Consider the following 1,153,433-nt stretch of genomic DNA (forward strand, 5'->3'; position numbering starts at 1 on the left):
ATGGCTATGTTCTCTTACAGAAGTATATTATGTGGTTTTTCCTCTAGATCTCTAGCCTTTTTAGTCACTGGTTCTTGGATACCTGAGTAGTATCATAGAAAGGTTCCATATCATGGACTTGGCCCTAACTCCAATAAGATATTGGTTGGTTACTACCACAAGCTTTGTGCTACTATTTCAGTAGTATATCTGGCAGGCAGGCCATCATTTTAAATAGAAGACTCTGTAGCCTGGTTGGTGCTTACCTTTCTCCTTTTGTAGCATGCCTTCATGTATCACAAACACTAGTCCATCTGTGTTCAATAAGTTGTGAAGGTGTTATCTTCAGTAATAAGGCATTACCTCGAATTTCTGAAGAATGCCCACGAGACTTAGAAATAATCTGTGTTGTTTGGGGTTCTGATGGGTCCCCTTTGGCCAATGACTCAGTTAGATGTAACCCATTTTCATCTCTGGAAGCTTCATTTTGTGACAAGAGAGTCCAATTAGTTCTCCATCTCCCTTGTTGTTTTGAAATTTCATACAGACTGCTTTCATTCGTATGTATAGTTTTTAGAAAATTTCTACTGTACTAGTTTTCCATACAACCCCTCAAATGGCCATGGGTTTTAGATTCCTACCCCGCATTCTTTTGCTTGCACCTTTTTCTTCCCCCCTTCTTCCTTTCTGTGTGATCCTCCTGTTCCAATTACCCAACCAATCTATCCATAGTTATATATTCCACTTCCCCTTCCTAGGAAGATCCATCCCTCCCCCTATACCCTTACTCTTCTTTCCATTACCTCTGTGGTTATATGGATTGTAGCTTGTTTATCAAAAGTTTAACAGATAACATCAACATAAACATAAATACGTACCATATTGTAGAAATATATATTTAATGCAGACAAAATGAAGCCTATGGATCTGAATCCTGTCACTAGGAGATATTCAACTTAAGTATCTAACAATAACAATATATCAAGAAATATGTAATGTTTAATAAAGAAATATAAGATTTAGCAAAGGATTTAAATAATCTCTATATTCAAATATTTTATTTGAATAAAATACTAAAGTATATGGTAAAAATCACCATAACATAAAATTTGTTAAAATAAAATCTAAGATCAATATACAGATAGTAGTAATATATCGTTTTTTTTCTTTTATTGAAAATAAATTATTTTCTCACACAGTCTGTCCTGATTATTTCTTCTCCTTCTATTCCTCCCAATTCTTCCCTACCTCTCCTCCTATCTGGATTCACTCCTTTTCTGTCTCTCATTAGAAATGAACAGACTTCTAAGAAATAAAAAACAAACATTTACAAAATAAAATATAATAACATGAGGCAAAAACTTTCATATGAAAATTGTACACAACTCAACAGGAGGAAAAGAGTCCCAGGAGCAGGCAAAAGAGTCAGATACCCACTTGTTTTCACAGTCAGTAATAATACTAAGTTAATAGCTATGGTGTAGACCAGGGTAAGCCCTGTGCTTGCACTTCATTATTTGTGAGCTCATATGTATCTTTCAGAGTTGATTCAGAGAACCTTGTTTGGTTGGTGCCTTCCATTCACTCTGACTTTTACAGTCTTTCCCTCTCTTCTTCCAGGGGATTTCCTGAGCTCTGATAGGAGGAATTTGATGGAGACCATCAACAAGTTAGACTTTCTTTCTGCATAACATAAAGCCTGGGTGTAGGTTTCTACATGTATTGCCATTTGCTGCCAAAGGAAGTCTCTCTAATGAGTGAATAAGGCACTGATCTATGAGTATAGCAGAATATCATTAGAAATAATTTTTATTAATTTTTTTTCAGACTAATCATGTTGGAAGAAGGCTACTTTTTGGTTCCCAGCTGCCGGGCTAGCTTAGACCCAAATAATCACACAGAAACTGTATTATTTAAATCATTGCTTAGCTCATTAGCTCTAGCTTCTTATTGGCTAACTCTTACATATTAATTTAACCCATCTCCATTAATCTGTGTATCGCCACATGACAGTGGCTTACCATCAAGTTTCAGCATGTCTGACTTAGGCAGCACCATGGCATCTCTCTGACTCTTCCCTTTTTCTCCCAGCATTCAGTCCAGTCCTCCCTGCCTATCTACATTCTGCCCTATCAATAGGCCAAAGCAGTTTCTTTATTCATTAATGGTAATCACAGCACACAGAGGGGAATCCCATATCATAGTCATGTTTATTTTTACCCTTGTCTCTGGACTATTTAGTCTTTGGTTCTTTGTTAAATAAGCAGTGTCAGATTTGGGTTTCTTCTATGTAGTAGCCTCGAGTTAAATCAGACATGGGTTGGCTACTTGAGCAAGTTCTGTGCCACCATTGCTCTAGCTTACTTTGCAAGCAAGACAGATTGAAGGTCAAAAGTTTTGTGGCTAGGTTGCTGTCCACATTTGTCTTTTGGTAGCCTGTAGTGTACCTTTTCATACCAGAGACTAGAACATAGGGTTGAAGATTCCACGTACACACCAGCTCAACTTCTCCATATTCAATGAATTATGTGAATGTTGTCATCAGCAATAGGACAGTGTTGTCACTTTGCAAAGAGCAATCCTTTATTGCTGGTGGGAGTACAAACTTGTACAGCCATATGGAAATAAATACTCAAAAAATTTAGACTCAATTTACCTCAAGACCCAGCTATATACTACTTTTGGGAATTATCCAATGGACACTCCATGCTACCACAAGGGCACTTGCTCAACCACGTGTGTGAATGTGTGTGTGTGTGTGTGTGTGTGTGCATGTGTGCAGTGTGCATGTATATGTGTGTGTGCATGAATGTGTGTGTATATGCCATTTTTATGTGGTATGTCTGCTGTTTAACCCACAACTCATTGATTTGGCTATGCTGGCTAGCCAATGTGCTGTAGATATCTGCCTAATTCCATCCTGCTTCCAATCATAAGATTATAGATGTACACTGATGTTGGCTATCTTTTGTGCAGTAGTGAGGATCCAAACTTCTAAACTCAAGTTCTCACTTTTGTAAAAAAGATACTTTACTAATTGAGGCATCTATATAGGGCTTTAACCATGTATTAATCCCTGCAAATATTTCAGAACTTCATATCTCTGAATACAATAAATTTTACTTTAAATGAGAATAAAAATAAAAAGGCAATGACATTTACTCAAAATATCAAATATAATAGATATAACCATAGCATAGCTAAAATAGAGAATTCATGAATCATTCTGAACAGCTTAAAATACACCTTATATATTTTCCCAATAGCAAATATAATATTTGATAGACAAATGTTTTGTTACTGAGTATCAAGAGTTAATGAAACATTTTTGTCCTGTGTTCTTGCTGACTTTTTTTTTTAAGGGTCACTGAGGCTTTTATTCTGCAGGTAGAACCGCCGGGGCAGGGGTCTTTCCTGTGGCCACCCTAGAGATTACACTGGGCTCCAGACACTAGCTTGGAAGTGAGGTGACAATGATTCGGACCAGTCACATGATTACAGAGCTGGGGTTTCCAGCAGGGCTTCAGGCGGTCGGGTCGGGCGAACTGAAGACGTCTAAGGAAGCAGTGGCATGAGAGGGGCAAGCACTGGGCCGGCCTTGCGCCACCTTGATGACATCAGGGACAGGGTCTAAGCAGCTGGTGGCTCCAGGGATCTCCATCCACTTTACTTGGCCAGGGGGTTCCTGAAGGACCTGCCGGCAAACTTGGCCTTGCTGCCCAGCTCTTCCTCCATTTTAAGAATCTGGTTGTACTTGGCCAGGTGCTCAGATCTGCAAGGGGCACCAGTCTTGATCTGCCCAGTGCAGAGCCCCACTACCAGGTCAGCAATGAAAGTATCCTCGGTCTCCCCAGAGCGATGGGACACCATGACGCCCCAACCTTTGGACTGGGCCAGCTTACACGCCTGCAGAGACTCGGTCACGGAGCCGATCTGGTTCACTTTGAGCAGGAGGCAGTTGCAGGACTTCTCACTGACAGCCTTGGCAATCCTCTTAGGGTTGGTCACTGTGAGATCGTCCCCAACCACTTGGATGCCTGAGCTAGCTGTGAACTTCTGCCAGGCTTCCCAGTCATCCTGGTCAAAGGGGTCTTCGATGGACACCACTGGATACTCCCGGATGAAGGACTTGTACAGGTCAGCCAGCTGGTCGGGGGTGATGTACCTGCTGGCGTCATCAGGAGACTTGAAGTCCAGGTCATACTTCCCGGACCTGAAGAACTCAGAGGCGGCCACGTCCATGCCGATGACAACCTGGTCAGTGTAGCCAGCTTTTCCAATTGCGTTCTTCAGCAGCTCCAGAGCTTCTTTGTTCTCCAGGATGTTAGGCGCAAACCCGCCCTCGTCACCCACATTGGTGGCATCCTTCCCATATTTCTCCTTGATGACATTCTTCAGGTTGTGATAAACCTCTGCCCTAATGCGCATGGCTTCGCGGAAACTGGACGCCCCCACAGGGAGGATCATGAACTCCTGCATGGCCAGCTTGTTGCCCGCGTGAGACCCTCCGTTGATCACATTGAAAGCTGGGACTGGCAGGATGACTTCAGAGTTGCCAGCCAAGTCAGCGATGTGGCGGTAGAAAGGCACCCCCTTTTCTGCAGTGCCAGCTTTGCAGACAGCCAGGGACACTCCCAGGATGGCATTGGCACCAAATTTGGATTTATTCTCAGTGCCGTCCATCTCGATCATCAGCTTGTCGATCTTCTCCTGCTCCACCACATTCAGTTTCTTGCTAACCAGAGCAGGTGCGATAGTTTTATTGATGTGCTCAACAGCCTTTGAGACACCCTTCCCCATGTAGCGGGTCTTATCATTGTCACGGAGTTCCAGGGCCTCATAGATGCCAGTGGAGGCACCGCTGGGCACGGCAGCTCGGAAGAGACCTTTTGAGGTGTAGAGATCAACCTCAACAGTGGGATTCCCACTGGAGTCAAAGATCTCTCGGGCATGGACCTTGAGAATAGACATGGTGAGTTTCTTCTGGCAGTCGGCATGCCGCAGATGAAGAGCACAGAGGTTCCTGCACACACCCTGGAGAGCGTTCAGGAGAGACGAGCACGAGACCCGGTTGCCCTCTTGCTGACTTTTTAAATTTCTATAATTCTAATATTGGTACATAGGATAGATGGAAAGCAGCAGACAATTTTTGGTCTTCATGAAACCATTTAAAAGCTAAATCATGAAGATTTTATGGCAGTGGTTTGAAATATTACCCATCCTTATGAGGGTGTTTTTAAAAAGTTGTTCATAAAAGTCCTTTCACCAGGTAGCACCCTATCTCTTTGTTCATTTAAAGAAAACAAAAACCCATGATGATTTAAGACAAAATTAATTTCTAATTATTGTGTTTATGTTTGTTATCCTAAATAAGATTAGGGAAGAGAGAAGGAAAAATTAGTTGAGATAATTTTAATCTTAGGGCTTCTGTTTTTTGAAGTTATGGACTGGATCTGTGACTTTCCAAAATTCAAACCTTGAAGTCCTAACTCTTAGTGTGATAATATTTGGAGGTTAAGACCTTTAGAGGTAAATAGGTTCGTGAGGGCATAGGAGGTATTGCATTATGGAAATAGTGTTCTTTAAAGAACCAATCTCAGAATGATGCCCTCCCCTGCAAAGTGTTTATATACCAAGGGAGGTTGTATGAGTGAGTGCACAATAAGGTTACTAAGTCAAAAATGAAATTCTCAACAGAAGCAAAACTGTGAACTTTGATCTAAGACTTCCCAACCTCTAGACAGGGTGAAAATAAAATTCTTCTTAATCCACCCAGTCTGAGTAGGTTGTCAAAGTAGTTCAAGCAGACAACTGTTCCCTTGGTAGACAAAGCTGAATCTTCTAAAGACTCAGAAACAGATTTCTTCACAATCTTACAGACTTGCCAAATTCTAATGAATCAGCTGGATAAGTACCAGAAATAAAATTGAACAAGCACATACAATATAGACTTAAAATACTTTTTAATAAACAGAACAATTAATCCTTTAGTATATTAGTTACAGATTATCCTGCTTCAGGTTGAATGCCACCAAATTCTGACTTTGTTGTAGTTACCATAAACATTGCTCGTGTACTGTAGGTGAGAGATATGGTGGCCAAGGAGATAAGCATCCAGAAAGCTTAAAGCTTTGTAGTGATTAACATTTCTTTTAAAGGAATGGTGTGTGTGTGTGTGTGTGTGTGTGTGTGTGTGTGTATGTGTGTGTGTTTGTGTATTTTAAGTAAGTGTATGGTCTGTACTGTATGGCTTATCTTTAAGATCCACTTTGAAAAATTAATTGTAGAATAGCTATCTCACTGAATATTGCTTTCTTTGTGATATGTAAATACATGTGTGTACAAATGTGCATTCAAATATGTATGTAGTATATGTATAGGTAGGTGTACATGTGAAGGTCAGAGGACAACTTTGAGTGTCTTTATTCAAGTGGTGTCTACCTTGTTTTCTTTTGAAAACAGGGTTTCTCTGTGACCTATATATAATTTACTCAGTGAACAAGGCTGTCTGGCTTTTGAGTGCTCAGGAATCATGCTTTCTCTAACTTTTCATCCCTGGGATAACAAAAATACCACTATGCCCAACCTTTTAAAAGTATATATGTGGTGGTTTGAGTAGAAATGGATCCCATAGACTTCTGCTCTGAGAAGATGTGTGATGTCAAGAGAAATTCTTTTGTCCATCCAAATGACAGATGTCTTCTCTAAAGCTCAAACTATTTTTTGACATTTAAAATGAACAAAGGATTAAACCACTTATCTCTGTGTCTGACTTAAAGGGAATATTCAGGAAATTTAGTTATAGTCACCATCAGCATTAAATATAAAAGATCTAGTATACTTGTATGTTCTTTTAATTAGGTATTTAAATATATTTCTAAAATTTTAACCACCAATTTAATGTACCTAATATCTCTTGAAAATGATCCATCTTTCAGAGATACCTTCTCCATTAGAATGATTTTACTGAGCTGTTTTGATGAAACATGTCTTACTCTAGATATTTTTGGCATCATCACTTCTACCAATTTTTAATTTAAAATTTCTAGATATTTCTAGATATGAGTACCCATCAAAAGTTCCTAGAAAATGTAACCTAGTTATGAATCTCAGTCTTTCCTTAGGCTTTATTTGCTCTTTCTGATTCTTAAAATTGGTATCTCAAAGTTGACTTCTATGACAACTGTGGCATAGGAACAAAATCTATAGAGATTGGTTCATTGAAGTTCATCTTATGGTTCACTTTATCCTAATAGCATCAGAATTAAGAGCTAACTAGTGGCCTTATTACAACAAATTGGCCCTGCAATATCTAAATATATCTAAATCCACATAAAACCTGAGAGGGCTTGAAAAGGAATTCTAGACACTAAAAAACAATGTTTAGTCACATTTATTTTCCCAAATGGACTTTGCTTGCTGGCAGCATGCTGTGACTCCTTTAAGAGAGGTTTTCCCAATTCAGCAGTAGCAGAAAAAAAAGTTGCAGTTTGAAATGCTGGCTTTCTGGGCTGTGCTGCCAGTGTAAACTCTGACTCTTTCTGGAGGTCCGGCTATGGAACACTTAAATGGGGTTTGTGAACAAAGTGCTACAACTTGCTTAATGGCAACATAGACTGACTGTGTGCCTAAAAATGGGGCTGTGAGCATAGCTGTCAGAGGCAGGCAACAGCTCTGCCATGCTGGACCAGGTGGGGCAAGCAGGCAGTGCTGAATTTGACATAGCAATGATACAGCTTAAGTTTTTAAGAAGCAGTTAGAATTTTAAGAAGCATGCCTGGTCAGAAAATAATTATAAATGTACAATAAAGACAAATTCAGATGGAAAAGACCTCTAAATGTGTCATAATATTGGATAAATGTATGTAGGCTTGGGAGAAAAAGAAAAAGTGTATGATTTTAAAAAATAAAAACGTCTTTAAAGAGACAGAGTACAGACAGTCATAGATTAAAGGAGTAAAGATAATAAAATAAATATTAAAAAGTAATAGAGTAAAAAAATAAGCCACGTAAAGATGAAATATACATAGAGAGTCTGGGTTATGTATACTATTGTGTTTTCTTTGAATTTTTTGACTGCAGAGAGACATTTGATTCTGGGTGAGGACTGCTAAACTAAACTAACATATATGTTTTAAATGTTTCTTGACTTCAAAGTTTGAGTCTATAAATATGTTGCTTTGAAAAAGAGGTTCTTCTTTTGTTTCCATAGAGGATAAGAGCATATGGATTGTTTCCAGACTAATACGGTTTGATGGACCAAGATCTCCAGAAAGATCACCTTGAATACCCCACAAAGTATTACGTTATCCAATAAACAGCAGGGAGTCGTTTGGAGAGAACTACACCCAAATACCCAAATACTGTTTATAAATGTTTGTTCACACTTAAAGGGGGATATGCTATAGAGATTTGCATTGGTATGAATCTTGCTTTATAGATACAAATTTAAGGTCAACGTTGTTATATGTACATTTCTGTTCTTGATTAAGGTATTGTGTTTGTGAAGCTCATTTAAAAATATAATGTATAATTGGGAAATATAGGTTAATAGATAATCATCTATAATTGTCAAGCTTGCAGTCATGTTAGTTAGATTTTCTAGATGTACAGAGATGAACTTCAGATGGATAGGCATTCTTCAAACCTTTCAAAGACTACAGAATATGGGTTTTAAAATGTTTTAAGAACTTAGAACTTTTCATGACAGTGAGACACATCTGCTCCTGGCAACACCAATTACTTCAAGAGGATGATGGGCACTGAAGAAGCTCCTTATGATGTTGGTTAGAAATATTGTTACTATAATTCTTGCTTGATACCTGTTTTGTTATATGTAATTTTACTTTGTTAAAGTTGAAGCCTTCCTTTTTGTTTAAACAGAAAAGGGAAAATGGTGTGGGAGGTCTTTCTGTTTATGTGTTGCTTTTATTTGTTGATGAATAAAGAAACTGGCTTGACCTCTAGTAAGGTAGAACTTAGTTAGGTGGGGAAAACTAAACTGAATGCTGGGAGAAAGGAGGTAGAGTCATGGAGAAGCCATGTAGCCCTGCCAGAGTCAGACACTGGGAACTTTACCTGGTAAGCCATAGCCACATGGTAATACACAAATTATTAGAAATGGGTTAAATTAATATATAATTGTTAGCCAATAAAAATCTAGAGTTAATGGACCAAGAAGAGTTTTAAATAATATAGTTTGTGTGTGACTATTTTGGGTCTGAGCTGTTGGGTGGCTGGGAAACAACTTAATGGCCTTCTTACAACATTCCAGTACAGGATACTTAGCATTATTGTATGTTATAGTTTGTTTTGTGATGTTGTGATAAACACCATGACCAAAAACAACTTCAAGGATGAAAGTGGGTTTTTTTGTTGTTGTTTTATACTTCCAGGTCACAGTTCATCCTTGATGGAATCAAGGTAGGAACTCAGTAAATTGAAGAAGCCATGGAGGAGTGCTGCTTGCTGGCTCACTTTCAAGTTCATGCTTAGCTATCTTCCTTATATATCCCAGGAACACCTACCTAGATATGGTACTATCCATGACAAACTGAGCCTTTCTACATTAATTAACTATCAAGACAATTCCACAAACCAATCTAATCTGTAAAATCTCTCAATTGAAACTCTTTTCTCTAGGATGTGTTCAATCAACAATTAGAGAAAACTAGAATATTATGAACACCAAGACATAAACTGACTAAGTGGATTTAGTATTTTGAGACAGGATCTCAGGTAAGCTAGGCTGGATTCTAACTTTCAGAGTTAATCAAGATGACCTTGAATTTCTTGTCCCACACTTCTATATTTTGAATGCTGATCTGGCAACAGGATACCTGGTTAATAAGATGCTAGAAACCAAACCCAGGGTTTCATGCAGCTAAGTAGACACTCTACTTATTGAGTTATATACCTATTTCTACATGGAAGTTTTGCAAAGATTGTAAAACTTGCTTGATTTTTTGTTTCATTTTTATGAAGATATAACAAAATGAATGAAAGTGATCTACAATGATTATATGGTAGACTTATAATGTGTATGCACCTATGTGACTGGCACACAAAGCCAGAAATAGAGAATGAACATCATCCCAAAATACCCTCTCCCATCACTTTTTCAAAGTACATTGATTCCTAACACAGATTAGTTTGAATTTTTGACATTCATTTAAATGAAAGCATAAGCATAAACATTTGCTATTTGTAGTTATTTTTTATTCTTTTGAATGTTGTTATATCTGCAAACATCATTGAAATGGTTAAGTGAACTTAGTCACAGTTCTTCCTTGTTACTGTTATATACTATTCCAATGTGTATATATAGCAAAATACACCCATTATCTCCTAATAACAATTTGCTTAGCTTCTTATTTCATGCTGTTATATCTAGTACTATTGAGAATGTATTTGAATGTGTCTTCAGAGGAATAAATATAACTCCAAGGCATGTGTTTGAGTATGTGGTACCTGGCTCATGTATTTGCTATGTTCTAATTTAACTGGTATTGCAGAAGGTTCTAAAGTTGTTCCATGTTCTACTCCCAATAAATTTATAAATGTTTTGTAAACTGTATATTTTATAAAGTAAATACATATAAGATTCAGATAAGTTAGCATTTTAACTGAAATATATGAGAATAAAATTTATACTGAAATTTAAAGACAGTACAAAAAACTTTAAACTATTTTGTTAGTAATAATGATTAAATACAGTAATAGCTGGTATAAATTATATGCATTATTAAAACCAAATTCACATTTATAAATACCACTAATAGTGATTTAAAATTATATATGTGTCTTAACATATAATAGCTAATATTTTGGCAGTGCTGCTTGCTTACTGGCTGGAATTTTGTGGATATGGTATATTTTCCAAACTCTGAATTTTCTGCAGTTACAGAATAGCCTTCCATTTCATAGTATGATGTCTTCTATTAAATGCTCAGTAAACATTAACTGTTGCTAACTAACATTTTGATGAAGGCTTGATGATCAGGAAGTTTAAAATGAGGGTATTTACTAAGTATATCCAAACATTATTACTCATAAAGGTCATATACTGAGCATAGATTAATATGTACTCTCTCTGTCATAGATCATGACATAAGAGGTTAAAAATATCTCAAAATCATAGCCTGTTCTGATAATGAAAAGAATTTCTAAGAATGTATCTTTAAAATATTTTAACACCTCTTTGGGATACCTATTTAATTTCCTTAAAAACCATTTTTTTTAATTGAATAAAGTGTAGATGTAAATAAACCTAGACTATGCTATGTTTCCATAGGGAAGGAGACACACCGCTTCCCAGTTTTGTGCCTATTTTGTATTGTACTTTGTTTTTTTCTGAGTTACATGTAAAAATTACATATACATTGCACATATTTTTATCACAATTTTCACATTAATTTTGATATACTGACTTATAAATGATACATTTTAACTCCATGACAGGAGTTTTCAGTTTATAGGTCACATAATCATGTGAGTTCAATCTGACTTTGTAAGCCTCTTTTAATGGAAACATGAGAAATAACGACAACTCAGTAACTTCCATTCAATTCAGCAACAACCACTGTGAATCCCACATAAGCTGGCAGCTATGCTTATGATGAACCAGTATCACCTCCTCCTCCACACTCAAACCTCAGTCTCATCTACACACTACACACTCAGAGATTCTGGCTGGAGAGAGCTAACCTTTTGCCACACAGATAAGACATCCTGGGAAATCTTCTGAGCTTGTAACTGGTGGTGTTGAGCTGGTCACAGAAAGATCATCCTATAGGGAAGCAGTCTACTTCTTTGTAGGTACCTATACAGTAATGTTCTTATGCTCCAATTAAACCAATAAAAAACCAATAACTAGGCTAAATGCTATTCTTAATTTTAGAATATATACATCTTTTCACAAGCACCAACATATTTAGGTATCTGGGTTGGTAGCTCAGCTGATAAAAATCTTACAAGAATGAAGATCTGAGTTAGGATTCCGTGTTCCCAAGCACCCACATGAAAAGCTGGGCATGCCTATACTACCAGCACTACTGGGGAGATAGAGACTTGGAAGATCTCCAGGGCTCCTTAGATAGCTAGTCAAGCAAAAATGGCAAGTTATAATGAGAGACCCTGCCTCAAAAAAGAAAGTAAAGATTATCAAGAAAGAAACATGATATACACTCCTTGTCCCCCCAACAATGTGCACACACAACTACATACACATATAAGAAATTGTGAGTCAGTGGTGGTGGTGAATTCTTTTAATCCCAACATTTGGAAGGTAGAGGTAGGTAGATCTCTGTGAGTTCAAGGCCAGCCTGGTCTACTGAGAAAGCCCCAGGGCAACTCTTGCTCAGAAAACAAACAAACAAACAAAAAATAACCAACCAAACAAACAAAAAACCAAAGTCAAAACAAAAAAATGTAAAACTTCACTTCTCCTGTAAATTTAAAGTGCTGGATCTAAAGTTGTTTCATTAAATAATAACCACAGAAATTAAGGAATGTATTCCATGCATGGAATATGTCTCATAACATGGCAGAAGTATCTCAAGCACCATTGTTATATCCTGTAGTTTACTTCCTTCTGTAGATGGAGATGTTTCTTAATATCATTGTTGTGCAATCTATCTCTTCATGTAACACCTAGAATCCTCCTGAGATATGCTATTTCAAACAAATTCAGCTGCTGTTCTGAGGACTGTTTCATTGTCCAGGTTTTGGAGTTGTAAAGAAGGCAGCTCAGGACAAGTGTCTCATATGCTTGTAATTTTGTTGATACTTCAGCCACCTATAAGAATGAATGACAGAAGATACCCGAATATAGCACTGCTTGGAGGAGTGCATGGGATAAGGCAAAGAGGAAGGTCCGTAAAACACTGAACAGACAGCATAAAGGAAGACTGTGGAACCTTGGCTATGACAATAACACAAGCATCTAGGATTGTCCAGGGTAGAAACAACTGGAGAAATGCCATAAATGGGCTGTCATGAATACTTAAATATTTCTGGGGCATAAATGACGATAATGGAAAATATAGTCATTCAAATAAATATAGTCTATTTCAAATATAGTCCATTTCAAAATATAGTCTATTTCAAATCTAGAGAATGTTTTTCAGCAGGTGACATTCTGCCTTAGAATAAGATAAAAGTTAAGAGAAAATTGTGGGTTAATGGGGGAGATAATAGCATAGCTTGAAGTAGTCTATATAGTCTATAAAAAGTTACCAATGTTTTACTTGGTTCTTTGTCAATATATTTATATCATACTGAAATTTGCATAGAATTAAAGGTTTAATGTATTTTTTAATTTGAAGCATGGATTACAAACGTTTATGAACATTGATAAGATATGTATGTCTCTTAGGTCGGAAGATTGCTTAGTGCAGTCCTATTAGTGAGCAGTTATCTCCAATCTAACTCAGAGGAAAGATATTGTGGTCCTTGGGATTCTTGTTGGGTCAGATAGGGAATTCAGATATTTTTGAGGGGGGGAATGTTATATAAAAGAATGCAACATATCTTTGCATCATTTAACAATTGTCCCACAGCATAAACAAATGTAATACATATTCAACTAATATTCTACAACACTGTTGTCTTTAATTTACCAACTTATGATATTTTGTTGTAGCAATGCAAAGGGATCAATATAGGCTCCATCAAGTTGTAAGTTCCTCTTTAACAGTTCAGAGGCAGGCAAGTTGTCCAGGATGGGTGAGTGACTCTATCCAAGGTGCAAGATTGATCAACCTTTGTTGTTTTCAGTATGTGGTCCTACGCTTGTTGTCCCAGCTGCTCCTATCATGCCTTCTAGTTCATAGCAAGGATGGATCAGAGAAATGGGAGCTACACAGTTTATTTTGAAGACTGTGAGAAGGAAATTGTCCATATCAATTCTCACATATCATAGGTCAGAATTTTCTTGTATGATCATGAATAAAACTGTAATGGCTGTTAGGAATTATGCTCTTTCTCAGACTATTTCTGTGTATTTCCAAAACTGTGGAAGGCAGAACAGAAGAGCAACTATTGGAACAAACAGAAAAAGCCAAGAACAGCTAGCAGAGTTTTGGTGACTGATTTCATGAAAGTTCTGTCCTATCTTTAAATAGAATGTTAGATGTGTCCTGAAGTCCTTAATATTACACTTACTTTTATATTTGTTTACCATGACATATTAAAAGTTCAATATTAAAGTGAATTTGATGATGAATACCACATGATTTTACTGTAGCCTCATGAAAATACAGTATTATGATTTTTAAAGCAATTCATTGCAAACTTTACTGTCGATTTTGCAGTTTTAGAATCTCTTCTTTATTCACAAGCATTCAAGACCTGTATATCTTTTCGTATTAGTTTTCATTTTTGCCAAGTAATATTTGCTTGAGTTTAGTGCGACTGATCAAGCTTTTGACTAGCTTCTAAAATGAAACTTAAATAATTGTCTGGAACTCAAGTCAGCATTATACAAATTGTGGATGTTCCAGATATGAGATTCTAGACCACCTTTGGTCTTTCTTCTGTCACTGAAAATCTGGTTGCTTTTCCTAACTTAGTATCTAATATGGTACTCTCTATAATCACATTCAGAGTGAATACTCATACTCTCTATAATTAATTCAGAGTGACACTGGTTGCATGATTGATTACTATGGCCACAACCTATCAGAACTGTCTTCTTTCTCCTAGATAAAAGTGAGTTTTTGTTGATGTTTATTCAACAATATAACAGCTTATTTCAAATGAATAATGTATTAGTAGATATGGTGTATAAATATAAAATATCAGTTGTTAGATTTTCAAAAATATTTCTGTTTTTAAGCAAAACAGTGCCTAGTATAATAGATTCTTAGTAAGTGGGACAAATAAATACATTTTTCAACAATAGGCAAGAAAGGAGACCATAGGTGTCTGGCAATCATTTTTTATTTTAGTGTTAAAAGACATACTATGTGGAAATATTTCTATTTCATGATTCAGAGAAGACATTTCAATGTGTAATTTCAATAAATCTTGGTTTGAGAAATAGAATTTACACAGATATCATATATAAAAGTTTTAAATAATTCCCCAATTGTTATTCTATTTTTGAACTGGTAACTCAATAAACTTTTGCAGAACCTTACAGCCTGGTAGGTTTGCAGGACCTTCATAAGCTGTGTTTTTTACTCAATTGTCTTTCTTGATTTTGCACAGAACTTTATGGGAAATTCTAGAGCCCACTGATAGATACTAAAGAATATTACAGAAGCAGCATGAAATATCTTTCTCTTATTGATATAAAAAATTAATCTATTTGTTTGGCAGTAGTTATCTCATACGTTCTCTTTCAAAAATGATTCAATTCTTCATTTTTCCCAGAGTTCTTTGTAGTAAGTCATTTGGTAGTAGATGCATGTGCTTGCCCTTTCTCTATCTCCCAAACATTTTAGACTGTGTTTAATACTAGCAATTGATTTTAAGTTAGCAATTTAATAACATGTTTATTTTGATACATAAAATCATTGTCATTTGTTCCTTAATTCCTTATCTTTATTAGCATTTATGTATTTTAATTCTTCTATACCAATGTAAAATTTATCGATGTTTCCCCCAAACAAATATTTGTAACAAATTTTGTAACAAATTTTAGCATTTGGAAAAGCTTTTCAACTATGAGAATAGGCAGGAGTAGGGAAGATGCTTATTTTTTTTCTGGACAGATTATAACAGATTTATTTTACAAACGAGTCTCTTCAATCAGTCCTCAATTCCACAAAAGTTTATCGAATTACACACCTACTTAAAAGAAAGTTTGATGGTAAAGGTAGTAGTTTTGATGTTTTTTGAACAAATAACCGGGAATTTCTAAACAAACAGTTAAAGATTAGAATTGACTTTTTAATGTTTTCCCATTGAAATGGAATCAAACTGGCAATAATACTTAAAGAGAGCGAGTGAAGTTTCTCTGCTTCTAAATCCTCAGCTCACACATAGGAATTGGCACCAATTTTTATGAGTTTTGAGTTGTAGGAACACTGCAGTTTGTTATATTGTTCTTTGTAGCAGTCTGTACTGTTTTGTACATTGTATTCCTTACCCCACCCAGAAAAAAAAAAATCAACAGCTCTGCCCCAAATCCTTAGAGTTTCTGGGAAAATAGAAGGGTAGATTAGATTGTGCCCACTTTGCTGGGGTGATACTGCAGTCTGTGTGATAGGCATAGAGCATAGAGGATGAGTTTAGTGCTGGTTCGATTAGAAGGCAGAAATAAAGCACTGACTAGAGCATGGAGCTAGGATACTTTCTGTCCAGTAAAGTATTTCAAAGGAATGATCTGTCTGTCTAAAAAGTGCATAAATGTATTCTGCACATTTGACCCTCTCCACAAAAAAAATATGCTTTTCTATCTATATTTTGGTGTTTGTCCTTTTGTGTTGCTGTTTTGTTTTTGGGTTTTGGCTGGGTTTCTTTGTGTAGTTCTTGCTGTCCTGAAATTCAGCCTAGCCTCTAATTCTCAGACATCCTCCTGCCTCTGTCTCCTGAGTGCTGGCTGGGATGAAAGGCATGTGCCACCACTGCCAGGCTGGTGTTTGTCCTTTATAATAGGGTGTTTCTAGAAATGTGTTGCCCATCCACTTGATTTATATTTTTTCATGAACACAGGAAGTGGGAATCACTTCCCAAGAAAGAAAGGGATTTGAATTTTCCTTAATATCTAAGGTGCCTCAATGCTGCTTTTGAGGATGAAAAGTGGAGACGATTTTGGCTCTTTGCAATTCCATTAAACTCCTCCCCCGTGTATTTTCTAAGGTTTGCTCATTATAATTGTTAATTATACTTCTAAAATTCGTTTTTAACAGCAGGATGTGAGCCTGACTCTAAGAGCCAGCAGCAGGCCTATGAGCTGGGTGACCTGTCTGGAGTGGGTGGAGGGGAGCGCTCTGGAGGGGTGGCACACACTGCAGTGACAGTCCCTCCCAAGGCTGGTTGAGGCACCTCACTGGTGACGGGTCTGAAAGCACGTGGCTACGTCATGGAAAGCCAGTCTTTTCAATGCAAACTTCAACTCCTCCTCCCTCCAATGCCTGTAACTCACAGCCAAGGCTGGGCGAGAAATACGGAGGAGAGATTTTCCTCATGCTCACGGTGCCTGGAGACTGGAAGGAAGAGTGTAAGGAAGGAGGCAGGAAATTTGTGGCGCTTTTACCTACTACGAGACTGACAAGGGGAGGGGGCATCTACATTACATCTTCTCTTCGTGATTAAGAACTGCAGTTTCAGTCCAACCCCACGGAGCTCTGGTGACTGCTTACTAAAAAAAAAAAAAAAAAAAAAGAAAAAAGAAAAAAAAAAGAAAAAAAAAGAAAAAAATTGGCCGCGGGAGAGAGAAGGCTCAGTCTTTGGCTGCCAGATCCATTTAGGAGGTGGTATTGGTGTATGAGTGTGTGTGGTGGTGTTTTGTTTTTTCTTTCTTTCTTTCCTTTCTTCCTTTTTTTTTCTCCATCCCCCCACCTCCTTTTTTTCCTTCTCTCCTAGGGGCTACACAATGGCAGACTTCTCTCGCTAAGATGAATCCGGCTTGCCTTCTGCAGATCCGCCCATCCTCAGTTCCATTGAGTAAAAGGCAATGATTTTCTCTTTGGGGATCTTTTGTGCATTACTATTCTTCCTGATTAGTTCTGGTCTCGGTTGGGATTTCTTTGCTTTTTTTGGTTTGGCTTCATGTGAAAAAGGATTTTTTTCTCTCCAACCCTTTGGTCATGATCCTGTGGTGATCAAGAGGGGATAAATCATTCACCCTGGCCGAGAAAAAACAATCGCTGAGAAGTCTCAAAGAGATATACCACGTGAGGGGAAAAAACTGGGAGAAGATCCGGAATATTAACGTTTTTCCTATGGTAAAACCGGTGCCCCTCTTCAGGAGAACTGATTTCAAGTTATTATTATGCAACCACAAGGGCCTCTTCTTTCTCAGGGTGTCTAAGCTGCTGGGTTGCTTTTCGCCCAAATCAATGTGGTTTCTTTGGAACATTTTCAGCAAAGGAACGCATATGCTGCAGTGTCTTTGTGGCAAGAGTCTTAAGAAAAACAAGAACCCAACTGGTAAGCAAAGCATGCATCATATTCTGTTTTTCCTGGTAATACCCTGTCTGTTGCTCACCGAGCTAGGTCTGCAGTTTTGCTATGCAGGCCAGGGAACATGCAAGGAACCCGGACAGTGTTGCATACAGAGGTGTTGCATGAATAAACAAGTAGCCACCGCCGGATCTACGTCCTCCCGACCCGAAAACCCTGATCAACAGCTCTTAGCTGTGACACGATCCATCACTAGGAGGGAGGAGGAAACTTTTTTAGAATCCCCCCACTAAATGGATTTGGTCTCCCGTGTCTGGTGGAATATTGTAGGGCTTATGGCTTACGGCTGTGCCAGGAGAAAAGAGCGGAGAGCTTGCTTTACTTCTGTTCCTCCGGGGACGTAGCTTTATACTTTCTGATTAGCTTGCACAATATTCGCCACCCCATCACCTTTAGCAAAGTAAAAGCGCCCCCTCCCTCATGACCTGGCTCGTCCGTCAGCCCCCTCCTCCCTCCCCCGTCTAGCTCTGGGTGTTATTAACTCATTCCCTAGTCTGCCTCTGACACATCCAGCCTGCAAACAGTGAACACTGGAGCAGGGCTTGTGCCTGGGGGAACCAGAACCCAGAGTCAAGCCCATATACCTCTAGTATATGTCATTTAAGTCCCTTCCCCCTTTAAAATCCCGCGTGGAAACCCTGTGTGTGGGTCCCAGAATGACCAGCGGGTCCCTGACTTATGCCTCCTGGAGATCATGCGCCTAGATTTCAAAGGGCTCCAACCAGGGAAACTTGCAGTATATTACATAAGAAATGCAAATGCAGGTGATTTGGGGAGTCGGTCCCGGGGGTTTACTTCCCTGTGTCTAGTATGAGGCGTTTGGGACTAACGGAGTTGTGGGCGAGTAATCCTCAGGCAGCCAGGCTTGGAGGGCTGCCTGGTGGTGGCAGCTGTCTCAAAGGAGACTGGATGCAGTCTTTTCTCAAATCAGTCCTGCTGTCCACAAGGAGTGTGCGGCATCCCTGGCTGGCATTGTGTGGAAAGAGACCTGGAGCTCTTTTCTTTTCTTTTTTCTTTTTTCTGTTTGTAGTCGTGCTGGAGGGGCGGGGGATCATCTGTCCTGCGGCGGCAGCAGGGCGAGTAAGGCTGGCATTGCGGCGCACTAGATCATGCCTCTCCGAGGCCGCCCTGACACCTGGAGCTCAGAGCCAGCTACGCTGGCATCCAGACCTCCCACGGCCGGGCAGCAAGTGGCTGCTCGTTTCCAGCCTCTGAACCTAGCAAATGTAGTATCTCCTGGATGACTCGAGCGGAGGGGGCTGCGGTCCTGTGGTTGCGGGGAGAACAGAGGAGCGTGGGTGGGCGGGGTTGGAAGCAGTGGGTGTGGAGGTCTAGGACGCTTTGCAGCCACCACTTCTGCAGCAAAAGGCAAGGTGCATGACAGTTGTTAAAGAGTGTCCAAAAGGGCAGATGTTCCTATGCTCAGGCCAAGGGAAGTTGCTTCTAGCTGGGAAGCTTAGAGGACTGTGGAGGTTCTGAAAGGAAGCAGCTATTGGCTTCCAGGAAGGCTCCCTGCTGCAGTGGGGTTGTTGCCTCTGTCCTACAACCAGGGTCCCTAAGTTCTAGACCCACACCTTGTCTAACCAGCCTCCTTCGCCGTCTCCTGTCCTTTAGCCAACGTTTAGTGACTCTGGAATGGTGTTCTCATCTTGAGACTTGTCTAAAGGGACAGCAGTCTGGACACTTTACTTAGCAGAGCGTTGCTGATTCAGGCCCAGGGTGTACTCCTGGTTCTTCCCATCCAGTGTAACACTATAGATGCCTGGTTCAATTACCCACCTACATCTACAGCACTGGTCCATGCCCTGGACAGGAAAGTCCTGCCTGTAGGACTTCCCAAAGTGGGACAGGTCAAAGGCTCTAAACTTTCTTGTGTTTTTCTGTGAAAAGATTTAGCTCTCTTCTGAGAAAGGAACACAGTTTTTTTTTTAAAAAAAAATCTTTCTTTTTTTGAGACTTGGCTATTTGTCTAGGTACCTTGAAGTCAATCTTTCCATAATACTGCTTGGTGAGTGGGAAATAATTCAGCAGGAAAAAAACAAAAGTTTGTTCCGAGGTCTTTATGTTTTTATTGTTAATAACTTTTACCGGAAATGCCGATCCCCCACCACTCAGCTCAATATCTTTTTATTGCACTTCCCATCTCCACCCACTGCCATCTCTAGAGTAGTTTTCTCTCTCCAAAGTGTTTTGGAGGCACTAAACAAATGACTATTTTAAGAGCAACTTACTTTGAAGCTTATATTGCACTTGAGTGTGAAGTGATAGGTTAACCTATGGTAAGTCTGAGGACATCATCACATAGTCTATTAGGATAGTTAAGTCTTAGATTGCCAGAGATTTGAGTCCAAATTGGAAGTCAGGATTTAGGAGATTAAAGAAAAATAGAACATTGATGTGTCAAACTATGCAACTGTCATTTAAAAGGCCTTGATCCTTTTAGTTGTACTCAAACCCATGCCTGCCATTTCCTATGAATATTGTACTTGGTGAGGTCTATTTTACTGCTATTAACACAAAATCTATAATCATTTGCATCATTTTGATCCCAAGATAGCAATACAACTAAGAATTTAATTGGGTAATTAAAATAAAACAAGGACTAAACTCCTCTTAACTGTTAAAAGCAAAAAGAACAGATTGACTACTACCTATTATATTATCTTAAATCTAAAAGGAGGACAATTAACTGGTTTCAAATGAAAAATCTTGACAGAACGCTGCCAAGCACTAGGGAACTGGTGCAAAACATTCCTTATTATTTCAGAGACATATTTTAAGTTGGTTTTTCTTCTCTATTTTTGCAAGTTATAAAATAATTTACTGATTTTTTGGGGTCTTGAAATCATCAACATGTATGGGGAGTTGAACTAAAGGTTTTAGAGCAGGTTAGTGTAAAAATAAGCAGATAATAAAGGAAAGAATTTACTACTTTGTCCTGTAGTTGTGTTACATGATCTCTAATGAGGAAAGAAATGCAGCATATATTTGTGTTACATATTCTTTTAAAAAACTAAATCACAATAGTTTATATTTGAATGTAAAGTAAAATCTACTAATTTCACAAATGTATCTAGTGCTTCAAAGTACAGTGATTACAGAGAACACATTTGGACCCACACACATGCTCAAATGCCCTCTCTCTGCTATTCCTAGGTGAGCAACAGCTGTGCATTTAAAAATGTTACCTGCTGTAGCTTTTGCTGTGTGAGTCATGAAAGGTGACTGTATTTTAGGAAAATCATTAAATAGGAAGCATCATAAGTACAAGGTGCTCATTTTTTTCTGGAGAAGGTTTGGTATTATTTTTTTTTAACCAGTGAAATAGTTTAGAATGACCAGTAACAGGCTGGTTTAGAAAATAATCTAGGTCACTGCTCTTAAAGCAAAGAATTATAAGGTCATAATATGAGTGATAAGCATAACGTTGTGTAATTGCTGTCTCTTCAGATCCCTAAAACAAGCAAAGTAAGCCAGGGACTCTTTCACACGCTGTACTCAATAAACCACATAAAAGACCCCAAAGCCTCTTCACCATGCTAACACTTTGGAAAACTCAGGTTTTGAAATACTTTACAATGTTTGAGAATATTCTTGAATACACATGTTTGTGGTAGGAGGATATATAGAAGCAGATTACCTAGACATCGTTCTATATAATGTTCTGGGAACGTTCCACAGACTCATGGCTTTGGTGTTCCGTCAGAGCTTTTTGAAGTGAGAAAATAGGGAGCTAGGGAAGGAAGAAAGAATAAGCACCCTCTTTCCATCATTCTCACCCTGAAGTCTTATTTAAGAGTTCTGTAGAGCTGGGTGAGCCACAAACTGGCAAGACCTGCATTTCTAAACACCAAGTGTGCAGCAAATAAAGACATCAAATTCAGATAGCATAGATAGAACAGGTGAAAAGTTCTTGTAACCTTCTTAAACTGAGTGGGGTCTGGATTCCATCCAGAAAGTTTTAGTTACTGAGGTGGTAAAGTGAGCCATAATGAGCAGTGGCATTTTATGAACCAAAGGTGGCATTTTTTTCGCAAATTCTAAAGAATTTCTAAGAACCAAATTGCAGAAAGAATGGATTTCCTTTTCTTTTCTAGATGTTAACATCCAAGTTAACAAGTATAAAATCAACACCTAATAATGTGCACTCACCTTCAGTAATGAAGATGATGTTGTTCAAATGATGCATCACTTTTTGAATGTGTTAAAGCTAACTGTATACTGTGTTTAACTTTCCCAAATACCCATAATTTAACAAGACACACATAGGAAACTTCTGTGGTTTTATACAAATGGTAACAAGGACAACCACCAATGTTTTTGCTTCTTTGCTAATTTTGGCATCATGCCTCACTCACCCTGACTCATAAGTTTTCTATAAATGCTATGTATATGTATCAAAATGGAAGCATTTTTTCCCCAAATAGTTTCTTGTGCTTTGCAGGGAACTGTTGTGTTTCTTGAAGAGTGGGGCAATAACATTCTGCCTCTGAGTAGTTTAAAACAGTCATTGCATTGTACCTAGAGTTAAATAACAAAAACTTTGAGCCCAACTTAGCCCTACCCTCAAGTCAATGTGGGTCAGGGATAGATACGTTGTTCCTTAAGCCTTTGGTTTGTGTGCAGATCCAGATCTGAGTTGAACCTGGGCATTGACTTTTTGGGCATTTTCTGAGTAAGATGTCTCAATTTCTTAAATTTCCTGAGATGCAGTTCCAGAGTTTTGCTATTCTATTTTGGAAGAGTCACTAATCCTTATGTTCTCCCTGTGTGTTTCTCTAATTGCTACAAAATCATGCTTTTACTTTGGTCAAAGGTGGTTAGGGAAGTTAAAAAGAGGAACTTCTAGGATTTTTGAACATGGAGGTCAAAAAGAAGAACAAGGAACAGGCTTACAGAGAACCTGTCATATAGGGAGCACTGACAGTGGTTTTGGATATTACTGCACTTCCCGTTTCCTGACAAAGACTCTGCTTGTGCTATGCAGCACACTTGAAAATGCTAAGTAGGATGAACAGTGAAAAGTTGATAGTTCTAAAAGCTGAACCATGGAACTCTGTCACTGTCCGTATGATAGCTGGTCAAGTTTATTCAGTGTTCACTTCTTTTCTGAATGATGAGAACAAAACTAAACTGAACTAAAAGAACAAACATAAGTATGTAAGCAAAAATGCCAGCAACACATCAGTGGCTGGCTCTTTGTACACCCGAGTGATTTTACAGAAGTGTCCTGAATCCAAAAAACCTGAGGCCTGCAGGCCATTCCTCATACTTGACCCTTCTCTAAAAACCCAAGTCATGGGATTATTGTATGCTCTCTGTCAAACTTGGCCCTAAAAATCACAAATAAAGTTTAAAGCCCTTCCAGTACCCTACATGGCAAGGTCTGCTTCATTTTATTTTCTGGTCCTTTCTTCTTTCTTTTTCCTCAAAAGTTGAGTGTTTTGTTCTTCTTTTTCTCTTTGGAGCTCCTTTCTCTAAGGCAATACCTAGGACCCTTCTTTGTGGCATTTATTCATCATCTAGCTATCTTCCTATCTACTTATTATCTATTTATTTATCTACTTATCTATTTCCTGATTGTTGAGTTGGCAGCTGTCTCTAAAGCAGCCTTCTCACTTCTAGTATTTCTTTTGCAACTTAAAAAATGATGGTGATTTTCCAACTTTTTTGCTCCATCCACTATCAGCCACCAAACTAGTCTGCTTTTTATCCAGGAGCCACTTTAGTAAGGTGGAGGATGCTGGGACACCGTGCCCTTGGAATGAATGAGAGGCTTGGAGTATGTATCAGGCAGCGACTACAAAGCTTGGTAGAAGCTATGGCTTTGAGTGGAGGCCCCTGGTCTCCAGAGAACTGTTAACGTTATTTGTTCTGTTCAAAGCCTTAAACTCTGCCTCTGTTCACAAAGTGGAAACCCATTGGAGATCTGACTGCTGCGAGGGGCAGGCTTCCTTCTGGCCTGACCCAGTAGTCCCACCTCTCCTAGAGTTGCTGGACTGAGACTCGCAGGTTCCAGCCTCAGGGGCTCTGCTAAGCAGAGCAATGCGGAGGAAGCTGTTGCAGTAGCCGCCATCGTGCGGGAAGTTTCTGTTGCCACGGAGATGACCTCTGACCCCTAGAGCGTCTTGGTGGCCCCTCTGCGGGTGCTGTGGTTGCTATGGGAACGTCAGTAGCCAGGATCCTGGGACTAGAGCAACTAGTGAGCAAGGACAAGGCCTGTGGCAGCTGCTCTGCCCAATTCCTTCCTGGCGAGGAAGCATGGTTGCCCTGTGGACCAGAGGGGAGATGAGCTCCACCTGCTGAGGACAGCGCAAGCACTGAACCTTGGTCCCAGCCCACAGGTGGCCTCCTCTGCCAGTTCCTCTCCTAGGCTGTTTTAAAGAGAATGTGCTGCAGGAGACTTGCAGACATTCTGAAGTTTTCTGTGTTCCAGTCTGGGTGCAGTCTGAAAGGATTTGATTAAGAATATTTTAAAAGCAGGACCACCTCGCATAGTTTTGATTTCTGAATCCGTTACATTTAGTCTACTCCCGACCTCTGTCCCCTTCCCTGTGTCTTTCCTGGTCCATGTTGACTACATCTAAGCTGCGTTTTAAAATTAGTTCTTATCAGATGCGGGGCCACCTTCAAGCTCATGAACGGCTTGCTCCTCTTGCTAGTGTGTCAGCTCCTCACTGGGAATACTAGTGACTGCAAAGCTGGTTCATAACCATAGGCACAAACACAGACAGTGCCCCTCAGACCCGGAAGAAGAAACAACAAAGAGAGCTCCTCAAATGTTTCCTAGAGCTGTGAGTTTGCTGTTAAGATGGTGTTATCACTTGACCCATTCTGTCAAGATGCCTTTCCCTGGGGGAACTGCTAAGCATTTTGAAGGATGGGATGAATGCACTGCCCCACCTTCCTTCCTCTTTGGGTTTAAACATCTCAGTTATTAGTTTAAAAAGGAGAATTCTCAGGTACACTTCCAACTCTGAAATTTGTGAAGTTGTTCAGGACCACGGGTTTTTTGTTAAGCATACTATATCCATTCCCCTCTTCCTCTTTTGCTGTGTATTCCAGGCTAACATAGACTCACCATTCTCTTGCCTCAACAGAGTACTGGCATTAGAGGCAGGTAGCCAGCACACTGTTTTCTAAACTTAATAAACTTAAAACGTTCTCCTTTGCCTCGGGTGCTGCAGAAGAAGCAAGATGAAGTGTTCTAGCATGAAGAATTTTAGAGTAGATACACAGCTGGCTCAATAATAGCTCAGAGCTGTAGGCAGAGAAAGAAAAGCTAAGGATCAACAATGACAATATAGAAGGCTTGTTATAGTGAACAAAAATGAATTATGATGACTGGCTAGGAATTAGTCACTAGAGAAAGGCTCAAGATGGATTGGCATGAAAAAATAAGCATGGTTTAAGCTTTGAGCACATAAGTGAGAGTATCTACACTAAGAACTAAAGTGAGAGTAGGGCTGTGAATAGGGAGTGGGAAGTGGTGCAGTCAGAAGGGAAAGAAGGGCAGATCATGTGTCATTGTGGCAGCCCTTATGCCACAGTGTGGAAAACAGCTTTGAGACAGGCAAGACTGAAGAAAGGGCATAAAGAAAGCAAATAATATTCTAAGAGATGCTGTGGGTCCCAAGGAAGGCTCTGGAGAGGAAGTGGAGTCAGTCTGAGTGAAACAGTGAATTTGTAAAGAAAGTCAAAGGAGTCTAGAACTTTCTGTCTGTAGGCTTTAAGCCTTCAGCAGTTTGTCGGTAATACATTGCCTTTGCTTTGAAACCTGAAAAGCTGTCCAGACTGTCCTGTTAAGAATCCAAGAAACTTAGTAACAAGTCAGAAACTTTGACAGGTTTCTTTTTATTTTATTATGAATATTTATTTCATTTATTTTATATACTGACCATAGTTTCCGCTCCCTCCTAAACTCCTCTCCCCCCACCTCTAATCTATACCCTCTATCCACTCTTCCTTCATCTCTATTCAGAAAAGGGCAGGGCTCCTATGGGCATGACAGATCAGCTTGAGGCAGGACCAAGCTCCACTGCCTGCATCAAGGCTGGGTGAGGTATCCCAGCATGAGGAACAAGTTCCCAAAAGCCAACTAATTGTCAGGGACAGGTCCTGATCCCACTGCTAGGGGCCTTACAAACAGACCAAGTTACACAACTGTCACAACCATGCAGAGGGCCTAGGTTGGTTCCACGCAGGCTGCTTAAGTGCTGGTCCAGAGTACATCCTCCCTTTCTTCAGGAGGACTCCCAGAGCTTGCTCCAGCGCTTGGATGTGGATCTCTGCATCTGCTTCCATCAGTTACTGAATAAAACCTCTCTGATGACAATTGGGGTGGTCTGATTATAGTAGATGGTCAGTTCAGATACTCTCTCTACTATTGCCAGGAGTTTTACCTGGGTTCATCTTTGTGGATTCCCGAGGGTTTCTCTGGCACCAGGTTTCTCCCAAACCTCAAAATGGGTCCCCATCAAGACTTCTCTTTCATTACTCTCCCCTCCTTCCTGTCCCCAACCTGTACCCAGCCTGCCCAACTGACTCCCTCAAGTTCCCATCCCTCTACCCTCCCTCCACCTAAGAGATCTCCTCTATTTCCCCTTCCCTGGGACATCCATACCTCTTCTTTGGCACCCTCTTTGTTATCTAGTCTCTCTGGGGCTGTGGATTGTAGGTTGGCTCTCCTCTACTTTGCTCATAATACCTACTTATGGGTGAGTTGATACCATGTTTGTCTTTCTGGGTCTCGGTTACTTCACTCAGAATGATTTTTTTTTTTTAGTTCTATCTATTTGCCTGCAAAGTTCATGAGATCATTGTTTTTACAGGTGAGCAAGACTCCATTGTGTAAATGTACCATATTTTCCTTAGCTAGTCTTCAGTTGAGGGGCATCTAGGTTGTTTCCAGGTTCTGGCTATTATGAATAATACTGCTTTGAACGTAGTTGAGTAATTGTCCTTATAGTATGATTGAGAATTCTTTGGGTATAGTTGGGTCTTGAGGTAGACTGATTCTCAACTTTCTGGAAAACCACCATATTGATTTCTAAAATGCCTGTACAAGTTTATGCTCCGACCCGCAGTGCAGTAGTGTTTCCCTTACTCCATATCCTTTCCTACCTAAGCTGTCATCAGTGTTTTTGTTATTAGCCACACTGACAGGTGTAAGATGGAATCTCAGAGTCATTTTGATTTGCATTTCCCTGATGACTAAGGATGTTGAGCAATTCTTTAAGTGTATTTCAGCCATTTGAGATTTTTCTGTTAAGAATCCTCTGTTTAGATCTGTATCCCACTTTTAATTGGACTGTTTGGTATTTTGATGTCTAATTTCCTGAGTTCTTTATTTATTTTGGAGACCAGCCCTCTGTCAAATGTGGGGTTGGTGAAGATATTTTCCCATTCTGTAGGCTGCTGTTTTGTCATATTGAAAGTGCCCCTTGCCTTAGAGAAATTTTCAGTCTCAGGAGGTCCCATTTCTTAATTCTCAGTCTCAATGTTTGTGCTACTGGTGTTATATTCAGGAAGTAGTCACTTGTGCAAATGTATTCAAGGCTACCACTTTCTCTTCTGTTGGGTTCAATGTAACTGGATTTATGTGGATGTCTTTGATCTATTTGAACTTAAGTTTTGTGTGAGGTGTTAGATATGGATCTATTTGCATTCTTCTACATGCCGACATCCAGTTATGCCAGCACACTCCAGCACACTTTGTTGAAGATGACTTTTTTTATCCATTGTATATCTTTATCTTATTTGTCAAAAATCAGGTGTTCATAGGTGTGCAGATTTATGTCATAGTCTTCAAGTTGATTCCATTGATCTGCCTGACTGACAGGTTTCTAACTCAAAATTTAAATTACTGGGAACCTTTCTGTAGATAATGAGTTAATTTTTCTTGATTTTACTCTGAAAATCATAAGGATGGAAAATGTTTTATAATGAAGATAAGCCAAAGTGGTTTTTTTATGGTTATGTACAAGTCTGTGTCAATAGGAGGCACTTTTGTACATACATTGTTCAATTTGAGGAGCCAGGCAGTACAATTAAAAGCCAGGTTTTCAGATGATTGTTCCAGTCTGTCAGGAAAGGAGAAAGAAGCCCAAACCTTGCTGGATTTATATACGCAGTGTATTCTGGCTTCCCAGATGTAAATGAAGATGCTTGTAATTAAAATGTCTTTTCCCTTCTGTAGCATTTTGTTGTCTGAGCAATTATAGTGGATCACTGAAGTGAGCCATAGCCTCTCCTGCAAAACTGCCTCTTAGATAAAGTGTAGCTTGGAAGGATTCACATCTCTGTTCTTCCCACTTTCTGTATGTAGTACAGTATTGTAATGTACTTTTAAAAATACAAAATAATAGGACTGAAAACCAAAACAAAAATAATATTCTCTAATTGTGGGATTAAAATAAAAAGTCTGACCCTTGTCTTCTTTCATTGTGTTCCTCTTGAACATCAAGTATTATAAGTTTTAAACAAAGAAAGGCTGTGTTTACTGGGAGACCTTTTCTAAGTTTGCTAAGTAAACATTCAGTAGTCGTTATCATTTGGCATAACAGTTTTCTCTCAAGGTTAATTGAATGCAGAAATGAAATACGCCCAAGTTTTCCCTTTTTTGATCACTATGGCTCATTTCTTAGGCCTTTAGATTTTTTTCATTAACTTAAAGATATTTTCCCATTTACATGGCAACTGAATGAAGTAAAATTCCTTGCATTCTACATATATGACAATTGATATTAAATAGAAGACTAAAAAGTTAATTAAATAAAAATATAAAAATTATTAATTTTAGGTGATACTATGAAGTATAATTAATTTTTGATAGATGAATACACTGTGTGATAGTATAAGAGATGCTTTGAGTAAAATTAATGATGAATGTTAGAAACTGTTTAAGGGCACAGTAACCAATTTAATGTGGGGTGGACGCCTATCTTCATTCGCTATAGCTATATCAGACTTGTTGATTTGCTGAGAAGAAATTGTCAGTTGGCAGTTGTTTGAGGACGTACTATCATTCATTTATGTGTTAGAGTGTAGCCATTGATAGGCTTCCCATGCTCTAATGGATGGTCCTCTACCTTTGTGCATTTGGGCAGCACTAACTAGACTTAGTGGGCTATCAGAAAGAGGGAAAAAAAGAAATGAAGTTGAGGGAAGCATCTTGAAGGGAATATAAGAGTTTGAAGCAGGAGATAGAGGCTCAATACCGTATTTTATTGTATAAAGACATGATATTCTCAAAGAACAAAAAATACAATAAAAATTGTGTAGTCTAAGCATAAAGAGTTTAGGAGCCTCCAGACTGTTAAGTGATAAATCTGAGTAAACACTAAAGCAACCTAACTCTGGAACAAATACCCTTAAATTCCTACACTGCAGCTGCCTCTTTTACAAAGCTGTTAGGCATTATCTATGTAAAAGTCATCAATTTTTGTCTTTGTGGTTTTGTGAATCATTTTGACCTGAAGCTAATATGAACTGTTATAAATTCAACCTTTATAAACCTAGAAAATTTTAATGATTACTTTTTGGGATATGGTTTAAATTAATCTAAATACACATCATTCATAGCTTGATGAATTTTGACAGTTATGGGTTATAATGATAACCAATAATCCAATCAGGATTTAGAGCATTACTGATCACTCAAGGGAACAAATTCTCCTTTCTCTTTCATAAGCATTCTAATTTCTCCATCTAATTTAAGCTGTAGTTGAGTATTCCATCACTAAATCAAAAAACTCTCACATTTCATATTGTTTCTTTCAGTCAGCATAATGCTTTTGTTAAAATAAAACATTGCCCTTGATCAAAGTGATGTCTTCTTAGCTAAATATAAGTGAGAACAGGGATTCTGGTGACCTTGAATAACTTGTTCATCTGTGGAAAAGATTACACTAATTTTTGTAGTCACAACTTAAGAAAACAATGTTAGCACAGTTAGTAAATACTGGGTTAGTGGGAGATAGCAGGTTTTCAATGTTATAACATTTTTAGCTTTAGGGCTAGTGAAAACTAGTAGACTAGGTAGTGGCATTTCATTTGCATTTTAATAAATAAAGCTTGCCTGAAGATCAGAAAAATAATACAGCCATGCTTGTCAGCTTTACAGACCAGGCAGCAATAACACATGCCTTTAATCCCAGCAGCCTCATTAGCTTGACATAGAAACCAGGCGGTAGCGGTGTACACCCTTAATCCAAGAACTAGAGAAGATTATAAAATGGAAGGAGACAGATCTCAGTCTCAATCTCATTTTGAGGCTTCCTGGAGGCAGGATCACCATTTTCAGACTGAGGTGGTCAAGGTAACACAGTGGTTCACTGCTTTCCTTTTTTTTTTTTTTTTTTTTTTTTTTTGGTCTTCAGGTTGAACCGCAATATCTGAGTTTTTATTAAATGTGCTTCAGGATTGTTAAGAATACATTCTAAAAGTTTTACAAGTAACCACAAAGGTGTTAGGCCAGATGCAAAGGTTAAAAGTAAATGACTTTTATATAGGATTAAAAATAGGAAAAGACAATTTTGGTTCCATTTGAAATATTCTCAGTTGCCACAATGACCAATGATAAAAGTTCTAGAAGTTAATTATTCTGCAAGATCTTCAGCTAAGAGTACCTTCTTCAGAGAGTGGTGTCACTTCATGATTTTGAGGCCCATCTGTGTTGCTGCTTTTAGACTGGTAGGTTTTAATGGTAAAGTTTTGGGTTTTACTTTGTAAACTGGAACATTTTTATTGAATAAGTTGAAGCTAACAGGCATAAGTTGTTCAGTGTATGGAATTTCAAGCTTTTTCACAGGTTACAAAGATGCTAGTGTAAGACAGGGGACTACTGAAACATACACAAAGGACTTTATAGCTCCAGAATAGCAGGCAGGCTGGGCTTCATATCCTCAACATCTTCTTGTGTCCCATATGTTCCTCAGAAGCAATGTCCAGTGACCCAATCGACATCTGTACAAGGTGTATCTGTGTAGTGGCTAGGATATAAGTTTAGAAAACACTGAGGGGAGGAGATGGAAATTTTTAAATATAAAAAAATAAACCATGAAAAAAAAGAAAACACTAGACTTTTAAGAGGTTTCTAACAAAGGTGACTGTTTGAGCATAAGAACATTGTGTTTGTTATACTGGTTAGGAAACAAATATGTTCTCACATCATGGGGAGATACTGTCCATTGATTACAAGATGGTTTGCTTGCATATCCTTGCAATGATTGTCTGGTTCAGAAGCTGTTTCAAGGGTTGGAGTAATGGGGTAGATATTTGTCCTTAAATCTATTTTCACAAAAGAACTCTTTCCTATGATTCTCATGACCTCCATGGCATTCTCCATAATTTTGAAGCATACATTGAGGCTATATTACCATTAAAATCATAGATAATATGTGGACCTTGTAAAGTGGGGTCTGTAGCTTGTAAAGAAGGACTGAGTTCATGTCCTTCATAGTCATGAAGCTGAAAGGTACTTATGCACATTTTGACATAGTTTGGGACCATATCTCTAGATCTTATCACTTTCTAAATAAGGAGAGAATGAGTTTGAGTATTCACATTGTGGAATAAACAACTATGTACCTACTTTCTTCTCTGATAGCCACCAGCTATTTTGTAAAATGATGTTTTATGAAATATTCAACTGGGAAGGAATAAAAATATCAACAGATTATTTGTACACAAGAACTCTTTCACCAAATTGCACCATATTTGTATTATAGTGTTTTCTCCTTAGTGTGAGCAAATATCTGAAAAGAAGAAATTTAAGGGAGAAAATGTTTAATGTGGCTCATAATTTGAAGGTATAGTCATGATAGTGGGAGCATGAGTCTGTGGATCACGTTATATTGGCAGCCAGGAAGCAGAGGTTAATGAATACTATTGTTCCTCATTCTCTTATTTTTCCTTAACCTGGGACCCTAGCCCCTAGAAAAGTGCTGCTCATGTTCATGGTGGATCTTCCTTTCTCAATTAAACCTCTATGGAAACTGCCTTCCAAACACATTTAGAGATGCATATTTTAGGTTATTCAAAGGCCCACCAACCTGACAATATTAAGCATCATAGGCATCTTTTTTCTGCAGTAATTTAAAGTGTTATTCTGTTTTTAACAGTGTTGGCTATTGTTAGTAGAGATATGCATTAAGGAACAGTTTGCTACAGGAATATTTTTGGGAATAAATGTTTATTTTGTACTCTTTTGGTTACACAATTTGAATTATATATTAGGGGATCAGTCTCTTTGTCCTAGATGTTTTAATATTTGAAATGGTACAAAGTTTATAACATGAAATTTTAAAAATTATAACCTATTAAGTAGCAAATCTTAAAGTATCCAACCAATAAGGACTTAAAGTAGAGGTAGCAATTTCCTTGATTTAGAGCTAGGATCAGTGTTTTCTAAGACTGGTATATACACATGGCCACATACATACAGGATTGAGAATAGACTTTTTAGGTGGTGATGAGGGCAAATATAATGTTTTGGGAGACAACACCATTTAAATACAAATTCTGTGTTTGGTGGGTGAGTGAGTAATGATTGAATCAAGCTTTTTTTTCAAATTAGGGAGAGAGAGATAGACTAACTGCATAATGCCATAGGCATCAAGGAAAGGGTCTGGCTATTTTACCTTAGCATAATTCTAAATTAAAAAGTGCAGTGTGCACTCTGTTCAAGTAAAGTTGCCACATCAGGCTCATGGTGCACTGTGTGTCATTTCGGTATGTGCCTATCACTATGTCCGTTCCCTCATGTGCTTACTGACTTTTGGAAACCACACCAGGGTGTTTAAGGTCACTCCGTTAACTCTGCAACTTCTTTTCCATTCTTCCTATTTAAAGAGACAGAGGCAGTATTCATCTCTCTAAATATTAATATCAGTCTGACTGTAACTTTCATCTTAGTGTTAATATTTTAATGTAAGACAAATCTTTGTGCTTCTTCTCTTACATTCCTTAACACTGCTAAATGGTAGAAATACTTTTAAGTGCAATTGTGTATTTTGTTATGAATGATTTTTTTATTTATCTCTACTTTAGATTTATGAACATATTATGGGAAACAGTAGAAGTTGTTACTGTTGATAAATATAATGAAACAGGTTCAGTTACAGAAAAGCAATTTTCAGGTAATAATACAGTATTTTATTACTTAATTGTTATATAACATTATGGCAAAATGTTCATATTTACATAATGCATAGTGAAATGCTACTTTTACCATAGCACACCACAGGTTAAATTATGATTTGTACTCTTCTAAGTTTCAAGCAAACACTAAGCCTTTAAATGTGCTTATAGCTATGAATACGTAGTAGATAATTCACTTGGACATTTGTGTCCTCACCCCATCTGTTGGCTTTAACATTTTTTATACAAGAGAGTCACAAAGGCAGGGATCATATTATCAATAATTTAAAAGTAACAAGTTAAATCTCAGATGTAGGTTGCTACAAATGTTATTTTTCAGTTATTAAACTTATGATCATTAAAAATAGTTTAAAAATTATACTAGACAGTTTGGGACTTTTTATGGGGTTGAGGTTTGAAAGAAAACAGCCCCCGAAGGGAATGGCACTATTAACAGGTGTGGCTTTGGTGGAGGATAGCCATGTCTCACCATGGTGATAATGGACTGAAACTCTGAACTGTCAGTGATCCACCCCTATTAAATATTTTTCTTTTTAAGAATTGCTGTGGTCATGGAGTCTCTTCACAGCAATAGAAACCCTAACTAAGATGCATAGCTATTCCTGAATTTTGTTTTATTTTGTTTTTTTAAAGACATGAATTTAATTGTAGCCCAAATTGTTCTTGAACTTAAAAATCCTCTCTCCTCAGCTTCCTGGATGATGAAATTATGAGTATGTGCTACCAAGCCTGGCAACATTTTTTTTCCTTTTAGGTCGTCTATCTGTAGTTTGATATGGGACACACTTGGTAAAGTGTCCCAAGTCCTGTAAACTTACTTTTATAAGAATCTTGTTTTCAAGCAGCATATTCCAACATTTCGGTGAAAGGATAAATTGATTTTTTTCTTTCTCTTTTCTTCCCCACTCCCCTTTCCTCTTATCATTAATATTAATGTCATGAAATCCTATTCATTGAACTAAATTAGCAATGAATTTGGACTAAAGAGCTCATTGTTCTTAAAATCTGAGAATAAATTCCTGTGTTAGCTTTCTCCACTATAACAAATGTCAAGACAATCAACTTATAAAGAAAGGGTTTATTCTCAGCGTTATGGAGCTTTCAGATCATGGGTGATCAATCTCGTTGCTTTTAGGCCTGTAGTGAGGGAACAAATTTGGGCAGAACAACAGGGTGGAACATAAACACTCACTTCAGTGTCAGCACATGCACAAGAAAATAGGAAGGGGTTGGAATCCTGCTATTATCTTTTTTTTTTTGGTATGGCCCAGTGATACAGTGACTGTGGGTTAGAGGCCCCTCGTAAAGGTTCCACTTCCTTCAAACTATACCTTTCTGAAGACTAAGTTTTTACTACTTTGACCTTTGGAAAACACTAAGTTCCAAACCACAACAGCTGGGCACATTTGTATATGACCACAGATCATTAAATAGCTGGAAAACAAGTTGTGAGCAGAAATTGACTTACATTCTACAAAGCTGCTTGATGATATTTGTGAGGGCTGTTATTCATTGTAACTGGTTCTGAGGATGGATTCCAGGGCCTAATATAATAGGCAGGTGCTCTACCACTGAGCTACTTCTGCAACTTTTTGTTGTTTAAATTTGGTTGCCTAAAATGATACCATCTGAGGATTCTGTTTCCTCTACATCTTTGATGATATTTGTCATTGTCTTTTTTTTTTAATTCTAGTCTTTCTAGTGGATGTGAGCTTGTATGTTTCTGTGGTTTTTGGTTGTGTTTTCCTAATTACTCGTGATGCCAAGTGCCTTTCCATGTTCTTATTGGCCTCTTGTGTAGCGTCTTTGGAGAAATATCCACTTACATTCTTTAACACTTTGAATTGAGTCATTTGTACTTATAGTTTTTAATTGTAAGAGTTATATATTCTAGACACAAATAAAGCTTATTATTTACAAATATTTTCTTCCATTCTACTTATTTTACTCTTACATTCTTGATGGTGTCTTTTAAAGTATTTTTATTTGGTGTGGTCTAATTTAACAATTTTTCATAACTCATATATATGTACTATTTAACATATGCTATTTATATCTATGAAACAATTTCTAATTCCACTTTACAAAAATGTATCCCTAAATTTGTTTTGAAGAGATATAATCATTACATTTAGGTCTAGGATAAATTGTGAGTTAATTTTCGCACATTGTAAGAAATGTGTGTATTTTTATATGTTGGTATTCAATTGTCTAAGGAATGTTTGAAAATCTTATTCGGAGTTGTTATGAACAAAAGTAATATTTATTTATTTCTAAAAGAACTTTTAACTAATTTTATAAAAGAATTATCTAATAATGTCTCAGTATTTCAAACAAATAAATTATATATATATATATATATATATATATATATATATATATATATATATATAAAATAGACCTATAGTAGAGATACAGTGAACATTTTTTATGGGAGTGAATGTATGCCTTTACTATATCTTATTACAAAAGACCTCTTAACATCAGTAGCTTCCTACAATGTGCAAGCGTTTTCAAGAAAACAAATGACACATGCTTAAGACAATTCATGGCTCTAGAAGATCATACCTTAGTCTAGGTGTTTATAAAAAACAGAAATTTATTTCTCATAGCTTTACAGCTAGAGAAAACCAAGCTGTGTCAAACTGTGCAGGGACTCATAAAGGCTTGATCTCAAATTCAGAGATGGAACTTTTTCAGCTGTATCATCACATGATATAAGGAAAGGTAGAACATTCTTCCTTTTCACCGGACTGAGCTCCCAAGGTCCCGATGAGGAGCAAAAGGAGGGAGATCATGAGCAAGGAAGTCAGGACCGTGAGGAGTGCGTTTACCCATTGAGACGGTGGGACAGATCTAACGGGAGACCACCAAGTCCAGTTGGAATGGAACTGATGGAACAGGGGACCAAACCGGGCTCTCTGAATGTGGCTTTTTTTTTGAAATTAATAAATCACTTTTTTTAGTTTTTATTTATTGATTTATTAAAAATTTCCACCTCCTCCCCTTCTCCCATTTCCCTCCCACTCCCCCCACTCCCGCTCCCTCTCCCTCTCCAGTTCTAAGAGCAGTCAGTGTTCCCTGCCCTGTGGGAAGTCCAAGGTCCTCCCTCCTCCATCCAGGTCTAGGAAGGTGAGCATCCAAACCGACTAGGCTCCCACAAAGCCAATCCATGCAGTAGAATCAAAACCCAGTGCCATTGTCCTTGGCTTTTCAGTCAGCCCTCATTGTCAGCCACGTTCAGAGAGTCCAGTTTGATCACATGCTCCATCGGTCCCAGTCCATCTGGCCTTGGTGAGCTCCCATTAGATCAGTCCCACCGTCTCAGTGGGTGGACTCACCCCTTGCGGTCCTGACTTCCTTGCTCATGTTCTCCCTCCTTCTGCTCCTCATTTGGACCTTGGAGGCTCAATCCAGTACTCCAATATGGGTCTCTGTCACTCTCTCCATCCATCGCCAGATGAAGTTTCTATGGTGATATGCAAGATATTCATCAGTGTGGCTATAGGATAAGGCCAGTTCAGGCACCCTCTCCTCTGCTGCCCAAGGAACAAGCTGGGGACATCTCCTTGGGCAACTGGGAACCCCTCTAGAGTCAAGATCTCTGTCCTGGAAGCACATGACCTGATCATGGCCTAATCTTGTCCTACACGTCCCACCTTTTCCTACGACTACATTGAGGATTAAGATTCTGAGATAACAATAATGTAAAAAAGTGCTTAGACTACTTGTAGCAAGTAAACAGGATAAACAATTTTTGTAGCCACATTTTTTACTCAAATTGCTGTGACTGTTCTTAATGTTTATTTTGAAGGCACAGGCATTTCATTAGTATACTGACAATAAGAGACTATATTTACCCTTACTTTTTCTAGTTTTAAAGGTGAAGACATGAAGGTCAGATTTCAATGAGATGTAAATTATATTTTCTGTATTTAAATTTTTTCTAATTCATTTATTAAAAGTATCTCATGAAATACACACACACACACACACACACACACACACATATTCCTTGATATGAGTACCCTCTATGTTATAAGAGAACCACATCGGCTAGATTGTTGTGTCTTGTTGAAAAAATATTCTCTGCTATGCAGGAGATACAAGGTGTGTCATCATTGGGAAGCCTCTCCAGAAAGGAGGTGGACGACAGTCTCAAGCTTCATCAGTTGAATGATGCAGATGTGAACACGAATCCTAAAAGATGTGGCTAAAACAAAAAGAAAATGAACTTTCTGATTTTGCTGGTGTTTGGGCGTAACTACAATTGTTGGGCAGGCTAGGAACTGATTATGGGGGCATTCATGAATTGAACTTCAAAGTCCTTAAGTTTTGTCAGGTTACACAGTGCCATGTCATTACATGTTGATTTATTTTGTATTCTGTATAATATACTCAGTTGCCTTGGCTGTACTCTGAGGATTAAAAGGAAGTGACATTTACTATTATTTGAGCCAGAGTACTTAATTAAGAACCCTGATATTAGGGAGATATCCAAATGGGAAGATGATTCTTAGGAGATAAAACTATGAGAAGCTGACTTTGCAATGAAATTTTCGAGTATTTTAGTTTTCTTAAGGAGTATGCCACATGATCTCTCAAAAGTAGACTTTTTGTTTCATGTTGTCATTTTTTTTTTTCAATTACGTTACTGAATAAGAGGGTCATGGTGTTAAATAACTTTTACTCAATTGCTCTGATTTACTCCCCTCCCTGTTTTTCTTTTCTCTCTCTGGTAAGATCTCATTTTAGAGATGGTCTATCTTGGAAGGCACCATGTAATCTAGCCTCAAACTCATTTTTTTTTAATTTTAGCTTCCTAATTGATGCTTTTAGAAGTGGACAATTGACATCTCAGTTTACTTCATAGACAGGCAAGAAATGTAGCTCCCAAAATTTAGAATGGGATATATTAAATAACTATGTTAACATTTTGTGGTTGTCTTGTGTTAATCTATATGTGCATTTAGCATGAGGAAACATAGAGTGCACAATGTTGAACAATGAATTTGTGTGTGTGTGTGCGCGCACATGACAAAGAAATAAAGATATAGATAGGTAGATAGATAGATAGATAGATGATAGATAGATAGATGATAGATAGATGATAGATAGATGATAGATAGATAGATAACGTGCACTGATAGATCAGAGAAGCAAGCATGAAGATACCTTTCCTTTCGATTTTTCCTGTGATAAACTTCCTGACATTGAGTGAATTTGCTTAATTAATAAGGTAACTTTGATTTTCTTGAAATTAATGGTGATATTTTTTATTAACTTACATATCTCCAACATAAACTTAGGAGCAGAATTCAAGGTCCAAATAAGTGGTTTAATGATGGTTCTTGTTTGTGCTCATATAATACTGAAGAATAAGTTGCTTAAAACGCTGAACTTTGAGTTTACATTAACAAGAAATATACTGCAGAACAGATAAAAAAAAAAAACCACTTTCCTTATCCCATGCTACAGATAAATGTTTTGGAGCAACTCCTACCTAGATGCTTTCCACTCCACTGTCTTGTACTTGCCCAAGTGTCCACCAGCCTTCTTTATCTACATGGTTTAGTTTAATCAGAACCTCTTCAGATAGCTAAATGCATTTTTATTGACTTTCTTAGATAATTAACGCTGGGTCATATAAATTTGGAAAATAAATTTGTATTTCTCTTATTCTCGTTGATAAAAAAGCCTTTGAAGTTAGGCTTTCCAATCCTATTTGTGATTTGTCTGTGCTTCATGGTTCTTTTTGTTTGCTTTGCTTTTGGTAGGAGATAGAGTAAATTCTACTTTTACTCATTTGCAGGGATCAGAAGAGAATACATATACATAGAATAACTAATATAAAATCTATTATGCAGATCTTTATTTACTAGCTCTTTTTCCTGATTTCCTTGCCAGTAGCAATATTAGTTTATTTTTTGTATTCTCTGTTAAGATGGAGGCCTATGTTAAAATTAGTACTAAATTAATTTTGAAGATTTTTTCCACGCAGTTACTGCTATAGTAAGTCAGTTATGATAGTAAATACACTTTTTATGACTTGTTTTTGATTCAATGGATTTAACCAAAAGCTTTGTGTATCTTAGAAGATATACCACTCAGCTATAGACACAGCCCAGTAAATTCACTTTTAAAGACTATTTTAAGAAAAGCATTAATCTTACAGCAAAACTAAGAAGGACAGAGAATTTTTTTAACACTCTCTGTGCCAACACATGTGTGGCTCATTATTCACATCCTCCACTAGAGTAATCTATTTATTACAATCAATGATGGAAAATACCATCACTTAGAATCTAGTGCTTACATTTGAGTTCACTATGAGCATTGTGTGTTTTGTGAATTTGGACAAACGCATAAAGTAACCACCATTGTAATATATGTATTGTCTTTGTTGCTGCCTTAAAAAATCTTGTGCTTATAAAAATGTCTGAATAAAAGTTAATGATAGACACATTTAGAGACTTAAGAAAGACCATGTTCTCTCCCTGGTCCTCATTTTGTACTTTTTAGGCATAATTGGCTTTTACTTATAAAGACTTAGTGCTTAAAAAAAAAAATACTTTGTGTTTTGATGATCCCAGTGAAATTTGACTGCAAGCAGATATTTTTCTTTCATTGTTCCTGACTTTTTAAAGAACATAATAATATGTGTACTGGAATATTAGTACATCTTCTCTTTTCATATATACTTTCAAAAACTTATTGGTAATGTATACATGACAAAATGATGATTTATGAAGCTTTAAATAGGTATCTATACTCTCATATCTTTTCTATATTGCTGTCATCATTCATAATTTCATAATTACTTTGATCTAAAGAAAATTACCTCAAATACTTTGAGGTAAACTTTGTGGATACTTCACTTCCTCTGATGACTTTTTTTTTATTTTAATGATGCCTTTTTTTAAAAGTTATAAATGAACTAAGTGCTTTTAAAGAGCTCTTTCTTTTATTTTTGCCCTCTGAGAGATTCCTGTTTCCTTTCTTCTTTGGGTCAGAAAGAATCTCATCTGTGGCTTTGAGTTTTCTTTCATTTCCCTTCATGGTTCACGTTTATGCCTAACTCCTACTATTGGTGATTTTGTTTATACCAATGTTTATTTTTTCAATTAATCATGCAAGTTTTGGCCTTTTCCTTTGTACTTTCGGTTCCTCTATTTATTTATTTTCCTTGGAGGGGTACTCTATCTAGGTATGTGAAGTATAGCTTACATTTGCCTGCTTCACAGCCTGTGCAGAAAAACTCTGCTCCATAAATTAGTATCCCACCATGAGAGGGGACAGGCTGAACGTTGTACGTGTAGTTCTCATTTCAACTTCAGACAACTGAGAATGTTTCTATGGGCTCATGATGGGTGCTAATTGCTTAGGGATGACAATAGATGATAGTAAACAAATATATAACAATGTGCTTCTATTATTAGATATGTCACTGGAAGATTTCCAATTAGTTAACCATTGTTAATAAATATGATTTATAAATATGTAGTCAGTAAAGTAATGGCTTTGTGAACACGAGAACCTGAATTTCATCATAGTCGACATTAAAAAAAGATAGGTATTGTGTGTATACTTGTAATCCCAAAATGACAAGGTGGGTACAGGTGAATCCTGGGATTCTCTGCCAGCTAGCCTGGACTATTTGGTGAGATCCAGTTCGGATAGTAACCCTGTCTCAAAAATCAAATAGGATGGTATAGGAGAAATGACTCTTCTGGTTTACTTTTGAACTTTACACACAGATGCACACGTTTATGTGTACCCCCACCCCCAAGAATATATGGTTTAGATGTTACATGCCAGGATAGTGTGATTCAAGATGTTAATCAGTGGATTAAGTAATTGAGTTAGGATTCAATCTTATAAATGCTTTTGGATTCTATTGGTACAGTCTGAAAATAATAATCTATGGGTCTGAATTGGGTTTATTTTCTCTGCTAGTAACAGAATTAAAAGACAGAAAAATTTGAAGGTAATAGCCACAGAGAAATCTCAAGCACACAGACAGAATCGTTAGTTAAGAAAGACTTTTATTGGGGTTGAGGGAATACAGACATGCAGAGACATACTGAGAAAAAGACCTTCCATAAAGCAGAGGTGTGACTGAGGAAGTCAAACAATCCAGTCTCTTCTCTAGAGCTGTGGGTTTTAGAGCCTTTGAAAGTTTTCCTCCCCTAATTTAAGGTAGGCCAGTTTGAAGACAACTAAGATAGTTGATTTGTCCAGAATTGCAGTGGGACAAGTCCTGATCACTCGACAATTTGTTGAATGGGTATACTAGATGATGGAAACAAAGCTGCCAGGCAGTTGTCTGTTTCCTCTGAGCTAATAGTCTTGGAAATTTGTCACCTTTATTACAAAGCCATGGTTCCTATCTCTATCTGTTTGCCTACTAGGGAATCTATATAATTCTGGTCTCTGTTTAGTTCCACTCAAAGATACTTGTTACTTTCTTGACTGTTGAACTGTTTTACTTAATAGAATTCCCTAGTATTTTTTTTTCCTGGAAATTCTATAATGAGGAGATAAATCCTAAGAGAGTGTTAGACTATGTAGTTGTATGCCCAACTCAGAAAAGAGTTTGTACTGCATAAAATAGGACAGAACTAGCAGAGAGAGTTTTTAGAAAGACTGAGAGCACAGAAAGGACAGCTACAAAGGGAAAGGGCTCACAAGAGAGTCCTAGAAACAGATAATTTTATCCACAAAAGAACTAGCTGACTTATTTCTAACTAGTGGAAGAAGGTTTTGGTGGGTCTTTGAAAGGTAGATCTGCTTCTGGTTCTGGGCTGAACTCTCTATTTCCTGGTCAATCACCATATGAATCAATCTTTCCACATGCTCCAGTCACCATGAATTGTGCTGCTTTCTCTGTAATGATGGGACTGATTGATGTCCTTTGTAAACTGGGAGTCAAAACATATATGTTCTGTGTTATTAGGATATGGTGGAAACTTTGTGATGTGGGTTCCAGTCGGAAATTGTTGGGGCCATGTGCTTAAAATAGAATGTAAGATATTGGCCCCTCTTTTTCCTCTCTTGATAATTGGCCATGAGGCTATAGTTTGCTGACTCATCAGAGACCCCAAACCAGCAAGACCAGTGGATGAAGCACTCAAACTTCAAATATATGAGGCAAACAAACATTTTAAAGTTGATTACTCTGGTGTTTGTTATAGTAGCAGAAATATCACTAACAAGTTTAATGATGGATGGTAGTACCAATCCTTTTTGGATTGCTTAGTGTGTGATTTTTCCTCTAGACTCTACTACTTTATGACAATGCATTTTCAAATCAGTAGAATTACAAAGTAGTATATTCAGTAATGACTACTATACAACATAAATATTTTTTTGAACTGCAATTGGGTTTATAAATGCTCCAACAAATGCTTTACAAATTGAATATATCCTAAATTTAAAAAATCTAATATACTTAACCTACAAAACTTAGCTCTACCTTCAGACATACTCAGAACACTCACAGTAACTTATAGTTTGCCAAAATAAACTAGTAACAAATCCATTTTCTAACAAAGTATTGCATATGCCAATTTATTAAACAGTATACTGAAAGTATAAACACACTGTTTTCCATCCCATCTTAAAGTAATCAGATCCTACATTCAGCTGCCCCCAACAGAGGTTACCAGAAGTATATTAGGAAATTTTAGTCAACTTTGTCTTACCATCTCCTTTAGCAGTTGTAGACCAGTTCAACATGATGGTCTATATTAAAATATTTTAACGTCTGCTACTTTTGATGAGAGGAATTTGAAAAATTATTTTCCAACAAACACAAATCTTTCTGCTTATAGATATGGCCTGTTTGAGATTATTTCATATTTTAAATTACATTGTAATGTTGTTAGTATGAATAAGCATAAGGGCATTTTTGGTAATAGTTTATTGTCAGCAGAAAGACATAATAGTGTCTGCTTGTTTCTTGGTATGCAGGAATGTTTTCAGTGCTTATCTCTGAGGCAGGAGGATGGACTCTATGAAAAGCAGAATTCTGCAACAGAGAACAACAGCCTGTGATGAATCAAGTGTTCACCTCTTCCACTCTTGCATCATAGATTTCTTAATAGCAATATGCTTCAGGATTGTTGTGTGCTATTTTTATTGTTAACACAAAACTATTATATTTACTAAGTATTATATTTTCTGAAGTATTATAACTTCCCAAACACTGGTAGGATCTTTATTACATTTTTAAATTTTTAGATTTTTAAATCGCTCATGCTTTATTCTTAAACATGGTATCATCTTTTAGACATTAATGCTGGTTTAGGGCTTCTTGCTTCTAGGGTAGCAGTGAAAAGAAGCAGGCTTGAGCCAGCTGTGGTCAGAGTCAATTGTGTGTGTAAATGACAATGGAATAGGGGATTATTTCTGTCCCATGTAACATTGGCTTACTATCTGTTGCAAGATGTTTCTTGTAATAGGCAGCACAACATTTTCTTAAGAAGAGTCTCTCATCTCATGTGTTTTGTTTACCCTTTAGTAAACACTCTCTGTGTGGTATATGTTCCTGATCTTCCATCATGGCTTAATTTTGTTGGTAGAACAAATGGCAGAGAGAACATCATTTGCATTAAACAAATATTATTTGTAGAAACATAATCAGCTCATAGAAAAACAGCCAACTCAGGATAATGATGAAATTTACATCACATTCAAATATATACATTTTATATATTTATATATACAAAACGAAAACACTATAAATTTACATTCATGCACTGAAAGTTTATAATATACCAGAGGTAGTGAACCCTCTACTGAGGCTCAAACCTAAGGAATTTATCAAGGTGGGTATGGCAGTGCGACTTGGCTGTCTGCATAAAAGGAACATTACCAGATTTTAGAAAACTAAGAAATATAGACTCAAGGAAAATATCAAGGTTTCTCTCTCTGTCTCTCTCTGTCTCTCTCTGTCTCTCTCTGTCTCTCTCTCTCTCTCTCTCTCTGTGTGTGTGTATCTAGAACTACATATACATCTATCTATCATCTATCTATCTATCTATCTATCATCTATCATCTATCTATCTATCTATATCTATCTATCTATCTATCTATCTATCATTATCTATCTATCTATCTATCTATCTATCTATCTATCTATCATCTATCTATCAATCATCTATATCTATCTATCTATTATCTATCTATCTATCTATCATCTATCTATCTATCATCTATCTATCATCTATCTATCTATCTATCTATCTATCTATCTATCTATCTATCATCTATATATCATCTATATATCATCTATCTATCTATAATCTATCTATCTATCATCTATCATCTATCTATCTATCTATCTATCTATCTATCTATCTATCTATATCTATCATCTATCTATTTATCATCTATCTATCTATCTATCTATCTATCTATCTATCTATCTATCTATCTATCTATTATCTATCTATCCATCCATCCATCCATCAAGAGATTGCTACAGCAGGATTATGAACACCCTTTAAAATTATATTTTTGAGATTATAACATAATTATATCATCTCTACCTTCCCTTTCTTCCCTGTAAACTGTCAATATACCCTTCTTTGCTTCTGTTCAAGTTCATGGCCTCTTTTTTCATCAGTTGTGACTATATTCGTATATGTCTGTGAATATGCACATATATTTCTATATGTAAATATAACTTTCTCAGTCTGTATGTTGCTCATGTGCATGTTTTCAGGGCTGAGGCTTTGGTATTGGATAGCCAACTGGTGTGATATTCCCTTAAAAAGACTGTTTCTCCTTCTTTTAGCATTTCTTAATTGCTTGTAGTTCTTTATGTTGGAGTTCAGGCCTCATGAGCTTTCTGTCTTTCATATTAGCTATCTATTGGTGCTGTCTCTGTTTATGGTAATGTCTTGTTCAGGAAGTCATGTTGGTGAGACTTTATGGGTGTATCTTCTAATATTCCTAGAACACAGAGCAAACTCTGTGTTCTTCTTGTTTTCACAGTCTTTTTGCTCCCTGTTCCCTAAGCCTCAGGTTCAGGAGTTGTATTGTAGACGTATCAACTAGGATTATTCTCCACAACTCTGTGTTTTGTTTACCTATGCTTTTCTACAGTGTTCTCTGTCTAATTGCAAAGAGAAGTTTCCTTGCTGGTGGATAAATGTCATTTTTAAATGATAATTTTAATTGATTTGCTGAAAGTTACATCATTCATAAAGTACAAGACAGACAGAATCTGGAGGTTCTGATTTCAGATATAATTAGGGATTTTCCAAGTTTTGGAGATTCTTTAATTGTTGGGTTCATACATTGGCCATACAGGATCTATATAATGCTGCCATTAACACAAGTGCTCATATGTGATCTGAATAGAGGATCCATATGTTTGTTCTCAAATGGCTCAGGATTAACAGAGACTAAGGGCACTTTTCTTGTTGATGTCTGCCAGACTCTTGTGACTTAAAAGATGAGGATGTAGAAGGGAAAAGCCTACTTAATACTCAGATAACAGAAAAATGCACCCACTGGGGTGAGGAATACTGAATGTGAAACCAAAAGAAAAAAGCAAGAGTGTATAACTGAGGTAACCTTAGAAGGATTTGGGATAGCTTTTTATCTTAATCCTAGTTAAGAAGGAGGCTAGATTTTGAGCCTTGGCCACAGAGATGTTACAAATAAGAAAAAAACATTGGACCACATAAATAGAAACTCTGGTTTATTCGAAAAATTCTGGACATAGGAGAAAGGAGAGTCTATGGTTTCTGAACAATAGATATGTAACTGTTGTGGGTCTTGAGATGGACTGGTGGCTTTTGATGCAAGCTTGCTTTGTTATCAAGAGACTATCTCTGATGTTACATAATTAGAAGCCAGAGAGAACCATTTTTTATTTTTTAAGTCATATATTATGTTTAACAGGAGCTATGTAGAAACATTAGTTGAGGAACTCTTCAATTGCCATGATTTTCTTTCTTTCCATTTGAATAAGTAGGACCCTTCTTTACGCATGATGTAATGAAGAATAAAATTAGAGCTGGACTTTGAAACTTACTGCAGAACTCTAACTCTGTTGGACTTACAGTGAATATTATGAATTTTGTCCAATGTAAAGTTCAGTTCTGCTGACAAAGTTTTGAAGCTGTGATATAAAGAATGTAAATTTTAAAGTGGTATAATATACATCTCTGGTGACCCTTGACATCAAGCACAATGCTCCAATACCTGCTTCACAGCATGACTGACTTTGGTTATCTGAATGTTTACCAGGGAATACAAGACTATCATCCAGTTACAGATAGGCACATTTGTGCCATTGACAATTAATTTAATGAGTTGAGAGCAAAACCCAGTGGTATTTAACAACTTCTCTTTTAGAACAGAGTAGCAATAAAATATTTGTCATTTACTGGACTGCCCAAATGGTCTAAAATTGCTTTCTTAGGTCTGTCTCCAGCTGTATTGGGAACAAAAAGATATGTGTGTTTTTGGTTTGAGATAGTACCATGCAAACAAATTATAGTCAAGACCTTTCTTTAGGAAAATATTCACTGAGAGGCTGCTGTCGGGATCCTGCTGCAGGGTGTTGAGCTCCTCTCCCCCCACAAAATGTGTAACTGGCTGCTTAACACTAAATACCTGGATAAGGTGATGAATAGAGATGAAATCCATCAAACTGTTCAAAGTAGAAAGGAGACAAATAAAGTACCCTGACAGCTGTCATAAATAGTTGAAAGAGAGACATTATGCTGAAAAATAAAAGTATAATGTGTTTCTAAAGCTCAAGAAAATGCCTTTTGCTTTTACTTTTGGTATAGTGACAAACACCAATCTTAATGGCGGTTCACACTATGGAAAAAGATATTATTGGTAGCATGACATGGTAGGAATGTATTTGAAGATGAAACATTCTGATCAAGCAGGCACACTACCTATATTTTTTACAGTTCTTTACAATTTACAAAACTCTGAATTCTTGTTATCTCATTCAAATAGGCTGGACTCCAACAATTTCCCAATTGATCATGCAAGATACAGAACAATGCCAAACACTTCCATAGGCACCTTCTTCCATAAACACTTCCACAGTTTATTTTCTTGCCAGTAGGTAAACTAGTGCTAGCCAAAAGGAGTGAGAACATTTAATACACAAAGAAATTACCAACCATAATAACTGAAGGCCACAACCAATTGATCTAAATATAAACCCAATTAGCCATTTAATATGAAATTTGGAGTGAGTTAATTAATGTTGCTTGTCATTATGACAGCTTGGTGTACACTACACTGAAAATTCTCTAAATATTTATTTTCACATGTACATCTCTTAAAATAGCTATTTATTGTATTTAATGTTCTAACAGGGTATATTATTAATGTCAAAGTGAACCATACTACATTTTATATACTGTTTGCTTGTTTTTTGGTTGTTATTTTGGGTATGTTTGTTTGCACATGTGTATATGTGCTCCTATGTGTATATATTTATCTATGCGTATAAGTGCAGATTTTGTAAAAGGTACTTTAGATCCAATGTGGTAGGTAAATGTCTATCAATCATGAGTCACTACTTGCTAAATATGAAGTAAGAATTTGATTGCAAAGAGAATAGACTTTATATTGTCAGACAGAATTTTGGGCCATGGTAAACAGAGACAAAAATGTGAAGTATTACCTTGGAACTTGGTTTGAACAAGCAATTGATTTAAAAAAATTTAGGGGCAAGCAAATGAAATCAAAATATAGAAGAAACATTAGATAATGCCAAGAAATATTTTATTTCTAGGTATGTTAAAGTTAATTTGAGATATGGGAAAAATAATTATAAAGTTCATATTGAGTCATCCAGATGTGGAATAGTTTGGTATCTGTAATTTATTTTATAATGATTCAACATACAAAAATAAAAAGATTAGAATATGAGAAAACTCTCACTCAGATCTTTAAGTCAACATTGAGAATTAACCAGCTGCTCATTATTTATAGCTATTCCCTAGTGATCTGGGTTCTATTCTGTACTGTTCCTCTATCACTGTGCAACTTAATTCCTATAAAGAGTTCATGTGGCGCAAAAACATCTTGCCAGCTGGTTGACTTAAAGTTCCTTGTAATTCCATACACATGTCGAGCTTCTTAGAGTTTTTTTTTTCCCCAAAGAGATATATACAGCACAAAAGGAATCACAACTCCAGCCTGTCTAGTTCTATATTATTTTTATTTAATTATAACAGGAAAAGAGGGACTGGGGCTTAATTTGGGAATGTTAATATATTTCAAGTCCCAAAAAAGGGCTAAAACTCAAATTACGGTGCATCTGACTCCACTGGCTTTTCCAGAAGAGCCTTTGTATTTAGTTGAAGAGTGAGTTGGAGTGGAAGACCATCGTTTTCCAGTTGCTCTTTTTCTTCATGGCTTCTGATGCTGGGTTTGATGAAGGATCTCATTGTCCTGACAGCCCTCTCAGCCTTACCTTCTATCACCCAGTAGAACCCAAAGCCCAGTGTATTAGAAATGGCTGTCACAACATCCAATGATTCAGCCATTCCCACAGTTTGTTTCTACTCGGCTTTCTCCTTGTTTTAGTTGGTCTTTAGAACAAGGACTTCATCTTGGTCCCCATTCTCTAGTTATTTCACATTCTTTGTTGAATGTCTTGTTATGAATCCCACCTATCCTATTCTTAACTAATATAAAACTCAGATCTTTTTAGCTTCCCTTTACTGTAGTCTTGGCTACACATTCCTATTACATGTGCCTGTAGGTGTTCTAGTACAGGAAATTCACAAATAGTATTCATCTCTGCTTCAGAATGAGACTTGCAATCTCCATGACTAGGCTGCATATTCTGGCCCCATTTCTTAGCTCACTTGAAATTTCTATGCTTTGAACATTTCGATATCTTTCTTAAAACTAAATCAGTTTCCTATCTTCTCCATGCTGCCTTTCCTAACTCTGTTTTAAAAGGTTTGACAGAAGACAAGATTGAGACCTTTTCCATCGAGTATTATACACAGCTTACCTTATTTGAGTGAATGCTAAGATGCACTGTCAAGTATTATTAATGATTACCCAGAAAAGAAAACAATTGGTAACCAATCAATATTTGTATGTGCTATGGATGCTTCTGGTAACTTGTAGTTCTTTTAATTTTGCTTTAGTTAGGTTTAAAAGATACCATAATATTTTTGGTGTATGATATTTTTTACCCCAAATATAGTTTACTCATCCTGTGTGTTTTCCATATATTACAACATTCTCTCCCTTATACTTAAGTCCAAAGAAAAACAGTAAATATAGAAAGTAAATTGTTCTCCCTGAGGATGCCTTGTGTTTCTCAACATAAAGCTAATTTTGGTTTATTTTGCTTCTAAATTACTTAGTAGTTTCCAATAGATTTATGTTTAGGCTTTAAGAAATTTAACAAACAGAGACAGTGAGTTTTCTTCCTCCTTGCCTACCTAATTTAGGCACTTCATTCCATAGGAGGATTTCACAGTACTGACATGCAGTACTGAGGATAATGCTTTTATATGAAAAGGTAGTGTGTAACTTTAAGCTATTTTTTTCCAGCTGTATTTTAGCCTTTTCAGCCTAAAGGAAATTGAATGTCAACACTGCCAGGTTTTATCTAGTAATAGAGGAAAATGAAAAATTGAAAACTAGAGATGGTTATACAAATGCATTTCCATGGTTTACAGATGAAATAAAAATATAGAAACTGTATCTTACTGCCATGTGAACACAGAGATGAAGGTTCAGGTCAAGCAATAGGTTATTTTTGTTTTGTTTGTTTGTTTTTGTTTTTATTCAAAGTACTTTTCATGCTGTCTGGCCTGTATCAGGTGAAACAAATCTTATCCAAATCTGACTAATCTTAGTCAGTGTTAAATTGCTGTGAAGAGACATGGCCACAGTAAACTCTTATAAAGGAAAGCATTTAATTAGAGCTTGCTTATAGATTCAGAGGGTTAGTTCATTGTCATCATGGCAGTAAGCATGGCAACATGCAAGCAGACATAGTGCTGGCAGAGGCAGTTGAGAGGTCTACATTGCAATGACAGGGAACAGGAAGAAAGAGAGAGACACTAGTTTTGGCTTGAGTGTTTTAAACCCCCCAAATCCAATCTCCAGTGACACACTTTTCCCAACAAGACCATACCTTCCAGGAGTACCATTCCCTGATGACCAAGCATTCAAATCTATGAGGAAATAAGTGCCATTCTTTTTCAAACCACTACATTTCCTTCCCTGGCTCCCATAGTTTGGTAACCATATCATAATGCAAAAATGCACTTAGTCTAATTTCAAAAGTTCCCATAGTCTATACCAGTCTCAACACTGTTAAAAGGTCAAATGTTAAAAATGTCTTCTGAGAATTATGGCAATCTCTTAACTGTAACCTCCTGTAAAATCTAAATCACAATGCAGATCATGTACTTCCAGCATACAATGGCACAGATATGGAGCATAGTGGTGAAATACTGGACCAAAGCAAGATCAAAATCTATTTTCATATCTGATGACAAAACATTCTTTAGATTTTAAACTTCCTTCAGTTCTAAGCCAGTTCAGGCTTTATATTTACAGCTTCACAAATGACCTTTTTGGGCCTCCATACAGGGACACCCCTGCACATGTCTGGTCTCAGCAGCTTTTCTTAGCATAGAGTGGACTCTATAACCACCTTTTTCTATCTGTAACTCTAAAGCCATAACTACATGGCTGATGCTGCCAAGATCTTCTGTTTGCAGTGGCTGAAACATGTCCCCCTCATTCAAATACATTTTCACTAACTTCCGATTTTTGATGGTTTTCTTCACCGTCTAAACTTGGCTGTCCTGGAGTTCACTCTGTATACCAGACTGGCCCCTAATTTAAAGAACCACCTGCCTCTTATTCTCACATGCTGGGATTAAAGATACGTGCCACCACACCCAGCCCAAAACTTTTCTATAGTTACTTTTACAAGTTGGAAGCTTACTTAGGTAGGGACTTGCCCTAAGGCCACCACTCCCTTTATTCCTTTAGGATCAGGCTTTATTTAAACTTTTAATCTCCTTGAACACTGGACTTAGATTTTTTATACTTTCTGGTGCTTCTTTTCTCCTCAAATTGCACATTTTGTACTTTTCCTTTCTCAGGTTGCTCCTTTTCATTATAGAGCTACATAAGAGTCACCACTAATAACAGCAGAACAGAGTCAATATTATGTTTCCCTAAACTCTCTTTTGGTAGTGCTGTTAATCAAAAATGATTCAATTTAGCTTTTAAGTAGATTTTTTTTCTTTGTACAAGGGCAGAAAACTACCACATTCTGCACCAAAACATCATATGAATTATCTCTAGGCCATTTACTGTTGCCAGGAGGACCAGCCTCCAGTAGCACAGGGCTCGATGGGGATCCACAGAATCAGTAAACAGACTTTCTTATCTGACAGAGTAAAAGACACACACACACACACACACACACACACTCTTGATGGTTTCTTTAACTTTTTCTTTATTCTCCTGTTCATCTTATTTTTTCTCTACACTTTTCCTGATATTTCATTCTCTCAGCCTTGATGCTTTTCTTCTAACTCACTTTATTTTTTGCTTTACAGCTTACATATCCCAGTAGAATCTCTCAAGTAATATAAAAATTACAATGTGGCTGCATCCTATTTTTCAAGTGAATAATTACAATGAATGAAAGTAAAAACTGCATGTTTTTCATATCTTTTACATTATTAAAAGTTTTATATATTATAGGTGAAAAACATGTTGTTCCAAAAACCCACATACATTCATGTCCAAGTAACTTGTTATAAATTAATAGGGAGTAAGCAACCAGAGTGCTTTCCTCAACCAGTTCTTTGACTGGCAGGATGGATTTTGCAGTTATAAAGAAAGGACCAATTATTTTACTATTTATATCAAAAGGTAATCTTTAAAAAAATCTTAGAAGAATCACAAATGTAAACTTTTATATATGAAAAACAACCAGTCAGCTTTCCTTTAAATATTTAGGGTACAAATCCACTCATCAACAGTTTTTTTTTATATATCAGAAAGTTAAGGGCAGAAATAGATATAAAAAATTAATCATCATCTTTGATCACCAACAAATCCTAACAAGGAAGGTATGTCAGCTAATAATAATTGGTGTGCTTTGTTTTTGATCTCTAATCTTAATGAATACATAACTCAGCTATATCCCTTTCTAAAACTTCAGATCATCTTCTTGGGGTGTTCACCTCAAAGGTATTTGAAAAAACATCTTTAGTCTAAATTTATTTTCAAAGCTTTTTTTCAGCTATTATGAACTCTAAAACCTGTGAACATTATCTTCCAATATTAAGATTAAAAGAATTTAAGCTAGCTAGACTTCTGGGACTTGGTTTTTTTCTTAATTATTAACCTAAGCTATGGTCTACACAGTTCCTCAATAGAAACCCAAGTGTTCTAGCTGTCCAACATTTTCTTGTTTTATTTTTTATCCTCTGCAGCTTCTGCTTTATCAGAGGCAGGGGCAACATTTTATCCTACCTCTACCTATGTTATTTTTTCCACTAAACTAACCTCTATGTGCTTTCTTTTAACTAAAAAAAAAATAATAATTCCTTACTATATTTTTTAAAAGCCCTCAATCATCAGAAATTCAATATGAACTAACACTATTATTGTACAAAAATCATTGCTTCAGTTAAACAGTATAACTTAGGAGAAAATTGTCTTCATAATAATCCCTAGGCTAAAATTCCAGGTAGAACTGGAAATTTCCAAGAGATGATCTTACTGCATAAGGGTAATTGGGACCTTCCCATGCTCATTCACCCCACGCCGGGTACCAGAGAAAAATGGCAGTGGCAAACATGCAAAGACACAGGAGTTGCAAAAGATATTTTGGGGCTGAGGCTCTTGTGGCCTTGCCTAGCCAAGACTCACTCATCAGGGTTTTGTTTCCTCATGGGCCAATCCCATGAAGTCAATTGCTACCTGCTGTTCCTCTGACCTTGCCACTGGCAACCACTTACTAATATTTTTGTCCTCTGAAACTTCTTGAGCAAGGCAATTATAATCTATATTATTGTCAGAACTCCTCCTTGCCTCTATTAATATGGTCCATTAAGACCCACTCAAGTTGCCCAATTACTTTTCTAGTCCAGTGTCCCCAGATGTTCTGTATTCCTTCAAACCAAAGCATGTTCAGGCCTCTCATATCAATATCCCACTCTTGGTACCAATTTCTGTCTTAGTCAATGTTCTACTGCTATGAAGACACACCATGACCGTGACAACTCTTATTAAAAGAAATAATTTGATTGGGGTTTGCTTGCAGGTTCGAAAGTTTAATGTATTGTCTTCATGGTGGGAAATGTGGTGGCTTTTAGGTAGACATTGTGCTACAAAGGTATTGGGGTATTCTACATCTACAATGGCAGGAAGAGAGAGACAATGGGCCCAGCTTGAGCATTTGAAACCCCCAAATCCACTCCTTGGGAACTCACTTCCTCACTTCATGTTACCAATGAGTTCAAAGTGATTGCTACCCTCTGTTCACTTGATCCAATCAGATAATACCATCAGTATAGCACATCAATGTGGTATTTAGTGGAAGAGACAGACAATCAAGATGCCTTCAAAGTTAAGACAAAGGGCAGGAGAGTCCATATATTCCTGAGGTAAAGCTATAAAGGCATACTGCTGACCTTGCCTACTGAAAACAAATTGCCTCTGGTTGTCCTTATGGAGAGGTACTGAGGAAAAAGCTTTTGCTTAATCAATAACTGCATACCATGTGCCAAGAGATGTGTTAATTTGCTCAAGTAACGATATGGCATTCTGGTATAGCAGCTATAATTGGAGTTACTACCTGGTTGGGTTTTCGATAGCCACCTGTCATTTTCCATGATCCATCTGTATTCTCCACTGGACAGATAAAAGAATTAAAACATGGTTGATGGAAACCCCTGCATCTTTCAAGTCCTTAATGTTGGTACTAATTTCTATAATTCCTCCAAAGATGTGATACTGACTTTGATTCACTATTTTCTTTAGCAGAGGCAACTTTAAAGGTTTCCACTTAGCCTTTCCAATCACAATATCCCTAACTCCACCAGTCAGGGAAAGAGTGTGAGAATTCTGCCAACTTCTAAGTACATCTATCCCAATTATACATTTTGAAATGTGGAAATAACCACAGAATGAGTCCACAACTACTGGACCTACTGGAGCTACTGTGAGTAAGACCAGTCAAACCTCAGTAAATAAACTGGCCTACATAAACCCCTAATTTAGCTGGAAGGTTGTAATGATTCTTGGAATCTCCAAATATGGTGGAGAGGAGAACATGAGTGATTAGGAAGGTCAAGTTGTGGAAAGGACAGAGGGAGAGCAAAGAAAGACATATCTTGATAGAGGGAACCATTGTAGAATTAGCAAGAAACCTGACACTAGAAAAATTCCCAAGAATATACAAAGATGACCCCAGATAAAACTCCAATAGTAGAGAGGGGGATTAAACTGGCTTTCCCCTATAATCAGATTGATGACTACTGTAATTTTCAAACCTTCATCCAGTAACTAATAGAAACATGCACAACTAACCACTAGGCCAAGTAACCAGAGTCCCATCAAAGAGAGGGAAGAACAATAATATGAGCAAAGGGGTCAAGACCATGATGGAGAAACATACAGAAACAATTGACTCAAACTAGTGAGGGTTCACTGACTCTGGACTGACAGCTGTGGAACCTGCCTAGGACCAAATTAGACCCCCTGAATGCAGGGGACAGTGGGTAGATTGGGCAGTTTATGAGGCCACTGGCAGTGGGCCCAGGATCTATCCCTAGAACATGAACTGGAGCTCATTTATTATTATGAGATACCTTGCTCATCCTAGACACAGCAGGGAGGGCTTTGGTCAGGTCTCAGTGAAGTGGTGTGCTTTGTTGACTCCCCATACAAAGCCACACCCTCTCTGAGAATTAGATGTGGGGTTGGATGAGGCAAAAGTAGAAGTAGCAGAATAAGGGAAGGGAAGGAGAACTGGGATTAATATGTAAAATTAAAAATTATATTAAAAAGAAATTGAATAAAAAGAGTGGTGACCTGAGGGCAAGAGTCTACCCACCTAAATTTCCAGCTTGTGAGAAGAAATTAAAGAAAAGCTTAGAGCCAGGTGTGGTAGTGCACACCTTAATTCCATCACTTGGAAGGCAAAGGCTGGTGAATCTCTGAGTTCAAGGCTGGCCTGGTCTAGAGATATAGTTCCAGGACAGTCAATTTAGGCAGTAAAAGACAGAAAACTACTGAAGGTATACTGAACAAGGAGGCCATGTTTTAGACCCAGTAAGCAATAGAACTTGGCAGCCTTTATCACCATGGTTCTGGAGTTAAGGATAGTAGAAAAGGGCTATGGAATTTTCCCAGAGACTAATGAAAGTCAATGAAACTAGGCATGTAGCAGGGGTGTCCTTGAATGAAGGCTTAGAGAGGCCATTATGTGAAGCTGTGAAACTTAAGCTTGGATTGATTTGGAAACCCCAAGATATTAGAGATAACAGAGTTGTGCTGAGGAAAGATGCTTACAGGGAATGGAAACAGCCCAAGAGAAAGAAGTCAACAAAGTCAACAATGCTGAAAGGGGTTGAAGATCTGAAGAACAATTTGCCATCAGATATGGAGATGCAAAGTTTGGAGTTTGCCTAGTTGGGTTTTGGTCTCGCTTTGGTCCATTATTTCCTCATTATCCTCCCTTCTTTACATTTTGGAATGGCAATGTATATCCTGTGTTATATGTTGGATATATGTGGTCTATTTTTTTATTTTGGTTTCATAGGTGATTACAGTTAAGAGATTGCATTAAGGGACTTTGAACTTTGAACATTAAACATTGTTGATAATGTGATAGACTATGGGTACTTTTGAAGTTGGACTAAACACATTTTGCATTATGGTATTGTTACAAACTTCCGGGGGCCATAGAGTGGAATGTAGTTGAATGAAATTGGCCCTGCAAGTTTATAGGGAGTGGCACTATTAAGAGGTGTGGCTTTGTTGGAGTGGCTTTCTTGTTCAAAGAAGTATGTTACTAGTGGCAGAAGTTAATGTTTCCAATGCTCAAGATACCGCCCAGTGTCCAAGTCTGCTTGCTGTTGCCTGCAAGATGTAAGAAACTCAGCTATTTTTTCAGCATCCTGTCTGCCTACATGTCACCATGTCCCACCATGTTCCACCATGATGATAATGTACTGAACTTCTGAACTGTAAGCAAGCCACACATTAGATATTTTTCCTTTATGGGATTTACCATGGTCATGGTCACTCTTCAGTGCAATAAAAGCCCTCACTAAAAAAAAAAAAAATAACAACTGGAACCAGCATCAATTCAGAGCCAGGATCCAATAGACCTTGGAATTTCTGTTTGTTTCCTTTCTTACAGTGTAAAGTTACCCTTGTAAGAGGCTGTAGGTCCCTCTGGAGAAGAACTGGAGAAGGAATAACACAACAACTTTTAGCTGTATTATCAAAGTAATACATTCCTTTATTATTCCTTTGGGGTAACCTAGCTTATAGCTGGTGGGGCAAGATTTGACTTTAGGCAGTTTGACAACCAAAATGCTATTTTTAACTACTCTCCTGAGTTTCTTTTTTATTTAATTTTTTTATTATTATTAAAAATTGGGCATCTCTTGGGTAGATTCCCAATAGTGGAATTGCTGGGTCCTGGGGTAGGTTGATCCCGAATTTCCTGAGAAACCGCCACATTGCTTTCCAAAGTGGTTGCACAAGTTTGCATTCCCACCAGGAATGGATGAGTGTACCCCTTACCCCACAACCTCTCCAGCAAAGGTTATTATTGGTGTTTTGGATTTTAGCCAATCTGACAGGTGTAAGATGATATCTCAAAGTTGTTTTGATTTGCATTTCCCTGATAGCTAGGGAGGAAAATTTCCACCTCCTCCCCTCCTCCTATTTCCCTTCCCCTCCCCCACCCCCTCTCCCCCTCCCTCTCCAGTTCAAAGAGCAGTAAGGGTTCCCTGCCCTGTGGGAAGTCCAAGGTCCTTCCCCCTCCATCCAGGTCTAGGAAGGTGAGCATCCAAACAGACTAGGCTCCCACAAAGCCAGTACATACAGTAGGATCAAAACCCAGTGCCATTGTCCTTGGCTTCTCAGTCAGCCCTTATTGTCTGCAACTTTCAGAGAGTCTGGTTTGATCACATGCTGAGTTTCTTTAATTGAAGAAATAATCAGAATCTTTGAATCTTTCATGTAGTTGTTTCAGTCCCTCAGTGGACCCTGATAAGAGGATCACTCAGAGCAGATCTCTGGGCTTCAGTGCAGAATAATCTATCCTGGTGTGCATACCTGTCTATTTATGGTGGAAGTCTCACATGGCAACAGTGGTACATGGCTCTGGAAGCATACACCTGACAGCCTTGCTTGTAAGTAAGGAGCTTTCTGTGATTAGGGGTTGGGTACATTATTTTTTAAAAAGTCATTGTGTTTTTTTTTTTTTAATCTATTTATCACCAAACAGCCCAGGTTTTGTTATTTAAATGTATGTATGTCCTTGTTCCTCTATGGAAGTTTCTACAGGAAACTTCATATTTAATAGTGGTAAATAGAACTTATTAGATATTCACAATCTATATAGATGGATCCCCCCCTTTCTCTCTCCAAATGTCCATGCTTGTGGACACACACATAGATGTTATAGGCTAAAGTCACATTTTACATGTTATATGTTCTGGAATTTTTAGCAATTATCTTTGCATTTCAGAAGTCCTTGTTGGTACATTGAGAAGTATCTGATTTTAGGAAGCAGTCACTGAGTAATCCACACAGAAATCTTTGAAATAGTAACAATAAATTCCATTTAAAGTAATAAATGGTTTTAATATATCTCCTCCAATTAGATAGTGTGTTTTCTCCTACTAGTGTGACTCACTAGGACAGTGGGCAATATCTACCTGGAATGCTCAGGTGAAGGAAACATGTCCTTGTCTGTATGTGCTTGGACTTTATTTCTCTTGCCTCATGGCATACTAGACAATTATCATTGCAGCAAATTCTTCAGGTTTACCTCAATAATAAGAGATTTTTTGGCAATATAAAAGCTTTAGATGACTCAGCTTAATAAACATTATGTGGTTGATTGATTTAATATCCCACTATATATTTGTCAGTTAAGAGGTGGGAATCAGCTTTCTTAATTCTGTGATTTTAAAGACCTGCAAATGCAAAAGTTATAAATTTGTGTGTACTTGCTTTAGAATTATTCTCACGTTTGAAGGAACTCTTCCACCTTGATAAGGATTGTTTGGTTAGATCTTAAAAGGTTTCACTTTAGTAGAGCAAAGAGATATGCTGAGGGAAACACAGTGGGTTTTTTTTTTTTTTGTATCTGCATTTTCTTTCAGCATAAATGGCAATCTATAGCTTTTCAGCAAGGACTGATTAATAGCTCTTTCTTTGACTTGGTTGATATAGTCATCACCTTTTTCTCTCCATTTCGCTACTTAAACATTTGTTATGACCTATGGACTAGTAGTGAAATTATTTTGTAAAAAGTTATAAAATTAATAATCCTGAGAAAGTGACTTCTAGTTGACATTATAATTGATGTGTTGAACATATGGAGGTCTATAGTAACTGTAACTGTAAAGCATCATGAAACGCTAGGAATATAATTTGAGGAGGCACAAAAATCTTAGGACTGAATTAGTCTCAGCATATTTTTTAATAAAAATCTGAATAACTAGTACAAATGTAGTCACATACATTCCATGTTTTTTTACAAGACTTTCATATTATGAAAACATAAATTATAATTTGTTATAAAATATATATATGTGTCAATAGAGTAGACAATGTACAGCTCTTTTCTTTCTATAGAATAACTCACATGATATGGCTTAGAGAGTCACAAAGACAAGGAAAAGGAAAAGCACTGCACTGGTATGGAACAATGAGGCAGGAGGATACCCAGGTAGACAGGGTAAACTGAAAGGTTTTATAGATGGGGTAACTCTTGAGCTATGTCCTAAAGAATAAATATATTTTATAGACAAGTGAGAAGAAAATTTTTTTCCCTAAAAAACACACACAGGGGTATGTTCTACTCAGTATGTTGTATCATGGAAATGGCAAATTATTCTTTGTATGCCAATGGTGCATTGTGTATATAACATAACTGGAATGCTGCCCTATGGACAGGAATATTTTTGGAGGGAATAAAGTAAAATGACATCAAAGTACAATAAAATGCAAGGAGCCTTCATGCAGTGATGAAAGTGAATTTAGGCTCTGCTTGTTGGTAGAAGTAGGAGCTTAAGGGTTTAAAATAGATAGCTTGCAGTTAGGAAAAACATTCTGACTGTAAGGTGAGGAAAGGAACTGAGGTGCCAATGTAAGAAAAGAACAGTTAATTAAGAGTCTGTAACAATTAATATACCAAGTGGGGGATGACATGGTCCAGAAAACGAAGATTTACTTTGCAAGATGAAAGCATAGTGGTATATAGGTGACAGACTCAATACAGGAACAATGAAGGTGAGAAGGGAAGACTGAACTTGATGTAACTGTACCCAAAGGTACCTGAAGAGGAATCGGGGAGGGGCAGCACTTTCTGTCTAGGACATTTTAAATTTGAAGGACCTCTGGGGATTTAAGATGAGGGTTTTCTATTGGATAACCAGAGTTCAGAAGGGAAGTCTGGCCTGGGGCCCAGCACTGGAGTGATCACAATTGAAAAGATTACTCTAGATAACATTTCACAGTAGAATAGGAGCAGACACAGAACCCTTTTCATATCAATAGTGAAGAGTTGCCTGGTGAAAGGAAGCCAGCAAAGACATCAAGAAAAGCTGCAGGGATGATGGCAGAAGCAATGTGTTAGTGTCCTAACGTCCTAACTTCCCACACTTTTCTGCCTTTCTGTTTTCACGGATTGTACCACACACACACACACACACACACACACACACACACACACACACACACACACACACACACGGATAAAATACACTTTTTTCTAGACATGAAGATTTTATTTTCTTACTATTATTATTGTTATTGTTGCTGTTTTGAGACAGTATATTGCTATATAGCCTTGGCTAGTCAGTTACTTTCTATGTTTCTGACTGTCCTTGAACTCACAGAATGCTTTTCCATGGCTAATAACTACTGAATTTTTGATGACATCTTTCAGTGCCTTGTGGTCTATGCCTAAAATCCAATTATTTCAGATAAGATTCTTTAAAATGTGGTCTCTGTACTTTCATATGGCATCTGCATAGGAAAAAAGAAATGAATCAAGATCCTGTCCTTTCTTCCAGGAAAACAGAGACTTATATAGGGAGTGGAAAGGAGAAGTGGGCTTTACAGTGATCTATTATGAGAGGCTATTTTGAAAGAAAAATTTTAACTCCTAAAGATTCATTGTTCTTTCCCTGTATCTTAAAAGAAGCCTTATGGGGAGTGATGACTGTTGGCTGCTGGTGAGTTTATCTTAGGCAAGAGTTGCAAGCCATTAAAATAACTTGTGTTCTTAGTTGCTAAAATTTCTCCCCTGTTTTTATCAATGAATCATCTGATTATGCTACTTTCCTTATAACCCTGTAGTTATTCTATTCAAAGTGTGAGAGTGTGAATTTATGTTCATGTATATGTACACAGGTATGTACATTGATAGATTATGTAAAATTATGTAAAAATCCTTAAATGTGTGGCTTTTAATAAATGTTGAAGTTGTAATAACATGCAGAGTATTGGCCATATTTATATAATATTCCCTTATAGGAAAAAAATGTATTTTGAACATTCACTTGTAGGTAGATCATAGAACTGTTTTCCCCCTATGGAAATAACATAGCTAGAAATTACATTGCTTCTTACTGTAATTTGGAATATTTCTTTGACATTCTTTGGTACATCCATGCTTCAAATGGTGAAGCATATCCTCTCCCCCCCCCCCCATTCACTGGTAACTGAATGTAACATCTCACAAACAGAAACAGTGGAAGTGACTGAGTAGCATTGAGAGAAAAGATTATAAATGCCCCCACCCTTGCTCTTTTCTCTTTCTTTTCCTGAATCACTGGCACAAAAGACACCAACTGCCCTGCTCTGTCTGAAGTCATAAAGGTAATATGGGGAAGGGTTCACAAGGAAAGGATATGAAGCTTCCTTCCAGAACTCTTGTAAATGAACTACTGAAAGTCTCGGATGTCTGTCCCCGTGTGTGTGTGTGTGTGTGTGTGTGTGTGTGTGTGTGTGTGTTTGTGTGTGTGTGTGCAAAAATGATGTTGAGAGCAGAAGCGGTTATAGAGCGTTATCCTTTTTGTCTTTCTACCTCATTTTTTGAGACAGATTTTCTCACTCAATTTGGAGTTCACTGATTCAGCTAAGCTTGCTGACCACTGAGCTTCCAGGACCTCTGCCTCTGTCTCTCAGGGATAAAATCATAGGTAAGAGGCATTTGCCTACTAAGAATAGGAACTTAGGTCTCATTGCATATGTAATAAGCACTTTACCTAGTAAATCATCTTCCCAGCCCTGTAAAAATAATTTAAAACTTTTTAAATAATGTACTTTGTCATCCACAAATATTCCGTGTTAATTTATATATGGAAAGACTTACCTATGAACCATCTTCTCATGTGTGTATGTGTATGCATATACAATGCATATATGTGTATCCTGAGTTGTTGATTTCTTTCTATATGTGGCTCTGCACAGTGTCTTATGATGTCACACTTTGTTAATAAACATAATTCTAGTCTTCTTTGGGACTCAGTGAAACAGTGTTTGGGAGTTCAGGACTTGGGTTCAGATGTACTTTGTCACCATATTACAATACTGAGTAGTTGTTTTGTCAAATATATTGCTTACCAAGTAAAACTATAATTATACAGTTATTTACAGCTAAATAACTACTTCATGAATAGTTATACAACATTTAAATGGCTGTATAGCATCCCATTTTATGGATAAGCCTATTTACAGAATCTTTAAATTAGTTTTTCTCCGTCATATAATTTAATTTTTTGAAGTTTAAAAGCTGATTTGATGTTTTTATGATTGTTAAAAAAATTTTGCAATTTAAATTTGATTATTCAGGGTTTGAATAAATTTGAACCATGTTTCAATCTCTGTCTCTTGGGTCTGTGTGATATATCAATCTGATAAGTAGAATTTATTTTGTATGAGAGATCAGAGATTGTTTTAGATACCTCTACAGCTTGTCATCATCACCACTAGAATACTCCTTCCTAACTGTCTCTATATTAACAATATGCTACTAACCAATACATTTGTTGAGTTAATAATTATAGAATCTACAGAACTGATTGTTATACTCTTGATAAGAAGCCTTGCTGGTTCCAATAAAGAATAAAAATCACACAAAATCTGGATGAAATGACAGTAACTTTGTAGTAACATAATTTCCACAATATTTATCTCTAGTGGGTTTTGTAATGGTAACTAAGCCTGAGGCAGCAAGATGCCTCAGTGGGCATCATACTTGCCACAGAGTCTCATGACCCTAGTTTAATTCCTGGGACCCACCTAGCAGGAGAGAACCAACACAGGAAAGACGTCATCTGACCTTTAAATGTACACTGTGACACTTCTCTGCATACTTCCTATTAACACCTGATGTACGTGGGTCTTCTTTCTATGTGTTGCTTTCATTGGTTAATTAATAAAGAAACTGCTTGGCCCGATAAGTCAGAACATAGGTGGGTGGAGTAGACAGAACAGAATGCTGGGAAGAAGGCAATGAGGCAGACTCCATAGCTCTCCTCTCCAAGATGGATGCAGTTTAAAATCTTCCCGGTAAGCCACCATCTCGTGATGCTATACATATTAATAGAAATGGGTTAATCAAAATATGAAAGTTAGCCAAGAAGAGGCTAGATATAATGGGCCAAGCAGTGTTTAAATGAATACATTTGTGTGTTGTTATTTCAGGGCATAAGCTAGCCAGGTGGCCAGGAGCCAGGTGGGAACGCAGCCCGCCACTCCTTCTACAAACACCCACAATAAATAAGTAAATGTAATAATTAAAAAGTAATCTTGAGATGGTATGATGAGTTTTAAGTAAACTCACACTGGCTCTTTGAGGTTTTCATGAATCAGACCCTTATATTTTCTTTCAGCAAACCTCTTTTGGTCCTCATATGTAGGTTGCTTAGTGCTTAATCTTGAAAAGCATTTAATACTGTACTTGATGTGGCATTGTAATTTTTAAAAGCATGTGTCTCAATTAATTTATTCTTAATGCTTTATATACCCAGATTCCAAAGTTTAGTAAGTGCTACAATATGCAACTGGGTTATAGTGACAAGTCATTTCAAAGAGGATTTGTGAGAAAACCTGAATCAATAAATAGACAAAAACTCTTTGGCAGAATCTCATTGAGAAGGAAATTATTTGTGTTTTCATCCATTTAATTATTATTTTTTATTTTTTAAATTCTGTTTTTGAGACACAATCATCTATGTAGCCCTGACTTGACTGTAACCATCTATGTAGACCAAGACTACTCTGAACTCGTAGAGCTTCATTTGCCATTTGCTCCCTAGCACTGAGAAATGGGTTTGACACAGCATGCATGGCCAAATTATGAACGTTTTTCATAAATGAGGTGTGTTATATTCTTAATGACTATTGGGTTTAGTAAGGCTCTTTAAGTAATTGATTCTATTTAAATTCAAATCCAGGGGGCAAGGTTGTATCTCCCTTGGTAGAGTGCTTGCCCAACATACATGAAGCCCTGTGTTCAATCCCCAGCACTGCATAAACAAGGCATAGTTTCAGCACTCAGGAGGCAAAGCAGGGGGAACAGAAGTTTAAGGTCATCTATAGCTACTTTGTGAGTTAAATTACCCTGGGATACAAAAGACCCTATCACATGAAGGAAAAAATAAAGATTAAAAAATTCTTTCATATATAAAGTCAGGACCGTGAGGAGTGCGTTTACCCATTGAGACGGTGGGACAGATCTAACGGGAGACCACCAAGTCCAGTTGGAATGGAACTGATGGAACAGGGGACCAAACCGGGCTCTCTGAATGTGGCTGACGGTGGAGGAGGACTGAGAAACCAAGGACAACGGCAATGAATGTGAACTTTACAGCATGGACGGGCTCACTGTGAGCCTTAACCTTCACTTGGCGATGGATGGAGATAGAGACAGAGCCCCACATTGGAGCACCGGACTGAGCTCCCAAAGTTCTGATGAGGAGCAGAAGGAGAGAGATCATGAGAAAGAAAGTCAGAACCATGAGGGATGCGTTCACCCACTGAGACGGCAGGACAGAACTAATGGGAGACCACCAAGTCCACTTGGAATGGGACTGATGGAACATGCGACCAAATCGGACTTTCTGAAAGTGGCTGATGGTGGAGGCTGACCGAGGAGCCAAGGACAATGGCGATGGGCTTGGTCTCTACGACATGGACGGGCTCTGTGTGAGCCTTGTCAGTTTGGTTGCTCACCTTCCTGGACCTGGAGGGAGTTGGGAGGACCTTGGACTCAACATAGTGTAGAGAACCCTGATGGCTCTTTGGCCTGGAGAGGGAGGGAGTGGGGGTATGGGTGGAGGGGAGGGGAGGGAAGGGGGAGGAGGAGGGGAGGAGATGGCAATTTTTAATAAAAAATATATAAACTGGAAACAAAAAAAATTCTTTCAGGGATGGAGCAATCTACCTACTTTTTGCTCTCCATTCTACTACTAAGTTACTAGATTGATTTAGTTTTTAACAGCTATGAATCAGTTTATAAAATTATACCACAAGTTAATTTTTTGTGGAGAATCATTTATTACGTTATAGATTTTATTCCTTTCTATTTTTGCTGCATATACACATAGGAAAAGTTATGTGGTTACTGTTGTTAGATTAATAATTTTACTGATAAGTAAGAACAGAATGGATCTTCCTGTGAGTTATATAACTAACTTCAAATAGCATTGCATAGCCTTTTTGTGTCAGAGTATGGAAAAGGCAGAGAATGTATTACTTGATACAAGTTTAATGGCAAAAGTTTAATGGCATTGTATTTCATAATATAGTTAAAGATTTCATTAGAATAATCAAAACAGCCATTCAAGAAATCTAACTTCATACTAGTTTTGAGTTCCCTTTTTTTCTCCTAATAAGAAAATCTAATAGAAAATTTTTTTAAAAAGTTAACCTTAAAGCTATGTTTGGATTCCTTCTATTCTACTTCTAAAGAAGCAATATGCCCATGAGAGCTATGTTTAGTAGAAAGTTTGACCCATAGAATTTGCAGAAAGAGGTCATTTAAATTTAGTTTGAAAGGCAAAAGTCCCATATGACATTTTTGAATACCATATCCCTTAATCCATTCTCCACACAGCTGGTGCAATTACCATTCTAAAACAAGTCTAATTATGCGATTGATCTGTTTAAAGCTCTGTAGTGATAGAATGCAGATGTCTTACTTTGGTGGACTAGGTCATCCCTCAGCAGGATCTGCATCTTGTTTCCTAGAAGTCCATGTTGGAGCTCTAACACACCTCAACTGTGATGAGGAGATCGCTTGTCAGCCTCTTTATAACACTCAACCATTTGCTACTTATGATTATTTCCCAACCTGCTCTCCTGCATATGATGTCTGGTCTCTTTCATCACAGAGCAGCTGAACACTCCTTTCTTTGTACTCCCAATCTATGTCAACATCACTGGCATGTTAAGCAACTTTCAAAAGTTTACATGTTATTAGTCTTCCCTTTCACACTCCAAGCTTTTATTATCTCTGTGTGGTCCTATTCTAATGAGATGTTCTGAGAGACACTTAGTTGGGTCTATTCCTATATGAGTCCAGAGTATGGGTGAGACTGTTGAATGCTTCTATTCTCAAAAACAGTATTCTCCATCAAAGTTTTACCAGCAATTAAAAAATGTTTTCATTTTTAATATTCTTGATCTTTCCTGCTATATTTATTGATTTTATAACATTGAAAACACTTAATAAAAAAGTAGCTATGGCTTATACTTTTTAACTCATACTCAAATTTATTCAGAAAATAAGGCTAGGGAGTAAACATTACAAATTTAATCTTAATATTTTAGTTCATGGAAATGTGCCTTCCCAAACATACCTTTTGGTCACTGATATTGTTAGATGGGATTGGGATTTTATGTAGAGGAAAGACATCAACATTTTTAGCTGTATTATTATTTTTAATAAGGTTTTTAAATATAATTTTTTCTCATTTTACATAGCTATTCCTGTTCCTACTCCCTCTCCTCCTCCCACCTTACCCCACCCCCATTCACTTCTCAGGAAGGGTAAGGCTTCCCATGGGGAGTCAACAAAGTTTGACACTTAACTTTGAGGCAAGACCAAGGCCCTCCCTCCATATCTAGGCTGAACAAGATATCCTTCCAGAGAGAATGTGCTCCTGGATGCCAGTTCAAGCACTAGGGTTAAATCCTGGTTACAGTGACATTGGTCCTGCAGACTGTTCAAGCCTCACAACTGTCCACCACATTCAGTGGGCCTAGTTCGGCCTTATGCAAGTTCCCCTACTATCAGTCCAGAGTCAGTGAGCTCTCACTAGCTTAGCTCAGTTGTTTCTGTGGGCATCACCATCAAAGTCTTGCCTCCTTTCTTCATATTATCTGTCCTCTCCCTCTTTTGGACTGGTCTCTGATAGCTCCCCTCCCCCCAGTGCTTCACTATAGATCTCTTATATCTGCTTCCATCAGTTGCTGGATGAAGGTTCTATGATGACAATTAAGGTAGTCATCAGTCTGATTACAATGGAAGGTCAGTTTATGTGTCCTCTCCACTGTTGGTTAGAGTCTTAGCTGAGATTGTCCTGGTGGATACCTGGGAATTTCCCTAGTGGCATGTTTCTCACTAGCCTTTTAATGGTTCCTTCAATCAAGATATCTCTTTTCTTTCTATCCCTCACTGTCTTTCCCCTTGTAGGTAGAACTGCTTATTTATTTCCCAGATGCCCAGACCCAAATAATTACACAGAAGCTATTTTGATTACAGCACTGTTAGGGCAATAGCTTTGGTGTACTTTTAACTAGCTCTTAAATCTTGAATTAACCCATTTTTATTAGTGTATCACCACGAGGTTGTGGTTAACCTGGTATGCTTCTGGCTGCATCTTTCTCCTTTGGCAGCTACATGGTGTAGACTTGGCTCTGCCTACTCTTCCTAGATATTTCTTCCAGCATGGCTATATTCTGTCCTGCCATAGGCCAAAGCAAATTTATTCATCAACCAATAAGAGTTACATATATACAAAAGGACATCCAACAACACTCCCTTCTTGAGCATCCCATTTTCTCATGTTCTCCTCCCTTCCTTTCTCCCCTTCCTCTCCTCTTATACCCTCCCTCCTACCCCCTCCCAAACTTCTCAGGAGGTTTTGTCTGTTTCACCTTCCTAGGGGTGTAATAAGAGGTTGCTTGTTTGTTTCCTGGCTGCCTGGCAGCTCAGACCCAAAATAACCATACAGAAACTGTATTAATTAAATCACTGCTTGGCCCATTAGCTCTAGATTCTTATTGGCTAGCTTTTACATATTAATTTAACCCATTTCTAGTAATCTGTGTATTGCCATGTAGCTGTGGCTTACCAGGTAAAGTTTCGGCATCTGTCTCCGGCAGAGCTCCATGGCTTCTCTCTACTCTGCCTTCTTTCTCCCAGCATTTAGTTTAGTCTTCTCTGCCTAGCTCTGTTCTACTCTATCACAGGTCCAAAACAGCTTATTTATTAACCAATGGTATTCACAGCATACAGAGGGGAATCTTGCATCACCTCTTCTTTTCTGTTTAAATAAAAAGGAAGATTTTAACTTTAACATAGTAAAATTACATATAACAAAACAGGTATCAAACAAGAATTACAGTTACAATATTTATATTTACTTTTTTATCATAACTAAGGAAAACTATAACTATCTATTCTTCAATTCCATCAAAGACTCCAAAAGGATACAATATTAACCAAATAGGAAGTGCATTGTAAGCAACTTCTAGAACTCAAGAATTGACAGAGACAACTTGCTGCCTGGATGGTCATCCAAAGTTTTCTGTATCGTTGTAAGTGCCTATTTTCAGTCTACAGGCCCATAGTGTTGGCAGACTTTTCCATGAAGCAAGAAATTTCAAAGACAGTTCAGCATATATTGACAGCTTGTTAGTCACTTTTTTTTCCTGTGTCCTTCAATGTCTAGCAGACTCTTTCACGAAGCAGAAACCCTTAAATATCATCTCACGTTTAGGCAAGTTCAACAGTCTTTTCTCTGTGGGTCTTGCATGTCTAGTTCATACAGCATAGTGTCAAGCAGCTCAGGCAAGAATAGTTTCTTACTGAAATGGCTAATAAACTCTATAAGGAGTCTTTTTGATGCCTATCATCCTCTTGAAATAATTGGTGCTGCCGGGAGCAGATGTGTCTCACTGTCATGAAAAGTGCTAAGTTCTTAAAACATTTTAAATGCTATATTCTGTAGTCTTTGAAAGGTTTGAAGAATGCCTACCCATCCAAAATACATCTCTTTACATTTAGAAAATCTATCTAGCATGGGTACGAGCTTGACTATTATAGATGATTATCTATTAACCTATATTTCTTAATTATACATTACATTTTAAATGAGCTTCACTAATATAATACCTAAATCAAGAGCAGAAATACACATATAACAAAATTGATCTTAAATTTGTATCAATAAAGGAAGATCTATAACAATTCAAATTATTCATATCTATATCATATACCCAGTTAAACATAAACAAACATTTGTAAATAATCATTTAGGAAATTTGGGCATAGTTCTTTCCATTCTGTTTCCTGCTTTTTGTTATTTTGGGGGGTGTTCATGATGACCTTTCAGGGGGTCTTGGTCCATCAAGCCACATTAGTCTGGAATTAATCCACAAGTTTTCATCTTCTGTGGAAACAAAAGCAGAATCTCTTTTCCAAAGCAACATATCCTTAGACTTAAATTTTGAAAACAAGATACCTTTAAAGTATATATGTTGGTTACTTAGCTTCTTCTTAGTCAAAAAATTCAAAGAAAACACAATCATATAGATATTTCAGACTCTCTGTGTATAGTCCATCTTTATGTGGTTTATTTGTTTTTACTCTATTACTTTTAAATATTTATTTTATTATCTTTACTTTTTAAATCTATGAATGTCTGTACTCTGTCTCTTTAAAGACTTTGTTTTTTATAAACCATTTACTGCCTTTTATAACTTTTTATACTCTTTTTCCTCTCTCCAATGTTTACATATGTTTACCCAACACTGTGATCCATTTAGAGATCCTTTCCATCTGAATTTGTCTTTATTGTGTATCTGTAATCCTTTTCTGACCAGGACAGCTTCTTAAAATGCTAACCACTTCTTTAAAACCTAACTTATAGCATTGATAGGCCAAAGACAGCCCTGCCTGCTTGCTCCGCCCAGTACAAAATGGCAGAAGTCCAGAAATCCAGTTATTTCTTAGACTGCCAGGTAGGAGCTGTCTTCACCACTTCAACTCTGATAACCAGTTGGCCCATGTTGCCACCAAGTAACTTGCAAACCCCATTTAAATGCTCCATAGCCAGACTTCCAGAAAGAGCCAGAGTTAGTGCTGGCAGCATGGCCTAGGAAGCTGCCATTTCAAAACAGTATTTTTTTCTCCTACTGCTGAATCAGGAAGACCTCTTTTAAAGGAACTGCAGCATGCCATCAGCAAGCAAAGCTCATCCAGAAAAAAATGTGGCTAAACTTTGTTTTTTGGTGTCTAGAATTCCTTTCCAAGCCCTCTCAGGTTTTATGTGGATATTATTCAACCACATTGGGTACCAATTTGTAGTAAGAGGTCACTTGTTTGTTTCCTGGCTACCTGGCAGCTCAGACCCAAAATAACTACACAGAAACAGTATTATCACTTATTGGCCTATTAACTCTAGCTTCTTATTGGCTATCTCTTACATATTAGTTTAACCCATTTCTACTAATCTGTGTATTGCCACATGGCTGTGGCTTACTGGGTAAGGTTCCAGCATCTGTCTCTGGCATGGCTGTATGGCTTCTTCCTACTCTGCCTTTTTTCTCCCAGCATTCAGTTTAATTTTCCCTGCCTCGTTCTTTGCCCTATCACAGGTCCAAAACAGCTTCTTTATTAACCAATAGTATTCACATACAGAAGGGAATCCCACATCATAGGGGAATCCATGCATGTCTCTCTTATGGTTCTCCTTGTTACTTAGATTCTCTGGAATTATGTGAAGTACAATGAATTAAAACTCAGAAGATCTGAAAAGCAAAACAGCCAGCCACTGGCTCTTACCTCGACCTCAGAGCAAAATGGCGATCCTGTCTATAGGAATCTTAGAATAAGACTGTGTCTGAGAGCTGTCTCCCCCATTTTATAATCCTCATTAGGGCTGGTATTAAAGGAGTGTACCACTGGGATTAAAGGCATGCACCACCTGAATTCTTTGGCAACTAGTATGACTACTAGGATTAAAGGTGTGTGCCATTGTTGTTACTGGGATTAAAGGTGTTTGTTACTATAGTATGGTCTGTAAGGCTGAGCAGTGGGACTGTTTTAGTCTCAGATATTCATGAAATCTTTATTTATTAAAATATGATTGAAATGCTACAATCATAGACTATAGGCTAGATGTAAAAAATATAACTTGCTGTATTATTTATAGCTAGGATTGTTCAGTGTCTATAGCAGTATTTCTCAACCTGTGGGTTGTGACCACTTTGGGGTTTAACATCTCTTTCACAGGGATTGCCTAAGACCATCAGAAAACACAGATATTTACATTATGGTTCATGACAGTAATAAATTCCAGTTATGAAGTTGCAATGAAAATAATTTTATGATTAGAGGCCATTAAAGCATAAAGAACTGAATTAAAGGGTTACAGCATTAGGAAGGTTAAGAACCACTAATCTATAAGATTAAGAGTAACAACTTTACTGATGCTGTCGTTGGGATATACACAGTATTGGAAAGTTAACTCTGTGCACCTTTCTCCTCTTTCTTTTTAATGAAGAAAGCCAAATCCCATAAACTTAAATTGCATATAGGATTTCATATTGTTTTCAAAGAGAAGTGAGAGGCACCATGCAAAAACCATTTTCAAAATATTTCCTTTGCTTTGTGTATTTGGTTTCATTCTGGTGTGCTTTATATAGGGACTCTGCAGGGCTCATCAGGCTTATAGCTTTGTGAATTATAGTGTATCTTACTTCCACTATATTTTATAAGTTCCTTGCAGCAGAGTGCTGTATGAATTGTTAGTCTTCAGGGGGATAAAAAAATGAGATGCACAACTACCTCACAAGTTATGGGTAGACCATTAAAATATCAGAAACACCAAGCTTCTGCTTGATATAACAAAGGCTTTGACCACATGAGGGAAGATTCAATTATAATTACTTCTATTAACAAGTAGAACTGATGTCTTTCTTCAAATTCGTGGATTTCCATTTAGAGGAAGATCAGTTATAATTATAACATGGGATCATAGATAAGGTAACAACTTAGGAAAGAGAGAGAAAATTACTCAAAGGAAAATGCGAACAATCTTGGGTCTCTCTCCTAAATATATTCACACACCAGTCTACATAGCACCTGTCTGATATTCTTTCTCAGTAGGTCAAATATTCTTTTTTTTTTTTTTTGAGACAGGGTTTCTCTGTGGCTTTGGAGCCTGGCCTGGTACTAGCTCTTGTAGACCAGGCTGGTCTCGAACTCACAGAGATCCGCCTGCCTCTGCCTCCCGAGTGCTGGGATTAAAGGCGTGCGCCACCACCGCCCGGCTAGGTCAAATATTCTTGCTGGATAATTTTACTTACTTTGCAATTAAGGTAAAAACCAACAAAAATACTAATACTCCTGTATTTATTGTTTTTCCATCACTGTGATCACAACTGAATTAAGAAAACAAAGTTTTCTGGCTTATGAGTTCTTTACTCCAGCAGAGAAAACATTGTTGGTCAGCTCATTCATGAAAGTATTTCTCCAGAATATTAGAGACATCATTGTCTTCAGGTTTCTGATGTTGACAATGAGGATGATATGTATTTCTATCCAGGTTCTTTCTGGGACAACTCCTAAAATCTGCACCATGAAATGTTTTAAGCCTCTGTTATGGTTTGTTATTGATTTGACAAACATTTTCAGCAATTTTTCAGTTTGAGTATTTTTCTTGATGTTAGGAAAGCTGTATCATAGTTGGTCAGGAATTAGAAATAGTTAGGCATTGGGGACTGAGGGTAAACTTTATAGGTCTGTCTCTACGAACTTACTTCTTCAGCTAGACCCCAGCTTCTAAATGATCCATAACTATGAAATCTGAGCCTGTTCAAACCATAACACCCAAATCCATGTGTCATCTTTTCTTTTATTTATAATAAGAAAGAAATAAAAAGGGCCTTATGAATGCTGTGTTGGAAACCTTGTGGAACACTGCGATCACTATTTCAAACAGCAACTTTGTCAGCTTTCTTTCTTGGATCTCATCATGTGGAGAGTGGGAAGGTGGGAAAGGGGGAAGAACAACCTTAAATTACATACAAGCAGCAGTTTCAAGGAGAAACCATATGTATTTGTGTCCTTCAAAGCCCATTATCATCTTAAATACACAATCTATATATGAAGTGCTTGTCAAATGTGTAGGTGATGTACATCTGCTAAGTGTCTCTATGAATTGACATAGGACCTTGAAAATAAATTCATATCCTTACAAAAAGTTTGCCCTTTCTTTCATTTCTATTTCTAGAAATTAAATCATTATTTTATTCTTTAGTTTCACAAGAACCATTTGCTCTTCCCTTTGCTATGGATTACATTCTATTTTATTTATTTGTGATTCTTATTCACCTCTTTTTCATTGTACTGGGCCCCCACGAGGGCTTCTACTCTGCCATGCTTTTCTTTTCCTTGGATGCTCTGCTCCTTCAAGGTATGGAGGCTGCCTGGTACTTTATTTCTTTCTTTCATTCTTAACCCTTTGTGGCTTAACTTAAATCTTTGAGGATGATCACTTGCTTGTGTAGAATGGAAAAATTTCCACATCAAAATATCTTTTAGTAGTTTCTTATGAGCTGATATAATTGATGAGCATTTTCTTCAGATATGGCTATTTTTCAGACAATTATCAGAAACAAAGGTTTTATTTCTTTCAAAGTTTGAGGAATCTTTCTTTGTCATTTTTGCTTTTTAAATATTTGCATCAAAGGTACAAGTAAAAGACTGTTACCACTGGTCATTTACCTTACCTGTTTCTAATCATGCAAATTAATTTTATTACTGTAATTATAGGAAACAATGCAACAGCACCTAACTGAGTACCTAGAAATTCACTCATTAATTACTAATAATCAATTGCTCACCAACTATTATATGATTCCTGATTGACATAATTACTATATGCATATGAGGGCAAATGTTCTGGTGAGTCTGTCTGATTCCCATTTTACTTGACTCCAAATGCCCACAGACCTACAATCATAACATTAATTTAATTTATTACCTTCTCTTTTTAAGGAAACTTCAGTTTTGGTAACAAGAAAGGATTTACATCTTTATATTGCTTTCCTGACCTTTGTATTGATGTTAAGGTTTGTTTGTGTTATGCCTTATTCCTATTCACACAATTTTTCAAATAGACAAATGTGATAATAGTGTAATATTAGTTTAAAATTCCAAGATATTTTGGTAATATATTGCAAGATTCCAGTATAAAGAACTTGCACATTTTGGGAAACTTCTGGGATGAGATGATGAACCTCTTTTTTGATGTGTGTGTGTGTGTGTGTGTGTGTGTGTGTGTGTGTGTAAGAGAGAGAGAGAGAGTCAGAGACAGAGAGAAAGAGATGGAACACTTATTCAGTGAGGACAAAGGTTAGATAACAATCCTAGGTGCAGTCAAAAGGAAAAGTAGGTAATATATATTAATATCTGCATTATGTTTCCCTTTCTCAAAGAAAATCTTTGATATGGAACATGATTTTGTCCAATTCTAAACCTTATGTTTCTTCACTAATAGACCTGTCAGTGGTGCAGAGGAAGTGGACCTGGATCAGTTTGCATTAAAACCAATACAATTGACAAGAAACACCCTTCCCCTACTGGATACGATTGCAAATTAACTCAGCTCCATGGAATCTCTCTAAGAGGAGAACATGCTAGGAATTTGAAGACAGAGTTGTTTTAGATTTTCTCCCCCTTTTGGTGAATCAAACAGATCCAGCTGCTTTCCAATTTCTATTAAAACTTTTAGGTAACCCTACTTTTCATTTCAATGTATTATTAGCTTTTATTTTATTCCCAGACTCCCTGCTCCCAACTAACAAGAATGGAAAAGGACTTGAGGTAGATGTTCAATCAACTTTTTAGGTAGTGTCCTTTTCTTGTTCCTGCTTACCATGAATCATGTAGTCCATTCTGGAAATTCTTTCATGTCTTGCTTCATGTTATCTCTTACTATGGTAATTTCTGGAGAAACTGAGGGGTAACTGAAGCAGAACATGTCCCATAATATGTCCTGGTAATAGCATAGAATGCCTCTAACACTGGAGCGGCAGGTTGCACTCCGGCTGCCTGGCTAGCTTATGCCCAGAAATAACAACACACAAATTGTATTCATTTAAACACTGCCTGACCCATTAGTTTCAGCCTCTTATTGGCTAATTCTCATATCTTGCTTTAACCCATATTTAGTAATCTGTGTAGCACCACGAGGTGGTGGCTTACCAGGAAGGATCTTAGCCTGCATCCATCTTGGAGAGGAGAGCTATGGCATCTGCCTGAGGCATCTGCCTGACTCTGCTTTCTTTCTCCCACAATTCTGTTCTGTCTACTCCACCTACCTAATTTTCTGTCCTATTAAAGGGCCAAGGCAGTTTCTTTATTAACCAATGAAAGTAACACATAGACAGATGACCCTCCTCCATCATAGCACCACATGTATAATCAGTAAATATGTTATACTAGTGGAAGAGACATCAGAGAATAAATGTTTCTTAATGATACTCTCAAATTATGCAGCTATTTTCATTTTTTAACCCCATAATGCTTTCATTTCACTTTATACCTGATGCTTCCAACTTCTGAGCTTTTGGGGTTCTTAATATTGGGCAGTATCTTACTGGTACTTTTTATGCCTAATTAGCTACTTTTCCAAGCTATTACTAAAATTATAAATATTATACTAGTTTTTAATTTTGTGTGTATGAGTATTTTTCTTGTATGTGTTTATGTGTACCATGTGTGTAGATTGCCCATAGAGGCCAGAAGAGGGAATCAGATGCCCTGAAATTGGAGTTACAGATTCTTGTGTGCTACCATATGGGTTCTAGAAATCCAACAAGGTCTCTGGAAGAGCAGCCAATGTTCTTAACAATCAGCTCATCTCTCTAGTCCCCAATTCAAAAGTTTTTATTTCATTTCTGGGATCAAAATTGGGCCCTTGAACATAAGAATGCTGTTTCACAGCTTCAACTGTGTAGCAAGCTTCAGGTTACATCTGCTAGAACTATGTATTCTTCAAAGACTTTTTATTGAGAAATCTGTGGTTGTTTATGGATAGGTCATTGGATAGACACAGGTTTGCAGATAATGCCATAGAAAAAAATTATGAGATCCAAATCTAACAGGATTTTCAGCAGTAAAAATCAAACTATAGTTTAAGGAAATTATTAAAAACAATGAAATTAAAGTTAAGATGGTACATTAATGCATTTATGATGGAGCGGCTTTTCTTTTTCTAATAGCCTTAGTGGTTGAGTCAAATAGAGCAAGGAACCTAACAGTCCAGACAGATGTATGAATTGAGAGGTATTATTAAATTCCCATAAATTAGCTTATATGTTCAGAGGTTCAGAAAGGACCCAGAAGAAATGGACATGGGCACTCACTGATGGGGAAGCAGTTATACATCAGGAAGGATGTAGAGATGGAAGAAAGCAGACATGATGATGGCATTACACTATGGCTTCTAATTAGAGAGGATATTACCTGGTCTCTTTTGGTTTTAGTGTAGATTGGAAACAGGCACTTCCTTGGGAATGGGAGGGTATAACATCAACACATTTGCCCAAGTGACCCTAGTTTCTTGATGTACTTTTGTTATGATATGTATTACTGTAAGGAAAACCTCTAAGCTATCCTTTACATGATAATTTCAAAGCTAATTATGAAAGGAAGACACATTTCAGGCACTAAAATTCAAACTTTGGAATATTGTATAAAGCTAAATAACTTCCATAGAGTTTATAAACAGGTGCTGTGCATATAACAAGAAGTTAGAATTCTGTTCACAGAAGTCTTATAGGAATGTGTGCTGCAATTCCAACATTATGTGCCTTGACTGACAATTCTCTGCAATGGAACTAAATCTTAGTACAACAAGGTGATGTTCAGGCAAAGTAAAACAGCACATTTGGTTTTATTTCACAGAGTAGAGACACATGGTGATGTTGTTTCTGAAGGGTGTTGTCATTGGCATATACTGCTGCAGACAGCTAATTTTGAAGGGACACAAGCATTTTATTATAGAGGCACTGAGAATGATGTCAGGGCAACGTTTGTTTTGCAATGTGCATTTGCATTGATTCACTCATGGCTCTGTCTATCTCCATGACTATCAGAGGACAACGCTAACAGGCTCAAATCAACTTAAGCTTTCCCTAGGAAAATCAGCCTTAAATCAACTGTACCAGCATCAGTTCATGACTTCATTAGCCCTGGCTGTTAAAAGAGCAGCTGATATGCAAGACATTCATCAGAATGGCTATAGTATAGGGGCAGTTCAGGCACCCTCTCCTCAGCTGCTCAAGGAACAAGCTGGGGACATCTCCTTGGACACCTGGGGACCCCTCTAAAGTCCAGTCTCTTGCCAATCCTCAAATGGCTCCCTTAATTAAGATATATACTTCCCTGCTCCCATATCCACTCCTCCTCCATCCCAACTGTCCCATTACCCCAAGTTCTCCCCATCTTCCCCTTCTCACTTCTCTCTCCCCATCTCCCTTTACCCCCATTCCATCCCCACCCCCAAGCTCTCCATTTTTGCCTGGAAATCTTGTCTACTTACAATATTCAGGAGGATAACTACATGTTTTTTTGGGGGGAGGGGTTCATCTGGCGATGGATGGAGATAGAGACAGAGACCCACATTGGAGCACTGGACTGAGCTCTCAAAGTCCAAATGAGGAGCTAAAGGAGGGAGAACATGAGCAAGGAAGTCAGGACAGCGAGGGGTGCGCCCACCCACTGTGACGGTGGGGCCCGATCTAATGGGAATTCACCAAGGCCAGCTGAACTGGGTCTGATAGAGCATGTGATCAAACCGGACTCTCTGAACGTGGCTTACATGGAGTGCTGACTGAGAAGCCAAGGACAATGGCACTGGGTTTTTATTCTATTCCATGTACTGGCTTTGTGGGAACCTAGTCTGTTTGGATGCTCACCTTCCTAGACCTGGATGGACGGAGGGAGGACCTTGAACTTCCCACAGGGCAGGGAACCCTGACTGCTCTTAGGACTGGAGAGGAAAGGATAGGGAGGGGAAAGGGGAATGGGGGGAGGGGGAGGGAGTGGGAGGAGGGGAGGAGGTGAAAATTTGTAATAATAATAATAATAATAATAATAATAATAATAATAGAAAAGAAAAAAAGAGCAGCTGAGTGGGTGGATTGCTCTGCTGGGTCTTATGGTTCACCTCTTTCCCAGGATTGGAGCACTTTCCCTTGACATCATCTTTCTGTGTGTGTTTGGAGAACATAGGACATGAACAGATGGCCTCAATGTGGACTCCCATGACTACCAGGCATGCCAAGCAGGCAGATGAGTGATCTGACTTGTTCTTTCTCTTTTGAATTGCTGTCAGCCAGGGGAAAATGGCAAAAATAATTCAACGGCTGCCTTCTTTAGACCCAGCATGTACCTTTCAGTTATCAAAAAAAAGCAACATTCTGAGGCAGCTTTTTGGTGTTTTCTCTGGTAGGAAGAGCCCTTAATACCCTGGAGAGTCATGTAACAAATGACCAACTTATGCCTCAGAAAAGCCTCAGAGTGTGATGTGTTGGCACTGAATGGACAACAGCAGGCTTAGAGGAAGTGTTGTTTATTCACTCCCAGACATTCTGTGTCTTTTATCATTGGGTTAAGTATTTTTGGTAACTGGCTGGTGACTGTTTTCATCTCCCATCATGAGAACACAGGAAATCATAAACAGAAACCTTGCTGAACATCCCTGGCATTGCTTTTGCATTCCAGCTGTATGTAAATCTCAGGATCCTCTACTTGGTTGATATTCAGAGCTTGGATTCTTACAAAACAAAACTAGGGTTAAGTTTAAAAGGTTAAAAGGATAACATGAGTTTAAATACACATTTAATTTTCTAATGAGGAATTGAGACAAGACTGAACTGTTTCATGGACAGCTTCTTTATGTTTGAAAATAAAGTTTCCCTTCCTACCTTGCTTAGCAACCTATAACTCATTCTCACAGACACAAACTGACTTTCCAGTTATAATTCAGGGACATCTGACATGTTTTCAAACAATAAATATGCAACATATGTGAGAGCCATGTCAGGTTAAGATGAAAGGGAAATTTCATTATATATACACATATATAATATTGATTATATATACACACACACACACACACACACGTGTGTGTGTGTGTGTGTGTGTGTGTGTGTGAGTGTGTCTGAATATTCTTCAATTTTGGAAGCCTCATATGGCCTGTGGGTGGCATTTGGATATCCCAAGATTTACTTAGCGCAGTATGGTAATCTAGCTTCCAAATTTTTACATAGTTCAACACATAGAATTTGTAATGTTTCTAGAAATATCATGGGTAGAAATATCTTCTATGTTTTGGTCTGTCTTCAGTTGTCTTTCTTTATTTAGCTAGAATCATCATAAAACAGTTAGGTGGAGGAATGGACAGCCAGACATCGGGTCTCATTTGTGGTTTGGTCATGACTGAATCTTTTCTTTGAGAGATATCATTTATCACAGCTCTTTACTGATTATTTAAAATATCTATGCAGCATCAAGCAATCTAACTTACAAATATTTGGAGGAGTTTCTTTTATAAATGTTAGTAAACATACAAGTACAACTAGTTATTATTGACTGACACACATAGACTCATCAAGAAAGAAAGCAATGTTTTAACAAGCTCTGCAGAGAAGAGAGGTCTGCTGTGAGTTGTTCATTTTTTTTGTGGATGGTATATTTGGGAATATGATACAAAGACATTGAATTTATAAATTGTTGGAAAAGTTCCTTTTAGAGGAATCATAGATTATAGCTTTATATGCTGGGAACATGTCATAGCCAGAACCTGGAAACAACCTAAATGCCCCTCAACCAAAGAATGGATAAGAAAAAATGTGGTACATTACACAATGGAGTACCACACAGCAGAGAAAAAAGTGATGACATTTCAAAATTTGCGGGCAAATAGCTGGATCTATAAAACGTCATACTGAGTGAGGTAACCCAGACTCAGAAAGACAAATATCATATATACTCACACATAAGTGGCTTTTAGACATAAAGCAAAGAAAAGCCAGCCTGCAATTCACAATCCCAGAGAACCTAGACAACAATGAGGACCCTATGAGAGATATACATGGATGGGAAGTAGAAAAAGACAAGATCTATTAAGTAAATTGGGAGCATAGAGACCATGGGAGAGGGTAGAAGGGGAGGGGAAAGGAAGGAAGGGGAGTAGATAAAAATATATATAGCTCAATAAAAACAAAAAACAAATAAAAATTATAATCAGCTGCTTGAGATGGCTCAGATTGATGGATTCTACTGAGGCTGGCAAGAAGTACAAAACTGAGGAAAATAAGACCAAAGATGTAAAGTAACTAAGCATAGTTGGGGCTGAACCACAAATGGCGTTCAGGTCACTCTAGCACTGATTTAGTTCTTGCAACACATATGCTCTTCTGTGTCCTATATTGAGGGTTACCTTGTGTCTTTTCTATGCTGGCAAGCTGTCTATTTCCCTGTGGGAGTTTTACTTTCAGGTAAGTACTTTCCTTCCTTGGGAAACACTTTGCTAATGCCTAGTCTTTTCTTATAAGCTCACTGTACTACCCAAATTTCATAATTTTGGGGACAAAATTTCCAGATGACAAATTTAAGTTTAGATGAGTCTGTCACCCTTTAATCAAGTAGGCTTGAAAAATGAACCCTGAATATGTTTCACTCTGTAATTCATGTAGCTCATGTTTACCAAGTTGTGTTTCATTTATTCGTTTAGTTACTTTATTGGCTTACATTCATTATACTTTATATTGGATGTTATAAGGATATTTTCATACTAGCCTATAGAGTATTTTAACCATATCTCCTCTCTAGTTTCCTTTCTTTTCCCTCTTCTCTTCTGTTAGTGCTCTTTCTTTCTCTAAAAAGTTTAACTATTACTGTGATGTCTTATATAAATACATTTTATGTACTTATGTAAAATTTAAAATCCACCTTAAGAGAAAAGTCCTGGTATCTGTTTTTCTGAATCAGACTTATTTTCACATTATACAATAATCTCCATTTACATTCATTTGCTTCAAATTACATAATTTTAATCTTGTTTGTGGTTGTGGTTGAATAAAAGTCCATTGTGTGCATATACATTTTCTTAACCATCCCTCTAAAGACTGATACTGAGATGGATCCCAAGTTTATTTATTTCCACATTATCACCGTATTTCTTAAAGATGTTATGAAAAATAGCTCTATAAAAGCTCTTCGTTGGTACAGGGCTCAAAAGAAAGGTTTTGTTATTTTAATCCAATAAATACCTTTGGCTTTTGGATCTTTGTTTTAAGCTTATGAGTCAGCATGTATCAGCGATGCTGTCTAATTTATAAGTGCATGTATATTTATCAGCATAGCAACACTGTGAACTACTGTCCTTAGAACCTAGAACAATGACTAGGCTTAACCAGGCTAACAATGCATATATGATGGAGATAAAAAACCATTTTCAGTAAGTCAATGGTAATGAGATTATACCAATATCTGTGTCTGTAGTTGGAATTTTCTTTGGGCTATCTCCCAAATAGACATGGAGACCTAATAAGTATGAATGCTTGGGAATAGCTTAGATGTGTTCGACTAGTTCTTTTAGCTTAAGTTAACCTACTTACTCTCCCTACCCAGAAGTCCTGCCTATACATCCTCCCTCACTATTGGCCATTGAGGTTTTTAATACATCAGTCAGGTGCTTTAGGCAGGCAAGGTAAACAGCAACAATCTTTACATAATTAAACAAATATTCTTTTTTTTAGAGAATTAGGTAAACTTCATATTACAAAACCAAAGTAAGTATAATTTTGAAGAATAAGAATATCTTCAAAAAACCAGTTACAGTTTAACTGAAGTAGATGTGAACACAGGGTTGGTGTCTACTGAGGAAGGTCATGTTCCTCTAATATATGAAAAGATAACGAGATACACTTTCTCAGTCATCGAGGAAGAAATTTTCTTTCTTGACAAGCTGGTACTATTTCTTTTTTGTAGCTCTTTTCCCTTCTCCTTTCTTTGGTTTCACCTTTCCACGGAGCTTCTTTAGACGTCTTTGCTCATCCTTAAAATCCTGATGCTCATCTCTGTAGAGACCAAGGAAACGGAGTGTGCCCATGAGTGCAAAATACATGTTGTGATTTGGATACCAGTCGTAAGTCTGTTTCTTTTTGGCCAAGGGCTGCTCCCTGAACATATTCACCACTTTCATGGACTTTGAATCGGTAGGCCTGGCCACTTCACCAAAGATCCGGGCACTTAGACGAGACATACGCAGTGCATATTCTGAAAGCGAAGCCATTTCTTAAGCCGTGAGGTACAAGATTCTCTGCGTCTGACCTTGCTCGCGCGCCTCCCGGAAAGCCCCTTAAACAAATATTCTGTAACATAAACAAATGCATGACATCTTTGCATAGTTAAACAAATATTGTGTAACATGTGTCAGATTGTGAAAGCTAGAACCGTGTATTTTGGGGCCTTCAGGATATTAATATATTAGAAAATTGAGACGTTTAGGTTGTACTTCTTAAAACTGCTTAGTATTTTTTGACCTAGAATAATACAATTGTTATTTTCTTTGTTGGCAGTATTTGCTGTGCTTCAAGGAAATTGCTGTCAAACACATATAATTTTACAGAATTATTTTAATAATTTTATGTTATACTCATTATTCATATTAAACAACTAAGTTGCAGAGAGGTCATTTGATCTACCCCAGCATGAATAGCTGTTCCTTACCTGGAGGACTGTTTCATTTAAAAGCCCCAGTGCTCTGGGTTTTGATCCTACTGCATGTACTGGCTTTGGAGGGGCCTAGCCTGTTTTGATGCTCACCTTCCTAGACCTGGATGGAGTGGGGAGGACCGTGGATTTCCCACAGGGCAGGGAACCCTTACTGCTCTTTGGACTGGAGAGGAAGGGGGAGGGGAGTGGGGGGAAAGGGAGGGAAATGGGAGGCGGGGAGGAGGAGGTGGTAGAAATTTTTAATAAAAAAAAAAAATAAATAGTGATAAAAAACCCCAGTGCTCACAAATTGTTATGAACCAATTGTTCCTTTCATATATATATATGTATATATATATATATTCTCCATACATTTACATGTATATTTGCATATTTACATTTTATATTTCAGGAAAATAACAGAATAAAAATAGATAACCTCATCTCATAAAGCTGCTGTGCTTATAGGAGTGAGAAAATTTCATGGAATGCCATTATGGTGGGATCTTTAAAGAACAATAAGGCAGAGAAGGTAGGATGGGAGTTACAATTCTGTGTAGAGCAGTCATAAAGCCTGCTCAAGAAGGCCACCTTGTGCCACATTGGTGTCTGAGGGCTGTGTTGCCATTGGGGCCAAGTCAATTTGAGTAGCCAGGGATAAAACCTGGGGCCATGGTATACTCCATACCAGGGCTACTGCCAAGTCTGGGTCTGTGGCTCTGCTGCAGTCAGGGTCTGTGCTGATGTCCAGTGCTGTTTAGACCTTTGAAGTCTGAACCAGTGCAGGATATCTGTGCAACCACCTAGGGCCATTTTAGTATCTGAGGGCCTTGTTGCCTTATGGGTCATGCCAACCAGAGTGGCCTACACTACCACCTGGGACCACAGTGACATCCAGGCACCGACTGCTACCTAAGACCATACCTGTATCTGTGGTTTTACAGCAGCCAGGGTCTGATCAGCCACCTGAGAACAGGTCAGTATCCAAGGACCATGCTACTTATGAGGCCAAACTGATCTGAGTGGCGTGTGCTGCCATCTGGGACCATGGAGATATCTGGGCCTGAGCCACTGCCTAGAGCCATGTCTGGGTCCATTATCCAACTGTGACTGGGGTTGATGATGATGTCTACCACCCATGTTAGCACAGAAAATCATTGGAATTATATCATGCTGAACTAGCACTGCCCTTCACTGGCCCTGAGAAAGCTGGTCCTGCCCCTCTCTGCATACCCTCCCCCGACCTATACACTCAGGAAAGATGACTCTACCCTTCACCACAAACATGTATCTCACCTGGGCAGCACACTAGAGATGACCATGATGTAGGTGAGCCAGGGTGTGAGAGTAACAGAGCTGCCCCCTTTGTCTGCCACACAGTGCTATGGGTGAAGGAAAGAAGCTCTCCCCATCCCTGTCTGCCCATTGATACCTGCATCAGGCAAGAGAGCTGACCCCATAGTCATGTGAGTGAGAGAAATAACCCTGGCCTTCACCAGCTGCAGCACATAGGAGAACAGGCCTTTAACCCTGCCTGGGTAGTACACTAGAGCTGGCCCTGTTTGGGGGGTATAGGTGAGACAGCACTGAAGGTGTGAGAGCAGGAAAGCTGACCCTGTCCCCTCCCTTTTATGTCCCCTACAGCAATTGGGAGAGAGGACCTTAAACCTCCCATGGGCAAAAAATAGAGCTAGCTCTGGTGGTGTAAGGTTGAGTGACCCAGATCTGAGGACCTGAGAATAGGAGAAGTAGTCCTGCTCCTTGCTGAAGACTGCTTGGGTAAGCTACCCAAGACAGCGCTTGAGAATTTGCCTGGGTAGTGATGATGAGGGAAAGCTGGCAGGCTGACTAAGCCAGCTACCACCCAGACCCACCAGGACTATGTTTTGGCCTACCCCAACATCCACCACATTTATGAAATGTTGGAGCATGTAGAGGGAATGAATCTGCACAGCCAGAAAAGGATATCCATGACACAGGACAACAACAGGATATCCAAGAGAAGTCCCAGTGGGAGTCCATTGTCAGTGGTAGTGGTGTAGCCGAAGTCAGAGGCTTTAAGCCAGACCAAGGATTTGTGGCGATGAACACTTGCAATTAAAGATGAGTGGAGTAAAGAGAGATTGTGTGACTCAGCAGACCGTGCTCCCACTTCCATGAAGAGAATCTTTTCCTCTTTTTTCCCCCAATTTGCTTGTTTTATTTTCTTTTAAATTTGGTTTTGTTTTTGGAGGTCACTGCAAGGGCAGAGGTCAGATGTCAGGGGATAGGAGATAAGTGTGATCAGAATGCATGATGTGAAATCCATAAAGAATAAGGCTTTTTTTGTTTTGTTTTGTTATTTTGTTTTTGCCACATTGGAGCAAAGTCACAGGAAGAGGTAGGAATTCAGCAGAATTGAAGCCCTCTTGGAAATGACTAAACATTTAAAAGGGAATGTGCAGGTGCCAGTACTTACTTATTAAGCCAGGATTATCTCATCTATCAGGCATGGGTCAGAGGGATCACAGAAAAACTAAGGCTCTGACAAGTTTATTGCAATAAAGCAATCAGACTTTTTATACCCTTATCAAAATCAAACTACAATAGTGGTTGCCAGGATACAATGACATTTGCAACTTATACAGGAAATATAAGATCAATGTTTAAGAATAATTGTCCTGTAAGACTTCTATAGGGTTTGCTGATTTCTAGGAAAGGCAGAAATATACAGGTGATTGGAATACTTTGAGGGACTGTCTCAGTTTCTCGGGAACTAAAAGGTATACAATGTCCCAGGAGCCATGGCCTCCAATCTGAGAAACCTATGATCCATGCCTCTCAAGGCAGCTAGATTAGGACAACTCTATTATTCCATGCAGGAAGGACTTGGAGAATTAGGTATCAAAATGTGATTCTATGTTAGGGAAGTGTGGAATTCTTTAATTTATTGAGTTTTGACACTTTGAGGTATTGAAGCATGGTTAATTGGTAAACAGTCATTGTGTGTTAGTGAAGAAAATGATGAAAGAGACGGAAGGAGGAGGAAGAAGAAGAAGAGAGGATAGGAGGTATGTGTAATATTTTGATTGTGTTCTGACAAATAAAACTTGCTTGGAATCAGAGGGCAAAGCTAGTCACTAGCTGATCATGGAGGTTTGGAGGACTATAGACAGGGAGGAGACAGGAAGTACTGAGAGAGGATCTAGGGTCCTTTTGGACAGAGGAACAATAGAAGTAGGAAGCAACTCGTGGCTGCTCCCTGCTTCTCTGATCTTTCAAGTTCTTATCCTGATATTTGGCTCCTGATTTTTTTTATTTTTAAAGATTAATTAGATTAATGCTTCAAGGAGCAGGAAAGGGGAAAGGATGGGAAGGAAAGGGAAGGGAAGGGAAGAGAAGGGAAGGGAAGAGAAGGGAAGGGAAGAGAAGGGAAGGGAAGAGAAGGGAAGGGATGTGGGAAGTGTGCATCAGATCCCCTGTAACAGGAGTTAAATATGATTGTGCTATGCTATGTGGGTGCTTGGAATTAAACTGAGCCCTCTGTAAGAGCAGCCTGGGCTCTTAACTGCTAAGCCATTCTTCCAACTACTTTACTGCTTATCACTTCCCCCTTTTTTCTTTTTTTTATTTATTAGATTTTTTTTTAAAAAATACCAATCCAAGTTCCCACTCCCTTCCCTCCTCCCATTCCCTTCACACACACACACACACACACACACACACACACACACACACACACACACACACACGACCGTTATCCAATCCTCAGAGAGGGTAAGGCACATTGCTTTGTGGAAGGTCCAAGGCCCTCTATACTGTATCTAGGTTGAACAAGGCATATATCCAAAGAGAATAGGTTCCCAAAATGCAGTACATGCAGTAGTGATAAATCCTGGTGCCACTGCCAGTGGCCCCTAAGTCTGCCCTAGCCATGCAACTGTCAAACACATTCAGAGGGACTCGTTTGGTCCTATGCTTGTTTCTTCCCAGTCTGGCTGGAGTTGTTGAGCTCCCGTTAGCTCAGGTAGACTGTTTCAGTGAGTGAATCTATCATTTTCTTGCCCTCTTTGCTCATATTCTCATTCTCATCTCTCTTCAACTGGACTTTGGCAAATTAGTCCAGTGCTCCAATGAGGGTCTCTGCCTCTGTTTCCATCAATTGCTGGATGAAGGTTCTATGGTGATATTTAAGATATTCATCAGTCTGACTACAGGGCAAGTCAAAATCAGACCCTCTCTCTTCTAATACTTAGGGTCTTAGCTGGGGTCATCCTTGCAGATTCCTGGGAATTTCTCTAGAGCCAGGTTTCTTCTAACCCTATAATGGCTCCCTCAATCAAATTATCTCTTTCCTTGCATCATCTCTGTCCTTCTTCCATGTTGACTATCCCATTCCCTCAGGTTCTAACACAAACAAGAGAATTCTGGTTATCACCCTTCTAAAGAGAGCTTTTCACAGTGGTGTTTCATGTACCATGGGCTAAATTCAAACTTACAATATAGCCAAAGATATCCTTGATTTCCTGATCCTCAACCTTTACATCCTGTAGGGGGCGAGGTCCTATGTGCTATGGTTATAGATACGTACCACTGTGCTTGGTTTATGAAGTACTAGTAATTGAACACAGGGGTTCATGTATGCAAGCACTCTACAAATCTCCAATCCTTGACTATTTCTAGGCCAAGAAATTTTGACAAAGCTGAGTGTGATGATGGGAGAGGGGTTAAGGAGTTTGTCAAGCATAGAGAAATTTAAGGATATTTCTTTCTGTTGATGGTGTGACTTTCACTAGGAATACAAAGATATCTAGAAAGCTCATTTAATTCCTTAAATATGAGCAATATTGTCTTAAATTATATAAAATAGTTATACTTAGAACCTCACTTTTTATTTAGGGGTGCTCAGTTATGGAAATAGACTTTCTTTTCCCTTTTACCAGTTTGCAATTGCTGTTTTTTAGTGTATCATTCCATACAGTCCTAGTTTAAGATTCATAATGCACCAGGCAGTGCATGAGATCTTTAAGTGAAGGGATGGGTGAGACCTCCATAGATGGATGGAATCATTTGTTAGAGGAGTTTATAGGTTAAAGGGGGAAGAAAATATCCTAGCAGATAACTATAGCAGGGACAGACACCTGTGATTGGAACAATATAGTAAAGAACATGCTTATTATTCAAAAGGAATGAGAATGACCTATACACAAAGAATACTGATATGTTTTTATATTTCACAAAGATAGGGGGTAAGAAGAGGGGTAGAGAAAATGGTAATGAGAAGGTAGGTTCAATTTCCCTAGAAGTACAGAAGATAGAATGTTTTATCTGGTAAACAAATTTTTTTTAAATCTCATTTTTCATTTATATTTTTAAAAACAACTTTATGGTAGCATAATTGATACAGAAAGGCTAGCACGTATTTACTATGTATACCACGTAATGAATTTAACCATACATAAGCTTTGACAATACCATCACCACAGTCACCATCTCCTAAAGATTCTTTGCACTTGTTTATCTGACTTATTGTTTTAAAAAAAATTTTGTTAATTCTTTGAGAATCTCACACAAAATTTTAAACATATTTACCCCAAATCCTCTGATTAGCTCTTACAAAATCCATACTCACCTCCTACCCTTTACTTTTATGTTCTTAAAAAAATTGTTAATAACCTATAAACTCCATTATGTACTGTTCAAATACTTCTGTCTGTGGAGTTATTTATGCAGAGTTGTTTATCTGCTTGGAACCACACTCATAAATTAACCTAAAACTCCCTCCTACAGAAACCATGAACTGTCCATAGATCCTCAGTTAGAGTGTTGGTTTATGAATCCCTTCCCACTCTATGCTCCAATGTTTACGGGTTTGATCTTGTGCAGATCATATGCAGTATCACAGCTGTCTTGAGTTAAGTACAGCATTTTTATCAAATGGTATGGAGAATCACATCAAAGTTTTGAAAAATTCACTTACATATTTCTAAATCACCAATACAAATGACAGATGACCATGGATGATTAGCATTGCACAGTGAGTAGAACGCTGTCTCTGAGCACAGTGCTCAGTGGGTTAGGCTTTCAACAATTATTCTGTAATGAATGAACATCAATACCAGGTCTTTAGATGAATTCATTAAGGCTTGGTGAGATTACATGCATAACCCAAGAGGATGCACAGTACACGATGAATCAGATCTGAGGCCAAGATGCAGAGCTCAGAGTTAAGCTCTTGTTTTGTTATAAAATATGCAGAATACAAAATTTAACATTTTAGAAATCTTTGGTATATATTTATCATATGTCATGATGAGTTTCAGAGAGACAGTTAATTTTATGTATGTTATAGTGTAACGATATTCACCCATCTCTTTCCTTCCTTGCTAACCTCCTTTATAGTTTTTCCTTCTGCTATCAAGTCATATACATGACATGTAACACACACAGACGTATGTGTGTGTGCACATTATGCACACTATCTAGGATCTACAAATCACAAAATATATGAAATATTTGTCTTTATAAATCTGGTTTATTTTGCTTAATAGGATCTCCTGTTGTGTTCATTTTCTTATTAGTGGCTGAATAAAGCACATTGTGTATTAGGGCTTGGAAACATGGCTTAGTGGTTTAGGGAATCAGCTGTTCTTCCAGAGGACTGGGGCTCAATTCCCAGTACCCACATGGCAGCTCACAACTGTAATTCAAGTTCCAGTGGATATGACAATTTTCATATAGATATAGATGCAAGCAAAACACCAATGTAAATAAATAAAAAAATTTTAAAAAGCCCATCCACGATTCACAACATAAGCAGATCCTTGCTAGCATATTGTAGGGCACAAGACGTTTCCTGCCTCCTTTCCTTAGGTTCACAGCTTCTCCTTAAACACTTTTTTCCCCAAAGTATCAAGTGATGTGCTGTGTATTCCTTAGTTAGAATTATTGTCTTTAGCTGTAAAAGCACAGTCATGCCTTGTTCTTCCTCCATAAAATCAGACAAGGAAATACATGTCAATGATTAATATGTGAGCATGTACTCAGAAACACACAGATAACAACATGTGTGAATGTAAATATATATATGCATGCAAACCACTTGTATCCTGATTCATCTGATGTATCTTTCTTAATATCCTGTTAAATATTAATTTAAAGTTGAGGTAAATATTTAACGATTACACAAAATTAATAACAAGTGAGGAAAGAACATAGTGATTTCAAAATCTGGAATTCAAACCCCTCCAGTGTATGACAATGTTTTGTCAATCTTTTTTGGTTGGAAAATGTTGGTTATCATAGATTGTGAAACTTTTTAATGCTCAAAGTTAAAAATAACAGGAATATTGACTGTTGAGACCTTCTATTTACAGTCACAAAGAAACCAATATATTTTTTAAAAGGCAAATGTTTTTGTAAATCAATTTAGATTTCTACATGAAAAATGAAATAACAATAGTATTGTAGGTATTTAATCTTTATCAATATTATGTCCATCAGTGTCTTTTGAATGGATAACCAGCCTCTTATCATATTTTTCAGGTGACTTACCTGGCAGGTTTGAAACTGGCTTTTCAATGGTATTCACTTATGCCCTTCATCACTAACAAAGGCAAGACAGTAGAAAAAATGGGTTTCATAAACTGTAATATATATTCTTAAAAGTCTTTGTACCTACATACATATAATCATGATTTAGCTTGTCAGAATTCATATGTTCTTAGTTATGTCTGTGGCCAATGTATCTCTAAACATCTCATGCTGACATGTATTTTTTAAAAAATATTTTAATATATTGTGATATGTAATGTGCTGACACTCTATAAACAACAATTTAAAAACTGGCATTTCAATGATTTTTATTATATTACACTTTGGCAAAAGCAGAGAAAAGAAATAAAGTAAAAAAGAAAAGAAAAGTAAAAAAAGCCCTGGGTCAATATTAATCAAGTTTATGCTGTACTCAGAACTGCTGGGCTTTGAGTTTGCTCTTATTCTTTTAGTCAATGTAAGCAATGGATCAGTCAAAATGATCAGTTTTTGAGAAAGCAAAACTAAAGAGTATAATGCACAACACTTCCCCAACTTCTTTTTTTTGTTCTTTGTATAACAAGGTGGTATTTACTTTCAAATATGATTTAATAGAAGGCGGTAGAGGTTAGTCAAGATGAAAAAGGAGAAGGTAAGTCTGTATCGTTAAAGGGCAGAGTGTGTCTCAGGAATTATTTATTTACTCTTCAATGTGAAATCAAATGTACTAAATCTTCTCAAGTTATCAGTGTTCCAATGTTCTATGTTTGGCATTACTTTTGCAAAGTCAATGATAATAATTTTACCAAGAGAAAGTTATTCAGAGGGCAGGAAGCAAGGTAAAATAAACAACTATTTATAAATATGAAAAGGACTTCATATTCTAGATAAAGTTTTAGATAACAGTTTTGTAAGATTCTGAACATCTTAACAGTTAAATCAGGAGTCACAAAACAGGTCTGTTTTCATAAATGCTGATCATTCACACCAGCCACAAAAATGATAATTATGAGATTCCCCAAAGTCACATGAATAAATTATATATTGGTATTGTGATGTACAGCCTGTTTGTGTTTTCCATCTGTGGGTTAAATGTATTATTTATTCCCTATAGTACCATGTAAATTTCAGTCCTGTGGGAGAGGCTGTCTCAGGTTATTGCAGCAGAGTTCTGCTAAGCCAAGTATTAAGCCATTGAGTTAACTGCTCAAGTACTTCAAGCTAATACTATGCACATCACAGTGTGACACTGAGAAGGCCAAATGTAGGTGTGTTTAGTGAAGTACCACTTCATCTCTACCCAGAAGGCAGCTCCAACAGATTAGGTTTTCATTTCATTCAGTGCTGGAAGAAAAGTGCTTGGCAAGTTTCTCTATTTGTGTTCTAGTGTTTGAATGCTTCTCTCAGATCTAATTCTGTCTCCCAGGATCAATACATGCCTGTCTCCTGTCTAAGTTAGACCAGGTTGGGTTGGATCCACCTGATGAAATTTGGTTTGTTCTTCATATAGTTTAGGGGTAAAAGGATCATTTGAAGATGTACAGTTGAAGGGAGTGTGTGTGTGTGTGTGTGTGTGAGAGAGAGAGAGAGAGGGGGGGGGGGGGGGGGAGGGAGGGAGAGAGAGAGATTTGTTATGACTTATCAGCATGAACCATGGTTCTTTACTAGCTACATAAGCACAAGGTCGTGAAAACCTGGAGATAATTACAAATTTTATGCCTCTGTTTGTAAACCAGACATGGAATTTACCTGTTGTATTTCGGTGCCCAGCCTAAATTTAGAAAATATATTAATACTTAATTAAAATTATTGAGATGTAAGCACATTTTGTCAGTTGCCCTATGATCAGTTGTCATTAGCCATAATCAACTGTGCATGTCCAAGTATACACTCAATGCATAAAAACAGTCAGATCAGAAGAATTCATCAGAGAGTCTCACTAAATAAGACTTTAGAAATCATCAGTTAATGAAAATTTTAGTTTATAATGAAGTTTAGAGGTATTCAAGTTCATTAAAATTTTATATTTGGTATGGTTACATTGCTAAGTACTTTTGCATTCGTTCTTTGAAATTGAAAATTAAATATAATTTCATATGTGAATCTACCTGATAACATCAAAACAAACAGAAAAAGACTTGATAGTGTCTATCTTATCTACTTTTGTGGAGATTAAAATAGCATGGAAAACTTGAATCATAAATTTAACCTTTCTTTCATTGCGTCTTCTCTCTCTCTATCTATGCATTTAAATATACACACACATGTTTATATAGTTATCAATCAACATCAGTCTGATTAACCAGCTAATAGTCAGAATCAAGAAATTAGGAATAATAAATAAATAATAAATCTTATTAAGAATAATATTTCAGTTCAATATTTTACTGAAGAAGCACCTTGAACCATCACAATCAAGGGTCAAAGCAGTGACTGTACTTTTGCCTTCTGACTTGAAATTTGGTGTCCTTAGCTTTGCATCTGTCTTACAAAAATCAGACATTCCAAAAGTTTTGAGTTGTGTACATTTCTCTCTTTTTGAGTTATACCAAATACCCAGGTTATAATGACTCCTTTATTTAATTTTTATTAATTAATCAATTAATTAATTTTCCCAGACTGATCACAGCTTTCTCTTCTCTTAATCATTTCCTCTAATCTCCCTACTTCCCCACCCCATCCACTCCTTTTTCATTCCCTTCAGAAAAGTGCAGGCTTTCTATGTATATCAGCTGGCCATGGGACATCAAGATGCAGCAAAACTAGACACTTGCAACTCAGCAAGAGAAAAGGTCCTGATTAGTCTCATGCAAGTTCTCTGGTTGGTGGTTTAGTCTCTGTCAACCCTCAGGAGCCCACAACAGTTGACTCTTAGTATTTCCCATGGTGTTCTTGTTCCCTCTGGCTCCCATAATCCTTCCTTCCCCTCTTCCACGGGATTTCCTAATGTCCACCTAATATTTGAATGTGGGTCTTTCATCTATTTCTATCACTTGCTTGATGAAGCTTTCCTGATGTCAATTGGGCTAGGAAAAGATCTGTGAATATAGCAGAATATTACTAGAAATCATCACTTCTATTTTTGATTAATTGTAGGAATGGAACTTAAATTAAGGACTTCTAGTTAATTCATAAAGCACTATACTCTATGGTCTCTGTAGCTGCTTTGAAAGCACTCACATGAACACATGTGCTCATACACACACACACCACAAACACACATAAACACAAACATATGCATGCATTTTAAAAGTGAAAGCCATATAGATATATGTCTGCACATACACTTTGTTATGTACTCTCAAAAGCAATCTCAATAAAATGTTTCATGATCTTGGAAGTTATTTTTCAATGACAATTGGAGCTATCATTAAAATGGTTTCATTTAATCTATACATGCAGACTCACAGATGTATGTGTTTACATAACATTTAGTTCATCTAAATTTACGTTTACATCTCTATGTGTGCCTATATATATATAATAAACAGACAAAATCATACAAAACACACAGACATATATATGTATATATAATGATTTACATTCTATTCACTATTCTCCACTAGTGCGAGTGCCTCCAGAAAATGGACCATGATTCTGAAGCATAAGCTTATAGAAGGATTGATTTAGAACTGAAGGAAGAGCAGCATCACACTTTCAGTGCATATCTAGAACTTTCCTGCCTTGCTTACATTTAAGAAGTAATGAAAGTTCATCACAACCTTGTTTGACTTGTGGAAGTGATGGTAAAATTGTTATATCTCCTCATTTCATATTCCACTTGATGTCAATGTCCTTCACTCTGGTTTTGCTCACCTCATAGATTTCCTATTGTTTCATGTCTTTGTGCGAGGGAGGCTGAGTGGCATACCAAGCTCCGAAGCTGAAGAGCTTTGTGTGTGCAGGATCCTGTTCTCTACCTTACATTCCCAGATCCTGTGTGAGACTCCTGATGGTGTCTGAACACCTGAACCAGGCAGAAGATGTGCTTCGCAGTCTAAGGGTATAGTTTTCAACCTTTACCAACTGTCATTAGACATGCAATTGTGTAGCTAAATTTAGTCTGTCATTTGAATATGCATTTAATTATAATATAGTTAGTTTCCTATAGTCTTCCTTTTCTATAAATCAAATTACTCAGGAACTCTTATATGACACTAAAATCTTTTTCTAAAGTGACATTTTGAAGAATAAGACTAAGCACTATTTGTAGCACTCCAATGCCAAAATCAAAGCCTCCTGTTATGATCAGATAGCAAAGAGGGCCCCAGTCTTGCAAGAAACATCCTCAAGGTAGTGTCTGCTGCATCAGCTAATCTTCCCAATAGTTTCAAGAAAATCACATATCACCTCACACAAACTACTTCTTCAGAAAAATTACTCATCAATGTATTCATTTATTTGAGGTATATATTGAATACCAGCTACTCTGTGACAGGCCTTCTCAGCTGATTCTCAGATATGTGTAGATTCATTCCTAGTTTTGCGGGATCAGTCACGTCCTTTCAAAATTCATATATTGAAATCAGAAGGCCCAATTATTCACAAGATGACTTTATGTGGAAATAGAGTTGCTGTAGATGCAATTATTTGAGATGAGGTCATGCTGGAGCAGGATAGAACGTTAATTTCCAGTATGACTATGTCCTTTACACAGAGACAGTATTTGGAGCTATATACAGAAGGAAAATACTGCATAGATATGAAAGCATAGAGATAGTGTTACTTATATGAGCCAAGGAGTATCATATGTTAGTAACATTAATTAGAAGGCAGGAAAGACATTGATCAAACCCTCTCTTCTAACCTTCAGAAAGAATCTTGTTGACACCTTAATCTTGAGCATCCAGCTACATAACTGTGAGTCGATGTTTCTGTTTTTCAGACACCATTTCATGATCCTCTATTACAGAAGCTCTACCAAAAATATCTTATCTGGGTACTCAGTGTGGATAGGGCAAGCAACCCTAAGACTAAGGTTTAGGATTAGGATTTTCTTTTTTCTCACAGTTTACAGGGCATCCAAGAAATTCTTGGTGCTTACAGCTCAAGCTTAATTTTGACTCCTCCCAATTGTCTAATAGTTCTCTAGTTCTGAGTCCCAAATGCTCAAAAGATAACTGAAGTGTTAATTTTATACACCCTTCAAGCTATCTAAGAAACCTCAGAATAACACAACTTTATTGGCCTCCATTTACTGAAAATGCCAACTTCTATTAACAATTTCTGTGTAAGACAGATGGTAAAGTAAGAGAGAAATATTTGAGAAACCAGAAGTCAAGAGTGATTGGGTTAAATTTTGATTTCCAAGCACCTAAAGTGAAGGCCAAGGCTCATTACAGCATTAGACCTTTGTGAGGACATGTAATTCAGTTCTGTAAGTGTTGCAGGGGGTTAGATTGTGGTGAAGGGGGATTTACGTGAGTTGAGAAAGGATACTATAAATAGGGAAGTTTATTGATAGGAACCAAGAAAGGGCTCCACTGGATCAAACTGGGATTTGGAGACTGGCTGCTTTCCAGAAAATATGAAAGTGAAGCAGGAAATCAAGCACCAGGCAGAAGGACAAACAGGCCAGTGGTCTATCATGTTTGATAGAAGACTGGTCTACTCCCAAGGATGAACAGGAGTACAGATCCTTAATAGGAGGGAAACTGTGCACAAGCTTCCTGTGGTGGCTCAATTCTCAAGAGTACATGAAGGGTGTGTTCCTATGGAAGCATCTAGAAAAAATTCAAAGGAAGCTTAGAATGTCTCAAAGCTATGGAAGAAAGGATATTCCCTTATATCAACATGAAATAAAAAGGGAAAATGTGTAGATAACTAGGGAAAAGGAAACATTCCAAAGTCCTCCTTAGGTGTGTATAAATGAATTAGGAATGTGTTAATTGGCTAATAATACATGTATATATAATTAATAATATAATTAGTCAATTAGTCTCTTAATTTTGATGTTTTATAATAATTATTCTCAAATTATTAAACACTATTAGAAAGAAAAATAAAACAACTGAATGTTACTTGCTGAGTGAATGCTGCAAAGGTATATTCAAGTATTTTACTTATAGGAAAATCTTAAGAATCATACTTAGACCTACTATTTTAGTCACAAAGTGATGAACTGCTTTGTGAAATTCTATGGCTTCTTGAAGTTTGGTTATAGTGGGGATTAGTGTAAGGTAAGCCATCAGAAAGCAGTTTTCTCCAACACATACTTCAAAAGTTAAATAATTGCAAAGCATGTGTTTATGAATGGAAAAGGATTAAACATGATGCAAATCAACCACAAAATGGGAAGATGCATGATGCATCCAGTCCTCACATACAGGAGCTATTATTCATCATCTCCATCATCTTGGAAAATGCTATGTAATCACAATAATTACTCTGAGGAAGGTTTCATTAGTTTTACTATAATCTTTTAAGTGATTCAGAATATGTATATATATATATATACATATATATATATATATATATATATATATAGTTGGATTTAAAACATGTAGTTTAAGGGACTGAAGAAATATCTCAGCAGTTAAGAGCACTTGCTGCTCTTGTAGAGACACATGCTTTGTTCCCAGCACCTACATAGTGGCTCACACCATCCATAACTCCATATCTAGGGAATCTGACTCTTACTGATCTCCATAGACACCAGAAACACTTATGGTTCGATACATACACATAGAAAAAAACTCATATACATAATGTAAAACAAAAAATCTAAAAAAATAAAACCCTCAAAGTAATTTAAGGACTTGAAGAGATGACCAGTGGTAAAGAGTACGCACTGCACTTGCAAGGAGTGTGGTTTCCAATACCCACATTGGGTGGCTTACAACTACTTGTAACTCTAGCTCCAGAAGATCTAATGCACTTTTCTGGCCTCCTAGCACCCACAAGCATGTTCATGCACATGTACATGTACATGCACATGCCCTCTCTCTCTCTCTCTCTCTCTCTCTCTCTCTCTCTCTCTCTCTCTCTCTCTCTCTCACACACACACACACACACACACACACACACACACACACACATACACTAATTAAACAAATAGTTAAAAAATAATTTGAAATAAGACAGTTCTTGGTCTGAAAATATAGCTCAGTGGTAGATGCTCACCTAGAATGAATGAGGCTCTGGATTCTTCCTCCTGCACTTCAAACATAAAATAAATTAAACAGAAAAAGTCTGTTTCTCCCATTTATCTCCAGAAAAAGTTTTGTTCCAAACATTTGAATAGCATGGGGGCAAGAAATATAACACCATAGTTGAAAACTCACAAGCTAATATTTTATTTATTTATTTATTTATTTATTTTTGGTTTTTCGAGACAGGGTTTCTCTGCAGCTTTAAAGCCTGCCCTGGAGCTAGCTCTTGTAGACCAGGCTGGTCTCGAACTCTTGCTAATATTTTATATACACAAATAGTTTATATACTCAAATAGTTCAAGGAGATTTAAGGTAACTTTTAAGTGTATTTTCATCTGCCATAAGTGATTCTCTCTTTCTCTGCATATATATATATATAATTTATAATTAGTAATATATTATATTGCATAATAGATATATATATATATAATATAAAGTTTTATTTGAAGCAGTACCTCATCTATTATAGCTTGTAACTCACAATATAGATTAAGCTTACCTTGAACTTGAGGTTTTTCTCCTACCTCTGCCTCTTGAGTGTTAACATTACAGGTTTCCACCTCCATACTTGGCATTCAATGTTTTAATGTGTTTAATTAATAAATAATTGGAGTGGTTCTCTATTTCAGTTAGAGCTTCTATTGCTGTGCAGAGACATCAAGATCATAACAACTATTATAAAGGAAAACGTTTCATTAGGAGGACTTTCAGTTTCAGAAGTTTAATTTATTATCATCATGGTAGGACAGACATGGTGCTAGAGGAGCTGAGTCCAATATCTTGATCCACAGTCAGTTTAAAAAGTCTGTTTCCATGCTGGAAGTAGCTTGAGTATAGGAGACTCCAAAGCCCACCCTCACATGACACACTTTCTCCAACAAGGTCATTCTTCCTAATAGTATCACTCCCTTTGAATTTATGGGGGCCAATTATATTCAAACTACCACACACTTGGTCTTTTTATATAAAAGACATCTCTTTTCAGATGTTTGGTTGGCCCTTGCTATTCTTTCTGCCATGCTAAAAACCTGTTGTGAAGCCTTTGGTAGCAGTAGGGTTAGCAGCTAATATTGCAGTTGGTTTAACATGTTGAAAACATATTATCTGCAAATTTTTAAGTTTTGGCATATTTAGTAGCATTGCTTTCGACAAGTTCTACAACTGTCAATTACTCCTAGCAGAGTATCATGAAAATAATGATTGAATGTGGCTAAAGTATTAGGAGTTTCAGATTCAAAACTAAGAGCTATAGTAAAAAGTATTTTTTTCAGCAGTAAAAAGTATTTGTTCCTCCTTCAGAAGAACCCCTATGATGGCTCAGAATTGTTAGTGACTTTAGTTCTTATGCTCTTTTCTTGCCTCTGTGCATACTGCACATATGTGGTGCATACACATTCATGCAGGCACACACTCATACACATAAAATAAACATGAATCTTGAAAAATATTCAAGAGATTCATTTTTCCTATAGACACAAAAGGTATACATCTGCTGATTTTTGATACACAGTAACCTGTGAATTTAAATGGGACTGTGGGAGATCTTTTGTGCTAACTCCTTCCCTCTCAGCAGGGCTACTTCCCCTGACTAGACAACTAGACACACTAGAAAAAAAAGCTTGTTTTTGTCTCTGGAAAGTACAGTTATGGAATGAATGATAGTTAAAATGTATCTAAGTAGTTATGCCCTAGTTTCTGCTTTTCACATTGTTGGTGTATTCATGAAGGAGTTTAGTGTAATACACAATAGGGATTTTCTATAGTATACTGGGATATTGTAGATGGGAATACTTTGCTTGAAAATTAAGAAGAGGAATCTAAAAATTCAATAAATCTGTGTTAGACTCTCTGCCTTGCTGCATTTGAGATTTTACCTAGTTTAATTCAGGCCTGGGATTCTCCCTAAGGGACACAACTCAAGCTACTGTACTTTGGAGAGGTGGTATTTGGGGCAGGCATTTCCAACTGTAGTTTTTGTGATAAGCTGGATTTTCCTCAACTATATCAAGAGGAATCACAAAGTGCTTAAAGAAAACCACACATTTTCAGTTACGTTATTAAGCTAGTACACCAACTGAGACTTCTTTTTTGCTGTGAAGGCACTTCAACCAGACTTGCTAAGTCTCATATTTAGGGACAAAGGGTTCACAGATAGCAAAGTCAAACAGATCAGAAAAACACCCAAACATTACAGGCTCTGCTTACAATGAGGGTCTGATGATGTACTGCTTCTTGACTCTAAGAACTAAAGAATGATTTTAGCCATTTCTGCTCAATTTGGACCAGGACAGGAAGTGGTCTCTTGTGTATGTAAATGATTGACTCATAGCAATCTGTGCTTTTGTTGGAGACAATTTGTCAAAGAAGGAATAACAGGTCTTTTACTATTTTCTCTTAGTTTTTTATTAGGACAGGAACATATGCATATGTATGCGTGTGTGAGACATATAGTATTCACACAATACAAGCATATGTAATATATATAAAAGCATATAAACACATAAAATCTATATATGTGTATATATGCATGTTTGTACATATTTATATATGTGTATTGTAAAATGTGTTACATATTTTGTTGCTATATTTCTTTAGCAAAAAGATATTTGTTGACATATACTAATACAGTATATGATGCATAAGCACATTACAATTTACATATATGTGGTATATTTTTACATATATAATTTTAAAACTAAAGGTAATAGTAGTGAGATTAGTGGAAACTACATTTACTCAAATGTCCAAAATGTCCACTTAAACTTTCTGATAGATTTCATCAACTACATGTTTTCAGAGCCTCTCATAAGAAATTCCTTAGTCAACATATACAAGGCAATTCTTTTCTAATACTAAAACCCACTTTCTGTAAAAGCATCATCTTGAGACATAATACCATGTATGTTAAATGAAGACAAATAAAAGACCCAAATGTTTATTTCAAGACACAAACACATGCATATATTTTAATTTACTTTCCTGCCATAGACTCTAAATTTTAGATGTACATAACCATGAAGCATCTTAATGTTACCTGTTCATTGTCAATGTAGGAACCTGTGAGTAGTTCCTTTGATTTAATAAATTAACTCACTAAAATAAAAAAAAAAACTGGAGTAAAAGCAGTGCATAAACATTAAGAAAAAGAGTGCTATACATTTATTGATTTGTATATTCATCATCTATTTACTCACTAAGTATTTCTGAGTGTTTTCATGACTTATTGCCTTGCAAATTACAGTGGTAAATCTAAATCCAGATTGCTAGTTATTTGAGAATAGGGATAGTTTCCTATAAACTGGCAGATCCAAGCATAACGACTATACAAAGTAGATGCTCATCTATTCTCGGTTTGGCAAACTGCTTTGTGCTATAAGGTTATGAAAATGGTACCTTTAGTTAAGGAGATTGTGTAACACAATTAAGGAAATCTTCTACAGGTAAGAGGTTAATACAGGTACCTGCTGCTTGATTGGTGTATACAAAACACAGGAGAAATATTGTTCTTTCAGTAAAGTACCCATATATTCCCTTAATGGCCTCAGTTGTAAATGACCTTAATTCAGTATAGATTCTCTATTGATGTACAAGTTATAGAAAAAATCCTTTCTAATATTTTTTCCAAATGACCTTTCAGAAAAATGTCATTTCTTCTTATCAGATGATATTTCATGAAGATGGCTTGCATGGCCCCAGAAGCTTTCATATGTTTCTTTGAGTGGAATAAAGATCTTGGTAGTCTGTATGTCACCTGTATCTTCTGGTCTCATGCAACTAGGTTGGTGAGATAATTGTTATACTTTCTATTCGAGTGATGGAAAACAGGTTTGGCAATTTAAGAAATTATATTCATTTGTGAGCCATTTGGGAATGGTTAGGTGACATTTGGAAGGCTGGTGAAGAATAATTTTTTTGGCGGGGGAACTTGAAGTGTGTAGACTGAGGCTACTTGTTCATTTCCCAGATGCTCAGACCCAAATAATCACACAGAAACTATGTTGATTACAACACTATTCAGCCTGTTAGCTCAGGCTTTATATTAACTAACTTATACATCTTGAATTGACCTATTTCTATTAATCTGAGTATCACCACGAGGCTGTGGCTTATCAGTAAGGTCCCAGTGCTTCTGTCTCCTTCAGCAGCTACATGGTGTCTCTTTGACTCCACCTACTCTCTCTATATATCACTCTTCATATTTCCTGCCTGGCTTTACTCTGCTAAGCCATCAGCCGAAACAGCTTCTTTATTAACCAAAGGTAATAAAACATATTCACAACATACAGAGGAGAGTCCACATCAGAAGTGTTTTAGTGAATACCTGTCCACCACCACTCCTGGTCAGTTGATAAATTTTTTGAGAAAACTTAGAAGCTGTTTATTTGGGTCTTTATTTTTAGTTTCTACACTGACTTTCTTGTTGTCTCTAAGCCCTCTCATGAGTGATGACACATATTTATTGAGCTTTCCATGATTATAGAGTCTTTCCAATAGTTCAAAAAAATATATGTTCTCAAATGCACTCTTTACCATTTGAGGTGAAATGGAAATAGTACCTTCTAAGATACAGGCAGTTTCTCTGGTTCTGTAGTCATTTATGAAGAGCCTCAGTCCACAACTGAAATGTTGTATCTCTATCTCCCCATCTATGAGTTATTCCAGTCATAGGATTGTGTTTTACATTCTGCAGTACTGTTGAGGTTTGTGGCTCTGTTCAGAGCTGGGTGTTATATGGAATAAAATGGACCCGAAACTTGCTTGGTTTTTTTCTTCATACAGAACTATAAGTCTCTCAGGGCCCTGAAAATGCTCTGATGTTATTAGACTAGATTTCTTCTTATGACTGTAACTCAGGAAGGGTGGGCTAGCCTATAAGCTTATTACCTAAGGAGGTGGACTTCCTTGCCTTTGTCCACTCTGCTTTTTCTTCTTTATCCTGTTTAGTTTCTTTTTTTTTAATTTTTATTAAAAATTTCTGCCTCCTCCCCACCTCCCATTTACCCCCATCTCCCCTCCTGTCAAGAGAGCAGTAAGGGTTCCCTGCCCTGTGGGAAGTACAAGTTCCTCCCCCCTCCATCCAGGTCTAGGAAGGTGAGCATCCAAACAGGCCAGCCCCCCCCCCAAAAAGCCCCAAAGCCAGTATATATAGTAGGATCCAAATCCAGTGCCATTGTCCTTGGCTTCTCAGCAGCCCTCATTGTCCGCCATGTTCAGGGAGTCTGGTTTTATCCCATGCTTTTTCAGTCCCAGTCCAGCTGGGCTTGGTAAGCTCCGAATAGATCAGCCCCACCATCTCAGTGGATGGGAGCACTCCTCACAGTCCAGACTTCCTTCCTCATGTTTTCCCTCCTTCTGCTCCTCATTTGGACCTTGGGAGCTCAGTCCGGTGCACCAATGTGTGGCTCTGTCTCTATCTCCATCCATCGCCAGATGAAGGTTCCCTCAAGGTCCTGAGTTTCTTATAGAGCCCTGAGTCAACACCAGGAGATCTCTGCACTAAAAAGACATGGAGATGTGTAGTCAGACCGAATTGGTCTAGGGTGTAAAGACTTAGCTTCTTGGTGTTCTGCATATTCTTAGGACATAACTGATGGCACAAAATTATCAATAGGAGCCTCTAGTTTAGTAAGTTTCCAAACATACGCCTCACAAAGAACAGTGCAATTATTGTGTTGTGTTTTCCCAGGGCTTGCATTGAGTGTTTTTATCCATTTACATAAGCCAGGAGGTGTTTGTTAATAGCGAGGTTGAGAGTACATGTTGCCATTAGTAGATTTTCATGGAAAATACAATTTCTGGTATGTTTGATTAATATTATAACTTGGAAAATTTAATGTTTTGTTGTTGTTGTTGTTTGATTTTGTACAGAGTAATTGAACTTAGGGCCTAAAGCTTGCTAGGCAAACAATCCACCACTTAGCTCTTCCTCTAGCAGAATATAGACATTTTGAATCATTTATTTGAGTGCCAATCCAATTTATCCTCTTTTTTTCTTTTTGAGACATATTTTGGATGACTTTGAATAACCACTGTATTAACCCTTTGATAAAACACTAATGAATATGAGATCCTGACACCTATTGTTAGGGTAGTAAATGATGCAGACAAAACACTTTGAAAATAAGCCCTGGGTATTGGCCACACTGAGTGTTCAGATACAAGTTCTTTCCAACTTGAGAAACACTTTTTTCTTTTCCATTCAAATGAACAAACAACTTTACATGTCTCTGTCTGGGTTGTGCACATTGATTTTGATATGGTGAGAACTCTGGACTAGAAAAGATGGGACAGTAATGGTTTCATAAGTTATTATAGGCCATCTCAAAGAGAATAGGATTCTTTATTTAGTGGATGGGAAGTAAAAATCAGAGTATACAACTTATCAAAGTCTAAATGTCCTTCGCAGTCTAGCCAAGCTAAAACTCAGCTTGATTACTACATTCAAACTTCACTGACCTGCAAAAATTAAATAGTGTATCATATGAACTAAGTCCCATAGACAGTGGGACACATGAGGCCCTGCTATTATCCAAACACTCATTTCTGTAGGATTTAACTCAATTTTTGCAAGAGATTTTTAGTTGACATAAACCTTTCTACATACTGTTATTTTTATTTGGCAAACATGGCTTGCCTTTTTTATTTATAAGAAACACTCAGGTAAAAAGATTCCTTGTTTTGCTCTCATCTTTGATTACAGGGATTTGAGATTAGAATGGCTATGGTTGAGGGTTGCACCATCTTTGCTCATTAAAAAAAAAAACTTGTCTTTTATTGTATACTGCCATATACTTAAGTCTTTGTTAACTTTTCTTGACATTTCTTTATTTTTTATTCATTAACAACTATCTTTTCTCATTTTACATACCCAATCCAGTTCCCACTCCCTTCCCTCCTCCTAAGAATTCTCAACAGAAGAATTTTACATGGCTGAAAGATACCTAAGGAAATGTTCAACATCCTTAGCCATCAGGCAAATCAAAATGACTCTGGTAACCTGGTAAACCTGTCAGAATGGCCAAGATTAAAAACACCAATGATAGCTTATCTTGGAGATGATGTGGAGTAAGGAGAACCCTACCCTATTACTGGTGGGAACGGAAATTTGTATAACCACTCTGAAAATCAATATGGTGGTTTCTTAGAAAATTAGGAATCAATCTACTTTTTATTTCCTATCTCCCCCGACTCCACTCCTTTGTATAGTTCTGTTATTGGCTATTGGTAGTGTGAAAGCACTTCTGGGATGATTGTATCTTTCCCAAGCTTGTTTGGAAACTTTTGTTTCTTTTGTTTAGCTTTGTTTTGCTATAAGTTGAGGTTGGTCTTGAACTTACAGAAGTAAGTCTGAGAACTGTGAATGCTAAAATTACAGACAGGATCTCTAATACCTAGCTGTATTGCAGTGTTTTTCCACAGCTTCAACCTTTGATAACTTTAAATTTTGCCAGACTCAGCTTTGGAGATGAGTAACTGAGAAATTGTTGCTCATGCTAAGGCACAATTACACAATTCCTTCTTCTGAGCATTATTGGAAAAGCCTAGTTTTGCTTTGAAGAGCTTACATAGAAAAATTGTTTTCTCTAACACTCTTCAGATAAGTGCACATTGTAGATCATACAGCTCAATTCTCCAGAGCCAAGAAACCAGGACACAAGAAACTCCTAATGCAATGTAATCCGTTCATGACCTTCTTAGAAAAGAACATCTCACACTCCCTGAAGATCACGAATCCAGACACTTCCTGTCTCCCACCCTGAAAAAATGTTGTCTCCTCTTGGGCTATATAGAATCTAGTGAATAAATTAATGAATCAGAGTACAGAGAAACAGCCTAGCTAACTAGCCAGTCGCCTCTCTTTAAAGCATACATGTATGTATATGTTTGTGTGTGTGTGTGTGTGTGTGTGTGTGTGTAAAACCCGTGTGTATAAATATAAACAGAAGTCAACCATATGAGACACAGCTAGTAATATCAAAAGAGGTAATGTTGGCATCATGGGGGATACAGGCTAGAATTAGGTCAAGATCTGTGTGCAGCTCCACTCCTAAAGATGAGGCCCTGGCAGTCTCTTTCTGCCCCCAAGGGGGAACAATCTGGCCTAGGATTTGACTCCAAATTATCAATTCATTCCTGAGATCATGGATACTAGATCTCTTAGAGATCAGGCTCTCTTTGAAGCTTATTACCTCAGGTTTATAACCTTATATTGAAAAGGGGCATTTTTCTGGTAGCTATACCTTCTGAGAAGGGAAGCTTTATATATTGTTTCTCTAATTTCCTAACTCAGAAGGATGTTTTTCAGCCCTTTATGCCAACATTCTTCAAGAGGAAATAATGTTTTAATTCAAAAGGACAACCTTTTTCTCCTTTAATATTCGTCCTCTCTATTCTGCCTGCTGTTGAAGGTTACTTTCGCTTTGCACAGTTAAAGATTCTATCATAATCTTTGACTTTAAATAGTTGAAATTTAAATACAGAAAAAGACAGAAAAATATTGTGTTTGTGGTCTTCAAGTTAACTAATATCAAGCAGGGTAAGAATGAATCCTCACTTCCCTTCTTTTCATACTCTGAGCCCCTCTTAGAAATAAAGTCCTCCATAAGTTTTTCCCAGTTTAAAAGCCATACCATTGTAAAGTAAACTGATGGCAGAATCCCAGGAGTGACAGGAAACAAGCTTCCATCTTACAGGGTAAGAAAAAAGTACTAATTGTTAAAGTGACAGAATTGAGTCATAGATCCTGAGGTAGGTTGATTCCCAATTTTCTGAGAAACCACCATACTGATTTCCAAAATGGTTGTACAAGTTTGCATTAACACCAGCAGTGGATGAGCTTTCACCTTACTCAACATCCTCACCAGCATAAGCTATCATTGTTGTTTTTGGATCTTAGCTATTCTGACAGGTGTAAGATGGTATCTCAGAGTTGTTTTGATTTGCATTTCCTTGATGGCTAAGTATGTCGAACATTTCCTTAAGTATCTTTTGGCCATTTGAGATTCTTCTGTTGAGAATTCTCTGTTTAGTTCTGTACTCCCATTTTTTAATTGGGTTATTTAGAATTTTAATGTCTAATTTCTTCAGTTCTTTATGTATTTTGGAGATCAGTCTTTTGTCTAATGTGGGGTTGGCGAAGATCTTTTCCCATTCAGTAGGCTGCCTTTTTGTGCTATTGACTGTGTCCTTTGCTTTACAGAAGCTTCTCAGTTTCAGGAGGTTCCATTTATTAATTGTTGTTCCCAGTGTCTGTGCTACTATGGTTATATTTAGAAAGTGGTCTCCTGTATTGAAGACTACTTCCCACTTTCTCTCAACACAAGAAAAGATATGTTCAGGTCACTCAGGATAAGCAAGTATTACAAACTGGATCTGCCCACTTTTGATATAAAAGCTTTTTTGGTGTTATTATATTGAATTTCTTGAGAACATCATGACAGATTGATTGACTATTTTAATTATACTCCCTTTAAATTTCTCAGATTTCTTAAAGTATGACTGATTTTTATCAAATAGATCATTGAAACTGTTTTATTTCCTCTTGAAAGTTACATTCAATATTCCTACAATTATAGCTGTCTTGATGTTTGTGAGTATTCAGTATATTGATCTGCACGTGGTAGATATTTAATGAATGCTTAACTAGTTTTGTAATCAGGATTGTATTTGAAAAATAGTAGGTGATTGTGGGCTGATTGAACACACACTCTGAGTTTCTAGTTATCATATGCAGTTGGAGAACAGGATCTCCAAAATTCTTAGGGAGACATGTGGCTTGATCCAGTGAACTAAAATATGCTTCTAAGGATTAAGACACAAATCTGTGAATTTATGAACTCTAGCCTTCCCGGTCTTCTCTGAAACACACTAGATAGTTATAAATACCTGTTATGAAGTCAGTTCTAATTTTAACTGTACTGTGTGATCATTGTGAGATTCTGAGCAAATCACTAATATCTCTAGTATCATCTTCATGATGAAGTGCTACTGGGCATTGGTGTGCTAGTGGGTCCAAAGCACTTAGTACAGTCCCTGTAATGCTGCATGCTACCCATAAATTCCTGTTTCTATGAGTCAACTGTTACTTCTAACAGTTAAGTAATTTCTACCGGTGAGACCTTCGCATACCTCATCTGAGTTTCAGTTTCATTGCCTTAAGAAATAGAGATAATAATAGATGTCGCCTTATAAGGTATTGTGATGATCAAATGACTCCTATACAAAATTAGGAAGTGCCTTTCAGATGCTACCATAATTTACATATGCTTGAAATGGGAATTATTATTGTTATTTGGAGTATTTGGTATAACTCCTCAAAAAAGAACATCTCTTATGACTGCTTTTATCCTTGTTCCTTTATGAAACTTATCCACAAATTAGTGATGTGATTATAGCAGCATTTCTATATGTTATACAGAATTTAGATTTTTTGTTGTTGTTGAGTTTCAGTATTCTTTTATGTAAACAGAGACTGCACATTTATTTTCCGGCCACCCAGACCCAAATAATCACACAAAACTGTATTAATCACAACACTATTTTACCAACAGCTCAGGCATATTTCTACCTAACTCTTACATATTAAATTAACCTATTTTATTATTTTATATTTTACAAGGCTTGTGGTTTGTTACCTCATATCTTGCTTCTTGGGCAACTGCATGGCATCTGCCTGTCTCTGCTTTTTTTCTTCCTATATTCAGTTTAGTTTTCCCACTTAGCTGTATTCTTCCCTACCATAGACAAAAGAAGATTCCTATTAACCAATAGCAGTAAAAAATATTCTCAACATACAGAGGAGAACCCTACATCACTTTTATAAATAAACTTTTTAGTATATAAGTACACAAAAATCTCCTGCAATAAAAGTTTGGTTGAACAGCAAGGACTGCTGAAAATGAAACTCTCTATGAATGGGCAGAACAAATTCTCTGGGACTAGATGTGAGTCTACTTGAGGGTAATAGGCTATGCTCTGGTTTGCACTACACATATAAAAAGTAAGACAGTTTCGGGTCATCTAAGCAAATGATTAGACTCTGGTCCTGACCTCAGTCCTTGCTACCCAGGTAGATAGAAGCTCCTTGCAGCTCAATGAATTTAAAGTCACAATCAAGTCCATGCGATAGGAGGTTCTCTTTTCCACCAAAATTTGCTGAAGTCTTATTCTGTTCTAAACCTGCTACAATCCAACCTCCTGGCTCTGTTCAGCCCCTATTTGGGGAGGGGAATGTGAGACTCACTGGAAAGTCTAACTGTAAACAGAGAATGGTCCTTCATTTTCTGGCCATGCAGACCTAAATAATCACATAAAAGCTATATTAATTATAACACTCTTTGCCTAATGGCTCAGATATATTCTTAGCAAGCTCTTATTTCTTAAATTAACCTATTTCTATTAATCTTTGCATCCCCACAAGGCTGTAGTTTACTATTAAGGTTCTAGTGTCTTTCTCCTTTTGGCAGCTACATGGTGCGTACCTGACTCTGCCTTCTTTCTCTCTGCATTCAGTTTAGTTTTCCCATCATATTCTTTTCTCTCATAGGCTAAAGTTGCTTCTTTATTAACCAATGGTAGTAAAACATATTTATAGCATACAGAGAGGAATTCCACATCATCCGACAACAGTGAAGCTCTTGCTGATGACTGGACTGAAGTCACTGTGATTGTGGGGGTGAGCCTGCTTGCTCCAGGAAGCAAAAATGTCTACTCACTGAATTCTTCTATAAGGACTTTGAGACTAAAGGGTTTGGAGTTGGTGTCTGCAGAACAGCAATAGGTCTTTCTGGTTGGTAGTGCAGCCCAGGAAGTGATAGGATACATTTTATATGGTACCTTTCTGCCCAATTAAAAGACATTTATGTTGGGATTCAAACTCAGTTCCGCTTGAGGAATAGCAAGTGCTCTTAACCACTAAGTCAAATCTGCAGTCCCTGTACTTAGTGTTTATGTTCAAGTTTTCTCTGTTCAGTTCCAGTCTCATGGACCCTTGGAGACACGTTTACTATTGATTATTACCTTGGCAGTGTTTCTGGTGCACAGTCTCATCTCATAGAAAATACAGGTTTACAATATCAGGTTCTTTCTTACCTTGTCTTTCAGATGACCATTTATTTAGTGACCAAAATGAAAGGCAATTATTTTTCATGACAGCTTTTCAGATAAAATCCTATTCAGTCAGTCTGTAACTTACTTCTGAGTATTCAGCTATTCTCTGTCATCTCTCAGTCATGATAGCTTTCTACATCCCACTACAGTCTTGTGCACAAGCTCCTCTATAGTCAGAGCTGTTGATTAACATTGTACATCTTTGGAGCCTGACACATCGATTTATTAAAGATGAATCTGGAAGGATAATGGTTGTCTTTTAGTGTATAGGGCAGAAAATGACTATTTTTCTCATCATCGAATCTGCCATTTAACAGTTATCTATCAGCCAAATACAAGGAAAAGAATCTTATGGCCAGAGGCAGAGCTATAAATAGACACAGTTACTCCCCTGGGGGGTTACAGCCTAATTTCTAGGGAAGCATCAAAGTGATAGATCCTGACAAAATGAGTGTGCATCCCTCAGGAGGAGATGAATGCTAAGAACTTTATCTGAGGGCAGGAAAGGCTATTGAAATTATTTAACTTTTACCTTATAAATCTTTCCCCTGAGCTTCCAAAGAGAAACCAAATACAATTCCAGTTCTTCTGCCTCCCACTTTGGGTTTATAAGCTTGTTTCCTATAATGTGTAATGCATCAAGAGCAAAGCAAGTGCTGATGACACTTAGGCACCTTTCTGTGTTGGACACACAACATTTCACTTCTTCTCTTGGAGATTTGAATACTGATTGAGATTTGCACTTGGGGCTATCTGGCCCATAGCACTTTTCTTTTTCTTTTTAAAAATTTAGTGTATTGTGTACATGTATATAAATGGGTGTATATGTATATAAATGTGTACATGTATATAAATTTGAGTGTGTTACATATACAAATGTGAGTGGAGTTCAGAGACCAACCTTTGGTGTCATCCTCAGGAACACCTTCCACCTTCTTTGAGTCAAGATCTTGCCCTGGCTTGGAACTCATTAACTGAACTGACTGACCTGAAATCTCCAGAGATTCTGACGTCTCTTCTCCCTAGCTATGTAACTGCAAGCTGCTGCTATCACATCCAGCATTTCAATTGAGTATGGAAATCAACCACAGGTCCTGAAGCTATGCTTGCCAGTAGGCACTATACTGACTAAACTGTCATCTCTGCCCTTGAGTTTATTTGTTTGAAACTACTTCTGAGGGAATGCTACTAGCTAGGAAAGAAAAGGATTAGCCGAGGGTAGTGTACTCTCTCTGTAGAAGGACTACTTAAGTTTCTCATATTTCTTAAAGTTTCTTAGAGTTCAGAAATCTAAACCTAGAGAATCCTTTTGTACCCCCATAGCTTGCCTATTTCACAAATTTATTGAAATTCAACATCTTTTAGGTCTTTATTGAAGGACAGAATGAGTCAAATAACTGCCTAAGAGGAAACTCTCATAAACATTATAGGCTTAATTTAAAAAACAGTTCTTATTGATCTATTTTATATAGCAAATCAATTTTCAGTGCTATGTTGATTTTTTTTAATATTTATCTCCCAACTAACTTTAACTGTCAAGTTCACACAGTTCAAGTTATCTAAGGAAAATTCAGTGGTAATTGACTGGATCAGACTGCCTTGTGGGCCTATTTGTAGGGCATTTTCTTGATTGCTTTTTGATGTACTAGGGTCCAGCCTACTAAAGAGAATACAATTCATAGGCAGGTGGGTCTAGGCTATGCTATAATGTTAGTTGAACACGAGTCTAGGACAATCCAGTAAGCAGCTTTTGTTTATTCTTCCTACTTCTGGTGCTACTTGAATTCTACACTTACATCCTCAGTGATAGATAAACCAGAGGTATAAGCTGAAAGAAACCCTTTCCTCTCCAAGTTGCTTTTGGTCATAATATTTATTACATTAATGAAAGTAAACTAGAACAAGTTATTTTATTTAGTTGAGTGTGCACACGCGTATGTATGTGGGTATGCACATGTATGCCATGGCATATGGGTAGAGTTCAGAAGAACTTGAAGAAGTTAGCTCTCTCCTTCCACCAAAATAAGTACTAGGGTTTGAATTCAGGTTGCCAGGGTTGACAAGAAGGGCCTTTACTTGTGAGATATCTTGCTGGCTTTGGGTTGAATTTTTTTTACATGTTTTTTCTTGCTTTAAGGCTCATAATATTTTAGATTTTCTTCCTTTCAAATGAATTTTGTACTTGCCTTGCTTTATCTCTTTTGATGCCTCGAGTCATTTCCATAAAAGTAACTGGCATTACAAAAGAATAAATTCTTAGAATTTCAAGCAGTTTCTGTGGGTCAAAAATAATGAGTGTCTCAGGCTGGCAGTCTGGTTCTTGATCATTCCTGAGTTTGGAGTTCAAGGGCAAGCTGAAGGTATAGTCCACTGTAGATTGCCTACATGGAGACTCCACTTCAAGAGCAGCACCTGCCCCTGGGGATCAGGTCAGTACTGGATGTTGGCAGGAGGTTTTAATTTATTTAGTTATGGTTTTTTAATCTTATGACATGGGTGAGTGAAAGAACATAAGACAGCTACTGCAGTGTGCTATCTAGTTTTACTACAACTTCAAGGCCTATTTTGTTTAATAGAGTAAGAAACTACAAAATAATATGAATATCTGGAGGTAAAAATTCCTGGAGTTTCTCTGGAAGGTGGGTGATCACCATCTAGTACTTTTCTTCTTATGTCTAGTCTGTATAATTCTAATTTTGTATGCTTTGAAAATACTTTGAAAATTTTAAGTTTTATTTAGGCTTGATGAGAGAGTCATTAGGTAAGATTAAGAGATAGAAACACACAGGGTTAACAATGCTGGAAATTGTTCTGGATTTAGAATGAGAGCAGCAGCAGGAATCTGGGTCAGGAAGACAGGCCCAGAAAAGAGCAGGTACTAAACCACACAGCACGTCTAGCAGTTCCATCCTTTTAGCAAGGGTTTGCTAGATTTGAGAAAAAAAAAAACATAAGAGTAGTTTGTTTTTGTTTTTGTTTTTTTCTTCAGAGATGCTATGTAATTCTTTTTTTTCTGGTTTATGTGGTTGGTAATGGTGAACTAGACATGATAGTGCATTGGCAAATAGATTTTAGCAACTTCAACATTAACCTCAACATATGCCTATTACTTCTGTAGAGCTAAGACAGTGCCCATTCCACTAACAAGAGAGGTATCATTCACTTCTCAAACAACAAAGGAGAATCAGTAAAAATCTATGTTGGTAAATGTTGTGCCTAATAATCTCTAAGGGCTTTGCATTTGAGCTTTTTTCAGCTTTTACCTATTGTGTGAATTTTGATTTTTAATAATGACTGCAAATGCTTATTAAGTATTTAAAGTACATTAAGGTCTAGATAATGATCTTATGCTTTTTTTTAGTGTCTTATGCTTTTGATCTGTTTTAACAGTCTATTGCAAGTTTTATTTTCTTGCAAAACAAGAAATCAATAACTGTCAATTGGTTTTGCCATTGTATTCTCTCAAGCCATTCTATATTAGTAACTACTTTTTAAAAAGTCAGCACCACATAAATACAAGGAACAACTCTGTTCCAAAATGCTACTTTTGATTATACATGTGTCCACAGAGTTGAGGTAAATTAAAATTTTAACAATGTGGCCAGTTATTTTTCAATTAAGTAAATGGATGGAACAAAAAATTCAGAAGAGAATTTGGTTTGAACTATTTCATTTGAATGTTTTCAATTATGTCTAATGGAATTGGTGCTTGCCAGTTTCCCATTTTATTCTGAGGAAAGCTCAAATGATGAAGTAAAGGACAATCACTTTTTTGTTCATTTAAAATAATCTCTGTATGCTGACTATCACTTTAAACTTTAATGTAAATGAGGTATATGGCTGTGGGGAGCCATTACTAGGGTCAGGAATGGAACATAAACTGTAATGAAAAGTCAAGTCATGAATCATTGATTTACAAAAGCTCTCTAAAATATCTTCTTCTGTGATTATAGCAAATATGACATCCTTAAATGAATTAATTATCTTGAGATATGGTAATAAATAAACAAAATCTGTAATCATATTGTGTATCTCATTGTGACTAGTTTTGCAGGTAGTGGATGAAAGAGAATAGACACACAAATAAGCAAACTAAAGATTCTTGATATTGTGGGGTGGAGTCTCTGATAGCTCTGTGTGGTAGAATCTGAACAGGCAGATGTTAGTAACTGAATAGACACACAGTTGAAGAGGAAAGATTATAAGGATCTCAGGGAGTTAAGGAGATGATTCAGTTGGTAAAAGCACTAGCTGAGCAAGCATTAGGACCTTAGTTTAAAGCCTTCGTCCCCATGTAAAGGCTAGGTGTAGCTGTGCAAGTCTGAATTTCCCTTCTCAGGGGACTCTAGCCTATGTCAAGTTGACAGTTAAAACTAATTGGGGAAGAAGCAGAAATTCCAGGTGAAAGTAAGGTAAGGTAAGATTTGAAGAAACAACAAGAAGATTGGTCAAAGACAGTAGTTATAATTCAGGTTCTAAAGATAAAATGCTGGCTGTTGCTCATTAATGGAAGAATTATAGTTCTTATTTTTGTCTGTAGTTGGTTGCAATATTTAAGCATGAACATTGAAAGTTTTTAATTCACACATAGATTTGAAATTATAAAACTGCAGCAATAAATAGTACATGCTAACATTTCAGTTTCAGTGACTAACTCATAAATTTAAAATATTCATTGATAAAACTTAGCTTTCAGCTTATGAACGTTGAATACATTTACACTTACTTGTGGGTTTAGAGTATATATCTTCTTTGTGCTCCTAAAATATGGCCAGAGGCTGCTCACCTTCAGTGTCTCTTCCTCCCTTCTTAGAGAATTTCCACATGCTCCCATGTCATCTTGTTTGCCTCTTCCTACTGCTGAAATTCCAGCCTCACGGAGCCTTCATGAGGAAGTAAAGCAGAGGAAGGAAGAAAGTCTTGGGGTTTTACCTTTGACCTGTCATGACCCTTCTTCCCATTTCACAGTTATCCTCACCTATGCTGTGAGAGATGGGAAATGCTAGATGAGAGGAATAATACAGGTAATTCCCATGCTTTCTACCTCACTTGATTTTCAACTGCTCTGTTGTGTACTTACCAACATGCAGTCCTGGTCATAGGCTGTTTCTATGGAAAAATAAACAGCCAAGCCAAACTATGCACACAACAAACACTCTCATTGCTTAATCATAAAGCAGAATGATTTTTCACTGTCTGCATTGCTCGATAGTCCCAAACAGAAAGTTAGCTTTCATTTCCTCTTCCTTGGAGTTATTTTTCAAGCATAATTTTTAAAATGTCCTATATTACAGACTGAAGTGTACTACTTTATATGAGCATGTCTCCTCTTCGGGTATTTGTAAGTAACCAGTTAAATCCACCCACTGTATTGCTAGAGAATCTTGCTGTTATTTTGATTAGAAAAATTTAACCACTTAGTACTATTCAACTGAATAGGGCAAGTTTCTTGCAAGTGAGACATGTATATATGTAAGATTAGTGTCAGGTATTGTTTAGAGTAGAATTCTATCACTAGTGGTCATGCAGGTATCTTAGCCACTGGTGTGGGTGACTTTGCCACCATCATTTAGAAAGATGGATTCTGTGAGGAAAGATAAAGTGTGAGGAAGCATTTGCTTTTACTATAAAATAAGAAACACATTCACATCTAGGATAACAGAATTTATTACTGATAAAAAATACATCACATGTATTTAGTTTTCATCTAGACTCTTTCTTAGAGTGTTTTAAAAATAGTGTACTTAAATTTAAGGAAGTAATGTTTTTTTCTTTGACACTAAATTTAAAAATACATTTGAGCTCCTTTATTCCTTGGGTGTTTTCCATTTAGTGAAGCATGATTAATAAAAACTCAGGGTCAGAAATTGGGGTTCAACCTGAAGATCCAAAAGCAAAACAACCAGCCACTGGCTCTTACCTCAACCTCAGTCTAAAATGGCGATCCTGCCTCCCAGAATCTCAGACTGAGACTGCGTGTTTGAGAATTGTTTCCTCCCATTTTATAATCCTCTCTCGGGCTGGGATTAAAGGCATATACCACAGTCATTAAGGACATGAATCGCCCAGTTTCTATACTAACTAATGTGGTTACTGGGGTTAAAGGTGTGTGTCATTATGGCTACTGAGATTAAAGGTGCATGTTACCATAATCTGGTCTGAAAGGCGGACCAATGGGACTGCTTTAGTATCAGATCTTCAGGCAGTCTTTATTTATTAAAATACAATTGAAATGCATGCCACTACAACCTAGCACACTACATAGTTCTCTGTGAAGCCACTTTACAGAGTTCACTTCTTCCAAGCAGGACAGTACAATTAGACAATCACCCTTGTGTCTGGATTAGATGGTGACAGATTGGGTTTATTATAAAACAGTGCAAAACAAATTCTGAATTTGGTAATTGAAAGGAAGCTTCAAAAAGAAAGTCTATATAGAACTTTGATGCATGAGAGACAAAACTAAAAGTCACCTCCAATGGAGTGTCTTGTTTTGTCCACTGGGATTACTAGTAATATCTAAATTGAAAAGTTAAGAAAATAAAAGAAAAGAGGGTAATTATTAAAAGTAATACAAATATACCATAAACATTTTATTTCATATTAAAATTGTAAATGCATATGTACTTTGAGGTAGCTCCATGGTGAATTCATTGATACAATTCAATTGATTTGAGTTCCTGAAGAAATCACAACTTTGGATGATTAATTATGATTCTAGTAAGTCTTTAAGTGAAATATACCTTAAATGTAGAAGAGAAGCCTAGTACAAATCCTTCTTGATTTTCAAGGCATTCACTCTTATCATTTATGGAACAAGGACACATATGCAAATAGATGGTTTTAGTCATTTTCCTTTAACAAAATTTTCTAAGTCATTTATCTACTTTCAGTAAAAATAACAATTCCCCTTAGCAAATATATTAATCATTTTAAAAATAATTCAATTGCATAATTTTAAATTATAAGTGAGACATGTATAAATAAGACCAGATTCATATATTGTTTAGAGTAGAATTCTATCACATGAATGGTCATACAGGTATCTTAGCCCTCGTTGTGGCTTATTATGAATACTTCCACACTGTTATATAAAGCAGAAGTAGGAGAATAATTTGAATGGTTGAGTGATTCAGGCACATCAGTAATTACAGTAATTATATAAATAAGCAATATAGACAGAATTATTTCTCACTTTAAATTGATTTCTAACCTCAGAATACCTTTAAGCTTAGACAAATATTGCAAAGAGTAGTGGAGTGAGCTATAATTAGATCCCATTTGAATTTTACACAACAATGTGTAAGATGCATGGTTTCTACAGTGTGATGGCTTCCTTCACTGAACAAGGTACCAATTAATGAGCCAACAATAAATATATCATTGTGGATTCACCTACACTTCCTTAGAATTCTCTTAGCTTTTATTCAATATTCCCTTTTTCTTCAGTAGCTCATATAAGATACTGTACTGCCTTTGTTCAGATAAAATGCTATTTTCCACATGTTAATCATGCCTACAGTTGTACCAGCAGGTCTCATGATATGGATGTTGTCCTTTGTCATCTGGCTGAAATATTCCTCATGCAAATGTGCCCTGATAATAGATGCATTTCACTAGATGATTGTGGTGAGTACACCATATGGTGTACAATGTCTTTACGTGGCTTCTATAGAGTGATGGTTTTTTTCACTGAACATATGACATCTTCCATCCATAGTTTTTTCATGATGGAAACCATGGTTTGGTTCTTATAAGGATGTTATGCAAAACTAAAAAGTTCTTTTTATCATCTTATTAAATTCCACTTTTTTCTGTTCCGCTCCTGATTTTTGAGCTTTAACATCCAACAGAAGAAAGCACATGTTCCAACACTGTCTAAGTTCAAAGGAACCAGAGCATGGTAGTTGTACCATGTTTGGTTGTGTTTTTCAGGATTCAAGTTAAAGACTACAGCATTCCTTGATTCAATTTTATTTTAGCCTATTTTTAGTCCTTTAGTGTCATTTTTTTTCTTATTTTTCAAAGATAATTGGCAAAATTCATTGGATAATTCTCTTACAGAATATCATCATGTGACTAAGGCCAATCCTGTATCTACAAATTCATTGCTTTGCTAGGTAGATCATCTCTTAGTTGGAATGTAACTCCTACATCATATAAACAAGGGATTTGTTTACCAAATTGAATAAATGACAGTTCATAATCCTGTAATTTATGGAAGAAGCTGTACAGATCTTAAAATCATTTTAATAAACAGCCAACTCCTACACTATATCTGTTTATCTGAAAACATTTTAATATAGAACAAAGAGATCTCTCTCAGAGACAATCTACTGACTTTGTGAGCCTGAGAAATAAAGATGACACAAAAGGTTCCTTGTACCCAAATATCTGTGAAGAAAGAGATAAAAAGACAAAGCAGTTACCTTCCTTTTAAGTGCTAGTGATTTTTATAATTTCCACAAATAGGCTTCTGAAGGTTTGAACTGATACTACTACATAATTGATACAAAAGAGGGGAGAACAAACTTTTTGGTTTTCATTTCTGTGTTCTGAATGTATTTATTTATTTTCTACTCTACTTTGGGTGAATATGGATTTTGTCCATCTATCTCCTCAGTTATCTATCATGAAAGGAGTCTCAGTGTGTATTTAACATGTACTTCCTGAATGGGGTAAATAACTTGTATCTGCTATGTATTATATACCGTTTTCTTTGCAGATGTCTTTGGTTCTGTGTCCATTGACACTGTTGTGTAAAGCAAAATTCACTAGGGAAGAACTGTTATGACACCTTGGAGAAGAATCCTAGGACCTGTGCTCTCTCTCTCTAGCACCTAATACTTTGCAACTTCAGAAGAGGAAGAGGCCCTTGCCTCCAGTCCTCATTCTCTCCCATGAGGATGATGGGACAGCTGTGACTACCTTGCCTATTCTCGGAAGTTAGTCTTAGAATCCTGTTTGCGGCATGTAGGCTGATTTTTCTTTGTTTTAGGTCTAAAAGTCACTTATGAGTGAATACATATTAAATTTGTTTTCCTGGGTCTGAGTTACCTTGCTCAATATGGTTGCAGGCAAATGGATAGATTTAGAAAAAAGTATATTGAGTAACGTAACCCAGACCCAGAAAGATGCATATAATATGTATTCATTCATAGTGGCTTTTAGACATAAAGCAAAGAAAAACCAGCCTGCAGGCCACAACCCCAGAGAAACTAGACAACAAAGGGGACCCTAATAGAGACATATATGGGTCTACATAGGAAAGTGAACAAGACAGAACCTTTGAGTGTGGGTGTCACAGGAGAAAATAGAAAGAGAGAGGGGAGGAAAAGAGGGAGTGGAAAAATATATAGCTCCATAAAACAATAAAATTTGGTTAGAAATTTAAAAATAACATTAAAAAGGAATTCTGTTTGTAACACTGTATGAATTCTAAACCAACTGGTACTGTATAAGTCACAGGATGGCTTTGAGGCTGACAGAGGTTATGAAAATCTACAGCATAAGGATTCCTTTTGCAGTCACAAGAACTGTTAGCATAGGGTAGGTTGATAATCTATACCATTCAGTACCGTGGGTTAGAGGGACAGAAAAGAGAGTGAATGTCCAGAGCATCATATTCCAAAGCTCAGAAGAGGTATTATCCGCAAGAAATGTGATCATCCACAAAATGTCCAATGATGATTGCTGCAGTGATGGAGAATGTGGTACAGACATGTCCTTGTAAGGTTTGATCTCTACGGTTCTTTCTTCTTTGAAGGTAACTTCAAATAAATCAGTATTTAAGCTAAAGGTATCTATAGATGAATGAAGACCAAAGCTATGGAAATAGGCATTAAAGACATTTTAATGGTTTTGTTTTCACTTTAGCTTTCAGGATGAAAACACAAAAAGAGTTTTAACCCAGTCACTGTTCTATGTGCTGTGACACATTTAATGCTCCCATGATTCGGAGCAGACAGGTGAGGAAGCTGAGACGCAGAAAGAAGACATCATCTGATAGAGGTTGTGCAAGTAGTCGTGAGGATGCCGTAAAATGGAAAAAAGATCAGTGCAGTATTCAATATTAGAGAACAATTAATTGAAAAAGCTGCTACCAATAGTAAAGGAGAAAAATAAAAGAACTAGTTTGTCAACTGTAAGAAAATGAGAAAAGATTTTTTCATTAATTTTTATTGAGCTCTACATTTTTCTCTGCTCTCCTCCCTGCCTCTCCCCTACCCCCTTTAACCCTCCCCCAAGGTCCTCATGCTCCCAGTTTACTCAGGAGAGAAAAGATATTAAGGAACAACACAGAGCCTGTTGTGGGACTTGAGACTAGTCTTTACAATTCTGTCTCTTAAATAGAGTATAAGATAATTCACCGCTAAGATGGAAATATTTTAGTTAAGTAAGTTTTATTATTATTATCCAGAAGATAAAACTTAAAATATTATAAATATTAAATATTGTAGAGAAAGTCTTATAGAAAGCAAAATAAATTAATTAATTAAACAGGGGCAAAGGGGATTATTGTTCGAAGAAAACTAATTACTGAAAATGAGTATGAAGGATAGTTGATAGCATCTGAGTGTATGCTTTTTACTGATTTGAGTATTTAATTTGGGTCAAAATCCTTAATAGATTTTTTGACTAAAGCAGGCATATTTGTAATGGTTATGTAAACATTGATTTGTTCCCGTTCTTTTTTTTAATCTCATGATGTTTGTGGATGTTAAGGTTTTACCTTTTCATAGTTTAGTTGCCAACATATATATTTTTACTTCCAAGTACTCATAAAAAATTATTTTACCTATGACAGGTTACATGATCCACCTCTCCCCAGTGCACTCAATTTGTGCATTATTATATCTTGTGATATTTTTAATCAAGTGTTGCTGGTTCCAAGCTGCTATCAGCAGTGGATTCTAAAAATATTCATTATAACACTGCTCAGCATGCAAGTGAAAGCACTTCAAATCACAGGGGCAGAATTACAGCCACTGTCTGTTCTCTTTTGCATATTATGTAGTCACAAAAGAATGTAGGACAGAGAAGCATTTACTAGAAAATAACATGAAGGGCGGTGGGGTAAACACAGTATTTTGTGACAGTGTTGAATAGTTGGATTGAGTTGAAGTTATCTTCTCAGAAACTTTTGTTCTCTGTGCCTGAAAGTTTTTAATCAGTAGTTTTAAAAAGTATTCAACAAAGAGCAATAAAGAGAAAGGTAGAAGCATAGGGTACCTTATATTCAGTCCTTCTGTATTGCTATTCCCAGAAGCATAAATGTAGTACTCATGGTGGCTAGGAGAACAAAAGTTTTATTTTTTAACATATTAAGCAAGGGTTGTCATCTTTTAACATGGGAGAGTGTTGAGCCCGAAAGTATTTGCCACTTTCATATAAATTAATTGATTTACAATATAAGCTTAGACTTGGAGGTCAGCTGACAAGATGCCAGGGAAAATATCACCTAAAGAGCCATCGGTGGCAATTTTGGACATTAAATTTTTAACTGTCAACAGTTTTGTCTGGAGGAAAAAAATAACTTTTTTTTTTCTGGGATATGGAATAGTATGGATACACAGTGCTGTGGCCTTTGTTAAATATGTCAGTCAAAAGCATGATCCCAGATATCCAGCTCTCTGCTTGCTGTCTTTGACCTCTTCTACCTGTTCTTGACTTGTGGTTTGGCCTCATCATTTTCAACAGTGTATATATAGAGATGTATTTATCCTGCTGGGTGTTAAGACCACAATGGTTGGTGAAGTGGCTCCTTGATTTGTAGATAAAGTGTTTCAGACTTTGCCTTAGACATCACAAAACCTTACCAAAACCTGAAGGAAAACTAAAAGTTCATGTTTATTAGGCACTTAGTAGGTAGCCTTCAGTAACTACTTTCTGAATGAGAAATCAGAACAAGGCAAAATACATATTTAAACAAATTTCATAATCTTATCTTTATAAATTTATATGATTCAGACTTTAGTTTCCAACTGCATTTGAAATTCTAAAAGATAGTGTTCTGAAAGATAAATATCACATTAAATTCTGTTGCTTTGAGAAATGCTCAGAAATTTCCCTATTTATTTATTTTGTTCTAAAGTGTCAGTCAATTTGTTTTAGCATATTAGCAGAGGTGTGCCATGTATACTGTGACTTCATTCTGAAGTCTATAGAGTTTCTACCATGGATGTTAGTGAGACATTTTCAAAACTCCAAGGATGTCTGAAATGACATAAGAAGAGAGGAACATTCTGTTGATCATTGAGTATGTGAAGTAATTAAGAGCAAAGCAGAAGAATAGAGTTGTGCTGGTTCTGGTCAGCTGGTTAGCTTTTCTACAGAGGCCTGGGTTGACCAGATTGCAGACAAATCCAGCCCAAAGTCAGGCAACAGGGGAACCAGCATTAACATGCTGGCTCACTACAGCAACTCTCAAGCATTTCTCTATCTTTTAAATACTTTCAAATTCCTTTGTTTGTTGTTTTTTGTTTTCTTTACTTATTAAGAATTTTTAATATATTTTTTTCTCATTTTACACAACTATGCCTCTTTCTACTCTCTCCCCTCCTCCAGCATCCCCAAACTTTTCCCCACCCTACCTCCCCATCCACTCCCCAGAAAGGGTAAGGTTTCCCATGGGGAGTCAACAAAGTCTGACATTTCACCTCTATGTAAGACCAAGGCCCTCCCCCCTCTATCTAGACTGAGCAAGGTATCCCTCCAAAAAGAATGTGCTCCTGGATGTCAGTTCAAGCACTAGGGCTAAATCCTCATTCCACTGCCAGTGGCCCCACAGACTGTCCAAGATTCACAACTGTCCTCCACATTGGGCAGTGGAGCCTAATTTAGTCCTAATTTGGTCTGCCTGCTATCAGAACAGAGTCAGTGAGCTCCTGCTAGGTTGGGTCAGCTGTTTCTGTGGGTATCACCATCATGCTCTTGACCCCTTTGTTCATATGATCACTCCTCCCTCTCTTGGGCTGGTCTCAGGTACCTCAGCCCAGTGCTTCTCTGGATTTCTGTATCTGCTTCCATCAGTTTCTGGATAGGTTCTATGATGACAATTAAGGCAGCCATCAGTCTAATTACAGGGGAAGGTCAATTTAGGCATCCTCTTCACTGTTACTTAGAATCATATCTGGGGTCATCATTGAGGAGTTCTGGGAATTTCCCTAGTGCTTCCTCAATCGAGACATGTCTTTCCTTTCTCTCCTTCACTGCCCTTCCCCCTTCTTGAACATTCTGTTCCTTCAGGTTCTCCTCCTCTCTCACCTTCTCTCCTCCTCATTTCCTTTCACCCACCCTTCTCCCCGCCCCCGCTCCCAATATTCTTAGGAGATCTTATCTATTTCTTATCTTCCCAGGAGGATCCAAGTATGTCTCTCTTAAATTTTTATTTGTTATCTATCTTCTCTGGGGTCATGGATATAGGCTGGTTATCCTTTGCTTTACATCTATGAGTCATCCTCTTATGAATGAGTACATACCTATCTAGGTCTGAGTTACCTCACTCAGGACAGTTTTTTTTTCTAGTTCCATCCGTTTGCAAATTTCAAGATGTCATTTTTTTAAATCACTGACAACTGCCTAAATATAACACTAGTAGCATAGACACTGAAAACAATAATTAATAGATGGGACCTCCTGAAATTAGAAGCTTTTGTAAGGTAAAGGACATAGTCACTATAACAAAACAGCAGCCTACTGAATGGGAAAAGATCTTCACTAACTCCACATTGGACAGAGGATTGATCTCCAAAATATATAAAGAATTTAAAAAACTAGACATCAAATTACTAAAGAATCCATTCAAAAAATGGGGTACATGTTGATTAGCTGCATGTTCATTCCCAGCCACCTGGCTAGCTTAGACCCAAAATAATCACACAGAAACTGTATTAATTAAATTATTGCTTGGCCCATTGGATCTAGCTTCTTATGGGCTAACTCTTACATTATTTTAACCCATTTCTATTAATCTGCATATAGCCATGTGGCTGTGGCTTACTGAGTATAGTTCCAGTGTATGTCTCTGATGGGGCTCCATGGTATCTCCTAACTCTGCCTTCTTCCTCTCATGCTGTAGGCCAAGCCAGTTTTCTTTATTCATTAACCAATAAAATCAACACATAGACAGAAGGACCTCCCACACCAGGTACAGCACTAAACAGAGAATTCTAAAAAGAAAAAATGCAAATGGCCAAAAGACACCCTTAGCCATCAGGGAAATGCAAATCAAAAGGACTCTGGGATGCCATTTTACATCTATCAGAATGGCTAAGATAAAAAACAACTTATGCTGAAGAGGATGTAGAGTAAGGGGAATACTTCTCTATTGCTGGTAGGAGTTCAAATTTGTACAGCCACTTTGGAAATCAGTATAGCAGTATCTCAGAAAACCGGTAATGAGTCTAGCTCAGGACACAACAGTACCACTCTTGGGTATATACTGAAAGTATACACACTCATAGCATAAGGACATTTGCTCAACAGTGTTCATAGCAGCATTACCCAAAATAACAGGAACCTGGAAATAACCTAGATGCCCCTCAAATAAAGAATCGATAAAGAAAATGTGGTACATTTATACAATGGAGTACTGCTTTAAATTTTATATGCAGATATACAGAGATAGCAGAGGGAGCATTATACAGATAGGCAAGAGGGCAGTACAACCAGAGTTCCATTTCTGAGGTCAAACCTGGACCATCACCTTCCAGGAACCTGTTTCTGCTGTCATGGGACTGACAACTGCCTGTGTCTGAGCTATGACATCCTTCTCCCCGAGCCTCATTCGTAGCATCCCATTTTATTGATTTTTAAATCTTTACAAACCATTGCTTCCATGGACAGCATTGGGTCATGTAACACATTTCAGTTTAGTGGATGATCCTTTTTTCAGTTTTGAAATATTTTATATATCAATCCACCTATTTTAATTTATATGAATTTATTTAATGTTGCTGGATGATGAACCCATATGTAACATGGGGGAATATATAAGTTTCTTTGAGTTTTTCACATCATAACCATGCAAATTTGAACACTTTTTCCCTTCCAAACCTTTGACCAGTATGAACAAGTTACACTTTGCATTTTTCTGGGTACCTGAAATACAATTTCCTTGCTCTAAAAGCAGATCAGACTCCAGACAAGATGGAGTGATGTTACTAAAGACAGTTTATAAAGAATAACAATTTTAGCTTTATTTTGTGGATGATGTTTTACTTGGAACATGGATAATTTAGTTGTTATTTTTAGCTAGTTAGTAAACAATTTTTGTAGCTGAAAGAAAATCTGTATCAATTGTGCTTTGTAGCAAAGTATTTTTGCACTACTTTTAGAGGCTTGCACACACACACAAAAAAACCTTACATAGCCCACTACTAACAAAATGACCATTACTCAATTTCAATGCTTTCTTTAATTCTGATTTCTTGACATGAAAATGGTAAGTGGAAAAAAATAAATTTTAAATGCTGTTAGTTTGTTCTGGGAAGATGACGCGGTGGGCAAAGTGTTTCCTGCACAAACATATGAATCTGAATTCAGATGCACAGAACTTATGTGAAGCCTAGCTCAGTAGGGTATGCCTCTGATTCCAGTGGTTTTGTGCTTGTGAGATGGGAAACAGAGAAGACAATCTCCAGGAACTTGAACAAAAGACTCTAGTTGAAAAACAGGTAAACAATGAGGATCAGCACCTGAGATTGTCTTCTGACCTCCATTCATGCACCATGTAATGCTTGTGCCTGTACTTACACACACACACACACACACACACACACACACACACACACACAAACGGGGAGGATTTAAAAATGCTCTGGATTTTCTAGGTTCTACAAAATGTACAATATTTTATATCCCTCTAAAGTCAGGCTATAGGTTTACACAGGTTCATAATGTCATGTTCACAAAAGGAGGGGAAGTCTCTGTTACAATCAAATATGTCAATTTGAAGGTGCAGTAGATGTATCAATGCATAGTGATAATCACACAGGTTGAAAATGAGTATGTGATTTAAAGGAATGGTTGTGGAGGTACAAGACAAAACATTCCTTGAAAAGGGTGACCATGACCTTAGATGTATACTCAAGGTTATAGCCTGTTGTTCAGTCCAGACTTCAGTTGAAGTCTTCAGTCAACTCTTACCAGTATAGAGGCACACAACAGTTCATGGAGATCTGGCTTCAGGCACTAGTTGCTACCAGAACAAAGTAGCTCAGACTACAGTCCCCCCAAAATGATCTGCTTCTCTCTACCACAGAAGCTGATTACTATTGTAATCAAAGTCTGTGGTGGCCAGAGAGTGAGATTAATTTTAACAATGTATTCTGGGGCATCTTTCCATTTGTTTTAGTCTGCTGGAGCTACAATCAAAATATCATAAATTGAATATTTTATAAAAAGAAAAAAATCACTTTTTATATTTTTGAATACCAAGACATAAAAGATCATTCAGGTAGCGAGCAGCCTGAAGGCAAGGCTCCCTTGCAGCTCATAGAAGATACCTTATTTTGTGTTCTCATGTAGCCAAAGGAACTGCTAATGGATAGTTACCTGGAATTTCTTTTATATAAGACTAATTTTATTTATGAGTCCCAATTCTTATGTCCTAATCACCTTCTACAAGTTTTACCTTTTGATACCACCTCTTTGTTGGTTTGGATTTTAACATAATTAGAGGTGTACAAACATTCCTCCCATGAATCATTTAACTTATTTCTCCTGGCTTTTCTTTGACAACTAAGTTATTTTCTGAATATCCTGAAGTTAATAAAAATAACCGATGTTCTTTATTACTGACATGCTTTTGATTTTACTAATTTTACTATCAATTGGGAGATAGATAGAAACATTAACAAACTGGCTCAAACATAAGTAAGTTATCTTTGATATTAAAAAAAAACATAAAGAGCAGTGTTTCATCTAGTAATTATGTTCTGGTACCTACAATGTATATTGTCATGGAAGGCCTGAGCCTCTGTTTCAGCAAAAGATGAAAATGAATCAGCTCTATTGTGTCTCAGGTGGGTTACTGCAGTTATTAGCAAGTTTTCCCACCTGATTCTCTACAGCCCACAAGTGAAGCATGAAAAATTTGACTAATATATTTTTTTTTTTTTTTGGTTTTTCGAGACAGGGTTTCTCTGCAGCTTTTTTAGAGCCTGTCCTGGAACTAGCTCTTGTAGACCAGGTTGGCCTCGAACTCACAGAGATCCGCCTGCCTCTGCCTCCCGAGTGCTGGGATTAAAGGCGTGCGCCACCACCGCCCGGCTTTGACTAATATTTTTGGTAGATAACCAATTATATAAATTTACCTTAGATATATAGATACGGAGGTTAAAATTTTCAGTAGATTTCAACCATAGTTCATTTATGTGTATTGTCTGTGAGAATTCCATGCAATGGTGGTCAACTTAATTTCCACTATAGAACTATTGTCATACAAAGAATATCATATTTAATATCAGCTGGTTTTCCTCAAAGAATTTGCAATAGACTTTTTATTGGGCTAGAAAGCTATAAACAGATTGTTACACTTGGTAACTTGGTGTGGGCTAAGTGCTGGGAAAGAAAGATGAACAAAATGTGAATATATAGAACAGGACCGAGAAATGCTGTGTTTGGAAAGACACGGCAGCATCATGGCCATTAGCACCTTACTTATTTCTTATGACTTCAAAAATACAATACTTAAACAGTGGAGAACAAAATGCTGTGCATGTATATCCTGTTGCTGAGGAGTTCCTTGCTGACTCCAACTGCTTTGTTGCCAAAGATCATGATGTTTCATCACAGCAATAGAAACATTAACCAAGAAAATAGCTATCATTATTAAAACTCAGACGTCATGGATAAAAGAAAGGAGAACTGATGAGGCTGAAAGGTATTCAAAGGAAGAACATGCTTGTCTTCTCTCTGAGGAATTTTAGGGATTATGCCCAAACTTAGATATTGTACCTATGTAGATATTTAAGAGGAAAGGAAGATTTGGGGGGGAAAAGGAATGAAATACCTTATCGGTTCCCATGTGATTGGAAAGTTTTAAGTGGCAGGGAGTCTTTCCTAAGAGAGGGCAGAGGTGGGAAGTGTGATGCTGATGTGTAAGTGTGAGGACGGGGTGAGTACTCGCCTGGTGGAAATATGCAGCAGCTTATTAGCAAGACTAGTCTCCTCAAATAAGAATTATCTGTAGATGAGATTGCATCTCCTGAGATATGGGACCTATTTTTGCTTTCATTCAGAGCATAATTTTGGAATCTTACATCAATAACTAAAAGACATAGGATAGGCTCAAGTTAGTTTTCATCCTTTTGATACTCTTTTGTCATAGGTCCCTGTTCCATAAGGGTACTCTCTACTCTCCTGTTGTCAATAGACCCTTCTAAATTGTACTATTGTTCTGCAACTATACCACCTTTATTCTGAAGGGTCTGCCTTGGCTTCATGCCTTTCATTACTGGATGATGTGATTGAGTGATAGCTGTCTCTGCATTCATTATATATTTTCAGATTTGAAGAAAACAGTGTCCATCTCTTTTGGAGTTGTGTTTAGGGCATTTATAACAGTGACAGATACTATTTAAGTGCTAAGAAATATTTAAAAATGACTAAAGAAATGACCAAGTGATTATGTTGCATGCCTTTAATCCCAGCACTCAGGGAGGCGGAGGTAGGCAGATCTCTGTGAGTTCAAGGCCAGGCTGGTCTACAGAATGTGTTACAGGACAGCCAGAGAGACACAGAGAAATCCTGTCCCAAAAATTAAAATAAATAAATAAATAGACTAAAATAATATTTTGCCTCATTTGCAAACATTTGACTTCTTTATAAACTGACTCAGCAAGCTTAAAAGAATACAATTTGTAGAGAAAAATCATGAAAGACCAAGATAGTGTTCTCTCAAATAGTTTAATGTCAACTTAGAAAATAAGGATTGAGTGGTCTTTACTGTATATCCTTCCAGGGTAGTGAAGAAGCAGGCTTAATGTTACAGTGATAAAGGGCTAGTTGGCATTCATTCTACCCACTTTAGGTTCATTCTGATTTCTTAAGTCCACAAATGAAAATCATTTCAATAAATTTATATGCTACAATTTTTATTTTCTCTATAAACACAGCTACCTGTAATACATTTGATTCCACACAGAAACACTATGAACTCTGTTCTTTTTTTTATTTTTCCATTCAAAAAATTTACACTTCCTCCCCTCCTCCCATTCACCTCCAGCTCCCCCACTCACCCTCCTCCTTCCCCCTCCCTCCTTAAGAGAGAGCAGGGAACCCTGTCCTGTGCGAAGTCCAAGCCAGCTCCCATCCAGTCCTAGGAAGCTTTGCATCCAAATAGACAAATAGACTAGGGTCCCCAAAAGCCAGTGCATGCAGTAGAAACAAGTCCCAGTGCCTTATCAATGGCTTCTCAGTCAGCCCCCATTGTCAGCCACATTCAGCGAGTCCGGTTTGATTGCATGCTCATTTAGTCCTGGTCCAGCTGGATTTGGTGAACTCCCATTAGAACAGGCACACTGTCTCAGTGGGTGGACCAACCCCTCACAGTCCAGACTTCCTTGCTCATCTTCTCCCTCCTTCTGCTCTTCAACTGAACCTTGGGGCTCAGTCCTTTGCTCTGATGAGGGACTTTTTCTCTATCTCCATCCTTCACCGGATTTAAGACTATATGGTGATATTCGAGATAATCAGTGATAAACTCTGTTCTTAATTAAGTAGTGAAAGCCTCCTTGACAGAGCACACGTAGAACCAATGTGTGTTCTTTTTTTCTTTTTCTTTTTCTTTTTTTGGTTTTTCGAGACAGGGTTTCTCTGCAGCTTTTTTAGAGCCTGTCCTGGAACTAGCTCTTGTAGACCAGACTGGCCTCGAACTCACAGAGATCCGCCTGCCTCTGCCTCCCCAATGTGTGTTCTAAGAACATTCATCAAATTACTATAGAGCTAAGAATGCCTCCATGGCTCTAAAAATATCCTTTGGTATTAGGATGGCATAACAAGATTGGTTCTTGTAACAATTTCTAAATGATTAAACACATTTCCAGTATATGAGATCTATTTTTTCCATTCATTTTTATATACTTTTGGCAACTCACTTTCCCTTCATTTTTATAAAATATTTAATAATATATTAGACTCAAGCAATATGAGAGATAAAGGAGTTTGAGAGAGTCACAAGATGCAGACTCAAATGTTGATTTCTGTGCCTTCAGAAACAATGACTGTTTTAGGGCTGAATTCACTAATAAGTTGGTGAGAAATCAGTTATCTTATGTGGCTCCATTTGCATTAAAACTATCAATAAGTGTTTAATATTCCAACTGCAATTATTCGGTTTGATGTTATTATTCTACAGATGACCAACTTAAATGTGATTCTTTACTTGTACTCAATGGATGGTGTATTTAATCTAAGAAAATGTTCATACGGAAATCAATAACAAAGCTCAATTTCTTAAAATTTGAAAGCAAAACATCTCACAAAGAATATAGTTCAGAGTTCATTGTTTCTCAGAAAACTAGAGCTAGATGTCATTGCTTGATCTTCCTTTTCATCTGCAAAGGTCATATTTATACCAAAACATAGCTCATGGCTTTCTCTTTTAAGTCTGGTTGCATTTACAACCTCACTAGTTTCTGTCCTGTTAGTAATTTTCTAGCCATGTGTAATCAATCTCTTAGCCAGCACATGAATTCAGGACTGAGTTTGTAGACTTCTTCATGAAGAGATCACAGACTCAAATGGTCCTAAGGGATTATATAATTATTCTTTCTGTATATTTTATTCTATTTTTAGTTCTCATCCTAAGCAAGGACTTCATTGATAAATTTTAATCCTCCTCTCTTTCTCTCTGTCTCTCTTTCTCTCTCTCTCTCTCTCTCTCTCTCTCTCTCTCTCTCTCTCTCTCTCACACATACACACACACTCATACACACACACACACACACACACACACACACACACACACACACAAATTATTCCTTGCTTTTACTCACCTCCCCCACTGTTCTGTCCTATTCCCTTTCTCCATCTCTTGGTGCTCTTGCTGCTCCCATTCCCCTCCATATCCTCTGTTCTTCTGATATAATGTCAGACATATTCTATTACCACCTCTTATTCCTCTTTCCCCTCCCTTTAGACCTCTCCCTTTTCTTGGTTCCCATTCTACTTTAATGTTGAATATTTACATATACATATAAATGTATGTACATATAAACTTAAATCAATATTCTGCAAATGAGAAAAAACATAATATTTTTACTCATTAATCTTGTTTTTTCTTTACATTATGAATATAACAATTTTATTATTTTTTAACAAATGGATTACTTTAATCTTTCTTTACAATCCATTCATTATAATTTCTATATAATTCATTCTTTCAACAAATAAAATTTCATTGTGTAGCTGTATCACATTTTCTTTATGCATTCATTAGGCCTACTCTGCATCATGTGTATTGCATGCTGTGATACACCTGTAATCCCTGCACTGGGAAGGTTGAGGTAGGATGATGGATGAAAGTTTGAGGCCATCCTAAGCTACATGGTGAGTTCTGAGCCAGCCTAGGCTACAAAAGTGAGACTCTGTGTTTTAAAATAAAAAAATGATGCAGATGACTACTTTTTATTACTGATGTGAGATGTGGAGAGCCTCTGTGTAATTGTACATCTGGGTTTGCATATGCAAGACCTGTTTCCTTGGCTTTTAGAAACAGCCAGAGTATAAGATTATCCTAGAAACTTCTATGGAAACAGAAAAGCTACCCACTTACAACACTTCTCAATACTCTAGTGGCAGTCCTGTGTCTACAAAACACACCCTTTACCATATTTTCATCAAAAGTAGACACTGGTGAAAGTCAGCTAATGTAATACTACCTTTATGTAAATAAAAATAAGGGATAGCTGTGGATATACACATATTGCATATTGACATTGTGTTTACTTGTGGAAATCCCACAACACTACTGCAAGGGAAACCTGAAAAGACTAGATAATGTTATACTTCTGGTGAACAGAAGATCTGAGTTTACCATTAAGCTATGAAATTAATAATTGAACATCATTAAGATCTTCCTTTTGAGGATATATATTAGTGAAAAAAATTATAGATTCATTTTCTCACTGTAGGGTGATCGAAGTGGTTTGGGGAACATATTGAGTTCAAAGAAATTATTTAATGTCAGGCCTTGAAAATCTATATTTTAAAATAAAAATTTAAAAATGTTTAGATGATTGGAATTCATGCTTCTCTGAAAGATGAAGAAATAGAGGAAATGGACAAGACTTAACAAGGCTTTGCTTTTTCAGTGTTAGTCTTGAGAGAAGCTTAATAAGGCTTGGTGAGACACTTCCAGTTCACTTAATGTGAATCCTTCATAGTCTTATTCCCATTTATGAGCTTAAATAGGTATTGTATATTATAGAGAAATAAGACGTTCTTCTCATTTAACATTCACTTCTTTTATATTAACAGAGGACTTACACTTAGAATGGGGCCATATTCTTATATATTTGCATTTCCCAATGTTTCTTGGATTTAATCTTGTGTAACCAAGTCACAGAAAATAGAATCTATCTGCAAATAGTACAAACAATGTACAGTACATTTGCTTCAAGCAGAAGATAGACTGTTCTTTTCCAATTACGTGAAATGTGAATATAATGGCAGAAATTAGGGCAGTCATCGTTAGACAATGAGTACAAATTATCTTGAAGACCTTAGAGTCAAAGGATCTAGTCCTCAGGATGCAATCATGTTCTGGCATTCCAAGGTTTACATGTGTTAAGAGAAAGCAAACACCATTCTATCACTGTTTAATGTAGACAAACTCTAATCTCACCCTTCATATTTATTAAAATATACAACTTAATAAAAGGTATCTGTGAATAAGACTATTTGACAATCATCAAGATAATCAAAGCTGGCTAGTTTATAGTATCTTGTTTTAATTTCAAGGCTTCTCAGAATGTTTACTTCAAGAGGAGGTATGCAGAGTGTCTAGTATTTGATTATAAACATTGATTTATAAATGGGGTGCTTCTGGGCTTGATTTGTTAGCATAAATTTTGAGAACATTCTATTCAAAAAGCACAGCCTTAAGAACCTCTTCTGAGATGAGCTTCAGATCAATGTTGAGTGAGGGTTGGGTATAGACCTCAGGGATGTGATCTAGGAAACCCATGCAATATAGGATTATGAAGTACAAGTATCGTACTTTAGATGGAAATATGAATTTGATACAGGTACTCAGTTAGCTGTGAAGTATTTGAAACAAAAGTGGGTTAGGTTGCTTATATCATATCTTATAATAAGATAGGAGGAGGGGCAAGGATAACCTTGAAAACTTCTCAACTTACATTAAGGTAGGCTTTGGCCATTTTTCACCTAGAAGGAGGTACTTTATTTTCTGAACAAACATGGTTTGGTATGGTTGTGAGTGCTACCTGGTGGAGACAGGATAAATCTTAACAAAGTTGACCCCTGTGGCCACTATTTGGAAACATGAGTTCTTTTATATTTGGTGACATGACCAGGTGAGTGTGATATTACAATTTGGGAAATAGGGATTTAGAGTCAGGAGAAATACTAAAGGGTATACTCAAAGACAGCATAAACATAAACCATGTGTGGAATAAACAGAAATCACAAAGTATAGGTCCCCCAAAACACAAATGTCATACAAATTAAATTGGTAAATTGTAATGAGGTGTTAGAACTTGTTGAGACTTGATTCTGAGAACAAGAGAAGAGCCTCCTTGCCTCAAACTGAAACAAATTGACTTCAGCTGATGTGGATCAGGCTGAGCACCTAACTTTGTAAAAGGTTACAGATATGTACCCAGTTAAGGTCTTCATGTCCTTGCCAACTAAAGGGTTGATTTTTGTTTGTTTGTATTCTCTGTGTGTAGCCACTCACTATGTACTGAATCATTCCTCTCCTCTCTTGGAAACTTCTCTAAGCCTCTGGACTTCATGTGTACCCCATAGGCAGTCAAGCTGTTTCTGGATTTTCCAGTTTTCACAGGACATATCCCCTTGAGTCACATTTCTTTCATTGAAACAGTCTACCCAGGTATTTTCTTTAAAGAACACAATTTTTCCTCCTCAGGGAAACTCTGCTACCAGCTGTGAAAGTGGTATTTTCTCCAACCTGCCTTTCTTTAAAGATAAATGTTATTTATTCTTCAGTGACTGACATTTATGCAGAAATAATTGCCCATTTTTCCTACTACATGTGGTCTAAGTTGGGATTATTATTTGAATGGAGCGAGGAAAGGAAATAAAATGATTACTTAATATATTAAAGGACTGCATATATGCTGTACTTCACCATACTTGTAAATACCATTTACCATCTACAAAAAGCAATCTCTTGACATAGTAAATCACACAGTCTATAGTGCCAAGACTGCTCCTAGAACCAAAGCAGCATCATAGGCCCATAGTGAAAGATAGATCAATATTCTGAATTTCAGATTATAACTGTAGCAGTGAGAAAAGTAAGCATGCACTATTCTGGAGTCGCATCTACAATGAGTAACAGTTGCATTCACTCTGATTCCAGCATATCATAATTCTCCATTATTCCTTTCTTGAATATCTGACTGTGTTCTGTACCATTTCCTTGAAAAATATGACCAGAACTCTTTGAAGTTTCTTAAGAAGAGTAAGACAGTTGTTTCCTGGAGAGAGAGCTAGTGAAGCTGATTCAGTGAAGGTTGAGTCAGAATGATTATTTTCCTCTGTGGGGCATTTTCCAACTGTGTCACTATTCCCATCCTAACATGCAGTTCAGAATATGGGGATTGTATTTATATATCATAATTAATAAACAAGGGAACATGTCTTTGGAGAAATGATAATGTTTCAGTGATTCAGATCAAGGCTCAGGCAGTCACATGTCAGGTTTTGATGCTCTGAACTAGTCACCCTAAGAACATTGCAGTGAGTTTAATTTTCACTTCTTTTTTGAACATGATAAAGGACAGCAATAGTGCTCTACAATGAAATTACTGTGAAAGTTGAAATATGTACTTTGTAAATGGTTAGAATAAAATTTATTATATAGAAATATAGGAAATAAAATTGACTATAGTATTATGGATGTATAGGATACAACAGATATCAAATGAAAACTCAAGATTGGAACATTTAGACAAAAAACTTGGCAACTAAACTGATGCAGTATAAAATAAACATTTTGCAAATTAGTTTTGCTAATTGTAGTGTTATTTTAACAGCCAAAAAGGAAATTGGTCTAAACTTCTGACAACATATGAATAACTAAATAGATGGACTCATATATGGTGGCATCTCTCAAACATGATGCTTTGCCTAGTATGTTTTTATCTAAATATAGCACATGGAAAGGATGGAAACATTTCATTAGCCCATCTAAAGACAGTATCTGTCTATCTGCCTGTCTGTTCATCCATCCATCCATCCACCCACTCACACATATATATAGGACCAGAAATAAATACTACCAAAAATCATAATATTTTGCAGGAATTTAAACATTTAAATATTATTCAGAATTTAAATTTGTTATTGTCCAATTTATTTCACTTAGTTTAAGTACATTTGAATCATAAAATATTGAAATAAAACAAATGAAATTAATTTAATTAATATATCATGAAATAATGACAAATATTGTGTCTTCTTTATGCAAAACCAATGTGACAGGGATTTCAGATTCCCTCTTTCATCTTTGTATCTGTCTGCTTATGTAAGATATTGCTTAATTTCATCCCCCAAAAAACAGATAAAATATTAAGATGTGTAAAATATACACATTTCTGCAGTGTTCTAGAAGAAGATTATTTATACTATGACAGTTATGTGGTTTTTAAGCAGCGCAAAAAATACACCAAATGCTTTAAAACTCTTCTTAAAAGAAAAAAAAAAAACTCTTTGAACTGGCAGTGAATAAACAATGTTTTTCAGAGCTATGGAAATTTTGTTTGATAGCCTGTGTCAATAAGCTGTAAGGTGCCAGTGCCTTGGATAAGATTCAGGGAGATACTTGTTAATATGCTTTTGGTTTTAGCAATGATGAACTGATGGCCTGTCCATTAACCTTTAAACTAGGTGACAGAAATTTCCAGAATGTCCCAGATAATAGTTTTTCAGTAGTTAAGAGAGATCACAGCTCTGCAAATGGTACTAATTTATTTTAGTAATCATTCTCTAAACAATTTTTTTGTCTCATTATTGATTATGGGAACATCAGAGTGAACAGATTATTTACATGCATGCAGGGAATTGGACTCTTAAATTGGTAGTCATTTCCTCTCCTTTGGCAATTCAAAATGTATATGAAACTTTATGTATGGTAAAAAGATAGTAGCTTAAAATATACAGCAAAAGTTCTTTGTTACATTTTTCTGTCTATTGTTAATAGATTGAGTTTAAGATTGTTACAAATGATCAATGAATTTCTCATTATGCCTTTTTCCTCTATTGTTCAAGTAATTCTCCTGTCTGCTACTCTTGGAAAAATTTTGGGAATAATTAGATGGGAACCAGAGTAGTTTATTAGACCTAGAAACTAGAGAAGGATGTTTTCTTTGAGGATTTAGAATCCTGTAGACTCATCATGATAGATATAAAAACAAGAATTACTGATACACTGAAGTCTGCAAGTTCATGAGAAACACAAGTCTGAGGTAAAGATTCTTTCTTAAATGTATTACATTTTAGTAAGTATGTATATACGTATACATGTGGGAATATGCATGTATGAGAGCAAGTGACCGTGGAATCCCAAAAAGGCATTGGAACTCCTAAAGCTGGAGTTAAAGGAAGTTGTGGGTACCTATCTCCACTTATCTACAAAAGCAGCAAGCACTCTTAATGGCTGAGCCATCTCTCAGTCTCTCTAGTTCTTGAGGACTTGAAATGGTTTGGGTTTGGGGACAAGTTATTTCTGAAATTTATTTCACCTCTTTTACTCTTTAAAGGTGTTTTAATTTACTTTTAAATTTCATTTTACACTTCATCCACAGTTCTTCCTCCCCTACCCTTCCTTCTGCCACCCTCCCCCCAGCCCATCCCCCATCCATTCTTCCAAACAGATAAGGGCTCCCATGGAAAGTCAAAATAGTCTGGACCATGAAGTTGAGGAGTTAATTTTAATGTAAAATTTCATAGACAAATCCCTTTAGGTTCAAATGCAAAATTTCAAAGGTTGTGTAAATAAATGCCACCTGCTATAGACATCTTGGTTTAAGTTTTTATTAGTATTTTTGTATATTTAAAATATACTGAAGATGAATTCTAAAATTCTAGTGTTAAGAAAGGAAACTATTGTCTCAAGGAGCAGGTGATGACTTTGCGCAGGGCATTATGGGAAGTATTATTCATCGGTCAATAAGAAAGAAATCAGTTAACCTCTAGTATAATTTTATATACTGAGGAGGAAATGATTTAAATTTGTAGAGGAATTTTTAATAGACAATATGTAATCTTAATATGTTTATGTAAGATTGAAAGACCTGGATAAAACCAGGTCTCCCCAAAGAGAGCCCTGGATAAATCCAGGTTTCCGCCACCCACCCACCAGCAGGAAGAAAATAGCCAAAAATCTAGGCAGGGAGAGAAAAATCAGAAATCTAGGATTAGCTGATTCAGTGATTGTGTTTCAGAAACTAGCTGAAGATAAAGTTAAATTGTAATCTTGAGAATAATCTTGAGAAAGGAACTAGGAGATTATGACTTTGGAAATGGTCTTGAGAGGCATGGAGTTGCCCCCTTGTGATTATCACTGGTATTCTCGGAATTTTCTACACCCTCCCTGCCCCTTTCGGATCACTGGGCAATGGTTTCTTCCCTTAAAAGCCCCTTCTCCCAGTCACTCAGGGTCGAACTCTTCCCCTGCGTGGGTTATGAGTCTCGGCCCCAGTGCACTGGTTCCTGTCTCATCTCGTCATTAAACCTCATGTGATTGCAGCAAGGACGGTCTCTTGTGAGTTACAGGGGGGGTCGTGTTATCCCGAGACTTGAGTTAGAGTCTCCCCACACTGGGGGTCTTTCAAGATCAATATACCTTAATTATTGTGGATTTTATGAGTAACTTGAATGGTATTGTTGTTTGAATAATCTATTAAATACTTATGAGCAAAACAAAATCTCCACATTTGGCTCAAGGTAAAATGGCGTAATTTTTTAAGTTTGTGGCTAAGAATTAAAGATAGAGCATGCCATGTGTGATATAGCCAGTATGTAGGCTAAATATCAGTAGTCTTAACATTTCTCCAGTGAAGCACCATACATCCTCTGTGTGTGTCCCTCCATCTGTCTGTCTGTCGTGTCTATGTGTGTCTGTATATCCTTGGTCAGACAAACATTGTCTTCTTAGTGAGATTCACTGTATGAAAGTATCAATTATACAAATCATTAAATGATAGTAGAAACATCCAAGTAGCATCATAAAATTCATTTTAGTCTTTTACTTAATCTTCTACCCAATCTTGATAGATGCATTCCTCAAAAATTGAAAATCCATGAGCCTTGAGAAGAAGGTATTAATATAGGCATTTCACTTATGGCTGAGTTCACAGTCCCTCAATCTCTGCATTGTGCAGTTGTAGGTCTCTGCATTAGTTCCTATCTGCTGTAAGAAATTTCTCTGATGAGAGCTGAGCAGGGCACTGATCTTTACATATAGCATTATGTCTCTAGAAATCATTTTATTGTTATATTCCTTAAACAGAAAAATAATAGTCAGCTTTCCCTCAGGCCCATGACCTATCTAGATTCAGATGAACCTTATGCTTTTTTGTTTGTAAGATTTCTACAGCACAGCCCTAGAAAATCGTCCACATTGTGTATTTTTGTTGTTGTTTTTAACCACTTTATAGGATAAAACGAAGGCCATGAATGAGGTCATTCACAGAGGGTCACATAGATAGAAAGGGCTTTCAGTAGATTTGGATTCAAGTCAAGATGTCCAGTGAGTAGATCAATATTGTTAGTAACTAAAATAGTCATAAACAAACTAAACCAAAAAATGACTAAACCAAAAAAATAGAGAAATATTAAAGAAAGGAACTCTTATATAAGAGATGCATTAAAATGGACTTATTAAAAAAGAATTGAAAGCTTTAAAGAGGAGAAAAGCATTTACTATAGAAAGCAGATTGGTTATGAAGCAGTATAAGAAAGAACACTATTTTCTGCTTATTAAATTTCAGGTGTTCTAAGTTAGTAAACACAAAATGTTTGTTGCTAAAACCGAGTTAGAGAATGTATTAGAGAATGTAACTATTTTACCACTTCATTCTCAAGATCACAAAATTTACTTTGCTTTACTCCAGTTCTTTCTTTCTTTTTATAGCATGTGACACACACAAATGCCACTGTCATTCTGGCTGTGGACCATCCTAAATCAACCAGAAACCAAACCTCTGAACAGGTGGCGAATTTTCAGGTTTCCTCTTAAAGAGGCTGTGCACAGGAAAGGAAATTGTAGATTAATTCTCTCCCATGCTGCTATTTCTTATTCTTACGATTTCTATTTCCTATAAACACCATTAGCTGATGGATCAGTAGCTGGCTATATTTAACTGGGTTGTGTGTATTTGTCAGTGGCTCTGTCCAAAAGTCGCTCAGCATGGCTTGAACCATGCCATATGTCCAGTGTTGGTACATTTTGGTCAAACGATGCAGTGCTGCAAGGTTCTGCATGTTGCTTCCTGAACAGAGGAATGAAAGTCTGTTTGTTTAATAAAAAAGATCTCTCAATGTTTTTCTATTTGTGTTATAAATGTTCCTAAAATACGTTGTCCACAATAGCAACTTACACAGTTCTATTTATAAATACCTTCTCAGTATGAATTATTGTGTTAAATAAATGTACATTTACTCTAAGTTTTAAAATCTTACTAGCTAGGTATTCTTGAAGATGGTAAATTGAGGCTAGTTTAAGTTTAAGTAAGCTCAGAAATACTATTTACCAGGGTATTGGTATGGGGCTCAGAAAAGTTTGTAAAGAATACAAAGACAATGCATAAAAGTAATAAAACTGAAACATAGGGTAGTATCAGGAGAGAGTTCCAGTAAATACTGAAAATTCCATACATTTAAATTTTTTAAATTTAATTTAACTTTCCATACACTTTTATACCCCAATACAAAAGGAGAAAGAAGGCAGCAAAAAGACTTCTTTAACATGATACAAAGGACAGCTCAACAGTCAATTGCTTCATCACTTTGGTACATCAAGTCATTAGCATTCTGTTGTTTACGAAGTGAACTTAACCCTAGACACAGTATCCTGAAGGCAGCCACTCCCCAGGTAACATCCTATTACAAAAGAAGGAGCAGACGTATGCTTGCATATCCTGACCATCTGTCAGAATGCAGTGGATTTACCAGTATGGGCCATCTTAATGTCAAAAGAACCAAGTAACCACCTCCTGGGTCAGGATGTGTAGTCTTGCTTGTTGTTTACAGTTTTCAGCTACCTCAAACTCTCTGACCATCAGACAAGGTAGAAATAAACTCACATTTTTTGGGCCTCCACAGCCTGACCATCTATAGAGCCCTGGTTCTACATGGATGGATTCTATTCACGTTTTGAACATTGGTTGATAAACTAAATTTGCTGAAGAAACACATTATCTTCTCCCCTGGTTTATAGTATAAGCCCTAAATATTGTCTTCACAAGAGATGAAAAATGTTGATTCCATTGTTTGTATAATAATCCACCAAATTCATAAAGTATGTTTGCATTCTCTGGTCTTCTCGGGATAATCATTCACACTGTTCATGCTTAGAGGTGCTATTGAAGCTAGCAAAAAGGCTTTTGTTTTACAAGCTGTAGATCACTGCTGATCATGAAGTTTCTGAGATATTTATGGGCATTTTTCCCTTTGGCATCCACATATATCCAGTTGCTCACCTCCTAGAATTTTTAAAATGTTGTTTTTCATTTTTATGCACATTGGTACTTAACAAATCTCTTACGACCTGTCCGTAGCTGTATTTTCTTGTATTAACATAATATTAGTATTACGTTTTTCTTATTTTAGTGTTGTTAAATGAACACATAACAAGAATGTTTGAGTGCCCCAGATTGCTAATAATTAGGTGACACATTTCAAAATTCAAACACTTACCGTAGCTATATGAATGGCCTTTCTCTTCTCAATTGCACCATTTTCCTGACATAGAAAATGAAATGGGTTGCCATGGAGAATTTTTCATTAAGCATAGCGTGAGATGAGTCAGACTTTTGATGTAAATATTTTCCTTAATTTGTATATATTTTAATAATGTAGCATGCATTTTCCTATACACTTCAGAAATATAAGTTAAAGGTTAATGGTTGTAAATTTCCAGATGAAATGTGTAGGCTTTGTTTATTTTCAATTTAATGTATGTAAATTATAAACTTAACATACTACAAAAGGTAAAACCTAACAACCAGGTTAAAAATGAGACATAAAATTTGACTTTTTTGATTATTTTGCATTTTATTCATTAAAATCGTTACTGACCTTTCTGGTTTAATTGTGTACCTATAGCAGAATATACACATTTATATGTATGCATTTTTAATATTATGTGACTTTCATATGGCATAAATATTTTGTTTCTATGCAGTGATATCATAGACTATTATTTTCCTGTGTTTCTATTTAATAAAATATCATGCAGGACATTTTACTTCAGGCAGTTTTGGATTTTCCTTATCATTTTTACAACTGTATATTATTCCTTTGAATGAGTTACTGTGAAATATTTCTAAAGCTTACAAAGAGTGAGCTTGCAAATTCCTGCAACACAATATACAGAAGGCAGAGCGTGGACCCATCTTCAGAGCATTCACACTTCTATGACACTTGTGTATCAACCTACAGGATGATATTCAGTTCTTCACTATTACAGTGCTTCTTTCTATTAGCAGTTGATTTTATAATATACACATATTATAACTTCAGAAATATGTTATTCATATTTTAATGTTATTGATGGATAGAACAATTCAAGATATTTTTATTTTCTTTTAATCTATTTTTGTCTAAATTGAGTATGTTGTTTTGCACTTTTTGAGACACAAAAACTATCATCTGAAATAACCAGCTTTTTGTGTGTGTGTATTTTTTCAGCAGATTTTTTATTACTTTATAAATAATACCAATCAAAATTTCCACTTCTTCCCCTCCTCCCACTTCCCTTCTGCTCCCCCACTCAACCTCCCCTCCACCCTCCAGTCCTAGGAGAGGGCAGGTTAGCCTGCCTGTAGGAAGTCCAAAGCCCTCCCCTCTCCATCCAGGCTTAGGAACATATGCATCCAAATAGACTAGGATCCCAAAAAAGCCAGTACATAGTTTTCTCAATATCTTGAGATAATACATCCAAGAACCCTTCTTACAATTTCTGATTTGTTTGAAAATATGTTATGTTTTGACTTGATTATTTTTATAGTATTTGGTATTGTAATGCTTGCATTCTGACTTGGATTATAATTCTCATGCCTTTTTTATCTAATTTTTATTTATGATGATTCAACACTAGTGTTTTACCTTGATTTGGTACACATTATTTGATTTAACATTTGTTTTATTTGTTTATGTATATGAACCAAACACACACATGTACCATATATACAGACACAACATATATATGTATTATAGAATAATCAGTATATTCTATATGTTCATAAATCTGTATAGATTTAAGACTCATGCTTTTCTAATAGAATTTAGCAAGCGTTTCTGTAATGCATTGGGCAGTATTAATCCAGTTAATCCAGGGATTAAATTTAGGGAGTCACATGTCTAAGGTTTAACACTACATGTTAAAGGTTTAAATGTGTTTTTCCTACCCCCACATGGTGTGAGGAAGAGTGCTAGGAACTAAAGTGCAGAAAGGATGAAGTTTAGGTCTCTTCACTGAGAAGTCATCTAGAAGGCATCTACACTCCATTCTAATCATTAGCTTACTGCTTGTTATCTCAGTGGGAAATCATGGCGTGGTCCTTGTATGCCTTTTACCTTTATTTCTCACTCTTCTAGGAGGTAAGAATCATTTACCTGCTTCATCTCAAGTCAAGGTTCACAAATCAAAATGTTGAGTCCCTGTTCTATTGCTGTGAAGAGACATCATGATTAAGGCAACTCTTATAAATAAAGTATTTATGAATGTGGCTGACCTGGAGGGCCGATTGAGAAGCCAAGGACAAAGGCACTGGGTTATGATTCTACTCCATATACTGGCTTTATGGGAACCTAATCTGGATCCTCAACTTCCTAGACCTGGATGGAGTGGGGAGGACCTTGGACTTCCCACAGGGCAGGGAACCCTGACTGCTCTTTGGACTGGAGAGAGAGAGGAGGAGGGGGAGTGGGGGGAGGGGAGGGAAATGGGAGGAGGGGAGGAGGAGAAAATCTGAAGTAATAATAATAATAATAATGAAAAATAAATAAATAAAGTATTTAATTGGAGGTTTGCTTACAGTTTCAGAGGGTTAGTCCATTTCTACTATAGCAAGAAGTGTGGTTGCAGCAGTAGATAATAATTACATCCTAAATTAAAAGCAGCAGAAGAATGGTACTAAGCCTGGTGTGGGTTTTTGAAGCCCCAAACCCACCCCTCTGGTACATACCACCTCCAACAAGGCCACACCTCCTAGACTTCCTGTGACATCCAGTAAAACTGGGTAATAAACATGCAAATATATGAGCCTATGGGGTCATTTCCATTCAAAACATGACAGGTGGTCTGTTAACTTACCTGCAATGAAAAAAAGGCACAATTAAAAAAATTTAGTTGTTATGGTATGTCAGAAACATGTGGATGCCACAGCACACATGTGAATGTCAGAAGAAAAATTCCAGGACCATTCTGAGCCATTTTACTAAACTTGTATCTTGGTCAATGTTAAAGAGGTAAATTGTCCACATTGCCTTCTTTTTTCTGTACCAAGTGCCCTGTATATTCTTAGTCTTACTAGTGACATTTCTATAGCTTCATAAAGCAGTTTTATCTTATTTCAAATTATATTCATTAGTTTTTAAAAATTGCAACATAGGAAATAAGCAAATATTTTTCCAAGATCTCCATTATGGACTTCAAAATAGAACAATCATAGTATTTGTACTGATTTTAAAAATAGTTGTATTAATCAAAACATAAATTTTTAACATTTTTACTTAGCTCTTAAGTAAAAATGTTTTCAATCCATAGGGATAAATACATTTATGTCAAAAATACTCTGGATTCTAATTTTACTTCTCCACTCACCAGCTGTGATTCTTATGTTTAGCCATTTGATTTTTCTCAGTCTTAGGGAACAAAAAAATCTTACTTACTTAACAGGCTGTATTATGAAACTCAAACACAATAACTCATAAAGTTTGGAGTGCTATCAGCTTCAGTGCCTGTGTCATAGAAAATCAATATTTACATTTATAATCCAACCCAAGTCATGGCTCATAAGTGGACTTAATTTATAGATTTTAAATTGTGATTTAAAATAAATTGGACTTTTTTTCATGCTTTTAAAAGACATAGGGATTAATTAGAACTATTCTTAATTTTTTGGGGTTGCCTTTCATTGCAGTATTAAACGACATCAGCCTATGTGAGGTGGTTTCTGTTTTCCCCTTCTGTGTGTCATGACCTTGGAAGCTGACCTTGACATTGACCATTGCATCAACAGAGAAAAGAAAGCTGGGGACATAGTCTTTTTCTGATTGACCATTATTGCACTTTGTAGTTCTACAAGGGACTTTCTCTGATTCCAGGTTTGGGAAAATGTTCCCTCTCATGCCATTTTGAACTCAGCATTGCTGTGCCTCATGTAACTGTTATATTGTCTCCACAGTGCTATTTATGTGCAGCCACTGAAGGCTTGTTAATGATTTTATTTTTTTTTTAAGAATTCGCCTCCCAGTTTATCCATGTGAAATGTGTTGTTTTTGCTAGAGCCAAAGATGTTACAGGACTCAATATTTTCTTTCCATTTACTCAGTTAACAAAAGTATCTTAACAATGTCTGGTATTCCCACAGAGAATATAGATTGCTTACTCATCAGATAGTTAAATTAGCTAGAAAGAACAACACATTTATTTAGAGTCAGTGTTTGTAAACACATGGACACTACCTTATAACAGATTCAAGGTTAATTGTAGATACAAATTTTAGTGCAATAACATTTAGTGTTATTAACCGTGTGTAACACTTCATGACTGATACAATAGTGGTAACAAGGTTATATTTTCCCTCATTTTAAGATGAGTGCCATGGTTATTTGTTCAATGAACACATGAACTTCTACCTGATTCTGGTATTCTTATTATTTTCAGCAGAAACATGTATTAAAGAGTAAACTACTTTCCTGAGAGTGTTTATCATGATTTTTTTTCTAGGCCATTTTTAAAAGAAGATTATGAATTTTAGCAATTGTGTATAAATCAAAGACAAGTACAACTGAGTACTAAAAACCTTTTCCACCCCATAAAGATATGTAGAGACTATATTGCCAGTACTGATGAAGTAAAAGTTGTTAGAGTGTTTTAAAATCTTTCTAAATTTTGTGCACAACAGATAGCATCTTTACTGTGGGTTGTTTAAGGTTTTGTGGTTAAAGTATATATTTTTTCTTTGTTTGACAGTTTTCTTTTTTCATTTTTAATTTTTTTCCATTAAAAAATTTACACTTCCTCCCCTCCTCCCATTCCCCTTCTGCTCCCCCACTTACCCTCTTCCCTCCCCCTTCCTCCTTAAGAGAGGGCAGGGAACCCTGCCCTATGGGAAGTCCAAGCCCACCCCCCCACACACATCCAGGCCTAGGAAGTTTTGCATCCAAATAGACTAGGGTCCCAAAAAGCCAGTACATGCAGTAGAAACAAGTCCCAGTGCCTTTATCAATGGCTTCTCAGTCAGCCCCCATTGTCAGCCACATTCAGAGTCCCATTAGAACAGGCACACTGTCTCAGTGGGTGGACCAACCCCTCGCAGTCCAGACTTCCTTGCTCATCTTCTCCCTCCTTCTGCTCTTCAACTGGACCTTGGGGGCTCAGTCCTTTGCTCTGATGAGGGACTTTTTCTCTATCTCCATCCTTCACCGGATTTAAGACTCTATGGTGATATTCGAGATAATCATCAGTGTGATTGTGGGACAAGGCCAGTTCAGACACTCTCTACTCTTCTGCCCAAGGACTTAGCTGGGCACCGTGGACACCTGGGATCTCCTCTAGAGCCAAGTCTCTTGCCAACCCTAAAATGGCTCCCTTAATGTAGATATCTTCTTCCCTGCTCCTATATCTGTTCTTCCTCCATCTCCACCCTCCCACTCCACCAAGCACTCTCCAGTCTTTCCCTTTTCCCTTCTCTCTCCCCTTCCCCTAACCCCACCCCCACTCCCATGCTCCCAACTTTTGCCTGGCTTCCAATTTCCAGGAGGATTTATATACATTTTTTTTGGGGTTCACCTTGTTATTTGGCTTTTCTAGGCTTTCGAACTATAGGCTTAATGACCTTTGTTTATAGCTAGAGTCTACTAATGAGTGAGTACATACAATATGCATCTTTTTGGGTCTGGGTTATCTCACTCAGGATAGTGTTTTCTATTTCCATCCATTTGTATGCAAAATTCAAAATGTCATTATTTTTTTTACTGCTGAGTAGTACTCTAATGTGAATATATTCCATACTTTCTTTATCCATTCTTCCATTGAGGGACATCTAGGTTGTTTCCAGGTTCTGGCCATTACAAATAGTGCTGCTATGAACATAGTTGAACAAATGCTTTTGTAGTACGATTGGGCATCTCTTGGGTATATTCCCAAGAGTGGTATTGCTGGATCCTGAGGTAGGTTGATTCTGAATTTCCTGAGAAACCGCCACACTGATTTCCAAAGTGGTTGCACAAGTTTGCATTCCGACCAGCAATGGATGAGTGTTCCCCTTACTCCACATCCTCTCCAGCATAGGCTATCATTGGTGTTTTTGATTTTAGCCATTCTGATAGGTGTAAGATGGTATCTCAAAGTTGTTTTGATTTGCATTTCCCTGATCTTTAAGGAGGTTGAACATGACCTTAGGTGTCTTTTGGCCATTTGAACTTCATCTGATGAGAATTCTCTTTTCAGTTCAGTACCCCATTTTTAATTGGGTTAATTAGAATTTTCATGTCCAGTTTCTTGAGTTCTTTATATATTTTGGAGATCAGACCTTTGTCTGATGTGGGGTTGGTGAAGATCTTCTCCCATTCAGTAGAATGCCTATTTGTCTTAATGACAATGTCCTTTGCTTTATAGAAGCTTCTAAGTTTCAGGAGGTCCCATTTATTTACTGTTGTTCTTGTTGTTTGTGCTACTGGGGTTTACATAGGAGGTGGTCTCCTGTGGTCATGTGTTGCAGTCTACTTCCAGTTTCTCTTCTATGAGGTTCAGTGTGGTTGGATTTATAGTGATGTCTTTAATCCACTTGGACTTGAGATTTGTGCATGGTGATAGATATGGATCTATTTCCATTCTTCTACAGGTTGACATTCAGTTATACCAGCACCATTTTTTGAAGATGCTTTCTTTCTTCCATTGTATACCTTTAGCTTCCTTGTTGAAAATAAGTTGTTCATAGGTTTCTGGGTTAATATCCGGGTCTTTGATTCAATTCCATCAACATCTCTGTTTTTATGCCAATACCAAGCTGTTTTCATTACTGTAGCTCTACAATAGAGTTTGAAGTCAGGGATGGTAATGCCTCCAGAAGTTCCTTTATTGTAAAAGACCTGGATAAATCCAGACCCCCCCAGCAGGAAGAAAATAGCCAAAAATCTAAGCAGGAAGAGAAGAATCAGAAATCTAGGATTAGCCTGTTCAGTGACTGGGTTTCAAGAACTAGCTGACAGGAACTAGGATGGCATACTTCATATATCTCCTCTTAGGACTGGTGTGGACATGAAATAAAAAGTAAATCATGTATATCCTAACTCTGGCAAAAAAAAAAAAAAAAAAAAAAAAACACACAACACTGGAACACTGAATTTGGGAAAGGCAGAGTCCAGAAAGAGTAGACAGAAAAATAATGTCTTACAATTTTTCCTTCCTTAAAGTGTTTAAGTTTTTCTTCTTAAACATCTGCAATAAAGGATAAAGACACTGAAAGCCTTATCTTCCACATTTAAATATTAGGACATATGCAAGTATTTCTAGTAGGCACCATGAAAAAAATGATATTTGTACTATGTGATACTGAAGTTTGCCCTCTGTTTTAGAAAGGCCATGTCTATTTTTCCACTGGTCTCTTCCTCGGCCTCTGGTCACAGATGGCTGAATGAGCCTGATGATTGATTATAGGGTGGATCATGTACCCAATCACCAAGGGCCTGAAATGGTCTTCAACCTTTCCATTCTTGACACTTTAGCTAATGAAACTATTTGGTTCATCTCCGAATCATTTTGGAGTGTCACACCAAAGAGGCAGTGAGTGAAAGAGTCCTACATACCTGCATCTCCATAAAGCCACGAGTTGTTCTCTATTTTTAGGGTGGTAATCTCTTCGTTATTTAAAATTCAGTAGATAAACCATTCTACCTCTTCAGCACTACAAAACTGAAGATAGAAGGTAGCTAAACTGAATTCTAGGAATATGCAAAGCTAATAGCCTCTCTATGCTAGGAATGAGCTTGCTTTCATGTAGTGAGGTGCTGCGGGCGGTTTCCCACCGCCCTGCTCTCGGCCACCGGCTAGCTTAAAACCCGAAATAACAACACACAAATTGTATTCTTTTAAACACTGCCTGGCCCATTATTTTCAGCCTCTTTCTCACATCTTGACTAACCCATATCTAATAATCTGTATAGCACCACAAAGTGGTGTCTTACCAGGAAAGATTCAGCATGTCTGAACGGCTGGCTCCATCGCATCTCTCTCCCTGAGCAGAGGCATGGCAGTCTGTCTAACTTAGGAGAGGTGTAGCATCTGACTGAGCCATCTACCTCACTTCCTTCTTCCTGTTCTGTCTACTCCGCCCACCTAAGGGCTGGCCAATCAAATGGGCCAGGCATTTTCTTTATTAGCCAATGAGAGTCCTCCATCATTTTCATCTTTGAGATCTGTTGTCATCATTCCTTCTTTAGTATGAGAAAACGAGGAAAGTATAGCATGTTATTTTTGAACATGCAAGACATGCTGATGAGTTATAATTACATAGCAGAATCTTGGAAGCTACTATTTGGATAGTGCTTCCCAGCTGATTTATAATCCTATAAAGATACTCTATTCACGTAGTGTTGCATTTACTCTTACCTTCCCCCCATTTCTTTAAAGCTTGGAACACTGCTGTTGGTTTAAAAAACTCAAAGGTTTTTTCCTACAAGATGCTACCAACTGAATTACTTCTTGAAAGGCCCAGAAACTAAAGGTGAATATCTCTAGACATATCCCAAACCAAGCTGATTGTCTCCTCTAAACACTTTGTTTTGGTGCTTGGCTGGGTCCTACTCTGAGACAGTCAGGATGGATCTTGCCATAGCTCTTGATGGAGGAGGGCTTGCATCATTTTCCAAGATATCACTCAAAAGGAGATCACAAAATTTGTTTAGATAAAAGAGCTTGAATTCATTTCTCAGTCTGAGTTTTGTCTGCCAATTGAAAACTGAGTTTGATAGGAGGAAACAAGGTAAGAACAGTTAGCCAAGTAAGTGCCATGGAGCAGTTGGGGAGAGGGAATCTTACTCATTCAGAAAGTGTTCTCTAGGAAGGTAACTTCTCTGCTGAAGCACATAGTGGAATGATACCTGCCTAAAAAAGAAACGAACTAAGGGAGCCATGTTTCTAATAAGGAGTGAGACCTATGAAGCATAAAGTTCCCAAGGGCCAATTCAATCTATATCCAGAAGCTCTTAAATCATAGGCCATTATCTTCCTATCAATACAAGGGTTTATTTTGCTTTCCACTTCTTTTTTTGTTTTCCTTAAGACAGGGACCTGCTATGAATCCCATGCAGGCTTAAAACTTAGGGTCTGCTCCTTTCTTCTCTCTCTCCAGTATAGAATTATAGGCCTATATCACAACATATGGTCACATTTTGGCACATTTTAATACAATGAACAGAAGTCAATATGATAGAGGGGATACTTTGTGTTTGTGATTTCCCTATTAGTATGTTGTGGTGAACTGGAGAAGAGAAGCAGTTGACTGTTTGTACATAAAATCAAATTGATACTTCCTTTTAAATCATCTGAAGATTCAGTCCAGAGTCTCAGGGGATGATGGCTGGTGGCTTCCCAGGTTTCCCCTTCCATCTGGGTTTGCTCAGTCTTCCCCTGATGCAGAAACTGACTGTTTCCCAAAAAATAAAGTCAGAGTTCTAAGATCCATAAAGTGCTTATATATTTTTTGTTTTTGTTTTTTTTTGTAAGCTTGAGATAAATAGTTTAAGTTTTAATTTGAGCTATATCAGTAATTGAGATTGTCTTCAACTGTACTTAAAAATTTACATAAAATTATTTTCTTCTTGTTCTTCCTCTTCCTTCCCCTTCTTCTCTTTCCAAGGCACACTCTCTGGCACCTCACATACTCTGTTACATATTCACTCTTAACTGGTATACAAATTATGGATTTTATGAAAACAGACAGAAAGTAATCCCTGAGAATGTGGGGGAACTGAATCTTCCACCAGTGAGGTTCACAGACGTAATATTTATACTCATTTTTTAAAAGACACAAAGCAAAATTTAAAAAAAGAGAGAACAGAAAGGAACAAAGCTGTTTTTTTTTGCTGATATTTCAGGAAAGCTGTAAAGAAATGAGCACAGGGTGAAGATTAATAATACCAGCAGAGGCAGGAGTCCATGTCTATCTCTGTCCTCACTAGCTCTATGGCATCCTACCTGTACTAGTGTGTCAATAGGACCATAGTAGCTATTTAGTTCTCTCCATTATGGGCTCTTCAATGAGACTCTGCCTCATACATGTTTCACAGCCTTCTGAAACAGCATCACAAATTAGAGACTAATGTTCAAACACATGAGCCTATGGGGGACATTACATGGCCAAAACACAACTGGGTTCTGAAGAAGGTGAAGTTAGAAGTTTTACTTTTTTGGAAGAGCTCAAGGATGGCAAGGCTCTTACAAAAAAAGTAATATATTCAGAGAGAGCAAACATGAAACAACAGTGGGGAGATATAGACAAATATACACTTGTAGCTGTCAAGACAAAGTATCACCTAACAAAGACTGGGCCATAGAGACTATATAGAGGGACATTTTTACAAGGGAAGAGCTATTAGAGGGTCACACAGTGCATTAAAGTTACTTAGGTGAAGATAAGAAGAAATATTTCAAAAGTGAAGTATAGCATTACTAATAAAAACCCAGAGGCAGATATTGGGGTTTAAGCTGAAAAATTAGAGAAGTAAAGCAGCCAACCACTATAGAGCTCTTACTTCTACAAAATCTTCAGACCGAAAAAGAGAGCAAGTTCCTGTCTCATCCCACATTATATTTCTCTCTAGTGCTGGTATTAAAAGTGTGCACCACCACTACCACCTGGCTTACATGGCTAACTAGTATGGCTGCTGAGATTAAAGGTATGTGGCACCACTGCCTGGCATGTAAGGCTGACTAGTATGGCTAGCTTTGCCCTCTGATCTTTAGGCAAGCTTTGTTTGTTAGAACATAAAAAATATCACTATACGGAAGCATGAGCCATTCAGAAACTATGAATAAATCAGCCACCCGTACAGGGAATACTTGTCAATCCATGGTGAACATGGCACTGGAGTTAGCTGATGTCAGATCTTTCACTTCATCCTGTCTACTGTACTTTGACTCTTGCCTGGAGCTGACAGGAGCCACTGAAGTCTTTCCTGTGGAAGATGAGATAGCTAAACTTACATTTTGTGACTACCTCTTAGTGCTTTAGCTGTCCTATGTTGAAAATAAATAGAAGATGGTCTCTAAATTTTAGATTAGGCTTTCTTTAAAATTTTTTACATGTGAGTGAAATTACATGTAGAACTTGAAGGATTGTAAAAGCCTTCAACACCCATCCACGAATCACAGCTTAGTAACTTCCCAAGCATAGCTCTCTATTTTCAGTCTTTTCTTAAGTTCAGATCAAGGATGCTTGTTGGACTAATCCTGAGTTTCACATAATCATATGCTCATCCATTTAGATAATACATTTGAGATCTCATCATTTAGCAGTCCTTGTGTAGATGTTCTGGCATCACCCACAGCACAAAATTAACAGAATAAATAATTCATTGAGACAGCTGTCACTCTAGGGACTTCTATTCAGGATATATGGGGTATCATCCGTCTGCTGCCACCTGCTACTATATTCTTCCCATATGGTTAAAGTCCTCATGAAGTAGGGATGGGGGAAGAGATGACCACTTTAAAAAAAACAGCTTGTCAAGACATATCTAACTAGGCTGTGTCCAAAGCACTCCTAAGAGGAGATTAAGACAGGGTATCTGAGCTGACAGGGATGTAAAGAAGGGAAGAGTCAAGGCAAGAATTGTTCATGGCTACCAGGCCTTCTAACTACTGCAGAAAGGGCCCCTTAGAGTGACAGAACTTGTAGAATGAATCTCTCAAAATACATAAAAGGGATTTATTAGAATGATTTCCAGGCTGTTGTTCAGCTAATCCAACAATGGATGGCTGTGAATGGAAAGACAAAGATTCCAGTAGTGTCTTAGTCTATGAGGCTAGATATCTCCCCTTAGTAATCAGTGTACACTGGAATCCAAAAGAAGTAGGCTCTAATGGCAGTGAAGGAAGGACTTGGTTGCAAGGTGAGGGCAAGTAGGCAGAGAGCAAAAGCTTCCTTCTTCTGTTTCTTCATATAGACTCAAGTAGAAGGTGTGTTGTTGTAGGTGGAGGATACTAGTTTGTTTCCGGCTGCTCAGCCCCAAAATAATCACACAGAAACAATCTGCAATGCTGTTTGGCCAATAGCTTAAGCATATTTTTAGCTTGTTTTTTATATCTTAAACTAACCCATCTCCATTAATTTGTGCATCACCATGAGATTGTGGTATATTGGCAACATTTTGCCAGACTCCAGCTGAGGCTCCTGTCCCCAGCGGGAGCTACATGGCTTTTCAGTGACTCTGCCTTCTTTTTCCCAGCATTTAGTTTAGTTTTTTTCCACCTAGCTCTACTTTATTAAGCCACTGGCAGGAACAGATTTATTCATTAACCAATAATAGCAACACATAGATAGAAGTATTTCCCATACCAGTGCATCTTCCTGCTTCAAAATCCAGAATAAAAGTAGATCTTTTTACTTCAAATTAAGCAAAATTCCCTCCCAGGCTTATCCTCCATTTTGGGATTTAAGTTAATTCCATATGTAGTCAATTGACAAAGAAGGGCCATCATAGGCAAGAAAAAATGAATGAGCCACTCTTAGCATGGGCTGGTGTTGCTGTTGCTCTCTCAGCTGTAAGTATTTCTGGCTAAGGAATGATGACAGTGAAGGACACTTGAAGACAGAGGCTGCTTGTTTGTTTCCCAGCTGCCCAGACCCAAAATAATCACACAGAAACTATATTAATTAAAACACTGCTTGGCCAGTCACTTAAGCATATTTCTAGCTAGCTCTTATATCTTAAATTAACCCATTTCCATTATTTGTATTTTATCACAAGGCTGGGTATTTACTGAGAGGGTTCCTGGGTGTCTGTCTACTTCAGCAGCTACATGGCATCTCTCTGACTCCACCTAGTCTCCCTATATCTCTTTTACAGCCTGGCTATATTCTGTTAAGCCATTGGCTGAAATCAGCTTTTTTATCAACCAATGGTAATAAAACATATTAACAACATACAGAGAAAAATCCCACACCAGAGACTTGTTATTTCAGCTTGAAGGACTTTGGGGGAGAATAGACAGGAAAGGACTCATTAATTTGAAATGAAAACAAATCTCCAGAAAGGCTGAAGAACATGTAGCCTTGTAAAGCTCTTCAGTTCTTACAGGACATTTGCTTATTCTGTCATTTGGTGGAAGCAATAGGTAAAATAGATGTATTGATGAACAAAAGACATAGGATTTTACTAAATAGAAACATACTTATATACAAGTAGGTGAATAAAACACATGACAGTGAGACTATAAGGCTAAGAGAGGGCTAGAGATGTAGATCTCTGGTAGAGTACTTGCTTGGCATACTTAAGACTCTGAGTTTAATCTTCAGAATTGTCTCCTCTCCCTCAAAAGATTAAAAGCCTATTTCCAGGGAAGTGAAGAGGCATCACAGTGATTAAGAGCACCGCTGTTCTTACAGTGGACCTAACTTAAGGTTCTTAGTACCAACTTAGGACAGTTCACAATTCTCAATAATTCCACATCCCAAAGATTCAAAGCCCTCTTCCTGCCTTTGTGGGCAGGTACACTCATTTGGCATATACTTATGTAGATCCATATGAACATATCAAAAATTCTAGTTTTAGAAAATGTTAGCTATAGTGATATTTCACTTGTATTTTAATAAATAAAACTTGCCTGAGAATCAGAAAAGTAAAACAGTCACATTGGCCAGCTTTATAATAACACACACTTTTAATCCCAGTAATGACACTAGCTTGACATAAAAATCAGGAGGTAGTAGTGTATGCCTTTAATCCCAGAACTAGAGAGGATTATAAAATGGGAGGAGACAACTCACAGGTTCAATCTCATTCTGAGATTCCTGGAAGCAGGATTGCCATTTTGGAATGGGGTCAAGGTAAGAACCATTGGCTGGCTGCTTTGCTTTTCAGATCTTCAGGTTGAACTCCAGCTTCTCTCTTTGAGTTTTTATTAATTGTGCTTCAGTTAGTCTAAAGACTTATTCTATGAGGTAGTTAATTTTGGGGATCTTATATATATTTTTTTTCCTGAAATACAAATTGTATAGATCCACCATGGCTTAGTCTGTACACCATTATAAGAATAATAATAATTTTGAGCCAGCTGACATTTTGTTTTACAGCTGTCTTATTACTTGTGTTAATCTAAGTACTTAAAACAGTCCTCTGTTTCTGATATATCGAGCAGTTTTAAAATAAATTGACATATGCAAATATATTTATTATCTTCATTTGAAAATTGAAGGTAAAATGGGAATTATTTTGTTTATAATAATGTTTACAACAAATTAAATTATATATATTTATTTCTTATTTTGTGACTCTCCTATAGCTTATTACCAGTTGTCTCCTACTTAGTACTAATCTGGAGCTTTGGTACCCTTTTCCTTAGGGTGACTTGTCTTCCTCCAGAATCTCAAAACAATTCTAGAATGGTTGAAGTCCTGGAATTTGATGAGTCTTAATTGTATTCACCTACCATGATACTAAGGAAACTATTAGCTAAAATGTAATAGTGGCTATCCAATATATACATACACACACACACACACACACACACACACACACACACACACACACACACATTTTTTGCAATTTGGAGTCATTAATAGAGTCAACACTTTCTTACTAAGGATGCAAAGCTGTGTCCCTGATTGTTCTATTATCTACCTTCCTTTGACCTGTACTGTGCCAACATCACATGATGTGAGAAAGAAAATCTGCATTTTAGCAGGGTGTGGAGAGGTAGTAGCAGGGTAGAGAACTATGTCATTGTTATGGGCATTTTACTATTCCAGGTCATTCTAATGACAAGGACTCCAGGTTTAAGCTTAATGTTTATTCATATAACATACAAAGATTTTTACCTCCACCATTTGAAATAATCATTACTTTGTGAAACATGTCTCATTATTATCACCCTATTTCAATGATGAGGAAACTGAGCTCAGTGAAGCTCTCCAAACCTAATAGCAACATCAGAAATAACAAACTCTTTTCACCAAAATGAGTCTCAAACTCAAGTTCTTAATGTGACCTGGCAGTTCTGTAACCTGCTTTAGTTCTCAATATAACCTAGGTTTTCTAAGTGCCTTATCTGGTCTATCAGATTGAAAAAATGTATAAAAGGTCTTTCTAAGTCTCTATTTTCTTATCATGGTCCAGACAGATTGAATTAACTCCCCAAATTTGCAGGTGTCTGGGGTCAGTAAATGACTGCAACTGGCCTGGTAGAACATTATTTTGACTTAATTATTTTTATTAATTTGTGGCACATAGCCTTTGCAAGCTGAGAGATAGAGGAAGAAATAAAATGCATTTTGTGCACTGGTAAATTTAATTTCAAACTTACCAATGACAGTTAAAATATGAGGCAATTTTGCCAATACAGGAAGTATCATTTGGGGATTAAGTGAGTCTTAGTTGAAGGGTAGATTAATAATAGTATTTGGGAAAAAATTCCAAAGAGTCACATAAAAAATGGCATCTGATTTTCATTGAGGTACCATGACTACTGGGTTATCACCAGTCCTGATAGAATTATTGAGAGGATTTAGACACAAAATCTCTTCTAGATATTAAGCAAGTCTTTCAAAATATATTTTGGAGGGTGGAGACTCAGTAACATGTCAAATGTCTGGAATGTTGTTTTTTCAGGCTTGTTCAGTAAAATATTAGATTAGTAGCATGCTGGTATTCTCTGAAAAAATATATCTGATAAATATTTGAGAACTAGCAGTATTGCAAAAGTAAGCAGATGTCCTTGTGGCAGGACTTCATTGGGAAGTTTACGTGTTTTCTTGAATGAAAGCTCCCTATAGAGGAATACCATATGAAATGTCTGCCACAGTTATATGCAAATTTACAATTGACATTTTATCATACCTACATAGCTGTTGGAGGGGGACTACTTATTCATCCCATCCACCCAGAACCAAAATAAGTACACAGAAACTATATTATTTAAAACACTGCTTGACCCATTAGTTCTAGCCTCTTATTGGCTAATTTTTACATATTAACTTAACCCATTTCTATTAATCTGTGTATCTCCACATGGCTGTGGCTTACTGTGTAAAGTTCCCAGCATCTGTCTCCAGTGGCTCCACGACTTCTCTTTGACTCCACCCTTCTTCCTCCCAGAATTCAGTTCCATCTTCCCCACCTACATAAGTTCTGCCCTGCTACAGATTCAAAGTAGTTTCTTTATTCATTAATGGTAATCACAGCATACAGAGGGAAATCCCACATCACATGGCCCTTTTACACATTAGATGATGTGTTTTCTTTTTCCCTGTTTAGAGACTTGAATAGGGAAATGTTTTTGATAACTCTGAGATGGCTACACTTCTCTTGGAATAAAAAAAAAGCTCAAATTCAGAAATTGGATACAACATATTACATAGTAGTAAAAATTCTAAACAAACACATTAATTAAATACTGAATTTCTCCCAGAAAAGATGTGACTCAGTTTAGAAACCTTTGTTCTAGGGGAGGCTGAGTATCCTTTTGTTGCTTGATTTTTCTTTATGGTAGCTGCCACTGAAATCACAGCATGAAATATAGGTGGGATAATGGGCGAGACAATTGACCCCACTTTGTTGTTCTTGGTCATCTTAACCAGTGTCAAAGCCTCCCCTCTGTGCATCTTAACCATTGCTAAAGCCTTTCCTTCCCTCCTAGTGCTTTCGGAGGCTTCCTCCTCTGAATCATTGACAGGGAACATAGACCTCTTTATCCCCAACCATGCTCTCTCCTTATCCAGCAAAATATATATCCTTATATATTTAATTTTCATGGACAGAACCAAATATCCTTTCAGGAAAGTCTCAAAGAGGCTCTAGGGAGAAGTCGTAGGCCTCCCTGTCCTTGGAGTTTACAAGTTCCAGTTGGTATGGGTGTCCTACGAGAAAGAATTGTCATTCTCAAATCTGTAGGTAATTCTGTTCTGATATTCCTGTTTCCCCCCTGTCCTCCATTTACAGTCTATACAAGAACGCAATCATGATTTCTAAGTGTCTTCTATGCTTTCATACTGAACATGCTACAGTATACTGAATATTAAATCCACACCAATATTCTTATTGGAATATTTGCTTTCTTAAAAAAGGACTATGCCCTCTAAACTTTTGTGAAATATTAATAATTCTGTGTGCTGAAAAATGGACAATATTCTCTCTCTCATGTATTACATGATGCTGAATATGTACCTGGCAAATACATTCTATTGTTCTTATTTTGACTGACTAAAACATGAGAGACCTGGCCATAAATTATCTAGCAATTTTTGATATAATTCTTCAAACAAAAGACACAGATGTTGAAACTAAGAGGCATCTGAATCAGGAGACTCTGAAGATTGGTCCATATTAGCATTATCCTAGGATCTCATGCTAAGGAATAAACACAGTTTCTGTGAATACTTAAAGATGTAGAGAAAAAACAAACAAATAAACAAAATGAGATTTCATGTGTATGAACCAAAGAGTGATATAACTTCACAACAATAATTTTTTGATAATGGAGCATAAAAACTAATTTGTTCTGATTATATAAATTATGGAAACTACCTGTTTCCTCTGACCAGTTGTCTCCATTTAAGGAATGGTAGCAAAGATATGTGGGGAGTTGAGAGAGAAGAGTAAAGTTCATGGGCAAAATGTTAAGGCACAAATGCTATGGCCTGGTCATGGAAGTAGCATTATTATAGTTACATTTACTGGTAGTGATTTAGGCACATGGCTATGCCTAACTGCAAAGAAGCTTGAGGAATATATTATTCCACAGCGAACTAAGTGCCTGGTGCAAAATTTAGGTTGCTAAAATAACAGTCGATCATGCATTACATAAGAAAGTTGTTCTGAAAAGTTAGGGTTCAAATTACCAAGAAAAAAAACTAAGTATGTGAAGTGAATGTATTTAGAAGAGGCAATATCATGCATTGTGGTTGAGTGTTTGTCATGGAAAGCATGTATTAGAAACACAATCTTCAACAGAGCAATATGGAGTTGTGGAGCCTGTTGTGAGAAGTACTTGCACCAAGAGGTTTCTGTATTTATATTGTTATTATCAGGGAAGCAGCTGTATTAGTGCATAAATGGGTTCCTTTTCTCCCTCATTTCCTCTCTTATTTTTCTTTCATAAGATAATGCGACAAGAAAATCCTTGCCAGATTCTGGCCCTAACTATTGACTCTTAGCCTCCAGAAACGGGAGTGTTATGCATCTGTCTAATGTAAATGATGCAGAATATTTTGTTAAAGCACTACAAAGAAATTCAGGCACATTTTACTTCACGGTCTATCCATGATATAGACTTTTCTGTATATCAGATTCCTTTTGTCATAATTATAAACATAACTACAATTTAAATGAAACATTTTCTTAAATGCCTGGGGAATACTAGAGAAAGGAAACAAAGGTAGGATCAGTCAGACCTCTTGGAGTTAATATCTCACCATACAATTTAAAAATCTTTGACATGTGTTTGTTTCATCTTATCCTCACTGAGTAGGTTATTGTGACCATACTCATTATACAATTGCATTGTTTTTTAAATTCAGGTGGATGAAGGGGAAAAGGAGGGTTATTAGTTTTCTATAATGAAAGGTTATACCTTTCCCCATGCTGACATTGAGTTCTTAAAGCTCGAAGAGGGCATTTAGTTTATTTCCAATACTAGGTTGCCAAGGGCAAAGATCCTTAAAATATTAAATATAGAGCAATGAGGACTTGCATGGATTGTATAAAATTATTTTCTAACTAAAATAAGACTTCCTGGCAGGGATTATTTGCTGGATCAGAGGTTTTTGGTTTTTCACTGGCAAGTGTTGTCTCCAGTGGTTTGTCTCTCCTTATTATGCTCTAAACAAATTCTTTCTTCATTAAGTGGATGTTTCTGTAGGTAACACAATGATATGTTGGCCACTACTCATAGGAAAGTTTTTGTTTTTTTTTTTTAATAGTGGAAAAATAGATGATCTTGATGCCAAAGTTCTTGAGCTCAAATGAGCAAGGCAGGTGAAACGATCATGATTCTCTGAAGTGTAACTCCAGGGGGGATTCTGAGCTGTTTTTGGTGCTTGTCCTAGTTTCTTTTCACTGAGACTCATCAAAGAAATGTGCGTCTTTTAACTTCATTGTTGTTTCTTCTAAAAGGCAATTTTATAGTGAGGAGGAAACATCAGCTACTTATTTGTCTGTGCAGGTTGTATAGGACACAATTCCAGGGCACCCTGAGAAGGAGACGGCATCAAACTGTCCTCTAGGATATATTTATTTTAATAGGACAAAGGAATATGTGACTTGTGCATAATGCCTCATTTTGTTTTCTTCCTTTTTTATTTTATTTTTACAATATATGATTGGTGTTCATCCTTCTATGAAACACACACACACACATACATACACTGTGATTTTGACATAGACTCTTGGATTCAGGATATATGGGTCTTCCTCTTTCTCAGCAGCCATCAAACCACCCAGCTTTATCATCAAGCTGATAAGAAATATACGTACCAATTATTTAAAATTGTATTGTCCTAATCTTACAAGCAAAACTGGATCTTTTCTGTCTATTAGACCTGCCTTTTTTCTTCACTATTTCTTTATTAGATTCCTGCTAATTGTTATGTTGGGAGTTTGGCTTTTGTTTGTTTGTTTTGCTGGTTTGTTTTTTGATTTTTCAAAACAAGGTTTCCTGGACCTGCTATGCGTACCAGGCTGACCTTGAACTCAAAGATTTGTCTATTTCCACCTCCAGAGTGCTAATATAGGAGTGTCATTACCTGGCAGGTATTTCTCTTTTCACTTAATGACTTGGAGAAGCACTGTGTGAGTTATAGGTCTAGCTTCCATCCTATCTACTTTGATATTTTCCCAAATAAACAGATAAAAATGAGTCTTCTATAATGCCTCTCCTAATTTTATTTTCCCCATTATTGCTTACAGTTTTGAATTTATAGATGTTATTCTGAAGAGCATTTAGCCTTCACTCCCTGCTACTATTATCCCTAGCAACATTTACTCAACTGCAACAGTGGTTTTGGAAAGTGTGAAATATATATATATATATATTTGCATATATATATTTGCAATATATATATATATTTGATGCTGCTCTGTACAACAAGATGACTGAAATTCATATACAGTGGAGAGCATAAATCTGCTCACAATCTTTTAAAGACATAACTATCATCTCTCCAAAGTATTGGAAAAGTTAGTTATAGTTAGGTGCTGTTAAAGGAGCATATGATGAAAAACATCCTCTGTAAAGGGAAGAGCATGCAATTTTATTATATAAAATGTGAGCTGAAGAATAACATCATTTTATGGAGCAGAGAGTAGCAGAATTAACACACACACACACATACACACACACACACACACACACACACACACACACACAAACACAACACATTTAGCCAGCCACTGGTGTTCTATGTTGCCTTGAATTAAGATTGATATAAATATTTCTTTGTAGTATGTAAAATATTTAATCATGTGAGGGAGACGAAAAACATGTTTTTTTCTGTATTCATTATAATCATTCAATTGAAAAGTAGAATGCAACCACATTGTAATTCCTAAATTGTTTGAAAAACTTTGTTGGAATATATAAGCTGTAGAAAAATAGTAGAAAGAACATAGAAGAATAGAGAATAAAGAAGGAAATCATCAAAAATAGATATAAATAGATATATTTTATAAGACTCTTTTAAGCCTTGGTTCATAATCTTGCTGAGGGTTAAGTATATGGTCTCTAAGAAAGTATTTCTTCCTAGCATGTTGATTCTGGTAGTATCATTGATGTAGGCTGTGTCGGGAAGTAGAAAAAGTTCTATATGTTAAACTTTCCCTCATAAAATAGCATATTTGCAGAGACATCCTTTAAAAGAACTGGTCCTATAATCAGAATAAAATACTGTTATATCTTGAATTCACTCCATGGAACTAAACTCTGGATTTGTTATACTAATGACTTCCATTTTTGTTCTTGACATGTATTAAAGGTCTGACTTCTTCATAAGCTTTGCGTTGAAGGGAAAGGCTTCCTTGTCTTTGTGGAAGGTGGTGTATTTTGTGCAGGTGATTAATATATCACTAAAAATTGTTGAAAGGATTACAGGAGGAAAGCTAGAAGTTAAATTATCAAATCTGGAGAAACGATGCTTCGTTTCCTTGGTGACTTGGTGCCTTTACCCACTTGCAGTAGTCCCAGAAGCCAAAGAGACTTTCTTCTTCTTTTTTATGTTTTTATTTTTTGAGATAGGGTTACTCTATTTAGTTCTGGATGTCCTGGAACTTGCTATGTAGACCAGGCTAGTCTGATATCCAAAGAGATCTGCCTACATCTGCTTCCTGAGTATTGGTATTAAACATGGGTTCCACAATGCCCAACAATTGAAGGGACACTTTAGTCAGAAACTTTAATGTTAAAAACAAAACAAAATCTACTTCATCACTGCCTTGGCAGTTGAGAAGCCGAGGCTATTAATGCATAGATTCCGCTTAGCAATTTATCCAACTCAATCCTAAAATAGAAAATAGGTTTCATCCTCCTACTTACAGTTCAAATGCAGCACAGGCTGAGTACTTGCAAGGCATGCCCCAACCTGAGTGAGAATCTGTGTTCTTTGATGGATTCATATTGATGACCATTGTTCTGTGCTGCTAAAGCAGGTAACAGACTTGGACCTTCATTCTTATTAATTGTCTGCTCAAGTGATAAATCGTTATTAGTTATTTTTTTTAAACAGAACTAAACTAGCAAAAACCAAACAATACTCCTGGAAGCACAAAAAGGCAACTCTGAAATTCAATGGACAAAATATAAAGAAAAAGAGAAATCTAGATAGTAACCAAACAAGAGAAACTCTACAGTGGAATTGGTGGTTTAGGACTTTAGGATTGGCAGATTTGGACAGAAAGCTTGGGTAATTCATGAGCTGATTTAGTTACCAGCAGGTTATTTGTCTTCTACCACAGTTGAAAGTAGGAATTTTGATTCCCAGACTCACAGCCTTTGATTTCACTGCACATTTGCTACACCGAATTTATCAGTAACATAGTTTGTTGATGTGGAAACGGATGGTCAGTCCTGCTCTTATTATCAGTAGTTTCTACCTAGTTCTGTATGAACTGCTTTTTGAAGGGCAGGTATATAAATCAGACACATAACAAAATAACTGAACTAGAGGTAAAGAAAATTGAAGCAACATTTAAAAGCCCTATTAGGTTATTTTAACAATTATTATGAAAACATCTCCAACTAATGGGTTGTAAAGATGAATCATTAACTTTGGCTTCACGTCATCTGTACTTTCTGTCTGACCTCTGGGTTATAGCAATATAGGTACATTGCTGCTGATGATATGATGTTCTGACAAAAAGACAAAATTTAGATGTGTGTAAATTCTAGTTGACAACCATAGATATATTTCAAAATGTGCAAAGAAATGTAGTCTCTCTCTGAAATGCCATATGTAGGAGATGTAGGATACATGTATATGACTTTTAATTCAAAAAGTTATAATGATACATGTTGGTGATATATATATATATATTCTAATATGGAATACTCCTAAATTGCACCTCCCTAAAAATCTAGCTGTGTTAAAGGTTCAGACAGAAACACAGTGATAGGACAGAGGGTAGAAACATGTTTTATTTGTCTGTCAGTATGTGTGTGTACTGCAAATTTTTTTTTTTGCATAACAAGCTCACAGTGACTACAAAGGCCAGAAAATGGCATAAAAGTCCCTGGAGCTGGAGTTACAGGTAATTGTTAACACCATTTAGATGTGTGGAACTGAGCCTGATGTATACTGCCATATTAATACTTGATTTTAGTGCCTGAACTATCTCTCTAGCCCCATAGTTCACACATTTTAAATAATCTTTGGAGAAGTGTGTACAGAATGTTTTATCTTTAATTAAGGTTTTTTAATCATTACATTATCCTTCATTGTATTCTCCTAAAGATGGTACTCTATTATTTTTTTGTAAGTAAATCAATAGATTTCAGCACAGTTTAACACAGTGCATCTTATAATTCACGGACCCCAAGAAAGTCTGACACTCTACCTCCTATCTGTAGCAGTCATTGTCTGTCCTCTGTACCTTCGCCAACTTCTGACTCATATTCTAGAATTTCTTGCTTACTGAGTGAAAAGGCACAGTGCTGGTGACAGGTGCCTTATTTTGCTAATGCCCTGAGGCCACCAAGTTGAGGCTGGTTGAGCACCAGGGCAAAATTCTTCTTGCAATATCCTGAAGTTCTCAGACTGTGGCCTGTTCCCAAGGAGATGCATTTAACCATATATTGCCCCTGCTTCTCATACTTCTAACAGGGCTAGGCACTTTGTGGAGTTACTATAAAGATGGAAACGAATGACTGCCTATAAGGCACTTTGACTCCATACAGACTGGATTATCAAGTACTGTTATTATTCACTGAAGAATGAAGATATTCCTTCTGGAGATGCCTGTCATTTTAATTCACTTTAGTTGTTGTTACTAATCTCTTCTCTGAAAATTTATGTAACTAATAGAGGTCTTACATCTAGTTCTAAAGAGAAGAAAGCATCTTTTATCATCTAAGCTGTAGGGACCAAAACACCAGACAGATAAGTCAATGTTCTATCATGATCTAATCCTGCTTGGTCATCAATTTGGAAAATGTTCATTGCATATTTTTGCATATCCACTTCTTCACAGTTCTTCTCAAACCTTAATGTGCACACAAGTTTTCAAGGATTATGCTAATGAAATCTTTGAGATTTTGTATCTAACAGTTCCCAGCTGACCCTAGTCAGCTGGCCCGTAAAGCAAGCTTTGAGTAGTAAAGACCAAAAGCAAGAAATTTCAGTGAATAACTTCACTTGATTATTTTGATAGCTGAGTAGAGATTATATATATAAATTATTCATGATTTCTAATTTATTCATTTGTAAAACTTTAATGACATGCTGTAATTTTAATATTACCCTCTATGACTAATGATTCAATTATTTGGTGATTAAGCAGTAGAGAAAAATAGTCATAAATCCCAACACATAATTTCTAAAGTAATAAATGCCTCCAACAACTCTAGTGTTTGTTTTGGTATTGGAAGTTCACTGAGAGTATGCGTAATTGTATTGGGGAATATATTAAACTTATAAAGAACATATTCCTCTACTAGTAAAAAATGCTTTATTTCAAAACATTTAAAGTTTTATCAATTCCTACAGCTTATATATATATATATACTATTTCTCCATTTTCAGAATGTGAATGAGATTCTAAGTTCCAATCTGACAAAATTTCCATTTATCATTGTGAGGTATACAAAATGTTTAGTTTTTATGAGCTCACATGTAATTCATTAATAATGCACTTTTAATAGCTGATACAGATATACATGTATCAATAAAATGGGCATATAACTTAAGGAAATAATTCTAAACTCAGTAAAGATAATGCTACAATGCCTTGATATTTAAAGAAAATTGTTAATAACCATGATTTTAAAATTGTGTCAATTGTTCTCATATTGGCTTGAACATAAATATAATATGTAAAATTTGTGGCTCGATAGCAGCAGTTCTCAGCCTGTGTGTCATAACCCCATTGGGAATAGCATATCAAATATAATGCATATCAGATATTTACATTATGATTCATAACAGTAGCAAAATTACAGTTATGAAGTAGCAGCGAAATGATTTTATAGTTTAGCTTCACCACCACATGAAGAACTATATTAAGGACCACAGCATTAGGAAGGTTGAGAACCATTGCTCTAATATTGGTGAAATAGATCAGTGGGCAAAGACATTTTCCACCAAGGTTGGTGACCTAAATTTAATTCTCAGATCCCACATGGTAGGAAAGAAAAAACCCAACTACACAAGCTCTCTTCTGACTTTCACACATGTGCTATGATATACATGTATACAAACACTAAATAAATGCAAAATTAAACTATGCAGTTTAAGATATGTATTTATTTAAAGATATTTGAGCTAGTATCATTTTGAAATAATTATGACACTTTATACAAGAACAAAGGTGGCTTATAAATAAATGCCTCATTTAGTCCAAATTGCTCCCAGCCTCTCAATCTTAGAGAATTCAGGAGATTTCAGGAAACAACCACTAGTCATCTATAAACTTCTAATGAAGGTCTAGTACAAAGCCCATTTAATTTCAGTTTGCAGTTATTTACTTACCCAATTATACTGTTAACTTTTTAAAGGTCAGAATATATGCCATTTATCTTGCTACATCAATAATTAGCACTAGTTGGATAACTGAATCTTTCTCCTATAATAATTACTTCCATAGCACATTTCAACAAATTTTGCCTCAAGTTCATCTGTGATGTGTACACTGTTAAAGTTCAAAGCACATCTGAAATTTAAGCTCTTCATTTTTATTATAAATAATTAACCATGTTACTGGGGAACCACTTGTATATCTTTTGGAATGGCAAAGCTATTTTCCTCCCTTCCATCCTTCCTTCCTTCCTTCCTTCCTTCCTTCCTTCCTTCCTTCCTTCCTTCCTTTCTTTTTCCTTCCTTCCTTCCTTCCTTCCTTCCTTCCTTCCTTCCTTCCTTCCTTCCTTCCTTCCTCTGTCCTTATATCTCTCTCTCCTTCCTTCCTTCTTTCTCTCTATTTTTATTTTTATTTATTTATTTATTTATTTATTTATTTTACAGACAGAATACAGTTTCCCCTCTTCTCCTCCAATTTCCTTGCCCCACTTCACTCCCCACTCCTTCTTTGTTTCTGTTTATAAAGGGGCAAACCTCCCATGGCTATCAACAAAGCATTGTATATTAAGTTGCAGTAATTCTAGAGCCTTTTCTCTTATACCATGACTAGGTATCAAGAAACTCTAAGTATGGATTGAAAAAAAAGAAAATCCAGCAAAGAAGGTTGGTAGAGAGAATGGCTGCCTAGGAGAGTATCATATCCTAAGCCAAGAGAACAAGGTGTCCTAGGCTCATAGTCAACCAGTAAATCCAGATAAATTAAACATTAAGAATCTCTCCTGGCTGCCACCACCAGGTTGTAGCAAGACAACACATAAAGAAGGAGCAACAGACTCTTAGCAAGGGGTTCCTATACCCAGTCCATTGCCTTTTACTCACTTTAATGAAACATCATCAATCCTAAACTGGGGGCTTGTTGAAGGATGACATTGAGAAAAATCACATGGACTTTCCTGTGTAGAGAACGGCTCATTAAAGTGCTAAGTGAACACCAGTTATCAATTCTGTTGTTGGCTGTGTCATCCCCACAAAGTTAAGAAAGCAGAACATAATATCACTGTCTAAATTTCTTGTCTCTAGCAAAAAAAGAACATCCATAAAACCCACAAAGCCTCCTGTGACTGAGAACTCCCACTCAGTGCTGACTTCTTCCTGTCTTCTAAAGATGGACTCTGACATCTCCTGGGGGGAAGAGCAGTCAAGAGAGCACTATTTTTTTCCTCCTCAAAATGGAAGGGATTTAAGGTAGGAAAGAGAAGAAAGAGGAATAAAATCAATAGAGCATCAAAAATTTCAATCAATTCTTGAGAAATTTGGATTTAAATCAACCCAAAATGTATTTGAGACTGTTATAAAAAGTACTTTTAATTATAGGGAAAGATTATACTTTAATGTTCATCCTAGAGAGAGCAGAGGATATGGTCTAAAGGCAGTTTAACTAAGCTTCCAAGAACATGTATCTCCAATCAGAAAAAAAAAAAAACTGAATCAAATTCCAACACTAGCATTTACATGCTGTGCAACAATAGGTTTCTTAATTTATCCATAAATTGTTTCTCTTATCTGTAAAATGAGAATTATTGTAGCTAACTCTCTGAGTTTACCATGGATGATGTTAATGAAGAATTTACCAGAAGACCAATCTGTAGCAAATGTATAAAAACGTTGATGTTATTGTGACAATTTTATAGATGGATACATATAAAGGCAGGTGGAGAGAGATGTACCCATCATTGTTAGCCTTAAAGAAATATTTGTGAGGTATGGATTAAGTGATTCTGATTTTAAAAATCAGTACCTGCTTGAGTTGAAGGGACAAAGGCCATCTTCAGTGTCAGAGAGGAAGGAAGCTATAACTAACAATATTCTATTAGTTTTGTGTTTGATGTTTTCTCAAAGGGAGTAGATGAGGGACAATAAATATCAACACAGAGTGAACAAGGATTCTTTGGTTCCTGGCTTGAATTATGAAATTTAAAATAAGTGCCCTGTGCTAAGAGAGGAAAACCATAATGAGAAGCAGTGAAGGTGTGGAGGAGGAAAAGATATGTTGTTAAAATGATAAATTTACAACTGGCTAAGACTCATGACTTACTTCCTGAAGCCTGTACAGCATCTCCTACTGCTATAAAAGTTAGCCAATGGGAGTCAGCTTCCAAGTCAGTACCATATTATTAAGAAATAATATTCTGCGTCCAAAATATGTGATATTGTCGATGTGTGAAACTTATGTAAATGTTAGGTTATCATAGAGCTTTCCTCAAACATCTTTAGTGTTAGTTATCACTCTCTACCCTCTCTCCCACTGACTCTCCCATTCCTCAACTATTGATTCTTAGATTTGTAATACTGGGCATGTGTTACTTTCATAACAGCAATTCCACTATTGCCCCCACAGGCCTATCTTGCTTTAACTGTCATTATAACACAGATGATATTAACGACAAATGGGGAATACTTGAAATGGGTAGATTTTGTGAGGAGAAGAATTTGTGTAGTTCTTAACCACACATGGGACATGTATATCCCTCCTTCGGTGGCTCAGGGACCACCATGAAAGAGATCTCAGAATGATTGTAAAATCCAGAGGTCATGGAAGATTAAAATAAATATTGTCTTCTGATCATTACAGATCCACTTTACTAATAAACCCATAGCAATTGTGTTTGCCTATATAAGAATTGAACAAAATTAATCCAGTAAATTCCAGTAATAATGTGGAAAGGGTATATGAGCCACAACCCCTAGCTTAGCATCTACTAATAATTGATAATTTTAGAGCAGGGTATGAACTCTGTTATGTCGATAACACTCCAATGTTGTCCCATAAATATATGTACACTACAAATTGAACTTATTTAGATACTGAAAAAAGGAAATGGATACAAAGTTGAGAGTAGGTTGAGGTGGGGATGGAGGAGCTATAGGAAAGAATAGTATTTGAATATGATCAAAATATATTTTATACATATTGAATTGTCAAAATATAATGAAATATTATATCTAAAAAGGATGATTTCATACTGGTGGCTATTAGTGAAGGTACCAAAAGTTATCAGAAATAAACTTGGAGGAAGCATTGTTGCTGGAGTAATAAAACTGAAATGTTAAAGAATATTTCAAAATATTATACTCCAAAACATTATTGTTGTCATAAAACCTGAATAGGATAAAAGATGAGATAATATTGAAGTAGACAATATCAGACAGTGATAAGACTAGCTTAAAATGGTAAGTTGAATGAGCTTAAGAGGAAAGTAGTTAGCTACTTTTTGAGCCTTTTCTATGTCATAATTTTGTTCTTCAGAATTTCATACACATATATAAAAATAGAATCATATGCAGTTCCATTTGCCCCTCCAACCACAACTATATCCCTATACAGATGTCTCCCGTCTCTGTTGCTTTGGAGCCTGTCTTTGAATCAGCTCTTGCAGACCAGACTGGCCTTGAACTCACAGAGATCTGCCTGCCTCTGCCTCCTGAGTGCTGGGATTAAAGGCCTGCACCACCACCACCTGGTACTACTTCATGTATTCTTTAAGAAACATTTTTTTTTAATTTTGGATAACCTACTTAGTCTAATAACTGTTGCACACATGTGTGTAGGGGTAGGGTCATCTACTTACACATGGAAAAATCACCAGTGGCCACATCCGGAGGCTCATCTTTGTGCTTCATATATTCATTTCAATTCCCAAAATTCCCCAGTTATTAGGGAAGACAAAGGTACAGAGAAGTCAAACAGCTCCTTTAAGAACATATAGCTAGAAGGTTTGCTTAGCATGCATGAGGGCCTAGATTGCATTCATAATACCACAACAGAACCCATATACCTGAAAAATGAAATGACACAGAGTGCAATTCTTTAAACACACAGAGACCAATTCCTTAACCACCTACTGTAGTGACTTTGGATAAGTTAAGAATGTTATTAGAAAGTGTGCTTCAATGAGAAGGCAGCTGGTTTTCCCATGGACCCAAAAGTAATCTTGTATAATAGACACGGTAGCAGTTGGATTGAATCTATAGCCTGTGCAGTAACTTCAAGTGGCTCTATCATAACATGTCTAGCTGGGTGTAGTGATTCATACCTGTGGTGATTCATAACACTCAGGAATCTGATGCAGAAGATTGCTGAGCCAGGGGCTGACTTTGGCTACAGAGTGTGTTCTAGGCTAGCTTAGGTGTAAAACCAAACAGTAATAAATCAAAGCAAAACAGAAGACTTTAAGCCAGGCTTTTATAAATAGAAAAAACAATTAAGAGGACATAGCCTTAAATCAGGGATTGTCTTAATGACAATTACTACAGTAATTAAATATAATTATAATTTCTATAAAGTAAAAACAAGGCAGAACATCTTCTTTATTAACAGAATAAAGTAATGTTCTTTATTAACAGAATATTCATTTCTTTGCGCTACCTTCAAGCAACAGTATAGCTTACAAAATAAGAGAAAACAAAAACAAATATGGGTTGAAAAAATCAAGACATTTTCTATAAATATTTTGATCTACAGATTAATCAGGTGAGTTGGAATTTCTGAAATTGAAAGAACGCATTTTAATCTTATGCTCTCATATGTAAGCATGTAAGAATAGTGAAGGTGTTTGGTAGAAATTTTTCCTTAAACTTACCATAACTAATAAGAAAATGTAGATCAATACAATTTCTCATCATAATAATGGTGTTAATCATTCTCAACACAATAATGGTGTTAATCTATCAGTCACAAAAAAGGAACCTACAAAGATATTCTAATGTGATATATAGTCAGCAATGGAATTTTGGCCCAATAAATAGCACCAGGTATGAATAGACCGTAATCTTGATTAGAAAGAAATTTACTTCTTTAGTAGCCATGTCATATCTTATCCAATGGCATATCTTATCCAATGGGCATATTTCATCATCCAAGTCATTATTGCACCTTGAAGGGTTCACAGCAAGGTATGATTGTTCATGACATTATCTACTAGCAGAATGTATAAAACCTTCCATAACTATAAAAGTTTGGTAAGAAGGATAAAACTTCCAGGTTGGTATTAGCATGATTTCTCCATATCTTATGACTCAAGTATGTGATGTCTTCAGCAATAGGCTCATAACATCAAGTTCTGGAGGGTAATCAAGAGAGTAGTGGCAATATCTTATAATGTTTTGGGGGGAGCTTGGGACCCTACTAACTAAAATTATGTCATCTATTCTGTGACTACACATACAAGACTTGTACAAGAACAAGCTTCTGTTAACATGGATGGTGTAGAGATTATGAAATCCCACCCTAGCTGAGTAACTATTGGCCATTGATGGTTGTAGAGGAGAAGGAGTCAGTTTTCTTTAAGAATGTGACCCCTGGGAGAATACCCATTGTCTTAATTTGCTTTCTATTGCTATGAAAAGACTCATGACCAGCAACTTCTAGAAGGAAAAAAAATATTTGGGGTAACTTGCTTACTGGTCAGAGGTTCAGTCCATTATCATCATAATGGGGAGCATGGCAGAATGCAGCCAGCTGTAGTGCTGAAACTGAGAGTCCTACATCTTGCAGGCAATAGTCAACTGACTGTCCCATTGAGGCAAGCTTGAGCAAAGAAGACCTCCATGTCTGCCTCTACAGTGACACACTGATAACTTTTAAATACTTAAAACAACGTGAAACTTGTTTGAAAGTGATATTTTACAAGAGACGACTATCACAGTACAGAGGGGAAAAGCGAAGTAAAATTGTTATTTCAAATTTAGGTAAGAGAAAATCTAACAGATTTAAGTCCTTTGTAAATTCTGAGGCCATAAACTGACAGGACTTTTGCTGGAAAAGCTGGTACAATACTACAAACTGAATTAATTTTTAAAATATAAACCCATAAACACTTTTAGTCCCCCCAATAGTTCTCTAGTAGCTGTGGTAATTTCTCCCCTTGTATTAATAAGCTCCATGGTCCTAGACAAATGTGTCCCCATGTCTGGTCACTTACATGATTTCTAAATACTCTTCTAAAATATGGTTTCAATAAGCAATAGTTTTGGGAAATATTTAGAGACCAATTTCTAATAAGTTTTTTCTGTCATCTGTAGGGTACTATCTGGGTCAGATAAACTCTCATTTTGTTTAAAACCTCATTTTCTGCAGTTCCAAATATAGGTTTCAAATTATCTAGAGGAAAATCACCCTAGAAAATTGCTAAAACCAAATGTCTATAACCTCACCAAAATTCAGAATTAATGGGGAAAGAATACATTTCTGTTTTTCTAAAAATATGTCTGAGGACTCAAAAAACAGTAGCAGTGACCAGACTGGGAATATAAGTTTGTCTGGGACCATGGAACAATGCATATACTATACAACAACCATAAAGGGGAAAGATTCTATGTATGTCTGCATGTGAGCATTTGAGAATGTAGGTGTGCAGAGGCTGGAGCAGGATGTTCAGTCTTCCCTGTATTGCTGTATACCTTATTTCCTTGGTGAAGGTCTCTCACTGAATCTCAGCAATCCTTGTTTCTATTATTCAACTCCACTCTGTCTTATGGAATTATAGGCATGTTCAATTATGCCCAGTTTTTCTTGTGGGCTTTGGGGATCTGAATTCAGAAACTTGTGCTTGCACAACAGACACTTTACCCACTGAGCTATCTCCAAACCCATAAAGGTAAGCATTCTTTAAGAAAGCATGCAGAAGTATCAAATATTTTTTAAGAAATGTAGTAACAGATCCTAAAATTAATAAAAATTTGTACATAAGCACAATATAATTTTACATTTTCCCCAAACTTTGTATCTAATCCACTATCCCACCACTTTGAAGATTATCTCAGTGCAAAAATCTTATAGTCACATTGTCTTTAACCATGCATATCCCCACTTTCCTGTGAGATCTCATGTCTATTGGTTCTTTCTCAGATCTGTATTCTAAAGGCTGAAGTAGTTGTTTATGTATCTATCATGAGAAGGTTCCTTCCTACTCTATTGTACTTTTTCTGTCTCGAGAAATGCTTAGCTATTTGAGTATGTGTGTTCTAGATGATTTCTTTTGTATCCTTTTTGATAAAAAAGAGTTAGACAGCAGGTTTAAAGTATCAGCTTATCACATTAACTTGTTACTTTTCTCTGTTCCAAATTAATTTGGTACCTTTATCACAAAGAAAATGCAGACACACAATGATGGAATTTTCTGGTATGTATATTTCTTTCTTTCAAGATGAGCATATTGATTCATGATTTTACTCCCAGCTGAGATAGAAGCATTTCTGTGATGTAGCCAGCCTAGGCTACATAGTGAATTCCAACACACACACACACACACACACACACACACACACACGCATGCACGCACGCACACACGCACACACACACACGCACACACACACACACACACTCACACACACATTACATTTGCAGAAGGTTTGTACTCTGTAATATTCTATTAAAAATTCTACTATTCTACTTAATCCAGTTATAACTTCATAATTAAGGCTAATTTTATAATCTATACTTCTAGCTTCACACACCCAGATGTACTCTGCAGGTTATCTGTTAGCTGGCAGGATGGAGCATTGGGGGTGGGGGTTGGGGTGTTCCTTCTTTTGTAAAACTACACTCCACATTTTTGTAAAGTTTAGTGAAATACAGGAGAGAGAAATCTGTTGTTGTTGTTGGTTTCCATTCAAACAGAACTCTGGTTTGGAAAAAGGATGGGGATGTGATGAAAGGTCTTACTTCGAGGTGAGATTGATTTCCTCTAGGGACCAATACTGCATCTGCAGAGCTTGGAAAACTGAGCTGCTGAGCCTCCAAAAGCAGATTGTGTGAGTGAAAAGTGGATCATTTGAATGCCAGGCAGTACTCTCTAGAGACAGGGTCAAGACTTTGTTGCTTAGGAGAATTTTAAAGGTGTTTAAAATGCTATTTCTTTAGTGTTTTGTGTTGCCTTTTGTGTGATTTTGTACATATACAGAAGCTTTTTCTACACAACAGTAGATGTTCTGGGTTGGACCTAAACTTGACTCTTCTTTGAGTTTCTCATAGCTAAGTAAGAACCAGTCCCTTCAGTACTGGATAGCCTCACTGAACTGCATTGCCAGAAGGTCTCCTTGAGGAAGGTTATATGCTGGATTTTTTTTCTGTGGCACTGTAAAAAGAGGGAAGGGATGACATACTTATGAACTGCCTTTTGTTTTTTTGAGGCATTCATTACATTCATTCTGTGGTTCTTGTTCACTATTTTCCAGGGTGCTGGCATGCTAAGTTTAAACTGATAGAGCAGGCTTTTATTTGGTGGTCCTCATCAGTAAGATAAAACAATTCCTTGGCTACTAAACTGTCTAATCATCTCATTTTGAGCAGGTGATTTTATAACATAAATGTTATTTCTAGTTATAAGACAAAGTTTTGCCATGGAAGTTTCCAGAATACAATGATTTTTAGAACTGGAGATTTCTGCTGTGAAGGTTTTTTTATATGAATATTTTTTATTTAATTTTTTAATATTATTAAAAATTTCCATCTCCTCCCCTCCTTCCCCTTCCCTCCCCTCCCCTCCACCCATACCCCCACTCCCGCTCTCTCCAGGCCAAAGAGCCATCAGGGTTCCCTACACTATGGGAAGTCCAAGGCCCTCCCAACTTCCCCCCCCCCCCAGGTCCAGGAAGGTGAGCATCCAAACTGACAAGGACAGATGACATAGAGCCCGTCCATGCCATAGAATCAAAGCCCATCACCATTGTCCTTGGCTTCTCAGTCAGCCTCCACCGTCAGCCACATTGAGAGTCCAGTTAGATCGCATGTTCCATCAGTCCCATTCCAACTGGTCTTGGTGGTCTCCCGTTAGTTCTGTCCCACCTTCTCAGTGAGTGAACACACCCTTCATGGTCCTGCCTTTCTTGCTCATGTTCTCCCTCCTTCTGTTCCTCATCTGGCGATGGATGGAGATTGCTGTGAAGGTTTTAAGAATGCCTTTTCTCCTAATCAGTAGATAACAATACAACTAATCCTCTTTCTCCTCTTCTCCCTCTTCCATCCTTCCTTCTTCAGTTTTCCCCCATGATTTAATTTTTTTCATGGTCTATTTTTTTATATTTAAAAATTTCCATCTCCTCCCCTCCTCTTCCCTCCCCCCATGATTTAATTTTTAAAGTTTCTGAGAATTTTTTACTCTAAAGTGTTCATAAGAGAATATTTTCATTCCAGGTAATTAGTACATAGTTCACAAAGTTTTAGATTCCTTTGCAGTAAATAAAATATGCTCAGGGTTCAATCTTGTTACAATGCTTTGTCTCAGCTATTTAGAACATGTACATTGCTAGTGAACCTAATGCTTAGAACAGGTACCGCAGTTCAATCAAGAATTGATGAGTGTCATCACTTCAAAGATGAGTTAGGAAATGCAGTCAGAGGAAAACCAAGTGACTTGTTAAGATTATGTGGTCAGTTCTTAAAGAGGCCAATTGTATTCTGTCTGGGTCAACGGTACAGATTTCCAGAGATCTATCATTACCTTCTTAGAGCTCTGAGATTTTGGATGATGCACTTACCAGAACTGGGCTATGTGTGCACAGAGTGACATAGAACCTGGCTATATCTCCTAGCAACATGAACCCCCTTTCTTTTTTTGCTAGGCTTCTGCAGGCTTTATGACTATTCTTCCTCCCACCACTTAACTTTAACTTTATGCTCCATTTAGTATCCTGGCTTATTTCTATATATAATCTCTTATTTCTCTTGTTACTTCATTTAACATTTTTGGTCTATGTGGACTTCCATCTCTGACTTTTCTTTCTCTCACTCCATCTGTTCCAAGCACTTAAAAATTATAATGTCAAGTTCAAGTCAACATTGAACAAGAACAGGAAGAAAGGAACAAGGAGGCATGTACAAAATAACACTCAGAATATTGCTATCCTACTTCCACTCAGAGACAATAGTCATCAACCAAACATAGAGGAATATTGTATATATCCCCCATACCTGCAAAAGCAAAATTTAAAATGACTCCCAAATGCACAGTCTGCTCTTGAATAGCATATCCTATCAAGACCAATATACTATTCTATTTTTATCAGCACCTTATTTGGAAATAGAGAAGCATGAGTGGTGAATACACTGCTGGGCAGAGTGAAGGGACCTGAGGATGAGGCACTAGTTCATTGGATCATTCTGACTTTGGGAATACACGCACATTTAGAAAGACTTGAGGCGGGTACAAAGACTAGATGTGATCTGTATTTGGGAGTATTGGCTGTCTAGAAGAGTTCTTACCTTTTCTGAGTTCTGTGCCAATTTCTTTGAAGCATACATTGCACTTATATTTTATTTTAGGGGGTATTGAAGGGGAAAGAAGTAAAAAAAAAAAACCAACTTCTGCTCAGGAGCCTATTTCTAAAGCTGGAATCAGATCAGTGAACCTCATGTACATGTGTTATGCTGTCAGTCACTGTACCTTTGCCCCACACTTAGGAGATAATGAAGCACCATTCAGTGGTAGGAATAGGCTGACCTCAAAGACTCTTCCCTCTTAACTAAAGGTAATGTGTTACATGGTATCTCCTCATTAGAACAACATAAATTGTGACTATCCATAGAGGTCTCTGGTACTTTGGTATGAAAAGTTGTACTATAAATAAGACTACTCTTTCATTTCCTGGCTTCCCAGTTATGAATAATCAGACAGAAACTATAGTAATTACAGCACTGCTTGGTCAATGACTCCAGAATATTTCTAGCTAGCTCTCACATTTTGAATTAACCCATTTCTATTAATCTCTGTATCAGCCTGATGCTGTGGCTTACTGGTTAGAATTTGGCATCTATCTTCTTTGGCAGCTACATGGCATTTTCCTGATTCCACTTACTCTCTCTATATATATCCTCTACTCTGGCTATAATCTTCCCTGCCATGGACCAAAGAGGCTTTATTCATTAACCAATAAAAGCTGATGGAGGACTCTTATTGGTTAATAAAGAAACTGCTTTGGTGTTTTGATAGGGCAGGATTTAGATAGGTGGAGTTGACAGAACAGAATGCTGGTAAAGAGGGAAGTTAGTCAGATGCCTCAAGCAGTCGCCATGACTCTCCTCTCCGAGATGGATGCAGGCTTCAATCTTCCTGGTAAGCCACCACTCGTAGTGCTACACAGATTACTAAAACTGGGTTAATCAAGATGTGAGAATTAGACAATAAGAGGCTGGAACTAATGGGCCAGGCAGTGTTTAAATGAATATAGTTTGTGTGTTGTTATTTCGGGGCATAAGCTAGCCAGGCGGCCGGGAGCTGGGCGGCAGGAGCACAGCCCACTACTCCTCACTACAAAAAGCAAAACATATAGAAGGACATCTCACATCATCTCCCTTTTTCTGTCTAAATAAAAAGAAAGGTTTTAACTTTAACATAGTAAAATTACATATAACAAAATAGGTATCATGCAAGAATAGTAATTACAATAGTCTATTTACATTTGGCAAATTAAGGAAAATACTTTATCATCTATCCCATATTTGTAAGTCTAAAGTTTTATATCTATTTATCTTTTATCATAACTAAGAAGGATTATAACTACCTGTCTTCAACTCTTCAAAGACTCCAGAAGACTGTAATATTACCTAAGTAAACAGGAAGTACCTTGTAAGCAACTTCCAAAGTTCTAGATTGACAAAGACATCACTCTGGCTGGACAGTCACCCAAAGTTATTCTGTAACATTGGGGCATCCATCTTCAACCTACAGGCCCATAATATCCAACAGATTTTTCCATGAAACAGAAAGTTTGAAGATCTGTTTTGTCTTGTACTGGCAAAGTTCATTAGTTGCTTTCTCCTGTGTCCTGAGGAATGTCAGTCAGTTTCTCCTGTAATGAAGAAACCCTGAAAGACCATCCTGTCCTTTGGAAAGTTTAGCATTCACTTTTCTCTGGACTCTACATGTCTAGTTCATATAGTATACCATCACTCAGTCCAGACAAGAGCAGTTTCTTGCCCAAATGGCTAACAAACACCATAAAGAGCTTCCTCAGTGCCCACCATCCTCTTGAAGTAGATTGGTGCTGCCAGGAGCAGGTGTGTTTCACTGTTAAGAAAAGTCTAATTCCTTAAAGCATTTTAATTGGCATATTCCATAGGTCTTTGAAGTGTTGAAAATTATCTACCCAGCTGAAATATCTCTGAATAGTTAGAAAACCTAATTAACATGACTACAAGTTTGACTATTTTAAGTGACTATTAATCTTTAATTTTAAATTATATATTACATTTTTAAGTGAGCTGTATAAATATCATACCTTAAACAAGGGTAGAAATATATATATATATATATATATATATATATATATATATATATATAACAAAACTGACTTAAAATCTGTATCACTAAACCAAGGTCAATACCACTATAAAGTATTCATTTCTATATCATATCCCCTTTTAAATAAAAGCAAACATTCATAAATAATCATTTTGGGATTTTGGACATAATTTTCTCCAAACTGCTTCATGTCGTTTGCTGGGCAAAGTATTTTTAGGGTTCATGGAGAAGTTTTGTGGGGCCTTGTTCCATCAAACCACATTAACCTATAAGCAATTCACATGTTCTCATCTTCTGTGGAAATAAGCAGAACCTCTTTTCTGTAGTAGTATATTCTTAGACTCAAATTTTGAAGTCATGATACCTTTAATAAAACATATATATATATATATATATATATATATATATATATATATGTTGATTTACGTTAGCAGCCTGTACAATAAAATGTCTCTCTGTACTTAGCTCTTTCACAGTCAAAAAATTAAAAGAAAACACAATATATACATAATCTAGATTCTTTGTATATTTTCCATCTTTGCATGACTTTTTAAAAAATTTCACTTTTTAATATTTATTTTATTATCCTTACTCCTTTAATCTATGACTGTCTATACTCTTTTTTCTCTCCCTCTTAAGTCCACATACATTTATTCAATATTGTGACCCATTTAGAGTTTTTTTTTTTGTCTGAATCTATCTTGTATATCCACAATCATTTTCTAATCAGGAGTACCTTTACCTTTTTTAAAAAATTGCTAATTGGGCATGGCTAGGGTCAACTCCATGGTCATGCCTGTTTGCTACCCTGAGTCAAACATGGTGGAAGCATGTTTACCACCTCTGAGAGTCATGCTCACTGCCCCAGCTCCAGGGAGGCAAGAGGTCTATGTCACCATTAAACAGTTTGTAACACACTGCTCATAGAGCTCACTTAAGTGCTCCATAGCAGTACCTCATCAATGAGCCAGAGCAAACCAGGAAGACTTCTCTTAAAGAAGCAGCATCTCTGCTTGTGGCCAGCAAACAGAGCCTGTCTGAAAAAAATGTAGCTACCAATGTGTGCTTAATTCTGTTATTTTGTGTCTAGAATTCCTTTTTAAGCTCTCTCAGTTTTTATGTGGATATAGTTGTCCCACACTGGCACCATTTGTAAACAGACTGCTTGTTCATTTCCTGGCCACCTTGACTCAAATAATCACACAGAAACTATATTAATTACAACACTGCTTGCCTTATAAGCTCAGGCTTCTTAGTAGCTAACTCTTACATCTTAAATTAGACCATTTCTATTAATCTGTGTATTGACACTAGACTGTGGCTTACTGGTAAGAATTTGGCATCTGTCCCCTTTGGCAGCTACATGGTGTCTCTTTGACTCCAGTTACTCTCTCTATATATCTCTGTTCATATTTTCTGCCTGGCTTTATTTTGTGCTTCCATAGACTGAAGCTACTTTTTATTAATGATTGGGTGACTATCCAGGTGTCTCATCAGTTCTAGAGTTTTAGAAGTTGCTTACAATGTACTTCCTGTTTACTTAGGTAACATTACAGCCTTCTGGGGGTTTTGAAGAGTTGAAGACAGATAGTTATAGTTTTTCTTAGTTATGATAAAGATAAATTGGATATAAAACTTTAAACTTGCTAAGACAGGATAGATGATAAAGTATTTTCCTTAATTTGCCAAATGCAAATGAACTAAATATTGTAAGTATGATTCTTGCTTGATAACTGTTTTGTTTAACTATGTTTATGTTAAAACCTTCCTTTTTTATTTAGACAGAAAGGGAGATTCTGTGTGATTACCCTCTGTATGCTGTAAATATGTTTTATTGCCATTGGTTAATAAAGAAGTTGTTTCACCCAACAGTTTAGAAGAGTGAAGCCAGGTGGGAAATCTGAACAGAGTTATAGAGAAAGAGTAGAAGGACTAAAGGAGAAGCCTTGTAGCTGCTGAAGAAGAAAGATGCCCAGAACTTTTACCAGTAGGCCACAACCTCATGGTGATATACAGATTAATAGAAATAGGTTAATTCAATAAGAGCTAGCTAGAAATATGCCTGAGTCATTGGCCAACCAATGATATAATTAATATAGTTTCTTTGTGATTATTCAGTTCTGGGTGTCTGAGAAATGAATGAACAGTCTTCATTTACATGATACTATCTATCTTGGCTTGGTGATTGGCAGGAGGAGACATTAGTAATCTTCTTGTCAAGGAAAGAGGATAAAAAGTGATTCCATTTAGGTCATTGAGCCTGTTTCCTCACACTCATCAGTGTCAGGTTTCTGATTTATTGTTTTTCTCATTAACATAGACAACAACAATAATTATCTAAATAAGTACAATATTTCAAGATTTCCAGAAACTTTCTCTCTGGACCTTTATTTACTGGCAGATTTTTTTTTTTTACATTTTTTCTTTTTTTTAAAGATTTATTTATTTATTATGTATACAACATTCCTTCCATGTGTGCCTGCAGGCCAAAAGAGGGCACCAGATCTCATTATAGATGGCTGTGAGCCACCATGTGGTTGCTGGGAATTGAACTCAGGACCGACCTCTGGAAGAGCAGCCAGTGCTTTTAACCGCTGAGCCATCTCTCCAGCCCCTACTGGCAGATTTTTAACTTTAAAGTCAGATGATGAGTCCATTGCCATTCTCCTGAAAACTGGCTAGAATCTGATTCTCAAGAATAACTCTTTCAACATTTAAATTAGTCTTTGATCTTCTTTCAGTCTGGCCAAAACCTCATAATGCAGGGCTTGGACTATCACAAGTGAAAAGAATATTCTAGAAAGGTTGATATTGTTTCCAAGTGCAAGTTTCTAAATTATTTTTATTTGTATTTCCCCCAGTGTGACTTATTATATTAATATAATATGATGTTATATTAATATGATATAATTAATATGATGTTCCTTAATGGAAATGAAACAAAGGTCTATTTCTGTATATGAAGATGAGGGCAGAAATCTTCAGGCAGTTCACCTCATGTAGTGTAGTCTCATCTTCAAATTTCAAAAACAGGTCGGGTCATACTGACTGCAAACAGAAATTTCTGACTTGTGAGGCTGCTTCATAGTCTGCTTCTAAGAATCTCCATGTCTGCCATTGACTCTTTCAAGGTGTTGAATAATTTTAAATAATGTTGCAAAGTATGGTGGTTTTTTTTTTTGTTTTTTGTTTTTTTTTTTTTTTAATAAAGCGCTGACAGCTAGCTACATTCTACAGGTTTTTCTGTTTCTGTCCTAGAAAGATTTGCACTGTGGTGAATAGAGCAATGTTTTTCATTTGGACATAGGATTGTAGGGGCTTCTCTAGAAAAGAGGCTTGTCAGTTCTGGTGGAGAGCCCTCTTTCCTCTGCTACTTTGCTCTGTGTTGAGAGACCTGCACTTATCAGGGATGTCCACTGTTTAGAAAGGTAAGAAAGTTTCCTTTTCCCTGTGATCCATATTCTAACTATTTTTATTAATATCAGGGTCACAGTTTCCTCTTTTTTCTTCCTATATTTTACTTACTTTATCCTCCTCTTCCCTGTCCTCTCTCTTTGTCTTCCTCTTTTCTGATTAGGAGGGTCTTTGCAACAAATAGGTACTCTTCAAATCTTTGACTATCCTACTGCCAACTCCCAAAGAAAGCTTGAAACTCCATGTATTACCTTGTATATTAAAATCATTTCAATTTAATTGATCATTATATATTATGTATATACGTATGCGAGGGTTTTCCCTGAATATATGTTGCATACTACATGTATAATACCTATGGAGACCACAACATGACGTTAGCTCTTTTGAACTGAAGTTACAGAAGGTTGTGAGCTGCCATGTGGGTGCTCAGAATTGAACACTTTTCCTCTGGAAGAGCACCTAGTGCTCTTAATTGCTGAGCAATCTTTCCAGACACTCTGCTTACCAAAGAATGGATATGGAAAATGTACATTTACACAATGGAGTATTACTCAGCTGTAAAAAACAATGACCTTACAAAATTTGTAGGCAAATGAATGGAACTAGAAAAAAATAATTCTCAGTGAGGTAACTCAGACATAGAAAGACAAACATGGTATGTATTTACTCATAAATGGATACTAGGAGTAAAATACAGAATAACCAACATATAATTCAGAACCCCAGAAAAGCTAGATAACAAAGACAGCCCAAAGAGGGATCCATGGACTTACCCCGGGACAGGGAAATAGAAGAGATCTCATGGGTAAACTGGGGAGGGGTGAGGGAATGGGGGGAGGGGAACTTGAGACAGCAAGTTGTAGGAGGCATGTTGGGGTTGGGACTTGAAGGGGAGAGTAAGAAAAGAGACATCTTTATTTGGATGGCCATTTCAGAGTTAAGCAGAAACCTGGTGCCAGGGAAATTTCCAGGAATCCATGAGGATGATCCCAGATAAGACTCCTAGCAATAGTTGAGAGGGTGACTGAATGGCCATCAATCACCCTCTGTAATCAGATTGGTGAGTACCCTAATTGTCATCAGAGAGCCTTTACTGAGTAACTGATGTAAGCAGATGCAGAAATCTACAGCCAAAACTGAGCAACATCCCAGGAGTCCTTCTGAAAAAGGGAGGAGGGATTGTACAAGTTAGAAGGGTCAAGGTCATGATGGGGGAACCGCCAGAGACAGCTGACCTGAGCTTTTAGGAGCACATGGACTCTGGACCAGCAGTTAGGGAGCCTGCATGGAAGTGACCTCAGTTCTCTACATGTGTGTGACAGATGTGTATCTTAGTCTGTTTGTAAGGCTCCTAGCAGTGAGATCAGGACCTGTCCATGCCACTTACCTGAATTTTGGGAACCTGTTCCCCATGCTGGATTACCTCACCTATCCTTGATGCAGGCAGTGGAGCTTGGTCCTGCTTCAACTTGATGTGTCATGCTTTATTTAAGTCAATAGGAGGCCTGTTCCTTTCTGAATGAAGTCTGAGGAGGAATGGATGGGAAGGGGAAAGATGGAAGTCAGGGGTTGGAGGAAGCCAGAAGAGAGGAGGGAGGGAAAACTACGGTAGGTATGTAAAATAAATGAAAAAAAAAGTTAATTCAATAAAATTTTATAAAATGAAGCTTAAATGTGTATCACACATTTAAGTACAAAGTTCCAAAGTATATAGTTTTTAATGAAACTGTTCCCAAATTAAACAAAATGTGCTATACTTTGAGACTGAAGAGCTGAGAATTTGTTGAAAATTTCTCTTTTGACTGTATTGAAGGTCCAGACTTCCTGTTGCTAATTCTTACAGGTGTCTTCCAAAGCAGTTCCCATCTCTCTTTCCATTACAGTCTCTTCCCAAGAAATCTCATATAAAACATCCATTAATAGATGTTGAAACTTGACTCAGCAGAGCAATCACTGAAGGCCATGGTTAGTGTGAGATTTTGCTAAGGAAAGTTACAGAAAGCACTTCATTCTGGGTAGATATGGTAAGTAGCTCTTTTTCACTTTCTGTGGTTACTTTAGGTGCCCTCCCCCACTTTGTTTATTGATAGCATGATCCAACCTCAGTAAAGGCCCATTTTGAATTTTTCCCAATAAGACTATTCCATTTTAGTTATACCTTGGACAATTCATCCCTAGTTCAGGTGGGAAGCAGGTTAAAATTAAATATGCAGTACTTTCAAAGTTTAATGTAATACTCCTAGACCTAAAACACCAATAGAAATGATGCTGCAGTTGAAAAGTTGGTGTCTAACTAGGAACATAGACACAAACACATACACAGTCTTTACTGTCATGGCGTTGAGGGAATAGTAAACTACAGCTCATGCATGATGAAGCAACTCCTATGCCATCCCTATTTGTTGTATATGTGATATTTTCTAAAGCTTTAACTACTGTGTTTTAGGGGAATAATGGTACTATATACTTTCAGTCCAGAAATATGAGAATTAGAAAATAAAATAGCAACACACACAACACCATCACTTCTCAAACACCAGACTTTTTAGTCTTAAATGGGTGATAGTTGACATGTATCTTTCCCTAGTCCAGGGCTTCAAAGTCCTGGTCACATAGGTTTTGGCCACCTTGCATATGACAAAAGAGAATGACAGTGTCATTATTGTCTGCCTCCCCCCATGACTACACCACCTCTGCTTCTCTGTGATTGTGTGTTGACATACCTAAATGATGGGGGAATTACTCATATTGTATTTTTCAAATACTATATTAACCTTGGAAATTCAAATTTTAATCAAGTGCTAATCCCAAAGGGAAAAAACTGAACTGCCTACTCTGCTTCTCAATAAACTAAAAAGGCATGACCCTAACAAAAGAAATTTGCCTATGATTTATTGATATTTCTGAATTGATGTGGTAGAGAGTTGTACACATGACTGCTTCTACCACAACGTGGAAAAAAAGTCACCAGTTTAAAGTTGATGTTGTAAGTAGGTCATTTCACTTCTTATAAACAGAGGAATAAAAGTTTGGGTAGATGAAAATGGTGGATTGAATAAGAATGGCCCTCATTGCTTGGCCCATGGGAAATGACATCATTAAGAGGTATACAGCCTTGTTGGAGCAGGTGTGGCCTTGTTGGAGGAAGTATGTCGCTGTGGAGGCAGACTTTGAGGTCTTATATGCTCAAGCTAAACACAGTATGGTTCACAGTCTCTTTCTGCTGCCTGTGAATCACGGTGTAGAACTCTTAACTCCATCTAAATGTCTTTCGACATGCATCCATACTTCTTTCCATATGGATACTGGACTAAATCTCTGAAGGTGTTAGCCAGCCCCAATTAAATGCTTTCCTTTATAAGAGTTGTTGTGGTCATGGTGTCTCTTCACAGCAATGGAAACCCTAACTATAGCAGAAGTTTGTACCAAGCATTAGGGTATTGTTGTGATAAGTCTGACCATGCTTTTGTTCAGAAGGATGTGGGCTTTGGGAGTTTGCATTAGAAAAGCAGTTGAATACTTTAAATGGACTTAATGGGCCATAATAGCATGAGCATGGAAGGCAGTGGTGCTGAGGATGATTTGAGCTGTGTGAGCCTGGCTCAAGAGGTTGCAGAGGAGAATAATTTTAGCTAGAGATTGCTTTTCTGATATTTCGGTGGAGAATGTATCTGCTTTTTGTCCTTGCACTAAAAACCTGTCTGAGGCTAAAGAGAAGAGATATGAGTTAATTTCATTGGCAAAGGAAATCTCAAAACAGCTTAGTATAGACACTGTCATGTGGTTGCTAGTGTTCACTCTTATAGATATTTATAATGATAAGTAGTAAGATGAGCAGGGAAAAATTCAAAATGTACAGATAGAGGAGAAAAGGATTACCAGGAAGTGGAATGCTAAGTCTTATTTTCAAGGAGATAAAGAGATTATAAGAGAGTAGGATGTTAAATTCAATAAAGGGAGTGGTGGTGACCTCTGGGTAAGATCCCACCAGCTAAATTTCTAATTTGTGAAAAGGAATTAAAGAAAAGCTTAGATCTGAGTGTGGTGGTGTGCACCTTCAATCCCAGCACTCAGAAGGTAGAGACTGGCAAATTTCTAAATTTAAGGCCAGTCTGGTCTACAGAGTGAGTTCCAGGACAGAGAAGTTTAGGCAGGGAAAGAAACCATTGAAAACAGAAATCTTAATGAAGACGTGATTGAATGAGTGGGGCCATGTTCCAACTCCAGAAAGTAGCAGAACTTGGCATCTTTGGTTCTGGCCTTAGAGTCAAAAACAGAAGAAATGGGTTAGGGGATCTACCTCAGCAACTAAGGAAAGCTGCTGAATCCAGTTATGTGTCAAGGGTGTCTCTATATGGAAGTCTAGTGAGACTATTGTGTCAACATATAAAGGCGAAGCCTGGATTATCTTGGAGAGCCTAAAATTGGAGATGCTAAAGCCATGGGACATCTTCTAAGGAAAGTTGCTAACAAGTAGTGTAACCAGCCCAAAAGCAAGAAGTATATTGTAGTCAACAAAGTTGAACAAAATTGGAGACCTGAAGAGCATTTTGACATCAGACATGGAGATGCAGAGTTTGGAGTTTGTCCAGCTGATTTTCATTCTTACACTGATTCAGCATTTCTTTACTATGCTCCTTTCCTCCATTCGGAAGAATAATATATATATCTGTGATATGTATTCTGCATTTTTTATTTTGATTTTACAGAGGATTACAGTTAAGAGGTTGTATGAGTCTCAGAGGAGACTTTGAACTTTGGACTTTTAAACAAATTTGAGACTGTTATAGACTATGGAGACATTTAAAATTGGACTTGATTCATTTCTGCATTATGATATGGCTACATGCCTATGCAGACCAGGGAGTGGAACCTGATGGTTTGAATAGGAATGACCTCCATAGACTCATGTGTTTAAATGCTTGGGCCATAGACAGTGACACTTTTAGGAGATGTAGGCTTGTGGAATAGATGTTGCATTGTTGGAGGAAGTATGCCACTGTAAAGGAGGACTATAAGTTCTGATATACCTGTCTCCTCCTGCTGTCTGGAGAACAAGATTTAAAACTCTCAGCCCTTTCTTCAGCCTCATGTCTGTTTGCATGCTGTCATATTTCTCACCATTGATGATAATGGACTAAACCTCAGGAGTCAGAGTCAGAGAAATCTCTGTGAGTTCGAGGACAGCCTGGTCCACAAAAGCTAGTTTTGGGACAGGCTCCAAAGCTACAGCAAAACTCTGTCTCAAAAACAAAACAAAACAAAAAATAATAATCTGGGCTTTTTATGGCAAAAATAAATCTGTCTGTTTTCTGTCCTAATTTTTATTTTCCCACAATAAAAGTAGTAGAAAATGTATAAGCTGTTGGTGTGTTGGCATGCCCCGTTCCATCCAGAACCCTATGCCTCCACGATCAGTTACCAAGGTGTCTAGGAATGTGTTAGACAAGTGGCAGACGAGTTCTCAGTGTGATGGTCTGTCCTGTCTCTTTAAGAGACTAGCCATGGCCCCCCCCCCCCCAATCCACTGAGGCAAGCAGATTGGACAGAACAGATCATTACACTCAGTCCACTCAGTACAAGTTTCAATTGACCTATTAGAGATGGACTTGGGGGAAGAGTGAGGAGTGTTCATACTTAGAAGATGGTGTCTGTGGATCAGACATTTCTGGAAATCTGCTACACTGTAAAGAATCAGAAATGATTGATTGAAGTTGTCAAGAGAAGAGACACTCTCCTAATTTTACACTGGTGATATCACATTTGACTAAATTTAAAAGCTAGATCAAATAACACTTTTAGATATTGTTGTCATGGATAAATTTACAGTATCTGAATGAAAATAGTTTCCTCTTAATTATAGTACATAGATTTAATTTCATTTCTTTAACAATTAATCGATGGCAATTATTACATTGCAATTTTTCTTTTTTATTGATCAGAAATTCCTAACTGCTTCATAATAGTATATCAGTTTTGTGGGATTAAATGAGGTTTAAATCTTAGAGTGTCTCATACATATACCACCTGTCTCAGTAGACTAACGACATGAGAAAAGGGTGTTACTATGTTACATTTCATCAGGAGGATGTAGTGAGTGGAAACAGTCTAGTTATAAATCAAGAATCTCAAATTGATAGTGATTTCAAAGTACCATTCTCTAAAAGAAATTATATTTATTATTTCTGTTTTCCCAGAATCCTTTCAACTTTCAAATTCTTTCCTTTTTTGTTACAAAACACATATGTGTAGCTTGGTTGTTGTTGACTCTTCAAGGGCCATGAAAGTGAGAAAGTGTCCTAGGAAATTCATCTAATTCCACACTAACCTACCACATTGATTAATGAAGAAATTTTCCACAGTCCTTATGGTACCAGAGCTCACACAGGACTGCTTGCAGTCAAAGCAGGCTAAAACAAGCTGCTACTATTTTTTATCATTGGAATAGTACCTTCCCTCCCCAGAAAAAGGCATGTGAAACAGACATAAGAAGAGACACACATGTTCTCACACTCAGGAATCACATAAAAACACTAAACTAGAAACCATAATATGTATGTAAAGGACATGTGGGATATTTAAGAAGCCCTTACAAGACATTAGGAGACAAGATATCTTCAATTATGCCCTGAGTTCATTTTCTGTTTACTATCTTTTGCTGGGAATGCAGCCTACCCTTAAGAATAGTTTGGTTCTCCTGCGAGACTCCCTAGGAGCAATCTAAACTTTCATTTGCATGTGATTATCAATTGAATATAGCTTCTGATTAAGGATGAATGAATGTGTCCACTTCTTTCAGCTCTAAGACCCCATCTGGTGCAGACCCAGATCTGTGCAGGTCCTGTGCATTCAGCTTCAGTTTCTGTGAGTTTATAAGTACATTGATACTGTTTATTTAGAGGGCTTTATTATTTTAGTATCATCCATACCCTCTGGCTCTAACAATCATTCCGTCTACTCCTCTGGAGTTCTCTGAGTCCAGAGGGGAAGGGGAAGGATTTGATGGAGGCATCCCCTGGAGGGGTGACTGTTCCAAGGTCTCTCACTCTCTGAATATTGTACGGCTGTGGGTCTCTGTATTTGTTCACAGTTTTCACAGAAGGAAGCTTTTCTGATGATGGCTGAACAAGGCACTGATTTATGAGTATAGCAGAATATCATTAGGAGTCATCTCATTGCTATATTTGTTTTTTCTAGAATAGTAGTATTTGGGATTGCCCTAGGACCCTAGGCCATCTAGTTTCAGATTATTGATCACCCAAGCAATGTCAGGTGTGCGCTCCATTTTGTGAGTGGGCCTTCAGTCAAAGACATTAGTTGGTTGCTTCCGCCATTGTAGTGGCATATTTTTCAAGCAAGACACCGTTGTAGATCAAAGTGTGACTTGGGGGATGTGTATGTTTCTCCTTTGGTAGCATGCACAGAATCTTCCTGTACCAAAGATGCTAGCAATAAGGCTCTGGTTGTTGTCAAAAACTTTTAGCAACCTTCAAACTCTCTGACCATCAGATAATGTGGAAATAGGCTCACATTTTGGGGCCTCCACTGTAGTTTTTAAAAGTATTTAAAAGTACTTTTTGTACAAAAACACATGATGTTGAACTACCTTTTAAGTACAAATTCAGTGAAATTTACTTTTGTTATTGTCTCAAATGTTATAAACATTATATTGTTCTGTTATTGTTAAACAGAAACCACTAACATAGGAAATATCATTCCAAGAAAAAGTATGTCCTGTTCAGTTTTAGTGTAAATTTCCTGCCTGAAATCAGAGTTTAGTCACCCATAACATTTTATAGGCAGTGTCTGAAACAGGTGACTTCAATTATAATATGATTTTGGTGGAAGTAGAAAATCTCCACTCTTGTATTCTTTCCCAGTAGTTAGTGATCCCCAACAGCTGATGACAAACAAAATTAGCACCATTTGTTTGCCATTGGCCTGGCTTGGAGTTGTGAGATTGGAACTTCCCTCAGGTTCCAGGAAGGTAGGAGAGCATAACTTTCTGTTCCAGTTGGGATGGTCAACCCCATAGCCTCAGATGACTGTTCAATTCTGTTTATTCTGGCTCAGCAGTATCTTTGTTTCTGGCTGAGCACAGCCTCATTGTTAAATCCTGCAACAACTCCCCTCAAGCAGGAGGGATGCAAAACACATTACTAGAAAGATGTTTAATACCTTTGTAGGCCTGGGTGGACGGGAGGAGGAAAAAGCTGGAAAAGGAAGGCATTGATTCCCAAGAAGAAAAATGTGATTCACACACCATCTGAGGCCATGTCTGCTAATCAGGGCATTTCTGCACTGGAGAGCTTCCTATAACGCAGCAATGAGCCACTAGACACATGAATCTTTTTGATGTATTTTTTTCTGCTAAAATAATTTTATACTGACCTAAAATTGGATAGGCTGTTTGAAGACATATGTAAAATAATTTTATTATAATAAATTTTACCTATGTAGATGTGTTTACAGATGTATGCAATGGTGGCTAATAATTACATGTAAATAATATTTGTATTTTATGTGTAAATTGTATAAATTTATTGTGTACGTTTTTATTGTTTTGTTATATGTACATTCCTATTTATATTTAAATACATTACACTATTTTTAGAGCAGTGGTTCTCAACATTTGCATAGCGACCATTTGTGAGTCACATAGTTAGATATACAATTCATAACAGCGAAATCGCAGCAATGAAATTGCAATGAAATAATTCAGTGGCTGAGATTTCTATTTTTTACAGATAGGAATGACTTGGCTAACTTCTCACGAAAAGGTAAAATCCCACCTGAAGCTCATGTGCTTTCCTGTCCAGGACACCTTCCCAGGGCAGGCCCGTGCCTCTCAAAGGGTGCCAACATAGGAGGAGGCTTCGAAGAGAAGTTTCAGCCTATAACTGTGAGCTGTCTTACTCCTTACTTCCCCTGTGTGTGACCTATCTCAGATAAGGAAGGATCAGAAAGGGAAACCCGAGGCAAATGCTTTAGAGGATGACAAGCATCAATAGAAAAGCTAAAAGATATTAACTTGCTTCAAGGCAGATGGACACCTGTTTTTCCTGTGGAATAAAGAACTTTCCAGAATGCCAGAGTCCAGCTCCAGCAGCCAGAGGAAGTGAAGAGGAGATGTGGAGCTGGTGCTACACAAGCACACAGGAGGCTTACTTGAGGGAGAGAAACTTAATTCCCTTCTCGGCTTTACTTTTCTCATAACCCATTTATATCACTTTACACAAAAATCTATACACAAGCAGGAAACCACCTCAAAACTCTAAGTTTCATATTTTCTAAAACCGAATTAAAATCTTTACACAGGAATAAATCGTATTAGGATTACAAGTTACATGTTTTTCTTAGAATATCACATGTAGCTAAACATTTTTTGTATTAATTTTCACACCGTAACATTTTCACTCCTGAGCAATGGTTCATTTATTATTGATTAATGAAGTTTAAAGCAAGAAAAGTATATTTCAGGCAGTTTCTTCTTACTGGAAGGCAGTTGTTTGCAGTTTCAGTGTAGCAGATTCTTATTTCTACTCTACAAAACCTTACTCAAGTGGTCTAGCTAACCATCTAGTCTTCTTTTTTCTTTACAAATAATAGGTCATTTAATTTTCTTATACAACTTTGTTTTATCAAGGTGAACTCTGAAACCTGTGATTAATTCTGTAAGCTACATAACCAAGGAAATCAGACTTAACCTAGGGTGTAGGGACATAATTGCTTTATTTGATCTTCAGCCTGTTTTTTCACAGGCTGAATTCATGTGTCTATAATGAATGAAAATTTCTTGTTTTTATTTTCTATCCTCCAAAAATTTCACATCTCTAAAGCATAATTGCTCTATAAAAATCATCTGCATTATGATCTGCAAGTAAATTGCTCCTTGGGGAGTGGGATTTACCCATGAAACAATGACACTATAATAGTTAACAGTGGGATTCTTTCACATAGTAATCACACTGCGCCAAATACGGTAAAAACACTACAGCAGCAAGCAAGAGAAGGCACAGCAGAAGCAAAAGGCATTGTGGAGACAAACCCCTGGGATGAATTCATTGTAGTGTGACAGCTGTGTTGTCCTCGTAAGTTCCATTGTTGTCTGCAGCTCCTCCAACATGGCCACTGCCACCAGAAACCTTCCTACTGGGTACCACTTGTAGAAATGTGTCTTCCCTTCCATTTTTCTGCTCATCATGAGACTATGGGCTCCACTCTTGATCTATGCTGCAGATGCAAAAGAGATCTCACCTCAAAAGGCATAGAGAGTCTATTCAGCTGAGTATGAGTGCCCATGGCATCAAAACACAGATTCAGTTGCCCCGTGTAGCATGTTCCCATGTGTAAACAACCTTCTGAAGTTTTGCCTGGGTACAGAGTAAAAGAAAGCACAATCCAGGCAATTTTTAAAATGCGTTAGAAGATACACCAAGAAGAGTGGCTGTGGCAAGGAAGGGAATCTATTATATGCTTAAGATGCTAGTAGAAACACTCTTAACTTTTGGGTTAGTGGAAGATACTGGTCAATTTATTAAAATATATAAATACCTAGTAGTCCCAAGGATGTAATATTTGACACAGGAATTAGCAAGCATATCTTTTAAAGGGACAAAAGATAGCAGGAGATAATTTAGTTCTGAAACTGCAGCATTCTCATTTTTCTCTATCAGAAAGTTCCAATTAGTCTTATAGAACATTTAACATGGGTATAGTTTTGCTTTGTCCTTAATTCAGATTAAAAAAGTTTACACTGTAAACACAAGAGAAATAAAGTTTGCGTTCAGCAGTGTCTTTGCAAGATAACCCCAAGTAACCATTATTTTTCCCACTACCCAAGTAGCTAGGTGTGGAGGGATGTGGAGGGGTGCTGATCAAATGGTACAGATTTCAGGTAGACAAGATAAGGAATATCTTTATCGCTGAACACTGAAGGATGCTAACTATAGTAAGTAGCAACATATTGTGCACTTTAAAAATGCTAAAGGAATTTTAAAAAATGTTTTCACCACAAATAATGTTAAGGACAAATTTGTTATTATTTAGATTTAATTATTTTATGCTGTATGTCTTAGAAAGTGAAATTGAATCCCTATGTGCCATTTCCTTAACCAAAGGCTGTTTTTCAGATGTGTGACCCAGGCAGACTGACCAAGAACTTTTCAGAGCTCATTGTTCAGGAGGCAGGGCTTTATGCATTGAGTCCCTTCACTTTAGTACAAATTTCTTTGCAGTTGACACACTCATTGCTCTTATCTCTGCCCCTTCTCTCTCCATCCGCTGCCCTGGAGGACATGGTAGAGTTTAGATTTTCAGCAAGTGCCAGCAGGCATATAGGCCAGGATACTTAACTCAGTGTTAAGTATCAGCTTTGTTTCCAGCTGAAATCAGAAATGGTGTCTTAATTCTCTTTTCTAGACAATCGGCATGCTGTAAATTCTCATCATAATGGCTCACACTAATTTCTAATGGCCTTTCTGAAACACAGCTTTCCAATCCTACAAAGTTTTGAACATGGTGTTTTAGTTTACCCTTATTAATCTATTAGAGATGAAATACTTATCTTGATTCCTCCTTTCAAAGTGACATTTATAGATTCAATTTCTTGCTGGTTGATGATGCTGGCTGTAATATCACTAGTGATTTAATTGTCTTCTGTCTGTCTGCAATGAATTTAATCAGAAGAACCATTAAACAAATTTGATGTTCTTTTCCATGACAGAAGCTCTAAATTCAATAGACTTTTTTTGTTGTTTGTTTTGGTTTTTTTGAGACAGGGTTTCTCTGTAGCTTTGGAACCTATCCTGGAACTAGCTCTTGTAGACCAGGTTGGCCTTGAACTCACAAAGATCCGACTGCCTCTCCCTCCCAAGTGCTGAGATTAAAGGCATGTGCCACCACCACCTGGCACTACAATAGACTTCTAATATGATCTTACTCGAATAGCAACTACTTATACCTATTTGCGAAGTATAGGGTATCTAGGCACTATCATTGAACCAAGCCATGAAGCAAGTTGACCTCAGAATGTGGTCAACTAGTTTAAAACTAGTTCCAGTTATAAACTCGTTAAGACCTAGTCTGCATAGCCCAGCTTCTGCAGGGATCCAGGCTGAGGAAACAGAAACAAGTAGGCTTAAGACAACATGGAGCATGGGAGCACAAGCAGATACATGAAAAGATTGAGAAAAATATCCAACACTTCAACCCTGGCAACCAGCCTGGTCTATTTACAGGAAGGCTTAATCAAGGTTTTCTCTGCTCCCTCTCTATGATCATATCTTCCTTCACCAGCTTCCTTCGTCTGCGTGTTTTTCTGCCAGCAAATGTATCGGACTCTGGACACTGTGAAAAGGAGCTAACAGACTTGGGTGCGTTTTACTTTTCTGTTTAATTGTCCTAGTTAATGTTCGCATATGTCTTTACATCCTTAGTCTTGTTTTTTATTCTCTCAAAACTGGGGTAAAGAATAGTGTCTCCTTCCCAAGCTTCTATGAAGGTCAGCTGATCTCAGTTACCACCAGCTGTCATGCTCATTGTCATACTTCCTGTGGCAAGCGTATAGCACCTCTTTTGAGCCTAATTAGTGCTAGCTATGTATGTTTGAGTGTGAGGCTACCCACTGGAGCACGGGCATCTTATCAATGACTCCACCCCAAAGAATAACGATTCTCCATCCCACAACAGCTGTCAAGTGTCAGTAGCTCCTCTGTTCGGGGTGAGACCTATTGAGCTCTTCCCTGATCCAGACTGAAATTTGGTTCTTCTGATCAAGTTGTATGGGTTTTGAGAAGGTAAATATTGTGGCTTCCAGTTTATTGTTTTTATGGGATTCCTTAGTGTACGAAAAAGTGGGTCTTTGTTTCTTGTCCTTTCTCTTGGGCTCCTTTCTTTTTGTTTGGCCAATTCCAGCATGTTTTCGTTTTAATAACATTTTATGTTATATATTATTATATTATTATCATACCTTAGAAGACTGATTTTTAATGAGAAAGAATCTGAATGAGAGGGGATATAGTGAGGAACTGGGAGTGGAAACCATAATCAGGATATATTATGTGAGTAAAAAATTCATTTTCAATAACAGGAAAAAATTGTAGGGCTTCATTATAAAAATTGCAATAACAGTATCTATTCAAAATATTTTAAGAATAAGAAATACATTCAAGTACATCAGTAATATAATAATCAGCATAATTAGTGTTTGAACACATTTAATACAGGAGTAATATAAATGCTATATTATTTATAATGTATTTACTACATACAAAACCAAAGATTAAAAAAATTATACTATATGAGAGTACTTGTTTTTTATATTTATCATTTTTATGTTACTAACTTTCCTCTTCATGCTAAACTACTGTGAAGTAGCCCGACCTATGGATGCATTCTAGCTTACTTAAGTACATGCCTAGGCTATATGAGACCTTGTCTCAAACAAAAGAAAAACGAAACCTAGAATGAAACCCATTTTAGTGTTTGTCTTAGTCATTGTTCTATTGCTGTGAAGAAACGCTATGACCAAGGAGACTCTTTTAAGAGAAAGTATTTAATTAGGGGCTTGCTAATAGTGTCAGAGATTTAGTCCACCCAGTGTTAGTACAATAGGGAGCATGGAAGCATGTAGGCAGTTGCTGTAACAGTAGCTAAGAGTTACTGCCTGATATGTAGGTATAGAGAGAAAAAATATGGGACCTAGTGTTTTTGAAATCTTCAAGCACATCCCCAGTGACATACTTCCTCCAACAAGGTAACACCTACGCAAACAAGGTCATCTTCCCTAATCCTTCTCAAATAGTGCCATTCCTTGGTGACTAAGTACCAATATGTATGATTCCATGGGGACCATTCTTATTCAAACCACCTCAGCGTTACTGCTCTTCTCAGTTTACATAGCTGTGTCCGTAAGACTCACAAGGAATTCAACTCTTAAATTTGTTTCATGTTTGTCTGATGTTCCATCCTCCCTGTTCACCTGCATTTTCTCATTGTACGTAGAAATGTGTCTAGGAGTATATTATGGGCAATATGACTGAAATTCTTGCAAGATAGAAACCTAGCTAGTCAACTAGAGACCTATACTGAGTATTTATGCATGCATTGCTTTTGCATTAGCCTGAGCTCCTCAAAGACATGCATGGTTAAAATTTTCCGGGAAACTTGTGTTTTAACTTGTGTTAAGCTGACATGTTATACTTTTTCTTAGTCTTATGACAACACCAGGAAAAGATGTTATGGTATATAGTTTATATCTGAGATCTAAGAAGCTGTGCCCCACGTGTGCTAGACTTTTTCTTTCATTATATGAAGCTAAGAAAGGCAGTGAGTTTCATGTCAGTGTGTCTATCTCTGAAGGCTATGTTCAGCATCTATCTATGCTTGTTTGCTTGTCTTGCCATATGTATAGGCATAACATCTTATGTCTATTCTAGAGTGTGTCATAAATGGATTCATGGGAGTTAGGGCAGTGGAGTGGGTAGATGATAAATGTATCTTCTATTCTGACTGCAAGTGTCTGAGTTTTCTAGGGACCAGTCTGGCTTTCCAGTTCCCAGCACCTGATATGTATGGAGTCTTTTCTTGACTACCAACTCTTCTCACAGAAAAGTAACTTGCACTCCTCTGTATCACCAGAGCTTGCTGGTGATGCTTATATCCCCATTTACTGCTTAATTTCCTCTTTAGTTTTCTATTCTTCAGAAGGAAGAATATAAACTCTCAGTAGAGCAATTAAGTTGAAAGTTGGAATCTATTCAATTCACAATTAAAAATAGCAATTTGTTCAGTTTGTTCAAATTGTTCAACCTGGTCTTATTGGATATCTGGTCAGACTTTCTAAATGCTAAAGAATTCTTTGAGAAATGGATTCTGAACTCATAAAAATATCTCTTTATAGAATAGAAAAATATTTATTTTCTCTTTAAAAAAAACATTTCTACTAACATCCTGTGTCCTAGTTAGGGTTAGGATTGCTGTGAAAAGATACCAAGATCTCAGCGTCTCTTATGAAGTAAAACATTTATATGAGAGCTTTCCTACAGTTTCAGAGGCTCAGTTCATTATCATCATGGCAGGGATCATGGTGCCATTCAGGCAGACATAGCTGAGAGTCCTACATATTGAAGGCAACAGAAAGTTAACTAACACTGTTAGTAGCTTGTGCAAAGCAGACCTCAAAGCCCACTCACACAGTGACTCATTTCCTCCAACAAGGTCACACCTACTTCAATAAGTCTACACCTCTTAGTAGTGTCACTCCCTGTGAGATTGTGTGGACCAGTTACATTTAAACTACCACACCCTGGTTTTGATATAATGATGAAGATACATACCCATGTTAAGAAGCTATGGGTAGCTGGGTGGTGGTAGCTCACGCCTTTGATCCCAGCACTCGGGAGGCAGAGGCAGGCAGAGCTCTGTGAGTTCGAGACCTGCCTGGTCTACAAGGCTAGCTCTAGGACAGGCACCAAAGCTACATAGAAATCCTATCTCAAAGAACCAAAAGTAAAATAATTAATTAATTTATCTTGGTTATATAATATTTCATTCCAATTGTGCTATATGCATGTATGCATGTGTTTATTGTTCTGGCTGTTTTATAATAGTCTACACAAACTAAAAAAATGAAGTTGGGAGATTAGAGATTAATAAGTACAGTAACTATCAAGATGGTTACATTTTAAAATTCTTTTTAAGAGCTCTACTACAAACTTTAAAATTGGCATGTCATAGTAAGCATACCATTTTTATACAAAATACTCAGAAATCATTTTTAAAATTTTCTTTCAACCAAATTAAATTTTTCCAGCGTTTATAACGAGATGTCAAAGCACTTTGAATCAGACAGCAAATATTTTAGGTTTTATGGGTAAAGATACAAAATTGAGAACATTATTTCAAGGGAGGAATGACAACAACTAAGTCACGTTTTTTGTAACGCAAGTGTATTACATTAATTTTATATTCTGTCTACAACAAATTCACAAACAAAATATAAAATACAAATGTGTTGTCTTATTATAGAATTCTAGGAGTTAGAAGTTCAAAAGATTTCTCACTGGACTGAGGTCAAATACTGGCATGGCTATGCAGGGATTGTTCCTAGAGGAAGTTGGGAGAATAATCTGTTCTCCTCTTATCTCATGTAGACTCCAGAGAGAGCCTGCATTGTGTAGTTCTTTGCTTCTTCCTTTTTACTCAAGTACAGCAAATTCTGACTCCATTGCCATATGTCTTTTTCTACTGTAGTCTGGAAGGACTCTCTGATTGATTTTTTTTTTTTTGCTTGATGTGATTGATTGTCCAAGATTCACTTAGAGCATTCAGGGTTATCTTCATAACTGAGTTCCAAGACTATAAAAATGAAGAACCACCAATCTGATATTGAGACAGTAATAATTAATTTTATCATGTTGTTGTTGTCTCAATAGCTAAATTCAAAATCCCCAACTAAGATTCTAGATAGATTCTTCCCTTTTTCTGTAGTTTTTGGTGGAACTCTTGGTCTCTGTAGGTCTGTGCTTCCCTGCATTGCTTCAGTCTTTACTTCTGTCTCTAAATAGCCTCCTTCTATCATGTTTCTATCACTTCTGCACTGTGAACAACTGCCACGCCCAGTAAGGGCTCCTTGAAGGTCTCGTCCTAATGGCATTACATCTGCAAGAAATGTTATCACAAAATGAAGTGTCAGCGATTCAGGTTTTGTCATATATATTTACAGAGACTATAATCCAACTCCTTATGGTTTATAGCCTTGGTCACCTCTGTCAAATACTATTTTCCATGTGTCATTTCCAAAGGTTTAGTAAGTTTGGGCTTACTCATCATTTGGCAATTACTTTGGCTAAAATTCCTAGAAAGAAAAAATTGTTTAATTTCATTCTTTTTTTTTTGAGATAACATTCTATGAAACTTGGATTCAGAGTAACATTCTCTATCATCCAATTGCTTCTAACCCTGAAAAGTCACTTTCAGTTTTAGATCACACCAAAACAGGTTGTATCCAGATTGTAGGTTGTAGTTTGCTCAGTTTTCCTGTGAAGAAACCTCAGGGCAAAATCTAGGAATGGGTTGATAGAAATATTATTTAGTATGCTATAAACATGATTTAAAAATATATTAAATAACTATCAGTTGGACTGGAATACCTATGTGGGAGTCAATCACATGATGAACAGGACTTGTTGGGTAATAAGAATAAAGTTTTCTAGATATAAGGATCAATATTTACTACTAATTTATTTAAATAACTACTAGTGTCCTATTATATGTGTGTGTTTCTTCAGGCTCATGAACATCACAACTATGAAACATCATGAACGACATACATTTGTTCCAGATGATTCTCAACAAGAAGGGAAATGTTTCTAGTCTTCACACTTTGTAAAATACTATTTGTTGACAGTTTGTACCTTTAATATAAAGTTGCTCATTGTATTTGGTATTAACAACTGTCAATGTTTGCACAGAAGTATAGTGTAGAATTGGTAGCAAATAATCCTAATTATTAATGTTTCTACTCTCAAGAGGAAAACACCACCAATTTTAAATAGCACATCCTTCAAAGAAGGAAATAATATCTGTTGACATTTAACTGGTCAGACCAGGGTCTTGTCTCAGAAATCAATATTAACCTTTCTCTTGATTGATTTTCACAGAGATTCTCATTACTTCAAAACAAACAAACAAACAAACCCAGTGGGAGAGTGTGAAGTTATAGAGGTCTAGTCAAGGTAGAAAGTGCCCTGAGAGTCATGACTGGAGGTAAAGAGAATCATTATATCTTCATTTATTTTCACTATAAGTGGTTATAGCTAAATTACATAGAAGAGAACATCATTTATATTTCATATTTATATTTTAGTTTACTGGGTTGCAAGCACTTTAAAATGCAATATATATGTATATAGATAGATAGATTGGATATGGATATCATTAAAAATCAGGAGACACTGAAATAGCAAACAGATTACTTTCTCTTTTGGGAAGACTTACAGAAGATATTTAAGGATAAGCATGTAATGTGCATGCAGTTTGAGGATGATTGAAGGTGACTTGAGTCTTGTTGAAGTCAAGACTTGAATATGGGTGAGGCTTATTCTTAGGAACATGTCTCTCAGCTCTAAATGACAACCAATTATGGACTTTTCATAAGACTTTGTTGGCTTAAATAACTTAGCTGTATTAACCATGCTTAGTAATTAAAAACCATAGTTTCTTTTCAGGGGAGAAAATCAACTCTTAAGTTACAGTCATAGAACCAAACTGAGAAAGAACTTTTTTAAATGAATTTTTATTTTATTTTTTGTGCATCAGTGTTTTCTTGCATGTCTGTATGTTCATCACCAGCCTACCTTGTGCCTATGAAGGTCAGAAGAGGGCATAAAATTTTCTAAAAATGAATATACAAAGGGTGATGCTGGGAATATAAACCTGGCACTTTGCAAAAGAAACAGTGCTATAGAACACTAAGCCATCTTTCCAGCCTTGGACACAGATCTTAAAGTGTGGGTGAAATGGGTAGAGATAGTAAGGAGTTGGTATCTTTGTCTGGCTCTGATGTGCATATCCCTTTACTCTTCAGGAACTGTCACAGGACAGCAGTGTCTGTTATCTTGGAATCAAACAACATAAATCTTCATACTTAATGGACATTAGTGGAGAGGGTTCTGATTTGTTGTCCTCTGTTTGTTTCATATGTTTCTTCTTGTCTATGTGAAAAAAAATCAGAAATGTATGGTTCAAATTTTTGAATCTGTAATGTTATTGAATGTGGTTCAATGACTTTATGTCCTCAAGCCATGGTAAAAAGAAAGGAAATTCAAAATTATATGTATGTGTAAATGTCTGGTTCTTTTTCTTTCTTTATTGTTTCAATCCATTCCCTCAGTGGTGATTATAAATGACCTTGGGCTTGTGATGTGGGAGTCTCTGCATGCTGTAAATATGTTTTATTACCATTGGTTAACAAAGAAGCTGCTTTAGCCTATGGCAGGGCAGAATAAAGTCAGGTGAGAAATTCAAACAGAGATATAGTAGAAAGAGTAGGCAGAGTCCCAGATGCTATATAGCTGCTGAAGGAGACAGATGCCAAAACTTTACTGGTAGACCATAGTCTCATGGCGATACATAGATAAATAGACACGCATTAATTTACGATATAAGAACTAACTAGGAATACACCTAAGCTATTGGTGTATTCAATTAACATTGGTCAAGTAATGTTGTAATTAATATAGTTTCTGTGTGATTATTTGGGTCTGGGCAGTTGGGAGTGAAAGAGCAGTCTCTGCTTACAGGCTTGGTCCTGCTTCAACTTGATATGCCAGGTTTTGGTGATTTCCCATGGGAAGCCTTATTCTCTGTGAGAAGTGAATAGGGGTTGAAGGTAGAGGAGGGGAGGGATGGAAAATTGTGGTTGATGTGTAAAATGATTAAAAAATTTAAAAAAACTTGTAAGTTGAATCTTCCGTAAGTATATTGGGGAATCTTTCAAACCATGTTTTTAAATGTCTAATATTTCCGTTACTACTACCTTAGAAAGACCTCTAATAAAGTTTTTAAAGCACAAGACTTTAAGGAACTAAAATTCCAAGTGTAGACAATTGCTGACTTAATGGGTTTAGTGAAACTTACTTGTCAGACTCCAGATTTACTATTTAGATAGAGAAAGGAGGTGAAACAATAATTCACATAGAATTATTCATGTGGAGACACAGATATTAGAACTTTAGTGCTAAGTATTTAAACTAAAATTATTATTTTATTTTTTGATATGTGTGTTTTATCTTTATATATGTCTGTGCATCATATATGTGCACATGGTGCCCACAGAGAACAGAATAATGCATTGGATACCTGAGAATTGGAGTTATGGGTGTTGTGAACCACCATATGGTACTGGGAACTGAACCCAACTCGTCTGGAAGAGTAGCCAGTGTACTTAATTGTTGTGCCATCTCTCCAGTCACAAGGATATTTATTTAACCCGTTGTAAATATATTACTTGAAAATTTCTGAGATAGATGATGCATAGAAAGTAGCTCAAGGATGTGAAGTATAGTTATACATATTATATTCACTATGACTCTGAGAAAATCTTATGTGATAATCAAAGAGAGGCTACTTTGGACTTTGATCATGTTTTGACAGGTGCAGATGGTAGCAGACATTAATCTGTTTCATCTTTTTCCACCACTGTTTGCCTCACTTCCATTAGCTGCTCTCTGCAGTGTCACTAGAGCACAGCGAACTCTATGTTTATGGTGTTTGTATCCTCTTAAGTCACCCACAGGAGTTAGCAAATGCTTAGGGAGATACAGAGTTGGGCTCCTGTACAGTCTTGGTCACATTTTCCCTAAATAATTGGGTCTGCTTAATACAAAGTTTGACTCTGTTAATATTAACGTCGCGGTCAGTAGCTCTATGACTCATGCCTCATAAAATCAGTCTTCGGCATGAGGAGTATCATAGACTTCTTGTACTTAGGCAAACCAGATAACAGTTTGGGCCATTTTAAACAGCAAGGCTACCAATAAGAAACAAGGTGAAACAAATCAGGCCTCCTGAATATGTGAAATTATATAGATTCCCCAAGACCCATGACTATAGTGTGAGAGCTACATAAAAGAATAAGAGCACATTTCTCAGTCTCAGATGTGAACAATCTAAACTGTGTGCATGTCTATTAGTGAATGAGAAAATGCAAGTCTTAATTTGAGGGTACAAATAAATTTTAGTGATCAGGAATATTTATAAACATAAAATCCATAAAACACAGGAATAATCTACATTTGCTAGGAGGTGGTGATGCACACCTTTAATTGCAACACTTGGAAGGCAGAAACAGAAGGATCTCTGTGAGTTCGAGGCCAGCCTGATCTGCAGAGCAAGTTCAAGGACAAGCACCAAAGCTACACAAAGAAACCCTGTCTCGAAAAACCAAAAAAAAAGAGAGAAAAAAAGAAAGAATAATCTATATTCATAAGATACAGAGAAATTAGAACTTCTATGATAAGTATTTAAATATAAAACATTTTATTGCTTTATTTTGTGAGTATGACGATTTTGTCTACATGTAGATGTATGTATACCACACACATGACTGGTGTCATGGAAGACAGAAGAGGGTGCTGGATCCCCTGGAAACAAAGTAATAGATGGTTGTTGAACCACTACCTAGTTATGGAACTGAACCAACCTCCTAAAAATTGCCGGTGTTCTTAACTGTTGTTAAGAACACCTCTTCAGCTCCTTTTCTATGTTTGCTATGGCCGTTCTGAATTGGCCCCATTCATTTCCGTGCGGATACAAACATTCCTGATGGTTCTTTTCTAGCCTTATCCTCACCATGTTGTGTTGATTTTCCCTTCTTGTTATCACTATTGTGCTCATACTAACACTATCCAGTATAGCTTCTTGCAATGTTGGGAATGTTATCTGTTTGCCTATTAGATCTATTGATTTCTGAGTACTTAGATCAGGATGTTCTGATGGGGGAACTGCTACAGCTCTCTGACTTTTGATGAAATAGGCACTACTTACCTAATACTACTCTACTCATCCTGTCCCCCCAAAATATACAGAATTTTCTCCTTTATTAACTTAATGTTTGGTGATAAATAATAATAATAATAATAATAATAATAATAATAATAATAATAATAATAATAAAATAACTGTCTCTCTGTGTGATCCTTCCAGTGGCTACATCATAAAATGTGAGTGATTGTATTTACCCAAGTAACTATCAACTGCAACTAGCTACTCAGTAAGAGGTGGGGTCTAGATCTCATCAGTCCCATCTATTTAGAAATTTTGGATGGTTTGATATTGTACAGGTAATCACAGCTATTATTGAGTTCATGAATGTGATGACCATATCATGTCTAAGAGAGAGCATTTTTTAAAATTTCTCCCTATCATCTGGCTTCTACATTTTTTCTGCTTCTTCTTCTGTGATATTCCCTGAGGCTTGGTAGTAGGGGAGCCATAATTGGGAATGAGCATACAACCTTTTATCCTCAGTAATTTGACTGGTTAAATATCTGTATACTGACTATTGTTAAATACAGGAAGAACTGGTTCTATCAAAGACTGATAATATCTCAAGTCTATGTTTGTAAATATAAATATTTAAAAAGCACTTTGACAACATTGGTACTTGGCAAAATACGAATGGCAGGTTCCACCTTTGGGATTACAGTGTTTCCAGTGATGGAATTTTGACTAAGCACTAGTCATGAATTTCATCCTGTTTAGTAATACTCAAATTAAATAAAAAATTTGTTAGTTACTCATAATGGTCTTGCCTCAATAGCACTATTAGGTACATTTTGCCTGGCAGATTGAGATGTAGCATGCAGAGTATAGCATTGGAAAAGACCATTGATGTGTTTTCTCCTTTAGCAGCCTGTATAATACCTTCCAACACTATGAAAACTAGCCAGCAGGAAGAAAGATTCCTGACTAGTGTAAAATTCTCTGTGTAATGAAACCAAAGTGTGTTCTGTCTTCTGCTGCAGCAGAATCTTATAAGAAAATTATATCATGTAGGATTGCCTTCTGTATGCTGTGAATATGTTTTATTACCATTGGTTAATAAAGAAGCTGCCTTGGCCTATGACAGAGAAGAATAGTGTTAGGTGGGCAAACTAACTTAATGCAAGGAGAAAGAAGGTGGAGGCAGGGCGATGTCATGTAGTTGCCAAAAGAGAAAGGCGCCGGAAATTTACCAGTAGGCCACAGCCTCGTGGCAATGCATAGGTTAATAGGAATGAGTTAATTTAAGATGTAGGAGCTAGTTAGAAATATGCCTGAGCCATTGGCCAAACAGTGTTGTAATTAATATAGTTTTGTGTGATTATTCAGGTCTTGGCAGCTGTTTCCTTTTACAATTGTCATCAGCCAACAAGGTCAATGACAATGGTCTGTGTTGTTTATGGGACCTCTGGGGATTACCTGACCAATAATATAGAGAGGTGGGTCAAGATAATGGTCTGTGTTGTTTGGGAGACCTCTGGGATTATCTGGCCAGTAGTTCATAGAGAGATGTTCCACACCTAGCAATGATTTTCATTTAATAACTCCTATGTTGTGGGAATGACAAGGATTTTTGATCACATCATATTTGCATGGTTCTACAGCTGTTCTCCTGCTTGCTAGATACTTGTGAATTATAGATCCTTAATACCTCTTTGCCAATATTGACAACCTTGAAACATGGCATCATACTTATGATATTGGTGTTTCCTGGATCTTTCCTCTATACTGGATAAAGACCAAGACTCACCAAGGAATGAAAATTTCACATTTGGTGTGTAATACCTCTTTGCCCCAAAACAGCATATATAATAAAGGTAGAGATGAGACTATAATACCCATAAGCTTTCTAGAAATCTCTTATTACCACAAAAAGATTATTCTCATGTAGCATTATTGAGTTAAGCAGAAAGTGTTTAGAATTATTTATATTTACAGAGTATTTGACTCTAGTTTTGCACCATACTTTAAAAAATCCCAGCACTCAGGAGGCAGAGGCAGGCAGACCTTTGTGAGTTCGAGGCCAGCCTGGACTATAAGAGCTAGTTACAGGGCAGGCTCCAAAGCTACAGAGAAACTCTGTCGCAAAAAAAACAAAAAGAAATTTCAGATATTAGAAAAAATTTTAAAACTTATTCTGCATAAAATCTAAGGGTGTATTTTTGTACCTTTAAAAAAAATTTAGAGTCATGGCCTTAATCACTAGGCCACAAATATAAACTTTAGAGGAATACTGGAAATACTATTCTTCTTTTTAATTGTCTTTTAAATTAGTCCTTGGGTAGTACAAACTACTGCTATTGACTAGGGGAAGATTACCAAGATTTTCAATACCTACATCCCCTTAAGTAGCTACTAAGCATACAATTTGAAAATTTTGAAACTCCTTACACAGAAAGACACAAAACAGAAGTTTCAATGAATTTCCCTTCTACGCAGTGAACTCTTCTTTTGGCTTCTTGGATTAATCTCCTATCTCAATTATTTCAACATTAAGTCACAGTTTACAGTCCCCTTTCTTTTGACTTAAGGCCCCATGAACGCAAAACAATTGTTCTACCAGTAAACTCCAATCTGAGGCCTGCAGCTTACTCTCAGTTAGCATACAATGGACTGCTTGGTCTGAAGATTGGAGCATCTGTCCAGAAAAATGTAACGCAATATTAATATCAACTTGGTATTTGTGGTTCCTTGATTCACTGCTTTGTGAATGATTTTAATGCTGCAAACTATTCATCTGTATTCCTGGAAACTGGTTTGCATTACCTTATATCTCATCAAACATTTTTTTTTGAAAAAACAGTGTTCGCTTATATTAATTGTTTTAGAAATGTTCTCTGTGAGCTTCAAAATAGCAAAGTCAAGAATAGCTTTGGTAATTTTTGCCAAAAAATGGCTTTTGAAGAGTTTTCTCTCCAAAATGCTTTCCAGTAAATGTACTCCCATAATCCATTCTTATAATTTATTACAGAATGCTGGAAACAGCAGCCTTCCTTTGTTCAGCTTTGACAAAGAGAACCTAGGCTTGCTGAAACTTCAGTTTTTTGCTTTGTTGGTTAGAAGCTTCACTCCTGGCTTTGGCAATGAAATCTGTAATGGATTCTGTTACCATATCCTGGGTGTTTCTTAAAAATCCAAGCTAGCTTACCTCCATGAGCTTTTAAAGTGATCAGATGTCTCCCAGCCTTCCAGTTGGGCTGTTCTCTGTTTAGTGTCCTTTACAGGTTAATATCAGAATATCATGAATGCTCATTCAGACCTTCTTAAACCACAGATCGTGACCCGAGGATGCATGATAGAAGGCAATAAAGGGTATACATTTTTTATAAGACTGTTGAAAGTATCCATAGAAATCACTATCATTCATTCATTCATTGACTTATTCTCTGTGCTTTTATGTAATGTCTTCTGGGTACAATGTGGTGAAAATGCAGTGATAAAATCACACACTGCTATTATCTGCTTTGTTTCTCTTTGGATAGCAAGACTAGTGGGAAATTGGCTGCACAAAGAAAAATTTACACATACAATGAAAATATTATTTTATAAAGGGTTCAAGAAAATGTTCTTTCTGATTGTTTCCCTTCAGTAATATGAATAACCTTACCTTGATCATAACTATTGCCTGCCATTTGCTATTTTGGTGTGTCTGATGTTTCCTCTATCTTTCAGACATGGTGGACAGAGGGTGGCAACATAGTCACAACCAAATCAGGGGTGATTGAATAAACAGGATCAATTTTCTTTTAATAATGTTGAAAATTCTTGCTTATGGTGAGGAAAATTTTCATAAAACATAAATACAGAGTTCTGAAGTCATTTTCTCTTTCTGTTTCTTCCTCTTCCTTAATGTATTTTATTTCTATTTTTGTTATTATTGTAGCTTGACTCCTTTAAGTTATTTGATTGCAGTGGCCAAACAGCATAGCTTAAGAGGATGATGTAGTATAATCAATTTAGGATTGTTGAAATGAAAACTGTGTCTGTGGTACATCCCATTAAAATAATATTAATAAATGGTAACAAATGCTATTTTTCTTGATATATTTCAGCTATAACTTTTAATTATAAGATTTCTTCCAGAAAAAGTTTGAAAGAAGAAATAAAGCCTTAATAGAAATCTAGCTACCAGTTACTATATGCTGTAATTTGTAACTTAATCAAATGTATACAGTATTCTAATAAAGCTCTTACACAGAGTGTTTCATGTTCACAAATGAATCAGACAGTTTTCTTTAAGTACAGAGCACACAACACTATATCAGTCTGGTAAGTGATGTCAGAGAAGAGAATGATGAGATGTGTTCTAAGTTTGTTGTGACATGTCTTCTGAAAGTCTAAACTTCTATGGTAAGCATACTCATTCACAATACGATTTAAATTAGAATTTAGATCTATCCTATCTACTGAGCCCAGTACTGTTCTCTTTTGTGCTTATTTTGAGAAAATGTAATCATCCTTGAAGACTCACCCATAAAAATCTCTCTGGACTGTTAGGTAAAATTAATGCATTTTGGTTATTATATCATTTTGTTCATATCATTAATTACTTCCCTTTCCACAATTTGTGAATTTTTTCATTGAAAAGATATAGTTAGACTCCTTGAAGTATGTTAGCAAGGGTAAATAACACAGTTTTGATTGTTAATGAACAATTTATAGTAGTTTCCCAATACACTTCCACAAATGAAAAGGTATATATTGATTTGTAAACCTCCAAATCAAAAATTTGGAATCACTAAATTGGTGATTCAAAAGTTCAAAGTTAGCCTAACTTTGGGGTTGGGCTGATTGTTAAAATCCTGGCCTATTTGTTCATTGTTTTAGACTGAATGAACATGGAAGAGAATCTCAAAGAAGGTGAGAAATTTGCTCAAGGCCATGCAAGAAACACATGGTAAGACTTGAAGATATAATCAAGACTTTGTGAGTTAAGACTCAGGGTCTTTCCTTCCTTCCTTCCTTCCTTCCTTCCTTCCTTCCTTCCTTTCTTCCTTCTTCCTTTTTTCTTCCTTCCTCCCTTCTTTCTTTCTTTCTTTCTTTCTTTCTTCCTTTTTTCTTCCTTCCTCCCTTCTTTCTTTTTTCTTCCTTCCTCCATTCTTTCTTTCCTTCTTTCTTTCTTTCTTCCTTCCTTTCTTTCTTTACTTCCTTCCTTCCTTCTTTCCTTTCATAGGCATTTGCTGGTACATGTATATGTGTGCATGCACGTAGAGGGCAGAAGTAGAAATCAGATGCTTTCCTCTTTTACTCACTTCCTTGAATATATTGTGTCAGTATGTCTCACTGCACACAAAACTTGCTGATTTGGCTATTTTAACTAGCCAGCTTGCTCCAGGGATCCCCTATCTCCTTCTATCCACATTTTATGTTACAGTTAGGGTTTCATTACTGCTTAAAATTTATGTGAGTTATCAGGATCCCAAATCTAGCCCTTATGCTTACATGGAAATTGTTTTTAATCATTGAGCCATCTCCTGAGCCTCAAGTTTTCTATTTATAACAATTTTTAATAGATCAGTACCATCAGTATCTTTTCAGAGAAAAATAAACATGATTTTGGGGGATATATGCATGTAAAATTCTAGTTTCTTCTTGTTCTCCATCAGTAATACAGCAGCTAACCTTGTAGATTAGTTCTCTTATCTGTGATGTTATTTATCTCTCTTATAGGCTATTCCCAACTTCAGAAAGTGTTAGGCACATCTAGAAAAGCTTTGTCTTGTTTGAGATGACTCTAAATCAGTTAATTATTTCATTTTATAAGACAATCTCAAGCTAATATACTAGTAATGAAAAAGAACTGGGACCTTTCAGTTGCACTAAAACTGCGCATTGCCTGATGTGAGCAGAGACCTGGGCCTGCCACCATGTGGGAGGAGAATGAAGTCACATAGAAAGTCAAAAAGTAGCTTCCCAAGCAGCCAAAAACAGACCTCTGGCTCAGCCCCCTCACATTTTTAAAATTAAATGTTCAGCAGAACTTGAAACATTAGTAGATTAACATGTCAATACATTTTTCACATCACTGCACAAAGGTAAGCTCCAAGAATAAAATGTACTGTTTTAGCATTTTTAAAAGAGATATAAAATTATAGGTAAAAGCAGAGGATGTCATAACTCTAAAATGAGCTATTTTGGAGCTGAGGTTTAGGTACTCACAGACTCCATTTCTCAGCTCTAGCAAATTCCTTGACATCAGTATTACATATCAGAGTGGACTCTCCTCAAATTCATGATTGAACTTGTAAACTTTAGAATTCTAAACTGTAATTATATTTATAGCTGAGAGCTGAAATTGAGTTAAGTAAGTTCTCAGAATGGGCTTTCCCTCAGTGTAACTACTGGTCTTATAAGAACATGACTGATTCAGGAAGAGGGATAGTGGAGGAGATACAGAGACAAGATGATTAACTCAAAGCAGGAGAGGGTGCTCACTCAGAAGAATCCAGTATTGATCTTGGGCTCTAACCTTTCAACTCTGAGAAAGTGAACATTTGAGCTAATTACCATGTAGCATTGGGTTGTGGCTGGCTAGTGCAATCATTAAAGCCCTGCTGAGTTTGTTGACATTTGAATTTATTCCTCTCTGTAACTGGATCCCCAATTGGAGTGATATTCGAAAGTTCTAACTGCTAGATCTTAGATAAGAATCTACAAGTAAAACCCAAAGTCCCCAAAAAGAGGGTCTTTGTAAAATCATACTATGAAACTTTTATGTTGTTAAGAGTGTGTCATCCAGTGGAGTGATGACATGCTGTCACTGGCAACATGAAACTAGACTTGATAAATAAAACCACCATTTTCATTTTCAGAAGCAGCGAACTGGCATGTCCATTCATGCATATGCAGAAGGATGGGCTACAGTCGGGTGGTGTGAATATGGCCACTGAGACGTCACAAATGATTAGAACACTAAGAATCCTAGAAAATTATACTTCATGTGTGATGTTTAACTAGTATAACAGTTAGTGATGTATTAGGAGATCATACTGTAGTTTTGATTCCCGCCCTGGTCTGCCACTGATGGAGGAGTGTCTATGTGTTACTTTCATTGATTAATAAAAAAAACTGCCTTGGCCCTTTAAGAGGACAGAAAATTAGGTAGGCAGAGTAGACTGATCAGAATTGTGGGAGAGAGGAGGAAGAGTTGGGGAGACTCTTCAGGCAGTCACCATATGCAGTCGCCATGCCTCTCCTCTCCGAGATGGACGCAGGTTAAGATCTCTCGTGGTAAGCGACCACCTCTTGGTGCTACACGGATTACTAAATATGGGTTAATTAGCCAATAAGAGGCTGAAACTAATGGGCCAGGCAGTATTTAAAAGAATACAGTTTCCGTGTAATTATTTTGGGTAAAGCTAGCCGGGTGGTGGGACACAGCCCGCCGCTCCATCTACATGCCACTCCATTTCAAAATGAGTTTTAAAGTAAAGTAAGTTCATTGAAAATCCTTTTAAGGTACAGAAAAGCCTAAATAAGTTTATTTTGCTTTGTTTTGCTTTATGAAATATAGCACTCAGAATCTTACTCCTGACTGCTAATGTGTCTTTTCTTTATATTTCTCAGAATATCTTTGCCAAATTGTAAATGCCTGCCAACCAAGTCAGAGTTTTGGCAATCTCAGCACCAATATTAGTTTGTAGCTGGTTAATTACTTGTAGGGTGTCCCTATGCTTTCCGGAGGCTTTGAAAAGGAGCCCTTAGTCTCTACCCATAATACACCTGTGCATCCCCCTCTCCTAAGTTGTAACCACCCAAAAATATTTCATATTGCTACATTTTCTTTAATGACAAATTCACACATAGTTTGACAATCACAGACCTAAGTTAATGGGAATATGCTTTGAAGACACCTGAGGAAGAAAAATGTGTGAATAAGACACACAGCTTGCCATCAGGATGAGAAAAAAAAATCCTTGTATTCACACTCAGTTGCTACCATCCTATTTCCTTACTCCTTGAGTTGTCATGTTTGAAAAAGCAGCAACAGAATTAAGAACTGAATAAATATACCCATACAGCATGGAGAGTGCGCTGTGCCATAAAAACTGTGAGAATGGTGAACACATGGGAAACCCAGAGCCAAAGTTGCCATGCTTAGAGAAGAAATGGAGCCGTTTACATCCATCTTAGTTCCATACATTAACTCCTCAGATCAATTTTAATACTTCATGTCACAACATTTTCTGTAGTTTTTGGAAGAAAACAAAATATAAACAGGAGCCAGTCTAGAAAACCCAGACTGTGAGGGCTTTTTATTTGCTTCCTTTTGCATCGAGACAAAACACTACACTAGAACGGACTCACCTTCTTGCCCATCTCACTGTGATGGGGAGAGCAGAAGAATCTGTATCATGGTGGGCCAGGAAAGAGAGAGGGGGCTATAAAGTAGCCAAGAAGAATATATCAGTAAACCCAATTTCCACTGAATTACTTCCTCCTACTAGACTACACCTCCAGAATTACTAGAACCTTCCAAAATAGTATTAACTAGCTAAAGATCAAATATTCAATATGCGACCCACAGTGGACTTTTCAGATTTAATTTACTCCATTGACTTTAACCACCTAGCCACCTCTCTAAAGCTCTGTAAGATGCAGAGATACTGTGGGGCTTATGTTTACAGATAGGTTGAGAAAAATATTCTTGATTCTCTGGTCAATGTTCTTTACTCTATTTTGTACTATAGAAACTACAGTAGTATTTTATATATGTGTATGTTAAAAATTCTAATATATATATCTAAAAATTCTGATATATAGATATTGTAAAATTTATAAATCTGAATCGTGTATATGATCCATCTTAGAACATACAGATTTTCTTTCTGAGATTGTATGGCCTTTATTTTTAACATATCTTTATATTGTATACATATTTTAAAAGAATAACATTGGCTTACATTATAACATGAGGAAAAAAAGGGTCTTGGTCATGCCTCAAAGCAATATACTAGACTTTGTTGATTCTCTATGAGAAGCATTACCCTCTCTGGGGGGGGGGTAGATGTGGGGTGGGATGGTATGGGAAGGTAGAGGAAGTATGAGGATGGGAGGGAGTGGGAATTGGAATAGGTATGTAAAATGAAAAAAGATAGTTTTGTTTTAAAAAAATAAATTAATTAGAAAATAAACTATAGGGAAAAGAAGATGAAAAGCACGTGGAAGGTACAATATAATTTGGACTGAAAAATTTTTATAATGAGTATTCTAAGAAAATTTTATAGATTTTTTTGCACAAAGTAATTAACCAAATTCTAAGTATAAATGTTAAAAATTATCTCTCCTCTAAGTTTTGTTGAACTTAAAAAAATCCTTATATTAACTGAAGAGAGGACAAATGAGCATTCTAAGTGATGCAATGACTTTTGATATTATCAGTTATCAACTATAGTCTTTATGGCTCTAAATCTGGAAAAATACTTTAAATCATACTAGTATGCAAAGGATTTTCAGAAATCTCACATGATTTCCAGGTATGAGGATTTTGCTTCATTTTGGGTTTTAACCAAATTTTGGAGAGAAATTATTCTTTATATTGTGCATACTTACAAAAAATTATCTCTGTGACCTAACATACAGAACAGACCATATGCATTTTTGCCTATTAAAATTATATGAGTGCTAGTTTCCCAAGGGGGGAAAACACCAGACCACTTCCTCAAAGATAAATTAGTGAACTCTGGCTTCCCCACCCTTTTTATCCTGGCCTCCTGTTAACAAATTCCCATTCCAGGGCTACTCTAGAGCTGCTATGTTCATGCCTAAGACTCAGGATCCTGTGCTACATTATTTGAATTTCCAAAATCTAAATAAGTAATACAAAAAAAGTGAGAGACTTTTTTTGTACTTCATCGTGGTGTGTTTTGAAGTGTAGAATCATGGGAGTTTAAGGATTCCAAACAGTTCTGATACTGTTACTAACGTTTCAACCCATGGCTTCAACTCACCAGGGAATAACATCTTTCAGCATGGTCTTTATTCTTATTCTATAATAAGTCATAGACGCAGTCTCTAAAGCATTTGGTGAATGAACAAGGGAATTATTTTACAGCATTATTTATGCTCTTTTGAATGTGCCATTGATGAAACATAAAAGGCCCATGTAATTGCTGTCATCATAAGGGTGGATTTGATGATCATGTTGTATGAAGACCTGTCTTAGAAATACGTGGTTTGGGACTTAATATCATACAATGTTTTTCCTCATTAGCCTTCATCATATAGTTGCTTAGAACAGAGCAGGTTGGTTACTAAGAACAACTGGAACTCAGAGCAATTGGAACTAAGGCGACTTGTCCTGTACACAAACTACAGGTATGCCAGCAGATCTTGTTTGTTAACTTGACATGCCTGTGAAGAAGGAACCCCAGTTGAGGAATTACTTCTATCTCGTTGGCCTGTGGCCAGGTTTTCTTAACATACAGTTCCTTTTACAGTTCTGTTTACAATGTAAACCAAGCAGTACTGAAAAACAAACAGGAACCATTACAATATTGGTTCCTGACTTGTTTCTTTTATAGTAAAGAAATTAAATTTATCTTATATTAAAAGACAATAATATTTATATTCATCCCCACACACTTTCTCCCTTTAAGAAGAATTTCATGTTCTGAGTATGTTTTGGATAATAAAATACATTAGTTAATATATTAATGTTCATCAGTGTCCTAAGATGGCATTTGAATCTAATGTAGCTCTTTGAAGGAAGTGTTGTTCATCTTCATCATTGCTTATTTATATATAGCAAGGACTCTACAGAGATTATTTATTATATAAAAACTGTTATTAACTGGTTCCATTGAATAAAAGTACATATTTACCATAAAGAATAGTTATATAATTTACCATGATTGTATTATGAAAAATTCCACAAAACTGAACAATTTTTTTTTTAAATATAAGTAAGTAGTCTGGAGGTAAGCTAATTCTAGAGTTGGTTTACCTAGCAACTCAGTAATATTCAATTATTTATACTTTCTCTATATTACTTTTCTACCAATATTGGTGGATTGACTTCTGACCTCACAGTTATAAGACAGCTGCAGCTGATTTGCTTGTCAATCACCAATGTTCAAGCACTTTTGGATACTCTACTAGCCTGGCTTCGGTTACAGGCACTACTAAATCATTTGTTAGCAAGGAAAAACATTAACTATAACTTTCAGGATTTAATTAGGAGTCACATAGTAGTGATAAAGTGTTCACCTTACTCAAAGTAGCACAATTCATACTGCCACTGACAGTATTTCTAACAAAATTTATGTTCTGTTAGAGTTGAAGAAAGGAGCTAATAACTGTTAGAAAACAAGGCTATCTATCATGAAAATCAAATAGGAATGTTTGTTTTAGAATGTATGTATCCACCATCACCAGGTAATTACTTGGTAGAACTTCATCATTCAATTTGGTTAAAATTTGTAAATCAGCAGATGCGAGAGGGGCAATAAAAAATCATTATTGAAATTATTGGACATAATGTTTAGATATTTATAGATGCCTTATTACTTTTCTCTCTTTTCTGTGTATGTGTGCTATTCCTTCAGAGGAAGCTTACTGGAAGAACATTAGGATATGTTTACAGCATATGCTTATCAAGAGGAATAGCCACTTATTCCATAGAACATTTTACAAAAGTTAGAAAGAACTAGAAAGATATGAATGCTTCATTCATGAAAACATGTGACACAAAAATATGGGAGTAGAAACTGGCCTCACTCCTGTTGAGTGATTACTCTATGATCATAAAAAGCAAAATTTATTATATCACCCAGATATTGTCCAAATTATGACTCAAGAAGTAACAAAAACTTGAAAGGCTACTTTAAGGATTCTGCAAACACATTATTAGGAATTAGTATATCATAGTATTTTTTGACAATTACATAACACATAAACGGTATGTATATTTATTTTAGTCCCTCCACTATTCTATTCCAATGCTCTTGACAGCCCCAGCATCTCTCTCTCTCTCAATCTCTCTCTCTCTCTCTTTCTCTCCTCTCTTAACTTCATGTTTTCATTTTAATTTTTGTTAGTATTATTATTATTGAGTCTAATTGATGCTGTCCATATAGGCATGGGTTTGGGGTCATCCATCTGTGTTATGGGAAACTTATATCAGTGTACAGATTTCCAAAGAATGGTAATTTTCCTTCTCTCCATCAGTAGCCATCAACTGCCAATAGCCACATCACTAGGGGTGGGGACACTGGTGATTCCTGTCCCATTCATACTGGCTTGACATTGAAGAGATGTACAGATTACCACTGTTGCTGTGAGCTCATATGTGCAACACTCATGTCGTGTATAAAAGACATGGTTATTTTAAAGTGTGTCTTAAAATCTATTGTTGACTATCATGAATACCATGTAGTAATAAATAACAAACATAGCTTTATTAGATTGTAGATCATAAACTTGTGCTGCCAATTATTATTCAGAGGAAAACATCTCGAGAAACATTTCCATACAGAGCTATACAAGTTTAATTAGTAATCTCTGATGAATTGCAGAAGTTGTGATTTTATGCTGGGTTCACTCTTCTTACTTTAGGTTTGCACATGTTCGTGACTACAAAACTGTGCAAATGATTTTGTAACGTGCAGATGCCTCCTCTCTATGCTTAATTCCAGACAAAGGAACTTTGCAGTATAGCATAGACTATGCACGCATCATGACAATGCTGCAATTTAAATGAGTATGGATTTATTTAAGAGTTTAGGTAGTAACTGTTCAGAGAATAGTGAATACATATCTGTGGAGTGGTTAGCAACAAGTGGGCTATGTATATCACATTCCCTATACAATGCTCAGGGAATATTGCCAAAGAGGGGACCAGCATATTGTAAGAGCCAGAGGTCGGGGACTGGAATGAAACAGTGTTTTCTAGACATGATAGGATCAACACACTCACAAACGCATAACAGCTATCACTGTCGCTACAAGACCGGCACAGGATAAAGCTGGTCAAGCTTGTAGCATTGAGGGAGAGGGGCTCAAAGCCTCCACCACTAACTGAGGAACTATTGATAGTGGATAGATTCTCAGGGAAAGAATTCAGTTTTCTTTGAAGGTGTGGCTCCTGTGAGGTCAACCATACTCCATACCCCATAGTTCATGTCTTCTTTCTTTAAATTGACTACAATTTGTGTTGTTCTTATGCTTTTGGGTATAGGGCAACCACTGGAGTAGAAATGGGTCTGAAAGAAGACAGAGGGAGGAGTTGAGAGTAAACATGATCAAAATACATTGTATGAAATATGCAAAAAATTAACAAAAATATTAATTATACTATCTAGGTGGATTAAGCAGTAGAAAGTTATTCTAAACAATTCTGCAATTCAAGGTCAAGGTGACCACTTTGTAAAGGACTGCTTTATTTTCATGTTCTTACACGTGAGGGGGAGATAAATTCTCAATCATACAGGTGAATCCATTTCCAGATACTATCCTGGTGGTTCTGTATAGCCCTAATTGCCTCACAATGGCTTGCCTCAAAATACAGCCTCTATGTTTCCTGGTAAGGGCTTCAACATGTGTTTAGTGGGAACTCAAACCTACAGTCTGTAGTAGATAGTAAAAGAAAGGTTTGGTTAGAAAACGAATACTATTATGGTTGAATTTTTATCCAAAAAATAAACCACTATCAGTTTTCTTTAACACTCCTGAGTCAGGGTAATTGAAGACTTTCATGCTTGTGTGGAAAACTATTAAAAAGCAGTTTAAAAGAAGCACAACTTCTTACTTCAATAATTTTGAATTTCTCACGTTCTATATAGTTGAGGTATAATATGAAAATTAACTGGAGTACTGGGGAATGATATATTACTTTCACTCCTCATTGACTTACTTTGTAATTTTCATATATAATAGATTTATGTTAATAAAACATGACTTTAATAATTCATATACTCTTAATTTATTAACTTTTGAATAAATGGTTCTGTGTGAAATTATGGATCTCATTAAATGTTTTAGGAGTTCAAGTATGGAAAAAGACATCTATAGCAGAACAATTCATGGAACAGGTGATAGTGTGCAACTGGCTTATATTATTTCATTCCTTAAGCACATTTTTGTTGTGTGATATTTTAGTTTTTAAGACTGAGAGCATTTCTCATGAAGACATTATTTACATTGAGTTTTAGGATATTGTATAACAAGAATTACCATGGCAACAGATAAACCTTTTGGAATCTGTTGACTCATATTCTCCATGTGTGACTGCTGAAATATCATGAGGAACTGCAAGTATCTGTCAGGTCAGATAGTAATGGTCTGGGACAGACAATGTTGCTCTCTTACAAGTCACACTTTACAGGGACCCTCTGGCCCTTTCTTCTCCTTCCCTGTGATTTGACAGCAAAATTGGGCACTAATCCCTTTCATTCCTGTTTTTCTCTAAAGTATCGACCTCCATATGAGAGCCACACTGCCCTAAGACCATTTTATTTTTTGCCTTTGATTTTTTTGTTTAATTCTAAAACATGTGTCTTTGGTGCTAAAATATAAATTTAAAATCAATTCAACTATATTAAGTCTGTGGAATCATAGATTGAAGTTTGAACATTTAAAACTGAGTCTCAAATCTAGGAACTTCTGGGCAGATATAAATACCCCCTTATTTCCAATCAATGCTTTGATTTTTGTATAATATTAACATGTAAGATGAAAAGCAGGTGTTTCCTTTTTCTTGGAAGAGAGTAAGTTAGTAGTATTTTATAGTTTATATCTGTGATTAGATTCGTAATTTTTATCCTACCTATCACAGTTTCACTTGTGAAGTTTTTTGATAAAACAATTTACTGGGACTAAAACTAATATAGACCTTAAAACACATATATCATATGACATACATATGTAAGTCAAAAGTGGAGAAAGGGTAAGATTGCTGCTGTTCATGAAAACAGTTTCCTTCGCCCCCATGAAAGCCATCAATATTACAATATCTATAGGAGATGGTGCTTGACAACATCTGAATGGAAAAAAGAGTTAAACTTTGGCTCAGGTCTCTGGAAGTATGTATTTCTTTAAAACAATGCCCACTATAAGTGAATGCCCATGAATGGATCAATGACTATCAGCATCCTAACTGCCACACCCTTTGTAGTTTATAGATGTCAGTGAACTCTGGTGGCATTTCAAGATATTAAAAGCTGCATCAGGAAAGAAAATACATTCTAAGTAAAAAGACTTTTGCAGGGTCAGATTTGTTGCCATGGAAACTATACGGGCTTTAATAAATCATCTGTTTGCTTTTTTTTTTTTTTTTTTTCGAGACAAGGTTTCCTTGGAGCTTTGGTGCCTGTCTTTGAACTCTTGAACTAGCTCTCCTGCCTCTGCCTCCTGAGTGCTGGGATTAAAGGCGTGAGCCACCACAGCCTGACTTTAATCAATCATCTGTAAAGGAATTACAAAACATATATTTTAAGGGAGGGAGAAATGGCCCAGTGTTTAAATGCACATACTGTTTTTGTATAAGACCTAATTTAGTTTCTAGCACTCACTTTGCATGGCTCGCAAGGGTTAGTAACTTCAGCCCCAGGAAATTCAGTACCTCTGGGCTCCATAGGCACTCCACTCATGTATGCATACCACCACACTAGTGAACACAAAGACACATCATTTAAAATAATAAAAATAAAGTTCTAACAATTTTAAAAGTGCTTTAAAAATATATTGAAATGGACTACATTTATCGATAAAAAAATCTTCAGTTTCTAGTTTATAATCTTCAAGGTCTGAATTTTAGAGAAGTCTCAAAAAAACAGGAGTCAATTACTATTTTGTTACATTCTTGACAATACCATTCACTTCCCAGTAGCATTTTGTTGTTGTTGTTCTGTTTGTTTTCATTTTTATAGACACCCAAGTCAAATTACATCACATGGCTAGATATCCTTTCTCTGTCTTTAAGGGCATCTCAGTACTGTGTACTTTGTTTTGGTTTTATTTTTGGTACAATTATTGTCTCCACATAGGGTTTTATAAAATAGTTATAAACAAATCAAGGCAGTTATCAAATTTAATTGCAATTATGAGAACTTGCCAGACACCCAGGCTGACAAGACTGAGAACCATTTGCTTATTAGGAAGAAGCTACGCACTGCACACCCCCTCTGTCCTTTCCCTTTTAAAAGCTATAAGAGTTGTTGAAGATTAAGATACTCTCCAAGTGTAACTCTGGTGCATCACTCTGTGAAGACAGTAACCCAATTATATCTTTTTTAAATCCACTGTGCTTCATCTGAAAAGGAATAGACGAGATATATATGCTTGCTATCTACAAGATAATCAGTTTTATGAAATAAAACCAAAAATGTTTCATGGTTTTTAGGATATGATTTCACTGCGGACCATAAAAATAGCAATACTTTTGCCAGGGAACTGTAATTGGGTCAGTATCTTATATGTTTCTTTTCTCTAATAATCATTAAATTTAAATCATTTATATATTCTACATTCTTATGAGTAATTGTTTCTTTTGAACTTGCATACTTTTTGTGAGAGTGAAGCAGAGGAAAGAATCAATGATACATACTTAGCTATGAATATTTGGTTTTTCTTTCTGACTTAAAGAAAACACACATGTTTAAGTATCCAAACTCAGTCTCCTAAAAAGGAATTTTGCCATTTTCAAAGCCTGTTTTTCCCCAAACCAGCCTTATTTGTGCCCTCTAGTGGCAGAAGCATGAATATATGCAGTAAGACAGAAAAACCTGACCCCCCCCCCCCACCACTTTGGTATATAAAGGTTCAATATCCATTTACTTAAATAATAATGCCAGCCATACATATACATAGACAAAAAGCATATATATTTTTGCTCAGGATATTTTCAAAATGCATTGGAATTTCTTTTGAAAATTAAGTTTCACTTCTGCACAGTTGAAGTTCTTAGATAGCAGTTCTTTTCTTAATTTTATGATTTTAATAGTCCCCCATTCTAGAAACTTTCTAATAATCTTTGAAAAAATATTCCTATTTTCTACAAGTGTTTTTTTTCCTTAAATCAATCTTTTGGTAACATAAATTGCTGCCATCAATAAATCTTTCATTTTGATTTTAGGAGTCTCATTACAAAGCTACATGGAACTGAGAGACTATCTTCCTCAATGCACCAAGAATTAGTTCTAATCGAAAATGTCCCAGGATTAGTGGACACACTAGATAGCTTCTAGCTTGATACCCCCCATTTTTCTCCCTCCTAAAGCAACCACTGTGTACAGTGGGCACGTGTATTTTCTTTTATGACCAAAGTTAACTGGTCCAAGACTACTTATCTAAAACAAAGCCAACTAGAATGTTCTTTTGACTTTTGAAACTGAAACTGAGAAGAAAGTAATCTTTTGTTAATATAGCAGTCCTTAATAGCTATGTTTAGTCTCTGTTTCCCTTAGCTCTATCTCCTTTTCTTTCTTTTTCTACCCATGACTTCAGCTATTGGTGACCATGTTTACTGCCAGCAGCACTGAGTAACATTTGTGAAATCAAATAATAGAATAAAATTTTGGTCACCTTTGTCAATCTGCAATGCCTGTATCCTGACATTGTTTAAGTCGTTTATGGATTTGGAGAATCAATACATTCTGACATTATTTAGGTTAATGTGAGTTTGAACTTTTTAAAAATCATCTTTTAACAAAACTATCACAAAAATATTTTTGTCCTATATTATCCAATATTGTCATTTTTTTCACAATCGAATTTATAGATGGAGCATTATCAGAAAAACAGTAGGGTACTTGATAACATTGTAGGAAGTTCATGTGACTTCTTTCATCTCCTTTCTGAAGGGTTCTTAAGTTTAATTTCTGCTATTTCATCCTTTTACTTATATACCTTGCTTTGTTCTGTTTCCTTACTCTTTTTCTATGGGAACCAGGTAAAGAAACCAGAACACACTCTAAGCATGTGTTTATACTTTTCAAGCAATTTTAACCCCTTATGACTAAAATTGCGAAAAGATAAAATGTGTCTTCTTTTGCAGTGAATTTGAAATGAAGGTAGGAGAGATGGATAGGGAACAATGGCAAGCGTGGCACATACTTCCTTTCTCTGAAATGATACAACATTGGAAATTAGGCACAGAAGTCACTTAGTGTTGATGAAATGTAACAGTGCACAGGGATGAGGCAACAACTTATAAGTTAGGAACACTTTCTGCTCTTTCAGGACATCAGAGTTAGGCTCCCAGCATTTATGTGGTAGCCAGCAACTGTCTTGTAACTCAAGTTCCAGGGAATCCAATGCTTTCTTTTGACTTCTGCAAGCATCAGGCATGTATACAATGCATACATGTGCATTCAAGTAAAACACTTGTAGGCATAAAAAGTTATTATTTATCATCTGGCGTATGCCAGATTGGGTAGTCATTTAACTCCTAGCAAATTTTCATATATACAACTTTTAAAGACATGTATTATTGTCTCTAATATAAATGAACAAAGTTTAAGCACTTACCAAAGACCACAAAACTATTAAGAAGTTGTGCTGTCTCTAAATACTTCCGTTTTTCCATTTTCTTTCAAAGAGTCAAACATAGATACGTAATAAGTTTGGGAGGTCTCAAGAACTTTGACGAAAAGTCCTTTGCCTCCATGAACTATGTGATGCTTCAAGATCTGTACATAATGAACTTTGATGTAAAACTTTCCCTCCACCACATTCAGTAAAACAGAAATGAATCAGAACAAAAATGTGTAGTTTGTTAAATACTGTTGGGAGACATGATATGCTTTTATGTTTTTGTTTGTATCAGTATGGAGGTGCCAAACTTAATAAATGAATCAATAAATGAATGAATGAGTTTTCATAGATAATATTTCCATTCTGATCACCAAATGTTTAAAATACTTTGGAACAAAATCTTGTAGTCTTTTCTGTTTTCTGGTAGAGCTCACTATGTCTGATGTCCTACTTTCTGCCCTACTCCCCCTGACTCTACAATGAAGAACCTTTTCTAGGCCCTTCTCCTTATACTATCTCTTTTCTTCTCTTTGGAAGTAATAAAATTTTCACCCATGGGGTATCACCTTGGTGACATACAAGACAATGAAATGGCTAACTTCTATGAATTTTTAATAATATTATCAACTAATTGATATTTTACTCAACATTTTGCATATTTTATTGTTATCTTTAAAGTGCACCTTAGTGGTTTTGTGCTATTTTCCACTTCACAGATACAGAAACTGATAGTCAATGGAATTAGAATTATTCAAACTCCTCCCAACTCCAGTGTGGAAGAACTAAGACTTTCATTAGGACCACTAAACATTGGTATTATCTTGAAATTTTGTTTTAAAAAAGACCACAAGAACACCCAGCCATATTTCATAGATATAGCACACAGATTAAATTTCAAAGGAACTCTTTATATTGAGCCAATAAGAAGTATGGCTTTCTTTTTACTGTGTGTATAGCCATCAAAATTTTAGAAACAAATGGCATTCAGGAAAATTGTATGCTCTATATTTGGTCACAGATTCCATAACATCTACATAATGAGATTGAATAAAGGGAACAGTTATTTTATTGTGTAGAAGACAATAGCAATAACCCATTTGTAAAGCCACTAACCACTTAGGAATAACTTCAATGTTGTACAAATGTTTAGCTAGTGTAATAATAAATTCTTAGATTCATGATCAGTTTAGCACCCTTTTACATATCACTAGCTACTTCTCTTTATAAACAAGCAAAACCCCATTCCTTTGTCTTGATCAGTGTTCTGAAGGCCTGCCTTAGATTTGTGCCATGATAGAGTTCTTCTTACAAACCTGACCCTCTCTAAAGACCACTACCACTGCTGTCACTCTAGATTTTGAGAGAGGGCATTAAACTCTGCACTGTGCTTTCTATGTAAAAAGGTTTGTGTAATCATACATAAACGGCATGTCCAAAATCAGATCCTTATCATCATATCATAATAGCCAATGAGAAATTACAGAGGACTCATTATGTTCTCAGGACTATAGTGGGGTATAGTACTACAGAAAAGATAACATGTAGTTTTACTTGATGTTTCCCCTCATTTTACACATTAACTTTATCTGTTACACTCCATTTTGCTCTGAAAATTTCAGTTCATCAGAGTTCAGTTCGATCTAGAATTACAAGGCTAGGACACTTTTTTTCTCTCTTGTCATCTTAGACTAAGGCTACTCCCCCAGGGTACTATTTCCTATCTTAGGAGCCATATTTTTCATTGTTTGCAGTGGAACAATCAAAACATTCTCCATTTGAAGGGTGTGACTTGTCTAGTGACCCTTACAAGACAATGACACAATCGTGTGCCTCATATGTATCCATAAGGTTTATGTAATCATACATAAATGGCTTGACCAAAATCAGGTCCATAATTTCTCATGGTTAGTTATGATATAGGAATTGCAATGAATCCATTCTTGTATGGACAGCACAATGCAGACTTGGTTATCTGTTGCCCAACGTAAGAGACACAGCAGTAAGGATGAGTGGTTCTCAGGAAGGACTGTGTATGTGGGTGCACACTTCCTGAAAAGCAGGATAAATGATTAGTGTACATTGATTTATTAAGCCAAGACATTCAGAGAATGAATTGAGGAGCTAAAATTAACTGTTCTGAAACAGTAAACAAAAACTGTGACATTTGTTTCACTATATTAACATAGTGGGATGTTAATATTGCACACATAGACTGGGTTGCAACAAGCTTAGTTTCATTATTTTCCATTAATGCATCATCTAGGTTTAAAATATTGGTGTCTCATTATTTGCACACACAGGAAAGATGTAATTAAATGCCTTGGTGCATCTTATTTGCGTATCATGAAAAAAATCTAGCTTTGGTGTGTATAGGCAGTATAGGCAGATTGTCCCCAGGTACTCCTTTTGTTCAAAAATCTTCACTTGTCCAGAATATGTCTCCAGGGGATAGTTGTAGGCAGACTCTGCTCATTAGTTTCCTGGCTACTCAGAGCCAGATAATCACAAAGAAACTATATTAATTAAAACACTGTTTTGTCAATGGCTCAAGTGTATTTCTAGTTAGCTTTTATATTTTAAATTAATCCATTTCTATTCATTTGTGTATCACCACGAGGCTGTGGCTTACTGGGTAAGGTTCAGATAGTTAATTTTGTGGAAACAGTAAACAGAGTTTACATATAGATTTTGGCATTTAACCTTTATCAATTATCCCAATGCAATTGCTGGAGATGGCTCAAGAGGGCTGACTGCAGTATAAATTCACTGTGACCATTGAAGAAAAATGAAAACAAACTTCATAAAAAATGTCTGGTAAACAGCAGGTGCTGAAGAATCATGTGAGTGTGTTACCCAGTAGTACTGAGAGCACCAAGGCCACACTAGCACCCCAAAGTTGGCATAGTTTAGAAGTGACCTCATTGCTGTTTCTAAAATATAATGGGCAGGGTGGCCTAGTTTCAGATTCTTGTCATTGTTTCAAATATTTTTAAGTGTTGACTACATTAATGTAATATTCCAGCTTTCTTCCTTTCTTTGTTTAAAAGTGCATTTCTGATCCCCTAGGCAAATATGGTAGACAGAAAGAAAAAGACTGGGCTGAGAGAGAGAGAGAGAGAGAGAGAGAGAGAGAGAGAGAGAGAGAGAGAGAGAGCAACTACATGTGTGAGCTAGTTGAGATCATAGGTAAGAGGCTAGATGGTTACAGATTTTGTAGTCTAGAAGCAGTAAAAATTCATGCTAGCATGAATTATATTTGCTTTGGATTATTTCATGTATTCAAGCCTGCAGAATCACTTTATCAGTCTCCGAGGATTTGAAATTATAATTTATTTATTTCATCTGTGGACTGTTTCATGGCCAAGCATGCTGCCTATGTTGATCCTAGGAAAACTAATTTTCTACAACGACCATTCTGGTTGCTATAGTGCTTTTTGCAATTAACCCATTTTGAATAAAGAACACATTTTAAAAACAATAATGTGGGTGGGTGTGTAGGCACTTATTTTTTTTTAATAGATTGTTTTTGCTGTTGCTAATATGGGGGTAGAAAAGTACAGCAGTTGTGAGCTTAAACTTGTAAGAACAACACTTCAGGTTGTCTTAACCTGTCTGTGACTCACTTTCCTCATCTATACAATAAAAATTATGATGATCATAACCACATAAAGTGACTATGAGGACTCTGTGATTTAAAATTTATCTAATGTATAAACCAGAACTTAATATACATTAAATATATGAAAAATGTTATCTATCAGTTTCTGCATTCCAGATATGAATAATGTTATTATTGCTAGGTATAGAAGGACATAAACAGGTAAGAAGTCTCATTGGATAAGGTAGCCACTATGCCTGAGGTTTGAGCTCTATCTTCAGGAGCCACATGGTGGAAGGAGAGCTGTTCTCTGACCTTCATTTGTGTGCACCTCTCTCTGTCTCTCTCCCTTCCTCTTTCTCTAAATAAATGACGGCTCATTGAATTAAGAAGCTAGAGCTAATGGGCCAACAAGTAATTTAAATAATATATTTTCTGTGTGGTTATTTCAGGGCTGAGCAACCAGGACAAACAAGCAGCATCCTCACTACAAATTGGTGCCCAATAGTTTCTCTAGTTCATTTCATGCCATTAGATGCCATTTCATCTGCCATAAATGAATATTCGGCCCCAACAACCAGGTAGATAAATGTCACCATGAGGAAACCTGTTTGTCAGTTTTCTCTGTGGAATTTTTTTTAATTTCCATGTCAAGACAATAAGGATCATTAAGTTTACTGTGTAAAGAGATCAAGGCCTAATATACTAAAAACCATATTTGTTACCCATACTTGTTTTTTTACCAGTAACATTCACGTGTTTTACATGTTTGCTTATGTGAGTGAGGCTGGTTGTCAATCATAACCCTGAGTTTCCATAACTAATTTCTTCTAATTCAAGCTTAGGAGAGCAGAAGTATGCCTTAAACCCACTGAGGAAGAGCTTACAGATCTTGTCAGGAAATGCTGTTTCGGTGTGTGAACATTAAGACGGTGATATGCTCAACTTGTGGTTTATATTGCATATGAACTTAAAAAGTTCTAAGAAGGCATAAAAACCGTTATTTCTAGGAATTGTGACTTTTTTGCATGTACAGCACCTGCATTTTTGGTGTTTTTGATGTTTAGTGCTCAGTTCTTCAGTCTATTGTCTTGTCCCAGGCATACATGTGGTATATATCTTTTAATGTACTACATCTTGTATATGAGGAAGAAAGATGACAAAATAAATGAAAACTCTTTTAGCTTATTAACTTTGATGAATTTGTGTGGTTTTATAAAAAAATGTCTAAGAAGAGAAGTTTAACAATTTTTGCCAGAATAAACCCCAAGGAGCCATGAGAACACTACTCTCTCCAAGCACACTGACTAGGCTTCTTTTTTTTTTTTTTTTTTTTTTTTACCAATACTAGGTTTTATTTCCAATTTTTTTTTTTGTTTTTTTTATTTTTTGATTCTTCCCCTTTCTCTCCCCTCCTTCTCCCCCTTCCCTCCCCTCCCCTCCACCCATACCTCCCCTCCCTCCCTCTCAAGGCCAAGGAGCCATCCGGGTTCCCCACTCTATGACTAGGCTTCTAATGTGGCATTGTTCTCTACTGAACAGATACCAGGGAGTTTAGAGCCAGGCAGCCTATGAACAATTTTGTTGTGTAACAAATAGAAGCTGAAAGCATGCTTTTAAGACATCCCAATGAAACTGCTCACTAAGCAATAAACGCCCCTTCTCAAGTCAGTTATAAGTCAAGGACTAACTGATCAAAAATGCTAGGACTGAATGAACTTATTTTTCATCTGAATGTGTTATGATAGACTGCAATGAGTGGTTATTACATTCTTAGGAAATGATACTTTCTCAATCTCTATGTGTAAATGACTCTTGCTTCATGAATTATTTCTTGTAAAAGATATTTTATTTTATATATTCTCTTGTAAAATACATATAATGGTTTTTCTAGGTCTGTATATCATATTTTTGCCATATAGATATATATACAGACAGACAAACAGGCACATATTATAAAGAACTGAAATGACATCTGAACCATAGCCCATTACATTGAGACTTTTGAAAGGCTAATTTTCCTTTCTTTCCTACAACATAAGCAACCATTATACCTAGCTTTTATGTGTCTTCTTATTTAAATAAGAAAACAATTCTAATTAGGTCATATCACACTATATTTACGTAAAGTATGATCCAAAAATTTATTTGAAACAGCTTTCTAGATGATAAGCATCAGAGACACAAAATCACAATAGTAAAAATGATTATTCTAGAATAACTTTTTCAGTAAAATATCATGGTTCTGTGTTGGTGGGAATGTGCCAAGGGTAGAGAATAATGGCCAGAAATCCATTCCAATTATAATTGTTGGAGCTAGAGAGGAAAGATTTGGTTTTGATGAATTTGGGAGCAGGTATTTCAAAGCTCTCTGCTGTTTGTGTTTACAGGGATGAAGGTAGTTGTTGAGATGGAAATATATTCAGGTCACCAAAAACACATGAAGATCATTTTTAACAATTCTACCAAATGTTACTGGCCCATTTTAGATTTAAATGAAGGACAAGTAATATCTTATAAAATAAAATGAAACAAAACAAGGCTAAACTAAAAACAAAAAAAACAGCTTTTAAGAAATAAAATTTGCTTATAATTTTCCCTCTTATTTTATTAATTAAAATTATTTGGCATGTATTAATCATTCATAATTAAAGGGTACTGTGTGATTTTTTTCAGTGCATCTAATGTGTAATCATAAAGTAGGGGTATTTAAATAAAGATGCTCTCAGCATCTGTGTATCCTCATCTGTTTTCCATCTGTTTCCTTAGTTTAGATCTCCAATTGAGTTAATCATACTTCCAGTTAAATAGCAGAAGCAATCATTTTAAAGTTGAAGTCTTAGTATGTTTCTCTGTCTTATGTTTATTTTTCCTATATACTCCAAATGTCCTAAGATGTACCAATATGTAGTATTTTGTATATGTCCCCAAATGATTAAAGTTCTATATTTTATAAAGGTTTGTTGTTCTCTTTTCTTTGGTATTGTATATGTGTTGTCTCCCTCTGTTGTTTTTCTCTGTTGCATGCTCTCCTGCAGTTTATTCTCAGTATAATACGATCTCCTCCCCATGCCCATAAGTTCTGGGTTGTATCCAAGTAGGTGGGAAAGATTGCCTTGACAAATACTTGTGATATGTCCTGGTGGATCTCTGATATATTCCTGTGGTGACTATCTATCAGCTTTGCAGTTCAATGAGTCAGCTGTTCATTTTAAATGAGTATTTAGGCTTTAAGATTTTTAATGCCAGCTGCTATGAGCACCAATTTAGAGAGAGACAATGAGAGTCATAATTATGTGAGAAAACCAGAATCACATTAGCTGGAGAATTTTGCCCTCAATTTTAATAAATTTTGAATTTCTATGTGTTTGTTCATTTAGCAGAAGCTCTGTCTAAGCAAGCAGAAAAGAAGTCATACATAATCCATTACCATGAGGTTATGTTTATCCTTCCCATTGATCTTTAGAGAAAACCCTTTGAAACATTTGTTCTGTAATTGTAGCATGTTAATACAGTGTGTTTCACCTCGATGGCTAATACATACCTTCATTTCATTGTAGAAGCAAAGATATTCAATATTCCCAGCTTTTTTCTTTCTTCATCATTTCTATACTTAGATCAAGGTAAATACACATGATATTTAAAGGTGACATTTTAGAGCACATGATTTCTTTATCTGTTTCTTGTTTCTTGCATTTGCTGTATATAATAATGGCCCATCAAAATTTATGAGCACAGGAGAGATTTTATTTTACCCACAGAATTAAAGTTGCTGATCTGTTGGAATGAAATAGGTAGTGTTTCCTGCAGCAATTCAGACCCACCCAATGTAATCATCAGAATGTTGGAATATGAAGAAAGAGGCAGAATAGGTCAGAGTGGCATCAAAGTTAAAGGTTACATTCCCACAACATTTTGGAAAAGATTGAGAAAAGAGACATAAGCTCCAAAATGAGGTAGTCTCAGGAAGCTGGGAGAGGCAAGGGAACCCAGAAGATACTATGATGTTATCCCACTTAAACCCATTTTGTACTCCTATCATGCCAAATGGTAAAACCATGAATCTTAAATTATAAATCACTATGATATGACTTTTATAGAAATTAGAGGAAATCAGTACACATACTTACACAAAATACTTGATTGTTTTGGGAGGGGGCAAAGCATGTTTAATAATCCAATAAAACAATGAAAAATATGAACCTTTAATTTACAAGGCTATTGTTTAATTCTTCCATACAATTTATTTTTGGGAGAGTGGTAGGTAGGACTCGAGATTAAATCTAGGGCTTCATACATGCTTAACCAGCATTGAATCATGGAACAATATTTTCAGTTCTTCAATTCAGTTTAAGTATTGAGATATTTCCCAGGGTAGAATTTCACCTGCAGCCCTCTCACTTCTGCTTCTGGACTAGCTGGGACAATAGGTCCTTGCCAGTCATTCTGGCTGTCATCCTTTTTATACCCATTGCATTACCCTGCTATTTCCTCTAGGTGGAGATGGCTAGTTCATTTCCTGGCCACTCAGACCAAAATAATCACATAGAAACTATATTAATTACAACACTGTTTGGCCTATTAGCTCAGGCTTTTTATTAACTAACATTTACATCTTATACTAACCCATTTTTCTATTAATCTGTGTATTGCCACAAGATTATGGCCTACCAGTAAGTTTCTGGAGGTGGTCTCCTTCTCTTTTGGCAGCTACTTGCTTTCTCCCTGATTCTGCCTACTTTCCCCCTATATCTCTGTTCAGATTTCCCGCATGGCTTTATTTTGCCCTGCCACAGGCCAAAGTAGCTTTATTCATCAACCAATAAAGCAGCACATACACAGAAAGACATCCCACATCAATTCCCCTAACAAATTTACATGTATAACAATGAAATAGTTATAAAAGATTGAGGGATCAACAAAGTCATACAATATACATTTACTTTTATGTCAGAGATCAAAATCTATTTACATAGCAAATTTTTAATATCGATACTCTTTTCAGATTCCTGTAAGAGGATATAATTTATTTCAGGATCAGTGCTCTGCTACTCTATGGTATTTTTCAAGGAGCTATAGAACCATATCATAAGGCAATTAATGAACCTTACTGCTTCAACATTAATCAGTGTTACCAGAAACAAATCTAATATGGAATGAATGAATTCTTTAAACTGGAGCTACAATTTCAAAATATAAGAGAACAGCATTTTTAAACAGTCTGTTTCCGACCAAAAAACAGTCTGTTTGCACTTGGAAAATGAGCTGCTGTCTTTTCAGCTCACACTTTAGGAACTCTGGGACCATCTTCTAGCTTCCTGTAAATTCCTCTCCTGTCTAGTGCTATGATTCATAGAGTTAACAAGTACTTATGGAAAAGGGGCAATTGGGTTTCACAAATCTGTACTTATTGGGGTGAGTTACATGGGTCCTCTCTCTCTCTCTCTCTCTCTCTCTCTCTCTCTCTCTCTCTCTCTCTCTCTCTCTCTCTGCCTAGTTTGACCTGATATACCTATGTTCAGCTTCTGTTAGTAGAATTTTGGTGATGGTACAGATAGTCATGTGAGGATTTAGAAACCAACTCTGGCCTTGTTACAATCAACGTTGCTAGGAATAGGAGTGTCTTATATTTCTGTGTGGCCAATCCTTCTGAAAATAGTCACATTTTCCCTGGTCCTTACATAATCTAGGGCTTCTGAACATATTACCATATTTCTGAGATAGTAGTGATGGTAATGATGATACTTGCTAACAACCACTGAGCTCTGAATACTTATCACTCTCTAGAGATCTCTTCGCTTAGCACTTAGGAGTTAAGTGACCCTGTTAGGAAATGGTGGGATCAGGATGCTGAACTCTCTCCACTGGGAGAGCCTGAGGCTACCTAGGTTTACAAAGTCCTTTCTCTCCTGGTGAGAAGACAAATGTTTCTACCTCACCAAAAGTGCAGTGGAGGAATAAGCACCAGAATGTGAACAAGTGAGTGGTGGTTGCCTGTATTCATAGGCACTCACTTAAAAGCTGTCAATTAAGAAACCATGATGGTTTTGTGGGAGCCTAGTCTGTTTGGATGCTCACCTTCCTGGACCTGGGGGGAGCGGGGAGGACCTTGGACTTCCCATAGGGTAGGAAAGCCTGACTGCTCTTTGGACTGGAGAGGGAGGGGGAGAAAGGGGGAGGGGAGGGAAGTAGCAGGAGGGAAGGAGGTGGAAATTTTTAATAAAAAAATATGCTTCCGAATTAAAAAAAAACAAACAAACAAAAAAAGAAAAAGAAACCATGTAGCAGAATAGAAAAATCATTCTCATTTATGGCATTATTAATTATTGTAAATACCATTCATTATATTATCTTCCATTCAAGTCATTGACACTGTTACCAACATGTCCTATATTTTATACTTACAACAAGGAAACAATAGAACTTTTGGAGAAGTTAAATGTTTTTTAAGGAATTGTGATTTCTTTTTTCTTACATTAGATTTATTTATTTTATTATTTTCTGTGTATGAGTGTTTTGTTTGCTTATATGTATGTGCTCTTAGAGGCCAGAAGAAGCCATAAGATCTTCTAAGAATGGTATTACAAAAATTATTAGTTGGGTGTCTTTGTGAGAAAAGGAATTTGCTTTATAACTCAATAGTTGTGTGACCTAGGATAAAGTTATATGATCTTGCTAAGACTAGGTTTTTACTTCATCTTGGAAATTAAGAATGATGAAAATAGTTATATCTAGATTTATTGATGTTGTAGAATAGTATTTTAAGAGATATTACTTTTGTTTATGTTGTGGAACAATTGTTTAATGATACAAAGATGTGTTGCTTTTATTTACGCTGCATTTGTTTAACTGTGAAACTGTTATTCTTTGACTCTCTAAAACGCCTAATGGTCTAATAAAGAGCTTAATGGCCAATAGCAAGGCAGGAAAAAGGATCGAAAGAATAGGCAGGACCCGCAGGCAGAGAGAATAAGTAGAAGGAAGATCTGTGTGGAAATGAGGACAATAGGGGTTAGCCAGCCAGACAGCAAAGGGGTAAGAGAGAGAGCTACAGAAAAAAGTGGTAAAATCCCAAAGGCAAAAGGTAGATGAAAAATGGTGGGCTATAAACAAGTCAGCTGAAGGCGAGTCATTCATAAACAGTAATAAGCCTCCGTGATTAATTTTGGAGCTGGGTGACAGGGGCCCCCTAAAGAGCAAAGAGCCAAAAAAGTAGAAAACAACATCAACACATTGAGAAGTCAAATATAATCATTGGTCTGTTGCTTAGTACAAGAGTATTATTTCATACATAAGTCACCTAGCATTATTTTATTTGTTGTTTTATTTTAATTTATTTTGTCATAAAAACAATGTGAGTCTTAGCTCAATCAATTACCTTTAAAGGTATTGGTAGCATAGGCTATCTCTAAAACACAACTTCTTTACATTATAGGGCAATGTGAAGAAAGAAAAATAATAATAATGCTGAAAAACAGAAGGGCTAGAACTAGGGTGTCCAAAAGCTGCAGATTCCTAAATTTGAATAACTGAGCCAGCTCTTGACCACATTTGGTTTGTAAAATGGGTATTAGCAAATCTTTGCCTATTCTTCTAATATTCTGAACATTAGTGTTTCTCAAGGAAAATATATTTTAAGCTAATCTTTCTCTCTGGACTAAGTTCTTATAACAATAGCATTATATGCATCTTAATGAAATGCTTTAATGCTTCTTATCTTCTAACTTAATTTTATTATTAATTAACCTTGAATTCTTTCCTACAATCTTTGTAAATTTTACTTAGAAAGATACTTATAAAATGTAGCTTTTTCTCAATATAGTAGGAAGCATGTCTGACTGTATGTGACCTTGTTTTTAGAAATTACTTGTTCATTCCTGGCTGCTCAGACCCAAAGTAATCACACAGAAACTATATTATTTAAATCACTTCTTAGCAAATGACTTAAGTGTATTACTAGCTAGCTCTTTTATCTTTGGTTAACTTCCAAAACTCTAAAATTGACAGAGATGTCTCTTTGCCTGGACAGATGCCCAAAGTTATCTTGTATCATTAGGGAATACATCTTCAATCTACAGGTCCATAGTATCCAGCATATTTTTCACAAAGCAAGAAATTTCAAAGACAGTTACGCCAATATTGGCCATTTGTACGTCACTTTTTTATTTGTCTTGCAGAATGCCTGCAGATTCTTTTACAAAACAGGAAGCCCAAAGAATGGTTTCACCTTTAGGCAAGTTCAGCAGTCATTTCTCTGTGGATCCTTCATGTCCAGTTCATATAGTATGACATCAAGCAGTCTAGAAAAGAACAGTTTCTTGCCCAAATGGCTAACAAACTTCATGAGGAGCCTGTTTGATGCCCATCATCCTCTTGAAGTAGTTTTGGTGCTGCCTGGAGTAGATGTGTCTCACTGTCATGAAAAAGCTAATTTCTTGGACTTAACATAGTGAAGGGAACCCTGATGGCTCTTTGGCTTGGAGAGGGAGGGAGTGGGGGTATGGGTGGAAGGGAGGGGAGAGAAGGGGGGGGGAGGAGGGGAGGAGATGGAAATTTTTAATAAAAAAATGAGAAAAAAAAATAAAAAATTAAAAAAAATCAAACACACACACAAAAAGCTAATTTCTTAAAACATTTTAAATGCCATATTCTACTTTGAAAAATCTGAAGAATACCTATCTAATTGAAATATATCCCTATATTTCTAGAAAACCTAAGTAATATAACTACAAATTTGACTATTATAGTTGAGTATCTATTAACCTATATTTCTTAATTATACATTACATATTTAAATGAGCTGCACAAACACATACCTTAATCAAAAGCAAAAATATGTATATAAAAAATTGACTTAAAAGTTGTATCAATTGACCAAGATCCATACCAATGCAAAGTATCTATCTCTATAGCATATTACCCTTTAAATGTAAACAGACATTTATAAACAATATTTGGGAATTTGGGCGTAGTTCTCTTCAAACTCATTCCTGTTTTTTGAGGAGGCAAAGTATTTTGGAGGGTTTTCACAGTGACCTTTTTGGTAGGTCTTGGTTCTTCAAGTCATATTAGTCTAGAATTAATTCACAGGTTCTCATTTTTGATGGAAACAAAAGCAGAACCTCTTTTCCAAAGCAACAAATCCTTAGATCCAAATTTTGGAATCAAGATATCTTTAAAATATATATGTTGGTTTAGATTAGCAGCCCATACAAGGAAATGTCCCTCTGTACTTAATTCCTTCACAGTTAAAAAAATTAAAAGAAAACACAATACTATACATAATCAAGACTCTCTGCATATAATACATTTTTACCCATGGCTTATTTTTCTTACTATTACTTTTCTACAAGTTTAACATTTATTTTATTATTTTTACTCCTTTAATCTATGACTGTCTTTACTCTTTTATATTACATTTAATGTCTCTTTACTCTTTTTATTCTCTTTCCCACGTCTATGTACATTTTTTAAACCCACTGTGTCTTGTTTAGAGGTCATTTTTGTCTGAATCTGTCCTATTGTGTATTTGAAATCCTTTTCTGTCCAGTAACACATCTTAAAAAGTTAAGTGGCAGTGTGACTAGGACTAAGGCCCCTTTGCCTTTTGGCTCTGCTCAGTCTAACATGGTGGAAGCATGATTACTGCCTCTTCAAGGTGCTCACATAGCCCCAGTTCCAAGTATGTTGAAAGATTAAGTGGTTTGTAACACACTGCTCACAAATCCCACTTAAATGCTGGGCCTCCTGAAAGAGTCAGCAAGCTGCTGTTTTGAAACTGCACATTTTTTTTTTGTGGTTTGTTTGTTGTTGTTGTGTGGGGTTTTTTTGCTACTGCTGAATCAGGAAGACCTTTCACAAAGGACCTGAAGTACACTGATAACCAAAAACAACAACAACAACAACAATAAAAAATACCAAAACAAAAAAAACCCTTCAGCTAAACTTTGTTTTTTGTGTGTGTCTAGAATTTCTTTCCAAGCTTTCCCAGGGTTTATATAGATGTAGTCAGCCCCACACTGGGCACCAATTTGTAATAAGAAGGCCATTCGTTTGTTTCCCAGTTGCTCAGACCCAAAGTAATCATACAGAAACTATATTATTTAAATCACTGTCATTGCTTGGCCAATCAATTAAGCATATTGCTAGCTAGTTTTTATATCTTTGGTTAACCCATTTCTATTATTTTATATTTTACCACAAGGCTTGTGGCTTACTAGCAAGGTTCTGGCTATCAGCTCATGTCTTTATCCTCTGGAAGCTCCATGGCTTTTCTCTGACTCCACCTTCTTTCTCCCAGCATTCAGTTTAGTTTTCTCTGCCTACCTCTGTTCTGCTCTATGCAGGCCCAAGACAACTTCTTCATTAACCAATGCTATTCACAGCATACAGAGGAGAATCTCATACTATGACCTAGATATTCTGTTGGAGATTTAACTTCATGACCTTTACTAAGCTCTCTTTGCTTTGGCTTTGATATGACCACTCACACTCTACATAGTATGGATCATCTCCTTCAGTATATCAATCACCATCTATCATCTATCTCTCACTATCATCTATTGTCTATCTATTCATCATACTATCACCTCTTTACGTAAATTATTCACAAATTCTCCTTAACTTGGTCATAAATCCCAACTGACCCTTTGATTAAATAATGAGGTGTCTGACAAGGTGAATTTTATGGATGACTCGGTATCCTTTGAACACAGAGTGGGCTCTGGAACCAGACAATCTGAGTTCAAATACTTGTCGCTTTATCAGGCTTGAAAATTTTGTTAAAATTTCTCTTTAGAGTCTATGAATAGAGAAGTCATGAGTATCTGTATCATATTTTTTCTAACTTCAAATACTTTAATAATCATGAATCATATAAAATAGGTCTTGGAGCAACTAAGTCCTTAATCAGTAATTGGAACTATTTGTTTTAGAGATGACTCAGAGGTTGCAAGCATTTCCTGCTCTTTGAAGGGACCTTGGTTTAGTCCACAGCTTCCACATCAGTGATCACAGACCATTTCTAATGCAAACTGCATACATATGGTACACATACATACACATAAACAAAATATGCACATTAAGTATGTATAAATAGGTCTGTCTTCATCTATAAAAAATCTGTGGTTTCATTATCAGTAATGTAAAGTGCTGTCCATAATCAAACAGGTAAAAACTCAAAAATGTCCAGTGTCTTTATGAAGAAGTGTTTTAGAAAGCTGCCCCTTCAGTGAAAGTTATTTTCCCAGGGAACACTTAAAATTGTCAATATTCATTTTCTCTGCCAAAACTTCTATAAAAGGAGAAATGACAGATGTAGTGAGTGTGGTCTAGCAGCTTGCCTGAAGGGAACCATGAAATATAATTTGAAGATGCCAAGGAAAGTGAAATAGCAGAATGACTGCAAGGCTCTAGGATAGTGAAGTTTGAACAAGCTTACATAGTAGAAGAGAGCTACAGGGAGGGCCAGGGAACCAGGTAGACACATGTGGATAGCCTTTTGGTATGACAATACTAGCCTGATAGACTACTGAGGAATTAGCAAACTTTTGCATAAATGGAAGTCCTAGTATATTAGAAACATTTTCCTTGGGTGTCTTTGTGAGAGAAATAATTTGCTTTTTAATTGGGCAAGAAAAAAACCCTGAAGAATAAAACCCATGCTTCTAAAATATCCTGTGACTTGCTTGCAATTATAAGCACAAATAGCTTCTTATTTTGTCTTGGTCAATTTACATTTTTTCTCCTAAATTGAAATGATACCTTTGAATTCTAAAATCCCTTAGCAGAAACAGGTTTTCTTAGGCTATATTAATATTTTAATGTTGTTTCTCATGTTTAATTATACTTATGCCAAATTGAGTAAACCTCTGATTATAAACCTGGTAATGGTGACACTCCATTAACTGTTCCAAACACAAATGTGCTTTGACATTTTTACCCCAATTCAAAGAAATAATGCTAAACCTTAAGAATTATTTGCACATTCATAATTTATATTCTACTGTCTTACTTAGGGTTTCTACTGCTTTGATTAAACACCATAACTAAAAATAAATTGAGAAGGAAAAGGTTTATTTGACTTACACTTCCACATCATAGTCTATTGATAAAGTAAGTAATGACAGGAACTCAAGCAGAACTGGAACCCTGAAGCAGGACGTGATACAGAGGCCTCAGTCCGTACTGCTTACTAGCTTGCTAATCATGGCTTGCTCAGCTTGCTTTCTTGTAGAACCAGGAACTACCAGTCCAGACAGAAGGCACTATTCATAATGGGATGGGCACTTTCCCATCAATAAATAAGAAAAATGCTGTGTAGGCATGCCTATGGTCTGATTTTATTAAGATACTTTGTTAATTGAGGTTTTCTCCTCTCGGATGACTTCACTAGCACCCAACGTGGGGCTTTTTGGAGCCCTTTAAGGCTCTAGATACCCACACCAAATCCCCCCCCCCCCCCGCGCAGCTTTCTCCTGTGGCCACGGGGAGGGGGTCTGCTTCATTGCAGACAGTGGGAGGCCTCCTCTCTGGGCTGTGCGTGGTGCTCACTGGACCCCGGTCGTGTGAGTTTCCTGTTTCCAATTATTAAATTATATTTGTTGTTTTTGAGCTAGTCTGCTTAATTCTAGCTTACCAGTCGACTATGCCCATTACTCCCTCTAGAATAAACCTTTAGTTATGGGTGGGGGATCATGACGCTCTTTCCCATGCTGGAATGTTGGCCGGCTTGATATTTTGCAGTAAACCCCAGTTGCTATGAGTTCATGAAGGCAGACATCCTGTCACGTTTAGAAGACAATGTTTGACTCCAGTCATTTTCCACACTCTGACTGTTAAAATGTTTGGGCTCTTTCTTCTGTGATGTTTCCTGGCCCTTAATTATTAACTCTAGAAATTAGATTTTTCAGATGTTTGTCATTTACTGAGTGAGATAGATGGATAAGTAAAGAATTCCAAAAACACTATAACTTCTGTGTTACAGGAGAATTTTGTCTAAACTAAACATCTTCAGTTTTTCCATGACAAGTTCTCACATGTAAGCATCGTTCATACTATGATACATGATTAGCATTGGGTGTTCCCCTCCATTGTAATAGGGGAGAAACTCATTGGGGAGTAACAATGGCAAAGGGCTCAGAAAGAACATAAGGCCTCATCTGTGAGGCTAATTCTAGAAAATCTGTGTTGAAAAGACTTTACCATGAGGCTGAGTACTCCAAATCTGACCTCTTGAACCATTCTGGGTGCCTTGGAAAGGTGTTCATTTGTACTCTGGACTATGTTTTCTAGTTGAAAGGCCTCTCTTGTAGAAGGCAGGTGAGGTAAGCCATTCTCATGCTGTTTCCACACTTCCCTTCTCTCCTAGTATTTTATTCATTGTTCCACTGAATTCCAGTTTGGGATCCCTCAGACTTTGTATTTTAGGTATCTGTTGGAATTCTAGTAACACGAGTCACCTTGCCTCTTTGTAATTCTCCCTGGGTCTTGTTACTCAGTTGACTACTGTTTCACTTATTGCTTCAGATTACCGTTTTTGCTGGCTTATTACTTTTCATGTTTGTGCCTGGCAATTTCATATGATACTGCTTTTCTTGAAGAATGTCTTACTGATAGGATTTTCTCCATAGGTATATTAAGAAACACATTGTGGTAAAGAAATGGGTCTCCCATGAGAACATGAAGATTTAAATCATGGAGGGCCAATAATGCTTAGGTTACCATAATTTAATGATGTTGGCTGTCTGGTGACAGTGTGTGAAAAGAAAGAGTATGTACCACTCTGGATATTTGTCAGTAGTACCTAGTGATTCATTAAGAGTACTAGTGCCCAAACCTCAGCCTGGTTAACTGAAAGATTTGTTGGTGGATCTGTGAATGTTTTTGGCTTTTATAATAAAAATATTAAACATTTAGAAATGAACTAAATCAATAAGCTACTTTATGCATTACCCAGTTTCAACAGTTACAACCTTTAATTATAGTTGGCATATATGCACCCAGACATGGAAGCACACTTATATATACATGTCTTAAAACGCATAAGTGTGCTAATTTTAGTTTGTGCATTGGTCACATGTCTTGTTCATCTTCAAATCTAAATCAGTGTCTCTGATTTTCCCACCCCTTCAAATATTGATAGACCCAGCAACTTGTCTCAAAGAGTACCTACTTTCAATAATTAACCAAGTACAAGTATTAATTAGATTCCCTGTCCTATACAATGTCCAAAACAAGTATATTAAGACTTCAGCTTAAATCTTCTCAAGAAAGACCACACACTATGCTGTGGATTGCATATTAACAGAGCAGAAACCCATAATGTCATGGTTATTCATAATGAAAACAATGATGATAAGATTTCTTTGGTTCAAGAATTTCACATCTAATCACAATAATTGCCTGGATACACTGTTATTGATTTCATTAGGGGTTGCAGAAGTTGATTTTTAACTATAATTATATGCCTTCATTAACCTGCCACAGACAGTATTCATTCCGTGAACTATGGGCACAGTTGTAATTGTCTTCTTTGGTTACCAGTTTTTAAGGCAAGGGGTAGAGTCCAGCCACTTTCAATGCCCCAAGTGAGTGGATTTTATTTCTTTTGGGATGGTATAAACAATAAATATATATGCTTAATTTCCATTTAGACTAGCTTCAAAACATTTTACTAATTTTTTTCAAAGTTGTAGGGAAGTAGATTTTGGGTACACACTCACAGTTCTTCTGAAAATCTCTGGCAATGTTTATTAAGGGAGCAAGTGTTTTTTTTCTCTGGAAAAATGTGTCTTCAGCTCTTCTAGAATTTTTGTCAGTGTGATGGAATGCCATTTGTTCAAGACTCCTAAAAACCTAATAGGGTATAATATTATCTGTTAATTTTCTGGTGAGTATTACTGATTCTAAATCCTTGTAATTATTAACATATGCAACATTTGTTTTTAAACTAGAGTTTAATAGTTACCATATGATGAAATTTTAAGTCATTTGCTTCTCTTCCTGACATTATTATTTTAATTCCAAGTAATAACACCTTTAAAGAAAACAACTCCAGTATTAACACTAAAAGTAAGGCTACTGGTAGGATGATATGTTAGGTTTTCTTTTGTTTTGAACACATATACAGTCCTGTGTTAAAATTTACTTGAAGTAATTATTTTGCATTATGATTACATACAAATTCAGCATCATTTTAAGTCATTCATTATGTTTCATGTTTCTAATGTATAAAACATCTCTGTCACAAAGTCAAAACTATATTAAAAAACCCACACTGAGAATTATTTCCTTATTTTCTTAATCCTACCCAAACTTCTCTAAAACTATTTATTTGAAAAGTCTTTTTTTCATACTCTATATTCTGAGAGACAGAAAGAACTTAATAGTATTTAGTTTTACTGTCTCTGTTTCTTACAAACACAAAGCACACATTTTCAACATTTTCTGTTTTAGACTATAAAAGGAATTGTATCTATTATCTATCTATATATCATCTATATGCATACATTTGACTTGAGTCACTCATTTTAGTATCATTCTTCATATCTGTGTCTGTCTGTAGAGTACAACAGATGTATTAACCCAGTAGAGCAAGGATGATTATTTGGGCTATTCGTGAAACTTTTTGTTATTTTTTTTCTTTATATTGCACATAACCAACCATCTTAAGTATACTATTCTGCAATTTTGGACATAGGTCCTTATCTGTAAATTTTTACTTGAGCATAATAAGTTTGAAAAAAACTCACTAAGTGGTTTCTAATATGAAACTGTGTTAGGATTCCAGCAATAATGTGGTGAATTGGGTAACATAAAGACTAGTACTTAGAACTAGAGAGAAGTCTGTGTTCCATGTATCAGAAACACAGAGCATAGTGTAAACCAGAAAGAGCAGGGATGTTCAAGGTAAAAAGCGAAGGACAGCTGAAGGATAGATGCTAAGTACATACACAAGGAAATACAAAACTGCCTTATCAAAATCTGAAGACTTCCCACTGTGCCAATGAGGTACAGATTCAGGTTGGGGTAGAAGGGAGAGAAGAATGCAGAGAGGAGAGTCTAAACAGTTGACCACTGGCCTTTGGAGCCAAGGTCAAATTTTGATTCTACTAGGAAGTTCTTTACATTAAGGAAAGGCTTTTCACTCTGGTTAGTAATGGATCTCAGACAAGATCAGTGACAGTGTGTCCTTTGCTTCCTGCTTTGCAAAACAAGGTGGTGGGTGAATGAGGACACACAGCACCTCGTCTTTTATTTTCTTTGGAGTCATGATTTGAAATACAGTTTCACAGCAGTAACCTCTACATGCCTTTTACAAATACAGGAAGAGATTCTGTGTCTAAGGATAGATTTGGCAAAGTACTTAAAAAAATTCTCACTTAAACTTTGGTAGATTCACTGTAGAATAGTGATCTTTTCACCATCTAATTATAATCAAGACACCATGCTAACTGTGGTCATTGACAGTAATTCCCAGAGGTCACTGTGGTTTTAGGAAGTTTTTCACATCATAGTCTGACCCTCCTGAGATTTCTGAAAATTGATCAGTGTTCCATTCCTGAAAGATGTACCCCTACTAAAAAGGGGCAGGTCAGCAGACAGGCAAAGCAAACAATAAAGAGAAGACATGACTCAGGTTCTCAGTGTTCAGTTCACAGTATCTAAGCCAAGTGTGTTGTGTGATATTTCATTGTGTTCTGGAGGCAGAGGGCAGAGCTAGCCACTAGCTGACCATAGAGGCTAAAGGACTATAGACAGAGAGGAGACAGGAAGTAGTAAGGAGGGCTGAGAGAGGATTTTCAGCCCTTTTGGACAGAGGAACAGTAGAGGTAGGAAGCAACTGGTGGCTGTTCCTTGCTTCTCTGATCTTTCATGTTCTTACCCCAATATCTGACTCCTGATTTTCATTGACAAAGATTAATTAGATTAATGCTTCACAAGTGGATCATGGCTCTTTACTCAATCTCATTCTTCCCTTTCCATTATCATACTAAACAATCCAGTACAAATGATGAACAGCCAAGGTGTCATTAGAGAATCATGGCTTGTATGTATATTTAGATTCCTGCTGGAAGTAAATGTCAAAATACTTGACTTTTCTTTTCTTCATATGGCTAATTGAATAAGCAAATTCTTGTAATTACTGTTCTACTATCTATTTCTATAATGTTACATCTAATCCTGATTTTAACTTTAGTTATCATTGAGGTCGAATACATTTATTTGGGGTTATTTATTTTAGACAGCTTTGAATACTCTGATATTTCTGAGGCTACCATCCTCCTTAGAAAAATACACATGTGTAACCTTAAATGTAGGTTTAAAGATTATTAATTTTTAAATTACGTCTACATGTCTTTATGTGTGTGTATGTGTGAGGGTATGTATGCATGAGTGTGAGTATCTGCAGATGTCAGAAGAAGGTACTGGATGTCCTGGAACTGGAGTTACTGGCATTTGTGAGTTACCCACTACATGTATTGGGAATTGAACTCTGTGACTCTGAAAGCACAGCAAGAGATCTTAATGAAACAGCTCTCACATGCATATTATTTTTAATTGTGTGTGTTCGTGTGTGTGTGTGGGGGGGGTGGGTGGGTATTTGCACATGAATTCAGATTTCTTTGAAGGCCTGAGGCATTGGCTGCTACTGGAATCACAGGTAGTTGCGAGCTTCCTGATGTAGGTGCTGGAAACCAAACTTGGGTCCTCCAGAAGAGGACTATTTGCTCTTAACTGCATTTCTCTCTAGCATCTTGTATATTTTGAAATTAATTAATTGATTTTATAATTTTAAGATTATAATATAATTATAACATTTTTCTATTCCATCCAAACATTCCCATATACTGCTTTTCATTCTTCTTCAAATTCTTAGCCTCTTTTTCCACTAATTATTATTGCACATATATATGTATATACATATATAAGCCTAAATATAACATGTTCAGGCCATATAAAATTACTGGTATATATTTTCAGAGCTGATCATTTTCATTGGACAAAAAGTTGGTGTCTTTTCCCTGGAAAAAACCACCTTTCCTCCTTTCAACTTGGGTTGAAGCCTCATAGGCTATTCCATGTGTGTTTTGGCAAGTTCATTGGTGTGATTCTTTTTCAGATCATGTTTGCGCAGTCAAGTTGGTAAGACTTTATGAGTGTAACTTCTGCTATTACTACGAGATACAGTCTCACAGCAAACTCTGATCCTCTGGCTTTTAAAGTCTATCTTTTTGCACCTTCTTCCACAATATCCCCTGAGACTTAAGTGTAGAATTGTTTTGTAAATATATCCATTGAGACTGAACTCCACAACTCAGAATTGTGATTGTTAGTGGGTTTTGTGCTGGTCTCAATCTGTTGCAATGGGAACTATGTTTTGTTATGTACATATGTAAGCATAATTTCATAGATTTTACAACTACCCAAAATTCTACTCAAGAATTGTTTTGCATTTTGCCTTTCTGAATTATCTAAATGTTGAGTTGCATGAAGATACCTTTGGCATTGTATATATCAAAGAAAGCAGGCTTAATGTAAAACAATGTTGTGTTAGACTGAGATACCTTACTGTCTTCTTATTCATATAAACTTTTAAAATACCAAATGAGACTCTCTTTGAAATCCTTTTGCCTTATGTTTATATTACTAGGCAAGTCAGAGTAAAAAGTAAATCATGTGTTTAAAAATGGAACATTTTCACATCTATGAACAAGAATTATTCAATCAAATGTTTACAATTACATCTTTCTCCCTGGACATACTCATATACATATGTATCTATGCATGTCCTTTGTATAGATTTAAATATACACATAACCATCAGAGATATTGAGATTCATAACTATTTTCAAGAGCTAATAATCTTTGCGCAGAGCTGTTGTAATGTTTCAGCCTGGTTCAGAGAAATTTAGTCTGATTCTAGATTTGACACCTGGAACAGAATCTTTCCTTTGTAAGCATTTCTAACCCACTGTTTGCCTGATCTGGTACTCTGTCTTTCAGATAGAGTATTAAAGATGCAAATTCTCTTGTGTCAGATCACTGAGAGAATATAGACCATGCTAATTAGGAAGGCTTGTGCTATTCATAAAGAGTATAAATGAGCAACACATAGTTAATAGTGTGCATAGAAAATAAAGACAATTGTACTGATTTGTCACCAAATATAGCATAGTTAATTTAAGTCATGATCAAAGACAAAATGGACATAAGCAATTTAATCTATATTTAATGACTGTGTTTAATCGATTTTACTTAATGTAATTTAATTTTATGTCATTATTGGGCTTTAAAATGCTAGAAAGTGTAATCACACAATCCATTAAAATTATTGGGAATATTTTGTACATAAATTAATTTCAAAATTATATTAATTTGTTATCATACTCCTACAAAACGAAGCTATTTCTGCAAGTAAAGGAAAATTCTCTCCTTTCCTAGTTGCTCAGTGTCACTTAAATCCATGACCTATTCTGTCATTTTTGTTGCTTATGACTTTGACAGATAGTTCCACCCACCTGGAGTTCTTTCCTGTCTTTAGAACCTTCTGATTTTAGGGGAGTCCAACTGCCAGCTACTCCTGAAGACTTCTTGTATTCACAGTCTGCAACAGCCCACCCTTGAAAAGATAAGTATCTTCCAGGGGTTCGGTGAAATTTTTAGATTGACCCCAGTCACTGTGTGGCCCACCTACTTTCTAAATCGCTTGAAAAAAAATTTAAGGCAAGATGAAAGAAGTTTGACAACAGTTAGCATCAAGAGTGTCCTTCCCCTGTTTTCTCTGGAAAGCACACAAATACATTTTCCCTTAAGTCATTTTCATCAAAGTCATCTGAAGCTTATAAAGATAGTCAGAGATGCTTGCCTTTGACTTGTGCTTTCTGATTGTGTTCTCGGTAGCTAATGTTTTTGCAGTTGTTAAGTTATCTGCTGTGAGATCCTTTATATTCTTAGCAGAAAAACATTTAAATTCTTTTTGATATTTTGGTATCAACTATTCAGCACTTTATTGACTTACTGAAGATAAAAATATTCAAGCTAAATGCTATTTTATAAAAAGAAATAAGCTTATCTTAGAAAAACAAAATTTGAAGTTTAACCATATTTTAAGTTCCTTTTGTGGACAGTCATAAAATCTGTTGATTAATTTGGCTCTACACTACTTAATTTTTTCTTTAGTTGTATATGTATATGTCTGTATGTATTCCACATCAGTGCATGTTTCCACAGAGGCCAAAAGAAGTCATCAGATCCTCTGGAACTGGAGGTAACAATTGTTAGGAGCTGGATTGATGCATTGATGTGTGAATATTGACTATGAAAAATTATTTTTCATGGCATTGATTAGCTAGGATAAAATGCTTTATTCTTTAACTTCATCATTCAAAGGTTCTGGGTGCCTATTTGTGGTGTTCACAAAGCATTCTGAAAATTAAGTTCACAGAGTATCAGGTGACCTACAGTGTTGCCGCTTCTGAATCACTAATGCACTGTGAAAACAGTGTGTCCGCAATGCTCTTCCCAAAAATAATAGAAAAAATGAGGGGGCTTTTTGTCCCACTTAGCTCTATTAAACACTGCACTAGCTCATGCCTTTGGGGACCCCCCTTATCAACACAAAACCTCAGATGGAAACAACGACGCATAATAAAGATGCCAGTGGTTCCTTAGAATTTCCAGCAATGGGGAAAGCATAAACACATATGACCAAATCAAAGTGTTTGCATCATCTTGTTGTATATTGGAAAAGGTACGAAAATTGAATAGAACAAGTCAGTGGTTTCTCATAAAAATCTAATTGTCTCTAATAGAGGTCAATCTTGGTCAATAAAATGATCAGGGGGAACTACCTAACTATGACTCTATCCCTACCTAATCCTGGCATCAATTTTCTCTTTTCATCTCCAAAATATGAAGACATTGACAGGAACAATTATAAAATACATTTTAAGTCAAAAAGTAAAACTCTAACTGACCCTAGAAGATCATACACTGCCATCATAACAAGTATTTGTTTCTGGCATTAAGAAGCAACTAAGTAGCCTCAGTTTTTGTTTGTTTGTTTGCTTGTTTTATTTTGTTTTTTGTTTTATTTTGTTTTGTTTTAACCAAGTTACCTAGCAAACTCCTCTCAGTTAAACCAGCAAGCAGGCAAGTAACACTCAGTGTACTCGTACAGAACCACCTTGTATTAGGAAATTGATATTTTCTTGGCATACACCTTATCTTGTCACATATCCTGGATTGGTTTTGGGCACAGTCTTTGTGAGCCAGCTAAGTCTGGAAGGGAATAGGAAGATGACTTTATTTATAACCCGAGGAACCTTGTACCTTTAGAAAGCAAGAACATGGATGTAGTTACTAGCCAGAAAAATCCCACTGATGTGCTTGCAGAAGGCAGAGTACCAGCATTCTACTTCCCTTCAGCCCCACAAAAATCCCTGGCCACAATGCTTTGAGTACAACCTGATACCAGGTGACTATTTACATAACTGGCTAAGAATGGTGAGCTTTCTATACTTCTAGAACTTTCACCATCTCCCTGAGTAGAGATATTTTCAGCAGATCTAGAGCTGTGCATCCACAATTTGCAGCTGATATTCATGCACAGCTTAGGTGTTTCATAGAGAATTTGACTGGATCCTTTTATGTACTCTTTCTGTCTTTACCACCTATTCATGCCCGCTTCTTCTCAGCAAACATCACAGTTTTCAGGATGGTAAGCTGTCTGACCTTCAAGGCCATCTCTGAAAAGTGAGCTTTCTGGAACAATAATGTTTTGTCACACATATTCACAGCAGTTCCCTTTTGAAATAGGTCTCTCTCATCATTTATGCCTTTTCTTTTATTTCCAGTTTTTTCTTTTCTTTTCTTTGGCCATGTGTTGAAAATATAGATTGCAGTCGTACAGTATGCCCTAAGTATCCCTAAAATGGTGAGAAGAAAACATGATACCCAAAGGGAAGTGTCATTGGAGGAACAGTTGATAAGGATCCAGAGCCAATAAGACCAGTATATGAAATGTTCCTTTGCTATTGTGTGACTCTCTACACCAGTCATCTCAATAACAAAATGATGTATGAAAACCTGTTACATTTGTGTAACTTATAGAAGAATGCTATATTAAGCTAATTATGAACATTCTTCACCAGCATGAAGACCAATTTGGTTTGTGTGGTGGATCTGTCAATCACTGACTTGCTGACTTGGATATTTAATGGTGGGGTTAGGGATTCATAAGGTGTTGAGTGACCTTTAAGGCTGATGAAATTGTTGGTAAAATACTAGATATCACTTTTCAAGATTTCTCCTGTTGAGGGAGACAGGCAATAACCCTTACTCCTAACTTTGATAATTAGAATAACAAAATTTATGCTTTCTCACTTTTGATATCAAAGTGAAATTCAGTTATCTAAAAATTCACTTTCTTTATCTGATTTCCATGACCTTGTGTTAAATATCAAATAAGTACTTTTCTAGAATGATGAAGAATAATCATCTAACATGTCTTGATTACCTTTGGGCAGGAAAATACCACTTGTTTTTGTTTTCAAAAAGGCTGCTAAGGGATACACTTTTCTTTGGGGAAGTGGCCACTGGTAGGTTTTTAGAACCCCAGTGAATGACTTCATGACTATATGTCTGTGGGAAGCATTAATTAGACTTAATGGGTTAAACCAAATTAACTAACTATAAAGTAATATATGAAATTAGAAAGATATAATTAAGTATCCTGGGGACAATTGCAGGTGGGGAGTGAGAAATGGATGTGATCATTATACAATGCCTACTTATATAAAATTTTCAAATAAATAAATAAAAATTAAAATAGACAAACCTTAATACCTGATGATACTTGAGATTGGTAGAGAATAAGTATGTGAACAATAATAAGCTTGAAATATATCCCTTTTTCTCGAATATGCCATATTTATCTTTGAGTTTCCACAGTCAGAGGAAATTCTTTTTACTATGCTGAACAAAATAGTTAAAGAGGAAGGTTAGTCATAGTCACATTCAGTGAAACATTTTGTGGTGTTCAACACATCTATGTGCACACACACACACACACACACACACACACACACACACACCCCACACTGCTGTCCATCTTCTACCTGGATATACCAGTTTACTTTACTTTTAGCCCTAGATCCCAAGTCAGGTCCGTAATGCTTCATTCTTTTATAAATTCTATTCCATAAGATGAATAAAATCTTGTTTTTAACCTTCTATTCTAGACATTGTCACAGTTCATCAGGATTGTTTATATTTATCTATATTTTGATTTAAGATCTGAATCAGTCTAGTTTTCCAGAAGACTTTAGAATCTATGTTAAACCTATGAATAAATATTCTAGAGAGAGAAGTTGCTTGGAAGTAGCTCTCTATTTGCTTACATTGGATGGGACCAACCCAGGCATCCAACAACAGAGGTATGGCTAAAGAAAATGTGGGGTCTATTCATAATAAGATGCTTTTAGTCTTAAGAAAGAAGTTATGCTGTTTATTGGAAAACTGGTACAACTGGAGAGAGAGTGTGTCATATTAAGAGAATCAAGTCAGTCTCAGAAAAACAAATATTGTATATTTTGTCTCATATTAGGTTCCTAGATTTTATAAGCATACATAAATCATATATATATATATATATATGAAAAACTCACATTACTAGGATCTTGTGAAAGATAATAGCTATGTGTTATCATTATTTTATTAATGACTTTATGAAAGGTATTTTCAAGAGTTTTATCTCCAAATGCAATTTTAATAAAGACATTATTGAGCTAATACATTGCTTGATAAGAATAGGACATTTTATTTAAAATATAAAGTTGTACTTTTGAGGTATTTTTAAAGAATAGGAAGGAATGTGAGCGAACAGCTTGGGAAAGCTGGGTTTAAATTAATGCTCCCACTTTGTCAGATTATGATATCATTTTTCAACTGGGAGAAATGGTGATAGTGAGAATGTTGTAAGAATATAAGGTATAATTATATAACATTCCTTGCAAGGTTCCTATTTTATAACAATTAGTGAGTTGCCCTCATCTTTTTCATGACAACCTAGTTCTAACCAATCACACGTAATTAAGAGGCAAGAGACTGAGGACAAGAGAGTAGGCTAGAAAGAGACATTAAGGAAACAGTGGCTAGCCATGTATTTGCACTGTTTCTTTATGCATAAACACTGTATTTTCTAGCATTCAGCTATTTCTGCCCTCTTTCTGTTAACTCCGGTCCCTGTGAAATATGTAGTCCTTTTCCCCTTTTATTCTCCCCACAAAAATGAGGTTGAAGACTGTGTAAATATGATGTACAACTAGAAAACCTTTATCTGAAACTGAAATTAGGGAGAAATGACTCTACTTATGATGGATGGTCACCTCCAGAAATGTACTTTCTGTGTTCCATTTTCTTTGGGTGGACAATCACTGTCAACCTGATTTAGCTTGTGGTCACCTATGGTTCCTGTCTTACTTCTAAGAAACAAAGAAAATCAGTTTCTGTCTTTTCAATCTTAATTTGTACTCAAGGCTTTATGCTTCTCCATCTTAAAGTATTTATATTGGGGAGTCTGAGTTTAATTTGATGGAAAGGGTTCTGTGCTTGCTGAGCTCATTTTAGACAATAGGTGAATTGAAGGGAACTTTGGCAGCAGGGTAGCTTTTACTGTCCTCAAAGCACACTAAAGAATGTCTCTGGCAGGTGTCCTCCAAAATAAGGACTGGCACACACCAAGAGCACAGACACCATGATTTAAATCACTCACGGTTTCTGACCTCTACTACTTTCTGAACTAATTTTTGCTTTTTTCTTGCCTTGATATGTAAACCTAAAGAAATCAATTATGGGGCAAACAAGTATATCTCTGTAAATATTTCAGAAGAATGAAGCAAGAGTAAATTATTAATTGCTTTCTGTGCCAATATTTTTATCCTGTTAATAGCATATACTTTTGCATAAAAACAAGATGAAATCTGCATATAAAATCATTAAAACAAATGCACATAATCCTGAGAGTTGGCTTGGGAAAAATGAATATTCAGAGATTAGGAGATTATCTACTGTGATGGTTTGAAAGAAAATAGCTCCCAAAGGGAATGGCACTAAAAGGAAGTATGCCTTTGCTAGAGGAAGTGTGTCACTCTGGAAGCAGACTTTAAGGTCTTATATATGCTCAAGCCACATCCTATTGCCTTTGAATCAAAATGTAAGAACTCAGCTCTAGCACCAGGTCTGCCTGCATGCTGCCTTGCTTCCTGTCATGACAATAATGGACTGAAACATGGAACAGTAAGCAAGTTACCTCCAACTAAATGTGCTTTATAAGAGTTGCCATGGTCATGGTATTTCTTCACAGCAATAGAAACCCTAACTAAGATAGAAACTGGTAGCAGGGACTGTGATATTGTTGTAATAGGCCTGAACATGCTTTAGTTTGAGGGCATATGGATCTTGGGGCTATGAATTAGAAAACCTGTGAGGACTCTAAGTGCTTTTAATGGATCATACCAGTCGGATTATGGACATAGGCAGTGTTGCTGAGTGATTTGAATTGTGGGGGGCAGGCTCAAGAAGTTTCAGAGGAGAAGGATTTTAGAATGTTGCCTAGAAATCATTCTTATGATATTTTGGGGGAAGAATGTGGATGTGTTTTGCTCTTGTTCAAAAAGTTTGCCACAGGCTAAAGAGTTTTGGGTTAATTCCCTTGGCAGAGGACATCCTTAAAGAGGCTACTATAGACTCTGTTTTGTAGTTACTAGTGTTAACTCTAATAAAGATATATAATGAAAAGGAGCAGGTCAAGCAAGGAAACATATTGAAGAATGAAGGAGCACCTGAGTCAAGTCTTGTATTCAAGGAGATAAACAGATTAAGAGATAGAATAAAGGGAGTGGTGACCTCAAGGGCAAGATCACACCCAGCAAAGTCTCTGACTTGTGAATAGAAATTAAAGCAAAGGTTAGAGCTCAGCGTGGTGGTGCATGCCTTTAATCCTAGAACTCAGAATGCAGAGGCTGATCTCTGAGTTTGAGGCCAGCCTGATCTACAAATTTTGTTTGGGGACAGCCAAGCTTAGGTAGAAAATAGAAAACTAGTGAAGATGTAACTGAGAGAGGAAACCATGTTCGAGTTCCAAAAGGCAGCAGAACTTGGCAGCTTTGGTCTTAAGTTTCTGGCTTTAGAGTTAAGGATGGAAGAAAGGGCTATGGAATTTCCCCCAAGACTAAGGAAAGCTGAGGAGGACAGGCACATGTGTGAATGGAGGCTTACAGAGGCCATTGTGTGAAGCTGTAAACGTGAAGCCTTGATTGCCTTGGAGACCCCAAGATGTTTGAGATGGGATACCTGCTGAGGAAAGCTACTAACAGGGAGTGGAAGCAGCCCAAGAGAAAGAAGTGTGCTATAATCAACAAAGCTGGAAGGAATTGGAGATCTGAAGAGTGTTTCAACATCAGGCATGGAGATGCAGAGTTTGAAGTTTGCCTAGCTGGTTTTCAGTCTTGCTTTGATCCAGTATTTACTTGCTAAGCTTCCTTCCCTATATTTTGGAATAGTAGTGTTTATTCTGTGCCATCGTATAAGTATGTGATCTGAATTTTTGTTTTCATTTTATAGGGGATTTCACTTAGGAGATTCTATGATTCTCAGAAGAAACTTTGAACTTTAAACTTTTAAGTAATTTGCGATTATGAAATAAGCCTACAGGGACTTTTGAAGTTACACTGAATGCATTTTTTTTTTTACATTATGAAATGGCTACAAGTCTTTGGGGGCCAGGGAGTGCAATGTAATGATTTGAAAGAAAATGGCCCTCAAAGGGAGTGGTACTATTAGGATGTGTGACTTTGCTGGAGTAGGTATAGCTTTGTTGGAGGAAGTGTGTCACTATGGAGGTGTGCTTTGTGGTTGCATATATGCTCAAGCCATACCCAGTGTCTCAGACTACTTCCTGTTGCCTGTGCAAGATGTGGAACTCTCAGCTACCTCTCCAACACCATGTATGTCTGCATGCTGCTTTGTTCCCGTCATGATGATAATGAACTAAACCTCTGAAACTATAAGCCACTCGAATTAAATGTTTTTCTTTATAAGAGTTGTTATGGTCATGGTGTTTCTTCACAATAATAGATACCCTAACCAAAATATCTGCACATTACATATGCCAGAAATATTCCTCATAGGGATAATTCTAAGTGTACAAATCCAGGAAAAACATTATCTAGAACTGGAGTACTAAATATAAAAGCAAATTCCAATAGATTATAGAGTCAGGGATTGTGATGAAGGAAGGATATTTTTGTTTATTGATAATAGTGATATACAGAGCTAGATGGTGGGATTTCTAGATAGACTCAGCAAATGTGCACAATAAGACACATCTGATCATAGTAATCTAAGTAACAATGGAAATGGAAACTAGCCAATTGCAGAGGAGAGCAACATGTTATTCTAAAGATGTATTTAGGTTGTGCTATGAATTGGTGATTCTAATAGGCCATCATGTGCTGTGGGATAATGGTCTTTTATCCTGTCACTTGTATTATTTTTAATAAAATGATGATTGGCCAGTAGCCAGGCAGGAAGTAGTGGTGTGGCACAGAGAATTATGAGAAAAGGAAAGTTTCAGTCTGCAGTCATCACCCAGACTAAGAAAAAACCACACACAGAGCAAGCAAAATGTGACTGCCATGCTAAAGAAGGTACCAAGCCACGTGACTAACACAGACAAGAATTATGGGCTAATATAAGTTTTTAAGAATTATTAAGAAGCCTGAGATACTAGACCAATCAATTTATAATTAATGTAGACCTCTGTGTGATTTCTTTGGAACTGAATGACTGAGAGACAAGGCAGGACAGAAACCTCAGTCAAAAGCCATGTCTCAGGCCAGGCTAATACTAGTTTTCCTTCATTGAATACTCATTATGACACATGGCAACAGAACTCTAGCCCATAGTCTATGTGCCAGTGCTCTGCAGTGCTCAGAAAAAGCATAATACATTCTTGACAATTGTTTTCTGATCACCCTAGCTCTGTTCATGGAGAAAGGTGTCAAGCACTCCTCAGAGTATTGTTTAACAGATATGCATTAGGACAAAAGCAAGTTCCCTATAAAGAAGGCTGGACTGCTTACTTGGAAATAAATAAATAAAGAACAACAAAGGCTTTCAATCATGTTGCATACCTAGTGACTCTTTGATTTTTGCTGGGATTTTGATGGGCATTGCATTAAATCTATAGATTGCTTTTGGCAAGATTGATATTTTTACTATACTAATTCTACATACCCAAGAACATGGGAGATATTTTTATTTTCTGGTGTCTTCTTCTTAGACATAAAGCAAAGGAAAACCCCAGAGAACCTAGACAACAAAGACACCCCTAAGAGAGACATACATGGATCTAATCTACATGGGAAGTAGGAAAATAGAAGATCTCCTGAGTAAATTGGAAGAGGGTAGAAGGGTAGGGGGGAAGAATGGAAGGGAGTGGAGAAAAATATATAGCTCAATGAAAAGAAATTAAAAAGGGGGTGACTATGATTTATTTTGTTCATTCAACCTCTTGTTAAAAACTATTCACTGTTTCTGAAAATAGCTCTTTTGAGACACCAATGACAATACTAGTGGTGGCTTGCTATGTCATCAATGTGCCATCCGTTATGAGTTATCACTTACAATGATTTTATGTGCTTTAAACACTCACTTCTTTATTTCTTTTCTTCACATATTCAGATTAAAAACAATGTTAACACTATTTATGGTAATGTGAGACACAGGGTTTTGGACACAAAAGCTATGAAAATGAGACCCAACTATGTGTTACTAACATAGTCAAAGCATTGAATGAGGTGGGCAGGGCTATAAATAGCAATTCCTTGCCCCCAGACAAAGAAAGAGAAAGTCTTTATATTGGTTACTGTGGTGAGGTATGTTCTGGAAATTTCCAGCTGGTAATAAGCATGCCACTTTTAAAGAATTTTTGTTTGGGTCAGGTATGAGTGTTATTTGGTCAGTGAAGACATTGTGGTCCCAACCCAGTTATTACATTGTATTATATTGTAGCTGGCTTATCTGGTTTGTGAGATAAGAGTTTGAGGATTCAGAAAGATACATCACAGATACTGTTGCAAGGATGGGTAAGAAGGCAGGGGAGAACTGGCTTTATCTATTCTTTGTCTTTACAGTGTTCTTACACTAGCAAAGGAACAGAAATGATAGTGATCATTTGAAATATATTTTAAATATTATAAGTCATTTAAAAATTATAAATTATTTAAAAAGTACCCAGTTAGTAAATTTGTAATTTGACTAGATGTAGCCGCACCTCTGAGCTGCCAAGGAATAGAACACATTGTCTTGACTTGTAAAGAGATCATAGTGAAGTATCTTTACCATGAAACTCTAAAGTACACATTTGTGACCTAAATTATTCCATAGCTTGCAGAATGAAAGAATACTGACTTTATTAAATTCTTATATCCACAGTGTTGCATTTTAACAGTAACATTTTTGAGAATGTTGTTTTTAATATGTACCATGATGTTTCTAATATTTCTAATACCAAGTATTCACTCTGCTCATGAATTTCTCATGTGAATTATGTCTTGCATCTTGACAGCATCATGACCTTTATCAAATAAGACTATTCTAAAACTGTATGAAATATCAAGAGCAACTTAGGTAACAGCTGAGCACCCATGTGCTTACTGAATGATATCCTAGAAAAGTGAGTCCATCCAAGGGTTAAAATAAAAATAAGATTTTGTTACAAAACAACCTTTCTGTGATACGTGAAATGCCTGTTTCAAATTCATGGTAATTGTAACTTTTAAGTAAGAAAATTAATGTAAAGTTAAATGCTCATGGTAAATCATAAGCCAATGACTGATTTATAACAGAACTTATGTTAAGAGTTATAATTGCTAGAGCCTGGAGGTATGGGATTGTTTTGCAAGTACAAGGATCTGAGTTCAAACCCAGAATTCCTGTGAAAAATCCAGGTGAGATGGCATGCACTTGTAATCCCAGCAATGCAGAGGCAGAACAGGCGATTTCAGAGGCTGTTTTCTGACCTGCAAACGGACACATGTGTATACCCATTGACATAAAAATGTATACCCTAACATACACCTGTATAGTACAGAAATACATACACACAAATGCTTAAAACCTGAGTTACACTCTCTACTTCAGTATTTGTATTCAAAGTAGATAAAAGACAGGTTTTCTTAGGCCATGCTTCCTGGAAAACTTTAACTAGCATTGGTCAGGACTTTCCTTTCCTTTTTGATGCTTCAGTTACTTTACTCAGGGCTGCATGCTACATTGTGTTAAACAGACCCTCTATCTTCTCAGCCATCATAGTATATAACTTCCTGTATTATCCAATGACCTGTCATAACTCAAGTCCCACTAGTTTGCATTATTAGTTCCGAGTCCTATTTCCTGAGACAACTTATCCAGTTGACAAATGATACACTTGTGTCATAAAGATGATTTCTTCTGTCTCCCTATTAAGCACTCAGAAGTAACTTCAGGTTTCACAGAAGGTTGGCAAAGGAGTCTTTGGGGATGCTTTTATTCGCCTTTTACCTATCTTCTACCAAATTACCTTGATTTTGCCCTACACAATGATCAGGTCTTTTTTTTTTTAAACTTGTTGTTCAGGAAAATATGTGTAAACCCATCTGCAGTGGTAGATGAAATTTTGCCCTTTGAATTTCAATTTCTAAATTGGGTAGATTCTTTATTTCCTGGAATACAGAATAAGAAGAAAGAAAATAAGTAATTATGAATGCACCTCATTCCTACCATGCAATCTTCCAAGTCTGAGATTTAACAAAAAGCTTTATTTTTTATCAGTAGGTGTTATTTCTCTCTCTCTCTCTCTCTCTCTCTCTCTCTCTCTCTCTCTCTCTCTCTCTCTCTCTCTCTCTCTCTCTCTCTCTGTCTCTCTCTCTCTCTCTGTGTGTGTGTGTATCTCTCTCTCTCTCTCTCTCTCTGTGTGTGTGTGTATCTGTTAATGTATACGACACATGGAGGATAGAGGAGACAATGACAATCTTCTATTTCTTTCCAACTTCTCCTTTGATAGAAGGTCACACTAAACCTAAAGTTCACCATTTTGACTAGGTTGACTGTCCAGTGTGCTCTCAGAATGCACTGTATATACCTTCCCACCAATGCTGGCAATATAAACATGTACAAGCAAGCTTGGCTTTTACATGAAGATTTGGATGCTGTTCTTAATTATTATTTTTTCTTAGATTTTTCTTTTATTGAATATTTTTATTACTTTATAAATAATACCAATCAAAATTCCCACTTCCTCCCCTCCTCCCACTTCTCTCCTGCTCCCCTCACACCCTCGCCCCCAACCCCTCCAGTCCTAAGAGAGGACAAGGCACCCTGCCCTGTGGGAAGTCCAAGGCCCTCCCTCCTACATCCAGGCTTAGGAAAGTGTGCATCCAAAGAGAATAGGATCCCAAAAAGCCAGTACATGCAGTAGAGACAAATCCCAGTGCCATTATCATTGGCCCCTTCATCTGCCCCAACTGTCAATCACTTTCAGAGGGTTCGGTTTGATCCCATGCTCATTCATTCCCAGTTCAGCTGTAGTTGGTGAGCTCTCATTAGCTCAGGCACACTGTCTCAGTGGGTGAACCAACACTTAGGCACTCACCAAAATATAAAAGCAAATAAAAATTTAAATAATTTAGATTTTAAAAAGTACTTCAAATATTCTACCAAATTCCTCTATTTTGAGACAGTTGTCTTTGGGAAAAAAATCTTTTATGGCTGGATGGTGACTCAAACCATTTGTCAAATCTATAAAGTGGGATTTGATAAAATATGTCTGTGATATTTCTTTGAGTTTATGTTTATTTGGATTGAAATTAATTAGCAAGTAATATTTGAGATAACCTACAGACTATAAAAAACGGTTTAAGAAAAAGCATCAGTAGTGGCTTCAACACTGAGGAATGTGACTCCGCCTCCCCCTGTAACTTTTAATTGCCTGTGGTTCCTCCAAGAGGGTGGAACATTTATGATCCCCTTAGCTATCCATAATGGAATACTGACAGCCCAGTCTTATGCAGTTCTTTTGAAGATAGATGAGCGGCTGTGAATTAATGAGTACAACCTCAGGTCATTTCAGAAGACACATACTTAATAGAATGGATTTTAATTAGAGAAGTGCACAGAGATTATATGATACGACGTGGGCTGGGTGGGGGCAGTTAGAAAAAGTTAAGGGCAGCACTGCTCTCATTAACTCCCTTTAACTTTGCTCTGCCGTACATTTGGTCAGTGGTTGCTTCTATGCGAATTATAATCAGGTGATAATTGTCAAGAGTTGTACAGGACGGGTGGTGGTGGCGCACGCCTTTAATCCCAGCACTCGGGAGGCAGAGGCAGGCGGATCTCTGTGAGTTCGAGGCCAGCCTGGTCTACAAGAGCTAGTTCCAGGACAGGCTCTAAAAACTACAGGGAAACCCTATCTCGAAAAAAAAAAAAAAAAAGAGTTGTACAGGAAATTTCAATAAAGAACAACAATATAAAACAGAAGCTTTATTTCTAAGAGGTATAGGAAATCAGTATTAAACAGTATTTGGGGAAGCTATTTCTGACTATTAAGCAAGCTGCCATAACTATATTGCCTTTAAAAAGTAATTAGACACTCCGAGGAGAGTACACAGTACGCCTGAACAAGAACTCATTTCTCATGCAGATTAGAGCAGGAAGATACCTAGGGAATCCTCTGCAAAGAATTTGTCAGTGATTGCTTTCTCTCATGTACTTGTTTCAATAGTTTCCTACTTTTTCTGACAATATATAACTCATACTACCAATACAGTGATAGTGGGAAAGTTAGTTGTTTCTCAAGTTATTGATAAGTTTTCAACAAACATTTACAACCAAATAGTTTTGGTGCAAGGAAGAAATCCATGAATCCAAACAGAGCAAAGCACATTAACAACATAAATTTTATATTCTAGTTAGGCAAAAAATGAACAAATAATACCAGTACAGAGTGTATTAAAAATAATGGGTATGAAGGTAAATGTAGATAGAGGTAGGTTGTTGAGAAGGGTGGAGGTAGTTACAATTTTAATTAGCTTGTTTGAGAAAACGATACCTAAGTAAATACTTTGGGCTTAAGGGGGTCATCTCATGAATGTGAGAAAATAATATTCTGGGATGTGAGGCTGTCTTAGGAGTGTGTGGGAATATGAGTCATGTGGAACAACAGCCAGTTACTAGAGTAGAGAGAGGATAGAAGTGGGGGATAAACTCTGAGAGATGAATCGTGGAAGACGGCTAAGGCAACAACCAGGACTTTGATACTTGTGCTGAATATAATGAGACATGATTTAATTTACGACATGACTGTGAACAGGAGTTGAGAATCTGCCTTAACTTGTAAAGGGTTTTAGAACAAGGTGACAGGGTAAGTCAGTGTAAGTTTACTTTCTGGGTATACTCCATTGTTCTTGTTTTCCCTCCTACCTTGGACAAAAACAAAAATAAAAGATGAAGAAATCATAGTCACAATGATGTCATGTGACTAATTGAAATAAAGATGAGGAACGTGTGGAAGTGAGGCAAGGGCGGTACTGATGTGAGGCGCCGATGTGTTTGAAGACAGCTGGTCACATTTCTTGACGACTTTGTGGTAGTATTGAGAGAGTGGAAAAGGAGCAAAGATTAGACACAATTTCTTGTAAATGGACACTGTGCATTGGTTTCCTGGCCATCCAGACCTGAATAATCACACAGAAACTATATTAATTACAACTCTGTTTGGCTGATAGTTCAGGCATATTTCTAGCTAGCTCTTATATTTCATTTATATTAATCTATATATCACCACAAAACTGTGTCATACTCCTTCAGCAACTAGATAGCATTTGCCTGACTCTGCCTTCTTTCTCCCAGAATTCAGTTTAGTTTTTCTGCCTAGCTCTATTCTGCCCTGCCATAGGCCAAAGCAACTTCTTTATTAACCAATGATAATAAAATATATTCACAGCATACAGAGAAGAATCTCACATCAATTTATTGATTAAGGGGATGAATACTTATGAAAGTGGGTAAAGAAACTGAAATTTGTATTCAAATTATTGTGTAAGAAATTACTTGAGTTTTAAAATAAGATTTCAGAGGTAACCTTCAAGATATATCCCATTGTTTTAAGTTTTGAATATTCTGCTTATAATTCAACACACAAATATTTGTCCATCTACTTGTTGAATGATAATATTGTTTTATATATTTCTCTTTTTGAAAGTGCTCAGGGTTTAAAATCCACTGTGGAGATAGCATCTTATTTAATTTGTTGTTGCTGCTGCTATTTTTTGGGCTGTCTTAATTTTAGTTCTGATTTCTGTGGTTAATTTGGTAACACCTAGTTTGGGGGAAGGTGAAAGAAAATCATTTTACAAAGGCTTAGTCTGTGTTAGTTTTTGTCACAGCATTCTTGTCAACAATGAACATTCAATAATGAGGAGATATGGCTTCAGTTCTTTGTTCTAATATCAAGATTTAAAAGGTCTTGCTGCATTCCAACTAAGGTAACTTATATTATAGATGTTTCTTTTAGCTCCTTCTCTAAGATAATGGGATTTCACAACGATTTCACACTTATTTGTATCACAAGTTCTTTAGAAAGTGTGGCTGAAAAGGTGTTCCACTCCTAACTTGTTCATATTTCATTTTCAACTTTCATCGTGAAGTTTGGGGTGATAATTATATATGTAGTTTTATGCTAATAATACAATATAATATGTATAAATTTGAAACACCCTGGAATTTGAGACCTGCTGTTGTTTTAGTTGTTTAAATAATTACAGCTATTTTTCTTAATTCTGAATCTTTTAAGTAAAGAAGTACTGTCACTATGAAGATTTCAGTTAAACAAAATTGGTTTATTATTAATTCTTTTATAGAAATTAAATTTGAAACATTAGAATGATATATTTGGAAACTCCTTCAACTTCTGCAATTTTATCACTCATTTCCTGAATTAATATGTAGATCTGAGAACTTTAGTTAGTGAAATTCAACAATCAGATATTATTCCTATGTATGAAAAGTTTATAGTTTTATATAGAAGACAAAGACACATATTCACTGTAATGTAATGAATAAAAATATAGGTGGTCTATTTGGATATTTTCTGCCTCTGTTTTCTGCTCAGAGACAAATTCCAATGGTTTTTAATTGACTGGTATAATATGATAAATGTAGAAAATGTGTTCTTTGAAAATACAGGTAAATTAGATTTTTATCCATAGAACATAATGAATTCTTCTAGAGCCAAGCTGATTCTTCATCCTTGTCTGTACATTGAGAATTTGTTCTGGAAAGAGAAGAGAGGCAATGCAGACATTTATCATTTGGGCTTATAGCTATCTAGAATAATTTTTAAAGTAGATTAGACTTCCTACTGGTAAGCTCTGATGCGGGTCCTAAATACTGAATCTGCAAGAGGAGCAATTGATCTTAACCACCGATCAGTCTCTCTAACCGCAGATAATAATGTTTATAATGTTGTGTTCAATTCAGTTTTCTAGCATTTTATTGAATGGTTTACATCTTACATTTGTTAGGGAAGTAAATAAATGGTTGGTACTTTTTTAGATTGTTGTAGTCAGGTTTCTGTCATCTGAATTGAGTGTGAAAGTGCCTTCTTTTTCATTTTTTAAATTGCAGAATAAATTTGGTTTATTGATCTGTTTTTTAATACTTACTGCAGTTCTTACTTTACACTAGACTGTTAAATTTTGTTGAATAAATGGTTGCATTTCTCTAGATGCCTGTATTTGGCAGTCGGAATCTAGAATATTCCCCAACTGAGGCATTGGAAAAAAAATGACTTTTTCTTTTATCAGATGGAAACAAATATGTTGAACAGAGACTTGAGAACCAACATTTCCAATGGCAAAACTTTTTCTTAGACTTCATTGGATTGAAAGACAGATTAAATGCAAGAATGAGACAAATAATTAGTCTATCTTAGAAAATAACTTTCATCAAGAAGATTCCTTAGCTCTTGGAACACTCGCATTGCCTTTGATCAGGGTCTCTATCAGAATAGGGCTCTGAGCAGCAAAAAGCCATTCATTCAACACTGACTGTGAACCTGTGAGGAACAGCCTATTGAATAAACAGGAGACATCACAGCTGAACCAAAGTTGGGAGTTTCGCTTGTGTCTGAAAGGGGCGGACTGAAAACTGGTGACATAGGGAGAGTTACCGTATGTAAGGAATGACCATAGAAGAAATACCTCACTGTCTTTTCCAGCCTGGCTAAATTCCGCTAAGCCATTGGCCGAAAGGAGATTCTTTATTAACCAATGGCAATAAAACATATTAACAACACACAAAGGGAAATCCCACATCAGTAATTTTTTTCTGGTCAGTGAGACCATAGTCCTTAGAGAACCTGCTACCAGGTGTAATTTATCTTTGTAATATTATTATTCATGACGACAGGGTGTGACTTCATGCTTAAGAGATATGCCATGCTAATGTACATATTTTTCTAGCCTAGCTCTTCTCCATTGTCAAAATATTTCTGTTATAATTTAAACAGTTTTATTCTCTGTGAAATTACTTAATTTGGAGCAAAAGGAACAGATAGAAACTTCACTGGGTGGTGAAAGTATCCTCTTGCATCTTTTTATCATTAACAGTGTTTTGTTATCATCAACATAGTTTAAAATTATTGAAAATATGTTTATTTGTTGATATCCTGCTGATTGATCATGTGCAAACTCTTTAATTGACATTCCCTGTGACTGACTAGCTATATCAACAGAAACGAACTAGGCCATTTTCACATTTTATTTTTAGATAATGCTGTAACTTATAATAAATGTAGATCTCACATTCACAATGCTTGTTTGTTCAATCTTCAGTTGGGAAAGAATTAACAGGAAAATTGTTTGTCTTTAAGCAAGTAAGTGTACTTTGAGTTTGTGTTTGCGGTTTTGGGAAGAGAGATTAGATGGAGCATTTGTTGGTCAGCAATCAGCATGCGGTCAGAGTGCAGCTTGTGTCATGTGAAAGCTTTGAAGGCAGACTCTAAATTTTTCCTGTAAGTCATAGAGAACCTCAGAGGAGGCACATTCCATCAACCTGGTGATAAGCTAAAGGTGATGTAGAAGGACTGAAGACATAGATCTAGGATTTCCTACACATGGAAATTATATAAAAAAAGAACAAAAAGATGAAGCAGAGGTGTGGTTTGTGTTAAGGAGAGATTTAAAAATGTATTTATTCTTTATAATTTTACATGTTCGTATAAACACACAGATATAAACATATGCAATATTTTTTTGTTCAAAATGCCTCTATTTTTTCACACATTTTCTTTTTCTCCCCACCAAATTCCTTTTTTTCAAGCCCAAATCTCCCCTCATGTCTTCATATATTTTTTTTTCTTTTGTGAAACACTGCATTTAGTTAGGGTTAATTATTTACTTGAACAGGGTCAATGTACCAGTAGATATGCCTCAGAGTAATTTGAATTCCACTTCCTGCAGCCTTTGTCTGTCTGTAGTTCCTCTGGGAGGCAGGTAGGGCCTTGTGAACTCCTCATTGTCTGCGATGGAGGACAAGTTCCAATAAGACCCATTCCTTAGTTAGAGAAAAACACGAGAACCTTCCTAAGCATATTTCCTAGTAGAAGTTTTGGAAACATTGAGTTCACAATTCAAAAATTCAGAAGTATATTGGAGAGAATATACCATAAAATATTTTACCACCATGATGTACTAGAAAAGAGTTTTGTAAATATTAATTTATAAAAATAACCCATATTTGGCAGTGAAATGCTCATGTATGTCAGAATTGTTTTTGTTGTGTCTTTAATAAAATAGAGTCCTTACTGATGAGGTGATTTAATTGGATCTCCTGTTTTTGAGGACCTAATTTGTTTCTAACTGAAAATTAAGAGCCTGATGCAGAGTAGATGTCAGAAAAATAATAGGTTTTTAAGTTGTTCTTAAATCACACATTGGTAAGAGTGATAAAAACTCTCAGCACTTATTAGATATCAAACAGAGATTTGTTTCTCAAAGTTATCATTATGAATTATCTATCTATTTAAAGTCAGAACATTCTACCAAGGTAATTACGGACTTACAGCATATTAACAACTCCTTCTTTAAAATTAGGGTATATTTTAAGTTATATGGTATTATTAATTTGTTGTGTGTATTTTTATGTGCTGAGGCACTTAACTTGTACATGAAACACAATTAAAATAGAACTGGGAGCTACATTATATTTAAGTATATATCTTGAAAATTACTCTTTTATATGTTGGAGGTAGAATTGCCTAAATAGTGTTATTAATATCCATAGTTAATGATTAAAATTCTCAATGTATATTATTTCAGGCCTCACTGCTTAAGAGGCTCATTCTTGGGGAAGACTAATTCTCCTTCTCTCAGTGGTCATTAGTTGTTAATAGTTATTAGTCTAGGGGTGGGGCTCCCTGCAATTTCCTCTTTCAGTGTATTTACTGATGTTGTCCTTGTTCAGGTCTTAGTGAGGCATTCATATTGTTGAGGTATCATGAGTGGAAAGGGAAAAAGGAAATAGTATAATTTTATTTTAGTTTTGGAAAACAAAAATAAACAAAACTACATCAATCCATTAAGGGTTTGATATATGTATACGTGCATGCGTGTGTATATCTCAAGTATGTGTCATTTCTTCTCTCAGTTGTCTTCCTGCCTCCCTTTTGTGAGAGCTCTAGGAATGCACCGAAATACCAAAGTACTGTCTGTATATTTGAAAAGAAACTGTTCTCTTAGATCTTTGAAACTGATTTCCATGGTTGTAGAGAGACCAATGTATAATGGTGTTAAGCTGGATAGTGCCCATAGATTATCATTGTTGAGTAGAGTAAGTGATGGCTACAAGATCCGGTTCTGAGATCCATTGACCTCAGCTCTTGGAACAGAGTTCAAGGGATGCTGCCTGAGTAGTCTGACTCTAGACTTAAGTTATACACATGAACTTTCAGAATCATGATGCACAGCTCTTTGTGGAAAGGGATATTTCTATGCTGGAAACTTCTAAAAGTCCTGCCTCCCTCTCCCTTCATGGGAACCAGGGCTAAGAGTTGATATTGAACCTCTTGGCTTGAGCACAACCTGTTAATCATTTCATTCATGCATTACTGAGAACAAAGACTAGTACTTGAACTTTTAGAATTGTATTTCATGGAAAAGTTTTACTTTAAAGGAGAACAACATAATGTCTTCAGACACATGACAGGGATTGGAATTCCATTTTCATCTTCCATATAACATAAGCAGACTCAATTATACACTTTTGAATTGTATGATTTATAAAATTAAGGCAAGCTTTTTATAAATATATACTTATACTTATTTACCTTTTTACAATTTGCTTTCTGAGGTAACATGTTTTCTTCTTTTGAATTTTTTTGAAAGATATGTTGAAGTACCTCTATTTATTTGCATGTGATGTAAGAAAATGCAACTTAGATATGACTGACATTTTGATAATGATGTGGGATTCCCATATGTATGCTATGAATATTTTTGTTTAATAAAGGAACTGTTTTGGACTTATAGCAGAGCTATAGGGGGACAGAGCTAGGTGGGGATAAATAAACTGAATGCTGTGAGAAAGGAGGTGGAATCAGAGAAGCCACGTAGCTACCACCAGGGACAGATATGCAGAAACTTTGCTAGTAGGCCACAACCTCATGGTGATGCACTGATTCATAGAAATGGGTTAAATTAAGATATGAGTTAGCAAATAAGAAGATAGATCTAATGGGTACAGCAGTGATTTAATAATAGTTTCTGAGTGGTTATTTTGTGGCTCTGAGCAGCCAGGGACCCACAAGCAACCCCTCCTACTACAATGTTATTTTGTTACTTTCTAATTTTTTAGGGGTTGAGGGGAAGGCACAATACCTAAAAATACTTTTCTTTTATGCATTGATAGTTATATGTTTTCCATTTCATTTAAATTTGTTATGCTTGTCTTGATGTTTTTCTTTCCTTATTAATTTACTGCATGCTCTATTACGTTTTATTGTATTATTTTTGACATTTTGTACTAATATTTTGGGTAATTTTTGGATAGCTGATTAAATAGATTTCTTATTATAAACCAAAATAAAATCATCACACTTTAAAACTTGTGTTGGGCTGGGTGGTGGCACAAACCTTTAACCTCAGTACTCAGGAGGCAGAGGCAAATGGCTCTCTGTGAGTTTGAGGCCAGCATGGTCTACAGGAGCTAGTTCTAGGACAGCTAGGGTTGCTACCCAGAGAAGAAATTCTGTCTCAAAAAACAAAGAAACAAACAAAACAAAGCAAAACAAAAATTGCGTTGAAACTTATTTCTCTCTTTCAATTGTTTTCCATCCTAATAACTTGATTTATTTCTTCCACTGAGTTTCCTTCATCTTTCGTCAGGCACGGGAAGTCTTGCCTAGGTCATACATATTTTTTTAAGTCTTTGCATGTTTTAATGTTTGCTGTTGTTTTCTATACTTCTTTAAACTAACATGTCTCTTCATGAAATCTTTGAGTTTCAGAGCTTCACTTTAGGGGCACTTGCCCTTCACTTTAATTGGTGTGAACATTGTATCAGAAGTGTAACTGATGTACTATGCATAAAGACTCTAGGGTGTGGAATTAAAGGATGACATAGTGTGTTATCATTTTCCAGAATACTTTCCCTATGTCTAACTCCTGTAGGGGATGGGACCATAGATACTTCCATTTACATTGTAGACAATCTAGATTTTTAGAGGACATTGCCTCTCTTTTGTTTTTATTCATTTTACATACCAACCAATTTCATCTCCCTTGTCTCTTCCTGCTCTCCTGCTACCTCCCCGTCAACCCATCCCTGATCTATGGCCTCATACAGGGAGCAAACAAAGCCTGGCACATTAAGTTGAGTCAGCACCATGCCTCCCCCTCATCAAGATTGAGTAAGGCATCCACTACAGGGAATGGGCTTTCAAAAGCCAGCTCATGCACAAGGGAAAGATCTTGGTCTCCCTGCCAGGAGTCCCACACAAAAAAAAACAAGCTACACAACTGTTACCCACATGCAGAGGGCCTAGTTTGGTCCCATGCAGGCTCTGCAGCTATTGATCTAGAGTCCCTGATCTCCCACAAACTTGGATCAACTGTCTCTGTGGGTTTTCACATCATGATCTTGACCCCACCTTGCTCATATAATCCCCTCTCTGTGACTGGACTCCGGGAGTTCAGCCTGGTGCTTGGCTGTGGGTCTCTGCATCTGCTTCTATCAGTTACTGGATGAAGGTTCAATAATGACAGTTAGGGTATTCATCAATCTGAATACAGGGAAAGGCTGGTTTAGGCACCTTCTCCACTATTGCTATGATTCTTACCTGGAATCATCTTTGTGGATTCTTGGGAATTTCTGTAGAAACAGAATGGCTTCTTCTATCAAGATATCTCTTTTGTTGCTCTCCTACTCTGTCCCTCCCCATCCTGTTCCCTCACACATGGGTTGCACTGGGAGAAGAGGAAATAGATGAGATCTCATGGGTAAGGGGGGGGCAGTTGAGGGAGGGAATGGAGGGGTGAAAACATGGGGACATTGCCTCTATTTAATCCCATCCATGCTTCCCTGGTCCTGACGTGTGAAGCAACATCACCTTTACTGTTAGTTCTTAATCAGGAGAAAAGAAATTCTTGGCCTCCTAAGCAATTTGGTTTCATAAAGAAATGTAATTAAAAGTATTGCTAAGGCACAACAGTATATAATCCTTCATTGTCTCCCGGGTAAGGTAAATCAGCAGCAATAGAAATACTGAGCAAATTAGGGCCATGTGTTAGATAACCCAAGAATTCATTGAAATAAAATTACGGTCCTTCTTAACTGAAAAACTTAAAAATCAATGCAGTATGTTCTCTTGTTTTAAAGAAATGCATATATATATAATGTATACATGAATATATATGTAATATATGCATATATCTTGAGAGTGATAGTGTGAGAGACAATGGTGAGATCTCAGAATGCAAAGACTATGATTTGTTTTCTGCTCTTTCCATATATTTCTATCTTTCTACAATGTGCATATGTTACCTTTTAAAAATGCTAAGTGCAAGTTTATGATTGTTTGTTTGTCTTTGAGATTCCAGGAATGGCCATTCTAGGCAAACTATGTCATCAGCTTCGATCTTAGTTTTTAATGGGTAAATATAATATTATTAACTTCTTCATGGAAATCACCTAAAAGCCTTTGATGTTAGTCTGTGTGTCTGTCTTTGTTGAAGAAAATTGGTTGTATAAGTAACTTTTGTCACTACATAATGAACACGTGCGTTTAGGTTGCTAAGGGAATTTTTACAGGTATTTTTGAGTGAGTACTACATTTCCACTTCATGCCATGTTGCTTTCAATTTTTCCCATGAGACTCTAAGGAAACTAAGGAATTGTTAATTAAGCTTTTGTTTTCTGCTTTGTTTGACTAAAATCTTTGCTTGTGTTACTCATGTAGTAAAGGAACTTATTGCTAAGACTGAGTACCTTACATACCTAGAACCCACATGTTGCAAGGAGAAACCCAACTTTCCGGTTTTCCTCTGACCCCCACATGTATATTCACATATGCACATATACACATAGGCATAAAACACACAGAGAGATATAAATGAATAAATAAATAAAACAAAAGTACTATTAGTACTTTTTTAAACAAAGAAGTATAATTTCTGCTTATTTTAAGTAGAAATAATACTTGATCACACAGTAATATTTATGTGTGATAACTGGTGGTATCAGAGGGCCTTGGATTCTCAGTACTAGTGCTTGATTATTATGTACTTCAATAAAACATGTTACCTATTATTAGCAAAGTATGCCACATTTCATGTTCTGCTTTGAACATGCTCTTGGCAAAGGTAATATTCCAAATTAATGGCTGAGACACAGCAGTGGTGAGGGGTAGTGTCATGCAGGATGCCACAAAAATAATTCACAAATCTATTTAGTAGTAAAGACACAGTAACTCAAGATTCAGAATAAAAAGAATCAGGCATTAAAATAATTAAACCAAGGTCTAAATTCAAGCTAAAATCAAATCTAAAATTCTCATTAAGTGAATTTAAAACGGTCTCTATGCATTAGACGTTGTTTAATCATTTACCTGGTTAAACATTTAATCATTCAAGAAATACTTTTTAACAAATATTTAGTTAAACCAGAAACACTTAGTATTGATCAAGAGGAATCCAAGGCAACAGATAATTATGATACATATTTTAAGTATCTGCTCAACAAATAAGTTATCACTGAACATGTTTTTGTTTTCTATTTGTCTTAGTTGCTTTTCTATTGCTGTGATAAGATACACAACCAAGGTATCTCTTAAAAATGAGTATTGGGATTATAATTTCAGAGAGTTAGAATCCGTGATAGTAGAGCAAAGGTATGCTGGCAGAAATATCCGAAAGCTCGCACCTTGATCTACGGATGGGAGACAGAGAGGACACTGAGAATGGCAGGAGTCTTCTGAAACTTCAAAGCCCATGCCCAACCTCCTCCATCCCTTCTAACCCTTCCCAAACAGTTCTACTAACTGGGGACCAGGCATTCAAATATATGAGCCTTTGGCGGACCTTATTATTCAAAATATATTTTCCATATACTTTACTGTTCACTGATAATGGAGCTTAAGAAATATATTTTCAACAATTCTAGTTGTGGGAGTCAGTTAACAAAATTATAAGAGAACAGTACCATTATGAATAAGAAAATAAGTTCTTCCAATTGTGGACCTAACATGACCATAAATTGAGAGCTACATAGAATATATCTAAAGAGCTAAAGTAATCAAACTCATAAAATATTGAATGAAACAAGTTCTCCTACCTTAACAAATCTACATTTACAATGAGGACATTTTAAAATATATATACAACTATGAGACTGTCTAATTGATTCAGCAGAATAGTAAAAGTGATCATATTAGTTATTGCTCCTTATATTCCTATGTTCTATTAGTGATCCAGTAGTCTCATATTGATAATAATTAAAATATTACATTTTGTAAAGAATTATAACATTACTCTTTAATAATTTATTCTTTCTTATTTTATTTCATCAAAATCACTAAATGAATGAAGAAATCCACAGAATTTATTTTGCTGGTATCAATGATCTAAAGATTTAGAAACAGCAATGTAATTGTTTCCAATTTACAGGTTATCCAAGTATGTCTTTTTAAGTCTGAATTTAAAAGAAAGCTTGAAAAATTATATTTCTTTGAAATTGCCTAAGCAATTTCTGTTCTAAAATATCTAATTTAAATTATCTATAATGTTAAAAGGGAAATTCAAAATTATAGTATAAATGTAGGCATTATTTATACATATAAAATACATGAATACTTTATAAAATATACACTTTAATTTTATGTCTAGATTTTATTTTTTTATATAGATATATAGCTATTTATTGCTGAATATTTATGAAGGTCAAGAACTAAAACCACATTTCAGGTGTTACATCTTGACCTACTGATACATAAATTTGAGACTAAAATAAATGTGTTAGCTTACGAATGTTTCTTAGCAACCGTTTACATATACTATGCCTAATGTTCTCAATAGTATTTGAGCAACATGAGCATATGCAAAAAAGTAAGCAAAGAAACACTAAGCACTTGTGAGGATTGCAGTAGTTTAGCAGCTAGCGTTATATTGAAGTTTGGCAATGCCAAGTAATTTTGTTCTCAGGTCTGTAATATTTCTAAGGACTAAAAAACTTTGTCACTTGCCTATTTCATAAAGATATTTTTCCACAGAAGGGAACTGAAAGCAAAATTACTTGGCCTCATCAAACTTTAATATAACTCTAGCTCCTAAACTACTGCAATTGTCTAGACCCAAAGGAAAATTGTCAAAATTTCCTTCTTTCATGCTGAAAATAAGCTTTTAGTCTGAATAGTACATCTACATGAGTTATGGAAATTTTTCAGAATCCTGGGAAGATCAGGTGTTTTACATATAAAAATATGACAAAGTAATTTCCATGTTAAAGTCCTTCTCTCAGAGTATGAATGCAGTAAAAACAGGTATAATAAAATTACACTCCTCATAAGTGTTTAGTGTTTATTTTAGTATTTAAACTTAGAACAGTTTAAAAAATGGATATCATACTGGAAGGGTGGAAAATAAGTTTAATCCTTCTGAATGAAGGCAGTACATGTTTAAGAGGGCAGATTGTATTTGATCTGGATCATGGAAAATGAATTGCATTTGGCCAGGCATTGAGTCAAGGAGATGTATTTCAGACATGGGGGATGATATGTACAGAACTACAGATGCAAAAAGGACCAGCATATGTTGAAGATGATTTTAAAAACTCAAATTGAATAAATGTGTGTGAGATCAGCGAATGGAGATAAGACTTAGAGACTTTGATTCTTCAGCAAAGAGGGTACCGAAATACAAGGAACAGTCATGAGCTGGCAAAGTATTGACTGGTAGAAGGGAGCAATAGAAGGAACTGACCCTGGTTTCACTGTCATCCCAAAGAATAGTGATGTGATTGAAACAAGGAAGTGCAGTATTAGGAAGGGAAGAGGGAGCTGGTCTGAGATGATACTGTCACATAACTCTGATGGGAGCTGCTGATCGGTTTCACTTTTATGTCAAGACTCAGGTTACAGGACGGATAATCCCAATGACTACTACAGAAAATAGAAAAAAAAAGAGCATTTTGTTGGAGGATAAAGTGGAGAAATGTAATGACTATGGGGCATCTAGGGCCAGTGTCTAGTAAGATGTGGGAAAAAAGATAGAGAGCAATAAAGCAATAAAGGTTTATTCTTTAATTCATTTAAAACAAAAGTTAGTACTATACTCCAAGTACTGTGCTGAGACCTAGAACACGATGTGAATAGTGAAAGTGGTCTTTTCTCACGAGGCCTAAGCTCCAGTAAAATCTAAAGAAACAAAAGCAAATATAATTTTGAAGTATTTTTTACCTTCTTTAAAAAAGATATTCACTTCTGAATATTGATTGTATATTTCAAGTAATCTAGGCGTTTTATGTGTTGAATTAACTTCCAGTTTTCTTGTGGGATGTGAATAGCATATCTACTCTGGGTGCAAGCATCTGACTCTTGGGAGGAATGTGCTCAAACTGTTCTCCCCTTTTAATTACAGTCTATATGAAAACATGCAGTGTTTGTTTTCTGGATGGTTTATTGGCTACTATCAAGATATTCAAAATGACAACAAATACATTGAAGATGTGCGAAGAGAAAATTTTATTAATTACTTATGAGAAGATAAACATGTACTTGTGATGGGAATTAGTGTGGTGGTTTCTCCATACAATTTAACTAGCCTGCTCAGCCGATAGAGCTGTAGAGCAAGAAAGAGACTCTTAATCTCAGGGTCATAAATCCAAGTCCCACATTGGGCACCATTTGTAACAAGGGACAGCTCCTTCATTTCCTGACTTCTCAGACTCAAATAATCACCCAGAAACTATATTAATTACAACACTTTTCAGTCAATGACTCAGGCATATTTCTAGCTAGCTTTAGTACATCTTGAATTAAAGCATTTCTATTAAATAATGTATTGCCATGAGGCTGTGGCTTACCGGAAACGTTCCAGGTCCTTCTCCTTTGGCAGCTACATGGCATCTCCTTGACTCTACCTACACTCTTTATACATCTCTGGCTATATTCTGCCCTGCCATAGGCCAAAGCAGCTTTATTCATTAGCCAATAAAAGCAACATATGCACAGAAGGACATCCCACATCAGCCATAGCCACAGAACTCTGAGTTAACACACCACAGAGATCTATGCACATCCATATATATTGATGTACTACTATTCATAATAGTCAAGAAATGGAGCTAGCCTGGATATCCATGAGGAGGTGAACAGATAAAGCAAATGTGTTGCATACACACAGTGAAATTTTATACAGCTGTAAAGTGAAACTCTGACATCTGAAGGAAATAGAACTGGAAGTCAGTACACAGGTGAAATAAGACATAACTTTAGAGTCACAATATTTTTAATTGGCAAATGTTTGTTTTTGGGCCCTTTGAGTAGGTCAGTCCATGCTCTCTGGTACTGTAAACCTTCAGGTGAGAAATTCATTGCCCCTTCATTAGCAGTCCCTTAGGCGTGCTTTCTGTTTGTTTGCTTGGTTGGTTTTTATCCTGCTGTTGTCAGTATCTTTTCTATGACTTTGAATTTTGACAGTTTAATTACAATGTTCTTTGGCATAATGTTGTTAAATGGAATATGTTGGAAACCTCAACATTCCTGTACATGGGTATTTATGTCTTTCCATAGAATTAGACAGGTTTTTTTTGCTATTATTCATTTAAATGAAAATTTCAGTGCTTTATCACTGTCTGAATTCCTATGACTTAAAGTTTTTAACTCTTGGAAGCTGTCATGCAAATCAGGTGAACATTTTGTTTCCCATCTTACCCCATCCCTCAATTGCATGTTTTCCAAACACCTTTTTTTTTTAAGATTACAAATTCCTCCTGTTCTTTGATCATGCATACTATGGATTTATTCTACTGATTTTTTAATTTCGCTCATAGTATTTTGCAGCTCCAGATTTATGTTTGATGTTTTCTCCCCCTCTTTCTTGCTTTCTTGCTTTCTTGCTTTATTTCTAATTTCTTTATTTTGTGTCCAAATTTATTCTAGTATTTTTTAAAATAAATTTATTTATTTATTTACTTTACACTGGCCATAGTTTACCCTCCCTTCTCTCTTCACAGTCCCTCTTCAACCTCCCTCTCTTCTCACACCCCAATCTACTTCTGCTCCTTTTCTGTTTAGAAAAAGAAAGGTCTCCCATGAGTATCCACAAAACGTTGCATATCGAATTAATGTAATATTAATCACTTCCCCATGTATTATGGAGGGGCAAATAGACCCAATATGAAGAATAAGGTCCCAAAAGCCAGTAAAAGAGTGAGAGACAGCCCCTCTTTCCACTGTTAGGAGTCCCACAATAGGACCAAGCTACACAACTGTAACATATGCAGAGTGCCTAGGAAGTCCCATGCAGGCTTCCTTGTTAGCTATTCACTCTCTGTGAGCTCATGTGAGACCAGTTTAGTTGATTTTGTGAATTTTCTTGTGGTGTTCTTGACCTATCTGGTTCCCACAATCCTTTCTCTGCCCCCCTTTAAATAGTCTCTTTCAGTACACTCCCCTGCCAACCTGAATGCTCATATTTCCATCCCCACACACCCTCAGTCCTCTCAGAAAATCTTTTCTATTTCCCATTCCCAGGGAAATCTAGTCTTCCCCCATGAGTCCCCTTTGTTACCTAGTCTCTTTGGATCTGTGGATTGTAACATAGTTGTCCTTTATTTTACAGCTAATATCCACTTATGAGTAGTACATACCAGAATCTTTCTTGGTTTGGGTTACCTCACTCAGAAATATTGTCTTTTTTTTTTTGTTCTATCCATTCATCTTAAAAATTTCCTGGTGTTCTTTTTTTTTAACAGTTGAGTAATTGTCCATAATGTAAATGTACCATGTTTTTTTATCCATTCCTTGTTTGAGGGGCATCCAGAGAATTTCAGTTTTTCTTAGAATTCTGGGTTACTCAATATTTTATAGGTTTCATCATTTTTAAAAATCTTCTTGATGTTTGCTTCAGATCCTAAAAATACTGATTTTGAAAATTTGTCAGATATTTCATATAGTTCCATTTCTTTGAAGTCAGCTTCTTGGCAATTCTGGTTTTCTCTATGGAGTCAATTTGTCTTCTTGTGTTTTTATATCTGCTGCTTTTCATTGATTCCTGTACATCTGATAACTTGGTTATCTCTCCCAGACTCTATGAACAATTTTTCATTATGAACAGAAATTGTCTAAGGATACTTGTATATAGGAGGACAGGATTCTTACTGTGCAGTTCTGGCACAACATAAGAAACATGGTCAGTGGTGTTGGCTTTGTGCAATTGAAATCAATGTTGAGCTTCCTAAGTATCCTTAGCAGCCAGCATTAGATGTCCAAAAAAACTATCTGATTTTGATGTCTCGGGAGTAGTGACTCATAATGTCTTCTTGGTTCCTTTTATTTAGAGTGGAGAAGTAGTAACTGAGAGAATATTTTCTTAACGACGAATATAGCTTGCAAGTTCCCTTCAGTGGCCAAACTACTGATATTTAATGAGGGTTATAGATAGAACTGGGGGTTCCTGGTTCAGCTGAGCATAAATGTACATGAATGGAAAGACAATGGCTCTGGAATCTATGACAGTAAAGATACTAGTACCTGGATTCAACTCACATTGGTATCCAAATTTGAGATAGGAATATTTAAGGAGTTGCCAGAAAATTCAGTAGTAGGAATGGAGATGCACATAGAGGCAAACGTTGGGACTAGGTCTAGCTTCACGATGGGAAGTTAGTACTTAGAGCATTGGAATAAGAAATTCACTTTTTAATAACTGATATGTAAAAAATGCTTGGACCCAATATAGTCATGTGGATTATGTCTGGAGTGCAGTAGTTGCTTACTGTCTTATCTATCATTTGGGCATGCAAGACTTTAGCAAAGGTGGCAAATCTTTTCCTGAAGTGATTTAACAGAAGCTGTTTCTTAGGTTGAGGTAGGGTGTGAGCTAAAACTGCATTATTATGTCTGGAGTTCCCTAGTGGAATGGCTGTTGGTTACCTCAGTAGCTAAAGAAGCCACGATCCAATTCAGAGCAGGATTCCAGGGAAAATGATGGTTCCTGGTGTGTAGTTTTTGGTGATATCTTCAATGATCCTTTATTCCTAGTTGCTTTCTAGTCTCTGACATACCTAACAACTAGGCATTTCATTTATTTCTGTTTTAGTGTGCTGTTTCAGGTTTTGCATGCGTGCGTGTGTGTGTGTGTGTGTGTGTGTAAAAGATGAAATATCCTATTCTTGCAACTTGGTTGATTCCACAAATCTGCAGTGATTTTTCACAATAAGAACTAAGTGGAATTCTCAATTAATTTTATTTCTGAGTCTTCCTGATCAGCTATCATCTTGATGTTTTTAAGATGACTAATATTTTTAATGCCTAAGTCTAGTTTCTGTTTATTTAAGTTCTATGATAATATGCAAACATCAAAGGTTATAGTGATAGAGGCTATAATAACCACAAAATAATGAATCCAGAAAATCCATTGTTTTGTTCTTTCAAGACCAAGGAGGCATGTGTTCAAGATCCAAAGGGCCTTTAAAACTTGAGTTTCAATTGATTTCCTCAAATTAAAAGCCAGAGAAGATGATGTCCACGTGCATTTTTTTTCCTTTTTCTCATGGTTTATTTTTTTTATATTTAAAAATTTCCATCTCCTTCCCTCCTCCTCCCCCCTCCCTCCCCTCCTTCTCCCCCTTCTCTCCCCTCCTTCTCCCCCTTCCCTCTCCTCCCCTCCACCCATACCTCCCCTCCCTCCCTCTCAAGGCCAAGGAGCCATCAGGGTTCCCCACTCTATGCTAAGACCAAGGTCCTCCCAACTCAGCTTGGTCGATCACGTGCATTTTTAAAGGAGTGGAATTCTTACTTTCATTTGCCTTTCAAGGAGATTCATCTCTCAAGGACAGTATCTGTGCTAGGATGTACTAATAGCAAAACGTTTATGGGCTTCTGAACTTTTCTACATTTGTTTTCATAGAAATAACAAGACAGTTTTTGTGTTATCAATTAGAAGAAGATGGCAAAAGAGTTTTAGTTGGATAGTCTCTTAGATATTAGATAACTAGCAATTAGGTCAGCAGGGTCTGAGGGAGGAGGCCTCTTAGGAAGTGGAAAATCCATTAAAAGGCACCTTACATGCAGTTCTCTGCAGGGCTTCAAGGTTATCAGGTGCCCATCAACTAGCTATCCTGAATACAGTTTGTGTGAGGATCACAGGGAACCACCACTGCTGAAATGTTCCCCTAGCAAAAGAAGGCTTCAAAATCATTCAACGCAATTAGCAGGAGTTTGCCTTGGAATTTGGCTTTTACTTGAGAGAGTGCCATGTCTGTGAAGTTCACACCAAATGTACTGGGTAGTTTTGTGTGTCAAGTTGATGCAAGCTGCTGAGGAAATGCCTCTTTGAGATCCTACTGTAAGTCAGTTTCTCTTTTAGTGATCAGTTGATGAGGGCCCAGCTAATGGTGGTTGGTGCCATCCCTGGGCTGTTGGTCCTGGGTTCTATAAGAAGGTGAGCTGAACAAGCCAGGGCAGCAAACCAGAAAACAGTTCTCCTCCATGGCCTCTGCATCAGCTCCTGCCTCTGAGATCCTGCCCTGTTTGAGTTCCTACTCTGACTTCCTTCAATGATGAAGGGCAATGCTGAAGTGTAAGCCTAATAAACCCCTTCCTCTCCAACTTGCTTTTCGGTTATGGTGTTTCATCGCAGTAATAGAAACCCTAATGAATACACCTAGTATCCTAGATTCAAGTTTAGCAGCTCATAAGCATCGAAACCTCAGAAATTCGTCTGCCTGCTATGTTCTATCTAAAGGAACAGTCTAGCAGTGAGATAAAACGCGGCAGTTGTTCTGACATTGTACACTGCTCATTTGTTTATCCATTCATTCCAGGCTTTAAAATGTTTACTCTTTATACTTGGGATACATCGTTAATAAAATGTGAAAGAAAAATCCTTGTCCTGCTGGACTTCCTATTCTATCGGCTGATGGCATTTACTGTAAGGTGGACCACTTAGATGTATGTATAAGGATAGACAAGATCAGAAAGGAACAAGAATTATGACCTTCACAATTAGACTACGCTAGATTATGGTGACTGCAAGTGAGAAAGAAATGAAGAATCTCAGGAATCGTTTGAAAAATGAGATGGGTTGGCACACATTTCACATCTGAGCATGACATAGAAACCCTACTCCACTAAGTGATTCCATGTCAGCTGCCGCACAGCTGCAAACTACCTACCATTGTGCTATCATGTAATCGGTGATCAGAAATTTGTTCAGTCTTTGAGAAAAATATTCTATCTGAAAGTACCTGTTTTCGAAAGAGATCCTTCCTTTTCTTTGGCTACATTTATTTATTACTATTTATTATGATATGTGGGTCATGAGTTCCTGGTGCAGTGTTTGTGTTATGAAGTAAAAGAAGAAATGAGAAAATCAAAATTTTGTTGCAGATACTGATGAAGGTGAGGAAGTCATGCAGAGATTGAGAGTTTTTACTTAAGTGCATGGCTCCTTCTGTAGATCTAAGCTCCCTGGAGGAGGTTTGGGCCTTTGTAGAGGAAAACAGAAGTGTTTTGTGCTTTGTCTGGTACAAACAGTCCATTAAGCAAATAGATAACTTTTAAAACTGGAGCTCTACACAGTGATGACTAATTCACTCATCTTCCAACTTTCAAATTCCTGTCAAATTTCAATGAAAAAAAACCTTGTTAAAAACAATATAATCAAACTTGTGTTTCTCAGACGGACACACAATTTTTTGTACTATCCAATGTAAACCAAAAATTTTAAAGAACATTCCTCTAGTATAAATCAGAAGGTAATGTGTTTGTGGAGCAGTTTGCCAGGGTCTCACTTTGAAAACTCTTATGCAAATAGCAACTGGACCAGAATTTACATTTTCAACATTAATGTGTAATTGTCATTGTCACACAGATTCTCTGAATAGTTTATATGCATGTAATTCCACTCTCCTGTTCTTGTTATGACATTACTGCTAACACTTTAGGGAATACAGCTTAAGAGGATAGTTTTTCCTCTAGCACAGTTTATATACAGAGATATAATTACTTCCATTTTAAGTATTTACACTTTCCCTGAATCTTTGTATTAAACTAAAAGCATCATGTTGATGTATTTTTAAATGTGAAGGAAAGTGATTTTAGGTAAGTAAATAAAAACAAAATTTAGTATTTAATTTTGAAAGAAGGTACTAACTTGAACAAGAACTACATGTTAAGTGAATGTGGTTCAAGCCAAGCTAGCATTGATTCAGTACCTGTTGGGGGAGGCCGCTCATTTGTTCCAGACTGCCCACACCTGAAATAATCACTCAGAAACTATATTATTTTCAAAACTGTTTGGTCAATAGCTTAAGCATATTTCTAGCTAGCTCTTACTTCTTAAATTAACCCATTTTTAATATATTTATATTGTACCTCAAGGCTTGTGGTCTGCCAGCAAAGTTCCAGCAGCAGTTCATGTGTTCTCCTCTGGTTGCTCCATGGCTTCTCCCTGGCTCTGCCTACTCTCTCTATATTTCTTTGTCACCCTGGCTGTAGTCTGTTAAGCCATTGACCGAAAGCAGCTTCTTTATTCATTAATCAATAAAAACAACACATATACAAAAGGACTTACCAAATCAAGCACCTGCTGCATTTAATAATAAGGTTCAGTAAATATTATGTTTTCCTCAATGGTTACACCCATCTATCTTCAGAGACATAGGTTTATTACCATGGATAGGCAGCATGCTAGCCAGTCTTAACGGGGGAATGAGATTATCTGTCCTTTAGGAAACAAGTCAGAGTGTAATTTATAAAAATGAAGGACCTTTGAACTCTATAGAAACAGTAAATGTGAATTATATTTGTTAAGTCTACATGGATTGATTGCTTAGAAAAATCAAATATCCAGTAAACACAGTAAGGCTTTTCATTCGTATACTTTAACAAAGATTCTAGAATTTGCAGAGTTTCAACAAACAAAAGCAGTCAGGAAATGAATACAATAGTAGCCAACACATATTTAATAAAAGTTTGGCATGAGTAACAAACAAATCTGGTAAGAGGTCTCCCTGTGTCTCTTGTATCTTTATGCTGTTTGTGTGAAGTAGTTTGATTATCTACATTTTACAAATTTAGATGTGTGATTATGACTCAACAGTAAAAACAGCACTAACATCTTTGTTACTTTTTTCTATATCAGCTATCACTGTGAAAGTAAAGTTTCCTGAAATCCTTGGCAGAACATCTGCCAATCTGTGAAACCCTTAATTATTAGTCTTTACAAGAAAGGTATTGTATAACTCTCCAAGAAATGTATTGCATTATAGATGTATCAAAGAGTTCCAGAATAGCCAGGAATGGAATATAACAAAGGTTTACTTATTTGGGGATAAACTCACAGTAAGGGTAGCAATCTGCAGTCCTCTGCATGCACTGAGAACTGGAACTAAATCCAGCAGGAAAGGGACTGTGCCTGCTTTTCATCTGCACTTATAGTACATGACACCACGCCCCATGTGGGAGAGTATTTTAAGGGTTATTGGCTGAAGGAGTCACCCCAAAATTGTATAGCTGTAAATGGGGCAGACCAAAGCTATTGTGTTCACAAGCAGTAAAATAAGAGATAATGATATAGAAAAGGTTGATCATAGAAATTATAGAACAGAAAACAATCTGCCAAGGAGCCAAAAAGAAGACAGTTTTTAGGCTCACATAGAAGATAAAAGATGAAAAGATATCAGGCAGTTGTCACTGTGTTGATTTCTCAGGTTTCTCAAGCCTTGGGGTGGGGAATCAGCTTCCTCTGCTATTAAGCATGCATGAAGAACCATAATACTGTAAAGATAATTCTAGTACATGAAGTAACAGCTTTTTTTCAAAATCCCTCTCATGTTAATATCTTATCCCAAATTCTCAATTTGGAATAAGGGAATTTAGGAAGCTTTCAGTAACAGTACTACTAGGGCAAAACAATTCATATTTCTCTTTTGAATTAATATATGATCACTTGTTTCAATACAAACAGCTCTAAACTTGGTTATTATAGCAATTCTTATGAAAACATTAACATCTTCCTCTGACTTCCAAAATAGAGCTATCTGTCTTCTCAGTTAACCATCTGTCTCAATTGTATTTATCCACATCTCACTTTTCCTTATCCTGACACAAAACATCAGTATTGTTAATGTTTCTGACATCCTAATTGTCTCTTATTCTTATCCCATTTGCATGTTTACACTGGAGTCAGAACCCAGAGATACCAAATGTATATAGAAAGGAAATACACTCTTTGTATGGAGCCAGGTGAGTTGTTGAAGAACATGATGTGCATTGGACATTGAGGACATGAATGCCCAGTAGTGTGTAGGTGTATGACATCCAATAAATTTTCTTTAAAATGTTGTTTAGCAATTTTAAAACAAGATATCATTCTCTTTAATAAATACAGATTATGACACATATTAAGCATTCAAATATTCATTCAGCAGCAGTGATTCTGATTTTCTCATTGTTCTCATTCATTTTGTTTATTTGTTTGTTGTTTGTGTATAAATAGTCTTTATGTTTATTTATGGATAATTTTTTTCAGGGTTATGCAGCTTGTGACATTTTTTAAGTATTTTACGTGTGTTGAAAATAGTGTTTTGTTAAATATGCCACATGTTATTCAAAAAGTAAAAGCTCTACATGTTGGTAAGTGAATGATGTGTCTACTGACAAAAGTATCCACGTCATGATCATGGAAACCTGTGATCCTGCTTAGGTTATCTTACAAAACAAAGGGCTTTTTACAGATGCGTGATTGTGTTAAGGATCTTTACACAGAGATCAAGTATATTCTGGATCTTAGGTGTAGGTCCTTGAAAAGGATAACCTGGAGGAAATGTTCAAGAACAAGCAATTTTGCTGGATTTGTAGATGGATGATAGAGGCCAGGAACCAAAAAATTCAGACAGCCTCAATACTGAGGTGATGGGAATGAAACAGATTCTCTTGGTGACTATGAAAGGTACATAGCCCTGCTGATACCATCAGCTTATCTTGTAGAGAGTTTTTGAACTTTGGGCATCTAAAATTAATTGTGAAATAGTAATATTGAATAAAAACTAGTTAAAAGTAACATCCTTTGTTTTGATCAATAATAGTAACTAATAACAATTGAATTCTATTAACCTAAGATAGATTCTTTCCAAATACTGCTTGCTCAACATATCTGAGTATAAATAGCCTAAGTTATCAGCTCCCTCAGAAAATACACTTCCTTTGTGTTTAGCTGTGGTCACTTTCAGTTTTAGAGATTGGGAAGAAGGAAGGCTATAAATGTTGCATCCCCAAGATCCTTTCTGAAACCATTAAAGCACAAGAATAAACATTAGTGAGCTCAGGATATAACTCTGTGGTACAGTGATTTCATAACATGCACAAAGTTATGGAATCAATGTCTAATATGTCAGAATAAACACTGCCTATCTTTTTCTTTACCCAAATTCATATTGTCAGTTGATCTCATATATGTTTATGACACAGAAGTCTGCATTTCTCAGGAGCCAAATATAGATGGGCATAGCTTTGGCCTGGGGGCCATGTATCGATACTTCTTGTCAAAGTAGAACCATAAAAGTGTTTTTGTAGCAAGCACTAATTCCTTCAACTCTCAGGAAATTTGGTTGCATTCGGTAAGCTATAACATAATATGCATACATGGTTTCCACAATTGCCTTTCCTCACCACAGTCAGTCTATGCTGAGCTCAGTTATCTCACTTTCTGCCACTTTGAAAGCACTTGCAGCAGTCAGAAGTCAACTTTATGCCTCCTTTTGCCCAGCAAAATACAATCCTGGGGCAAATAGTTCTACATCATATACTTAACACGTTCGTAGGGACACAGGAATTTATGCAAATGTCACTGTCACATCCCCATTTCCCAAATACTATGCTCCTACCTATTCATAGGGCTCTTTGACTCCCATTCTAGTCATTTTGTTGATGAGATAAATAATTTAGAAGAAACATCTTTTATGAGAAGCATGGATACTACACTTTTAGTTTTGTAGCTCACAGGCTTGAGAAAGGATTGAAATCACCTGAAGGATTTGTTAAAATGAATTTCTCATGTATGTCTCATGAGAGTTCATCTCAGCTGTGTTTTTAGGGAACCTTCCTAGACATTCAGATGGAGGGCTAGGACTATCAGAGAAGATGATAGTATTATACACAAAAACATCAATTTCAGTCTAACTTGGAACCCAGGTAGACAAGAGAGTAATGTAGAGTCAGGTGGAAGATACTAGAGTAAACATAGTTTTAACAAAATGCTAAGATGTTATTACAACTACATACTTTTCTTTTTGTGGGAATAATCAAATATGTTAAGACTAGCCACAGCGGTAATATGAAAGTTAACAGTACAGACGGAAACGTGAGTGAAAGTCTTGGGCAGACATTGTGAGGTGACTGTTCTGGGTCAATCAGAGGGAGCAATGGTCCCAAAGGACTGGTGGTAAAATCAGCAGACACTTGGTTAGTAGTGGTCATATTTATTTTAGGGTCACAGATATGTCTTCAGCTATGTGAATATGGAAGATTTAGAGATTAAGTCCATAGAAAACTTGATCAGAATTGCTGATCTGCATTGGGAAATCTTTGAAGCTATTGCAGCCACTCTAGCAGTCATACAAATGAAGAATATCATTGGCCTAGAGCATCTAGGGTACTTTATGATGTTGAGAACCTCTTCCTGGCAGGTTCATGTATTAATAAAGCTACCTGGTGGACCAATCTTCATAGAAATCTGTGGCTTCAATTAAATAAGTAAACAATATGAAAATAGGACATTGCATTCACATCTGCCTCTTCTTTCTTCAGATGCCTGTTTGAGTGTCGTCAGAACCTTGATTTTGATGTAGGTTTCACTCTCAGGCTCAAATTTTGGAACACAAAGTTTAACAAAAAATGAGCAACAATTGGTTTTTTAAATCATCAGTTTAATCATTGGAGACAGAGAAGTATAACTTCTCTGTCATATTTCAGCTCCAGCATCACACTGAGGGTTCATTACAAGTTCCATGATTAGGAGATGGAATCAGATGCCTGGATCTCAACTCTCACTAAAGTACTCAGTTTAGGAAAACTTTACTTGTTACAAAATGAAAAAAATAATGCCTGCCTCAAAAGTTTCTGAAAATCAAACAAAGCAGTGTTCAAAGATTCTGGCCACCCTTAAGCTCTTTTCTTTCTTTGGGTCAGTGGTACTCTGTTTATAAAGCTTCACAACTTTGAGGTAATGCTCCACCAGCCCTCTGAGGACCAGGGAGAGGCCTAGAAAAGTCTGGTGAGGTGAATGGCTGTGGTATGAGTACAGGATTATTTCTAACTTAAACATGAGAAATTTTGGATTGAGCCTTATGACACAGAACTATAACCTTAGCTATTTGGGAAACTGAGGCAAGGACATCAAAAGCCCAAACCAGTTTATGAATCAGTGCAATTCTGATTCATAACAAAAACATTCAAAAGTACTGGGAGATTGCTCATTGGTAGGACACTTACCTAGCATGTGAAAAATCCTGAGTTCTAGCCCAAGTGTTACAAACACAGACAGATATATATACACATAGAAAAGGAGATGGGTGAGTATATATATGGATGGGATGGATGGAGGGACAGAGATTTTGTTCATAACTATTTTGGAATTTAATAGTTATTGTTACATATACTGTGTTGGAATTCATCTATTAGATTTTTCAAAAACTATACTAAGCCTTCCCTGTAGGACTGATGAGGGAGGAGCTAGAAAAAAGGTTTTCCTTATTTCACAGATAGAAAGTTATAGATGAGAACAGGCAGCTTTCTGATGTGAAGTCAGATGTGCTACCATTGTGTTGTGAGGAGGAAGAGCAAGGAAAGAGATATTTTGACTGAGAGAACAATTATAGGGTTATTATGATGGATTCCAGGGCCTCTTTATAATTGGGGGCAATCCCAATTGAATTGTAATTGAATTATAGCCTCTACATTAACATTACACAGTCTTCTCCCTCCCACTGTTAGAATAGTGCATATCTCCCACGGGGGGAAAAAAGGAGATACAGCTGTTGATGTCACGGCAAAAACAATGCTTCCATTTTCCTCCGATATGTGGGCCTCATGTTCCTAGATTCATTCTCCTGAGAAATAACATTTTGCTATGAATGTCTGTTCAGGCAGATGGCATGCTGGCACTATGCATTCTACACAGCCCACCTTGCCACACTTCACATCTTTATACTGGTGAACAGAGCTAATGGGAAGAGTTAGTGTTGACTGCAATTCAGTGAAGTTATTTTAATGTCTATGATTTGATGAATCTACATGACATCTAGAAAAATACTAAAGATTGATATAAATACTTTAGAATCATATCAGTATGTTGTTCTGAACAGACAATGTATATTTTTAGTATAGCTAAATGCTAGATTCTGCTCTCCTTTCTGAGAAGGTATTTCAACATGTATTTCTCAGATCTTATCTTAAGAGGAGTGTTACAAATCAGAAGAAATGGATGCATAGCTGATAAGCCTGAGTGTAGCCTTTAAGTTCCTCTGAACTTTATGGTGGAATTGTGTATATTCATGTGCATGTGTGTGCCTGTGCATGAGAACACATGCACACATGTGCATGCATGTTTATACATATGCATAGGTAAGATTAAATATTGATTTACATTAATATGCTAAACTTAATGTTTTATTAAAACAGAATGCTTTGTTTCCATTTGAATGGTCTGAATCTAAACTCTTTCACAGAAAGAGTCCGTTAGTCTTTTACTTCTCGTGATGATCCTATTACAGACTTCTTCATTTTATTTGTAGCCTGTGATAACACTTGCTAATTACAGCCAGATGTGATTTTAAATGTTCTCTAAATTACCATATACTTGAAATGCCATTTGAAAGTAATGCTGATAGCAGAAACACTATAAATACTAGCATATGTATTCATGAGATTTGATTCATGATTCTGACTTTTAAAATCTATACATATAGCATTCAAATATTTTTTGTAAAACATTTTGTTAGTGTATGGAGAAATCAGAAAGTAGTTACATATTTAGAATCCTCTGGTGATGATGATGTTGCATTTTTTTGTAAGAGTTTTGAGACCCAATTTGGTCTCTATCAGCTCATGATTATAACTTATTCCTTCCTGCATAAATTTCATAGAAAGCACTCCCGTGGACTGAACAATCTGGTGGGTACTGTAAGATAATAAGTGACTGGTATATGAGGTGTCTTCTTTTCGGGCTTTTCCTCTAGGTGGCTGTGGCATGATACCTTCCTGATTTGCCTATCATAGTGCAACTGCAAGTGACAGCATTTTTCTTGTGGAGAGATAGATAATTTATGACAATCTTTTTCATGTATGGATCCTCATGCAACTGTGTGACACTTTATACATCTTAAATATATATGCATATATACACATATACAATAATTATTATGTACACATATGTGTGTATATATGTATAAACAGGCAAGCATACACACACATACACACACATGCATGACCTGTATATCTCATCCCTAAAGCATTAAGGATCAAGTATGCAATGTAACCACCTAACCAAATATTTCAAAATAACTCATGATCCATATAGAACCTCTTATTTTCATGAAAAGAAAATATGGAATTTCCCAAAGTATCTCGCAGTCTTATCAGTTATCACTCCCACACCCCACCTTCCCACACTGAGTTTTCTGTCTCATTTTGTGTCTAAATTATTGATAATTTTCTCCTGTAAATCTCCTTCAGCTCTGTCTCTTGCCTCTCCTGTTTTTTTTTTCTTTTTTTTCCATACTTCTTTCTAAATTTCAATCACAGGACCGAGGCAGATCCAGGAGGCTCTCCTTAGAGAGAAGGAAAGGGAAAGGATGAGGCAATCAAATAGAAGTCCCATGCAGTTGGCTGTAGGAAGACTGAAGAGAGCTGAGTTTCTAGATGGTTTGTTTTGTTGTTGCCTTAGGCTCCCAAACAAGTGGGACCACAGCTGTTCTCGCTTGATGTGGAGGAGGCTGTCGAACTACAGGGTTTTAGGGCTTAGAGATTACTAACTTCACTAAGAATTACAAGAGCATTTTTATGACTTTCATGATATAGTAGAAATTCAAGCTCTATCTTCATCATTTTATGATTCTTTCCCTAGAAAAACAAATAATGAAGTAGATGTGTAATTTTAGAAACATTAATTATATTGTTCCTCTTTAAAAATCAGTGGACAAGTGAATTTAAGTCTCATACCCTAGATCTTTAAACTGAAGTTTCACTCCTTTATAAACTGTTTCATCAAACACCACATGAACAGTTTTTTTTCCATAGAATTTTTTTGTCATGGGCTGTGTATAGTCTTTTGTCTTATAAAAATTTCTAAAGTTGCTATGAGAGCCTTTCATGACTTAAAATTTTGAAAATTTTAAGTCCAAACAGACTGTTCTGATGTTTTATGGGATTTCAGCCATAACTAAATCAAATAAGAAAACACATTTTCATTTCTTAACCTGGAGAAATATTTATAATTCTGATTTCATAGTGAAATTTGTAAACTGCTATTAAATTGACAACAAAAGGAAAAACTTTGAGTCAGATGAGCATGGGCATCCCAGCATCTGAGACCTGTGCACGAGCTATCAATTATAGATGATTGACTTACCTTTTCTTAACTTCAAGTATGCTAAGTGCATAGGAATACTTACCTCAGTTGCAAAATAAATTACCTATAATATACTACCCACTGTAACTCACATCCACCTCCTTCTAATATACTATGATTTATTTCTCATTTCACTCTAAAAGGCATTTTGTACTGGGATATTTTTCATTTCCCAAGACTCCAGTTATAAATTTACACAAAATGAAGATGTTGATGGGGAGGAAAATTAACCAGTTACAGCTTCCTTGGGGGGGGGGTTGTTACATAATATTTCAATTAACAAAGAATGTGGTAAAGCCTAAATGTAAAACCTGAACACGAATGCTCCTTAGGATCTTTATGTGACTATTTAAGAGACTTATAAACCAGTTTTATTTTGACTCATGGTATAAAGTTGTTGCCAGACACCTTATGTTTAAGTCAGAGTTTACCTAGAGATAGTAATTACTGGCACATTTCTGTGGAGTGTGAGGATCTCTCATAAGATATAAGATTAGAATTACAATATGATACTAGCCAGTTCATACAAGGGCATGTTTTTTTGTTGAGAATTGCCTCAGGATCCTGTGAGATTGTTTTAAGACTGAAATTTAAAGAGTCATTCAGGAGGAAAGGAAGTGGTCAAAGATGTTCATAGATGAGTTTTACCTGCTTCTGTCGTGATCTTCTTTTCTCCGGGCTTCTCCATATTCCTGGAGCTGGTCTCAGGATAGCTTGTGATTAAAGCTAGAAGCCTGAATGCTCTTTGAAATGATTCTTTCTAGTTTATGTCATTATCTGTAATATTTATGTTCATCTTCCCCTGAATACTTTAATATGAGCCTACTCTAAGCCTGATGACCATCCATGTTAACTTCTCTCCACTATATTTGTCAGCCCTTTCTTTTACAGACAGGTAGGTTCTTGTTTATGACTAAACCAAAAAAATATTGTATGCCAGATCACACCATTATTAAAGAAAAAGTGGCTGGTATTAAATATAGCAATAGTGAGTTAAAGATATCAGCTCTTTTGAGATATAAACATTCAAGTACAGCTGCATGTGATTTCTGAAATAAGATACCCACATACAAGCAACACAAAAAATCCTACTTTGCTCCCCCCACTTTACTGTGTATGTTAGTTGACATTTGGATTACTTTCTAAACCACTGAGATTACCACATGTGCTGTGACACACCATTGCTTATATATAAATCATGCATATTTCTTTTTTATGCTGCCAAACTGTACATTTCTACTGTGAATAGAGATTACATAACACTGAGCCTTTTATTAAGCTGAGCCCCCCCCCCCTTGCCCTGTGGAAAAAGAAGATCGATACCTGCCTTTATGATACTCAGTCTAACAAAGCACTGTGCTAACAAAATCTGGAAGACCCAGTTGCTATATACAAGATTAACCATCAAATTTTTAAGCAAAATTATTACATGAATTTTATTTACAGGTCCTAGTTTCTCCTTATCCAGTAATTGTTCATTCTGAAAAAAAAAGGTGTGTGGTATTTAAAGCTTAAAATATTTTTATTGTGAATACCAATGTCCAAAGCAATGACATACTTTTGCATTATCTTGCCAGATGTTATAGATGGTTTGTAATTATTAGATAAAGCTTGAAATAATTTGATTAGTGAGCTTTTGAAAAATGTTTCAGTTAGTTCAGATTACTATGAAAACTGTCATGTACTAGATAATTTATAAACATCATAAATTTGTTTTTTATAATTCCATATGTACAAAAATTCAGTACCATATTATCAGTAGGTTTTCTGTATGATTAAGACTTACTTTATTATTCCAAGTTTATGCCTTCTCCTTAGGTCCTCACATGGTGCAAGGATAATAAACTTCTCTGGGCCTCTATCATAAAGACAATCAAAGTCCTCAAGCCTAATCACCATTCTCCAGTCCCACCTCGAAGTCATATTTGTGATTTTAATGTTTAGTTTATATGTGCATAGACTGCATACATGTTCAGATCTTAGCAGCCAGGATAGAAAGAATAGAGAAAAAGAACTTATGCTACCATCCTTTATTTCCTTCCTTCTTCCTTGGAGTGATTTAATAGGGACAGATGGCAGAATTAGACTGTACTATAGAGATCAGGTGGAGGAAATTTGAAGTTTGCTTAAAGACATGAATAATTGGGACCAAAATCAAAAACGAAAGTGGGAAGACTTTAAGAGTCAGAGGTAGGCATCTACTGTAGATACTAAGTAGTATTTGCTGGACATGGTAGTACAGTGGCATGAATAAGACATGCATAAGATCAAGTCAGTCCAAATGCCAGCCAGGTAGGGGAAGATGTAATGAAATTCTACAACTACCCAAGGATCTATTGGAAAGTAGAGGTTGTTGGAAAAGAGATGGTTCTATGCTTATGCACACTTAGTGGACTCAGTGAGTTTTACAAAGAGCGCACATGAAGTTGGGAAGGAATAATAGTAGGAAGAATGAGGAGAGGTTAAGGTGAGGAAAGGTAGATTTTATCAAAATGAATTATATGCATCTATGAAACTCTTAAACAATATGGAACTGGTCTTTCTCTTTGCCAAATAAGGTACTATGAATTATCATACTTTATCAACTTCTTTATTTTCTCAACTGATAGTAAAACCATCTATAAGAATTATTTCCTGTTTAGTAGAATTGCCCTAAAAACTGCTATGGAAAGTTGTGTAGCCTAGCCTAGAAAGAACAATTCGGACTTGAGGTAGAGAATCCACTAGCATAGGTCAGGTGAAAACACACAGTAGAACTTGCTTTCCAGGTTACCCTATTGTTTTCTCTAAAAGACTTTAGGGAGCAAAGTCATAGTGAAGCCAAGCAAAAGATGGAGAGTTAAAGATGTGAGGTTACTCAAAAGCCAAACATTGCAGAATGTCTGGCACAGTTTTGACATTTTTCACATATCTATGAAAATATAATTACCATTTTGACTTTTAAGTATGTGTGGGATGAAGAAACTTAGAGGTTTAAAATAGTTGCAACCTGTGGAAGCAGATGTCATCAGTGGTAATCTGTTGTGTATTTTATGTGGGTGATGTTGCTTGTATATTTGAAAACATCTCAGTGTTTAAGTGGAAATTTGAAACCAGGGTGTAAAACAAAAAGAAAGCCTTCACTAGTTTCCTGCCCCACCTTTTTTGGCTAGGGAGCCTAGCACAGAGCTTTACAAAGAATAACTGCTCTGATTTTTTTAACAGATGGAAGCATTTACATCCAGTATCATGGAAGTGTGCATTGTGACATATAAAAGTATTGATTTTAAACCCAAATCATGTAGCGGCTTATACAGTGACTTTCTCTTTTTTGTAACTTAAATTGGAACTTTCTATATATTTTATTTCATAATAACTTGCCCATGTAACTCTTAGCACTTTCAGTAAATGACTTTTTTGCTGTTCATTTCATTAGTAAACTGAGAAAAATCTTCAATATAAAGCCAAGATTGGATATCTATTGATCTTCTCTGAGTTTCTGCCTATACATTCACAGCTCTTCAGCAGACTTTGTGAAGTTGAGGACGGAGATATTTGGCTCCATTGGACAGATTCAGTGTGGGAAAAATTAAATGTCAACAAAAATGAGAAGCTGATATTAGCATCCCTTTAAGAGAGACTCAATTGCCATGTTGATTGGCTGTGATTCCTTGCTCTTATGATCTGAAATCAAACCCAGGAAGGCAAATACCACATTTTCTATTACTCGTGGATCCTACATGTTATATAGATGATAAAATTGTGTATGCATCTATGGCATAAGAGTAGAAATGAAACTATCTAGAGGAATGAAGGTCTAAAAGGAGGCAAAGGAGGGAAGAGAAAAAGGGTGGGAATGGAGTGAGACTGAAGATCTGGTCAAAATACAAAAGACACTTGTATCAAAATGTTTTCTATGAACCCATCCGTGCACAACGAAGGCACACCAATGAAAATCTTCCAGCTGCCCTTACTTTAGTTTCTTTCCTCTCACTTTGATTTAAATCAGAAATGCATCCAGGCACCAAGAAAGGGCCATGTCTGTTTGCCATGCTTTAGAGTATCGGCAGAGGCAACCTGTTATGTAATCTAAAGAACAGACCTTTTAGGCCCATGAGATAAGCTGCTTGCCCCTGAGCCTGGAAAGCTGAGTTTTGAGCCTTGGGAACTCCCATGGTGAAAGAAAAGGAACCAAATCCTGCAAGTTGCCCTCTGTGGAACATGTTTACCCTCTCTCTCTCTCACACACACACACAACATAAATAAATGCAAAAACAAAATTTTTTAAAATAGTAGAATTCTCCCTTCTACCCCAAAAGTTTCCTTGTTGGAAACGACTAATTCTAGAAGGCTGTTTATGGATCTACTTTCCCTTCAGACTGCTTGATTGTCTTTCTTCTTCCTGGGACCACAACTAAAGCCAGCTTAGAGCACAGTAATTTCTCAACATTAATTTCCTCATTTTCTCCTCATGTGCCATTCCAGTGGTTCTCACTGTTGGTACCCTAAGGCTAGCCTGACTTTGGGTACTCATTGTGTTCCTGCACTCAGGTGACTAAGTGTCATTATCAAAAGTCACAAACATTCAGGAAACTTGAACTCATTCTACCTGAACTGTTCTCTTGGCCCTACCAAAAGCCCTGTGCCCAGTTATTTTTCTATTTAAGTACCTGATCTGTACCCTACATCCTTTATACTATCTTCCTTCTGAGAGATTTTCTTTCACTTTCTCACATTCTGCTACAAAACCCACAGTATAAGACATCTGAGGCCGGTCACACATTACCTCTGTAGCAATCCCATTCCTTCATACTCTCTCCAAACTTTATCTTTTGTTTATTAAATGCTAGCATGCCCTCACCATGATCACCAAATGACTGCTTTATAAAACCCAATGAGAATATTATGTGTCACCATTTTAGAGGTAGTGGAACCCACAAGAATGGAGCCGATAGATGAAGTGGACTAAAGTCTCCTGCAATAAACAACTTCATTCAGAGCCCCATACAATTTACACTCTGAGTGTTAAGAAAGACCACATGAGTAGAGTTGGCATGAGCTCAGGCTGTATGCAATCACAAGGAAAAACTGCTTGTGGCAAAACTTTTCTCCACAAAGGCATCTAAATGATAGTTTACACATTTAATTGAATAACAAAAGTAAGCAATAATGAGTAATCTGAAGTAAATTCACTCCCATCTGCTACACACAAAAATATAGTTTTAGAAGAACAACTCTGTGATTAGACAAAATTGAGGTCACAAGATTCTTTTCTTGTTTTCTTGGAATATTTTCACAAGCCATCAGAATTCTTCTCACATTACTCCAATCCTTTACTATGTTCCAACAATTGTGTCTTCCTTAAATATTTTTATATAATATATTCTTTGAAAAGTAACATACCGAACAATAACATTTTTTTTCATTCTGAGCTAAATATCATCTCCAACAAAAGGTATATAGACTCTTCCACCTGCACTGAATGAAATGACCCTCTACTGAACAGGAATGCAAGGTCAGTTCTCCATTAATAGCAAAGGGACAATTCTGCCTTTTGTAACTCTGGGATTTGAAGTGTGCATGTCTTATACAAGCTAAAAGGCATGCCTGCAGTGCAAGTACAACATAGGCAGCTTGAGTATTCACTCTTGTATTTGCTACTTAATGAACCTGAACTTGTTCTAACTTCCTTAAGAAAGAGACAGGGCCATAAACCCCAGTGGAGGCTGTCCAGGTGAAGATACAGTGCTTAGCAAGTATGGGAAATGGAAAACAGGCATCATTCCCTGGATTTGGAAACCAAGAATTTAGGAAGGCTTGATTAGCAGAGGAAGGAGGATGGACAGGCATATGGATATCATGTCCCTGTCTGGAGGAAGAGGGAGCAGAATCAGATTTACCATAATCACAGACCATCAGAAATCATAAACTGTGTTCATTTATAAGGTAAGATGCTGTGGCACAGTGGTCTTTTATCCCATCACTTGTGTTAATTTTAATAAAATGCTGAATGGCCAGTATCCAAACAGGAAGTATAGGTGGGGCAATGGCAACTAGGCAGGAAGTAGAGGCATGGCAACAAGAATTATGGGGAGAGGAAACTTTCAGTTTGCAAATGTCACCCAGACAGAGAGGAAGCCAGACACAGAGCAGACAAGATGTGACTGCCTCACTGAAAAAGGTACCAAGCCATGTGGCTAACATAGACAAATATTATGGACTAATATAAACTATTAGAGTTAAGAAGAAGTCTAGGCCAATCAGTTCATACTTAATGTAGACCTCTGTGTTATTTCTTTGGGACTGAATGACTGTAGGACCGGGTGGGATAAAAAACTGCCAACAGTAAGAGAAACTCATTGACCTTCTGATGAATGTTGAAATGGACTCTAGTTCACTAGAAGTTTGAATGGGTTAGATGAGCTTGAATGGGTTAGAATGCAAGAACAACTGTTAGCAACTAACTGTAAACTCAAAATTGTCCTTCCTGTGTTAGATTGGCTCATTACATAGCTAAGCATATAATCATGATGGCTTGAATTTTTTTTAATGAGTCACAGACTAGAGTTGGTCTCTTGTCATCCTGTATGCGCAGAAGATGGATGCATAAGCAGGCATTTCAATATCGTAAATTATGCTGAGGCATTGCCTCCACTTAAGTTAAGCATGAGTTTCACTAAAGACATTTCAAAAATGTTCATATTTGAGCCATACTCTTGGAGAATATGTTTCAGTAGATTTAGAATATTCTCTGGGAGTTTATAGCTTCTGTAAGCTCCACAACACTTGAGATATCCTACAGTTACAATGTTCTGACATATTTGATGCTGTGACTGCTGCCTGGGTGAAAAGCAATTTGATATAGTTCATACTAGACTTAGTATATGGGTTTTTGTAAGTCCAGTCACAACAAAAACTCTCAGCAAGATCATCAGCGACAACATACACACCTCAGTTCCTCTATATTACTGTTTGTTTCTACTATGTGGTCTTATCTTGTTTCTTAACATGCTAAATACATGCTTTGTATTGTGGTTTGAATTCCATACAAGTTTTAAAATGATCCTGATAGAGGGTTAGTTAAGAAATTCTAAATACATGTAGTTAAGCATATTATACCATGTTAAGAGAATTATCTGATTTTCTCAACATCTCTAAACCTTCATTTTCTCATATGTAAAAGAGACTTACATAGATAAAACTGAAGGACTTTCTAGGATCATTTTGATTATTGAATTTTTAAACATATTTTAAATGCCTAATTAAGACACTGAAGAATTAGTGTTAATCATGGGAAAAATGAATTTCATTTTTTAACTGAATAAAAGATATTGTTTATGCCAAAACTCATATAACTGTCTTGCTTGGGAACTTGGGAACTGGAACTTAAAGGTTCATACCCTTCATTTTTGATTTAAAAGAATATGTCTGCATTTTTGGGAGATAATTTTAAATACTTCTTGTTACAGACTAGATAATGGGCAAGTTTTGGCTTTGAATCAACGATACCTTTTTGACACCTTAAAAATTAAAATTAGTGAATGAGACTGGATCATATTTTGAGTTGCTTCAAGTTAAGTGGAGGCAATGCCTCAGCATAATTTACGATATTGAAATGCCTGCTTATGCATCAATCTTCTGTGTATGTTTTACTGTCCTGAAACTCACTCTGTAGACCAAGCTGTTCTTGAACTCACAGAGATCCACCTGCCTCTGCCTCCCAACTGTTGGGATTAAAGGTGTGTGCCACCACACCAAACTGCTATCTTTATTTCACTTTTTAAAGGACTTTATCCTTTTTCTTTTCTCTTCCAAGCCTATGTATGTTTTTAAACATATGTAAACTGTTTAGAGGTGGTTTTTTTCATCTTAATCTATTTTTACTGTATATCACTCTTTTTCTGACTACACGAGTCTTTAATTTGCTAAGCAATACAGCTAGGATTAAAGCTGTGGTTTTGACAGCAGGATCGACCCATTCCTTAGCTTTTTGAGAATCTTTCTTCATGGCAGAGGTACTGGTGGGAACCATGTTTATTGCCAGAACTCTATGGAGTTTCAAGATCTGTGCCACCATCAAGAAGCATGAAGTCAGCTATTCATAAACACCACTTAAGTGTTTGCTAGTGGGTCCTCTTGAAACAGCGGTAAGGGTTTTTTTTTTCTTTTTTTGCAGCTAAAGCTGAGTCAGGAAGCCTCTCTTAAATGAGACATGCTTGCCTCTAGCAAAAGAGCCCACCTGAGAAAATGCTGCTACCAAGAAGTCATGCTTAACTTTGTTCTTTTATGTCTGGATTTACTTCCTAATCTCGGGTTTTAAGTAGATTTAGCTGCCCATGTTGGTGCCATTAGTTGGCAGAGGTTTCTGTCCCACCCATCCTGCAGTCATTCAGTCCCAAAGAAAGACAGATGTCTACATTAATTATAAACTGATTGGCCTATTACATATCAAATTAACCCATAATTCTTGTCTGTGTTAGCCACGTGGCTTAGTACCTTTTTTTTTAAATCAGTGAAGTGTTCTCATCTTGCTTCCTCCGTGATGATTGCAGACTGAGTCTTTCCTGTTCCCAGAATTCTCCTGATCTTGTCACCCTGCCTATACTTCCTGCCCAGCTACTGGCCAAACAACGTTTTATTAAAGCAATGCAACTGACAAATCTTTATAGGTTACAAGATCATTGTTCCACAACATTAACGCATAGCTTTTTAACAAAACTGAGCTATGATCAATTCCCCAAAATTTATTTACTATAGAAAGAAAGAAATACCATACCTAAAGGAAAGTTAGACTGCTGCTTATTTTGTAAATAAACATATTTATTTGCCTTTTTATACATCTTTTATTTTTGAATTCCATCATCCCCTTTCTTTTTCTCTCTTAAATCTTTCCACATATCCCTTTTTTCTCTTATAAATTTATGACCTCTTTTTTCATTAATTCTTGTTACATGCATATATGTCTATGTCTTTTTTAAATGAAATATTAAACCAAAGAACAGTAAGCAAATTTGGGGTTTGGTTGCTAGTCTTAGTTATGGTACCTAACAGGCACATCTCTGCACTCTAAAAGGGGGACAGGCTGCTTCCCCATCTCTGGAATATCCCCTGCTTCTCTTTCACTAGCACCATATGCTGTCATTTTAATGCCTTGTCTTAATGACTTTACATCAGCTTTATTTTCTCTTTCACACAAGTTGCATAACACAAACCCACTAAGAGAATGTTCTGTTTCTAAAGTAGAATGAAGATTTATGCTATTTCAACCATGTACTTAGTAAAAAGAGAATGGTTCCTTTAAAGTGTGAAAGTAACTAAAAAGAGCCCAGGGATAGCAGCAGATTCCTCTCCTTTTTTCTACTCGAAGAGTTTTTCCTTTATTTCTATTATTTTTTCTTTTCCCAGAAAAACTTTGAGAATTTTGGAATCATGAAATGTGGTCAATTTTAGCAGGGCTTCTTTAACAAAAGGGAGATAATTGGTGAGCTTTGCCTCAACTCTGATTGGCTCTAGAAAGTTTAGGAAGGATGCTCTAATACATTTGTTGGAAAAATAATAGAACGGTATGCTACTTGATTTTGCTCAGAAACCTGGAATTTCAAACAAGATAAAAATTTGTGTCCAAATATAATAGTCCATAACTGTGAAGATATGCAAAAAAAAAATCTTATAGTCTGGTGATCGGTGTTTGATTTAGTACACAACTACTGAAGGAAAATTTGAAAATCTCTGTAAAATGTTCATGAAAGTATGCACTTCTACTCAAACTTTGTTTTCCACAAGTCATATCCTAATAAATAAATAAATAAATAACATGTGTACAGGTAAGGTACTACGTTAGTTATAATTCAGAATATGACCACAAATTCTTATATACCAAACTTAAAAATAATTCCAGGCACGTCACAAAAAGAGACTGATTAGAAAATTTAACAGAAAAATTACTGTGTAGCTAACTGACATATTATAACTACTATTCATCTCTATTAAATGCTTACAATGTATTATTTGATAAGGGTTATTACAGATGTAATTTAACCATTAACTTATGAACATATAGTAATAACATATATGCTCATAATAAAGTCTGAGATAACATTCAAAGTATTAAAATGGCAAAACAATATATATTTTGTATATTTTCAAAAGCATGTACATTATATTAAGGGATTATTTTTGTCCCCTATCCTCACAAACAAAAAATATATACAATTTAGCCTAAATTTTTAATTTTCTGTGAATTATGATGGTTATATTTAATACTCACTAATGTAGCCTTATAAGTGGTTGAATTAGTCCAAGAAGAGAAGTATCTATGTAGTGACAAATAACTGTTTCTCAGTCTTTTCTGTCTAATAATATTTGAGTCTGGGGGAGAGTTTGAATTGGGTGTCGATTTTACTGGTAATAAAGCATATCCACTAAGAATGTGTTTGATTGATCTTAAGTAGATGGACTCAGATTAAAAATCATTGACATTTATATCATGTTATTATTGTCTCTGCTCAAAAGAACACTCAAAACTTTACTTTAAATCATGGAGACAAAGATCCAGCATGTTGCTATTTAAGGTATTAACTTACATGAATGTCTGATTCAAAGAGAACAGGCAGACACCTAAGTAAACAGAAGTATCATCATGTTTTCTGGGTACAGAAAGTCACGTCTTTCTACAACCTGTCATGAAACACACATTTTAATGGCAATGACTCATGTAATTCCAAAACATTAAAATGTCTTAGTACGTGAAGAACAGCATTGCTTTCTCTGAAGTTCCCACATCCAGTGGATGTCTGTGTAAGCCACTTTAATAATGATAGAATGATTTGGAGATATCATATACACTTGGAAAGGGCAAATCCAACAAATATGGTTAGTACAGCATGACTTAAAGTATGGCAGGCAGATAAAAGACCATCCCAAGATTTTTATTCATGTAAGGTTTATCACTTTCAGCAAGGGGTACAAACATGATAATTATCCAACAATGAGGTGGCAATTGCTCATCTAGTGTTTTTCACCCCTTGTCTTTTTATGTAAAGAAAATTGTCTAAGAAAGTAGAACTAGAAAATATCTAAGTACTCATAAAAAGAAAAGACCTGGTCAGCCATCCTCATCAACACCTTGTAACCTAATATAGCCAAGTTTACAGAACTGTCATATATGGGCTGCCCATGCATGCTTTAGAATCGCCAGGGCATAAATTTCAAAAAAAAAAAAAAATTAAGTGTCTTATAGAAGACAGTGATTTGACTAGTTTTCATAATCCACAGCTTTTCAGAAAGTACCAAACTGTGTTGTTTGATTCTGTCAACTTAACTCGATTAAGAAATATCTGGGAGATAATGGTGTGAGAAGTCCTTCTGTATGTGTATTGCTTTTATTGGTTAAAGAATATGGAAGCTGCTTAGCCCTAAGACAGGGCAGAATAGATCAAGGTGGGAATTCCAAGCAGATATAGAGAAGAATAAAAAGCAGAGTCAGGGAGATGGCATGTAGCTACCAAAGGAGTAAGATGCCTGCTGGACCTTTACCAGTAAGCCACAGCCTCATGCCAATACACAGATTAATAGAAATGGGTTAATTTAAGATGTAAGAGTTAGCTCAAAATATGCCTAAACCAATGGTCAAACAGCATTGTAACTAATATAGTTTCTGTGTGGTTATTTGGGTCTGAGTGGCTGGAAAATTAATGAGCAGTCTCTTCTTACAAAATGACACAAAATGGGGCTCATATCATGACCTGAGATTAAGAGTCTCATGCTCTGAAGTTAAAACCTTCCTTTTTAATTGGACAGAAAAGGGGAGATAGTGTGGGATACCCTTCTGTATATGTGTTGTTTTTATTGGCTAATGAATAAAGCTGTTTTAGCCAATGGCTTAGAAGAATATAGCCAGGTGGGGAATCTGAATAGAGATATACAGAGAGAGTAGGCAGAGTCAGAGGGATGCCATGTAGTTGTCAAAGGAGAAAGACACCAGAGAACCTTAGTGGTAAACCATCAGCCTTGTGGCAATACATAGATTAATAGAAATGGGTTAATTCAAGATTTAAGAGTTAGTTAGAAATATTCATGAGCTATTTGGCCAACCAGTGTTGTAATTAGTATAGTTTCTATGTTATTATTTGGGTCTGAGTGGCCAGGAACAAATGAGTAGATTCCACCTACAGGATAAGTAAGGAATAACCCTGGGTATGTCTGTGATAGCATCTCAACAGTGTATTAGATCATAAGACATCTGAAATGATAAACAAATTAATAACTTCATGGATTCATAATGTAATAGGACTTTTGGAATGTGATGGAGACTAGATGTGATATCCAGTTGAAGATTGTGGACATGCCCTTTGAAGGGTAACTTACTCTGGATATTTTATTGTTTTTTCTGACTGTCATAACATAAACTCTCTGTTCTACTATACATTCCATGCCATGGTACACTAATACTTCTAAAATTGTGAGCTAAAATAAACACATTTCCCTTAACCTGTTTCTGTCAGGTATTTTGGTCACAGCTATGCAAAAGTTACTAATTTACAGGACAAGACACAGCAGGTATAAGGGGGGAGGGGCATGAAAAGGGATTCACATAGTACAGAGAAAAGAAGTCATAATTTATAAAAGTGACAGGTTTTAATTTCAACAGTGCTAGAGACCTGCAATAAGACAACCCAGGAAGGAGCTGACTGCTATCTTCTGCTAGCAATTAAGATTTTCTCTTTACAACATGAATCTGCACTGGAATCTCCATTAGCCAATCACTGACTCATGTGAATGTTTCAAATTTCCCTCAAGCCTGTATTAGCCAAGATTCCCTAGAGGAGCATGGTATATTTTACTCCTTTATTCCTACTGAGGCAAGTTAGACAATAGACAAGATTATATGTATACATGTTGTACCAAGACCAGTGCTGTAGAGTTGGGTAAAATATTGTAAGTTGGTTAGGGAACACCACTGGTTCTGGTTGTAGAGGCCTCACTGATCAAAGTTCACAGAAATGAATTTAAAGGTAGTCTTTGGAGATAACCAGGTGTCCTCAGCAAAGGGAACTGAAAGTGGAAAGGTGATGATTCAAGAAAACACTAAATACTGAAAAGTACTCTTACTGTGCTTACGTTGTATTTCAGATGCTGGCAGACTATTAGTTTGAGTGGTTTTCTCTCCCCATGTCTGAGAGTGGTAAATCCAATTCAACAAAAGATTTATAAATCAGTCTTTTTGTGGTCACTCATTAATTTGGAAAGTAAATGGCAGTGCAAGTTTGCAAGAAGTATCAGAAGTGGTTTTCTGTTACAGACATCCAGATTCTAATTCACTTGAGAACTAGGCTCACGTGTTAGACACAAGATCCTACAAGCCTCATCTCACATCCATTTGACACTATGTTGGAACCAAGAGTAAGATTTCTGTACTGCCAGAAACTTAAACTATCTCTGTCTTGTGCTTTCTTCAACTGCTCCCACTTACCTAAGTTGGTTTTTTTTTTTGGCGGGGGGGGGAGGGGGAGGAAAATATTTATTTGGCTTACGTTTCCATATTTCTTTTCATCAATGAAGGAACTCAAGCAGGCCAGGAACACGGAGGCAGGAGCTGATACAGAAGTCATGGAGGGGTGCTTCCTACTGGCTTTCTTCCCATGACTTACTTAGCCTGCTTTCTTAGAGAATGCAGGACTACCAGCCCAGTAATGGCACCACCCACCATGGGCTGGACCATTCCATTAATCACTAATTAAGAAAATACTCCACAAGTTTGCCAGTAGCCAAATCATAAAGAGATATTTCCTCAGCTGAGGCTCCTTCCTTGTGTCAAATTGACATAAAACTAACCAGAACATTGAGAATCTAGACAGCGGAGTCAGGTTAGGCTGCCTGTGGTACCATTTTGAAAAAGCATCTGAATGCTAATGGTTTGAGGATGGAAAGCCCATTTGTCTCTGCCCCATCACAACATCCATCCACCACGGCCATAATTCAAGAAGACACCTATGACTCTAGATAGCATGTAAAGTATTAAAATATGTCACAGATATGCTGGTGGCCTGAGTCATCTTCTAACATATGTTAGCTCTACTGTGTCCAGACTCTACGTGAACCCAGAACGCAGCCTCCAGGAGGACCTAGGGCAGAAGTAGATCTTATTAAAGACATCTGGAGATGAGTGAGCTGTGAGCTGTCTCATGGAACACTGTACCAGGGAATCTATATCAGTTCCCTGAGATTACAACCTCCTACCCAGGTACCTGAAGCTGTATGCATTCACTGGCACGCGCTGTTGTAAGGATTTTCCCACTAAGCTTCTCGGGTATCATGGGTGTCCTACTTGGCCATACTGCTCCCGAGAGTTAGCAACTGTGCTGGTGCCTAAGTTGTTTTATAAATTATATGCCTTAGAAATTCTTATGACTATGGCCTTGCTTTTTCCCTTTTTCAATTTCTTTTCATTTTTTCTAGATAGAGTTTCTCTGTAGCCTTTGGAGCCTGTCCTGGAACTCACTCTGTAGACCAGGGTGGCCTCAAACTCATAGAAATCTGCTTGCATTTTTGCCTCCCAAGTACTGGGATTAAAAGTGTGTGCTACCACAGCCTCACTCAATTTCTGTCTTAAGAATTCTAAAAGCTGCCGGGCGGTGGTGGCGCACGCCTTTAATCCCAGCACTCGGGAGGCAGAGGCAGGCGGATTTCTGTGAGTTCGAGGCCAGCCTGGTCTACAAGAGCTAGTTCCAGGACAGGCTCTAAAAAAGCTGCAGAGAAACCCTGTCTCGAAAAACCAAAAAAAAAAAAAAAAAAAAAAAAGAATTCTAATAGCTTCTTAACCATGGCCATTATTTCCATGTTAGAAGCCACCTCTAGCAAGAAAAACTCAGTGATTTTATGATGAAAGAGGATGGTTATTCTCTGTTGTATTGTGGGAAATTAATTCTAGACAGAATTCAATCTTGCATCTAGATGATGACTAGGCTAATGACCCCTGCCATTAGATATAGTTTATTTTTAAACAAATTAGAAGCAATTGAATCCTAATGACTTCTAGGAATCAGTTTATCATGTTTGTATCAATATAACTCTTAAAACAGTGTGCCAAAAAACCCAACAGAAAACAAAACAAAACAAAATTTACTTATTAAATTGAATTTAATTAAGTGCCAGGTATTGCCCTAGTTTGTGTTATAAATACATGAAATACCTCTTATGCAGAGTATGACTCATTGACACACCTCTGTTACCATAAAGCTGAAAAGAATTGTTCAAAACCAAATTCATTTTCTATTTCTGAACTCCTAAAAACTAGTAAAACTTGTCCTTCCTCTAAGATACAATACTTTTAGAATTATGGCCATGCTGCTTAGAGAAATTCACATATATGCATATTATATTGAGAAACATCATACTCTCTCTCTGTCTTTTTCTCTCTCTCAGACACACACATACAAACCCGTACACATACAGATATAATTCTTTCAAATTATACTACAAAATCAAAAATTTAAATGTTGTTTTAGAAAATTGCTGCCCTTCAGATATTTTTTGACCACTTATGACAGTTGGTTGAAATTATGTTTTTCACTTTAACTAGCAGATGTTCTGTTTGAATTGCTGTAATTATTTTTATCTTGTGATTGCTATGCCAGTACAAAGCATATAAGTAAGGAAGATGGCCTTGTGGTTTGATTAGCCATAATAATGTCTAATTGTGTTACAGAACACAATTCGTGGTATGCCATACAGTTCATTTAACTATCTATAGAATAAATTGTAGGAGGCTACTGTATTCCATGTAACCAAGAGATTAACTCCAGAGTCCCAGTTTTCCAATAAGTTATAGAATTAGATGTTTGTAAATTTAGTAGAATGTGTTTATTAATTCATTTTTAATTTCACATCCTACTAATATTGGTTTTCTATAAACAAAACTGTATTGGTTCTCTAGAAGTCTGTTGTTACATGTTTATAGTGATGGAAATTTACTTTCAAACAGCATCATGAAATGTGATCCATGAGCAGTTAATTTAGAGACCTCCTACTCCTCCCCTTCTCTTCCTGTTATACTCCCATCATTCATGTCACCAAATCAAGAGCTGTAAACTCCTGATTGCGGTTGAGTGGATTTTGGAAATTCTATTCTCTTCTTGACTTACTGCTTCTAACTTGTTTAATTTTTTCTTGTGATAAAGATGGGAGTAACAATGTCCAAATTCTTTATAAATCAGACTGGAAATTGGAAGTACATAGATTTTCTATTTTTAATCTAGGAACAAAAAAGCAAAACAAAACAAAACAAAAAACCCAAAGCTAGTTTGTTTTGCTTTCAGTATTTTTTTTTCTTTTTCTCTCTTCTTTTCTGTAGATCGAGTTTTCTGATTGCATTATTTTTCTTCTGTCTTGAGAGATATTGGTAGTTGCTGATGTTTTGACAACATAGGTCGAAGAAAGGCTCACAGTCAGGGAATTCTATTACAGTTGTCTGTTAGTCTCTTTAGTCCTCACTGATGAAGGATAATTTAACAAGATTCTGAAATCTACTTGGTAGTTGTTTGGTTTTTGCCAATGGAAACATTTCATTCTATTATTTTCTTGCTTGTGTGGTGTCTAAGGAAAATTCTGATAAATTTGAGTGTTTGCTGCTCTACACAGTGTGTATGCATGTGACTTCACTGTTACTTCTTTCAATATTTTATCTTTATCTGATTTTCTGTTATGTAAATATGACATTAAAGGGATACATATTTTTATATATTTATATTCACCCTGCCTTCTGGTATTTTATAAGATTAATTTTTGTAAATTTCTCACATATTCTTATGTCTCTGGAGAAACAAATGTCTCAAAGATGCCATTTCACTAATGGGTCTTCTAACTTGTTTAATTTTTTCTTGTGATAAAGATGGGAGTGACAATGTCCAAACTCTTTATAAATCAGACTGGAAATTGGAAGTACATAGATTTTCTATTTTTAATCTAGGAACAAAACAAGAGTTATATAAATTTCTGTGGTCATTATACCCCTATGGTCTCCTGCACCTTAAAGAATCCAACAGAACTAAATTTTTTTCAAATTATCATTTCTATTTAAATGGAGAATTTTTATCATTATGATTATGCCAAACTATTTTTGTATGAAGGTAAACTCTGATAAACTGTAAATATGTCACTAAATAGGAGATGGGGAAATTACTCAGGTAATGATGCATGTTACACAAACATTGTTACATAATCATTAGTCGAGGACCTATGTTAACATCCTTATCATATGCATAAAAAGTCAATCATGGCATCATGCTCCTGAAATTCCAGTAGTGTTTGGGATAAAGACAGAGATAGTGGGATCACTAGAGCTTTCTGGGTGCTTTCCTAACTTCATGCTCTTTGTCAGAAAAGGATTTCAGATATGCCATTAAACAAATTCAGATGAAAAAGACCAGTGAATGGGTCACAGTGTTGAATACATGTATGCAGTCTTGAATGAGAAAAGAAAGAGTATAGAAAAAAAAAACCAAAATCTTTAAAGAGACAGAGTACAGTCATAGATTAAAGAAGTAAAAAAATAATAATAAGCCACATAAAGCTGGAATATACACAGAGAGTTTGGATTATGTATATTATTGGTTTTCTTTGAATATTTTGACTGTGACTGAGCTAAGTTTTCTTTGCTTTATGTTTAAAAACCACCTATGAGTGAGTACATGTGACAATTGTCTTTCTGTGTTTGGGTTACCTCACTCAAAATGTTTTCTCGCTCCAACCATTTCCCTGCAAAATTCAAGCTGTCATTATTTTTTTCTGCTGTGTAGTACTCGATTGTGTAAATGTACCACATTTTTCTTATCCATTCTTCGACCAAGGGGCATTTAGGTTGTTTCCAGGTTCTGGCTATGACAAACAAAGCTGCTATGAACATAGTTGAGCACATGTCCTTGTGACACGATTGAGCATCCCTTGGGTATATATCCAAAAGTGGTATTGCTGGGTCTTGAGGAAGGTGGTTTACTAATTTTCTAAAAAATCACCACACTGACATTCAAAGGCATTGTACCAGCTTGCATTCCAGGCAGCAATGCAGAAGTGTTCTCTTTACCCCACAACCTCTCCAGCATAAGTTGTCATCAGTGTTTTTGATCTTGGCCATTCTTACAGATGTAAGATGACATCTCAGAGTTGTTTTAATTTGCATTTCTCTGATGACCAGGGATGTTGAACATTTCCTTAAGTGTCCTTCAGCCACTTTGCCGACAGTTCTCTGTTTAGGTCTGTACTCTATTTTTTTTCTCATTTTTTTTTATTAAAAATTTCCATCTCCTCCCCTCTTCCTCCCCCTTCCCTCCCCTCCCTTCCACCCATACCCCCACTCCGCCCCTCTCCAAGCCAAAGAGCCATCAGGGTTCCCTTCACTATGTTAAGTCCAAGGTCCTCCCAGCTCCCCCTAAGTCCAGGAAGGTGAGCAACCAAGCTGACAAGGCTCACAGTGAGCCCGTCCATGCTGTAGAGTTCATGCTCATTGCTGTTGTCCTTGGTTTCTCAGTCCTCCTCCACCGTCAGCCACATTCAGAGAGCCCGGTTTGGTCCCCTGTTCCATCAGTCCCATTCCAACTGGACTTGGTGGTCTCCCGTTAGATCTGTCCCACCGTCTCAATGGGTAAACGCACTCCTCATGGTCCTGACTTCCTTGCTCATGATCTCCCTCCTTACGCTCCTCATCAGGAACTTGGGAGCTCAATCCGGTGCTTCTATGTGGGAATCTGTCATTTTCTCCATCCAATGCCAGGTGAAAGTTCTATGGTGATATGCAAGATATTCATGAGTATGGCAATAGGATCTGGACATTTCTGGCACCCTCTCCTCAGCTGCCCAAGGACCTAGCTGGGGGTGTCTTCCTGGACACCTGGGAACCCCTCTAGAGTCAAGTCTCTGCCAACCCTAGAATGGCTCCCTTAACTAAGATATATAATTCCTTGTTCCCATATTCACCCTTCCTATATCCCAACCATCCTATTCCCCCAAGCTCTTCCCATCCTCCACTTCACACTTTTCTCTCCCCATCCTCCCCTTCCCCCATCCCACCCCACCCCCAAATTCCCATTTTTTGTCCCGCAATCTTGTCTACTTCCAATATCCAGGAGGATAACTATATGTTTTTCTTTGGATTCACCTTCTTATATATCTTCTCTAGGATTTTTTTTTATGAATTATAGGCTCGATGTCCTTTATTTATGGCTAGAAACCAATTATGAGTGAGTACATCCCATGTTCATCTTTTTGGGCCTGGGTTACCTCACTCAGGATGGTGTTTTCTATTTCCATCCATTTGCATGCAAAATTCAAGATGTCATTGTTTTTTTTACCGCCGAGTAGTTCTCTAATATGTATATATTCCACACTTTCTTCATCCATTTTTCCACTGAAGGGCATCTAGGTTGTTTCCAGGTTCTGGCTATTACAAATAATGCTGCTATAAACATAGTTGAACAAATGCTTTTGTTCTTTTGATGACCAATTTCTTGACTTCTTTGCATATTTTGGAGATCAGACCTCTGTTTGATGTGAGGTTAGTGAAGCTCTTTTCCCATTCTGTAGGCTGTCATTTTGTCTTGTTGACTGTATCCTTTGCATTACAGAAGCTTTTCAGTTTCAGGAGGTTTCATTTATTAATTGTTTCTTTCAGTGTCTGTGCTGCTGGGGTTATACTTAAAAATCTTAAAAGAAATTGACAACTTTCTGGAGAAATGTAACTTACCAAAATTAAATCAAGACCAGATAAGAAAATTAAACAGACCTATAACTGCTGAAGAAATAGAAACAGTCATCAAGAGTCTCACAAAAAAAAAAAAAAAAAAAACGACAAAAAAAACCCCACCCAGGACCAGATGGTTTCAGCTCAGAGTTCTACAAGACTTTCAAAGAAGAACTAACATCAATACTTCTCAAATTATTCCACATAATAGAAACAGAAGGAACAATGCCAAACACTTTTTATGAGACTACAATTACCCTGATACTCAAACTGTATCTTAAATGTTTTTAAAAATAATAAAATGAGTAAAAAGACATCTTTAATTTCTGCTCAACTCCCTCTCCTATCTGAGGCAGAATACTTTTTTCCTTTGTGGAGTCATTAACATTTTACGAAATACTATCATCATGTGTAATACAATTATGAATATGTGTTCAAAATATTTATGAAAATGGTAACAGCTCCAGTTCTGGACTGTTGTGCACTCAGGAAACAAGGAATTATTTGTTTTTATTACCTCATAGTTCTTAAGTAGGTGTTAGTAAGACATAGGAGAGATCAGCAGAAAGATCAGTAAGAATCTTTCAATTTTTCATAGGAAAAATCCATTGAAATATTACTGAGAAAATATATTACTTGCCTAAAGAAAAATGCCTCATGAAAAGCAAGAGAATAGAAAGATATCTACCACTGACTATGCTCTCTCGATGTAATCATGGTTAATTACCCAGATGATAATCTAATGATAGTCAACATAAAGTATAGTGTTTCTCTCCAGGCAAAATTAATATTATTCTCTTAAAATGGGTATTTCTTGATTTCATCTGCCATTCACACAAATCAACCACTAAGTTTGAGACAAAAAACCAAAACATCCTATGCATATGAAGGACTTATGAAGAGCATAGAATGAAACTGGCACATTCTACTAGGCACCTTCTTTGAGAACAAATGAAAAAGAAAGAGAACTTACAATTTTATTTTTCTTCTACCTTGAAATATCTAAGGTACATCAAAGTCACTGCACTTATTCAGAGTATATTTTTAGTAGGTTTTATTATCAACTGACTATTAGGGACTGTAAAAATCCCTAATACGTAACATACAACGTGTCATTTGGAGCTTCCAAAAACAGTGAGAAATAAAGACAAAAGCATTATATTTTCAGGTTTCTTCATCTGAACCACAACTTTCTTTTATTAAACAGAGAATAGCAATTCTACTGGTAGATTTTCACTCCATGAAGGACAGTACTAATGCATTAGGAATATGTCAACTATGATTAATGCTGATGACTCAGTAACACACAGCAAGACACTGAAATAATGAGATTTCTCTGATTAGGGATGTCATCATTTTAACACATGCTCCATAGGATACTTTGCTGCATGTTAATTTACTTTAAAATTTTAAAAATATTTTAACATGATAACATAAAAGATATCAGACACATATATGTGTAATTAATTTTTTAATGTGGGCTCTGGGGGTCAAATTCAGATCATTAGACTGAGGCATCTCAAAAGAGCCATCTCAGTGATCTGTAAAAATATTTTTAGAAACATCTATATTAAACATATGCTGACCTTTTTCTAATTCTTCTCGAAAAAAATACTATATCATCAACTTATAACGTATTTATTGGTATTAGTCATTTTAATATTAGTGTTATTTAGTATTAGTAGTAATTTTAGTATTAGGCATTACAAGTGAGAGTCTGTTATAGTGGCCCATGCCTGTAATACTAGCACTCAGGAGTGAGAGGCACATGGGTTGCTGCAAGTTTTAGGCCAGTATGATTAATATAGCAACATCCAGGCCATTCAGAGCTACACTGCAAGGCCCTACATCAGAAAGGAAAGAAAGAAAGAGAGAGAGAGAGAGAGAGAGAGAGAGAGAGAGAGAGAGAGAGAGAGAGAGAGAGAGAGAGAGAACAGGCTGCATGTAGGTTATCTGAAAGAGTCTAGACATCAGGAGTGCTGTCTCTTGGTACCCTCCCGCAGGGCACCTATTGATGACGTGGGACATTAAGACATTCTTTCCTGTTTTCCCATATGTTTCCTGGAAGCTTGACTTATGAGAAATAATTCAAGTAATTTAGAGCATATTTGTGCAAGGTAAACTTAGCCCACCTGACACTAAAGGATTACTTTTTTCCAGTATGTCTTTGAGTTCTCAGAAACAGATAAGGAAACGATAATGAAAGGATATTCCAAAAACATGAGTAAATGATTCTGCATCTCTATAATACAGCTCTTTAGGTTTTCCCCTGCCACCCAATGTGAACAGCTTCCAAACAAGTTTAAAATGCAAATTTTCACTTTAAGATAATTTATGAGTTGTTGTGATGTATTTTCAAAGCATATTCTGCAAACCAGGCAAGCATACAAAAGCTGTTGCAATTTAATTCATCACTTTGCAGAATAGCCAAGTGTGTACTGCTTTATTCCAGAATATTGAGGCTTTCAGATCCCTGCTGGTGGTGTGGTCCTTTTTCACAATGCTGTTCTATACCGTGGCACACTTTTATCAAACTTCACAGTGCCATGTAGCAAGATCCTAATTAGTCTTATAAATAAAATCCTGGAGTTAGATATTGGGGGTGGGGGAGAAGTTGAAAGATCAGGAAGCAGAGCAGCCAGCCACTAGTTCTTACCTCTAAGAAATCCTCAGAACCAAGGGGGCAAGATCCTATCTCTATAAATCCTCAAACTGAATGTTCTGAGATCCTATCTCCTCCTGCCTTATATTCCTCTCTCCACCTTCTTAGTGCTGGGATTAAAGTCATGAGCCTTCACTGCCTGGCTGTTTCCCTTTTAGACTGATTCAATCTCAAGTAGCCCAGGGTGGCTTTGAACTCTTGATATTTCTGTTTTGTCCTCCCAAGAGCTGGGATTAAAGGTGTGTGCCAATACTGCCTGACCTCTATGGTTAACTAGTGACTGCTGCACCCTCTGATGTCAAGGCAAGCTTTTTTCTGTAAGAACAAACAAAATATCACCACAGTGTCATATAATTTAAAATATTCCACAGTGCCTGAATACTTAGAGAATGAACTGAATTCTGAAAGCCTTTTAATCTGAATTCTGCTGTACAGGGAGGGATTATAAAGATAAGGGGCAATATATCACCACAGAAAATGTTCGTTACACTTTTTTTGTTTAGTGGAGTATGTAATGTTTAACTATTGTCTGTAAGTAGCGGCTGCGTGTTTTTTTCTTGGCTGGCCAAACCTAAATATTACATAGGAACTAAATCGATTGCAACACTGTCAGTGACTCTAGCATATTCCTAGCTAGCTCTTATATCTTAAAATAACCCATTTTTATTAATTTGTGTACTGCCATATGATTGTAGCCTACCAGTAACTTTCTGTTCAGTGTCTGGCTTCTATCTCCTGTAGTGGCTACATAGCTTTCCCCTGATTCTGCCTTCTTCCCTCCTCTATCTGCCTTGTTCTATTCTGCTAAGCCATTGGCTGAAACAGTTTTATTCATTAACCAATAAAGGCAACACATATACAGAAGGACTTCCCACACCATTTCCCCTTTTCTGTCTAAAAAACTTTATAGATATGAGCTAACTTTTCATGTCTGTATCTCCCAAATAGATGTAACTATTGTACTCATTTGACAACACTCAAGAGAATCTGAAGAGTTAAATGTTATGGTAAAGCCTATACAGCTGGCCTTTGTCCTCCAGATTGTATTTCATTAATCAAGAGGTCAGGCTACTGTGTCATACTACTGACCCCAGACTGACAATGAAAAACTTGTGGTTTAAGGAGACACAGGTTTTGTTTGGGGACTGGAAATTTCCCCGGCTTTTATTTCTCTCTGAGACTTCCTGTTGGCTCTTGCTGCCTTTTCTAGAATTATACCCCAAGCTGGCTGTTATACCAAGGAAGTGTCCATAATTTTTTGAAGAATGGTATGATCCAAAATGAGAGTAGGCCCATCAAACCTGGGAAAACGGATTGATCACTTTACAGGAGGGCTGGCTCATTCAGTAGAGGAACTGCCCTGCTTCTGTATGGTGGCCTAACAAAAGATAATTTGCATACGTTTATAGACTTAACATAAAAATGCATCTGGAATTTATTAGAATTATCATTGTTCTCCATGAATACATGGTACATTCAAATGATGCTATTGGTATAGGCCTAGGAGACCCACTTCTGTTTAGTTTTAGACTTATTTAAATACATAGAGTCCCCACTTGACATTTAATTTGAAAACTATTTTTTAAAAAACTATGTATGCAAATTGCCTAACTTTTTCTTGTTTGCTTTGGTCTTTTAAAAGTATAAGCACAAATATCTTTGATAACAGTGCTTTCTGGATACTGTTTAGTGTTGCTTCTGGCTGCATGGTGTTCTAATTAAAATCAGAAACTGAGATAAAGAGGCAATTCTCCTATGCAGATGAAGAAGAGACAGTTAGAGAGTGTGATTATGGGAGAGTAGAAATGTCATGAAAATGTCACATCAAATATCCCACTCTACACAGATTAAAAGTAAGTGTAAAACTTCATTAGCAAGACAGAACCATCAAGGAAAACCTACTTTGCAATGCAACTCTATTAAAATTTCAGTTATAAAAATATTCAGTTATAGTGGATAGTGTGCCCTGAACAGAATAATTGGAAATTTGAGCTCATTGCCATTTTTGTTCACACTGGGAAAACTATCCTAAACCCTTTACATCAGGAAATCAGTTGTTTTACATTCCTGAAGTTCCCACTTAGACAATGTTTAGCAGATATTAGTATTTAATACCTATGTAGGTTGAGAAAAATACAAACGTAAGTTGACTGTGTGTGAAAGTGTTGTATTGGCAGCATAAATGTAAAATCTGTGACTGGGTTTTGGATCACAGGTAGAAATCGGGTTCACTTGTTCTCTTTCCTAGCAGGTGTTTTCTCTGATGTCAGCTGTGTTCAAGGCAGCTTCCTGCCTGCAATTATTAGGCTCTCTCGTTCAGCTAAATGAAACATTTTCAGATCTCTCTGACTCGGGTGCCTTGGGTCATCCTGGTGTCCCCATCACGGAAAAATACAAAGTATCAGATTAAAGCTCAGGCTGGAAGTTCATCTCTGAACATTTAGACCAATCAGAGGTGAAGGTTCCTACCATGCTACTTCATGATGGGAAAGGTGGGAAAGCAATCAGGAAACAGCCTTTTCATTTCCTGAAACTAATTATAAAAGAACTACATTTTTAAAAAGCACTGTCTGTTATAAAACAGACAAACATCATCTGTAGTTTCATAAGTCGGGATTAAGGTTAATTCTAGACACGGCAGGGGTGTGGGATTGCTGACTGGACATGGCATGTGGGGTTCTCATGGGGTAAGATAAACTTTTCTGCCAACATGTGGTTGGTACATCATGGGTATTTTCACTTTCTTAGAATTAATTCAGCTATATATTACTGATATAAATGCCCTCCTCTATTAATTATACTTCCATTAACAAAGTAAAATTAACCTGAGGATACAAAAGTGCCAAGTTGTCTGTGCACACTAACTTACATGAATGAAGTGTGATGGATACACTCAATACTCCATACTGAGCAGTGAGACAACCTGGAGAGCCTCAGCAAACACACATTGAAGCGAGGACATATCATCAGATGTTGTAGGATGCAGGAATATGAAGCATCTGCTGATCACTATAGTTTTATGCACACTGTAACTGGGACAGCTCATAATTCTCATATGACCTCATGCTGTGTGATTTTGAGTCTTACATTTGAAAACCTGGTTTTATATTTCTGCAAATGCTCTAATAAAAACTGAATGGAAGGTGTAGATGGTACATTTATCATGGCTCTAAGGTTAAAGGAATTGTGCAGGACCCACCAAAAACTAAAATCTTCTGAATTATGCCTATTGAGGAGGAAGTAAATAATGCTATTGGATTGATATTGCTAGTGGGCTGCTAAGTTGGACATTAATCAGTTGCTTGGACATAATTATTTTTACATGCAAATGCCATGTATTCATTTGCTTTAGATGTAATGAAAGAGTTAGTGTGATACTGATTGTTATGAGCTAACAGAATTTGGAAATAACTACATGATACTATTTTCTAATTAATCAGTTAATGTACTATTGTTTATTCAGGCCAGAAGTTAAGACTAAAAGAAATCAATGATGTACTCTGAAATCGTCTTTTACAAGAATATGTTTAATGGATGAAATTTTTGTCATTATTCAGTTTCATAGTTCTGAGCAGAGATGCTCAGTTTCAGTGCTTCACTGAAAAACTCACTGTACTCGGCAGACCATAGTGCCCATTTGTGGCTTTATGGTGCAGCTGTCGTATATATGTTTTGGAGTCATGTTATCAGGTTTCCATTGTGTTCATCTAGCTTTTCTTTTCTTCTGTCAGAAAACAGGAAATAAAGGCCACTAGCTGTAAAAACCTTGTACTACTAGGATTCTGGTCTCCAGAATGACTTTTATATTTTAGGATGTTGACTGACTTTCTTAACATCCTTAAGGCTAAAAAGACAGGTTTCAATGGGCATTGTTTGACAGAAAGCTTAGCCCTCCATGAGCATTTAAATTAACTATTTACAATGTGGTTGCTATTGTGGAACTCTTTTGTATGCCAATATGTGGCTACATTGTGCCCCCTCTCTGCCCAAGGATGCAAAACCACAAGATGAATTTTGTTTTCTATAAGAAGCCGCAGAAAGTATAACATGAATTGGGCCACAGCTCAGTAACAGAGGCAGCTGGAAGGTGTTGAAGATTTGAAATGCAATGGGAATAGAAAGAAATGAAGGTTAAATTCTTAAGGAAATGACTAGATAATACTTCGGTAGAAGTAGCATTCCCATTGGGACTTTATCCATGAGTAGTTGCACTAAGCAAAGGTGGAGTAGAACACACTTGAGAGACAGGGTGCCAGTGACATCTTCTAACTGAACATGGGCTGCTTTGGGTGTCAGGCAAGCTATTATGTTGATGCTGAGGGATGAAGGGCAGTCACAACAGAGGGAAGAAAAGAAAAGAGTCTGGAATTAAGTTTGAGTGGAATGGGGCTGATATTCATCATTATTTCCTGGAAGCTTATGTATTATTTTCTGGAAATTGAGCTAGATTCTGTAATTGAAGATTTTTAGCAGAGTCAGGGAAGGGTTCATTAGCCATGAAACATGAGCAACCAAAAATGGTATTGAGGGCACATTTAAAAGTGTCCTCCATCATCCCTGTAAATTTTTATTTTTCTTAAATAATTTTTAATTTTAATTGTTTTCATTGAGCTATATATTTTTCTCCACTCCCATCCCTTCCTCTCCCTCCCATTCTACCCTCTCCCATGAACCTCATGCTCCCAATTTACTCAGAAGATCTTGTCTTTTTCTACTTCCCATGTAGATTAGATTCATGTATGTCTCTATTAGGCTCGTCTTTGTTGTCTAGTTTATCTAGGATTGTGAATTACATGTAAGCTGTTTTTTCTTTGTTTTATGTCTAAAAGTCACTTATAAGTGAGGACATATTATTTTTGTCTTTCTGGGTCTGGGTTACCTCACTATTATGATGTTTTCGAGATCCATCCATTTGTCAGTAAATTTCAAGATGTTATATTTTTCCCCGCTGTGTAGTATCCCAATGAGTAAATGTACTACATTTTTCCTTATCCATTCTTTGTTCAAGGGGAATTTATGTTGTCTCCAGATTCTGTCTATGACAAATAATGCTGCTATGAACATAGGTGAGCACATGACCTTATGGTATGATTAAGTATCCTTTGGGTATATTCCAAAAAGTGGTATTTCTGGGCCTCAAGAAATTAGGTTATTTCTTAATTTTCTGAGAAATCACCATACTGATATCCAAAGTGGTTGTACCAGTTTGCACTCCCACCAGCAATGGAGGAATGTTCCCTTTACCCCAATTGTTTTCCAGCATAAGTTGTCATTCCTGTCTTTTTACTCTGCCAGGTTGTTAATGTATTCTTCTGCTACTCCTGAGTTATAGGCTTGCCACTCTGACACAAAGATTTCTCAGCTTTGACCTCAGGAAGTTGTGGTTCTTTATACAGCCTAGTCAACAAGAAACCTTTTATTTCTGGATGCACATTCTATAGGAACTTAATATGAAGTTGTGTAGCTATGAATTGGTCTTTATTCAAAGATAATTTGTAAAGTTACTGTATATTGCTCCCCATTATATTTTCACTGACAATAGGAATACTTATCTGGTGAATCAGGGAGACTTAATTCCTAAGACCTTTCTGGATGGTGGAGCAAGGTCAAGAATAGCACTCTAAAAAGAACTATTTCTACAGAATCTGGTAGAAAACTTGCCTCTGGAGTGATTCAATGAGGTGGCCCTACTTCAAATAGCATGCATATATAGTATTAGGCTAATTTATATTCAAAAATCATTATGAGACATTGAAATTTCACATAAGGTTTCTTTACAATTTTCAGAATTTGTTTATTTCTGTTATCTGTGTCTAATTTTAGACACCATTTGCCTGAGTAGGAAATACTACATCAAAATAAAACTTATAGCACCCATCATTTCTTAGTTAAGCTTTGAATTTATCAATAATGTATCATTCCATAACAGCAGTGGATAAATCAGAGGCTGATCTTTTATCCTAGCATGGAAAAATTAAAATCCAGACTTTTAAGAAAAATGTACAAGGAAGGAAGTAAAACCATAGCCAGCAAGTGCTTTGAATAATCTCCACTGCTTAATGGGAATTTCTTTATCAAATCCTACAAGAGAGTGAAATAATTACCATACCTAATATGACATGGAATAATATTTTCAAGCTAATTTGCATTATTTCATAAGATATTTATCTTTGTACACAGTGCTGTGCTGGCAAAATGAATATATTTTATTTAAAGGCACCAGAAGCTTTCCATGGCTATGGCCCCTGTAGGAAGGAGCTAACTTTTAAAAAGCACTCCTGTGTACTATTCCGTCTACTCTATATACCAGACCAGCTAGTTAACTGATTTCCCAAGAAATTTAAACCCACAGACATAAAGAAAGTAAAATGAAACATACCCACTAATATCTCTATTCTCAGTCAAAATCCCATTCATTTTTTTGTTTTGTTTTTTTCTTTTTTCTATTTTTAATTTTTTCTCATTTTTTATTAAAAATTTCCATCTCCTCCCCTCCTCCTTCCCCTTCCCTCCTCTCCCCTCCACCCATACCCCCACTCCCTCCCTCTCCAGGCCAAAGAGCCATCAGGGTTCCCTTCACTATGTTAAGTCCAAGGTCCTCCCAAATCCCCCCAGGTCCAGGAAGGTGAGCAACCAAACTGACAAGGTTCACACAGAGCCCGTCCTTATCATAGAGTCCAAGCCCATCGCCATTGTCCTTGGCTTCTCAGTCAGCCTCCACCGTCAGCCACATTCAGAGAGTCCGGTTTGGTCGCATGTTCCATCAGTCCCATTCCAACTGGACTTGGTGATCTCCCATTAGATCTGTCCCACCGTCTCAGTGGGTAAACACACCCCTCACTTTATTCTGAAACTAAAAGTGCAATGTAATTTAAAAGAAAATTAAACTGAATTAAAACAATTTTCCATGGAGGATTTCTAAATTCTCCATTAGACAGTTATAGACATAGTCAATTAGTCAATAAACTCTGAATGATCAAGACTGTGCTATTTTCTCATCTAGACTCCTAGAAATAACAAATTCAATTAATCTAAAATTTCACTCAAAGGATCTTACAGATAAAGCAAACTATATGTTACGAACATTTTTGGACAAGTGACAAAATATATTATTTTTAATCCTGGAATATAGATCAGCAATAGATCAGACATGGCCCCTGGTTTTGATCTCCCAATTTACAGATAAAATATGCACAGAGGGTTACCTATATTGATAAAAATAAGCTGAAGATATATTTTCTGATTATGCCTGAGATAAGGATAGGATTGGAGTTAAGTCTCCATCTCCCAGATAGATATCCACAAGTATGTAGCTTCTGTGGACCTCAGATCCTCATCTCCAAAACATGATACTACAGTGATCTCTTACAGGATCCAGTCAGCAGAGAAAATTAATAAACATCATCATTATTTATTTTGATCTCATTATGTAAGATTCAATAAATAACTCTTATTTCTTTCCCATTTCTTCACTAAATTGAAAAAATATTTACAAGTTTCTAGGCACTTTCAAAGGCAGCAGTGGTTTGGATTTATATATATATCCATTCAAATGAGAATACTTAGAAACACTGTGCTAGCTCATCTCTATCCCTTAATAGAGTTAAAAGACTCAATGAAATTGTGTGTTTATTAATGTATATCAGTGTTTTGTATGAACTAATATCGAAGAAAAGGAAGACGTACACAGTTCCTCACCATACATCAGTACACACAGGACTAGAAGCTCACTGGTCATGTTTCTCCCATGGTCCTGTCCTTGTGTAGTCACATCACTTTCTGACAGGCTAGTTCTCTTGCTAACTTTTGATTCTAAAGACGTCCTTCCTTTCTGTCCAGACCAAGAGACCTTTAAAGTGAATCTGTGGATGGAAAGAAACCTTCCTATAGACTCCTATCTTCCACATTCGTTCCTCAATACTAGAAAAAAACAAGAGTTTTTAAAAATGCCCTATTTACTTCCAATCTACAAGGTATTTCTAACACAAACAATGCAAATAACAAAAGTCTGCTGATGGAGTAGACAAGTGACATGAAAAAAGAATAAAAAGCCTGTAGTGAAAATTATAATATGTGGGCTCTAACTTTTTGGCCATTGTGGTAATCTTAAACACAAAATACTAGAACTCCGAAAATATATGATAAAATAAAAATTGTTCAGTAACTGTTAACGGCAGAAAGAAATTTTATGTAACTAATAGCTTACATATTTTATTGCTGTTTGATGAGCTGTAAAAACAAAGACATTTTTCAGGCTTTTAGTTATGATGACATGCCTAATAAATCAGACATCACCATTACATCACAATTTCACCTTTTTTATTTACATTAATTAATCTTCATCTAAGAGACAATATTTATCTTTTTATTGCTGCCTTTTCACTTGAACAAACATTGGTTGTAGACTACAATCCATTATAGTTTCGCTTCCAAGTCATCAATCTAACTAAAAAGATGAAGACAATTAATTTAAATAATTAAATTAGTGACTAAGCTGCCGTACAGTTGAAGGTAAGTTTCTAACTCAGAAAAAAGAAAATTATGTCTCCTGTTGTGCCTAAACTATCACCTCTTTTATCTTGAATAGAGTATGCACACAACAGACTTTCCTCCTTTTAATGAGGCAATAAGAATTTATCAGGCTCCTAACATGTCTAAGGAAGTGAAATGTGTGGAGGGTTTAAAGAGACACAAGAATGCAAGAGAAAAACCATGTTCTCCAGCTGGCAATGATAGCTCCATGAGTAAAAGATGCTGACAAACCTGAGCTCTGTCCCCAGAACCTACATAGTGTAAGAAAACAATCAACTCCTGATAGTGGTCTTCTGGCTTCCACATGCATGCACATACTGACGCACCCATACACACACACACACACACCCATACACACACACACACACACACACACACACATACACATACACACATACACACACACACACACACACAACACATACCTAAATAAAATAGATAGGCATGCATACAGGAAGATGATATAAATAATATTTTCAAAGAACGTTCAGTGTCATAGGGGGTAAAGTTCCTAAACATAAAAGATTCAATGTGTGAGGTTTCAATTTAGGAAAATACTGATAATAAAACCTTTAAGGACTAAAATTTCCTACTCAAGACCTGCAGTATTTTTGATGTTTTTCTTGAAATTTATATTTGTTACTCATGAAAAGGAATAAGTGTTCCCTCCCACACAATGTAAATGTTCTCACCTATAACTTCAAAATAACCACACATTACCTATTCTAAAGAAGAAATTGATACTGACACACACACAATTAAACACATTTAGAAAGGAAAACATTATGCATAAGTCAAGTAAACATAAAAATGTTTCTAATGTTTAATGTATGCAAAGATTATCTGAGATTGGTTAAAAGTAATTTTATATATTTGGATTCAGTTTTCTAATCTTGTCAGTTTTAGGCCTGGAAAGCTGGAGTTTAACATTCATTCTAGTTGATTCAGACTCAGGAAGCCTTGGGTCATACACTGAGGTACTGTGCTCATTCTAGTTGATTCAGACTCAGGAAGCCTTGGGTCATACACTGAGCTACTGTGCTTGAGAGGAATCGGTTGATCAGAAGATATACACTAAGATTCTGTTAGGTAGTCTTGCTAGGAACACAATTATATTTTATATGTATTTGTGAAACACACATTTTTAAGTAGAAGCAACATGGTTTTGGCCAAATAAGACATTCAGCTTTTAAATGCTTATGGAGAATCAAAGCAGTCCCTAAAGATGAAAGTTCATTGAGTCAGCACAGTTTGTCCAAGAAGAGGAAACCATAACTTAATATTTCAAACTAATTAAATAAAATACTTCTTTCCTGATTATCAATTATCACTTAGAAGTTTGTGAATCAGTTATTGACTGTTTATCTTTGCATACATTAAACATTAGAAAACATTATGCTGTTTATCTTATTGATGAAATTGTGGATTTTAAAACAGATAAGTATTTTTGATAAACTCACTTGTAATTTTTCAATTTAAAGTAAGTCACATTTACTCAGTCATAATATGCCTGAAACATTGTCATTATACCCTGTTCTTGCTTTATACAAATTGTGCCAACTCGTCTTGACCAAAACTCTTCATTATCCTATTATATAATAGAATTTATAATAATTTCACTTTACGTTATGTAAAATGTCCCATATAATTGCAGATAGTATTTTTGAAATTGGAATTTCTCTGCATCCTGCTACTAAAACAGTGTATGGAATATAGTAAATAAAAATTAAATACTGCAATGCTACAAACGCAAAAATGGCTGACAGCAAATTCATTCACACTACACAGTGATTGAAGATGATGACCTAATCATGTTGTGGGCACCTGTGAATACCATTTTTGTGAGCTCACACATTTTGTTGTAAAAATAAATTTTAAAATTTTTTTCATTGTATCTTACATGAAATTTCAAGGAATTGTGGTAACTCTTGTGGAAGCATACATTTATAACACAGATGAGAATATAGGGAGTTACTAATAATAAAAAGAAAGACCTGAGCTTGTGGGGGTGATGGGGTGGAGGAGTTAGTGAGAAGTAATGGAAAATGAGAGCCGTTTCCTCTGGTTATGTAATCCTCTCTAGGGCTGTGCTTAAGGACACTTAGCACTGGGATTAAAGGCATGCACAGTGCGGCTTCCATGGCAAACTAGTTGTGACTACTAGGGTTAAAAATGTGTGTTACCACTGTCTGGTCTGAAAGCTGACCAGTAGGACTGTTTTACTCTCTGATCTTCAGGCAAGTTTTATTTATTAAAATACAAATTAAATGACAGCACACAATCAAATGTTTATTAAGTAGCCAGTTTAAAGAATTTTGAATTAAATAATAAAAGGATATGTTGAGGTGAAGTAAGTGAAATTGAATTGTGTCAACACCCTGGCATTTCAAGGCCAGTGAAGTTCCACTTCATTCCTATAACACAGATTTAAAAGTTTTAACTGGGGCTGCCAAGAGGAGACATGATCCATTGTCATAAAAAAGAAAAATCTAGGTTATTAAAAACATCTTAAATGCTATATTTTGTAGATCTCTGAATTATTTGACAAATCAGAGAAGATACGGAAATTGAAGAAACTACACATGAAGTTTTCTTTCTTTGTGGCAAAAGGAAACAACTGAGCAAGAAAATAAGTTTGCCCCACTGTTGACAGCATGCTGTCCTAGCTGAACATTGCCCCACTGTTGACAGCATGCTGTCCTAGCTGAACAAGGATGACACAAAAGGAAGTGACTGCCAAACATTGTCAAAATAAGGAAGGACAGTGCTTCAGAAGATTCTGCCCAACAGAAAAAAAAAGTCTGTCAGATATGTTAGACCTATAGGCTGAAGATGGACACTCCAATGTTGCAGAGTATCTTTGAGCGAGTGTCCAGGCAGCCAGCTGTTTTTGTCATTTCTCACATTTTTGGAAGTTGTTTGCATGCCCTTCCTGCCTACTGAATCAATATTATTTCCTTCTTGGTACTCTGAATGAGTTGAAAACTAGATAGTTATAGTTTTCCTTGTTTATTTGATGTAGAAGGCAAGTTATGAAAAAAGTAAATTAAGTACAAGAATTTGACTCACCATGATAGGATATATAAGGAATATTTTCTCTGAATTTGTCAAATGCAAAGGGCTAGATATTGTTAATATATTATATATATGTATATATATAAATGTAGTACATAACCATTAAACTTACTGTATATAATTTTCTTTAAAAAAAAGTTTTAACTGAGGAAGGCTTGGGAGAGGCAGGGATGTGATTACCAAAGACAACCCTGCACCAGGAGCTGGGGAAGGGGGGCTGTGCTCTCTTCCAGAGCAGGTTGCCCCAGGGTCTCACACACTCACCAGTCCAGATGGAACTCCACCACACCGGATCAGGGATTCCTGAAAAAAAAAAATAAAAGTTTTAACTGGTTCATCTAAGATTAATAAGTAAATTTATTTCTCAGAATTTTCAGTTTAAAAACAGAAATTTGAAACTGAAATTCCAAATATAATGCAACCAAAAATCAATTAAAATTTCATCACCTGTAGCAGTTAGCTACACAAATACTATAGAAAAGAGTGAAATTGCTATAGAAAAGAGTGATAAATAAAGCAACTGAAATTATCAATGAGCTCCCCACTTGATGAAGTGGAACTGCAATGAAAGATAAAATAAATGTTGAAAATTATGTCTAAGCAAATGACTAAGGAGATAGTGGTAGGTTCTTAGTATACAAATATATGAAACTCGCCAGGGGCATTTAACCTTGACTTTAAAATATAAGTGGGAAGTTGAAGGAAAATGAGGGAAGTTAACCCCTACATTACCAAAAGAAGAAAAAAATCTCCAGTCCCTTGAAAGAACTGTTGGTCTTTAACGAGGTGACAGAGAGACTGAAATTGCAGCCTTGTGTCAAGGAAAGTATTCAGCTCTGCAAAGAAAATGTCATTGTCTTTTAGCCGCTGATCTCCAGCATAATTAAGCATTAAGTGCCTCTCAGCAGTGCACAGTGCCGTGAGCGAGAACATAGAACCTGGGCTGGGAACCGATGCTATATCCATGAATGGGTACTAGAAGGGACCTGGTAATAGGATTTGAATTTGGTCCCGCGATACGGACAAGGGTCTAAACTGGAATGTGACCAACAGCAGGTGCTATCAGATATTCCTTTTCAAGTTTATTTTTTCTCTTCTCTGTGTTTTGTTTGACATATAAAGTTTCTCTTCATTCTTTTCTTCTTTTCTCACTTGGCCTTCTTTTTCCCCAAAATAATAATCTTAATAAATTCAAAAACTTCTATCCTTCATTTTTATAAACTATATCTAAATTTTGACATGAGGCCCTAAAAGTGAAGCATTCAATAATATATTTGTATACATTCTATGGATAATCTTGAATATTTTGATTACATTTATTTGTGGTCTCATTATTTTTCTAATTAGTTGTCTTATCATAGCCAGGATTCAATTTTCTACATTTAAAACGCAATAATGAAAGGACAGACTCAGGAGGATATTTTTTTATAGTCATGTAGGCTGATAGTGAAAGTATTTCTCTCCTTTTATTTCTTTATTTTTTTCTAGTACACTAAATAATAGATGAAGTTCACTCAGGATCTTCCCATTTAAATACTGCCAAACAGTTTGACTCCTTTTTCAAAGAAAATAATGGTTATAGAAGTAATCTTTATTATGTTTCACCATTTAAATGGCCAAGGGAGCTTTTATCTTTGCTTCCTCACCTCTACAGAAATATAGGTTGGGTCTCTTTGTTATATGCACATTGTTGAGAAATGGAACTTGGAACTCATAGAAGGCCATTCTGTGACTATATAGATGAGAACAGAAAGTGATCATAACACTGACAGAGAATGGAATAGTGAGTTCCTTTTAGAAAGTCTGGAAAACTATAGGCTTTCCTCTATTTGCTTCTAAAGCAAATTATATTAGAAAGTAATAAATTAAAATTTGAAAGGTGTTAGATAATAATATAAAAATTTACACATATATAAATGTTACATCCAAAATTTCATATTAGCAAGACAATTTATGACATGAGTTTGTGAACCAAAGGGTCATTTGGCTGACCTGGGTAGATATTTTTGTTTTATGAATATTTCTTTTCTATTTCAGTAGTTTGTAAAGTTGACTTGCTTCCTGAAGGAGTTGAAGGGACTAAACAAATGAAAAATGAAGTATTAGGAGATGATGAAGCTACAATTCTTTCTTGCTCTTTTAAAAATATTAATTTATTTATTTCTTTTTTTCGAGACAAGGTTTGTCTGAGTAGCCCTGATGGTTCTGGAACTCACTGTATACCAGGCTGGTTTTGAATTCATAAATATCCATCTGCTGCCTCCCAAATGCTGGGATTAAAGATGTGGACCACTACCACCTAGCTAATAAAATGACAGTTTTATTACAAACTACTTCATTTGGTCCTACCTTCCTTTAAGTCTTCATCAGGAAGTTTATTTGGCAAACACTTGAATGAAAAGCACGGAAGAAAATCTGAGACATGTTCATTGACCTACTACCTTGTCTGGGTCGTATAAAACAAAAATGTAGCTGGATTAAATGGTAATCTGAGGTTGGTTTGCATCTAATATTTAGTTTAATCTAGGCTTAGTTTTGTATTTAAATTGAGTTAATGCTATTTCTGTGGTTCCTATGCAACTGTTTCTTAAACCTCCAACTTTCCTGTCACATTGGACCTGATTCTGCAGCAATAATTTTAGAAACGTATGTTATTAAAATCAACCATAAATACTACTTTTGAAGGAGTTGTCTACATATTTCTTCTCAGTCTTACACACTCAGGTCTCATCCTTCCCTGAGAAGTCTTGAACTTGAAGATAACAATGCATTATACAACACTGTCCATGAACATAAAACACATAAGAACCCACCTAAATAAAAACACATTTTATAATATGTTAAGCCATTTTATAAATGACTGAAATGAAATAGAGTGGATTGCTTTGAATGCTGATTTTCTCTGATTTTGTGTAGTGCTTTTTTTTTTTTGAGACAGGGTTTCTCCATAGCTTTGGAGCCTGTGTAGTGATAGTGATACTTTATTTTTATTTTAATAAATAAAACATTTTTGAAGATCAGAGTAAAACAGCCACACTGGCTAGCCATACAGATCAGTTAGTTAGTGGTGGTACTTACAGAGTAAGTTGAGGTCAAGCTTGGTTGGACTTTCCTATGGCGCAGCTAGATTAGGTCTGAAATCACCAGCTTTCTAGCTAGTTAGATGGTGCATTTAATGGAAAGGCCCTTCACAGCCAATACTGACCTAATCTAGTCTTGGCTTCACTTACTTCTTTAATGTGTTGGAAGAATCCTGTTGTGAAATAAGGGCTACTGACTGATGTAGGAAACCTCAGTGTTTGGCCTCCACAGCAGATTTCACATGTGACAGGGATGATATATTTACCTGCACTTAGGCATGGGTTTCTTTAGAACCATTATTTATCAGTCATTAAAATAGAAGCTAAAACTAATCACTTGTTTTGAAAGACATGTACTAATGTTGAAAGTATTCATGTTTTGAAATTATGATTTTATATAACCAAATTTTAATACAATATTATAAAATGCGTAAAACTTTAAGATGTTGGTTGATTCTAAACCAATATCCACCAAATAATCCATGATTTCAGTGTTTCCCCTGTGTGGAACTATGATGTCTTCTCCAGTAGAAGATTATCTTTGACTTCACCCTTTTAGTCTCTGGACTGACTTTCTCATAAGGCCATATTCACTGCTGTCTGTTTCAAAAAACCTGAATATTCTTTGAAATGTCAGGGAAAAATAAGATAATTATAGCTGCATATAGCCACATTCTTCACATGTCCCCCAAAATGTTTCTTCTTACAGTTTCATCATTCTGCCATGCAGATTTATTATTCCTCTGCAGTTTTCTGATCTACTTGTAAAAAAAAAATAGCTTTGGTTTAATACAGCTTCCTTTCTGATGCTGGTGACAGAAAGTAAAATAGATTAGCAAAAGAGACAAAAGCAGAGTCATGAAGATAGCAGAAGTTATGTAAAGAAAGGCTCTAGATCAAAATGGAGATCATAAGTGCTTGTGGGTATCTCGCCCTTAGTGATATATCTACAATGCAACTCCAACAGAAAAGACTCAGGGAACATCACTGATGAGAGGGAGGAAGAATATAAAAGTCAAAGAACCAGAACTCATGATGCTTGAGAGGCATGAAAGGGAAGCCGTACCTATGAAATCTCAGTAAATACAGTTGCCTAAACAAGACCTACATAGCAATAACACCAGTTGACATGCCAATGTTGGACAAGGAAATGTCACAATGTTCCACTACTACATGAAATGCTATAGGCAGTCAATGTCTACTAGGAGCTGGAGAATGGTTTTCTTCGGGTTGACACCCCAATAAGTTTTTCAATCTGACATATTAAGTCAACATATCTATGCATGTATATATATGCAAAAAATTAAGTCAGCATATCTATGAATGTATGCATATATATGCAAACATATTAAGTCAGCATATCTATGCTTGTATATATGCAAATACATTAAGTCAGAATATATATACACATGAATATCTATATAATGCAAACACATATGTGTATGTGCGCCAATAATAATTAAAGAAGAGGATATCCTTAATTTGAAAGGAAATAGTGTACATGGAAGGAATTGAATATGGGAAAAGAATGATAAAAAATTCTCAAAAAGGAAAAACCTCTTGAGAGTCCTTTACTTTAAAAATCTAAGTACACTGTGTAACAAAAGAGAACATCTGATAATTGCAGAGTAGGCAATCAAGCCACAATGAACTTATAATAGGGACATGGAAGCCTAACTCTGCTGTGAAAAGTTGTATTTCAGAACCTCAGGAGAGAAATGGAGCTGTCTAGGAATGTTTGATAACTATATGAATTTTAAAAACTTCACTAATGCAAATGCAATGCATCAAACTCTTGTTTTTGTTTGCACCTTAAAATGGAACATAGTTCTCACTTTTATTCTTGTCATTAGTGAGGCTTGTGCATTGGGAACCTATTTAACAACATTGTTAATGAGCTTATTCTAATATCTTCATTTGTGACAGCTGCATTAGGTAGACCTCTAAGCCTGCTTGTTATAGCAAAAGTGTTGTGCAACAATTGCACATATAAGTTTCTCACTTGCTGTGGGAGAATGCTCTTGTACATTGTAAAGATATTTTACTCATATTAGCTTAATAAAATGCTGATTGACAAGTAGCCAGGCAGGAAGTATAGGAAGGTCAAACAGACAGTAGAATTCTGGAAAGAAGAAAGGACAGATAGTCACCAGCCAGAAGAAGAGGAAGCAAGATGAGAATTCCTCACTGATAAAAGGTTTGAAACCACATGATTAAAAATAGATAAGAATCATCAGCTAATTTAAGTTGTACAAGTTAGTTAATAATAATCCTGAGCTAATAGGCCAAACAGTTTATAATTAATATCTGTTCCATGTGTTTCTTTGGAACTGAACGGCTGCAGGGCCATGTGGGACAGAAACTACCATTTATATTTTTTAACTCTTCCTCTCCTCGCTATCCCTTTATCTATGTTTCTCTCCTCTTTTTCTATCATTTCAGCAGATCTCATAGAACTGTTGAATAGTTAACACACTATCTTCTGAGTGATAAAAACTAATACTTTTTCAATATACTTCCATTGAAGTTTAACAACTAATAAAGCATAAACTCCTGTGATAACATATATGGTGTGCTTTGCAAAGACATGACTACATGCCTTTGCTTCATCTTCACTTTTACTGTGTGTCTTTGCTAAATATTTTTGCATATGTGAAACAAACTCTTAGACAACTCTAAAAGCTAATAAATGACAAAATGTTAGTAAAAATGCCTAAAGTTTTTGTTTGGAAATCATTTTTTTCATCAAAAATATTTTCTTTTTTTTCAAGAATGAACTTAATAATAATGCATTTGGATTAATTTTTTAATTGCCTTTAAGGGAATTTTCTGCTTAAATTTTTCTATCACTAATTTACTTCTTATATATTATTATTGCTATTGTTTTTCCATACTATCTTAAATTTTAAAGGCAATTCATTTTAAAGAAGGAATAATTTCTAGGATTGTTGTATCTCAGGATTCAGTATTTAGTGATTCAACACTCTGGCACCAGAGAATTTTTTCCCAGATATAATATAAATACTTCAGTTATTGTAATAAAGAAAATATTTTTAAAGTTAATCTCCACACAATTTAACAGCATGTGAACAACCATAGATGATGATATCTGCTACTAGTTGATATGGTCTGTCCAGGGAATTTCATGGTTGTGCAGCCATATTGCCTCAATCTGCATTGATTCCCATTCTCTAGCAGTGTAACAGCTTACATCTTTGAGGAAATAAATGGAATTCAAAGTAGAACAAGCACTCATGACTTTCTTAAGAACATACGAGTCTCATGCACCAGGGATAGATCCTGGTCCTACTGACAGGTGCCTCAGAGATAGTCCAAGCTTCACCCCTGACTCCCACATGTGGAGGGCCTAGTTTGGATCCATGGAGTCTTCACAGCTGAGTTTCTAAGAGCTTGATTCAGCTCTCTCTGTAGATTTCTCCCTCGTGATCTTGACCTCCTTTACTCACATCTTCTCTCCTCCCTTTCTTCAGTTGGATTCCCAAAGCTTGGCCTGGTGCTTGGTTGTGGATCTCTGCATCTGGTTCTCAGTTGCTGAATGAAGACTGTATGATGATGAGTTGGGGATATTCACTAATCTGATTACAGGAGAAAACCAGCTCGGGCTCCCTCTCCACTATTATTAGGAGTCTTGGCTGGGGTGACTGTTATAGATTCTTGGGAATCTCCCTAGGACCAGGTCTCTCCCTAATCCCATAGCGGCTTTTTGGTGGTGGCGCTCGCATTTAATCCCAGCACTCAGGAGGCAGAGGCAGTGCGATCTCTTTGAGTTCGCGGCCCACGTGGTCTACAAGAGCTAGTCCAGGAAAGGCTCCAAAGCTACAGAGAAACCCTGTCTCAAAAAACTCTTTCATTGCTCTCCCACTCAGTTCCTTTCCCTCTCGACCATCCCGTTGCCTCCTGTCCCCTCATGTTCTCATCTCATCTTCCATCCCCTCCCCCTTACCCCGACATCCCTGCCCTCAGTTTACTCAGGAGACCTTATCTAATTCCCCTTCCCTAAACAATCCACATGTTTCTCTTAGGATCTTCCTTGTGACCTAGCTCATTGGAGCCCGTTTCCTATGGTGGGATGCCATGCTCAGCCTTAATGCAGGGGAGGGGCTTGGTCCTGGCCCTGGTTGATGTGCCAGACTTTGCTGACTTCCCATGGCAGTGCTTACCCATTTGAAGGAGTGGATGGGGCCTAGGCATGAGGTGGGTCAGGAAAAGGGGAGAGAAACTGTGGCTGGAATGTAAAATGAAATTTTTAAAATTAATTTAAAAAAGAACATACAATTCTCTTCAATAATAGGGTATCTGGTTAACAACAATATATTGCATCACTGAAGAATATTGTGAGGTTAGCTATCAAATGTCTTCATTGAAATAGTAATGACTATATGAGACAATATATATGTTAATTTCCTACATTAGTCATTTTGCGATGTTCATATTCTTCAATGTATCTTTTCCTATATTATAAGTACAACTAATTTCATCTGTTAAAATGTTTTGCTCAAAGAATGAAAACAATTTAAAACTATAAAAATGTGAAGCACAGAAATTAAAGTATAATATAAAAATATATTGTCCAGTGATATCTGAAGATTGATTTCAAATAACTATATTGAATTGGGAGATTCTAAAAATGGCAAAACCGATTTGGACTTGTCAATCATTCCATGCAGCTTCCATTTGGCAGCCAGACTCAGTCACCTCTAGCAATCATTCAAAAAGCCAAAATAGTCCAAAGGATATATAAGAAACAAGCAAACATAAATCAAACAAACCCAAACCTTTCTAGCAGCTGCTATGATATGATAAAGAGACGACCATAATTCCTACATCTTTTAAGTAAACATCAATTTGATTCCAGATGATCAACTTGAGTGTTAAGAAAAGTCCTGGGGAGTTGGGGAAAGCTCATGTACTGAAGGGGTGACAAGAAATGGGGCAGGGCTGGTATTAGTAATGGTTAAAAGATTGTTCCAAAGATCACTGACATGACTTTGCACCCTGAAAACTACTAATGTTCATAGAGTTTAATGGTGAACTATAATTTAGAGAATTTATTCTCTTATCTTGTAGCTGGAGAAATAAAAGTAAGAAGGGTGTGTGAACACCAAGAACCAAAGGAGGCCAATTAAAAGATTTGCCCATTAAATACCACACACTGGAATTCAGAAAAATACTTGTCTTAGAAGGCAGAGAATCAATACTCCAAGCTCTTTAGTCTATGAGATATAAAGCTTTACAAGTAAATGGTCAAGGCTATGATCTAATAAAACTTTATACTAAGAACAGTTTAAACCGAAAATCACAGTTTTCTAAACCATGACTTAGACTTTTAAATATCTACTGGGAATTTTAACTCAAACACCACATGGAAAGTTGCTGTTGACAACCATTTTTACTGTTGCATTATTCACAACAGCTGAAAGATAAAAGCAATCTATAATTGTGCAGTCTTGAGTAGCAACTCTGACAGGGAGCATCCATGTCCCTTGGACCAACTTAAAGTTTCTCTGAAATTTGCTATATGACTCTTTTGGAAGGGGAGGGCTCCTAATGCCCTACTGTTCTACATACATCTTTCTTCATTGTAATGTTCTGAATATATACCATGAAAGAGTTCAAAGTCTGCTGGGTGAGAGCAGACATATATGGTCAAGTTCAGAGCAAGAGTCATCTAGTCCACAGGAACCCTGAAGAGATAACAGAATGTGATTTTAGGAGGGTTGACTTTCTTCTAAAACAGCATTGTCAATCTGTGGGTTGTGACTACTTTGAGTCACATGACCCTTTCATAGGGGTCGCATATCAGATATTCTACATATCAGATATTTATATTAGAATTCATAACAGTAACAAAATTACAGTTATGAAGTAATAGTGAAATAATTTTTTGCTTGGGGTCACCACAACAGGAGGTACTATATTTAAGGGTCATAGCTTTAGGAAGGGTGAGAACCATTTCTCTAAAATGTCTAGATTCAAGATTCCAGTGCAACATTTGCAAGTTGCCATTAATTGGTCTAATATTACTGTCCTATGCCTCAGTTTTACTTTCTATAAAATGAGAATAATAGCACTCACTGGCCACACAGTAAATGCCCTAACCAGGAAAGCTGGTCTTCCTGGTGGAGAAGATAACACTGGGGAGGGAATAGCATTCTATTTTGAGCTTACTCCCTGATTTTAATTAGCTTTGCAGAATGCCTTCCTTAATATTTGCCTTGAGGGTTGGAGCTTATGTTCTGGGCCTCATTAAGTATGGAAGAGCTGTTCTATGTGGTTGTTTCCTAGATAATATTTAAACAAATAATACCTTACCTGGCTATACAAGGGTAACCTAAGCTTCTGGTTTTTTGTCTGTTCTGGGAAGGTCCTAGAGGCATATATTCACTTCGGAAGGAGGCCTTGGAACTGACTAGCATATGCACTATCCTTACAAAGAAGGCTGAGATCAGGGATAAGGATGATCTGCCTAGACCCACATCAAAGGAAGCCAGGGCAGAGGTTTTCAGTCATTCATCCTCAACTTAGAATGTTTCTGAAGTGGAATGTCAGCCTTTACCTGGGGAGACAATTTTCTAATAAGTATGAGATACTTGTGAGTGTTTGGGTAACTGGATATTTGATCGTTTATCCACTGTTTTCTATATAATAGAAATAATTTAAAAAGCAATGCTTCTTAAGTTATAAATATAATCTGTTAATAATCTTTGGCATTTTAAACGTCTTAGTGACATTTTTCTAAAGTTTGCTTCTCCAGGATAGTCATGTATATTACTGTTGTCTGCTATATTTAAAGTAATAAAGAACAGCCTTTCTTGAAATTTGAAGCAGACTTTCCCTTTTTCCTTTTTCATTGTAATAACTAGAGTAACAGTGGCCACTACTGTCAAGTCATATAATTACACCACACTGCTCTCTTCCCTGCTTTGTGTGATGGGAACCTTTACCTGAAAGCATTTTCTGGGAACTTTAAGACATGCCATCTGGACGAATATTATTATTAATTAAATAAATACTCTTTTTCTATTAGCCATGGATCTAGATGGTATTTATGAATAACCAATACTCCTCTAGAAACTAAGAATATAACGTAATAATTGTTCCTATTATTAAACAATTGAGTCTTAAAATATGAAAAGCATAGAAAATATAGTTTCATACAAAGAAGTTTATAATTAGTAATACCATATAACAGTTAATGATCAACATAGAGTTATATAACCTGGTAGGATTTTTTAAATCATTTCAAATATGAATCTGCCAAAATTTCCCTCAATTCATTATTCTAAAAATGTTCATCCTAGATTTGAAAGAGGGAGAATAGGCTACTAGAATAGGGTTAGGATTTTTGCCCTAGATTTATTCAAAATATTTGAGAGAATTTTAATTTATTATACTGTAGAAACACATTTCTGTTATCTAAGAATTTATTAATGTAAATGTAAAAGTCTACCTAGAAATGGCTTCTCCAGAATTTCTTATACCTTAGAAAAGCCTGCTCTTTTCAGTGCCAAAAGCAGGCAGTAGAGAGCCCTGCCAATTTAACTGTCCAGAGACTTTCTAAAACTGAGAACAGGTTTTTTTTTTTTTTAAAAAAAAAAAACATTCTGTGACCTCTCCTTGGAGTCTGTCCTTTGAAGGAAAAATGTTAGAGTTTCTCTGAAATCGAAAAGAAAGAAGGAAGGATACATGCATGGATTGTCTTATTATGTTGGCATAATTTTGGAAAATACAAATGTAGTGATTGATTCTATTTATAGATATGTAGCTAGAAAAGTCAAGAGCCTGTGTGGCATTCCAGGGTTGATTAGCTTTGAAACTGGGTAATTACAGCTTCAGCCATGAGCATCCACCATATGTCAAGTCTATGCATATTGATGAAGGCTATAAGTATATGGAAATGCCTTGGTAGACTGATCAGTTTGCTCTTGCCATCTGATGAATGTTATTTATTTACTCATGTATGTATGTATGTATGTATGTATGTATGTATGTGTGTATGTATGTATTTTGGGATCTGGAGCTGTAGGGACCCAAGGACTTTATCTTTCTTAACATTTTCTTCTTCCAATCTCTGTTTCCCAGCTCTCCCTACATGCATATTTCATTTGCATGATTTCTTGTGTACTCACTTTTTCTTTTAATAAATGTTTATTGAGTTTTACTGGATGCCAAGTGCTCTGTCCTCTACTTTAATGAAGTTTGCTTTCTAATATGGAGAGGTAAATCATTAGATATGTAAAGACAAGAATCAAGAAGGAATGCCATGTGTAAACAAAATGTATCTGAATTGTTTAAGGCAATTACTTTAGATTGCCTCTCTGAAGATATGGGATTGGAGGATAAACCTGAATGACAGAAAACAGTCAGCCCCGTGAGTATTACAATAGTTAAAAGTAAATTTGTTCTAAATTGTTTCAAGATTGCACAGGCATTTTATGTCTAAAGAGTGGAAAGTAGGCCATCCTGTCTCCCTATGCTGTTTCCATTTCACCTTGAAAAGGAGAGGTTAGCTGGGGATGTTTTCCTCCTGTCTCCTCTTGGAAAATCATGACTACACTGAGTATCTCTACCCACCTTCTTCTTTCCTTTACCACTGCCTTTGAGGCGTTTCCAGAGGAAGAGGTGACCTTGTTTGGAAGACTGGCCAATTGCCCTTTAAGAATCTTCCCTTACAGTTTACCCTAAGTATGAAAGCCTGTCTATTTAGAAACCACATGCATTAGTTTCTCACTAGGTACCTATGGCATAAGCGTGCCTCCCATTTACTTCTTTGAAGCACTTCCATGAAGGTGACTCAAATTGTCTGCTTTGCAGGTCCTCTGACTGGCCAAGGTTTATTTGCTAAGTTGAAGAATAAGAAGAAAAAACATAGACACATCCTGGAGTTATGTGAATGACCTTGTTCTAATTCCTCTGTAAAGTTCCATTTTACCTCCAAGACAATTCCCTCACCTTCTTCCTTGAATCATTTGGTTCTTTTACTCTCCTACACTTCAGTTCACCTCACTTCTTTCTGGAGTATGCCCTTTTCATAAGAGGAGAATTTTTATAGCCTTGACTCCCCATTTTTGTTTCTAAAGAGTTAGACTAAGCACAAATAATGAAGCTAGATGCATTATATCATCTGCATAGCAGGACTGTTTTCCATAGGTAATGCTGTTATGCAAAGCAGATTAGCATTTGCATTCTGTGAACAGAGGAAAGAAAGAAGAGGGAAGGCTATATGATTTCAGAATTTCAAGGCTGAATATTCAAGATAGAAAGCTAACCGTGATCAAGGGTACATCTCAGAGCTTTGACTTAAACAGATCCTCTCTGGGACCTTTCTTTCTAATTACAACTTCATTTCTCAAGTTAACTCAGGATGAAGGTTGTGTTTATCTTCAGGGATAAAGGGTCTGCTATACCTGCTAGGAACAAGGATATTTGGGCAAAAATTAAGTAAGGAATAAAAATGTTACAACTAAACAAAGCCATTTATAATCATCACATAGATGATTGCATGTAATGGTTCTGTTGGTATATTTAAGTCAATTTCCAGGAGGTCTAGTAAACAGGGAGAAAGAGATTTAATACAGATGACATACACAACTTACAGAGGTAGACCATGAGAAGAGTTAGAGAGTGACAGAAACCTGAAACTTAGCAGGTTTTATTCATTCATCACATTGTTTTCCCAACTGCAGCATCAAGTCCTCTTGATCCCAGTGTGCTTGCTCCTAGGTAGGTAGGGTCTATCTAACTTCTTTCTCTGTTTTGAGTTTGATATTTATTTTTTGAAGAATGGCCTGTGCTTTGCAATGTATAACTTTTAGTGATATCTCACGTCTCTCTTCTTTAAATGCCAATACCTACCCTTGTCTCCCATTTATGATAATTGATTAAGTCTCCTTGCATTCCCAAAGGTTCTTGTGGGATGCAAATTACCCACTGGAGAAATCCTGCTTCTGCTGAGAGTATTTTTTTTCCTTAAGAATTAGAATATATGTGTCTTATCAGTTCCATTGAAGGATTCACAGAAGATTCAGGGGAACAAAGATGCTGTTTGATATGCTTATTAGGTTACATTAAAAAAGCAATAGAAACACCAGATGGGCTAAGGGTAGTAACTGCATCTAAAAAGATACTTTTGTCACTCCAAGGGGATCAGTTTTAAAAGAAAATAAATTACCTATTTTTATTAACTGAGAGATGCTTAAATGATACTATATTTATTTGTTTCTGTGTTTAAGGGAGAAAAACCAAGGCTTTGTGCAAGTTAGGCAAGCTCTACAACTAAACTGCATGTCTAGACCTGATTATCAGTTTTACAGGACTAAAATTTTCTCTTTGACCTGGATTTTTATCAGGACAAATGTGGCACCATGGTATTTTAAGAGCAATTTTCATTAGGAATAAAATTAATATTCTTCCCATATTCATTTCTACTCAGAACCCAAGAGATAAAAGCAGGTAGAATAATTATAAATTCTAATTTCACAAAGATGCTTTTGTCAGATATTCATCTTAATTACATTTACCAGTATGAAGAAAAGAGAAGCTGTATAAATTATGCAAAGCTTTTCTCTTTGTGTCAGTGAAATTTTTCCTTGTATCATGAACAAATGGTACTCTCTGTTTGCAAAAGGTTTCTACTTCTTATTTACAAGTGGATTCAATCACTAAAACCAACTTCTACAGAAGTTGCCAGTAGAAGCTTAAAGATTAGACTCTGGTTTATCCACCAGTATTCACATAGTACACTGTGGGGAGAATCCTTCAGGGAATCTGGCCTCAGTGGCAATTTTTACGAGATTCTATAGGAAGAAATGGCATAACTAAACAGTGTTCCAAGCATGAAGTCAGGATTTTTATAAATGACATTGTTTCAGCACAAAGGCAAACTAGTTTTCAAATAATGCATTAGCTTATTTAGCTTGCTTTGATAAAATATAAAACACTAACTTAAATAATAGAAATAAAATTTCTCAAATGTTTAGTGTCTAGAAGGCCAAGATCATGATATTATCAGGGCTGTTTTTTTTTCTTCAAAGACTCATTTCCTTTTCTTATGGGTGGCTGTTGCCATTCTTTCTTTTCATGTGGTCTCCTTTGTATGGAAACATTACTAATATCTCTCTTGTGTCTGGATTTCCCCTGATCTAGATATCAGTCAGATTAGGTTAAGGTCATCAAAATAGCCTCATTTTAACTTACCCTGTCTCCAACTAGAACATATTCTGAGGTAATAGAGGTAGGAGGTCAACACAGAAATTTAAAAGATGTGAATGAGAATATAATTCAGCATGTAATATTCAATAAATAGACAATAAATAAATATTGCCAATGACAATACCAGAGGAACTCTACTAACATTCATTGCTTCAAGTAGGCTTCAATAATCCAAATCAGACCATGGATGTAGACAGGGAATGTTATCCATATTAATAGTGGATTTGACTAGTTCTTAAATGACTTTCATGGCTGAGGAGTAGGCATTTTTGTGCTGTGACAGAATTAAAGTGCAATCCATTTATCTACATTGCAACAAGTTTGAGGATCCCCAAAATTTAACTATTTTCATGAAGTATCTAAAAGATATGTTGTGAAATTCTTCTCATTCCTTTAGCACATTGATTTCTAGAGCCTTAAGGGTTTGAACACTAAGGAACATTTCAATCAGGCCTCAGGTAGTCTCAAATATCATAAGCCTATAGTTGCTCATTCCTGTTATCTTGTAAGTAGAAGGAAAAATTTTTTTTTTACTTGAAGTGTGGTCTCAAAAATTAAATAGATGTTACACTCTGGAAACCTAGTTCTGTGACATGCGCTCAGTAGATAGTAGATTGTATAATTGATTTGCAACAGGACCATTGATAATCCCTCTTTTAAGATTCATACTATGTTTACAAATATCTTGCTAAAATTTTATAGATATCTTAGTTAGGAAGGAAAACTTATAACACATTAAACATATCTTTAGACTGGCCATAGCAGCCACACAACTATTTAGAATAGCAGTTCTCAACTTGTGAGTTGTGACCAATTTGGCAAACTTCTATATCCAAACCTATTTACATTACAGTCCATAACAGAAGCAAAATTACAGTTATGAAATAGTAATGAAAATAATTTTATGGTTGGGGGAATCACTGCAACATGAGGCACACTATTTAAGGGTTGCAGCATTAAAAGGGTTAGAACCAATGACATTGGAGCTTTGTGGAGAAAGGATGCAGTTTTCTGGGTTAATAGGATGTGCCTGCATATTTTCTCTGTTGTGTATGTGCATTCTGGAGTTGAGTGTGGGCTCAGTTGAAGAATTAGGACAAAGAGGTACCCACATCAACTGTTGGTAGAATAGAAGCCTTGGTTGGCTGGTGAGTTTTGCACAGTGTGTGACGAGGAGCCAAGACCTTCTGTTTCAAATGTGTCCCTCAAGGATGGAAATGAAGGTGCTCCTCCTCAGCTCTCCATGGCAGATTTTCTCAGATTCTATCTGCTAACAGAGTGGCTTTTTTGCAGATAATTGTGGATCTTAGAGTTGACATCATAACTTCCAGATCATTTTCTTGTGCTGAAGCTGTGCACAAGATGAGTCAACACTTTTGACATGGTGTTTATTGCATTTTAATTTAACATATCTAACACCACAAATTACAATTATATTGAAAAGAAAGATTAGATAGAAATTTTCTTAGATAGATAGATAGATAGATAGATAGATAGATAGATAGATGATAGTATAGTATTATTGATATTGCTGAAAGTAACAAGGTCGCTTCTATATGTGATTAGTAGGGAGAGATGGAGGTTGGAAATGTGTAACTAAGAACATTTCTAAATAAAATGACGTTAGACAACAGAGAGAAAAGAAGTTTCTTATGGTACTATCGTATCTATCTTCTCCTCACCAAACTGGAGGTTAATTATCCAGCCAAGGTTTTCTCTTCTCTATTGTTATAAACCTATGTTAAATGCTGAGCTCAAAAACACGCACACACACACACACACACACACACACACACACAAAAACACACACACGCTTACACATATATACACACATACACATACACACACTAGATAGTCATGGCCTAGGATTTTAGAACTCGCTTCTTACACCTGGAATTCTTCAAACTAAATATTTTAATTTTTAAAAGTTAAGTTTTAATGGTTATAAAGGGAAGGTGGGCAAATATGGGAAGGAACAAATAACTATTTCACTTCAAAATACTTGCTTCCAGCATTTTGCATGTGGCCTTAGAGCCATAAGTTCAATCTTATTTTATGTTCTTGTGACGTCCTTTTAAGACACAAATGAAAAAGGGCTGCACAGCTCTTTCCCATTGGGCTCATAGTAAGGGTGGGTGACAGTGGCATGGCTGGGGCAGACTGCGGGGTCACTCACAGTGGCACCAGGATTTATCCCTACTTCTTGTACTGGCTTTTGGGAAACCCATTCTCTTTGGATGGATACCTTGCACAGCATAGTTAGAGTCAGGAGGGCCTTGGAGCTTCCCCAAAGCAATGTGACTTACTCTCTCTGAGGAGTGGATGGGGGTTGGTGGGAGGAGGTGGAGGGAATGAAAGGAGGGGAGGGAGTGGGAACTGGGATTAGTATGTAAAATAAAAAGTTTGTTTTCTTTAAAAATAAAATAAAAATTTTAATTCTTGTTAAATATAAATAAATCAGCCGGACCAAAAAAAATTAGGCTATTGAGCCAGATCATCCCCAAAGTGAGTTCCTGTCCTCATTTTTAAATGGGGAAGGATACTGTAATGCAACAGATTAAGATTTCGATTCAGTGCCTTAAATTACTAAAATTTAAAAACAAAATGGAATTAAGATACATGGTGATTTTTCTGTTTGTTAAAAGCATAAAATATATAAAAACACATGCACACTAACACAAGAACACACAAGTTTAGGATATTTTGGTTTTTATATTATTTGCAACTTTTATTAGCTCTCAGTAATTTTAGTTGTAAAAAGTCTCTCAATGATTATTTTTGTGATTTTGTAATGAGATTTGATTTTACATTCAGTCTTATTATTATCAATGAAGCAGAAAGCTCATTTTGCGTGACATTACCCACCTTTTATCCATTGTGTGTCACTCATTTTATTAAAATATTATGGAATCCATTGGGAAAGTGACATCTCTACTTTCTCTTACACTTAAGGTGCCCTAGCTTATGGCTAAAATTCTCCCCAAGCTGCTGTCTTTTGGGTTTCTCTTAGTAACTGGACATATGATCACATTATCTAAGAGAAGATTTATTATCAAATATCTATCTCCTAAAGGCCTATTGCTTTGTCGGGCTTTTGAAAATGAATTCTTTTCCTTGAGATAAGAAAAGACAATGGGATTAAGAGCCTGTAGGTTTTACTTGCAGGTGGAGACTCATAGGAATCTAAGTCCAACACTTCAGCTTAGCATTATTTTCTTCCTTCCAGTGGTGGCAAAAAATGAACTATGCACAAGGTGTCCCAGGCCCAGGAAAGCAGAGGCACTACAGTGGGGAGCTCTGAGCAGGAGAGGCTGGGAGCAGTTGGGACCAGAAAAATACCCTCAGAGGCAGAAGAGCTGAGCACTCATTGGTGGGCCTGAGTGTAGTGACAAAGGGTAAGAACAACTTCTGGAATGTTTAAAAAGACAAAAGATAGTCATGAAAGCTAGGCCTCCAGGGCTGTGAAAGTAAGACCCTCATTTCTGAGTTCTTCCCTGACTACTAGCTAAATATAACTAAGTTCCAAACTTTGCTGTGGAAAGGATGTTATGCTGCAGTTTCCTGTTTATAGTAACATATTCCTGACATGAATAAGTCTGAAACTGGTCCTGCCAGAACTAAATGTCTTGAGAGCATCACTAAGCCCATTTCATGAAGAAGAGAACACAAGTGGGGTGCAGTCAAGTTGAACCGAATCCATGAGACATCTTGAAGAAATGCTCTATTTGAACATTTTATCCCTGTTGGCTGGTAGAGATCCATTGACTAACATGCCTATGATTTCAAATATTTTATGCATGCATGAAATGTATATATGAATGAAAACCAGAAAAAAAAAGTGACTGCTATTTCCAACTCACAAAGGCCTCTTTGCAGCATTTGTTACTGATATCTATGGAAGCCAAGTTCAGATATCTGTGGTTCTCAAAAGAAGGAACAAAGAATACCACACCAAGGACCAGAGATGTAGGTACAGGTGAGCAAGATAAATGTTAAAGCTGGACTTCTTTGAGGAATCTGTTTTAGATAGGGGTTCTATTACTGTGAAGGGGCACCATGACCATGGCAACTCTTATAAGTTTGACTGGAGTGGCTTATAGTTTCAGAGGTTTAATCCATTATCATCATGGCAGGACAGGAAGACATGTAGCTAGGCATAGTGGTGGAGAAGAATCTGAGAGGCTTGCCTCTTGATCCACAGGCAGCAGCAAATGTGTCTACCACACTGAGTATCTTGAGCATAGGAGACCTCGGAGCCCATCCCCACAGTAACACATTTCCTCCTCCTAAGCCACAACTACTCAAACCAAGTTACACCTCCTGATAGTGCCACTCTCTTTTGAACCATTTTCTTTCAAACCTTTCAAACAGAACCTGTTGCTTTTGTTTTATTTTATTTAGGGCCTCCTGTGGTGTTCTCCATATAAAATTACAAGGTTTCTACAGCTTATCTCCCATTCTGATTATACACACACACACACACACACACACACACACACACACACACACACTTGGATACATTCATGTGAATAAATACACACACATTCATATGCACATACACACACACAGGTATGCAAACAGGCTTGCACAATCTAGGAAATAACTCTTGTTCCTTTATTATTCTCTCAAATGGTAAGTTTCATTTGTCTTCAAGTATAACTAGTTACAGCAAATTCTAACCTAAGATACAATCTAAATTTCTGAGGAAGAAGGCTAATTGTCTACTACCATTCCTAAAGCTACATTAAAAAGAAATGAAAATGAAAAAGGGGAAAAGAATGTTCAGAATCGATATCTTTTATTTGATGATAGCTTTAGGCCCCAAATCTCATTTTGTAGAGCACTGCATTTACCTTTAGTTTTATTTAGCTCAATTCTATAGCCCTAAATCTCACGAAAATCCCGTTATAAATTCAAGAAATTAAATTCTCCGTGGATTGATTTCTGTGGAGCTCAGAAAAGTATGTTCTCATGATCCACAGGAGAGCATGATGCTTCTGTTTCCACAACAGTGGAGAGTTGCTGTGTCCTGCTCCCTTTGTCTTTTTCTTCTGAAAGGTTTAATAATTAAAATCCAAAAATGTTCCAGTAAGTAGATATTACCAAAGAGGTTACAGCAAATGATCACAAGACATTCTGGGCAGGGAGTAGATGACTCAGAAAGATAAGGGAAGGCAGTAGTTAGAGATTCAATCAAATGAATAGCTGTTGAATAAACAAATAATTAAGTATATAAAAAAAACCCAAACTTCATTTTAAAAGTTACTGGGGACAGAGGTACTCTGGAACTGTTCATGGTAGTGAATTGGGTCAGTGACTGTATAGTGCTTGGGCAAGTTATATGTTCCCATATGAGATGTAGAGGTAGCTGTGATAGGCTGAATAACAGCCTCTCAAATTTGTACACACACTTTTCCCTGAAACCTATGGTCATGATAACTGTATGAATTTTGTAAATATGACTGTGTTGAACGTCTTAAGATAGGGATTTTGTTTGAGTGGACAAGCCATGAATGTTCTTATAATGAAAGAGGCAATAGGATCAAGTCAACTGTACGGGGATGTATCAGTTCAAGAAGTTGGATTGATAAAAGGAATGGTCCATGAGACACAGAATAATTATGTTCTTAAGGGAATTTTTTTTCAGAAAGCAAGAACACATCAGTTCTCCTTAGGATATTCAAAAATCATGGCCAATATCTTGATTTAGCCAGTAAAACTGAATTGATACTCTGACTTCCCAGGACAGTAAAAAAAATAATTGCATTATTGTATAAGCTACTAAGACTGTGGGGCTCCTTTTACAGATTATATGGGAAAGTTACACTGTAGGTTACTAAAAAAGAGAGACAATTCCATGGTTAAAAGCACATGTTGCTCTTTGATTCTCATCAACTATGATAAATAGCTCACAATCTCTTGGAAATCCAGCTCCAGGAGATCAGGTCCCCTCTTCTGGTCCCCATGGGCAACTGCACTCATATGCTTATGCTCTCAAGCAGACACACACACACACACACACACACACACACACACCCCAGAAATTCTAGTCTGTATAATGCACTAGTCCTCCACAGACTCCGAGATCCTGTCCTTAAGGGTATGATCTTACACTCTGTGTTTTTTTTTTTTTTTTTTTACCTCAACTCTAAATTCTTAGTTGTTAAATTGTGTCAAAAATCAGATTATAAAACGGTTGCGATAAATATTAGAAATACTAGAGAAATTCTCGTAAAAAGTTTATATTGCTGAGATTAGGGGATCTTGAATTTATCATTAAATTATGTATTTTCTCTCAATGAGTATGTTTCACTTTCAGAGTGAGAAAGCATAGCATTAGATGCCATGTGTTCACTTTTCTTAATCCCCTCCCCTTAGGAATTAAGGGTTCTTATTTTTGATAAATAAAATCTGTAAATCCAATACTATGAAAATACACATGAGCATTTTCACATAGAATTCAGAAAGTATCACATATTCATAATGCCATTAACAAGGATGCCAGGAGTACTAAGTTTTTAGATATAAGTCCCTATTCTGTACTTGATTCTATCGCAGATGGTTTGATTTCAAATAGCTGACTTCTGGATGACAGATTCTATAGGAGAGAAAACAAATGCTTCTGCTCTGTGATTTTCCAACAGAGCAGATTTGATAATCATTTAATGTCACTGAATTCTCCCTACTGTGAAGCTGGATCATGACATATTCTTCACAAACTACAGCACTATTTAGATGTCTTATAAATCTAGAGACAAAGTCTCAGTTAAAATTAAAAGAATTAGAGCTTGTACACATCTTCTAATTTATTACTAATTTTCACTTAAGCATTAGCTTCAAAAATGTTCTTTTTGTTGTCAGACTATTTATACATGTGGGGCACAATGATAATACACTATATGTAGACAGTGTTCAACGTTCTGGTGAGCATAATCAGTATCCCTGCCTCCTTTTTGCACTTGCAATTTGTCTGTGTTTGGAGCTCTTGACCTCTCTTCTGCTACATCTTATAATTACTCTACTATGCTGTGGAGCTCTTCCTTCTTTGCAGTTGAGGATTTTAGCTTTCATAGATGTTTGAGAGCATACATTATTTCTTTCAGTGCTTGACTTATTTCTCTTAACACATTGTCTTCAGGTTCCATTCATTGTGTCACAAATGACAAAATTTTATTTTAGATGACATTGATATCCTATATTGTACACACACGTGTATGTGTGTGTGTGTGTGTGTGAGAAAGAGAGAGAGAGAGACAGAGACAGAGACAGAGACAGAGAGAAAGAGAGAGAGACTTATCTATTCTTCCTCAGATAAATGTGGATATGGCATTTTTTAGTGTAAGTTTTCCACAGTTTAGTGATTAGTATGAATAATACCCAATGAACAGCGAAGTGCAGTTATGTTTTTGATGTGTTATTTAATTTCCTTTTTGTATAAACAAAACATTTGGGTAGTTGAATGGCATGATATCTCACTTTTAGAAGCTTTTATGCTGTTTTCTAAATGGCTGCACTGGTGTTGTGTACATCCCAGTTCTATTTTCCAACACTATTACCAGTATTGGTTATTGATGTTTTGATAGAGGTGATCCAGTCTGTGCTAAGATCATATATTATATAAATATCATGTATTTCCCTCGTGAGCATTGATTCATACTTATTGTGTATTTCTTCTGAGAAATATCTATTCATATAATATATTCATCTTAAAACAAATTATTTGGAGTTTCCCTACTGTACTTTTTGAGTTTCTTATATATTTCAGTTTTAAAAATAATACCTCATTCTTGAATTGGTAACAGAAACATACTCATTAGTATGGAACAGAAAGCTTTAAGATCGTTGTTTTCCAGCAGTCACTAATGCTTCATAATTATCTTGAAAGTATTAGAAATTTACTTGTATGCTTTAATGTGCAGATATGTATGCCTATGAAGATGTTTGGGTATATTTCACCAAAATATGATAAATGCAAATGACACAATGTCTGTTTAGAACACTGAATTGCTATGAATGTGGCTATTGTACTATTAATGAATATAAGCTAGTTATAATAGTGAATATAAAGAAAAGTATGTCTTATGAACATATTATTTATATTTAAGGATATATATATACATTTATATTTTGTGAAAGTAACTATTTTTCTATTGAGATGTTAACTAATTTTTGAAATCCAATAATCTATCATTTAAAATTAGTGACATTAGTATCTGTACAGTGATTCAGAAGGAGAAGAGAGCCAGCAATTTAATTTCTGAGATGAATGCTATGCACATTTTGAAGTCACTTTAATATAAAAAAATGGGTGCTACTGTGGATGATTTTTCAAACTTATTAATGAATTTTTGAAAACACACTAGAATCATAAAATTAACCATCTGTTATTATCAATATGGTGTTCCTTCCATAGGGAAAATGTTCACAGGTTTTGAGCATCAATAGTTTTCCTTTTTCTTTATTTAATCAAAATATTAAGCAACAACAAATCTTCCTTACAAATTTTTTAATAGAGGGAAATCTCTTACCTACGTGCAATAAATGTATTGAGCAACTTTAGTTGATACAGCTGTTATATTAATAATGTTACAAATTATTTCTTAAAAACTAAAATTCTTTGACAGGTTTTACATTTTATTCTTTGAATCTAAAATAAGAAACAAAAATTCTGTCACAGAAATTAAACAAAATGTGATTTTGTACTTTGTCACAAAGAGATTAGCATCCATTTTTAATTAATAGTTGAAAACTAAAACCAAGTACATATTAATACTACTTCTTGATGCGTTATCTAATATGTAGAAACATAAATCTATAGTTTCTACCTTTCCAGAGAAATCTCTCAAACTTTTCATGTCAAACTTATTAATCAGGAATATAAAATCAAATTCCAATATATCATTTATAACCCTGGTCCCCCTTACCCAGAATTAGTTGACATTGATTTGATCATGAAAAAGAAATGCTGTATACTATTTTGCTCACAATTTAAGAAATGCTTAGGAATTTGGAAAGTAAAGAATACAAAGTCAGTCGTGTCATAGATGGAGTGAGTCGTTCACAGTATGATGTTGGTCAAATACGTTCTTGGGAAATATTTGCAGAATATTTACTTATTTATACTCTATGAGTCCCTCAATTCTGAACCATAAGAAATAAATTAAAACAATCACAAAAAGATAAAAGACTGGAAGTATTTTTTTTAGTGAAAACTATTCAAAATCAACCCAAAATACACAGGATCAAAGGATTAACAAGGTTATGAGCGGCCTTTATGGCTTCTCTGATGTCACTTTCCCATGTTAAATTAGCACATGTATTAAAATCTATAGGATAACACATGCTTACTCCTCTTTTTTTGTATACAGTATAATGATGAATTTATCCATTCATTGTTTTAGACCTCATAAATTAGTGGTAATGATAAAATGAAAAATGAATGTTAGACATTTTGTTCCTCTGTTGGTGGAGGCTTGCTTGTTTGTTCACAGCTGCTCAGACCTGAAATAACCACACAGAAACTGTATTAATTAAAACATTGCTTGGCCTATTAGCTTATGCATATTTCTATCTAACTCTTATATCTTAAATTAACTCATTTCTATTAATCTGTGTATTGCCACGTGGTTGTGGCATATCGGTAAGGTTCTATCTGGAATCCGGCATCTGTCTCCTGTGGCAGCTACATAGTTTCTCCCTGACTCCGCCTGTTGTCTTACTATATCTCTTCCAGTCTGACTATATTCTGTCCTGTCGTTGGCCCAAGAAGCTTCTTTATTCACTAATGGCAATAAAAACATATTCACAGCATACAGAGGGAATCCTACATCATTTCTCCTATAAGTGAAAAAAAATTCATATAGACATTGTGGTGTTTTGAAAAAAAAAATGGCCTACAATGTGAGTGGCACTATTAATAGGTGTGGCCTTGTTAGAGGAAGTGTGTCACTTTGGGGAAAGTCTTTAAGGTCTCCATGCTCCTACTTGTATGGCCCTTGAAGCAGTATTTTAAATATTTAACTCTTTAATCCAAACTCCCAAAGTCCAATTACTCCAAACAAAAACACGGTCAGTTCTAATACAGCAATAGCTCAGTCCCTGGTACCAACTTCTATCTTATTTAGGGTTTTTGTTGCTGTGAGGAAACACCATGACCAAGGCTACTCTTACAAAGAAGACATTTAATTGGGGTGGCTCACTTACAGTTTCAAGGGTTCTGTCCTTTATCATCATGATAAAGGGCGTGGCGGCTTGCATGCAGACATGTTGCTGGAACAGCTGAGAATGAACGCTTCATCTTGCAGGCAACAGGGAGTCAACTGAGACACTGGGCAGTATCTTAAGCATAGGAAACCTCAAAGCCCACCCCACAGTGACACCTTTCCTCCAACAAAGCCCATACCTCCTAATAGTGCCACTCTCTTTGATATTATGTGGGCGTTATGTGGGCCAGTTGCTTTCAAATCACCACACTGTCCATCTTACTTGGTACCAACTGTCGATATGCATGTCCAATTTCTTTCTTTAAAATATTATTACTTGTTCAGCGCTGAGTGGGTATGTATGGGACAATAAGTAGAAATGCAGGATCTGCATTCTTACAGGCTTATAAAAGGGGAGAAATGGACCAAATAAACAAAGGACTTTTTAAATGGTGTATACTCTATGGATCCATAAAACAAGGAGGGTTGTTTGAGTTTAAGGACTGTGATCATCGGCAGTATTGTAAACAGACATGTAAATCTGTGGAGGTGAGCATCAGAATGAGTGCAGAGTATAAAAGTTGGGCCATGAGCACAAATGATGATCAAGGAAGAATAAGCTATCTGGAAACAAATTAAGGCAGAGGTGAAGCAGAAGCTAGGATTTTGAACAAGGTTGTGATATCACCTAAATTTTACCTCCAGTGTTTTGGTTACAGTGTTGAGGTATGCAACACTGAGCTGCATACAGTGAGTCCTAAGGAAACCATTAGGTTACTTCTTCAGTGGTCCACATGGTGGAATGATGAGCGAATGGAAGTGACAATGAAGACTGTGAACATATTGTGTGTGTTTTTTGAAGATAAGTTGAGTAGTTCCACCACCAGTATATGTGGGGTTTACAGAAAGAATGAGCCTAGTATAATTCTAGAGATTTGGGCCAGAAGAACAAGAAAAGAGTTGCTTCTCTAGTAATGGGAAAGATTAAACAAAGACCAGGTTTAAGAAGAAAAAGATAGCCGGGCGGTGGTGGCGCACGCCTTTAATCCCAGCACTCGGGAGGCAGAGGCAGGCGGATCTCTGTGAGTTCAAGACCAGCCTGGTCTACAAGAGCTAGCTCCAGGACAGGGTCTAAAGCTGCAGAGAAACCCTGTCATGAAAAACAAACAAAACAAACCAAAAAAAAAAAAAAAAAAAAAAAGAAGAAAAAGATATTAGTTTGGTGCTGGCCACACCAATTGTAAATCTTTGTAGATATAGTAATCTACCTTGCTCTTTTGTTAACAGAAGTTACATGTTATGTCAACATTGGGGAAGTATTTACAAAGGCGTGCATTTGTACATTAATTGGAGATCATGGTAGGGTAAATAGGGAAGAAATTTGGGGTTGTTTTCTGTTGTGTTTTCAGAAAATAGATCTATGCCGAGACCTATGCCAGACTGTAAGGTTTTGAGTGCAGCACCCAAGTCTCCCTTTGTTTCCCTTTATCATTTAAAACTTTGTTGACTCTCAATCAGGGCTGAATAAAAATTTGTTGACTCTCAATCAGGACTGAATAAATTAAATAAGTGAATAACTAATAGTGACAAGTTAAATCACTATAAATAGTTATTATTTATTGAATTCCAGATGTGTGATAGACACTACTTTAAATGTTTAATATATAGGTCATCATTGAATTCCTATAATATCCTTATTGTTAATGACTATTGTGGGGACAAAATCATGCTGAGTATAAACAAAATGCTTAAGGATTCAGCAGTCAATTTGCCTCACTCAGGTTGTGATTTTAGCCAATACTTTACATTGCAGGGATGAGTAAAGATTTACCCAGCAGTTAAGATTTTCTAGGCAGAGAAAACAATAAATGTAGATTGATAAGCCAATGGGAATCAGACATCTTCTAGAAACCTTAAAGGACAGCAAATGATGGAACAATTCATTGCCTTCCAGAAACTCGTGTTTCTGTGGTATTTTACATGCTAGGAGTATTTACTACTCATAGACTCTGTAACATCTAAGAGACAGGATAACATTTTGAACAGCAGTTTGGAGGCATGGATATACAGAGGAAAGTTCACAAGTCCACTCAATATTTACTAATGGAAAGTGAAGAAATGTACCTGAAAATATATGCTGTGGTATAAAAACTATGAAATTGCAAAGGAATGCACAGACTATGAGTTCATGATCTAGGAGATTGTATTAAATAGCTGACATTTTTTTGTGTGTGTACATTAAGATAGCCAGGAATTATGATAGAGTGTGCTCCTTGGCCAGAATTGAACAGACTTGGCTATCTCTGTTTAAAAGATGCAAAACTGAATGCAAAACTGAAATGACGTTGGAGGTCACCATACACTTAAGAAGCTGCAGACAAAATAAAGAAGCAAGAGCACCTGAAATTGGAATTCACCCTCCTAAAAGTTTAGTCAGAAAATCTCCTTTCTAAATTACCTTTCACCTCTCCCATCCCTCTCTTTCTCTCTACTCTCTTTGCTTCCCCTCCTCTTGCTTGTATTGTCCTCTCCTTTCTTCTTTTCCCTTACTGCTTCCTCCCTTCCATTTTTCTCTTTGCTTTATATAAAGCCAAAAGTGAAATTAGTAGCTCTGAAGTGTCTCTGAGACCCTAAGAAGCCTTGTCTCTATGGTCCTTAGGTTTGCTTTCCTGTGCACCTGTCCTAAATCAAGTTTCTCTCCAGCTCTGCACTGCCTTTTATCACAGCTTAAGACAGCAGATGGCTCTCTTGCGTTTTCTTTCACTTATCTCTCTGTGTAAACAGCCAAGCAGCCTTTGGGAGAGAGAAGAGGCAAATACCAGGATTGAGCTAAAAAAGACCCTGATTATCCATTACTGCTTCAAGCTCTTTTAAAAATATAAAGGCACATCGAAAAGAAAGAACTGCTGGAGTTTCGATAGATTTTACTGTCTGAATACACTCTGCAACTCAAATCTCTGCTCCAGGCACATTGCCAGGGGTTGGGGTTGAAAAATCGCAAGCAAGCAAGCAGGGTGGTTCTCCGGTATCAAACAGCTGGAAGCTTCGGTTTCGAGGTGTGCTATTACTGTCAGCGGAAGCTGTGATGATTAATTTCCTTTCTATCTGAAAAAAAGGAAGGAAGAGAGAAAAGAAGAAAGGATGGAGGAAGGGGGAGAGTGGGAGATGAGAAAGAGGGAGAGAAGGGGCAGGAAAGAGAGAGGGAGAGGGCGAGAGGAGAAAGAGAGAGGGGGGTTGCTTTTAAGGGAGGAGCTTTACAGAGACTTTTATACTCTGTGTTTCTCAAGCACTGCTTTTTCAAGAAGGGGTGGCAGCCGGCCAGGGTTCCTGTCTGCGGTACTGAACCTCAAACTCCCTGGAGCTTGTGGAAAGAATGAGAGAGGGTGACTTAGGAAGCCCCAAATCCGATATCCTTGAGAAAGCCCCCACTCAGAGTTTTGGGAGAAATCACTGCAATCTTAGAAAGAAAGCAATAAACACAGCTGCTTAACCCATTCAAGTTAATAAAGAAAAAACGATGGTTTGTGGGGTTGTAGTCAATTTTAAAGGTCATTACATATCACATCTCATCTCACTCTCTGAAAACGATGCCACTACAAGAATCTTTATGTAAATATGTTTGTTTTAATCATGAAGTCATTCAGAAATTCCAAACTAAAACTTTTCAAATGTCCAACTGGCCTCTTTGCAGTAATGGCTCTCAGCAGTGTCCCCCCACCCATCCTTGACACCACGATTAAACCAAAGAAAAGCCAATACTTCTATTCACATTTTATCAGGATTGTTCATCAATCTGTAGACCACCTTCTTTCTTTATGAGTCATGACATTGTTTCACAGATATATACACAAAATAAATTGGTATTCTCCCCTTTCCCCGGTTCCCCATTTAAACTCGTGGATGATGAAACAATGTAAACTTCTTACAAAGCATCTCTAAAATATTTTCTTAATAATTATGGTGTTTATAGATATAACATCAAAGTGATGGAAATAAGTTTTCAACATGCCTCTTAATATTAAAAAAATAAGCCTGATATTACCTTTAGTGGATCCAAATCTACATATTTCTATTACAGCAAATAAATGTTCCTCCCCACAGCAGCTGAGGGAAGGATATGTGTGAGTTGTGGAAAGTCCAAGTCCAGCTTCCCTGGAATACATCCTAGGCTGCACTTCCCTCATTTGCCTGTTGGTGAGTCTTTGCAGTACTCTCTGACAACTTCCCAAAGAAAAGGTAGAATTTTATTCAAAACTGCTCCAGACACTGCCTGTGTTCTGTAGCCTTTCTTTCCAGTCGAGTAGTCCCTAGAGACTTGTATAAACCTGCAATGACTGTTGAAACATTTTCCCCCTGTGTACACACTGGATGGTTAGAAGTTGGGCTTTTGCATTTCTTTTTCCTTATGTTTCTGGGATAATAGGCAAGACAAAGGGTGCATGCATGGAGGGGGGAGGATCCAGCTCTAGTACTTGGATCTGTCACTGGAATTCATCCTAAAAACTACAACCACAAACTGTCCAATGCATGAAGAGCTTCTCCCCAGCTGCCCCTCCTTTCTTGGTCCCTTCCTATGTTTAATCATCTAAAGCAGAACACTGTCAGGTCACAGGCAGGACAACGAAGAAAGAAGATATCAAGTATTATATTTGAATTTCAGATCCAGCTCAAGTGGCTTTGCTCTCTGCCAGTGCTGTTCCATGCAGGCAAACCAAAGGAAGGCAGCCCCTCAGTCTGGCTGCTTTTTGTTATCCCAAGTGCTGCTGCAGACACCATTTCTCGACCCCATGCTAATCTTTGTGCCAAGACTTCTTCAGTATTCTACCAGGCAGTTATCCTAATCCAGTCACTATGTAAAACCTCTGCGGCAGCTGGCAGCGCCTCTTCCACCCGATGGGGAGCAGAATTGGAAGCTGTTTCCTCCATTCTACATCAGAACAGATTATCTGTCTCCTCTCCTCTGGTCCTTTTTCCTCATTGCTGCCGATTCAAAATGATAAACTTACCCTTCACAGCAGCAAAAGGGAGATTATGACAAGTTTGGGTGACTAGGTGAAAAGTGGAGGTGCCTCCCTCCCCAGGGCTCACTCTCCTTTCGGCTCCTCCGAGGGGTGGGGATGCTTTGGTGCTGGAGGGATTAATCAGAGCAGAAACCGTCTCACCCTTCAACTGCTGCTGAGAGTTTTCTGTGGACTCTAGAAGCCCTAGCTAAGCTGTGGCAGCCTCGGAAACATGCGAGTTTCATCTGAGTCAAAGCGCACCGATATTCCTTCAATTCCACCTCTTCAGGCTCAACGTCTTGTCATCCCACCCGGTGCAATTCATTTTTCCTTTCTCTTTTTATTATTATTTTAAATCATTACTGCGTATAGTTTTTATTTTCTTTCTGAAGACACATCGTAGGGGGACCACATAGTTGGGAGGGGATTAGTGGGGTAAGAATGTAGCGCTTTGATTAGAGAGCACAGGGGAGAAGATTGCTCTCTCCAGATGCTGATTTCTAAAGCACTTGACAATCACAGGCAGAAGGCGAGAGCAGACGGTTGTGGCCGCACCTGCCCGAGGGTAGCTCGAGCTGGGCACTGAGACCTGCCTATCGCGCCCGGAGACCCACAAATGCGCTGAGGCTCTGCCGCGACCTGTCCTCCGCCCCTCCATTCTGTGGCCAGGAAGGAAGCCCTCCGATCTGCCAACATCTCACCAGGGAGGCGGGCAGGGCAAAAAAGCTGAGCTAGTGGTGGTGGCGACCCCGAGAGGGCTCCAGCGACACGAGGTGACCTACAGCCACAGCCCTCTGGATTCCGAAGCAGCCGAGATCTCCAGTTTCCCGGGCTGGCCCTGCTGTGTCCAGGGCGCATCTAAGCGCCTAGTCCAAGCTCAGCAGACTGGGTGATGGGTCCGAGTGGGCACTGAGCACCCTCACCTCTGTCCCCAGCCCCTCCAGACCGCCCCTCCCTCCGCTTCCCTTAGGGCGAGCAGCTGTCTGCACCGCCCCTTTCCTCTCCAGTGCCCCAGGCTCCCCTTGCTTCTGTCCCTCCCTCCCCAGGACCCATTCCCTGGGCCACCATGGCCGCGGCCATCGCCAGCGGCTTGATCCGCCAGAAGCGGCAGGCGCGGGAGCAGCACTGGGACCGGCCCTCTGCCAGCAGGAGGCGGAGCAGCCCCAGCAAGAACCGCGGGCTTTGCAATGGCAACCTGGTGGATATCTTCTCCAAAGTGCGCATCTTCGGCCTCAAGAAGCGCAGGTTACGGCGCCAAGGTCTGTGTGGGTTACTGTGGGGAGGCGCGCCTCGTTTGGGATGGCATTTCACTGCCCGGATAAAACGCTTAGGGTTCCTTTGCTCCTTCCTTTTTTCATGTTTCTGTCAACCCTTCTCTAACCCTCTGATCTCCCTCCAGCGCACCAGCGCGCCTTCCCTGGGTAGCTGTGAATCTACCCATAGATTGCTCTAAGGCAACCTGTAGCCAGTCACTGGGAACTCAGCCCGTCCAGAGCCCTCAAATTGGCTATCTCCTAGCTGGCTCTTGCTTTCTGATTCTCCTGCAAGCTGGACTGCAAAAATTTTGTTTCCACTCTTCCTCCAGACGTTGAGGCTTCCCAGAGCACAGTTTTCTTTCTAGAATGCAGGAATCTGCTCTTTCATAGTGCCTCCGGTCAGGAGCATTGTCCCCACCTGTCAGACAGGAGATGTCAGGAATTGGTGTGCCTCTGGCTTCACATGATCTCTTTAGTTTCCTGCAAAGCGCTTGGTTCACATCCCTTGGTGAAAGGCCCCCTCAGCTGGGACTAATGTAGAAGGAGTGAACAACTGGGATGGGGGACACGTGAACTGAGGGTTGGGTCAGTACAGACCTAACAGAAAGCTGGTTAGCAAGGGGTGCTGAGCCACCCCCAGACCTGCAGTTAAATTTTGGATCAGAACAGGGTCACCCTCAGAATGAATCTTACTGGGCCTGTTGGGGAAGTAAGTATTCCTGTTTTGTCTGCTTTAACTGTTAAGTTAGCAAATTGTATGAAGTACAGTTACTACACAAAGAAGGCCATAATAGAGCCCTTACTATGTGTGATATTAATTACTATTATATTTTGAGAAACTGCTCGTGCCCCTCATTACCTTCTACAGCCTGGACCATGTCACTCAGGAGATGGAGTCTGGGCATCTTCCCCTTTCCACACTGAGTTACAAAGGATGACTGTTTTAGGAGCATGTGGGATGTTATGAGGGCAGCATGGGGATTGCTTACTCTACCTAACCAGGTGGGCAGGAAACAGAACATATGTACATTAATGATTGTCCGTGTTTGCCCAGCACAATACATTCTCCCAGCCCAGCTGTGTTTGCTTTTAGTGTCCTGTTGTTCCAAAGACAAGGAAGAGAAGCATTTGAAAAGTCTGGGTTTCTGTGTGGATTTGTGTATATCTATACCTTTACCAATTCATGATCAAAAGTTTTTTATGATTTTTTAGGGTAATGATAAATATGAAAAGGGCAATAGTTGATTGTGGCAATAATAAATTGTAGAAAGCTTGCTGTTTGTTGCCAGCAAGCTGAAAAGAACACATGTAAGATACACCTCATGCACATTCTAAGAGAAATGCAGCTGCATACATGTAACAGAAGAGACTTCCAGATGGAGAAAATGGGACAAGGAGTTTTCAGAGCAGAGTGGCAGCCATGGAGAACAACTAGTTATTTTTAATTTACACAGGAAACTAATCCAGGATACCTTAAAGTCCAGTTCTGTTCACTGTCCACAACCATGGTGTCCTTTATTGCCAGTTTCTGTTTCTCGCTTTATCAGGCAGATTATCCATTGGAACAGAGCTTTCAGAACAGAGAGCTCTGAATTTGCCATCTAGTTAAATTTCAGTGGATATATTCTCTCCTAAGTAAGATTATTGTAGTACGAACACTGTTGAAAGGATCTAAAAAGTTGCAATGTACGTTCTTGAAATATGTAACCATTAGATTATTTTATAAATACAGTCAGTATGTCTTTTGTATTGCATTGAGTGATGAGAGAGGGGTTACTTGACATGTGATGAATTTCAAGATAAAATCTATTTTTTCTAGTTTAGAAAGTTACGTGGGCTCTCTAACAATTTCTCTGTTTTCAGTGTTGACTGTTTCTTTAATAGTCATAATTCTGCACACACACACACACACACTTCAGTGGTCCACAGGTAAGTACATTCGGGGCCATCTTGTCACCTTGGTTTTGTTGAGTGTAAGAAAAAATAAGATTGATTTAGACAATATTTTCTTTTGTTCCTGTTTCATTACCTAAGAAATATGTTCTTTAGTGGCAAAAACCATAGATACAATTATTAAATATCAGACAAATAAATTTACAATTATTATTTTAAACAAAAGAAACATCAAATTGTATGTATATTTGTATATATTTAATGACTGTGATTGAATGCAGTACATATCATTAATTTAAAGCATAAATACTATTGGGGGAAATATATGCATAGTCCATAGAGAAAAACCAAAGATGTATAGAATCTTGAAGCACTCCCTCAAGTAGAATATGCATTGACTCTTTTTAAACAAGGTAAAAATGGCTCTACATTTTGTGTTTGGTAGAATGGCAATAAACATTTCTTAAGCGTAGGAATTTAATTTTTCCCTTTAGGCTGGTTGTGATAACACATACCTCTAATGGCAAAACTTGGGAGGTAGAAGCAGGAAGATCAGGTGTTCAAGGCCAACCTTAACTAAATAAAATCTTCTCTCAAAAACAAAAAGCAAAAGCCAATCCTTTGTTAAGAAGTAATTTCTGTATTGTCAAATGTATTGGCCAGCTCCCGAGCCCTCATTGTATGCTTTGATTAGCTTCTGAATGATCTGCAGAACGGCTGTAGAATGATCGGAGCTATGAGTGTCCCACTTTCCAGCTTCCCCCATCTCCTTCACCTCCCGTGTGACTTTAACAGAGGTTATAATCCTGCAAGTTAGCCACTTGTATATGTTTCTTGTATATGTGTATGTATGTATTTCTGTATTCATGTTTGGGGGGGGCACTTTCCTCTCTGCCTGTATCTTCTCTCTACTTCTAAATTTACATGATAAAATTAATCTTTTTCCTGAAAGCTCAGAGGACATGCCTTCTGAGAAAACTTTACTCACTACATCCTATTAAAATAACTCTCAGTGGCATTTTATAATTGTTAATTGTTGTGTCTACCTGATATTAATTACTTAGCACACAGCTTCAGTTAATGTGCTTAAGAAGAAAAGTCCATTTTTTGTGGCTCTCAAATCTTGATAGAATGTTATCTGGCCCTGGGTGCTCATCTCTGCCATTTAACTTGCGGAAAAATGTGGAATACCAAGAGATCCAAACTAGAGAAATGTTTCTGAACCTTAATGTTCTAACTAGATTGTATTAAATCAAAGCCTCTTTCAAATATTCTTGTTTTTCTACTTTCCGTTAAATGCATGAATAATCTGTTCCTTGAAATAAGCTTTTAGTGAATTATTCACAAGAAATCAATAGTAAGCTAACTTTATAAAAAAAGAAAGAAGAATACACAGGAAACAACAGTTGACAAATAGTTTTAACCTTTTAGAATCTTTACAGAAAAAGTAAAGCAGAAAATAAAAATGATTTTTTTTTTACTTTTAAGTATTAAAATAGAAAGAATTTGTCTTTTGTAGAAAAATAGCCTTTAAAAATCGTTGTGAGGTCTGTGTAATTTCTTTTTTTCTTTCAGGTTACTTTTTTTTTTAATTCGCACTTTTACCTAGGATCACAAAAGCCATTGAAGTATGTATTGTTTGTGTTTAGTCAGTGGGTGTGGGTTTGCTAACAACACAACTTGCCAAAAACAAATTTCAGGATAGCCTAAAAATTTAGAAATGAAAAGCATGCTGCTTAAATTATGTTTATGTGTTTAAGTTAATCTGTGATCTAAAAGTCAGAAAGAGAAAACTACTATCTTCCAGTGTGATGGTGAAAACCCTCAGTCTCTTATGAGATGAGAAGAGGCCTTCTCCCCTGCAAGTACCATGTTAAAAAAAATAGTATCTGCTCAGGAAATGATCAACAGCAGACAATAACAGGACCTCATGCTGTATGCTACTATCTCAGAACAGCCATCGTGTGCTGTAGGACACAGGCACAGGGCACAGGCTTATGAAGCTGCTCGTGGAAACTAAAGTCAGATAACCTGTCCTTCTGAAGTATTATTTCTTTCCTTTTGGAAATGTTTTAAGAATGTTTGTTGTTATTGTTGCTGTCTATTCTCTTGTTTTCTGAACCATAGGAATCTTCCTACACATATGTTGATAAGACTTGTTACTGTTTTGAAAACTGGAGCACTTCGTTCTTGTTAGTTGTATTATGGTTACAAAAATCATGCTGCTTCTTAATTTAAATACTGAGTTTCATTATTTAAAAGGATATTTCAAGACATTGAACTATGCTTCCCCAGTGACTTTGTTATTGTTTTAACAATTCGTGTTTATTGTAGGTTTCTAAGAGTAATCATTGTTTCAGTGGTACAATAAATTACAATGTTGTCTAAGGAAATAAAATTAGTACTAGATTAAGATAGATATAATCAACAAAATACAGTTTGTTCTGGGATGAGTTACACCGATAGAGTTGAACTTTATATACTTAAACAATTAGTTTGTCATGGTTATATTTTTTGAATTTTTTAAAACATAAAGCCCACCCAAAAAGTACCAGAACTTCTCTGCCTACACTTCTAGGGGTATCATGGTCAATTACAGATTTCTTATTATATTTCAAAATATTGGAATTTTCAGGATGATGTTTCATGTAGCTGCAGAATTTTATGGGGTTTTGTTGTTAATAATTCTACTTTCATACTTATATTTATTTTTCAAAATATTTTATTTGTATAACTGATAGGCAAAATAAAAATTTCAAATTAATAGGAAAACATATTTTTCTTGGAGGCAATGTAGTACTGGGTGCTAAAACCAGGAGCATTCCGGGCAAGAAATCTATGCCAAACTACATCTCTATTGCAGCATGTGTGTTATCGATTTGAAAGAAGCTCTCCCTAAGTTGTTTAGGTTGTCTTTGAACTCACTCTTTAGCTCTGGATGATTCTGAACTTCAATTTTCTATCTCAACTGACCAAGTACTAGGATTATAGGTTGGTGAGACCATGTCTAGCCCATTTCATATTTCCATACATATAAAACATTGCATAGTTGTTTAAGTTATATTAAAAATATTAAACTCCTCAAACATATATTCTTCTTTATGGTGAAAATATTAAAAACCCTTTCCGCTAACTTTGAACTTTCAGTATTTTATCATATAATATACAGTCATTACTGTGCAATAGTTCACCTGAGTTCTTACTCTTGTCCAATTGCAGCTTGGTACTCAGTGATCAGCCTATCTTTATTCCCATATTTATCTTATCTTCTCAGACTTTAGGTAGTAAATTTTTCATATTGTTTATATGCTAAGGTGCTATGAGTAATGGCACCTCACACACACACACCCATGTGTGCATGTTAAATTCACTAACCATCTATATCCATGATTATCCTAATTACTTTAGCATAGTAATTTCCATTTATAAGATGTTACAAATAAGAAAGCATGCTTTATTTTTAGGAATGAATAGGTTTCCATTTAGTATACATAAATTTACATTTTATTTATCAGCATCAGGTGATTGACATGGGTGGTTTCAGATTCTGGGTTTTGTGGATAGAGTAACAACACATATGGGAATGTAGATATCTTCCATTCTTCCTAATCTCACGTTGAATATTGTTTTTCCACACCAATCATAAACCTGGTATGGAAAGTCCTTCTGTATATGTGTTGCTTTTATTGGTTGATGAATAAAGAAGTTGCGTGTGTCTATGACAAATAAAATAGAGCAAGGCAGGAATTCCAAACAGAGATAGAGGGGAAAAGAAGGTGGAATCAAGGAGACACCATGCAGTTGCTGAAGGAGAAAGATACCAGTCGGAACCTTGCCAGTAGGCCATGACCTGATGGTAAAATATAAAATAATAAAATGGGTTAATTCAAGATTTAAGAGTTAGTAAATAAAAAAGTCCGAGCTAACAGGCCAAACTGTGTCTTAATTAATATTGTTTCTGTGTGATTATTTCGGGTCTGGGCAGCTGGGAAACGAAAGCAGTATCTGCCTACAAAACATGGGGCAGAGAGATGCAACCAGTGGTGGCATGAACAGTCCTGCTTGTTCTGCGTTGGCGCCTGCTTAAATACTAACAAATGTGCTTGACCTATTAAGAGCAATTAAATCTTTTCTGGACACTGGGAGAGTTTTTTGTTGGCCAGAATATTAAGGAACCCAGAGCTCATGAGCCAGAAGCACAAATGCCAAAGATATAGCTCAGCTGTAGAGGATTTTCAAGCCACGCAGGTAGGACTACCTGTTCTACCCCACATGGTTCACGCTTCTCCCTGCTCTACGGACATGTTGGGCATCATATGTAGGCAATTACAATAAAGTAGTCCCACACTAGCTCAGAATGGAGTATATAATAAAGACTTCTTTATTTAGGGGTAGACTCACGGATCGACAGTCCTCCTTATGAGTGGGGAACAGGAACTGAATCAAGCAGACAAGAGGCTGCTCACGTTCCTGCATCTGTTTATATAGTACATGTGACCACGCCCATAGTGTGCCAGTATCTTAAAGACTATTGGCTGATGGAGTTCCCACAGCATAAACCTTCCCCTTCTCCATACAAAATAACAATTCTATGCGTCAATATTACCAACTGCTTCAGCTCTTCCACCATGACTTCTCCATCATGGTGATTATACCCTTAGACTGGGAGCCCAAATAAACCTTTCCTTCCTTATGTTGTCCTGTATTTTGTTGCAGCAACAAGACAAGTAACTGAAAGAGGTGAGATATCCTTAATAAACTGAAGATTTTCCATTAACATGTAATGAATTATATGTTAAATGTTTTATTACCTATTATAAAAATTATATTTAATATCTCATCTTCATTAAGATATGTTATTGATTATATTCTTCACTGGTCTTATTTTGTGTGGAAAAATGAAATTAAGTCTTTTAGGTTAGAAGATCACAAATTAATCATGAAAATTGCAGATGGTTAGAAATCTATGTTTTGCTGATTTTTAATCAGCTCCTTGACTCATAGTCCTTTTCAAACAAGTTCTGTATTTTATTCTTAATGTTTATTTTAGAAAATATGATGTAGCCAACTTACTTGGAAATTGTATTATATGCTTTATTGACATTGCAAATAAGTTAATGTTTAAACCTGCAACTGCTTGTGAATTCAATTACATATTTGTTTGAAATATTCTCTGCCTCTTTTTGTTACCTTCCTGACATGGTAAAATTAATCGCTTAATCCAATGGTCAGTCCTTTTTATGCTTGCATTGACATGACTGATTTAGGCTGGAGAAAAAAAATCTACAGACACATAAATTGGTTCTACTCCAAGTTAGTGGTCAATAACCGCAAGCAAGCCCTTGTTAGTTATTTAAAAATTCTGTTCCTATTTATCTAAATAATATTTATCTTGTTTCTCTTTAAATGTCTTCCAATTACTCCCTTTCTTTACCCTCAATAATATCTTAGCTTCTTTTTCTCTGAAAAAAAAATAGCAATAATAATAAGTTTTTACAGAGTCCCATGGCTTTGGGGAGCCAGTCTATGAAAACAGTCATTTGATATCTTCTTTTATACCTAACTGGGGATGAGCCTTAGTGTTCCAACCTTGTATGAAGACCTTACGTTGAATCACATATCTCCTTCCTATATAGGCTTATTATTGGAATTTTTTCTATCTCTTTTCTGAAGCACAGTGTATCTATCAACACATAATCTCATTGGCATGTAAGTATGTGATAATATGCCCAATCTGAAAATGAATCCACTTTCAGCCATGTGTTTGTATGCATTTGTCCTTATTGAAAACTGGTCAAAGAGAAACCTCTTAGTCCTCTCCTCAGATTAATTTTTAGACATTCTAATAGATTTTATATTAGTTCCCTTCACTGTGAAGTTGCTTTTGTCAGCGTTATTGATGAGCTATAAAGATGCTCTGAGGGTCTGTTTTCTGATGTTATCCCAACTGCACAACCCTGAACATTTAGATTTTCACAATAAATTTATATTTTTTAGTATAAAGTATCTAACATTAACACCAAAATAGAATGTATCACTCAGACTGTCTTAAACTTTCATGGTTGTCTTTTAATAGTTGTAAGTGGGTTTTTAAAGATTTTTATTATTTAACTTTAGTTCCCCATCCCTCCTCTTCCCCAACTCCTCCTCTCTCCAATCCCCCAATCCATTACTACCTGAAAGAGGGCAAGGCATCCTTTGGGGAGTCAACAAAGTCTAGTATACCAAGTTGGAGAAGGACCAAACCCTTTCCCCCTGTATCAAGGCTTAGCAAGGTATCCCACCATAGGGAATGGGTTCCAAAAAACCACTTCGTGCACCCAGGATAAGTCCTGGTCCCATTGCTAGGGGTCCGCCAACATACCAGAACACAAACCACATTCAAATGGCCCAGTTGGTCCCATGTAGGTAATCCAGCAGTCAGTCTAGTGTCTGTGAGCTCCCACTAGCTCAGGTCAGCTGTTTCTGTGGTTTTCTCCATTATAATCGTAACCTAACCTTGTTCATGGAACCCTCCAGGAGCTAACTAAACTCCAGGAGCTCAGCCCAGTGCTTGACCATGGGTCACTGCATCTGCTTCTGTCAGTTACGGTATGTAGGTTCTATGATGACTGTTAGGGTAGTCACTAATCTGATTATAGGGGAAGGCCAATTTAGGTACCATCTCCACTATTGCTAGGAGTCTTAGTCATCCTTGTGGATTTCTGTGAAATTCCATAGTACCAGGTTTCTTCCTAACCCATAATGGCTCCCTCTAGCAAGAAAACACTTTCATTGCTCTCCCTCTTCATTCCCCCACCAACTAGGCCATCTTGATCCCTCATGTTCCCATCCCTCCCTTCTACCCCCTCCCAGTTTACCTAGGAGATCTTAACTATTTCCCTTTTCTAGGCCCTCCATGTGTGTCCCTCGTAGGGCTCTCCTTTTTACCTAGATATAAGTGGGATTTTTTAGAGCAATGTCTTGCTACTTAGCTTTGGCTACATAGTACTCTGTGTGGATCCCAGGCTGGTCTCAAACTCACGGACACCCTCCTACCTCAACCTCTGGTGTACTGGAATTATAGGTATTCAGCATCAAGCATGACTATAGGTGGCTTTATGTTGTGTTAATGACTTAGCTTTTGCCAGGGTGTGGCTGGATTTATGTCAAACACTATTGCTATTTCACTGGTGCCATTAACTGACAAAGATATATTTTGTATAACACATTTATGTTCATTGAATGACTTGTATCCATAACACAGAGAAAATTCTGAATGTTTTTTCAAGAATTAGCCCAATTTTTGTTTTTATTTTTAAATATAAAAGATTTTTCAATAGCAGCAATTATTTTTGAAACTTCTTAATTGCTTTAAAGAAAATAACTTGCAAATTTAAATGCTGTTTTATTTGTTTAATAAACTCAGATTCAAGTTTCATGTAGAAATGGGAGCTGAGGAAAGGTAACCTTTCTGTAGAATGTTCTCAAGGATGCATTGTTCCCTTTTGTATCCAGAGATTTCAAGTGCATACAGTATCTTCTGAACACAAGGATTACATTCAGCTCTATAATTGTGAGCTCGGCTGAGAAAGTTATGGTAATAGGTTTGCTTGTGATTTCCATTTTTGCTTTACTTCCTGTCAGAATGACAAAGGGCTCTTCAGGTATGAGAGATGACACAAAGCTGCAGCTGGAGTATAGGAATGAATCTGCTGGCAGTTCTGTTATGTGCTCTTGTTAGACCCTTGTAGCGTGATGAGGGACCACTATGCTCCATTGCTACTAGACAAATATAACATCTTTTTTCTGAGTACTCCAAACGTTGGGTAAGCAGTTGTTTACTCATTTAATTTCCCCAGAACCCAACAATCCTCTCTACTTGAAAGTTCTTTAAAACAGATTCCCATTGCTTAACATCTTTTTATTCCACCACATGCCCATTTCATCTCTCTAGATTTATGTAAATAATTCCTGCTCATCCTTGAATACATCTTGCCCTTTAAATATTTGTTCATGGTTTTTTTTTAATCTTTCTTACCGTTTGGTCAAGTTACAACTGTTTAACTCTTCTTATCTTTCTGCATAAGTAAATGCCAACAGCACCTTAATCATTTCTGTGGCTCAGCGCATTCAATAATTACCTCATCTTTATTCTAGCAAATGAGATGACTGCTGTTTTCATGAGCAGAATTTCATGTAGAGGCCTGACTTGGTGGAGGAAGTATGAAGGCAGCTGTTCTCCCCTTTCTTTTTAAGGTGGGGCTGACTCCAACAGAAGGAAAAGGAAATTAGGCACATTAGCGCAAGGCAGAAGTGCTTGATGTGGCTGTGCACCTGACAAATTTAAAGAAAATGTAGGGAAAGTAACCAAAACATCTTTGCTACATCTGTCAGGTTTAGAGATGCTGGATGCTACCATGTCTCCCACTTCAGAAAGTAGGTGATGTTATTTTCATTTTCCTGGATGAGGGGAAGTAGAGTGCTTTTTTTTCCCAGAGACTCACTTGTCAGAGATAGTACTGGAAAGTAGCTCTGCCTCACAGAGGATGCAGCTTGAAAATTAGTTTGTGGATGTTAGATGTTACCAGTGGCCAGCAAATTATTCTATGTCCTTAGAGATTCACCCTTGGTTTGGGCTCAAATAGCAATCAAAATGCTATCTGTTTATCATTACAGGTTCACTATGATAAAATGTGGGTGCTAGTGTGGAAGCTGTGTCCAGTGAAGTAACACTGTGCAGAATAGTAATGTCTGCAACTCTCTAGTCAGGTTAAAACATAAACAGGACAGCAGAGCCTCAACACAGCGGTTCTGTGTTTTTATGAGTACACACCATCAGGGGTCGTGTGGGCAATATTGGGGTTTGCCTGAAAGGTGCACAGCATTTCATATTCATTCAACTTTTAAAATTTCTACTAAGTCCTTTGCATTTTTGGAAAATTACAGAAATTGTAAAAAGCTGCTGAATTTCAATAATACATCACTAATGGGCAAAGGTTTCTTGTTATCTCACTGATGCTGCTGAGCTGGTATAATTCCATCATTAGAGATTTCCCTAGTGTCCAAACATTTTCATATAAGTTAGACTTATTATTTTATGAGTGGTGAAATATTATTACTTTGTAGCATAAATGTTTATGATTGTTTACTTTAAACATCATAATTTTAAAATATTAAGAGAAGTATCACTGTCATGAGTCTGTAATAATGAGTAGATGACATTGCAGTTATTATTTTAGCCCAAATCAGTTGTGAATCTACAAGGACCAGGAATATGTTATTGATCATGATTATTGTCTAGGACCTAGGAAGTTAGTTCATAAACTGCATTTTCCAGACTATTCACTGCTGCTCCTTTAGATTTTTTTAGGGATTTCTTACTGTCACCAACCTATGCAGGCTTATTGATTTTCTCCTTAAAAAGAGAATGTTCAACTCTTCTCTGATTCTTCTTGCTCATGGTTTTCTATCACATTACTGTTCTCTTTGACAAGCAAGCAATCTACAGGGCTGATAACTCTTCACAGTATTGTGTGTCCTAGTTAGAGTTCTAGTTACAAACTTGAGAGATTCTGGACCTCACACATCTGTGAGCTGACTGAAAGTTTACTAATGTGCAAAGTGTAGTCAGTAGGTAGGCTAAATAAGATGCTGTTGTGTCCTTCTTTAGAAGTTTTTATAAATTCAGCCCTAGAAAGTTGACATAGAACTGTTTATTTGCCACAAACAAGACACTTAACATTAAAAGGCTGTTCACAGGGTAGAAGTTCCCTCATCAGTACTTTGTGTCTGACAAGTCCATACCTGTTCACATTTTCATATTGCCCATAATGTGGATTAGGTAGGACTGTATTTCCTGTTGGCTGCTCCACAAATACAGTCTGGATGTCAATTATGAGAGAGAGAGAGAGAGAGAGAGAGAGAGAGAGAGAGAGAGAGAGAGAGAGAGAGAGAGAGAGAGAAAGAGAAGAGTGTGTTAAATTTACATTGTAGTTTTCAGGTTTTATAATCCAAGCACTTAGGATCTCATATACGACAATCTATCAATTGACACATTTATAGTTAATGCTTTACTTATCAGCATTAATGTTGTGTATGTGAATGAAAAATTACAGTGAAATATGCTATGTGATGAAGATAAGATATGAGACATAAAAACCAACCAAGTCCTAAACTATCCAGCTCCTTATATTTATACTTGAGTTTGTTGCACCAAAGTTGGCCTTCTCCCCTTTAGCTCCCATGTGATCTTTCTATCTACAAAAGCAACAAATTTGCCTCTATGCACAGATAACAATGCCTAAAGTAAGAAGTATAGAAATGCTTACTCATCTACCTCCCAAAAGACAAGTTAATATCTCCCATTATTCATTATGCTTGATTCTTCCATGTACTTTATTTTTTAAAACTTATCAAACTTTGTTTTGTTTTATTAAGGTTATAATCTACAAATGACTTTTTAAAATGAAAATTATGAGTTGTATACATAAGATCCAGTCACACAAGATGACAAACTCATAGACGGGAAATAAACTCATATATATGAAAACAATGACAAGCTTGGAGATAGAATAATCACACAGTATTAATTGCACTTTTTGTTGGTATGGTAAAATAACCCAACAAAAGTCACTAAAAGGCTCACAGTTTGAGGGTAAGGAAGTAGCTAGCTTCTGTTGGAAGACAGAAAGGATCAGTATATGATGGTAGAAAAATTACAGCAGCTCCCTGGATGGAATCCAAAGTTATCTCCCTAAGAGAACTAGAACCTAGTTGAATTTATAGGTTTTTGAATGTATCTACTTCTCTATTCCTGAAATACAAGGTCTGGCTATAAGCCATACCTGTTGACTATAACCTTGAGAAAGAAGAACTCTCTTATCTAAACCTAGGTGAAAACTTTGTTTGAGGTAGAAACATAACCTTGAAGTAATAGAGGTAAGTTCCAACTCTGATACCTTTGTTCAAGGTGGAAACAGGCTCCTATTTTCAGGTCTCCATAAAAGATAGTCCTTCCACCTAATTTAACCTAATCTGGATAATCCTATACAGACATATCCAGAGGCTTGTCAATTAGGTAAATCCATATCCTATCAAGTTGAAAATCAATATTAACCACTACCACAGATCTGCACAGTCCTTTCTCTTCACACACACACACACACACACACACACACACACACACAACTCCTAAAACTATAATCTGTTACTTCAATAAATCCAAGTTGTCTCCTAAGAACTTAATTTTCAGTTTTTGTTCTTGTTAAGTATATTGAATGCATTCCTCGAGAGCGGCATGGGAAATTCCCAAATAGCTATTAGAATGATTTTGAAGGGGAATGTTAGAGAAAATGGATGATGTAGAAAACTGGCAATATTAGGCAGCAGTAGATGACCCTGAAAGCCAAGATCACTGGATGATACCCAGTTGGACCACTAACTTCTGCTGGAAGAGAGGGAAATCAGAATGTGAGTTTCTCAATTTAATAAGACAAATTGGTCAAACAGAGGATTACAGCTATGGGTTTTTTTTTTTTTTTTTTTTTTTTTTTTTTTTTTTTTTTTTTTTTTTTTTTTTTTTTTTTTTTATTAGAAGTGGTGTTTCAGAAACCATGGCAGGTTTGGAAAACATCCATTGATAAAAGTCTCAGGAAATGGCAACTTTGCTAGTGAAGAAAATAATTATAAGTCAAGAGGAGTCTTTCTTGGCTCTGGAGAATTTTTCTGTATTGGTACTTATATCCAAGGTGATTTCACTCGGAATGCATTACCTATCCATGTTTGTTAAAGCTCCCATATTGGCTGCAAAGAAATAGCTCATCTTCTGTTGTTCTCTCACTCGGCTGTGCTGTGGATCAAAGAAGATGGTGACTCCATTTAATACTACTTCATATTATTTTAAAAATCTCTGCTTAAAATTGCATATGATTGAAGTATAATGCCCATTCACCAGAGTAGAACTAACCGCATAAGACTTAATGAACGCTGTCTTAGTGAGAGTTTCTATTACTGAAAAAAAAAAAAACAAAAATAAAAAACCCCATGACCAAAAAGCAAGTTGGGGAGAAAAGGGTTTATTTGCCTGGCTTTCTTACTATTTGGTATATTAGCAGATTCATTCATGTTATCTCTGATTATACTTTATAAGATTTGAATTGAAACCCCTGTTCTTCCTCATATTGATATTTTCAGCTTTTTTTATTACACAATTTTGTGGAGATGTATTAAATTTTATTAGTCTTTTCCAAAACAAAAACAAACTACTTTCAGTTTAGCTGATTTATTTTCTCTTGGGCTTTTGTGCTGTGTAAGTTTTCTTTAATTTTATTATTCCCTACTAGTTCCTTTAGAGAAACTCTGCCTTCTAAGTCTTTCAGACTATAAAGTGATGTTCACTGGCTTAAGATATGAAGGAATTTAAGTGTGTATGCAGTTCAGCTATAGTTATTTCTTTGGTCAAATTGCATAGCATTTCTGGGTTATAGTTTAATCAGCTAGATAAATTATCTTCTATTCCCCATGTGATTTCTTCTTTTAACCATGATTATTTAGAAGTGTTTGTTTATTTTAAATGTATCAAGGAACTTTATAGTTATCTTTTCATAACAGTAAGTTACTAAATTTCAAGGTGAAGTCTAATATAATCAGTGAACAAATGAAATATAAGAATGAAGCAAAATGTTTACTTTTCTGTGACTGGAAAAGGTTTTCTTTCTTATTTGCATCAATTTTGTTAATTATGTTGACTATATTTTCCATTTTTAGAACTTATTTTCTTGCATGTGTGTGTTTGTGTGTGTGTGTGTTCGCGTGCGCGCGCATGCATTTGGAGGCTAAAGTGGGACCTAAAGTGACCTCCTCTATTGTTATCCTTTTTACAGGGTTTCTCAGAAAGGCTAGTCACTTCACCTAAGCTGCCTGGTTTGTTAGTTCTCAAGTTAAACAGCACCAGGGTTGTGGGCACCTGCAGACATGCCTGGATTTTTACCTAAGTGATGGGATTTCTAACTCAGGTCCTCATGGTTGCAGAACAAAGAATTCTTACATAACAAACCATCTCCAAAGACCTAAGTTATTTTCTTTTCTCCAATTTTGTCAGTTCTGTAAAAATAAGAAATTCAGTGACTTATTTTTATACAAGTATGACTAGAAAATTCTTAAGTATATCTTAATTATGTGGAGATTTAGAAATAATGATGGATTAAAGAAGAAATGTCAATGAGATTAGGATATTTTTGTGTCTCATTTAACTCTCATAGTTTTTGCTTTCATATTTTCTAAATTTGTGTAATATCATTGAGTTACCAGTAGGAAGAACCTTGTTTTAATGAAATTGCTTTTTGTTTTAAGGTACACATTGCTATTAGTACAACACTAGTTTCCTTTGGTTTGGTGGCTTTATGAGTTGATTTTTCAAATTTTCAGCTTTCTATATTTTCATATATAAAATAAACTCTGAAAAATCTAATTAAGACAGCCTAATTAGCACTTCACCAATTTGGTAATGCATTTGCCATCTCAATAATTCATTTTCTCTGTCTTGAGCTCTGATCCATTTGCTTTCCTATATTTTTATTTATAAAGAATATTGTTTTATCTTTCCTTTTTCTGCTATTACTAGCATGTGAGTAAGGAGTACAAACTATTCTCAAAATTCTTATCTGTCACCATATTGGATACTCACGTGGAGTCTACCTAAATGTGAATATATTCCACTTTTGATACACTTGCAACTTAATATAGTTAGTTACTTAATCTCTTTCATTTTTTATTTCTTAATATCATGCTTTTATTTCTATTTTGAAACCTTAGAAATATTGTTTATTGTTTAATGTATTTATGTTTAGTTATTTCAGTAAGGTCCACTTGTTTTAAACTCTATCAGTTGTGAATGGTATGTGGTGTGAATGTGGTTGTGTCCCCACCACCGGGTTAGCTTAGACCCGAAATATTCACACAAAAACTGTATTAATTAAATCACTGCTTAAGCCATTAGCTCTAGTTTCTTATTGGCTAAATTTTACCTCTTAATTTAAGCCATCTCTATTAATCTGTGCATCACCACGAGCAAAGTTACCAGCAAAGTTTCAGCACATCTATCTCCAGCAGTGGCTCTATGGAGTCTCTCTGCTTCTGCCTCCTTTCTCCCAGCATTCACTTTGGTGTTCCCCGCCTAGCTCTGTATTGTCCTATCACAGGCCAAAACAGTTTCTTTATTCATTAACAATTAAAGCAACACATAGACGGAAGGTCCTCCCACACCAGAAAGCCTCTGTTTTTCATTTCTTTTTGAGGACCTTGTACTGGGCTCGTGTCTCCAGGCTAGAAGTTGTTTTTTCTCAGCAATTCAATAATGTCATTTTGCTGTTTTCTCACTTCCATTATTTTGTCTTGAGATTTCAGCTGAAATCTCAGTGTTGCTTCTTTGAAGTTGATATGTTTCTTGATCCTCTAGTTATTTTTTATATTTGTTTTTATCCTTATTTCAGGCATTTTATTCTATGTGCTAAGGTTTTGTTTTAATTTGTTTTGCACACAACACTCAGCATCTGATAAAGGTCAGGTAACAGTTGAAACTCTATTTCATCATCTCTCACCTCTCTCCATTTATATGTGAGTCATAAGTACATTGTTCAGAGTTTCATATGTTCTTGGACCTTTTCTAACTTTTGTTCCTAGAAAAGCTTCTTCTTCTTCTTCTTCTTCTTCTTCTTCTTCTTCTTCTTCTTCTTCTTCTTCTTCTTCTTCTTCTTCTTCTTCTTCTTCTTCTTCTTCTTCTTCTCCTCTTTCTCCTCCTCCTCCTCCTCTTCCTCCTCTTCCTCCTCTTCTTCCTTTTTCTCCTTCTTCCTCTTCCTTTTCTTCTGCTACTTTGTTTTGGTTATTTTCAATTGAGTTAGTTTACGTTTATTTGTTACTTTCTCTTGCTGTTGAATTTAACAAATGGAATTGTTCTTCCATGGGCAAGTTTCTTGTTAAGTTTTAGACCATCTTTGTAAATAATTTTGTTCTTTGTTTAGATCTCCAATATCTTAATTTTATAAAATATGTTCATTTTATCTGTGCATCTAACTTTTTTTTCTTCTCTATATATCCATTTATAGATTTTTTGGTAAATTTCTTAATTTTTGTTGAGCGTTGGTAATTTTGGAAACAAAAATAAGAGACACTCTAAGATTTTATCTTATATATATAATATAAATGAGAATATGTACTCATTAATATATATTATATATGTGTATATAAAACTAAAATATAATAAGGACATAAAACTCTAATTTTATCTAGTATGAAATATACTTGAAGTTGGTTTTTATTTGTGTGAATGATTGATTCTCTCTCTCCCTCTCTCTTTCTTCCCCTCCCATCTCTCTGTTCATTAGCTTCTTTATAGACTTATAAACATTCAGAAAAAGAGCCTTAGAGTTTGTCATTATTAGTTTAAACTCCAATTTTGGTCTCTTTAGTATTATCTAGTATTCAATGCTTTGATCTATATCTTTCACTTTCTTACACCTTTGACATAGGGCATTCTAGAAGGACTGGTGGAATCACTGGGGCTTCCTCTCAATCGGCCTGTTTTCCTCTCTTGAGTATTGGTCCTTCAATTCTATTGTCTACTCACCCCCCTTAGGAGATCTGTTCCCTTTTGTGCCTGATTTTCTGGATCCAGAAAGAAAATCAATATCTTGGCAAAAATGGAAAATCTTACATTATGTCAGTTATGATCAAAATTCATATCAAATTTTCAGAGCATTTGAAGTTTTAGGAAGAAAGATGTTGACCAGGTTTGGGATATACTCAATCTTTGCTAATACACCTATTGAATCTACATTCGGTTGTAATTTAGGATGAAATCTGGGGCAACGAGGGATATTTTTGTCAACAATTGTTTCTGGGTGTATGTCTTTTGTATGTTGTGTGTTTCATGCTGTTTGCTGCTGATGGTTGCCAGCTGAGAACATTTTAATCCTATTGTGTTCTGTTGCCAAAATTAGGTTATACTTTAGATTTTCAAATTTATTTCCTGGCAGTTGCTAAGAGCAACAATCTGTAGATTATCAAACCACTTTCCAGAACTTTGAAAGTCTGTAGGTTCAACTGAAAAATTCAATGTAAAGAGATGTGTGTGATCTAATTTTGTTTCAGCTCTTAAAGGTTACAAGAAAGAGGGAATAACATATCTGCTATTCATCAGGGCAACACTGTTTTCTAAGTCCAAGCACTTATGAGGAACTGCAATACTCCTAATAAGAAACCCAAACATTTTCACTTGAATTTTTGCAATACATTTTTATGTGTATTCTGGTTTCAGCTCCACCCCAGTAACCTGCATATTGCAGAGTGTTTTCCTATTAGGGTTTTTGTTACCTTGCACATACAACTCCTTATTTTCCAATTTGTTTAATTTACATATCTGTATTATGCCTATCCCTGAAAAAAGTAGAATTCAAATTGAATAAAACATATAAGTGGGTTTTATAAATCATCAGATTCCATGCTCTTGTCAAGGGAGGAGCAGCTACTGCATGAGACAAAAATGTATACTGTATTCAACAACCAATTACACAAACCACAATACAAACTCTTCACAGCAAATTTCCTCACTTCATTTCCACAGATACTAATATAATTCATTTGGAAAATGTTGGCTGAAAGAAAAAGGTAAATATTGTTAGATATTTACCTTTAAATTTTTAAATTTTATTTGAACTATAATATAATTTATTTTATCCTCCCTTGCCAACTTTTAAAAATTATCTATTATCAATTTATTTTATACATGCCTTAATCCCAAAATATAGATTTGACTATAAAAATGTTGACTTCCTGTTATACACTCCTAATTGGTAATTGACAATCTAGGCAAGAAAGAATTCTAGTTTCTTTTAACGACTTGACTTACAGGAATGTAGTATGGCAGATAACATTTCAGACAACACACACAGAGATATTCCAGTGTGTCAACCCTAATACATTCCTAGACACATAAGCATACAAGAATAAAGACAGCTTTCCTAGGGCTGCTGACAAACAGCGTTTTTCATCTCAAAAGTAAATGAACACATTTCTTTTCCTTTGAGATCTTCCTTTGACTCCGTTGGGTGAGCACACTTTTCTACAGTGTAGAATATAATTCATGGATCTCTCAAAGAATGGTATAGCAGCTAAGGAGTCATACTATTTGAGCTAGAGTTTGGGTAAATACAGTTTTAAAACAGATGAGACCTAAGTATAAGTTTGATAGTTATAAAATTTGTACTGAGAGGTTGTTCTAACTTTCTTTCTATTGCTGTGATAAAACACTCTGAACCAAAAAGCAACTTAGGGGAGGAAAAGATATATTCCACTTATACTTCCAGATAACAATATATCACCAAAGGAAGCCATGTCAGAACTTATACAGTGTTGTACTACAGATATTCCCTAGGTATAGTCAACACACACACACACACACACACATACACGTACACGTACACATTTCACTGTAGAAAGGTAGCCCAAGAAAGATGAAAATAATGATTGCATCAACATTCAACTTGTTGAACCAATGAGATTTTAAATGGGTTCTCAGCAGGAGTATGAGTGAAGGGTTTCTTAGAAGTAACAGGGATACTACGAAAGCAGCTACATTACTAGAAAGCCCACACCAGCATAAGTGATAACATAAAAACTGCAACCCAGAAGACCCCAATACAGTTCATAAGGCAGATCCATATTTCTAATGTCTTTCCTCCTGCACTTTGCCTGGTCAATCTCCACTTTTAGCAACTGTTTACTCCATTTCACTGTGTTGGAAGGGGCTTTTGAGAACCTTGCAAGAGTTTGTAATTCAGACTGTGAGCTTTTACTAGTTTCCTGTTTACACACTGAGCCTAGGGACCATATCCTTTCTTCTTGGAGTAAATGTTTCAGTCAAAAAAGAATGTTACAAATCAGAGGAACATGTCTTTCAGCAGACAAAACCTGAAGCAGAAACCATGGGGAAACACTGCTTACTGACTCATTCTCTGTGTCCTATTCACCTGACTTTCTTTAAAAACCAGGAACCACCTGACTAGGGATGGTGCTACTCACTGTGGGTTCAGCCTTTCCGCATCAATGCATTTCTGTCCTGTATATTTAAATTTGCTGGTTGTTTATCTTGGAGAGCTGCATGTGTACTTCACTGTTAAGCAAATGGCAGCCATTATTTTTCATCTGCTTTTAAAATATTTTTGTCATTTTGAACAAGTCTTTGGAAACTTGAGAAAACATGATTTGTATAGGAAAAAGAAATGACTTTCTTTCTATACAAAATTAACTTCAGACAAATGACCTATAGACCCTGGTTTCAGTATGAACTGTTTAAAGTGTAGAAGGTTATCTGAGGAGTAACCATGCATGCATTCATTTGTTTTCCTCACCCTGTGTTCATAAGTATGTATACATATACAAAGTTTATGTGTGCTTATACGAATGTGGGCACACTTGTGCGTGTATATGCATGCATACAAGTGGAGGCCCAAGATTGTTTAGAATCATCTCCCATCATTTTGTCATGTTATTCAATACACTAAGGTCTCTCAATCAAACCCAGAACCCTTGTCTTGTCCTTCTGCTTGCTCTGAGAGAATCACTTATGTCTGCCTTATGAGGCTGGAATTACAGCTGATCACAACATTCACCCATTATTTATTTGGATTTTGCATATCTGAACTTGTAAGGCAAGTACTTTAACCACTGATCTACCTCCCTAGCCCTTCTCTCTGCTCTTGACTGTAAATACTGTAAATGTGATATTCTTGATACCTTGATTTCCCTAATATAAAATAAACTGTAACTTGGAATTGCGAGCTAAAATAAACACTTTCACTGAAGTTACTTTTTGTAGGGTACTTTATCACAGCAACAGAAATGAAACTAGTGTACTCTGTTTCACCTTCTTTCAAATATCCTGTAATTATCCTTGTGGAGACTCAATAACCCATGATAATTTCACTAGCCTGTTCCCCCAATTTATCTGGTAAGGTTCCTCGGTCTTGTAATGCCACCTATTTACTGATATTGGGAATTAGGATATGGGATATATTTTTAGAGGACCGTTATTTTGACCACTTTAACAAGACAATCACGGGGAGAGATAATCACAAGTCACTGAAAGGAGGCAAGCTGGCTTCATGCAGCTCCAGATGCAAGGGGACAGGAAAACTCCATGACAAGGAATACAGAGATGATGGAAGTGTGAAGAGGGAGGAAATGACCCTTTGTGCCCATGGGGTAGCTAGTGCAGTCAGCCAGCCTCTGTACAACTCCACCCTTCCTTCACGGCTCAGAACTATGTGTTTGTTACTGTCCCACTGTCCCCACTTCAGAGAGAGGCTGTGCTATCTGCAACATGGTAACATATCTTATTCACATCCATAATATCCAGCAGCTGGAACATCAACATAATAAACCAATTGCATAGGATTCTGACTCTTGCCTTTTTTAATTTACTGCCCTACTATGCTCTTAGCATATAATTAGACTCTGTTCTAGTAGAACAAACAAGATTTCCCAATGTTTGGATACTTACCCACTGTTTTTAATCTCATTCCTGAACAACGCTCCTCATTCCTATCAAGTCTTGGGTGAGATTTCCATAGCATTCTGTGATGTTGGTTGACAGGTATTTTATGTCCACTTTATAGAGGACTCTTGGAATCTATGATTTACTTATAACCACACAGCTAATGAGTGATTCAATGGAAGTGTTACTCCCACTCTATTACGGGGAGGCAGCCCACAACCAAATGTTAGGTTTTGTTCCTGGAGATTGCAGGATGGATCTGGGGAAAGACTGCCTCCTAGTTTTCTGCAAATTCATTTTTCCTTAAGCCAGTTAACACTGGAGTGTATGGTCTTCTGAGGCATGGTAGTGAGTTATAAGAAGTCTAACTCCTTGTTCTTCACATGTTCAATGGCCCATGTAATTATACAGTACAGAGATTTCCTCTCTGCTAGTAAGAGAATTGCCATGTTAAGAGTGCCTTTATCTTAATTAAGCTTTACTAGGTTTTTCTAACAGCCAAATGTTACTAAACAGTAAACAAAGGGGGAAAGAAGATTTTCTTTTGCTTCTAAAATAATCTAAAGAACTTACAAAGATACCTTCATGTTAAGTCTCTTGCTGTAGTATATGACACTTTTTCTTAGGGGAAAATTAAGAGCTTACAGGAAGGACACATTTTTTTAAGACCAAGATTGTGTGCATAAAATAAAGGTACTTCTTTTTAAGTTTGGCTTTGAGTTGTCTTTGAGTTCATCATTGTTTTATTGTTATTCAAGCTCCATATGTCTCCAACTATAGTCATTGATCCTCTTATTTATAATTCTCTCAAATAATTGGGAGTTTTTAAAAACTATGCCCTAGTCTCCTTACTTTTGACACACAGTACACTGACTTTACACATTAATTTCCCATCCCTCACCTCATTCCTGTCTCTGATTTTTTTGTTTAACACATGCATTAGAAGACTCTTTTGGAATTGCTAGAATAAAACAAAACTGTATTTGCTATTATATTAAAGAAGCCTTGAAAATTGAGACTAAAGACTGTACCAAGGAGGCTGCTAGTTAGTTCCTTGCCACTTAGCCCCAAAATAATCACACAGAAACTGTATTAATTAAAACATTGCTTGGCCCATTACCTTTAGCTTCTTATTGGCTAACTCTTATATTAATTTAACCCGTTTCTATTAATCTGTATATCACCATGTGGCTGTGGCTTACTGGGTAAAATTCCCAGCATCTATCTCGGGCAGCTCAATGGCTTCTTTCTGACTTCTTTCTCCCAGCATTCAGCTTAGTATTACCCTCCTAGCTCTGTTCCCCTATAGCTCTGCTATAGGCACAAAGCAGTTTTTTTTATTTATCAATGGTAATCACAGCACACAGACGGAAATCCCACATCAAAAGATGAGTTCCTAATGGTATTAACACTGTTAATTTCCTTATTGGTTTAAGTTTCAGTCTGTATCTACATATGAATAAAATTAGATTACTAAAACTTGATTTGTATGGTGTTTGAAAGATGTCAAATTATGTCTACAAAATTCTTTGTAGGCTGCTCACCATAAAGTGAGTCACAGTTGAATAATGGCCACCATTGCAATCATAGAGCAGCGTGACAATTGAGTAGGACCATGTTGAGCAGTGCATGATGGTTGTAGAGAGGAGAATGTATGCTTGTATGATTCTGCTATTAGAGTGCTTTCTGGAAGAAGGAAGCTATGAATTATTGTCCTATTGTTTTCCTATCTGAACAACAGGGCACAGGGGAACCTATTCTGAATGGGCATCTTGAATAAAGCCAGGCAAGTGCACTTGTTAGCACAAGGGTCTACAATGTGGTCACTAGAGAAGTAGAATGTCTCCTTGCCCAACTTACCTATCTTGGTGGGTCATTGTGAGTAGTTACAGAAGACTTGGAGAGCAATGTGTTCTTTCACTTGTGAATTCTAGATAGAGATATTCATTTATATATATTGAAGGAAAGTATATGGGAGCTATGAGAAGGAAAGAAAACTAAAGATGGAGAGTGGCAAGAGAAGTAAATGAATGGAAAGGACAAAATATTGTATTTTTTCATTTTTATTTAAATAAATACACATATCCACATACACATACCAAGAAAGCAGAAGGGGTTGTTTTTTAGTGGGAGGAACTAGCAAACAGAAAGAGGAGAGATGAGGAGACTCATGGGAAAATAAAGAGCAAGGTACAATATATGTGTGAAGATGTCATAATAAAAGCCATTATTTTGTATGTTTTTTTTTTGTTTTTTTTTTTTTTCGAGACAGGGTTTCTCTGCAGCTTTTTTAGAGCATGGCCTGGAACTAGCTCTTGTAGACCAGGCTGGCCTCGAACTCACAGAGATCCGCCTGCCTCTGCCTCCTGAGTGCTGGGATTAAAGGCGTGCGCCACCACCGCCCGGCCCATTATTTTGTATGTTAAACAAAAAACTAATTAACATGCATTAAATGAACAAAATAAATAAAAATTGTTTTAAATTCTTTGTAAAAGAAGGTGTAGAGCCAGGTGGTAAGGCACATGCCTTGATCTCAGCACTTGGAAGGCAGAGGCAGGCAGATCTCCAAGTTCATTGTCAGCCTGGTCTGCAGAGTAACTTCCAGGTAAGTCAAAGACACAAAGAGAAACAGTGTTTTGAAAACAAACAAACAAACAAACAAACAGCTGTATAAAGGTGTTGTTTAAAAGGTGAGAAATTTAACCTCTACTTCCATGCCACTAACAGATATGCTTTACATTGGTACGCACTGAATCTCATTCAGTTCTCCTGCCTTGATTTTAGCAACTCTACTTGGAGGAAGACACATTCTTCTTGTCTTTATAGATGAGAAAATAGGTTGTGCAAAGTTGAGTCCCTTCATCTAACTTACTGAGTTGATGAGAAGGTCTTGAATGTGAACGGCCCCATGAGTTTATATATTTGTTTTTTGGGGGGATTTTTTGTTTTGTTTTGATTTTTTCTTGAGACATGGTTTCTCTGTAGCTTTGGAGCTTGTCCTGTAACTAGCTCTTCTAGACCACTCTGGCCTTAAACTCACAAAGATCTGCCTGCCTCTGCCTACCATTGCTGGATTAAAGGCTTGTGCTGCCACTGCCCGGAGTTTATATATTTGAATGTTTAGTCCCTAGCTGGTGGACTGTTTTGAGAAAGATTAGGAGTCGTAGCCTTGATGGAGGAGGTGTGTTACTGGGAGTGGGCTTCGAGACTTCAAAGCCCTGTGCCATTCTCAGTTTGCTCTCTCCACCTGATGCTTTTAGATTAAGATATAAATTCTGGGCTACTGTTCTAGTGCAATGTCTGCCTATAGGCTCTCGTGCTTCCCACCATGACGATTATGGATTCACCCTCTGAAACTACAAACAAGCCTATAGGTAAATGGCTTTTATAAGTTGCCTTGGTCAAGGTATCTCTTCACAGTAGTAGTAATGTAAAACAGAAAGAATCTAGCCCCACATATTCTCCTACCTGTAGTTTTAGTTTGTCCCTCACCATAAGCTTCATCTAATCCAGGGTCAGCCCTACAATGACTCAGACACATAGATCCTAAGAGGCCTCAGTTCTTGCTCTGTCTGATATCTCCAGGGCAGTGTTTGGTTCCTGGACATCTGCTGGCCTGTATGCTTTCTTAAATGCTCGGAGGTGTAAATTTTATTGTCTGACTAGGAAACATTTTGTTCCAATGCAGAGGTTATGTGGGAGTAGATAATTTTTGCCATCAATATTGTTGTACCCTATTTTATCATGTCCTCTCAGAGATTTTAAAGTTTTCCTTGAACTCTAATTTTGTTTAAAGTGCTGTCTTTCTGAAATGATCTTATGAATATTCCTTTTCATGAAGAAGCTGGCATGAGCTGCAGACAACACATTGTTCTTTCTGCTTATTGTGTAGCAAATAGACATAAAGGTCTAATAAGAATCCTCTGCACAACATTTTAAGTCTCTTCCCTATCATGAAGGTTTTTCTCAGTGCTTCTGCTTAAGAAGGGATTTTCATTTTCTAACAGCTATCCATAGGCTAAGATAGTAAAAAAATTATCATACAAAAATGTCTAAAATCTCAGAAAAAAGTTCTGATTGACACATCAACATCTTCCTGATATGAATAAAAATTCCTGATATGTATCAGAACTTCAACATGATATTTTATGCTTAGAGGAGTAATGCTTTTTTTCTTTCATTTTGCTTGTATATTTTATTACCTAAAATAATTTAATGCTAGAATATTAAAGATGGCTTTTTAAGTCTACAAATGAGGGTCTGAGAAGATGACTCAATTGGTAATTTGTTTGCCTTAAAAATACAAGGACATGATTTGAATCTTTAATTCTCATTAAAAAATGTTGCATGTGCACACAAATGAACAAAGGCACATTAATACTGTATATATATACACACATTATACACACACACACACACATACCTGTCACATAGGCTGAATTAGCATCTCTATCAGGTATCCTCCAAATTACAAAGAAGGGAGCAAAACAACAACCTAACCTTTTGTTAGGTAGTGACAGCCTGTCTGGAAGGGTATGTGACCATCCTCAGATACTGACAATGGCTTTAGAGCCTGGCTGCCATACCAAATCAAAATATGGGCCTACAACTGATTAATTTTGGATACCCCCATTTGTTTATGCATCTCAGTGTGTTAGAACTGTTATCATAGGATTTACCGAAGCTAGAAGCAATTACCAATAATTTTTCTGGGTAGGAGTTATTTTGGTACCTAGCAAACAGCCTGGGGAAAGCAGATACACATCAAACTCCTACTCAACAAACACATTAAATACTATGACTTCTGATAATACCCATAACTAGAATAAAAATTAATTTCTTCTCTCGTTTTCCACTGTGAACTTCTCCATCCCCTCTAAACTCTACAGTAAAATTTTGTGGGTTCCTTAAAGGATGAGCTGAAGAAACTATTATGACCTACCATTCATTTTAAGCTTAAATAAATAAACATGGTGGGAAGTTTATTTTGTAATGATAAAATATGCAGAGGCTATAGGTTTTCAATATGCATACATCTGGTCATGCCTGACTTCAAAATTCAGGGCAAAATTCTAGATTTTTCATGGAACTTGCACACTGATTTCTAGGAACTTTTCCTACTTCTTTGAGTTTCAGGATCAAATGCTTCTCCTCTCTGATTGCATATACCTATGCTTACTCCAGAGGAAAATGAAAACACAAAATGATGTGCTGAACATATGGTATATAAACAGGTGAAATGTTAAAATGTTAAAAAAAGATTGTTTCATAAGAATGTAATGTGATATGGGCTTTTTTTTGTCAGCATGTAGAACACATATTTCAGCAAAATTGTCCATTTCCCTTTTTCCTCTCCTGATATTTGTACTACTATCCTACATTTTCTTGTAGATATTTTTATATCTGTTTCTGTTGTTGCTGTGACAAAATAATTGACACAAGAATCCTGCAGAAACAAGATCTGTGTTGGCCAACACTCGGAGGGTACAGTTCGTCATGGTAGAAAGATTGATAGCAGCACCATGAGGCTGCTGATTACACCACACCAGCACAGGAAGCAGACAGAAGTGAACGCTACTGCTGAACTTGTTCTCACCTTCTAGCATAGTCTGGGATTCCAGTCTGTAGCTTGGTGCAGGGTGAATCCTCCACTGTCAGTTAAAACTGGAAATGCTCATACAACAGGCACAACCAGAGGTGGTGTCTGTCCCCTTGTGATTTTTAAGTACCATCAGACTGTTACATTTTGGCCATTACGTTTTATAAATCTGACTTTACATAATTGTTATTTTGGCTTAAATGGCCAAAAACTTGTGAGTAACAATAAAATACCCTGCATATTTGTCATCTTCTGGGTCCTTCAGATCCCTGTTGCTATAAGGTTGTGTCCTAAGGGAGCTCCTATAAAATTTCTTGTACTGAAGGTCTGCTGAAGACAGATTCTGCTGTTTGGAAACATTCTCTTTACCTTTGATTTTTAAGTGACATTTTCACTGGGCTTAAAATCTTATGACATTTTTTTCTTCCAACTAAAGGTTGCTCTATTGTCATCTTGTTTGAATTGTTATAAACAAGAAATTTCCTGCCTATTTCATCTTTGTTCCTTTGAAAAAAAATACCCTTGACGCTCTCCAGGAAGTAATAAAAGCAAAAACAAAAGCAGATTGCCTCTTTATCTCTTGTTTCAACTACTTAATTTTGTGCTGTGGCTCAGTTTTTATCTCTTGTCTTATCTTTGGCTAACAGGTGTCATTGTGGGTTTTCATACAGTTCACGTTTTGACTCCTGTTAACCATCTATGGAATTACTGGATTTTTACTAGTCCCTTATCAGTATTTAATCAATAAAAACTCACTTTATACCTCATGAACAATGTTACACACATCAACTTTATGCCACATATAGTCAACTTTGTGAGGTAGATACTATCATACAATTTTATCAATAAATGTGGCGGTGGTGGCGCACACCTTTAGTCCCAGCACTTGGGAGGCAGAGGCAGGCAGATCTCTGTGAGTTCTAGGCCAGCCTGGACCACAGAGAGAGTACTAGGACAGGCCCCAAAGCTTAGAGCAACCCTGTCTCGAAAAACAAAAATAAAAAAAAAATATGGAATTATGTTCATGAATTACAAGACAAATTATTACATCTGTTTTAAGCACTGTGTGATACACAGATTGAATTGACTGTGTATTTTAATATATTTTAGATGTTCAAAAGTATTGTCTATTTCAAAAATATTTCCATTTAAAAGTTTTAATTAAAAAGCTTTAAAAATGTCTTTTCTTTCATATATTTTATTTATAAATTACTTTTTATTTTGCATACCAACTCCAGTTCCCCCTCTGTCCCCTTCTCCTGCCCACCCCACCTTTCCCACTTCCCATTCCCCATCCACTCCTCAGAGGGTGTAAAGCTTTCCTTGAGGAGTCAACAAGGTCTGGCATACCAAATTGAGGCAGGACCAAGCACCCCTTTCCCCATATCAAGATTGAGAAAGGTATCTTACCATTTTGAATGGACTCCGAAAAGTCAGTTTATAAGCCTGCAGAAGGTCCTGGTGCCACTGCCTTCTCCTCTTCCCAGCAGATCAGGCCGCTTTATCTGTTACCCACATTCGGAGGGTCTAGCTTGGTCCCATGCAGGTTCCCCACTTGTCAGTCCGTAATTTTACAGATGTTTAGAAAATAATGCTAAAGAACTCAAGAGATGTCTTTCTTGGTACAATGCTTGCTGAGAAAAACCTGAGAACTCCCATGCTGGTGAGGTATAAGGAGGGAGAGAGTATGCTGTGAAGAAGCACCTTTAGGGAGGAGGCTGGCAGCTCAGTTGTAGACTATGAAAACCAGCCTGATGGTGTGGAGCTGATGCTATTCACATTACAATCAAATCAGGGGTAGAAACTCCTTTTGGCTGGAGTTGAAAACGGCCAAATTATAGCAAAAATGGTACAGACAGAGCACCGAAAGAATGCCGCTACATTTACGAACCTGGTAACGAACTCTTGCGGGTGGGGCAGAAACTGGGAACTTTGGGACTTGTCCAGATACTGAGTGGGACGGGTATAAACTTTCAAGGACTTTAATATTCTCACAACTCCGCCATGGCTTTGCCTTTCACATTCACATGTGAACATGTAAGATTGAGATACAGCTGGTGGTGATCATAGAAATGCAAGCCTTTTTATTCCTTTTTTTTTCTTTATTAAGAAGTTTAACTTACACCGGGGTTTGTAAGGCAACTTAGTTTAATTGTTCTATTTGTAGAGGGCACATAGCCTGATTGTTAACAGGTTCATACTCAACCTCCAGCCTTGTAAATTCTGTGCCTTTTATAAAATTGCTTAATAGTTCTCTTTCTCAATTTCCTCATCTTTGAATTGACTTCCTTCACGCACAAAGAAGATTCAATGAATGAGTCAGAGTTTTTTTTTTTTTTTTTTTTTTTTAGAACAATGCCTGACACCCAAGGACACATATAGTTATCAGTTCTTAAAACTAAAAATTCCAAGAACTGTGAAACCAGGTAAATTTATATTAGACTGATTTTTACTATCTTAAGGACGCTAGAAAATAAGATTTGTGTTTCATTGTCATTCACATAATTGAGATGAGGTGTGGTTCCCGAGAGCTCGCTGCGTGAGTGCAGGGGAAGCTGTGAGGGAGATCTAATGGCGTCGAGATTGTGGGATCAACTTAAAACAAGCGATGTCAGGACACAGGTCTTTACAGAATAGTTGCCAGCCTATAAAATTTTCTGTATGATTCCATAGAAGTTAAGAAATTCTTCTCTGCTTTTAATTGTGTTTTCTTTTGTTTGATTGATTGATTGTTTTAGAGACAGGGTTTCCCTGTGTAGCTGTGGCTGTCCTGGAACTCACTAAGTAGAGCGGGTTGGCCTTAAACTCACAGAGATGAACCTGATTCTGCCTCCTGAGTGCTGGGATTAAATGGTGTGCATCACCACATCTGGTTTACTTATGCTTTTTTTTTTCATGCTACCAGTTTGCAAAGAAGAGTATAAGAAATGCAGCTAACTCTAGAGACAGGTGTGCAGTAGACAGATGCTGTGTTGAAAAAAAATGAATGTGTGGTTGTAATTCTTTTTAACTAATGCAAATTTCAGAATTGTGGGATTTTGGGTAGGAGTTGGGGAAGGTGAAACCATGATTAGAATGCATTATATGAAAAAAGTATTAAAAATAACAACTAATACTCAAACAACTGTTTATCTTAATTTTAAACCTTACAGGGTTGACTTCTAGGAATCTGATGTGGAGAGCGTGGCTGTATCTGGTTGTATCTGTGAGAGAGTTTCTAGAAAGGATTAACTGCAATGGAAGGCAGCTTTGAGTGTAGGAAGTATTAGTCCATGTGCTGGAGCTCTGGCAGTATAAAATGATGAAAAAGACAAGAAAGGGGGTGGGGAGGAGAGAAAGAGAGGGAGAATGAAAGAATTATGGGATTTAGAAATTATTTACTGTGTAAGATACCCATAATACTGCTCTAATAATCACTTAGCTTATCTCTTTTCACAACCCTTGCCTTTTAAACACACCTGTCTCCTGACAACTTGTCAGGCTGATGTTACGATTCCTCAATGTTGGCTAACTTTCCAGAATGTTATTTATGTCTAATTCATTTTCCCATCTATGAAGGCAAAGTGCTCATTGCAGCTGTATTCATAGAAATAGTCATTGGAATTTTTTTTTCATTTCTCAAAAGCTAATCAAATAGAAAAAAAAAAAAGCTAGTCAAAAGCCTAGCATTTCTGTTTGGGGACAAATTTTCCTGTTTAGCCTGTGTGCTGTTCTGTTTGTCTGTTGGCTAGTCTGTAGTTATTAAAAACTATGTGTTGGATTGTTTACTAGCATCCTGTAATTTGGACAGCACGATCAAATTTGCATAACCCATTCAGTCATTGTGGAGAGAAGCCTGTTGCCATAGTGAGAATTTTGAGGTCCTATATCAGATAAATTCCCAAAATGAGAGTGACCTTTGCAAAGCCACAAGCAAATATTTATTATCTTAGATATAGCTAGCTTCTCAGGAAACAATGAATCACCTTTCTCGATCATTAAATGGGAAATCTATAATACAGGGTTTCCCCTTTTTATTACAGCAAGCTCACGCCTCCCTCTGCTTCCATGCCTAAAGTGCAAGACTCAGAAGCTGTTGACTGTCCTTTCCAGCTGTATAAATGAAGAGCTTGCTTGTTTCATTTATAACTTAACTAGGCCATTGTCCTACAGCTGATCCCTTGGTGATTAGTAAATTCCTTTGTTCTGTTTTGGTGCTGAGTGGTCACAGGTAAAGCCCCACTGCAGCTCTGAGTCGAGTCTACCCTTCCTGTATATTTTGAACCTTAGGATCCTAAGCTTCACTCTGAGTTCAGAAGAGGAATGTCAGAATCTCATGTGTATCGTATATAACCACCACATAGCCTTGCATGAAAACGTGGGGATGGGGATACAAACTGGGAATTTTATTAAGGATGTATATCGTATTTTAACACAATCTTTAAAATACAGATTCCTCACATTTAAGGATTGTCAATTTAAAAATAAGTGAAAACTTTATTTAAAACCTTTAATGAAGCTTCTGTGTCAAAACTCTTGAACTACCACTCAGAAATAGTTTATAACAATTACAAGCTAAAATCATAATTAAACTAGTGATTTAATTATTTTAACAGTCTAATGAATAATATAAACACACAAGCTAGGTTTATAAAATAGCCTTTCTTCCTGAAGCTAATTATGATAACTCCTTTAATTGTGGTGGTTTATGTGATCTGAGTATCATGACACAGATAAGTCTGAGACATATCAATGTACAAACTCTACAAAATATCTTCTTCTGAAAAAGAAATATTTTTTTAAAAAAGAAGAGAAAAGCTACATTTCTTTGCAGCATTGTGAATTTTATGAACCCTGTGTTTGCCTTTCAGATCCCCAGCTCAAGGGCATAGTGACCAGGTTATATTGCAGGCAAGGCTACTACTTGCAGATGCACCCCGATGGAGCTCTCGATGGGACCAAGGATGACAGCACCAATTCCAGTAAGTGACTGACTGAGTCTGCTCCTCAGTGGCTTTGTGAGATACATTTGTAAATGCTTGGTTCTCTTAGCTTGTTTCTAGTTGCCTAGAAATGCATGTATCATTTTACTGAGACCACATGCATGAAGGTACTGATGCAGAAGGAGCAACTCTAGGGTTAAACTGCCTGTATCTTCTTTATAGATATGTCCAGAACATTACTTTTCATCTCCTAATCATAACAGTTAGGCACACTAATGCACTGGTATAAAAGTTAATATCCTTCTCAAAGAGAGAATATTCAGACTACGTACATATAACTACATTGTACAAAACATTTAATTACCTTATTCAAAAGTGTTTGTGTTAATTAATTTAAAATCTATGTATCTTTTGTGATATTGATATTTTTCCATTTGATATTTTTTGTTTTGAACTTGTTTAGATTTTTCATGGGGTTTGTCTGAGTCCCTCCTTTTCAAAACTGTTTTTTGTTTATTTATACTCTGATCTCTGATTTTGTCTAATTTCACATGAGTTCTAACACACACACACACACACACACACACACACTTTTTACTCTTGGGCTCAGTAAAATGCAACATTTTATATAGGATATATAACTCTTAGGCCATGAGCAAGCATGATTACCTGTCCAGTTACCATTTCTTTTCATAATAGATTATATTCCATTAGAAGAAAAGACTTGATACATGTAATGGAATCATCAGTCCTTCTTATTTTAGTCTGACCCATCAAGTTCTCAGACACAGACTCTGAGAACAATTAATGATGTGTAATAAGTTGTTTTACACATGATGCTTGTATTTTAAATATTGGTATTTTTTCCTTTTATCTGAAGTGAGCTGAAATTTATAAATAGTGTGTTTAGATTACTAGTTTTGGGGAAGTTGCTTCAGTTCCATATGTGTGTGTGTGTGTGTGTGTCTGTGTGTGTGTGTATGTGTGTGTGCGTGTGTGTGTTATATGTATGTATATATGTGTGTTTTTCCCCGTTAATCTTCCCTTTCATTTTTTGAAATATTGTATCTTTTCTATGTTATCTTCCATTTTTTTTTAACTTTGAAAATGTTTCCTAGATTATTGTTCCTTGACTTTATTTATAGCTTTCTTATTATTTGGGAAAAGAGAAGAAAAAGTAATTCAGGCACAGGGAAGAAAGAAAATAACAATCGGCAGAGGTCTTATGAATAAAATACCTCTCTCACAAGATTAAAGGTTGAGTGGTATCATTTGCACAAATCATGACAAAAGTTTTCAAGAAAGGAAAAATAAAGCTTCAACCGAGGGAAAGAGCTGCCTCTTTCGACTGCTTTCTCATTTCTTTGGCAAGGTGTGGGGTATGTGAGGTAACAGTATGTGCACGTGTAGTTAAAGCTGGTTGTCTGAAATATACAAAAGTTACCTCAAAAAAAAAAAGTTACCTCACCACCCCACAGGATTTAGGATGGCAATTCTCACATGAACCACAGTCTAGGCATAGGGACATCTTGATTTTTATTCCCGAGGCTTTGCCTCATTGCTCTGTAATTACATAAATTTCAGGAAGAGTAGAAAATAAGTTATCTTATTTTTTACCTCCCGCCACACATCATCTGTGGTCAACTCCACACTGTTAATTTGTAAATTATAATTGCTCACATTTTCCCTACCAAAATCCTGAGGAAAGAAGGACAGTGTAATTATTATTAAGGTTATGCTACATTTTAGAACTTTTCTGCTTGCTGCATGATATTATTTTGGAATATTCATATTACTCTTTGCCTTAGGGAATTATATCATCCAGTTGACTTGATATGTTCAGAAGCTACCATGCTTTCTTAAAAGCAGACTACAGAGACTAAAATAAATATATTTGAAATTTTCAGGTTAGGTAGTTTACATAGACAGACACAAAATTATATTTTACCTTAAAATTATGTACATAATTTATGGCTTATCCCACAGTGCCTATCCTTTTGGCGTGTAGGAGACAATAGTCCTCACACACAAAGAAGAAATACAGAGAGTTGTCAGAACAAAGCTTGGAACCCAATGACACCATACCATACTTAATATTGAATAAAAGAAATGAAAAGGAGTAAAGCCTTTTTCTTTTTCTATACGTCATAACCCTCCATAATCCTGCAGAAGACAGTTTGGAATTCCTTTGCATGATGGAAACAATACTCAACTATTCACATATTAACCCCCAAATCAATCTCTGTGTAATTATGAAGACCATTGCTGCTGTTTTACTTTCATTAATAATGGGGTGCAGATATGTTATGATCTGGGGAACAGGAATTTGTAATTATTGCAAAAGAGCATGTAGCTTTCTCCATCCTGTACAGCATGTCCCTGAGAGGAAAGCCAGACCAACACTTGCTGCAGTCTTAGCTTGCAATTATGTACAAAGTAGCCTTAGAATAAATCACATTGCCACAATTTTGAAGAGACATGTATTTTGTAAAAGAGTTAAAGGCCTAAAGTTAAGACATTTTACTTACACATTTATATAGCTGGAGACTTTTCCCTGTCCTGACCCGTTTCTCTCCTGTCCACTGGTCCCCACAGCCTCTTATGAAATAATCATTTGTAGGCTTAATATTAATCATAATCGTTTGGACAATGACTCAGATTTACTGGCTAGCTCTACACATAAATTAACTCATTTCTAATAATATGTGTGTCACCATGTTCCCTGTGGCTTACCAGTAATGTTCTGGCATCTTACTTCTGTAGTGGATGCTGGCATAGCTCCAGCTCTGCCTTATTTCTCCTTGTCTCTCTATTAGGATTTTCCACCTAGCTATATTCTGTTATACCATAGGCCAAACAGGCTTTTTCTATTAACCAATGGCAATAAAACATATTCACAGCCTACAGAGGGACATCCCACATCACATTTATATCAAAAGCTGAGTACTTCCAAGGCAGATTCCCATTAATAAGAAATAAACTCAAGTTAAGGAGTTGGATGAGAGTGATTATTAATAGCTTTCTTGTTAGTACCACTTGTACTAAAAATATTTCTGGAATACCCACTGAAAATTCTATGTGTAGCAAAATATTATGGTTGATAATATCCAAGATGATGTTGGTGAGTACACTTTGTGAAAATATACTATATTAGAAGGGAAGAAAAAATAGAAACATAAGTGGATTTTAACTTACTAAATTTATAGAACTGAGCATGGTTCACTTTTATTTTCATTTATAACTTTCTAAAAATTAATAAATAATATACTTCTTAAAAATTTGCATAGAAAGTGACTTTATTAGTATCTTCCAGGCTTATCCCATGGGAGGCTACACATCTTTTCTTGTTTTTTTTTTTTTTTTTCTGGCATTTCATGTTGCTCCTGCCAAAGTAATTTAATCTGAGAATTGCTTTTGAACTTCTGTCTTACACTGCACTGCAAGTGCCCAGTCACACAGTACAGAAAATGACAGTCATCTTTCAAGTTGCACTTTTAAAATTCTGTTGAGAATACCCATAGGTGATTTTTTTTTTTCCTGAATCTAGTAGTATCAGACTTTGATAGTAGAAGCATTAACTACAGGCTTGATTCCGTTCTGCCTCCCAAACTCTTCAGAATGGTGTGGGCAAGCTAGCTAAGGAGAAGTTAAAGCTGGGATGCTCATTTTTCTATATGGAAGTAGTTTCTTCATCATAAAGGAATACAAAATTTCTTTAGTTGAAACTTGGAAAAACAAATACAAGTGACAGAAAGAGAAGGGAGGGTGTTGCTGAAATGCTTTGTTTCTACTGCTTGGTGACAGAACACATTTCCTTCAACAGCACTGTTCAACCTCATCCCAGTGGGACTGCGTGTCGTTGCCATCCAGGGAGTGAAGACAGGGTTGTACATAGCCATGAATGGAGAAGGTTACCTCTACCCATCAGTAAGTGACATGCCAATGACTTTGGCTCTCAGTGTGTTGCTGGAAAAATAAGAAAAGCAGCAATAGAAATTAAAGACGTTAGGTCATAAACTCTGCCGCTTTGACTTTGGGGTTTGGTCCTTATAGGGCAGTTGCAGAAGTTGCTTATTAATTAATTATTCCACAATGTTTGGTGACAAGAGCACATCTGAAGGAATAATAATCTTACATCTTGAAATGATTGTCGCATTTTAAAAGATGACCTAGTTCATAGACTCAATAAGATGCGGTTAGTATGATCATTTTATATCTGATTATAAATGCACTTGTTTTTGGAGACTTTCAAAAGAAGTGCCATTGGTACACATATTTTTTTTTACTAATTTAATTTAATTTTACTCAGTTTAATAACTGGGTGTTTATCTGGGTCAATATGCTGTGTCAATCTTTTTCTACCTGGAGATTTAGTCAAGGTAATTAATAGACCTGCCACCTTACCAGCATAGTTTTTATTAAAGTGGTGCTTAAATGTGCTTTCAATTTTGAAATATACAAAATATTTACTATTTTCATCATACATGTGGTGATCACTAGGAATAATTTCTACTTGATCAGTGTCTCCTCTTTCCCCATCACTCTCTTGGAATCCAAAAACTTGTATTTCTAAAAAGGAAACAATATGAGTTTTGAAAGACAAAGAAGCACAGCCACCTCTCAGTCTCTGTAGGCAGCACTTCAAGATCTGTGGGTACTGCAATCTGGGGACACAAAGTCATCTTTATGAAATGGTATATTTGTGTGTTGACTACATTTCCTTATGTATACCATATTTACATGTTTTAAGATAATCATAAAATGTGAATAATAAGGGGATTGTTGTTTATGTATTTCTTAGGGAACAATCATTTAAAAAAAGATATATGTATGTCCAGCACAGACAAGATTTTATATAATGCTATGATTGGCTAGTTTGAAGGTATATATACTAAACCAGTGGATATAGAGGGACAATTATATTTATTTTAATAGGAAATCCTATAATGGAAATATTTTAGGGAAAAATATTTATAATAATGAGGTATATATCTCACACAAATCTAAGCATCAATTTCTGGATTTTTTTTGATATATATCAGAAAGTGACCGGTTTTTCTTTCAGATAGCCTCCACTGGATTTTTTTTCACTAACTTATTTTCCACCAGGTATGCTTTTCTCATGAGCTCATGACTATAATAAGTTACACTCTTGTTCCATTTCTGGCCAAAGAAATACATATTTTATCATAAGTGCTTTTTTCCCATTATTCCTTTAGCATAAATCAATAGATTGAAATGTCTTAAAATACATTTTTCTCTGAGTTTTCTTTCCACTGTCACATAAATTCTTAGAATGTTTGTTGTTATTAATATAATCAGCAAACAACTGTAATAGTTATTTATAATAATATCATATATCTATGTATCAATAACATATGACTTTATGCACATATATCATGTAATAAACATTCTCTTCAGCCTTCCACAACAGGTAATCTATTTTTCCAGCACTTTGGAAACTCTGTCAAATGGAACTGCAATGTAGCCTCAGAGTCCTTCTTATCTAATATCACCCAAGGGTATTCCAAAGCTCAGAACTGGGTATTGCATTATTCAAATTGTGTACTGCTGCAGGAGATGAATATGTAGCATGCTGTGAGCAAGATCAAGACAGAACTTTCTATGACTTATCTAGGAAAACATATACAAAAAGAGATCATTTCTAGAGATGACTCATTTCAGACACAACTCAATTTTACTGATTTGACATTTGTTCAGTTATTTTTGTTTATTTTTACCTAAGTAATGTCTTTCAATAATCTGAATATCACTAGATTTACTGCAAACCATAACATCTAATTCTTCCTTTCTGTTGCAAATTTTACTGCATGATTGTTCTCTTATGCATATGCTATTATCAGAGCATGTATTTTTGTTTTTTCCTTTTGCTACTATGAGCAGTGCTTTTAATTATTGCTCATTTTCAATCAGGTTATAATTGTAACATATTCTTCTCTAAGATAGATTATGTCTCTTGAATATGAGTTTTTGCCTAGAATAAATTCTAGTATGTTTAGAGCAATGTACCAGTACAGTAACATTGAAAACAAGGCAGCTACTCCAAGTCCATCTTAAATATGGCTTCCTTGCTCAGGATTCAAAACTTATAAAGTTGCTGTGGGGAGCAGTATTTATACATCTAAGTATTCCAAGATCTTGATGCATTGTCTTCTTCTGGTTCCATGGGTGGTTGGAACACCTTCTATAGTGGCTTGAGTCTCTGACTTACAGGTTTTGTTTTCTTTTCTTCCTATCTTTGGTACCATGAACTCAGCCTATTTCCTAGCCAAAGCTATCTCACTAGCCAAGGGTAGTGGTTGGGAGGGACCTGCTGTCATTTCTATCTTCTGGGAAAAGACTTTGAGAAAAACACAGTGCAATTTCAAGTCTTTTCTCATACTCCATAGTTAAAATACTCCATTGATTTAAACTAAATACAGTTTGAACTTTAAATATTTTAGTGGAGACAATGTTATTTCATAATTACTAATTGCATAATAAGTCACCAAACACTAAGATAATATAGAACATGTTGTATAAATTATTCTTCTTTATAATTAAAATTAAATTATAATAACTGTAGTAGTATTTGTATACTTTGCAGTATTACAGTCATGAATTAATTTACCTGATCCTCTTAGCAACCTTTAATATAATAAGTGTAATTAATATAATATGATTTAATTTAAATAAAATAGACACGGATATTCAGACTGTGAAAAAGTTTACCATATATTCTTGAAGTAGACAAAAGTAACAGAATCTGTTCATAATTTGATTCACTAACTTTCAGATGGTTTACTATTCTGTCTCCATTTGAGATATTTTTATTATATGGCCTGGCATCTTTTATAACAAGAACCTAAAGATGCATAATGATGTAACTAAAAGCCTTTGGAAGAATAAACTTCATTTTAGGATGCTCAGTAAGAAAAAATTTCAGGGACAGGCAAGTTGGCTCAAAGGTTAAAAGCAGTAACTGCTCTTCCAGAGGACCTGAGCTCGGTTAATATAACACACTTGATTTGGATCACGATCACCTATAATTCAGGCTCCCAGAGATCTGACTTCTTCTTCTGGCTTCTGAGGATGCACACACACACACACACACACACACACACACACACACACACGACATGTTCGCTACTGCAATGCACACACACACACGGCTAAATCTTTTAAAAAGGAAATTTAACTTAGTACTTTTTTTAACTTAGTACATTTTTGTGTATTATATGAAACCTATTTTTATCACAGATCTGTTTCTGGGGGGTTGTAGGCAATAAATATGCCATTCCAAGTACATTATGTTCCTTGACCTTACACCAGTTGTGAACTCTAGGGACACATTTCTCTGTTTCAGGAGAACTTTTCCAATCCCTTGTTATCTAAATAAAGATATTCAGTGTGTCCTATAATAATAGTTCTACCTTGTGTGAAAAAAGTGCTGTCTTTACTAAAATATAAATAATCATTTTCCCGGCACTGGAAGAAGTTATTGCCTATGGAAACTTATCTTTCATATAATAACAGCTATTGTGCTCACAATGATGATAGTATGTCACTTGATATGTGTGTCAATGGGTTTAATGTTATATGGATGATTTGCTTGGAGATATAACACAAGCTCTCAAGTCAGAGAACAAAAGAACAAAAATCTGCAAATATTCTGTACAAGAATTAAACAAGTTAAAATACTGCCTATAAAAATGCTGTTTGAGTTAGTTAAAATAACTGCCTCTTGTGCTAAGGGAAGCAGTCAGGTGTTTTGTTTTGTTGTATTCATTTTACCAAACAGCTTACTTCTTGTTGGGTAAGACTAAGCAATCCCCCATGGAGTTCGAGAGATGGCTCAGCAGTTAAAAGCACTTACTCCTTTTGAAGGGGATCTGGGTTTCATTCCGAGGACCTACATGGAGCTCACAAGCATCTGTGACCCCAGTTTTAGGATTTCTGATGCCCTTTTCTACGCCCTATTGGCACTGCATACTTGTCCTTAAATGGTACATCTACATCATCCTATTCTCTATCCAACGTCAGCGAAGAAGTAGAAGGAGTACTAAGAATGTAAGAGTGGGAGGATGGGGAGAAGTGTGATCTACAGCCCATCAAGATTTTATTATGTATAGTTCAGGGTCTTGTGGGGCCCCATCCCTCACTGGGAATTGTTGGTGATTGGTCACTGATGGAAGAGAGAGAATCATTTTACTCAGTAGTGTATATGCAGTGTATATACAGCCTCACAAAGCCAGCCCTGATGAAAATCAATGAATTTATACACAGAAATATAAGATGAAGACAACTTGGAAAGAAGTGAGTCATTCAGAGTTGAGAGTGTGCAAAAGATGGCAATGTGATTGAATATAATTATATTTTATACATTCATGAAATTGTCAAATAATAAATTTCTTGATAGGAGCATGTGAAGACAGAACTGTTCTGTGATGGATGGTGTTTCTTTTCCCTTTATTTATGCTCAGTGTGACAAAAATTTAGAAATGAAATCATTAAGAAAAGGAAGAAAGGAGATAGAACCTTAGTAAACCTTCTTACTTATTATGAAGACTTTCTGGCATATTTTACTTAATTCACAGAATTCATTTTAGATAAAAAAGATAAATTCATAACTTGAGCTTTCATAGAAACAATTTTGATGTGTATGAAGAAAATCTCAGTTATTCACACAGTGTTTCATAAATTTCAAACACAGTAAGACTTATGTAGAATGTTTCATATAAATCCAGACTTCAAAGTATTGACCCAACAGATTATGATACTCCAGATCAGTAAGTTCACATGCTTTCAGAATCACAAGTCTGAATGTGTATTGTGAGCCTTTCTAGAACTGATGCCCAGAGAACACATTGGCAATCACAGTTCCCCATCACGTCTAACCTACCATGACTCTAATATTCCACGTTTTGTTATTTGCCATTAATGGTGATGAAAATGGACAAATGACTGTGAACTGTAGATTTATGCCTTGTTCTAAGTCCAGTGAAGTGAAGAAGAGAGAGTGTCTATAAGTAGTGTTCACTCATTAACCAAATGAGTCGACTCTTAAGGAAGGCCACAGATTGGTTGTGATCATTCCACTCAGTCTGAGGACAGAAATAAAAATGTTACCCTCAGCTCTAAGACAACATGAAGAAAGACAAAGACTTTACTTAGACTAGAGAAAAAATCAGAGGGAGAGTTCAAATCAGTAATAGTGAGTTTACAATCCTGCAAGTGTTGTGACTCTACAACACACAAAGTCTAAGAAAAAATTCAGTTTATGACACCAGGTATCTATCTCAGCCTCCTGGTACCTGCTAAAGTAACAGAAAACAATGATGTCAGTGTCAAAAAAATGAGCTGATTTTGAAGTTGATGCTTGATTAAATAGTGATGCTCTATAAATTGGATTTTGTAACTATTTTCTATGATACTGAATTTTATTTATAGCTAAACAGGGAAGCCCCACCCAAATCTCATTTCTGGGATTGGGAAACAAACTCTCTTCTCCCTTCCCTGAGTGATTACTAGGTTTCTGGTGCACGACTAGGGACAGGCTGTTTTCTAAAGTCCATTTCCATGTGGCCAAAGGATTTGATTCCATGAGAGCCCATCTGTGATAGTTTGCATGAGAAATGTATCCCCCATAAACTAAGGTACTTAAACTCTTCGTCTTCAGTTGGTGACAGTGTTTGGGGAGGTGGTAAATCCTTGCTAAAGAAAGTAGAGTATACCACTGGGGTGTGCTCTGAGAACTTAGAGCCTTGTTTCACTTCCAGTTCACTTGCTCTCTGCATCCTGCTTGTGGCTGAGAATGTGATCTCTCAGAATCCTGTTCTAGCATATCTGTCATCTACTGCTCTGCCTCCCCGTCCTGACAGAATCATCTCCCCAAAACCATAATCCCAAATAGGTTCCTTTTGTAAGTTGCTCTTTCCAGGGTGTTCTACCACAGCAGCAGAAAACTAACTAATATACTATCTTTACAAATTTCCGACCCATAGTTCAAGACAAAATATCATTTGAGAAAGGTTAAACACAAAATATATACAAAATTATTTTAATTAGTGTAGTCATTTAAAATATTATCTAAGTCCACATTCTTGGTGTGAATTGTTTAGTACATTTGCTGGCTCATTCATTAAAAAATTATTTATGTATTTATATTTATTTATTTATTGTAGTCATACCATTGAGCATGTACTGAAGGTATAAGGATAAATGAAAATATGATAGCTTTCAAACACACCAAAAATATCCATTAGTCTAAGGAAAAGGAAATAACCAAATTGGCTATTGTTATCTGCACTTCATGATAAACAAAGACAAAAATCATAACATTGGTAATTTTAAGAAATCCATCTGTTTTTCTGTTTCTTCTTACTGATTTTTAAAGTTTTTTTAAAGAGCAGTGCCCATTTGTTTTACTGAAACATTGCCTGTTAACTAACATGCACCTAGCACATAGTTGGATATAAAGAAATGATAAAATTATGGCCTCATAGAACCTTCAGTTTCTATAAACTTGGATTTTGTACACCGTACAATTTGACAGAATTATTTATCTAGATTTCAGAAGTTTGTGGAGTGCCCTGAACTGTTTGGAGTTGCACTGAATGTTTATTGTTGGTCCTAAAATAATTCACTCAATAAGGAACGCAATTTCATGGGATGGTACACAATGCACATCTGAGCAGGCTGTATGATAGCCTGTAGGAATATTATCTGAGGTTAGATACTGGCCTTTAGACCCAACCACAGTATTACACAGAGAGAGAGAGAGATGAGTCACAGTTATCAGGCATTGCTCAATCCATGTGAAGGACTCATAATTTGTGGCTATTTGTTGTTTCAATAACAGTAGAGACCAGATGGGAACAAGATATTCTCTTGTAGCTTTGTAATCACTGTTTTTGTCCTCTGAGAAGATAGATGTATTTTATTGATCATTTGTCTCGGCTCCTGGCCATTATTTAACCGAAATTCCCCTGTGGGCAAATCAAAAATATTATTTGACTTTACTTTTAAGCTGGTACATCTAGTACCTAATGGTACCAACCTGAAAAAGGATGATTTTTGGTTTTTATACTGAGAGAAGCATTTACTGATATCATATAATAAATTAACTGTACATGCCATCAATGATGATAGCACAGCTTTAAAATGGATGGCTATTCTATAATACAATTAACTCATCTGTCTTTCACCTGTGGATCTATTATAACATGGAATCAACCTTATCTATCTTAAACAGTCCTCCTCACACCAAGTAAAAATTATTTTCTCTTATAATTAAATACTGTCATCAATTTACTTACAGATCTAAGAAAAATAGTATGTCTCTTGTTAAGAGATAATAAAGAATAAATGAGGCACATGTTGGTGTATCCCTTGAGAATTGCATATTATTATGGCCTGAGAAATAATATATTGTATCAGAAGTCACATAAAGTGTTCACACTGCAAACACTAATTTATTTGCAATTATTTTCCCTGTAATTAAGATTTATGCTTATATAACTTTATTATGTTAAATTGTAAAGCCATGTAAACTATAAAATGATGGTTGAAATATGGAACTCTAGAAGATACTCTCATATCTACTGCTATATTATTATTTAAATATTGATATTTACTGTTTCCTACTTTAAGATCATAGGTTATTAATTGTAAGAAAAATAAAACTTTTTTGGTTTTGATATTTTTGGAAAAAGTGCCTCATGTAACCGAGGCTGGCAGAGAACTCACAATGTAAAAGACTGAATTGAGCTCTTGATGATCCGACTCCCACATCCTACATACTGGGATTACAGGTGTGTGACTCACACTTGGCTGGAAACTTTGATATTAAGAATTATCACCTTTTATTATAATAAAAATAATTGTCTCAGTTTACACTATAGATGTGAATAATGACTCCTGTTTATTTTCTTTCAGTATCAAGTTAGATATCTGTGTTTTTTTTTAACAATAAGAAAAACAGAATAAAACAACTTTTAAATTGCTCAAAAGTCTTCAAGACAATTAGCTGGAGAGTAAGAAAGAGATTTTTAAAAAATATCCACGAAGAAATAAACTAACGTGAAATGTTAAACTGGAGGAGGAAATAATTAAGAAATTACTTTACAGGTGCCCTAAACGGTTTAGCTATTTTCCTAATGAAATTTGAGCCATTTGAAGGATAGTTTTATAGAGTTAGAAAAGCCAAATGGCTACCTGGGAGAAATTAAAAATCCCTTTATTTAATTTAGGGTTACACTACAAAAAAATTAAAGATTGAAATGGACAGACAGAAGAATTACCTTGAACAAAATCTATTTATGTACTTACTTCCAAAGCTCAAATATCATGTAGTATTTGTGATGAAGACAAAGTTCATATTAATTTTATGCATCATTTATCCAAAAATTTCAATCAGAAAAAGATAGAAAAGAAAAGGATCCTAATAGGTGACAGTTCTGTTGTTCACAGGATATACCATTACACTTTGGTTTTCTGAGGTACAAAAGCCAGTTCTGAAAGAATTTAGTAATAATAACTTCATTAGACAATATAATCATAATAGTGGTTACATGAAATATAAAATGGAATGCAATCTCAAACTTAATTTTAATGGTCAGATATTCCAATTATTTCCTTTACAAGTCCTTGCCTATGAAACTGTTGAAACCTTAATAAATTCCTATATGATAATTGTTATGACATCTACATGCTACATAGTCTCTCATATTTTCTGTTGTGTCACATTTCACCTGAAAAATCTGGTACTTTAAAATAATTTTTGCATTATTAAAATTGATAAGCTGATATTGGTTATTTGAGGTGATTTTACATTTGATCAACGGTAAGAGCAGTTACCTAAATGTGAATAAATATACCTAAATTTGACAGATGCATAGAATTTAAAGCCTCCAAGACATTTGTAACTTATTATTGTATTATTCTTGTTAACTAACCCCAAAGTGATCTTGTTAATCATACTTTCATAACTTAAAGAGGCAAATGTCCAGTCATTTTATATATGTGTTTATGTGTATCAGCTTTATAATCACAAACTAGTAAGACAATTTTTTTCTGAATGAAGATTCAGTAAGCATTAGTTTTTCACAGATACACATAGGATTTTTCTTCTTTTCATATGTGAAGTTCTATGAAAATAAAATACACTTTCAGCAGTATGGAGTAATTCATGTATCTCACACGTCATGCTATGTGTAGTCCTTAAAGGCAAAGGATGCAGAATTAATTTTCTGGACTGTTTGAATAGTGAATTTGGTAAGGGGAGTAGTACAATGGAGACAAGGCTCATTGCAAAGGACTGATTAATAGGCATGGTGTGTTGTATAAATAAAATGAAGAGCAAATACTTAGGAAATCTGTAATAGTTGCAGAGATAGTTGATAGAACTCAACCCATTTTGTGATTAGAAAAATAATGCTACACAAACTAAGTGTGGAAGGGATGCCTGTCAACATAATAAGAACCAAATATAATAAGACAGCAGTTGATATTATACAACAGAGGAAAAGCTCAGTTTGCTCACAAAATCAAAAAAGAAAAAAAGGAAAAAGAAAAGAAAAGAGAAAGAAAAAAAAGGATGCACACATTCATCAATGTAGTGCCAGAAGTTTCCCCAAAAGGGCTAGGAACAGGGCTCGGTTGGCAAAATAACTGCCCAGCATTTATGTGACACTCTAAGTTTGGTCCCTAGTACCAAATAAAACCTGGAATGATCATGCACACCTGCAATTCTCCTATACTTGAGAGGTAAAAGTAGAAACATCAGAAGGTAAAGGTCATTCTTCAATAATCCTCATCAATTTAGACCATTAAACCCAAAACAATAATTAATGAAGGCAATTATTTTTTTTAAATATTTATTTATTTATTATGTATACAATATTCTGTCTGTGTGTATGCCTGCAGGCCAGAAGAGGGCACCAGACCCCATTAGAGATGGTTATGAGCCACCATATGGTTGCTGGGAATTGAACTCAGGACCTTTGGAAGAGCAGGCAATGCTCTTAACCTCTGAACCATCTCTCCAGCCCCCAATGAAGGCAATTCTTGATCACATAGCAAATTTCATTCCAAATATGCTTGCTTTATTCACACAAACATCCCTTACAACAACAAGCTATTATAAATTTCATGGTAATCTCATGTAAGCAGACATCTTACTCAACAGGGAAGCTCCACCAGGCATAAAATGCTATAGATTTCTACTGGGGAATCTGATCTGATGAAGACACCTTGAGAGAAAGATCAATTTATGCCCAGCATGAGGTTCTTCAGTTGTGGCAAACTGGGAGTGTGGCACTGTTGTGAAAATTCCAGAAGGTCCTTGAGAACATTGGTCAAGGTTAGCAACGACAGAGGTAACTCAGCAAAGATACTGGCACCTGCCAGTCTTTAAAGCCAGAGCCACACAGTGGTCACTCAACTTCCCCTTGCCAAAATAAATGTCTTGCCTCAGGAGAAAGGTACAGTCACCTCCAAATTTCCAGCTTTTTAAAATTGTCCAGTGTCCATTAGTTTGATGCTACCAGGATTCACCGCTTAGTACCTGTTCATAAGCATATAAATGTCACATTGGGGTTGTTTATTAGCATATCAAAGCCTGCTTAGGCTTGGCTTATTTTGGAGCTACCTTAGGTATGGTTCTTATCTTGTAAACATCACATTACTTCAAATCACACAAAATTATTTTCAAGTTATCCAAAATGGTTTCACTTATGTTACTAACAATATTAGAATAGACAGGGTTATTTTAGACAGTATCTTCAAAGCACATTATCAGGAAAAATAAGGAAATGACATTGTGTGATTTTTAAAAAGCTACACAGCAAGCCAGCAACACATAAAAGTGATAGCCTGCAGAATTCAGAAAACTTTCACACATTATCATGTTGGCAACGGTTAATATCCAAAGTATATAAGGGACTCAAGAAACCCAATAGTACAAAGACAAATAACTACTGAAATATGAATAACAGGGCCAGAAAGATGAATCAGTGGATAAAACTTACTTTGCTAACCTGGTAACCTGACTTAGATTCCCTGAAACCTATGTGAAAGAAAAGACTGATTCCATCAAGTTTTTTATGCCTCAAAACACACACACACACACACACACACACACACACACACACTATTAAAAATAAATGAATAAAATGAAAATGAACAGTATACACCTTTTAGAAGAGATGATAATGCCCGATAGGTACATGAAAAATTATCTGCAAAAAATATTGGAGTAATGCAAATCACAATAGAACAACAGTTAACTCGACTAAGAATTATTATAAAGAACAAAGATGACAAGAACAATATTCAGGTGTAGTGGCATGTGCTTTTAATCCTATCACTCAGGAATCTGTGAGTTTAAGGCCACCTGGTCTACATAGTGAATTCTAGGACAGCTAGAGCTATATAATGAGACCCTGTCTGGAAAACAACAATAAAAAATGACAAGTACCAAAGAGGATGAGCTGGAGAAGAATTCATGCATACTTTCATTAAGAATGAAAATTAGTAGAGTCATTATGGTAAACAATTTGGAATTACCTCAAAAATTGAAAATACAACTATAGTGTGATTTAACTATCGCATTACTATATTTATATACAGAGGAAAAGAAATACTCTGACAAAGACATCTGTACCCTAGTGTTTGCTGTAAAACTGTTCACTAAAGTCAAGAAATAGAAACAACTAAAACAATCTAGAGACAAATGGAAAAAGAAAATTAAGTTCATGGACACAATAGATAATTATTCATCTATTACAAAGGATTAAAACCTGTTATTTGAGACAGTGTGGATGTTATTAAATATAATTATATCAATAAAATAAGGCAGGCATCAAAACACAAATGTAGGAGGTGGGTAAGATACTTGATGCACAAGTCAGAGAACCTGAGCTTCTATACCCAGAATCTGCATACAGACAGGAGCAGTAGCATACATCTGAAAAACCAGGGTCCTATGATGCGGTAGGAGGCAGAGAAGAGAATTCCCATAACCTCCTGGGCCATCTAGCCTGGCATCTGAGTAACAAATAACAAGAGATTCTGTCTCAAATAAAGTGAAAGAAAAGGACTTACATTCAAGATTGTCGTCTAACTTCTAACTTCTACATACCCATGGCAGAGAGAGAGAGAGAGGAGAGAGAGAGAGAGAGAGGGGGGGGGGGGGGAGGGAGGGAGGGCGGGAGGGAGGGAGGGAGGGAGGGAGGGAGGGAGGGAGGGAGGGAGGGAGGACAGAGAAATGCAAGATAATATCACTCATATATTGTACCTGAAAAAGGTGACATCATAGAAACTAAGAATAGACTGGTGGTTATCAGAGGCAAGGACAAAAGAGAGATAGGAAAGACTAGTCAATGGGTGTGTCCTGGTAGCATAAAGCTAGAACTAGTGTTCTTTGTTCAGTAAGATGACCACAGGTTCTGTTTAATGCACTGCATACTTTAAAAAGAATAATTATGAATATTTGTTCCTAAAGAATAGATCAATGTTTGAGGAGGCAGACACATTTAAACTCACTTAAACATGAACAGACTTAGTGTATGGAAACACCATATGATGCCTCATTAGTCGATGTAATTTTTTGTTAATATAATTCAATTAGAATAACAAATGATTGGGAAATGTGCAATTTATTTTAAAACAAGCAGCTCAACAGGCTGAATGAAAGCTGGCACTGCTACTAGCATTGAATTAATTATTTGGAACTTTTGAATGATCCTAAGAATTCTGAATGGCTTTTTTACAACAAGAAGGCAACATTCGCTAGTTTTGTATAATCTTCAAATATTGTGATTATGTTCTGGCAGGATGGTGACAATGAGTTTCATTAGGTCAGCAAACATGGTCATATCTGTCGCGTCCTTAAAAAAAACTGTTCAAATTCTCATCAGCTGTACAGTTAGACTGCTGTGTTTCCTGCCTATTTTCATGTTTTCCTACATTGAAGTTTTTTTATGTCATAGAGAGACCTTAGTGAAGAAACTCTGTTTTAATGAAGATGAATGCACAGTGTTCTTCCTTTCTTTTTATTATATTCCAGTACCACTTGAAAGAAATTTGGGGGAAATTGAAATGATGATAACTGTACCAGCATTCACATTGAGGCATGAGTGTGTGAACATGTTTTATAATCTCAAATAAAGATTATATTAATATACATTAGTTTTACAAATGGTGTTTACCCCTCTTGAATATTTGCTAGAGAACTGTCAGTGAAGCCAAGTGCAATAATTTCTAGCATATCTTTGTTTTCCTTAGAAATACCCCTAAATTAGTTAACTAAGTGGTTTAAGTACTGGTTTGAGTACTGAGATTTGTTTTACAACATGGAACAGTGATTCTGGTTATTCTTTGAAAACAAAATACGTTATTGTTTTTTTTTAAAAAAACACAGCACACACGGTGCAGTGATGGTTGCTACTGAATTAGAATTTGAACCACCAGTGTACAAACTCTGTGGCCATTTGAAGTAGCTCAATGAGTTTAAAAAGTGATTTGTAGAAGGGTCATTTTCTTTTGGTAATGGGTAAAGTGCATATAGAAACATTTGAACACAAATCTGAAATTTTTTAGTCCAAATTAAATACTTGTGAGGGCCAAATATATGGACATTTTTTAACATATTTGTATTATCACATTCCCTGGAGATGGAAATTAAAGAGGCTGTTATTGACTTTATTACCTCTTCAAAAAACTGTAAAGGCCAGACCCTTCCCAAAGAGCCAGGAGGATGAATTGTCGGGTGGCAGAGACAAGCTTATGGAGGAAAAGGCCGAAACTGAGTATCTCATATACATACACATAATTTTGATTATGCTCCATGCTACCTGTTGTCTAAACATTTCCAAGAGGTCACAAGAAACGGGAACCTTCCCTTCCATTTTCTCTCCCATAGGAGAAGCAATGAACTGAAGCTTTAAGACCCATTCAAAAAAATTACTGGCTGTGACAAACATTGATGCTATGAACATAGTTGAGCACATGTCCTTGTGGCATGATTGAGCATCCTTTGGATATATACCCAAAATTGGTATTGCCAGGTCTTGAGGAAGATTGTTTCCTAATTTTCTGAGAAGTCGCCACACTGACATCCAAAGGGGCTGTACCAGTTTGCACTCCCACCAGCAATGCAGGAGTGTTCCCTTTACCCTACATCCTCTCCAGCATAAGTTGTCATCAGTGTTTTTGATCTTGGTCATTCTTATAGGTATAAGATGGAATCTCAGAGTTGTTTGATTTGCATTTTTCTGATGACTAAGAATGTTGAGCATTTCCTTAAGTGTCTTTCAGCCACTTTAGATTCGTCTGTTGAGAGTTCTCTGTTTAGGTCTGTACTCCATTTTTTTTATTGGATTATTTGTTCTTTTGATGATCAATTTCTTGAGTTCTTTGTATAATTTGGAGATCAGACATAGCCAGAAGCTGGAAACAACCTAAATGCCCTTCGACAGAAGAATGGATAAGGAAAATGTGGTACATTTACACAATGGAGTACTACACAGCAGAAAAAATTAACAACACCGAGTTATGCTATCAAATGGATGGAGCTATTATGAGTGATGTAACCCAGACCCAGAAAGACAATTTTCAAATGTACTCACTCATACGTGTTTTTTAAATATAAAGCAAAGAAAACTAGCCCACAAATCACAATCCCAGAGAACATACACAACAATGAGGACCCTAAGATAGATCCAATCTACATGGGTAGTAGAAAAAAACTAGATATCCTGAGTAAATTGGGAGTATGGGGACCTTAGGAGAGGGTTAAAGGTGAGGGGAGAGGCAGGGAGGGGAACAGAGAAAATGTAGAACTCAATAAAAATCAATAAAATGTTTAAAAATTACTGATAATTTTACTGTAGCCACTGGTTTAAGAAGCTTTATAAGTGAATTTTGCTTCTATTACTGTTACTTAAATGATTACTTCATTTTTTAATTTTATGTGATAAACAATGTTCTGATGTGTATTTATTAATCTCTCTAGCATTTAAGATACACAAATGATAATACATTAAGCAAGGTATCTATTTGCATTGCTGTTGGGAAAATGTTATTAAGGGTCATTACCACATGGACAGTGAATTCAGGTAAGAATTCAGGGCAAGAACTTTGTGTAGTGTTTATGTAGTTTTATAGTCTTTGAATAGTGTTTCTGTTTGACATTTCTTGACTGCCACTTTAGGAAGTAACTTCAGTTTGTCTTCCTTTGAACGAGAGGAAAAGTAGTATTATATATAAAGAAAAACCCAATTTTTTCATTACTAAAGGGTCATTTTAAAATTCTACAATTAAGAGTTGGAGTAACAGCTCAGCAATTAAGAATACTTACTGCTTTTTCAGAAGTCCTGGTGGGTTCAGTTCCCAGTACTCACATGGTGGCTCATCCATGACTACAGTTCCAGATGATATGAGTCCTCTTCAGGCCTCCAAGGGCTCGTGAATACATGTAGTCTATAAATTCACACAAACATACACAAAAGTAACCTTTAGAAGAAAATTCTAGAACCAGAAGCCTTGACATACTTGTGAACAAAGATGAATTGAGCATGGTCTCTATTAAGGTCTTAGGACATTAGGTTTAGTCACACGGCTAAAGTAAAAATATACAGCCCCATGCTTTTTGTGATTTCAAGATTTAAAAAAGTAGCTGTGTATGTTAATGGCAGACATCTCAAATTTGCAATGATATTAATGTGTACATCAACGGGCCTATGATGCAACTGGTTCAAGGAAATAGAGAGTCCAACAATAAAAGTGTCATTCTGGATGTGAGTTTACTTGTGACATATTGTATATTGAAAAAGTCCTTCCAAACATAACAAAATGACTAGCAAAAAGATGATCTTATCCCAGGAAAACATCTTACATGGGGTTTAGTGACCTAAATTTATTTTGATACCACCACATATAAGGTGATCAATGAGTAACTTTGGGAAATTCTTTGGTAATTTTTCTCTCTGCTTTCTTTTATTGTAAGTAGGTTTTTAAAGCTATGAGTGTTGAGTTGGTTAAAAATGAAATTTTTAAGAACCATGCATAAACCTTAGCAAAAGGTCATCATATGTTCCTGGTGGTAATGAGGAGGAGAACAGGAGGAAAGAGAGCAGGAGGGATAAATACAAGCTCAAGTCCCCTGCTCCGAATCACCATTTTAAACACATTTTGACCTGGGGGAGTTGGGAGGACTTTGGTCTTAACATAGAGTAGGGAACCCCTATGGCTCCTTGGCCTGAAGAGAGAGGGAGGGGGATATGGGTGGAGGGGAGGGGAGGGAAGGGGGAGGAAGAGGGGAGGAGATGGAAATTTTTAAATATAAAAAAAACCAAAAAATGAAAAAAATGATAGTTATACAAAATTTCTTGGTGTGTTATCTTCTTTTTTAAAAATTCTTTTTGTTGTGCTGTACATTTTTCTTTGCTTCCCACCCTTCTTCCACTTTCCTCTTTTGCCCTCTCTCATGGTCCCCATGCTCCCAATTTACTCAAGAGATCTTGTCTTTTTCTACTTCCCATGTAGATTAGATCCATGTATTTCTCTCTTAGGGTCCTTTTTGTTGTCTAGATTCTCTTGGATTGTAAATGTGGGCTGGTTTTTCTTTGCTTTATGTCTAAAATCCACTTATGAGTGAGTACATATAATATTTGTCTTCTGGGTTTTGGTTTACCACACTCAATATGATGTTTTCTAGATCCATCCATTTTCCCGCAAATTTCAAGATATCTTTTTTCCCTCTGTGTAGTACTCCATTGTGTAAATGTACTATATTTTTCTTATCCATTCTTCAGTGTATTATCTTCTTAAGGGAGGACAGACTTAATTTGGCTCACAATCTCAGAGGATGCATTTTGTCCTGGCTGAAAGGTATGAAGGAACAAAGCAGCTTACTGTGGCAATGAATCAGAGGAAGAGGGAATGTTTGCACTCTTTTAATTTCTCCCCTTCTCCCTTTTATTCTATCTACTACCCCATAGGTGGTATTTCCTACAGCTAGGGAAGGACTTTCTTTCCTAATTAATTCCATCCTCAGAAACAATCAGAGTTGTATTTTAAGAATTTAGTCACTTCTCAATCCAATTAATTTGACCACAAAGATTAGTCATCACATTTGGTAATTTTCTATTGTTTTCTTTAGTGTAAAGTAGTTAAATTTAGGCAATGTGCCTTGCCAGCTTACCAGGGTTTCTGCAACAAAGTACTTCAAATTTCATAGCTTACATACAGTCGAAATGTAGTTGCTTATTCTTCTGTAGGTTGGATGTCTCATGTGATGGTATTGACAGGGTTGAGTCCCTGTGAAAAATCCCCTTCTTTGGGGGAGTTGCTAGAAAACTTTCTCATTTTTCCTCTTGTGGGGGCATCACTCTAACCTGTCGTGGCAACAGGGTGCTTCCCCTGTGTACATATCTCTGTCTCTATATTTTTGTTATTTGACATTAAATGACCTCTTGTTTTAATGGCTCATAAAACCCAAACATTTTTTTTTAAAAGATCAATGTCCAAGTTCAACTTTATTTACACATAGACATGAAGAGTAAGGAATCCACAGTCTTTAAGAGAGACCCCAAACAGAACAACCTGTAATACAAAGAGTCTTCCAAAATTCTGTACCTCTAACTAATGATACATAGTGCCATACACAGCAGAAAGACCCAGAACTATACAGGAGAAAATGACTTAATCATATAACTCAGATTTTACTGAAAATTCACAAGTAAAAGGTGAAAAGGAAAATTGTCCTCATGACTTTCAGCATCTCATGTTGAGTCAAAATGTGTCAGACTGTGGCCTAAGGTTTTGATAGTTTAAAGATTATATTTCCAATTGAATTTACATTTGTATTTCTGTTGCATTTGCATTGCATATTCTCCAGTGTCTCCTTCTTACCTTGTTTGTCTTCTCCCTTTCCCAGATTCTGTACTCAGAACCTACCTGACTGATTTCATTTCTCCGATAAGGAGCCAAAATTTTATATAGTTCTAATTTATATGTTTAGTTGAGAACACTCTATAGTTTCAGAGCTATGAAGACTAGATTATCCCACCCACATTTCCATGACTTATATTCCAGAGACATTGAATGAGATCTCCAAGTCCACACAATGAGCTAATGGGAATACTGGAGCCAGGCCTGGACTGCTGACTCCCAGAAAGTCCATTTCCCGGAGTCTAAAAAGCCTCTCAGCCCTCTCCAAAAAAGGCTTTGGCCTGACACACTTGCACCTCAGTTAGCTATTGTGGTGATTTTAATGAGAATGACCTTCACAGATTTACATATTTGAGTATTTGGTCTCCATTTAGGAGAACTGTTTGAGAAGGATTGGGAGGTATAGCCTTGTTAGAGAAGTTTACTGGGAGTTGGCTTTGAGATTTCAAAAGCCATATGCCAATCTCAGTTAGCTCTCTCTGCTTCATGCTTGTAGATCAAGACATAATATCTCAGCTACTGCTTCAGTGCCATGGCTGTCTACCCACTGCAATGCTCCAGCCCTCTAAACTATATGCTCTGAAATAAACACTTCTGTAAGTTGTCCTGGTAATCGTGTTCCTTCACAGCAACAGAAAAGAAACTGAAATGGCCATGTTTTTCACAACAGTTAAATTTGATCCTGTTTATCCCTACATTATTTTATAGTTAACCCCAAAGTATTATTTAAATAGTGGTTAAGGTATTGGTTATAGTTACTGCAGATCCCCCATAATCATATTCATTGTAATCTGTTGCATAGATCAGAGATTTTATTATCTCAGGTCTGCAACTAATTACTCTTCTGTAGTATCTATCTGTCACCATAAAATTAGTATCACTCTGTCATTGAAGTGACCTCGAAAATATCCCTGAAGCAGGTTCCATGAAACTCACATTTTCAGTGTTCTAGAAGTAGAGAAAATACATTTGTAGCTAAATTATTTGCTAAACTGAGTAATTTGATGCTCCCGTCTAAGAAAAATATATTGCTTTTTAAAAATTATTTACTTAAAAATTAATTTATATTTTTCCTTTTTAATTGTTTTACTTTTGAGATTATAATAAAGTAGATCATTTCTTGTCTTCCTTTTCTCCCCTTTCCTTCTTCAAAACACTCTCATATATCTCTCCTTGCTTGCTTTTTGTCAAATTCATGGCATCTTTCTTCATTAATTGTTGCTGTGTGTGTATGTATTTCTACCTTCTCAGGTTGTATAGTGGTACTTATGTGTATGTCCATATGTATGTCTTCAGAGCCAACAATACAATCTTTAAAGTTATAGCTTCCATCAAGGTTCTTAATATTGTTTTCCTTATTTTATTTATTCTTTGTGTCTTTCACATCATGAATCTCCATCCCATTCATTTACCCATCCTTTTGTATCCACCATCTGCTCTTTTAACCTCTCACTCTGATAAAATAAAATAAAATAAAATTTAAGAGAAAAAAAAGAGAAAGAAAAAATCAATCTCACCATTGAAGCTGTTGTGTGACACCATAAAAATAAAAAAAATAAAATATGAGAAAAAACAGAGAGAATAAAAAATCAATGGCAATCTCATCATGGAAACTGTAGTGTGACACGGTAAGTCATGCAGTAAACCATTTGTCCATTTATCTTTACTTGAAAGTGTCATTTCAGATAGTCAAAGCTTGCCCTGACGTCACAGGAGTCATCAACAGTAGAACACAGTTTCTTAATATTTTTAAAAGGAAATATAGCTTTTTAGTCATGATTATTTTAGTTCAGTTTGTAAGGATTTGACTTGGAAAGGGCCATTACTTCAAGTTGAGCCAAGGTAATCCAGAACACTGAAAATATGACTTTTAGTGGAACCTGTTTCCAAGCTTCCAAGGACAGGTTGACTCTGTTCAAGACTAATGAAATTGGTGACTAAAACTGATGAGAATGCTTATTTTCTGTTCTGAAAATTATGGAGATATTGAGAATTTTACTAAACCTAACTACTGGTGCTTCGTATGTGGGAGCAACACACTTTGGTGGCAGCACATCTGCTTACATTTAGTGACTATTTTAAGCACACTTTTACATGATTCAGAAAACAATATTTTTAAATGTATTAGAGTTTATTGAAAATATATCTGGTCATTTAGGGACTATTATGAAGATATACAAGATTAATGGCTTATTCACATCTGTTATCATGATATCTATTAAGCAGTTCAAGAATTACAGACTGATTTTGACTTTCACGTCTTAGTGCTTAAGAAACATGCTTTGCAAGACTGTTGCTGTGTCTAGTATAGTTTGTCTTGCTGTACAGAAGGCAGAAAGAAAAAAATGTACACATCCTTGTTTGCTTTGCTTGGTTAGATTTTTGTCATTTTACTATAGTTCAAAATCATCTGCCTAAGGAACTGTATTACCCACAGTTGGCTGGGTCATCTTACATCCCTGTTAGCTTAATTAAGAGAATCCACCACAAGCATATCTACTATTAACCTGACGTAGACAATCTTTCATTGAAACTCTCTTTCTAGGTAATTCTAGGTTGTACCAAGTTGACAAGTAAAGCTATCACAAGCAACCATAGACTGTGACGCGTGGTAACATAAACTGAAAACACTTTGTAAAAGGAGTATATCTTTTACAAAGCTATATATTACTGCAGATGCCAATAAGAGAGGGTCAGAATACCAACACAAACAGTAATGTGAAAGAATTGTATTCCTCCAGTCTCCATAGATGACTATGGAGAAACCCAGTATTTCAGTGAAGAAATCACCTGCAGATGTAGTAGAAAGCAAATGAGTATCAAAAGTAGTGTCTGACGGTGTTGTTTCTGAGTTAATCTGTTCATGGTAAGGATTCTGTGAATACAACTAGGTGATAATAAGAATCTAGAAACTACAAAAACTCAGTTGACAAGGAAGCATCACTGAGAACACTGAGTTCACCTTTGAAGGACAGTATTTGGATGAGGTGTTATCAAACAGTATCATGTGCTACAGAAAGAAATCTTTTATAAAAAGATTTGGTAGATAAAGAAAACCCCATAATTTTCTTTTTTTTTTTTTTTTTTTTTTTTGGTTTTTCGAGACAGGGTTTCTCTGCAGCTTTTTTAGAGCCTGTCCTGGACCTAGCTCTTGTAGACCAGGCTGGCCTCGAACTCAGAGAGATCCGCCTGCCTCTGCCTCCCGAGTGCTGGGATTAAAGGCGTGCGCCACCACCGCCCGGCTTAATTTTCTTATTTTAAGAAAATCCTGAAACCATCCCAACCTCGGGAAAACTACTATTTTCAGTAGGAGCCATCAACATCAAGGTTCGATGTTGCATTGGAAGAAGGAGCATCACTTCCTAGAAGGCTAAATTATCATTAGCATTTTAGTAACATTTTTAAAATTAAGGTATGCATGTTCATTTTAGAACTTTGCTTTTGCCCATACCAAAAAACAATTCTCCTCACAATCCAGCCCTTGCAACCAAGGGAATCATATCAGAAGTTTCCATATCAGATCAAAACTGTTACTTGCTTTTCCAGTTCTGTGTAAGAAAAGATATACTCAGAAAACAATCCATGGTCTGTGACTAGAAATATTTACAACATAGAAACAAAGACCATGGTTAACTTATGATGACTACTGAAATCTCCAACAAATATTTATATTTCATCTAATTTTAAATCTGTGAAGGCATACTGTGCTAGTTACACCCAACATCTTTCTTAGCCTGGGTAGTTATTGATATTCCTAAACTCTATGTGATTATATATATTACTAAGTAAGGATTTTCTTTTAATGCATTGCACACTCTTTTATAGATTTCTGTACTTTTGTTATGATATGAAGTTATAAAGTACTTTGTATAAGTAGATTGAATATCTTGTAGAAAATTCATTCCTTCCAAGTTACATTAATTTCAAGTAGGTCATGAGGATTTACAATGATTTTACCAACAAGACCAGAGAGAATCAGTACAAATCCAATTGGGTTGAAATCTGTCCCTGGAAGATTTTATAATGCCAGGATACGTGAGAATATTGGACACTGACAGAGTCCTGTTCTCCAATGCATACTTCCATTTAGTAATTTTATGTTGACTAGAGTTTGTCTTGGCACAAGGGTATTTCTGAAGCAAATAGGATTAGGTCCTTACGACAAATATCAGTAAGGATAGATGCTAATAAGGTTCTAATTATTACATTTGATCTCAATATATGGAACTGCATTTCATGTTGTGTGCACATGAGTATGTGTGTGTGTGTGTACGCGCATGTGCTCATATATAAATATAAATGTGCTTGTGGAAGTAAGGGGTCAATGTCTCGTGTCTTCCTCAATCATTACTCACCTTAAATTTTGAGACAAGGCTTCTCACTGAACCTTATAGTTACTGTTTGAATAAGTTAACTGACCCCTGAGCCCCAGAGCTTCACCTTCTCATCACTTGGATTAAAGCCATGCGTTCTGTTTCATGCAGCTTTTAGATAGTGCCGAAACTACAAACAAGTACACATGTTTGCATGGCATGACTTAATTTTTTTCTTTTTTATTATTACTTAAAAAAATACCAATCCAAATTCCCACTCCCTCCCCTCTTCTTAGTCCCCTCCCTCTCCCTCCACAGGCCCTCCTCCCCACCCCTCCGACCCTAAGGGAGTGCCATGCACCCCGTCCTGTGGAAATTCCAAAGCCCTCACTACTACATCTAAGTTGAGCAAGATTTACATCCAAATGGAATTCCCTGAAGCCGGTATATGCAGTAGAAACACATCCCAGTGTCACTATCCGTGGCCCCTCAGTCTGTCCCAGCTGTCACCTCCCTTCAAAAAAGCTTGGTTGTTCCCATGCTCATTCACTCCCAGTCCAGTTGGAGTTGGTGAGCTACCATTAGCTCAAGCAAACTACCTCAGTGGATGACCCCCTCATGGTCTTGACATCCTTGCTCACACTCTCACTCCTTCCACTCTTCAGCTGGACATTGGGAGCTCAGTCCAGTGCTCCAGTGTGGGTCATTATGGAAATAACTTTGTTAAGCAGTTTTCCCATACCAACATCTGGTAATTTTAAAATTCAGAAAGCATAACTGTTGCCTATGTTAAGCCAGAAATACACTATTTTGTAGCATGGTTATATTATTCTGGACATAGAACAAAGAAATAAAACTCAGATGAAGCTTAACCATACTGAAGAGATATGTGAACTATGATTAATCACAGAGATTACATATATATGTAAATATATATATTTACACTTTGTTTTTTGAGATATGGTCTTACATAGTCCAAGCTATCCTTGAACTTGCTATGTAGCTGAGGATGACCTGGAACTGCTTATTCTCTTTCTATACCTTCTAAGTCCTAGAATTGAAGTCATGCACCGTCACACCCAGTTTATGCAGTGCTGGATTTTAAACCCAGAGCCTTAAGTGTACTAGGCAAGCACTTTACAAAATGAACTAAAGTGTTGAGTTTTATCTTCTTGATTTCATTTAAGACTGATGACAGATTTCAATCATTAAGATGTAAGAGAAATGCTTAAGTCATTATAAAAATGCCCTATTATGTGCATAAAGTTTCCTTTGTATTATAGCTGTTTGCTTATTGTGCATGTACAAAATACTGCATTTACTACTTTGCATGAAATATTTAAATACTCACTTTCCTCTTGGTATCATTTGAATAATAGTCTTTGGTTACTTTATCTAATAAAGGTCATTACACTAGTAAAACTATACTTTTCATTATTATTGGCATTCATAAATACATTAAAATAATGAAGGAAATAAAGTAATTGATGCTTAAGATGAATATTTAATAAAATGAAGAATAAGGACAAGTTGTCTTCAAATATTAAATTGTGCAAAATAAAGGATTGTTCTTCTATGGTGCACACAAGCATGAGGGGACAAAAGACATACTTAAAATGATATTAATTCTGAGTGAATTGAATAGAATGGATGAGGAGAACTGTACATCATTTCATAATCTCAAACAAAGCTAGAATCCTTTTAAAACAGAAATAGCACTTCTTTTGGATGAGCAAATTGAAGCAGCAGCAGGGATCCACTTTACACTGGAATTAATTGAACTGGCCTTTAAGCTTTAAAACATTTCTTCTCATTTGACAAGAAAACATTGGGGCCCAGCTTTTCTCCAATAATGACTTCACTGGACACTGAACTATAAGAAATTGTTTAAATGCTAATCTTAAGACTATATATGTGTACGTGTGTATGTATACACACGTACACATATACATATATATATATATATAGAGAGAGAGAGAGAGAGAGAGAGAAACCAGCAACCATTTTCCTAATCAGCAGTTTTTTTCCTCTGTCTGCAAAATCAGGTTCTACCCTTGTTCTTCTAACACCCCTCAAAGCAAGAAAGACTGTTGTGTCTTAAGTTACTGTTTTCATTTTGAGTAATGTTTCATATCACATGTCATTTAGCTTAGAACTTTATACTCTGTGAGTTTACATTCAAATAAACCAAACAATTGGGCAATGTATTAGACAGACTCTGGCAAACTGTATATTCAAATTAGGTTTTGGAAATCTACCTCACCCTTCCTCCTGTTTGCTGTGCTTGTAAAAAGCTGACAGCAGCAATAGCTTTATTTTAGTCTTTGATAAAAGTCATAATTGGCCAAAAATCTTATCTGACATTTAATGTTATATTTAAATAGCAGATTTTTTTTTGTTCCTTTAAAGTCGAAGTATGTGGTTGGGAGATGGCTCAGTGGATACAGTACTGTGCAGTCATGAGGACCAGCACTCTGAGCTCCAACACCCACACACATGCCAGGCAGACATGGCAGCCACATGTAATCCCAATGTTTGGGAGGTGGAAACTGGGGATCCCTGGGGAAAGCTGGCTCTGTAGCACAGCTGGGTATGCAGTTCTAGAAATCAGCAAACTCCAAGTTACACACATGTATGTGCGAACAAAAGCTGATGTCCACGGTGTTTCTCAGGACCATCCTTACATAGATAGTCCTTAGATTTAATTTTGCATGCCATTTCATGGCAACTATTAATAAAAGGGATCAAGGAAGCTACCTTTTCATTTCATTTAAAAGCACAGGATCCTTGAATAGACGATAAGAACATTGTGTGTTTTATCAGATATGAAACAGTGCAGGAAAATGGATGTCTTTAAATTACTGGGTTCTAGTAATTAAAAGATATGAACAGTGCTTACAGTAATATCAAATTTCTCATATTATTTTAAACAGTTTATTTGAATCTGGAGCAAGCTGTAGGTATGTTCTATGGTATGTTGATGTCACTGATTCTGAGAAAATGGTTTGAAATGGAAAATGGATGCTTGTGCCAAATATTTTTGGAAGTTCTCTAGGCAATTTTGTTTTAGTAATTTCAATAAAAAGGAGAAAACCTTTTTTGTACATGAGAAGGAATACAAATTTTTGCCTTGTTGATCTGGGTTACCTCTTAAAAATATTACTTGGGCTTTGTTCATTGATTTCTTTGTAATTTGAAAGCATTAACTAGGAAAAGTCGTGTGTGCTTTAACTATTTCTCTTAAAAAACTCTTTTAGGTCAAGTTCATGTTCAACCAAAGTTCATTTACTCACAGATTTCATTTTTTTGTCTGTTTTGCACAGTGTCAAAGTGTTTCTTGTTAATTTGCTTTAGATTGTTTAAGAAGAGAAGATAAAAAAAAGTATGCTTTCTCAGAACAGTTCTTATGTAAGTTATTGCCAGGTGACCATAATTCCTTGCATAAGCACTCATTATTTCTACCAACAGTTCTCCTTCAAACATAAGTTGTTCTTTGAATAGCAATTTTCATGCATGTTTTGGCTTTGGGCTTTAAGATGAATCGCTCTGCCTGGAGCAAGAGCATTGTCAAGGATGGAGCTGAGAATCCAAGGGAGCAGCTGAGTTCTTGCAGGACTCTGTCCCTAGGTCAGCTCTTAGTGAAAGAATAACACAACAGAGAAGAGAAGTCGTAGAACTGAAAGATGTTAGAGTCAGAGATGAGCCTTCTTTTCCCACAACCTCAATTTTATTTTATCTTATTTTAATTTTTTAATATGAACAGTCAGGAAGCAATTTCTGTTGAACATGATGCCAATATATTTCAAAACAAACCTAAGATTGTAAAAGTGAAAGTTATGAGGCTCAAATTTTGTGTTGTAGTTTATTAAAAGAACATTTGACTTGAGAGTTTTTGTTCATAAATTTGGGAGCTATATGTTGAGGAATTCTGGAGTTTATAAAATCACCATTTTTGAAAGAGGATCATAAAAAGATCAATATAAAGGTAATTTATCAATGGCTGCTACACACTTTCATCTTTATGCTGAAATCATTTACAATGACTTCGTTTGCACAGAGCTGTGATGCACACAGCTCTCTTATTCGGGGTTCTGAATACATTTTCCCTCTTTTTCTTATCCATATCGGAATCTGGGACTTGCAGAAGTTTAGCCAATCCCCATATTCATGTGCAACTGGACTTTGAGAGCTCAGTCTCATGCTTCACTGTGGATCTCTGCATCTGTGTCCATCAGTTGCTGGATGAGGGTTCTGTGATGACAATTAAGGTAGTCGTCAATCTGGTTAGAGGGGAAGGCCATTGCAAGCACCCTCACCACTATTGCTTAGGGTCTTAGCTGGGATCATCCCCGTGGATCCCTGGGAATTTTCCTAGTGCCAGGTTTATTGATAGCCCATAATGGCTCCTTCAATCAAGATATCTCTTTTCTAGCTCTCCCTTCCTGTCCTTCCCCCATCTCAACCATCCCGTTCCTCATGTTTTTCTCCCTTCCACATTTGTGCTGTATCTTTCTTGATATTGTCTGTATATTGTATCTAAATCTGTCAACTGTAGTAAGAACTTTTCTTTGTCTCATTAATTGAAATTATTTTAAACATTTAATACATGTACAAATGTATTCTAATTACTCTCACCCTATTTCATCTCCCTTCCATCCATATTAATCCTATGTGTAGGTGGGTCCCTTTCCCATGTCCATGTCATGTTTAACATCTAAAGATAATGATTCTCCTTCTCTTAGAATCCATTATTAGTCAATACTAAGCAGAAATGTTTGAGTGCCAGGAGCCCCTCCCCTATCTATACCTTGATAGGTCCAATCTCATGTAGACCCATTTCAAAAGTCCTAACTGCTATGTGTTCATGATATAGTGACTGTGTTATGCTCAGAAGACAGCATTCAGTATCCTCTCTCCCTGTCCATTCTTTCCTCCTCTTCTTAGATATTCTCAGTCATAAATTCCTTCCTGCTGAAATCCAATCAGAGAAAAGTTAATTGCCTCCACAATAATCTTCAGAATATTTCTTAAATTTAAATTCCAGTTTATTTTGCTCAAAAATTAAAAACAAACGTATATGTGCAAAAGAGTCATGAAGTTCATAAGTACTTGGCATCTATCATGATCAGACAAAGACTTATCATTTGGAGTCTTTGTATCAAAGTATTTTATAATTGCGTCTAGATTGGCACTTTGTAAAACAATCTTATAATACCATGCCTTCTTGGATAAATATAAGAAGGTCTGTGGATTGTCTGTACTCATTTTCCACATTGGCCCAAATGAATGCAAGGACATTACCTTTGAGTTTCCCAGAACAGTAGAATTTGGTCTTCAATGTCTGTAGTTTCTTCTAGAAGTATTACCCAAAATATTTGGCAAACTTTTATTTAATCCACTTACACAGCATTGAGCAGATTTTGTGACCATCATCCATGTGAAGACCCTTGTTGTAATCTCATTTTCAAACCCACTCTTTTGCCTTATAAATTAACATTTATAGATGTCATATATTAAGATATGCTTTCTTTGTTTCCAATATCTATCCTACCACGTGGTTCAATGGAACACTATCATGCTTACCATTAGGTATTTAATTCTATGCAAGCTTTCTCTGATATCACAGAAATGACCTCAGTTCCCCTTTAGTCTTATAGATTTTCCTCCGTGTAAGGGATAAGAGATCTGCTCCTGCCTCTACCCAGGGTTCCAAAGGTGAAATACTTCTTAGGAGCAAAGAAGGGGGTTAAAATATTTCCCGAATAACTTCACACACATTCTGAGGGTCATGCTCTTTATTGTTTGGTCTTATACTTCTCTCTGTTGTTCTGTTTCTACTCTAGTAACCCTGTCCTACTTCTAATTCCTCCTAGCTTCTGCTTCCAGCCTCTTATTTTTCTTCTTCTTTATTTTCCTACATCCTTATTTTTTCTTTATTTTATCCTTTTACATTTCTGCTAATTTCTGCCAGCTTCTCCATATAGCTAAGAATGTTATTTAGTGAAAACCTCTGCTGTGTTGACCCCTGAAATACTCACTAAGCCCTCACTGCACAGGTCTGCAGTCCATAGCATCTCCAGTGCAGACCAGTTCTTCTTTTTGAGTCAGCAATAGAAGGGCCTGATGCTTGACCTTTTTTTTTAATCCAGGGCTTTATCTATTGATTCTTCTAGCTCATTAAACAAGTGAATTAAACCAAAGACCCACAGGGGGCTAACTCATAAAATATGGAAATGCTTATTAAAGGAATGAATAGATAGCATAATTCTCAAATGCAGACAATTATCTGAATGAAAACTACTTTTCCTGTCTCTGCAAGAAATTAAACTTCAATGACCTAGTGTGCCAGTCTTGTTTCAGACTTATGAAAACTTTTTATATGTGGATATAAGTCTTCAAACTGCGTGGTACTATATTAGCCTACATTTCTGCAACATTAAATACTCATAAAAATACTCTAAACGTTGCAATTCATATAATATTCTCTACCTCTCTCTAAAGAAAAGCAGTTAGTAAAAATATGTATATATGTTTGTGTATGCATACATATGTATATATGCTGTACATATAACACCTCTCTAGGTCTCTAAAATCTATCATATAATTCAATTGTCACAATTTCTATGAGGCATACTAGTGTGTCCTTCTAACATGATTTAAAAAAAACCCAGAGTCAGATATTGGGGTTCAACCTGACAATCCAAACAGCAAAACAACCAGCCACTGGCCCTTATCTCTATATCAGTCTGAAATGATGATCCTGCCTCCAGGAATATCCAAATGAGACTGTGCCTGAGAACTGTCTCCTCCCATCTTATATTTCTCTCTAGTGCTGGGATTAAAGGCCTGCAATACTACCGTCCGGTTTCTGTGGCAAACTAGTGTAGTTACTGGTATTAAACATGTATGTCACCACTGCCTGGTCTGTAAGGCTGACCAGTGGGGCTGTTTTACTCTCTGATTTTCAGGCAAGTTTTACTTATTAAAATACATATAAAGTATCATTACAATACATATCACCTGAAGATGTCTACAATGTGATTTCTAAGGTCTGTGACTATATCACCTTATATTATAAAAGAAATAAAACTGAATCAATCATTAAGCTAAGGACACTGAGATTAATTCATCTTGAATTTCCCAGTAGATCAAATGTAATCATAAGAATTCTTAACAATAAAGAGCCATAGGTTGAAGTCAGAATGATGCATAGTTCTAGGCATTACCATTGCTGCCATTGCTGGTATTGGAGCACCTAAGTACAGGCAGTCTACTTACGTTGAAAAACTGATAGGCTTAATTCTTACTCTCAAGTCTCCAAAAGGAAATATGTGTGTGCCAGTAACCTGGCTTTACCCAGAGGAAGTGTCATTAGACTTCAGGTTTTCAAAAGTACAAAACAGGCATGTATTGTTTCATGCCCCATACTAGAGATAGATACAGATGGTGGCTCTCACCTGAGTGAAAATAAGGAAGAATAGTGTCACATGGTACTAGTGAACTGCTTAGTGTAAAACAGTCAAGTGGTAGACGGGGAATCTAGCTAAGGCAATCTATTTATACAGACATGTTTTTGAATTTTCTTGCCTACCTATGAACAATAATCAAATCTGTCTCTAAATGGAAGCATTTGCTACACCTGTGAAATTTTGGTTAACCAAGAACCTGCAACCTCAGTGTACTTTGTCAATAGAAATTCCCTCCTAGTTGATGTTGCTGACCAGATTCTCTGCTTCTTCCCCCTTCTTTCCATCATTCTTCACAATGGTTCTCACTGCTGCCCCCATCCTTCAACCCTTGTATAACTTCAGAACCTCTGAAAAGAAGATGGCAAAAGTGGAGAAAGAAAACAATACCTTGATACTATAGTTCTATGTAGCTACATTTATGGTGTATTGGGTTTCTGTGATAGCCCTTGCTTCATTTCAAACACTCTATTTGGAAAGCAGACACTGTTCTCTGTGATATAAAGTTTATGTAAGAGAATTATTGACTAAGGAGTCTCACAACTTTGCCTAATGTTTCCTAGGAAGAAAGTAGAGAGCAGCTGATATTTTGTGTCCGGTGTCACTGTGGCATGAGGACAAGCAGGGTTGTAAAGTTACCTAAGCTTGATTCTAAAGTGCAGTATTTGTTAGCTTAAAAATTCCAGAAACTTCTATTCACGATATGAAGTTCATTTAAACGGACAGCTAGAGCTGGGTAAAGTGTTCATCTCATATATTTGTTCTGAGAATTAAAGATGATAGTGGAATAAATATTTGTCTCTTGATAGAAATTAAATGAATGCTAATATCTATTTCAGTCAGTATTGAATTTAGGGTAAAGTTGGTTTACTTTGCATTTCGGATAGTGACATTCTGACAAAGAAGTTATTTTTGAAATCTTTTCATCCCCAATAGACCCAGAAACTGTGGTTTCATTTCTATATAGTTTCAGTTAGTATGTTCAATCATTACTGAAGTTAGGGAGAAATTTTCAGGTCTAACAAGAATAAGGTTTAAATGCTACACCATTCTAGGTAGCATGATGAGAGGTCATACCTGCCTTTCAAGGATGTATTAAGATCATCCTTTGTGCAATGGTTCACCCTACATATTCTACCTGTTTTTCTCAATTAGAAGTCATTTAGATATAATATAAACCACTGAGCTACCACAGTGCTGTTCATGTAGTCCTTATTTTACTTATGAAAAATCAAAAAGTAGTTCATGGTAGGAATTCAGATATGCCAGAGGGAAGCCATAAAGTACTTTATTGAGTGAAAAGAGTAAAAATAAAAGATAATATTGCATGCTGAGGTTGCTAAGATGTATGGTAGAATGAACCTTCTATTGACAAAATTAGGAATAAGTACAACGAAATTCATGCTGACCTTGATGTGGAGGATATGGCCACAGAGGGTGATATGAATTTAAATATTTAAGATTTTGCATTATAGAATCTAGTACTTTCAGAATGTTCAAGTATCCACTGCTAATTTCAAAATGTATTCACTACAGGTAAGTAGAAACAGTGATACTTAATTTAGATTTGGATCATCAATTTCTCTAATAAACCATGGGATTATTTGAAAAATGATGCTAAAAATGGATTTTAAGTTGGGTGGATTCTTATTTGTTCTTCAGCAAAAAAGCAAATGTTTTGAGGATTTTCCTATTTCTGACTGGGTGTGCATTCTTCAAGGAAGCAAAATAAAAGTAATTCACCACCCTTTAATCACTGTCAAAAAATTTTTCAGAAACTCTTTGATTGTGATTATGTAGTTTCTGGGTTGTTTTTTGTCTGTTTGTTTGTTTTCCAAGACAAGGTTTCTCTGTAGTGTTGGTTGTCCTGGAACTAGCTCTTGTAGACCAGGCTGGTCTTGAACTCACAGAGATGTGCCTGCCACTGCCTCCCAAGTGCTGGGATTAAAGGTGTGCACCACCACCACCTGGCTAGTTTTTTTTTTTTCTTTCTTGTGTGGTAGTAGGTGTTTCTTTGTAAATTAGATATCCAAAATCTGTGTGACACCTTAGGATACTGCATGGGACTAGTTTCACCAAATTGTCCCTGACATTCCTTCTGCTCACTGACACCTGTGCTTTCTTCTTTAAGACCTGAGAGTGTGAGACTGGCTATGGGCTAGCAAATTCCTTTTCTATTTTGTTTTCTTTGTACTTCCAAAAGGACTTTAGGTTAATTATAGTATCATTCCTCAATTCTAGAATTGTTTTCAATACACATAAGCATGAGATATCAATACACATAAGCATGAGATTCATCTCCCAACCTGGGAATAAACAGAAAATCTCTGAATTAGAAACAATGTGAACCCAGCCTACAAATAGTGAGAGACAGAGCTCACAAATATGTTCCTTGTGTTGTACAGAGGACACTTGTTGGATCCCGGTTGCCCAGCCCCAAAGTAATCACACAGAAATTGTATTAATTAAATCACTACTTGGCCCATTAGCTCTAACTTCTTATTGGCTAACTCTCACATATTAATTTAACCCATTTTTATTAATCTGTGTATCGCCATGAGGCTGTGGCTTACCAGGACAAGTTCCAGCATTTGTCTCCAGAGGGGGCTACATGGCTTCTCTCTGATTCTGCTTTCCTTCTATCTTGCTATAGGCCAAGCCAGTTTCTTTATTCATTAACCAATAAAAGCAACTCATAGACAGAATGACCTTCGACATCCTATTATTATTTGAGATTATAATGTAATTATATCATTTTCCCCTTCTCTTGTTTCCTTCCATCCCATATTACCTCCCCTTTCTCTGTCTCAAATTAATATTAATATTATTATTAATAATTCTTATATTGATATGTCTTTTGAAAGTGTCAGAATTTCATGCATATATAAGATATATAGATATATATGTACATATAGAATATGTGTGAAAGGTGTGTGTTTTATTTGTAATATATAGGTTATTGATTTGAATGAGTTATCCTATGATGTGAGAAAGAGATGCTCAATTTTATAATTTGGAAATAAGAGTACAATCTTTATGTTGATACTCTCTCTTTTTTAAATTGAAAACAGATTGGTCTATCTATCTTCCCTACCACAGTTTCCCCTTCCTCCATTCTTCCTAGCTCCCCCACACAATAACTACTCACCCCTAGATCCACTCCTAGATCCACTCCCACTCCATTTCCTCTTCAGAAGGGAACAAGCCTTTAAGAGAAGACAGGCAAATAGGACAAAACAATATAAAATAAGATTAAAATGAAAGTTCTTATCTTGAGGCTTCACAGGAAGAAAAGAATCTCAAGAGCAGGCAAAAGAATCATAGAAACACCTGCTCTCTCTGTTAGGAGTCCCACAGAAATACCAAGCTAACAGTCATACTATCTACTCAAAGGACCTAATGCAGACCAGACCCACGTAGGCCTCTTCCCTGACATTTCAGTCTCTGTAAGCCCTACTTAGTTAATTCAGTGGCCATGCGTAAATGGAGACTGCTATTTCATTTCCTGGCCACCCCAGACCTGAATAATCACACAAAAACTATGTTAGTTACAACACTGTTTGACCAGTGGCTCAGGCATAGTCCTAGATAGATCTTACATCTTAAATTAACCCATTTCTATTATTTTATATTCTCCCACAGGGCTCATAGTTTGTTACCTCACATCTTGCTTTTTGGGCCGCTATATAATATCTGCCTGATTCCACCTTCCTTCCCCCTGCATTCAGTTCAGTTTTCTCACCTAGCTATACTCTGTCCTGCCACAGGCCAAAGCAGCTCTTTATTGACCAGTAATAATAAAACATATTCATAGCAAACAGAGGGGAATCCCTTATCAGCCATGTTCTCCTGATGTGTTGATATTTTTAAAGTATGTAGATTGCCCATGTACTCTGTAAATCATATCTAGCATATTATGTGTATTCCATTATTTTAAATTTATAAGATATACCTTATCATAGTAGAGTTCTATATTGGTGTGTTTCATTCAATGACACTAATACAAGACTCAAAAGGAGTTGGATGATTCTCTTTGTATTCTCATCTTGGTCACATATATAAAATAAATGCTTTAGCTTCAGAGAGTCTAGGGAAATCACATTTACTAATTCACCCTTATGATTAAGTTTTTTTCTATTTATGGTCCTAGGCTCATCAACAATTAGAGCTTTGTGGAAAAACCTAGGTGGAAAATCACTAGTTTTGCTTGTTTATTTTGTTTGAGACAGAGTCTCCTGTAGCCTAGGCTGTCCTCCAACTCACTGTATAACTGAAGATGATCTTGAATTTCTCATCCTCCTGCTTCTACTTCCTGCATGCTGGTGTTGCAGGCATGTAACATGAATCCCAGAAACTCAAAAGTTTTCTTTGTTAAAGATTTTTTTTACATAAACCATGGAAATATTTTGAATAATGATTATTAATACATGGATTCATATGTATTTTCACATATAGTTTATGAATAGATTCTTCATAAAAGTATTTTAAAGTACTTGTAAGAGAATTTCTAGAAAATAAATGATAGACAGCTTCAGAGGAAATATAATATATTTTAAAACGTAATCTATTCCAAAATGCTATGTGATTAAAACCATTGGAGGGTGACATATCAGCGTGATCATTACATTTATGAAGATGACTACTCATCAGTGTTTTCATCTAGAGAGCTTCTGAAGACAAAGTGTGTTTAACTAAAGAAAAGCTCATATATGAAGAAAAGCTAGTCATATATGAATCTTACGTTACAAATCTAACACCTAATAGCTGGAGAAATGACCCAGCATTTAAGAGCATTGGCTGTTCTTCCAGAGAACCTAGGTTCACTTCAAAGCACCCACATGGCAGTTCACAACTCCTTGCAATTCCAGTTCTAGGGCATCTGACATCCTCACATGGACATACATGCAAGAAAAACACCAATACACATAAAATAAAAAATAAAATAATCTTTATAATTAAAAAAATAAATCTATATTTTAGCCATCAACTCTTTAAAAGTTAATGTTTAAAATATAGATTTTTATTTTGATTTTATTACGTACAGACACAAACCTTGACAAGTTATTGCCCTTAACTAGAGGTTATTTTATTAAGAATGGAAATCAACATATAAATATGCTATTTACTACTTTCTAATAGTATATGTTGTTTTACTAATATTCATAGTAGTAGACAACGCCTGCATCTGTGACAATAGAGAAAAGTGGTTATTACAAAGCTAAGTACTCTGAAGGGCTTCGTGTCATAATATCTAGGGCATGAATTTTGCTCTACACCTGCCAATAAGACTCTCACTAAATTAAACTCATATATATTCTGGGAACATTTTTAGATATCTCTGATACCTTAAATTTTTGTATGTATTTTTAAATGTAGACTAAATCTAGATAATTTAAGTATTATGTAAATTTCCAAGTGTTCTTATTTACATCAAATTATGCATACTGTTACAGCTCAAACTACCAATGATTAGAGGTGGTATATACAAACATGAGACAACCCTATTTATTTTCTTTTGGAACAAATACAACATATGTGTTGTTATTTCAATATTTTATATATATTATACTTTATAAAATATAGAAATGGTTCATATGGCTTCTGAGGTGCCTTAAGTATCAATTATCTAGGAAAGGCTTTGGATTTAGGTTCAAAACCTAGCTCATTGGTTATCTGATTATGATCTGACCAAACAAATTTGTTTCATGTCAATGTGGATATTTAATGATTAAAATGAGACAAATAAATCAAATTGAATCTAGCCAGCTAAATTCTTATATGGTCATTTGCAGGACAAAGCTTCCTTACTGGGTAGTCTCAGAAGACAGGGAGAATTTAGAGATTACTGAATATTAAGTTATTAGAACCCTGGGAAAATGAAAAATGTGAACTGAGAGATGCGAGTTCTCATGTCTTCTGTCTCATGTACAGATATAATTGTGTTATTTTCTGAAAGAGAATGGAAGTATCTAAAAATGATAGGCTTGATATATATGTGTGTGTGTGTATGTGTGTGTGTGTCTGTGTGTGCCTGTGTGTGTGTGTGTGTGTGTGTGTGTGTGTTTAATTGGATTCAACTTGGAAAAGAGTATGTATATTATAATTTGTGTTGAAATAGAGCTGCAATTTGGCTCAGTGGTTTAGAGCACTGTTGTTCTTGCAAAGGACTCGGGTTTGGCGCCTATAACCACACAGTGGCTATCAACCTCCCATAACTGAGGCTCCTGTGTCAGATCCTACAGACTCAGGGCTGAGTCACACAGGATTGCTCTCAATTCAGGTGTTAAAGGAAAAGTCTCGAGAGTTTTTTAATAACTGTCTAATAAATGTGGATCCCCATGTGTCTCCTGTTCATTTGGATGGATGACAAAACTCAGATATGCATTCTATTTATTACTGATGATTTAGTATTGATAATATTTAAAAAATACAAATGAACATACAAGTGAAGATGTATACACAAACATACGTGTCTGTAAGCAGTCCTCGGTAGGAGTCTGTCTCTGTGGAGTGCAGTGGCATTTCTCTAAAATGTATGTATGCAATCAGCAAACTATAAACCTCCCACACCATGTCTTGTGATTTTATGGAACCTTCTGAATAAGCTGACTGATAAAATCAGTGACCCATGATCAACATAACCTTCTCTCTCCTCTCCGTAGAGATTGGGGTGAGGCTGGAAGCTATAACTATTTATCACATGGTTCATTCCCATGGTAACCAACCTCACTAAAAGGTTATCAAATTATCTCCCTTAATCAGTCATTTTAGTTATATACACAAAATTCGATGCATATCTCTGGGAACTCAAAGCATTTAGGATCTATATGAAAAGAAACTAAAACTAAAACCAAATATATTTTTATTATAAATCAGAAAACTAAAATTATTTATATGATTTAAATATCAAGCATTAATTTACTATAAAATAATATGGCATTAATTATATGAGGTAAAAGAAGAGAAATGATGAAGGAGTCAACAGGAAGGAAATTGGTTAAAGAAACTCAAACATGAGATTAGCAAGATTGCTCTAAGGAGCTCAGAGAAAATCGAGCATAAATCCAGTGACTCATGTGCAGACTGTCAAAAGCAGAGTAAATGTGAACTTAAGAGGACCTGAAAAAGAGAGTCAAAAAGGAGAGTTGAGATAATTCCAAAGGAAAATGGGATCTTGATGATAAAGAAATGAAGTATAAAAAGATTAATCTGGGATTAAAAAAAAACTCTCAAAAATTAAGTTTCAAATTCTTTGTGAAAATAATACCAAAATTACCAGCAAATTTGCACTGAAAAGGATAGTGCAAAAATTCTTCAAGGTCAAAGAAAATTACCAACAAATGAAGTATAAAATGAAAGCGAGGTTTACAAAAACAGTTATAGGGACAACGTATGCCAAATGTGTGTGTAATATCATACAAACTATGTAAACCTGAAGTTAATAATGCCTGCTGGGATTTGTGACTTACATATATACATTCAAATTTATTCATTAATAAACTAGCATACATTTTGGACTCTTCTTATAAACTTCACCAAAACCACACTTAACAGAGAAAAGTATCAACTTTTTAGACAAAGTTTTTTTGTTCTTTGTTTTTTGACATAGGGTTTCTCTGTAGCTTTGGAGCCTGTCCTGAAACTAGCTTTTGTAGAACAGGCTGGCCTTGAACTCACAGAGATTCACCTGCCTCTGCCTCCCAAGTGCTGGGATTAAAGGCATGTGCTACCACTACCCGCCTGGAGAAAGTTTACTAGGAGTAATTTTTTTGTAAAAATATTGATATAAATATATCATATGTGTATATTTGTTATAGAAAGGAGAAAAGAAGTGAATAATATGAACAGCTTCTTTCGAACAATCTGTAAGTTCCTCAAATAATTAAACGTAAAATTGCCATATGATGCAGTTATTCCACTCCTAGGCATTTTCCCAAGAGAACATCAAACATATGTCCATACATACAAAATAATTGTATATAACTATATAACAGCTTTGTTTATAATCACCAAAAGCTGGAAACAACCCAAATGTCCATCAAGAGATGAATGGATAAGTATAATGAAAGATTTATATACAATGGAATATTAAGCAATCAAGAAGAATTGGAATACCGAGGCAAGTTGCAACAATGTAACCTGGATACATTAAGCTAAGTGAAATATTAAGCAGTCAGTTGCAAAGCTGACTCATTTTATTATTCTGCTCATGTTAATGCCCAGAACTGGGAATTCTGATAGAGAGGAAATGGACTGGTGGTTGCTTAAGGGTAGGAAGAGGGAATGGGGGATGCTAGTTGAAATGTGTAAGGCTTCCAGTCTGAGTCCAAAGTTGATTGTTACAATGATTATGCATATCTTATAGCAATAAAAATGTGAATTCTAAGTGATATATATACATATATATAATATGCATTTATATAAAAGCTGTTCAAAAAAGCCAAATGAGTGAAAAACCCTATAAGACAAAATAATAGACAAGCCATATTGATACCCATTTATAACAAAAGTTAAGACAACTAAAAATAATGACTTCCATATGATAAAATCTATATGCGGAAACATAACTACTAATGTCCTGTGAACAAAGCACTCAGTGCTTTCTTTTGAGATAGGAAAAAGGCCAAATTTTCCTAATGCTATCACTTTTATTCAGCTATATACGATGTGTAAAAGAAATTAAAAAATAAGTTAAGATTATATAAATTAACACAAGAAATAAGGCTGTTCCTGCTTACAGATGATGCTATTTTTCAACATAGAAAATTAAGGCCAATTTTAAAAACATTATGCTAGAATTAATAAGCAAATCAAAGAAAGTTGCTAAATGGATTTTATGACACAAACTGATCTATTTCTTATTTTAAATCAATAAAGGAATAAATACTAAACATTTTAAAATCTTAATCCAATATTAAGCAAATATATTGACCTAGATTTAGCTATAATAGTCAAAATCTTAATACTGAATATTTAAAATCCATCAAAGAAAATAGTTGAAAAAGTTCCATATATGTATAAGGATATACTATGGCCACTAATTGAAAGCTCAACACTATGAGATGGGAAACTTCCTCAAAATGACACAAAGACCCATTAGCAGCTATGTTGAAATTCTAGTGGAACTTAGAATTAACAAACTGAATCTAAAATTTATTGGAAACCAACTATTTAAAAGAAGAAATATGACAGATATAGAATAAAAACGGTTTGAAGACTACCTGTGGACATCCTGGACTTAGCATGGAGCAAAAGAAGTCAGAGCCTGGAGAATATGTGCTAAATAACCTAGAAAACACAGCCCTCGATGGTAGAGGTCAAATGTTTGATGCTTTTAACAGTGGTTTCAACCATCTGAATGCTGTGGCCCTTTATTACAGTTCTTCATTTTGTGGAATACCCAATCATAAAATTATTTCATTGCAACTTCAGAACTGTAATTTTTCTACTGTTATGAGTCATAAGGTATATATCTGGTATGTGACCTCTGCCCTCAGGTTGAAAACAATTGCTTTAGGGAGAGAAGACTAGAATGGGATATAAGTGGATAAAATACTAAAAAATATTTTTATTGATATATCTGTGTGTACAGTAGTCATCGCTATAAACTTCACGTGAATAAATGTGAATGTATGCCAAATTACACCTCCATAGAACAGAAGTGATGTAGGCATCCAAGGAAAACACGCTCCATATTCTGGTTCTGGCTTTAGAGTCAAGTATAGATGAAACGAATTATGCGAACTCCCTCCAGTACTAAGGAAAGCCTCTGAAGTCAGGCAAATGTTATGGGTGTTTCTGCATGGAGATCTCGGAGGCCATTGTGTTAAGCTGTGAATGAGAAGCCTGGATTGCTTCAGGGATCCCAAAATGTTGCAGTTGCTAGAGCAGTGGGATACCTGCCAAGGAAAGCTGCTAATAAGGAATGGAACCAACCCAAGAGAAAGAAGTGTGTTGTACTCAACAAAACTTAAAGGAGTTAGATATTTAAAGAACAATTTGACATCAGAAAAGGAAATACAGAGTTTGGAGCTTGCCCGGCTGTTCTTGTTTGGTTCAGTATATTTTTTTATTGTGCTGTCTTTCAGAATTGTAATATATATGTTGTGGCATTATATTTTTGAAGTATGTGATCTGTTTTTTTATTTTGATTCTAGAGAGGATTATACTTAAGATACTGTATGAATGCAGGAGAAAGGGTCCTGCATCTCACCAGGGCAGCACAATAGAGCTGACCCTATAGGCAGGGGTGAAGGTGAGTAGGCCCTGGGGAGCTCACCCCAACGTCTCACCAGCCATGTGGTGGCATATGTGAGGAAAAGATGCCTCCCCTTGTCTCTTGAATCTGCGCAAGTAGGCAGGAGAGATGGTCTTAGCCCCTCTCATGAGAGTAGAAGAGCTAATCCTGCTCTTCACAGGCTGAAGCACATGCGAGAGTAAACCCTACACCTTAGTTTAGCAGTGCGCTAGAGCTGATCCTGTTGGCAGGGATACAGGTGAGCTGGCCCTGAGGACATGGTAAGGAGAGCTAACCCCACCCCAACCCAGATAAGTCCTAATGAGCAATCAGGAGAGTAGGCCGTGCACCTTGCCTGGTCAGTAAAATAGAACTGAGCCTGGTGATATGGTTATAGCTTGAGAGCACAACTAGCTCCACTCCTTGCTATCTGCTGTGTTGGGTGAGCTAGTCAGGGAAATACTGGAGAGCCTGCTCAGGTGGTGACGACAGCAAGGGAAAGCTAACAGGCTGACCAACCCAGCTACCACCCAGGCCAAGAAAACAGGGCCATCTCATCTATGAACTGCAGGAACATGTGAAGGGGACCAAACCTGCAGATCCAAACCTGCAGGATCTCCATAACACAGGATAACAACAGGATATCTAAGAGGAGTCCCAGTGAGGGACCATTATCAATACTACAGAAGAAGCCAGAGGCCTCAAACCAGACCAATAACTCATAGCAACGAACACTTGCAGGTAAAGATGTATGGACTACAGGGTCTACTGTATGATTCACTGGGCCACACTACAGCTTCCACACTGAGAATTTTGTTTGGTTTGGTTTGATTTTTGTTTTAGTTGTGCTTATAAATTTTGTTTTTTTTTTCTGGGGGGGGGACGGATTGTAAGGGCAGAGGGCAGATATGAGGGGACAGGAGGATAACTGAGTGGGGTTGGAATGTATGATGTGACAACCACAAAGAATCAATAAATTTTTTTTAAAAGAAAGATTACATGAATCTCAAAAGAGACTTTGAACTTTGGATTTTTAAACACATTTGAAACTCTTATAGACTATGCAGACTTTGGAAGTTGGACTAAATGCATTGTGATATGGCTACACACCTTATGGGGGTGAAGGAAAGACTGTGGTACTTTGAATAAAAAAAATGGGTCCCATCAGAGCATAGGGAGTGGCACTTTTGCTGGATGTCACTAGATGGTGGTCTTTGAGGCTCAAAAACTCAGGCCAGTTCACTTTCTGCTGCCTGTGTATCCAGGCATAAAACTCTCAGCTACCTCTCCAGCACCATATCGCCTGCATGCTGCCTTACTTCCTGCCGTGATGATAATGAACCAAACTTCTAACTATAAGCCAGCCTCAATTAAATGTTTCCCTTTATCAGAGTTGGCATGGTCATGGTGTCTCTTCACAGCAACAAAAACCTAACCAAGATAGTATCAAACACATTTTTCATCACTGATGTACATACATTGAGAGTTAATGACAAAAGATTTTTTAATGGTATTGCATTTGTGTGTTTATACAATGCATATACAATGGCACTCATGTGGAAGTCAGAGAAAAACTTACTGGAATTCAGTTCCACAATGTATTTTCTATCAGTGAAGCCCAGATCTTCAGTTTGGCACCAAACTCCCTTATGTACTGAGCCATGTTACTGGCCCAAATGGGAATTTGAAATAATGACTTAGTACAATTGTGTACAGTGACTATATATCTCTAACCTTTAGAGAGTATAGAAAAATGATCAAAATATATATTCTGTTAACAAGAAGATAACACTTTGGGTTGAATCAGAAATACAACGATTAAAGTATGTTCTTTAAAAATAAAAGCCTTGAAGTACAAACCACAGCTTTTCATATCTTAAACATTTATTTCTTTTTTACTATAGCAACCACTGTTTCTATAATTTATTAGGCATACAGCTTCCCAATGGAAAAAATATTGTTGACATATTTTGTCACTCACGGTCCTTGCTGAGGCCACCACTGAGAGAGCTGGTAGCTCTCTGCTGTGAATACATTTCTGTTCTCCCAAGATCATGTTCCCCGAGACAGCAAATAAGATTTTACCAAGTAATTTGATGATATTTTTCCACAGAAAATACATTAAAGAAGAGTTATTTCAAATATAAAATATATTTATTTTAATGTGTAACTTCTCAGGAGTTCCCACATGAAAGACATACTGGATATGTTTCTATCAAAGGTGAGATCACCATTCACTCCTGTGAATACAGATTGATGTAGGCATGCTCAGTTGATTATGCAGGACCATTAATGGAAACACCATAAGAGATAAGATTTTTCTTGAATCCTAAATAGTGTTTGATAGCAGCTGAATAAGAAAAGAGATGACAGTTCCTTCATTTGGACAGTAATTGCAATCTATAAGAATTTCTATCTGTAATATGTTAATATGAGATATTTAAAGTATGTCTGTACACTATCTCACATATATGTATATATAAAATGCAGTTGCAATTTAAGTCTTGACTATTTTACTGTGCTTGTTGCATATTATATATGTGTATGAAATGGAATTGTTGTTTATGTGAAGATTGGCATAAACAACTTTCTCTCTTACATGTATATCCCATCCATTGAACCTGCACAGGATACAGAGCTGTCTTTTCTTATGTGTCAGACTCTCAGCTACTTTGCAGCACAGCATCCTATGACTTCCATAGTCAGAGGCTGCTAGTTCGTTTCCCAGCTACCCTGACTTGAAATAATCACACATAGTGTTATTTGCAATACTATTTGGCCAATAGCTTAAACATATTGCTAGCTAGCTTTTATATCCTAAATTAACCCATTTCTATTAATCTGTATATCACCACGCGATTGTGGCCTACCAGTAAGTTACCACCGGTGTCTGCCTCCTGCACCTGCCTCCTGTGGTGGGAAGCTCTATGGCTTCTTTGACTCTGCCTACTCTCTCCTCCTCTATTGGTTTGGAATTCCTACCGTGATCTATTCTGCTAAGCTACTGGCCAAACAGCTTTATTTATTGACCAGTAAAAGCAACACATATATAAAAGGATTTCCCATATTAGACTTCTGTAGCAAATACTAGCAGCATCTACCCTTACATACCAAAAAATGTTCAAAATGCCCCAAGAAATAATTGTCATTCTTCTCATTTCTCACAGCTTTTGTTTTTTTATGACTGCATTTCCTTCTGTCACTGTCTATGTAGTTTAAGACTTTTACCTGGCTCCACTCTTCCGTCACCCACTTGATACAAGTTAGGAAAGAGACTATTGAAATCATGCTTACAAAGTCTGCTAAGGACTTCAAGTTATTAAATGCTCACCATATTACTATGATATTTAAAGCAGCCTTAGATAATATACATTATCCAATAATATATATTACCCACTTTCACCATATCAAGGGCACCTTTCCAACATACACTTCTGATCTTTCTCCATACTCTTTATCCCTTTGCTAAGGCCTTCTTTTTTTCCTATATTTTATTTCTTTATTTATTTTAATTTCATTTTACATTAAACCACAGTTCTCCCCCCACCCCTCTTCCCATCCACCCCTATCACCCCCCCAGCCCACTCCCCATCCATTCCTTCCAACTGATAAGGGGTCCCATATGGAGTCAACAAAGTTTCACACATTAAATTTGGGCAGTACCAAGCTCCATCTACCTGTATTAAGGCTGGACATGGCATCCATCATAGGGAATGGGCTTCAACAAGCTAGCTCATGCACCTGGGATCAATCCTGGTCCTACTGCAAGGAGCCTCTCAAATGGTCCACACTTCATAACTGTCTCCCACATATGGAGGGTCTAGTTTGGCCCCATGGAGTCTCCACAGCTGTCGGTCTAGAGTTTATGAGTGCTGAGACTTTCTCTAAGGGATCTTTAAATATTGTGGTTCTTGAGACTTAGTCTAATCTTATTTGCCTGTACCCATGGTTAAAATGTACAACTTAGTTGCAAATCACTTCTGTATTTGTAATTCTAGCTTAGATCTCTCCCCTGAGCTTTAACCCGTATCACTTACGTTTTCCTTTTTAACTTTGGGTAGTTATCCTAAGAATACTTAGAGATATCCTAAGAATAGTTAACCTAGTAAAGAGTATGTAAATGATCTACTAGTTACAGTGAAATCAATATGTTTGGATCCAAATATTAGAAGAAAAAAGAGTGATTATCATAATAGAACCTGTTTATAAATTTTCCCCTAAAAGGTGACTGTTCTATGTTTCTGTCAGTGACATACATTATTCAAGTTGACTTAAAGCCATATTTTTCTGATTTAAATCCTTTTCTTTTTCTAGTACCAGACCATATAGCTAGATCCTTTTGCAAGCATCTCCCAGCAGTGCAGTGTTGGGACAAATGAGCCCTGGCCTTCAGCTGCTCTTCCCTGTCTAGAGCCTTCTAATTGAAGTTACTAAAAGCTGTGCTTTACCTAGAGGATCAGAAGATAGGATTTTCACCTGTTGGCCATCGACTGCAGGTTATTTAAGCCTCCATGGTGCTATTAAAGAAGGGCTTTTGGTACCAGTGATTGAAGGTCTGTGTGTCGGTCTGTCTCTGCGTGTGTTTCCTCAACCTCCAGCCCCTTGCCCGAAGCTCGCAAACTGGGTTCTAGCGCATAGAGCGCAGAGCGGTGCGCGGCACTGCAGATGCCTTCCATGCTTGAAGGTACCCTTTACTTACCAAGAGAACAGCTACAGAGTCTACTAAGGAGAGAGGAAAGCCTCTGAGACATCACATCAGTGTTACAGAAATGCATTGATGTGACTCCTCTGTCCTTTGGACTCCCAGATACTATAAAATTTCAGATTTGAAAGACAAAAAGATATCAGAAAGAACAGTATGAATTTCAAATAAGAATGATAAGATAGTAAAAATTCTCTCTAGCCTTCTTTCCTCAAGTGGACTCAAGTTAAACAAAATGTCAGATGACCATGATTTGAATAGATACAGATCAATTCTGTACTCTCAAGTTTCACTAATAATCTACAGACATTGATTGTGAACATCAAATAATTATTTTATTTGTACTGTGTTTGTTCAAGACAACTGTCCCTTCAGTTCAATTCAATGTCTATGACTAATGTTCTCTTCGGAACCTCTCTAATAGAATACTGAAAACAGTTTTAGGAAACATACTTTAAAATTGAAGTTGGTTCAACATTTTGTAATTATCAAACCATCGTTCTTGATGATTTCTTTCTGTCTTCTACAGCTCACAGCCCTAAGTCAGACACACACGTCTTTCTGTCTAGTCCCACATTGCAGTAATTTATAAAGACACACATGTCACAGATACTGTGGCACATGTGTTGGGCTCACCTGGATCTGCTGAAAGAAAACACAGACACCTTGAGAATGAACTCAGTTTTAGGCAGCCACAGGGGTCTCCGGCCTCAGTGGACTTAAGCCCATTCCCTTTGCCTAGGGCATTTTTATTTTTCTCCATATTTAAAACTAAGCCAGTTAATTTACATATGCATAAAACAACCTGAACGAAGCTTTCAAAAGTACAATGTTAAGTGCAAATTCTTGATTCTGAAGCACACACATCATCATTAAAAAACAGATCCTTATCCCATTGTTCCTTGGTTTTCTACAACAGCCAAGTGTCTATATAGAATTAAATTGTCCATTGCATGTTCTTTTAGAATTTTATTCTCATTATCACTACAGGAGAAATTATGGAAAATACATTAAGTTTTGGATTTGTTTGTTGTTCTTCAATAGAAAAACATATGCTTTTTATTCATTGTTAGAAACAATTCCTTAAAAACTAAATATGGGGGGGCATCATTTGAAACCACTAAGAGATAAAAAGAAAAATATTTCAGGCTATAATTTTTCTAACGGCAACCAATTCTGTTAGAAAGTATTTTCATAATTTAAGTATCTTACCATTTTCTGACAACTATTATGACATTCTCATCCTCCTTTTCTTATAGTTATATCTTTGAATAAAAGTATTCTCCATTTTTAAAGCAACTTCAAGACAATGAAGAGATCACTAATTTTTTGAAAACTAATAATTTTCAAAAATAGTTTTCGGACTTTGTTTTTAGTTTGTTGGGTTATTTTGTTTGTGTTTTACTTACGGACATGACTTCATTCTTTTTCTTGTATTAAATTTGTAGTTTTATCATAACTAAGGAAAATTATAACTATAACTATGAATTTTTCAACTCTATAAAAGGCTCCAGAAGAATATGATATTACCTGAGTAAACAGGAAGTACATTGTAAGCAACTTCTAAAACTCTAGAACTGACAGAGACATCTCGCTGCCAGGACAGTCACCCAAAGTTCTTCCGTATCATTGGGGCATTCATCTTCAGCCTACATTCCCATAGTATCCATCAAATATTTCTACAAAGCAGGAAATTTCAAATATAGTCCTGCCTGCCTATATTGGCAGTTTGCCAGTCACTCTCTTTTGTATTATGCAGAATGTCTAGGAACCCAGAGGAACCACCTTACCTTTAGGCAAATTCAGCACTCATTTCTCTGTGGGCCCTGAATGTCCTATCAAGCAGTCAGGCAACAGCATTTCTTTTCAACCCTAAAATGGCTCCCTTAATTAAGAAATTTACTTCCCTGCTCCAACTTCATATACACACACAATCCATTATGATTCTTGTCACCTTCCTTTTGCATACAACCATTATTAACTTTTTATAATTCCCTTTTCCACATTCAAGTTTTGTTTCATGACCTATTGAGTTCATCAGTGGCTGTCTGCAGAACCATGGGTTTGCTACTATTCACTGAAGCACAGTTTACTTTCAGTGGTTATGCAACTGAACAGAATGTCTGCCCCTCCTCTAGAATTTACCAATAATCATAGTTGGATAGGGAGATATAGAACCACAATGTTCTCCCCAGTCTATGATTGACACACCCAGTCTTGTGCAGGCTTTTGCTGCTGGCAGCTCTACTGTTATTCAATCATGATTGCAATGACTATGCATTGACCACAGAGCAGTACTTCACAGCTTGTATCTTTCATCTTGTACATCCTTCATACCCATCTTAATTGTTTCCTACTGCTATGAGATATCACAATCGAAACAATTTATAAAGAACAGTGTCTATTGGAAACTTACGGTTCAGAAAGAATCAATGACATAATAGCAGGGACATCACAGCATGAAGACAGGCTTGTCACTGGAACACCAGCTCAGAGTTTACACACTGACCCAGAAGAGCTATCCAGAGAGAAAGCTATGCAGGCTCTTGAAACCTCAAAGTTCACCCCAGTGACATATCTTCCCTAAGAAGGCCATACCTCCTAATCTTTCTCAAACACTTCTACCACGTAGGGGGCATGTATTCAAATACACAAACCTATAGGCATAGCATTCCCATTTATACCACCACACTATCTCTTCTGTTGTTCTTTGGGCCTTGAAGGGGTTGATATAAATTCCTTGTTGAGAGCTTAACACTCAACCATCACCGTTTTGAACAGTCATGTATCTCTGCATTTGCTACCTTTCACTGTGAAGAGAATTTTCTTTAATTAAGACTGAGAGTAACAGGAAGGTGTGCATCTAAACAGACTAGGCTCCCCAAAAGCCAGTACATGCGGTAGGATCAAAACCCAGTGCCATTGTTCCTGGCTTCTCAGTCAGCCTTCATTGTCCACCATGTTCAGAGAATCCGGTTTGATCCCACGCTTTTTCAGTCCCAGTAGAGCTGGCCTTGGTGAGCTCCCCTTAGACCAGCCCCGCAGTCTCAGTGGGTGGGCGCACTCCTCGTGGTCCTGACTTCCTTGCTCATGTTCTTCCTCCTTCAGCTCCTCATTTGGGCCTTGGGAGCTCAGTCCTGAACTCCAGTGTAGGTCTCTGTCTCTATCTCCATCCATCGCCAAATGAAGCTTCGATGGTGATATGCAAGATATTCATCAGTATGGCTATAGGAAAGGGCCTTTTCAGGCTCCCTCTCCTCAGCTGCCCAAGGAACTAGCTGGGGGCATCTCCATGGATACTTGGGACCCCCTCTAGAGTGAAGTCTCTTCCTAACCCTAAATGGCTCCCTTAATTAAGATATCTTCTTCCCTGCACCCCTATCCACCCTTCCTCCATCCCAACCATCCCATTCTCCCAGGGACTCCCCATCCTCCCCTCCTCACTTTTCTATCCACATCTCCCCATCACCCCTTACCGTCACCTTCCTGGACCTAGATGGAGTGGGTTGGACCTTGTACTTCCCGCAGGGCAGGGAACCCTGACTGCTCCTTGGACTGGAAAGGGAGGGGGAGGGAAATGGGAGGTGGAGAGGGGGTGGAAATTTTTAATAATAAAAATAAATAAAAGAAAAATGAAAAAGAAAAAAGTCTTACCCTAAAAAAAATGACTGAGAGTAACACTTGTCTATAGGTATAAATGTATTTATAAGAAAAATGGCACTCTGTAGATTTAGCTGAACAACACTAGTAAATTATAATAGGGCCTAAGACCTCCTTGGCCAACTGTTTTGAACTGGGTTTTCAGTACCAGACAAAGATTCTCTTGTTTATCAGGTCTCACAGAAATCTCACGATTGACCCCATCACAGTTATACATACCACTATTACAGCAGATGCACATCTTGTCTGGCATTTTGGTATATTAGCTTGTAGGACTCTCAACTGGTAAGACTACTGATGCCTTATCCCAGCAGTCTATATTGTATGTTCCATTACCCCCAGTGGGGTAGATGATTTCAGTTCAAGCTTAATTTCTCTGTATCTTGACCTTAAGTGTATTGTGTCTACAGGAATAGGATCTTATTTATCTGTTCTTGTGGGTAGCCAAAAGAAATGGCAAGAACCTATATTGTTTTGAAAGTCTTTAGGGGCCTCCTGGACCAACAAATCATAGGGAGCTAGCCTATCTCTAGAACTGAGGTTTGGTTTAGTAACCCATGAGTGTTGAGTGAAGAATTATTTAACCTGCTAGTTCCCATCCTCCTAACATATTTTGGGGAAGATTCAAAGTAGGAGGTTTGCTTATGACTTTCCCATGTACATTTTGTTTTGGGTTATTCTCCATTCTTGTTCTCTTACTCCCTACATTTCCTATCTCTGCTTTACTCCCACCATAAACACTAGTATCTACGTTTTCTATTTTTAAAACCAATATATAACACTGAAGAGCAGAAGCTGGAATAAATGCTGGGCTGCCTGTGGATGTAATTCATTTTCTCCAGATTATTCAATTACCAACACATATTTGTTCAGTCAGATATCACTGTAGCTCTTTCCTATCTTCCATCCCCAACATTTATGTTCTGTAACTATTTATAGAAAGAAACCTAACTTGCTGAAGTATATAATTCAAATCACTAAATGAGTGAAATCACAAAGGAAAATTTCCATGTGACAAAAGCATTTTTCTTTTCATGGTTCCTCATCTGCCAAATAATCATTGAGAACCTTTAAAGCAAGGAAGTTGTAGAAGCCCAGAGAGATGAGTGACAATGAGACTTGCATTCTAGGACTTTACAATATAAGAATAAATGGAACTTTAGACATTGACACAAAAGCTGGTAGGGAAAAAGTTGTAAATTAAGAAGAATATATTCAGTTGTCTCATATATAAACAAGAAGAAACTGCTTACACATATGTTCTGCTTCATGTTATAAGATATGGATATTTATTCTAACTGTATAGACTGTATATAAGGGTTGGGAGGATAACTATTTCCTAGAGGCCACTGGGCTGGTAAGCAGCACAACTGGGGATAATATCTAATTTTCATTATTCTAAATCCAAACTATGCATCATTGAGAGGAGAAGGATCATCCAGGTCTTATGAGAGTAAGGTTAAGGAGACTTAATGAGGAGAATTTGGTAAAGCTAGACCCAGAAGGTATAACAAAATTGTCAATATTCTTAGAGTAGGAGAATGGGGAGAAGGATGTATTAATTAGGAATACCTGCAGTAAGTAACTCGAACAGCAGAAATGTATTACATCAGGATTTCATAGGCTGAATATCTAAAGTGTTAGCAGGGTTCATTTCCTCTAAGGTCTCACTGTTTAATTTGCAAATGGCTGACTTCTCTATGATCCTTACATGGTCTTCCTTCTCTGTGTGTACTTGTAGCTTAATCTCTTTTTCTAACAACACGAGTCATTGAAGATTAAAGTCTGTCAACATATCATTTTTTCTCCTCAGTGAACTCTAGTGATTCTGAGTTATGACATTCTGAAGTGCTATAAATTGGGCATCAATATAGAATAAGGGAAAGTACAACAGCTGAACTCATTACTGATGGTTAAGTTCACAGGAGCAAAGTGTAGCGTATGAATGCTCACATGCATGCTAAAATCTATGTCAGAGAAAACTCAAGACCAAATAGTAGGTGATCACTGTGGAAAAAAGATTTGGAATGATCACAGAAAAGGGATCTTTATGGCTTTAGCAAGACATTTATCTCCAAAATGATCTTAGGCTTGCTTTGATTTGGGAATGATAATAGAGTTAAACTGAGTTTGAAGAATATTTTTGTATAGTGAAAGCATTAATTTGAAACTACATATTTAAAAACATTACCACTTAGTATATCTTTATATTTTTCCCATTTCTAAAAGTAATTATTTATCTGGGAATTGTAATTATTTTAGTCACCTATTGCCCTTGGACAATTAATGTAACTTGTGTTCAATGTCTATATGGAAACTATTTAAGCTAAAGTCTATTAGATAACTTTTTTTACCCAGTCCAGTAATACTTTAAGACAAAAGCCATGTCATGATCTAACAAATGAAAATGGAGGTGAATAAAGGGAGTACTTGCAATGCCTTGGTTGGAACGTAAATTAGTGCAGCCACCTAGGAAATTAGTATCGAGGTTCCTCAAAACACTGAAATTCCTACAAATACATGATCCAGCCACCCTATGCCTGTGCTCTCTTGCAAAGGAAAAACAATTAGTATGCTAAAGAGACATTTGCACTCTCTTCTTGATTAAATGACTTTAAAAGTATTCTGTTTATAAAAATGCTTTCCAATTATTTGTGTACATAGAAAAATCCAATTTTATGGGCTACCTGTTCATCACACACGAAATATGAACAAATTTATTGCCCTGTATTAGATGAACTTTATCTAACTCACATTGCCTGGAGTGATTGTGTACATCGTAAAAAGTAATTCCTGCTTGGCCCACATTGCTGAGTGAGCATGCTGGTGGATTTGCCTCTCTAGTCAGCTTCTTATTTATTTTCATGGAATTATTTTCTGGTATCTAAGCTGCCATGGCTATTTTGATTCTCTGCTTCTGGTGGCATGCTTTCTGCCTTGTGGCATTCCTTGGAGACAAGAGTCAGAGTTGGAGAAGCCAGCAAACAAACCTCACATTCGCACAGGTTTCCTTTTCCACCTACCACAATCCCAGAAATCTTAATTATGAGATAAGTAAAACAAATTGCATAATTCTAAAATGGTGAAGATTTCTTTTTTAACAGAAAAAGTTTATTTTATATTTTCTTTTTATTTTCACTGAATTTCTTGTATGGAGGCCTAGCTGTCCTGTCCCCATAGTTCAAAGATCAATAACAATTCAGAGACCTACACTAGCTTGATTTGATCAGTGAATTTTGTATACATATATTGAACTACAGAGGCAGGCGGATCTCTGAGTTCAAGGCCAGCCTGGTCTACAAGAGCTAGTTCCAGGACAGGCTCTAGAAACTACAGGGAAACCCTGTCTCGAAAAACCAATATATATATATATATATATATATATATATATATATATAATTCACATGCTCATTTTTTATTTAAAAATAGCAAAATACTATATAACTTTGATTAAGTGAAAACACTAGCAGCAATAAGATAAAATAGCCTTGGGCACACTCTGGCTGCTGGTTAGCTCTGACAAGTCTCTTCCTTGATTGAAGACTAACTGAAGTATTCTCAAATGATTCATATTTTTGTGTATTGTTCAGCCTTCTCTGGAAGTGTAGGAGTCACGGTGGAGAATACATAGAGGCTTCTTGACTTGATATCTTCAATTATTGATTAGGTAACATAGTTCTAACTGTATATACTATTGTATATGAGTTAACATGTGCCATAGAGATTCTATTGCATCTCAATGCACACTTTTTAAATTAAAAAGCAGTAAAAATTTGATTCTAAATGCTTTCATATTTTGAGGTAGTTTGTACATAAATGAAGTCACTATTTTTATTAAGTTTTATCATTGTGGTAAATGCCTAGAAAAGCAACTTCAAAGAAACAAAGATTTATTTTGGCTCACGGATTCAATCTATAATCAACTTGTCTTATAGACTGGGATGTTGGGTGAGGTAGAAAGATGGCTGAGTGAGTACAGCAGAGCAAAGGGAGGCTCCTTTTTTCTAGTCCTCAAAATAATGCTACCAGATAGGAGAAAATTTTCACCTTCTGAGTCTCTTGTAGATATTTCATATTCAATCCATAACTACTATTTTTGTAATATAAAATTGTAGAAATGCTTCAAAGATTATAAAAATAGCATAAATTCCTCTTTTGGTAAAGAAACACTTGCTATTGTGAGTTAGACAGCTCTTCATCTTGACAGTTGTACTGGATCAGTAAAACACTTTAATAAAATGTGTTAGAATAATCAAGTGAGCATAGGCGAGTTTGTTTTGTATTTTGATTTGTTTGTTGAGTTCTTTTTGCTTAAAGTTTCACAGATCAGAGTAGAAATTCCTGGCTTTGAACATTTGATAAAACTTAGAAACACTGTCCATATGTCAAAACGCTTCTGGGCACCAGGGAAACAACCCACAAGTGTTTGTTTCACATGATCTGTTTGCACTTTGTAGCTTTTTATCTCTGTCTCTTCTGATTGGGGCTAAGACTTAGTAGCTGAACTTGTAGCTCAGTGCCTCCGGAACATCAGTCTTTCGTGAACCACTGGCCTTAACAGGTAGATTTAAGAACTGGGAAAAGTGGGAGGGCAGACTACACAGAGGCAGAGGAGTCAATGACTAAGGATAGGAAGACAGCACAGGTCCTCAGGAGATTAGGAGTTGTTAGTAGGAAACAGAAATAGTGGAAGAAAACTGGGGGAAAGAGAAAATATAGGACTTGTAAAGGAGACATAAGAGATGGGAGGGGAAACAAAGGAGAAACAGAAGAAAAAGGAAGGGGGGGAATCAAACAGAAACAAGGAGCAAGGAAAAGACTGAAATGAGAACAATGATTAGGCAGAGCTTCCTTTCACTTCAATGCTAGGGATGTAACTAACCCCTTGGGTGACACTGAGACATATGCTAATTCTGCTGAAGTCGTCTACCTATCTCCCATATATCACTACACACCATTAAAGGAACCTTCTCACCCACAACAGAGACACAAACATCAGAGCCAGTACTGAGCACTGATAACTGATGGGTATTATAATAAAATATAAAAGTAGTCAATCACAAAACAGTGCTATTCACAATGTTGCAAATGCTTTCACATGTCTGAAATCAGGCAAATAGATGGTATGTAAGTCTGAGTGTGGGCTGCAATAGGAAGTACGATAAACATAAGGCCTTGGACTGGACTCTGACTGCATGTGGTGTTAAGGACCCTTGCTACAGAGCTGAATTCCTAAACTTTCTGATGTTTTTCAAGAAAATCTAGATTGCATGTGAATTCTAGGTTTTTAAATAGAAGCACAGTTGACTTAAAAATAATAAACAATATAAAATATGCTTTTATACCCTATGCTGTTATTTTACAGATAACAAGTCTTGTGTACGTGTGTGTGTGTGTGTGTGTGTGCTTGCATACACATAAGAATACACACACGTGGAAGCTAGAAAAAGCAAGATGGCTGATGTCTTCCTCCATCACTCTCATCCTTATTTTCTCAAGACAGGTTCTTTCATTAAACAGAAAACACTGTTTTAAGTAAGCTAGCTGGCAGGGGCTTCTTGGGACACCATGACTTTGCCTCTACCATTTCTGAGGTTTTAGGTATGTACCTCCATGCCTGTCTCTTTAAGTAGTTGCTAGGAATTTGAATTCAAGTCATCATGCTTATAAAGCAAATGGTTTTATCCAGTGAGCCACCACTACACCCCTAAGAGGCTGATTTCTGATAACTTTCTCTCAATGACAGTTTATTCAGGACGTATATCAGTAATACTTTTCAGTGATTGTTGTAAGAACTGCTTGTTTGTTCCCAGCTGCTCATCTCTGAAATTAACCACACAGAAAGTTTATTAATTAAATCGTTGCTTGACCTACTAGCTCTAGTTTCTTATTGGCTAGCTCTTACATTTAGAATTAACCCATTTCCATTATTTTATATTTTACCATGAAGCTCGTGGCCTACCGGCAAGGTTCCAGCTGGCAGCTCACGACTTTCCTCTCTGATGGCTCCATGGCATCTTCTTGACCCCTCCTTCTTTCTCCCATCATTCATTTTAGATTTCCCTCCTAGCTCTGTTCTGCCCTGCTATAGGTTCAAAAAAGTTTCTTTATGTATTAACCAATAAAAGCAACGCATATACAAAAGGACTTCCCATACCAAATAGCATCTCTTAATGAGAGACAATCACCTCATTTCCTTAGTTCAGCACAAATTTCAAAGACCAGAGAAATTTTTCAGTGTGGTTTTTAGTGTACATTTATCTTTACTTGAAGCTGACCAGAATAGTGTTGAAAATGAAGGATAATGACTAGGAGAGAGGTGGTAAGTAAGCCAGAGTCTTTTACTTGGTAAAATGTCTTAAAATTCTGACATTTTCCCATGCCACTTATGACACCCTATTCCAGGGGCCACAGAAAGCTCTCATACTACTAATGACTCCCTTAGTCTCCCTGGCTAGGAGAGACTGGGGAAAGGGATTGGGAACAATAGGAACCGTAAAATGTTACAGAAGAGTAGATATGCTTCTAAAATCACTCACGTAAAGTATTGGAGAACTTTTCTCTTAGACAGCTAAATTTCGGGAATTATGCAGAAGTAAGACAAAGTTTCTGAACTTAAGAAAAGTTGTAATTTAGGTAGTGAGAGCTCACTGATTCTGAAAGGATAGCAGGGAACCTGCATATTATCAAACTAGGTCCACTGGATGTGGGGGATAGTTGTGAGGCTTGGGCAGTCTGTGGGGCCACTAGCAGTAGGACCAGGATTTACCCCTAATGATTGAACTGGCATCTAGGAGCCCATTCTCTTTAGAGGGATACCTTGCTCAGGCTAGATATAGGAAGGAGGGCCTCGGTCTTGCCTTGAAGTGTCAAACTTTGTTGACTCCCCATGGGAAGCCTTACCCTCTCTGAGAATTTGATGGGGGAAAAAGGGTGGGGTGTGAGGAGAGGGAAGAAGTGGGAACAGGAATAGCTATTTAAAATGAGAAAAGATTGTATTAAAATTCTTAATAAAAAATGTAGTTTAGAGATAATAGAAGGTCTTAAGAATGAGAAGACTAGCTGGTCAGTTAATCCCAGAGGCAGCCAGATCTTTGTGAGTTCAGTCTACAAAGTGAGTTTCATGACAGCCATGGCTGTTACACGGAGAAAAAAAAAAAAAAAAAAAAAAAAAAAAAAAATTAAAAAAAAAAAAAACCCTGAAGACTACAAAATTGGCAGTGCCTTATTACCTGAACATCTGATGCATTATGTTATGTTCCAGTTCTTCACATCCCAAAATACTAATGTCAGCTAATTTCTATTCCTCACCCACCCTTGTAAAACATTCTCACTTGATCTTCACAATTGCGTCAAGTACTATCATCTCCACATTTTACTCATGGAAAACATTTTAAAGAGGTTTTGTTTTCATCAAATGATGCCAGCTAGGAACAGCCAGAAATGAAGCTTAGAATTGCTTCACATATCTCTAGAACATTCCAAGCTATGTACAAGACTAGATTACCCCATATTGTGCCCATAAAATATTTTTCCAGTACTTTTTAAGTATTTCACTTTTTGAATTTATTTGTTTATTTGTTTTCTTGTTGCATATGTGTGTTCCTGCATATGGGCACATGTTGTGAAGGGCTGAGTACAACTAGCAGGAATGTTTCTCTTTCCACCTTTAGGATCCTGGGCTCTAACTCAGGTCCTTGGGCTTGGCAGCAAATACCATTATCTGATGAACTATTGTGATTTCCCCTCTTTAAAATATGACTCAAGAATTAAACAAAGAAAAAATTTTCACATGCTTTCTAACTCAAGCACATATATGTATTTTGGCACAAATATGAATACAAAATGCACATTAAATTTTGTACATATTAAGCAAAGAAGATGCTCTAAAAATAATTGTTCTATCTAGTCCTTTATCAACTTAATCACAGTCAGATTCAAGCTCAAGTTGTATCAAAGCCACCTTTGATCTCTATATAAAATACTAATTCTAAACCCCAAAACTGTTTAACCAGTGTCTCTGTAGTAAGACATTGGAATATCCATTTTAACATTTTTGCAAAAGATACAGTGAAATGTACTGGCACACATCTGAAAATGAGGGTTTGATAATGCATGTTTTATATTTTAGAATTTTATGTTTAATTCTGGAGTAGACGTGAGGGTTAAAAGAAAGGCAAGTAAAGCTAGATAAGAACTCTCCCAAAGTCTAGCTCCCTTCATAAAAACACAGTTGACTATGTTACAGAAATTAGGAATAACTCAATTCTTAAATGTTTATTGCTGTTATTCTTATTGAAAAAAATTAAAAATAAAGAAACTCCTGGGTTATAAATGGAAAAAGCAGAGGTAAATATTAAAGAGTGGAAAGATGTTAATATTAAACAAACAAAGTTTTGTAAAAATAATATTAGAGAAAACTAAAGGAAAGCAGAGGAAACATAATATTTAAATTAGACCTTTATGTTAGGAACAAGAAGAAATCGTTACAAGATTTGATCATGGAGAGAGATTCTAGGAAGTAAAAAAAATAACAGTCATAAAATTAGCTGACAGAAACAGGTGTTTATTTTAAGGATGTATTTTTTTGCAATAATGAAAAAAAGCAGTGTTTGAGGAGACTGATCAGTTAATAAAGTGTTATCGTGTGGATGTGAGTTTAGATTTCTCAACACCAACATGAGAATGATTGACAATACTCTGCACCTGGAATCCCAGTGCTGGCAAGACAGAGACAGGGAGCTGCTCAGAGCCTGCTTGGCTGGCCAGCTCGGCAAATAAGGAAGGAGGTCTAGGTTGAGCGAAAGACCTTGTCCAAAAACCAAACAAAACAAAATCCCTACAATGGCGCAGAATTGAAAAAGTCACCTGATATCAACATCTTGTGTCTATGTCTACCACACACTCAGGAATGTGTCCCTGAACACAGATATGTGCACATACAGAAATACATACACACATATGAACAAAAAGCAAGCAGGAAAAGAGAAGTAAAGGCATTTCATTGAAATGCTAAGAAGAGATTCTGAAAATCAATGTTCAAAAAGTCACAAAATCTTAACATAAAGTAGAATGGATGGATAGAGAATGGATGGATGGATATAGATATAGATAGATATATGATATCTATCATAGATAGATGATAGAGATGTCATTTTCATTTAACATTTCTTTTCATCTTAGGAAAGTAATAATATTTTCAATGACTTTCATGCATGAATTGAAAACAAAATCATCTTTTTTTTCAAGTGTTTATGCAAAAGCTTCCATCTGGTAGCTTTATTGAACTTACTAGAATTCAGGAGGTTGAGTGAAGTTCTGGTGAATGATAGGCAGTACTTAAAGTTTGAATTATTCTAATGACCAAGGCCAAGTTTTTTATGCTTATATGTGCACTGTTATAGTTGAGGAATCTTTAATAAAGAGAGTTTAGCTGGGCGATGGTGGCGCACGCCTTTACTCCCATCACTCAGGAGGCAGAGGCAGGCGGATCTCTGTGAGTTCGAGGCCAGCCTGGTCTACAGAGCTAGTTCCAGGACAGGCTCCAAAGCCACAGAGAAACCCTGTTTCGAAAAACCAAAAATAAATAAATAAATAAATAAATAAATAAATAAATAAATAAATAATAAAGAGAGTTTAAAATAGCTAATCTGATTAGATAATGAATAAAAAATTATTTATTCCACAAGCAGCAAGTTAAAGTCTAAGGGGGGGAGGAGTGGGACTCACACCTGACAAGACCCTCCTGGAGGCCAGAAAGCTCTGAAAAGGGCATAATATTTGTTATTTAGGATATGTATCAGTAATTTTTTTGTTGCTCTAATAAAATACCATGACCAAAAATGACTTATGGCAGAAAGACTTTGCTGTGGCTTACATTTCCAGAGGGGAATGAAAGGCAGTAGGTATCCAGACCATGAACTGATAGCACATTTCTGTACATAAGCAGGAAGTAAAGAGAGGCTTAACTCAAAGTGGGGTGAATTTCTAAACTCTCAAAGTTCATACCTAGTACCATACATCCTCCAGCAATGCCACACCACCTGAAGGTCCCATAATTTCCCAAAACAGTGCCAACAAGTGTTCAGAAACAACTTAAGTCTATAAAGGATATTTCTTATTCAAAGCACCCCAATAGACTAAAAGATAGAGAACCTCAGTATGTTTCATGATTGCACATCTGGAAAGTAATGACAATAATAGAAAGATTGAAGAAAGAAAGTGATTTCTTAAGGAAATGACAGTTAATTCCTGTTGTAACTAAAATTGTGTGCATTCTGCACATGACCAAATATAACACAGTGTGAAGCAGGAAAGCTAGAAACCACAGAGATCTGTGCTTTGTGGTGACTGTGAACCCAACAGAAGATATATATGGGGCAAAAAGAAAATTAGACATGAGTTCTTCACAAGAAAGCCTCATAATAAGTAGCTAGAAAAAAAAATCTTGCAGTTAAACTTTACAGACAACAATAGTTGGGTGAGACCTCCTGTCAGAAAGAATCCTGAGCAAAGAAGAGAAAGGCAGTATCACAGAATAGCCTTGGTAGTGTGGCTGATACTTCCAGAGCTGAAACACACAGGCTTCTTCTCCTTATTGAGACCAGCACAAAACAAAATTACAAAGAAAGTGTACTCTAAAGAAATCCAATTAAAGTCCTCCCTCTCCTCTCATTGTCTCTCTGATAACAACACCTTTAGGTTTCAATAACTTACCACAGGTCACAGACCTAACTCTCCTACTTCACACTGTTATATCTGATTCTGATGTTGGGCTTGAACTTGATCAAATTCAAAGTAAGGAAAGGAGGAAAGCATACAATGTCCAAGTCACACTTAAGGAACTGATTTTGTCTCTCTGATAACAATATGCTTTGGGTTCCTAATAAGTTAATGAATCCAGAGTTCTGTCTCAAGATGACTGCTGGCTGCTTTTTCTTTCACCAACAGACAGTTCAGAATTTTCCTTGAAGTTTCTTATACATGTGTATTAATTTATAGAATGAAGGATGATGATTATAGCTCTCTCTCCTCCAATTAATTTTCTCATTCAGAGGCCTAATTACCAACTAATTGCTCTAATCTGATAGAGGCATGTGGGCAGTAAATCAGAAGGCAGACATTTTAACAAATTCAAATTAGTTGGGTGGCTAGCAGAAATCTGGGAAGCACGAGGGCCTTCCACTCTACCAGGCTAGCAGAACCACCCCAGCGACCTGAAAAAAAGAAAAATTAACTAGTCACAACTAGATATTTCTATGTTTAAACTTCTTGGTGTGAAGAGTAATGGGGTAAAAAGAATCAGAAAACCCATTAACAGCCCTGCACAGTGTGCATTACAGTGTAAAGGCAGTGAAAATGTGCATAGATCGAAGCTATAAGGTGTCTGGGGACAGCAGACTGAAGAGAGGTCATCCTGTATCAGTCGGAAAAGCAGACTGACATACTCAGAGAAGCAGTCAGACTTCTAAAAGCACAATTTGTTTCTACTGAGGTCCGCATCCAAGAATTGGAACTGCTCACAGATATTATTCCGTTCTTCATGAGATATAACTCGGTCAGAAAGCAGATGAATAAATCTGCAATTAACATATACCATATGCTAGGGTCAGTAGACAGTTCTGAGGGTAAACTGCTTGCTATCAAGCCTGACAACCTGAATTCAATGCCTGAAACTCACATGGTGGAAGGAGAAAAATATTTTGCAGTTATTTTCTGACTTCTCCATGCATGCTGTGGCACGTATGCCCTCTTCCGCTCCCACGAGTAAAGAACAATTGTAAAAAAAAATGCAGTTTAATGAGTGCATTAAATAAAGCAAATGGCCAGAGTTATACTAGTCCATGGGAAGGGCACTGAGGCATAAGCAGTGTGTCATATATTCATGTAATGCAACAATCACAGACGTGGATGACTCTAGAACTATGTGAGTTTCAGAGTGCCTTCATAGAGATGCTAACTTCTTTTAGTGAATGGTCTTAGAAATTTAAAATAGCACTCAGATATGATATATGATTATTGACTTCCCTATCTTCTGTGTTCATGAAACCCATCAAAGGACATTTGATCTGAAAAAATTCCAGAAAAGAAGAAACTACCCCTCAAGACATACTCAGAGTATAGATCAAATTCTGGAAGGAAAAGTGAGAAAGAGCTTGTTTGGAAGACTGAACCAGAGGCAGTGACAAGATGTTAGGATGAAATTGCAGACTGGTGGTAGCTATGTTAGTCAGTATCCCTCATTGACACCACCAGGGTGAGCTCTCAGCATTGCATCAGGTAGTTCACCCACTGCACCAGGCAGCAAGGATCAGGGTCAGTTCTCCGGTTTTGACTCCTTTGGGGCCAGATCACCTGTACTTCCATCAGTGCCGTCAGCTCTATTGTGTGGTCCAGATGAGGTACCAGCCTGCTCTCCCAAATGCTGCATCTGGTGAGGGGTGTGGTCAGCACTCCCTTTTTCGTGCTTTTGGGACCAGTTTTCCTACCTGTAGTAATTGGAGACAGACAATGGGAGCATCTCTCCCTTACCCATACTTCCATGCGACAGACGTTAGCTAGCAGTCCCACCTTCATGCCTTCAGGACGAGTTCAACCACACCGCCCACTGTCAACAACAGGGTCAGCTGTACTGTGCTTCCTGGATGAGGGCTGAGTATGCTTTCTGAGTTCTTTAGTTGGTAGGAGACATGGCCAGTTCTCCCTAGTGCTGCAGCCAGTGAGAGGTGCAGCCAACCCTGTGCAGGCAATCCTTACTGCTTTCAGTGGTAACATGAGCCATGGATATCAATACAGACTGACTGTGTCAGGGCCAAAGGACTCTGTGGTAGCAGAACAGCAGTGACAAATCTCTTAGACACTAATATAGCCCTAGGTGGCAGTCCAGAACCCTGCCGTCCATGTGCCCGTTGGTGGAAGCACAGGCCATGGATATCAACACAGACCCCAACTGCAATTGAACCACAGACCCAGACATGGCATTATTAGCAAATTTGGATTTTAAAAGCAGGACTTAACTCCTGGGAATCACTTGCTAGACATATGATTTTAAATTGAATGAGTTCTTTAGATTCTAATGTGAATCTAAAGATAAGATAAGAAGGTAGAGGCCGCTCCATAGTGTCTCATTTTGATAAGTTAATGTTAAAATACAGATAAAATGTGTGTGTCAGATCCCTGCCATTTCCGTGAATGTTAGTCCCTGGAATTTCAGAGATACAAAAAGACAGATTCGGACAGAAATAAACCTCTAAACAAGACACAGTATGTTTTAAAAATGTATGTAGGATTGGGAGAGAGAAGAAAAAGAGTGTAGAGAGTTATAAAAAGAAGTAAATAGTTTTTTTAAAAAAAACAAAACAAAATCTTGAAAGAGATAGAATAAACTTGTAGAACAAGTAATAGAGTTAGAAAAATAAGTCTTATAAAGATAGAATATGCACACAGTCTGGATTATATATATTATTATTTTTTCTTTGAATTTTTTGACTGTAGAGAGACATTTGATTCTGGGGATTGCTAAGCTAAACCAACATATATATTTTAAAGTTTCTTGACTTCAAATTTGGGGTCTAAGGATATGTTGCTTTGGAAAAGGGGTTCTTCTTTTGTTTCCACAGTGGATGAGAAACTGTGGAATTCTTCCAGACTAATGTGATTTGATAAACCAAGACCTCCTGAAAGGTTGCCGTAAACACCCCCAAAAATTACGTCACCCAACAAAAAGCAGGAAGCAGCTTAGAGAGAACTACACCCAAATTCTCTAAATGATTGTTCATAAACATTTGCTTATATTTAAAGGGGAATATGTTATAGAGATTTGCATTGATATGGATCTTAGTCTATTGATACAAATTTTAGTTCAATTTTGTTATATGTATATTTCTGCTCCTGATTATGGTATTGTGTTTATGCAGCTCACTTAAAAATATAATGTATAATTAAGAAACGCAGGTTAATAGTCATCTGTAATAGTCAAGTTTGTAGTCATAGTAGTTGGGTTTTCTAGATATATAGAGATATATTTCAGTTAGATAGGTATTCTTCAGATCTTTCCGAGACCTTCAGAATATGGCATTTAAAGTGTTTTAAAAACTTAAGACTTTTCATGACAATGAGACATAATGAGGTGCTCCTGGCAACACCAATCTCCTTCAAGAGGATGATAGGCATTAAAGAGGCTCCTTATGGAATTTGCTAACCATTTGGGCAAGAAACTATCCTTGCCTGAATTGTTTGATGTTATGCTTTATGAGCTGGACATGCCAAACCCACAGAGAAATGGCTGCTGAACTTGTCTAAAGGTAAGACGATCCTTTGGGGTTCCTGTTTCATGAGTCTGCTAGACATTCTGCAGGACACAGAAGAAAGTGACTGACAAACTGCCAATATAGGTGGAACTGTCTTTGAAATTCCTGCTTCATGGAAAAGTCTGCCATATTCACTCTATGAAATCATCCTTGCAGTAAGGCCATCATGAAAGTGACCCTGTGCTGTCCCCATGGTAAGGAAAGTCTGAGCAATACTTGGGTGATGGTATGATTAGATAAGAAATGTAAAAGCAACATTTCAAAGGCAGGTTCTACAGAATTGAACTCTGTCTGAGCACTGATATACATAGACTATTCAATTAGATTAAAAAAACATGAAAAATACTTCTCTGTAAATCATCTGGTAGCCTTGACTTTGCTTCATTTTTTATTTGCATCAAAACAAGAATCATCACTGCCTGATTTATCTCATACTCTCAACATTTAGCTCAAGGACATGCTTCCCTCCACATGTCTAATCAGAATTTCATGCATCAGACATTTGGAGATTTACCCTCTGGTGGCTTAAAAGATGTTTGAGGTCAGAAGAAAATTTAATATTCTCTCTCCTTCTCTCTCTTTCTCTCTCTCTCTCTCTCTCTCTCTCTCTCTCTCTCTCTCTCTCTCTCTCTCTCTCTCTCTCTCTCTGCTTTCTCTCTCTTTCACATTGAGATTACACTAAAATTGTTTTAGATTCAAAACTTCCTCCTGCACAAATAAGATAACTAATGTAATTGAAAAGAGAGATTTGAGTTACCCAGATGTTTATGCATTTGTGATTGAAAGGGCCTCCCTGGGGGAGCCACTTTCATTTGCAGTTAGAGACACAATGGAAAGGCAGTCTCAGACCCAGCAAACAGTGTCACATGAATTCAGATGTCAACCCAGGCTTTTTTGGTTACAGCCCTGGAGTGTAGTAACATGGTTACACTATGTCTCACCTCAATTTCTCAGTTTTGCTAATTATAATGTTACAAAGACTGTCTTACAAAGGCTGGCATCTTAATGAATGGCAATCTTAATAACGTTTCCTCCCCCTTTACATTGGTGGCAGAACAAAATATTTTTATAACAAAAGAAATTTCCTTTACCTGCAGTATTAGAAAAGGCTAGGTAGAAAAGGGTTGCAAAATATGGACACCTGAATTAGGAATTTGAAAGGTAGAGAAAGGGATGGAACAACATTGAATATGTTGAATATGTGTCTCAACTCCTAATGCCATCATGACGAATGAAAACTTCCACAAATGAATTTTAGGAGAACAAAGACATTCAGACCACAGTATTTAATAAAATCTGGAAATGCACATTTCTTCTCCTTTAGAAATGTGTGTAATCAAAGGCAAAAAAAAAAAATAAGAAGAGTTGTTCATATGGATGGGGTAGATAGGAAAAGGGAGGAGAAGAGGGAGGGGAAACTAGTTTGTATTTAAAATAAATGAAAATAGTTATTTAAATAAAAATAAAATTAAGGTCTATGGGATGGGTTTAATTGGAGAAGGTGGACTCTTCATAAATATTAATGATCTTATAATGGAGGCTTGAGAATCTGCTACTAATGATGGGTTGCCTTGACAAGCCTTAATTCGAGAAAAGGAGCTTAGTCCTGCCTCAACTTTATATGCCATGCTTTGTTGGCATCCAAGGCAAGCCTACTCCATTTTGAACAGAGGTAGAAGAGGGGCAAATTGGGAAGAGGGGCAGAGAGGAGTTGCGGGGGAGGAGATAAGAAGAGGGGAGAGGGAAAACTGTGTTTAGGATGTAAAATAAATTTAAAAAACAATTGGTAAAAATATTGTATGTGATCAGAAGACACACAGAATTCTATTTCTAGAGGTGTGGGTTTTGCTCAGTGGCAGAAATTTTCTCATCATGCCATCCCAAGCTGAAGAGATCAATTCAGCTCATTCTACCAACTAAGGACAAACATAGATTTTTGAAGCATTTACCTAAAATATTCTATTATTACTAAAAGTTCAGGAGTCAGATACTTGGGTACGACATTATAGATCAGGAAAGAAGTGGAAGAATGAATAGCTGACCCTTTCTCTCTACCTTCCCAGATCAAAAAGGCCATAAATTTCTCCAAGTCCCTTCCTAATTTTTCCCATGTCTCTCTCTCTGGTTGATTTAAAATCTCTATGACTAATTCCAGTCAGCATGACTTGAACTCTGCCCCTTCATTCAAGGTTTAACTTTATTAACAGTGTCACAGTGAAAATATCTTGTAACATTCCCCCTCTTTGTCTAAATATGAAAAAGAAAGATTTTAATAATATCATAGTAAAATGTATATGCAATAAGAATAACTATCAGATAAAAATGCCATTTACAATTTCCAACCCATTTGTACTTGGCAAGTTTAGAGAAATTATTCTATTCATATCTTGATGAGTACAAAGTTTTATATGTAAACCGCTTTCTATCATAACTTGTATTACCATTCCTAAATATGTCTTATTTTTAACCTTAAAACATTTTCTTAGATAAACAACTTGTTTAGCTTTTATACCTGTTAATCTGATAAACTTTACATCTCTTTTAAAAATTTCCTTTCTGAATTTGGTGACAGCAATAACAACAACAAAAACAGTATAACTATCTAGTCTTCAATGTCACCAGAGATGCAAGAAGAATTAAATATTAGCTGAGTAAACAGGAAGTGGAAAACAAACAACTTTCCAAGATATAGAAATGACAGAGACATCTGGTTGTCTGGACACTTACCTAAGGTTCCTCTTTTTCTCCCAGGCCTACGTAACATTTATCCAACACTGTGATCCATTTAGAGGTCTTTTTCATCTGAATTTGTCTTTATTGCATATCTGTAACTATTGTTTTGTCCAGGAGCGCTTCTTAAAATGCTAAGTGCTTCTTAAAATCTTAAGCTGCGCCTTTGCTAGGGAAAATATGGCACTGCCTGCCTGCTCCTCCCAGTTCAGCATGGAGGAGCTGTTTGCTGCCTCTGAGAGCCAAGTACTTAGTCCCATTTTTAGGCACACAGTCAGTCTATGTTGCTATTAAGCAAGTTGTAACATGTTGCTCACAAATCCCCCAAAGGCCCGGTCTCCTGAAAGAGCCAGTTTGCTCTGGCAGCACAACCCAGAAATCCAGCATTTCAAAACGGCGGCTTTTTTTCCCCTTGTCTTTTTGATCCTATGCACTCCACCCATCTTGCACTTTTCTCCTGAGATTAAGTTCCAATCCCTAGAATCTGAATACTTATCCCCTGATGAGATCAATCTGGATGCCAAGATTTTGGTGAAATTATTGTTACATCCTTGCCTGTATCCAATAAACCTTCATCTACAATTACTTTTTAAAAATATTTTCAACTTTGGTCTTTAATCATTTATACATATTTTCTGAAATACTTGTTTTATAGTCTCTCCTGAGAACTTTGTTTTATCTACTGTAGCTATTCTGTCATCCAGAGCAATATAGTTTTTGTCAGTAGGCATACGTCTTTTGATTGCTCTGTGGATAAGTTTCTCCAATGCTACAGGGAATGATTGAACTGGATTTGATATCAGGGCCTGTGAATGGTGAGCACTGTAGTATAAATGGGTTTCCTGTGGCAGGTTCTTTTGGTGTCAGCCCAGGAGACAGGAACAGACTATGATGGGAAAAGCCACAGCCCTTTGTAGCATGGAGAAGTGTCCGTGTTTCATGCCACATGTGTAGATCACATGAAGTATTTACCTCAAATGTTCTATTATTAACAAAAACTCAGTACTCAAATATTGGGTACAAACCTGTTTATCAAGAGAGCAGTGAAAAAAACAAATAGCAAACCCTCTCTCTCTACCTTCCCAGATCCTAAAATCCATGAATCTCTACAAGACCCTATCTCTTTCTGTGTCTCTCTAACTGGGCCTTCTAAAATCTCCATAACTAATTCAGATCAGTTAGGCATGGATTCCACCTCTTAATTCAAGGTTTAATTTTATTGACAGTCTCTGAGTGTCACAGTACAATGAAATATACCACAACCAATCTTCAAAAATACTGGCAGGAGACTCATATTTGATTCTGCAATGTAAAACTGATACCCAGCATGTCAGACATAAGAAGAAAGTGAGTCTCATTATTTCCTAGGTTTCCATTGAGATCACTCTTGGTTAAAGATCTAAGAAGTCTGGGATCATAATATTGCCCAACTTTCATCTCGCTGTTTTAGAAACAAGTGCCTCTCTGTAGACCCATTCTCAGTTTTAATATCCTTACATCCTGGCTGATTCACTACAAATGTAGTTAGGTAAATAAAATTTCACTTAGAAAGATAGAGAAAGAAAAAGCATTAAAGAATGCTACCCTTGGATATGTGTGCATGTGATAAAGGTAGGGACAAAAAGGCCAAAAACACCTTCTCTAGGTCACTGTGGGTAATATTCATTAATAATAAGAGTACCATTAAATGTGTCCTTTGAATTAGAAAATAGAATTCTAGAAGGTAGTCCCTGTAGATTCTGCTACATTTTGATTTTTATAAAGTTCCGTAATGACTTCCTAAATTTCATTCCTCTTGGAAAAAACCAATGACATGAAACATATTTCATAGGTGCTATTAGACTTATAGGGCTTCAGTCAGATGGTGGTGTAGCATAACTTTAATCCAAGAACTCAGGAGGCAGGGATAGGTGGATCTCTGTGAGTTTGAGTCCAGTCTGGTCTACAGAGTGATTTCTAGGATAGCCAGAACAACACAAAGACAGCCCTGTCTTAGAAAGAAGAAAAGACTAGGGTGAGAGGAATTTTTCAAAGTGAGAGAATTTATAAGCATTATGTAGTTGTTTCCTTGACTATTCTAACTCACATAAATAATTGGTACTAATGAATATTTTGGAAGAGTAACATTGCACTTAACTCTTGGCTAAATAATTGGTACTATCAAAAGAAAGCACATTTGCATCAGCAGAACTTCAGTGTTTTTCCTTTCGCAATTTCTTTCCACATTACCCATTGTCTTCTGGGTAAACCTTAGAGGCATAGTTGTGCTTTCCCAAGGAGCCCCATCTTTGACTAAGACATTCACCCTTTGATCTGCCTTTGCACACAGAGACAGAGATATTACTCTGAAAACATTTGTGTATATTTATACCTAAGATTCATTGTTTAAAAGCAAGAGAAAAAGTAAATGGCAACATACACATGTCACAGAGTCTCTAAATTTCTCAGCTCTTCATGGGAGTATGTTTTCACCTAATTTAGAATTTGACGTGAGTCCATTTATAAAAATAGTAGCGATTTAAATGAGAAGAGCTTTTCTCTCTATCATCTTGAAGCCAAATGTTTTTCTAAAAACATTCACTTTTTCTCCAAGCAAAGAAAACAGATTCCAAATGAATTTAAAGTTCACAAAATCCCTAAAAGTTATATCTGAATTGTAGCAGTAAATTCACACATGTGCCAAAATAAAAATAAGCAAATTAGGAACAACCCTATGAACCCCCCTACATCTGTCTATTTTTACATGACTAAACTATACATGCAAACTTATTATATATTCATTGCTGTATCTGTTTTCTATAAAGAATTTTATAGAATGATATTTGAGAAAGGTGGGATGTATAGACAATATGAACCATTGATTAAATTACACTTTTCTGGTTTAAGATGTAAAAGGAGAAAAAAACATACCTTTTTGTAATATGTTCTTTTTTAACTTAAAGTTTTATTGATACATAGTCTTAGTGAATTTTTACTACAACTGTTTGTTCTTAAGTCAGCATATGCAGTAATGGGATTTATTATAGCTATTTCATGTGTGGTTTTCATTTATCTTCATCTTCTAGTCTTTGCTCCATCTTCTTCCTTCCTTCACTTGCACCCTTTCCCCCCATCTACTTTCATATCACATGTAGTTTATCACTGTCTTAAAACTTCTCAGTACTCCCTTAAGAACTCCTTTTTTACCTCTCATGTTCCCCTTTCTTGTTTAAAACACCCCCTTTCCCATCTATCATTCAGAATTATGTACATACTAGTCCTATGTAAGATGTTCTTTATTTATTAGACTCTTAGTCTACCCACTCGATAATTATAGATTTGTATTTAGATGTCACCTTGATGTTTAAACATCCAATGCTATATAAACAATATCCTTCTGTTACCAGTGTTGCTCTGAATAGAAATTTCCATCAATAACAATTCCATTGTGGGAAGGAGTGGGTTTGTAGCAGGCAGAGCTTTAGAACCAGCATAGCATTATTCAGCCCTGTCAGCTGTTCCTATTACAAAGTTAAGGAACAGCACTGAGTTTGCTATGTACGTGATGGACGTCAGATATTTTAGTGTTTGTCCTCCTTTCTGACCAAGCTGCCATAGCTTCCTAGCCCCTCTGAGGAGAAATTCTAGTTTCAACTGCTTTCTAAAATTAAAAAAATATAAAATGTGCTCTAAAGCCAAAAGAACTGTTTTCACAATGAGACAATGTCCCCTGGTCTGCTCCTTTGAAACACTATGAGGGTCACTACCCTTTAAGTAGAACATTCTTTCAAATATTCAAATATTAGAAATAGCTATAATATTTCACTAATCTTCCTTTCCCAGGCTACATTGCTTCTATTTGTTTAAGTATTGTGGTGTGCTTTATTGTTGACAGTGACAGTTGATTATGTGAATGTGAATCGATAGCACTTCGGTGAGTGGGATGTTCATCTGTATATGTGTTATTTTACTGGTTGATGAATAAAGCTCTTCTAGCCAATGACTTGGGAAAGTAAAACCATGCAGGAACTCCAAACAGAGATACATAGACAGATAAATAGAGAGTCAAAGAGATGCCATGTAACAGCCAAAGGAAAAAGATGTCAGAACATTACTGGTAAGCCACAGCCTCATGGTGATACATAGATTAATAGAAATGGGTTAATTTAAGGTTTAACAACTAGCTAGAAATATGACTGAGCCATTGGGCAAACAGTTCTGTAATTAGTATAGTTTCTGTGTGGTTATTCGGGTCTGGGCAGCTGGGAAATGAAAGCACAGTCTCTATCCATACTTTAGCATTACTAACACATTTGTGTGTATGTTATTGTTTCTTCCCTTTGGTTGTGTTGTGTTGTTGTGGTTGTTTGTTTTTCAATGCTAAGATTGAACCTTGGGCAAGCACTTTGATGAACTGAATTTTAGACCATCTTTTTCAAGTTTTATTATTTTGTAATATTTATTTTTATTTTTAATTACATAAATGTGCATGTTTCTGCATATATATGTATGAGTACAAGTGCCCATGGAGGCCAAAGGCATAGGATCCCCCGGAGCTGAAATTATAATCTGCTGTGATCTATCCAATGTAGGAGGTGGGAATCAAAGCTCAATTCCTCTGTAAATACAGGGCATACACTTAACCACTGAGCCATTTTTCTACACCCTCAGCTTTATTATTGAGGCAGTCTTACTAAGTTGTCAGTGCTAGCCTACTAGCATTGTACCTGAGCCACCAGTCTTAGGGTTTCTATTGCTGTGAAGAGACACCATGGCCACAGAAACTCTTCTAAAGGAAAATATTTAATTGGGGTAACTTACAATTGCATAGGTTTAGTCTATTATCATCATGGCGAGAAACCTAGCAGCATGCAGGCATACATGGTGCTAAAGAAGCAGTTGAGGGATCTACGTTTTAATCTGCAGGCAACAGGAAGCAACTGCATGTCACACTGGGTGTAACTTGAGCATAGGAGACCTCACCTCCCCATGCACACCATGACACACTTCCTCTAACAAGGCCACACCTACTCCAACAAGGCCTCCTGATACTGTCACTCCCTATGGGGGCCATTTCTTCCAAACTACTACACTACTCTTCAGCAGGATTCCTTGGAGAGAATTATAGGTCTGACAAAATCTTTTTTCTTAAGTGTGTGTGTGTGTGTGTGTGTGTATGTGTGTGTGTGTGTGTGTGTGCATGTGCACACGAGCAAACACACATCCTTATGTGTACATGTGGTCATGTGTATACCAGTACCTTTCATATGGATGTCAGAGGACAACTTTGGGTGTCAGTCCTGACTGTCCTCCATCAGAGAAACAGGGTTTCTGACCATAAGAATATAGGTATTCTCCCGTCTCTGCCTCCCATGTACAGCAGAATCAATGGAATTTTGGATGTCCACTACTGTCTTGCTTTCCATGATTTAGGTAAATTCAAACTCAGGCTCTCATAGCTGCAATTTCCATGTACTCACACAACAACAACTGTGTGTTCTTAGTTTTCTAAATGAAGAAACTGAAGCTCAGGTAAGATAAGTCACATGCTTAATAATAGTTTTCACCAGGACTTATTAGATAGCAGGTACAGAGCAAAGAATCAGGATATAGGAAAAAATTCAATAAAAATTATGTTTCTCTCATTTACAAGCTGATAAGAAAGGAATGAGTTGTTTCTAATCATGTTGCATATTATTCAAGTAATACAGCAGTCCCAGGGTTAGGGGTTTGGCATAAGTCTGTCTCCTAACTAAACTCAGTAAATCCGTGGTCTTCACTAAGGAGCTCCCCCAACATCTTATTGAAGCCCTTTTAGATGTATCATTTGGTAACAAGTTATGCTGACATAAGTCCTTCTCAAGGTGGAAATTTCATGAGAGAAAGTTTATATGGATTTCAATCAAATACTATCTTATCATTTTCTTGTTCTCATTCTTAGCTGCTTTTGGATTTTTAGTCTATCATCCTTACACGCTAGCACTTACTCTCAGCTTCTTCTTCTTTAAAGTTTCTTCATTTCATCTATGTGAAGCAAACGTATCCAAGAGTTTAGTGTGAAAGGAAAGGTAATCATATATTTTTACTTGCACAGTGGGTGAGATGCTCACCACAGAATTTTTAAGTCCTTGCTGTGCAATGAGAACACTGAGTTAGAGGACATGAAACTGATATTTAGACATTAGAAAATTTATGATCCAATATATTTTAGAAGACATGCTGCTTCAAAATCTCTTCCTTCTGAGGCTATGAGGAGGAAGTAAGAACATGCATTGCTAAGAACGGATGAGCATCATTTCCTGAGTCGCATTTGAAACAAAGCAACTGCTAGCCCAACACCATATGATAAGGACACAGAATTCTAGCTGCCAAACCTCAACCAGATCTAAGCTATGACTCCAAACCCTTGACAGTCTTTTTTTTTTGCTATTTCCATATCATTTACCATTCAAGATGCAGCTATTATCTATAAGTGGTTACACAGCAGTCAGCCAAATTAGTTTTTTAGAAATCAGTCTTCACTTTATCACTTTAGGGTCTTCCTTGCATCACCTATTTCTCCTCTACATAAACTGTCTCTGGTTCTATAAATGGAACTCTTGATGGGCTCCTTACAAAAGAATTGCATTATAAAATAAAGATCTATTTTTGTCTTTGAACTTAAATCTTTTACGGAATTTCCTTTCTTAATATTTATTCATCTCCAAGAAACCGATCCGTTTTATATTAGCTCTATTTTAGTTATAATGTATGCTGTAAGGCATTCTTACATTGTCTTAAATTTATAATTTATAGAGAATACAAACTTAGTAAAATATTTTATCCACTTCTCTAGGAACTTTCATCCCTAAGAAAGGAGAAATGCCTGTCTTGAAAATTACTGAATCTTCTCTTATATGTGGAGAGTTCTACTCCAATGCTAGGTCTTAAAGACAAAATACTGACTCTGTCCTTTTGTACACATAACTGAAGTGGCAGTCATCAAAGTAGAAGTCAAACTCTATTTCTTTAACTGAAGCAAGAACCATAACAGGTATCCTGATGGACTTTCTCACATTTAGAGGAAGTTTATATTCTCTTATCCAAACAGGTGAGGTGGAAGTATATTGTTTGATCAGTGCCTCTTCAAAAGGAAGACAGGATTCAGGTGGTGGGAAGACATTGTAGACATCAGCGGATTGAAGAATTAGCCCAGATTTCCAGGGAGAGATAATGACACCTGCACTAAACAAATGAACTGGGAAAAGAATGGTGGCGCAGCTGTTTATCTGGGTGTTCAGCAAGGTGGAGATCATCAGACAAGATGCATAAAAACCACAAAAAGATCCTGGAACAAAAAGCCAAAATTTTCAAGTATGAAAAGAAAAGGGGAAATAAATCAAGTTACTTGAAATGTGTGTTAATACAAAAAAAAATGGGGATAATTTATTTTTCAAAGTTGACTCTATGTTCAAACCATGGTACCTTGATAAGCAACACCAGCAAATTTACTTTTAAATTGTACACTTGAAAATAACATTCTACTGATACTTTTTGATTTCTTCATTCTCTGAATGGTTATTATTACTTCATTCTTGTTATTTGTTGGGAGTTTCTAAATGTCCTTATGACCTAGTCACCGTTCCATGACTAAGAATTATTGAGATAAACAACATGTAAAGAAAAATATTTATTTTACATCACAGATGTAAGAGTTTCTATTCAGATTTGTTGGTATCATTACTTCGGTGCCTGAAGTGAGGTCATGTGACATGGAGTGAACCCATAGTAGATTAAAGCTCTCTGCCACTTGACTAGAAAGCAAAAGAAAAGTAGAGGATTCAATTATCTGCTTAGATTTTTGCACACCCACAATAATAAAGATTTCCTTCTGAGCCCTACATCTTAAAGCCTTTGCATTTTATTTCTTATATTCGTTTTTCTAGATCATAAAAATTTAATTATGTATGATTTTAACTATAACCACTATTTTATCTATATGAATTTAAAAAGTTGGTTATCAAAATATTCATATGCTGTATTCACTTGTACAATTTCTTTTTAAGCCAATTAAAAAACTATACTTTGTTTAAATTATGTAACAATGAAATAGAAACATGAGTGTTAAAGTTATTTTAGACTGTGCAGAATTTATTTCCTCCTCTGTACTCAAAGGTATCTCATGTGTTTAGATAATAACAAGTGAATTTGAATATAGTATTATGATTGTGGAAAAAGCAACATACTCCTGGCAGACACATATGATTAAAATTACCAGTTTGCCCTTCCTGGTTAATTCTGTATTCTAGTGATTTGCCCAACAGTATTGAATGCCAATTCCAATTTTTCTTTTGCCTTTACATTCTTACCCTCTCACTTAGATCATTTCAGCTGGACCCTCTGTCTTCCACCCATCATTGTTCGGCTCTGTCCTTGGTCAGTAAGATCTTGCTCTTGCTCTGTTACAGGTCACATTTTACTATTGCCAATATCTCCCAACTTCCATTATAATCCTAACATGGCAAAATATTGCATACCTTTATAAGACAGAAGCACAAATTTATAGCGGACTTTCAAATTTTGTTTTTTCTATCTTTATTGATTTTATAATACCTTTAGAAGCTACTTCACAGTCTGTTTTTCTGAAAGCTTTGCTCTATATCAGAAAAATTCAATCTGCGCTACATTTCTGCATCTCTAGAGAGTTATTTTTCTGAAGGAGAATATGGTCTAAGTTCAATCCAGACCAATTAAATCGGGATCTCTGGAGGTTGGTGTTCTGTCATCAGTACTTGAACAACTCCCCACGGACTTCTAGCAGGCACTAAAGGTGGCAAGCTGAATCTTATTACAACAGAGAGGACTGCTCCATTAGGAATATTAATCACAGTGTTTATTAATTGAAAAATCACGTGTGTGAGTAGACGAAAACTTTGAACAAATGGATTAAATACCTGCAATAACTTAGACTAATGGAGGAGACTTATAATCGTATATTTTACTGTTATTAATTGTAGTAGAAAATAGATTTTATTGACAGCGTTGTTAAACACTGTCACATACAGAAAAAAAATGTCCTTTTTTGGATGATTTTCTTGTATATAATGGACTAGAGTGGTAAGACTTAGTAGTCCTTCTGTCAGTTTTCCTGCACTGTTATAAAGAAATTGTTACATTCTTGGTGTTTTATATCAGTAGTTCTTCCGGAAGGTTTCCAGATGGGTATTGCTGTCCATGGTTTGTAGATCGATCACCCATTTCCTGCCTCTGACTACTCTTCTGTGTATCTGTAACTTCATTCATTTTTTTCCATAAAGACACCTGTCTGGAAATTTAGAAAATATCCTAACCAAGTATGATGGTATTTTAACATTACCAATTACATCTGCACAGCATACTTTGAGAAAAAAGTGATATTCTGAATTCCACGTAGACGAGGATTTGGGGAATACACCATTGAAACCAATGTTATCAGAAATTTGGGCTATCCTGCCACAGTAATCAGATTACACTTACAAAATCAGGTTCTCCTCTTGGGGTTCTATGTTTCATTGATAAAAGAATTTAAGAGCAGAATCAAATGAAAACTTGAGGACAATTTTAAGAGTTTAAAAGAAAATCATTACAGACTGGGCAAGCTGTAAATTTCAACAGCTGCCTAAAGAATGGAGGAGAGAAGGAAAAACAGACCAAACTACTTGAGTTAACCTGGCATGAATGTCAGTCACTTAGTGGCAGGAGAAATATATTGAGGAGGTAGGTTTAGAGAAAGAATAAAGCCCAAGGTGTTAAGAAAAACATGCTTGAAAAGAGAAAGAAGAGAGCCAGGTGGTGATGGCTCACATCTTTAATCCCAGCACTTGGGGGGCAGATACAGGCAGATCTCTATGAGTTAGAGGCCAGCCTAGTCTACAGAGTTAGTTATGGGACAGCCAAAGCTACACAGAGAAACCCTGTCTTGTAAAACTAATGAGAGAAAGAGAGAGAGAGAGAGAGAGAGAGAGAGAGAGAGAGAGAGAGAGAGGAAGAAAAGAAAGGTTAAAGGTTACCCTTTTATAATAACTAAAACAAGTTGATATAGTTACACAGCATCAAGGGTGTGCTCTTGTAAGAGACTGCATTAGGAGGTGGAAATCCTGGGAAAGAAGTGTGTAATATTTCACTAGAGGTAATTATTCTTCCTGTCTCTTTACCATGGCCTGCCTTTCTTTGAATAGTCCCTTGGCAATGTGATTGCCTTTACCTAACTGGAATGTTAAGTGTTCACCAAAACCAGATTTTATCCTCTTGATAAATTTTCCCTTAATGGGACTTGATTACTCTTTTAACACCAGTTACTTTGATCTGAATCGCTGAATTTCTTCTCAACTTGGAATGTTATTCAGCAGATGATCTGCATGTGTAAACATTATTTCCTGTGTTTGCTAGTTGTATATTTTATAGGTTTTGCTTACTTCTGTCTTTATGTCCCTAAACATATCTTACAAGAGTCAGTTATTCTGCTGTTTCCTCATATAGCCTATGAAATTCTAGAGGGCAGAAAATTGACTTTGCAGGTCATTGTGTGCATAGCTAGCTGACTCATGTAAGCCTTCATTTAACACTGTAAGGAAAGAGAAAGAGGAGGAGAAGAATTAAAGAAGGATTTGTACATGTGAAAAAAGCCTCCCTGGACATCTTTAGGACTACATAAACCTGAGCTTGATAGACTTCTACAACTCACGATGAAAATATTGCTATTCCTTATTTATTATTAAACACCTTATATGAAAAATAATGTGCAAGCTAGTACAGTTTCTATTTCTGAAATCATATTTCAGATCATTTACTGTAGGGTTATTGTTTCCAAATTGGGTCTCAATGTTTGAAAAGGAAATCTCTATATAAGTTTGTTTAAGAAGTAAAAGGCTTAAATATATGAACAGAAATAATTGTTTTATATGATCATTCACCTGTGAGATTCCACAAGACACTGTTCTGAACGTTAAAATATTAATTGAAAGATAGGTATTTTATGAGGAGAAAAGAAGAAAGTTGTACCTTGGACCAATTCTTAGACTTCACCTAAAGAACTAACTCACCTCTCTGGTGATGGTTATGCTAGACTCTGGTCATCATTAGGAATGATTTCACTAACTTTTTAATTTTTATTTTTACCAGTCATGCTTGCTGTCCTCAGTCTCTGGGCTATCCTAACTTTGGTTCCTGGTAATCCAGGCAGTTTCAGATGTAGACTCCCTCTCGTAGCATGGCTCTCAATTTGGACGAGTTATTGATTGGCCGTTCCCAAACTCCCAGATCTTCAGGCTTGGGGAAAACTATTTTAAACCAATGAAGTTAGGAAACGCGAAAGACTTTTAAATAGCCCTCACATTTGTAGGCTCACATCAGAGACAATCAAGGGCTTAACTGCCAAAGTTTGCTTGACAATTACAGACACTTTCTCACTCATTATCATCTTTGATATTCACAGTTGTGTAAAGTTGAATGGGCTAGTGATAAAATTATCATATGCAAATTCAGTATTAAAAGCTAAGAAACAAGTTAGAGATTTAAGGTGGATTGAGAAGCGTGTTATCACGGGTTATCAGGTTTTGGTAGCAAAAGGGTGTATTGCCTATCAAATATTACATAATAATGATACCATACTGAATAAAAGATACTATGTTTTGTATTTCCTCTCTCTGATAAACAGTGTCAGTGTTGAATCACTATGCCACCAGGGATAAATTTCACACAATCTCTACCCATCCTGATTGGCCACATGTCTGGGAAATTCAGACCTTGCCTTCAAACTAAAATGGAAGAAGAAAGAAGATTGCATAGGTGTAGAAAAAACTTCCTTCTCTATACAAAGCTCTTTCTCAAATCAATTTCCAATGTTATTGTTTAAATATTGTGCCACGTTACAGAAAAAAAGAACAGGTCCTTAAAATGCTGTTAAATCCCATAATTTTAGCAGACTCCTTACAATGCTTCATCCCATCAACTGAGGTCCATGTCTTGATCCATCAACAGAACAGAAAGGTTTTCCTGTGCCTTGACCACTGGTGGGGAAAACGGACTAGAGAGACCTTTGTATGCCTTTGATTTTGTGAGAGATAAAAATGTTAACACCATAATCACATGTACTAGCTATTTCATGCTTCATTCAAGTTTGAAAAATTAGGACAGATGTTCTACCAATACAGAAAGCATACCTTCCATGTAGAGGCCTTGGAAGACAGATTTAAGTTACCCAAATAACATATTCCAATTTGATAACAATTTCATGGAGTTTTTATGGTAACTGGATAAAGACAATCATTAACCAAAATACTTTTCCAGCATATTGGTGGAAGTATCTTATAGGTAGGTTACAGTGTTATTGGGGAACTTCTGCTCAAAACTGAAATTTAATCTTGATGGATTTTTTCTGTGATGAATATGAAGTGTACTTCTACATTTCTTCTGATTGATATTAGTTTGATGTCTATTTTTATCAGATATTAGGATAGCTACACCCTTTTGATTCTTAAGTTCATTTGATTGGAAAATCTTTCTCATGCCTTTACTCTGAGGTAATGTCTGTCTCTGAGGTTGAGGTGTTTTTCTTGTATACAAAAGGATGGAGTCTGCTTTTGTATCCTTTCTGCTAGCCTGTGTCTTTTAATAGGTGGATTGAGTCCATTGATATTAAGAGATATTAATAACCAGTGATTATTAATTTCTGTTATTCCTGTAGTGCTTATATGTTTCTCTTCTTTGGGGTGTGCTAGTGTGAGGGTATCTGCTGCCTGTGTTTTTATAGGTGCAGTTAGTTTCATTGGGTTAGGGTTTTCCTTCTAGTAGTTTCTGTAGGGTTGAATTTGTGGATAGGCATTGCTTATATCTGATTTTGTCAAAGTTTGAAAACTTTGCTGGGTATAGTGATGTCACCTTGCATCCGTGGTCTCTTAATGTCTGCAGCATGTCTGTCTAGAACCTTCTGACTTTCATGGTTTCCTTTGAGAAGTTGAATATAATTCTGATATAATTTTTTAACATATAATTTTTTGTATGTTATTGGCCCTTTCCCTTTGTAGCTCTTAATAGTTTTTATTAGTCTGTATGTTTTGTGTTTTGATTATTATATGGTGAGGAAACTTATTTTTTTGGTCCAGTCTGTTTGGTGTTCTGTAAGCTTCTTGTAACTTCATAGAGGTACTCTCCTTTAGGTTGGGAAAGTTTTCTTCTATGATTTTGTTGAATATATTTTCTATGCCTTTGAGATGGTGTTATTTTCCTTCTAACACTATTTTTCTTAGCTTTGGTCTTTTCATGGTATCCCAGATTTCCTGGATTTTTTGCATTAAGAAAGTTTTTGGATTTAACATTTTCTTTGAAGGGTGAATCTATATTTCTTCTATGGTATCTTCAACATCTGAGATTCTCTCTTCCATCTCTTGTATTCTGTGCTTGCATCTGTAGTTCCCATTCATTTACCCAGATTTTACATTTCCAGAATTCCCTCCGTTTGTGTTTTCTTTATGGCCTCTATTTCAGTTTTCAAGTCTTAAACTGTTTAAACTGTTTATTTCACCTGTTTGTATGTTTGTTTGTTTCATTGGGTTTCTTTAACGGATTAATTGATTTCTTCCATTTTTTTGTTTGTCTTTTCCTTCATTTCTTTAAGGGAATTTTTCATTTCCTCTTTAAAGGTCATCACCATCCTCATAAAGTTACATTTAAAATCGTTTTTTCTGCTTCTGTGTTAGGATGATGAAGTCTTCCTATTTTATGACAACTTGTTTCTAATATTACCACGTTGCTTTTTAGGTTGTTGAATGAATTCATGCATTGGTGCATACCCATCTCTTACTCCAACTGGTGCCGGAGGTGTCTTTGCCTCTTGGTCCAATCCTTGTGTGTGTCTTTGGGAACTGTTCTTGGTCTGCTCTGTACTGTAGCTGTCTGTCTCATGGCGCCCTGAGATTCCCCTTGGCCTGCTTTCTTGGTCCACTTTCTTGGTCTGCTCTCTTGGACTGCTCTGTGCAGTCACAGCCTGTGCTTCAGAATTCCTCTCTTGGTCCTCTCTGTGAGGTTGCAGCCTGTGTTTCAAGTTCTTCCGAGGTCAAGGGGCCAGAGTGGGACTTGTAGCTTACAGGGTCCAATCTATGGAGTACAGTTCTCAGTTCTTACTTCCTCATCTTACAGGCTTTTGCATATTCCCAATTTGACTTTCCATATAATGAAAAATAGAAATGGCAGTTGATAGCTTGAAAGATTCCCATGATCTTTATGTGATGGGATTGATGGCTTGAGGCTGGGGCTCAGTCTGTTTGTACAGAAATAAAAGATATTACCTATGGCTGTATCAGAGCATGCTAGAAAATGATTGGTGACTAGTATGACAACATAGCTCAGGGCAAGAGGAAAAACATAACCTGAAAGGAAGCAGGGTTAATATGAGACTGATTTAGTAAAAATAAAGTGTGATAATTGTTGAGACCATTCAGTTTAATGAGAATAACTATACTTCAGGTTTACAACAGTGGGGTGGGGTGGTAGTTCAACTACTGTCTATCTCTGAATTTTCACACACACGCACACGCACACACACACACACCATATACAAATACACATATACAGGTAGTCATGACTTTGAAGCTATATTTATACTATGCCTACCTGCATTTAACTGGAGAAACATAAATCACAGTCCCTCTTTGGCCAATTGGTTTTGTTTTGCTATATTGTTTTAGTTTTAGGTTTTTTTTTTTAACCAATGTTATATAGTTACACAGAAGACCAGAATAGCATGAACTGTGCTTATATTTTCTTTTTCCTAAGATTATCTTTCTAGTGGTGTTTCAGTGTATAAGCAGAAGCAGAGACAGGAAAGGGGACAGTTATAGTGATACTTTCTTTACTTGAACACAATGCTCCTAATAAAACTTGTTTTGGCATTCTAAATTTGTGAGATTTTGCTGTGGCTTATCAAACTTCGTCTGAAAAATGTTTATTTTACACAACAGAATTAGAGGAAGCAGTGGGAAAATGTATAGAAACTGACACTGCTTTTGAATTTCAGGCATGTTACTTCACAATGTGTTACGTCATAATGTTGTATTAATGAACAAAATTTAATGTCGGTCTATTTCACTTAGCTTTCTTTCTCATAAGTACATGGCTTTGTAAGACATGTCAGTGTTATTAGTTGAGTTTTGAGTTCTCCATGTTTGTTTAAGTCCTCTTGCTAGTGAAAAGCTGAAGTAATATACATTATAGTTCCTGGCAGTCTTTTCTACAAAGATTATTCACCCATGCTGGGTTTTTTTTTTTGTTTTTTTTTTTTTGTTGTTTTTTTTTTTTTGTTGTTGTTCAAAATGTTAATTGAAGTCAGCGGAATCCAAAGCACTGGTTTGGACAGGCTTGTATTCAGTTTCCACTCCTTTGCAGTCTTTCTCTCCTTGGATCTTCTGTGCGTTTATTTCCCCAGAGATTGACTAATTTCAGCTACAAAGAATATAAGCATACGAACTGAATACTGACAGAAAAATGCCTACCTGTTTGCTGAGAGTGAGACAGACACACAGGGGTTATTTCACTTCTAGGAACTTGACCAGAAAACCTGCATATGCATTTGTCTCTGTTCAACCTTCACATAGGCAGAAGAATTTTAACTTTTGCTGTCTAGGCTCATGATCAAAAGTGTTCAACACTTTGGGCTTACTCCTGGCTGAACAAAATAGTTATCTCAATTTTCCAAAGCTAACAACACTTTCTACAAATTTACAAAAGTCTGACAATGTTTATGTTCCTGGAAGCAAGAAACTGTTAACATTAAACACTTGCATTTAATAGATTTTAACTTTTTCAAAAACTTTAAAGAATATGATAGTGTGCAGAGAAGGGGTTATAGCCTTAAGATACAATGTGAGCTTTAAACTATTCTTGTCACTAGTTACTATTAAGGGAAAGATTTTGAAGACTTCTAATGTTTCTTCATACAATTGTTATGCTAAAAATAAGTGAAAATAGCAATGCATAAGTGTAGTTTTTTCTTCTTATTTTTGTGGGTTTTTTTCTAAAATAATCTGCTTGGATGGTAGTTGTGACTTTTCTTAAATAAATTTATAGGATTTGAGTTTATAATTCCTGTTATCATACTCATCTTAATGAATGAAGAAACATTAGGAGATGTTTCTTATTATTAGGATATTTTGAGGGCATAGAGAGAATTAGAGTGCCAAGAAATTACGTATTTGAACCTACAACTTATATAACTCTTGCCTCAGGGTGCATGATTATTTAAAGGTACCTGACAATAAATAGAATTTGCATATACTGTACTAAGTCTAGACATTCTCTTTTCAAATCAAGAATTTATAGTGATTCAGAGATTCAAAAAATGTAAGTAGAAAATATGACACCATTCAGAATACAGGTAACTTTTATTATAATCCAGCCATAATCATCTATATTGTGAGCAAGCATTCATGATAGTTAATATGTGATAGGGTGGTTCACAGAATTGGTAGCATTAAAGATAAAAAGAATGATATCACATGTAGCACACCACGCCTGTCTGTGTTCCATACGGTACAGGCACGGGGCTGGAGACTGAAACACACAAAGACTCAGAGACAGAGTCATCCTTGATGACTGAATGCCTCTTATATAGAGATCCTTAACTGATAGCCACACCCCAGCCAAATGCACCAGAAACCATTCCCCTGCCATTAGGAACTCCTTAGGGTCTCCTGTCAAAGCAGCTGCAAGCATTACAAGTTGTTTACCAGAAATTCAGGATCTGGGCTCCCAACAATCATGCTTTTGGTGAAGAGAAAGACAGCCACGAGAAAGCACTTGTGCCATGGAGTACATATAAATGTGAAAGAATTTGCAACACAATAAATAGTACCAGGCAAGTCACCTACAATAGATAATCAATAAGTTCTTTCTGGAATTTAGATTAATAAATTGATGGATGAAGTGGTTGACTAAGGTAATTTCAACCTATTACATGCCACACATGCTGAAAACCTTTAAGTGCCTTGGAGTAATTAATGGCTTTGGGTCGCAGAACAAGCATACATAGTGTGCTAAGTGGCTGAAACACTGAAAACCATTCTACTTCATTCAAATGTTTCATCTAATTTATTGAGCTCCCCCTAGGACAGTCTATGACTTTGGAAACTGTCATTTGATTAAGCAACATCTGACCATAGGCATTGATAAGATCATCATTATTTCATCAAATCTGTGAAAGTCAAAGACAAAGGACTTTTGATAGAGGAGAGGCCAAACCTTGGGGCAATGTGGAAATCTGGTGCGATGGTAAGCCCCTGGAATCTACTAGGACAATCCTAGTGAAGAGAAACTGAGTCTGAACCACCCATCTTTTCTGTAACCAGGCAAGGCTTCCAGTGGTGTAACTGGATATCAATCCAGCCACAAAGCCTTCAATCTACAATCAGGCCTGTAAGATGTGCTGGAATAAAGGTGGCACAGAAGTTGTAGGAATGGCCAATCAATTTCTGGTCCAATTTGAGGCTTATAGCATGAGAATAAGCCCATGCCAGACACTGCCTAGATTGTCAGGAACCAGAGCCTTTATATCCCAGAGACCAAGGATAAAACCAAACAGGACTAGAAAAAAAAAGTCAGTGAAATGATTCCTAATGATATTCTGTTATACTCATAGATCTGAGCCTAGCCCAACACTCATAAGAGAGGCTTCATCCAGCAAATAAGGGGAATGGATGTAGAGCCCCCCCCCACACACAGATTAGATAGAGCTTGGGGAATCTTGCAAAAGAGGGATCAAAAGGACTGTAGGAGTCAAAGGGGTCAGGGACACCAGGATAACATGGCCCACAGAATCAACTAAGCAGTCTCATGGGATCCTGTTAAGGACTGGCCTCAATAAAACCACGTCTTACCAGGGTAGAGGTGTGGGAACTGAAGAAAGAAACTACAAGAAAGTATTGGGAGAGAGTATCAGGAATTATTCAGATACTGAAAAATTACCCACATTTATTTTTCCTCAGCTTTTATACCAAAGGTGAACTGGGGGGAGAAAATAACAAAGGCTTCATTAACAAGACAGCACGAGACTTCCCACTATCAGCGTTCTGTTGCCTAGGGAGCCTAGGATGACTCAAGTCATATTTTACTCATGTGCACTTGGTCAGGGGCAGAAAACACCCACTCCCCAGGTGATTTCTCAGTTAGAATAGAAGGAGCAGAAGTACATTGGCATATCCTGACCACCTGTGAGGATGGCGCTCCAGGTGATTTCTCAGTTAGAATAGAAGGAGCAGAAGTACATTGGCATATCCTGACCACCTGTGAGGATGGCGCTGAGTTGTCTTAACATCAAAAGAGCCAGGTAACCACCTCCTGAGTTAGAAGGTGCAAATTATGCCTGTTAATCTCTCAAACTCTGACCGCCAGACAATGGTGAGAAATTGACCTGCATTTCTCTGCCTCCACAGGGCCCCTTTGCTACGACCTGATTGCCTTGCCCAGCCTTGCTTTGAGAGCATGAGTCTTTTGTAATTTGTTACGCCGTGTTTGATTCTTAACTCTGGATGGCATGGATCTGGGGGAAAGGGGAGGGACTGAGAGGAGTAAAAGGGAGAGAAGCTGTGGTTGGAGTGTAATATATGAAAATAAAATCTTTTTTTAAATTTTATTTTTAAAAAAGTGGAAACCAAACAAGAAGCTGGGAACACACTGCCTCAAATCTGAACACTTAATTTTCCAGACTCCAGGGGAACGAAATGCTTCTGAAAAATTTAATAGGAATGGTCTTGGCTTTCATATTCAAACAGTGGTTCATATTTCACCCGTTTGTTTCTGTCAAAAGCAGTTCCCTGTGAGGACACATTATTACCCAACATGGTCTCAAATTGTCAATTAGAGTCACCCCTAAGTTTTAGGCTGAGGGGTTTATATCCATGAAGAAACATGAGATTCCTCTGTCAGCTTGGAAATCCTTTTCCTGTAGGACTGCTTATTAGGCTATTTAGCTGCTGCTAAGTTCAGCTTAGAGAAATGCAAAGCTTCTGAAACTTCTAGGTTGGTCCCTTTATTTGTCTAAATTCCAATTCTGCCCCTGTAGAGAACGATAGATGATAAATCCAGTTCTCTTTCCTCTACAGTTACAGGTCTTCCCCAAAGGCAAATCTACAGTTAAATAGGCTCGGAACTGAGGTACAGAAAAAGTAGTTGCATCTTCCTTCTTCATTTTACAGCTATGTACTGAAACACCCTGGCCCAAATTAAACAATTTTCTTTCAAGTAAGGCCATCAGAAAGGCATATATAATGTTGAAACACCTTTTCAGTGATTGGTAGGAACCATCCCTTCAGCCTTAGGATCCAGCCCTATAGGATGTAGGTCTGGAGAGTTTGCTCAGCTATTAAGAACACTTACTGCTCTTGCAGAGAACTCAGATTCAATTCCCACCACACAGATCCCAACCATCTAAAACTCCAGTTCCAGGGGATCTTGTACCCTCTTATGCCTCTACTTGCATAATGCACACACAAGGTCCACAAACATGCCAAAAAAAAAAAAAAACCACTCATGCAGATTAAATTTTTTTATTTTGCTTTTTTCTTAATTACTTACTGAGATGTGATATGACACTCGTTGATATTTAGAGAATCTATACTAATACTTGAGGAGAATGTTATGTCCAGAGACAAGGCAAGCTTAATCAAGCCAAATGCAGTGAGTATATGTCATATCTGCTCACTGATACCATTACCACCCTTCACTATTCCTATTGCTCTAAATTCAAATTTTTAGTATTCAGCTCAGCCCATGTCCCACTATTCACTGTGTGTGCTTTTCTTTTTTAAAACCCAGACTCTCAGAGAAAACATCTAGTGGCTACTTCATATCACGAGTGCTATAGTAGCTGGGATTTGGTGGAAGTGGACAAGGAGATAAAGACATTATCTTGAATCTCATTTTTCTTGAAATTCTCTGAATCAATAGTAAGTTTGGATGACAGGCACCTAGTACAGTTCTGTACACTTTGTCTCTGTTATGCTCTGCTATGTTTTAAATGAGTGAGCTAGAAATCAGATATTTAATACAAAAAGACTTTTATTATGATTGCATTATTCCTATTTTTAAAAATCAAGAAGGAAATGAAAATGTTGAACTTTAAGTTAGAACTTCCCAAGGCATGTGGGAACACCCGGGATTCAGAGTTGTGATGTGTGCCGACATCACACCCTCATCCCAGAATTGCTGGAGATGCACGCTGAATTTGGGGAACCATTGTCACGACCCATCTCTGTAGGGCATTGCATATTTTTATCAAATCCTCCACTTTAATTCTTGTCAAACAGAGAAGTAGTCTTAGATCTAAGACAGTTTTGACTTTAGGTTCCTCAGCTCAAATCCTTTCCTATTCCTTAGCTGTCATGTTTTCCTGGGCACAGTGTCTTTGTGATACTGATTTATCTATCATGACTATGAAGGCAGAAAAGTCCAATATTCTTAACTGATTCTATGGCCCTATTACATATGTTCTGAAGGAGTGTCTAGTGGTCAAGTATGCACATTCAAACCTAGTGTGATGGTTTTCAAAATGTGTTTCCCCAGGCAAGCTGACTCAGCATTGCCTAAGAATTCTTTCACCTACTCCATTCATAGATACATCTTTCAGCTTCCATTACACGGGTGTCTGATGCCTACTGAAACTTAAGAACTATCATTATGAGCATCCATTTCCTTGTCTATCATGTAATAATGATAATGACTTCTACATCACAGTGATTCTTTAATGTTCTTTTTCATCCTCATTTCAAAACTGAGATTTTATTCAAAAATATACTTTGACCAAAGTAAGTGTTCAGCAGATAGTAAGAATACAAATGAATCTGTGCTTGATTTTAAAGGCTGCTGACTTCTAATTGCTTAATGCCAGTGATTCAATGGGTTGCCTATAATATAAGCAATCATGATAAACGTTTCATCTGTAGGTTCTAGAAAGAACTGTAGTGTAAAATTGTTATGATTAACAAAAGAAAAGACAGCTTCTTTTTATGTTCTGTTCTTACAGTTAGAGCCAGGCTATCTAAATTTTTAGTCTCTTAGCTAATCTTAATATGACATTAATAAGCTTAGTGGGCCTTTAAATTTTATAATCTAGGCTTTTGGGAACTGAGTAGAATAATCTTTACTTCTTAATCTTCCATACCAATTTTTTTTTAAATCTCTGAATGTGGGTCCTGTATTTGGTCTTCAAAAATAAATCTTGTGTGTGTGTGTGTGTGTATGTGTGTGTGTGTGTGTGTGTGTGTGAGAGAGAGGGGGGGGGGGGGGGGGGGGGGGGGGTAGAGAGAGAGAGAGAGAGAGAGAGAGAGACTCAAAAGCATAGCAAATGATATTTCTCCAAAAAACTAAGAGTTTAGTCTGAAATATCTATTATTCCACTGGAGAGTGAACTTTAAGTTGAAGTGCAGATAACTAAAAGCATCCTCACAGCCATTTCAGAATTGGATTCTGTTGCTATTTATTGAAGATGTGGGAAAACTGTAGAGCGATTTACACCTGAACAGCTTTCTTGCAAATAACTTGATTGTCTTGTGGGACGACTCCAATAATGGCATTATCTCTTTGTAAATTGGAGTAAAACCATCAATAATTAAATGCAAATCTTAATTGCAAAAATTATTGTTTTAATTCTCATTCTCAACTGTATTTTATTTTCCTCTCATAAAACAACCAACTACACAAACATCTTACACAACTGAATTTTATTTACAATAAAAATAATTGAATACATATTATTTTTAACAAAAATAATCATAGCATATGTTAGTATATGAAATAGTCTTAGATTCTACTGATATGTGGTTCTTTTATGACACTATTTAATTGATATTTCTGGAGTATGGAATAGCTATCCCATTAAGAAGAAAATGAATTAATTTCAAGCAAAGTAAAACTTCAGTAATTAAATTACACATAAATGATTTCCTAGCCGGGCGGTGGTGGCGCATGCCTTTAATCCCAGCACTCGGGAGGGAGGCAGAGGCAGGCAGATTTCTGTGAGTTCGAGACCAGCCTGGTCTACAAGAGCTAGCTCCAGGACAGGCTCTAAAGCTGCAGAGAAACCCTGTCTCGAAAAACAAACAAAAAAAACCTCCAAAACCGTAAATGATTTCCTTTTATATTGATGCTTTTCAACCAAGGAAATTTATGTTGTGAAATACATTTATATTAATATGCAAAGAAAGGATTAACTTAGTTTAATTTTGGCATAATTTAGTCTAACTTGGTTTTGAACATGCCTCAATGGGGGTATAAAGAGTAATTGCCTTTGAGAAATAATGATGTTCTTTACATCATATTCTCAGGGGATTGGATCCCAGCCTGGACTGAGGCATAGCTTCAAAGCTAACTCTCTGCTTTCAGATAACAGTCTCTATGTCTAACTACAGGTATTGTTTCATGTTTGGCCACAACCATAACAAATGCTACTCTTTCACTTTCAATTAATTCATTATTTAAACAAGAACATTTATCTTTAAGATTAACATTTACATAACAGACTTACAAAATGTAAAAGAAATAAAATCCCATGTTTTTTATTTTTTTATTAAATTATATAATTTTACAAATTTTCACCTCCACCCCTCCTCCAATTTCCATTTCCCTTTCCCCCTCCCCCCTCCCTTTCCCTCTCCAGTCCAAGGAGCAGTCAGGGTTTCCTGCCCTGTGGGAAGACCAAGTTCCTCCCCCATCCATCCATCCAGGTCTAGGAGGGTGAGGATCCAAACAGACTAGGTTCCCACAAAGCCAGTACATAGAGTAAAATCAAAACCCAGTGCCATTGTTCTTGGGTTCTCAGTCAGCCCTACTCGTCAGCCATGTTCAGAGAGTCCGGTTTGATCACATGCTCCATCAGTCCCAGTCCAGCTGGCCTTGGTGAGCTCCCATTAGATCGGCCCCACCGTCTCAGTGGGTGGACTCAGCCCTCGCGGTCCTGACTTCCTTGCTCATGTTCTCCCTTCTTCTCCTCATTTGGACCTTGGGAGCTCAGTCCAGTGCTCCAAAGTGGGTCTCTGTCTCTATCTCCATCCAACATCAAATGAAGGTTCTATGGTGATATGCAAGATAGTCATCAGTGTGGCTATAGTAAAGGGCCAGTTCAGGCCCCCTCTCCTCAGTTTCTTAAGGAGCAAGCTGGGAACATCTCCTCGGACACCTGGGAACCCCTCTAGAGTCCTATCTCTTGCCTACCTTAAAATGGCTCCCTTAATTAAGATATATAGTTCCCTGATTCCATATCCACTCTTCATCCCTACTGTCCCATTCACCCAAGCTCTCCCCATCCTCCCCTTCTCACTTCTCTCTCCCCATCTTCTCTTACCCCCATCCTGCCGCCACCTCCAAGCTCTCAATTTTTGCCTGGAAATCTTGTCTACTTCCAATATCCAGGAGGATAACTACATGTTTTTTGGGGTTCACCTTCCTATCTAGCTTCTCTAGGATCATGAAATATAGGCTCAATTCTATGGCTAGAATCCACTAATGAGTGAGTACATGCCATATTCATCTTTTTGGGTAAGGTCATGCTCAACATTCTTAGCGATCAGGGAAATGCAAATCAAAACAACTTTGAGATACCATCTTACACCTGTCAGAATGGCTAATCAAAAACACCAATGATAGCCTTTGCTGGAGAGGATGTGGAGTAAGGGGAACACTCATCCATTGCTGGTGGGAATGCAAACTTGTGCAACCACTTTGGAAATCAGTGTGGCGATTTCTCAGGAAATTCGGGATCAACCTACCCCAGGATCCAGCAATACCACTCCTGGGAATATACCCAAGAGGTGCCCTATCATACTACAAAAGCATTTGTTCAACTATGTTCATAGCAGCATTATTTGTAATAGCCAGATCCTGGAAACAGCCTAGATGCCCCTCAATGGAAGAATGGATAAAGAAAGTGTGGAATATATATGCATTAGAGTACTACTCAGCGGTAAAAAAAAAAAAAAAAGAAAAAAAAATGACATCTTGAATTTTGCTTGCAAATGGATGGAAATAGAAAATCCCATGTTTTAAGTAATTTTGTGATATTACTGTTAGGCTGCAACCACAGCTTTCCTAGCTGTATCATAACTCATGCACTGCAGGTTAGGGATTCCTACTAGAAAAACCTGTTTATTGTTGTTGTACATAGATAACAAAACACATTTAATATATATTTGGTGTATTAGTCATGGTTCTCTAGAGTAACGGGACTTATAGAAGGATAATATATAAAGGGGATTGATTTACTGTAGTGATTCTCACAGGCCCCAGTCCAGTTAATCCAACAGTGACTGTGAACACAAAGTCCAAGAACCCAGTATTTGCTTAGTCCACAAGGCTGGATGTCTTTGCTGGTCTTCAGCATACATTAGAGTCCTGAAGAAGTGGGTTCCAGTGCCAGTGAAGGAGTAGATGTGTTAGCAAGGTGAGGGCAAGTGTGGATAGAGCAAAAGCTACCTTCTTCTGTGTAGTTACATAGGCTTCCAGAAGAAGGTGTGGCCCAGATTAAAGGGGTGTCTTTCCACCTCAAGATTTGGATCAAAGGTGCTTTTGTCTCATGCCTCAAAGGGCTGAACGAGAAGTTAATTCACGCACTTCAAACCAAGAAAGAAATTCCTTTCACAGGTGTGCCCTCCATTTCTGGATTGTAGTTCATTTCAAATGTAGTCAAATTGACAACTAAGAAAAGACACCATACTTGCTTTGGCTTCATTTCTGCCATTAACTTAAAATAGTTAATCTTGCTCAGTGTTGTGCTTTAGAGTGATATTTCCATTTTACTATGTGTTACTACTTCTCAATTGCTACTTCTGTCTCTATGTAGTACACTGAGACCCGTTTCACATTCTCTTTTGTAAGATGACTTTGAGAAAAGTTCTCATCTACTTAAGGAGTAAAGCAGAAAATAAAATCAAGTATCAGAAACTATTTAAAAAAAAACATAAACTTGATTTTGGAATATGGACCTTTTACCTAAAAAACCCAGAGAGACTTACCTGTTGCTTGTGTTTGCATAGATGGATGCTGATATCTGTATGTCTTCCGTAGACATTTTCTAGAAGAGATTGAAGCAATGAATAGTGGGCATGTCCAAGCATCTACTCTGAACTAGAAAACTATAGTAGGTGTGGACATCCATGTACATTGCTAACCCAAATTATAGACATATTAATTCCCTCTATGTGAAATACCTGATTGGATGAGGTGTCAGTAAACTATGGCCCATTGTTTTCCTGCACACATATTAAGAGCTAATACTAGTCTTAAAGTTTGGAATTACCATAAAAGTTAAAAAAATGTTTTATGTCACATAAGAGTGCTAAGCATTTCAGTGAAGTTGAATCTGGACTTATTAGCACACAGCAACACCTATTCATGGAAAGCTTGTCTGTGAGAGTTTTCCTATCAGGGCAGAGCTGAATTATCCCAGCAATTACCATATGACACACAAAGCTTAAAATACCTTTTTTTTTTTTGTCCAGAAAGGATATAAAGACAGACAATAAACCTGCATGACTCCCATAATTTTCTTCAGTTTTTTTATTCTTCTCTAATCTCTCATGTTAAATATAATGACTCTCTAAAGACTTCTCATGGTCCCATTCAATCCCAAAGGCTGCTGATACAAAAGATATCTAAATGCATAAAAGTTTATTGGAAATATGTACCAAGGAACCATTTATAAAGAAGAATAAAAATCAATTATGTGACTGAACGAGTGTCTCTCTAGAAACTTTAGTGTTGAGCTCTTGAGGTAATAGACACTATTTCCAGAAGGTGGACTAGTCCCTCTGTGTAGAACTACCTCTCATCTAGTCCATGGCCATGGAGCTCTTGGCTTCCAAAGTGTGTTTCATTCCTGTTGAGAGTAAAAATTAATTTGCACATAAATAATTATACATACACATGCACATATGGAAATATATATATATGCATATCCAATGTATATTTACACATGCATGATGCAAAACTGACTCCACCAAATAGTTGCTGTTACTCTGTTACTCATGGAGGAGATATTCATTTTCTACCATTATTCATGTAGACTCTAGTTCGATATTTGCTGCATATAAACACCTACTAAATATCTGCAATCCTTGCATCAGTTTCTCTTATTGTTGAACAATTTCATATATTTATATAATTAAGTTGTTTTCATACTTCTCTATTCTCTCTTGTACCTCCTTCCACTTCTGCCAGAACTCCCACTTTTTTTGTCTTTTTCCACATGGCCCACAGAGTTAATTAGAGATTCTTAACTAAATTCAGTTTCTTTCTTACTTACATATTCAACAGTGCATGATACCACTGAGACGATAAACATCATATAAATCTAGTTTTAAATGTTGTGTCTAGTTAAATAAAAACAAATGTTTCAAATTTTCTCAGTAATAGTTAATACCTTTAATTATAGATTTTCTTGGAAACGTGGCTCTACAAATTCACTGACACAAGTTAAAGTGGATTTATTATTAATTTAATTATCAAGTGGATAATTAAAATATGAAAACTCCCAGTTCTCCTGCCTCCACACTCCAAGCACTGGGATTATCAGACATGAGTCCCCAGACCTAGCATTTTCTTCTTACTATACAATACAATACTTTAAAGAGTGTGTCTTTTTATTTACATTTTTCCTTTTTTCATTTTGTTTGTTTATTTCTTCAGAGACAGGTTCCAGCTGTCTTTATGTCATGATTCCTTATGGTTTTCCATCTACATTTCTCTCACATAGGTATAGAGGTCAGCAGTATAACGTTTGTATTTCATTGAAATGACTATTTCAATTGAATTTGTAATTACTTGGTGATAGTGTATAATGCAAATTTACATTGCTTTTCGTCGGGCTGTCCCTGGAATCTTCTCAGGACAACAAAGGAAGCACAAGAGAGGGGCCATACACATCGGATAAATGCTGTAAACCCTCCACTTCTTCACCCTGGCTCACAGTGAGAGCATGTTGTTGATTACATGTTAAAAGCTACTGGTTTGGGCAATAATTAGAAATAAATATTGCCAATGAAAAAGGGAAGAATAAATTCCTACATTTGTCTTAGTGAATATAAATAAAAAGTAAATTACTCGACTCTATTGACTCTCAGTCTATCTTTACTAAAATGGAGATGACAACAGCACTAATCTCATAGAATCACAGAAAAGATTAAGTTAGCTGGTCCTGTAGAGTCTTGACAACAATGACTGATGGGCAAGTATGCACAATTACAATTTTAACATATTCATTAACATTGTTATTGATATTAGGGTGGCCACCTTTGGATGCTGACAAATATAGGAAGATCAGTTCTAAGTGGCTATCTCAATTTTTTTCTGAAGAATATTTAATTTGGGATATTTTTGCTAATTTCATAGTACTAGTACTGTTTGATGATGATGTAAGAATTAAAATTTAGGGAATTTATGCATGTCTGTGTTCTTGGGAAACAGGTTTTATGTTATAAAACCAGTTGGGATATACTTTTATTCATAAATTTAAATTTCTCACTTATAGGTGTACTATATCAGATTTCTATTTTCACTTTCTTGCATTTGTAAATTTTTTATAGACTCTAAGAAATGGGTGTCAAACTTTAATGATGTTGTTAGATGCTGTGATCATATACTAATTTGGCCTGTATGAGACTGAGTACGTATACCACAGCTTTCTAGGTTTTAGAACACATACAAATTACTTGAGGTCCCTTCAGTATGTGGTAGTAGGGAAATTTTGCATCACTAATGTTTGCTAAATATCATGTGTCAAGAATATAAAATATATGTGTATGTATATTTAAACTAAACATGTGACTATAGTGTATATTTTCAGATATTATATCTATTTATATTAAATCAGTTAATATTATATCAAATAACTTGTTAGTTTTAAGCATTAAAATAAATTACAATATAAATTGGAATACATAATAAATACTTTCAAGTGCTATAAATTAATAGATTTTGATAAACGATCACTTCTAAATTACATGTGTCATCTTTATGGATGAGAAAACAAAGCTTTTATTTGTAATTTTGTTTAGTTGAAAGTCACTCGTGTAAAAAGCATTTGATTGGCCACCTGGTTTGTTGGTAACTATTCACTTAAATTCACTGGGTCTTGTTATCAAATCAAAGCTGTGTATTCTGTAGCACAAATAGGATTGTCTGTTTGTTTAAAGTATACACACACACACAAACACACACACACACACCATACAGAGTTTAATAATTTTTCCTCTATATGTTTATTCAAAGTCCTGTAATATGAATATTGGGTCTATAAAATTCCAGAGAAATAAAACACATCAGTCACCTTAACTGACTGCCTTATAAAATGTTAACTCTAGAGGTTTCCTGCTTCAGATACCATGAGTACAACATCTGTGCACTCAGACAATTTTTGCCTTTCCCAGTGGTGGTAAGAACACGCTGCACTCTGTAAGATAGGTGCTGTCAGAACAGGTAGCATTCAGAGATCCAACTGATTGATTATTGTCTGTAGAAAATGACAGAGATTGAGATGAACCTTTGCTGACCTCATTTTAACCTTCAGTAGACCACATCTCCAAAAATTGAAGGAAAAAAAGAAATTTCAAATTAAATGGGCCATTAGGTTTCCACTTAAAGTTAGTCTAGTTAACTCAAACCTGTTAGGAACAATTAAATAGTACCTTGCCCCTGATAACAATTAGCAATTTATGTCACTTTTTGACTCCATTTGTAGCTTTAAATAAGGATAGTTTATTACTCACCTTATGGTTTAAAAATTATTTTTTCACTTCTATATATTTGATAGCTAATGTGTTTGATACTTATAAAAATACTTTTGTGATTTGTCATTATTTTTTATTTAAACCGGAGATGTCTATTTAATTCTCATGGATAAAATTTCTATAAAAAAAATCCATGGTCAGGATCATTACTGGGCTCTGAGAGAAAAGGGGTTGTATGTTTTGATGACTCTGGATGTGGATGTAGTGCATTAATATCTGGTATTGTTATCATAGCAGGAAAGAGAAAACTATTTCCCTCCAGAACCTCTGATTTGGATGGAAATAAATGCTCCAGCTGAGTAGATCAATTGTCTGGTGAAGGAACAATATCTCAAGAAGGCAGATCCACCCTAAGCTATGCTAAAGAGATAAAAGGAATAATTATCCCTTTAATGTGATAGTTTTCTTTTCTACTAGGAATCCTGTGTAACATGAGGACCCGCTTGTTGGGGTTTATGTCCCGCCTGGTTCCCACAGCTGGCAAACCCCCAAAGAAAGTCACACAGAGGTCTCCATAAGTTATAAACTGATTGGCCCATTAACTCAGGCTTCTTATTAGCTCTTGTAGCTTATATTAACCCATTATTCTAATATATGTTAGCCACATGGCTCAGTACCTTTTTCAGCGGGTTAGGTCACATCCTGCTTCTTCGGTAATCTGGGCAGGAATGTGGAGGGAGCTTCCTTCTTCCCAGAGTAATCCTGTTCTCATCTCCCCACCTCCACTTCTTCCTGTCTGGCCAGTCAGCGTTTATTTAAAACATGATTAACAGAATACGGACAATTCTCCCGCACCAATCCCGTCCTCTGTGCAGTCACTGCAGAGTGACTCACTGAGGTCCTCACTCAGAAAGTTATTACTTTTCCTTTTTCCACTCTACTAGTCATACGCCTCCTCCAGTACTTCTGGGGTCTTCACTTTCTTTCCTATGCTCCTCTCGGGACTATGTCTCTGCCTCTTTGTTATTCTCTTTTGTCTTTCTCTTCCAGACAGCTGTCAAGATTTACAGCCTATTGCTCTAGGGTTTTTCTTTTAATACCTAATGAAACTGCCCTTAAGCCTTTTTTTCTGAGTCTCCTTTTAAATTATTTTACTAATGAAACTAAGAACTGTAAAAGAGGGAACACAGATTTCCCCTGTAACATGTAGTATCTCAGATGGGGTTACTCAAAATTTCAGGTAACAATACTTCTCATGGATGTATGATATGCTGTTTGCTATGTATGCCTAGTATAATCCCTCTACTCTCTGATTTTAAAACTGACTTTAGAATTCCTTTTCATTTTAAGAAATGTAAACTTATCAAAATGCTTCTATTTTTATTTTCCCCTTGAAATGATAGTGGTTGACAAACTTTGCTATCAATTAAGAAATTAAATAAAAAGAGGAGAACATGACTACTCCTAAAGTATAGAGAAAATTTTCACTAAGTATATATATAGGATAAAACAGGCAGAGGGAGGAGTCCAGGCTGAACATGGCCAGCAGACTATACAGGGCCATGAGAGGAGAGGGGGTGGAAGAACATGAGAAGAGACAGCCAAGGCCAAGAGGCCAAGAGACTGGAGTAGCTAAAATGGCTGTTATATGGGGACCAGGCTGGGGGAAGGGAAGTGGAAGGCTTTAGGATGGAGAATTTTAGGGTTGAGAGAAGTGGGATGAGAAGTGGTGGGAGGAGCCACAGGTCCTGAGTGACAGGAGAGCTGGAGCAGCCATGTTAATATGTAAATAGGCTCCTCACTTTGGCCATTTGTCTTGGGTTCCTGAGACCTAACATGCTACATGAGCAAAATAATTGTTATTTAGTCATATTATACCATGTTGCACAGCACGAAGAATCCGTGGACTGCGGAACTTTCTTATTGGAAACCCATATTCATAGGGGGAAGGCTAAAGTTTTTTCTAAAATCAATAGGGAGCACTTATCTCTTAGGAGTTTGATATTAAACAGTTCTTCCAACATAAAAAAATGTAAAAAAAATCTTCAAATTTTACTTTTAACAAAAGTTGGCAACCTTATTTTGATAAAGTACCACATTAAACGCTTTAGAGTCTGTGGAACAAGTGATCTTTATCTCAACTCCCCAGTGTTGAAATTTGAAGTTTTTTGAAAAAGCCTATGCTAAAGATTCTAAAGACTAGCTGATTGAGAACTGTGATTGTGGAGAAAGAGAATGTTACAAATCTTGAGTCAAACAAACCTGGGTTGCCTTTAGCTCTGTTAGTAGGGATGTAGCACTTACCTCAGAATATATTAACAGGCTAGACTATCAGTTTCTAAACTCGCAGACTCTAAGAACAACATTATCAGATAGCATCTAAAAGAGATCCCACCCCCACCTCCTTGCCTGTGAGCTGCCTACCTGATGTCTCTATCAGTGACTTTGGCAAGTGTATTTATTACTGGGAACTCTGGCTTCCCCTTTGGTTCCTGTTTCCTGTGATCTCTATGGATAGAAAGTAGAGCAGGTGTGTGGAATGAAGAACAAAAGGCAAAGTTTATTGCCAAGTAGAAAGCAGCAGCCCCAAGGACTGAAAGGGCCATTAAGAAGGAGCATGCTTTCACAGGGAGCTGTGACCACCACCAGAGACACCATTGTGCTGACCTGCATCTTTAGGAATGATTCATGCTATTTCTTACCGCCTTACAGCAGACAGGTTGGAGGGACAGGAAAGATCATTTGCATGAACTCTTAGTGGAAAAAAATGCTAATGTTACCGCCAGCAAATGAGTGCCTCTGGAGTTCTTAAATCACCATATAAAACCATTTGGGACTTTTTGAGGCACATTAAGATCAAAAGACTAAAATCTGAGCTATTGTTTAGCTGCCTGGATGGAAACATGGTTTTCCAAGTACATAGGGGCAGAGGCATGCATTCTTCTAATTAGTCAACATGATTTTCTTTCCTAGCAGCCTTTCCCTTACAGTGTAGACACAGAAAACACTGGTGCTGGCCAGTCCACTTCCTGAGTCCTAACACAGCACTTTGTATCCCTTTGCCTATCATTTTTTTTGTAGTAGAATTTTTCTGATGATTTGAGCTTTCTTGCTTTGCTTCTCTGAAGTCAGTTCCCTACTCTTTCTGCCATACAGCATCTTGATGAACTGCATTGCTAAATGTGCAGACTTTCTCAGACCTTAACTTAAAATATCATGGTTTTCTTTTTCCTCTCTTCATCATCCCTTCACAGGTAGCTACAAGGTTTAAAGTTTAACTGGCTTGTTGTTTTTCTCTCAAACATTAGCAAAACTTTTCTCAATCTTCCTTTTATGTTTGTTTTTAAATTCTCTTATTGATTAGCAAAAGGGTCCTAGATTTTTGTAAGTAGAATGTGGTACACAATATGGGAATTCCCCAATATCTCTGGTAACGATACATCTTTACTGTTCATCATAAAGTCTTCTGGTGAATTATCCTACAATCTTTTGATCAGTTTAGAGTGTTACATCTCCAGGGTCAGAGTTGCTTCGGAAGTTTGTTTAACTGATTTCATACTGGAACCTCTCTTTCAGGGCAACCTAAATCCATGTTTCCAATCATGGTCGCTAACATTTGGCTCCAAATAAATATTCATATTTTCTTTCCCTATGAAACTATATTTGCTTCACAAGTGTTAGATTTGATCTTCTGAAAAAAGTTTCTGGAAAAAAATTGCACTTTGCTTTGAACTTTCTACAATACTGATTGAAAAGAAAAACTTCCATTATGATTGGAATGCTATAGGTTCAGAGCATAATTATAATTTATCTTCAGCTGACTTAACTAGCCATTCCTTGTTTACATCTGTGTCTGTCCTAACATCCCTGTGACTAACAGATAAATCCTTTTGGAATGTATTAATTTAATAGAACTTGTTTCTACCAATCCAAAGGCTAAAGCAGTCATCAGATAGCATCAAGGGCCTATAAATGAGAATTCTCTTTCTTCGCTATATCCATTCTCCCTGTTGCCTCCACCAATGTCTTTGGAAACTGCCTCAATTTATGACTTTCTTCTCTTACTATAACATCTTCCTCTAATTGTTACTGCACTGGGATATGGAATTTGGGAAAACCTAAATGTGTGTTCCCAGGTTGTGACCACTGATGACTTAAGAATAAACTATCCCTTTCCAATTTGCGATGAAAGTCACAGTTTTTTGTTGTTTGGATGGTTTTTTTGTAGGTTTTTTTTTTTTTTTTTTTTTGACAGTCTAAAGACTGCAGCTTACAGGTTACATTTCAAGGTCACCTCAGTGCTAGCATTATGTTTCCTTGTTTATGGCAAATCTTTGGGTTGGTGGCTAATTCATTCCTCCCGAGTTGTAAAACATGGGCCGTATCTTCCCAGCATCCTCCCCTTTCATCCACAATCCAGAAAATTATCTTTGCACACGTAAATAGCCCACCAGAGTGTTTTCCTGAATAGAGAGAAGGGATTCGCTGCTACTGTCGAGATAATGAGCATAGAGCAGATGGGGCTTTCATTCCAGAACAACCACAGCAGAGGAGGAGATGTGAAACTTCTGTCTCCATTGTGCTGTGCTCTTTTCCTATTCTACAATTTGACAGTTTAGTTTGGCATTGGAACAAATTAATACTTAAGCTTCTACTGGAATTCAACCGCTGGGTTTGTTGTCAAGGTGGTGGCTCTAAATATAGGTAGGTGAGAGAAGAAAAAGACACATCTAATTCCTTATCTATCTCGTTTTGGCACTTTCCAAGAGTTTATATTTAAATTTAAATTTAAATAAGCATTCTTGTATTATCACTGCCAGCATTCTGTCACAGTAGTCCTTTTAGCTGAGTGAGTAAGAAACATAAACTAGGTCTTCAGAGACAGCCTGGGGTCCCTGCTTTTTCAGTCCATTGAAAATATCAGAGTGGAGGTGCGTGGGGTCCCTCCCAGCCCTTGGCCCACCCCATCTCGAGAAATATATTGTGGAACCAGTCATAATGAAAAGGTCTTTAAAAAAATGAAAAGGCCTTTTTTGTCAAGCAAAAAAAAAAAAAAAAAAAAAAAACCCCAAAAATGTTGCTCTTTTTCTTTCATTTGAAAACTCAGATCTTCCCAGTTTTTTCCCATTGCCCATGCAAATGCACAGATTCCTCAGTTTGTTTCCACCACTGTTTCCCCCGTCCAGGGCCTGGGATAGAGATTTATTCTCCTCAGCAAGCCGTGTTTGACAGATTGCTTCGCTCCTGCTCACCACAGCCTTCCATGCCCACATGACCCCTAATCTCATCAATTACAGTTATTTCATGTTCCACTTACTGAATTTCCCAATACATCTTTCGCCCTAAAGCATCTGAAACACTCAAATACTAGACTATACTTGTGTCTGCTATCAAAAATAAATATTTTTTCTTTGTGTTTATGAGTGTCACTTTTATAGATCTTTTTACAAATTAGCATCAAGGAAAACATTTCATGTCCTAAGTAATTTGCATAACATGCTTTCAATTTTGTTGCTTATAATTCTGATAACATTTGTCAGTTCTCTATATATTATACTAATATTAACCACTTAAATGAGCACAAATGTACGTTTTTGACAGGCAGTTTCTTAAAATGTTTCACATTTTAGGTTCAAGTGGGACACTGAGAAAGACTGTCTTTTTAGTAAGAGAGTTATTAAAAGTTATTAAATCTATCAACAAATGGCAGCATGGCAGGGATACTGAGTACAGTTCAGGCTCATATGACTGAGTGACAGTCCATTTTTATACAATTTAGTGGAAGCGGGAGGTCAAGTTGATTGTAAAGTTTGTTTGTGGTCTGCAGTTAGCAGGTAACCATTGAGTAGTGATAGTCAGGTGAAGAATGTCAGGTGTATAATGGATAAATAACTTTCCTGACCGGGCGTGACTAATTGGTTAAGAAAGACAAGAACCTAGAGAAATGATTTAGTTCTAGAAACCAAGGTACCTTAGTTTCCAGAATTATAAGTTTAGAAAAAATAAAGGAACTTCAAAAAATGGTATTTCCCTGCCTAACACTTCATAGTCCAAATTAACCAAAGATTGGGAATCTTGAAATGTAACTTATATTCTAAAATTGTCTTGCACAGTGACAGTCTTTGTGTTTTCATAATTATTCTCTTGCTTATTCAAGAGTGCTATGTTACTCATAATAGGTTTTGTCACTCTGACAGCATATAAAAACCTTTATCACATTTCTTCAGCCTGCCTTTCTAGCACATCACTTTCTGTTTCCTCCCGATAATGCCTGTATCTCTGGGAACTGCTAATGATTCTTCAAATGCACAGTAGTGTTTCCTGTCTCTACTCTGTCATAATGCTTTTCACTCCACCTATAATCCCTCTATCATCCAAGATTCCAGTTTACCATAAATAGTGTGTATTTATATGATCTTTTAAAATAAAATGAATGACTAACTTTACTTATTTTGTCATATCTGGCAGTGAGTTCAATACTTGACGAAAAGCCATGTTTATTGACTAAACATGTAATTAAATGTTGACCTGTGGAATTTGATAGAAATGAAATAATTGATACATAAAAGTTTACTATATACAATGCAAAGTTTGTTATTTCATAACAGCTAGTTAGTACTTATTACATGCTGAGTGCTCTAAAATGAGTTAAATTCAGGCCAGTTCTCCCAGGCAGATTTTATTCCTCTATATAATATCAACTCCATTTTAGAAATGTAGGCTGAAACCTAGGAAGATAAAAAATCATCTTCCCAAGAACACTAAGCTAAATAAAAATCAAATACTAATTGAGTCTTAGCTATCTGGCCATACAGATAATAATCTCCTGTTCCATTGGCTTCCATTTACATATTAAAAAGTATATTTATAAGAAATGATAATTTGTTGCATACTAAATAGTCCCCGCCTATGTGCAGTTACAGCAGTTCTCCTGGAATACTGTCATTGCTTTGGACTGAAACATTTGAGGACTAGATTAAGTTCTTTAAAAGTCTTAAGAAAACTATATTAATTAAGAACATCTTGGAATGTTGTTTCTCTGTGTATTCACTTTTATTATTTCGCCAGGAAAATAATGAACAAAAGCAGACCAACCAGACTTTTCAACATTATATATTTCTGTATTGTTGTCTTGTTTTGTTCCGTTTCATTTTTTTTGTTTGTTTGTTTGTTTGAGGCATTGTCTGGTTGGCTGTTCTGGAATTCTCAATATAAACCAAGCTGAACTTGAACTTGGAGAGATACACTTGACTTTGCCTCAGAGGTGCTGAGATTAAAGGCAAAAGATGTCTGTGTATCTGAAATTTTAGGCGAAACTTACAAAAATAATACAAACAGAGGCTAAAGAAAAAGTTTAATGAGCAAAGTCCTAATAGTGCAAGTATGAGGATCTGAATTCAGATTCCGAGCACCCATGTAAAAAGCCGGCCATAGCAATGTGCGCCTGTAATTCTTTTGCAAGGTGATGATAAAGACAGGGCGATTTTTGGGTTCCCTGGCATCCAGTCTAACCAGGACAGTGAACTACAGGTTCACTGAAGACTCTATCTTTGAAAATAAGATGAAGAGTCATAGGGGAAGAAACCTGGTACAGATTATGGCTTATACACACATGTATTTACTACACACATGTACTCAAACACCACACACACACACTCTCTCTCTCTCCCTTTCCCTCTCTCTCTTCCTCTCCCTCCCCCCTCTCTCTCTCTCTCACACACACACATACATACAGACATACATAATACATGCACACACATATCACATGCACAAAAGTTTCTAAAATACCTTAAAAGTAGTGTATGAAGCCTTGGTGTGTCCAGTAAATAAGTTATATCTACCACATTGAAAGTCTCATTTTCCTTCACATTTATGTCCATCAATTTGGAGCACTGACAGTAGAGCCCCTCCTTACTAATGGTGTGCAACATCCTGTGCCATATTTTGGATATTTTGGCAAAAATGATGAGATAAGAATGAGAAATGCCTTACATTCTCAATGCAGGAGACACTGTACATAAAATCAGGCACCGGTGAGTCACGGTCTGGCTAAAGATCCAGTGTCCCCAGAGACAAGTGTCAGTTACTTTAACCTACTCTGAGTGCCCTAGCAAGAAGTTGTTCTCCTTCTACTCCTTGATGGCTCTGATGTAGGCTTTTACTTGCAGATAAAATTCCTTGGTGCCATGGAAATAAAAAAAAATGAAATTTATGTTCCATCAATGCTGAAGCATGCATGGACAGTCCTTAAATGATGGTTCTGCTGAATTTGTCTATATTGGGTTTCATGGTCTAATTGATGAGAATGATTGACCAAGTCTCTTTTTCTTGGTACCATGGACTATCTTAATAATACAAATGACATGTAAAAGTCTAATCTCTTTGCTGTAGAAGATTTAGTTTCATATATGGCAGATGTATTGGGAGCCCTTCAAGCTTTATCGTGTGGTTGTGATAAAATACCAAGACTAAAAGCAACTGAGAGAAACAAGAGGTTTATTTCATCTTACAATTCGAGGTTATAGTGGAGAAGTAAAGACAGGAACTTCAAATAACTAGTAATATCATAAAAAGTCAATACCAGAGAGAAATGAATGCCTGCAAATTCACTTGCTTGTGCTCAACCTCATTTCCCTGATATCTCCAACCTAATATAGCTCAGGACAACATTCAGGAATGTTGCTGCCCACAGGAGCTGGGCCATCACACATCAATTAAGTTGATTAACACAGTCTCTCACAGACATGCCCACAGGATATCTCTAATCAAGACCTGTTTTCCTAAGAAATGCATAATGTAGTCAATGAAAGTTAACCATCACAGGTGTAAGTCTGGTTTGGAACACTCATTTTGCTGGCCTCACCACTTTATCCAATTTCCTCTGAGACACCTCTAAGACCCTGGCTCAGTGAGGCTCAGCTTATTAATGAGAACTAAAAGGAGGGTATTTGGAATCAGAAATTTAGTGGAAGGCCTGAACATTTATTTCGGCAAGATCTTATTAAAATCTGGGGTAGTATCAGGGAGATCTGCAGACATCTCTGTGGAGGGGCTCACCCTACCATTTGTCTTGTTAATGTTTTATATTGATCAATGCATATGTAATCCTTGTCATGAAATGCATCTGAATGAATGAAATTCATTGCTCATTGGAAAATTACTTTCTGGTGAAACTAATTTATGGAGCACACTAAAACATACTGAAGAAGATAATTCTTGATAACTCACACTTTTTAAACTTTCTTTTTATTTATTCAATATATATAATATAATATAATATAAAATATTCATATTGTGCATCATGATCCCATTCATTTCCCTGTAACTTCGCACCCACCCTCTGTCCCTGAACACTCCCCCAAAATATAAATTGAGAGGAAGAAAAGGAAAAATTAAGAATCTCACCATGGAAGCTGCAGTGTGGCACAGTGAGTCACGCAGTAAACCCCTTTGTCCATCTATCTTTACTTGCAAGTGCTCATTGCAGCCATTGGTCTGATTCAAGGCCTCTGGTTTCTCCTACACCACGGATGCTGGGCTCTCAATAGTTTTCTTTCTGGATATCCTATTGTCGTCCTGTGTTGTGGAGATCCTGCAGCTTTAGATCTGTAGGCCAGGTCCTTTCACATGCTCCACATAGAATGGATGTTGAGGCAGGCCAAGTTAAATCCCTGGTTCTGGGCAGCTATAGGGTTGGTCAGCCTGCCAGTTCTCTCCTGTCCTCGTTACTAATGTGGATAATTCACACTCTTTTGGGAAATATACAAAGGCATTTTCCATATGCAATTATGACACATTTATTATAATAATTAACAGAAATTCAACTCTTAGGGATTTTCTTTTCTTTAACTTCTTAAAGGAAGTATATACAGCATATTTATTTCTAAAAGATAAACAAGTTATTTTCTTTAATAGAAAAATCTATTCAGGTTAAGGGAAATTTGAGTCAATTTTTTTAGTAGAGTGATGTTGCAAAAAAGCAAGTAGCAGTATATGTGTTTTAGCATTTGTTTTCCATATGGACAAAATTGTACACAGTCTATTTATAACCCTACAAAATGTCTTATATTGTTAAGTGTCCTCCATCGTTCTCCACTCGGAGGTTAGGGTTGAAGTTCTATTTGATTGGGTGCTGTCACAAAAGCTTATAAGCTACATTATTATGCATCTTTATAAAGACGTATGCAATTATATTCAATATTATTTATTTCAAAATAAGAGTTCCACATTCACATTCATCTGTGAATATTTGTGGTATTCATTAGAGTACCAAAGCTTTGTGCTGCTCACTAAAGAGTGAAGATGATGACCTCGAGCCTGAATCTGTTTTAACATTTTGTACTCTTTTCGAAGTCGTTGGGTGGTTCCGAGTCAAGACCAGATTTTACTCTTCATCTTCAAAATTTTCAATAGGGCTCCAAATAGTCACGTTGTGTAATTACTTAGAGCTTCCAGCAGCTCACATGATGCCTGTCCTCAACTTGTGACATACCAATAGCTCTGGTGGCTAAATTGTATGCCATCTCATAGTAGGACTCTGGTTTGCAGTCTCAGTTTGTTCCTCGTTGTTATAAATTTGTCACCCTGGAATACTAGTGATCCAAGTGACAACTGACTACTTTTTTGCAAAGTTATTTCAATGGAAATAATATAATACATGCTTAAAATTTTAAATATTTTTGTAAACTTTATCAGGAATAGATGATGGCACACAAATGTGGTAAGTGGTTAGACACTGATCGATTTAGGCTCTGTTTAAGTGAAAATACTGTACAGTTCATTTTTCTTTTTGTTTTTGTCATTTAGACAGGATCTTGCTATATAGGTAGGGCTGTCCTGGAATGTGCTGTGTTAGGACTGTCTGCAAACTCATAGCAATCCACCTCCCTCACTCTTCTGAATATTCATATTACAAGCATGAGCTACCATGACACTCTTACATTTTTTATTTCCTTATTAAGAGAAACCTATCTTTGCATATATATGCCCACCAATTGCAGACTTTGAAAATTCCTTTGGTATCAAAATTATGTAGAGGGCGTTCCTGCATATAGGAGCACTTAACTCCAATTATCCCTAGGTATGGTCAATGTGCCAGAGAAATTCATGCAGAATGAGTAACATTGGAAGCTTCTGCTTTCTACTTTAACTTTCTTCTCTTCTTTCTTCTAATAGGAACTTTTTACTCCTGAATGCAAGTTTAAAGAGTCTGTTTTTGAAAACTATTATGTAATCTACTCATCCATGCTGTACAGGCAACAGGAGTCTGGCAGAGCCTGGTTTTTGGGATTAAATAAGGAAGGGCAAGTTATGAAAGGGAACAGAGTAAAGAAAACTAAAGCAGCAGCTCATTTTCTGCCCAAGCCATTGGAAGGTGAGTACACCATACACATGCATCATCCTCTTGGAATCTGTTATATACATTATTTTTTCTTACATGGATATGTCTGACAAGGCCACAGGAACCTTTCATAGGTTGGAAGAAATGTCCTTTATTGGAGTGCTCTTTGAATATGTTTCTTCTTATTGTTCTGGGCTAAGCTTTGTGTGCACCAATATAGATATGGGATAGAACATGAGCTCACATGTGCCAAAGCCAGGATTTTCATTTCTGGACATCAAAACTTGGGGAAAAGAAGAAAAATAAAAATGTCCTCCCTCCCTCCCTCCCCCTCTCTCTTTGTGTGTGTGTGTGTGTGTGTGTGCATGAGTGTGCATGCATGTACACACAGCAGAAAACTTCTTTCAATGTTGCAAATCCTCACTGTCCCTAATGGTCTAAGTACTTCATGATTTATAGTCAATTATTTGAAAGATAAAAATAAACTATGTAATTACAAACATGTATTAAGTATATAAGAAAAACATTTTCACATAGAATTTCAAGTATTTGCCTATTTTCAAATTGTCTGGGTAAAATATCTTTTGAATTGTTATAATTCTTGAAAATGACCCTTAAAAACTCTGGAAAGTTCCATATCTCCTTCTATGATACATAAATTATTTCTCTTGTATTAAGGAACATATCTACTTTCAGCTCTAAATAGCAGCTCGTTCACATTTATTTTTATCAGATCCCAAGGCCCAAGTTACCATGCTCTGTTGATTAGAAATATATGTACTTTGTTCATTAATTATTCTGCCAGAAGGACCAATCAATTACTATTACTTACAGTAAATTTTAAAACTGAAAAAAAATGACTTTGATGCTATTCCAAAATTTTCTTAAGAATCAAAATGAGGAAAATAAGAAAGCAAGCAAGCTTCCCAGGTGCCCTGGCCTCTTGGGATAAAAGGAAATACCACCAGGCCCCTCTAGAGGCTTACATGGAGATGGTAATGACTTTTTGTAAGTTGTAGCCCAGACTAGCTACAGAATTTCTCAGTTTTCTCTTAGGACTCTTCAGGCTTCATGCTTTGAAGTTCCTCAGTATTACCTCCTACCACTGAGCAGACCCAGTCCTTCTCCTATAGATATGTTATGTTTGAGACATATAAGAAAAGGATGAGGGCCACAGAAAATATTAGAGACTTTCCTGCTACAGTATAAACAGTATTATCACAAATAATCCTATTATTTGGTATTCCAGCCTTAGGTTTAACTGTTGTGTGAGTATGATGTATAATATAGGGAGAGAAAAATATTGTGCTATCATGTTTTAAAATAATTCCTGGACAGACATATTCCAAACAAGACAAGAGAGTGTGCTCTTCTATTCCTTTAAAACACTACTTCTGAAACACAGCATTTAACAGTGATGATTATTATAGAGATATTAATTTCCTTTACAAACCCAAATAGGTTATATATTATGTAATTAAAAATTTTAGGACAGTTATAGACATTTTCACAGGGGTATGATTGTTTCTGGATATTCTAGGGCAGTCAGATCTCCCACCCAACTTTACTTAAAAGATGGTATAAGTCAAAACTTTGATACTATTCGGTCCTAAGTTAACTAGTACAAGTGAGAAATTAGAGATGCTTTAAGAATGATGACAGATTTCTTTCTTTTTCTCATTTTTTAAAAATTAAAATAGATTTTTAATGCAACATATTCTGATTATGGTTTTCCCTCCACAAGGATCCTCCCAGATCCTCTCCACTTCCCTGTCCACCCAAGTCCACACCCTTTCTTTCTCTCTGTCATTAGAATTGAAATTGGCATCTAAAAAGGTAAAATTTGATAAAATAAAAACAAATATGACAAAATAAGAGAAAACAAATAAACAAAAAGAAAGAAGTCAAAGAATAAGCTCAAGAAACACATATAGATGCAGAGACATACAGCTTAACACAAACAGAATTAACATAAAACACAAAATATATATATAATTACTTGATTTTTAAACAATGCATCAGAAAAATAGATACAAAAATATAAATGTCATACAGTGGCCTCCAGTTGTATAAAAGCCCTATTTATGATAGTGGAAAAGGAAATAGAAGAAATTATTCACAGAAGACTTGGGCTAAAGCAAAAGGAAGCCTTTATTACTACGCTCTGTGTAGCTTTCAAGTAGAACCCAGTATGACTGTGTGACTTTTAAACAACTGAGGAGAAAAATAGCTTAGTGATCTCTGGTGAAACTAGAATTAGGTCAAATACTTTTCTTCCTGGGGTTGAGGAGAGAGAGACTGTGTGTGTGTGTGTGTGTGTGTGTGTGTCTGTGTGTCTGTGTGTATGCGTGCGCGTGCACTCATGCTTGAGTTATGTGTGCTTTTCTTTATACATTTACAAAAGTTCATAGCTCTCATTTAAACTTTATTAGAAAACACATCTATGAACATATGCACACACATGTTTCAGTATATAAATTAGAAAATACATTGAAAGCTATGTCTTAATTTATAGATTAGAAATGACTGCCTTAAAACTGCTGTCCTCTTATCAGTGGGATGGTGTTCATCCACGAAAGACAAATACAGACTGGCTGAGGTCTGTGCAAAAAGTGGTGTGCCATTCTTGCATGGTAACCAGATAACTTCTTCTTTTTCTCTCCCTGCCTTTACATCTCTAGTTGCTATGTACCGAGAACCATCTTTGCATGATGTTGGCGAAACAGTTCCGAAAGCTGGGGTGACTCCAAGCAAAAGTACAAGTGCATCTGCAATAATGAATGGAGGAAAGCCAGTCAACAAGTGCAAGACCACATAGCCAGATCCTCAGGTGTCCTGACTTACTTGTCCAGAGCACAGTGGAGTGATTTATCTTTACTAGACATTCCTGCTCCTGTGGCTGAAGAGTCCCAGCAGTCAAGCTGATGCTTGTTCTATGCTGTCTCAGACCTCCTTCGTTGCAAGTGGATAAATCTCAACCTGTGGTCCCCCCACACCAAGAAGACACCTGGACAAACCAGCTAAACTCAGACCATGGAATGCCCTACCAGATATGGAATGCCTTTTTAATATCTTTTCTGTGACTGTGACACTTCATGTGAATGACATACTTCACAAATACACTCAATACCTTGCCTGCTGACAGCTACCCATAATCCTTTTTTGAGTCCTGTTTCAGCGAAATCCATGTGTTTAAGTTCAATTTTGTAGCACACAAATAATATTGAGTAATTTCTAGTTAGACGCTGTAAACCTGTGCTATCATGGATTTCTCTTTTTCCCATTTTTGCAGGGCTGCTTGCTCCACTGTCTGTGACATTTAGCAGGATTGTGTTCCTCTGAATCTTCAGTGTTGTAGTTGGATTAGTTTGGAGAACAATCAGGGAATCAGGAAGCCTTCTAAATCTATTACTACAAATCGTATCTACAAAGATTAAGGTGTTCTTTGGCTTACATTACCGATTAAACACACATATACGCTCTGTCCAGTAGGAGACACTGGACTCCCAAGGTGGTTATGGCCTGGGTAGACCAAGGGTCAAACACAATCCATGGGAAGCTCTCTATGATAGGTGTTTGGCATCCCCTCTAAGTTTATTCGTGTGTGTATGTGTGTGTGTGTGTGTGTTTTATACATATCACAAGCTTACTGGTAATGGTAACATTTGCCTTGCCCAGCGAGCAAGACCCACTCAGTTTTTGAGAAAGTGGGTCCAAAGAATTCTGTAGGCCTTGTAGGCCTGATTAAGGTTCATTTTTTTCATCTATTAATCCTCACTATTGGGAAAAGGAAAAATAAAAACAAATCATTACAACTTATAAGAAATATGCTACCTAAATCCATTTCTGACCCTTTCCTCCCTTTTTTTAAAAATGAAGATAACTCAATGCCCCCCACCCCGATTTGGGCTGCATTCCAGTTGAGCATGGGTAAGGTGGCTATGTGTTCTTTCCTGCAGAAGCAATGCACACAATAGTATAAATTAGACTTTAATATTTGAGTTTTTAATGACAAGTTTCTAAACTGGATAATAGGAAAAAATTTTTTTTCACAGCTTAGCATGCTGGGTCTGGTACTGTGTGTGTCACCAGCACACATATACCTCTAACTCAGCTCTGTATGGTCCAACAGGTTGGGTTTGAGGTAAATTGCCAAGATATCAGAATGCAGTTTGTTGACTACCCTAGATAAAACTAAGACAAATCAACACACTCCAGCATTGGGGATCTGGGCCATTTAATTTGTTTGCTTTTGCTTTTTGTAACTTCATTTTTAATTAAATTTTGTTGAACTCCAAGTTTAAGGGTACTAAGAAAGGTGGTAAATTTCTGGATACAAGGTTTGAAGAGTCTATATAAAATGTTCAATATTGGATATAAAGAGCTTCAAAATGTTTAATACTAAACTGTTTGGAAATATATTTGTTACCTGTGTGTACACAATAAAATTCCATGTTTTTTTTTTCTCAGAAAAACTCATTGAGACCAAACTGAACCTCTTTTCTAGAAAACAATCTATGTGTGATCAAAGTACTGGCCTCTTGTTCTGGTTTCCATGTGGCAGAATAACCTAGCTGCCATTGGCCCCCCCATCTACACTGTGCTTACTGGGAAATTATTTTCTCATTGATTTCATGAATTTCCATGACAGCCCTTGCCCAACATAGAAAAAAATGGCTTTCTTAGCTGATTAAAGATTCAGTATAAATTTAACTATGCTCATTTCATTTTCATATTGGATACCATTTTAAGAAATAAAAATTAGCATAATGTTTGAGTAGATTTATTGTCAATAATGCTCAATTACAAATACAAAAAAATGATTCCTTTGACCACTATTGATTTGCTGTTATTCATAATTAGACAAAACCCATTAAATGATTATTTAGGGAAGACATACATAACATAATATGTGGTAAAATGTGAATAATTTGTAATTCTTTTTAGTTGGCCTTATAAAAACAATTTATATCCATCCACATGTACACACATCCCCAAACTAGCCTACCTTTCTGTTTTTGCTAACCAGCATTACTTGAGAATTCTGTTCCAAAGACCTGGTTAGTGGTTAAAATTAAGACAAGATTTATTTTTGTAAATGATTGAGATTCATGTTAATGTTTTCCTGTTTTGCTTTCCAAGAGTTGTCAGTTGTCTATGAGAGAATGTATTATTGTAATCCTAGTTGTTTCTTCTAATATATGTTTAGATACATTTCAGAGGGGTTCTTGTTATACCTTTGATTTAGTTAGACCATTTCCTTTATGTCTGGTCTCACATGTTGCATGGGAAGAGGAAAGCACCAAATGAACTGCATGTACTAGGACCCATGTAGAGGTACTGGTATGTATTTTTGATTTACATACAGAGAGCTTGTCTGTATTGTACAATTTGTGTTTCTTACCATTTGTTGTATTCACAGATACAACATATCAAATAAAATACTCATATGAAAGCATATGGAAACCATAAATAACTTTATGTATAAAAGTAGCATTGTATCATCCTAAATATAGAGAACTTTCTGTAAATAAGTTGATAAATTCAATTTTCCCCTTTACCATGCCAAAGAAAACTTTAGCTCCTTGATGATACCTCTCTTGCTAATTTTCTGAAAGAAGTTCATCATTCTCTCCCTCAGAAATTAAGTTTGCTATAATTAAGTACAATATATCATCACTAATGTTCTGTATAGTAAATCTGATGGAACACATTTGTATTTATAGACTGTGTGTTTTGTATCTCCCTGTATGTATATCCATTGTACCATGTCTCTAAAAGACCCATTCCTTCTGCATGCACATCTGGTGGGGGAGGGATAGTTCTACCACCTTGTTATGGTAGCTGATTGCTTTACCTATCCATCAACAGTGCTCATTAATATTAGTCCCTTACGTAACTCAAGTGTCACAATTTTTGTTTCCAAATAAGCTTGCTTCCTGAAATTTAATTTTTCCCAGGAAATAATTATGAAAGATACTCAAATAGTCTGTCCTGTGAGAAGTGTAAAAAGTAATTGAGTACACTTTCCTTATGTATTCTGGAGAATCTGGGATCTGTTTTAAATGTATTCTGGAGAATTTGGGATCTGTTTTAAGTGTTTGCTTGTCCTGGGTGCTTCGGGGTGAGGACTAGATCCAAAAAGGATCCCATGACTTTTGCTCTAGTCTTTCTAATTATTGAATTCCCAGCAAGTAAACAGAATGTATCATATTTCCCACTTAATTATTAAACTACTAAACCATATATTTTCCTCCTAAAGTGACCAATATCAGATTTAGTACTTTAAGGAAAAATAAACCCAACAAATCCTTTGTTGCTCCTTAAAATGAATATGTATTATTTTGTTAAAAATTTCTTCCAGCTATTACATGGATAATAGATATTTGATATCCCCTGAAAAAGGAGCATGAGATTAGAATGACAAAGTTTCAATTTAAAAGAAACAGAAAATAGTGTAAAATGATTTTCAATTTTAATCAGAAAACAGGCATATCATAGGGAAACAATTAGGCTAAATGTCCAATTATTTTCTAAAGTACAGATTTAGTCAAATATAGAATGTAAATTGTATTGTTCTGAAATAAAGGACACAGAGATTGGCTTTAAAAGTAACACCCAAAGCTATGTGAGTATGTGGAATACTGTGTGGGTTTCAAAGTTGTGACAGTTGAGTTTGCAGATTGAGACTATTGTATTTTTGTTTTCCTTGTTCTTGGTTCTCATTTAGTCTAATCTTGATATCTGCTGGTGAGGCTGAGTTTGTTTTTGAGCTGGTAGAGGTAAGTCATTTCTTCCCTGGTGCTGCTGAAATCCAGATGAACTTAGAATTTCTGAAAGCCAGTAGGAACAATGGATCTCTTCATATCCTGTGGACTTTTGTTGACTTTTATAATTCCTCTGGAAGGATTCTCCACTCATGGTTTGTTAAACAAGTATGGTGAGGATCAAAGACATCACCACTGGTGAACCTAATGCCACCTTTTCAATTATCATGGGTCCCAGTGTAATTTTTGAAAATCACAAGCAAACCAAAGAGATTTGCTTATTTTCTCCTACTCATTAAAAATTTGTCCTTGCTAAGCATTTTCAATGAGGTACTTTCTATTTTGGAGTCAAAGTATTGAATCATATTAAGGTAGGAGATATATTATGTCTTTGCCTGTCACCACGATTTTTTGTTTTCGTTTTTTTAAACAAAAGTGTGTGATATTTTCACACACACACACACACACACACACACACACACACACACACACACACACACATTACAGCAAATAAATTGGAGGTTTCTTAAAGTCTGTTTTCCAAGAAAAAAAACTGATTAGAGTTTAGGTTACTGTGAGACATATATTAGGTTCCTTCCATAATCTGTAATAACACACTTCAGAACGTAGCAAACTACAACATACTTTCCTGTTGTCTAAATTTTTAAGACACATTTTGATCTTCATGGTATTATCATTTCTCCAATGTCAAACTCTATTCTGAGAACACTTATATGCTAATGATGATTTTTAACACTTTTCCTTGTGAAGATTTAAGAACACCACATACTTTTGTGGTAGAAGCTATTGATAGAAATGATAAAAACTAGAGAGAGAATTGTAATAATTAAAAAACACACACCTGGGGTGATTAAAGGGATCTAAAGGTAATTCCAAGGGAGCAAAGTCTAGCAAACTATCACACACAGCTGTGATTAAAGTTAGCCCACAACCTGTTTATGTATGGCTCAGGATGGATTTTTATTTATTACAATTTTAAAATATTAAACAATGAAAGAAAAATCCTACAGTGGTTTGTCTAATATACATTGTTCACACATTTTTAGAAGGCTGAGTCCTGCAGTAGGGAAATCAGAAGGTCTCTGTACCATGAGGGAATGGTCATTGACTCTCATATTTGGATATCACCAAACATATCATCAGAATTGCTAATGAATTATTGTAATTGGCTTAAAATGTATATAAAGAAGAGGTAAATATAGAGAAGAGGAAAAAACGCAATCATCCATACTATATCTTAACTCCTTATATTTTCTTCATTTTATAAAACTGACATTGATTGCCAGCTCAGTAATAGAAATAAAACCTATATGGCTGGGTCCCCTAATCTCAGGATAGAGGCAACAATTTTATAAATAGGTTAAATTCTCAGAACCTTATTATTACTATAAAACCAGCACCAGTGAAATTGACTCTTCAAATACTTTTCAGTATTTAATTTTTTAAGTAATAGAGTGGAGGCATGTTTTCTTTACTTTTGGTGACTTGACTGATAAAGTCGAAGCCATGACTCTAGAATATTTACATTATTAATATAAAATTTGCAAGTAAAATTTCATCTTAAAACAATACAGAAATGATTTTGCTATGTTATTTTAGGATTTTACAAATAATTCACATTTAGGAAAAAGGTATTTTTTTAGCTATAAATAATGGTTGCTTCAAATATGTGTATAAGTAGATCTAACTGTATATATGCAAGGGAACCCCAAATATTGTACATTTTCATAAATCAATGTGAGTTTCATACAAAGCAAAATTTCACCAAGAAAATAAACATTTTGTTCCTATCACTGAGTGAATATTTGTAATTTTGATTTAAGCTATTTCTAGATTTTGGGGTCCATTTCTGAACTTCTGAAATAGGTGTTGTTCTTTTTGACCCTGCCACTTCTTTGAAGAAAAGAAAGTCTTTTAAGAGCAATGAAAGCAGTATGAGAATTCTTGTGTTTCTAACTAGACACTGTCTTCTTCAGAGGACACATTATATGAACTAATTTAAATAAAAACCAGATTTCTTGTACATGTAACCCATGCCTAGTCTTAAAAAACATGGCCTGTTAGTTCCTGGGATCTAAAGTGGGCATTCCAATTCATTTTTTATGTTGTGTTTGTTTTCAGTGCATAAATAGATATTGGCACAGAATATAAAAAACTTATGTCACTAATTATTAAAATGTCAAATTGTACATTTATAATTTTTTCCTGTAAGACATTCTTGTGAGTATAAAGCCCTTTTGATCTGGTAAATTCCCACCCATCATTACACGTCATATGTGTCTGTCATTATTATCCCAATATGCAAATTCAGAGTTATATGGAATCCTGGAAAAATTCTACTGATTGGTTTATGTGAGAATAAATATCATCCTTATATTCTGATACAGTGTTTCAGTGGTGTCAGAATGTAGAGTCCTCAATACCATGCAATTTAGCATTTTTCTACTATGTATTGACAAACATTGGGTGTCAGAAAATACTTTGCTGTGAGGGCCTTTCTGTGTTCTGTAGGGTTTTCAGCATTGCCTATGGTCACTACCTCTAAAATGCCCAAAGCACATGGACTCCTACCATAACCAGTACGATAACAAATTTCTCTATAGACATTGCCAAATGTCTTGTGGGTTGCAACATTGTCCTCCTCAGTTGTGAACACTGATGTTAATTATGTGAGAACAATTCTTTGTGGTATAATTTACATCAGTTTGCTGAAGTCGTTTCTAATGAAGACCCATATTTCACTCAGGCAGTTAGAAATAGAAAAATACACAATAGTTTTTCCTAGTGCTGTATACACGTTTTCCTCTAACTTTCTAAAATGGCCTAGAAATAAGAATCCAGTTGTCTCCCATAGAATCATTAAGGATATTCAGTGCCAAGCCAGATTTCACATGCATTTCCATTCCATCCATCCCAGCATTCACAGTTCCCACAGCTACAGATTCCATTCCCTGCAACAAAATAAACATGTGGATTAAGATGATGATCAAAAAGCCCCATTAGGATATATGACTGCAAATCATAACTGTTCTTGAGTAAACCATTCTATTTATCCTCCATAGAGTGTTCTATATCACAATGACATTATTATGTTATTAAAAACCTGACAGAAGTACAAGTTTAAGATACTTAGTGACATCTCTTCGTTGCCATAAGCTGTTAATCAAACAGCGCTCATCTTGCATGACTCAGTTGGGCTCCCAATCATAATTCTGTTTTCTGTTACTGGGCAAACCATGTCTGGCTCACAAATAAATGCAGAAAAATATAAAACTCCTTGATATGAAGTTAGGCAGGCCAGAGAGCTTGAAAAATATCTTTGTGTAGTAAACTGAAGAGAAAAAATGATTTTCTAATTTAATGTCATGTCAAAATAGTTATCTTTAACCTTATTAAAATGTTTGATTACAAAACTATTTTAGGTTACTGAGAAAGAATTTATTAATGGTATATTTAATCAGCCAGAATGGTATTAAGTGTGAGTACATTTTATATTTAAAATAATAACTTCAGCAGAACACATATACATGTTATTATTTAACTTGGTTTGGTGTTTTTATAGCTAATTATTATAATTCAATTAATTATGTTTGTGATGGCCATCACACAGGCAAAGCTTTTGTATACTCTATTACTGTCTTCCCCACCACGCACATATTCACATGTATACACAGCTCCCTAAAACCAGCCAGTATACCTTGTGGAATCTGAGTGCTGCTTAAAACAGTAGCCTTCCCCTGGACCATGTTAAAATAAAATGATTGTCAGAAGAATTCTACATATGTATAACTGCCCACATGTAAGTTTGTAGGGCAGATTACCTTGTAGAAGTTTCCAAACAATCATATAATCTGGCTTCATCCTTTTGCATTCCTCTAGGACAAATGTTAGTGACTCTTTACAGATGCTCACTTATCCTTTTAAAATTACTACGCGTGCATTGCTCACTGGAGTATATGGAAGCTGCCTTCTCTGGTTATCTAAAGCACCAGCGTGTGGTGGGTGACATTTAGCTGTATTGTCATCGTGGCACAAAAGAATTAGTTCAGTCTAATACCTGTGCAGATGAGATCATCGTGTTTGTCACAGTCTCTGTCATCACAGTCACAAAACTCCCCTGAAATGTACCACTCTTCTGCAGAACAAATACACTTTCCACAATGGCAAGAACCTGAAATCACAACGGGTATTATTAGCTATTGCGAGAAAAGTAAAGGCTTCCATCAAGAAGAGAATATCATTGAAACAATGACAACAGGCTTATAATAACCTATCTTCTAAAGGTAAAAGTTTATTGAACAACTGCTTTCACAGGAGAAAGCTTTACTTACTCAAATACATAAAGGTCATTCAGGAAAGCCTTCATTATAGATCAAGACAGTTGCAATTAGCCTGGAGCAAATGTTCCTTGGTCCAGTCTGGCTGAAATGTCAATGGAACAGGATATTGCTCATCCTTAGAGATCCTCTCCCCAAAAGGTATTCAAAATAGACATTGTGTTTCTTTCTTTTTTAATTGAGTTGCATTTCAAAGTTCCTGTTATCTAAAGGAATCCAATACTAAATTATATTAAATGAAGATTCATTTTGTAATTTAATAACTACTAAATTATTATCTCTTCATCTTAGATTTTTTGCATGATTTTCTTGAAATAGAGACACACAAACTTCACACTGAGGCAAGGTGAATTACTAAAAATTCAGACACAATTCCTTATGTCTGATTGATGTCTCAGACCTGCCCTTCAGGATTTTATTTATAACCAGGAAAAGTCCTAATAAACCCAAAATGGGGTCCAATCAAGTTTCCTACCCTTTATTAATTTCCTTTCTGGTTACCTCTAGCCTAATTTTAAAACAACAAAAACTATTTAGTTATTGAAATATTTTGGGTAACCAAGACTCTTACTAATAGCATATTTAAAATAAAAATAAGGTTTGTATTATTTCAAGAAGAAATTTCTCAGTCCAAATATCTTCCAAGATGGGCTTTGAAGATCATGCAAAAAGCTGCTCTTGCTATAGCTAAAAGGACAACTGCAGAATTAAAAAGGACTTTTTCCATTTCCTCATTTGGCTTTTCTTTCTGGACACAAGTTCTGTTTACTAGCGAAGTTACTCAAGTGACCAATCACCTTGAGGAAATGTGAAGTAGCAAAATCTTTTAAAGCAGTTAGCAAAACCCCAAACTCATTAAGTTCTGATTAAAGAGAGGAGACTCAGGTGTGTTCTGAGTACTTCTCCTGAAATAGAGTGACCGTTGAATGATTAACAACCTGGGAGCACAGAGAGCAGAAAACCTGGGTTTGGGCAACACTGTCATCAATATCATGAAAGAATTCAAGTTAAAATGTCCTAAGCATTAAGTACAATATGAGTTCATGACGGGGAAAAGGTATATGCACTTGAGGGGAAGGAATCTCTCACAACCAAATTTCATTTTGGTCTTTCCTCGTCAAACGTCTCAAGACAAGTGATCAGTCAGGACCAGCTATAATGTGAGAGTTGTATTTATATTTATTTTCTGCTCATTTGTTAAGTGAAAAGCAACGTCACGTAGTCTCGACCTGTTTTACTGAGAGTCTGCGTTGACTTGCAGACTATTTAGGGCAGTATATGAAGATCTACCATTTTTGTGAAGTGATTGACAATGTGGTGGTGCTGGTTTAGTGGGAAAGACATAGAGCCTCATAAATTCTCACCTAGGAAGAGTGTATCCTCCTTTAGAGTTAATTTTTCCTAAATTTAAACATTTTGTTTAAAATTTCTAGACATGGAAATGCTTAACAACAGATGGTAAATGAAATACCTACATAGGCACTCCATTGACTATCACAGAGATACCCCCTCAAAGGAACATCATGCTTAGTGGCTTATTTCCATTAGAGAAGAAGGATTAACTATTTGAGGAATTAAATATTTCTGTTTCTTATATAGTATCTCTTACATCATGAAGTTATTTCCGCAATAAAAATAAATGATTTTATAAACTTATGATATTAATATAATCACACCTAGGATGCCTTTTCATGTGTATCATAATTCTTAGAAAGAGTTTACACTTCATCTTTGAACTTATCCTTGCCTGGAAATGATTCTTATTACTTCTTTTGTTTCTGGAATGCTTAGATGCAAAGTATAGCAAAGTATTTTCCTGAGATGAGCACGCTCAGCTAAAGTCAATGTGGTATATGTAGACTGAATATTTGACAAGCAAATTATAGCTCCAAATATAGTAGATGTCATAAAATGTTTAGAATAAAACTGGGATTTGATTTTGTGTATGCTATGGAAGTAATCTTCCTGGTCACCATAATAATCCCAGGTGTGTTGTTTCTCTGTTGATGATTGGTAGGAAATTCTTCTACTCCCTCCACAAATAGGAACAGCATAGCATGTAGTACTAACACAATGTATATAGTCATTAGAAACTATTATAGATCTTTATTGTAGAGAGCTCTGGCTGTTCTCATAAATAACTAATAACGGGGGTGGATTATCTGTATATAGAAAAGGAAAAGCCTGGGAAGATTCTGTTTAACAAATGTAAGCTTTCTGAACACCTCAAAGTGAGCAACTGTTCAACTCAGCAGGCTAGAACCCATTCCCATTAGAGGCTCAACCAAGTTGTAGGCTGCAGTTTGCCCATTCTGTCTGGAACTCTAGGGTGATAAATCTGCAACTACAACACCATTAACCCATTTGTTTTTATTCTCCAAAAGGACCCTTAATAATGCTCCTATTTTCCTTTGTGCTTTTTGCTGGCTTCATTATTGAGAAAATTTTTCATCGATTTGTAGAACATTCCAAAGAACTAAGGAGGAGAAAGAAACAAACTTCATTTGAAGATGAGAATGGACTAGTAGAAAGGATGTGGGAATTGCCTCAGACCGCATTCCAAAAACAGTTAACAATATTTCAATCTGAATCAGTTCACCATTTAGCCACCAATTTTTGATGACTGTCATAACAAAAACATTCATATAGTTTCATAAATGATCAGTTCTTGCCTACAGATGTGACTAGCAGTTATACTGGGCATGACATCTAGGACACTAGAATAAGTTTAGTCTTGAAAGTTTAACTTTTTCCCATTCTCTGTTCTGAGGTTAAAGAACAAGGGTAGTTGAGAAACAGATGGATGAATGAGGGTACTCTGAACTTGCTAATGGTGTGGGTGCAGCAAAATCACTGTGTCAATTCAAGGATATATTTAAGGACTTGTCCCATAACAGTATCTCTGACTACTGGAGTGATTACTTAGATCTAAGGTAATGTTATTAAGAGAAACATATTATTGTGTCACCATGGAACCAAATAAATAAATCCCCAAACCAACCAACCAACAACAACAACAAAACCACTATAAATTTCACTATATATTCTGCAAAGGTAGCTAAACTTAGTGGCAACATGACCACTAAGCTCATCTCTCTTGGTCATTTACAAAAACAATTTTAGCCTGGGATCAAGGCCCCACTCCATCGCTGACTTTCTTTTTCATACATCAAGCCTGACAAAATGCTGCAACCCTAACCCCAGCAGGCAGTTTTCACTATTGTACTAATGACACCATCTGTTCTGAAGGTCACAACAATGTATCTTGTTTTAAATTTTTCTATGGAGTGATTTATTGTCTTGGCTATAAATTTGTAAGAAATAAAATGCTATTTCTTCATCGTCTCCTGAAGTGAAGGCTTTATTCACAGTTCTTAGCAAATGCATAGTTCAAGCCTGTCATATTGGTGGAGGCGGGTGGCAAAGTATCATGGCATGCAGGCACAGGCTGGTCCCTGGCTCACACCTGTCACATAAGAAGAAAAAAGTGTCTGTACACTTTGGTATCACCAGAATAGAGCTTTTCCTACGTGAATTTTGTAAGACTATATTAGTCAATTAGATTTATCAGAGATACAGAGTGAAAGGGTGTGAGAAAAGAAAACTTCCTTTCTCATTCACCATGTTGAAATTCTCCAGTCCCTCACATACTGTAATTCCTGGAGGCAGGGAATTGGACACTTCTCTCCATGGAGCCCTTAACACCCTGTTATCCTCTGTAACAAAGACAAATTACAGCTGCAAGAGCTCAGCCCCAGCTCCTTTCTTCTATACCCACCATGAGGCCTCCAGAAAGGAGGAGAAAAAGAATTTCACCAGTTGTTGCCTATCACTAATGTGAGCCATGAAACTCAGAATGGAAACATTACATTATTCTTTAAATTTAGCCATGACCGAGAATTATCTAGATTCTCAATGGTCAATGACCTGTGATTAAACTCGCACTACCCAAAGCATTACCTGGGAAAGCATTAAGTAGGAATTGGTGTTTGGTTCAGTTTGAGGATCAATATTTAATCAAATTTTGCATTCTTTTTCTTTTTAGAAAATATTTATTTCATTAAAAATTATGTATGTGATTGTTCAATGAGCATGAGAGCCAGGGCCATGCAGGTGAGAAGATGATGTCTAATCCCCTGGATTGAGAGTTATAGGCAGTTGAGAGCCAATCAATGTGGGTATTAGGAATCAAATTCTGGTTTTCTGCAAAAGCAGTAAGTGGTCTTGACTACTAAGGCCTCTCTCCCCAACATTAGTCAACTTTTTTGTATTTTTATATGCAAATTACCTAGCTGAAAATTCTGAATCAACCCAATTGCTTATATATTTATGGAATAATTTTGCATAAAATTCAGTTCAGAGAGTAAATGGACTGTAACTCACTGCATTAGTGAGTATAACTTTCTGTATCCTTATGGAATTTACAACTGGACATGACTCAGCAAAAAGCTATTTATGGTAAGTTTCTAAATATAAATATTAAAAAATTACACCTGGGTTTTAATATAAATGGAATCTTCTTTTGGTAAAGCTTTTGTGGAAACTTAGGAAGCTTTCCATCTTTTACACGGACAAAAAGGATCATAGCACTAGTTCCCACACCTTCTGTTGCTCATGTTCAGCTTTCAGGGTTAACACAAGCTGAATGCCTTTCCTCCAGCAAAGTTCATTCTGGCCAAACTGGTTGCTACTTGCTGTTCTGAGGGACCAGGTGTCTCAGTGGGGATGCAGCTCCAGCAGTGATACTCACCCTTCCCCGAGCACAACATGCCATCTGCTGACTCACACAAACTCTTGCTTTGTTCTTCTGTCATGTTACACTTCCGTGGGTGTTGGCAGAGCTTGCCAAACCATCCTTTCTCACAAACACAACGACCACAGGAACATGTGCCATGGCCTGTGAAACAAACATAGATGAGGGTAAGATGAAGATGTGACTAAATGTGCAGAAAAATTAGTTTATAAATAGAGCGTGTAAATCATAGGATCTCATCTACCATCAGACATACTTTCCTTACACATACAGCATTCTGACACATCACTGTTTAAAACAGCATCCCAACAAATATCTAGCTTAGCATGATACATTGGATGTTGTATAGGACAAAAGCATTTGAGAAGCATTATTTAAAATGGAATTGTGAGTTCTTTCTTATTTGCGTTTCTATCAGCATGTTGTTTGTGCCGCTCTTCACTGTGCAAACCATTATACTCAGTTCAGTTTTGAAGGCTAGTCACGTCATCGCTGTTTGCAGCAATTATTAATTGCTCTCCTGTGGCTTACTAATAAAAACAAAAGATATTCCTAATGATTTTACCTTTTTACATTCCTCTTCACGAACAAGAGCAGACAGAGCATAAATACTCAGGTTTTTTATTAGCGTGTCAAAGTTAAAAAATGAGACTTGTGTTCTCATTTGACCTCCTGTCTTTGTTTTTTTTTTTGTTTCTGATGTTTATTCCTGTTTTTTGAGATGTTTATCCTTTAAGATGAAACAGTATGCTTGTGACAGTTATACAGGGGTATATAGTCCTCTCTACCTGCGTGTAAGCAGACATGTACTAGACTTCTGAATTTTTCAATTTAGTTTTTTATTTCTATCAAGTGCTCTGTTTCTTTCCTGATATCCACACCGTCTTACAGACAGATCACTCTATGACCCAGTTATTTGCTTGGAAATGATTTACCAAGTATTTTTATGAACAGAATATGGTGCCAGGAACCATAGCATAGGAAAGGAAAGATGATGGCTGAAAGACGATCCTGCTATGTTCACAGGGACATGAATCACTGTCTATACTGACCAGTATTTATGGATCTACAGTCACCATTCTTTCTTAAATATGTGTTCTGAGACTCGTTTCTGCATATAGAAAGATTAATGGACAAGACTCTTTTGTTGAAAATTCATTATTATGATTAATTTAACATAACCACATATGAATCCTCGTAGTGATTTTCCATAGCATGACAATCTCAAAGTTAATGGAAAGCAGATGAGAGACAAATTTAAAATAAATCTGAACAAAGACATCTATTCCCAAAAGTCTTTCCTCATTCATTAAATGTTGTATTGTCATAGCCCATGAACTCAGGTGTCGTCCCCATCTTACAGACAAGAAGTTGAATGTTGTGGGAACTCCTTCAGACAATAGGCTTTAAGATACCAGCCCACTTTGGGTATAGTCTCATGTACTATAAGTACAGATGAAAAGCATATGTGGCTCCTTTACTTTCTATTGGATTCGGTTCCCAGTTCCCAGCACATATAGAGGATTGCAGACTGCTACCCTTACTCTGAGTTTATCCCCAAATTAGTAAACCTTTGTTATACTCCACTATTGCAAGGAACTGCTTGTTCATCCTGGCAGCCCAGAACTGAAATAATCACACAGAAATTGTGTTAATTAAATCACTGCTTGGCCCATTAGCTCTAGCTCCTTATTGGCTAACTCTTACATATTAATTTAACCCATTTCTATTAATCTGTACATCACCACGAGGTTGTGGCCTACCAGCAAAGTTTCAGTGCGTCTATTACCGGCAGCAGTGGCTCCATGGTGTCCCGACTCCACACTTCTCTTTCTCCCAGCATTCAGTCTAGTCCTTCCCGCCTACCTAAGTTCTGCCCTATCAACAGGCCAAGGCAGTTTATTTATTAACGGCAATCGCAGCACACAGAGGGGACTCCTACGTCACCTCACTCAGGGCTACTGTGGAACTCTTTTTATGGGAATTGAAGACCAAATATTTATACAGTTTTCCTTGTTACCAAACTAAAAAAAAAAACTTACATAAAATATGTTAAGTTTATAAGGTTGAGAGACATAAAAGCTTAAGTTAATTATCTAAAATTGTTTAAGGTCTAAAAAAAGCTATTTTTAGGATGGCAATACAAGTTGTGATAGAAATTGGGTTTGGTATAAAATCTTGTACTCAATAAGATAGTTTGCTTGAATTTGTCAAATACATATGGATTGGACATTGTGAATGTAACTCTTACTTGATAATTGTTCTTATTAAAGAAAATTTTGTGTTGAGTTAAAACCTCCCATTCTTATTCAGACAAAAGAGGGAAATGTTGCAGAATATTTCTTCATACTATGTGAAGATGTGTCACTGTGTTTGGTTTAATAAAGAGTGGAATGGCCAATAGCTAGGCAAGAAGAAAATAGTCAGGACTGCCAGGGACACAGAGGACTCTGGCAAGAGGAAAGGCTAGGATGCTAGCAAACTCAGAGAATGTCAGACATGGCATATTGAAGAGAGGTAGCCAAGCCACGTTGCAGAACATAGATTAGAATATAAATTAAGTTGTAAGAACTCCTTAGGAAAAAGCCTAAGCTAAAGCCTAGTTTTCATAATTAACAAGAAGTCCCTGTGTCATTATTTGAAGCTGGCATTCTGGATGACAAAGTTTACTACATCTCATTGACTTCCTTTAGTTGTGTTTGCCTGTATGTTTATAGTCTTTCTTAACAATTAAACAAACCATGGAATTTTTGTGTCTTTATCTGTCTTCTGTCTCTCTCTTTTTCTCTGTGTGTATGTATGTGTGTGCATACATGCATGCATGTGTGCATATGTTCCTGTGTGTGCATGCATCTATTTGTGTGTGTGTGTGCTGTGCCTGAAGGGGTTGGGAAAAGCTATGAACTGTTGAGGAATAGAATCTAGTCCCCTCGAGGGATAACAATGAACCATCTTGCCATCACCTACAGCTGCACCCTACTTTTTGAGACAGGATGCCTCCCTGACTTAGAAGATTACTGACTTGGCTAGCCTGCTGGCCTAGAAGGCACAGGGATCCTTATGTTTTTGCCTTTCAAAAAGTTGTTTATGCCATTGTCCCTGCTTTTGACACTGGATTTGGAGATCAGACTTAGGTCACCAAACTTTCACTGCAAGTGCTTCAACAACAGAGCCATTTACCCAAACCAAGTCATGAGATTTCTGTTAACTATAAAGATTTCAGGACTGTTCCTCTGGGCACATAAATCCCCTGAGGCCCTATTCCTATGACTCCCTACTTTCTGTTCTGTTTCCATGGTAATTAGAACCTTCTTAATCTCACTACGAAATGTTCTTTCCTAAAGTGATCCGTTTGTATTTTCCAATTCTTTTAAATGCACAGCTGTTCTAGATGTTCAGTTCAAAATGTTTTGAATAATTATTGAATGTCTTAATTTTCCCCATAAAGAGAGCTGTCAAGTACTGTTATTAGTACCTACAACATTACATCATAAACCTTTGAGATACCTCCCTGCCAGGTTTCACATTCTTGCTCACAATACCCTAGCCCACACTTTTCATATCACAGCTATCCTACTAGTCCTATGGGATTTCCTATTGTTCAACCAGGAGGTCCTTAATATTCATTAGATTCCTAAAAACCAGAGCTCTAAGCTACTTTTCAATCTTACCTTGTCTCTCCTCCTTTTAATATCACTGAACCTATGCATCTCATACTTGCTGGAGAAAGAATGTCTTCCTATCCTAATATATTCAGGCCCTGCCTAGTCTAAAAATCTCAGCAAATGACTGAGTACACTTCCATAAAGAATTCTATGATATTTACAAGTAGGAATCATGTATGTCCCTCTGAGATTATTTTCTATTTGTGTGTGTGTGTGTGTGTGTGTGTGTTACTTGGATTCAAAGCCAAGGCAAATACATATTTTTCAGCATTTTATTCCACTCTGAACTACATCTTGAGTCTTCCTTGGAAACTTCTTTATGATTTTGTTTCTGACTTTGCATGGAAATCTCTAGTGTCGAGGGAGGTATTCTGCAATTCATTAGGATTGCACTGAGAAAAGGTCAATAGCTCCTCATAGAGAAAAATATAATATGAAATGTGTATTGAAGAAAAAGGAGTCATATTTGCCATTTATTAGCTCTTTTATCACAGTATTTTTCAAAGTAAAATTGGCAAGTATGCCAGACCATCATCAAATCATCGGCATTTAAATTTTTATTTGTCATTTATATGCAACTTCCCTTTAGTTAAAATCTTAATCAATTTTTAAAGTGTATTGTTAAAGTGACTGTAATTCAGTTATCAATTCTAGAAATGTCTGCACTGGGTATTATACTATCAGTTTTGAATATAGTAGAGTAAATGATGTATTGGCCTGTTTTCATGGCATTTACAGTCTATTGGGGTAAACACATGTCACAGCAAAATATACACTTGGGTTACTGGAGCTTAATGAGGTTGTTACTGTATTCAACAGTGAGAACGGGGCAAACAAAGTATTCAGAGAAATATTTAGCAAAACCAGTTATGAGAAGAGGCCAGGAAGCTAATGTTCTAGGAATGGAGCCTAGAAATCCTTGGGACAAGAAGGAGCTGGGCACATTTCAGGCAGTGAAGGCCAACTGTTTGAAGAAAAATGACTAAATGATTAATCAAACTGAAGTGAAATTCTTAGCAAGCTTGCTGTAGGACAATGGTCTTTTATCCTGTCTCTTGTATTATTTTAATAAAACACTGTTTGACCAGTAGCCAGGCAGGAAGTATAGGTGGGATGACCAGGCAGGAAGCAGAGACAGAGCAATGAGAACAGGAGAATTCTGGGAAGAGGAAAGCTCAGTCTGCTGTTGTCACCCAGACAGAGAGGAAGCAAGGAGAGAATGCCTCATTGATGAAAGCCATGTGGTTAACACAGACAAGAATATTGGGCAATATAAGATGTAAAAATTAATTGATAAGAAGCCTGAGCTAATAGATCAACCAGTTTATAATTAATGTAGACCTCTGTGTATTTCTTTGGGAATGAACAGCTGTGGGACCCGGCGGGACAGAAAGCTCAATCAACAAATGGCACCAATGTGGACAGCTAAATCCACTTAAAACCTGAGACAGCTTGGAAAGTACTTCTAGACACAAAATAATAGAGTTAAGCAGCATTTTCTCAGGTGGGCTCTGTTTGCTAGAGGAAAGCATGTCTCATTTAAGAGAGATTTCCTGACACAGCTTTAGCTGCACATACCTTGCAGCTCTTTTAAGAGGCCCTGCCACCAAACACTTAAATGGGGTTTATGAATAGCTGACAGCATGATTCTCGGTGGTGGCAGGGACCTTGAAACTACATAGGGTTGTGGCAATAAACATGGCTCCTGCCAGTACCTCCACCATGGACTAGACTCTGAGAAAGCTAAGAAATTGGATGGATCCAGCCATCAAAGCCACGGCTTTAATCCTAGCCACATCGCTTAGCAAATTAAAGACTTGTATGGTCAGAAAAAGAGAGATATACAGTAAAGATAGATTCAGATGAAGAAAACCTCTAAATGGTTAACAGTGTGTTGAAAAATATATGTAGGTTTGGGAGAGAAAAGAAAAATGAAAAAGTCCTTAAAATAATAAGAAAGAAAGAGAGTAGTCAGGTGTGGTGGCACACACTTTTAATAGCAACACTTGGGAGGCAGAGGCAGGCAGATCTCTGTGAGTTCAGAGGAAAAAGTCTACAGAGTGAGTTTCAGGACAGCCAAAGAATCACAGAGAAAGTTAGTCTCAAAAAACTGAAAATTATAAAGAAAAAAAATAGAGTTTAAAATAAAGCCACATAAAGATGGAAAATACACAGAGAGTCTGAATACTGTATATTATTGTGTTGTCTTTGAATTGTTGAATGACTAAGGAAGGAGCAGCATTTGCTAAAAGACATTTGATTATAAATGCTGCTGGATTAATCCAAGATAGGTATTTTGAAAATGACTTGAATTCAAAATTGAAGTCAAAGATATATTACTTTGGAGAAGAGGTTTTGCTTCTGTTTCCACAAAAATAAAAGGCTGTGGATTCATTTAAGATTAAGAAAAATCAGGTTTGATAAATGAAGACCCCCCCTGAGAAATATCCAATAGGCGCAGATGGCCTAGAACTGAGTTCTAAATCCAGAATAGTTTCAAGACTGCTGACTGAGATGATCAAGCCTCACAGGATACTCCAGTCAGGACTTGATCATATTTTTGAAATTTCTTTAGGTCTTCATTGGAATATCAACACTCCCCCAACCAGCAGGAATTAGCCTGGAAAACTATGCCCACATTCCCCAAAAATGAACTATGGATATTTATCTTTGTTTAGAGTGTTGGTTACAAGATGTTATAGATAATGGTCTGGACAAAAAGCTAAACAAAGGATATTAGATTCAGAGTTCTCGTTTTGAAAAAGGGGGGGGGGACGAAAGTCCTGGGGGTCAAAGGTCTCTTATCCTGTCACTTGTATTATTTTAATAAAATGGCAATTGGCCAGTAGCCAGGCAGGAAGTATAGGAGGGGATACCAGGCAGGAATTAGAGACAGAGACAAGAACAGGAGGATTCTGGGAGGAGGAAAGCTCAGTCTGCAGTCATCACCCAGACAGAGAGGAAGCAAGATGAGAATGCCTCGTGTAAAGGTACCAAGCCACATGGCTAACACAGACAAGAATAATGGGTTAATGAAAGATGTAAGAATTAGGTGATAAGTAGCCTGAGATAATAGGCCAACCAATTTATAATTAATGTAGGCCTCTGTGTGTTTCTTTGGGACTGAAAAGCAGAAGAACTAGATGGGACAGAAAGTTCTGTCAACATAAGTTGTCTATCTTTGGTAATGAATTTGAATCTGTTCTGAGAGGAATTGGAAAACCACAGAGGACATTAAGCCAGATGATGTCGTATAATTTACAACTTGTAACTCCACTTAAGTAACTTAGTGGGGTTGGGTATGTTGGGGCATATGACTTTAGAGAATATGCTAGGCTATTAATGATCAAGTCTAAGTGGAAATGAAGAGAAAAAGCTGTTTATATTTCTGTCTTGATGGCAGAGCATAGGCCTATGGGATAAACTATGAAACTGCAGGTAACATGTATTGAAAAAACAAAACCAGAATAAAATACACTTTATCAAATAAAGCAGTTTTAGGAGATTTAAGGGAGAGCATTTTTCCTTTGTTGAATCTCCTCAGTTTAAAGATACTGGAATACAAAGTGAGATAACTAAATAACAAGCTTCATTCTGCTTGGAGCTCAGATAACAGACTAGGGCTGATGCCCAGCAAATACATTCTGAAGTTTACAATAGTACATGCCATTTTGAGTTTTAGAAGTGAATGAGTCCAACCAGGGAGAATAAGTTCCAACTAACTCCAAGTTTAAGGCTAGGATACAAAAAGAAAAGCTAGACAAAGTAAAATTTACCACAGGAAGAAAATACCATAACAAAAAAAGATGTCTTAGAAATAAAGCCTACTGAGCACAATGTTTCCGAAATTTTTAGTTAAAAAAAGAATACAAGCAGATAATTAGTTTCAAGCCAACTTTTCTCTGACAACCATCGTTATATCACCATTGAAGGTTATAGAGTAAAGTATCCAGGGTCAACAGAACTCTGAAGATATAACCTGTACTCAGTACTGCTAGTGATAAAAAAATCATAGAATAGAACATGATGAGATTACCTCTAGAGTTGAGTTTAATGAACTATTTCCAAGGCTCTGAAACAGCCTTTGTCCAGTTTCCTTAGTCTTTGCACAGATAATAGATTTTTCATAAGCAAGAACCCATTTGAATTGTCTGACATGTTTATCTTGCCCCGTTGTCTTCTTTTCCCTTATGCAAAAATATCCACTAAGAATACACTACACTTCATTATCTAGTGCAATATTCACCATAGGAGGGTATTTACATTTAGTCAATCTAGATAATATTTTTAAAAATTCGTTTCTTAATATTGCTAGGCATAGGACAAGTAGCCACATAGATCAGTTGATATTGTAAGTAATTCAGATTTAAGAAACTCCTGCCAATTGTGTGAGATATGTTGAATATGTCTACTGGAGATAATGACATTTCCCACTGCGACTCATTTTGTCAACTCTGTTAATCTGTTCCTAAAACCATTGTGATTTATGCTCTAATAACCCATCTTATATTTTATGATTAGACTTAGCACTTCACACCACGCTAATATTCTTCTCCCTTTCTTAATATTAAGAGAACCCTCAATGTTTTGTTTGTTTCAGAGAGGTGATAATCTGTCCAAGTTAAAAAGTACCTGATTTACAATGGCCATATGACCTGGTTCTAATAAATGAGACTTAAAAGAAAATTTCTTGTTAAAGTTTCCAGGAAACTTGTTCTTCAAGGAGAATGGGACAAACAGGCAACATGCATCCATTCTTTTGTATGTCTTCCTCCTCTTTTCTTTTTCCTTGGAAGATGGACACATTAAAGGATGTCTAGGAGAATGAGAATAAACTTTATGCTTTGAGAACACGAAATAGCGCAAAGTATAAACAGAAAAGGTGTAGGACTTGGGTGGACTCTGACACCAACCTCCCATCCTTCTAAGGAGTGCCACCATATGGAATTAGAGGGCCAACAACTTTGTCTAAGCACTGTTCTGGCTGATTTGTGATTTTAAAATGTCACTGATGACACTTCCCGAAATGTTGACTTGTTCATCATAGGAAACCTTCCTCTTCGTCAGAATAGGAACTCAACAGTTCCTGACACTGCTGAATTTGTAATTGCAGACTGTATGATTTCCTTCAAATTGCAGTCATAAGCTAGAGAAGTCCCAGAAGAAATGGGGACTGATTGTGTAATTAAGAGGTGGCTCTTCATTATCCTTCCTTGCTTCTTAAATTGGACCCCTAGGCAGTTATTCTAGGAACAAGGGGCAATGAAAAAAACAATATGCAGTCCATTTCTCATTCTCACCCTGGGTACGGGGCATGCAGGAGGGAAGTCTCTGATTAAGCTTATGGTCACTAAAATAATTAAACACATGTAGACCAACATCTGAATATATTATCTTTTTGGAATCTGAAAATCATACATTGCTGAAAAGGAACAAATCTAAAGAACTATCAGTCTGATAAAGCATCTTTAAAGACTGACTTTTTTGAGAAGAAATTCATGTCAATTTTCAGTTTATATCCATTTTATTTGTTAAGAAATGGTTAGAGGAAAATCTGCGTACCCTGTGTGGTGATGGAGCATGACTCACACACAAGCTAATTAAAGGAAGAAAGGTCTACATCATGCTGATTTTCTTTTTTTGCCATTATTATGACTCTTTTGGAGGTTTTAATTTTAGTTTAATCAAAATTGAGCTGTTAAAAATTATGAAATTAGTTACATTAACCTTTGAGTACTTTTGATAAATTATCGTAACCTGCCAGAATGGGTTTAATCATCTTTAGTTTTAGTGTTAGAGGGTGGATTAACCATGTTGGCTCTTGGTTTTTGCATGATTGCTGGTTAGGTAGACATATAGATGTTTGGGATTTACATATTTGTTGTATTCTCAAAACAGTATTCTCAGTCAGTCTCTGCTTTTGAATTAGAAGCTGTATTCAGTTCTCTGGCTAAACCCTGAATATGCAGAGTTCTAAATTTCAAGGTGGATCCATGGATCAGCCTGGTGGTAAACTGAGCAAATGGTCCAAACTCAAAATTTTAAATTTATTCTATGAGCCGAACCTAGAATAGTGTCCACATGTTTCAAACTCAGTAATGGTGTGCCCACCACTGCCTATCTTTAACAGGAGGGATACTAACTTCCTAGTTAACTTTAACTCTCAACTTGACATGGCCTACAGTCACCTGAGAAAGGAGTCTTAATTGAGGAATTGTTTAGGTCAGACTGTCCCATGGGCTTATCTGTGTGGGTTGTCTTGATTGTTAATTGATATCAGAGGTACCAGCTGTATAATCAATGCAATTTAACATACTGGAGAATTTGGATTTTCACTAACCATATTTCCAAATATTTAAATGAGGTTTATGGATTTAGATTAGAAAAGAATTCTCCACCTAAAAGGAAACCTAAAATAAAATACAATAAAATGTCATCAGATAACATTTTAGTTGATATTTTTATCAATGAATTTCACTTTGGTTTTTGCTGTGCTCTTTAGTTAAGTGTTTCAAAGGAAAATGCTCATTTACAAGCAAATTTTTATATTTCATTATTTGTTCAAAAAATGAATCATGAAATTTGCAGGCAAGAGATAGGACTGAAATATGACATAAAGTGATCTTACCCAGGATCAGAAAGATAAATATTATGCCTTATTTTCTCCTTTATTCTGTTAGCTTCTAACTTTTACATAAGAGGATTTTTTGTTAGAGTGTGCATATAGTCTCATAAGCAATTAAAAAGGCATCCACAAGAGGGGGAATATGGTATTTAGGGGATATTTTGGAAGAATAAAATGACGTGTGTGCAGTGGGAAGAAGTGAAAGTAGGAATACTGCAGGTGAAGGTGGAGCAAAAGGGACCAAAACTAAGTGAGTATGAAAATGCTTCAAGGTATTCTGTTACTTTGCATGCTGATTAAAAAATGAGTCAAAAAAATAAAAATAAAAGCAACCCTTTCTCCATTAAGAAAGGAGTATCTAAGACAATGCATAACAAGTAGAGGTGAAGTATTTTTATCGCAAATAAGAGCTCCTAACAAAGCGTTGAACGAAATGTGGCTGGAAGAACACCTCAGCAGTGAAGAGCACTTACTACCACTGCAGAAGACCTAGGCTTGGTTCACAGCATGCACGTTAAGCAGCTCGTTACCACCTGCAACCATGGTACCAAGGAATCTGATGGGTATCTGCATGCATGAGTATCATTAGGCATACTCACATATAAATAAAATACAATGAATACATATTTTTAGAAGACACAGGAAAATGAAATATCTTTCCTAAAAATAACAAGTACATTCTAATCTCTATGATTTTGTTGAGCCTTCTCAAATCTAGATGCTTTCACATAAAAGACCAACATCCAAATATTACCTGTTATAAATCCAATCTAAGTCTACTCCAGGGAATTCTATACTCCAAAAATAGATAAAGCTTTTACTTTCTCTTTAACTTATCTACATCTCCCTGAACTCATAATTTATTTGAAGGATATTCTTTTATTGTAAGCTTGAAAATAACTTGAATTTAGGGAAAGATAATGGAGGGGAAGAAGAGAGGAATGGGGTTTGATTATATTCATAATCACAACACTCTATGAATTATGTGTCCTGCAGAGGCACTGCACACAGAAGAAAAGTAAAATAGTTTCCTGAAAGGTGTCATTTTGAAGCAGATCTGGTGACATTATTCAGAAGAATTTGAGAAGATAGGGAGTAGAGCACCAGGTAAATGGGCAGAATTGTGTTATTTCCCAACTTCTCCATTGCAGTTGACCTCGTTGGAAAAACTACCTTTTCATTGGCAAATGTAAACCTAAGCTCCTCCTCCATCCTTCATGGTAAAGAAACCCAGGAGTCACTGGGGCCTACCCTGGCTTTCACTAATACTATTCAATCAGGAACATTTGTAAATACTGGTTATACTCTGGAGTTACATTTCTCCTCAGGTTCAACTAAATATTCAGATTGTTATTTCAAAGCACTCTCATTTCAAGAAAAGTACTACAGTGCACGGGTATTGATGTTTCTATTTCAGAAAACAAGCTTCTCCTCTCGAGGAGCCCAAGTCTCACACTGGGATTTCTCAAGCATAGGTTTTAGGTACCCCTCAAAGCAGAACATGCTTATTGCTAGCTTTAAGAAACCATGAGAATTTGTGACTTCCTTATGGAATGCTTGCTGTACTGTGATTTTCGTACCAAAATTGCTTCAGGTTTAAACATCTTCCCCAAGGGAAGATCTCTTGTGTTTTAAGAGTAGCTGAGAAACAGAAAAAGACACTGATATTAAAAAAACTCAAGGCTCATGTAATATCATCCAGACAACAATAATCAGGAAAAAAGAGAAATTAAAACAGTAGCATTTTTATTCACTAGCTTAATAAAATCACAAAGTGAAGATCAGTGCAAAACTAAGGTGGGGGGCACCGTTCACCTTTGCAGTGGCATCTAAAATGAACTATAGCTGACTGTCATTAATCCTAGATTTGCATTTGCAGATTCACTTATTTCTAAATTTATTTACAGCTGTAATATCACTACTCACAGAGTGATGGGAGCATATATGTGGAATGGTAGAAAATATTGTGATTTAGATTCATTTCTGTTAGGGTAAAAAAAGTCATATTTTCCTTCATTTTTAGTTTTAGTTTTCAAATCCTAAAGAACTATTTCTTATCTGGTCACTTCAGTGCTACATTTTGTTCTTGTTTTTGTTCTCATTTTGATGATTCAAAAGAGCATCTGGTAGTATATTGAATAACTTCTTTTGTTTTCCTGAATACAAGAAGGCCATGATATATCTTAAATAAAAATATACATGTTAAGTAAGGTTTGATCAGACATGATCGGGACGTGAATTGAATATTAATTACTCAGTTATATTCAAATGACGTATCTTTGAACAAAATTTTAAAAAATTATACTTTGAGCCATCGTTGAAAATATTGTGACCAGAGGCAAGAATCTAATACTGCATTTCTCTTGGGTCTGATGACTCTGCATTTGTTACTTCAGTGCTCAACATGATCACATAAGTGCCACAAATACTAAAGACTGACTATACATTGGCCTTTATTGTTGGGAAATATTATTAGGTAGAACATCATGGATGACTAGTAAGCTATATGTAGTTTTTCTGGCTCTTTATTCTTACTTATATGTTCAGGCCATTGTGAGATGATATCTCCATGTAGAAACCTTCCCTAACTGAGCAATAAAATTCAGTGGTATGTATACAGATGTAGAATACACTTGCCCTGGAGAATCCGGCTCCGAACAGTGAGCCAGCTGGCTCACAGGTGAGAGAGGAAGAGACAAAGTGAAGCAGGTGTTGTTACTTACTTAAACCACATTTGAATTTCTCAAGACACTTAAACATCAAAGTTTAGCAATAAACTTCATTTTAGTAAGTAAAAACATAATACTTTTAAGATGAACTTCTAAGACTTCTTTTATTCACAAGCCTGATGAATGCTCAGAGATCACTGTATCAATACAATGCTTGTAATAAATATCAAAATAGGAAATTAGATAAGTATGCAATTTCTTAGTCAATAAAATTCTAGAACACAGACTAAGAATGAAATCAAATGATAATGACTAAATATGCTCTAGATAACTGCTTATGGTATCTCTAGCACTGGCAGTAAGTACCTCCTGCTGTATTTAGTCCCCAGCAAGTTCCTGACCCAACTTGAAAAGGCATGAAAAATATAATCTTCTGATCACTAAATTCCTTGATGTCTTAGTAACTGTTCTATTGTTTTGAAGAAACAACATGACCAAGGAACTCAAATAAAGAGAAAACATTTAATTGGGGGCTTGCTTACAGTTCCAGAGGCTTAATCCATTTCCATCATGGCATGAAGCATGGTGGCAGGAAGGCAGGCAAACGTGGGACTGAAAGCTTACATTCTGATCCACAGGGAGCAGGCAAGGTGAGTGACCCTGGGTCTAGCCTCAAAGCCTACTTTCCAACTACCCCTCCAATAAGGCCACACTTCCTCTGAAAAGTCCACACCTCCTTTCTAAATAGTGGTGTTTCCAACTGGGGACTAAATATGTAGATTTACAAGCCTATGAGTGTTGGGGAGGCTGACCAATCCCTTGTCTGAGGGGCGTGGCCGCTCCAGGGCAAAAAATACCTTTAAAAGAACCGGGTTTGGGTAAGCTCCAGCCTCTTGGTTTGCTGCTCTTTGCTGTAACCTTGGCTCTGTAAGTTTACCCCACTTCCTTCCTTTATTAAAGCTGATTATTTCGGACAAGGCTAGTTTTGATTATTTCCCACTGCCGCCCGACTGCCATGCTACATATGAGGACCATCTTTATTCAAACCACCACATTTGGCATTACCTACACTGAGTAGAGAAAAAGACAAGAAATCTAAGTGAGTATAAGGGGCTTATGGGTTAAATGCCAGTTTTAGCAGGATAGGGGATAGGGCAGATCAGTATCGATGTATATGTACTGATATCACACACACACACACACACACACACACACACACACACACACACACATATAGAGAGAGAGAGAGTCTATTCTATTGTTAAGCACTGTACAAGAAATGGCAGACTGAATGGTTAGCAAATCCAGAAAGTATTCAAATAATAAAAGCATGCTGAGCTATCCTTTGCAGTCCTCACAGAAGAAACCTTGACTATCTGACATAAGAGTTGAGTTCTTTTAAAGCATTTTATTGTAGCTCTAACAGGTTTTTACTGATATTCGTTCATCCTTATTGTTTTTGTTGAGTTCCACTACCTGAAGGTTCCTGTCAGCCGTGGGAGCTGATCACACACCTGTGAGTCATGCTGATGTAACAGGGAAATAAATGCCTAGAAGTGATTGATGGATATTTGAGAATTTTGTTTGGCATGATTTTAGAACTTTGTCTCTTGTACTGGAATAAAGTTCTAGTTGGACCTACATGTATTTCTAATCACAAAGTTTTTTATTAACAGATGCCCTTTCTTTCCTAATACATCCTCCAGTTCTCATCACCTTTTCAAACAAACAACAACCTAATCTGTGTCTCAGAACATGATTCCCGTAGGTCTCTTACAGAAAGTTTTAAGCTTTGATACAACTCCATTTCTCTTTGCACATTGAAGGATTGATGCTTAGGTTTATACATGGGCATTTTACTAATTTGGATCATGGAAGTATATTCTCTCAGGGACAGAGTAAGTTTTGTGTAAATGGACAATACAGAAGGGAGTTCACGTGTAATCCTAAGAACTTTTCAAGCAAAACCTTCCATAGGATATCTCATGTGACAGGGAAACAATCTGTTTTCATGGTGGGGGGGTGTTGGTTTGAGACAGGGTTCCTCTATAGCTTTGGGACCTGTCCTGGAACTAGCTCTTGTGGACCAGGCTGGCCTCAGACTCACAGAGATCTGCCTGCCTCTGTCTCCTGAGTGCTGGGATTAAAGGCGTGCACCACCACCACCCAGCTTCTGTTTCCATTTTTGATAATGATGTTCATGGAGGAAAAATACATAATTTAATGTACATAGAGATTTAATAGGTTTCTACCAAATCATACACGTCAAATAAGTCAGCCAATTACACTAGGCAAAGAGGCTCATGTTAGGTAAACATTGGGTGCCAAAGAGAAAAGAACAACAAACAATACCAGGTCATTATGAGAAGCTCCCACCCTGAAGGCACTGTCCCTCACTGAGCAACAAAACTAAGGTAATACAAATAGAAAGGTACATACAGGACTTTCCACATACCTGATAAGCTTCATAAATCTATATAATCTATACCTATATCTATACCTCTCTCTCTCTCTCTATATATATATATATATATACATATATAGCTATCAGAATTAAGTGGTAACACAGTAATAATAATCTTAGATAATGCTAATATTAATGAACTAATATTAGGCTAACCTAAAGCAATGTGGCAATATGGAAACAACTTGATGCCACTCTGGAGCTCTACTGTGTAAGGAAGTGTCTGTGAAATGAGTGTGAAAGCTCAAGTCCTGATCTGGCACTTGTGAGTTGTTGGGTACAAACCATCAACCTCTCTCCATTTCCCAACATTAAAATGAAGAAAGCAGAAGTTCAATAATAATAAATAACAATATAAGAAACCACCAGAAACACTGGCTACTTCAAAGAGCATTGCCCTATGGTTCAAATTGTGACTCTGAGTATACTACAGAGCAAGGTACACAGGAAGGTAGATATAAACTTAGATAGATAAACTGGTAAGAGAGCTGCCAGATAATGGTGCAAAGATATAAGCAGTATCAGTCCTGTTAAAATAAAGTATTTCAAGACTGAGAGAACTAGAATAATTCAGTTACATATTCCCTCTCCTGGAGGATGTTCATGTCAGCACTCCATCTCTTGGACGTTCATCTTCCCGTTTTACTCTGTGGACTACTCTTGCTTTGCCCTATTCTTTATGTGGGTAATTGATGGTTTGGGATCCAAGAGCAAGGAAAAAAAAGCTGTGTTTCTTTCACTTTTAATTCTATAATTCAACTTGGACTTTAATCTACAGTTTCTTCCCCAAGTTTCTGTGTGAAACTGATTTCCTCTGTTTCTGAGTGAAATCATGATAGAATGTCAGCAGGCATAGAAACGTTTTACTTGATATCAACTAGCATAGAAATTGGTTCAGATTAGACAGTCTTTCACATATACCCAAGACAAGAGTTCTTGCTTATAAAAGTAATAAAGTTTTAAAGTGTAATGGTATATTCCTTAACTTCTTCGAACAGCAATTTTAAATGGGGGTAAGCAATGAAAAAGGCAGCAAAAGATCTGCCTGCAGATGATGTAAGGCTGGCAGATTGGTCATTACCTCCGCAGACCACACCCTCCAGGTCTTCACAACGCCGGTCATCACACTCGCAGGTCTTGCCGTACACCCTGCTGTCCCCTGGAGGGTAACACGTGCATCTGCCACATTCGCATTTGCCTACAAGGTATCCAAAAAGAGCAGGGTTAGGAGAGTCAGTCTCAGAAGGGCCTTCAGAGAAACAAGCATGTTCACAATTCAAATCTCCCGAAGTACCCAGCAAATGCTTTTTCCACCTTCTCTGCAACATGATAAAGGTCAGACACAAATACTAAGAAACCTGGGGGTGGAAAGGAGACTGGTTGACACAGAAGTTTACCAGATTTTTTTTTAGGTTACTTTTGTTTCAATTAACCCTGAGGGAGAAGTCCACGATGAAACTATTTAATATTTACTTTAGCTTGAATGTACTTCAAATTAAAATTATTAAAAATCATTACAATAATGCATCTTATATGCATAAAATATTCATATGTGATCAGTATATATTTCACTTAATTTAATGTAATTTGACTATTTTAAAGATATTTTAATTGGATGTAGAGCTTCACATGAGAAACAGTAATCATGGGAATATTTCTGTTTGATAACTTAGTGTTTATTTGTGGGCAATTCCCTAACTCATATAATTCTTTTACTATGGAACAAATGTCAAAACCCATGATCTCCTATGTTATATTATATTTAGCCTAAAATCTCAAAGCACAAACCTTTTACAGAATGAGTTTGGTCCATGCTTAAGGAAGACATCAGCTAGTGAGATGACACTTGCCATCATTATTTTTTCAGTTGTACCTAGATGCCAAACACTGATTCCATGCCTTGTCCCATTTTTTATAGTACCACACATTGACTAGTATATTATACCCATTTGACAAGAAATTGAGATATCATTGAAGTTAAGTAGTTGTTCATAGTGAAAAAACAAGTATAGATTATATTCAAAATTCATATCCATTATCACTAGCTTTAAATCTCATTTACCTATCTATTAATTTATATTATATCTTAATATAGTATCATGAAACCACACAGGAGGAAATTTCCTTTTGTCTGAGAAATCATGCCAGTTTGCCAGAAATTTATCTGCGTGATAGAGCTTCAAGACATCTGTTACTCCCAGTCATTAGCCCAACCATCCTAATTACACACCCCCTGATATGATCCCATGATGCTTCAGGGCTGGCTCTGCAATGCATTTGTATCTTGTTAAAGAAATTTGGAATTGGTGATGATGATGGAGTGAAAGAAACATAGTATTTAGAGTCACACAGTCTCAGAGCTGAAATTACAGATGATCTAATGCAGTGATTCAGTCTTTCTGGCACAAGTGATGGGATGAGTGTCCCCTTCAAATACTGTGAATAACGAGACACTTTCAAATCAGTGGGTTTTTTTTTTTTTTTTTTTTTTTTTGGCTTCAGAACAACTGCTCTTTCTACTTGAGGATAGCGCCAACTTCAGCAACAGAATAGGGTCTCGTCTTGAATGACAGTCCCTCTTCGCCCTTGATGGCCAGAATGAAGACACAGAAATCTTTTTACTAGAGTTCTGGTTCTCAAGGATGAAAGAAAGGTACAAGCTCCTAGGAGGAATGAGAGCTTAGCACAGCAGACAGCACCAGCAACTTTCCAGGCTGCTGCAGAGACTAATGAGTCAAGTAAATTCTGACCCTGAACTCTTTATAAAATGTCTTTTATCCCATGAATAAAACAAACAGTCAATGGTGGCTGGACACTGAAGACACTGATATCACTAGTGTATCATACTTTTTCCTTCTTTTGTACTTTCTGCTGTCTCGTCTGTAGAATCCCACCAAAGTGAGAAGTCAGTAGAAATCTGAGCTCTCTCTAAGACCATCTTCCCACCCATATGTGGTTACATGGTAGAAATGCTCCTTGTCTCTCGTCTGCTATCACGTCACGACTAAGGCACTGAGTAGAATTTCATACTAGATAATCAGTGGCTAAATCCTATCATAACAGCGAGATCTTCACAATCCAAACTATCCGTGAGTTTCTGATCCTGTTGGGAATTAGTAAAGGTCTCAGCCACTGAACTAAAAAGACAATAATATTTCAGTTTATTATCTTAAGTTTAAAAAGTTCAATTTAATCTACTTTTATTTAATAAATTATATAATTTTATAAATTATTCTAAATTTTTGAAGATATGAATGTGGTTTCACAAAATACTATAAAAGGAGAATCAAGGCATATATATCTAATGTTAATATGTGCCACTTTGTGATATATTGGCAATAAAAATCACTATAATTTATTGATTTAAATAAATGAAAACCAGTATTTTGTTTATAAGACAATTCAGAAAGAGGAAAACCTATGTGATAAGATGTTAATTCAGCCAATATGACCAGTATTATCCAATAAAAACTTATCTAAGGTATATTCTATTCTAAATTGGACTACATATTCTTTTTAAATGTAGATCATGTAAATAGTTGTTAACACAAAAAGCCAGTACAATGATACTTTCTATATAAGACAGTAATCCCAACTATGCAGCATTTTAAGGATTATATAAATAAATATGTAAGGAATAATAATAAAAGAAGGAGGATAACAAAGAGATCAGGTAAAAATAGATTTTACACATTTCACATATGACCCATAGACCCCAGAAATTCTTTAACTCAGGGCACTGACAAAATGGATCCAGAAAAAACATTGAGTGAGGTAACCCAGACCAAGAAATACAAATATAATATGTACTCACTCATAAGTGGTTTTTAGGCACAAAGCAAAGAAAAATCAGCCTACAGTTCACAACCCCAGAGAACCTAGACAATAAAGAGGACCCTAAGAGAGACATACATGGATGTAGTCTACATGGGAAGTAGAAAAATACAAGCTCTCCTGAGTAAATTGGAAGTGTGAGGGTCACAGGAGAAGATAAAAGGGGAGAGGAGAGGAAGGAAGGTGATTGGAAAAAATGTATATCTCAATAAAAACCATACAAAATGCACAGCTCATAGGTATATGTATAACTAATCATTTAACAGATTAAAATATATATCATTTAAATTAAATCTTAATTTATATTTTTGCTTTTCCTATATCATCAAGATGAAAAACATTTTGCTTCAAAGATAGACATGGTTTGTCTTAGACCACATTTCTCATAAGAACTAAATAAAATGTAACGACCTTAGGCCATCATTGGAGCTTCGTAGGAAAAACATACATAGCATTCATAATACCAGAGCCACAACATAAAACAAAAGTCAATTGTGCTCTAATACATTAACAAATATTTATTAATATTTTGTTTTATGTAAAGTTCTGATTAAATATGAAAGTGTCTTGCCAAACAAAAGAACCATATCAGACAGGAAGTGTTGGCACATGCCTTTAATCCCAGCACTTGGGAGATAGAGGTAGACAAAATAGTTGAGTTTGAGGCTTTGGTCTACAGCAAGGTCCAGTTCATTTGGGGCTACACAGAGAAAACATGACTCAAAAACAAAATAAAACAAAAACAAAAATAAGAGAGAGACAGCTATGACTATATTTTTTGCTTCTGTTAAAGTGGCTGTTTTATTTCACTAAACACTGACTACAGATAAGATAGTTAGAGAATGATTCTACTACCAAATGTTAAATAATTTTTCAATCATTTTTTCTAACTTCAAAAATGACAAATAGTATAAAAATAATATGACTAGAATTAGTATATGGAAAGTTAAATGTTTTCAATAATTATTTTATTAAATATAGAATTTTCCTAGGGTATTCTTTCTCTTTAAGTCAACAATCTCAAAAATCTTAAACATAGCCATTAATAAAGAAAACAAAATTTCACATTCATATAAAGTTTTCTGACCATTTTGGAGTGACAGCAATATATTTTTTCAAAAGTTCTGTTCTGGGGGCTAAAGAGATGGCTCAGAAGTTAAGAGCATTGCCTTCTCTTCCAAAGGTCCTGAGTTCAATTCCCAGCAACCACATTGTGGCTCACAGTTATCTGTAATGGGGTCTGGTGCCCTCTTCTGGCCTGTAGGCATGCATATAGACAGAATATTTTTAAAAAGTTCTGTTCTGTGCTTATCAAAGAACCAGCACTTACATATTAATTTATACCCATTCCTAACCTTGTCTATATAAATACTCATGCACTCTCCCAGAAGCAAATGTACTGCCTTTAAAAAACCATGGTCTTTAAAAACATATAGCATCACGCTTTTCTCTGTAAATAAGTAGTCTGAGGGAGGGGCTGAGTATCAAAGTCAGAAGAGTGGACCAGTCTCTTTCTAATATGAGATTGCAAGTCTGGTGGTTGTGGTTCAGAGGAATATGTGGGAGCTATAATAAAACACAGATGAGCAAGAGACAGAAAGTGTCTTAGACTACAAATGAGCTGCTCAGCAGTGCAATGCAGATCAAGAAAATCTAAAGAGGTCATAGTTCTTATAACAACAGTTTCTTCTTTACCACTGCAATTCTTTTGAAACATAATTAACCAGCAATATCTTCAGTGATCAAACTGGTCTGTCCCCTGAACTATTTTATACTGTAGTTCAGAAGTGGTAAGGATCTCTTCTTTCCAAATTTCTGCAGGCTATTGTTAGGTGTATCCTCTTTTGCTCAGTAAATCCTGCTGTCTTCCCATTTTATGCAAATATTGAATGTTGAATTGTCTGAAAGTTCATTCTTGGAATGTCTTCTTCTGTATAACATCACACCCTCTATATTCTAAAAGTATCTTACATGATTAAGAAGATCTAACACATTATTGAGCTATACCTAGCTATACTGCTATATTCCTTAATTAAACAATAATTCAATTAGTGCTGTAAAATAACCCACTCAAATTAAATCATATCCTATATCATAGTAAATAAATAGTATTCAAAATCAGGGATTAGATAGAAACATGCTTGTGGAAGATATTGTTATTAATAGTGAAAATGAACAAGAAATAAGACAAAATCAAACAGAAAAGGAGAGTAAAGCCAGGCAAGAAATCCAAACAGAGATATATAGAGAGAGTAAGCAGAGTCAAGGAGATGCCATGTAGCTGCCAAAGGAGAAAGATGCTTAGAATCTTTACCAGTAAGCCACAGTTTCATGGCAATACACAGATTAATAGAAATGGGTTAATTTAAGATGCAAGAACTAGCTAGGAATCTGTGTGAGTCATTGGCCAAACAGCATTGTAATTAATATAGTTTCTATGGGATTATCTGGGTCTGGGCAGCTGGAACACAAACGAGCAGTCTCTGTTTACAAAATAGTGCCCAACATGGGTTCATGCATCCACATAAAAGAGGGTTTCTAGACCCCAAAAAACAGGAGTCAATTGGAATTACTTGGTAGACGCATATTTTCAGATAGGCTCTGTTTTGCTGGCAGCAAGCAGAGGCATGGTTCCTTTTAAGAGAAGGCATCCTGATTCAACATTAGCAGCAAAATCTCAGATTAATGGAGATGGGTTAAATTAATATGTAAGAGTTAGTCAATAAGAAGTTAGAGCTAATGGGCCAATAGGAGCAGATGTCCCAGATTATTCAACATTTCAGAACACCTCTGTTGCAGTTTCCTCTGAGTTCTACATCCAGAACAGCTTCAAGACTGCTGACTGACATCTCAGAGACAGCGAGCCTCATAGAATACTCCAATCAGGACCTGACTATAATCCTATTTTTTTTTTTTTTTTTTTTTTTTTTTTTAGGATTCCCAGAAGATTATCAGCACCCGCAATTAGCAGGAAGTAGCCTAGAAAACTATAACCACATTCCCAAAAATGTATTATGAATGCTTACCTTTGTTTAGTGTGTTGGTTACAAGTTGTTATGGATAATTGTTAGGAAAAAAAAAAAAACTAAGCAAAGAAGATTAGTTTCACGGTTCTTGTTTTGAAAAGAAAAAGAAAGATGTACTGTGGGATACTGGATACACTATAAAGATTTGTCACTCAAATCGGTTTAATAAAATGTTTATTGGTTAGTAGCCAGACAGTGAATATAGGCAGGGCCACCAAACTAGAAGAAATCTAGGAAGAGAAAAGGCAGAGACAGAATCACCACCAGATACAGAGGAAGCAAGATGAAAATGCCTTACTGATAATAGGTACCAAGCCATGTGGCTAATTATAGACAAGAATTATGGGTTACTTGAAGTTGTAAGAGCCAGTTAATAATAACCCTGAGCTAATAGGCTTGTTCATAATTAACATACACCCCTGTGTGTTTCTTTGAGACTGGATGCCTGTGAGACCAGGGAGTAGAGAAAATTCCATCTACATTTATTATTTTATAAAGGACATATTTTGTTACAGAATTGGAAGGAAGCATTTTCATGCATATGCTAAATTAATGTGGTACCAATTGAAATGTAATAACTATGTTTAAACTTGAAACTTTTCTCAAGCAAATAACCACATATATTACAAAACAAAGTAAATAACTGTCCATGTGTCCATGTGTATCTTTTGTGAAAAGCCTAAAATAGAGTAAGCCTCCTATCATACAAAAGTGAGTCATGTGAAGTGATCAAATGATATATAATCTAATTAAAAGCAATGTCTCCCTACTATAGTAAATAAACTGTTAATAATGGTAAATTAAAAAAAGAAAGAGAAAAATAAAATATATTATTACCTTAATAATAATAATTTCCTTTTACTAAAATAAAATAATAAAACTTGGAAAACTCTAAGACTATAAAAAATAAATATCTCATCAGCTCTGCTCAAATTCACACTGGAAAACTTTGTGGGTGAAGTATGATATGAAAGAAAAAAAAACATAAAGAACACATACAAAAACAAAACAAACATTTCTTGGTGGGATAGCAGAGGCAAAATATAAAACATGAAAAAACTACTAAAATAATTCTGATTATTAACAGGGTTTACCAGTTACTATATATCAAGCATTAGTAAAATGAATTGCATATCTATTGCATGTGTGTGTGTTTGTGTGTATGAGCCTTAAGAGCAAAATCTTAAAGTAAATTTTAAGAGCAAAGAAATAACACATCATTCAGTAATATTGACAATTCCCATTAACCACCAACTGACCTATTCTTTTGATTAAATAATAAACAAAATCTCATCAGGACTTCTAACTATATTGTACACCAAGATATTTTTAGAACTGAGAAGTAGCAACAATCAAAACACCATTGAATAAGAAAATTGAAATCATTTTCTAAGATGCAATGGCCTCTTTAAAGGAGGTTGGATTTGAAGGGAAGAGGAGACAAACAGAAGCTGCATAGAGAATAAAGATTCAAAATCTGGACTACAGAACACTCTGTTAGGATGAAACGGCAAGATGGAGCACAAAGAAAAGACATTTTTTCATATACATAGTATTTGGGTAAATGGCTATGAAACAAAATATGAACAATTTGATAAGGAGCCTATATTTGCTAAAAAAATTTAGTAGTACAAAGGAGAACCACAGACTGAGTGATGATGTCAGCAACACATAAATCTGACAAACCTGACTGGCTCATATTCTCATTATTCAGAGGACTCTAAAACAGTCCAATCATTAAAGATGTGGACAAATTAGCTGACAGGGCACCTCTGCAAGTGGGAAGTTGACATAGACAGTAAATACGTGAAAAGAGACTCCTCTTACTTAAACTAAAACGCAATGAGGTCTTCCTGCAGACCAGTCAAATTAACTAGAATTTCAGAACAGATCACAAGCACTGGAAATGGGTTTGAAATGGAAGTCTTGTGCAGAGGATGCTGGTGTATGTATAGGTAAAGTATTGGGGTTATTTGACATTATAAGTTAGAGTTGATATGGAAATTCTAGAAACCAACAATTTGATTTTTGGTTCTATTAACTAGAGAAAACATACATCTTTGAACCATGAGATATTCCAGAACACTCAGCCACAGTCTCCCTTATTGTATCAAAGGATAATACAATGAAATGTCAATGGTTGTAATATATGAAACTTATCATTTTATTGTTTTTTAAGTTATTTGTGTGTGTTTGTGTGTATTTGTGTGTGTGTGTGTGTGTGTGTGTGTGTGTGTGTGTGTGGTATACATGCGTGTGTGCACGCACACACACACATGGGTACAAGTGTCCATGAAGGTCAGGGTACCCAAGTAGACAGTTTGGACCTGCCTGGTGTGGATACCAGAAACCCAACTTGGGTCCCTGGTAAAATAGTAGGTAGGCATCTTTTGCTGCTGGAATACCAACTTCCAGCAGCACAGGGATCAAAGGGAAATAAATGGAGTGGACATACTGTGACTTTTGTATCTGAGAAGGTAAAGGCAAAAGACACACACACTCTCTTGATGGTTTCCTTCGGAACTTTTATTATTCTTTTGCATTCTCTTCTTCCATGTTCTATATTCTCTTTTCTTATCTCTACCCAGAAAAGTCCTTCTGTCTTTCTTGATGTTTTCCTTTTAACTCTATCTTCATTCTTATTTTTTCTCTCATTCTTCATGTTTCCTTTCTGACTCTATCTTTATTCTTGATGTTTCATTCTAATTCTACCTTTATTATTTCTTTTCTCTCTATTTTACCTTACAGCTTATAAACCCCAGCAAAATCTTTCAAACAACATAAACATTACAATATGACTACATTCTACTTTTCAATAGAAAGATTACAATGAATACAAGTAAAAAAACAGCATGATATTCATATCCCTTACTTGATTAAACATTTTATGTATTACAGATGAAAACAAATTATCCCCAGGAACACATACACGTTCATACCTATGCAACTTGAAGATTAACAGCGTGTAAGCAAGCAAGTTATTTTTATTACTTAGTTCTTACTGGCAGACTGCATATTGTGGTTACAAAGAAAGAATCAATCACTTCATTATTTGTCTTGAAAGACAATCTTATATAGAATCATAAAGGAATTGCAAACCAAACTTGGGCTGGAGAGATGGCTTAGCTGTTAAAGATTAGGTTCACAAACCTAAACTTTTATACATGAAAGGCAATCAGCTCTATTTTTAATCTTTAGTGTGCATACATGCTCATCAATACTTTTTCATATCAGGAGACTGAGGGCAGAAATGGGTATAAGGAATTAAACATCTTTAATCACCAACCAATCCTAGCAAGGAAAATATGTCAGCTAGTAAAAATTGGGCTGTTTTATATTTTTGACCCTAACCTAATGAATCTATAACTCAGCTAAGTGTCCTTGAAATCTTTGGATTGTTTTCTAGGATTTTTCATTTTAAAGCTATTATTAAAACATCTGACCTAACCTAGAGTTATTTTAAGGCTTTGTTTCAACTACAATATATACTGAAACCTGTGAACGCATCTCCTAACATTAAGATGAAAAGGATTTGAGATACCTAGCCTACTGGGTCTCAATTGTTGTTTCTTAATCATTAGCCTAAGTCTCAGTCTATATGGCTTCTCAACAGAAACTCATGAGTTTAATGTGTTATTTTTAAATTTAATATATTTACTTTTATTTTATGCATATGAGTTTGCCTGCATACATGTGTATATATGTAAAATGTGGACTTGGTGTTTATGGAGGCCATAAGAGGGCATCAGATATTATGGAGCTAGACATAAAGATGCTTGTGACCTGTCAAGTGGAGGCTCAGAACTAAACACAGATCCTCTGCATGAGTAACAATTGCTTTTAACCATTACATATAGAGCTATCTCTCTAACCTTTAGTAGGTTATTTAAAAGTAAGTTTGATATCATTTGAGTCATATTTTTTTCAAAAAAGTTTTTTATTTACATTTTAATTAATTTTTTTCATTTTTTTACCTACCAACCACAATTTCCCATCCTTCCTCTCTTCCTGTTCCCTCCCCACAACTCCCTAATACCATCCCCCAAAACATTCCTCCTTTGTCCAGGAAGGGTTAGGACTCACATGCAACTCAACAAAGCATGGCATATCAAGTTGAGGCAGGACCAAGCTCCTCCCACTTCATCAAGGCTGCATGAGGCATCCCAGCTTGGGGAACAGAAAGACAGCTTGTGTGCCAGGGACAGGTCCTGTTTCCACTGCTAGGGGCACCACAAAAAGACCAAGCTACTCAACTGTAACCCACATGCAGAGGGCCTAGGTCAATCTCATGCAGGCTCCCTAACTGTCAGTCCAGAGACTATGAGCTCCCACTAGCCCAGGTCAACTGTCTCTGTGGGTTTCCATGGTCATAATCTTGACCCCTTTTGCTTGTACAATCAATCATCCCTCTCTTAAGTTAGACTCCTGGATCTCAGCCCTGTGCTTGGCTGTTAATCTCTGTATCAGCTTTCATTGATTAATGGATAAAGTCTCTATGATGACAATTAAGATAGTCCCCAACTGGTAGACTGTGGGGTCGCCGACGGTGACACTGGGATTTTTGTTCCTCGATATATATGTTCCTCATATTTTCTTTTTTCTCTGTGAATCCTTTTTTCTCTGTTTTCTTCCTTGCTCTTAGTAATTCTCCCTTGCATCCACACACCATTGTATCCAAACTTCAGTGCAACTTCTACTGCAAGTTTCACATGGTGACATTTATGTAATGACCTTAACACAGTGTGACACACATGTTCTTACTCAAGGATAGGCTCAACGAGACTCAACACTCTGGAATATCAGTATTAGTGTAATCACAGCTCTGTTCAGTCAACACACAGAATATCAATTATCGTGCCACCTATTAAAATGCAATATTAAGTAAGGTTTTTAAGTGCCATTAATAACCAGGGAATAAAGGTTAAATGTATGAATAGACATAATCTATAGAGATAGCAAAAGATTCTGGTGATGCAGTGTTTAGCTTTACAGTGTTGGGCTTTACAGTGTTCCCCACAGAGGGAGTTCACAGGCACTCGTGAGTCCACCATCATGGGAACTGGAACTTAGGTCCTTTGGAAGGTCAGTCACATCCTTAACTTCAAATAGGGCTGGATTTTATTCTTGGACTATTTATTTCCAGTAAATATAACTGTTTAGAATAATGAGTTAGACCTCCTTTATATTTCAATGATGGAAATAATACTAAAGCACATTGCCCAGGATTATTGTAAAAGCTAAAAGGTGTAATGGGAACAATGTGCATTTCCAAGAATCTGTGCCCAATAGTTGTTCCACAAACATCACACATTATCATTATATTACAATAACATTATTTTGCATATATTTAATAATAAAACATGTTGGGATCTATTTCAATTACTTGAATAAAATTTGTTCACTTTAGTTATCACTTAATTCTTCAATTAAACCAACCATAATTTTTACTTCCTGCTCTAGAATAAAATTGTTTAAGGAGATCCCCATCATACTGACTGCACCTGCCAGGAAGGTAACAGCAGGCACACTGTCTATGACCTTATTTTTTCTCTTTTTATAAAATTGTGCAAACTGTGCTTGCAGTACATTCTCCGTAGTTGGAGAGTAATTAGAGGCTCACATAAAACAGAAAGGAGATTAGCACTTTACTAACACAGTCCTGCTTTGCCTAAAATAATAGGTTTACCATAGCAACCTGATTGCACTAGAAAAAAAAAGTGCCTGCCAAATGCATCCTAAGTTCCCTTGAAATTTCTATGAGAAGAAATTAAGCATTTGAGAACTATAATATTCTGTACTGTTTCATCTAAGTACAAATATTTTTCCTGGGAGAATGAAATAGTCCTGCCTCAAAGATTTGAAGGTGAAACAGTACCTTTGCCTTCTATTTCAAAACAAGAAGAAAAATCCTTTGAATACCACCCACATTGACATCACACATCAATTTTTACACAAGGAAGCTTGCTTCTGGTTTTAAAGTATAAATAATGTCAGTTCTTCTGTTTGGACATTCATTCTTAGAACAAGAAGTTGCCATGTATTGTATGAAGAAATTAGACATGTGAATAAATGCTGTAATAATAGGATTTTCTGTGTTTTCCTTACAATCTATAAAACTGAAAACTGGAAAAGTAGTAACAGGTCTTATTCATGTCTAAGGGTTTAACAAGGCATTAAGAAAAACATCACAGGGGCAATCATATAGCCCTTCAAAGGATTTTATCTCATTATTTCAACCTTACATAGTTTCTAAAATTAAAATAATATTCAAGCCTCATTTTCTTTCCAATACAAACCTTAGATATTGATAGAAATACTTCACTCATACAAAGGTACCCCAAAATTTGCAAATGCAAAGTTATAATATCAGTGAATTATTGTCAGGAAATGTTTAACCAAGAAGTGTAGTTCACAATGATACAACCTGTAAAATTAAAATTGTAACTGTTACTGCCCAGAAGCTGTACTCTGCTCAACTTCAGGACAAAAGCCACTTTGTCAGAGGCAAGACAGTGTTAGAGAAGAGCCTTATCACAATAATCTAGCTGTGTGAAAGATAGGTAAAATTTAAGAAATGTTTATGCAAAAGATGGGTGAATGCCAATGCCACTGAAAGAGGATGTCCCATGGGTGGTGTGTAGTCAAAGACATGTATATGATTCTAGTCGCACAGCCATGGGATGTTCCTCAGTTCTGTTAATCTCTAGAACAAACATAGTGTGTTGATATGTGGTATCTGACAAATTACACATTCTCAAGACTGAGCAGGATAGAGAGTATCAGACGGTAGAGAACCCTTTGCTGATCACCAAAGTCACCAGAATAAAAATTACACAATTAACAAGACAAAACAAAAACAACAATGTCTCATCCTAGTATTGCTGAAGACATGGGTCAAAGAAGGCAAATCATCACATACAAGGTCTAACCTATGCCAGTGTTCATGGTCAGAATCTCCTTCTTAGTTGGTACGGACCATTGGAGAACCAGTCTTTCCAGGGTTAAGATTTTAGGTGTCAGCACACAGGAGTCCTTTGTAATTTCTGACTTCTCTTTGACACCAGTGATAAACTACACAAGTTTATCATAACTACAGTCTACAGGATGAACACAAAAGAACAGACACAATGAAAAAATGTTGCTGCCTAGAGGAAGAGGCCACAGAAAAGAAAATGGTAGACAGATGCTTCCATGGAAAGTGTTTCTTTCAGATAAATTAATTTGTGCAAAAAAAGTGGAGTGAACTCAGGCCTGAGTCAATTTCAAAAATGTGATTTTGACACAAAAATATTTTTAAAAGTGTGAGTGAGTGTATCACTCCTTAATGCACATCTCTGTAGTCTTCAAATGACCACATTCAGAGCAAGTGTGGGCTTGCCACCTCAGGTGTGACTAGCAAGCATATTTTTTTAATAGATATGACATCGTAAAGCATCATGTTCTAACAATTTTACGCTTCATTTTAGGACCTGCTAGCAAAATAAAACATTGGAAAGAACATTTCATATATGCAAGTCACATGTAGGAGAACATGTGTGTATATGTGGGCAAATTTAGGAAGTTGGGACTCAGTCCTCAACCAGGTCATCTCAAAAAGTTCTTTGTCAGAGCTGAGGAAATAGCTCAGACCGAGGTTAGCCAGCCCACCACCACCTATAATTCCAGTTTCAGGGGATCCAGTGTTGCTTCTGGTCTCTGTGGGATCCTGCACACATGTAGAGTACATCCAAGCAGAAAGACTCACATAAAATGTTTGGAGGAATAATATCTTTGTACTATTCTTAAATCTTTTGAACATTAAAATGAAATAGTTCAAAAGATTTATTTTTATTATTTTTCATTATATGTAGGCATGCTAAGTGATTGCAGGTCAGTATTAATATGAGTGCTGGTGCCTGAAGAAACCGGAGAGTGGAGTTACAGATGGTTGTGAGCTATTTGACCTCACTCCTGGGATCCTCCTAAGAGCAGATGCACTTATCTGGTGAACCATTTCTTTGATCTTATTTTAAGAATTTATTGTTTAAATCACAACTTAAAATATAATAGCAAATTTTACACATATTTTGTCTCATATCTAAATAGCATTTAAAATGTGATCTTATCAGTAATTATCTTTATAACATACCTATGTAGTTCATGTCCAATTTTGAGAAATTACTCCTTAGGATCATCTCTAAGATGAAGGCTGGCTTTTGTCTTTGTTCCTGTTCTTTTAAAAATTCCAACAATTACACTTCAAACTCAGAAATTGTGTTCTTGAAAATGTCAGAAACCTGATAATCTTAAATTTAAGAATGTGGCCGCCTTGCATGCCTTTAATCCCAGCCCTAGAGAGGATTATAAAATGGGAGAAAACAGCTCTCAACACACCGTTTCATTCTGAAATTCCTGGAGGCAGGATTGCCATTTTGGACTCTAAACAATGGCACTAACATCATCCTGTAAGGATTCAAAAAATGGAATGAAGGTATTAATGGAAAACTAAGGGCTAAATGCTCGTGTGATTTGCACAAAGACAGCTCTGTATCATATAAAGCAGTGTTGGTTGGCGTGTGATTACTTTTGTTTCAGTTTAAACACATCTGATTGCCTGAAAGTCCCAGAAGGTCCCACATGTTAGCAATGAGTCACTGCAGTAACCCCAGTGGGAAATTTATTTAGCAGATTCACGTCTATCTGTTTTAAAATGGCAACTGTTTTGTGGGAAGAATAATTTAAAAACATTCTAAACATATTCTTTTCTAAGTTTCTTATTTATGTTCTACTTCAATTTATTATTTTTCTCCAGGAATGTGACTTTTAATTGCTGTTGATTGTACAGGGTGATGTTGAACTTAGAGCTCTCCCAACTCAACCTCCCGATCCTTGGCCACCATAGGCAAAGAACTGACATTATGTGTGAGGTTTTGATAACTGTCACTTTTTAAAATGCAATGCAGTAAAGACAGATTATAACAAAGCATACAATATTCATGTTTTAGCTTCTAGCAACATAAAACTAAAATAATATAGCTCGTCTAAAATACTTTCATTACTCTTCTGATGGGAAGTAATGCAATTCTTCATAATGCAAAACCTGTGAGCTGAAACAAGAGCAAGAAACTTCAAACTCTAGCAAAAGTTACCCTGAAGGTGAAAGCCCATATAGGCACTACAAGCATTGAAAGTGGAAAAGATGACGCTATGTTTACTTCGGTAACCCTGAATCCATAAGAAAGGGGAAAACCCAGGAATTTTACTCTAAAAATTTAAATACAATTATTGAAGAAAGAAGACTAATTCTGTGTCCCAAGAGCATTTAGCACTTAGTAAGAGTCATATACGGACTTAAAGCAAAAGATTAACAAATGCTTACAAGGAAACAAATCACCAAGAGTCAGCAGAAACAGCATCCTTTTAGCTCTCCATGCTTACAGAGGGTATTGTTTAATAGTCTATCTTGTCGAATTTCTCTTAATAATGTTTGTTATAGTTACATATACAATCTTAATAAACAAAATCTTGGTCATCATTTCTAACTTGTTTCTTATTTTGTCATTGTATATCAGAAATATCATAAGAAACTACCATCAGAACTTTGTATGATAATTCTTTCACCTAAAATGTTTCTCTTATTAAAAGTAGGCAGAGCAGTGTTTCTAAGTTCAAGACAAATCTCACTGACTAAAAATCTTTATCACTATCTGGAAACACTGTTGGATACAACAATTGGAAGAAATGTGCCACTTCTATGCAACAGGTGAATGCCACTCAGCATTGTACAACAAACAAGGCAGTTCATTTCAGAAGTAACCATCAGGCCCAAATATTATCCATTCTGCTATTGAGACGCTCTGAGTCAATTGAGCATAGTTGTCTTAATTCATCCAGCAAATATGTAAAGAGGAAGAATTATGTTTATCTTCTCTTTAACCCCTTACCCAGAGGCCCAAACAGGAGACATGTACAATAAAATTACTCAATGCTTTTAGTTTCACAAGCTATTATTTTTATTGTTTTCAATGCTTAAAACAACTTTGAAATTTAAATATATTTTTATTACATTTTTCCTCTCCTCCAAGTCCTTCCAGATCCTCTCCCCATCCCTACCCATCCAACTTTAAACGTTAAGTTCCTTCTCACAAACCAAAATCCAAATGCAACAACAAAATGCCCACAACTAGAAAATAAAATGAAACCACATCTCCTCTGAAAAAAACAAAACACTAAATTGTAATAAATACCAAATAAAAGCACACACACGCACACACAAATAAGAAAGAAAAACCAACAACAAAACAACTGTGGAGTTTATTATTTGTTAACTACTTTTGACCATGGGGCCTCCTCTGGAATGGTTGATAAACCCAGTGTCATGCCATTGAAGAAAACAGATTTTCTTTCTCCCAGCAGGTACAAATGACAGTTCAGTTTAAAATTTATTACTAACTACGTCGATATAAAAACAATACTAAAACAATAAAAGATTAGTATAACTAAAAAATATAAGAAGGCAAGGCAGAAAATTTCCCTAATTAAACTTAACTTCACTGGGATTGTGATTTGTAGGCTGGTTTTCTTTGCTTTATGTTTAAAAACACTTATGAGTGCATACGTATGATAATTATCTTTTTGGGTCTGGATTACCTCACTCAATATGATGTTTTCTAACTACATCCATTTCAAGATGGGTTAAACTAATATGTAAGAGTTAGACAATAAGAAGTTAGAGCTATTGGCCAAGCAGTGTTTTAATTAATGCAGTTTCTGTGTAGTTATTTCAGGTGTAAGCTAATCGGGCAGCCGGGACAAACAAGGGGCCCCTCCTCATGTAACAGAGGGGAGCACTGTATAGCTCAATAAAATGAGAGAGAGAGAGAGAGAGAGAGAGAGAGAGAGAGAGAGAGAGAGAGAGAGAGAGAGAGATTTAACTACAGAGAAACATATTGCTATAATAAATTTTTCTCATCTTTTTATCTACAGCTACATATACATATATTAGTAAATAATGCAACATAATTTTACTGAAACTTGTAAAAACTATTTTAGTTAGGAAATCTTTGAAGATCAAGTTTAATCAGTTCTTCCACTATTCCTTTTTATAACTAGTATTGTGACTAGAGCTCAACTTCAAATATGTAATTGTTTCATAAAAGGAACAAGAGTAAGTCAAATGCCAGCCCCAATGCTCCCTGCTGACAGAATTCTGAGTACACATTAATTTTCTTAAAGCTTGATGACTTATTCACTTATATCATGTATTTCATTTCTGGGAGTAAAAAAAGAAATCATTCTACAGTAGTCTATCCATACATTCACGAACATAAGTACATATGTACTTTGGTATCATGCTTTTGTACTACACAAGAGCTGAGACACCCATGGGTCATGGAATATTGGCTTTGCAGCTGCTCTCAGGCTTATATGAAAGCTAGGTTAAAAGTGAAACATTGTTTCTATTTTGTTATTTGTAGATAATCAGTATTCACCCATCCAATCTATTATTTCAGAACACAAAAAGAAAGTATCTAAGATTTAAACCCAGGAAAGAAGCATTAGAGAATTTCACCACATTGTGATTGTTGATGTTAAGAAGAATTTTTTGTCTTGATTATATCTTTTCTTTAGTACAAAAACTGTCTTACATGAAGCATAACCATATTCACACCTATTTCACTGGTCAAGTCTCCTCTATCTCCCTGTAGTGGTTTGAAAGAAAATTGTCTACCATAGGTTCAGATGATATTTGAACCCTTAGTCTCTATTTGGTGGCTGTTTGGGGGCAGTTACTGAATCTTTAGGATGTGTAGCCTTGCTGGAGGAAGTATGTCACTGTGGATGATTTTGAGTGTTTTAAAGTCTTGCCCAGCTTCCTGTTCACTCTCTGCTTCCTGCATGTAAAAAAAGATGTGGTTTCTCTGGTTCCTGTTGCCATGGCTCCTCTGTCATTACGGAATGTTCCTCTGGAGCCTCAAATCAAAATAAAGTCTTTCTTCCATGAGTCATAATGTTTATCACAATAACAAAAAATCAACTAATACACTTGCATCCCAACAACATGTCTTCTTTTTTAGTTTTATAATTGTTTGATGGTTATTTTTATTTGACAATTCACTACTCTTTTAAGTATTATTAAAGATTAAAGATCCAATCTATACTTTATAGTAAGGGTTATGAAGGTTGGGTTTACAGACATAGAAATATTATTAATAATCAGAGAAAATGTGATGTTAAAGTCATCAATGTTCCTTTCGCTTAAACCAAGTGGCTCTTGGTTTTAGTCTTGTGGTTTTGCTCTATTACCAATGTGCTTACATATGTGAGAAAAAATTACAACAAGAATTTGCATCTCCTGAGGACAAATTATTAGTGCATTAATTTGACTAAATTTATCTTGTCTACCACCCAGATTGTTACTGCATTTACATAGTCATGTCTAGCAACTGCTTTTTGCACTGTATCCCCTCCTCCCACACAAGAAATCAGATAAAAGAAAGCAAACACCTATTTTATGCCACCAGTACAGCTGTGATACAGCAATGTGCTCATATTTCACAGACAGGGGAGCTTTGGTAAACTTTCTCGTTTTTACCAGGAATCCAAACATCTTTGCTTTTTGGCAAGCCCATCATTCTCTACATCACATTCACCAAAGTCATCTGAAGATATCCATGTTCAAAGATCATATGAAATGAAATATATATATATATATATATTTCTGTATCAAGATACTCTCTGTATCTTGCTTCCATCTTACTGGAGCCCTCATGAAACTTCCGGAATTAAATCTTTGATTGACAGTTCACATCCAGCCATATGTTCTTTTCTAACTTTGTTTTTCTTTTTGTTCTAAATACAGTCCAGTTGCTCTGTAGAATCTACCTGATCACACCCCTGATTTGTTTGGTCCTCTCAAGTTATGGCCTTTTGCCAAGGTTTCCTTATAACTTTACACACCCTTCTGTCTCATCCAATATCAGTCATTTCTTTTTGTCTGCAAAAACTGCATGAACTCAAACTTCCCCCCTTCCATACTTGTGCATGAGTTGTCTTAACAATTTACAAGGACCTGAACCTTAATACTATATGCTCACTTACTCTGCTATTCAAACTGGCCCTCATAGCCTTTCTTTCTTTTATAGTTATATAAATATAAACATAATAGCTTACACCAAGTAATTTCTATTCTTCTCTTTCACTCATATTGTCAAATCATATTTTTGGTAAAATAGATACCAGGAAAAAAGAATTATACTGTTTGTACAACTCCCCATCTAAGGCATCTTCTCATCTCCTTCCTGAAGCCCCATTATACCCTCCTCTCTCTTCGTCCCCATTATGCATCATACACTACTGTACTCAATGACCTTTCAAAGAAAAAAAAATCTACCCTCCCCCACCACTTTAAATATTCTAGTAACCTTCTTTAATTTACAAATGAAGCAAAATTTGTTCTTCCATACCCAATTTGATCTGCCTGAGAGCAGTCTGAACTCTTGTCTCTCCATTCCTTAGCTTCAGCCTTCTGTGTGATTCCTTAACCTATACTATGGGTTGGATCTTTGTCCTCCATGTTACACCTTTTTTAGAATTTAGGTCCACAAACTGTTATTGTTATATATCTAACAAAACATAAATTGTGGTCCAGGACTTCAGGTACATTTACTTTAACCAAAAACCTTTGGGCACTTGACAGCCTAATGAGAAAGTTGTTGCCTGACTATGCTTATAAAAAAGAGGACATGCAGCCGGGCGGTGGTGGCGCACGCCTTTAATCTCAGCACTCGGGAGGCAGAGGCAGGCGGATCTCTGTGAGTTCGAGACCAGCCTGGTCTACAAGAGCTAGATCCAGGACAGGCTCCAAAGCCGCAGACAAACCCTGTCTCGAAAAACCAAAAAAAAAAAGAGGACATGCAACTTTGGAAACACACTCAAACATCTCTCCCGGGCACTCTCATTCTCACTGAGAAGAGCACACAAACCATCCTTCCTTTTAGGGTACAATTTGGTAAGACAGAAATCAATGAAAGTATAGAAGCTCTGAGTACCAAGCTCTCAGCTTCTTGGAACAAAGATCCCTTAATAAGTTGAAGCTAATTAAAATGGGTGTAGTACAGGACTAAAATATCTTTAAGTCTTCATAAACCTAGAGTCAAAAGTTTATAAAACTGAATTTGGATTTTGGCAAAATAATCTTGGAAGCAATTTGGAGAACACACAGATCTCAGTGGAAAGGATGATCTGGAGGACAAATAGCGAGGTTCGTAGAGTTATGAAACTGTGAGGCAAATGATCTGCAATAAGGTTGTGGCAAAGGCAGTAGATCAGACATTACCTCATTCAGCTGCAAAAGACGGTACCTAAACAAGTGCATATGCTCATGAGAAATATCATCTGCAAGGTCACAACCTTGAAATATGTTTTAAAAATTCTTTCTAATTCCAGTGGTAACCAAGATACTCACTCTTAAATTTCTGCAATCATTTATTTGAAGACCTCCTTATATGAATTCCATAGTCAAATTGAGAAAGAAATAATTAAGGAAACAAAATTAAATACTTAATATAATTTCTTACATATGCAAGCACCAATTCATGATTCTGATTCCAGTACTTTAATGAGCTCTTTCTATAAATGAAACACAGACACCTCCCTTGAGTTCTGAATTGTCTCTTAGTTCATGATGCAAATATGGATTGGAGAAACAGATGTTTTCAGATTTTAGTTTTAATAAAATCAAAAGCCTATAAACAAAGTAAGTGAGCAGTTGTTCAAAAGTCAATAGAATCCTAACATTAAAATTATCAACTACTTGACTATGTGTATATGCCTTTTTATTAAGAGGAAAAGTGTATAAATTATAATTTTAATCATGGTTCATCTTAAAGTCTTTAAATTTTGAGCAACTATTTAATTGCTAGTATGTTAATATGAACACACTCATTTATAATACATGCCCAAGCAAATGATTATTTTATTTTAAATTTTTTATTTCGTTTACATACCAAACTCATTTTACTCTCCTTCCCCTACTCTCACTCCCCAACACACACCTTGCCTCTAACCAGCCCCCCATTCAATCCTCAGAAAGGGTAAGGTCTCCCATGGGAAGTCAACAAAGCCTGGTACATTAAGTTGAGGCAGGACCAAACATCCCCCTGCATCAATGCTAGGCAAGGCAACCCACCCTAGGGAATGGGCTCCAAAAAGCCAGCTTATTCACCAGGGATGGGTCCTGGTCCCACTGCCAGGGGTCCCACAAGCTCGGTCACAAAGCAAATCTCAACAGATTAAAAAATTTGGAATAAACCTCTGTCAGACCACCATGGCTTAAACTTAGAATTTAAAAAAAAAAAAACACAAATTACAAAAAGCCTACAGATGAATGGAAACTGAATAATGTTCAACTGAATCACCAGTGGGCCAATGAAGAAATAAACAAAAAATTAAAGACTTCCTGGAATTCAATGAAAATAAATATACAACATACCCAAACTTATGGGACACTATGAAAGCAGTGCTTAGAGGAAAGTTCAGAGTATTAAATGCCTACATAAAGAATTTGAAGATCTTTCACACTAGTGTCTAATTTTTAACCAAGCTATAAGTCATAGAACCATAGAAGTTTTATAGATTAAGAGACAGAATAGTGGTGGTGGTGGTAGTAGTAGTAATGGATCTCTCTAGGAAAGGGAATAATAGCTATGGATGGATGAGGGGATTATCATGGGAGGGTTAAGCAGAGTGAGGGAGGAAAGGGGATGAGTGAGGGCAGATGGAGGGAGATAGCTAAAACAAATGCACTTGATACAATAGAAGTTTCCTAAAATATATATACATATACCATGGCAAACTAAATAAATCATTAAATAATTGGGAGAGTGAGTCCCAACTGACCATCACTTGTTACCAAATGAAGCTTCCAGTTCTGGGATTAGGTTAAATCTGATTGAGATTATGGCCAAAGCAGTCCCATGAAACTCCCAAACAACCAAGACTAAAGGTTGCTCTCCATAAACTGGTAGCAAGGCCTCATTGTTGAAAACAACACCTACACAATTTACTGAACTTCAAGAAGTTGAATGAATACCTATATAGAGCTTTAGCCCTTATTTGCTAGTGTTTTTGGTACAGGAAGGAAAAATGTAAATACCAACACAGCTACAAACCTTTGATCTGAATGGTGTCCTACCTACAGCATATGTTAATGCACTAGTGACACAAAGCTTGTGGGAGTAACCAACCAATATATGACTTGACTTAAGCCCCATTCCACAAGGTAGAACACAAATCCAACACTCCTTGGGTGATGACCAACTTGAGACTAAATAGCCGAGGGGAGTAGTGTAAAACCAAATACTACTATTCTCTAAAACAAAAGAGGTAGTAATCAAATCATTCATAATGACATTATTTTATACTCATAGATCAGTGCCTTGCTCAGCTATCCTGAGAGAAGTTTCCTACGGAAGAAGAAGGGAGCAGATACAGAGACCCACAGTCAGATATTATACAAAGAGTGTGAGACCCTGAAACACTCACCCCTAAACTGCATGTCTCCATCAATTTCCTTCCCTCAGACCTCAGGGATCCTCACAGAAGAAATGGTGGAAGGAGTGTAAGAGCCAGAGAAATAGAACACACCATGAAAACAAAGCACTCTAAATCAACATGATCAAAGCATATATGAATGCACCGAGATTGAGACAGCACACACAGGGCCTGCAGAGGTCTGCACCAGGTGGCATCCTAGAGCTGGAGTGGAGAAGTGGGCACGTTGCCCACACTCCTAGCTCAGAAGCAGCAGTCTCCAATTGCTAACCACGAACAAATAAAAACTTAGTTTACTGCATGGGAGTCTCACGGGAAAAACAAACTAGTTTCAAGGGTAGGCTTCATACCGAGAAGTAGATGGCCAACAGAAAAAAAACTCAAAGACATCTTTGGGGGTTCCTTGTCTCATAACGTCCCGTTAGGGCTTTCCCTGCCTTTTAAAAATTAATTGCATCTTAATATGTTTCATATAATAATATTTTAACAAATAGAACACATATATTTCTCTCTCTCTTTTTACCCTATAGGTCATTTGAGTATTTTATGGCTTCTACTTTATTGTTTTTATGGGATTCCTGAAAGTGTGAATATGTAGTTATTGGTTGTTTTGTCCTATTCCAGTATGTTATTTTTATTTTATTTCATAATTATCCTTTAGAAGCCTGCATATTTTCTAGTTAGATATAGAAAGAGGGTGGAACTAGATTGGCAGCAGGGTTAGGGAAGGACTGGGAGGAATAGAGGGAGAAGAACCATAATCAGGACATATTATCTAAAAAAGAAATCTACATTTAATAAAAGGGATACAATTTTTAAAAAGAAAAGAAAATATCCTCACAGGCAAAAAGATTTGTAGTATAAAGTTCCACGGTGATTTTTGAAATTTTGTTTAGAAACATCACACATGAGATGTGTTGTTAGCAACATAGCTGTGAAACTAAACAAACGAAGTAATTCCAGATTTTATTTCGTTCAATTAGCCAGTCATCAACTACTCATTGTGACATCATAGTATTTCATACACAGTAGGGCATAAGCTCATAGAGACAAATAATAAAATAGCACTTTATTCTGCAATTTTTATTTAAGAGGTGAAATAGTTATCTAGAAGTAAAACCATAAGTTTTAGGAAATAAAAATGCAACAAACATTAATATAACAGGTGAAGGGATAAATTGAGACAGGACTTGACGCAATCGAATGGAGTAAATCGTAATTTACATTCTTCTCTGGTTTCTTCCTCAACACATTTGTTAGACTTAAAATAGATTCTGTAAAGCTTTAAGAGATACCTGAGAAAAGTTGTGAGTAAAAGTATTTTCATAAATAATTGAAGTAACGACAGGCAATGAGCGCAGTCTTTATACTCTCAATGTTTTATTCTCTAAGATGAGAATTTTTAAAGGAATAGAGAGCATTGATTCTCTCAGATTTGTTGGCTTTCTGAAAGCTGATTCAAAAATTAGTGTGTAAAGTTCCTGCCTGCAAGTATACTCATTTTCACTTGTGAATATGAGCAAGAAGATTATAAGCTGTCAAGAATTTTCAGAGTTCCTGCCCATGACAGAATGATGGGTCCACATGCTGTATTTAAAACCCAGCTGAATGGATAAAAATAGTATTTAACTTTTATAGTCGTTATGAGCTGAAGCAATTTATTGAACCCTTCAATCAGAAAAGGAAACAAAAGACAGCAAATGGACAGATGACTCATTTTTTCATGTGTTGACTACAGAGTGCTATTCTGGTAATTGGATGATCTGAAGTTTAAAGGAAATTGCATTAATGCCTTTTAGAGACAAGACAACCACAGAACATTTCAGAAATGAAAACAAAATGCTGCAAAGGCTGAAGAATGAAAAAATGACACCATGTAATTAGAAACACAGGCTTTGAGCATGATAATGAAGACTAAGGCATGCTAAAATATATTTATCATGAAAGAGAGAGCAGGCTTTGTTATGCTTAAAAACCCCAATTGAAATCTTACATTTAGGTAAAACAGTTTTCGAAAAAATTCTTAAAAGTAAATATTTGATTCTTTTAAAAAATATTTGAAAGTATAGGAATTTCAGGAATTTTGTGGGTTGTAATTTAAGTAACTGACTAGAATTTATTTCCAATGAAATATTTAGAGATGTGTCATCCAAATCCAAATGACAATGACATATGTGTATTTTTACTTCGTTTGAAACAGTATGTTCAAATCATGCTTGCTCAATTCACTTTATCTAATAAATTTCAGAACAAAATAATATTTGCTGTAAAGAGTCTTTTGAGCATAAGTGTAAATTATAGAACATAAAATCTATGAGATGTCAAAATTCATTTAAAATGCATACCCTTTCTATTTCTTATATCATCTTTAAAGTGAATAGTTAAAACACTGTGTTCCTAATATAAATAGCCATTTCAGGTCTTGACTTGAGGAAGGAAGATAATTATATATGAGCCCCTGGGAGGGGTAGAAATAGAGTCTGGGGAGTTTAGAGACAACCCTATACTAGAAACAGACCAGCAATTACATAGAACATGGTGTTTGGGCATTTCTTATTTTTCATGTTTATTAGAATTTTTTAATGTTCCAAACGATCAATAAAGTATGTAAACCAGGTGCTGAAGAGATCTGTCAGAGAGTAAAGGCTCTTGTACCAAAACAGAAGGACCTCAGTTCAACGCCAGGAACATACATTGTGGAAGTAATTGAATCCCATGTATTACCTTCTTATTTCCACACAAATACTGTGACACACTCACACACACACACACTCAATAAATATAAACAAAAGTATAAATAACTTATCTAAAATAGGCAATATTAGAATCTCAGTTGGTTGTGAAAAGTAAAATAATATTATTTCCTCACACAAATGGATAAGTGATCTTGACTTCTACTTCTCTTGTATTTGATAATAAATTTTCTGAATTGTTGGCTACCACCCACACGCTTACCCCCTGAAGCTTCCCTGCCTGCAGAGACGATAATATGTGGGAGGTGAGGAATGAAACTCAGAACAGTGCCATCTTTGTAAGCACTAGATAGTTCATACTTCAAGAGTCTGACCTCTCAATTTACTTTTCTTACACAATTAAACACAGTAGAACTTGTAACCTATGACCTTCACAGCAAGAGTAAGTTCTATTGGCTGGTAAACAGAGCTCAGTGTTAGGGCCTAGAGAAAGGATCTGTGATACACATAAGAACAGATTCTATTGGGGGAGGATGAAAAGTACATGGGGCCTCTTTTATAGGGATGTGTTCTATTCCTTCAAAGTCCTAAATAATTTCTGGCTCCTAATAGGATAGCAAAGAACCCCCAGGTTGATTGACTACTTGTCGCTGAGGCATTCCAGGTGGCGAGGGGTCATCCATTTCCTTTGTCTAAACGTGTAGGAAGAGTAAAGTATGAGGTCGGATCCTGGAAGTAAGACCCAGTGCTTGCAAAGATGGTACTGTCCTGACTTTCATTCTTCACCTCCCACAAAAAAATCATCCCCACTACAGGCTAAGACATTTGCAGGGGCAGGGTTGCAGTCATCCCCAGCATCTAAAATATTTATTATCAAATGCCAAAAGAGAAATAGAAGTTAAGATCACACAAGCATGTTTTGAAGAAAATAGGCTAGTGTGGTTGACAATCCTGGTTTCCCCAGTGTAAGGTAAAAGGTTTGAGTCCATTTCTGGGTTTGAAAATCTACCAAACCACCAGCCTCTGAGAAAAAAAAAAACCTACCAATCCCTGAGCCCCAAACCCTACCAATCCTTGAACTCAAAATCCCACCAATCTCTGGGCTTGGCTTGAAATCCCACTAATCACCATGGAAATCTCCACCCAGAAAATCTCCTCCCCTTAGAAACCCTATATAAGCCTGTATCCTGTGCAATTCCCTTCTCACCCAAGGAGATGCAATCCTCTCTTGTGTCTCTCCCAATAAACTTCTTGTGTGAAGTTTGTGTGGTGTGACTTTGAGGTATTCTCCTGACTGCTAGGATATCTTTGGTTTCAGAGCTGTAACACTTACAATAGAGAAACCTTTCCCTCAGAACTATAACAATTCTACTGGGGAATACTTCCCCCTCAAAGCTGTAATACTCACAGTGGTTCCATGACTAGTGACTCAGATAGGCTCCCCTGGTGACTGTGCTCCCCCTTGGAGCCTCAGTGGGCGTGGGAGCTCATAGTGACTCTATTTCCATTATGACATAGGTCAGAGAGTTCAAACTTGTCAATACCAAAAAACAGGTTGTTTGGCCAAAGGTGTTGTAGTGGCATTTCATTTGTATTTTAATAAATAAAGCTTGCCTGTGAATCTGGAAAGTAAAACAGCCACACTGGTCAGTCTTACAGACCAGGCAGGATTGACACACACCTTTAATCCCGGTAACCATAATGACACACACCCTTAATACCAGTAACCACACTAGCATGCCATAGAAACCAGGTGATAGTGGTGCATGCCCTTAATCACAGAACTAGAGCAGATTATAAAACAGAAGGAGACAGATCTCAGGCACAGACTTATTCTGAGTTTTTCTGGAGGCAGGATTTCCATTTTCAGACTGAGGTCAAGGTAAGAGCCAGTGGCTGGCTTCTTTGCTTTTTCGGTCTTCAGGTTGAACTCTAATATCTGTCTCTGAGTTTTTATTAATCATGCATCAGGTGCGGCTACTAGATGTCTTGGTCCTCAAGACCAAATAACAGAATGTTTGATTAAATGGCGTGGTTACTAGATGTTTTGAGTATTAAGGGGGTAATTATACTTGTTTGTCCCTTGTATCATGGGAAGGAAGTCTTTTACCCTCCTCTTTTGCTTTGAGTATAAAAGGGCTAAAAGAAATAAACTCTAGGTTGCTACAGTATTCACTGAGAACCATCCTGACTCTATCTTCCATCTTTTGTTTCTTTCTTTTACAAATAATCACACCCCTTTTCAGGAATGTTCAACAGATCAGCTCATTGCAACAAATGGGATCCTATTCGTCATCTCTAGTCCAACCACAACAGACTCACATTCTGGGTCAGCAATAAATCAGCACTCCATCTACTAGCAACAGGTGGGTAAATGTTAGTGTAAATGCTTCCCCGAGTCTAAGGAAGTGACCATTGAGTGTCTAGCACCCCTCTGTTACTCTTGAAGGTGGAGGTAGCCCTAACAATGGTCTTTAGGGCTATGGCTGGCTCTCTTCACCTGACCTCATCCCTACCCCAACCCTTGGAGCTGCAATACTGCAGTTTCCTTAGGCCCAACTAGGCTTTTGTACCCATTCCTGCCTTTTTCTGCCTTCTCTTCAGAACCACTCATAACCCCACAGTTCTTCTAGGCTCTTGTGGCTTTTGCAACCCCATTCCTTATCCTTTTCTACGGATAAGAACACCCTCGTAGAGCTCTGTTTTTGTCCTGGCCTTCTGACCTCACATGAAAGCCCTGGAGGCCTGATTAGGTGCCAAGTCTTTCTTCCAGCTTAGCCAGCTAAGTCCCTGACACCGATTGAGTGTGGTAATGAACTGAATGGCTTATGTTTTGCTCCAGTCCTCTCTGCATCCTGGGGACACCTTGTGACTACAGGTTACAGTGACATTGTTCCTTCACCCCATCTCTGATCCATGGGAATGGTGTCTTCCATATCCTCTCATTTCCCCTTGGGATTCTGTTTAGAAAACCTCCAGCCTCTCCACCTGGCATTCAACCTGAAGGCCCCTAAACTTATTCACTTTTGAAATAAAATTTGGCATTAATATCCCTTAGATAATAAATCCAAATGGCTACATAAAGGCACCCTAGATCTCAGCATTATTGGGAAACTTTTACAACTATTGTGAGTGAGAGGGAAATGGGAAAAAATTCCCTACTCTCAAGCTTTCTCTTACCACTGTTCCAAGCCTTCTCTCCGTTCTTCTGGTTTCCCCACTTAGTTTCTTCTAGCTATGAAGAATGAACAAAATTATTCCTCCACTACTTTCAGTACAGACAAGGAACATCCCACCTATTGGTCCCAGCCTCCCCTTCTCTAACCATTCAGGTTTCACTTTCTCCCTCCTCAGTGACAGGCAGCCCAAATTAACTATACTGTTCTACTTTCAGCTCACTGCAGCAGCCCCTAGTCCTCCCGCTACTTGCTCCTGCTCTGCCAGGAAGTAAAGTAACCCCTTGATTTCCCCAGCCCCTGCCTCAACTGATCATAGTTCTCCCTATATGGGAGGTTGCTAGGATGGATGTCCTAGTTGGGGTTCATATCCCCATTTCATTAAGTGAACTCTCTCAGATAGAAAAGAGATTGGGGTCCTATACTGCTATTTTTTCAACCTTTATTAAAGGATTTAGGTATACAATCTTACTTTCCGTGATGTTTATATGATTCTCAAAAATCATCTTCTCCCATATGAGCAAAGGTGAGTCTGGAGCCAGACTAGGGTGCAGGCAGATGAAATTCTCCACAGGAATGCTATATACCCAGTCAGGGCTAAGACAGTCCTCAACCAAGACCTTGAATGAAATTACAATATCCCAGGGAGCATCCTTGCTAGGTATTAATTCATAACTTCCCCCCGGCTGGTCTCTGCAAGGCCACCCTTAAAGCAGTAAGCTATGGAAAAATCCAAGAGGTCATCCAGGAAAAATACAAAACTCATCTCAGTTCATAAACCACCTTACAAAGGCCCTCTTACAATATACCCATCTGGTTCCCAAAAGCCCTGATGAAAAAAGGACTCTTTATGACCTCTCAGAGTTTTCCCAATATTAGGATCAAACTTAAACATCTAGAGCAAATAGACCTAAGAAACAAGCGGGTGTGTCCATACTAATTTCTAACAAAGTTGACTTCAAACTAAAATTAATCAGAAGATATGGAAAGGGACACTTTATACTCATAATGAAAAATCCATCAGAATGAAGTCTCAATCCTGAATATCTATGCCCCTAATATAAAAGCACCCACTTATATAAAAGAAAAATTACTAGAACTCAAGGCAGCCCTCAAAACACACACATTAATAGGAGACTTCAACACTCCTCTCTCACCTTTGGAAAGGTCAATCAGACAGAAACCTAACAGAGAATTAAAAGACTTAATGGAGGTAATGAACCAAATGGACTTAACAGACATCTACAGAACATTCTACCCAAATAGGAAAGAAGATACCATCTTTTCTGCGGCTCACGGAACCTTTTCGAAAATTGACCATATACTTGGTAACAAAGCAAACTTCCACAGTTACAAAAAAATATTAGTAACCACCTGTGTCTTATCAGATCACCATGGATTAAAATTAGAATTCAACAACAATGCTACCCCCAGAAAGCCTACAAACTCATGGAAACTGAACAGTCAACTACTGAACCACACCTGGGTCAAGGAAGAAATAAAGAAAGAAATTAAAGTCTTTCTTGAATTTAATGAAAACAACGACACAACATACTCAAACCTATGGGACACAATGAAAGCAGTGCTAAGAGGAAAGTTCATAGCACTAAGTGCCCACTTAAAGAAAACGGAGAAAGCACTCATTGGTGACTTAACAGCACACCCGAAAGCTCTGGAAAAAAAAGAAGCAGACTCACCTAGGAGAAGTAGAAGACTGGAAATAATCAAACTGAGGGCAGAAATCAACAAAATAGAAACACAGAAAACAATCCAAAGAATCAATGAAACAAAAAGCTGGTTCTTGGAGAAAATCAACAAGATTAACAAACCCCTGTCTTTGTGCTTTCATTTGGAACTTCACACACCACTATTTGCTCCAGCCCCATTCTTACTCCCTTTTTTCTTTGATCAGTATTGAAGACTTTGGTCTTCTTCTCTCCTTCCAGTCACAAACCTTCTCCTCTCTCTCCTAAAAGAATGGACTTCAAGGTCATCCTTATTATCCCAACTACCATACAGCTGAGTGGATTGTCTCACTGGATCAATCTTTCTCATCTTATGACCTTATAGTTTCATCTCAAGATAATTGTTCCTTTGACATTTTGATCCCAACAGGATATTGGTTCCTTAGAATGCAGAAAATACCAAGGTCAATCAGTTTACCTATGGCTTCAGAAGAATGAGGCCTCACACTTCTGCTGAGACCCAGGACCTAGCCCTGTTAGGTAATGCCTTAACTTTCTCTCTAAACTCCTCCTGCTCACTCCTATCAGTGGCAGAGTTTGTATATGGAGATTTGAGGTTCAAGAAACTTATATTCAGCAATTCATGCAGATCACCAGCAGGCTGCTGAAAGGAGATACTTATCCTAAAACACCTAAATTGACTACTAAAACATCTGCTTTCTCTATGATCAAACTAGAGATTAGTATTAACCTTAGCCAAAGACTTTTGGAGACTGTCATTATTCCTGTAGGAGACATGGTACATATTCAGGAAAGCATTCTACATTTTATGCACAGTGGGGGATTTAAAAAATAAATCCTAGTCAGTTATAAAAGGGCTGCTTGTTTATTTCTCAGCTGCCCAGACTCCCAAAATAACCACGGAGAAACTGTATTAATTAAATCACTGCTTTTCCATTAGCTCTAGCTTCTTATTGGCTAACTCTTACTTACATCTTAATTTAACCCATTTCTATTCATCTATGTATCACCATGAGGCTGTGGCTTACCAGGTAAAGTTCCAGTGTCTGTCTCTGGTGGGGCTACATAGCTTCTCTTGTCTCTGCCTTCCTTCTCCCAGCCTTCAGTTTAGTTTTTCCAGCCTACCTCTATTCTGCCCTGTGTGTGCCTAAGACAATTCTTTATTAACCAATGTTATTCACAACATATAGAGGGTAATCCCACATCACCCAGCTAGCTCAGTCTGTAGAGCATGAGACTCTTAATCTTAGGTCATGGGTTCAAGCCTCACATTGGGCACCAATTTGTTGTAAAAGGGCTGCTTGTTAGTTTCCCCCAGCCTCCCAAAATAACCACACAGAAACTTTATTAATTAAATCACTGTTTTGCCTGGGTGATGTGGGATTCTCCTTTGTATGCTGTGTATACCATTGGTTAATAAAGAACTGTCTTAAGCCTGTGAAGGGCAGGATAGTAATAGGCAGAGAAAACTAAATTGAATGCTGGGATAATAAAGGCAGTGTCAGAGAGACGCCATGTAGCCCTGCCAGAGACACACACCAGAACTTTACCCAGTAAGCCACTGATTAATGGAGATGGGTCAATTTAAGATATGAGTTAGCCATAAATATGCTTAAGTTGTTGGTCAAACAGTATTGCAAATAATATGGTTTCTGTATAATTATTTCAGGGCTGAGCAGTGTTGGGGATAAGGTGTTTGGTAGTTCCTGGTCACTTAGCCTCAAAAAAATTACACAGAAACTGTATTAATTAAATTACTGCCTGACCCATTAGATCTAGCTTCTTACTGGCTAACTCCTACATCTTAATTTAACCCATTTTTATTAATCTGTATATTACCACGAGGTCATGGCCTACTAGCAAAGTTTCAGCATGTCTACCTCTGGTCATGGATCCATGGCATCCCCTGACTCCACCCTTCTTTCTCCTAGCATTTAGTCCAGTCCTCCCTGCCTACCTAAGTTCTCTAATATCAACATGCCATGGCAGTTTCTTTATTCATTAATGATAATCACAGTACACCTAGGGGACTCCCACACACAAGATAGAAACCTGATACATCCAAGGAACAAAGGAGGGACAAGCAGCTGACCCTGCTGTCCATATTTCCCCTCCTTATCTCTTCTGCTTCCTCTCTATCCAACTCCCCTGTGCTCCAACATACTCATGGCCAGTTCTTGTCAGCCAGTCACTAACTCTGCTCATTGATTCAAGGTTTAACTTTATTGGCACAGGAGAATAGCAGTGCAAATAATTCTTCTGCAACCTTTTCCCCAATTTGTTTAAATAAATGGGAAGGTTTTTAACTCTACATAGTAAAACTAGATCCAATAAAAAGAATTGCCAGATATTATCTAAATAACAATGAAAGGTATTAACTTTAACAAAATGAAACTGTATGTAATAAGAAAAATTATCAAATAAGAATTATAGTCACAATATTCAGTCAGTTTGTATTTGGCAAATTCAGAGAGAATACTCCATTACCTATCCTTTCTTGGTAAGACAAGAGTTTTGTAACTAATTTACTGTCTATCACAACTAAAAAAAACCTGTAACTATAGCTATCTAGTTTTCAACCCGATCAGAGACCTGAGAGAGATATACTCCCAAAACTATAAAAACAACAGAAACATCTGTGTGTCTGAGAAGTATCCAAGATTCCTCTGCACCATTGCGGAATCCTTCTTAGACCTACAGGCCTAGAATATTGGACAGCACACTTTTTCATGAAACAGGAAGTATTTTATCTTCATCTGTGATTTACTCACAGTAACAATAAGTGATCAGTTTGGAATACCTGTACTGATCATTTTGATTTCACTGACCCAAAATTGATTCATTTCAAAGCAAATGCATGCTTTGCCAAGTGAACCTGATTGTATCCCACATGAAATTTACCTAGTTAAATTCTCTTAAAACTATTTTAAAAGTAGTATTGTAAGACAAAAATTATCAAAGCAGTAGGCAAAATCTTTGGAAGCTAAACACATGGCATACTTTCAATGTAAGATACATCAAGTCAACACTGGAAAATTCAGAGATACCAAGAACACATTGTAGAGCTGGAAAACATAGTAAACACTTTGTTACACACTGAGAGTAAGAGATAATCATCTTCCATGGCATACATTTCATTTCTGTGAGGGAAAAGCTGAGATTATTTTCAAATAAGAAAATACCCTTAGTAACCCTAAACTTGAACTAGAACTCAGGGCCTTCAAACAAAGTCATTAAAAGGCTCTAATTAATTTAAAATATTCAATCTTATAAACTAATTCTCAGAGAATATCAGTAACAAACTTATAAATAAATAATATATATATATATTGAAAGGCTTTGATGAATATAAAGACTATATACTTAGTAAAAGTACTCTATTAGTCCTGGTGAAAGAATAAGTCATGTAATTTTCTAATGCTGTCTACTTAAAATGAATTATAACATCAAATGGTAATACATTCCCATTCTTTGCTGTGTATCTGATGACTAAAGGAACAGGTGATTCTCGTGGACTCTTGCAACTGTCTAATTAACAAGAAGCATTACTCTCTGAAAACTGTCTGCACAAGATTGCTCAAAATCATATTTCAAGATCCCAGTACTATTCTATTCTGGGTGGTCATTGTCAATTTAATGGCTGACATTTAGGACAAACTGAAAAAGCAGAACACACTGTGACATTTTCAAAATGTATTGTGTACAAGAATAAAATGGAAGAAAAACATCAAAGATGGTCTTTTGAACAGGCCAATTTTAGTATTAGAATTCTTCATGGTTTGTGTTTTCTAATAGAACACTGAAAAATAAGTCATTTAAATCACAAGTAGGCTCATTTAGTGGTTCTGGTCAGGCTAAGAATATTTTTCCTTTCATTTACCCTCTGTTTCCTTTAGATATTTGTTGAGTTATACCATAATTTACCTACAGTGAATGTAAATGGTTAAGTTCCATATAGTCTGAATTTTTAGTTCCACAGAAGAGAGGAAAATTACCTCACAGAACAACTTAATCTGTGCATCATAACAGGTGTATCCACAGTTAAGGATATTGTTAGCTACTTATCCTTCTTTGAGCACATTCAGATTTAAATTATTATCTTTACCTACTGATGTGGGACTCCCCTCTGTATGCTGTGAATACTATTGGTGAATAAAGAAACTGCCTTGGCCAGTTGATATGGCAGAACTTAAGTAGGCCGGGGGGAGGGGGGGACTAAACTGAATGCTGGGAGAAAGGAGGCAGAGTGAGGGAGAAGCCATGTAACCCCGCCAGAGACAGATGCCAGAACTTTACTGGGTAAGCGACAACCTTGTGGTGATACACAGATTAATAGAAATGGATCAAATTAAAATGGATCATACTATTAGCCAATAAAAAGCTAGAGCTAATGGGCCAAGCAGTGATTTAATTAATACAATTTTTGTTTGGTTATTTCTGGTCTGAGCTGCTGAGCAGCCGGAATGACCTAGAAGCCTTCATTACAACACCCTACCACATTTACTTGACATCTCTGTTTAAAATAAAGTCACATTACACATAACTCTAACCATTTGAACAAATGACAAATTTGTAGCCCATTTAATGCCCTTTGAGACTGATTTTTTTTTTTTTTTTTTTTTTTTTGGTTTTTCGAGACAGGGTTTCTCTGTGGCTTTGGAGCCTGTCCTGGAACTAGCTCTTGTAGACCAGGCTGGTCTCGAACTCACAGAGATCCGCCTGCCTCTGCCTCCCGAGTGCTGGGATTAAAGGCGTGCACCACCATCGCCCGGCGAGACTGATTTTTAATATCATTCTGCCACATATATGGACTACTGTTAGGACTCAAATTACCTATTTGTTTATGAATAATTTTGAGTTTCACTTTGAAAAGGCCATATATTTATTTATTCTCTTGAAATGGGTGCTGTTAACATACTTATTTAATATAAACATGTGTTTTATTTTCTTTTGTTTGGGTCTTTCAAATTGATAGAAGGACCAGGGGAGACTATAAGCTGGTGACTAGTAGTTTCCTCCGTAAAATACTGAATGTCAAAAAAGCTTAAGAAATTCTTAAATGTTAATGGAGCATAGATAATTTAGATTAAAAACTTTCATCAAAAATTCCATAAAATTGGTATGAAATACCTCAGGTAATTTTACATTTCCATTTTCTTCTAGCTACATAATATTTTAAGAGTATATCTGATTAAATTAAGCTAAAATAATGAATATAAATTTAAAATGGAGCACACCTGCCTATCAATTTAATCATATAGGAGCAACACAACAGAAACACACACATCATTTTCTTATCTACCAAAGTATATTTGTGTCTCTCTGGTTTATGGTGGTCTCCTATCAAACATAAGGTATTCACCATCTCTTTTCTGGTCATCTCATCGGCCTCTCCCCTCCAACATCCACCACCTCTGCCTGCAAAGTCACCAAAACTCAAACTCTTCTTCCCGTCCATCTTCTGATGAGCTAGCCTGCCTCCATCTTAGGCTTAACAGCTATCTTATAGTAAAGACAAGCTATGTTCATTCCTGTTTATTATTAAAGCTGTTTCTGACAAGAAGAACCACATGCATGCCCAGGGAGAGAGCATGGGTTCACCCTTGCTTGTTATTGCTGGGAGGTTGGTAACTACTATGGTGAACAAATATCTGGTGTAGTATGTGAGAGAAATAGAGAGGGAGAGGGAGAGGGGGGGAGGGGAGAGAGAGAGAGAGAGAGAGAGAGAGAGAGAGAGAGAGAGAGAGAGAGAGAGAGAGAGAGAGAGAGAGGTTGTTCATGTACTGTGGAAAGAGGTAAAATAAAGTTCTGAGGAATGGACTGAGGTGGGTGATTTGCTCACCACCCATGGCCAAGGTGATTATCAGAACTGGGGAACTGGGGTGCTGCCAATGTCCATGTCTTGGTCCATGTCCCTATTACATCTGAGGTCTCTGTTGACATCTATGGCTCTGAATACCACCAAAGGCCAAGAGGATAGGATTGCACAGAGTTGGCTCTGGCCCTTGCTGGTTACAGCACTAGGGAGAAGTGGCCCAGCCCATAACTGGCTGAGCTGTGAACCATAATATAGCTGACCTTGATCACAGGGATGTGGTAGAGCTAACCTTGAGGGTGTGAAAATGGGAGAGCAAGTTCTAACCCCCTTATCTACCATGTGGTGGTGATGGTGAGGGAACTGTGATATTCAACAGATAAATTTCACCCAGAAGAATGGAGAAAAATAATGGTGATATAGCAAAATACAGTAAGGTGAAATGTATGGCAAAGATCTATCAATAATAGAGAAGAAATTTATTACATAAACTCCAGATTCCATAGAATTTAATACAAACCCAATTAAACAAGAAAATCTTAGGGGTTTGGTCTTCTGTAATTTGAATATTAATTAGTAATTAAATAGTAAATTTTTGGTTGACATTAGATTTTATCAGTCACAAAAAACTATGAAAAATCAAATAAGAAACTGATTATTCATTTTTATAAGAATATTTAGCATTCTCCTCTCTTGGATAGATAAGATCCAAGTTAGATATAGGATTTCAATAAAATAAATCATAGAGATAATAAACATTGTTTCCTTTGTAATTAATCTTCTTTAAAGTTACCATAGAACAATTACCAAAATTTTATGTATTATATATTATGTTACACCAAACATTGGTGTACTAAAAAATGTAAAGAGAGGCAGAATTTGGGAGTATACATATGTAAAAGACATTTCTGAGAAGACATATAAAGGACATTCAATGAGCACTTAAACCTCAATTAAAAGAAAAATGAGGTCCAATCATCATGACTGTACATCAAAGAAGATATGCATATGACAAAAATATCTAACAAAATTTACTCCATTTCATGTCATCTAGGAAATACAAATTAAAATTACTACTACCACTACCATATATTAGAGTGATCAACACTCTTGACACTAATATCACCATATACTGTCAAGGATGTATAGTAACAGGTACCATGGTATATATGAGTACTGTACATATGAATACAAACTAACAGAGCCACTTTGGAAGGAAGTCTGTTGCTGCTGTTTATAAAACTGTGTACACTATAATATACACAAACTATGCTGAAATTTTGTGACCCTACAAAATACTCTCACACAGATGTTTATAACCATATTATACATAATTGTTATAACATAGAAGCAAACAATCACTTCTTAGGAAAATGGGGCAATGAATAGGTACGTCTAGGCAATGCAATAGGTTTGAATGCTCAAATGAGCTATCAAACATTGAACACACATCAGAGACAATTGAATGTATATTACAAAGAGAAAAGCTGATCTGAAAACTTTTCAGTTCAATGGTTACACCTATATGCCAAGGTGTGAAGGATAAAATTATGGAGACATTGAGAAGATCAGAATGTTGTCAGAGGAGGGAAGAATGAACAGCTGGAAGACAGAAGGCTTTGGAAATGAAATTATTACATCTATGTCTACCAACAGAGAATACACACCATGAGTGAGCCATCAAGTAAACTTGTGTAGAGTCTCCGTACTTTATGCTCAGTATTTCTCAAGGTGTAACATCTGTATCCAGTGATTGTACAACTAGAAAGAAATGTCAAAAATGTAAGTTTAAATGAAAATTTGCAACTCAAGCTTCACTTTGAGAAGCAGCAAAAGGGAAAACAAAGTCTGAAACTCTTCATGGGGATTAATGAAGCAGAAAATCATGCCATTTAATCCTCACTTAATCCTAAAGCACTTTCTCATCCTTTGAAGATAAGATGAAGAGGCTCTAACAGGTTGTGTGGCCTGTGCAGAGTCACGTTAGCTAGTTAGCAGATGAACCCAGACACCATGGTAGTCAAGGCAGTCTTTTTCTATCTAATAAATTCATGTGATAGTTGAAGAACAATTAGCTAGACAATTCTTTGCCTCTACTTTCTCTATATTTTAAAGTTTCTGAAGTTTAGATGTGTCTTTAAAAGGTTTCTTAAAAGAAGAGATATTGAGGCTAGAGATGCAGCTCAGAGGCTTTGCTGCATAAGCACAGGAAATTGAGTTCAGATGCCAGGCAGCCATCTGAAATAAGTCAGAGAGTGCTTACAGGACACTCACTGTCCTCCTTGGTCTCTTGTAGCCTCCAGGTGCATGTGCACAGACACACTCCCAAACATATGAACATCCACCACACACAGACACACACAGACACGCACGAAAGATAGAGCCTCCAGAGATGGTGATCTCAAAGATAGGTGAACTTTACATAACTTATTCTTCACTGTAGTCCACTGCAATAGAACTGTTACCTACAAATGAATTAGTATCTATTGTAGTTGGGAGGTTTTTTTTTTTTTTATTTTTTTGCTCGTGGCAATGAGAACAGAAATCTTCTACCACTGAGCTACATTTCTCAGCCCTCTTTTTAATTTTTACTTTGAGATGAGGTCTAAGTTGCCTGTACAAGCTTAAAACTCACCAATTTCTATCTCAGCGTCCTGAAACTATATCAGAGGTCCATGTGTAGAAGAAGGATTGGTTCTCAAAGCAACACTGTTGGGAGATGGGGCCTAGTGGGATGTCATTAGATCACAGGTATGCAAACTTGATATTCTCTTTATTTATTTATTTAGCTTCATTTACACTCATGGGTAAACAATTAAAGTTAACCACTAAAGTAATATATGAAGCACATAAAAATTAATTAGTTCTATTTTCAAGATTTGAGCTTTTGTTACCTAAATTTGTTTCAAACTCATTATGTATCTTCTAGAATCTGTTATAAATACTAATTTTAAATACTACCCAGTGACAGAAAGCAATCTATTAAACACTTCCTGACCCCTCTGATAATTAATGCGAATTTTCAAACAAAACACAATTGATTTTTAAATGTAAATCTGTCAAATACACAAAAACCAACCTTTATTTCATGTTAAGAAAATATTTCAGAACTTGCGAACAATAAGTGTATCAATTGTGTATTTGCTACAATCTGAATTTCCTATAAGGTTTATCAGTTATTTGACACTAATCAATAATTTTGCTTTTTCAATCTTAAATATAACATTTTCATAATTATTGATAAATGTTGTCTGTCTCCCATAGAGTGATGTATAGAGTCAGCACATGAATAGAGTGGCTGATGACAAAAAGATTGTATGATGTACCTTGAGAGGAAATAATTTTAATTTAAGAATGCTAATGTACTTCAAAATATCTTTTGGAACTTATCATCATTATTTTTTGTGAGGTTTTACAGTGACACTTTCTATACTTCTTTTGTGCTACATCCCATTAAAATCACCGCATTACCTTCCTCACCATGCTAGAGGTAGTCTCAGGCTGTAGTTGTGGCTATCCATATGCCTTCCCAGGAAATCTCTGTCACTCTCGTTTGTTAGCAAGCCTTAGAAAACAGATTCTGTAGGTCTAGGATTGGGTGTAAAAAGATCTGCATTTTAATGTAGCATTGTTCCAAAGGCCACAAATCAAACAGCAAAGAGACAATAATGAGCAAGATTGGTACTGAAGTCCCACAAAGCCGCCTGTTAATTAGTCGTGCAATCTCACACTCTTCCGGCTGCTAATTCCTTCCAGAGTAAAAGGAAAATACCTGGCTTCAGGGAGCTATGTAGAAGAAGAGGCATAATCATTATAAGAGCCGGAGTAGTGGATGTCAGAGGAAATAGTGTCTTCCAGACACAGCAGGTCTGTTACACATATGAACTCACAGAGATTGTAACAGCAGGCAGAAGACCTGCACAGGTTTAAGACACATGGGGCCCTAGCACTGAGGGGGGGGGGGTGTGTATACAGGCTCCTACCTCTAGTTAAGAATCAATCTGCAGGTTCTGGCTATTACAAATAATGCTGCTATAAACATAGTTGAACAAATGCTTTTGTAATATGATTGGGCATCTCTTGGGTAAATTCCCAAGAGTGGGATTGCTGGGTCCTGGGGTATGTTGATCCCAAATTTCCTGAGAAACCTCCACACTGCTTTCCAAAGTGGTTGCACAAGTTTGCATTCCCACCAGCAATGGATGAGTGTATCCCTTACTCCACAACCTCTCCAGCAAAGGCTATCATTGGTGTTTTTGATTTTAGCCATTCTGACAGGTGTAAGATGGTATCTCAACATTGTTTTGATTTGCATTTCCCTGATAAGGAGGTTGAGCATGCCCTTAAGTGTCTTTTGGCCATTCGAACTTCGTCTGTTGAGAATTCTCTGTTCAGTTCAGTGCCCCATTTTTTAATTGGGTTAATTAGCATTTTGCATGCAAATGGATGGAAATAGAAAACACCATCCTGAGTGAGGTAACCCAGGCCCAAAAAGATGAACATGGGATGTACTCACTCATAATTGCTTTCTAGCCATAAATAAAGGACATCGAGCCTATAATTCCTAAAAAATCCTAGAGAAGCTATATAAGAAGGTGAACCCAAAGAAAAACATATAGTTATCCTCCTGGATACTGGAAGTAGACAAGATTGCCGGACAAAAAATGGGAACATGGGGGTGGGGTGGGATGAGGGAATGGGGAGATGGGGAGAGAAAAGTGTGAAGTGGAGGATGGGAAGAGCTTGGGGGAATAGGATGGTTGGGATATAGGAAGGGTGGATATGGGAACAAGGAATTATATATCTTACTTAAGGGAGCCATTCTAGGGTTGGCAGAGACTTGACTCTAGAGGGGTTCCCAGGTGTCCAGGAAGACGCCCCTAGCTAGGTCCTTGGGCAGCTGAGGAGAGGGTGCCAGAAATGTCCAGATCCTATAGCCATACTGATGAATATCTTGCATATCACCATAGAACCTTCACCTGGCATTGGATGGAGAAAATGACAGAGCCCCACATAGGAGCACCGGACTGAGCTCCCAAGGTCCTGATGAGGAGCAAAAGGAGGGAGATCATGAGCAAGGAAGCCAGGACCGTGAGGAGTGCGTTTACCCATTGAGACGGTGGGACAGATCTAACAGGAGACCACCAAGTCCAGTTGGAATGGGACTGATGGAACAGGGGACCAAACCGGACTCTCTGAATGTGGCTGACGGTGGAGGAGGACTGAGAAACCAAGGACAACGGCGATGAGCATGAACTGTACAGCATGGACGGGCTCACTGTGAGCCTTGTCAGTTTGGTTGCTCACCTTCCTGGACTTAGGGGGAGCTGGGAGGACCTTGGACTTAACATAGTGAAGGGAACCCTGATGGCTCTTTGTCTTGGAGAGGGGTAGAGGGGGATATGGGTGGAAGGGAGGGGAGGGAAGGGGAGGAGGAGGGGAGGAGATGGAAATTTTTAATAAAAAATAATGAGAAAAAAAGAAGCAATCTGCAATTGATATTTTCTTTCAAAGTGAAAATCAGTTTTCTCTAATGGAGTCTCAATGCGTATGCTAACCACACTTCAGGGTAGTCCTTATGCCCAGGAGTGGCTGTTCAACAAACAAAACCCATGTTTCTTTGGATGGTCAGTGAATGTTTTGCTTTGTTTTAATTTTTTTGTTTGCTTTATTTATTTATTTTAAGAGGAGGCATGAAGTTGGGTGGGTAGGGAAGTGAGAAGGATCTGGCAGAAGATGGGGAATCAAATAAATCACATGACAAAAATTAAATGAAGGATGATAGTACTGCCTCACTTTTTTTTTTTTAACATTTTGGGATCGTTACAAACTTTTTGTGAAATTTTTAGAACTATGTGTCAGTGTATAATATATTACAAATGCCCAACACAACTTAGCTCTTGCTTTTCTTTGTACAGAGGTGGGTCAGATGAGCTTACACAGTACAGTATAGTTATATAATGACCCATGTTCAGGTAACTCATTTCAATGGAACTAATGTCATACTCCAATATCCAACCTTATCTTCTAATTTGGTATGGTCTAGCCTGTCTTTCAATGAGGATGCAAAGCTATATTAAGTTCACTGGAGGAATGACTCACTTAGAATGTGAGGTCCATATCATACATTTATAATTAAACAGTTCTTTGACGTTTAAAATCTCTGTCAAGAGTATCTACTAAGCCAGTTCTATACACATCCGTCAATCATTACTGGACTTGTTTATGTCACTTGGTGATACCAGTCCTTTATCAGACATGATGATTAAATCGACAACCTTTCCTTTGGTAAAACAGAAAAAGTGACCAGACTGTAATGGCGTTAACCCTAAGCTGTTTCTTGCTTTAAAAGTAAATATTCTGTCTTTCCCTCTGTTTATTTACTAGCAGGGACCTGTTAAGCATTGACAATGTTCTGTTTCAGGAAAACCATCTTTGAATAATCAGTTGCTTCTTCTCTCCTTGGGATGCTATGCATGCAGAACTTCTGTTAGCAAGGCAGATAGGGTTAGCTTATATACATTATTAATGTAAAAGATACCTTTATCCACCCTGTAAAGATGCAGACAAATAGCCGTGTCCTGATCTAAGATGACAATTCAGTTCACTTGAAGCCTTCTAATGAGGAGCACCCTCCTCCCGCTTCCCTTCTAAACACATATTCTCAAAGAAAATCTGTGGATGATGACAGCTGGCTGCAGAAACCAGAACTGGAAATTGAAAAAGTCTCGGATTCCAGGCTTTCCTGATGAACTGAGTAAAATAAATAGATAAATAAATAAATAAATAAATAATAAAATAAATACGGACCAAGAGTGGTGAGTCCAGATTGGACTCAGGAAAAAACACAGGTGTGAACTGACTCCCTCTTACACTCAGCTCATTTACACTCGACCCAAGATCACCAGAAAAATCTGTGAGCAAGTTCCCCTCGTCTTTTCCTATGGATGATTATTTCATTTCACTGAGAGTTATGGGCTATAAAATGTTTTCAGGTGAACATCCTAAGGCTCAGAGCTGAGGAAATAAATAGAACTGTAGTTACTGGAGCATAGAATATAAATGCTCATCTACAGAGAAGCTGTTAGCCAGGGAGTGGCAGGGAATGTGATCCAGGACCTAAGAGTAGCTGCCTTCACCAAGGGAAGTTGATACAGCTGGACAATTAGGGGAAAAAATAACTAAATCTCTTATTTAAAATGTAATTATGCATAGATTCTTGCTAATTAAAACCAGGGTATCTGCCTATAGGAAGCAAAGACGTGGGCAGTTAGGTTCTAACAGGGCTGTTCTGTTGTCAGCTGTCAAAGACCTCGAGGATGCTTTTAAGGCTGAATCATCCTGTAAAGTACTGAACTGATGTGAAATGAGCTATTTTGTTATTGTAAATAGATGCCGGAACTTTTTTTTTTAACTTAAGAATAAGATTGAAACAAACAAGGAAAACTTGGGTGTGTCCTCCAAATGATATTTAACTCATTCAAAATATTCATAATCAGCATATTCATTACAATGCTATGATAGCCTAACAAAATGAAAAGCAGTTTATGTTTTAATTACCCACATCCAAATCACACATTGTCCTTTAAATTTTTATGTGTGGATGTCAGGCTAATCTATAAATGTATCTTTGGGTGATCTTATTACCCCTCCTCAGATGACAGGCAATAACACAATGAACATTTATAAATTTACAGTATTACCATGTATCTATGCATGGGCCATTCACAAAAGTATAGCTTAATTTACCTACCTTTCTTAAAATAACCTCAAAATATATTGTTACATCACTATGCCAATCTATTACATGGATAAGGAATCTGAGTTCCTTATACTTGTTTAGCAACTACTTTACAGATTGGACCATCTCATTATCTTTGTGAAATTCAACTCCCATATATCGCTACAAGATACCAGTTGATGTTTTAAGTAGAAAGAAGTGTGCACTAAGGAACTTAGTATTGATGAAAATAGAAATAAATGGTTGGATTTAGATAGAGAGACAGACAGATAATTGTCATGATTAGCTGTTGAGGGATGTTCATGATACCAACATCATGAGGTTGATAAGTATTAAATGAGGCTTTGCAAACCCTTTGCAGAGTACATAGCACAAAAGAAATATTCATTAAATATTAAGTACTATTACTTGTTAAAACTTAAACCTAATAGAAAAATCATTAAGCAAGAAAAAAATTAATCATATTACTTCTTATAATGTGTATGAAGAAAGATAAACTCAATAAACAATAAACATCTAGTAAACACTTAGAAATTGTACAAACAAAGGGACTATAAGAAACAGAAAACATAAGCTTTGCCTGTTCATTTGCGTTCCACAGTTATCAACAAATGGAAACATCTCCTCCTGTTCCTCTTTGTTCTATTGCTTTGCTTGCACCTAGTCTCAGTCCTTGACCTGAGGGCACACATCTGCACTGAAGTCTATGATGCCTCTTTCTTATTTTTGTCTGATCCAGGATTTGGGGATAATCTGCCTAACTTTCCTCCTTCCTCATTTCAATTATCCCCTTCAAACCTTAATTTGTCATTGCTGACACACTCATTCCTTTTGGCTAAGATAAAGATCCACATTTCCCAAGAGAAGTCCAGAGAGTTTTAAACCAGCTTTCTTTTTGAAATTATCTTTATTTCAGTGCATGAAGCCTGGAAGCCTCTTGTTGCCAAGATCTTATGAAGAGATGGACAAGAGCGTTTTAAAAGTTGGAAGGAAGATGTTCAAATGTGGGAACTCATTTCAATGAGTAGGCAAGGCTCACTTCAGGCTTAGTGAATATCCTGGCTGAATCAGTTTCCTTATCCTTTTTTAAGTCAGAAAAGAAAATCTTTGGCCATTCTTTATCTCTGCATTTTTAAACTAAAAGTTTTATCTTTTGTGGATTGTGAATCTAAGACTCAAATTCATGGCCTCATCTTGGTGGGATATCTGCAAGGAATTCAGCTAAGAAGGAACATTCTGTATAACCAACAAAACAGATATGCTGAAGTTCAAGACTAAATACTTGTAGGCTTTAAGAACTGATTCTGGAAGCTGATTATGTGACGATTATCTTCACTCCTGCACATGTTCATGGTGTGGAAGGATGCCTGAGCTGTAGACACTCACTTAGTAAAGTTATCAGAGATACTTTGATGTCAAAATCTCAGCCCATGTTTGATGATAACATTGCCATTACATTAGGATGTGCCTCAGCTGGGACAGAGACAAAGACAGTCTGATCCCTATCACCTGTCCCACGCTGACAGACGCTTGGCTCATTGTTCTTCTGGGAGGTCAGTGACAGTCAAGATGGAGAAAGTCACTCTTCTATGCTTTGAGTACAGCCCTAGAAATAGTTCAGCATTTAAAAAGACAAAGTCACTGTTGCCATTGAGCTTATATCAACAAATCTCATATTCCTCGTGGTGAAGACCCTGAAAACAAGTTAAAAATATTTTCAAAGCCGGGCGGTGGTGGCGTACGCCTTTAATCCCGGCACTCGGGAGGCAGAGGCAGGCGGATCTCTGTGAGTTCGAGGCCAGCCTGGTCTACAAGAGCTAGTTCCAGGACAGGCTCTAAAAAAGCTGCAGAGAAACCCTGTCTCGAAAAACCAAAAAAAAAAAATATTTTCAAAAGCAGGAATATTTTACGAAGCTGCTTGTGATCACTGTCTCTTTCCACCACACTATTCCAACTTCCGCTTCATTGTACCCTTCAGCCAGGGTAGTTTTGGATTAAAGGAACATGAAATTGAGGGCATATTTCTGAGATTAGTAGATTTGTCTAATTTTCTTAGTTTTTTTAGGACATGAGGATGACTCTGGGAATATTTGCATAGCCCTTTAAGTTATGAGAAAGTTAGACGATACATCAAATCAAATATCATTTGTATGTAAGATGTCTAGCACATTTGTTGATAAGAAACAAATTTTGAAGCATAGTCATTGAAACAAATGCATAAAACCTGTGACCTCTCTGGTAGTATTTGTTTTAAAAACTGTAACCACTATTGATTGGCTTTTTGTTGGTATTTACCTTAACTTCGCATGTGATTTTGAATGTATTTTATTTAAAAAGGATTCCTAAATTGTAGGCCCTAAAACACATGTATGAGCCTTCTTATCTTGCCTGTGAAGTACATGTCTCATCACTGTAACCAAATATCTAACAGTAGAAAATTACAGGAGGGCCAAGTTATTTGGACTCATAGTTTCAGACTCTCATTGTGGAGAAAGCTTGGTAGAGTTTCTGAGCAGCTGAAGCATTCAGTGGATATTTCCCACATATTAGTGGATCAGAAAAAGAGGTTTAAATAGACATGTGATTGGGCTATAATACTTAAAAGCATGTCCAGTGGGAGTGGAAGATGTCTCTGAGTCTTTTGCCTTTTCCTCCTAGTGGGTTGCCTCATCCAGCCTGGAAATGATGGTTTGCGCCTAGTCTTATTATAACTTGTTAGGCCGTGTTTGCTGGATATCCCTGGGAGGGCTTCTCTTTTTTCCTTAGGGAAATGGAAGAGGAGTGGATCTGAGGGAGAAGGGAGGAGAGGGGAGAAAAAATGTAACGTATAATAGGAATAAAAGTGGAAAAAATGATCACGTCGGGCGGTGGTGGCACACACCTTTAATCCCAGCACTTAGAAGGCAGAGGCAGGCGGATTTCTGTGAGTTCAAGGCGAACCTGGTCTACAAGAGCTAGTTCCAGACAGGATTCAAAGCTACGGAGAAACCCTGTATTGAAAAAAAAAGTGGAAAAAATGTTTAAAACCCACCTTTACCAGCCATGCACCATGCTGGCAACGTTCTACACCAAATAGCATCACCATTCTGAAACCGGTAGAGAAAATTCCACATTCACTCAACCCATAACACATAGCTGAGAGAAAAAGTGCACTCGGCTATGTGCAACACAGACTTATGGAAACAAGAAAAACTCAGACAGTGCTGAGAGCCTGTGATTATGTTCATGGGCAATTTAAATAAAATAATGGCTCCAATGTTAATAATAATAATGTATATTATGCTTGGTCAAAATATCTTACTATGAGGCCATTAAAAACAAAGTATTATGATTATGTTACAACATCCAAAGAGTGAAAATGTAAGATACAAAGTAGTGTTTAAAAACTAGTTTCTATTATTTTAAAATAATTCAAGGAGAAAAGATGAAATTACACCTCAGTTAATATCTATATGTATCACTGAATGTTAATAGTAAAAGGAATCATCTTTTCAACATCATTCTTTTTGACATTGCTGTAAAAAATTTTAAAAACATACTATTTATTAAGAAAGAATTCTATTTATAGTCTGGCAATTTTATCAAAGGTGGATTCCAATGGTCACTGTACTTGTTTCTGGCTAATCACAAGTTACTATAATCTTTGTGACAAAGCAATACAAATGAATTGACTTCAGCTCTCCAAATTGGAAGATTAAACTGGCCTCAGCGGTACATCAGGATCTAGGCAGGGCTGCATCTGCTCTGGAGAACAAGCATGAATCTGGTTCATTTTATTTTATCAGCTAATTGTACACTGAGTGTGATTCCATAGCCCTCTGCATGTGCAGAGCTTAGAGAGGCTTGCTAGGATCTTCCTCTATCACAGCTTGTCTTACTCCTTCAAGACAGGGTTTCTCACTGGAATCTGGGACAAGACGACATGCCAGCAAACCCCAACTCTCCTCCTCTCCTCCTGCATCTCTTCATATGGGGGCAGGGATTAGAATTAAGGTTCTCATGTTTCTGCAGCAAGCATTCTTACACACCAAGCCATTTCTCTTGACTTTGATTTCTTGAAATTTAAAGCTCATTGACACTTCTGCCTTCCTCAGTTCTTCTGTCCTCAAAGTCATCAAGGGAAGGTTAAATCTTTTCATGTTATCACTCTGACTTTCCTTTCCTCCTTTTCCACATAAATAAACCCTTGTGATTATATTGGATGCATTTGGTAAACCGGTATAATGTCTTGATGACAGTCACAATTGTTCCTTTTCATATAATTCAATATATTACAGATATAGAGAGTGGATACAGGCATTTTGGGAAGGCTATTATTCTGTCTACCATGGTCTTTAAGGATTGAACCTTGATTAATTAATTGCTTAAAATTCTCCTCTGCTTAATACTGCTAGCAAGGTCCAAATCATCCTCCTTACATCAAATGAAGGTGGGTACTAAATGTGATCAAAGATTCTCAAAAGTGTATAATTCCAGCGTACTTCTCACAAATGCAAACCATTTTTCTTTTCAGAGGAGTTCTTTGAAATCACATAATCTTACATCTAACTGCTCTGACATAATTGTCAGTAACAGTTTATGACTTCACTATTCCTCATTCTAGACACAATTTATTGATGGAAAATAGATTATTTGATATAAGTTTTTCAAATCAGTGTTTTATACTAATTCATTTTAGTTTTTGTTTTCCTTTTTAGAGATTCCAGGGAAGAACCTCTTACCTGTCTTGGAAAACATGACCTGAAGGTTTGCTAAATTCCACCTACCTCTTAGAGAAATAGCCATACATAGCAGACCAGAGTAAAATCAAACTTCTGACAGAGTAGAAGCACGTGTACTAGGTTTGAGTGCTTGAGTGTGAGCATTGTGCATATGTGCACGATGAAAAGGACTTGAGAGAATGATTGGAAGTTATTTATATCCCTCTCCATTCATGTGCTTGATGAATACCATAAATCATTCTCTTGTTTATGGTTACCTGGTTACCTCATTTGGAATTCCTGCCACTTTCATTCTGAATTAAAGTAGATACTGTGTAATTGTGTGTGTGCTGAGCATTGTAACTAATGACAATTAAAAATACAACCAAAAGGGTAGTTCCTTTAGATCATAATGAAATAACAATTCTTTAGATGTCCAAAACTGGACTTCCTATTAGAATAATGTACCATCAAAGCTTCAGCATTTTGTTACTTTAGTGATAACCTCCTGGATACTTTCTATATCTATCAGGCACAAAATATCATTTCCCTTGCTGTAACTAGTTTATAGCATAGAAACCAAACCTTTGGCTTCGACTAGAAGGTAAAAGCAGTATATGCAAAGAAGTAAAATAATAACCACCCAAAATATATATCCAAGGTAACTGCAAAGAGTTCTTCTTGACTTTTATCTAAAGGTAGCCAATGGATTAATTAATAGCAGTATAAGCTGCTGCTGCAGGTTCATGACCGATGAGTCCACCTGCACTACCATTTCAGGAGGTAAAATTAAATTTTATTTAATTTAATTATCTCCTGTCCCCAAGATTTTTGGAACACTCACCATCAAAAGATAAAACACTAATAATGTGGCTCAGTTTTTACTGGAAATGAATTTATAAACTAGGTAGTTCTATAGTTATATACATGTATCAAAAATAAGAGCTAGGTTATACAATAGTTATGTAAAAAAGTTGCAGTACTAGCAGTATGATCCAGCTGTTGTTTTTTTTTTAACAACTGGGAATTGAGACCTATAGACAATGTTTTGAGGGATTCCCAGTGAAAACCTGGAGTCACTAGCACTAGGGAGGAGACTAGGTCACTGACAGCATGCACTGTATCACAACCTATACAGATCTATAATCCTTCCAAAGTCTTATTTGCTAGTCTGACCTTAAGAAATCCATCTGGACTTCTCTAGTTAGATAATAAAATTATCTGGAAGAGGGTGTCTGGACAGAAACACAAATTAGGTCACTTGAGTTCGTGGCTGTCTCTCCTATAATTACAATAAACTGTACTCAAGAGTATAAATTCTTAGATTCTGTCCTCTCATCACAAGGGAAATGCTCACTCACATTAACCACACAGTTTTCCTGTAGCATATCCAGAGGCAGCAGCCTGAGAAGTTTTCCAAGGTACTAGTACAGATTATATATTTTTTTTTTGCATTTCCCATTCCCCTGTCTTTTGAATAATTATCATGCAATACAGACTTTTAAGTAGAAAACTTGGCACAGCTGTTAATATGCTTGTCAAAGACTGCAAAGAACCTTTGAATACTTGCTGTTTTATCTCTGGGACTATCCAAGCTTTACAAGTTTGGCTGATGCATTATGCCAGACCATTTGCTATTATTTACCAGAATCCACATGGCATGAATATTTTGAACAGTAAAGAGGCTAAAATTATTTAGAATCTTAGATAGGAAGCCAAAGACTTCTGCCTTCTTCCTTCCTCAAAATAAAAGGCAGCACAAAAGAAATAAATATTTTGGGAAAGCAGTCTCGTCTATCTTAATTGTTATATTTCAAATGAAAGTGTGTCACACGAAAGAATGCATCACTCTCAACCCCAAACAAATACTTGGTAAGAAGCACACGTGGCTCAGACACAGGATCCCAAGGCAGAGACCTGGAGGATGGGGGGAGTTGTGAGTTATCAGTCCCTCTAGATATCTATGCAAATTTAGGCTTAGATCTGACTTTGAAGATAAATGAGAAGTAGTAAGCAGAGGGTCAAGTGGAACAAACACAAAATCTAGGGGTCCAAAGGCCAAAACATAGGGCCAAGTTCACACACTACATAGGGATGTGAAGGGAAGGAAAGCCAACATATGGGCCAACGTAAGCTACTTAAGTTATTTTAGCTTACGGCCTGATAGGGTTTGCATTTCTCTCATGAAAGATCTAGATTAAATTACAGTCAGCTCAATCTCATACCAGTGTTCCATTATCATACACAAATATTGTATCATTCTCAAATATGGAGATACAACAACTCGTAAAATACTAATATGACTTCTAATAAAAAGTTCTCTCTCTCTCTCTCTCTCTCTCTCTCTCTCTCTCTCTCTCTCTCTCTCTCTCTCTCTGAGTGTATGTGTGTTGGGGGTGTATGTGTGTATTGAACTATTGAGTGAATTTATGGCCTTGTATGTTCTAAGCAAGTATTCTCCACTGAGTCACATACCAAGTTCTTTTGTTAAAAATTAATTCTGATTTACATATATTTTAAAATCAGTATCTTACCAAGTTTCTTAGTAAGGGCTTTAAGTTATTCTATCTTCAGATCGGTCTTGAATTTGGGATTCTGTATCAGTCTGCCAAGGAGCTGGGATTAACAGACCTGCACCATCAGACCTAGATAACAATTGTCCTACTAATAAATTGCTTATATAACTGACTTTCAAGAAAATAATTTTGTGTTTTTAAATTTATCCTGTCAACAGAAAGGCAGATGTGATTTAAAATGTAAGAAGAAGAAAGTGGAATAAAGTACTTGTATTGTATTTGTGGATGGATTTGTACAAATCCCAGCATTTGGGAAGCAGAGGCAGTTGGATCTCTGAGTTAGAGGCCAGCCTGGTCTCCAGGATAGCCAGAGCTATAAAGGGACCCTGTCTCAAAAAGAAACAAACAAAAAACTACAAAGTACCATCATTCATGAATGCAACTCTGATAAATGAGGCAAGAAAATTTGAAGCTGTAGTTTGCTGGTAAAAGAGATAAATTATTACTTCAGTTGAAGAATGTACAGATGGTGAGAATGTGGCATGTTATTACTCTTTGAAAGTATGTTCCCATGATAGGTAAAATTTGATTAATTCATTAATTAAAGCATACTAATTGAGAAAAATGAGGATACCACTTCCATTTTCTAGATGACAGGCTATTACATAAAATAAGTAGTTTCAATGTGCCAATTTTCTTAGATTTTTCACCATTTCACATAGAGGTTTCTGTTTATGAATGTTTAAAGAACTAAGATAGACAAAATTTTAACAATTCTAATGAAAGAGAATCAAAGTACAAGGAAGCCAAGTAGAAAGAACTTGGGACACAAGGACAATGTGCTGATATTCAAAGACAGCAAACATTGCAGACACTCTGAATAATTGCTGTGGGAGCTCCTTCTGCTCTTTCAGCCAATAGCCTTTAAGATACCAGCTCCACATGCTCAGCCTCAGTTAATCTCAACAGTCCTAGAAAATGGACCTCAGCTGCTTTGGAAGTGTTATTTGAGAGAAGAGGCAAAAATTTTAGAGCAGCAGGGGAGAGCAAAAGGATTTGAGACCTCCCAAGATCAAATTCTTGGTGAGGATTATTATTCAGATCCTCAGGAACATACTCACTACAAAGAATACACATTATATCTAGCCCCTTCTTGGCTAATTCTTACATCTTGATTCTACCCATTTCTAATAATCTGTGTAGAACCATGGCATCATGGCTTACCGGGAAAGATTCAGCATGTCTGACTCTGGCAACTTCATGGTGGCTGTCTGACTCTGCCCTTCTTCCCAGCATCCAGTTCTGTCTTCCCCACCTACCTAAGTTTCTGCTCTAGCAAAAGGCCAAGGCAGTTTTCTATATTCAACCAATGAAAGCAACACAAATATAGAAGGACCTCCTATACCAGTTTCTGCCTCTGTTTAAAACACTTTCTATATTGATACAATTTTAGGATATATTTATCATATTGCTTTATATATTTCTACCTTTGATTAAGATATGTATATATTGTTTACATTGTAATGTCTTTGTCCTCCTTTACTTCACAGTTGTTTAAAGATTGTTTAATATTAAGATATGAAGTTTAATCTTTAAGTTATATAGATACTAAGTATCATAGGTCAATAGTCATTCATGATTGTTAGGCTTTTAGTCAGACTAATTAGGTTCTTTAGATACATAGAGATTATATTCTCCATAAACAGGGAACCTTTAACCACTTCAAAGTTCTGTAGAACATGGTATTTAAATAACTTAGAATTCTATTGACATGAGACAACATTGCTCCTTGTTGCACTGATCTATTCCTGATTGAGTGTTGAGCACCAAAAACAGTCCTCTTGGAGTTTGTCTTTTTCTTGGCAAAACTGGCCTTTGGGCAAGAAACTGCCCATTCCTCGACCACTGATAAACTGCACGATGTCTGGACTGAACAAGATGGATATATGAAAAAAAGACTTTTAAATCTTGCCAAGACAGGGTAAGATGGTTATGAAAAATTCCCTGCCTCTAAAAATGGTCTGTCAGTTACTCTCAGCCTTAGCCAAAGTTGGTTGCTTCAACATTGCAATTTGGACGATTGCTCAGGCAATCAGTTGTCTCTGTCATCTACTGCACATATTGGAAGCTGCTTGATTGTACTTCCTGCCTACTCAAGTACTATCATGTCCCTTCTCAGGCCTTCAATGGGGTTGAAGATTAGGTAGTCATATTATCATCCTCTTATGATCTAGCCAAGCCATTTCCAATAAGAGACTTAGACTTCTTAGGATAGAATGTTTATTAAAACATTTAACATACATTCCTTGCTTAATATTGTTTATGCTGGTTGTAATTCTAATCGTATACTTGATATCTGTTCCTAGTGTATATGGTTTGTATTGGGTTTGGAACTCTCTTATTTAAACAAAGCGGGGAGATGCTGTGGAAGCTCCATCCAATAGCCTTTAAGATACCAGCCCACTGGGATGTGGTCTCTTGTACTATAAATACAGCTGTAAAGTCTGCAGTCACTCTCTCAGTTCTGGCTCTCACTTCCTGCTGCTAGACTCTGTTCCTGCTCCCCATTCATGCAGAGGACTGTGATCTAAGACAGTGATCTGTAATTCTCCCCTGAATAAATAACACTTTATTAAACATAATTCTGAACTAGTATGAGATTATTTTGTATCTTTCACCATCAGATAGATAATGTGTGTTCATTGACGTCAATGCAATGAATTAATAAATGTTAGAAGTTTATAATACAAACAACAAAATATATAAGAAAGAGCTATCTAAATTACCATGATTGGTAAGGAAGAAGGGCCTTTCTTATGCTTCTGATAGAAGTACAATTTTTCTAGAAAATGTATATTGATTGGCTATTTTTTACTATTTTCATTCATTCAGCTCTTTATAGAAGAAGTAGAACTAAAGATTTATATGCATATTCTGCCCCAGGAGTTTAATTTTGACACATAGAATAAACAGCCAGATATATTTCTAAGAAAAGATTATTTTGTTACAAATAAAAATCATAATTACTACACAACCAGAAGGGTGCTACTGTATAAGCAGATAATAATTTTCAAAATTATCAGTATAACAAAGGAATAAACACTACTTTTAGTATGTATTGTTTAACAGATTAACATGGTAAGAAATTACATTATTAAACAACAGTTCTGAAGTCCAGAGCATTGTGTTAAGAGGTTATAAGACACCCACTGTCTTGGAAATTACTATATAGATTCACACCACCCATCAAACAGAATAGCTATATTTCTTCCTATTTCATTATGTTTTAGGAAATTACAATGAAAATGCATTCAATAGTTTTAGCACTTTGTTCAAGGAAACTCACATAATTAACGGTTTATGGAATAGCATAAATATTTTATTATAAGATATATACATGATAATTATATTTATTGTTATTTAGATATTGCTATTGATAACACAGAGTTAAAAACCTTAAGTATTTGAATAGCCATGTATTTAAGTGTATGTGAATTTTTTGTTTTATTTATATTGTCCTAGTTATACTTTCTAAAGTTTAGTTGGGGAAAACTATATATCAGATAGGAGTTTGGATACAATAATAAGCATGCCACAAATATCAGTCACTTAAACAACCTGAGTTTCCATCCATGTTACCCACCATGGGAGGATTAGCAGAGCTGACTACCCTCACTATGAGACTCAAGCTGAGGGACCAGCACCTGTCTCCAGCACATCTTAGGAGAGAGACAGACTAGCAAATGCCTTTCAGTGATTAAATGTGGGAGGAACAAGCATTAATTTTGCTCTTAGATTTTTTTAATAAAGTCAGAATCACACACAAGAAGATCTCAATGAAGATAAAAATGAATTTTTTTCCTAGAGAATTTAAAACTAATGTGTTGCCTATCTCAAACTGCTTTTAGCTTTTATAGAGAACATAGATGAAAATAAAAGTGACTTCCCACTTTTACTGAGATGCAGAAAACAAGACCAATAAGCTTGTAGACACATCAACTACAGAGAATACATCTACTTGAATAAAATGATATCTAGAGGAGATAGAAATCAAGAAATTGCAGACTGCATAAGAATATGAAGATCTTGTGAGCTTTTCAGTCTTTAGACAGAATGGCTTTGCTTACTCATCATCATCAAAAGTGAGAAATACAATTTGATTCCCAGTGGGCCATACCTGCCCCTGTGGACCATTCTCCCCAGTTGATGGCCAACAGGGCCCTAAAGCTTGAGAACCAATGGTGCCTGTAATTGCTTTCTCCACTCTTGCAATCACAGCTGTGATGGGTATTCATTCAAAACCACAAAACTAACCCTTTAAAAGCTTTCATATGAGATGTTTGCTTCAGAGATCCCAGTCGCCATGCTGTGACTCATAGATGTATCCTGTGCAGGGACCATGGATTCAAGTTCTGGATATGTTGTTGATTTTTGGTTTTCATTCTCAAACACCCATGGGGAACAGTTCACCCACCAATACCATTACTCTTGAAGTAGTGATGAGCATTATTTATTCACACAATGCTTCTAGAAACTAAATGAATTTATAGTGCAGTCAGGTTATACATATGTATTTAACATCATTTTGATACACTATAGTTTAGCTATATTCTGTCCCTCCAAAATTGTAGCTAAGCAGTGACCCTTAAGAAATATGGGAGTCACTATGTATTTAAAACTACTTATTTGTTTGTTAAAGATTAGCATATAATTCCACAATAACTTTCTTGTGTTATTTCTGTGTTTTAAAGTCTAGACAAATAAAAAGCACATGCATATATTTAAAGTAATTTTAGGGAATGAAAAAATAATTTGGGAGATTTTCTTATTTTCCCATTATAGAATTGGTCATTTAAATATCAAATATGGATATATTAATAATCTTCCAGGTTTTTATTTGCTCATGTTCTATTTATTTCTACTAGTAAAAGACTATTTGATATTTTTATGGCCTAACATAATGTACAATCTTTACCTAAAAAATTCTTTAAATTGTCAACATACATACAGGTCCCTGTCCTTTGATATCTGACAACAATCTCAAAACTCATCTTAATTTTCTAGAGCAAAAACACCTGGAAAATAGTTCTCAGTAATAAAATCTATTTTGATATGAAGTTATTTTTTATTTCTCTCAATATTTTCCCTTTAGAATAATCTCCATTATTATAGTAGAGTTATAAAAATATTAACATTTAAAAATAAAGAAACAGGAACACTACATGAGTTAGCCTCTCACACTATATCCTATTTCGGAGCAAAATGATGAAACTTTCACGAGAGAAGATGGTGAGGTCATGTCAGCACCTGGCTGCTGACTGAAAATGTGGGTGACAGTTGTCTGGGGATTGGACAGTTTCCACCCTTGGACTCCAGAATCTTGACAGGGTTATTCATCTCCACCTGGAAATATTTTAAATTGGGTGAAGCCGAGTCTCCTGTCTGGGTTATTGCTAAAAGACGGGAATATTCAGAAGTATCTCTGAGATTTAAAATCTTCCTACCCATACCCCACTAAACCAAGCATTAAATGTGTATAATTAACATTCACAACTATATAATTCTGTGATTATATAAAAATACCAGGGCTTTAAATACCAAAAATGAAACTTCATGTTGTATGAATTATATCTTAATAAAAAAGCACTTCAATGAACAACATAACAAGAAAATCACATTCTTTCATCTAAAATTCAAATCCCTAATTCCTACCCTAGACCAAATTTCTTGTAGGCTCTACTAAACAGTAACTCTAAGAGCACATGTCAGATTGACTTTTCTATTCTCAAGGAAGGAATGAGTTCATAGTTCTTATTTTGATGTATTAAAAAGAATGTTCTTCCAGATGAATTTTTTCCTTATCCTGAATTTTTTTCCTGATCTGAGAGCAAAACCACACCCGAGGCTAAATGTCTTCTAAAGGAGCAGCTTATTCATGCATGTGTATACAATGCTTTTCCAAGTGAACAATACCCAACAAATAATGGTATTGGATTTCATAAATGTCATTGAGCAATTAGAAGCTCAAGTTCAGAAAAATTTAAGCAAACATCTCCACTGTGTTTTTACTGTTTTTAATATATTGAACTGAATGAAGATAAACAGCAATTTAATAATCTGAAGTAGAGAAGATGTGTGTGTGTGTGTGTGTGTGTGTGTGTGTGTGTACTTGCATGAAGAGAAAGAGACAGAAAGAGAGAGACGGTTGTCTTTGTCCAGAAATTTCCCTGATCTGAGTGGAGTTTCCCAGTTTTGAAAATGCAACAATATTTCTTCCTTCAGTGGTCTCAGTCGCCTTCTTCATAAGATGCATGAGGATGGCATTCATTTGCCACACATTATTAGGAAGAATGACAAGACATGACCATTGGCTTCACTCACCCCTTCCAGAACAAGGCAGGTCAGAGCCGCTCTGGCACTTCCTGGCGCTCTCCTCAGCTGACAATGGGCAGGACCTTGGGTGCTCACAGTTCTTCCCATACCAGCCTGTTCTACAGTCACATCGTCCACAGTTACACTGCCCATGGCCTTCACAGTAAAGGGGAGGGGAAGAGCACACAAAGATTATATAATCAGAGATAGTTTATAGCTTTCATTCTACTAGTGCTTTTCAGAAGTAAGTCAGCATCTTAATTTCCACACCACCAACCATTAAGGCAAAGGAACATTTTTCTCAAATATTTAAACAACTGATGTACATTAACAGATTGAAAAAAACAAAGAAAAGCAACAAGTATGAATAAAACAAATGGTTTAATAAGGTTTTAAATTTGAGTCTATTAAATTCTAGATAAATGTTATTATATTGGTCTCTGGAAAGTAAGTGTAGTATTTGATAGATTTGCCGTTTAATTAAGGCGACAGAGAACTATAGGAAATAGAAAACAAACAGTTTTGAAGTAGGAGGATTTTTTTTTCTAATGAATATTTCACCTGATCTATATCTACTTAAAAGAAATAAGGAGCCACAAACTGACAATGAAGCCATGAAATCTAGAATTAGGGATAAGCTGAGATCTCCACTCCTGAGCTCTATTAAGCTATAATATACATATAAAGTAGAAATGGAACAAATGATGTAACTACAGTGTAATTTTTTAATCTATGGAAATGTACATATTGAAAGTACATAGGAGTGATGCTGTTCTCATTGTGATACACAATGATACATACTCATTGTGAAATGGTTACCACAAACAAGCTAATGGCCATATCTCTCACCCCACACAGGTGTCTACGAATATGCTCGATCTATCTTCCCAACAAATCTAAAGTACTCAAAACATAATAATTATATTCGCCATGCTAAATGTTATGACTTCTGGACTTATTCATCTGTAACTTTGGACATTTATATGCTTTGATCAATAATTCACTGCTTTACCACCCTTCTACTCTGTTTTTCAAGAACAATATTTGAGGGCAGGAAAAAAGTCTCAGCAGTTAAGAGCACTTACTGCCCTTCCAGAGGACCCCAGTTAGGGTTTCAGCAAAGGCACGGTAGTTCACACCTATCTGAAATTCCAGTTTCAGGGGATTTAATGCCCTTTTCTGACCTCTGTGGAAACCAGCAATGCAAATAATACACATACATGCATGAGGACAAAAAACGCACACAAAAGATGACAATTATGTAAATCCCATAAAAAATAATCTAACAAATTTAGATTCTGTACTATTATGTTCTATGATTTCTATATTCCAGGTAGCATAATGTTTTCATGGTTCAGCCATGTTATTGCAAATGATATTTATGAACACATTTCACCATATACATCTATATCTACATATAAATATAACCTTCATACATTTATCTAGCCACAGCCACTTGTTTCTAAACCTTGGCTATCAGGAAAAACAGCACAAAGCAGGCAATAAAGCTTCTGCTTCAAGATAATGATTCTATTTCTTTTGGGAATGCACTCAGAAATCTTTCTCTTTCATTTTCTGCCTCCAAATTCACATATACCTGTCTCTACTCTCCTTCAAATTCACAACCTTTTTTTTCCTTACAAATTATAAAATCCATATTGCAAAGTTTTTTGTTGGCTTTTGTTGTTGTTATTGCTGTTATTGTAGTAGTAATTGTTTTACCATATACTGTCCTGGTTCAATGATAATTTTATGGGTCAGAGTGAAATGGTATAGTGGTGATCATCAAATGTAACTATTTTAAGTAATAAGTTGAATTCAATGACTATTTCTTTTTTTTTGTTTTTTTGTTTTTTTGTTTTTTGTTTTTCGAGACAGGGTTTCTCTGCAGCTTTTTTAGAGCCTGTCCTGGAACTAGCTCTTGTAGACCAGGCTGGCCTCGAACTCACAGAGATCCGCCTGCCTCTGCCTCCCGAGTGCTGGGATTAAAGGCGTGCGCCACCACCACCCGGCTTCAATGACTATTTCTTGAGTCCCTGATACAAGATAGTCTATTCAGCAAGGTGCTTCATTACTAATCTCTATAATGGAAAATATGTATTATTGACAAATACTTATGATGTGTGAACATGGCTATTTAGATCTTCCAATGAGAATTTTACATATAATCTTTTGTGCTTTTTAAAGGCTACATTTCATACATCATTTAATTCTGTGGCATTTTTGCAGTTTATCACAACTTAAGAAATTTTAGTTATGAACTAATTAGTTTTAGTTATTAGTTTTAACTCTTAATACTAAAAAGCCATACAAGTTGTATGAAGTTCTTCAGAGCTGTTGAACACAAAGCAGATGATATAAATCACAACATCTCAACATGGTATATTTTCTTTTTTTAATGTGGGGGAAGTGATATTTCTTAAGTCAAATAAACCAAAGAGGAGAACACAAGAAGCAAATACAAGAGTCATAGGATAGTTTCTGTAAATCCAGTCTACAGTGAAGGGAAGTAGAGTTAACATGGCAATACAAAGCTGGGTGCAATGGCTTCAGCCTATAACCCAGCATTCCAGAGGCTGAGGCAAATTGACTGCTTCCAGCTTAATGTCAGTCTGGGCTACACAAGGAGTTCCAAGCCAGACCTGCCTGTTGAGTAAGACTCAATCTCTAAATAACTAACTAACTAACTAAATAAATAAATAAAAATAAATAAATAAATAGTATCCTTGACTAATTTAAATATTTATTCAAGACTAACTGTTGTAATTTTCAAATTACTTTCTCAGTAATGAGAACTCTACTCATGTCTTGTTTCAAGAATTCTGTTCTATGCTGTCAAAATAAATTTCAGAACGTTAGCAATTTCATTCTAAATAAAACTGTGCATTTCCTACGGAAGATTTTTAATCCATATAGTCAGAAACTGGTTTAGAAGTGTAAAGTATTGACACCAGATTGCCAGGAAGTGGCTGAGTCAGAAAAGCACTTGGAAGTGCAAGGGATTGATACAATTTCTGAAGCAGGCACTGAGTCCTAAAGAGGAAACTACGAAATAACACTGTGATCTCCCTTCTGGATTTACTAGTTCCTCAATTCCAGACAAAAAGCCCAGCTAAAGAGAAAGGAATCATTGAACAGAAATAAATTCAGGAAGATAAAGGCTTGATTTTTATTTAAAAAATAATTTAAAGTAAAAGACATGTTTGGCATGAGAACCAGTTAGTCTAACGCACTGAAACATACAAATGTAGGAAAAAGTCTTAAGATAAATAAAAATGGGCATTTTGCACTTGATTTAGATGTGCCACTGTCTTTCACAGGCCTCAACAGAATTTAATCTGTCTTTCAAGAGGAGAGAAACAAAAGGACTCTTAACACACTGATCATAATGTAATGCTTCCAGGCCAGTTTGCAAACCTGTGAATGTTTTAAGCCTGTAGGAGTTAGTCTCATTTCTTCTAACAAGTGTTCTTTTAACTGCATAGGCAGATCAACAACACTGAGATGAAAGATGTAGGATGTTGTTGATTGTCCCTGATCTCAACATCAAAAGTATTAAAATTAGAAACCATTCTCGGATACCCTGTACACATGTGTGCATGGACACACACACATACACAATACCTGCACACACACACACACACACACACACACACACACACACACGAATATAGACATACTCAAGTACACAAACACTCACCCAAAGATGTGTTTTAGTATAATCTGTCTACTACAAATGTGACTGCTGTTCAGGCTACCTCACATGGGGAAGAATGTTCACAGCATGACTCCTAACCCAATAGTATGATAGCTATGCAAGGAAGTTACCACAAACTCTCAGGCTGTTCTAGGATGAGTGTGACACCCAAACCCACATTTCATTTGTGGATTGTGTTCCCTTGAGTTACAAGAGCTAAATTCTAAAAAAAAACAAAAAGGAGTCTGGGATAAACTTAGTTATTAGTTAAATATATTTCAACTCTTTTTATCTCTTGGAGGAAATATTTCTTTTCTTTTTTAAACCTATAATAAATTTTATTTATTCTATGTGTTTTTCACATCATGTATCTTGATCCCATTCATTCCCCATCCCTTCACATCCACCCTCTGCACCTGTACACCACACCCCTAATAAAACAAAATTCAAGGAAAAAAATAAAGAAAATAAAATGAGGAAAACAACTTAAATTGAATGAATTAAAAATCTTGTCATGGAAGCTGCAGTGCAAACCAACACGTCACACCGTATGCACCTTTGCCCACACATCTCTACTTGCAAGTGTTCATTGTAAAGAGTCATTGGTCTGGGATGCCCTCTTTATATTTCATTATCTGAAGGCCTACATTTCAAACAGAATTCCACATTGGTGGTCTAGTAGCACCTTGCCATGCATGCCCACCTCTGTGAATAGACACATCTCCCTAATTAGAATACTAAACAAGCTCTTGTCCCCATAAATTCTGTGCATACTTAGTGCATAAAAGGCACTCAGTTACTGTTAGCTTTTTAAAATAACCGCTGTGGTGACACTGATGATACAGAACACATGTTATATAATAAGTAACAGAAAAGCTCTCTGAAAGACTGTGAGTAAAATGTGCTCTGATGCTCGCAGGGTTTCCAGAGGAGGAAGTCTTACAGGAGAAAGTTCTGCAAGCAGGCTTTCCCCGGCCTTTGAAGTTACACAGTCATGATTATGTGAGGCAACTCTTTTATCTCCCTTTGCTGGCACACTTTCCAGGAACCAAAGGAGCATTCTGTCTACCTGCATGTACCAACCAAGCAGTCAGACTAAAGAGGCACACACACAGAAAATGTCTGTCTTCTGGATTATTAAGCAAAAGAACTTAGAATTTGTAATTTCACTCTGGAGGAGTATGCACAAATGTGTGTGGTTGTGCATTTCTGTTCTTGTATGCAGGGTGACCATAAAGGGACATCAGTTACCCTCTATAGCTCTCTGCCTTATTCTTTGAGATAGGGTCTCTCAAATGATCCTGGAGCTCGGCTGGTAAGCAGCAAGCCCATCCACTGTATGTGCCTCCCACTGGAGTTAAAAGCATGCAGACAGCTATGTCCAGCTTTTTATGTAGGTTCTGGGACTTAAACTCAGGGTCTCTTGTTTGTATTGTAAGTGCTGCTACCCACTGAGTCATCTTTCTTGTGCCCAGATATCTTCCTTTTTGTCTGTATTTTGTAAACTCTGACTTTCCAGGTTGTGTTTGCGTCCTTCACTGTTGGACTCAGTAACCAAGACACAACCCACAAGCTGGCATATAGTATCATCTCCATAACTATTTAAAATACAGAATGTTTGGGTCCATTAACAAATATTCAAGTCTACATTTCACTATACAATAATTTTAGTGAAAATTCCATTAGTTTATGAATATATCACCCCCAAGAACTCCTTTGGCATGTGTTTCTCTTGCTTTCTCTTGCTGATACCCAACAGGTTGCTAGTTCTGCAGTCTCAGAGTTGTGGTGAGAAAATATTTGGAATTAATGGATCTCCTCAACAAGGGATCAAGTTAATTTTAAGAAGATTAGGTTGGTTTCATTTTGAGCTTTTTCAGAATGTCTAAAATCTCTAAAGGATGTGTGCATCACCGAGAGAAGCACTACAAAATATAGAAAGCCTAAGGAACAACAGTTTCTCTATATACGTGAGAATCAGAATGATTCAGCATGATGAGTAGTGAACCTTTTTATAAGAACAGGACTCAGGAGAACCTTACCTGAACAGAAATCATCAGAGTATCGATCATAAACAGCTCTGCAGTCTCGTTCGTCACACTCACACGTGTCCCCGTGAATGTCTCCCCAGTCCCCAGTTGGATCAACGTCGTGGCAAAAACATTCACCACAAACACATGTTCCTAGATGGGAAAAATGAATTTTATGGGAGTCCTGATAAGTATTAAAGAAAGCATCTTGCATGTTTATTGTTTAATTCTTTCATATTTTGATTCTTTCGTATTTTGAAAATAAATATATTTAGATAAAAATATTCTAAGGAGGGAGATCACCATCTGAAGTTGATGACAGATATTTCTTAATAAATAAAAGTTTTCTATAATTATCTGAGATTATTCAATAAATCATTAACGTTGTGTTAATTTCTTTCAAAGCTAATATTAAAACAATATATTATTTTTGTTTGCAAGAAACTTGGAAACAATTTGACAAAAAAAGTGAAGGCAAAGGTAACAGAAGAACTAGCAAACTCAAAGTTAGTATCACCATTTTGTGAAGTAAAATGTAAATGGCTTAAGGATTTGAGAAGTGGTATGTGAATGAAGTGCTAGGAGTAGGCATTGTGGGTATACCTGGAGGGGACAAACGTTAGCCAGCCTAAGAGGTAGAATCTACAGAAACCGAATATGGTGATATATCAGGATGGTACAGTCCAGGACACCTGCGAAGGAAGACTATACACGTTTAGAGGCTTGAGACAGAACCGAGAGTTGAAACTGTACAGGTGGAAAATTTTCTGTTGGAAAGTATTTCTTGCCATTGATATTTTATTTACATAGATTGTAAATCTTTAGGTAAGTAACAGATAAATTACGTGGGATGAAAAGAAATAAATCTCTTCATTGTTTCTTTAAATAAAAATAAATATAAATTTGGCTAAAACTTTAAATTACAAAATAAAGCCATAGGATATGAATAAATTTATTCCTATTCAAAATATCTGAAATGTAATTATTAAAATAAAGAAAATATTTAAATACATGCAAGCCTGAAATTTGTATTGGAACTAAAACAACCTAAAAATCTCCAGAAGACTACAACAGTGAAGCAAATTATCCAAACACATGCACGTAGAGGGCAACATTACACCCACAGACATACAGCCAATTCTTAAGCATCAAATCACAAAGTTTAAATATGCCTAAGATAAGACGGGCAAAGACAGGGAACAAGAAATACCATAGAAAATTCATGATACGTGTGACAAGGGCTGACCCTGCAAACAGCTATTACCAGGAGTTCTGAGTGGCACCATAATAGTGAGTTCAAATTATTTTGGATATCAGATTATCACTGGCAATGAAGTATGCATAATCTGGAGGCTTTGAGGATATGCCTGTATAAACTACAAGTGTTGAATCTGAAGCCAATCAAAGGATTTAGGCAGGACAGAGGTGCTTATGAACACAGTGTGAGCTAGCGTGATTTGTAGTAGGAAGCAGTTCACATAAACAGATGGTTCCCATTGCCTTTTTTTGTGATAAACCAAGAATTTTTGACTTCCATCTTCTATAAACTCTTAACTCTTTTCTATTTATCAATATTTAGCACAGTGTATCAAGGATATCCCTACGAACATATGAACATTGTCTTTTAAAATGACTTGTACCTTTATAGAAATTAGAAAGAGGGCTTACAACTTTCTATATTAATGGTTTTAAAGAAAGCAAAAAAGTCACTTGTTTATAACCAGGTATACAATATTAATAAAATGTTTAATTTTTATTTTATACCAATAGTTAATAACTTTAAATTATATTTGATATGAATAATTTACAATTTATGTTTAAAGTCAGTCTACAACTCATGGGATTATTTGGTGCATGGTTTCTGTTATATATTGTGTTCCATACAGTTTTAATATTGCAGAAGTTAAATTTATCAATACCAATACTGCATTTCAGCCAAGCCTTCCATTACCCATGAGTAAGACAGGAGGGCTGTCGACTGCCCTCTGGATAATCAGACACTCAGGCTGTTGATGGCTCTGTTAGTCAGGAGACATTTGGCACGGCATCTCCAGGAACTGCCTTTTAGCTGTGCTGTACCAGTTTTGGACAGATGCCAGCGAAATTTCAGTCCCCATACTAACTATTTGCTCAAAAAAAAAAAAAAAAAAAAAAAAAAAAAAAAAAAAACTTAAAGAATGACAGCAAATTTATGTTTTCTTTATCTATTTAGGGAAGAACAAGAACAAAAAGATTATTTGTGTCAATGTGGATTTCTAGCAAAGCAAGTGATTATGAATAGCATCACTCCCACGCTGAAGGAAATGCATCGAGAAGACGTCTTATCAGTGATGAGCTTTGTTTACCACCCGGTTATGTAGTAACGTGTATGAGTGACACACCTCTGTTGCTGCAGATTTTGCCATCTGGAGATGTGCATCTTCGTTTGCTTTCCCAGGGGGTGATGTCACACTGGAATTCGCATTTATCTCCATGCCAACCAGCCTCGCAGTAACAGTTTCCACAGTAACACTTCCCATGGCCTTTACCCAAAAAGAATTTTATACAGTGAGGAAAAAAGCAACTTTTCAAAGTACCATTAACTTTCTATTTCTTCAAAATCATTTTTGTTTGCCTTTGTAAATAACAAGGGCTCCCAGAACCTTGCTGAAAATAACCAACTTATGTATATTTTTCTTCCAGTTGAGCTTGTATCTGTATAATTATACAAATAAAAGCAGCCAATATATATTTGCCTTGGCCTACACAGAAAGTGATTATAAAGAAAGTATTTGTAAAGAAATGACAAGATTGACTATGGAAGTCCAGTACTATTTGAAGTACATGCATCACTTGAATGTATGCAAGCCTTGTTGTGTGAATGTTTCTTGAAACAGTCATTAAAATGTTTTATTTGCAATCAACTATTAAGAAAGCAGCAGTGCATATTTACTTAGATATGTCTTATTCATGGCTGAAGAAGCATTCTCAAACTATAGGAAATATTTCATCCTTTAATTCTACTATGTCCCACAAATTGTTGACTTGTGGAATATTATTTAACCAGGCAAAAATGTGTTTTATTTGTTTATGCTGCAAAATATTACTTTATCTGTGTAAAGGTGTGTTACTTTTGTTTATGCTGCATTTAATTGTGTAAAGACTGTTTCATCTTGCCTACCTAAGGTACATGATTGGTCTAATAAAAAGCTGGATGAACAGTAGCTAGGCAGGATAAAGAATAGGCAGGGCTGGTAGGCAGAGGGAATAAATGAGAGGAGAAATGTTGGTTCAGAAAGAAGGAGAGATGGAGGAGAGAGAGAGAGAGATGCCAGGGCAAGCCACCCAGTCAGCCACAGAGTAAGAAGGAAAGAAAGACATATAGAATAAAGTAAGGCAAAAAGCCCCAAGCCAAAACACAGATAAACAGAAACAGGTTAAATTAAAAGAGCTAGTCAGAAATGAGCCTGAGCTAGACTGAGCATTCAAAACTATCAACAAGTCTACACATCATGATTTGGGAGCTGGTTGGTGGCTCAAATCAAAAAGTCTAGTACACACAATGTTGTGTTCTGCCATGTGGAAAGTTCCACATTAAACTAATGAAATGCAATGCATTCTTGGTCTGACAATAAGACTCCCACTCTTGTGTCAAGAATATACAAATGAGAGCTAAGCAAAAATCCCACACTGTAATAGCCACCTTGTTATAATTTTCCACATTTTCACTTGGACAACCCACCAAACTATCTGCAACAAACTGCCATCCCACTTCCATCCTGAATGTCTATCTGACCTTCTCTAAAATGCTCCAAAATATCTTCAAATTCGTTTTCTGTGTGCCCTCATCTTTATAATTATCCCACTCAAACATGGATGAATGTCCTCTTTATTTTCTATTCTGTACTTTCTTAATCATAAAAGGTTGTATTTTGTGAGACTCTGACTAACATATTCATTCTTCCATTTCCTTCTTCCAGGGCTGCAACTCTGGGATGGCCATGAATATGTGCCTGCTTGGCTGCTTTTTAATTGCTTACTAGTTTAATTTTTATTGTAACATTATGGTATCCTTTTAATAATGAATTATAATAAATACCCATACTTTATATGTAAGCTCTTAGATTACTTATAAAATTCAATGTTAAAGAAGAGTTTGTTTAAAAATAATCATTAAGATAAGGAGCTAATTCTGATTAGATACGGGTTAGATCTAGGAAAGAGGAGAGGGGAGGGGAGCTGGGAGAGTGGAAGTGGAGTAAACTGTGTTCAGGATGTATTGTATGAGGGAAGAACCCATTTTCAAAAAAAGGAATAAGAGGTTAACTAGAAAATAAAACTCATGTAAAGGTACACTTTAAAGCAGATATGGAAAATAATTCAAATGAAGGGTGAGGAAAGACATTGGGACAACAGAAGAATCAGGACAGTGCATCTCCTCGGCAACAACTGGTAAAGGAAAACATCTTTTCCTGTGTAGTATCAATGATAGACTATAAAATCCTTTCTCAACAGATTGTTGAGATGCGAATGACACATGGAAAGCTCTAGGATTCTGAGCAGCCTCACTCCCACAGAGTGTTACTGGATACCGGCATCCGTGGTTAGAAACGATGAAATTCCAAACAAGTGGAAACACCAAGGAACAAAGGTGAAAGCTAAACATAACCTATTACATGGTTTCAAGTTTATTTTTAATTTGCATATACAAATAAGCTTCCCCCACCCCCAGGAATGTATAGCAAAACTCATTGATCCCACAACATTTTCTCTTAGACCTTACTGATCATGAGCTGTAATAAAACACTCAGATTGTAACTACTTAATGTCCATGGGTAATTTAACTGCATCTTGAACTAAACCCTTTCAAAAATGTTCTAGAATCTGGCCTAGGCTGGTGACTCAGAACAGTTTTCTTTGCATTTGTTTATCCTGATTGTACATGCAGGTGACCAGGGATATAAGTCATTTCAGTTTAAAATAAGAACATTTGGGCAACCCTACATGACTATCTGCAAGCCACAATAATGTTAAGAAATTGGCAACCCATCACATGGCTGTGATGACTTCCTGAAGCTGTTATCGCTGAGTTCTAGTATCCCTGACCTTCCTAGGATATGCCAAACTTAATTAAGAAGGATACAATCCTTTTGGAAAGAGTATACAAAGGTTTACTTAGTTAAAGTGACTCTCACACGCTGTTCTCTCCTACCATTTCATTGTACCAACCAAGGCTGCAAATGGACACTCTGGGCAAGGGCTTGCCATGAGATGAGCAGAAAGCAAACTAAAGAACAGGTGATGTGAAGGTGCTCTTCTCAGGGACCTGTAAACTCCAACGTGAATGGTGAAGGGTCAGAAACACAGTTCTAGTGTTAGACAGACACCAGTATGGAAGCTTTCATACAGGCGATTTAGCGCTGTACACATTGATCCTGTTGCCTAAGTCTCTGTTCCCACCCTTTGAGTAGATACAATTGCAGAGTGATTCTTTCAGGTATCATAAGACATAATATATTGCATATAAAGCATGTATTACAGCCATTAATAATAAGGAATGGGCAAACAGTGCAAGAGAAAAAAATTACTGAATGATAGTGACACAGAAACTGTGAGGAGGGATAGTATTATCTACATCTAGGAGATGCTAAGGAGCTAAATTAGGCTAACCATACCATATTACTCCAGTGTCCCCATTAGCTCATGGAACTATCTAGAGACTTATGATTTAGAAAAAGAATAAAACTAATGTAACAGTTAAGAGATAAGGAAAAAATAAAAGACGGTAACTAATGTGAACAAAAGAAATGCTATCCTAATAGGACTACTTCATAGTTATGCTGCTGGTTTGTTGCGCGGATAATGTTGCTCTCCTCTGGGGAAATCTAGTTTTGGATTTAAATAGTTCTAGAATACCCATACTCTGAAGGCCTTTGTTTAACTCTGCTTACCTGATATGTTTCTAAGCACAAGTTCAAACTGAATTGGAGGGGAACTTTATATAAAGTTTGTATAAAGGAAAGCATACAATGAAACAGGTGAAGAACAGGGACTCTGACTTCCTACGCTTAACATACCTACCTCCACAGATTTCTTCCGTTTCGTCGTCTATGCATTCTCTATCGTCACACTCGCAAAATTGGCCATAAACAAGTCCATTTGCATCTGGATTATCACACTTGCACCTGCCACAGTGGCATGTTCCTGAAGCAGGGAGACAATGAGAGGAATGTTTACACTAGAGATTATAATTAATAACGCTTTCCCATATTTCTTTCAAATAGGTAGAGAAAAACCAATTTAATGTTCCAATTAAACATTCCTGTTGTTATGGTGAGGTGGAAGGGGATGGTACTTTTTTTGAAATTATTGTGGTACAAAAATTATAATTTGTACTTCATAGTTATTATTGTTGACCTCCAGTAGTTTAATGAGCACCAATGTGACCCCCTCAAAACATGGAGGTCCTTATTTCTGTCTTTTGGAACAAGTAGTGAATGAATGTCTAACTGAGTCAAAGGGAACTAAGACACTTTTGGGTTTCTGACTAGGGGAGTCTTGCTCATCTTACCCACCAGTGTTTATTCAATGTTGGACCAAACTATTCAAATAATAAATGCTTAGATAAGTATAAAATAAATGCCAGTAAACATGCAAATAAACAGTGTATGTCCAGTGATGGTGCCACATCTCAGCACTAGCTGACATTCCTGTAATGGAGATGACAGGGCCACAGTGGATTTTCTTAGGTACAGATTCTTGTGACCTCAACAGAATCTCAAAGCACATCAGGGAATATTGGAGATCCTGAAAACATTGGATCTCCCACAAGTCATATGCTCATCCAAACAGAGTGTTTAGCTACACCCCACAAAAGTCATTTTACTGAAAGCAGCATTTTATTCAATAGTAACAAGTCAGATGTCTTGCTCTAACAAATAGATTTCCATTTTGAATTGATCCTCATGGCAATTGACGTATGAAAGTTTACACTGTATGAGTTACCAGGGTGGCCCTAATCTCTGGAAATTCAAAAGGCAATCAAGTCATCCATAGAAAATAAGTGTGTTAAAATAAATAGAGAAGTGTAAATGCTGCAAAGGCTCATAGTGAGGAAAGTCAACTGAGAGCTGGAGGTCAAAGAAAAGTGCTGAGGAATAAATAAAAAACCAAACAAACAGATAAATAATAAATAAATAAGATATAAAAGCAAAGCCTCAGTTGTAATGATATTTTGTTTGTAGTATAACAAATAAAGTTTGCCTGAATATCAGGGTACAGAGCTAAGCCACCAGTTAGTCATAGAGGCCAGTCGGTGGTGACACACACCTTTAATCCCAGCATCCAGGAGGCAGAGACAGAGGGATCTCTGTGAGTTCAAGGCCACCCTGGGCTGCAAGAGATTGATCCAGTCTAAAAGAGAAACAGATCCAGGTGGTGGTGGCTCCCACCTTTAATACCAGTACTGGAGAGTCACATGCCTTTTATCCCAGCACTAGAGATGTGGAGACAGGAAGGGATATGGTTGGGCAGAGAGAGGAATATAATGCTGGAGGAGACAGGAGCAAATGCAGTCTGAGGATTCATAGGGAAAATATCTCCCCTTCAGTCAATAGAGGTAAAAAGTCTCTGTTTCTCTGATCACTCAGCTTTCACGCCCTAATATCTGACTCTAGGTTTTTATTACTAAGAACAATTAGAATTCACACTACACTCAGTGGTTGAAGAACAAATAAATAGGCCTGAAAAGTATCATCAAACAAACAAAATGACTAGACAGAAGCTTCTAAAAGCGGTGTAGTTGATGCTAAAGGTCTCTTACATCTGTGTTTTTACAAGGACTACAAGAAAAGACAAGCATCTAGATTAGGTAATTCTTGTTGCACGGAACATGAGCTGAAACTGAGGGAAATCTGTGCTAAGAAATTAATGATGAAGAAATTAAAGGTTACTGTAGGATGGCACTATAATTGGATAAATGATGGCAGAGAGGAGAAAATACAGGCATATTTGAGAGATTGTTGGTAAGCAAAACAGACAGCATTCAGTGGTCAGTTGAGTATAAAGCATGGAGGGGGTCTCAGAGAAATTAAGAATGATATTGGGCCTGAGTGTAGGTATAGTAACTATTCTGTGCATGGTAACAGAGAAAAACATGGGCTTTCCATTCAGGTACAGTTACAGTCAAAGACAAGTTTTGATCCTATCTGGTTAAGAATTGTTTAGATTGAGATCACTTCTACTTCTCATTCTCAGATGCACATGTTCACATAATCTCTTGTTCACAGGATAACTGTGAGTCTGAGTGAGAAATCCAGCAGCCTTTCCCTTCTGAAGGTTCTGCTGTGCCTAGTGCATAAGAGGCTTTCAGGAAACCATTGATCTTTCTTCTTCCCTGTTGAGAACAACAGTGCATTAGTCATACTCCAATTATCTTTTCCAGAATCACCTTGTGTCTAAGGACCTTGACAGAATTCTTATTTTCATGCCTTCCATATGCTTCTGCTGCACAGATCACCTGCAATTTGCTACTATCTGTAAGAAGGCCTCCTCTCACAAAACCACAAATGAACAGTTATTTTGCAGAATCTGACTTTGTTGTTTTGTATGTTGAGGGTACTCCTGTGAATCTGATTAAACTCAATTATCTTGTCCTACTTTTTTCTGGAACCTATTTTAACTTATAAATATTACTTGAAATATAATGCTATAATTTCAGTACTGCTTCATTTAATTTTTTCTCTCATTATCACCTTTCTCTCTTCCTTTCACATCTCTTCTTGCTGTCTCTTCCACCCACATATTTAGTCATTAAGCTTTTGTGTGACCTATTATGTTATTGCCAAAGTACTATAGGAGGTAATAAGATAAAGAAAATTAAGCAAATCAAGGACCAGAAAGAAAACTGCAGATGATATAAATGTAAACCTCCATATTTTATAAATATACAATACACACGTACGAAATCAGAAACTATAAGAGAAAAAAATATTCATAACAGATTCAAAGCAAGTGTTATACAAACCTGATGGGTTCTGCAAGTAGAGAAAGATGTTAGGAAGAAGTAAATTCTTAAGTTATTACTGATAAATAGAGAAAATTTCAATAAGTGAATTAAAACACCAAGGAGACTTGTGGTTACAAGGAAAAATGAATCAATAATTATGATGCAAATAACAGAACAGTTAAGACTCTAATGAATTTGGATGAAAGGGTATAATGAATACATGTGGCAGAGTTGAAGAACATTGGCTAAGGATGTTAGACTTTCCCGGAATACCAGAAGCCTGCCATGGTTTAGCAGCAGAGAACAGTTTGGTGAGAAATGTATACACATAAGTCATTTCCCCTCCAGAAAGATGGGCAGGAACTGCCATGGCCTCACAAGTTTCATGACTCCTCACTGACGTCTTCTACTGGCAGGCTCATTTCCATCCACATATGTGAACCATTCCTCATCAGAGTGGGAAGTCTCCAACAGCTTAGAGACTTCCTGTCTCACCATCCAGCAAAATTCACATCTGAGCCTCCAAGACATGGCAGATGGGAGCCCAAGCAGAGCGCCAGACTCCTGTGTTCCTGCTGTGTCATCTACCTCTCACTCCTGGTTGCCAGTCAATCACACCCTAGGACTGGTAGCATTGTACTTGGTTATTTTAGCTCTAGTTTTTTCTGCTGCCTAACAAATCTGGTTCTCTCTATGGTGACTAGATTTGAACACCAATCTTCATTCTGTTCTAAGGTACTGAGGCTTTACCTTGCTTTGCATATTGGTATAGAGGAAGCTTCTGAAGGTTTTGTTCTCAGTTCCTTCTAAATGTGCCTTTCAATTTATGCCCCACAATGGTTACCCTCTCTCCCTCTTTTATATCCAATTTTCTTCCAGAGAACCAAATTATAATAAAAGGCAAAACTACTAATGGAGATGTCTTAGTTAGAGTTTCTATCACTGTGATAAAACACAATGACCAAAAGTTTGAGAGGAAATGGTTTATGCGACTTACACATTACAGTTCCTCATCAAAGGAGGTCAGCATAGGAAACTGGACTCAGGAGGTGGTGCAGAGGTATATAGGACTGCTGTTCACTGGCTTATCTCTCATGATTTGCTCACCTAGCTTTGTAAAGAATCAAGTACCAAAAAGAAAGTACCAAGTACCACCATCCCAGGGATTGCATTGCTTCGTCTTACAGCCAGATCATTTTCTCAGTTGAAGTTCCCTCCATTCCAGCATGTCAAAACTAGCCAGCACAGGGAAGCAATAAATCTGGAATGGCTGATAATGAATTATTATTGAATTATGGTGGGAATTATTATTAAAGGAGAAGCAGTTAAGAACAAGATTGGCAAAGCAAAACAAAAGACTTAGACATCGAGACAAAATGTGAGGGAAAGAATTACATGTAAATTTGAACGTAACTTTTCCTTTTGGCCTAGAAATCTCACTCCTGATATTTAATCTGATAATAAGATCTCCCAAAGAAAGAAAATACAGATAGGCCAAATAATGCCACTAATTATTATTTATAATTTCCAAATAATAGAAGTTCTAAATGCCGAAGTATAGGAGTCAAATTGATTAAATGGCATTGCGTAGAAAAAAAATGAGTACTAAGCTGTTGAGAAAAGAATAGAAAGACTCTCAGACACACAACTCTCATGACGAGTTGAGTGACAAATGCAGACTGCTAAATAGCGTAGTGATCTTGCTGCCTTGTATGTGAAGGATAAAGGAAAAACACTGGTACTGGAGCTCAGGGAGCACAGTGTTTTCTCAACAAGCATGAGGGCCTGAGTTCAAACCCTAGCATCTATGCAAAACAATAAAATAAAATAAACAGACAAAAGCTTTGTGTGTCTGCTACCTCAGCACTAGAAGACAGAGAAAGGTGGTCCTGGTAGCTTGCTGGACAGACAAGTTAATTGGTAACCTTCCCAGTCAATGAAAGACCCTGTTAAGGCAATAAGATATCCATCATATTGCTTTGAGCTCTATATATCTGCATAGGCACTGTGCATACCCTGCCCCACAAAATACAACGTTAACAAAATACTGAGAGAGAGTGGATGGCACAGGGGGAGGGAGGAGAAAGCCCAAAACAGCAAAGCTAGCTCCTTACAATGTTAATACTTCCCAGATGATAGCATTTCTCTTTTACTAAAGACTGTGATGAATCCCTGAATATGCCTTCTGCACTGTGTTGACTTTGGACTCCTCCTTATACTCTATACCATAATCTATTATTAATATTAAAGGGAAGAAAGGCTAACAAAAAAGCCCTAAAAGTAAAAGCAAACAAATGAATAAGCTCATTTGTGTTTCAAATGGGCGACAAGGGCACCCTATAAAGAGTTTAAAAGGAAGTCAAGTAATTTATGAATGTAGTTTTGACTAGACCCCTAACCTTAGGCATAGTTAGGCTGGGGTGAGGGTGGATGGGGTTGAATTGGAACCAAGTCCATTTTTGTTCCTGTACATTTATTTAGTATAGTTGTATCTATGAACACTTCTTTAAAAACAATTTTAGATGTAGGTAGTATAAAATTAGGCAAATAAGTAAATATATTGATGTTGTGAGAAAGCATCACAGAGGCCAAACTTAGCAACATTTCATTAAAGAATATAAATAATTGGACAGTTGGTATGATGATTAGATACAAAATGGCTCCCGAAAGGAGTGGCACTATTATGAGATATGGTGTTGTTGGAGTGGGTGTGGTCTTGTTGGAGGAAGTGTGTCACTATGGAGGTGAGGTAGAAATCTCTCACATGTTCAAGCTATGCCCAGTGAGACAGTACATTTCCTGTTACCCTCTGATCAATATATAGCCAGTGCCATGTCTGCCTGCATACTGCCATACTCCCTGCCATGATGATAATGGACAAGTCACCACAATTAAATGTTTTCTTTTTTTCTCATTTTTTAATTAAAGATTTCCATCTCCTCCCCTCCTCCTCCCCCTTCCCTCCCCTCACTTCCACCCATACCCCCACTCTCTCCCTCTCCAGGTCAAAGAGCCATCAGGGTTCCCATCACTATGTTAAGTCCAAGGTCCTCCCAACTCCCCCTAAGTCCAGGAAGGTGAGCAACCAAGCTGACAAGGCTCACAGTGAGCCCGTCCATGCTGAAGAGTCCAAGCCCATCGCAATTGTCCTTGGTTTCTCAGTCCTCCTCCACTGTCAGCCACATTCAGAGAGTCTGGTTTGGTCGCCTGTTCCATCAGCCCCATTCCAACTGGACTTGGTGGTCTCCCGTTAAAGTTGCCATGGTAACAGTGTCTTTTCAGAGCAGTTACCATGCTAAGGCAGTGGGCAGAGTGGCACACACCTGTGATTCCAGCAGCAGAGACAGTGGCAGGAAGGCTATACTAAGTTTTAGTCTAATCAGGACTATAGCAAGAACTAACCCAGCCTGGGTTACACAATACGACCTTGCCTTAAAAAATTTAAAACAGCAACATCATTAACACATACACCCTAAAAGAAAAATAATAAAAAGAGGGATGTAGTATAGGTATTTTTGTTTGTACTTTTATAAAATTGTCAGTACTATGCAGCCGAAATCTATGGAAATAGTGAGGGTAAGGGAAAACAGAAAAGATTACACCATAACCCTGTCCCTAGATTAGATCTAGTGAGAAATAGTTGTTGCTATGAAGGATATCATTGAGTCATTGACCACGTGGCACTAGAGCTGGCAATTTGCATGAAAGTATTTATCAATCTTACAAAAGAGGCTACAAATATCTTAAAATATACTTTCTACTTTTATCAAATATGCTTTATCATCTATCAAGACTATTCTGTGCCAGGAACATTATTGCACACCCTTAATACCAGCTCTTGCAAAGCAAAGGCAGGCTGATCCTAGGGAAGCTGAAACCAACCTGGTCTGTGTAGCAAGTTCCAGACTTTGTCTCAAGAGGAAAAAAGGACAATTCTGCATACTTTCTCTTTCATGTAATATTGATACGCCAAGTCATATTCCCTAAAACATCTTCAGATTAAGTAACATTTATTTATGTGTCTTTATGTGTGTGTGTTTATGCATATACGTGTGTGTGTGTGTGTGTGTTGGCAGATTATGAGTTAAAGAAATTATACTGAAAGCAAAGAAAAGACTACAGTAAGCAGAGATCTGAAGAAACTGTCTTGAACACAGTCTGATCTAACTGCTCAGCCTGCTCATTCTGGCCTAATACATCCTAACACCCCTTGTTCTGTATACAGTCCTGATTCCATTAGCAAAACACCCTGACTGAGCTTAATCTACAGTAAGCAATTTGTCACAGCAGACTGTGGAAAAGTCCAAGCTCTGATTACAAAAGAGATCCACCAATAATGTAAGCTTCGGGGGTGGGATATTTGTGCAAATACTCAAAGGCTTGCCTTTATCACGTGGAACAAATCTTGTACCTCTGGATTTGACCACCCATATGGCCTCAAAACACACACTGAGTAAACTAATAACAATAGCCAAGCAGCTGTTCTTCATAACCTGTTACGCACATTTTCATGCTGTGGGGTTGGTGAAAAAGCTTTCTGACCTGCAGTACTTTCTTACCAGTTTGAATTTCTCCCTCTATTGCTGGTGTAGAAACAAGCAAAGGCCACAAGAATAGGATACCAAACAAGCTGACACCAAGCAACTCTCTAAGCAAAGAAGATGCTTCGTGCACTCATAGTCACTGAAAATAAATCTCTCACTCTCAAAAAAAAAGTTCACATTACATATCAAAACAACTGAAACTGAACCTCGAGGGCAGCATGTGAGCACAGAAGTTTTAGTACATTCATTGAATGCTCAGGTTTAACGCAGTGGAGAAAGAGGGACTTTGAGGTCCACGTGTGCACACTGAGGCAACTTAATTACAATTAGAGTATTAACTACCACTTCACTGTAAACTGCAACTGTTCTGTTTTGTGTGGTTTTGATAATTATTTTAACAATTTTTTGTAACTCTTAAGCAGTATTTCTAAATAACTCCTATGAAATACACAAATATTTTGGAAAAAAAAAACAAAAAAAAAACAAATAAAAAAACACCCAAACCAAAAAAAAACAAAACAAACCAAACAAACAAACAAAATACTTTGCTATCACTGTATCTTCAAGGCTGGTCATACCCAGTATCTGAAACTTCTGTCAAATTGAAAATTCCAGCTCCATTGCTGCTACGGTATAAACTCAAAGCACTTTTGATATCTAATATAAAGTAAGTGAGTCAGTCATGTAAGTCTTGATCAACGCTTTAGTTCAGCACCCAGCATCACTGGTCTCTACTTATACAAAACATCACACAGCTTCATTTCTGGTGGACACCTTGCTTAAAGGATGCATCAGAAACAGCGGGAGACTATCAAGCCAGCAAGTCTCAACAAGATGACATTCTTTTCCTTAACAATTTATCTAAATTACATTTTAAAATGCATACACAAGAGTGGTCTCATTCAGATGTTCATCATTTCTACATGTCTATAAAATTCCATTGAAATCCAAATTTTGATTATTTTTTTTTTGCAATCTCTTCATTTATTTTTTAAACAATATTTTCTCATTTTACATACCAATCTCAGTTCCCTCTCCCTTCCCTCCTCCCAATCCTCCGACCTTCCCCACCCCATCCACTGCTCAAAGAGGGTAAGGCTTCCCATGGGGAGTCAACAAAGTGTGGCACATGACTTTGAGGCAGGACCAGGCCTTGGTCCAAAGTTTGATTATTTTAATGAAGAACTGTACAGGGATGTAGCTCTTACCTGCGTTGGAGCAGATGACATCTTGAGAGTTCCTGCACATCTGGTTGCTGATTTTTCTTGTCAGGTTACACTTGGTTGGGTACTGGCAAGCGTCCCCAGACCAGCCCACATCACACTTGCATTTGCCGCAGTCACAAGTACCATGGCCTGAGAGATCAACAACAGTTAGTGAGACTCAGACTCTTTTTAACCAAGGAAGGGTCTATCATAACAAGAACTCTTAAGAGTGGTGTTGCTTCTGCTATTTGTACTGGACTCTCACTGGAACTCCTCTTGGTTATCCTACCATTGCCTTGTGGCCTAGCGATTCTGTGGCTTTGGATCTGCAGGACCGTATCCTTCACATGCTCTATCAGGTCATAGATGGAATGGATGTTGAGTTGGGCCAACTCACAGCCTGGTTCTTAGCCTGGCTGGTAGCTGGGTTGGTCAGCCCACTAATTTTCCCTCATCCCACCACAGTGCAAGCTCTCCAGCATTGACCCAGATAGCTCACCTAATGCAGCCTGCAGCAACAGGTAGGACCAGTTCCTTCTCTCACTCCCTCAGGTGGCTTACCTGCACCCACAGCACTAAGGCCAGTTCTACTGTGTTACCCAGGAAAGATGCAGATGCAGTGCCCACTCTCCTGAGTGCTCAACTGGTGAGAGACAGGACCAGCTCTCCCGCCCTCATATCCCTGAGGCCAGCTCTCCCTCCTGCCACATATGGTGCGGGGATGGGGTAGAGAATCTTTCCTTCACCCATGCCATTACACGGGCAGATGAGGGCAAGACCAGCTCTCTTATGTTGATAGTATTGGGACCAGTTCACCATCACCTCCACCACCACCACCCCTGCCAACAGGGTCATCTCTACTGTGCTGCCCAGGCAAGATGCAGGATCTGCTCTCCTGGGTGCTGCAGCAGTTAAGGAGAAGGAACAGCTTTCCTGCTATCTTAACCCTGGGACCAGCTTTCCCACCTGCAGCAGGTGACAAGAAGCAAGAAACAAGGTGGGTGTGGGAGTCATTCGTGCAACCGCAGCCAGCACATTTGCAGCCCCATCAACAGGGTCAACTCTGCTGTGCTGCCCAGGAGAGGTGCAGGGCTCTCTCTCCATAGTGGAAGTAGACAAGTTCCTTTCTGTTGATAAATAATCTTAGCATTGTATTGATTCTTTAATGATACTAATATTTTAGGTGAACTGCATGCATCGCCACTTCTCCCAGTTCCATTTGAGCCACGTCTGATGGTTAATCACAATAAAAAGGTAGTTCATATCAACAGCAAAAGATGTAGAATTTGCTTAGAAGCTAAATAACTATGGCATTTGTGATTGGCTGATTAAAGAATAAAATGACTACTTCATGATTCTTTTATATTCATGGAATACCTTACATTTTAATTTGAAGACGTGTGTGTGTGTGTGTGTGTGTGTGTCTGGAGATAGTAAACATTTTATAGTTTTGTGAGTCAAAGATTACAGAATTTTTTTTAAAAATGATATTAAAAGATAGAGAAAAATAAAGGACACATACAGGATAGGAATAAATACTCCATGCCATAATGACCCCAAGATCATCAGTGAAAACAAAGATCTAAGGAGTTTATTACTCAAAGTGGCCCTGGGAAACCTAAGTTCTATTCTATCATGATCTCTTGTCACATTTGTAAAAAGCAAATATTAGGACTTCATGCCTTTGTTCAACCCACAAAGTACAGAGATGCACCTCCAACATTCTTTTGTCTCCCAGACATGTCATTCATCCCCATCATAATATACTTCTGTGAGTCATAGTATGACCCCTAATTCATGTGACCCAGAACCAGGTTCACATTTCTGGGGTCTAAAGGAGGTTTTAGATAGTCCATGGCCACATCAAGTTCTAGCCAGAAAAATAATCTGCAAGCCTGACTCTATGGAATGACCAGTTTGGGTTTTTCTTTTCTAAAACTTCAATTCCCATAACTCTGAAATTCAGTATTTAAATGAATAATCCAGCAGACTTGAGAACAAGCCCATTGACCTTCAAGTAAGTTCTAAGGAGTCAAGGGAAAACAAACACACAAAACAAAAAATGTCAGAGAAAAACAAAACAAGACCCAGCCAATTCAGTGGGGACAACATGTACAAGATTGCTTTCATTCTTTGCAGCCTCAGTCATGGTGAAGCCAGTCACAGTAAAATATGAAATCAGAACTTCAATCCCAAGGAAGAATTCTGAGACCTAGTCCTGTGGCTGAGGTAACGCTTTGCTCCTACAGTGATATAGAAAGGGTTATGTGAAAAATCGTCAAGTCACTGCCACTAGATTACCACTTCCTGATGGATTTTAGAACAATGTGAAACTGCCCTCTCCCTGGACTTCTGGTGGGTAGTTTGAATGTAATTGATTCCCATAAGCTCATGCGGAGTGGTACTATTTAGAGGGGAGGGTTGTTGGAGTAGGTATGACCTTGTTGAAAAAAGTGTGTCACTGTGGGGGTGTGAATTTTTCACATATCCTCAAGCTGTATCCTGTGTGGTGGTTTGAAAGAAAATGGCCACCAAATGAAGTGGTAATGTTAGAAGTTGTGGCCTTATTGGAAGAAGTATGTCACTGTGGGGGTAGACTTTGAGTTCTCTTTTGTTCAAGCTTCCCTCACTATAACTATCAGTTAACTTCCTATTGCCTGTTAGATGTAGGACTCTCAGCTACTCCAGAACCATGTCTATCTTCACACCACCATGCTCCCTGCCATGATGATGATGGACTGAACCTGTCAGACTGTAAGCTGTCATTTCAATTAAATGTTTTTCTTATAACAGTTGCCATGATCATGGTGTCTTTCCACAGCAATATAAACCCTAACAGAAGTTGGTACCAGGGACTAGGGTATTATTGTGATAGGCCTGACCATACTGGAGGAATTTAGGCTTTGGAAGTTTGGGTTAGAAAAACAGTGGGATACTTTAAGCTCTGCTTATTGAGAAATACCAGCAGGAGCATGAAAGACCGTGGTATTAAGAGTTATTTGAATTGTGGGGGGCTGGCTCAAGATATTTCCGAGGAGAAAAATTTTAGCATGTTGCCTAGAGATTATTCTTGTGATATTTCAATGAAGAATGTGGCTGTTTTTGCCCTTTTCCAAAGAGACTGCCTAAGTTTAAATGGAGAGTTTGGGATAAATTCTGTTGGCAGAGAAAAATCTCAAAACAACATAGTGTAGACTCTGTTATGCGGTTATCAGTGTCAACTCTAAGGGGATTTATAATGAAAAGGAACAAGCTGAGAAAGGAAAAATACAAAATGTACAATTTGCAGAGAAAAGGAGCAACAGGAAGAGGAATGAAGCTAAGTCCTATGCTCAATGACACAAAATTAAGAAATGAAATAAAGAAGTGGAACTACGAGGCAAGATCTCACCCAGGTAAGGAATTAAAGAAAAACTGAGAGCCTGGTGTTGTGGTACGTACCTTTAGTCCCAGGATTTGGAAGGCAGAGACTGCTAGATCTCTGAGTTTGAGGCCAGCCTGGTCTACAAGCCCTAGGATAACCAATCTTGGGCAGTAAGGAACAATAAAGAACAGAAAGCTGGTGAATATGTAATTAAATGAGCGGGACATATGTCCCAGCCCCCAATAAGCAGCAGAACTTGGCAGAATCAGTCACATGGTTCTGGCTTTAGGGATAGAAGAAAGAGGTAATATAATCTCCTTCTCTCACTAAATAAAGCTGCTAAGATCAGCCATGTGTCATGTGTGCCCCTGAATTGCGACCTAGAGAAGCCATTGCATGAAACCTGGATTACCTTGGAGACCCCAAGATATTGGAGATGACACAGATGGATGGAGATGGGATAATATCTTCCCGGGAAAACTGATAACGGGGAGTGTATACTTCTTATACATGCAAAAATAAAGCTTTCAGAGATTTTACTGGGATTTCTCAGAATTTATGGACTTGAAATATCTTACTATTATCCAGGTATTAAATATAATAAAATGCTTTAGAGTTTTGAATGTTGTACCAGCCCATGTTTTGAGACATATTCCATTTTGGTCTCAGCAATCATATTTTGACATATTCTCTTATAGCTTATGTGTATCTGGTAATATTCATTAACGATTTATATGTCTATTTATTTGCTTACTTATTTACATACTTACTGATGTGGGATTCCCCTCTGTATGCTGTGATTATCATTTATGAATAAAGAAAGCTCGCTTGGCCTGATAGGGTAGAACTGAGCTAGGCAGGGGAAACTAAATTGAATGCTGGGAGAAAGAAGGCAGGGTCAGAGAGAAGCCATGTAGCCCTGCTGGAGCAAGATGGAACTTTAGCCAGAAACCCACAGCCACGTGGCAATACACAGATTAATAGAAATGGGTTAAATTAAGATGTAAGAGTTAACCAATAAGAAGCTAGAGCTACTGGGCCAAGCAGTCATTTAAATTATACAGTTTCTGTGGCATTATTTCAGGACCAAGTATCCAGAAACAAACAAGCAGCCTCCTCCTACAATTTGCTTACTTAATTTGATTTTTTGAGGCAGGGTTTCTCTGTGTAAGAGCTCTGGCTGTCCTGGAACTTGCTTTGTAGACCAGGCTGGTCTTGAGCTCAGAGAGATCAACCTGCTTCTACCTCCTGATTAAATATGCTGGGGTTAAAGGCATGTGCCTCCAACTGTGTCTGTATTCTTAGATTACATTGTTATGAAGGTCTCTTGTTAAGAGTGCTATCTAAATTTAGTTTACAGGAAAGCTTGACAAAATGATTTGAGATGTGTGTTCTGATTTTCCATTTGGGGAATAGAGGTTGTATATAATCAGCATTATATTATCCACAAGTTTTGATAACTTTTCTGGTTTAGGCTGTCTTTTGGTGGTGATGGTGCTGTCAATGAATTTTCAAGACAGGGTTTCTCTGTGTTGCTCTGGCTGTCCTGGAACTAGCTCTGTAGACCAGGCTGGTCTTGAACTCAGAGAGATCTACCTGCCTCTGCCTCCCGTGTACTGGGACTAGAGGCCGGCACCCGCACCACCTTGCAACTATCTTTTTATCACATGTTTAATAATTATTTATTATCTTTCTTCTGTAATGGGACAATAAGAGAATCTTTTTCATTTTTTTATGATTTTGTAGGTTGTACCTTTTAGCAAATCAGCCCATTTCATTTAAACTGTTGAATTTATGTTTATAATAAAGCAGATCATGCTTTTAACAGTAGTAGTAGTAGCTACTAACCACTGAAGTGGTGCCATCATTTAGTGTTTTCCTGGGCTTATTTGTTATGTAAAGATCATGCGTTTTGATATTTTTAAAGAATTATCTTTTGATACTTCCTCTTTAATTTCATTAATTTCTCCATGAACTTTTATCATCTCATTAGCTTTCCACCCTAAATTTAATTAGGTCATCCTTTCTTTGTGCTTTAAAGTAGTGTGATAACTAATTTTAAGCATTTCTTCCGTTCCATTATAAAATTTGATGCTGCAAATTTTTCTAAGTAATCTTCCTGTATGTCACAAAATTTGCTACATGGTATTTTTATTTTCATTTAGGTTAACATTTTAACACCCCAAAATGATTACTTTTTGACCTAGGGGTTACATAAAAATGCACTATATATGCTATAGACTTTTAAAGGAATTTATCAGAAATGTTTCTTTGGTTTTTATTCATTTCAGTATGGTGTAATACTACAGAGTCTACTTTAAATTTCTAGAGGTTTGTTGTATGGCTCCGAGTTCCCATCTTGTTTAACTTCTCTTATGCATGTCATTCCATGACGTAATGATGTAAACCAGGTCAAGCTGGTGAGGGTTTCATTTAGGCTTTTTAATCAATCTTCTATCTGTTTGCTCTGTTGATTGCTGAGCAGAGAGTGTTCACATCTCCAACTGTGATTATTGATTCTCAATTTTCATTTCAGTTGTGCCATTTTATTCTTGATGTCTTTTGGGCTCTACTGTAAGTGCACAAAATTTGGCTTTCTCGCCTTGCTACAGAATCATAACTGCTTTGTTATATAGTATCCTTACCTGAATGTTAAACCCTGCCTCAGAGTCCACAAATCAGCAAGGCTGTTCTTTCTTTAACTACTACATAAATATTTAAATGAAATACATTCTTTTTATTCGTTTACTTTTGACCTAGCCATATCTTACATTTTTACTCATTTCTTATATATGTCATGTGGTTGGAACTTATGTCTTAACTGACAGCCTTCATCTTTTAATTAGCATTCTCTGATCAGAGTTCAGAGTATTTTTATACTTTGGGTTCATATTTATCATCTGTTTTCATATTTCCACTTTTAATTCCCTTCTCTTTTGTTAGTGGAGCATTATTTATGATTCTAAGTTTTCCTCTACTAACTAATACTGCATAGTAGTTTACAGTGGATGTACACTATTATTCTTTAATTAACTAGAGTTTACTTTCAAATACTTTGTATGTGGTGTTAGGAACATAAGAGGTCAATTACTTAATCTTTCCTTCTCATTCTCTGTGCTATTTTGCTTTTGCATAGACATGCCTCACATTAAAGGTAAGAAAATAATATGTTGTTATTTTGTTTTGCATTATACAGCTGTTCTCAATTTAGGTCAAGTAAAACCAGGTAAATGTTAGTGCTGTTTCATGGTAATTCATTTCATTTCTAGCCGTCTTCATCTTTTTGGTAGATGAGGTAATTTCCAGTGTCATAGCCCTTTGCCTGATGAGGTTTATATTTCCTTAGAGTAAAGCTGCTGTGATAAATATCCTTAAATGTAAAGTCCATCATTTTGATTTAAGAAAACACATTTTTTGCTAGATGCAGTCACTGTTGCTTTTCATTCCTTTGAGAGTGTTAAAAGTGTCTCTCCATTTTCCTCTTGCCCACATGATTTCTGACAAGAAGTCTCCAAAGATTATCATCTTTGTTCTTCTGCATTTAACGTATCTACAATCCCCTGTCATTCCAAGATCTTCTGTCTTTACTCTGAGCAAACTGAGTACGATAGAGTTTCCTTTCAGGTGTGTGTTCTTCTTTTCCATACTTTCCCCCAGGTGTCATAGGCGCCCTAGAAAACAGCATTGATTTGCTTTTCACCAAACAGAGAGAAAAGCTCTTGTACTATAGGGAAATCAGGACCATTCATATAAAAGTTCTCATAAGCATAGAAGTTTGCTGGTCTTCCTAAGGTGTCGAGTTCATGAGTCACTTTGAAAAGCAATTTCCATTCTCTTTAGTAAGCACTCAGTGGGATTTGATAGGAAGAAAGTGTGAGGATAGTGTGGGACACACACACACACACACACGCACACACTGTTGCAATGTCAAATTCCAGGCCTTCCTATATTCTTCCGTACACATGCTGCCCCATGAGAGCCTGGGTGTTCCCCCCACGAAAGTTAGGGCTCACACCTCGTCTCCCTCCAGCTGCTCATCTGTTCATAATTAGGCCTCGTTGCTTCTCCTGTGATTCCAGATTAGTTTGAAAACATAGGAACCAGCAGTTTGACTACTTTTTTCTAGTGCCAGGTTATAAAAACTAGACTTTCTAGCTCTCTGCATCCCAGATGGAAACTAAAATCATAATTTGCTTCGGGGGTAAGCTCATCAAAAGAACATAGTAATTGGGGCTTGCTTTCCCAGCTCTAACAAGACTGTGTAGTCCATGTTTAGATAGAGGTTATAAATATGAACAAGGCTAACATGAGTCACTTCAGTAATTCAGTCATTCTTAACCATCATCGGTAATGTCTGCTTGTTTTAAATTTTAAAATCACACAATGGATATATAATGTTTAATTTGAAAGTATTTGTTCATATGTAAGTTGTTTAACTGGCATTATTTAAAAACTAAAATTGCTCTCTTTCTTGGGGGTGTCACAACCAGACTATGTTTACTTAAATTTATAGAATGCTTTCTATGATTTCTACTGACAATAATCTTATTGTAAGATTAGCTATAAAATCAGATCCTCCGTAGGTGCTGAATAAATGAGTTCATTGCTACAGCCTCACAGCAACCTTGAAGTAGATGTTTTAATATGAATGCTTAGTTGGCCCTTCCTAATGAAACCCATATGCTTTTTGTTGGGAAATATTATTTTAAGGTATATTACTTTTGTTTATGCTGTGGAACTTTTATTTAATGATGTAAAAATGTGTTACTTTTGTTTATGCTGCATTTGTTTAACTCTGTGATGCTGTGATTCATTCCCTGTCTAAAACACCTGATGGTTTAATAAGGAGCTGAATGGCCAATAGCAAGGCAGGGACAAGGATAGGTGGAACTGGCAGGCAGACAGTATAAACAGGGGAAACAGAGGAGGAGGAGCAAGAGAACAGGAGAGGAGGACTACAGAGGTCAGCCACCCAACCACCCAGCCAGCCAGGGACTTAGAGTAAAAGTAAGATATACAGAAGAAAAGGAAAAAGCTCAGAGGCAAAATGTAGTTGGGATGATTTAAGTTAAAAAAAAGCGGGCAGGAAACAAATCAAGCTAAGGCATAAATAAGAAAAAGCCTGCAGGTATGAGATTAATTAGAAGCTGGGTGGTAGTCCCCCCCAAAAGTATTAGAGTAAATAAAACAACAACAGCTTTTTGTTCAAATATGTAAATTCCCAAGCTCTACATTGTGCCCTACTTTGCAGCAGATTCAAACATGCTTACTTAATAATGGACATGCTCAATTTCTCCTAGTCTTTTTTAGACACTGTTAACTCCCTGGTCTTCCATTCTTCCAAAACCTCAAGGATTATCTAACAATGTAAAAGGTTCATTTTCTAATATAGCAATTTTTTTCATAATTTGAAATAGAAACTTAGCTGTTTTCAGCATAAGGTCACTAGCCATGGTAAGCTTCTCAGTCTAACAAAAGATGACCTTTTAGATATTTCTGTTTTTTGTTTCTGAGGACATTTCGGTGTGAACAATGGAAAAACGCCATATAAAAAGTCTTTTTCCTCAAAATTAAATGGTCTTAGTTTCAGTCTTGCTATGATATTAATAAGCTGCATGATCTTGATGAGAAATTAGAATAGCAAAGGAAAATGGAAGCAATAATTACTGACTTCTGACACTGGCAGGTACTTTATTCAGGCTATTCCAGTTAATTGTCATAATGAGCGGATACGATAGATTTCATTACTCAGTTTTACAAGTGAGGGCACCAAGAGCCAATGTTTATGCAGCTCCGGAGCTCAAAATGCCTTTCTTCCCACCACAGTCGACACCCTCTGCTTAGAAAGCAGAAGTGAGTGGACTGAAGTGAACCATTGTCCCTGCAAAGGTGGTGTAAGGAATAGCTGTGGCCTGGGACTGGACACCGCAGGGTCTGTTTTCCCTGTTTCTTGTTAGAACTCCCATATCCAGAATGTCATCACATATACTCTTTCTGAAAAAAGCAAACTATTCAGAGCATACTCATTACAATTAGGCCACACTGAAACAGGTAGAAATTTAGGAGCCTCGTCATACAGTTTTTCTAGATCTTGTTAGGCTCATCTACAAAAATAAGAGATCAATCTGAATAATTCTAAGGTTCAGTTTATTTGGAAAATCTGACACTATAGATATGATCACTTTCTTTTCCTCATAGCAAAGAAAAGCAAATTTTTCAAAGCAAGAAAAAACATAAGCAAACAAAAATCAGGAAGTGGTTGACATCAAAATATAAAATAATTGTTAATTCATATTTGACACTCAAACAATAATGAAAAAGTTAAAATTCTATTTTGTCATCAAAGCATACATTAAATATTTGAATTGGTTTATATTTAAAGATTTGAATTAATCCTGATAAAATTGGGGCTTAAAATGCGAATTTGGTAATGAGTTTGAAAGATAAAATATGTATTATAATAAAAATAGTATTTGGACAGAACTCAGGTTTCACAAAGGCAAACATTGATACATTAAATTAATTCATAAAACAAATGCACAAGCATTGCTTTAGTAAGCATTCAGAAAACCTCTAGTGTTGGTACAAATTCTGTTACAGCTAACTCTGCACTTCACTGGGTTATGTAATGAACCTTTCCACTCCTCTCACCTCATTAAGGGGAAGAGTCTGACAAAATAAAAATAATGTATATGTTCCTTATGTATTACAGCACACAGGGAAAGTGTCTTTTGAGTGTATTAGAATCATCCCCTGGCTCTGCTTAATCCTTCTAAACGCCGAGATGTGGCCCTTTTCATAACTGAGAATCCTTGCAATAAGAAAGTATGCCCTGTTTTTCATTCATTCAAGATAGGACTCAGAGAGGAAGGCCCAGGTATCTGGTAACAAATGTTTTCAGGTCTCTTTTCCTTATAACTTCACCTCCTAAGACTATCAGAAAACACATATGTAAGATATATTTTGTGAGGAATAATCTTGTCAAGTAACCTAAAAAATCCCTGGATGATCGAGAGATGGCTCAGTGGATAAAATGCAAGTCACACAAACATGAAAACCTGAGTTCAGGTCCCGATAGTTCACATAAAGCAAGGCACTGAAGCATGTGTCTGTAATCTCAGTATTCACGGGGCAAGATAGAAGAGATAAGAGGATCTTTGGAAACCCATCAGCTGGCTGACTTGGTATGTACAGTGATAAACAAGACCTTTTATAAGCCAAATGGAAGATGAGGAAGGTATCTGAGGTTGTCCTCTGATATTTTCTATACTTCTTGTTCATCCTGAGCCTGGATCAGAGTTCTGCTGAAAAGGTTGGAGTGTCGGGTTAGCTAGAGAAAGGCCTTATCCCCTGTCTCAATCGTGATAGTATATAGACACAGGAGGAGAATGCTGGAGATCCAACCTGCATGACCCTTGAGAAGATTTGTAAAATTTCTCAGTACCAGCTTATAAGAGTTGCAATGAAAGTGGAAAGTGAAGTAGCTGTGAAGGCTACTTGGTGCCCTGCAGACCCAGAAAGATACAAGAGCAAAATCCTAATTCTTTTTAAATAAAGGGTTAATACTTAAAGGGGACGTGTGTTTAGAATGAGTATATGGATTCACAGGGACTGCTAACTGCCACACAAATGAGAATCATAGATTTGATGGTACAAAAAGCAACTAGCAGATTCAGAGTGTAACAGGAATACTGAGGCATCAATAAAGTCCTGTGAGACTCTATGTCTCCATTAACTTAAGTTTTTGACTTCAGAGGCAATCCCAAATTGGCTGTGTACTTTTCAAATTGAATCAAATAATATTTTTATCAGTACCATGAGGAGTGTTGCAGGTTATGTGTGTGTGTTTCATCTGTATGCTGAATTTCTGAACACCAGGACTTCAGATGCCATGGTTTTGGGGAACAGGATCATTGCAGATGTAGTCAGGTAGGATAGATCCTTATCCTAATAGGGATGGTTTCCTCATAACCAAGGACAATATAGACAGAACCATACACACAGAAAAGATGTCTGGGAAGCCCAATGCAATGGTCAGAGAGCTATGTCTACAAGCCATGGAGAATCAAAGAGCCAACAAACTACAGACACTTCGAAGAGGGGCCTGGATCATGTCATTACTTCTCACAAATGCCAATCATGCCACCTCCTTAATAGCAGATTTCTGGTCTCAAGAGCTGTGGGGCAAAGGAGTTTCCAGGCATCAGCTAGTGTGTGAACTTCATTACAGCCACACTGAAATGAGGTAAAGGGTATGACCGTGTGACCGTATACATTTCTGAATTTATGCCATCAAAAAGTAACTGCCACCCATTGGCATCATTAAATTATAACCTATGTTTTAAGAGATGAGTCTTGAAATAACAGAAGGGGTTTATCTGCTTTGTGGGAATCATGAACTCTGAACACTCTGCTAACATACCCAGGGGGCATCCTTAAGACACATAATACCTGGAAACAACCTAGATGCCCCTCAGCCGAAGAATGGATAAAGAAAATGTGGTGCATTTACACAATGGAGTACTACTCAACAGTAAAAAAACAATGACATCTTGAAATTTGTTGGCAAATGGATGGAAGTAGTGAGGTAACCCAGACCCAGAAAGACAAGCATTGTATGTACTCACTCATATGTGGTACTAGCTGTAAAGCAAAGAATGAAGAGCCTATAGTCCACAACTCCAGAGAAGCTAGATAACAAGAAGAACCCTAAGAGAAACATACATATATTCCTCCTGGGAAGGGGAAATAGACAAGATATCCTGAGAAAATTGGGAGTAGAGAGAGGAGAGAAGGGCATGTAGAAGGGGAGGGGGAGGAGAACTAGAGGTAACAAAATGGTGGAGATGGGGGAATGACAGAGACAGAGAGCAAAGAAAGAGATGTCTTGATTGAGGGAGCAATTATGGGACTAGCAATAAACCTGGCATTAGAGAATTCCCAGGAATCCACAAGGATGATACCAGCTAAGACTCTAAGCAATAGTGGAGAGGGTTCCTAAACTGGTCTTGCCCTGTAATCAGATTGATGACTATCTTAAATGGCATCATAGACCCTTCATCCAGCAACTGTTGAAAGCAGATGAGGAATCCACAACAGAGCACTGGGCTGAGCTCCTAACATCCAATGGAAAAGTGGGAGGAGCGAGAGGACTGAGAATACGACCAAAGAGGTCAAGACCATGATATGGATACACACAGAAACAGCTTATCTGAGCTAATGGAAGCCCACCAACTCTGGCCTGACACCAAAGGAGCCAGCATAGGACCAAACTAGTCCCTCTGAACGTGAGTGACAGTTGTATGGCTGGGTCACTCTGTGGGGCCATTGGTAGTGAGACCAGAACTTATCCCTGATGCTTGTATTGGCTTTTTGGAACCCATTCTCTGGAGGGATACCTTTGAGGCTCAGCCTTGGTCCTGCCTCAAAGCAATGTGCTAGACTTTGTTGACTCCCCATGGGGGAAGCCTCACCCTCTCTGAGGAGGGGATGGAGAGGTGGAAGGAAAGGTCGAGGGAGTAGGAGGAAGGGTGAGAGTGGCAACTGGGATTTGTATGTAAAATGAGAAATGATTGTTTTTTAAAAAAATAATTAATTTTAAAAAGATTACATTAGAAGATTTTGTATTAGATGTTCATTCAGATTGAAATATTTCAACCTAGATGGAGGAGGAAGGTTTGTAAAACTCAAGAAGCATCCACCATTTAAAAGACTCAAGAAGCTCAGGAAGCTTACAAGTGTCACATGGCCACCCACAAATTATACAAGCAGTGATCAATTGCCCACAGAAGTAGGGAATTTCCTTCAATGAGGGTCCCTGCAAATTGCACAGGGAGCTCTAGGAGTGCAGGTTTCATGAATTATCAACAGCAGAGCTGGCTTTCTAGTAGTGGAGCTGACTTTGAGTCACCCATACTCCTGTAAATAACCCAACAAACTAATTGGTTCACCGGGCTAGAACCAGGTACAATGGCATTGATTTGCTTCATTATGGTTTGTTGTTGTTGTCTATTATCTGTGTCCTACTTGAGATGAACACATGTTTGTTCAAACATTTCCAGGAAAATTCACACAACAGAAGGTAGAAACTTCTAAATAAAAGAATATATTCTTCTTTGTTCATTTGGGTCTACACTCAGAAGGGAGAAATGATGAGAAAGACTCTTCCACCCATTAAGGAAACCCACTGCTTTGACAACCATCGAGAAAAAGGAAAAAGTTCAGATGACTCTGGTATATCTTTCTTATTATTCTACTTAAGGTTTCTCCAGTCCCCAAACCTTGTTTTTGTTGTTGCTTTTGCTTTGTTTTTGTTTTTTTTTTTTTTTGTTCAGGTGATCTTTTTTTTACAAAATGAGATCATCTTTGTTGAAAACCAATCCAAGTCACCCCCACCAACTCTATAACACACCTGTTTGCAATGGAGTATTGGATATTGCCTTCTACAAGCAGAGCATACAAACTAGCCTATGATTTAGGCTTGCAAAACAATTTTCTTAGTGCCGCTTAAGTTATGCCCCTGTAAGGCGAAAGTCAAATACTACCATGACCTTAAGATGATCAGTCAACTCTTTAGAATGATATTTTCTCCATCCACAGCTGCAAAAGAGCAGATGACAATTCCTTTTTTTTCCTCTGCAGTTAAAGCAATTAAACATTTGTGCATTTTGCATTAACTGTATTATTAATCCTCTAATTGTAATGCCTTTTTTTTTTTTTTACTAACTCTGGCTCCCTAGGTGATGTCTACTATAAGCCGGCATGAAGTAGGCAGCTAATGAAAGCAATCAACAACTTGGCTGCCTTGATTTGAAAGGAAAAAGAAAAATCATCCCCTTCCATGTTGGTAAAAAGACTTGAAGGCATAGCTGTTTCTGCAGTACAAAATCAGTCACCAGGAAAATGTATGTCTGCTGTTGTCATGGAAACTAATTTGAGCTGGGTTCTCGTTCATTCTTGAAACTTTTTAATCACTTATGAAATATTTCACAGAATTTAAGAAGCAACTCATGGATGAGATAAAATATATTAAAAATAAAGTGTCACTTTTGATTTTCTTTTTGAAAAGATAAGACTTCCAGATCAGTAGACAGAAAAATTAAATTAGAAATAAAGCCACATAGCAGGCAACGTGTTTTAGAATATAACACTGACTCTGTTCTGATACTCCCTCCTACTTTCTTGAAGAGTAAAATTTGGATACAGGTCACTCAACAAGTAGAGTTCTAGAAATCACGTAGAGAGAGTAGTTATGTGTGTATTCAGGTGACAGAAAAGAAAAGCATAGGTTGCCATAGTAGCCAGGGCTGTAGAAATTGCTGAAAGCCATGGCTCTTGGATATTGAAGAAAGTATGCATCAGAAGTGGAGATGAGGCTCCAATAATAGGGACAAGGGGCAAAATGATCAGATTTCAACCTCCCCAGTCCAATCCAAGATACCCCCAACCCTGCTCATGACTCCTGAGCTGTGCTTTACTGTTCTGACAGCCCATACTTACAATACATAGAGTTCATGTTGGATAACTTCCCTTAATTTTACATTTGAACAAATCTCATTTTTTAATCTATTCTAGATGGTGGATTTTTAAGTTCTACTTTGCACCAGCCTACTGAAACTTCCTTTGGAAAAGAGCTGGACCAAGTTTATAATGCGTGAAATAACACAAATACATATCAAGTTACAAATAACTTGGATTCTCAAAGTAGTGTGCAAAATTAATGAGCACTAAACAGAGGGGAAAATGTTGGAGGTAGTCTAGAAGGTACTTATGCAAATGCTTGAGCTCTTTGTCATTCAGCAAATGGATAAGGGTGAGGGGTGGAGTTCTTCACTGCTTTTCTCCTTCTTATTTTCTTCCTCACCCCTCAGGACCAGAGTCCATGCCTGCAAAGATCTAGATTTCTTTGTCTTGTTCTTAGAGAATCACAATTCAAACCTCCCCTCACATCAGCATTGGTGCTTTTATTAGCACTTCATCTTTATACCTGAAGCTAAGTAAAAGTCCCCTATTCTTTCTTCAGTGTGGTCAAAGGCCTCTCTGTAAACACGGTCCTTGCTTTTAGTCTCAATTCAGTCCTATCTTTCTGTTCAGAAAGGCAGTTCTCACACCGAATCCTGCCTATTAACTATAATCAAGACTCAATATTACCTTTCTACTTATGCTTTTCTGAGATGATGAATAAGATTTTATTTTTGTTTTGTTTTTCAAGACAGGTTTCTCTTTAAAACCTGCCCTGTAACAAGCTCTTTTGTAGTCCAGGCTGGCCTCCAACTCACAGAGATCTGCCTGCTTCTGCCTCCGGAGTGCTTGGATTAGAGGTTGCGCCACCACCGCCCGGCAACTACGAAAATTTTTATCACTTAATTCCATTGATATAGTGACATTTAATCTTTACCTTATAGACTGCTTCTTACCCTGACCACTCTCTCCTCTTTCTGCCACTCACTTCTGCCCTTCTCTGTATCCTCACCCTCCTCCGTAATGCCTACAGAGCCAGTACAGAAAACCCAGATATCCCACTGAATCTCAGAAAGGGTGAAGTCAATCAAAGCAGTAAACAGACTATGAAATTCAATAGGGACAGAGTTTATTAAATCTAAGGATAGTCTTTCTACTATTGTACACTATTGTATCACATTAGACATTAACAGCCAGAGTTTAAGTACTATTTGTTTGTTTGTTCCCAAGATATGCACTAGCAACCGAGGCATAGGAAGCTCCTGTATATGAGAGAATTATTTTAAATTAAAAGCCTATTTTCCTTGTCTATACACAGTTTCAAGAAAAACAATATTTAGCTTGCCACATACACATTTATACTATTTTTCATAACTTTACTAACATACCATGCACACCGTTCTGAGCCATGGTTCATTTTCCCCTTAAAACACATTTTTTAAAAGATTTTTGACAAGAACTGTAAAGGAAGACTGAAGTTATATTTTTATCCTACTTTTAAGCTAACAAAATTCACCTGATCCATGGTGATCGACAGTCACAGAGGGTATGAGATGTTGTAGCCAAAGTCAAAGGTACTATGTACACATGGCAAGAATAGTAACTCCACTATCTCTATGAGACAATTATCAAAACTCCTAAGGCAGCACAGCAAGAGCCAGGCTATGCTTGCACAGCACTTGGCTGTGTTACAGAACACCCAAGATCAGGGGTTTCCAAGCCCTCCTCGGTGGGCAGGACGTATTCTGAATCTTAACATAGAAGAAAATAGAATTCTATGTTGGGTAACATGCAAACTTAGTTTCAAAGGAAAACCTTTAATATTCCAAGGTTGCTACATGTATAAGACAGCATGGGGCAAGAAAATCAGAGCCTGTGTTGCCAATCAATAAGGAAATCTAAGAGATCCATGGAGAATTTTATCCTAATATTGGTTCAAAGCAATGTCTTAGGCCATGAAGAACTGCTCCACTCTTTTTTACAGATTGATAATGTTCCACAAGACAAAGCTGCAATATGTGAGCAGTCCTTCATTTATGCACATTGTTCTACAAACAATGTTGTCATTACTTTATCTATTTGCTTCTTTGCTTGCATCACGGAGTATTGAAGTGAGGACTCCTCCATGATAGGCTAGCACTTTACTGCTGAGCTACAGTCCCTAGTCTTTTTCCTTTGTCCTTTGAGACAGAATTTTAGCAAGTTGCCAATTTCACCTTGAACTAACTGTAGCTCAGGCAGATCTTGAAATCTCAATCTTCCTGTCTCAGCCTCTACATGTAATGTGGGATTTTCCTTTGTATTCTGTGAATACCGTTGGTGAATAAAGAAACTGCCTTGGCTTGTTGATAGGGCAAAACTTAGGTAGGCAGGAGAAACTGAATGCTGGACGAAAGAAGGGTGGAGTCAGAGAGAAGCCAGAGATGCCAGAACTTTAGCCCATTAACAATAGCCACATGGCAATACACAGATTAATGTAGATGGGTTAAATTAAGATATAAATGTTAGTCAATAAGAAGCTAGAGCTAATGGGCCAAGCAGTGTTTAAAATAATATAGTTTCTGTGTGATTATTTCAGGGCTGAGCAGCCAGGAACCAACAAGCGTCCTCTTTACATGGTTGAGACTACAGATCTCTCCCCACCAGACTTAGCAAGTGTTCTTTACAAGTGCATCACTGTGAAAGTGTGACTGGATCTGTGTGGTCAGTTAATTAAATTTAAGGATTAAAAGTATGTGTAGCAATACATATCCATTGCTATAAACAAATCTTTTGGCAGAGTTGCATTAAAAACACTTAGTTGAACAATGTATAAGAATATGTTTGCCAATACAAAGCAGAATATTTTCAAAAAACCTGCGTCCTTCTGAGTATTGAATACAAAACTAGATTGTCTCTCTGGCATGTGTCTACTGTAAAGAAGACTCAACATCTTTTCATAGAAATAATTTTGTATAATAAGAAAATAAATTTTATTTTACATTTTTAAAATTTTCTGCTTATATATTTTCCCTGTTTCTATTAGATTATTGTTTTGATTTTTTTAGTTATGAAAGCTTAGCCTTAGCTTAGACATGTTTCTGACTAGTTCTTTTTTTATTGATTTTGTTAAGCTCTGTATTTTTCTCTGCCCCTCTCCCTAGCTCTCCCCTCCCCTTCAACCCTCTCCCAAGTTCCCCATGCTCCCAATTTACTCAGGAGATCTTTTAAAAGTTAAAAATTCAGCCTTTTGATTTTTCCATTATATTGCTAGGTATTTCCTTTGATACTGGTGATTGTTGCTTTACTTTATAGATATAATTTTGCATGATATACATACATTCTCATATTATTGAAACAAATGTAACCAAATGCTCTCACATCTTTAAAGTTTGGTTTTATGCATGTCTAAAGTCCTCATAGTATAAAAAAGCAAATTCTCATAATACTTTTCTTATGTCTATACATCATTAACAAGGAACTTCTTTACCATTGGTTTAAAACATCACTTTTGCTGAATATTACATTTATTGATGCGTATCTTCTCCCCTTTTATTTCTATATTTTTATAATGACATATCTGTCACTTCATATAAAAATGTGAAACCACTATAAATATTGGAATGAATAGTATTTTTAAATAGTTGATTAACCTAGTAAGTCTGCTCTTTGTTTCCAATTTTTATCTTTAAGCTCAGATATTTTGTGGTTTCAAAAGCAAATGTTGGAATTTCTTGGAGAGAACAATGAACTATTTCAACATATGTGCATGGTGAGCGCACGCACGCGCGCACACACACACACACACATTAGTGCATGATATAAAATTAAAGAGTTAGCTTCAACAATTGAACTATAAAAGCTTCTTATTAATGGTAATAATCTATAATTAATAGTTTTGTAATCCAGTGAGTGTGATACCTGGTTTTAAGTGCCATTATTTGATACAATGTTAAAGTTTTTCAGCTTTTCTGCATATAATTTGAATTTTTGTTTTCTTTCCACAGTCTAAAATAAATAGATTAACATATCCTTACTAGTTCTATTTTTATCTGTGAAACATTTTGTCTTTTTTAAGTACTCAAAAATGATGAAACTTTAAAACATTTAGATTTTAAGTATAGTTAATGTAGAGTTTGCTTCATCTCTTGTTGTGTTTATATTAGGAAATATTTTTAGAAAATCATCTGTTATATCCAAGATTTAAAGTTCATATGCATATATTATTATATGTCTTCTTAAAAATGTTTTAAGATAACCAAAAGCATAAAATAATATTTTTTAGCAAAAAGTAAAGATCCATTTTTATTCAAAACTAATAATTGGAAAGTAATCACACAAAAATGTGAGCCTAAAAAATAATACTAACATAATGGGTGACATTAGCTATCATACTACATACAAACAAATGTAATAATCAGAGAAAGGTAATGAAGGAGACATAATTCAGTTAGCATACACCAGCTGGATGTGACCCAGCCAATGTATAATTTTGAATGTTTTCTAGAGTTTATTGCTGATTTACTTTTCTATATAGCTTTCTACCTAGAATTCTAACACAATTAGAACTAAGAGAGTTGTATCCTGTTAATGGCACCTACCACACCCAGGAAAGATGCTTGTTAAACATACCCATGTTTAACCTCTCCAGTAGTTTTCTCCAAGGGATGCTTCAAATGATACTGTAAGCAGAGATTGTTCATTCGTTTTCCGGCTTCTCAGACATAAATAATCACACAGAAACTACATTAATTACAAAACTGTTTGGCCAATAACTCAGGTGTATTTCTAGCTAGCTCTTAATCTTAAATTAACCCATTTCTATTAATGTGTATCACCATGAGACTGTGGCCTACCCGTAAGTTTCCAGCAGGTGTCTTTCTCCTTTGGTAGCCACATGGTGTCTCTTTGACTCTGCCTACTCTCTCTATATATATATCTCTGTTCAGATTTTCCACCTGGCTGTACTCTGCTTAGCCATTAGCCAAAACAGCTTTATTCATTATCCAATCAAAGCAACACATAAACAGAAGGAAATCCCACATGATGATATAACACACAAACTTTTACATGTGAAGACATATCCTTTGTGAGAGTAGCTAGTGATAGGTAAGGATCTCCCTAAATAAGTTGATTCTCTCTTTCAAGCTCACCAACTTTTACCACATTAGATTTAACTACTGGTTGATTGGCTTTCAACAGATTAAACTGCATATATTTTAGAACAAAGTAATCTTAACAACCATCTCCATAAATCATTCTATCCCATGTTTTCTTGTCTATATTGTAGGCTTACAAGTTGTGTTTACTTTAATGTTTTTCTCCAAATACCGTTCATTTTTTTATATGCACACAACAGACAATTATTTAATCTTAAAAAGAAAATTCTGGTAGATGCTACAGCATGGATGAACTGTACATTGGATCCTTACAGATGCTGTTTAAGTAGTTTTTTTCTTCTCTTTTTTTATTAAAAATTTCCATCTCCCCTCCTCCTCCCCTTTCCCTCCCCTCCCTTCCACCCATACCCCCACTCCTCCCCTTTCCAAGACAAAGAGCCATCAGGGTTCCCTTCACTATGTTAAATCCAAGGTCCTCCCAGCTCCCCCTAAGTCCAGGAAGGGTGGATATGGGAACAAGGAATTATATATCTTAGTTAAGGGAGCCATTCTAGGGTTGGCAGAGACTTGACTCTAGAGGGGTTCCCAGGTGTCCAGGAAGATGCTCCCAGCTAGGTCCTTGGACAGCTGAGGAGAGGGTGCCAGAAATGTCCAGATCCATTGCCATACTCATGAATATCTTGCATATCACCATAGAACCTTCACCTGGCATTGGATGGAGAAAATACCGTTCATTTTTAAAATTATTATGTCATATTTTACATCCAGATTTACATTTCCTCTTCCTCCTCTCTTTCCAGCATCTCTCCTCCATCTCCTCTCTCCCCCATATCCACTTCCTCTTTCCCTTCAGAAATGGAAAATCCTCCCAGGGATACCTGCCAAACATAGCCTATCAAGTTATAAAAAGCCTAGGAATATCACCTCATAGTAAGGCTGGATGAAGTATCACAATAAGAGCAAAAAGATCCCAAAATCAAGAAAAAGAGTCAGACAGCCTCTGCTTCCACTAATGGGAGTCCCACCAGAATACCAAGCTACACAACCATAACATATAAGCAGAGGACCTAGGTCAGACCCATATAGGCTCCCTGATTGTCAGTTCAGTCTTGATTAGCTCCTATATGCCCTGGCTGGTTGATTCTGTGTGTTTTCTTGTGGTATCCTTCACCTCTCTGGCTTCCTCGCCCTCTTCCACAAGATTTCCCAAGCTACACCTAATGTTTGGCTGTGGGTCTCTATATCTGCTCCCATAATTTAATGGATGAAGCCACTGATGAGGATTACATTAGGCTTCAGTATACAAGAATCACAGAATATCATTGGAAAACATTTCATTGATTTTTTTGGCCTGGTATAACAGTCTTTCTTTGTCCCACCAGTGCCAAATACTGACATGGAGATGTCTTATTAATTATGAAAGCTTGGCCTGAGCATAGGCTTGTTTCCAACTAGCTCTTATAACTTAAATTAGTCCATTTATATTCATCTACATTGTACCACATGGCTACTACTTCTCCTTCTGCATGTTCTGCTTGTCTATGTTTCCTGACATCTTTCTTTCTGCCACTTAGATACATCTTCCTTTTCATATTTCTTCCTAGAAATCCTGACTATATCTCCTGCCTAGCTATTAGCCATTCAGCTCTTTATTAAACCAATCAGAAGACACCTTGGTTTACACATCTTTACAGTGTAAACAAATATTCCACAATGACCAGGTGTGTTTTGTTCTATCCTATGTCTCTGAACTGCCCTAACTATAGTTGCTGGCCCTCCAGTCATTGTCAGGCATGGACTCCCTCTCCTGGCATGGGTCTCAAGTTGGATCAGTCATTGGTTGACCACTCCCACAAGTTCTATTTGTTTAAATAGTTCCATTTTCTTTTATTCTAATTATTTTCAAATCAATGTTGCTTATTTCTGATTGACTTTTAAAAATATACTTTATGACCAGGCAATCATCATGTCTTTAATCCCAGCACTTGGAAGGCAGAGTGAACTCTGTAAGTTCAAGGACAGCCTGGTCTACAGAGCAAGTTTCAGGACAGACTCCAAAGCTATACAGAGACACCCTGTCTAAAAAAAAAAAAAAAAAAAGAAAAGAAAAAAAGAAAAAGAAAAGAAAAATACTTTCCTCTAACATTTATACTAATTTTTATCTCTCATTCCAAATATTAGAAGACCATTTAGCCTAGTTTCTACAACTACTATTGTTGTGCATATGCCTACCAAGTGGCTTTGAGGTGGGAAATTAGGTAATTGATTTAATCTATCTCAGTATGCTCTTGTGCTTAATACAGAGAATACTTTTGCATTATGGGCCTTTGTAAGAATTAAATTAGGTTATAAATGTATGGTGCTTGAAAGTATCTAACACATGATAACAATGACATATATGTTCATTAAATCATTTTACTAAAATGTATTTCTTGGTTGGTAAGATAGCTAAAGGAGTAAATGGCTTGCTGCCAAACCTGATGACCACAGTTTGATCCCTAACACCCACAGGGTAGAATGACTGCAGTCTGTTCTCTCCTGGCCTCAGGATAGCCTAAATAGCTAGTCCCTAGACCCAGTCAGAGATCCCATCTCTAAAAACATGATAGATGGCCCCAGAGGACCAGTTGACCAAGGCTGACATCTGGTCTTCACATGCATGCTCACACACATACCTATACCCACATGAGAAATACACACAGGAAGAAAAAAATGAATGTATATAATTTCTGTCTATATTATTGCAATTTATTTATTGGCTACTTGGCATCACTTATTTGACCTACTATTTTCTGGAAACAATATATCCATGAGTTTCATATGAAAGAACATTTAAAAAATTTCCATAGCAAAAAATGGTACATAATTATATTTATCTCTTCAGTAAGGTCTCTGGGGCATTGCTTTTATCCGTTTATTTTGTTGTATTCATACTTTACAATATTTCTTGTATCACATTGTTACAGTAATTTTTTTAATTTTATAACTAGTATTCATCACTGGGTGGCCATGAGTTTTCCTGTAATATTTATTTCTGAAACTATAATGTGGTATATGACCAGGTGAGCTAACCTCTTGTGAATTTTACTTCTCACATATGTGCAAATATTGTCCCACCAGTTAGTAAAGTCAATCTGATTTGTCCAATTTGTAAGTTTACTAGATTTTTCTGTAATAGACTCTGAAATGTCTGTGGGAAATTTTTCTTTCTATTAGCAACCACATCTGATTCCTGACTCTCTTCTACTTACACTTCCCATCTATTTGAACATCTCTAGTCTCTCAATACACTAAATGCAAATTCATCTCTATTTTGGAACATGGTAATTAACAAGAAGAAATACATTTGACAATTATAGAAATATGAAAACAGCCGGGCGGTGGTGGCGCACGCCTTTAATCCCAGCACTCGGGAGGCAGAGGCAGGCGTATTTCTGAGTTCGAGGCCAGCCTGGTCTACAAGAGCTAGCTCCAGGACAGGCTCTAGAAACTACAGGGAAACCCTGTCTCGAAAAAAAAGAAAAGAAATATGAAAACAGCTTAAATTGTTTGTCTATGGCTACACTGATGACAAATAGTCAAAGTAGAATCTAAATCCATTTTTCTATCAACAAATCCTACTTTTGCAATACAACAGTCTTAGTTACTGCACTATAAACTGAAAGATCCAAGTCTAGGTCAAAAATCTGTTTTATATACTTTAAATTATAATTATCCTACAAATGACTCTTATTCATCTAAGTACTGGGAAAATTGCAGTGTAGGTTTTACATAGACATTAATAATTAGGTTTAGTTCACGTGAAATTTTAAAGCTTGACTCAAATACAGTGTGTATCTATGTAACCAAAATTTGACCCAGGATTAATAAATTCTCTTTAAAGTATTGCATAATTCTCTGACTAGTTGATTAAGCTGCACCCAACCAATTATAAGTGATTAGGACTAAAATCCAATCACTCTTCATGCAAATAGCTCATTGGTTTTGCCCTCAAATGAAGAAATAGGCAGTCTTTGGGAGCCAAGGTGAAGGTGACTGAGTGACTGAATACAGTAATTTCATGGGGATATACATGACAACTTTCATACTCTGAGAAAGAAGAAGGCAGTTTCTACTTGATATGAAAAACATATATGTTTAAAAATTAATAATGTAGCTTAATTGGAATCACTAAATCAATCTTGGCTGTAGAAAATTTAGTGATATTAGACTGTTCTGTAGGCTTAAGAAAATAAATCTCTGGTTCACAGAGTTTATATCTTCCTGCTACGTTAGTTATTTTTCCATTGCCATAAAAAGCACCAAGACAAAAATGACTTATGGACAAGTTTATTTCATGACGGGGAGTCATGGTGGCAGGATCAAGAAGCTGATAACTGCATCTCATTCACAAGCGTGAATCAGAGAGAGAGTGAACCAAAGAGAGGGCAGGGCTGCATACTCTCAAAACCTCCTCGAGCAAGGCTGTATTTCCTAAACCCCAGGAAACAGCCACCAACTGAGGACCAAACGTTCAAATGCTGAGCCTATAGAGAACATGTCCTTCAGCTGTTACACCAATCAACTCAACTCTTGGTAACCACATAAAACAGAAGCAACCCAGACTTGTGTATATCACCAGGCTTAACTGAATCCAGAGCTTTAATATAAAATGTTGCTTCTCTAAAGACCAAATTTCATCTAAAACTATTATAATTTCATTTATTTCTTTCACAGGAGCTATACAACAGTTATTTTTAGTTCTTGGTTATCCTTACTTTAGAATGGACTAAAATATCCGTGTCTGATGGCCAAGATGTGTCCTGGATAGTCTAAGGTGATTTTATTTTCATGTTTCAGGGTAGACCATGCACAATTTGACAAGAATATTATGAATTTCTTATACCTCAGCAGTCTAATCACAGAATGAAAGAAATCATCCTGATTTTATATTGTTACCTCTAAATCCTTATATTTATTAAACCAAGAGAAACATTGAATGTCAAGTTATATTTACAAAGCAATTTATTATGTTTTCCTATGTGTACCAACTCAACAGTGCTAGTACAAAGAAACATTAACAATGCAGTAAGACATTAATACCATATCTCCCTTTAGAAATCATATTCTTAATTAATCATCTTTTAGGTTAGCATTAAAAGAAATGGATAACATTGTGATATTTTCAAATAAATGTATTATTATAGTTTAATCTCTTTAGTTTTCTATCACATAACTTATTTAAAATATAATCTTTTTTGGTACACAAAAGCATCCTCCCTAAATGAAGGTAAACAAAGAATATCTATGTATTAAAGACATATAATATATACATTTTCAATGTATTATGTACTAGATAAAACATAGTGAATTCTAAAAGTACAGTGTAGTAAATATGAGTGGTTAAAATTAAATAGACAAATGTCATTGGGTTCTTGAATATGTGCAGATTTAACTTGTCTTCTATATTTTCCATAGAACAGTTACTATATTGACATGAGATTTTGATAAAAAAAAATCCAAGTAGATCCATAAACTGAGTTCAAGACATTATTAGTCAGTGGGATACCCATACTAGAATAATTCAGTGTTTGCATCAATTTATTCGAAAGCTTATGTTAAGCAAATAAGGGTTTAAAACAATTACACTAAGAAAGGAAGATGTCCAGTGAGTGACTATTAGGGCCATGGCATTCATTATCACAATTAAGTGTTAACTATAACCTTCTGAGTCGTGAAAGACAAAGCAACATTTAGACTAGGGGAGAAATTTATTATCTCGAATTGTAGAGTTTGGATTAAATTGTAATACCCATGACATTTCCTCTGGCATAAATCTCAGTATTAACAGTCTCTCTCAATTTTACTTCTTTCTGGTGTAATTTTCAAGAAAGTACATGACTGTCTAGTTAGCTGTCTTGGATTTATATTCATTTGGAGGTGATGTTAAATGCTCATTACTAGACAAATTTTCTGAGAAAAAAATGTAGATGTTGTCCTGTTCTGGAACCTGAATGCCTCTGGAATTTGGAAAAGCAACCTTTTTCTGACAGTAAGGCTGACTTTTGGGGAGGTTATACAGTGGATACTGTTTTTGAGGAAATAAATGTAATCTAGTCTCTGATCATTTGCCAGACAACCCGTGTAGATCAAGAACTACCAACCTTTCCTAGATATTAAAGAAAATGAAATAACTTATGGGACAAGTACAAAATTAAATACAAAAAGTGCAGATTTAACCATGAGAAAAATCTTTTGAAACCCTATATTAACTAAGCCAACTGTCAATGTCTGTCATGTAATTCCTAAAACTCAACTGAAAAATATTCACCTGGAAATTTTAGTAGTTTGATTAGGAAGAAGGGGTTTGAATCAGGAAATCACATGAGAAAAAATGTTTTTGTAAGGCTCTATGAAAATTCTGAGAAATTAAATTATTTCTGAGAAACTTAAAGACATGCTACTGCCCCTGTTCATGGCACAAGCGACGATTAGTCTTTGCACATTTATGGTTATGGGAGAAAATACTAGGTATTGTCAGAGGAGATGGCTGAGTTAGCAAGTGCTTGCCTCATGAGCATTAGGGCCTGATTTCAATTCCCACCACCCATGTGAAAATGCCAGGCATGTCTGTAATAGTGGGGACCAAAGACAGGAGGATCCCTGTGGTTTACTGGCCACACAGTCTATCCTAATTCATGAGTTATAGGGAAATATGTCTGTCTTTATAAAAGAGGATGAAATTCCTCAGCTTGATCCCCAAACCACCTTCTGTTCCCTATATGACATGTATATGCATTAATGTGCACATACATCCATACAAACATGAACACACACACATACCTGTATGTGTGTACACATATTTTTTTAAATTTTTAAGTGATCAGGAAAATGTCTGTCTCTGGATAAAATTTCAAGAAAATTTATGCAGACTCATGCTTCAGATAAGTTTAAATTCAAGAAGGTCAAATGAAGATTGGAAAATTTTCACCTATCTTGGCTCTCTTCAGTCTTCCCAGATGTTTAGTCAGAAGCTAAACATTTAAGCTAAAGCTCCCAAATGAAGATATCTTTGCCAGGTGCCATTTTGCTTTCTGACTCGGTTATGACACTAACTCTAAGCATTCTCAGGAAGGTAGGGCCTCACCGAATTGCAAGAGTTGATGCAGCCTCACCATGGTCAAGGCATACTTCCCAACTCTTCTGCTGTGCTGCATAGAAACCTCTCCACTGAGTAACAAATGATACTTATTAAAGTTTCTAAAACACACTTGGAGGTTTAACTTTAATCATGAGCATTTGCTTTAAACACGAGTGTCTCGTTTACTGCTGATGAGGTCTTCTGCTTCAACTCCTGTCATGGATTACTACCCACCTTTCTTCTGTACCCCCAATCTATTCTATTTTTTGATGTTTTCTAATAACCTAAAAGAATTCCTGATTATTATCGCTCTAAGAAAATCCAAAATAAAAGCAAAAGTCTCTCAAGTCTGAGACACATGTAAATAGTTCTCTTGCCTGCTTCTCTCCTTCATCTGTATCTATGTGTGATGTAGGATTCCCCTCTGTATGCTGCGAATATCATTGGTTAATTAAGGAACTGCTTTGGGCCTATATAGCAGAGCTATAGGGGGAAAGAACTAGGCAGGGAAAACTAAACTGAATACTGGGAGAAAGGAGGTGGAGGCAGAGAGAAGCCATGGAGCTGCTGCCGGAGACAGACATGCTGAAACTTTGCTGCTAGGCCACGACCTCGTGGTGATGCACAGATTAATGGAGATGGGTTAAAATAAGATGTAAGTTAGCTAATAAGAAGTTAGAGCCAATGGGCCAAGCAATGATTTAAATAATATGGTTTTTGTATGATTATTTAGGTTCTGGATGGCTGGGATGAACAAGCTCTCCTTGCAACATATATGTAGTTCAGCAATGATTTGATTTCTTTCATCCACTACTCTAAGCACCAAGTCTTTGCAATGTTTATGGTGTCATCTGTGTTATACACAGAATCACAGTAATACACCATTGTATGATTGCAAAGTTCCAAATAAGGTCCTGTCAATAAGATATCTATTTTTTCTAGATGGATAGATAGATAGATAGATAGATAGATAGATAGATAGATAGATAGATAGATAGAATGTCCTCCTTGACACAATGAATTCTGAATACTCTTTTATCTCTGCTTCTTTCCTGCTGTTTCAGCTTCTTACTAAACCAAGAAAATAAGCCACATAACCTGATTTCCACATTGTTAGGGATTCAGCAGGGACCTCATTCATGCTAGGTAAATACTCTACCAAATAAGCAATGTCCTCTACTCTGCTATTTGAGTTTAGCTTTAAGGTGAGAACATCCACATGAGTACTGCCAAATCTTTGATCCCTTCCTAACTATTGCTTCCACAATGCCTAATGTTAAAATGCTACTCCTTCAGTCTGAGGGTCAGTAATGTAAGTAAGATTTGGTGGTTGTATTTATTTTTAACTTCAAAGGTCGTAATTCATTTAACATTTATTTAAAAATAAATAAAAGAACTCAGATGTTAAGGTGTATTTTTCTCAAATTACTAAGGAAATTACCAAAGTTTTCCTTAAAAAAATTAAGAAATCAAGGAATGGAATAATTTTAAGTCAGCTTCATTTGGGAATAAATTCTCAAGCCCCAGAGTTGACAAGGAAGTACCACTTGAACCTTTTTCTTTTTGAGAAAGGAAGAAAATCTTAACAACTTTGTTGTAATCAGCCTGATAACAGTACTAGACACCAGCAGGGATGGTCCGACTCTTCCATGGTTGAAAGGTGAAAGCCAGCATCCCTTCAGAATGGTGGAACTGTGGCAGAGTAATGACAGTCGTGACAGAGTCAGCCAGATGAGTGATAAAAACAATCACCATTCCTGCACTGCTTTATTGAGATTTTGATATTTGACTACAAAAGTTTTCACACTAAAATTAATATGTTAGTCAGGTTCCAGAAGATGCAGTCTTATAAGTAGAAATGTGTCTATGAGAAAAGGTGCCTCTAAGAAAATAGAAGATGTGATGGTGGTGGCCTAAAATGAGCTGCATATTGATTTTGACACCTGGAGAGTAGAAAATGATACCCAAGTATATAATAATAATTTTGTATTCAATTGGGGTTTCTTTGTTTTCTTATTACAAATAATCCTAGCTCAATTACATGTTACTAATTAAAATAAAATACATAATTCTGATGAAATAATACCATTTTAAATATACAATTTTGGTTAGTCCCTTTACTAAATCAAAACAGAGATCTAGAAAACATATTTTGCAAAGTAAAGTTTTAAATTTATTTTTATGTGCTACATTCACATTATATGTTCATGTTCAGACAAGAATTTTATTTGTCCAACTGCTTTCCTTTTCTCACTATTATCTTAAGTACTAGGACTGAAAAGAACGCAAACACTATTCAAACCTACAGTCAGCTTGCTGATTATGATCTGTGGAGTTCTCATTATAGAAAGAAATAATAATATATAATTATTATCTGCATACATAGATATCTAATTCTTAAGATATCTGTTAAGATATATTTTGAATCTGCTAAAATTTATTGAAGTGCCTATTAAGCCAAAACATTTCTGAACTTCATTTTTTAAACTCTCAATGAATAAAGAAGAAATATGTCAGATGATGTATTGCATATTCTTAAAAGATAAATTAACTAAGTAAAGAATTACTAGAAATAATTTTGTGCATCTATTTACAATTATGTCTTTACATGACTAAAATGATATCTGTATCATTAAAATAAAAACTGTTTCAAATATTTACTTCCAATGAATGACTTTAAGAACGATAATTTTTCAGATGGAAATATGTGCCTATTTTTAAATATGTATATTTTACTTGATTGGAATAATATATTAAGAAAACTTTGAGAAAACTAAAAAGGACTAAGCATCTATTTAAGTGAATTCTCAGCAAGGCTAAGTAGTGAGTAGGTGGCCACTTATCAGAAACCAACAACACCTATGCTCAGGATAGGTTGCTCACTAAAGATGATTTTACATTACACTGTTTGTTAATTTTCATCTCATATCTCTTCCAGATCATTCCTTTGAGACATCATAATATCTAAACTATAGAAAGCACAAATATTTTGATAAATATTTAACAAATGATTAAGTGAATGAATATTATTGATCCTCAAAATCATTAATAGAAACTTTAAACTACCAAGTGGGTACTTTCAGTCCAGGAAAGGGGAGCAGAAACATTAGATACCATTTACGTTATCCTATCTGATATTAGAGGGTACTTTTCAATTACATATTGAAGTCTTCTGCATGGAACCACCCAAATATCCCATTTATATTTTCCAGCTAAATTTAATGAACTTGATCACTATTAAAAGTTACCTCCTAAGAATAATTGCACCTTCTCTAGTAATTCTAATATGAAAACAAGACACAGAGAAAAAACAAAAGAGGGAAAAAAGAAAATTACAGCACACTTTCAAACATGTGTTTGCCACATCCTGTCTAGCGCCTCCTGGAAATCTGACTGGGGTAACACAAGAATAAAAAAAGGAAAGAGGCTGTGAGTTCGAGGCCAGCCTGGTCTACAAGAGCTAGTTCCAGGACAGGCTCCAAAAAAAAAAAAAAAAAAAGCTGCAGAGAAACCCTGTCTCGAAAAACCAAAAAAAGAAAAAAAAAAAAAAAAAAAAAAGGAAAGAGGAATTTGTTTTGATAGAGTCTTATTTCTGAAATTTCTTGAAATTTTGTATGGCATCTGTAATTCTCAGAAATTATTTACCTTTTTTTTTCTTCTTTTTCTTTTTTATTCCAATCCATATTTCAAGCGTAATGAGGTTAGAGCCATGGGTCTTTATAACAGTCTCTTCTTTAGGATTGAGTCTAAAATGTGACCTATCAACTCTGGTTCATATGTACTGTACTATATGTGTATTGATACATACATAAAAATAGATGAATCTATCCACCAAAGTGTATATACAGCTAAAGAACACCTGTACCTATCCACCAAGGTGGATATACAGCTGAAGACCTACAACAGTGCTTCCATCCTCTGTTTTATTACTGTACATGAGAATGTTGTCATGTGTACACATATCAGCTACAATTTTAATAAATGATAGCAAATAAATGAAATAGAAATGGCAGTAAAATAACATGGATTGCAGGTATTTTGCCTTCTAAATAACACATTTCTCTTAATAGCATGAGGTTGGGGTTACATTCAGGAGGGTATGGGACAGCTGGAAGAAAAGGAGTGGATATGATCAAAATATATTGTATCCGTATGTCTTAGTTCACTTTCTATTGCTGTGGTAAAACACCATGACCAAAAGCAGCCTGGGCAGGAAAGTGTGTATTTGGCTTGCCTGTCCCAGTCCCAGTCCACCATGAATAAAAAGCCAATGCAGGAATTCAACTAGGGCAGGAATCGGCAGACTAGAACTGAAGCAAAGATCATGGAGGAACACTTCTCACTGGCTTCCTCTGCCTCACATTCAACAGCGTTTCTTATATCTGCCAAGTCCACGACCTAGGGACAATGGGCTCTACCTTCCCACAGTGAGCACTGAGCTAGAAAATGTTCTACAGACTTGCCTCAGGCCAGTCTTATAGAGGCATTATTTCTCAGTTTAAGTTCCCTCTTCAGATAATTCTAACTTGTCTCAAGTTGAAAAAAAAATACACACACAAGGGTGGACCCTGAAACTCACTGGCAAACTAACCTAGCCAAATACATAAGCTCCAGATGAAGGGAAAAATCTATCTCAAAAACAAAAGGAGGAGAGCAATCGAAGAAGACACCAGAAGCCTCACACATATACACATATAACACACGTCTTCATACATATGAGCACACATACATACAAATGGAGTGAATTATTTATAAAAGAATCTTATATAGTGATTCTTAATTGGGCAATGTGAGCTAATCGCATATAAACTGAGATATTCCGATGATATTCATTGTACTTTGAAGGATAGCCTAGTGGGAAGAATTTTCACCACAGGCAGAACACAGTTGTTTCTATCTCTAAAGCTTCTGCAGGACAGGCCATTTAACATTCAGTGCAGAAAAGCGCTGCTTTTAAGATGAAAACTGTTTTCCCCTTAATCTTATTAGGAAGGCATATATTAATCACTCTTAGCAACAGTGAAAATGGTTCTGCCACCTTCTCTCTTTCGCCCACACTAGACCAGGGAATAACAACTCATTTGGCTATCCTCCATAGCCCTCACAGCCTTCCTGCTCCGCCTTGCCACAACAGACTTGGTCTGAGGAGCAGCCAGTGAATCCGGTAGAACCATTGTGGTTTACACAACAGTTGCTAAGGGCAGCCCGTCCTTCCTACCAGCTGGTCCTGAATCACTGGATGTGACACAATGATTCTGCTTCAAAATCGGGGATTGTCGTGATGAAGCCATGCACGAACACGTGATGTTATTTTCTTCTGACAGTTACAAACCTTCTCGAAAGTGTCTGATGCTCCATTTTAAGTTCCAAGTATTGTCAAGAGAGAAAATTAAGCCATCTTAAATGTGACCAACACGTAATCCACTAGTGAATAAGCAGTCTTATCTTGACATTTTAGAGGTCGCCTGCTTTAATGGGAAGCCTGTGATTTTCTAATGTGAAACACATGCAGTGCTGGATTAGCATGACTCCAGAGTAGAAGACTCACTGTCACTAAAGGTACATAGTATTTTAGTCACAATATGTCACCTAGAGACTAAAAGCTCATTAATGTGACATTCACTTAGCAAAAACATTTTCCGTTTCCAATACTGTGGGTGGTAAACTACACTTCAGGACATCATCTGAGCCAACACCAAGCTGAGTTCTTTTTAAGAGGATTTGGCTGTTGAGCCAAGGAGAAAAGGAAGCCTTGGAAATAAAGAAAATGCTGCTTTGCCATCTAGGCCTGGCTTTCTCACTTAGAAATAGGTAGCTTAGGGGAACTGACAGATGGCTGAAAACCTTTCTGCTGTAAAATCAGTTCACCAAGAAATCTTAGGTACAGCATCAGTTATTTATTTCAAGGGAAGGGAAGCTAAGATAAGCCACGAGTTTGCTTCATAGGACAGGCATGTTCTAAGCAGGGCAGCTAGACTGAGTATGCAGAGAACAGCATCATTTCCATGGAGTGCACATGTTTAGCTTGAACAAAAGGGGAAACATCCCTGAATGGTATGAGATAAAATGGCTAAATGAGAAGGAAGGAAATCCACAGGGATATAACTCCACACTTTCATCTGCAGCTACATAAGCAAGACTCTTCTTCTTTGAAGATATTGCCTTTCCCTCTCTCAAGATCCCATCATTCTTTGTTTCTCTGCTTTTCTATGTACCACACATCAATAAAACATAAATTCTATGAATGTTGTTGTGACTTCTCCAATATGACTTTACATAATTTTCATCAAATATGAAGATCATGAATGCAAGAACCCTGATTCGCTACTGACTTCCACAATGTCGCAGCGACATAGATAAGGCCCGGCCAGACACTGGGATAAGCAGACATTCAGGAGGAATTATTACACCTCTGTTCATGTCCCACTGAACGGAATGTTGCTCACTTAATACACCTCTGTCTATGTCCCACTGAATGGAATCATCATTTAAAGAATTCCCTAAAACTCAGGTGATTGGTCCTTCGGCTACAAATCTTCCTGCTTCTCACAAAGCAGTTGTGTCTGTTTAATTTACTTAAATCATTGTGAAATGTATATTTTCACAAAAGAATCTAGTTGCTCCTTGCAGCTAAATTTAAACTGTTGGGAGTACAGGTAATCATAATCTCCAGAGTGAGGACAACGGAAACAAATCAGACAAAACATTACAAATACTCTTCCTCTTCTCTTTTTTCCTATGCTCCTCCACTGCCTCTACCTATTCCTATTCCCAATCTTCCACTTATTCTGTTTCCTCCCTGGAAAATAACTAGTCTATGAGATCTTTATCAGCATAATACAGGTCTTTTTATGCTACAAGTTTGGTTGCTATGGACTGCACTGAGTCTCCCCAGTGTATGTGAAAGACTACCCCTCAATATGGCTGTCTATGATGACAGGCTTTATTATGGAAAGTAAGGCTAAATGAGAGACAGTTGGGAATTCAATCTGAAAGAACTGGTGTCTTTAAAAGAGAAGGAAGACATCAGAATTCTCTTTATATCATACAGAAGTGAGCAGGTGAGGGTACAGAAGGTACCATCTGCAAGCCAATGAGTGAAATCTCACCAGAAACCAACTCAGACGGCCCCACGATCTTTAACTCAAGTCCCAGAGCTGAGACAAATGACTTTATGTTAAGTCACATCATATTTTAGAAGAAAAAGTAACAAGTGTGGGAGGGCAACTGCCATGAACACAGGATTTGATTTTGGGAATTGTATTTGAGATCATCACAGATGAATAATGTCTGGGAAAGAAGCTCCTACTTGTCCCTGTGGGGACAGAAAGAAGACATCTGAATGCTGTCCCCAGAGGACATGAAGTCTTCTGGTTGGCTTCAGTGAAACTCTGCTACCTTTGTTACCCTGCACATTACTAAGTTGACTTCTGCTCTTGCTTTCTCCCTCAGTCCAGCACCAGTGCTGCTTTGTTTCTTTCTAAGGCATAACCAAGGTCCTTAGCATCTGCAGGTATCTTCTGCACACCTTGTTTAAAATACAGCTCCCATCAGCGCAACAGTACCTGTCCTCCTTGCCATGTAACCTTCCTGTTTTGTTTGTGACCATCTACAACATACATTACGTTTGGCTTTTTTTTATTGTCTGCTTGCAAGACTGTAATGAAAGCAATAATGTAATATAACGAGGAAAGGCTTTTAACAGTTGATTTGCTTCTACCTCTTTCTCTAGAATAATGCCATGGGATGAATGCATGGAAGAATTTAAGAGTAGATAAATGAGTAACAGCTTTCCAATAATATCTCCAGCTAGCCAGATACTACTCTTCCTGGATCCAACTTCTGCACTTTAGAGTCTACTTGAAATTTATAAATATACTACATAATATTCCATTCTATTATGTATTATTATTCTTTCATTTAATCACTTTTGCTTTGTTTCTGTGAAAATACTATCTCTGGTGTCCAGTTAATTTAGGACACAAAATGTCCAGTCAAAAAAGGACAGTCCTCCCCATCTGAAGGAGGTGAATTGTCTCCTTTATCAATGCATCCATCACGCACAGGCACTTCTTCCTCAGAATCTTCTATCCAAAGCGCCTGATTGGAAATCTAGGCTGTCCTTTAAATGTGCCATGTCTCCAGTTCCCAGGCTTCATGTGTTCTAACTGTACTCACAAGCCTCTGCCTCGGTCTTCTTGCTTTGGCAATCTAGAGCAGCTCTTGCACTCATTAAGTAACGAGTGTTTTCCTTTCTAGATCCCTTGGTCCCAGTGAGGTGGCCTTGTGATACCTCCCATCCTGTTTTGTTCTTCATGGAGTGAACAGTATATCCTTTAGGCCCATGATTAGATACCGTTGCTTCCTTGGAATCACCTCAACGATGGAAGATAAAGATAATAGAGTAAGCTGTATTTTTCCTGACAGAAAGATTATTTCTTCCATTTTCATCCACAATGAACACTGGGTCTGTCTATAACTCACTACTATTGCACCCACTTCAAGGACTTGCTCTGAACTTTTCCAACTACACAATTAAAGAAAACCAATGGTACTCTGTTAGAAATGCTGCTCACAGGTGTGTTACACAAGAAGAAGGCAACTACTGAATCTGGAATTTTCATATTAGTCAAGCACTGAATCTAACACATTATTGGCTTATTTGATAAGAAAATGTTGTAATGAAGTTCCACAACAAAGTGCTGAAATTACTGTATTTAGGTTTTTCATATTATTAATGGAGAATTTATTCAGAAAACAAAGTAGACAGAAAAAGAAAGTGAGATTTGGGGTGTAAATTCTGGGTAGTCTTTAGCAAATCCTTCTTTCATTGGGTTTTGATTTCATCTTTGGTAATATAAGCTTAATACTTAAATTCTGTCCACAACAATCATATTCACAAATGCGTGCTCTCTCTCCTCTCTCTCTCTCTCTCGCGCGCACACACACACACACACACACACGCCAATCCCTTGTGTTCACAGACTATACTTGTGACTTCAGTAACAATCTGTGAAGTGTTACTATACAGTGAGTAAACAGAGATAGGGTACATGCAACACTGATGTGGAAATGAAGTTTCCCTTGCATTCCATTTGCTAAATCAGTATCACCATCATCATAACCATTATCCTCATCAACAGATCATCACTTAAAGCAGGTACTCTGCTAGATGATTTTCATAGATTGTCTCATTAATCCTAAAAATATCCAGAAGTACCTACTCACATATGTCCCATCAGTCCTAAAATAAGCAACCAAATAAAGGAGCTGATATTGTTTACTCCTTGCATTTAGAAAAAGAAAACTCAATATGTACCCAGAGGGATATTATCAAGAATTGAACTTCTATGTGTATGATTTAAAAATTATATTATTTTTTAATTCAGAGACAGAGAGCACTCTTTACTGTATAATAAAACTATCTTCATGTGTTGTTAGTCAAGTTTAAATTAATTGATATAGTAAAATTAATATTTCAATTACTTATTTACTCTGTCTTCTTCTGAGTGCTCCCAAGGCTTCCATCATGCACATTACAATTCCCATCACTCATGGTTCTAGCAAGCAATCCTAGGTTAGAACATGGTCATATTAACGCAGTACCCTGTCTCTAACTCAGGTATCAAAATTTGTTTTGATAAGTTATTTGCTTCCAAAATGTTTACAAGTTTCTTCTGCTTTTCCATTATGAACCCAAACATTTATTTTGAGTGCATAAAACTCATTCTATTTTCTCAGTTTAATGTCCATTAGGCAATGGGATATTATACCACATATGAGTGTGATGGGGGTGGATATGTTTATATTCACAATCACCAGTTTCAACCATGGAGAACTAATAACTGCTTTCAATTTAAATGACTTGGTTTAGTGATTAAGCATTTCATGCAAATCGTAAATGCAGATTCCAAGCTAAATAAATTAGAGCAAGTTATTTGAGTAGCTTCTCCCATTTGCAAAATGGAAATGAAATAGCAAAACACCTATTGCCGATATCTCGGCGGGAACCTCCGATTTTCCCCGCACGAGCCCCCTTGTCTGCATTCAGGGCGCTGGCACCCAGTTCGAGAGCTTCAGGCAAGGGGCAGGAGGTTAGAAAGCACAGACAAACACAGACAGAGAGACAGCGACACGGGTCATCCTGAATTCCCCAAGAATGCCCCCATTATTGTGTTCAGGGGCAGATTATATAGAGATAGCCACGCCCCAGCCAAACCCACCAGAAACCACTCTCCTGCCATCAGGAACTCCTAAAGGTCTCGTGCTCAGAGCAGCTGTAGGCACTCAGATCAGGGGATTACAAGAAATTCAAGATCTGGGGTCTCACTGCTCCCAACACCTATAAGATTATTAGTTTACAAAAGCCAGAGATACTCTGACTTAAACAAGTGGGAAAGCAATACCTAAGATCATCGTCTGACCTCTGCATTATCACCACGATATGTGCAAGCCCACACACAAATGTATACACATTCCACACACATCAACACAAGATAACATTTAAGAATTAAGTTTAACTGAATAGTATTCTCATTTACTCATCATTTTGAATGTGTGTGTTCATTTATAAAATATTGCACATTTTCAAATAAAATATTACATGGTATTCTTTATTTATTTATTTATTTTATTATTATTATTAAAAATTTCCTCCTCCTCCCCACCTCCCATTTCCTTCCGTCTCCCTCCACTCCCCTCCCCATCCCTCTCCAGTCCAAGGAGCAGTCAGGGTTCCCTGCCCTGCCAGGAAGTCGAAGGTCCTCCCCCCTCCCTCCAGGTCCAGGAAGGTGCGCATCTAAACAGACTAGGCTCCCCAAAAGCCAGTACATGCGGTAGGATCAAAACCCAGTGCCATTGTCCTTGGCTTCTCAGTCAGCCCTCATTGTCCGCCACGTTCAAAGAGTCCGGTTTGATCCCATGCTTTTTCAGTCCCAGCAAGCCGGCCTTGGTGAGCTCCCATTAGACCAGCCCCACCGTCTCAGTGGGTGGGCGCACTCCTCGTGGTCCTGACTTCCTTGCTCACGTTCTCCCTCCTTCAGCTCCTCATTTGGGTCCTGGGAGCTCAGTCCCACTTGTTTGAGGTAGAGTATCTTTGAGTTGATGCTATCTTCACAGAATATCTGACCTGCAAGCTTTCTAAGAGTATCTCATCTCCACCTCCTTGCTCACCCTAGGAACACCGTGATTACAGACAGAGGCTATCAATTTTATGGACTCCAACTCAGGTACTTAGGCTTGTCAGCTGACATTCTATTCTCTGAACTTCTCCCAGATCCTTCAATCTTAATTTTTAGTGCCAATTTTTTTTATTACCAGAACTCTAAGGCAATAAAAATGTGTGCAAAAAATGAAAAGCCAGAGAGAGGACTGGGGATCTAGCTTGGTGGTAAAATGTCTAACTAGTACAAGGCTCTGGGTTTAATTTTCAGTACTGGAAAAACAAAACAAATATTAAATGCCAAAAGACAGTAGGTAGTACTTGCACCTAGTGTGCTATGTAACATAAATAAATATGTAAATAGCACTATGAACACCATTATTTGACATGGACTTTGTAAAGTAAGGCAAAGTTATACAAAACCTGATAGTCCTTAAGTTAAACAAACTGGAAAGAAACATTGAGTATTCGTGCTGTCACACTTTTTCTTCCCTTGGATCGGCTTCACATGTTCGCTAAAATGAATTAATCCAAATCAGTAATTAAGGAGAGGCTCAGAACGGCAAGAAAAATAGCACTAATAGGACTAAGGTGACATATTGGAGGTGGTACTAGTGGGTACAATTTTGTGTGTGATTCATGCTGCTTAGACAGATGACAAAAGCACCTGGGGAAGGCAGAGACAAATTATATTTGCCCAGCAAAACAATTGAGAGCTGAACAATTAGATTAATATACGTTTTAGTGATAATGTACAGTCAAGCTGCCTCACGCTGAAGAAAAGCCAATTCAAAACGAAAGACATGACTCTATTGTTCTTTCTAAATTCAAAGGGAATGTGAGAACTTTCTAACAAAGAGCAAACATCAATCCTGTGATTTCCAGTATCTGTTAAAGAACCAGATCTGTCTCTGAATACTGAAGCCACACTAAATATCTCAGAACAGAAAATATGTATCTGTGTTTCCCAAGAGTGTAGAAGATGAGAAACAAGAAAATGTTTAGCAAAAAGATTCTTCCAGGTCAGGTCAGTAGAAAGGCGGAGATGTGTGGAGACCAGAGGAGCAGTGCCTCACCTTGGAACCCACGTGTTGTTTAGCAAGGTTGACTGACATAAAACATAGACACATGAGACAGAACCTTCTCCAATCTCTGAATGAATCCGAGATACTAGACTTTACAACTCCTTTGAATTTGTGATACTAAAGAAAAAATATTTCAGATATTGGAACATATGACTAATAAACACCCTAAATGAACACATAATACCATATATAGGTCCAGAGTTGGACCAGAAATCTTGGGATCTTTGCATGAAATTGTTTGGAAACAACAATCAAAGCATTTTTAGAGTGTTAGTCCTAAGTAAATCAGCTTTAAAATATTATGAAAATCAGAAAATATCTCCCTGAATGAAATTTTTCTGCTCCAGGATCTTCTTTGATTTTGAAGACTTCTTTTTCATTTATTTTTATTTTTATGTGCATGTGTATAGATTTCTATGTGTTGTGCATAGAGACCAGAAGAAGCCATCAGATCCTCTGGATCTGGAGCTACAAAGCATTGTGAGTAAGGATGTGAACTCTGGAAACCAAACTCAAGTCCTCTCAAGAACAGTATACACTCTTAACTGGCAGGCTATAACTCCATCCTTAGATTTTAAAGACTTCTACAGGAAGCATAAGATAAAATGAAATGTGATATGGTATATATCTGGCACTGTTAAAATTGTTGTTTTTTTTTTTAAATCATGTATGGTCACTGTGCATGTTTTGAACTAGACTTAGGCATCATCTTTGTAAGAACTTGGTGGCTTTATGTGATTTGAAAGATGATGCCTACATAAAAGAAAACCAGCCTACAATTCACAATCCCAGAGAACCTAGAGAACAATGAGGACCCTAAGAGAGACATAAATATATCTAATCTATATGAAAAATAGGAAAAGACAAGATCTCCTGTGTAAATTGGGAGCATGGGGACCACTGGAGAAGGTCAAACAGGAAGGGAGAGAAAGAGAGAGGAGCAGAGAAAAAATGTATAGCTCAATAAAATAAAATTTTAAAAAGCACTTGGTTGATAATTGAAATGCTTTTTATTTCCTTTGAGCAGGAATGGAAATTATTCCTTGGTGAACATTTTCAAATCAAAACCCCAGTGAATCACAGACAGGGGTGGACTAGGCTCTTTCTCATGTAACTATAAATAAACAAACAGAATTTGAGTACAAAAAGCAACTTCAAAGTATGATTTTATATTCATGTTTCCATTAATTAGAGACATATGAAGTGAAGTACTGGAGTGGGTCCTACTTACTATTGTCTCATCAGCAGAAACCGAAAGCTGGGATAGAAGAGGACCTGACATAGATGAAGCCTGTAGGAGAAACACCATTGGGAAAACCGAGTTTAAAACAGAAAGCAAACATTGCTTTGAAATGATTTCGATGAATACAAGATGCATGGGAATCTGCCTTAATTCTATTTTATTTTTCTAATGAAAAGTACAATCAGCAATTTTCCGACCAGTGGAGTATAACAGATAAAAGGGGAAAAGGATATTTTATTTTCTTCTATAATACAATATCTCAGTCTTATAGTCAAGAAGACAGTATCTAGGTGTGGGTGTATAATTGAGTTGATAGAGGCCTCCATATTGATATTCTCCTTGATACACATTTAAGAGCGTAAATAATAATGCATTTTAGAAGAAAGGTAACTTGAAAAGGTAGAACAGCTAAATACCATCTTGAGTTGCAGTAATAAAAGAATGCAGGTTAAAGCTCACCTCAGAGATCAATCTGGTGGTTCATTTGAGGAGCGTCACCTGGATTTTAGATGTTCTTAAATAATCTGGTTTTCAAAGTTTGTTCTGAGATATATACATTTCTATTTGCTGTGAGGCCCACTCTCTTCATCATGGTATGAAACACTACAGAAGGTATCTGTGTTGCCAATGTCAGACAAAATTCCATCCATTAGAAAAGGGGGGGGGGCGGTGCCTTTGCTGCTTTTAGATCTTTTCTTGTAACTGAGACTGTACTAACTCATCAAGAACCAGTGAGAGGAGCTACAAAAGCAAATTTGATGTTGGTCTCTAGGGTAGCTCTTAGTTGTGGCACCTTTTATGACCAATATGCCCACACAAGAAAAGTTTAAGTCTTGTTCCATGAAGTTGTCTGTCATACCACCTTTCCCCCAAATAGACTGGGGATTGCAAAAACGCCTGGCATTATAATGAAGGATACCCTCTATGCCTTACTTGTGACTGAAAAATAGATACAACTAGATTTCTCTAACCACAATCAGTTCTACTTATATCATTTGTTTATAAATTGTAGAATATGGATTCAGATCCACTTTTACTTCCATAAATAATTAACATAAGAAATAAGCAATTGTTAAATATAGTATCTAGGCTACCACAGCTCACACAAAGATAAAATCAACCACACAATTTAATTACTTTATTTTAAGAAAATAGTGTAGTTTCTCAAGTTTGTTCACTAAAAGTGATTTTTGCACAAGAACAGAGTGGTTTTAGAGAATCTTCCCCCATAAGATCTATACCACGAATTATAATTCTTCTCATTCAATGGTGAACTTTCTAATAGCTGCACTTGTAGTTTGATACTTAGATGGAAGGGTTATGAGAGCCCTCTGGTGGCCAGTTTTGATTTGCTGGTTGGCACGGGACAGATTTCCCTAACCTGTGCACCCAGGAGCAAGGCAGACAGAAAGGATGATGTCGTCTGGGACAGGCAGGGCAGTGCATGTACCATACAGCTTCTTCCCCCTCCCGTCTCCTAGGAAATTTACTCAGCACTTAGGTCAAGATCAAAACAATTTAAATTCATATATTAAATAAGATGTTAAAAGGAGATGGCAAAAGAATAGGGTAAGTGTCAAATAAGAACAAGGATATAAAGTAGAACTTTCAGTTCTACTGTGGAATTAGAAGTAGACTTACTTATTAATAGATACAGTTGTTTTTGTTTGCATTATAAATCTTTTGTCACAGGATCTCACTGTGGAGTCCTGGCTGGCCTGGAACTCACAGAGACTTGCTTACCTTTGTCTTTGCCGCACACCCAAGTGCTGGGATTAAAGAAGTACTCCATTATATCCAGCTGTCCCATCATGACTTTTGAATATTCTTAACATCTCTCAGGAGAGGGTAATGAGGATGGATATAGCCATACCTCACATATATACCTATGCTTACTCCAAGCCGATAACAACAATCATAATAAAATCTATTATTTATATAACTAACAATAGCAAATAAAATAAAAATATAATTTAAAACATAAAATAGCCCATAACACAAAAATCATGGAAGGAAAATAAAAAACCATAAAAAACAAATTAGGTCCTAAAAATGATTTTTAAATAAAACTATAATAAGATGATATAATTCATTAAATAATACCTCGCTGACCTAGAAATATCTGTGCACTTTCAGAAGTGATGATTTTGTGATGGGACATATTTATATGACCTGGGTTATTAAGAAGCAACATTTTAAATATGAATCTTAACAGAACTATAACAGATGCTGAAATTTGGAACTTCTTCATATCCAAGGTCTTCCATCTTCACTCCAGCAATGAGTACAATTATTAAGCCTGTAAGTAACCAACCATTTCCTCACACAAAGCAATGATGACATATATGATATAACACTGTTATAAGTCATTTTGACTTTAATTATATATTCCCTCATGAAAACACAGAATTATCTGTTAAATACCAAAAAGTTTTGAATCTCAGGCTGGAGAGGTGACTCAGCAGTTAAGCATACTGGCTGCTCTTCCAGAGGTCCTGAGTTCAATTCTCAGCAACCACATGGTGGCTCACAACCATCTATAGTGGATCAGATATCCTCTTCTGGCATTGTAGTGAGGAGCAGACAGGCTGCGTTCCTGCCGCCCTGGCTCCCGCATGGCTAGCTTTACACACGAAATATCAACACACAAATTGTATTCTTTTAAACACTGCCTGGCCCATTATTTTCAGCCTCTTACTCACATCTTGACTAACCCATATCTAATAATCTGTATATTACCACGAGTGGTGTCTTACCGGGAAAGATTCAACATGTCTGACCTGGTGGCTGGCTCCATCGCATCTCACTGAGGAGAGGCAGGGCAGTCTGACTAACTTAGGAGAGGTGTGGCATCTGACTGAGCTATCTACCTCACTTCCTTCTTCCTGTTCTGTCTACTCCACCCATCTAAGGGCTGGCCAAGGCAGTTTGTTTATTAGCCAATGAGAATCCTCCATTATGGCATAAAGGTATATATGCAGAGAGAGCACTCATACAGATAAAATAAATAAATCTTTTTTTAAAAAAGAAAAGTCTTGAATCTCACCACACAAAGCAGTAACTAATAATGAAAAAGAATTCCAAGTTAAACCATTAATTTCATGTGATCAAATGCACATTGAAAAGACAAATATTATATAAAGTATTATACATTATATGTGTGTGTGCTATATAATTTTATACATCTTCCTTAGTTGTGGTAGAAAAATCAATTATTTCCACATCACTCATTAATACATTGTGCTTCAAGAACAGAACTATTTAGTATATGTAAGATATTTTCTAACATCATCTAACCTAGAATATTATTAGCCCAAAATAATGACCACAGATGTGAATAATATATCCTTATTAAGAACTCATTACTGTAGGTCAGTTTGAGAACTTGATTTTACAGGGTCAATGGTGCTTCATTAATTTGAAGTATAATTATGAATGACCATATTAAAAGATTTAGACTTACAAGAGAATTATAAAGGCTAAGAGATTTTAATTACACTCTGCATGCTAATTTTGATTAATAAAAACAATTTAGAGATCCTATGGTTTCTACTTTTAAATTATATTTTTTAAAAATTATAAGAAACTTAGAAGACGTAATTAATATCTTTTTATCAACAATGTTATTCTAAAATCAGGAAATAATACCCTCAAAGTTTGGCTTGCACAAAAATGACTGGAGAGTCTTGCTGCATTCCTATGCTCTATACACAAGATTCTAATTGAGATTTTTGGGCATTTACCTTATGTCTCAAACAGTTGTGAGCCCACCCAACCCAACAGCTTCATGGCACAGAAAGCCTCTCTTTGCTGTCTGGGAGGCTCTGGCTACGTGAAGGAAACTCTTTTTGTCATCCTAGTGCTCACTCATACCTTTCTGTACACTATCTGTGATATATATGATAATAATTCAGCAAATATGTTTTAAGTAAAAGAATGCAAGAGCATTGATGGAAGAAGTCTTAGACAAAACAATTTCTCCAACACATATAAAAATATTTCCTGCCGCATAATTGGGCAGAACACCAAACCATTGCCACACCCAAGTTCAGGAAATTCTTGACAATCTTTACTCTGTGTTCTCATGTAATATATTCTGAATCCAAGCTTTGGAGAGATGGCACGGATGTTGGAGTCTATTCGATGCCCTAGCACATAGATCTGCTTGAAGGAATGTCCTCATGGATTAGTAGCTTTGAGTTCTACAGCAAAGTAGAGAGTCCATTGGCCAAGAGCATTATATATTTTTCCATGCAATACTCTTGCTCAAAACAAAGCATTGCTCATTTCCTGAGAGGGGCCCTCATGCTTACTCACAGCCTTTAACAACTAGCCCCACAATTCTCCAACTTGGATGAGACAATCATATGTGATCTACATCCAGTGATGAAACATCTCATTTTCCTCCAAAGTTACACATCTATTTGTTCACTCACGGCAAACAAACCAAAAAAGAACAAAATCCCATTTCTTTAATTTGAAAATTGAAAAACAGAACATAGAAATTCTTTAAGTATTTTCTCTTAAAGGAAAATAAAGCAGTTACTTGGATGCTGAGTTAAATGGGAAAGATGCAACAGCGGAAGATCAAAAGTGGTCCTGAATGGGAATAAAAGAGGAAGTAAAAGCTAAAATAAGCAAGTGGGCAAATACAAAATAGTCCAGGCATGGGGGAGGAGCTTGGACTTCCCACAGGGCATGGCACCCTGACTTCTCTTAGGACTGGAGAGCGAGGGGGATGGGGAGGGGGAATGGGAAGGATATGGGAGGATGGGAGGAGGTGGAAATTTTTAATAAACAAACAAACAAATAAATAAATAAATAAAATAGTCCAGGCAAAAACCAGGAGCAAACAGCACAACGAAGGACAGATCAGACACTGCAATTCAAGTGGAAGAAGTAACATCTGCTTTAGTGCGGTTGTGCAATGACTCAGGTGAAGAAAATGAGAAGAGAAGTAGAATCATAAGGAAATGTAAGATTCCTAAGAGTACATATTAATATTAAACAAGGGGAATATTATTTCAAATTTCCATCTGCATTTTTCTTTTTATTTAAAATTCTTATATATTTTAAAAATGTTTTCCCCACCCCAACTCCTCCTAGATCCTCACCACCTTCCTACCCACTCAAATCTACATTTTCTCTATCTCTTTAAAAAAAATCAAACCAAACAAAAAGAACAATAAAACAAAAGATGTCAAAACAAAAAGAAAGAAAGAGAGAAGGAGAGAGAGAGAGAGAGAGAGAGAGAGAGAGAGAGAGAAAGAAAGAAAGAAAGAAAGAAAGAAAGAAAGAAAGAAAGAAAGAAAGAAAGAAAGAAAGAAAAAGAGAGAAAGAAAAGCCCACCAAAAAAAATCCCCACTGAGTTTGTTTAGTTAGGAGATGGATCACATGTTCACATACCGTCTCAAAGCTGGGACTCCATCTGGCTTAAATTTGTGTAGGTCTTGTGTGTGCTGCCACAGACTCTGAATTCAAGTGTGCATCAGTCCTCTTGTATCTGATAGACTATTTCTTTGGGCTCATCCATCTCCTCTGGCTCATACAATCTTTCTTGTTCCTCTACCACATAGCTGCCTGCGCCATGAGGGGCAGGTTTTTATGAAGACACCCATTGACATCTGAGTGCTCCCAGGTCTCTCACTGTCTGCATGTTGTCCAGTTGTAGCTTTCTGTATTAAATCCTCATCTACTTCAAGAAGAAGCTTCTTGGATGAGGGATGAGTAGGCACCGATCTATATATAGCAATATGTCATCGGGACTTATCTTATTGCTGTGTTCCTTTAGTATTTTTCATCAGTATCCTAATTTAAATGTACAATAGTGAATAAATATTATAGAAGTAAGCAACCACTCTCTGATGGATGTAAAGCATGATCCACATGACAAAACTCATAATTGGTAATGCCAACTGGGCCAAATATCCACTTCTGGCTAGGACATAGATCCTAAAGGAGAGCCACAGCAGTAAACTGTCCACTAAGTTCTCTTCGTTATTCCCATAGATTGTGAATCTCTCAACCCTCATCAAAGCACCTTCTATCTGCACTATATGATAATCAGTATAGATCCTATATCATTTGGTTGATAAGCAGAAAATAAGTGACTACATATTATTTAACTCTTAATGGGACATTTATATCACAGCCACCTCCCCCAAAGTTTAGGGATCATCAAGGAAGTGAAGGCAGAGCAGTATTTTTCAGACATGACCACACAGTTGCACACAAAAACTCACAGCAGCTGTTACTGAATGCACAGGACTTGTACAACATCAAACAAGCCCAAATACCAGGGGAGAGGCACATGAAGTGCCAATCCTATCTGAAGATATATCTGCAGTCAATTGCTTCTGGGTAGGAATGAGAGCCCTGAGACACTGCCCACTCTCCAGGAAATGGCCCTACACACATATAGGCAGCACAATGTGGATTCAGTAGGTTTTTAGATAGGTTTTAAAGTTTAAAACAAGAACACAGTTCAGAAGGGAAAATTGATGTTGGTATAGGGGTGAAACTGGAGGGGAGGGAATAGAGATAAATTTAATAAAACACATTATGTGTGTGTGTTGGAGGAGGAGCTGCTTGTTGGTTCCCAGCTGCTTAGCCCTGAAATAATCACTCAGAAACTGTATTATTTATATCACTGCTTGGTCCATTAGCTCTAGCTTCTTATTGGCTAACTCTTACATATTAATTGAACCCATCTCCATTAATCTGTGCATAACCACTAGGTTGTGTCCTACCAGCAAAGTTTCAGCACATCTATCTCCGGCAGCTCCATGACTTCTCCCTGACTCCACCCTTTTTTCTTGCAACATACAGCCTAATTTTCACTGCCTAGTTCTGTTCTTCCCTGCCATAGGCTCAAAGCAGTTCTTTATTCGTTAACCAATAAAAGCAACACACAGACAGAAGGATCTCCCACACCATGTGTGTGTGTGTGTTTTATATATTAATAATAAATATTTCCAAAATTTACAAAGAAAGAAATAAAGGAAATATAGTGGTTCTTCAGAATGAATATAATATTAATTAGAAAGGCAATATAAAAATTGATGATAGGCTGAGAAGGGAAATGCTATGTGGGCATGTCTGAGAGAAGGAATTTTTCTTCTCACAACTGAGGCCTTCAAGTGAACAGCTTGATTTTGTTTTCTATTGTAGCATAACAAATTATCAGAAATGCAGATGCTTAAAATGCCATCCATTTTGTGTCTCACAGTCTTATGAATCAGAAGACAGGGCACAGTACAGCTGGGAGCTTTGCTCAGTGTTGACACCTGACTACAGTCTCACTAGGAGGTTCAGACCAAGATGGAGTCCCGGCCAAGCTCTGATCTCACTTCCTTGTGACTGTAAGGTTCATGGAACCTCGTGTCTCCAAATACAGGAAAATGAGGAAAGGGTCTCATCTGCTTTGAATCCCAACTTCAGGAAAGGTATGGGAACCTTTCTCTAAAGAAATCACCTGCTTAGATATGCTCTGCTTTGTACATTTTTTTCTTCCAAAAAGCTAAAAATCTATGTAACCAAGTTTACATAGAAACCTAATAAGTATTTAAAAAAGGAAACTGAACTCTAAATGTCCATGGGAAAAGTCAAGAGATTTAAACATGAAAGTGCTAGTCCTGGTGTGGAATGATAAGATCAGGGCGCTCACAAACCTCAGACAAGAAAATGAGCAAGAGCAATGTTCTTACAGGGAGTCTGGCAAACTCAGGACAGAAGGGAGCCCATATCTATTCATCTTGGAACGCCTCCCCTCTTATCTTTCCTGGGAACATTATCAGAAATATAAACAGAAGAGAACATATTCTTTGAGTGGAAGTTACAGGTTGTACATCACCTGATGCGGGTGTTGGGAATGATAGCCCACTCCTCTACAAGAGCAGCAAGAATTCCTAACCACTCAGCCATTTCCCAAGCCCTAGAAATGACCTCTGCTCTTTAACTTGAAGAATGTCAGTAGGTCAGTTTTATGGCCAAGAGTTTTCCTAAGAAGAGGAAATAAAAATACAGGCTATATACAGGAAAGAGTTCTAAATGCCAAATGCCATGTCCGAGATTCCTTTGCAAACAACATTCCAGGTAGTTGGAATATGATTTTAAAAAAATGGAACCAGAGTAGGTCAATGTGAAGTTGTCCCAAAAGCTCATTCAGAAAACCCTTTCTTTCAGCTGTTCCAGTGACTTTGGGAATTCAGTATGTTTACTCTGTCCTAAAACGTTAGCTAGAAGCGATTATGAATAATTGTAGTTAATGGTAGCTACATAAAAATCCCTATAATCACTACAAAAATAAAATAGAAGAACTAGCAGATTCTTTAAAAAATGAATTGTGGCTGTATTTCTATCAGAAATATCTCTACTTTTAAATATATCTATATGAGTGATTATAATTTTTTATAATTATTAAAGGTAAAATACATCCTAAAATATATCATATTTGAGGTGGAATAAGAAGGGAAATTTATTTGTTCAGTCCAATCACAAAACTAATTTTTTTTATTTGAAAGTAGGTTGTCTGTTCACAAATTCTCTAGGCATCCAGCCTGCCAAGCAGGGTTCGTCTTGATGCAGTTAAAGCAGAGCACAGAGTATTGGCTTCCTTTCCTTCCAGAATTTCTGTGGTAAAGTGGAGAATAAACTTAAGTAGATCTAATTTCACAATTTATGAAAGAGAAGTCATACCCCTTCACACACACACACCGAGTTTTCTTTCTGTGTTATACAGAAAGACCTTACTGTGGAGAGGCACGGGGAGAGAATGTTCTTCAATAGTCCGTTTTCACCAGTAATTATTGTTACTTATTTCACTCCCGTGGCAGTGTGGAAAGACCTTGCCACTGTCCTTGGACTTGCCTTTCCTGTGGAGGAAGTCTTCTGTCTTCAAACCCTCTGTCTCTACTCTACGATGACTTGTTAGAAGTGGAGGAAGTCTTCTGCCTTCAAACCCTCTGTCTCTACTCTACGATGACTTGTTAGAATACACAGTCCTTAGAATTGGAAGCATTTCACTTTTTCATGCTGTACGGGGTAAGCAGTTCAGAGTCAGAGCCTCGGGAGACAAGAATCCTGTATGTTACAAGAGTCAAAGGAAATCAAAGGCAAAACAAAAGAAACAAGAAAAAGACACTTTTATGATGAAGCAAATTTTATCTCAGTTAATGCCTCCCAAGCATTTCCTCCAAGGTCAGGAAATACTTCTGCCTTAGAAATGTTCATGTAGCATCAGGGACAAGGGTGAGTGAAGGGCATGAAGTCAGCCAGGGCCACATTTGGGCACTGCCTGAGCCCCCTGTTTCTACATTTATGCATCTCCTACTTCACTCTGAATATTTTAAAAAAATCTTCCATTTGTCTCAGTACCTTGTTGTGAATGGCCTTTCACAACTATCAGAACTACAATGGGAGGTCTCGGGCTGTAACTCAGTGATAGAACATTTGTCAGGCATCCACAAGGTTCAGGGTTTGATCCCTAACACTGAAGCTGTGGGAGGCAGGGAGTTGCCATGAGAAGGAAAAATAAACTTACATTTAAAACCCTATTGCTACTCACACAACTAGAAATTCATTCTATAATGAAGAAAATGAATAAATTGGCTCATTGTGATTGGCATTTTATCTTTAACCATGTTGTTTAATATTTCCCTTCTCTTCAATGCCGTACATACAAAGAAAAAGTGGAAAGCTATGCCTCCTGGTATTTTGTCCTGAAAGAAACCAAGGTATAAAATTCAGCACATCAGAGCTATCTTGTTTAGCTCAGTAGTATACTGTCACACTTTAGGACATGTGAAGTGCATTCAAATGTCCTCAGGTTAGCTCAACACTGAGCACATTGTAGTAGGCCTAGCATCAAAGAAAATTCACTTAGTGGGAAATCTCACCTCAGAAGCTGCAGAGTCTCTTGCTAATAGATCTCTTTCTCATGTCACTGTTGCTCTGTCATCCTGTGCCTAACAGATGCTGTTGTTCAGTCACCTGAGCAGGTCTCTAATCCACACGCCTACTCCCAGTGAGACCTTGTTTTCTTCTGTTGTTAGTTGAATTATTCCTACAGAATAGGAAACCCGCTCCCCAAGACTACCCATTCAGCTGCTTGGGTTCCCATTTAACCCATGCTGCCTTTGCTTTGTGAGCATTTACAGGAATAAGAACAATTACGTGCATATGCTGACCTTTCCTTGGTAGAGCCAGGAAAACCCAGAGCTTATTAAGGGGGAAATTCTTAAACCTTTCCTAGTTTTTGACACCATTGTGTTTCAGCAATGCATGCCCATCTCCAAGTGCCCCACAACTATTAAAACACTTGGGGAATTTGTTTATTGACTTTGTTGCTCTTGTTAGTCCTCTCATCTCCCTAGCAGAACCAGCCACGACCTGTTTCCAGTGCCAAGGGCAAACACAACATCCTTCTTCCCAATGTTTCATTGCATCCTATAGTAGATACACATTTGGTTATTTTTATCACCTATTAGACCATGAACTCTTCAAGACATAGATATCAAATACACAATAGTACTTAAGGAATAAAAAGCAAAATAGGCCAAAAAAAAGTCATTTAAGTACATGCTTCTACTACAGGAATCTTCCTGGTCATGAGTGCCAAGACCAAACGCCTTTCATGGAGGCATAAAGATTCTTTTAGACAATTGTACTGATTCCATCTCAAGGTACAGAAACACCATTCAAATACATTTTATTTGTGTGAATTTACTCACTGCTAATTGTGGCCTTTTGTGAAGGTCTTAGCTTTAAATGTTTATAATGAATAAGTCAGCAAACGTGAGAGTAACATTTTAGAACAGAGCATGTGTACCCCCAAATGCCTCAGCATTAAGTACTTTGTGGAGAGATTACCCACTGAACACTCTCTGTTGCCATCACCTTCTTCCACTTAGGCAGCACTCTATCTGTGTAGAAAGGCTGTGAGGTGCAGGGATTTTAATTCCTTTGACATTGTATGAATGTTATTTTCTCTGAGTAATATATGTTAGAAGAATTTGCCAGGTCTATTTTCTTAATAAAACAGACAAGACAGGAGGAGCAAGACCAAGGCAAATGAGACAACCAGTCATAACTTGCCATCATTCAGCTTCTTTCATGTACAGTGTAAATGGCTTCCAGATAATATGGGATTCTCATATAGTAATGGTGACTTCATTGTTTATGTTAACACTTCCATTTAATGTAATATGTGTGTTTTTATTACACTTACATAAAACTCACACATACACACACAAACTCATACATGTACACACATGCACACATTAGTACTGTAAAGTAATAGCACCTTGTGTTGTTTTTGTTTTTTTTTAGCTTTTTGGGGTTTGTTTGTGTTTTGCTTTTTGGTTTTTTTTGTTGTTGTTTGGTTGTTTGTTGAAGGCATGGCAGGGCTGTGTCCCGCCAACGACCTAGCTTTACACCCGAAATAATTACACGGAAACTGTATTCTTTTAAACACTACCTGACCCATTAGTTTTAGCCTCTTATTGACTAATTTTTACATCTTGTTTTAACCCATATTTAGTAATCTGTGTAGCACCACGAGGTGGTCGCTTACCAGGAGAGATCTTAACCTGCCTCTGTCATGGCAACTGCATATGGCGACTGCCTGAAGCATCTGCCTCACTGCCTTCTACCCAGCATTCTGTTCTGTTTACTCCGCCTACCTAATTTTCTGTCCTATTAAAGGGCCGAGGCAGTTTCTTTATTAACCAATGAAATTAACATATAGACACTCCTCCATCAGTTGTTTGTTTGAGACAGGCTTTCTCTGGGCAACACTGGCTGTTCTGAAACTCACTCTAGACCCAGCTGGCCTCTGTCTCTTGAGCATGCACCACCACCAAGCACACTGTGGGTTCTTATGAGTACTGTGACAAAGCTAAAAATTCATAGAACATTTGTTTTAGTATCAAGTAATGCTGTTGTGTGTGTAAAGTGACAGTATACAATTACCTTATTTAACCTACAAAGCAAACATGAGTTGTACAATGCAGAGAGTCATATTATGTTCCGAGCTCTCACTGGATTATGACTCAGTAAGAGGACATAGCTCCTTTCCATCTACTTCGTGTGTCTAAAATCATGTATAAAACAGGAAGTGCAGTCATAAAAGTGGGATTTTTGAATATATATCTATCCTAATTTTTATGTATCTGATAAACCTCTTAGGCATATATTTATAGGAATCAATGGAGATTTACAAATTATTATAGTGGTTAGCAAAATTATAGTTTCTTTCATGGTCTATTTTGTAATTTCCCCCAATAATTTACAGGTAAATGGAAGTACCCATATTTCGCCATTGATATAGATGTTTCATGTAACCTATCCTTTACCAAATCATATTAGCCTGAGATAACCACCCAGAGTTAGAGGATCTACAGAGTCACATACTTCAATCTAATCCCTCTTCCAGTGACCATGGACCTATTTTATCTTGTGCCATTCTTTATTGACTAGATTCTCTGGTACCCACACAGGCTGTTCCATCATTTTAAAGAGGACAATCTCAGCTCTATTGTTGATCACTTTACTAACTTTGGTTGCTGAGACTGAGGAAGAAATTCTTTCTTTCCAGGGACTACAGATGCCCCTGAAGAAACGAAAGCTCTCAATTTTAGTGGTTATTTAGTTTTTAGAATTTTGGGTTGACTTCCCCAGGGGCTGTCTGGAGGTCACTCCAGAGCTACCCGTCAGAGTCACATTTAAAGACAGACATGGTGTTAACCAAGATGAACATTGCACAGATCTAGCCCAAGGGTGAGGTCCTGACTCACCCAGCCATGCTTCTTGTTCTTAGCCTAAAGATAGGAATGTGCTGTTTTCCCGTGTTAATTCGGAATGCTATGCCCTGTTCCCCTAAGCCAGGTTCTCAGTTCTTATTTTTGTCACCATTTCTTCCACAGGTACAGGTGCCTCAGGATGTTTGATGTGGTCAACACAGATAAGCGCCTCTGCTGTCACTGATTTCAAATAGTTTTTTTTTTTTTTTTTTTAAGAAAGCTTTCCATGTCCGATGTTCAGATAAATTTTTAGATATTTGGATAAAATGTGCAAGTAGATGTGTTTATTGGTTTTATTTGTCAATTTGACACAAACTAGTATCACCTAAGAAGAGAGCCTGGGGAGCGGGCAGCTGCCTAGATCATGTTGACTTGTGGGCATGCATTTGAGAAACTGTCTTAATTATATTAACTCATGTAGAAAGATGAAGCCAAAAAGTGGGCTGCGTCACTCCCTGAGCTTTAGTTCTGAGCTCTGTCAGAATGGATAAAGCAAGCTAAGCAGACATGTGTGTATCGTTTCTCTCTGCTCTTCTCTGTGGATGTGATAGGACTAGTTGTTTCAAATTCCTCCCTTGGCTTTCTCACAGTGATGGACTATAACCAGGGATTGTGAGCTAAAGCAAACCGTTCCACCTCAAGCTGTTTTATAGCAGGATATTTATTACAGCATCAGAACTGAAACTGAAACACCCGATGTCTTCAGGTGTGCCATATTCCTCTGCCTGAATACTAATATTAACCTTTCCCGAAACAGAAAGACCTAGAGGGTTTTTAAATTGATCATCTCACTTTTTATTACCTATTATTCCCTCTGGCTGATGAAAGATATAACTTACTTCAAATTTTGTGCATTTTGAACAAACCACTATTGTGTTAAGCTGTTTTATTGGGTTCACGCAAGATAAGTTACCAGGAGCACTCATCTGATTTAGTTAGAGGGCGCAGCTGTAGATTCAAGGTGTAATGGGAAAAGACAGAGGAAAAATTCAATTCATCGTGTTACATGCTTTCTTTTCTCTGAGGAAATAAAAATATCAAGATCATTTCCTCTCTTATCTCAATCACTAATAGCATAGAACCATGCATAACAGAACTAAAGGAAACACAGCCTTTGAGATTTTTAATTAATAACTTTTCTACTGCACCATGTATTCACAAAATACAAACATTGTAGAAACAAAGACTAACTTGTTTACATATGTGTCTTTCCTAATTACCAAAATAAGACATGAAACATTACAAATTCTTAATAATAATATTTTTAATTATTTATGTGATAAATTCATAAATGAGGCCTATCTGGGTCCTGACAATCAGAAGTCTTAGAGAATGAATTTGTAAATCACAAGATTCAAATTTATTTAGCTAACATTTAATTATAAATGTGTCAGATGCAAGAGAAAAGACTGGTCTAGGCTAAACACTCTAAAATGCATGCCAATTAACAGAATTAATAAATGAAAAAGCAAGTTCTTTTGATGGAATATTTTAGAGTGAGGTTTTGAGAAGAGACATGTGACTTCTGGAATGGCTTGCTTCACGCAAATTTCAATTTCTTGGGCCTGAACAATGGACACAAGAAAGAGTAAAACATTTTCACTCTTTGTATAATAATTACTCCATTATAATAAACCAAACCTCAATCTGTATCTGATTTAATAACACAAAATTTTAGTCAAAGGATAAACTCTAAATGTACCTACACAAATAATTATTAGTACTTTTAATTTTTATACAAGGTTCTAAACTGTCATAAATGCCAGGTTTAAAAAATTTGCACTGAGGCCTACAATGTCCATTTGGTCTTAAATCAGTGAGCTCATGGGGGGAATGAAGTATGTTCTCACCGTGGTTTGTGTTCGTCTCCCTGGATGCCACTGATGAAGCTAACCCAGGTAGCTCTTTTTGGCTGTTTGCAGGGAAAGGGAATATATCTAGTGTATGAACATACTGGCCATATTTGAACTTCTGGTCTTCAGATTTTTTTTCATCTTATGACATGAGATTTAAAAATATTAATAATATTCAGTGTGAGGAAGCTGACTTCCTCATATCTCATCAGCAATGGTTTGTTCACTACTGGTCCAAACACTCATTCATCAGTACAGACTCTGGAGAAATCTGGAGTTTACGGGAGCACATGACAACACAAGGAACAGTATTTGAAAGAAGCCAACTTCACTGGCACATGGAAACTTTGCAGATATGTCAATCAGAAACATTGGCTCCTCTATGGCTGAGGAACTTTAAGAGCTATTGTGAGACATTGTGACTCCCTGAAATAATAATATAATATGGTTTGTCTTCTGGGTAATATCAAGGAGACTTTTTTTTTATACAATTTCATTTTGGTCTGCTGAAACCAATATATTTAAAATGAGAATGTTATCACCAGGCAGCTGAACCCTTAGTGAAAAAGCTCTCTCTAGAAATAGAACCTCTTGAAGAGGGAAGGGCACAGCATGTTATGACTGTGCACATCAAGCCACAAAGAACTAAGGGATAAGCTGGTGGAACAAATGGACAGCAGTGGAGACAAATTGCTGTCTGACAGCATCCTGCCACTCTGTGAGCATGCTGTAGGGACCTGTGGTCCAGGTTTAGGGTTAGGGTTAAGTTAGGGTTTCTCAATAGGAAAAACCTGCTTGAAACCTATAAAACGTTATTAAAATGATATTTCCTGCTATGATACCTTTGGTAGTTAATCTTGATTGTCAACTTGACAGAATTTAGAAGTCACCTAGAAGACAAACTTCTGGGCATATTTGTGTAGGTAACTGCATACATTTAAATGAGATGTAAAGACACACCTTAGCTATGGATGGTGCCAGTCCATGATCTAGAATTTCAGAGTGAATTAAAAAGAGAAAATGAACTGAGCATCACCATCCACTTCTTCACTACAGGTGCAATGTGATCAGCCTCATACTATTGATTACTGGCTGTAATGCCATCAGTCATGATGGATTGTACCTCAAAATAAGCAAGCAAACAAACAAAAAATAAATAAACCTTCATTCCTTACATTGCTTTCCTTTGGTAATTTGGCCACAAAAATGAGAAAAGAATCTAATACAATGTCTTTGTGCATCCATGACTTATTGACATATAAATTAGAATGAGAAAAACGTAATTGAGTAGTTATTAACCAACCCACTGTTGGAAAGAAGATGCATTCTTTACCAGTGGGTAATAGTTCAAGTTATCCCTACTTCTGAGAAATTCAGAGGTTCAATTAACAATTGATTGTTAAATTTGATGTAATCAGATGGGGAAGGTGACTGAGCCCCACATTGGAGCACTGGACTGAGCTCCCAAGGTCCCGATGAGGAGCAGAAGGAGCGAGAACATGAGGGAGAAAGTCAGGAACGAGAGGGGTGCGTTCACTCATGGAGACGGTGGGACAGAACTAATGGGAGATCACCAACTCCAGTTGGAATGGGACTGATGGATCATGCGACCAAACCCGTCTCTCTGAGTGTGGCCAACAGCGGGGGCTGACTGAGAAGCAAAGGAAAATGGCTCTGGGCTCTGATTGTTCTTCATGGACGGGCTCTGTGGGAGCCTTCTCAGCTTGGTGGATCACCTTCCTGGACCTGGGGGGAGTTGGGAGGACCTTGGTCTTAGCATAGAGTGGGGAACCCTGATGGCTCCTTGGCCTTGAGAGGGAGGGAGGGGAGGTATGGGTGGAGGGGAGGGGAGGGAAGGGGGAGAAGGAGGGGAGAGAAAGGGGAGAAGGAGGGGAGGGAGGGGGGAGGAGGAGGGAAGGAGATGGAAATTTTTAAATATAAAAAAAAAAAATAAACCATGAGAAAAAAAAAAAAAAAAAAGAAGAATCATAATTTCATAAGTATTTTGTAGCATTTGGTTAATATCCAAAAGGAACACTGAATTCCTTAGAAGAAAAGATTCACACAAATGTAAGGATAGAACAAAATAAGCCTCCCTGACAAAGAGCAACATGACATTTTTAACATTTTTAACATGGACTTTAATTGCATCCTATAAAGGATGCTTTTATTTCCAACATTGTTCAGCAGGATTTCTACTATATTAATTCCAGTATTATAAAAAGGAACCCAGTGGAGGTCACTCATAATTATTCAGAAATACTATTTTAAAAAGTACTTTGTAACACACTTTTTGCTAACTTATTGAAATGGGCAATGATCAAAAATAATCCTAACATTAAGGCATCAAATAAATGATATTTTGAATATGCAGGGGATTGATTCCAAGACCTGACCACCAGAGAATAAAAAGACCCACTGATATAAGTTCATAGGAAATGGTATAGTGTTTGTATATAGTGTGTAATCATCCTCCTGTATGCTTTCAATCCTTTCCAGATTATATACAGTAGTAATCCAATGTAAATGCTACATATGCAGTTTTTCTATGGGTTTTATAGGAACTAATGACAAGCAGAAGGGTTTATTCATATCCAGTACAAAGTTAGCATTTTTCTAATATTTTCTTTCTTTTCTTTTTATTTATTTATTTTGGTTTTTTGAGACATGGTTTTTCTGTGTGACGGACATGGATGTCCTGAAACTCATTTTTATAGACCAGACTGGCTTCGATCTCACTGAAATCCCCTTGCCTCTGCCTCCTGAGTCCTGGGATTAAAGGCATGTACAACCACCGCACGGATTTCAAATATTTTCTATCTGACATGGTTGGATCCACAGATATTTAGCTAAATATCTGTGGGGCTGACTTAGCTGTGAAATCCTGAGTACACAGAAACAAGGGTGACAGTTTTGCTAAGACACACTTGTGCAACACTGCAGCCTACAGAGGCAGTGGGAGATGGGACTGCAGGGTGACAGCTGTGACAGGGTGATAGGACTTTGACCCCGCTGGTGACCAAGCCAAGAAATCAGACTGAGAGGAACGGGGATGAAGTGTCAAATGAAGGAAATCAAAGCTACAGAATCGGGAGAGTGCTCCAAGCCTCCCACTCATTCTCAGGAGCAAATAGGGAGGCACAGGTATCCAAGCTGTGACCTATGTCTTGCTCCTTTTTATTTTATTTTTCTCTCTTTCCTCCATTATTACTTTAATAATTCATATATATGAATATTTTTCCATTTTAAAGTTAGAGTCATCAACTTTGCTCTCTTATGAGCTTATCTGATTTCTGGTGAAAGTAGAGTGTCAAAGCCTATTCATTTCTAAGTGACCCACATAGCACAGAGAGGGAAAACACGAGGAATGTCTTGGCTTCGCCAAAAGCAACAACTCTATACTTTCCTTGTTACTTTGATCCATTCTGAAATTGAGCCCAGACAATTTCATTGTAGAAGTTAGACAGGAAAAATTAACATAATAAGAAATAGTTGGAGGCTACCACATAGTCTCCTTTCTCTGAGAACAACCAAAAGATCTGTAATGCTTTCTACAGTAAGACAATCTGCATTGCACCATTCTAAGATGCTGGTGCAATATTTTATGCCAAATATATTCTTCTAATTATGCATATTTAGACATGAGACAGGGCTTGATAGAGTTAAACAGAAAAGTGCGACTCTAAGAAGAATTCTGTAACCATGGATGAAGTAAAGTTGTCATCCTCAAAAAGAGTATATGACAAAGGCGGATGTCTGAAGCTCCTTATGACAGATATCGGGTGTATTCATGAGTTTCCTGTTGCTGTGATAAAACACCATGACAAAGGCTACTTAAAGAAAGAGAGTTTATTATGGCTTAAGGTTCCAGAGGATTAAGAGTCCATTACGGTGGGGGTAAAAGCATGATAATAATTGGTTGGCATGGTGGCAGAAACGGGAAGCTGAGGGATCACATCTTTAACCACAAGCATAAAGCAGATGGCAAACAGAAAGTGGGGTAAAGCTATAACATTCCAAAGTCCACCTCCAGTAATATACTTCCTCCAAAAAAGGTGCACCACATCCCTAAACAGCACCACAAAACAAGGACCAACTGTTCAGATGCCTGAAGCTACAGAAGACATTTTTCATCCAAACCACCATACCAGGGAACAACTTACATGAAAATTCAAACAAGGCAACAAGAGTAAGATGGTACTGGGGGAAAACAACTAGAAACCAAAAAGAGACCCTGACCTACGAGTGTTCTTGCTACAGTTCAAGGCAGGATTAGAAGCACAGTGAGCCGACTTCTAGAACATACTCTGTATACCGTACATACCTAATTGTCTTTGAATTTTTAACACAGAGTGATATTTTACAGTGTATTAACCCATTTGTTATACAGTCTGAAAGCCTTAATGAACCATTTTTTTTGAAAATTGAAGTAATCCCATTATAGATTTCTAGGCATATGTCATACATAAGTAGTACTGCTTTCCAAAATTTCTAAGCAGGCAAATCAATCTGTGGAAGTTGTTCCACACCTATATGCAAACTGTATGCAAACAAATTATTGTAATTCACGTATCTGTGGGAAAATATGTCAACATTTCTACCCTAAAACATGACTATGTATAAGATTAATCTAATAATAGATTCGGATATGCATCCTGCTTGAGATGTTAAAAATAAAAAGCTCATGCATATCTGTCAAGAAAAAGCAATGATCAGGCATGAAGCAAAAGTGTTCCTATTAGCCCATGTGGAAACTTGGGTCAGACACTAGGATTTCAAGGGAAATATAAGTTGACAGTGGAGACAGCTCTCAAAGAAACTGTACATGGTCCCAGTAGAGAACCCTTTTCTCTTACAAAATTAGAAGGGGAAAAATGCAACAAAAATCTGAAGTGTCAGATGTGTTGAATTTCTACATACCAAAGTTTCTACTCATCAGACTGACTGGACTGGAAAACCTTACAAACTGTAACCAATACTATTGGGCAATTGCTGACCAGAAGCTGGCATCAAAATCTTTCTCCACCTCCTTAGAAACAAACTGTCAAAGTGTTAAATCCCACAGAAGGAAGACTTGTATTTGAGCCTGAAAACAAGGGATTTTGTACTTACCCAGATGGAAAAACCATTTCAGCTAAATTCCCCAGAAAAAAAAGGAGATGGATGCTATTTGCTTCAATGGCCCCTCATCCTTAGAATCAATTGCATGGTGATTTCTAGAGTCTACTTTGTCACCACAGATGCATTTCCCTAAAGGACAACTTCATGACCACTCAGGAATTAGGGACACAGTGAGCCTCTAACTCCTGGGGAAAAGCATCAGGCCACTCCAGAAATGTTTCTTACTTACAGAAACGTCACAAGACTCATTTAGTTGATATGAATCTGGTGTAATTAGTTTGTCTTTCTGGTTTCACTTTTTGATTAGCTTGCCCAACTAGAGAGGACTTTCATAGGCTCAGTGCCTTCCTATATGAAGTTTCTGGGCCAACAGACATAGGCAAAGGTTAAATGTGATTGCATATTTTTAGGGATGAAGTAAATATAAGGGGGAAAATTTTTATCTCTTTGTACTTAGACCTGGTAGGTAAAATGGTTTTTTAAAAGTTAATGTAAGACAAAGATATAAAAGTAGCAGTCACATTTTAATAGTAATATATAATGTAAGATACATGATAATAACTCAGTGAGTTACTGTTACCTACAATCATTGTATTCCTTATATTGTATGTCAAGGAACTCATGTAGGATATCATGGTGTCTCAATATAGAGACTTGATGTGATAAAGGGAAGCTATGCTGATCACATGAACTCTGTAAGTTTACCAACTAAAATAAGAAAGGTTAATCATGTACCTCCAGCCAGAAAACATGAATTGGATAGAAATTTCTGGTATCTCCCAGAAAAGCACTTTTTGATCATCTCCTGCTATAGGATAATGCTCTTGTACATTGTAAAGACGTGACACTTATACTGGTTTAATAAAATGCTGATTGGCCAGTAGCCAGGCAGGAAGTATAGGTGGGGTGACCAGACTAGGAAAATTCTGGGGAAGAGGAAAGACAGAGATGTAGCCACCAGCCAGATGCAGAGGAGGCAAGATGAAAAGGCTTTGCTGAGAAAAGGTACCAAGCCACATGGCTAAACATAGATAAGAATAATGGGTTAATTTAAGTTGTATGAACTAGTTAATAATAAACCTCAGCTAATAGGCCAGAATAAAATTAAAATAAGCCTCTGTGTGTTTCTTTGGGACGGAACAGCTGCAGGACCAGGCAGGACATAACTTCTGTTTACACTCTCCTATCTGTTATCCATGTACACCCTCATATAATGTAGGCACTGCACGCTAATATATGGTTTGAGACACCTACAAATCAAGTTTGGAAAAAAAAATCTTCCCACTGCTATTTCTTCCTTGTAAAAAAAAGTGGGTCTGTGAAAGATTGTTAAATACACAAACAAAAAAAATCCCACTGTGGAGAAGCAGTGCCCAGGCAGGGACACAGTCCTGGGAGTTAATTCTTTCAAACCCAACCTTGAGAGGATGAGATGAGGACAGTATGCTCACACTCTAAGATTAACTTCAGGATAATTAACAACAGCAAGTATGCCTATGTTAATGTCTCTGGGATGGTGTGCTGGATAGTTTTGTGTTAGTTTGTCACAAGTTAAGGTCATCTGAGAGAAGGGAACCTCATCTAAGACATCCAGAAGACTGGGCTGTAGGCAAGCCTATAGGACATTTTCTTGATAAATTTGTGGGGAGGGTCCAGCCTATTGTGGGTGGTACCTTCTCTGAACTGCTGGTCCTGGGCTCTACAAGAAAGCAGGCTGAGCAAGCCATGAGGACCGAGTCAGTAAGCAGCACAGTTCCACGCCCTATGTATCAGCTCCAGCCTCCACGCTCCTGCTTTGCTTGAATTCCTGTCCTGACCTCCGTAGATGGTGTACAGTGATGTAGAAGGGTAAGCGGAATAAACCTTGACTCCCCAAGTTGCTTTTAGTTGTGGAGTTTCTTCACTCTACAAAGAACTTTACCATAAGAACTGAAAATGGTAAGCACTTCTTATGCTACTACTGGTCAACTTACTGACTTGAGGGGTCAGCAGAGAAAGATTGAAGACCCCCTTTGACTGGTTAGCAATTCCCATGATGACAAGCAGGGAAGGAACCCTGAGTTATTTCATCACAACCCCACATCAGCCAATGCATCTCTGCTCCCTCTCAGTACAGATCACACGGCTTACATCATGGTGTACTAGTAAACTGATATTAATTTACAAACGGAAATGAACGCAAAAAAAGAGCACTTATAATTTCTCCAGTGTTACAGCATTTCACAGAGTTTTTCACTGTCCTCTGTTACATATTATTCTTTATTATAGAGTGGGTATACAATAGGGTTTGATGATTTTAAAACTTGATTATATATATATATATATATTTCCATATCCTAAATCATTGTGCTTGTTGTCTTCATACCTACAATTATGCTTCAAGTTAACATAGTATACTTTAATTCATTCTATTGCACAAATAATTTGCCTATAGTATTTTTCTCTTAAAAAAAAAAAGTCATGTGGTGTTTGGGAAAATGGCACAGTGATTAAAAGTATTTGCTGTTCTTCAAAAGGATCAGACTTCAGTTCCCAGAACCTACACTGGGCAGTTTATGGCCACCTGCAACTCAAGTTCTAGGAGGTCCAACATCCTCTGCTGGTCTTCCTAGGTAACTGCACTCACATGCACAGATAAACATACATACACAAAATTTATTTAAGTCTTAAAAATCTCCTATACTACTATAGTACTTTCTCCTCTTAAATTATTTCCAACGAGTGAGCTGAGTCCAAAGTTGTATATTAGAAATGCATATTAATATGAAAGAATATAAGGTAATATATGCTATATGCTCAATACATATTCACTTTGTAAACATCGATCTCATTTTCTCTCTTTTGACACAAGTCCATTAGCTTCATCTGTCTTGAGGACAATCCAGGCTAAAAGCCTATCTTATTTTTCTTCTTTGGAGACCTTTCAGATGTGCATGTATGCATTTCTGTGTGGTTATGCATTTTGATTTCAGTGTTATATTTTAATTCTTTTCAAATCCTTAAATTTTGAAATTTTTGAGATTATATTACTAGAAAAAAAATTATCCTTTTAAAAGAACCATTTATGAACCCAGAAGTTATAAAGGTTATCTATAGAATTAATTATCATCAAAAGCTTAATGCTATAACTGATCAAGAAATTGAAAGCAAATTTCACCTGAAATGTGAGCCAATTTTGAGATTTTTTTTAAGAAACAACACACCTCCTTAGATTTCAATAAAACAAAAGGGAGTCTCTAAACAGCTGCCTGTTTCATTGCTCTCTGCTTACGATGTGTGATATGTTTCACATTGTACTTACGACGTGTTATATGATTTTACAACACCTAGTAAAGACACACTGGATGTTGTTGGATCACAGTAAAGGCCGTGTGAACAGCATGTTCCTTCAAAATAGCTGACTAGAGAGATATTTATGTAAGAAAAACTGGAAGAACAAATTTAAATATGCATTCTTGGGTCAAGTTCAATGAAATGCAGTTAGTTTTAATGTCTATATAAATGAACCTGGAAAATCTAGTAAATGGGTCTGAGATTAGAAACTAGCAACAGATGGCAACACACTTTGCTCAAGGCCAAGTTTCTCATAACCTTGAAATTCTGAAAGGTCTCCAAAGAAGAAAAATAAGATAGGCTTTTAGCCTGGATTGTCCTCAAGACAGATGAAGCTAATGGACTTGTGTCAAAAGAGAGAAAATGAGATCGATGTTTACAGACTTAGGTCCCCCAGGGGAAGGACGTTTTGCCATCGGGTCTGTGGAATAAATCTTCAGGCAAAGAATGGCAGATGTGGAATGTGTCCTGGCAGGAAGCACAGGTGATATGGGTACAGGGCACATCACTCAGGAGCTTGCCAAGGACAAGGGAGTTATTGACAGATAAGATTTCCTCACCACAGATCCCTCACTCCAGACTGTGACAGAGAATGCCAGATGCTACCTGAATCACACTCTCAAAACAAATAGGATTGACTACAATACTAAGGCTCAAAATGAGCCTGGGACATCAGTGTGACTGGAAATATTTAATGAGGCTGGTAAGTTGGCTCAGTGGGTAAAAGCACCTTCTACCAAATCTGATGGTTTAAATTCAATCCCAGGATTCCATGTGGAATCTTGATGGAAGAATTGATTTTGCAAGTTGTCATCTGGCCTCCACAGATATGTCATGGCATAAGTACATGCACATATGTATATACAAACAAATGTGTATACATAATAGATAAATAATAAACTGGGAGCTCTATTGTTTCTTTGTTTTGAGACAGAGTCTCACTATGTAGCCCTGACTGACTGCTCCCTCAAACTTAGAGAGATTCATCTGCCTCTGTGTTTCAGGAGCTTGGACTAACGGCTTATGCCCACCATGCCCTACAAAATAAAATATATTTTAAATGTATGATGAAAATAGCTTTATTTTCTACAGAAAGTAACACAGATAATAACTCAGAGGAGTTTCTTCTGCTTTTCTGTAGTTTATTTTCCTTAAATACATCTTGTGACTGAAAGTGAACGGTAGAAAGCAAATCCCTCTGTTCTACCAAAGAAGGAAGTCTTCACCCTTGGCTGCCCTTGTAGCTGAGCTCCCAGAGATTCCTCTCCACTTCTTACATCAGCTCCGATGAATAGAACCTTATAAATGCCACCAATGGCTTGAAATATCTCACATCACAAAACTCTGTGATTTCCATCTCCTGTTCCAACCATTTACCTGTCTGTTTGCATGTCTACATATCTATCTATCTGTCTGTCTGTCTGTCTGTCTGTCTATCATCTACCTATCTGTGTGATATATTATTTTTTAATTTATAATATACTTATGCTGCCTTAGAAGATTCTTCATAGATATGTTTGTCTTCCAGAAGCTTGCAGCATCTTCCCTTTTATTTGAAAGAAGAACATAGAAGGCTACTGTTATGGAGACAAGGCAAAGGGAAATAAAGAGCTAACAATCGGTTTCTAAAATTCAAAATAGAACTACAAAGGAAGACACTGAGCACACTGAAGTGCCAGGCATTGTCCAAAGGGCAAGGAGCTTCTAACTTCCTCTCATATCCACCAGTTAACCCAACAACAGCCAAGGGTGATGAATTGCATCCCAGTGAGTCATCTAATTGAATTCTTAGGAGAATCAGGAGGAGAAAAATGGCATTATACCCTTTCAAACATTGGAGATTTGTGGAGGAAGAAAGGCCAAGGGTAGAAGGTACTGAGGTAGGAAAGGACACAGACCCACAGAAGAGAGGTTAATTGTCCTCTCCGGGACACCACAGGATGTTGCTCAATTGGTCTCATTTCAAATTCATTACTAGATACCATAAGAAACATGAGCAGGAAATTATAAAGAGACCCTAAAAACTGCAATAAGGTGTCAGCTCCATGGAGTCAAATGGCTTCCTGGTTTCCAAAAGAATATTCTCTTACTCCATTTCCATTCTCTCAAAAATAGCAACATCAGCTCCTGAGTGGGTAACTGTTGAGCATGTAATGTTATCTGAAGCATTTAAAATTTCAAAAAGAGGAAGAATACATATTTGAATTCTTTTCTGTGAAAAATGATGTCCATTTGGGTTGCAGGTGACTCAGGATTTTTTATCTGATAAATCAGCCTAATAAAACATGAAATATTTATTATCATTCAAGAAGATTACTGAGTGGCACACAAGAATAAAACATGCAGCATAGACTGCTAGGTAAGAATGACATAGCTCTAGTAGCTAAGACAAAGGATACTTCTTTCTCCTGGTTTTGGATACTGGGAAATCAGTGGATTGGGTTCTAGGTTAAAGAATTGTTTCCTAACCAGGCCAGGTAGAGGTGCATGCCTTTAATCCCAGCTCTTGGGAGGGAGATGCAGGTGGATCTTGCTGAGTTTGATGGCCAGCCTGATGTAAAGAGTAAGTTCCAGGACAGCCAGAAATATACAGAAAACACTGTCTTGGAAAAAAAGAGAAAAGAAGAAGAAGAAGAAGAAGAAGAAGAAGAAGAAGAAGAAGAAGAAGAAGAAGAAGAAGAAGAAGAAGAAGAAGAAGAAGAAGAAGAAGAAGAAGAAGAAGAAGAACAACAACAACAACAACAACAACAACAACAACAACAAAGGGGGATTGCTTCCTATCCTGCACATGGCCACCTTTTATGCCATCTTTACATGGCAAAGAGAGGCATTTCTGTGTTCCTCCTCCCTTCTCCCTCCTCCTCTTCTTTATCTCCTCCTCCTTCTCTCCACTTCACAGTCATGACCTTATGTCATCCGCATCTATTATTTTTTCAAAAGCTTCATCTACCAACACCATCTGGATGAGGTGAGGGCTTCCACACAGGAATCTTGAAAGGACAGAACTCAGCAGCTGCCAGAGTGCTGGCTGAACTGAATGCTAAGGCTGCTGTTCCTCAAGTGGCTCCATCCCTATAACTAAGCTTCTGAGACAAAGTTAAAGTGAAAACATTTTGCCTTTTACTTGTTCTGAAAGCTAGCAATCATCCCACTAAGACCTTGGTCCACTTCTCAATCATTTCTATTTTTTTCAGCATGAGTCAGACAGACTGGAGGCTGTGTTTTCCGAGTGCATCGGTATTGCAGCATCCTTTGAGTTCAATGACCTCATCCCTAGCAAGACATTAGAGATTTTTCCTCTAGTTTGTGAATTTTTAAAGTTCCACTATGTGCAGCTTTGACGAGGGAGCTTAACAAAGGTTAGGTAAAAGCATGGAGCCCTAACATTCGCATAATACAGAAAATTAACTTTCTTTTCTACAAATTTCTATGATGATGAACTACTTTACAAAAAAATTAATTGGTACACTGTCGTTCAGGTAGAACTTTCTCTTAAAATGCTTTACAGCTGAGTCAAAGTAACATAGGCTTGGTCAACTTCAGCAGCTTTATAACCTGCGTGTCTCTTAAAGACAGAGTTAAGTGTCGGGAAAGCCCATCCTGGTTCCAAAGCCTGTGACATCCAAACCCTTCTATTGCCAACATTGCTCCCATCAGAACAATGAGCATGGATAAAATAAGCATTCACTTACTTTAAATAAAAGGAAAGACATGAACCCTGAGAACTCCGTATCCATTGGGCCACTGAAAGAAGCCAGCTAAATGTATATATCAAACTAAAAATTATATTCCCTTTAAAATTACAATAAAAAATTCTGTTTGGGCCAGAAAGATGGCTCAGCAGGTAAGAACACTTGCCTTCAAATGTGATGAGCATTTCCTGGGACCCACATAGTAAAGAGAACAAACTCCTGCAAGCTGACGTCTGCATTCACATGCACCCTGTGGCACACACGCCTGCTCCCAAATAAATAAACATTAAAAAAAACTAAAATATAGGCCATACTCTGAACTGGGCATGTTCTTGAAACAAAAAGAACATTCCTATTTGACTCCAGTTTCATTTGATACTGTATATATATATTCCCAGATGTCAGACTAAGGCTGGAATCATAGCCAGAAATTCATGCATTGTTTAAACTGAATATCCTCTAGAAAATATACATGTATCCAGTAAATGAATACCCAAACATCTGTACCCAACCTTCTCTCTGTGTTTTCTTATCACAAGAGAGAACCACTGCTCTCCGCCTCCTGATGATGCTAGGAATTTTATTACCAACACTTATTTGGTCTTTGCAAGTGCATGCCTGTATGAAGGCAGACCCTCTGTATCAATTTCACACTAAGCACAAACTTAAACTCTTCACTATTTTCTTATTAGGGAAATTAATCTTCCTTCTAACTTTAAGAAACTGTGAAACTAAAATCTACATGATGAGACTGGGTATATTCAAATGATCACCCCATATGCAGTACCTGAAACAGTAAGAATTTCTTACCTGGGCCCAGCATGTGATGACATACCTGTACATGGGAAGGACTAGGAGCCTTGGTGATGCATATGGATCTGCAGATAAACTTCTCCACATTCCAGAAAAGCTCGGGAAATTCCTAAGATCACTCAATATCGGAATACAATATTCTAGACCTCTAGACCATCACTGCAGAATCTCCTTTCCTGATACCACTTAATACACACCAAATAGGCTTCTTTTAAAGAAAATGTATTTGGGGGATACAATTCCAATTCCAATTGCATCTCAGTTTGCACTGCCAGTATGTCAACAAAAACAATCATTGTCTCTAATTAATACTTTCTCTTCTAAATGGCATCCATGTAAGTCTCCAGTGTAACCTATACATTCATATTATCAGGGAAGGCAATGGGGGCAAATCAATTTTTATTTTGTGTCACCATCAAGGATGCGTTGTTAACAGCAATCTCTGTATATTGCTTCCTATAACTATATCTTTTCCCAACAACTTGCCTGATATGACTTAAAAGCAATCAGACAAAATCATATTAGCTACGAGGACACCTGTCTCTTATGAAATGTCAGATACTCAGCTAGTCCATGCAGCAATGAGAATAATACACGTCATCAAGACCACGGTGAGGACCTACAGGCAATAAACTGCTTTTAACTTTCAAAGGATGGTAAGAAGAAACTGTTCAGAATGATATATTAGTCAGGGTTCTGAGCTAATCACAGATCCAACCAAGTTGACAACAGATTAACAATGACAGACCTGGGGAATGTATCTGTTAATCCTTCATATACATTCAGAATGTTTTTCTCATTTAACTGATGCCACTAAGAATAAGTTTTTAAAAAATAACTGATGTTTAATAGGTATAGGACAGTATTTCTTATATAAACTCAAATGAACAAAAATGGGTACTGTTTAGATTTATGTTTATATCACTTGAAATATTAAACATGCATGTACTTACTGAATAAATAAATGACATTCATAAGAATAACAATTACCACTAATGATTAAAATTGCTGTGATTTACAATGCTAAGTATGACATCCAAATAGATTTATAAGCTTTGGTGCTGTAAGAGTTCTGGGTTTAAAATATGATAACTACCTTGCATATTTGCACATTTTCTAGTTTTACTCTCAGACAGTCTATTCCCCTAGTAACCAACTTTCCTGAATTTTCTCCAATATCTCCACATTTTCAGTCTTCCTATTCTTTCCCTCTGACCTTCTCTTTTAAACATATGTAACAGAAAAGATAGCTTGTATTCTATGTACCCATATAGTTACTGTGTCTACTCCTCTGCAAACCAATCTATCTTCTGGTTCTCATATCCCTGCTCTTAGGGGGATGACCTCTACCATTTCTTGGAAGTCAAGTCAGTTAATACATTTTCAGCCATTTGTTAAGCCTAAGAAACTTTTACTTCACATTTACTTTCGAGAGATACTTCACCAAGGATCAGCAGTGATAGCTTGGTGCTTCCAAATGCTTGTTCTGCAACTCTGACAACCTGAGTTTGAGCTCAAGAACATTACATGGAAGGAAAGAACCAAATCCTGAAAGTTATCCTCTGACCTCTACATGGGTATCATGGTACATGAATCCTTACCTTCATTTACAAACATCATAAATACACACACACATGATGTAATAAAAATGATGATGATGAAATAATAATAATTTAAATTAATTTTAAAAAGAAAGACATTGCTGTTTCATTGAGTATAATCTTCCAGGTTTACGGTACTTGATTTTATTCATTGTATCTTTGGGTATTTAAAGATGTACTTTAACTGTCTTCTGACAAAGAAATTTGCTGTTATCCTTATCTGGGCCCACTGTCTGAGAAACACAATTTTACTCTGGATCGTGTTAAGACTTTCTCCTTATTACTGATTTCTAGATATTTGGTTATGTTGTGTATCCATAGAGTTTTCTTCATATTTGCTTTGCTTTTAGATTATTGTGATTTATATTTATGAGCATGATGTTTTCATCAAGTTTGAAACATTTTCAACCATTATTTATTCAGATACTTCATCTACTGTCACAAACTAAACTATTCACTTGTGAGACTATGAGATTATTTAAAATTGCTTTTCAGATAAATATTGCTTTAATATTTCTTTTTAAATGAAATTTTTAAATTTAGATTGTTTCTGGTGCTCTGCTTTCAAACTTACTAAGTTTATTCTTCTGTGATTTAATCTGCTGTTAATTTCTTCGTCTTTTATTCATGACATATGTTTTGTTTTCATATCTACAAATGTAATTTCGGCCAACTGGCAACATTAGCAACCAAAATGACTGAATATTTTTTTTAGAAATTAAAGAAAACATGACTCTCCAGTTTTAAAAAAAAAAAAAGCAAGAAAACACTACCCCTACAAATACTAAGTCCACAGCATGGAATATGTGAAACCAGAGATTATTGTCTTTGACACTGGATATTGTCTGATTCCTTTCATGTTTTATTTGGACACTGAAGAAGACAATTTAATGGGTATGTATTTTTACTTATATATTTTGCTATAAAAAGGAAAAATAAAGTTCTTAAAAATACTTGAGGCAAATTAGCTAGAACGTTTCTTAGGAAATCTTACAAATTTCTTTGATTATTTGCTTTTGCACTTTAAAAAAATATCCATAATGAGTGTCACATAACTGAACAAAAAACAGCAATGATAAACACAAATGTGCCATTTCCGGAAAGAATAGAGATTGATGAAGACAGTCACAGGGAGGCTCGTCAGCACTGCTATCCACTTTCTACTCAGAAGGTTTAGCCATGCGAGGCGAGGCTATGCAGGACATAAAGTTTCTGATTTATCTCAGTTTTCTTTTGAAAAGAAGGTGATGAGGAAATGGGATGTATGATAAAGTAGACAGTTTATACAAGGGCCTTCTCATTTCCTCATTTACCTGCTTTTCTAATTTCCCACTTTTTCAAGAAACCACCTGGGTAAAATAATCACTTGCTATCTTAAGAACATCTGCATCATTACACTTAAAGCAATATGTAAGAGGAATGACTTTGATTTTGACCATCAAGACTTTCCTCCTTGCTAGTTTTTATTGTCTCAGTATTAAAATAGTTGAGACTGTAAAACTAAGAATTCTTCTTGGTGGTGGGGAACTGCAAGGTAAAGTATATGTTCTGTGTGAAACTGAGTATTTTTTTTTTAGCAAATAATTGGCTCCTACATCATCTTAAAATTTTGTCTTCTCAGCATCTTCAAACAAAGAATGCAGCCTTGAGCTTATCTCTTGGAATAAGAAAATCTTGTTACATATGTGACCCACTGCCTAAACATTCCCCACTTTGCTCCTAGGTCTTGTCCACATCTTGACAATGCACCTATATTAAAATGACTTCAGCCTTGGGACATACATGTTGGTGATATGACTACAGCAAGTCAGTTAGAACATTTCATTTATTCAGAATTGTGACTAGCTCAGAACAGAGACGCCCTTTGAATAGGCTACTCAGATGCAGTCAGACGATACTAATGGAGATCATTTGCCTTCAACTGGACAAGATATTACTATCTAAAACTGTGTTAGTTACCAGGTGATGGTGAGAAATGGGGTTACTGCAGAATTCAGTAGAGTTTAGATCCTGGTACTGTTTGAGCCTTAAATTGATAAGCAAAGACAAACGTGTGTGTGTGTGTGTGTGTGTGTGTGTGTGTGTGTGTGTATGTGTCTGTGTTTATATCCATATGGACTTCCAATCAAAATGTATTTTAAAGTTCAAAAATCAATCAAAATGTATGGAAAAGCTAATTATCAAAGGATGTTTGCTCTTCTCCACAACAGAAAACAAAGTTTACATTATGTGAATGAAAGCTACGATACCAACTAGTTTTTAAAAGGACTGACCTGCCAACCAATGACTTGATGACAGCACAGTTTAAGCTCTTAACATTTTTCTTAAGTAATACAAAAACTGTTGTTCAAAAATTTGAAAAACAAAAATCATAATACTTTATACTACTAATAATAGCTAATTCCAGTGATTTTTAAAACCTTCAGAGGAAAGCTTAAAATAACTTATTCAAGGAACAAAACACATTGTTCCCCATAAAATATTATTTTAAGGTAGAAAATATGTAAAAATTTAACAATTTATTAAGAAAGAATAGAAGATTTACTGAATGCTACCTGTAAATAGGGAACTATTGAACCTGTGTCTGTCATGTGCCAGTAATTGGTATGATATGCTGCTACACTGGGATCTTCAGAACATTTGCAGAAGGATTACTTAGAAGACACATAAATGAGAGACTGGGTATATCTAACCACAAGTCTGTTTACTTACAAGACCATCTGTCTCCTCCAACTTCTCTCTTGCCTAACCCCATCTTCATGTCAAATACATGACCTCATCTATAATTAATATTATTACAAACACACACACACACTACAAAGCTCATTTAATGTTGCTGGTATGTGTTTAGGACTGACCACTTAGGACCGGGCAACCTATCAGTGGGCTTTTCACTGGATGAGACTGTTTCTTCCTTTGTAAGTAGCTACTGGTTGCCAGTATCACTTTTTCTAAGTGTGGGTCACGTAATGCTTAGTTGAGCCATGTTCCCAGGCAGAGTGTGGGTATTCAGATTTTCCTGGTGAATCCTTTTGTCCATGGATATGATGTTGCACGATGCAGGTTAGGAGTTTGGAGTTCTGAGAGACCACACATATTCCTTCTTGTTTTGACCTTTCGGTTATCTTGCATGGAGAGAGCAAGCTGTGCAGAACATGAAAAACACAAAGTGTAAATCTGAACCAGGCTACACTCTGGCTTTATTATAGTTGTGCTGTATTTTCAACACCAAGAAATAAGTGGGTTTTTTTTATAAGATGCTGAATTAGGAGTAGTTTGTAACATAGCACTCTTGCAGCAATAAAACTATAGTCCTCAAGTACAATATTATCAAAAATATTATTGTGCTTGAGAAGTATACAATAGTTACATAAGAAAGTTAGTTTATAAAACAGAAAGTAAGAGTAGCTTCTGTTGCGTTCTCACTTCATGCCAGGGATTATATTTCCCTGGGTCCTTACATTTACAATAACAATATAAAGAGAAAATAGATGCACAAAATAGTCCATTTACTTCCTCAAATCACACAGTTTAAAATAAACAGAACCAACTTTTCAACCCAGACAGTTCTCTTTCCATTTCTTCACTATTCTCCCCCTTGAACTCTCACACATAAAGCAGTACTTAATAATTATAGCTTAGTACTACATTTTGTCATTCAAATTGCAGAGAAAAGATTTAATATCACCAGGTAAACCAAAATTATTGTGGCACACCTCCTAATCCTTCCCAAATAGTTCCATCAACTTGGGACAAAATATTCAAACATAAAAGTCCATTGTCATTCAAACCACCACACTCAATAGGAGGCTTTTTTTTTTTTTAAAAAAAAAAAAAGAATTTTCTATTCTCTCCCCAGTTTTGACATACAATACCCTTTATCTCTTGCTTTTTTAAGCTCAGGGTTCCCATGTCCTTCCCCTTAGCTGTCCATTCCACACAATGAGGAATACAGTCTATTTAGATTTTAATAACTACACATCTCCAAGGTAAATTTTGCTGTGTTTCCAATGGACCATCTGTGAGTTATTGGGAAATTAAGGACCCAAACTTATAAAACAGTGTTGGCTCTGTTACAATAAAATTTAGGCACTGGGCAGTAATTAAATATAGTCTTCCTTGGCATCTGCCAGAAGTGGTTCGAAGAACTTATGTAGACACAAATAACTAAATATTCAAATTTATGCATGATATACACAACATCTGCATATAGCATATACATATCATTTGTTAAACTTATATTCTCTCTCTATTGCATATACCATGATGCAATACAATAAATACAATAAATACTAAGACATAGTGGTTATGCTGTATTGTTCAGAAAACAACAGCAATATTCAGTACAGGTATGCCTTTTTCCAGAATATTTTTTCGATCCTCGATTAGCTAGATTCACAGAGAAAACTGGAAGACACCAAGAGAAGTAATTATTTATGGAAGAAAAGTTAAAGCCCTCAAGGAAAACAGAGCTTTCAAGATGAGCTGAAGGTCACAGGATCTCCCTCTTTAGCAGACAGTTGCAGAAGACCAAGCATTTCCCACTCTTTTCATGACTCAGTCATGGAACTCAGCCACCCTCAGATTGCTTCTCTACCTCCAACAATACTCAGTCCTAACCTAAGATATTTCCGTCCTTCTCTAAATAACCTATGCTAAACATTTAATAAATTCTTTGTGATTTTAACTCAGTTGAGGCTCAAAGAAGTTAAGTGACTTCTAAAAGACACACAGTAAGGAACAAATGAGGTGAAAAAAGAGAGCCTTTGTTTATTTCCTGTTCTGATGCCTTCTCCAGTGCAGTCTGCCTTGAAATCTCTCTCCCATTCAAATGGGCCCCTCAGCTTCTTAAAGGAGGGAGAACTTACTCAACCCAGCAAATTCTGCGCTATGACAGGTCAGTATTATTCCATTGTGTCTTCAAATAATATGTCAACTGTCAGCAGTACAATCCGAAATGCAGGAAGATAATCTCAGGAATCCATGGCAGGCTGAAAAGTGAATGTCCCTAGTGTCTTCACATCAAGACCCAAAGTCTATCACATCCATCCAAGGGATAAAGCGAACCTCCATGATGAGTCAGTGTTCAGTTTTCTGTGGATGTCCCTCACTCTGCATTTCTCTGGGCTCACATTGCTTTCATCTCAAAAGGGTCACACATATATTAAAACTGGTGTAACTGGATTTTTAGAGTTTTCTTTATGATTTAATATTATATGAATATAATAATATTAATTATATTAATTAATAATATATTAATATAATAACATTGGTATTATGTTTTAGTATTATAAGAGCAAGAAAATACAAGGTTGCTATTGTGACATTCATAAAAGCCAAAAATCCATCACTGACAAAATAAGGAAAGACTGTTCATAGGAACACCCTGTCTATATTTTATTTTGTCATTATTATTTTTTATTTTACTTTTATAGACAAGGAGAATTGCAGATTGAATTTTTTTCCCATTGCTGACTCACTCAGGAGGAATTTTCTTATTTGAATACAAATTAATGCAGAATGCATTCTCTTGGGGGACTTCAATTATGACTAAGACAAAAGCATTCTGTCATGATATGCCACATAATTGTGTACCATTAATTTCTGTTACTGTGAATTATTTATACATAATATCTATAAAGTATTCCTTCATCAATATTTAAGTGTGCATGTAAATTCACTAACACAAGACAGAAATAAGAATCAACATTTGATTTTCTAACAAAAAATTTATCTAAAAATAAAAAATGAGACCCCTTTAAAATTATGTCTCTATTTCAGTTCTTCAAAACGCTATGAAAATATTCTTCAAAATATGTAAGATTTCAGGTTAATATTGTGCTTCAATATAATCCTTATATTGATTTTAGGAAGAGCAAATTTCTACTCAGGATTTCTCATTTTGGCTGTCAGAGAATTATATCCACTAATTCTTAAAAGTTATGAAAATTGAAATCATATCTATGAAAATATTTCCAAAAAAGCATATGGAAATTATGTTGATTATTCTCACTGTTCTTTTGTGTTCCTAACTCAGCATTAAATCCAAGGCTCCATTCCATCCAAGTAGGCAATTGAGAGAACTTTATCCACTAAATCAAATATTTTCTTTCTTGAAACAAATGAATTATTTTCAGATCAAAACAGCTGTTAGAGCTTATGTAACCACTGGTATTGACTGAGAAGTTCAAAGTCTATAACTCGTGCTTTGCATTTTGTGGAGTAAAAGACTTTAATGGCCAAGACATTTTCCTTAGAAAAATAACTAGTTTTGTGTAACTATTCTGCACAGCAGATAATGGTAGCTTTGAGGGAACATTAATTAGTAAATACACTTACTATGTTTGGGTTTTCTGATTTTGGCTACTTGCTCTTCCCCATGAACTTAATAACAAATGTACAGTTACCACTTTGCCGTAAGAGAAATGTGAAGTAATACCCCGACTCATCAATCTCTTTTTTATTTTCAGCCTATCTTCCCCTAAGAAATTTCCCGGTAAAATAATGGATCAGGAAATTTAGGTGGGTAACTATCTCCTTGAAATACTTTGGCCTTTGAACTAGAACTGTTCATAGACGATTACTATGAGAGGACTTGGAGCAGTGACACCTATTTTACAGAATCAGCAAAGACTGGGGCAGAGCAAGGTCAGGCCACTACTCTTATGAAGTTCTTATTCTTTTCTTCCCTTTATAAAGCCGTCATTCTTCTATCAAACCCTAAGTAAGATGATTTGGAATAGACGGAAGAGTGAGTTCTATTACAAGATACAGTTTCTTATTTGCCAGGAAATGTGATTCTTGAAAAGACAAAGTACTCTTTTTCCAGAGAAAATGAGATTTGTAATCTTCTTCCAGCTCTCTATCTTTATCAATTTAAGAGTTAATGGAAAATAGCTTGAGAATTCACCTGTGCAGAGGCTTAAAATCGCCACAGAAAATCCCTGTGGTACCCCCACTCCCAGAAGTATTAGACTTCACTCTCTCAGGTGTGATCTGAGCTCTTGAGTCTCAGGCTAACCTTGGAAGCGAAATTTCTCAAAGGACAAAGGCTATCATTTTGTTAGTTCCACTGGTCTGAAGCTCCCTCTTGCCAAGATCAGGAAACTAGGAAGGCATATTTTGGCTATCACTTCTTTGTAGCTGGGAATTCATTTCCTTGTGGATGTCTGTAAAGCTAACTCACACTAGTGGAAATGTCTACCTGAACGTGCAAAAGCCAGCATGGCAGAAAGCTGTGTGCACCTCTGTGTAGGGAAGTGTGCACTTAAGTATGTGGATAATTGTTACTGGAGTCCAGATTACAAAACTCAGTATCAAGACAAAACACACAGGAAGATAAAATAAGATCACCATGATGTAAATCCTCTAATAGTCTGGCAAAGTATTATGTCAAAAGCAACTATTAAGCGCACTTTGGGCATGGCCTCATGTACTCTAAATGCAGACAAAAAGCATGCGCAGCTCTCTTTGCTGATGGATTTGGTTCCAGTTCTGAGTGCACGCAGAGGACTGTGGATCACTACTTTTTCTGATTTATCCCCAAATAAAAAGACTTAGTTATAGTCCCCTCCAGGCTACCGTGAAACTCTTGGTACGACTACAAGTGAAAAAGGGAAAGAAGTGATAATCCTGGAATAAGCAGCATGCAGAGTTCGTCGCCCATTCAGTGGACAGAGGTCCTACACGGAATGTGGGTAGAGAAGACCCATGCTTTTCTGAGATTCCTGGCATGTGTTAGCAAGCCACTAGCCTGGGTGACTACAAAGAATAATCCACATAAAACTCATCTCAAACTCAGAAGCAAAAAAAAAAAAAAATCCACAACAACAAGCAAGCAAGCAAGGTCATCAAAGTTGTCTCTGCTCCATGGAAAGAATACTTAGGATTGAGTTAATCTAATAAATTTCAGCATTAAGTCTTTCCTAGAGACATTGCAGGATGATGTTGAACTTCAAAAGGTCCGAGCCTCAGTTGGAAGCTTTTTTCTGCCTGAAACATAACAGCCTCTGTTGATTGTTTTTTTTTTATCTGTTTAAATTTACAGATACACAGTATGTTTCATTATATATGATATACATACATGTGTGTGCACTATATGATAGGTAATAGCACATTTATCATTTGTATGGTTATCATTTCTGCGGCTAGAACACAACACTTACACACATTTCATAACAAATAAGCATTGTTTTAATAAAATTTTGGTATTCAGATAAATTGAGGACTTTTATGATTTAACTAATTTTTCAGTAATCTTCCCCAGAATGAAAATTACATACATTTCAGAAATAATCGAACTGAATCTTCCAGGATTTGTCCAAGCAGAACTAGAATGGAAATGTGTATTTCAGGTCTCCTGAGATCAAGATCACCGCTGCCTCTGTCCTATGCTCTCTCCTATTTTAACAAACTTGAGCTTTTTAAGTACAACCATAATTCAACAGGGGTATAAACAAAAGAAAACTGCATTCTTAGGGTTAAAGATATGGCAACGGGGTTGTTTTTGCTGAGGATCCAGTTCAGTTCCTAGTTCCCATGGTAACTCACAACCATCTGAAACTCCAGTTCCAGGGTATTCTAGTTTCCATGGACACCAGGAGCACATATGGTACAAAGACCTATGTGCAAGCAAAACACCCACACACATAATATAAAAATAAACAAATCTTTAAAAAAGATAAGAACTGTCTCTCAAAAAGAAAAAGAAAAGAAAAGAACAAAGAACTTCCTTCCTCATATGGACAAAGCAGTCTTGAGACATGCTGCCCAGATGCAAAGGGTCTGAACAAAGGAACCTCTGAGACACTAGATCCTCTATTTTATAGGCACCATGTTGCCACATGGTGGCATATATCCTAATTAAGGGAGCCATTTTAGGATTATTAAGAGACTTGACTCTAGAGGGGTTCCCCCGTATCCAGGGAGATGCCCCCAGCTAGTTCCTTGGGCAGCTGAGGAGAGAGAGTCAGAAAAGGCCAGATCCTATAGTCATACTGATGATTATGTTGCATATCACCATAAAACCTTTAGCTTTTATGTATCACTTGTGGTACTATGAGGTGCATTTGCTGAAAACAGATGTGTCTAAAAGAGCTGAGTCCCTCAAACATTCAGGTAAAGTGAACTCAAGCTAGTACTTGTGACTCCTAACCTCAAATTTCAAGTAATTCCATGAAGAAAGGCATAAAAGGTAGCAATGTACAGAGTCTGGCCAGTATGGTGCTTCAGTGGAGAGGAAGATTAAAGGCAATGATCTTAGGTTCTCCATGCCTTTGACTTGACTCCACGGAGAGGGAAAAAGGAAGCTAAGTCCAAACAAACGGGGCTACACAAAGACAAAACAGTGAGTAACGAGCACTGTATAAGTCTTGAAGGAATGAAATGGAGAATAGAAAATTACAAAGAGAAGAAAAACCAAAGAATAAATTCACAAAAATAGGATTTAAATGAAATGACTCACTGGTCTAGAAGAAATCATAACTATGAGGCAGAAAAGCACATCAAGTAGCCCTTCGGTTATGAAAATTCAGAAAGTATAATAGTCTTATAAAGACATATCACTCCCATGGTAGCTATTTAACTGTATAAAAGTCAAAAATAATTACAAGAAAATCTCATATGCTGAAGATATTCAATTTTAGTTCCATTAATTATATTTGTGTTTGTGTATAAAAGCTAATGTAGATAAGAATATTAAATAATCTGAATAAATGCATAAATCATGTAACTCAAATAGACTTATATATCAACATGCAAATTGTTTGGATATCCTGCTTGATACAAGTTTCTTTATAACCATAAGGATATTATTGCCCCAAAAGACATTAAATTAAGAGAAAATTAATAATTGGCTCACAATTATCAGTTCAAACCAGTTAACAGTTCAGACAGGATTATCATCCAGTGCCAGGATTCTAAGTGAATGAAATACAGAGTTGTATCCCTCAAGCAATAGTTCTACATTTCATGGTATTTCTACAGAAAAACACTGCCTGGTTGAGTATCTAGTTCCTTTCCTGATTTTTCTCTTCTGTTTGATCACATCCCCATTCACTCAGATACGCCTCCTTTTTCATCCATGATCTCACTTGTCCTAGAGTACCAAACAACAAGAACAGTGCTTAAAAACAGTTGTTAAAACCAGCTCAGTTCTCTCCTGTCCGCTGTCTCTTGGACTGCAAGTGTACCTCATTCACTGAGTCTACTAAGTGTCCTTGTACAGCTTGACACTTCTCATGAACCAAAGCACAGCATTGCTCCTACATTTCAGGATGCAATAGCCCCTAGCTTCTCTTTAAGAGACACAAACTGTGGTAAGGTTTAAAGCTCTCTTTCACTTCTTCATCTCTAGTGTCTTTTAACGGGCCCCCTGCTGCTTTGCCTGTGGTGCTAAGAACCAGCCAAGCAAGCCCAGTGTCATTCACTCTTCCTAGTGCAAGCCACATGCCTTCCCAAATCTCAGCTGGTGCCTGAGTTCTTGGAATTCCACTTTTCTTTTTTTTATTTTTAACTAGCAATTCTCTATCCTTTTATTTTTACATCAATTGTTTCCTCTTGTTAACAAAATTTTAACCACAGTGTTTAATACCTGGCTCAATGGAATCCCCACTAGAATTAAACCCTACACTGCATTCTGGTAGCCTCCTATCTCATGGCTAAACCACCACACAGCACCAGCTTCCCAACTTCTTCAACCACAGAGAGACTACCAAACACATAGTGATTTGTGTTACCTAAACTGAAGTCAGCAGTTGTTCCCAATTATGAACACCACAAAAAAAGAAAAAAGAAAAAAGAATGAAAAGAAAAAAGCCAAATGTCAGATCACCCAGCCATGAGTCATGTGCCATGGATTCTGGAAATTGAATTTAGTTCCTTTATAAGAGCAACAAGTGCTCTTAAACATGAGCCACCTCTCTACCCCCCTACTTTACTTTTATTATGTTTATGTTGGGGTGGCAAGAATTTGTCTGTGCTCAAAAGAGTAAAACTGAACAAGTTTTTATTTTATTTTATTTTATTTTATTTGGTTTTTTCAAGACAGGGTTTCTCTATGTAGCTCTGGCTGTCCTGGAACTTACTCTGCAGACCATGTTGGCCGCGAACTCACAAAGATGCACCGATCTCTGCGTCCTAGGTGCTGGGATTAAAGGCGTGTGGTACAACCACCTGGCTAACACTGATTAATTTTAAGTGACATATTTCAACAGCAACTCTCAAACCTTTTAAGGAAACCAACGTCTTATTTTAGGTGAATCATTGGGTTTTATCCAGGGATATGTTAGAAATGCCAAGCTAAAGTTTATTTTCATGAAAACAAAAACAAACAAACAAAAACCCCCATGCTGCTCTTCTCACAAATACAAGTTACCAAAATTAGTTTATCCCACAATAAACCATCACACCCTGGGAACAATCACTGCCCAGATGTGTATGCTACAGAAATGAGAGACAGATTCAGGTGCCACTGGAAGAAACATACTTGTGGTAACGTGGACATTTTCAACCAGCTCCAATTATAATAAGTACAGTTCTTATGATTCACAGTGTAAGAATCCTGACTACAGTTTAAAAGAGCACAGTGTGCATAATGCAGATGTTTTGAGGCCAGGCCAGAACTGCTATCCTTGCTTGACCTTTTGGGCCTCAAATCAGTAACAGGTCCCAACTACAAGGATAAAACTAAATTGAAAGAAGATTAAATTCATCTCACACAAATACCCAGTTACCATAAGGTCAGGCCACCTACTTTTCTTTCTACCTGTCCTCCCATATATCCATCTGTCCATACATAATAATGTTATATACGCCAATACATTAGTGTATATTGAACACTCGCTTCATGTCAGATACCACATGAAATATTTTACACATATTAAATATCACAACAATTTTATAAGGCTATTATTGTTAAGATATTCATGGGGTGGGGGTGGGGAGGGCCTGAAAGGATGGCTCTACATCTGAAAGCAATTGTTCCTCTTACAGAAGACCTGAGTTGGTCCCCAGCACCCACATAGTGGCTCACAACCATCTATAACTGCAGTTCCAGGGGATTGGACATCTGCCTCTGAGCTCTACAGGAACCAGACACACATGTAACACACATGCATACATGCAGGGAAAATTTTATAAACATAAAATAATTTTTTAAAGATTTCTGTTTTTCAGGTGAAGAATGAAGTCTTAGATGTTTAAGTAACTGTCTCAGTTCAAATAGCTAGATGGACTAAGATTTGAAGTCTGAAATTTTTTGACAGATTCGCTACTCTGACTAGTTTGTGGTGTACAAGAGCAGGATTTATTTTCTTCAAAATGGAAAGGAAGTCTCTGGCAATTACTCTATTTCCACAAAGGGGTTTATTAAGGCAAATGTCAGATGGATTCATAAAGCAAACAAATAAAACATCATCTTGCTATATTTTCACAGTATTTGTGAAACTGGAAATAGGATGGAGAAGCTAAGTCTGAAGTACAGGAGGGTGAGCTGGCAAGGCAGATCTGGGCTCCCTCTGAGGATTCCTTCTGAGCCTGGCAAATGTGCTCACAGTAGTGTCAGGGGCAGATACCAAAGAAGACCCTAAAGGGAAATCTCAGTGGCCACCTGTCAATGTACATCCTTCTGCAAGAATGACAGATGTACACAAGTATTCTACTCAGCTGTAAACAGACACAGAAAGGCACAAAAACCGTGTGGCTTTGTCTCACATTTAGTATCAAGAAGGAAGGAATTCAGTGACTAATATGTCACAAGTAAACAACCAGTCCCTCCAAGGAAGGAGAGAGACTCCAAAGTCCACAGCATTGCACAACCAGATTCACAGCAAGGGACCAGCCAAGGCCCTAGCAGGAAAGCTTAAGAGATAGCACTCAGCCATCATGGCCAGTTTCACTACCTAAAGGATACATCTCACCACTCTGTTTTCTAATCAAACAAGAACCCTAAAAGCCCTGAAAATTTTGTTCAAAACTCATACCATTGTAAAGGTCTTGCCAGAGACAGTAAATTCAGAGAGACTGGGTGATAGCTGAATTTGGAATGAAAGAGCAGATAAAACATTGCTTTCATTCCAAGGAGCTACCACTAAAAATTCAAGCTTGAAGCTCTTGTAGTTAAAATAACAAGTGTTGAATCGGAGTCTTTACAAGGCTTCACAAACAATCTACTTAGAAGCACCTGTGCCCCTCTGAGTTACCTCTAAGGACTATTTTTTTCCATCTCAAACAACCAAAATATTAGAGCTGTCTTGATGGACTCTTGGGCTCAGGTACTAAGGAAAAACACTGTTGTTATAAGTTTGGTTTTGATCTCTTGATGTTATTGTTGGACATCTTAGTTTTAACAGCCTCGAGAGTAAAATAACTTGCTTTGTTTTCCTACTAATCGGCCAAACCCTGCTTGGCACACACACATCATGCTGGCTTTTGCTAGAGTTCCTGCGTTGGTCACAGTAAATTAACCGAGGCTCCTAGCCATCCCTAAAAGACACAGCTACATGAAATTGTTAGAGTTTAAAGGTTCTGATCCTTTCCAATATCAGAATTTGAATTATACATTCAAGTGTGCAAGGGAAACAAATGTACTTTCACGTCCCCTTACAAGACAGCACGTTTTCACTGCAGCTCAGAATCCCAAGAAGCTAAAACTAAATGTGTCCAAGTAAATATGGGCCATTTTATTCCTTTCAATGCCATGATCTCAGATATGTATCTCTCTCCATGAAGAATACCCTATGAGTAAAAAGGTAATTTCAAGCTCAAAGATGCTTGATTTTGCAGAAAATAGCAGAAAAAAATGAGGATCATAATCTTCAATTATGATGACTGGCATGATGATAGAGATCAGGGAGCCCCTCGAGGTAACCCCATTTGTGAGGCTCTGAAGAATCTAGTTCATGATAAGGAGCCACAGAAGAGGCAAGTGGAATTTATAAGGAAGTCAATGAAATATATATACACATACATAAATACATGTTTATAATTTCCACTTAAGTGAGGGCCGAAGAGGAGAAGAAATATTGTAATAAATAACGCCAAAATTGTACGGAAGCATGGCCTTCTCTGATTGCAACAATTTAGCTCAGTACTTGTCTGGAGGCAGGTGACCCCCAAGGTACATAGCATCTGGGCCTTACCTGCGCAGGTTTTCCCGTCGTAGCTCTGGCACACCCAGTCGTGGCACTCACACAGCGGTCCGAAATAGGTGCCAGGTTCAGTCACTTGACAGATGCAGACCCCGCATTCGCACCGGCCACGGTCATGGCACAGGGCACCCCCTGGGGGTTGCCCAGGTACACGACATCTACGCTCGGACTCGGCCCTGGACAGCCTGCAGGGGGCGCCGGACAAGCTTCTGCATAAGATAAGAAAGGCCACAGAGCCAGGACATGGTCAGACACAGGGCCCGCCCCTTGTCCCAGCCCACTCTCCCCCCACGTTCTGTGGAGAAGAAGACTCCAGCCTCTTATTTCTGTGGGCCAAGCATGTCTCTGAAGGGCTGTGTTTTAACCATTACTGGAAACAGCACCTTCCGAGTTGATAGAAACTATGGTCCCTAGCTCCTTGGTAAATTACCACTTAATCTTAAATGCACATTTTGATTAAATGCAAATTAGTCTGAAGTATGATACTTGGCTGGCTTTTTGTTCCTTCTTTTTAAAAATGCCTCATTATTATCTAATAGCTAGGTAGAGATTATTTCATGAAAAAGAAAAAACGAATGTATAGAAAAAGTTTGTATGTATCATGTATAAGATAGGAAGAAATGCTTTTAAATTATGTTTGAAGCAGACCTTAAAAATTCTACTTTTTAAAAGTTGAAATGGAACTCGTTGTCTCTTTCAAAATGCAATACAAGATTTGGCAGGGTCATCAAGCATAATAGAAAGTGCAGTATTAGAAAGTGGAAATAAAGCTGCCTTGCAGGTCATTGGGTGACACAGGTGTGCATAAGTGCATCTTTGACTTGAGGTTAGAAAAAAATTCCTCCTTTACACATATTTGCAGAGAGAGAGAGGGGGGGGGAGGGTATTTTATTCAATGAGTATTTTTTTTCCAAAGAAAAAGCGAAAGAGCAGATATGAAGCAACATCAAGGCAAGATAGAAGGGGAGAAAAGGCAGAACAGGTTGAAAAAAGTTTATCCCAGGTCCAACTTAGTAACTGGTCTTGGCTTAGGAAACTCGGTCATCTGCAAGCTTGAGTTCTGCCACGTACAGCACAGCGGGTCTGTCTCAAAGAAAAATAAACCGATCTTACCTCAGAGATGGTGAGAAGCTTTGAGGGGCAGCTGACAGCCCAACGAAGAGAAGGGAGGATACCAGCAACAACCTGAAGCCTGGGGGATGCATGCTGAGCTGAGGGTCTGTGCAGGCAGGAGGGCAGGCCAGCTGCTCTGCCTGCCGCAAGGTGGGGCTTTGATGGGAGGCAACAGGAGGGAGAAGTGTCACCAGCAGATGCCCAGGCAGAAGGACTTGGGACACCCGAACTCGCAGGTTCTGGGCTCCTCCTGGAGACTCAATTGCCTGCGAGGACTTGGGCAGTGGAACGGCTCTGGGCGGGGTGCTAGTGCCAAACTCCTCCACTGGAGAGTCTAGGCAGGGAAGTAATTAGAAACAGTTGTACAAGCAGATGGTTTATTTTGACATTTTAAAAAAGTGTCCTGTTCACAGATATGGGGGTGAGGGGGAATTATGTCTTTCTTTAAGTACAGGCCCCAGAAATATTCAACAAGAGAATATTTGGGGTAGCAGATAGGAAACGCACTTTTAAAATAATTCCTGAATTATGAAAATGAAGGGGAGGTTTTTGGGTGAACACAGCAGGGAATCGCTTTCACCAACTTTGTAAAAGATGCCCAATTGCAGTGTGAGAGATGCAGGCAAACAAAGCTAGCGAACATAATTCTGTGTATTTATTAAGCTTTGTTTTTAACCATAGTTATTTTATTCCTTAAGTATCTAAAAAGTGCATTTTTTTTCTTCCAGTTATTCAAGCCAGTTTCTTATCACAACCACATTTTTTTTTCTTGACTTGGACAGTCCAAATTAAGGTTGTTCCAAAATCCACTCCATTCTCTCCTATGATTTCAGTGTGCAGAAACAAAATAAAATATCTCTTTACAGTGTGATTTGCACTAACAAGAAAACAATCAGTGGCATTTCTTAGTCACCTACTCAGTGCCAGCCTGTGATATTAATTCTGATTGTGAGAATGATCACACATTGTTTGCTAATTACATTTCTATCAGGCACCACTCTCTGTGCCAGATGGAAGAAACATAGGAAGGGCAAAGGAGACATAACCCTTTCTGGGAAAGCAGAGGACTAGTAAGCTGTCAATCAAAACAAAACTACCAATTCCAAACAACCAGGGGTTGCAATGGAAAGTTATTTCCTGATTGGATACAGGAGCCAATCACAACTAAGAGGGCAGGAATTGAGCTGAAGAGATTAGAGATATAATTTTATTTTATTCCTATTTTAAAAATAAAATAAAAAGACAAGATCAAAGAAATAAACCAATTCACCAAAACTCACAGGAACTTTACTGTGTGATTTCAGCTGAAAACTGGGACCCCCCAGTGGTTCCCACATGGTCACCCATGTTGTATGATCAGTTAGGGGAGTATGCAGGAAGAAAGTCTTCATTCATCCTATAAAGAGTACTTTATGTATAATAGCTCCTCCTGATATTGAAGATCCCTAGAATAGCTTTGTAAGCCTTAAGGTTAGGCATAGTCTCCTACAGGCTAGAATTTCCCCTGGCATCTATACAAGGAGAGAAGGGGGCAACACATGCCAACACTGCCTGCTGGATCAAGAAGGCATAGGAATACCCTTTAATCCTTTTTGTACTTCTCCCTCTGCTTGCATCTGCATCAAGAGGAGCTTTGTGTGGCTGTCTGCAAAAAGCTGACTTTTGTCAGTCCTTACCTCCTTCAGTACAGACCTGGAATCGGTATACACTACAGGGAGTGGTACTGGAGGCATTCTGAGGGGAGAATTTTGAGATATTGGTACCAGAGTGTGACCCAAAGTATATTCCACAAATCCACTTATCTCTTTAAAAATTTCTCTGGTTGGTCTACAAGGGCTAGTTCCAGGACAGGCTCCAAAGCAACAAAGAAACCCTGTCTCGAAAAACCACACACAAAAAAAATTCTCTAGCCTCTGGTCTTTACCCAAACAGCAAAATCACTGTGGGCACTAGTTTCATAATTTTCTCACACTTCCTAAAGTATAAGGAGCACACTTGTGCATCACTTTATAAATAGTTGATAAAATTGTTGGTGAAGTTGGTGGGAGGACCACATTTAGATGACCTCTTTTTTTCAAATCAGCAGTGGTTTTCAAATAGCATACATTAAATGAACATCTCTCTAGTTACTGGCATACTGACTTAACTGTGATCTACTTCTTTAATAAGAATTTTCTTAAAAATTTATTACTTACCATACCACTTTTGATTTCAGCAGATAAAACTTGTTTTTCCATACTTTTTTCACCATCATGAAAACCATTCCCCAATACGTACTATGTATCCAATATGCAATCAATGCACAAATATATTAAACATCTGTGACTTGACTAGTAGATTTGAGATTTCAAGATGCATTAATACTGTTGATTTTGGCTCTTGACATATAGAGTGGGTACTTGGAAATACCCACTCTTCATGAAAGAACACAACTTGGAGTCGTGCAGCCTAGAGTTCCTCTCAGGATGTGCACTCAGGTTCAGATGGAATATTTCGTTTGTTTGTTTTGGTTTGTGCATTTTGGTTCTTAATTTTAAATATTTTATGCAATATTTTTAATCATGCTTCCCCCACCCCACTTCCTCTCAGATCCTCCATACTTCCCTACCCTCCCAACCCCATGTTCTCTTTGTCTTTCTGTCTCTGTCCCTTTCTCTCCCTCCCATCACTTTCTTAACCAAAAGCAAGCAAGAAAATCATAAAATTACAAAAATTAACATTAAACAAACATGCAAAAATGAACAACAAGACAAAAGATAACAAAAGTCCATAAAATCATGAAGTTTGTTTCATGATAACCAACTGCTTCTGGGTATGGGACCTGGTCTTGGGGCTGATATTGCCTAATTTTTCCATTAGAGAAAACAGATATTTCCTTTTACTACAGGTATCAATTCTAGATACAACCACCACCACCACCGTCACCATCACCACCACCATCACCACCACCTCCTCCTCCTCCTCCTCCTCCTCCTCCTCCTCCTCCTCCTCTTCCTCCTCCTCCTCCTCCTCCTCCTCCTCCTCCTCCTCCTCCTCCTCCTCCTCCTCCTCCTCCTCCTCCTTCTTCTTCTTCTTCTTCTTCTTCTTCTTCTTCCTCCTCCTCCTCCTCCTCCTCCTCTTCCTTTATTATTGTTTGTTTTCTGAAACAGGGTTTTTATGTGTAGCCCCAGCTAGTTGTCCTGAAACTCACTTTAAAGTCCAAGCTGGCCTTGAACAGAAATCAATTTGCCTCTGCCTCCCAAGTGCTGAGATTAAAGGTATTCACCACTCTGCCCAGCTTGTTGAAAACTTCTTGACTAGTTGTGGGGTCACATGTTCACTGCTCTGGGACTCCATATAGCTTTTGTGTACACTGCCACAATCTCTGGGGACTCATATGCATATCAGGTCTAGTGTGTTTGGAAGACACTCTTTCCTTGGAGTAATCCAGTGCTTCCAGCTCTTAGTCTTTCCTCTTCCTTTTCCCTACAGATCCTTGAGTCTTGAGGGATGAACCTTGAGGAAGACATCCCATTTAGGATTAAGTGTTTCAAAATCTTTCACTTTCTGTACATCATCCAGTTGCTGGGCTTGTGTTAATTTCCATATACTGTAAGAAGAGGCTTCTCTGATGAGGCATGGATGAGGCACTGATATATTGGTGTAGAAGTATATGATTATGAGTCATTTTATTGCTATGCTCCTTTATCAGAACAGTAGTATTATGTTTTCCCCTGGGATCACAACCTATCTATTCTGGTGTTCTTGACCATGTTAGCAGTACCAGGTATGGGTTCCATCTCATGGAGTAGGCCTTGAGCCCAATCAAAAATAAATTGGTTACTCCCATAATAGTTGTGCCAGTATTGCACCAGTATATCTTGTAGGCAGGTCACTGTGCAGGTTGTAGCTGTGTGATACTAATGATTATCTTTATCATCCAGTAGAATGCAGAGTACCTTCCAGAATCATGAATGCTAGTCAAGAGTGAAGTTTCTAGTTAGGCACCAGCTCGGATTCTCTGTGTTCAATGACATAAGTACTTGTTGTCTCTAAGTTGTAGAGAGCAAACAATAGTCATGGTAATATCCTATGATTTTTAGGATACTCCATAGGACCCTTTAGGCAAACAACTCAATAAGATGCAACACAGTCCTGTCACTAGACCTTATACTTATGACATAACATTCTAGCAGCAACATTGCATTTCCTATTATTTTGTGACTCCATTTAGGTTCCACATATGTATATGAGCATATGTATTTTCTTTTCATATAGATTCATATATTTATGAGCTTCTACAGTAGAGGATTTCTACCTGGTTTTTCAAATAGTCTTCAGAGTTAGTGGTCTCTTGCTATATTTCTTCATGAATTCTTCAACTTCACCCCTCTTTATTTAATTCTTCTATCATAATTCTTGCTTTATCTTACCATAATATTACTTTATATTTCTACATACTTACAATGTCCACTCTTCCCCCAGCCCTTACTAGCTACCTAACCTCTGTGATCACTCAGATTATTACACATATGAAAAGTTTAAAAGCTAATATCTACAGATAAGAGAAAAATATAATATTTGTCTCTTGATGCCTGAGTTATTTCATTCAGGATGATTTTTTTCTAGTTCCATATATTTACTTGAAAATTTTATTTTTCTTAACAGCTGAATAATATTTCATCATGTTATCCATTCATCATCAGTTGGCAGAATTAACAAGACACCTAAAAACTCTAGAACAACAAGGAAAAAAATAATACCTAAAAAGAGTATGTAGAAAGAAATAAGCTAGAGAATAAAGTCAATGAAATAGAAACAACAATGACTTTTTTAATTCAATAAAATGTAGAGTTGGTTCTTTCAGAAAATCATTAAATTTACAGATCCTTAGACAAATTAAACAAAAGATGGAGAGAAAGGATCCGGGTTAATAACATTAGAGATGAACAGGGGGACATTACAACAGATACTGAGGAAATTCAGAGACTCACAAGAACATACTTTAAGACTCTGTGCTCCACCTAACTGGGAAACCTAAAAAAAATGAATTAATTTCTTAATACATTTAAAAAAATGAAAGCAAACATTTTTCATATGTTGTGATCGTGTTTTCCCTCCCTCAATTTCTCCCAGATCCTCCTGCCTTCACTCCCCACCCAACTTATCTTCTTTGTCTCTTTCACTCTATTAAAAAAGGACAGACAAAAGCAACACAAAATAGTAAGACAACACAACAACAATAAAAACTGGAAGCACACCAAATCCAACAAAAATGAAAATTGAAACAAGCAAAAGACTGATAAAAAAACAAATAAAACAAAATGAGGCAAAATGTCTATAAAACTACCATTGATCTTGACTTACACAGCAGAAAATAATTTCATCATGAGTCAAGTTAAAACAAAATTCAAGTTTGTTAAGGAAAGAATGGAAGTGTACCGCTAAGGCATTGATTTTGACTCCTTAAGAAAGAAAAAGCATAAGCATGGGTGTGTCCTATGTGTGTGTTCTTTATTTATTTATGTGGATGTGTTTATGGCTTTGTGATATTTCACAAAGAATACAGTCTCAATCTAATTTTAAAACACTGAGTAAAAAATGTTTTGATATGTATACTTTTATCTAAAGAACCTTCCAGCAAGAGATTATAGTGAGATTTGCAGGTTTACATGAGAATAAGATAAATATGGGTACAAAAAGGTCAAAGGGTCCTTATGACACATAGGTCTCAAGGAAATCCAGGCATGTGTTTTGACATAAAATTTCACTCATAGTTCCATTTGTAAAATTTTTCTCAGAAAAAGAGACACAGATAGTCCTTCGCAGGATACTTCAAACTCCTGACTCAGCTGGTGCGAATGTTACAACACATCCAAGGGAAGAGTCTTCTCTTTTCTTCCTCAGATACCTTTAATTCCCCCTCCTTCTATTTCAGGACAAAGAACTTGAATATAAGCCTGACAGTGGTGTGTTATTTGACTTTTATAAACTATTTTAAAACCATGAACTGGGTCCACTAAGTATTGACAAAATGTGCTTGAGCATAGGATCATAGATCTGATTACAGAAACAGCTCACACACCTAGTTTGGTTTTTTACTTTGTTTTTAATCTTAAAGTGACAAACACAAATCTATTTGGTCATTTAGAAGATTTCTGGATGAAGTAAACAGCAGCAAGTGACTCAAACGTGAGGACAGAGAACGCTATGCTCCATTCACATGAAAAATGTCTCAGACCTGAGATGACAGTAATTGCGACCTTGGCATTCCAGCAAGCACTAAAGATTAGTCATAAACTCACCTGCAAATGTAAGACTTTCCTTATTGTCTGTGTTGCTTTTCTCTTCCTCCTCCCCTATCTCTGACTATATTCACACCAACCTGAGACTTGAAAAAAAGGTTCCCTCTGAATCACAGTCAACAGTGTGAGCCACTCCTCCTTTTGATAAATCTGTGGTGACCCAGTGAAGATGAAAAGGACCCACAGCCTCCAGACCCCACATACATCAAAGCTGGTGAAACAGGTAGGCTGGCTGCTTGTACATTTTATTTATTCAGGATCATCCCGCCAAGTCAACCTCTCCTCTGAAACACCATGCATAGCAATGCCACCAATTAGAAACAGCATCGAGTATTCTTATGCTAATAAAGCACAGTGAAAGGTCCATTGATTTACACATGAACCTGCTGCACAGGCTGGAGTGACTCATCCCGGGTGTGACTAAAGTACTTTCCAGCTGCTGACCTTAATTACCAACACAGTTCTGCACCAATCAGGGTATAACATGCTTTGATTAAGCCTATCCTTGAAAACGGGTGAGCTTGCAGTCTAATTCAGTTCTAGGAACTGCCCTGTGACTTCCCTTCAAAATCTGAGTCTGTGTCTTTGTATGTCCTTTCCCTGGACCCCTCCTTCCCTTTGTTCCCTCCTTTTTCCAACCTTCCAACTCTCATTCCTCCTGCTCTTGCATTTCCTCAAGAATTTCTTTTAACTCCTTACTTTCCAAGTCCTATAAAACTTTGTAGAGAGAGCCCTTTGCTAACCACAGTAAAAAACCATGAGCTTAGCCTAGCATCTTTTATTGTATTTAGTTTCTTAAAAGTGCTTGCCTAAGATCTAACATCATTATTTGTTTTTCTTATCTGCTTCAATAATGTAGTCCACCACCCTCTATTTCAATGCAAGTTTCATGAGATTTGAGGATTTTTTTTCTTTCTTATCCTTTGCTGAAATCCCAGGATCTTGATTAGAGAATCACAAAAGAGATTTGCTCAGAGAATAAGTTCCAAATGTTTAAGGTACATTGATAAAAATCATCAGTTTGAACTAAAGCATAGTTAGTGGAAGAAAGGCATGCATACAAACACACACACACACACACACACACACACACACACACTAATAACATGAATTCAGGTAACTATAATTTAAAAAATCAGTAAGAAAATTCTACTATGAGAACATCAGAAAGACCATTTTAAGTTTACTCTCTCTCTCTCTCTCTCTCTCTCTCTCTCTCTCTGTGTGTGTGTGTGTGTGTTTGTGTGTGTGTGTGTGTGTAACTATTTTCTTTTTCCACCTTTTATTCTTATCTCATACATTGCATCCTGGTGGCAGTGTTCCCAGTCCTCCCCATCACCTCCCCTCTCCCCCTGATCCATCCCTCCTCTAATTCTCTTCCAAAGGGGGAGGGGAAGATCAGGTATACTAGGGATATCAACAGAACATGGCACAACATGCTACAATAAGACTAGGCACAAACCCTCATATCAAGGCTGGATGAGACAGTCCTGTAGGAAGCAAAGGAAAGAGTCGAGGAAATGCCCAACCCCACTGTTAGGAGTCCCTCAAGAACATCAAGTCTCACAACTGTAACATAAGCAGAGGACCCAGCTCAGACCCACACAGGGTCTCTGATTGTTGCTTCAATCTCTGTGATCAATCAAGTTTAAAATTTTATCAGCACTGGTTGAACTTTCTATCTGTACATATGCATCACAAAGAATCATTCCCATCACTTAAAGCTCGAAGTTGATGAAAGAATTTTGATTTTACTCAAAGCCTCCTTGGATAACATTTTAACTGAAGGCACCTTTCAAATTTCTGAGTAGTGGACTGTACACAGAGGGATACTGAAAGGCTAAATATTCCCAGGCAGCAATAAAAATAAGCTTGCAATTCCAAGAAAAAGTAGAACCTTGTACTGGTCCAGAGCTGTGGAGTAAAAAAAAGGTGTGTGGTTAATATCTTTTCCAGATGTAAGCCCAAGACCAGAGGGCATTTTTCCCTCCCACATGGGAAAAACACCTGGAAATATTAGTAGTCTCTGGGACAAGAAATATTCTTTTACTCTTGTGAGTACTTTTACAGTTCTACTCTATGCTGAAAGGATTTTTTAGGGGAAAATAATCTAGAAGTCATTTTCTTTAATTTCATAAGATAAAAGGAGTCTATTACTTAAATATGATTTTTATCTCTAATAATGGATTTTTATTTCTTGGCTGACTGATAAAAGCTGGTCAACCAGGATCAGGCAAAGAGTAGACAGGGGACTGTTTACCCAGTGATGGCAGCTAGTTCAGGATATTTACCTGATAGGCTATGGCCTTGCCAAGTCTCCTTCACTCTCTGGATCTCAGCTTTCACAAAAGCAGGATGAAAGGGGTCTTAGTTCACTCGAATGCTAAGCTCCTGTGATTACAATGTGTGGGTAAGAGGGGCACCGATAATATGAGTAATGGAAACATATTAGAGCCTTAAATGGTAGAAGCAGTATTTAGTCTCCTGGCTGTAGGTATCATATAGAGCCCTTTTATAAGTTCCCAGAAGTGAAACAGTTATCCATTCATGTCTATTTTTCTTTAAACTCTGAGCCAAGGTTTTCCACACTATGGAGCCTCATCCACTAAAGCTACACTCAGTCAGGAACTGCAGCCCTCACCTCCCTACACTTTGTAGCTCTTCTGGGAGTTTTTATACAGTGTGTACCACACACTGCCATGGTTGGCACTTTCCATTCATGGTTATTTCGGTGTTTTCCGTTATTACTCTCGTTATCAATAAGACTCACTCTATGCAAAATCAGGCTATGAAACAGTATAAGGACGGGTTATACTGCGGAGCAGAAGTTAGGCTTGCAGTGCATAATTGCTACTCAGTCTGTCTGAGACACCACTCAAAGTTAGGAATACTACACATCTGTAAGAGTCTACTTCGAAACCAAACATTCCTAAATAAAATACATGTGCTATAAACTAAAAAACAAAAAATGCCAGTTCAGAGGAATTTTCTATGTTTGGATGGAAATGTGTTTGGCTAGACAACATTGCCATAGACACTGTCTCACCACAGAGAAGATTGCTAGCAAAACTTCACACAGTTTTCATTTACGGTAGCAAGATTATATCTTCTTCTTTCTCCTTCTGCTTCTCTAAGACGGGCAATACCACAAATCACATTCACCTTTCACATTTTGGCTGAAATGCTCAGATGATGTGTTCCTTTTCCCAACTCCACACCAACACAGTCATTGTTTCCCCCTACCTTCCCTCTGCATTCATTTAATCTGCTAAGCAAGGGCATTTTGATAAAACCTAGCAACTTGCCCAAGGCTTACACAACTCCATAACATAAATTATAATCTATAAATTGTTGGGAGAAGGGTCAATTGTTCATTCTGTCCTCCCAGCCATGAAATAATCATACAGAAACTGTATTATATAAATCACTGCTTGGCCCATTAGTTCTAACTTCTTATTGGCTAGCTCTTACATAATAATTTAACCCATCTCCATTAATCTGTGTATCACCACATAGCCATGGCTTACTGGCAAAGCTTTGGCATGTCTGACTCTGGCCACAGCTCCATGACATCTCTCTGACTCTGCCCTTCTTCCTCCCAGCATTCAGTTTAGTCTTCCCTGCTTGGCTCTGTTCTTCCCTATCAGGCCAAGCCAGTTTCTTTATTCATTAACCAATAAAAGCAATAAATCCCCTACAAGTCATCCTGAACATATTCTCTAAGAATCGTGTATCATCTGAAATTACAGAATTGGTTATAATCTTCACCTCTGTCATTCGCTGCTTCTGTGTTTATCTTTCTTGGAAATGTAACTTTTAACATTAATTTCAAAGATGAACAGAAATATTTATCTCTGAGTTTGATTCTGAGGATGCTAAACTACGAGGACATATCAAATAAGAAAACCATTACCTGTATCTAAAAATGTAGTTATAAAGATTCACTGAATCAAGTGCTTTGCAAAAGCAAACAAAAACCAAATCATGCATGTGATTTTTATTTTGTTATATGGCATCATAAAAATTTACAGATAAGCCGGGCGGTGGTGGCGCATGCCTTTAATCCCAGCACTCGGGAGGCAGAGGCAGGCGGATCTCTGTGAGTTCGAGACCAGCCTGGTCTACAAGAGCTAGTTCCAGGACAGGCTCCAAAGCTACAGAGAAACCCTGTCTCGAAAAACCAAAAAAAAAAAAAAAAAAAAAAAAATTACAGATAAAACACCTTATGAATACTTTTATTTAAGAAAGACAACAATAGTTCTGGCTAATTCAGAATATTTTCTGGAAGTCAATCCAGTGTTCTCTTGAGGCTTTTGCCAACCTTCTAATGTGAGAATGTTTTAAAGGCTAATGAGGACATTCTTATTCAATATTGTCTTCCATTTCATTTTCACACTAAAATTGGAATCCTTAGTCTCCTGGTGGTTTAGTAATTAGACATTATCATAGCTGTGTTTTGAAACTGAGTTTTTGTCTAGAAATGGAAATTTTTCAGTTCCCAATATAGAAATATTTGCTTGTCTCACTAAAAATGTCTATTGTCTCAAAAGGATGCAATGCTCTTACAAAGAATTTAAATCTTAAAATCTCAAACCATTAAAGCTGTAAACTAATGATGTTTGTTTCATTTCTTAAATAAATACTGATTGAATACTCTCCTAAATTAAAAGAATAAGGTACAACAATATAGATGTATATGATTACAAGATTAGGTTACTACAAGGGCTTCAAAATCTAAATAAAATATGTATTCATAAACAATTGCAGAAACAGTACTGAATGAAGAAGCCAAATTTCCCCATACAAAAATGTTAATGTGAAATAATATCTGAGGTGAATAGGTTCCCCATCCTCTATAAGTTTCTTCTCAGCTATTTGTATTCTTCAATAGTTTGTTTTAGCTTTAGTTTATGCTTGGTTCTATTTATAATCCAAGCCTGTATAACAAAACCAGTTGTGCATATTACAATTCAGATTACTAGAGTTAAAGAACTGTGTAAACACACCACACACACACACACACACACACACACACACACACACCATATTTCTTGAGGAATCCACAAAGAGGCTGAACAGTCCTTCAAATATTCTGCTTGTTTTTCCCCCTTTATGACAAATTGAATCTTTTTTTTTTGTACAGACCATATTCTATCTATCATCAAATCCAACCAGATTCTCTATATAAAATTCAAATTCTGAGCACACTTCACTATTTCAATTGCTGTTACTCCAATCCACATCAACCTTTTCTCTTGCCAGGACTGCAAGAGGCAGTAAGTCAGGCTTCCTCGGTTCTGTCCTTACTTGTGCACACTGGCCAACACTTTGGTCAGAGTAACCACTAAAACAGAAGTGGGTTATTTCACCCTGCTGTTGAAAAGCTTCTTATCTCAATAACCCAGAAGCTCTCCTCTGACCTGCATGCACTGGTTTACCTACTTCATCTCTTTCCCTTCCCACTCTCCTTTCCAGACCCATTGAACTCTGCTCTTCCTTAAGGTATCATGTGTAATTCACCTAAATCCCTGGACATGAGAAATTCTTACCATCCAGCATATTCTTCAAAAGAATATAAAGTATATAAAATTATTTTATATAGTGCACCAGACTTTTTATTTAATTTAGGTTAACATGAACTTCAAAACTCATTGGCAGCAGTGGACTCATGGTGAGCGTGCCTCCCACTGTAAGTAATTGGAAAACTAAAAACAGGTCATATAAATACTAATACATAACACACTAACCCTCCATGTTGAGAAATTTAAGGTTATTTCAGAACTCACTAATGGCATCTTGAAGCCATGAGTCTTCCTTTGTTTTTGTTTTGTAATCCTCATGATATTGGCTGTAGACTTGTCCAATGTCTAGTGCAAATTGTGACATCCCGGTTTATAATTCTTGTTAGGCAGAAAGCTGCCCATGCCTTTGTCTAGGCAACTACTAGACATGAGAATAAGATTAGTCAATAGCCAACTAGAGTGTGTGGTCGGCCCTCAAGTTGAGTATGTGTCCAAGGCGAGAGAGAACATGCATAATGGAAAAGTAGACATTATGGCATTTGCTAGTAGAGAAATTCGGGTAAGTCTAATGCTAAGGTGTACATTTTTTTATTTTGACATCAATTTACTTTTCTGTCACATATAAATATATCTCTGAAGCTTTGTTATATTCAATAGCAATCAAACATATTTGCTAGGTGTTGCCATTTGATAATCTTAATCTATGTTCTGGGGTTACAAAAGTGAGCAAAACTGTTCTTAATAGCTTCCCATAAGAAATGAACACAAAACAAATTGTGAACTGTTTTGTTTTTTTTTTCTAAATTTCAGCTCATTTCTGATAACTTTTCTAGGTTAGAGAACTGAAATCTTACGGCTAATTCTTCTGTGGAAAAGTTCACTAAAACTCCTTTTCTGATACTCCTCAGTTGAGTTAATTTATAACAGGCAAGAAGATGGTAACATAGTTTCTGCCAATCATCTCACTTCCCAGGTATATGGAGATCTCTGGAAAACTAACGTGGAATACTTTTTACCTGAGTTCTATCTAGGTAGGAACATAGAGTTGTTCTTTTATGCATCACGTTAAGCTTACCAAAATAATAACATCTGTAAAGGCATTAATATTTCAAGAATTAAATGTCAATATAATCAAGGAAATTTCAAAAATACAGCTACATACAAGGGAGTCTTGCAAACCCAGGTGATTTTTTCTATGCATAATGATAATGAATTTGGACATAAATAATAGAGATGCTCATAAAACCAATTATTCAATCTATTTAAAATTCTTAAGAATGGCCTCTGCATGAAATGCACGAAAACTATTTCAGAAAAAAATCACATAAATTTAAGTGTGAACCATTAGATTAGACATCAATGAAAAAGCCTGTGTCATACTCCTGGATAAAAAGACGAAATATCACAAAGATGTCAGCTGCTCACACAGTAACACCAAAGCTTAATGGAATGCCACTCAAAATCTTCATGTGCTACATTTTTGGACAACATAAAATGGTTCTAAAATTAATTTTCAAAAAATAGAAAAGGGTATTAATAATTGAAGTTGGCAGATGGACTTTTTCTTTCAACTATTTGGCATGTTTTATAAGGAAAATAGTTAAAATAGGATGAATTTTATCCAAGATTTTATTCAAGAGTAGACATTTCTATCACACCAAAGAAATGATAGCACCAAATGACAACTTCCATTCAAATTTCAATCCATTCTAGTGTAAAGCTGAACATTTTGTCAACTATTTTTAAAAAGAAGAGAAAAATGACATTAAAACGTTTTTAAAATCTAATATCAATTCAGTGAATTCTACATTTGATACCTAACTAAATTCTATATCAAGGCAGATATGAATTTATAAAGATGGCTAATGTGAGAAAATTCACAAGAATAAGGCTGATAGGATTCATTTACCCCCCCCCCCCCCGCGCTTTGAGATAGGGTCTGCTATATAGCCTAGCTTGTTGTTCTCAGTCTCCCAGTACAGGGATTATAGATGTATGTCACCAGGCTTGGCTTCATTTACTTAAATTCATCACTAAAGATAGAATACTGGAAAAATATTTATAAAACTTATGAAAATAATCATTAATGATCTCTTAAGATTTTGGAATTTTTGAAACGTTTCCATTATAAGAACCTGCAAGTGTTATAATCATTAAAGACAAAAGATATTTATTCTTATATTCATCATATTAACTCATCAAAGCCATCGTGTACTGTAACAGTATGTATCTCATCAAGCTTTACAAATCAATAAACGAATGCTAATATCCAACAAAAATGTACAAATTGCAGCAAAAGGAAAGTCTTAGGCCATGTAGTAAGAACTATGAACACGTATTGCTTAAGAACATAAGACTGCCAAGTGGCCACGAAACAAAAACAAGCAGCATGACTTCCCATCATTTGGTTTAGAAACCTGTAGACTGCGATGGGATGGGGCAGAAGCATCTGTACACTACTAATGAGCACACACTTTTTTATTATAGGAAGCAGCCTACACCCATGCCCCCATGTCTGACAGTGCACACTGTGTTCTCTCTGCACAAGGCTCCCGACTGATGGATTCATGGCAGGCTGACATTAAGGCCTAACGCTATTAATCCCCAGAAGCATCTCGGAGGAGGACTGAGTCATAATTCTATAAAAAGAATGCTGTATTCTTCACATAAAATTTAAACTAGGAGTGGCTCCATCCAAATATATATCAAATATTCTTTTGCTCCAATTTGTGATTTATGGGGACTTTTTCCATATTATCCCAGAGACAAAAAGATTCAAGGATGCTTATATCAGCAGCAGCTTTTACACTGATACCCAAATCAGTGGTAATGGAAATTTTCTATTTGGTGTTCATTGGAGGTTGACCGTAGAAACCTATGAGATATCCAACTAGATCACAGATTTCCTCTGGCCTGCTCAAAAAAAGATTTTGCTGAGTAAGCAATGCTTTTGTCAGTACCATAGCCATATCCATCATTTAGCTCAATAACAGTAGCACCATCATATTTATAATCTTATTTATTAAAAATGTAAATATTGAGTATAGTAGTAACAGGCTCCATTTAAAGACAGGATACAACAGTGAACTAAGAAGAGAGAAACCCATGATTTCAAATATATTTTATACTTAAAAAACTAAGTAGTAAGGGTAAATCTTTAGAATAAAGCCATTCATTCCATTTATTTCTTTTTCCTTTTGTGTGAGGGGAAATACTTCTATTCTTTTTGGGGTGACTATTTTCAGGCTAAACTCTTTACAGAAGCACTTATATGCCAGGCTTAAAGTCCAGCAAAACATTCAACATCAGATATACTTCTATCATTATTGCAAAAAAATGTTCATAATGATTCACTTTTACTAAAACCAACATGTACACTTTTATAACTGGTCTTTTGCTAAGGGTATGACCCAATACCAAAGACATTTTTTATTCATCCAAAAAAATAGTTTTGAGTGTCAATTATTTGTTAAGTTTTTTTTTTTCCTGGTGCTATCAAGAGAGGAAACACTAAAATAGACAAAAACTCTCCCCTGATGTACAGGTACCCTGTATAGACAATAAGCAGATAAATGAACAAAATATGGAGAATGTTAGAGTAATCTTACCTAAATGACTTAGGAATGGAAGTTCAAAATCAAATGGAAATAGGAAATATTTGGTCAGGGCAATGAAAATTTAGACAGAATACACTGAAAGGACATGCTAGCAGAAGAAAAGAGAAGAGCCTAGGATACAAGGGTCTTTGATAGTTCAAAAGGTAGGAAGGAGACAATGTGGAAGTGGTAAGACTCAGAAGAAGGGTGGAAGGGGAGAATGTGTTCTAGAGGTAATGGAGGTCACATCATGTGGGATGCAGGAAGTGAGACCTAGACCCGCAAGAATGATAGGACACTCTTACTGTGTTTTGAGAACAGGCATGGTTTTGTTAAATGTGTTGATTGCATTTGTTCTAGTAAATCACAGTAACAGAATATAAGTCATAGGGCAGTAACAACAGAGGCACTAGTTGAGGCACAGAAGTAACCACAGCAAGAGCTGAATGAGTGTGAGAAGAAACAGTAAGGCCTGATCACATTTTATACATAGGTTATCACAAAACATATCAGACATTTAAAAATGTGATACTATTTAATTAACCCACAGAGGCCCACTCATCTACCACGTTGGTACTGCTGCTAACAGTTTACTTATCATATTGAATATTCATCCACCTCAAGTTTCCTTCATCCCTCCATCAATCATTAAGTTTATAATGAATCTCAACATAAACTGCTGACATCTGTACCTGTCTTCCCAAATAGTTCAGCATGCGTATCAACTATATCTCAATATATTTATAGTATATGCCATATAAATAAAGTAAGTTTTAAGTCATTTCAGTGTTCAATATAGTACCTTCATTGACAGTTTTTCGTGCTCTCTTCTGGTCAATCTCTCCTATATGCAAATAAAATATTATTCTAAATGTTTCAACACTATTTTTTTAAATTTTAAAAATATTGTACCAATGTTTTTGCATAAGGCTTTTCAGCATCTTGAAAAGATTCAGATATGTTGCATATGCCATAATTCATTGTTTTAAGTGCATCTCCAATGTGTTAGATGAGACTAAGTCAATTAATAGAGAATTCTTATTTTCCAAACATATTTGGTTTAACTTGTTGACATATATGAAGCTGTTCATTGTTTTCTAAAACCAAAACTTAGAGTTGAGATTTAGATTAGTCATCACTTATAAAAAATACCTCAGGTTTTACAGCATTAATTTTTCTTGTGCCTTAACAAAGAGCACACAGCATTTACTAAACCATAACTTTAGTTTGTCACTCTGTTGATCATTATCTTCGTTTTATCAGTTGTTTTATTTCTAGTATCCTTTTTAGTTTTGCATGTGTATGTATGTGCTATGTATGTGTTTGTATATGAGTCTATACACAAATGTGAAGGTCCATATGGACATACATATGAATGTATCTCAGAGTCCCAAGGTTCGCTTTGAGAGTATCTTCATTAATCAATTTCTACCTTTATATATTGAAGCAAGGTCTTCCCCTTGAGCCCAGAGCTAGGTCTAACCAGCCAACTTTTCCCAGAAACCCTCTACGTCTGTTTCCTGAGCACTGGTACTGCATGAATTTTGGGAATCTAAACTCTAGTTCTCATATTTGAGCAGCAAGTGCTTTGTTCTTGAAACCATCTCACTAGCCCCTCCCGTGTTCTTTTTATTAAAAGCAGATGAGGAGAGGAGGAAGCAGATGTGCTATTGAAAATAGCACCAAGCTTAGAGCCTCCTGAGAGCAAGCATCAGGTCCCATTTTCCAGTGAGTCTCCCCAGTCTCAGTGCCTGCAGCATCTTATATGAAAAGGCTCCTTTTTGTTTGACCTTCACTAACGCTTCACTTTAAAGGATAAAAAATTGCTCGATAAACATTTCGCTGCAAATACTTGAAAATTATAAGGAGGTAAGACTTGGATTCAGAAGTTTACTTCAATATTAGGACTTGACTGTGCCAAGGCTTACCCCATTCTCTAGGTCTGGATGTTCTTTGACTACATTTCAGGGAATCAGAAGAAAAAAAAAACAGAGTCAAGATGTACCAATTTCAGGTTCTGTGATGAAGATTCTAAGGTCTACAAAGAAGGAGCGAAAACACAGACAAGATGAAAAGTGATACATAATGAACAGATTATTCTAAAATTTGTTTTATAGTGTCTCCAAATTGACTTGTTTTCCCTGAACACAAACACTTTGCTTCAGATGACTTTGTGTACATCACTATACCTGATAATTACTCTTAATCAACTAATCAGAGGATTTTACCTTGAAAATAAAATGCTTAATATCACATTTTGATCCAGGTAAATACTTGCTGATGATTGTGAAGAAAACTTTTCATAAGATTGTTTTTTCTAGTTGTCTATCTTCTCTTCCTTGGAACCAAAGTTTAATATGAAACTAATAGCTTTTAAAAATACATCAGTCATTTGGGGTTTAGCAACCATAAGTTTGCTAAGATAGATACAAAGATACACAGACCAAATAGTGCTTCATTACCAGGAGAAGCAAAAGGAGACTGAATGCAGCACAATTCACTATGAAATTCTATTTACTACTCTTTTCTTGTAAAAAGCTTAATTCTTAACTAAAAAAAATAATTATCTCAATATCACTGAGGAACAAATACATTTTAATTTTGTTCCATAATGTACAAATCATGGATTTTGATTTTAAACACATTCTGTGTCACTAATATAAAAGGAATTTTAACATCTAAATATATTTTAATTACCCAGATCCATAAGAATATCAATACAGATATTGCTTAGAATGAAAGACTCAATTGAGGATATTGGAAACATGTGGTTTGCTGTTTCTGGTGATAATATGGGTTTAACAGCTATTCTCAGTTGGCTGAAACATTTTTTTAAAGGCCTTTTTATTGGCACATAAAATGTTTACACATCCATTGATGTGGGACTCCTCTCTGTACGCTGTGATTACCATTGAATAATTAAGAAACTGCTTTGAGCCTATAGCAGAGCAGGGCAGAACAGAGCTAGGTGGGGAAAGCTAAACTGAATGCTGGGAGAAAGAAGGCGGAGTCAGGAGATGCCATGTAGCCCCGCTGGTGTCAGATGCCACAACTTTACCCAGTAAGCCATAGCCATGTAGTGATACACAGATTAATGGAGATGGGCTAGTTTAGGGTATAAGAGTTAGCCAGAAATATACTTAAGCTATTGACCAAACAGTACTGTAAATAATATGGTTTCTGCATGATATTTCAGAAGTCTGGGTGGCCGGGAAAAAACAAGAGGCCTCCCTACAATAATCCAGGAGTATAACAAAGTATTTCAATACATGAATACATCTATAGATATTTTGTGGTTCAAATCAAGATAATATTACCATCTCCTTACCACTATAACATGCTTGAGCTGTATCTTCTGATTATTCACAAATATATGATATATAATAGATTAGTGTTATATATTGCATATATGTATTATATATAATATTATATATACACATGTGTGTATATATGTATGTAGGTATGTATATGCACTAGTCTTATGTCTTAGTTGGGGTTTCTACTGTTGCTATGACATGCCATGACCAAAAAACAAGTTGGGGAGAAAAGCGTTTATTTGACTTATACTTCAGAATTGCTGTTCGTCATTGAAGGAAGTCAGCACAGGAGCTCAAACAAGGCAGGATCCCAAATGCAGGAGCTGATGTAGAAGTCATGGAGGGGAGCTTCTTACTGGCTTGTTTCCTTTGACTTGCTCAGCCCACCTTTTTACAGGTCCCAGGATCAGCAGCTCAGGGATGGCACCACCCACCATGGTCTGGGCCCTCCTCTATTGATCACTAGATGAGAAAATGCCTTAGCACTGGATTTCAAGGAGAGAATTCCTCAGCTGAGACTCCTTCCTCTGATGACTCTAGCTTGTGTCAAATTGACACACAAAACTGCCCAGTACAACTCAGTAAGTTTTAATTAGAATAAATTCTTTGTAAAAGTCTCAAATAGCTCACAAGATAGTAAGCAAATATAGAACAAGAAAGAACTGAGAGATATGGGCACCTATGGAAGGAATCTGACAAATCCAGCTGGCTGTAACTCTGATTTTAGAGGTTGTGAGAGGGGAACAGAGGTGTTGCCATGGTCTTCCAATGGACTCAACAACCTGTGGAGTCAGAGGCTATAGGTAAATCTGTGCAGGATTTGGACAAGGAGACCATGCTACAAGCGCTTATACTCTGAGTCAGCACTGATAAAGGCTTCTAGACAAAACTCTCCCAGAAAGTCAGAACAAAATGGAAACCATTAATTAGTCCAACTTGAACTATAAACTTTTAATATCTTTAGATGCTGCACCCTTGTGGGGACCCAAAAATGTAAGCCTAATCCACTTTGTCTGAAGATCAGAGATTTGAGTTTATTTTTGCTCTTTCAAAGTTGTTGACAAAAGGTGTGGCTACAAAACCAGATATCCTGACCTACGGAGTGGTTATTTGGTGTTTTGGACAATAAGATGGTCCATATAGTTGGGTCCTCTCCACCCTGACGAAAGGTCAGAGAATTCAACGATACTTCTGCTCCTTCTTTTAAAATAGGAGGTTTGACATAGGGAGTGGCTGCATAAAGGATACTTGGTCTAGGGTGTATCTTGCCCAAGACATCAAATGTTTGGCTCAGAAAATAATGGCTTGATGTTTTGTATTGTGGCATAAATGTTTATGGAAAATAAATGCAGGTGAACTCAGAACTGGAAATACAGTTGCCCTCCCGGTACTATCCTATGTCTCTGTGTTTCTTATCTCTGTTCCTCCAACCTAACATTTCTAATCCTCATGCTCCTACCCTGGAAAGCACTAACCTGCCGTGTTTCTGAACCACAGCAGAAATCACCCCAAAAATATGGCTCCCAATATGCCTTTTCTAGAAAAATCATTTTCATCTAAAATCCCCAACGAGTTTGTGAAGAATGTTTTTAGAGATTTCCTAATAAAAGGAAGAAAAAATAAAACAGCAAAAAACACTACAAGAAAGACAAAAGACACCTTTTGTGAAAATATACAAGGGGGAATAAAAGATAACAAAGTCTTTAGATAGTGGAAATACCAAATGTTAAGTTTCTCAAGCAAGGACAAAAGGCTGAGGTACCCATTTAACATATCAAAGCTGGACCTGACTGCTAGGTTTTCCCAGCATCCCCCTCCCCCCCCCCAGTCTCCCATCTGTTACAGGGTGTGACTTGAATATCCTGCCCTCTACCCTGAACTCTCCAGTCCTGACCTTCCCCCAAAGGCTCTTCCCTAACTAATTCAGATATTTTTGGTTATCCACCCCTTTTTGGACCCTTGGCCTCCTTGCTGCTGTACCTGGTCCCCTCTCATCCTTCTCTCTTCTTCTCTCCTTCTCTCCACATGGCTCAGTTCAGCTTGGTCATGAATACTCTATCCTTTCCCACACGTGTCCATTAAGCTTTCTCCTCTACCACACCTAGGAGCAATCATGTCCTTTCCTTTCCTTCTCATTTCTTTTTTTTATTCATCTAGTGCCGAAACTGTTAGAGTTGCTTAAGTGGCTTCCTCTCTCCAAGGAACTCCTCTGAACCAAGCTTCTGATCTGACTCTCCTAAGGTATGTATGGATTGCTTGCTTCTGATGGCTTTTGCCACCCACCAAATGTGATTCCAGAGTTCACCTCTTCAACTGCTTCTTTCCTCCACCTTAACTAACTATCCACCTCTTCTCGCCTCTTGGTGAGTGTCCTCTCTCCCAGCTCTACTCTTTTGGGCTTCCCACCATATAGGCAAACACTTCTTCACCTGTTTGGGACACCCTCCAAGTGGGCATATTCCTACCATGTCATTTGAGCTTCCCACCACATGGGTGTATACCTTGCAATGCCCTTCAGAGATCCACCACATGGGAAATTCTATTTACTAAGACATTTGCACTTCTCAAGGTATTTTTTTCCTTTATCTGCTCTAACTAACTACTTGTCTCTCCCCTTCTATTGGGTGTCACTCTGGAGCTCCTTGCTTTGTCTACTTTTACCATGAAAACCACACAAGTACATCAAGAAGCTTCCTCTATTCCTATTGGGACTCCATCATGTGGAAAAAGATGCCTCTCCTCTGTGATTTGGGACATTTCTCTCTGACAAGTCTCTCAGTTCACTTAGGGATGCCCAAGATTGGAATTGTTGTTACCATGACACTTTTCCCCTCTGTTCCATCACGTCTCCTCTCAGCTCCTTCCTGGAACTTCCCCCACTCCCCTTAGGAGCTGACTACAAACTCCAGGTTCTAAAAGAACAGAAAAAGCTCCATTTGAAAAAGAACTCCATTTTAGACAGGACCTGACTTGGGGGAGTAGGTGGTGAATGCAGCCAAGGAAAGTCATAAACATTCCCAAGCAACTGTGCCAGCCCTGGTCAAAGTGACCCACCAGAGTGTCCAAACAACATCTGCTTGCTTCAGACGTCCTTGTATGTATCTAACTAACCACTGTTTTAAAATTCCCTTATATGCCAACCAACAAATTCAAATGTTGTATACTTTTACCCAATCCTAAAACGTCAAGACTTGTGTCACCCTGCCTTGCAGTTTTCTCTTTAGAAATCACTTACCCTGAAGCCTGGGGGCTGTTTTCCCCACCCACTATGGCAGCATTTTGGACATGTAATCAATAAATGCCAGTGTGTTTGCATCTGATACCGACGCTGTGGTCGTCTTGTTTGGGGGTCCTGTGACATAGGCATAACAGTTCTACGACCTCTTCCTTGACCCATTTTCCCTCAGAGTTACCTGTTCTATCTCTCCTAGTGCCCTTCTGGACCTGTACTTTGTGAGTTTCTTTGCCTCCCCATAGGAGCGGCCTGCTAAGTTTCAAAGCTCCTCTATGCCATTGCGGCTTCTACATTGAAAAGCTTCCTTGGGTGGAGTTCCTACTTGTTACTCCCTGTCCCTTATGGTTACACTTTTCTCTGTCTCTTAGCTGCCTAACCCTCCCTATGGCAGAGTAATTTTTCTTTTGTGGCCCTTCCTCATAGTTTCTTAAAGCCTTACTATCTTCCTGAAAACTTAGTATATCTTGAAGGTCAAAGATGGCAGAGTTCCAAATTCTCTCAGACTGTAACAACTTCTGCAACTGCACAAGCAAATTATCCCAAAGTCTCTTATCTCTAAGGTTTTAGAAATTCCCACTCTTCAATATTTTATCTCTATTTTTCTGTGCTCTCTTCAAGAAATCTTTTAAACAGTCTTTATCTCCAAATTGATTAGTAAATTCACTAGTTAAATAATATGTAAAATCTGTCACCAAATTTGGCTTAAAACTTATAGCAATAGGCTTATAATTAAAACCTATATAAAGGACCAAATGCCAGGCTGGTCCTAGTGTCCCGAGAAGTCAGGCTTGATATAGAGACTTCAACCCACCCAACACTCCCAGACTTTACATCCAAGTCTAGGCTCCATATCCTGCATTACAACTTCAGAAAAAGACTTCTGCTTTATCAGAGGTCAGGCTGGATTGAGGGATCACAGTTAAGACATGGCCCACCATCCACTACACCCCTTTACGCCTGCCCATCAAACCCAGACTGCACCTGTGATTTGAAAGAAAATGGCCCCCAAAGGGGGTGGCACTATTAGGAGTCGTGTCCTTATTGGAGGAAGTGTGTGTGTGTGTGCGTGTGCGTGTGCGTGCGTGTGTGTGTGTGTGTGTCACTGCATGGGTAGGCTTTGCAGTCTCTTCTCAAGCTTCACTCAGTGTGACAGTCGACTGCCTGCTGCCTTCTGCTCCAGTTGTAGTCAGCTCCATGTCTGCCAGAACACTGCTGTGCTCCCTTCATGATGATAATGGACGGAACCTTGCAAATTGTAAGCCACTACGTCAATTAAATGTTTTCTTCTTAAGAGTTGTTGTGGTCATGTCTTCTTTATACAGCAATAAAAACCCTAAGAGAACCCCCTTCCCTGGGCTCCATATCCCAACTTGTAACTTCAGAACAAAAGAAAAACAAATCCCAGACCTTGATCTGACATCCAAAGGCGAATGCTGTTCTGTATTACAGCTAAAGAGTAAATACTGTCAGGTATGTTAGCTGAAGACCTAGAACCCCAGCCCCTGAGTTACTATAAAGGCTATTGGAGCCTAAGGTAACCCTCCTAGGTAATGAGTCTCTATCATTTTGATTGATATGTAGACTGTTTATATTTCCATTTATGCTTTATCCTTAGATCTCTGAAGATATTAACTGACTGTAGCTTTAAAAGCAGAAAGCACTCAGCTCATTTCTCCCAAGGCTTCGGATGGCCCCTCAGTTCTCTTTATCTGTAAAAATCAGGCCACAGGCCTCATTTTCCTAGAGCTACTACTACATTTAGACACAATTTATCTTGTTTCCAGATTCCAAAAAGGAGATAAACTCACAAAACAGATTTTAATGTAATTTTTACTATTCCTTTATCTAAAGAAACTCTTTTTATAATAGCTGCCCTCAGTAATCAACTATTTGTGTCTCCTGGTGAATGATTAGATAGAAAGTGTTTTAAAGTGTAAATGGAAATTTATATAAGGCCTGAGAACATTAAAACTTAAGTCGTGATAAGAAAGTGATTTATAGTATATAAAAAAGTGAAAAAATGTTTCAGATTTACTTTCCTTACTACTGTTGTATTAAGACTTCAAATATTCAGAGTTTTAACATTAATCAGTGGACTTCTGATAGGCTATTAATCTAGCTTTGGTAAGACACTACTACTATTATTATCACAAGCTCAAGATTTTAAATTCCCTTTGGTTGTCTTCTAATTACAGACTCAAAAGTGTTTTTCAGTATGCTAAAAACATCTGTCTAATCTCTATAAACCCAGCCTACTAGATATAGGAAAGAGTGTTCATGCTTTTAAAACAGAATCAATTACATGTTCTCAAGCTTTTAAAAAATATGACTTAAAAGAGTGAGTCTACCTATAATCCCAGCACTCAGGAGGCAGATCTCTGTGAGTTTGAGGCCAGCCTGGTCTACAAGAGCTAGTTCCAGGACAGGCTCCAAAGCTACAAAGAAACCCTGTCTCAATAAATAAATAAATAAATAAATAAATAAATAAATAAATAAATAAAGAGCGAGTCTACTATCTTTTCTACAATGTGGATTTCAGTACAGACTACAAAGAGTGGTAATGCAAAAATATCGGTCACAGTCATTCTGCTGATGTTTAAAACTTATGTTTTCATAAACCCCCAAAATTTTTGTGAGTTCCAGGGAGCTGAATTGAAGGATCCACCTTAAATCGGTCTAAGAGACACCAAACATTTCCATACCACAAACACTGAACAGGAGCAGAGACCAGCTACCCCAGGATGTGACCAGCACCCAGTTCTCTCAGGTTCTCTACAAAGATGATGCCCACAAATAAACAGGAAGCAGTCTTCAGAATCCGCTGCCCCAACTCCTTTAACTTGTTGTGCTTAACCTCCCGCCTTTTTATTATAAAAAAGAGATGATCTCCCCCCACCCCCTGCCTGCTGAGGCAAGCAGGATCTCCCACCTCCTCTCCAGTCTCCTCCCCCACATTCTCCTTCTCTTTCTGCCCTTCTTCTGGAGAGGCAATTTCTGACTCTCTCCCTTCTATTCCATTCTCTCCTTCTCCCCTTCTCTTCTCACTCCATAACCCACTACATCCCAGCTCTACCTGCATGGCATATCTCTCTGTCTGTCTCTCACCTGCTGCGGTCTCCCACCTGCCAAGGGGACCTACTGAGGCCTCCGATTGCCCCACATGGTGCCCCTGCCCCACATAGCACCAGCCTCAGGCCCCAACTCTTTATGAATAATAACAACTTTGGGCCTACAAGTTTCCAATGTACACCTAAGAAAAGAATTTTCCTCCTAGTTTCCTTAACTTTAATTTCTGTCCTAATACATACCTGTTTCAGCAGAGTTTCAATCAATTAAAGACTGCAAACTACTCCAACTGCTGCCTGCATATTGCCGGGAGCTCAATGGTCAATTCTTCAGGTTTGGAGAAATGGTTATGCTGACCCGAATGGGGAAACTCACCAACTGAAGCTGCTGGTGTGTGTAGAGGTCGGTGTCAGGCAGATAGAATGCGGGGCTGTTGTAAAGAAACCCGGTTCCTGAGCCCAGGGTTCCACATGTCCTCAGCCAGGCCTCCTGGTGGTAGGGAACATGGAGAGAGCTTTGTTGAGTCACAGAGCACCCAATGTTATGGTAAAAACACTGCCGTTCTCCAAGGGGCGGTAGACCACGAGCCAAGAGGGACAGCGGCAGGTCCCAAGCAGGGAGTCTCATAGAGCATAAGAGACCTCGGCAGGCTAGCTGAGGAGCTGCAGCAAGTGAGAGGCAGAGATGGATAGACATGCCATGCAAAGGTAAGGACTTATTCATGGTCTCCATCTAGAACACTGAGAACAAGGGAAGACTGTGGTTCTACTTTCATTTCTGTTGCTGTAATAAAATTATCTTAAGCAAAGAAATTTGGAGAAGAGAGATTATAGCTTACAGTTCATCACTGCAAGGAAGACAAGGAGGCAGCAACTTGAGACACCTGGTCACATCACATCTTTAGTAAAAGGTGGAGAGAAATGAATGCACTCCTACCTCCTGCCTGCTGCGGCTGCTTATGCTTAGCTAGCTTTTTTCATTCTTCCACAGTTCCTGGCCTGGCCCATGAACTGGAGGCACCTTCATTCCGAGTGGGTCATCAATTAACAGTCAAAGCAATCTCCCACAGATATACCCACAGGCTAACCTAATATAGCTATTCCCTCTTAAGGTTCTCTTTGCATGTGATTTTAACACGTTGATGGTTAAAAACAACCAGGGTGACCACCAACCATAAATTTTCCTCAATAGAAACTTTTCATACTGTTTCCCCAAAGATCCAAGATAGACCTTGCTAATGACCGAAACTACACAAATCAGCAATATGCCTGTCCCCTTGCTCCAGCTGTTATGAGTCCTGCTGCACATTGTGTTGGCTTTCCTAAGCCCTGCCCACTCCTCATTAAGACATATTTTTGGCCTAGACTAACTTCTGTATCCAAGAAACTATGACAGTTAGTTGGCAAACAAAAGCCTCTTCCCTCTTTATATTTTCATATAAATATGGGTACATTTAACCTTTATTTTCCCACCCAAAGAGACTTTAATAGAAAAATCATCTGATAATCAGGGGAAAGTAGATCTTCAAATCATATCACATAAATAACTGTGTACTGATTTAGATCAATTCTAAAAGGAGCCTTTAAAAGACCCTTGAGCAATTATATAATCCTAAAGTATCTATAATTCAAATCTAATTGAACTGTACTCGACTAGAATTCTCCTCTAATAGGATTGGGTGGTTATATTTCCAAGGCTTACACAGCATCCTTCCCAAGGATTCAAAACTCTCTCTTTTATCATGGTTATTGTTTTATTGGCAATTCACTATGAGTAGATAAAGGGAATAACAGCAATTGATGGATATAAATAGTGAGAACACACGAGGTAGTATGAAACAAGTGTCCTGTCTTCATCAGATTCTTCCTATCTTGTGTTTCCTAAGCACTGATTGGGGTGTGAGGACAACTACCTGTAAGCCATAAGTTCCAGTATTAGTTGCACATTGCCCTAGTTCCTGCTGCACTGTGCAGACCCCTGCAGCTACTCGGCCTCCTCTTCCATTTCATACCATTTAATACAGATTTAACTCATATTTCACACATACTAACTTTCTTTCCAGGCCCAGGAGTTGAAGCAAGAAGAAGCAAATGGAGATGACATGCTATGAAAAGGGGACACAGGGTGTCCCCAGATGCTTATTAATCCACCGATTACAGGTTACAGATGTGTCCTGACCAGATAGCCCAGCGTTATATAATAAACTGAAAATCTCATGGTATTCAAGCATTGGAAATTGATGTTAGTTTGTCAAAAACATGTTGCAAGACAGAAAAAAATTATCCGTGAATTATATTAATTCATAGAACAGCAATTCTGGAGAAAGCATTTGTTCATGTTTTCCTGTTTTGACGGAAAGGAAATTGGAGGAATAATGAGCAGGTAGAGAGAGTCAGTATGGTATTTTGAATATAAGCATTTTCTTTTGCTTCTTTTAAAGGTCTCTTCCTATATACAGTGAATCCCTAGATTCTAAAATGGCTGTGTTGACTTGCCTTGAATGCCGTGGACTCTCCAAGACTCTGAATCACCCATGGTACTCGGAGTGACTCTCAAGCAGGAATCAGGTTTGTCAGTTACAGACAGGGAAGGCACTAAAGGGCCTGAATGATGTAATGTTGCTGGGATCGGTGAAAACCACTGCTGAAACATGACATTCAATTTTTATAAACATCTTAGTGTCTCATGATTATATTTTTCCTGTGATAATTCTAATTTATAATAATAAACCCGAGTGATATACCATTTTGTATTTTAACACAAGCAATAAAGTAGTATGTAGGTTAAAATAAAATGTAAACAGAGAGATGATGAAATGAACCAGTAAAACATTTAAAGTAAATTAGCTATGGATTTACCAGTATTGAAATTAGTTTTAATTATTTTATTCTTGCTAGTCACTCAGCCATAGCAATCATGCAGAAGTTTCCGGCCTATGAGTTCACTATCACAAGACAGTCGGGAAGGAGAAGAGAAGGAAGATTAACTGACAAACAACTGCTTATCACAAAATATTGTATCGCTTGCAATGAAAGTAAAATTACACACACATTTTAAACATGCATTTTTTTGGCCTTGTTTACTTAAATTTCCACCTTTACAAACAAACTAATCTTCACAATCCTTTTAGACTATTTGTGTTTTAATGGTATTGAAATTTTTTTATTATGAAAATGTCTCAGTCCTTTACATAAAATACAGCTTTTTATATAGTTGGTTCTGAAATCTCCTGAAATTTTAAGGAACCAAAAAACCCTTCACATTTCTATATATTGTAAAGCACTCATTATGAATATTTCCCTGTAAACAAACATAAACAAAACCCCAACAAACAACAGCAAAAACAAAACAAGGCAAAAGTCCACAAACAGTCTAAAAGGGTTGTGAAGACTGGTTTGTTTGTAAAGGTGGAAATTTAAGCAAACAAGGCCAAAAAAAAGAATGTTTGAAATGTGTGTGTAATTTTACTTTCGTTGCTAGGGATACAGTATTTTGTGATAAGCAGTTGTTTGTCAGTTAATTTTCTCTTTAGAGGAAGCTTCATCTTTCTCCATCCCTACTGCCTTGTGTGCATGATAGTGAAATCACAGGCCGGAAACTCCTGCATGGTTGCTATGGCTGACTGCCTAGCAAGACGAAAACATTTAAGCAAACCTTTAGACAAGAGTGCAATGGAAGGTGTCCGCGGGGCATGCACATGGTGCTTGAGATGCAAGGTGGCCCTACACCTATTCTACTGGGGTCCCTAAGTGACCCCCAAATCCAACTACCCTGGTGCCACAAATGGGGTTTGGGGTTAAACATATACGAACAGACTTTCACCTCAATCTACATGGCAGAATATTTAAAAGACCGAAAACTTTAATAGTGCATTTATTATTTAGCAACTTCATACTCAGATGTGGTCCTGGTTAGTACCCTTAAGACACTACTTAATAAATTAGGACGACAGAAGCACGCACTGGGCTTGTAGGCCTAGAAGTAGGAGCCCCCACAGCAGCCTAAGATTGCCCAGCTGTTGCTGAGAGACTGGCTCTCGGCAGAGAGAGGGAAGCCACCTGCAAGTACGGACCCTGGCACTGGCAACCAGCTGCGGCGCCGCCTTGAGCATCCTCTGTAGCTCGCGCAGCAAAGCCAACTGCAAAAGGCAAGCTAATAAACGCAAGGCCAGGACCCCCGCAGCTCTCCCCAGCCCTGAGCCCTTGCCGCGGACGCTAGTGCAGGGCTAGCAAGGAGCTGACTGAGCCGCCGTAGGTGAGGGGCAGCGTACCCGCCGGCCCAGATCCGCGCGACCCGCAAGGATGCCACCCGCCGCCGCCGCCACCGCTGCTGCAGCCCCAGCCCCAGCACCGTGACCGCTCCGCGCGCCGCGGTTACAGGTTGGTCACCGCCGCTGGCCCCGGAGGCTGCGGCACGGCGGGCACAGAGTCCTGATCAGAAGGCCGGGAGCGCCCGGTTCGCCCTTCACTGGGGTCCGCCCGGGAAGGGGCTGGGGACAGGAAAGGCCGCCCACAACTCAGTCTGGGGAGCGCAGGGAAGGGACCCTGGGAGCCACTGTGCGCCCTCCAGCTTGGGGCAACCTGGTCCGGGGTCGGCCTTGGGAAGCCATGGGCCTCTGGATGGGGCCTGCCCAGCCTGGGCATCCAGCAGGTGTTGGAGGTGGGGGAGCAGGTGCCTAGGGGTGGGGCTGAAGCACCTCAAGACCACCACTGTGCTGTCCTTGTCTGCCTCTGGCCTTCACCAGGGTCATCCCCCAACCCGGAGGAGGGTTTCAGGGGTACCTCTGCTCCATCAGCTTTTGGGGAGGCCTTCCTGGCCTTGCTCCTCTCTGTGATTCTGCAGACTGCTGTTTATTAAATTGTCCTCGGTTGGCCAGGTTGAGCAGCTATCATTGGGGTGGCCCACCAGCAAGGAAAGTCTTGTCTTGCCAAAACCATTCCATTTTGTCTTTGAACCTTTAAGAGCCCAGCTTGGAGGGCCTGGCTGGAATTAGGAAGTAGGTCCATAATCCTGACCCAGAGCTGGCTATTTCTCTGACTTAAGTTCTTTTGAGATAACATAATGCTTCTGAATCTGGACCGCTAAGTTCTTTATCATAGAAAAATAAATATTTTAACTTTGAGCCCAAATTTCCAAAGACTGTATTGTGAAGGATGTGTGGATTCTCTCTCTCTCTCTCTCTCTCTCTCTCTCTCTCTCTCTCTCTCTCTCTCTTTCCCCCCCATCTTAGGAAGATTTCAATCTCTGGACTCAATTTCTCTGGATGGAAAATGGGAAGTAAGGCCCCTTGCAGCTTTTGTTTCTGTAGTTGTTGGTTTCTCACATGGGATCAAAAAAATAACAGTTGTCTGTTTCTGTTTTTGTTTTTAAATTTATGATTCCTCTTTTCATAGCTTTTGGGGTGACTTTGTGTTACCTGGGAGAGGAGCAGGTACTGTGGCAGTTTCTAAGCAGGAGGAATGACATTTATATCCAGGTTGTCCAACAATCCAAACAAGAATCAGGGCTTCTCAAATCTCCACAACTTCTGAAATTTATTTCTGAATTGTTTGGTGTCCATTCTGCGCCAATCTATGTTGAACATTTCAGTCTCCTCTGATATAATTTTGACTCAACCCTTGATAAAACTACATGAAGAAAAGAGGAAAACTCGGGCTTTGCCGAAGAGCTAAAATGTGTGAAGGGCCATTGGAGATGGGAAGTAGAAGGGGTAGCCTGTCTGAATAGGATGCTGCCATTGGAAAGGATGGTTAGAACTCCTACAAAACAAACCCATGAAGTCTGAAATGGTAACAGCAGTTATAGCTTTGGGTGTGACTTGAAAGGAAATTCAATAGGAAACCTGCATTTAAAAGAAGAAAATTTACTCCTAATGGCATCATTGCTCACAGTTTAGTAAGCTGAAGGCTATGAAGTGTTTTGCTTTCCTTTGTGGATGGCAGCCTGTTCCAGTTCCTTTTTCCGTCTCACCAGCATGAACTGCAACTGTATGTGTCTGTCTGTAGGTGCACCTGTGTAAGAACGTATTTATTTCAACATTCATCAATGGTGCTAAGATAATTTTAGACTTAGGTACTTGCGTAGGACGCTAGTCACATGTAGATCTCAAGTTGTGAGGAAAAGTTTACATCTCAGCCACAATATCATACGTAAGTCAGATAAAGAGATAGGATGTGAGTATCCTTTGAGGAAAAGAGATGGGCCTGGTCCCTAAGAATCTGTCATGAAAATACCCATGCAGGTCATCACACAGAGAGAGGCACTGCATTCTAGTTTGGGCCTAGAAACTATGCTCTTGAACTTCAAGATACTGCAAATTATCCTTGTCCTCAAACAAGAAACAAGAAAGGTGCCTGTCTTACGTGTGTCAAAGACTCTCTGGAGAAGCTTTGTGCCTTCAGAATTTTTTTCTGTACAGACATTTAAATTTTTTTCAATATTTGTTATCTTCTAAAATATTTCTTGTAATTTTTGAGATTATAATTACATCATATCTCCCTTCCTTTTCCTGCCTCCAACTCTTCCTATATACTCCACCTTGCTATCTTTAAAATTCATGGCCTGTTTTTTCATCACTTGTTTATATACGTATATACATATAATGTGTGCTCATATATACATTTCTAACTACAATCTACTCAGTCTGTGTAATGTTCCTTGTGTGTGTGTTTTCAGGTCTGATCGTTTGGTGTTGGATAATCAATTGGAGGGCTCTTTCCTATGAGACTATTTCTCCTGCTCTCAATATTCCTTAGTTGCCTGTAGTTCTTTGTATAGAGTTGAAGCCTTGCACTTTCCCTGTCTACATTAACATGTCGATTTGTACTGTTTTTGTTCAGTTTATGTTTATGCAATATGTTGGTGAAAGTAGTAGGTTTCTTATTTTAGATAATCAAAGGGGATAGAGATAGCTAAAGGATGAGGAGATACTCATTGTTTTAACAAGCTGATACAAATGATTGCAATGTCCTTGTTCTTGGTAGTCTTGTTAAATTCAGAACATTACATAGCTGTGGTCAAGATGCTAATCATTTGTTCTATGGACTACTTGTTACAAATGTTTGAAGTGTTTCTGTACAGTTTGCTTACTTTAAAACTTTGTAAGACTATACTGCACTGCCCCCCAACAAACATAACCTTGCTTGCTAAACTGTTATGTCTATCATTGGATGCTTGTTGCTTCTGTTTTCATCACTGTAAGATAATACCCTAATAGGTTATCATGATACATAAGTCGATTTCTATCTTTAGCTTTTTCTGAAAAATTATTAACAGTTGTGTTCCTTAGAAGCAAACGGACAGTATGAATGTGTGTATATTTATCTAAACACAAATGTACAACTTAACTTTCTTGAAAAAAGATTTACTCTGTAGTGATATATACATGCCTTCATAAACTTATGTGCCCCACAAATGCAGGTGTTTGTGGAGGCCCGAGGATATTAAATCCCCTAACCTGGAGTTAGAAGAGATTGTGAGCCATCCTATGGATGTTAGGAACTGAACCCAGATCCACTGCAAGAACTGTTAGCACTTTTTAACTGCTGAGTGATCATTTCAGATCCCATAACAATATATTTGGATTATATTCCATGCTTTAGAAGTGAATCTGAAATTTTTAAAGTATATGCAAGTGACCTTCCCTCTTAATGAAAGAAGAAAAGTTAATAACTTGGCCTCATGCCTTTTTATGCAATTTAAAGACTTGTAAGAAGTTCTTCTGAAAACCAAGCAATAAAATTGAACATCTATAGTAAAACCAAAATTGAAAAACACTACAAAAATTGAAAGTTGAAAAAAGTAAATAAATGTAATTAGTTTTAGGAACCAAAACATCTTAGTTTGAGTCCATAGAGATGTTGCTGTTTTCAACTCTTGCTAGGAGGATTGCTCAAATACTAAGAAAGAGAAATTCCAGAATGACCTCCTAGCATTCGCATGGTTTAGTTAACACTGGGGACTGTGTGTTGGTGAGACAAATGTTTCACATCTGAAGCAGTTTCCCCAGCAGGTGCCAGTAAAAGTGGAGCTAAACCCAGAGGAATACGCTCATTTGTCAGGGACTGAACCAAGAGTCCAGAGGGAGAGCAGGTGCAGGACTCCAGGGAGGTACCAAATGAGGATTAGAAATACAAAAGGCCCAGACCCTGTAGCCAGAGGAGATCAAGAGGGAAAATTATATCCAATTATGCAAAGGAAAGAGATGAAAGAAAGACTTTGTCTGTAGAGAGAATGGCGTGTTTGGAATACGGCCAACAGAGACTACACACATGCTCTGCATGACCACGAAAACAGTACACATGGAACACAGCCATGTTTTATAGTGAAATAAGATCATTTCCCCCCTTTTAAATTACAAAGTATCCAAATACACAGATCAAAATAGGCTGACATGTGCCAGGAAAGATAAATAAAGAAGAGCCAGCATCTACATATAGTCTGGTGAATTAGACGTGAAAAAGAAAATAACTGAATTTGAAAAGGAAAATAACAAGGTAAATAACTCATCAGCGGTCTAACCAAGTGGTTGATATTTTTTTAGTTACATGTGTACAAATGGACAATTCAGATTGAATTGATACTTTCTCACACAAATTATGAATAAACAGTAAAATGACATCCTTAAAAAGAGTTAATTCGGAAAAATATCACAAGACAATTCTGTAGTCTCAGAATGAAAAAAAAATGCAAAGCTACAAAAAACAGTGAGGCTGACGTTTGCAAATGTCAGAAAAACAGTTAAATAAAGAGAAACATGACTTTAAGGCCCTCATAGTTGATACCTTCAATACAATTCTGAGTAAAGACAGACTGCTTGCATGTATAATCTTAGCATTATGTAATGCAAGGCTAAAAGTATTGTCGCAATGACTGGGAGAACCTATGGCTTGGAGATGTAGTTTCTTCTCAGAGTTCTGTGCCCTAAGAGGACATTAAGAACGAACACTCCAGGTTCAAGAGTTAAAGGGAATTGAAATGTGAGACCCACACAGAGAAATAGGAGATACAAACAAAGTGAAAACACGGATGAGTTCGTCGTTAGCACAAAAGCTCTTTATCAGACAGAGAAGACTGCTATTTCTAGTCTTCAGGGAACATTAGTACTTCTGCTGTATATATTTATTGTGTGTAGTGGTAAGTTTCTTATGAACAGTTTCTAGTCTATTGTATTCTCTGACCATCCTCACCTCCACACACCCTTTCTGCTCCTCCCTTCTCCAATCTGGCATCCTTCCTTCTCTTTGTCTATCTTTTGCTTTCATGACGCATGTATGCACATGAATATATTACATACATATGTAGTTTTATCTATTGATAAACAGTCTGGAGTCCACATATGAGAAAAATGCAATATTGATCTATGAATCTAGTTTACTTTGCATAATATGATGATCTTCAGTGGCACTCATCCAACAAGTAGGTTTCGTTCATCTTTATGGCAAAATAAAACCCAATTGTGTACCCAACACATTTTCTTTAGTCATTGATCTGTTAACAGACACCTAGACTGCTTCCATATCTTGGCTGTTTTGTTATGTGCTGCAATAAACATGATGTGCAGAGTATTTTGTTTATATTCCCAGGAATACTGTCATTGAGTTGTAGGTAATTCTAGTTTTACTCTGCCGAGGAGTTGCCATACTTTTATAATGACCTGATCACTTTTCATTTCCACCAGCAATGTATAATGGTTTCTCCCTCTCCCACCTTTGCTAACATTTACTGTTCACTTTCATAGCTATTTCTGTTGTCTAAATTGAGATAGAACCCCCAATGTAGTTTTATTTTTCATTTTTTGGATATCTATGGATGTTGAGTATTTTTTTCTCTATTGACAATTTATATTTCTTAGTTTGAGAACTTCTCTTCATTTCATTAGTATATTTATTGATGGGTTGTTTTATTTCTTGCTAGTTAGTTTTTCCTCTTCTTTTTCTTTTTTAGTTCTGTGTATATTCTAGATACGAATCCTCTGTTAGAGGTATACTAATATATACTCATTAGTAGCAAGAGTTAGAATGCCTGGAAATAAGGCTGTTATTGGAGAAATTAGATGATCTGTTGGTAATAATGGGGATAGAGGTGAATGTTTTACTAGTAGGAAGAAAATGCTAACAGTTCTTGCTGACCAAACAAAGAGATTGAAGTGGAAATTGAGCTCTGTCTCCAAGATTGTAAGATTTTGAATATTTTCAGTAGTATTTGTCGTGTCTATAGAAACCAATTACTCATCTTTCAAGGCATAAGCTAAACTGTTTGCTTTTCTTTACTTCTTAATTGTTATTATGAAACCCAAATATGATTAATTTTGAACATCATTTCTTGAGTATAAGAAATATTTTTCATAAAATAATTTCTTGATACTTTTTATTGAATATATATATTTTTTTCTTAGTTTGAGAACTTCTCTTCATTTCATTAGTATATTTATTGATGGGTTGTTTTATTTCTTGCTAGTTAGTTTTTTCTCTTCTTTTTCTTTTTTAGTTCTGTGTATATTCTAGATACGAATCCTCTGTCAGATATATATATATCCCAGAAATGGGAATTGAGATTCAACCTGAAATCAGAAAAGCAAAACAGCCAGCCACTGGCTCTTGCCTCTACCTCAGTCCAAAATGGCAATCCTGCCTGAGGAATCTCAGAATTAGACTATGTCTATGAGCTGTCTCTTCCCATTTTATATTCTTCTCTAGGGCTGGGATTGGATTAAAGGCAGGCACCACCTGTTTTCTATGGCAAACAAGTGTGGCTACTGGGATTAAAGGTGTGTGTCACCACCACCTGGTCTATGAGGCTCATCAGTGTGGCTCTTTTGCTTTCTGATCTTCAGGAAAGCTTTATTGATTAAAATACAAATGAAATATCACTACAGATCACGGTTTCCCCTCAACTCTTCTGATATCTTCCCCACATCTCCACTGGCCCACTTCATGCCCTTTCTCTCTCTAGGAACAAATATTTTATAAAAGTACAAGTTATAGAACACCTAAAATTAAACTATAACACCTATAAATTAAGTGTTAAATTACAGCACCTAAAATACAAATTTGTATTAGACAATAATTCTTTGATGTTAGAGAGCCAGTAGACATTAGTTATTAGATTTTATTGAAGTTTAAAAACTACTAAATATTAAACTTGAATAGTCAGGAACCTTCTAAGCATGAAACTTGGAAATGGATTTAAGCTTTCCATGTACTAAAGTACAAATATCAAAACGTATGTTATAAATAAGAAGTCAAAGAATAATAATTCTGATTTTTGAAGAAATTTCCTTGAATCATCATTTTCCCTAAGTTTAATATGTAGATATAGATATTTAATAAAGAAAAATAATGTCATCTAGTAACCTGTAAAACAACTTTCAATTTAAAATATTTCTTTCATTTAAAATATTTTTACTCTTTGAGAATTTCGTGCAATGTATTTTGAGCACATTCACTCCCATTACTCCCCTAGCAATGCCCAGATCCACTCCCACTTCTCTACTCCCAACTTCCTCTCCTTTAAAAAATAACCCAGTCAAATTTGAGCTGCCCAGATATTCCTCAGTAGGGAATCATCTTCTGAAGTAAGGTCAGCTTTCCAAGGGTCGCAACCTTAAAGAAAACTGACTCTCTTTCCCCCAAGCCAGCAGCTGTCCATAGCACCTTGGTTGGTGCAGAGTCTTGTGAACCTCTTCCCCACCCAAGCTAGAATGTTGACTCTCTTGATCTTGTGTAGGCAATCAGGGCTCTGTGAATTTAGGAGGACAGTGGTTATCCCTGTCATGTACAGAAGATAGTTTCACTATGATCTTCCTCAACTTCCAGCTCTGGGGATCTGGCAATCTTCTCCCCTGACTCAGCCCTCTCTTCCACAGTGATCTCTAGGCCTTGCGGGTATGACTATGATATAGATATACCATTCGTGTCTACTGACATTTATCTCTGCACTTTCACAAGTGCAGCAAAACCTTCCTCAAATCCTCAGGAAAGTGATTGCATTGCTTTTAGCATAGCTTAAGAAAGAAGCAGAGGAAAATAGTATGCTACTGTTCCTTAGACTTTAGGAAGTAGATTCATTTAAAAAAAAAAAGACGTTTCATTTTCTGGTTCTAAACAGTATGTTGGAAAAAGATAAAGAAAAAGAAGTGTCTTTCTTTGATGGTGGAACTTAGATGAGTTTGACTGCTTCCGTGTGGTCACCCAACTTGGGTGGCCTGACATTCTGTTGGAACTGGAGAAGACAGCAGCAGTCTGTTTTCACAGAGCTACATCTGAGTTAGCAAAGGTCAGGTCACATAAGAACATGTACTCCCAAGAGAAAAACTGCATTTGGAAGAGGAAGAAAAGCAGCAAGGGAGATGGAGGAGAGAGAGAGAGAGAGAGAGAGAGAGAGAGAGAGAGAGAGAGAGAGAGAGAGAGAGAGAGAGAGAGAGAGAGAGGAGAGAGGAAGAAGATAAGGAGAGAAAAACATCATAGAACCAAAATCAAAGTAAATACTTTCATACAAAACTAGACTACAAACTAGTTTGCCTCAGGATTTTGATCAATATATTGAAGATAAGAACTCGTTCAGCCGGGTGGTAATCCCAGCACTTGGAAGGTAGAGGCAGGTGAATCTATGTGAGTTCGAGGCCAACCTGCTCTACAAGAGCTAGTTCCAGGATAGGCTCCAAAGCCACAGGGAAACCCTGTCTCGAAAAAACAAAGGGTGGGGGAACTTCTTGGAAGGGCAAAAACTAGGAACAGTGTCTGACACACAGTAATGTCTCAGTGTTCTTAGCTGAGGTGAAATAAGGAAGTTTTACAAGTGATTACAAGGAACTTGTGACTCCAGGGAAACAGTAGTAGATGGTAGAGGACAGTTGCTCTGCTGTGACCCTTAAGCATCAAAAATTTCCAGCACAGCGTAGTTCTGCTAGCATGATGTTCTCATGCCCTCTGCGATGTGGCCTGAGAACATATGGCTCTCGGATTCAGTTCAGAGAAAACCAGTCAGCCTCATATCTTCCCTCTGAGCAGAGGTCAGGTGAGAGGAAAAGGGAGGACCAGCTCAATGAAATGCTGAACAGAAGATTTCCAGAGGGGTGAAGGAAGCTCCCTAAGCGAACTGAACAACCTAGCTTTGCACACCTGAAGGCAGTCATTCTCTAATTTAATTTCTTACACCTGGGAGAGGAAGGACTCAGGGACTCCTACCTCTGTTCTCTGAGACAGGAAACTAGTTTCAGTCATAAAGCCTCCAAGGGGTCTGACAGAAGCAAACTGTAGGGGGCAGACTCACTGCTGGAAATCCAGGAACTGACTTCTTTGCCTACTTAGGACACTAATTCTCTCTGTGTGTGCCCTCTCTAAGCCCTGACTCATAATAATGACAACATGCCTCATTCGGGTATGACGAGGAGCTGAAATGATCTATGCAAAGTCCTGCACCTAATTCATGAAATAAAAAAAAAAATCTTAACAAGTATAATGATCTAAAGTTTTAGTTGTGTTTTATTTTTAAATGATTTGTTTATTTTTATTTTATATGCATTGGAATTGGAGTTGCAGGCAGTTGTAAGCTATGATGTGGGTGTTGGGAATTGAATTCAGGTCTTCTGGAAGAGCATCCAGTGTTTTTAACTGAAGAGATGTCTGTCTCTCCAGGCCCATGTTTAAAGTTTTAAAAAGAATAGATTTAATTGCAAATGAACAATATTTAAATAGCATCATTCTAAACACAGTCAAAAGTTCTTAAGATTCAAAAGTAGAATTTGGATTAGCAAAATGGCACCAGCGTAGATGTGCTCATCAAATAAAGCTCGTGACTTAAGGATCTCATGCAAAAGGAGAGAACTGACTCCAGAAAGTGGTCCTCTGACCTCCATATGCATGAAGCACACATCCTTACACATGTGTGTGCGCGCATGTACACACATGTGTGCGTGCACGTACGCACACGCGCTCACACACACACACAAACACACACAGATGAGGAATAAGTACAAGAAGTCAGTTCTTCCTATTCTCTTCTTTCCTCAACCTTCATTCTTTCCAGTATAAAATATCACTTGGATTCTGTTTGATTCCAACTCTTGACTATCTGAACACACTTGCCTCAGGATTTTATTCTATGGAGAAGAGATAACACTAAGAACTACTTCTAAGACACAGCAGGAACAGGGTGTTGCCTGGCATAGAGCAAGGTTTCAACAAAAGTTTATTCTCAGCTTTCAAATGAAAGGAAGAAGGACAGAAGGGAGGGAGGGAGGAAGGGAGGGAGGAAGAGTAAGGGAGGAAGGAAAGAAGGAAAGAAGAAAAAAAAGAAAGGAAGGAAGGGATCTATAATGTCCAAGATTGTTTCGCTTCAAAATATTAAACAGGAGTTTATGATCCATTTCTCTTGAGAAACAACTAAATGTAAAAAGATAGGAGCAACCTTGAGAGCATTAAACCAATTTTTCCCTCCAGGTCACTTTGGACAAATATATTGCAGAGACTCCTTCAGAATTTTTAATGTGCCATCATTCTCTCTTGTGTAGCAAAAATTCTAATTGGTCTTATCAATAAAACCCGGAGTCAGATATTGGGGTAAATGCTGAAAGATCAGAGAAGCAGAGAAGCAGCCAGCCACTATAGAGACTTTTTACCTTTACTGAATCCTCAGATAGAGGGGCAAGTCCTCTTTCCACAAATCCTCAGACTACATGCTTTTTGCTCTTGTCTCCTCCCACCTTATCTTCCTCTCTCTGCCCAGCCATAGCTCTTCCCCTCTCCACCTCCCTAGTGCTGGGATTAAAGGTGTGAGCCACCAGCCCTGGCTCTGTTTCTCTTTGAGATTGATCAAGCCCAGGATGGCCTTGAACTCACAGAGATCCCTCTGCCTCTGCCTCCAGAGTGCTGGGATTAAAGGCGTGTGCTATGGCCTCTATGGCTATCTAGTAGCTTAGCTCCGCACTCTGATCTTAAGGCAAGTTTTATTTGTTACAGCAAAAACAAAATATTACCACACTATAGAGTGTCCAGAGGAGCCTGTTACCTCTGGAGATAGCCCAACACTTCTTTAGCAGATACTTCTATGTAAGACAACCGTTTTTTAATGAACAGCTACAAATTAGTAAGTTATTATTATTATATTTCATTAATTAAGAATTTCAAACAATGCACTTTGATCATATTTGTTCTCAATTGTTTCTATTCCACACCTTTCTTAATTAGAAATCCTTTGCCTTCTAATTGATGTCTTCTATTTAGTCACGAATTCTAGAATTCCTCCAGTAAGTTCGGCTTCCTTGTATTTTCCCTAAACTTTGAACAATAAGCAGGAACAAAATCATTTAGTCACATTTATTCATCTGATTACCCCATATCAAAGAACATCAGAGCAGGGCATTGCAGGGTGAAATACAGTGGCTGTCGGCTTGGCTGTGGACTTGGGGTCTGACTATTGGGTTTCTCTCAATAAATTTAATTTCAGTGTCTGAGTACAACATTTGCAGACAGACACACATTCCTCACACCTCACGTCACAAGAATTAGTTTTCCAGTCCACGTACTCATACTGTGCTCAGTCAAGAATTTTATGAGAAAAAAGCTCACTCTAGAAAATGAAGAAATTTGCCACCTCAAGAAGTGAAATTATCAGAAGGGAATAATGCTTTTCCCACATCTTTTAAATTTAGAGAAAATGTGATTGAAATACTCTAGAACATCTCTAGGATTTACTTTAAATGAAAAACCATGTGATAAGTGGGTAATGATTTCATAAACCAAAAAAATGGCAGTTTGATGAATTTGATAAGAAATTTGACCTTTCTTTAAGAAAGTAATAGATTTAAAAAATAAATCAGTGGTAAAAAATTATAAAGTAAATAAAATTGTAAAAATGTATTTAATATTAGTAGATAAGAGAAATCTGTGCAATTTCACAAATAATAATAGGTTGGAATTTACAACCCCAAAATTTGTTCAAAATTTTACTTCATTTTACTGTATGTTGAAAAAAATAATTAATTTTTAATTTAGTGATTCTATGAGTTACATTGCTTTGGTTCACACACTAGGTCAACTTTATTATTAAGGCTGTGAATATGTCTCTCTCTCTCTCTCTCTTTCTGTGTGTGTGTGTGTGTGTGTGTGTGTGTGTGTATGTGTGTGCATGAGTGTATTGGTTACCCAATACCAAAGTGTCATCCCTGAAAACAAACATACAAGTAACATGACATAGGCTGAGCAGGTTATATTTAGGAATATATATGTATATACATATATACACGTAACCACAATTAATGAATAAAGACACTATGAATTTGAAAGAGAGCAAAGAATGGTATATGAGAGGGTTTGGAGAGAGGAAAGGAAAGGAGGAAATGATGTAATTATAATTTTAAAGGTAAAAGGAGTAATAAAAATAAAACAAAAAGAATAATCTATGAACATGGGCAATCTTTTCATTTACTACTGTTGTCTTCAATTTTTTTAAACCAATGTTTAGTGTTTCACGGTAGAGGTTATAAATCTTCTTGATTAAATTATCCTGCATTTTATTGTAGTTATTGGAAAAGAAATTATTTTGACTGATTGCTGTATGCATACAGCAAAGCTACTTAATTTCTTGTTGATTTATTTTGCATCCTGTAACTTTAGAATTCATTTAATAAATGAGCTCTTATGAGTTTTTGTGTCATCATTAGAGTTTTCTGTATAGGGCATCATGTCAGCTGCAAACAGGGACCATGTACATTCCTCCCTTCTTATTTGGATGCATTTTCTTTCTTTCCTTGTCCAGCACTCCCAATATTTTGCTAATGTCAGTTTGGTGAGTGGGCATGCTTGTCTCCTTCCAGGAAAGCATTAAGCTTTTATTCATTCAGCATGTTGTTAGGTGTGGGTTCGTCACATGGGAACTTCTTTATGTAAAGTACATTTCTTTTATACCTAATTTTAGAGCTTTTGCCATGAAAGGAAGTTAATTACTGTTAACTATTTTACATCTACTATAATGATCTGATCATGGGGTTTTTATTTTCTTAGATAAAAGAGATGACATAATAAAATGCCTATCCAGGGGCTTGAACGGTAGCTCAATGGTAGAGCCCTTGCCAAACTTGTGAGAGAGAGGATGTGGGTATGATCCAGGGCACCACGAACAAACAAACAAACAAAATAAATAAATAAACAAATAGAAGGAATCTCAGATTTGAGATACTGTGACTTGAAAGGGAATTAGTGACAGTAATTAAATGAATGAGGACTTTGCACATACACAGGATAAAGAAATAAGAAAAGACAATACTGTGGCTGGAGAGATAGCTCAGCATTTAGGAGCACTGGCTGCTCTTCCAGAGGACACAGGTTCAACTGGGTTACAAGCATCTGTATCTCTGGAAATCTAACACTGTCTCCTGTCTTCTGGGGGCACCGGGTATGAAAGTGCTGTCTATACAATACGTGCAGGTAAAACATACATACAAATTAAATTAAAATAAGCAAATGTTTAAAAAATACGGCATTATTGAGGTGTAACATGAATCTGTGTGGTCCTTCTAGCTACATGTTGTTAAGACCTGGAGCATTTAGGGTGGTAGGATTTGGAGCATAAGCAGCAAGAGTGAAGCAGAGAGATATTCCACCACTGTCAGTCCGATCAAGTTGAACTATGTTGTTGTCCTGTATCTGAGAAATAGCATAGGCACATGACACAATGGTAGTGGGAATTAGCTGAGCGTAATGGACATTGAAAGCACTAAGTGTGGCAAGAGGGATAGGTAGAGGAAGACCGTCTTGCAAACCATGATATCTCAAATTCCATGCCTAACAGTTCCAAGAAGGAAAAATAAACCACAGTGTTGCAAACACCACACAGTTAAAAACAAAACTGAATAATTTCATTTTAACTTTGGCAAGAGGGTAGAAATCAAATAAATACGTATTACCTGGACTTTGACTATTTAATGAAAACAAGGAAGCAGAGTATGTTTTGTTTCTGAGTTTCTGTTAGCTATTTCTGAATAAATGATTTATCAAGCAGTATTTTGTAACTATGCAGCCTCTCCTAATATTGAACTATCTAAATATCAACTTCTAATAAGTGTGAAAAAGCTTTTGAAAGCCATACTTTTCAAACCTAGTGCACTGCCTTATCAAGGACACTTCTGAAAACAAAAAAGATATATTGGCTTATTGGTGCATAATACTGATAAGGAAAAATACACAGAAGCATTTTCATCAAAATAGAAGGCTCACCTAGGATTTTATCAGGGGAATAATAGTCTTCTGTGCTATGTTATGTTGACTGAACATGAACAAAGGTGTCAAGCCATACCTAATGCAAAGGAAATTTGCTATGACCAACTTCCCTAAATTAATCTGAGATTCATTGTACATTTATGACTTGAATTTATTTTATTGCTTGAATATTTTTCCTTTTATTGAAAATAGATTTTCTCACATAATATCTCCTGATCATGGATTCCCCTCCCTCTGCTCCTCACAGTTCCATCCCACCTTCACCTACCCCATCCCCAATTCATAGCTATCCTTTTCTCAGGCATCTAAGGTATAATAACAACACAAATTTCTTTAAAAGGAATTATGAGACAAGGAACCTCCAAAGATACCACTGAGTTTTTTCTCTGTTGTCTGTCTACTACTGGGCATGCAGTCTACCTTAAGAGTAATTTGTTTCCCAAGGAGACTCCCTGGGAAGAAATTAGCTTTTATTTGCAAATGGTTATAAATTGGAGCTTTCTTCTGGGTTAGGGATGAGGCATATGTCTACTTCTCCTTTCAGCTCTAGAACTCCATCTGGTACAGTCCTGTGCTGGCTCTGTGCATGCTGTCTTAGTCTCTGTGAGTTTATATATGCACAGACCATGATAACTTATTACTTGAATATTTTATATACTGCCCAATATTATTAAAGGAGTTAAACTTCCAGTGATTATGGACCTGCTTGATAAATTTTAATGTATGTGTGGATTCTTTGGAGTTTAGACAGATCATTTAATGGGCACTGTCAGACTTGGTAACATGTTGGCAACAGTTGAAGGGAACATCCAGTGAGAGTGACAGACAGCTGGTGTCATTCAATTATAGTCTAACTGTTTTGATGTATCAAATATAGCCAACTGGATACTTAAAAAATAAATTATGTATATTTCTGTAGATAAATCAGTCAAAAGTCACTTTTTCTTCAGGTAGCATATTGGTAATAAAAGGCAAATGGAATTCACATGTCCATCAATCTTCCCTCTTTCTGTGGAAAAGTGATAAGGGCTAGCTCTCTAAAATTCTTTGTCTAATCTTTGAATACCATTGTGGATGGATCGACTCTCTTCCTCTTTTGTCTTTTTAAAGGATTTGAAAAATATTTTGTAACATTCTCCAGATAAGTAGAAGCCTGTCATTTAAGAAATGGCTCAAATTAGGGCTACCAGATGTGTCCCCCCAACCCCACAGTAAATCAGAGAATAAGTATCATTTGAATATTGTGCATACATTTACATTGACTGTCGTCAAGAGTGTTTTTTATAAACAGGTTGGGGGGCAGCGGCAGTGGTGAGTCACTCAAGGCCCCTGCAGTCCCTCTTGGCAGGTGGGAAACCATGGCAGGTGAGAGACAGATGGATATGCCATGCAGGGAGAGTTTGGGTATAGAGTTTATTTAGTGGGTTATGGAGGGGAAAGGGAAGGGGGACGAGGGTAAGGGAAGAAGCAGGGAGGGGGGAGAGGTGGAGAGAGGCAGTTGTTACCTCTTCAGAAGGATACAAAGAGAGAGAGCAGGCTGGAGAGGAGGCAGAAGGTCTGCTTGCCTTGGCAGAAGAGGGGACTGGGAGTGGGTGTGGCTTGTCTCTTAAAGAGACAGAGTACCCAGGTGACAGACCAGGCCAGCAGATTTTAACAGCCCCATTTTTTTTTTCCTGTAATAAGAAGGTGGAAAGTTAGGCATAGCAGGTTGAGGGAATTGGGACAGCGGATTCTCAAGACTGCTTCCTGCTTATTTGTGGGCATCCTCTTGTAGGAGCCTGAGAAAGCTGGGTGCTAGTCACATCCTGGGGTAGCTGGTCTCCTTACTCCTGTCCAGGGTTTGTGGTGTGGAACTGTCTGGTGTCTCTTGGACCTGGCAATGTGTTGGCAGAGCAGAGGACAAAGTTAAATTTAGGAAGAAATAAATTTCAGTACCAGGGAGTTGAGAGGGGTGTATCTGACCTGTTTAAGGTGGATCCTTCAATTTAGCTCCCTGGAACTCACAAAACATAAGTTTAAACAGCAACATATTTATGTCAGAATGACTGTAACAGATGTTTTTACACAGTGTAAAGTATTTTTAAGACTATGAAAGGCAGCGTGAAAAAGAAATTTGGTGTTACAAATTTATCCTCACACCTTTATAACTTGCAGGTACACATTTTAATAACTTGTATTTGTATATTTTAAAATATCTTTTATTTAGAACACATAAAGAAGTTATACTGAAATTTGTTTATAAAGATGTTGTCCTTTTAAATTGACAAAACCTCTCAGCTGTCAAACTGCAACAGAGATCTTTAAGAAGGATAAATTTTACTTAAGAAGTTTGATTTAAAAGTGACAGAGAACTTACTCGGTTGACTACCTAGAGTCACTCCTCAGGGTCCTCCATGATCACTGAGGGCAGGGGCATCGGGACTGTGTTTGCCTTCTGTTGTTAGAAGCAGGGCCTGCCAGCCTCCAGAAGATTCTGTGTGTTAGTAAATCTGTAGAAAGATAAGCCTTCCTTGACCTGAGTAGTGAGGCTGTCAATTTCAGCGATTCTCTCCATTGGCTGGAAATCTTCAGTTTAGATGAAAGGCAGTTTTTCCCAGAGGTTAGTGCTTTCACTTGATGAAGCAAACTGTGGAAAGATGTTGCTTTGTACCAACTGTCTTCTGTCTTCTTTGGAGTAAATGGTGTGCTGTTGCTAGGAGCCAACCTATCTCTTTTTGTTATGAAAAGTATTTAATACTTAAACATTTAAATGCCATATTCCCCAGATCTCTGAGCAGTTGAGGGCTGTTTATCTGGTATATATAAGGGGCCCTGAGGCTGAGAAAGGGCAGTCATGGGAGAGGCACTAGGTCAATAGGGAGCAGTCTTACCAATTTTCCCAGAGACGGACAGAAAGTTGGGAAGTGGGCTGGTAGAAGGATCAGGTTTAGGACTTTTGCCCGCAGCACAGCAGTGGTAGAAACAGGGGTCTGTGGATGGATGAGAGACAGATTCTGCAGCTGTGGTGGGAGGCAGCATGGTGGTGGTGTGGGGGGATGGCAGGACAGAGTGCCTGTTACACCGCCAAGCCGGGGAGCCGAGCCCACAAGACAGAACAGGGCCCAGCAGTGACAGGACAGTAGGCTGCATTTCCAACTAACAATCACTGGCAGAATATGAGCTGATAATAGACAACTATGTAGCTTGATATCTGAGGTCAGGTGGGCACAGTCTCCATGAATAAGGTGAGAAGATCCAGAGAGTTCTCCAGCATCCTGTAAGTTCAGCATGGACCGCAGCTCAAGCTGAACTTTGGGTTGTCACTCAAAGTCCACGGGCACCCAATGTGCTGGTTTTACTGTGTACAATTTTACAAAGAAGTTAAAACACAGAAGCAGGTGGCCACAATTTCAAATCAGCCAGATCTACAAGAGTTCAAGGCAAGCCAGATCTATAGAGTGAGACCCTGTCTGAAAAACCACAAGCAGGTAAACAAGGCTTGGTGTAGTGTTAATCAAATGGGGTATGTTACTTTGAACTGAAGGGTGGTCATGGAACTGTGTGTTGACAAAGCTTGAATCATGCTGTAATTACTTGTGATTTGATGTATAGTAGGCCCTTCTTCAATAGCTGCTAACTTTAGAAAGTAGCAGTAATATCCACAGGGAGGTAACATATATAATAGGATGTAGATAATGTGCAATTGTGGAAACAGGTGGCAATCCAGCATCTCATCTTCAAGTGCAGTTGTTGAAGAATTGAGTTTAGAAGAGCATGAACACTTTAGGTGGCTACTGCTTAAAAAATGAAAACAGCTTCCAACTGTGGAATTTTTCTCCCTATTGTCTGTGGCCTTCATCCTTTCTGAGAAGGACAAAATGGAAAAATCATATTGGGATTATGGTTGGAACAGAACAAGCATGTGAATCGCATATTAAAATGATAGAAAAAAATCTCTGTTGTCCATGGCCATGATAGCAGCTCCACAAAGCAAAGAATTTTCCAGCAATTTGTGTTTCCTATGAGACAAGTAATTTTGTTCCAACTGTTTTACAGCAGTTGTCTCTAAACAGTTCTTGAAATTCTTAAGGTTTTTTTATGACTAGAAAGAGAAATTTGGATTTTATAGATATCAATTTTATCTCATTCTTTTTCTGTGTCTATATATATATGCATTTATTATATACAACACCATAGAGTACATGTATGATTTATCAGAGCATAACTCATGCATGAAGGACTCAATGCTTTTGATGGGAAAGGAGATAGGTTAAGTAGCTAATAAAGCTTTCCATTTTCCTTTCCCCAGACTCTGGTCTTGTACTTGATTTCCAAAACTAACTCCAGCATGCTCAAAAGAAAGCAAAGCTCCAGGGTGGAAGCCCAGCCAGTTACTGACTTTGGTCCTGATGAATCTCTGTCAGACAACGCTGACATACTCTGGATTAATAAGCCAGTAAGTTATTTCATTAATAAATTCAAAATTTATATACCTTTAGCTTTGAACTATGGTTGAGCTGCAGTGTAACGTGAATGTGTCCTGGAGTCTGGTGGTTGAGTTGGGAATGATTCAAATTGAAAGAATGAGGTGTTGCTATATGTTCCTCGCATAGGAAGATACAGTGTAAGACGTCTGTAATCTGCCTTCTGGTCCCCTTCCTGCTCTGCATACACTGTCCTCAAATTGTACAGTGTAGAGATAATTCCACCCTCAGTTGACCTAAGATGAGCTACTATTCTTACCCACATGCTTTCTGTACCATGTTCAATAGTAATTTACTTAGGTGGAGAAAGTTGCAAAATACAGTCCATTTCTGAATAGTCTTTACTTTGATTCAAACATGTGCCTAGTATCTCACAAGTTCATGCATGTTGAACATGAGAGGAAGACCTATCATGCCATGCATCACTGCATGTTAGAGGGTATAACAGTTGCTACTGAGCCAGGAAGCTCACTCTTAAGTCTGAGGAATGCAGCTCCATACAGTAGAATAGGAGTGACTTCCTTCTTAAACTTGTAGTTATAAGTGCTGACGCGGAACAAATTGGCAATGAAACAAACTGACCTGGGGGTCTCACAGTGCTTGCTCTGATCCTATGCAGGACAAAAATAGTCAAGCTGATTTCCTCCTGAGCTTCACTAGCCTGCCCCTGGAAGACTTCCACAGCCCGCTCACCAGTCTTTGTATGCTGTACTCTCTAATGACATCATCCTTCTGCTTTATAATTATTGAAACATCCCTGGAACTCCCACTGTAAATTAAAATGTGCTGACATTTCATCAACAGTTCTGTGTGAGCAGGCTCTCTCCTGGCTAGTGACCACCCCTTTCCCGTGTCTTTACATCACCCACTGGAACCCTCTGCTATCCTATACTGTCTAGTTATCAGTACTGATATCTTTTACTCATATGTTCTGGCCTTCAGGGTTCCATCTCATTTCTTTTGATAGGGTAAAACCTCTTTATTCATTAGGGCCATCTAGATTTTACATCCTCCTCATTTGCCACTTCCTCAAATGGAGAGAATGAACTTCTCTTCACTTATCTAATTTTATCTAATTTCTCTATAAATATAAGGGAACATGTATACACACAGAGAGATATTTGTTCCTCTGTTCTGTACCCACTATTGACCAGAGTAAAAAATATTTGAACAAAACTTGCATCTGTAATGTCTATGTATGTATTTTTCCTTCTTGTTCTTTCAGAAGGAGATTAGTATAACACGATTTTACATAACTTTAAGTATTATGAATCATTCTCAAATAATTGAAAATATACCAGAGAATATATGTAAGCTGTACATAAACTTTACCCATTCGTGGAAAGTTCCCAGGTCCCCTCATATTTGAGCATCTGCTGTCACTACAGATATTGAGGGGCAACTGCATATGTTATGTATAATATCTTGCTTACTCTACTACAAATTGGTTATGCATTGATTATGCTATTTGTATGTCCCCAAGACCAGCATTTTTAGAGGCATAGTTGGTCTTCTATTCACATTTAGAGAACTAAACTGACTAGAAAATAAACCTCTCACTAACATTCTTTTCATGTCTAGTTCATCCAAAACTGTCTAAAACATTGAGAGATAGAATTATAGGTATAACCCCAGAGTCACTAACTGAAATTACTAATGATTAATTATAACTCTTCAAGCTCAAAGCCAATTTGTTGTAAAATAGCCCATCTTTCAAATCACCTGGTAATTAGGTTTTTTATATTGGAGTAGTCTTGATAGGGTTGAATTTACATTCTGACATTTGTTGAAGGGTTTTTCCAAACTTCATGTTTGAAAACTTCAGTACATCAACCCTTAAAATACATTGAAATATATATGTCTTCTGTGATACAAAATTGCTGGCATTGTGTTTTATATAAATATTGTTATTCTTGGGCAAATACTAAACTCTACTCATCATTATACAAGTATCTGAGTCTTCTCAAAGTTCTGTCAGACATACTTTATTTTCAGCTTAAGGCTTGCTGGTTTAAGGAGCTGGATGATCCATTACTAAACTATACCCCTAAGAAGGAGTATAAAATTAGCAAATTGACATAATCACACACAGATACACACATATGTATATCCAAGATGATAGTCAATAAATAATACTTGTTATGTTTGAAAATTGTGCACTGAGTAATTTAGTAGAAATATTAATTCCATGAGGTTAACATGTAGATACAATTAATCCTTTTCATCCTAGGCATTATTTTTATAATGAAAGTGTGCCTGTGAGTACATTAAATATAAACCCATTTGTTTTTATATCTTTCTTCTTAGTTTAGGGTTATTTTAGGGTTAATTAAAATCTTTAGACAGTATATCAATATGTGTCTGGAATTGCATAAAAATTTAACTTTAAAAGAAATTGTAGGCTAAATATGTTCAAATGTTTTCTCTGCAAAACAGTTACCCTCACTCATTATCTTTTTTTCTACAATAATAATTTTATTAATTATTTTTAAGTTTTTTAAAATGTGTGTGTGTGTGTGCATGCGTGCGTGTGTGTGTGTGTGTGTGTGTGTGTGCGCGCGCAGGTGAATGTGTGGAGAGTAGAGGTCAGAAGACAGCTTTTTGAAGTTTATTATAACCTTTAACAAAAGGTGCCAGAGATTGAACTCAAATCGCTAGGCTTGTAAGGCAAAAGGGATCTCATGGGCCCAGAAGTGTCTTTTATGTAGGGAGATATGTGATATATATTTTTAAAAACCTGTGTGTAGGAGTGTTCTATATCAATCCATTTTAAAAATCATTTATGATCTACTATGGAAGACCATTGTTTAAGATGCTAGAGAAGTTACAGTAAGTAGAACATGGCTGCTAATCCTGGGTGCTTCCTGGTGCCAAAAGAAAGAAAGAAAAGTCACACCCAGGTTCATTGAGAGTAAGTTGCTATATTACATAGAGAACAGAGAACAAGAATTTCCCACAAAGTGGTCTAACCACCTTCATCTTAACCTTGGGTTTAGTGTCTATTAATGTATAACCAAAGGATGTTTGTTAATCTTTTCAGAACCGTGGTATGCTCATGTGGAAAATAAGCTGCTTAGAGAAATAGGCACTGTGATATGTGTGAAAATATTGAGTGTGCTATATGAACTCAGTAGATGTTCTCTTCTTCCTCCCCCCCTGCACTAGTGGCCTATTTTTAACCTAAGTGTGTGTTTTCCAAATAGCATGCTTTCTAAGACAAGCCAAAGATCTCGGTTCACAGTGTCATAAAGCAGCGTTGGCCTTTGTTGCAGTGGGTACACTCTTTGCTCCGCATCTGTGCCATCATCAGTGTCATCTCCGTGTGCATGAACACACCCATGACCTTCGAGCACTATCCTCCTCTTCAGTACGTGACCTTCACCTTGGACACGTTACTGATGTTTCTGTATACGGCAGAGATGATAGCGAAAATGCACATCCGGGGTATTGTCAAGGTGAGTGTTTTCTTGCCATTTAAGTTAACAAACTAAGAACGTCGAATATTTTAATCAACTCAATAATATTCTTGTATGAATATCCAAATACAACACATCTTTATATTATTGAGATTGAAATTTTTAAAGAGCACAACTCTAAAAACTGGTAGAAACATGCCACATAACTTTAATTGTGTTTTATAAGGTACAAAGCCTCAGGATATCTTTAAAGAAGCTATTTGCTTTTAAGTATGTGCTCCGTGAGTGTAGGGTTGGGTGTATTGTGCCACACTGAGATAAAGCCATGGACTATCATGGTTATGGACCCTCAAGGGGGCATTTTAATATTTGTTGATGTACTGAACACAAGATAAATGTCACTTGATAAAATCAGAGCATGATGACATTTAGCTGGATTTCATAAACCTAGGTGGTTTGAAGATATAAAAGGATAAAAAGAGGAAATGAGAGCTAAAGGATTCTGGGAACTGGAAAAAAAAAGAATATGTGTATCTATCTGATTGATACCCTTGGGAAATAAAAATAAATTAAACTTTTAATAAAAGTAAAACAAGAAAAGAGGGACAAGTTTTGACACAAGATCCTGGTTCTATAGCACTAGCCTGTTCAGACATATGGAAAGATGTTGCCTCAGGAATAGCTTACATTGTTCCATTTAAAGAGAGTAGTACAGTGTGGACTTTAAGGCTTGACAAATGACATTGATTCAGTTTGTCTCTCATGTTTTGGGGGAGGTTCTGAGGCATGTAAGACCCCATTCAAAGAGTGGGAAGCCTTAAAATGATTCTTGACATAGAATTAGCTGTCACTTTCTTTGCTTCTCTTTATCTATTATGCATTGTGGCTCTATTCTTAATAGAGAATAATGACAGCCAATGTACCATGGTGTGCCTTTCTAATGTGTTGCTATGAATCACAACCTGCATAAAGATCAACAATTAAACATCTGTATATCATTTTAAAGAAAATCTAAGCTATTTAACTCATGTCAGAAATAACTCTTTATGCATTACTGATAATGTTTTCATTTGCTTTCCAAAACACCGTCATTGTATAAGGTGAAATTAACAGTAATTTCTCAGGTAGGTTAACTTCAAGTTGATGTTCATACTCACCTGATTGTTATAATTACCTTTAAGTTGCTTTCTTGGATTTAGGACTCACACAGGTCCATATATTGTATTTGATTTAACTATTTACCAAACTCAAAAATATTTTTCTGATTTCAATCTATAAGAAAACGACAAACTAAAAATGAGAACCAGATAAGTATATTTCTACTTTTAATTAGAAATAATTAGAGTAGATGCACATGTAGTGTCAACTTTTATTATTCTGCATTGCTAATATTATCTTGAAGTAGTCAGAACATCACAGCTCATTAAAACTTGTGATTAAATGCTAGCTGAAGTTTCTGTTAAATCTGAGATCTGATTGTCCTGAACAAAAGTTTATTTTTCATTATCTTGATCCTTGGTGTTATTCTCTAAAAAAATGGTGGGTGTCCCTAGCAGGGCAGTGGTTCCCCCGAGGACCAGCAGCAGGTCATGAGGAGCAACAGGTTCTGGAGGTCCCAGTGCGGTCCTAGCCGGTGGGAGACCGCTGCAGGTGACAGATATGCCATGCAGAGGAGTTTGGGTATAGAGTTTATTTAGTGAGTTATAGAGGGAAAATGGTGGTGGGGGGGGAGAGACAGGTAGCAGCCACCTCTCCTAAAGAGGGACTGAGAGAACAGGCTGGAGGAGGCAGAAGATCCTCTTGCCTTCGCAGAAGGAGGGGAGTGGGCGGGGATTGTCTCTTAAGGGGACAGGGTGACCAGTTACAGGACAGAATATGGTCACTAGAGTGTAGCAGTTAAGTGATCAACAACTGCCGATTTTATGACCTTAAATCCAAACCATAGCTTCATCATTTGGTACCAAACACTTCTTCAGCATGCATATCATAAAAGACAGATTCTGAGCAAGTTAGATTTTACATTCCACTCTTGATTGCAAAATGAAAGTTTTAATATTCAGTGTTAGTAAAATGTTACCTGCCACAATAAATTTGTTACTAATTTAAATTTTATTGTTTTGTAGTTTTATGTTTGTGCATTGTCTTGTTTTTATAGTTGCATGACGACGACCTTTTAGGGATAAAACATCAAAATAAAAATGTTTCTGTCCACAAAGATTTCTTGAAAAATCCCATATTTCTCAAGTAAATTGCTTTGCTGTCTTCAATTAAATATGTTAACATTTTTAAAACATTAATTAAGTGGCTGTCTGCTATAAACCTCCTATTTAATCCACTTGCCAGCAGTATGTCATTGCTTCTCAGTTCTCCTGTCTCTTTACTCACAACTTGCAAAAGGATACTGCCTTTGTTCATTTATAGGGCTGAAGTTTGTGTTTATCTACACATGTAGAGTGATGTCATGAATATCTGTTTCATTTTTTATTTTTTATCATTTATTTTACTTTTTTGAGATTATACTGTTTTGGTGTGAATGTTGGGTTCACCCAGGTTCTTGAAAATAAAACTCAGAGGTACCTTAAGAATGAATTTAACCTTTCTTGGCTGCAGGGTGGATCCATCCCTAAGGGGTGAATGCTTTCCCTTTGTCCAGGGCTTCTTTTATTGTTCTCCAATTTACACCTTAGCCAATTGATTTCCATATTTTCAAAATAACCTGATTAACTTCCAAAGTAACAGTCCCAAGTGCAAATTCTCCATAAAGAGGGTACTGCACTGTGATGTTTTCTGGGGTTCCCCCAACCAAGTTTTGCATAGGCTTTGTATCCTTTGGAAACTCTCAGACAAGATTCACATAGGGAGACAAGAGAAAAGAAGGGTATCTGCTGAATCAAAGATGGATTAGGGCTAGGTGCTAGCACTCTGGAGCCAGACTGGTGTAGCCCAGCAGGAGCACTCCCACGTTGTACTATAATTACATTTCCCCCTTCCCTTTCCTACCTCCAAACCCTCCCATATACCCCCTCCTTGCTCTCTTTTAAATGGCCTAAAAACAGATATATATAAGTATCATTGCATAGACTGTGCAAGATGTGTTTATGTATTTAGAAATACACACACACACACACACACACACACACACGAGAGAGAGAGAGAGAGACTGAGACACAGAGAGAGAGACAGAGAGAGAGAGAGAGAGAGAGAGAGAGAGAGAGAGAGAGAGAGAGAGAGAGAGAGAGAGAGAGAACAGAGAACAGCTGGTACTTGGGAGAGGCCTGAGGAGTTGGAAGTAACAGATAGCAGCTGGCAAGGATTCATAGAGTCTAGTGGTCTCTGGCAGCGCCCAGCATATCCCTAGAATTCCTACTATGGTCAGTGAAGAGGAGTGAGGGGTTTTCATCCATGTATACCAGGATCTAATTTGTGCCTGAAAAGATTTTTAATTGCCTCTCTCCAGAAGTACTCCTACTGACTAAATCTCTAAAGGAAAACCCAATTAATTGAAATCATATATATTTGAGGTGCTAAAGACCATTCTTTAATCCCAGCACTTGGGAGGCAGAGGCAGGCAAATCTCTGTGAATTTGAGGACAGAGTGGTCTACAGAGTGAGTTCCAAGACAGCCAGGGGTATGGAGAAAAAAAGCTCGTCTCAAAAAGCAATAATAAATAAATAAATAAATAAATAAAAATAAATAAAAAAATAAAAAATAAAAAGTATGCATCTACTGAACACTGTTGGAGTAAATAATTAACAATGCTAAGACATACTAACACGAGGGCCCTAGGATGCTTGGATAATAAGTCACATGTTCATGAAGCTGCCAGTAGGTATCATTTGTGATTGCAACGTTATATCTCTCTAAATGCATTTGTTGTCTCTCTTCGTTAATTATTTGCAAGGCACTTTCAGATAGTTTCTTAGACTGGATAATTGATTGGCAGCCTTCAGTTGTTTACCTTTTACAAACTGACAGACAGGTCTTGAATAACTCATATCTTCCTTGACAAGCATGACAATTTCTGCCCAAAGCCCAAGATTTCTCTGCCCTCCATTTTTTATTGACACTTTGTTATTCCAGAGGGAAATTCTCATTTCAAATCTCATTTTATTGAAATATATATCATAATCTCAGGATAGAGGCCCTATTAATAATGAAAGCAATATATCTTCATTTTCTTTGACCATATCCTCCCAATTAAAGTCACCATATCTTTTCTTTGCAAACAAAGGAAATTTTCTCCTTCGGTGTTACTGCCTGGTTATCTTTCCTACTAACAGTAATTCTCATCCATGTATAACAGGATCAAGCAGTTATAAAGGCTTCATGTTGCCTATTGTATGCTCTGGGCCTTCGCTGCCTAGGACCTGATGTAATTAGTTGCCATCTGTTATTACATGTTGGGTGTGTGAGGCTAATAGTGTTATCATCCAGGCAAACATGCAGACAAATGCAAACCTGACCCTGCCCCTTGGGGACCTGGCAGAGGAAGAGTGGCTACCCCTGCATGCACTTAGTCAGTACCCTGGCCAGCCAGGGTCCTATGGCTGCTACATCACTAAGGTAGTCTGTATGCAGGTGCAAAGGCCCTTTAAGAGACAAGTCCCGCCTACTCCCACTCTCTTCTTCTGTCTCTTTCTTTTTCTCTCTATCTTCTCTCTCTCTTTCCCCTCTCTCTCTCTTCCCTCCCTTCCCCAATAAACTTCCTTCCCATGTAAACTCTGTCTGATGGCATGTTTCTCCCCCCCTACAAGGGGTTCCGCAGTCCCACCTAACACCGGACCACATATCATTACAAATAGAACAAATACTTTCCTTTTAGAATCCTGAACTCAGAGTTCTGCAAATTACCATTTTATCAGTTATTTGCTTTAAAAATTGCCATTTTAAAGTGCTAAAAAAATACTCTGAAGTCGTTTCATTGTGATACGAAAATTATGAATAGTTTGTACTGAATTAACCTTTGACTATTCCCATCACAGAATTAAAAAATATTAATTCATTTACCTGACAATCTATGTGGAATTTATTTTCAGGGTGATAGCTCCTATGTGAAGGATCGCTGGTGTGTTTTTGATGGATTCATGGTCTTTTGCCTCTGGGTTTCCCTTGTGCTACAGGTAACTAAATATGTTTAAATCGCAAAGAGTTGTTTTGAAAAGTGGGCATTATTTTCCATTCGAAATTTACCTAGAAACATTGAAGAATACATTTCAAATGTGGTTATGTAATTTCCTATATGTCTATTTTACATGATCATGGATAGAAAACTAATTGCAACCTTTAAATTATTGGTAATTGCAAATGTGAGTTCTTCGAAGAAATTAATATTAAAGGTAGTTTTTCCTCATGAAACAACTATAAACATATTGTCAATGATTTTAAAAATTAGGTATCTCACTCCAAATCTTTTATTTTTTTCATTGACAGTATGTTTATAGACATGTGAAAAATAATAAAACAGAAAAACAGAATAGTACCGGGAGGGAGTGTCAGTAAATACTGAAATTGCCCAAGTTTAATTTCCAGTTGCTTAAAATACCCTGATCCCAAGAGGTAGGTGTTGTTAGATTAAAAAAACTGTGTTAACATGATACAAGAAAATGAATAGACCAGTTGAAGGTCACAGGTTACATCCGTAGTTAAACATTTTGTTGTTAGAACAAAACAAGTCATACTCATACCATAAACTAAAACATTCTGTAGGCAAACTACTCCCTGGGTGGAATCCAAAGTTATCTCCACAAGGGAACTGGAATCTTAGTTGGACCTTTAGACTTTTGTTTGAGATAGAAACATATCCACTTTTCTATTCCTAAAATACAATATTGGATATTAGTAGTCTGGATATTAGTAGGCTCACATTTTTGGGCCTCCACAATTTGTTTGGTGAACAGAGTTTTGTTATTATTTTGCTTTTACTAAAAGTAAGGGGCCATTCTCCATACTTTAATAATATTTTAACACTTTCCCTATTCTTTTGTTTCATAAATATTCAAAGACACTATAAGTGAGAATAACTCAAAAGTTGGCATTTTATTTTATGATAAAAAACAGTGGCTTGGAGACCCAGAACATGGAGATTTAGGGCACTTATATTAGTTGATGTGTTTGTTTCTCTTAAGGTAGCTATAATGTCGAGATGTGATCTTTGGTCGAATACAATGAGGGTAAAGGCTAAACTCAAAGAACACTCTTGTGTTGCCTATTAATTCCACTGCAATGATCAATGCTAAGGCGAAGTCTAAGTTTGTGTGTCTCTTCACCTGTAGGTATTTGAAATAGCTGACATAGTAGATCAGATGTCACCGTGGGGCATGCTGCGAATCCCACGACCACTCATTATGATCCGGGCTTTCAGGATTTATTTCCGATTTGAACTGCCGAGGACAAGAATTACAAATATTTTAAAGTAAGCACAGCTTGGTACATACATTAAGGGGAACATTTATGGAAATTTTGAAGGGTGTTTTTTAGTCTATTTGAGCTAACTTTTCTCTTTTCCCTAGGCGGTCAGGAGAACAAATCTGGAGTGTTTCGATTTTCCTCCTTTTCTTTCTACTTCTGTATGGGATTTTAGGAGTTCAAATGTTTGGAACATTTACCTACCACTGTGTTGTGAACGACACAAAACCGGGGTAAGTTTCTTTGCCACACTTTAGGTCTAGGTGATTAAGGACATTATTTTTGTGTGTGTGTGTGAAATTGTCAAATGCTTTAAAATCAGTGTTTTTGGTAATTTGTATTCTTTATTCCTTGCCAATTTAGCATTGTTTTGTCCAAATTTGAGGAAAACATAAACAACTAGCCAGATAAAAATGTATAACCTGCTGGGAAAGAATATTAAATAAAGACAACCTTCCTGAGAATAGCCACATGGGGAGTGTGCTTACAAAACTTTGGAAGATATCCACGGTATTAGATTGTTAGGAAAAGTGAAAACCTTATTCTTATAATTAATATCAGTTTCCTGTCTGATTTCAGCAACATTTCTATATAAGTGGAAGCTACCTGTTTCATCCATGTGTTATAAGACTGGTGATTAAGATACAGTGAGAGAAAAAAATAAAAATAAATAAATAAAAGATACAATGAGAGTGACGTAGCTACTGATGGTATAGGTAGAGCCTGATCTCGTGCATAGCAACCATTACTAAGACTAGCACTGATACAGAGCGGCAGGAGGAGAAAGCAGAGCTGACTGGCAGCCTCTGGATATATAAGACCAGTGGCATCCCTTTGGTATTGTCTGGGCATCAGACTTGGAGATTCCAAGTTCAGTTCACAGATGTTCAATAGTTTGCAACTGTACAGCGTAGGGCAGAATGCACTGAGGCAGAAACTGATATGAATAGAATACATTCTATTCATATCTTTGAGCAGGGATTGATCTGTTTACAAACAAACAAAGGACAAACAAATTACATTTAAGAAAAATCTCAATTGGGATCATAGAATCTGAATTTACAGCATTTTGTTAAACTTTAAAGGAGACTCATTTATGTCTGCATAAAAATCCATTTGCAGGACAGTTAAGGTTGCAGAAAATTGCAGTTTTTATAATATTTCTGATGTTTTGTATTTGAAGGCTATTCTTCATAAAAGGTATGCGTTTGTATAAGTGAAAAAAAGTTGAACTACAGTTAAACGAATCTATGTTTATTTATGCATTTATATGATTATACTATATAAATAATGATAAAATTGGTTCAGTTTTAATGTTTTTGTCTGAGCTCGTGTAAATTGCTCAGGTCATGCCTCTGTGACTTGTATATAGATTGTCTTCTGAAAGCATGTGCAGGGTTTTCAAAAATTAAAATGGACACAGTAATTTACACAAACTTCACTGTATTTTCACTGGTTAAACATCAAAAACCTCTTAGCAAATATGCTCATGGTTTTACCTTCATTTTTTATTTACACGTGTGGGGGGCATGCCTAAGCCATGGCATGCCTGGAGGTTTTAGAGGACAGCCTGCGGTGTCAGTTCTAATCAGTCCTCTCCTCTCATAACATGGATCCTAGGGAGGGAAGTCGGATGATCTGGTTAGGTACTAGGTCTTTGTACCCTTTGGGCCATGGTGCCAGCCCTATCTTACCTTTATTTAGTATTTATATACATGCGTATCCCAAGGACTTACAAGTTTTTCCTGGGTTCCTGGGCGTGTGTGTGCACACTACACCTTCTGTGAGTGTGAATGGTGACAAACGGGGCTCATTTCTACCACTTCACGTAACTTCATAAGAATTTCACATTTAGTTTGTTTGTTTCTGAGACAGGGTGTAATGATGTATATGAACATGAAATTTATTATAAAACTGATTACTTTAAAACTGATTTTTAAAAGTGATAAAAACTAAATCCTTATTTTCTCTCCATTTTTATTTCTCCAAAATAGCTACAAAGGGTGATTTTTATAATTAAACTTTGGCTTTCTGAGTACATTATTTTCTCCACTATCACAATTCTATTAATTTTTATTTAATAATTTTATTGAGTCTTTGTTGACATGTAAACGCTTGTATGTAATTACATATAAGTATAAATAGTATGTATAAATAAATATGTATGTTCATACTTATGGAGGCTCAATATTACATCTTTGCTCAAGAGAGACATGAGTTTTTAGGAAATATTGCCTTCACAGAAAAATGATAAATATTTCTTCCTACTTTATTTTTTAAATACTTTTATCATTCTTTTATTTATTTATAAATACTTTGAAATATATTTTGAATATTTATTTATTCCTGCTAGCTGCCCCTCTAAAGCTATAACCTCCCATCTTCCCACAGTCTGTTCATTTATAACCCATAGAGCCAAACTAGTGTGGCCCATACAGTAAGATGAATACTCATAATTAATAAATGAGATTAATAAACTAGTTCCTTTCTTCTTTATAAAATTCATAAATGGAACTCTCTGCATCTTAACTTTGGTTTGTTGTAGTGGTGTTGGCAGTGACATGGAGACTTTCACATTATGACTTAATTATAACTAATGTGTTAATATTTTTTAGTAGGGTGTGCCAAATTTTGTTTTCCAAAAAACATACTTATTTTTGTAGCTTGTTAACACTAGTCTAATGTTTATAAAATACTTCCTGGTTGTCCTTCTAGTAGTTGTTGGATTTGTTGAAATCAGGCATGTCTCAGTCCTGATGTTAGTGATTTATATCTTTTCATTTCCTTTAGGCCCCTCTTTCTAGTTTTATGCATCTTTTCCCTCACACATGGAAGAAGCTACAGAGTTTCTTTAATGTTCTCTGCTGTTACTTTACTTTCCCGGTCCTTTTGTTTTCTTATCATAACTGTTTCTTGCCACAGTTGGTTTTGTAGAGCTTTATTTCTCTTGTTTCTTCAGATGAAACATGTCACTGACTTAATAATTTCTCTTTTTAAATACAAAGTCTTAAAGACATAACCTTCCTTCGGAGTATGCCTCTAAGTACATTTTCAAAATTTGATATTTTGTATTTTAATCAATGCTTAATATAATTTTTTCATTTTTCTTGTCATGAAAGCTGTGTAGAAGTATTTTTTGAATGAGAGAATTTTCAAAAGCAATACTTTATGTTGCTATGTAATTTTATTCTATTATGATTTGATAATAATCCCTGCAAGAGTTTCATTAAGGATCATTTTGAGCAGTGGTATATGGTCTAAATCATCACTGCATGAGAATTAGAAAATTCTCAATTTTTTCCTGTAATTTTATCAGTGCTTTGGTCTGGTTAACTGGTGATGTTCCAGGATTTTTCCTTTTTTTCCCTGACAGTTTTTATCAAACTATGAAATAACACTACTATGTTTTCTTAACATGACAGGAATTTCCTTTTTTTCTTTTATCTCTGTCAGTTTTTTTTTCTTTTTCTAACTGTAAACTAGAGTAAATGAATGAACACAAAGTGTCCTTGTCTTTCTGATGAACTGACCTTTCCATATTCATGAATTTCTAACAGTTTCTGGGTTAATTTTTGATGCAGAGTATTCAGTGAATCAAAAAATGACCTTTCAAAGTTTCCTTTCACAATAGCAATTAGATTTTGAAATCTAAAATAATCTATTTTTGTTTAGCCAGCTTTTGCCTAATTGACATTTTCCTGTAGCTATTTAAAATTAGATGTGCATCAATTCTTTCCTAGACTGTCAATAAAAGGAAGCAAATGTCAACCCCACCTGAGCCACTAAACTAAGGCCCGATTGGTAAGGATGGGATTAAGCTCATTGAGAGGAGCTAAAATTAAGAAGGAATCTGGAAATAAGTGAGTTTGTCACAGTTGGCTAGAGCCCCTAATTCCACTGTTTTACACACACATGCGCGCGTACACACACACACACACACACACACACACACACACACACACACACTCTTATATGAGGAACAAACCAAGCAGTAGACACGAAATGTATTTTGTTTCTCATAGCAGTATGAACAATGAAAACAACTGGAACTCCTATACACTGTTTGTGGGATAGAAAGGCTGAGTCTGGTGCCATCTTTTCATATGTGAATTTTAAGTCTGCAGATGGATCTTTTCCTATGATCTCCATTGTGTTCTATGGAGTCACTGACTATCTCCTGATGCTGAACTTTAAGTCCTATGTACACTGCGACTTTGCACATGAGGTCTTTCCAGCTCTTGATCTTTCAGACTGGGAGTCGGGCTTCCACCTCATGTGGATCCTGGATGCCCGATCCTGTTCACATCTCCATGTTGCTGGCCACTCCTGCTGTTCATACCATGTGTGCCTTGTGCACTCATGCTTGTTGGTGGGAAATGAAGTTTCCTTTCTTATGTGTTATTATTTGAAGTTTTTTAAACAACTTTTTTATTTATTCATAATGCACTGGAAAGTATCAAACTTTTTATTTTTACTATTTATTATTTTACTAATGAACATTACAGTTTCTGGATATTTATTTATTTAGCATTCTTTAAAGTTTTCATTCATGAATATAATGGGTCTTAGTCATTTTCATTCTCTATGACTCTTCCGCATAAGGCTTTTATTCAACAGTGAGTTGTTTGAAATGGATGGAGCTGGCTTCAACGTCGGTATCTTTGCAGCGGTACCCAGAGTTCTGCCTCCTTTTCTTCCTCTTTATTACTTCTTCTACAACTTTGTCTTTCTTCTTGCTTGCTTACTTCATCCTTGTGTAATTTTCTCATTATTTTGCAAGGTCAATAAGGCAACACTTAACCAAAAACTAATTAGATAAATTATGTCTTTTAGTCTTTTCCTTACCCATAATTCTAGGATTCTAGCAAAGAATTAATACTTGTTAATTGTTTATATGAGGCATGGCTGATAGAATATTTTAATTAGACAGATAATGGTAATGAATCCCAAATTGACAAGAAAGTGAAAATAAAGAAAAGTAAATCACTAAATGTGAGAGAAGAAAATGATCAAAAATAGAAAATCTTTTTTTAAAGCAGATAAAAGCAATGAATTATTAAGCATGTATGGCAGGGAAATTGAAGAAAGTCAGGAATAAAGAGAGTTGGTTATGTGTGTGAGGGAAGAGACAAATACAGGAAAGAAAATTTGTAGCTATTATTTTTTTCTCTAAAATTAGACTGTTGGGTATATCTACATTATTCTATAGATGGGTAAGAAAGTACCAAAAAAATATCATGTGGGTGAGAGATAGTATCTATCCGAGTGAGGGACAGGGATAACAGCTAAGAAAGAACTTTCACAAATGGAGATGGTGCAGGTTGAGCATTATTTTATTAATTATTCCTTTACTTTTGAGATTATAATATAATTGCACCATTTCCCCTTTCATTTCTCCCTCTGAACCCTTCAATAGGTCTCTCCTTCCTCTCTTTCAAATTAATAACCTCTATTTTTATTAATTATTGTTACATTCATATACGTATATGCATACATAATTATAAATACACAAATACAGTCCATATTTGACAGTTGTCAATTAGGTATTGTTCTGGAAAACTAAACTGTAACACAAATAAACACAGACATATTTGAATGATATTTAAATTAGAATATGAACTTCAAGAACAACTGGGAAGAGGCATGAATGAATCCTGAACTCAAGCCCATAAGTTACTTTATTGAGTCTGCACGGCCATCTCCATGGTATTCCCAGTACTGAGAACTGTTTGTAACTAAATGTGTACTCAAAGCCCCTTTTTCATTATTATTATTATTATTATTATTATTATTATTACTACTACTACTACTACTACAAATTTTCACCTCCTCCGCTCCTCCCATTTCCCACCCACTCCCCCTTTTCCCCCTCCTCCTCCCTCTCCAGTCCAAAGAGCAGTCAGGGTTACCTGCCCTGTGAGAAGTGCAAGGTCCTCCCTCCTCCATCCCGGTCTAGGAAGTTGAGGATCCAAACAGATTAGGTTCCCACACAGCATGTATATGGAGTCTTGAAATGTAAACACTGGCTCCATTTCACCCCCATTATCCTGAAGATAGAAGTCGTCACAGGGGACTTCATAAAAGCTTGCAAGAGATTTGGTTACAAGAAAAATTTTGTTTCATTGGCAGTGACATAAACTAACTACAGAGCATGATTTTAACTGAGAAAAGCCATGGACAGACAAGTGCTTTATAGTATCATTTATGTATGGAATCTAGAAAAGTTGGCCTATGAAAGTAGCAAGGAAGATGATGCTTATCAGAGGCTGGCGGTTAGCACGATGAAGGAAGGGGAACTAATGATAAAGGATACAAAATTCTAGCCAGATGGGAAGCATAAGCTTTGAGAACTTATCCTCAGCAACATGAGCAGAGTCTGTCATAATGTATGGTATAGTTCAAAATAATTGGAAAATAGATTTCAAATAGATCATTACAAAAACATTACTGAACATAATTCTTGATTAAATAGCTTGATTTGCTTGATTCACTCATGCTTTACATATGTATTGTGTGTGTGTGTGTGTGTGTGTGTGTGTGTGTGTGGTATTGTGCTAAAAATAAAACACAGCTATACTTTGTCAATTAAAAATAACATTAATATTGACCTTGGGAAATGGCTCCATAGATAAAACACTCGCATACAAATATGACGAGAGTTCTGGGCCCTAGAACCCACAATTATGCCAGACAGTCATGGTGGTATACCTCTGATCTCAGCACACAGAAGACACACACAGGGATCCCCAGAGGAAGCTGGATAGACTAACTAGCTATACTGGAAAGCTCCTAGTTCAAGTTAGAGGCCCCATTGAATGAATAAGGTAGAGCACAATCAAAGAAGTGTCCCAATGTCAATCTACATAGACACACACATTCACACACACACACACACACAAGCACTCATAAATGCCCCCACACATGTGGGCATGCATACACACAAGTATACATACAAAAACAATATTTACTCATTTTATCTAATAAAATGTATCTCAGTCAAGCAATAGCTATGGTTATGCTTGAAGTATAAATGTTGCTAAGGGCTGTGAGGATCTCTAGCTTCATATTCATTATTTTTCCACATTTTTATGACTTTAGACTAATTAACTTTTACATACTATCTTCTTGATAATGGGGAAACTTTCTAACAGAAGGCTATGTATCGTAGGTATCACCACTGAACTATGAAATGTATCTTGTTTGATTTGTGAGGCAAAAAGGATAAAGAGTGAGGTAATTAGTTGCATGCACCTTTACTTCTAAATGACGTGCATTTCTTTAAAGCATATAGAAGGACCCCTTAGCCACGTCTTCAGCAGAATTACCAGTCAAGGCTGAGATTCTTTGATAATGAACTGCAATCTAAGGCAATTACCGAAAGAGTAATGAGATTTGACTAAGCAAAACAGCTCATTTCCTAAAGAAAGTTGGAAAGGGCAATGGCCTGTGGCAGAAACAGGTGCTGCAAAGTGCCAAATGTGATAGCACACATCTGCCGCAGCTGAAAGAGGAACCTGCAAAGACCAAGCGGCAGGTCAAATAGAAAAGATGAACACTTACCTGACACCTTATTATCACCCCTGAGAAATGAAAAAAAATGTATTCATGGTTTCATATAAAATAATGAAATCTTATTCCCAGGAGTGAGGTGATTAGAATAGCTTTAGGGCAAGTAAATGTACGTGTAATACATATAAAGCTTTTCATAGAGAAGGCAGAATTCAACCAAGAGTTTAGGTGTTTATTTGTGCTGGTTGGACCATTTAGTGGAGGAGGTAAGGAGCCATGCTCTGCAGATAGCTAGGGCAATTCTCCCTTATATCTACAGGGAAATTACTAATGACTTCTTATATTCTAAGAAGTTTCTGGAAGGATCACCCTTCCTTGGGGCAGCTTATAGAATCTGGCAGTGTTTTATACATTATCATTAAATAGTTGTGCTGGAAAAAATGTGAAGTTGGATTTGAGGGAGTTTGATATTTCTGGTCCATATAGAATTTAGGTAAACTGAAAAACAAAATTAAATTACTTATAAATTCCATTTACAAAGCATAACACACAGAAGGGTTCATACCACGAGCTTGCATGGCATCCTTGTGCAGAGGCCATGTTAATCTCCCTGAGTCATTGCAGTTTTAGTTCGTGTGCTGCTGAAGCAAGCACAAAAGATAATATCCTTTTATTCCTACCCCTAAGAACAAGACAAATGTGGTGTGATTTATCAGAATAGATATTCACAATTGGCTTTGGTGCAGAAGTGTGTATATGTGCGTACGTATGCATGTATGCATGTGGGTGTGCACATGTATATAATTCTTTCACATCAACTTATTAAATTATGTTTTTCTTTTTTTGATTTTTTAGAACCCACAAGGTAAATATAAAAAAAAAGCCTACTGATACAATAAATAACAAAACCCCTAAGCTGTAGTATTCTTTGTTGCTTATGAATTCATTAAATATTTCCTTTGCGTCTTTAACTTCTCAGGAATTTTCAGCTTCACAAGTACATGCAGTTTGCCCTCTGTGAATGTCTTAGAAAGTAAGTTTGATTTGAGAAACTAAGAAGTCAGCATTAGAGCTGGAGTGATGGCTCAGCTGTTAAGAGCACTGGCTGCTCTTCCAGAGGAACCAGGTTCAATTCCCAGGTCACACCCATCTGCAACTCCAGTTCCAGGAAATCTGATACCACATCTTCTGACCTTGGAAGGCAATAGGCACACACTTGGTGCACAAATACACATGAAGGCCAAACACCTGTGCGCATAAACTAATAAAATTAAATTAAATTAATGCAGTTAACATTTTCCTGTCTATTTTTAGGTCTTAAGGGAGTCAAAGTGCTAGCAACATAAATCAAATAGTTATCCATAAGAGCTCATCATAGGTGTATGTTTTGAAAAACTAGTAAGTAAATTTTGTGACAGCCAAATATGCAAAACAGTGGGTTCTCATCTTCTGGGTCTTTTTTTTAATCAATTAGAAAGAAGTTACAATCAGTTATTAGTGCACCAGTTCCACTGTCCCAGCTTGAGGAAAGTATGTTTCTTTCTCTCTTCTTCACTTGGTAAATCTCTGCATATGTGATTGAACATGACTTGGAATGGTATCAACTTCTTGAGTATGAGAAATTATATTTAAATAGTTTCTTGAGTTGAGAAAGCACTGAAGAACTACAGTTGTCAGTGAATAGTTGATAAGTTTCTCCTTCTCTGCTGCTTCCCTCTAATTCCCCTTTCTCTCTGCTGTGCACATAGTGTCTTTCTATTCCCATATCCCAGAACACACATCTCTTGCCAGGACTACTGCCTATGATACTTTCATGAAAGTCACATCAAGGTTTTTCCATTACCCACCACGCCCAGCCTCATTCTTATATGTAGGATTTCTAAGTTGGGCTTTAGAACCTCCTTGAAATTGTCAAGGCTACAAAAGCAGCTCTACACTGCCCTATGGCCCCTCCTTTCCTATCCTATAGTTCACAATGAGCAGCAAAGTTCTTAAGAGAGAATAACTTTCCAGACACTCCATTCCCTCATAAGCAGTGCAGTACAGGAGGAGACATTTAACAAATGGCCCTGCTAAGAACCAAAGATGAACAATTTCTAAAAAGGGCAAGAATAAAACTGAGCTCATTGGTTACATTGAAGACAGAAGGTCAACATGAAACATATTATAATTAGCAGTGATAGTCGTTTGACATCCTTGGAGAAAGATGACATTGAAAGTCAGAGAAAAATTTGAACAGATTGCTAAATGTATAACTAATGGAACTTGCCTGCTTGACATGGAACCTAGTGGTTTGAATTCCATCCATATGCTCTACATGGTGTCAGGAGTGAATTGCCTATTTCTCCCCTGAAAATGCACACTATGGCAAGTGAAAGCCTTCTCTAGAAACTACAGGGAAACCCTGTCTCGAAAAACCAAAAAAAAAAAAAAAAAAAAAAAAAAAAAAAAAAAAAAAAAGTAAAGCCTTCAACTCTGCATTTGGCTCTGGAGAGTCTTGCACATTTGAGATTGTTAAATCATACCTGTGACACCTGTGGTGGTTAGGTTTTATTGTTGAATCAATACAGACACCTAGGAAGAGAAAATTCCAGTAAGGATTTATTTAGATGAGTTTGGCCTGTAGGCATGTCTGTGGAGGATTATCTTGAGTGTTGACTAACCCAACCTACTTTAGGCAGCACCATTCCATAGAAAAGGGGCTCTAGAATACAAAAGAATGAAAGAAACTAGGTAAGTAAGCAGGCATCAAGAATGCATTTATTGTCTCTCTGCTCTTTAATGTAGACGTTATGTGACTAGCTGTTTTGAGTTCTTGCCAGAACTTCTCCTTGAGGATAGACTGTAACCTAGAGTTTTAACCAAATACACACCAAGTTGCTTTTTGTTGGGGTGTTTCATCACAGCCATAGAAATGAAACCACAACAGGGCACTGGTTTCACTCCGGCTCTACATAACCCTATCTTCTTTAAGTGGAAGTGGGCTAAAGCCATCCCACTTTTAAAATAATTGTAAAGTTTCTCATTTTACAGAGAGGAATCCTAGGCTAAAGTGTCATTGCTCAAAGTGGTTAAGTCAGCTAGCCACTGAGGTAAAATGATAATTCTTGGTTTTTAACACACAGCTTAATGTTCTCTGTGTTAAGATTAATGCTTGAGTTAAAAACATAGAACTCAAATGTTCTCATGTATTATTTGTGTTGCTGTTTTAAACAATTTTAGCAATAGTCTCAGAAAAAAAATTCTTAGATCTTAAATTCCTACATGGTGTTATTTGTAAATAGGATATTCTGTTAAGAATTCAGGGAAGAAACGAAAAGAAAAGCATATGCCTGGAGGATAATTAAAGCCTTTGGAAAAACAATTAAATACTCAGAGGGATTCCAGTACTTGTTTTGAAACATAGACCCTATTAAATCCAGGAATTTAAAACACTAAAAATCCATGCCAATGTGTAGGTATAGCAATAAAATAAAAACACAAACACAGAGGCGCTTAAATTTAAATTCTTAATTAAAGAATTTATTTATGTAGTTATTGTGTATAATGGTTGAAAGACACATTCATCTATTCAGAAAATAATTATAAACATGTTTTATGTATTAGTTCCCCAAGAAATAAAAAATTCATTGGCTGAAATGATATGAATATAAATGAAATTTCTTTTGATAGAGGTTTCCAGACCAATATATGAGCAGATCTTCACATTGGCAAACTGGGCAGGAGCTGGTGTTGCAGGCATTTGCGCATAGAAAAATCTTCCTATTGGAAGGTCCTTAGTGTTTTCTATTTACAGCTAGTAAGATGAAGCCCATTCATATAGTAAATGTTGGCATGCTTTATTCAAAGTCTAGTGAATCACACCTAAAACTTACACTTTAACCCCAGCACCTAGGCTGGAGTTTAACCAAACAACACAGTACCATAAATTGAATGGGAAATTTGCCCATCACCCACTGTGTGTCCAGCACTGTTTTAGTGAGGTTACACTTGAGAACAATTGAACTTTGAAGATAAACAACAAAGTAATGGTCATATAAACATGAATTGCCCTTGTCTTAATGGTGAAAAGTACAGCACTTTTAGAAATTATAGCAGGAAAATTAAGGTTGGAGGAGAGGCATCACTGAGAAAAAGCACCCAAGCTGGAGCCTGAAAGCCAAAATATGTTGAAAGGCCATGACTGGATCCCCTGGTCCATTAGTATAAAGCAGGCAGAAGGGTGCTAGAAGTCTGGGGATTTTAGTGGTGATTAAGATAGAAACATAGTCCTAGACTGTCACTTTCAATAGCCTTGAGAGTTCCCTTATCTTCCTGTGACCTTGATCAGGCAAACCCAACATTTGTGTTTTTGACACAGAAAATAATTATATATATATAGATATAGATAGATAGATAGATAGATAGATAGATAGATAGATAGATAGATAGATAGATAGATAGATAGATCCCCATGGTCAAGTCCTTCACATAAAATGGCAGAGTGTATACCTAGCCTCTTATGCATCTTGAATAATCAACATGTTACTTATTTGTAATTATAAATATGTAAACTCAAATGCTCTGCAAAAGAGGTGAATTCCTGAAATTAGGCAGCTAGGGAAAATGCATGTGAGCTAGAGTTATCATCTGCAGTTGCCATACGTCAAATGACTGACAATGATGGTTATTGGCAACTAAACCAGCGCCCATTTTATATCCTGAATAATATAATTGAGCCCATATATTTTCACCCTCATTCTGGAAGGAAATGCCATCTACCAGATGAAGAAATGGAGGCTCAGAGAAGTTTTATACATGCCAGAATATTGATCCAGAATACACACACAGACCTGCTCAAGCCCAGTTTCTTTTCCAAATGATTGAAAAGTGATATTTATACAAGCTTTCTGTATAGACAGAAAGCACTCACTTGCATTGCTGTTAATTTTCAGATCTGAAGTTATAAAGGTTTGGGCCAGCTCATCCATTTTTCATCTCTGACCTTCACCCTGCCTTTCTTGAATACAAATAATGACAAACTAAGTCATATACACAGTCTCTCAGTTCAGGTCTGTAAAAAATGCTTCTAGGATTATGTGCCCCAATCTTTATTGTAATGTGTTCATATGATGAGATTTATGTTATATTTTATTGTAATTATATAATCATTTTAAAGACACAGTTAATTAAGTATAATATGAAATTCTAGGCTCCTAGTTACTCTGTGTTCCTTTCACCATTAGAATTGCCTTCCTGTCTCTCAGATGAATAAACTGAATTTAGAGATCTTAGAATCTTTTTATCACACAACCAGCAAATGAGGAGCTGCGACAAAGCTTTAAAACACCCTCACTCTAAAACCCTGCGGGCCATTTCCCATACTGAACTGACTTTGTAGGTGTCAAATCAAAAATAGCATCAGATTAGACTTACAGAACGATGAATCATTTGGCTACAAATGAGAATATGATGTGAAATAAGTAAGTCATGTTTCTGCATCAAACCATATTTTCTGACTCGATCAAGTAGTAATTTTCACAGTTAGAGCCTTCTTTTTCTTTTGTGAGATCCATAGGATATTTTTAAAATGAAATTAAAGACAGAATGATTGTTTAACCATTTACTCACTAAGAAGTGTAGACAAAAATAGCCAGTTTTCAGGTAAGAGCAAAGCCTACAGGGATAAACATGTAGTATCTGAATTCTGTGTGAGAACAATAACGTTTTCACTATAACTGAGGATTAGGCCAGGCACCAGGATGTGTCTGTATATACATGTATATGAAACAGTTCAGAGGTTACAATTTACATTAGATTCTAGAGAATTATGTCTTACAAGAGGAAGGAAGCAATAATTGGAAGCATTTAAAGAGGCGTTAGGAAGGTAGGTCAATCACTAATCTGCTTCTTATATAAGGAATCAAGTTTGGATCCACAGCATTCATGTAAACAGCTAGGCACTGAGGAGAGTGCCTTAAACTTGGGTCTGAGGAGACAAAGATATGGGATCCCTGGAGCTTGCTGAATAGCCAGTTCAAATCAGTGAGCTCTAAAGTTAGTGAGTCAGCCTGTTACAAAATATGATATAGAAAATAATTGATGATGATAACTGGCATTGACTGCTAGCCTCGACATATATGTGCATGGATACTTATACAGACATGTGCACACGTACACACAGAAACATACATACAAATGAGGCTATGATAGATGATGATAGACAGGTAGGTAGGTAAGTAGATAGCCAGATAATAGATAGATGATAGATAGATAGATAGATAGATAGATAGATAGATAGATGATAGATAGATAGATGATAGATAGATGATAGATGATATATAGATAATGTGAAATAATAGATCAATAGATATATAGATGATAGATTGATAGATAAATAGATGATAGAAAACTTATTAAATGAAAATATGTTATCCAAGAAGAAATTACTTTCTCAATTTTGTAATAAGCTTAAGGTAAGTTTAAGGAACTTAGGAAATCTCAGAAGCACTGACACAATGGGTAATATCCACAACAGAATCCTAGTCCGGAAGGTTTGTAGAGTTATGCAGCCTACATTATGCCCTCTGCACAGTCAACATAAATGACCTCACATGGCACATTGACGCATTTTTGAGGGCTTGGCATGAGAACTTCAATCCCATTCTAGTGATAACTTTAGAATCTATGAAGAAATCCATCACATAGACAAATCCATATACAAATTAATTTTCAGCCTGTCCAAAACAAGATGAAGAAATATGTCACTGTCCGTCTAAAGATCTTCAGTTTTCTTAGACCTATCAGTAAACCATCTCCTAAGTTTTTCTCTTACCAAGATAATAGACTTTCTTCCTTTCAATTCTCCTTATTTGTCTGACTCTCTTTCTAAAAGGCACAAGAATGAACATACCAAAAAGTCCAATATCATTTATAAGAATCCTAATTTGTAATATGAAAAAAAGCCCTTCACCACCTAATGTTAGCTGAAAGTAGAGGAATATTAAAATGTTTGCTTAGTAGTACAGAAGCTTTCTGAATGACAAAGTCCAATACAAATTAGCATCTCTTCACATCTCTATGCTTGGCTTATTGCAAAATTATTTTCTAATAAAAATCAAATATATATTATTGAAAATATTTGTTTCATACAATGTATTGTGATGACAGTTTCCCCTCCTACAAGTCCTTCCAGATTCTCTCATCTTCCTCAACTGTCCAAATCCATGCCCTTTCTTTCTCTTTCTCATTGGAACAAAAACCAAAGAAACCGCCAAACAACAACAAAAAACCACAGAAAGAATATAGTAATATTATTTTAAGATGCTCTAGGGAAATGAATCACTTATTATTTGAGAATGTTTACTTCTTGTGAATGCCACTTACAAATTACAAAGCTCAATTTGTGTCCATATACAGCAGTTATTGATAAAGAATGACTGAATAATTAATTATTCCAATCAATACTTACAACTATCAAAATATCTAACACTTTCATATGTTGTTTACAGGAATGTGACGTGGAATAGCTTAGCTATTCCAGATACTCACTGCTCCCCAGAGCTGGAAGAAGGCTATCAGTGCCCCCAAGGATTTAAATGCATGGACCTCGAAGATCTGGGACTTACCAGGCAAGAGCTGGGCTACAGCGGCTTTAATGAGATAGGTCTGTCTTACTGTTAAAATATATTTTCAGTTCCTATTTTATAATGCTTATGAAATAAAAAGTATAATTGTGTAATATTTCATTAAGTATTAGTAGTAGTATAAAAGAAACAAATGCAAAATTCAATTCTATGCATATATTATAATATATTTTGCTCTGTAGGCTGTGATAGACAGATTCTTTGTAATAAATTGTATATCTATAAAGAGTTAATGATCTCATTTTAGGCTATTTTTCATTTGTAGTATTTAAAGTATTTGCTGAATGAATAAGATTTAGGGTTGCTGATTCTCAAATAAGTAAGATTTGACTTTCTTCCAATAGTAGCTAACCATAGCAACCAAGGTAAGTCTCAAAACATGCAGCATGGGACATCTGTGACTACAGGAGCTGAGAAGTAACGGGAACAAAAACAGCTAATTAAATACTATGGATATGTCCAGTCTGTGTAAGTCATAGATGGGAAATGCTAATCTACAAACAAAAAGTGCTAATGTCTCTATTTCTCTTCATCTTCTCTGTTAAATGCTGAAATGTGCTATTGCTTACATGACAGAATTAGTATCTTCTACTTAGTTAGCATCACTCTGTTTGTTATAAATCCGTTCCAGGTGCATATATTTAATTATTAAACCCAAAATGGGTTCTACACAAGAATTGTATATTTTGGTACTTGTTATTGAAATCATTTTCAGTAATGATTGAGGGTTATGTTCTTTTGGAAGCCAAGATTTTTTTTCTTGACTTTGATGTGCAAAACAATAATGGGAGATTTCATGGTTATAGAGGGGTGTGCATCAGTCTGTGGAAGCTCCATAATTGTGTATTAACTCTGTACTATGAACTTCAGGAAAGATCTGTGAAGGTCTTAATGTTATTAAGATATTTTACTAAGTGGCACAGCTATAACTCCCTGACAGTATAATGCAGAAATGGCACTGAAAAACACATTGTGGTATGTCTTTAAAGGACAGTTTTACAAATAATGTCTCCAAATTTCATTCTTATGTTTTAATATGCCCTCAACTTGATTTCTGACATTGTAGTCATATGACATTCATTGTTCATTTGACCAAATGATAGAGTTTCCTATTTCACAAAAATCTAGAAGCCAACAATTGTCACTGTATTTAAACTTAATCTATTTCTGCAAGTAATTTTAAGACTGTCTGACTGTCCTTGTATTTCACAAGCACAGAGGCCTCTTAGGGTAACACTGACTTTCAAGAATGAGCAAGAATCTGCAGATAATGTGTGAGATATGCGATGCTCAGGTTTGAATAGGCACAATAAAAGAAGGGGATACAAATTGGAAAGAAAGAAGTCAACGCATCCTTATTTGATGTGATATGATAGTATACATAAGTAAACAGCTTTGGAGCCTGCCCTGGAACTAGCTCTTGTAGAACAGACTGGCCTCAAAATCACAGAGATTTGCCTGCCTCTGCTTCCCGAGTACTGGGATTAGACGTGTGTGCCACCACTTCCTGTCAATAGTTTTATTTTCTAAATTATTGCAATTAAATTAACAATACTCATCCAAAATTATTTTCAAAAACTATTGGTTTATTAAGCAAATGGAAGAAACTAAGAAATGACTAAATCTACCAGATTTTCTGACTCTCAAGTCACTTCTGAAGAAGGTAGCTATGTGTGCTGAAGGCACTAGGTTTCTTCCCTGGAGAGAAATACTTTGTATTTTTACTGTTATTTATTTTATGAATTTTTCCTTCTTTGATTCTGGGAGCATTGATCATAAGATGGACTCATATCTCCCCATAAAAGTCATAAATCATTTATATTACATACTAGTGAGAAGCTCTAGAATTGAGTATAATAGAGGGTTAATTATTTAGGGGTAGACTCACAGATCACAGGGAACGAGGAACAACAACCTAATACCACAGCAGGAAGAGGCTGGATGCACGCTTTACATCAGTATATATAGTATATACAGTACATAGTATAGTATATATATATATAGTATAGTATATATATATATATATATATATATATATATATATACCCAAGTTGGCGGGTAACTTAAAGGTCACTGACAGTAGGAATTCCTACAGCAGAATACCTGTATATCTCACAAAATAAGGACTAGGAATCCTCACCCACAATGCTTCAGTTCTGATGTATGATGTGGTTGAAATTCTATTATTATAGTAATTTATCTCATAGTACACCTGAAATGAAATATGAGTATAAAATATGGTAAGAACAAATTATCTTGAATCAAATCTTAATAGACTGTAAATTGAACTTTCTTGATGTTGCTGCTAAAAGACTAATTCTCAGATTTCAATGTTGTTAAACTATATTTCTTGGTGTTCTACATGATACCAGGTATGAACTTTACAAGAGGAGAGAAAATAGGAATTGATTATATATCTATGTTTTTAGTATATGTTTCTATTGCATTTATATAAATACACCAAATTCAAGAGTAATTTGTAAAACATATAATTGAGATTTATATTGCTTTTAGAGAAAGTACCAAAAGGTTATTTTTATGCATTCATCATTATGCCTAGTGTTACCACTGCAATTAATTATTGATTTTTATAAAAGATATATATGGAAGAAAGAACTAGGATAATCATATCTAAGAATCCAAATCATTTGTGAAAAAAAAAAATCTGACAATTCTGAATTGGCTAAGGAGTTCCCTTCTCATGGGACAAGGAAAACCCAACATATTTCTGATGAATATAGGAGAAGATTGATCATGAAACACAAGAACAATAATTTTGAAAACCCCTTAGGAAGGAAGAATGAGGTGATGGTTATCACCCTGTTTGAAATGGGTTGCAAGCATAAGGTTTTTAAAGGAGGAAGTTTGAGTTCTAGATTATCAAATGAGATCACGGACTTATTTAACTGAAGTTAGATGTTCAAGTACTATTCTAAATGTTAAAAAAGAAGATGTTGGTAGGCACATGCTGCAGACGTAACTGATGATGGGGAATCCACTCGCTGCTATTCTGCAGCTGTTCGGGAGTCCCTGTTGAATGGGTTAGAACATACGGCTGCTGGAAGGAGATTTTAGCAGAACAGCATGCACAAAGTGGAGTTGGGGGAAGGTAATAATATGCTTTTAGTATTAAAATAAGTATTTGCAGCATCTAGTGGTTTAAAATTATCATTTTATAGTCATATTTTATTATTTTAAAATATAAATATTTTACATAGAATTTATTACAAACTGATGTTATATAATTCCCTTCCTCATCCCTCTTGCCTTTTCTTTCTTTTTCTTTTTCATAAATGTCATAATATTTAAAAATTACTTAATTACCACCCCTACTGAGAAACATTTAAGTTCCTTTCTTTTTTAAATTGTTTTTATTGAGTTATATATTTCCTCCACTCCCCTCTCTCCCCCCATTCTACCTTCTCCCATGATCTTCGTGATCCCAACTTACTCAGGAGACCTTGTCTTTATTCTCTTCCTATGTAGACCCCTATGTGTTTCTCTTAGGGCCCTCTGTGTTGTCTAGGTTCTCTAGGGCTGTGATTGTAGACTGGATTTGTTTGCTGTATGTCTAAAAGTCATTTATAATTGAGCACATGATATATTTGTCTTTCCAGTTTATCTCACTCAATATGATGTTTTCTAGATTTATCCATTTGCCCACAAATTTCAATATGTCATTATCTTTTCCCATTATGTTGTACTTCATTGTGTAAATATAACACATCTTCTTTATCCATTCTTTGGTCTAGGAACATTAGATTGTTTCTAGGTTCTGATTATGACAAATAATGCTGCTATGAACATAGTTGAGCACAAGCCCTTGTGGTACAATTGATCATCCTTTGGGTATATACCCAAAAGTGGTATTGCTGGGTCTTGAGGTAGGTTGTCTCCTAATTTTCTGAGAAATAGCCATACTGATTTTTAAAGTGGCTGTGCTGGTTTGCACTCCTACCAGCAATGGAGGAATGTTCCCTTTACCCTACATCCTCTCCAGCATAAGCTGTAATCCATGTTTTTTATCTTGTCTATTCTTACTGGTGTAAAATGAAGTCTCAGAGTTGTTTTAATTTGAATTTTTCTGATGGCTAAGAATGTTGAGCATTTCCTTAAGTCTTCTTTCAGCCATTTTAGATTCATCTTTTTAGAGCTCTCTGTTTAGGTCTGTACCTCTTTTTTTATTGGGTTATTTGTTCCTTTGATAACCAGTTTCTTGGATTCTTTGTATATTTTGAAGATTAGCCCTCTGTCTGATGTGGGGTTGGTGAAGATCTTTTCCCATTCTGTAGCCTGTCATTTTGTCATGTTAACCATTTCCTTTGCTTTACAGAAGCTTCTCAGTTTCAGGAGGTCCCATTTATTAATTGTTGCTTTCAGTGTCTATGCTACTGGGGTTATATTTAGGAAGTGGTTCCCTGTGCCAAATCATTCAAGTGTACTTCCCACTTTCTCTTCTATGAGGTTCAGTATGGTTGGTTTTATGTTAAGGTCTCTGATCCATCTGGACTTGAGTTTTGTGCATGGCAATAGATATGAATCTATTTTCATTCTTCTAAATGTTGATATCCAGTTATGTTTGCACCATTTGTTGAATATGCTTTCTTTTTTCCATTTTATATATTTTGCTTCTGTGTGTAAAATCAGGTGTTCATAGGTGTGTGAGTTGATATCCAGGTCTTTAATTCGGTTCCAATGGTCCTAAGAGAGCATATTTCTTCTCGATGGCATGAAAGAAGAAAGAGATCATCTATGCCTGCTCCTTTACTTCAACTAGGCCTCCTGCACATTGCATAGTGTTTTCCAAAGTCAGTTAATCCTCTAAAAGTATCCTCGCAGACACATTCAGAGATAGGCTTTATTAGTCTCTCCAGGTATCTCTCAACTCAACCAAATTGACAATCAAGGTCCACCTTTACACAGGCTTCTCACTGATCTCTCAAAACTATTGCATTTGTCTATTGACTCTCTTCTGTTGCATGATGATAGATCCCATTTCATTATACCTGCTGCCTCTCACTCCTCATTTCTCTCTTATATTGTCTTCTCCATTAGCTATTTAGATTGTTTAGATAGAGGTAGTTCTGGTAAGAACGAATGTTTTCTTCCCCTTGGATTAAAAGAAAGGCCATGAGTTAATTTTTGGTGTCAGTGTAGCTGGCTTTTATAAAACTTCGTACGATTAGATCAGATTATGCCATAAGGAACAGAAATTCTGTCAAAGTAATGGATGAGATGAGTCTGCATTCATATCTTCCTGTGTCCTAGCCACATTTCATTTGAACCTATAGGAAGACACCTGGAGGGGCTAATTAGCTTGCAGCTGTCTGTGATTAGTCTGCAAAGGCTGAGAAGAAAATCACATTCAGAAATTAGAGAGCACTCGCTGGACGGTTAAGGAAGGACAGGAGCAGCTAGTGGGGAAAATAAGAACTGAGTTCTTTGCGCAGAGTGTGGGAGAACCCTGGACCCCTGAGAATCTGAGAGGAAAGAAAGTCAAGGCACCCGCAGACTGTGTGCAACGTGCGCAAAGAATTATGAGTAGCTGTGAATGCAGAGCCTACTCCATTGCGTGGTGGGAAAGAGAATATATATGACTTCATGGCCTGCACTGTGCTGAGTGTGAGAAAGAAGAGAATCCCCCTAGGTGGGTTCACAACGCCCAAGTCTGTTGGTTACAGCTGCAGTTCATCAGCATGCAGACGTGTGTTTGACATACATTGTGAAATCAACAAATTTATCAATTCATCCATAGTCTGTACTCTTACATGAGGAATTTTTATGTCTTTTGGTAGTTGATCTCTCCCATAGAAATTTATGCCATTATAAAACCATGAATGGGTGGAGAGGAAACATTTTGGTGTAGCCAGTAACTGAGGTTTATAGAGAGTTAATCTTTTAAGGAAAAGGATAGCAAATGTAATGATTATTGCAAAGTATAGTTAAAATTGAAATTATAGCTAAAATAAATAAAATATCAAATAAAAAGTTGGTAAAGAACAAAATATATCCTATAATATAAGGATTATATAACCTGATAAACTATTTAAAATATTCTAGTATTGCTACTGTAGTACTTCTTTTCCTTTTTGTCAAAGAGGAGTCCATTAAAATATTGCTTATTGATACCAGTTTTATTTACTTGCATTAGATTTGAATAATTATGGCACAATAATAAGTTCTGTTTTTATAATTTACTGATCTACCTAGCAGTTGTCAAACATCTAGAATGCTCAGAATACAGACCAGCAATATGGCTCAATATGTAGCAATGCTTGCTGCAAAGCCTGATGACCTGAGTTTGATTTCCAGAACTCACGTTGTGGAAGGAGAGAACTAACTCCCACAAATTGTTCTTTGTCCACCACACTCGTGCTATGAAACACACACACACACATACACACTACACACACACACTACACACAAATCAATGTAATAAAAGTCTTTAAAAAGAATTTTCAAATTAAATTAATGGTGAACCAATTTTATATTTTTATATAAATTTTTATATAATTATATAGCTTGTAAGTATTTTAACCTTGACAGTAAAATGGGTCAACTGGTTATTCTCTTTATTCAGTGTACATGTGATCCTCAGCAATAACTCCATCAGTCTATGACAAAATGGCAGAACACAAGCTTAGACACTTGAGAAAGCACCGCGTCCTGGTAGGTTTTGATTATCAACTTTACAATCAAACCTAGAATCAGCTGGAAGAGAGTCTTAGTGACATTTATCTATAAGGTTCTATAAGGTTGAGCTGTTGACATGTCTGAGGGAAACTGACTCATGTATATGGCTGTGGGAAGACTCAGCCCACAGTGGACAACATCATTCTCTAAGTTTGGATTCTGAACTATATAAAAGAGGAGAAAGTAAAGTGAGAAGTTGGTATTATGCATTCATTCTCTCTTGGTCTTCACTGTAAGTGTAGATAGAGGCTTCAAATCCCTGCTTTGATTTCCCTGTGGTGAGAGATTGTAACCTAGAGTTATGAGCTAAACTAAACGCTTTCTTCCCTAAATTGTTTTTTTAATTTCATCACATTTTATCACAGCAACAGAAATAAAAGCAGGCTAGAAAACACCATACCTTATGACACATAAGTCTTTATCTTAGTTAGGGTTATTATTGCTGCGATGAAACACCAAGACCAAAACAACTAGGGGAGGAAAGGGTTTATTCATCTTACACTTCCACATCTCTGTTCATTGTCAAAGGAAGTCAGGTCAGGAACGCAAGCAGGACAAGAACCTGAAGGCAGGAGCTTATGCAGTTCCTTACTGATTTGCTCCCCTTGCTTGCTCATCCTGTTTTCTTATAGAACCCAGGACTACCATCCCCTGGGATGGTACCCCCTACAGTGGGCTGGACCCTCCCTCATCAATCACTAATTAAGAAAATGCCTTCCAGCTATTTCTAATGGAAGAATTTTCTCAACGGAGGTTCCCTCATTTCAGATAACTCTATAGTTTGTGAAAAGCAGACAAAAGACCAGTCAGCTCAGCTCACAACTTCCACACCAACAGTATCGCAATAGAGAAAAGACATATGTGTATAAAGGACACTGCATGTATAACAGTTCAGTCTTATTCCTCTTGTACTTGGGGATAATCAGAAGAGCTAATTATCTTCTCTGCAAAATCTCAGGTTATGGGTTTAACCTATAATTGAGCTGATATTGACAACTGTGGGTGGAGTCTAAGACTCATATATACTTTAATTGAATTATCAAATTCATGTTGTATTGTTCATGTGAGGAACTGAGTACAGATTTGTTGGTAATGTCAACAAAATTTTCTATTAAACTCATAATTTGTTCAGAAATTTTTGACACTGTGAAATTTATCATAGCTAATACAAATTGCAAAGATATGCAATAATTAGATATTTAAGTCTTAGAATCTTTGAAGAATTATATATTTCTTATTTTTTATGTCACTGCCTGCTACTCCATTAATTGAAACTTGATTATTTGATATATTAATGTAATTAAGAGCAAATTATTTGTGTTAGTTAATTAAACAGATAAAACAAAATCATAAAACTTTAGATTCTAAAAATTTATCATAAAGATAATGAGCCATGTTTACTTTTTATTTATAGAATGGATTTTAGAATCTTTGGTTTTTTGAGACAGGGTTTTTCTGTGTAGCTTTGGATGCCCTGGAACTCATTTGGTAAACCAGGCTGGCCTTGAATTCACAGACATTCATCTGCCTCTGCCTCCTAAGTATTAGGATTAAAGGTGTGCATCACCTCCACCTGGCACATTTTTTATTTGTATATTTATATTTATTTTTATTGATTCTTATTGAGTTCTACATTTTTCTCTAATCTCCTCCCTGCCTCTCCTCTCTTTTTCAATCCTCCCCATGCTCCCAAAATACTCAGGAGATCTTGTCTTTTTCTACTTCCCATGTAGATTAGATCTATGTATGCCTCTCAGGGTCCTTATTGTAGTCTAGGTTCTCTGGGATTGTGATTTCTAGGCTGGCTTTCTTTGCTTTATGTCTAAAAACCATTTATGAGTGAGTACATGTGACAATTGTCTTTCTGGGTTTGGGTTACCTCACTCAAAATAATGTTTTCTAGCTCCATCCATTTTCCTGCAAATTCAAACTGTCGTTATTTTTTTCTGCTTTGTACTACTCCATTGTGTAAATGTACCACAGTTTCCTTATTCATTCTTCATTTGAGGGGCATTTAGGTTGTTTCCAGGTTCTGGCTATGACAAACAATGCTGCTATGAACATAGCTGAGCACATGTCCTTGTGACATGATTGAGCATCCTTTGGATATATACTGAAAAGTGGTATTGCTGGGTCTTGAGGAAGGTTGTTCTCTAATTTTCTGAGAAATCACCACACTGACATCCAAAAAGGCTTTACCTAAGCTTGCATTTCCACCAGCAATTCAGAAGCATTCCCTTTTCCCCACAACCTCTCCAGCATTTATTTTTAAGAGGTGTTTTTATATTATTCCCATACACTCCCTCTTACTACCATATCTGTTCTATTTTTAGTGTGTCAATATTGAATATTAACTAATTTCTAACCTAATGGATATGAGGGGAATTTTTTATATATTTCAAGTAACTAATGATGTTATAAGAAATTAAACATTTAAATATATGTGCATTGTAAAATCAATTAATAATTTCCCATTAACTTCCAGTCCATACAGTTGGTCCACTTCCTTCTCAGGATCTTTTGTCTTAATCACATCTCTCTTCAGCATACCAGAGATGCTTGTCTGTTTTATTTTCCTTTTTCTTAAAATTGGAATATTTCCAAGAAGAAGCCATGGTCTAAGTAAGAATTTGGCCCATACACCAAAAAAAAAATGGTGTAGTTTGGAAGATGATAATAATCAAATGGTTGTACCATGCCGTTGATCCATCCTGTCAAATGGTACAAGAGCTTACACTGTGACTGACAAACTAGAGTCCTTGCTCTACACACTGGAATTTTTCAGATGCCCTTTTCTTTTAACTCTGGCAGAGTATTATCAAAGTGGAGAAGAAATGTGCCAAGAGATGGTTACTAAGAAAACATTTGAATCAAATAAAAAAGAGTTATACTAAGAAAAGAAATCTTGACAGCTTTATTCCGTGTAAAAACAAAAGTAATAATGAGCAATCCTGGGCATCTAACAGGAAAAAAGGAGGTGAACTCTGGAAACCAACTTCTGTCAATAACACACATCCTCCTGAGACAGATTCCAGGAACCAGAGTGGACAGGTAATGGTCCATTCCTGGTAATTGATGTCTTGAACACAGTAAGCCATCTAGTAGATATAAAAATAGGGTACTTATTCATTTCCAGCCTAACATTTTTTCTATGAAGGACCAGAATTTTTTATTGCTAGAAATAATAGCATGCAACAAGCCCTCTACTGTGTAACATTTTCTGCTACCTCAGGCTTCTAAACAGTAAAAAGCCAAAAAACCAAATTATTTCAAATAGGATATGTCCCAGAATTTTTAATATTTCTTCAAAAGAGCAATGCAGGGTAGAATGCCATCCTAAACCAAAATCAAATATTAGCAAGGATAGGTTTTGCAGAGTGGATTTTACTCAAGAATGCAAAGAACTTGTAATTTTTCTCATTTTTAAATTAATTTAGTAAGTTATAATTTCAAGAACCTGGGATTTCACATGGGTTTTTCAAATCACATCCACACAGATTTGCTTTACTGTTGGACATTAATAGCCTGAAGGTAGAATTTAATCATAGAGTAGACACTGTACCAACAGGAGGGAGAAGCTGGAACCTATCAGGATAAGTATTCTTATCACATAGGAGTGAGAACAGGAATGAGCAGAAAGAATAGAAGGTAGTGACTGATGTGGGGAAATACAAATAATTTGGTTTTAGGGTCTTTGGTTTTGAGATCAACTTCAAAGACAAACATTAGGGCTTGAGAGATGGCTCAGAGGTTAAGAGCACTGGCTGCTCTTCCAGAGGTCCTGAGTTCAAAGACAAACATTAGGCTACAAATCCACAGATGCTAAGAGAACAGAAACCTCCTTTTAAGAACTACTCAGCTAAGTAAGGCACATACAGAAAGACCAACATTGCATGTTTTCTCTCACTTGTGAATCCTAGACTTTATGTAGGCACATAAAAGCATGAATGCATCTATTACCACGTAGTGGAAGCTGAGCTGTCTAGAACACATGGGGGATACAGGATGGGAGAGAATGGACTATAGAGGGATACGAGATGAACACAGACAAAACATATTACATGCTTATATGAAAATGTCCTTATAAAGCTCAGCAGTGCATAGAAGGAACATATACATTGCAAATACTCAAAGGAAGTGTTAATCTAATTAAATTTTCTAAACTTTTATTTATTATATACACAGTATTCTACCTTCATGTACACTTGCATATGAGTCACGATGTGGTTGCTGGGAATTGAATTCAGGACCACTGGAAGAGTCATCTCTCCAGCCCAATTTTATCAATAAAAATCATAAGTCAGATATCTGGGTAAAAACCTGAAAGATCAGAGAAGCAGGGGAGCAGCCACCAGTGATTTCCTCCCTCTACTGTTCCTCCATTTCAAAGGGCTGAGATCCTGTCTAAGCACCGCCTTACCACTTCCTGTCCCTTTCTCTACAGTCTTCCAAACCTCTAGAGGTAGCTAGTGGCTAGCTCCACCTTCTGACCCCAAGCAAGCTTTTTTTGTCAGAACACAATCAAAATATCACACAGCACTCAGATATTTAGTTTTCTTCACATTTGAGAAAACGAAATAATTTTGAATGAGATGAACTGGATATTCATCCGATGGGGCCTGATCTTGTAAATAAAAGTGCTGTTACTGAGGGCTGCGGAGATGGCTCACTCAGCTGTAAGAGCACTTGCTCTTCCAAAGGGTTTGACTTTCACAAGGTAGTTTACAATAGTCTATAACTTCAGTTCTGGGGACCCTGATGTCCTTTCCTGGCTTTAGTGGGCACCAGGTACACACGTGCCCAAACATACTTTCAGGCAAGCCACTCGCACATATTTCTTGTTATTATTAACAATTAAAAATGAAGAAATTACGAAGTTTTGTTGCATGGAGGCTGCTCATTAGTCCTGGTTACCTAGCCACGAAATAATCACACAGAAACTGTATTATTTTTTGTCATCTATTTAATACATTTATTTAAAGATTTGTAAATGTAACACATGTTAATATTATATTGGTATGTGCTCTGAATGAAAAGTTTAAAAAAAGATTTTTAGAAATAAGCTAGTTAGATATATTAGATATCTCTTTTACATGTATATAGTTGTATATTACTTCAGTTTTTCTATCTTCCTGAATGGTCAGACATTTTATATTTTATACTAAAAGTGCAAGGTATCAAAGAAAAAATAGAAAACTTAAACTTTATAGAATTAAAATTTTTGTTCTTTTAGAGAGTGAAAGGACAATTTACACAAATGTGAAGTATTTGAAAAATGCCTGTGTCTAGTATAGATGAACCATTCTCACAGTTCAACCATAAAAAGGAAATTCAATCTGAAGACAGATTTATCTGTCATGCCACTATGATAAAATGCCTGACACCGATATTGATGAATTAAAGGGATGCTTCTGTTGCTTTTGTGGTTTGAGAAATTCAAGACAAAGGCCAGGAAGCCCCATTGCTTTGGGACTTCGATGAAGGTAGCCCATCATTATAAAAACCTACACTGGAATATGTTCTCCACCTTGAGAAAGAATCCGTAAGAGACTAAGACAATATCTTGCAACCCGAGAAACTGTATTATTTAAATAATTGCTTGGCCCATTAGCTGTAGTGAGGAGCTGGCTGCGTTCCCGCCCCCTGCTTCCTGCCACCCAGCTAGCTTTACACCCGAAATAACAACACACAAACTGTATTCATTGAAACACTGCCTGGCCCATTAGTTTCAGCCTCTTACTCACATCTTGATTAACCCATATCTAATAATCTGTGTAGCACCATGAAATGGTACCTTACCAGGAAGATTCTAGCATACGTCCTTCTTGGGCTGGAGCTTCGTTGCATCTCTCTCCCTGAGGAGAGGCATGGCAGTCTGGCTCAGAGAGCAGAGGCATGGCGATTTATTAGCTTCCCTTCCCAGCATTCTGTTCTGTCTACTCTGCCCACCTAAGGGCTGGCCAATCAAATGGGCCAGGCAGTTTCTTCATTAACCAATGAAATCAACTCAAACAGAAGACTTTCCCACATCAATTAGCTTTAGCTTCTCATTGGCTAACTCATACTTCTTAGTTTAACCCATCTCCATCAATCTGTGTGTTGCCACTTGGCAGTAGCTTTCTGGCAAAGTTTCGGCATGTCTGACTCTGGCAGCTGCTCCATGGTGACTCTCTCTTCACCTTCCTTCTCCCAGCATTCAGTTCAGTTCCTCCCTCCCCCCCCCCCCGCACCCCACCAGCCTACCTAAGTTCTACCCTATCAAGTAGGCCAAGGCAGTTTCTTTATTCATTAACCAATAAAAGCAACACATAGACAGAAGGACCTCCCACACCAAAGTTTATTTTCCTAAATTTCAAACATCAGATTTCAGATGAAAATAATAATTTGACATATTTCTTTATACTCAAATTCACATTCTCAAAACCATCTAAATTCAGCCTTGTCTCCCAATACTTGTATGTTACATATACACAGATCTTATTTTATGGAATAAATGAATTTCTACAAACAAATGTGTCTTATTTCATTAATATGCTTTGTTTCAATGCATGAGTAAAACATACATTCCAGAAATCCTAACAGCATATAACAAGAACAACAACATAACAGGAAACATTCTCAAAATCATAGGTTTCATGTTTTTAAAAAAAAGTGAAGTTAAATGTAGCATAGCCTTTTTTTTACATTATTACATCTTTTAAATTCAAAAGGTAATATATTTTCTGAGTATGAATCAAAGAAGGAGATTTTGTCCTGCAGCAGTGTAATTATGGTCACTTCTAAGGTGTAGACTATGGAACCAATACCAAACAAGTAACTGGGTCAAAATACTGAATTTCCTCAATCTCCAAACTAAGTTAACTTGTCTGAGGCTCCTCAAGTCATCACGTGGATCCTCATATATGCAGGTTATCCACATCAAACACTGTTATTTATAGTAAAATACTGTTTCCTTTAAAATACTTTTGTTTGCATAATATAACAAATGGAAATAAATTTCATAATCAATAAAAATTCTAAATATTAGGTGAAACTATTTCAGTCTATAATAGAAAACAATTCGACATCTCAAAAAATTTTACCTTGGCTAATATTGAGAAAGTCCTAAGGGAGCCTAAATGGAGGAAATGCCTTGAATAGTTGTGTGTCAATAAAATATTCATAAATGTCTATGAAAATTAAAGCTAAATATTCAATGTACTTTTAGCTTAGTTTATTTAAAAGATGAGGAGACTTTTTTTTTTTTTTGGTTTTTCGAGACAGGGTTTCTCTGCAACTTTAGAGCCTGTCCTGTAGACCAGGCTGGTCTCAAACTCACAGAGATCCGCCTGCCTCTGCCTCCCGAGTGCTGGGATTAAAGGCGTGCGCCACCACCGCCCGGCATGAGGAGACATTTAAAGTTCCAAGATGCCATAAAAATATTATATTTAGCATCCAAAATTGACTTAATTGTGTGCATCTAACTATGAAGCAATTTTTCCCTGTCCATTTTATGGAATATACAAGAGGACATCATTTTAAAAACACCCACTCAGTCCTTTTAAGATATTTTTTAAAAAAATAGGGAAATGTGGTGTGAACACATTTTCCCTCTTGCAATGTATGCAAAACATTTTAAAAAGGGTTTCAAGGGCAGAGTTATTAACCAGTATATTTTTTACTGGAATTCACAGAACTGATAGATTGCTAATGGTTTCATCCAAGAAAAAATTGGTGTTTGAATTTATAAAATATGAACATGTTTCTTTACTGGGCCTCAGGTAATGTTTTCATCACTGATAGAAGTCAGGGAAGGTAAATATGGAAATGAAATATTATTTGAAAACATGGGCATAAATATGCAATTTTGAGAAATCACCCATATTTCTGTCAAACTAAATGCAATAGCCAGTGTTTGTATTGCCTGCAGATAGAGAATAAATCTAGAAGGTTTTGCTGAACAGAATGTTTCTCTTGAAGATTTAAATAAAATGTCTGAGTACTTCTTTTGGCTCCTAAAGATAATGAATGCAGATCAATTAGATTAAGGTTCATTTGAATTTAGAGGGATAGTATAATAGAGAATTTAATCTGTTTTCCAATCAATATGGCAAACATGACTGTTTACTGGTCTCTCAGAGACAAAGAGGAGGAGCATATTTTATTTTTCCTGGAAGAGCATTTGCACCTTAAGAATCACTTTCAGTACATGATCACTGACCCACCCAACCCCCCAACTAGACAGTTCCATTCATTCCTTTTAGGGAGTGGCAGAGCAGTTGTGACGTGGGTGTTGGGCATCATCAACTACGCGTTTATTCACACATACAGCATGGCACAGAAAAAAGGAAGAAGGAAAGCAGAAGCCTGATTCCTCCCTCACTGATTTCATGGGAGATTTGGGAACTTGAAACAGACCAGAAGCATGTTAAATAAGAAGAAAAGCAGGATGGGCACCTGACTCTGAGTACTCAAAAGGAAAAAGTTCTTCCAATTTCCCTTCTGATGTAACATCTCGTTTTTCTGCTTATGCTGCCCTGTCTCTGTACGTACTATGTAAAAATTACCACCATTAGGTTTGTTGTTATTAATTGATGTTAGTAACTATAGTTAATAATTCATTGCCGATAATATCAATTTTAAGAGTAAGTTAATGCTAGATGTTTTAGTTCATGCTTACGAGTGGTATGCACTTTCAAAATAGAACAGTTTAAATTTTTATCTTAAATTAATATAGAAATTTTTCACTTTTCAGATATAATCTATCCAGCTAAGACTGGGAAGCCAGTTGTACATAAATCTGTTATTACTCAGGAAAGATTCCCGTGTTTTCTAAAGGATACAGTATAATATATCCTGTTGAAATTATATAAATTCTACAAGACTCTCTCTCCTAGCAATGTTATCAAAAGTCTGTCTGTCCATTCATCGATATACCCATCTACCTACCCACCCACCCATCCATCCATCCATCCATCCATCCATCCAAATAGCCTCTCATAAACATCTTCAAAAGGAGAGTAATTCAGATTGGAACTGGGGCCTTTTCAAGGAATATTGGCCAACCTTTGGCAATTTCCACTTTTTTCAAATTTGCATAGAATCTGAAGTCTTTATTCAATATCATGTTATGATTTGACATTTTTTCTTTCCCAAAGTCAAAGCCACAATGTCTTCTTGCTAGTTTAATAATTGTGTGAATCAATCTCTTATTATTGTCAAGTTTTTGAGAATTTTATAATTTATTTAATGGTGAAGTAATTTAAACAAATACATTAGAGAAATTATAATGATTTTGTATTGTTTCAATCTTCAAAATACTATCTTTTCCTTTCCCCTTTTCATTTGTAAGCTTTTCTTCCGATTAGCAAAGTCCATCCTTAGGGGTTTGATGAGGTAACTTTGATGTAGCATTAGTATTGCATCCCCTAACATTTTCCTTCACACATCTATGGGAAGTTTGCATGACTGGTGGGTGTACTCTTGGTTAAGAACTTAAATACAAACAATCTGTGTGATTTTATAAACATCCTAATAAAAGCTCTATTTATGACCCTTCGTTCAGGATCCTGCTTGCTACCTTTGTGTTTGTTGGATTAGAGAGAACAGGGACTCAGTGGTCTTCCAGTTTCTCTAGTCAGGGCTGGCAATGAGAAGTACTATCCTGCAATAAGGTAGCCTGCTTGAGTTTTACAGGAGAATGGAGCATTTGAGGTGCTAGAACTAGGCAAGCTGTAAGATGCAGACACCATCTGTCACAGAGAAAACGCATTAGCAAAAGCCACCTGTCCTTACATTGTCTTGCCCTTGCCCAAAAATTTCATATTTGCTCTCATGTTTGCTTACTGTTTCTGAGTCCCAAAGCTATCTAATGGCTAATGGGACTTTTCTTTGGCACACTGCATATATTAATATTTTGTCTTCTGTTGGGTTTTAGACTTTATTTCATTTACAGTATGTGAGAACATATTTATTAACTAATTTTTGGTCAGTTTCCTTCTAGGCCAATCAATTAGGTGAGAAAATTTTTAATTCTCTTTTCAACAATATTTTTTTATGGACACATTCTATTGTGTTTTGAGAATTTGTTCACACTAGTCAAAAATAGGCAAATACCGTTGCTTTCAAGTAGTGTAGTACTCTGGAAACTCCTTAATAGGTTCTGCATCTCCCAGGATATTCTAAATCCAGTAAAATTTGCCATAAAGGTTAGCCAGGAATTCTTCCTTTAATTAAAAGTGTGGTGACTGTGGAGGAGAAAGCTGGGAGGGTCTCTGGAGAAAGAATTGCAAAGCAAAGAAATCATCTAGTGCCAAGGCTCTGATTTAGAAAGCATGTTCGATACTCTGCTCTAGTACAAATGAAGCAAGGAAGGAAAAGCAGAACGTGAAGTCAGAAAGGCAGCAAGCGACCCATGAAGAAGAGCCTGGCTGGTTAGTGTAGGGCCTGGCCTTGTCCTATAGATAAGTTGGGATGGCACAGGAGCCATTCCCAGTGGAGGGGAGAAAACACTGGTCAGAACCCACCAGTGCGCCAGACAAAGAACACTCTCAACAAAAATGATAACTGAAGACACCAAGTAGAAGATGCCATCAGTATCCTACTGTGAGGGAAATAACGGCGGTTCAGACCTAAGGGTGAGGGAGTGTGTGTGTGTGTGTGTGTGTGTGTGTGTGTGTGTGTGTGAAGAGAAGAATTATCCCAAGTGTTTGTCCTGAATGATTTGAATATTTAAGTTACTGGTTGTTCCCTGAAGAACATGAGGAAAAAGTGTTAAGTTAAAGCAACATATTTATATTTGAAATTATTATGATGATTTTTCTCATTTACTTTTTAATTTTTTAATTAAAATATAATTACATCATTTCCCCCACTCCTTCCCATAAACCTTTTTTTTCAAACCCATGACCTTTATTTCTTGGTCATTGTGTGTGTGTGTGTGTGTATTCAAAATATATAAATATTATCTGCTCAGTATATATAAAGCTATTTGTATGTATAAGATTTCAAGGCTTATTTTTAAAGCTCAGCATTGAATAATGAAAGGCACGCATATTTTAATCTTTGAAAGTTACTTACTTTGGTGCACAATGGGTCAGTGACACTTTGTCAAAAATACAAAGCCTGCAGCAGCTGAGCAGAGGATATTTCCTATAAGAGTAAAGTGTCCAAATTTGCCAAAGCTTCAATTCCAAATTCTACTTAAACTGAGTGGTCAGCTGAAGTGGCCGATGAATGTTGTCATCAGCTGTGGTTAACTCCTGAAGGACTTACTCCATCATTGTGATCATAGCTGTGAGTTTAAAATATTTGCAGTGTGTTTTTCGAAATCTTCCTGTTCCAGTAATAAAAAAAATCTCTCATATTTCCTGGCCTAGAATAACAAACTGCAGGCTTGAGGGTCCTTCTGAATATGTGAATTCTGTGACTTTGTTTTATTTTGGTACTTTTGAATTTTGTGTGTAAAAGCAGCTGTGTGTGTGTGTGTGTGTGTGTGTGTGAATGCCTGTTTGTCTGCAGATGTATTGTTCTCACTACTTTATTTGTGTTAACATTTTTTCAATAAGAAATAACACTTTTTAGGCAAGGTTTGTACAGCCTTGAAATGGGACTAACTATAACTCTTACTGAAAAAATGACTTATGACTTCATGTCCTGAAACTCGCCATTAGTTCAGAAACCAAAATGTTATCCATAAAAACTAATGGTCGATCCCATGTTTAAAGTGTCTCTTTTTTTAACATTGCAAGAAATTTTAAATGGGTCTTTATATGACATTAAGCTGTAAATATTGCATTGTTATTTTAGGTCTATGGTGGGAATTCGTCTTTCGGTTAAGGGTTTATGTGGAATATAATTTCTGTGGTTAGGCTTGCCTGTAACTTACAGCAAGTTAATGGAGTGATTTTTGTAGAAACGGGAACTATGTTGTGGAAAGTCATTGTGTATTTTGCCTTGCTGTCTTTCCCAGAACTATTCATTCAGACCCTTGTATTTATAGGAGCTTTGAAAATAGTAACAATATACTCCTCCTCCCTCAACTGACATTTCTATGAGGATCAAACACTGGAGAGACCGAGCCAAGGCTATAACCCACTTTGTCTATCAGAGACCGAGGCAAGGCCATAACCCACTTTGTCTATCAGTCTATGAAGTAGTCTGGATTCACTGACCTGGACAGTATAGACGCCTGAGCTCAGCCCGAGAAACTCAACTTGTGTGACAGTTGACCCCATGAACTCGTCTTATATGACAGTACACCACTCTCTGGAATACTTTCCAAGTCTCTGTGGTGTTGCTCTTTCCAGCTGCTGGGTTAGCGAAAGTCATTTCTGTAAATGAGTCTAAAATTGTTCACTTCAGGAAGACGTTTGTCTCAAGGCTACCTCTATATAGGAAATGCCAAAATGTATATAATACCATCCTGAGCAGTCATATGCCAAGGAATAAGGGATAAACAAGTTTTGGGGGAATGTACAAGCAAATGTCTGTCAGAGCTTTACATTTTTAAGATATGAAAACGTAAGTTAAAATGTGTTCCAAAAAATAGCATTTTATTATAATCAAGCCAACTTTACCTTTGTAAAGTATTTTCTTTATTTAACATTCCACTTCTCCAGTAACTGTACTTGTACCACAGAACATGATACAATAATCAGAATTCTTGTTGTTGCTACCAAATTCCCAGAAGTTCTATCCAAAAACTAAACAATAATTAGTTTTTAACTTTATATTGTTTTGGTTTTGACTTGTCTAAAAGGCTGATGAAAGAAAAATCTTGTTGTTTTTAGGTTTTAAATCTTAAGAGTTGATTAAAATTCAGAGGATAACTGAAATCTGTTCAACTGCCTTTTTAGTGATCTTACGAACACAGAAAGAGTAGGGGGCAGATAAATGTTCTCTCAGCACGAACAGTAAATAACTGCTCAAAATGCACAAAGAGGAATTTCTCCTCCCTCCTTTTGCCTTCCATTGGCCTAGTCTGTCTACTTTAAAAAGCAGAATTTTGCTTTCCCAAAATGTACCAGACAGGAATTTGTTCAAATTCCTCAAAACCAAGCCAGGAAAAGTTCAGAAGTTTCAGGCATGCATGGCAGAGTGGGAAGGGCATGTCTGTGGAAGCAAGTATGAATCATTGCAACACAGCTGCAGGATTGCTCTCCTGGGTCAACTTAAGCTTTATTGAGCCACAGTACCCTCATTTTAAAATAAGAGAATGCTGAGAACAAACTTCTGAGGTGTTGATATAGTACCAAAGCATATAGAAAACACCTGCATTTATAGCATGGTTCTTCTCTTGGTATTCTTCAGAAAGTACTAGGGAGCTCAGGCTCACTGCCAGGAACTGTCCTGGTTGATACTATTGAGTGGAACCCAAACTATTGGTTTTCTATCCTGAGGTATAGGTTGGTTAATTATTTTCCATGATACGTTCATGAACCTCTGTAATGATAAAACTGAGTCAATTCCCTGGCTATGAAGTCCAAGCAAGGATAACCCTAAACAAACTGTTCCTCATATGTCAAATATCTTATGAAAGAGCTCTCCCACAATATGCACAGAAAAGAGTATATTCCTGTGTCACTTAAAACCTTACTAATTTGTACTGGGTATTTGATATATGTCCATACAGCAGTAGCAAACACACCCAAGGTTAAGAGAATTGGGAACTGCACCTGTCATAGTAGGAACTTATTTGTATTTTGCTAAATATCCGTTAGTATGAAGAAGGCAGGAAATGACCAAACAATAGGTTTGCACAATCATTTGGCTCTATTTCCTTAGAAAGAGATGAAAGCTGCAGTGATCTCCTTGATAATTTCATTGAATGAATTTGTTATGCTGGCTCATTAGAACCACACTGTCAGTATATCAGAAATTAATATTAGTATTCTTACCTCTTAAACCACTGCAAAAATTTTCTTGTATGTTTAAACAGTGGTGGTTACAACTCAAGCAACTGATTTAAAACTTATTTGTAAGGCACACATACACAGAACTTGTGAATAACCTACATTGATTGGTGAAGAATAATAATTAGATGTACCTGATTAATAACTAATTAAGTAAAAGATCATTTAAAGCTTTAAGTAAAGTTGTCATGTACCAGACATTTCTCTTTGTGTTGAACTTAACTAGCCCTTCCAAGAGTGATTTTTAAGGTATTCTGTTGTCCTCTTGAGAAGTCATGACTAGTTCATGTCATCTCATGAGCCACTCTGCAAAAACCTGACGGTTGTTTGGGATCCCCAGTCCAAACACCTGATAAGAAGGTGACTTTGTTGGCCAGATTATCTCAGTGTGGTACAAAAATCTTGCTCACATCCCTAATGACAGCCTAGAAAGGCACTTCATTCTAAGAAGAAGAGGTAAGACAACAGTTGTCCAGAGCTCTTTGGCTCAGATTTTATTTGCTATGATATAATATGATAGGCACTTGAACCAAATTCTGTTTTCATTCCTTTTCTCTCTCACCAATTATTTATATATACACACATATATACATTATGTGTGTGTGTTGCTAAATAGGTTTTTTTAAAATCTAGAGGAAACACAAATAGATAATGAGGTACACAGAGTACAAGTTGCTAGTGGAGAGAAACAACAAATGGCTTTTTAAAGCTAGCACTGCTTCTATGTTTTGGCATGTAGTTTTGACATACCTGGAATGGTTTTAATTTAATACCCAAACCTCCCTGCCAATGTCAGCATCCAGCCATGTCAACAGTCCTTTTCCATGTGTGAATAAAACCACTAAAGAACTCACTTCTTTCTGGAGGGATTTTCTCCTCATTATGGGGACGTTTAGCCAGCTTCTAAGTCAAAAGAAATATTTTTCAACCAATAAATTGTATTGCCTATAAGACTCTTAACTTAAGAAAATATAAGTAAACATACACATTCATTTTTTCTATATACTCTGATTTTACTGCATAGTTTTGGTGCTGCAGACTGAGAGGTTTCAGGTGACTCATTTATTTCAGCAGTGAGACAAGTTGTGCCACCTTCACTAAACCAAGTGTGAGAAACATTAGCTTTATAAGTATATTTTATAAGTTTATGTATGTGTTCCAGAGCCTTCATGTGTATACCACATGAGTGCAAGTACCCATGAAGGCCAGAGGAGGGTGTTGGTCTGCTAGAACTGGAGTTACAGGCAGTTGTGAGTCACCGTGTCGGTTGGAATCAATTCCAGGTCCTCTGAAGGAGCAGCAAGTGCTCCTAACTACTGAGTCATATCCTTATCACCTCTAAATACATTTTTAAGTACCTATGATGAACTAAAACCTTTTGTGTTTGTTTCACATTCAAGAATAATAAATAAAAAAGTATCTTGTTTTGCTTCAGCTTGCTTTGCTGCTTTGAGGGCCATGTGACAATTTTCAAGCCGAGTGCATAGTACTTGGTAGTTGAGTATGCAGAACAGTTGTGTTAATGATAATTACCATTATGAGGTTATATCAGTCTATTATAGGTTACATCGCAGGGAAAGTACTTGAGTTAATTATGTGCAGGATACACGTTAGTGAAATTAAACATGATTTCAAGAAGGTTCATGAAGGTTTTCCTTGTTAGGATAAATTATTCATTAGTAGAAATTCAAAAGGTGACATCATTCCAAATAATCTCATTTTAGCTGATATTTTCTGCAATTTAGGATGGCCCTTCTTGTCTTCTTAACTCTATGTTAATGTTCTCATTTCCTGAAAGTGAATACATTCAGAATTGGGTGGAAAGCTTTATTGTCTTTAGTAAAGATGCCAGCCTTAAAAATACATGTCTTGCCCTCCAGGCATGGTATTTTATTTTATGTGCATTGGTGTGCAGGTGTCAGATCTTCTGGAACTGGAATTACAGACAGTTGTAAATTGCCATGTAGGTGCTAGGAATTGAACCCGGGTCCTCGGAAAGAGCAGCCAATGCTCTTAACCACGGAGTCATCTCTCCAGCCCTCCTAGTGTTTTATTTTTTAAACAAATGATGATGTAATTAGATATTTTGGATTATAATTTGGAGATTGGGGTGTTGAGGGAATCTAGTAGGTGAGAGATCAAAGGTGGCATACGTCACTGACTACACAAGGCATAGGACAGGTCTGCTCAGAGAGTATTATCCTTTCCCAAAGGCCTCTAACACTAGAGCTAAGAACTCTGCAGTAGATAGCCGACAAAATGAGCCATGGCCTTACTTCACCGGTGTTATTTCCCATAGACACCTCATGGAATTAGATCAAAGTTCAAGCTTACGGTACATCTTCCCTTCTATGTGGCTTTGGTATACTCTCCTTCAAACTACTCAACAGAGTGTTTTGTTTTGTTTGTATATTGGTTCTGTAGTTTAATGGAAACCTTACTCTGTGGAACCATTCTGAGATTCAACAATAGAAATTACTTGGAGAATGAGACCATTCTTACTTATACATGGAAATGTGTCAAAGGGAATGAAAGCCAGACCAAGCCTGGCTTGTTCTATCTTGAACAGGACAAAAATGTGCAAACATTGGGTGCCTTACTTGTACTCTCTTATCTGACCATATTTAAAGATTTATTTAATCTTTCCTTCTACAGCTGGAAAAATAAGAAGATACTTGAAGTCCAGGACTGAGATTACTTATTATTTTGCCTATGGGTTTCAAGCAGTTTATGGAGGGCTGATCCATGTGCAGTAGGAAGGGAATGTGTAATGGTTGTTTTTCATTTCCATCTAAGGAATTTGCTGAAATCCCAGATTCCAAGGTTCAAAATCATTCAGTTCATCTATGAAAGTGGTAAATGCAAGAGGAACAGACAGAAAAAACACAACCAAAAGCTTTAGAAAGGTTTAAGGGGTAGGAAGATGGTTCAGTTGGTAAGACCACTTTCTATGAAAGCAAGAAGACTGAGTTCAAATCCTCAGCATCTCTGTAAAAGACAGGTGTGGTCTGGCATGGCTATGATTCCAGTGCTAAGGGGCAAAGACAAGTGGATCCCCGAGTTCCTTTGCCAGCTAACCTAGACAAAGTGCTGAGATTCTGGTTAACAATCACATGTCTCAAAGAGCCAGGCAATGTGATAATAACTGAAGAAACCAGGCATCTTCATCTAGCCTCTGTTTGAGTGCACAATGGTGCACACATATACCACCCAAACATACAACACACACACACACACACACACACCTACTAACCCTAGAAAGGGAACCCATGACAGACTAAATAATGATTAGAATAAAATCCAATTTGATGAACCAGTGGGTTTCTGGTGGGGTTCTTAACAAGAGCCAGGAGTGTGAATGAGGAGTGACTTGCAGGAGCACAAATGACTCAAAATCAGCTGCATCATCAAAAGCCCACCAGAGCACAGGGAAAGTCATACCCTTAGAGCTCTCTACACAATCCGAAGGCAGCTTGACTGGTTCAGCTTGTCTGAGGACTCTATTCTTGACAGCAGAAGCTGTTTACTTCTTCTATAAAGCTGTGTAGAGACCTTGTAGATGCCTGGTTTCTTCGGTTATTATCACATTGCCTGGCTCTTTGAGACATGTGATTGTTAACCAGAATCTCACCACTTTGTCTAGGTTAGCTGGCAAAGGAACTCGGGGATCCACTTGTCTTTGCCCCTTAACACTGGAATCTGTGTAGAGACCTGCTTTCCCAGACATGTAATGTTTTGTTTACCTCCAGAGTCTCCAGAGCCTCCTACCATTTCCTGGAGGGAGTATTTCAATGCAGAGGAACCTACTATACAATACACACACACACACACACACACACACACACACACACACGTGTGCGTGCACACACACACAAATGAATAAATAGTATGTAAAAATAAATTATCAAGACAGGAAAGCAATGCACACAATCCTAAAAATAATCAAAACAGAAGGTAATATACCCATATTCAGGCTATAAAATCATGCTGCACTAAATCCTAATGTAGAGACACCCTATCGACAGTTCCAAGGTCAGTATTTACTGTCTACATGTAGTTTTGGGCTCTTCTTTTATGATGAACTCAAATCACAGGTAGAAGTGATCAAAAAAGAATGAATGGAATTGATGACAATGAGCCTAACGTGATTTCTGTAATAACTTAATTTGGAGGATTTGAAGTACCAGAATGTTTTTGGAACATGCTTTATTATTTTCCACAATAGAATGCATTGTATTTCCAGGTACTATCATAGAATTGTTATTTATTTAACAAAAATGTGTCTACTTTAGCAAGAAATTATACTTTCATAATGAAAATTGACTAAAAAGTACAAGGAAGCGTTATCTAAAGAAAATACTTTCTAAGTATCAATGTTTTCCCATATTTTCTCTTATTGTGGATCATGGGCTTTGAAGATTATGTATATACACACATATTTTAAATTATATTTAAAGATCAAGAATGCATTCACTATAAGATCATTCCATTTGCTTCCAAATTATCTGTGAAATAATCACATTAAGCAAGAAGAGATTTTTGTTTCAAAAAGCAAATATTTGAGAAATGTTATTATATGTCTTAAGATCTATGTGATCAAGGGGCTGGGGAGATAGCTCAGTCAATAAAGTGCATAAGACAAAACCAAAGGACCTGAGTTTGCTCCACAGCACTCATGAAAAAAAATAAGATCTGAAAGTGCCAGGAGGTAGAAACAAGCTGATCTCTTGGGCTTACTGGCCAACCAGCCTAGGCTAATGTGGGGGAGGGAATTCCAGTGAGTGGCTGCTTCAAAAAACAAACAAGCAAAAGCACACACACACACACACACACTAGGATGATGGGTACTGGGAAACAGTCCTCAAGTTTGACCTCTGCCCTACATATGCACACACATATGTGCAAACACAAATACATATGTACATACACATAGATGCATGTGTACATACATAGATACATATATATGCAATCACACGATATGATCATTGTTTAATTTATTGTTATTTCCTTAGTACTTCTTAATGCCAAGAACAGAAACAAATGAGTTTTAAGACCAGAGTGGTCATAGTAATGAACTGATAGAATTCATGTCTCTTTGGGAGTTCTGGCGACTGTCTCTTTATGTTCCTTGGAGCAAAGTGGCTGAGTACCCTGCACAGCAGAACAGGAGACTGATGAGAAGCCAGAGGAAAGCAACATGGGACAGACAGACAGTAGAGCACAGACACCCCAGTGAACAGCCATGGCCTCTTTGCCCAAGGCCAGCACCAGCCATGGAAAATGAATCCATGTATTTCCTTGTATCTTCTTTAAATCCTAGTCAGCCTTTTGAAGATCTTTCTAGAAATGCCTTTCTTTCCCTGCGTTTTGCAAAACCAGAAGGTTAAGGAGGAGTGTTGCACTTTCTTGCCTTTGACCCATCAACCTTCTTGGCCACCCTCAAATCCATCTGGCCCGGTGAAGTTTACAAGAGTCTGGGAGTATTTCTTTAAGCAGTCACCACTGTCCTGCTGTCTTTTTGTAATATTTCCAGTTTCCTATGTTATCAACACACCTCATTTTTGAACTGCTCTGTGGGCTATTACTGGCTCCAGCTTTTCACTTTGCTGGATGAGGAAAAGTGGAGAGAAAGCATCAAGATTACATGTTGCAGAAACTATTTTGCCCTTAATTCCAAATAGAATCTTCCCTGTAGATGTAATGCAGACAGGCTTGAGCAGGGAGATTGGAGGGGGGGTTAATTTTGTGTTGACAATCCCAATTTTAACAGAAAATGCACCATTGGTGAAGCTGTTAAACTTTAATAGTGGTTCGTAATGGATTTCTGCAGCCACTTTTCTGTTTTCCCTCAACAACTAGAAGGAAATAATGGGACATAAGTTGTTTATATTAAAATTGTCCTTTGTATTAAGTCACACAGGTAAAAGTGCTGCATGTGTTCAGAACATTCACTGGATGGGCAATTACTGTTTTCTTTCTGGCATTTTGTTGTTTGTCTATGCTGTCCAGGCCTCAGCCTTTTGTGTGTGTGTGTGTGTGTGTGTGTGTGTGTGTGTGTGTGTGTGTACACCTGTGAAAGTCATCTTGTACAAGATCTTTGATATGTTACAGCAGCATCATCCATAAAAGAATAGACTTTGTTCAAATAAACATAACAATGGGAACTTTTTTTTTCTTACGCTCTAATCTCAGTAAGAAAAAAATAGCGCATGACATTAAAAAAAAGTTTCAGGTGTGTGTGACCTGATAAGTTAGTTCAGTTCAGCTCAAGATATTTGATAACTAGTAACCTTCAGTTTCCTCCTCTCCAAAAGGTAGTTAATAGTTGATAATATTTGCCTTTATCACCACTTATTCCTACATAAAAGGACAGAGACTCCCTTAGATAAACATGTTTTATAAAACAAACTCTTATGGTAATAACTTACCAAAGTAAAAATGGAAGCTTCTGTACCTTATTTTCTTAATTGTACGTGGAAGATAGAAAGTCAGTCTAATAGAAGTCTACAATAAATAACCTGTAAAGGATGTATTCATTCAAACACTGCCTGGCTCAGCTGAAATGTCTTGAGAACTCATTTTTTATCATTGTCAAGGCTGTTCAGAAATTGCCAGTTAAAACTCACAACATCAGGAGGTTGTACACAAAAGGTCACTGAGTTGAAAGGAATGGTATTCTAGAAACTTATTCCAGAGAGGCTGGGTTAATTTCAGTTCTTCAAACTATCATAATGAATACTTGAATAAGTCTTTTAATATCAATATGCTCTAGTCTCTGTAAAGCATCTCTTTGTACTGTCAAGACAAAAATATGTCTTTACCTGGTCAGTATCTCGGGTTCTCTTAAACTACGGTGTTCTATAGCTAGCCATGTATTTTAAATTTTATTGCTATTACCAGGAGTGTGTTCAATGAGATGCTAGCTCCTAACACTGCAAAGCGTTAGGGGATAATTTACAGCCCCACACCTAAGCATCATGAATCCTGATGTGAGTTTCACCAAGTTAATTCCCAGAACCTGAAGTAGTTAAGTTCCCTAGTGAGGAAACGACTCCAGATACAACCCAATTCTCAGATTTACTTCATGCTGGTTAAAGGAGGGGCAGGTATTTCGAGCACCTTCACAGTACTTTTCAAGCCCCAAGGGCTTACTGAGCTTCCATACCACACAATCTTTGAGATATTCTTCTACTCTACATGGTTTCAGTGTTTGTTTCATTTTCACTGTACCAAGTTCCTTACATCTAAAGACATAATAGAAAGCTGTTCTGTTGTTGGTGATACCGAAATTACCATGCCTTGAAGTCAGACACAACTTTACCCAAATCTTAGGAACTGCAAAATGCCACACATAATTTAAATCTCTTTTAGAGGAGCTGCTGTTATGGGGACAATGGGTGTGGATAACTATGGATTGTCTGAGACATGTTTTCTCGTTTCAAAAGCCCATGGTGATCCCATCCGCTGTTCTGTCCTGACAGGCACGAGTATATTCACAGTCTACGAGGCTTCGTCTCAGGAAGGCTGGGTGTTCCTCATGTACAGGGCGATTGACAGTTTCCCTCGCTGGCGTTCCTACTTCTACTTCATCACCCTGATTTTCTTCCTTGCCTGGCTTGTTAAGGTACTAGGAAAAAATGTGCTCACAGTGTGTCTGTCTTGTCATGTTCAGCATGTGTCTTTTTTGTTTGATTTTATTGATCCCTAGGTTTCTCCATCTACAATGTTTGCTAAATGTGGTCTGCATTTCCTTTCAGAATGTGTTTATTGCTGTCATCATTGAGACCTTTGCAGAAATCAGAGTACAATTTCAGCAAATGTGGGGAACTCGGAGCAGCACAACTTCCACTGCAACCACACAGGTATCTTTTTGGCGAGATGATCGCCATTCATTCGGCCTCAGGCACCCCATCCTCATAGCGGTGAAGTCCTGGGAAATGCTGCTGGAATGGGATGCTACAACATGGTACTGTGAGAGAGCAGTTTGAAAATACAAATGAAGACGTCCAAAGCCAGAACAGTCAGCCCAGACTTTTGCTGTGGTGTGGTGAAGGTCATCTTTAAAGAGCCATGCATGACTTCAACATAAAACTAAAATTGCCAAGGATGCTTATTATAGACCTTAGATTTGATTCCAAGACCACAAGTCCTCAAAGGCTTATTGAGCAAATATAACAACTGAAAGTCTCTATTTTTATTGGCCTTTATTAGTCTAACTGCAAGTCTATACAGTGGTCCTTATATGGAGGATTAGAAGTGTTGGTGTCGTAAATGTGTTTAATCCATAACAAAGGGTCAAAGAAACTATAAAGAGGATTCTTCGATCCCTGTTGTACAACTGTGGTTCTTGAGAAGTCGTCAGTATTCGGTATGGTTTCCTTTTCCCAAAAAGCTAGAGATAGCATGAAATATCACGAAACCAGCAGAGCATTCAACTATGTATGAGGCATCCTGATATCCTGTTATTTACTTATTTATTTTTGTTTTCATCTTTTGTTGTTTAGAAACAGGGCAAGCTCGCATATCTTCTAGAATGAATAGAAAGTGAGAAAAAGAAAAACCCAGAATTACTAACGAAACAGTTTAATGCTTTTAACAATTTTTTGAGATTAAATTATGAAAAAATCTGTTTGAAAATGATTGTATAGACTACTGGTGGAAAAGCCAAATTGAAAATTTTATATCGAAGACCTTCTGATTAGACTTTCAGCAATCCTATGTTCAAGTGTTGCTAAATGCTACAGATACCAGAATTGTTCAGTCTTTATTACAAGTAAAATCATGTCAGTGTTATTCAAATTTGACAAAAATAATTCCAACTTCCATGAAAAGAAATTAATATGCTACACAGGCTAAGCCATCAATGCCATGTTATGACATTTTTGAAGAATCAACCCAGAAAGCCCTTATTCCTTATCTGGTCCGCATTAGCCTACTGTGAAGTGTAACAGTTTCAGGTCTTCCCTTAGGTGACAGCCTCTTGGCAGGCATGTTTTCTTTGACAGACATTGAGATGTAAATGGAACATAGAGCTGTGAATGCAGCTCTTACATGCAGCGCTCCCAGGCAATGACCTAAAATGTCCCTAAAACCATATTTTGCTTATTAAGTAACTCTGACAGATAAAAGTCACAGCTGGAAAAGTAAAGCGCCAAACCAGCTAGCAATTATAATAGAAGACAAAATGTGAAAATTTTGAACAAAGTCGTACAAAATTGCACTTAATGTGGAGACATAAGTCAGGAATTCAAGAGGGAACGCGCCTGGATGTTCAGCAGAGGTAATCACACAGAGAACTGTGAAAAACCTTCATTAAGAAAAATGCTATGGCTGAGGACCTGGTTGCTAAGCAACCAAAGCTCCTGCAGGCTGCCTCTTGGTAAAATACCACTTAGGCAGCCTAGCAACTGGCCTCAGGCTCCACCCACCACTCAGTCACTGCTTCTAAGAGGTCCCAGATGCTTTTATGTGTACAGAAGGGAGGCAGAACATTTGCCTGCCATGACGGTTACATTTGCAAAATCTAACCAAGCTCAGAACCTGGACTTCTATTTCATTGGTTTAAGGCAGTAAATCACAAGAGTCTAATTCGGAGAAAATAGGTTCCAAAGTGGTAAAATCATTATGATTATTATAAGATAAAAAGGCTTTTGGACATGAAGTCATTTCTTGCCTTTATCTACAATGTGGAAAATTTATGATCACTGTGTTTTTCTCACCAAAGAATTAAAGAAGACTTGGAATATTGTGTTTATCAATAATCTCTAAGTATGTAAATTTCCTATGACAATCATGGTCATAGAAATGTACATATATATATATATATATATATGCATTCAGACACACATGTGTACATAATGAGGATATAGTAGACTTTTGAACATAGGCAGTCCACTAAGACTTGGCCCTAATATTTCAGAAGAAAAACAGAAACCATGATAAAATTTTTCTTTAAACTATCAAAGTAATAATTTTTATTTAAATGATCATTACCAAATATCGCTGAGTACTCAGAAACAAATTAAGGAAATACAAATTTTTAAGCTTTTGTGCATAGCATGTTATGGTGTGCAACAGCAAAATGAAGGGAAAGCAGAAGGGATCCTTTCAGGTTCCTAATCACGGACCTGTCTGAGCTGTGCTGGGACTAGTGACTCATTCCTGCAGTTTTGGGGGTCGGTAACTGTTGTTGCATACTCAGAGAGGGACTAGTGTATAGGGCAAAGGTTCACATTCCTTTTACAAAATGTGCCTTCTGTTAATCCTCAATAAAATTTCTCATGTCACCGTGTTTAGGGGTGTGGCCCTACAATTGGATATTAGTATGTGCTGATGTGAGCTAGGAAACCTTTGCATGCAGGAATTCTCCCTAATCCAGACCTTCACATCCCACACTGAACACCTCACTTTAGACACTTGCCATCTCTTCACCTAGATTGCTTAGGCTGATTTCACTTTGTCCAGAATAAAGTCTAAGGATCCATCAAAGCCCAGAGCCATGCTGACCACTTTTGCGCTCTGTGTATACCAAAAGAGGACACAAAGGAGACAACCCATGCATACCCGAATTTTACAAAGGTTCCATGGCCCCATGGCGTCCTTTTGGATATCTGGCAAATAAGCCTTAGGCTTCGTGAAGAGAACAGTATTCCTGAGACTTTCATCTGTGGCTGAGCACTCTTGCCGACAGATGCTGTCTGAATTATTATTCTACATGACGGATAAGGTGGAGTAGATGCAAGTAAAGGGGTGTGATTTTGAGTTGTTCCTTCTTTGCCTTCCTGTCAGCGTCCTTAGAATTTGTCTAAATGAACTTCTGTAAGAATGTGCGCTCCTCAGCAAGAAAAGCAGAGAGACATAAATGAAAGACGCCTGAGCAAAAAATGGAAAGAATTTATTCACCCAAAAGAAAAGAAACACTCCATATAACCTAATGCTCAACTTGAGGGAAAAATTGCTTAGTGTCCCAAAGCCAGCAATTTTCACATGAATAGGCATTACTCAGATGTGTGAGAAGGCCAGTAATGGGTGCAGCTCAGAGAAGGGCTGTCCCAGATTGGGGTAACAGTGGGCTCTTTCCAGTGAGAAGCCTTGGGAATGGATGAAGCATTTACCACAGAAAGTGAGGACTGAAAATGAAGTTTTGTGAGACTGGCTCATTAAATGTGTTATTTTGCTGAACATTTTTTCTAATTCATTTTGACATAGGGTCTCACTCAATAGCCCGGGAAGACTTGAACATAGAGTGGTCCTTCAGCCTCCTGAGGGTTAGTCTCGTGTATGTACTGACATTCATGGACTAAACATATTTGATAATATATTTGAGCCAGGTAACCATGCTCATGAGTTTAATAAATAATATGTTTTTAAATACTTAATTTAAAAAGAGCAGAGCAATTTCAAAATAAAATTTTTCTCCACAGTATGTATGTGCGTGCACATTTTAGGTTTGTAATTTTAATTCACCTTTTAAAGATTCCCATTGCTTCTATTGTGATTTATCTGACCTCACGTCAATGGATAACCTGATAACTGGGATGACAAGAATATTCTTAACTATTTTTTAAATCTAACTGCCCATCAAAAATTCTAGCATTTTTAAAGGAAAAAGCTTGAGCTAATTCATGGGGCTGAAAGCCTCATGCTTTCCCAAATGCTTGTACTGAGAGGGACATGTTCATGAGTGTCCCTTACATTGTGACGGATACTGTCCCTCCCACTACTTGATATCATCTGCTTGTGATCACTAATATCAACACTGGCATTTAGCATAGTACAGTGGCACTACAACCTGCCTTACTATATTCCTGTAGCAATATTATGAAGTGGGAACTATTAATGCTTCCACATTGCAGATTAAAAATGGCAAATATGAATAATTTTGTTATCTTGTGTGATTGTAGATAATACTCCAATGATACTCCATTCAGATTGCCCAGCCTTCATTGTTACTCATTGTGAGTTCCTTCCTCTGTAGTGGCATTCATCTGTATTTTAATAAATAAAGGTTTCCTGAAGATCAGAGAGTAAAATAGTTCCACCAGTCAGTTTTACAGACCAGGCAGTGGTAACACGCACCTTTAATCCCAGTAGCCACACTAGTTGCCATAGAAACCGGGCAGTGCATGCCTTTAATCCCAGTGGCGCATGCTTTAATCCCATCCCCAGAGAGGATTATAAAATGGGAGAAAACAGTTCTCAGTCTCAGTCTCATTATGAGATTCCTGGAGGCAGGATCGCCATTTTCAAATTGAAATTGAGGTAAAAGTCAGTGACTAACTGCTTTGCTTCTCGGATCTTCAAATTGAACCACAAATTTCTCCTCTGAGTTTTACTCTCTGATCTTTAGTGAAGCTTTATTTATTAAAATACAGATTAAATGCCACTACATTTCTTCTTTCTGTCTAAAATAAAAAAGAAGGCTATAATAATATAAAAGCTACATACCATTACATACGATAGTATACATTATAATATAGCCACTGCAGGGTACTACCAGTGTCCTCTCTGCTCTATCCCCATGTGAAACTCTCTATTCTTAAGAAGATGACACTTACTGCTGGATAACAAGGTCTTCTCAAGTATCTTGTTCCAAGAAGTGTAACTGGAACATATTTCCTAGAAGAAATTTGTCTTAGTTAAAGTTTCTGTTGCTGTGGAGAGACATCAGGACCACAGCAACTCTTCTAAAGCAAAATAATTAATTTGGAATGGCTTAGAGGTTCAGAGGTTAGTTGAATGTCATCATCAAGAAGCACAGTGGCTCAAAGGCAGACATGGTGCTGGAGAAGGAGCTGAGATTTCTACATCTAGATCTGCAAGCAACAGAAAGAGAGATTGACACTGGACCTGGCTTGAGTATCTGAAGCCTCAAAGTCAACCCTCAGTGACACACTTCCTCCTTCTAATAGTGCCTTTCTCTATGGACCTATGAGGACTATTTTCATTCAAATCATCAAATTCCATTCCCTGGCCCCAATAGGCTTGAAGCTATACCATAGTTCATCTTTAAAAGTCCACATAGTCTTTAACAGTCTCAACACTGTTTAAAAGTCAAAAGTCTCTTCAGAGACTCGTGACAATATCTAAACTGTAACCACCCTATAAAAACAAAATCGAGAACTTCCAGCATTCGTTGGCACAGGATATACATTTCTATTCCAAAAGAGAGGAAAGGGAGCAGAGTTAGAAAATACTTGACAGAACAATACCGAAAACCTGCTGGGGAAACTCCAAAATCTGCATCTCCACCTCTGATGCCAAATGCTCTTCAGGTCTCCAACTCCTGTCAGTTTTGTTGAGTGCAACATACTTCTTTCTTGTGGACTGGTTCCACTTCCTGTTAGCAGCTTTCCTGGGTAGGTATTCCATGACACTGGCCTTGCCAGCATTTTGAGGTCTCCAAAGCAATCCAGGTTTCACATTCACAGCTTCACCCAATGGTCTCTCTGGGTGGTAAGTGATAATGCTGACTCATGTCTGGACTCGGGAGCTTTCAGTAGTCACAGAGGGAGTTTCTATAACCTCTTTCTTATATCCTTGACTCTAAATCCAAAATCACATGGCTGAAACTGCCAAGTGCTGCTGCTGCTAGCTGGGGCTAGAACATGGCCTACTCATTCCATTCCATTTTCACTAGCTTTCTGTTTTTGATGGTTTCCGTCACTGTCTAATCTTTGCTTAATCTGTAGACCATGGCTGGCCTTGAATTTAGAGATCTGCCAGCCTCTGCCTTCTGAGTACTAGGATTAAAGGTGTGCACCACTGTGCCTGGCCCTAAGCTTTTCTTTTATTCCTTTTTACTCTTCTTTAATTCATTTTCACAAATTGGAAGTTTAGCTTGATCTGAGGTCACCGCTCTCTTTATCCCATTTAGCATCAGGATTTTCTTTAATCTGTTCACACTTCTTAGTGCTGCTTTTGTCCTCTGTACATTTTGTATTTTTCCTTGTTCAACTTGCTCCCTTTCATTACAGACCTGAACAAGACTGGCCATTAGTAGCCATGAAACACAGTCAATGCTAGGTTGTTTGGAAATGTCCTCTGTAAAGCTGTTAATTCATAGTTCTTTAATTTAGTCTCCTGCAGACTTTTTGGGAAAGGGTAAAAAGCAACCACATTTTTCACCAAAATATTAAAAGAATGATCTCTAGGCTTCCCACTAATATCCTCCTCTAAGACGTCTTGAGCCAGGCCCTTACAGTCCAAATCACCCTCAGCACTACTGTCTCCCATGTCCCTACTAGATGACCCATGAAATTCTACTTAAAGCATTCAGATGGTTAAAGTTTAAAATGTCAGTAATGGTTATCTCTTGGGATATTGGTTGATTTTTATCTTACGCACATTTTTAGGATCATATTTTTGTGATAGAATCAGATGATAAGAGTCATATGATTAAAACACAGGAACCATTTTACATTTTAACTAAAACCACCTTTGTTATATTCTACTATATAGGCCAAATACTGAATATAAGTAGCATATGTGATGTAGATTTGTGTCCTTTCTGGGTAAAGCTGGCCCACTGGTCCAGGTTGCCAATGAGAAATCATTCACCATCACCTCTCTGCTCCACTTTGCACAGTCTTCCTTTCCATGGTTACATAGAAGACTATGAGGCCTCTTTGGTTGTAACTCTCTTACATCTATATCCAAGTCAGCAGAAAAGAAATACAGGAAGAACAATAAAGTTCTGCTTACAGTATATAGTCAGTCACCCGGTAAAAATAAGCTTCTAGGAAAGGGTAGGAACTTTTCCTCTTTTTTTGGAGTCTTATAAAAATGCCCTGACATTGGAAGACAAACAAAGAATGATCAGTCATACCCAAAATTCTTCCAAGAGATCTGAGCTCCTTGGGAGTTTTGTCTCCATTGGCTAGCCCAGTTTCAATCTCAAAGATCTATAGTTATATTAACCAATCTAAATGTTGCATGATTTAGGTTCCAAAGAAAATGAGACACATTTTGCTTTTCTGTTACTTTATTTCAAAGGCAGGGGTGACCTTCAGATAACACTTTTGCTGACAGTTAAATTGATTCATTTGAGTTTGGTCTGCTGGAGAAAAATAATTTAGCATAGAAAATTAGTCTGCCCCAATGAAAGGAAATATTAGCCCCAGGAGTGCTTTGTGCCTTGACAAGACAGTATAGAAGGAACTGGCAGAGTGTTCTTAGCTGGTGACTGACAGCATAGGTTTTGACATTTGCCCATACAAAAAGAATCCCAGAATCCTGACAGGATCTTTTAAGTTCCCTTAGCTGGTTTGTTTTTCCAGCCAGTCTATATTCTCAGAATGGGTCCAATCATGAAGGATGTACTTAGTTCTACCATCAAAAAATAGCTTTTAAATTTTATTCTAAAGAGAAGGTGAGTTCTGTAATAGACATCTGGGACTCACTATTTGTGATAACATCTATGGCCAAGGAATCTTTGTGTGAAGGTGCACCTCAATCGGTTCATTAAAAATCTAGATATGTGGCCTGTGAGGTTATGCACTTATTTTCCATTTTCAATCATGATAGAAAGAAAACTTTTCTTGCTGCAAATGAACTACAATCTCTCTGGTTAGTGTTTGAAAGTATGATTATGGCACATAGGTAATGATCCATGTACGGTGTCATTCAGATTTCTGTTAATGATTTCACTTTACAATATGGGGGTCAGACCAACAAAAAGCCATAAGTATTGGTAGCAATGAAAATGTTTAGTTATAAAATATAGACTTTGGGCAGAAACAAAACAGTGGATTATTATGGTTAACATCTATATTTTTTAAGAAAACTTAAATTCCACTTTACCTCATTAAAACCAATCAACCAACACACACACACACACACACACACACACACACGCACACACACACACACACAACTCCTGAGCAACAGGGTTAAGTGGGAAGTGTCTTCCAGCTGGATATAATGTTGACAAATGAGAACTTACATGATAGCAAACTATGTCATAAGATTATTGAGCAGCTCTCAGGTTGGCCAATAGCATCTTGAAATTTATCTCTTCTAAGCTTTCTAAGCCAATATAAATGACATGTACCTTTGTAAATATACCCATTAAATTTCTGTTAAGCAAATTGATTGTGACATGGTTAAAATAATTACACAAAGTCAGGTAAGCACCCTCTCAGCCTACTACCATTGAAATCACTCCACATGTTGAAGGTGAACTCCTGATATTATTTGACATGAGATGTTTTTTAGTTAACTCACTAAGAAATATCAATTAAGATTTTAAAAAGTCTTCCTACATATACTCAACTGATGAGACATAATGCTTTAGAATTCTAACTACACTTTCTTGCAGAGCTAAAAACTAATAATGAATATAACCACCTAAAAACACTAAAGTATTTTTCCTGCATAGAAGAGTATTTAAAATAATAGATATGCAAAATCTGTTAAAGGCAGAAACAAGTGCTCACTAAATGCAAATTATTACCATTGCTCATGAGAGTGTTATTATTATTCTCTTGTCTTCAGTATAAAAATGAGCATAGCTGACATGTTTCAAGACCCAAATATAAATCTTTAAGAAGACAGATTCTCAGTAATATTTAAACACATAGAAAGGTGCAGACAAAGCCAGAGTTCTCAGGGTTCCATGCTCAACATCTCTGACTCATCGCTCTCTTTGTCTTAAAGATGTTCCATGAAGATGCTGCTGGTGGCTGGCAGCTGGTAGCTGTGGATGTCAACAAGCCCCAGGGACGTGCCCCAGCCTGCCTACAGGTACAGCACAACATTTTAAAATATCATCTAGTCTGAATTGTTGACTTTTATTTAATACAAAGAAATTCATAGGCTTCAAGCTCTAGATTTGCCCAGATTTATCAAGAAGTAAGGGCAATATTTTATTCTGTCCTGTATTTATAGCCTAACTAGTATTCATTTAAATGTATAGTAGGTACCTTACTTTGTTTTCTGTTCCTGTGATAAAGACCTTGACCAAAAGCAAATTGGGTAGAAAGGATTTATTTGGTTTAGATATTCATACAGAGATAATTCAAGGCAGGAACTTGAAGCAGAAATTTAAAGGCAGGAACTGAGGCAGGGGTAATGGAAAAAAAAATGCCTCTTACTCCCTTGAAGCCCTTGTCTCATTCCGTGTGTTTTCTTAAACATCCAAGATCACCTACTGTACCAGGGCTTTCCTTTTGGACACCATCCAGCTCCTAAATCATGACACAGAGACTTATTATTAGTTATAAATGCTTGGCCTAGCTTAGGCTTGTTTCTGACTAGCTCTTTTAACTTAACCTGTTTCTTTCTATCTACCTTTTGCCTTGGAACTTTTTACTTTTCTTTCCTCTGTACGTCTTACCCTCACTACGTCTTGTGTCTGGCTGGCTAGTGGCCACCTGGCTTCTTGACCCAGGTGTATCCCTCTTCTTCTCCCCCTTCTCTCATTCCTCCATTATCTTCAAGCCAAGATTTCTCCTCCTATTTATTCTCACTGCCTCTTAGATCAACCATCTTTCCCATGGCTAGCTATTAGCTGTTTAACCAATCAGCTTTATTAGACCAATCAGGTACCTTAGGCAGGTAAGGTGAAACTGTTGCAGCATATCTTTACATAATTAAACACACATCCTTATATCATTAAATAAGTGTAGCATAAACAAATGTAACACATTTTTGCCTACTTAAAATAATATTCCACAACATCCTACTAACATCCTACTAAGGGAAAGCACCACCCATAACAGTTATTAATCAAGAAAATGAACCCAAAGGCTTTTCTTTTAGCCAATATGATAGAGGCATTTTCTCAGGTCTTCCAAGATGACCATAGCTTGTGTCAAGCTGACAAAAAAAAATAATGAGTAAGTGGGGATTTGATAAATGATGAATGAATGATGAGGAAAATCATTTCAACACTATCAAATCAACAGAAAGTTTCATTGTCATGTTAATTCTTGTCAAAATATTTCCTAAAATGCCTGAGTTACTTAGGGCTGTGAAATACCTCCATAGGTAACTGGGAAGGAAATATATCAGCACATGATCTGTTATGCTACATGTCCAATCTCCAGAGCAAGGAGATATCAGGTGTTTTCTTAACAAAGAACTCTAAAATTAAGCAGGGGATGATAGATTGCAATGGCATCTGAGGTCATGACAAGACTCAAATGGTTAGAAGATAGGGTCTGGGATCCCTTACCTGTGAAACTTGTAGATTCACTCAGATTTCTTTACCTTTTTCCCCTTCAGATATTTAACTCTCTTGAATACTCACAATTTATATTGAAGATTTTATTTTTCTTTCCTACATAAGGTGCACAAATATTTTCCCCTTTTTTTGTATATGCCCTCTTCATTTTGTCGCTTATTTACGTGTTTCTCTCATTTAAATAATGGAAGCTAAGTTCATTATTCCCATATGAATAATGGTAATATTAAATATTATCTTGTGGTTTTCTTCTGACCTATTTTGATTGTACTACCATCACTAATATACAAATACAGCAACTTCTACTACTTTTACTGTTACAATTGTTTGCAGAGTTCCAGGTTTTATCCGATTGAAAAAAAATATTCAAGGAATCACAGACTTATTTGGAAAATAAACTAGCAGAGTACCAAATAAGAGGCATATAATCCATCCAAAGTTATCTAAAGCCATATTACTCCCAGGAAGTATTTTCTTGATACATTCTGCCAAAGCACTGCTTGTTTGAGACCATAATGACATGAAAATAGAAATAAATGCCTTTTATCAGAGTGGTTGTTTTTGCCGTAATTGGTTCAATTTCTGGTTCCTGGAAGTGAGACTCATGAAGAGAACCAGAGCAGGGTTCCAGGAGAAGCCGAGCACTTTAATACCTTCTGATGCTGTGCTGCTCTTACACGCATGCTCTTTCATTTAGAAAGAGCTACTACAGTGTTGGGCGTAGTTTTTGTAAAGATCATGGTTGGTGTGGCTCCTACCGATGTGGAGTTTTCCCTTGCTGGAGAAACAGGTGTTAAATAACCAACATTAATCAGAGAGACTCCATTTTGCCTCAGTTTCTTAGCTCTTCATTTTTCTCCCCACAGATGAGAACTACGAGTGTTGTTTACCACTCTGTCTGTCATAAAGCATTAAATGGCATTTGTCTTTGTCTCAATGGTAAAAGAGTAAATAAATCACAACGAGATAGCACTATCAAGCACGCTCAAGTACTTGCTAACAGAATACACTAAGAAATGTACCTGTTCGTCAGAGAAGCAAAGGCTGCCATACAAGTGTTAATATGCCTTTTTATATGTCTCGTTGGCACTTGTTTGGGAGACTCATAAAATAAGTGACAGTAATGTTATTTTAGATTGTAGAGATCAGATAATAGCAAGTATTGTGTAAATTTAAAAATATATTATAAAAATACCCCACCCAATATTTTATATTTTCAAAATTTTACATTTATAACCAAGCATAAATAGCATCTGGCTCAAAATCTTGTAGAAATTGGGAATATTAGAATAATACCTCTCCTCTTTTGTGTCAATTCCTCTGAATTTGCTACATTTATGCATCAGTATTATATTCACCTTCTTTTTCGCTTCCTGTGTTCTTGTCTGACTTTTTTGCTTTTTATGAGATTTCCCACCAATTATAAGCAATTGGAAAATTTAGTAATATTAATTGATGTGCCTCAGTCTTCTCTTCCTTATACCAAATGTTCCAACTCTTCCTGCCTTCTCTTTACATTTATAGGTTGTGGAATTATGCAGATAAATCATGATATATGGTGATTCAATAATAGAGGTTATCATATTATTAGCGGACCAACCACTTCTGAACTGCAATTAGAAACTATGTGAATTCATTTACCATTATATGAGATTCAAATTAAAGTTGTAATCAGAGGCATACTAAGTATAATGGGAATCACATGCAGGCATGCTGAGAAAAGAAAAGATTCAGTCCTATGTCCTTAGCTTTCTCTTTGCTGTTTAAGATTAATGAAAATAAATGTGCTTTGCCATGAATTATAAAGTTTTAAAATCAGAACAGAAGGATGGACTGACAGAACAGTGTTGTTTGACTTGATAGGTCATTCTTAAGTTCTCTAACATACTTGTTGACATTTTAAATCAATTAAATATATTTAATTCCTGACAGATTCACTCTTAATTGAAGGATAAATAAGTGAAAGTCCTGTAGCCCAGGAAGCGCTTCAGTCTCCACAGAGATGGCTTGCTCTCTCTGTCTTCTCTTCCCTGGCACTACTCACCTGCTGGCCAGCTAGAGGACCCTTTCCTGTCTCCACTTTGTACTACGACAGTAGGATGGCTAGAGAAAAGGGGCACAGTCTAAGGCAGGGTTCTCAACCTTCCTAAGGCAGAGACTCTTTAATAATGTTCCTCATGTTGTGGTGACCCAAAACCACAGAATTATCTTTGTTGCTACTTCGTAAGTGTAATTTTGCTACTGCTAAGAATTGTATTGTAAATGTCTATTTATTGGCAGTTGTGCCCAAGGGTCACAGCCCATGTGTTGAGATCTGCTGGTCTGCGGGCCTAGGTAAACCAGTCCTCCCAACTGGGTTGTTTTCTCTTTTCTCTAAAGCTAACTCTAACGTTCATCTCCATTACCACCTCATAATCTGAGGAAAGTTCATGGACATTTGTGGTTTCAGTTGAGAAACGTTTGTCACCTATTCCAGGTATAATCTGGTATCTCGGGCCACTGGACATCCTGTACCTCTCTCTCTCTCTTCTTCTGAGCTACATAGTTTACCTGTCTCCATTCTCTCACCTAGTCACTGTAGCTCCACTCTGGTTCTTGCACATTACCGACAGTGGCTGACTATGACTCCCAGCCTGGTGACCTCCCTCCCAATTCTCAGAAGAAAATCACCAGAAATCTTGCAACATGAGAATGAACTGAGAGGAAATGTGATTTAAGAATAGGTCACAAAATGTGGAAAGCATTGAGTTCAAGAATTCGGTCATGGGAATTGATGCAGGAGTAGGTGGTCTACATAAGCAAAATACAATAGCAAGCACTTGTTAGTGTTGATAGTGACTTATTATAAGAAAAGCAAACATGGATATGGATTTTCAAGCATGTAAATGCCCAAATCACATAATTATTCTTAATGTTTGGTATCATAATGTTTCCATGATCATTTCTGATTCTGTTAGTTTGGTCATCTTTTTTATTTCTTTTTGGTTGGTTGTGTAAAGACTCTGTCAATCTAGTTTGTCTTCTCAAAGAACCAGCTCTTGTGTTTTTCTTTTTTTTCTATCTCATTAATTTCTGAGTAAACCAATTCTATATGATTTTTATGATTTATTGCCAACTACTTGGTTTGGTTCTTGTTTTTCTTTTTTGTTTATTTGTTTGTTTGTTTCTTGTTTTCAGTTCTTTAATTCTTGTTTTCAATTCTTTAATTGTATCATTATGGCTTTTATTTATTTTTTTAATGTAAGCATTTGGAGCTATAATGTCCATCATAGTGCTACTTGTAATGTGTCTCAAGGGTTTTTATGTTATATTTTTATTTAATTTCAGAAGACTTTTTTTTTACTTATTTCTTAATTTGTTCATTAATTTCTTCTTTGACTTATCCATCATTCAGTAATGTTGAGTTTGTGTACTTACTATGATTTCTGTGCTCTCAATTTCATTTTGTTGTATTATGATGCAATAACTTACACATAGTTATTTCAATTTTTCTATATTTATTAAGATTTGTGTTCTATTTTAATGACACAAGTCATACATAAAGGAAAACCCATAAGAATAATGGCTGCTTCCTCAGTGAAATCTTTGAAGTACAGAACAACCTAAAATAATGTATTCCAAGTCCCTAAAGACCACAGCTGGCAAACTAATGTACCCATCAGAAAACATTTGTCTTAGTTAAAGAAGAAAAAATTCAAGACATAAACAGCCTAAAAAATCTTATATCGGACAAACCAAACTTAAATACAAGAAGCCATATTTTAAACTGAAAACAGGAATAAATAACCAAAAGATTGTAGAAAGAAGATATTCTATCCTCTTCTTAACTCATTTTACTTTTAAGGTTTTCCATTGAGTTGAAATTCAGTGCCATCTTTATTTCTGCTTGAGTTCCTTTTGATGTTTCTATTGTTTTATTTAGTCCCACTTTCACATTCCAGATGATCTCCATCATTTCCATCAGGCTTATGTTTGTGGTTTTGTGGGCACCCCTCAAGCATTTGTTCTCTTTAAATTCATTCTCCTGAAGCTCGTTTAGATGTTTCTTCATATCTTTTTTCAATTCCTTGAATTCCTTAAAGAAATTTACGCTTGGATGTCATGTCCCAGGATTTATCAGCGTACTTCTCATAGGAGAAAACATTTCATGGGATTGGATGGCTTTGGGAGTTGTGTATGATACACCTTGAACTTTCATATTGTTTTTATTTTTGCAATGACATTTGAACATGTTCTTTTATTCTGTGTTTGATGCAGACAGAGTGGATTGTGCCGGAACACAGGATTTTTAGCCTGGGTTAGTCATAAATGGTGGATATTATTTAAGTAGAATGAAGTAAGTTAGATAGAGGGATCTGGGCCCTGGTCCAAGTCTGGAGTTTGTAGGTAGAACTGAGTGTTGAGGGTTTTTCATGGAGGAAAGGATCAATTGAACCCACCAAGGGTAAAGATGTGTAGGACTTGGCTATGCGTGGAGATCGAATGTGGCACACAAGGCATCTGGGAGTGGGCAGGGCATATCCAGGCTGAAGCCTACAGGCGTCAGGGCAAGCAAGGGTGGCCAGATGGAATACTGGATATTGGGCATAGGCTAAGTCCTGGGGTTGAGAAGGATATTTGGGGCTGAGAGAATTAGGTGGACTTGCCTGGCAAGGCTCAGCTAAAAAGGTGTGCAGGAACTGTTTAGGAGGAGAGACTAGAATATGGCACTCGGGGTGCCTTTAGATTGGGGCCAACAGACTAACAGTATCATATAGCAGTATGATTCAAAAGCAATCTTCAGATTTCTAACATGTGACTTAATATAAAGGATTTTCAGAAATCTCATATATTTCTGAAGGTCATATCACTTATATATGAATACAAAGCAATACAAATATCAAATATGGGGACAAATCCAAAATGTGGATGGATGGATGGATGGATGGGTGGATGGATGGATGGATGGATGCATGGATGCATGGGTGGATGCATGGATGCATGGATGGATGCATGGATGCAAGGTTGCATGCATGGATGCAAGGTTGCATGGATGGAAGCATGGATGCAAGGATGCAAACTGTGCATTCTCCTGCTGAAGGATACTTGTACACTGTGTGAAGATACATTGCTGCTATTGTTGTAATAAAAACTGAATGGACAATAACTAGGCAGGAGAGCTAGGTGGGACTCCAGGAAGAGAAAGATCTCTGAGAAGAGGAAAGACAGAGTAAGCAGCCAGTGCAGAGGAAGCAGGATGAACAATACAGGAATGAGGTATTGAGCCACCCAACAGAATGTAGATTAAAAATATAGGGGTTAATTTAAGTCATAAGAACTAGTTAGGAACAAACTAAGCTAAGGCAAAGATTTAATAATTAATAATAAATCTCCTTGTTGTTATTTGTGAGCTGGCAGCCCAAAAAAGAATCTGTCTACACTTTGCTGTTATTTAGGCAGTGTGGGAAGTCTCTCATGCAATATGATGAAGCAATTTAGAAAGTTTCTTGAATGTGTGCTTAAATGTGGGTCTCAGAAAATTGAAGAGTTATAATTGACTCTTTTAGCATCAAACCCACCATTAGGTAGCCATTTAAGTGCTTTTTTTGTTGTGAGTAACATCTGTGTGAGGGGGGTCACGATAATGTGTGATGAATAGAATCAAATTAAATGGGAAAGTCATTCCTCAGCCGTGGCTATGACAAGCCTTCCCCCTGTCTCTCAGGTAGCAGTTTTCATCCTTGACAATTTGATAGATGTGGCTGCATTATTGGCGCACTTTTCCAACACATGCATACCCAGTGGTCTATTATCATAAAGAATATCTGACAGGAAAATGAAGGTACATGCGAGACATGGAGTGCCCCACTAAATTCTTGGTGCTCTCTTCCAACACATGCATACCCAGTGGCTTATTATCATAAAGAATATCTGACAGGAAAATGAAGGTACACGCAAGTCATGGAGTGCCCCACTAAATGTCTCTGATAAGATCCCATGTTGTTCCCTCTTCTGCAAGGAAAAGAAGTAAAAGGCTTTTTTTTCCATAAGTAGGTCAAATTATGACAAGATTATTAGTGTAGTGTTTTAATGCTTTTTGAGAAATTTTCCACTGAAGGTGAAGATTGAGAGGAGGTGAACAGTGTGGTACATGTATTTTGAGTTGCATCCTAGATCATTCTTATAATGTCTATCTTCTTAATGAACCATCCCACAACTGGTAGATAATTTTAAGAACTGGTGGTGCCTATGAGACATTAAGTTCATCTTACCAGTTAGTATCTTCTGTCTTCCTAGATCAGTGTGAGGAGATAAGGAGGTCTAGTTAAGACAATGTACCCAAGGTCTCTTTGGAAAAACTTCCAAAGCTTTTTGAGTTTCAGTTTCCTTATCTGACAATCAGGAATAATAGAATCCTTCAATATGTAAGAACCAGGATTCATGCTCCTCAAATTCCCAGCATAGGCTGTGGGAGAGTTGGTCACTCAACCTGAAGAAAGGACCATCTTTGTCAATGGCACATTCACAGACTCACTCACCCCTTGAGGGTCATTGCTTACATCTAGGAATTCAATTTCTGCACATTCCATGATCAACTGACTCAGCCTCTAGGCCCAGCCATGTACTCCACCCACACTCCCCAACCGCAGCCCTTGGAAGTCAGTTTCTTTGTCCTTGTTTCTAAATCCATTAGTTTGTTTATTCTAGTTTATAGATTTAAAATGTATTGCCTTGACACACATTTACATTGTGAAATGACTAAATGCAACTAATTGGCATGTATACTTATATACAGACATACAGGCACAATGACATACTCCATTTCTTGTATCAGAACTAAATTAATTGGCTTAAAGGAAAATTTGAGGAGAGGAACAAAATAATAGTGTTTGAACGTCTTTCTTCCATTACTCTTTTTTTTCTAGCATGAGAGGAAAATATGGTGAAAATTCTAATGTTCTGATCTTTATTATTATCTGAGGCCAGCATATTAACAATGTCAACACGTCATTGTTTATGAGCCAAGATTTGACATTCTCCTTCCTGATTATTTCCAAATGTCAATAATGAAATCATGTAGGGAGACTGAGTTCTTAATCCTTAAATTATAGTTAAACTAATTGGAAGCATTTGGTGCAGATCTTCATTTATTTCTCCTTCCTCCCACTAATCCATAAATGTGTGGCCACAAAGTGTGAGGAAACAGGGGCATATTAAGCACTGTTCAGTAATGTGGTTCAAAGCATGAATGTGCATTGTGGCATTGTATTCTTGAAAGCCCATGCTGTCTTAAATTTAAGCCTTTGCAAGCAACACACACCATAGCTTAAATCAATTCAGGACAGATGATTTTGTTAAATTTTAGGAAATGGTCTATTTTAAGTATTTAAGGAATACTTAAATCTGTATATACAGATGAGTATGGTCTTCAGTACAGTCTCTCAGAGTCCAGAAATAGATTTGTGGGTCCCTAGTGCTGAGCAAGTCATCATATTAATGTGACTGCCTTAGTATTGTAGATCATGATGAGTCTCTAAAGAGAAAAATGGGACTTTGTACATGAGGTACATGTGGATTGGCCTTGGATAATGAGGTTGAATACCTTTAGGACATCAATAAATTGTCTTCCCTTTCCCCAAGGATCAACATTCATAATCAGATCAATAATTTTTAAATCTGTGAAGCAGACCAACGATCTATGGAAAAACCAGAATGCCTAGGATAGCTTAGTGGTTAGCAACCAACTTAAGTTGTTTGGTTTATGCCATGCTGGTTTATAAAGGAAATACTTAATTTTGCTTGTGAATCTATGATTTACCTGAAAAGTCTTCCCAGTCTATGCCAAAAAATCTCAGCTAATAGTTTGGACATCTATGGTCATCCACTCTTCAGTTCACATCTATGCCCTTGGCTTGGCTGACTGAGTGAAGAGGACATTAGGACCCATAACTAAGTCAGCATGTCAGTGTGGTGCTTCTGGCACCCTAAAATGAGAGTAAACCTAGCAAACAACTATTTCACAATTTTCTTCTCACTGCGCCTCTGTTATTATAAACTAACCAGAGAAAAATCACATGACTGAATTATTTCTGTAGAAGATATTGCCAAAGGCATGGACATGCATGGGTGGGTTCAGTGTGAGGCCACCAGAATTGGAGGACTCTCATTGGCTAATAAAGAAACTGCCTGGCCCATTTGATTGGCCAGCCCTTAGGTGGGCGGAGTAGACAGAAGTGAGGTAGATGGCTCAGTCAGATGCTACGCCTCTCCTAAGTTAGACAGACTGCCATACCTCTGCTCAGGGAGAGAGATGCGATGAAGCCAGCCACCAGGTCAGACGTGCTGAATCTTTCCCAGTAAGACACCATTCGTGGTGTTACAAAGATTATTAGGTATGGGTTAGTCAAGATGTGAGTAAGAGGCTGAAAAAAATGGGCCAGGCAATATTTAAAAGAATACAGTTTCCGTGTAATTATTTTGGGGCATAAGCTAGCTGGTGGCTGGGAGCCTGGCGGCGGGAAGCCGGCCCGCAGCCCCTCCACTACACACCAGACTTTTCCACACAGACTGAAAAAAATGTCAAAATTACTAGCTAAAAATAACATTCAACCCAGGTTAGCAACATTTCCCATCCCAGCACATGTGAGTTTCTTATTATTAAAATCTAACTTGTATTCTAGGGTCAAGAGCTGATAATTGAAGTATACTGATAATAATAGTATGACTACTAATATTAATTGATAGTTAATTAAATAACAATTTAAGAACATAATAGTGGGCTGATTCTGGACAAGAGATTTATTGGATTTATGAGAGTCTTCTCCTTGATTTCCAGATATTCACTTTTATATTTCTTTCTCAAAGAAAAAAGCAGAAAACTTTTAAGGCATGGCAGCTGAGAAGGTATTTGTTGTATCATAGACTCAATATCCTTGTGGAGAGTTACTAGTGGATCCTGTCCTGCCTCTCCAAGGACAGGTGACTAAGAAAGACACACTCTAGAAGGGAATTCACTGGTCTGTTTTCAGTATTATTACATAATATTATTTGAATTGGGTGGATCCATTTTTAAATAAATTATAGAAGCATTAGTATGCAGATGTCATCCCAGTAAGGACACCCTTGTGAATGGGAGATTTATTTTAGGTTTTGTGAAATTGCTCATTGTTATGTTCTCTTCTTTTTTTTTTTTTTGGTTTGTTGAGACAGGGTTTCTTTTAAGTTCTTATTCTTATGTTCACAGATCATCTGCAAGATGTTTTCTGAAAATTGTACCTTATAAATGCATTGTTCTCTAATTTATTCATTTTAAAATTCAAATAACATTCAAAATTTAATATCCAAATGACGCAATGTTTAGTAGGAGAAAGTTTATTTTTAACCAAGGTAGTATATTTTGTTCACTCAATAAGAAAATGAAAGATTCAACTTCTGAGATATGGTATTCATCAATATATCATATTCTAATATCATACTCTAAGACCACAGATTTACTGTTTTGGATGCTTTACAGAATCTTAAGGTTCTCAAAGGCACTATTTCATGGAAATAGATTAGCTAAAAATTAATAGAAGTTGTTCCCCATAAACACATAAACGAACAACCAAAGATAAGATCACTTTAGACATTTTAGAAATCTATGAATCTTCATAATCTGTCTCAAGATTTGTTACTTCTTTTAATTAATCTCTTATGTTTTATCTCTCTTACCTTCCTCCATAAGCAACTGATTTTACCTGTATTTTTAAAGTCCTCCAATTTTCCAGTACAGTGTTCATGATGTCTACTAGGCTACATACTGCATTAAATAGGCCTGTTTATATTCATGCTTCAATAAAATATGTAGATACTACAGCATCTATTTCCTAGAAGAGAAAATATTGTCATAGAGAGGTCAAGTCAGGCTTAACTAGTCTTAAAATTAACATTCCATTATATTATGATATCTTACATCCTTCTGTACAGAACAAACTGTCTTCAGCTTTTAAGCACAAGCTTCATGTGCTTCTGCCTTTTATTCCCAGACAAACCCTTAGCAAAGATACTGTTTCGCATCTATTTTAGCATTTAGAGCCATGTCAAGGGCTTCTTGACTGCTCAAGAGAAGGCAAAGAACACCTGCTTTGTTCCCAAAACATTTGAGAATGCTTTCCAACTTAATGTGATTGGAACACTATTTATCCTTTCAAAGAAGTCTGTTTCTTCCTGATAAAGGGAGATGACATGAACACCACATGCCAAGACTACTGAGGACCAAATAGTGTCATTGCATCAGCATTGCCATTGAATCAGTGTACTTGAAATGAAGCTTGGCACAGGCCAAGGTCTCTAGTACAGACTGCCTCTTCTCATGATACAATTTCTTGTTAATATTGATGTTGATTGCAAAAGGAGCTCTGTCCCCACATAGCTTCACTTATAGTCTCATGAAGGTTTTCCTTAGACAAAGGGATTCAAAGCTAATGTTTTTCTGTCTCTTTTGTTTTTGCATGAACACAGGCTATGTGCATACTAGCTAGACAGGCACTCAACCATTGGGCTCTGCAGCTCTGAACTAGTATAAAAGTTATATTTATTGTTCTTGGCCTTTGCACCATTGCATTATTCTCTCCTGGCACTTCCTAGCACAGTGCAGTATGAAAGATACAGTTACTATAATGTTGTTTACATTAGAAGCAACAGTATTTACAGTATCTTACTAATGAGTCACCCTGTGTGGAGACCATAGTTAAGTCTTACTTAGTACAGGGCAGGTGTGTTCAATCATTTCCCTAAAGAATAATTTAAGATGATGTCCATCAAAATAATAGACAGTGCTCTATGGTTTCCCATTGTGGCTGAAACAAATGTCCATAAACTTAGTTACTTAAAACAATACAAATTCATCATGTGCTGCAGATCTGATGTCAAAACTCATTTTCACTGGAGAAAAAAAAAAATGAGACATCAGTGGCATTGCATTGTTTTCTGAAAACTAAGGAAATGTTATTCCTTTTTCTTTTCTAGCATTTGAAGCTACCTCATCCCCTGCCATTTTGCAAAGCTCATTACTTCAGAAAGTCCCCTTATGCTGCAAACCCTTTTGTCTAACTGGTTCTTTGCCATGGACTTGGACGGGAAGGAACGCCATCCATTTGGGGATCTAGTGCTTCTACTATAACAATGATATTCAGCCAGTTTTTGTTAGATTCTACTTAATCCAGTTTATCCTCTTAATCAATGAGTATTATCCACTGCACCAATTCTTAAACTTGAACATAACACCAGATACCACCTAGGGACCTTGTAAAAGTTACAGATTTCAATATTTTGTGGTTAGGAAGCAGTCTTCATTCTTACATTTCTAAGCACCTTCAAGGGTGCAGCTGATCCAGAGACCCTTTGAGTAGAAAGTCTCTAGTGTTTCTGACAGATTTTGATGCCTTGGGAAAGATTCTATTAAAGTCTCTTCATGTCTTTGTAACTCCAATGGTAATTTATACAAATAAATGGATTTGGAAGCAAAGTAAAACTGAAAATTTTTCAAAGAAAGGTGGTTCTACTTTTACTTTTATTTATGTCTGTGTATGTATATATGGGTATGTATATATGTATATATACCCATTGAGATCAGAAGATTCTGTTGGAATCCCTGGTGCTGGAATACAGGAGGTTGTGAGATGCCTTGTGTGAGTATGGGGACCAGAATGTGGATCATCTAGAAGAGCAACAATCATTCTTAAACACTGAGACTTCTCTTCTGTCCTCTAACTTAACAAAAAGTGAACTAAAATGTTATTTTAAATGAAGGAACTTTAAAAAGCTTGAATACAGATGTCTGAAAATTCTTATACTACATGTATAAAGATATAAAAATGCAACACATATATACATACACTTAAATTTGTACATGTGGATGTTCATGGGAAGTGTGTGTGTGTGTGTGTGTGTGTGTGTGTGTGTATAGATAAATAGATGGTAGGTAGAACCTACATTTATGTTAAGTAATAGAACTGTGGAAGCCTCAAGTTTCATAGTGTTTTGTGAGATCTTTCAACTTCAACAATTTTCTCTATGCTAATTTGCATAAGAAAGTGAAAACTGAAGGGATAGACTTGGACTCCTGCAAGCACAAGAATGTGTGCACATGCAACACTATCAGCCATTTTATATCACGGAAGTTGACGGACAGCTTCCAACACTGCTTGACTGAATTAGTTCCAGTGGCCTGTCACTAGCTTTCATATTAAAGGTAGAGTTACTAGTTTGAATATTTAAATTTGGTGTCTACAACACTTATCACCCCCATCCTTATTTAATGATTGAAAGTTATTACGCAGGAGCAAGTCAACCAAGCCACGGTTATTAAAGCATATCAAACTCCATTGTGAGTGATTATTTTAATGACTCTGTACCAACAGAGATACATAGACATTCAGACAAAAAAAATAACCTAATTATGATGACAGCTCCAAAGCCAAGCTGTGACAGTTAAAAAACCAATTTCAAAGTTTTTTGACAGCCATGGCTAAAAGCTTTGTTTGGACTTTTCTGTAATAACAGTTTACTTAAGACCTAAATCCAAAGTGAAGGAAACAGAAAGAAAAAGTTGTAGCTTTTCTGTCATGCTAATAAAATAGAAATCGGGTGACGTGTGTTTGATAGAGCATTATGTTGAAAAGGCTATAGAAAGGAAGTGAATGGCGTGGAATTTAACTCTCACAATGCAAAGAAAGAGGAAATAACAATGCAAATTCTAACGAGAATAGAAATTTGACAACTGATTTCCTTATCTATGTTATGAAGATCAGTAGTTCCTGAAAGTAACTTGATGGCCATACAAACAGGTTGATTGGCAGTTTTTTAATTCGATTTTTATATTACTGATGAAATAAAGTCAAAGAGAAAAAGATAGAAAAGTGTTTCAATTGCCAGGAAGGACATGAAGCTTCATGGAAAACTGACTTTTTCCTTGGTTCAGACATTTCTAGATTTATTAGGTTTTTTTTTATCACTTTGGTTTATCTTCCTTGGTTCTGGGCTCAGAGATGTCCAATATAATTAACTCATTCGCCTTGTGTGATTAATTTCTCATTCCTGACAGAAACATATCTGGATCATAAAATGGCATTTGTTTGGACTAGAAGTCTTTATAGGACCTGCAGTATATTAGCACATTTTTATAGATGTTGTCTTACTTAAAAATGGTAATATACGTTTTCAGCAAATTGTGTTCACTTACTGTGAAGAAAACTGAGGTGCAGTGATTGCACCTGAGGCTTAAGTGGCTTGCTCAGGGGTACAACACCAGGAAGTGGTGGAGTCTCAGCTGCAGACAATTTGGGTACCCCCAACTGTCAGGGAAGGCTAGGTGAGATGATGCCTGGGACATCTTTCAGTCTCTTTATCTCAGTCTCAGTCTGAGAATTACGTAGGTTCTTTCAGTTGCACGGCTAAGGAACTTGTCAGTCAGATCATAGGGCAGGGACACACAGTGTCCATAGTATGAGGAAGAAAAGAAGCCTCAGGAAGAGAAGATGTGACTGCCTTTCTATGTTCTGACTCGGAAAGGTTTTGCTTTGGGGTGTTAGCAAAGCCTATGCAAGCTTTTCTCTAGCCTTACTCCCCACCTGCCTCCACTCTGTGGATTTAGCTGCCACAGGACTGAGCTCGATGTCTAAACGAAATGGCATAGTTCTCGCTCCATGCCTCATTCAAATTCATATTCTCTCTCTTTATCAAGCTCTCATGAGTTCTCTCCTATTTGTAAATCTATAATAAATTTCCTTCCAATACCAAAAAAAAAAAAAACAATAAAGGAAGAGACGATATGGTAGCACTCAGAGCGTCCTGAGTGGTTGGCTCTCTGTGTCCAATGCCTTCACACTCTCTTTTCTCCACTTAGATGATCTCTTCCTCACAATGGAGTAAAATCACAGAATAGACTTCAGACAGACTTAGTGGTGGAGCTTGGGTCTGATGCATTCTGTTGTGTGGTCTTGAACAAACAACCTAAGTCCTATGAACACTGAGTATAATACATGTCACATATGCTACTGTTTAGAGATGTAGCATTAACAGACGCAGGATGATTAACATGTACATTAATGACTTCACACATAATAAACATTCAGCACGTGGTAGCTACCGTGATACCTGTTTTTAATGCTTAGTTAGCTCCACTCTGATACAGAAAATGGACTTGGACCCAATTTAATCCCCAATCCCGAGTCCAACCTTATTCTTATGTGACAGTGCAGAAAATTACTTAACTTCTTGGAGTCTCAAATTTCTTATTCATCAATTTAGAATAACATACTAGGACTAACATCAACGTTAATTGAGTTAATCTATGTAAAATTCTAGAACAACCCCAGATACTTAAGAAGCTCAGCAGACAGTCATTATTCACTTCAGGATTATGTAAGCAATAAAGGAAAATAAATCTTCTGTTTCTCCCTCTTTCCAACTTTATAACCATCTGCAAAATGTTTTTACTATCCTCCTTGATACCAAAAAGACATGCTTGTTTTTCAGAATAACCATCATGAAAACTATTTTTCAATGTATTAATAACTCAAGGTCAAAACAACTTGATGTCCAAGATTCAAGTATATACAAGTTAAATTAAATGTATTTTCCAATTTTAACTGAAGATTTCTGAAATTATGATCTTCTACATCTTTAACTCACTGAAAGAAATGGCTTCCTTTGGTCCCACTATTAAGCAAGAAAGACACTGATCAGTGGCCTTGGAAATACTGTTTTTCACTGCCATATTGTCCCATAGGTGTGTTGTCCCTCAAAATATATCACCATTCACATGTCTGTTAGTGGTGAGGTTTGTGTCTTCATGAAGAATCTGCCTATCTGTTTTGCCTCCTCAGAAAATGATGCGGTCATCCGTTTTCCACATGTTTATTCTAAGCATGGTGACTGTGGACGTGATAGTCGCAGCCAGCAACTACTACAAGGGAGAAAACTTCAGAAGGCAGTATGATGAGTTCTACCTCGCAGAGGTAAGTCGCTGGAGGTATGTGCAGCAGTGCTCACAGCAGAGGAGCCTCGTAAAGGGCCTAACTTGGCTGCCTCCTGAGCTGACTCATCATCTGCCTCTTAAGAGATTCCTCTGGTCACTTGTTTGACTCATTTCCTGTCACCGTGAGCCTGTAACGTCTTTGCCACAGCAGTTATGTTGCCAAGGTAACCTTTCTTTGCCCTTTGAGCCTTAGTCCAGATCTTTCTGTTTTCCTAACAACCTCTCATTTTGTCTCCTTTTGTCATACTGTGGTAGCATACTTGTACTGCTGTAAGCTATCCCAGGTTCAGAAACTCAGAAAGAGACTAGTCAGCTCCATTCTAGGGGGAGGATGTGGGTAAACTGAAAGTTCCACTACAACAATCACTGCACCAGAGGCTCAGGGGTTAACACCTGAGCTGAGGATGCCAAATCACACAGAGGATGAATGTTTAAAATGACGGATGTGCTAATTGCCCTGATTTGGTCATTACACATCTCTACATGCACCACATCAAATTAACCTGAAGTCATTAGACTTGGGCAGCAAGTACTTTCCCAATGAAGCATCTCACTGGACCTAATTCTTAATTTTTAAATTAATCAACTAATTAATTTCTTCCAGCCTGATCACAGGTTCCCCTCCATCTCCCCTCTCCTTCCAGTCCCTCTCCCCATCCACTTCCTCCACCTTCCCTTCAGAAAAGTACTCAAAAAAAAACCAAAGTGTATAAAGTTGCAGCAAGACTAGGCACCTCCTCTGCTATTGAGGCTGGAGGAGGCAACCCAGCAAGGATAAGAGTCCCAAGAGCAGGCAACAGAGTCAGAGACAACCCCCACTCCCTCTGCCAGGAGTCCCACAAGAAGATGAAGCCACAAATGAGCAACACAAGTGCAAAGGGCACAGGTCAGTCCCATGCAGGTTCTCTGGATGGTGGTTCAGTCTCTGTGAGATCCCATAAGGCCAAGTTAGTTGACTCTGTATGCTTTCCCATGGTGCTCTTGGCCCCTCTGGCTCCCATAAAGCTTCCTCCTGCCCCCTCCACAGGAATTACCAAGGCCCGCCTAACGTTTGGCTGTGGATCTCTGCATCTGCTTCCATCAATTGCTGGGTGAAGCCTCTCTGATGATAATTGGTCTAGGCAATGATCTGGGGTCCCTAGGACGAGCCTCAACTCTGGTAAAGGAGCTGGAGGTCTAATTTTTGAATATTTTTAATCATCTTCAAAGACCAATGTCTTACGTGTAAAGCAAATCCCACAATTTAATGGCCATATATTTATGGAAAAATGGATTGATGTAGAGGGACCCATAAATTGCATAAAGAGATATACAAATTTAATGATGCTACACTTCAAAAAATCCCACATATGAGTAAAACAAACTTAAAACCAGACAGATACACCTTAATTATGTTTGTTACAAGAAAGTTTTTGATATAGAAAGCAATTTGTTTTGTAATTGAGTTCTCTTAGGTACTCAAAACTCCCCTAACACATTAGTAATGGAACAGGTTAGTAAAAAATTAAGTTCACACACACACACAAACTTCTCTGAAAAAGAATCACTCAATGCATATATTGAATATAAGCATCTATGTAGATGTTAATAAACTTCTATGGAGTCATTTATAAACCCCATGCTACTTGTAGAGCTCTATTTCCTGTAACAAAATCCCTTTAATCCTAAATTCCATTGCCTAGGAATAGCTGTGACATGGCATTGATCTAATAGCTTTAGGTTACATGCTTACAGGCATCAAGAAAACAGATGGTAAACAATAACAGTGGTGAAAGAACAGAGAATCTCATGAGTAAATTATATCTACATCAACACCAAAAAGGTAACGGTTTTGCTGCAAACTCAGCAAGAAATATCATTAAGTAGAAATGGGTTTGCAAGGTGGCTCAGTTGCTAAAAGTACTTCCATCCAGGCCTGATGACCTGAGTTCAGTCCTCAATCCGCAAGTTGAAAAAGAGAAAACTCAATAGAGGTTATACTAACATGTGTCATTGCACAAATTTGCACACAGACAGAGAACTCCAGTCATATGGACACACAATCAAAATGATCAAATGAATGTAAACATTTTATAGCATAAACAAAAACATAGACCTATAAGTGACTCATTCCGAGGCTTAATATTAAGTATAATTGCTTGACTGATGGCTCAGACTTATTACTAGCTAGTTCTTACAGGTAAATTCTAATAATTTGTGTATCGCTATGTGACTTCGTGGCATTAACTGTTCTCTAGTACACCTTGCTGCTCTGGCAGCTCACTGGCAACTCTCTCCACCCCACCCTTCTTCACATGATTCTCTGTTTGGGTTTCCCACCTAGCTATATTCTGTCATGCTGTAGGCCAAAGCATCTTCATTCATCAACCAATAAAATCAACACATATTCACAGGCTCCAGAAGAACATCCCACATAAGGGATGTTTTATGATAAAGTTTTAACATAAAGAATGGATGTGGATGGGAAAGATGGGTCCTCACTGAATTTTATTTCTGTCAGGTAGTGAGAAGTGGATGGACATTGAAGTAAATGGCACAATAAAATGGGAAGCTTAAGTAAATCGGGGAGATTTAGCCAAATATATTATTTGGTTAAATATATATATATATTTTAAATATATATATTTGTATACATAATAATAATGATAATAAAGAGACACTTCAAGTGCAGTGTTAAAGATCCAAACAAATTTTCACAATATGCACTTAACAGTGAAATCACATGAAAGATAACAACTGTCCTGGCTCTTACATAAGAAAGAAGAAAGGCAGTGTTCAAACTGACCCAGCTTTAGAATGGGAGAGCTGAAACACAAAGAGATGGGAAAATAGGGGTGACTCACAAAGCAGATGAATTGAAAGCCAGGTGGCTCCGGCTGGCAATGGAAACTGGTGAAATAGAGAAGAATAAAAAGAAGACAGGATGCTCAAGATCTCTATATGATCAAAACACATATTTGATTGAAGTAAAAGAATGAGAAAGTAATCATGGCCAGAAACAGGAATTCAAGATTTCCACTTGCACCATAATTTTGATAATAAAGCATAAAACTTAGTGTGTTGTGTTAGGATGGGTGGATTGAACATAAGAATGGGGTTTTTCCAAGAGTGCAAGGAACCACCATAGCCTGAGAGTTGCTGAGTCTCAAGTGGGTATTGAAGAGGACTGTCAGTTCTTAAACAAGGTGCATGAGTGGTTGATGGAGAGTTGAGTAGACAGTAGGGAGATGGAGTCAGAGGTTGGTTTATCCTGATGGAATTCTATCAAGGGGTTACTAGGATGAATGGATGGAACATCTTTTCCTTATCCATTTATTGTATGCCACAGAGCATAGCAGCCTGGACTCCCTCTGGTACAAAGGGATGTGTGTAGTAGAGTATTATGTAATATACTTGGGAGAGAAACACTGGAGGCAAAGACATGTGCACGAGGTATAATCTGCACATGGAACTTGATAAAGCAGATGGAATTGTTTAAAATAGGGATGGACACATAATGCTTACAGGCCATGTCATGGAGGTGAAAATAAAGATTCCACATTGCACAAAAGAATTACATCAGAGGTTTAACCAGCATTCTAGAGAACCAGCATTCTAGAGAACAAACAGAGATGGTCATGGTAATAGGATATTGCCATTCTCTCGAGGAGTACCAATCTCTCCTGCAGGAGTGCTAATATTAGAGATTGCATGGGCATCACTTCTGTAGTCTTCCCACAGTAGACACTTGTTATACCATGTGCTTGGGAGTAAATGAAGTGGCCACATACCCTGAAGATGTAGTAACTTGATTGATCTTTCATTATACTATAAAAATTGCAACAAGATATCAAAGAATTTCTATTGTGAAGTTCATTAATTGATACTTAAATGCTGGTAGAGTCTTGGGGCAGGTGATTACTCATCAATTTTCATAGTTTTATTGATAACATTAAAAATAACAAGCATAGAGATAAGATGGGGGAGCAAAACAGGCAAATCCTGAAATACTGTTTCATATATATATATATATATATATATATATATATATATATATATATCCTAACTTGTCCTTCTCAAACCAATAACACAAACTTGATTTTAAAAATGAGCCTTGTCTTGAGGTAAACCCTTTCTACATAAGTACTCATTGCCAACCACATGACATTGAACATGTAAAAATTTTAGGGGCATAGATTTCATAGGAAGTGTTATTACAAAATCTAACACGAACATCAAGAACAAGGAATTTACTAGAAGGACAATTCAGGAGGCTGTGGACATGTCTGTGGCATTGGTGGTGATGGTTTCATAAGCATGTATGTATACCCAGTCCAGCACGTTAATACACTATATAAACATACCTTTTACATGTCAATTGCTTCTCAGTAAAAAAGGTAGATAACCCTACTGACAGTGGAGGAGGACTGAGAAACCAAGGACAATGGCAATGAACATGAACTCTACAGCATGGACGGGCTCACTGTGAGCCTTGTCAGTTTGGTTGCTCACCTTCCTGGACTTACGGGGAGCTGGGAGGACCTTGGACTTAACATAGTGAAGGGAACCCTGATGGCTCTTTGTCTTTGGAGAGGGGTGGAGTCGGGGTATGGGTGGAAGGGAGGGGAGGGAAGGGGGAGGAGGAGGGGAGGAGATGGAAATCTTGAATAAAAAAATGAGGAAAAAAAATGGATATAAAGGAACCGAAATGGTTTTGCTAGTTAAAAAAAAAGGTAGATAACTAAATAAAAAAGTGCAAAGGCTAACTCTTTGAAATCCTGGAAAGAAAAGGAAATAAGTTAGGCATAAGATTCTATTTACTTAAGTAATCTAAGCCATCGGCTTATCATTGAACTACTTAAACAATTAAAATCTGTTCCAATAGATGGACTGACTTTTGGTGTTTGAGTTTCTCAGAATATGCTTGGACTTCCTTCAAATTCTCGTATCCCACCTTTTTAAATAAAAAAAAAAATGTATTAAGTCACAGTGATTTATTTTGAGTATGGATAAATTGTTCTCACTAAATGTACTTTTTAAACAAATATTTTCTTTCAGTTTAAGCCAAGAATCACCAAAATTTCTTGAAGTACTAAAAACATTTGTTAGACTCTGTAGGCCAACAACTCTCCGACTGCACCTCAACTCAGCCACCTTTGTTCCAAAGTGAATGTGGTCTCAAGCCAGCTGAGTTTTATAAAAGTTTATTTACAAAAGTAGGCAATATAGTAGATGTTGTATGAGCTACAGTTGCACAAAGCTTTCCAAGTAGAATTCTCATAGCTACCACTTTTTGGAAAACCTATTATATGTGAAGTACTTTAAAGAAATTCATTATCTCATTTAATTCCCCCAAACAGCTATAATGACAGCAGTTGAAGACACAGAGTGTAATGCCTCTGTGTTCACGAAACAGTGTTGCGTAGGAGTTCTGAAAACTTAACTTTCGCACTATGTCACAAAAGGTCATGAGGTTTGAAAGAGGCAATTTCTTTGTTAGATTTCTACATATTATAGAATAAATTGTTTAGGAAAATTCAAAATGAGCCAGTCAACCCACAATCAACTCACAGTCTAAATCAACTTCCTTTGAGAGTGAATTAAGCTGCTTCTGTTGTGGAGCAGTAGACTTGCTTTGTTACTTTGGATTAATATATCTAAATTTAGAATTAGCTAAGAAACAGGAAAAAGATGTTTTTTATTTCCCAAAGTATGCTTTAACATTAAATGAATAGACTGATTATTTGGTTAAAAAATACTTTTCATTTTCATCTAGACAATATTTATATATGTGCATTTTAAATATAATTTTGTGTTTAATCACAAATATTAATATTATGAGCATTATTTTCTGCTCTGTGGTAATTTGGATATTTGTATATCCATTAGAAGACTGCCACATTAAAAATCCAAGTGCTACATAAAGTCTTATCACAGGAAGTGAGCAATTTTAACAGAATTTCTTAAATAGAAACTATATTTTTCAAATGAAAAGGAGTCATAATTTACCACTCTGTCTTTCCCTGAATATTAGATGAAACTAAGAAGTATTCTTGAAACAGACATTCAACTTTCCAGTTGTGTGTTGTTTGTCAAGCTTAGAATATCTCTCCCAATCCTCTGCCAGTGTATTCACTTGAATGCTATATTGTCTTTATTATACTATTATTATTTACCTAAAGTTGTGTAAATAAAAATAATTGAATCCAGGCAGTGGTAGCGCATGCCTTTAATCCCAACACTTGGGAAGCAGAGGCAGGCAGATTTCTGTGAGTTCAAGATCAGCCTGGTCTACAAGAGCTAGTTCCAGAACAGGCATCAAGGCCACACGGAGAAACCCTATCTTTAAAGAAAAAAAAGGAACCATTAGAATAGAAAATTGTTGTTAGTTGTATTTTGGTTGTATATCTCAAACCTTACATCTCTGTAAACAGTTTATGTACCAATCCGTGTTTCTGATAGCTCTAAAATCATTCTCTATTACTAAAATATTTATTAAACTGATTTTTCAGTGTTATGAGTCATAATCTGGCAATGTGCTGATTTTTTTTAAAGTTTCTATAGCTCAAGAGAATGAACACATCTTTAGAAGGGATTGTTGCTCAAGCAATATGGTCCTAAGACTAAACTTGTCTTGCACTAGTAAAAGTTGGGAAGTAGATACCTGGGATGTCAAATACAACCATAAGCCTTTGTTCATTATGTAAGGCTATTCTTCTTCATCTTTGTCTATCATTTCTGTTATGTGAAATGTCCAGTCTTTGAAAATAATCTTCAACTTTTAACTTTATTCTTAATTATTAGTCATTTTAAAAACCCATCACATAGACGATATTGCATAAAATATTTGTGCTCACCATTATCATCCTGGTTCTTCAAAAGTAATTTTTTCCACTTGCTTCAGGATATTTGTTCAGAAACAATTAATAGACAGAGTTAAGAAAGTCCCATTTGTCCTTTCATCTTATCCTTCTGCCTATTCTACTGAGAAGTATATTCATCACTCCAAAGTATGCCTTTTAAGAGTATCAAATATCTACAAAGAGTTTTGTTTTATCTTTCATTCTTTATGGTCTTTTGAAACCACTGCTGTTGATCACAGTACTGTATGCTTATTTGTTCCACGGATAATGGCATTGTAGTCTTCAGTGGCTTTGCTTTTGATCTTTTGCCATAAGATACAATGCTTCTCTCAAAACATTCTCATCTCTGATTTCATGCCACGTTGGGGAGAGGCTTTGAGGAATTTCTGTTTGTTTCTCTTTCTCAGAGCATATATCTTGGCTAGAGACTGCTAGAGTACAAAATACAACCATATTCAATTTTGCTAACTGTGCTTGAAAACACTCATTCTGCCAGATTGTATGAACAACTTCATTTCATGCTAACTTTATGGTCATTCTCATTTTAAATTTTATCATTTTCATATAAGAAATCATTGTAGATTAATTAATATGCCTGGTCTTGATTACTGTACAGAATTAGCTTTTTTCATCTTCTATTTACTTGCCTCCAAAATAAGTAAGTGGACCTGGCTGTTTTTCAGTTATCTGGTGAACTGCAGATCCTCTCCATGAGTGCAGCTTATCTCTGAGTTTTGAAATTGTTGGTTCCCTTGGTTTCCATGAAGGTTATCAGTTTTAATAATGTAAGACTTAATAGTCTTTATTTTTTAATATAAAGTCAAGTATCTTGGATATTTGAAATTGCTTAAGTGTCAGGGAATCTGTTTTTCTAATATTATCCACTAAGAATGAAAGGAAACCTACATAGTTTAACGCATGAAGAATAGCAGATCAAAGCTATTTGTGAGAAAAGCCCTTAGCAGACCACTGAGAAAAGCAAACGTTATTACTTACCAGGATAAAGGTATCAATGAAAACCTACAAATAACAAGGATGAATGGTGGGCATTCATGTCAAGACAGAAGTAAGCTGTGTGTGTTCCCTGTCACTACTTCTGTCCAGTATTTCCCTGAAACCTAAACTAGAACAACAAATGCAGAAGAAAAAGCCAAGAAGTACTAATTAGGAAAGGAGAGACAAAGAGAAGAAAAGGGGACGAGAAATCAGAGAAGGGAGCACAAAACAGATTCAATGATGCATTTGTCATTGTAAAAATTCTAAACAAACCTGTAGGCATGCTCTAAGAAATAAGAATTTTCAGTAATGTTGTGGGATATGGGATTAGCATACTAAATTCAAAGTAGTTTTCATCACAATTAATAAAAATTTAATTGAAAATAATTTATTTAAAAAATACTGAAAGATGTCTAGGTATACATTTCACAAAATATACACAAGATCATTGGGAAAAATTAGAAAGCATTATTGAAACATGCAAGAAAACAAAAAATAAAAACTCAATAAACATGTCTTTAGCAACAATTAAATCTCTGTTTATCATACATTTATTTTGGCTCCCAGCTTAAAAATTTTGGTTTTTAGTGATGGGGAAAACATGACTCTGGGAACAGTCCATTCTGCGGAGAACCTATGCTAACAGTTCGCCATATAACCATAAACCAGAAAACAGAGAGCACAGGTCAGAATCAGGGGCACTATAACCTTCAAAGACCCAGATCTAGTAACCTATTTACTGCAACAAAGTTTCCACTAAAGGCTCCATAATATAAAACTAGTGCCATATGCTGGGAACCAAGAGTTTAAAATATGAGCCTTTGGGGTCATTCTAGATGCAAACCATAACAAAAGCTCACCTGAGTTTGGACCTCGTAGTTCTTACAGTGTTTGTGATTGAAAGGTAAACCAGTGTTCACATTTGTAGCTTATGACACAGTCAACCTCATGAGTCATCTCATTGCCACAGACAATCATGTACAGCCCCTATGTCTCTGGAATACTGTCAGTTCACTAGGTAATTCAATGGAAAACCTTTGAAATAAATGGCTAAATAGTACAGCTTATCATTATAGAAGTGTCACTTTATCTAAAACTGATAATGTTCCTAATGCTGATAAAATTAATAATAAGATTCAAATATTTTAGAAATATATATAAAAATAATTGTCAGAAGGAATTTAGCTATTAAAGTTTTCCAAGAAAATGAAATTAAACAACAATATTGTCAAAGATTGCTGCTATAAAAGGATATGCTTTCATAATTTATTTCTTTTGATTAATTTACTTCAACATAGGTGTCAGAATTTGTTGGAACTAGAATAAATGATTCATTTTACTTATTTTCATTCTAACAATTATGGTAAGAGCAGATGGTTCTGGAGGAACACAGGAATTACTCGAGAAAAAGAAGGCTCTCTAGAAGGTGACAAAGCAAGCCTACACTTTATAAAAGCCTTTCTGCTTCCAGTGCATCCCCCTCACAGATGAAGCCGAAGGTCCAATTAAAGTTGTGGAGCACTACTAAAGATTCACCTCTTGTTGATCAGAAACACTATGGCAATTCATTCTGGGTCAAGGACAAGTAGAACAGCTAAACCTTCATGATTGAAGACAGAGACTGGGAAAGCTTTCCATTGTTATAGGATGAACAGTAAGATCTATTGCTTAGGGGTTATGACATACAGAAAGCTGTAGAAGTAAGAACAGCTCACCTGAAGGACCAGACCAAGCTCCCTTATGGACAGCTGACAAGGGACGTCGTATATAGTACCAAGGACCAGTAACCTTCAAATGGTATTGAAAAAGACAGTCTAGCCCTGGTTCATCTATATAGATACATAGTAAAATACACTCATTCATAGTTTGTCACCCATAAATGTTCAAGCATCATCTTTGAATTAAAAGAGTGGTTTCTATTTTTCCTTTTATGTTTAAATGTGCCATTTTCTAATCAGTTAATTTCATCCTTCTTTCCAAAATTTGTCATTCATCTGGTTATTCAACTTACTAGTCACATGAGCTCAATTACACATTATTTGAACAAAATATACTATACTATCTTGAGAACAAATATAGTACTATCTTTTTTAACAATAATTCATTTAATTTTTGAAGTGTTTTCATAATTTATTTATTTTTGTTTTATGTGTGTATTTTCCTGCATATATGTATATATATCATATGCACATATCATTTAATTTTTAAAATCTGGATCTAATATTGGTAATTTTATTGAAGACAAGAAGGCCTTCTGTGCTATATGTTAGATGTCATTTGTGTTATAATAAAATTTAAAAATTCTAAATAATAATGTACAAGTTTTAAATCATAGACTGTACATTACTAAGATCATTAATAAATTCTCTTATAATGACAGCAAACAAGATATAACTTTTTCAGGATGGAGGGTTATTTAATCTTATTCATCCTGGTTAGAGTCCATAATGGAGAAATGCTGCTTACTGGCTTGTTCTCCATAGCTTCCTCCTCTCTCTCTCTCTCTCTCTCTCTCTCTCTCTCTCTCTCTCTCTCTCTCTCTCTCTCTCTCTTCCTCCTTTTCCTCCTTCTTTTTGTTCTTCTTTTTTTTTATTTTTATTTTTTGTTAGGGTTACTGTTAGGGTTAGGGTTAGTTTTACGGTTAGGGTTAAGTTTGGGGATAGGGGTTAGGGTTAGGGTTAGGGTTAGGGGGTTAGGGTACGTGTTAGGGTTAGGTTTAGGGTTAGGGTTTATTGTCAGGGTTAGGGTTAGGGTTAAATTTAGAGCGTTATGGTTAGGGTTAGGTTTATGGTTAGGTTTAGGGTTGGGTTTAGGATTAGAGTTAGGCATTACGGTAATTTTAGGGATAGGGTTAGGGTTAGGGTTAGGGGGTTAGTGTTATTGTTAGGGTTAGGGTTAGGGTTTAGGGTTAGGGTTAGGGTTAGGGTTAGCGTTAGTTTTAGGGTTAGGGTTAGGGTTAGGATTGGGGTTGGGGTTGGGGATAGGATTAGGGTTAAAGATAGGGTTAGGGTTAGAGGGTTAGTGTTATTGTTAGTGTTAGGGTTAGGGTCTAAGGTTAGGGTTAGGGTTAGTGTTAGGGTTAGGTTTAGGGTTAGGGTTTATGGTTAGGGTTAGGGTTAGGTTTAGAGGGTTAGGGTTAGGGTTACGGTTAGGATTAGGGTTAGGGTTATTGTTAGGGTTAGGTTTAGGGGTTATGGTAATGTTAGGGTTAGTGTTAGGGTAAAGGTTAATGTTAGGGTTAGCGTTAGAGTTAGGGATAGGAGTAGGATTAGCATTAGGGGGAGGGTTAGGGTTAGGGTTAGGGTTAGGGTTAGGGTTTAGTGTAATGTTATGGTTAGGATCCTTGTTATGGTTAGGGTTAGGGTTAGGGGTTATGGTTATGGTTAGGGTTAGGGTTAGGTTTAGATTTAGGTTTAGGGTTAGGGGTTAAGGTTTAGGGTTAGGGTTAGGGTTAGGGTTAGGTTTAGGGATTATGGTAATCTTAGGGTTAGGGTCAGGTAAAATGTTAGTGTTAGGGTTAGCGTTAGAGTTAGGGATAGGAGTAGGATTAGCCTTAGCGGTAAGGTTAGGGTTAGGGTTAGGGTTAGGGTTTAGTGTAATGTTATGGTTAGGGTTCTGGTTAGGGTTAGGCTTAGGGATAGGGTCAGGGGTTAGGTTTAGGGTGTCAGGGTTAGTGTTAAGTTTCGAGTTAGGGTTAGGGAGTTAGGGTTAGTGTTAGTGTTAGGGTTAGGGTTAGGGTGAGTGTTAGGGTTAGGGTTCTTGTTAAGGTTAGGGTAGTGATAATGTTAGGGTAAGGGTTTAGGGTTAGGGTTAAGGTAAGGGTTAGGGTTAGTGTTAGTGTTAGGGTTAGGGTTAGGGGTTAGGGTTAGGGTTTTCTTTTCAATTTTCCAAACTCTAAGTCAGCACACCTCAATGAACAGTTAAAATAGCCATTCTGAAACTGTGGACTTTCACATTGTGTTTTATGCTTTTACTATCAAATATATACTTTATGTACTTGTTGTACTGGCTGGTTTTGTGTATCAAATTGACATAAGCTAGAGTCATCAGAGGAAGGAGTCTCAGCTGAGACCCAGCTGTAAGGCATTTTCTCATTTAGTGACCAAGGGGGAATATCCCAGTCCATGAGTGGTGCCATTCCCGGGCTGTTGGTCATGAGTTCTATAAGAAGGTCAGCAGAGCAAGCCATGCGAAGCAATCCAGTAAGCAGCCCCCGTCCATGACCTCTACATTAGCTCCTGCCTCTGGGATTCTGCCCTTTTTGAGTTCCTGTCCTGACTTTGGTGATGAACAGCAATACTGAAGTGTAAATCAAGTGAACCTTTTCCTCCTCAACTAGCTTTTCAGTCATGGTATTTCATTGCAGCAATAGAAACCTTAACTAAGCCTCTTATCTGCAACAAAAAAGGCAACAACATCAAAACCATGCCAGCATTAGAAAAAATATTATAGCGCTCTCATAACCTTAACTCACATCTCTTACCAGTATTCCGTCATTCCTCATCCTCTAAGATTTAGCCTTTGACCTAGTATTTAGCCCCTAATATTTAGCTTTTCTGGTTCTCTTGAAATTTAATTATCACATAAGGTGTATTAAGTGGGCAAAAGCTGTGTCTAGAGAGTACTCTGTAGAATATTCCATTGTACTGTGTGAATATATGTCACTGTGATTGGTTTAATAAAGAAGATGATTGACCAATAGCTAAAGAGGGTAAGGTTAGGCAGGAAGAGTCAAACAGAATGCTGGGGAGAAGGGCAGAGTCAGAGGAGTTCACTAGCTAGATGTGAAAGAAGCAATATGAAGTACATACATGAAGTAAAATAGCCTCAGAACATCACAGAGATTAATAGAAATGGATTAATTTATGTTGTAAGAACTAGTTAGTAAAAAGTTTGAACTTTCAGCCAAGCATTTATAATTATTTAGTCTCTGTGTCAGCTATTTGGGAACTGGCAGGCAGGGAAGAAAAACCCACCCACGGTACTCAGTGGTTAAGAGCACTTTGTTGACTCCCCAAGGGAGGCCTTATCCACTCTGAGGAGTGGATGAGGAGTGGGAAGGGGGGTGAAGTGGGAGAAAGGAGAAGAGGAGGGAGGGAGAGCTGGAGTTGGCACGTAAAATGAAAAAGAAATAAATAAAAATAAATAAATAAGAGCACTTGTTGCTGTTCCAAAGGATCAGAGTTCAGTTCCCAGAACCCACATCAAATCACAACCACCTGCAATTCCAGCTCCAGGGCATCTGATGACCTTCCTGAACATATATATGTGCACATATATATTTCACAAATATGTGAATAGAAGACTACAGAATATGGTCCAGGTAAATAGTATGACATAATATGGTTCTGACTGTGTTGACTACTATTTTACAACAGCTCCATTTTGCATACTTCATCTATTATTTTGAGATAGAGTCTCAGCTTATTCCTGCCTCGCCCTCCTTGGTGTTGGAATTACAGGCTCAAGCCACCACACCACTTCAAAGGTAATCTTCTAAAACAAAGTTTAAAGATAAAAGGAGATGAAAGTGTAAAATTTATAATACAAACTTGTGAACTATCAACTAAATATATTAAGTACGTTTAGCAGACAAAGATTAATGACTTTAATATAAAAAAATCTCAAAACTGATAAGAAACACAAAATAACACCATAGAACATTGGCAAGCTTATGAACAGTAAAATATAATTACTTTTAAAAGAAATTAACTCTGATATATAAATACCCATATTAATGCATGAGAAGCATTACATCTGACTGTACTAATGCTGATCAAAGTTTTGAGGCAAGAGTAACTTTTTGACATTCCTGGGAGGCAAACGGTTTATTATAAATATTTTTGGAAATGATCTTTTACTTTCCAAACTTTAAAACATATGAATCTTGTTTTTGTGCTCTCTCCCATAATGCCAACTATGAAAGACTACTTATATGTATAAAATCCTCAATAAAACAGGCAAGGTAGCACACGATTGTAAGCCAGCACTCTGAAGTTTAAGGCAGAATGGTGAACGAGAAAGACAAGCCTGCCCTACAGTCTTGTAAGCTAAATAAAATTTTAGTCCATTGTTAATGTGTAGGAGGATAGACAGAAGTGTTCGGCTGTGTTTGCCTAATGATGCTTTCATTCGGTGAACTAAAATGGAGAATATTAAGTGGAATAAGTTATAAACACCATGGGAAATTATGCAGATGGTCCACAGTGAGTTGGGTCGCCTTCCTTTAATCTGGAGGGATAGGATGTGTGTGAAAGAGAAAAGCAACTTTCAAAATGACATTTAGAATGCAAGGCCTGCATGCCTGGAGATACTGAGACAAGACACAGTGTGTTAACAGAAACCTCTGACAAAGGTGAACTGAAGAGCTTATTCACATTTTCTTGTGTTCTTAAAATTATCTCAAAGTTAATTATTATTTTTACAAGTGTGTGTGTATGTGTGTGTGTGTGGTGTGTAACTTAGTCTGTTTAATATTGCTCTTATGTATATATGCATTGAGAGTGGGTAATCTATCAGAGGCACACTGCAGAAGATCTACTTTCCCTCTCAGTAGTTAATTATCTGTAGTTCTTAAGCGTGAGGTCTTGTGAGATTTTCCCCACACATATTTTCATGTCAACCAGTATTGTTGTGCTGGTCTTATACTAAATACCAATATAGCTGCAATTTCATGGGTGCAGTTTTCCTATCAAATATAGAAGACCCTATCCCCAAGGAGACTTTCTGGTCCTCTGGCTCTTTCAGTCTTTCAGTTCTTTGAACCTTCAGTGTGGGGTTATGTTGCAGATGTAGCAGTTGGGTCTGGGAAACTCTGTTAGTATTTTTTCTACATTTTGACTAGTTGTAGATTTCTGTAATGCTCTCTGTCTGCTATACATAGAATCATCTTTGGTGAGAGATGAGAACTAAACTTATCGTGGGAATAAGGATAGTATTTAAAATGCAGCTAGAAATGAAAATGTTTTGCCTTTTTTTTGAGTGTTCATAGCATGGAAATGTCCAGCAAAAAATAGAAAGCAAGTTGAATCTACAGACATGGTAGCCTTCAAATATCCAAATCCTTATGCATATCTAAATTAACAACCTGCATTGCTTCTACTATTCCTTTTCTTTTAATGTTTGTTTGTTTGTCTATCTGTTTTGAGAAAGGGTTTCTCTGAGTAGATTTGGAGATGCCCTGGAACTAGCTCTTGTAGACCAGGCTGGCCTCAAACTCACAGAGACCCGTCTTCCTCTGCCTCCCGAGTTCTGGGATTAAAAGTGTGCACCAACACCACAAGTATTCCATTTCTTAATGTTATTACTATAATTACATTTCTGTACATTTTCCAAATATGAGTAAAATAAAATACTTTTTATATTCAATAATGGCACAGAAATAAAGGGATTTAATTTCTAAAAATTTTATAGTGTATGCTGAGACACTATAAAATTATAACTAATCCCAATATTCAGTTTCATGTCCTTTAGTTAGAAGTTAATACAGTATTGCCTATTTTAATTCCAATTATAACCTATTTCTATAAGATAAGAAGTATCACCCTCCGAGCAGGTAAAGAATGGAAAAACCTGCTACCTATATTTGTACACTTTATAGTATTGTTATTTTTAATATTGGAATTTACGTGAAAGATCTTTAAAATATATGAATTATGTACACAAATTTCTTACTTGGTACAGATTCTCAATTTCTCTGCTTGTTATATACCTCAAAATCTAGATGAATCAATGATATTTCTGATGGTCTAATATAGATAGCTTTAGTCTCATGTTTTATCTGATGGGTTTCAAGCACATCTTTTTAAAAATGTTAGGACTGGAGAGATAATTCAGTGGTTACGGACTCTGGCCACACTTTTAGAAGAAGAGACTTCAGGTCCCAGCATCCACACCCACAGTTCACAGCTGCCTGTAACTCTGGCCTCTGCAGGCAACTGCACTCATATGCACATATGCGTATACAAACATATACATAAAACGTTTTATGAATATAAAATGTCGTTGTGAGGCTTTATTAGTTTCTATACAGTGGCCGGAACTCACTTTTCATAAATATATGGGGAAATTGGAAATGTACAATTTTAAATGTCAATCTTGGTGTCACATTGTTCCTCTAGGTGGCTTTTACAGTCCTGTTTGACCTGGAAGCACTTCTCAAGATATGGTGCCTGGGGTTTACTGGCTACATCAGCTCATCTCTCCACAAGTTTGAACTCCTGCTTGTTATTGGGACCACCCTCCATGTGTATCCAGATCTCTATCATTCTCAGTTCACATACTTCCAGGTAAGACAACGAATGCCCATTTCCCAGCAAAGTGGAAATCACCTAATATATATGTACATCGTAATATGGCATTGGGGGATTTCAATGACATCTTAATTATTAGAAATAGTACCATAGCAAATTATAAACATTGATTTAAATTCCTTAGAATTTCAGTAATATATACAAATCTTTAACAAAACTGCTTTGTTGTTAACAAAATCTTAATCATTTGATTTTATCAATTAAAAACTCTGGAGCCAGATGCTGGGGTGAAAGACCGCTAGCTCAGAGAGGCAGAGAATGCACCCAGCTGAACTTCCTCCACAGCTGATGTCCCAGATGCCTTGCTACTCCTATGCCATCTCAAAAAAAAAAAAAACAAAAAAAAAAAAAACAAAAAAAAAACAACTCCTCAAACTGACATGTTCCCAACTAGTGTCTACAGGTATACACACTTGCATGCGTATGTTTATCATATATCTCTCTATAGATACCAACTTCTAAACCAAGTAAGATGGTGGCAGAGACTTTTAGAGGAAGTCCCAGTAGACTTCTGCCACTGAGGCACAGACCACACCTCCCAGAAAGGGTGGATGACCCGCCCACCAGCACTCCTCCATGGATTCTGACCCTGGGAACCCTCCCTCAAACCCATGCTTTCCCTGCTACTCCCAGGCCCCTCTTCTGTGCCCCCCCCAACCCCAGAAGACTTCTGTCTAGCAGGACTAGACCACACACGTCAGAATGGGTGAGTGGCCTACCTGCCAGCAGAACTGTACCCCTCTTTCTATTCTGTCCCCCAAGACCCTTCCGCAGGCCAATATCATCCTTACTCATTCCTGGCCCAACTGTTGCTGGGCCGTGAACTGAACTCTGATGGATTTCTGCAACTGGAGCACAGACAACACCAGCCACAACCAGCCTTACCAGTGCACAAACAGCCATTCCCCAGAACTCCGCAGATTCCATGGGCCCAGATGCAGTCCATACCAGTTGGAAGAACAGCCCTGGCCCTATACAAGAAGTCAGGCTGGTCCTAGGTACCCAGAAGAATACTTGGGCTTTACCAGAGGCGAGGCTGGATCTAGAGACCCAAGAAGAATTTCAGCTTTACCAGAGAGGCCAGACTGAATCAAGAGCCCAGTTCTTCACAGGAACAGCCAATACTCTTAACTGTGGAGCTATATTTCAATCCCTCCTTAATTATATTTCCCTCAGAGTTTCATCTGCTTTATGCTCTTTAGTAATAGTACCATAAAATAGTATTTCCCTAATAAGTTTGGCACATAATTAATATTTAAATTTAAAAACTAATTTATTATTTGTCTTTGGGTTTAGATTTGAAAATACCTTCCAAATAAATATGTAGGATAATATATAACATCTGTAGAGTAGAGATGACTAATTAAGCAGTTAGTAAACACCCAGGTAAAACCAGTGCTTTGTTTCCACAAGGTCCTCACAGGATCCAGCCTCTTATGTTAGATATGACCTTATGTAGGCTTTTCCATGCTTTCTGTTTGTATTATAGGTATCATTCCACCTGTTTCCATTTTTAGGGCAGAGAAAGAAAAAATAAATATAATAAACATATCTAGGGCATGTTTGATTCACTATGCCTGACTGTTAGGAACACTCAGCTACAGAGTACAGAGGCAAAGGCTAGAAAGTAGAATCTGTTGCCCTGGGGAATCACTTGGCTAAAACCCAGTAGAATCTATTTAAAGGAAGAAGGAGAAGCAGATGTTAGAGTAGGAGTCTGAGCCTGTCCTTGATAGATGTTTGATTTTTCCCCATTTTTAATGTGTAATACCTACCTAGGAAGGCTTATTGCGGGAGATATTAAATAAACTAATGCTGAATGAAATGTTTTCTTTGGTATTAAGAATTGGAAAAATATTAGTTTCTTGTCAACAGTATGTACTAGTTAATGTCATTTTGAAAGATCATATTGAGTGTTCAAACAGTTGCCAATGTTTACCCTTACTCCCTGATTTGAGATTTACTGTGTTCTCACTATATGTCAGACCACATGCTGAAGATGTCTTAGTTACCTTAAATTATTATTATTTTTAGTCTCTAGATGAAATGGAAAATTATGACATTTTTACACAGTACCATGAAAATTCATATTTTCGTATGGATATCTTTAAAATTCTTTTTCTGGAATGTATGCCTTTTTCTCCATGACTAGGTTCTTCGGGTAGTCCGGCTTATTAAGATTTCACCTGCATTGGAAGACTTTGTGTATAAGATATTTGGTCCTGGGAAGAAGCTTGGAAGCTTGGTGGTGTTCACTGCCAGCCTGTTAATTGTCATGTCAGCCATTAGCCTGCAGATGTTCTGCTTCGTTGAAGAACTGGACAGATTCACCACGTTTCCAAGGGTGAGATTCTCCACATCTTCAATGGCCAGTTTAACCCATTGTTCTTATTTTAGGAATGATAATTAACACCAAAGGAATTTTACTTAGTCATGGTTCAAAACTATTATCATATCTTTGATAATTTGAGATCATTAAATTTTAGTATTTTGATTAGTCTCTTCTTTAGGATAAAGTTACTTGAATTCATTTTCAGCACCATTGGAGCGTACATCAGTTTTAAAATTTTGGAAATAATATTTTGGATGCCACAAAACATCAAAAAGAGAAAATGGGAGCAATGTTCATTTGTGATTGATTTACTATGTATCAGGAATTTTAACTAAAGAATCCATTTTTGTGAGATGTAACCTATTTTAGACTTATTTTATAGTTCCTCTTTTTATGCTGTGTCTAATCTAAAAACAAACTTTGGATTGTCTATGTAATTCAGAGACTTCAAATTTGAGATGACTTTACTAGATGATTAGACTTCTGCATTTGTGTTAAAATTCACAAGGGGTAAGGAAAAAGTAACAATAATTAACTATATAAACAGGACTTAGGATTTAGTCCCTGACTAAGAGGACCCATGTAGACCAATAAACATAACAGTACAGTGACTGAGACAAAACATTGTGTGTTTTCACCAAAAATAGAAATAGTAAGACCGATGTTTGTGGGACAAAGAATTATGGAGTAAAACAGGATAAAACAAGTTCTTTTATATTAAGCTTTGGTAGTAGAAAGTTTTATACTTTTAACGGAGGTGTTAATAAGATAGATTTTAAATAATTTTTGTTTAAAATTTGTTACTTAGCTATCAGTGTTAGAATTTATCCTTTTATGATACATATTTTTATTTATACATCCATTTGTTGCATATTTATAACAAATCAGTAAATGATAATTATACCAAGTATATTAGATAAAACTAAACTTTAGATCCTCCTAACCTCTCAGTTGAGGGGAGGAACCAGCAAATAAACACACAGCTATGCAGGCACAAAACACTCTGTAACCCCAGAGGATGACCCATGACCAGGATGGAAAAGTCCAGAAAGGATAATTGGATCAGACGATCCCAAGTGAGCAGATGATGTAGTCACAGGTGTAAAAGGTTTAATATGAGTGTGTTTTCAGAGGAAAGAGAAAGAGTAGTTGATAATTGTATTGGTCAGGGTTTCTATTGCTTTATTAAACACCATACACAAAAGTAACTCAGGGAAGAAAGAGCTTCATATTCCAGTTCACAGTTCACTGAGGGATGCCAAGGAAGGGATTCAAGGCAGGAACTAAAAGAAAATCCATGAAAGAAGGCCTCATACTAGCTTACTCCCCATGGCTTGCTCAGTCTGTTCTTACAGTACTCAGAGCCACCAGCCCAGGGGTAGCACTGCCCACATGTGAGCAGAATCCTCTGATTTCAATCACTATTAAAGAAAATACCTCCAAAGACTTGCCTACAGGCCAGTTTTATAAAGTCATTTTCTCAATTAAGATTCCCTATTCCCAGATATGTCTAGGTTTGTGTCAAGTTGATAAAGCCCAGCCATCACAGTAGCCAGTGGTGAGAGAAGACATCAGACTGTGGGCTGTATGGAAGGGTGAGGCTTAAACCGTGCCATAAATAAGACAACAGCAATGTGATCATAGTGAGGGAGAAGGCAAGATCCAGGATATGAGCACAAAGTACTGAGACCTAGCAGACAAGGTTGTCAACGAGGACAAGGAACCAATGAAACTCACAGGCAAGCTATTCACTCACTGTGCTGTTCAGGCAGAAGCACTGAGAAAGTCAGAAGTAGCCCTCACCCCCATCACTCTTGCTCCTGAAGAACAACGTGAGCTCAGAACATGTATGTGAGGCAGTGCACGGTGTATGGATCTTTTACTTCTGAGAGGTCATGAAATGAAACGTCTTGTCTTTTATAAGCCAGGAGATGGTTGTCAGAAAGAGTGAGGATCCAGGCATGGAAATGCACAGATCTAGAATAAAGAATACTCTAGTGGGGTCCCTGGCAAAGACACCTCTAGCAAAGGCACCTGAGTCAAGAAGAACAGCTGTGCCCTTGAGCATGGCTTCCCCGTGGAGTGGGACTGAATCCGTGATTGCGATGTAAGTCCTAGATGCATACCAATGCAACTGTAATGTCCCAGATGCATACTAACATAGGCAGGGATAGGAGTTTGCCTGTGATGCACTCTGATGAATGCACATAGGTTTCTCCACAGATGGGTCAGCTCTGCTTTGTGTGATGGAGAAATGTAAACAAGGAAAGCCCCCCCCCCCTTCTCTTCCTTTAGCTCTTCATGAGTGCATGTCCGTCTTCCACTCCAGACTGCTGGAACTGATACTATCTTGGACCATATGTCCCTCTAATCTGATTCAGAACACTGTTGAAGGCTGTTGTGTCAGCTGCTTTTCTAGGCACAAGGAATTCTACATGGGAAAAAAGTAAGAACAAAAGATAGCTCTGTACTTTACAAACCACCTTATTTTAATTTCATACATTCATCTTTTACAGTTTCCTCCCATTTCACCTCAATATTTATAGCCCTTACTCAAAAACATTTTTAATGAGACATATTTTGAGTGCAAAAGTTCCAGCTGTTTAGAAGGGTAATGTCACCATACTGGTCATCTGAAGGGGCATCTTGTAACCAGTGCATTAATATTTCTATAGGACATTTAGACAAGCAAGTAAAGACATTATGTAAGTCTCATGTAAAAACATATTTTGCTAATAAATTAACTGTTTTGAAGAACACACATAGGAGATTTTCAGCAGTGTTTGGACTCAGGGTATTGAGTTGGGCTGTGTACCCACATGATAATTCAGGAACTTGCCTTTCTGTCGCATGTTTCAATTTTACCTCTGGTGCATTGTATTTTTAGCTGTGTGGTGCTGGGAAAATTATTCTCTAAGGTTTTTTTCATAACCAAAATATGAGTAAAAGTGCTGTTGTTTTCTCCATTACACATATTGAAAAATATGCAAAAACAATACGCTTGGTCTTAGACACTCTTTTAAGAGGTCCTAATACACCTTATGTGGTGTGTTTGATTGCTGGTGCCATTGTGACTGTATTAAAGACTAGGCTGTTTTCTAAACCTTTCCCTGACCTGCCCCTTCAGCTTAGCTCTATTTTCAAGTCATGCTCCTTCTCAGTCACAGAGCTAATGGCAATGCAGACATCATGTACTGGAATACCAAGAGAGGGGTGGGATATATCCCTGCACTTAAGCATGGTCAGAAGTTAAGTCCATGAAAACACAAATAAATTTTACAAGAAGCATTCAAAGTACTACAACTACAGGAGGAAGTCATGATCATTTTCATTTAGACAAAGCATGGTTATTGGTTGATGATAAAGCATCAGGAAAGTTGGTTAAAAACACACAGAAATTGTCTCTCTCCCTTCCTTCCTCCCTCTCTCCCTCATGTGTATGTGCATGTAGGTGTGTGTTCACACAGGTGCAGTGCACATATGTAAGCAGTCGTGTGGAGATGAGATGACAAGTTTGAGTATCATTCCTCAGAGACTATCCAACTTACTTTTTAACAGACCTAGAACTCATTAAATTGGCTATGTCAGTCAGCCCCAGGGAGCCACTCTCTCAACTTCCTGATCTCAAGTGTTGTAATTACAAGCACATCCCACAATACCTTTTATTTTGGTGAAATTGGCAACTATATGTTCAAGCATTCATGTATTTGGTGTGTGCACATGTGTATGATGGCACAATTGTCCATGTGTGCGCATTCGGATGCCAGTTTATGCTGGGTGTCTTCCTCTAACACTCTGCACTTTATTGAGATGGGATTTCTCACTGAACCTGGAATCTGAAGTTTTGACTACATTGGCTGGCCAGCAAACCCTATGATAAATGTCTCTGCTACCCTCCGAGCTCGGGTGTTAGAGAACTGTGGACTCACCCAGTGTTTATATGAGTACTGGGAACCCTAAGGCACAGCAAATTCTTCACATCCTGAGTTCACTTCTATGTCTCTTGGCTTTCTCTTATAAGAGCTCTAGAAATCAAATTTAGGTCCTTGGCTTTCATGACAAGTACTTTACTGGTTGAGTAATATGTCCATTTTCCTCTCCTTTTTTTTCTTCTTATCTATTAGTTAGGTACTTGGGGTGGGGTGGGTTTTTTGTAGTATTAGTCAAAGCACAGTACAGATTTTTTAAAATGCTATACTAAAAATACCATGATGGAAACTGGAGAGACATCTCAGTGAGTAAAGTGCTTTCCCCAGAAGTATGAGGATTTATGTTTGGATTCTGAGAAGCAGTGAGAAAGTCTATGGACATTCTGTATTTGTAATGCCTGAGGAAGGAGAGACAGGTGGATCCCTGGAGATCCCTGGACATCCAGTCTGTCTGTGGCAGTGAGCTCCAGGTCTAGTGAAAGACCATCCCAAAGTGTAAGATAGAAAGTGATTGAGAAAGAAACACAATGTTGGCCTCTGACTTATACATTCAAGTGTATGTGAACCTACATATATGTTAATATACACAAGCACATACTCATATAGCATCACACATGGATACATACAAGCATACAAAAGAAAAACTTAAGGTCATGTGATATACTCCAAAGTAACTTAGGACATGTAACTGTTCATATTGACTTGGTGTAAATCCTGGCCATGTTAGAAAGTGACTACCAGCAACAATCATAGGGTCATAGAAGGACGCAGGAAATAAACTATGGAAGACTTTGGAGTTGCAGACAGCACTCACCATGCAGAAAGAGGCAGTCCAGCAAACTCAGGAAAAGATCATGGCAGTGATCCCTAGATGGAGCACCAAAGATACAAACACCTTCCAGGGAAATGAAACCATGCAATTGACACATCAGAAATAAGTCATGGTTTCCAATAGTTTTTTGAGAAGGGTTGATAAGCACCATTGTTCTAAGGTTTTGCTCAGTTTTCCCCTTTGCTTACTACATAAAGCAACTGCCTATTTGTTACTAAAATGGATACACTAAACATTTACTACATGGCTTTAATCTTTATCCATTTTTACTCTCCACTAGCACTACAACAGGCCTCATTTCTTTTGCAGTCATATAAATGTAAATAGTTTTATTCATAAGTAATATACCACACTCCAAAACAGGAAGTAATTAAATATTAATATTAGTTGTTTGGTAAAGACTTTCTTAATTTGCAAAGTCTAAATGCTAATTACTTGCTCTATTAAAATTTCAGTTATAAAATCATGTCCAAGAGAGTTATCGTACTATAAAAACAATAGATGCTATAAAAATCTTAATTACAAATTAATGTCCATGTTTCCTTTCAACCATTAAAGTGATTAATCATCCTTTTATTTGTCTTGAAAGAATTACTGAACATTTTGAAGAAACAATGTTTTCTTTTTTAATTCTATTTGCCATATTTAATGAGAGAATATGAGTATATTTCTAATAAATTCAAGGTTAATTTTACTTTCAGCAATATTGGTTCAATTAATACTGTTGATAAATTTAGTGATTTTTAATTCACTCTTTTGCCTTTTATTATGTTTTTAATTTTGTTGTGAAATATATAAAAAATGCAAAAAATTATGAGCAATGCTAAAAGAAGTTCATGACTGTTGGCTCAAGCCTATAATGGCAGCTACAAGGGAGCTAAGTCAGGAGGGTCCCAAATTCAAGGCTTGCCTCAGCTAAAGGGTGAGTTTAAAGCCAACCTAAGCAATTTAATAAGATCTTGTCTTGCAACAAAAGCTAAAAAAAAAAAAAAAAAGCTGAGGATGGAGCTCAGTGTAGATGCTTGCCTAGCTCACACACTCAATACTAAAAATAATAATATAAACAACAGAGACTGAGTTATGTAGCTCAAGTGTTAGTCCCTAGGTTCAATCCCCAATACAACTACAACAAAATGTTAAATCAAAATACGTCAGTAACTGTGCAGCATTTAGTGTACACAAATTGAGGTAGATATGATATCCTTAGATAAATAGCGGTAGATATGTTGTTCTTAGGAGTCTCTTTCTGATCACTCTCCCCTCATTTAAAGAAATAGATTCTGATACCAACACAAATGAGGTTGAAATCCAGGTGTAAGCAAAACCCAGGTAACACCATGAGTTCAGTCTCTGACCATGAGCAAAGAATGATGCCTGTCCTGCCCTTCAGATTCTAGACACCAGGAGTTGATGAGTGGATGCTCTGTGAAGCTGCTAACTGACCCATTTGTGCCCTTAGTAGAAAATTAATGCAATTGTTGCTGGATACTTGTTTCTAAACTTTGTGACTCTAACTGGTGCTGCTCCAAGCACACTCACACATCAATCTGTTAACACACAATGTAAGTTACTTTTTTAAATCTAGAAATAGAATTGTTTGGTCTTAGAATAAATGTATCTTCAACTCTGGTAGATACTGAATGACTTGAGTTCCATAGTAGATGTAGTGGTTAATCTGTCAATAGCAGGTGAGCTAACTCTGAACTCGAAACCCCACAACACTAGCTTTGACCAAAACAAGTTACATCTGTTGATGTTTCAGCTTACTGTGAACACTAAGCTCTTAATTGTGTTTGACTTCAGTATTCTACGGTGCTAACACTGTTCTGTCCAGTGCCTGAGCAATACAGACTGTCCTAGTCCAGGGAGGCACACAGGCTGTCCTTGTCCACTAAGGCACACAAGCTGCTTCCTTATCTTCTCTTCCTGTTCTTTGTCCAGACAGTCTACACCAAGGGAGGAACCCAGCATGCACACAGCAGCTTCACTCGACTATTTCAGCTCCCTAGGGCTTACCTCGTATCCCTTATATCCCTTGAATATAACACTCAAACAACAGTACAGACATCATGATTTACCCAGGTTGGGAAATTCAACCAACTCTTCTTAGTTTTGGGTCCTTGAACTTCCCATTATTTTCTTAGAATTGTAACTGAGCCTTTAGACAGACATTTGTCACATCCTAGCCAAAATTACCTGGGATTTTAAAATGTTTGCTTCAGTAATTTTATACATGCATACAATGTACTGAGACCACGTACACACATCCACTTTTCTCCCTTTTAACTCCTTCAGTCTTCCTCCATTTCCCCTTCCAACTGCATTTACTCTTTTTGGAAGGGGTAGTAGCAATTGAATCCTGAGATTTTTTTTTAACTCTCTTTTTTATACTTGCAATCAGAAACAAAGGTTGCCTAATAAATTTTAGATAGGATTAAAGCTACTCCAATAATTATTTTTCTGAAAGAAAGATGGATTCTTATAGGCACAACCTGATTTTCTCAATACTTGGGCTCACATTCTTCATTGCTGTCTCCTCTTTGAGTTTCAAGTCCTCAAGGCCCCACTCTTTAGCTTCGAAATCACTGAAAACCCTTCTTTTTCATGAAATATTTTTCACAACTGCTTGGTAGTGAAGTCTGAGTCATGTGTCTGTTATCTTTCATAATTTTATTACTTTTCTTTATGTAATAGAGGTAAGAGGAGTGCAGACATGGACACATTCATTAGCTCCTCCTGTTGGGTATAGTCAAGGCTTTAAGGAATAATTATAATAGCTCATCCCGTAGTAGAAAACAACTAGACTAAAATGTGCAATATCATACAATATATATACTTATTTGTAAGTAATATTGAGCATGTCCTGGTCAGCACTTAAAAATTCTAGGAATGCATTACTTTCATGACTTCCATGTCTCCAAATCTCAACCTATTTTAATAGTAAGAGGAGAGTGCTTTTAAGAACAGTAGGACTTTTAGGCTTCTGAGGTAAATAACATTTCCATGGGTGTGTTGGGAAAAATTTTGGATGGGCCTGAAATGGAGCTGAAACTTGAAGGCATGGAAGGAACATGTGAGAAGAGCTGAGTTGTCATCTGGAACCAGTTCATGAAGAGTCCAGGATACAGAAAGCCACCAAAGACCACACTGTAGGTCATATTATTTCTCTGGGGTGTGTATTCATTGTCCATAATTCATTTTTATGGATCAAAGACAAAAGTTTATGACCAGTTGAAAAAATCACAGGCACCTTTGGAAGTAATTTTATTTTATTCTTTCTGTGAGGCCATTATTGTGTCAAATGCTCCACAAACCCATAAAGTAAGTCCCATCTGAAGCTCTAGACCATATTGCTACTCACGCTTGGACGTGACTCTGCAACAGAATGCGGCAATTTGGCTCAAATTTTAAAGTAATAAAATGACAAACCTATGCAATTGTCTCTCTTGCCCACCCCCAAATCCTTTAAAAATACCTTATTTCCCTTCCAATATAACTTCAGACATTTTTGTTGGTGTTGCTTGGCTCCTATTGGATTTATTTTTGTGATGATTCATCACTAACTCCACAATGATAATATCCTGTGAACATACTTTTAGCAATGGCTTTAATGCTTCCTGACTCACACGGAGTTGTCATCTCTGGCTGTTGTGTATTGTCACTGATGGTCCTTTGGGTGAACACTGAAGGAATTATTACTTCCCTTGATGACATATCCATACTCATACACTAATTTATCATTCTACTTTTGGTAAATTTTATTTTCTGCTCCCGAGCTGTTATTTCCCAGTGTCCCACAGTCACATTAGTCAATAACAGTCTTCTTATTTAACCAACTTTAAAGACAAATGTGAGCCATTCCTAAGAATTGCTAATATCTCATTAAATTTGGGTGACTTCTTTAAGCATATTTTTCATGATACAAAGGTGAGTCTCTTATTAAATACATTGTTGAGTCTTGCATACAGAAAAATTTGTGCTCTTTGCTAACTCTCATGGTTGTCTACAGTTACCCATAAAATAAAGTAATAATACATGATTGAGCGGGCTGGCGAGAGAAGATGATGATAAACTGGTTAGCATTGTGTCTCCGGATAGTAGCTAGTAGTGCCACTCCTAAATAACATGGAGAACATTCTTAGCACCACACACTAAATTCTAAGTAATAGTTAGATGGCCTAAATAGCACATAAAGGTCCCTCTGCAAATATGACTAAGCAGTGGCTACTCAGTTTTATGTTATATAAAAAGTTTAAAGCTTTAAAAGTTGTCCCAAATTACAGTGTAAAATATTCATCTTAATCAGTTCTTTGAAGATTAAAAAAAACACAGAGATAGATAGAAGATAGAGATACATGATAGATGATATATATAAGATAGATAAATTATAGATAGAAGATAGATAAATGATAGGCAGATAAATAGATGATAGATATAGATAGATACATATATAGATGATAGACAGATAGAAAATTGTTAGAGAGATAGATGATGATGATGATGATAGATAGATAGATAGATAGATAGATAGATAGATAGATAATAGATAGATAGATAGATAGATAGATAGATAGATAGATAGATAGATAGATGATAGATAGATAGATAGATGATAGATAGATAGATAGATAGATAGATAGATAGAGATAGATAGATGATAGATAGATAGATAGATAGATAGATAGATAGATAGATAGATAGATAGATGATAGATAGATAGATAGATAGATAGATAGATGATAGATGATAGATAGATAGATGATATAGATAGATAGATGATAGATACATACATACATGATAGACAGAAAATTGTTAGATAGATAGATGATAGGTAAATAAATAGATAGCAGATAGATTATAGATAGCTAGATAGAAAAATAGGTGACAGATATCAGAAAAATGAGACCAGTGGCCAACTCCTTATTGCCAGAATCTGAAAGAGCACGTCATTGCCAATTTAGCCTATAGATCTAAAGTGAGGACCTTCTAATGACTGATATATAGATCCATCCACTTCCTCCTATGCACTTCTTATGTCAAATACCCAAATCCATAATGAGCTAAAAAGCTAAGCTTCCTACACTCTACAGATGACTGTCTCTATAACTTCTGTGTCAATAAATAATAAAGCCAAAATTTCCAGAAATCACAATGAGATAGATTATGTATGCATGTGTGTATGTGGTTGAGTATCTCTGCAGCTGATCACGTATGTTATTTGGGTAGGAAACCCATAGGAAAATTGGGGCTTACAGGACACATTCTATATTTTCTTTTAACACAACACAAAATTTAAAAAAAAGTGTGTAGGGGCTTAGCTATAGAAAGAACATCCAGTTTAAACCCAGGCCTATAGTGTGACTACTTGGGTTTTATTGTTTGTTAATATTTGTTTTGTTTTCAGGGTTTTGTTGTTGTTTTAGTTTTCTACATCCCATCAACTCAGAATCACTGAAAAAAATGCAATAGGCAGTCTCCAATTCTACCTCAAGCTAAAAGAAATATATTTGATACAAATGTATTTGATAGTTTTTTGTGAGAAAGCTCTAGAAATTTGGCAATAAAGTAAAGGGATCGATATTTGGCACAAGACACCCCAAGAGCAACTTCTCATCACAAAGGGGATTTATTTGCCCAAGAGACAAAGAACAGGGAATTAGAGACAAGGACAGGAAGTAGAGGACGAGGGAGAAGAATTTCCAGGACAAATATGTAGCCTGGAGAGAGAGGAGACAGACTTGACCCATAGGCAAATGGCAGTTTATAAAGGTAAAAGGGAAGTCCCATGCTCGGATGAGGTGCTTAATTTTGATTGATCATGTTAAATGGGGCAGACAAAAGGGGGATTTTGATTGCTGGACTTCAATACTTTGATAACTGGACCTTGGTAGTCAGCATCAGGAGGAGGAACTGGACAAATAAAGGAATAGACATTGACTAGCTTTAGGAATGTAATCCAACTTTTTTTTTAGCAAGTCAGAGGAAATGGGAGAGAAAGGCAAGCACGCTACAGCTATATTTTCCATGCTTGGACTATATAGAATCCCTTCATAATGTGTGACTATTAATATGAAACTCCACAAAACATTTTGCTAGCAAATTAGACAAATACCAGATTCCTCATCTTTTGGAATTGACCAAGTTATTTCAGGTTGAGTACAATAAAATAGAAAAATCAATAGAGAAATTATGAATATGAAGCATAGGGTATGCCATCTTGGAGAGGAAGGGGAAGTACATTTTGTGCATTATACTACGAGAAAAACATGTTCATCTGATAGTTGTTGCCAACTCTACAATAAAGGAAATATTCATTATATTTCCTCATTCAAAGAAGAATGCAAGTATCTAACAAGGATTTCAGCTGACCCAAATAGGTTTAAAGAAATTGAAAGTAATTAATTAAGAGAAAATTACAACAAATTCAGGGGTGAGAGAGATGGCTCAGTGGTGAATAACACATATTATTCTTACAGGGGAACCAAAGTCACTTCTTAGCACCCACACCAGGCATCTTACCTCCACCTTCTGAGATACTTAATATCTTAGGCCTTTGTGAGCATTTCACTCAAGTTTACTTACCACACACACACAGAATTAAAAATAATAAAATTAATAATTTTTATTATTAATTAAAATTAATATTTTAAAAACAAAAACAAAACTCAAAACTACTAGAAAAGCTAACTATGAGGACATCCTTGTCCCCTGCAATTCAGACTCAGATGGAGCAGTCCCCAGAAAATATACACTTAGGTCAATGTGACCAAACATGTTCAACAATGACGATGAAGTACCAAGCAGCTCCTAGAGAAGTGAAAGCAATTTTTATTAAATCCAGAAAGACAATCTTCCAGTAGTCATATTCTTAATAGTAACAGCTACTCCGTGTGAGCCTGTTCTGTATGTGAGGCCCCAATAATCAGAACTTTTTGTAGAAATAGAGAGTGGGGTACATGTGTCTACATAAACTGCATCCATAAAATATAATCTACAAAAAATATTAAAAGCAGTACAGTATGGGTATAGTGTGTGCACACCTGTTATTCTAGTGCTTGAGATTTTGAGGCATAAGAATCGAGAGTTGCAGGCTAGTCTGGGCTGCACAGCAAGATGCTCTCATTACAAAAAATTTTTAAGAAGAAAGATCAGAAGATCAGCAGTAAGGGACATCATCTATGAGAGATTACCACCAGCAAGGAAGAGTAGACTTAATATGTAGAAATGCTAGCATTCCCTTGGTCAAAGATGCTTTCTGTTTAAAGCTAAACAGAAACAAAATCTTACTCCCTGCACATATAAAAGAACAATAAAATTTCTTATGGAGCCACAGTGTTTCTTATTCAAAGAAGACTTCTTATGAAATTTTAGTGTGTTTATTAATAAGACATACACTGCTCAGTGTTCGTCAGGTTAACTGCATCAGATGTAGAGTCTCTGCTTTCATCTGTAATCTCTTAGAACATATTTGCCAATGAAACGCATCGTTTACATTATGAAAATTTAATATGACTGACATTAGCAAAATTACTAATTAAGAGATAGAGCATAAATACTCCAAGTAACTTGACAGTCTGTTCCATGAAGAAAATTAATTCAGAGCTCCCCCATTTGCATAAATCTCCAGGTCTCATTTTCACAGCTGTTTGTTCTGTCAGCTAGATGGCTGCATTTCAAAATGGTTTTAACATAATCGATGGGAAGTACACCTTTCAACTAAAAATACCATGCTCTAACAGAGAGATTGCTAGGCCAAAAATAGAATTTCATTCAGCTCATCTTAATATTGTTCCTTCAAGTGAGTGTCTTTAATGCGGGGAATTTATCCTTTAAGTTTCAAATTACTAAAATATTTTTATTAAAATGTTTTGCCTCTTTAGATCTCTATAAAAATTAGTGGCTTATATATTTTATGAGAAAAACCATTAATAAGTATAATAATGTTAGCAAGAAAAATACTGAAGATAGGTATATACCATTAGTTAGTTGAGACATAAGGAATTTCACATATATCCTTCATAGTGTTCAAGACAAAGGTGATTTAAAAATGTTTGAGGGCTGGCACAGTGCTCGTTGGGTAAAAATGCACTTGCTGTCTAACAAGTCAGATTCTGGGGTCCCACTAAGTAGAAGAAGAAATATGACTTTTGCAATCCTCAAGTTTAAGTACTATCCTCTACCCTGCACACACGTGCATATCATGCATACACACCCACCCACACATACATGCACACACGCAGGTTTCTTTTAAAAAAACAAAGCTTAAATAATACTTAGAATAGGCATGAATATTATTTGTTTCCATAACCTTGATGATGAAAAGAAATCAGCAGTTTTAGATCTTACAATGTCTAAAAGGACATACAGGAGCAAAATACACAGCAATGCCACTCTCTACCTGTGGGACTGCATCCCGCGGATGCTATTCCTGGCTCAAAGTCTCTTTTCATGCATATCATTGACTCTTGCTGATAAAGAAATCCTAGAAAATTATAGGAACCAATGACCTTGTGTATAATGTCATGTAAAGTCACCGCATGCATGGCTGAAAGATGTCAGTGGTTACACCTACACATGTTTTGATAGCTGGGAAATAAATGCGGCTTATTATTTATTTATTTATTTATTTATTATTTTTTAAATGAGCTGACCTTTTTTTCTCTTACTCTTGAAATTATATTTAAGTGTAGATTCTACTTGAAGCAATTTGCTGCTCGGAGAGGCCTGACATTCTAATGTATGTTTTGCTTCTAATTATGTTCCAGCTCATTTTGACATTTTGAGCCAATTATGTGGGTCTACATTCAAACTTCTCCTTAGTCATCTATAATCTGACCAATAAGCATTTTGCCTCTGCTCTCTCTTGTATTCCCTAAATGGAATTCTTAGCAATGAGTATATATAGAAACTTATAAATGCAAGGTAAATAACATGGGTTCATTTGGAGGGAAAAAAAAAGCAAAGAACTATTTAGTCTTTCCTTCCTTCTTGCCAACATTAAAGGCAGTGACAGGATTAATTGAAACTACTTGCCTCAACTTTATTTCTAAATCTAACTTTATTTCTAATTTTAGGGACGAAATGCAGAGTAATTGTTTAAAGGAGATATTATTATCTTAAATATTTCACTTCTGTCCATATAAATGGTAATGAATTTTAACAAATCTCTAATTGCAAAAAATTTCATGTACAAAGAAATAATGCATAGCTCTGAGACATTGTTCGTAAGAGAGTCACTCAAAACAAACCCTTTGGAACAAGGTTACAAAACTCAAGTTGAAGTAACAATAGAAAGCCCAAAACAAAGCTCCTACTTTCCTGGATTGCTTGACTCTGTCTACCTGCCAAGCCTGTGACTTACACTATTTTTTCAGTAAAATCCTCAGCGGAAGCAACTGCACCAAAAGTCAGTTTGTAGTATCTGTTAGCTCAGAAATGCTCACTGTAACCTCTCTCCGTAACCTTCGTAGGTAAGATCCAAAATAGACTGAAATATGTATAATACAAAATTAAATTTTCCAAATGAATGCCATATCAACTTAATAGGTCACAAAATAGAAGGCATTTGTAGTAAAAAGACAACTTAAGATGAAATAAAATGCCACCATCAAACATAATGTCAAATTTTCAAAACCATGCATCTAGAAGTATCATTTCCTCAAAGCTATACTTTATCCAGGATCATTTTTGAGCATTATATAAGTATACCCAAATTTTATGAACATAAAAAATTTAAATCATAATAATATATAGGAATAGTGCTATTTAAACCAATGAAATTGACAGGTTTCCCCTGGGGAGCAATGTCATTGAGACAGGTTTCTAAGTTAATATATAAATCATTATCCAGATTGTACTTTAATGTTCATAAAATATTCATAAATGCTTTCTTTTTTATTTCGAAGCAATGATCACAGAATGACAATATGATTGCATATTTGGTGAAGCTGGCCTCCAGATGCTGAGGATTTTATCTGCAGACACTAGGCAATTGGCAACTGACTCCTCCCTGCTCATAAATGCCAAGACTGGCCTACAGCTTTCAGTCTTTTTCCCCACATTCCCAAGGCATTGTGGTCTCCACTCTCAGCCTACCCTGTCTTTTGACTTCAGTCCTTCCTCTGTTCTTTCTTGGAAGGATGTACCTTGTGAGTGAGGCTGATAAGAGCCTGGTTTTCTATGGCATGATTTACTCCATTATGTCCTGGGTGTCCAAGGACAGCAAGACAGTGTCCTTAGAAATGACATTTTCCCTGAGAACTTGAAGGGAAAAGGAAAGCAAGAAAGATGGGATTTGGAGAAGGAGAGCATGATTAAATAGCTACATCACAAAATTCTGCCTAAAACAGAAGAGTGATTAGAAATAGAGAAAAAGTTAAGCCAAAAATTTAATACTTCAGTTTTAATTCAGATTTCAAATCCATAGTACTTATAAACATATATGCACAAGTCAGTTCTACCATTTAGAGGCTACTCTCTTAGCCTTTATTTGCTGTGAGATTTTAAATATGCTAAATACCATTTTAATGAGTTTTCCTAAACGCTTATCTCTATCAATCCTTTGTTTTTTTCCACTCACAATTTTACCAAGCAACATAATTTTTTGAAAATTAATCACAACATCAGATAATCCCAACTTTCCTATAATGTCATTTTAAATATTGTTAGTTTGGGATAATCCAGTGAGTTTAAAACAAAAGATCATAAATAACAAAATATACCAGATGTTAGCAAAATATTAAAGGTTCATAAACTCTTTGGGTTTCCCAGAAGATAAACTCTTCTGTAAATTACCACTATTTGGGAAGAAAGAATGAAGCAAGGAAATTGAGTAGGTGAGCAATTAAGGCAATTATACCCAAAGGAGATGTCACTTGAGCACTCAGAGAATCCCGTCAAAGCAAGTCTATTTTAGGGCTGTCTGGTAGTAAGACACAGCGGGGAAGCTCTCAGTAAATGGTTGCCCTACTATAGAAGTTGTCAAGTAGATTTCATTTTGAAAGCAAATCTCTCATAAAGAGAGAGAGTTCTTGAAACCGGCTAAGAATAAAGAAAATTGGTGCAAAGTTTATTGTAAATTTTAAGCTGCCCAAGGTAATGTGAGTTATATTTCTTTCTACATTTTAAATTTTTAATGTGCGTATTTTAAGAACAAAAAAAGTATACATGTTTATATACATGTACTTAAATAAAAGAAATAAAAAATCAGTAAAAGATAATTTATGAAAATCCATGTACACATAAATGTTCATGCTGGTATCATTCATGATAGCCTCCAAAAGTGGATGCACCCTAAATATTGAAAATTGATAAATATATAAACTGTGATGTATATTTGAGATTTTATTTGGCAAAATAATAAAAAGAAAATGGGGTACTAATGTGTACCACTGTAGATGGACACTGCATTTGTGGAATGTTATTATATTTAGAGACAATGCCCAGAGTAAACAAATCTTCAGAAATAGGAAACAAAATGATGACTAGTGAACGATGCAGTCAGGATGAGTCGGAAGTATTTGTTTCCCTTCTGCTTTACTAGGAATGTTGTTGTGTTAGATGATTATAATGATTGTGTAATGTTATAAATAAATGTTGTAAACTGAAGAAATACCTAATTAAAGGCTTTACAAGGTGGGTTTTTCTACCTGGTACAAATTAACCACAATCTGAGGTATTATCCCACACTACTTTTTTTTTTTTTTAAATTGTCAATATTTAACTCAAGTTGATAGCCACCTATACTAAATTCCCCAAATATGCCTCAGGTCATCAAAGTTCAAGTATTATTCATTACATTTTAAAGAGGTTAACAGCTGCTTTGCCATCTTAGTAGATTTTTTAGGCTAGCTATTTCACCATTAGATGCTACGCTTACTTCATTTCTAAGAATGTAAAAATTACTTTGGGTTAGAAGTTGGTCTTTGATAATCCAGCACGACTTATCACAAATATGCACACACAAACACACACACACACACACACACACACACACACACACACACACTACCACAGTGGAAAGAGCCAGGAGTACCCAAATGGAATCAAGGCTGACAGACATTACCCAGCCTAGTCGTCTTCAATGTTCAAGTGTTATTAGGAACAAGAAATGAAACTTCCTGCTTATTTCCCTATCATCCCTCTTTGGTGGTCTTATTTTCACCTAAGTCTTCTAATCTCTGTTAACAAATAAATTACTAGAAAAATCTAGTAATAAAATGTAGGATCCACTGGGAAAACTAATATTAGCTACTGTAATAGAAGTGTCAAGGAATACTGAGGATAAGTTCATGCTGAGACCAAAAACTAAAGCATATTTTGGAAAACAACCAATCAGAGTAGATGTGGAATATGAGGAGATGAAAAGGAGAAAGGTCTCCTGAAGGTCGATGGTGGAAATGATCTGACAAATGGAGTGCTGCTTTCTGAGACAGAAGTGTAGGAAGGGTAGCCATGAACACAATTTAAGATATCAAAGGCTTGAGATTCCTGCTAGGCATCCAAGTGGAGCTATGAAGTTGAATCTAAAGGAACGACTGAAAATATCAGTGTGGGAGGAGTCTGTTAAAGATGATCTTTTGGGACATTAGTATGAAGAAGTTGAACAAGATAGTACTAATGAGCAAGAAAGAGAGCTGAGGTTCAGATGGGATCTCCATTGCATTACAGATAAGGAAATAGAAAACCAACTAAAAGCCAGAGAAGGAATGGCATGGACTTTGTGGCCCCGGGCAATGGTGTTTTGGCCTCGTTAGTGGCTCCTGGACCTCATTCTTTGCTTTTGTTTTCTCTTGTTCCATTCCTTTGGAAAGCAACTACTTAGCCTCTGCTCTCCAGCTCTTGTCCTTGTTTTGTTCCCACATACTCAAGGAATAAAATGTCTGATAAAAATCATAAAGTTAATACCTTTAAAATACTTATTTTCTATCAGATGAGATCCAGTTAAGTGCAATCTCTTATCCGATATATTTTCTTGACCTCTGTTTATTCAGAAATTTTGCTTCCTTGGGACATCATCACTTCTCTGAGTGTCTATGCAAACTCTTTCTGTTGACCTCCATACCTGCTTGGAAAAATAGCGTTTCTTCTCCTGCCTCCACATCCAATGTGATTTTTCTCTGTACTTTCCATTTGAAATTCATCCAAGGCTTTTTTGGTTGATTTAGTTTTTCCATGAAGGGGTAGAGCTACTGGCTCCACCTTTCCAGTTCACTTCGTATACAAATTGGACTAGTCTCCACTGTTCATTCTCAGTTCACTTAGCAGCATGTGGACACCTGAAGTTTACAATAATTGGCCTATACACACTTGCTTAATTTGATATTTCCACTATGTGTATGGCATAAAGAGGTAAAACAAAAGAAAGAAAAATCACAAATAGCTGTCTAAAGCATCAGAAAATTAGCAAACCAATTAACAATTAATTTATAATGTAGCACCATAGATTACACGCAGGAAGGACTACAAACTCATAACATTTTAGTTGAGTAACAGTCAACATAGAGAAAGGATAGTAGTTAAGATACTGAGAGAGAATGGGAAAGACATCTAGGCTCATCTCATCTCCTGTACTTGTCTTTTGGAAAAGGGTAAGAAGAAAAGGGTAGGAAAAGAAAATCCTAAGATATATACTCATCTCAAATCCCTCAATCTGAGGAAACTCCACAAGGATGTTATGTAGAGTCCTTCAAGAAGCTAAGAACTCCTGAATTGTAGAAGTTCTTTATTTAGAGCAGGAAGATAGACAGACAGACAGACAGACATTCAGACAGACAGACATATAGATTTTTAAGAGAATAAAGATAAAACTTACAACTTCCAAAAATGAATGCTTCCTGATAATCTCATTTTCTGTCATAATAAGCAAAAATGTTGCATCATGAGAGTATGAAAAATGAAATAGAAGTTGTAAGGAAATAGGAGTCTCAGGACAAAGGGAGGAGAGGAGCTGCAGGGGTGACCTTTTCCCTACATACAGTGAACCAAAGCCAAGGGGAGTCCATTACCTGAGCCCTCAACTAGACTCATGGACCAAGTATGACGACTGAAGATAGGTCAGAGAACTTGAAGAACAGGCACATCTAGGACTGGTCGACTCTGGTTGCAGTAAAGATTCCCTAGATGCACCTGGATTGAAGCAGTTTCTATAGTCTGATGCTCTCAGCCTCATTACCCATAGCTTCAGATAAATGTCTTCATCATACGAGCCTTTTCCTCGTACTGGGAGAGCAAAGCAGAGAGAAGAGATGCAGCTGACACACAGAAGCAGGCCTTTAAGTCCATGGGTGAGATGTTGGCAGCATCTTCTGATGTTACATTGGAGAGAATAAGAGACCAAAATAAGAGACTTGAAATGCAAATCATACCGACTACGGAACAGGTCTCAAAAGCAATTATCCCAAATTAGAACAGGCAGTGAGACAGCTCCAGAAAACAAATCTGCACGAGCAGGACTCAGACGGCTTCCAGGTAATTGGAGCTTCTAAAAAGAACAGCTATGGCATAGTAGAAATGGGATCTATTCCAACTAGTGGGTGAATTGTGTGAGAATCTGGCAGTCATATTAGGCAGAAGAATGCATTTCTTTTCCCTTTGAAGCATATGAATAATTTCACTATAAACAGCACCAAAAAATGACAGTTAAGTGATGTGAATAAGTTGAGCCAGATTCAGGTTAATTACTGTAAAGAAAGGAGACCAATTTAACCCTGAACATTGACCTTTTGTTATTGTACCAAATATTACTTACAGGAGAAATGATACCTGCGCTCTGAAGGGGGAAGTGGAATCTTAGAACATCATCTGCTCAGTAGTGAATGAACAGCATCTTCGTAGTCAATATGTTAAAAATGATCTACTGTTTACCAGCTTACTAAAACCCAAAGACAAAAGACAAAAATTCATAATAAATTCAAGATTTAAGCTGGTCCAAAAGCTGTTTCAGATTTGATATGTTCAATATAATAGACTATAAATGATTGCATAAAGCCCTGAGTGAATATATACTTAATGTTGTAGTGAACAAAGAAAGGAATGTCAAGCTGTGGCAAATAGAAATTTTCAAGTTACATTTTCAAAAAAAAGTTGTGTTTTTCATGCAGATTAGGCAGGTGCTCTTCCACCATACTGCCTTCACAGCCCTCTGTCATATTTCTTCATGTACCATGTCTTCATTCTCTGCTTGGCCGTGTTCATTTTCTTCCCTTTTGTTTATAAATGTTTTAGAAGTTGACACCTTGTCTTACTCATCTCAATCCTAACATATCATACCTTCATGAGCCTCTAATGATCTTTGTTGGAACACATAAGTTTCAGGTTCCTCCAGGTGCATGGGCCTTAACCGCAAAATGTCAGTGAGCATGTCTGACTTTCAACCTCAAACTGTTAATTGAATTGGAACGTCTGGATATTAACTCAACAAAACTAAAGGACCCTTCACATGAAACACAAATTAATTTCAAGCTATAGGAGAAGCTTTTAGTGATTCTACCATCTTCTTCAGCTTATCAGCAACAATGTACACACAAATCCCACTTTAACTAAAAGTCTTGCTCTCAGATATAATATATGTGCTTCCAGCTGAGCTCTACAGAAATCAAGATTTTAAAGTTTTGGGTTTTTTTAAGACCTTGAAGAGAATAGCAGATAACCCCAGTCTCCTGCACTCACTGTCTCACAGAGGAGGGTCACAATCCCACAGTTCCATGTTCCTGAGCAATATTGCACAGACAAAAGCTAGAGGTTTCAGAAGTTATCGCAGTAAACGTGCAGGTTGGTTGGTGATGAGGACACTTGAAAAGTAGACCTAAACTTTTGGTCTGGAAATTCCAGGAATGGTATCTGTTAGACTTAATTGCAAGCATTTTTGTTACTTTGGAAGAAAGAAAGCTACAATAAATGTTATTCATGCTGTCTCCATGTGACACCTTTTTACTGTTAGATCTGGGGTGTATGTCTGTTTTCTCACTGGTGGCAATGTTGTGGGAAAAATACAGCAATCTGATAGTTTCATGTGGATCATCTTTGGAATATGTACGGGTAGTATGTAATAGATATTCAGTAGCAAAAAAGAAGACAAAATGGAGAAAAATAATTGCCTTCAGTGATAAGGCTGACATTTTTATTAAGTTAAATGATAGAGTATTTTAAGTGGGTTGAAGCTAAGGGTTGCCTCCTCTTGTGCCACCCAGCAAGGAGAATGTTACGGTGCTGCTGGTAATGCTAGGACTCAATTATCAAATGCAACATAATTCACATTTCCATGAACAACAACAAAAAATCCTCTACAAGACAAAGGAATTTAGGCAAGACTAACCCAAGAGAAGTACTCCACAAATGGACAGAGGATATGTGAGAAAACAATCAACCACTTCAAGATTCATTTAATGTGGAAGGCAAGTCCAAAGATCTGAGTTTGGTCCTTGTGACCCACATGGTGGAAGGACAGACTGACTCCCCATGTTATCCTCTGGGCTCTAGACACACACCATGGCACATTCACCCCATACATAACCATAATAAATAAGTATAATTTTTCTGAAAAATATTTAAGAATTATTGATTTCTTATTCATATGGACCCAGTGTCTTCTGAACAATGAAAATCACACTTTGGAAAAAGTTCTTTTGCCCTCAGGAAGGAAATAGTCTAAGAGAGAATCGCTGTGCTTAGGCCTAAAAGTGGCAGATACCAGACATTCCTGAATGCAGGAGATTCAATACCTGGCCACAATTTCTATTAGCATAACAAAGTATTCGAATAGTTTAGAAGAAGCCAGATTGAATTACGTTTAGAGTCCCTTTAAATCTGGGATCCTGTCGATCATAGATTTGCATCTTGATTTCAGGCTGTTCCTTATCCTGGACTTCAGTTCTTGGAACCTTAATACCCTATTTATGATTTCTTCTACTGAAGACTATAAAAACAGTTGTAAAGAGTAAACCTTTTCCCGCCGTGATCATAAAGCCTCACTAAGAAGTATTTACTGGCCACTGCTGCTTACAGGACACATAGTCATATATTTAACTAGAAAGATGATTTCAAACTGAACAGCCAAAGTTTGGTGCAGGAAGAGCCTAAATCTGTCAGCATGACTGGCTTTCTTGGAACGTCCTGGTGTTTTAGTCTTGGCTTCTGCAATCATGACTCTGTGCCTTAAATTCTTTAAAATTATCATGAAAAAAATGTGTCTTTCTTAAATTCCTCAGCCTGTCCATATCATTACATGTTTCTAATATGATAGCTGAACTCATTTGGTAGCTGGACACCTAGCAAACAAAATAAACGTTATTATTCTCCTATGTGCTTAAGACAATGTAATTCACTTTTAAAATAATACAGTTCTACTAGCAGCATCAGGAAACCTAAATAAAAATCTGTTGGAGGTGTTAAAATAACTTTCTGAAAAGGGAAAAAACAAATCATGTGTAGGCAAAGATAAACTTTCATGTCTCAAAAGAATTTACCCTTAAGAGCAATTTTTAATTCAAAATAATTAGTTTCTGAAGCTGAAGAGTTTGATGTAACAATTAATCCTTTGTTCTCAGCTTTTTCCCATGTTGCATGAATTACTTTCCCTTGATTTATTAGACGAGAATAAATAATGCCAACAACAAAGTCCTCAGCTGATTATCACAGGATAATTTAATTTTACTTTCCATTTTAGTTTTGTTTTTGCTCTTTTGGGAGGGGTATTATTGTCTTATTTTGGTTTTGCCTGTGTGCCACATGTGTGCAGTGCCCCCAGGGGTCAAAAGAGGACAATGAATCCACCAGTACTGGAGTTAGAGACAGTTGTGAGCTGCCATGTGGGTGCAGATAATTAAATCTGGTCCTCTGCAAGAACAGCCAGTGCTCTTAACCACTGAGACATCTCTCAAGTCCCTCATGGGTAATTTTAATTGCATCCAGGTGTAAATTACATTGACTCAGTGGGATGTGTAATGCTCCATTTCTTTTTCTTGCATAGGCATTTATGTCCATGTTCCAGATCCTGACCCAGGAAGGATGGGTGGACGTGATGGACCAGACTCTGAACGCTGTAGGACACATGTGGGCACCAGTGGTTGCCATCTATTTCATACTCTACCATCTCTTCGCAACTCTGGTGAGTTTATCATTTCTTTCAAGCTATATCTTGAAGCAATTTATGGGATGAAGGTCACCAGATATTTGATGCATTATCAATTTCAAAGTAAGAGTCAATAGAAAACTGCAAGATATCCCGTTGGATGAGATTCCTTCCATTCTAAATGCTATAAGTGAAAGAACTTCTTGAGGATTATATTTCAGGTTGGTTAATGAGAAGCCCCTGGTTTCCTTCAGGTACATGTGCTCGCATGGGGGAATGTAAAACAAAGCAAATGGAAATCCCATAGTCACACATCAGTTTAATTTCCCTCCACATTCACACATAGTCACATCTATAGATCAAACTTGAACTACGTTATTGTTGAATTTTTTATCACATAGTAATGTCCTCTTCAATATCAACACATCCTCTTCACAGCTGTGATTAAACTTGAATCTCAGGGTACAGTTAGCTAATTAAAAATCTGTGGTGTTTCTGTACTGTGCGCAGTGCAGGGAAGCACGGGAGAGAAAACAAAATGTACAGCCGAAACTACTCTGAAAGCACAAGAAAACAGAATGCCAAATTTCAGGAAAGATTTGTTTCTGTCACCCATATAGATCGTTCTCTTCAGTCACAAAAGATTATTTTCACTTTGTACTAGACATAGAAAAAGAGACCTATACTGCCTCTACTACACTAAAGAAGTAATTCCCATGCCTTCTTACTACCAAATGTGCATCTATTCCCATTTAATCTTGTTCTCTAATAGTATAATAACATATGATATACTTTTTCAGGAATGAATGAAATAAAATCCACTGCCACTATTTATCATATGGCAAAATGCTTTATAATATTAGTTTTGATATTTAGGACAATCAGATAAGAAAATCTTATAATGTAATTGATGATGAAATTGAGGCTCAGAGAAGTTTAGGAATTTGCCTAATACCACTCTAAGTATAAATGGTAGTCCGACTATTCCCATCTCTAGATGGCCTTAAAGCTAAAGTCTTATTGCTTGCTTATTGCTTAGATAATGAAGGTGAAATTTGCCATTGAGCATGTCAAAATCAAGTTTGGCCTTGAGAAAAGTCTCACTCAAACAACACACACTGCTTGCCACCTCTAATGTCCTCCAATCATGAATACTTAGGAATTAGTAATTACTTGAGAAGTGTGATGACTTAAAAGTGGCCTCTACTATAGACAAAGGCTTTCAAAACTGACATGTGCCCACCGAAACAGAGATACTTGGTTAAGTAGTGTAAAGGCAGAGGTTCAAATGGTAGAATTATATAGAAATCGCCTGGACATTGCTTACATGGACATTGCTAGAAGGTGTGCCTTGTTTCTAGGACTTTTGCACCCTGCCTAGCAGCATGTTTAAGTCTGTGTTTGTGGCACTTGTTCATCTATCAATTAGTCACTCATTCAGTTACTAATGCATTCTACTAATGTTTAGTAATCATCTACCGTGTTTTTAGATCACTCTGGCATTGGAGTAGCTTGAAGACAATTGACCATAGGTTAAATGTAGGAGGGATTTAATGGACATCAACAATTCGTATGAATATTAGTCTAGTTGACTTCTGATAGTCAATCTAATTATTTTTGCTGCTAGATAATATAATTGTTTGCTTTCCTCATTACAAATTATTACACTCAGACATACATTTGATCAACTCAGAGTCACGAAGGGTAAAAACCAAAAGAAACTCTATCTTGGTATATCACCTAGGAAAGAAATTTTTAACTGAAATTCTACAGGTATCACTTATAGAATGAATGACAATGTTAAAATTTCCAATAAGCCTTTTGGGGCAACCTAAAACTTTTATGGGTCCCCAAAATGGAGTTAATTAGGATTGCTTAAGCAAATCAAAGATTAAAATCTACATTAAGTTCCATCCTTTCTTTTTCTGATTTATGTGTTTCTAAAACACAAATTACTATTTCTTATTATAAGTTCTTAAATTTTTAAGTTTAAAAACTAAGCATTGAAATCATTTGTTATTTTATTTACAATTTTTTGGAGTCTGTAAAGCAATCAAAAATTGAAAAGTCTTTGTGTCAGCAAGAAGCAGTTTGGTAAATATGTTGCAGACAAGAGCGTGAAGTTAGAGTTCAGAAACCTAGATTAGTTTTCCTGGTCATTAGAAATGGAACTTAATTTCCTTCATGGTTTTTCTGGATCAAACCTAAAAGTAAGAATAATAATGCCTAATGCAAGTAGTTCCCAAAGTTCCATGTATGTTAGCTATCTTTGCATTATTGGAGATTCTTTGAGCAATGGCAAGGCTCATTCCTATTTTATAGTGATTGAATATAAATGTCTTCAAAGTAAATGTCTTCAAACCAATGAAATGCAGAGATTTACCACGTATATGCATCTATAGAACATATACATATATACTGATTTTAATTCAAATTTATCATCTTAAATATGTTTGGTATTGTAAAATTAAAAGATTGTTATTAATGCATTTTAGCTTGTAAGGTCCTTTTCCACATGTGTTGTTAGCCATCACTATACTGAAAGGAAACTATATGTGGTCATATGGTCCTCTCCTGACATGCCAATAAGATAAATTATTCTTGGGATAAATGTACCCTGCTCAATATGTATTCTGCACTTACATTTATTGCTAATTTTCTATTTTTCTTAACATACACGAAACTAATTCCCAGGTCATTAGGATGTATGGCGGATACGAGTTCATAGCTTATTAGTCTTCTTCCCCAAAAATTGTTGCGCTGTTTTCCAAAGGCAGAGGCTTCAGTGCCACAGTTCATCAACACAGTACGCATGTTCACCTGCGACTTCGTCTAGGATCTGTGCCCAAGTTTGGATCCTGTCCACCATACCTCTAAAACAGGGATCTCCTGAGCCAAACACTTAATCTGGTTCACCACCCAGCTTTGTACAGCCTGTGAACCACAATGGTGTTTGTATCCATACACGGCTGTGTGACTAGGTACTCACCTAAGACCCTTTATGTCGTCCTATGCCCCCCAAAGCCTGAAGCATATACTGAATGAGAAAAGTGATGAGACCCTGCCCTGAAAGAAGACCACAGTCATTTTCCCTCCAGAGTGTTGTAATGCAGAATACCTATGCTCCTTCACACTCTTTTACGCTTGATAGTGTATGCTTTTTTAATGTTTTGACACTTTTGTGAGTGACTGGTACATTGTTTTACCTCACTTTGCATTTTAATATTGGTGTGAGTATTGAGGGAAAAATTCCTACGTGCTCATTGGCCTCCTTCTCAGTGACTTACCCAGTACTTGTTTTACAGGTGTTTTAAGGGCTAGGTTGCCTTTTCCAACTTCATTTGTAGGAGTGACACACATTTGGATTTTAATCCCTTAGCATAGCTAGTGCATTTGTTGCAAGCCTGTCTTCTTTGATGGTATTTTGCTGTTCCAATTTGCCTATGATTTCTTTTGATGCTAAAGCAATAATTTCTGAAAAATACTCAATATTTTTATTTTATTCATGCTTGAAACATTCTCTTTCTGAGATCATACCTGCCTATATATTCTCATGATTTAAATTTTTACTTTTCTTCCTTAGATCTTTAACTCATTCTGACTTAAAAGGTATATGTAGTAAATGTTAAATGAAATGGTTAGATAAAATTCAAGTCACATTTACTTACAGGATTTATGTGAGAATTTTAATGCATTAACATATTTACTTGATTTTCACTAGTTATTAAATATATGGCAAAAGATTAAATAATTAGGCTTTCAATTTTATAAATAGTGCTTTAATGAGGTAATTAGCTTAGTGAAAAAAAACACTCTCTGTCACCAGATTATAAACAAAAGTATTATTTATATATTATATCTATATTCTAGTTAGTCCAGTTGCTTCCTGCATCTTACAGAGATTTTGCTCATTATCTGAGTACTCTTAGCATGGCAGTCACTCAAGTGTTGGGTTATTATTAGGTTAGTCCTGATTCACTTAGCATGGTTTTACTGAATCTCTACATACAATTATATGTGAAAGATTCAAAGTGGTAAAGATCTTAACCAAAACTAGTTAGGTCTCCTAACTACCCGGGAATTATCAGTAGTCAACACAAACACATCAACAAACATTGAAGACTGGTTATTCAAGGACTAGTTTAATGACATGATACCCAGCTCCTTCCTGTATAATCAGTGCCCACAGGGTCATCTGTGCTTCCTGGTTCTTCCACATCAACCTCATTTGAGGTTTAATGTAACCATGCAAAAATCTGGTGATAGCTATTAATTCATTAATTATTTTCAGAGATAGTTTTGAGATAAATATATCGACATGTGCATGGGCCTGTAGAATAGAGAAAAGTATTATAAGCTAAACTCACAGATCTGTCTGTGAACTTGAGTTTATGCCAAAATGAGAACTTTTAGTAAATTATTTTTTCCTCTAGTAAGTATTACAAAAAAGCAACTAACTCAATTTGGGAGAAAAGTTGACAGAAATGTGCAAACTCTAATGAGTAATTAGTCCCTTAGTTAATGTGATTACTGGTGCCACCAATCTGGAAGGTTCCTGACCCAGCTTTCTAAGAGACAGAAGAAAAGCAAAATTTGGCTGCAGCGAGTTCTGGAATAGCACCAGGCCAGGATGTTGTATGCTCCTGGGGGCACCAATTTGTCTGCTCACCACGACAATCAAGCTCCAATGTACAAAAAAAACCCCACATTCATCACTATTATCTATTGTTCCTTTAAATGCTTTTTCCTGCCAGGTACGTGTTCAGTATTTCTGTCCTAAGTGATTTCAGTTTGTTATGTGCTTGTTGACTTCATCTTGTCACCCACTTTTGCTGGTGATTTGGGGGTAGGGACTATGGAAGTTTCAAACAGTTGAAAAGACTTTCTTTTCCTGCCCCTTTGAAGGTTTTATCCCCCCTCCTTTATTATTGTCTCAAAAGAAAGCCCTGTGATGTGAATACTGAAAAAAGAGAAAACATAATTAAGCCTTCATTGTGGATGGTCCTTTTGTTACTTTTGAAGTGCCGAAATTAACACAGCGATCTCTTGATTTCGCCTCAGTGGCAGCAGCTTGCTGTGAAAAGTCATGTTTTGCTCACAGAGATGTGCATTTGAAAGTGTAAATTAAATGATTTAAAAGTGAGTCTGTGTTGAACATATCCCATTTTACACTGCTCTGATTAAATCTGACTGTTTTTTGACCCATATAAAAAGTGAAATTGTTTTATTCTACAAATGACAAGAAAGCTCAGGATAGTGTGGTCATAAATGCTTAAAGGAGGAAGCAAACAGAAGTGTGAGCTGTGTATCAATTCCCTGCTGTGCTCTGTTACACAGAGATAACGATGAGTAACTCGGCCAAGACTGACAGTGAAACCAGCCAAAAGGCCACCTTCACACTCAAAAAGAAACAGAATGAAAAATTAAAAGAGAAAAGAAAACGTGTTTAGAGTGGGTCATAGCATGTAGAATTAAAGCAAAATGAGGTATGTTGCCACAGTGACAGAATCTCACCAAGTCAACCATCCTCAATGATGTGTATGACCTCTTTTAAAAAGAAGTCTTAAATTTAGATATCTGTATCATCGTACCTCAAAAGTGAGTCTGATGCATAGACACTGTAGCAATAAACAGAGCCATGGAGGGAATACTGTTCATTAGCAAGGCTACCCTCATCATTTATTTGCCTGAAATTTGGTGTGAGTAAATGGAAGAAAAATAAGTTTATGTGCCATGAAAGCATAAAATTTAACAAGTATATAAATTTGTAAAATAAATGTATAAATTTATCAAATGTAACAAACCACTGTAAGCCAATTTCACAGAAAATGTCTAGCCCAGAGCAAATCTGGACTTTAAGAAGTATAAAGAAGAGGCAGAGAAAAAGGAATCCTAAGGGATAGGAGAGTGGTCAGACACCTGGGAAACACTTGGGCAGAAGCTGAACTAACCCTAAAAAGAATCACTTTAAATATCTACTAAAGAGGAAGCTTAAAATTCTACCAATATGTTGTTGTGCTACTATCTAGGGGTCTTCATCAAGTTTGTTTTGCCAGTCAAGTAATTAAAAGGCAGAAAAATCTCAAGCTAAACAGGTCTTGACAGGGAATATCCCATAGAGACCAGATACAATTAGCCAGTGAAATAAGGTATTAACTAGGGTAAGAACACACACACACACACACACACACACACACACACACACACACCAGTAATGGAGGAGTGTATATGTGTTACTTTCATTGATTAATAAAAAACTGCCTTGGCCCTTTAAGAGGACAGAAAATTAGGTAGGCGGAGTAGACTGAACAGAATTTTGGGAGAAAGGAAGCAGAGTTGGGGAGACGCTTCAGGCAGTCGCCATAGTTAGTCTCCATGCTTCTCCTCTCTGAGATGGATGCAGGTTAAGATCTCTCCTGGTAAGCCACACCTCGTGGTGCTACACAGATTACTAAATATGGGTAAAGCAAATGTGAGAATTATCCAATAAGAGGCTGAAACTAATGGGCCAGGCAGTGTTTAAAAGAATACAGTTTCCGTGTAATTATTTTGGGTAAAGCTAGCCGGGTGGCAGGACACAGCCCTGCCGCTCCATCTACACCCCAGGGCACACACAAAGAAAGACCCTTTGCAAAGGAGAGAAGTTGGAGTTCTGGCCTCTACTGAAGAGCTGGGATTTTAAAGCAATTAGGAGGTATTAGAATAGGGGTCTCCTTTCTCTAATTTACGATTGGTTAGTTTAAAGTAAAACAGAGATGCTGGTAGGTAAACATATCTTGAACTTGGGGGAAGAGGAGCTAATGGCAGGAGAAAAAAAAACCTGCCAGGACTTTCTTTGTCTCACATCAGGAGGGTGAGAAAGAAGCCAGAACTTCCATCTTTATCTAGCTGTGGCCCCTCTCCCTATCTGTGTGCTGATCAGCAGCCTAACTTCTGGGCTCCACTTCCCTAATATTCATGGAGTCTTCCCAGACTTTGAGACATGATATGCACCTTTCTCCACACTAACGCTATCGTCACTACAAAAATTACCTTGGGAATTGGCATTTTAATATAAGGAGCTAAAGAATTGGATATGCAAGACTAGAGAAATGATGGCTCCGTGGTTAAGAGCACTAACTGCTCTTACAGAAAGCCCACGTAGTGTTTATAGAATCCACACAATAGCTCAAAATATCTATAATTCCAGCTCCAGAAGACCCAATGACCTTCTCTTGTGTCCTTAGGAGCTGCAAAGCAACCTAGGGAAAACATTCAGACACATAAAACAAATCTTTTTAAAAAACCAAAAACCTAGATATTTAAAAGTATCATTCTATTCTCTGTTTTTAATTAAAAATCCTAATTCATACTGTGTGTAGTAGGCATAAAATAAAGGTGTGTATATGTATATGTTAAGCCAGTCAACTGTTTTACAAGAGTGGACACTATATATAGTCAAACACTGGAGACATGTTTAGACATGCAAGCAGCCATCAATGAGAACTTGTATCATGTGAATTCCTTGATTTTAAAGCACCAGGTAAACTACCAACATTCTTCTGAATTTATTTTAGCAAAGAGAAAAAAGATACTGCATAATGAACCTCTGTATCCCTGCTATTATAGCATTATATTTTAAGTGATCTAAAATTATAAGCCATGTTCCAAACTGAAGTATTATGTGAATGTAAGTAACAAAACAAAGCTGATTGATTGGATAATTTAGACCTAGAAACCTGTAAAGTGTTTCACATACAAGAAGAAGATCTAGTGACTCAAGGTAGTAAGTCTCCATAAAAATTCTTGCTTTATTAACAAGCAGTTTCAAACAGTCCTATGTGCTATATCTAACATATGTGGAAAACGTTTTGACACAAAATGTGTATCATGCTTAGCAAGTGGACATTGACTGCAAGTCAGCAGAGATGTGGATGTGATGGGTCCTGGTTAACAAGCATTACCTCCGCTTTCTGTAAAGATAAAACAAACAGAAATGCCCCCAAACATAGCAATGCTTTTCCTTTCAGAATTAGGGCACATCATGCATTCCCATGACTTCCAATTCTTTGTGTTAGTAAGTGGCTGACACCCAGGTCAGACTGTTCCTTCCAGTTTCATCCTGAGCTTATAGGAAGATGATGTGTTGTTGGCAAGGTAAATTAGACATGATGGAAAGCAAGCTGCCAACCTCTCCTCACTTCAATTTCTTCATCCCAGGGGTTATTGTCACCTTATTGGAGTCTGAGAAAAGAACCACGAAGTAATTCTCACTTCCTTACGATCAGCTGCGGGCTCACCTTGGTTTCCTGGACTTTTCATCTCTGTTCCAAGAGACTGTTCTCAGTCCAGACTTTCTTCATCTCTCATCCTGAGTGATAAGTAATCAACTTATCACAGGCCCCTATACTGGGGACGAAAGTCCATGCCAAAATGAAACTGAGCTTTAGGGAAAGCCTAGACTTCACAAGATACTCTATTTCCTATCTGCTATCCACTGGTTTTTTTTTGCCACCAGAATGTTATGCTAACTGAACTCACACCTAAATGTTCCAAGATCTCTGAAGAATGAAATTAATCTTCATGCTAACATAAAGCAAATTTTGGCTCCCTCTTTTACTAATCTTAATTTTGTTGCAAACAATCTTCTCCTACACTGTTCTCATTCCTATATACTTGGGACTTCCTACTGCCAAATCTTGACTGTCATTTATTTCCCTGGGAAACCCAAAGTTTTTGTGAGGTGAGTCTTGCCTCCATTCATCTAAACTATATTCAGCCTTGGGTCTGCAAAGAGACCGTACATAACCTCCATCTATCCCAGCTCTTCTGTTCTGAGGGTAGCCTTTTCCTCTAAGAAGAACATATGAAATATAATGTATTTTAAGAACATATGAAATAAAATGTATTTTTCAAACAAGAGAGCATTATTTTTTTTAATTTTTATTGCCGTGTATACATTAATTTAGAAAAGCATGTTCTATTTATTACTAAAGTTATGGGTTTTTTTAAATAAAATCAAGCCCCTCTTAATTGTAGTAGCCCACAAAGTGCCACCTCTTTTTCATGTCTTTATCTAGCTGTCACCTCCCCAGTAGGTCTACCTGTTTGCATTGTGTCCCTGACCTCTCTCATGTTCTATGTGTTCCCAAACTTGACCAGTTTAGTATCTTCTGACATCAAGAGAGCATTCTTATCTAATCTCCTTTTGTCAACTCATACTTCCAGTCAGAAGCAGCTGCACTAGATGCATTAAACACAAAAAACAACTAACAACAAAACCCCAAATTTTTGAAAGAAAAGTCCCAATACAGAAGAAGCTATGATTATCATTTCATGGTGGTAATAACTTCCTTCTGCTTTCCCTGACCTCAGTCTGTGGCACTTATGGGATTGCCAGCTCCATTCCAGATTCTAGTCATTCCTGCCCAGTATGGTTAGAAAGGTGAGCTCTGGCTGGACTAACCCACTCAACTCCTCCAGAATAAGCCATGTGCTCTCCAGCCTCCAGGAATGGCTTTCTTACATTTCTTTCTCTGTCAAAATCACCTTGGTATCTCATGAGTGCTTTTGAGTACATCCTTGGGGCTCTCATCATTGCCTCACAACACTAACTAAGGTGCCCTTGACCCATCCATCCCAACAGGCTTTCAGAAACCAACATGTTCAGCTGGTACAGCACTAAATTTATGATATGCAAATAACCACCAGTCTCTGGTGTCAGCCTTCAGATTCAACCTTGTGCAGCCACACACCCACTTCTGTTCCAGTTACAGACTTCATCCTGAATTATTTTAGGGAAAAATGATTTTATCTGGGACACAGGAAAGGAGAGGAGTGTTGCCTTGGAAAGTGGTAGCCCAACCAAAGGCAGTAACAGATTGGCATCAGTATGTTTGGATAGCCAAGACCCAGCTTCACGTTTTGCCTGAACTTGAGGGGGAAGCTTGTTAAGGGTCACACATAGGCCATCAGCAGCTGGGCAGTGTTACAGTCCTAGGAGTTCTAGATAAAGACAAGTTCTGAGACACTCCCAAAGAACAAGTCCACCTTGGTTCCCCAAGGATGGCAGAACTTCTAAACTTTCCTGGTTGTTGAGAGTCAGTATGGCCTGTGATCACTTTCTGTCAACCTACAACTTTTACTGTCTTTTCATGTACTTATGAGCTGATTTGAAGTATATAAATTATATTCTCTTAAAAAAACAAAAAGAATGTAAACAAATGCTCTCAATTTTTTAGACAAGGAGTCTTTGTACATATAACTAAGTTAGTAATATTGAATAAAATCATCCCAAGTTAGCTGGATGGATCCCAAATCCTCTAGAAAATTTATTTTATGGGAAACTGAAGAGGATAACACTTGGGGAGAAAGAGAGGTTATGATGAGATGGAATTGGAGATGGATACTATGCTCTAAGAAAAGCCAGTGACTACTCAAGACATCAGAAGCCGCAAGAGACAAGGAAGGCTTCTTTCTTAGAGGCACTGGACAACTTACCATCCTGCTGACAGCTAGGAGCCTTAGACCTCTGGCCTCTAGGACAATACGAGACTAAATGCCCAGTGTAAGGCACCAAGGATATGCATTTGACTCAGTAGCTCTGGGAAGTTACACAGAAGATATTACTGGAAATCAAAACTCAGCAGATGCTTCCAGAGCTGAGATGGTGGCTACACTGGCAGATCAAAAGCCCAGATTCCCCATTTCTGCAAGAACAAACAAACAAACAAACAAACAAACAAACAAAAAAGATCACCAGTACTCCCCATGGGAGATGAAGAATGCCCTATCTAGCTCATAATGGACCAGACGCCAAGTGATTCACCTATGTTTGACCTTAGACCACTCTTGAAAAAAGAAAACATAACAAAACGCAGGAATTGAGTTGCTTCCGCAGAACAATACATTTTCAGCCATCAACAGAAATGAAAGGACTATTACCTCATCAAGTGTACTCATAGAAAAACCAAGAGAGTTTATTTCAAACTATCTATGTATTTCTAGTTTATATCTTTCTTCTAACTTGTTTGTAGAAAGTTAAATAAAGGGAAATAGGAGCTGCATTAATAAATAATAACACTAATAATAATTGCTTATTATTATTATAGCCATAAGAGCTTACAAATAATGGCACAGTAACCTCCATGAGCCAGTGACTGCCCATGAATAATTAAGGGATTGCACTTGTTTCTGAGCCCAGGTCTCACCTGAACCACCATGATCTTTCCTATGTAGGTTCTCTCTGTGCCTGCTGAATTCAATTGTAAGCTCCACTGTGAGAGCAAGATTGCACCTAAGTCCCAATTAGACTGTGGCTGATACATTCCTGGAATCCTCCGAACTGTTTGTCAAAATCTGACCTAATAGAGTAACATCAATGTCCTTCGATAGCCCTCATATGGCTACTGCTAGAGAAATAATTAAAAGTAAAATCTGCTAAGCTGCCAACCTCTCCATAAAGGTGGTAGAAAGAAAAACCAAAACACAGTTTTATTCTTGAAAAAGCATTGAGCCAAAGCCATAGTGGAAATGTCAGATGACCTAGCAGATAGCAAAGGCAGAAAAAAAATGTCACCCTCTATACCAAACTACAAGCATCTTCCAATGAGTTTCAAGAAGATTCAACCATGCTATTCTGTAAATGCAGTTCTACTAAATTTTACCTGACCAATGACTCACTGCAGTGAGCATTTTGCAGGTGGGGCTGATTGAACAAAAAGTGATAACTCCTGAAACCACTAGGATGAAAGAAGAAGTGTTTGAAAATGGAGAATCCCCCATCCAAGAACTCTACCTCAAAAGACCCAGCAATACCACTTTGGAGTATATACCCAAAGGAAACTCATTCACACAAGGACATGTGCTCAACTATGTTCACAGCAATATTATTTGTAATAGCCAGAACCAGGTAACAACCTAGATGCCCCTCAACCGAAGAATGGATAAAGAAAATGTGGTACATTTCACACAGTGGAGTACTACTCAGCAGTAAAAAATAATGGCATCTTGAAATTTGCAGGCAAATGGATAGATCAAGGAAAAACCATATTGAGTGAGGTAACCTAGACCCAGAAAGACAAATATAATATGTATTCATTTATAAGTGGCTTTTTAACGTAAAGCAAAGTAAAACCAGCCTACAGTCCTCAACCCTAGAGAACCTAGACAACAAAGAAGACCCTAAAAGAGATATATATGGATCTAAATAGGAAGAGAAAAAAGACAAGATCTCCTGAGTAAGTTGGGAGTGTAGGGGTCACAGGAGAGGTAGAATGGGAGGTGGGGAGGAAGGGAGAGGAGTGAAGAAAATGTATAGTGCAATAAAAACAATAAAAAGAATGTTCTCAGAAGCAGACTTATGAAAATTTCCAGTCACCAGACAAAGAATTGCAAGTGGCAGAATGCCTCCTCCCAGTCAATGGAACTAACTAGTAGGCATTCTCAAAGAATAAAGGAATGTTCTTTCAAAAGGAAAGAAGGAAGGAAGGAAGGGAGGGAGGAAGGGAGGGAGGGAGGAAGGAAGGGAGAGAAGGAGGGAGGAAAGGAAAGAAAGGAGGAAGAAAAGAAGGGATGGAGAATCGAGGTGGGCTTTTGTTTGGTTTGGCTTGCTTTTAATTTATTTGGGGGAAAATACCCAATAACTCAGGAGTTAGGGGAGGATATGGAGGGACTGGGCAGTGCTTGGGATTGTTTTTTAAACATAAAACAAAGAAAACCAGCCCACAAATCACAATCCCAGAGAACCTAGACAACAATGAGGACCCTAAGTGAGACTTACATAGATCTAATCTACATGGGAAGTAAAAAAATGACAAGATCTCCTGAGTAAATTGGGAGCATGGGGACCTTGGGGGAGGGTTGAAGGAGAGGGAGAGGTAAGGAGAGGAGCAGAGAAAAATGTAAAGCTCAATTAAAATCAATAAAAAATTCTAAAGAATCAATAAAGAATTATGCCTAATTTTTTTTTAAAAAAGAATGTGTTTTCTAAAGGAATTGTTAAAGAAAATGAGAGGAATACTACACCACCACCACCACCACCACCAAGGACTTTTTAAAATCCCATTTGGATGTGTGTTTACAGGTTTCCTGGAAGACAGGAAACCCAGCTGAGTCAGAATATGTTTAAGTTCCTACCTCCATAACTGTGAACCATCTCTTACTATTGCGAGACTTCAAGGGATACCTCAGAACTTGAGATGAAGATACGGGGAAATGTTGATTCCATGAGACATGGCTTTTCAAAACAAGATCATGGGGGAAAGAGCCAAACTGGGAGGGAACTGTGGGATGACGAATTTAGAACAACGCTGACTCTCACAGGAGCCTGACCTAAATACAGGCATGGACCAGGCATAGTGACATCAGGAAAAGCCTCTGATCTGGAATGCTCTGAAGTGTCTTTGAGTTCTGCTAGGCTACTCAAAGTTGAGGCTACAGTAAGGAAGCATGGAGGCACTAGTTCCAAGACAATCATTTCCTACCACAGCCTTTCTCCCTGACCTTACTTTTTGCTTTCCATTTATTACAGAGTGAGTCACTAAATTATGCATAATAATATCTGGTACAGTAACTCAGAGCTCAATTGCCTCAACTTCCTTGCCATTTGATTCAAGCATCTAATATTAAGAAATGGTGATGCCTTCTTCAGAGGGAAATTGAAAAAGAAGGATGTAAATTAGGAGTAAAGACAACAATGGAAAGGAACAGGGAAACTTTATGAGTCCCTAGCACAAAAAGAAATAGAAATTAATATATTTTAAATTATTTCAAAACACAAAAAGGGGGAAATTTATCATCACCACAGAAAGACAGATATTATTGTCAGGCTAAATTACCTGCTCTGAAAATTTTCTATTTAAATTTTTCTTCTACATTGCTGGACTTTTAACATAAATACACTTATTATTGTACTGGAAGCATTTTTTTGGTACCAGAAAAATTCATGGGTTGTTAGCCAACACTTTATCACAAATTATCCACAGGCTAGGAACTCACTAACAAAGAAATATTTATTGTCTTGAATAGTTTCTCTCAGTTGGGAACTGGAAAAAGGTTTGCTTGGGTCTGTTCCAGTGTCTCCTCAGGTTACCATCAAGATGTCTGGGACTGTGGTCACCTAGATGACTTGAGTATCTGCCTCCAAGACAGGTCTCTCAGAAGAATGCTGGAAGGTTCATTGTTTTCTGCTGGCAAGAAGTCTCAGTTCATCAGAAGAAGGGATTTTTCATGGCGCTTCCTTCACATCTTGGCACTGCCTGAGCCACTGATCCCAGAGAGAGTAGGATAAAAACTGGCATTGCATTTTATGGCCTCTTTTCTGTAACCTTCTGGTTCCATATCAATGTGTGCGACTACAGCACACATCCTTTGCAGTTATCAGCAACACTATGGGACACCTTGCGGACTACTTGCCACCATGAAAACCTCTAACATCAGTCAGTATGAATTTGATCATTGAGTTCTCTATAATCGTATTTGCTACTTATAAAAGTTTAGAGGTCATTTCCAGTATTTCATCATCATAACTATCCAATTAGCACCTTTGCATATTAAGTTTTTAATCATTAATTCTTTCTTAGGTTAGTTTCAGAGATAATGTTATTAAATTAAAACAATCATAGAATCTTTATTATATTTCCTTCCTGAAGTAAATTGATATTTTTGTTATCTATGCGACTTTTGTATTTCCTGTCCTGTGTTTGTGACAAACATTTTAAAGTGTCCATGCAATGATTCACAGTGCATATTCATAATTTCCAACTGATGAATTCTTTATCTTTTAGGTACATATTCTATATTATATATGAGGTTTTGATACTTATAGCCTATGGGTGTTTTCACTGTTATTTAACCATTTTGTAGATCCTCCTGAGTTTGTTTGTTGCTGTTATTTTGGACAACTTAGAACTTGATGAAGATCTAAAGAAGCTCAAACAAGTAAGTGATATTTAAAAAGTAAGGGTGCTTAAAGTAATGTTGATGTTTGGACTTTCAAAGCAAAGAATTAATTGAAAATTTTGAGGCAGTCTGAGCTAATAAACTGATGTGTTGTTGTTTTATCTCCTATCTAATATCAGGGGATGTTTTCCTATTACTCTACAAATATCTTAAAGCTAGTTTCATATTACTTTGAGTAAAAGTAAGATGCTCATAGTTTAATAACTGTATTTTGAGATCATTTTTCTATTAATTGAATGTTGTTTTGAAATCAAATACCCAGGGCCATACTGCTGTATTGAGGAAGTATATGCAATGCTCTTGGTCTTTGTCATAAAAGTATTAAAAAGCAACTGTCAGACTTACAGACACTAGAAGAGTATCTAGTCTGGATGTCCAAAGTGATTGTTCAAAATTAAACAAGATAAATTATCAAATATGTGTCTTGTTATTCTTGAAATCAGACTCTATCAGGGTAGGTAAAATAATATCAAAAATGGAAATGGGTATTTATAAAAGTTATACTATCCATGGCAGACAGGTGACAAGTGGAATCAGCTGACTAGCTTTGTAGTTCTCTTGTATGGAGCAGTATCTGCAAATGGCTGGAGTGTTTGGCTTCATTGAGAAATAAGAGGATGGGAGCCATTAGGAGATTTTCTTGGACACATTCACACATTGTACGATGAGTTAAAATGTTAACAAGAATGTAGTAAGAGGCCACTTGTTTGTTTCCCAACTATCCAGACTCCCAAAATAATCACACAGAAACTTTACTATTTGCAATACTCTTTGGCCAATAGTTTAAGCGTATTTCTAGCTTATTCATATCTTAAATTAACCCATTTCTATTAATCTGTGTATCACCACATGGCCGTTGCTTACCAGGTAAACTTCTGTCTGGCATCTGTGTCTGGTAGAACTAAATGGCTTCTCCCTGACTCCTTCTTTCTCAGCATTCAGTTTAGTTTGCCTGCCTAGCTCTATTCTGCTAAGCCACTGGCCAAAGCAGCTTTATTCATTAACCAATAAAAGCAACACATATGCAGAAGGACTTCCTGCATCGCAAGAGTACCCAATTCTCTAAAGCAAGCCTTTGGAATTATGTGAAAGGTGTCACATATTCAGAATTTTCAAAACTTGCTTATTCTGCACAAGATAAAGCAACATAACCTATTAAGTTTGTATTTTTTAATTTTAATAGTCCCTTTAAACTTTACATTGCATTATTCTCATCTTCAAAGCTACTGATTTCACCAAGGGTATCCATAGGGGCTGAAAAACATGTTTGATATCAAGACCCTTGCTCTGAGCATACTCAGGAAGGCTTTAAGCTCCATAGTGTCCTGAACTATAAAGGCAAATGACTCTATTGTCAAGGTCATTCCTTTTTGCTTCTTCTACTTTGTGGCTTAGGGAAAGGATTCTTCAGGTGTGGGTTGGGATGTTATTCTATGCTGGTGGTGTGAAATGTTTAACTTGACTCCTTTGTAGAAAAATAGACAATGTGTGAGTTCAGCATCAAAACTGATCAACTGTATAATTTGACAAGACCAATAAAAATGTGCTGCTTTCCAAATCTGGCATTTATATGTGGATTTTTATGTGTGTTGTATTTATCATTCATAGATCTTGAATATATTGTATATACTTCCATCAAAATTGAATACACAGAAATAAAAAGCATTCAATTTTCTCTAACTGATCCCACTACAAGATTCAGAGTGGTATTAAGCAACCACTGAATATATAAAATACCAAGTAATTTCAGCCTACATTTGCAAAATATTCTTTCTGCTAGAAGGCAGTAAAAAAATTACACTTAGCACATTTTTGGAGCCCATGAATGCAAACCTAAGTAAATTTTACAGTGATTGTGTTTTGAGTGTTTAAATTTGTACATGTATGTTCAATCTATTTAATTTTCTTTTAAACAATTGTATATCCAATAGACAGTCACTTTGAGCTTTCATATAACCGATAATGGAAAACCAACAATCAAAAAAATTATGAGACTTGGAAGAGGGCTCAGTTAGTAAACTACTTCTCATGCAAGTGCGAACAGTGTGATCAGTCAGATCCCAGGCACTCATATAAAGGGCTGTGTGTGGTGTGCATCTTTAATTCCAGCACTGGCAGGAAAAAGGTAACTGTTCTGACTGGTCAGACAGTTCAGACAGTTTAGTGAACTTTGGGTTTAGTTACAGACCTTATAGCAAAAAATAAGGTGGATAACAAAGGAGGAAAACATCTAAGCCTTCATGTGAATGTGCCCACATGTTCACATATACTCAACACGTATGCACATATATGTGCTCATGCATGCACATATGTGTGCACGCGCACACACACACATACTTGCTATCTCACTTTCCTCACTTTTTAAAATTTGTTTTTGTTTTTAGGAATTCTATATATTAGATTGATTATTCCATTGTAGTTATGTCCAATTTGGAGTGTTTTCTTTGAAGATTTAAAGACATTTTCAGTTCTAAAAATGTCAAGAAAAATAAAGTAGTGACCCCATTTTCAACAGTCCTTTTAGGCTTATTTATTCATGACTAAACTGAAACTACATATTTAATTAATTCACCTATTAATTTCATACCCTAAATCCCTTCAACTTCATATTTGAAATCCACTGGAGCAAAAAGTATCATCCTAAATTAAAATGTGACTGGTTCTCTTCTTTCCCTTTTTACACAAGACTATTTTTATGTTTTCACTAGTTTGGAAAACCATATCCTTTGGATGGGACTAGAGAGGTTGCTGTTTTTACAGAGACCCCAAGTTTTACATAGCAGCTCACAAACACCTGCAATTCCATATCCAAGGGATTCAACCCATCTTTTTCTCCTTTGCACATTCCTGTAAATGTGTGGTGCACATTAACTCACAAAGGTTCACACACACAAACACACGCACACACGCACACACACACACTTGAAATTATGAAATAATATATAAGTGAGTATTTTTAAATTGTATCATTTTAAAATATTCATTGTTTTCCCTTTTTTCAGTGATCTTAACCTTCGAGGTTGCATAATTTGCGGAAAATACTACACCATAGTTATGCATGTACAAGCACGCACTTACATACACATGTTTATAATCACAGAGGGGAGGTATCTGAAAATCTCCAGTCTCTAACAGATATTTGGACTTGCCAATAAAATTACCCCATAAAGTATTTACTAGATTTCTATATACAGAGATCTGGCTCTTACCATCTATTTTTACTGCTATCCCCAGATAGAGTGTGGAATAGAAAATATATGTGAAAAGTTTGCTCTCCTAACATTTCGAGTTACAGAAAGCATTTCACATTCTAATCCTTTGCTCAGTTCACACTTTTGTTTGAATATTTTTACTATTTATAACCAGCCTATAGATTCTTGTTAATGTGGTAATAGTTGTTGACTGTTTACTCACTGTCAAATGCCAAATAACTTCACTTACTGCTCAAAATAGCCCCTCAGTGCAGATATTATTAAATCCATCTAACAGACAAGGGAAAGGGACACAAAGAACTAAAGGTTGAACAATCAGCAAATGTTAAAGTTAACATTGAAATCGTTGCAATTTGGACCAAAATCCTATACCCTAAATATCTAAACTATATTGATTCAAGCTGAAGCCCTATAAACGCCAAATGTGAGACATTCAATGGATCTATTCATAAGACTTTTAAATTTGATATGTGGTATTACTGATAATCACAATTATAATTGCTTTCTTTATAATTATATAATTTTTATTGTATGTATATTAATTTTCTACATGAAATTTTAAGATGAAGTTGTTTAAATGTGATTATTGTGATTTGTAGAAAAGACAAGTATGTATTTGTGTGTGTATTTATGTATGTGTGTACGTATATGTGTATATTTGTGTGTATGTATGTTTGTATGTATTTCTGTGTATGTGTGTATGTGTGTATTTGTGTGTGTGTGGAAGAGAGAGAAAGAGAGAGAGAGAGAGAGAGAGAGAGAGAGAGAGAGAGAGAGAGAGAGAGAGAGAGAGAGAGAGAGAAGAAAGAGAAAGAACAAGTCAGATGACATAGAAACATAAAGGAAAGGACCTTGGCCAAACTGTTCCTTAGCATTCAGTAAGAAGAAGGTGACCTTGAAGCTCAGTGGTGTAGTAATAAGAAAGATAAAGGGATGTGAGGTGGAGTGGAAACTTTGAAAATTACAAAGAAACCCTAAAGCTTTAATGATTTTACACAAAGTCAGAGCAAGAGCAATATAAAGGGTGTTCTTTTAAGTAATATAAAATTCATTAAACTATGAGGAAAAAAATCTAGAGAAGCCTCAGGGAAAGAATCTTGGGAAACAGAAGTAGATAGTCTGCTTAGATTAAATTCAAAGCTATGAAATATTTTTAAAAATGTTCTTCAGCTCCATATTCTATCTTATAAAATCCTGATTCATGGGTTTGACAGAGTCCATGGAACAAAGGCAAGTGGACACATAGCTTCTTACTCTTCTCTGGGAATTTCAAACAATTAGTACTTTTCTTTATTCTTATCTTGCAAAATGGTTAGTTTTTGTGTCATGTTAACTGGGTTAAGGGATAATTACGTGGTTCGTAAGCAATGTTCTGGGTGGATCTGTAGAAGTGTTTCTGATAAGGCTTAGCATTTTCTTCATAGCCTAAGAAAGCAGATCTTCTCCCAGATTGGCAGCATCATTAAATCTTCATGAAAACTCAACAGAAGGAAAAGGTAGTAAAAACTAAATTTATTCTTTGTGGGATGACGTGATGTAAACAACCAATTTATAACAGGACTGGAACCTAGACCATCAGCTCTGCGTGCGAGCTACATTGATTCTGTGTATCTCCAGCTTGCAGAGGAAGACTATGCAATTTCTCTGCTTCTGTATTTCATGAGTTAATAGTATATATATATATATATATATATATATATATATATATATATATATATCTTTCTGTCTGTCTCTCTCTCTTTCTCTCTCTCTCTCTCTCTCTCTCTCTCTCTCTCTCTCTCTCTCTCTCTCTTTCTTTCTCTCTCTCTCTCTCCTCCGTCTCCCCCTGCATACATATCCTATTGGAATTCTAAGTAGTAAGCTTTTTTACCTTGAAACTTTTCATTCATACCTCTGTTGCCTCCATACATTCCAAATTCAGGGTCCTAGCAAGTTACTTTGGACACACACAATTCAACTAACCACTGGTTACATCTTCAGAGTTGCATTAAGGTCTTCCCATACTCACTATGTTGGCAATCTTTCATGAGTAAATTCAAGATAATGTGACTTTAAAATAAGTGGTGTTGCCGGAACAAAAATAGGTGTTGCCTACTGAAAATTCCTAGTGCAGGGCATTTCTTACTAACCTACCATATTCCATCTTGAATATTAAAAGTACATTTAGAGAAGTAAACTTTTTCCCCAGTTCATGTTATTTCCTAAGTTCCAGAGTCGGGACAACACAGACTATATGGCTCTAAGTCAGTATCTTTGCCATCTTGGAGGACCAGTTCTTTCATTAGTGGTGAGAAATCTCTCTAGACAGTGGGATAGATAAGATGTTTAGGAAATTTGGACATCAGCATATTCTCATCCTGCAGGTGTATAGACAGAAAGCCAGATAATAATCAAACTCATGATCCAGTCATCACTGTTGAGGGTTGGTGTGGAGGAGAGGTGTATAATTGAGATGTTGCTGAGCAGAAATTAACTCTTCAATCTGTTAGCAACAGGGATAAACACACACTCACACACATTCACATACACACATATGTGCATGGTCACCAGGAAGCTGTCTTTACCTTTAAATAGCTTATGAGATGGTAGAAAAGTTGACAAGTAAACAAAGTGGAGTCAGGAGTGAAGATGAATGAGGGGTTTGGGCAGCAGACAGGAGTCGTGGCTAGTAAAATATTGGACATTCATCACAGACATGGAGTATGACAGGATCTGAAGGTAGAGGAAGTAACAAAAGAGGTTGGAGGAAGAAGGCACGAGGGAGAGCAGCCACAAAAGAGTGGGGGTTCTGACACATACCCTGATGCCATCACAATACACGAAGCAACCTGTCAGAAAAAGTCATACACTGTACCATTCCACTTAGATGAGTCAAGTGAACATCCATCCATGCAGTCAAGTCCATAGATACACAATATAAAGTTGTTTGCCAGAAATTGGAGATGGATAAAGGGGCTGTTGTTCAGTGGGGGCGGAGCTTCAACTCTGCAAAATGAGAACGTTTTAGAAGCCTGTGGCACAGCAGTGTGAATCTACTGAATTCATGTTAGGCTTAAAGCCAGTAAAATATAAATTCTTTTAAATGTGTTTATCACAATTTGTGTTTTTGTTTAAAATGGACAACCATCATAGCAATAGTGGCTAGTGATTAGTGATGGCAGCAGGAGAGGGTTTAGGACTTGGATGGTATGGTTGGATGACAGCAAAGGAGGCATGAAGGACACCTGAGGACGTGAATCAGAATTGCCAGCTCCCTCATCTCATCTTCCTCATACTCTACATTTCTGAGCAGATCACCTAGTTATGTGAACAGTGTTAGCATATTGACTACAGTGCCCCCCCCCCACACTTTTCCTCCCTGGAATATGCACCGAGAATGCTATTTGTACAACACACTGGAAACATGCACAGCTGGAGGAGGGATCAGTAGCTAAGATTCCTGCTGCTGTAGGAAGCACTCGGCTGCCCAGGAGGTAGAGGATCAATATTCTAAAGAACCTAGAAACCACTAATAGCTGAGGGTTGGAAAGCACCACGTTTTACTCACAACTATTAATGTTACCAAACTCCCGTTGAGACCACTCTCAGTCTTTTGATTGAAGAGACTCTTCTTTGACAATTTACGCATCATAGCCCAGAACTTTACATAATCTCCAATGATAGTCTTATATATTACATCTAATCCGATATTCCTAAAATAACAGCACCAGTGTCAGACATTTTTCTAATATGTTTTGACATACTAACTCATGAACAACAATAAGATTGGCTGAAAGAAACCGTTAAGGCTGTGAACTATTTAGACCAAAGTTCAAGCCAAGAAGTAACAGTAGAACCTTGGAATTTGGAAGTGTCAATCATCAAAATCAAGATGGTTGGAAATATAGAGGTTAAAACTGTGCACAAAAGTACAAACCTGTAATTCCAGCTCTCTGGAAATATGATACCCTACATGAAGAATGGGAAGGAAAAAAGGAGGAAAGGAAGCAAGCAAGGAACAAAGGAAAGAATAAAGGCATGAAGGAATGAATGAAGGGAAAATATAGTCTGTATTTTTTAAAAAAGATATTTTGTGTGTATTCAAGAAGTCAGATCAAAGCAGAAGACACAAAGAATTGTGTCCTGATATGTATTCAGTCATGGCCCTCAGAAAGTTCTACAGAATATATTGTATTACAATGTATTCTAATCCTACCCAAGTGCCTATGTGCATTTTAACTGGAAATAGCATCTTTGTAGATATAATTAAGTTATGATGAGTATTCTTAGCTGAACTGGAGTCCCTGTAGGAAAGGAAGGGACACAGACATGTGGAGCTAACTCCAGTGATAAGGGAGACAGATTTGGGAGTCAAGCATCCATAGGACACAAGTATTGACCAAGTCAGTAACTTGTACTAATGAAATTTTTAACTATTCAGGAAGATTATATATGTGTGCATATGGATAGAAAATATATCCCAAAATAATCATATGCAAATTTTAATTTCATGCAATATTTGCCTGCCAAATATTTTCACTTTTATTAAATTATTACCATGCTAAATCCATGATTTATAGAAATATTTATTACTATATTGTTTTAATTTTCAACACTCATTGCAGTTTAAATGCCAGACACATTTGTAATGGTTATTGGAATCCAAAAGAAATTTAACACTTCAACTTGTATTGAGACACAATATAAAATGGGAGGTCCAGTTATTCTCTGAGCACAGTGTCTCCTCATGTGAACAGTTCCATTGTTTTAGCAGCCAACAATTTCATAGAAATATGAAGCACAATGTAGAACCTTGAAGTATGTAACTAACCAAGCCTGCGCATTGGCAAGGATGTGATTGCCTCTGTGGACTCGACCTTCACGTAGGCCATCTGCTTCTTTCTTCTAAATAGTTCAAATATATTTCCATTTTTCCAAAAGCCTTCCTAGTTTCAGATTGTTCATTTATTCATCAAATATTTGACTCCTTGCTATAAACAAAATGCTGCATCAGGCTCAATAGCAACAAAATATGCAAATAGCTTTACCACTCTGGAGTCTAATTTGAATACAGGCTGAATATTCTTTGTAAAAATGCATGAAGTCAGGAGCATTTCGCACTTTGAAGTTGCTAAGATTTGAAATACTCACATGAACTTTGCTACCTGAGTATCCCTAATTTTCTCAGCCCATATCTATAGATGTAATGTGGCATTTTCATTCTGATGACACTAGTCTTATCTCCTGTGTGTTTTCTGGTGTGATTGTTCCCTCCTTCTTGACTGGCATCTGTGCAACCCTTCTGGTCCCATAGGAATTTAGATCCAGACTCTCATGAGGTCTTTGCAGATCTGATATTGTCATCTGGGAAAGAGGTAGAAACTGGAATTCCTGGGGCTAGATTTATCTGCACTCACTGTCCCAGGTTTATCCTTTATGCCCAATGTCTGGTCTCTTTTACTGTTGTTTATACTGTATAAAAATTCTGAAAAATGAGTACCTTTAATGTCTCCCCTATTCATTACCAGATATATGTGGGCACCTCCTCACTCTCTCAAACCTCATTACCTGGTGCAGACAACATGATAGTCATCATCATGAGGAAGGGTCTAACAGGCACTTTGGGATGAAAGACTGGACCATAGATGCCCATGTCTTGCATGCCAGACTCTGGCGTAAGAGCTACTGAGTTCTGTGTGAGCAACAGTTTCTCAAAGCAGCATGAGTTTGCCAATCTTTAATTTTCTCCTTAATGGAAGCCTAGGTTGTATTAATAGATGCTGTGAGGCAGCTTGCTTCCATCTGAATGTGGGTGAAAGTGAACATGAAATTCAGCAAAGGCACCCATTCCTTCCCATTTACATAATTTGCTCTCAAAATTCACCACCTTCTGTGATTTTTACTCTAAAAGTTCCGGAAATGAATTTCATGACTACCTGAATGCTCATGTGGCTCGGCGTACTATTGATTGGGTCATTTTTATCTTACTCTGCTATGACAGAAAAGCTGAGAATTGAGTGCCTTGCTCTCTTGAGTGACCTACACCTGAAGGGCACAATCGTGACCTTGCTGAAATAACCAACAGGCTCTCATTCACTTCACACGCCTGGATGGCCATCCTCGTTAATAGAAGTGGCTATAAGGAGGGATGGTGTATAGACCAGGATTGGGAGTGCAGTGTGCATGTGGAGAGATGTTTCTTAGCTCAGGCGAGCAGCAGAAGAGCTTAGAGAAAAATCACTTTATAGATTCCTGTGAAAATAAAAGGTAGGTTATAGGGAAGCTTGCTGAGCTGGAATGCCAGTAGGACTTCCTGGTGTAGTCACTGGATTAGAGCAAATACATTTGCTGGTCAAAGACATTGACCCTTCCTCTGGAGAACAGTGGGGATGGAGGTATGGTAATCCAGACATGTGGAGCCCAGATAAGACTAAAGATCAGAGCCCACCCAGAGGCTTTGCAACTGCTCAAGTAATTAAGAAGAAATATTCTGAGACTAGTCCTAGGAGCACCAGATCTTCTAGTTCTCCCGTACCTTGGATGGTTCAGAGTTCTCAGTGGCTACCATGAGAAATGCTAAGTGGATGTGGGAAGCCTGAGTAAAGCAGGAAGTCTGTGGCTGTAGAACACGGCAATGACACTTTCCTCACAGAGTTGAGGGCAGAGAAGGAAGGAAAGGAAACCATGTTACTCCATCAGCAAGGTCCATACTCTTCGAATAGAATTAGACTCAGACCAAACCAGGAGGATTACTGGGACATTGTGTAGCTTCCTGATAGGATTTCTTCCTCTCACCGCTCCATCCTGACCTCTACTTGGCAGGAGATAGGAACCATGAAAAAGGAGGCATGTCCATTCCCCAGTTCAATGCTATGAATCATGCTTTTACCTGAATGGAATGTGTGAGAAAAAGTTTTTAGATCTGAGACAAAAGGTTGCTAATTTATGATAACCAAAGCTGATCCAGAAGCTACAATAATCTGTCTGCCAATCATGACCAGTCTTTACTTTCCTCTTTACCATCATTGAGCTTTCCTATAGGAGAGAACTGGTGATTTCATTGTTGATCTTTCCTCATATTCTAGGTTAACTTGCTCATTATTAAGCATAGTAGGGCAAACTGATCCCTGATTTTCTTGTGCATGAATATTGTGTGTTGTGATATTAATAAAAGAATGTCTTACAGTATTTCTCAGAAATGAGAAATATGCATGTTGTTTTGTGCAGTGTTAGCCCTATTTTCATTCTGTTTTGCATAAAATATGTTGATTAATGTAAATTTTCAGAATGCATCTAATAAACCCTTTTATCAAATGATGCAAAACTTTTTAACAACTTTGGCATGGACAACAGGCACTCTGAGGAATGTTATTTGGAAATGTGTGTTTGATGCCTGAAAAGAAATTAATTAAAGGGTAAGAGTGCTGCTAGGTCCAGGCCCAGTCAAATTTAATGTGCCTTGTTTATGACTGATGAATATCATCACTGATACAATCTTATAGGAATGATAACATGAAGCAAATCAGGTTAACTTTCTGACAATCAAGAGAGACAGAAAAAGAAGTTACAAATAAGCAAAGAGGAAAGTTTAAAAAGTGAGTGAGACTGGACTGGAGTTATAATAACAGTATGAGCTAAGTTTGTTTTAAAAAGGTTGTAAGTGATAGAACAACAGAAATATTATAAATAGGTGATAGATAGATAGAAAATAATAGGTGGATAGAAGATAGATGGTAGATAGATGATAGATGATAGATAGATGATAGATAGATGATGATAGATAGATAGATAGATAGATAGATAGATAGATAGATAGAGATAGATTGATTGATAGATGATAGATAGATAGATAGATAGATAGATAGATAGATAGATAGAGATAGATTGATTGATAGATGATAGATAGATAGATAGATAGATAGATAGATAGATAGATAGATGATAGATGGGTAGATAGATAGATGATAGGTAGATAGATAAATTGATTGATTGATGTATTGATAGATGATAGATACATATAGATTATTCATAGATATATAAATATATAAATAGATAGATGCATATATACATGTATAGAGTTCTACAGTTCTACAAGATACATGTACATATGTATGTAAACATAATAAAAACTAAATATAGACACGTGGGGGGGTATTATTATTATACACATGCCATACATTCTCCCTGAATGAGAGGGAAATGTGTATACAGTAACAAAGGAGGAAACGTGATGCTGAGGGCTGGTCTCAGCATTTCATGATGAGAGACAGAAAAAGAGAGAGAGAGAGAGAGAGAGAGAGAGACAGAGAGACAGAGAGAGAGACAGAGACACACAGAGAGAGAGAGGACAGAGAGACACAGAGAGACATAGAGAGAGACACAGAGAGAGACAAAGAGAGAGACACACAGAGAGAGACAGAGAGAGACACATACAGAGAGACACACAGAGAGAGAGAAACAGGGAGACACAGAGAGACATAGAGAGAGACACAGAGAGACACACAGAGAGAGACCACACAGAGAGAGAGACAGAGAGAGAGACACACACACACAGAGACACAGAGAGACAGAGAGACACACAGAGAGAGAGACAGAGAGAGACAGACACACACACACACAGAGAGAAAGAGAGAGAGAGAATGAATAAATGTGGGTAAAAAATATGTTTGAAGAGTAGAGAATACCGCTAAAGGACCAGCCCTTCCAGTGCCAAAAGGTTGAATGCTTTGAGATTAAAATAAATAGACTAATACTGATTTATCCCCTAAGGATTGACCAGAGTTCGTGTTCATAGTTAGACCCAGTTTCAAAAACCCTGAAAGAATGAAAAAGCTTCAAGTCTATAACTAAATAAATGAATGGAAGAGATGGCCTTCTTTCTTATCAGAAGTATGGAGAAACAGAAATGACCAAATAAGAAACAGAAAATCACCAGGACGATGCTTCAGCTGTTGCTACAGGCAAGGCCTCTAATGATGCAAAAACTCTAAGGAGAAGCCATATTTGCATGGCCTAAATAAAACATCACTCAGACCCACTTTTAAATATTTACAGCAATCTTTGTAAGTGTCTACAAATTCTTTGCTGTCCCTACCTTCAAAGAGACAAATCTAAATGGTCCTATTCCAAGTGACAGCTGGAGTTAGTGACTGGTACTTAGCTAATGTAACCCTACAGTGAAGGAACCTGGCTGATAGCAGTTTACCCAGGTGATAGCAGTTTATACCATCTGTAGTAAGGCATGTTGGCCTCATAGTCTTCCAAGTATGGTGAAACAGGTGAACCATTTCCATAGTATTCTACCAAAAACTCTCTAAACATCAGCATTGTCATGAGAAAACATTGGACATCCTTAAATTAAGAGGTAATTAGAAAACTACCCAAGTGGTGATCTTCAAGAGCATCAACATCAATATAACAAGGAAAATTAGAGTCATTGATATAGCAGTGAGAAGGCATGGCCATATAAGAGAGGGCACTAGATGGAATTCTAGAACAAGAAAGAGGTTTTGTGCAAAAGCATGGCAATTCTAAATAATTCCTTCATTGTAATTAAAGGAACACAACTAAGGCTAACATCTGACTTTGGGAGGTGTTCCATGGTTACATAAGATGCTAGTTAAAGAAGATGGATCAAGGGCATACAGAAATTCGTTGTGCTTTTTTGCTATTGTTAAATAAGTTTAGGAATCATTTCAAAAAATATAGTGGACTTTCAAAAATAGGACAAGAATTTTCTATAGTAAATAATATGACATATCAAAGTCAAAATAATGTTACCTTGTTCAATGATAGTATACAAAGCTTATATTATAGTATAGAAGCTTTATATTGTACATAGGTCCTGTTTACTTTCATACATTTTTAGTCTTAAACAATGGGAACTCATACTTTATTGAGAGCCATTGCTTTAGATGATCTTATTTCTGAAAGAAAACTCAACTATTTGTCATTTTTCCTCTGACCTTTTGGAGGGATTGGAGGCACTGGTCAATCTGACTGATTTCCCTTTATAAGGAAGTCCAGGGAAGAATAGCAGAATGATGAGAAGTAGCACAAGGGCCACTTCAGCCTGTTAACGGTCATCATTGGTGCCTCATTCTCTGCTCACCTCATCACCATTATGTTCTTCTTCATGGACAGGCTGAAGTGAAGCCATGGGCTGCACTAAAAAGCTGCTATCTCAACAGGAGGAAGGCATGCATTATTACAAAGGTAGAGTGCAAAGCCCAGGACAGCAGAATGTATGTTAAGGCCACTGAGAAAGATGTACCTGATTCAGATACACTTCACAAGCTTGAATAAATGTCAGAAATGATTGATTTTGTTAGTAAAATAGAAAGGGGATTTGTAAATAAAGAGACTGGAAGGCTTGGAAAGGCAGAAACAGCAGTCTGTTATGTGGGTACATGGTTTTGAGGGATCAAAATATTTAGGGAAAGATCACGTTCAGAAATCGGGTTTGTGGGTGGCTCCGCAGAACTGATTTGATCCCCTTGGCCCTGTGCTCTCACCCACAGCATGATATGACAACGGCACCAACTGTGAATTCTACTCCTGGGAGTTAGTATAAAGATTAAGTAATATTACCACGCTAAGTGCTGAGGGCAAGATCCAGCCCACAGTTTACTGCCCAACCTTCAATTGCTCCTCTGAGAAATATTCCTGTAGGAGATTTTGGGAAGGAGATTTGAGACTTACATTAAGGAAGGAACAACTGCTGTAAGCAAGTGACATCCTATGAAGTCACATGGACAAAACTGAATGGGAGATACAGTTAACAAGGTTGAGACACAACAGGCACAGCATTGGAGGATACTTGAGGTCATAGTCCGATGACTGGCACTTCCTTGTCTAAATGTCAGTTCCAGAATTACTTTAAGGACCAGAGAAGCATAGTGCTGTTTCTTTTGATATGGGAGGTTCTGAAGGAGGGATTTAAAGGAAAGAAACTAAGACAGTAGCCAGTGGGATGTTTAGCGAGCTTCATGTGGGAGTCTCTGCTGAATAATCACGCGACCCCTGGAGTTAACAACAAGAAAGAGCCTGGAGGACCCTTCCTGAGAGTTATGGTGAGATCAGAATGCAGAGCAAAGCAGACGGCACTTGGGCATCTTCTCAAAGAAGTCAGCTCGAAACGGTTAGGAGAATCATAATGGAGACTCGATCAGGAAAAGGGCTTTTTTTAAATTTCCATCTTTAATTTCATGTTTATGATTAGGAATCTTGAAAAAGAAACATTCACATCAGCAAGGAGAAAGAAATGGGACAGAGACATAGAACAAGATAGAGATGGGGAGCACTATAAAGTCTCCTTTTCTTTTAATTTATTAGACTTTAAAAAACTACTAATCCAAATTCCCACTTCCTCCCTTCCTCCCATTCCCTCCACACACCCTCCCACCCCACCCCCATCTAATCCTAAGAGAGGGCAAGGCACATTGCTTTGTGGAAGGTCCAAGGCCCTCCCTACTATATCTAGGCTGAGCAACATATTCATCCAAAGAGAATAGGTTCCCAAAAAGCCAGTACATGCAGCAGAGATAAATCCTGGTGCCACAGCCAGTGGCCCCTCAGTCTGTCCCAGCCATGCAACTGTCAACCACATTCAGAGGGACTAGTTTGGTCCTATGCTTGTTCCTTCCCAGTCCAGCTGGAGTTGGTGAACTCCCATTAGCTAAGGTAGACTGTTTCAGTGGATGAACCCATCATGATCTTGACCTCTTTGCGCATATTCTCATTCCTTCCACTCCTCAACTGGACCTTGGGAGCTCAATCCAGTGCTCCAATGTGGGTCTCTGCCTCTGTTTCCATCAGTTGCTGGACAAAGGTTCTATGGTGATATTTAAGGTAATCATCAGTCTGACTACAGGGCAAGTCATGATTGGTCCCCCTCTCCTGTACTGCTTAGGGTCTTAGGCAGAGTCATCCTTGTGGTCTCCTGAGAATTACTCTAGAGCCAAGTTTCTGCTAACCCTATGATGGCTCCTTCAATCAAGATATCTCTTTCCTTGCTCTCATCTCTGTCCCTCCATCTTGACTATCCCATTCCCTCAAGTTCTCCTCAACCCTCCTTTTCTCCTTTCCTCTTCCCCGAAGGGAGGATAAAAGGTGAAGTCTCCTTTATACAGCCCCCTTTTGGATGAAATCACCTTCTTGTAAAGTCCACAACTACTTTGGCACAGTGATAGCTTTGGTTTGTATAACGCATTTTCCCTGAGTGATTCATATTACAAGCAATATGCTATCTCGATTTTATGTCTGGCATTTATATAAAAGAATGATGATCCTCATTTTTCATTTGAGAACACTGCTATCCAAAGTGCCTAAGAGTTTAAAAAACTGAGCTGGGGCTCAATTCCATATCCTCTTCTTCTACCACCCACTAAGAGATGCTGTTGCCTATGTGACCTAGTCTATATCTCTGCTGTTACTGCAGCTTCAATAAGCCCATGACCAAAACCAACTTGGAGTGGAAAGGGGTTATTTCATCTTATAGGCGACCATCAACCATTGAGGGAAGTCAAGGCAGGAAGCTAAAGCAAAAACCAGAGAGGAATGCTGCTTACTGGCTTACTTTCTCTGGCTGCTCAGCTAACTTTCTTATAACCTAAGCCTATAGTTCTGCACAGTGGGATGGGTATGGCCTCCTATACCAATTAGCATTTTGAAAATGTTCCCCACAGACATACCTACAGGCCAATAGTACAAAGGAACTCCTCAGTTAAGATTCCTTCTTCCAAGGTGTAAGCATGTCTGGATTTGTATCAAGTAGACAAAAACTATATTATATATTTTATATTAAAAATGAGATAGCAATTGAACAGATATTTTACACATAGAGTGTGTGTGTGTGTGTGTGTGTGTGTGTGTGTGTGTGTGATATACAGGTAAAGACTTTACCTTGGCTCTCCCCTCTTACTGGGATATTCATCTAGTAATATGAATTAAGCATCTAGATTATATGAAAGTCTAATGTAATTTCATCTGAAGTAGAGGAAAACTGCATTTTTATCATAACAAGCATGTTTCTATGACTCAGTTCCTAAATGAAAACAACCGTGTCTCAGTTGACTATCACAAGAGAGAAATGTAATGTGAAATGGAGGTTTGGAGATTTGTAAGAGAAAACATACAAAAGCAATCTTGACTTATCAGCAATTCTCTAACAGATAACTAGTTGCATAAATGGCTTTTTAGGAAATGATAATCTAAGAACAACTTATGCCATCAATTTAACAAAGCAGTATACTTTTTTAAAGTTCCTTTTTTCTCCTACTAACCAGTAAAAGCTGCTGGAAATATGTGATTGTTCAAAGCAACCTTCTGAAGGACATTTAAAGCTTATAAGATCTGACGATCAGTGTAAAAAGCATGAAAGTAAACATTCCAGAAATGTCATAAGGTGATATCAGTGCCACTGTCCTTACTAAGTGCTCTTCTGAGCTCTTAAATCAGCAAGTACAGAACCACACTTCAGTCCCTGAGGACCCAGCCCCTCCCAACATACAGCTCTCCTCCCCACTTCCTTGCCAGGCATGCCTTATGGATTCATGAGCAACCGATCAGAGACTCTGGGGAGGTAGAAAAGCAAATGATCACATTCAATTAATTAGTTTGCATTATGAAATTACTGTGAGCATTTTGGGGTTTCAGCTTTCATATACATGAGCTGCAGAGGTGGCTCAGCAGTTAGGAGCACTTGCTACTCTTGCAGGAGATACCCAAGTCAGCTCCCAGCACTTTCTTGGTTCATAATCACCTGTAAATCCAACTCCAAGGAATCTGATGCCACCTTCTGGTCTCTGAGGGTAACCACATATATATGTGCACACACACATAAAAAAGATCAACACTAATTTAAATATTTATCACATACAATTAATTAGTCTGTATTATAAAATTATTTTGAACATTCTTAGGTAACAGCTGCCATACAGAAATGTAGCTATAAACCAAGAAATGAGCCCTCCAATTTAATATGGATGGCTTGAATTCAAGCACCAAGGTAATAAAAACCCCAGTTCGACCTTGGGGGTATTGAATTTGTTAAAGATTTTGTAAAATGGAGGAAAATAGTAGAAAATATTTTAAGTGAACATTTGTGACATGTACAATGTTGCTGCCATGTGTATATGAAAACACTGCCCGTTGCCTGTGTAAAAATAAAAGCTCCTCCCTGTGGGTACTCCTTACTTCACTGAACAGGGAAAGCAAGGTCATCCTCACATTTTAAATCAAGCATTTATAACAACACCTATTATTAAAAGCCAACATGTTTGCTCTTTACCCCACCTAAACAATCTGTTTTAATCCAGAAGCCGTTTTGTTTGGGATATGAAATTTGTGTAAACAAATTAGAGAAGCCCCCTTGAAAAATGATGATGTGTAGTTCATAAAGATTCCTTATTCTGAATTGCTGTCAGATGTAGATGTAGAAAAGCCAGACACCATCACTAGGTAAAGATGCATGGAGAATCCAGCTGTAATTTAATCACATAACTAAAAGGAGGGACTCCTTCGTAAATACCGTGTGATCATTTTTCATATTCTGTACAGCTAACAGTTAATCTTTAGTTGTCTTAACTCACACATCTCTGTGAAACCCCCTCCCCTCATCGAGTGAGGATTTGATTTGAAAATGAGAATATTTTACAAGTCCGGGTTTTTTTTCTAAATTATTTTATTTTAGAAAACTCACCAAAAAATTACGATGAACATTAATGCACTGGCCAGTTCATCTATCTGTTGCAGCATTCTGGAAGAAGATGCAGTTGAATAGTATTTTAATCTCTTAGCAGAAGAAAGCACAGGCTGAAACAGGGAAGACGGAAGCAATGAGGCAGAACAGGGTATGTGTCATGCAGCACAATTATTCCCAGACTCTCTTGAGAGGACTGGGGAAGCAGAGAATCTCAGCCACCAACGAGTGCAATGATATCTCAGCTTAACAGACGCTGAGCTGTGGAAGAACACAAGCTTGGATGGATATATATTTTTTAAAAGCTCAAGGTTTGAAATTCTTTTCTTTCTCTGGTTGTAATTCTTCTTTTGCAAATGCAGTTATTTTTTTTTTTAAATTTGCCGTGCAAGCCTGTTACAGAACAATCATGGACACAGTCTGTGGGCTGCAGGCAGACGTCTTGCTTGGCTGGAGCCACTATCAGCTCCTTCAGGTGGGCCATTGTTTACCTTCAACAGGAAGAGGAAAGCCTCAGCATCCTCTGCCCTGTGTGCCTCAGCATCCTCTGCCCTGTGTCTTCCCCTCAAGACTTCAGATCTTGCAAATTTTATGCAATATTTACAATCATAATTGCTTTATTTTGGAAAACTTGCATTGGAGCAGAGATAGTTTATCAATCTTAAATTCATATCTAGTCTTTCTATTGATATTAGTCTTTTATATGCATCAAAGTATACTTGCTTTTAGAAAACGTGTGTGGAAGAGAGAGAATGAGAAGTTAGGATAAGAGGTAGACTATCATCTGGCCCAATGTTAACCGACTTTGTAAGAGGTTTCAGAGTACCATGAAATACTGTTATCAGAGCTGGTGACCTTGGTCTCCCTTGCCCCCAGCATGTTCCATCCCCAACTTAGCTCCACTTTCCATCTTGTTCCTTGTGTTCCTGTCTTAGTCAAGCTTCTGGCTTGGGGAAAGCAGAATGGTAAGGTTGTGATAACAATGAAATAGGAGTTATGTCATCTTGTTCAAATGTATCATTTGTTCACTTTTAAGCTTTTCACTGAACTGAAATAAACATAATACAAGGCCATTTGGTGTTGTTTTGCAAAAATAATGCACCCAAACTGAACAGATCAAGACAGCTGTACCCTGGAAACCACTGATCTTACACCTATCTGGCCCTTGTTTTTTTCTTACCCCAGGTTATAGACCTCACTGAAAATTAACAATATAGAATTATGTCTATTTGTTGATCTTGTCTTCCAATAAATCCTCTTTTGTTATGTCTGGCTTCCCACCCTCCATATTGCACTATAAAATTTAACTACCGTTTATATTAGGCTGTATCTTATGCATTTCAAATATTTAAATAGATCAAGGTTTGTTTTTCTGTTCTATTACTGGGCATTTGGATAGTTTACAGCCAAGACTCACAAATATCATTGTCACAGACATGAGGGCATGCCAGAACAGACCGATGGAGGTGTATAGGAAAAGAAGCTGCTCAGGGGACTTCTGGAAAGGGGCTGTTCCTGCTCATAGGAGGCAAAATTCACGGCACCTGTGCAAGCACCCAATCTCCTTGCTCTCGTCTCCTGAAAGGAAGATTTGCAAGACCACGGAGAATGTTCTGAGTCATTCACCAGAGCTTTGCTGTTGCTCTTTGTAGTTTTGTAGCTCCGTGACCAATTCCTATTGAGCCTTAATTTGTTTCCAACCATATTCTATTTTCACTCTCAGGGGGTGCTATGAATGGAAATTTAAAAGTGAAATCTAGCCCCTAAGGAACTTAAAGGCCCTTGGGAATATTAATATCCCTAATGCAAATTAGAATTCCACAAGATCCATTTTAAAAACATGGAAGCAAGATTTTTTTTAAATATTACAAGCCTACTGTATTGCTCACTGTGTCCTAGGGCATGAATAGCTATAATTTGACATTTCCCATCATGCCACTGACAAAAAATATGTCAGTCTAAACATGGTCTAGGCATTTATCAGCTTGTCAGTGGCAAACATCATAACCAGTTAAATGCCACAAGAGACTAACTTTATTCCATTCTGAAAACAGAGAGTTCCTACACACTACACCAGAACAGTTAAGCTGCCCAATTAACAAATAGATACCATCTGCATCTCTGTCTGGCCTACCAGGATATTTAGTTTGTTTGTTTGTTTCTAAATTATCTATGATGGTTCTCTCTGTCACTCACTCAGGGCCATTTAGTCAGTGACTGTTCTCTTAGCCAACTTCCTGTTAACCACTGAATGTGAGGAAAGAAACTCCACCAGCTTCCCAGCCTTCCAGGCCTCATACTCTTGGGGAAAGAGTGACCGTGGCTTATGTGACAAGAAACAGTTTGACCTGTATGATGGGCTTAAGTGTCTCCCAAAACCTACTGAGCTTCAGAATGAGACTTCACTTGGGAACTGGACCTTTGCAGAAGTAAACAATTAATCATTCTGGATGGGAGAGAGCAGCTGAATCTGATGTTTACATTCCTTATTAGAGAAACAGTTGGCAGATTCCGGGACAAGCCCTGGGAAGAAGACATGTGGCACTGGAAACTGAGGTAGAGGAATGAGCTACAAGCCTACAGAGAACCATAGAAGTTAGGAAGTAGTAAGGGGGAGCCTTCTCTGGAGCCCTCAGAGGAAGCAGGGCTCAGGGGAAGCCTTGGTTGGGAAATTAATTAATTGGAGGGGTTGGTAACTTCTAATTCATGGAGATACAAGTCTTTTTGATAACTGCTACAGCAGCCTAGGAAACTGCTAAAAACTGTGTGCTAGATTGAACCTGAAGAAACTGAAGATTTCTCACTGCTTTGACCCGTGTGAACAACATCAATGTGTGGCCCAGCCCTACCTGTTATGAGCTCCTAAGGGGAAGACTACGGTGGTTGGAGAAAGATTCTCTGAAGAACTACATGAAGAACTAAAATCCTGAAAACAAGTTCATGAAGTTCAAAAATGAAAGAGGGAAAGAGGGGCCTAGCAGAGGCCTGGCAGGAATGAGGCGCCATGCATTCTAGAGGTATAGGAGGGAAATAAGACTTTGAGTCTTATTTTATAAGGTTTTGATCATTTTTGTTTTAAAAAGTATAGGAGTAAAAACAGGAAGGTTTTAAGACAAAAATTGAGATTTCTGTAGCCATGGAATGGAGAAATAGATGAGGGACTAACTTGGGAGTAAAGAACCATGGTAGGGCTTTAAAAGCCCAGTCACGGAGATTCTGGTACGGACAGAAGGGGTGGACAGATGCAGAGGGTCTTAGGGAGATCTCAGACACTTCATTTTGGTTGGAAGTTCTGACCAACATAACCTTTGCCCTCTTTACTCATGCTAATATAATATACAATGCCGAGCCTGCAGGTTAGACCCTCCTGCTGACAAAAATGTCCATCAGAGCTGGGGAAATAATACCTTGACTAATTTTTCTTATTTCTCTCTTCACTCTTGTCCTGTGTTCCCAAGCACTCTGGTCATATCTCTTCCATGGTAACCATTATATTTTATGTATAATTGTTGATTTAACTCTTTGGGTTATGATATGGGCTGGGTGAGGGAAAGGGCAGACACCCTTTTATTTTCATAGCCCCAGTATTTTTCACGGGCTCATGGGATCTGTTCTGGAAGTGACAGCACAAGAATTTAAACAAATGAGTCAGAGAACGTAATTGAGCAAGCACCTCTCTGTGCCATCAGTCCTGTCAGCCTTTGGCATGCTATCACTGACTGCCTTGCTGTCTGGTCTGCCTTAATAAGCCAGCAGCTTTTTCTTTGTCTGTTGATCTAACTGACCACTGGCAAATTTTTCACAAGTTGTGTATCAGTGATCATTTAGAAACCAGCTACTTTTTCATAAGCCTTCATTCATGTACAGAGTCATTTTTTTCTGATTGCTCTCATGACATGGAGATGCCTGTGCTTTTTGTTTTGGGGCCCTGGGTGCTGTGACTTTACCATCTTCTTTATCATCATCATCATCAAAACTGTCGTGTTATATCTGTGTCCTCTGCCATACTGACAGAGAGCAAACAGCAGTAGCTCCCTCCCTGAACAAGATTGCCACCTAAGATCAAAAGCTACTCACCAAATCAAATATATGTCTGCATAACTAAGGTAATTCATGCATATTTTACATAGTGAAATAATCATATATAGCAAAAGATGAGAAAACTAGAAATGAGGACCCATGACCTTGCTATTCACTCCAGATCATATGGAAGCCAAGTCATCTATCACTGGAATTGAGGTCTAGTCTCTAAATGCAGCATTTCTGTTCCTTCTGACCAACTTACATCTCAGTGTCTGAGTGGGAGGTACCTTGCTCATCTCTTCTGTTTATCAAAGCTCCCTCGACTTCTAATGTTAACTTCCACAGTCCTGTTTAAAACTTTGTCATTTTAAAGAAACAAAGGACATTTCACATGGCGGGGGGACTTTTGATGTCCTCTTAGCCTATTTCAGAATTAATAGGACTGATATTACAGTTTGGAGAGGGATAGGAAACAGGGAAGATATTGAGAGATTACCTGCAATCCACGGAGTGGTTCTGCTAAGAGACAAAGAGAAGTGAAGAGAATTCAGAAGAAAAACTAGTATTTGAAAGAGGAGAGGAAACAATAAGAAAGCATGGGTTGAATTCTATCCAAAAATTTATTTGTAGCTCTACATTGGCTCTGTGTAAACTTTAGCTCACTTGCAAGTCCCTGCTACTTCTACCATGTCTGTGTATAAAATAAATTTGAATGTTTAATCATAAGTAAAAAAGCAAAAGATAATGTATAGGATGAAAGAAGATTTATCTTTGGGAGCACAATAACAAAACCTTATTCTGGATTTAAAAAAAAACTGGTTTAATTTGCTGTTAACTTTTATTCTTTCCCTGACACTTAGAACAATGCACCGGGGTGGTGAACATTGTGTAATGTGTTGATGGGCCTTTGCTTCCATCTACCGGCTGTATATGCAATTACACGTTATTCTCTGAAGGCTGAACCATTGTTTCAATGTGATTTTCTTCTCTCTCTCCTCCCTCTCCCCTTTCTAGTTAAAGCAAAGCGAAGCAAATGCGGACACGAAAGAAAAACTCCCTTTGCGCTTGAGAATCTTTGAAAAATTCCCAAACAGACCTCAAATGGTGAAAATCTCAAAACTTCCTTCAGATTTTACAGTTCCTAAGATCAGGTATCAAACTGTTTCTTTTGATCGCCCTCTACACAGCTCATCGTCGTAAATCTGCCTCAGCCCTTCTTAAAGACTGGCATGCACGCGGGTTTGCGGTTGTGGTTGATCTGTTGTCTCCCTCTCTCCTCCCTGCCTTTGTCATAGGAATCCTGAGTCCTGTGAGCAACCTCTTAAGAGGAGAGGCAGGTGAGGCACAAACTTTTGTCCCTGCCTCCCTCTAGGGACATCCCAGGTATAGACAGCATGGTCGTTGCTCAGAGGGTTCACTGAGGTCCAAGCACTTTGTCTTCATTTGGCACTCAATTATGAGGCGTGTCTGTGTGGCAGCAGGCTTCCTGTATATGGCAGTCTGGTCACAGTGTAATATGCCTCCTACAGGTTAAAAGAAGCATAGAATTTATACCTATTCTGATTCAGTCTGTACCAACTTTGCCTTCCTAATAAACAAATGCATACAGACGGTGCTTTGAGGTCCCCGCTTTTAATAATTAAAGGCTAGTCTTCTGATGGATAGTTCCAAAAGCTCCCATACAATTGGAATCATATAAACTTTTCTATTTATTTATCTTTAGATATCTTGGTGCGGGATTATGAAAGTATGAAGTGAGCTATAGTGCCAAACACTTTCAATTCAAATAGAAAAAGACCATCCGGTCACTTAATGACTAACATACGTTCTGAGCAATGGTTCTTTAGATGTTTTCACCATCCTGTCAACATCAGAAGATGCCGTTATTACGCCACTGGGTGTTACTCCATATTATGGGACCACCATTTGCATGCAGCCTATTGGTGACCAAAATGTCTCTATGTAGTACATGACATATTGGTATTTCTAATCTTTTGAAAGTTAATTGACTTTGCTTACTTGCATTGATGTCATTTAATTTTTCACCATGTTTTGGAGATCAGATGAAGTCTTTTCCTTTTGAGTCTTTCAATGGAAAATTATCTCTCAAGGACTTTATAATGAATAGAAGTTTGGAAAGATGAATTAATTCTTTCAAGTCTTAGGGGAAAGATAAAGTATCTCATTACCATACTAGGATTCAAAGCACACCATCAATTACTGGATACCCTTGCTTTTAAGATATTTCAGGGACATTATGCTTTTAAACAGGATTTTGCAAGGATTCAGGAAGCTTTCTCTAAGTTAAATATTTGATAATTAAATCTAACCACCTCCTTGGTATGACACATCTTGTTTTTTGTGATCTGAGCTGCTTCATGGTCTCTGTGAAATGCCGCCTCTGGCTCCATTTCCTGAATAATGCCTGATGTGTGTACTTCATTTACAAAGAGAAAGCTTCATGAAGCAGTTCATTGACCGCCAGCAACAGGACAGCTGCTGCCTCTTCAGAATCCTCCCTCCCACCTCCACCTCTTCCTCATCATGTGATAACCCCAAGCGGCCCGCGGTCGAAGACAACAAGTACATTGATCAAAAAGTAAGAACCACTGTCTCCATTACTAAACTTTTCTAAAACATGCTTTCAGGAAAAACATAGGACAACTTCTTAAGGTTCTGGATTCCTAGGTCTCAAAAGATTTAAGAAGAAAGTGGTTTATTTGCGAATAGTGAATGGATATTTGTGTATATGTGCATATGCATATATGTTGTTTGTGATGCAATGCATACTTCCATTATATTTTAAAATGGAATGCACTCTCTCATGCTCACGCTCTCCTGTCCACCCCCCAGAGCTCAGGGCATTGTGTCCTCTGGCTTGGTCATCTTGTCCTAGTCGAGGTTATGACAGTGACCATTGTCTTAGTAGTGTGTCTCTTCTTTTTTTAAAGAGTTTTCACCGTCTGTTTTCTCTTCATCATCTAGAGATCTCATTCCTTGTTCTCACAGAACCCAGGATTGTAGAAAAACTCTGATGCCAATATCTTCCTTTTCATTTATTTTTGTCAGAAATAATTAGATTTATGTCAGGCTGGGTGAATTTCATTATCACTGGAGAAGTCTTGGGATGTTATCTACATTCTTGGGATTCAGCAACTTAACCAGTATGCACTTTCTCTGTCTTTTCTCACCAGAATTGCCCAAACTGGGGAGGGGACTACTTGTAAAACAAGACACTTGCACAGGGATATTTTAACCTATGACTTGTTCAAGGATGAAATATCCATTTCAGGACTGCATTTTTGCCTCTCATTTGTTGTCTCTACTTTTGTCCCATGTGTTAATGTTTTCTGCCCCCCACCCCAGTTTGGCCTTCTTGGTCACAAAGTTGACTTCATATTATACCATTCAGAGCTTTTACTTGTGTAGTGAAAAATCATAGCATGTGTATGGTCCTTTTTAACATCTTTTAGTTTGTTCTTTATTTTGTTTGTTTGAACTGAGAATTTGTGGTAGCTAATACTTCTCAGTCACCACCATAAACAGGTAAAGAGCCAAGTGGGCAAAGGAAAGACATGTGGAGTCTGAAGTCTCATTTTGCATACTGGAAAGCAGATTGGCATTGTCTTGGCGTATTAGAATTGTCTCATTATATTTCCAAACTTGGCTATAAACCAGAGAAATCAGAGGTGGGCTGTCCTTATCTACACGCCAACTGCTGTGATTGTGACCACCTGCCTCCAGGAGAAAGTACAAAAAGCTGATGTCCCCAAAGAGCCCAGTGTTGCAAAACCAAGACATGCTTTTTAATCATTAGGAACAATGTCCCAGAGAGAGAGAGAGAGAGAGAGAGAGAGAGAGAGAGAGAGAGAGAGAGAGAGAGAGAGAGAGAGAGAGAGAGAGAGAGAGAGAGAGAGAACTGCAAATCAACCCCTTCCTTAAAAGGGAATATAAATTTCTCAGAATTCCTGGCTAGAGTATCTATCACTTGGAGAGGAAGGGACTAAGAAAATGCTTGACAGGGGTGGGGTGGGTGGGGTGGGTGGGGGAGAGGTTGGCAGAGGCGAGGCTCAGTGACCCAAGCTCATCCACTTCTACTAATTAGTTTAGATCAAGAGCACTGAAAACGCCACCGCTCATTTTCTTCATAGCCTTCTCTGGGTGTGGCTTCCTTTTAACTTAGCAGAGACGTTGCACCCCAGCTGCCATCCGTGTTGTTTAGCTTGGAGAAGCTGCAAGATTTTGAAGTAGTAGTCAGTCCCCAGCTTCTGGAGCTGAATGAAACCCATCCTGTCTGCTAAACAAAGACTGATGACAGCTTGTTTCTCTTCATCTCATATTTGCCGGGTGCACCTGATACCACTGAATTGTAGTTGGGAGGGTGGCATCCCTATCTCATGGCATTTATTCTAACCTGAGCAAGAACTCAGAGTCGGAAGTGGAAGGCACACCCACTTCTAGGTCTCATCAGTTGATCCTAGGAGAGAGCTATCAATATTGCCATGTGTTCTGGTTTACTTTATGTTATTGTGGTAAACACCATTACTAAAATCACTATGGGGAGCAAGTGACTTATTTCATTTTATAAGTTATGACTCATCATAGAAGGAAGTCAGGCAGGAACTCAAGGCAGGAGCTTGAAGCAGAAACCAAAGAAGAACACTGCTTACTGGCTTGCTCCTCCTGAATAGCTTTTTCTTACATTGTCCAGGCCCACCTGCCCAAGGATGGCACTGCACAGGATGGGCTGGACCCTCCAACATCAATTAGTAATCAATAAAATAACTCACAGACATGCTCAGAGCTCAATTTGATGGGAGCAGCCCTCAACTGCAGTTCTTTCTTCCCAGATCTGGCTAGGATTGTGTCAAGTTGACAAAAACTAATCTGGATGCCATGTAACCAGCCTTCAACCTTTGGCTCTATTTCAGCACAAAAAAAAAATGGTCTTTTTTTTTTCTTTCTAAATCTATTGCTTACAGAATCAGCTTCCACCTGTTTCTGAAACTGTTTGAAAATACTTAGGATTTTTCATCTCTGTTTGAGAGTCTTTGGCCAGGGCAATGTGAAACATAGAAATGTCTCCATAGTGAGGACTCCCAGGAAACAGAATAGGAAGGAAAGGTGGTCCAGCATTGATATTTTAATCATGCAAATGTCTACTCATATGTTTCTCCATATTATTGAGATGAAAGTCTAGGGCTTCGTATGCAGAATGCTTCCTGATAACTCAGGATGTGAACTGGCCAGTGATACAACCGGTTCACTCATCCTGTAGCAATGAACTCCACAATCCAAATCCTTGACCACTGCTCTGCAGTCTGTCTCACCTGGATGTCTCTGCCTTGCCCTTAGCACGCACGCTACTTCCTGGGTCAGAACCTGCCCATAATCTGGAAACATAAATGAGCCTTGCAGAACCCCAAAAACTATAACTTGAGTACAAAATGAGAGTAAAATGACAAGCGTTAATTTTCATGTGTTGTTTATCCTTTCCATTAAGTCTCCCACATTCATTCAGCAAGTCTACAAAAATATGTGGAGCGCCTGTTATTTGCTTATCTGCCATCCCTCTGGATACAGGAATTCTTTCTCTCCCTCTCTCCCTCTCTCCCTCTCTCCCTCTCTCCCTCTCTCCCTCTCTCCCCCCCCTCTCTCTGGGACATTAGAACTTTAGAAGCTGACAACACTATGAAGAAAGACAAACAGCTAAATTAAAAGCTATTATGGTAACAGGAGCTAGAGAGATGGCCATTTAAAGCACTTGTTTCTCTTGCAGAAGACCTCAGTTCAGTTCCCAGTACCCACACGGTGGCTCAGACTATTTAGAATTCCAGTTCTGATGCCTTCTTTTGACCTTTGTGGACACCAGGCGAGCACTAGACTGTATCAGTCTCCTGAGTTCTCCTTGAAGCACAGTTGAAAAGCATAGAAAGGGGCCTTTGGCAGATAGGACCCTACAAAAAACTACCTACATTGTCTACCCTATACCTTAAGGCTTCTGGAAGATTTCCTCTTCACAAAGCCTTGTAGCAGCATACCAGCCATTTTCTGTATGATGAGAGACTGTCATATTATTTGTTCTACTGACTCTGTATGTAACAAGTTACTCAAACTGATCTATAATTTCCAGAGTGAACATTTATGCACTGAAAAAATAAATTAAGGCAGAAGGGGTGGGGAACAAGCTGCTTTGGTCTTTAGGGACGTTGATCTTCTGAAACAATTCTTCCAAATAATAGCTTGGCATCTCTAAAAGAACTATTTAAAGATGTATTCCCAGGAGAAGAGGGAGAGATAACAGGTTGCTAACGCACAGCCATGTGCTGTATCTTAAGGACAGTGGGCAGGGTAGTCTAGGAGGAACTGCAAGGGTTCATATTCACTACACCAAATACAAAAATTTTATGCAGGTGTCTGATAGCTTAAAACTACCCCTGTAGGTAACTAATCAACCTCTTAGTCATAATAATAAAATGAAAACAAAAAGATATGCAGTGAGCTTTGGAGCCTGTCCTGAAACTCATTCTGTAGACCAGGCTGTCTCTAACTTACAGAGACCCACCTGCCTCTTCCTCCTGAGTGCTGGGATTAAAGGCATGCACCACTACCGACCAGCAATTTTTATTCAACTTGTAAGTTGTTGGCCTCAAAGTAAGAGGTGGCTGTGTTTGGGTGCACATTCTTCTATTCAATAGTTATGTTTTGAGGACCATTATAGGCTAAGAGTGTTCTGGAGGAAGCCACCACTACTAAACTACAACAATGGGAATGTGGTTTAAGGTCAACTAGTAGGAGAAGAAATTCCTAATCAATACTCTTTCAAGACTGTATTTTTTTACTTGGGGGTTATATGAAATCTATGTTTCTTGGATGTGTGGTCATGGAAAAAGGAGCTATAGGCAGTTGTCCCCTATTTGGAGAGTTTGTTTTCCTCTAAAATATGGCCCCTAGTAGGTTGCCCATGCTCCAGTAGGCAGCCCAATACCATGAGCATATGAAAAACACTACTTGAACTCAGTGCCTTATATATGTTTTAAGAAAAAATAAAAAAGAGAGAAGGGCACATGATGCTGAGAGGAGGACAGGGAGACCCAGGGAAGTTAGAGCAGGAAGTGAAGAATGGATCAAAATGCATTGTCATGTGTGAAATTCTCAAAGAAAGTCTTTGGTAGCCAGTGCAGGCTTTAGACATTCTAATCTCTAAAACTGGCATCAATGAACTAAGGCTGCTGCTAATATGTAGTGTGCTGACATCGATCTATTTTTTTCTCTTTGGGGTATAGTTCCACTTACAGATCTTATCTTTCAGTAATTGTTAGACCACACTTCTTGTGTCACCGTTGTTGCTCATGGTCGCATTCTTGTTATTTGCATGTGAAGTTCAATTGCATGATTGAAATCTAGGATCCCAGCGCTGTTTGAACTCAGGATTTAAATTCCCAAACAAATTGATGGCTAGAATCGAAGTCACTCATCTGTCTCTCCAATCTCCATCTGTTTATATGAGATATAAAGAGTCATTTTGTCTTTACATCTGTGGTTCAAAACTTCCTGGCATATATTTGTTTCTTGTTTTGCTTTCATTTTTTTTATTTTTTTATTTTTTTTTGCTTTTTTTTCAATTTTTAATTTTTCAAGATTTCCATCTCCTCCCCCTTCCCTCCCCTCCCTTCCACCCATACCCCCACTCCACCCCTCTCCAAAGACAAAGAGCCATCAGGGTTCCCTTCACTATGTTAAGTCCAAGGTCCTCCCAGCTCCCCCTAAGTCCAGGAAGGTGAGCAACCAAACTGACAAGGCTCACAGTGAGCCCGTCCATGCTGTAGAGTTCATGTTCATTGCCATTGTCCTTGGTTTCTCAGTCCTCCTCCACCGTCAGCCACATTCAGAGAGTCCGGTTTGGTTCCCTGTTCCATCAGTCCCATTCCGATTGGACTTGGTGGTCTCCCGTTAGATCTGTTCCACCGTCTCAATGGGTAAAAGCACTCCTCGCAGTCCTGGCTTCCTTGCTCATGATCTCCCTCCTTTTGCTCCTCATCAGGACCTTGAGAGCTCAGTCTGGTGCTCCGATGTGGGGCTCTGTCATTTTCTCCCTCCAATGCCAGGTGAAGGTTCTATGGTGATATGCAAGATATTCATGAGTATGACAATGTAGGGTTGTTTTACCTCCATACGTGTCTGTGGTCCACATTCATGTTGTGCTCATGAAGGCCAGAAGGGGAAGTTGGGTCCTCTGGGACTAGAATTACAGATGGTTATGAGCTACAGTGAAGGTGCAGGAGATTGAACCTGGGACTTCTGGAAGAGACGCCAATGTTTTAACTGCTATGCCATCCCTCCAGCCCCCAGCATATATTTGTGGTTTACCAGTTAGCACCATTCAAAGATTTTTACTTGTTTTCAGTGGATCAAGGTGTCTCACGCTCTGCTTGCAAGTCACTGTTATGTAGCTGTAGCTAGGGGTGCTAAGTGTTGATTTTGCCAAATCTGTGGCAATCCGCAGCCATTGCTTAAGTGATGAAAACACTGTCATAAAATTCAAGTCAATTAACTTTCCAGTCATTTGGTTCCCAGCTTTGCAAGTGATGCACACATCTGGTAATATGACCCACTTCCAAATAAACAGTCCTTCATAAAACTTGCCTCATTTACAGTAATTTGATAGATTAATTACGTAAGAAAAACAAAAACCAAAATAGGCTTAGAAATTAAAAGTAATCTTTTACCGTAATGTTGATTCTTAAAATGCATTTCAGACAGCAGATATGCACATTGAATGTACATAGATGTAGACTCTACCATCTTCATCATTTACAGCTTATGTGAAACGCACAGAAAGTGAAGTTTCACACAAAGTAGGAATCAACTTACATGGGACTCCTAGAGTCCCAGGACGGAGTGAATCCCCCCACACTTATATGTTTTAAATTTTATGCCTGGTGTTTATAAAGGTTTCAGAATTATAATATGGAAACAACAAATATCAAATCTTTATTTATTTATTCTTCTCTCATACATTACATCTCAACCACAGTTTTCCTTCCTTCCACTCCTCCCAGCCCCTCCTACCTCCCCTCTCCCTGAGACTCACTCCTTCATTTCCCTTTAAAAATGAGCAGGCCTCCCAAGGCTATCAACCCAACATGGCATAGCAACCTACAATAAGACTAGGCATAAACCCTCATATCAAGGCTACACTAGGCAATCCAGTAGGAGGAAAATGGTCTCAAGATCATGTGAAAGGTCAAACAAACACACACACACACACACACACACACACACACATAGTGTTAGGAAACCCACAAGCTACACAGCCGTAAAATATATGCAGAGGACCTAGCACAGTCCCATGCAGGATCCTCCTGACCCATCACCTAGAGTTCCCTTTCACATTCCAAGACAGATTTCAAAGCTTCATAATGTGACATAATAATGGAATTCACCTTTATATGCATTGTGACATGACTATTTTAGTCTTCCTGCCACCTACATCAGTCACCTTTCAGAATTCTTTCTTTCCAAGCATAATGTCAACTCCATAAAAAGTTTACTTTAGAGAAACCTCTTGCTGTACACATGATCTGTCACACTCATTCCAGTATTAATTTGCAGCTCATGGGTGCATGATGAATTCAAATCTAGTCAAATGAGGCACCACCTTCCACCTATGTAATTTTAAGTAATTGCTTATTTCCAATTGCTATGTGTTATGTGGGAGCCATTCAATAGAGTACCTCATTACAATAATTGCACCATGCCTTCCCCGCAGAAATGATGCTCATCAAGCCCTATTCATCGGACCATGGTTTTGTTTCATGGTCAGATGTTCATGTGCCCACTTTCTCATTTCTTACTGCTCTGTTAATACCTTCAAAATGAAAGAAAAATAAGTCCATCCAAACTCTCCATATTAGAAACAAATTTATTAACATTTCAAGAAAAAAAAGCAAGAGAATAAATCTTAGTCACAAAGTATAGCTGGGTTTTTTGGATTTTTTTGTTTTTTGTTTGTTTTGTTTTGTTTTTTACTCTTTAGGGACCAGCAACCCAATTCCCAAATAAATACACGGGGGCTTATCCTTACTTATGAATGCCCAGCCTTAGCTTGGCTTGTCTCCAGCCAACTTTCCTAATTTAAATTACCCCATTTCTTTTTAACTACATTTTGTCTCTGAGGTTTTTATTTTTCTTTATTCTATATATCTTTATTTCCTTCTTACTTGGTTACTGGCTTCTGGTACCCTCCTCTCCTTTTCTTTTCTTACTCCTCCCTCCTTGCTCTGTAATAGATGTTTTAGTCAGGCAAAGTAACACAGCTTTATGGAGTTAAACAAATGCAACATAAAAGAATGCAACACACCTTTGCATCATTAAGCAAATATTCTACAGCATAAACAAATGTAACATGTCTTAAAATAAAATTCCACAACAAAGTTAGTATTTGTGAGTTTTCCCTTCATTCTGCAATCAGTTGGCCCCAAGAGGGAAGTGATCACTGGGCCTCTTCATTGCTACAGGAGAATTTAACATTCCCTAATATGTCAGTATCTGTTTCCAAGTGACTCAGTTTCTTGAATTAGTTCTCTAATTAATGAAAGCTGGGATGGATCTCTGATTTCAAGGGGTCAGTAAATGTAAGATATAAGTGATTCTAATGAGTTAAAAAGTCATTCTTGGGTTCTTATTCTGATCATGAGTGGCCCACACATAAACAAGCACAAATATTGGCTCTTATATCTTTATGGTAAGATTTGAAACAAGTAAAAATTTGTCATAGGTGTGCTAACTTCATCTATCATGAAAAAAAAGCAGACAATTTTGGTTTTGTTTTTCAGCTCAGTTTAGAAAGCTCATTTTATTTTCTAGAGATGTTTACAAAGATCTGGCTCCACCCAGAGTTCTAATGACAGTTGTAAACTGTGCATTGCTCCTGACACCAAACATCTTAATTTTTATTATTCTTAGATTTCTCATTTAAAAAGAAAATATGAATTCTTACCGATGAGGATTAATTTGCAAATAAAGCTTAAAATATACATATAATATCTCAGGACAGATTGAGGCACAAAAAAAGTCGATAATGATCCAGAAATTTTTGAAATGTACATATGAGGCATTGATACAATTCTTCCTTTAATGACTAGAGAACATTATTTTTGTTGTCTTTTGTTGTTTTGTTTTTATATTCCAACCAAACTTCCCCCTCCTTCCCCTCTTCTTAGTCTCCCCCACCTCTTCTCTATGTCCCCCACCCCATCCACACTTCCACTACCACTGTTTCTCTTTAGATATAGGCAGGCATCTCATGGATAAGAGCCAGCCATGGTAAATCAAGTTGCAGTGAGAACAGGCACTTCCTCTTCTATAAAAGGAGAATAACATTAGTATTCAAGGAAAGGAAGTTGATTTATACAACTTAAATATTTGATTTCTCATAAATATTGTAAATACATGCCAAATAAATATCCTATAGAAGACATGATTTGACAAAGTATAATGAAATTTAAGATCCAGGAAGACACTCACTAGATCTGCATAAGTTCAAATCAAACAAGGGGAATTGAACATGAAGCCCCACCCTTAACCAAAGAGTTCCATGGAACTGGCAAAGAGAAAATAAGTTTTCTTCAACAGTGTATCACTGGGTGTACCCACTCCACCCCAGGGCCCCATGCCTCAGAGAAGTTGGCCAACAAAAGACGTGTGTGTGTGTACATGTGTGTGCATGTGTGTGTATGTGTGTGTGCATGTGTGTGCATGCGTGCATGTGTGTTAGTATTTGTTGTCTTATTGTTTGTTTCTTTGTGCCTTCATTTTATTTATCTATCTATTTATCTATCTATCTATTTATTTGATTTTTACGGGTGTTGGGAGGGTCAGCCTCCAACAGCACAGAGCCTTGACAGGAATCCATGGAGTCAGCAAAACTAAGCTTTTCTTTCAGAGGAGGGTCAGGGAAAAGGGCACTCACAAAACCCTCTTTATGGTTTCCTTCTCTGTTCTTATTCTTCTTCCTTCTCTCTCTTTTCTCTCACGTTGTTTTACAACTTTTATACCTCAACAGAATCTTCCAAGCAGTCCAAGAGTCAAAACACCTGCATCCCAATTTTTAAGTGAATGGTTATATGTAAAAACATATTTCTCATCCCCCTCACATGAGTAAACACTTTATGTATTACAGGTAATGAAAAAATTATGCCAAGAACCCACATATATTCATGCCCAAGCAACTTGTTATAGATTATTCATGTGGCAAGCAAGGTGTTTTGTCAGGTCTTTTACTGGCAGGCTGCATTTGCAGTTACAAAAAAAAGGGTCAATGACTTTATTACTTATCTTGAAAGGTAATCTCATAGGGACTCTTAAAGAAATCACAAACCTGAACTTTTTTATATCAAAAGAAATCAGACAGCTCTACTTAAAATTTTTAGGTTACATATCCATTCATTAATAGTTTTTTTACATCAGGGGATTGAGGACAGAAATGGATATAAGGAATTAATCATCACCTTTGGTAATCAGCAAAACCTAACAAGGAGAATACATCAGCCAGTAATAATAATTGGGCTCCTTTGTTCTTGTTCCCTGGTTTTAAGAGCTCTGCATTTAACTCTGAGCCTTTTTAAAACTTCAGATTGTCTTCTTGGGTTTTTCACCTCCAAGTTACTTAACAAAAACACCTTAATCTAACTTTGTTATTTTCAAAGCTTTGCTTCAGCTGTGATGCACTCCAAGACTTGTGAGCACATCTCCCAACATTAAGGTTAAAAGAATTTAAATTAGCTGAGCTATTGGGACTCAATTATTAGTCATTAACTTGAACTACAATCCATACAGTTCCTTGGGTGAGACTCATAGACTATGAAACATATCCATGTATTTATTTTTATTCATCAAAACTCTGTATAAGCTGTCATTATTATTATCAAACAGGAGAGTTTAGGGAGAGGTCATGTTCTTGACAATCCACAGGTAAAAATATCCAGTAGAATGGGATGTTTCCAAGAGATAAACACACTATATCACAGGTAGTGGAGATCTCCATATGTCCACTCACACCGTGCTAGATACCAGAGAAGGAGAGCTGCAGCAAACATGCAAAGGCACAGCAGAAGCAAATACATTCCAGGGTCTGCAGTTCTGTGGCTTTGCCTAAACGAGATTAGCCCATCAGAGGATTCCCTTCCTCTGTGCTGACACCTGGAACTTCAATTGCAACTCGCTGCTCCTCTTGCATGGCCCACAACAATTCTGTTTTAAAGCTTTGGGAGTTCTTGAGAGAGAAAGAACATAAGTAGTATGAGTAGGTAGGTGAGGAAGATCCGGGAGGAACTGGAGTAGAAAAAGAATGTGATCAAAATATATTGTATGAAAAAACAGTAGCAAAAAATATCAATTCCAAAAAGAGAAGAAAACATGTATTTTGATGTTGAAAATTCACTTCAAAGAATTTCTTGTTAAAATAGTGGAAATAGAATCTATAAATGGAAAGTAATTGGCATAATATATAGCAAGCTTCTGGTAGACAGCTAAAGGATCTTTTGACATGTTAGTTGAAGAAAAATTTCCATTCATGTGTGCTTTTAAGATTATGAGCATAAAATTACTTTTAACTCTGTGAGGCTTATAATAAGTCCCAGTTATATTTTTTGGTATCTTAAGACTGTGCTTTCTTTTCTTGCTCAATCTGTCTTGATACTTATTATGAAAGTATCAACTTCAACTCTCCCTTATTTATGATTTAGGAATTTAATAGTTGCTATTATGGAGGCAGTTTTTTAATAGCAGTATTTTAAGAAAGAAAACTATAGCTTGGGGTACATATATAGTAGAGGAAAAAAACACTTAAATTGACCTTCTAAACATTCAACTCCAAAATTTACTTTGAAAATATATCATCAGGAAAACACAAAGGTACCAAAAAGTAATAATAAAAATTCAAGTGGATATTAATCAAATTAGTACGAAGGAATCAATAAATACTAAGTTAAAGAATAGTAAGAGTGGTAAATCTACATCATAATTCAACATGAAGAAAGTAGGAAATCTTCCTGAAGGATAAAAATAGTGTCTTCTTAGTATCTGAGTTTCTGTGAGGTATCACAGGAGCTAAGTAGATTACCTAGACAGAGAGGGAGCTTAGCACTTAAGAGAATTTGCTGCTCTCCTGGAGGACCTCAGTTTGGTTCCCAGAAAGACTGGTGCCTCTCAACCAGGTGTAACTCCAGCTCCAGGACTGGAATTCACTTCTGGCCTTCACAGGCTCTTGCACACATAGTACAGGCAAACACACATGTACAGAAAATAAAAATAAAACTTTCAAGCAGTTTATCCTAACACAGCATTTAAAAAGAATAAAATTAAGCAATCCATAGACCTCAACTAAAAGTAGGGAAAACCAGAGGTAGTGGTGCATGCCTGTAATCCCAGCACTCAAGGAGAACAGAAGGCTTCCAAAGTCATCTGCAGCTCCACACCTAGCTGGAGGCCAGTCTGGGATACAGGAGACCTCCTTTCAAAACAGAAACGAATGAAAGTGGGAGGAGACAGAGCAACAGCCCCATGACTCCCATGTTATTGACATCCTTAAGAACCGAAACCAAGGTCATCCCCAGATCGTCAGTGTTTATGGAAAAGGGAGCACCTTCCAGTGCTCTCTGAGACAATCCACAGGAGCTGAATGAAAAGGAAGAAATCCAGGACAAGAATGATGAAGAAAAGAGCAGATCCAAGTCATCTTGGAAGGGGAGAAGAATGGCAGATGAAGGGTGGAATACAGAGCCAGGAAATCCTAGGATGAAAGGGCCCATGTTTGATTACTGCACTGAATCAACAGCAGGAGAAATGAAAACTCTGGAGTTAAGAAACACTGAACTGTCTGGTGACTCCCAATGCTGTATACAAATGAACAAGAGCTAATTAACAAGATTGAAGATCCTGTTGTAAGTCATTAAAACAATGAGAAAAAAAACATGCCATAAAGCCATATCTACAAATACTTATACCTGGAGCACTCTGTTGCAAATGAGTTCAAATATCTAAAAACCACATATAGATAAATTATCAGCATAAGTAAGCATTAAAAAAATCGGAAGTGACGTACTGAACTCGGGAAAGAATCACAAGTAAAATCAATAATTTAAAAGAATTAGATATCATAAATTGTGCCCAAATCATAATAAAAATAAAACTTCTTAAATTTTTCTTGTGTACATGTATGTGAGGTGTGTACTCATGTATATGTTGCGTGTGTGTGTGCAAGAGTATGTATGTGCATATGTGTGTGGAGACCAGAGATTGATGCTGGGTGTCTTGCTTAAACACACTTCACCTTATATTTTGAGGAAGAGTTTCCCAAACTTAGAGCTTACCCATTTGTCTAGTGCAGGCAGGCAGCTTGCTCTGAGATGGCTGTCTCTGCCTCTGGAGTGTTGGGGGAGATGCCCTGTGTCACACTCACCTGACTTTTATGTAGGTGTTGGTCTTCATGCTTGCATAGCAAGCAGTTTACCTGCTGAGCCATCTCCTCAGCCACCGGGAAACCTTAAAAATCAAAAAGAAATAAAAATAAGGACCTCATTATTATTCTAGGCATTTCTAGTGGAGAATACCACAGCAAGATACTAGAACAAGCGACAAATATTCTAAAATAGAACATTTGAAACAAATATGGAAAGCATACGTCATGTCTCTGGAAACATTGCTCAAGAAGAACCAGAAATACAATCCACACCACATATGTTATAAGACTTTAGACTTTAAAAGTATTTTTGTATTGTCTCCCCAAGCAGCAAGTGACTTTTAAATTAATGAACATCAAATTATCATCAGACATTTCAGAAACAACCCTTTAGATGCAAAGAAACTAGAGTACCACACAGGAAAGACTGCAGAAGACAGGCTTTTATTTACACCCAGGAAAACTGAATTTCTTGATTAAAGAGACAGAAAAATTGTTATCAAGATGTCATTGTACACACAAATTGGTATGTGAAAGTGTTCCCATGAGCACTTCCCAAAGAAACTTCTGAAAACCGCAGCTCTGACAGACACATCACCTGCAAAAGTCACTCAGACACTAATGGAGTACCAAGTGACGGGGGAGGCAGTCATGCAGAAGAGCAGGGAGAATGAGAGGATAGAGCCAAAGAAGAAACACACCACAGCCCTGTGCTTTGACGATATGGGGCAGCAGGAAGAAGAGCGAAGGCAACACTCTTCCAATCTCTGCTAGTCATCTTGGCTGTGAACAGTAAAATAAAGCTAGTAAGTAATTAGGAGATAGTCAAACAAATCTGCCGTTCCTTGTGTGGAATATCAAGTCTTGAAATCAAGAGTAGATGTCATATGGAAAAAGTCAGATGAAATTTCCTGAATCTAAATTGAAACTATCAGTGTCCACTCAGGTGAAGCCCCAGAATAGTGACCATCTTGGTAGCGATTAACAATGCCAAAATTTAGATTATGTGCCCCCAAAATCATTTCTCAATAAATTCATCAAGGCCTCTAGGAGAAAGTATTCTTGAGTTTGAATAGGAAGTACACATAGTTATGGGGCATCTTGTCATCCTGAGAGCAAAGAGACAACTGTGCCAACAGCTGCTAGCATCATGTCAAAAAAGAACTGATGGGCCAACAGGCCATTGATCAGTCAATCTATGAAGAGAAAAAGAGCATAGAGTTGGGTGGGTAGGGAGGAAGAGGGGCAATCTATAAGGAGCTAGAGGAGGGGAAAGAATGTGATCAAAATATAATGTATTAAATTATCAAGGAATAAATAACAACATTGAAATAGCAATTATAAAGGACTAAAATCCATCAAATGTGTCTTAACCTTGAATTCATAGCGATGCTTTTAAAGATTATATAAAATCTATTAACTATTAAAAACTGATATGAAAAGATCAAGAATCACAAACTTCCCTTTAATGTTTCCCCTGTAGGCGGTAAAAGCAGATAAAAACTAATACAGGAGAGACAGCTCCCTAGGAAGGAATCATTTTGATGAGATGCAAGGAAATGACAATTTTGCATGTGAAATGAGTCTATAAAATGAACATTAATGTCACTGCTATCATAAAAAGACACAGGGAGTATGTGTTTTCTGGTGACGGAGCATGACGTCATAGGTGGCCCTACCAGAGAGATCGAACCAAAAACATAACTGTTGAGTCCTGCGAATCAATCACTGGTTGATTCACAGGGAAAAGAGAAGGCAGGAGAGCCTGGAACCCTCCTGTCCTTTGCCCTGTCTGGAGCCCACGCTACCAGGAACTACAGGAGAACTGCCACCATTATTTGACTAAAAAAAAAAACCTTTCTAAAAGTAAGTAAGAGCCACCCATCCATTGCTGTGCTGTTCCAATCCAAATTACAGCTACTGTGCAGAACTTGAGTTGAATTTCATGGCTTTTAAGTTCTGTGCTGGAGTGAACAATTTAGGAAATATCAGTCACTGTGTATGTGCAAATGTGTGTGTGCATGCGTGCATGTGTGCGTGCATGTGTGTGTGTGTGTGTTACTGGGGGCCAAGATCTCTCACACAAGTTACAAGAGTTTTATCTGCCTCAAAATGTGGACTTTGAAATCAAAAGTTTAAGATGCTATTTTAAAAAAATCTATGTTTTACTTTAATGCTTAAATGGAAATTTAATGTATTTATTTTTGGTTGCTAATTTGGTCAAGGAATTGCCATTTGATGATATGAATGCATTAGGTTTGCAAATAAAACTGTAAAATATCAAAATCTTTTAAACTAATCATTTGTTTCCAGTGCAAGCTCTGACTAAATGGGTCCCCTCCCTTTCTTCTTATTTGCTGCATATTTGATGCACTTAGATTCAGTATTAGCTGCTACGGACTTCTTTCACTGCTACGATTTGCAATTTATGGTCTGAAATTACATATTTTGAAATGGCTCTGTGCCGTGCTTATTTCAGGTGAATAGCAGTATCTTTTGAAACCAGAAGAGGGCAGAGCAGTGTAGCTCTGAGTTCTTTGTGACTAAGACAACCAAAGAATGTCTGTGCTAAAGGAAAAAGATAAAGTTTTACTACCACAGCCAAGGACCAAAGAATGATTGATAGCTACAGACCTTTATCTACTATGAAAATAATAGCATGCATATATGTATATATATATATATATATATATATATACACACATACACACACAGAGAGAGAAAGAGAGAGAGATAACTTATCAAATACACATCTTTCAGAATGCAGTCAAGCTTAATCCATAGGGTTTGTATTAAAACAGAAAACATACTGCTTCTTCCGCTGCTAATTGTAATACCATTCTCAAGGACAACCTTGAAAGCATGACCACTGCATTTGCTTTAATTGATTCGAGTTTATTGTACTAGAAAGCACCCCCAAATATGCAGAACGTGTGTTTGATATCAGCTGCTCTATTGCAGAGCAGTTGACAAGTGATTGAATTTCAGTTGCTGCCCTATACCAAAGACAATTAAGGCTTACTGACGGCTTTGAGCATTATGTCTGCCCTCCTTGCACACAGTGCACCACTGCTGGCCCTCCTGTATCCTGGGCCTGACTTCTGCCTCACTGTGCGTTCTAGTTGTCAGAGCAGAAGCCCTCCTCTGATAGGACCTTCAGCTGTGACTCCTGAGCAGTGCTCCCTTGACTTGTGCTAAAAGCTCAAAGAGATTGTAAACTTGTCCCAGTATCACCTCTTTAGGGGGTGAATAATGTAGGAAAGTCAATGCCTTTTTATGTGAAAATGTACCCTCTAAATAAATGGCATCCACTCTAGTCTCGATCAACATGTGATTAATTTTCCTGGGAGTTCTAGTCAATTCAAAAACAATTCATGTTTTTTTATTACAAAAAGATAAATCTTTCATGGATGTGTGTGGAAAGGTCAGTGTGTTCAGTGATCCTGCACTTCATTTCAGATCTGCTACGCAATGTGAGAACTACATTGTACATCCTGATATTACCCAAGTGGTCGGTAGGAATAGCAAGGACCAGTTTGTGGGAGCTGGAGAGGTAGATGGCTAGGTGGGGAAAGGGCTTGCTGTTCCAGCTTGGAAAACTGAGTTCAGATCCCTATCGCCCACACAAGAAGCTGGGTGTGGCAGTAAGAATCTATGAGCCCGATGCTGAGGTATGGAAATAGGAGAATCCCTGGGGCCCGTTGGTCAGCCACTCTAGCCAAGCACGGAGTTCCAGGTTCAGTGAGAGAGCCAAAAACCCAAGGTGAATAGTGATAAGGAAGGTATTTGATAGATATTGACCCCTGGCCTCCACATGCGTGCACACACACACACACACACACACACACACACACACGCACACACTCACGAACATGCACGCACAAACATGCACACACACACGTGCGCACACACAGAAAATGGTGGGTTTGTGACTTTGTACTTCCCCAGGTCTGGCCATTTAGACATCTTTGTTCACACTGTAGTGCTTTTTTGTAGACTGGTTTGTAAATGGGAGCCCCTGTGTCCTACCTGGCCTGACTTACTGAACTATTCAGTTCCAGAATTCAAGAGCCTGGCTCCTATCTATCTTTTGTTCTCAGTGGTTACTGATGTTGTGCTGCAAAACAATCCCACACCAGTTAAGAATTAGGGATAATATAAAGGGTTATTTATTTGAGGGGAAAAACTTACAGATCACTGTCCCATACAACAGTCCTCTCGTTGCAAACAGGAAACAGGGAGTCTAGCAGCGGGAACAGGAGCCGGGAGCGAGCGAGCGAGCGAGCGAGCGAGCGAGAGAGAGAGAGAGAGAGAGAGAGAGAGAGAGAGAGAGAGAGAGCGAGAGAGAGAGAGAGAGAGAGAGAGAGAGAGAGAGAGAGAGAGAGAGAGAGCGCGAGCGCAAGCGTGCCTGCAAGCTGACCGGTTCTGCTGCATTTTAAAGTATAAGAGACCACACCCAAGTGGGCTGGTATCTTAAAGGCTATTGGCTGAAGGAGCGGAAGGAGCTCCTGGAGCATTGTGCCAAGTGGTCAGAAAAGATAGTCTTTTGGTGGCAGACAGTGGCTCACTCTCCCATCGTTGGCTCCCAATGCTGACTGCTAAACGTGCTTCACTCTTAGTTCTTGGGACTCTAGCTTGGATAGTGTATGCCCCCGTTTTCTCTCCATCTCTTCCCTCCTCCCACTGCTTCCATGAATCACTTAGTCACCTGTAATGTGGTTCGCTAATCGAACGTACAACCCATGAGCAGGATAGATCTGGGTTTGCCCTCCACGGTGTTTTTCTTAATCCTTCTCTCCAGGATGACTTTATCATCGTTGCTTAGAGGAGAACTTTGGCCTTACCTCCCTGTCATCCTTCCCTGTCCCTGAAGATAAAATACTCATGAACTCTCATTCAGATCAGCATTAGATCGTAGGCCAGGAACCTGCAGTAGTATAGTGTGGATTGAAAAACTTTCACTAATACAGTTTCCAAGTGTTAACCGCAACACCAAATTCTTTACAGCCTGGAGCTTAATTATTCAGATAACAGACAGTGTCGTTGCCAGCAATGTACACACCGTACACCACTCCATAGCTGTGACATGCAGTCTCACAGTTAGAATCTCTGCATAGATTTTAAAAAATAGCACCGGAAAGAGCGCTATTCGAATCATTATATCAAGTGACGCAGAAAACCAATGCCAGTTTGTCATATGTGTGGCCTAGACATGTGCAGCGAGGGGGAGGGCGTAGCCTAGACAGGGGATCGTAAGATGGGAAGAAGAGACAGTAAGAGAAATGTAACATGTGACGTAAAGGTCAAAGGGGACAGAGAACCAGCGTTTTGTGGACTGTGAATGTATCATTCCTTTGTATCCTAAAACTAATGTGCTTCTTACACTTTTCAGCTCCGCAGGTCTGTTTTCAGCATCAGGGCAAGGAACCTTCTGGAAAAGGAGACTGCGGTCACAAAAATCTTAAGGTAATACCAGTAACTTCAAGGCCTACTTTAATGTCAGTGGGATTACATTAAGAACGCACAGAACTTTTTCTCAATGAATTCAGTTTCCGGACAGTAATATTTACTGTCTGCTCAATTGTAGACATTTAAATGTCTTAAATGTGCACCTTCATGCTTAAAGGTAATGTCAAAGATGTAACTAATGTTTGTCTAGAAAAAGTAGTGTTTTATTATCATAATATGCCATATTTATTATTTAATGTATTTAAATAAGCTATACCTAGATTCATTTACAAAAAAAAAAGTGAAAAGAAATTATCATTATTCTTAACCACCTACAACTTTTGTGGTATCGAAAATAATCTGAAGAAAACCTGGCAAAAGTGTAAGTCTAAAAATAATTATGATTTCTTCATCTGTTACTAAGGATCTGTTCATATTTGAAAGCCAGGCTGGAAATATGTAAGCAGCATATGCATGCAGTGCCCGTGGAGGCCAGAAGAGGGCATTAGATCTCCTGGGACTGGAGGTACAACCTTTTGTACACCTCCATGTGGGTGCTGGAAACTGAACCTGGGTCCTTGCAAGAAGAGCAAGGGCTCTTAACTGATCAGCCATCTCTCCAATCCCACCTAGCCACCTTTGAATGACCACAAAATTGTATTATTTTAGTGTTAATGTCTAAAATATGGAAAATCAACCTGACCACTTAAACGTAACAGACTATACATTATAACAGAGAGTGACAGGATTCAAAAGTGTGTAAGTATCTGAGACGCCAAGATAGTTGCATATATTATGCTTATGTGTAAATGATAAAAATGGCATGGCTGGCAAAGCTAATAGGCACCTTCATATGGCAAAGTAGTCTGCAAATTCATGGTAAGTGGAAGAAATCAAACTCCTCTACCTGGTCCCTTGCGAGGATTGCTCGTGAAAGTATCTTTCCATAACATGTATTACTGTGGCTTAGGAAGCCATGATGAGGAATTACAACTAGGTACATATGAGGCGAAAAACTAACTTTTTGACAACTTAATACTTGAAACTTGTGAGATAGAAAAAGTCCTATCTCATGAAGACACATTCCATAGTGTTCTCCTTCTCTGTGGGTGACATTCGGGCACATAGTCATGCATGTATTGCAGTAATTTTTTGAGTTGAAAAATAAATATTGTGGGGCTTGAGTATTCTCAAGATGATTAGACAAACACGAAAGGTCTCATGGAAAGAGACTTGAGCCTCGGTGTAGCCATGCTCTAACTAGGCGGCCGTTCATATCAATGTCACTCTGGGACTATGCCGTGAGACTTGTTTGGATAGCTCATAATCTCCAAGAAACTAGGTCAAACTGCAATTACACCAGCAAGTTCATTGGAGTGGTCTGCAGAAATGCTAGCATACATACTAGGAAGAGAAACATCCTTAAAATGAGGAACTACTCAGGGAAAACATCCTATGCTGAGTCTAACTTAGAGCCTCCTTTCTACTATTTTTCCCCTGTTACAACCGCCCTTCAGCAAATCTGCTGTGCTTGGCCTACAGAGTGAACATGCCTGTACACAGATACTCAATTTGATTTCTTTGCTGGAGCTACACAGTAAGCCAACTGTGTCCAGTTAACGACTTTGTGCCCTAGGTACCAACCAGCAAGCCAAGACCAAGGTTCCCAGTGAATGACTGCCCTTGGTAACCAGTAAGCAAGTCATAACCAGAGTTCCTAGTGAATGACTCTATTCCAAGGATATCTCAATACTTTGGAGCTTAAAAGGGGAAGGAGTTATAGGCTTCACCTTCTTTATATTCTGTAATGGTTGTCAACTTGATAGGATCTAGAATCTCCTAGGAGACAAACCTCGGGGCATGTCCGTGAGGAAGTGCCCACATTGGAATAACTGAGATAAGAATCCCCACCTTATGTATGAGCTGCACACTTCCCTGAACTAGACCTGAACTATATAAAAGGAGGAACCTAGGTGAACACCATCCTTTAGCTCTCTCTGCTTATTGGCTGCACATGCACTATGACCAGATGCATCAAGGTTTGGCCACCATGACTTATCTGTAATGATGGACTATGACCTCTAAATGTGAACCAAAACACACCCTGTCATCCTCAGAAGCTGTGTCACAGCAATGAGAAAAGTAACAAGTGTGTACTGCCAGATCCACTGCCTTCCTCCTTCATCCATTCTCTTTTCCTCTCCCACTTCATGAGGCTGGGAAGAACTCACCCATCTGGGAATCATGTTGTACATTGATCTGGTAGTCAGTCTTGAGGCAGCCAAACAGAGGGACATGGCTTTTCCCAGAGAGTCCTGTGGACCAGTGCTCTAATATTCATCTAGGTGACAAATTTTTCAAGGCGTCCCAGGAAATCATCTGCAAGTCAGGCCTTGAGGAACATCATGTCACAAGATCTATATGAACATGTCATTTGAGTTGAAAAAAAGTCACACTTTTTTCTGAGAGCTGATCAGTTTAACAATGAAAAGTGACTTAAAGGGAACACACTGTCACAAAATTGAATGAATTAGATGGATGAAATAGACTATGTTTTCATAAAATTCGCATATCCAGACAATGCTGCAAGGGGGAATTTAACATTTTTTTTGAAAAAATATGTAGAAGTTTGGGGCTTTTATTTGAAAAGATACATGATATGAGAAAAAAATCTTTAAAACTGTCAGGAAATATGGACTATCCTCAAACTTTCCCAGCTGTTGTATAATTTGGGGAGTTAACAACATTCCAGAAAAGCACAGAATTAAAGACCTTGGCTATATGTTACCTTGTGAATTACAAAAAAATAAATGGCTACAGTTTGGAAATAGGATTTTAATATTTGTAAATTTGATCTTTACAAAAAGCATTTATCTTTTTTTGATAAAACTGTCTTTGCTTCTCTTAGTACATGAGAGCATAGGTTCCATCATGCCCAGAAGACGCTATTTGACTCCAGTCTTGGCCATTCTCTGGCTCTTAAAATCAGATCCCTTATAAGAAGCCAGCCTTGTCAGCATGCGTCTGTAATCCAAACACTACGTAAACAGGCTGATCTCTGGAACTTGATGGCTAGCTTGCCAAACCCAGTCAGGAAACTCCAGTTCATACAGAGACCATGTCTCAAAAGGTATAGTGGAGAATGACTAGAAGATACCAGACATCAATCTCTGTCCTCCACTTGCACATAAACCCATATGTACAAGTGTAATCATACACATACACCACTCCACACATGCACACACTCATGCAAACCAAGAAAGAAAGGACGGGGGTTGGGATGGCTATATACATAGTGACCAGGAGCTTAGCTAGTGTCTTGAAGTATTCTGATCACAGACCAGTAGATTTTTCTCAAAAGATTTTTCTGCATCTATTGAGATGATCATGTGACTTTTATCTTAAAGTTCATTTTTGTGATTTACAACATTTATTGACTTGTGTATGTAGAATCAATCCTGCCCCCTTGTGATAAATCTAGCTTGGTCATGGTAGATAATCTTTTTGATGTATGCCTTTACTCAGTTTGAAAGTATTTTGTTGAGAATTTTTTAATCTATGTTTGCTAGGGATATTGTCTAGTAATTTATTTTTGTATTATCTTTACCTAATTTGGGTATTACAGTCATGATGGCTTCCTGAAAGGAGTTTGGGAGTGCCATTGTGTTTCTTCTTTTCTTTTCTTTTCTTTTAATAATTTGGGAGAGATTGACTGTAGATAGTCTTTAAAATCATGGTAGAATTCTGCTATGAATCTATCTAAGCTGATCTTCTTTTAGTTGGAAGACTTTTTATTACTGTTTCAAACTCTTCCTTAATTATATCCATTTAGGTTGTTGGTTTGACGTGGGTTGTTTGGATGAAACGTGCCCATTTCTTTTAGGTTTTCTACCTTAATAGAGAACAGGTTTTTAAATTACTCCCTTATAATTCTGAATTTCTTGGCTGTCTGTTGTGATGTTTTCCTGTTTATTTCTGACTTTATTAATTTGTATCCTCTCTCTTTCTCTTGGTTCATTGGGAAGGGTCTATCAATCTTGTTATCTTCTAAAAGAAACAGCACTTAGACTCCTGATTCTTTGTATCATTTTCTTTGTTTCTATTTCTTAGTTTTTTCTCCAATTTTTATTATTTATTGACATCTATGGGATTTGGATTTGGCTTGTTCTTATTTTTCCAAATTTTTGAGTGGCATCATTAAGTCATTTATTTGTGTTCTTTCTAAATGTTTAATGTAGGCACTTAGAACCATAAATCTCCCTTATAGGACTGCTTTTAATGTGTCCCAGAGGCTCTGTCGTGTTGTGTTTTTATGACCACAGAGTCTGAACTTGCAGTCTATAGTGCATATAAATGAGTTGAAGGAAAGAACCTAAAGCTAAGAATGAGGATTTTGACTAAGTACAGCAGCCTCCCCTTTGTAGACATGTTAAGTCTTCTTGGTGGAGGGTCTGGATTTGCAGCCCTGGAAATCAAAGGGCTACTGTGGCCACATTTCCCATTAGACCGACATTTCAACATAGCCATCTTTTACCAAACAGCAAACCAGTGTGCCATATCCATTGCTACTAACAGAAAATTCCATTCACTAGAGAAAACATCTAAGAGCCCTAGAAGCCAAGGACACCACTCTTCACTGAAGTCACCTATTTTTACCCAAATTCATCTTTAACTCATGTCACTTTACTGAATATTTTTATAAATTTAATTGACATTTTTGTTAATGGAAATGTATTTATGGCCATTTTGATGAAAAGAAGGTATATCACATCTGCATGGCTCCAAGACGGAAGCCAAATAGCACCCATACTGTTCCCTCAAGACGTACCTAGAGAGGATTGGGAGAGGAAAGAAGCAACCCTCCACCTCAATCAAGGTTGCTGCTCACACTTGACTCCTCAGCTGCTCTGACTTGGATGCTACCATTCAGTTCCACTGAAGATCCTTCCTTCCGGTGACCTTTTCTCAGCATCGGAGGAAAAAAAAATGAACACATGTTTTTCAAAGCACTGCTACCTTTGCAGAGGCTTGCTCTAATTCAAAGCCACCAAATAAAGCAAAACTGCACTCCCATTCTCACAAGCACCGACAAATAGAGAAATAGCACACACAAAAAGTAATTAAACTTTGTACGGTATTCCAAAAAGGTCTGTCCTTTTGTGATTTTCCCATGAGTGCCTCATTAGCCAAATAGTCTTTACAGCCTTGGCAAATGATCAGCCTTAGTATTTGTATCCTGATATTTGATTAATGGCACTATGCACTTATAATTACTATTGAAAGTCTAAAGAATAGTCTCTTTAATTAGAGCTAAGATGAAGGGTGCAGAAGATAATAGGTAGCACTGCCTTTTTTCCCAGATTTAAGGGAATTATTTACAGTTTTAAGTATTTTATTTTATGTGTATGGGCAGTTTTTTCTGCATGTAAGTTTGTGTATCGTGTGGTGTGTGTGGTGTGGTGTGTGTGTGTGTGGTGTGTGTGGTGTGGTGTGTGTGTGTGTGGTGTGTGTGTGGTTTGTGTCTGTGTGTGTGTGTGTGTGTCTGTGTGGTTTGTGTCTGTGTGTGGTGTGTGTGTGTGTGTGTGTGTGTGTGTGTGTGTGTGTGTGTGTTGCCTATGGAGGCCAGGAGAGGGTTTAGGATCCCCTGAAATAGGTTGTGAACCACCATGTGGATGCTGGTTACTGACCCCAGGTCCTATGCAAGAGCAGCAGTTTTCAGCCCCCTGTGACAGAGATGGATTTTTTCCTGAGAGTGCCCTTTAGTCCCCCACCTATCGAGGATTTCTGTGGCATCTCCTACATGTCAGGCATTGTAGTCTCTTTACTTTTCTCCGTCCAGCAATTTCTACTTCTCAAAGTGCCATCTTGTTGGTTAGCCCTCCCATTCAGCAAACTTGGATGAGGTCATGCTTTTCTCTCTGCAGCTCCCAGCGTGTCCAGCAAGGCAGTGTACATAGCACTTCAGAGAGGAACCAAGTGTGTGGCTTCATCCCAACTATCCCATCCACCCAACCCTACCCACTGTGGCTTCAATCTCCTCTTCAGTGAGCTCCAGCTGAAGGGGGGAGAAACCTCAAATGACCCTGGAAATGAGAGGGAAGAGACAAAAATCCTTGACGCACTCAGTTTGGTTCTGTCTCCTGAGACAAGAATCATTTTATAACCAACATTTAGCAAGAATAAGCCAAAGTTTTAAGAAAAGAGTATTAGAAATTAATGACATAAATACTTATCTTCGTGGTCCTATTAAGACTGCTTACTTCTGGTTTTGCCTTAGCATTTTTTTGACCCTAGTCTTGAAAACTAATTACAAGACACTATTTATAGATAAAGAAACTAAGGACATAGATACAAATTAAGTTTATTCAGAAACTATAAAATAAAAGGATAAAATATGAAGTATTAATGTTTATTTGTGCAAAACAAAAATAGCAACGATTTCAAAGTGATAAAATGTAAATACAGTTTTTCCCTTCCATAGTCACATTATCTTCATTTGAAATATCAGTCACTACAGTCAAAAATAAAGTAGAAAACTCCAGAAATAAGCAATTTTTAACTTTTTAACCACCTGTTGTTCTTGCTGTCCTGTTCCATCCCTGCCTGGAGCATGACTGTTCCTTTTGCTGGTATGTCCATGCTGTAATGCCACCTGCCCGTCAGTCACTTCAACGACATCTCAGCTGGCTATCAGACTGATGATCTCAGCATCACCGTGCTTATCCTATTTATTCTTAGCCCCAAACCATAAAGGTCATGCACGATACAAAGGAGGCACAGAGGCATAAGGCACAAAAGCAGGTTAAATATGGGACTGTGCTAACATGACCGCTGAGCACGTAAAACAGATCTCCTAGGTCTCCAGGAACATACCCTCCTTATGGAAAGAGAGGTTACCACAAGTCGAATTAAAAGGATGTATTGTAGAGATACTTTATTGGGTGTTATCTTACCTGCGGCAACCAAAATACTGTATTTTTCTTTTGAGTTAGTGTCTGATGTGTAACTATTTGGGGGAAAGTCCAAATATGACTGTAACAGTGCTAAGCCCAAGAGTTATCAGGGTGCAGTGGGTTAAGGTCATGATGATTAGATCTTGCTTCTGGCAGTTTTGCTTTCCTTATAGACCTACAGGGACACATATTGGTGTAAACACAGACATTTAGGGTAGCTTTATTCATAATTCTCAAACTTGGCTCAGTGAAGGAAAACCCTGCCTGTGCAAACCTGCATGAGTTTTGAGTCCCAACTCCTGAAGCCTATCCTCTGACCTGCACACATGTTCTATGGTGCTAGCACACAAACACAAACACTGAGCATACATACACACACAATAATAATAATAAATAAAGGAAAAGAAATTTTTAGATAAAATAAGCTGTGGCATATCCCAGCAACGGGAATATTATTCACTACTAAAAAAGAAAAGACTTTATCAAGACCTGGAGGAAATTTAATTGCATATTACTCATAAGTAGTTAGTCTGAAAGACTAAATGATGCACACTGGATGATTCCACTCATACAACATTTTGGGAAAGTTAAAGTTTGGATGTGAGAGTTATTCTAATAGGATCTTGCTCTAATTGTTTTGCCTCTGGAGTACGAAGTAATAATATAGAAAATTAAAATTCACGTCTATGGGAAAGTTGGACTGTACAGATTACATAACATTTTCAAACTTTTATTTGCATTAAATTATAAAAAGCTCAGGGGGTTGGCTCAGTGAGTAAGAGTGCTTGCTTGAAAAGCCTAAAGACACAAGTTCAAATCCTCAGCACCTATATAGCTATCCAGGCATGACTGTGCATGCTTATACCCAAGTATTGGAGGGGTAGAGAAAGATATATCCCAAGATCTCACTGGCCAAATAGTTTAGCCCAAATGAGGATTTACTACTTTAGTGAAAGAGCTTGTCTCAAAGCAGTAAAGTAATAGTGATAGAGGAAGTCGCACACTTACATGCAAGTAGCACACATACACACGCGCCCACCTTCACCACACACACAGACACACAGTTACATCATTACATTATAATATATATGCTTTTGAGATAGTAGCTGGGTTTCAGTTTTTTATTTTTTTGGTTTTTCGAGACCAGGTTTCCCTGTAGTTTCTAGAGCCTGTCCTGGAGCTAGCTCTTGTAGACCAGGCTGGCCTCGAACTCAGAGATCCACCTGCCTCTGCCTCCCGAGTGCTGGGATTAAAGGCGTGCGCCACCACCGCCCGGCTAGTAGCTGGGTTTCAAAATTTGTACCTCAGTGAATAGTTTGGGGTTTATATATTTTATTTGTTGGACTTCAATGGGTCCACTTCAAACACATGGATATCCCATTAATTGATTTTCCATTTTATTTATGACACATTTATAAGGTAAAGACATTGAGGGTTTCTTTTTAATCTACAATAAGATATTGGTTGTTCATACATTTATTTATCTATGTGCATGTACATTTCTGTGAATAGAGTGCAGAAGTGGGAAAATCTAACCTGCTGTTGCTGTTTAAGAATGATATCCTTCCACTCAGGATGAGGCTGAATTAAAGAGTGGGGTACTCACCCCATTATAAAAGCAACTTTGCCTCATCTCAGCAAGAGCCCATCGCCAGGGGCTCACCCATTACCATCTGCTGTTGCCTCCACCTTGGGTGATCACTCTGTCACCCCAATGTTGTCAGGCAGGAGCCAGTTCCAGGAAATACGCATTCTATCTTCTCTTGACTCCTACCCACTCGCGATTTTATATAATTGCCACTAGAGGACTGCTTACCCATTGTCTGTGATGTGGTTACATCACATTAACCAACATCTGATAATACTTTAAATCATGTTACCTTGTGGAACTCAGAATCTTAGTAAAAACCCTCAGCTTCAATGCTCTGCAAAGTCACATTGAGATTCCTTTGGGTGGTAATTACATTTACTACAGATGGTCTCATGTAATCTAACTCTTCTATAATGAGTAAAAATAATTTGAAGACTCCTAGGCCTCTCTTTCATTACAGAATGTGCGGGATTTTCCCACACCCTTGTTCTGGAACATTAAGAAAGAAGACATGAAAACAAAGAAAGGAACAGAGGACCCCCTGCTACTGTGTCTATAAACAACTAGTGGTGTTTAAAGGCTAATAAAACTCCAAAGATCGCTCTTATACCCATCATCTTTGGGCCAATTTAAAAATATTTTTGATGGAGGAATGTCAAGAAAAATAGAGACAATTTCTTAAGACACAAATCTCTGCTCCCAGCTCCTAAAAAAGATTATATATGTGGCTGTCATATAAGGGGCAATTGAAATTCCACACCACAAAGGCAATGCAGGGAGGTGGGGGGAAAAGAATCAATCTTTCATATGTTTTTTTCAAAGGCTTGGCAAGAAACCAGGGGTAATATTTTTGCAACTGGGAATGTGTGTTTGCTGAGGAATATTCCCACATTTGAGTCATCATCAGGGGTCCTCATCTTGTTTTACTTTCAAAGGTAGAGAGGGCATAACATTAACCCCAACTGGGAAAAGGAAAATGCCTCTCTGTAATTCTCCTCCAGGGAACAGGAATAAAGAGATTACATATGCCTGCATAATGGAGGGTCTCCTTGCTCACACAAGACAAAAGACTTCATTATTTTTCACTAGACAGACCCTTGTGCCTCTCACTTCCAGAAGCCAGGCAGGCAGATCTAGGCTTTTTCTTGTTGTTGTTTTTAATATTAAGCCACTAGATAGACTTCCTAAAAGAGCCCTTGTTTACACAGTTTTCCACCAGTTTACACAGAAACTTGCACAGCCTTCTCAGACTTTTCATCAGGAAAAGATGCAGGGAAGACACAGAGACCTTGCCATCTCTACTCTGTCTAGTGTTTCCTCAGAGTAGAGACTGTGCCTGAAGAGACTAAAGTGCTTTCCTGATATGATCAGCTCTGTTTTTTCTCTGAGCAGCAAGTAAATTGATATTTTCTTCCCAAGACTATTCTTGTATCCTTCAATGAGGCCAACACACACACACACACACACACAAAGATTACTGGAAATTTATACTGGCAAATTATAACTTGCCATTTAAGGACATTCATCCCTCACCTAGAAATATGTGCACATTCATTTGTCAGGTTGGGGGGTAAATGTCCTGCATTCCTGAGTCCTTCCTTTGCCAACAGATTCCTGTAAGATGAGATACATGGGGATCCAGTTCCCAGTGATGGGCCTGCTCTTAGGTTGAGAGACTGAAACGAGTTCAGTTCTTAGTATCAACTCCTTATCTGCCTTTATGTGCCTCTACCAGTTTGCATAGACAACACTGATAAAACCAATTTTTCTACTTATTAGAAGAAACATCTGAGGTATCCTTTTTCTTATTAGTGTCTCCATGTCTTATTGTCTTATCTACTCTAGGTATGTAGCCTATTCATCTTCAGTGATGCAGTATTCCACCTTGAAATTATAACTCCATCAAAAGTGCCAACCAGCTGGGCGGTGGTGGCACACGCCTTTAATCCCAGCACTCGGGAGGCAGAGGCAGGCAGGTCTCTGAGTTCGAGGCCAGCCTGGTCTACAAGAGCTAGTTCCAGGACAGGCTCTAGAAACTACAGGGAAACCCTGTCTCGAAAAACAAAAAACAAAAACAAAAGTGCCAACCAAGGCATTCTATTTTACTTGGGGCTTTTATTCTTTGCAAGTATAAATGGGTCAGAAAAATTAAAATATTTGATTTTGCAGCATTTCAAGGTTCATTAATCAAGTACTGGTAGAGTGCTTTCTTTGTTCATAGGCTGAAAAATAATAACCAACCTTAAAATACAACCTTGCTTGCTCTCTTGGAACTTTGAGAGTCTGCTCTACATGTAGAGCTGAGTGACCAAAGAGAATGCCATGGAGAATGGAATCCCTTCTGGTAAAAGAAGAGATCAGAAAGATTAAGCTTAGGAGGACGTCAACCAGACTTTGGAAGTCGCCCTGAGGTTCTGTGTTAATCTTTTTCTGGTGAATAACAGAAGTTAAAGGGTTTAAGGCAATGGAAATAACCGTGTTAGGTACCAGTTTACTATGTAACAAATGATTCCAAACTTTGAAATTTGAACACTACATTCTATGTCTTATTTTTTGGTGAAAAATTTGGGCATAGCACATAGCTGCTTCCCTAGCCTTGGGACTCTGACAACCCTGAATGTCCTTGGATTGATGAAACGTTCTCTTCCTACACATTTTGCATGATTACACATAGGAGTCAGAGCATCACAAGCTATAGGATAAATTGGGATTCTTCCAGAGCCATCAGGTGATGGTTTATATTGATTGATTGTCAGCTTGATGACACTTAGAATCACCTAGAAAACAAACTTTGGTTCTATCTTTAAGGGAATGTTTAGAATTTTAGAGAGCACTCACGAAAGTGGGAAGATCAATCCTGAATGGGGGTGGTACTCACCATATGCCAGGGACTTGGACTAAATAAAAAGATGGAAGGAGAGTAGACCAACATCCTTCATCTTTCCACATCCAATCGATAGAAACAACTTTGCCCCCATTATTACTGCTTTCCAAAATAGCAAGACATTTTACATGACCAACAAACGTGGTACAGCTTAAGCTTGAGTCTGTTTAATGTATAGGAACATACTAACATGACATGTTTTCATCCTGTTTCTTTATTCAAGTGGTCTCGGAAACAAAGTACTCTTCTTCAGGTTTTCTTTCCACCCCTGTGTTCCTACTCCCCATCTTGTTCCAGAATCCTGCCTCCTATCTGAGGGTTTTCCTCCATTCATTAGTTTGATTTCTGTTCTAATTGTACAGCAGAAGTAAGGGCTTCCACATGCTTTTAGAAGAATGAACGTATCTACAAAAAAAATTGTTTCATCTATATCCTTACCTGTTTCCTAACAGACAATGCTGAAAGATAAACAGATTTTATAAACCACAAAGAACATGCCTTGAAGACACCTTGAATAGAGTTTCACTTTTTAATTTTAATAGAATCCTGCATTATACTTGGGTGGAAGGATATTCCTTAAGAAACTTTCAAACATACTTTCCGTAACCTGCTCTGACCAGTGCCTTTACTCAAATAAATATCTTACAGTTTGCTATAAGAATATTAGCACTTGATTTTCAGCTTAGAAAAACTGGCTTTTACCTAGTTTCTTAATTCAGTTGCTATAGGCATGCCCCATGAAAGGAAAATGATGTCAGAGAATTTAGTCAAACAGTAGACTCAAGAAAAGAGTGATGAAGGGAAGGCATGAATTTTAATTTTGCACAGGTGTGGAGGAGGCACAGTTGGGGAAACCAACCATAGAGAAAGTTAGAAGCAACAATACACAGACACAGAAGTGAAGAAGTGCTGAAGGTGACCTCTCACCATGGCGAGGGGAGGGTTCTGTAAGCCTGGTTTTATCGTGCTCAGATTATGTGGAAGCCTTGAAGTCAGGAAGGTGAGCAGAAAGCTCTGCTCAGGGTGCAGGAAGACTCAGATGGAGACTTACCCCTGAAGAACCAGAAGCCAGCAGGGCCTATGTTGGGCTCCAAAGGATCTCTTGACTTCCTGCATTGCAAGTTAACTGCTTGTTAATAAGAAACTCATAGTTACTGGGCATTTAATTTAATATTAATTGCTTAAGAAATACTGCTGTAAACATAGGAGCAAATTTGGGAAAGGAAACGAAAGCAAATGTTTGGCAACTCTAACCCATTTGAGCAAAGGTTTTCTGATTTCAATACAGAACTCAAAACCAACACCCATGCTCAGTGTATGAATCATCCAGAGACTATAATTCCCATGTATAATGAAATTCCAGTCTCCTCTGCTGTGATTGCTGTAATTTTCGAATATTTTAGATCTAAAGAGAAAGAAATTCATCAAAAGACAAAAAAAGACGTAGGGGTCTAACTTTTTCCTCACTTCTTCAGTCATATTCTTGGGGAAAGAGAGAAAAGGGAGTCATAGTGAAGGGGCACCATGGACCCATGGAGGCTTGGCTGCTCTACTCAGTCAGAGAGGGCACTGAGTGCTTAATAGAGGCTACCAGGACCTGGAGTCAAAACAGGCACAGTATCAATATGTCAACACACTTCCTAGCGGGTATGTCAACCATTTTCAGCCAGGGTTGTTGGACACGTAACTCCTCAGTGCTTACAATACTAAGTCTGAGACTCACTTTCTTCTGTCTTCATTATAGGAAGGGCCCTCACATTCAAACAGACACATTCCAATTAGGCTGGATGTGTTTTATATTTAAGACCCTTAGGTCTCAATGGCTTAAGGGCTGAGTATTGTGATAAAAGAGTAAAAGCTACCTGACAGCACCTGAGAGTTAAATCATGGGGGTGTACACAGATTGCTGGAGGTCTAGACACCTGAAGGAGAATAGCACTTACTCGAAATAGACGTTCTCAAAATGACTTTATGCTTTTCAGTCTATTTTCCAAAATCCCACCCTAGATACTTTGCTTGACTTTTGTTTACTGAGCTGAACCTAGAAACACATCTTCTTATGCAGTGTCATTGTAGCTCTGGAAACGAGTACAGTTTCCGTCTACCACTCAACAGATCCTCTTGTGTGGTAAACTGTCAGCTTGGGTGTTTCCTCAGAGTGGTCCCTGTTCCTTACTAAAGTAACAGCAGGAATCTTTGGTTCTTTTCTCTGGTAATACATTTATATTCATTGGATTTGTGAGATCTCTTCTTCAAGGATATATGTTATAATGATCTTCCTCTCTATCAAAAACATTCTTGTTGTATGTGTGTGGTTGTGTATATTGCAGTGAGGTTTGTGAGTATATGGGTAAATAAGTGTGTACAGGTGTATGTGCATATGTGTGTGCATGCATGTAGGACATCCCATGTCTCTACCTTCTGAGACCCCCTTAGCTGTCATTTATGTGGGTTCTAGGGATCTGAATTCCCATCCTCAAATTTACATAGCAATTGCTTTAATCCCTGAGCCTTCTTGCCAGACCCATCCTTTTCTCCCAAAGGTTCAGGACGCGCAATGCAAAGAGGAGGTAGAAGAATGTAAAAGAGGAGATAGAAAAATGTAAGAACCAGAAATAGCATCTTCAGCAAAACAGTGATTTCAGAATATAACAGGACCATTGAACATATAAACTCACAGCAGCTGGAAATACATATACAAGACCAACATAATAGCTAGCTGACCATAATCCCAGCATAGATGGGGAAGGGCTTCATAAAGCCCTAACCCTACTTGAGATGCTATTGGCAACTAATGACTCCTGGGAAAAGGGCAAAAAGAAGTAAATAAGTAAGTAAGTTCAGAGATATGAACCAAAAAAAAATGAAAACAAAAATATTACACGTTTCTCCAGTAGATGAGTCTATACCCATTGCACATATAGGCAGCACTAAGTGGATTCAAACATTTTTTTTGAAGATGTATGATATAATTCAGGGGTCCAGCTGTAAAAAAAAGAACCTTCCCTGAGGGCTTACAGAGACCTCCATGTTTAAGATTGAAATAAATATCATGACTAACCCTGCTGCTGACATAATACCTATAGAAAAGCTTGCCATCATTTTGTGCTGATAATTTGAAGGAAGAAGACAAGGAGGAAGAGCTGCTTTCTGTTTATCTTTTAGCTTCTCTTGGCTGTGGAACTTCTACTTTGTGTTTCTGACACAAAGCCTAAAGGTCATTTTCCTCTATGTGTCGTTGGCTGTATTTTGCCTTATCACTGGTGTTTACTTAAAATTAATAAGAGCCAGGAGCAGTAATGTATTATTCATCCTGAGTGTACAAACCATGCATTTATCTAGGGTTTCTTTCTTTTGCAAGGGCTTGCACTCGACAGCGCATGCTGAGCGGATCATTTGAGGGGCAGCCAGCAAAGGAGAGGTCAATCCTTAGTGTGCAGCATCACATCCGCCAGGAGCGCAGGTAAATACTCCAGGAAGATGAACTCCAGAGACATCCAGGAAAGACTTTACAAGTGTATCTCGGTACAAAGCTCAGGCCTCTACCCTGGTTGGCAGACAGGCATGGTGAGGACCTGGTTCTAGCTGCTGGTGGTAACAATAAAGAAATTCCCTATCTGATTCAAAGTTTTAAAAATCTTTACTTCAAAGATTCTTTCCTTGGTGATAGCCAAAGTCTCACTTTCAAGATCAGAAAGAACAGAAATCTGAAAACTTGTTAGACGGGATCAAAGACCAGTGGGTGGACCACACGCTTATGTTTAACAAAGAAATGAGTCATTTCTGATATATCAGGAAACTTAATCCTTTACTCATGACTAGTGACTACAAGTTAAAAATTGGTCTTGAGATGTTTTGACAAGATGACTATGGTTGTTCTAGGTCACTAAGACATGGATCCAACAGCCAGAGGATCAGCAGGGGCAAATCTCTTGAAACTTTGACTCAAGACGTGAGTTCTAAGCTATGCCTTGGATTTTGGAAACTTGATTGTGAATGTGTATTTAAATGATTGATTAGACATTTCTCATGCCTAAGTTTTTATACCGTGTTAAGACGTTTTCTAACCAGATGCAATCAGGAAATTCAGATAGCAAGTTACATGGCTAAGAACCAAAAATAGATCATTACCCGAAAAAATACAGATATCCCATGCAGAACAAATGTCTCAGTTAAAAAGAATAACACAAAATGCAGAGAAGAACTGGCTGTGAGTTCCTGACCCCAACTGATACCTACAGTTCCTACAGCTAAAGTGCAGAAGGAAGAGCAGAAAGATTGTAAGAGACAGAGGACCAGGATATGAAACTGCACCCGTGGAATCTCACCAATGAGCAGGCATAAACAAGAGCTGAACACAATACCAACTGACATGTCAATGTGGATGAGGGAATCTCACAAGGCCTTACCCATAAATGAAGAAACTACATGCAATTAATGGCTGCCAAGAGACAGGGAGTCTGTTTTCTGCAGGGATGATCCCCCTAATTGCTTATCCAAAGCTAAGTGGTCATCCCTAAAAGCATATACATATACTTAACACTGAATGGGTCCTGTGGATTGTATTTATACAGTCTAGTCTGTTATTTCATGTCTGTTGTGGAGATTGAGACCATTAATATCAAGAGCTAATAATGAGCAATATTTGTTGATACTGGTTCTTTTGTTGAAATGGTCTACTAGAAATAGACAGTCTATGTAAAGAGTCCAGTAAGAACACAGCTTTGGAGATGTGTGTTGGCACACACTACACAAAAGGACTCCTGTAGTCCAGGTTAATCTAAACCTCACTATGTCGCCGAGGATTACCTTAAACTTCTGATTCTCTGTACAGTTTTACAACTATGCCCAAATTATGCACTTCTGGGGATGGAACCCAGGGCTTTGTGAATGCTAAGAAAAAGCTCCAACAACTGAGCTACAACCTCAGCTTTTTTTTCTAAGTACAACATTATACATCCTCTAACTTATTTATTCTGATTTAATTTTTTAATCCTTTGCTATAACCTCAGCAGTATGATAGGGCCTAGCACACCATACAATTTCAATATGCATATGCTAAGCATTTTGTATTTTAAAAGGAAAATTTAGTTGTGAAGATGCTCATGGCCATTAAAACTATGCATATAGCATTATATATATAGAGAGAAGTATAAACTATCATATATGTTATAGTCTCCATATAGTATGCACTTAGAAATAGAAATGTTGCTTTTAATTTTAAAAACGGTCTTTTAAGCCTTTAAAAGTCTTCCACTGTACATACACCTCATACACCTTTTACTTCTAGCACTCAAATACAGTGCGATACAGAAATGCGCAAAGAGAAGACAGCGAGATAAAGATGATTCAGGAGAAGAAGGAACAAGCAGAGATGAAAAGGTACCACGTGGCTGTGTCCCAAGGCTCTTATTTGGGAGTGGTTCTTTCCTTTGGCCTTCTTCTGATCCTGCAAATTTCACTTGAAGGAAAGTGCAAGAAGAGGAACTTCGAGAGAACCACCCGTACTTCGACAAACCGCTCTTCATCGTGGGGCGGGAACACAGATTCAGAAACTTCTGCCGCTTGGTGGTCCGAGCACGCTTCAATGCGTAAGTATGGGCCACTTACTGCGCTTGGACCAGGTATTTGACCTGAGTCCTGTGAACAACAGGGAGTTTGTCACAGGAAGCAAAAAAAGGACTGGGTAGGCCTAACGGGATCACAAAATAAACTGTGGGCTAATTAATCATCTTGCTCCTCTTTGCTGAGCTCCCGAACAGGTGGAAAACAAAGGTTTCAAGCAGGTAACATTTGTAGGACGTTCCCATTGATAAAGTATTTAACAACCCTGTGCATTAGCACATTTTTGACAGTAGTGTATGTCAGTGTTGTTCAGTTTCAATTTTCCCTTGAAAGGATTAAAGGAATGGAAAATCAGTGACATGATTAAGGATATGTATTGTTCAAGGCTTCTGTCAGACTTGTACTTTCTGTTGAAGTCCTTTGTTGTAGAACAAAAAGTTTTATCTAGTGTTTGCATTACCAGTTGTTATGAGAAGAAAACCTACTAGCCATTGTCTCAACCCCACCAGTGTGGGAGAAATGGGTAAGCATCTCTGTTTGTTCAACTCAGGGGAGACCTAAGCCAACTATCATAGTCAACCAATGGATAAAAGGAATTTTTGTCTAGTGTTATTTTAAGTACATATCACAGATATTAAGAGTTCTGACATAGGGGGCTGGAGAGATGGCTCAGTGGTTAAAAGCATTGCCTGCCCTTCCAAAGGTCCTGAGTTCAATTCCCGGCAACCACATGGTGGCTCACAACCATCTGTAATGAGGTCTGGTGCCCTCTTATGGCCTGCAGACATACACACAGACAGAATATTGTATACATAATAAATAAATAAATATTTTTTAAAAAGAGTTCTGACATAGAACTGGGAAGAGACTTAGTGGACAAAGTACTTGCAGTGTGAGCCTGAAAACCTGCATTTGATCCCCAGCATCATGTAAGAAGCTAGGCATGATGGCATGGCACTTGTAACACCAGCACTAGGGTTGGAGACTGGCAGCTCCCTGGGGCTCTCTGGCTAGAAGTCTTAACTGGTGAGCCTCAGGCCCCAGTGAAAGGTTCAAACTACTAAGTAGATGGCTCCTGAAGAAAGACAGCGGAACTCTGGCTTTCACCACATAGACATAGGTGCATCTCCACACTACAACACATATCTACATACAAGAGAGACGTGGAGGGAAGTGGAGAACTTTCTAGTCTTTCCCTGTGCCCTCATTAAAGTACTCAGATATTCTTTGTTAATAAGTTATATCACATATAATATTATTACCTGTTGAATGCCCAACTGTTTCTTCAAAAAAAATCTATATGTTGAATTCTAACCGCCGTTATCTCAAAATGTGCCAATGTTTGGGGACAGGAACTTTAAAGACATAGCTAAATTAAAATGAAGTCCTCAAGATGGTACCAATCCAGTATCTCACTTCCTTCTAAGAAGAGGGAGTTTAGACACAAACCCACAAAGAGGAAGCCCATGTGAAGACATATACCCTGAAATAACCTCTGCACTGCAGGAAAGAGGCCTGGAGTGAACCCTTAGTCCACAGGACTTACAAGGACACAACACTACTGACATCCAGTTCTAAGTAACCATCTAACTTGAACCTCCAGTTCTTCATAACCACATCACAGAACAATCCCCCTTGCTTACACCACCTCCCTGTTTAATTAAGGCATTTCCGCCCCAGTATCACAGGAGGCTGTGTGTCACCGTATACGCCCTCCTGCAATGACTGAAATTAGTGGTCAGCTGGGATCCAGTGTCACCATGAGTGCAAACCTTGGGCATGTCTAAGAGGGTTTCTAGTTTGGTATGATAAGGTAGGGCGATCCAGTCTAACTGTGAGCTGGCCTCATTCTGTGGGCTTAGGTCTCAGTCAGAATAAAAATGGGGAAGTCAGCAGAGTGTTTGCACCCATCATTCTCTGCCTCTTGCAGGTACAATGTGACCAGTTGCCCCCAAGCTCTTGCTACCATGAGTTTTCCCCCATGTTGGACTATACCTTGGGCTATGAGCCAGAATGAACCCTTTGTCTTAAGTTGCATTGGTCAGGCATTTTGTCACAGCGATAAGGAAGTAACTAATAGACCACCCACCAACCAAGGAAGACATTTAGGTCTGAGGAGGTTCATGGTTTTACCCAAGGATGCCAGCTAGTCTGCGACTCTCTCCTGATCACTATTCAATTGTCCCTCTGCTGTTCTAGAAAAATATTCACTCTTTAAAGTATGGAATAATAGTTTTAAAGGACCCCTGAGATTTGGCCAAGTGAAAAAAGAAGGTGGAAGTTGATCAGTGCTCGAGTGAGGTTTTCACCTCGAATTACCCTGTTGGCTGCCTACATGTTAACATCTAATTACTAATTCTCCACTTCATTTAGTAGGGTGTAATTCTCCTTTTGTCAGCAACACAGTTGAGTGGACTGATGAAGACCTTGTTGTAATTGGAAATGCACATAAAAAGACTACCGGGGCCTCACTGACAACTGCTCACAGGGTCCCCAAAACTAAGCCTTAGGAATCCACTTCCAGTGAGAAGCCATATTAATTCATCCACAGGACTACAGCGGAGTGGGGAGTGAAGAATTCTCTTTAACTGATGGAGTGTCTATCTAAATGATTATGAAGAACATCCTCAAACTGGCAACACATGTATCTTCAATTAGTGTTTCTAAACAAATGCTGAAGTTTAACTTTGTGATAAGTCATGCCAGAAATCCTTGAATGGAGTCTCAAATCCAAAACCAAAATATTGAGAATTCTTTTGATTTTTCTTTTATCCAGTGGTCTATGCCTTCCACAGTGGTGTGCAGTTAATATAGCTAATAATAGTCATTTTATAGAAGTTATAAAAAGAAGTTCAGGTGGAGAGATGCTTGTGATTACTAACATGCTTGTTGTGTTGAAGAATTTTATATGCTGTTCTCTCTTACAGATCGAAAACAGACCCTGTCACAGGAGCTGTGAAAAACACAAAGTACCACCAGCTTTAGTAAGCGTGACAAGCTCTCTTCCCTGTGCATGTGAACTTCACATGTGCTATTTTCTGCTTCATAAAAATCCAAAATTTTAGGTTGGGGAGTTGGTTCAGTGGGTAATGCAAACATGAAGGCCTGAGTTTAAACCCCAGCACCCTTATAAAAACCTAGATATAGTCTCCTGTGCATATCATCCTAGAATTGGAGGGCAGATAAAGGTTCAGGGAGAGACCCAGGTTCAAGAATATAAGATGGAAAAGAATCCAGCATCTACGTGAGGCCTTCACATATGCAAATGAACACATAAGCATGTAGCACAAACACACACCAGACACAAACAATATATAGATGGTATATACCATGGAAGACTTGTTTAGAAACACCGGTCATGATAGAGTCACCAAAGCCATGGTCCCTGGCCCTTGCAAACACAGGCAGAGCATTTGCACTTCTCAGTTATGCTTGTTCTTCGGCAGTGATTTGTTGGGACTGGTCACTTACCTGGACTGGGTCATGATCACCGTGACCATCTGCTCTTGCATTTCCATGATGTTTGAATCCCCGTTCCGGAGAGTCATGCATGCACCCACTTTACAGGTACGCTGCAGAAACCTTAGCTCCCAGCTCAGCAGAAAATTACTGCCCTGTTTTTGCTGTTTCTGTCACAACCAAAGTGCCATTTGCCAATTTCAGATTGCTGAGTATGTGTTTGTGATATTCATGAGCATCGAGCTTAATCTGAAGATTATGGCAGATGGCTTGTTCTTCACTCCTACCGCTGTCATCAGGGACTTCGGTGGTGTCATGGACATATTTATCTATCTTGTAAGTTTTTGTTCTTTTTCTAAATATCACAATGTAATAGTTTTCTGCATCCCTTAGTACAAGAGTGGGATGTCTGAGGGCTAGTTGTTATAAATTCTTTAATAAATTATAGTGACCTATTATATGTTATAATGACTTATTGTATGTAAATAAAGGATATGAGCATGAAATATAAACAAATAATCTATATAAAAATATCATAATATCTACAGATATAGTTATATATAACAATTGCAGTTTTATATGTGGATAAGGCTGCATTAATAAAATCTAAAGCATCAAACCACTTTATATCCCATAATTCTTATGACTCTTTTAATACAAAAATATTTGTGCCGAATAAATCATGTTAGTAGTTATCGAACCTCTTGTCATCAAATCCTTTGCAATGCTGACTATCACTGGTAGCCATTCAAGTGTTCTGTTTAACTAAATTGGGAAATTATAGGAATGGACTTGGAAATTTCTTATTTTCAGTGCAAGAGAAAGGAGAATTCCTCTGAGTGGAGGTTGCATGTTGATAACCATCAATGTTCTTGTAGGGTCCTTGATGAAAAGAATCCCATAATGGTACCTGAGTGGGACAAAGTTAAGAGAGCAGTAAGATAAAACACAAGGTGGGATGTGGGGGGAATACACAGACACAGAGTGCATACCCCCACTACCCCATACACTAGAGACCTCTTTTTGGAGCCCTCTGCAGGCATAGGATAAACTCATTGTTTGCTGTGAGCAGATGGTGTGCACACCTATGAGTGTCTGTCCCCCATGAAACTCATGGTGTTCCCACTCAATGAAAGGAAATGCGCACAGCCAAAGAGACAATATAAATTCCAGAGATTACTTTTCCTTCTAGGTGAGCCTGATATTTCTTTGTTGGATGCCCCAAAATGTGCCTGCTGAGTCAGGAGCCCAACTCCTGATGGTCCTTCGGTGCCTAAGACCTCTGCGGATATTCAAACTAGTGCCCCAAATGAGAAAAGTTGTCCGGGAACTTTTCAGTGGCTTCAAGGAAATTTTTCTGGTAGGTGAAACTCCCGTCTGCTTCTCTGCTTCTTGTTCACGACGGTCTTGTCCTATCATTTCATTGACTATGGGATAAAGGGAGACGCGGATAGCTAGGGCAAGTCCACATAGTTTTGTTCACTGTCAGAGGATTAGAAAGGAGACAAGAAAACTCTTTCAGGAACTCCACCCACTGAAGCTGACTTATTTTATTCTAAGAAACACTTGTAGGCTCAATGCATGGCAAACCACATCTAGAATCCACTCTTTCATTTTTCATTTGACTTAAGCTTCTACTCTGGGGTTTCTTTTTATTAAGGATAACAAAATGCAAGCCCATCTACTTCGTCAATGCAATTGAGAATCGGTGCATTCGGTTTCTGTGTGTCCCACATGGAAAACAGACTCTGCCCCTCCATCCTAGAACTGTTAACAAAACAACATTTAAAAACACAGCATATAGACATACCTTCCTTTGAGCAGCCTCAATAAACAGCATATAACACTTATAAATATGATCCGAGGGGGAACATGATGAGTAAACATTATATTAGTGTCTTCTAAGAGCAAGGGTGGAAATAAAACAAAATAAGAGGTTCATTGCTCAGTCTGTTTCTGTCTTCCAGAAGAATGGTCACAAAATTCTTTTATTACGGATGAGTTCTGCTTGTGTATGAGGAATAGGGAATGATGGAGATGCTTGTTTTCTAGAAGAAGCAGTGTTAGCTCAGCTGCAGCGTTAGCTAGTATGAAAGTATTTGACAACTGTGCTCCGATGATACAAGAGGTGCACAGTTGCTCACATTTCTAAAGGTGTGTTTGTTTAGAAGACCCAGGGGTTTTTGTACAAGGCTGCAACACTGTGGCTTTTCACATGGATTCTTGAGAAGGAAAAGACACTGTCACCCCACCCAGCAGTTCACATACATGAGTCTCTGAACCACTGATGAGGTCTGGAGGGAAATCTCACCGTGTCTTTCTCCTGAGGAGCACTTTGTAAGGATTTGGATGACTTAAGACATCTGTTTAGATTTCCCATCCACTACAGTTCTGTGGTTTCCACAGAAGTCACCTTTTACCTATTTTTTTTCCTGCTGAAACAAAAGCAGCAGCCAGCAGAGGGAGCCCAAGACAACTAATAGATTGAGTCACGATGCACAGAGTGCTCCCCAGCACAAGAGCCCTTGCTCACAAGAAGGCAAAGCCAGTATCTCTTTAATCTATGCTCAACTAGTAAGACTGACTCCATTTGGGGAAAATGGATAACAACAGAATTTTTTAACATTTCTTTTTGTTCATTTAAATTAAAAAGTATTAACTTATAAAATCATATAAAATGCCTTGTTTCGTTCTCTTGCAACGGAGTCATATTATTTTATTTTAAAAATTTAAAACCTATTGTTAGTTTTTCTTTTTCTCATTTTGAGAAGGTAAATGAATGACCCATGCTGGAGAAGTCAGAGGGTATCATTAACAACAAATATGAATTTCACACAATATGCTCTAAAAAGTCCTTTAAAAATCACTGTTAAAACTTAATGCTTAACTTTCACAAAGAGATTTACTTTTTCATCAATTTCTTTCAGGTCTCAATTCTGTTGTTGACGCTGATGCTTGTTTTTGCAAGCTTTGGGGTTCAGCTCTTTGCTGGAAAGCTAGCCAAGTGCAATGATCCCAACATTATCCGGAGGGTAAGATTTCTCAGCTTTCTTGAAATTAAAACCAAGGTAGTTTTGCTATTCCTTTTAATATGTGTATACCAGTGGCTACCAGGAACCCCCTCACAAACTCTAAAAATTCTTTTCCCATAAGTTTCTTTTTGTTGTAAGCACATAGTATGTCTCTTCCTGGTAGAAGGTCTGTGAGATTCTAAATACATCTCAGAGGCTCCTCCTCCTTCCCATCCCAGCACCAATCATCACTCCACTTCTGACAATGAACCTGGCCTCCCAGGATCTAAGATGTTTACAATTAAGAGTCTCTGAAGCTTCTCTTTAGTTTGATCCTCCTCTCTGGTCATGTAAAACTCACCAGCAAAAGACATTCACCTCACCCCACTCAAAGATAGATAGATAGACAGACAGACAGGCAGGCAGGCAGGCAGGCAGGCAGGCAGGCAGACAGACAGACAGATAGAAGATAGATGATAGATAGATAGATAGATAGATAGATAGATAGATAGATAGATAGATAGATGATAGATAGATAGATGATAGATAGATAGATAGATGATAGATAGATAGATAGATAGATAGATAGATAGATAGATAGATAGATAGATAGATAGATAGATAGATAGATATAGATAGATAGAAATATTGACTTTTAAATGCATAGAAGTGTCCCTTTTATGACAACCTACAAGGTTCCCAACAAAAATTCGGTCTTTCATAACCTCACAACAACATTGTTTCCTCTTTCTTCAGTCAGTGTCAATAACTGGAAATCAGTAATAACCTCCTATCCTGGTAATATTATATAATGGCATATTAGTATTGTATTTTGTATAAGCAACACAGGTCTTCTCCAAAGAGGTATTTGAGTTCCTTCTATCTGGTGCATCTACCCTTTACCATGTCTTATCTGATGTGGCAGATAAAAGCAGGAAACCAGCTCTGTCAGAAAGTACGTTGGAACCATATTGCTATAACCTATATTCCCACAGGAAGAGCATGGCCTTTAGTAGGATTAAATTTGGCATTATACATTTTTAACAAATATGGCCAATATTGGTTCAGAATGATAAAAACTATAAGTTCTCTGGTTAATATCAAGCATAAAATGACTCTTGTCCAGACAAAATATTATAATTACACTAATATAAGAGGATTTCAGACATGACAGAGGAAGAGAGACAATCTATAACTTCCATTAACATGAGAAGACATTACAAGGAACATGGTACAGGTACAAAGGTCATGATGTACCATATCAGCAAATGAAAGAATTAATAAAGAGCTGATGCTTTTATCCACGAGCTTATGTAAGGATCAAGAGTTATTTTAGACTCATGCTGAACAAAATCCAAAAAGATAATAACAACATTTCAAGCTGAAGCTTTGTGGGAATCCTGGGTAACTCACTGTATTAATGATGGCCTCAGAGCACCATGATGCGGACTCACTGTATTAATAATGGCCTCAGAGCACCATGATGCTCTATATGTACTCATATCCAGCCCAAGCCAGGACCGCTGACTCATGGGGGGATGGAAAGCACTCTGTAGATGAACAACGCAGAGAAGATGCTTTTGTCATCTTGTTGGAAACAGTGAGGTCTATAGGAGATTCAAAAGAAAAGCTTAAGGATACAGCCATTGTGCAGGGCAGCAACATTCAGAAGGAACTGACTTCACGAGAAGTGATCCCTCTTTACATGTTAACTGATTCTAGAGTAAATGACTACAGTGGTTTGAATAGGATTGGACCCCTTAGACTCATATCTTCAAATGCTTGATCAAGAGAATGGCACAATTAGGTGGTGTGGCTTTGTTGGAGGAAGCGTGGCACTGGGGGATAGGCTTTGAAGTTTCAGAAGCTCAAGCCAGGCCTAGTGTGTCTCACTGTCTTCCTGCTGCCTTCATGCTACCATGATTCCTGCCATGATGACAGTGGGCTAAACCTCTGAACTGCAAGCCAGTCCCAATTAAATATTTTCCTTTATAAGACTTGCCATGGCTATCATATCTCTCTCTTCACAGCAACAGAAACTCTAATTAAGACAGAATTTGGGACCAGAGATGGGTATTTCTGTGATAAGTCTGACCATGCTTTTGTTGGGGGGAATCTGGGACTTTGGGACTTTGGATTAGAAAAGTAGTTGAATACTTTAAGTGGATTTTAATGGGCCATCCTAGTAGGAACATGAAGACAGTGGTACTGAGGGTGAGTTGAACTGTGGGGGCCTGGGCTCAAGAGGGTTCAGAGGAAAATTTAGTATGTAGCCTAGAGACTATTTTTCTGATATTTTGGTGAAGAATATAGCTGCTCTCTGCCCTTGTCAAAAAAATATGCCTGTGACTAAATTGAAGAGTTTTTTGATTGATTGCTTTCTCAGAGGAGATTTCAAAGCAGTCTAGTGTAGACTGTGTTGTTTGGTTGTTAGTGGCCATGTTTATTCAGATCTATATAGAAAAGGAATGGGCTGACCAAGGAAAGTTGCAAAGTGTAGAGAAAGGAGCACCAGGACGTAGATTAGTGTTAAATCCTGTGTTGAAGGAGATACATGGATTAAAGAAAAGCCTGATGCTAAAGGGAATAAGGGGAGTGATGATCTCAGGGCAAGAGCGCACCCAGCTAAACTTTCAACTTGTAAAAAGAAATTAAAGAAAAGCTTAGAGCCAAGTATGGTGGTGCACAACTTTAATCCCAGAATTCAAGAGGCAGAGGCAGGTGGATCTCTGAGTTTGAGGCCAGCCTGGTCTAAAGATCAAGTTTCAGGACAACCAAACTTGAAAACCATCAAAAATAGAAAGCTGATGAAGATGTAATTGAATGAGGGGGCCATATTCCAAACCCAGCAAGGAACAGGGTTTTAGCCATATGGTTCTGGCTTTAGAGTCAAAGATAAAAGAAAGGAGTTATGGGAGTTTGTTTTATGACTAAGGAAAGCTGTTGAGGCCAGGCATGTGTCAAGGGTGTCTCTTCATGGAGGCCTAGAGATAGGCCACCATGTGAAGCTGTGAAGATAAAGCCTGGATTGCCTTGGAGACGGCAAAATGTTGGAGATGCCAGAGTCATGCGGTATCTGCTAAGAAAAGCTGCTGGCAGAAAGTAGAACCAACCCAAGAGAGAGAAGTGTATTTTAGTCAACACTAAAGGAGTTGAAGATCTGAAGAAAGCTTTGACATAGAGATGCAGAGTTTGAAGCTTGTCCAACTGGTTTTTGGTCTTGCTTTGATCCCGTGTTTCCTCACTGTTCTCCCTTTCCTCCCTTTTAGAACAGTAGAGTATATCCTGTGTTATTGTATGTTTTAAGTATGTAATCTTTTTATTTTGATTTTACAGGAGATTACAGTTAAGAGATGCAGGAGTTCCATAAGAGACTTTTTGAACTTTTAAACAAGTTTGAGACTATTATAGACTATGGGACAATTGGACTAAATGCGTTTCTGCATTATGTTGTGACTACAAGCCTATAGCAGCCAGGGGGCAAAATGTGGTGGGTTTGAATAGGAGTGACCCCCATAGGCTCATGTGTTTTAATTGTTAGTCATAGGGAGTGACACTATTAGGAAGTGTGACCTTATTAGAGTTGCTATTCATGGTTCCTCTTCACAGCAATAGAACCCTTAAAACAGTGATCAAATTCAAGAACACAGTGTGGGCAAAAGGAACATTAGTTCAATTCCATCTCAGAATTTCAGTTCATGTTTTTAAAAACTTTGTATGAATTAGTTTTTCTTTTGTAATTGGTGTGTATACATGTGAAAGGGGGAACAGAAAGAAAGAGGGGTAGGGAGGGAGAGAAAGAGAGAGAGAGAGAGAAAGATAGAGAGAGAGAGAGAGAGAGAGAGAGAGAGAGAGAGAGAGAGAGAGAGAGAGAGAGAGAGAGAGAGAGAGAGGCTGGTGTACATATGCCATGGGAGGCTGGTGTACATATGCCATGGCTTGGTATGGAGATCAAAGGATACTCTAGAACTCAATTCTTTCCTTGCACAGTGAATTCCAGGGAAAGAACTCAGGTCTTCAGGCAAGTGTGTATGTGTTGAGTCATCTTACTAGCCTAGCCCATCTTTCTAAAAGGGAAAACAGAAGTTAGATACACAAATATTGGGCGTTTACAGCTCATTTGAAGGGAGTTTAAAGGGATTGAGTTGTTCAGGACATGGTTTCTAATTGGGGAAAACTGTATTTTTGTCATAGTTAGGTAAACACTCCCTCCTCTGTTCCTATTCTGGAAACTTGACAGCAGACATCTTGAGATCTGTACACATAGAAGTAGAACCCAGGGTTCAATTACCAAAGCTCAGAAAGCAAAATCTGAGGAGTTTTTGACAAGTAGTTTCTAAGCTTTTGACAAGTAGTTTCTAAATATTGGTCATATCTAAGGCCTTATCACAGGTCAAATGAAACAGGATTGGAATCAGGAGTCAATCACTGTGGTTTTGAAGCACTTTCTGACTGATCAGAATGTGTGTCTCATGTTCAAATGACTGTAACATAAAACCAGCATATGAGTAATGGAAGTCATGCGCCATCCTATTTCAGTGGGAAACTCTGCTTCTAATTGAAAACAACCACACCAGCAAGGCTTGGGAAGTGGGGAGGATCTAAGCCAAAGGGAAAGGCCCTCCCAAGCAGACCAAGAGGAATGAAGAAAGATCCCAAGCCTACCCAGGGGTTATTGAACAGGTCAAAACAGAAGTATGAGGCTTGAGATCAGGCCCCTCCGATGCAATAATTTGTCTAGTCAGTTCTTCCTTCCCAATCTGTTTCATTCTCTAGAGCACTATGATGGATACTCACACAGAGGTGTCTATTAGGGAGACTAAACTCGCTTCCTTATGTGAAAGTACCCACACATGCAGCGCACAAATGCCTCTCTGCGCTCTATGCACTACCATACAGTATGTGAGCTTCGGGCAAGGGGCTGGAGGTTGAAACAGACACACAGACAGAGAGACAGAGAGATAGAGACACAGACCTCTAATCACTGGTAAGAAGCCCCTTATTCAATAGCACCATGGAGGCTTATATACCCAACAGTCAAGTCGGCCAACAGGTGAAAACCTTATCCTCTGATCCTCAAGGCAAGGCAACACGTGCTCGTGAAGCAGAGCTCGTAAACAACTTTGACACAGCTTTCAGTAACTCAAATCAGAAGGAAAGTAAAGATCACTAGCAGGGAAGAGCAGCTGGAGGCCAGGACTTCAAATGGCCCCAACACACACCAGTCTCAGGTAGTCACTTTTAAACTTCCTTTCCCTTCCATGTTGATGAGACTAAAAAATAAGTCCAGAAATTTAAGTTGGAGATTCAGAAGGTCCTGATTGGCACAGTGATGATGAGATGGAAAGTTGGAGCCTGAAAGATCTGGAAGAGGAAAACAGGCACTCACAAAGCACAAAGTACCATCCCTCGAATTGTTTTTGCTACCCAAAGTACAGAGTAATTAAATAATTTGTGGAAGTTATAGTGTCACACACACACACACACACATAGCACACACACACACACACACTCATGACAGACCAAAGTAATGATTGCACCAGGGTCAACTTGGTGAGCCATGGAGTTTTTATCACGATCACTAACAGGAAATTGGTGAATGGTTATTTTTAAGAAGCAGGGATGAATCAAAAGCAACTACATCACCACAAAGCCCAGGTTAGCAAATACTCAACAAAATTGCAACCCCGGAGCTTTCTGCATAGCTTTCAGGCAGTTCAACAATCCGAAAAATTTAACAGCTAAATCTTCACTCTGCAGATCAGATAGCCTTTCCCTTTCCACTACAGTTATTCCTGCAGGGGATGGGCGTAGGAGAGCATTACAAGTTTCTGTTCTTCCATTGTTTATCTCCTGAGTCTCATGGGACTCCTTCTCCCTCCTCAAGGGAATGTTTCAATTTGGCAGATGCTGCCATGCAACAGAAGGTCACACGTGTAATAAGTAGGAAACCTGTGATTCACCTGCAGGCATCCCTGGCCCCCACATGCTGTGCTTATAGCTAGGATACCAGGATGCCCTGTGGGATGAAAGGTGGGCTCGGAAAGTCAACACTGAAAAGGGCAGCAGGGTCGAATGCACTGTGGGGCCTTTAACATACTACAATACCATCCTTAAAAATAATGATGCAGATGAATAGATAAGATTATGAGAAAAATAACTTCAGTATATTTTTAGCTTAAAAGAATGAAAAGATAAAAAATGGTGTGACCTTATGTATGCATAGAAAAAGACCAGAATATACAGCAGAAACTCGACTGTGTGTGTCTCTGGGCAATTATAGGTAAATTTTCCTTCCCGTTATTTTTCATACTTTTGTTACTTAGGTCAAAAGTAGTCTGGTTTTATTTGGCAATCTAGAAAGAAGTAATCTTGTCATTACTAAACAGCTGAGATAAAAATAGTAATAGGGCGGAGCTATGGAAATGGCTTGGTTGGTAAAGTACTTGTCATGTAAAGTGAGGACCTAGGATTGAACCCTAGCTCTCAGTTAATGCTGGAGAGTAGCAGGCCTGCTTAGCTCCTTGTTCTCTGAGAGATCCTGTCACACAAATAACGACTGAAGAAGACATTAGACATCACCCTCTGGCCTCTACACACACAGGAACATACACACTTACAAACAATAGAGAAATGGTCCACAGAGGACAAGGAAAACTGAGACAATTCCAAGGTCATGATGCAGAGAGGAGGTGTGCTAACCCATGGGCAGAAATGTGGAGCCAGGAAGAGATTCGTTTTACAGTCCAATGATGATCAAAAAATTTACCAAACCTAGGTTTGGGGTCAAAATATAATCTGTGCCAAAAATAACCAAAAGGATATTGGACAGAAAAAGCAACAAAACTTATGATATTTTCCCTTTATAAGCCCTTTTAATAGCTCCTTATTGAGGCATAATTCAAATTCGCACCAATTAGAGTGTGCAATGGCTTTTGACATGTTGAGGGCACTGCAGCTGAAGAGTGTGGTCATTTTCATATCATTACAAGGAGACTCCCTGTACATGCTGACTACCCCTGTCCCTTTTTCCAACTCTACCTCTAGCCTAATTAACCATTGCTTTCCCAGGAGAGTTTCCTGTTCTAGACCTTCATATGAAAGCAGATAACAAACTGTCTTTTGTGATTGGCATTTTTTAACCTAGCTTATCTCTGTTTACAATGGTCACCTATGTATATCACTTATAAGTACTCCATTCTTTGCTATGGCTAGTCCACTGTATGAATGACTATACTATAATTTGTTCTTGTGTGTCCAGTTATGGGCATTTGTGCTTCTACCTTCTGGCTATTGATGGCATTGTCAAGGTAGATATCTCTGTAACTGGTTTTTTTTTTTTTCTTTTTATAGATGTGTTTTCTGGATACGGTATAATAGTCTATATCCCATGACCTTAACAAAATGCCTAATGTTGAATATTTTTTAAAGGATTTAAAGGGAAACTAGGCGTCCACAATTTGGCAGCTCCACCTGTTTAACCTTTGATGAGGGCCCTCTTGGCCAGTTACATAATGCAGGTTTCATAGTGAGAGTGTGAGACAGCAAGGCAGAGACTAGGAAAGGATCAGCCGTGCTCAATTGTTCAAATTGTGGGAGCTGGAGGCCAGGAATCAGCTTGCATGTTTGAGAGAACAGCACCGCACTAATCTAACAACCTTCACTGGGTTTCAGCTCTTAGAAGATCCTCGTTTTGTTAATGCACACTCTGGGAACTAAGCATAGGATCCTCAGAGTATGTAGTCAGACCATTTGCCAAAGCGTAGCACCCACTTGTCTGTCCAATCACAGAAGGGAAGGCTAAACCATTTCCAACAGCAGCGGGACCACGGTGCCCATTCCTAGACTTGGTGCATGTTGGTTCCAAGGGTCCCCGTTCTCCACAGTCTTTTTAACGTTTTCATCACAGAGTTCTCAGTGCGTATAAAATACTTCACAGTGGTTCTGAGGTGTGTTTCCCCAGTGACTTAAGTTAGTGAACATCTTTATCGGTCGCTGTGTGACTTCTTTGGGGAAATAGACATTTAGACCCTTGACCAGCATCAGCTTTTTCCTCCTCGATCGAGGCCTCCAATAGGATACATGCATAAGAAATGAATCCTATCTTCTCTCGGAGTTCACTTGTGACCAGATTCCCCTACTTCCTTTTTTTCTCCTACTTTAGGAAGACTGCAATGGCATCTTCAGAATAAATGTAAGTGTGTCCAAGAATCTAAACTTGAAATTAAGACCCGGAGAGAAAAAGCCTGGATTTTGGGTGCCACGTGTTTGGTAAGCTCATCAGAAATATATTCTAAGCAATACTATACTTATTATATAAGTTGGGATTTAAATCAGGATAATTTGGCACGAGACTCAAATAATTATATTTAAAATACTGAATTATTTTAAATAATATACGGAAAAATATTGCGTTATAACATGTTTTCTTTCTTTTTAAAGACCAGTAAGAACCAAGTGGCACATTGTATCCCATGTTTCTTTGTGAAACTAATGAAAGAACACTGATATTTTTCTAATGAATTAAAGCACATATCTGGATTCAAATAGCTTTTAAAACTAATGAGGCTTTAAAACCAAATATTTCGAATCACATTAAAGCTCAACTCACTTTGAGCCTATATCTTTGAGAGGGCCTGATGTCCTTATAACAGTTACCGAGAACTCTAAATTTTAAAGCTACTTCATTTACAAAACCCATGTACACTGATGGGTCTCCATCGCTGAAACACTAGAGGAGAATAACTGATAGTATAGTTTATTCTTTACTATATAGTCAATTCTTTACTTTATAGTCAATTCTTTCCTTAAAATCCATTTATGGGGGAAATAAATTTTCAGGGTATTTTCACCACAGGTGGGACCTGCTCAGTACCTTCTCTCTTGTCTGTTTTATTAATTATTATGAATAGAATTATTCTGCTTCATTGATAAACTTGATGTTCTACCAACTTCCCTTGATCTTTTAATTACCTTTTAAATTTTCTTTAAGACTAATGGGTGAACCACAGAAACCCTGTTTTTGTCATAACTGACTTTCTCTTCTACTCATCAAAACTTTTCAAAGGAATTAACATTTCATCCAGCAATAGCCCTGACTCATTTTTACCTTGTTTTGGCACTTACTTCTCTAATATAAAATTCTCTTTTATTAGCAATTCAATATGATTGATATTGGTTTTTCTGTTTTTTTTTTTTTTAATCCAACAACTGTTAATTTAGGATGTAGGATTAAGCATAGACAAGAGGTATTTAATTAATGGGGAAAGCCTTGTCCCAATACTCACTTAGGAAACTTGTCTAATTTACATTAAAATAAAAATTTGAAGAGGTACAAAAGGTTTATTTTGATGAGATGAATATTCATCATACCATAAATGACTTATTTATATCAAGACAGCAAATGGGATTTTTTTCCCCCTGCTGTTTTGGGTTTTGCGCTAAAGCCTCTAAGCTGATCTTAATTCTAAAGACTGCTACTCCCCAGACCTTATCACCTTCCATTATCCAACACAAGTAGAGCATCCTGAGAATAAGTGAGTCTAGGGGAGAGTACTATGGTGTCCTTCTTACTATGGAGGAAGCCAAGGTGTTCCCCACCCAAGTTAAATGAGGTCCCATAAATGGACCCTTAGTATTAGAGCTTGGCAGAGCAGCGAGAGGCTTCAAGGCAAAGCTGCCTTTCCACCTGCCAAAACTGACCATCTCATCTACCTGATGGATGATATGGTCCTTTCTTAGAGCCACCTTGTGGAACTGTATTTCAAAGGGCTTTGTGCAGGGGAGAGGAAGGCTCCACTGGAGGAAGCCCTGGTGTGTTTCTAGGTGCAGGAGCTGAGACTTATAGTTGGAATGGTGCAATTGAGCATTCTTGTTTCAAAATGCAGGGGATTCGTAGGAAATTTGAAATACAAAAAAAAAAAAAATCCAGTTGATCAGTTGATAACCACCATTGAAAAGTTAGCTTGTTGGCTGGGCGGTGGTGGTACATGCCTTTAATCCCAGCACTTGGGAGCCAGAGGCAGGCGGATCTTTGTGAGTTCAAGGCCAGCCTGGTCTACAAGAGCTAGTTCCAGGATAGGCTCCAAAGCTACAGAGAAACCCTGTCTCAAAGAACAAAAAAAAAGAAAAGAAGGAAGGAAGGAAAGTGTGCCACACCGTGTGGGAATACAAACAGGGAAAAAACAAGGATAGTCACAGGCAGAAAAACGTTGTAGGGATAGCCCGTATGTTGGATTTCCTTGTTCCTGGGAATGCACAGATTTCACAAGGCTCTAGAACACAGATATTATAGCACAGATATTTAAAACCCCTAGTGTTCCCATACTGACCTTGGAGTGATAGGTTGCTGAGGTGTGACGTCTAAGTGAATGCTTCATATATGAAAACCACATTTCCAAGAAAAGGATCTAACCTATGACAACATGGTCAAAAGCTTTGCAGCCTCTGAAGATATTAGGACAAGAGCCAGAACTCACTGGAAGGCAATGTGTAGAGACAAACAAACCTGTCCCAGGTTGTGCTATGCAACATTCAGCTTGTCCATAAAACATGATATATAAGGCTTTTAAAATCAACTTTAGTTTAAATATATTTCATTATTACTTGTGAGAAAATGCAAGTTTAACATTTTTAAATCACAAGCAAATATAAGGGTGTCACTTGGACAACATTACATGGCTCTTTGCCTGTTGACCTAAATTGTAGCGTAGGGTTACTGTGAAACAAAAATCTTCAGTCTAGCAAATGCCAACAGTAGTTCTGATGCTTTTTACACTTTCTTTCTTTAATGTAATCAGAGTTAAAAACTGAAAATTTTGATTTAATGCTAGCTAAATTATAATTAAGAAAATAACATATCTGGGAATATGTCTAGGGAAATATTTTGATAATTGAAATTAAGATATAAATATTCACTGTCAAACAGACTAACTTCACAGACTTTCTTCAGATAAATACATTCATTTTCCTCTGAATCACCCAGAATTGATGAGAGTAAATCGTGGAGGACTCTCATTGGTTAATAAAGAAACTGCCTTGACTTTTTGATAGGGCAGGATTTAGAAAGGTGGAGTAGACAGAACAGGATGCTGGGAGTGAGGCAGACGCCTCGGGTAGATGCCATGCCTCTCCTCTCTGAAACAGACACCATGGAGCCAGCCACCAGGTCATACATGCTGAATCTTTCCCAGTAAGCCACCACCTTGTGGTGCTACACACATTACTAAATATGGGTTAAAGCAAGATATGAGAGTTAGCCAGTAAGAGGCTGAATCTAAAGGGCCAGGCAGTGTTTAAATGAATACCATTTGTGTGTTGTTATTTCGGGGCATAAGCTAGCCAGGCGGCCAGGAGCAGGGCGGCGGGAACGCGGCCCGCTGCTCCTCACTACAAGTAAAAATCATCTTAGCAAAAAGGATTAAACATACATTATATCATGAATATCATGTACTTTATTTTAAACATGGATCTAGAATATAGGAAGTAGCATGCACAGTTGGGAAAAATCCAAAGTATTCTGCTTTTGTACTTGCTCAGTGCTTACACTAGGAATGCTTGGCACTTACTCAGCTGTAAGTTGTGGATTTTGTCCCTCAGAAACTTGAAGTGGAAAATAGAAAACAAATTACAAATAATTTCATATAATGCATCGACAAGCCCCTAACCTATCCTCTGGCTTACCAAAAGTTCACTCTTCAGGTAACTTTAAGCTATGCTAAATACTTCTCAGCAAAAATACATCAGGTCTTATGGGGGCTCAGGATCAAATAATCTAAGCCACAAGAGTTTGTGATGTGATCAGTACAGAAGAGGTCGCAACGTCAAGGTTCTTTTGTTTTCTGCAATATCCAAGTCTGTTTCCTACAAATGGCACAAGTGCAGAGAATGACACACAGTAGAGACCCTGGCCCAAATGCCTCATTCCAGACCAAAGAATAACATGCAGGAGAAACCCTAGCGCAAAGGCCTCATTCCAGACCAAAGGGTCACAGGAGAAAGCACACAGGGTTTCTAAAGGACAGATGGTGGGAAAAACATGAGGAAAGGGAAGTGGTCAGGGCAAGTGAGTAGGTAAAAAAGGGACTGGCAAGGAGAAGGATGCAGAAAGGGGCTGGGGACAGGTGGGTAGGGAATAGGAAGGAGTCAGGTGTAGGTTGGTAGGGAGGAGGAAGAAAGACCAGGGACATGTGACTAGGGAAAGGAGAAGGGCCAGGGGTAGGTAGGTAGGAAAGAAGGAGGGGCCAGATGCAGGCAGGTATGGAACAACTGGGACAGACCAGAGGCAGGCAAGGTCACGTTTTCCATGATTCCCATCTTCCTCAGAGAAGGATCCATTAGCTTTATCATGATCTCAGGGGCCCTGGATCATGTTCTTCAGGATGCATAAGAATGACCAAATTCTGAGTTCAGAACCAGTCTTAGTTTTATGACTTGGATAGACAAGACTGCAAATTTTAAAAAAAGAAAAATCAACCATAAAAATGTTTTAAACATCCTTACAATTCAAATGAGGGCAGTATATAAAATGATGATAATGGTTTATGTTTGGGACTTACTGAAGCCCTCTGGAGTTACAGGTCAAATTTCAAACTCGGCAATTTTGATAGCACAGCATAAACAAATACTTCATATGATTAAACTGGAAAAGTTTTATTTTCCAAAATGTGTTATAGTCTTTCAACTGTGGGCCTTGTTTTTCTTGATTTATCCTAAAAATATTTTCTTAGCATTTTCTAACTTCTAAAATATGTGGGACATGAAAGCAGTTTAAGTTGCTGCAAATTTAGCTGCAAAAGCACTTTTCACATAAAGAAAACAGATGAGTAAGAAAGACTGACATGAGATCTGAGGGTTGGCGCCCTTGATTTTATTTTTTTTTTCAGTTCTTATGCAAGCAAACCTTGGGTGTGCGTAGTCTTTACCAGCACTGTGTACTCTAAGAGATGGGAAATGCTATTGATACCCTCCCCAGGGAAAGATGGTTGCAAAAATCCAAGATGGTATATTTGTGTTTTCATACAAAAATAGAAATCAGAATTTTAAAATATGAATATCTCAGTGGTGCTTCTACGTTGATACTGAATGTGTCTGACAATCAGTCTCAAGGTCTAAGGACCAAGTCAGCTGCAGTCTTGGGCTTTCTCGTTAGATCCCCATGTATTATAAAGACACATCTCATAATTGTACCTATGGTTAAGAATGCATAAAAGATGGTTGAAAATATTGAACTAAATGCCTCTCTAGAGTGCTGACTTCATGAAAGATAGATTTTGATAGATGAGGTAGCACGGGAAAAACTGATGAAAACATAATACAGAAAGAGGCTGTGGGATGACAATATTCAACAGCCCAGAGCTATATTCTCCATCAACCTCAGAATGTGTCGCAATCATTAAAATTTTTTAATTTATTAAATTTATTAAAGTCATTTCATTCTTTAACTATTTAAAATAGCCTTTCATAAAGAAAATATAATGAAAACTCTGAAAATGTATTCTACTAACAATGAGAATATGGTAACTAAGACCCACAAGGTAATAAAAAGAAAACAGTTTCATAAACGAGAAGCAAAAAGTATAGATTATTTTAAAAAACATAGATTTGGGCATCCCTTCCCCACAAAGAAAATAAAAAATGATGGGCTAAGTGTTTAAGGAATCATGAATCAGTGATTGATATTGAGAGCATACAAACACATTGCCATAACTTAGCAAAAACGCTGCTAAGCCCACTTCCCCCAGGTTAAAGACTCTTCACTCAGAAAACGTGATAGGTACTGGCCCGCTGGGTGTGCACTGGACCTTCATCTCACGTCCCTCTTTCCTAATTGCAGGGCGAATCCCCGGAACTTTAACTTTGACAATGTGGGAAATGCCATGCTGGCATTGTTTGAAGTTCTGTCCTTGAAAGGCTGGGTAGAAGTGAGAGATGTCATTATTCATCGTGTGGGACCGGTAAGCAAGACCATGTAATTCTCTAAGTATATCCAGAGTGGTTCTCATTGGATCAGATACACAATGGAGTACTACACAGAAGAAAAAAAATAATGGCATCTTGAAATTTGTGGGCAAATGGATGGATCTAGAAAACATCATATTGAGTGAGGTAACCCAGACCCAGAAAGACAAATATCATATTACTCACTCATAAGTGGCTTTTAGAAATAAAGCAAAGAAAACCAGCCTAAAATTCACAAACAGCCTAGACAACAATGAGGACCCTAAGAGAGACATATATGGATCTAATCTACATAGGAAGTAGAAAAAGACAAGATCGCCTGAGTAAATTGGGAGTGTGGGGACCATGGGGGAGGGTAGATGGGAGGGGAGAGGAAGGGAGAGAGCAAAAACAAAATGTATAGCTCAATAAAATCATTTAAAAATGATGCATTACCATATCATATCGCCATTACCATTACCATATCAAAACTCTCTAATATCATTTTAAAAACTCTTTAATTTTCACAGATCCACGGAATCTATATTCACGTTTTCGTATTCCTGGGTTGCATGATTGGACTGACACTTTTTGTTGGTGTAGTTATTGCTAACTTCAATGAAAACAAGGTAAGTCTTCTCAGGTTAATAGCACAGACTTAATTTTTGTTCTTGCTCTTGCTTTAAGCTAATATTTTTTTCATACACAGCATGGAGCCACATTGAATTGAAATGTAACTCATGTAACTAGCCTGTATAACTCTTACAGACCACATCACTGCTGTGGTTTGGCTCCATTACTTAGGAGAATAGTTCTCTTAATAAATTTACCCTATGGTGACAGTAATTCACCCACAGTTGAGAAGCCCATCTCCTGTTCAGATGGGAAGGATGCAGTGGGTTACTAAAATGTGATGCATTGAAGTGATACTCAGTGCAGTCCATACTGCCCTTACAAAAATGCAAATTGTGTGTTTCTTCATTACTCAGTGAGCAAACTCAGAATTTTGATAAGGTAAGTAGAAGCCATATAAAATGTACAGGTCAAGTCATAGACTAAAAAAGATTTTTTTTTTAAATCTAGATAAACTACATACTTCCTGAACTCAGGAAGTACTCTCCATCTTAACAGCTGTCATGATGGATATAGGATCACTGATAGGAAGACAGCAATGGTTTCCAAAGGAGCACAGGTTTAAGGAAAAACATTCTATGAGTGTCCCTTGGCTATGTTTTCTTGAGAGATGAATCACATTGAAATGCATACAAGCTTTGAGCACTCACTGAACAGAAAAAGCTTCTGCCAGATCTCAAAATGCTGCACTGTGTGGATGAGAAAGCCACCTTGGGCCCAGATTCAGACTTTTTCCTACAACTGCGGGGTCTGTGATTCTTCGAGTGCAAGAGCATAAAAATCTCTAAACTGCAAAGCAAGCTCCATTTGCCTGTGAAGCGCCTGCTGTTCAGTTGTGCTCAGCGATGGCTGGTTCCCATGCCTTCGTGCCAGAGCTCTTTGGTTTGTGTAGCTACATGTGAGACTCTGTCATTCACTGTCCCCAGGCTCAATGTGTGTGGTCCCACAGACTCACTCAATTGCCACCTTTGATGTGTGCCTAATGAGCATTTCACTTCATTCAGCTTTTCAAAGACTACAACTTAAAAATCCCCCTTTGGACCCCAATACTACTGCAACTCTCAGAATCATGGCTCTTAGAGCAGTAGCAATCATGCCACCCAGCCCCTCTCTTTTACTTCCTAACACGCTCAGAAATGAGACACTCTAACCCTTCAACGTGTTCAGTTTAATATCAGGCAGAACGAGAAAGATGTGTCTTTTTAGATGCCTTTGAGACATGTGGTGGAGCAGACACTGGGAATTCTAGAATATAAGAAGAAGCTAATCAGCTCGGTACCAGAGAGATGAGGCACTTCCAGTCCAGGATGGTATACAGGTCCCTGTGCAGGGGCCTGGGTGCAAGAGGCCTGGGTTCCAGGGTAGCTCCCAAGTCAGTAGCAGTGATCCAGCCTACAGTGCTCAATAACAGGAAGAAGCTGTATAATTAACTGTCAGTCTTGAAACAGCTGTGAATTACTGAGGATTGTTTGCCTCCAATACCATAGTTATGTCCTAAAACAGTCAGAAAGTGACAGCTTGTTTGGGAGCGTGGTGTGTCAGTCCAAACAGATGCCAAGAGGGAGGCAGAAGTCAGCAGCCATTTTACAAGATGTCACACACTTGATGTGTGTGTGTATGTGTGTGTGTGTGTGTGTGTGTGTGTGTGTGTAAAACTCCAGTTTCAGGGAATTCAAACCTTCTGTACCTCATGGAAGTGCACACACTTGACTTATATAAATGTAGCATACAGGCAAAACACATAAATTAAAATAAATAAATCTTTTTTTAAAACGTGGGCAAGTGAGATGAGTCTAGTGAACGCACTTCCCAACAAGTGATGATCCAAGTTCAATCCCTGGAATCCACATGGTGGAAAGAGACAACAGATGTTTGCAATGTTTCTGACCCCTAAATGTGCTATGGCATACGTGTGTGTTTGCATGCACACTCGTGCATGCGCGCGGGCACACACACACACACACACACACACACACACACACACAGAGAAATAAATAATAAATGCAATAATAAGACTTGTTTTAAAGACAAAGAAAAACTTCACAAATAAATATAGATTGGATACAATTTATACCAACTTAAAAATTCTAAACAAATTTATTCTTGTTTACTTCTACAGTCAGAAAGCTCACAATTCTAAAAACCAAGGTAGAAGGGTATTCCCTGGAAGGACAGTCATTATCTCTTCAGAAGGAAATGGAGAAGGGGTTGACATTCCCCCCCAGTCCTAGTTTCTTAAATTATACTATGTCTCCATAATGCAGTATAATAAAATCTAATGTAGAATAATACAATGCAATATAATTTATGTGCATTTTTATCAAGAACTCCACTTTATAACACAGGATATCTGATCCCATCTAGCAAATTATCATAGCATTCATTTCTAAAAAAGAAAAATTTTATGGCTTCTTATATCCTAAAAATAGTCTTACAATTGCACATATTGGAGTGTTTAAAAAAATGTGTAAAAGACAAATGCTCTTGTCCAGCAGCAATGCAGACAACCTATGACTGGCTACTATAAAACCAAACTAGCCCCAGTTTGTTACTATTCTTTCTGGGGAATGTAACTATGAAGAAAACATTCTTGTAACTTCCTCAAGCCCAAATGTTACAGGTTTTCAATGACACACCCTTAAGGCTGCTGGATGCTCCCGGCATTCATCTACCCTATCAGGAATGCCTCTCAGTGTGGGTTGCTAGTTCTGACCAAATTTCCCCAACCGCCAGCGTTCTTGCAGACTGTCTTTCTGTCAGGTCTCCTCCATATTGGTCCTTTCCTTTCGCTCCACTGTCTCCTTTGTTTCCAAGGGGACGGCTCTGCTGACAGTAGATCAGAGAAGATGGGAAGATCTCAAGAGCAGACTGAAGATCGCACAACCTCTTCATCTCCCACCTCGGCCCGGTATCAAAGATGCTCTGATTTTATTCATGTTGGGCACTAGTGTTCCTGATTCCCTAAGAGCCTCGGATTTAAATTAAAATAATAATCGTGAGGCCACTAGGGGGTTGTGCATAAGTTAATATAGAAACAGACTCCAAACTGCTGATCGCTTCATAAGGCTATTAAAATCAGCCACCTAAAGGCTGAGCTTCAGTCCTCTCTGAATAAGCCTTAATGAAAAAAAAACTGAATTTTTAAATAAAATACATTCGTGCTTGCCTTCTAGAAATATGAGGAAAATGTATTAATCTGACAGAAATTGAATGATGCGTTTCTCCTTCCAATATGGATGTTACTGTGTGCTGTCATTTTAATATCAAATGTCAGCCATTCCTGCAAAGCACTCACAATAGATAGAACTGGAGGGGAAGGCTGTAATGGGTTTGAAGATGAACATGAATATGAAAGACAAGGAAGCGAATCTGGCCTGTGTCTAAAGTGCCCTCGCCTACACTTTTCTTTTTCAGATAACGATGGCTTTAGAGCTAAAATGTATGACATAACCCAGCATCCATTTTTTAAGAGGACAATCGCATTGCTGGTTCTGGCCCAGTCTGTGTTGCTATCAGTCAAGGTACTGCTTCACCCTGAGATATTTGGAGTGGATTCCATACCTCGGGTGTGACTGCAGCGTTGCAATTTGGCATCGTCATTTGCAGCCTCTGATCTTTAGTAAACGTAAAATTGTTGTGTGTGCTAAGATGGGGAACAGAGAGGGAGAGGTCTGCCTGGGGGACGCCACAGTGACTTGTACTCTGCTTGCAGTGGGACGTCGAGGATCCTGTGACCGTTCCTTTGGCAACAATGTCCGTTGTCTTCACCTTCATCTTTGTCTTAGAGGTACAGTGATGAGCTAGCTGCTGCTCTGGGGGAAGCTAAGAACAACAGAAAGGGAAGCAGTGCTCCACCGTGACGGACGGCATCTACTCCCAGCTCTGTGTTCTCATTTTTGAAACCTTTAAGGGGTGGATTTCATGGGTGTGTCCTTTCTGGCTGTGCTGCTGAACTTTAACAAATTTCACTTTATATTTCCAATTTGTCCAACTGCTGAAACATTCCTGTTAATTGTTGTGTCTGCCCATTGGCCTGCCTACTAACAGGGTTTGCATGCTTGGAGCACAGGACACAAGCCACTGTTAATCAGGGATTCAGATTACAGCACAGATGTAACCATGCAAGTGGGGCCAATATTATCTAAAATGTTTTCTCTGTGTCACATCTATTTTCCAGTCAATCTTTTTTGAAAGGGAAGTGGATTATCATTTTCTGTAAACTGGCTGATGTTTCCCAAAATACAGTTTTTCACTCAAGGTAGAAAAATACCCTGCAATAAGTACTTAGTCATTAATCCAGGGAACAAGTATAGAGAATAGATAAGTAGTCTGCTTGGCTTTTTTTTTTTTTTAATGTATCTTCGTGCCTTCTTGGCTTTTTTTAAAAAAAATATATCTTTGTGACTAACGCTCTTATTAACTATGTCCTTGATTATATATAACATGTTTAACTAATTGATTTAAACATGTCTAAGCACTTGCCCTGTGTCCTCCTTTCTGGCTTTCTCTAGGTTACCATGAAGATCATAGCAATGTCACCAGCTGGGTTCTGGCAGAGCAGAAGAAACAGATACGATCTCTTGGTGACATCTCTTGGTGTCGTGTGGGTGGTGCTTCACTTTGCTCTGCTGGTAGGCACATCTTTAAACTTTATTTTAGCTGATACTTCGGTTTTCCCTAGTTCAGGGCCATTTCCAGTCTCTTCTTTCCATATTAGCTCCTCTTGGGCATTAAATCAAATTTCTAAATCTGAGCTTTGGTCATAAAAGCCCTGGAACATGCTTGCAAATTGCATATGCGCACACACACACACACACACACACACACACACACACACAAATATGTATATGTTCACACACCTACACTTCTGGGTCCTCAAAGGGCTATGATGTGCAGATCTAAAAGAAGGCTAGAATCTGAAGACTCAGACCTTGCCCTCTGAGACAGAGAAGCACCCGTGCCACCACAATACAAGCAGACTTATAATGTAGCCCTATGTACTCAAGCCACTGTTCTCTCCCAATTTTCTCATACCAATTTTCTGAACCCATCAATATCCATGTCTGAGGTCCAGCCTTTCAAATCTACAGCCATGGGAAAACTTGGCTAGTCTACAGTGGTGTTGTCCAATGAAAATAAAATATGGTCACTGATGTGATGGTGGCTCTCACTGTACACTCTAAGACAGTGGTTTTCAACGTTCCTAATGCCGAGACCCTTTAATACAGTTTCTCATGCTGTGACTACCAACCATAACATTATACTTGTTGCTACTTCATAACTGTAATTTTGCCACTTTTATGAGTTATAACGTAAATATTTTTTGGAGAGAGGTTCGTCAAAGGGGTTGGGACCCGCACATTAAGAACCACTGCTCTAGGCGTTGTAGCCGCCTATAAGGCATAAATTATAAGTACTATCTTTTCCTTAGTCTTCTACAGGCCCAGTGGTTGGTGTTATCAGTCCCACATTCTCCCACCCTCTTTAATACGAGAGGACTGACAGAAAGTATCAGTACTCATGGAGTCCATTTGCTTATCAGAAGGATCTTGCTTTAGTTTGGATCTGCTATATTCATAAATATAGCAGATATATTTATGAGTGGCCTCCTTAAACCAGTGGCTGCCTTCGCCATTAGAAGTTGTTTAGGTTCTCAAATACTTGTATCCACCTTCTCAAATAATAAATGGCTTTGGATATAATGATGAGAAGAGTAGTATAGGATGATTAAGAAGAAAGAAATGAACAAAACAAAGATATTCACTGCTCTCATAAACTTCATAGCCTAGAGAGCTAGAGAGACCTTCACCATGTGCTCACAAACCAGGAAAAACCATGGGTATGCTGGGAAAGATAAAGGAAATCCCATGTTCCCAATGACAACTGTGAGGAGTGGGAAATGGCTTCATCAAAGAGGACCCGGAAGGCACTCCCCCAAAGGACTAGACTCCATCTACAGAACATTTCAGATGCCCTTGGCTAGGATAAAAGGGTGCAGGGACTGGACAAAGGGGAGGTCTTGTGGCTGAAGTAGAAGGAACCCGAGTATATAATATAGCACAAGATTTGAACAAATGGAAACTTAAGTCTTTTCAAGACTTTGGGGTCCACGTGAAAATCATCCAGTCTTTATCCCAGGAGCTGTGGTTATCATGACTTCTAATGTAAGGACTTAGGGTGTCTATAATAAATCCCGAACTAATGTGGAGAGAAGAGGTAGAAAAAACATGTTATAATTGTGTTTATTTTTGTGACTAGACAAACTTTTGACCAAATGCTACTCACTCTAAATGGAAGAATATGGTAGGCTTCCTAATCTCAAATATCGCCCACAGAGGAAATTCTGAGCCACCAAAAAAGCTTCCCTATTCTGCTTGACTGCTTTAGTTCTTCCCCTGAGAAAAACCTCTGGTCTGAGAAAAGCAATCATTCTTTGCCATATTTTGCAGAGGACTGCTAAGAAGGAAGGCACAGTCCCTGTATTCCATCCAACGATGCTCCGTGCCCACATTCCTGTCCATTTGCCTCACCAAGGAGCTCAGGGACCCCCTTCCCAGGGACCCATCTGGGACTGTTGTCATTTGGCGAGGCAGCTCCTGGAGAATGCTCATGCTTTGGCATCAGCTGAATGTCACCATTGTTAAGCTGTGGCCAGTGGCATCTTTGTTTCTCAGAAGAAACCTTGTGAATCATAAAGCACAGAGTGATCTCTGGCCCTCAGCATACACTTGAAGAGCAAGCTCATGCAGTCCTCTTGAGCTGAGGGGAAGGGGTACTTTTTCTAAAATAGATCTATTTATAAACATGGGACTGATCTCAGGAAAAGCTGTCTTCAAGTGTTGCTGTTGTTGGAATAAGGTCCCATGTAGCCCAAGCTGGTGTTGAAGTCAATATGCAGTCAAGGATGACATTAAAATTTTGATCTTTCTGCTTCTGCTTCCCAAGTTCTGGGATTATAGACATCACTAGTACTCTGGGTTTATGTACCATATGATATTGAGCCCAGGGCCTTGCATGTGTTAGGCAAGACCTACCAGCTAAGCTACTTTTCCAATCCCCTCAAGCCTTCTTTTCAACATCTGACTGCTCTTTATTATACCTTTATTCCTCTCTCATTCAACTTCCTCCCATTGCATGGCTACCCCCTACATTTCCTGCCCTGTCCTCGAAAGGAAATGAAATGAAATGAGTTTCAAAATACAGAATTCAGTTAAGCAAAACAAAACCCGAAGTTTTGTCTGAGATTTGATTTTAAATCTAATACTTATTCATGAGTTTTTGCAGTGACCTTTTCGGCACCTTTATTTTAGATAAATTTCTTATAGGAATTTTCACATTTTATTAAACTAATTATTTACTAGATTTCACAGAAGACAAAATGAAAAATAGAACCATAACAAGATCTTTTGTGCAAATTGTGAAAAAGCCTGCCTTCTGTTTAAATTTCAGAATGCATACACCTACATGATGGGAGCCTGTGTGATTGTCTTTAGATTTTTCTCCATCTGTGGAAAGCATGTAAGTCTGTCATGCAGAATCCTTTCAAAGGTTACATAAGCACTGAATCACTGGTGCCAACTGACCTCAGCCAACCAGGTTGTTACAGTCCACAAATAACCAAACTTCCTAAGTCAAGATTAATTAATATTAAATATCACATTAAATCAGTAGGTTAATTGTCAGACTATATTTCCTGTTGTTATTTTGTTTATCATATTTGCTGAGTAAACTTAGTCATAAATGAAAGAAAACATGTTAACTCTGAAACCAAAAGTCAATGTCATTCTTAATGTGCCTTAATTTATGTTTTTTAATTAACTTTATTGCAGAGAAAATTTATAATTGATGATGTTTCCATTGTTCTAGATTCCTCGTTAGCATTTATGCACACCGCGTACTACCTGCGTTCTCTTTTATAAAGGGATACTGCTTCTTTTGTCACTAGCATTGTGTCACATATCGATTCCATATATCCATGTAATTGCTAGATTTAATCATTGGTGGTTACTTGACATTAAGCAATTATTACATTTAGTTTTTTAGAACGTCTGTGGGTGACAAATTTTTTGGAGCCTATTCCCTATGGAGGGATACCTTGCTCAGCCTTGATACATGGAAGTGGGGAGCTTGGTTCTGCCTCAAGTGATGTGACAGACTTTGTTGACTCCCCATGGGTGACCTCATCCTCTCTGAGGAAAGGATAGGGGGTAGAGTGGGGGGAAGGGGAGAGTTGGAGGAGGGAAGGGAGAAATAAAAAAAACTTGTTTAAAAGAATTTTAAATTGACTGAAAAAAATATTAGCTATAGGTTAAAAATGTGTTGACCTTACAGATATCTGGGTAGAAAAAAAAGAGGAAGTGGAAGACTAAGAATATTATGTTGTTAATTCAATTAATTTCTCTTGCGTGACTGAACTGTTTGAAGTATGAATAAGATTTCTCAATGCCAGATGGTTTTTGAATAATATTTAGATTTAATATCTAACAGGAAACAACTTTCAAATGATGTACTTGGGAATCGCTACACAGCCAACCTGCTTATAGATTATTCACCAGCCGGCTCCTCCCCACAGCTAGGACCTTCTCTCCCCCGCCTCTCCTCCTCTCTCCATCTGCCCTGACTGCATTCTTTCTCACCCACAGGTGACATTAAAGATGCTCCTTCTGACTGTGGTTGTCAGCATGTACAAGAGCTTCTTTATCATCGTAGGGATGTTCCTTTTGCTGCTGTGCTATGCCTTCGCTGGGGTTGTTCTGTTTGGTACCGTGAAATACGGAGAGAACATTAACAGGTCAGCATGTATTTGTCTTCCTATTCATTTACTAAGCAAACTTTTTCATAGCGTTGGTGAAAAGGGGTAGTAATCTGTTGGAAAATAAAATAAAGCATACATATTTTTAATGACATTTTCAAATTGACAAAGATAAGCATGTTTATTTTAGGATCCTTAGAAAATGCAAAAACAAAGCAAAAAAGGATTTTATAATTCTACCCATTGTTGGGAATAACCACTCCTAATTTCCATGTACTTCTCTGAAATGCTATATCATTTTGTTGGGAATAAAACAGGTTTGTAGGAAGTTAGAACCTACAAAACCACTCTGTTATAAGAAAAGCATTTTCAGAAGCTCATCTTCCACATTATGGAAGCATCTGCTGTTGTCATCTTAAAAGTTCTAATATAACAAAACGCGTGCAAATGCCTCGCTGGCAGGTGATTTATTGGTGAAGTCTGGGTTTTCTTCTATGACCAAGCAAAGGAAGGAATCACTTCTTTGTAGCCAAAGCTCACTCAGTTGTTCAAAATGAAAGCCAGTAAACTGGTGATTTTGTGAGAGCTGGTTTGTCAAGAAGCCACACTGCTAGCAAGATGCTTTAAGCTTTGATAACAATAACCTGGCAACCAAGCTGTTTGGTGGTGACTACCAATATTGCTTCATGACGATGACAACTCATGCAATCTCCATTCTGTTTTATTAAATTAGGCATGCCAATTTTTCTTCAGCTGGCAAAGCCATTACTGTATTGTTCCGAATCGTCACAGGGGAAGACTGGAACAAGATTATGCATGATTGTATGGTAAATACCCCCTCATCATTTTCAGTGCCTCAACGTAAAGTCACAAGTACATGGCAATGGTATATTTGTTAGCACAAAGGCCTTGTATTTAATTTTAAAAAAAGAGAATAATCTGACCACCTAGTCCCTAACTTTGACTTTTTAACATTACAAGATATGAATGTAAAGAGCAAAATATCCCAATATTCACTTAACATAACTTAAGCTATTTTAATAACATTTAATAATGAGCACTGTTCCTTTGTTCCTATTCTTCATAGCTTGGCAATCAAAACAAGGAGATTTATTTAACACATTCATCAGACACTCACCAAGTCCCTGTTTTGTCCTGGGCCATAGGCCTTCTGCAGGTCCAAAGGTTCCTCAAGGAACATACATTATGTGGTCTGAGCCACTCTTCCCTTTGGTATCCTGCCTTCTGTCCAATAAGTCTGTATGATCCTCTAACCATGGTGTCAACATTTGTGTCTTCAGGCATGTTTGCCCACACTTAAAACCATGGGTTATCCATTCTTACAGTAATCTGTATTTCTTGTTTGGACATGCTTAACAGCTCTAGAGAACTGTAAACTTAAACTTCTTTCTTTCTTCTCCCTATCACCTCATAGACACCAGTGATGCCCTATAGACATTCAGTAAAGAAGCCTGTGCTTTCCAGACAGAAAGCTACTAGCCATGTATGGCTCAGTACTGAGCTACTGGTGTGACCAGTTGTATCTGAAAAATTCTTTCATATTCCATTTACTTTTGCTTGTTAATTAATACAAATTAAATTTAAATTGCCACATGGAGCTAATGACCTTTGTGCTGGTAAATGAGATCTTAAACTGTGGTCGGCATTCAGAGAACAGGGGTGTGCCTTTGTTACTAATCTATCCCTAATGCTTGGTGCAAACATAGCACATAGTGGGGCATAGGGAATTTTAAACATAAAAAAATAGAAGCCAAATTTATCAAATCAGGTACAACACAAGGCAGAATTGAATAAATCCTAAATAGGAGTCCCAAAAGAGTATGTGGGAATACAGAAGAAAGAACTAGTCGTTCTGGTTAAGAGAAACCAGGATAATATCACAGAAGGGTTTGTGGATCTAACAGAATGCATGGCTTTTAATTATTGAACTTCATACATTTCTATAACATCTCATTTTGGTGCCTCATGATGGGTAATTAGTCTTTACAGAACTTGAATGTGAATTTGGTATGTTATTATACTTGTGGACAGATTAATCCATATGGCTTTGTACAGTTTGGCCCTAGTGACTACTAGTGAGAATGGGAAGGCTGTCTCTCATGGGAAACCTGTTCATTTGCATTTTACTTCTATCAGTGGCACTGAACTAGGGCATCTACAAGACTAAAAGCATAGCACAGATGAAGTGCTCGTGCTGCAAATGGTGTGTGCGTGTCCAACACGTGTGGCTTTTCGTGACGGCCTTACGTTAACTCCATCCCATACTGTCAAGAGTACGTTCACTGAGCCCTACAATCAGAGGAAATCTGCGCCCTCCCATGTCCTTACTCTCCCCTCCGTGTCCTCCGCCGCCTCACAGGTTCAGCCTCCATTTTGCACTCCAGATGAACATACATACTGGGCCACAGACTGTGGCAATTACGCGGGGGCGCTGATGTACTTCTGCTCGTTCTATGTCATCATTGCCTACATCATGCTGAATCTGCTAGTGGGTAAGAGATGTTCGTGGAATTATTTTTTTCATCTCTTCAAACTCAGGTACTTAGATAATTATGGACAATTTTCGAGTAATTATCCTGGATTGCTTTGGGCGGGTGTTTCGTGGCACTAATTATAAATTGTTGCCTCTCAACCCAGGAGCTGAAAAGACCTTTGAAAGGCATAGAAATGGCAGTTGATTGCAGATTCGAGAGTTGTCCTATTTATTATGCTCATTAATTACCAAAGAGCTTTTCCCATGGATTGGGCTGAACAGGGAGGGCTACTTTCATAGCCTCAAAATATCAATTTTTTTTGTTTTAAAAGATATTTTGTCCACCTAGCTGTGGGGCCACCCAGAAACAATATGACCCTTTAAAATGCCCTTAAACTCTCAAGTAAGAGTAGGAGCCAGCTGGCATGAATGTCTACACAGAGTGCTTTTGAGCCCATGACCCTCATGTTTTGGAAAGGCAAGTACTGAAAAAATAGCTTAGTCCAAGTGAGAGACATGCCAACCTGGAAACTGTACTGAAATCACTTTGAGAAATTGGCTTTATAATGTGAGTGATAATATCTATTATTTATTATAGATGTTTTACTCTTTCTAAAAAGTGACACATTAGTATATTTGTCTAACATCTGATTTTTTTTTCTTAGCCATAATTGTGGAGAATTTCTCCTTATTTTATTCCACTGAAGAGGATCAGCTTTTAAGTTACAATGATCTTCGCCATTTTCAAATCATATGGAACATGGTTGATGATAAGAGAGAGGTAGGAACTGTGGGTGTGGCTCACTTACTCACCAAGCACACATAAGATCATGGTTTTAATCCCCAACACCAAATAAAACTGGGCACGGTGGCTCATGACTGTACTCCCAGCACTTGGGAACTAGAAGCAGGAGAATCAGGTGTTGAAGATCTTCCTCAACCTAGGGATGGGGGAATGGGATGTTCCATCTCAAAGGGAACAAATGACCTATTTTAAGGGTCTTCAGGCTACAGATTGAGATAGACTGAATCTGGAACTCTCACTGCTGCTTTGTGGAAACCTGTCATTGAGTCAGATGAGCATGAGAGGACAGGGAACAGAATGGCCTCTCTTCATGTTCTTTCCAACTGTGAACAGCCTAGTCTTTAGACTTTAAGGTCAGCAAAGTCATCTGTCCTGGGCTTGAGCAGAAGGAAGGAAACTGCAGGTCCAAGAGGGGAAACCTACTCATACTTACCATCCCCTCAACCTTAAGCAGCCATCTAGATGAAACACACATGAGTTACAAGTGATGTCCAAGGGTGTAGCTCGGGGGTTGAGTGTTTGCTGAGCATGCAAGAAGTCCTGGCTCCAAACCCCAGCACCACCAAAAAATTAATTAGTTGCATGGACACCTGTTTATTTTGAACTATTTCTAAGTTAGTATGTAAATATCTTAACCAGTGTTTCCAAGAGTTAGCCAAGGCAGAGACAGCTTCCTTGTTCTCACCTACCTTCTTTCTTCCCCCCTTTCCCTTTCTCTTCCTCAGTATCCTGCTTGTTCTTCTCTTCTTCTTCCTCTCCTCTTTGGTATCTTTTATCTTTACCTTCTCAAATCCAAGCACATGTCTAGGCACTGAGGTAAAGCAATTCCCAAATGCTAAGGTTCCTGTGCCCACAGAGCTTATGTCCTAAAGGAGGGAAAATCCATCAAGGTGAAATGGCACTTGTGGCACAGGTTAGTATCCCTAGTCCAAAATAATGCTTCAGACTTGAAATTCTGTTTAGTACCAACACAACACCACAAATGGAAGAACTCAAACATGAGTTCACGTGACACCTCACAGTGAAAACCCAGGCATACTAATAATATTTTATAAACTCACTTCCAGAATATGTGTATAAGGCATATGTGAGAGAGAAATGAATCACACCTGCAGATGTAGCCCTAGTATGTGGGAGGCAGAAGCAGGAGAATCTGACAGCCTTAAGATTAAGGTCAGCCTGGGACACCCAAGAACTTGTTTTGAAAGATTAAAAATACAAAATACATGAATGAATTTTATGCTTAGACTTGAATATTATCCCCAAATCATTCATTCTGTAAATGCAAATATTCCAAAGACTATAAAACCCAAAATGTGAAACACTTCTGACCCTACATTTTTATAGGAGATATTCGACTCATATGGAGTTCCAGAAGTTAAGACTACATTAAAGAAGGCAGAACATGGATTTAGCTGAGAAGGTCATGAAGGTTTGAGTGAAAAGGTGATGGCTGAGCTCACATCAAGCAATGAGGAAAGTTCAACCATGGAAAGACCCCTCCTGGGAAGACCAAAGCATAGTTCAGGAAGAGTTAAGAGTACAAAGGCAAGGAACTAGCATAGTTGACAGAAGAAAAGGTCAGGAAGACAAGGATATGCAAGACAGGATCTGGCATCTTCACCCTATTTACTTCTGCCTACACTAGTCCTCCCTGTCTCCCAACTGGGCTCCAGTGAACTTGTAGAGGACAGGGATACTTGGTCTGCTTCTTTTGTCTCATCTAGATCTGTATTTTTCTCTGTAACTATTACCCACAGGAACTTGATCTCATTTGATATGTGTAGGAAAGACTACACCCCCATCCACACTGACGTCCTAATGACTAGGAAGAAGCCTTAGGTCACCAGACTCATCCAAACTTATAGTCAGAGTTGGTGGATTAGACTGTGTTATATGGGGTAGAGTGATACTTTTAGAGTCCCAGTGTCCAGATTTATCCCAGATGAGAGCAAAGCTGAAGCCTCATTGTCTTATCTGTAAGTTGTTCTAATCATTGTGAAGACCTACAAAGAAGCCTTTCAATGGAAACAAAATAACAAGTGTTAAGAAGTCCCTGAGACCCAAATTAAGTGAGGAGGGTTGTGTATGGGTGTACTGCCTACTCTTTGAAAGATATTCATCAAGGTTGTGTGTGCAGAGGTGAACAGACTGCTGAGCGTAAGAACTAAGGGCTGGCTCTAGGGAAAGCTGCATGGGCATTCCTCACCCTTCCTGGCTCAGAAGTCAGGAAAGCCATTAGACCAGAGGAGAAGAAGGCTACTGATCAGTACTTCACATTATATGCTTATCACACATCATTCTGCCCAGCTTTCAAAGAAACCCGTGACTTTCTTCCTGTTGGGGATGTTTATGCTGGTGAGCTCCTTACCTCAGCCTACTTGATATTTGGGTTATAAGCCTGAGCCACCAGTCTTGGCTCATAGATTCATTTTGTTATCTGGGTTTCCCTGTAAAAAGAGATCCCCTCCCAGTGAATTCCTAGGAGCCTCCTGATGACTGTCTTTGCTGGCCCTTGTGCTGTCTCACCCAGGGTGTAATCCCCACCTTCCGAGTAAAGTTCCTGTTACGGCTGCTACGTGGGAGGCTGGAAGTGGACCTTGACAAAGACAAGCTCCTGTTTAAGCACATGTGTTATGAGATGGAGAGGCTACACAATGGTGGTGATGTCACCTTCCATGATGTCTTGAGGTATGAAGCTGTTTCTAAAGACCAGTGTCACAGAATTTGCTGAGGCCAGAAATGAAAGCTGTAACACACAAAGGCCCATGAATTCAGTTGTCAAGGATATTTGAAATATGAGTTGCCATAATGCCATAGTGATAAGGCAAAGGCACACTTTCTAGGAATGAAGTAGTCTTTCTCGTTGCCTCATTATGATCAAGTCTGATCAATGCCTCACACAAGGATAGGAAGCAGTGGCCTGCCCTCCTACGAGGAAAGAAAGAGAAGACATGGAGGGAGTGGTTCTCTCTCTTTATTTGGGGATGAAGGTGTGGTCCTGTAAGAATTAACTGACTTTCTCAGGGCCACTTGGTTTCTTGACAAAGATGGAGCAGAAATCCATATCTTCCCACTCAGATGAGTCTGCTAAGACTCTGCCCCACCTGCTCTTTCATAATTGCTCTGTTGCTTAAAGCACTACATTTTCATGTTTTCTGCACCAGATAGGATAAAGGCTCAAATTCAGCTCTTTCAGTCTCTCTTAGGAGCGTCTGTGTCATGTTGCTAGAGCCTCTGTGCTCATGTTCCCACAGCAGAAGTTTATTGCTTATGGTTCCAGAAGCAGGAAGCCTGAAGTCATGGGCAGGGTTGGTTCTTTGCGAGGTTATGAGGAAGACTCTGTTCCAACCTTCTGTTGGATCTTCCAGTGGCTTCTTGCAATGTTTAGCTAGCAGTGTGATCTATACTGTGATCTCTGCCTTAATCACACAAGCCATTCTCAGTGTGTGTGTGTGTGTGTGTGTGTGTGTAAGTGTGTTGGCTGAGGTTTCTGTCCTGCCTAGTTCCTGCAGTCACTAAGTCCCAAAGAAATCACACAGAGGTTTATATTAGTTATAAACTGATTGACCTAGTAGCTCAGGCTTCTTATTAACTCTTATAACTTATATTAGCCCATAATTCTTGTCTGTGTTAGCCACATGGTTTGGTACCTTTTTCAGTGAGGCAGTCACATCTTGCAGGCTCTGTGTCTGGCTTCCTCTCTCTCTGGGTGACAACTGCAAACTGAAACTTCCCTCTTCCCAGAATTCTCATTGCCCTGCATCTATTTCCTGCCTGGTGGCCGTGCCTATACTTTCTGTCTGGCTACTGGCCAATCAGTGTTGATTTAAAATACAAGTGACAGGGTATAGACCATTGTCCCACAGAGCGTGTGTGTGTGTGTGTGTGTGTGTGTGTGTGTTATTCCTTTTTTAAAGATAACAGTTGTCTTGGATTAAATCCCCAGATACTCTAGTCTGGCCACATCTTAAGTAAGTTTGCAGTGAATTCTACATATAAGGTCACTACTTGAAGCTCTTTATAGAAATCTTAAAATATCATTTATGCTCCACAAGTCCTTTCAAATTACAGTGTCATTTGACCTAAACTTCATATTACTTAATGAGCCAATATAGAACTTATGACCCATAAAAAGAAAACTAATTGAAAGGTCTTTTTTAATATAGCTGATTTCTTTTATAAAATAGCATGTGAAACATCACTGTAAGAAACCCTTCACAAACTTTCCTGCCAGAGGTATCTATGACACAGAAACTGGTTAGAACATTTGACTGACTATAGCTATTTTACTAATATTGTACCTGGCATGTTAAATGTTGGGTATTGTAACAAATATGGGGGTCATTCAGGTAGATAAAACTTACAACTAAAAGAAGAAGAAAAAGGTCAGACTAGCAAGGGAAAGGCCTGGGAAGAGCTCCATAAAGTTACCAATTTTGCCTCTTACTACAATTCATCCACGAATAAGCTAAGGAGCACAGAAAAATATGGGGCACAATTATATATGAGAAGGAATGACATGCCTCTTAAAATGCTCATCTTTTTTAGTGGTAGCACAGTGTTTTTAGGTTGTCCATGAAGCACCCAGACCTACTGTTGTTATCAATAATTAACATTTGACCTCTCTGGAGCATCGTGATGCATCTGATCCCAAGGAACCCAAGCAAAGTAAATGGTGGTGATCTTTGCCCTCCATTCTCCACAGAAGTTAAGCAATAATGAAATTTTTGATGAATCTCAAGGACTTTATGAAACACAATGCAGGATTTGCTACACAACGGGGGGACATTTAGCAAAGAAGAGAAAAATCAATGACCCAGTACTCCTGAAGGTATTATGCTGTGACCTGAGCTCTGATGGTGGCCTCAGGTTCACAACAGGGGTTGTATGAGATTCCAGGGTGCTGAAGCTACACAAGAGTACAGTTCTACCAGATAGGTCTGCATTCCCCTTTGGTCAGTCCCTGCTAGGAATTATCTGACTCCCCTCTGCACAAAAATGATAGTTTTACTTACCACTGCATAGACATGTTGAGCCAAGGACTAAATGAGAGTGTTTATTCAACTATAGCTTTGCATTTTGAGAAATTAATAAGGAAGATTCAGAGAGATAAATAAAATAGAGAGGAAGTGGAGTGGGGCATGCATAATGCACAGGCAAGGATATTAACCATCACCAATTACAGCTAATCATGAGGAAAGAGTGGATGGACTAATCTTTCTGCAAAAGGCATTCCAGAGTATGTACTTGACAGCTAGAGCTGTCGTAATCATCTAACAAGTGTCTTCTGCAGCATAGGCGCTCAGATACATTCATCATTCTAAGTATCTTACAGACATTAACTTGCCAATTAACTTATTCAAAAATGTAGGTGCCAAGGCTATCCTCAGCATTCACACAAGACAGGGGAGACACAGAGGTGACATAACCAGCCCAACACCCAGCTGTGAGTGGCATCAGATGCTACACTGATGAGCTGGAAAGATGCATCCTCTGCATTTTGAATACCCGAGGCTCTACACACCAGGTGAATCTGACCAGTGGTGCTGCTGTTCCTGTCTTCTAGCATGCTCTCCTACCGTTCTGTGGACATCAGGAAGAGCCTGCAGCTGGAGGAGCTGCTGGCCAGGGAGCAGCTGGAGTACACCATCGAGGAGGAGGTGGCTAAGCAGACCATTCGCATGTGGCTGAAGAAGTGCTTGAAACGCATCAGGGCTGTGAGTGAACCACAAGCACCCAGGGGCTGGCTTTCCTTTCCTGTTGCTGTGATGAAATACTATGACAAAAGGAACTTAAAAGAGAAAGCTTATCCTGGCTCACAGTTCAAGGATACAGTCCATTATGGAGAGGGAGGCAGGAGTTTAATCACACGACATGTGTTGCATAATCACATCTCATCCACAATCAGGAAATGGAGAGAGCAGATATATGCCAGTGTTCTGTCCACCTTCCACGTTTTATAAAGTCCAGAACCTGTTGCCCATAGAATGGTCCCACTCACAATTATGATGCATTCCCATACCGATGACCAAGATAATCCCCCACAAGCATGCCCAGAGGCCCATCTCTCAAGTGATTCTGGATTCTGTCCAGTTGACAATTAACACCATGACACACACTCACATTCAGAGAAAGTGGAGTGAAAGAGAACAAAGTCCTCAATACAACCTTTCAGCAATACAACCCTTCAGCATCTAGCCTGATACCCCTTACAACTCATCATCTTCATCCTATCAGGGTGTCTGATGCTGCAACAGCTTTAACGCTACTCTGGTTTCCGCCTCATTCCCCTCAGCAGGCTCCACCAAACGTTTCAGTTGAATCAAAGCTGTATAACATGAAGGTTTAAAAAGCAATTTATTGGTATTCAAATATTTATGATCTCCATTTATTAAACTCAACCGTATGAAATTCCAAAAATATCTACTGAGATGGAATTTACAAAACTACTTTTAAATGGCTGCAAAAAGTTCCAACATATGGTTTATCACATTGTTTAGTCTCAAAAGACCACCTCTCATGGAATTTTAATGATGTGCCTGCTGCCTCTTGAACTGTAAGTTCGTGTGAGACTCTCACATATTAATGATTATATACTCCATTAGCATATACTGTATTTCCAGTGAGTGCTTCTATTGGGCAATTAACGTTTATGGACGCTTTTGACTTATGCTTCACATACAGAGAAGAAAGGCAAACCAATCAGTAAACACTTCCTGCAACACAATTAACATTATGTAAGATTTGTTTGATCTTGCCCTTCGGAATAACATCCACTACAGAAACATACATTTCAGTTAGAGGAAAAAAATTCCCCAAGGAATATAAGCACTCAAGTACATTTTTTTTTAGAGCGAGGCCAGCTGCCCACTGCTACCCAATCAAAACAAAGCTGTCATAGCTCTTCTGGTTCCATAGATTACAATTGTCCTGCTCAGACCCTGTGAGGGAAGCCTTAGACAGGAAAAAGAGACTGCTGCTGGACTGGCCCTACCAGGCTGCCTTACAAAGTCCAGAACTAAGACAGGAGTAAAAGTTTCCTCCTCGTCTACTAAAGACTCTCTGGTGCTTACAACTTTCAGAAAAGTAGGGGGAGGGGCTGGCATTGGTTAAATGAGGATACAATTAAATCAGAAGGGAAACTAAAACATCCCCATTAGAAATTTTAATTAACATATAAACTAGCATGGAAGAGCATAGCAAGTCCAGTTGTTACACAAATGGAATAGGTGGGAGATGCCTTTCATCTCCAAGACTTGTATGTCAGTCTACCAGCCTCAAAACTGATTCAAGAATCCTATTTGGAATTTCCTAAGAGGCCAGCAAACCCACAGGTCTTCAGAGAGGGAAGAAGAAACTGACTTGGTAGGAATGGGGCAAAGAAGCTGGGCACCTTTCCTCCTTACGAAGGCACAGCATCTTCCTACAGAAACAGCAACAGTCATGCAGCATCATCCACAGCCTGAGGGAGAGCCAGCAGCAGGAGCTGAGCCGCTTCCTGAATCCTCCCAGCATTGAGACCACCCAGCCAAGTGAAGACACTAACGCCAATAGCCAGGACCAGAATACGCAACCTGAGGTAAGAGATGCGGTGCCCTTCATCCAAGGATGTTCTGTGGGAGTTGATCCTGGCTACAAACTTTTCAAACAAAATGACAGTATTTTTTTTTGAGGTGATCTTTTGTTGCAAAAGAACCAAAACTAATAAGAACATGTACATCCAGGGAGTTTTATTTTTGTCACTGAGGATTCAGTTGAGATTATTTGATAAAAATTATGGTTTGTACAGTGTGCTAGTCAACTTCCTATTACTAAACAAAATACCTGAGATAATCGACTTAGAAGCAGGGAAGGTTTAGTTGGCTCTCCGTTTGGAATATTTCAGTCCAAGGGTGGTTGGCTCACGGAACAGTGTTACAGTGAAGTAGTACATCATGATGAGAATGCGCGGAAAAGCGTGGTGTCCAGTGAGCAAGAGAGACAGAAAGGGGATGGGAGTCCAAAATCCTCTTCGAGGACAGCCCTCACCTGACCCCCATAATAACCCAACCTCCTCCCACTAGGCTCCTCCTCCCAAATATTTTACTACCTTCTATTAGTGTCTTAGGCTAGAGACCAAGCCTTAAACTTATGGTCCATTCAAGATCCAATCTACACAATACGTATACTAAAATCTGTTAACATCCTAAGTGTTGTTTGCTTGCTTCTTTTGTCTAAAAGATTAATGTTATCATATTAGCTAATTTTGGGCATAGAAACATGTGCTTTAAAAGATTATGATTTACATGAAGCCTTGCCATAAATATTTTCTTCTCAGCACATTGTGCAAATTTTCAGTAAAGCTAGCAAAAATGCATGCACTTAGCTTTCAACCCTCTTCAATAATAAAATGCACTTGGGGATTTTCCTTTCTTATTTGGATAACAGAGGAGCATACAGAATTAAGAAAAGGTATTTGGGTAGATTCTATTAAAACTCAGCTAGTTTCATTTTCAGAGTTATTCTACATGCATATTCAAAAACAAAGCAGCAACAACAACAAAATCCAGAATTACCAGCATCTGGGAGAGCTCTGGTCTATGAGAAGCAGTTGGCAAGGAGGTCCCATCCCTTTATGCGGCTGCAATGGTTTGATGCTAATTGCATGGGGTCCATCTAGCACACTGTACAGTGCCTCCAGTTTTGCTGAGCTAATGGTGCAGAGCAGCACAGCCAGGGGTGGCAGACAAATTGAAGCACAAGGCTCCATGGTCCAGCCGAGGCTCCAAGTGGCTCTGTTATGTCCTGGTACAGTTTTGCATGAGTTTCACGGCTCTCTACAAGAAACCAGGAATCACTTGCCTCCTTCCTTCTCCACAGACTATCTATGGGAGCAGTCAGAAAAAAGAGGTTTAAAAAAAAAAAAAGATCCACAGTTGGCAATACTTTATGAGGAACAGCCAAATTGGGTTGAGACAAGACCAATGATAGAGAGGAAGTAAATATTTCAGAGCTCTCAAAAGGTAGCGCAAAAGTCAAGGACATGGGGAGAGTGTTTAAAGATTTAAAGTAGCCTGAAAATCAAGACAGTGGGGGGCTGGAGAGGCAGCTGCTCTTCCAGAGGACCAAGGACAGTTCTCTGCACCCACATCCGACAGCTCACAACTACCCATAGCTCTAGCTCCAGGGCATCCAGTGCCCTCTTCTGGCCCCTGTGGGTATCTGTACATGTATGGCATACACTTTTGTAGATACACAAACACACACACACACACACACACACACACACACACACACACACGTACATCCTCTAAAAGAAGATGACAATGGTTGGGAAAGACCGAGGTGCCAGGTGAGGAGCCAGGGGTGGAGGCAAAGTGCCAAGGTGTCCTTAGCAGCAGGAGTCCTCAGTTTGGGCTTCCCTAGGGCTATCAAGCTGACAGTGAAGATGACTATTACATGTAGTCTTCAAAAGTCTCTAGTATGTTTCAAAATAACTAGAAGTCATAAGTTTCCAAACACATAGAAATGGTTGACATTTGAGGAGCCAGACGTGGGGATTATCCTGATTTCATCACTGTATGCTACAAACATGTGATAATTACCATTCTATACCCCAAAAGTGCTACAGATATTTGTGATAAATTAAGTATTTTTTAAGAGAAAGACCCACAGCTGACTCACTCTTCTCCCATGCAGACAAGCAGTCAGCAGCAACTCCTGAGCCCTACTCTATCAGACAGAGGAGGCAGTCGACAGGATGCGGCAGATCCTGGGAAACCCCAAAGGAAGTTTGGACAATGGCGTCTGCCCTCAGGTAGGTATATCACTCATTTCTCTACCCATTCAGGGTATTTAAGAAGCATTTTCTCTTTTTTTAAAATTTTGGGTCTTAGATTTTATTTAATATGCAAATTAATCTGCCTTCTGTTACCATAACATACATGGGAGAAAATCCACTTAAAAAGAAGAAAGGTTTATTGGCTCGCTTTGTTGGCGGTTTCAGCACATGGTCAGTTGATCTATTGCTATTGGGCCTATAATAATGCTTGCAAAGCATAGTGGGAATGTATAACAAGGAAGTTGCTCGCCTTATCACAACCAGGACAAAGAGAAAGACAAAAAGATTGATATCCCACATTCTTCTTCAAGGGCATGACCCCAGTGACCCAAGACCTACTAGGTGCCACCTTTTAAAAATTCTGCCTCTGCCCAATACCACAAACTGGAGCCAAGCATCAAATACCCAGGGCCTCTGGGAACATTTCAGACCCAAACAGGGTGTGTGTTTGATTAACATATACAGAGAAACAATGAAATGTATACCCTCATCAGTAACATTCTCCCCAAAGCAACTTCTCTAAACATAACTATATCAGCCCTCATTTTCAGCTGCCATCGCTGAAAAGACAGCACCTGTTAACAAGATGTCACAGCCAAGATCCAGAAAGAGAGGAGAGAGAAGTTTCCAAGGGCTTCCTGGGTATAGTCAAGGCATCTCGAATATGGGCAAAACTTAACTAAAAAGGAATGGGTAGATATGATCTTCAGAAAATGCCACGGAGTTCTCAGAAGAGGCCCAGGTCCCACTTTATCCCTACACATGCTGTGTGTCTGAGCTGATCACTCACCATGACTTGAGCGTCTTTATCTCAATGACAGCAGTAATGATGACAAACCTCCAGGTGGCACTGGCCCCTGTGTGCCAGTCACCACTCCCAGCGCATTACTGGGTCGGGCAATGCTCACAGTTCTATTATTTCCCATATTTTATTGATTTAGTAAGAGTTTTCTCCTGAAGAAATGTGAGGTACAAGGAAGTCAGGATGATCTCATGAGGGACACTCGGGAACAGGAGAGGAGCAGTTCTGCACACACCCCAGTCTCCTCTCCATCAATATCTAGGCCTATAGTGAAACAGGGTTTTATCCTCTTTTGTCACCATGCTCAGCTTCAAGCCCACCCAAGTGAGAATGGGTGACCCTGAAACCTCTGCCACATGTCTGTTGACAAAGCAGATGGCAAGACAGTTTACATTCTGAAGCTAGAAGTGTGCCACCAGTAAGGAAGGTCCCGATGAGGGATCAGAGAGGTCATACCTTTTGCCTTGTCTAAGCCCAGCTAGGAGTGACAAGAAGCAAGATTGAGTAGGTGCAGGGGCCACAATGTGAAAATCCCTAAAGGACAGATGGGACAGTTTCATTTCCATACTATAGGCAGTTAGAAGAGAAACATTAAAGAATTCTGAGCAAGAGATGACGTTTACAACCTATGCTTTAGAAAGACTAAAGTGGCAGCACAGCCAAGAGCTCATTTCCCTCTGGCAGGGACTGACCGTGACCTGGAGGCAGGTGACAGGGTACAGACCATTACAGCAGTCTGGACACGGTGATAAGAGCAAGGTCCACACGGCTAGTCCAACTCCGCAGGGCAGATATGAGAGATGACCTGGGGAGAATGTCCTCCTTGGTATTCACTTACGTGGGTGACAGAGGAATGTGGTCAAATTATCAACAGTGTGCTTGTCTATGTAGCCTCAACGTGAAAAAGGAAGATAACTACTGAGACAAGCTACTAGGGGCATAAAAGTCAGAGGGGGCAAAGACAAAAGTGAACGGCATTTTAAGGAGGCAGCAAGCACCACACTGTCTACTTTGTCAGGTCATCTCAGTGCTCCATCTTCAGCCTCCCAGGACTACAGTGAGCATGTTTGCATTCTCTTCATTTACAATGGAGACTTAAAGGTTCAGAGACATGTATGTGCTAGTGACTTCTTCTCTGCAGATGGGACACAAGGCCAAGGCAACGGAAAGCCAAAGCCACTTCTACTTTCCATACCTTTCCCCTACCCCATCTCTCCTTTGGAAATACCACACTATCACTCTTTTCTTTGCTTTCCTAATGAGCACACCACTTTAGCACTTCTATTTTACACCAGCAGCGTATTTTCCCAAGAGTTATTATTAGCTGACTATGAGCGTAAGTTTATTGGAAAGAATCAAACACGGGAAAGGTTTTGTGCTTCACATCTGGAGACAGGAACTGGGAGCCAAACACAGCACGACTCGGAGTATCGAGATTTTTCCAGGAATGGCTAAAGCTGAAACAGCAACCAGTTGATAACGGGACTCCTCTTATTTCCACAGCTCCCAAACCAATAAGCCATTCGGTGTCTTCGGTTAACCTACGGTTTGGAGGAAGGACAGCCATGAAGTCTGTGGTGTGCAAGATGAACCCCATGCCAGACACAGCTTCCTGTGGCTCCGAGGTTAAGAAGTGGTGGACCAGACAGCTGACCGTGGAGAGTGACGAGAGCGGAGATGACCTCCTGGACATTTAGAGGGCGACCAAGACAAAGGGAATCACAAGGAGAAAACCGTTGTCTCGTACTTTCCTTCATCATTCAAAAAACAATCTGTAATTGCTATAAACTGAACTTCTCCTTGGTAGGGGATTTTCTAAATCAGTTTCTGTCCATTTGTAGAGATGGTCTATCCGAGCAATATGTGCTGTGGATTACTGTCATGTAGTATAGAAAATTTGGGGCTAGGGATATAGGTGAGAGATCCTTGCCCAACATGTGCAAAGGCCCTGTGTTTGAATCACAGAAACACAAGAAAAAATATGTATATAACGAAAATGTTGTTAATATTAGAAACCGAACCAATAGCTTATATATCACAAACATTCATGTATTCTTTCTGTGTAAGCTAAGACGTATTCATCTGCACTCTTGTATGTTATTACTACTCCTCCCAAAGAGACCCACAGTCATAGTTACAGGTGTTACAGTCTAGTTCACTTTTTCCTCCACTTCCAATAGAAATGCTTCCCTTGGGAGAAATCATTTATGGTTGATCTGAAAATGTCAGCACTGAGTTCATGCTAAAATGATAGCAGCTTCAAAACCACAGATTTAGAATTCTAAAAGCATATTCTTTTTCTCGTGTTATTTTTTTAAAATGTGCATGAGCTGTTCATAAATAAGAGCAATTTGATTTTTGTCTATGGGCACTCTAATGAAAGAGTTGCCTGCTCCCAAGAACGTTGTTTGCACAGGTCCCAGGTAAAGGAATTGGCTCCAGATGCTAATTAGTATAAAGCAAATCAGTAGGCAGATTATAGCAGAGACATGAGGAGAAAAAAAATACTTCAAAATCTTGAAAAATTCTTTGAATAACTGAGTTTAGAAAACAGAATGAAAGTGTTAGACTCAACTTAGTTAAAAGGCTTGCATTTGAGAGGTTATGAACTTTATGGCTTATCCTTGCTGTGGGCATTTTGCTATGGATCAACAGGAACATTATGGGTTGGCTCTAATATACAATTGCAATGCTAGATTCAAAATAGTAATAGATTCCCGGCTACCATAATTACATATGGAAATAATAGAAAGGTGAAAAAAACCCAAAAATCTCACTCTGAACCCAGTTTGGGAGTACCACAACGTAATTGTGGTTTTCCCACATGTCAATGGTTCATGTCCTCGGGAAAAATTAGAAACACAAAATGATTTGGAAGCACTGGTGTGTCCTAGGATGGGCAGGGCCCTGAGTTGTCACTGTCGATTTCAGATTTAATATTCAGATTATTGTAAGAGATTGAGTATGGAAAATTCTCTGACTCCTGTGCTGCCTTTATGGTATCCCTTTCTCCATTTAACATTCTTCAAATAGCCAAATGTCATGTTTTTTCTATATAAAAGAGGTAGCATTCTATGACCATCTATTGCTTCTAGGGTTACCTGTGCCTCTTAGATAATAGGCAATTCAAGTCTGTGCAGCCGGAAAGGGGGGGGTGGATTTTTATTTGGTTTTATGTTCATTTGAAATTTGAGTTTTGTATATAAAAGTAAAATAAATATTGGACTTATAAAAGAATTTACTATGGCCTGGCTATCATTTTTAAATGCTTTCCTTGCACATGTATGGGATGGGACTCTCTGTAACTGGGATCTTGCAAACCCTATATGGAATATTCAATCCACACTAGGTTGGCAAAAACTCTGGCCCTGGTAATCATTTAGGGGAAATTCCCGAAGCCAGAATGTTCCTTCTAAGGTTGTGCTGACAAGGTTGGGTGAGCATCACATGCCTTCCCAAACCATCATGAGGCAGAGAAGCCAACTGTGGCCAGAGCATGGGTAGGCATTAGTGCTGAAAGAAGGAAATAAACGATTTATTTTGGCTCATTACATTGAGTAATAGAGCTTAACTCCCACTAAACACTGGGCCCTTCCTGGAAAGTCTGGAATTAACACTTGGGAAAAGCAGCAGTACCACTCATTCTGTAGTGTGTTGTAGGAAACCATTTGTTTGTTTCCTGACTGCTCAGAAACCGAAATGATCACACAGAAACTGTATTAATTAAATAACTGCTTGGCTCATTAGCTCTAGCTTCTTATTGGCTAACTCTTACATATTAATTTAACCCATCCCCATTAATCTGTATATTGCCATGTGGCTGTGGCTTACTGGCTGAAGTTTTGGCCATCCATGTCCCCTGATCCTCAGTGAACCACTCACAGTGACAAACCTGTCATCTACCACCCACTACATGGCTACATGGCTTCTCCCTGACTCCTCCTCCTTTCTCCCAGCATTCACTTTAGTTTTCCCTGCCTAGCTCTGTTCCCCTATAGCTCTGGTATAGGCCCAAAGCAGTTCCTTTATTAACCAATGATGTTCACAGCATACAGAGGGATATCCCACATCAGTAGTGAAGCAAAGATAGAATAGCAATGCCTTAAAAGCTATGGCACCCCTACGTTTAGTTGTCATCAGCACATGCCTCCTGTGACTGAAACATGTGACTTACCTGGAACAGACAGAGGACAGGTCAGTAAAAATAGGTACTACCTCTTTTAGGTTTTACCCAATGGGATATGCAGGTGCAGGTTGGATAATACAGATGGAAAACTAGGGCCACCCATGTCCCCTGATCCTCAGTGAACCACTCACAGTGACAAACCTGTCATCTACCACCCACTGTCTTTAATTAAAGGAGCTGTCAGATTCAAGGACATGGGAACTCTTGAGGGGTGCAATACTTTAAGCAGAAACCCTGAGAGAGAACAGACCACACAGACACTGACCATATGGCAACTCAAAGGGGCTCAATGGGAATAGGATGGGACAGAAAAGCTGTGTGATGACATTCAGATATTCCTAGTGGTGTTTCCAGACCAATACCCTCGATCAGTGGCTCTCTGGTTATACCCTGAGAATACGATAAGGGTACATTAGAAGGAAAGTGACTATTGGCCGCACACCGCGCCCCCCGTGTCTGCGTTCGGTGCGCTGGCACCCAGTTACCGAGCTTCGGGCAAGGGGCTGGGAGTTAAAGTACACAAACACACACAGACAGAGAGACAGTGACACGGGTCATCCTTGAATTCCCCAAGAATGTCCCCTTTATTGTGTTCAGGGGCAGATTATATAGGGATAGCCACGTCCCAGCCAAACCCACCAGAAACCACTCTGCTGCCATCAGGAACTCCTGAAGGTCTCATGCTCAGAGCAGCTGTAGGCACTCAGATCAGGGGATTACAAGAAATTCAGGATCTGGGGTCTCAGTGCTCCCAACAACTATTAACAAGCCTTGCATACCTGTGGTTTCTAAGACAAACATTACCGCCTATCTTTCATTGTTGGGTATGGCTAACTAGAGATTAGGGGGTTCAATATCTTACGTGTCAGTGGCAGTCTTTCTCACAAAGATATTCAATGCATCCTAAAATTTGAACTAAGCAAAACAACATATCACTAGTTGAAGTCTGGGTGAAGATAAGAAGAACCCTTTTCTTATCTACTGTTAAAGGCTGGAGTTTCCCATCAAAAACAAAAAACAAAAAACAAAAAGATTGAAGTCCGAGCCTTTGGTATCCGTGAAGGAGATCTCTTTCAGAAGCAGTGTTTACAGAGCTAATTAAAACTTGAGTAGGGCACCTTAATTTAGTAAGACTGGTTTCCTTGTAAGAAGAAACACACAGGGAGCAAAATGTGCTATGAAGACGAGGACATACAAGGAAGGGGGCCGTGTAAATATGGAGGCAGAGGCTGGAGGTATGCTGCCATCAGCCAAGGAACACTTGAAGTCACAAGAAACTGCACGAATCAAGAAGGTTGCTCCTAAATGGGCTTCTCAAAAAGCCTATACTGCTACCACCTTGCATTTTCAACTTGTAGACAGCAGAATTTAGAAGAGCCAACTTCTGCTGTTTGCAGTCACCTAGCTTCTAATGCTTTATGACAGTTGACCTAGAATGTTAATACACATCCCCAAACTCACCTCAGCCCCCAAAGATTGCCCACATTATCCTAGTGTGCAAGAAACCCAGTTATGAAAATACCAGTGTAGATCAAAGATGTATTTGTTATTGTTCATTGAGATATTTTTCAGGGTCTAATATAACCCATAAGGGCCTTCAAGTTTGCATGTAGCTGACCTTAAACTCCTGATCTTCCTGCCTTCACCTCTCAAATTCTAGAATTGCACACTTGTTTCACCAGGCCCAAACAAAGGTCATGAGTCTTGGAGTACGACTGACTTTTCAACCCCTACTGGTTTCCCTCTATGGAATCTTGGGTGAATTTCAGACCCACTCTAAGCTGCAATTTAATAGTTTGCTTTTTTTTAAAGGCAGTAGAAAAAAATCCTTCATAGACTAAGTGTGGGCTGACTTAAAGCATCCTCGGAATCATTAGCCAACTACTTCTCCCCTCCAAGATCCCCAGTGGGCCAATAATTCATTTCCCCAGCTAAGACGACCGTCAGGTTTAGTAACTACCTCAGGCTGAGAATGGATTTGGAGGAGCACTCTTCTCTTTCATGCAGTTTAAACCCAAAGAGAGCACTTCTCTAAGGCTACTCTCTGGCAGCACTTTTCCGCAGGGTGACTCTGAGCAAGGAGGCAGATTTTAAAAGGGGAAGTGTCCTGAAACCTTAGCATTCAATTTACTGTGTGAGCCTTTCAAGTCCCCGCTAGAAAATCCAAGTAGCAAAACACCCGTGCTGACCTCTCCAGAGACAGGAGGACCAAAGACGCAGATGCCAAGCTGGATGCTGCATCAACCACGTGATGGCTTCTGCCAGCGTACAGCTGCCAAAGCCACCTCACTTTCCCTTAGCCTTGCCTCTCGGCTGGGCTGGGCTAGAGAATCTCAGGGTTCTTCTAGCCTGGAGAGGCCATTCGACACACATGGATTCAGGTTTTGTGCTTGCTTTATTCCCGGCTCCTTGCCCAAGCTGGGAAGTGTCCTAATGAGTGACTTGCCAAGATTCCATGTCAGGGAGGCTATGAGGGCTGGAAAGGAGAACACTAAAGAACCAAAACAGCATTGCTTAGGATGAGTTATCTTGCATATTCTCACCTTCCCAACACAGCTCCACATTTGAACTATACTGGTGGTTTTCAAACTGGATCTTTTGGGGCATATGGTAGTGTGAGCCATGGGTGGAAAAGAGAGTGAGTTGGGGGATGTGTATTAGAGAAGACAATGTCTCTTCTCACAAGCCTTATACCTGCCATCTGAGGACATAACCATTCCTACCTCACAGTCCCACATAGACCTCCCTTTTTGGGATTTTCTTACTAACCATCTTCCTTCAGAGCACCTCCCTCATGCAGACCTGGTAACTGCTACATCCTGGATGTGTTCCCTTATTACCCACCTTACTCCAGTCCTACTGGCTACCTTTGATTTTTCTCTCCAATGGCAAGTTATTTCTAACTCTGGCAACCTTCTTTTGCATGGGTCATCTTTCTCACTCCTTCATAACTGAGGTTAGTTACCATATGGAGAACTATATTAAGGGTTGCAGCATTAGGAAGGCTGAGAACCACCAGTCTAAGGTATTTCTTTTAGACAGTTGCCAATAGGATTATTTTCCTGATTTCTTCCTCAAAATGTTTGTTACTGGTATATACGAGGGCTATTGCTTTGTATATGTTAATCAATTGTGCTCTTACAGCCTTCTGTTGACTGAGGAACACTGACAGTGACTGCCATCTACTTCAGTCAAAGTCTAGTTATTTAAAATATAGTCATAACTAAGAATACATCCATATTAGCATGTAGTTCATGAGAAGCAACTAAGTTACACAATCTAGTTGATACAAAATGAACAAACACAATGGCTATCATGTTATGCCCGATCGTTGATGATTAGTACAAATTTTGATGAGAACATTCCTAAGTCTTTTTTTTTCCAACTGTCTTTTTCCTCTCAGGAAAGAAGTAAAGAATGCTGGTTTTCTTCTCTTCAGGGAAGAAAGAAAAACAAATCAAAAAAGAAAGGAGTTGTTCTGCCTGCTGTGTGTGTGTGTGTGTGTGTGTGTGTGTGTGTGTGTGTGTGTGTGGTGTGCTTTGTTTAATGTGTTTGTTGTCAAGGCTTCCAGTGGCTTTGAGAGATATATCACCTCCATCAAGCTAGAGTCTTAACCTTTTCAGTCACATTGACTTCAAAAAACATTAACACAGTCATCCCAGCTGGCATCAAATTCAAGGCACTGTCTTTTATTTTACAGCCTGCAAGTCTAGACACACTGAAACTATAACACAAAACAATCAACTCAGGAGGACCAGACTGGTAGTGGGTTCATAACGTATTTCCTGCATGGCAAGGAAAGCTGTCACATGGACGCTAGTCCTCTTCTCTGACACAAGAAATGCTCCTTGGTGGCTTTCCTAGGTGCAGAGGCGAGAACCCATCTCAGTACCTATTTGGGCCAAAAGATGTATATACGGGAAGATTCTTGGTACTTGAGTCCCTTGATATCACCCATGGAGTTTGCAGATTTACTAAAGCACCATGGGGACTCACTGTGAAATATATTGGCCTCTTCCCACAAACTGTCTCTTCCTGGCCTTTGTTGGGAGCACCCATCACTTTGCAAAGAAGGGAAAACTTCCTTTGCCGCCATGATAGATGCTCGTCCTTCCTGTAGCCATTGCTTGCTGCCCAGAATGCATCACTTCTCATTCCTACCAGGTTCCTATTCACACCAAACACTTTTGTATTCTTTTTTCTTTCCCTGTTGGTTTTTTTCTCAAGGCACTGGAAAGATGTCTGCTCCAGACCAGGTCAAAAGATAATTGGGAAATTTGTAAAGTCCTAATGAGTACGCCTGAAGGGTTTAGCTGCGTTGTCTCTTCTGATAGCCACCACTCACCAACATGTCACACCAGCAGCCCTGATTCCCCTATCCAGGGGTTTCCCAACCCAGGCAGGGTCTCTATTTTCCTTCTGCAATCGCCTCACACCCTTGTCTAACTGTTAATTAGACGACTCATTTCTTGGCATGTGTATGGGCTTGGGCCATCTGCTTATTGATCATATCCTTCAGAATATATTGGATTTTAAGGAAGCCAGTTACAAAAGCAGATGATGTTTAAGTGGTCTTTAGAGAAGGTATCTCCAAACTTGTGAATGCATGATGGGGTTAGCCTGTGGTCCACACACACACAAATCAACAAGCTACAGAACTTTCGGCTGCAAAGTTCATACACTGTCATCAACATAACACAGTGTGAGAACAAAATTCAGAATTTCTAGCAGAAATCAATGCACTGTGGTCAGCAATGAACAAAGGACATGTGTATAAGGTCGGCCAGCACACTGTGTGGATCCTGACACCTCTGTGAAGGTACTAAGGAACGGACTCCCCAGCTTGCAGATGGAACTGAGGCTTGTGGTTGTCTACCCTATGGTGCATGTCTGGACCCTCTACCATATGCATTATCCTCAGAGCTGCTTTTCAAACCGAAGTGGAAATATTTCAGTGGAAATGCTTTCTAAGTCACTCTTAAATAAAAATAGATAGTATTGCTGGCATTCATTAAAAAAAATGACAATGATTAGGGAGATTTATCTTTTTTCCTCCTGAACCTGATCCCTTATCCTTTTGTTTTACATCTTGAGGACCACAGACTATTTGATTTCAGGCTAAGATAAAACACCAAAATAAAGACAGCAGCATACACGTCCTTTGGACACATTTTGGACCTGAGCTATAGTTCTGATCAAAAAGCTTTATTCTAAATCCTCCAACAAGACAAGATACTGTGGGAACTCACAAAGAGCAAATAAGGAAGTAGGACCGGAATGAGTAAGTCCTGGGGGTTGCGGACAGAGTTCAACCTCTCACCCTTGGCAGATGCAGCCATCAAGTCACAGGGTGGTCACAGCAGGGTGCTGGGAGTCTTCCTTCGCTCCCTTCCTATGTCTTATGTCAGATAAAAAAAAGTAAATTCCAAGTTAAATACGAAGACTGCAAGACTGTATTAGTGGCCTTTCTCCTTGCTGTAACCAAACACTGGGCAGACACAACTGAAGAGAGGAAGAATTAGTCTCAGTTCAAAATTTGACTCTCAGAAAAAAAAAAGAATTTGACTCTCAGTTCAGAGGATACAGTTTGTAAAGCACCATATTAATAATGCCAGCTATTCTTACTGTTTCTGACCATGGATATTTGTCTGTTCTGCTCACAATATGTTTCAGATATGGATCTGGCTCTAATTATCTTCATAAAAATCTCTATACTTATAGAAGGCAAGAGTCAGCTCCATATGAGGCAGTAGTAAGGACACTCATGATCCCATATCTTCCCTGAGCCCATTTCCCCATCTTCAGAATTAGGCTAAGAATAAAGATATTGACCAGGGCATGTAATAGAGCCACAGAAAAGCATTTTGTCCGTGTGAGGAACTACCTACATGCTAACATAGGATTGCAAACCTCCAAGACAGCACTGTCTACCACATTGTAATAAAAGAAGCTAGCATCAGTGGAAGGCTCTCTGTTCTTGGAAAGCATCATTCTGAAATCACTTCTCCTCCAAAGGTTTGCATGGCTTGTGTCACTCGGAGAATGGAGCACCTAGCAGCAGGTGTGACATCGGCATGGTCACTGGAAAAGTATGAATAATGCTTTGGTCAGCAACCGAAATGAAGATGCCTGGGGAGAAGAGCTCTTTCTGAAACCCAGGTAGAAAAATCAATGTTCCTGGAAGGATGAGAGGGGGAAATCTATAGGAAGGGAAGTGAGTTCTGTATAATGCAATTTGGAGTTTTTTTCCTTCCCCCATGCAGTTGGCCTAATAGAAAGTAAGATCTAAAAACTGCCTGTTGGAAGGGGAAAGCTTAACTAGGCAGAAGCAGCTGGCTCTCAATCGACTGACTGCTTGGCTAACGGGGCCACTGCTGGTGTCCAAGCCTGAATTTTCTTTGCTTTGTGGGTTTTTTTTTTCTGATTTATAAGAACAGTGTTGATATGCATATTCCAAAACTGGGATATCAATTTCAGAGTTGAAAAGAATTCTATGTCGATTTCTCAATTCTTCTCTCCACTATAAATAATTAGGATAGTTTTGCATCTGAATTCACAAGTGAATGCAAGCGACATTCTCAAAAGGGTCATGAGCAATATTTACATGAGCATCCAATTTTCAGTAGAAACATTCTGCTGAAGATTGAAGTTTTTCAATTGTGCAAGCTTTCCTCCACAATGTATGTCCTCCATGATGTATGTACGGCCTAACCTAAGTGAAGAGAACTAAGATATTAATGGATAGTTATTATATTGTTATGCTAGATATTATGTTGTCTCATCTTTGTATACTATCTACTTAGAATAAAAATAACTCAGTACAATAGTTTTAGTTGGCTTGTATTTACAAAGCAATCTGTTACCGGGAAGTCAGATGTGGGATTTTCCGTTCATGACTACTAGCACTCAACACGGCTTAGATTTCCAAGCATTTGAAATTTCTGATCTTTGGGTTAAAGACGCTCAACCACATAAAAAGCACAAAGTTACTGAACTCTAGATCTTCCTCTCATCTGCCTCACTTCTCTGCCTGTGGAAACAATGGACTAAAAGCACTTGCTATCAAGTCTGCTGAAAAATCCCCTCCTTCAAATGCAGAAGGGCTAAACCAGAAACCACAACTGAATGCTGACTGTTGTTAGCAACACTCACTGTCTCAATATCTCACCCCACAAACAATGGAGGACAGGCTGCAAGGGAAGGACGCTTACCAGCCCTGACTCGGGCGTGATTCTTACCTCACACATCCTCAAGTCCGCCGAGTCCACTCCCATCCAGAGCCAAACAGGGGAACAATGGCTTCTATTTCTGATTTCACTTAGATGCATATGATCATCACTCGGGAACCTTATGAGTTATCCTTTTTCTGGCTTGATTTATCCTCTATATATGAAGATGGTTAATACAATTTACCAAGCTCGAGCATAATTTTTATATAATTTTATTAAATGTAGACTGCATCTTAGATTGATTAAAGAACCCCAAATATTTATAAATGATGACAAGGAAAGACGTGTGATTCAATATTGAATTTTGGATTATTTTGTACATGAACAAATGACCAGGCTATTTTTTTAAGCATAAAGTAGCTTTTGAGTTGCCCCACTGGCTCTGACTTTTGCCCCAGTAAAAGGGGAGCTGATTAATGGTATAGGACACAGATGAGGTGACAGACATATGTTGTCTTTTCCCTGAACACACAGGAAAACTCTGGCTTCCAAGAGAATTCAAATTTCTCAATTTTAGGTTCATTTCATCAAGCCAGACTAGTGGTTTTACACTAGAAACAAGAAGAAAATAAAATGTGGATTGGCCTGGCAATAGAAATACCTCTAGCACCTCTGCTTAAATTTTTCTCTAAAATTTATTTATTTAAAATAGATACATTCTAATTCCCAAATCACAAATGTGAACATATCCCCACTTTGCCAAAAAATTCTCAAAAATCATTACAACATTAACTTATCATTTAGTAAAAAACTGCTTACTTTGTGAACTGGTTGTTTTCTGAAATATGTTTAAGTATTGAGCAACAATATCCATGAAGAGCAGAGCTGTGTAAGACGTGAAAGCAGCTTCTCTACACACGGGGAGAACTCATCTGTCAACCGGCACACCCTGCCTGTTCTGCACAGAACCTGCGGCAGCATTTAAATTTTCACCTTCCGCCTAAAATGACTTGTTGATTTTTTTTTTTTCTATCCTGGTCAGTGTGCTTCATAACCAGATAACAAGAATGAGATAAATAAATTTTTAAAAAACAAAAAAACCAAAAATACTGTCATGTTGTAGAGAGATTTAAAATTAAAAGAACAACCTTTCAATACTGGATGTACTGGGCTTTTGCCTAGAATATCTGAAAAAGTAGTTAAATATTCTCAATCTCAGTGTAATCACTCATCGGAAAAGAATAATAGGTTTGTGTGAAGTATTTTAATGAGGCTACAATAAATATGAAAGTTTTTTGATAATAACAAAGCTCTGTAATACATCACATGTGTAAAATATGTTAATATGTTCTTTATTGTCAGACAAACCTAACTGCAGAATCGTGTTCTAAGACCACCGTTATACTGTGAAGTCTGAGGCAGTAAGGAAGAGAGGACTCTTAACTGCCCCATAAGATATGTAGCCCTAATTACTGGGGTTGGGAATAGGATAGGACAGCATACTCAGGCTGAAAAGGATGTTGCGTGTTGTTTCTTCTAGACTGAAATGTTCCTTTGTGGAGTAGACAGAACAGAATGCTGGGAAGAAGGGAAGTGTGGCAGACGCCATGGACCTCCTGCCTGAGACGGATGTAGGTTAGAATCTTGCCAGTAAGCCACAGTCACGTGGTGGCACACAGATTTAGTAGAAATGGGTTAATCAAGATGTGAGAGTTGGCCAAGAAGAGGCTAGATATAATGGGCCAGGCAGTAATTAAATTAATACAATTTTTTGTGGTATTTTCGGGGGTTAAGCTAGTTGGGCAGCGGGTCATGGCCCGCACCTCGTACTACAATTATGGGCCATTCGAGGAGTAGTATGGAAACCCAATACTGTAAAAGTTTCCTAAAACATACACATATATGCAGGTAATCTAAATGAAACTGCCAAATAATGGGGGAGACAAAGCCCCTACTGGACATCCCTATTCGCCAACTGAGGCTTCTAATATTAAGACTGGGTTGCATCTAGTTGAGTTATTAGCCAAAGAGGTCCTGTGGGAATCCACAAAAAATCCAGGCTGTTGTCAAGACTATTAGGTTGCTCTCCACAAACTGACAGCAAGGCCTCATTGCCGAAGACAGCACCCACACGAACCATTCTATGGAGAAATCAAGCTGGTGCCTACATAGAGCCTATACCCCTATATACTAAAGTATTTGGTACAGGAAGTTTTCTGCAAACTACTAAGGAAGAAACATAACTGCCACCCAGCCCCAAACCCTCTGATCTACAATGGTGTCTTGCCTGCAAAACATGTAAGGGCAATGGCGGCATAAAGCCTGTAGAAATAACCAACCAACATCTGATTTGGCTTAAGAACCACTGCACAACATGGAACCCATACCTGAGACTGCTTGGGTGGCCAAAAACTTGAAACTAGGTGGCCCAGAGACCTAGGGTAAAACCAAATACAACTGTTCTTTTTTTTAAATGTGGGAATAAAATGACTCCTAATGACATTCTGTTACTCTCAGCCATCATCAAAGAAGTTTCCTCCTGTAGCAGATGGGAAAAACAATAGAGGCCCAGAGCCAGACATGCAGAGATCAAGAGACCTTGGAACACTCAGCCACAAATGGGCTATGTCCACCAAACCCTGCCCTCAGGACTCGGGGAAACCTGTGGAAAAGAAAGTAGAAAGAATGTAAGAGCCAGAGGGGGTGGAAAACACAAAGAAACAAGGTCCTCTAAATCAGCATGAGCAAAGCTCACGTGACCTCACAGAGACTCAAGCAGCACACACAGGGCCTGCACCAATACTGTGGCTGTCAGTTAGTGGTTTTATGGGATTCCTGGCTGTAAACTGAGTAGGACACTATTTCTTGTGCCCTCTCTTGAGTTCTTTTCTTTCTCTTTGTTTGCTTTACCCAAATCCAATGTGTTAGTTTTTATCTTATCCTATATTTTATTTATTCTGTTATTGCCCCTTAGAATCTTGTTTGTTTCCTTATGAAAGACATAAAGTAAGTGAATCCGGATGGGAGGAGAGTTGAAGAGGAACTGGGAGGAATTGAGAGAGGAAAAATAATCAGGAAACATTGTGTGAGATTAAAAGAAGATGAGAGGAACTTACAAATTTGAGTTTAATTCCTCCCTATGGGGCTCCTTAAAGGGTCCCCTTCTGCAGAACTTTAATGTGTTCTTGGATCACCAGAGGGTCTAGTTACAATAGGGTTCTGTTTCAGTGAGCGAGGTAGAATGAACCTGAGGTTCTGTCTCTAACAAGCTCCCATGCCACGCTGTTCCTGAACTAGAAATAATACCTGTAGTGCAGGGGCTTCGGGGTCACTTCTTCCAGTGGGTTTGAAGCTTGGTGGTGTAGGAACTGCCCTTGGTGAACTCCTCAAACATCCAGAAGCCAATGCGCACTTTCTCATTTAATTGATCTCGGGTAGAAAAGAAGCATCAGCGTGTTTTTATCAGTTCTTATAGTGAGCTTCCTCTGCAACCAGGTATGGAAAGTACCCTCTGAGACTTCTGAGACTCAGTGTGGTCCTGGACCAGCAGCATAGAGTTCATCGGGGATGGTGTTAGAAATGCAAATCCTGACTCCAGACTTTCGGCTAAATGCAGTTCCCAGAGAAATTTCATAGGGAAATTTGCCAGTAAAACTCTCACCCACACTCCTAGTCCTCAACATCTCAACTTCTGTCATTCCACCATACCTTCATGAACTCCTATCTCCTAATTGGTAAACTCTCGTCTCCCTACAGGAATTCAAAAGCAAAACTTCCCAGGAACAGAAGAACACAGAAGGTGCTGGTTTTCTGTGATTTCTCTGGATACAACTGAGCAAGGTTTTCTCTTCATCTTTTTTAAATGTTTTTTTTTAATTGCTCGAGTATTTTGTGCTTGCTTATAATGTGATTTTATCAAATCCATCCCCACCCTGTCCCCCCAGTTCTTTTTTTCCCTCTCAACTTCATGTGCTCTTTTTAATCCTGCGGAATATACTAAATAGTAGCTATTGCCAGGGATTCTTACATGATCTGAAAGCTAACTCTTTTCAAAGGAATGTGCTAAAAAGGCAATGTGCGCTTCTAACAACCAATTACCACAAGAAACTCCCTTCTCTCTGCCCCTTTGACTTTATCTCATTAAAAAAAGGCAGTTGATGTGCAACATCTTCCAACTTTTTCTAAATTAATTATTAGCGCCTGAAGGTATTGAAGCCCGAACTTCTATAAGACTACAGGACTATACAAAAACAGAAGGACTGCTGACTTCCTAACCAGACAACTTAATTTCCCAATTATCTTTCCTGGGCAAATTACAGATCTAAATATAACATTGTAACCTTTGCCATTTACCCGCCAGGCTGATGCATCCATGCCTTGATCTCTTGTTTTCTCTCTTCTGTTCAAGGAAACAGAGATCGGTGAGGGTGTGCTAGATGCTTGTCAAATATGACATTGCTAAATTAAGGAAACCCATGTGATATCACCCAGCCAGCATCAAGGAGAGGAAATGGGAGGGCTTGGGTTCCTTTGCCCTGACACTGGGAATGAATTAATTAGTGGTTCTGAATTTAGACCCTTCAGGCGGCATCTGAAGAGAAGTGACTGTGGTTGACTCACAGGAAACCCTTGCTTGTTATTTCAGGATGATACCAATTGACAGACAGTGGGGACTCCAATCAACATAGTATTTATAGAACATGATCAGTGCTCTGAGGCTGACTAGAAGAGGTCTACTTCCTGAGAGAGTCCCCCTACTCTGCTGGGGGTGAAAGTGGGAGCCAGCAACATCTGAGCATGGAAGTTGAATAATCTGTGCTCATGGGGTGACCTCGGTATTGGGTTCACCCTTGATATCTACCAGTTTCTCAAGAACTCCAAATGCCAAGTCCCTGCGTGTCTTTCTCTGATAGAAGTCAGGGGCTGCTGGCCTATTCAGTCCCATAGTCAAAGAATTCTTGAACTTTTCCAACAGAAACTCATCTAGTATCTATAAGCCCTTCTCCATAGCACTCCCATACTTTTTATTGTCAGACAAATTTTCACGAGGCCCATCCTATATGGCCTAATATCTATTTTTCATTAGAATTTGACAGAAGTAATCCCATTTTAATTCTGACATCTTTCACAAGAGACAGTCCAAAACAGAAAGAACAGTGTGGAAAAAAAGGTCAAGAGTCTTTTCAGTAATTATAAAGGATCTAGTAAGGTTGTAAGATAAAATTCAATACGTAACACTAGAAAGGCAGGCAGGCTGCCATTCCCAGAGGGCCTCATGAGTCTTCCTCTGAGCAGGGTTAATTTATCTGAGTGCAGTGGAATCCAGAAGGGTCCCCAGAAGGATAGCTGGTAGTCATCTCTGCATTCTGAAAAGAGGACCCTGGCCTAAAGCAGCATGCGACTGGGAGGCATGTGCACATCTTAAAAAAGTATTTGTTCATGGTGGCCAGATGTTAGAGTTAAGTGGTTAAAGTCTCCCAAATTTGAGAGAAACAAGGAGTAATATTTGGGTACATATTTTTGTGTAACCAAGAGAAAGGATGTCACCCAAATTTCTGGTATTAGTGGTTAGCTGGGCCATGCACCATCTTGATGTGAGAGATTGTGATTGACTCTATAGCCTAATCTATAGATTAGGTTTGAAATGTAAACATCCAGAAGGTGAAACAATGGACTGAAGCTGACAACTACAGATGTAAGTTCAAGATCCTACAGCAGAAACCACACCCATCGTTCCTAGCTCCTGCTATGAACCCCAACACCTGATTTGTGCTCCCGCCTCAATCTAGAGTCCCAAACAGAAAGCCACACCCTTCAGCTCTGCCTTCACCTATACAGTTTTCCTGAAAATACCATCTTCATTATTTCTTCCCCCTCAGTCTTCCCCTGTCAAAACTCTCCTTCTTTGGATGACACACTGTCTGTGAAGCCTGGTGGAATTGTAATTGTTGACATATTCTTTCCTATCCAAGAAATCATACCTGCCTTTCTCAGTAGAATATCTGTTCTTTGAGAATTTGTTATCTTTCCACTCTACCCTGCCTTTGTCGTACTATTCCAAAGAGAACAGATGCACAGTACGTTTTAGAGGAACGCCAGGATCTACCAATGGAAAACAATTACTGATAATGTAGTCAGGGAAGAGCCATAGATAAGGCAAATGGAGAAACTAGATTTTTCAGGTAAAAGTGGTAAGGAAAACCATAAACTCTGCAGCAGGATCTCTTTGCCCTATCAACCTCAGAAACAAAACATCTTTGTTTTACTGCTCTTGTCCGGATTGTGCTAGGACTACGGGGGACTTTACAGAACCATGATGGATGCCAGAGCCTGCTAGAGCCACCAAGATGGCATGGCGGCTATTGAGGTGGTCAACTGAGATGGAAACTTGGGGGCAATCTCCTTGGTTTTTCCCTGTCTCCCACTCTCTTACTTTCCACTAATAACCCCATTGGTCACTTCAGGCAAAGCTGCCAACCTGCAGGGCACCCTGTGAGTATGATGAACAGAGAAGCGTGAGGAGGGGACCTCAAAGCAAACAGCTGGCAACCAATGCCAACCATCCTTTATCAGCATCAGTCGATTACTCTTAAATAGTATTCATCCTATCAATTCTTCTTCTTTATAGTACCCCAAGTAACACTGAGAGAGAAGAAACAGAAGGGTTCCTAGGGAAAAAGAGCTTTGCAATGTCCCAGAGAACGAGTCCTACTTATAAAGAGGCTGTCTGTTCACACTGCTACTCTCAGACAACTTCACGAATCATATATCTGCGTGTCTTGTGTGCTCTCCAGAATGGCAGGGGTGATGGGGCTCCTTGGGCAGGTTGGCATGCTACTTCACTCCAAACCAATCTCAATCATTTTGTCCTGCAGCCACTGTTAGTTCCTGTTGAACCCTGGGCTCTTCACTGCAGAGTGCAGCATTACCAGCATTTCTGCCCTAGGTTGCAATTTCTGAGTCCTCACCTAGGATTCCCCATGATGCTAATGACTAATTATCGGAATTAGATATCATTGCTCTATTTCTCCTGCCATTTTCTTCTCTACTTTGAATGTTTAGGCATCGTTTCCTCTCCTAGCCCCTAGGACCTAACATTTTCATAAATTCTCACCATCCAAAGAAAAGAAGAATTCCAAAAACCCCAATTGCTAATAGCCAGCTGGCCAGCATGCTGAATGTCACACCGGCTCTGGGCAGACTGAGGGCAAGGCCAACAAGCTAATTTAATATAGGGTATGGCCAGGGCTTTCCAAGCTTGTAAAGGTAGTAACTCAGGTGTGGAGTTAGGCTTCAGGAGCCTTTGTCTTTGTTTAACTAATCTTCCTTTGCCTCTGAGATTCAGGACTTCAAACATTCCATCATGTCTACAAACAAACTAGCTTCCTTCTATTTAGTTGCTGTGGAACAGACCGCAGGAAGTCTTCTTGGAAGCTGTAATGTATTTTGGCTGCAGCTGGACCATGTTACAAAAATTGACATCCACTGAAGTGGGAGGATAATTTTGGTCTCAGTACCAACACTTTAATGAAATAACATTATTGTCCCTTTTCCATGAGAGTAGAGCATTAAAAACCTTTGCAGGAGCCCTGCTTCTGTGTCATTTGAACATTTCTGGGATGGATATCGCCTTTATTGCTCAATTATAATTGCTTCTGCCTGAGATTTGCGATTGTGACTAAATACGCTCCTGTCAGCATTTGCTTTACCCGTCCTTCAGTGAAGTGCACAGGCAGAATGCGTGTTTTTGCAAAATGTGTCTATGTAATCAGATATATTTTTGAGAAGCAAGCAGCAGAAAGCCAAAAGCTTCCAATTCTTCCTGCAGGATATTTGGGAACAGAGATTCTTTGTCTTGAGGGCAGTATCTGAAGGTCCTGTCAGCATAACAACACTTCAACGCAGGAAATAACACAAATGCTGGCAAATCCTGCACCTGCTTCTCATTTATTCCTGGGAAACAATATTTCTACTACGTTTTCCTTATTCAAGAGCAGGATAATCACATGTCACACACCACCGTTACTGTCAACAATACATGGCTCATAAGAAGATGCCCCCTCCAAAAATAATTAAAGTGGAGCTGGGAAATTCTTATTGCCTAGTGACTCGGCACAACAGTGTTTGTGACGGTGGTGTTAACAAAGCTGCTGTGCCAACAGCGGCGTGCAAGGGTGGCTATGCAAGTATGCACACAGCATACATGACAATGAACAGCGACCTTGATATTGATATCAATATCAATATCATATTTCCCGTGCTAATCTTTATCACTGATGCCCTTCCTGCTACTTACACAAAAAAGCCTCCAATCTCCCATGTTTTGTCAGCAACAGTCTCAACCGCCACCTACTCACATGTCTCTTGTGAGAGAGTATGTTTGTGCAAATGCTGCCATTGTGTGTGTATATGCGCAGTGCACAGATAGAGGGCTGGGGTCAACCTCAGGCGTCTCTCCCTGGCCTGAAACACGCTGATTAGGCCAGACTGACTGGCCAGCAAGCCCCAGGGCTACCACTTGTGTTTTCCTCCCTGGTACTGTAATCACAAGCTTATATGTTAGCACACCTAGCTTCTGGGAATTTAACCCAGGTCCTCAATTTCACAGAGCAAACACTTTACCAGCTGAACCATCTCCCGAAGCCCCTTCATCCCTCATCCTGTCTCTCGATTGCATCTTTCTCTTTCGTGCTAGACTATATTTAGATGTGGTACAGTGTATCAAACCCAGGGCCTTGTGCTTTCAAGATAAGAAATAACTCTACCACTCACATATAACTCATGAGTGTTATTTAAATTCCCTTTATTTATCACATCCCTGGGACTCATAGTGTGCTTTATATTACATAGTAATAGTGTACTGTAAATCTATGCTGGTGTAATTGATGATGTTCAGACATTGATCAAATTGCCTAATGACGTTTTGCAGAACGTATGCCAACTGTTACGTCATGCACAACCACAATGCAGTTTTTCCCCCAAGAGAGAGAAGGCTGCAACTTCATTGTGCATAGGTCTCAAAAAGTATGTACTTTTCAGAATAGTCACTCAAACCATATTTCAGTGACATCTAAAATAATTACATGTAAAATGCTAGATTCAAGACACTAAATCAAGGTCTACAGAACAAAGAGTGCTTGAAACAGAAATTTCCAAACCTAACAGGACATCTGCCTTCAGATAACAACTCTATGTGAAAAGAGCACAGTCTTTCTTTGCATGGAGAAGCCTAAAATGTTTACATTAAGCAAAAGGAAAAGCAAAGATTTTGGTGATAGTGATAGTGGTGATGGTTTGTTTATCTATTTTTAATTATCAGAAGTCAGTTAAGGAAATAACTACAGATCCAATGAGAAATATTATCAAGATCAGAATCTTAAGGAGGTAAAAAATAAAAGGGAATTTCAGATACAAAAAAAATACTTTATAGGAATCAAAAGGTTGGGTATCCTTTGGCCAGATAAAACAAACTACAGAGATTGACAAACACTTAGTGAGCACAGCTGAGTTTTGGGTTTTGGTTAATTTTAGTGTGGGAGACATCTGAGGTAGAGAGGAGAGTGTATAAACGAGGCAAGCTCAAGATCAAGTCACGCCATGGTTTACATTCCAAGCAGGTGTCTATTCCTGCAGAGAGAGCAGAACATGTGGTTCAAATTAACCTCCATACATGCATTCCACTATAACATAGCTCCTCATAGCTGCTAGGAGATGGAAACCTTCCCATTCATCCATTTCATTTGAGCTTTCGGTTGGTCTTTTTGCAATCCATGTGCCGATCTGCTCAAGGAGCCAGTCTCCTGAGGTCGCTACGGAGTCACCTGAATGGGGAGAGTCGCAACCTGTTTGTTCTCATCTTGCATCATTGGGTTTGGCTTAAGTAGCTCTAAATTTCCATGACCACACAGAGAGATATCTCTCTGTGACAAAATGCCATACCTCTTATGTCACCTTCTTATCCTGAGACATACCGCTAATAAACAGCAAATATTTCCCACTTTGATTTCTTTATAAGCTTCCACAGGCACCTAAATATATAGAAGCAATAGAGATAACCATATTTAATGTAATGTTTGGCATATGCATTTCAACTTATTATTCATAATGAAAAACAACAATTTATCTGTTGTTTCAGTCTCTGCTTTGACCCACTAGCCTGTAACTAGTTTTAAGATGCTCATAGACAAACTGTATCCCTGCGGGTCACACTGTGCTGAGCAAATGAAATGCATGACCACAGTTTTACATAATATCCATATGCAGAAGATGGATACATTGCTCATAAATTCATAATTTAATAGACTGTTCTAATAATATACTGGAGAATTTATATGCATTACCCAATAGCAATTCCAAATTGTATAATAAAGGGAAAGTGGATACACTCTCTTGAACTAACAAGCAAAATAGAATTTTAGATTTTTAGTCCAGTTTACAAAACAAGAAAATGTTTCATTTTGCACAGTAAGTTACAAAGAATACTAAACTGAGTTTACACAAACCGTGATAAGGAGTGTTAATCGTAGGTTCATAGAAAGGATATCATAGGCAATGGAGCACACTGTCGCTGAGTGAATGACACCTCATGAAGCATCCTACCTCGGGTCATGACACAAGGATGTTAAATAGTAGGAGTCAAACAGTCGTGTTAGTTTTCAAAAAGAGGTACTGTGTCCTCTTCCCAGCTACACAGAAACTGATTCTGTAAAGAATATTAACATTGCTCCAAGATGGTTCTCAGACATAGCCAGTCACCTAACATTTGCTTTGTTAAGTTCAATTTTGAATTGTTTGCTTTGACTGTGGTAATTTCCACTGAAAGTATTATTCATTAAATTATTATTATCATCATGGCTATTATTGATCCACTGTGGAAAGTAAGTTACACTGTGTACCAGATCCGTTTGGCTATCCATATGGAAGAAAGAAAATCATTCTTAACCCCTACATCATACCATAAGCAAAATTCAATCCTGTTATGTTATGTTAGCTATGCAAATGTGGAGGGGAAACATTTAAAGTTCCAGAAACTCTAATGCAAGAAAGAAGGTAATAAGAATACTGATATTTTACAAACAGGTGCTTACACAACTACTCGCAAGTAAAAAGCAACAACAAACTCAAATATATTAAAATGAGGGATTCCTGTGTATAAAAACTTAACAACAAGTAAATCAGTAAACACAGAGATATAAATAGGAGAAGACATGTGCAATATATCTAACTGGTAAATCACGTAAGCCCCAGCTGAAGTACTATTACGAATGGAGACAAGTGGGAAATTAGATAAAAGATTTAAGTAGACACTTCTCAATGGAGAAAATCCAAATTGGCAACAAACATGAAAAAAAAATATTCAATCTCATTAGTCTTTGGGAAAATTAAAATTAACTGCAATAATATCATCAATACATGTATGCTTTAAAGGTCAAAATTCTGAACCACTAATAATGTAAAGTGTTGGCAAAAACTTAAGAGTGCAGAACTATTCAATAATGTGGGATTTATAGTATGGATTCTCTGAAAATCTCATGGATAGTATCTATTAAGGTTAGACATTAAACATATATATATTTCTAGGGTCCAGAAATTACACTTCTGGAAGCATGTTCAGAAGAAAGCCGCACACATGTGCAGTGATAAGCAGCAAACCCATTTGATGACACTGGATTTCAAAACCATGTTGCTTGTGTAATAGAATACAGCAACAAAATGTATTGCATGTGACTCTATTAATGACACCGCAGAAAAATTAATTTAACAATTTACATGTCCCAGTGCTTAAAATATGAGTCAAGAGAATGGCTAAGTTCAAAGTCTCTATGTAGCAAGACCCTGTCCTGAAAAGCAAAACACACTTCGGAGGTAGAGACAACAACTTCAAGGTGATCCTTAGCTACATGAAAAATTCAAAGCAAGCCTGAGTTATACAAGACCATGTCTGAAAAGTATAAAGCAAACCAAAGAAATATAACACAAAATACACATATAGTGATTTCATTATTAGAAACTGCAGTAGTTCAAGGGGGATATGATGAAAATTCTGTTTACTGACATTCTGATATGAAAAGACTTGTAGGTCAACAGATATGTCCACTTCGTGTATATGTATGAATCTATGCTCTGATAGCACAAATAATTCCCCTTAGACGTAGCATCCCTCAGTGAAAAAAAAAAACTTCCATTTAAAAAATTGCTTGGCAGCTGCTGTCCATATTTAGATAATGAATATAACATCTCTACAATCACAAATCACAGGTGGATGATACTGCTCCTGATTTGAGGAGGATTAAGTGCAAATCTATTTTAATTGCAAAATACTTATAACTCAAACATTTTCTGAATAGAGCTTGTATACATTTCTATTTCTCTCCCATTTCAGTGATATTAGAAAGCCAAAAATCTGTATTTTTTTTTCTTTTTGCAAAGCTTGGTATGAAACTTAAGACCTTGTGTATGCTTGGCAAGTGCTGTACAGTAAACTGCATCTCTGGCTCTGCTGGTTTGAAGAACAATAACCAAATTGGTTTAATTAATATGGCAGGATGCAGCTAGTTCTAAACTCCTCCAACATCTTAACTTACTAGAAGCTAACAGCAGGAGTGACCCTGGCCTGATGGCTTGTCTACAGAACTAACAAAGTAACAGTCAGAGAAGCACAGCCTGCTTCGTGCTAGCCAAGTCTCTGTCATTGCAAACTAAAGCCAATTACTTTGAACATCTACTCTGCATCCTCCACATCTCTTTTTATGAGTCTTAAGATAATAAAATGAAAAGATGATAGCACCAGTAACAACAGCCAGGCTTTGTGAGATGAAACTACCAGGGAGAAATATTAGGGTTGTTGGGTGCTTTAGACGGGGGGAGGGGGGGAGTAAGGGTCTCCTGAAGCTTAGCCTTCACTTTCTTCAAAAAGAAAAGATAAATGACTAATGGAACATTACACTAGAGACTTAATTGGGCACCATACGGTTTAGAAATGTGATATCATAACCAAAGAAACGCACTGTTTGAAAAATGAGCATTCGTGCAGAAGTAACGACTTCCAAAAAATTTAGGTGATTTTTGTCAAAGAATATGCAGATAAAGACTGGAGAAGGTTTCTGAGTAGTTAGCCACAGACTGTGATGGGGAGTCACATGCCACCATGACCATGCACTGGGCGCCCTGTTTTCTGGCTTGTTCTCCTTTGATGGGGGGCGGGGTGTGTCACATGACTCATAGAGTGCCTTTTGCTATGTGAAAGTATCGAGGGAAGACAATTGAAGACCTGTTGCCGAGAAGCATGAAACTAGAATTTTAAATAGATTGACTAAATCACCAAACTTTATCCATATAAACAGAAGCCCCTACTCTATATCTAGCTCTGTATCATGGGGTGGAAAGGGTTCATCAAGTAAGGCAAGGCCATTGGCGCAGGGTGAGTAGGATGAAATATGTGTGGAACGGGCTGCCTGAGTAGAGTAAGCCTGAAGGACAAACCTGATGAATGGCACTCTACAGTGTTCAGACAAAAGTCTACGAGATGGCAGAGCTGGCCAAAGCTACGGCTGTCGGAGCTAAGTAGTAGCAAGATCATGATGACACATTATGGTTCAGAAGCAAAAGTTTGACATAGTTGAGATAAGGCCATCAAAGAATGCTGATGGGGTGGGCTGGAGAGATGGCTCAGTGGTTAAGAGCACCGCCTGCTCTTCCAAAGGTCCTGAGTTCAATTCCCAGCAACCACATGGTGGCTTACAACCATCTGTAATGAGATCTGGTGCCTTCTTTTGGCCTACAGGCAGAGTACTGAGAATACTGTATACATAATAAATAAATAAAATCTTTTAAAAGAAAGAATGCTGATAGGATAGAAGTGTCGTCCAAGTGAGGAGCATCAGCACTAAAGGTGACTGTAGCAATAAGTATGGAGTACAATCTGCCACACACGTGGCTTTTCTGGACACAGAGGTATTGTCCCCTTTTAACACCAAGACTGTTCCATGAACAATCAGTGTGGCCTACTTGGAGACTGTTTCCACACTCACGAATTTCCTTCCCTCAGCTTAGTGAAGCTCCAGCATACAAACCTGACCCCTCTTTTTTTGAAGAAGTGATGGGGCTGAGTGTGGTAGTATTGGCATGTAATCTCCATATTACGAGAAATAGAAGCAGGGTAATCACTAGTGTGCAGCCAGCCTAGGCTGCACAGAATAGTTCAGTCCAGCCTACATAGCAAGAGCCTGTCTCAAAACAGAAACACACACATGGAATCAGTCTCCTGAAATTTTTCATGACCATCCAAGTGCCTTCTACAATAATTCTGAAAGATTAGTTTTAATGTTTTCCCTCATGAATCAGCTAGCCCCTTTACTAGCTAATTATTGCAGTAAAAGCTATTAGTGCAATCACTATTTTACGGGTCTTTAGGTAATTATAGTTATAAGACTATGTAATAAATAGGAAGATCTGTTATCATAATCATTAATAATCATGACATTCACTGCATATGACATAGAATCATATGTAGACCTACCTTTAAGCTGACCTAGAATATAGAAATGGGATGTACTTTTTTCAAGAGTCTGCAGATGGGAGAAAGAATCCTTCTGACTGATAGGCTCTTACCTAGAGGAACAGGGTCTGCACTTTATACCAAGTTTGCCTGACAGAATATGCATAAAGCTAGGGCGGAAATCTGTCTATAATACATTTATTAGGAAAGGTGTTCTGCTGGGAGGAGGTTGTACACGCCTTTAATCCCAGCACTCAGGAGGCAGACGCAGGTGGATCTCTGTGAATTTGAGGCCAGTCTGTTTTCTTTACAGAATGAGTTCTAGGACAACCAAGGCTATACAGAGAAACCCTGTCTTCCCTGACTACTTATTGGTTGTTGCTGTTAGTCATTAGCTAACTATAGTCTGTATATAATAGCCAGTCTTTTGAGAACAGGCAAGTGAGGAGAAAAATGACCTAACCAGAAAACCTAGTCTCTAACATTTACTAAATTCCATTTTTAAGAAGCAAGTCCCTAGATCCAGCCTACACTGGAGGGGAGAAGTGGAGCCATTGGCAATCTTTCACAGCTGCCTACCACATTCAAGGAGATGCTGACATTCAAGGATTAAACACACTTATCTTTGCTGCTGGTCTTCAGCTGTAGAAAACAGAAGAAGTGGATCCAAAGCCCCAGTGGGGTTGACAGGAATGCTCTTCCCACGTCCAGAGAACACACATTTAGCCCACCTTACCCTTCCATTGCCACCTTCAGAATCACTTATCTTAGCAGCAAGAGAACCAGTCCAGCCCTGTCCCTTATATATACACGCATTCCTTTAAAACGATCGTCCCCATGTGTCTCATACAAGTGCCTTTTGTTTTAAAATCCTGTGCTGATATTCCCAATATGAGTTCAGATAGAAAGCTTGTTTTTCTCCTGACTATCTCCCCCAGTTCCTCCCACTTGTATCTTCCTGGCCTGTTATCCTTCCTTCCAGCTCTCTTCATTCCTCCTTAGCTTTCCCCTTCCAAAAGGGGGCTCCCTTACTTCATATTCCTTTTCTCCCGGAAGGAAACACTTTCAGAAACAAGCCCTAGCCCAGGCCAGAGACTGCTCAAATGGCCATTTAGGACCATAAAGGGCTTCAAGACAGTGTTCCAGCAATGGAGGTGTCTCCAGTGAGGCTCTAAAGTGGGCTTTGCAGATCCAATCTTGGCTGGAAGCAGCCTTTATTTGAATGCCCCCTGCCTCTCCAGCTAAGTAGACACTTGAACATCCCCTATGCTGAGATGAACCAAAGAGTTAATCAAACCCCTGAAAGGAATACCAGGGAGCGGGAGCATGGCATTCTGCACTGCCTGCCTATTTTGCAAATTTAAGAATAGGGAGTTTCCAAGGAGCTGATCCTTGAGAGTCCTTTAAATGCTAGAATACTAAATGGGCTGGAAATTTTCTGTCATTAGAGCAGCTGAGAAGAGAACCTGAGAAGGAATTTTAAAACACCATATATTCACCTTGGGGACAGAGCCATTTCTGATTTTTAAAGCAAAATAAATCAACATGTTTAAAGGAAAATATGCGTATATTAACGCCCCATCATCTCTCTAGTTTGCAGAGCTTTTTAGTTAATTTGTCTTTTTAAAAAAGTGTTGAGTGCAACACAATGGAAAATCTCTGCCTTCTCACCACACAGAAGCAGGTTACAAGGGCAGCCACCAGCAAAAATGATAGACAGATACCACCTGCATGCATGAGGCATGGATACCACAGTCACTGAGAAAAGCAGAAATGAGGAGAAAAATGAGGTGTAGTAGAATAAAGGTTTTCAAGGTAATAGTAATTTAAAGAAACTCACTACAGAAAGTCCAGGAGAAATGTGTGAGAAAGGCAGGATGCTGCCCACATCATGACAAAAGGAAGACAGAATTTTCTCACACCCTTTTTCAGCTACAAACTGAGGAAAGAGGCATTTTAAATGTAATGCTGAAGGGGTCTTTTATTAAAAAAAAAAAAAAAAGAAAATTATAAGACAGCTAGAGAGATGGCTCAGAGGCTAACGAGCTCGCCAGGACGAGCGTGAGGACCTAACTCCAAACCCTCTCCTCCTCCACTGCTGCCTGGAGTCTCTGCCAAGCGCAGGTGATGGTGTCTGGTTCCCAGGCTTCAGGAAGTAAACTCCACCTCTAAAGCTTTGCTTTCTCTCACTTGAGTGATCATACCTGAGAGGACCGAGGTCTATTACAGGAACTGGGTGACAACTCTATGTAAAGAGCCTCTGAGTATGACCCTAGATGAAGAACACTGCCACTCTCGCGGCTCTTGCAACCTTGTCCTTGTCTGCATTTCCCCAAAGTGAGACAGCTCCCGCAAAGAAAACTAAACTCAGCTCACCTCCAGGAGCTCCTTTGAGAGTTCTGACTCCTTTGAGTGAAACTCCTGGCTCAGATTCATCCTCCACTAGTCTCAAAACAACTAAGCCCTCGCACGACAATCCTTTCGATTACATGGTGCACATGCTTTGCTTGATGGCTCTTAAGCATACCCCATCAGTGCCCTGGTCTTGTAGACTTATTTTCCCTCCCTATCAGAGGCTCCATCGGTTTTCCATCTAGGGCCACCATTTCTACTCAATGCTTGGGAAAGGGTTTTGCACATGGAAGTCTTCTGATGACTGACACTTACTGAATTTTAGAACCTTTGCAACTCCATCGGCCTTCATTAGTTTTAACGAGATCTAAACTCACTGTAGTGAATCAAAATAATTGTAACATGCTCTGGGTTTGGGGCACATGCTGATGCTGTGTTTTCACTAAGAAAATCTTAGTAAGGATATAAAAGATAAGATGGTGAATCTCAGATATTTCTGAGAATATATGTGAATGCTGTTCACCTAAAGGTTATTTCATGTCAGAGGGCCAATCTCCCCCCAGAATCAACTCAGAGACACGGGCTCTTGCCATCTGAGGTTCCTTCTTATATAGAAAGTGGGGATAATGAACAGAGCTAATTTTAGAATTAATTACCTGGTTCCTGCCACACTTATCAAGTCGTGTGTGTGTGTATGTGTGTGTGTGGTGTGTTTATGTAGACTGTGAAGATTTCCTGACAATATCATCTCCAAATGCCTAGATTGAGCTCTGTAAAATGTACAAAATACACAAAATATGTACAGACTGTTCTAGCTTATTTCATCACACTCTGAAAGGTACCACAAAGATTCTGAGATCCCTGGCTCTCCAACATGGAAGTCAGCTACCAAGGCAACAATAGCAGCCCCCACAAACTGTGCCTGCTCCTTTCACAGGGTGCTGTGCTTTCCCTGCAGCCCATCTGAGAGTGTTCATGAGCCGGTAAGCAAGCTAATCGCCTACAATATTCACTGAACCAAACAAGTATCAAGAAACTGAAGCTACAGAAGACGAGCCTTCAGAGGAGAAGTAGGTAGGTGTCCTAAGTCCGCATGATTCACACGCAACAGTTAAGAACAAAAGAGAATATGACCGTTGAGAAAGAGAAAGGGTCTGTGAGGATGCATAGATTTGTCATGCCCTCAGACTCATAAATTCTTACATAGCTCACTATTTGATTGTAAAAATAAGGGGATTATTTTACCCATTTCCAGTGTGCACACACTTACATAACTCAAATCTGGTAGAAAAGGTGATGGAGAATTTGGAGCTAATGTAGATCTTGATTTATTTTGACCTACTGACAGGCTCTAGCAAAATGAAGAACCCTTCCTACAGAAATAAGATGTCAAGATACAAAGAACACCACATCCCGTCAACTGGCTGCCATTTGTCTCCCAGGAAAAGCATAGGACATCTTAACTGCAGGCACCTCTGAGGCCTTCATGAGACTGACATTTTCCAAGCTTCTTGTCCTCTCTATAGAAGTGAAAACAGCAAGCCATACAGAATTTGGGTTCTCCCCAGAGTTCAAAAAAAATCAGGGTTGCCATTGGATAATACACGGAGGAAATAGCTGCAGAATTAAAAATAACAATGTGGCAATTTTTAAAATGCGCAATGAAATGGTATGTGAATGTGGCTCCAACAGACCCATCTCCCTCCAGCAGTAGTTGTCTATATACTAACTCTCAGTTTTCTGTTTTTTGTGTTTCTTAACACAGGTATTTTTTTTCATCTGCCAATGACTAAAATGTTTACCATCCCCAAGTAATCTTGATCCATTATTCTTGTTGCCCCAGGTCACAGAACATTCTAGTTAGGTTGCAAATTATTAGGATGGATTTTTTATGTCTGTACTATCAGGAAAACACGCATGCATATGTTTCCCCATCCCCACCCTTATTATTCACCATCTTATACTACCAGTGCCTCTTTGTCCCTCCATTAGCCCCAACAAATTACAGTTGATTATAGTTCAGTCCTTTCTATACCTGGGTTAAGTGCAGTAAAATGAGCAGAAAAATAGCAAACAAGGCCTTGGGGTGACATCAACACCCCGTAATAGCTCACTTTTACCTCTGATATTTTCACAGATGATTCCATCTGAAATTCTTCAATTTGGGATAATGATGCTGAAAGCGTATAATGCGGGAATTTGGGGGTAAAAGCCACAGATGATAGTGATGGTGGTGGCAGAATGGTTGTGGATGGATAATACACAGCTCAGTGTAAAATGTTGCTGAGGGCTAACCACACAAGAGCTCAGATAAGTCCTGATTCAGGGGTCCTATCTGTAACATTAATAGGTTTTGATGTTTATTTTTAAAAGCATAGAAGAAGAATCTCTGACAGGGAGTTTAGAAATAATCATCATCATAGTAAAACAGATTCCAGATTAAGAAAATCATTCTAGGGCTGGGGACTCAGGGCTCAATCCTTATCAGCACAAAAATAAATACAGAGAAAATGTGTGTGCGTGTGTGAGGGACATGTATCTGAAGCTTTCTGTTCACTGGAATTGCTAGCATTTTATAAGCCCCCTAGGGCAATGAGGTCTTCTTGAGTGTGACTCCATCTGTACCCAACCATAAGGGCCACTGCTACAAAGCAAGAGGTGCTCAACTCTTTATTGAAATTCCATCAACCTCCAAGTTTTTCTTTCTTGAGGAGTTTTAGATAGAGGGGTGATGGATAACCACAATGTTCCTTCTGGGATTGGTAAGAATTAGCTGAAATTTAGGAGGTATCTGAAATGGACACCAGGAGCGACGGGAACTTGGTCTTTTATCTTCCCAACACCCTTCATACACCAAATATGACCCTCCCTGGTTCTGAACCCTTATACCTTTGGACCTTCCCTTTCTGGTCTCCAGTTTTACATAGATACTTCAAATAATTCTAGTCAAACTACTCTGTATGCTGTGAGTTATTATGAAAATATCCTTCACCACACCTTGGAACCACGCCCTTCTTAAAGATTTACCTAACCTCACCGTTATTCTAGGCAACCCTTCTGATCACCCGCTGTTGACTTCACCCCAAACACCAGTGTCCTGTCTACAAAACCACAGCAACACACTGATGGCATTCTCCACTGTATCAGGCAAAAAAAAAAATATTTTTCTCTAAGCCCCAAAGCATGTTCCATGGAGACCGTACTGCTTTTTACACTCTTTTCTTTATGCCGACCTCTCATGCTTTAGCCTCCTGGACAGACTGAGACACCCTCAAGAGTCTCAATGTCCTCCCTACTCCTGTACTTCCAGGGAGGTGGACTTGATCTCCTTATAAAGTCCACATGTCCAGCTTCTGTCCCTAATTCTCTTCATACCTTCTCTTGGACTTTATCACTTTATTTCTCTTCTCTCCTAATAAACTCCCCCCTCCTGACACCTTGAAATTATCCCTTGCCTTAAAACAAAAGTCCAAAGGGAAAAATGTAAAACAAGACACTTCTCTTTCCCGACCCACCTGTGCCTAAATGGCTTATTTTAATACATCCTCTGTATTAAACACAAATCTTCACATATCCTCCCCCATCCCACTAATGGTATTCCTTTCTGCAGAAATCATTAAACTCTAGCAAAAAAATCCCTAAAATGTCCCAAAAAGTCAAATTATTAGGATATTATTTTACTACATTACTTACTGAACTATGATTGCTTTCTTAAATATCCTTTTAAAAAACAATATGCAACAGCAAATAAGACATTAGTGAAAAGTTAAATGAATACATCCAAATTGAACATAACTATGAACTAGCATGCAGACTAAGAACAGAACATTACCAAGCTTCCAGGCTCCGTTGCTCCTTCTTACTCCCTGGAGTACCCCACCCCACCATGACTTCTGAAACCACCACTTAATGTTGCTATTTAGAAGTGTTCTAAAACAGAAATGTACAGAATCTACCTTTTTGTGTTTATCTTCTTTTATCGGATATTGGACCTGTTGATTCATGATGCCTATATGTGTATTCTTGTTCAAGTTTTTTACTACCTGTATATATTGTGATTTACTTATTTTCTGTTGATTTGGGCAACTTCCAACCTGGTTGTGCTTCAGATATCTCACTGTGTGAGAGTATGATCTTTCAGTAAATATGTATGTGTGTTTCTGCTGGGTGTGACCTGCAGGTGTGATTTGAGGACAGCTTCCACTCACACTGGCAGTGTAAGAGAGCTCTGGCTGCTGTATCCTCACCAACACTTGGTGTTCTGATCTTTTCATCTTGCCATTGTAATGAGTGCACATGAATACTTTTTAATTCAGTGTGTCCAGTAGTGTCAATCCCTCCAGGTGTACCACTGTAGACTCCCTTCTTTATACCTCAAACTCATTCCTCACTGCTGTACCTGCTGACCTTCAGCATCTCTTCCCACAAACCTGCCCCTTCTAACCCTCTTAGCTTGTAAAACTTTCATTCTTTTCCTTTATAAACTCCATCCATGACACCTTGTTTGCTATTGTTTCAATGGTTCTCTCTTCTCCTCTCTCTCTCTCTCTCTCTCTCTCTCTCTCTCTCTCTCTCTCTCTCTCTCTCTGTGTGTGTGTGGGGGGGGGCGTGTGTGTGCGCGAGCACATGCGCTCACAGGTGCATGTTCTTAAGTCTTAATTCCCTCAAGACAATATAATTGCAGCCGTCTTCCACCTTTTCTTCACTCCTCACTCACTCACCCAACGGCCGCTTGATTCTTTAATAAATTTGTGACTGTAGAGGGCATCAAACACCTTGACAAGAACTGGAGATGAGCTATTTTTAAGAAACAATCCTCCTGGGTTAGTTCTGGTGCCCACCTAAAATTCCAGCACTTGGGAGGTGGAAGCAGTGGAATCTCATATTGAAGGTCATCTTTAGTTACATAGCAAGTTCTGAAGCCAGGCACTGGACTAAATGAGATCCTATCTCAAACAATGAATGAATGAACAAATAAACTAAACAATAAAACTGAGGGGGGAGAAGGAAAAACCCTTGCCTCTAACAACTTACTGTCTCCACACCAAAAAAAACCCAACAAATCAATAGTCATTTACAGTGCTTAAATATACCATAATAGAGGTTTGCAGTGATACAGATAAAGTCAGTTTTAGGGACAGAGAAAGCATGAAACAAAACAGGGATAATAAGTAATGTAGGTACTCTATCCACCCTAAGATACTAAGTATGTAAGGTGAGCCTGGGGAGAATTATCAAAGAGGAGAGGGAAGACTCTTTGACCCAGAGGAAGGAGAGAGGGACATACACTCCATACATACAGTAACATTGTTTAGAAATGTTACAGATGGCTGCCAGAGCGAATAGAATACTTAAGGGGGCTGAAAAAACACACATTGAAGGGCTTCTATACTTTCCCAGAAAGTGACTGAACCCATAAGTTAAGGAATCTACAAATATACTGGGGTAATGCTGTTTAATTCACTGAAAAGATCATAGTTTAGTTCCAATGCTAAAGCAGCCATATGTCCTGGATTTTCCAGGACTCTGCTGATTTAAAATATTTTGTCTTACCAGGCCATGTGTCAGAACACAGCCCATTTAGGGTCAGAAAAACTTGTGTTACCATAATCTCATCCCATCCTACATGCCATATTGTTTTTTTCAAATAAATGGTGACCTTGTTTCTGGTGGATATCCTACATAGAAAACCATCTTGGTTTGTGAGCTTGTGATGTATGCTTATGAATATTCAAATACACAACTCCAATTAAAATAAGAGCTGAAAGTCTGTGCTATGGGCAAGAAAAATACTGTTTTCATAGCTACATTTGCTTTACTAACAACAGGTTGTAGCCCGAAGGCCTGAGGGGAAAAATAATTAATTTTTTTTATCTTGTTATAGTAACTCTAATGAAGCATATTTGAATTTGTTTTGCATTTGCTGAAGCACCATGGACATGGCCAATATAATAGCAGAAGCTGTAACTTCTTTGGCCAATTCAGAGGCTCAGTCTCTACAGGGAGACAAATGATAGGAAACAGGTCAATTAAGAAGAATTTAAAGGGCATCCCAAACTTGGTTTCTCCGAGAACCACCAGTAGGTGCAATCCACATACCCACTGAAGAACATCATTGATGGTACTAGGAATTAAAATTACACAAGTTAGACAAGCACTCTAACACCGAGCTATAGCCCTGTACTGGCTAATTTTATGTCAATTTGACACAAGCTAGAGTCATTAGAGAGGAGGGAGTCTCATTTTGAGAAAATGCCTCCATCAGACCAGGCTGTAGGCAAGCTTATAGTGCATTTTAATGAGTGATTGATAAGGGGAGGGCTCAGTCTATTATGGGTGGTGCCATCCCTGGGCTGGTGGTTCTAGATTCTAAATGAAAGCAGCTGAGCAAGCCATGGGGAGCAAGCCAGTACATAGCGCCACTCCACAGCTCTGCATCAGTTGCTGCCTTCAGGTTCCTGCCCTGTGTGAGTTCCTGCCCACACTGCTTTTGATAGCAAACTGTTATATCGAACTGTGAGTGAGGTCAATGTTCCTCTACGAGTTCTTTGGTCATGGTGTTTCACTGCAGCCATAGAAACCCTAACGAAGACAATCGACCGTCTCATTTTACTTTTAATTTTGAGGCGAAGTCTAACCTTGTACCGGCTAGCCTTTAACTTATTCTGCATCTCAGGCAGATATTAAACTTCCAGTCTTCCTGAGTCCTCCTCCCATGTGGAATAGGTAGGATTATAGACATGGAACACCAAGCCGGCTGGAACAACTTCTAAAAACCTTCTTTGCATACTACACTGCTCCAAACAGGTTCTTTGTCAATCCCTGCACCACACCCTAGATCTTTATTCTCAAGATAGCTACATGACTTAGCTTTGTTTATAAGTTTCTTTACTATTACATGAATTCTGGACCACAGCAAGAACCCAGGGTTGAACTAGGTAAGCAAGACTCTTTTCTAGATTTCTACTAAAATTTGGGCCTTTTTTTCTACTTGTTTCCCTAGGACAGAACTCAGTGTGTATGCCCTAATTGCTACCTATGATCCAGCAGATAGTCTTACACCCATGCAATACAGGCAGGGCTAAGTAAATGCAGTGGGTTAAAAAAAAAAAGACCACATGACATTTGAGAGAAAAGTGACAGAGAAGTGCCAAAACACATGATATATATATAATATATATATATATATCAATAAAAAATAATGTCCTTTTTGAGTAATTTTTATTTGATACTTATCAAATTGAGGCTTACAGATGGCTCCCCTTACATTACCAGACATTTGTCAAATCTAAAATTTCGGCCTTTAATTTACTAATTTGTTCATTATCTATTAATTCTACAATGTAAAAATACTGGAACATATTAAAATGCATGCTACATTTGCCTGATTCCATGTCCTTGCTTACTACCACACATGTCATGGACCCCAAATCACCTAAATATTGACTGAGGTTTCTGTCCTGCCCAATCTGGCAGCCGTTAAGCCCCCCCAAAAATCACACAAAGGTCTACAATAATTATAAACTGATTGGCCTAGTACCTCATGCTTCTTGTTAACTAATTCTTATAACTTACATTAGCTCATAATTCTTGTCTGAGTTAGCCATGTGGCTTGGTACCTTTTTTGGTGAGGCAGTCACATCTTGCTTCCTCTCAGGCTGGGTCACGACTGCCGACTGCGCTTCCCTCTTCCCAGCATTCTTGTTGCCCCGCCTCTACTTCCTGCCTGGTCGGTCCGTCTATACTTCCTGCCTGACTATGGCCAATCCGCATTTTATTAAAAATAATACAAGTGACAGGATAAAAGACCATTGTCCCACAGCACCTAAATGAACTCCAGCACAGAACTTAAAAAGAACAATGATAAGCTTCATCAAAAAAATAAAAAACTCTAGGAATTTGAAGAAGACCCAGGAAAATACCTCAGTGAGTTTAAGAAGAATATCAGTCAATGCCTGAAAAATACAAACATATGGCTGAATGAAGCCCTGAAAACAATTCAGGATTTGAAAATTGAATTTATCCAAAAGAAAAATATTAAAGAGACTCAAGCAAGAGTGAAGATAGAATTGAAAAATTCAAAACTCAATTAGAAGACTGTTGAAAGTCTTATAAGTAGAATGTATTAAGAAATAGAAAGAATATCAATAGGTGAAGATTAAGTAGAAGAATTAGACAACACAAGCAATGAATATTTGAAACCTTTAAAGCACATGAAAGAAACCTGTAGGGACATCATGATAATAAATAAATAAATCTTCAAATTATAGGCATAGGTGAAGAGAAGAATCAAAAGTAGATCAAATCTTCAACAAGATCAAAAAACTTCCCCAAACTAAGGAAAGACATACTCAAATAAATACAAGAAGCACACAAACACCAGATAAACAAACTAAAGAAAGACATACTCAAACAAATACAAGAGGCACACAAACACCAGATAGACAGGACCAGAAGTAAAGCTCACATGCCACATCACAGTTAAAATATTAAATACATAAAATAAATAAAATACATAAAGAATCTTAAAAGCATCAAGAGGGGAAAAAACACAAATCACATATAAAGGAAAAGTTGAAACTTTGACCACCAGAAAAGTCTGGAACAATGCATTCCAAGTTCTAAAAGACTATGATGGGCAACCTAGACTAATATACCCAGTAAAACTGTCTGCCATAGTTAAAGAATAAAGAAAACTTTTGTGATGCAAATAGCATTTTAAAAAGTCCATGCTCTGAGAAAGGGGAAATAGAATAGAGAAAGCCACTGGATGGAGAGGTGGGAGGTGAGGGGAAGTCTAACTGGGGGGTGGGGAGTACGGGTATCTAGGTGTGGAGGAAGATGGGAACAGGAGGCATCAGGTCAGGGAAGAATGGAGATAAAGAGTACTGGGAGAGACACCTGGAATCTGGGGGCATCTCAGGGATGAGCTAGAAACATAGTGTAATGAAAATTCCCAGCAACCCATGAGGGTGACCCTAGCTAAGACTCCTAGCAATGGGGAAAATGAACCCTGAACCGACCATCTCCTGTAACCAGGCAAGACTCCCAGTGGAGGGATGGGACACCAGCCCAGCCACAAAACCTTCAACCTAAAAATTGTCCTGCCTATAAGATGTGTTGGGGTAAAGGTGGTGCAGAAATTATGGAAGTGACCAACCAACAACTAGCCTAGCTTGAGACCCCTGCTACAAGAGGAAGCTCACCCGTGAGGGCCAAGGCCTGGAGGCAGGATGGCCCAGAGACCTAGCATAGGACCAAACACAAATGGCAAAAAAGAAAAGTCAATGAAATAGCCCCTAATGCTATTCTGCTATGCTCATAGACTGGTGCCTAGTCCAACTGTGATCTAGTTTCTCTGACCGTGGCTGGCATCTCCCTGAGTCCACCCTTTTTCTCCCTGTATCACTATTTGGATTTTCTGCTTGAATCTATTCTGCCTGACTATTGACCAAATCAGCTTATTTATTTAACCAATGGTAATAAAACATATTCACAGCATACAGAAGGGCATCCCACGTCATCTTTTACTCATGGTTACTCCACTGGCTACTTTATTTGTTCTTTGCTAATATTCTTTTGCTAATTTTATTGTATGTTTTATTAATTTTAACTAACTTCCAAACACATTTACACAACACAAACAGTATATATCTAAACAGAACTTGGACATGTATACCCAAATAATGTAAGTAGGATGCTGAATTTTCAATACCCCAGCCACCATATAAGTTTCCATAGGTGCCTTTCAATCAATTTTTCTCTCTCCTCCCCACAACCTGAACACTGCTTGTGTGTTTTGGTTTTCTACAACTGGAACAAAATGGGACCACATAGAATGTACTTTGCATGACGTTTTTAGAGTCTGTCCATGTGGTTGTATGTTACAGGGAGAGGGTCCCTTGTTTGTCCTGGCCACCTGGCTAGCTTACACCTGAAATAACGACACAGAAACTGTATTAATTAAATGACTGCTTGGTCATTAGCTCTAACTTCTTATTGGCTAACTCTTACATATTAGTTTAACCTATCTCCATTAATCTGTGTACCGCCATGTAGCAGTGGCTTACTGGAGATTCTATCCGGTATCCATCTCAGGCAGAGGAACCATGGTTTCTCTGACTCTGCCCTTCTTCCTCCCAGCATTCAGTTCTGTTTTCTCTGCCTACATAAGTTCCACCCTATCAACTAGGCGAGGCAGTTTTTTAATTCATTAACCAATGAAAGCAACACACAAACAGAAGGAACTCCTACACCAGTTGTATGTAGTCTTTTTTGTTGCTAAGTAATACTCCCTTACATGATTGTACCACAAACAGTTAAGTCATTTTCCCATCAGTGAACACACAGCTTGTTAGCCCGGCATTGTTACAAATGAAGTCCCTTTGAGCATTCATATAGAAGTCTCTATGTGGGCATGGCTTACATTTCTCTTGAATAGAGGAGCGGGGTTGAGTCATATGTTAGTATATATCTGCATTTTTAAGAAGCTACCAAACTTGGAAAAGGCATATCTCTTATATTTTATATTCCTGACAACCCTGCAGGAACATCCAATTGTTCCACATGCTTGCACTATTTTTAAGGCTATTTTATGGAGTGTACAAGTATGTTGTTTTAATGTGGGTGTTTCTGATGATTAACTATGCTCAAAATTTTTTTATGTATTTATTAGCCATTGCTATATCTCTGTTATTGAAAACCCTATTCGGATTTTTTTGCCTACTTCATTTGTTTTGGAGCTGCCAGTTCAGTTTTCAGTTGTAAGGAACTTTTGATTTATATAGTCTAGTCATACATCTTTTACTTGGCATGTACCTTGTAAATATTTTCTTCAAGACTTGTAGGTTGGCTATTCCTCTGGGCTCAGTAAACTTTTGCTTTTTTATTGGGTAATTCAAGCAGATTCATACTTAGAATAATCTCCGGATAAGGCAGAGAATGTGAAACCTTTTATCAACTTCTGAGAAGCTCCAGATGACCCAGGTCTAACCACCGTATCCACTAACTATATGACCAACATACACTTTCTGGACAGTGGGGGAAATGCTGTTAGAAAGAACATTTTCTACTAGGCTATAATAAATCTTTTTTTTCAAATAATAATGATAATATTATGTTACTGAATGTGTGGGTAGACATGGAAGACCCAGCAGATGGTTTTAACTCAGCTGTTATCATTGTGTGGAGGACACTTAAGAAGAGGTAACTGTGGTAGGTGGAAGGTGAAGATATGGTGACAGATTTATGAAGGAGACTTTTCAAAAGGCAAATAGATCAGAAATTTAATCTGTTCCCAGAAAGAAAGAAAATAAAATAACAACAACCCAAGAGCCACAGTTAGATGAGGTCTAACTGCTAATCACACATGTACACACATACAAGGAGAAGAATTACAAGGAGAAATTAACTGCAATATATGCACTTTATTCCTACTAAAAGCCTGCATTTTTTCTGATGGCTCAATATACTATATATAAGAATGTGCATCCTTCTTTTGAACACTAAGAAAGCCAGAATGTTCAGTATGAAAATACTGTGGAAAGATCAAATTCTCAGCAAATCACTTCTTAAGGCAAGGTAAATAAAGACAAGATACGTAAGATATATTGGTGTGTGTGTTACATATCTTTGTTTACCTTGTGTGTATATACACATACATACATATATACACATATGTATACATGTGTGTATATATATGCTTCTGGGCTCAACTAGGCATTTCTTATTCTATAAGATTGTCTGTTCATTTAATGCCTGGTGTAGGCAAGGCAGGTGATTATTGGCCTGGGAAGACAACAGTCTTTGGATTCAGGCAGACCTAAAATATCATTCTGGTCCTAAGTAAATAATGATTCTGCAGAATTAATTAAATTTTTCACATAAAATTTAGATATCTATAAGTGGTAGCTAAATAATATTTACATCATTATTAAGAAAACTGAGAGTATTAAATAAAACCAAATATTCTAATTTCCTTCAAGGGATCTCATTATAAAATAGACATTCATCATACATAGTCTTTCCTCAACTCAAGCTCATTTGCCTTCTGTAAAAATAATACTTGGCAAAACCATCATGAGCTCTTGAGGTTGTATTCTAACAAGAAATGGTTCATCAACATGAGTTACATTTCATAAAACTTTGGGAAATATCTAGCTTTTGGCAAACAATTTTTTTTCTTGGCTTTGAATAAACTTATTAACAGTAAAGTCATGGGAAATAGAGATGCCTGAGATTTGGCTCTGTCCAGTTTCCTTCTAACTATATAATACTAGCTTCTATTTTTGTACTACTTGGGAACTCTTTATTAGGACATAGTCACTGTACATGGTACTACATCTCCATGAGGGTATGCAGTATGCTTACAGCAAATTCTGTTGTGGGAATTCATTCAGCCAATAGCCTTTTGAGTACTGGCCCACTAGGGCATGGTCTGAGATTCCGTGTGTGGCCTGATAGTGCAGATGGGAGGCATGCTTGCTCTCTTGGCTGGTTGTCTGAGTTCTGTTCTCAGCTCCCAACACCCGCAGAGCAGAGGACTGAAGAGGCTCTCTACCCTTATGTGAGTTTTCCCAAAAATAAATATTTGTTATCTGTTATTCTGGGCTCTCATGGACTTCCTTAATTAAGTCTACAAAATTCTGTCCTCCCTGACCCTCTACATCACCCTTCTCCATCCTTGCAAAGGTTTTATGTCACATGTGTGATTTTTTTGGATCTGTATAAAATCTAGGACCCACAAGCAAGAGAAAGTGTGACATTTTTTTAAATTTAGTTTTCTTAATAGACTAATCTCCAGTTTACATCATCCTTCCCATAAACAGCATAATTTAATTCTTCTTTATAAAATTCCATTGTGTATATAGACCACACCTTCTCTATCCATATTCAGTGGTGGACAGTCAGGCTTGTTCCATGTGAAGCAATGGTAGAATAGACACATTGTCTATTTTTGCATTTTTTAGATTGAGAATTACAAGTATAGGTATGAGTGTGTGTATGTGTGTCTGAGTGTAGGTACCCATGGAGGGAAAAGAAGGCGATGTGGTAAAGGACTGGCAGCCTCTGGAGGTCCGGCAGGGAGGTGGAAGGTATGAAGAGAAAATAGAAAGTCTTATTCTGTCTTCCATTCAGTGGTAGTGTTTACCTATGTGCATGCATTCCTATGATGAAAATGTTGGTTGTTTTTAAGAGACCTTTGTTGCAAGCTATTGTGGGCTCTTAGGGAACCAAGAGGAATGTGAATCCAGTTTTTACTCACATAGTAGAGTATTATTCTCTGGAATAAAACTGTAGGCAAGCAAGTTGTGAATACAACGTTTGTGATCTCCCTGGCAAAGGATAACTGGACCAGGTCTCTGAGGCTCATGTCTTTGAACTTGTTCTCTATATCCCGTTAACAACCTCTGAATAATCAGCCATTCTTCTAACCCATTACCAAGGTTAGTCAGTCAGTCAGTTCTGCTTCCAAAATATGCATTCAGGGAATGTTTGTTTTCCAGCTTTGCTACCAATAACCCACCACCATCACAAACTGACAAGCTGTATCCAGATGTGAGCAGTAGTCTCCTACAAGCAGCCCGAGTGTGACTAGCTGCTTCAGGTTCCTGCCTTGACTTCCTCACAATGATGTACTGCTTTCTAGCCTGAAATTTTAAGATAAAATAACTCCCTCAAATTGCTTTCTGTCAGAATATTTTATCACAGCAACAGAGATGAAGCTAAAACATATACCATTTAGCTTGATTTTAATGCTACTCTGGTTGAGCCTTGTCTCCCACCCCCTGGCCAGACACACACACACACACACACACACACACACACACTTAAACATTCCATGAATAAGAACAGCATTTGTAAGCTACTGCTTCTCATCCCTCAGTTGTGTCATTGATTGCTGTTGAATGAATAAGAATCAATTCTTCCCCTTCTCTAATAAAAAAAAAAGCTTAGTTCTACAGATGAAGGTCTATACTTCCTCAAACAACATTAATTTTGTTACCTCTATTCTCCTTTAAAATCCCAATACGTTGAATAAAGGCATATGTTACAAGGTCTAAAGACAGTTGTGCTGGCTAGTGTTCTGTCAATTTGATACAAGATGGAGTCATCTGGAAAGAGGGAACCTCAATTGAGAAAATGCCTCAATAAGAGCCAGCTGTAAGACATTTTCTTAATTAGTGACTGAGCCGGGAGGGCTCAGACTATTTTGTGTGGGACTACCCCTGGGCTTGTGGTCCTAGGTTCTATAAGAAAGCAGACTGAGCAAGCCATGATGAGCAAGTCAGTAAGCAGCACCCTTCTATGGCCTCTGCATCTGCTCCTGCATCCAGGCTTCTGCATTGCTTGAGTTTCTGTCCTGACTTCCTTCAATGATGAACTATGATGTGGAAGTATAAGTCAAATAAACCCTTTTATCCCCCACTTGTTTGTGGTCATGGTGTTTCATGGCAGAAATAGTAACTCTAACCAGGACGGTAAGTAGGAAAGGCATTAAAATGAGAGAGAATACTATAGAATTTTCAGGATTCCATGCATAGGTGTATATATTCCAACTGCAAATCACCAGCTTACTAAACAGTAATTGCAATGTGAGTCTTCCCAAGCAACAACAAAAACAAAAATGAAATACTTCAAAAACAGAGGTTACATTTTTGAGTGTCAGAACTCAGTCACATCATTAACATAAGAATGAATTACAAAGCCAGAGGTACTGTGAACTTGATCTTAGGTAATGCAAGAATGTAACTACATCATTGTAATCAGTTCCCTCCCGAACGCTGCACCTGGAAACCGAAGTGCGAATGTTTCTATATTGCTCCTGGCTCAGACAGGTTGCAGCTACAGCTTCTTCTGTAAGCTAGAATTTAAGTGACTAGTGTATCACTTGCTTTCACGCTGCTGTGACCAAAAAATCTAATAAAAACAGACTATGCAAATATGGTGGTTAACCCTGACTGTCAACTCAAGATTTAGAATGCCATGAAACTCTGTATGCATATCTAGGAAGGATTACCTAGGTTGGGTTTACTGAGGTGGGACAACGCACTCTAAGTGTAGCTAGTACCATCCTACCTGTGGGATGGGATACCAAATTGAATGAAAAGAATAAACACAAGCAGTCATCTTCCTCTGCTTCCCAGCTGCAGAAGATACAATGGACCAGCTGCCCCAAATCCTGCTGCCATGATTTCCCCACCAAGATGACAGTACCCTCAAACTGTGGTTCAAAACAAACCCTTCAATCCTTATATTGTTTTTTTTCGGGTGTTTGATCAGAATAATAAAATATCTAATTAATAAGGAGAAAAAGTTTATTGCAGTCACAATTTCAGAGACTGAGGAGGGAAATTCTTGGAGGAATTCATGCATGTGACACAGATGTCACAGGACCAGAAAGCAGACGGAATAGTCTAGAAATGAGTAAGTATAGCCTTTGGAGGCTTATCTCTAGTGACCTATTCCACCAGATGGCATGGCCTCCAAAACAGCGCCACTGGTTGGAGATCAAGCATTCAAAACCTGAACATATTGGGGCATTCTAGATTAAAAGCATAACAACCATACAATGAAAGTTTTGCTGGGGAAGAATAATGAGGACCAGAAACAAGTGGAGCTCTATCACTGGTCATTAGCATCTGGAACTAGCCACCTCTTCTGTCATGCATGACTCCAAAGTCATATTGTATCTGGCAGGTTGTCATAGTGATCTGAGAGTCCCCCAAAGTCAGGACACAGAAGTTGAAGATCTTTGTTTTCTGTTTGCAAAGACACTTGACTTCAGATTGCTAAATTGTGAGAAAATGCCGATTCCAGCTGTAGAACCAGGACTTCTAATCTTACGTAATTCACTAAATTATTGTAAAATTAGTGCTGACTATTTCTGGGTGCTATTCTAGGTTCTTGGGGCTCTGATAATTAACCAATAAGGCAATCTTAGTACTTTCATCTAACTCATGTAAGAAAAAAGCACTCATCTTGTAATTTTGAATAGGGTTATCATGATGGGCATCTTGAAAGGAAGAGGTTGAGTAGATGAAAGGTGACCCTGTGGGTACCTCTTGGAGGTGCACTATGCCTCAGTTCTGACATAAGTATCTGGAGAGGGCAAGAATGGCTGACAGTGATAATGGTGAAGAAAGAAGCATCGGGGACACAGAATTTTGGAAGCAGAAAAGACTTGTCGTGTTGATTGATTGGATGAGTGTCTCATGATTTCTCCAGAAGGTGTTGACAGGATTTTTGAAACAGGCTCAAAAGACACCAGCTGGGGACACATCACCACTAATGAATTCGGATTCAGATCAACATTGAGCTGCTTGGTGTCTCAGAAGATTGGGGAAAACATTGTGCTAGTGTGGAAGAAGAGAGAAAGAACGCGAGGCCAGAGTAGGAGACTGTGAAGAGCTGTAGATCATTGGAAGAACTGTGGCTTTCATTACAAGAAAATAAAAAAAAAAAAAAAAACATTCAGACAGGAGAGGCATGATCTGCTTTTGGGCTTCAGTCAACATTGGGAGGTTGATGGCATGACTGGCACTTAGAGAGACGTCGAACTCCTGTTGAAGGCTGCCACAAAAATTGCCACATTGAAATAATGATGTCCCAGAATGACATGTTAAGGGCAGCCAGTAGTGAACCATCTGGATGTGTTTTATGTGCTCAAAATGTATAGACCATGCTGATGGCTGAGTGTGTAGTCTGAGAGAAGGAGCTTGAGGACCGCCTCCTCAAGTCTTTGTTTAAAGTCATCAGAAAAACAGTATCAAGTCCTAAGAACCAGAGAGTCAGACTTGGTGGACAAGTTTGGCAGAAGTACCAGGAGGTCAAGTTTAAGTTGCCTATCTAAGAGGACAAGTCAAAGACATTGTTGAATACCCAAGTCTGGGCTTATGCAGTCATTTTTCAGCTACGATATCAATCAGTCCTCCTTCATAGCCATAGCTCAGACTTCTCCAGACTGTGATATACAGAGGCAAAAGTATGCCAGATCCATGTGAACCTATAACCAGGCTCCCTGAATTGTACCTAACAAAATCTTCAGCCAAGGGAGTTCTGCACCCAACTTCACACTGTGGAAACCCTACCGTAGAGATCAGACAGTGCACTTGGGGTTGTAACTTATTAATAGGGCACATGTCTCCAGGATCTATAGTTTCCTTAATCCTTCCCCCCAGTTTATCAGATGGATTTGATTCTGTTCTTATTTTCTTGTAGGAGAGAAGTTTTTTTTTCTTTTTTTTTAAATCCTTGGGAAGATCATAAGCAGCTAAGCTTTGATCCCAAAGAAACATACTCAATGCAGCTAAATAATTCTGCTTTGAAACGATGCCAGGAGAATGATCATATTTTAAAGCTATTCCTATAAATGCGCATATGTATCCCCATGTGTCAGCAGTCTCAGCTGAAAACAGTTCATTGAATGACAAGTTGATTGGCCCCAATTCGAAAAGCACAGTGCATAAAAACATAATTTCAGGGTGGCCAACATTATGACAGATTCTAGATTCTGCTCATACGCAGAGCTTGTTTGGACTGTTTGGGGAATTCTGGTAGTCTGTGAATGCCAAAACAATTGCCATGATAGGAACAGAAGGAAAGAGAAGGAACGGAATTAACAACTGTTGGGTGACTATTATCAGCTACACATTGTCCAGGAGAAAATGGAGGGGCAAGGGACTGATTGGTAATAGCTGTTTTCACCATGAAAGAAACAGCGATAGCAGAGATGGGAAAAGCAGGGTTCACAAGAGTGACGCTCTGCACCAATCCCAGGTCTGTCACTGGCCGGAGCAATTCAATGAACTATTTTACCTTGATGATCTTTGGGTTTTATACATGCACAAAGGAAAAGGTGATAAAAAGTTATAAGAACTGAAGGATGGTTTATTTTTATGCAAACACAAACACACATATACAATATATTCCCACTACACATATCACATGCCCACACTATACACACATACACATCACACCACATACCCACAACAAACACACACAACAAACATACATATTCCACATTCACATGCACACATGTACACACCACATACCCACACCACTCACACTTATCAACATACACCACAAACATATCCACACCACAAGTGCATACAAACACACCACATAACCATATCACATAAACACACCACTAACACATGCCACACATAATATGCAAACATACCATACACACTCATATCATGCACATGCACAATACACAAATTCTATGCACAAACATACTCATACCACATACATGCAGACATATAATACACACTTATACACTATGCACCACCCACACACACATATGCCACACACACACAGGATGGGCTTGACATTTTCCTAATTCCACTCATTTGCACAAAATATATTTTAAAACATCTCATATGATACGAGATATCTAAATTACTCAGCCAAGCACTCACCACAATTATGACAACTGATTTGAGAATAAACTGTGCCCCTAAAGGCCTAGATTTCTGAACAGTTTGTCTCCAGTTTTTGGCACTGTTTGGGATGGTCGTGGAATCTTTAGGAGGAGAGCCTGCAATAGCTTGAGGTCCTAGCGGCCAGCCTCAGATCTTGATCTGCTTCCTAACTATGGATGCAGTGCATCCTAACTACAGCTGTGTAGTTTCCAACTATGAGCAGCTTCCTCTTATCACCGTATCGTACCCATTGTGATGGAGTGCGTTCTCTGGGACTGTAGGCTGAAATGAACCCTTCTTTGTTGTCCTTCCTTTTAATTGTCTGCCTTTTAAACTACGCCTATCCTAGTCAGGAACTGCCATCCACCGCTACCAGCAGCGGCTAGGCCTCAAGAGCCACCGCCTGAAGAAATTCTGTTCCCTCAAACACCAACTCTTTCAAAACTATTAAGAGAACTTATCTAAGTCTCCATCCCACTAAAGAGTCCAAGATTCAAAGGTTGGGGTAGAATCCTGCTTCCCAGAGAGGCTGAAGAGCAAGCCCCTGTAGCTTGCCCCCTTGCATCGTCCAAGAAGACCTCATGCTTCATCTCACCCCTCCTTAAAAACCCTTCTCCCCCTGGCTCCTTCCTATAACTTCGGTTCAGCTAATTGCTGACGCAGCCTCCAAACCACAGGTGAACTTTATTTAATCAAACGCATCTTTGTATAATTAAACAAATGTTCCAGAGCATAAACAAATGTAACACACCTTAAAATAATATTCTACAACACTTCTTCCCTTACTTTTTGTCAGGTATTTGATCACAGAACTGAAAAAACTAAATACAACAGAGAGAAAAACACTCATCAGTTTTTCTAAGCCCGCCACACAGAGTCTCTAGTTCAGCAGCTTAGACCCTGTGAATTAAAATTAGAACACAGAACCTGTGTCCTCTTGTCCACTGAATCACACCATACCAGGCTCCAGCTGGTAACCCCTGATTCATCATAATGAGTGTTTCTCAAGGCTGTGACCTTGTTAGAAGAATTTTCCTAAAGAAGCTGCAACGGAAATTAAGATATAGTAGTGAAACCCTTCCAGGTTATTTGGAAATACAAGGCATAGGGAACCTTTAAAAACCCCTCACTACCCACTCTGAAGCACCCATGGCACAGGTCCTCAAGGAAAACTACAAATTGGTAAGAAGTTAGAACTCATTGATACTTTGAGTTTCATTGGCCTCTCCTGCCAGTAACAGACAGTTAAGATGAAGGGCAGAATCCCAAGGCCTGGATCATAGACATTAACTTCTGAAGGACTGATAGAGGACAGAGACTGGAGAAGGCAGATGGCAATAAGACCAAATCCTGCCAAGCAGAGAAGGGAGGTGGCTAAACATGGCAGTGGTGAAGCTCCATCTCTGGGTCCCACTCTAAGAACTCCTTACCTTTCCCATGAGAACCTCTACCTTTCTCTTTCAGCAAGTATCGACTGTGTGTTTCAAACTGGCTCTTAAGTGGGTGTTTCTTATTTCTCTCTGTTAGAAGCAAGTGTAGCTAGATCAGCTCTTTTTGATTGATTTTGTCACTGATCCAGATGAAGATGTAAACAATAACAAGTAGTAAGGGGAAGGTGATTCTGGGATGACAGGATTTTTAACCTTCTCTACCATAATAAAACCATTTCATGAAACAGCATCTGGAAAGAAATGATGTGGGGTCCCCCTCTGTACGCTGTGAATACCATTGATTAATAAAGAAGCTGTTTTGGGACTGTGATAGGGTAGAACAGAGCCAGGTGGGGGAAACTAAACTTGATGCTGGGAGAAAGGAGGCAGAGTCAGGAGAAGCCATGGAGCTGCCGCTGGAGAGAGATGCACCGAAACTTGACTGGTAGGCCACGATCTCATGGTGATACATAGATAAAAGAAGATGGGTTAAATTAAGATGTAAAAATTAGCCAATAAGAAGCTAGAGCTAATGGGCCAAGCAGTGATTTAAATAAAATAGTTTCTGTGTGATTATTTCAGGACCGGGAGGGACAGAAACCTCCACACAACAAATTGGCACTTCAATGTGGTCGATTATATCCACGTAAAACCTGAGAAAGCTTAAAAAGTAATTCTAGACACACACACAAAAAAAAACAGAGTTTAACACAGCTTCTTGCTGTTTGCTGGCAGACTGCTGCAGCTCCTTTAAGAGAGATCTTCCTGACTCAATGGTAGTAGAAAAAAAGCCAGACTGTTTCAAACGCTTCCTGGGCCATGCTTCCAGCACAAACTCTGGCTCTTTCAGAAGACTGAGCATTTAAATGGGGTCTGTGAGCAAAGTACAGAACGGTGGAGACATGGACCCACTGTGTGCCTAAAAATGGGGCAATGTGCATGGCTCTCAGAGGCAACAAACTGGCCTCCAGCATGTTGGATGGGGCTGAGCATCTGGGAACAAACAAGCGGCCTTTCTACAACAAATCCTGATGTTTGAACTGAATAGTTTAATAAATGTGGATTACAATTCATTGTGAAATATTCATTTGTTACCACTGGATTCTGGAACAAACACAATTTATCTTAATTATTAATACATTCCATACTGCACTGTGGATCAGTTGTAAAGTTCTACAAAATTGCCATTGATCCATCCTACTTAAACATTGGGTAAGCAAATATCAAATGCTATTGTAATTTTTTAAGTAAGTATAGATATGGTTATACTAGATGATAGATAGATAGATAGATAGATAGATAGATGATAGATAGATAGATATAGCCAAAGTCTTTAGAAGCAGATATGTGTACTGTGTTCATAACAACATTATTTACAACTATCAAAATGTTGAAACAACTCGAGTCCATCAAACAATGAATAAATTGTGTGTGTGTGTGTGTGTGTGAGAGAGAGAGAGAGAGAGAGAGAGAGAGAGAGAGAGAGAGAGAGAAGAGAGAGAGTAACACAAAAAAAACTTTAAAAGGAAGGAATTCTGACACAGGCTGTCACACGGATGGTCCATGAGCACATGTGCATTTGAAAAAGCTAGTCCCATAAAGGCATACACATATGAGTCCTTCACATGAGACACTGTGGTTTGGATGTGATTTTTTTTCCCCAAGGAAATAATCACAGAAAGTTGCCAGAAAGTTGGCCCCACCGTGGCAATGTGGAGTGATTCAACGCTTAAGAGACAGGGCTTGTTTTAAAACATTCAAGCTGTGGATGTCCATTCTCAAGAGTAGACTAATGCTGCAATACAGGAATGAGGCAGATACGGTAAGAGTGGCTTGTTTCCCAAGAGAGGAGGATGTTAAGGGTGAGTCAGATTCCCGCCAGCATCTTGCTTACAGACAGAATCACCATGTGACCTCCTCCATCCTTATCCCAAAGTCTTGTCAGAGCCGGGTGGTGGTGGCGCACGCCTTTAATCCCAGCACTCGGGAGGCAGAGGCAGGCGGATCTCTGTGAGTTCGAGACCAGCCTGGTCTACAAGAGCTAGTTCCAGGACAGGCTCTAAAGCTGCAGAGAAACCCTGTCTCAAAAAACCAAAAAAAAAAAAAAAAAAAAAAAAAAACCAAAGTCTTGTCAGACACAAGACATTATCAGAACCAACAGACATGAACTCTGTGCTTTTAGATCTCCAGGACTGGGAGCTAAATAAACCTCTTATCAATCAATATCTAACCTTAAGGGTTTTACACTAATGTAAAAAAGACTAAGTAAAATTAATAGGATGGAAGATAGACTGACAGTTACCAGAGAATGGGAGAACATCAGTTTTATATAAAATGCAGTTTCAATTTAAGGAATTGATTCCATAATAATGTGACATACTTAACACTACTGAATTGAACACCTGGAAAGAAATTAATGTTAGATGTACCTTACAACTATTCAGAAGAAATACTGGGGAAAAGGTACAATAGGGAAAGGAGGCAAGGAGATGGGTTAATCCAAACCAAGTAAAAGTGAAAATACCTGAAGAAACCCTGTTACTTTGTATGTTTGTTTTACAAGGTCATGGATGTAAATGACTGTACAGTAGAAAGCCTACCATCCTAGTTAATTAAGAAAGCTTTAGGGAAGATGCGACATTCCAGTGGGCAATCCTTGACAAAAAAATGGAATTGGAGGACTGGGAACATGGGAGAAGGACTTAGAGGCAGAGAGAGCAACGTTCAGAACCCCATCGGGAATCAGCTAGCATCCTGCAAATGGGTAATATGGACTACATGGTATCTGCAAGGCCAGGGACATGATGCTAATGTTTTACGACAGAATATTGAGTTGGACTAGACAGTGGAAGGCTCTTGAAATAGTGAAGATCTTGAGCTAAGGGACATGGCTTTGGATCTGGGCACGAGGCCACCGTATGTGTGGAGAGGAGGTGACACCATCAGAGCAATAGGTGATGAAGACGAACTTGGTGATCGCTGCAAGGGAGCCATGCTGGAAACAAAGAAGCTGCTGCGGATCAGGTTGTAATCATTGGCCTTGCTGTGAAATTGATCGTACCACAGTGCGTCACAGGGTTCACCCAGTCCTGTATTAAATAGCCTCAGTGTTTTGTAGTAACAAGTCTCCAAGGAAACACCAATAGGAAATTCCTAACAGACACACAGAGAAGACTGAAGGAAAGCCATAAGAGGAGGAGAGGGGGCAGGGAGGGAAAACTGCGTTGGGAAGGATTGTATGAGAGAAGAATAAATAATTTTTAAAGTATAAATTCACCATAAATGAGGGGGAGATACAGAGGAGAGCATACTAGGAAAAGAAATTGCCAAGCTGAGTGATTTATGTCAGCGAACCAGTATTTCTTTCTTCAAAAGATGGCTGGGCCATGTAACACTAGGCAAAGGCTATTAATTTAGTATTTCACACCTTGCTAAGTATTTCTTAAGACTATCAAACAATCAAAAATTAAAAAGATGACATGGTTATACCATCTATCTGGAATATGCTGAATCTTATCTATAATAAGAGAACTCTGTGTGTGTGTGTGTGTGTGTGTGTGTGTGTGTGTGTGTGCATGCTCACTTGTGTGTGTGCATGTGTGCATGCACAAGGCAAACAACAGACATCTGATAGAGCAATAAAGGTCCCATTCCCTTGGAACATGTGATAAGAATGAGGAAGAATTCATCAAGAAGAATGTGGCTGTTTGCACATGTATGTATGTGTGTGTGAACATAAAGGGTCAGCACGTCCAAATGGAAGAAACTATACGAGAGATCTAAACAGATAAAAAAGGAAACTGCTTAGCTACACAGATTTACATCTAGCATTTCTTCTCTGAATGGGAGAACAAAAAAGAGCATGGGTGGACCTAAATATTAAATGTATTATTAAACCAAAGTATTGGACATTTTGGATATTCCTCTGGAGATTGTGGGTACCTTCATGAGTCTTAACACTGCGATAAAAACAATAAAATTGTGCTATTTATATATACATATATGCTACTGTGATTTCAAAATGTGTTAATATATAAGCCAATCGCATGCTTTCAAGATAATGTGAACTTATTGAGTACCCACTTTATAACAAGTATTAGGTGTTGAAGTGATTCAAAAGTGTCTTTGCCTTTAGTGAACTCATGTTTCTCCGCATATTAGTGGATGAACTCCCATTGCCTCCTTTGCTGAAATCAAGGTTAAGTGCACAGGTGGAGATCTCAATTGAGAGAAGATGTGAGCTTCTGCATTAGTTATTTTTCTGAAGTTGTGATAAAACACCATGACCGAAAGCAACTTAACAAAGAAAAGGCTTATCTGGGCTTATGGTTACAGAGAGATAGAGTCCATTGTGGTGGAGAAAGCAATGTACGGCAGCAGGAGCAGGAAACTGACTTATCAGTGTGTGTGAACAGGAAGTAGAGTGAGACTATACACCCTCAAGTCTGCCTCCCAGTGACTAAGTCAGCCAGCAAGGAACCACTTCCTAAAGGTTCCACAACCCTCTCTGATAGCACTAACAAGGGCAACATAATGTGTTAATATATAAGCCTATGGGAGACATTTCTCATTCAGACCATCACAATGCCCAAGCCAGGGAGCCAGGAATCCTACAGAAGGACATCGGTGCTCCCTAGTGGATGGAGGACTTGAAGTCAAAGGATGACGTATTTCCAGAGTCACAGACATTCCCTTACTCAGATTGTACAGCTTCAGTGCTTAAAATGTTTCAGAAAGTAGAAAAGAGCACTGTGGATGGGTGTGTCATTAGATGAAATCAGGGGTGGCCACACGACTTACAGGAATGACAACTGCGAAGTCTTCCTTTCCAGTAGAACCACATCCGAAACATACACGGAGCTTTAACAGAAGGAGGATGGATGTGAAGAGTGAACACAACCTCTAACACTGCCACTGTGATCTCTTACCTCAAACATGTAGCCTCTCACATGGACCACTTCTCAGTCAGTCAGCCACTTTCACATCTTGCACACCGAACCACCGTTGTCAAAGATGGTAGAAGATGCACGTTGAACAACTTATAATACCACACAGTACACTAAGGGTCCTAGGAAGAAACAGGTATCAAGGTAAGTCATGGAAGGAAGGGGAGATTTATAAAATGCTGAAGGTCAAGGGAGATAAGTGCAGAGGGCTCAGGCAGCCTCAGATCGTGTAGAAAGGTCGGGGTCATGTAGAAGAGCAGGTTAGTAGCAAATTCTCAAATAGAAACTCAAGGTTCCTTATGTTGAATATGGGGGTTGTGTGGAGAGATGTATATTTTCATGAATGAAGTAGAACCATGAGGAAAATTTATATGCAGTTCTGACTCAGGGTATCCCAACGATTCCTTCTTGTCTCCCATCATATAAGACCCTTCCTTCTCTTCCTGAATCCACATCTGCCTGAGGCCACTGATTCCACCAGCTTTTTCCAGCAACCTCTTAGGAATCATGTGTCATTCCTCTTTAACAATGGCCCCCTTCCATCTGTGCAGACCACCAATACGATATATGCCACACCGTCTAAACAGTTCTCAATACCACGACTGTGGCTGATAAGGTATCCCAACAGGCTTCCTTGCCACCAAGTGTGTTGGCCCCAGAACTCACAAGGTTGAAAGAGATAACTGACCCCAGCAAGTTGTCCTTTGAACTCCATGCATGTGCCATGACACATTCGTGCACATATACAAACAAAAACAATTATTAATTTTCAAGAGCTGTTCTTCAGGCACTCATACGTTCATTTTAATGCCCTCAGTTTATCGGTTGAGCTATTTCTAAACTGACTGTTCTCAAATTCACATACAATCATGCTACCACCTATCCCACCAATGTGCCAACTAGAAGACTAGGCATGTTGTCCAGACTCAGCGTTAGTATCAGGTGATAAGTGTGGAAATACTGAAGTGCCCACATGCGTATGCAAATTGGCTTTATTATGATCCGATCTGTATAGTTGGGATTGATATGGTCCTCAAGTATTTCAGTTTACTGTATCTGAGAAATTGAAGTTAGCCAAGTACCCAGTGTGTCTGCTCAACACCTATCATCTGGCCACACTGAGTCATCCTGGAGGTGCTACAGACCCAGGGGACTCCCTGGAATGCTCAGGGGCTTCCAGATGAGCCCAGAAAAACAAGTGGAGGACAGACAACACAATATGCACCTGTGAAAACATTCTTGTAAAAGCAGCCGCCCATGCACTAGATGGAAAAGCTAACAGATGGTCACATCTGCCTAATTTCCCAATCCCTGAGGTTGTACGTCTCTGCTTGCCTTCCATCTCACCTCCTAGAACATAAGTTTTGGCAGAGAGTGAGTCCCTTGGAATCAGTCAATATCCGTCAAAGTCATTCCAGAACAGTACAGCAAGCAGGGCCTTTATGTTATGCAAATCAGAAACTCTGAGTTATAAACACGGTCATGTCTGAAGTAAGTCTGTGACCTTGTAAGACTACCTCTTCATTTAAACACAATTACTTTCAAAAGACTGACAGAGGAAACTGGACTCGGTGGAGAAACACAAGATCATTAGACAATGTGTAGCCTGCCAGCTGAGTCACGAGACCCCGAGGGCCATGAACACTAATTAGGGCTACTGGGCTGCTACTCACAGTTGACCTCCATCTGTGTGTGGCATCACCCATGGACCCATCAGTTCCCTCACCGAGAAGATGATCTGAACTTGGGATAAATGTTGACTAAAGCTGACCTTCCTAATTAGTGCTCACTGGAAGAGAACTCCAGGATCTTGCTTGTTTATTAAAGTTTTACAGTGCTTCGAAAAGTGTAAGATAGGGTGTTTTAAAACCACTTAAACTTACCTTGTATCTGCTTTTTATAGATTACTCCAGAAACTTCCTGATTCACTAATTTAAACAGGCAGAATTTCAAGTACTATACAGGTAAAATGTCTTATAGATTTTACCATATCACAGTTTCTGTATCATGATTATGCAAGATGAAAGGAATATTCTTAATTTAACCAAGCCCTATACCAGTGCCCTCCATTAACTTTCCAAAAATCCCAATATCCCATGCAAATATTGTTGTAATGATGAAACCAGGAAGTGACATGCTTGGGAACTGATAGAGTAGGGAACTGAATTTGACCCATTATGCCTTTATGAGTGCTTGCTAAACACTGTGGTTGTCTCTTCAGGAGCACTTTACATTCGTATGAATATCACTCATGATACATATGAGTTACCCTCTAAAGTAACCCACCTAATGTAGAGATAAATGATCAGCTCCAGTATCTACCAGGAGAGTGGCCAGCTTCAACTTCACAGCCCTCAACTGTGCAGAGCCTGATTCTCTTACCTCAGTCTTCCCCATGATCCCCTGAGATGGATGCTATTCTGTTTCAAAGAAAGAAATGGGGCTCAGAGTGGTTGACATTGCCAGGGGCACAGGCTAATTAACCTATCTAATCCGCATAACGCTCAATGTGCTTGTTTGACCCAATACAGCCTAAATTATCTTAATATAACCTTGTTATTAATCAATAAGCATTGTAAAAAAAAAAACACTGATATAACTAAGCAAGAAAGCAAAGTCTCGCTCAGAGAACCTGCTGTTGTTGGTATGAGGGAGGACTGCATACAGTGGGTGGCATTCAGACTTGAAAGAGGATCTGTTCACGAGAAAAAGCCACCTGAGACATGTCATGAGGTGGGTAAGTTAGCATTCACTGTTGTGAGATTTGTAATACAAGGAATATGAAGAGTGGAGGGAGAAATTATAAAAAGTTACGCACAAAGAAACAATCACTCTGTTTTCTACACAGGCAGTCAGCACGTCCATCCTTGAATCGCTCACAGGTCTCTCCCTGTATTATAAGCTCTCCCCTTCCTTTTCCCAAAACCTTTCATTTTTCTCTTTCTTCCTATTTCAAGTTCATTTAATAAAATGTGAAAAACCAAAAACCTTTGAGAGTTCAGTTGACGTCACATAGCATTTGGTTAAGAAACTACCTGGAAACATCTGTGTGTCTCTTCAAACCCTTGGAACATCAGCTTAGGACAGAACAGTGACCTTCTCCTGTTTTCATGAGATGCACACAGAACCAAGAGAGCCCGTGAAACTCACCCAGAAACAAGGATCAGGAGTTGGCTTTATAGGTGCATGGAACACAGGATACAGGTGGAAGAGAAAATGCCCACCCTGGAACACAACGGGAATCCATTAACAGGGAAATAACTAACCACAACCTCATCACCAGACATCTCCCACCCACGGAAGGGGTTCAGCCAGTGGTGCTGTGCTGTCAAGACTTAATAACAAGAAGAAACAGGGGAAGTTGGAAATAAATAAATAGACAACTCTTGAAAATAAGATTGGACTAAAAACAGAATGAGAACAGGAGGAATTGGGAAACCACTTGATGTTCTGTGAGAATTCAGGGTCTTCGCTTCACCTGATTCCTAGGAAGCACACATTGTCACGAATGAATATGGAAGAAGCCATTCACACATTCATCATAGAAAATAGGGAAGAGGAAGGACCCATATTGACCCCAACCTAGAACAAAAGTTATTCACCTACATATGATATTACAAGGACCATGGATCTTGGAGATTATTTGAGTAGTAGAGACAGGCTGAGGAGATTGTGGAGGTTGCCATGTGAACAGGAAGTAAAGATTCAAGAAACGGCATATAGAATTTGAAAATAATAAATCAGACTAAAAGAAACAAGGTAAGAGGGGAGATTCAGAAACTGGTTTTGTTTATTTTTTAAAACCAGAGAGATCCAATCAGGTTTCGAAATTGGTAAAGAACCAACATGAAAGGAGATGCTCAAGCTTAGAAGAAAGACCAATAGGTGACCCCTTAGGAAGTAAAGCAAGGAGTATGCTCATGTAGGAGAGATTGATGCCATATTGAAATTTTTTAAAAAATTTAATTTAAAATGAAAGAAGTATTTGAGAAACAGGATAGTTGAGATAATTTCCACCCAACATCTTCTATTTTCTCTGGTGACTTAAGAGCAGCAAAGGGAAAAAAATGTTTTTTGTTGTTGTTGTTTTAAAAAAAATACTCTGGCAAGTGAAGGGGATATGACCCAGGATGGTGGGAGAATTTTCACCCTCAGCTGAAGTTGGGGAATCATCAGATGGTAGCCACAATCTAAGCATTGCACAATACCCAACAGCATTCAACAGGCTATGGTGGAACCAGGCATGGCAAGGGAAGATTGACCAAGGATGGCCTTTTCATGAAATGTTAAGAATGATTTAAAAAGTAAAGGGTTTTAGATTGACAAGATTGCTTATTCTTTCATTAATTCAATACACCAGAATGTACCCATTCAGGGTATGGTTGCTGTGTTTCTCACACATGCCAAACATTCTCAGAATAAGAGCTAGTGATGTGTCAAACAGATAGGGATCCAGTTGCTAACACACAGTAGAGGCAAGGAAAGACCACATAGGGATACCTGGAAAGCACTGTCAGCAACATTACATCACAAAGAGGAGCAGATCTTTTTGGGGTGCAAGACCTCTCTGAAGAGACTGATGTGATCATCCCTATGATCAAGGCAAGATAGGGAATGAGAGGAGACTCCAGAGGCCATTAGAGAAGGATTCTGAAAGTTCAGAAGGGGTGAGAAGAATGAGAGTCCTGGTGAGTTAGAACACTGTAGCTAGAGCAGCATGGTGCTCACATGGTTTCTGAGGTGATCAGTTCTTGACCTCTCATGGGTTGAAAGGATAGTGCTGGACTCCATGAGTTTTTCCTGTTCCTCAGAACTTCAACTGAGGTTGGAATAGAGTACCACTCTCCTAAGACCCCTGCATTTGAAGTCCAGAGAAGCTTGTAGCTATTGGTCATCTGACCCCATGAGACTTGCAGAGAGATATCCTTGTCTACAGAGGAATAGCAAAGCATAGATATTTTGACCTTCACCACCTTGACACCCACTGGCAATCCGAGAGGACCTGGACATTCGTGTCCCTTTTTACCTGCACTTGAAAGATCCACGTGTCCCTGCTCTGAAGAGAAAACTGAAGACACAGACAAAGGGACCATATACTCTGTGTTCTAAACCAAAATGACACTCATGAGCTGACCTCTGTAAGGTATAAAGGAGGCCTTTACATCAGACACAAAGCTGCAGAAATGGCACTATAGGAATGAGTTCGTTCTAAGACCTGAGGGTGACTGCAGGTTATGAGAGGCCAAATACCGGGCAGCCTTAGGGGCCTTTAAGGGTCATGCTTTGGAAATGCAGGAATGCTCTTTCATGTCTCTTCTGTATATTGAAACACCACAAAATCTTCCTTACAGCTTTAAGACAGAGTAATTGAAGAAGAAAGAATTGGGAGACTTGTCCTTTCCTTTATCCATCATGCCAAGTGGGCTCAGGTTGGCTCCATAGGCTAAAACTCTGATAACCCAGTGAAGGTGGCCCCAGGGACACAAGGACTCTAGTGAAGTGACTCTCTGCTCCTACAATGTGAGCAGTGTTGGGTCTGATCATGATTTGAAGTGGAAGGAAAGAATATTTTTAGATCAAGTGTTCAGGGACTCTGACAGGCAGCTAGCATCTGCATAGGGAGAGGATAGTATTGGGGGACAGGCCACATGCATATCTGGAAGGAAACTTCTCAAAGGCTGTGGGCTTAGCTACAGGATTCTGAAATAGCTGGAGCAGCCAGAGCAAGGTGGACATGAAGGAGATGATGTCAGAGAGAAGTGCAAGGCCAACCCTAAAAGGAATTTCCCACAGTGATGAGGCTTTGATTTTAGTCTCAATGTGATTTCAGTAATGGCAAAGCATAGTGGATTAGTTGGTTTGGTTTGTTTTACTTTAACAGAAAGACTGAGATAAACAATTTAAAGGTATATTTGGCTTTTAGTTTCAGACGCCTATATTAGGCTGGGTCTGTGGCTTTGGATTTGTGCCAAGGTAGAATGTCGTGGTGATGACTTGAGGGAGAGCAAACCTGATCACCTTGTGGCAGCCAGGAACCAAATAGAAAGGCAGGGAGAGCTTAACGGCCTCAACGCCTCCTTCAAGGGTACATCAGTGGCCAGTAGATCTCCCACCCTGAAGTACCATCATCTCTCAGTATCTGATAGTGCAGCAACACATGAACCTTTGGGAGACACTGTACAGTTGAACAGTAGTTTTTAAGACTTCCTATGGTAATTATGTGGAAGACTGAGTTTAGGACCAAGAAGAGAAGCAAAATTTATGAGACTGTCATGATGTGCTGTATTAGTTGACATCAAGAGATGCTTAGATTGGACATGTATTGGAGTGGTCTGTTGAGGAAGAAGAGAAACTGAAAGCCTAACGTGGAGGAGGGGTTAAGCACTCCTGAGGAGAGACTGACTGTGAAGCTAATGACTATCTGACAGAAGTGGGGTAACCAGAGCATATTACTAAGGAGTAAAGATTTTGAATGACCTTGAGACTAAGAACCCCCAAAAGTAAATGAATATCCACTTGACAGGGAAGTCTCCGGGGACTCCAAAGACCTAGAAGGAAACCTCTGTGGTATAGCATGAATAATAAAACCCCAGATATAGAAGTTGAGCTTCAACTCGAAAACAAGAAAAGCAAAGCAGCCAGGCCACTAGAGAAGTCTTATTTCTACCAAGAATAGGTGACTGCAAACTAAACAGACTTAGCCTCTCTCTCTCTTTCAATTTTATATTCCCTCTAGTGTTAGGATTAAAGGTGACTCCTTAGGACTGGGATTAAAGATGTGAGCCACCACCACCTGGATTTGTTTCTGCATAGATTTTGTATGGCCCAGGTAGCCTTGAAGTTGCAGAGATCCATCTGACTCCATCTCCCAAATCCTGAGCTTCAAGGTGTGTGCCACCATTGCCTGACCTCTAGTGGATTTTGTTTTATCTCTGGTCTTCAGGCAAGATTTGTTTATCAAAACACAAATAGTATACTACTGCAGTATGGACATGTTAAGAGTGTGTGAAGCCATTTGTAATTAAGGAGTAATTAAGGAGTGATGCTAAGGAGCACAGAAGAGGACCTCAGGAGAGGAAGTACACAGACAAAGTTACTCTGGTTAAATCATAAGAAAAACACAGATCAGTTATAGGAAAATTAACTGGCCTAGAAATTTCCACAGAATTAAACTCGGCAGTCTCTGATGGATTAGAGAGTATGGGCCTCTCCTGAAGAAGCCAGATGCTCACGGAAGCTTTACTCCAGGTGGACTGCCACCAGGATTGGTTGGTTCCCAGAAGCCACAGTGAGGACTGGAAATAACGTTCACTCCAGATGGATGGGAGGTCACTGTGGACAACATCCTTCACAGCTTGTCTTCACTGTGACTCCAAGGGAATAAATGGAAAATGGCATCTTTGGTGTAAAAATAACTTTAGATGAAAGGACTCTGTGCTTTCCATTTCCCTTGATTTAATTCCTACTCGCTTTTCAACCCACAAAGATTTCTGGCCCCTCCATCTCACCAAAGTCATCCTTAACAAGTTCAACATTGTCCTCCGGATTGTGGGATCTGACTGCCAGGTCTCAGTCCTCAACTTTAGGGAGATCTCAGTCCACTGTCCAAATCTTCCTCCATTAGCAACCTCCTGCTTTTGGGTGTCCTTAGCAAAGTAATCATCTGGTTGTGGTTCTCCACTCTACCCAACTGTTCAGTCTAAAATGTGTATGTGGGTAGCTTTTCAGTGTTTTTGGGTCCTAATTGTTGATTTCTGGTCCTCTGCCCTTCTTATTGTATGGCCTATCTTCCTGATATCTCTAAAAATCCATGCCCTCACCACTTAGTATAATCATGTAAATAGAAGCCCAGATGTATTAAAAGAGGTGTGACTGAAGCATGTGGGAGCATGTTGACCTGGGTCATTGCTATGGGAAGAGTAAGTGCAGACTTAGGGCAGCAAATGAAGACCATGGGGGCAATATACAGAGACTCCCGTTTAGAACTCTTGAGGGAAACTATCAATTGTATGCTGTGGGATCTTGTGCCCTGTAAAGATTTGTCACTTGAATTGGTTTCATAAAATGCTAATTGGCCAGTAGTCAGGCAGGAAGTATTAGTGGGGTGACCAGACTAGGAGATTTCTGGAAAAGGGAAAGGCTCTGTCTGCCGTCAAAAACCAGATGCAGAGGAAACAAGATAAAAATGCCTCACTGAGTAAAGTGCCAAGCCAAATGTCTAACCATAGATAGATCAGAATTATGGGTTAATTTAAGTTGTAAAAGCTAGTTAATAATAAGCCTGAGTTAATAGGCCAACCAGTTTATGTTAATAGGAGCCTCTGTGTGTTTTGTTGGGACTGAACAGATGCAGGACCAGGCAGGACAGAAACTTCCATCTACAACTGGACTTGAAGTTGAATTGACACCATTATATTAATAAGTAACTGCTATTGTAATTTATCACAGTAATCATGATTCTATGAATTAGTAGTTTGTTGGAACACATTAGAGAGCTCTCTAGTATCAATGCACTAAATTTATGTGAGCATTTCCTATATTCCATCATCCAGGTTTTTATTCAAAATACCTGTGTCTACATTTCACCCTGTATACTAGGCTTTGGTTCATCAAGTCAATCCATCCTCTGTACTTTTTTCAAGTTTTTTTTTTTTGAGGATAAGTGTGAATGTTTAAAGTACTATGACCCATCTCTATCCTCAAAGATCCTGATTCAGGATTGCAAACAGCCTACAACGCACTGTTGGCAGCCTTTCCATCAGCATCCATTTGAATAGACACAAAGGAACCATATGTCTGTCGGTTATTTTATCAGTGGAGCAAATTCAGAACCATCACTTGCAAGTGATCAGCACTCATTTCTGCATGCACTTGCAAGGAACATGCTTTTTTTTTTCTCTGATCTGCAACATATCCAACTCTCCTATATATACACAGAACAGTTGTCTGCAGTGTATCTGTTAGCATCCCTGCTGCTCAGCTTCTTGATCTGCCCTAACGAATTATCTGCTCTGTTGACATCTGCACTCTCCAATAACACAACCAATCACACCTGAGTCATCTTCTTCCCGGATTCCATCTATTTTGCATACTTTCTGCAGAGACAGAAAACTACAGGTAGAGGAGCAGCTGTCACCTTGGAACCAGAAATCCCGGGGTCAAAGTTCTGGGTTTTAATTCATTCTATCATGGACATTTCATTTTCCATGTTCTTGTATCTGTATAAATAACCCTATACCTGTCTGCCACTCCCTAAGCTAGGCAGGTAGCTAGTGTATTACCATTAGGAAAGACTTTGGAAACCCAAACACCTCACCTCTTTCAATTTATGAGGTACTTAGGATGAGTCTTCTTATATCAGTTAACCAAATCTAGATAGAGCTCTCACAAGCATGCACAGAGATTGGTCTCCTAGGTGATTCTAAACCATGTCAAGTTGGCAATCATTATCAACTAGTATATCTTCAATGAAAATAACAATCTACAGCATTCACAATATTTAATAATATTTAACAATAACTTCAATATTTATAAAGTGTTACTATTAGCAATAATAAAATAAGAATTTCATGAGGGCAGAGCAAGCCAGGAGTCATCTGTTGCAGCTTTTCTCTGCATGGGCAAGATGAGGACCAGGCTGACCCAATGCTGATGCTTAAGGAAGGACCAGTTTTATGCAGAAAGATACTCCGTGTTCAAAACCATATATACCCACAGACACAAATGGAAGCTCTTTCTTTCCACGTGGTTTGGTGGCAACTGGGAGATGTTTGTGGGTGCTAAGTTGAGCATCAAATGAATAAAAGAGCCAAACCCACTTTGTAAGGACAAAATTGTTCTCTCCCACCCACTAAAATCAGACTTCTACTCATTTCAGAACCCCCAAAAATGTTCATCATAATTCTTAGTAGCTTGCTTCTGTTTCCCCTTGAATAGATGCCCTGTAGACGGGAAGGCACACAGGGGTTTTGTGCCCTATCAACTTCCCTACACCCAAAGCCAGCTGTAGTGCTTATCTAATTAAACCCCAGCGACAAACTGTGAGCTACAGCATCAATCATTAATATTGTATTTTGGATCACTTTAAATTCTGACTGGGGGTAGGCGGCTTCCTGCACACTGGTCTCAGAAGGAGATTTTTCAAATAATCTTTAGGCAGCACTGAAAAAAAAAATAAAACAAGCTGCCTGCTGTTCGATGAGGGCTGTGCTACCCCGCTGAACACTGATTAGCTGTTACCTCTAATTGAGAGATGGATATTACTTATTCTGAAAGTGCTAAGGACCTTTTTTTATTGTGAAAAATATGTAGCTTTTCTCACCTCAGAAATGTGTGTGTGGCTCCTTGCCCAAATTGTGTGCAGTTTCAAAAGAATGGGGGCTTCTAGGTCCCTGGCCCCCAATTTGCAGAGTCATTATTCTGAATCATGTCTTTTCTCCAGGTAGACATCCACGAGTCAGGGGTTCATGCACACATGCCCTACATCTGGAACAGGGGCATACTGTCATAGTTCTGATGGCCCAGGGATGTTTATGTAAATCTCTGTCCCAGTCAGGCACAAGCTGGTGTGCTTAGGTTTATGCTCATGAACCAAGAGGGGGAGTTTTCTCTATCGCTGTCTAATAGGCTCGAGCCAGCCGAGCAAGCCAAATGGGGCAATTTAGACAAAGAGAGACTGGCCAGAACTAAATGAATATCTGCTTCCTTCTAGCATTCTAGGAAAGACACCAAGCAGCTGTGCCAACGCACACTGCTCCTCTTTGTTAGGAAAATGCTCTGCTCTACACAAAATCGGGGGCATCAGTCAGCACCAGCTTCAGAAAGAGATGTGTACAAGAGAGGCTCCCTAATGAGGGACAATTGACTGCAGAATCACAGCGTGTGCCGAGCTCTGCAGAAGCACAGTTTAAAACTCTTGAGGAAATCGGACAAGTCTCCGAACCATGAGGTTCTCATTCTCAAAACCAAGACAGACAGAGTCTGTGCCAAGGTCCTGCCTGGAACCCAGCCACACAGCTAAAGAGAGATGGAATAGCCAAAGAGAATACAAATAAGGGGGGGGGGTTGTGAGCCTCGGGAGCAGAAGGAAAAGACAGCAGTCGTAGAATGGCTTACTGCAGAGAAGAGAAACTGAAGGTCTAGGAACATTATGAAAACCCACCCAAAAGGACTAATCAGAAGCATCTCATGAGTCTAGGAAATAGTCCAAAGCAGACCAGAGCATGGCATCTTGGACCGCCAACCCACCTTAACCCAAATTACATTTCCCAGAATCTCTTTGCTTATATAATTCTGCGAAACTGTATGATAATTTAGAAGGTGGAATCAAAAGGCAGCCACGTTTCAGGGCTCTGAATACTGTTTCTGCCAGTTCACCTTGCTGGGTAGCACTGACTTCAGTTTCTGCTGAATCCACTCCTTGAACTCTGAGACTGAGAAGCCAGAAGTGTTCAGCTCCTTAGCAAAAGGTACCATCTTTCCAAGTGTGCCCTCCCATCCTCCAGGTTGAAAGTTAAGAGATCAAGAGATGTCAAAAGAGATTCCAGTCAGTGTCTGGGGTTATAGCTGGTACCCCCAGGTTATCTCAGCTCTCCTCCAGTGCCCCAAAGCTCTTAATCTCACAGTTCTTTGACCACACCAAGAAAGGGCAGAGGTTTGTCTTGTGTATAATGATTTAATTATAGTATCTGAAGTGACTTGTCATAGCTTACTATATATTAATAATATATAAACGTGTTTAACATATGGTCATGCTTTGTTTAATAATAGATACATATTCTGATATATGTTTGGCTAGTCAATTTCATCAATGTGAACTGTAGAATGTAGTTACATGAACTAAGACAGACTGACCACCATTTGACCTGTTCAAAGACTGTCCTTGACCAACTTGTTATTATACAGCATGTGATTATATGCTTGTATACACAAACACACACACATACATACATACATACACACACTCACACTCACATGTACATATGTCTGTGGTGGTGAGCTAACTTCTTCACTGGTAAGCAAGGAGGAAAAGTCCCACTCTTCCTACTTTCAAACATAATACTCTTCTCTGATTCCCATCACTTCCTTTTCCTTGGCCCATTCATTGGTAATGGTCTGTCTAGCAGAGCAATCCGCCATTCTTCCTTGGCTCCCCTATTTTGCATACAAGGCAAAACAGTCAGCTTTCATTAGAATCAACTCCCAGAGTCATCTGCAAAAGTGAAGACTTTTGTCAGTGCTTCACAGTCCCACTAGGCCATCTCTACGTCCATAGAAGGAAAAGAACTGTCTGTCCTTTCCTCTGGGAAGATCCCAGCACCTGAAGAGAGAACCTAGCTGAGAATGGAGCATGATTCTGACTTTAGCTCATCCCCATCCTCAGTACCTTTTGATGTGTTAACATCCCATAATCTTCCCTGCATTATGTGAGAACTTGAGACAATGGTGTTTGTTCTGGCTGCCTTATGGCGTAAAAACACCAAGTGAACCGATTTATGTGCAGCCTTTTCACAAAGATGAAAAGGACTTGAGGACCCAAAGCATTCCAATTACTAAAAGTAAAAATAAAAAGATGAAACGAAAAGAAAAAATATTTAATTTAATTAAGCAAAAGAATAGGAGCCCAGTCATCCTCAGTAGACCTGGTGGTACCTGTTTTCCTCCTCATTTTCCCCTTTCTATAGGAGCCTAGATTTGATCTTCAACATGAATTACTATGACCATGAGACCTCACTTCCTCTGGTCATTCTTTTCTCTAAAGGACTGAATTCTCTTCCCAATATCCCACAACTAATGAACAAATTATCTTCCACTATGAGAAAAAATTACCGTGAAACATGGTATCACACACTCCTTACCTTCGTCTGTTGTTCCTTTCTGGACACCATGACCTGATGTTAAATTTAACCCTCCTTCTCTCTTGCGATGTCAAAATTGATGAATTCTTCTGAAAGAGAGAGGAGACAGAGAAATTAGGGAAAGTCACAAGGAAGAGAAAACAGAAAAATAGGACAAAGCCTGTGAAATAATAAGAAAGCTAATTCATTCATCTTGGTATTAAAAATGTTATGCTATTTGGCAGTGAGGGCTCTAATATGCTTGCAATGCAATCGACCTATGTATTATAATAACAGTCTTCCCTCTGAGTGATTTTCGATGAATTAGGAATTTTGCCTCTGGCTTGTTTTTTCCATCACTGATAATTGAAAGTCTGAAGTTAGCAAACAATTGCTTTCCAGCAAGCATTGCTCCTTTGTTCAATTGTTCATTCAACAAAAACATCTCCTGATTCATGTCTGTGCGCCAGGCACCGTGCACTCATTTTGCCAGGCATGCAGGGCAGAGCCAGACAGTCTGGTGTCTGAGGTTTTAAGGCCAAGAATCAAATGCTTACGTCTGGCATTTTCTAATTAAGAAAAACATTTTGTGCAATAATTTGGGGGTCTTGGGATTTGGTGATAAGCTGACGGAACTGAAAGAGAAGTTGTTGTGAGGTTCCCAGGGAGATCTCAAAGGGAGTTCGCAAGTCTAATTTTTTTTTCCTGTCGTGGAGCTGGGTACCAAACCTCATGCCTGACCCTCAGCAAGCAGGTGATTCCTTCCACTTGCTATACATTTGAATTCCCAAGGTACTCTTTTCAGACAAAGGTGCCCAACTATCTCTTCTTCCTGAGGGATGCTCATTCAGTAGGGGCACTGGGAAGCAGTGGTGGCTGTGGTTATAAACTCCACTGGCAGCTCTTGTATATAAACATAGAGGAGACCCACTCAGCATGAGCTGTATACATGCTGTGCAACATGTAAAAGTTATCTGACAAGCAAACATTTTAAATGGGTGCTATACATTAAAAAGAATATTTGTCATACTACAGGAAATAAATTCCAAAAACAACGTATACATATGTATGCTACATGTATACAATATGTGTATAACAACAAATGAGTAAAAAAGACACCATGAATTTGAAAAAAAAGCAAGAAGAGGTATATGTGAGGGTTTAGAGAGATGAAAGGGAAAGGAAAGATGATTCAATTGTATTCTGATTTCAAAATACAAAACAATTTTTTGTTGTTTTGGTTTGGTTTGGTTTGGTTTTTGGTTTTGTTGCTGTTTTTGTTATTATTGTTGTTTTTGATACAAGGTTTTTCAGTATATCCCTGGCTCTCCTGGAACTCACTCTCTATGATATTTTTGAGGTGTGGAGAAAATGTTGGGTTAATATTATGTATAGATTTGTACAAAACAAAACAAAAAGGGGTTTTCAATTTTCTATTTATTTATTGCTTGTATGTGAAATCAAACACTGGCTCTGACGTTCAAGATGACCTCGAATTATTTATCTTCTCTCCTCTACTTCCCACATGCTAGGATTATTGGCCTAAGTCTATCAATGGAAGATTAACAAATTTTAAATTATTTAAGAACATTTTCAAACTAATTGTTTTTGTGTTGGTGAAGATGTCTCTCAGCAAGAAGATGGAAAGGATCATTAGTGTAAAGACCTTTTGTGTCTTTAAAAAGCTTGAGCAACCCTATATCTGGGGAGCCCAGGCTGGAGCTTGGTGACAGAACTAAGTACATTAGGTCCTGGGTCTGATCTCCAGCACGGAAACAAATGTTAAAAAAAAAAATCTATTTAGCATTTTTTAGAAATTTTTCCTCTTGTTAAAAATAGAATTTTTTTCTCATATGATATATCCAGATTACAGTTTCCTTCTTTTCTACTCCTAGTTTCTCCACCCACCACCCATCCAGATTCACCCTCTCTCAATCTCTCATTAGAAAACAAAAAAGTTTGTAAGAGTTAATAATATGATGATATAATGATAAGACAAAAAATTAATACATAAAAATTGGATAAAACAAGCAAAAAGAAGGAAAAGAGTCCAAGAGAAGGCACAAGAAACAGAGACCACTTGTTTGCACACTCGTGAGTTCCATAAAAATACTAAACTGGAAACCATCATATATATACAAAACATCCATTAGGTAAAAAGGGAGAAGAAAAAATATAAATAAAATTTTAAAAAATAACTGTAAAAGCTCTGATAGAACATTATGAGACAAGGAACCTCAAAAGATGTTATTGAGTTCACATTCTGTTGGCCATCTACTGGGCATGTAGTCTACCCTTAAGAGTGGTTTGTTTCCCCAGTAAGACTCCCTTAGAGGAAACTAAATTTTAATTTGTCCAGTGCTCAGCTGTAGATCTCTGCATCTGCTTCCATCAGTTGCTGGATGAAGGTTCTATGATGACAATTAAGGTGGTCATCAATCTGATGACAGAGAAGGGCCAGTTCAGGCACTCTCTTTGCTATTGTTTAGGGTCTTAGCTGGGGTCATCCTTGTTAATTCCTGGGAATTTCACTGGTGCCAGGTTTCAGCCCATAATCGCTCCCACAATCAAGATATTTCTTTTCTTGCTCTCCCTCTCTGTCCTTCTCCTATCTTGACCATCCTGTTCCTCAACCCTCCACTTTTCCTATCCCTCTCCCTTTCCACCCTCCCTTCTTCCCTCGCCCTACACTCCCAATTTTCTCAGGAGATCCTGTCTATTTACCCTTCCCAGGGGGATCCACATACATCTCTCTAAGGGTTCTCCTTGTTACCTAGCTTCTCTGGAGTCATGGAATATAGGCTGATTTTTCTTGGCTTTATGTCTATTATCCACTTATGAGTGAGTACAGACTGTGTTTATCTTTCTGGGTCTAGGCTATGTCACTCAGGATGGGGTTTTCTAGTTCCATTCATTTGCATGCAAATTTCAAGACGTCATTGGTTTTTTACCACTGAGTAGTACTCCATTGTGAAACGCACCACATTTTCTTTATCCATCCTTCGGTTGAGAGGCATCTACCTTGTTTCCAGGTTCAAGCTATTATGAGTAATGCTACTATAAACACAGGTGAGCAAATGTCCTTGGGGTATGAGTGTGCAAACTTTGGGTAAATGCCCAAGAGTGGCATTGCTGGGTCTTGAGATAAATTGATTCCCAATTTTCTGAGAAACCACCACACTGATTTCCAAAGTGGCTTTACAAGTTTACACTTCCACCAGCAATAGAGGAGTGTTCCTCTTACTTCATATACCCTCCAGCATTAGTTACCTTCAGTATTTTTAATCTTGTTCTGACATATGTAAGATGGTATCTCAGTGTCATTTTGATTTGCATTTATTTCCCTAATGACTAAGGATGTTTACTGTCTTTCAGCCATTTGGGATTCTTCTGTTGAGAATTCTCTGCTTAGATCTGCTTAGATCCATTTTTAATGGGATTATTTGGTATTTTGATATCTAGTTTCTTGCGTTCTTTATATATTTTGGAGATCAGCCCTCTGTCACATATGGGGTTGGTAAAGATCTTTTCCCATCCTATAGGCTGTCATTTTGTCTTATTTACCGTGTCATTTGCCTTGCAGAAGCTTCTCAGTTTCAGAAGTCCCATTTATTAATTGTTTCTTTCAGTGTCTGTGCTACTTGGGTTTTATTTAGGAAGTGGTTTCCTGTGCCTATGCCTTCAGGGATACTTCTCATCTTCTCTTTTATGAGGTTCAGTGTGGTTGGATTTATATTGAGTTCTTTGATTCACTTGGACTTGGGTTTTATGCATGACACCAGAAATGGATCTATTTACAATCTTCTACATGTTGACATCCAGTTATGCCAGCACCATTTGTTAAAAATTCTTTATTTTTTTCTATTGTATAATTTTGTCTTCTTTGTCAAAAATCAGGTATTCATATGTATGTGGATTAATATCCAGGTTTTTTATTTGATTCATTGGTTCACCTGCCCATTTGCCTGCAAATTTCAAGATGCCACTATTTTTTCTGCTGTATAGTACTCCATTGTGTAAATGTACCACATCTTCTTTATCTTTTCTTTGGTTGAGGGGCATTTAGGTTGTTTCTGGGTTTTGGCTATGATAAATAATGAAGCACATCAGAAAAGTCATCCACCAGGACTAAGTAGGCTTCATCCCCTAGATGCAGCAACGGTTCAACATATGAAAACTGTCAATGTAATCCACCATATAAACAAACTGAAAAAAAAAACACATGATCATCTCATTAAATGCTAAAAAAAAGCCTTCAACAAAATACAACATCCCTTTATGATAAAGGTCTTGGAGACAGCAGGAATACAAAGATCATACCTAAACATAATAAAGACAATATAAAGCAAGCCAACATCAAACTGAGTGGAGAGAAATGCAATGCAATCCCACTGAAATCTAAACACCAAATGTACAGATCTATGTGACTTGTCACTGACTATAATGTTACAAGGCAATTACTAGTTCGTGACCCTTGACTATCTACCAAGACCTGCTCTAGCTACTAGCTACCCAGCACTGAAAAAAGCAAGCATAGTTCCCAGGAACCCATAGAGCTGACCTTCTAGAAGCTAACAGAACAAATGGCCCTGCTCTCTTTATATGATATCTAATAGAGGGGTATTCAAGTGAGGGTAGCTTGCACTTTAGACAGGAGAAAGACTGGTAGTGCGGGATTAGCATTTTAGTAATTTTCTGCTGAAGGTAAATGTCATATAGGATAGGTGTTGCCCTTCACTCTATTTAAACACAAATGACTCTAGGCTGAAAACACGAGACTTACTGGAAGCTTACAGTCCTCAAAGCAGGTGCACTGGAGACATACCAGCCACAATATTAGATGTCATAATGGGCTTTCTGACATATCCCAGAAGTCGATCCACCTTATAGGCACCAAGACAATTCACATTGTGACTACTTTGAAAGGATACATGTGTACAAAGAGATATCCAGAGACTTCTGCTTGGCAAACTGACCTTAGTGGCTCAGAGCTGCAGAAACTGGGAATGTTGGGAAGTTAACTTCGATGGGACAAAACACTTCACTGACTCCAATTCCTGCTGATTGCTTATTAAAATGGCACCTAAAACTCTCAGGAAAGCAACACTTGAAGCTGAGTAGATGCTTTGTATGGCTAGGATGCTCTTTAGCAAAGTACTTCTTCCCTACAGATATGAAATCTCCTAAACAATCCAGGAAAATGCCTCTAATAAATGTTCTGGGTAACAATCTTCATAATGATCATTGTGTTGTTGGTTTAAATGGTGTGTGAATAATAAAATCTTCCCCACAATGGCTCTAAAAGATAAAGCATGGATTCAAAAGGTTTCTGTTAGTGTTGTTTTTAATTCCATGTTTTTGAGAAATCCACAATAACAGTGGAAAATCTTTAAGCAGACAAATGAAAATTTCCTTCTTATTGTATTTTGAGAAGCAAAATTGCACCCAAGATTGTAAAATCAAAATACATTGTTGCTAGGCAATTCTATGAATCATCCCAAATCAGGTTTTTACCAGATTGATAAAAGTGTTCCCCCTAATTTACTTTTTCCCTAATTTGAATATACTTTTTTGCTTAAGAAACAAATACACATGGCATGATTATATGTGAGTTAAATGCTGTGTAGCAGTAAATAAATCTTTACCTGATGCTAACACTTAATGTTATGCATAATTATTGCTGTAGCACACAGCTATCAGATGTGACATAAAGCTCAGACTACAGACAGAAGAGGCCCCAGCAGGATGAAGGGGGATTCAGATGTTCTCAGAGCCATATCCGGAACAGCTTCCATTCAAGCCCTGAAATATTATCCTCCAATCCCCATGTCATTCAGTCTCAGTTTTTGTATATTTGTCCTAGGTTAATCATTTGACTGATAGCTAAATCTAAAAGAAACCCACAACTACTGTGTTACTTAATAAGGAAGTAACTAGGTATTTAATTACCTTGAATTTGTAGGTGTTAAAGATGAGTTTAAGTAAAGTGGTATTGGTATTTGAGTCTTATGGAGTCTTAGTGTGCTTCATTCACTGTGTAAAGTTAATATAGGCATGACAGAAAAACAAGAGACTTCACTCTTTAAACTAAGCATAAGGCTCTTATAATAGAATTACTATTTGTTAATATGCTTGTCAAGTGTCTCCCATGGATGATTGATGAATCAGAGATCCTTTTGTTGAGTTGTTTGCTCAATAACAGTAGAAGCCAGAGTTCTGTGAGCCACTTAGCCAATCTCCTAAAAATGCAAAGTGAAATCTTCAGATAAGCTCTCTCCTTGAATTTTAGGTGGATGCAGGCCTCGACTCTATGAGCAAGAAAGGAAAACTACACCTGAATATCTTCAAGGTTTTTAGGGGATTTAATGAACAAGAATAGCATTTAAGGAATGAGGGTGGAAGAAGAGCAAAAATTAACTTTTTGTGCTTTTTTCTGTCAGGGGTACCCTTATAATTATGCACGTATCTCAATTAAAATCACATTCATGTTTTCCATTTTCAGTTGGCCTTGTGTCATTAAAACCACATCATGTTTGATGTATTTATAATTATAGCTAAAACGTTATGTTAATGTTCATCTCTTCCACAATGAAAATCAACAGAAACTATGAAGAATGTCTTTTAATTGTTTCCCCCAAGAAATAAATCTGCAGATGTAAAATCCAGTATTCATACACCTTGAAATATAATATGTTTGATATCAACAGTCAAAGTTTTAAGTATAAGTACCACAGTACTGGTGCTTGCAAAAACCCACACTGTCTTTAAAAGGCAATCTAGGGGAGGGAGTCAGAATGAACTATATGTCCCATTAAGTTCTTGGAGGAGTCACCAGTGAATATGAATTAACCACAGACAACTGTATCTCCTACAGGTATAATTACTGAGCTTTAAACCCTCAAATCTTCCTTTTTATACAGAATACCAATAACTAAAAGCTTATAGCAGGTTCAGAGCCTTCCCTCTGCAAGCAGAACTGGTAGTCAAATCAAATACACATTTTCTAACCTTTACTGAGAAACTTGTTCTAACTTCTCCTGCTAAGAGAATCACAGAGTCAAAGATACTGTAGAATTAAAAGTCTCTGTTGGATACAAGAGCAGGAAAACTGCCCCCTGTCCACAGAGCAGGCCCTGCATCTCGCTGGGCAGCACAGTATAGCCAACCCCATTGATGGAGATATAAGTGAGCAAGCCCTGAAGTTGTGAGCATGGGAGAGTTGTCCTTATTATTCATCTGTCATGTGGCAGCATGGGTAGAGAAGATATGCCCTACCCCTCACCCCCACCATATACCCCCAAACCTTCCCCCACCCCTATTTCCCACCCCCCCACACAAACCTCCCCCGTCTCCAAAACCCCATATACACACCTTCCCCCATCCCTGTCTCCCAACCCCCCCCCACACACACACTCCTGCCACACATCAATGCCATCATTAACTGCAGCACTCAGGAAAGTAGCCCTACACCTCACCTGGGCAACACAGTAGAGCTGGCCCTGAAGGTGTAGGTGTGGGAGAACCAACCCTGAAAACAAGAGAACTGGCCCCATCCCTGGCTCATTGCTGCAAAAGGGTGAACTAACCAGAGCAAGGCAGGAGAGCTCACCCTGGTGGTAAGGATAAAGGAGAACTGGCAGATTGATCAACCGAGCAACTCAGGCCCAGAAGCAGGGTTATGAGTTGGCCCATTCCCAACATTCACCCTGACTGTGATCCGCTAGAGCATGTGAAGGGGCTGGACCTGCAGACCCAAAGCTGCAGGATTTCCATAACACAGAGCAAGAGCAGGATAACCAAGAGCAGTTCCAGAGAGGGCCCAGCATCGATAGTGTAGCAGAAAACAGAAGTCTTGAACCAGACCAATGACTCTTTGCAAGGCACACTTCCAAGTGAAGATACGTGGATGAAAGGGTTTACTGAATGACTCACTGGATCACTACAGCTTCCATGACAAGACTGATTTTTCTTTCTTTTTTCTTTCCTCTTCTTTTCTTCCCCTTAAATTTTATTTTATTTTATTAGAGAAGTTGCAAGGGCAGAGGGTGGATATGAAGACCAGGAGATGAATGGGATGGAGATGCATGATGCGAAAAACATAAACAATAAGTAAAAAAGAAAGTTTCAACCACAAGCCTGTGTTGGGAACATGACTCTCGGTGTGTGACACGGCCATGTGGAAGCGTTTCTGTTGAGAGACTGCTGAAAAGATGTTTTGCATTTAGATGGTGATTCCTGTTGAATTGCTTTACCTAAGTAGGTTTGCTGATGTTCTAACCCTCTCTGATCACAAGAAAATGAGGTCATTTGTGAAAGATATGAAAAATCAAGCTGTTTTGTTATTCTTACAAACAACCCAACACAGAATTTTCAGCAACAAAATTGTATTGGAGTTACACACACACACGCACGCACGCACGCACGCACGCACACACACAGAACACCAAATATTCTTCAGTAGACACCAGCTGGGTTTCCTACAGTTCAGTGTAGCTCTGATGCCACCAACTTCAGTACATCAGGAACATTGCATACAAACTACACAGTAGCTGCTGCTTCTCCTCCATCCTGCATAGCTCCCCTCCTAACCAGAAACTTACAAGCATGGCACTTCTAAGAAATGTAACTCAGCCTTGGCAAGCAAACACATAAAGGCATCCTACCATGGGCCATGCCAGGTATGAGCAACTGATTCAAACACATAGTTGGTGCTGCCCTCCGTACCCTGAATGATGAAGCCTTTTGTTTCTGACCCAGCAGTGTCTTCTACCAGCATCCATGAAAGTCTTGCAGGACAACTCACTAGGCTGCAAGGAGGGTTAGCTCTCTACAGTTCAGAACACGCAACACGACCAAGTCAACAATATACGAAGCTCTTTATTAACTTTAGAACCATTTGTCTTTTATTTCTTCCTTTTTTCTGCTATTGTTCTTTCTTCAAACTTATAACCTAATATAATCTACTTCAATATTTGGGAATTGACTATTACTTATCATTCTTTACTAAATAAGATATGTTTAGAGTTAAAACATTTAAATTTTCTTCCTTTCCTATGATAATAATGTTCTAGACAAGGAAAATGTATTCCATGTTATCTACTCATTAGATTTACTATTGGTCAACAGTAAATTCAAAATAAATGTCTCTTGACTGAGCATATCACTTCATACACAAAGCACCTGTCTTCCTGGTATGTTTAAGGTCCTGAGCTAGATCCATAGCACTATTAAAAAAAGCATAAGAAAAAGCATAAGTGTTCATATATTTAAATTCTAAATAAATGAATATTAAATTAAAAAGATTACTGGAAATTCATCATCTCTACTTAACACTGCTGAAAATGTATTTATTTTTACATATATTCATATAATTTCATATCAACAAACTGAAAAAACTACATATTTTATTAAGAACATTAAGGCCAACTTACTTAAGCTAGGTATGGTGGTATACACCATTAACCCCAGCACTCGGGAGACAGAGGCAGGCAGATCTCCAGTTGAACCAGAGCTACATAGTGACACAGTGTCTCAAAAATTACATATTTACCTAAATGATGTGGTAATAATTCTAACTACTTAATCATATGGCACATCCTAACTCTCTGAGAAACCACACACAACTTTTAATCAAAGGCTCTATAATAGAAGCAAAAATTCTGGGTAGCTCTGGGAACACATCAGCTACATTTAGAAGATGGTGCAGCATTAACCTGCTGTCAGATTATTCAAATGTCTCTCCCTTTCTGCTTACCAAGCAGACTGCGGATAAGCCTTATGAACAGCTCAGAAGGGCTGCTTATGGTTATATACATGAAAAATGTCATCTTTTATCACTCAGTGTTTCTAAAACTGCACCTTAATCTGTGTTCATAGTTTTTTTTTTTTTTTTTTTATTCTTTGACAAAAGTAAAGAGGCAGAGGAGATGGACTCTTACTATTTCTTTATCCAGGTCAAAACATTTCAGCTCAGGACTCCAACACCAAATCCACCCAGCTAGAATAGTGATTATGACGGAGATGTAGAGGGATCCCTGTGCATACATTTATTCCTTTTGAAGGAAGCCCACACCTTTGGTGGATGACCATGCGGTTATCACACCACAGATCCCTGGGTAAGATTTGGGATGGGTTAAAGATTTGCTGTGGGTTTGCCACTGAAGAAGGAATCAGTCCTACCTCAGTCAAGTTCTCCAGGAATGGGTGCTAAGAAAGAAGACTTACAAAAACTCAGGATTCAAAAGCTAGTCCCATTGAAACATCCCTTGTCCTGGTCCCCCAACCAACCCTGAAGAAAAGCAAACACAGCTGAGACTATTGCAAATCACATTGAGATCCACCAAGAGGAAGCCCCTCTTCCTTTTCATGCACATTCTGTCCTCTTGGATGAAATTTCAGTTGTTACCTGAAAATACAAAGTAGAGGATATATGTAAAAAGGAAAAATCACTCTATGATAGAAGCTACGGTTGGGAAGATTCATCCAGGAGATAAACCTATAAATTGCATAAGAATGTACTCATACATTGTTTGATTTCAAATAAATAATTTTAAATAATACATTAAAATCCTTTTGGAAAAAATGGGGAATGAGAAGTTGGGACTAGGTAAAATGTGGGATTTTTTTTAAGATAGCTTATATGAGATTTGTGAGGCTCCAGAGTTTGGTTCAACAAGGCAAATAGCAGAGAAATTATTTTATTGAAGGATTTTCTCAGCATTTTTCCCTTAATTCAGTTTGTTATTCACAGTAAGTAATTTCACATGCTTGTATTTTATGTACAGCATTTTTCTAGAGGCGTATGGCAACCACAACTCTACAAGTCCTCTAAAAATTAAAATGCCAGCATAACCAGGAGTAGCATTGCTATTTAGGCAAACAAGATGGCAGCCATTGAATAGATCACAGTAAAACATCCATGCCGGCATGGAGAAAAGACTCAAGGTTGGTTATGCTGAGCGCATTGGCTTAATCTTTACTTAAACCCCTGGAAAGTCAAGTGCCTCCACGTTGATTTCAGCAGTGCGTGTAAATGCTGATCAGCCTCCAAAGCCAGACTTTCGCGGCACCAAGAAAAGAGAAAGCTCAGGACTTCCTAGCTAAGTTCCACAAAAATATTAGTTTAAAGAAAACAAAAAACAAAACAAAACAAAAAAAACAAAAACAGATTATAGACTCAGCCTTGGTCTATCCGCAGTCTAGAATTTGCTAAGGTATTTCAAATTATGCTTCAACAAAATACTTCACAACAGGTTGACATATTTTTTACCCTCAAAATTTAAATCATAAAATACATCTGGCATTCTTGTTGATGACTGGAAGGTGGGGATCCCTTCTCTATGCTCTCCCAGACAGAACAAGGTACACAATATGTAGTTTGGAAGAATTAATATCCCAAAGATATAGCTAATCTTTTGAAAACGTATCTCAAAACCATTTTTTCTTCAGGAATATTTTGAGGATCTTGGACTAGTGTGAATTTATTTTGTCTTTAGGTTCTAGAGGTAAACAAGAAAAATGGAGAGAGGCAGTATCTTCTTTCTTGTGTCCTTGCCTTCAAGCCCTACTGGACTTCTAGCATCCTTCTCTTAACGTACACACTGCTATACGCCCGCAATATCACATCTCCTTGTGGATCCTTAACCAATTGTTTAATCTATTCATTCAAAAGTCAACGGAATACTTTCATGCACCGTCTACAGTCAGGTCTCCTAGAAACAAAGCCTGAGAAAAGAACTTCTACGTGATCTGTTGAACCGCAGATATCAGGAGAAAGTGGGGGGAATTGGTCTGATAGGACAGAACACAGCGAGAATTCAGCCCCCTGTAGTGGAGAGGAACGGGTTTTCATCGAGCCACATATGTCTTTCAACTGTGAGCACCACACTGCTCAACAACTGGAACAGGTACGGTGACTCAAGAGAAGGAACTGCACCACATGGATGCACACGCCTGTGCCTTCCTGGTGCATCTGAGCAAAGGGTGGCCATGGAAGCCCGGCTTTTACATCACCAGTAAACATTTGTGTGCCCACTATGATCTGGTTACTCAGAACTAACTTGAGACCACAAAGGAAGAAGTGTGAAAGGAAATGAGGCACAATCTTTACTATTCTGTAAGATTTAGCGCTCTTCCATAATGCCTGACAAGGTCCCATCAATGCGGGTTAACCCTTATTTTCTTACTATTTTTTATCTGTATATAACATGGTAAAAATGTTGTTACATATGAAAATATCATAACCTTAACAATTTTAGGTGCACAATTATTGGGGGCAGAGGTCAATGCTGGCTGTCTTCCTCAGGCTCTCGCGACCTTATTTTTTAAGATACTGAGTCTGAAGCTCATTGATTTGAATAGGCTGACTTGACCAACGAGTTCCAAGGGTCTGACTTTTTCTATCACTGCTACCCCTTATCACACTGCTGGGGTTACAAGTGTGCACCATTGCTCCTGGCTTTTACGTGACAACTACAGATCTGAACTCGGGTCCTTCTGCTTGGACACCAAGTACTTTACTAACTGAGCTATCGCCCTGGGCTCCTTTACAGTGCAGTTCTTTCTCATGTGCCGAAGCAATATTCTCTTCTAACAGGAAGCGGATGTTGCAGCACAACGCGGATGCCACGGCACCTTTCACCCTTAGGATTCCTTACAATCTGAGTCCTCGCTACAGAACAAGCTTTCTACAGTGCTCCTTGGTCTGATGTTTGTACAGCTCTCTCCATCCTTCAGCATCCCCGTGTTCACAGGGGAAACAAATTGAAACACTCGAAACACTCCCTCTCTGGCTGCACAGACTTGGCACCATACTTTGAACCTACAGTCTTCACGCAAGCTCAACTACAGATGGGAGTTCATTTGGTTTGCTGGATATAAATAATTAAAATCCTGCAGGGAGCATATTTTTACTTACAGGGCCCCATTGTTGTGCTTATACCTGGTGGGAGTGCTGCAAAATTACATGAGTTTATTAAAAAAAAAAAAATGGATAGTTCCGGCTCCGTTCCTCCACCCCGTGGAATGAAATCAAGCGGCAGCTGCACAGAAGCAGGAATCATCAGCGAGGTGAGGGGAGAGCTGGCTAACATTTGGAGGGGATGAGCTTTTAGATGCGAGGGCTCCCCGTTGTGCCCAGGGTGTTGTGGACATGGCTGCATCTCCGTGTGCAGATGTTCATGCTCTGAGCCGCTTCCAAGCCCAGCCTTCACCCGTGTTGGATGTTCTGTTTTATCATTCCCTCTTTATTTATGATTCCCCACATTTCCTACGATAGACGCTTATGCTGCTGAAACAGTCAAAGCATACCCCCTGCATACAAACTGATCTCCAGATTTCCAGCGAAATTGCCGCCTTTGTATACTTACAGACTGACGTGATAACTGAAAATAACTTCCATTAGCACTATAAAAACTCCAGCTGATACCAAATGAATTTCATTTGATACCAGCAGAGAAAAATATTGGCTACTGAGATATTCTTTGTTCATGGTTATTTACAGTTAGCTAGAATCCGTGTACAATCCAGCCAGGCAGACAGCTCCAAATGATCTTTCTTCGAGGACCTTGTGGAAATGGAAGGCCTTCTGCTAAAAGACTGGCTTGCCTTCGTTTGCTGAAATGCTAGGACCACTCATGTGGTACCTGGTCTGCCGCAATACGTGGAAATGCCTAGTAATTAAATCCCTCAGAGTAAGATGGATACAAATGTCTGAAAGCCATATTGCCCCAACTCTAACTCTCCCCTCTACCCCTCCACAGTTTATCACCATTCTGTTTTGTAAATCTTGGAAATGGTTGATAAAACAATCAGAATATTTCCCCTAATCATGGCCCTGGTGTGACTATTGTGTAAATTTCAAATGCACACAGAATCACCACTAAAAAATGAAATGTCTGTGTTTTGTTAGGTTCCCTCAGATTGTTTACCTTTTGAGAAATGTCAGATTCCTCTCTGGCCAGAGGAAGCCACTATCCCAGAACTGCACACCCATCCTGGAGCTAGACTCTCAGGATACATGAGTAAAGGCTGAATAATTTATCATATTTTAAATAACATACATAGGTATCATACCTGTCCATCCATAAGTTGTTTTCTTCATTCAGTATTATTAGTTTTAAATTTTCTCACTGTAGATACACTTAAGATGTGCCATTTTAACTGTTTCTATTTGTGTAACTCAGCGGCTTTAAATATATCCATAGTACCATGAAGCCATCCCCCTCGATTCCCAGAACTTTCACTTTGTTCTAAACAGGAACCCGGTCCCCATTAACTAATACTCGTGTTTCTTTCCTTCCCATGGCCCTGGCAACTGCTCCCTAGTTTTATCTCCCCAAGTGTGGTCGCTCCATGTAATCATATAACCACTGTTCTTATATTAACTTACTTCCATGCATACTGGCTTAAGTCGCTCATCTCAAATATTTTATAGAATTTTAGCACATTGTATCTGTAACTATAAAAACCTATCCATAGCTCTAATATTGTGACATAATAAAAAACAGTTTTCCAATAGACAGAGGGGTCACCCACATGCAACTGGGTCTGCTGGCTTCCTCCGTCTCTGAAGTCAGCTGCCACACGGCTCCATCACCACCTCATCCATATTCTGACGAGCAGTGACTCAGGCTTCCTGCTTCCCCGCCCCCGCCCTCCCCCCGTTCCTTGTTTTCACTGACAGACTTTAATATTTGATCTCTGACAGCTCGATGGGTGTGAAATGTTGCTTTTCTTGCTTTCTCTAATGAGGATGCGGGCTCCAAGCATCTTTGTGGGCTTACCAACCCTTAGTTTTCTTGGCTTATGAAGTGTTTGCTCACAGCCTTGACTCTCTTTTATATTCCTGACCTTTCAGTATCATCGGAAACAAACAGATACACAAGCAGACCTTCTGAGAGTAATCCTTTAACAGGTCCATTGCAAGTATCTTTGGTAATGGTCTTTAATTTATCTTTTTTTTTTCTGCTCTATTTATTTCTCCCATGATCCATCTTGTGTATTCCCTTCTGTTTGTGTCAACCTTCTTCTTTCTCTACTTTCTTATTCTAATTTTTCCTGATTTCTAATTTAAGCACTGGAGACCATGACATTCCTTTAAGTAAATGATTTAGTCCTCTTCCACAGGCTCTGGCCTGCTGTGTTTTTGCTTTGAAGGATGGGGGGAAGGGAAGGGATGGAAAGGGAAGGGAGGGGAGGGGAGGGAAGGGGAGGGGAGGGGAGGAGAGGGGAGGGGAGGGGAAGGAATACAAAGACTTATGCTAGGCCCCTGTAGCTCAACTCTGCCCTGCCCGTTCCTTTTGCAGGAACCCAAGCAGGATGATCCCTTTTCCTCTGTGGATCTGAATATAAGTTTGGCCTTGACTCTTGGGCAGTAATTGTGCCCTGCACTGAACTGCCTTCAGCACCTCGTGAGGCTGCCTTCAGCATCAGTCTTTGGTCTCTAGTATAATGTAAAACATTCTATTTGACTTTTATTTGTTTGTTTGTTTGTTTGTTTGTTATCTATTTATTTGCTTGTTTATTTGCTTATTTATGTATTCTTGGTTTAGCTTTAAAGCTTTATTTTTTTATTTCTTTTTACATTTTGGGAGACAGGTATTGCTCTAAGCCTCTGCAGCTCTCATTGGAATAGATTACATCCATTTTGTCTGTCTGTCACCCAGGTATGTCTCTCTTGAGCCTTATGAATGCTCTCAAAGTCTCTGCCTTGTCTTTGTTTCCATTTCTTTTGTAGAATTTGTGTTTAATTATCAAAAATTAGCTTTTTCTTATGACAGTACTGGGTTCTAACCATGTTTTCACTCTTTCCTCTAAGCCTTTGAGCATTTAGATACTGCCGATGGCATTGCTTAGTGACAGAGCACTTGCCCACTGTGTAGGAGGCCCTGGGTTCAGTCCACATCATAGACAAGGAAAACCTTTTAAATTACTCCCATGCTGCTCTCCATTTTCTTTTGTTTGGGCCTGAAAATGCCCTGGCCCCTGACCCACCATCTCTTCTCTTCCCTTGTACTTTGCATTTTTGGCATGGACATATACCCCAGGGTCTTGGGTTGGGGGATAAAGTTCTTACCCCAGTAGTACCATCAACAGTTACAGAGTTAGTTCAGGTCACCCTCAAAAAATTAAATGAGAAACATGCTTGAGAAAGTTCTCTAAAGATTGTAGTGTCAGGGGAGGTTAAAACCACTACTACTATCTATATTATCTACTAGTCTATATCTATCTGCCTTCACTGCCTTGCTGGGTGTGTTCACCCAACTACTCACCTCTGTTTGTAGCTTTATCCTTCATTTTGACACCTGCAGATTCCCCTTTCCTGCTTTCTGTTTTTGACATGGTGTGTGTGTGTGGGGGGGGGGGAGTGTTATAATAAAATATACATGAAATTTACCATTTTAAGGGTACAATTCAGTTTTGGGGTTGGGTTGATGGTAGGTAGGGAAGTCATGGCAATGGGAACCTGAAGGAACTAGCAACATTGCCTCCAGCATCAGGAAGCAGAGAGTAGTAATGAATGCCTGTGCTTGGCTTACTTTTCTGTTTTTCACAGTTCAAGATCCCAGCCCAAGGAAAAGTGCTGCCCAGAGGGGCCAGGTCTTTCCACCCTTATTAATCTAATTAAGGTATTTTAAGGCAGTGGTGATGCACGCCTTTAATTCCCAGTAGATCTGAGAATGAGGCCAGCCTGGCCTACAGAGTGAGTTCCAGGACTACACAGAGAAACCCTGTCTCATGGGGACAAAAACAAATGTTTTCCACAGATTTGTCTTCCAAGTGATCCTAAATCTCACCAAACTTGCAAATTAAATTAACCATCACACATTATTTTCTTTTCTTATTTCTTTTTTCTTTTTTGGTTTGTTTTGTATATTTGTTTTTATTGAGACAGGGTTTCTCTGAGTATCTTTGACTGTTGTGGAACTCACTCTGTTGACCAGACTGGCCTTGAATTCACAGAGATCCACCTGCCTCTGCCTCCCACTGGAATTAAAGGCATGTGCCACCATGCCTGGCCATTCTTTATCACATCTCTGGTACCATAAACTCCAAGCATGGATATGCAGGACATGTGGCCCAAAGAAACGCGAAGGTACAAGTTACTTTACTAAAGGTCATTGTTATCACTGATGTTGTGATTAATGAGTCAAAGGAAACCCTGGTCTTATTGAAGGAGTCAGCTTTTTGTCTTTCTCTTAGTTGTTTCTATTCTTCAAAGAAATAGTAACATCTTCCTCAAAGTGCTGCTGCCTGGCTGATTGACATGAGAAGTACGTGTGGCCTTTAGAAATCTGCCCCCACACTTTCAGACCTCTCCATAACTAAAAGATGAACATGGGAGTTCTTTTCTTCTTCTCATTATTTCCCCAAAATTTATTATAGTAATATTCTGCAAACTGGTCTTGAAAGCATGCAATTTGTTCAATTCCCTGGGTATTATGGGATCCCGCTCTCATAAGAGACGACCTGTGCTCCCACTTCCATGCATTCTTAATGAACAATTTGGAACTATAAGTAAAAGAGACTTCATGGACTGATGGGGGTGGAGGAGGTGGTTCTCACGTGTATAAGATTGTCCCAGTTTCTCACCTACAATGAACCAAAGGCATGGACCAGCCAACTGCATCAGGCTAAGAGTTTGAAATGGGGTATGTCTTTCCTAAGGCATTATGTTAGATGATGGGTAGACTAAAATCTTTGATCTTAGAGGACTCTGACTACATCTGCACGGTAGTGCCCTCACACTACAGAATAAGACATATCCCCCTCTTCCCAGGGAGCTAAGTCTATGGGTGGTGTATTGATGCAAATGTCACAGAGAAGGCACAGCAATCCAAGTAGTGGGACTAATGGTACTGCCATACAAGGATGAAGACCATACACACCACAGGCAGAAATCAGGGGACATCAGAGATGCTCATTTCACTTAGTACAGGGAAGGTGAACTTTTGCTGGAGACTATGATGACAGCTGGACCCTTGCATTGAGAAAGGTGGGAGAAATATTGAGCTGAACTCTGAGTTTAGGGAAAGCAGTTTATAGCCAGGGAGGTGGGAAGTGAAGGGTCAGTAAATAGCATTACTAAGATGAAGTGTTGGGGGAATGGAGTCTGACTGAACCAAACTAATAAACTACTAATCTGAAGATTAGCAGGGTGGCCCGTCATCATTTGACAACAGTGGAGGATGCCAGCTCTCTCCATTATCAAGAACATTAGCTAAGCAGAGTGAAGGATTCTAGCTAAGTTGATCTAATGAGGTTCTTCATGAAATAACCAACACAGATGTGAACATCAGCCTCCACAGTCAGGGCCTGGTGGGAAAGAGGGTTCAGAGAAGTTTAAGTTTGGTCTCTTTTGGACACCATTGGGAGTCAGGAACAGCATGGGCCCTTGGGAAACTGAGAAGGAAACTGACCCAATGGGAGGAAGTTGTGTGACCTATGTGTCAACAGAAGACAGAGCCATCCTGAAAGCTGAGGGGCTGGTGGCTTTGTCTATATGAGTTCCTGGTGCATAACAGGAAGCAACTGAACCGAGACATATGCAAATTGCAGGCAAAGTTAAAATATTTCCACACCTGCTTCAGATAAAAGATGTTTGTTCTAAATATAAAATCAACTCAATAATGAGCATAATTCAATATCAGAAAGATGAATGACACAATTGCTTCACTGCATGAAAAATTAGAACTGGGATGTCACACAAAAAAAAATATACTTGCACACACAAGTGCCCTGGGGTCACACGGAAAAGTGTTGAGCATCATTAGCCGAGAGAAATACAAATAATGGGGATACTGAAATGTCACAAGAGCACCCAGAATGGGTGAACTAAACAGAAACAGATGATGACATACATTGCTGAATGTCACGAAGAAACTGGAATCATCACAGATCATTGATGGGAATTAAAAATATCACTTTGATTATTTCTTATAAAATTAAACCTATACTTAACTTGTGACCAAATTATCTAAGATAATTTTCAATCATTAAATGAAGAAAGCATATATTCAGAAATGAACTGTACATGAATATTTATAGAAGCTTTATTAATAATACCTCAAACCCAAAAATGAGTCACATTTTCATTAACAGAATAAACAATCTACAAAACAGAATGAATACAATGAAAAGTAAAAACCGCTTTAAAAACACACAAGAGGGGCTGGAGAGATGGCTCAGAGGTTAAGAGCATTGCCTGCTCTTCCAAAGGTCCTGAGTTCGATTCCCAGCAACCACATGGTGGCTCACAACCATCTCTAATGGGGTCTGGTGCCCTCTTCTGGCGTGCAGGCATACACACAGACAGAATATTGTATACATAATAAATAAATAAATAAATAAATAAATAAATAAATAAATAAATAAATATTTTTAAAAAACACACAAGATAAGACCTATGTTTTTCAGGTATGGGATATGGAAAACCCAAGGTCAAGGTGCCGCTGATACAATTCTTGTTAGGAACTCCTTCCTAATTGCAATTCAGCTCCCTTCTGGATTGAGCCCCTTGATTTACATCATCTTGATGATCTCTTCAAGGACACACACAGTCATATTGGGTGTAAAGGCTTCAATATATAAATTTGGGAGTGACGCAAACATTCAGTCCATTATAAATAGTAATTAATAAACTATTTTAAAAGCTATGTCCTATTAAAAATGAACCCACTGATCACTGATACCAAGCTATTTCCCCACATGGAATATTGAATTCCACTGTGAGAAAAACACATGGTAGCCATCTTTGGGACAGAATAAACCCATTTTCTTTCCCTCCACTTCAGTCAACAGGCTGGCCTGAGACCCAGTTCAGGTTATTAACCCCTTGCCCATGTCTCCATTAATCAGCCTTCCTTAAAATACCACCACCATCACAACCCAATGCTGCCTGGAGCAGATGTCACATTTACAAACAGAATACACTGGTTGGCATATAGTAGTTGTGATTAAGTTAATGACTAAGTGTTGTTTTAAGAGGGCAAAAATCAGAAACCACAGACCTTACATGCTTATTTGGGTCTAGAAATGTTTAGACAGCTGGCAGAAATTTGCCCTGACACTGGCATTAAAATGCACAGTCATAGACTGGTGTACACCCACACTCTTAACAGCATTCTTCTTTCTCACTCATGGATACCATTCTGAGTCCAAGCCATCAAGAGCTCAACCTTCTGTGCTTCATGGTTCAGCTCATGACCCATGCAATGAGAAGAATGTAACAGTTTTCACATCAATATCTCCTAAGGAAAATCATGGGCTCTGATCCACTTAAAGGGCTTTTAATAATTGTCCAGGCCCATGGTGTTAAACACTCTACCTCCAAGTGAAATGGTCACAAAGTCCCAATAACTTGATAACAGGTGCAGCATTGTCTCAATGCCCCAAGGATGTCCCAAATGTCTTCTCAATAAATACTCGAGATCTCAAAGGGGGCTGTTTGGTTTCTTCTGAGTAGCTAGGAGTAGCTAAATTTCCATTTTTATCAACAGTGTAATCAACAATCATAGAGACTCTATCTACCAGATACGAAGCACAGTACCTGCATAGAAGAGACAGAAGTAAGGATACACACACAACCCTTCCTTTAAGGTGCAACAGCTAGTGAGCACATGGCAGGGGAGAGGGAAGGCTTGCTCACCTAACGATATGACCAAACCAGCTACAGACATCCCAGTTCTCATTTGTTGCTTCGCAGATGGTTAGACAAACTCCATAGCAATCCGTCCAGATGAAATGGCCATCACTCATTTTGATCTGACATGATCAAAAATTAGCTAAGCTTTTTCCATCCTCCAAGCTCCAAAATGTGGACTCAACCTCAGTCTGTGCAGCACAAGACAATCCTGGCCTCAAGGGAAGACATACTTGATCCAATGTCTAATCACCCTGACTGCTCCCACACACATGCTGGTACCCATTTTGTTCAGCCTCGTACACTCCTCCCTATAGAGGCAAAGCTCTGTCTGCTTGATCTTCAACTGACTTAAAGATTCCATGGTCAATGTACTCCATCTTGAGGCACTCTCCCTTTACTGTTGTCCAACAAAGTCTTCCTTTGCGTAACTGAGGTTCAGTACACCACCCTTGATCTAGTCCTCATTAGTTTACCACAAGGGGCCATGATGGGCTCTAAACTTCTCCAGCCACCTCCTTTCTGAACAGCTTCAAGATCACTCCTCACGTGTAAGAAATGAATGGTGAATACCCACAGTGACTTCAGTGCAGATCTGACCTGCCCAAGGGATATGTCAGTATAAATCCCCTATTGACATAAACCCCCAAGCTGTAATCTAAAGAGAAAAGAGTGGAAAGAGAGAAAACATTCAAAATTTTATCAAAAGGAGACTGAGTGGGAGAGAGGAGGGGAGAGAGAGAGAAAGGTAGCAAGAGGGAGAGAGACAGAGAGAGCTCTAATAGATGCATAACTGCAATATACAAACAAATGAAAGCTGACAAACCCACATCACTATCTCAACCTGCAACTCCTGCCCCAGGACACCTGGCGCCCTCTTCTGGACTCATGCTCACATGCCTCACATAGAAGTGCACATATGCACATAATTTTAAAATAGTAAAAATAAACCTTTAAAAATGTGTTAAAGGGGGCTGGAGAGATGGCTCAGAGGTTAAGAGCATTGCCTGCTCTTCCAAAGGTCCTGAGTTCAATTCCCAGCAACCACATGGTGGCTCACAACCATCTGTAATGGGCTCTAGTGCCCTCTTCTGGCCTGCAGGCATACACACAGACAGAATATTGTATACATAATAAATTAATAAATAAATATTTTTTAAAAAAATGTGTTAAAGGTATTATTTTTAGATAATATGTCTGGGGACTTTCCAAAGTTAATGATGGACCCTAAACCATAGCTCTAGGAAGCTGCCGGGTGACTAAATAGTATAAATTCTTTACGCCAATCTTATTCAAAAATCACAAAGAAACAGTGAAACGGAATGAAACAAAAACACTCTGTCTGAAGTTATACACAAGAAGACATTAAAATAAAAAAAAAAATGTTTACAGTGTCAAGAGAAAAAAAAACTCACCAACCAAGAATGCAGTTTATATTTAGTGAGATTAACCAAAAAAAATGAAAATATGTTGTTTGTGGAATTATGAAATGGTAGAACATGAAAATGGTTGGCAGTTTCTAGAAAAGTGACATATTGAATTTCCATGGGGAATTGGAAAAAGATGGTGGGGTGGAGTTGGGCATGAGCAATGGAGAGAATCGGAACTAAAGACATGATGGCATGTCTGCCACCAGTATGAAAGCCCAGCTACAGCAGGCTCTGGCCGCCACCGGCTGCCTCACCCTGCTCCCACCCACTAGGCCAGTGGTACCAATGAGCCCACAGACCCCCTCAGCATAGAGCTGCTGCCGCTACAGCTCATGACTGTGCTCGTGAACCTGCAATGCACCGGGCACCTGAGGACAGCCAGATGTGCAGCCTCCTGTGGTTCACTGGATCCTGCCTCTGGATGTGCTGCCAAGCCACCAGATCACCCTAGATCTGGGCAACAAGAGGTTACTGGAAGTAAATCTCAGTAACAGTGCAGTATTTCTTGTGCTTCAGAAGCCAGGAACCTTGAACCAGACTAGTGATTCACTGCAGGAAGTATTTGCATGTAAAGCGTTCGGGCAATATATGTACACTGTGTGACACACAGCAGTTTACAATGCCATTTTAATGAATGTTCAATAGAGAGGTGAGGAATATGGTGGAACAGAGCAGCACCTGGCACTAAATACGTGACAACAGGCATGGAAATACAGCCACACAACGGAACACGTCGTTCCAAGGAGGGCCAGCCGTGTGGTGAGCAGCAGCCTGAAGCTCAAGCAGGTTCAGCCCCCGAATGCATTACCCACACAAATGATCACCCTGGCTCCGAGCGACAAACAAGGTCTGTGGTGCTTTTGCCACAGAGTGCGTCGGTGCCCATAGTCCAGGCCTGAAGTCATGTGGACGTCTGTGGTCTGCGCTTCTGCCAGAGGCCATGTTGGTATCCGTAATCCACAATGTCGTCAGAAACCGTGCTCAGTGCTGCCACCCCAGGCCGTGTTCATGCTCAAGGTCTGTTCTGCTGTGAGGGAGGGGGGCATGTTGATGACCACTGTGGTGTCTGTGGTCCACGCTGCTACCAAGGCCATGTGGATGTCTATGGACACGCTGCCACTGGAAACCACGTGTAAGTTCCATGTTGCTGCTGACTGTTATGAGCCAGGAAGCTTCTTTTGTAGTGGTATCAATGACTATGGACTTATAATTGAAGAATGAGAGATATTGAAGGCTTCTGTGACGATCTCTAGCCCCACCCCACCTCCCCAATAAAAGAAACAGCTCAGACAGGAAGCTATTGAAGAGAACCCTGAAAAACTGTGACAAAGATACTGAAGCCTAGCTCTTCGCAGTTGATAGCTTCTGGCAGGAGAGTGGAGAAGGGCTCAACTATCATTAAAGGGCCAGCCACCGGGAGTTTAACCACGCTCCAGCGAGTACACGGGCAATACAAATTGGACTTGGTGTGTTTCTTTTCTTTTATCTTTTAGGGAAGGGTGTGAGGATGGATGGGTAGACCTAGGAGGAATAAGAATTGAGTATGATCTTGGTGCATTGTATGAAATTCACAAATAATTAGTAAAAATATTATGTTAGAAAAAACAATTAATTCCCTTGTGACTGCAGCAGTAACAACCATCTTTTTTTTTTCTTTTTTTTTTTTTTTGGTTTTTCGAGACAGGGTTTCTCTGCAGCTTTTTTAGAGCCTGTCCTGGAACTAGCTCTTGTAGACCAGGCTGGCCTCGAACAACCATCTTTTCCTTATAAAAATTAACCCAGTTTCAATGCCAGCTGCAGTAGCAGTAGACTGAGAAGACGGCGAAATTCTAAGGTATGAGTAGTTACTGATTCGCTTTTTTAAAGTCTGCATGTAGATGTTTCATTATACCCTCACACTGATGTGTACTGACCATATAACAAAACTGTATCTCCACAAAGACAACTCAAGATTGCCATGGCTAAGAAGATGGTTCACCAGGTAGGGTGCTTGCTACACAAGTATGAAGACCTAAGTTTAGATACCCAGATCCAACATAAAAGACACCTCAGCCCACCACTGCAATCCCAGCACCTCTGTGGAAGAATGTGAGGCAGAGACAGGAGAATTTCTGGAAGCTCACAGGATAGCTCTCATGGAGTATGCAGCAGAAAATCAAAAAGACCCTGCTTCAAACAAGGTAAGAATTGAGGACTGACGCTCTTACATATGACCATGGCAGGTGCATATCCAACACACACACACACTCACACACACACCATTCACACTCTCACTCACACATACACACATACGCCATAAATTTTTAAAATGCTTTAAGTTTCTACTGACTTTGTAGTATTGTAGACACTCCCAAAGGGCAGGCCCTTCAATTCGCTGTGGGTGGCTGCTCTCCTCCTAGTGCAGGTCATGTGGCCGGCAGCACTGGAACACCTCACTTCTCTCTATCTTGCCCTGGCGTCATCTCTCCCTGTTGACAAGTCTGACCTCTTTCTGTCCCGTGGTTCCTTAGCAATCATTACACTGTGCTATCTACTCTTCGAAGAAAAAGAAATCTTCATCATTAAGACACTCAGAAACTATGTACTTATTAGCCACAAAGGTGTCTCAAAGATAAATTGTGTACATTAGTGTTTTGATCCTTGGCTATCATATTGAGTCAAGGAGATGCATAGTGATCACACAATATGGCAGTCTTTTAAATGACTGACAGATTTGCTGAACATCTGTAGACTTCTGGTCAGAATTCATCATTTGATGTCCTGGTGTCACCTGCAATCTTTCCTGGTGTTTTCATCAGAACTTGTTGACATGTTTCAACTAGGGAATCCCAAGACAATTCTTTCCCCCTGTGAAATAGAAAGTCATTCTCCTCTCAAAACAATTTTAAATTTTACTGCTTTAACACTTCTTTTCTTTATGAAAGCTTCCCATGAGCCTCTGCTGCCTACTGCAGTTACTTAAAAACTCTATTTTCAAACTCTACTTAGGAAGCAGTGCTGGGTTTTCTTAGGTAGTAATTAATTGTAAGCATGGTGATAATAATCATATCTAATATTTGCTGTATGTTTACTCTGTGCCAGCTGACTCGCCTCCCTGTCTCTTTGCTCTTTACAACAATCCTGTAAATTTAATAATCTTATATATACCTGAGGATAAGGACAGTATCTAAACTGTATTCTGTCTTCATTCCTCGCTCCCATTAGGGCGTTCTCAGGCATGAGGCATGCTATCTAGGACTCCTGGATTATGAGCTAGAGGAAACGGAGAAAAAAAACAAGGTCATGATGGCCCAATCACAAAACAGTGTCAAATAGAAGCCAGAGAATTAAGGAGAAAAATAGAATTAAGGAGAAAATTAGAGGATCCTAGTCCAATGAGTGGATCTGACTTACAAGAGTCTCTCAAGGGTATTTGGCCCTCTTGGTTAGGGTTACTATTGCTGTGAAGAAGCATCATAACCTAATGCAAGCTAGAGAGGAAAGGATTTATTTGTCTTACACTTTCACATCATAGTTCATCATTGAAGGAAGTTAGGAGAGTAACTTAAATAAGACAGGAACCTGGAGGTAGGAGCTGGTTCAGAGGCCATGGAGGGCAGCTGCTCCCAGGTTTCTCACTGAGTACTCTTCATGCCATGTTCAGTCTACTTTCTTATAGAAGCCAGGGCCACCATCTCAGGGATGGCCCCACACACAATGGACCCGGTCCTCCCATGTCAGTCACTAGTTAAGGAAATGCATTACAGGCTTGCCTACAGCTCAATCCTATGGAGGCATTTTCTTAATTGGGCATCCCTCACACAGTAGCTTATGTCAAGTTGACATAAAACTGTCCAGTACAGACCCTAATTGACAACTAAGGCTGATACTCATTTCCTTGATCAGAGCTGGCTCTGGAAGCCAAATGGACTAAACTTGCAGCTGAAGGATGAACACTATTTGAGCCAGGAGCTGAGGAAAGCTAACTGTCAGATTCCCTTTGATGGACATAGATGGACTAATTCTGTTTAGTTTAAAATCTTAAGAGAAGAAAGTATTTTAAACTCATGTGTCAAATAAAATATTCAAAAGTCAGTGGTGTAGGCCTTTTGATGTCTTTAACAGTCTCCTTCCTGAGCAGAATAAGCCATGTAGACCTTCTCCCAACCCATGGCAGACCTCAACACTCTGCACATGGATTTCAGAACATGGCATTAACTGCTTGATAAACAAACATAGCTGTTAGAATTATATGAATGTCCAGAAACACCCACAATAGTGCACAACACTGCTGGCTCTTTCCATCTTTCCTGTCTTCACATGCAGCTCACCCCCAAACTTCAGGAAATGTTCCCAATTCTGATATAATTCAAGACTGGAAACAAAGATAGGAATATTAAAATAATGAAAATACTGACACTTCCTAAGAACAACTCAAAGACCATCTGGAAGCTACATCCTTGAATACTCCAACAATTACAGCTACTATGACTGTTTCTGTGCCTTTGAATGTCTTTTCAAGGAATTAGCACACTTTGTGGATACTATTTCAATGGGGTTAGAGCAGAATCACAAGTGAAAATTCCAAACCTTTAGGGGGACAAAGGAGTTAAATGGGGACATGAATGTATTTCTCTATCCGTTGAGGTATGTTGGCTTGGGGGTGAAGGAATGAGATGGCTAAAATACAAGATCTATTCTCAGAGTTCCCAGAAAACTTGAGAAGCCAGTGGTCAGTAAAAACTAATGGTTCAGAACACCAGCCTTCATACTCCTGAAAATTATCCTTCCTTGGTGCATACTTAATGACTACAGCTACCCTTAGCTTTGGAGGGCTACTGAGACACATTGTTTCCAACCAATCAGGAGCAGACTGATACCAGACACTGATCTTAGATTGAAAAGTAACCCCACAGCTCCCCATGATTGGTTACCCAAAGGTATTGATTCTAAGATGAGAATTTAGGTATCTCTGCCACTACCGTGATAATGCTCATGGCAGTTCCTCATTTCTGCCATATCTTTTATTTACCAAATAGCTTGAAACCAAATGGAATCATTATTCCCATCACCATGAGACATGAGTTGTTTGCTTTCATTTGAAGTAAAAGGAAATTTCCTTTAAATCTCACAGGGAAAGGAAAATAGAAACCCAGCAGGGAGAAGGGGTTTTCTCAGTCAAGACTGGAGCTTAGATTAAGACATAGTCACTACCCACACGATCATGTGTTGACCAATACTCTCTTTTCCTAGTGTTCCCAAAAGCTTTCTTGTGAAAGGGGGCATCATCTCGTCTGCTCTTGATCCCCGCTACAAGGCACCCAAGACCAGGCTGGAAGAGGGTTGCAGAGAGGGATAAATACCTCCTCCTTCTATTTTGTTCTACAGTTAGGGGTCTGTAAGGACAGACTGTAGTATGAGAAAAGGAAAGAACTTCATTATTGCAAGGCACTAATTAGCACATCAGGTAAAAGAAACCAGTGGAAAATAACTCAGAGCAGTAGGTTAGAACTCTGGCATATACAGATGTTGAGCAAGGAGTGAAGGACAGATGGGGAAATGAGAAATTAAAGCATTATTGGCTTCCAAGAGTGGAAAAGTGGAGAAGATAAATCAATAGGGGGAAACTGACTGGGTGAGGATTTTTGCTTGCCTCTGCCTCTGGTAAGAGTCTAGAGCTGTAGGAAGTAAGGTGATGGCTCGGGCAGCAAATTACTCACTGTACAAGCATGTGGACCTAGGTCAATCCCCAGCAGCCATGTAAAAAGCCTGACACGGTAGTGTATGAGTGTAATGCACCACTAGAAAGCAAGAGACAGGTAGATCCCTGGGGGTCCCTGCCTAACCTAATTGGCATGCATGCAGTTCTTGTAAGAGAACTTGCTGGAAAAAAAATATATATGTGGTGGTGGATGTCGAGTTTTGGTCTACACACACACACACACACACTGAATAAATAAAAAGTAAGAATTTAAAGAGTCTAAAGGTAATTGCTGGGAGTTTTCACTAAACAGGCAAGGCAGAGATCAGGGAGAGGTTTTCCTCAGTCACTTCTTACTGGCCTTGAGCACAAAATGAAGAAAAGAAACTAGTTTGGTTTAAAATATGGATTTCCCCCCCCCACACACACACAGGGTTTTGGTACCTTCTCTGCACCAGGATTCCCTGGAAGCAGAGGTCTTTGTAAATATTCACCTTCATCAGGGCATAAGCTCTCACATTCTTCACCCATAAAACATCTGTCCAATGTACTCTGTAGAGAATGTACCTGCTCCTAGTCGCAAACAAGAAACCATCAGATGCCAGGATATCTCTGGGACAAACTACCCATGGCCTGTGTTTACGTGAGAAATAACACTTAAAAATGAGCAGGGAATCTCTTACATTGAAAAAATAAATCCCTGTTATTAACACATCCATGACCCCTACAACAACCCCAATAAAAAAAAAATCCTGTTCATTTTTCTGCCCCAGATGCCCTGAGTATCCAAAGCCGGTCCTCCCTCTTTTCCCAAGCTCCTTTTCTCTGCAGTTAAAACTTTTGACCAGAGAGTTCTCACTCAGTCTGTTTCCACCGTATAACCACAGAGGCCTCCTCTCTTACATTAGGAATCATCTGGGTGGTACTTTGAGAATAATGCAGCCCTTCACCACGCTTGGTGTGCTTCACTTGGGGAGGCTTCTAAGTTTATTGTCTCACACAAGAAAAAGAAGGAAAAGAGAAGGACTGAGCAGAGAAGTAGATCTATAAGCAGAACATGAAAAAGAATGTCAGCGTGTAAGACAGACTCTCAGGCAGGGATAACGCCTGCTGCTCCATCCAGTGCCCTTTTATGAACTTGGGGGCTGGAGTTGAATGGGGAGTGGTGTCATTTTTATTGGGACTGGTCATTTTTAAGGACTGGACCACTGAGGATTCCACATGCCTTATACTCACTCCTCTCCCTGGGCTGGAGAGTTAATCCAAGCAAGAGAGTGGCCACGTGTGACTGCCTCAGGATCCGCCATCGGCCCCACCCCTACTACCTAAGAAGCACTAAAGTCCTGTCTCAGCTGCAGGGCTACCGTGTCTTGGATAACAAGATGACCCAACATCCCTGTGAAGGATGAAATGAGGAAAAAAGGAAATTAGGGAAGGGTACGGAGGTCAATTCAGAAGGAGAGGGAGGAGGATAAAATAACATTAAAGATGTTTGGAAAACCTATAAGAAATCTTATTTTTTATGTATAACACATATAAGGGTATGTACATACATACAAATTACAAAGGAGTCTTCCTTCTCATCTCTTGACCTTGTAATGAGTAATACCTCTTTTACCCCCCAAAGTGAATACTGACTAAATATTTGGAAAATATATTCTATAATTAGGGAGACACTAATTCACCTGGGAGTACACCATCAAAGATTAAAATTATAAAAAGTCATTATAAGAAAATGGAAGGTCATTCATTATAACATAGAAAAAATGCAAAATGTTCTGCTTTGTACACTTAACAAATAGGTATGGGGCTGAATATTTAATCTTAGGGTCAAATATATCCCTGTCCCTACTATGAGTTCAGCAAATTTGTTCTATCTCTTAAATCTTAACCTATGAAAGGGCACTGGGTAGGGCAGCAGGCGTTATCCCTCCCTTGGAGCCTCTCTTACATCTCAGCATTGTCTCCTTTTGTCATTCCTGACTCTTCCAGTCTTGTGAGCTTGTGTTTTCCCTTCTCGGCCGTTCGATCCTCCCTGATCTCTACTGCTTCTATCTTATTTCACCTTAATATGTTTGGACTTCTCAGGTGACTGTGAATGGGCCTTGTCCCCGTGTTCACTATCCTGAATAACCATCTGTTTGAGTACTTGTCAAGATGACCAAGAAAAACACGGCAGAGGTTATGGGATGTAATTGGGAAAATAGGTTGTAAACACTAGCTTCCACCTGGATGTCCTTTCTTCCTCCTGTTTGCTCTTTCTTGGAGAAGCCAGCGGACTATTTGGAGACCCAGGTGGCAGGGATTGAGGAATTAAAGACATGAAGACTACAGTGTTTGGGGAAGAGTAAGCTAGAGATGGTCAGCTAAGCTGCACTCAGACTCTCTGCCCACAGAAACGATGGGATAATCGATGGTTGGTGTTATGCTTATGAGGCATTAGGTTTTGAGATAACTTTGTGCAGAGCAGATAACTAACACTTTTCAGTTTGTCTAGCACCACACCATACACAGGGGCATGTGTATAAAAAGATGGAAGGTGCCTGCTTAGACCATTTCACAGCCGTTACCTTTCTCCTTCAAATGACTTAAGCCAGAATGTACTCCAGATGGAAACTGAGTCACTTTTTGGCTACCACACCACCTCAGACAAGTTCTCTCACCGTGCATGCTGATATTCTCAGGGGCAAACCCTAACTGACCCCGAAACCTGTTTAAAATTCTTTGTTTGTTTCATTTAAAATTTAATGAGTCAGGACTGGGAAGGTAATTTGGTGATAGAATGACAATGGTCCTAGATTCACTCCACTGCACTACAAATAATCAATTAATTAGCTAATTAATTAACTGTGTCCTTAGCATTGCTGGTGACGCAAAAATGTCCATAAGCAGATTCTACTTCTCATTATACTAGGCACTGTGAAGCATAAGAATCGCTGACTTCAACTCCCAGTCACCCAATTATGTTATAATTTTTATTTAATTATCATCCAAATATTCCTTTGAGACAGAAATCAGCTGGTGCCTCGGAAAACAGATAAAATATCCTTAGTCGTTTTTTTAATCAGCATTTGTATATACCTTCAGACTGACTCAGAATGCATGCTTAATATCACAAGGCCTATACCACAGCTTTGCCATCCAGCAATCCTGTCACGCCCATTCAACTCAGATTGCAACACCAGCTCCAAACTGGTTTCTGCAGTTCCCAGTCAGAACCAACCAAATGCAGTCCTCATATCAGAGGAGACAACACTATGACACTCTAGAAAAGCAAAATGGTGCAGCACATCCACCAAACATTAGGAAGGCGCCATGCCTCAGTAGTTAGAGCTGACTTCCAAAATCAGACAAAGAGTGGGTGGAGTTGGAGCTCTACCATATCATCCTGGTATGAACATAAGCTAGCTACTTCATCTTGAAACCAGGTTCTTAATCTGCGAAAGGTGGAAAGTCAGTCATGCCTATCTCATAAAGTTCTTAGAAGTAGTAAAAGAGATAACGCCCATGGCATGCAGTACTTGCTAACATAGACTTATTGTTCAATGAGTGTACAAGTTAGTTTTGGTTTTTGGTTTGGGGGATTTTTGTTTGTTGTTTGGTTGGTTGGTTTTTACGTTTGGGTTTTTTTTATCAACGTGGCACAAGCTAGTGTCATTTGAGAAGAGGGAACCTCAATTAATAAAATGCCTCTATTAACACCAATGATAGTTTATTCTGGAGAGGATGTGAAGTAAGAGAAACACTCCTCCATTTCTGGTGGGAATGCAAACTTGTACAACCACTTTGGAAATCAGTATGGTGGTTTCTCAGAAAATTGGGAATCCACCTATATCAGGACTCAGAAATACCACTCTTGGGCATATACCCAAAGGATGCTTAATCATACTCTAAGGACATTTGTTCAACTATGTTCATAGCAGCATTATCTGTAATAGCCAGAACCTGGAAACAACCTAGATGCCCCTCAACTAAAGAATGGGTAAAGAAAATGTGGTGCATTTACACAATGAAGTACTACTCAGCATTAAAGAAACAATGACATCTTGAAATTTGCATGCAAATGATGGATCTAGAAAACCCATCCTGAGTGAACTAACCCAGGCCCAGAAAGATGAACATGGTATGCATTCACTCATAAGTGGATACTAGCTGTAAAACCTATAGTCCATGACCCTAGAGAAATCAAGTAGCAAGATGAACCCTAAGAAAAATATATATAGATTTACCTAGAAAGGGGAAATAGACAAGGTCACCTGGCCAAATTAGGAGTATTTGGGTAGGGGAAAAAGGGAGAGTAGAAGGGGAAGAGGGGAGGGGGAGGAGAACTTAAGGGAACGGGATACATGAAATGGAGAAAGGACAAAGATGAGAGCAAGGAAGAAGATATTTTGATTGAGGGAGCCATTATGGGGCTAGCAAGAACCAGACACAAGAGAAATTCCCAGGAATCCACAAGGATAAGCCCAACTAAGACCCTAAGCAATGGAGGAGAGGGTTCCCGGACTGGCCTTGCCCTGTAGTCAGATTGATGAATATCTTAAATGTCACCATAAACCTTAATCCAGCCACTGATGGAAAACGAGGCAGAGACCTGCACTGGAGCACTGGACTGAGCTCCCAAAGTTCAGTTGAAGAGTGGGAGGAATGAGAATATGAGCAAAGAGAGCAAGACCATGATGAGTTCACCCACTGAAACTGTTTACCTGAGCTAATGGAGCTCACCAACTCCAGCTGGACAGGTAAGGAACCAGCATAGGACCAAGCTAAACCCTCTGAATGTGGATGGCAGTTGTATGACTGGGGAAGACTGAGGGGCCACTGGCAGTGACACCAGAATTTATCCCTACTGCTTGTACTGGCTTTTAGGGAACCCCTTCTATTCAGATGGATGCCTTGCTCAGCCTAGATATAGTTGGGAGGGTCTTGGACCTTCCCCACAGCAATGTGCCTTACCCTCTCTGAGGAGTGGATAGAGGAATGGGGTTGGGGGGAAGTGGAGGGAATGGGAGGAAGAGAGGGAGTAGGAAATGGGATTGGTATGTAAAGTGAAAAAGATAGGTTGTTTTCTTTAAATAAAATAAAATAAATGTTAAAAAAAAGACCAGCCTGTAAATGAGTCTGTGGGGACATTTTCTTGATTAATAATTGATGTAAGAGGACCAGGACACTGTGGCATCTCTGGGCAAGTGACCCTGGATGTTTAAGAAAGCAAGATGAGCAAGTCATGGAGGGTAAACCAGTAAGCAATACTGTATAGCTTTTGATCCAGTCCTGCCCCTAGGTTCCTGCCCCACTTGAGGTCCTACTCTGCTTGGCATCCCTCAGTGATGGGCTGAGATCGGGATGTGTAAGCCAAATAAACTCTTCTCACCAAGCTGCTTTTGATCATGATATTTCTCACAGTAATAGGAAGCAAACTAGAGAATGAGTGACTTTATAAGCCCCTGACCTTGATAGAGCTTGAGTTTAAACAACAAGAATACAAGAAAATACTTTCTCTGGATGCTATAAGTGGCAATTTAACAGCTCATGAGTTGTTCAACATCACAAGATCACTGGGCATGAAGGACTGAATCTTGATTACCTTATCTGTTTCCCATGGCAGACTCAAGTTAACATTATCATTTCATACACAGATTAATGCGATGGGCCCCAGAACTGTTCACAACTCTTCCAAGAGGTGTTGAAGACACAAGATCAGCTCTTTAATTTCAAATCTAGTTAGGTCTTAGATCCATTGCATATGATCTAGCAGATTTGCCTTCTTCAGTCATAGCTTATGATTTAATTGATAAAATCAGATTTTTCTTCACCTTCCTCCACTAAAAATGAATTTTTTAACTTAGAAAAAGGGGAAGTTCTTCCATAAATATTTTTCTTTATTTTACATACTTTCTAGGCCTTCACAGTCCAATACAACTCACGGGATGCTTGGAACACAAGCATACCAATTGTTATAGAAAAGGAGCTGCAAACAGAGACTTCCTTCATAGAAACTGTCATCAGTATGAGATTCTCATACTGAAAGAGTGTTGTCCCCTAGCAGAGAGAGAACTAGCTATGTATAGTCTCAAGCACCAAACACCAGTGTTTGTAGATAAATTTGTTCTAACTTCTTAGCCCAATTGCTCCTGTGTTGGTCTCTGGCACAATGTGGATAAGAAGGGAGACAGACAAGCAGTTTCCAGTGATGTTTTAGAACCTTGGTAGACAATCGTTTGATGTCTCCTTTGATCCAGAGAGACCTGGAGTCAGGTAAAGATATAGGTTGGCAGAAGTAGCTCCACAACTCAACACGCATGAATGAACTCACTGAATGCTCAGGTGGAGAACACTGGACCAAACAACAAACAAAACTCACATGGTTCAATAAACTCTTGCTTGAGTCCAACAAAGACTTTCAATCTCTGATCTTTTGACAGGTCTTCTGTCTGTTTACTGTGTTTCCAAGTTGGCAAGGCCAATCTGTAGAAACGGGCATTTTCTCTTACTAGTCAGAGAAACCGAATGCAGTTGGAGCATACTTGGCAAGTAAGGAAATGAACAAAGCAAGTCATCTCCATCTATCTCTGTGAGAAAGATGCATTTTCAAACAGATCTTTATTTCGTTCCTCCAGGTTGAACCAACCAACAGCAACCTACAGAAAAAGAAAATCTAGGCACAGGTCCAACCACCCAAGATTCAAGGGCCCTCTGAGCAAAACTTAAAGTCTGAGTCACATTCAAAAGTGTGCAAGTGATTGTGTTAGCCTAATGTAGCCATTATTAGGAACAGTTAATGGAAAGTGTGTGTTTCCTCCTAATAGTAAACAGGAGACTCTAACATGAACAGTACACTAATGATGGATGCCAGAGACATTGAAGTAATATGCACTGACCTTTGTGATAGTTACCCATAAGTCTTCAGTGTTTCAGTGTGGGGGGAAAGAAAGGAAGGACATCACACTATTCTGTGTAGCCCTGGATCTCGGCAGTACACTGGAGTCTGTTTTTCTTATCTGCCCTCCATATAATCCTTGGACTATCCTAGAGTGAGTTAACTCTAGTAACAATCTACAAAGATAAATAACTTTTTTTAAATGGTCAGCTAAAATTGGTCAGCACTTAATAACTCTACTTTTTTATTTTCCCTCCCTCCATCTAAGTTAGGACCACCCAGAAGAAGGACAAGTCTGTTCTGCTTTCCAATCAGAGTTCCACACTGCTGTGCTATCTGGCTTCTCCATGCCAATAGCTTCAAATCAGGACATGCATGGCTCGGTCTCTTCTTTCTATTGCAAAGTGTCTTTGCCATTTTTCTGCCTGTTTTTTATTTCCTACATGAAAGCAAATGAACATGGCTGGCTCCCTTGCTACAAGCCCAGAATAAATAGGCTTTGCTTTTCTCATTTGGATTGTCTTCGTTTATTTTCATGGTTCTCATTATAGACTCACGCTTCAAGGTTCAAGCAGCAATGAGTACTGCTCACAGTTAAACCCTGTAAATATAGTCGTGTTCATACATTAAAAGGATGATGCCTTTTTCAGTGAGCTTGGACTAGAGATTTCCCCAGACAACTTTCTATCATCTCTGCTATTATTAGTTAATTTCACATTACCACAATGAATTATTAGAGGCAGCTAACATATAAAGAGAGACTTATTTAGCATTATATTTGGTAAGTTCAGGGTCCAAGATCCCAAGGGCAGCCATATTATTTTAACTTCTGGTGGATGTACCGGATGGTGGCACATCGTGGTGGCATGCATCCAGGAACAAGTGATCACCTTTCAAATAAGGGCATGGCAGGATTGTTTCATTTTGTTTTCAAAACAATCTATTTGTACAAAAGATCACATAACTTCTGAGAGTATACCTCCAATGTCCTAAAAGCCTCCTATAAGGAATTCCTATGTTTTTCTACTTTTCTTGTTTTATTGTCATATCTTCTTATTGAGTGTGAAGTAGGTGGGACAGAGAAATAAAAAGAAACTTGAGCTACAGAAAGGTTTGGTGATGATCATGTGACCTTGATCTGACTGTTCAACACAATATTCTAATATCCTAAGAGGTAGAAACATAGGATAGTGAGGTCAACACCTTGCTAACTACTGTAGTCTAGATATGGTTTGACTCCCAAAAGATCATGTGCTGGAATATGGACTCAAATTCAATGGCATTGGAATGTGGTAGACTTTTAGCAAAGGAGATGCTGATCATGCCTACCACTGTGAGAAGGTAAATGCTGGCCATGTGGGATAAATCAGGTCTCAGGACTGGATTTGTTCCAGAGAGTGTTTGTCTTAGGAGTGGCCTCCCTCCTTTCTCACACCCTCTCTCACTGTGTGACTTCCCCTCTCACACATGTGATTCTGTCTGCTGTGAGGCCAGGGTAAGATGCTGCCACTATCCTGTTTGTTCTCTCCAGACACCAGAACTGTGAGCCCAAATCAGTCTTTCTTCTTTACGCGTTATCAATATTTAGTTACATCAGCACGGAGGTGGGGGCACGACCGAGACACCAGCCTACCTCTTGGGTGTGGTTTGTCCCAAAGGAAAGATGTTCACTGTTATGCGTATCTGCTTACCTTGGAAGCCTGGAAATCATTCCTTTCCTAGCCTCTTGCTGATGCAGTGAAGTCGAGAAATAACACTGCTGACTCCAGCTAAAGAATGGTGTTATTTCTAGCAGTCTGCATAAATGCCTTCCTTAGGTACAAAAGAAGTAGCAACTTAATCACCACCCTTTTGGAAGATCACCAAGGATAGGCAATTGCCTCACCCACACACCCCATCTTTTGACTTTAATGCAGCCAGATTCCTCAGATTATCCCCATCACACAACCTCATAGGAGTCGTCTTTCTGTGTATTGTCAACCAGTCCTGGGCCTTCTTGGCAAAGGATGAACTCAGGGAGAGATTTAAAAACTGCAGAACTTTTCTCATCTGCACTCCAGTCATCATCTTTCCGCTCTAGACTTCCCTTTCCCCACTCAGCTCTCCAAGTCTCACTTTTGCTATGGGTTGTACTGAGCTTTGGTGAGACTCCTGTCTTGTTCTTGGTCTTTATACCAAATGTATAGTGGTTTAAGTACTACAGTACATGTAAAACTTGAGTAATAACAAATGGTATTTACTAGATTTCACATGTGAGTACTTACTAATTATACATTGCCTCATATTTTGCCTTCCTATTTTTCAATGTTTCAAACATCCAAAAGAATCATAAACTAAGTTATTACCATAGCTTCCATTTACAGGAGAGTCTTTGCCAGGCCAGGGCTCAAAAATATGTAATTCACCAATGTGAATTTTCCTTTGCTTTCTTTGTTTTTAAGGTGTAGCCCAGGCTGACTTATCTCCACCTTTTTAGCATATCCTGCTGGAATGTACCACTACAATCTACCTTTCTTGTATGCCAAAAAGAAAAACTTGATATGAGAAAACATGGTAAATCCCAGAGATCAGAGGATGCACAGCTCACTGTGAATTGGATTCCTACGGAGAAAGCTACAGGTGGCGCTTCTCTGCCCTTTCCTCCGGCAACTTCCCCAGTCTGACTTCTGCAGGGTGGTTTGTCACCATGTGTGGTAGGTATCCTGGACAGCTTTATGTCCACTTTGTGGAATATTTGCTTACACTGTATGAAGATTTGTCACTGTGATTGGTTTAATAAAGAGCTGAATGGTCAATAGCAAGGCAAAAATGAATAGGCAGTATTTCCGGGGAGAGAATCTAGGTGTGTGAGAGACACCAGTGATACATGAAGGGAGGTAGACATATGTTATGGAGGAAAGGTAATGAGCCATGTGGCAAAGCATAGATTAATAGAAGCAGGTTAATTTAAGGTATAAGAACTAGTTAGAAACAAGCCTAAGCTAAGGTAAAGCTTTCATAATTAATAATAAGTCTCCATGTCATTATTTAGAGGCAGGCAGGCCAAGAAAATTCTGACTGCAGTCATCTGAGAGAGAAACTCAATTAAGAAAATACCTCCGGGGGCTGGAGAAATGGCTCAGAGGTTAAGAGCACTGGCTGTTCTTCCAGAGGTCCTGAGTTCAATTCCCAGCAACCATATGGTGGCTCACAACCATCTATGAGATCTGGTGCCCTCTTCTGGCATGCAGGCATACATGCAGACAGAACATAGTATACATAATAAATAAATTTTTTTAAAAAAAGAAAAGAAAATACCTCCGTACTGGGCAGTGATGACACGTGTCTTTAATCCCATCATCCAAGTCGGCAGATCTCTGTGAGTTAGAGGCCAGCCTGGTCTACAGAGTGAGTTCCAGGACAGCAAGAGATACACAGAGAAACCCTGTCTCCAAAAGAAAAAAAAAAGAAAAAGGAAGAAGGAAGGAAGGAAGGAAGAAAGGAAGGAGGGAAGGAAGGAAGGAAGGAAGGAAGTAAGAAAATACCTCCATGAGATTAGGCTGAGTGCAGTTTGTAGGACATTTTTCTTAATTAGTGATTGATGGGAAAGGGCCCATCCTATTGCAGGTGGTGCTATCCCTAGGCTGGTCATCCTGGGTTCTGTAAGAAAACAGATTAAGCAAGCCACGAAGAGAAAGACAGTGAGCAGCACTCCTCCATGGCCTCTGCATCAGCTCCTGCCTCCAGGTTCCTGCCTTGTCCTAATTTCCTTTTATTATGAACAACAATGTAGAAATATAAGACAAATAAACCCTTTCCCCCCATGTTGATTTAGTCATGGTGTTTCATCACACCAATAGGAGCCCTAACAAAAGAAGTAGGACTGGCTTGTGGTTTCCACATTTCCCTGTCCCATCTTCTTCTGATTTCTTATATAATACCCTTTACATTATATTAAAAATAAACTTGTATGGATTACTCAAAAAGTTTCCACAATTCTCTCATTATATTCATATCTACTTTTTTATGTTATTACTAGGGAGGATAATAAATAGTTAAAATCTTCTCTCACATCTATCTCTCATTAGTAAAAATAACATTGTTGAAATTGCTTGCTCATATATACATGTGCAAGAGTTGAAATAGCAGAGAGCTAAGCATGCCATTTATGCAGTCGTAGGACAAACACTACAGAAAATGAGTCATCAACCAAGACTGCCTTCTATTATAGGTGTTAAAAAGGATTGACCTTTCATGTGTTGTAGTGTGAGGCTGATTAGTCTTAACAATAAAAACCCAGAAGCAGATATCAGGATGAATGCTGAAAAATCAGAGACAAAAGAGCAAGCCACAGCCATCTCGCCTTGCTAACTACTCCACCAAAAGGGGCTGAGCTCTGTCTCCTCCTGCCTTGTATTCCTCTCTCCACCCAGCCATATCACTTCTTGTCTGTCTGAATAGACCTCCAGACCTCTATGGTTAACCAGTGGCAAACTGCCCTCTGATCTGCAGGCAAGCTTTATTTGTTAGAGCACAAACAAAATATCACCACAATATGTGAATTTACCTTGTGGTCAGAAAGTTGGTAGTTAGAAAGGTGGAAGATGTTAATATATAAAGTCTTAAAAACATCACAATTAAAAAAAAACAGTGGGGCTGAGAAAATGAGTTGGTGGATAAATAACTTGCCACACTAATTTGAGAACTGGAATTTAGATATCTAAAACCCAGATAAGTGGTGGGTTGTGTGGTGCCTGTTATAACCCCATAAGGGATCACTGGCAAACTGGTTAGCTAGACCAACCCAATCAGTCAGTTTTGGGTTCAAATGAGAGAGCCTGCAAAAATATGTATGGTGGAGAGAGATCACAGAGTACACACAATGTCAACCCCTGGCCTCCTCACATTTGTGTGAACATGCATGTAAATATATACATATATATGCACACATACACATACATGTCCATCCACACACATGTGAATGTGTATATACACACATGCACACTGCATACACAGGCAAAAAAAAAGCTTCAAAAAGTGTCAAACGTGAGCTACCTGAAATGTCTGGGACAATGCTTGGGCAATTTCAAAGTTTGTTCTGTAAAGCAGACATAAACACACATACACAGATACAAATATACAGAAAATGACTCCTTACCTGCCCCTTAGTTCGCTTTTGAAATTTCACCTTCACAATGAACATTTCCCAGAGAAAATACTAATGAAGATACTACTCATCTCATAACAGAATATCTGAGGAGAAATTTTTTCTAGGTGTATCCAAAGTTAACTCTGAGCTGGCATGACTGTCTTTTGTTGTTCCTTAGGGATTTAGTCCATTAATTGTTGATCTAGACCAGAGTTTACAAATATTTCTAAAGAGGGTGTCTTAAGGTTTCTATTGCTGTGAAGAGCCACCACGACCATGACAACTCTTATACAGGAAAAATATTTAACTGGGGTGGCTTACATTTCAGAGGTTTAGTCCATTATCATCATGATGTGACATGGTACAGGTAGACATGGTGCTGGAGAAGGAGCAGAGAGTCCTACATCTTGACCTGCAGGTAATAGGAAGTGCTTTGAAACACTGGGAATGGCTTGATAATATATATGAGACCTCAAAGCTCTCCTCTACAGTGAAATATTTCCTCCAACAAGGCCATATCTACTCCAAAAGAAAAGCCACACCTCCTAATAATGAGGGTTAGAGCTTATATATTTCAGGCTTTGAAGACTAGTTGCACTGTATCTATTCTGCTCCAATAGGACAATTTTTAAAAGCATGATGGAGCTGGAGAGACGATTCAGTGGTTAAGAGCACTGGCTGTTCTTCTACAGGACTGGGGAGCATCTACAGCTGCATTGGGAGGCTCACAATCTCCAATAACCCCAGCTTTAGGGCATCTGAAATCTTCTGCTGGCCTCCATGGGTACACTCACACACATGTGCACACATACGACACAAGCACACACATATAAACATACATAGGCATGTTAATAGAAAATGTGGAAACAAAATAATGTAATTGAGGTTGCACTAAACTTTCTTTACAGAAACAAAACAAACAAGCAAAAAGCAGTAATAGTTGTTTAACAAGTCAATAGACCAAATTTGGAATCCGGACCATAACTGATAATCCGAAATCAAATATTACTGCCTTGTGACCACATATGGCATTTTGCATTTAAATTCAGATAAATGAAGTTGCAAATTCAATTTTTCAGTTGTACTAGCCACATTTCAAGTGAAGAGTGACCATAGCATACATGACCAGTGGCTACCATATTGGAATGTAGAATTCCTGTCATGCAAGCACAGAAAACTCATCCTTCAGCGTCTTCAGACTACATTAAAATTCTTTGCATGAGAGTGGAATATCATTTTATTTTTTAAGCTTCTACATCCTAGTCATTCTTAACACTTACTCAAAGTGAATGATTTCTTAAAACACTGAGTAGCATGGAAGTTTCATATTCTTCACCAAGTTGCCATGGTGTGATTTTTAAGCAACATTTTCATTTTCACCAGAGACGAAGTGTTAAACAGCATGTGAGATTTTTATGTAGAAGACTTGATGTTGGCAAATCAAAGCTATCCATACACTAAAGAGTAAGAGGCTGGTTGGTTTCCATTTATCTTTGTAAAAACACACCCCATGAAACTAAAGTTCAAAACAAAGTTGTTTTAAATATGTCTAAAACAACAACAACAAAAACAGGCAGGACAGAAAGACAGGTAACTTACCATGTCTAGATGTGTCATTCAGAACTACCATCTAGTGACAGAACCATCTGACAGGGAACTCATCTAAATATTACTTTCCAGAAGAAGGTACAGGCAGAAGCAGTGTGGTATGCCCCAGAACTGTGGTCTTGGTTGTCTTGAGAGCCATGGACAAGAACCTGGACCTGTGCTCCTGTGTGAGTATTTAAAAATGCAAGTTCAGTCATGAGTTCCTGGTGTTTGAACCCTGACTTACAAAATTAGACATGCCTACAGCTAAACATGGTGCCATGATCAGAAAACAGGCCCTTGTGCATGAAAGTGTGGTGGGAAAAATAAGGAGAATTATTGATGACCGTGAAATTCCCAAAAAACAGGACATGCTGTGGCCTCCTGACCGAGTAAGCCATACATGTGGCCACCTCCTGACCCAACAGTCCAGCAAGATTCTTTCACAGTGTCAAAAAAAATTCCCCCTATTGACTTCAATTAATCAATTAAATTATCTAGAAAGCTTATGAGTATTTTATTATCTCATCCAGAACTGAAGTATTTAATCTTAAATCTTGTTGGGTTTCAAGACTAATCCAACCTACTTTGAATATTGTTGCACACATAAAGAGGGTGGGAGTAGGTTTTAGGGACATAAAGCAACCTAATATTATTTTACAGCTCTGTAGATGAGAAACCCCATTTAGATCTTATGGATAAAGGTCAGCACATGCTGCTGGTGGGGTGAGTTTCCTCCGGGAGTTCCAGGGGAGAATGCATACTCTTGCTTTTTTCAGCTTCTAGGGACACCCAGCATTCTGGGCCTCCTATTCTGTCTTCAAAGCCAGCAACACAAAGCTAATTTCCTCTCCCCCTGCCATCTTTCAGGTTCTCTTCTGCTTCCCTTTCCAATTTTAAAACCTTTGTATTTCATTGAGCCCACTCAAATAGCTCAGAACAACTTCCTTGCTGTAAGAAAGATCGGACTGTTATATATATATATATATATATATATATATATATCCAGCATCATGACATTTTTTGCTTTTTCATTTGATTCAAAAGAAGCTTGGACAACTCCTATGCTCCTATGCAAACCTAATATTCAGCTACAATTCTTTTTTTTTTTTTTTTTTTTTTTTTTGGCCTGGAGAATTTACATTCCAAGAAAACATAAACAGAGAGAACAAAAGCCTGAGAGAAGCAGTTCAGATTCAGTCACCCACCAAGAGTCCACAGCAACCCAAAGAATGCAAATACAGAAGCAGCTGGCCACAGCAGAAGTGATATACACTTATACCTTCAAAAATCAGTGACCACCCCCAAGAGAAGTGGGGATCAAGAGTCTAAGAGCAAAGCAGTTTGCATATTGATTTTTGAAGCCTGCATCAAGAGATCAAAGAGAAGTGATGTTCAGTTAAACTTAGCGCAGAGGGGGCCAACAGCCTCATTCCAGGCTGCATAATTTCATAATTAAAGATCAGGGGTGGCCACAATAAATAGCATGACATTAATCAAGTCTTTAAAATGCCAGTGTACGAATCAATCTTTCTCATTTCAAAGAAACTTTGACAACTTCCAAAAGGAATCATCTCATGCAAATAGTGTGCTGTATTATAACTGTTTAATTAACTCTGGTATCAAAAGGCAGATGTGGCTCCAGCGGGAGTCCTGGTATCTCACACGGAGACAGCTGCCTGCACGTGATCATGGCCCCACTCACCATGCAACGGACTCCCACCGCATCCCCTCTGCAAGCTCCTTTCATTCTCTAGACCTGTTTCCCTCTCACAAGGATGAGAGCATCCTTGCAGGAACTTGATGAGATCTGATGAAGTTTCCAGAGATACACTTTGAAGATGAAAGCAGTGAGCTTTGCTCAAACAACTACAAGTAACATGTGGGGTGTGTGTGTGTGTGTGTGTGTGTGTGTGTGTTTAAACACTGTATGCTGTTAATATTGATTGTCAACTACAGGATCTAGAACCATCTTGGAGACCAGCTTCTGCATACAGCTGTGAGAGGCTATCTAGGTTAGGTTAGTAGTCGTGGGGAGACGAGCTTAACTGTGGGTGGCACTGCTCCACAGACTGGGGCCCTAAACTGAGCAAAAATGGGAAATGTGAGCTGAGCACTAGCATGCATCTCTGTCTCTAGACTTCAGACACAATGGATCAGCTTCCTCAAAGCCCCTGCTCTGACTTCCTCACTTAGACTATAGCCCTAAGCTGTGAGCCCCAAATCCTTTTGTAGTTAAGCTGGTTTTGCCACGTGTTTTGTTACAGCAAAGAGGTGAGTAGCTAATACACAGTGTTTTGAATACTTTAAAGATTCTAATAAAACTGGGATATTAGAGGCCTCGGTAGAACATGAGATTCTGCCCAATTCCCAAATGTTGGTGAGGCTGCTGTTCCATGGACAATACTCTGAGTAGCAAAGTTTAGTGACAGGTTGATGCTCCATGACCAAAGAATGGTCTTTGGGCTTAGAATGGATAGAAGCTGTTCTTTGGATGAAGAAATGTCTAATGTCAGAGTGATACCAGACCAGGGATAATCAGAATGACTCTCTCCTCCTCAGAATGTTTGGCATCTTACCCACAATTAGACACAGAGCCATGGCAGTTTCTGCATCTGGCTTCCTTTCTATAGGGACCACGGCATGTTCTTTAAATCTCACACAGCAAAAAGAAGGGACAAATGGAGAGAAGGTAGTGTGTTTCTCGTGTGCTGCTATAATCCCCCACCGTGATGACTGTGCCCTCAAATTGTGAGGTAAAGAAACCCTACCTTCCTTCCTTAAGTTGATTTTGTTAATATTTTGTCACAGAAATGAGAAAAGGAGATCATATGAGTTTCTAATCCAAAGCAATCAGTCCATAGAGAATTTCCCACATCTCCAGGAATGCTTTTTTTCGCACTGAAGAGGAAAGACAGACTGTTATTGGCATGTGTTTTTTACTTGGGACATGACTAGTCTTTATGTATAGAATCATATTCAATATTTAAAACAAGTCTGTAAGCAGAGTGATTGGATTGAGTTATCCCCATTTCTTACATGAGAAGGTAAATTGGAAACTGGTTTGATGACAAGCCCATGATCATTTATCGAGTTAGAGGCTCAGCTAAGACAGCAAGTTTCATTCAAACAAGTATAAGTAAATTGTAGGGTTTCTTGTTTACTTCTTGATAATTTTTTTTAAAAAAAAAATGTGTGTGCTGGTGAATATTGTTTGCCAGCTTGGTGGGATCAAGAATCACCTAGAAGACCAGCCTCTGGGCATTCCTGTGAGGGGTGTTGACCCCAAAATGTGAACAACTTCTTTGCTTTCCACTCTAAAATCATATCAAATTCTCAGTTAAAGTTGACTGTGATTAATCTCCAAAGTTATATGTGCTCTATCCTTGAATTCCAGGCTTATTTCTAAAAGATATTTCCTGACTTGACTTTTATCAGCTCTACAGAATTTTAAAAAGGTAAAAGTCCAATTCCACCTTAAAAAATTCTTTGACCCATAAAAGTATCTTACACTTGACTAGATAAATGTGATAGTTGAAAATTTTTAATTCACCAAGAACCACCATCAGGGAAATATGTGATGGCTAAATCAATTTCTAAAAAAAGGCCACTAAAATAAACAATATGTGGAAAGCATGTTATGGGATGTATTAAAAAACACAGGATCTTCATGTTAGAGAAAATGGATGGGCAGCTTCCACAATGGGATAGGGATATTTGCTGGATGTTAGCTTGGATTAAGCAGTACGAATGGATAATTTTGGTGCAAAATAATCCACAGAGGAAAATTACTAACTTCCAATATTTCCAGTGCAAGTACCCAGAGTATAGACTCGGGCTGAATTTCACTGAGCAGTCATAGGCTGTTAGGAAGCCCCATGAGGCCAGGACTTCCATCTCTGGGTGGGTTGGGTTTTTAAAGGGCCATAGGAAAGAAGAGGCTCACTCAACATCACTCATTCACCTCCAGGTTTGAGAATATGGCTCAGTGGTGGATCCATACGGTTCTAATACAGAGATTAGAACTAATTATATCCCTGGGCTTGAGGTGTAACCTTCATTTTGTGTAGGGCCATACTCTTGATTGCTTTTGTTCTTCTGCCCCCAACCCACATCCCTGTTTCCCTCCTCTCCACAGGCATCCATTGCTATGTGTTGGATGTGTATCTTTAATATATCTTTGGATAATTTTATGGATATATGCAAATTTTCATTTGCATGAATTATTCTGTTCTATTTTTACTCAAACACTCTCCAAGAAAGATGCTTCACTTGGTATTTCGATACTCCAGGCAAGCTGTATTCATTTCTTCATTTCAATAGAACACAGTGTACTGCAGAGAAGAGGAAAGCAAAAGGAGTTAGCACTCTAACCAGTTGGTGAAGGGGAACCTCAGCCAATCACATTCAGTTTTGGGCATGTTCCCCTTGGGCCAAAAGAAACATAAAAAACATTCACGTGCATTTGTTTTTGCTCTTTGTTTTCCTGTGCTCCGCTGGAACCCTGGCTTTGTAAGCTCCCCTTCTTTCCCTTATTAAAGCTGAATATTTTATATTAAAGCTAGTCTGGTTAATTCTATAGACCGCTCGCCAACAAGTTGGCCTGGTCCTCAGTGTCTTTGCAGGCCTTCCTAAGACCTAGAGCAATGAGTCCCAGAGCAGCTAGGGAGTGCTGGAGATGGGCACAGTGAAAAAGCCTGCCCACAATCCAAGCACATAAGTCCACATGAGGACTTACCATAGCCACTTTGTTCTGTACAACATTTTCTTCATTTGTTACTCTTCTAACATCTACAACAGTCACACCAAGTGCTCTCTTGGTGGGCGAGGTCCTTCTGTCTGTGTGTTGCTTTTATTGGTTAATGAATAAAGAACTGGCTTAGCCTGTGACATGGGAGGAGGAAGGTGGAGTCAAAGAGACACCATGAGCTGCCACCTGAAACAGATGCTGGGAACATTACCACCTGGTATGCCACAGCCATGTGGCGCTATACAGATGAATAGAAATGGGTTAAATTAATATGTAAAAGTTAGCCAATAAGAAGCTAGACCTAATAGGGCAAGCAGTGTTTTAAATAATATAGTTTCTGTGTGATTGTTTCAGGTCTAAGCTAGCCAGGTAGCCAGGAACCAATAAGCAAGCCTTCTTACTACACTCTCTTACCTCTTTTTTCCTAAATAAAATTCAACTCTAAATACTGAGGTCATAATCAAGCAGGAAGTCTACCAGAATGCTATTTTCATAACCCCAGGACCTAGGCCAGAGCTTTCCCATGAAGCCAGCTATGATGGAAATTATGAAACAGAGGCATAAATAGCATGTGAAGTTTCCTTTTTTGTTTTTCCTTATGCCACAAGGACATCCAAACCCAGAGAAATCAATATGATTCTGAGGTTTAACCTGCACTCTTCATATGTCCTCATGAACCAGAAGTCCTTGGAAGGGCATGTGACAGCTGGACACATTCCCACAGTGCGTACCTAGAGCTGTGTGCCTAATGAGCTCCCCTATAATCTAATTCTGGTGCAACTAAGCTTGATTCTCCCTCAGAACTCTTGCTGGAAACGATGTCATGATCCAGATGTTTGCAAAGATCAAAAAATGGACTTGGATTCCAAGTCACTCCTATGCTCACACAGTACAATGTGTCAATGTGTGGATGTGGATTCTGAAGTCACTCCCATGCTCACACAGTACAATGTGTCAATGTGTGGCATTTTCTTTGTCCTTGGGTATGTGTCCTGTTTTTATACCCTCAAAACCCATGTTATAAATACAATTTTGGAGCATAATTTTCTCCCAATGCCCAAGAAAAATCTGTTATAAGTACTCAGTGTCCTCATTTTTTACCTGATCTGTCAGTCTCTAAGAAAGAAGTGTTAAAACCTCTCACTATGATGTAGGTTTTCAATTTATCCTTGCATTTTTATGTCAAAGCTATGATGAGAATTGTAAATTGCTTTGATTCCTCTATCTCCTGTGTAGGTCTTCTATTAATACAGCACACCTTTCCTTTCTCCCTCTTAACATTTTTAGCCTTGAGTTACATCTTCTCAGTTCAGCATTTATTGTTCCAGTTCCCTTATTATAACGTTTGCCTGGTATACAATTACTTTTTTCTTTCTTTTCAGCCTCTCTGCATCATTTGGTTTTATATTTGCATCTTGTAAGGAGGGCATGATTGTGTTTAAAATTCAGTATGAGAACTGTATCCTTCACGTAGACTGTGATGACTGGCACGGCTTCTGCTTTCTGAGCTCTGTCTCAGTATACTAGTCACCCTTTCATTTTTCCTTTCCTGTCTGCTATTATTAATTTTTTTATTCTATTTATCTTCTCTAAATACTTGGAAATGACACTACTATTACTATTATTTATATAATTTTCTTCATAATTTTAACATGTTCCCTTAAAGATGTATTTTAAGGTGAAAATTAATTTGTATTTATCCCAGAAATACTCCATGTCTGCCTACCCTATGTGAGATGTTTTCCTAGAGTGAGAATTCCACAGAATAGGACACTCAAGAATACCATGGAATTTCCATTTTCATAGGAGATATAAAAGGGTAAAGACGAGAAGTATATCTGCAGGTGTTCACAGTGCAGCAAGCATCCCAGGGAGTGAGAGCAGAGAAAGAGATGGCTGGACCATGAGATCAGGGATGACATCACCAGAAGGTAATGGTTAATTAAGACTGAGGAGACTAGTTTCTGCACTCAGCAGATTGGGAATTAATGGAGGATTTCCACCAAAGGAGAAAAATAACCTGACTTGCTTTATGTGAGATTCTCTTTGCTGTGGGGTTGAGAATCTAATAGCAGGACACAAAGTCAAGAATGGGACCCTACTGCAAAGACCCAGAGGAAACAGAATGCTGACGTGGACCAGAGAGAGAGGTCAGGTGAGATGTGGTCATATTCTAGATGTTTTTTAAGGCAGAAGTCAAAAAATGTTTTCAAAAAAATCATATTGTGTCATGAAAGAAGAGAAAAGGACACAGTAGATTGTACCATTTGAAAAATCCGCGGACTGGGGTTGCCAGAAGCTTGAAAAGGAGTAGGTTATGAGAAGGAAGGGAGGGAGGGAAACGCAGAATTTGGTTTAGAACATGTTCAGGTTTGAAGTGTCTGTTTCATATTAGAGAGATGAAAAACATGCTACATAAAGGCCTGCTCTATATGAGATACAGAGAACTAGATATAAACACACGTGAGTCCTCAATGCAGGGATTGTTTCCAAAGATAGGAATGTGAATTAATTTGTGAAGGCAGTAGAGACAGCAAAGAAACGAGGAGAAAGGAAATGCTGGGGCATAAAACATGTCATAAAGAAGAAGGAAAACCAAGAATAATCTTGCAAGAATGAGAGAAAAAGAAACAGAAGGATAGTGGGGAAGTCGGGTTCAAGCTGTGTCCTTCAGTCACTTGACCAGGCTTCTAGGAGGAAATACCAAGTTGTGCTGGCAGGTAAGCTAGAGTAAGAGCAGCAACTGACCACTGGATTTTTATTATCACAGACATTTCTCATAAAAATAGTTTCAATGGAGACAAACACCTATTTGGAATTGGAACCAGGGAGAAGAGGAAGAGGGGGAGAAGTAAGAGAAAGAGGATAAGGAAGAGAAATTAGACATGACTTACAGATGATACTTGAAAGAGTTTCGCTGCAAAAAAGAAAAAAGAAGGGCAAGCTTTAGTAGCCTTATTCAGAACAGGGGAAACTATTTTTAAAATATGAAAAATATTAGCATCTTTACATGCTGATAACAAGGATCCACTTGAAAATATATAACTGGCTTTTGCAGAAGAGAAAGGAAAGAACTCGTATGGAGAAAGCTAGACCACTTGGGCACATTATTTCCCTAATTCCAATGTCTTTGGTGGAGAAACCAGACAATCTATACTGCAAAGTTCCCATGGTCTGGTTATCTCCTATTGCATATTCATAGTATAGCATAGAATTTTGACTAAATACAATGTTTAATAGGAGAGCTCTTTCATATAGATGATATAGATGAGATAGAGATAGAGATAGAGATAGAGATAGAGATATAATGTGGAAGCAAAATAGATGAAACTCAAAAAAGGTGTTGAAATAAGGCCAACTATGAAAGTCAAAAGAAGACCAATAACAAAATGTGCCTGTGGGTCCTTGCATCTAAATGACTCTAGACTGGAAAACCAGTAAAGAAAGCAGAGTTTCTTTTCCCAGTGAGCTTTGATGTATGACACGGGTCCTAACCCTAACCTCCTGGTAAAGACTCCGGAGCTACCATGATGATAAGTGGGGTGTTCTCTGTGTAATGTTCTCAGCTATTCAGGTAATGATACTTAACCACAGACATCAAGGCACTTAAAAACCCTGTGGCCATAAACAGGATGCTGCTGCACTCAGCATTCAATTTCATCGATGATTAAAGTGCTGTGAGCTCCAGATGACTGTGCAGAGCTAGAGACACAAGCTGCAGCCACCAACCTAAACCACAACCATAGGCATGTCAGACATGGCCTCTTCAGACAGCTCTCTCTAACTCTAACTTGGCTAACCAGCTTTCAGAGCCCAAAATCCTAATTAAAATTGCAAAGGGGGTGCTTTTCTTTCTTGGTGTCTATTCCACATTGGATGTAGAAAGCATTTCACTGCGTCCCTGGTGAGAGAGTAGATGGTTCAGTGGGAGCCCAGCTTCGGGGTTTATTAGGAGAGTAATGAAACCAAAGGAAGTCAAGCGTGTCAGAAAAAAAAGAAAGACAATTTAACAAGAACACCCTGTGCGGAGGCAAAGACTGATTTTTTTAGGACTGTGGATCTTTGGTCTACTTCTCCAGGCTTATATTAATTGCTAATATGCAATCAGGAACTGTTATTTTCACACTCTCACATTAAGAGGCAGAATATTCATAAATATTTACCAGATTGTTGTATGTGGCATGTAATTTCTTCTCTCTCCATAAATTATAAACATGTGTGATACATCACCAGAAGAGAAAATGTAAGAAGACAACAAACACAAATCGCATTTGAAATGACAGGCCCCACTTTGGTGGTCTCTATGACTCATTTTCCCCATCTATTCACACTAAGGAAAAAGCCAGCCTCTCTGCGCTCTGAAAGACAATCACTTACACATCCACAGCCCATTGTGAGTTGATCTGATGTGTCCTGGCTTGAGGATTTCACACTGACAAAGGTTCCGATAATCAGCCATTGAATACTGTTCTCTCAGGGAAGCTTTGAAACGGGCAGAGAGCCACATTTGCGAGCTTCTCCTCTGATGTGGAAATCTTCACATCTTCTGTCTCATGCTATACTTGTTTTAATTGTACAAAATAATCTAAATTAACTCAAGTAAGAAACAATAATTAAATAATTCGTTTCATCCTTATCTATAAAGAATGTATCACCTGGCTACATACCCTAAGAGGTTGAGAAAGACATGATGTTTTACTACCAGTACCCCAGTGCTCCCAATACCACACAAATGAGTATTGACGTCCCCATACAGTGTTCCACATCTTTCAGTATCTTGCTAACATTCACAAACTGAGAGGGAACCTATAAAGCTGTTGGTCAACTTAAAACTTTAGAACCTTTTGGAAAACTGGGTCTTCACATTACCCCAACTCTTACCACTCCCTTTCCACTCAAGCTGTTTTCCTCTGTAGAGAAAATGAGTTGATTATCATATCCCAAATGTAATTTATTGCTTTCACAAGCAAAGAAATTTCAAAGGTCAAGTAGTAAACCCCATATTTGTGTTTTGGTTTGGTTTGGGTTTTTTTTTTTTTTTTTTTTTGGCTATTTCTTGATCTCTTGCAACAATGGAGTGCCCTGCACTAGTCTTCGAGACTATAAAGGTCATTAAAGCCTTTGAAGACACTAAAGTTCCTCTAGTAGAATAGCCAATATATAAAACCCTGACCATGCCTAAGCCTAGCAAGGATGTGGAGCAACAGAAACCCCCAGCTACTGCTGGTAAAAATGATACAGCCATCTTGGAAGACAGGCTGGCAGTTTGGCAATGGATTTGTTCCATTGTTGATGGAAATAACGTGAGAGAAAAGTCATGTGGAGAAGGGAAGAAGAGATGGGCAGGGGCAAGAGAGGAGCAGATAAAGAAAGGAGAGAATGTGCTTTGTGATACAATAGCTATCACAGGATAAACAGATTCCAACTGCCAAAGTTCAGAGCCTGAGAAGATTTGAAAGAAAGGAATAAGCTAGACAAACACAGTGGTCAGCCTAGGTATTCTTCTGAACCCTTAGTTGTTTCTGGACCACTTGCAGCTAGACACGGGTGGCTGAGTTTAGATATGAAGGATAGTAAGTAGGATACATTGCTAACCCGGTTTGCTCAGGGATTTACTGCTTTTCATACCAAAGTCCCGTTTTTAGGAAATGTCTGCAGTACCCTAAAAGTCCTGATCTTTGGTAACGAGTGCAAAGTTTGAGAAGAATATTTCAAACCTTAGATGATAAAAAGTGGGGCCAAAAGAAACACTGTTTTTAGCATTGAATCAAAATGACGAGGGTTATCAGCCTTCAATGGCTTTCTCGCTGGATTTTGTCCTGACTCACTCCGACAAAACGGTTCACATCATCAGTCTTCACGTGATTTCAAGCAACGTGAACTGGGTAATTACTATGAGGTTGTATTAGATCTGTATCAAAATTTTTCACACTGTCTCAATATTTAATGCAACACTCAACTAGAATGTACTAGTCTTATTGTTGGAAACCATGTTTCCTAAGAATTGGGGTAATAAACTGATGAAAAAGCTAACCAAAAAGACCTATGCATCATGAAAACGTAAGACCAGAGTGACTAAATTTTCACAGAAGCTGGAAATATACGTGATTGGTGCATTAAACAAAGCGGCACAGTCATAGTCCAGAAACACTGTGAGCCTGAACTTGGAAGGAGAAGGCAGTAGCACATGTTTAAAGACTGAGTCTCAATAAAATGAGATTAGGCAGAATTTTATATCAACCTTGAGTTTCCTCACCTGATGTGGGAGGTCCTTCTGTATACGTGTTGCTTTTATTGGTTAATGAATAAAGAAACTGCTTTGGATCTATAGCAGGGCAGAACAGAGCTAGGCAGGGAAAACTAAATTGAATGTTGGGAGAAAGAAGGCAGAGTCAGGGAGAAGCCATGTAGCCCACTGGAGACAGACGCCGGAACTTTACCTAGTAAGCCACAGCCTCGTGGCGATACACAGATTAATGGGAATGGGTTAATTTAAAATATGAGCTTGACAGAAATATGCTTAAGCTATTGGCCAAACAGTATTGCAAATAATATGGTTCCTGTGTGATTATTTCGGGGCTGAGCAGCCAGGAACAAATAAGCAGTGTCCCTACTACACTCACCTCTCCAAAATCACCAGCGCACAGTTGAAAATTGAAGCTACTGCCTCCACTGGGTCACACTAGAGAAAGGGACACCTCACTGCACAGTTCTCTTGTGCCCTACAGAACCATCACAGACTAATTTCTTGATTCTGAGCTGCAGCCACAATGTCCTAAAAACAACCTTGTAGACTCAATGAAAATGACATTTGATGAAAACTAATTCTCTCAAAGCCTACCATTCAAAGCAAATGAATCCTACGTATTTAGTACATGACTGGGGGACGGCTTTAAGGGTGGAGAGCCTTGCCTTGGTTCCTATTTTCTCTCTATTGCTTCCTATGTGTAGACAAAATGTGGCCAGACAGTTTCTTGCCCCGGTGACACCATTATGGACTCTAGATCTCTGCAACCATAAGAAAAAATAAATTCTTCTTCCTCAGTTTGTTTTTGACCATGATATTGTATGAAAGTAACAAAAACTTAACTAGTCCAATAACTATACCATACTATGCTGATACATTTTTGCCTTTCTTGGCTTAGCAATGGTGTGGTCACCATGGGTAAAAGGTATGTGGCCACTTACTTGTAAGGTTGACCCCTGGATACTCATGAAACCCTCTATGCTACCTCTTTACCCATAGTGTGAGGCACCAACTAAAGATAGCCAGAAGTCATGACATAATAGAATCCAGAAGTCTAAGGAGTTTTGTAAGATTACTGAGGAGGAATCACCTCTCCCTGGTACTATGAAGGTATTGGGATTCGTTAAAACACTGTTGACTTCTGTTGCAACCATGAACAATGTTATATAAGCCTTTATTATAAGCACTTTGTCTAGTGTATATTTTTCCTGTAAATAACCTAAGATGTTACAATACAGAGTGATATAGCTCCCAAATTGACAGCTATAGTGGCTTTCCCTGGGGTCAGGCTGCCTCTAGGGGAGGATTACCAGTCAGGCACCCAGATGAACTATCTTTCTGACAAATCAAGCCATTTTGAGCACTACACATATTCCTCAAGGAAGCTACATGACAATAACAACTGTTAGCTGCCTTCACCTAATACCAGCTCCACAGCTGTATGAGACAGACCTTTCCGTCCAGGCCAAAGGGAAGAATTTCCCTGGTGACCTAGCCAAGGCACTATTGTGAATGGTATAGAAAGACAATTCCGTGATGGGTGTAAATGCAATCCTTCCTTTACATGAGAATCTGCTGTGATTGGCACAAATAGCCCTTTTCAGGCCCAACAGACTAACTGGCCTATTTTGCTCACTTAAGGGCTAGCTGGGAGATTCCCTCCTCCCTGTGGTGTCCTGCTGGTGTTGCAACATTACAAAACACTTCTCTCTAGGGATCACAAATTTTAGGACAGCAGGCTGAGTTAGTAACAGGTAGTGCTGACATCAGGGAAGGTGAGCGCAGGGCTGAGAAAGCAGTAGAGGCAATGTCAGTGGTGCTCGTACTCGAGAAGAGAGGGGTCTAGGTCTCTGTCTCGTTATGGTCTGGACAGAGGAAACCACAGCATGAGTGTGAAGGGTGTCAATAAAAACCTCAGTTCCTCGAAGGACAGTGCTCTGGCAAGACTAGAGCCTGGGTACTGCAGTCAGAGAGACACATGTGGAAGAGTAAGCAGCGGCCTGCAACTTGGGGTCTGCAAACTCAGCTATGATGGGGCAGGAGTACCCAAGAGCTCGCCTGGTCCACTCTGGTACCCGCATTTTTTGGAAAGGAACAGCAGATTCCGTTCTGTAGAGCAGTCTGAGATACAGGAACAACTGATGGAGCCAAACAGTTTCTCTTTACTTACAACATTGTAGAATTCATGTGCAGTCTCTTCAGCCTGCTTAGATCGAAGACTGTGAGTGTGTGCCTGATACCCAGAACTTCAGGGACTCTGGGAATACTTGGTAGGTAGTAAGCACCATCTGGCCAAGTTTACAGAAGGATATGCACATTCAGGGAGAGTCCAAACATTGTAAGGACAATAGCAATGGTCATTCTGAGTTCTTCCATCCCTCCTTCCACCAAGCCACCCTGTAAGACAGACCTGAGGAATGGAAGAATGAATGAATGAGTGAATAAACGAACAAATGAATGAGTACACTCCTTTCCAGCACCATTAAAAATGGATGTGCCTGGGGTTGAATAATATGAGCACAGCAGACAAACATGGCATGGAACTAAAAGAACCAAGAGAGAGGAAAATGAAACTTGTAAGGGATTGTTATGTTTATAGTGGAGTAGTAAAAAGGGTGCAGGTACATGGGGCTGTGTCTGCCTCACAGTTGCCAGCCACTTCCGCTTGATTAGTTAAAGCCTTCACTGAAACCAGTCTAGTGCATTCAGTTTTGTCGCTCACCGGTTATCTGAAAAGCACAGCCAGTAACGATCACGAAAAGATGGAGGACGCATATACTTTACTAAGCAAATGAAGCTGAGCTGGAAAAATGCTACAAATTCTATGATTCTAATTATATGATATTTTGAAAGAAAGGAGAGAGAGAGAGAGAGAGAGAGAGAGAGGAAAACATAGATCGGTGCTGCAGGGTTTGGGGGATGGGGATGGGTAGCTGGAATATGGAGATACAGAGGCTCTCATTAGGACACAATGAGGGTGGACACACATCAGCATACGTTTTCCAACAAGCAGAATGTACAGGACCAATAACGAACTCTCACAGAAATCGTGGACCATGGATGAAGCTGTTTAAGTGAGGAAATGCCTATCGTAACAAAAGGACCACTCCGGAGTTGGGGGGGGGGGGTGTTGAATAGTTGGGAAGCCTGTAGGGCAAGTAGGGGGAGAAGATATGTGAAAAAATCTCTGTATCTTCCAACTTTGCTGTGAATCTGAAACTGTTCTGAAAACGTCTGTTCCATTCTCTAAAACACAAAATATGCTTTATAACTTTCATATCAATATACAAGCTCCACATATACACATACATACATGTTTTCATATGACCTAAACGTGTTCAAATGTGATTCTCTACATGGGATATGTACAACATTTACTGTCTAGACAATCATTATCAGATGAAGTTGCTTGCACTTTGTTGACTTTGTATTCTATTTTTTATTCTTCATTCTCCAAAACTAATATTGTGGCGTCCACACACAATGTTCATATGGAATCCATATTAGAAGTTTTACATTTTATTTCTGAGCATGCCCATGTTTTAGTATGTTGTCCGTTACTTCTCTTATTTTCTTTGCATGTCTAAATCCATATTTTATACCACAATGCAATTAAATCTTCAACGATACAGTTCAGCAACATCCAGGGGCAAGAAGGGATACCCTGACTCATAGGCGATAAAAATTCACAGTAAAGCCACAGATGTAGCAGAGTGAGAATTACCACACCAGCAGGAACTGCAGATAAAAGAGGATTACACGGGATGAGATGCAGTAATTGACTAGAAGTCACCGAAAAATACCAGATGGATGTCACTGCTCTCTATAACTCTAATGTGCCAGTAGATTTTATTGAGCATCACCAGAGGTTCACTCTCAGTATTTTCTTGAGTGTAATTGAAGTTTATTGATATGCTGTTATTGCCCAGTTTAGATGTGACCATAAAAAATACAGTTTGATGTACTCCTACCTCCTTAGAAATCTTGGGCTGCGCTGCTTAAAATGAGAGTGCGTAGTCATAATTTTCGTAATATTTATTTCTCTTTTTCCATTAGTCCTTTACACAGACTATGGACAGCAACTGCTCCCAGTAGCAGTGAAATTGCAGGGGTGTCTTCAGAAGTGATTGGTGCATAAAAGATCAGATTGCAATTTTGGGTAATACCAACGGAGACTTGCAAAGAATTTTTATGTGGAAAGTAAAAGAAAACAAATGTATATGCTGGAATGAGCTGCCATGTGTGCTGTGGTTGCCTATTATTTTTCTGGTTTCTTTCTCATTTAATCTTCAACATAGGACTATGAAAAAAATACCTGTCTTTCTAAGCTAGGCTATTCAGACTGTAAACACAGACATCTCAGGTCTCAGCAAAAGGCCTCCCCAGCATAAGATCATTTCCCTCAGCAACAAACATTGGAAATTAAGCTGGAAATAATGGGTGTGAAAATGATTGCTTCTCAGAGCAGCAAAGAAACACCCTTCCTGGGAATTCCAGGTACGGTTTGAATCTCATCTCTGACAGGTTAGTCTAAACGTGCAAGAAGCTGCTGTAGAGCCCAAGTCAAAAGGCCATGTGACATGATTACATTTTCACAAGCTAAAATCACATGTCATTACTACAGAAAACAATTTACATCTGAACTCTGGCGAGTCAGGGTGAGTCAAGTAAAACCAGGGAAGAAAGAATCCTACAGCATGACTGTTGGAAGCCAAACCTTCTCAGGTAGAACAAAAGCAGAGTAGGCAGGCCACTCTGGAAGGCTCTTGCAAGCTTACACCATCCCAGGGACACGCCCCAGATACTCCACACAGACACTTTTCGTGAGCTTGAAAGCCTCAGTGGGGATCATCTCCTCATCTTGTCACCCAGGTACCATCTGCCTGGGAATCTCCAGGCAACTCAGACTCCTGGGGAGACATCCTTACTCCCCAGCACCCACCTGGCTGTGCATTTAGAAGGCCAAGATAGGTGGAGGCCGAGAACCCATCTGCCAGCTGGCTTAGCCAAAAAAACAAACAAACAAACAAACAACAACAAAAAACCAACCTTCTGATTCAGTGAGAGTCCTTATGTCAAGAAAACACAGCAGAGAGCAATAGAAATCACCCAAAGTCTTGTTCTGTCTCCATGTGCACAGTTGTAGGTTAACACACCTGTACATTCATGTATATGCATCACTAAATAAATGAGTATTTTTAAAAATAAAAATTCAGAGTCTAAGCCCCACACCAAACCATTAACTTAGACCCTCCAGTAATAATGAGCAAACACTCTCCATTTTAATGAACAGCCAGAGCAAATGAGAGAAAAGCTAGAGCTGCTCCTACATAATAAATCAGTAAAGGACAGGAGAAGGACAAAGCTAGCTGTATAGTGTCTAACTCCAGATCTGTCATGGAACAGGCTCTTAGTGTGTTGTGTGTACAAATAAAAGGAAAAAAATCTGAAAGAATAAAAGATGAACTTCTTTCATGTAGGCATCAACGTATTTTCATAAATGATTCCAGAACACCTACTTCTTACTATTAAGGGGAAAATGAATTCAAATGTCAAGTACCTTGCTATTTTAAGAAAGGAATAGCCACATACAGAATTAGCATTTTGGTACAGTCAGCCACAGGATATGCAGAAGAACGCCAGAGAACTGTGCTCAGGCCCTACTTTAGTCAATCAGCACCTCTGGGCATCTGGGGATGCTAGGAACTCCCATGCGGGGCCAGTGTCTTCTCCCTTTGTTTTCTAGCACCTCATAGTCTTGATTAGGAAACAAGACTCATAATACATACTCGGGCTCGGGCACATTTCCAGTTTGCGCCTCTATTAGAGTGAAGAGAACGATACTGAGGATAACAACAAAAGCCATATGGCATGGCTAGTTCTGCTCCGCACCAATGTACCTTGTCCCATCCGGCACGTCTGCCTGTTTAGCCTCTCCCTGTACACACATGTCCATCATGGGATGGATTTCAATTGGAGGTTGAGGGCTACATGTATTAAAATACAGAAGCAAAAGCCTGAGATCTTATTGCTTTATTTTAAGCACATTCATTTCTTTGACATTTGAAGTTATGACTTTGGGCCAGGTTCCATCTTAGGCTCTGGGGTATCACACTGCATGAAGGATTCTGGGTGCTCTAATAAAGACTCCAGCCTGGGCAGTGAGACTAGTACCTGAATATTGTTCTGATTCATATGTGAACACCCTAACTCAACGTTACTATTAATAATGTGACTATATTTTCAGACAGGAGCGTTAAAGAGGTAACTAAGATAAAATGAGGTCATGTGAGCTGACTGTGGCCCAATAAGATCAGAATTCTCTTAAGGAGAAATTACAGCTCAGACCCTCATAAAAAGGAATCACACAAGAAGCCTGGAATCTCCAAAACAAGAAAAGAAGCTGGGGCGGGGAGGGGGGAATAAAACTTCTGACATCTTAGTCTTCAATTTCCCACTACCAGAATGGCAAGCACCTTCTGGCATATTAGCTAGCTTGTCTGTAATCGATAGTTCTGGTAACCTTGGCAAGCCAGTACTGGAACCCCCAAGTCATAGCAGAAACTCCAAAGCCTCTTCACATGAGATCCTGTGGTTCTCACAATCCAGACTCATCAAAACCTCAAGGGAAAGGCTGCAGAAGTAGGATTTCAGATTTGACCATTTCTCTATTACTTTCCAAAGGCTGCTGCTATAACAAACAGTGTGCCTCACAACTATGAAAATTCATTCTTTCCTCACTATGGACAGGAAGTCAGAAAACAAAAGGCCAGCAAGGCTGAACCTCCTCTGTTACTTTAGGCAGAGCTCTTCCTTGTCTCCTCCTGGCTTCTGGTAGGCCTTGGCTTGAAGCTATCATCTCTGCCTACTCTGTCCACTGGGGTAGAATCTGTGTGTCTGTCTTCCTATGGTGATCATCTCATAAGGACACGAGTCATAATTGATTAAGACATTTCCAGCCCAAGATGATCTCTTCTTAACCAATTATATCTTCAACTACCCCAGTTTCAAGTGAAGTCACATTCCAAGATATCAGTGACTAGGATTTTGATGTATCTTTGGGGGGGACACAATTAAGACCACAACTGAATACTGTAAACACACTCAGCAAGATGAAGTAGAGCAGCAAGTGGCAAGCTCTCCTATCAATAGGATAGCTGCTGTGGGCCCTACTCTCAAATACAGGGCAGAGGTCCAAAACACACAGGACTCAGATGCTCAGCACCTGCTCTGACTACAGCAGACTTGACCTTAATCTAAGCTGCTACCTTACCTCATTTGACCAATAGAGACTTTACCTGTGGACTAAGAATGGATGACAACGTGATATGCAAAACTTTACATGTCTAGAAATACCGTGTGCAGACCCCACATAGATATGTAGCTTTTATGAGGAAGCCTAACTGGTGCGTTGGCTTTCACAAAAGAAAAGGCTATTGTACTGTCAATAAGCTGCATTAAAAACTCAAATGGTCTTTAATCATACCATAGACAAGTACCAAATAAAAGCCAACCAACTATGGTAAATCCCTGTCCTATTCAAAATAACCTGGAAATACACTTTGGGTACTCAGAGCAAGGTTTATTATCTCCCAACACCAACAGCAATGGCACCAGCCAATGAGGGCAATTTTACTTGTTACTAAGGAAGACTTAGAGACTGGAGAAGAATGTCAGGAAGCCCAGGGAACTCTTTCACTATAAACAGCTCATACATTTCAGTAACATTGGATCCTCTAACAGCAGAAAATCACCATGCAGGCCCACACAGACATCGGGACCCACAAACTAGCAGGTTCTTGCAAGCTACAATCAGATTCAAACTCTCACAGATCCAAATCTATGTTCCTTTTCCTGGCTGAAAGATTCTGTAGGCCATTATTCTTTAGAGTTGTGAAATAATGCAGAACATGCCCCAAATCAGATTATATTATTAATTATAATCCTTTACAATCTCTTCTCTTCAATATTTTGTTTTCACTTAAAGCACACAGTGATTCAATGTACCTGATGTTTGTTGAGTCTGGGATCTGAGAGCTTCTCCATCCTTTTCACGGGGTCTATTGGATCTACCTGAGTCCCAGACACTGGGACCTGTGCTAACTGCAAGTTGCAACCAAACACTAAAGGTTTGTACTGTGGAGCTCACACTCTGTGGGGATGCATGCTTTCTTGTATTTTCTGCTTCTGGAATATAGAAGAAAAGAATGGAAAGAAAGAAAGAAAGAAAGAAAGAAAGAAAGGAAGGAAGGAAGGAAGGAAGGAAGGAAGGAAGGAAGGAAGGAAAGAAAGAGAGCCTGCAACCCAAACCCTTCTAACCTCCTCATAATCAACTTTTGTTCATGCAGGTGAAATTATTTTCCTGATTGCTTTGGCCCAAGCCTCTATTGTGTAGAACTAATCACATCCTCTCAGCAGAGGGGAGTAGGCTCCATCTTCCTCATCTGTGCTTAGAGCGGGGAAATATCCCTTTGGTTAAGTATGGACACCTGCTTATCCTGGCATGCTTCCAGAGAGTCCTTTTTTTGGGTCTACTAAGGAAAAGAAAGAGACTACACACGTATGCTAAGTGCCTCATGCATCCATCTGCATTTTGAAGTCCTCCAACCCACCTATGTTATTTTTATGTCACTGTGAGCAACTCACTTGATGTAGACAGTTTAAAGGAGGAAAGGTGTGTTTTAGTTCTTGGTTTCAAGTTTCAGTAGCTAAAAATTATGCCTTTCTTAACATTCCCTGCCTTCATGGCCTTATACACTCTATCAGGAAAAGTAAGGCATAAGTCTGCAGCTGTTAACACATCAAACTTTGTGGCTTCAAGATACAGAAACTTCGTGGGTCTGTGATACTGAGGGGAAGCCACAATTTTACACAGAAGTCATATGGCATGATTAGTCCCTTGATGAGGTCTCTATACCTCCCACTATAATGTCATCTGGGATTTATAACACATTGGGGATAGGAAAACTTTTGTGGGTCCTGGCACCACCATGAGTTCTTAGCTTGTATTGTTTCTCCAAATAGACAGAAACATGTTTTGACTATTTGCTGGTAGTTCATGCCATGATAGCAACAATTATGTGTGCGTGTGCTATGCACACATGTGTGCATGTGCACATATGTATGTGTGTGTGCGTGTTTTGATTCTCAAGGGATCATTGTTTTAGGAAATTAGAATTTTACCATTGCAGCCTTTCTATTCTTTAGCTTTTAATTTTTCATTTTGAAAAATGTTTATATCCTTTGTGAAGTTCAGAGAAATATGGTGTAAAAGCTACAGAACATGGAATTTTATTGCAACAAATTGGAGCTGTCAAAGAGGAAAGAGAATGGTTGAACTGACAGGACAAACTAGAATTTAGGAGATTGGACCATCAATCTAAAACATTGGTCCTGCTTTCAGAATTTTCACATAGCTGTACTCGGGACTGTCTTTGTATGAAGCACTCTGTGTATAACGGGTATGATTTCAGTGTGCTCACCGATGGGGGAGGGACAGTGAGCTGGCATTGTTCTCTCAGCAGCACCAGGAACTCAGCTGGAGAGATCACTGTGTCCGCCTCCCTTCCAGCTTGTCCACTCTAGACACTAACCACGTAGAGAACTCTCCCAAGCGACCTGTGTGAAGGACAGTGGTGTGTCTATAATTCTCCTAGCTACAGAAGGATACGAACTGCCGAGGTCCTGTCACCAGGAATCCTGTTCTTAGGGTCTTCTGATTAGGAAAGCTCTTAGATAAATCAGTGAACATGACACAGAGAACAGAACAGACATGGAGAAGAGGACATAGGAACACCTGGGTGGATAGTAACTGCCTTCCTCACTCAGCGCCTAACCTGCTCGCAGGCACCCTTTCTAACACACACACACAAATACACCACACACACACACTCTACCACCACACACACCATACACACACACCACCACCACACACATATCACATACACACACACCACACACACATAGTATACACACTCACACACACCACACACATACGAGACAAACACCACACACACACACTCACACACACCACACACATACCACACACACACTCACACACACCACACATACACCACAAACACCATACACACACTCACACCACACACACATACTACACACAACACACACAACACACTCAGACCATACACACCACTCACCACACACATACTACACACACCACACACTCACTCACAAACACCACACACACACCACACACACAGACCACACACACTTACTACACACACACTACACCACACACATACTACACACACACAAACACCACACACTCACACACACCACACACATACCACACACACATACACTAAACACACCACACATACACACCATACACAGACCATACACTGATGTCCACTACAATACACATACACAAACACCACCCTACAACTGATTGATGGATTTTGGCAATAGATCTAGAGCAGACCAATACTTCCCTGGGCACCTAGAATTGAATAAGAGTGACAGAGACCGGCCTTGAGGGTCCATCAGTCCTAAGGAGGTCTTGATGACCAGCTCTGTCCATACTGTAAGCAGAACTGCCACGTTAGCCAGGCTGCCAGGAACAAAAAATGGAGCTCAAAAACGAACAAACAATAGCAACAATAGAAGACAAACGAGACTAATAGATTGACAGACCCTTCCTTTGTGTTCTACCAAGTTCTCAAGTTTTGCAGAATGTACCCCACCTTTCTCATACCCCTGGATATCCGTGAGACTTGCCTACTGAGTCCCTATAATAAATCCTCCTTTTATTGTATTTATGTTACTCATAACCAAAATAAGAATCGTGTACTGCAGAGCTGTTGTAAAAGTCCGTGCACATATGTGTGGTGAAGGAGACTAAACGAATGTAAAACCTTTCCTACCTGTGATGTCAGTCTATCCATTAACTCCCTTGCATCTACAAACAGTAACTATATGGTACTTATTTGACGTCAACAGACACATTCCCCAAGCCCAATCTTAGTGTCTTAAGCCTCTCTCGCGACTGGTTCCCATTGACTTACTTGGATATGCCCAGTCCTTGAAAATAAAGGCTGGAGAACAGACTACAGAATTCAGATGAAAACCAACAGGCTCAGCATGTCCAAACCAGACCCACATAATGGCAATCGTTTATATCAATCGCAAGTGATCCTGCTTAACAGCTTTTTTGAAGAAGAAATTAAGTGGAAGACACAGGGGTGGGGAGTGTTCTTGTTGCTGCCCTGAGAAGTGTGACCATGGTCATTTCTATAGCACCTGTCTGGAACACTGATATCCACTCTGTAGAAATTGATCAGAGTAAATGCCGCAAACACGTCTCAAGAAAAAAAGCCAGAGTTCGTTTTCTGATTTACTGAAAAGGCTGATGGCTTACACACATCATTCCCTTATTTCCAAAGCCAGGGTCTGGCATGTCTGTCCCCTGACTGAGCTGCATCTCCAACACCCTCCTTTAAAGTATGCATAAAGCTGAGGCGCCCAAAGCTGGCCCAGGGCACCAAGACCCAGCTGCCACACTCCTGGAATGCGGGCCACTGTCTGCCACAGTGATGAAAGCCCAGATCAGGCGTCTCCAATGCTTTGATTTGCAAGAACAGCTTGACATCCATAGCAACATGGCTAACGTGGAAAACACAAGATAAAAACATTCCGTTTAATTAAAAGCCCACAATTCAATGTGGTATAATTATTACAAGTGCATTTTATGGCTGCCTGCATTCGTTTTGGGTACATAAATTAATATGCAAATTTCCAGCCCTTCTCCTGTTCTTAAGTAGTCCCCCCCATCAATCTTTTCTCCAGCATGTCAATTGTGTAAAGCATGGCTTTTTAAATGCAAACTAAAATTCACATTTATGGTGCTCTTCTGAAATCTCTCTGGGCTGGTAAGCTTTATTTTTGATGGATGGTGTTTAATTAATGGAGTTCACCTCTCACTAAGGGCCCTGAGGACAACAGACACAAGACCGAGGATGTCCATGTTCTTCAGGCTGGCTAGGATCAGAGACTATTTTGCCATACCAAGGACCACCTATCAAGGTATTTGTGATTCTCCATTCGGTACAGCAAGCATTATGGGAAATATTGTTCGGATTTACAGAAAAGCAAATTCCTGTCCCTAGCCGCATGATCTTGATATTATGTGCCAGGGAAGGCATTATTTCACAGACAGTGCGTAGGTATTCAGAAGCTGCTTTGCATGCAGTCACCAGACTCTGAAGACTCGTGGTGAGTGGGATATGCCTAAGAAGTGGTATGTGAGGCATGGGCACGCCACCTGACTTCATCTGCTTTGACAGATGTGCTGAACCCATAATGGTGACCAAAATCTGTGTGAGTCTTTAACTATATACAATGACAAGGATAAAAAGAAAATATTATCAATAAAGTTTGGGGATAAACCTTTCATGATTACCTAACAGATATATACATGCATATTTTGGATGTAAAATGTTCCCTGAGGATCAACACGTGTTTGGACACTTGTCTGCCCCACCCCCCAGCTGATGATTTTGTTTGGGGAGATTTGAGAAACTCCAGGAGATGAAGAAAAACTGGACGAAGTGGACAGTGGACCGCTCAGGCACAGATCTCAAGAGAAGCAAATGAGACAATACAACTGGTGAAGTAATTCTGAGTTCATTCAAATAGCAGTGGCTAAGAGCACTTGCAGTTCCTGCGAAGGAGTCAGGTTCACTTCCCAGCACCCACATGATGGCTCACAACTGCCTGTGACTCCAGTTCCAGGGGATTTGTTGCCCCCTTTGGGCCACCATGGACACTACATGCATACAGTGCACATAAACTCATGTAGCCGAACACACATACACATAAATAATTCTTTAAAAGAAAAACAGACATCAGGTACTTGAATGAAAGACTTCAAGGAAGAGCCTTGGTCTTACTCCGGCAATGTGTCTAGCTGGATGGAACCAGAGGAAATGTGGTTGGAAAATTTACAAACATCTCAGACATTAGGGACAACTACTCTTAGATACACTTCCAGAATTAATACTCCTAAATAAAAACATCCCAAAGACTGAGCCTATTAAGTGCAAAACTCAACTCTCTGAGAAGATGAGCTTTCTTGTATACTGGGTTTTATTTGCTTTTAAGTTGTCATCTGTGAATCTGATGGTAGACCCCTTCAGCTCAGCATGATGCCTATAGTATAAAAATATATTAAAATAAAAACAATGCACTATGAACAAAAGGGCAAGGACTTACTCTCATCCAGTGCCAAAACAGCATCTGTAGGACTGGAACTGCGGCTCAGTGGGAGAGCACTTGTCTAGCATATGAAAAGAGCTAGATTTGGCCCACAGTATCACAATAAGACAAAATAAAGCAAAGAGCAGTAACTAACATACAATGTATTCTCAGAAAAGACTTATTGGGCATGTGCTGTATTTTCCATCTCTATCTAAGAATAGAAAATGTATAAAATTTGGAAAACATGAAAAAAAAAACATTTTTTTAAAAACTCAAAAACTTCCTTCAAGTCTTTTCTCTGTATTATTTTCCCATGGTGAAATAAACAACCTTATGCCACAATTAATTTACATTATAACAACTACAGTTTACATTGTAGACCTTCACAAATATGCTTTTCACAGTTCTGTATCAGTCTGCTTTGTACATATACATTGATTTCCCTAACCACCCACGTACCGGAGGCTAGACTGTTACCAAACACTTTGTATATGGTTATTTAAGCAGTAACCTGACAAATGTAAGGATAAGCCAGGCTTTCTTTATGTTTCAGAATGAGTAATAACCTTTGTGTAGAAACACATGCCTAACACTGAACCAAAATTTTCATGTATAAAAACAGCCAAGGAAGCAGTTATTCCTCCTAAAATACAGTGCTTGCCAGGGATGTGGAGAGGATACTGTAGTTTGGTGAACTGTCAGCTCTGGAACCGTGATTTTTGGCTCCGCCATCTACCTTCTCAATAACAATCTGAGCACTCTCCCTCTAGCAAAGGCTTGATTGCCAGTTCTGTAAGACAACATGGACTGTTAGCGTGAATCTACGAGAGTCTGGCTAAGGTTCTCAAGAATTTATTGGCTAGAGGACCAGTGACAGAATTCCTGTAACAATGGACGCTATTGGGTTGCTACAGTAGAAAGGAAAGTGATGCCTACAATTACCTGCTGTTGCTCTCCCATGCGTTGTGACTCTCTTACCACTCTATGAAGTGACTTGCAGAGGGATGCATTGTTTTTAAATTTAGACGGACTTGACCAAACTGGGGCACGTGGCAGGGTGCTGCTTGAGATTGCGTGGGCAGGATGAGTTACAAAATTTTCCTGTTCCAATGTAAAGTGAGAATACAGGTTGCCTTGTTTACAATTAAGAATTTCAGGAAAACAAGAGCACAGCATGAAACATAACCCGGAAGGTCCTGTTACATTGTCAAGGGGAAATTCACCCTGTCTGGAAACTATGTGTACGTGCATAGGAATGCAACCACTGGGGGGCCTCTCACTCTGGGAGGTCGCCACTCAGTGAAGGAGGAATCCAGCAGCCCCACCTTGCTGAGTGATTGCTATTGCAAATGAGCATTGGACCTCCCTAGTTTCAGCAAATGGAAGCAGAGACTTTACCGATGTTTGGGGTCTGGGCTGGGCACGTCTAGGTTCTTGGCTTCATATTGAAAGAACTGAAAATAAGGGCTCCCACACATTTAAAAAGTAGTGAGGAAACTGAATTCAAAAGCAAAATAAATACCACAGATAGGAAAGGAACACAGTCCAAAGAAGTACTGGCCACAGGAGTGAGAAAATACTCAAGGGTCCCCATTACTATTTGGAACTTCCTTTTGTGGGGTTAAAGAGAGGAAGAAATTTGGTTACTACGGGTTATAGAGAGGCAGTTCTCTATTTTAGATGGTAGATTAGGTCATACAATCATTTCTCTATTGTGCATGGTCTATCCCATAATGCATCTGATTTTCATCACATTTATATTATTTATGCATAGACATATAGATGGTAAACAGAGGATTCTCTCTAAAACTTTACCTGAGTACACATTTTGTTTTTCTTCCCATGTACCCAAAACCAGTTCAGCCTAGGTCGGCCTTTCTATTCTTCATACCCAAATATATTGGGAATATACTTGAATAGAAACTGTCCAAGTTTGGTTGTTATCAGTGGAGGAGAAACCTATTTTTTTGTTCAGAGATGGGTTTATGAGTAGCCTGATGCAGTTGGGGGGGTCTGAAGTTTGATGGATTCATTGTATGACAGCAGTGTGTGAGCATAGGATGTGCAGACCAGGATACTAGGTACCCAAGTGCATTATTAGAAGAGGTAGGTGTAGTGTGAAGCGGCGGGGCTGCGTCCCGCCACCCGGCCGCCGGCTAACTTTACACCCGAAATAATTACACGGAAACTGTATTCTTTTAAACACTGCCTGGCCCGTTATCTGTAGCCTCTTATTGGCTAATTCTCACATCTTTCTTTAACCCATATTTAGTAATCTGGGTAGCACCATGAGGTGTGGCTTACCAGGAGAGATCTTAACCTGCATCCATCTCGGAGAGGAGAAGCATGGAGACTCCCTTTGGAGACTGCCTGAAGCGTCTCCCCCACTCTACTTCCTTGTTCCCACAATTCTGTTCTGTCTACTCCACCTACCTAATTTTCTGTCTCTTAAAGGGCCAAGGCAGTTTTCTTTATTAATTAACCAATAAAAAAAACATAGACAGATAACTCTCCTCCATCAGGTAGGTGTGTAGAGTCCCAGTTGCTAAGTTCCTCCCTACCTCAGCAATGCTCTGTGACTCAGCTTCCTAGAACACATGACCACTCTTCTCTGGCCAGAAATGTTTTTAAATCAGCTGAATGAGATAAAAACCCAAGAACAAACACACAATGAAGTGAGGGGCAGTTGGACCGCGTTCCCGCTGCCCAGCTCCCAGTCACCGGCTAGCTTATACCCCGAAATAACAACACACAAATTGTATTCTTTTAAATACTGCCTGGCCCATTATTTTCAGCCTCTTATTCACATCTTGACTGACCCATAATAATATATGTAACACCATGAGCGGTGTCTTACCGGGAAGTTTCTTGCATACGTCCATCTTGGGCTGGAGCTTCATCGCATCTGGCATCTCTCTGAGGAGAGGCACAGCGGTCTCACTTAGGAGAGGAGTGGCATCTGACTGAGCCATCTACCTCACTTCCTTTTTCCTGTTCTGTCTACTCCGCCCACCTAAATGTTGGCCAATCAAATGGGTCAGGAAGTTTCTTTATTAGCCAATGGGAATCCTCCATCAACACAAAATTGGCCAATTATGACTCACTGTGTGTGTGTGCATGCGTGTGTGTGTGTGTGTGCGTGCGTGTGTGTGTGTGTGTGTGTGTGTGTGTGTGTGTGTGTGTAAGCAACTTCTAATATCTACCGTGAGCATGCCTCTCCTAAGGTTCTACCACTACATTCACTGGTAATGTCCTAATGCTTCGATCTTTTCAGAAGATTCCAACGTGTTTGCTAAAATCTTTGTCTCCATTTATTTGGGCTGCCATAACTAGATCACACACCCATATCTTGTAAACAATAGAAATAATTGTTTACATTTCTGAAGCCTGGGAAGTAAAAAAGAGCCAGGAGATCCATTGCCTGGTAAGGACTGGCTTTTTTCATCAATGGAAGGTTGTCTTCTTTCTTGGTGGAACAAAAGAATTCTGCCCTCTTCAGCTCCCGTGGTGTACTAATTTTATTCTTGAGGGCCCATCCCCATGATCTAAGGCCTTACCTATAAGACCACTGGGGCCTTAACTATCTTTTGGGGACAATACAAGCTTTCCGCATGTAACACTTTCCCAGTACTTAATGACTTCAATCAAGAACCTAGAGAGGCTTTCTACAAGATTTAAATCAATGTGGCTGTGATTATGTGAACAATAGCTGGTTACTAACATCCCACTGTGGCTACAAGAATGACTGATTATCAACATTCACATCCCTTTCTACATTTAAAAGAATAACAATGTCCTCATTTTTCCCTTTTTCAAAAATTTGATGTCCGGAGTTTCTCTTGTGTTCTTCCTAACAAGTGTACATCAAGCAATCACATCTCCAAATGAATGCATTTTCCTTTACAGAATGACTCACTGCTCCTGCCCCAACTCTACTTCACATCCCTTCTTCTAACCTGGACCAGAACACAGCTTTGTCTCTCAGAAATAAAATGAATATTGATTCCCAAGGTTTCTATACCCTAACCCCTGAACCATTTTGATATTTCTTTGCAAGGCAAACAAGACTTTGCAGGTATGCTTACGGATCTTGAAATGGCAAAGGTTTTTTAGATTATTAAATGGGCCCTAAACATAGGCCCAGTGGTTTTTTAAGAGTTCAACAGAGACAATAACACATGGAAGTTAGAGGGGTAGCAGAAAGGGGTTCCAAGCCCCAGAATGCAGGGTGCTTATGGGGCTGGCGGGGGCAGCAGCAATAAGGCAACAGATTCTTCCACAAGGCCTCCAGAATGAGCCAATCTTGTGTGTAGTTACTAAGACAGATCTGGTTTTTCTGGCTCCCACTCCTGTCAGGGAAGAGAGTTGAGCTGTTTTGATGATGCTCCACTTCTGTCCATTTGTTAAGGTAGCCATCAGAAGTTGTCCTTCCAGAAAATCTTTACCACCTCCCTTCTAGCAGCTCCTGTTTTCATCCACCCTATGAACAATTTATAGCCATCCCTCGGTATCCATGGGAGACCAACTCCTGGACCACCTGCTAATACAAAATCCAAATGATGCTCAAATCTCATATAAAAGCCACAGCATTTGCTTGCAACCTACACACATCCCTCTATACAATAAAAAATCATCTCCTGATCATGTATAACTAATATGCAATACAAATGCTGTGTAAATTGATGTTGTGCTATATTGTTTAGGGATTAATGATGAGGAAAATCTGTACATGTTCCATACAGATGCAGTTTTTAAAAAGGACCTTTAGTCTGTGACTGGATGAATTCAAGGATGCAAGAGCCCATGGCTCTGATCCTACTTTATTTCCATAGAGAAACAAATTCTCGTTGCTATTATAAAATCTTTAAAACGAAAACATTTAACTAAATAAACCTCTTATTGTACACCTCTGAGGCAACTCTACTACCTTGCAACAACTCTACAAAGGAAACTTTAAAAACAAAAGTTTAATCAGAATACAATATTGTCTTCCTCTTTTATTTCTTGATACAGGGTTTCTGTTTGCCTGTTCATTTGTTTCAAAACAGGATCTCACTATGTAGGCCTGGCTGGTCTCAAAGTTACCGAGATCTGCCTGCTCTGCCTCCTGTGTCACCATGCCCAGGTGAGACAGAGTTTCTTATAGCCCAGGTTGGCCTCACAGTTGCTCCTGGCCCTCCTGACATTACTGCCCAAGTTCTAGGATTTCAATCATATAACATCACATTTGGCATTTTATGAAGTGCTGGCCATTGAACCCAGGACCTCATTCATTCTAGGCAAGTCCTCCACCAATTGAACCACAGTTCCAAACCAGAATATGAGTTTTAAAGTGATTGAGTTGTTTACTTTTGTAGAGAGCAATGCATTCTCATTGAGTTTGACTGAAGAGAAGGTTACACACATTTTCTAGTTTCTCTTGTTCACTTTCTATCACTAATTTTTAAGCAAGACAGATCACCCAGGAAGAGAAAACTTGCATTTTCTCTTTCAATCTTAACCTGAAATTAGCTTTGATTCATTTCATTGAGGCACCACATAATTTAATTGCATGTCCAAAACAAAGCTCCAAAATATTTTATAAAAATCAAAAGAAAAAAATGTAATTCTTATGTAATACTATGAATCTATTAGATTATTGTAAAGGGTCTCAGAATGTGGCTCAGTTAGCAGAATGCTTGCCTAGCATACATGAAGCTCTGGGTTCAATCCCCAGCACAAGAAAACAACAGGAGGATCAAAGAGTACAAGATCATCCTTTGCTATATGGCAAGTTCAAGGTCATAATAGACTACATGAGACCCTTTCTCTGTGTCTCTCTTTCTCCCTCTCTTTCTCTCCTCTCTCTCTCTATGTATATGTATATGAGCTACGTTTACCATATTTGTACTACCATGAATCATTTATCACACACTGTTAAAGAATATCTCTAAGCTTCTAGTCTGCCCAAATAAAATGGCACATCCAACTGAACACATAGTTTAGAATTGCTTAACAGGATCCAGTGAAAAGATGGTCATCTGAATCATACTACATATCCTTTGATTAATTTTTCTTTAGCTGGTAACCACATAAAGAGAAGTGAAAATATAAAAATGGCAAAGTCTCATAAAATTTATGGACCTTGGAGAGTATAGCTGTAGCCTGCAGGAGGCAGAAAATCCAACAGGGGAAATTTTCATCTGGCTTTTGCTCATTTTTTTCTACTTTTCTTTTTCTTCCTCTACGTCAGTTGCTGTAATTATTTTGTTTCCATAAATTTCTTTCCTTTCCCTATGGTGGTCTGATCTGTTTCTCTCCCCTTTCTCATGTGAGAGCAAACCCCACAGATACTCATCTCCCACATAGGGATCATGTGCCCCTTATCTCTGATGGAGCCTGGCCACCTGGATGAGGCAGGTGTGGACTGAGCCAAGGGCTGCCTACCAAGTAAGCAGAGGGGCACCATTCCAATTTTCTCTCTCAGCAAAGGCGCTGACAGTGCTTCCTTTCTGCACAGTGCCCCTTCCACTTCAGCTGCTTGCGAGTCATTTACATGGCTTGTACTACTTCATTACCAAATCATAGTTTTCTAAATATACTGACCCCTTATTGGGAGACAAAGGCTTTGAAAATGTCCTCCCCAACAATGCAGTGGTGACTTCTGGGACATTCCTTATTCCCGACTCCAGACAGAACCTTCAGAGAAGCGCTGTAGGTAGAAAGCTGAATTGTATTGAGCCCCTTCTGCTCATACTGGGTTCAACTGAACACTAACTTGGAATTCTTCGTATAGAACTACTGTGACAGTTGATGTAGTTATTACAGAAAATTTTTATGCTATTGTACAAGCATATGACCTTAATCCATTGGACTACAATAACGAAGTGTCTTAGACTAGATAATTTACAAATTGAATTAATTTATTGCCCATAGAACTGAGAGACAGAAAGTCCAAGACTGAGGTGCCCACATAGCCAGTACCTGATAAAGGATTAGTCTTTGCTTTGTACATGGTGCCTGCTTGCTGTTTCTTCAGAGAGTCATAAAGGCAATCAAGTTTCAGGCTTTTTCATAATCTGCTCATGACTGCCCTTCTTTCATGACTTAATCACTTCCTAAAGCAGTCTATAATACTATTCATTAGTGACAATTTTCAATATATGAATTTCACAGGATTACAAACAAACTCAGACCAAAACACATGCTAGCCATACATTTTAGAATTTGATTGAAACAATCCAATGCTAAATTTTCAGAATCAAAATAAATACACAGCTCATTTCAAGTATGAGAAGCTCCATCCTAAATCAACATGTTCTAATTGGGAGTGAGGACACTATTAATCCTAGTATGTCACCCCTCCCTGTGTCTACATAATCCTCATATGCCACCACATTCTGTGTCTACTGGCTTGTCTAGGACTCTGTATGTCCTCTTACTAGGGCCTAAGTTTACTCCTTGTTCTATTAAAATTGGTTTTGCCCTTTGGATTTGTTTGGGTCCATAGAATTTGGGCATAAGTATAAAAGTTCTAAGGCCAAAAACAAGAGAAAAAAAAGTCGGGCAGTAATGGCACACACCTTTAATCCCAGCACTTGAAAGGCAGAGACAGGTGGATCTCTGTGAGTTCAAGGCCATCCTGGTCTACAAGAGCTAGTTCTGGGACAGGCTCCAAAACTACAGAGAAACCCTGTCTCAAAAAACAAAACAAAACTAGAAAAAAACAAAAAGGTCTGGGATGTCTGAGGCAAGGCTCACCTTTGGGAAACCTCCAACTTTTGCCATGAAAAGAATACACCCAGCAGTCCAGCAGATTGTGGTATGTGATACTACCAAGGCTCCTAGAGCCAAGCTTAACTATGTCCTTTCTGATATGGATTGAATTGGGCTCCTCCAAAAGCTTCCTAAGTTTAAGTGCTAACTCCAGGTTCTCAAGTCCTCATTGATTACTCCAGGTGTCAGTGGTTGGCGTTATGGCCTCAAAGGGGGTAATTGAGATCAAATGAGCTCATATAGCCTAGACAGGCTGTCACGCAATACAACTGGTACCATAAAAGAGATGAGAATGTGGAAGTGTTGGTACATGAGAGAGAAGGACTCCTGAAGACACAGAAAGAAGACAGCCTTCTGCGAGTCAAGCGGAGACACCCTCCAGGAACACAGCAGTTCCTCTGGGACTTCTAACCCTGACAACTGCAATAAAGCACAGTTTGTTGTTTGGCCTGAAGTAACCTAGTCTGTAGTATTTTATTATCCCTGGCAGACTAATTGACTATACAACCCACAGTGTAATGACTGGGAAGGGGTTAGTGTTTGTAGTCACTGAGCTTCGGAGTGGTATTTAAGCGGCATTCCTGCTGTGAGAGCTAGCCTTCACCCCCCTCCCGCATTATGCTGTCTTGTGGTCATCATGTAAATGACATGTTTGTATGAGAAGAAGTCAAAAACTCCTGGACAGCAGGGACCCTTCTTTCCCTTTAGCTTTGTGCCCTATATTAGTTGCTTTTTTAAAATTTTAATGACAAAATACCTAGCAGAATCCCTTAAAATGCAGAAAGGCTCATGTCTTTAGAGGGTACACTCCAAGTTAGCAGGAAAGGCATGGAGACATCAAGGACACAGAGAACACACAACTGAGACTCTTCCTTTGTGGATGGATCTGGAATCTGCTCACTTACTATTTTTCTGCACTCAGGCCTGGACCCCAGGTGATGGGATGGTGTCCCTTGCCATGCAGGACATGTCTTCTTCCCCTTCTGTTGATCCTTTCTGGAAACATCATCATGGACACAATGAATGCCACATTAATGTCCTTGGTGTTTCATAGGAGGTGGGAGCTGCTTGTTTGTCCTGGCTGCACAGAACCAATAACTACACAGAAACTATATTCATTAAAACACTGCTTGGCCCATTAGCTCTAGCTTCTTACTGGCTAACTCTCATATTAATTTAACACGTTTCTATTAATCCATATATCGCCACATGGCAGTGGCTTACCAGCAAAGATTTGGCATGTCTGAACTGTAAACTAATTAAATGTTTTCCTTTATAAGAGTTGCCATGGTTGTGGTGTCTCTGCGCAACAATAGAAGTCATAACTAAGACTGTGCTCTTGGGAAGGACCATGTCTCTTTCTAGAATTGCCTCCATGTTTGAAACTATAAAGATCTCATTCTCCGTGGATAACAAAGGTAATAAATGCTTCAAATCCCAGAGTTTATTTGCAAACAAATCCCACATTAAGCTACAGTAGGTACCCCTCTATCCTTTTTAAATGAGTATGGTGCGTGTCTGATAGGGAATTCAGAGTAATAATCATTCCCAGGCTAAGCTGGAAGCTGTGAGCTACACCTTCAGGTATTGGGTATTTGTTGGGATATTTGCACAGTGAGTGTCTAATCTTGGCGAGAATAGAAATAGAAGGACGCACACATATTTCTAGTTAAACATACCTATAATGTAAAACCGTTGATCCTGCAACAGACTTTTTGAGAGATTATAGAAATTGGGGTAAGCATGGTCCCTTCCTATCCCCACCCAGGATCATGTTTGCCTACCTGGCAAACAAAGCCCGTCAAAATCAGTAACTAAGGAGTCTGCGGTCACTATCTGTTGTCTGAACTTGAAAGATCAAGCAGAATTTAAACAATAAACACTAGGCGATTTCCCATACTGGTACTTTATTTTCAAATGAGGCCCTATTCAAACAAGCTATTTCCTGAGGCTTAAGGACTCTGAGCCCATTGTTTGCCTTTGCTTGCTCAGTTGTTTGGTTTGGTTTGTTTCTATCCAGTCTGTAAGTTATTCATTTACTCATTGACTCAGCAGATAGTTTTAAGTAACAGGTTAATAAAACAAAAACCTGATATGGACCCCTAGACCATTTATGTTTGACTTCTCCACCTTCTGCTATCACCCTATTCACCCTCCACTTCTCCATAAAAATTCTGTAGCCAAAGCATGGTCTGTCCAAAAGGTAAGAACAACCTGCCAGCTAGCTGAAAACCCAAATGGGGAAAACAAATTACAATTCTGGAACGCTGGTAATTGTGTTTCCACCTTTGAAATGGCAATGTCATCTCACAGGTCTTAGATATGCACCAGTGCAAGATGAAACCATTTGTGTGAGTGCATTAATCAGGGGCACACAATGCACACAATAAACATTAGTTTTTTTCTTTTAAGGTTTTTAATCTTTAATTACGGGGGAATCTGTGCACATAGATGCAGGTGCCTGCTGAGGCCCAAAGAGAGATCAGATGCCCTGAAGCTGGAGTTACAGGCCCTTGTGACTTACCTAACAGGGATACTGAGACTGAACTGGGGACTTCTGAAGGTGAAGCAAAGTGTTCTTAGCCTCTGAGACATCTCTCTAGCATCCTGTTTTATATTGTTGTTTGTGGTCACATTTTTTAAGCAGGTACCATATATAATACCAGGAAAAAGAATCACAAAAAGCCATAACTGACTCTAAGGAGCTTCTGATAGAGCAGAGACATTTAAGTAAATAGCAGACAGCTCTGTGAGATAAATATCACAACGGAGATGTATACAAGGACACGGGTATCTAATCCATGGAGGCAGACATTCATAGAAGCACAGGGCTAGACAGAGGAAGGTCTTGAAATTTGTGACAGTCACCATTTCATGGAATGCTGAATCCCAGACCTTGTGCTAAAAACTCTGTGTTTCCTGACTGAATCTTATTAAAACACACATACACACATGCACACACTTTACAGACAGGAACCCTTTAGAGATTACCCAAGATAATCTCAAGCGTACAAAATGCCCTGTCAAAACTGAGGCCAGGACTGAAATCTGTTTGCCCTCAACGCCCTTCATGTCCTCCCGTAGCCACAGTTTACTGCACTGAGCATGTGGCTTCAAGGCCAGTTGAGTCTGGAGGATGAGCAGCTGTGGGTCCACTTAAAGGAAGGGAACCCTGTAGTAAGACAACTTATTATGAGGCGGTTTAATTGGTTGACATTGCAAGGTTAAAAAAATAATCTGAGAACTGAGTGTGTTGCAGGATATGGTAGTGTGCGGGCAGATGTGGTGCTGAGAGGTAGTGGAGAGTTCTTCATCTCACACAGGCAACGGAAAGCAATCTCAGACACTGGACAGTATCTTGAGCATATATGAGACCTCAAAGCCCGCCTCCACAGTGACACACACCCTCCAACAAGACCACGCCTACTTCAACAAGGCCACACCTCCTAATATTGCCAATTCCTTTGGGGACATTTTCTTTCAAACCACCACAGACACTAATAAATTAATTCTACATATATATTTATATATATATATATGTATGTATGTATGTATACATACACACACACACACACACACACACACACACACACACACACACACATACATATATATATATATATATATATATATATATATATATATATATATGTATGTATTCTCTAAGGACCCTCACAAGAAGAAAGTCAATCTTAGAACACAATTTGCCTATAGCCATTCAGTTACCAAAGTGGAGACTGAAGGCTAGTTTTGAAGCTTGATGGTAGAGAACTTGACTAACCATCACAGACCCTGGATTCCATCACTGGCAGTGCAAAAAGATATAATAAACAACACAAACATTAAGATTTCAGACCTAGCTCTGACTACCTGCAGATGTTAAAGTTGTCTCTCCATCTTCCCCACAATGGCCGTCTGAAGGGCTCAGAACTCTCTCACAGGGGGCTGAGGCCTCTGAACCTTCAGCCCTGACCTATTGCAGTTATTTGGCCATCTATATACATTCCAATCCTCTACACTGGATCTTCTCTCTCTGGAAATTAAGGAAGTTAAATCTGAAATAAATGTGCCTAAGACCCGCAGACAGGAAAAGATGCCAAGTCAATCAATCAAAGGACAGAGAGGCTATCTCCCAATGTCAGGTGGCTCACATCCTAGCTCTTTCCTGATTTGTAGAAACTTCCTAGGTTGTTTTTAAAGTCTGAGGCACATCATTTACTAGGCTGCCTTTGACTAAGTTGACAGGATCAACTTTTATTTAATTCCATTTGATATTGAATCTGCTTTGAAAGCTACTTTTGGTTATCCGAGCTAAAGGAAGGTATTGCAAAATACCAGATAAGGAAGCAATTAAATTTACCTCCAGAATACATTGCTGCACTTACATTTTGTTCAACACAGTGAAGAAGTGAGCCTCAGGCTCCCTGTTTGTGTGCTGCCCAGCTCAGTCTCCTCTCCTTGTGTGGTCTTTCCTCAGGAGGCAAAAGTGAGAATGAGTGTCTCAGGGGACGGTCCCAGCTGCAATGATGGCCTCCCTCACCTTACAGGAATAGGATCAGGTCTAGTGTGAAGTTCATGAGCCCCTAAGTCATGGACACGCTGTAATTTCCTGTGAGTCATTAAGTCTCCAACAATTTGTCTTTTCATCTCTTCTTTATCCTAGGCATTGGGAGCATGAAGATGTACTATACATGACCTCTGCCAGTCATAAGTCATAATATCTGAAAGGGAAGTGCATGCCATCAGTGAAATATTATCCAGCCTTAAAATGGAATAAAATTCTGAAGCATGTTGCAACATGGATAGAAGCATTACAGACCAATGCGTCTTTGCACTGTGTCACACTGTAACTTCCATGATAAGATTTTTAATTTTTCCCTTTTTTATTTTTTTCAATTTTTCTCTTAAATTTTATTTTATTTTGGGGGACTATAGGGATGGAGGATGGATACAAAGAGACTGGGAATGAATGGGATCAAGATACCTGATGTAAAAGTCACAGAATAATTTTTTAAATATGGTAATAAAAAAATCCCTTGCTACACAAGTGTAAGGGCCAGAGTTCAAATCCCTAGAAGCCAGAAAATTGTCAGATGGGGATGGCAGTCCATCTATAATGCCAGCTATCAAGAGGACCCCCCAATCAAACTGGCTAATCAAACCAGCTGAATCAGAGAGTTCTAGCTTCAATTGAGAGACCCTGCCTCAATGAGTAAGAAGGAAGGAGAGTGGTCAAGAAAGACTCCCAGCATCATTTTTAGGCCTCCATACACATATATGTGCATATACCCACCCAAACACATGCATCTACACATGATAAGAGTTATGCATACCCACCACAACACACATGGAAAAAACAAGGTATAGGACATGATATTTTTATTGGGGGAGAGAGGACTAAGTGGACTACAGCTTGCACCTGTGGGTGCAAAACCATTGTTAAAGTGTCAGTGCAAAACAAAACAAAACAAACAAAAAACACAACTCTCATCTCAAAGGAAATAAGCCAAACATGAATAGTTATGTTCCAGGAACATGGGTCACAGGTTTGGGTAGCTCTAAATACTATATTCCAGTTTAGAGATAGTTTCGTGAAACTTTTATAGTTACAGAGAAAAATGGGCAAACCATGGCACTCCTCAAATTTATGCTGGAAACATCAGGTAGGTGGGCTATAACAAATGAGAAGATTTCTGTTATGGACCTCAGATGCTGTCTGGTGACATTCTTAGTCTTTGAATTGGTGAAAGCTAGGGGTTTGTCAGTATGTCCCAAAATGGTGACAAAGAGGTTAAATCATATAAAGAGGTGGCCAATGAATGGTTATTAAGGGGGCTAACGAAATCCCAAGATGCTTTGGCTCTGAACTAAACACATTCCAACCCTCCATAATAATAGCAGATATTATAAGTAATAGGTTGCTTTCTTTTTCTAAGAACTTTTCCCATGATCCTAAGAGGTGGAAATTACTTAAGATATGAAAGGTATCTCAGGGAGTTACCAATATCTCCAAAAAAATCTGTAAAAGTTATAGCCTAGCTGGTTTCTTTAAGACAAGTAATCCCTTCATATTTAGAAACACCCAAATTCAATCAGTAGTAGTCTACACAATGACCCTTCCTTCAAACTCTGACCACCGTGATCAGGCTTTTGAAAGTCATTTTGTAATATTGCAATATGTTTCTAAATGATTCAATCTTAGACTTAATTACAAAAGAATTCATTATCATATAAACATGAGATTGTAGACTTAGTACTGAAAATTGAATGTTAAAACAAGAAACACAACACATTAAGATTTGGTTCTAGCTTGAGCAAGATTTTCAAAAAGACCCAAACTGTAATAGAGCAATAATGTGTATAATAACTTCCCCATTACACTGCACTGTTGTGGAGTGGCTACACTTGGGGTTAAAAGATTACTGCTCAGCCAGGAGGTGGTGGCGCACGCCTTTAATCCCAGCACTTGGGAGGCAGAAACAGGTGGATCTCTTGAATTCGAGGCCAGCCTGGTCTACAAGAGCTAGTTCCAGGACAGGCTCTAAAACTACAGCAAAACCCTGTCTCGAAAAATAAGGACAAAAAAAAAGAAAAAGGAAAAGGAAAAAAAGGTCATCACCATCATGAAGCAGTAGATACGGTGGCTACAGTCATCACAATGAAATAAGAAGAACACCAGAACAGCTAGGACTCCAGTGGTAATGAGAATATCAACTTTCCCTCCTCCTAGAAGTAACCAGTCTTCACCTGAGATTCTATTCACCCTAGATGCACTGAATCTTGAGGGTGCTAGATACACAGGAGGTGGAACGTTAGTTGCTGGATGGTTTGCTACAGTGGTCCAGCTTTTGGGAGTCTTCATCCAGGTGTGGGACTTTTCAGTGATATCACTGATAGGAATCATCTCATAAATCATTCCTCACTCATGGTTCTGTAAGCAACCCTTCACCCACGCTCCTGTGGGAAACCCTTCACTATGCTTATATCAGTACCCCCTCATGCATGCTTCTGTAAGTAACCCCAATAAATTCATTGGCTGAATGATTTCTGGTTCATCAGTGCCCTCCATGTGTCAAGTAGACATTTCTCTACATCACTCAGGAGAAGTCACAGGGCATACCCCTTCACATCATAGGCAAGACTTGGGCATGTATTATCCACATGTAAAGCTGTTTTCAGAATATGTGAGAAGGGTATTTGCAAACAAGGATTCATCCTGTTCAAACGTGAGCATGTTATCAATAATAAGGACAATCAAAATAATGTTTTTATGCTACATGAATAAACACAAATTCTACTCGGAACCACAGTTCTGGCAAGGTCGATAGTGCATGTGACAGACAAGTAAGGCATTAACGTCAGAGACTAATAGTTAGAGATACAAGACCTCATAGTCATATGTCCCTAGCCTATCAGAATTCTAAAACGTTGCACCCTCTCTCCTTTCGTTTTAATTTATCACCTTGCCTAGTGTCATTTTCTTTCTCGCCACATTTATTGAAATATTGTCCTAACAGCATTTACTTTATTAAGTGTCAGAGAGAGGGATATAAGAAATGGTTTTTAGAAGTGGTTTATAAAGTATTATAGATTTTCTAAGTAATTAATGCTAAACAACTTACTGAAGTGCCAAGAGGCATGGAAAAAGGCATGTATGTTGATCAATGAATATATACCTTAATTTGAGTTTCACAGAGAACATTCGGTTTCCCACTTAAAATAAGTATGTGTGGGTCCCTGGAGGAAAATCAATCTCAAAACGACTTGGTCATTTCTCAGGAGTGGGCATCATCCTCTCATTTTTAAAGGCATTTGCCAGGTACACTAAAAAGGAAATTTCCATCTTACTGGAAAGCTGTTTGTACAGCTGTGATGCATTGATAATACCCATGGTGTTGGTGTCAGTCTGGATTATTAGTTACAGGCAAATGTTTGTTGCAGAAATGATCTCTGGTTTAAGTAAGAAGAACACCACCAGGGAGCCCTGACACAAACTTATGAAGTCACCATCCTGTACTTCTCTAAGACCATTGTCAAACGCTTCCCTGTGGTGCCATCTTTACTTATCATGTGTTATTTCCCCAAATATACAATACAGCACTCTCATAATGATTATGTGAAACAATGAAGGCTAAATAATGGCCACCAAAAGATACAACCCAAAACATCTCTCCTAATTTATACAACCTATACATCTTCGTCTGAGAAGAAGCATGCCGTCTTTGAGAAGATGTGGTAAAATTAGGGCTCTTGGTTAGTATCTTAGCTAAGACTAATGAATAACCCTCAGCTCCATCATGGACTTTTAAAGAGAGGGGCTGAGAAAAATTAACATGCTTATACCCAAGAAGAGAAGGTAGAGATTGTAGGATAGGGACACTAGCCCAGGGATGCAGCAACCTCCAGAAACTGAAAGACCTTGGGGGGTTCTTCCTAGATTCTTTCCAAGATCTATGGCCTTGCCAATCCTTGATTTCAGAATTTCTACAACAGTGAAAGAATAAATTTCTACTGTGGTAAGTCATTCACTTATGATAAAGAATTACAATGTTGTTGGGAAACACAAATGGATATTTTTGTCTTCATTCTAAAAATGGGGAAACAGGTATGAAAACATGATGTCATTTTCAACTTAGCATGCCATGCTTTGTTGACTCCCCACGAGAGGCCTCACCCTTTCTGAGGAGTGCATGGGGATGGTCGGTTGGCAGGAGAGAGGTGGGGAGAGTGGACGGAGGGGAGGGAGGAGAAACTGTGGTTGGTATATAAAATGAATAAAAGAATTAAAATTAAAAAGTTGGTGCAATTTCCTGCATATCATAGATGGCAAGTGACAGAGTGAGTATTTGAACCCATACAGAAGGGCTGCAAAATAAATCCAGATCCAGAATAAGAATTTGTTCTGCTGAAGACAAATCACTGTCCAATCCACAGCAGAAGACAATGCAGCCAACTGCCTAGCGAGGCACTGTTCCCCTTCTTCCTTCCCAGCTCACAGGATACACAAAAGTCTTGGGGCCAGCAATGTGGACACTTGTCCCTGGTGAGAGCTAAGCTAGGGTTTGTTTCTACCACTAGAAGCATGAGCCTCTTGAAGAGCACTGGAATTGCTGGTGAGAGCTACATGCTATACACAGAGGTCTATGCATCTGTCGCAGGCTTATGTTTAAACTCAGTTGACTTGCTTGGGCTGCCTTACCAAAATGCCACCAATAAGGAGTCTTAAACCACACAGATGTGCCATCTCACAGTTCTCAGAGATCGAAGTCTCGGTCAGAATGCCACCAGCAGGACAGGTTCCCTCTAACAGTTGTAAGGAGTAATGAGGCCCTTCTCCTGTTTTCTGGTGGTGGCTGACTCTCTTGTTCTCCTTAGCACAGAAGTATGCCCACTTCTGCCTCTGTCTTTACAAAGTTATCCTCTGGGTATATGTCTATCTCCAAATCCCGAGTGACATGAGATGGGATCCTGCCCCAAGGACCTCTCTTAGCACCTATTAGATCACCTCTTGCAAACCAGATCTCAGTCACTTGGGTTAGCTATGAGCTCCACATAAGAATCTGTGGGGTGCACAACGGGAGCCATGATAAATGTCTCCCCAGACCACTGCATTTTGGTCCTGCTGCTGTGGTCAGCACCCAGTGAAAGTGGCAACTTCGCTTTCTTTATTACCTTGTGCAACATCTGACAGCACATTGGTGCTTGATGCATGCTCGTTGCCTTGATATTGCTTATTTCAGCAACTTCTCAGATCAGATTTGATGATCAGTCTTCAAGTCTTGCAGTACCTTAGCTTTAAAAGCAAAGATTCATTTCTATCACAACCATTTCTTAAGTCTCTGAATTTTTAAATTATGCAATGGCCCCAAAATATTAAGAATTTAAACTGAAGATGCTCCACTTTGATAAAGTACCCTTTGCTGTGATCTGGATGAGAAATGTCCCCCACAGGCTCATGTGTGCTTGGTCACAAGCTGCTGGTACTTTTTGAGAGGTTACAGGACTTGGGGCCTTGCTGGAGATATATGTCATTGGAGGAGGACCTTGAGGTTTTATATCCTGATTCATTTCATATTTTCTCTCTCCCTCTCCTTCCTCTGTACATATGAGATGTTACCTCCCTGTCCCTGACTGCCAGACCAGCCTCACTCTGCTATCATATCTTGTTCACCATGACGGGCTGTGTCCCATCTGGAACTGTAAACTAAAATTAACCCTTTTCTCCTCTAAGTTTTTTTAGATAAGGTATTTTATCAGAGCAACAGAAAACTAATACAACCTAACTAAATGCAAACTATTCCATGTCACACTAATTTTCTTATTGTCATTGTACTGCTTGATGTGGAGATATTATCTACTAATCCTCAGCTCCCCATGACTTTCTCAAAATAATACCAGTGACCTTCTGACCAAGAACCCCATCCACTCTTTATGTACAGAAAGTATCTTGGGTGGGTGCATCAGGACCTCTAGGTGAAGGCTGGGTCATCCTACCTTTAAGATCAAGGCATTCACAGCATTGAGAGTCAAGCCGCTAAAGCTAAACCTTGCCACAGACACAGTTTGGTTCTGAGTTCAATGTTCCTGAAGCAAAGACATCTATTTAAATAGTTTCGTTAAGGGTTAATGAGATGATTTAGCAGGTGAGGGTCCTTGCCACCAAGCTTGAGGACCTGCATTCCATCCCAGAGACCACATAATGAAAGACAAGAACTGACTTCTACATGTCTATTATGGCACACGAGTGCTCTACATATACACACAAATAAATGCACATAAAACAAGGTTATATATTGATGAGCTGATGAAAATACAACTAGGGGTTTGTAGGAACCAAGCCCTGTATTTCCTGTGTGGAGCAATGCCTGGTGTTCACTAATGAGTGTTGGCTATGACTTGGTAGAAGTCACCTCAAACAACAAGACTCAGTCATTACTTTACTATCCTATTGAAAAATGCCCCCATCTGCCATCATTACTACAGAATCCTCAGTACCCAGCCTAGCACTTGGAACATAGTAAATAATAGGTAAATATTCATCCAAACAGGGAACAAACAAGTCCACCTACTGAGGAGTCAAGTACCCAATGGCCCATTCCCTCCACTCTTGAGAATTAGAGGCTGTCAAGATATTTTCACACACAGGGGAGACAGTTCTGCTGTTTGAAAGATACATACCACCAAATACTGCCTGCTGCAAAAATTCCCCGCCTATGCTTTGTGTTTTCAAGATGAGTGGTGTTTTGTAGCTGTCACTTTCACCTCAGGACACAGCTTGTTGGTAAGCACTGTTGCTTCTAGAGAAGAAATCGGGGAGGAGGATCTAATTTGCCTGCTCAGGGTCAGCAGTGACACCAAAGAAAGGATTAGAAGCCCCTGGGGTGTGTGTTATCACCCTTAGCCAGCATTCATTTCCTCAAAGTGAAGTCATTTTCTGAAGGGAATGACCTCACATTTCAGTAATTGGAGATGTCACTGTAACTGGAATTGCAGTATTAGAGCTTCCACATTGGGGCAACTGGGGACTTACACCTACTTTGTTTTGTGTTGCACCATAAATCTGTCTACTGTTAAGAAACAGTTTGATGGCAGTCTTTGCTCAGAAGCACCTCCGAGATATGTAGCACGAGGGATCGAAGCTGCTTCCTCCAGTCCCTTTCTAAGTTTTCCGAAAAGTACATGGAGTGGGAGGATGAGGGGATTACATTCAGGGCTCCCAGTGTTTGCTTTAATCTTCTCCTCTCGCACAATTATCTCATTAGACATTGACAAATCTATTACCCAATTATGATACCTCTGGAATTGCAAAAAGACACAAATTGTTTTTATTTTTATTAGGAAAGATAAGCCACAGTCACTTAGGAAGGAGCCTCAATGGTAAATGCCTTTGTCAACCAGAGCCAAGTCAGTTGAGGGAAAGAGCTGGTTACAGTTGATGGTTCAGGAGGGACCAGTTCTTGATGGGTGCCTGTGATAGCAAGGTAGGTACAGATGCTTGCCTGTGAAGGTTGGAATAAATGCTATCAAGTGTGACTTCAGAGAGATTGGCTCCTGTATGATACGTCATGTTCATCCTTGTCAGCTATAATGAAAAAGAACACAGATAGTAACGAAAGGGATTAACTGGGTGGTGGTAGTGGCACACACCTTTAATCCTAGTGGCAGAGACAGGCAGATCTTCATGAGTTCAAGGCCAGCCTGGTATACAGAGCAAGTTCCGAACAGCCAGTGCTGTTACACAGAGAAGCCTTGTCTCAAATCCCACCCCCACCAAAAGAAACAAAAAAACAAAGGTAAAGTATGCTGTGGGACAATAGTCTTTTATCTTGTCACTTGTATTATCTTTAATAAAATGCTGATTGGTCAGTAGCCAGGCAGGAAGTAGAGGCAGGGCAACAAGAATGCTGGGAAGAGGGAAGCACAGTCTGCAGTCGTGACCCAGCCTGAGAGGAAGCAAGATGTGACTGCCTCACCGAAAAAGGTACCAAGCCACTTGGCTATCCCAGACAAAAATTATGAGCTAATGTAAGTTATAAGAATTAGTAAATAAGAATCCTGAGCTAATGAGCCAACTAGTTTATAATTAATGTAGACTTCTATGTGTTTCTTTGGGACTGAATGACTACAGGAATGGGTGGGACAGAAACCTGTCAACAGAATGGCGCTCGGTCAACAAGAAGACATGAGAAATGTTAGGTATCTTGGTCATATAGAAAGACAATTTATTGAGAACACAGTAGAGACCTCAGGGAACAATAGAAAGAATGCTAAGAACAGAGACTCAGACTCAGGTAACTACCTGGCTACAATGAATGGCTTTGCTGTTTGTTCTGAGGTCTCTCCATTTTTCAACCAGTAAAGTAGATATAATTAAAAATTTTGACTGTATAATACAGGATCACCAGCCAAGGCTATAAAAACGATGGACGAGACTTTCTGTATTACAACTGCACATGACATTTAAGGACCGACAGAAAGACATCCAATAAGGATTTAAAGCCTTATAAACGTAAATGTTCGTAAAGGGATTGCTGACTCAGAGACTCCTTGGACCCACAGCTAAGGCAACTGTGGAGATAAAATACACAGAAGAGGAATAACATTTGGAGTCTGGATTCTTCACCAGTTCTGCCACTAAATGGTGCTGAAGCCCGAGAATGTCACCGCCGTATCAGGTGTGGATTTCCTCTACTGACTAAAATGAAAGGATTTGACTAGGTAGCTTGCAGGGCCCCTTCCAGTTCTAAAATATAAGCTACCTCTATAAAAGAGGACTTTTACCCCCCATCTGCTGTTTTGAGCTACAGATACGTTCAACCCTTCCCTGAAATCAAGGATCTTGTTTGTTCTAGGCCCACAGGCTATGAGCCTGTCATGAGTGCTTTCATGTTTAGAAAGGAGCACCAAAATCCTAAGGGGGCATTTCTTTCCTCGGGAGTCTCATAAGTTCCATGGTAGTGGGTAGAGAGTAGGAATGGGGTAGCAATTAAACTGAGGATACAGGAACGGGGAGCTCCTGAGGGAGCACTGGATTTGCCAAGTGTCATAAACCCCTGGAAGTGATCATATGTAAGCCGGGTGTTTTTATGAATCTGTATTCCATAAAAGCATATCGATTGAACATAGGAGTCTTCTATAGCTGAGGGAAAAAAGGGGGTGCCAATGATGCAAGCTCCCCAGACTTCAATAATGTTTTGCTAACTGGTGTAATCTTCCGCGAATGGGTGCAACCTCAAATTAACAGCGCTGAATTGAGTCTAATGGCGATATTGCACAACATCGTATCTCCTCCTCAATCAATACTTCATTTTCTCGTACAAGCCTTTGGTCACTGAGCTTTTATTGTGCTTTGCAGAGAACAGCTGTGACTTTGAGTGACACCAGTCACCTTCAACCTTACTATCTCCAAATGGCTGAAATATGTCTTGAAATATTCCCAACACGAATACAGACTGAAGCCCACATTTAGGGAGGAAAATTGCTCTACAATGCTCCTTTCTTTTTTGAAAACTTTTAACGGATGTGTGTGCTTGTAGGGAAGGGTGTGTATACAAGAGTGGGAGTACTCGCAGAGGCCAGAAGATGATGTGGGATCTCTTGGGACTAGAGCTGCACCTGGCTGTGAGGCACCAGAGATGGAGGCTGAGAACTGAGCCTCAGTCATCTACAAGAGCAGGAAGTAGCCTTAACCACGGAGTCATCTCTCCAACCCCTATAATGTTCACTTCTTATCGTGTCTGGTATGCCAGTTCTTTTCCTCACCTAAACCAAGGTGATTCTGGTTTAGAAACCACCCTTTGCCTTTAGAAGTAACCTCAAAATTCTTCGCTGACAGTCACCAAAGTTCCAAGTCCATATTCTCAGACCACTTTTTGCTATCTGTTCCAGCCATTTTGGTCACTGACTCTCAGTAAGAATTGACTTTTTCTGTTTTATTCAATCAAAGGTACTCTACAGTATGATGTTGGATTAACTTTGAATCTTTGGTGTTTTAATATCTCATTTCAGGGCCCTCAGGTTGTACATTGCAAAGCTATTTTGAAGGTAAGAAGAGAGCGCCCCAATGTGATCTTGTATGTAGTCATTTCTTCCGTTCATATGGAGAGTGTTGAGCTGGTATTTCTTCAAAAGGCAAAGACATTTAAAGGGACTTGAAGTCTCGTCACATGTTCCCAAATTCTGATGGAATCCACAATAAAATGGTGCCTTCCTGGAATCTGGCTGAAGATTGCTCCCACCTTTCTATTTTAATTAGGCTTCTGTTGGGATCATTAACAAATTGCCCACAACTTGTCTACATCCACCAAGACTTATCTTTGTCCTGACATTTTCAGAATTGTTCTTGAGAGTGACCATGTTTGGTGGGCTGAGATTGAGTAATCATCTCAGCCCTCAGACCAGAGTAGATAAGCTGAAACCCAGAACACACGTCCTCACCTTGGAACCAGACAGGGTCAAAGTTCAAATAACAAAATGGCCATGATATTGAGCAGTGAATGAAGCCTTGAGCAGTTGGTCCCTTATACCCACTGTACTTTAAATCTTCTGTCATAAACTCCTGGATACATTAGATTCTTATCTGTTACTTCACAGCTTAGGTTATTCCTAGCAGCTTCCTACTTAAAAAATTAGTCACCTGAAAAATCATTTTGCTCTGGAGTATTAATTTTATTTGAGATCACTTCCTTAAAATATATTTTCAATGATGGCAGAATCACTAAGTCAAACAGAACAATAGTTTTAAGTCTCCGAAGAGCTGTTTTCAAAGTTCTACATTTGGTGCTAGTGTCAACGCCAGCACATTCTCTCCAACATGAAGCACGAGTTCTCTTCCTCCATCTGTGTCAGTTTGACAACTCAAAGAAGACACAGACAGAGCTTTATAAAAGCAACACTCTGGTTTTATTTCTTTCGCGGGAGAATTTAATGACATCTCAAGGTGTTGGATAAAGCCCAGACTCCCTGGAAAGACAGAGGGGCTCCCACAGACATAGCACTTACGGCCTCTCAACACACTCCAAGCAAACTGAGACTCTCAACTCCTTGACTCCGTGCCATAGGTCAGAGTCTTGGCATGGACTGCTCCCTTATCTGAACATCATTCTGTTTCTAATTCAAGAGTCTCTTTGACCTTGTCCATACTGTATGATTGGAATCTCAGTCACACACTATTTCATCAACCCTTTCCAATGATTTTTTTTCTCTGTTAGAAAGACACCTGCCATGCCCAGAGTAGTTCAGTTAAAACAGTGTCCTGATCATCTTTGTATATCTGGGTCCTGGTACAATGTCTGCTTTAAAAAAAGACAGAAAATGGATATTGACAGAAGAAAGTAGAAAGAAAATTGATATTGTTAACTCAAAGTCTGACTTTGACCTCTATGAAGTTGAAAACTCCATTCATTCAGTCTCTGAGCTCCAGTGTCATGACTTGACCTGAGCCTAGTACTCACCATGAGATTTCAGTCAAAATATTATGTTAACAATCACCCTGATATATCAAAATGCTTTGTGGCTATCAGGCACAAGAAAAATAAATTAAATGTGCTCTGAGGAAATTTTAAAACAGTAGCTTGAGAACTTTTCAGTGGAAAGGTGTCCCCAGATCTCACCTCCTTCCTAGAATGTGGATAATCACACACAGAGAAAACAGTGGCAGGTGGGAGAGTAGAGGGTACCTAAGGAGGTGTATAACCAGCCATCTCTGAGACTCAAATCTGGAGCATGCATGTGCAGATGGACAGACAGCACGACTGTGCAGATGTACAGACAGCACTACCAAGAGCTGTTTGTACAACGTGTTGTCTGAGTTAAAAGGATGTTTTGCTCTATCTGGATTAAAGAGCCATAGAAGACAGGGCCTTAAATAATCCACAACATTGACAACATAGATATGAGGTGTCCTGTTCTATGGAGGCTGCTTGTTCCTTCCTGGATGCCCAGACCCAAAATAATCATTCAGAAACTATATTACGTAAATCACTACTTGGCCAATCACTTAAGTATGTTGCTGGCTAGCTCCTATATCTTTGGTTAACCCATTTCTATTAATCAGTGTATCACTACATGGCTGTGGTTCACCAGGTAAAGTTCTGGCATGTCTGTCCCTGGCCGCAGCTACATGGGTTCTCACTGATTCTGCCTACTGTCTCTCCATATATATATCTCTTCCAGCCTGGCCATATTCTATTAAGTCATTGGCCAAAAGCAGATTCTTTATTTATTAACCAAAAAAGCAACACATATACAGAAGAACTTCTTACAACTTCTCCCCTTTTCTGTTTAAATAAAAAGGAAGGTTTTTAACTTTAACATAGTAAAATTTATAACATATATTTATTTGTTACATATAACAAAACAGGTATCAAGTAAGAATTATAGCTACAATATTTAATCTACTTTATCTTTTATTATAACAAAAGAAAACTATAACTATAATGATATGTTCTTCAACTCCATCAAAGACTCCAGAAGATATAATTTTACCTAAGTAAACAGGAAGTGAATTGTAAGCAACTTCCAAAACTCTAGAATTGACAGAGACATCTCGCTGCCTGGACAGTTAGCCAAAGTTCTTCTGTATCATTGGAACAACCAATCTTCAGTCCAAGGCCCATAGTATCTGGCAGACTTTTCCATGAAGCAGAAAATAGGAAGATCTGTTCTGCCTTGTAATGGCAAAGCTCAACAGTTGCTTTCTTCTGTGTTCTGCAGAATGTCTAGCAGACTCTTTTATGAAGCAGGAACCCCAAAGGACTGTCTCACCTTCTTTAGGCAAATTCAGCAGTCATTTTTCTGTGGGCCCTGCATGTCCAGTTCATACAGCATAATAGCAAGCAGTCCAGGCAAGAGCAATTTCTTGTCCAAATGGCTAACAAACTCCATGAGAAGCCTCTTTGATGCCCTTCATCCTCTTGAAGTAGATTAGTGATTCCAGAAGCATATGTGTCTCATTATCACGAAAATTCCTAAGTTCTTAAAACATTTTAAATGCCATATTCTGCTAGTCTTTGAAAGGTTTGAAGAATGACTATCCATCTGAAATATATCTCTATATATCTAGAAAACTTAACTAGCATGACTAACTTGACTATTATAGATGAATCTCTATTAATCAATATTTCTTAATCATACATTACACTTTTAAAGGAACTGAACAAATACAATACCTTAATCAAGAGCGGAATTATATATAACAAAATTTAAATTTGTATCAATAAACAAAGATCCATACCAATGCAAAGAATCCATCTCGATAGCATACCCACCTATAAAAGTAAACAAACATTTATAAACAATGCTTGGGAATTTGGGTATAGTTATTTCCAAACTGCTTCCTGTTTTTTGTTGGGCATAGAAATTTTGGGGGGTGTTCACAGTGACCTTTCAGGAGGTCTTGGTCCATCAAACCACATTAGTCTAAAAGAATTCCACAGGTTCTCACCCTCAGTGGAAACACAAGAGGAACCTCTTTTCCAAAGCAACAAATCCTGAAAGTCATGATACCTTTAAAATATATGTGCTGGTTGAGCTTAGCAGCCCATATAATGAAATGTCTCTGCAATTAACTCATTCACAGTCAAAAATTTTAAAGAAAACACAATAATATACATAATCCAGACTCTCTGTATATATTCCATCTTTACATTGCTTATTTTTCTTACTCTATTATTTTTCTACAAGTCTAATATTTATTTTATTATCTTAACTCCTTTAATCTATGACTGTCTGTACTCTTTTATATTACATTTACTGTCTCTTTACTCTTTTTCTTTTCTCTCCCAAGTCTATGTATATTTTTTAAACATATTGTGTCTTATTTAGAGGTCTTTTAGATCTGAATCTGTCCTATTATGTATCTGAAATCCTTTTCTGTTCAGGAGCACTTCTTAAAATGCAAAACAGCTTGGCTAGGACTAAAACTGATTTGCCTTTTGGCTCTGCCCAGTCAGTCTGACAAGGTGGAAGTTCATTCATTGCCTCTGAGAGCCATTCTCTCCGCCCCAGATCCAGGGTCAGGTCACAGCAGGTCTGTGTTGCCATTAAGCAAGTTGTAGCACTCTATTCACAAACCCCATTTAAATGCTCGGTAGCTGGATCTCCCAAAAGAGTCAGAGTTCGTGCTAGCAGCACAGCCCAGGAAGTTACCGTCTCAAAAGCACACATTTTGTGTGTGTGTGTTTGTTTTCTGCTACCACTAAATCAGGAAGACCTCTCTTACAGGACAGCACAACACCAGTGAACAGAGCAAGCAGCTGTGTTAAACCCTGGTTTGTGTGTGTGTGTGTGTGTGTGTGTGTGTGTGTTTAAAATTCCCTTTTAAGCTTTCTCAGGTTTTAAGTGGATTTTAATTGGCCACGTTGGTGTGCCATTCTGTTGTACAGAGGCTGCTTGTGCATTGCCAGCTGCCCAGACCCAAAATAACCACACAAACTATACTATTTAAATCACTGCTTGGCCAATTACTTAAGCATATTGCTAGATAGCTCTTATATCTTTTGTGAACCCGTTCCCGTTAATCTGTGTATTGCCACATGGCTGTTGCTTACTGGGTTAAGTTCCAGAGCATCTGTCCCTGGCCATGGCTACATAGCTTCTCACTGACTCCACCTACTTTCTCTCTCTCTCTCTCTCTCTCTCTCTCTCTCTATATATATATATATATATATATATATATATATATATATATATATATATATTCCAGCCTGGCTACATTCTGTTAAGCCATATACAGAAGAACTTCCACACCAGGTCCCACTTCACAGAAGACAAAGCTGGAGAAGAGGCAAAGAAGAGCAAGTGACTGTCACCGGAGTGGAGTGGCATCAAAACACAAAGAAAAGAATTTGTGCCCCTCTCCTTTTTCTGAGACTGCGCTCAGGCTATGAGCAAAGCCAGAGGCTTCCTGTGGGAAAATGAGTCTGCAGACTGCCTACCGGCTCTGACGGAGCTTTTCTGGCTCTCAGAGTGTTGTCCTGTCTCAGAGGAGAGACTGTGTTGACAGCTTTGGGAAGAAGGTCTGTTCCAACAGTTGTCACTTTCCACAAGCCTGTCCGTAAGAGCTGTCACAGGCACCAAGCTGAGCTTCCTGGCCCTCCCAGGCAGAGACAGGGTCCTACACTTGTAGACATCCAGAGATGTGAAAGGGATTAATTAGGCAACGTCTCCAAGGTGCTTGGGAAAAGGCCTTTTAGTTATAGTATTAACCGGGAGTAAGTGGGGAGCCAGAAAGAAATAATAGCAGTTTTGCCAGAGGTAAGGGTCAATCTAGGTAACTTTCTTGCCTCAAGGGATATATGTTTTCCTTTTTCCTCTCCTCCTTATTCTAGAACCTCATTCTTCTTGAATAATACCCAGCACCCTCATCTCCACATGATCATAGGATGAGCTGTAACTGTTCTTTTTATTTTTTAGATTTTTATTTTTAATGTGCTTGTGTGCCTGTATGTGGGTATATGGACACAAGTAGACTGTGGGGCCAGAATTAGCAGTTGTGAGCCACGTAGCACGCGTGATGATAACTGAACTTGGGTCCTCGGCAAGAGCAGTGGTTTGTCTTAACCAGTGAACCACCTCTCCAGCTCCCATAGCTGTTCTTTATGTTAATTCCACTATGGTGTTTGGTTTCTGTGATCATTAGTTCAACAGAGTACCAATGTGTATCTCAGGATGGCCTCTAACTCACCATGTAGCCTAAGCTGACCTCAAGGGATCCTCCTGTCTCCACTTCCTAGGGCCTAGGTTTTTGGGTGTGGCAATACATGCAACTTCCTTGTTTTTAATGCAGATCCATTATTAAAATCATTTCAGCTTTTGAAAACTGCTTCTTAAGAGTAGAAAGATGCCTCCTTGCCCTTGAGACTTTTCATGACATAATTAGAGAGGTACAACTACCTTAATGTGGTTGCAAGATTTGGTAATACATGCAATTTATTTGCTTGTAAATTTATTCCATAAAGGGTGTGGAAATAGAGATGCACCTCAAAGTTCAGATGAGAAAGCACACTGAACATTGTTGTGCAGCATTTGGTGAAGACATGTCTCTCATTCCTTGCAGTCTTGTTAAGACAGGACAACAACATGGGCTCCTCACATTTTGTCTTAGCTATGCTAGAAATCCAGAAGTGGAGGGATACAGTGACGTTCAGAAGTGGAGAAAGAGAAGCCAGGGCACGGACCCTCACTGAGATACCACAGGAGAGTCTGCACACTTGGCTAAGATGAACTACCTGGAAACCAAACTGCAGCCGATGCCTCTGGCTGTGTCTATGCCCTTGGCCCTTACCTGCGTGCCCTTACCCACGACACAATACGGTGGCCACTTGGGAGTCATATGCTGGAGGCATCTCTGAAATCAGGTCAGAGCATCTATCTGTCACTTTTCCTGTCACTGCCCAACACAACAGAAATGTCTGCATCCTTCACCGAAGAAGTGACCTGAGCAAGGGAATTTAAAACACTAGACTAATCAATACAGAGCAATGCAATCTCCTCAGGTCAGGAATTTGGTTGCTTTTGCCTTAATTGCTTCGAGATCAATCCATCTTTCTGCTGAACTGCCTGAAGTCATTGCTGGGCCCTCAAGCTCTCCCTCGCTCCAGGTCTGTTCAGCCAAGGACATAAACACTGAATTGTATGTTTCCCAGCTATAGAGCATCCTATTTTTGGATTATAGTTTCATCTTTGAGATTGGTGTTTTTTTCTTAATTTCTACATACCTCAAGGATTTTTTTCTCTGATTTAATAGCCATCCTATTGATCCTAAAGTAACTTAATTGTGGTGAGAAATTTGATCTGCATATCCCTAGTTCTTTGAAGATAATTGATACTTGCCTGAATTTTACTTTCTGGGATTCCCTTAGTAAATATGTCAGTTTCTGTGAAGAATGAAGACAGAGGTAAAATTATCTGTGTCTTGAATAAATCAAATGTGATAAGTGTATTATGCAACTTTTCTTTGCCAATTTTTCTTCTTTTAATATGTCAATAATTGAGAGAGATGTCTTAGAATCTTCTATACAGTGTGAACCATAGAACTCCATTAGTTCTTCAGCTTTTAACAATGTTGTTTTAATGATATTTCCTTAAAACTCCTGGAAAATTGTAATTAGAGCATAAAGAAGTAGCCCTTTCAAGTACCATGAAAACTTCCAAAGAAGGAAGAAACCAACAGACCCACCCAGCTATGGCACCTGCAAAACACACACACACAAAAAAAAAAAAAAAAACAGTACGCCAAGACAACCGTAATTATGATACAAATACCTTATTGGTAACCAACAGCTCTCTAATTGGACTTAAGAACAGCTCAAAATAGATAAATCATCCCTGGTACTTGAAACCTAGTTGGATCTTGGAAAAGAAACTATAATCACCACTTTACTAAATCACTTCTCTTTGCAACATATGGAGACTATTATAGAAAACCACAACCAATCAAAATTTCAGAGCCCAGTTCCAGTGGATATAATACCTCTACAACACAACTCATATACCTGAGGCTCAGGAAACTCTGAAGAAGAGGAGCTCAAAATATTGTAAGACCCCAAAGATCAGAGAGTTTGCTGTGAGATTGTGTGTCCTAGCAGTGTCAGAAGCTAACCCATAACATCTTATCAACATTACTGTCTAATCGGGCTGGAGAGATGGCTCAGTGGTTAAGAGCATTGCCTGCTCTTCCAAAGGTCCTGAGTTCAATTTCCGGCAACCACATGGTGGCTCACAACCATCTATAATGAGGTCTGGTGCCCTCTTCTGGCCTGACAGAATATTGTATATATAATAAATAAATAAATAAATAAATAAATAAATAAATAAATAAATAAAAACATTACTGTCTAATCATAAGCTGAGATGAACAAAGGCAACAGCAATAGTCATGCTAACACAGAGGGGAAACCCCATAAGGCCTCAACCCTAAATAAAGAACTAGAGGCAACTAAGGAATGCTGAGAGAGGGAGAAATAGTCTTCCCCAGGAAAGAGCACATCAATTGGTTGTCCAATACAAAATGGACAACCCTGAAAATTTTTCACATATAAGTAACATTATACAGACTCGGAAGGTTGTATTTATGTAACACATATACATACATACACACACAATTAATGAAAAAGGAGCCTATAAATTTAAAAGAAAGCAAGAAGGAGTATATAGAAGGGTTTGAAGGGGAGAAAGGGAAGGAGAAAATGTAATTATACTATAATCAGATACACTTGCACAATGGAGTATATTACTCAGTTGTTAAAAACAAATGGCATCATAAAATTTGCAGACAAATGGATGAGACATGAAAAAATCATCCAGAGTGAGGTATTCCTGACCCAGAAAGGAAAATATATTATGTATTCACTTATATGTGGATATTAGTTGTCAAATCAATGATAACCAATTTATAATTTATAGAAGCACAAAGGGTAGGTATACAATATGAGACTAGAGGGAACAGATAGATATCATTAGGAAAGAGAAATAGAATGGCTAAAGATGGATGGATTTGAGGTGATGGAATGGGAGAAGTCAGTGGGAGAGGGAGGTGGAACAAGGATTTAATAAGGGACTATGGAGAGGAAAAGCTAAAATTAAGGGTTATTTGAGGGGATAGTATATAAACAGTACAGTGGAAACTTCTAAAACATGTACATATATGATGTTAAAACATATACATACATGATGTATATGTTTTAGACTCACCAAATCTTGATAGAGACAAAGTCTCAACAGGCCAACTCTTGTTACCAAAGTTTCAAATATCAAGATTGGGTTACATCTAATTGAGTTATTGGCTAAAGGGGTTCCATGTAAATACCCAAACAAGCCAGGCTGTTGCCAAGACTGCAGGTTGCTCTTTACAAACCGATGGCAAGGCCCCATTGCCAAATACAACACCTATACAACTCATTGAACATGGATAATTCAAGCAGGTGTCTACATAGAGTCTGCACCCATACGTTGTAGCGTCTTTGGTTCAGCAATGTTCTCTGCACACTGTCAAAAGAGAAACATAAACACCAACCCTTTGATATACAGTGTTGTCCTGCCTGCAAGATATGCTGAGGCAAAGTGGCACACAGCTTGAAGGAGTAACCAACCAATATCTGAATTAATTGAAGGGCTATTCTAGGTGATAGAACTGGACCCTGACACTGCCTGAGGGACCAAGAACCGGAGACCAGGGAGCCCAGGAACTTAGGGGAAAACCATGTACTATTAGTAAAGAAGAAGGAAAAAGGAGGAGGAGGAGGAGGAACAGGAGGAGGAGGAAGAGGAGGAGGAGGAGGAGGAGGAGGAGGAAGAGGAGGAAAAGGAAGAATAGGAGGAATAGGAGGAAGAGGAGGAAGAGGGAGAGGAAGAGGAAGAAGAAGGAAGAAGAAGAAGAAGAAGAGGAGGAGGAGGAGGAGGAGGAGGAGGAGGAGGAGGAGGAGGAGGAAGAAGAAGGAGAAGGAGAAGAAGAAGAGAGAGAGGAGAGAAGATGAGAGGAGAGCGAGATAGAGAGAAGAGAGAGAGAGAGAGAGAGAGAAAGAACGAAGAAAAAAAGAAAAGAAAGAAAGAAAGAAAGAAAGAAAGAAAGAAAGAAAGAAAGGAAAATTGACTCCTTTGGGATCTTTTTCTTTTGTTGGTTTATCCTGTTCAACTTTTATTATATTTTATTTTGTCATATTTTATTAATATCTCTTAGAAGCTCATTCTTCTCTAATGAGAGACCGAAAGGGAGTAGATCTGGATGTGAGGGAGGTGGGGAGAAACTGAGAGGAATAGAGGGAGGGGAAACTGTAGTCAGAATATATTATATGAGAAAAAAATCTATTTTCAATAAAAGGAAAAAAATCTCAAAAGTGAAAGAAATATGTTTTAAAAAGAAGGAAATCTACTGAATAAAGATCATAAGAATTTTAAATTTAAAAAACCCTCTCCTTAATAATGCTATTACTCTTAAAGACTATTTTTGTCTGATAATAATTTATCTGCACCAGCTTTCTATTCAATATTTTCTCAGATGTGAGGACCAGGCAGGCTTGTGGATGTCTTCAGTCATCCCTGTCCGTGAGAACCCAGGCAGGCCTGAGGATGTCTTCAGCCATCCCTGTCTGTGAGAACCCAGGCAGGTCTACCTTGTCAAGTGTTTTGTCAGAGCATCAAGGAAAGTAATTCATGTAATAGGCATTTACTTTTCCATTATCTTTTATTCTTTATGTCTTTATGTTGTATTTTCCAGAAAAACTCAGAATTAAGTCTCTGGGGGAGTTCCCCTAAATCTATTTTCCCATAATTTTATGCTATAAATTCAGTTTATTGGTATTATCTGACTTTAGTGTAATTTCCCATCTCTTCTATATCTCTCATCCTTTTCTCTTTTTCTTCTTTTTATTTTATAGAGTGAAGCAATAATTTTAGTTTATTCTCATACTACTGATCTGTTTATTACCCTTCCTGGTTTTGAAATTAAAGCAGATATTTTAGTGCCTTTGAAATTATACTATGCATGTGCAACTTAATAAAATATAGTGTCATTTCTTTTCCAAAAATACAAGGACTTCTGGATGCTTTCACAGAACCATCATCCCTCTGATACAACTGACAGTTAAATGTTCCAATCTCGGGTCTTTTAAAGACAAAAATAAAACATTATTCTCTTATCTAGAACTTCTTTGTTTAAATTCTATGTATACATCTTTTCCCATCTTTCATGCCTTTCCTTTTGTACCACTCAAATCTACCTTCTAAACTTATTTTTCTTTCCTCATCCTTCTGAGGGCTTTTTAAAAGGGCTTGGTGGTGGTGGCTCCTATACAGGTTCTATCTAAAAACGTCTTTATTCCTTTTCATTTTTGTAAAAAAGCCCTGTCACTGGGTGTAGAATTATAATATGACATTTTTTCCTCTTATGAAGATATTATTCTACTGTCTTCCGTGTTCTGTGTGCCTTTGAGAAGTCTATTCCCTGTCACGTTTCATAGAAGATCTGGTTTCGCCCACACACCCCTGCTCTGGCAATTTTAAAATCTCACTTTAGCATTGTGAAGCTTTGGTATAATATATCTGGGTACAGAATGAATATTCGTGTCTCTTCCAATGTGATAGAGAATTCTCAGCCATCATCACTGAGTATTACCTCGCTGGGTTCACGTGGCCCCCTTCAGAAAATTGCTTACGCTCTCTCCCCTTTCTCATTTTATGACCCCAAGTTTTGTGGCACATTTTCTGTCTTTCTTCTCTGTCTGCCACCTAGGTATTTCTTTCAGATCCGTCTTCTGGTTATTCTCTCTTTCAATCTGTCTTACTCACTGTTTGTCAACAGTATTGATGATTTTTCTTATTTTAATTGCAACAATTATAGTTTTATTTTTAGAAGTTCCATTTTTTTGTCTGAATCTTCTTGGCCATGTCTGATAACTTCCATGCTTGCTTGTCAAAATGACTCCATCCTCTCTGAGTGGCAAACATAATCTTATCCAAGACAGAAACCCAGAAGGTTGGCGTTCTAGAAAAGTCTTAGCCAGCCTCGGAGCTCTATGAAAACTAATCATGGCTCAGAATTTAAGGTAATAGATACCACTCAAGCTGTGACCTCAGCGCTTGGACCATAGCCCTGTGGCCATGCCTGACATGAGCTGCATGCCTCATCCCTGAAGCCTGGCTTTGCACAGCAGGACTAGAGTCAAAATTCTGCCACATCCTAACCCTTCTCAAACCCACAACCCAAAGTCCAAGTCTTCCTGGAAAATTTGATTTTGTATGTTATTATCCTTAATTGTGTGTTCTTTCCAACAAAAAACAAAACAAAAAAAAAGCAAAAACACCACTGCCTACATGAGTCCAATCTAAGCGCCCTCTGGCTGCAGGCACTCACCTTGGCATCTCCTTGAATGTTAAGATGCTGCTTCTGGCCTCTACTCCAAGGAGAACCCTTTCTGCTAGCTATGTTTCTGCTCAGAGTCTGCTTACAGGGAAGTTCACTGGAGAGGCCTGGGGAGAATCTCCATTCTCCAAACTGAGCAGTTAGTCATTTTATGTATAATCTAATATTTCTCGGTGGGAATAACCCTGAGAGTACTTCATTCTCATACTAGGACATTCTCACGTGGAGCTGGTCTCCTTATGACTCCTACCAAATCTTAGGACTTACCAAAGGCTGCCCCAACTTCTTCCTCAAACATATTCTGCCACTACAGCAAAATGAGAGCTGTCACTGACACCCACTGACAAAGTTCTCCCCAAAGAGTCTGGAAGAATCCCAGGAAAATACTGAGATCTCAACATTGGTGCAAAGCAATTTTTCTCCATGCTTGCAGACTAGACTCAGGCAAGAACTTTTAAGTATCTTGTGACCAGGCAACATCTGGGTAATGTCACAACAATCTGTGCTTGTGGTATCTAAGTCTCAGAATCTGGATTTAATGATGAATGACTGACAGTCTCTGTCCCAGGCACTTTCACAGAACAGATAAGCACTCCTCTCACGGATGATCAGAATATGCTGCCCCAGAATGTGTTGTGTTGGCTTTTCTTATTTCTATCTGACAGCAATAGAGAATCAACAGATATGGAAAGAAGACTTCCCAAAGAGTTCCTTATCTGACTGACAGCAGAAACTTGGGAGAAACAAAGACTGCTATAAATCCCTTCTCCCCGGGAGCTATGACCACAGAGATGAAAGGCTGGCTGAGCTGAGTCTGCAGAAACAAACGCTATGAAAATAACTCTCACCTTCCACTAGTTTCCCATATACTGATCTTCCTGCAATTTACCACCCTGAAAGGCTTTAACACCTGCTTCCTTTGTCTCCTGGCTGCTCCAGAATTTATGATCCTTTGATAAAATGATCTGTGAGCTTACACTCTCACTGTTTCTTTGGGTTATCCCCATCTTGTCTGTGAAGCCCCTATGCACATAAAAATATAAACATCAATGAGAAAGCAGATCCCTTTTCTCCTATTAACCTGTCATCTGCTAGTGTAATTCACAGTTCTCCAGCTACAGAATCTGAGAAGGCAGAGGAAAAGCATTTTTCCTCCCCTTCAGAGATCTACATACATTAAGAAGCAGAAAAGAGAGAGTGTGTGTTTGAAGAGATGAGGGGAAGGAAGGCCAGGAACAGATTCATAGAGGTGGGAGGAGATACCCGTGATGTGCCGTGAGGAAAAACTAAGCGTTAGCCACGTGAGGAAAATTCAAGGCAGAGAGAACAACAAGGGTAAGGCACAGAAGCAGGAACAGCAAGTGTTTCCATGTGGCTAGAGAATGGACCATGTGTTGAGTAGCCTCTTGCAGGGATGTGAGGGCCATGGTCAAGGAGCTTAGATTTTATTCAGAAGAGATATTAATGGAGAATAAAGTTTAGAAGAATATAAAGAAACATTTCAGCTCCTGTCCACACATTCATGAAACTGCACTATGGTTTGGTGTGTGTGTTGAGACCACAGGACTAGGCCACATCCTTTTAGACAAGAGCTATGGTTATTCCTGAAGAGAACACAGCTTCCCTCTGGGAAGACTGAAGTTCTAGCACAGAAAAGGACTTAGAGGCTTATAATAAGATCTAAGAGAAAGATCTCTAGGGATCTTGGAGGCACTTCCTTCAAGAAGACATGTGGTCCTCTGCTATTACGGTGCAGATGAGAGGAGTAACAAGGCTCCTATTGGGTATATGTTGTGATATTTTTCTTGATGACATGTCACCAAATGTTTGTTCACCCAAGATGGGACACTGAGAATAGACCAAAAAACAAGCCCACCCAAGATTGACTTATGGAACAAGTGAATTTACTGGTGTTATTTATAGCAGTATGGGTGACTCAGAGGCAGCTACATCATTGAAAATTATTAAGTGATGATTCACAAAAGCTGTATCTCTGGAGCTCCCTGCACAGATCTATAAATCAACGTCTCTGGCTTCCAGAGGTCCCTAGGGCTTAAATAATCTTGGGGGGGGGGGGCACTTTCTGAATTCCTAAGTTTTATGAACTTCCTGAGACTTGTGAGTTGTTTACTTCCTGGGTTTCAGAATTTTGTTTATTTCCTGATTCTTACAGCAGTTCCCATCAGGGCTGACTGTTTTAATTCAGAAGAAATTGCATGTGTTAATTATTTTGACACTGCAGTGTCCACATATCCTAAGGAAAAATTAAGAAAAATTTAATTTCATTCATATTTTCAAAGCATTCTAGTAGGTGTGGTAGCTTGACAATATTAGGCCCCCACAAGCTCATAAGAAATTGCACTATTTAATGCTTTATTTTATGAGTTTCCTTGATTATGGTGTCTTTTCACAGCAAGAGAACACTAAGACACTTGGTCATAACAGGAAAAAGAAGCTCAGCTTATGGTAGTGGGAGTGTGTGGTAGTGCCTGGTTCACATCATAGCCGGCCAAGTGTAGTGGTTTGAATAAGAATGACTTCCATAGGCTCATATGTTTGAATGCACAGTCGCTACTTGAGGAGTGGTAGGAGGTGTGGCCTTGTTGAAGGAAGTGTATCACTGGAGTTTGCTTTGAGGTTTCAAAAGCTCCCCCCTCTCTCTCATGCGCATGCTCAAGTGCCACCCCCTCTTTCTCTCTCACAAGCACATGCGCTCACACGCCCTCTCTCTGTCTGCAGATCAGGGTGTAGCTCTCAGTTTCTCCAGCACTATGCTTGCTTGCTGAAACTATAAGCATGTCCCCTATTAAACGTTTCCTGTTATGAGAGTTGCCTTGGTCTCAGTGCCTCTTCACAGCAATGAAGCAGTGACAAACACACCAAGAAACAAAAAAAAAACAGCAGGAGCAAAGGGTCAGATATCATTACGACTCACTCCTAGTGACCGACATCCCTCAGCTAGAACCCACCTCCTAAAAGTTCCACAGACTCTCAAGATACCACTGCTATCTAAAGAACAATCATTCAAAACATGACCCTACAAAGGAAATTTAAGTTTCAAACTTTATCACCAAGCATCTTTAGTAACAAATACAAAGTTTCTTACAATGTCCTCCTGTTTTTCCCATAGACAAAGAATTGCTTTTGAAGTATTTGCACATTGGTTCTAGTTCCAGCTACATACAGGCTCTATATCCCAAAGGGGAAATATGGAAATAGAGCAATTAAAGCCAGTGGAGCTAGCATACACACATGATACATGTCAAAGGAAAGCTAATCTCAGGGACAGTCAACCTGCTACAGTTCCAAAAGAAACTTATCCAAATCCAGTAGATAGATTGATGTCATTTTATCAAGGAAATCTAGGGTATATGCAAAGACTGTAGAGGCATGAGTGGAGGTTAGAAGTCCCTAGGAAGATTTGTACCTAGTTAAGAAATTACAGCAACCTAAGAGGGTAGGTACGGAAAGGGAAGGGGGAGGGGAGAGGGGAGGGAGGGGAGGGGAGGGGAGGGAGGGGAGGGGAGGGGAGGGAAGGGAAGGGAAGGGAAGGGAAGGGAAGGGAAGGGAAGGGAAGGGAAGGGAAGGGAAGGGAAGGGAAGGGAAGGGAAGGGAAGGGAAGGAGTGGTTGAAACAGAAAGACATACAGCATGTTAATATCCCATAATTATGAAGACAGAAAGCAGAAAGGCCTTCCTTAGACTGAACTCTATGGTAACCACAGTCAAAGTCCCTGAATAGGTCAGCAAGAAATAGACATGAACTTGTTGAACTTTGAAATGTGTGTGTTGTTGCAATGATGATGCATTTTAGGAACATGGGCAACTTGAGCTTTTGTAATCTTTTCTTTGGACTAAAGTACTTTGCCACAGTGAACATTCTTGGTGTCAAATCCTGCTGCCTACTAGAATTCTGAGAAGAAAGAAAAAAACTACTAAAGAAAGACTAGAAGCTTGGGATTCTACTTCTTGATAACCATGTTATGTGAATTTTTAATCACTTCAACAATAGAAGGTACAGATAAGACACCATCAACACCAAGTCTTCACATAGCATTCTGTACTTGCAAGGTTTTATGGGAGCCTACACTACAATTCCCAAGACATCCTGCTGTGGTTGGAGCATCCAATGCCTCCCACAGAGTCATGTGTCTGAACACTGTCCCCACATAGTGACACCATGTTTGGAAAGTTGTAGAGCCTTTAGGAGGTGGAGTCTCATTGAAGGAAGGGCCTTACTGTTTGATAGCCTAGCCTGACTTCCTGTTCAATCCTTTGTAGAATGCTTAATAAATAAAAACTCAGAGACAGAAATTGGGGTTCAACCTGAAGGTCATGAAAGCAAAACAGCCAACCAAGGGCTCTTACCTGACCTCAGTCCGAAATGACGATCCTGCCTCCAGGAATCTCAGAATGAGACGGTGAGTGAGAGCTGCCTCCTCCCATCTTCTGTTCCTCTCCAGGGCTGGGATTAAAGGCGTGCACCACTATCACCAAACTAACTTAGATACTAGGATTAAAGGTGTTTGTCACCACTGCCTGGCTGTAAGACTGATCAGTGCGGTTGTTTTACTCTCTGAACTTCAGGCAAGCTTTATTTATTAAAATCCAAATGAAATATCACTACACTCCTTGCTTTCTGACTGTGGTCATAATATGACTACTGCCTCACACTCCTGCAGCATAATTTCCCCACCACAAAGGACTGTCGCTTCTTAAACTGTAAAGTAAGTCAAAGCAAATCATGCTTCCCTTCAGTCACTCTGGTCACATATTTGGTCACAGCAAAAAAAAAAAAAAGTGAGGAATAAATTATCTTATAGTAGGAATCATTTGTAACCATGGCTCTGCAATAGCTGACACCATGGGGTCTAGGAAGTGCGGAGACTGAGTCTGGTCTCAGGTCAGGAAGTCCAGAGACTCTCCTTTGCCTCGATCATAGAGAATACTTTGTGGATTATGTTTTCATTTAGTCTCAGAACACACTGTTCTTTCCAGAGTTGGGGTAATATAACAATTGCGCCAACTGAAAGTGCTTCGGAGCAGATGATAGCCGTATATCGCAAGGCTTAGCATAACATTGCAAGCAGCTCATTGAAGAGCCGGTGGTTTGTTTGCAGGCGAAGCAGGCAGCTTTTCTGCATAATACAGCAGTGCAGCTGGTAATAGCAGAAGCTGAAATAAAAGATGGAGTTCAGGGGGTGGGAGCCTCATTTATGGACAAGGGAGGAGACCCTAATGAAATAGCATTTTGGCCCTATCATCATCCTCCTGAGAAAATTCCCCGTGAGGTTTTCCATTTGAATCCTGGGCATATTTATGAAGATCAAAGTAATGGCTCTTTAAAATTAATTACATGAATTTGTAGCTCAACAACATTGAGTGAAAGACGGATGTTGTACCCCATGCCTGTTACAGCTGTACATCACATACATCAAAAGCCTGGGACTCTGGGGAAAGCAAAGTCCCCTCTACACCAGCCCCCAAGCAGACAGGACAGACGTGGAAAGAGTACAAAAGATCAGTCCCCAAAGTTGTTGTGACAGCTTAATTGTATTATGGTGCTTAGATAATTCCCATTTATTTGGCTTTTTCCTCAGCTCCAATGCTGGCCCCCCAAGCATAGCTATTACCAGGAAAATTAAGATTCACAACTTTAATGGGTCCGCTTGCTCTCTCTAATGCTGTCCCTGCTCAAAAAGTCCTGGTAATTGTTCCACGCTGATCAGGACTTCCCCCCAGCCCACAGCATGCTGAGACCCGACAGCAACTAACTAATTGCAATTAAAATCTCCCACGTGAGTGGAAGAGAATAACATAAATTAATCAGTACATTAGCAGAATTACATTTAAATGTTCAAATGTGCATCCAACATAGTGGGGCATTTTAAATTATAAAGCAAAGTACTTCATTATGGATGCTGATATTTTAATGAGGAAATGTGATGTTTGGTTAAATGGGAGTACAATATAGAAACTTCCTTAAAATTAGCATCAATGATGCATTTTAATTCAAGAAACAAGTTGTGGACTGCGTAATTCCTGCAAATCAATGTGAAAAAAAAATTGCCTAGAGCTATGGAGACAGTTGATCATCTCACTCTCTGAAGAATTAATAATTTCAGCTGTACTAACTAGCATTTTATGTAAATTGTCAGATAAATCACGGCTATAAATACAGGTTTTTCAAGACAAAACAGTATGCTTTTCCTTAATTTATTCAGTCATTAATCCATGTATACTGAGACTAAGGGATATAAAAAATTCAACGTTCAGGCCAAAAAATAAATAAATAAAGGGAAAAAAGAAAAGAATGTCTTCTCTGGTGTCATGGAGACCCTAGAGGGGGAATAAAAGTCCCATCTAATATCATCAAAATTGTATGTGGGAAAACATGGACATAAATATAAAAATCATGTTATGAGTTGAAAAGATTGGCTCAGTGGGTAAGAGAGCTTGCTGCCTAACTCCTGTGATACCTGCACCACCCACGTGGTGGAAGGAGAGAACCAACATTTACAAGATGTCCTTGGACCACTACACACACACACACACACACACACACACACACACACACACACACACGCACATAAATATAAACATAAATAAATAAACGTTTTTTAAAAGAAGTGGTCTTCTCTCTAAGCAAACCCTTCCCAACGGAGATCACTCTCACTCCCTGCTGTTTGCCCTGCTGAAGCAGCCTCCCCTTTGTGTCTCTGTGACATGCACCGTTGCTCTACACCAGGTGGCAGAAGTATATCTTCTCCTGAGTGGTTTAGGGCATAGCTCGGCACCCTGATGTGTGTAAAGATACCTGTGGCCTATTTGCATACTCGTGGACACTGTTGGGTTCTGCGTGAACCTGCTGGTCCTGATAAACACATAGGTAAGAAACCCTCCCACTCGGCTGTTTTGGGAAAGGACTGCCTGCAGAGATGCTTTCTTTTCTCCAGACACAGTCAAGACTCAAGGATGTGCTTCCTTTGCCTCTCTACAAGATTAGACATAAATCTGCACGTTCCACTACTGGTCTCAAAAAAAAAAAGTATTCTGGAGCTTCCATCATGACATAGGACTCAGAGGAAGCAATAATAGTCAGCTGCCCTTCCTGTCATCACAGAGCAATTGGAACAAGACGTTTAACCAAGTTCGGACTAAACATTCTCTCTTCCCAACTCCCTGAACCTGGAACCCCTCACTATGGAGCACACAGGCTGGAGAAGAGACCAGCCATGTGGTAGAATGTTCTCTGATATTCTGTACTGCTACTGCCCACCATGGTTTCCAACCTTGTGATGTCTGCAGGCCTGAAGATAGAACACTATCCCTGTTACAGGAATCTCTCCCCCTTACCACAAGCCTTTAAGCAAAATCTCTAAAGTGCATATGTGTTTTCCATCAGGCACCACCAGGGGCTAATGGTCTCCAAGAGTGACTCCGAGAATTATGGAGATCTATGCAAAGGCACCTCATTATATCGCAGATGAATTAATTATGTTGAATCCCAGAAAAAAACTGAGAAGAAAGACGACAACATGACTTTTTATGTGGATTTTGTTCACATGTGTTGGGCCTCATGAGGCCCAGGCGTGCGGCCCAGTGTAACTTCCTGAGCCTAGATCGAGTTTGGAGACCTGTCTCTGGCTACCTGACCTACTCCCACCTCTGACCAACCACTGCTGATGTGGTGGAATATTATTGGCCCTTGTTCTCCCTTGCCCCATCCCAGGCTTCTCTACCCCCATCACAACCCTATATAAGTCCCTGCTTCATACCAGTAAATGAGTTCCTGCTTCGACAGACTCCTGACTCAGTGGTGGGTTTCTTCCCAGTGCCCAGTGGGGAGGGCTGAGTTGTGACACTCATCAACCCTTTCAGCCCCAGAAGAGTCCTGTTCTACTCCTCTGCCAGAGAACACAGCACACAGATGATCTGGAACTGGAGTTACAGATGGTTGTAAGTCTCCATGTAGGTGCTGGGAACCAAAGTTGGTCCTCCAGAAGAGCAGCCAGTACTGCTAACTTCTGAGCTATCCCTACTGCTCCCACACCATGATGTCTAAAATTACTCTTACAGTAAAGCATTTATCCTCTTGTAGTCTGCAAACACAGCAACAGGGTAACTACTCTCGAACCAGGATCCACTTAAAAAACTGTCCAAAGTCTAGTTTGAACATAGCAGTAGACAAGAATCGACCCGCCTGTCCTCTCCACATGTCCTATCAAGATAATGATGAAGAGCAGGAAGGGATGTAAGCTCAATGAGGCTCCAATTGTTACTTTGAAATACTGAGGGAGGTGGTGGAGCAAAAATAGTTACAAAGCCAACATTTCTGGACAGTGTAAAGTCATCACACTGCTTGCACTTGGGTTACTTTTCTCATTGCTGCAACAAAACATTTGATTAAAAGTAGCTTGAGAAAAGAGAAGTTCATCGTAGCTCATGACCTGAAGATACTGTCCATCATGGCAGGAAAGTCAGAGCATCAGGAAACTGAGGCATCCAGTCACATTGCATCTGCAGCCAGGAAGCAGAGAAAGGTAAGTGTTGACCCTCAGGTTTCTCCTTGTTATTCAGTTGAAGACCGAAGACTGTGAGTTGGTCCTGACAGCAGTTAAGATTGGCCTTCCTATCTCAGTTTACCCAGCTTAGAAACTTTCTCACAGACATAGCCAGAAGTTTGCCTCCTCAGTGAGTCTAGACCCTGTCAATATTGACTATATTGGCCATCACAATATGTGTGAATTATATTTTTCTTACATGAATAGGTCACCAATAAATGAAACTGCTGGTCGTTACATAATGTCCTCAGCCTACCAATTGGAATAGGGGAGCCTGTTAAAAAACATCTTTCATACAGCAGCTTTGAAGCTGTGTTTAAGTTTGATAATGATTTTCCTCAAGAGACTGTATTTGTTACAAGCTCCATGCCTTATCAAGACCAAGAAATGATAGTGAGAAAAGACAAAATAAGTCCAAATAAACCAGTGCTATTTGTTTGCTATTTCTGGCTATCTGCCCCCTCTTTCAGGGAGGTGTTAGGCCACACTGTATTGTTCTCATTTTCCACAGCAAAGCTCAGTGTGAGTAAGAATCAAGGACACAACAGAAGAAAGACCCCTGGATTCCACTTTTCAGGACTGTGAGGGTAGCGGGACACATGGCTTGGAACTTCTGAATAAAGGAATGATTTGGCTGCTGATGGTAAAACTAGTCAAAAAGTCCAGGAGACCATATATGTAAATGAAGGAGCACAGGATACCCTTATAAGTAAATTAAGAGACATGGTGTGTGGTGCTGAGAAAGTGAATCTCTCCAAGGTTATTTAATTTATTCTCAATATTCAAGATCCATACCCATGCAAATCTCTATAGCATATCCCCCTTTAAATGTAAACAAACATTTATAAACAATATTTGGGGATATGGGCATAGTTCTCTCCAAACTGCTTTCTGCTGTTTATTAAGCAAAGTAATTTTTTGAGGGGCATTCAAGGTGACCTTTCAGGGGATCTTGGTCCATCAAACCACATTAGTCTGGAATGAATCCACAGGTTCTCCTCCTCTGTGGAAACAAAAGTAGAACCTCTTTTCCAAAGCAACAAATTTTTAGACCCAAATTTTGAAAACAAGATACCTTTCAAGTATATATGCTGGTTATTTAGCTTCTTCACAGTCAAAAAATTCAAAGAAAAATACAATAATATACATAATCCAGACCCTCTGTGTATTCTCCATCTTTATGTGGCTTAGTTGTTTTAAATCTATTACTTTTAATATTTATTTTATTATGTTTACTCCTTTAATCTATGATTGTCTGTACTCTGTCTATTTAAAGATTTTGTTCCATTTTTTATAAACCATTTACTTCTTTTAATAACTTTCTATATTCTTTTTCTTCTCTCTCCCAAGCCTACGTCATTTTTAAAACACACTGTGTCTCAGTTAGAGGTCTTTTTCTTCTGAATCTGTCTTTATTGTGTATTTACAACTATTTTCTGACCAGAAGCATTTCTTAAAATGCTAAGTGCTTCTAAAGCTGATTTGCCTTTTGGCTCCACCCAGTCCAACATGATGGGGCGGAGGTCTGTTTAGCACGAGCCATGCTCACAGCCCCATTTTCAGGGTTATGATGCCATTAATCAAATTGTAGCAGTCTGTTCACAAAGCCCATTTAAATACTCTGCCTCCTGAAAGAGCCAGAGGTCACAGTGGCAGCATGACCCAGAAAGCCATCATTTTAAAATGGTGTGGCTTTTTTTTCTGCTACCACTGAATCAAGAAAACCTCTCTTAAAGGAGCTGCGGCATGCCACCAGCAAAATGCTGGCTACCAAGAAGCTGTGCTTAACTCTGTTCTTTTGTGTCTAAAATTACTTTTTAAGCTTTCCCAGGTTTAACATGGACACAGTCGACCACATTGGCTTGCCTATTTGTAGTAGGGAAACCATTTGTTTGTTTCTGGGATGCCCAGCAGCTCAGACTCAAAATAATCACACAGAAACTTTATTATTTTCAATACCATTTGGCTAATAGCTTAAGCGTATTTCTGGCTAATTCATATCTTAAATTAACCCACCTCCATTAATCTGTGTATTGTCATGTGGTTGTGGCTTACTGGGTAAAGTTCCATCCCATATCTGTCTCCAGCAGGGGCTACTGACTTCTCCTGACTCCGCCTTCCTTTTCCCAGCATTCAGTTTAGTTTTTTCCACCTTTCTCTGTTCTACCCTATCAAGCCAAGCCAGTTTTCTTTATTCATTAACAGTAGTCACAGCATACAGAGGGGAATCCCACATCATTTATAGCCTGGCCCCACTTCCTTTTCTCTCTCTGTTTCCAGTGTATGTATAAAATATACGTTCCCTGCTTCCTGACTGCCAGGCTGACCTCACACTCCTGAAACCACACCTTCTCCAATATGATAGAGTTTATCCTTTCTGTAACTGTCAACTAAACTAAAGCCCTTTCTCCTCTTAACTTGCCTCAGGTTGTCCTGGCATTATGTCACAGCAACAGAAAGGAGCTCATATAAGCTAGAGGCAAACAAACTAAGGAATGAGAAGCATTTTGTTGTCTTGGGAATAGGGCCATCACACCCACTTTCCAATAAAGTAATAATACTCTGTGTTTCTAGTGTTTCCTCTAAGCTTTTTTGTTACTCAGATATGAGTCCCGAAATCTCAAAAGATGACGATCATGAAGACTGCCTGTTGTTCTAACAGATTTGGAAGGATGGAGTGTGCCATACCATATGGAGGTTCTGGGGGGGGGGGGGGAAGAGTAAGTAAAGAAAGAATATGGAGCAGGGCTTAACAGCGGCCTTTTCTGTTGTTTCTGTAAGAATAAACAGTAAAGGCAGGTAGAAAAACTGGGAAATAGGTTGTTTGAGTAATTGCAATGGCATCTGGTATGTACAGTTGTCCCTAGTCGTCCATTATGTGTCACTGATTGATGAAGGCAGATAGATAATGGCATAAAAAGATGAGTTCAGTGACGGTGTTTGGGGTGTGAGCTCCATAGCCACTGGCTTTTATATGAATGGAAGAATTAGCTAAGCAGGAGGATCTAAGATGTCAAAGCATCAAACGCAGAAAGAAAGAAAAAACAGATCACGGCCAATTCATATGTCTAAATTCTTCGTGATTTGTTCTCAGGACTAAGCAGGGTGATGGAGGTGCTCGTCAAGTTTGTGTGTCACTGTAACCAAATAGCCAACAGGAAGAATTTCAGAGGGAAGGTTATGTTGGAGACAGTTTTCAGTGACCTACATTTTTCAACTGTGCCACCTCCTATCTTTCATTCCTTCTCAATCATTCCATCATATCTTGAATCCATTAAGAAATTAATGTACTTACTAGATGAGAGTCCTCATGATTGAATAGTCTCTGAAAACTCATGCTGAGACCCAGAAAGTACTTTGCTAACCTGGGTATTTCTTAAGATGAATCAAGTTGACAAACTAGTCATCACAGTGAGCCGATCTGAAGACACAGGGATGGTTGTCTGAGGGTGGGAGTGAGAACCAGGCAGGAAAGGAGAAAGGTCCAATCTTTGCAGATCAGATACTATAGCTGCATCCTGAGGACACACCGGGGACCCATAAGGACCAGAAGCTATGCATGGGAGAAACATGCAGTACAAACAGGGACTGCTGTAGATGCCCAGGCCTGAGTGACCAGAACTAATCTCATTGCAATAAGAAAGAAGGTCAAATAGTCAGAGTTAGCACCTTTCAGATTTTTAACAACTCAGTAATGGTATAAGAGGTGACCTGTTTATTAAATCAATACTGTAAAAACCATGAAGTCAAAAGGAGAGATTCAGTCCACACATCACATAACACAGTAGACTTTCTATCTTCATGAGTTTCTTCTACAAACTTTAGGACAGACTAGAGAGATCACACTGAAATTTAAGGTCCACCTACAGGTTACGAGGCTGAACTTAAAATGCTCATCCCTAGAATTTAAACTTTGTTTTGTTTTGTTTTTTGAGACAGGGTTTCTCTGTGTGATGGTTGTGGCTATTCCACTACCACCTAGCAATATCTTTTTATTTAAATATTCTTTAGTTATTGAACTGGAAAATTGCTAGTGTCCTGAATAAATGTTCTTCCCTCAGCATAATCAAACACTGAAGCAGGCACATGTATCCTTCTGTGGTGGATTCCTCTCACTTCTCCTCTTCTGCTAGTTATTGTGAGTTTCTGTGTGGCAGCAAGAGCTTACCAGAAGACGGGAGTTAAGGACAGAAAGACGGCCCTTCCCTGTTTCAATAGCCTGCAGTAAATACATCTCACCACCTTCAACAGCACCAATGCTACTTTTCTTTGAATATATATATATATATATATTTATATATATATATAGTGAACCAACCAAGCCATTCAATTTTATATATAAGCACAATGACTCCCCCCTCTTAACTGTCACAAAAATCCTTCATGCAAGCTGCAGATCATGAATTAAGCCTTCTGAATAAAATATCAGGAGAAGGCTGCCTGTTAGGTTGTGCCAGACTGATATAAGACAGCCACACAACCTCATGAAGGTCACCTGAGATCCAGCAGAGCAGAAAATAATTGAATAAATAGAAGTGGAGGGGAAATTTTGCATGCGCTAGCATCCTCTTCTTTATAGGAAATGTAGGAGAAAAGGCCTTTCATTTCATCCTGATCTGTCTTTGCTTTCTAGAATTTAGCGGGTGAATTCCATGCAAACTCCAGACAACCCTTGTTGATGGTATGTTTCTCAAACCTTTTTTTCAGAACTCAAAGGAAATAATGTATGGAATATCTGAATAGAAGCCATAAACTAAAGAATTGACCAAGGACTCAGAAATAATGAGTCTGATGAAAGTAGTATAGTTGGATGTGATTTCAAATGTCTATATTATCAGCAGGTAGGAGGAAGAGACAAGAGGGCTGCCATGGTCTACATAGTGAGTTCAAGGCCATCCAGGAGCACATGGCAAGACCCTGTGCCAGACGAGGCATGAACACTGGGCTGACGGACAATCTGGTTGGTAAAGTGCTTTCTCTGCAAGTAGAGGACATAAATTCATCCTCCAAGGAAGAAGGAGAAGGAAGAGAAGGCCGTTGTGGCAGCAAACACCTACAGTCTTAACACTGGGACACAAAGACAGCAAAACCACTGTCTGCTGATTGTCTTCAGATCTGGAGACCGGCCAGTACAGGTGGATCCTCTAGGCTCAGTGGACAACCAATATAGACTACCTGGAGAGCCCCAGACCACTGAGAGACTCGTGTCTTAAGAAATAAGGTGGATGTCTCCTGAGAAATGACATGTAAGTTTGTCCTCTGACCTCTGTGAGCATGGCAACACACACACACACACACACACACACACACACACACCCTTCAACATGTACATACACACAGACATGCAAATCACAATAGTGTCTTGAGCCTCCCTAACATAAAAAAAGGGAAAACTAAAGCCAGGAAGCCACAAAGGATCCTTTCACATAACTTCCCACTAATAAGTACCACAAAAGCATGGATCAGAATGCAAACTTCATACAAAGGACATCTATGGGGATGTATAACTTGTAACCTTGTGTTCAACATTGAACTGTTACCATTCTCCTTAATCATCATGACCAAATATAGTCATGTCAAAATACCTGATGAAGTAACATTCTTGTTTTCACTTCCTCTGGCTTCAATCTCTGGGGCTATACCCAGTTTCATATGGCACACACACTCCTATAGCAGAGCTCCACCCTTCCCAAATAAATACCAGTGTTTATCAGAGACTCTTTGATGGTGTTTTTAGTTTGACAGCTCATAAGATGACCTGAAAAGGTAAAACTAACCTCTTCCTCCTTAGCTAAGCCTTGGCTGGTCAGGGGAGGATGGCAGTCTCACAAGCCTATAGAAGATTTACATATTTAAAGACCAGGCATTCCCAGAGATAAGCCATGAATTACAGGCCACTGCAAAGCCTTGCAACCACAGATAAGCTGTGATCCTCTTTTTCCTATTACTGGAG

General features: G+C 37.7%; 5 protein-coding genes and 1 non-coding gene across 9 annotated transcripts; 2 read left to right on the plus strand and 4 right to left on the minus strand.

The window, feature by feature from the left end:
- Positions 1-3,546: 3,546 nt before the first annotated feature.
- On the minus strand, positions 3,547-5,031 carry LOC119800015 (alpha-enolase-like). Its single transcript, XM_038310012.1, has one exon. The coding sequence runs from the start codon at positions 4,948-4,950 to the stop codon at positions 3,646-3,648; it is 1,305 nt and encodes a 434-aa protein (XP_038165940.1). The 5' UTR covers positions 4,951-5,031; the 3' UTR covers positions 3,547-3,645.
- Positions 5,032-17,870: 12,839 nt separating this feature from the next.
- Positions 17,871-496,231, plus strand: Fgf14 (fibroblast growth factor 14). 3 transcript variants are annotated; one of them, XM_038310679.1, is made up of 5 exons: positions 17,871-18,078; positions 382,831-382,941; positions 386,726-386,829; positions 492,149-492,347; positions 494,996-496,231. In XM_038310679.1, the coding sequence occupies exons 1-5, from the start codon at positions 17,871-17,873 to the stop codon at positions 495,130-495,132; spliced, it is 759 nt and encodes a 252-aa protein (XP_038166607.1). In that variant the 3' UTR covers positions 495,133-496,231. The 3 variants fall into 3 exon arrangements, with proteins under 3 accessions (XP_038166607.1, XP_038166608.1, XP_038166605.1); XM_038310677.1 differs by lacking the exon at positions 17,871-18,078 and adding an exon at positions 350,722-350,960; XM_038310680.1 differs by lacking the exon at positions 382,831-382,941.
- Positions 81,774-82,160, minus strand: LOC119800484 (28S ribosomal protein S33, mitochondrial-like). Its single transcript, XM_038310681.2, has one exon. The coding sequence runs from the start codon at positions 82,125-82,127 to the stop codon at positions 81,807-81,809; it is 321 nt and encodes a 106-aa protein (XP_038166609.1). The 5' UTR covers positions 82,128-82,160; the 3' UTR covers positions 81,774-81,806.
- A 4,908-nt stretch (positions 496,232-501,139) lies between the features above and the next one.
- Itgbl1 (integrin subunit beta like 1) lies at positions 501,140-687,430 on the minus strand. The gene is made up of 11 exons (XM_038310288.1): positions 687,195-687,430; positions 686,073-686,290; positions 602,193-602,339; positions 593,515-593,637; positions 589,836-589,976; positions 587,467-587,607; positions 581,737-581,883; positions 524,697-524,813; positions 508,190-508,336; positions 503,160-503,273; positions 501,140-502,053 (listed from the first exon to the last, which is right to left on the minus strand). Exons 1-11 carry the CDS (start codon positions 687,284-687,286, stop codon positions 501,962-501,964), a joined length of 1,479 nt encoding a protein of 492 aa, XP_038166216.1. The 5' UTR covers positions 687,287-687,430; the 3' UTR covers positions 501,140-501,961.
- Positions 687,431-734,759: 47,329 nt separating this feature from the next.
- On the plus strand, positions 734,760-975,104 carry Nalcn (sodium leak channel, non-selective). 2 transcript variants are annotated; one of them, XM_038310269.1, is made up of 43 exons: positions 734,760-734,867; positions 738,168-738,350; positions 743,349-743,432; positions 744,585-744,724; positions 744,822-744,950; positions 759,717-759,871; positions 787,918-788,060; positions 788,194-788,298; positions 797,093-797,179; positions 813,467-813,598; positions 829,577-829,744; positions 831,921-832,112; positions 854,830-854,967; positions 869,776-869,850; positions 892,801-892,937; positions 894,238-894,385; positions 912,642-912,715; positions 927,487-927,588; positions 928,008-928,077; positions 929,416-929,507; positions 929,594-929,716; positions 932,618-932,674; positions 933,137-933,257; positions 933,354-933,485; positions 934,342-934,509; positions 936,077-936,181; positions 944,325-944,431; positions 949,995-950,115; positions 950,629-950,727; positions 953,546-953,639; positions 954,146-954,252; positions 954,444-954,518; positions 955,243-955,362; positions 958,181-958,249; positions 959,374-959,522; positions 960,217-960,310; positions 961,864-961,996; positions 962,643-962,758; positions 965,316-965,473; positions 968,352-968,502; positions 970,215-970,364; positions 972,464-972,581; positions 974,911-975,104. In XM_038310269.1, the coding sequence occupies exons 1-43, from the start codon at positions 734,760-734,762 to the stop codon at positions 975,102-975,104; spliced, it is 5,223 nt and encodes a 1,740-aa protein (XP_038166197.1). The 2 variants fall into 2 exon arrangements, with proteins under 2 accessions (XP_038166197.1, XP_038166198.1); XM_038310270.1 differs by lacking the exon at positions 797,093-797,179.
- Positions 752,775-752,880, minus strand: LOC119800555. The gene has a single exon (XR_005283048.1). It is a non-coding gene; the product is annotated as a U6 spliceosomal RNA (small nuclear RNA).
- Positions 975,105-1,153,433: the final 178,329 nt, after the last annotated feature.

The sequence above is a fragment of the Arvicola amphibius genome, chromosome 13, assembly GCF_903992535.2.
Source record: "Arvicola amphibius chromosome 13, mArvAmp1.2, whole genome shotgun sequence".
Taxonomy (NCBI): domain Eukaryota; kingdom Metazoa; phylum Chordata; class Mammalia; order Rodentia; family Cricetidae; genus Arvicola; species Arvicola amphibius.

Excerpts from the sequence above, each read along its gene's own strand:
- LOC119800015 (XM_038310012.1), bottom strand. The coding sequence starts at position 4,950 with ATGTCTATTCTCAAGGTCCATGCCCGAGAGATCTTTGACTCCAGTGGG.
- Fgf14 (XM_038310679.1), top strand. The coding sequence starts at position 17,871 with ATGGTAAAACCGGTGCCCCTCTTCAGGAGAACTGATTTCAAGTTATTA. Across the intron at positions 382,942-386,725 it reads GGATGACAGCACCAATTCCA|CACTGTTCAACCTCATCCCA; the intron begins GTAAGTGACTGA and ends TTCCTTCAACAG. Across the intron at positions 492,348-494,995 it reads TCTGCCCAAGCCATTGGAAG|TTGCTATGTACCGAGAACCA; the intron begins GTGAGTACACCA and ends TTACATCTCTAG.
- LOC119800484 (XM_038310681.2), bottom strand. The coding sequence starts at position 82,127 with ATGGCTTCGCTTTCAGAATATGCACTGCGTATGTCTCGTCTAAGTGCC.
- Itgbl1 (XM_038310288.1), bottom strand. The coding sequence starts at position 687,286 with ATGCATCCCCCAGGCTTCAGGTTGTTGCTGGTATCCTCCCTTCTCTTC. Across the intron at positions 593,638-602,192 it reads TGTCATCTGCTCCAACGCAG|GAACATGCCACTGTGGCAGG; the intron begins GTAAGAGCTACA and ends TCCCTGCTTCAG. Across the intron at positions 589,977-593,514 it reads AACGGAAGAAATCTGTGGAG|GCCATGGGAAGTGTTACTGT; the intron begins GTAGGTATGTTA and ends TTTTGGGTAAAG.
- Nalcn (XM_038310269.1), top strand. The coding sequence starts at position 734,760 with ATGCTCAAAAGAAAGCAAAGCTCCAGGGTGGAAGCCCAGCCAGTTACT. Across the intron at positions 950,116-950,628 it reads TTATTCATCGTGTGGGACCG|ATCCACGGAATCTATATTCA; the intron begins GTAAGCAAGACC and ends TAATTTTCACAG. Across the intron at positions 960,311-961,863 it reads AGATTATGCATGATTGTATG|GTTCAGCCTCCATTTTGCAC; the intron begins GTAAATACCCCC and ends GCCGCCTCACAG.